The 985059-nt window shown below is 42.6% G+C and overlaps 10 protein-coding genes and 1 non-coding gene across 32 annotated transcripts; 3 read left to right on the top strand and 8 right to left on the bottom strand.

Moving 5' to 3' along the window:
• Positions 1-8494: 8494 nt before the first annotated feature.
• Positions 8495-90240, bottom strand: C1H3orf70 (chromosome 1 C3orf70 homolog). The gene is made up of 2 exons (XM_049881281.1): positions 89869-90240; positions 8495-13128 (listed from the first exon to the last, which is right to left on the bottom strand). Exons 1-2 carry the CDS (start codon positions 90071-90073, stop codon positions 12572-12574), a joined length of 762 nt encoding a protein of 253 aa, XP_049737238.1. The 5' UTR covers positions 90074-90240; the 3' UTR covers positions 8495-12571.
• Positions 90241-123612: 33372 nt separating this feature from the next.
• EHHADH (enoyl-CoA hydratase and 3-hydroxyacyl CoA dehydrogenase) lies at positions 123613-163738 on the bottom strand. Its single transcript, XM_049881244.1, has 7 exons — positions 163607-163738; positions 159357-159460; positions 158807-158979; positions 153852-153963; positions 142034-142138; positions 129200-129541; positions 123613-126639 (listed from the first exon to the last, which is right to left on the bottom strand). The coding sequence occupies exons 1-7, from the start codon at positions 163678-163680 to the stop codon at positions 125378-125380; spliced, it is 2172 nt and encodes a 723-aa protein (XP_049737201.1). The 5' UTR covers positions 163681-163738; the 3' UTR covers positions 123613-125377.
• Positions 163739-189730: 25992 nt separating this feature from the next.
• On the top strand, positions 189731-376996 carry MAP3K13 (mitogen-activated protein kinase kinase kinase 13). 13 transcript variants are annotated; one of them, XM_049881148.1, is made up of 16 exons: positions 222239-226034; positions 255520-255624; positions 307198-307312; positions 326844-327466; positions 335761-335944; positions 341952-342143; positions 345992-346150; positions 348286-348444; positions 349022-349130; positions 359140-359249; positions 360227-360343; positions 361248-361385; positions 366663-367434; positions 371728-371798; positions 373290-373587; positions 374480-376996. In XM_049881148.1, exons 4-16 carry the CDS (start codon positions 326992-326994, stop codon positions 374579-374581), a joined length of 2886 nt encoding a protein of 961 aa, XP_049737105.1. In that variant the 5' UTR covers positions 222239-226034; positions 255520-255624; positions 307198-307312; positions 326844-326991; the 3' UTR covers positions 374582-376996. The 13 variants fall into 13 exon arrangements, with proteins under 13 accessions (XP_049737189.1, XP_049737142.1, XP_049737105.1 ...); XM_049881194.1 differs by lacking the exon at positions 222239-226034 and having other exon boundaries at positions 250027-255624; positions 326907-327466; XM_049881138.1 differs by lacking the exon at positions 222239-226034 and having other exon boundaries at positions 250027-255624.
• Positions 376997-379729: 2733 nt separating this feature from the next.
• TMEM41A (transmembrane protein 41A) lies at positions 379730-389176 on the bottom strand. 2 transcript variants are annotated; one of them, XM_049881258.1, is made up of 5 exons: positions 388940-389176; positions 386631-386784; positions 383731-383892; positions 383190-383328; positions 379730-382032 (listed from the first exon to the last, which is right to left on the bottom strand). In XM_049881258.1, exons 1-5 carry the CDS (start codon positions 389095-389097, stop codon positions 381812-381814), a joined length of 834 nt encoding a protein of 277 aa, XP_049737215.1. In that variant the 5' UTR covers positions 389098-389176; the 3' UTR covers positions 379730-381811. The 2 variants fall into 2 exon arrangements, with proteins under 2 accessions (XP_049737215.1, XP_049737225.1); XM_049881268.1 differs by having other exon boundaries at positions 388979-389176.
• Positions 389177-396428: 7252 nt separating this feature from the next.
• Positions 396429-435331, bottom strand: LIPH (lipase H). Its single transcript, XM_049880976.1, has 10 exons — positions 435101-435331; positions 417088-417455; positions 415813-415921; positions 410279-410380; positions 407929-408018; positions 406415-406582; positions 404973-405068; positions 403173-403284; positions 398420-398593; positions 396429-396681 (listed from the first exon to the last, which is right to left on the bottom strand). Exons 1-10 carry the CDS (start codon positions 435147-435149, stop codon positions 396594-396596), a joined length of 1356 nt encoding a protein of 451 aa, XP_049736933.1. The 5' UTR covers positions 435150-435331; the 3' UTR covers positions 396429-396593.
• On the bottom strand, positions 421806-421908 carry LOC126057827 (U6 spliceosomal RNA). The gene has a single exon (XR_007512905.1). It is a non-coding gene; the product is annotated as a U6 spliceosomal RNA (small nuclear RNA).
• Positions 435332-451112: 15781 nt separating the features above from the next.
• SENP2 (SUMO specific peptidase 2) lies at positions 451113-483125 on the top strand. 3 transcript variants are annotated; one of them, XM_049880952.1, is made up of 17 exons: positions 451113-451357; positions 453420-453472; positions 457801-457934; positions 458362-458428; positions 460498-460588; positions 462394-462562; positions 465506-465609; positions 465818-465912; positions 466505-466556; positions 467611-467674; positions 469238-469414; positions 471229-471360; positions 472692-472895; positions 473459-473538; positions 475882-475966; positions 477948-478043; positions 481807-483125. In XM_049880952.1, exons 1-17 carry the CDS (start codon positions 451257-451259, stop codon positions 481867-481869), a joined length of 1767 nt encoding a protein of 588 aa, XP_049736909.1. In that variant the 5' UTR covers positions 451113-451256; the 3' UTR covers positions 481870-483125. The 3 variants fall into 3 exon arrangements, with proteins under 3 accessions (XP_049736909.1, XP_049736898.1, XP_049736919.1); XM_049880941.1 differs by having other exon boundaries at positions 453417-453472; XM_049880962.1 differs by lacking the exon at positions 453420-453472 and having other exon boundaries at positions 451272-451357.
• Positions 483126-497109: 13984 nt separating this feature from the next.
• On the bottom strand, positions 497110-697887 carry IGF2BP2 (insulin like growth factor 2 mRNA binding protein 2). Of its 2 annotated transcripts, XM_049880921.1 has the most exons (16): positions 697643-697887; positions 696029-696089; positions 543553-543601; positions 541651-541702; positions 537241-537304; positions 533698-533970; positions 531696-531830; positions 528525-528647; positions 528087-528222; positions 524607-524735; positions 516280-516348; positions 510045-510161; positions 505476-505550; positions 502852-502983; positions 500750-500863; positions 497110-499000 (listed from the first exon to the last, which is right to left on the bottom strand). In XM_049880921.1, exons 1-16 carry the CDS (start codon positions 697818-697820, stop codon positions 498908-498910), a joined length of 1800 nt encoding a protein of 599 aa, XP_049736878.1. In that variant the 5' UTR covers positions 697821-697887; the 3' UTR covers positions 497110-498907. The 2 variants fall into 2 exon arrangements, with proteins under 2 accessions (XP_049736878.1, XP_049736886.1); XM_049880929.1 differs by lacking the exon at positions 524607-524735.
• Positions 697888-775526: 77639 nt separating this feature from the next.
• Positions 775527-796129, bottom strand: TRA2B (transformer 2 beta homolog). Of its 2 annotated transcripts, none has more exons than XR_007516850.1 (9): positions 795926-796129; positions 784581-784714; positions 783215-783377; positions 781716-781904; positions 779911-780026; positions 778888-778971; positions 777806-777862; positions 777038-777270; positions 775527-776545 (listed from the first exon to the last, which is right to left on the bottom strand). XR_007516850.1 is itself a non-coding variant. In XM_049880908.1 (9 exons), exons 1-9 carry the CDS (start codon positions 795959-795961, stop codon positions 776535-776537), a joined length of 864 nt encoding a protein of 287 aa, XP_049736865.1. In that variant the 5' UTR covers positions 795962-796129; the 3' UTR covers positions 775527-776534. The 2 variants fall into 2 exon arrangements, 1 of the variants encoding a protein (XP_049736865.1); XM_049880908.1 differs by having other exon boundaries at positions 777038-777111.
• A 31230-nt stretch (positions 796130-827359) lies between these two features.
• LOC126072724 (nmrA-like family domain-containing protein 1) lies at positions 827360-842494 on the top strand. Its single transcript, XM_049878748.1, is given in 5 exon segments — positions 827360-827399; positions 834320-834558; positions 835206-835456; positions 836513-836698; positions 842212-842494. Coding segments are annotated over 5 exon segments (999 nt in total).
• Positions 842495-917687: 75193 nt separating this feature from the next.
• Positions 917688-976585, bottom strand: ETV5 (ETS variant transcription factor 5). Of its 5 annotated transcripts, none has more exons than XM_049880883.1 (14): positions 975383-975520; positions 973723-973893; positions 972262-972380; positions 972038-972125; positions 971861-971908; positions 971716-971766; positions 950212-950341; positions 949039-949326; positions 937126-937385; positions 934060-934116; positions 927078-927146; positions 926751-926920; positions 922336-922437; positions 917688-920245 (listed from the first exon to the last, which is right to left on the bottom strand). In XM_049880883.1, the coding sequence occupies exons 3-14, from the start codon at positions 972304-972306 to the stop codon at positions 920024-920026; spliced, it is 1530 nt and encodes a 509-aa protein (XP_049736840.1). In that variant the 5' UTR covers positions 972307-972380; positions 973723-973893; positions 975383-975520; the 3' UTR covers positions 917688-920023. The 5 variants fall into 5 exon arrangements, with proteins under 5 accessions (XP_049736840.1, XP_049736848.1, XP_049736855.1 ...); XM_049880891.1 differs by lacking the exon at positions 975383-975520 and adding an exon at positions 975240-975371; XM_049880898.1 differs by lacking the exons at positions 973723-973893; positions 975383-975520 and adding an exon at positions 976438-976585.
• Positions 976586-985059: the final 8474 nt, after the last annotated feature.

The raw sequence follows: 985059 nt of genomic DNA, 5'->3' as shown, positions 1-985059 counted from the left end.
AAGCATTTTCAGGGGACCGGTTTGCAATCTGTAACACATTTGGGGGGGCAGAGGCCCTGCGGAGCCCCGCAGGTGAGGGAGGGGTCGGCTCTGTCGGGGGCGGTGGCGGGGGCTTAGACCGGGCCACATGGGTCTCACGCACACTTTTCTCATTCAGCTGCTCATCCTGAGGGGGAACCGCCCTCTGTGACCATATAGGGTGTGGTCACGTCCTCAGAGTGAGGGGGTGCTGGAGCAAGTTTGCTACTCCATAAAGATAGGGGGCAGGGGGTGAAAATACTCCCCATCCAGGTTCCTGCGAGCGTGAGAAGTCACAGGTCGAGTTCCTGGCCCCTGTATATCAGGCATTAGCTACTTACTGAGCGCCAGGTGCACGCCAAACACTGCCCTCTGCAGTGGGACAGGCAGTGAGCCAGGCGGCCCAGTCCCCCAGGAGGACCTTATTTTACAGCTCTGAAGGAGGGAGGGATTGAGTAACTGCATCACCATACTACCAGGGTGTGAAACACTGACTGGCAGGTGTGCCACAGGAGAGTACGAGAGAGACCTAATCTGTGCAAAGCTTTTGAATTTCCACCCGTTCGCTTGTTACTGTTACAAGCTTTCGTTTGTTTACCCATCAAAGGAGTAGAAAGAAGGAGTCAAAGTTCTGCTGGTCAGCTCTCCACAGAATCCCAGCAGACCCCGCTGAGCAGCAGTTTAAAAGGAGTCTGTGGATTCTCAAATGAAGGGGAGCCGTGAGCTCAGAGAAGCCCTGTCCTCACCAGGCCTGGCCCTCACGCCTAGGAAGTCGGGGAGGCTCAGGTGAGGGGCTCCAGGGAGTGGGGAGGACAGAAGCATCCCATGTCGGGCAGGAGCTCTGCAGCCGCCATGGACAGCTAAGGAATGACGTCAGCAGTCCTGAAGCAAGTGTGTGCCCAAGGAGGAGGGTGCCCAGAGCTGAGGCAAGCCCTGGCTCCAGCCTTGCTGCTGTGGGAACGCTCAGCTGAGTTAGGCAGGGCTGACTGTGGCTCAGGGCACGGAGGGCGGGATCAGCTGGGGAGAGGCTGCGTGGAGGAGGCGAGATTCTGGAACCCTCTGAGGCTGGGGGGAGGGGGCAGAGGAGGCAAGCCCACCTGCAGAGCACAAGCCCAGCCCTGCTCCACCCCCAAGTCAGTCCTGACTTTTGGGACCTCGGAAGTTGCTACGCTAACTTTGCCCCTGTTCACTAGTCCCCTGCCTTATCCTGGCGGGCTCTCTAGGAGGTGTTTCTTGTGGGGAAAGGGGGCAAGCTTGGCCTTCAGCCCCAGCCAGTGGTGAGGGGGTGCAGACCAGGAGACCCCTGCGCACCTGGTTTGCCCCTCATGCCTGCTACAGGGGAGTCACTGGGTGGTGCAAACGGTTAATTGCTTGGCTGCTAACCGAAAGGTTGGAGGTTCAAGTCCACCCAGAGGCACCTGGAAAGAAGGCGACATGGGGCCACTGTGTGTTGAAGCCCATCTGAGGCAGGGGTACTTGCCTTCAGGACCTGGAGACACCCGGTCCTCCTGGGAGGCCAAGGCAAACCTGGAGCCTCAGTTCTAGGCACAGACCTGCTACTGGCCCACGGCTGAGCCCAGGAGGCGTCTGCCTCTCTAAAGGATAAAGATAATACAGTGATCTGCTCCATTTACGCAAAGGTCCATGTGAGGCCTGGAGTGAGGCCTGGAGAAACGCTTTGTAAACCAAGAATGCATGAGGGTAACATTACCAACCAGGGCCTGCCATGGAGGGAGGGAAGGGCCTGTCATGGAGGGAGCGGAGCACCTACCTGGGCCTCATCAATGATGAATGCCTTAGTGAATAAATAATTCGGCACTTCGGGGATCCTTTTAGAAACAATGTGTTTTTGCCCGGCTCTGCCTGCTGGAAATGTTTTTCCAAAGATGCATCCCCGCAGTCAGAAGCCTCTGACGTGGCACAGATGCAGGGAGGTCCTCCTGCTGTGTCGCCTTCTGGGCCCGGAGGCTGTGGGCAGGGGACCACGGGGAGGAGGGAGGACAGGCAGTGTGCAGAAGCAGAGAGGCTGGATTGCAAGGGTCAAGGAGTGAGAGACCAACGCAGCCAGAGGTGGAGCCAGACTGTTTTGAGCCAGGCACTGCTACCCACCTGCCGGTGACTGCTATGGCTGGCTTCACTCTTGGCCGCCTCAGCCACGTTGTTGCTGCTGCTGCGAGCTGCTGTCCAGTCATCATACTTTGCTGTGTGACCCCACACACAATGGAAGGTCCTGCAACTGGCTGGTTGGTTCCAGGACACACAATAACAGCCCAGACTGGAGGCAGTAAGTGGTGTGCCCGCACACAGATGCCGCTGTCCCATCTACCCCGTCCCATCTGCCCCCTTCCCAGCCACCCCATCCCATCCACCCATCCCAGCTGCCCAGGAAGATGAGGCCCTCCCTACACTCACGTGTCCTGTTACCCCCCCCCATATTCAAAATAACCTCCTGGGTTTTCAGATTATAAAAGTAGTACAAGTTCATTTTAGAAAACCAGGAAAACTCGAGAAAGCAGACAGAGAAAACCATATCACTACTGAGAAAAAAGCCATTTCTGCCGTGGCCTGTTGACTTTGCCTTGCTTTTTAGCGGTCCTCCCATCAGTTTCCCTGAGGAGATGCCAGCCCTGAGCCCCACTGTGACAAGACCGAGTCCCAAGGCCCTGTCTTACCCTCTTCCTTCAGCACCCCCTAGGGTGGGACACTAAGGGTTATTAAAGGCATTACCAGTTACCCGTGATTGAATCGCACTGAGGGCGGAATGCTGAATTAAGTTTATTGCGGAATAAAAGTGCCGTGCAGCCAGCATTTGTAAGAGCCTACAGTGAGTCGCCTTCCAGAAGCTGGCAATACAATTATGCGGGAGTTAAACTGAGTAGAGTCCACACACACGGGATGAGATGAGCTGTCTCTGCAGGAGTCACTTCAAAAGTCAAGTTATCTCCCAAGAAGGAAAAAAGAGCTAGCCGAGGGTGCTGGTGGAGATGTGATTAAACAGGGAAGAAGCAAATGGTCCTATCAGAGGATTCAGCTATTTGCAGAGAGATCACTGTGTCTGTGTGTGCCGGGGGGAGGTCTCATGGGGCACAGGAAAGGGGGAGAGAAGGGGGAGCAGATGCCCAGCAACCAGCCTGTGAGAAGGTGTGCGCTGGGCTAGGGGCTGGGGTGGACGGAAGCTCCCCCAGGACCACCCAGCACCCCCTGCTCTCCTCCCAGGTGCGCTAAACCACCTCCTGAGACCTGGCTCAGCTTGCGAGTACCTTGGTAGTGAGGAAGGCTGCTCTGGACAGCAGACGAAGAGAAGGCAATGCCAGCAGGGGACCCAGAGCGTGGACCCTAGAGCCCCAGTGACCTGGCTTCACTTCCTGCCCCACGGACTGACATGCTGTCACGGTGGCTCACTTCGTGAGCGCTCTTTCTGATGTGTGAAACGAGGACGCTGCAGTCTCCTTCCCAGGGCTGCTGTGAAGATTACGCTCGGAAAGCAGTCAGGTACTGCTGAGCTAGGGTGACCAATACTATTAACAATGTTATTATTACTGAGAAATAATTAGCTTATCTCCCTGACCCTTGTGAGGCTGTTCAATACAAACCACCCCCCAGCAGCTGTCCTTGTCTGGGTGCGCTGAATCAAAAAGGCAGGTTTGGGACTTGCTTGCTACACTGAGGCTCAGGCAAGGTTTACTTGGGTTTATATTAGGCAAGTTTCACAAAGGCTTGCGCTTACTTACTAATCTGTAGTGCACAATTTCATGCGTTTTCCGCCTCAGATGTGGTGAAAGGTGAAATTGTGCACTACAGATTAGTAAGTACAAGTAAGCCTGTGTGCACCTGGCTTATCGGGTAATCAGTCCCTGGACCAGGGCAGCAGCCTCCCTTGATACTGACCCGAATTCTGCCTTTAGGACTACAGCCAAATACTGTCTTACACAGGCTGTATACATCTACTATAAAGCTCGCAACTTTGTGTGTAAAATAAATACTGTTCGTAGGGAAATGTAGGAGCCCTGGTGGTGCAGTGGTTAAGAGCTTGGCTGCTAACCAAAAGGTCAGTAATTCGAATCCATCAGTCATTCCTTCGAAACCCTGTGGGGCAGTTCTGCTCTTATAGGGTAGATATGAGTTGGAATCAACTCAGTTGACTTTGGTTTTTGGTTGGGGGAATGTAAGTTTTATTTGCTATAAACTTCATGCAGCCAACAAGAGTTTTCATTACAAAGGATTCTGGGAGTCATGCGTGGAGAAGGAAACCCTACAGGGAGTTAGTGTAGGTAGGGGAGGAATCCCTGGGTGATGCAAATGGTTAACTCGCTCAGTTGCTTACTGAAAGGTTGGTGGTTTGAGTCCACCCAAAGACACCTCAGAAGAACGGCCTGGCAATCTCCTTCCAAAAAATCAACCGTTGGAAACCCCAAGGAGCACAGTTCTACTCTGACATACATGGGTCAGCATGAGTCAGAATCGACTGGACAGCAACTGGTTGTTAGTAGCTAGGAGAAAGAAGTGACATATTTGGTCAGAGTATGTCTGAGTAACAAATACCCAAAGAATTCCATCGGAGGCGATAGCCTTACGCAGCCTATGAAACGATGCCTGGCAAACAGCGCGGTGCTGTTTCTGAACTGTCAGTGACTTACAACATGCGAAAGTGTTCACAATCTACAAATGAATGAAAAAAAAGTTTGTAATAAAAACAAAAATTCTATTATTTCATTTTGTTAAAAGAATGTATGTATACATAGAAAAAAATTTAGGAGAGCCAGGCACTGTTTATGAAAGTAGGTTTTCCAGCGTTCTTTGTTTCTTCCCTTTGCTCATCTGTAGTTTCTAAGTATTCTATAAATAAGGCATTTTATCTAGTGATAAGAACCCAAGGTTACCAATAGCCTGAAATCATATCACAACGTGGGCAAAGATGTAGAGTATGACTTCACAAAATAAAATTTGGTAACTATGCTATGATACCTACAGCTTCCACAGGCAAACAGAAAAGAATCTACAAAAAGGGGATTGACTAAGGTCTATGGTTCTTTGGTTTCAAGTTGGTATCTGGGAATCAGTTATTGTAATCACTGACCGGGAAGTCCGCTGTGGTAGTTTGTGGGTATGTGGCAGGAGTACCACATTCTCTACGCAAATACCACGCACATTATACGTGTTTTTGTCAACTGTGCAACCCCCACAAGCATTATTTCCTAGGCACACTATGCACGTTTTTTATGCTGGTGCATTATTTACGTGGAAGACTGCCATGTGACATCAGAGTTAAAGTCAAGGAATACCTGGGGCTACCAGAAGCAGAGAGAGAGGGGAAAGGATCTTCCCTGGAGTCTTCAGAGAGAACACGACCCTGCCGACACCTTAAATTCAGACTACTAGCCTCCAGAGCTGTGAGACGATCAGTTTCAGTTCTTATAAGCCACTCAATTTGTAGTACTTTGTACGCAGCTCTAGGAGACTAATATGAAGACTCTTGACATCATTTTTTGGTGTTAATCCTAAACCATCTTACTCGAAGTCTCAAGTTTTCTTTACAATGGCATTTGCTTACAGTGTAGCTTGATTTTGATACTGGGTTTTATCAGGAGCTTCCTACCCTTTAATGGAACCCAGGCAGCATAGTGGTTAAGAACTGCGGTTGCTAACTGAAAGGTCGGCAGTTAGAATCCACCAGGTGCTCTTTGGAAACCCTGTGAGGCAGCTCTACTCTGTCCTGTAGGGTTGCTAGGAGTCAGAATTGACTCAACAGCATCAGGGCTTTTTTTTTTTTTTTTTTTTTCCTACCCTTTTAAAATGCACCTGTTCACACTCTATCTCAGGTATCTTCAGAAAACCCTCCCAGACACAGATTCCGTGTCCATCCATCCCTCTGAACTTGAGTTCTTTCTAAAGGTCAGCTCCAATCTGGCCTCATCAGTGAGCCATCTCACTCCAGGTAGCTCCTAGGAGTCTTTGGAGGGTGGGAAGTTGCATATACGTCACTAACCCTAACTGACTGTATTCTGAAGCACGTGTTGGGAGGAGTGCAGGAGTGTGATCCCCGCTGTAAAAGCTGCATCTGTCCTTGACTGAGGCGAGGGGCCACCTGGTCTAGGCCTCCTGCGTTAGAGGGTCTCAGGCTGCTTCTCCTTGGGTCACAACCCAGGACCCAGGGCAGGGAGAAGTGCCCGGTTGGAACTCACACTCTCCCCAGACCATGCTCCAGGGGGCTGGGACCCTGGACTTCCTGCGTGGGTCCTTACTGGGTCTGTCCTAAGGGTGGACCATGCTGCCCGTGTGCACACCCAAGATGTGGCCAACGGTCAGCTATTGGAGGCAGGTGCACCATGCATGAGGCCCCTCGTGGTGCAGGGTGAGCTGGGTGGAAGGCAACAGGTGTGGGGCCAGGACTGTCCCTTCTCCTTGCCCCAACATATTGCAGCGTGAAACCCTGCCAGGTCCTAGAATTCCGAACTTGAACCTGCCTGCTGGGTCATTAAGAAGGCATATTGTTAGAGAATAAAACATATGGTATTTGTCAACTTGGCTTGGTAGTTTAATAACTTCAAGCCTGACCAAATGGCCTCAGCTGGCGTGCTTTCCAAGGGCTGTTTTGCTAGGAAGACCTACGTAGCAGCCTCACCCGCTCGCCCAGCTTGCTGTTTCTACCAAATCCCAGGTTACACAGCAGGTACACAAGCTTGACGGAAAGACAAGCCAGATGAGAGGAATGGGAACCCAGAGGCCTCTGTAGGCTCAGTAGGAGGTGGAGACGGGCTCCCGAGCACACTGGCTGCCCTGAGGCTTTCTCCACCCTTGGAATCTGATAAATGGGGACCCTCAAAACTGCAGTACTGAAAGTATTTCCTTTCCCTCAACTTCCCACTAAAGGAAACCCTGGTGGCGTAGTGGTTAAGAGCTACGGCTGCTAACCAAAACACTGACAGTTCGAATGCACCAGCTGCTCCTTGGAAACTCCATGGGGCCATTCTACTCTGTCCTGTAGGGTCACCAGGAGTTGTTATTGACTCTACGGCAACGGGCTTAAAGTACTGAAAGGAAAACAAAAATAGCAAATACAGTTTCCTAACTGCCACCCTGGACTGACGGTAAAGGCCTTCCTAAAATAAAGCTGTGGTGTTCGGAGGTCCTGCCCCTCAGGGCTGCCAGGTGCTGTGGCCATAGGTGGGTGGGCACTCAACTAGGCTCTAGCCTTTAATCACTGGTTTTCTGAGCACCCTCCCCCACCCCAGCCCCAATCTCTCACCATGGACTGGCCTTTTTCAAAGGTTTGTTTTAGTTTTCAGACCCTGGTACCATTGCCCTAAGAGTCTCAGCGCAGTGCTGGGGGTGGCACACAGCTTTGGAGAGAGGTGACTGGGGTCTCAGCTCTGCCCCAACCACATGATCCAAGACAAGTTTCTCAGTTAACTTTTCAGCCTCTAAGTCTCAGTGTGTTTGTCTGTACACTGTGGAGGATAATAATTACTTGCACCTGATGAAGGTTTTGTAACATTTACATGGAATTTGTTAGCTGTTGTCAAGTCGACTCCAACTCATGGCGACCCCATGTGTGCACAGTAGAACTGCTCCATAGGGTTTTCAAGGCTGTGACCTTTCGGAAGTGGATTGCCAGGCCTGTCTCCCAAGGAGCCTTTGCATGGATTTGAACCACCAATCTTTCAGCTAGTAGTCCAGCGCTTAACCATTTGGGCTACCCAGGGACTTTTTAAATGGGATGATGCTGTTGTTTTTAGGTGCCTATTGAGTTGATTTTCGACTCACAGTGACCCTATGTGACAGAGTAGAACTGCCCCATAGGGCTTTCTTGGCTGTAACCTATACAGAAGCAGATCGCCAGGGCTTTCTCCCATGGAGCGCTGGCTGGTTTCGAACTGCCAACCTTTTGCTTAGCAGCCAAGCAATTAACCATTTGTCTCACCAGGGCTCCTTTCTGAAATGGGATAATGGATGTAAATTGCCTACTTCCTAGCACATGAAAGCACCCAATATAAACATTTCACATTTTGTAAATGTGGTGTTTTTTTTTTAAGCTCATATTATGTTATTGAAATGACACAGAACCTCTCCAATGGGGGAATAATATGCCACACTCAGAAATACCAGATTTGTGGTGGTAGAAAAGAAAACAAAAATCACATTTATTTTACAAGGTATTTCCCTAAAGTATATACAGAAAGGAAAGTTGAACTGTAGACTGTAGGAAAACAGAATAGAATCTTAGGGAACTACAGAAGAGTCAACATTGTGCTTACAACTTTAAAATAGGCAGGTGTAAAAAAACAGCACAGTAAGTGGGTATTACAAGGTATGAACAGCTTTAAAAAGTGAGTACAAACACAGCCGTGGCGTGGAAGCTCGGCGTTAAAGCCTCTAGTGATGATTAGCTTGCAGACGTCTTCAGGCTCCAGTTTTAGTAGAAGAAAGAACTCGGCACCAACGGAAACATGGCCCTTTTCTGATAGTCAACTCTCAGTTATCCACAGTTATCAGACAGCGGTGACACATGTTTTTTAATGGTAGTAATTCCAAAACTGATTTTGAGCAGTGCCTTTGTACTTGTGTTTGGATGTGAGAAATACTGACACTCCCGGGGTTCCCAGCACTAGTAAAATAAGTGGGACCCCCCCACTCAGCTTCTCTCTTCTCCCCTCTCCCCTCCCTCCCTGGAGGAGACACCATCCCACCCCCTTCTGCTTACTAAAAGCCCAAACTGTAGCTGGCCTCCTGAATTCTGCTTCGCGCCCCTCCAGAGGAGGGGGCTGGAAAGAAAACTGTTAAAACCTTGTTTTCCTCATGTAAAAACCAAAACATGGCAATGCAATTTTGCAAACCAGAGTGGGAATAAGAGGAGCTAACTGTATAAATATTATTTCACTTGTGCTCTTTTTCTTGCCTAGTGGTATTTATATTGCCAAACCTATCTGGGTGTTTTGACAGCTTTCTGCATTATCTGGTTGCATCCTATTACCCAAGGACAGAATTAAATTCGTGTAAAAGAGTTTGTTACGATTCAGTCCCTGTAGAATTTTGATGTTTTAAATAGGCCAGACAGGGGAGGGTAATACATAAAACCAGCACTCCAAAGATAAAATCAAATCCTAAATCAAACCCAGAAAGTATTTCAGGAAAACAGCTATTCGGTTTTGTTTTGGTGGTTTTGTTTTGTACTGTATTATAATTGAACTAAAGTCTTTCCATTCCAGGAAAGCAACTGTCTTCTTCAGGCTTTTCCTCAAATTTCAAATCTTGACTATTACAAGGTAAAAAAATACCTAGGTTTGATCTTAAAGCCTTTTTTTTTTTAATGTACCAAATAGTTACCAACCACAAAAGCATTTAATTGCATTGTTGTTTCTCAGAAAAGTTATAAGCATCTTTGAAAGTGCTGCAAAATCTAAAATAAGTCTCGGTTAGATAAGAAAGCTAAATTTGACAAAGCCTTCATTTTGTATCTCCTAATAGCTTTTACACCAACTTTCAACAAGTGAGGGGTTTCCACAAATGCCCAAGAAATCCAGTTTATCCACCCACACAGCCCAACCCTCTGCTCCAAGTAAGCGTAATAGCTTTTACACCAACTTTCAACAAGTGAGGGGTTTCCACAAATGCCCAAGAAATCCAGTTTATCCACCCACACAGCCCAACCCTCTGCTCCAAGTAAGCGTACTACCAAGTCCAAATGGTAAAGCTTTCCTATCACTTAATGTAGTTATTACTCGAAAGGCTATTTAACCTGTGTTCAATGTCTACAGTACACATTGCAGTCTAAACATTTTCTAAAGTGCCTATAAATATGTTTATACAAATTAGCGTTATAGTATCAGGATTATAGAGAAATTTTTTCATATAATATAGAACAGAAAAGGCCTAGAATTTAAGTCAAAACTACGTGTGTTCCTATCCTTGCCGGTTGTTCTGGAATGCAAGTGGAAGGAAACAATCTGCTTCAATCACCTGTGATTTTCAGAGAATTCCTGATAGTAAAAGGGGCAAAAGCTAATTCTCGCTTGTGCTTACTCAGGAGAGGCTGCTTGGAGGTCCAGGGGCATTTGATGTTTAGAGTCCAGTGGACATCTCCAAGTCTATAAAATCTATAGTAGAAAGTAAAGCTTAGTGAGGTTTTAATTACAAAGAGATTGTGCAAATATTTAAAGTGGTATCAACCATTATTAAATTCAAAAATCCCATTAAAATTTTGGCTAATCTGAATGGCAGTTCGGGAGTTTTAAAAAGAGGAACCTAGGCAAAAATTGTAGATATTACAGATAAAGGGTTCAATCTGAACACTTCACCCAGTTTGAGAAGCCTGGCCCTGAGACCATGTATTTTCATGGCTTTAGAGCCTCCGTGGTAGATTCCTCTTTGTTTAATGGGTTAGAATTTGGGCCATGAATAGAAAACTGGAGCCCTGGTGGTGAAATGGTTAAGAGCTCGGCTGCTAATCAAAAGGTCAGCAGTTCAAATCCACCAGGCACTCCTTGGAAACCCTACGGTGTAGTTCTACTTTGTCCTGTAGGGTTGCTGTGAGGAACGGTACAGAGAAAGAAGGCCCTCAGCATGCCCACCCGGGGGGAGGACCTTGGTGTTGCCATCACAACCCTGAGTACATGGCTGACTGACCTCTCAGCCGGACGCCCTTGCACACCAGTTTTCAGCTCAGGACGCACTGAGACCCTTCCAACCAGGGAAGGTGAAAGCCCCCCCGCCACACCGGCCTCCGCTTGCCCTCTCCCGTGCCTTGTCATTCTGGGGGGCTCCTCTAACGGCCTTCTGGTTGACCTGTTGAGCCTTTAAACTTCGGTGAGTAGGGACTCCATGCTGCATTCTCATCCAGCGCAGAAGGTTTTAACTAACACTGTTTTCAAAGGAAAATGCATACTCTGCCTTTTAAACCCTACGGATGCCTTTGGTACCTAAACCTAAGGAAAAGTTCTCATAAATCACCAAACTAACTATACACACAGCAAGGAAAGCAGATTCTTCCTGGGGCGGTTTGAGGAGAGCGCCAATGGAGGCTTCAGGGAAGAGCACGACAGGTCTCCTGTTACGTCCTCAAATGCTACCATGGCACAGGACGCTGACCCGGACGTGCCCACGGGCAGTAAGGGTATAAGGGGTATTTCTCTAGCGTCAGTGTTGCTAGTTGTGGCTTCGCTGGGCCATATTTCCAATTTCCTGGACTTTTAGCTCTGCCTCAGAGATAGATTTGGAGAAATGGCAGGTAACCAACCCACAGGAAAATACCCGATGCTAATGGAGATCAGGAACAGACTTCTGAAGAGAGCTAAATAAGAACTTAAAATGACCCGCGATGTCTGTGTGAGAGAACTAAGAACACCGCTGTGGTAAGGCGAATGAGTATTACACAAAACATTTTCTCCTGACGTCGCCCTGAACTGTCTCAGCGGCTCTTGCATAAACACCCATGCACCACACGGAATTAATTCTAAGCCATTTCTCACCTGCGCCATTCTAGTGCTTCATACAACCAAATGAAGCAGAATTAACCAAACCTATTAGATTCATTCCTAATCCCTAAAGGACTGCTTTCTTTAGCATTTCCATGCTAACTAAAACTTTTTTTTTTCTTAAGACTTCAGATGTGGCTGCCTCCTAAATATAATACCTATATAACTTCCTAAAATTTCTCCCCAGATCTGAAGAACAATTAAGAAAAGGAGGGGAATGTTGGGGAACCCACCCAAGAGGCTGGCTCTAACGCTGCACCGCCTTCCCCCGTTAGCCCACCTCCCCTCCCCTGGGTTTCCAGAAGATTCTGGGTCCTGTTACCTGTTTGTGTCATCTCCCCTACTGGACTGTGGGCCCTTCATGTCAAGAACCAGGCCTTACGCACTTAGCTGCAGAGGGTAGGTGCTCAACTAAAGCTGGATAGAGCATGAAACTGAAGGTGTCCTCTCTTCTTAGTGAAGGTCTAGCTCAGCCCCAGGTCATGGAGGGCTGTGCAGATATTGGTCCTAACCAGGGGCAGAGCTGGCCTCTAGTGACCTCCCAGAAGTCAGCTGAGAAGCACTGGCCCCACCCTGGGACTCCCTGGCCCAGACCCAGCACAGGTGGTGGGAGGAAGGGAGTGAGTGTCATCTACCAGCACCCGCTCAGGGGAGCTGATTCCAGGTGGGACACGCAGGACAGGGTGCCTGTCAGTACGCCAGAAGGAGGGCCCAGAGTTTTCTGTGAAGGGCGGGCTACGTGAAAACACTGCGCCGCTCTGGGAAGCCCCTCAATCTGATCCGTGAGACGCCATGATCATTACTTCATAGAGTTCAAGTTCCCAGTGAAATTAAGGCTGGTTCACAACTCATGACGCCGGATGCCACATAGAAAGTAAGTCAAGATACAAAAGAAAACCATTTCTAGTAAAAAACAGGTCTGAGTTGTAAGACCACTTTAAGAGTGGAGCTAAGCAGCAGACGTGGAGCTGCTAGGGTTGTCAGGGAGGGTAGAAAATATCAACTGCATTGGAAAAAAAGGATTCTTCAGACAAAAGTACAAAACAGCTCAGCGTGGGTCAGAGGCCGCCTGGCCTGGGCTCTCACACGGTGGTTTCTATTGTTTCAATCACTTCCAGGTCGGACTGCGACGGCGACAGGAGGGTGCACTCGTCAGGCTCCCAGCTGCTCTCAGGGCTGTAGTCTTCCTCGGAGCTCAGCTCAGCCCCATCTTCGGTGTCCTCGTCGCCCGACTCCACGTAGTGAGCCCCGATGGCGTTGATCCCCGAGTCCTCGGAACTGGACGGGGAGGAGCAGTGATCCAGTTTCGGCGTGTTGCTCTCCTTTGGGGTTAAGGCGTGGTGTGGGGAGCCCTCCTCCGGGCTGGCTCTGCGGGAGGGCGGCGCCGGCGGCTTCTGCACGTAGCACATCTTCCCATTGATGCACTTGACCTGGTAGTTGTCAATAAAGAGGTCTGAGATCATACAGTACCTCGGGGACTCGGGGGGCAGGGGCGGCTGGAAGACGGATGCAAATTTCAGAAAGTGTTCAGTCAGGGACACTGAGATCTGAATGGTGTTTGTGGGCTCCCGAGGCTGGGCAGGGATCTCTGTGCTGGGGAGCTGCTCCACCGGCGTCATGGGCTGGTACACGTATTTGCCTGTCAGGAACACAAAAGACATGGTTGGGATCTGAGGGGATCACACAGACTACGTTACCCTAACTATCATGGTTTCTCCCTGAGGACTCTGAATGTCTTTAAAAATATTTGAACCACAGCGTTTCAAAAGAAACTAGTAATAGAATCCTTCAAAATTGTTATAATCAATTAAAGACAGAGCAGGGCATATAACAGTTTTCATCTGAGAGACTCAACACACTTGACAAAGCTTAATTTATGAGACTTTCTAATGCCTCTGAGGTAGGTGGGAGGTTATTCACCCGTTGCCATCAATTTGATTGTAAATCATAGGTACCCTACGGGACAGGGTAGAACTGCCCTATAGGGTTTCCAAGGCTGTAATCTCTATGGAGGCAGACTGCCATATCTTTCTCCCGCAGAGCAGCTGGTGGATTCGAACCACCAACCTACTGGTGAGCAGCCAAGCGCTTAACCACTGTACCACCAGGCCTCCTTAGGTGGCTACTCTAGTCCTTATTTTACAGGTGGCTTTAACTAATTTACCCATCATGCTAGAACGAAGAATGCCCATGATACAGTATGGTAAAACCACAAATGATAAAATAGTACAAAATACTATCATTCCATCTTTATCTTTAATCACAATATTATCATTCCATCTTTATCTTTAATCACAATATGTTAACATATACATCAAAAACTGGAGGAATATACACCAATTTGTTATCATGATTATGGAAGACTTTCACTTTCTAGGTTTCTATATTTTTAGTCAGGATGTGTGTGTCTGTGTGCGTGTTTATCTTAAATGGGCGATGGCCTATAGGATCATCCTGGCCATTCTCAACGGCTGGGGTAAGGTCTGGGAGATGACATGATCTCTGTCAGGATACCAAGCTCATCAGTAGCCAAAGTAAGAAGTGGTGAGGCGGTGTCTCCCGACACCAGTTCCATCGGCACTAAGCAGCCTACACCAAACAGCAGCAAAGGCATGGGTGATACCAGCGCTGTCCTGCTGGCAGGGGCAGATTAACCAGTAAGCAAGGTACACACAGGCTTCCTTGTGCTTACTTACTAAGCTGTAGTGCACAATTTCACATGAGTTTCATCACATCTTTGATGAAACTGTGCACTAAAAAAAAAAAAAAAAAACTACAGATCAGTAAATAAGCACAAGGAAGCCCGTGTGTACCTTGCTTACCGGTTAATCCACCCCTGCCTGTGGGATGTTTCTAGGAAGCCAAGAAGCTCATTTCCAAACCTTCCCCTCTACTCTAAGCCCTCAACTGTTTCCCACATAGTTTACCTGGCAACAGCAACAATAAAAAAAAACCCACTGCTATCAAGTTGATTCCTACTCATAGGGACCCTATAGGACAGAGTAGAGCTGCCCCATAGGGTTTCCAAGGAGCAGCTGGTGGATTCAAACTGCCAACCTTCTGGTTAGCAGCTGAGCTCTTAAGCACTGGGCCACCAGGACTCCAGTTCACTCGTCGTGAACCCTAAATGTATCTGCTCCTAATGTGCCCCTCTCCTCTTTACTTCATTCTGCATTTAGCAAAGCTTCCCAAGTGCGAAGGAAATTTAGAGATGAAACCTACCCAGTCTTTAAGTCTCAAAATAAAAAGCTGAAGAAAAAAACAAACACCAGAAAACCCAGAGACAACATGCCAAAATTGTGGGCACCAGCTTGGGTTTTTTCTGAGTCCAGATGTGTTAATCAGTTTACGCTGTATCTTCTGCACGTATTTATGATACGGTCTCTCACCCTCAGCCCTACTGACATTTTTGACTGGCTAATTCTTTGTGTAGGGGCCTGTCCTCTCCCTTGTAGGGTATTTAGCTACATCCCTGGCCTCTGTCCGCTAAATGCCAGTAGCATCTCCCTGCTAAGTTGTGACAATTAAACATGTCTCCAGACTTTGTCAAATATCCCCTGGGGAATAAATCCAGGGCTTCAAACCAGTTCGTTTCGGTTTGACCCCGTTTAGAATTTGCATTTCCATCCAGATGTACTGAATCAGAATCTACATTTTTAACAAGATCCTCAGGTGATTCTTAGGTATAACTTTCTGTTAGCAATGCAATTTCTCAGCAGGGGGTTGAACCGAAATGAACCAGTTCAAAGCCCTGATAAAATTGAATGGCTGAGAACCACTGATTATGGTATTCTCATGAGCATCTATTTGCAGGCAAATCACTCCTTATGCATGACACTTGCCCCTGTTTGTTGTATCTCGTGGTCAGATTGCAAATTCTTCTATGATAGGAGCCACATTTATAACAAAAACTATCTTAGGTTTTTAAATAAATAAGCCTGGGAAGAATAGCAACTGGAGATCAGAAACGTGAGCAGCAAACCATGTCACAAATAGCGCAACATCAGTAATCTATTCAGAGCAATTATTTTTACTTGTTTCTTGACTCCTATACCAAAAAAAAAAAAAAAAATCAAGCTTAGATGCCACAATGTCTTTGTAACTAAATTACCCTAAAAATATCTCCAGCTTTACTCTGGAGTACAAACAAATGGAAAAAGTACAGTTGAAACTGTTAAACTTTTGTGTGCCCAGGTCAGCTTCCAAGCCTGGACATTTATCACACAAAACCTACGATCTGCTAAAAATTATAAAGGAACCCAGTCACATGTGCCCGGGGAACTATGTTTAAAATATACCAGGTATCTTGATTTCTCTGCCAACTATAAAAGAGGGTATTATTAACTTATCAGCCAAAGTTCAGATTAGGTAAGAGCTAACACATGGGGTCGCCATGAGTTGGAATCAATGGCAGCTGGTAGCAGTTTGGTACCGCATGACCTCTGCCCTCAAGCTTGTAGGCACTCACCTCTGAAGGGGCAAAGGAAGCTGACCTTCAAGCCTCTCCCTCCAAACCCTACAGCCCCAGGATGAGAGAGATTTCTGGGCAAGGGACAGAGCTTTGGTTTTTCCTATTCTCGGCGGGTGGGCTGGTGGCTATTGAGTTCAGGAGGCTGTGGGCAGCAGGCACTCAAGAAATGCTTGTTGCAGAAGGCTGATTAAATTCATTCCAGCCAAAGAAACCTCTGGGTTAGTGACCCACTTGTCACAGCCACGCGGGAATCCTGGCAGAAGATTCGTGCCTGCCAGGACCCACTCTCATTCCCAGCTCTCAGCAGTCCACTCAATGGAGAAAGAAGAGTCTCTTCAATAAATGGCTCTGGGAAAACTGAATTTCCACACCCAGAAAAATTAAACAGGATCCATGCCTCATACCACACACAAAAACAAATTCAAAATAGATTAAAGACCTAAATCCTAAAACTAAAACCATAAAACCCTTAGAAGAAAATGCAGGATGGGCAAAGGGCCTGAAAAGACATTTGACAAAAGAGGATATTTCAAGTGACCACCAAACACATGAAAAGATGTTCAATGTCATTAGCCACCAGAGAGATGCAAATCAAAACCACAATGAAGTACAACTTCACTCCCACTAAGTGGGTTAAGATTAAGGGGAAAAAAAAAAAAAACAGAAAATAACAAACATTGGCAAAGATAATGGGGAAACTGGCCCCCTTACCCACCCATTGCTGGTGGGAATGCAAAATGGTACCGCCTTTGTGGAAAACAGTGTGGCGCTTCCTCAAAAAACCAAAATTAGAACTACCATATGACCCAGCAAGTCCACTCCTAGGTATATACCCAAAAGACTTGAAAGCAGAGACTCAGAGACTTGTACACCAATGTTTATTGCTGCGCTATTCACAATAGCCCAAAGGTGGAGACAACCTAAATGCCCATCAAGGGATGAACGGATAAACAACTTGTGGTCCATACATACAATGGAATACTACTGAGCCAGAGAGAAATGAAGCCTTGATACATGCTACAATATGGATGGAGCCTGAAATAATTCAGTCACAAAAGGACAAATATTGTTAACAATCCCATGTTTTCAGTTTCCTCAGTGTAAAAAGTGGTTGGAGATCTCTACCTTATAAAGTGGCTGCAACGATTAAACATGAAAATACCTTTTAAACATTAACTCAATGTCTAGTACACCACAAATATTCCATTATTGTTGTTCTTTATATGGAAGGCAGAGACTGCCTGGAGGTCTCTAGGCCACTTGAGGGGCTTTCAAAGGTCACCATTTGGCCAGCCCTAACAGACCTGTGACCACACATTCCTAAGTCTCTGGTATGCCCTGGATGGACCACAGTTCTCAGCCACCCTACGTTCATCACTTACCCAGCCTCTCAAGCCCTATAATCTTCTACCATATATCCTTTCATGGACATAATAATTTATTGAGCCTCAATTATGTGCCAGGCATTTAGCTAGGGGCATGGAGTTCAAATAGCAAGCAAAACAGACCATGTCCCTGGCCCGTGGAGTCTACACTGGGGGGGGGGTGGGTGGACACATAAGCAATAGTCACACAAAAAGACATGTGAGTACAAACTATGAACAGCGATAGGAAGAAAAAGCAAACAGTGATTAGAAACTATATTAGGTAGTCATGGAACGCAGACTTTCTGGAGCCACTTAGGCTAGATGGCCCCCTGAAATTATTGCCCTGGGGAAATCTTTAAACCTTAAATACAACTATCCTCTGAAGTCATCTTTAAACCAAACAATACACCCAGTGCCGTCGAGTCGATTCCGACTATCAAAAAAAAAAAAAAAAAATTTTTTTTTTTATAGGTTAGCTTAATTAGAAAAGATTGTCTGCCTTGAGCATTGTGTTCTTTTAAATATTATCTATATGAGATCAAACTGACAACAGCAACTCAAAAGGTTAGATGAGAAGCTCAGGAGGCAGTGAGTTTGTGTTGATGATGGTGAAACAATTTGGAAAAGGATATCAAGGAAGGTGGCACAACTTTAAGAATGTAATCAGTGTCTCTGGATTATACCTGTAGAAACGGTTGATGTATGTTTTGCCATGTATATCTTCACACACACACAAAAAAAACTGTATTTGGAGGTGCTTGTTTTGGCCCAGGGAGTCAGGCAAGACATCTCTGAGAAAGTGACAAGGCATAGCACATACGACCTAAGGACTAAGTAGGACCTGACCCAACAAAGAAGTGGGAAGAGCCACAGTGGCTACAGCATGTGAGCAGCAGGAAGGACAGTAGGAGACGAGCCTGGTGAGGACCAGACCATGCAGCACCCTAGAGGCCATGTTACCAAAAAAACCAAACCTGTTGCCATCAATCTGATTCCAATTCATAGTGACCCTATAGGATAGAGGAGAACTGCCCCAGAGGGTTTCCAAGGAGCAGGTGGTGGATTCAAACTGCCGACCTTTCGGTTAGCAGCTATAACTCTTAACCACTGTGCCACCAGGGCTCCAATAGGCCTGGGGATTTTATCTTATACGGTAGAAAGTCATTCCACGGTTCTCATGAGAGAAGCAACATGACCAGATTTCCTTTTCTACTTACTTCCCTTGCTGTATGGGTTTGTTGTTGTTATGTGCTGTGGAGTTGGTTCCGACTCATAGCACCCCTATGCACAACAGAACAAAACACGCCCAGTCCTGCGCCACCCTTACATTCATTATGTTTGAGCCCATCGTTACAGTCACTGTGTCAATCCATCTCATTGAGGATCTTCCTCTTTTTCATAGACCCTCTATCAAGCATGATGTCCTTTTCCAGGGACTGGCACCTCCTGATAACATGTCCAAAGAATGTGAGAGGAGGTCTCACCATCCTTGCTTCTAAGGCACATTCTGGCCATACTTCTTCCAAGACAGATTTGTTTGTTTTTCTGGCAGTTCATGGTATATTCAGTATCCTTCGCCAACACCATAATTCAAAGGCATCAATTCTTTGGTCCAGCTTTCACATGCATAGGAGGCAACTGAAAACACCATGGCTTGGGTCAGGCGTGCCTTAGTCCTTAAAGTGGCATCTTGTATGGGTTTAGAAAGAGTTAATCCAAAGCACTAAACAGACTCCAACAATCAAGCCACTACCTCCCCCCAGTATCACACTCAGATCTGGGTTAAAGTCAAATAAGTGAGACATGGCATGAAGAATGCCATCAACCATCAAGCCCTTCATCAACAGGACTTCTGCAGCCTACACTGGTCCAGCCATGTTTTTCACACCCTGAAGTATGGGCAGCTTCTCTAGTGAGACCTGCCTTAAAACCACATTTCTGTAACTGCCATAAGCCAAGATGTTTACCACTCTCGCCAATTCACAGCAGGCAATCTGAAGAGAGAAATAACGAAAGCACTAGACTTTTTTTAACCATCCTTAGTACTACTGGAAGGAAACCCTGGTGGTGTAGTGGTTAAGAACTATGGCTGCTAACCAAAAGGTGGCCAGTTCAAATCCACCAGCTGCTCCTTGGAAACTTTACGGGGCAGTTCTACTGTGCCCTATAGGGTCACTATGAGTCAGAATTGACTTGATGGCAACAGGTTCGGTTTGGTTTTGCTTAGTACTGCCTGACTCGAAATCATGTAGCTGAGGGATAGATACACGCAACAGACCGACCGGGGAAAAGAGAAGAAGTGTAGAATACATCCCTCTGAGAATCCAGTCTGGGTCACACAAACATCCGTGAACACCACAAGAGGAATGGTAAGTACGATGCTGTGCAGTGCAGTGGAAGAGTTCAGAGAAAAGCGGGGGCTGGAAGGGCTGGAAAAGGCTCCCCCCCCCAACCACCCCCGCCAGAAAACACAGCACGTAAACTGAAGCAGAGCTAGGATGTGGACAAAAGGAAGCGGTATGGCTCCTGAAAATACAGAGGTGAAAGAGAGGGCGTTCGAGGGACAGTGGAGCAGGGGACTCTCCTGTGACCGAGACTAGTCTCACCGGACTGGAGAGATAGCAATGCCCTTTGCAGATGCAATAAGAGACACCCTGCTGAATACATCCTGATAAGTCTGGCTAAAATAGGCTGTACTGGGGCGGGGTTGGGGGGAAGCAGACAGTGAGAACTTTCTTAGGCTCCCAGTTCCTTTCAGGTGGCTGTAAGAAGCCTAGCTGCTAACCAAAAAGGCTGGCAGTTTGAATCCACCAGCCGCTCTTGGAAACCCTATGGGGCAGCTCTACTCTGTCCTATAGGGTCGCTATGAGTCAGAATGGACTCAATGGCAACAGGTTTGATTTTTTTTTTTTTAATAACAAATATGTTTTATCTCTTTCCATTTAATCTGGCGAACGCTATTTATCTACTGGAGCTGTTCTGCAGAGCTAGTTTAATTCAGTAACTGGTTAGAAAAGGGAAGCTAAGGGGGCCTTCTCTTAGGAATGGGTCTCTGGGGGTACGATGAAGCATGACAACGGTATGTTGACGAAGAAGAGAACGGCTGCTGACGGTGCATGCACACTCGGCCAGTGCTCAGTAAGCGCCTGCAATCTGCAGTGCAGGAAAGCCCTCAGAGAGAAGCCTGATGGAGGGGAACGGGAACACACGGGAGAGTGGCTGAGTGGGGAGGCGACCACCTTTATCAGGTGCAAAAAGCCACATGAGCACGGCCCCTTTTAGCTAAAGATGGCTGTTACCAGTGCCCGTCAAGACCTCTGATTTTACACCAAGCCTTGATCGTGTAAGCACACTAGGAGACCACTTGAGCCTCCTGTCTTTCTCTGCAAGAATCACTGGTTCGTGGGCTGAACTGCCAGACTGGACGAGAGAGCTCTAAAGCTGCGGTGTGAAAAAAATCCATTTCGCAAACAAAGAATCTTCCTACGGGAGGCAGCAGACTGGTGAACCGGGACATGACGACCCTGGTGTCATTTTCTGCCCTCCCACTGGTCCACAGCCAGGCAGCCCTATAGAAGCAGACGAGTTATTAAAAATAAAACGAGTGATTAGAAACCATTAATTCAGTGGACAGATAGAGCTGACAGACCAAAGCTAAGGGAAACCATGTAAGACATCTGTCACATTTCTCTGTTGATTTGCGGATGAGAAGTTCAGAAATTCTGAAGGAAAGGATGCTAACCAGTCAACCTGATCTAAGGAAAATACTATCTTGAAGCATCTGAAGTATCCGTGTGTCATGGATTGAATTGTACCCCCCAGAAATCTCTCTCCACTTGTATGATTGTCTGCCATTTTATCTTCTGATGTGATTTCCCTGTGTTGTAAATCCTATCACTACGATGTAATAAGATGGATTAGCAGCATATTGATGAGGTCTACAAGGTTAGATAGTGTTTTAAGCCAATCTCTTTTGAGATATAAAAGAGAGAAGCCAGCAGTGACACATGGGGACCTTATACCACCAAGAAAGCAGCGCCAGGAGCAGAGAGTGTCCTTTGGACCTGAGGTTCCTATGCTGAGGTGCTCCCAGACCAAGGGACGACTGATGACAAGGGCCTTCCTCCAGAGCCATCAGAGACAGAAAGCCTTTGCCTGGAGCCGGCGCCCTGAATTCAGACTTCTAGCCTATTGGACTGTGAAAGAATAAACTTCACGTTGTTAAAGCCATCCACTTGTGGTATTTCTGTTACAGCAGCACCAGTTGACTAAGACGCCATGCTTAGCACAGGGCCCACAGTAGGGACTCAGGAAATGTGTATCGAATTTTTTAAAATGTATCTTTGTTAAAAGGCTATTTTTGGAGCAAGCCTACCTGTGCATTATTCAAGAACCCCATTTTCAAAATTATACAAACCAGAATGGCATTCTGGAACTTGATTTTTTAATAACGAGCCAAGATAAAAATGAAACACATTCTAAATATCAACGAGATGTCATTTAAAATCAAATTATTTAACATTTATGTATATGAATTTATATTTCCCTATGTAATTAAAGAAAATGTACTGATCATATTTTTTCTTTCATCAGTTCTAATGATTACCTCTTGTTTCTCTTGGATCTGTGGTTAGGCCAGACAATCTAAAAATTGGCGCCACTGGGAAAATGCAGAGTTTGGGGTAAGAAGTACAAATTTAGGATTTATTAGCTAAATAGTGTCTGTTCTTCACTGCCTGGAGCCCTGGGGCACAGTGGTTAACAGCTACACCTGCTAACCAATAGGTCGGCAGTTCAAATCCACCAGCTGCTCCTTGCAAACCCTCTGTTGTATAGGGTCGCTATAAGGAGTTTACTCAACAGCAACAGGTTTGGCTTTTTTTTTTTTTCGCTGCCCATTTCACTACTCCTGAATAGGGATGAGGAGGCTCAGATGATGGCACCAAAGCTCATGTTGAAGCTTTGTTCTTGGACTATGTCTTTGTCACATAAGTTGGGCTGTAGTAAAATCTACAGAGGGAACCAACCCATGGTTGACTCAAAAGGAGTCCAGGTTACATTGAGACTGACTGTGGTCATTCAAGTTACTGCCTCCTAGCTCCAAATTCTCCCCTTAGTGTATGCTCAGCTACAGTGGGCAGCATCCCTCAACCATCTTTCCTTTACAGTGAGCACAGTGTTGAGCTTCCTCAAGCCAATAAATAAGTGACTGTAAGATACAAGGAGACTCCATCTGGTGCCCTGCAGGAGGAAGGGGCTCTCCTGTTGTTGGCTGCTGCATGGTGGGGGCAGGTGAAAACCGCACCCCCCCCCCCAAAGCCCATTGTCTTTGAGTCAATTCTTACTCATAGCAACCCTATAGGACACAACAGAATTGCCCTGTAGGGTTTCCAAGGAGCAGGTGGTGGATTCGAACTGCTGACCTTTTGGTTAGCAGCCTGAGCTCTTAACCACTGCGCCACCAGGGCTCCAAGGGGTGAGGATATCTGGTGGAGCTCTACCAAAGCTACATACCCAGGACATTTGGTTCCTTGGTGGCCTTGCAGCCTTGGCCTGGCCAGGTGATACCCTTCCCTCTCCATGTGGAAACCAGTGTTCTGAAGGCCTCCTGCCCCCACCGAGTCTCTGCTCCCACTGCACACCCACAGCGTCAGCTGCCGATTGCCTGCGTCCCACCTACACTCCAGAGGGGTGGTTCCTGCTCCCACAGCAGCTGCTGATGAGTCCAGCCTGGGCAAGGCAGCCAGTGTCTCCACTCTCCCGGCTCTGAGCTCCACTTTCTCTAAAGAGGTCTGAACCCCTGCCTTGAGGAGGAGAGCTCCTGGCAAATCCGTCTTTCCTTTGGTCTTCTTCCTCAATGCTAGGGCACCATAGAGAGTCTCCTTGGGTCTTAGAGTCACTTATTTATTGGCTTTTAATAATTACATTAAACATTCCCCCTGTCTAACCCGCTCTGTGGTTTCTGTCTCCTGACTGGACTCAGAATAATTCCATAACCAAGGTCAGGTGTGGGATTTCTTATAGGTGGTGCTTTCTGATTTGTTGCCTGAAAAAAATGTAAGCATTATATTAATAATGTATATATTTGGAACCTATATTAGTAGACAGTACATGTTACACATCTGATTGCTCATAATTCTTCAGATATTTTAAAATGAAAAAAATGAAATTTTTAACAGGTTTATTATTAATGAAGCAGGATTTAGAAGAATGCATTATATAAAAGCTACTTTTTTTTTTTAAAGAACATGGTCTTTGGTGCTTGAATATTTTTCTAAATCAATAACTAATGTCAAAATTAACTAAGAAAAACAAAGAGAACTTACTGATGGCACTTGATTATTCTTCCCCAAAGGGGACCTATAACCATTGAACTAAAAGTGCTTTCCTTGAAGGAGGCAAAAAAACAAAAACTGAATCAAGCCTTCATGATAGACCAACAAATGTTAGTCTCAGTCCCAGAGAGAAAAATGCAGAGTAGGTTGCCAGTTACGTTCAGGAGCTTTCTGGATGTGAGCAGAGCATTGTGGCTGGCCAAGTGCACGGTGCTGCTGTCTTCCCGAGAGTCTGGAAGAAAAGGGGCTTTGAAGAAAACAATGGGAGGGACAGGATGGCAGCACTCCTCCCAGTAAAGGATGTGGGACGTCAAAGGCAGGCTCAACCGCTGGAGAAAGGACATCCTGACTCACATATGAAGTCCCAGACAAGGCTGGAGCAGCGTGTAAAACAAACCCAGGCATTCCGCACTGTGGTGGGCGCTGTGGGGGCTTCCGGCTGCTCGTTTATGTTGGGTGTGTGGAAATTTATGATGACACCAGATGCCCGTATGGTCTTAGCCCGCTGATACTCCAGGGAGATTTGGTAAGATGATGATATAGATCTTCAAGGCCAAATAAGATTTTCCTGGGTCTGGTGAGTGTTGAAAAAAAATTTGTAAGACAATAACCACATCAAAAAAAACCCTTGCCAGAATCACTCAACAGTGATTCTGACTCAGCCAGGGTACAACCACCGGGAAACAGAAGGGAAAAGGCCTCACAACCACAAGCATCAGCCTTGCAGAGAAAGAAAGCCACAGGCCTGCGGGGCAAAGACTGTCGCTAAAAACCACTTCCAGGGGCAGCCAGCCCCGGAGCAGGGACAAAGCCTGTCCAGATGGACGTGCCTGAGCTAATCTAGGAGAATAAAAGCACCCTGGGAATTGTTTAACTGTGCAGATGGCTGGCTCAAAAAGGTCCCCAGCTGTTCCTGAAAGAGGCATCCCAATTGGGGAATTAAACGACAACAAAAAAAAATTTGCTAATAAAGAACCAAATAGGATTTCTGTGAATCCTTTGCAAACTAGGAGCCTGAGAAGTCAGATGAGGTCTTCTTGAGGGTTTCCAAACCCAGATATTAACGAGGCTTTTATCGCCTCCATCTGAATACAAGTGGGCCACATTCTATTCAAAACAGGTAAGGAGTTCACTGATGAATGCTAATAACTCAGAAAGTCTATTGTTTTCCCATAAAACCTCAAAGGATCACAAAACGGACGATGACGATGAGGGCAGGAAGAACCACCTTTCTTTACAAGAAATGTTTTTTGGGAACCCAGAGAGAAAAAAAAGATGTATTCGCATATTGTACTGCCTGAGGAAACTAATTTAAAAACCTCTCTCTTTACTGGTGGCGGGACTCTTTACCTGCAATGATGACCAGATACTGTCACGGTGATATAGGCAAGTATGACCAACTTTGGCTTCCACGAATGGGCAAAAATAACGTGCCCAACTTTTTGATGAGGCCACCTCAACACAGGGTCCTGTTCCTCATCTCCAACTGTCCCGTGGGCCAGCTGGCTGAAGCAGCACTGAGAAGCCCCAGTCGTCCATCCCTGAAGGGCAAACGTGCACTGTATTATATCTCCAAATGGGTTAAATTATAGAGCTGGAGCCAATTCCTCGGTAACAGAATGAGAAAATCACATACATCATGGGATATTTTCTTCAGGTATTTCCAGCAGGTTTTCTTTTTTTTTAATTTTATGTTATTGTGTTGTAGGTGAAAGTTTACAGCACAAATTAGTTTCTGATTCAAAAATTCATACACAAATTGTTTTGTAACATTGGTTGAAATTCCCACAATGTGTCAGCACTCTCCCTCTTTCCCTTTCCACTCCAGGTTCCCTGTGTCCATTCATCCAGTTTTCCTGTCCCTTCCTGTCTTCTCCTCTTTGCTTTTAGGCAAGTGTTGCCCATTTGGTCTCTATATACTTGACTGAACTAAGAAGCAGTTCCTCACGTGTGTTCTATATTTTATAGGCCTGTCTAATCATTGGCTGAAAGGTGGGCTTTGGGAGTAGCTTCAGTTCTGAGTTAGCAGGGTTCCTGGGGGCCATAGTCTCAGGGGTTGCTCTAGTCTCTGTCAGACCAGTAAGTCTGGCCTTCTTTATAAATTTGAATTTTGTTCTACATTTTTCTCCTGCTTTGCCCAGTGCCCTCTATTGTGATCCCTATTAATGTGGTCGTTGATGGTAGCCAGCACCATCTACCTGTTCTGGGCTCAGGCTGGTGGAGGCTGTGGTCCATGTTGTCCATTAGTCCTCTAGGCTAATATTTTCCTCGTGTCTTTGGTTTTCTTCATCCTCCTTTCTCCAGATGGTATGGGACCAATAGCTGTATCTTGGATGGCCGCTCAATCCATCAGATTTTCTAATAAATGTTGTCAGCATGATTTTTTCCCCACATGCTTTGTTTACCAACAGTTTAGATTTCTTAACTATCATTTTAAAATGTCAGTTCTTTCTCACATTATTTTTTATGCAATTTCATTCCAGTTGTGATCATGAATAAGGCCGAATTTGGAAGGATAACACCACCTGATGTCCAGACTTCTTTTAAACCTATGGCAATCAAGACAGTGTTGCTGGCATCAAGGTGGATCAAAAGAGGTCAGTGGAGCAGAACTGAGAGGCCAGAAACAGACTCACGCATATATGGGTAAGTGGTTTTTTACAAAAATGGAAAGGCAAGTCAGTAGAGGAAGTACAGTCTTGTCAACAAATGGCGTGGGAAGAACTGTATAACAATATGCACAAAAATAAAAAAAACTTCAATCCACACCTGACGCCACACACAAAAATCAACTCAAAATGGACCCCAGACATAAATGTAAAACTTCAAGCTATAAACTGTCTAGATGAAAACACAGGAGACAATTTTTTATGACACTGAGTTACAGAAAGCCTTCTTAGATCTGACACCCAAAGCACAATCCAAAAGAACAAATTGGTAAACTGGACTTTGCTAGGGACTGAACTGTGTCCCCCTGCAAAAAAAGTTATGTTGACGTCCTAACCCCTACACCTATGAATGTGAGGCTGTCTGGGAATAGGAGTTTTCTTTTGTTACATTAATAAGGCCCCACCAAAATAGGAAAAAAAAAAAAAAAACAAACCCCTGGCCATTGAGTTAATTCCTACTCATAGTAGCTCTACAGAACAGAGTAGAACTCCCCCCGCTCCCCCGCCGCCCTGCTGTAGGGTTCCCAAGGAGGAGCACCTGGTGGATTTGAACTGCTGACCTTTTGGTTAGCAGCCATACCTCTTAACCTCTGTGCCACTGGAGTAGGGTGGGTCTTAAATCTAATCACTTCTGAGAGGTGTTTTGTAAAAAGAGTAGCATGTACACACACACACACACACACACACACACACACACGGAGAGACACTAAAGAACCCCCAGGGCTGCTGACAAGAAAGGGCCGGCCCCTAGACCCAATGCCCTGATGTGGACTTACAGCCTCCAGAGCTGTGAGGAAATAAATTTCTGTTCTTTAAAGCACCCACTTGTGGTACTGTTTGTTACAACAGCACTAAGGAAACTAAGACAGATTTCATCAGAATGAAAACTTCTGCTCTTTGAAAAACACGGTTAAGAGAATGAAGAGACAAGCTCAGGCTGGGAGAAAATATTGGCAAATCATATATCTGATAAAGGACTAATATCCAGAAAATGCAAAGAACTCTCAAGACTCAATAATAAGAAAACAAACAAGAAAAAATAGGGACAACGTTAGGAGGCCTAATACATGGCATAAACAGTATACAAAACATTATAAAGAATGTAGAAGAAAAACTAGATAACTGGGAGCTCCTAAAAATCAAACACCTATGCTCATCCAAAGACTTCACGAAAAGACTTTTAAAAAGACTACCTACAGACTGGGAAAAAGTTTTTCGCTATGACATTTCTGATCAGCACCTGATCTCTAAAATCTACATGATACTGCAAAAACTCAACTGCAAAAAGACAAATAACCCAATTAAAAACTGGGCAAAAGATATGAATAGACACTTCACTAAAGAAGACATTCAGGTAAAAAAAAAAAAAAAAAGACATTCAGGTAGCTAACAGATACCCGAGGAAATGCTCACGATCATTAGCCATTAGAGAAATGCAGATCAAAACTACAATGAGATTTCATCTCACTCCAACAAGGCTGGCATTAATCCAAAAAACACAAAATAATAAATGTTGGAGAGGCTGTGGAGAAATTGAACACTTACAGTACTGGTGGGAATGTAAAATGGTACAGCCACTTTGGAAATTGATTTGGTGCTTCCTTACAAAGTTAGAAATAGAACTACCATACAATCCAGCAATCCCACTCCTTGGAATATATCCTAGAGAAATAAGAGCCTTTATACGAACAGATATATGCACACCCATGTTTATTGCAGCACTGTTTACAATAGGAAAAACATGGAAGCAACCAAGGTGCCCATCAATGGATGAATGGATAAATAAATTATGGTATATTCACACAATGGAATACTACGCATCGATAAAGAACAGTGAGGAATCTGTGAAACATTTCCTAACATGGAGGAACCTGGAAGGCATTATGCTGAGTGAAATTAGTCAGTTGCAAAAGGACAAATATTGTATAAACCACTATTATAAGAACTTCAGAAATAGTTTAAACTGAGAAGAAAACATTCTTTTGTGGTTATGGGGGAGGTGGGAGAGGGGCATTCACTAATTAGATAGTAGGTGAGAACTACTTTAGGTGAAGGGAAAGCCAGCACACAATACAGGGGAGGTCAGCACAACTGGACTAAACCAAAAGCAAATAAGTTTTCCTGAATAAACTGAATGCTTCCAAGGCCAGCGTAGCAGGGGCAGGGGTCTGGGGACCATGGTTTCAGGGGATATCTAAGTCAATTGGCATCAAAAAGTCTACTAAGAAAACATTCTGCATCCCACTTTGAAGAGTGGCGTCTGGGGTCTCAAACGCTAGCAAGCAGGCATCTAAGATGCATCAATTGGTCTCAACCCACCTGGATCAAAGGAGAATGAAGAACACCAAGGACACAAGGTGATCATGAGCCCAAGAGACAGAAGGGGCCACATGAACCAGCGACTACATCATCCTGAGACCAGAAGAACTAGATGGTGTCTGGCTACAACCGATGACTACCCTGACAGGGAACACAACAGAGAACCCCTGAGGGAGCAGGAGAGCAGTGGGATGCAGACCCCAAATTCTCATAAGACCAGACTTAATGGTCTGACCGAGACTAGAAGGACCCCGGTGGTCATGGCCCCCAGACCTTCTGTTGCCCCAGGACAGGAACCATTCCCGAAGCCAACTCTTCAGACATGGATTGGACTGGTCAATGGCTTGGAGAGGGATGCTGGTAAGGAGTGAGCTTCTTGGATCAGGTGGGCAGTTGAGACTATGTTGGCATCTCCTGCCTGGAGGGGAGATGAGAGGGTGGAGGGGGTTAGAAGCTGGCGAAATGGACACGAAAAGAGAAAGTGGAGGGAGAGAGTGGGCTGTCTCATTAGGGGGAGAGTAATTGGGAGTGTGTAGCAAAGTGTATATGGGTTTTTGTGTGAGAGACTGACTTGATTTGTAAACTTTCACTTAAAGCACAATAAAAATTATTTAAAAAAAAAGAAAGACAACAAACAATTAAAAAATGGACAAAAGATTTGAGAAAACACTTTGTCAAAGAAGACGTACAGACGGCAAATAACACGAAAAATGATCAACGTTATCTATCATTTTTGTTGTTGTTTAGTGCCATCGAGTCAGTACTGACTCACAGCGACCCTATGTACAACAGAACGAAACACTGCCCAGTCCTGGGCCATCCTTACAATTGTTGCTATGTTTGAGCCCATTGTTACAGCCACTGTGTCAATCCATCTCGTTGTGGGTCTTCCTCTTTTTCACTGACCTTCTATTTTATCAAGCATGATGTCCTTCTTCAGGGACTGGTCCCTCCTAATAACATGTCCAAAGTATGTGAGATGCAGTCTCGCCATCCTGGCTTCTGAGGAGCATTCTGGTTGTCCTTCCAGGATAGATTTGTTCATTCTTCCGGAAGTCCACGTTATATTCAATATTCTTTGTCTTAACCACAATTCGAAGGCTTCAGTTCTTCTTCAGTCTTCATTATTCACTGTCCAGCTTTCAGAGGTATATGAGTCGATTGAAAATACCATGGGTTGGATCAGGCCCACCTTAGTCCTCAAGGTGACATCTTTGCTTTTTTACACTTTAAAGAGGTCTTTTGCAGCAGATTTGCCTAATTAGTCATTAGGGAAATACAAATTTAAATCACAGTGAGGTACCCCTACGCACCTATTCCAAACCCAAAAGCAAACCCATTGTCAACTGGCTCAAATTAAAAAGACCGACTACACCAAGTATTGGCAGGATGTGGACGAACCACAACACTCATGCACTGCTTGTGGGACTGTAAAATGGTACAACCAACGTGGACTGTAAGTTAAATATACAGCTAACATAAATCCAGACATTCTACTCTTCAGTATTTACCAAAAGGAAATGAAAGCACATAGGTGTACAAAGACTTGTACGTGAATGCCTGTTCCAGCCTTATTTGTAATAGCCAAAACCCAGAGACGACAGAAATGTCCATCCACAGGGGAAGACATAAGGAAACTGGTGTACCCGTACAGCGCATACTACTCAACAACAAAGAGGAACTGCAGAGACAAACCTCAGAATAATTACACAGAGTGAAAGAAGGGAGGCAAAAGTGTGCTATCCAGTTTACATAAAACTCTAGGACAGCTCTCAGCAAGCTTTCTTGTGAAGGGTCAGATAGGAAATATTTTAAGCTTTGCAGGTCGTAAGGTGTCTGTCTGAAATTATCAGCTCTGCCACTGTACCATGAAAGCTGCCACCAACAACTGATAAATGATTGGATGTTGTTATGTTCTAATAAAACTGGATTTACAGAAACAGCAGAAGGTGAGATCTGGCCTGCAAGCCAACCCCTGCTCTAGAAAATTCAAACGAATCTGTAGTGACAGAAAGCAGATGCGTGGTTGCAGGCAGGGGTTACAAAGGAACACGACAAAACTTTTGGGGTGATGGGTACGATCACTATCTTGATTGTGGTGATAGTTTCAGGGAGGTACAGATATGTCAAAACTTATAAAACTGTACACTTAAATATGTGCAATTTATTGTATGCCAATTATGTTCAATAACACTGTTAAAAAAGAATTATAAGAGGAGTGGGTCTGGAAGAGGGGTAGATGATGCGTACAGTGTTACCCACGCTGAATCTGAGAAACCTGAGGGATACCTACACACAGACATCCAGTAGGGAGCTGGAACATGTAGGTAAACACAGGAGAGAGACCTGAGGGGGACACAGAGTTTTAGGGGTCAGAACAGTATGTGAGGCCATGCGTATGAATGTTATCACCCCGAGAGTGTACGCCAATCACTGTCAAGTCAATTCCGGCTCACGTGACCCCAGTGTGTCAGAGCAGAACTGGGCTCCACAGGGTTTTCAGTGGCTGATTTTTCAGAAGTAGATCACCAGGCCTTTCTTCCGAGGGGCCTCTGGGTGGACTCAAACCTCCAACCACCAATTCTCAGTTGGAGGGGGTGGGGAGTAGGACCTATATAAGGACATATCAGAACCTCAGGGCAGAAATATACGTACCATATTTTTATGCAAATAAACACGTGCCTTCTGCGTTTGTTTGCCTACACGCCCTCCTGCCATGAGGTATTTTCGTTATGCTCCCCTATGCTAATTTTTTTTTTACAGCAACGTGTAGAAAAAAAAAAATTGCCATAGTGGCACTGATGAAAGTACCTCAAGGTGGGGAGGGCACGCTGGCAAACAAACATAGAAGGTGAATGTTATCTGCGTAAAATACGGTTAGTTTTTAAAATGCATCTTAACATCAATAGTTCACATTTAGTAATTTTTAAGACCTTATTCAAAGGCTCACCAAGTCCGTGTGGGAACACCCATAGATGCACACACACTCAGTGTCACGCAGTTAACCGCCCCCACTGGATATTCCTTGCTGAGCCCACTAAGGACTTGTCTGTGGCTACATCTAGCCTCAGGTGAGCTATGTTCCAGAGAAGACATCAGAGGGGCTTAAATATTAATATACAACCCACCATTCCTTCCCAGCAGTGCCTGAATGCAGGTTCCAGGGAAATGGGAACAGCCCAGATTCCGCCTCACAGACCCTCACTGCTCAGCCCACCTCCACACACGCAAGGAACAGAGGCAGCCCCAAGAATCCTTACAGCTCCTTAAGACAGATGTGCAAGCTAGACTCTAGCGAGATCTGATGTGATACCTAAGATAAGTTATTCTCCCTTCAAAATCAACTCCTCTGCAGTCAGATGACATAAAAAGAAAAGGCCTTTGTTACACCCTCTATTTGGTATCACTGAGCAGCTCAATTTCCATACCCTACTGATTCAAATACCAGCGCCTTCCCCACTGATAGCGTCTCTCAATTTGTTCTTGGTCTAACATTATCTTCACTTTAAAATAAAAAGCCTTTAAATTAAGGAATTTGTGTGAAAAGTTCTAAATGTTTTTGTTTTTACAAGAGGAAAAATAAGCAAAGGGGGAGAAATTGAAGGTATTATAAATCACGTTACGTTTGAAATGTCCTGGGAGAGACTGAGATTTAATGAATTCGACCACGAACGTTTTTATAGTGAGGATTTTTAAGAACATACTCCCCCCCTTTTTTTTTTTTTTTTGGAAACCTGGATCTTTACGCAGTATCGGAAGTGTTTCAGACAGCACATATACTTGTATCTCAACTGGATTAGAACACTGATTTTTAAAAGCAGCAGCACAAATAGTCACTGATGGAGGAAATAACATCATTCACGTGGTGGTGTATTCTGTGTACACTCTGCTTTGGGGAGAAGAAAAGCAAAAAAAAAAAAACAAAACCCGAAAAACCCAAACCCGTTGCCGTTGAGTCAATGCCGACTCCTAGCGACCCTACACGACAGAGTAGAACTGCCCCATCGAGTTTCCAAGAAGCACCTGGTAGATCTGTACTGCCGACCTTTTGGTTAGCAGCCACAGCAATGAACCACTACGCCACCAGGGTTTCCAGAAAAGCAAAAGAGCACTCTCATATAGAAAGTGCTCAACAGTTATTCAATGACTATAAATTAAAAGAAGTGCCCTTGCTGAAACACTTGGAAAAGGCTTGTTATCCTGACCGCGAAAATATTTCCTTTAATATGTCCACCCAACAACTACCCTGAGGTCACTAAAAATTCTTCACTCTAAAGGACCATATGAGCAGGAGTGTATCCACGGAAAAGCTGCTTTGGGGGAAAAAAAAATTGCTTTGGGGAAATTAGGTTAACTCAAAGCAAAGTTGAGAAAAAACAGATTTAAAAAATAAATTTGCTAAAATATTACACGTGCTTTAGAAGTATACCCAAAATTAGTAATTTATTAAAAAAAAAAATTATTTACCACACATTTATTTAGAGACCCCAAGGGACGTTCTTGGCTTACAACAAGCTCACCCGTTAAAACTTCCTGTAAAAGGGTGCTAATAAATTATGTAAATATTATCCATGGAGGATCCCAAGGGACATGTACACGACAGACCTACAAAGAGAGTAAAGCGTCCCACTATCATGAGGATTCCTTGATACAAGAAGAGATATTACTGTCAAATTCTGGTGAGCTGCAGGAACCATACATAAAAGAATATGTAGAGGATTTAAAATGTTAGAGAAAATTGGAATAGTTCTAAACTTGAGAATTATGTCCTATTAAGGAGACAGAGAGAAAGTAAGGGAGGGAGAGAGGAGGGGAAGGGAGGAGGGAGAGGGACGAGGGGGAGGGGGAGGGGGAGGCATGTCACACTCGACAATCCCAACAATCCTCAAAAACAAAGAAAAAAGTCTCAAGCTGTTAAAGGATCGTCTCCACGGGAAAGCTACAAGGCTAACTATCGAAAACGTGAGAGGAAGCTCTATCCAATATGGAGAAATTGGTAATGACGTGGGTTGAGGACCAAACACAAGTGAATCCCTCTCAACACGCTGATGATCACTGCTAAGGCATGAAGCTTGTTCGAGATGCTTAAAGAAAAAGCCAGACTACGACCAGACTACAACATCTAGTTTAGTGCTGGCTATGGGTGGTTCGGAAACCCTGGTGGTGTAGTAGTTAAGTGCTGTAGCTGCTAACCAAGAGGTCAGCAGTTCAAATCCACCAGATGCTCCTTGGAAACTCTATGGGGCAGTTCTACTCTGTCCTATAGGGTTGCTGTGAGTTGGAATCAACTGGATGGCAGTGGGTTTTTTTGGATGGGTGGTTCAAGAGCTTCAAACATGATTTTTGCTTCTTAATGTCAAAGTGAGTGATGCGTCTGCATGTGCTGATGTGAAAAAAACGCAGAGGAATTTGTTGAAACCTCAGATAAACTAATTGTACGCATTATACTCGTTGCCATCGAGTCGATTCCGACTCATAGTGACCCTATAGGACAGAGTAGAACTGCCCCCATAGGGTTTCCAAGGAGTGGCTGGTGGATTCAAACTGCCGACCTTCTGGTTAGTAGCTGAGCTCTTAACCACTGCGCCACCAGGGCTCCTATAAACTAATTGCAGAGGGAGGTTATTTGCCCCAGCAAATTTTTAATATAGATGAAACCTCCTTGTTCTGGAAGCGAATGCCTGAGAGGACCTTCATCCATTATATGGGGTTCGCACAACGTCCAAACCACATAAGGTCCTGTTTCACAGACTGTATCGTGGACCTTAAGCGACACGACTGTATACATGTTTCTTGACACCAGCAAGGGATCTCATGAATTCTGTATTGTTTCTCGTGGCTGAGAAACTACCGCACACTCGGTGGCTTAAAACAACAAAAATTTATTTTCTCATGGTTCCGAAGGCCAGGGTCCGAAATCAAAGTGTTGGCAGTGCCACACTCCCTCCAGGGGCTCCAGGAGAGAATCCTAGCTTGCCTCTTCCAGCTTCTGGGTCTCCAGGTGTTCTTGGCCTGTGGCTATGCAACTCCAATCACTGCCTCTGTCTTCACAAGGCCTTCTTTTCTTTTTTTAATTTATTGTGTTTTAAGTGAAAGTTTACAAATCAAATCAGTCTCTCATACAAAAACTTATACACACCTTGCTATGTACTCCTAGCTGCTCTCTCCCTAACAAGACAGCACACTCCTCCTCTGTACCCTGTATTCCCGTGTCCATCAACCAGCCTCTGTCCCCCTCTGCCTTCTCATATTGCCTCCAGACAGGAGCTCCCCACATAGCCTCATGTGTCTCCTTCAGCCAAGAAGCTCACTCCTTACCAGTATCATTTTCTATCCTATAGTCCAGTCCAATCCCTGTCTGAAGAGTGGACTTTGGGTATGGTTCCATTCTTGGACTAACAGAGGGTCCAGGGACCATGACCTCCAGGGTCCCTCTAGTCTCAGTCAGACAATTAAGTCTGGTCTTTTTATGAGAATTTGAGGTCTGCATCCCACTGCTCACCTGCTCCATCAGGGATTCTCTGTTGTGTTCCCTGTCAGGGCAGTCATTGGTGGTAGCCAGGTATCATCTAGTTCTTCTGGTCTCAGGCTGACGAAGTCTCTGGTTTATGTGGCCCCTTCTGTCTCTGGGGCTCATATTTACCCCGTATCTTTGGTGTTCTTCATTCTCCTTTGCTCCAGGTGGATTGAAGACCAATTGATGCACCTTAGGTTGGCCTGCTTTTCTTCTCCGTCTTCTCTTCTGTCTCTTACAAGGACTTCTCATTGGATTTAGGGCCCACCCAGATAATCCAGGATGATCTCATTTCGAGATCCCTAATTTAATTACATCCACAAAAACCCTTTTTCTAAATAAGGTCACGTTCATAGGTTCCAGGGGTTAGAACATGGGCATATCTTTTCGGGGGCCACTATCCAACCCACACAGATTCTAAACATCAAGCAGTCAATTACCAGTCAGTGCCTTTCATGGAAGAGGCCTGGGTTCGATTCCTGGCCAGTGCACGTCATGCACAGCCACCACCTGTCTGTCAGTGGAGGCCTGCATGTTACTATGATGCTGAACAGGTTTCAGTGGAGCCTCCAGACTAAAACAGACTGGAAAGAAAGGCCTGGCAATCTGCTTCTGAAAGTCAGTCAATAAAATCCTTATGGATTACAAATGGTCCTATCAGAAACCAATCACGGGGATGGGGCAGGACCAGGCAGTGTTTCTTTACTTTCTGCGTGGTGTCTCCATGAATCGTGGGTAACTCCACAGCAGCTAACAACAATATAGCTTCTTCCCAGTGAAGAAAAAGGAGTGCAGAGCCCAGGGGTACTGGACAGCGAGGGCAGGAGACGTGGTTAGCAACCAAGGTAGGAAGGGAGCAAAAGGAGAGTCTACCGATTCAGGAGGGAGCCTTAAAGGGCTTCACAGCTTTGTTAAAAAACAACTTTATTTTCTTCTGGGATAGGATAACTGGAAACTGCAGCAATATTTCATCATATAAGTTGCATGAATATCTGCTTTTTGTGACTTGTTAATTTTTTAAAAGGATTTTTACCTCCATTTCTTAGAAGGGAGAGTCTACTTCTCAAAAGATTAATTGGGATATTCCTAGAATCCAGTCAACAGGAAGTCTGGATGGCTTCTCAAGGGCCCTGTAGGCTTACATCTGTCAGCACGGACAAGGTTTAAGTGTTTCTGAGTCACTCCCACTCCAAAGAGATATGAAATCTCACATGCAGTAAAAGACACTGATTTAAGCCTTGATGCAAAGCTACATACGTGCTCAGATAAAAGATGAATCAGCTTTTATTAACAAAAAACCCAAAGACTTAAACTAACTCTACTTAAACCTTCCCTAGTGGTGCAATGGTTAAGAGCTCAGACCGTCAACCCAAAGGTAGGCAGTCTGAATTCACCAGCCGCTCCTTGGAAACTCTATGGGGCAGCTCTACTCTGTCCTATAAGGGTCACTATGAGTCGGAATCGACTCGACGGCAAATAGGTTTGGTTTAGAAAAGTTCAGTCTTGGTTTGGTTTCCCTTTCTATCAAATGCATTCTGGTCCCAAGACTTTGACAATTGTCACTGATGACTTTCGTATCAAGTATATGATGGTCTCTTGTGGCCCATTTTGTGAAGATCTGACTATAGCAATTACTGGTTGGGTGAATGGTCCTTTGCCACCTGGCCTCTCATCTCCTTACTCCCCAGCAAGCATCTTTTTATTCTGTTCTTGCTTTCTTCAATCCTGTCCTTTAGACTTCCATCATTCTGATTGTATTGCCAAATCCATTCTTTTCAAATTTCACTAAAAAACTTATTTTCAGGAAGGTTTTCAACAAATTATTCAACAGGCTGAAAAAATTACACTTATGGTGGCTGGATCGTCTACCATATTCTCATTCAGTTTACTTTTAATATTTAAAAATTATTATGAAATATTTCTATCTTATACAAACATATAAAGAATAGCATAATAGACTACTACGTACCTACCACCCAGCTTTTTTTTTTTTTTTTTAATAAAATTTTATTGTGCTTTTGGTGAAGGTTTACATAGCAGTTTGGGTTCCCATTCAACAATTTCTACACAAATTGACATTAGTTACATTCTTCACAATATGTGAACATTCTTGTTATTTCCATTCTGGTTGTTCTGTTTCCATTAACCTAGCTTCCCTGCCCCCTTACCTCCTCATCTTTGTTTTAACCCACCACTCAGTTTACAAAAATAAAACTACCAATACCGTTGAAATCTCTGTACATTCATCGCCCCAATCTCACTCCTCCCTCTCCCCTTACCCTCCATCAGGTAACCTCTATCTTGATTTTTTACCTAATGTATTTTTCATTATATTCCTGGACTTTGCATGTCTAAATTATTTAAAATATTTTCTTTTTTTTCATATTACTTAAAAAAAAATTCAAGATCCTGTAAATACAGTGAAGACTCACATGAAATTACCTGAAACCTGAGTCAGTGAATATAAGTGAAATATTCAACATTTTTATTCTACAGTCATAGTTACCATTCAACACGCACACAAATCCTACAGAGAACCGTGACAAAACTACAGCAGCATGCCTAATGCTTGTCTTCCTACAGAAGCCTTCATCTAGGCTAGGAAACAGCTCCACAATACGTGGAAAGTTAATGGCACTGTAAAATGAAAGACAAAGGAGGCTTAACTAACTGTGCCATACTTTTTTGGTAGAACTACAATACAGAAGTTGAAAGAAACATAAGGTTGCTTAAAAAGAATATTCTTTTCATTCAAACATGGCTGAAAATAGCGGTATCTTGCTCTTTCCTCTTCAGAGGTTTATTCAGGAAAAAAAGTTAGAAAATAATTATATAGTCATAAAATTACAGACAAGCATAAAAGGGCCTCTCAGTAATACCAGTAAAAACATTTATTGAAATAACCCTATTCATTAGGCTTAGGGAGCGTCTATTCTAATTCACTGCCAGATAGTCCTAAAATAAAAACTCCAGTTGTGATATACATGGAAAAAGAAACAGTGGGCTATTAATACCAAAGTATAAAACAGTAATTAAGTCAGCCAATATTTTTTAAAAACCAAAGACAGAGCTGTGTGGGGTGGGAAAAAGGGAGTACATAGCTTAGTCCCTGGAAGATAATAATAGGTCCTGCCCTTACGGCCAGGAGCTGTAATAATTTAAATTAACAATTCAAATTTTAAATGACACTTTCTAAGTTGATTACTATATGAAAATAAATAAATGAACACAAAAATAACTAAAAGAACGTAACTGGGTAAAATAATTTTGTCTCAGGTTATATTTATATATTGACAAATACTAAGGTCAAATTTAATGGACTCAAGTAATTGTTCAGATATTTGAACATATTCAGTCTTGGAAATATTCAAAAAGAGTTATCAGCCTTAGAGGCTACAGTAAATCAGTGAAACAGACTACAGAAGTCCACATAGTTAAGGCACTACCATTTTAAATTATGGTAGTATCTAGATTTTAATGATTGCTTTAAAGGTTCTCCGTCAGAAACTTACCCTAAAACATTTCAATTAAAAGGAGTAAATATATATTAGCATTTATCTAGCATAGCACTTGCTAGACAGTGGGTTGTTAATAAAAATTAAAACAACAGTAACTAACCCTATCTAACTATTGCAGAGGTTAAGAGCTCAGCTGCCAACCAGCAGGTCGGGAGTTCAAATCCACCAACTGCTCCTTGGAATCTCTATGGAGCAGTTCTACTCTGTCCTATAGGGTCGCTATGAGTCGGAATTGACTCGACAGCAATGGGTTTGGTTTTTAAGAAAAAATAAAACTTATACATGAAACTAAGGAATCCTGGTGGTGCAATGGTTAATGCTCTGCTGCTAACTGAGAGGTTGGTGGTTCGAACCCACCCAGCAGATCTGTGGGACAAAGTCCTGGTGATCTGCTTCTGTAAAGATTACAGTCTAGAAAACCCTACAGGACAGTTCTGCTCTGTCCTACAGGGTCACTATTAGTCAGAATCAACTCGATGGCACCCAACAACAATACATGAAACTGTGTTGTTGTTATTAGTTGCCACTGAGTCAGCTTCAGCTCAGAGCGACCCTGTGGGTAATATACGGGAACTCCGCTGAATCCTGCACCACCCTCACGACTGTTGGCATGTTGGAGTCCACTGTTTCAGCTATTGTGTAGCGCCTTCCAACCTAGGGCACTCGTCTTACAGCACTGTATCGGACAATATTCTGTTGTGATTCATAGGGTTTTCACTGGCTAATTTTCAGAAGTAGATCACCAGGCCTTTCTTCCTTGTCTTACTCTGGAAGCTCCACTGAAACCTCTCCATCATGAGTCACCAGGCTGGCATTTGAAATATCAGTGGCATAGCTTCCAGCATCATAGCAACACACAAGCCACCACAGTGTGACAAACTGACAGGTGGGTCGTGATTTGAAACAACAGAAGCACAGAATTTTATTGCTCAAAGAAACGCTGGACATGATCTTGTCCGACCCCATAATTTTTACAGATGAGGAAACTGAGGCCCAGTGATTTAAATCCAGGCTGCTGATGTGAGACTAGTGCTTTTTGCAAATTCTTTTATTGAACAGAAACTATGAAAAAACATGGGCCCACCCAAAGCTTTGCTTCCAGTAAGAGGCACTGCGCCCAGGCAGAAGGCCAGGTTCTCCCCCCGTCTCTCACTAACTACAGCTGTAGGCGAGCCACCAAAGCTCTAGGAATTCGATATATGTGTACAAAATGAGAAAGTTCTACCAGATCAGTGACTCTCAATCTTAGCTATGCAGCAAAATCCCCTGAGGGGCTCTTCGCAAAACAGCAATACCCAAGTTCCACCCCACAAGAGTCTCTTTTGAATGGGCTGGGATGGCACCCTGGCATTGGTAATTTTTACAAGGTTCCCAAGTGATTCCAACATACAACCAAGATTGAGACCCACTGGACAAAGCCACCATTGAGGGCCCTTCTGTCCTCTAAAACTCAAATTCATTTTCCCTTGCTTGGCAGTTGTCCTTTTGGCTGTGGGCTTTCTCATTAAACAGATGGGTAGATGAGGTACAATAAATACACAGAAATCCAGGGGGGAAAAAAAAACAAAACTTTCAGACTCTGCTGACATCCATGGAATAGGAAGATCCTACACCATAACCATTAGCATTTTTTGAGGCCAATTACAGAGAAACGGTCTCATCTACAACCCACCATGCGGATGGCGCAGAACCAGGTATTTCATTCCACTGTGTGTGGGTTCGTCATGAGCTGGGGGCCAACTGGATGGTGGAGAACAACAACTTTATGGAGAAGCCTTCTTCTCCTTCCCTCATATCTCCGTATGGAGGCAGCTCAACTGGCGTGAAACCCCTAGCCCTCTCTATGACTTGACTCCCTCTATTTAAGCAGACAGAATGCTTTGCCGACTGGCAAATTTGGAAAGAATAAACTGTATGTGCCTCACTCAGCTCCTCCTTTTGACTCTCGGGGGTGAGCCAGCCGTAGAGGACACAAGTTCCCACCTAGCTCTCTGACGACAGGCTCTGCACTGGGACTTGGCCCGGTCCGGTGTTGCTGGGACTGAGTGGGCAAGTATTCTAATTCCGAGGTTCAGAACTTGGAAGCCCATGTGCCAGCAAACATAAACCGCATCCTCTAACCTATCTGCTGTTAGAAAGAAGGTGCTACTTTGGCTCTGAGACGCTTATCCTTGTATTATTTCTCAACTGGTCCAGAGCCCAGTGAAGGAAGAGGAATGCTGTTTAATGGGTGCCCTCAGAAATCTCAACACGGCCTGCTCTGTGCTACATCGTGGCACTGGGGATACAACGATGATAACTTAGTTTGGCAATGTTTAAAGTGAATGAATGAAGAAATAAATACAGCAGAGACAGAAAGTCATATCTGCTTATGGCCTGTATTTTAACCGAAAGAAGTCTTGTCAATCTTGCCTTAATTCAAGGTTTCTCAACCTTGGCACTGTTAATATTTTGGGCCAGATAATTCTTCATTATGGGGGCCATCCCCTGCATTGTAGGATTTTAACAGCATCCCTGGTGTCTACTCACTATTTGCAAGCAGCAACCCTTCAACTGTGATAACCAAAATTGTCTCTAGACAATGTCTTATGTTCCCTGAGTGACAAAATCCCTCTTCCTCTCTCTCTCTCCTTTCTTTCTCTTCCTCTCTCTCTCTCTCTCTCACACACACACACCACTGAGAACCACTGCCTTAACCTGATATGTCAGTAGAGGAAAGTAAAGGTGTGTGACTACCTGTTGGAAAAGCAAACACAGAATCACAGACTACAACGCCTGGAAAGGTCTTTAGAGCTCAGCTAGTCCAACCCTCTGCATTTTCAGGTGAGAAACCACAGTTATGGAAATATCAATATTTACCACCAGCCATTTATTGAAGCAGAGCCTCTCTTCCTTTTAAAATCAGCAACCTTATCAATAAAAACGCAAACAGAAGCATAATGTAGGAATTTCCTAGGTTTTGTTTTCCTCCTGAAAATGTTAGTATTTTTTCTGGAGCTGTGTCACGTCACTTCAAAATCTGTGAAACATTATTTCCTCCAGTTCCAGCTCTCACAAGACCTGGGAGCAACCCCCGGAAGCCAAGCCCACTACAGAGGGTAGGAACCACTGTTCCTCGCACACGCGTATCACAAACAAAAAGACAGAAGAATGGCCACTGATACGGCAGAAATGAAGGAACTAAAGTATGGATTAAAAAAAAAAAAAGTACAAAACCTGTCATGTATTGTTTAGTGTCATGGATTGAGATATGTCCCCCCAAAAATGGGTGTATCAATTTGGCTGGGCCATGATTCCTGGTATTGTGTGATTTTCCTGTATGTTGTAAATCCTGCCTCTATGATGTTAATGAGGGAGGATGGGCCGCACTTGTGTTGGTGAGGCAGGACTCGGTCTACAAGACTGGACTGTGTCTTGAGGCAATCTCTTGAGATATAAAACCAAGAAGCAAACAGAGAGACGGGGGACCTCATACCACCAAGAAAGCAGTGCCAGGGGGCACAGCTTGTCCTTTGGACCCGGGGTCCGTGTGCAGAGAAGCTCCTAGTCTGGGGGAAGATGGATAAGAAGGCCGACAGAGACAGAAAGCCTCTCCCCTGGAGCCGATGCCCTGAATTTGGACTTTTAGTCTGATTTACTATGAGGAAATAACCTCTTTGTTAAAGCCATCCACTTGGGGGTATTTCTGTTACGGCAGCACTAGATGACTAAGACACTTGGCAAAAAAAAACAAGAGGGTATTAATATAGTCTTCCCTTCTTCAATCTATCCTCCATAGTAAACTTTCTCAAGAAGACCTTTCTAAAACACAAATCTGATTATGTTTCTCCCAGCCTGGCTTCAAATCCTTCAGTGGTTCACCATATCCATCACCTTCAAGATAAAACCAACTTTCTTAAAATGGTATGCAAGACCTTCCAGGATCTTGCTCGTGCCTTTCTTTCCAGGCTCATCTTCTGTCTTCCCAGATATAGACCCTACCTCTAGCCATACTGACCTCCTCGAAGATCTCTAAAGATATCCAAGAACCTACGTTTTATAAGAATGGTTTGAGTGAAATCTTTGTTTATGGACCCCTCCTTCACTTCTCAGGTCAAGTGTTACTTCCTCAGATACCTTCCCAACCCTGACTCTATTACGTATGCTCACAGCATCTTCGACCTTTGCTTCACTGCATTTATCACAACTGTCCTTTTTACAATTATTTGTGTGATTGTGTGATTATTTTATGACTATCTTTCTTCATATAGACTGTGAGCTCCAAGAGGGCAGAAAGTTTATCCATTTTCACTCTCCAATATGTCCCTGTAACCAAAAACCAAACCCACTGCCATCAAGTCGATTCCGACTCATAGCAACCCTACAGGACAGAGTAAAATTGCCCCATAGGATTTCCAAGGAGCAGCTGGTGGATTCAACTGCCAACCTTTTGACTTGCAGCCAAGCTCTTAACCACTGCACCGCCAGGGCTCACTGAGTGAAAACATGATAAGGATAAAATAAAATCCCAATATTTAAATTACATTAAAATTTTTCAGAAAGGACTGTGACCTAACAAAATTGCTATTAAATTTTTTTTTTTTTTACTATTCTCCTTGGTATGCTTCAAGGATGACAAAATTTTAAATCAGTATCAGAACACTAAATAGAATAAAAACCATTTAAAATCATGCATCAATTCTAGGAAAACAGGAAAGTTGAGTGTTGTACTCTGTGCAAGTGGAGTTATTTTTTTTTTAATTTTTTTTTTAATTTTTATTAAGCTTCAAGTGAATATTTACCATTCCAATCAGTCTGTCACATGTAGGTTTACATACATCTTACTCCCTTCTCCCACTTGCTCTCCCCCTATTGAGTCAGCCCTTACAGTCTCTCGTTTCGTGCCAATTTTACCATCTTCCCTCTCTCTCTATCTTCCCATCCCCCCTCCAGTCAAGAGTTGCCAACACACTCTCCCGTGTCCACCTGATTTAATTAGCTCACTCTTCATCAGTATCTCTCCCCCCCCCCCCCCACTGACCAGTCCTTTTCATGCCTGATGATTTGTCTTCGTGGATGGTTCCTGTCCTGTGCCATCAGAAGTTCTGGGGAGCATTGTCTCTGGGATTCCTCTAGTCGCAATCATACCATTAGGTGTGGTCTTTTAATGAGAATTTGGGGTCTGTATCCCATTGGTCTCCTGCTCCCTCAGGAGTTGTCTGTTGTGTTCCCTGATAGGGCAGACATCGATTGTGGCCGGGCACCAACTAGTTCTTCTGGTCTCAGGATAATGTAGGTCTCTGGTTCAAGTGGCCCTTTCTGTCTCTTGGGTTCTTAGTTGTCGTGTGACCTTGGTGTTCTTCCTTTGCCTTTGCTCCCGGTGGGTTGAGACCAATTAATGTATTTTAGATGGCCGCTTGTTGGCATTTAGGACCCCAGGCGCCACAATTCAAAGTGGGATGCAGAGTGTTTTCATAATAGAATTGTTTTGCCCATTGACTTAGAAGTCCCCTCAGACCAAGTTCCCCAGACCCCAGCCCCTGCTTCGCTGACCTTTGAAGCTTTCATTTTATCTCGGAAACCTCTTTACTTTTAATCCAGTCCGATTAGGCTGACCTTCCTTGTTTTGAGTGTTGTCTTTCCCTTCACCCAAAGCAGTCAAGTGGAGTTATTTTAAAAGAATATTATCTCAAGAACCACTCTACCATGGTATTCCATTATTGAAAGGATACTTAAACTTAAGAATCCCCTGGTGATGACTTGACCCCTTTACAGACAATGGTAATGACTTCTGTAAATGTCTTCTAGGTCCTTATATTGAAAGAGAAGACTTGGTTGCTAAAGCAACTTCATTCTTCTTAACACACAATCTATCCCTCTAGACATTTGAAACGGTAAATGTTCTTCCAATGATTCCTTAATGGACATAACTGAAACAGTATAAGGAAAGAAGTTCATGATATTTGGCCGCTTCTGTCACAACCCATAAATGACGGCACATTTGTCCAACATTTTATTATGCCACCACTTGTCTGTCAGTGTGTCATACCGTGGTGGCTTGCATGTTGCTGTAATGCTGGAAGTTATGCCACCGGTATCTCAAATGCCAACAGGGTCACCTATGGTGGACAGGTTTCAGCGGAGCTTCTAGACTAAGACAGACTGGGAAGAAGGAACTGGTGATATACTTCTGAAAAACTGGCCAATGAAAACCTTACAGATAGCAACGGAACACTGTCTGATACAGTGCGGGAAGTTGAGCTCCTCAGGTTGGAATACGACTGGGGAACAGCTGCCTCCCCAAAGTAGAGTAGACCTTAATGACAAGTGTCATGGATTGAATTATGTCCCCCCAAAAATGTGTGTATCAATTTGGCTGGACCATGATTCCCAGTATTGTGTGACTGTCCTCCATTTTGTGACTGTAACTGCATGTTGAGAGGATTAGGGTGGGATTGTAACACCCTTACTCAGGTCACCTCCTTGATCCAACTAAAGGCTCTTTCCCTGGGGTGTGGCCTGCACCACCTTTTATCTCTCAAGAGATAAAAGGAACGGGAAGCAAGCAGAGAGTTGGGGACTTTATCCTACCAAGAAAGCAGCACCAGGAGCACAGCTCGTCTTTGGACCCGGGGTCCCTGTGCCTGAGAAGTTCCTCAACCAGGGGAAGATTGAGGACAAGGACCTTCCTCCAGAGCCAACAGAGAGAGAAGGCCTTCTCCTGGAGTTGACGCCCTGAATTTGGACTTATAACCTATTAGGCTGTGAGAGAATAAATTTCTTTTTGTTAAAGCCATCCATTTTGTGGTATTCCTGTTACAGCAGCACTAGATAACTAAGACAACACGGATGGAGTCAAGCTTTTGGGATCTTCATTTGTTGATGTGGCATGACTCAAAATGACAAAAAACAGCCGCAAATATCCATTAATAACTGGAACATGCAATGTATGAAATATGAATCAAGAAAAATTGGAAGTCATCAAAAATGAAACAGAGTACATAAAGATCGATATCCTAGGCATTAGTGAGCTGAAGTGGACTGGCGTAGGCTATTTTTAATTGGACAATCATTTGGTCTACTATGCCAGGAATGATAGACTGAAGAAGAATGGTGTCACATTCATAGTAAAAAAAATACATTTCAAGACCTATCCTGAAGTACAACGCTGTCATTGATAGCCTAATATCCATACGCCTACAAGGAAGACCAGTTAATACAACTATTATTCAAATTTATTCACCAACCACTAATGCCAAAGATGCAGAAATTGAGGATTTTTACCAACTTCTGCAGTCTGAAATTCATCAAACATGCAATCAAGAAGCAATTAATAATTACTGGTGATTGGAATAATAAAGTTGGAAACAAAGGAGAAGGATCAGTAGTTGGAAAATATCGCCTTGGTGATAGAAGTGACGTCAGAGATCAAACAATAGAATTTTGCAAGACCAACAACTTCTTCACTGTAAATACCTTTTTTCAACAACATAAATGGCAACAGTACATGTGGACCTTGCCAGATGGAATGCACAGGAATCAAACTGACTATGTTTGTGGAAAGAGACTATGGTGAAGCTCAATATCATCAATCAAAACAAAGCCAGGGGCCAACTGTGGAACAGACCATCAACTGCTCACATGCAGCTAAAGATGAAGCTGAAAAAAATTTAAACAAGTCCACGAGACCCAAAGTATGACCCTGAGTGTATTCCACCTGGATTTAGAAACCATATCAAGAATAGATTTGATGCATTGAACACTAATGACCGAAGACCAGATGAGTTGTGGAATGACATCAAGAAAGCAAAAGGTCATTAAAAAGACAGGAAAGAAAGAAAATGACAAAATGGATGTCAGAAGATACTCTGAAACTTACTCTTGAACAGAGTAGCTAAAGCAAAAGGAAGAAATGATGAAGTAGAAGAGCTGAACAGAAGACTTCGAAGAGCAGCTCAAGAAGACCAGGTAAAGTATTATATCGTAATATGCAAAGGCCTGGAGTTAGAAAACCAAAATGGAAGGATACCCTCCACATTTCTCAAGCTGAACGGACTGAAGAAAAAATTCAGCCTCAAGTTGCAATATCGAGGGATTCTATGTGCAAAAAATTGAATGGCACAGGAAGCATCAAAAGAAGATGGAAGGAATACACAGAGTCACTATACCAAAGAGAATTGGTCAAGAAGGCAGGAGGGGACAGGAAAGCTGGTAATGGAGAACCCAAGGTTGAAAAGGGGAAAGTGTTGACATGTTGTGGGGGCAGTAACCAATGTCACAAAACACTCTGTGTATTAATTGTTTAATGAGAAACTAATTTGCTCTGTAAACCTTCATCTAAAATACAATTTTTAAAAAAAGGAAAAAACAAGATTTAATCAACGTTCAACCATTTTAGGAGGTAGCATATGATCAAGAACCGACAGTATTGAAGGAAGAAGCCCAAGCTGCATGGAAGTCACAGGTGAAAAACCAGGCTCCACGAATTGATGGAATACCAACTGAAATGTCTCAACAAACAGATGCAACGTTGGAGGTGCTCACTCGTCCATGCCAAGAAATCTGGAAGACAGCTACCTAGCCAACCAAATGGAAGAGATCCATATTTATGCCCATTACAAAGAAAGGTGATGCAACTGAATGTGGAAATTATTGAACAATATCATTAATATCACATGCAAGTGAAATTATGCTGAAGATAATTCAAAAATGATTGCAGCAGTACATCGACAGGGAACTGCCCGAAATTCAAGCTGGATTCAGAAGAGGACGTGGAACGAGGGATACCATTGCTGATGTCAGATGGATCCTGGCTGAAAGCAGAGGATACCAGAAAGATGTTTACCTGGGTTTTATTGACTATGCAAAGGCATTCGACTATGTGGCCATAACAAGTTATGGGTAACATTGCGAAGAATGGGAATTCCAGTATACTTAATTGTGTTCATGAGGAACCTGTACATAGCCCAAGAGGCAGCGATTCAAACAGAACAAGGGGACACTGCATAGTTTAAAATCAGGAAAGGTGCGTGTCGGGGTTGTATCCTTTCACCATACTAATTCAACCTGTATGCTGAGCAAATAATGTGAGAAGCTGGACTATACGCAGCATGAGGACTGGAGGGAGGTTCATTAACAACCTGCGTTATGCAGATGACACAACCTTGCTTGCTGAAAGTCAAGAGGACTTGATGCGCTTACTGATGAAGATCAAAGACTACAGCCTTCAGTATGTATTACACCTTAACATAAGGAAAATAAAAATTCTCACAACTAGACCAATAAACTACATCACAATAAACAAAGAAAATATTGTTTTCAAGCATTTCATTTTACTTGGATCCACAATCAACACCCTTGGAAGCAGCAGTCAAGAAATCAAACGATGTATTACATTGGGCAAATGTGCTCCAAAAGACCTCTTTTAAATTGTAAAAAGCAAAGATGTCACTTTGAGGGCTAAGGCGTGCCTGACCCACAGCGACCCCACAAGACAGAGTAGAACTGCCCCTTTGGGTTTCCAAGGAGCGGCTGGTGGATTCAAACTGCCGACCTTTTGGTTAGCCACGGAGCTCTTTAACCATTACGCCACCAGAGCTTTTCCATCACCTCATATGCATGGAAAAACTAGGCAATAAATAAAGACCAAAGAAGAATTGTTGCATTTGAATTACGGTGTTGGCGAAGAATATTCAATATATCATGGACTGCTAGAAGAATGAACAATTTGGTCCTGGAAGAAGTACAGCTAGAACACTCCTCAGAAGTGAGGATGGCAAGACTTTGTCTTTGGATAATGTTACTAACAGGAACCAGTCCCTGGAGAATGACATCATGCTTGATAAAGTAGAGGGTCAGTGAAAAAGAGGAAGACCTCGGTGAGATGGATTGACACAGTGCTGCAACGATGCGCTCAAACAGCAACAACTGTGAGGACCGCGCAAGACCAGGCACTGTTTCCTTCTGCTGTGCATGGGCTCCAATGATTTGAAACCAACTCCATGGCACCCAACAACAACAGTCTCTCCTAAACCAAGAACATATGAAGTTTTCAAGAAATGAATGAATGATCAAGAGACCATCATAGTTCCACCTTACAACTATATTTAAAATGCAATAAAAATAAAGCTCCATGGAGAGAGTGGGTGTGGGGAGGGGTTGGGCCTAAAAAAAGTGTAATAGATCACAGATCGCTCTGTTTTACTTAACAACAACATCTGGATTATACTTACTTAGAAATGGTTTCTTGGTTTCTTTCCTATATCTGATCTGATACATAAGACAAAAATACTCTTTAATAAGCTGTCTTCCTTTAGTTCCTACTTATACATGCAGCCCAGAGCCTCAGTTTTGATCCCTGCTCTGGGTTAAAACCCCAGCAGCCAATATCCAGTCTAATAACTGTCTCACAGGCGTCTAGACTAACTTCCAATCTCTGTATTCCCTCTGGCACCTGCAGATTCACCTTTCCTGCCTTCAAACCTGTCTATACATACAAAGGTTTTTTTGTTGTTATATTGATCTGAAATTATCTGGGTTTGCAGCAGGAAAAGGACATTCCTTTATCTTCTTATTCTACTGCCTCACCTGGAAATTCCTTATCATCATAAGTTACCCTTCAATACATTATATTTAGCATTTTAAGTCTTCACTAACTCTAAAAATAAAAGTATTACTTTCTAAGTAGACTTGGTCCCTTTTCCCACAATTTAATGGTGATTGATCCTAATGACTGACTGATGATAATAGGTCCTAACATGTCATTATTAGTTGCCTGCAGTTTTTTTTTTTTAAACATGTTGGTATCGTGCCTTTATTAGTAAACAGGAGATGCAAAATTCTAAGAATGCAGTTTGCACAAGGAGTTTGCACTGTTGTTCAGTTTCAGTTTTCACTATTCTGACTGTTCAGTGAACAGCTCTGCAAGTCTGGGTAGAAAACCACGTTTTTGGTTCCCCCTGAGGCTTCAGTCCTGAATCTGCAATTATGGAATAAGGATTTAATGAAAAACAGCAGCTTAAACTTTCTAAACATTAAGGGTTGTTTTTTTGTTCTGTTTTGTTTTAAATTGTACTTTAGATGAAGGTTTACAGAGCAAACTAGTTGCTCATTAAATACATATTTTGGTTTGTGACACTGGTTGCCAACAGCACATGTCAACACTCTCCCTTCTCGACGTTGGGTTCCCCATTACCAGCTTTCTTGTCCCCTCCTGACTTCTCATCCATGCACCTAGTTTTGTTTTATGGACCTGTCTAATCTTTGGTGGAAGGGTGAACCCCAGGAGTGACTTCAGTCCTGAGCTATAAGGATGTCCGGGAGCCATACTCTCGGGATTTCTCCAGTCTCCAGTCTCTGTCAGACCAATAGTCTCCTGCAGTTTTAACAGAACTTTACATTAGCCATCGAATGTCAAATCTACACAGGGTATCACAGCTCAGTACCTATTCAAATGTGAAAATGAACAGAAAAGGCATGTCTAAGTGATTATGAAGTTTTAGGTTAGGCTTTCAATTAATCTAATTCTCCATTTATCAGAACATTATCCTATTTTACGCAGATAACACACACCTACATTTGTTTGCAAACCACACCCTCTCCCTATGAGGTATTTTCATAAGCACCACTATGTCAATTTTTTTTAATGTTGCTGTAAAAAAAACTAGCATAGCTTGCTTACAAAAATACCTCGTAGGGTGGGGCACGGTTGATAAACAAACGTAGAAGGCATACGTTATTTGTGTAAAAATGTAATACATCACTTATTTATTTTCAGCTTAATCTCTCTTGGTCGTGTTTCATTTTTGAGAATTTCCTGCCCTTTTGAAAAAAAAGGAGCTAAGTTTTATAAAGTCTCTTACAAAGATCCTACATCCGGACATACAATAACAAGACCACTACAGATTCGTTCAATGTGTAAAATGTTTGCCAGTAAGCAAACAGAAACTTAGCAAGTATGAATAATGATTCACAAATAAATATTTTAAGTCACAGAATTTTATACTTTCTTGTTTAAAAACACTAGCCAAAAACAAACACAAAACATTAACCAACTTTAAAAAAAGAAGAGATTTATTTGTGCCTTTTTTTTTTTTTTTTTAACCCACAGTTGCCTGAAGAATTAATCAGCAAAATCACCTACCACAGACCCTTCTGCCTAATGGAGGATCTACACCTATATGTAAAGTTATATAACTCCTGGGAAGATCCAAATTTTTAAAAGCATTAATTTGTTCATTTAACAAATACTTTGTGTGCCTGACACAGTACTACTGGATGCTAACCATTCAATGAAGAACAAGACAGACAAAATCCCTCTGCCTCCCTGATGCTGACATTCTAGTGACAGGAAGCAGGCAATATAGTAAACAAATAGAAATGCAAAGCAAAAAACAGAAATTCTGTTTATAAAACCAAAAAAACCCATTGCCATCCAGTGGCCTCCAACTCATAGTGACCCTATAGGACAGAGTAGAACTGCCCCGTAGAGTTTCCAAGGAGCACCTGGTGGACTTGAACTGCCGACCCCCTGGTTAGCAGCAGTAGCACTTAACTGCTATGCCACCAGGGTTTCCACTGTATTTACGGCTAGAAGGAAACAAGCATGATTCCGTGACAAAGAATAAGGCCTACTCTAGATAGGGTGATCAAGAAAGACTCCTGTAAAGAGATAATATTGAAATTGCAACTTCATGTACAAGAAGAGTATAGACTAGAAGCTTATGGCAAAGGAGGCTGGGGTGGGGGAGCCGTGGTAGGATGCCATGGGGGTGTGAGAATATTCAAGCAAAAAACAAGCACATGGCTTATAGCAAGGAAGAATTTCACTAGTTCTACAGACTGAATTACAGCTAGTCTAACCAGAAAGTAGTGAAGGGAAGGGAGGTTGTCATGAGATAAGGCTGGTGCAGTGGATTAATTACTTTTGTGTGTGGCCTTTCCAGCCGTGGTCTTGTAACTCCCACCCAGGTGATTGTGGGATAGGGTAATTGTGGCCTGCCAAGGGGATTGGTCAGTTTTGCCTTAAAAGAGAGCCAATTCCAGAGCAGAGAGGAAAGCTCACTGCCACCAAGGAAGGAGAGGTCAGCAGCAGACGCTAGCAGGAGGAGACCCTGGGCTTCCCAGCCCACGGAGCAAGAAAGCTGAGCGTCTTTGGGCAGAGACTGAGGGCCAGGGAGACGTCTACACCTGAGCTACAAGTTTGGGACTTGCCAGCCTCCACAACCACGTGAGCCATTTCCTTTTTATGCTTTGTGAGCTCTGTGAGATGGTACAGCACCGAATTAGGGAACCCAAAGACGGGAGAGAGAGTAACGAGGGGGAGGGAGTAGGTGATGTTAGACATGATGGAGTGGGACCGCAGCCTGGAAAAGTTGGACATTTAGGACGTCTTTAACCTCTGCCTCATAGGAACCAGCTTTGTGCTGATCCTTGTAAAAGAAATTATTTGTTTAGTTGCTGTCAGCATGGTGGAATTCGCTGCAGTGGACCAGTCCCACTGGAATGTGTGGTTCTGGAAAAAAGGCGACAAACGGGAAAATGAGAAACCTTTGGTTTCTGGATGGGATAAAACACACCTGTGTATTGAAGCTGCTGTTATGCTGCAACCTGTTACCCAAGGCAAAAGCTATTCATGGGATTTAGGAAGGGAGGATCCAACTCCTGAGGAACTGGTTAATTAGATGCATATGGAGATACAGAGTGATAAGGAAAGGGGCAGACAAACAATTCTTTGGTTTCTGCTATCCCTAATAGCTGCAATGGCTGGGAAAAAGAATGTAGGGGCCGATTTTAGCACTGAACCAAGCCCAGATCCGGTCCAGTTAGAGCTACAATCGCTAGTCTCAGGGCCAACCCAGAAAGGAAAATTCGAGTCAGAACTACAGGCAGGTCCTCCACGACCGTTGGCCACCAAGAAGATAGTTCAGTAGGAAAACGGGCAAAACCAAGAAACTGTAGAAACCAGGAGGTGTAGTGTAAAGAAGTCTCAATTTGTAGATCGGTATCGTCAGCTTCCCGAGAAACCATTATTGAAATGGATTGTCAGAGTGATGAATTTAGGGGCAGTGTCTGTCCTATAGGGTCGCTATGAGTCGGAATCAACTCGATGGCAATGGGTTTTTTTTTTTTTTTTTTTTGGTCTTTAGTTCTGAATGCTGCAGAATGGAAGAGTATGTTTGGGTTGATGTGAGACCCACAACTCACTATGGAACAGTCACGGATGATGATAGAAGATCCATTTACAAGGCAGGTTAACCGAGAGGGGATGCCAGCCTGGTGGACTGGATAAAACCTGCAGTGACATTTGTTTACTCTGAGAAGGGAAACTGGCCCCTCCCCCTCTAAATACGCAGTGGAACACTCCAGAGGAAGGAGCTGATGTGCTTCTTATGCAAACCATGCTGGAGTGGCTTTATGGTGATCCTGATGTTCGTCCAATGAGTACGCCCCTTACACAGGTCATGGTACATACGGCAATCAGGGGAGCCTCTTCTACGTGGACACCCCATGTAACCTTGCTACTGCGAAACAAACCAATAAGCCAGGAAGCCTTGTTGGATCTGTCGGCACACCTTCCCCACATGGGTCTTACAGATGCAAGAAACTCAGGGGTGATTTATAGGAGAATGGGAAGAGGCAATGTGGGAAAGAACTTACCCCAGCAGGACAGAGATTTTTAGATAGTTACTAAGAAATGGGATGAAAACAGTGTACATTGATGGAACTGGGACAAAGGTTCTAAGGCAGCATTACAGGAGGTTGGGTGAACCAATGAAAATTCCTGCTGGTCCCCCCGTGTGAAAGAGGCCTGAGCAAGTCTGTCCTATTCACCCAAGCCCAGCAGGGAGGAATTTAATGATGGGAATTCCCAACTGGGACCATTTGAAGCAGAGGCTTAGCTGGTTGATCAAGATAAGGATTGATGAGGGGCCAGGGTTTCCTGGTCCAACCACCAGCAAGGGACCTGAGGCTATATGCACATGTGTGGGTAAAATGGTGCAGGGGTGGGGAAGAGACCTTCCTGGGGCTCCTGGACACAGGAGCCTAATGTACTATAATCCCAAAACCTGTTAATAAAATCTTGAAGGGGCATAAGGTTAGACTGGGGGGATATGGGGATGCTATAGTTGGCAGGACTAAGGTGACCGTTTGGGTGAGAATTGGAAGATTTACACAGATCTTGTATGAAGCAGTTGCATCTCCCTTACCTGAATGGATCATTGGCATGGATATTATGTCTAATTAGGGAACACTCCTTATACCTGATATTGTAAAACTGAAGGTATGTAAGCCTGCCCTTAGGCCAGTATTGATTAGACATGCTAAATGGGAACGATCAGAATCGCCCGAACCCAATCAGGTTGTTAATTTGAAACAGTACAGGATACCTGGTGGACAAAAGGAGATTACTGCCTTGATTAAAGACATGCAAACAGCTGGAGCATTGGCGCCAACAAATTCTCTGTATAACGGCCCTGTATGGCCCATGAAAAAGGCAGATGGCTCATGGAGGCTGACAGCAGACTACTGAGGCCTAAATAAAGTAGTGCCACCTGTGGCTTCAGCTGTTCCAGACACGGTATCAATGGTGGAGAAAATATAGCAGGCTAAAGGAGACTGGTACTCAGTGACTGATCCTGCAAATGCCTTTTTCTCCATACTGATCTCAGAAAAGAGTTTGCTATAGTTTCCTCTCACATGGGAAGGATCTCAGCTTATTTTCAGTACATTGCCACAGGGTTACCTGAATTCACCAGCTTACTGTCATGGTTCTGTTAGAAGAGACTTCGACTTGGTGCAGATCTCAAGTACAATGATACATTGATGGTAATTATGTTAATATCAAGCACTGAAGAACAGGCTAGGGCTGATTTGAATACCGTAGCCCACATGACCAACAGAGGCTGGTTAATAAATCCAGCAAAAATCCAGGGCCCTGCACAAATGGCGAAATTCTTGGGAATAACTTGGGCAGGAGCCACCCAAGACATTCCGCAGGCAGCTAAGAATAAGTTGTCATCACTACCTACTCCCAAGACTAAGCAGGACGCCCAATGTTTGGTTAGTTTATTTGGATTTTAGAGAATGGATACTCTACAACTGCGAATCTTGCTGGCCCCCATCCATAAAACCACTCAGAAGAAAACTTAATTCAAATGGGGGCCAGAGCAACGGCAGGCTATGTCTCAATTACAAAAAGCAGTTTCACTTTTCCTGCTTTTAGGCCCTTATGATCCACGTTCAGACATGGTTTTGGAGGTGTCTGCCACATGTGCTTATGCAGACTGCAGCTTATGGCAAAAACCTGGGAATGCTGTCCTGTGGTGACACTAGGATTCTGGACTAGAGAGCTTCCAGGTGCTGCAGCACAATACATGCCATTTGAACAGCAATTACTCGCCTGCTATTGGGCATTGATTGAGATTGCCTCAATGACAGAAGGATATAAAATCATCATGAGACCCAAAATACCTATAATGTCTTGGGTGATGTCAGATAAACACTCTAATAAGGAAGGAGGTGCCCAAAATAATTCCATAATGAGATGGAAATGGTTCATACAAGAAGAACCTACTGTGAGAATGCAGGGAGGCACCCACTGTATCCACTAACAAGTTACCTTTTTTCCCATAGGTCCTACCTACCTGAGAAGCTCCCAGAGCCCACTGCTACATGGACAGTGCCCTATGAACAACTTTCTGCTGACAGGCAGAAGGCTGCTTGGTTCACAGATGGCAGCTCCAGGATATATGCACAACACGTGATGGGAAAGGCTGCTGAGTTAAGACCAGCGGATGAAAAGACTGATTGAAGAAGGTAAGAACAGGTCAGCTCAATGGGCTGAACTGAATACTGTTTTCCTAGCCCTGACGGAAGAATTGTGCAATGGTGAGAGCCCATATGTTTGGATTTTTACTGATTCATGGGCAGCTGGCAGCACTGGGCCAACGGCCTGGCTACATGGTCAGGCAAATGGGTGATGGAAAACTGGACTATTAAGGGGACACCCTGTGGGGCATGAACCTATGGAAAGCACTCTGGGAACTTAGAGGGTGCATCAGAGTAGGGCATGTCAATGCCGATCAGAAAATCCCCTCCCTAGATTAGAAGGTGACTGGAATCACCAAGTGGACTTGCTGGTATGCTCATTTGAGGTGCCCAATTGGGCCCATGAAATGAGTGGACGTGGGGGTGCTGCAGCAATGCAGAGATGGGCTGAATCTAGACACATTCCCCTTGCACCCCCTTGCCAATAAGGACCACTCTGTCTACCAGCAAGAAAGAGGCTGCAGATGGCTATGGGGCAGATTCCCTGGGGGCAAAGCCTTGCACATAGCTGGCAAGTTGATTATATTGGACCGGTAATGCCAGTGACACCAGGTGGCTACAAATGGGTCCTCACAGTAATAAATACTTACTCTGGACTGGGCTTTGCATATGCCATGACAGATGCAAATGCTGAAAATACCATTAAGGGATTGGAACAAGAGAGAACTGTACCAATTTAGGCCACAGAGTTATATTTCATCTGACCAAGGAACATATTTTCCAGCCCACAGGGTATACCAATTGGCCAAGAAACATCATATTAAATGGACATACCACATTGCACACCACCCTCAGAGTAACAGTTTGATAGAGAATTGAAATGGGCAATTGAAATAATAAAATACAGACCATACAAACAGTAATCAAAAGAAAGCTGGCATAGCTTGGTTAATTTCAGAGAAAGATTTCGTAACAAAAAATATTACCAAGGATGAAGAGGGATGATAAAAGAGTCCACTGAGTAAGAAAATATAACAATCTTAAATGTATATAAACCTAAAAAGGTTTCAAAATATATAAAGGTAAAACTGATGGAAGTGAAAGAAGAAACAGACAGTAATAGTTGAAAACTTCAGCATTCTTCTCTCAGTAATCAATAGAACACGTAGATAGTATTGTCTCAGTCTTTTATATCCTTACTGATTCTCTATCAACCAGCTTGACCTAATCAACTTTTAAAGAACATCATACCCAACAACAGCAGATTAAAAATTATTTTCAGGTGACCACGAAACAGTCACCAAGATAGACCATATTCTAGGTTATAAAGCACACCTCGACAAATCTAAAAGAACTGAAATCATATGAAGTATGCTCTCTGACCAAAATAGAATTAAACTAAAATTCACTAATAGAAGGATACCTATAAAATTCTTAAAAATTCAAAAGTTAATCAGCATACTTCTTAAATAATCCATGGGTCAAACAGGAAATTATAAGAGAAAATAGACTGAATTAAATGAAACTAATGATACAGCATACCAAAATGTACTAAAGCCAAGTTTAAAGGGAACCTTACACCACTCATGCTTACATTAGAAAAAAAGAAAGGTCTCAAGTCAATGATAAGCTTCTACTTTAAAAACTAAAAAAAAAAAAAAAAAAAAAACCCCAAAAGAGGCAGAAGGAAGGAAATAGTGAATGTAAGAATAGAAATCAATGAAACTGAAGAGAAAAATAAAGAGAAAGTCAATAAAATTGTAAGTTCTCTGATCATATCCAAAGATTGATATCCCTCCAGCCAGACTGATTAAGGAAAAAATATATATATACTAATAACCAAGATAAGGACCGAGACAGGGTACATTGCTGCGGGTCCTACAAACATTAAAAGGATAATCAGAAAAACTATACTCAAATTTGAAAACCTAGAAGAAATGGATGAATTCCTAGAAACACACTACCTACCTAAACTAACACAAACCAGAGGTAGAACAACTAAACAGACCCATAGCAAAAGAAGAGATTGAAAAGGTAATCAAAAAACTCCCAACAAAAAAAAGCCCTGATCCGGATGGCTTCTTTGCAGAGTTCTACCAAACTTTCAGAGAAGAGTTAACACCACTACTACTAAAGATATTTCAGAGCATAGAAAAGGATGGAATACTACCAAAATCATTCTATGAAGCCATCGTATTCCTGATACCCAAACTAGGTAAAGATACCACAAGAAAAGAAAATTATAGACCTAGATCCCTCATGAATGTAGATGTAAAAATCCTCAACAAAATTCTAGCCGAAAGAATTCAACAACATATCAAAAAAATAATTCACCATGACCAAGTGGGATTCATACCAGGTATGCAGGGATGGTTCAACATTAGAAAAACAATTAATGTAATCCACCACATAAATAAAACAAAAGACAAGAATCACATGATTTTATCAATTGATGCAGAAAAGGTATTTGACAAAGTTCAACAACACTCATTCATGATAAAAACTCTCAGCAAAATAGGAATAGAAGGAAAATTCCTCAACATAATAAAGGGCATTTATACAAAGCCAATAGCCAACATCACCCGAAATGGAGAGAGCCTGAAAGCATTCCCATTGAGATCGGGAACCAGACAAGGATGCCCTTTGTCACCACTCTTATTCAACACTGTGCTGGAAGTCCTAGCCAGAGCAATTAGGCTAGATAAAGAAATAAAGGGCATCCAGATTGGCAAGGAAGAAGTCAAAGTATCTCCATTTGTAGATGACATGATCTTACACACAGAAAACCCTAAGGAATCCTCCAGAAAACTACTGAAACTAATAGAAGAGCTCAGCAGAGTATCGGGATACAAGATAAACATACAAAAATCAGTTGGATTCCTCGACACCAACAAAAAGAACATCGAAGAGGAAATCACCAAATCAATGCCATTTACAGTAGCCCCCAAGAAGATAAAATACTTAGGAGTTAATCTTACCAGAGATGTAAAAGACTTATACAAAGAAAACTACAGTACACTTCTGCAAGAAATCAAAAGAGACTTACATAAGTGGAAGAACATACCTTGCTCGTGGATAGGAAGACTTAACATTATAAAAATGTCTATTCTACCAAAAGCGATCTATACATTTGAAGCAATTCTGATCCAAATCCCAACGACATTCTTTAATAAGATGGAGAAACAAATCACCAATTTCATATGGGTGGGAAAGAGGCCCCGGATAAATAACGCATTACTGAAAAAGAACAACAAAGCAGGAGGCCTTACTTTACCTGATTTTATAACCTATTATACCACCACAGTAGTCAAAACAGCCTGGTACTGGTACAACAACAAATACATGGGCCAATGGAACAGAACTGAGAATCCAGACATAAATCCATCCACATATGAGCAGTTGATATTTGACAAAGGCCCCAAAACAGTTAAATGGGGAAAAGACAGTCTTTTTAACAAATAATGCTGGCATACCTGGATATCCATCTGCAAAAAAGTGAAACAAGACCCATACCTCACTCCATGCACAAAAACTAACTCAAAATGGATCAAAGACCTAAATATAAAATCTAAAACGATAGAGATCATGGAAGAAAAAATGGGGACAACGTTAGGAGCCCTAATACATGGCATAAACAGTATACAAAACATGATAAAGAACGTAGAAGAAAAACTAAACTGGGAGCTCCTAAAAATCAAACACCTATGCTCATCCAAAGACTTCACCAAAAGAGTAAAAAGACTACCTACAGACTGGGAAAAAGCTTTTAGCTATGACATTTCTGATCAGCGCCTGATCTCTAAAATCTACATGATACTGCAAAAAATCAACTGCAAAAAGACAAATAACCCAATTAAAAAATGGGTAAAAGATATGAATAGACACTTCACTAAAGAAGACATTCAGGTAGCTAACAGATATATGAAGAACTGTTCACGATCATTAGCCATTAGAGAAATGCAGACCAAAACAATGAGATTTCATCTCACTCCAACAGGGCTGGCATTAATCCAAAAAACACAAAAGAATAAATGTTGGAGAGGCTGTGGAGAGATTGCAACACTTCTACACTGCTGGTGGGAATGTCAAATGGCACAACCACTTTGGAAATTGATCTGGTGCTTCCTTAAAAAGTTAGAAATGGAACTACCATATGGTCCAGCAATCCCACTCCTTGGAATATATCCTAGGGAAATAAGAGCCTTTACACAAACAGATATATGCACACCCATGTTTATTGCAGCACCATTTACAATAGCAAAAACATGGAAGCAACCAAGGCGCCCATCAACAGATGAATGGATAAATAAATTATGGTATATTCACACAATGGAATACTACATATCGATAAAGAACAGTGAGGAATCTGAAACATTTCATAACATGGAGGAACCTGGAAGGCCTTATGCTGAGTGAAATTAGTCAGTTGCAAAAGGACAAATATTGTCTAAGACCACTATTATAAGAACTTTAGAAATAGTTTAAACTGAGAAGAAAATATTCTTTTGTGGTTACAAGAGGGGGGAGGGAGGGAGGGTGGGAGAGGGGTACTCACTAATTAGATAGTAGATAAGAACTACTTTAGGTGAAGGGAAAGACAGCACACAATACAGGGGAGGTCAGCACAATTGGACTAAACCAAAAGCAAAGAAGTTTCCTGAATAAACTGAATGCTTCCAAGGCCAGTGTGGCAGGGGCAGGGGTCTGGGGACCATGGTTTCAGGGGACATCTAAGTCAACTGGCATAATAAAATCTATTAAGAGAACATTCTGCATCCCACTTCGAAGAGTGGCGCCTGGGGTCTTAAACGCTAGCAAGCAGCCATCTAAGATACATCAATTGGTCTCAACCCACCTGGATCAAAGGAGAATGAAGAACACCAAGGACACAAGGTGATTAAGAGCCCAAGAGACAGAAAGGGCCACATGACTTGATTTGTAAGCTTTCACTTAAAGCACAATAAAAATTATTTAAAAAAAGATAATCAGGTAATACTATGAACAACCTTATACCAATAAATCTGGTAACTTAGATGAAATGGACAAGTTTTTGAAAGACACTAGCTACCCAAGTTTACTCAAGAAAATACAGATAACCTGAATAGTCCTACATCTATTAAAGAAATTGAATGTGTAATTTTAAGTCTTCTAACACAGAATACTTGAGGTCCAGCTGGCTTCACTGTTGAATTCTAACAAACATTTAAGGAAGAAATAATGCTAATTCTACACAAGCTATTCCAAAAAAAAAGAGAAAGGAACACTTTCCAACTCTTTTTATAAAGCCAGTATTACCCTAATTACAAGAAAACTACAGATCAGTATCTCTCACGAACACAGGCACAAAAATTCTCAGCAAAATATTAAACTAAATACAGCCATATATAAAAAGGATATTACATCACGACCAAGGGCAGTTTATCCTGAGAATGTAAGATTGGTTCAACATTCAAAAATCAATGTAATTCACCATATCTAAAGACTAAGGGGGAAAAAAAAAAACTATATGATCATCTCAATAGATGCAGAAAAAGCATTTAATGAAATTCAACATCTACTCATGATAAAAAATTGTGAGTTTTAGGAATAAAAGGAAATTTCCTCAACCTGATAAAAAGCATTTAAGAAAAATCTATAGTTTTTTTTTTTTTTTTTATAGCTAGCTTCATACTTACTGGTGAAAGACTGAACGCTCTCCTACTAAACATGGAAAGAGACAAGAATGCCTGCTCTCACACTCCTAGTCAACATTGTATTGGATGTTGTGGAGGGCGAGAATAAGAAGTAAAAGGCAAACAGGGTGGAAAAGAAGAAATAAAACTGTCTTTATCATAAGCTACATGATTATCTACATAGAAATCCGCCCCCCAAATCTACTAAAAGTAATGAGTTTAGCAAGGCTGTAGAATACAAGGTTTATATACAAAAATCAAGTATGTTTCTACCTACCTTTTTTTTTTTTCCAGCAGCGAACAATTGGATTTTTTTTTTTTTAATTTCCATCTAAAATAGCACCAAAAATCACGAAATACTTAGGGGTAAATGTAACAAAGTACGCACAAGCTGAAAATTACCACTAATAAGAGACATCAAAGATGACCTAAATAGAGATACTGTGTTGGTGAATTGAAAGACTCAACACTGTTAGGATATCAAATGGTCCCAAATTTTCTACAGAGTCAATGCAATCCCAATCCAAATTCCAGAAGGTGGTTTTTGTCTTGTTTTACAAATCAAGAAACTGATTTTAAAACGTATATGGAAAGGCAAAGGAATAAAAATAGCCAAAATGATTTTGAAATCGAACAATGAAGTTGGAGGACTCACACTAACTGATTTCAAGGCTCCCAATTTTTTTTTTTTTTAATAAAGGTATAGTAACCAAGACAGTGTGGTATTAATGAAAGGATAAGCATAGATCAATGAAACCAACACATTTACAGTCATTAGATTTTCAACAAAGATGCCAAGAAAATTCGATAAAGGAGGGTTTTTTCAATAAATGATGCTACATCCATTGAATCCATATGAGGAAAAAAATCTATCTGGAAAAAAAAATTCCAAATAATACTTAATACCATATACAAAAATTAAGTTGAAATGGAAGAGCAGAGAACTAAAAGTAAAGCCTAAACCATAAAATCTAGAACACACATGAGGAAATCTTTGTGACCTTGGCTTAGGCAAAGAATTCTTAAATAGAATACAAAAGGTACAAACCACAAAAGAAAAAAAATTGTTAAATTGGGCTTCACCAAAATTAAAAACACTTTTCTAAAAAATACCAACAGAAAATGAAAAGAACCCACAGACTGGGAGAAAATATTTGCAAACACATATCTGATAAAGGACTAATATCCAGAATATATAAAGAACTCTCAACTCAATAGTAAGAAAACAACCCAATTTTAAAACTAAGTGGTCAAAAGATTTGAACAGATCCTTCACCAAAGAAGGGACACAGATGGCAAACAGGCACATGAAAAGAAGGCAGGATCATTAGTCCTTGGAGAAACCAAATTAAAACTACAATGAGATACTACTACACATATATTTAAATATGGATAATTTTTTAACTTGACAATAAGAAGTGCTGACAGAGATACAGCACAACAGACACCCTCATTCATTGCTAGTAGGAACGCAAAATGGTACAGCCATTTTGGAAAATAGTCTGGCAGCTTTTTTTTTTAAGTAGAGTTAAACATACACCTACCATCCAACTCAGTAATCCCATTCCTAGGTATTTACTCACAAGAAATGAAGACGTGTCCACACAAAAACATACATCCATATGTTTACAGCAACTTTATTCTTAGTAGCCCCAAACTGGAAACAACCCAAATGTCCGCCAACTGATGACTGGATAAACAAATTATGATACATCCATACAATGGAATGCTAAACTACAATAAAAAAGAAACTACTGATAACATGTATACTTGGATGAATCTCAAGAGTATTATGTTAAGTGGACGAAACTATTAACTATCATTCCATTTATACAACACTCTGGGTAGTCATAAAAAGTGTCATAAAGAGGCTGCGTACTACATGATTCCATTTATAAAACATTCTGGAAAAGACAAAATTATGAAAGGAAAAAGATTAGTTTCCAGGGGTGGGAAAAGGGGCTTGACTAGAAAGGGACTTGAGAGAACATTCTGGAGGGGTGGAAATGTTCTACACCTTGACGTGGCAGTGGTCACACAACTATGTAACATTTGTTAAAATTTGTACCGCTGCATACCTAAAAAGGAAACCCTACACTCAATACAAGGAAGGTCAGCCTAATTGGACTGGACTAAAAGCAAAGAGGTTTCCGGGATAAAATGAAAGCTTCAAAGGTCAGTGGAGCAGGGGCTGGGGTCTGGGGAACTTGGTTAGAGGGGACTTCTAAGCCAATGGGCAAAATAATTCTATTATGAAAACATTCTGCATCCCACTTTGAATTGTGGCGCCTGGGGTCCTAAATGCCAACAAGTGGCCATCTAAGATACATCAATTGGTCTCAACCCACCGGGAGCAAAGGCAAAGGAAGAACACCAAGGTCACACGACAACTAAGAACCCAAGAGACAGAAAGGGCCACATGAACCAGAGACCTACATTATCCTGAGACCAGAAGAACTAGTTGGTGCCCGGCCACAATCGATGTCTGCCCTGTCAGGGAGCACAACAGACAACTCCTGAGGGAGCAGGAGACCAATGGGATACAGACCCCAAATTCTCATGAAAAGACCATACCTAATGGTATGACTGCGACTAGAGGAATCCCAGAGACAATGCTCCCCAGAACTTCTGATGGCACAGGACAGGAACCATCCACGAAGACAAATCATCAGGCATGAAAAGGACTGGTCAGTGGGGGGGAGAGAGATGCTGATGAAGAGTGAGCTAATTAAATCAGGTGGACACTGGAGAGTGTGTTGGCAACTCTTGACTGGAGGGGGGATGGGAAGATAGAGAGGGAAGATGGCAAAATTGGCATGAAACGAGGGACTGAAAGGGCTGACTCAATAGGGGGAGAGCAAGTGGGAGAAGGGAGTAAGATGTATGTAAACCTACATGTGACAGACTGATTGGAATGGTAAATGTTCACTTGAAGCTTAATAAAAATTAATTAAAAAAAAACTTCTGTGTGCCACTCTGAGAGATAATCCATGAGATTGCCTCTTTAAATGAATATTTTATGCTGTTTTCTCACAAGCGACTATGATAAAGTGGCAATAAACATATTAAATAAAGCTCCAAAAAAAAAAAGGAAACCCTGGTGGCACAATGGTTATGTGCTACGGCTGCTAACTGTCAGACTTCAAATCCACCAGGTGCTCCCTGGAAATTCTATGGGGCATTTCTACTCTGTCCTACCGGGTCACTATGAGTCGGAATCGACTCAACGGCAGTGGGTTTGGTTTAGTTTGGCATCTCTAAAATGTGAATTTTATGGTATGTAAGTTGTACGTCAATAAATCTCACTTTTAAAAAAAAGGACAAGAAAGCAAGGATGATGGTAAGGATCATGGTGAGTACAACTGCATGCCCCTGAGGAAATGCGGGCAAAAATGAGAAATACCTTACAATTCTATAATGCTCAACTTTCCAGCAGTTTCTTACATATTAACTCATTTTAAGCTCACTCTTTAACTTGATTAATTTCCTGAATTAAAAGAAAAAGTCTAGTGATATACCATGAAACCCATGAGAGTCAAAACTCGCCAAGACTGACTTGTTTTTCTGGATCTTGCAAGTTTTCCACCTTTGACAGGGTGCAGTCTTACTGCTTTTCCATCGCTGTCTAGTAGTGGAAAATACTTGTGTTTTCCTTCTCTGACAGGTTTCTGCCTTACACAGGTTGCAGCTTTTCCAGGGTTAATGGTAATGGAGAGGTCTGGGTACAGGCTGCCAGTGCCTTTGCAGAGCTAACGAATTCTGACAGCTGAAAGCTCTAGGCCTCTTTTCTACGGATGGCAGCTTAGAGAACTTGCTGCAAGTTGATAAAAAGACATATGAGTCACACACTGAAGGAACTGTCATCTTAGACAAGTGAAACTCAGGCACATATGACAAAATCGCTGTAGAACAGGGTCATTACTGTCACAGCAGGGAAGTCCCAAATAACCTTGCCGGGTGCCTCTGGGTACATGCAGCTGGGAAGACAACTGAGAAATGATGCAGAACACAGAAACCACGCTGCATGTCGGGGAGGCTCAGACTGGACAGGAAATGAACATTTATGTAGCCATGCTCTGGTTGGTCCTTTCACATGTTTTAGCTCATCAAATTGGGATCAGTCCCTGGAGAAGGACATCACGCTTGGTAAAGTAGAGGGTCAGCGAGAAAGAGGAAGACACTCAAAGAAACGGATTGATACAGTGGCTACAACAATGGGCTCAAGCATAACCACAGTTGTGAGGATGGCGCAGGCCTGGGCAGTGTTTCCTTCTGTTGTGCATCGGCTCGCTATGAGTCAGAACCGATTTGATTTTTTTTTTAATGACATAACTCTTCAAACAACCCTGAGAAATAGGTACTCTTTTCTGCTACATGAAGGGCATGTTGTTTCTTTGCCTTAAGTGGAAACAGTCATGGGAAAAAGGCAGGGCTGGCTACATGATTTTCAGGAACCAGTGCAAACTGAAACTCAAATCCCTTGCTCAAAACTTATCGAGAATTTCAGGATGGCAATAGAAGATCATTAAACCAGGCAAGGGGTCCTTGTAAAGGTGGGGCCTGTCCAACTGCACAGTCACATGGCCAAGAAACCAGCCCTGGGGAGAAGGCAAAGTCCACTGACAAGTTCATAAACACACAAGAGACCTCTTTCTTATCCATTCTCTTACCGTACTGGTAATTATGCCATGAAAGTATTACTTCAAATCTTCACATTCAAATCTCCAGAGGATATTCTATAGCTTTTTAAAAATCTATTTTACTCTCTCAGGTATCTTTTATCTGTCTTTTCTATTGAAATTCCCCTCCTCCCTCATTTCATGCCCAGGAATAAAATGTCTCTTTTAACAGAAAGTATCTTTCCATCACTTCCTATGAGATATCCCTTTTATATGTCTGACGAACACTGTGAGCTATCTAGAACCATAAGGCCAAATAAAAGTTAAAAAAAAATCACTCATTTTGACCTCAATACAAGTCAGAATCGACCCAATGGCAATGGGTTTTTGGTTTTTACTCTTCGGAGAAGAAATTAATCAGGTTGAGGAATGAGCCTAAACACGAGATGATAAAGTGCTATCAGAAAGCTAAATGTGTTGCCGAAATGTAAGCTTTTTATAACTTCACCTCAATTTCTGAAGAAATGTCTAATTAGTCTCTAACTCCTTGAGAAGATACACAATATCGATTAGTTTATAGAAAGGAACTATGAAGGCCTAGGAATTATTCCCTTAAGAAGGCAGCTGCTTTTTCTCATGTCCAAGTAAACTCCCTCAGAGAGGGCCGGCCCATGTAATGGACACGCGGAGACATGTCGACCAGAGAAACAAGCCCTGGAAGGCTGAGAAACAATTTTCATGAGTTAGGAGGTTAGAGGATGATTTAGCCCCAAAGATTTTTCTCCTAAAGGTTGATTTTATCGGTGTGGTTTATCTTCAAACAAACACATAAAATTAAGGATAAATCCCTTAAGTTCGGCTTTTACACAGCTACAGAGCAGAAACTAATTTTCAAATTAAATACACGAGCAACAAAACAATAACCAAATTAGCCACATTAATTGAATGTGAAAATGATGCTGTTTTTAGAGAGTTAATTGCTGCTTGAAACCTGACCACAGTGCTCACTGCCACAGTACAGATTCTTTCCAGTCTGTCAGCCCAGAAGGCTTTAAATGAGCATTTTTATAACAACATAAAACAGCCACGTAATGTGAAAATTTTCGGCAAACCAGAGGTTGTGTCTCTACAATCCACAAATCTATGAAATCAGAAATTAATCAGAAATTAATTTTTAATTCTATTCTGTTGTACGTAAATTATTCACAACACTTAATCCTACATTTCTGGTATAACTAAGCAGCAAACGCAGTTGTAAAAACAATGCCTCTAAAAACGCTTTTAAAATAAGGTCATGATGAAACAGGGAACATGTATGGTGGAAGAAACATCTTTAAGCCTAGAAGTAATTTGGTAATTCAACCCTCCCTGTCCCCATTGCCATCAAGTCGATTCCAACTCATAGTGACCCTACCACATCCTAAACACCTGTTAAACCAATAAACAACTTGCAGTAAGTCCTTACCTTCAGTAACTTTAAAATAAGCAGGTAGAAACACATACAACCACAGTTGCGTGTATCTTTCAAAGTAGGACATATGAAAAGTGAGAATAGAATCAATTGCTATGCCATGACATCAAAACACCAAAAGTGGCTCAGAAAATACATATGACTTGTTACACTGGGAGGTAAATCTGTAACAGAATCTAGACACTTCATAACCTCTATGCTACTAAACTTTACAAATCTACTTCCATTTCTCACTCTTGGTAACAAACTGTACCACCTCAGACTCGGATACAAAGTATCTGGCCAGAGAAGAACTGCCTACCTTCGGCCAATCTGTTGACTCACTTCTTTTGTGGGTCAGAAGAGAAAATGTTTTGGTTTACACGTTTCCAAAGAGAGGGCGGCAGCTCTTGTTTTTCTTATTTTGCTTTTTGTTGTTTATTAGACCTTTTCTTTCAAGTTTCTGCTCAGCTAGAATAACAAAGTACAGAGGAATTTTTCCTTAAACTGGTTTTCACTTATACATAGAATATGGGTCATTGAGATTATTCCTGAAAGAGAGAAACCCATTGCCATCAAATTGATTCCAAATCATAGCAACCCTACGGGACAGAGTAGAGCTGTCCCATAGGGTTTCCGAGGAGCGGCTGGTGGATTTGAACTGCTGACCTTTTGGTTAGCAGCCATCGCTCTCCATAGTTCTTAACTACTGTGCCACCAGGGCTCACATTAAAAAACCAAACCCACTCCCGTTGAGTCAATTCGGACTCATAGTGACCCTACAGGACAGAGTAGAAGTGCCCCATAGAGTTTCCAAGGAGCGCCTGGCAGATTTGAACTGCCAACCTCGTGGTTAGCAGCCGTAGCGCGTAACCACTACGCCACCAGGGTTTCCCGGCTCACATTGAGGCTCACATTAGCTACTCATTAAACGTTAGTTTTCTTCCAAACCCTGGGAGACTCTGAATTCCCTAAAAGGACAGGCTGCCCTTACTCTTGTTTTTATCACCCAACAGATCTAGCACTGTGCTTGGCAGATAAAAGGTGCTCAATAAATAAGTCTAACTTTCATGCATGGGACATATAAAAACGAAAAACCCAGCCATCTAGCTAATTCTGACTCACAGCGACCATATAGAATTTCCAAGGCTATAAATCTTTACAGCAGCAGACTGCCCCATCCTTCTCCCTCAGCGCCCCCTGGTGGTTTTGAACCACCAACGTTTCGGTTAGCACTTTACCCACTTTACCTACTGTGCCACCAGGGCTCCCTATGACACACAAAAAACCAAATCTGTTGCCATTCAGTCGATTCGGACTCATAGCGACCCTATAGAGGTCTGTACGTAATGGGAGGGTCTCTTCCAGAGTTGTCCCATGTCCCCACAGAGGCACGGGGACAGTGCGTGCCCTATAAAGACACTAGAGGTATAAAGGAAGGTGTCTTATTTTACCCAAATACAGAGAGGCACAGGGTCTGCAAGACCCATGATGCCAGTTTACAAGGGATGAGAAGACGTTACCAGAATAAATGGGGTGTAGAGTTCCAGTCAACTCAGGTTTCTACATTTTATAGTGAAACAGAAATTGGTTCTGTCATGGCTGAGGGAGATAGCTTCTTAAATGGAAACTGCTGAGGTCACTTACTTCTGAGTATTTTGCAACACGAATATGAGAATAAAAATGTTATATTGCATTTATAACCTACAGTCCTTTCTTTCTGAGCGTAAAGTAATTCACTTTTTTATTTCTCCTCACTCGTAATAAATGTTAAAACATTTACTTTTGGAAGTAGATCACCAGGCCTTTCTTCCCAGGTATCTTTGGGTAGATTCAAACTGCCAACTTTTTGGTTAGTAGCTGAGCGTTTAACTGTCTGTGCCACACAGGGGCTCCTGTGATCACAGCCGTTGTTGCTGGGTGCCATCGTTCGATTTTGACATGCAGAGACCCCACGTGGCACAGAAGAACTGCCCCACAGGGTTTTCTAGGTTGTAATCTTTATGGGAGCAGATCATCAGGTCTTTCTCCTGCAGAGGTGCTGGGTGGGTTCAAACCGCCAGCCTTTCAGTTAGCAGCCAAGCATTTGACCGCTGCACCACCAGGTCACAGTCAGCAGAAGAAATGCATAGTGGTGGGGGCACCAGTGATGGTCAGGGGTTTCTGCTGCTGAATTCTTCAATTAACTCAGTTAAAGTGGATCTGCTCAACCTCTCTACACTTCTGGTCTTAACAGCTTCCCCACACGTCCCTTTACTGTTGGCATCTTGTCCTTCTCTCAATGAACGGGGTAACTCCGGTGAACGTCCAGAAGCCTTTGGAACTGAACCCTGGGCCCTGCCCTCTGGCCGTCACTGTCACTGCTGGCCAGGTGTCTACAGGGACTGTAATGACAATTATGATAATGTAGTTGCCAATGCTACAACGTATTATGTTATCTCTCATTCTCACAATGACTCTGTAAGTATTACCTCCACTTGACAAATTAGTAAACTAGGGTTCAGGGAGGTTCAGTCAATGACCCAAAGTCATGTAGCAAATGAACATAAGTGACAAAGCTAGAACTCAGTTTCAGGTTTATCTCACCGTAATGACCGTGTTCCTTCCACACTCACTGCCCTCTGTAGTATCTGCGTGATCATAATAGGTTATCCAAACAACATTCTTAAGAAAGGAAGAGAGAAAGAAACTACACACACGTGAAAAATCTCTTACTAGCACTTAAGACAATACCAAAAAGCCAGTTTTGTTTTTTTAATGACTACGCTCACATCCCACACGTCTGTCAGTTTGTGTACTATGGGGCCTTGTGTGTTGCTGTGATGCTGGAAGCTATGCTCTTGGTATTCAGATACCAGCAGGATCACCCATGGTGGACAGATTTCAGTTGAACTTCCAGACTAAGACAGGTTAGGAAAAGGGACCTGGTGATCTACTTCTGAAAAAAATTAGCCAGTGAAAACCTTATGAATAGCAGTAGAACGCTGCCAGAAGATGTGCCGCTCAGGCTGGAAGGCACTCATGTCCCTGGAGAAGACCATCATGCTTGGTAACGAGTCGGCGAAAAAGAGGAAGACCCTCAACGAGATGGATTGACACAGTGGCTGCAACAATGGGCTCAAACATAACAATGACTGTGAGGAAGGCAGAGGACCAGACAGTGTTTTGTTCTGTGGTACACAGGGTCACTATGAGTCAGAAGCAACTTGATGGCACCTAACAACAACAATAGAAGTAACAAAACCTCATGCATCATCATTGCTAATAACTACTAGCATGTCACAGCTTCACGAGGACCGGTTTTTGTGTTTTGCTCACTGCTGAAGGCTCAGCATCTAGAACAGGACCTGGCACAATTAGGTATTCAACAACTATTTGTTTAATGAATAACAAAAAATGTATGCTGACAAAAAATTGCTTACATCATTAAAAGTGCCATGCTTTGCACGACAGGCATTCTATAAGTCTCTTTGAAGTCAGAACCTGAATAAGAGTAGAATATGTACAAGAATGAATGAACCAAACACTGGTTCCCGCCATAATGAGAGGAAGAACAAATTCACAGGAAGAAATATATATATATATATAAACCATATAATATCTAAACTGTTTTAACGAGAAAGTTGAAATACAAAAAAAAAAAAAATCGCTTTTAGATTTGTAATAAAATGTATGAAACAGTGCAGATACACAGTGTTTGCTGAGCGACTCCCGAATACAGCATGTCAGCTCAGGGAAGATCATCAGGGATAAACAGTATAGACCACGGAGTCCCTCTCCCCAGCACAATCTTCCAAAGAGCTCATTGAACAAGAGAGGTGCTCAACCTGTAGGTTAAGATGTCTTTGGAGAGTTAACTCACAAGTAAAGGAACTTTTTAAGGAACAGCAGTGGTTGGAGGTCTTAGATTATGGAGAAGAGTGAGGAACACTAATGGCCGTGACGATGTCTTCCAGGCTCAAAAAGAATCTAAAGCCAATTACTGCAGCAATCACTGTACCCGAATCGGACCCTGCGCTTTTGGGAGGTGTTTCTGTCAAAAGAGCCAGATACGATCATCTGCTTTTAAAAAATAAAACGGTATCTCTGGTTACAAGTTAAATAGAAAAGGAAAACATGAGACTAAAGGGGCACACCAGCCCAGGGGCAAGGACTAGAAGGCAGGAGGGGACAGGAAAGCTGGTAATAGGGAACCCAGGGTTGAGAAGGGAGAGTGTTGACATATCATGGGGTTGCTGCCCAATGTCATAGAACAATGTGTGTACTGTTTAATGAGAAACTCATTTGTCCTGTAAACCTTCATCTAAAGTACAATAAAAATAAAGGAAAAACAAAAAAAAAAAGTTAAAGAGAGGGGAAAACAGAGAAAAAGGAAAGTGGAAAAAACATTAATATAAACTGGGAGAAATTCTGTCAATTCATGCTGCTGTTACAAACTCATGAGGACCCAAAATTAAAAGACAGAAATGTTAGTGGTAATAACATGCTCACAGCATTTTGTCTGTTTGTAAAACAAGCAACATGCTTAGAACTTGATCTAAGAAGGTTCCTTCCATACAGTAGAGACTATAAGACACCTCCAAGCGTTCTTTTGGGAACGTGGCCTGGAATACTGCCAAGTACATTCCCCTTACAACATGACGTGCATTCTGACTCCTCTGACTTCATGACTGTTTCATCTTCCTACATTCTCTGTACCAGTGATGAACGTAATTAAATCCACGGGTATGGAAACAGACGTGCCAAATCAAGGACTAACCCAACAAGTGAACAGGTAAGCTTGTAGTAACTGAAGTAAAGCTACAAATTTTCAGGTTTCATGAAGTATTTGGAGAAGCTGAAATTAATACAAAGAATGGCTTAGAAAATGAAACTAATCAGACCGCATTCTGTTTAGCAAACAGTCATCAGGGAGTCTGAGAGCTTTCTGCCTCCTTTTCTGAAAACGAAGGGTTTTATATCTGATTAACCTTGTGAAGGGCATCAAGTCCAGGAAACCTAACTTTCCTTGTTTTATGATAATGTTGATGGTTTCTTCAGTTTTTCCACTTCATGGAAAACAGATACCTAGACGCCTGGTTGAAGTGGAACAGGAGGGCCCAGAACAGATCACCCTCACCATGAACTTCCCAGGCGCTTCCATCAAACCCTATCTCACACTATCAGTGTAGGATATTGAATCACGTAACCACAAATAACATTGTCTGAGTTTCATCATTTAATAGAATATTCATTGAGTGCGCTCCATATTGATCACAAATTATTTTTTTATTCAATTGCTTATTCCTTTTTAACAAAAGCTTCCTAAGTATATAAGCTTGCCCCTTAAAGTATTATATTTTTGAGAAATTCAATGACTGAATGACATTAGTGAATAGAATATCATTCTGACACCTTTATTCAAAGTAAAGGGATATCCAAAAGATAGCTGTAGATAGAGTGGAAGACTTCTCTAGGAGGATCATACACAGATCTATGATTCTGTTTACAGTGAATCCAAAGCTAAATCCAGAAGTTAATTACAGTGATCACAGCCTGAAAATAAAATATGAAGAAAAACATCACAGTTTGAGCCTTAATTTCACATGCACAATTTGGAATGTGTATCAATTCTAAAAGGAAAGTTCACGAGCTGCTAAAAATTGCTAATAATTCTTTGTTATTTAAATCAGGTTTGATATTGCTAACAGAAGTTTATAAAATAATAAAAACACCTTCCAGGTAGATTCGCTGTCAGTTAACATCAAATTACAGAGAATTATAATAAATGCCTTGGTTATTCGACATTATCTCAAACCAAGCAACAAGACCAAGACAAAACTTTATTCTGATAATAGTTGTAATAGACGCATTAGTTCTTAAACAACTGCCTGGGGCAAATCAAAAAGCCATTATAAATCACATCAGAGGGTATCTGCTGACTGTGTCAAAAATTTTTTTAAAAAACTAACACCTTCAAAAATTACAATAAAATTAATTACTCTAACACCAGGACAGAAGAAGAGGAAGAGTCTACAATTTATGCTGTTCTCTGAAAGCTGAGAAATCATAATTCTATAATAATTACATGGTAACACATATAAAATGTTCAATTTTTAAAAAGCTAGTTTACCAATTGTATATTCCCTGAATGTAAATACTGGGAAGCACCAGACAAGCCTAATTTAAGGGACAGTCTACAAACTAACTGGCCAAAACTTTTAAAGTTTTCATGTTAAAGGTGACTAAGGAGACATAATGCAACATAAATCCGTTGTCATCGAGTCGACTCTGACTCATAGCGATCCTACAGGATAGTGTAGACCTGTCCCACAGGTTTCCAAGGCTATAATCTTTACAGAAGCAGGCTGCCATATCTTTCTTCTGAAGAGTGGCTGGTAGGTTTGAACTGTCGACCTTTTTAGGTTAGCTGCTGAGCTCTTTAAAGTGTTGAAGAGCAAAGATGCCACCTTGAAGACTAAGGTGCGCCTGACCCAAGCCATGGTATTTTCAATCGCATCATATACATGTGAAAGCTGGACAACGAATAAGGAAGACCAAAGAATTGACGCTTTTGAATTGTGGTGCTGGTGAAGAATACTGAATATACCATGGACTGCCAAAAGAACAAACAAATCTGTCTCAGAAGAAGTACAACCAGAATGCTTCTTAGAAGCAAGGATGGCAAGACTGCATCTTACGTACTTTGGACATGTTGTCAGGAGGGATCAGTCCCTGGAGAAGGACAAGGTCAGTGGAAAAGAGGATGACCCTCAACGAGGTTGACTGACACAGTGGCTGCAACAATGAGCTCAAGCATAACAACGATTGTAAGGATGTCGCAGAACTGGGCAGTGTTTAGTTCTGTTGTACATAGGGTCGCTACGAGTCGGAAGTGACTCGACGGCACCTAACAACAACAGCTGAGCTCTTAACCACTGTGCCACCAGGATTCCTTAAATGCAACATACGATCCTGAATTAGATTCTGACCAGAATAAGTGCATTAATGGAACAATTGGGGAAATTTGAATAAAGTCTATCGATTAGATCAGGGGTCAGGCAAACTTTTGTGTAAAGAGCAAGGTAGTAAATACTTTCAGATCTGTGGGTCAAATAAGGTCTCTATTGCATATTCCTCCTTTAGAAAAAAAAAACAAACCTTAAAACTTTTGTTGTTGTGTGCCCTCCAGTCAATTTTTCACTCATAGCAACTGTATAGGACAGAGTAGAACTGCCCCACAGGGTTTCCAAGGCTGTAATCTTTATGGAAGCAGACTGCCACATCTTTCTTCCACGGCATGGCTGGTGGGGTTTGAACCACCGATCTTTTGGTTAGTAGCTGAGCCCTTAACCACTGCATCACCAGGGCTCCTTCTGACAGTGAATAAACCAAAACAAAACCAAACCTGTTGCCATCAAGTTGATTCCAACTAATAGCTACCCTATACAGCAAAGAACTGCTCCACAGGATTCCCAAGGAGCTGCTGGTGGATTCTACCTGCCAACATTTGGTTAGCAGTCGAGCTTTTAACCGTTGCACCACCAAAGCTCCAACCCTTTACAAATGTAGAATCCATTCTGAACTTACAGGTCTTACAAAACAGGCAGGAGGCTTGATTTTGATACTCATGCCTGGGAAATTTAACATGAATATTAAGGGAATCTGGGAGAAGAATATATGAGAAAGGACACTATTTTGCCACCATTTTCTAAGTCTGAAATTATTTCACAATGTAAAGTTAAATACAAGTTAAATAATAAAGTGCAGTTCCTGATTAGATCACTCCATGACCAACAAAGAACCTAATAACAATGAAAACGTGTATGGCTTTCCACCACCCTGAGGATAATCTCTAACCTCTCTACGCTCCAATGGCACTGACCTTCTCTCAATTCCTTGAAACCACCAATCTTCTTTCCTCTCTAAGGATCTTCATGCATCCTCTCCCCCTGTATGCAACGCTCTTTCCCTTACATAGTTCCTGCTGATAATTCAGCTCGCAAGTCAGGCATCACTTTCTCAAAAAAGCCTTCCCCCTTCCCCTGCCCTTGCCTCTGTAATATACTCAAAGCGGCCTGTGTCTTTCCTTCTTAACAGAAATGGTAGTTGGAATTAAATACTTAATTGTGTAACAAGCTGTTTAATGTCTGTTTCCTCTACTAGAATGTAATCTCAGAGAGAGCAGGAATCATGGCTGTCTTGTTCATTGCTATATTCCCAGTGCCTAGCTCAGGGCTTTGTACCTAGCGGTTACTCAAAAGTGTCAGATGGGTGGCTAGAGGGAGGGAGCAGACCTCTTCAGTGTACCTGTAGTAGGGAGAGCGAGGACAAAGAGGCAGACGTTAGAGTCGAACCAAGTAAAAATTTAAGAAATAACTTGTTAATGATTTATACTGTCCAAAGACAGGACCAGTAGCTTTCTAAGAGAGTGAATTCCAATCTCTCTAGAGGCTGACCACCATCTTGGAAAAAGGTGTAGAAAGGATTCTAAGTAATAAGGTAGGCTCAGATGGTTTTTAAGTTTCTCCAATTTTATAATCCTGTTAATATTATTCACAAGCAGTTAGACCCTCACATGTTATACTAGTTAATGTGTTCACAGGATCATGACCATACCTCTAAAAACACTTTATAAAAAAGCCACTCTCAAATGTAGATAGAGCAACATAACTAACAAAATAAACACTGTGCCATTTAACAAAATTAACAATAAGAGAATCACAAACTTCTCAAAATCTGCCTGGGGCAAAAGGTGGCAGGGCAAGTATAGTAAAAGTATAGTTGTGAATAATATTAACAAGATGATAAAATTGGAGAAACTTAAAAGCCATCTGAGACTAACTTATTACTGAGAATCTTTCTACATCTCTTTTCAAAAGTATAAGTTACATATGATGAAAGGCAGATATTTTGACAACAAATATCATAACAATATTGGTAGTCTGTTCAATCTACTTAACTCCTAATTAAAAAGGCAATACGTTTAGACTTGTCCTGTTACCAAAATATTTACATTCAAACAAACGAAAATGATAACACACTTGTTCATGTCACTCTGAATTAAGAGCAGATGGTAGAGCAGTAAATAATACGACATTCAAATACTAAAGCCTATATTACAATAAACCAATTACCCATAAATAGCATTTCCACTTTAGTTATACAATGAGAGTTAAACACCCACTGAGATTTTGGCTTAGAGACAGTCTCAAAATGAGCAGCTAAAGTCTTCTTTGGTGTGCCTGCTTAGATACAATCCTTTGATTAAGGTAAATTGATATTACTTCAAAAAACAAAAAACAAACTTTTTCCTATTTTTTTCCTAAGAAATCATATCAATTATATAACAAAATGATCCTATAAAAATATTTTTCTCACATTTCGGCTAAAAAATCAACATATTTAAAAAATGGTTTCTCAAGATAAGTTATAAAATTAAACCTTTTTTCATACAATCTTTAAATTCACATATATGTGTGAATTATATGTCCATCCGTCCATCTATCCATCCAAGATCTGACCTCTAAAAGGGGCTAAATGCAATAGCATCTCAGTAGAAGTAAGCATACCCAAAGCCCATATAACGGTTTCTGTACCATTCCTCACTAAAAGGAACCCAGGTTCCTTAGAAAAAATGGCTGATTTCTGTACTGGAGCAGGCAAATTACTAGGTAAGCCTGGACCCCCTTGTTGTGCCAGAAAGCAAGGGAAGTACTCAAAAATGACAGTGACATGTCAAAAGAATACAGAAGCCAGCTTGAAAAAAAGGCTGTCACTGGCCAAATTTAAATCAATTTGAGCTTCAAAAAGAATTATGATGCTGGATTGTAACACACTAAATTAAAAAAGAATCAGTCTGTCCATTGTAATACTTAAAGAATGCAGGGAGAGAAGAAAAACCACTTGTTTTATAGAAGACTATCAGTAAATGGTAGAAAGAATGACAGAATTGAAAACTATTTTGCAAACACCAGTATAGTAAGCAAGTTAGGCAAGGATCCTTGGTAACCTCTAAAACCACTCAGTTAAAGCTTGCTGGAGAACAGGATACTCAGTCTCAAGGTATCACCCCACAGATTACTTAGTAAAAGCAGAGGGAAAACTGTCCTTAACAATGGAGAGATTTCAGCAACAGTGGAACAACCTGACATTCTGTGCCTTCTCACATAATGCAATACACACAGGATACAGTATCACCTAGGTACGGTCATGTACCGTATAACATCCGTTCAGGCAACGTCTGATCACATATATGTCTGTGATCTAGCATGTGCCCGTGGAGGATACCCACAGCCAGACTTGTTAGCAAACCCACCCGACCGCCCCCTACCTGTGGGAGCAGGCCCAAGGTCAGCAGGCATCAGGGCCCTGGCCAGGGTGGGGGAGCCGGGTCACCAAGAGAGCACCCCTGCTGCCCAGGCCTGTGCCCACAGCCTCCTGACTGTGACCCATATGTTCACTCAAAGTCCAAATCACATAACATCCTATTTCACAGAACGTATCGTGGAGTTTAAACCACGTGTGACTGTAATAACTCGACCAAAAAAAAAAAAAATTAACCTAAATCTAATAATGATGAAACAATTAGGAAAATTTAGGATATGTGGTATTCTACGGGACAATTAACCTGGACTCTTCAAAAACGACAATGCCATCAAAAACAAAAGTGTAAGGGTTGTTCTAGAATGATTAAAGGAAACCAAGGTGATATAACAATGAGATGCAATGTATGAATTTTGATTGGATCCTGAATTGAAAAAAAAAAGAGCTATAAAAAGTATTTTTGGACAGTTAAGGAAATTGTATATTAGATGATATTACTGAATTAATATTATCTTAGTTTTTTTTTTTTTTAGGTTAGGTGTAATGATGTATTGTGGTTACATAGGAAAACATCTTCATTTTTAAGAAAGGCATGTTGAAATATTTAGATGATGTCAGGAAATATTTAGAAGTGTCATGATGTCTGCAACTTACTTTTAAATGGTTCAGAAAACAAGTGAATGTCTGTGTGAGAAGAGCGAAAGACAATGAGTCCAAAACAATTTTCCCACAAAATAACATTATTACAGTCTTAGTGGGTAGTACAGTGTGTTTATTTCGTTAGTTTGTTAAAATGAGATACAGAGAAATCAGTGCATCGCTATTACACCAAAACAACCGGTTTTAAATAGACAAATAAGCAGCAGAGAGATCAAAGACTTGGTCCTGAATGGGCTGTTTGGGGACACTGTGCAGACACAGCTGGACAGGTGTATACCATGCTGCCGGCACTCCACAGGTATCACACCTTTTTGGCAGTGTACTTTCAGAATACTGTTCAACGTCAGCAAATTCAGGAAGAAGCCAACAAAAAGGACAAGAGCAAAGCAAAATAAATCCGGCAAACCGCAGTCAGTTGCAATGACTACAATTAAGTCGGCTTTGTCCAAGATTCTAGCAGTCAGGACTCCTCTATTAGTTAGCACTTTTGTCATTTTTCTGTATAAAATCAGTATTCCAACTGATGATGAAGGATCCTGACAAAACTTCTAAATCATCAAGATGAAATATGTTCAGCTTAACATACTGCAAGTTTTGTGATATTCTAATTCTTTGACACTTGGTAACCCATGTTTGATACACACGAGAGTCCTCTATTAACTAGCATACTTGATTGGCCAGAGCTACTCCTTGCTTAACAACGGTGGAAAACAGGAAGTCTCACAACATGCAACGTCCATGATAAGAAGCAGACAATGATCAACAGTAACTATTACAATACAGACCTTGCAACAATGAGAGCCTATTGGTTTCCTCAGGCAGCCGTAACAAAGTACCACAAATTGGGTGGCTTAAAAGAACAGAAATGTACCGTCTTACAGTTCTGGCACCTAGTAATCTAATTCAGGGTGTTGGCAGGGCCATGCTCTCCCCAACGATTCTGGGGGAAGATCCCTTCTTGCCTCTCCCAGCTTCTGGCACCCCCAGGCGTTACGTGGCTCATAGCTGCAGGGTAGTTCCATCACATGGCTGCCTTTTCTGTGTCACTTGTCTTTCATAAGGACACCACGCAGATGGGATGAGGACCTATACTACTCCAGTATGATCTCATGTTAACTGATAACATCTTAAAAAATCCTATTTCCAGAGAAGGTCACATTCACAGATACCGGGAATTAGGACTTCAACATATCTTTTTGGGGGGAAACAATTCAATACATAACAAAGGGCAATAAAAACACCATATGCCGTGGGTTATATACTTTTGTGCATGGCCTTTCCCACCCAGGTGATTGTGTGATAGGGTAACTGTGGCCTACCAAGGTGATTGGTCAATTTTGACTTAAAAGAGGGCCAATTCCAGAGCAGAAAGGTGAGCCAACCACCACCAAAGCAGGAGAGACCCGCAGGAGACAGGGCAGTGGGCACATAGAGCGATGAAGCTGAGTGCCTTTGGGCAGAGACTGAGGGCCAGGGAGAAGTCTATGCCTAACCCACGAATTTGGGACTTGCCAGCCTCCACAACCACGTAAGCCATTTCCTTTACATGGTTTGTGAGTTCTGTCAGATGTTGCAGCAAATTTGGGAACCCAAAGACACAAGGGAGAGTAACGAGGGGAGAGGGAGCAGTTGATGTTAGAGATGATGGAATAGTTAGACATTTGGGATGTCTTTAACCTCCACCTCACAGGAACCAGGGTTGTGCTGATCCTTATAAAAGAAATTACCCATTTACCATACAACTTACTATTCAAAATGTGTATGTCTACTATATTTGTTGTTTTTAAGTAACTGAGCAGATTAGTATGGTCACAAAGTGAACTTCAAATGAGCCAGACATTAGTAGAAGCGGGAAGCTGAAGTTGGAGTTGGGGACACTGACAATCACAATACTATGAGGCTGGTACTGTTGCTACCCTCAAATAAAAACCAGGATTCTGAAGGACAGAGAGATTAAGTAACTTCCCCCAAAGCCACACAGCCAGTAAAGGGGCAGAGCCAGGATTCAAACACAAAGTCCAACTCGAGAGCCTGCTCTCAAGATGACAACGACGACATCCAGTGTTTCCACTGTTCTTACAGGACATAACAGTGATGGCATCCTCACCAAACATCTGCACTGAGCACTTGCTTTTATCATGTCCTTTAATCCTCTTGGATCCCTGGCGGTGCAGCGGTTAAGCGCTGGGCTGCTAACCAAAAGGTTGGTAGTTCAAATCCACCAGCCGCTCCTTAGAAACCCTATTGAGCACTTCTACTCTGTCCTACAGGGTCGCTGTGAGTCAAATTGACTTGATGGCAACAGGTTTGGTTTAATTTTGGTAAATCCTCTTAAAACCCTGTGAGTGTGATTTTTATCACTACTTTTTCAGAAGAGGGAATTGAAGCTGGTAGAGGTTGAGTAACCTGTCCAACAAGTGGAAAAGCCAGGATTCAAAGGCAGGTATGTCTGACTCAGGAGCCCTGGTGGTGCAATGGTTAAGCACTCCAGTGCTAACTGAAAGGTTGGCAGTTTGAACCCATCTGCTGCTCTGCGGGAGGAAGATGCGGGAGTCTGCTTCTTCAAAGGTTACAGCCTTGGAAACCCTATGGCGCTGTTCTACTCCATCAAAGGAGCCCTGGTGGTGAGGTGATTAAGCGCTCAGTTGCTAACTGAAAGGCCAGCAGTTCTAACCCACTGTGGGAGAAAGATGTGGCAGTCTGCCTCTGTAAAGATTACAGCCTTGGAAACCCTATGGGGCAGTTCTACTCTGTCCTGTAGGGTCACTATGAGTTGGAATCGACTCGATGGCAATGGGTTTGGGTTTTTTTAGTGTCTGACTCCACAGCTCTCATTCTGTCTAGGACTACACTCCACCTTCCATGTTCTGTGTACAAACTATTCCTTATTTTCCAAGAAAGCGCATCTTCCACTAGACAACTTCTTGTTGACCATGAGTTTTTATATTTATTTGGACTGCATAACACTAAACTTCTTTGAAAATATTTTCTGTAATTAACGAGAGTCTATAATACGAGAGAACCAACTGAGATAAAGTGAGGGTTTTGTAATGCAGGAAATCATCAAACAAAGCCCCTCTAAAGACACTTGGTTCAAACACCTACCGTCAACAGGCTTGGCAGCCCAGCAACAGTTAACGGTGCCTGTAACAGAAAACCTAACAAAAAAGGCTCGCACCAGTTAGGGATTAACTGAGATTACGACACAAGTGAAGCTTCCTGTCATACAAATACATTATCAGATGTTTTAAACAAGATTTTTATTAATCCACTAGTTCATCAAAATCACAAGCTTACTTTTACACGAGCTCAACCCAAGTCCCATTCTAAGCATTGACCAGTGATCAGTCGGGGAGGAGGGTCCCTGTACTTGTTAGAAGAGGAATGATTTCCTTCTACTTAGCAGGGAATAAAGGAGCCCACCAACCAAAAGGTTGGCGGTTCGAACCCGCTCTGCAAGAAAAAGACCTGACGATCTGCTTCTAGAAAGATTATACCCTAGGAAACCCTATGGGGCAGTTCTACTCTGGCACACATGGGGTCGCTGTGAGTCGGAAGCGACTCAATGGCACCCAACAACAACAGCAGCAGCAGTGGGGAACGGAAAGGCAGATATTGCAGTTATAGGGCGGCAACCTTCAAAAAAAGACTATTTGGAAGAGGCCTGGGTTTGTCCAGTGAAGTGTTAAGAACCTATCATTTGGATGAACCTTTTTCTAACTACCGACGCGTACCACTGTCTTATTACAGAGGCTCTGATTTTCTCCTCCTGGTGGCCATGTGACCAAGTCCCAGCAAATGGGATGTTAGCAGCAATGGTGTGTGTGTGTGTGTGTATGTGTGGAGGGGAGGGGAGGGTTCCTCCTCTTCCTTTCCTGCTTGCTGGGTTACATGTTTTTTAAAAAGCACAGTTTTGTCGATTTCACAACCACCCTGAAAATGTTCATAATGCATGTAACTGTCCTTCACATAAAATCAGAAACCATTCTCGTGTGACTAATTTACTTAACTTCTGCTTGTTCCGAAAAGGATTCAAAACAGCTGAAATCATTCTCACTTTACCTTGAGTGGAACCAAGAGACCCACAGCCGTGGTTGCCAGTCGGTTTTTTAGGATTCTGACGTACTTACACCATCCGCAGCCAGAGCTACTCTGTGTCACCTTCGGCAAGCTTCCTAACCTAAAAACTGAGGATAGTAACAGTATCTATTCTGTAAAGTTGTTGTGAGGCTTAAGTGATCTGATATATGCAACAACAACAACTTAGAACCTTGCCTACATAAAAGCATTACGTGTGTTTTTTTTGTTGTTGTTATGGCTGAAGCTGATGTGTGTCTATGATGGAAGCACCAGCTGCACGGAAACACACTTACCAGCTTTCCTTATCTCTGGAAATGCTGAGGAAGGAGCTTGTCCTCTTAACATCTGTATCCTCTTCAACCACCAGACACGGTCAGGACCCTCATTCATGGAAAAAAGCTTCAGCTGACTCCTCCACTCAAACTATCGCTCCATTTTTTTTTTTTTCTAGTTTTCCCTGTCAAGCTTCTTGAATAAACTTTCCTACCTATTGTCGTTGATATGACTGAAATGGCCCATAGGCAAACCCCGGCTGGCATTACCCCGGGGAAGTCAGGACTTGGTTTGATGAGTTTCCCCAGAGTTGTGTAGAAGCACAGAAACAAAACAAGCAGGATAATACAAACACCACAGTGCTGATGGATTTACTAACGGTGAAAAGTGTATTTGCCCTAAGGTCCCGAGGTCTGAAGTCTCTGAACAGTTCTTTCCTTCCTTATAGACAACTCATAAATAGGAAGCCAAATTGTAGCCAGAAGCTTGCTGGGACAGTCCAGCCCTAGGGGACCATATGTAAAAGGCTACACCACCTTCTCTAAAAGTCCCAAAAAAACACTTCCAAATTCTGTCTCTCCAACTCTCGTTTTTCTGTATTTCCCTGTTGCCCATCTACATTTTGCTGTGACAGTCTTTCTTTAGCTATGCTAATATCTATTCGGCTACACCGATTCCCACTCTTCCTGCTTTCAACCTGAAAGAGACATCTTTAGGGTGTCTCCTGCATAAAACCGAGCTCATCTACTGTGTGATTTTATGAAGCCAGCGCTGAGTTCTGCTGGTGGCACCTACGTTATACCACGTACACCCACTCCCGTCACCTTCTAATCACTTTCTCTTAACCCTTAACTTGGATTTCATCTCCTGCCACATCCAGTGACTCTTTACGGTTCTTATTCTTCTGGATTTTACTGATGTAGTGGACACAATTTGCCAACCATTTCTTAAAAGCTTTCCCGTCACTGGCTTTAATGGAAACAAGCTCAGCTGGTTTTACTCAAATTTTAAATTGCTCTGTAGTATCTATAGTGGCATAGTGGTTAACAGCTATGGCTGCTAACCAAAAGGTCAGTAGTTCAAATCCACCAGCCACTCCTTGGAAAGCCCATGGGGCAGTTCTACTCTGTCCTACGGGTCGCTATGAGTCAGAATCGACTCGACGACAACGGGTACGGTACATGTTGTACCTATAGTGGTTAAGAGTTCAGGTCTTACACTTGAGAATATGTGGGCAACTCCTGTCTGGTGGCGATATGAGAAGGCAGAGGGGGACAGGAGCTGGTTGAATGGAATGGGGAATACAGGGTGGAGAGGAGGAATGTGCTGTCTCATTAGGGGGAGAGCAGCTGGGAGTACACAGCAGGGTGTGTATGGCTTTTTGTATGAGAGACTGACTTGATTTGTAAACTTTGACCTAAAGCACAATAAATTAATTAAAAAGAGTTCAGGTCTTAGAATCAGACAGACCTGGATACAAACCCAGCCTCTGCTCCTTACTAGCCCTGTGCCCATGGTTAAGTACTTCCCTAAGCCTTTTTCCACATCTGTAAAATGGACCTAATGGCATAATTGGCTACTAAGTGTTTCGCATAATGAGCATACTCTGGCACAAAGTAATCAATCACTCAATAAATATTAACTATTATTTCCGTGTCCTAATTCTCAGCTCTTGGCAAGCCACTCTTCTACATTCACTGCCTTGAAGAATTCACTCTCTCAACTAGCTTTGACCGATACTGCAATTAATTTATTCCCTAAGTTACTGTTACAAATCTCCAGTAATTAAGGAAATCACTAATTGTATATTTCACTAATACATAAGAATTAACCTGCTAAAAACTGGTCTCATCTTCTTCTTAGTCTTTCCTGAAACACTCATTTCCCTTGGCTTCTGCAATACCGCACAGAGATTTTTCTCCTCTGACCATCTCTTCTTAGCCTCCTCTGCCAGCTCGTCCTCCTATACATGCAGACTCTAAGCGCTGGTGTTTTACAGTGAAACCTAAAAGCTTTCTTCTTTTCTCACACTATCATCTCTCCCTTGGCGATCTCAGTCCTCCTCATGGCTACTACTGTAACCCATACATAAGGAAATGACTTCCATATTGCCTCTAGTCCAGACCTCACCCCTGAGTTCTACATCCCTATATCCCACTGCATACCGACATCACCTCAGGATGACAAAGACAGCTTAAACTCAATACATTCAAAATGGAACTCATGATCTTCCTCCCAAACCTAGTCCTTTTACAGAGTTTGTTGTTAATGAATGGGATCAGCATTCTTCTAAGTTGCGTGACGCAAAATTCTAGAAGTTATCCTTAATCTTCTTTTTCCTCCCTCTCCAAGTCTAATCCTACAGATCTCACTTCCCATGTATCTCTCAAATCCAACTCCACCTCTAACACCCTGGTGCAAGCTGCCATCATCTCTCTCCTCCAGTTGCCATTGAGTCGATTCTGACTCACGGTGATCCCATGTGTTGCAGAGTAGAACTGTGCAGTGTAGGGTTTCCAAGGCTGTAACATTATGGAAACAGATCGCCAGGCCTTTCTTCCCAGGATGAGTTTGAACAGTCAACTTTCTGGTTGGTAGTCTAGTGCTTAACCATTTGCGCTACTCCATCTGTCCTCCAGACCACAGTAATAGCTCTTAACTGGTCTCCCACATCCATTCTCTCCAGACACAGCTGGAGCATATCACTCTCTAACTTAACCCTTTCATGAGCTTTGTGCTGTCTGGCCCTTGCCTGCCTTAACTGCTGCCATTCAGCCCCTCAGTCTCTCCACTCCAGCCAGACACCCCCACCCCATCTTGCAGTTCCTCAAGCTTGCCCCACTCCCACCTGCCTCAGGTACTCCAGTCACTGTCTCCTCTCTGCCTGGAAGGCTCTTCCCTCTCCACTATCTTTCCCTCTCCTTTGCCTACTTAATCCCTATGCATCCTTCGGATCAAATGTCATTTCCCTAGGAAAGCCTGACTGAATCAGATCCCCTTGTGATACATCAACAGAACATATTACAGTTTTCCTCCCTGACATCATCCTCGAAAATGTGCCATTACTTGTGGAAACAACCAAAATGTCCATCAACAGATGAAAGGATAAAAATGTGATATATATATATATATATATATACATACAATGGAATATTACTCAGCCATAAAGAGAAATGAAGTCCTGATGCACGCCACAACATGGACGAATCTTGAAAACATTACACTGAGTGAAATAAGTCAGTCACAAAAAGACAAATATTGTGTGATCTCACATGAAATAAGCAAATATATAGAAACCAAAGGTTATTAGTAATTACTGGGAATAGGAGGGAGGGCAGACAGAAGAGTTTCTACTTAAGGAACACCGGGTTTATGTTAACGGTGGTAGAATAATCTGGAAAAGGATAGCAATAATGGTTGCACAGTATAAAGCAAAGAAAGTCACTGAATTATACATGTAGAAATTGTTGAACTGGAAAAATAAAAAATCTGCCATTACCTAAATACACTAACGCCCCTTAATAATGCGTACATACTTTATATGTCTTTGGGGAACATGTGTGTATTTTTCAGCCTTCTTTATTTCATAAGGTTATAAATACCATAAGTTTACGATCAGCCGTATGAGGCTGAACTTCCTTAATTTGTTCGGAATTTACCTCCTTCAAGCATAGAGGTAAAAAGCCCCTATCTTAGCATATTCAGATTTGGTGAACAAGCTGATAGTTTTCTCACCCACATCGCTTGTGATTTTTAAGGGGTACAGAAATAAATACTGCACAGATCATGCCCTGAGACTGTGCTTAAAGGGCATGGTCCAGCTGTCCTCACATTTGCATTCCTAGTTTCTGTAACAATGACTCATAGAAAGAAGCTGCTTGATATACATTTAACTGAACAGGGAGGGAATTCTACTTAGGACCGATGTTGTAATCTTCATGAATGCAAAAAGAAAGCAGGATGTCTCCAAAATGTTAACTCTCCTTCTTTTCAAGAAAAATTTGGGCTGAAAAACTTAGAATTGAGGTCCAATATAGGTGAGGAGACTGGGACAGAGCACCTTGCTGTAAAGGAATTCAAGCTCCTGGTGAATGGGATCACGGGATCACTGCCAGTGGAGGAAGTATGGTGACTCAGAGGGCTGCCAAAGACTAGAAAGAGCAAATAAACGTAAGCCTGATTTTTTAAGACATGGAAAACACTGCCAACGACAGTCCAGCGTACTTGACGTCAATCCTTTTCTAAATTCAGAATTTTTTTTTGAGAGAGTGTGTATAGATCATAACTTAAAAAGTAGTAGTAGAAATAGTGTCAGTAGAATTTCAACAAGGTATCTTTTTTTTTTTTTTTATCTGACTAGGTTTTCGTCACACTCATACGGGTAAGATAAATATAAGATGGTTTTTTTAATAGTACAATTAGGTGGCTAAGTAACTGTTTGAACAACCAGAACTGACAAATGCTCATTGACAGCTTGCTATCACCTAAAGAGCCGGTCTGCCAGCCAGCTTCAGGACTTCATGGCCTTCTGCCCAGCCATTTTTACCAATGACATGAAGATGCAGAAGGTTACTGGACTGCTACTGGCATCCAGCGTGTGGCTGACATGAACCAATAGGGAATAACTAATTGTGTATATGAAGACAGAGCCAGGATCTAAAAAGACAATAATGCAGAAATATGGGCTAATTTTAATAAAATTAAATAGAGGAAAAATATCTAGGGGTTCAGGATGGATGAATGGATGGACAGACGATGTTAGGTGCCACTGAGTCAATTTTGACTCTTAGCGACCCCGTGAGACAGAGTAGAGCTGCCCTTGGCTGTAAGCTTTCCGGGAGCAGATCACCAGGTCTTTTCCCCACAGAGCCACTGGGTAGGTTTGAACCACCAACCTTTTGGTTGGCAGCTGAGCACTTAACCCTTGCACCATCAGCACTCCATATATAGATATACAGATGTACAGACATATAGAACTGTGAAATGGGAAAGCTGTGGTTTAGTTGCCACGTATGTAAAAAATTTAAAAAAGATAGCCTGATGGCTTCAGTTAAGAGCTCGCTGAGTACAATCTGACAGCAGCAATTTCAGTATGATGTGACGTGGGAATCAGAAAAACTAAGGTAATGCTGGCTGCAGCCACAGTGGTATCTCAAACATGGGAGGTAGAGATCCTGCTCACCTCTGGACTGATCAGACCACAAATGAAACCCTGCGTAGCTTTCCAGGGGTGGCAGTCATCAAAGGATCATAACCAAATTGGCACGTGTTCAGAATGACCAGGGTGCTTAGGAGTCTGGACATTTTCACACAAGGATGGGTAGAAGGGAATAAAAAATACAGATAGGTAAATAGGACACAATGAGGCCTTGGGAGGAACACAATGACTATCTTCAGTCATTAAACAAACAAATTTCAAACTTAGCTGTGGGTGCTAACCAAAAAGTCAGCAGTTCAAATCCACCAGGTGCTCCTTGGAAACCCAATGGGGCAGTTCTGCTCTGTCCTATAGGGTTGCTATGAGTTGGAATCAACTCGACCTCAACGGGGTTTGGGTTTGGGCCAGACATTGCGACCGCAGATACAGACAGAAGATAGCTCATGTCCACAAGAAATTCAGATGTGTATCTGAAAAGTTGAAACAGCCATGATCTAAACATGGATTCAATTGTTCTACATGCTTTTGTAAGGTTGAAATAGGACTAGGGGAAGAAGTTAGAAAGTAATCAATTTCCGCTCCATATAAGGAACCGTATTTTGAGTCAAAGCAGTTTAATGATGAAAAAAGTCACCTGAAAAGACTACAAAGTTCCTACCAGTAATAGTGTGCTAAGAGGGAATACCGCTGAAATAAGGCAGGCAATGACCTGGACCATCTTCAGTGTCCCTCACATTTCTGCTAGGATTCTGTACTTCCCTGGGAAATGGACTCTCGCAGGATTTCCCCTGAGTACTTCAGCATCCCAGGTTTCCTACAGTTGCTGCTTCCAACTTCCTACCCTGTCCCTGATTAAGCAATGCTTCATAATTGGCAACAAATGTGAGAGCAATAGGACTAAAGAGAATTAGGAAGAAACTGACCCATCAGCAGACGGAACTGAAAAAAATCAATACTCTTCCATGTGCCTTGAATTTTTTAAAGAAAATGTAAAAATTCTCTACCTTCTCATTCATAAATACAATAAAAAATATTCAATTCTGTTCAATTACTGTAAGTCAGGATTCGTTATGTACTGTATCTCTGCTGGGAACCATGTTTTCTAACCAACAAGGAAAAAAAAAATTTAACATAAGGTCACTTAAAGGATTTGTGCCCTAAATAAGCACTCCAAAAAAACCCCTATTACAAGGTTATATGGAAACTAAGTTTATAATACATTTCTAAAAGAAATGATTCATCAGGTATGGCAGGCCAAATACCATGAACTAATCAAATTCTGGAATTCTGATTAAATGGCAACTTAAGCTTTAATCCATTTTAAAACCACAAGCAGCATGACCAGAGAAAGGCCCTAGACCATTTAGTTGTAGCTTTTATAAATTGCTTTAAGATTATCTGAGCTTGCCTTTCATTTATTTCAGTGTGTAATTTTAAAACAGTCTCATATATCGGCCTTACACGCTGCAGCTGCCTGCTGAAGGAGTTCGCCCTCCCAAACTGTTAATAACTTTTTGGAAGCAACCCATCTCACTCGAGCGTTTTCTGCATTTGGATGCAACAAACGGGCCACGCACGATTCGATTTCCAAGAGCTCGCTCTTAAAGAGCAGCCCAGAAAGACAGAAGTCAGGGAGAAAATTTAAACAGCAGCTCAGAAAGACAGAAGTCAGGGAGAAAATTTAAACAGCAGCTCAGAAAGACAGAAGTCAGGGAGAAAATTTAAACAGCAGCTCAGAAAGACAAAAGCGGGAAAGAAAAGGAGCACCGTTCCCCCACCGGCCCTGAAGACTTCCTCTAGGGCTGTCATCAACCCCAAGGGCTTGCTAGCCTTTCAAACCCAAAACCCACTGCCGTGCAGTCGATTCTGACTCACAGGGACGCTCTAGGAGAGCAGAACGGCCCCATAGGTTTCCAAGCCTGTGTATCTTTATGGAAGCTGACTGCCACATCTTTCTTCCGCGGAGTCGTTGGTGGGTTCCAACCTACCACCTGGTTGGCAATCGAGCGCTTTAACCACTGCACCACCCGTTAAAAAGACAAGATTCCAGTTTCCCGGGACGCGGACTCTCCCCTTTGCAGAAGTGGCTATGGCTGCAGTGCCCCTGGGGGTTTCGGCTCGTTGCCACGGCGGCGGCGCGAACCCGCGGTCCCAGCCTGCGGCAGAGCCCCCGCCGAGCCCGGACCCCGGGGCGCGAGGCAGGGGACGCGGCCGACTTACAGTGACACCATCCTAGGTGACAGCACCAGTGCAGCTTGAAGCACTTGCCATGGCTGTGCGTGGCACAGATGGAGAGCCCGTCGCACGGCTGGAAATCGGGTCTGCGGGCGGCGCAGCTCCGCGCCAGGGCCTGCGCCTCGTCCACTTTCTCGCTCTTCCAGCCCCGCTCGGCCGCTGCCGCCGCCGCCGCCGCCGCCGCACTCATGTCCTCGCCCTCCGCGCGGAGCCCAGAGCCGAAGCCCGGGAGGAGCCGCGTCTGACGGGCAGGGAGCCCAGCCGGCTGCGGCCGCGGTGCTGCCCGGGAGCGCGACGGCCCAGGCTGGCGGAGGAGGCGGGCGGGGCGCTGCGACCGCGGGCCGGGCCTGCAGCCGCCGCCCTCCCTCGCTGCCTCCCGCCGCCGCCGCCGCCGCCGCCGCCGCCGCCGCCGCGCCCCCTCGCGCACGCGCACGCGCTCGCCAGGCGCCCCGGCAGGCGCCACGCGTCCCTGGGCCGGGCTGCCTCTCCACAGGCCCAGCCGGAGCGCCGTCGTCGGCGTGCTTCGGGTCACCGCGAGTCTCACACCTCCTCACACAGGCCCCGGTGGGGCGGGCGCACTGGGGGCTCCGTGGTCACACGCACGCCGGCTTACACGCGCGCTTCCCACACACGCTTCCCTCCGAGCTAGGCCGTCTCGAGGACTGACACACGCGTCCACGCGGTCCTCGCGGGTGTGTACACGGACTGACACGTCCATGCGCTCCCCGTGGGCGTGCACACTGGGCTGACACACAACGTCCACGCGCTCCTCGAGGGCGTGCACACCGGGCTGACACACAGGTCCATGCGCCCCTCGGCGGGTGTGTACACGGACTGACACGTCCATGCGCTCCCCGTGGGCGTGCACACGGGGCTGACACCCGTCCACGCGCTCCGCGGCGGGTGTGCACACCGAGTCCACGCCCACCCGCGCCTGGCAGGGCGCTGGTCTGCGCGCACCTCCTAGCGAGGTGTCCTCTCATGGCGTCTCCACACGCACTTCACATTTCCCCCAACACGCCTCCCACGGCTGCGCAGGGACCCTCGGGTGCGCACATGCTCGCACGCGCCCACAACCCCAGGATTGCCTCCCACACGGAGAGTGGCCAGAGCGCGGTAGAGCCCACGCCGCCAGGCCTCCTGTGACCCCAGCTCCGCGCGCAAGTAGCTACCGCCGCCGGCCACCCCGCGCTAGGCCCAGGCCGGAGTCACCCCAGCTGAATGGGACAGCAAGCAGGCTGGGTGCCGTGGGGTGGGTGCGTGCGTGCGTGCGTGTGTGTGTGTGTAATATGCACGTGTGGTGCTTGGAACTGGTGTGTGGAGTGTATGTGTGCATAGTTCGGTGTGTGCATCTGTAATTTGGGGGGTGTGTGTATAGTTTGGGGTATCTGTGTGTGTAGTTTGGTGTGTGTCTAGTTTTCATGTGTGCACATGATGTATGTATGTGTGCTGTGTATGATTATTATACGGAGTATTTGTTACGGATATGTGTGTTCGTGGAACTCTTGTGGCACAGTGTTAAGAGCTGGCTGCTAGCCAAAAGGTCAGCAGCTTGAATCCTCTGAAACCCTGCGGGGCAGTTATCTGTCCTGTATGGGGCAGTTCTACTCTGTCCTGTAGGGTTGCTGTGAGCCAGAATGGACTTGGACTGCAATGGGTTTGTGTGTGTGTGTCTGTGTGTGTGTGTGTGTGTGTAATTTGGTGTGTTGTTAGATGTGTGCGTGGTACATGTGGTATGTGTAGTGTAGGTGGAGTGTGTGTGGGGGTGTGTATATGTGTATGTGGTATGGGTGTGTAGTTGACTGTGTGTGGTGTATATGACTTGTGTGGTATGTGTGGTACACGGTCTATGGGTGGGTATGGTTTTTAGGTGGAGTGTGTATGGTGATCTGTGTGGTGCATGTGGTTGGGTGCGATGTATGCATGTGTACACGGTGCGTGGGTGGTTATGGTTGTTAGGTGGAGTGTGTGTGGTGATCTCTATGGTATGTGTGTGGTTGGGTGTGATGTACATGTGTGTACACGGTGTCTGGGTGGGTATGATTGTCATGTGGAGTGTGTGTATGGTGATGTGTGTGGTATGTGTGCAGTTGGGTGTGATGTACGTGTGTGTACACAGTGCATGGGTGGGTGTGATATGTGGAATGTGTGTATGGTGATCTGTGTGGTTGGATGTAATGTACGTGTGTGTACACAGTGTGTGGATGGGCATGGTTGTCATGTGACGTGTATATGGTGGTGTGTGTGTATGGTGGTGTGTGTGGTATGTGTGTGGTTGGGTGTTATGTATGCATGTGTACACAGTGTGTGGGTGGGCATGGTTGTCATGTGCAGTGTGTGTATGGTGATCTGTGTGGTATGTGTGTGGTTGGGTGTGATGTGCATGTGTGTACATGGTGTGTGGGTGGGCATGGTTGTCATGTGGACTGTGTGTATGGTGATGTGTGTGGTTGGGTGTGATGTACATGCGTGTACATGGTGCGTGGGTAGGTATGAGTGTCATGTGGAGTGTGTGGTGATCTGTGTGGTTGGGTGTGATGTATGCATGTGTACACGGTGCGTGGGTGGGCATGGTTGTCAAGTGGAGTGTGTGTATGGTGATGTGTGTGGTATGTGTGTGGCAGTGCGGTAAGTGCGTATGTCCAGTGTGTGTAGTATATATGGATATAGTTGGGTGTGTGTTGTACATGTTTGCATGGACACACAAGCAGGACTTATGTTTGCCTGGGACTCTGTGTGTGTGTTCGTGTTAAAGCCTGTCTCGGCCAGCGGGTCTGAGGAGCGTGGCTGGTGGCTGTGGCTCCCCCACACAATCGACTTGCATTCTTCCCTCCTGGGGGCAAGTTGCTCCAAATAGATTTTCCATGCCAGGCTGCGCTGCAGAGAACCCACCCCAGACTGGATTTGGTAAAGAGAAAACAAACCATTTGCTCCCAGGAGCACTGCTGGGAATTCGTGTTTTCCTGCAACAAGGCTAGAACCCAGCCTTGAACAGAGAAAAGGAGCGAGGGACCCCTCATTTTTTGCCAGCGTTTTTCAGAGCAGAGCAAAATGCCTGTAATTATCAAGGTTCAGGAAATAACAACAAAGCCCTTTCAGTACAGATGCTGTGTGAGAACAGGCTTACGCCTGGGTCCACTTTCTCCGTGACTTTATTCCCTTCCTGCTTTGCGTTGACAACGGAATGGTCGTGGTTTTGAAATAACAAAATTCATCTCCAAGCAAGAGAATCCTCACTGCCATAAGCCATCTTTCAGGATTCTCCTTTTTATTTAACCTTGGCTTGAGAAGGGAAACGTAACTTCCACATACCTAACTGATCGCAAAGAAATCTTCACCTATCAGGGGTTTGAGAGAGACTCAATGTGATCACAAAAGTATTTTCAAGGAAGGCTTGAATCAGAATCACAAAACATGGTTTCCCCAGGTAACCTAACACTGAAGCAGTTGTAAGTGGGAAGCGTCGTCTCTTCAGCCCCAGTCCTGACAAAACAAACCCTGAAGCACGTTCCTGACTCACAAAGTCTACCCTTTCCGTTGGTTATTTTAATCTGCCTCACCTCAGCATAACGTGAGGAAGAGGAAGAGAAAACTTCTCAAAAAAAAATTTTTATTGTGCTTTAAGTAAAAGTTTACAAGTCAGTCTCATACAAAAATTTATATACACCTTGCTATATACCCCTAGTTGCTCTCCCCCTAATGAGACAGCACACTCCTCCTCTGCACCCTGTGTTCCCCGTGACCATCCAGCTTCTGTCCCCCTCTGCCCTCTCATCTCCCCTCCAGACAGGAGCTGCCCACATAGTCTCATGTGTCTACTTGAGCCAGAAGCTCACTCCTCACCAGTATCATTTTCTATCCCATTGTCCAGTCCAATCCCTGTCTGAAGAGTTGGCTTCGGGAATGGTTCCAGTCTTGGGCTAACAGAAGGTCTGGGGACCATGACCACCAGGGTCCTTCTAGTCTCAGTCAGATCATTAAGTCTGGTCTTTTTATGAGAATTTGGGGTCTGCATCCCACTGCTCTCCTGCTCCTTCAGGGGTTCTCTGCTGTGTTCCCTGTCAGAGCAGTCATCGCTTGTGGCCGGGCACCATCTAGTTCTTCTGGTCTCAGGCTGATGTAGTCTCTGGTTTATGTGGCCCTTTCTGTCTCTTGGGCTCATAAATACCTTGTGTCTTTGGTGTAGGAAGAGAAAACATAATCCAAGAAGCACTTTATTGCAGCAATAAGCCAATCAAGAATTTTTTGACGGGGTATTTCCATCTGTCCCATTTTATTTTTCCCTTTCTCCAACTCAGAAACTCACTCTGATACTGACCATTTAATAGGCAACCTTATAACAATCCTTCCAATATTTCAGTAATTAATATTTGAACAGTGTTCTTCCATTGCCTTTTCCTCCACGATGATCCACGTTATGAGTCCACCATATATGAAACAGAACCATCTCAGCTAGTGAAAAATGAGCATAAGAAATAATGCAATATAGCACTTCAGTCAGGAGGCAAGGAAGATTACCCCAACACCCTACCTTACATTAGCCCCATGACTTGGAGCTGAGAAACCTTTACATTTTCTAGAACACAATGCTTATTCCATCCACTTTCACAAAAGATGCTTTAACCTCCACTCTCTAGAATGGAACAGGAGGAGGTAAACGTGCTGTAACCTCTCAAACATACGTACACATGGCCTTCAGGATTTGTTGTCAGGATACAACTTCTAAAACAGTTTTATTATGGAAAATTTCAAACACGTACAAAAGTAGAGGGACTAGTATAGTGAACACCATGTACCCATCAACTGATGGGGAAAATCTTGTTTCATTTACGGCCTCACTCGCTCCTGTCCACCCCCTACCCTCACCCCTGGATTATTTTGAAGCACATTCTAGACATCACATAATTTCATCCATAAATATTTTAGTGTGTATTTCTGAAGGAGCTCTTTTTAAAACCATAACCTGAAATACCATTATCACATAATAGGATTTAATTTGATCATAAATATGAGCTTGTCCAATAGCTGTGGACCACTTCTCTAGCTCCCCTTTAAATAGCTCCCCTGCCTCCCTTCTCCCCCATCTACCTCTTCAGGTTAATTGCCACATCTGCAAAAAAGTTTCCTTTGACCAATCCAGACTAAGTTATATCCCTCTTTTATATACACTCTCCTTTCTTATCACATACCCCAACTTTAAACAAATAATTAAGGAGGTAATTGTTGAATTGTTTGTCTCTATCCCTCCCTTGCAAGCTGCAAACTCCCTGAGGGAAGGGATATGTGTCTTGTTCATTACCTTGTTCTGTTTTGTTCATTACCTTATTCTCAGTACTCAGGACTTATTTGTTGAAGGAATGAAAGTTATTTCCTCTTAGACTCCAACAGGCTGGAAAAAGTCTATCTGTAACCACATCCTTGGAGAGCCCCCTTCTACAGTGACTCTGGGCTTAGCTATATGTGTTAGTTATCTATTGTTGTGCAACAAATCACCCACAAGTTTAGCAGCTTAAAACAACAGACAATTCATGTGGGGCAGGAATCCAGGCTTAGCTGGGTCCTCTGCTTCAAAGTCCTTCACAAGGCTGCAATGAAGTTATGTGCCAGGGCTATAGACTCATCCGAAGTTTCAACTGGGGAGGATCTGCTTCTGAGCTCAGTGACTGGTTGTTGACAAAATTCGATTCCTCAAGGAACTGTTTGACTGAGGGCCTCAATCCCTCCCTGGTTCTTGGCTGGAGGCCACCCACAGTTCTTGCCGCATGGGCCTCTCCCAAGCAGACGAAAAGAGTCAGAGAGTAGTCCTGAAAGTGATATGCCATATTTTGCCATATTCTATTAACCAGAAACAAATCGTTAGGCCTGGCCCTCACACAGAGGAAGGAGATCGCACAGGGCATGAATACCAGAAAGCAGCAATCATTGGAAGCCATTTAAGAAGCTGGTTACCACACCATGTGACTTGCTTTAACCAATGAGAGTAGGCTCATCATGGTTTGCGCTCTCTTGCTATGCTGAGAACCTTGAAACCACCGCCTGTGCAAGCCTAAGCCAGCCTTCTGCAGGATAAAGTGCTTTGTGGAGGAGAATTGAGGTGCCCCAGTAGACAAGCAGCCAATCCTCAGCCAACAGGTTGCCCATACATGAATGAAGGCATTCTAGATCATCCTAGACCCACCAGCTAATCGTAGAAGTGATCACAGATTAGCAGAGGTCAGCTAAGCCAATCTAGACCAGAACAACCACCAAGATGAACCACAGAATCACCAGCTGCATAAAATGGTTGTTTTAAGCCACTACATTTTGGGTAGTTTCTTATATAGCAAACACTAACGGATACACCCACCAATCATCTCATGTGGTAAACAAAGTATGGAGAACTCAGAGACTAAATGACTTGCTTAATCCCAACATTGCAAGCATAGTGGAAAAAGTCCTCTAGGACCTGAAGTCAGAAAAATACAGATGGCTCAAGTCTAAGCTCTGTTGTTTTACTGGCTGGGAGACCTTGGCAAAGCCCTTATGCTTCCTGGGCTTCAGTTTCGTTATTAGCAAAACAAAACAAAGTTCTCCAGAATGTCTTTTAGCACTCAAAGCTATGACTTGTCCATCTGGTGACAGAGCTTGGGTTAGAATCCTTTTGGTTCAGATGTCATTTGCAAAGAGCCAGATACTATGCCACCCCTCCCTTCCTACTCTGTACACATATTTGTCCAACACAAATGTAACTTATGTTTACGCACACCAACTATTGAGAACACTTTGATAAATCGAGTCATTACAAATCAGTTACTTTTGGGTTGCTTGATTGAACTGAGCGACTAGTTCCACTGCGGTTACAAATAACCTCCTTGTAATTGGTCAATTTGTCATATGAAAGCAATTAGAATGATGAAGTGGATGAAGAAGGTTCCAAGTGAGGTGCAACTAAATTAGGGTTCTTCTGTGGGGAGGGAGGATGCTCGCTGGCGTCACTCTGGCCCTCATCACCCCCTGTGCTGTGAAAGAAAGAACAGAGGATTTAGAATCAGAATGGAATCAAATCTCACCTCTCCTGGGTGATCCTGTGCAATTACTTAACCTCTCTGAGCCTTGCCTCTTAAATGGAGATCATAATTCGAACTTGATACACTTGCAGTGAACATTAAATAAGGCAAAACATGTGAAGAGACTAGCACTGTGCCTGGCACATTGCAGACGCGCAATAAATATTAGTCCCCCTCTTCCCAGCACCTCCAAATGGCCTCCATGGCCACAGACTCTCTTTGCTCTAATCATTCCACCACAGTGCTGAGAAAACCAAAAAACTCACTGTGGTAGAGTCAATTCCAACTCATAGTGACCCTGTAGGACACAGTAGAACTGCCCCATAGGGTTTCCAAGACTGTGCATCTCTAAGGAAGCAGACTGCCAGATCTTTCTCCTACAGAGTCACTGGTGGTTTCGAACCACCACCCTTTTGGTTAGCAGTCAGTCCCTTTAACCACTGTGCCCCTGGTTAGCAGTCAATAGCTTTAACCACTATGCCCCCAGGGCTCCTTCCAATACTGAGAAGAGATCTCTAAAACATAAATCTGATCACATCACCCCTGAGCTTAAAAACCTTTGAAACTTCTCATTGTCTGCTGTGAAAATCCAAACCCCCTTGTGGGATGTACAAAATCCTCCCAGCCTCTTCTCCAGCTCCCCTTCCCAGGCTCCCAAATCTGTGCTTCCTGGGATTACTGCTTTGTTTCTGGGCGTGTAATACTCTCTCCTGCCTGACTCTGTGCCTTCCTGCTTGGCCTTTTAGGTGTGGCCAATTACTGATTGATTACTTTGAATGGCCTTTCTAGCCATGGGCTTGTAACTCGTACCCAGGTGATGGTGTGATAGGGTAATTGTGGCCTACAAAGGAAAGTGGTCAGTTTTGCCTTATAAGAGAGCCAATTCCAGAGCAGGGAGGAGAAGCCCACAACCAAGGAAGGAGAGACCGAGCAGCAAAAACCCATGGCAGGAGACAGCATGGTGGGCCCACAGAGAGAGATAGCCGAGTGCCTTTGGACAGAGACCCAGAGCCAGGAAGAGGGGTGACTGTGAGCACAGCTAAGGAGAAGCTATCCTGATGGAGGAACTGTACCCTGAGTGTTCTTGAGCCTGAACTGTAGCTGTTACTTCTCTAATAAACCCCATAATTTTGAGCATGGTCTGTGAGTACTGCGTGGCCATTGCAATGAATTATCAAACCCAGTAGAGCAGTACAGTGTGCTGAGGGAGGGACGGTTGGTGTCAGACTTAGAAAAGATAGCGGAGAGAGGAGGCTTGTCTGGCCTCCGCCTAGTGGGAATCAACCTTGGGCTGTTGATCTTGGTTCTCCTTCCCCCTTGTGGGGTTGGTGGAGGTCAGGCACTGCCCCCAAGCCATTTTTACAGCCTCAAATTGCCCAATCCCCTTCTTAAAAGAGTTCCTTCAAGGAACTCCTACTTTTCCTTTAAGTTCCAGCTCAGATGCTGCAGCCTCTTCTGAGCCCACTGTCTCCTCCTTAAGGACTTGTGCTTACCTCCTGGTGCCTCCAGTGGTGAGGCAGGTACTTGTATTTCCATTGTGTTGGGTACGTGGGAGACACTCACCAAATATTTTTGAATGGACACATCAAAAGATTTATGGCAACGGATTCATTAATAGTATGGAAAATTAATAGAAAAGCAAAAAATCTGTTTTTCACCTGTTAGGTCCCAGAACTAGAAGATTGCTTTGGAGCCTTTAAAATGAAAATGAAGCTGGCTGGTCATTTCATGGAAAATGACTGGCTGGTCATTTCATGGAAATGTCTTATCTCTATAGATGACCTGGCTGCAACAACTGCAGCTTCAAAGAGGGTATTTTAGACATCAAGAGAATGACAGTCATATAATGCAGGAGTGTTCCTGGCCCCTCCCTAACCTTTTGGTATCATACCTTGAAGGGCAGCTTTCCCATGAAATATCCCATTGTGCCACCATCAAAGGCAAAATAGAAAGCCATACAACCACCAGCTTGCTCAAAACAACATTCGGTGGATTTTTTTATTGTGGTAAAGTATATACAACAAAACACTTGACGTCTTAACTCTTTTAAGTATGATTTAGTGACAATAATTACATTCACCTTGTTGTGCAACCATCACTAATATCTATTCCAAATGTTATTCATGACCCCAAAGAGAAACTCAGGGCCCCGTAAGTGATAACTCTCCATTTCTCTCTGCCCTTCAATCACTGAGAGCCACTAACCACCTTCCATCTCTATACAATTGTCTGTTCTAGGTATTTCATGTCAATGGGATCGTATAATACCTGTCCTTTTGTGACTGATTTATTTCACTCAGCATGTTTTCAAGGTTCATCTGTGTTGCAGCGTGTGTCAGGACTGCATTTCCCTTCATGACTGAGTAATAGTCCATTGTATGTATATAGCACATCTACCTGTTGATGGACATTTTGGTTGTTTCCACTTTTTGGTTCTTGGGGCAAGGTCTACAAGGAACATTGGCGTACAGCTTTCTGTTTGCGTTCCTGCTTTCACTTCCTTTGGGTGAAAAGCACCTAGGATTGGGGTTGCTGGGTCATAGGGTAATTCTATAGTTAACTTCTGGAGGAAAGACCAAACTGTTGTCCACAGCAGCTGCACCATTTTACATTCCCATCAGCAGTGGGCAAGGGCTCTGATTCCTCCACCTCCTCGCCTACACTTATTGTCTGTTTTATGGTCCTAGACATACTAGTAGGTGTGAAGTGATATTTCTGGTATTTTTTTTAAGTGGTAGAACTGGTAGATAGCTGTGGATCACCTTAATATGATATTCAAAATTCACCATTCTATCCCTCAGCTGTTCTTTGAAAAGGACACGCCAGTTTTATGCCAATTTGTTGTATCAACTGAAGAAGTATTTTTATCTATGAAAAAATTTAGTAGAAAAATGAACCTCTCAATAGGTTTTGAACATAAAAGGAAAGGGCAAAAAGGTCAGTCACTAACCTGCCAAAAAAAACCCGGCTCCTTGCGGGCATTGGTAAACACTCTCAGGGTTCATGCTCATCTGGACCAATAACCACTGGACTTTTCCTGAGTGATGTGATGTGACACTAATGGAAGTAGGATCTGGGTCAATTTTGTGCTCCAGACACCACGACCCGTTCTTCATGCTCTGATGGTCCACGCCTGCTTCTGGAAGCAATGGACCAATCATAATTTTGAAACAAGAACACTCTGGCTTCATTTGATGGTAGGGTAATACACACATTCTGCCATTTCCATAACAAAAATACTTTTTTCTTGATGACTAGCAATTAAAATAATTCACCTTTAATTAGCTCATTTCAGGAAGCAGCTAAAGGCTAAAATGACAGCAAAGAACAATGGGAATACAGTGACTGACTCCTGGATTATGAACGAGGCAGCTGAGGTACCACACACAACCTGCTAAGATGCTGGGCTGCGGTGAGCTCCCGTCCGCATCCCCAAACTCTCAGGCAGCACCCAGTTTACAATGCTGGGCTTGTTTATCCACTCCACAAATAACTATTGTGTGTCTTCCACGTGCCAAAGCCTGGACTGGGTACAGGAGATCATTTACAGGAGAGACATAAACCAGCCATAAGAGTATGCAAGTAAATGCTTTGATTAAAGGGCTCAAACAAAACATAGTAGAAGAGTAAGGGAAGAAACATGTTAGCCTGCCTGGAGCCATCAAAGAACAGTTCATAGGAAGGATGAGTTAGCACTGGCGGTGCAGACAAGCTGGGATGAGACGTTAGGGGAGAGAGAGCAGCATGCATGGGGGCCGGAAAGGTGAAGGGCCGCTCTGAACTTCTGCCCTGCTTGAAATAAGTAATGTGTGCCCAAAGCAGCTATCAGTTGAGAGGTGGGATTGGTAGACAGGGCCTAAATGATGAAAAGCCATACAAAGTTTAGGTTTCATGCTCTAAACCACTACTTTTTGAACATCTTTCCACTGGGAGCACTTTGTTCCATGGAAATACTTGTCAGAAAAGCCTAAATGAAAGCCATTTGTAAAGTCTGACTGATCCAGTTGAAGCTGGTGTGGGTTGGTGGGGGAATGGAACATATTTGTAATCCCTGCAACACCAGAGCAAAGATTGAAAACCCTGTGCCAGGAGGTGGGGAGTGTGGTTGGCAACTTCCATGATGGCTATAAATGGTCCTCACCTCCTGGTATTCACAATCTTGTTTAATCCCCTCCTCTTGAGCATGTTGCAGTTAGGTACCATCGAGTCAGTTCCTACCCATAGTGACCCTATGTACAAAAGAACAAAACACTATCTGGTCCTGTGCCATCCTCACAATCGTTGTTATGGTTTCTGGAGTATGGACTGGACTTAATGACTCCAAAATTGATGGGTGTCACTTCCAAGATTTGGTTAATTCTTTCTCTCTCTCACTCTCTGGGGAAAGCCAACTGCCATGGAGCAAGTGGTCCTATGGAAAGTCCCAAGTGGCAAGGAACTGACATCTCTGGCTAACCGCCAATAAGAACCTATGGGACAAAGAACTTGGTAGTGAAAGCCAGCAGGGAGGCTATTTGGCAGAAGCTGGAAGGACTAACTTTGGATGGTTAGGGTCAGAGAGAAAGTGTCAAATAGATGGCTTGTGTCAGAATGAAATGGTTGGTGCCAGAATGATGAAGTGAGGAAGGAGAGACATGAATTACCTGAAATTTCAGAACTCCGGACAGCAGCTGAAGTGCTGGAGAGTCCTAAAAAACAATGACACAAACAGACATATGCACACCTATGTTCAAAGCTGCTTTATTTACAGTAGCAAATAAATGTAAACAACCGAAGTGCCCATCAATGGATAGATGGATAAGCAAATTGTGGTACATACTCTATGATGAGTCCAGGAAGCCAATTATAACATGGATGGACCTGGAGGGCATAATGCTAAGTGAAATAAGTCAAGCATGTAAGGACGAATATTGTGTGATCCCTCTTTCGTGAGAAGACGAGAATAGATAAGTACAGACAGACCAATATTCATTGGTGCTTACCAGGGAGAGGAAGGGATATGAAGTAAGATTTAGACCGTAGGGACTTGTTCTTTTTGGTGATGGTAAAAGTGGCACCGAATGTGGATATAGTGAGCACAGCACAGAGTAAAAAAGAGCATTTGAGTACATATATATGGGTGTAGGCAAATTGGCATATGGGCAGGTACAGGTGTGTACGTAGGTGAGAACAGACAAATATCTATAAGCCAAAACCAAACCCATTGCCATCGGGTTGATTCTGACTCATAGCAACCCTATGGGACAGAGTAGACCTGCCCCACAGGGTTTCCAAGGAGCGGCTGGTGGATTCGAACAAAATGTGTTATTCAGAGTGATATTGTTGAACTCATAATAGATTGCTTTGGAAAGGGTGGTGTCAGGTCAGCGGGAGATGGACTGAATTTCTGGATGGCCCAGGAAGGAAAGTGCATGAGGTTTCCCACATGAGCCCAAAGAAACTCAAACCTGGGAAAGGTGGTCCTGTGCCCCTGCCCATTCTACCACCCGCTTTGGGTTAGGTTCGTCCAGAGCCCTGTGGCCCCTCCTTCTCCAGGCTGGGGTCCAGTAGAGCTTCACGTGGGCAGGTGGGTTTGTGGTTGTCCCTGGAAAGGCTGCCTCTGCTCAAAGAGGACGCCCATCTGGCAGAGCTCCGGCCAGGCCAGCTGCCTCTACCAGCCGCCCTCAGCCTGCCCAGTGGTCCTATGCCCTCTTTTAGCCCTTCACTTACCTGATTAAGGCTCACCTTTTTTTTTTTTTGTCTAGTAATTTCAAATTGCATGTCATTTCCACAATTCCAACCCATCCAGTGCTCCCTCACAAGGTAGCTCACACCTCTGAGCCGTTGTTTATACTGCTCCCTTTGTCTGGCGCACCCTCTCCTTTTCCCTCCTTCATCTGGATTATTACTTTCTTCTTTATGACTCAGATATCTCCTCTGGGGAACCTTCCTTGACCATCTCCAACTGAACCAAAAGCCTCTCTTCCAGGCATCATAGTGGCCTGTGCTTTTCTTCCCTAAAACAAAACAAAACCAGTTGCCATTGAGTTGATTCTGACACATGGTGACCCAGTATGTGTCAGAGTAGAACTGTGCTCCGTAGGGTTTTCATTGGCTGTGACCTTTCGGAAGCAGATTGCCAGGTCTTTCTTCTGAGGCTCCTCTCAGTAGATTTGAACTGCCAACCTTTGGGTCAGTAATTCATACCACCCAGGGACTGCCAGTGTTTCTCCCCTAAAATCCATTGCCATTGAGTTGATTTCTCATGTTGACCCCATGTATTACAGAGTAGAACCGTGCTCCATAGGGTTTTCTTGGCTGTAATCTTTATGGGAGCAGATCTCCAGGTCTTTCTTCCATAGCAGCACGGGGTAGGTATGAAGGCCAATCTTTTGGTTAGCAGACGAGAGCAAACCGTTCACGCCACTAGGTTGTAAATTCCTTGAACTCTGCAGACACTCGTGGCTCTTTGGCATTGTAATTCGCAGCACAGTTCCTAGCCTACAGTGGTACTCAGAAAGGTTTATCTCACCCACTGCTGTCTGTCCCACTGCTGGTCCCTAGTTTAGACATCACTATCTGTCTGACTGAAGCTGCTCATACTAGTTTAGCCAGTAGTTCTCAACCCTGACTGCATTAGAATCTCCTGAGGTGGGGGGCTTGTAAAGATACCAGTGCCTGGGCCCCAGCCAAAGCCAATTCAGTCAGACTCTCTGGGGGTGCATCCCAGGATTCAGAATTTTTGCAAAGCTCCCAGATTGATTCACCTGTGCATCTAGGGTTGAGAACAACTGACTTTGGACATTACTCAGAGCCCCACTGAGAGGTGATCTTAATACTGGCTCTGACTAGGACAGATGGGGAAGCTCACCCCTGCTGCAGTGGTTGCTTTGCAGAGCCATGGGAGACAGGAAGCAGCCCAGCTCCCTCTCCGTGCTTTTCCCCACCCCACCCCACCCCCCCAACTATCCACCCCTATCAGGCTGAATACTTAGAGTTCTCCCTTTCACTTCCCCTTGGAGGGTGTGCAGCTTAAACCCTTCCTGTGGGAACTGGCTTTGAACGCTGCCTCAGAGGTTCACATCCACCCACATCCCTAGCTTGCCTTTCCCGTAAATCAGTGGGGTGGAGCACTCCAATTCACATCACAGTCTCTCATCCCTCAAGTGCTCCCTTTAGTGTTAAACAAACAAAAAAACCTGTTGCTGTCAAGTTGATTCCGACTCATAGCGACCCTATAGGACATAGTAGAACTGCCCCATAGAGTTTCCAAGGAGTGCCTGGTGGATTTGAACTGCTAACCTTTTGGTTAGCAGCCACAGGTCTTAACCACTATGCCACCAGGGTTTCCCCTTATGTTAAAGCGTAGCATAACAGTAATGGGGAGAATCCAAAGTAAGCCTGAAATGCATAGAATTTTAAGGGTCCTCTTTAAGGTGCAGGATATAAATTACAAAACATGAAATTGTTAGGGCTTGGAAACAGCCCCTATAAGTGCCTCACCCTGAATCTGCCTCTGAGAATAATGACTAGCATTTATCGTGTCAATATGTACCAGAAACTTTTGCTTTCCCTTTTATGTTTCTTGGGGCAGCGTACACCCACAAAAGTTTTTGGTTTCTCAGGTTTCTTGGGAGGCCGCCTGTCCCACTAAAAGTACATGCTGCTCTCCAGTGGGGGCCTATGTAATGGGTGAAAAATGAAAGAAACCTTCTTTGGTGAAAATTCACTAAGTTAGCAGGGTTATGTATGAGGCAGTGCATCCAGGAAGTGTGATTGGGTCAAAGTTTTGTCTCTTTTGGCTTTTGTACCACTAGACAAGCCTTATCAGCATGTTTATGGTTTCCTGTGTGATAGTTATGGAGCCCTGGTGGGTTTGGGCTTTTGTGTATATATACACCATGTTTGGAAAACCAGAGGTGCCTGATGAAACCAAATGGAAGGTATCTTTATGTATTGACTCATGTTCAAAAACTTTAATGGTTCCTCTCAGAATCCATATATCATAACACAAATTCAGAAAGACTCCTTGATTTTGCAAGCCTTCCATAGCTGAAAATGCACAGGCTCAAAAAAAAAAAAATTTTTTTTTTTAAAGGAGAAAGTAGTAGGGTCTTGAAAGGGTTTTGTAGACGCAACAAACAAGCAAGGATGTGGTATTCCTATTTTACAAATGAGGAAACTCAGGCTCAGAGAGTTTTGTTATTTATCCCAAGCCACACATGTGGACTAGAATTCATACCTGGTTCTGGCTGGTTCCTGAACTCAAGCAGTTTCTACCACAGTGTATCTCAACATCTCCAAAAGCTGTGTACTGCCAGGAGTCGGGGGGTTTATAAGAGGCAGGCAAATCAGTATGTATGCCAAGTATTGTATGCAGACTGAAAAGTTAACATGACTTGAGTATGTGTGACCACTTCTACATCATAGCGATGCTGTTGTCATTAATAAAATAAAGCCATTTGAAAACCCAAATGTTACTTAGTAGCTTTAGTCATTGGGTCCTTTCTCAAGCAACGGGTACTTAAGGCACAACTTTTACACGAGCAGTTTGAAAAATGTTTTTAGGTTAAAATGGGACCATGGATAGGATATTCTCCAGCCATAAAAAGAAATGAAGCTCTGATACTGCAGCATGAGTGAAACTTGAAAGCATTAAGCTAAGTGAAATAAGCCAGACACAAAAGGACGGCTATTGTACTTTTAAACCAAAACCAAACCCATTGCTGTCGAGTCAATTCTGACTCACACCGACCCTACAGGACAGAGTAGAACTGCCCCATAGGGTTTCCAAGGAGCACCTGGTCGATTTGAACCACTGACCGTTTGGTTAGCAGCTGTAGCGCTTAACCACTGCGCCAGCAGGGTGTCCATGGCATGACTGCACTTACATAAAATACCTAGAACAGGCAAATTCACAGAGACAGAAAGCAGATTAGAAGTTACCAGGGGCCGAAGAGAGGGAAGAATGAGGAGTTGCTGCTTAATGGCTACAGAGCATCTGTCCGGGGCATGGAAAAGTTACAGAAAGAGATATGTTGATGGCCACACAACGTTGGGGATGTAATTAATACCACTGCGCTGTGAAATGTAGTTAAAAATGGTTACAAAGACAGATTTTATGTTGCATATATTTTATCACTAATTTTTTTAAAAAGTGAGAACGACCCTGGTTCTAGAAAAGGTTGGAAGCTCCACCGCATTGATGCTTATGTTTCATAAGGTATATATCATCATAGTAGCATATCAAAGTGACTTGTAAATAAGCACGTATGGCGTGGCACAGTAGTTAAGAGCACAGACTCTAGGGTCCGCCTGTCTGGGTTCGAATCTTGGCTTTGCCACTGTGTAAACTTGGGCAAGTGGTCCTCTCTGTGCTTCAGCTTCCTTATCTGTAAATCAGAGACAGCTAGGACACCTACCATGTGAGAATTAAATGTAGGATATTTAGAACACTCCCTCACAATAGGAAACCCTGGTGGCGCAGTGGTTAAGAGCTACAGCTGCTAACCAAAAAGCTGGCACTTCGAATCCATCAAGTGCTCCTTGGAAACTGTATGGGGCAGTTCTACCCTGTCCTATAGGGTTGCTGTGAGTTGGAATTGACTCGACAGCAAAGGGTTTAGTTTTTTTTTTTTTGGTTTGGCCTCGTGATAAGAATTGTGTAATTTTTTTTTTTTTCTGTAATAAAGACAATGATGATTGTTATGCATCTATTTTTGCCCCAAAAAAGGTGCTATTTAGGAAGTTTGGCAATCACAGCTCTAACTACTCTAGAGGTCCAGGACAACTGACTGGCACACCCCTCCCCAGCCCTCTCCCTCCAACTGAAGCCAGCCTCTAGCCTAGGGACCTGGGCTAGTACTGCAAAGCACCTAACTCCACAAGATTAAAAGATGGCCCTCACACACTGGCATTATTTCTTTCTGTGCTGTCCTCTGACCAGCCCTGCCCAGGAACGGGAGACAGACTGGTATACAGAGCCTCCCCTCTGATAACTGGGGGATGGAGAGGCTGAGAAAGAAGTCTCTGTTCACAGCAGCTTCCACTGCCTCTCAGGAAGAAGAAAGGGGTCTGTGTGCCAGGGCTGCTCCACCACCAGCAGCCAGCAGAACAGCCACACAGCCTCCAGCCCCCTCCCCCACCTCCAGGCTGAGCACAGGGAAGGGGGGATATCAGCTGACAAAGAGGAAGAGAAAGAAGGACACTGAGTCTTGCTCATCCTGCTTGTTTTTCTTTCCTCTTTTGCAATTTCCAGTGACAATCTCATGTCTGTGTCTTGGCAGCTTCCGATGCCCTCAAGCCCAGAGATCTCTGGAGGCTGTCTGGTTCCCTCCCCGTCATGGGAGGTCCCTGAAGGGCCTTGCTAAGTCCCAACCCCTGCCCCAGGCTCCCCTTACCTTCTTCTCTCTTGCTGGGTCTGCCTCTCATTCTCTCAGATTTATTAACTTATGCAAATAAATGTAGATGATTATGCAAATGACCACGTAAATGACGTCTTCCCTTTTCTCATCCCAATTCTGGTAATACTAGGAAAACACAACAATGATTGAAACGTGGGGAAAAAAATCAACATGTAAAATGTAAAGAAGCTGGAATTTAATCTGGACAAGAAAGCATAATAGCTATTCCAGAACACAAACCCATCTCCACAGACAATAAAATAAAAGAGATCTTTGACCCTCAAATTTCTACGAATGCCTCAAATCCATAGCAGCTTCTAGAATCGGGCTACATCTGCTCAATGCATTTTTCACTGAAATTAGTGGCTTTTAGGAAAAGGTCAAGTGAACTGCCAGAAAAAGAAACTGCTATAGTTTATGCATGGTTCATCCTGTAACATGGTTTATCAATGGTTCATCCTGTAACATGGGTATACAGTGTATATCACATGCTGAAAACATTTTCTGAACTTACTAATAGACAAAATGTCTGTGTAGAAAGAAGTGTACGTCCAACTGTTCAATTATTGTTTTTAAAAACTCTTGTCCATATTTTAAAGAATTAATAAAGCTGGCTTTTCACAAAGCAAGTAAGAAATAAGCAATTGGGCTTTTAAAACTGGACCAGTATTCTAATGCTCCCTTCTGTAGACTGAACAAGATCTAAAAGAAAATCGTGTACCTCTTACATAATTTTAATTCTGGGAAAGGTTGTTTGAAGCCAAGAACATTATGATCACTGGGGACCTAATAATTTCAAATGTGGCCGCAGCTGAAATTCTATCTCCAATTTCCACCTACTCCTGTTGCCTATTATCGATAAAACTGACCCGTGCCATGTCCATACACAACCTCCAGAATCCCACAGAACATTTTGTCTAAAGTTATAAAAACAAATGCTATTAGAGAGCCAACAGCAAGCATGTGAATTCTTTTCTATTCTCTTGCTTAATTAAAAGTGGACTCGCAAATAAGAATGTTTACGAGAACTTCTCAGCAGCACCACCTGGTGGGGAGTGCCGCAAAAAACCCAAACTGGGTTTACTCAGATCTTGGAAGGGACTTGTTTAAATTGTACTTCATGGAGTTTATTTCATTTTCCTCTGAATCCGACATAAACCCGAAACCCGTTGCCTTCAAGTCCATTCTGACTCGAGGCAACCCCAGGTGTTACAGAGTAGAACTGCTCCATATTGTTTCCTTGACTGTAATCTTTATAGAAGCAGATTGCCAGGCCTTCTGCCGTTGTGTAGTTTACTGGTTCAGCATAAACTGTTTGTGCTACCCAGGGTCCTCTGAATCCAATATAAAGTCTACATTATGAAATATTCCTGAGGGCCTGTTGAGTAAAAATTCAGTGGTATGAACTTAGGGAACAATGAGTTTATATTAATAAGGGAGGATTAACTTGAAAAAGCAGGGTGAGAATGGTTGCGCAACCCGAAGAATGCAGTCAGTGTCTTGAACTGCACATGCAGAAATTGTTGGATTGGTGTATGTCCTGCTGTGTATATTCGCAACAACAGCAAAAATAAAATAAACTATTTTAAAAAGCAAAGAAAAAAATTAGTGGTGTGGCAAGGCTTGATTCTCTTCAACAGTCTGGAGATCACATTTTCATACATTCTAATACCATAAATCCTTTTGAGTTTTGTACTTCTTTTTCTGTAATTTTATTGTCTTAAAGAGAATTTGTTAAAGGTGTAGTAAAATGTAATTTAATTTTTAGTTCTTCGTAAGTATTTTTACGCAAGTCACAAATCAGGAAAAAAACTTTATTAGTTGATATGTTCTGCTGTTAGTGGACATTGGGCAAGGCAAAAAGTTAGGTTACTAATGGAAATTTAATTTTTACACCATCTTTTGTTAAGCATCTCATATACTTTGGACATGTCAGGAAGGATCCCTCCCTGGAGACAGACATCATGCTTGGTGAAGTAGAGGGTCAGCAAAAAAGAGGAAGACCTTCAATGAGTTGGATTGACATAGTGGCTGCAACAATGGGCTCAAACATAGCAACAACTGTGCAGATGGCGCAGGACCGGGCAGTGTTTCCTTCTGTTGTGTATAGGGTCACTATGAGTCGGAAAGGACTCGACGGCACCTAACAACAACAACGTATTAAGCCAGGAGCCCTGGTAGTGCAGTGGTTAAGAGCTTGGCTGCTAACCAAAAGGCCAACAGTTCAAATCCACCAGCTGCTCCTTCATAGACAGTGGATGAACAGTCTTTCCATAGCCTTCTTTTAGTGCTCTTAAGATGGCCTGGGCTAATCCCCAGCAAGCAGAACACGAGGTGTGATATTTTAGAATGGCAGGTCTCAGACAACCGGCAAAGTAAGATTGTCATTTACTGAGCAAATATATTGAGCATCTCCTATATGTCAGGCACTGGTCTAGGTTCCAGACACACCAACAGACAAAACACACAAAATGCCTGCCTTCACGGAGCTTCCATTCTAGTGGGGTGGGGGGGCATACAAAAGACAAATAAACAAATATATTCCAGATGGTAATTCTGCTACAGAGAGAATACAGAGTCAAGGAGAGAGGAGGACCGGGGAGAGGAGAGTTACTATTACATACGGAATGGTCAGGGAAGGTAACATTGGAGCAGAAGGAAGGACGTGAAGGAGCAAGCTATACAGATATTAGAAGGAAAGGAGTTTCAGGCAGACAGAATAGGCAACACAAAGGTCTTGGGGTGTGTCCATTTGGCATGTTCAGAGAACACCAAGGAGGTCAGCGTGACTGGGGTGGAATAAGCCAGGCAGAGAGAAACAGGAGATAAGGTCAGACAGGTAGTAGGGCCAGATCAAGTAGGGTCTTTTGTAAGGCTCTCACTTACACCCTCAGTGAGATGGGAAGCCACTGGAGGGGTTTGAGTAGATGAGTTCCACTGGCTGCTTTGTTGGTAAGGGCCGTAATACAACAAGAGTTGAGGCAGGGAGTCTAGTTAGGATACTGTTGCCTCAGTTGAGAGATGATAGCTTAGGTCCAGGTGATAGCAGAGGAGGTAGTGATAAGTTGTTGCATTCTGAATATATTTGATGGTAGAGCCACCAAGATTTGATGATGGATTAGACATGGGGAGTGAGATAAAGAGTCAACGATGACTCCAAGGTTTTTGTCTTGAGCAACTGATAAGATGGAGCTGCTATTTACTGAGAATGGGGAAGTGTGTTTTTTTCATTTTGGGGGGTGTGTATGGACATCAAGAGCTCAACTTTGAACATGTTAAGTCTTAGATATCCATTATTGTTGTTGTTGTTAGGTGTTGTCCAGTTGGTTCTGACTCATAATGACCCCATGCACAATAGAACAGGAACTGATCCCTCCTGATAACATGTCCAAAGTATGTGAGAACTAGTCTTGCCATCCTTGCATCTAAGGAACATTCTGGTTGTACTTCTTCCAAGACAGATATCTATTAGACATCCGAATGTAAACGTCAAGTTGACAGTCAGACAAACAAGTCCAAAGTTCAGGGGAGAGGTCTAGGCTGAAGGTGTGAATTTAGTAGTCTTCAGTGAGTAGATGGTATTTTTCCAGTCCCTGGAAAAGGACATCATGCTCGGTAAAGTAGAGGGTCAGCGAAAAAGAGGAAGACCCTCAATGAGATGCATTGACACAGTGGCTGCAACAATGGGCTCAAACATAACAATGATTGTGAGGACAGCACAAGACAGGGCAGTGTTTTGTTCTGTTGTACGCAGGGTCACTAGGAATTGGAGCCAACTCATTGGCACCTAACAACAACAGGAGATATTTAAAGCCATGAAACTAAGTGAGATCACCAAGAAAGTTGGTGAGGATAAGAGAAGAGTGTGAAGGCTGGGCCCTGGAGACCTTCGACATTTGGAGGTGGGAAAACAAAGAACCAGCAATGGGGACTAAGAAGGAGATGAGTGAGGTGAAGAAAAATCAGGAGAGTGGTGGTGTCCTGGACTCTGGCAAAGCAAGCATTTCAAGGAAGAGGAAGTGATCGATAAGTAAAATGAGAACCAAAGAATTGACCATGGCATTCAGCAACAAAAAGGTCATTGGTGACCTTGACAAAAGTAGTATTGGTGGAGTGGTGAGGATAAAAGCCTGACTGGAATGGGTTCAAGAGAGACTGAGAGGAAAGAAATGGGAGACAAGGAGAATAATCAGTATAGAAGTTTTGCTATAATGGAAAGAAAAGTGTTTATAGCTGGAAGGGAAAATGAAATCAAGATTTTTTAAAGATAGGTGGAATTTTTTAAGGCTATTTTTAAAATTTTGTAAAATTTATATAACACCTTTACCAATTCAACATTTTTCAGATGTACAATTTAGTGATATCAACTGCACTAATCATGTTGTGAAACCATCACCCATAATCCTTGCCAAATTTCCCATCACCAAAAACAAACACTCCCTGCTTCCTAAACAATGGTCCCCCCTTTCCACCACCCCCTTCCTACCCATAGTAACCGCTAATAAGCTCTGGACTCTACACATTTGCCTATTCTTGTTACTTCATATAAGTGAGATCATGCAACATTTGTCCTTTTGTGATTAACTTATTTCACTGAGCATAAGGTTTTTAAGGTTCATGACAGCTATTTTTTTTTTTTTTTTTTAGGTTGGGAGAGATTACAGCCTGTTTGTATGCTGATTGGAATGGAGCCACAGAAAGAGGAAAGTTAATGAAGCAGAAGAAAGGGAAGAGAATTGTTGGAAGAGCGTATTTGAGTAGGAGAAATGGAGTGGGACGTAGTGCACAAGTGAAGGAGTTGGATTTGGGTAGGTGGAAAGACAGTTCGTTCATAGAAATAGGAAAGGCAGGATATATGTGTATAGATGAAGGGAGGTGGGTAGATGTGTTGGTGGGTGCTCGTGGAAATTCTGATTGTTTCTATTTTCTCAGTAAAGGAGGGTGGAGAAGGAGGTGGTAGAATGTGGAAGAACAGGCGGTATGAAACAGTCATCAGGAAGAGTGGAGGAGTAAATGGTCTAGAAAATGTAGTAGAGTGGCCTTCATGAAGTTGGTGGGCATTGGTGTTTTTGGTGACCACCTCCAGTACTAATATTCTATATCATTCATTTGTCATGTGGCACATGTTACATTCTATTATTATCTGTTTCTGAGGGTCCTGTCTTTTTTGTTTTTTCCCTAACTAGACCTCACCTGTTTGCAAAAAGAATCTGAGACAACTTGAATGCAATAGAGAATGATTGAAAACTTTATGACCAAGGGCTTCAGAAACAATAGGATATATGTGTGGACAGTGCTGCTGAGCCTGTGGCATGGCGAGGTCCGTGTAATTCTCGGGTACAGTCTTACCAAGCCCACAGGGTTAGTATATCTAACTATATCCTCTCACCTGGCTCCTATTCACTCATAAGTGTGATGTCCTGGGCTCCCATAGTTATTTTTTTGTTTTATTTCTAAATTTATTTCAAAAGCTGCTTGATGAAACCATTGTTTGGAGACTTTCTTGAAGACCCCAAGAATTTAGGCCAAGAAGGTGAAGGAATGTTCAGAGGACAGTTAGAGGCTAGAAAAGATTTTACTGATGCAAATTGTGGATTCTAGAGGACCCGAGGGAAGGATTTGGCAAGTTGAGGAAGACACGGCAGCAGACTAGATGAGGTCCAGGGCTGTACAGGGATGAGAAGCCAGGTCATGAGAGATGACTGAAGTCTTGGTCTTCTTGTGGTGAATGGCCAAAATAGAGATAAAGGTATGATGAGAGCAGTACTAAAGGCCTACAAGGCAGAAGCTGCATGTGGGATGCTGTGGTGCACTGCCCAGGCACACCCCTTCCCACCTTCAGTCCAAGGGACTTATTCCCCCAGCTTCTGGAAGTGTTGGCTGCTGGGGGAGGCTAAGGACTTGAGTTTCTCCAAGGAAATTGCCCTTGGCTGGAGGTAGATGCCTAGTCCAAGGCCAGGCCTTCCTCCCCGCTGGCAGCCCACATCCAAAGGCAAGTCAAGGTGATGGCACAGCCCCTCTGCCTCAGTTCAGAACATCTCTGAAGGGCTGTTCCAGCCTCACAGCTCCCATGAGCCAAATGAAGCCTCTGTTGAACCCACATCACAGTTCAATTCCTCCTTTTGCTTAAGTCCTGCTTTCTTCACTCCCTTACAGAAATCCTGGTGGCATTGTGATTAGGAGCTATGGCTGCTAACCAAAAGGCTGGCAGTTCAGATCCACCAGGTGCTCCTTGGAAACCCTATGGGGCAGTTCTACTCTGGTCTATAGGATCACTATGAGTCAGAATCGACTTGACGGCAACAGGTTTGGTTCATTCCTTTACAGGTGTTATTCCCAAAACACTCGCCAGCAGGTCTTCTGCAGGAAAATCTCTACCTCAGAGTCTGTTTTCTGGGGAAGCTGGCCTATGACAGTTGCTAACAGAAGTGGTCTTAGGAAGCAAACTCTGATGGAAATTTGGAGCTGGATCAGCAACTAGCCAGCTGGCAACGAGGGCCTCCTCCCTGGTGGTAGGTGGAGTATTGATAGCCCCTGACATGCTGTAACTGTGTAAAGGTTAGAACTTTCAGCAGTGAAGTTGGGATGGGATCCCAGTAGAAGCCATCTTGGGCATTTGAGAGGTTTATAGGAAGTTGTAATTCCATGGAGTCAGATGCTGTTGCTGGGGACCATTGCTGCAGTAGAAAAGCAATAAAGGTGTGAAAGTGATTTATTACCAACGTCAGGTGAACTGTGAATGGCAGCGGGTTCCTCTGGCAATGTATGAATAGGCTCTCATCTCCTGTGGTCTCAGGGTAGAAAATGCAGAAGAGCAGGCCAGGACTTAATTATAAGGCAAGTAGAGTTCCACAGAAGGTCGAGCTCTCTATCCTACAAGTCTGCCACGCCAAGGTTAGGGCTTTGACTGGAAAGGAGGGGAACCCGTGACTGGGATGGGACCATCTGGGTCAATGAATTTGATAATCTCAAATTCTCAGATTCCTCTGAACCCTTGGGCTTGCAGAGGTGACCACTCCTCCCTGCTAAAGGCTTGTGCTCCTGTCTTGCTTGAAGACAATGCAGAGATTCCTACCTTGCAAGTCAACACGTGCCCAGCTCAGATCTACCCTGACCTCCCCTCCTGGCCACCAGAGCAATAATTAGAGTCAAGTCACAAAATAATCCATCCAGGGAGGTGCTGAGGCTGCTGAGGGGGGAAAGGAACTCTGCCCTCTGGGAGCTGCAGGACCTGGCCAACACCTGTCAGCAGAAGCCGGGAAGTGTGTGTGGGACTGGACCCTGAGGGGCTGCATTAAAGGAGGCAGATATACACTGATAGTGAGAGTTTACCAACATGGAAACACGGCCCCATGATACAGGGAAGGCCCCAGAAGATGGTACTAACATACTGCTACATTGGCTCTTGGAAGCTTTGAGAAGGTGATGGCACACATTTATGCAACCCTCTCCCCCGCCAAAAAAAAAAAAAAACATTGCTGTTGATTCCAATTCACACAGACCTTATAAGAGAGTGGAATTGCCTCATAGGGTTTCCAAGGCTGAAATCTTTAGGGAAGCAGACTGCCACATCTTTCTCCTTGGAGTGGCTGGTGGGTTCAAACTGCTGACCTTTTGGCTAGCAGCTGAGTGCTTAATCACTGCACCACCAAGCCTCCTGGGACACAGTAGTTGTGTTAGGTACTGTTGAGTTGGTCCCGACTCATACTGACTGTACAGGACAGAGTAGAACTGCCCCATAGGGTTTCCAAGGAGAGGCTGGTGGATTTGAACTGCCGACGTTTTGGTTAGCAGCCAAGCTCTTAAACACTGCGCTAGCAGGCACACACTGAGTGAAGTAGAAATGCCAGAACCACCGCAGCAGATGGTGGAAGAAGCAATCAGAAGACTCAGAGAAACGCTTTGAGGAACGAATACCCGGGTAATGGCAAATGGCTTGGCTGATTGGTCAAGGCCTAGAAGAAGAAATATTGGAAGACGGGGGACAGGGAGGGCTGAGAACTGAAAGATGGATGTATGGCAGTGGGCACAAAGAGTGAACAGCTGCGTATCCCAAGGGGACTCTCTGAGAACATCCACCACTGACCTCTGCATTTTGGAACTCACCCTCTTTCCTGACCCGTGGCCTCATTCCTGACCCGTGGCTATCTGAGATGCAACATGGAGAGTACAACGCTGTGTGTCTGCACATGAAATACTAATAAAGATTGATTTATTACCGTCTAGACAAAATTGAATTGCAGTAGGAATTCTAATATTTTCTGCCTACACGTCTACATATCATCTCTCATTTTCCCATAGGTAGAAGCACCCCATTTTGAAGATCTCTTACCTAGTGGGCAGAATGTTTGTGCACCCCAGATTCAGCACCTGCCTTTTGGTCAGGGCTGAGAGACACTGCTTCTCAAATTATAGTACTCTGCTTTTCCTTTGTGTTGTTGTAAACCACCTCTCCTTCTGATCCTCTACTTTCTCCATAAGTAGCAGTGTAGTGGCTCAGTGGTTAAATTGCTCAGCTGGTAACTGAAAGTTCGGTGTTCAAACCCATCAGTTGCTCCACAGGAGAAAGATGTGGCAGTCAACTGTCCTATAGGGTCACTATGAACTGGAATGGACTCAATGGCAGTGGGTTTGGTTTAAGTAGCAGTCAATCTGAGGTTAGAGTAGGCCTATGAGACTGTTTCCTACGAAATGTTGATTCAAAGCCCCTTTTTCAGGTTCTTGGAAACCCTAGTGGTGTTGTGGTTAAGAGTTTGGCTGCTAACCAAAAGGTCATATTTCAAATCCACCAGCTGCTCCTTGGAAACCCTATGGGGCAGTTCCACTGTGTTCTACTGGGTCGCTGTGAGTTGGAATTGACTTGACGGCAATGGGTTTGGTTTTCAGGTTCTTGTTGGGCATTTTCACAAACTACCTACAATTATACATGAAACATAATAGAATTTATGAGCAGCTCAGCGTCAAGTTGGAAGACAAGAGATGTCTAAATCGGGTCTTTCCACACCAGGTTGGCCAAAAACAAAATAAAACCTTTTTTTAAAACAAGAAATTCTGTTTAATAAGACTAGAGTAGTAATTCCCAAACCTGCCTGAGCATCAGAATTACCTGTGGCAATGAGAAAAAACAACAAAAAAACATATTTTCAGGATCCACCTGCGTTCCTTAGAATCAGGTTCAGCTGTGAGTAATTAGAAACCTACAGTGTTGTTTGTTGTTATTAGCTCTCATCGAGTCAGTTCTGACTCATGGCAACCCCATGTGCTACAGACTAGAACTGCTCCATAGGGTTTTCTTGTCTGTAATCTTAACAAAAGCAGATCACCAGCTTAGGAGTCAAGTGCAAACCATTTCGCCACCGAGGGACCTTAAAACCTATAATCCAACCCATTGCCATCAAGTCAATTCCAACTCATAGTGACCCTATGGGACAGAGGAGAACTGCCTTGTAGGGTTTCCAAGGAGCGCCTGGTGGATTTGAACTTCCAACCTTTTGGTTAGCAGCTGTAGCTCTTAACCAATGCTCCACCAGTGTATCCTAAAACCTTCAATAGCAGTGGCTTATCCAAGGTAGGAGTTGATGTCTCTTTCATATAAATGACTATTGTTAGACAAAGTGGCAACTCTGCTCCATGTGGTCCTCAGGGACCCAGGCTGTTGACAGCTCTACTATCCCTATGTCCTTGTGGTCCAGCGTCGGGGTGGAACTCCAGCCATCACACTTCCGCAAGATTGTGGAAAGGACCAAAAAAGGGCAAAGGAAGCTCATCTGACTTTCAAGGTAGGTTCCCAGAAGCTGCCATGAGACACTTCCACTTACACCCTAGAACTTACCCACTTGTCCATGACTTGATGCAAGAGAAGTCGACAAACATATTGTTTATCCTGGACAACTACATGCTTGCTAAAATTCAGGGAGTTTCTTACTACAGAAGAAGAGAAACACTGGGGGAGTGCCAACCTTCTCTGTCCAAGTTTACAAACCAACAACTCTCTAGGCCTCGGCCAGCACAGAGGATCCAAGGGCATTTAGGGTTTTATTGGAGAAGGTTTTGCCCTGCCCCTCCTATGGACCTTACATTACAGCTAAAAGCAGCAAGTGCTTCTGTATTCTCTTAGAGCAAGTGGAATAACCCTAAGTGCAGTGACAGATTAGCACAAGATAGATGGCATCAGCTCTGCTCATGGCATCTTACAAGCTGCTTCCAGCACTCATTCTACCAGGTTATTTTAAGAGCAAAGAAAGAGAACAAATAAATATTGCAATTGAAGAGCCTTGAAATTCTCTGGACAAGAATTAAAAGTACCGTTCATCTCTCTCATGTTCCTCTTTCTCAGGGTGCTAGAAAAAATATTAACAGTGTTATAGGTTGAATTGTGTCCCCCCAAAAAGATATCTTGAAATCCTAACCCCCAGCCCTTGTGAATGTGACCTTGTTGGGAAATAGGGTCTTTGAAGATGTTACCAGCTAGAGCAGTATGGACCCTAATCTAGAATGACTGGTGTCCTTACATAAAGAGGCAAGACATAGCAGGAACCAGAAACAGACTTAGAGGGAAGACAGCCAGATGAAGATGGAGGCAAAGATAGATGTGATGCATCTACAAGTCAAGGAACACCGCTGATTGCCAGGAACCACCAGAAGCTAGGAAGAGGCAAGGGAGGATCTTCCCCTAGAGTCCTCAGAGAGAGCGTGGTCCTGCTGACACTTGATTTCAGACGTTTAGCCTTCAAAACTGTGAGAATAAATCTCTGTTGTTTCAAGCTTCTCAGTTTGTGGTATGTTGTAACAGCAGCCTTACAGAACAGATACAAATAGACAAAGTATAATCATTTTCTAAAAAGTTGGTCCCACTGGAAGCAAAAATATTAATGGATATTTTTTCCTCCGCTTGTCATCTAACTTTTGCCTAGAAAGATAGAGCAGTAAATAGAAGAAAGAGCTTGAGACCTCCAAACAGAGTGCCCTGGAAATAATACTGGATGTTACACAGCTCTAAAGGGTGTCGTCCACATTACCTCATGGAAATGGCAACCCCTGGGAGCACAGCGGGAATGCTGTCCCCTGGAGCTGGGTAATGCAGCTGCCCTGCCTGGACACTGCTAATTTATCTGTTAATCTCAAGACGTGTATGAGCTGGCAAGATAAGCAGATGGCACTGACGGTCCCAAGAAGAGTCAGGGACTATTCTGTTCTGGCAGAAAGCTGTTTTTAAACATAGTTCAGAAAACGTGATTTAGATTAATCTCCCCAATCGCTACCAAGAGGGATTTAGAGAATCAAGCTCATTATTATTTCTGATTTCTAGGTGTCTATTTTAAAGGCGGTACGACAAACTGACAGACACATGGGGCTTGTGTGTTGCTGTGATGCTGGAAGCTATGCCACCAGTATTCAGATACCAGCAGGGTCACCCATGGACGACCTCAGGTTTCAGCTGAGCTTCCAGACTAAGACAGACTAGGAAGAAGGACCCGGCAGTCTACTTCTGAAAAGCATTAGCCAGTGAAAACCTTATGAGTAGCAGCAGAACATTGTCTGATATAGTGTTGGAAGGTGAGCCCCCCAGGTTGGAAAACACTCAAAAGATGACTGGGGAAGAGCTGCTTCCTCAAAATAGAGTTGACCTTAACGACGTGGATGGAGTAAAGGTTTCAGGACCTTTATTTGCTGATGTGGCATGACTCAAATTGAGAAGAAACAGTTGCAAACACCCATTAATAATCGGAACCTGGAATGTACGAAGTATGAACCTAGGAAAACTGGAAATCGTCGAAAATGAAATGGAACACATAAACATCGATATCCTAGGCATTAGTGAGCTGAGGACTGGTATTGGCCATTTTGAATCGGACAATCATATAGTCTACTATGCTGGGAATGACAACTCGAAGAGGAATGGTGTTGCATTCATCGTTAAAAAGAACGTTTCAAGATCTATCCTGAAGTACAACGCTGTCAGTGATAGGATAATATCCATATGCCTACAAGGAAGACCAGTTAATACGACTATTATTCAAATTTACGCACCAGCCACTAGGGCCAAAGATGCAGAAATAGAAGATTTTTATCAGCTGCTGCAGTCTGAAATTGATGGAACATGCAATCAAGATGCATTGATAATTACTGGCGACCGAAGACCAGGCGAGTTGTGGAATGACAACAAGGACATCAACCATGAAGAAAGCAAGAGGTCACTGAAAAGACAGGAAAGAAAGAAAAGACCAAGATGGATGTCAGAGGAGACTCTGAAACTTGCTCTTGAGCATCGAGCAGCTAAGCAAAAGGAAAAATTCATGAAGGAAAAGAACTGAACAGAAGATTTCAAAGGCCCTCTTGAGAAGATAAAATAAAGTATTATAATGACATGTGCAAATAGCTGGAAATGGAAAACCAAAAGGGAAGAACACACTCGGCATTTCTCAAGCTGAAAGAACTGAACAAAAAATTCAAGCCTCAAGTTGCAATAGTGAAGGATTCTATGGGGAAAATATTAAATGATGCAGGAAGCATCAAAAGAAGATGGAAGGAATACACAGAGTCATTATACCAAAAAGAATTAGACAATATTCAACCATTTCGAGAGGTGGCATATGATCAGGAACTGATGGTACTGAAGGAAGAAGTCCAGGCTGCTCTGAAGGCATTGGCGAAAAACAAAGCTCCAGGAACTGATGGAATATCAAGTGAGATGTTTCAACAAACAGATGCAGCACTGGAGGTGCTCACTCGTCTATGCCAAGAAATATGGAAGACAGCTTCCTGGCCAACTGACTGGAAAAGATCCATATTTATGCCTATTTCCAAGAAAGATGATCCAATCGAATGTCGAAATTATAGAACAATATCATTAATATCACACGCAAGCAAAATTCTGCTGAAGATCATTCAAAAACAGCTGTAGCAGTATATTGACAGGGAACCGCCAGAAATTCATGCTGGCTTCAGAAGAGGACGTGGAACCAGGGATATCATTGCTGATGTCAGACGGATCCTGGCTGAAAGCAGAGAATACCAAAAAGATGTTTACCTGTGTTTTATTGATTATGCAAAGACATTTGACTATGTGGATCATAACAAACTATGGATAACACTGCGAAGAATGGGAATTCCAGAACACTTAATTGTGCTCATGAGGGACCTTTACATAGATCAAGAGGCAGCTGTTCCCACAGAACAAAGGGATACTGATTGGTTTAAAGTCAAAAAGTGTGCGTCAGGGTTGTATTCTTTCACCATACCTATTTAATCTGTATGCTGAACAAATAATCCGAGAAGCTGGACTACATGAAGAAGAACGGAGCATCAAGATTGGAGGAAGACTCATTAACAATCTGCGTTATGCAGATGACACAACCTTGCTTGCTGAAAGTGAAGAGGACTTGAAGCACTTCCTAGTGAAGATCAAAGACCACAGCCTTCAGTATGGATTACACCTCAACATAAAGAAAACAAAATCCTCACTACTGGACCAATGAGCAACATCATGATAAATGGAGAAAAGATTGAAGTTGTCGAGGATTTCATTTTACTTGGATCCACAATCAACAGCCGTGGAAGCAGCAGTCAAGAAATCAAAAGACTCATTGCATTGGGCAAATCTGCTGCAAAGGACCTCTTTAAAGTGTTGAAGAGCAAAGATGTCACCCTGAAGACTAAGGTGTGCCTGACCCAAGCCATGGAATTTTCAGTCGCATCATATGCACGTGAAAGCTGGACAATGAATAAGGAAGACCGAAGAAGAGTTGACGCCTTTGAATTGTGGTGTTGGCGAAGAATGTTGAACATACCATGGACTGCCAAAAGAACGAACAAATCTGCCTTAGAAGAAGTACAACCAGAATGCTCCTTGGAAGCAAGGATGGCGAGACTGCGTCTTACATACTTTGGACATGTTGTCAGGAGGGATCAGTCCCTGGAGAAGGACATCACGCTTGGCAGAGTACAGGGTCAGCAGAAAAGAGGAAGACCCTCAACGAGGTGGATTGAAATAGTGGCTGCAACAATGAGCTCAAGCATAATGATTGTAAGGACGGACCAGGACCGGGCAGTGTTTTCTTTCTGTTGTGCATAGGGTCACAATGAGTCGGAACCAAGTCGACGGCACCTAACAAAAACAACAACAACAACATTTTAAAGGAAAATGTAAGACCCTAGAAATTCCTGGGCCTTACAGAGCTGTGGAGTAAGACTTGCACAAACAGTTCTGTAACATCACTAATCATGGGCATTTAGGATCCCTCGCTTTATCTGTCTCATGCACACCTGTTCCTGCTGGAAATGAACCAGGAGATAAGACCGCAGCCGCACAGTGGGTTTACTGATTCCAGCAACATTGTTAGTCTAGCCTTTGAAGCTGGAGTCTTCTGGCAAATCTTTCCATATACAGTTCTCACCAGAGTCAATTACCATCAGAACACGTTTTTAAAAAGTTCTTTTTTTTTTCTCTCTCTCTTTTAAGATAGTTTTGAAATGATAAACACCAACAGAAACAATTTCAGCCTTTTAATCGATTGCACTTTCAAGGATGGAATAGGTTATCCTAGAGAGCTTTATTCGTGTGAACTACTGTTGCCATTAACAAAGTAAACCAAGAAAACCTGTTGCCATCAAATTGATTCCTACTCATACCGATGCTATAGCACAGAGTAGAACTGCCCCATAGGGTTTCCAAGGAGCAGCTGGTAGATTCGAACCGTCAACCTTTTGGTTAGCAGCCGTAGCTCTTAACAAATTACACCCAACAAATTAGAATTAGTTCTTCCTCTTCGATATGAAATAAGAATACATGGACTCCTATCTCTTCTATTTTCTAGAGCATTGGTCCTTAACCTTGATTCAATCATAGGTACTTTTGAGAATACGGTGTTCAGGTATTTAAGAACTGCACTCAGATACACACACACAAGAGTAGAATATAACTTTAGGGGTTATTGAGTAATAAAATCTATTTAAGGACCCCCTATTTTCAAAACCTAAATCCACAGGCTAGCTAGAGTGAAAATGAGGTTTAAGAACTTGAAATAAAATCCATTCAAGCTTTGAAGAAGAAAACTTAACGTATTCTTTTCTACGTCAATTTGAAAATAAATCACTTGGAGATAAAGTTACTCTTTCAGGAACGTTTCCCATTGATGTCTGCAGTTTAAAACACCAACTTACATAAAATTCAACAATATGCATCTCAAATATTATTCTAAATTGAACAAGAATTCAAGGCACACTCTAATTTTTTTATATAATGGAAAATTTATCTTACGCTATATCCATATTGTTGTTGTTGTTAGGTGCCGTCGAGTCGGTTCTGACTCATAGCGACCCCATGCACAACAGAATGAAACACTGCCCGGTCCTGCACCATCCTCACAATTGTTGTTATGCTTGAGCTCATTGTTGCAGCTATTGTGTCAATCCACTTCGTTGAGGATCTTCCTCTTTTCCGCTGATCCTGTACTTTGCCAAGCATGATGTCCTTTTCCAGGACTGATCCTTCCTGACAACATGTCCAAAGTACATAAGACGCAGTCTCGCCATCCTTGCTTCTAAGGAGCATTCTGGTTGCACTTCTTCCAAGACAGAGTTGTTCGTTCTTTTGGCCATCCATGGATTATTCAATATTCTTTGTCAACACCACAACTCAAAGGCGTCAATTCTTCTTCAGTCTTCCTTATTCATTGTCCAGATTTCACATCCATATGATGCAATTGAAAATACCATGGCTTGGGTCAGGTTCACCTTAGTCTTCAAAGTGACATCTTTGTTTTTCAACACTTTAAAGGGGTCCTTTGCAGCAGATTCACATTCATATTATGCTATATTATATATTTTGTGCTGTACTCATGTTGGTGAAGAATGTTGAATATACTACGGAATGCCAACAGAACGAACAAACCTGTCTTGGAAGAAGTACAACCAGAATGCTCCTTAGAAGTGAAGGTGGCGAGACTTTGTCTCACATACTTTGGACGTATTATCAGGAGTGATCAGTTCCTGGAGAATGACATCATGCTTGGTACAGCAGAGGATCAGCAAAGGAGACGAAGACCCTCAATGAGATGGATCGACATATTGGCTCCAACAAGAGGCTTAAGATAACAGTGATCATGAGTACTGGGCAGTGTTTCATTCTGTTGCATATAGGGTCACTATGAGTTGGAACCAACTCGATGGCCCCAAAAAACAACAACATATTCATTCACAATGTCTCTATCAGAACTTTTGGTAAGTTTGTTTGGGTTCACAGATGAAAATACTGTGAAAACAGTTCATTTACATCACCCGAATGACAACAACTTCAGCTCATTCATTTATTTATTTAAAACTATTGACAGCTTTATTGAGATATAATTCACATGCCACATAATTCGCCCATGTAAAGTATATAACTCATTGGCTTTTAGAAGTATGCAATATCACTTCACTAATTTTAGCACATTTTCATCATCCCAAAAAGAAACCCCATGTCCATCAGCAATCACCCCATTTTCATATCAATGGAATCATACCATGTGGTATTTTGTGATTGGCTTCCTTCACATAGCATAATGTTTTCAAGGTTCACCCGTGGTGTGGCATGTATCAGTACTTCATTCCCTTTTTGACCGAATAATTTTCAACTGTATAGACATACCACACTTTGTTTACCCATTCATCAGCAGATGGACATGTAGGTTGTTTCCACTTTTTGGCTATAATGAATAATTCTACTAGGAACATTTGTATACAAGTTTTTTCATTGCCTAGCCTCTTAGTTTTTAATCACACAGGCCACAAAGTAAAAAGAATTCTTACAGCTATGTCAAAGTTATACAAAATTTGTTGTGCAATTGTCCCAGAGTTTTCAAGAATTAAACATTTCCGTTTCCAATATCACAAAGGCTTGTTCTGACAGGGAAACTGGCGACATTATTTCATGACAGAGTCAAAAAATCCTAGATTAGATGTTCTCTAAGGCATCTTCTTATGCTAAGTTGACAACTTAACATTTTCTATTACTTCACCTTAAGTGGAAACCCTGGTGGCATAGTGGTTAAGAGCTACGGCTGCTAACCAAAAGGTCAGCAGTTCGAATCTACCAGGCACTCCTCGGAAACCCTATGGGGCGGTTCTACTCTGTCCTTTAGGGTCGCTATGAGTCAGAATCAACTCTATGGCAATAGGTTTGGTTTTGGTTTTTCTCCTTAGATAGAATAAAGACAAGGCTGTGGATATCCCCTGGTCTGGGGGAAATTACCAACAAACATTACTGAGTCCCTTCCATGTGCAGGCAGCAAGTACAACTGTGCTCATGTAACTTGGCCTTGGGCAGAAGTGATGCACTGAATGTGACTTGCCACGCTACCCCAAGTTCTGCACTCTGGTCTGCCATGCTTGGTTCTCTCACCAGCTCCCAACTCTTTTTTGCCCATAATTTCAGTACTGTTCTGCCTTTTACACTCTGTCTTTTTTTCTGATTACTACCTCTGTCTCTCCTTGGGAAGCTTTCCATGCTCACTCTCAGAGACCCTCACCACTGTCTTTGCCAGCCATCTCCACCCCACTTCCAAGACTATAGACTATATTTCTTCACAGGCTTCCATGCTGGCTCCATGCTTCTCTGAACTCTAGGTCTGCCAAGTGCTATCAGATAGTGCAAGACGTTCAGGAGGCACTAAATGAATGTTTGTGGAATAAATGATCCATAAGATTTCCCATCAGTGCTGTGCCTGAGAGGTTGGAAAGGGTCAAAATGAATTCATGGCTCAGCTGCATTTATCATTTATTGATTGGTGACATATTTCTCCAATGATCAAAGCCCTTGGGAACCTCAGCTTATTCACAAGGCTCTCTCCTTAGTCATTGGGATGGAAATGATTTATCTGATCAGTGCAGATTCAGAGGCACAGGTAACACGTTCCTAAAGATTTGCCCCCTGAGAATCATCAGACGGAAGACCCAAAAAGGAGATTTAGCTGATCAAATATTGTTTCTTTTGCTTTTTAGGCCAGAACAATCTTACTCTGTATCTTCGAATTTCCGTGTGCATCGCCTGATACCAGCGTGCACAGCATAACCTGGAAGGCTGAATCACAATTTACTGTGAGGGGGCCCCAGCAAGCTTTGCCATTCTTTCAGAGGAGGGTTTCCCAAGGAAGCCAGTTTTTTTAGATAGTCACTAGGCTCCAGCTGGGGAATATCAGGGTTCTGCTGGGAATACTTCTGCAACTTCTCCAGCACTGTGGGCAACCCAACAGTGGAAGCGTAGAACATGGGACCGCCTGTGTGCCTTGGCCAGGCATACCCATGTAAGTAGATAACATCAATGTGCTCTGGGCGAGCAGCTATCCCCTCTCCCAAGATACGGAATCCTTCATTGATAAGTGAATACAAACAGCGCTCAAGGATCTCCTCCTGGCTGATGGTACGCGGTTCAATGTGCTGGGTTTCTCTATACTGAGACAGAAAATTGGCAAGCCAGGGATCGGGTTTGTAAATCCTACCCAATGGCTTGTCATATTGGTACCAACCCTTACCTGTCTTTTGGCCAAATCGTCCTAGCTCACAGAGCATATCAGGAATTGGGCAATATCTTACATCACCTCGTTTTCGGGCAGGAGTTCTCGGAGGCAATTCAGGTCCAGTAAGACCTTGCTCCTTCCGAGATCTCCAACCCACATCCAACCCAGAAAGATCGGACGTTCTAAAGGGCCCCATTTTAAAGCCAAACTCTTCCAGCACCCGATCTACCTCCTCTGGCTTACTGCCTTCCTCTAACAAGAAATATGACTGATTGTAATAAGGAGCCAACATTCGATTCCCAACGAATGCAAAACAGTTCCCAACAACTACTCCAATCTTCTTCATCTTTTTTGCTAAGCTCATAACAGTGGCAACGGTAGTAGGAGAGGTGTACTTGCTGGGAATAACCTCTAACAACGTCATGACCTGTGCTGGTGAGAAGAAGTGGGCGCCAATGACCAAGTGAGGACGGTCAGCGGCAGAAGCAATCTTATCAATGTCCAGGGCTGACGTATTGGTACACAAAAAAGTTTCTGGCTTGCATATGGCTGACAGTTCGGCAAAGACCTTCTTCTTCAGGCTCATTTCCTCAAATACTGCTTCAATGACTAGATCTACCCCACCAAGCTCCTTCATAGACGTAGTTAGCCTGGGTTTTGGTATTGACCAGGGGTGGCCATCCTGTTGCATTTTGGATGCTTCCTTTTCCAAGAAGGAGTTTATGACCTTGTTTGCAGTTTCCAGCTGCTGCTTGTCTGATTCCACACCAATCACAGGGATCCTGGCCCTTGCAAGAGAAATGACGATGCCTTTACCCATTGTTCCCAGGCCTGCAGATAGGAGTGAAGGAGAAAAACAAGAATTCAGTGGTGTTGAGAACTAGGAATTTTCTCACTGGATGAAAAGCAGCTATGGCAATGTGGCATTTAAAGAGATTGATTCAAAATCTATTAAAGAAAACATTCTGCATCCTACTTTGGAGAGTGGCATCTGGGGTCTTAAATGCTCACAAGCAGCCATCTAAGATGCATCAATTGGTTTCAACCCACCTGGAGCAAAGGAGAATGAAGAACACCAAAGACACAAGGTAATTATGAGCCCAAGAGACAGAAAGGGCCACATAAACCAGAGACTACATCAGTCTGAGACCAGAAGAACTAGATGGTGCCTGGCTACTACCGATGACTGCCATGACAGGGAACACAACAGAGAATCCCCGATGGAGCAGGAGAATAGTAGGATGTAGACCTCAAATTCTTAATGGTCTGACTGAGAGTAGAAGGACTCCAGAGGTCACGGTCCCCAGACCTTCTGTTAGCCCAAGACTGGAATCATTCCCAAAGCCAACTCTTCAGACAGGGACTGGACTGGGCTGTAAGATAGAAAATGACACTGGTGAGGAGTGAGCTTCTTGGCTCAAGTAGACACATGAGACTATGTGGGCAGCTTCTGTCTGGAGGCAAGATGAGAAGGCAGAGGAGGACAGAAGCTAGATGGTCACAGGGAATACAGGGTGGAGAGGAGGAGTGTGCTGTCTCATTAGGGGGAGAGCAACTGGGAGTACATAGCAAGGTGTATATAAGTTTTTGCGTGAGAGACTGACTTGATTTGTAAACTTTCACTTAAAGCACAATAAAAGAAAAATAAAGAGATTGATTCAAGGAATACAATAGACAATTAGTTAAGGCTAGGCACTGTGTTAAGTGCTTCAGGAGACATAAGGATGAGTAGGATTCACGCACATACACAACTAGAGGTGAAAAATAAGTTGAGCAAAGTTGCAGGATATATGGTCAATATACAAAAATTAATTGCATTTCTGTATGCTAGCAACAAACAATCTGAATATGAAATTAAGAAAACAATTCCATTTATAATAGCATCAAAAAGAATAAAATACTTAGGAATAGATTTAACAAAAGAAGCATAAGACTCACACACTGAAAACTACAAAATATTATCGAAGGAAATTAGAGAAGACCTAAATAAAAGAAAGATATCTCATGCTCATCAGTCAGAAGACTTAATATTGTTAAGATGGCAATATTTCCCCAAAATGATCTACAGACCCAACTCAAACCCTATCAAAACCCTAGCTGGGTTTTTGTGGCAGAAACTGAAAAGCTTAAATTTATATGGAAATGCAAGGAACATAGAACAGCCAAAACAGTCTTGGAAAAGAACTAAGTTGGGGGACTTACACATCCTGGTTTCAAAACTTATGACAAAACTACAATATTCAAGACAGTATGGTATTGACCTAAGGATAGACATATAGATCGATGGAATAGAATTGGGAGTCCATAAACAAACCCATACAGTTATGATTAGTTATATGTGCAAGACCATTCAGTAGGGAAAGAATGGTCTTTTTGAAAACTGGTGCTAGGATAGCTGCACAGCTGACTGAGAAGAGGTGGCATGGGCCTTAAGTTGGGTTGGTGCCAGAGAACTTCACAAGGGTTAAGAAAGATGGTGTGTTTGGTAAGCTATGGACCACCCACCCCAAAAACTGTATATTGAAAACTGTATATAGGCTGATGTATATAACATTTTACCATTTCAGTGAGTTCTTAAACTCACTGAAATGGTAAAATGCTATATATATTTTAATCCCCCGAAGACCATCCCTGAGTCAAGACTAAGAGCAAGTGATGGTTAGGAAAATGGAGCCAATCAGGGAGGTAGCTTCAGAGGGAAGAAGACATTTTTTGGGGGAAAATTTGGGCGTGGTGTGGGGGAGTAGGGAAGCCACTGTTTTAGGGTTCAGATAGATTTTAAGATAGTGGTTTTGAACCACAAGTGAATGGACCCAGGGATCAGAAAGACAGAGCCTTCACTCCAAATTCCTAGTTAGGAGAGTGAGAGGCAACACCTTAAAATGTGGTAGATTAATAATCATCACTGGGAAATCCAGTAGGGAGAGATACATGCAGGGAAAAGGAAGGGGTGAGTAACAATACACTCAGAATCTGGAGTTAGATAGACCTGGGGTCAGATTCCACACACCACTTGTGTTTAGCTCATTGCTGAGAAGGTTGGTTAGTGTCTCTAGTCTGTGGTGCAAATGGTTTGCGTTCAGCTACTAACCTAAAGGTTAGAGGTTTGAACCCATTGCACCACCAAGAAAGTCCAGGTGATCTGCTTCGGTAAAGATTACAGCCAAGAAAAACCTACAGCGCTCAGTCCTACTCTTGTAACACATGGGGTCTCCATGAGTTGAATTGATTCGATGGCAATGGGTTTGGTTTGATTTTGGTAGCTTGTGGTGAGAATGAACTTAGCTAACACAGCTAGTATGTTTAGCATAGAGTCTGGCACCCAGGGGCCCTCAGCAAATGGTGGTACCTTCCATGTGTAGAATTGGAGAATTACATTAACCATTCTTACCAAGAACGCCAACTGAGGAGATAGGCCTTGCCAATGCTGTTTTCCAGGATGCTCCAGAGGGAATGGACCACTTATTTGCCACCTTCTCAGCGAAGAAAGCGTATTGCAGGGCTCTAGCTTGCCCTGATTCCCGAAGGTACATAAACAGTTCCTCCTCCTTCTTTATGCCCACCTCGTAAGGATAACACACAGCAGCCTGAACCCCAAGAACACAAGTCTCTCGAGAAAGGCACCCAGGGTACTGCTTCCGCATCTTCAGAAGGGCTTCATTGAAAATGGCATCCATGTTGGGCAAGCTCTGAACTGGCTTGTTGCAGAGTCTACGGGATTCTAGAGGTTGATCTGAAAGGAATAAGAAAAGAAATCAGATCTTTGGAAATGTTACTTAATACAAAGGGAATACAAGTACCGTATGTAATAATAAGGGGCCCTGCTGGCACAGTGGTTAAGTATTTAGCTGCTAACCAAAATGTCGGCAGTTCAAATTCACTAGCTGCTCCTTGGAAACCCTATGGGGCCATTCTGCTCTGCTCTATAGGGTAGCTGTGAGTTGGAATTGACTCCATGCAAACGGGTTTGGGTTTTATATAATAATAATGACAATGACAACAACCTGTTCAAATCTAAGGTAGAAAATTTAATACTGTTCATCAAGATGTTTAATATAACACTAATATCAAAATGTGACATCTTTACAACTTAGTCCTATAAGACTAAGCAATTTTAAGTTACCTAATTCAGGCATGGAAACCCTGGCGATGTAGTGGTTAAGAGCTATGGCTGCTACCCAAAAGGCTGACAGTTCAAATCCACCACGTGCTCCTTGGAAACTCTATGGGGCAGTTCTACCCTGTCCTATAGGGTTGCTATGAGTCAGAATGAACTTGATGGCAATGGGTTTAGTTTTGGTTTAATTAAGGCATAAAAGTTGTATTTTCCTTTTATTCCGAGGCCAAGATAATTTTATAATGGATTAAATATTAATCTATCAACGAATTTAAGAAAACCTGTTCTGGGTTAATAATATTTTAAACTTAAAATAATATTAACTCTATTCCTAACAGAAACAAAGAAGAGTGTAATGGTGATGAATAGGCACACCTATCAATGAAAGAGAACTGCAAGTTCAGAAATAAACCTTTACAATTATGGCCAATTGGTTTTCCATAAAGATGCCAAGACCTCTGAGTGGAAGAAAGGAGAGTCTTTTCAATAAATGGACAATTGGGTATCCACATGCCAAAAAAAAAAAGAACTTAGATACTTACCCAACAGTACACAAAAATTAACTCACAATGGATCATAAATCTAAATTTAAGATTTAAAGCTACAAAAAAAAAAAAAAAATCTAGAAGAAAGCAGGAAAAATCTTTGAGATCTTCCCTTAGGCAGAGTATTCTTAGATACAACACCAAAGCATGATTCAGAAAACAAGTCAATAAATTGGACGTCATCAGAATTAAAAACTTTTTGTACTTCAAAGGATACCATTAAGAAAGAGATGATAAACCAAAGATTGGAAGAAAATACTTGTGTGGTAGGCAGAAAAATGACCCCCTACCGTCAAAGGTGTTCAGGTCCTAATTCCCAGAACCTATGAATGTCACTGTACGTGGTTAAAGACGTTGGGATGGGAAGATTATCCTTGATTATCCACTTGGGCCCAATCTAATCCTTAGAAGCAGAGAACCTTCTCTGGCTGTGGTGAGAGATTCGAAGACGGAAGAACAATCAGAGATGCAACACGAGAAGGACACGACCTGCCTTGGCTGGCTTTAAAGATGGAGGAATGGGGCCAAGGGCCAAAGAATGCAGCAGCCTCTAGAAGCAGGAAATGACCCTTAGTTTACAGCCAGAAAGAGAATGGGGACCTTGGTGTTACAACGAACACAAGGTACTGGATTCTGCTGATGACCCAAATGAGCAGGAAACAAGAGTCTCCTTTATAGTCTCCAGAAAGGAACACAGCAGTTGACACCTGGATTTTAGTCCAGTAAGAGCCATACCAGACTTCTGACCTACAGAACTATGAAATAATATATTTCTGGTGTTTAAGCTGCGAAAATCGTAGGAATTTGTAATTGCAGCAATAGAGGACTAATACAACTTGCAAATCAAATATCTAATAACAAACTTGTAACCAGAATACGTAAATAACCCTTACAATGCAGTAATAAGACAACCCAGTTTTTGAAATAGGCAAAAACCTTGAGCAGGTATTTCACCAAAGAGGATATAAAAATGGGTAATAAGCACATGAAAAGATGCTCAACATTGTTAGTCATTAACCCACTGCTCAACATCATTAGTCATAAACGCGTTACTGTCAAGTCGATTCCGACTCACAGTAACCTTATAAGACAGAGTAGAACTGCCCCACAGCGTTTCCAAGGAGTTGCTGGTAGATTAGAACTTCTGACCTTTTGGTTAGCAGTGGAGCTCTTAACCCCTGTGCCACCAGGGGTAAATGAGAATTAAACCATAATGAATGTGGTAGGCAGCTTTTATGTAATGGGATATCATTTCCAAGGTTAGGTTACAGAGACTCTGGCTTTGGTCTGGCTCGCCCTCTCTTGCTCTGTCAGTTGCTCTCTCTGATGGAAGTCAGCTGCCATGTTGTGGACTGTCCTTTGGAGAAGCTTCTGTGGCAAAGAACTGAGTAAGGCCTCTGGCCAACAGCCAGTGAGGAATGGAGGCTCTCAGTCCAACAGCCCATGAGAAGCTGCATCGACTAACAACCACTTGAGCGAGCTAAGGCTCCTCCCTCAGTCAAGCCTCGAGATGGCTACAGCCCCAGCTGACACGTTGAACACAGCCTAAACCAGAGAACCTATCTAAGCCACACCCAGATTCCTGACTCACAGATAATAAATGTTTGATTTTTAAGCTACTAAGTTGTGGGGTAATTTGTTGATAACCTGCACAGACCCACTAGAATGACCATAATAAAAAAAAAAAAAAAAATACTAAGTGCTGGTAATGGTGTGAAGGGACGGGTAGCCTCACAGGAAGCCTTGTGAGAATGTCAAACAGTACATTTATCTTAAAAAGATAAACTTATTGTTTAATTTTACTCCTGGGAATCTACCCCAGAGAAATGAAAATATATGTTCACACAAAAACTTGTACGTGAACGTTCATAGCAGCATTGTTCGTAATAGCCCCAAATTGGAAACAACCCAAATGACCATCAACTGATGGATGGATAAAGAAAATGGGATCTAGCCATGTGGTTGTTGTGTGCCATCAAGCTGGTTCTGACTCATAGTGACACCATGTGTTACAGAGTAGAACTGCCCCATAGGGTGTTCTAGGCTATAATCTTCATGGGAACCCCATGGGGCAGTTCTACTGTGTCCTATAATTGGAATTGACTTGACAGCAATAGGTTTGGTTTAGTTTTTGGAATCTTTACAAGAGCAGATCACCAGGTCTTTCTCCCAAGGAGCTGCTGGGTGGATTAGAACCACTGACCTTTAGGGCAGCAGCCAAGTGCTTAACTGTTGTGCCGTCAGGGCTTCTGGTCTAGTCACACAGTGAAATAATATTCAGTAATAAAAAAGAACAAGCTACTGATACATGCTACAACACAGATGAACCTCAAAAATATTACAGTAAATGAAAGAAGCCAGATGTAAAAGACTACATATTGTATGCTATCATTGACATTAAATGCCCAGAAAAGGCAGATCTATAGACAGAAAGATCAGTGGTCACCTAAGGCTAAAGGCAGGAGGGAGGGTTAACCACAAATGGGCATGAGGAAACTTTCTGGAGTAATGGATGTGTTCTACACCTGAATTGTGGAGATGGTTGCACAATTGTATAAAGGAAATTATACATCAGTAAGCTGCTAAAAACAAACAAAACAAAAAAGACCCTGGAAATGAATTTATCAAGAAAGGTACAAGACTTTTAAGAAGATAACTGTAGTATTTTATTGGACAGCATAAAATATAAGAACTGAATAGAGACCTCATAAATCTGGATATAAGAATTTAATAGCACATCAACTGACTGGATCAAAAGCAAAGAAGTTTCCGGGATAAACTGAATGCTTCAAAGGTCAGCAGAGCAAGGGCGGGGGGTTTGGGGACTATGGCTTAAGGGGACTTCTAAGTCAATTGGTAAAATAAGTCTATTATGAAAACATTCTGCATCCCACTTTGAAGTGTGGCATCTGGGGTCTTAAATGCTAACAAGCGGCCATCTAAGATGCATCAATTGGTCTCAACCCACCTGGATCAAAGGAGAATGAAGAACACCAAGGTCACACGATAACTAAGAGCCCAAGAGACAGAAAGGGCCACATGAACCAGAGACTTACATCATCCTGAGACCAGAAGAACTAGATGGTGCCCGGCCACAACCGATGACTGCCCTGACAGGGAGCACAACAGAGAACCCCTGAGGGAGCAGGAGATCAGTGGGATGCAGACCCCAAATTCTCATAAAAAGACCAGACTTAATGGTCTGACTGAGACTAGAGGAATCCCGGCGGTCATGGTCCCCAAACCTTCTGTTGGCCCAGGACAGGAACCATTCCCGAAGACAACTCATCAGACATGGAAGGGACGGGACAATGGGTTGGAGAGAGATGCTGACGAAGAGTGAGCTACTTGTATCAGGTGGACACTTGAGACTGTATTGGCATCTCCTGTCTGGAGGGGAGATAGGAGGGTAGCGAGGGTTAGAAACTGGCAATATTGTCACGAAAGGAGAGACTGGAAGGAGGGAGCGGGCTGACTCATTAGGGGGAGAGTAAGTGGGAGTATGGAGTAAGGTGTATATAAGCTTATATGTGACAGACTGACTTGATTTGTAAACATTCACTTAAAGCTCAATAAAAATTATTAAAAAGAATTTAATAGCACAACAATATAAGGCTTTTGTATGTCATATGTGTGTATGTTGCATATATATATGGAGAGAGAGAGCCCTGGTAGCATAATGGTTAGGTACTTGGCTGCTAACTGAAAGGTCAGCAATTCGAACCCACCAGCGGTTCCATAGGAGAAAGACCTACTGATCTTCTCCCATAAAGATTACAGCCTAGGAAGCCCTATTGGGCAGTTCTACTCTGTCCTATAGGGTTGCTGTAAGTTAGAATTGACTCGATGGCACACAACAACAGCAGCATATATACGTGTGTTATTGTTAGTTGCCATTAAGTTGATTCCAACCTCACAGTGACCCCATGTGTGCCAAGTAGAACTGCTCCATAGGGTTTTCATGGCTGTGACCTTCTGGAAGCAGATCGCCAGGCCTGTGTTCTGAGGCTCCACTGGGTGGATTTGAACTACCAACCTTTCAACTGGTAGGTTGGCCCACCCACCTTATTTTTTCTCAATGCATTATATTTTTCTAAGGCATAAGGATATTCAAGTGTTGACAAAAAGAAACAAATCATGCTCCTAAAGGAAGAAAAAAGGAGATGATTATTTTTCCCTCCTTCCTCCTGCTGAGATTTTCTCTGTCCAGCATAAAGAGAGGCTGAAGATGCGATTCACAGAACTGGTTTCTACAGACATCAAGGACTCTCCCTTCTCTAACCCTGCTAAGCAGTAAGCTGGTCTCTCTCAGAAGCGCTGCAAAGGACAGACAGAACACTGTACATGCAGGGGCTTCAGGAGGCCACCCATGAACTCGTGTCTTAGATAGCCAGAGCTGCTATAACAGAAATACCACAAGTGGGTGGCTTTAACAAACAGAAATTTATTTTCTCACAGTCCAGGAGGCTAGAAGTCCAAATTTAGGGCATCAGCTCTAGGGAAAGGCTTTCTACCTCTGTCGGCCCTGGAGGAAGGTCCTTGTCTCCTTTGAACTTCTGCTCCCGAGTGATCTTCATGGGACTTGGCATCTCTCTTCCCCCACCTTTTCATACTTTCTTGCTTGTTTAATCTCTTTTATATCTTAAAAGATATTGTCTCAAGACACACCCTACACTAGTCCTGCCTCATTCACACAACAAAAACAACCCATTCCCAAATGGGATTATAACCACAGGCATAAATTCGTTGCCCTTGAGTTGATTCCTACTCATAGCGACCCTGTAGGACAGAGTAGAACTGCTCCATAGGGTTTCCAAGGAGGGGCTAGTGGATTCGAACTGTTGACCTTTTGGTTGGCAGCCAAATGCTTAACCACTGTGCCACCAGGGCTCCCCAACCACAAGCATAGAGGTTAAGATTTACAACAGAAATTTCTGAGGGACACAATTCAATCTATAAAGTCATGTAACCAATAAAAAGAAAGCTCAATTTAGACATGTGCTTAGACTGCCTAAATAAGGCAGCATCCCTTTGTTCATTGGAAACATGTTTATAGAAATGTCCACCAGCAGTAAAAATACATTACAAGGAGGAAAAGATAACATAAAAAGAAAGGCAGATGAAACAGCTAAGATTCTTTAAAAGCCAAGAAACCCAGACGAACAAATAAGCACATAAGGTAACCATCTTTAGGCAGAATTAGAATTGCTAAAAATGGCTAACCTAGCCCAGTGCAGCCATGGTGACAGCACCAGGGCTCATTAAAGGGACCAACGCAGAGCAGTAGGTTCCTGAGTCGAGGCTCCCAGTTGGGTGTCGCTTGTGCCCTCCCACCTGTGAGGTCTCCTCCAGGGAAAGGTGGGCAGGGAGCCCTAAGTCTCTTGGGCTTGGCATTACAGCACGCATCTTAAGCTTCCTGCCAGAAAGGTGCAGGGAAACAAGGAGTTCTTACTCCGCGTGGGAACAAAGCAGGTGGCTGGTCACATGCACGTGCAAACAAATACCATTTTACAGGAGCCTCCCTTCCCCCGTGGAGGCAGAGTGATCTGGTTGCCAAGTAGTTCTCCATTGCTCTGCTAAATCTACTGCACTGCAGTCGTCTGAGAGGCTTCATGCGTAACAAGAGCGTGAAGATGCGTGAAGCTAGTTAACTACAGTCAGCTCTCCGGGTTACATGTTAAGTTTGTAGAGGAATCTGCAGCTACTTCCCAAATCACACTTTTAGATACGTAGTAACCCCCTACAGTCCTCTCCCACCTGTTACTGGTTGGCAAACTGCTGATAAGTAATAACATTGACCATTGGAAATCCCTTCCTTCCCTCCTTTCCTATTGGATGTGGAAACTAAACGTCATTCTTGTACATGGCAACCTCGCATACAACAGAACACAACGCTCCCTGGTCATCCTCACAATCGCTGGCACGTTTGAGTCCATCGTTGGGGCCACCCTGCCAATCCATCTCATGAGGGTCTCCCTCACCCTCGCTGGGCCTCTGCTTTGTGATCCGTAAGGTTTCTATTGGCTGATATTTGGAAGTAGATAGCCAGACCTTTCTTCCTAGTCTGTCTTAGTCTGGAAGCTCCACTAAAACCAGTCCACCATGGGTGACTCTGCTGGTATTTGAAATATCGGTGGCTTTTAAAAAATCTGAGCTTCCAGCTCAGACAAACTGAGAGACGGATAACTGATTCCAAAACTGCTGTTAGATAATGACACTGACTGTTGCAAATTCTTTTCCCTCCCTCCTTTCCTATTCCATGTGGAACTTCTCCTTTTGTTATTTTTTTCCTAAGGCCATCATTTGAAAAGTGAGGGGAGTTGGGAATAAGCTAATGTCATGGATTGAATTGTTTCCCCCCAAAATGTGTGTCAACTTGGCTAGGCCATGATTCCCAGTATTGTGTGGCTATGCACCATTTTGTGATCTGATGTGACTATACTATGTGTTGTAAATCCTACCTCTATGATGTTAATGAAGTGGGATTAGAGGCGGTTATATTAATGAGGCAGGACTCAATCTACAGGATTAGGTTGTATCTTGAGTCAATCTCTTTTGAGATATAAAAAGAGAGACTCCTGGAGAGAGGAGAGGGACCCTGTATCACCAAGTAATAAGTGCCAGGAGCAGAGTGTGTCTTTGGACCCAAGGTCCCTGTGCTGAGAAGCTCCTGGACCAGGGGAAGATTGATGACAAGGACCTTCCCCCAGGACCGATAGAAAAAGAAAGCCTTCCCCTGGAGTTGATGCCCTGAACTAGAATTCTAGCCTCCTAGACTGTGAGAGAATAAATTTCTGTCCGTTAAACCCACCCACTTGTGGTATTTCTGTTATAGCGACACTAGATAATTAAGACAGCTGAATTACTAGAACAGTTTCACAAAAGGGAAGAGGGAGCTCAAAAATTTTATGTCTGTTTTTTTAATTGAGATATAATTCACATACCATAAAACTCACCATTTTAAACTATACAATCCAATGGTTTTTGTAGTATATGCAGAAGGCTGTGCAGCCACACATGTATGTCTTTCAGCCATGTCTTTCACAACTGATTTACTAATATCTTTAACACTGCGTGTCAAGTGTAAAAAGTCAAAACTAAGCAAAGTAACTTCCATTCTTACCCTTGTTCTCTGTACATCAGTGGTTCTCAAAGCGTGGCCCAGAAACAGCAGCAGTAATATCACCTGGGAACTTGTTAGAGACGCAAATTCTTGAGCCCCCCTTCCCCAGACCTACTGAATCAGAAAGTAACGACTGGGGCCCTGCCATCCATGTTTTAACAAGCCCTCCCCGTGATTCTGATGCACAGTAAAGAACCACTGTTCTAGATCAAGACTATTGCATCTGCTTCAAATAACTATAGATTTGTACACGTGTCTATGTACTCGGAGCCCCGGCGGTGCAGTGGTTAAGAGCTTTGGCTGCTCACCAAAAGGTCTGCAGCTTGAGTCTACCAGCTGCTCCTTGGAAACCCTGCGGGGCAGTTCTACTCTGTCCTATAGGGTCACTATGAGTCAGAATTGACTTGACAGCAGCAGGTTTGTCAGTTAATTTTTAATATATATACTTATGTATAATAAACGCCCATATATTTAATATATTAGATTTTTGAGGAACCTATCCTCCAAATCAACCTGTCAATTTTGTTCTGGCAAAATGACCACATAGTAATTGCTGTGTTTAGAAACAAAGAAGGGGAAAACAGGGACGCACAAAAGAGGAGAAACAGAAGACCTCAAATGAAAACAAAAGGCAAAATAAATAAGCCTAGCTAAATTACTTGTTTTGTAAGATAGACGACAAATGTAGGTAAGATTCTCTGAGCTAGTCATCCATTGGATGGGCCCTGTTTCTCTACCTTCTATCTCTATTACAACACAGCACCAAGAAATCATAGTGTTTCAAAGAGTAGAACCCATTCAAAAATTAAACAAAGAGTTAAAATCCTAGAGTTTTTCATGTTTTAGGGTTTAGACCCTAATCCCTCAAACCCAAAACAGACACTGTGGAGCTGCTCTGGTTGTAACAATGACAAAAAACGGGGAGACCCAACTACTGAGCATCCCCGCCCACCACAGTGGGTCATGAAACATGGTTTGAAACCAACTAATTTTGTTGAACCCTTTCCTTTTATTCATGAAGAAAACGAAGTCCAAAGAGGCAAGATGATTTGTTAAGGCCCATATGGCTAAAGTTGAGACTAGTATCTTGAAGCCATTTCTTTACGAGGCTGCAACCCTTCCACACTGGCAGGTCTTCCCTTTGTCTTTTGGGTAAATTTAATGACATTAGAAAAAGAGAACATAAAAAATAAAAAACAAAAACAATCAAGTCTTCACTACCGGCCACCCAAATATAACTACTGTTAAGGGTTTGATGTATCTCCTTATAGTTTTTCCTTATGTAAATATATACATAAGTATACACACACACGTGCTATTTCCTATCTAGCTGTTTTGTACTTAATATTATATGCAAGCATTTTTCCAAGTTCTTCAACATTCTTCAAATGTGTAGGTTTTAATGGCTGATTGGGGTTGATTCATTGAGATCTACCATCTTTTATGAAACCAATCTGCTAAAATTAGATTTTTCAGTTATTTGTAATAAAGCTTCAGTGAGTATCATTGTATGCAAATCTTTGGTACTTGTGTGATTATTTCTCTGATAAATTCCTAAGAATAGAATTGCTAAGTCAAAAGATGAATACTTTTGAGCTTCATCATTGCCCATTTGCCCTATAGATAGGATTCACTATAAGCAGCAGTGGGAGAATATTTAAACTTCATCTCACCATATTACTTTTTCCTGTCTTTTCCAATTTTCTCAGCAAAAATTAGTGTCTTCTAAATCATTAATGATTTTTCATTAATCATTGAGTTTAAAAAAACATTTAAGATTCCAGCATACACTTACTGTATGATGCAACCATCCTACTTTTACGTACTTATCCAAGAGAAAAGAAAACATGTTTATAAAGACTTGTGTAACCCCAAAGTGGAAACCACCCAAATGCCCATCAACCAATAAACGGATGAACAAATTGTGGTACACCCACACTATGCAATACTAATCAATAACAAAAAGGAATTAATTATTAATGCCTACAATGACATGGATGAATCTCAGAAATACTGTGCTAAGTGAAAGAACCCCCACGTGTCTGTCAGTTGGTCAGACTGTGGGGGCTTGCGTGTATCTGTGATGCTGGAAGCTATGCCACCAGTATTCAGATGCCAGCAGGGTCACCCATGGAGGACACATTTCAGCTGAGCTTCCAGACTAAGATAGGCTAGGAAGAAGGACACGGCAGTCTACTTCTGAAAAGAATCAGCCAGTGAAAACCTTATGAATAGCAGCAGAACATTGTCTGATATAGTGCCAGAAGATGGCACTATAAGTGAAAGAAGCCAAACAGAAGACTACAGACTGTAATATATGATTCCAGCTATACCCACTAAACCCACTGCTGTCGAGTCAATTCCAACTCATAGTATATGAAATTGTAAAAAAGTAAGCCTACAGTGACAGAAAGCAGATCAGTGGTTGCCTGTGGCAGAGGGCAGAGGAGGGGCTTAACTGGAAAGATTCACGAGAATACTTTTAGGGTGCGAGAACTACATCATGACCGTGGCGATGGTTATATGAGTGTACACAATTACCGAAATTCATCAAACTCTACACTTAAAATGGGTGAATTTTATTGTGTGTAAATTATACCTTGATACCTTGATAAAGCTGGGGAAAAAATCAAAGCAAAAATCATTTAGAAATGATTGGGAAAACTGACTTTTCCTAACCTGAAAAAAAAAAAATCAAAACAAAGGAAAAATCACTTAGGAAAATTTGGGGAGATTTTTGCTTATTTTCTTCTAAGTTTTCTCTGTATTCATACATACTCTATAAAACAAAAAACCAAACCCGCTGCCATCCAATCAATTCCAACCCATAGCTACCCTATAAAAATAAGACAGAGTAAAACTCCCCTACACGGTTTCCAAGGAGCGACTGGTGGGTTCCAATCACGGACCTTTTGGTTAGCAGCTGTAGCTCTTAACCACCATGCCACCAGTGTTTCCATATACTCTATGTAGCTATAATAATACAGTATATGAACATTTATATTTTAAAGGTTTTAAATCACAACATTTTTACATATTTCTGTATAGTCTTCAGGAGCCCTGGTGGCACAGTGATCAAGAGCTAGGCTACTAACCAAAAAGGTCGGCAGTTTGAATCCATTAGCAGCTTTTTGAGAACCCTATGGACAAAAAAAAAAAAAAAATTTTTTTTTTTTTTTTTTTTTTATGGACAGTTCAACTCTGTCCTATAGGGTCACTATGAGTTGGAATCGACTCAATGGCAGGAGGTTTTTCGTTTTTATATAGCCTTCGTGATTATAATTTAAGACAGCTACGTAATTGTCCATAGAGTTGAAAGCCCAGAACTATCCCCCTACTATTAACAGGTGAATGACCAAGTTTTAAGGTAGGTGATTCTCTAACATCGGGATGCCACCAAGTGGACAAGCTGTGCGATGTTGCTGGAGTAAACAGACCATTTTATATGACAGATGGACTAGACCATGACCCTCATCCATCTCTTCACGAACCTAACTCTCAAATCTGAAACTAGGGAAATCAGTTAAGGAAAAGAACTTCCTGTTGATAGCAGGGTTCTTACAAACTTAAGCCACAGGTGTAAACGCTAGACACGTCTGTAGCTCAACACTCTTCCCGATTATTTCTTCTGACAATCCTTAACCCTCTCCACCTTGCTCATTTAAAGCTGCCAACCTCCATAGATTGAAAGGAATAGTTAAAAAAGAAAGGAGTACCACTCCAAGTAACTCTTAAAGGAATCCCATGAGTCCATGAAGGAGAAACCAGAGACAGAAGGCTTGCTGAAATAGTGAACCTATAAGAAGAGTAGAGCTGCCCCATGGAGTTTCCAAGGAGCACCTGGTGGATTCAAACTGCCAGCCTTTTGGTTAGCAGCCATAGCAGTTAACCACTACACCACCAGGGTTTCCCAGAAACCCTAGAGGCCCTGGGCTTAATTGTGGCAAATGATAGAGGCTGTCTTCTCGTTGCCAAAATGTTTGTTTGCTTGTATTCTATTTCTCAATAAGAAATATATTCATGTGATAAAAACTGAAAAGGTACAAGAGAGAAAACAGTGAAATGTCTCCTTCCTACTGCTTCCCTTAGCTGCTTATCCTCATCCCCAGAGGCAACCGTTAACCGTTTCTTGTGGATCCTTCCGGAAATACGTATGTATAGACGAACAAGTATATATACACACTCTTCTCGTGTATACCTTCTACGAATCCCCCCTTTTTGTTCCACAAATGATAAACCCCTGTAAACAAGGATTCTTTTTCACTTAGGAATGTATTTTGGAGATCATACCATATCCGTACATAAATAGTTTCTCATTCCTTTTTAAGATGTATTGTATACCGTTGTATGGATGTGTGCCATAAGATATTTAGGCAATTCCTTATAAAAACAGACAGTTAGCTTGTCTCCAATCTTGTGCCATTTCTCCTATCTTCTTACCTAAAACTCTCTGGGCTAGTTTGATTGCTTCTTCAACAGGGTCTGAGTTTACAACTTCATCTACAATGCCCAGCTTGAGTGCTTCATAGGCTGGAACGTGCCTTCCTAAAACAAAACAAAATGAAACACATCAAAGAACTTCGAGAGATTAAACCGAAAGCATTACCCTCTACGGTACGGAAGGTTACCCACCCTGGACACGAGCACCTATTACTACTAAATAAAACAAATAGGAGCACACTGACCATTGTAGTGGAAAGAGCACTACAGAGGTGACCAGAAAGCCTGGATTCAAGCTCCAGTACTACCTTTTACAATTTGTCTGACGGCGAAGGCCTGGATCTGGACCATTTCCTCACTGGTAAGCGGGAATAATTACGCTTACCTCAGTGATTCAGAGTATTAAGTAAGAATATATGTGAGAGCTCTTTATAAACTATAAAGCTATATAAGAGATTGTTAACATTTTTATAACAATAATGAAAAGAATGGCAACAGAGTAGGAGCAGAAGTAACTACCTTATACCTAACATACCAGGGGTTGGTGGTTTGAATCCACCCAGAGGTGCCTCCAAAGGAAGACCTGTAGGTCTACTTCCAAAAGACCAAACCAAAAAAACCAAACCCATTGCTGCTGAGTCGATTCCGACGTATAGCGACACAATAGGACAGAGTGGAACTGCCCCGTTAAGGTTTCCAAGGAGCAGCTGGTGAATTCGGACTGCCGACCTTTTGGTTAGCAGCCCATCTCTTAACCACTGCACCACCAGCGCTCCTTCGAAAGGCCACAACCATGAAAACCCCATGGAGCAGTTCTACTCTGAGACACACAGGCTCGCCATCAGTTGGAATTGACTTAACAACAACTGGTTGGGGTTTCTTTTGATGGTTGATTAAGAAGAAAAGACATAGTCTCAAAACATATAGTTGGGGAAACAGGAAAAAACTATTGATTAAGTCGATATTATGTAATAGTTACAGTCAAAATTACAAAGGACAAATAGGGTGGACTTCTGCCATTTTTTGGCTTCCCAGCATCTCAACACTTCCCTTAGTTTGTGGAACTGCTATTGTGTGAGCTTTGCAGCCCTGCATCCTGTTATGTAAGATGAAAAGAAGCAGAAATGATCAGACAATTGTTCCCACAGACCCGTGGCAGCTAGGGTGGCCCATGACCCCAAGCTCGGCCAAGTGAATGCTTTGTTGAGCGTTTTTAGCTGGGCCTGATGAAACTAAGCAGCAGAAACAGGTTAGCTCTCATTTCACAGATGGTGACATCTAGGGTCTGGTGGTGCTGGTGGCACCAGAATCTAGTGTCCAGCAGTGGTGCTGGCAGTCTTCAGTGGCCAACGGTGGCACTTGCAGTCACTAGAATAGAACAGCAGCTCTAGGGGGTTATAGAAGCTTGGTGAGGGTTTGCATCGTTCCGGAATTCTGCCTTGATGGTTCTTCACCAGCTGTAAATATGTCATTTGCTCTGCATACTCTGAAGTAGAGGGTAGGGAATACAAGCATCACTTTCCACAGGGTTGGAAGGAAGGAGACAACGACACGTGGTTTGCTTTCTTGCCAGCACCGTCTTGCCTTCTGAAGAGCCATCATCAGACCAGTCTTGGTGGCAACAATTCCCTAGTCTGGTTGCTCCTATGGTTCATTTTGCTGAATGACGTCTCCCAGACAAACCCTCCATTCCTGGTTCTTATTAGTGTTTCAAAGGAGCACAAATAGGTTTTCTTCATCAGCTAGCTTGATGCTTTTTGGCAGGGGTCACTCTGTAACAGCAATAAACAACAACAACAAACACCCAAACCCATTGCTGTAGAGTCGATTCCAACTCATAGAGACCCTATAGCAATATTTGGGTGTGTTTCTGGAATTGCCTTTGAAAATAGGCTTTGAGATCTCCTCCTGAGGCAAGGAGTGGGATGGGAAATCAGGGAGTAGCTCCAGGGGTCAACCCTCCCATATATAAAAATCACCTAGGTGATGAGTGAGTGGGTCAGCATACCCAGGTTAAGGGGGCCAAGTGGACATAAAATGGAAGGCAGGAACCTGGGTACTACAAGAATCTTTGGGGCAACAAAGCAGGGGAGACATGAGCTACCCACGGGACGGACTAAAACTTTCTTCAGCTATAATGAATTCTTCTGGCCTGGATTTCACAAGAATGGAGGAGTAACCCTAATGTTCTTACAGAGTCAGTGAGATCCCAGGTATTTTATTCCGTTTTAAACAATCAAGGACCTAAAGACATGGCTCTGTACGTCCAACCCAAATTCTCAGACTGACGTTTAAACTTGTTCTTTCTTGGGTTGCCCTGAGTCAGACAACAAGCACCACCCAATGGGCTCTAATGGAGTCCTAAGCAGATGTACCATAAGGAGATGCCAAGGCAGCTGAGGCTGAGACTCCTCTTCTCCAAGCTGGGTAACCTCAATTTTTTTCCAGTTTTCCTCATGGCTTATTTTCCAGTCTTTTCTACAGAGTCCTTTCTAGACGTCATTCTAAAGTGGCCCTAAAATTGGACCTCCCCCCCCCACAAAAAAACCTTTTGTCTTCGAGACGATTCTGACTCATAGTGACCCTAAAGGACAGAGTAGAATTGCCCCATAGGGTTTCCAATGCTGTAAATCTTTATGGAAGCAGACTGCCACATCTTTCTCCCGTGGAGCAGCTGGTGGGTTCGAACTGCCCACCTACAGGTTAGCAGCTGAGTGCTTTAACCACTGTGCCAACAGGGCTCCTTGAAATTGTACAGGCTACTTAAAAAGATACAGTTGGAGTATCAGCCTTCTCCTAAATCAGATAAAAATCCATCACATTCTTACTGTTTTTACCTCTTATCTTCATCGCGTTAAAAATAGTGGTATTTCTATAAGCCTGCTTTGGGAAAAAGCCAATCCAAATTTGCTTTACTTCTTTTTCATAAAAAAAATCAATTCTCTTCATGATTTCTGTCAAGATACTCTTGCCTTTCAGATTTAATACTGAAAACTGGGCCACAAAGTTCTTCAGTGTTCCTCCACATGCTTTCATTTCTGTAAGCCTTCAAATTTACGGACTCATTTCACACTGTTCTGATTTCCCCTCTATCCTTTAAGCTTCATGGCTTATTTTTTCTTTTGTAGCATGAAGTGTCTCATGTGCTCTGAATTTCTGCAGTATGCCGGACTGTAAGCATCCTGTAATGAGTTCTACTTTAGATCCTGAAAATAGTTCACATTCTTAAAAGTGTACTTATCGTACATAAAATATATAAATTAAAACAATTTCTAACTTCTTGTATTGGAGAAAAAGATTTAGTAGTATTAGTTTTTCCAACTCCTCTTTCATATTTTATAGGATTTATACCTCTTCATTCAAAAGAAAAAAAAAACATTTTTGTGCATACAGACTAGTATTATTTTTATATTTGGATCCTGTACACAAAGTTTTGTATCATGGTTTCCACACCAAAATATACAGATTTTAAACGGCAGTTCTCAAACTTCTTAGTCTTAGTGTTACCGCAATTTCACGAGTTAGAGCCGCCTGCTGCAAATAGCCAATTCTTGAGACAGGGGTGAGGTGGGTAGCGAGAGCTTTATTAGATATACCGGTATATGGAGACAGAAGGGAATGATCTCCTCCTAAAGTCGTATGTATCACCAGACTATCAAACATGTTGATCTTCTCCTGCCATTATCCCATCAGTCCAGGGGGTAGCTGGCGCCACCCTTCATCTTATTTGACAGGCTTAGATCAATATCACTTGTTTTCCACAGTCTTAGAGGAAACATTGGCTAACACTTAACCACTTGGGGAGCTAACATCAGGATCTTACTTGGAGGCAGGCATAGGCTAGGTGAGGGGAAGTCTTAGGTAACACCAAGGATGGGATGGGCTAGGGGAGGGGAAGTCTTAGGTAACACTAAGACTAAGAAGTTTGAGAACTGCTGTTTAAAATCTGTATATTTTGATGTGGAAACCATGATACAAAACTTTGTGTACAGGATCCAAATATAAAAATAATACTAGTCTGTATGCAGAAAAATTTTTTTTTTTCTTTTGAATGAAGAGGTATAAATCCTATAAAATATGAAAGAGGAGTTGGAAAAACTAATACTACTAAATCTTTTTCTCCAATACAAGAAGTTAGAAAGAAAAAAGAAGAAGGAAAAAAAAAATTGGCTCAGGTACTATTCAAGATATGGCTGAGCAGCCTGTTTCATTAAAAAAAAAAAAGGACCCCTTTATACTCTTAAGAATTGAGAACTACAAACAGCTTTTGTTTATGTGGGTTATATCTACCAATATATGATTTAGACAAAGCATTCTAACATATGAATGTCCCAAAGTTTGGCATTTAGTTGTGGTTGGAAGAATTTTTAGTTCCCTTGAAAGTAACATTTTATTTTGCTTTGCTTTTATTCTTTGGAAGCTTGCAGGATTCTGTGGCCTAGAAGTTCAAAATCTTTACCAAAATACATCAGGACATTGCTATCTCCTCATCAGTTTTCCCAGGAAAATGGTGCGCTTGCTAAAATTCAACGTCTGATTCTATTTCATATCTCAAAAGTTTCTTCTCTGTTTCCCTTTTTTTGTTGTTGTTTCTCCTTTTTGTCTTGTGCTTTGAGAGCTCTTATGATCCATAATAAGGAGCCCTGGTGGCGCAGTGGTTTCAAGTGCTCAGCTGCTCTCTGAAAGGTCGACGGTTCAAGCCCACGAGCCAGCCACTCTGAGGGAGGAAGATGTGGCAGCCTGCTTCCGTAAAAATTACAGCCTTGGAAACCCTATGGGGCTGTTCTCCTCTGTCCTATAGGGTCACTATGAGTTGGAATTGACTAGACGGCAGTGGATTTGGTTTTGGTTAGCCAGTGCTAAGCATATCATTTCTTCATCAGCTGAATACTAGAGATTTTGTTTGTCTAAGGCTAGTGCAGAGAAACCCTGGTGGTTCAGTGGTTAAGCACTCAGCTGCTAACTGAAAGGTTGATGGTTTGAACCCAGCAGCCGCTCCACGTGAGAAATGTGGCAGTCTGCTTCTGTAAAGATTACAGCCCTGGAAACTTCATGGGGCAGTTCTACTTTGCCCTATAGGGACACCGTGAATCTGAATTGACTCAATGGTATGATTCACAGCTAAGAACTGTGTTACACACTTGCCATGTCTGCTATGTTCATTTGCATTTTATTTATCTTTTTGTTAAACTTCCCTAAATTCTTTTTTTTATTATACCATACTTATTTATTCTTTTATTTTTTTCTTGTATTTTAGATGCAGGTTTACAGAACACTAGTTTCTCATCAAACAGTACACGTGTTGTTCTATGACACTAGTTAACAACCCCATGACATGTCAACACTCTCCCTTCTCAACACTGGATTCCCTATTACCAGCTTTCCTGTTCCCCCCTGCCTTCTAGTCCTTGCCTCTGAACTGGTGTGCCCCTTTAGTCTTGTATTGTTTTATAGGCCTGTTCAATCTTTGGCTGAAGGGTGAACCTCGGGAGTGACCTCATTACTGAGCTGAAAGGGTATCCGGGGCCCATACACTCAGGGTTTCTCCAGTCTCTGTCAGGCCAACAAGTCTAGTCTTTCTTTTTGAGTTAGAATTTTGTTCTACATTTTTCTCTAGCTCTGTCCAGGACCCTCTCTTGTGGTCCCTGTCAGAGCAGTCAGTGGTGGTAGCCAGGCACCACCTAGTTGCACTAGACTCAGTCTGGTGGAGGCCGTGGTAGATGTATTCCATTAGTCCTTTGGACTAATCTTTCCCTTGTGTCTTTAGTTTTCTTCATTCTTCCTTGCTCCTGAAGGGGGTAAGACCAGTGGAGTGTCCTAGATGGCCACCCCTGAATTCTTTAAGTGTGTCTCTAGCCTCCATGTTGCTGCCTCAATTACCCCTCCTATCATGTCTTGTTGCTTCAAAAGGAAATTATTTTGGCTAATGCTTTGATTTTAAATAGGGTGTTCTTATTAATAAATAAAATATATTCTTTTCTAATTTAGACTAATGTGATTTTCCTAAAATTTTTTGTTTCCTTTTTTTTAGTTTACCCTGTTTCAGCAGACTCACGCTTACGTTTGCATTTTTCTAATGTGACAGAATTTTTTTTCATGGGCTTTTAGGTTTCTGGTTGTTTTACATTTAAGTATTTTAGGTTTGTTTGTTGGTTGGTCTTTCAACACAATTTGATGATCCTCGGAGCTCTGAGGTACTGGAGCTAAAACTCACACCCAATATCTTGTTCAAAACTAGAGACGACCCACCTGGACCTAAAGCTGAAAGGCAGGACAAAGGTGCCCCTCCCAACTTCTCCTCCAGGGTGTGGGTACTAGGAGACCTGGTGCCATGGTGGTTAAGACCATGGCTGTTAACCAAAAGGTTGGCAGTTTGAACCCTGCAGCTGCTCCGTGGGAGAAAGGTATGGCAGTCTGCTTCTGTAAAGATGTACAGCCTTGGAAACACTGTGGGGCAATTCTACTCTGTCCTTACAAGATCAGTATGAGTCAGAATCCACTTGCTGGCCACAACAGGTTTGTTTTTTGTTTTGTTGTCTGGGTACTAAGAGCTATCCTTCCAAAGCCTAGAACCTGAGGCATAAATAAAGATAACCATCAAGGCAGAGCAAAGCTCTCCTTGAGTACAGCACTGGCTTTCTATCCTGTTCGATGAACAAGGAGGGTTAAAAAAAGAAAAAGAAAAAACCATTGCCATGGAGTTGACTCCAACTATGGCGAACCCATGTATTACAGAATAGAATTAATTGCTCCATAGGGTTTCCTTGGCTGTAATCTTACAGATGCAGATTGCCAAGCTTTTCTACCATGGTACCACTAGGTGCGTTCAAACCACCAACCTTTTGGTTAGACGTCTGTCACAAACCGTTTATACCACCTGGGGAACTTAAACAAGGAGGATGACCCCTAGAGAACGAAAGCAGAAGGAAGAGTGTGGACTGTGGTTCTCAGTCAGACGAGTGGACAAAGACATAAGGGAGTACACTGCCATGTGTTCAGGCATGTCTTTTGTGGTTACTGTTAAAGGTTCTGTCGTTTTCAGGTGGCATTTTAAGGGACTTGTGGAGAAGCTGTGGCTGGTGCTTGCAATCCCTCCAGCTTCCAGAAATACCTGTCTTACAAATTTCAGAAGATTAGAAACGTGTAGCCATCTATATCTGTTTATTTACTAATATATTTTCAGGACTGTGCCTATAGAGTTGAAGTTTTGTCCTCACTCACAACAGTAACAACTTTTATTACTATTTTTTTTAACATCTTTTCTTAGAAAAACAATTTTTTTTCCAAACCATAGGGCACTATTCTTAATATCATTATTATAAACAGATACTATGTTAGTTTGCTACTATAACAAATCACCACAAAATTAGTGGCTTAAAACAACACCAATATGACACCAATGCACTATTTCCAGTTCAGGAGGTCAGAAGTCTAAAATCCGTAGACTTCTGGAGTCTTAAGGGAGAATACATTTCCTTGTCTTTTCTAGCTTCTGGAGGCTGCCCACATCCTTGGCTTGTGGCCCCTTCTTCAGTCTTCAAAGCCAGTAGTGTAGCGTCTTTTCTTGTCTTTGAGCTCCTGCCTTCCTCTTCTAAGGCCCCTTGTGATTATATTGGGCTCACCCAGATAACCCAAATAATCCCCCATCTTAAGATTCTTAATTTTTTCTTTTAAATTTATTTATTGTGATTTAGGTGAAAGTTTACAAATCAAGTTAGTCTCTCATACAAAAAGCCAAACACACCCCGCTGTGTACTCCCAGCTGCTCTCCCCTTAATGAGACAGCACATTCCTCCTCTCCACCGGGTATTCGCTGAGTCAAGATCCTTAATTTAATCAAATCTACAAAGTCCCTTTTGAATAAGGTAACATATCCATTGGTTCCGGAGATTAGGATGTGGACATTTTTGGGAGGGGCAATATTCTGACTACCGCAGCTGCCATTTGCCAAATGCCTTCTATGTAACAGGCACTATACCTGAAACAGGTACGATACCTGAAGTACCTGTTACACAGGTACTATACCTCATTATTCCTTAAAGCAACCATATGTGTGGTTGTTTCACCGATGAGAAAGCAGAGGCTAAGAGGAGTTCAGAAGACCTCTCTCCTGAACGCAAGGTCAGTGTCTCCAACTGTCTACATGACATCTCCACTTGGATGTCTCACAGACCTGTGAAACTTAACATGTCAAAGCTAAGCTCCAAAAGCCTGCTCTACTGCAGACCTCACCATCTCAGTAATGGCACTATCCCTCCAGCTGCTCAGACCATTAGATTTGTCCTTGACTTCTCTCTTTCTCTCACATCTCCCAGGATTTCCTACAAAATCTTATTAGTTCTACCTTCAGGATACATCAGGATTTGACCACATCTCACGTCTACACTGTACCATCCAGGTCCAAATCCCCATCATCTCCCCACTGGATCATTACAACACCCTCTAACCACTCCTGCCATTTCTGCCCTTGCCTCCTGTTAGCCTACTTCAACAGCCAGAGTGATCTTTTAAAAGACATTAACTAAGAGCATCTTACTGCTCTGCTGAAAACACTCCAAGGCCTTTCTACCTCACTCAGATGAAGAGTGAGAGTTCTTTCCATAACCTATGTCTTAGTCATCTAGTGCAGCGACAACAGAAATACCACAAGTGGGTGACTTTAACAAACAGAAATGTATTTTCTCATAGTCTAGGAGGCTTCAAGTCCAAATTCAGGTTGTTGGCTGTAGGGGGAGGTTTTCTCTCTCTGTGGTCCCTGGAGGAAGGTCCTTGTTCCTTGGTGATCTTCACATGGTGTGGCATCTCTCTTCCCCAATCTCTGATTCTCACTTGCTTGTTTAATCTCTTTTATATCTCAGAAGACATTGATTTAAGACACACCCTACACTAATAGGGTCTCATTAACATAACAAAGAAAACCCGGTCCCAAATGGGATTATAACCACAGGTATAAAACCAAACTTGTTGCTGTCAAGTCGATTCCGACTCATAATGACCCTCTAGGACAGAGCAGAAGTGCCCCATAGGGTTTCCAAGGAGAGGCTGGTGGATTCAAACTGTCGACCTTTTGGTTAGAGTCGAGCTCTTAACCACTTCGCCACCAGGGCTCCAACCATAGGTATGCCCACTTCCACTGCTGTCCAGTCGATTCCGACCCATAGCAACCCTATAGGACAGATCCATAACCAGAGGTATAGGGATTAAGATTTATGACACCTATTTTGGGGGGAGCATAATTCAATCCATAACAACCTTCAAAGCCCTACGTGATCTGACTTCATCCCTAACACTCTTCCCTTCATTCACTTCACTCCAGCTTCATTGACCTTGACATTCTTTGAACATTCTAAGCACACCCGCCTCAGGGATCTGCATTTGCTGTTTTCTCTGTGTGGAATGCCCTTCCTGCAGGTATTGGCATACGATGCTTCCTTACCTCCTTCAGTTCTTGACCCAGATGTCAATTTCCTAGCTATCCTACCTAAAATATTAAAGCCCCCCATCCCTAACACTTTATATCCTCCTTTCTGCTTTATGTTTTCTCCTTAGCACTTATGTCCACCTAACCTACCATATATAAAGAACAAAAACAAAACCGGTTGCCATAGAGTCAGTTCTGACTCATAACAGCCCCACGTGTGCAGCGTAGAACTGTGCTCCACGGGGTCTTCAAGGCTGTGACCTTTCAGAAACAGATCATCAGGCCTTCCTTCCTAGATGCTTCTGGGCTGATTTGAGCCACCAACCTTTTAACTAGTAGTCAAGTGTTTAACCATTTTTGCCAGCCAAGGACTCTGCATACTATATGTATATAACTGACATAATAAGGGAGCCCTGGTGGCACAGAGGAAACCCTGGTGGTGTAGTGGTTGAGTGCTACGACTGCCGACCAAGAGGTTGGCAGTTCAGATCCACCAGGCACTCCTTGGAAACCCTATGGGGCAGTTCCACTCCATCCTATAGGGTCGCTATGAGTTGGAATCGACTCAACGGCAGTGGGTTTTTTTTTGTTTGGTGGCACAGTGGTTAAGAGCTTGGCTGCTAAACAAAAAGTTGGTAGTTTGAATCCACCAGCTGCTCCTTGGAAACCCTATGAGGCAGTTCTACTCTGTCCTACAGGGTTGCTATGAGTTGGAATCGACTCGATGGTAACAGGTTTGTTTTTTGGGGGTTAACACTTACAGAATTACTACCATATCTAGGACTGTTCTAAGCAAATTGCATGTATTAACTGATCTAATTTTCACACACACCATGTAGTAGGTACTGTTATTGACCTCAATTATGAAGACACTAAGGCACAGAAAAGTAAAGTGGCTGGCCCAAAGGCTCATGGTTAGTTTGACTTGTTCAGAATAAACAGGTATGTTCTTTCTTCCAGCCTTACTCCAAGGGAAAATCTCTTGTGTGTCTTAGGATATGTGATGCATTCAGAGTCTCTAAATATTTCCTAGTGTGGCACTGTCCATATTCCATATTGAAAGAGAACAACTTCCATTTGCAGCTAATATCTTAACACTTGGGAAATAAAAAATTCAGTCATTTCCACACTAAAGACTTGCCATGAAAATTCTGGCTTTAGTTCTTGTTTATATTACAATGTCTAAATTGGATTTGAATATAATGCACCCTATGTGAACACTGGAAAGCCTGGTGGCACAGTGGTTAAGTGCTACAGCTGCTAACCAAAAGTCAGCAGTTTGAATCCACCAGATGCTCTTTGGAAACTCTATGGGGCAGTTCTACTCTGTCTTGTAGGGTCACTATGAGTCGGAATCGACTCGATGGTAAAGGGTTTGGTTTTTTGGCTATGTGAACACTGATGTCCTCTGTTTATGAAGAGACACTTGGACCACAATCAAACCCTAAATTTGATTGGAGCCCTGGTGGCGGAGTGGTTATGTATTTGGCTGCTGTGATCCCCAATACCCCCCAGCATGTTTTCTCCTTTTTCAGAACGGGCAACTGAGAGCTTAACATAACTAAGGCCATGATAAACCTATAACTTGTTCTTCTTCTCCCTGCCTCCTTCACATACCTGTGTTAATGACTTTGTTTTGACCAAATGTTAATGACTTTGTTCTTTGTTTTAAACTGATGCAAATAGCCTTTTGTTCTGTCCGGACTACCTGTGGCATACAACCACCACAGGAAAGTTGGAGCCCAGGTATCAGATAGGTATATATTTAGCCTATTAAAGAAATGTCTGGCAGGAGACTACAAAGACACCTGTAACCCTTGTAAGATTCTATATAAGCTGTAATGTAAAATTGCTCTTTGGGACTCCATAAAGACAGCCTGTGTTGCTGCTGGTCCCCGGTGATGTATGCATCTCCTTAATAAACTTTCTCACTCTTTCTGACTTCGAGTATGTTTCATTGGCTCGACTGCTCCAGGGCACAGACCCTAATTGGGTAACACTGCTAACCAAAAAAGTTGGCAGTTCAAATCCACCAGTCACTCCTTGGAAATCCTACAGGGCAGTTCTACTCTGTCCTATAGGGCTGCTATGGGTCAGAGTCGATTAGTCGATGGAATGGACTCTACGACAATGGGTTCGTATACACTTTCATTCAGAAGGCGTTCACATTTGATCTTTATGGTAACATTTGAGAAACTCTCAGAGAAGGTATTCTTTACAGATGAGAAAAAATGAGAGTCAAAGAAATTAAAGTATCTTCTTAAGGTTACGTGCATAATAAGTAATAAGCCAGGATTTTCCTAAGTCTTTTTTAGTCAAGTTTCTCACATAGATCTAGTCAACTGTTGGCAAGGTTTGTAGTATCTTTATTGCCGTTAGCTGCCATCGAGTACTCACCTGAGGTAATTAAGTCAAGTGCAGCAGGGACTCCAATGAGCCTGGGGAGAAGCTGGGTTCCTCTTGCAGCAGGAAGAATGCCTAGTGTAACTTCTGGTAAGCCAATGTGAGCCTACCAAAGATTGAAGGCATACAGGCAGTTAGAACGAGATGCTACCTTCACAATCAAGGCAAGCATTCCCCTGGATTCCCAAACCTTCTAAACATTGCTTCATGGAACTCAGTAAAAGTTTCTGCAGGGAAATTACTGCATTCCCTCCTCTTGAGTAACAGCATAAACAGAGCTGTGCTTGCTCGAGAGTCTTCATGCTGAAACACATCTGTAGCACTTGCACACAATTTTTCTTTGACTCTATTATGACTTGTTATACCAAAGAAAAAACCAAACCCATGGCCGTCGAGTCAATTCCAACTCATAGCAACCCTACAGAACTGCCGCATAGGGTTTCCAAGGAGTGTCTGGTGGATTCAAACTGCCCATCTTTTGGTTTGCAGCCAAACACTTAACCACTGTGCCACCAGGGCTCCAAGGCTTGTCATATCCAACAAAAAAAGGGAACAGTTCTCTGGAGCCCTACAAGAGTCAGGTAGCACAAGAAAGTGAAATGACAACCCATGGAATGGGGAAAAAATATTCGCGAATCATTTATCTGATATGGAGTTGGACCTCTTCCTTATTACCAAGCACAAAAATTCACTCAAAATGGATCACAGACCTAAAATGTATTCCCATTTCTGAATAAAGTTGTCTTTGCTATGTTCACAAGGCCATATCAGTGTAGGGTATGTCTTAAGCCAATCGCTTTTGACATATAAAAGGAACACATTAAACACAGAAGCAAAGAAGCACAGTGGGGAAGACAGGTGCCATGCTACATGAAGATCACTAAGAAACCAAGGAATAGAAGGTGAAAAGAGAAAAGGACTTCCCCCTAGAGCCAACAGAGACAGAAAGCTGTGAGAAAATAAATTTCTGTTCCTTAAAGTCACCCACCTGTGGTATTTCTGTTATAGCAGCACTAAGAAACTAAGACATATAATTACAAAACCCTTAAAAGAATAAAAAAAAACACAGAAGTAAATCTTTGTGATACTGGATTAAGCAGTGGTTTTTTTAGATATGACAGCAAAAGCACACGTAAAAAAAGAAAATAGAAATAAACTGGACTTCAGGACAATTAAAGACTTTTATACAGCCCAGAAAATGAGAGAAAATACCTGAAAATTATACATCTGATAAGGCCATGTATCCAGAATATATAAAGAACTCTTACACCTCAATAGTGAAAAGATAAATAGCTTAATTTAAAAACGGGAGTGACTGCTAAAAGCTATAATGCTTCTTTTCAGGGTGATGAAGTGTTTTAAAATTGACTGTGGTAATGGCTGTACAAGTCTGTGAATACACTAATATGCCATCGAATTTTATGCTTTAAATGGGTGAGTTATATGGTATGTGAATTTTATGTAAAAAAGCTATTAAAAAAAAAAAAGAGGTAGCAACCTCAGCCTAGAAAAAAGAGTGAGTTTGAGCCCTTTATCCTATAGCCTCTCCTGGCCATTGGAAAGTGGTCATTAACAGGTACAAGGGTGGGAAGAAGGTTGAATGCAGACCACCTTTTACCCAGATTGTGATGCCAGCCGCTCCAAAAACCTGGCTCATCTGAGGTGTCTCCCAAGTCAGACTTTCCTAACAGTCTGTCACTGTTACTGCAATTTCGCGAGTTAGAGCCGCCTGAATAGCCAATTCTTGAGACAGGGGTGAGGTGGGTAGCAAGAGCTTTATTAGATATACCGGTATATGGAGACAGAGGGAAATGATCGCCTCCTAAAGTCATCTGTCTCATCAGACTATACCGATAGGTTCGGGTTTTTAAGGGAAAAGGGGCCATGAGTTTTAGGGACTTGTGGATTGTGCGCTCTCTTTCTTCTGTTTGGTTTTGGTGGTTGTATCTCAAACATATTGATCTTTTCCTGCCATTATCCCATTAGCCCAGGGGGTAGCTGGCGCCACCCTTCATCTTATTTGACAGGCTTAGATCAATATCACTTGTTCCCCACAGTCTTAGAAGAAACATTGGTTAACACTTAACCATTTGGGGAGCTAACATCAGGATCTTACTTGGAGGCAGGGATGGGCTAGGGGAGGGGAAGGAGAGAAAGAAGAAGGAAAAAAAAAATTGGCTCAGGTACGGTTCAAGATATGGCTGAGCAGCCTGTTTCAACACCATCCTTTTCATCCCCACCCCTGACTTGTTATTGCTAGTAACTCACATTAGGGAGTGTGCAGAAGGTCATGGTGAAGGAGATATATAAGAGGAGTATTTAAAATATATGTGTGTGTCTTTATTTATAAGCTTATACAAAAATTAAACCGTCATAGGGGAATGGCTAAATAAAGCATTGTTATATGTATATAATGGAGAAGTATGCAGTCATTTAAAACGGTATTTTAAAAGAATATTTACATTCAGATACAGATGTACCACTTTGGCTGGGCCATGATTCCTGGTATTGTGTGATTTTCCTGAATGTTGTAAATCCTGCCTCTACGATGTTAATAAGGGAGGATGGGTGGCAGTTGTGTTAGTGAAGCAGGACTCAATCTACAAGATTGGATTGTGTCCTGAGGCAATCTCTTGGGATATAAAAGAGAGAAGTGAGCAGAGAGACAGTGGGACCTCATACCACCAAGAAAGCAGTGCCGGGAGCAGAGGGCCTCCTTTGGACCCAGGGTCCCTGTGTAGAGAAGCTCCTAATCCCCAGGAACACTGATGAGAAGGCCGACAGGGAAAGCCTTCCCTTGGAGCTAACACCCTGAATTTGGACTTTTAGCCTACTTTACCGTGAGGAAATAAATTTCTCTTTGTTAAAGCCACCCATCTGTGGTATTTCTGTTACAGCAGCACTAGCTGACTAAGACAGGATTAATCCAAACTAGGTTGTTATAAATGAATATGTTAATTGTAATCTCCAGGGCAACCACTAAGAAAAGACCTCAAAAATATATTTAAGAAGGAAACACATGAGAATTCAAAGGGTACATTAGAAAGTATCTATTTAATGCCAATGAAGGCAGTAACAAGGAACTGAGGAAGAGAGAAGACATAAGACATATAGAAGAAAAAAAGAGCAAAATGGCAGAAGTAAATTCTTCTTTATCAGTAAATGTCAATGGATGAAGCTCAATAATTCCAGGACAGAGATTGGGAGAATGGATAAAGAATATTTAATGATGAGTTTAATATTAGTATAAAAATAGTATAATCCTAAATGCAGGCTTATATGAGGATTGCTAGAGAGGAAAAGGCAGTCTACTCTGTCTTATAGGGTCACTATGAGTTGGAATCAACTTGATGGCAATGGGTTAGGGGGAAAATTGTAAAAAAGAATTATATAGGAAGAAGTCCAGAAGTAAATAGGTGGTTATTGTTAGCTGCTGTAAAGTCAACCCCTGACTCATGGCAACCCTGCACACAACAAAACAAAACACTGCCTAGTCCTGAGCCTTCCCCATGATCTGTTACGGATCAGTCCATTGTGATCATAGGGTTTACAGTGGCTGATTTTCGGAAGTAGGTCACCAGGCCTTTCTTCATAGTCTGGAAGCTCCCCTGAACCTGTTCAGCATCATAACGACACTCAAGCCTCCATTAACAGAGTGGTGGCTGCATATGAGGTGCACTGGCCGGGAATCAAACCTAGGTCTCTTGCATGGCAGGTGAGAGTTCTACGACTGAACCACCAGGGCCTCTCAGAAGAAAATGTAATAGAATGTTAATAGTGATGATTTCTGAATTGTGAGTTTATGGTGATTTTAGTTTAGATCTTTATACTTTCCTGCACCTTCTAGTCTATTACAATGATGAATGTTACTTTTTATATATTTTATATATTAGAAAAATATATTACTTACAAATATGTTACTGTTATGGCACCAGTATTACAGACCTCATTCCACATGCCTAATACCCCAAATTAAATTTATTTCCAGAAATAAATGCATATACTAATTTTGTACTGTTTTCCAATAGGAACTTGTCTTCTTAGGTACTCTCTGAAGAAATTAGCATTTAAATAAGTATGTGTATATACACAGGGATGACAAACTATTTAATGCCTCCTAGGCATATTTCATGGCTCAGTGAGATCTGACATGGGCCACAGTACTGCAGCAGAGTCCTGGAGGCCCTCTCCCAATCCAGGAGTTCTTCTTTAGCTGGTAGATCATGGAGATGTCCAAAGTATAGGGTAGGGTGAAGCAAAAGGACACCCGGGGCTTAGGCTAGTAGCTATTTACCAACCAGAATGGAAGTCTTCAGCATTTTTACCACCAGCACCATTGTCTTGGAACATACGGGACAAACACTAGCACTGGAGAGACCCAAGAGTTGTCAATCAGCAAACTACCAAGCCACGGTGTTTTCAATCGCCTCGTATGCATGTGAAAGCTGGACAAAGAATAAGGAAGACCAAAGAACAATGGATGCCTTTGAATCATGCTGTTGGAGAAGAATAGTGAATGTACCATGGACTTCCAGTCTTGGAAGAAGTTCAGCCAGAATGCTTCTTAGAAGCAAGGAGAGTAAGAGTTCATCTCACATACTTTGGACATGTTATAAGGAGGGACTAGTCCCTGGAGAAGGGCATCATGCTTGGCAAAGTGGAGGGCCAGCAAAAAAGAGGAAGACCCTCAATGAGATTGACTGACAAAGTGGCTGCAACAATGGGCTCAAACATAACAATGATTGTGAGGGTGGCACAGGACCAGGCAGTGTTTCATTCTGTTGTACATAGGGTCTCTGAGTCAGAACCTACTCAAAGGCACCTAATGACAACAACAATAACAAAGTAACCGTTCAGAAGTCATCACTTCTGACGCTGTGACTACATTTAGGGATGGCCCTAAAGAAAAGCCCTGCACATCAAGCCCCAATGGCACCTCAAGCTGTTACCTCTGTGTGGGCAATCCTGTAGTGACAGCCAAGGGCCACCTCTAGTCCACCTCCTAAAGCCACGCCTTGGATAGCCGCCACCACGGGCTTCTCACTTCTTTGGATATCATCTACTAAGGGTCCCAGTGACAAGTCAGAGGACCTTGGGGCGCTGAAGCTAGAGATATCAGCACCTAAGGACACAAAGGCAAGAAAAAAGAGGGTTGAGAAAGACTTGGGTTTTGTTATACAACAATAAGGTACCGGACAATTCTTTTTTGTTGTTGCTGTTGTAAAAATATAGATAACACAACATTTGCCAATTCAACATTTTTCACATGTACAATTCAGTGATGCCAATTACAGGAGTTATGTTGTGTGATCATCCCTAACACCTGTTGTGAAATTTTCCATCATCATAAATGGAGACTCAATGCTTCCTAAATAACGATAACCCTTAAGGAGTCTCAGGCCTCTGCGGGCCCATGAGATGTTTCCTTTTTTGGATGGAGACGCAGTTAAAGAACAAGGAGTCTGGAAATGTAGAAAGAGAGGATTAGACGCTGGTTACCTGCAGAGAAATGGCCATCTGCTCCACAAATCACAATGGCTTTTACCCTGTGGTCTCCGACAGCTTTCTGCAGGCCCTCCTTTATTCCATAGATTACGGCCTTACTAAAAGAAAGAAAAAAATAACATGAAGCAAATTAGTAACCAGAATTAAACTTCTACCATCTCTCTTTTCTGTCCCTGGTTAAATTTATTCCTAAGTATTTTATCTTTTGGTTTGTTTTATTTAGGTGGTGGATTACGTTGATTGATTGTCTAATGTTGAACCATCCCTGCATAGCTGGCATGAATCCCACTTGGTCGTGGTGTATGATTTTTTGCTATGATGCCAAATTCTTTTGGCTAGAATTTTGTTGAGAATTTTTGCATCTATATTCATGAGAGATACTGGTCTGTAATTTTCTTTTTTTTTGTGGTGTGTTTGCCTGGTTTCAGTATCAGGGCTATGCTGGCTTCATAGAATGAATTTGGGAGTATCCCTTCCTTTTCTATGCTCTGAAACAGTTTGAGTAGTACTGGTGTGAGCTCTTCTCTGAATGTTTGGTAGAACTCTCCAGTGAAGCTGTTGGGCCAGGGAATTTTTGGTGGGAGTTTTACGGGTTTTTTTTGTTTTATAAATTACCTCTTCAGTCTCTTCTCTTGTTATGGGTCTGTTCAGATTTTCTATCTCAGTTTGTGTTAGCTTAGGTACATAGTGTGTTTCTAGAAATTTGTCTATTTCTTCTAGATTCTCGAAATCATTGTAGTGCAGTTTTTCATAGGATTCTGTTATGATCCTTTTTATTTCCGTTGGGTCTGTTGTAATGTCCCCCATCTCATTTCTTATTTGGGTTATTAGCTCCTCTCGTGTTTCTCTTTGGATGCTGGGTTCGAATCACTGGCCTTTCAGTTAGCAGCCAAGTGCTTAACCACTATGCCACCAGGGATCCTTTTCTTCAGTACAAAAGTGTGGGGAAAAAAAGCAAAACAAACAAGCAACAACAAGGAGCTTCTAAAAAAGGCAGATTGTTAACACCAGCAACTAGGAGTTAAAACCTCAGGAATAAAGGAGATACTTGCCCTCACTTGTGATAATTCCCTCTCACCTAATTACCTTTGACCATTTAACTTAAAGAAACCAAACCAAACCTCTGGCTTTCAACTGGTTAATTAGTTGCTACTTGAAAAAACAGACTCTGAACCCTTACACATTACTGTTAAGTCCCAACTGCATGTATTTCCTTCTGGGTAAATAAACAATGGCTCTAAAATTAGCCAAAAATTGGCTCAACTGGTGCCACTATGAAGAAGATGTTGGCTTTTTCCATTTCAACCAACCCCTCCTCTTTTATTTCTTATTTCCTTGTTCATTTTGCAAAAACTCAAAAAGAGGAAGTGAGAAAAACTAAAATGGCTGTAACTGATACAGCTTTATTGAATTCAAGCCAGCTGGAAGGGACCACAGCCTTGCAGCAATGTAAAGATCCCCAGGGTGAAGGACTCATTTTCTTCCCTCGATCCTGTCAGGTGAAATGGAGTCTGGAGTCACGTGTGCTGTGACCAAAACCCTTTAGCTTCTGTGACCACAGGAGGTCTTTTTTAGATAGTATTTTGTCTTGCTTTTAAACTGAAGGTCACCACATCGAGTCTGTGGCCTGTGACTGGCACTGAAAAAAGAGAGAAAATAGACTAAACTATATCAAACTGTATAATATGGAAGGGTTAGTTTTGTTTCCAGAAACTTTGGTTTTAGCCATGTATTTGTATGTATGCATGGCCTGGGTTGTAATGTAAAACTTGGGTTACTATGCGGGTCAGTCAAAAAAGTGTGCAAGCCATTGCTCTGTGAGACAGTGGTTAAGAGCTATGGCTGCTCCACCAGACTGAGTCCAGTACAACTAGATGGTGCCTGGCTACCACCACTGACTGCTCCGACAGGAACCACAAGAGAGGGTCCCCGACAGAGCTGGAGAAAAATGTAGAACAAAATTCCAACTCAAAAAGAAAAGCCAGACTTGCTGGCCTGACATAGACTGGAGAAACCCTGAGAGTATGGCCCCCGGACACCTTTTCAGCTCAGTAATGCTGCGGTCACTCCCGAGGTTCGTCCTTCAGCCAAAAGATTGGACAGGCCCATGGAACAAAACAAGACTAAAGGGGCGCACCAGCCCTGGGGCAGGAACTAGAAGGCAGGAGGAACAGAAAAGCTGGTAACAGGGAACCCAGGGCTCAGAAGGGAGAGTGTTGACATGTTGTGGGGCTGTTAACCAATGTCATACAACAATGTGTGTACTAATTGTTTGATGAGAAATTAGTTCTATAAACCTTCATCTAAAGTTCAATAAAAAAAGAAAAAGAAAAAGAATGATTGCAATTGGAACAACACCAAAAATAGAGCTACAGCCGCTAAACAAAAGTTGGCAGTTCGAATCCACCAGGCACTCCTTGGAAACTCTATGGGGCAGTTCTGCTTTGTCCTATTGGGTCACTAGGAGCTGGAATTGACTTGATGGGTTTGGTTTTTTTGAGTGTGGTGTGGTTCTCCAGGAGTCCCCGGGTGGTGCAAATGGTTAAAATGTCCAGCTGCTAACTGAAAGGTTGGTTGGAGGCTGGAGTCCACCCAGAGGCATCTCCGAAAAATGGCATAGTGATCTACTTCTGCAAAGTCAGCACAGTTTTACTCTGACACACACAGGGTTGCCGTGAGTCAAAGTCTACTCCACAGTAACTGGTTTGGTTTTTTGCATGGTGCTCTGTTTTCCATCCCCCTGCCAAGGCGTCCTGGGAGCCACATGTTGAGATGGTATCCTCCAAAGATTAAAGTAGCTTGGATTGCTGTGTCACTGCAAGGGGGGCAGCTACCCTGCAAAGTCACCCCAACCAGCCTTTGTAGTGTAAAACCAAAAAAGCCCGTGGCCACAGACTCAGTTCTGACTCATAAGGACCCTACAGGACAGAGCAGAGTTCCCAAGGAGTACCCGGTAGATTCCAACTGCCAACCTTTCGGTTAGCAGCCATAGCTCTTAACCACTATGCCACCAGGGTTTCCCTTGATTGGCACAGTTTCCCATTATGAGCAGAGGTGTGGCAGAGAGTCCTAACGTCTGGTAATTCTAACCAGAACACAGACAAGTCCAAAACTGATACATAATCCTATTACTTGGGGTTTTTTCATCCAAAGCAAGAAACTTGACGTACTGTTCTTTTCAATCAAGCGGACATATTGTCCTTGTGGGAGTGGTTCCTGCGATTTTTTTTTTTTGTATTATTAAATGCAAGCATTCACACTATAATATGAACTATAACAGTAACATTAAAGATGGAATCAAATCTGATAACAGAAGAATAAACAATGCAGTTAAAATTAGCAGGCTTCCTCATTTCAGTCTCTCTTTGCTTCAGTAGTCTACAGTTAAGAATTCTGATCAAAGGCCCTTGTATAACATGATTATTTATGCTAATTTCCTCTAATCCCGCTTCCTGTGGATGGGTGGCTTTTCTTAAGGCTAAAGTGTCACCATACTTTTTTTTTGCAGAGATATGGAAGGACCAAACCTGTACCATAAAGTCATTAATTTTCAAAAAGGCAGCATTACTCTCACTTTTAAAAGTAATTCTGCAAGTGTTCTGCACAAATCTCGGTTAGAGAGTTTAACAAAGAAGTTACCACGTGATGAAATAAAAGGTGATAAACTGCACAGTAGCTTTTCAGAAAATGCCATTTGAGGGTTTATTCTGACATGGACCTTTCACAGAAGCATTAAGGCCCTGTGGTTTGGAGCAGATCAGCTCATGCTCCCTGCCTTCTCATGAACTGGGGCCTTGTGTTGTTGTTAGTTGCCAGTCCAACCCACTCTGACTCAAGGCGACTGTAAACCATTTTATTTTCTGAGTTCTAAAACTCTTAGCTACATGTTTTAAGGGCAGCCTGGATTTCAGGCTGGGGAGTGAGGGTCCAGGGCCCAGGACTGTACTGAACCAAGATCTTTGGAATAGAAACTACTGAAGACCCAAAGCTGTGAGCTAGCAGAAGGGTCTTGCATGAAGTTGGCGTGGACAGAGCCGGTTCGAGTCCCTTTCTCCTACTTAGTAGCTACACCCCTCAGCCTCGGTTTCCTTACCAGTCAAACCGAGATGAGCGTTCTCTGCGAAGAGTCCCCAAACCAACCCCTGTAAAAACGTCCCCGCAGATGCCTGGGGTTCAGTCGGTGTCAGTTTCTGGATTTAAACCAGCACCGAGCGGGGGGCCGGTGAACCTGCCAGGTCTGTTACCTGATGGCGTTGACCGGCGGGTTTCGCAGGCGGATCCGCGCCACGTAGTCCCGCACTCGCGTATACTCGACCATTGCCCCTCTGTCGCCGAGGTCACTTCTGCCTCCGACTGCCGGCCGAAGCCTCTCTCCCCGGGCCGGGCCGCCCTGCGAGGAGGGGCGCCGCTGAGCCAATGAGAGCCGGGCGCCGCCCCCGAGCGCCCGGACCGCCTGCCGGCTGGCCCCGGGCCGGCACCCGGTCTTCCCAGCCCGCCCTCCATTTTCCTGCGGTCCGCGAGGACCCGCGCCGCCCATCCCGGCCCGACTGCACCCGGGCCCGCACCCCATCTTCCCACCCAGCTCGACTGCACCGAGGCCGCACCCCTTCTTCCCTCCTGGCCCGAATGCACCTGGGCCGCACCCTATGTTTCCACCGAGCCCTCTCCATTCCCGGGACCCCACCCTGCGCTCTACAAACACTTGCCATCTCTTCCTCTCTGTGGTTGCCCATCCTGCTCCCATCTTCCTCCCATCACAAAGCAGTCCAAAGGGGGCTGGGGAAAACCGGTGGAATTACAGGGAGTGGAGGTTTGTGACACTCAGAGGGGCTGACTTCGGAGGACAAAGTCTGGGCTCACTAAGCTGGCCAAGCTGTCCTCTGAAGAGTTTTCATGATCCTTCTGAAAGGGGGTAGATATCTGAGGCCCTTGACAATTGTGTGAAATGGCACACACCTGGAACACAAGCATCACAAGTTTGACCTAAGGAGTAGGGTACTAACATCAGCCAAACATTTACCTAAAAATCCTGTTACTAGTCCTAGGTTCACATGGCAATCAGTGAAACCCATGAGTTTGTCTGCCCAATCCTTTGTCTTTTAAAAATTCTGACATTCTGAAGGATTGTGACTTCTAATATTTCACTTATTCAGAAGTTGAACACATACTATAAATGGTTAAGAGCTAGGGCTGCTAACCCAAAGGTCAGCGGTTCCAGTCCACCAGCCCCTCCTTGGATAGTTCTTCTCTGTCCTATAGGGTTGTTATGAGTTGGAATAAACTCAATGACAAAGAGTTTGGTTTTTTTAAGTGTAGGCTGGAGACTGTAAAAATAAACCAGGCTTAGTCCCTTCCCTCCAGAAGTGAGGACCAGGTTTCTCTAAGCATGATTAGCCTCCAGTAGAACCCACCCTCCATGAAGTGATCAGAAGGCAGCCTGAAAGTTTCAGAGGAAAAAAACAGTGGAATAGCTTTGTTCACTGATGTTTCACAAATTTTAACTATGATTAAGGGTTATTTTCATTGCTTTGAACCCTGGTAATAAGTAGCAAAACCCATTCAATAGATCAAGGGCAATTGCCTCAATGAACCCACTTTTGAAAGCCAACCTGTCAATGACAGCCCCTCACTTTCATAGCCAGCCAATCACAAACCATACAATACTCACACTTCCGAGGGCCACCAATCAACAACAGGCTCATTTAAGCAACCAACTTCTACAAGTGATGTCAACCCTAAAAAAAAACCCTAAATGCCTCTGGAAATTCCCCAGTCTCTGAAGTCCATGTTGCCCAAAAGCTGTATGTAAAATCTACAGTCTGTTCTGCTTAGAGAGATTGTACCTAACCAGCATAACGTTCCCCTACTGTGTTGTTGTTTGCAGAAAAGCTGGCCCCAACTCATGGCAACCCCATGCACAATGGTAACAGACCGTTGCGATCCATAGGGTTTTCACTGGCTAATATTCAGGAGCAGATCCCCAGGCCTTTCTTCCTAGCCTTAGTCTGGGAGCTCCACTGAAACCTGTTCAGCATCATAGCAACACACAAGCCTCCACTGACAGAAGGGTGCTGGCTATGCTTGAGAAGCATTGGCTGGGACTCGAACTGGAACCTGGAAGGTGAGAATTCTACCACTGAACCATACTGCCCCCTTTTATTACTAAAAAATTCATTGCTATCAAGTTAATTCTGACTTATAGCAACCCTATAGGGTTTCAAAGGCTGTAAATCTTTACAGAAGCAGACTGCCACATCTTTCTTCTATGAAGCAATTGGTGAGTTTGAACTCTGACCTTTTGGGTAGCAGCAGAGTGCTTAACCATTGTGCCACCAGGGCTCCTTCTATTACTATTACCCATTGCTGTTGAGTCAATTCTAAGTCATAAGTGATCCTACAGGACACAGTAGAACTGCCCCATAGGGTTTCTGAGGAGCAGCTGGTGGATTCGAACCGCTGATCTTTTGGTTATGCAAATCTGTATGCATACTAAAAAGAACAGAGATAACTATCTAATCTTGCTTTTCCCTGCACTGGTGATCTATGAACCTTGAAATGCCGTGTTTGTCATGAAAATTCAGTAGTGGCATGAAGCCATGGAAGCTGACTTCTCTGGTAAACCAGTCAGAAATTTTCTAGAATAAGGACAAGACAATGCTTTCCAGCCTGGGTGATAAAATCTCTTCCATGCTTTCTTCCATGTACTTTCCCATTTCACTCTGGGATATCCACCCACCCACCTGATGCCATGAGTCAATTCTAACTTATAACAACCCTATAGAACAGAGTAGAACTGCCCCATAGGGTTTCCAAGGAACGCCTGGTGGATTCAAACTGCTGACCTCTTGGTTAGCAGTCTGAGCTCTTAACCACTATGCCACCAAGGTTTCTGTCTTAACTAATACACTGAAGAAATGGGCAGTGAGTACAAAATTGTTCTTCCATAGTGAAGTTGGCTGCCATTTGAAGAGGAAAGCTTCTCACATAAGTGTGTGAGATGAGAGATGGGATAAAAATAATTTGTTCACTACACCAGTAATATCAACAATGGTGAGTTCTATAATTTCAAGTGGCTTGCTCAAGTGTTAAACCTTAAACATATGTTATGGATTGAATTGCATTCCCCCAAAATATGTGTCAACTTGGCTAGGGCATGATTCCCAGTATTGTGTGGTTGTCTACCATTTTATGATTTGATGTGATTTTCCTATGTGTTGTAAATCCTATGATGTTAATGAGGCAGGATTAGAGGCAGTCTTGAGTCGATCTCTTTTGAGATATAAAAGAAAGAAGCGAGCAGAGAAGAGAGGGACTTCGTACCACCATGTAAGAAGTGCCAGGAACAGAGTGTGTCCTTTGGACCCAGGGTCCCTGTGCTGAGAGATTCTTAGACCAGGGGAAGATTGATGACAAGGAACTTCCCGCAGAGCTGACAGAGAGAGAAAGCATCCCCCTGGAGTTGGTGCCCTGAATATGGACTTCTAGCCTCCCACACTGTGAGAGAATAAATATCTATTTGTTAAAGCCATCCACTTGTGGTATTTCTGTTGCAGCAGCACTTGATGACTAAGATGGAATTTGGTACCGAGAGTGGGGTGCTGCTCTAACAGATACCTAAAACGTGGAAGTGGTTTTGAAACTGTGAATGGGTAGAGGCTGCAAGAGATCTAAAATGTTTAATAGTAAAAGCCTAGATTGCCTTGAGGAGACTGTTGGTGGAATTATGGACATCAAAGAAAATTCTGGTGAGGACTCAAAAAGAAATGATGAGAGCTGTAACACCAGAGAACTCACAGATGAAGCAGCAGCAGAGAAACAGTGGCAGCACGACCAGGAGACTGGCACGAAACAGCACTGGAGCCAACCCATTCAGTCTGGATTCCTGACCGACTACAATGAGCAGACCCTCTCTGCAGACCCACAGTAGTCTTGTAGCAAGAGCAAGAAATTAATCCAAGTTTTTTTTTTTTTAATTTTTATTGTACTTTAAGTGAAAGTTTACAAATCAAGTCAGTCTCTCACACAAAAACTTATATACAGGGGGCCAAGATGGCTGACTAGGTAGACGCTACCTCAGATCCCTCTTGCAACAAAGACTCGGAAAAACAAGTGAATTGATCACATATATGACAATCTACGAACCCTGACCAACAAACACAGATTTAAAGAGTTGACCTGAGTGACAGAGACTGAGAACGAACAACCACGAGGAAGCAGCGACTGTTTTCGGAGCCTGAAGCCAGCGTCCCAGTCAGGAAACCTTGGCCCTGGGCTTTGGACCAGGCATAGGGGAGCTGAGCATGGCATCCTGAGATGGCACAATCACGGGGTGCAGCCCTAACCCCCTGAACTGACCTCAGGGGAAGCCCAGCCAGTGCACGCAGGCAGCGCAGCAACATGGCTGACAGGAGGAGAAGTCACCGGGAGGCAGTGACTGTTTTTGGAGCCGGGAGTGCGGCATCCCTGCTGGGGAACCTTGGAGCTGGGCTTCGGACTGGGAGCGGAGGAACTAACCGCAGCTTCTGAGACAGCGCAAGCACGGGACGCGGGCCTGACCCTCAGGGGCAATCTCTACCCAGCCAGCGCACACAGTCAAAAACGCACCCCTCAGGAATCTCAGATAAAACAGTCATCCCAAGCAAGATAAGTAACTTTGTCTATATTCCGGGGTGCTACTCTCTCCTATTTTTCTAAACCCTCCCCTCCCCTTCCCAGGCGGCTTCATTAACATTGTAATTTCCTGAGCCAGAGAGTAAACTGCTCTGCGGTTTTTCTTTCTTTCATTTTGTTTTTGTCTTTTCCTAACCCATTCTCCTGGCCTGAGAAAAGCAACTACAAAAAACCCAGGGACCAAAAATCCTTCCCTAATTGGACTAAAAACACAGAACCAGCTCCAGCCAAGCATATGTGATCCACAGGGCTTTCATCCCTACAGGGAACAAGGCAGCTATTATAATGCAAAGGAATTTCTGATAGGGATCTCACTGTAATTGTTTTAGCGGATTTACTGGAAAGACAAGTTTCCCAGGTCTGATATCTCTGCATATTCAACAGAGCCCTCACTGACCCACAACAGGGAACTGAGGGCTGAAGCTCCCCCCAGACAACTTAGCCTCCTGCCTTAGGGGTCTAAGGAGGGTGACACCTACCAGTCTGTAGAGGTACTTGCATTGGGGGCCTAAGGTACAGCTGCAGAGCCAACCCACCAAGGTGCTTTAGGAATAGAGACACGCCTACCTTACTGACACTTGGGGGAAGCCTGTCAGCATCCTGCCCCCCCGGAGTGTGAACCCCAGCTGCTACTAGAATCTGGTGCACGCAACTATCACCACTACTTCTTGAGGTGGATAGGTGACAGTCTGCATCACACGCTTGATGACCCCAAATCAGATGCTACTCAAGAATAGTGAATGGACTCAGGCTTATATATCTGGTAACAGCCCAAACCAGCTGGTAATAGGACATAAGTGAGTTAAGGGCTACAACACTCAAGACAGAGCAATCTAGTAGCCCATCTACGTATATTGAAAGAAAACAAAACAAGATACAACTCAGTGAGCAAATATAGAATAAATCACTACAATATCTTAGTGATGGCTCGGAGACAGCAGTCAATATCAAACCACATGAAGAAGCAGACCATGATTGCTTCTACAATTCCCCAAATTAAAGAATCAAAATCTTTCCCAAATGAAGATACAATCCTGGAACTGCCAGATACAGAATATAAAAAAACTCATTTACAGAATGCTTCAAGACATCAGGGATGACCTCAGAAATGAAATAAGGCAATCTACAGAAAAAGCCAAGGAACACACTGATAAAGCAGTTGAAGAACTCAAAAAGGATTATTCAAGAACACAGTGGAAAAATTAATAAGTTGCAAGAATCCATAGAAAGACAGCATTCAGAAATCCAAAAGATTAACAATAAAATTACAGAATTAGACAACGCAATAGGAAGTCAGAGGAGCAGACTCGAGCAATTTAGAATGCATACTGGGAGATCTGGAGGACCAGGGAATTAACACCAATATAGCTGAAAAAAAAAATCAGACAAAAGAATTAAAAAAAAATGAAGAAACCCTAAGAATCATGTCGGACTCTATCAAGAAGAATAACTAGCATGTGATTGGAGTCCCAGAACAGGGAGGAACAACAGAAAACACAGAGAGAATAGTTGAACATCTGTTGGCAGAAAACTTCCCTGACATCATGAAAGACGAAAGGATATCTATCCAAGATGCTCATCGAACCCCATTTAAGATTGATCCAAAAAGAAAATCACCAAGATATATTATCATCAAAACTTGCCAAACCCAAAGATAAAGAGAAAATTTTAAAAGCAGCCAGGGATAAAAGAAAGGTCTCCTACAATGGAGAATCAATAAGAATAAGTTCAGACTACTCAGCAGAAACCATGCAGGCAAGAAGGCAATGGGATGACATATACAGAGCACTCAAGAAGAAAAACTGCCAGCCAAGGATCATATATCCAGCAAAACTCTCTCTGAAATATGAAGGTGAAATTAAGACATTATAGATAAACACAAGCTTAGAGAATTTGCAAAAACCAAACCAAAGCTACAGGAAATACTAAAGGACATTGTTTGGTCAGAAAACCAATAATATCAGATACCAGCATAACACAAGCTCACAGAACAGAGCATCCTGATATCAACTCAAATAGGGAAATCACAAAAACAAATTAAGATTAATTAAAAAAAAATTTTTTTAAAACGCTCAAAACAGGGAATCGTTGAAGTTAATATGTAAAAGATCACAATAATCGAAAAGAGGGACTAAATAGAGGTGGCATAGAACTGCCATATGGAGAGGGATACAAGGCGATATAGGGCAATACAAGTTAGGTTTTTACTTAGAAAAATAGGGGTAAATATTAAGGTAACCACAAAGAGGTATAACAACTCCATAACTCAAAATAAAAACCAAGAAAAATGTAACGACTCAGCAAACATAAAGTCAAATACCATGAAAATGAGGAACACACAAGTTACAAAGAAAAACGTCTCAGCACAAAAAAGTAAGTGGAAAAATGAAATTGTCAACAACACACACAAAAAGGCATCAAAATGACAACACTAAACACATACTTATCTATAATTACGCTGAATGTAAATGGACTAAAAAAAAAAGGCACCAATAAAGAGACAGAGAGTCTCAGACTGGATAAAGAAACACGACCCGTCTATATGCTGCCTACAAGAGACACACCTTAGACTTAGAGACACAAACAAACTAAAACTCAAAGGATCTAAAAAAATATATCGAGCAAACAATAAGCAAAAAAGAGCAGGAGTAGCAATATTAATTTCTGAAAAAATAGACTTTAAAGTTAAATCCATCACAAAGGATAAAGAAGGACACTACATAATGATAAAAGGGACAATTGACCAGGGAGATACAACCATATTAAATGTTTATGTACCCAATGACAGGGCTGCAAGATGCATAAAACAAATTTTAACAGAACTGAAAAGTGAGATAGACACCTCCACAATTATAGTAGGAGACTTCAACACACCACTTTCGGAAAAGGACAGGACATCCAGTAAGAAGCTCAATAGAGACACGGAAGACCTAATTCCTACAATCAACCAACTTGACCTCACTGACTTATACAGAACTCTCCACCCAACTGCTACAAAGCATACTTTTTTTTCTAGCGCACATGGAACATTCTCTAGAATAGACCACGTATTAGGTCATAAAACAAACCTTTGCAGAATCCAAAACACTGAAATATTACAAACCATCTTCTCAGACCACAAGGCCATAAAAGTGGAAATCGATAACAGAAAAATTAGGGAAAAGAAATCAAACACTTGGAAACTGAACAACACCCTGCTGAAAAAAGACTGGGTTATAGAAGACATTAAGGAGGGAATAAAGAAATTCATAGAATGCAACAAGAATGAAAATACTTCCTATCAAAACCTCTGGGACACAGCAAAAGCAGTGCTCAGAGACCCATTTATATCGATAAATGCACACATACAAAAAGAAGAAAGAGCCAAAATCAGAGAACTGTCCCTACAACTTGAACAAAAAGAAAGTGAGCAACAAAAGAATCCATCAGGCACCAGAAGAAAACAAATAATAAAAATTAGAGCTGAACTAAACGAATTAGAGAACAGAAAAACAATTGAAAGAATTAACAAAGCCAAAAGCTGGTTCTTTGAAAAAATTAACAAAATTGATAAACCATTGGCCAGACTGACTAAAGAAATACAGGAAAGGAAACAAATAACCCGAATAAGAAATGAGATGGGCCACATCACAACAGACCCAACTGAAATTAAAAGAATCATATCAGGTTATTATGAAAAATTGTACTCTAACAAATTTGCAAACCTAGAAGAAATGGATGAATTCCTGGAAAAACACTACCTACCTAAACTAACACAATCGGAAGTAGAACAACTAAACAGACCCATAACAAAAAAAGAGATTGAAATGGTAATCCAAAAACTCCCAACAGAAAAAAGCCCTGGCCCGGATGGCTTTACTGCAGAGTTCTACCAAACTTTCAGAGAAGAGTTAACACCACTACTACTAAAGGTATTTCAAAGCATAAAAAATGACGGAATACTACCCAACTCATTCTATGAAGCCACCATATCCCTGATACCAAAACCAGGTAAAGACATCACAAAAAAAGAAAAGTACAGACCTGTATCCCTCATGAACATAGATGCAAAAATCCTCAACAAAATTTTAGCCAATAGAATTCAACAACATATAAAAAAAATAATCCACCATGACCAAGTGGGATTTATACCAGGTATGCAAGGCTGGTTTAATATTAGAAAAACCATTAATGTAATCCACCATATAAATAAAACAAAAGACAAAAACCACATGATCTTATCAATTGATACAGAAAAGGCATTTGACAAAGTCCAACACCCATTTATGATAAAAACTCTCAGCAAAATAGGAATTGAAGGAAAATTCCTCAACATAGTGAAGGGCATCTATACAAAGCCAACAGCCAACATCACTCTAAATGGAGAGAGCCTGAAAGCATTTCCCTTGAGAACGGGAACCAGACAAGGATGCCCTTTATCACCGCTCTTGTTCAACATTGTGCTAGAAGTCGTAGCCAGAGCAATTAGGCTAGACAAAGAAATAAAGGGCATCCGGATTGGCAAGGAGGTAGTAAAATTATCCCTATTTGTAGATGACATGACCTTACACACAGAAAACCCTAAGGAATCCTCCAGAAAACTACTGAAACTAATAGAAGAGTTCGGCAGAGACTCATGTTATAAGATAAACATACAAAAATCACTTGGATTCCTCTACATCAACAAAAAGAACATCGAAGAGGAAATAACCAAATCAATGCCATTTACAGTAGCCCCCAAGAAGATAAAATACTTAGGAATAATTCTTACCAAAGATGTAAAAGACCTATATAAAGAAAACTACAAAGTACTACTACAAGAAACTAAAAAGGACCTACTTAAGTGGAAAAACATACCTTGCTCATGGATGGGAAGACTTAACATAGTAAAAATGTCTATTCTACCAAAAGCCATCTATGCATACAATGCACTTCCAATCCAAATTCCAATGTCATTTTTTAATGTGATGGAAAAACAAATCACCAACTTCATATGGAAGGGAAAGAAGTCCCGGATAAGTAAAGCATTACTGAAAAAGAAGAAGAAAGTGGGAGGCCTCACTCTACCTGATTTCAGAAACTATTATACAGCCACAGTAGTCAAAACAGCCTAGTACTGGTACAACAACAGGCACATAGACCAATGGAACAGAATTGAGAACCCAGATATAAATCCATCCACATATGAGCAGCTGATATTTGACAACGGCCCAGTGTCAGTTAATTGGGGAAAAGATAGTCTTTTTAACAAACAGTGCGGGCATAACTGGATATCCATCTGCAAAAAAAAGGAACAGGGCCCATACCTCACACCATGCACAAAAACTAACTCCAAGTGGATCAAAGACCTAAACATAAAGACTAAGACGATAAAGATCATGGAAGAAAAAATAAGGACAACGTTAGGAGCCCTAATACAAGGCATAAACAGAATACAAAACATTACCAAAAATGACGAAGAGAAACCAGATAACTGGGCGCTCCTTAAAATCAGACACCTATGCTCATCTGAAGACTTCACCAAAAGAGTAGAAAGACCACCTACAGACTGGGAAAGAATTTTCAGCTATGACATCTCCGACCAGCGCCTGATCTCTAAAGTCTATATGATTCTGTGAAAACTCAACCACAAAAAGACAAACAACCCAATCAAGAAGTGCGCAAAGGATATGAAAACGCACTTCGCTAAAGAAGATATTCAGGCGGCTAACAGATACATGAGAAAATGCTCTCGATCATTGGCCATTAGAGAAATGCAAATTAAAACTACGATGAGATTCCATCTCACTCCAGCAAAAAAAAAGGCTGGCATTAATCCAAAAAACACAAAATAATAAATGTTGGAGAGGCTGTGGAGAGATTGGAACTCTTATACACAGCTGGTGGGAATGTAAAATGGTACAACCACTTTGGAAATCTATCTGGCGTTTTCTTAAAAAGTTAGAAATAGAGCTACCATACAACCCAGAAATCCCACTCCTTGGAATATACCCTAGAGAAATAAGAGCCTTCACACAAACAGATATATGCACACCCATGTTTATTGCAGCTCTGTTTACAATAGCAAAAAGCTGGAAGCAACCAAGGTGTCCATCAACGGATGAATGGTTAAATAAATTGTGGTATAGTCACCAGATGGAATACTACGCATCGATAAAGAACAGTGAGGAATCTGTGAAACATTTCATAACATGGAGGAACCTGGAAGGCATTATGCTGAGTGAAATTAGTCAGAGGCAAAAGGACAAATATTGTATTAAGTTCACTATTAGAAGATCTTGAGAAATAGTATAAACTGAGAAGAACACATACTTTTGTGGTTACGAGGGGGGGAGGGAGGGAGGATGGGAGAGGGTTATTTACTGATTAGTTAGTAGATAAGAACTACTTTAGGTGAAGGGAAGGACAATACCCAGTACAGGGAAGGTCAGCTCAACTGGACTGGACCAAAAGCAAAGAAGTTTCTGGGATAAACTGAATGCTTCAAAGGTCAGCGGAGCAAGGGCGGGGCTTTGGGGACTATGGCTTAAGGGGACTGCTAAGTCAATTGGCAAAATAATTCTCTTATGAAAACATTCTGCATCCCACTTTGAAATGCGGCATCTGGGGTCTTAAATGCTAACAAGCGGCCATCTAAGATGCATCAATTGGTCTCAACCCACCTGGATCAGAGGAGAATGAAGAACACCAAGGTCACACGACAACTAAGAGCCCAAGAGACAGAAAGGGCCACAGGAACAAGAGACTTACATCATCCTGAGACCAGAAGAACTAGATGGTGCCCGGCCACAACCGATGACTGCCCTGACAGGGAGCACAACAGAGAACCCCTGAGAGAGCAGGAGATCAGTGGGATGCAGACCCCAAATTCTCATAAAAAGACCATACTTGATGGTCTGACTGAGACTAGAGGAATCCCGGTGGTCATGGTCCCCAAACCTTCTGTTGATACAGGACAGGAACCATTCCCGAAGACAACTCATCAGATATGGAAGGGACTGGACAGTGGGTAGGTGAGAGATGCTGATGAAGAGTGAGCTGCTTGTATCAGGTGGACACTTGAGACTGTGTTGGCATCTCCTGTCTGGAGGGGAGATGGGAGGGTAGAGAGGGTTAGAGACTGGCAAAATTGTCACGAAAGGAGAGACTGGAAGGGCTGACTCATTAGGGGGAGAGTAAGTGGGAGTGTGGAGTAAGGTGCATATAAGCTTATATGTGACAGACTGACTTGATTTGTAAACATTCACTTAAAGCTCAATAAAAATTATTAAAAATAAAAACTTTTATACACCTTGCTACCTACTCCCAATGGCTCTCCCCCTAATGAGACAACCGGCTCCCTCCCTCCACTCTCTCCTTTTCTGTCCCTTTCACCAGCTTCTAACCCCCTCTACCCTCTCATCTCCCCTCCAGAGAGGAGATGCCAACATAGTCTCAAGTGTCCACCTGATCCAAGAAGCTCACTCCTCACCAGCATCCCTTTCCAACCCACTGTCAAATCCAATCCCTGTCTGAAGAGTTGGCTTTGGGAATCGTTCCTATCCTGGGCCAACAGAAGGTCTGAGGGCCATGACCACCAGGGTCCTTCGAGTCTCAGTCAGACCATTAAGTCTGGTCTTTTTATGAGAATTTGGGGTCCGCATCCCACTGCTCTCCTGCTCCCTCAGGGATTCTCTGTTGTGTTCCCTGTCAGGGCAGTCATAGGTTGTACCCGGGCGCCATCTAGCTCTTCTGGTCTCAGGCTGATGTAGTCTCTGGTTTATGTGGCCCTTTTTTTCCTGTCTCTTGGGTTCGTAATCAGCTTGTGTCCTTGGTATTCTTCATTCTCCTTTGATTGAGGTGGATTGAGACCAATTGATGCATCTTAGACGGCTGCTTGCAAGCGTTTAATACCCCAGACACCTCTCTCCAAGGTGGAATGCAGAATGTTTTCTTAATAGATTTTATTATGCCAGTTGACTTAGATGTCCCCTGAAACCATGGTCCCCAAACCCCTGCCCCTGCTATGCTGGACTTCAAAGCATTCAGTATATTCCGGAAACTTCTTTGCTTTTCAATTAGTCCAGTTGTGCTGACCTCGCCTGTATTGTGTGCTATCTTTCTCTTCACCTAAAATAGCTCTTACATACTATTTAATTAGTGAGTACCCTTCTCCCACCCTTCCTCCCTCCCCCCTCTACTAACCACAAAGAATACTTTCTTCTCTGTCTAAGCTATTTCTTGAGCTCTTATAATAGTGGTCTTATACAATATTTGTCCTTTTGCAACTGACTAATTTCACTCAGCATAATGCCTTCCAGATTCCTCCATGTTAGGAAATGTTTCACAGATTCATTACTGTTCTTTATCGATGCGTAGTATTCCATTGTGTGAACATACCATAATTTATTTATCCATTCATCTGTTGATGGGCACCTTGGTTGCTTCCATGTTTTTGCTATTGTAAACAGTGCTGCAATGAACATGAGTGTGCATCTACCTGTTCGTGTAAAGGCTCTTATTTCTCTAGGATATATTCCAAGGAATGGGATTACTGTATTGTATGGTAGTTCTATTTCTAGCTTTTAAAGGAAGCGCCAAATGGATTTCCAAAGTGGTTGTACCATTTGACATTCCCACTAGCAGTGTAGAAGTGTTCCAATCTCTCTACAGCCTCTCCAACATTTATTCTTTTGTGTTTTTTGGATTAATACCAGCCTTGTTGGAGTGAGATGAAATCTCATTGTAGTTTTGATCTGCATTTCTCTAATGGCTAATGATCGTGAGCATTTCCTTATATTTCTGTTAGCTACCTGAATGCCTTCTTTAGTGAAGTGTCTGTTCATATCTTTTGCCCATTTTTTAATTGGGTTATTTGTCTTTTTGCAGTTGAGTTTTTGCGGTATCATGTAGATTTTAGAGATCAGACGCTGATTGGAAATGTCATAGCTAAAAACTTTTTCCCAGTCTGTAGGCAATCTTTTTACTCTTTTGGTGAAGTCTTTGGATGAGCATAGGTGTTTGATTTTTAGGTGCTCCCAGTTATCTAGTTTTTCTTCTGGATTGTTAGTAATGTTTTGTAGACTGTTTATGCCATGTATTAGGGCTCCTAACGTTGTCCCTATTTTTTCTTCCATGATCTTTACCATTTTAGATTTTATATTTAGGTCTTTGATCCATTTTGGGCTCATTTTTGTGCATGGAGTGAGGTATGGGTCCTGTTTCATTGTTTTGCAGATGGATATCCAGTTATGCCAGCACCATTTGTTGAAGACTGTCTTTTCCCCGTTTAACTGTTTTGGGGCCTTTGTCAAATATCAGGTGCTCATATGTGGATGGATTTATGTCTGGATTCTCAATTCTGTCCCACTGGTCTATGTATCTGTTGTTGTACCAGTACCAGGCTGTGTGGCGGTATAATAGGTTCTAAGATCAGGTAGAGTAAGGCCTCCCATTTTGTTCTTCTTTTTCAGTAAAGCTTTACTTATCGGGGGCCTCTTTCCCTTCCATATGAAGTTGGTGATTTGTTTCTCCGTCTCATTAAAGAATGTCCTTGTAATTTGGATTGGAATTGCATTAAATGTATAGATCGCTTTTGGTAGAATGGACATTTTTATACTGTTAAGTCTTCCTATCCATGAGCAAGGTATGTTTTTCCACTTATGTAGGTCTCTTTTGGTTTCTTGCTAGAAGTGTATTGTAGTTTTCTTTGTACAAGTCTTTTACATCTTTGGTAAGATTTATTCCTAAGTATTTTATCTTTTTGGGGGCTACTGTAAATGGTATTGATTTGGTGGTTTCCTCTTCAATGTTCTTTTCGTTGGTGTAGAGGAATCCAACTGATTTTTGTATGTTTTTTTTTTTTTATTAATCTGGTATCTCAATACTCTGCTGAACTCTTCTTTTAGTTTCAGTAGTTTTCTGGAGGATTCCTTACGGTTTCCTGTGTATAAGATTATGTCATCTGCAAATTGACATACTTTTACTTCTTCCTTGCCAATCTGGGTGCCCTTTATTTCTTTGTCTAGCCTAATTGCTCTTGCTAGGACCTCCAGCACAATTGTTGGATAAGAGCGGTGATAAAGGACATCCTTGTCTGGTTCCCATTCTCAAGGGGAATGCTTTCAGGCTCTCTCCATTTAGGATGATGTTGGCTGTTGGCTTTGTATAAATGCTCTTTGTTATGTTGAGGAATTTTCCTTCAATTCCTATTTTGCTGAGAGTTTTTATCATGAATAAGTGTTGAACTTTGTCAAATGCCTTTTATGCATCAATTGATAAAACCATTTAATTCTTATCTTTTGTTTTATTCACGTGATAGATTACATTAATTGTTTTTCTAATGTTGAACCATCCCTGCATGCCTGGTATGAATCCCACTTGGTCATGGTGAATTATTTTTTTTATATGTTGATGAATTCTATTGGCTAGAATTTTGTTGAGGATTTTTGCATATAAGTTCATGAGGGATATAGGTCTGTGATTTTCTTTCTTTCTTTTTTTTTTTTTTGGTGTGTTAACCTGGTTTTGGTATCAGGGATATGCTGGCTTCATAGAATGAGTTTGGGAATACTCCATCTTTTTCTATGGTCTGAAATACCTTTAGTAGCGGTGGTGTTAACTCTTCTTTGAAAGTTTGGTAGGACTCTGCAGTGAAGCCGTCCGGGCCAGGGCTTTTTTTTTTTTGTTGGGAGTCTTTTTTATTACTTTTTCAATCTCTTCATTTGTTATGGGTCTATTTAGTTGTTCTACCTCTGTGTTAGTTTAGGTAGGGAGTGTGTTTCTAGGAATTCATTCATTTCTTCTAGGTTTTCAAATTTGTTAGAGTACAATTTTTCATAGTGATCTGATATGATTCTTTTAATTTCAGTTGGGTCTGTTGTAATATCATCCATCTCATTTCTTATTTGGGTTATTTGCTTCCTCTCCTGTTTTTCTTTTGTCAGTTTAGCCAATGGTTTATCAATTTTGTTGATTTTTTCAAAGAACCAGCTTTTGGTCTTGTTAATTCTTTCAATTGTTTTTCTGTTTTCTATTTCATTTAGTTCTGCTCTAATTTTTATCATTTGTTTTCTTCTGGTGCCTGAGGGTTTCTTTTGTTGCTCTCTTTCTATTTGTTTAAGTCGTAGGGATAATTCTTTGATTTTGGCCTTTTCTTCTTTTTGGATGTGTGCATTTATTGATATAAATTGACCTCTGAGCCCTGCTTTCGCTGTGTCCCAAAGGGTCTGATAGGAAGTGTATTAATTCTCATTGGATTCTCTGAATTTCTTTATTCCATCCTTAATGTCTTCTATAACCCAGTCTCTTTTGAGCAGGGTATTGCTTAGTTTCCAAGTGTTTGATTTCTTTTCCCTGATTTTCCTGTTATTGATTTCCACTTTTATGGCCTTATGGTCAGAGAAGATGCTTTGTAATATTTCAATGTTTTGGATTCTGCTAAGGCTTGCTTTATGACCTAATATGTGGTCTATTCTAGAGAATGTTCCACGTGCACTAGAAAAGAAAGTATAGTTGGTTGCTGTGGGGTGGAGTGTTCTGTATATGTCTATGAGGTCAAGTTGGTTGATTGTGGCATTTAGATCTTCTGTGTCTTTATTGAGCTTCTTTCTGGATGTCCCATCCTTCACCGAAGTGGTGTGTTGAAGTCTCCTACTATTATCGTGGAGCTGTCTATCTCACTTTTCATTGCTGATAGAGTTTGTTTTATGTATCTTCCAGCCCTGTCATTGGGTGCATAAATATTTAATATAGTGTCCCTTTAATCATTATATAGTGCCCTTCCTTATGCTTTCTGATGGATTTATCTTTAAAGTCTATTTTGTCAGAAATTAATATTGCCTCTTCTGCCCTTTTTTGATTGTTCTTTGCTTGATATGTTTTTTTCCATCCTTTGAGTTTTGGTTTGTTTGTGTCTCTAGGTCTAAGCTGTGTCTCTTGTAGGCAGCATATGGATGGATCATGTTTTTCAATCCATTCTGCCACTCTCTGTCTCTTTATTGGTACATTTAGTCCATTTACATTCAGTGTAATTATGGATAAGCATGAATTTAGTGCTATCATTTTGATGTCTTTTTTTGTGTCTTGTTGACAGTTTTTTTCCCACTTAATTTTATGTGCTGAGTAGATTATCTTTATACATTATCCTTTCCTCATATTCATTATTGTTGATTTTGTTTCTGCTGAGTCTCTGTTTTTTTCTCGTATTTTATTTTGATGAGTAGGATAGTTTGTCTTCTTTGTGGTTACCTTACTATTTAATCCTACTTTTCTAAATTTAAACCTAACTTTTATTTCTTTGTATTGCTGTATTTTCCTCCCCGTATGGAATGTCTGTGATTACATTTCTTAGTCCCTCTTTATCGTTTTAATGTTGTCTTCTTTCATATAATAACATCGCTGTTACCCTGTTTTGATCTTTTTTGTTCTTTTGTTTTTTTAATCTTGCTTTTTTGTTTTGTTTTGATTTCCCTGTCTGGGCTGACTCCTGATTGCTCTGCCCAGTGTTCTAGTCTTGGATTGATACCTGATATTATTGATTTTCTAACCAAAGAACTCCCTTTAGTATTTCTTGTAGTTTTGGCTTGGTTTTTACAAATTCCCTCAACTTGTGTTTATCTGGAAATGTCCTAATTTCACCTTCATATTTAAGAGACAGTTTTGCTGGATATATGATTCTTGGCTGGCAATTTTTTTCCTTCAGTTTTTTAAATAAGTCATCCCATTGTCCTCTTGCCTGCATAGTTTCTGCCGAGTAGTCCGAGCTTATTCTTTCTGGCTTTCCTTTGTAGGTGACTTTTTGTTTATCCCTAGCTGCTCTTAAAATTCTCTCTTTATTTTTGGTTTTGGCAAGCTTGATTATAATATGTCTTGGTGACTTTATTTTAACATCTACCTTATGTGGAGTTCAATGAGCACCTTGGATAGATATCTTCTCATCTTTCACAATATCAGGGAAGTTTTCTGCCAACAAATCTTCCAACAATTCTCACTGTATTTTCTGTTATCCCTCCCTGTTCTGGTACTCCAATCACTCGTAGGTTATTTCTCTTGATAGAGTCCCACATGATTCTTAAGGTTTCTTCATATTTTTAAATCCTTTTATCTGATTTTTCTTCAAATATATTAGTGCCAGGTGATTTATCTTCAAGTTCAGAAATTCTGGCTTCTACTTGCTCAATTCTGTGCCTCTGACTTTCTATTGAGTTGTCTACTTCAGTAATTTTATTGTTAATCTTCTGAATTTCTGATTGTCTATGGATTTTTCCAGCTTATTAAATTTTTCTTATGTTCCTGAATAATCTTTCTAATTTCTTCAGTTGCTTTATCTGTGTGTTCCTTGGCTTGTTCTGTGTATTGCCTCATTTCCTTCCTGACGTTTTGAAGGGTTTTGTGTATTAAACTTTTGTATTCTACCTCTGGTAATTCCAGGAATGCACTTTCATCTAGAAGATCCCTGGATTCTTTGTTTTGAGAGCTTGTTGAGGTGATCATGGTCTGTTTCTTTATGTGACTTGATATTCACTGTTTTCTCCGAGCCATCTGTAAGTTATTGTATTAGTTTATTTTTGCTTACTGTGTCATAGCTTCTCACTTCATTTTGTTTTGATATGCTGAAATGGGTTGCTTGAGTGAGCTAGCTTGATTATTTTTGTCTTTGGAGCTCTGACGTCCTGTCCCCAGATGGCTAGAGCTGTTATCATGTATATCAGCCTAGGAGTCCATTCAGTTTTCTTGTATGAATTCAGCTCAGGTGTCTAGGTAGCCGATCATCAAGTACGTGGTACAGGCTCTGTCCTACAGTCTTGGAGGGGCAGGGGTGATTGGTGTAGGTACCAGTATCTGGTTGCAGCAGGGGTCACGCTCTGAACAAGGCAGGGGGCTGAAAATCATCCCCCATGTGTCTCTGAGGAAAGCATGTCCCTGTTCCCTAGAGCACACAGGTGGGTGAGTTCTGCGGGTGGACCATGGGCACCCAATGCTTTTAGTTGTAAGGACTGGGAGGTACCAGTTATCTCTGGACCCCTGTCGCAGGTGGCTAGGTGACCTGAATGGAGCTACAAGTCCTTAGGCCCCTGATGTGGGTAGGTGAGGACCCTGTTTCATAAGCAAAGCAATGTCAAACATCAAACACCCTCCTCTCCATCGCACAGCTGAAATAGTTGGAGTCTGCCAACAAGGGCCTATTCTCCTGAAATAGGCCCACACAGGTGCACACAGAGGGGAAAGATGCTCAAAGTCCAGTGACCATTTATGCCTAGACAGGAGCTGCTTATGTCCTGAGGTCCCCTAGTTAGTGGAGCTGGCAAATTATCTTTTCCCCCAAATGCAAATTTTTTCCTTCTCCAAGGCCAGGAGAATGGCCCTAGGCACTCAACATGGCCTATCTCAGGGCCAGGGATTCAGCCGCTGAAGCCAGTTTGTGGGTGGAGGGCGGGGGCACGTTAAAATATACGTAAGTACTTAGCTTTTGCCGGGAGCACTGTTCTTCTCAGGTTCCGGAGGTGTGGGTAGGCTGTGTGGCTGGCTGCTTCTCCCTGAGGAAACTGCGGCCGGCTGAAAGCTAGTGCCAGCCCACCCCCACCGCCACCCGAGGAATGGTGCCTGGGGGCTTCTCACGATTCAGGTCCAGTAACTCCTCTCCACTTCTGAACTGTCTCTTCCTCCCCCTGCCCCTCTGTTCGTTGTCTAAGCTTGCCTTTGATGCTCAGGGCTCCTAGCTTGTCATAAATATACTCGTTTCACTTGTTTTTTCGGGTGTTTGTTGTAAAGAGGGCTCGTCGGAAACGTCTATTCCACTATCTTTGCTCCACCCCCAATCCAAGTTGTTTTAAGACACTGAAGTTTGGGGATTGTTTACTGCGGTATAACCTCACCTATCCTAACTAATACAAGGTTCTAGGGTTAGTTCGCGACTACATGACACAAAATAGACAAGTCTTTCTGTCTAAAGGAGTGGTGTGAATGGTTAATGGGCTCAGCTGCTAACTGAAAGGTTGGTGTTTAGAGTCTACCCACAGGCCCCTGAAGAGAAAGACCTGGTGAGCTGTGTTCTGAAAAATCAGACATTGGAGATCACATGGAACAGTTCTACTCTGACACACATGAGGTCACAATGAGTCGTACCCTGTGGCATCTGGTGTTTGGTGTCTGTCTGAAAGTTGGGATCATAGCCTCTGCAGTGTGATATAACGTTTTTTGTGTGGCTTTTTTTGCCATGGTCTTGTAGCCCTCACCAAAGTAATTGGTGGGACTCTGTGATAGGGTAATTACGGCCCACCAAACAGATTGGTCAGTTTTGCCATCCTGCTGGGCTTGAAATGAGCCAGCCCCCAGGCGGGAAAGAGATGATTCCAGCTCTGCCAGTGAAGAACATCCAGGAGCCAGCTTGTCCTTTGGACCCAGGATTTCTGTGCTGAGAATCTCCTGGAACCAGGAGACAGAGCGAGGGAGAACACTGAAGGAACAAGAAGTGGAGACAGAGGCGTTCCAGCAGAGACCCAGCAGCAGTAGCCGGTGTGGTGGTCTTCCGGGCCCATGGAGAGAGAAACCTGAGTGCCTTTGGGCAGCGGCCAATGGCCAGGGAGAGGCTTGCCTGCCAGCACAGTTGGGAAAAGGCTGTCCTGATGAAAGAACTGTATCCTGAGTGTTTCTCAGCCTAAATTGTGACCTGTTACTTCCCTAATAACCCCCATAATCATGAGTATTGTCTATGTGTTCTGTGTGGCTTTTGCAATGAATTATCATACCCAGCACAGAAGTAGACAGTGCCGTGGAAGGGACAGTTGGTGTCAGAATTGGTAAAGACAGCAGACAGAGGAGGCATGTCTGACCTCTGCCTCGCTGCAGTCAGCCTTAGGCTGTTGATCTTGTGTCTCCCTCCCTTTTGTGAAATTAGAGGTCAGAATCTGCCTCCACGCTATTTTTACAGCCTCTAACACTGATATCTAGCAGTATCTATATGAATATTTGACTCTAGAAAGTATACTGCTTGTATAAGTTTCACATGCACAGCAATTTCTTTAAAACCTTTTCATGAAAGGCAGGCATGACCTGACCATTCTAAATGAACCCAGAACAATGTATAAGCTAATTTGAGAGTAGTTTGTTTCTGCAGCGTATTCAGCCATTTCATTGGCAACTTAAAGACCTGGAAGACAAATTTGTGGAGGGAGATCTGATAGGCTGGATGACAAATCAATTCAAAATCACAGGGTTGGACCTGCCTAGTAATAATAAACGACCCCTTGTCTGTCAGTTTGTCATACAGTGGTGGCTTGTGTGTTGCTGTGATGCTGAAAGCTATGCCGTTGGTATTTCAAATACTAGCAGGGTCACCCATGGTGGACAGGTTTCAGTGGAACTTCCACACTAGAACAGACTTGGAAGAAGGACCAGGCGATCTACTTCTGAAAAAACTGGCCAGTGAAAACCTTATGGATAGCAGTAGAACACTGTCTGGTACAGTGCTGGAAGATGAGCCACTCAGGTTGGAAGGCACCCAAAATATGGCTAAGGAAGAGTTGCCTCCTTAAAGTGTTCAAAAGCAAAGATGTTACCTTGAGGACTAAAGTGTGCCTGAACCAAGCTATTGTATTTTCAATCACCTCATATGCATGAAAAAGCTGGACGTTGAATAAGGAAGACTGAAGAATCGATGCCCTTGAATTATGGTGTTGGCGAAGAATATTGAATATACCATAGACTGCCAGAAGAACAAACAAATCTGTCTTGGGAGAAGTACAGCCAGAGTGCTCCTTGGATGTGAGGATAGTGAGACTATCTCATGTACTTTGGACATGTCATCAGGAGGGATCAGTCCCTGGAGAGGGACGTCATGCCTAGTGACGTACAGGATCAGTGAAAAAGAGGAAGACCCTCCGTGGGATGGACTGACACAGAGGCTGCAACAAGAGGCTCAAACATAGCAACAATTGTAAGGTTGGTGCAGGACTGGACAGTGCTTTTGTTCTGTTGTACATAGAGTTGCTATAAGTCAGAACTGACTTGACGGCACCTAACAACAACAACAGTGGTAATTAAAAACCCTTTGCTGTCGAGCCAGTTACAACTTATGGCAACCATGTGTTACAGAGTAGAACTGCTCCATGGGGTTTTCTTGGCTGTAATCTTTATGGAAGCAGATCGCCAGGCTTGTCTTCCATGATGGTGCTGGGTGGGTTCAAACCACCAACCTTTAGGTTAGTAATCTAACACAAACTATTTGAGCCACTCAGGAGCTTTTAGCCAGAGGAAATCTAATGCTGACAAATGTAAAGCTCTACACTAAGGTTGAAAAGGTAAAAACTGTAGAAAGTAGAGGGTCTGGCCCCAAGATTAATGTAGTGCACTTTTCTCTTTTCTAGCCAGATGAATTACTTGGAATTCATCTTGGAATTACTGGATGTGGGTCCACTCACCTTGGAGGGTGTAGTGTGCACGTGTGAAGGCTGGGACTGGTACAGCCTTTGGTCACCCTGACAGCAGCTGGCCATAAGCTGAAGGAGATGCTACCAAAGGCAGAACAAAGGAGGAAAGAAACATAGGTCCTACGTGCTGAGTTGCTGGAGCAACCAACCTTAATGCCTGTCATAGCATTCCAGTTATAGAAATCAGCGCATCCCCTTGTTGTTTAACCTGCTTTGCATTGTGTTCTGTGGAAGATAGAAACACTTGCTGCCCAGCTACAGAGAGTGTGGTTAGCTTGCACCTCCAGCTGTCAGGTTCTTCAGGGTCAGCCTCTGTTGCAGAGAGGTACCTTGCTTGAGAGCATAGTCTTCCTGGAGCCGAATGCATCCAGTGTAAATAGCAGGCCGTTTCAGCCTGACACAGGACACTCTGGTGGGCAGTACTCACTCCAAAGCTCCCTCTGGGGTTGGTCAAGCAGTCCTCGGACCTGAATAGCAGGTCAACCTTTTTCTCTGTGCAGCCTGCTTCCTCTCCATTTCTAATAAAAATCTTTCTCTCCCATCTCTGCATCAGTGTCTACTTCTGGAGAACCCCACCTATAATAAGTTTTCTGTACCATTCAGCCAAAAGCATCCTAATAAAGTTCAATAGGATAGTTTAAGCTCAGTTTTTTTTTCTAGAGGATGGGAAATGCACTCATTGCCTTTCTTATTTTTAACTTCGATTATGGAAATTTTCAGGCATACACAAAATATATAGAGAAGAATATAATAAGCCTCAATATACCCACCACACACCTTCAACAATAACAATGTGTGACCAATCATTATCATATGAACCTTCCCAGATTATTTAACAATAAGTCCCAGACATTGTATTATTTCATCCATAAATACTTCAATGCACTGATGATTGCTTTGAGACATAGTGCAATACCTTTATTTTTCTCCATTTTTCTCTCAATCCAACTCCAATCCAACTACTTTGTCCTTTCTTTCTCTTCCCACCACCGTAGCTTTAAAAATAGAAGGTGTTTCAATTGGAAAGGGGGGGGGGAGCAGTGGTACTAGGGGATAGGAAGACCCAGAACTAATCCTGGAATCCATTCATTCCCTTAGTCACTCAACAAAATTTCCAGACCCTTCAACTCTTAGAGTCTTGGGATACTTGATTGTCACCAGTATATAAGTGGTAGTTCACATTGGTAGTATAGTGATGTGTTTGGTCCAGGGCTTCAGATTGGTTCAGTCATTGCTGACCAAGCAAAATTGGAATGGACCAGAATTTTTACAATTGGGGTAATCCAGAATGATACCCAGAAAGGCAAAAATTATAGTTGAAGCCCTGGAATGGGAGACTCGGAAGAGGTGTAATGACAACTTTCAGGAGCATGATGCATGAGACTGGATTATTGGCAGGACCATGGAGAGTGACACACATTCAAAGCAGTGCCATCTCTGAGGGAGGCACCGCTGTTTCCCACTCTGCTCAAAATCCTACCGGCAAGAGATTCGGTTGCTACACAGCACATATGCTACCCTTGTTTTCTTAAAGGGAGATTAGGTTTTTATCAGGGCTTTGACCTGTAATTTTTCCCATTCTGGTTAACCCAAATTTTATTTTTTTTAATTGTGCTTTAGATCAAAGTTTACAGAGCAAATTAGTTTCTCAATGAACAGTTAATATACAAATTGTTTTGTGACATTGGCTGCCAACCCCACGATACGTCAACACTCTCCCCTTCTCAATCTCAGGTGGTTCACTCAAAGTTAAAAAATTCAGATCTGTTTCAGTTTTGCTTCCTTGGCTATGACTGAACCAGAAAGAACTGGTTTGAAGTCCTAGTTTGGTCAGATAAACACAAACGGGGAAAAAAAAGAGCCTAACAAGAACCCCTGGTGGCACAGTGGTTAAGCATTCGGCTGTTAACTGGTCAGTTGTTTGAACCCACCAGCCTCCAATGGAGAAAGGTGTGGCAGTCTGCTTCTGCAAGGATTACAGCCTTGGAAACCCTACGGGGCAGTTCTACTGTGGCCTAAAGTGTTGCTATGAATCAGAATCCACCTGACGGCAACAGGTTTTTGGTTTTTAACCCCTGGAACCCTGGTGGTGCAGTGATTAAGAGCTTGGCTGGTAACCAAAAGGTCAGCAGTTTTGAATCTACCAGCCGCCCCTTAGAAGCCCTGTGGGGCAGTTTCTACTCTATCCTATAGGGTTACTATGAGTTGGAATCAACTTGACAGCAATGAGTTTTTTTTTTTTTTTAGCCAGTCCCTTTACACCAGCCATCTAGTGGTCACACTAATAAGTTTCATGCAAATTTTCTACTAGACAGATTGATACAGTGAAACTTGTGAAAGCTGGGACCAGGTCTCACAAGTTTTCCACCTTTGACAGGGCCTAGTCTTACCACTTTTCTATCGCTTTCTATCAGTGCTTCCAGCTTTTGCAGGTTTTACTGTACAAGGTTTGCTCTAGGGAGGACCTTAAAGAGGAAACTGAGGGCCAGAGAGGCAGAGTGATTTGTCTAAGGCCTTATGGCTAGATAACAGCACAGTTAGGCGCTGAACCCAAACAAGCTGACCTGTGTAAATTGTGACTGCTTGAAACTTTTTAAAGTGTGGTTAAAATGATTTAAGATACATTAAAACACCATCATATTTTGTATTTCTTTTTATCAAGTTATGATGTATTGGTAGCAAAGAAGGAAAAGCTGAAGTGATTGAATGAAGAAAGTAGATAGGCCTATGATAATATTTACATTATTTCTCCATTAACAGGTGTTTCCTTCACTAGATCAGAAGCTCCTCGAAGGCCAGGGATTGTCCTCCTCATTTTTGTTTCCCTAATGCTTGGTCTACTATCTGGACTGAATGAACAAATAAATGAATTAGGAAGCTGAGATTTCTAGAACTGACCGCTATTGGCTAACTGTGTAGTTTTAAGCAGATTATTTAATACCTATGGTACTTTTTTTTTTTTTTTATGGTACATAGAGGGAGCCCTGGTGGCACAGTGGTTAAGAGCTACGGCTGCTAACCAAAAAGTTAGTAATTCGAATCCACCAGCTGCTCCTTGGAAACCTTATGGGGCAGTTCTACTCAGACTCGACTCGATGGCAGAGGAGCCTGGGTGGTGCAAGTAGTTTGCAATTGGCTGGTAACCTAAAGGTTGGCAATTCAAACCCACCCAGAGGCTCTGCGCAAGAGAAGTCCTGACAATCTGCTGCTGTAAACATTTTGTTGTTGGATGCCATCAAGTCTAGTCTGACTCATAGTGACCCCATGTGACAGAATAGAACTGCTCCATAGGGTGTCTCTCCTGAGGATTGGCTGGGTGGGTACGAACCACGATGCTTTCGGTTAGAAGCCAATCGCCTAACCGTTGTGACACCAGGGCTCCCAAGAAAACCCTATGGTGCAGTTCTACTCGGTAACACGTCGTCGCCGTGAGGGCTGACACAAGGGCAGTTAACAACAACATGGTCCATAAACAAACAACAACAACAAAAAACCCAAACCCATTGCCATTGAGTTGATTTTGACTTATAGTGACCCTATTTTTTTTATAGGATAGGACAGAGTAGAACCGTCTTTTATCCACTGCGCCACCAGGACTCCCTTGGGGAAACAGAGGGTAACAGGAAAACTGGTTACAGCCTTTCTGATCACTTAAATGTTCCAACAGCGAACAAGAAGAGCGCATATGGAGCAAAAGTAATAGTTAAGACTCATTGAGCGCTTTCAAAGTGCCAGCGCTTTCCCATGTATCATCTCAAACAATACACAAAAGAGCCTTATGATCTGGATACTATTATTACTCCATTTCACACTTGAGGAAACTGGGGCGCAGAGAGGTTACAGTAACTCGCCTAGATTAACATCATTTTGAGAGAGGCAGCATTCGAATCCAGGCAGCGCGACCTGAGCCTGCACTCAAAAGCACTCGACTGGGCAAAGAAATCAGGAAAATTGGTGATTTCTCCGAGAGCCCGGGCAACTTCAGGGAACAGTGATGAGTTGAAGGTACAGAAGGTGCAGAGGAAGTGGCCAAGAGAAGGCTGTAGAAACTGGCAGAGAAGTTTGCCCGTCTCCGAGCTGGATCACATAGCCGAAGTCCCGGGAACCGGGCGGAAAAGAGCCTGACAGACAGCTTCCGGAGCACGACCGGACCCTTGGGGAACACAGGCACATACCGGAAGTGACGTTACCTAACGGACAGTGGGGAGGAATTCCGACAGGACCAGACGTACAGGAAGTTACGTCATGGGGCGGTACCTGGCTGTGGAGGGCGTCGCGATGGGCGGGGCGAGGCTTCAGAGGTCCGCTTGGAGCTTTGGATCCAGGGCAGGTAACCTGCGGGCTCAGACCTGGACAGGGGCGGTAGCTGGAATTAGTAGCCTGGGTCGCTCGGGGTCCCAAGCTCGGGCGGGGAGAGGTGGCTGTCACGTTCTGTGGTGGCTGCAGGAAAGATTCCTTGGCATGGGACCCTCTGAGGGCATAGGGATACGAGGAACTCTTGGGGACGGGGTTATAGAGCCGAGGTCGTCGGAGAAATAAGGACAGGCTGAATCTTCAAGGAGTCGGGACTGGGGGTCATGGGCTCTCAAGCATAGGCGCTCGGGGGCGGAGAAACGGGGACTGGAGATGAGCTGATCCACCGACCCTCACTGTCACCCCCGCTCTCCTAAGAAGGGCTCTGGGATTACGTCTGTTCCTCTCTGTCCATAGGGCAGTGCAACCTTGCCACTGTGAGGAATTCTGTCTTTAGATGCCGACGAATGAATGAATGAGTGAGTGAATGAACAAACTGACCTGATTCTGGCTCAGCGGGGCAGTTCTCCCAAGGCCCAGTACCCCTCCGCGGGGAGATGACTAGCTTTCTAGCCAGTGGTTTCTGAGGTGCCAGTGCAGTAGAGACCCAGGACACTATTGTTTTTTTGTGGTTACTGCAATTTAGAAATGTGTCTTAATACTTTTTCTGCTGTGTGTGGAGAAGCTAAGACAATTAATTTGGCTTCTTTCATGTTCCTTTACTTTTCTTGGAAGAACTTAGAGGTGAGTAATACTGGGGACCAGCTGGCCATCACATAAGCTGTAGCTGTGGCACTGAGTTTCTCATTAGCATTCTGAGTGCTTTCTTTTCAGCAACAGAAACCCACTTTGCTCTTTCTTACTGTTTTCTTTCCTAGATTGGGATACTTCTTACATTTCAGATGTAAATGAGAATTGTTTCATAACAAAAATGAAAATAGTAATTAATAAAAATTCTATCAGAGGTTTCATCTGGTGTGTGTTGATAGGGTCACTATGAATCGGAATCTGCTCAACAGCAGCGGGTTTTGGTGTACACATAAGGTTAACTCCTGCCAAATAGTTGTAGGGGGTCTCAGAATAAATCTTCGAGAATTAAATTGTTTTTCCATTGTACAGTGTTTATTTGTTGTGGTTGTTAGGTGCCGTCCAGTTGGTTCTGACTCATAGAGACCCTGTGTACAACAGAAGGAAACACTGTCCAGTCCTGCGCCATCCTCACAGTTGTTTTCTGAGCTTGAGCTCATTGTTGCAGCCCTGTGTCAAGCCATCTTGTTAAGAATCTTCCTTTCTTTTCTCTGACCCTCTACTTTACCAAAATTATGTCTTTCTCCAGGAACTGGTTCTCCTTATCAGTATGTGAGATGAAGTCTCACCATCCTCGTTTCTAAGGAGCATTTCTGGCTGTACTTCCAAGACAGATTTGTTCATTCTTCTGGATTATTCAGTATTCTTTGCCAACACCAAATTCAAAGGCATCAGTTCTTCTTCGGTCTTCCTTATTTATTGTCCAGCTTTTGCATGCATGTGAGGAGATTGAAAATACCATGGCTTGGGTCAGGTGCACTTTAGTCCTTAAGGTGGTGTATTTGCTTTTGAACACTGTAAAGAGGTATTTGGCAGCAGATTTGCTCAATGTGGTATGTCATTTGATTTCTTAACTACTGTTTCCAAGGGCATTAATCATGGATCCAAGTAAAATGAAATTCTTGACAACTTCAATCTTTTCTCCATTTATCATGATGTGGCTTATTGGTCCAGTTGTGAGGATATTTGTTTTCTTTAAGTTGAGGCATAATCCATACTGAAGGCTGTGTTCTTTGATCTTCATCTTCAAGTTCTCTTCCCTTTAAAAAAGCAAGATTGTATGGTCTGCATATCCCAGGTTGTTAATGAGTATTTAAGTGATGGACGTGGGTGTAGACCTAAAAAACAAGTACTGTAACCAGATTGCTTGTGTTCTTCAAGTGGATAAAAGTGCAGGCAACAAATCAGGCTGTGCAGTGGGATCTGGGCATGCTCAGTAACTGGACGCAGTTCCAGCGAGGTGACTGTGTGTATGGGCTTCATGCTGTCTAAAGAGATAGACTAAAACCTGCGAAAGCCAGAACCTGTGTAAGGTGGAAACCTGTCAGAGAAGGAAAAACGCAAATATTTTCCACTAATAGAGAGCAATAGAAAAGTGATAAGACCGCAACCTGCCAAAGGCAGAAAACTTGGACGGAAAAACAAGGCAGTTCCATCAAGTTCCAGCTCTCACAGGTTTCACTGTAGTAGCTATTGAGAGGGTCCAAAATCTTATCATTAGATCAGATGTAATGGGGCAGAAAATCTGAATTTATGGCATATTTTTCACAAAGAAGAAACTAGTAAGCATTTTTAGGTTTAAAATCTTAGATGTTCTTAACATAGGTTGAAACTTTCCCCCAAAGTAGACAAGTTTTTATTTAAATGACATGTAGTATACTAGTGCATGTCATTTAAATATAAAAAAAAAGGTCGCTATGAGTTGGAATCGACTCAATGGCAGTGGGTTTTTTCACCTTTAAAACTTGCTTCTTCACTTCTGGAAAGTGCTGACAAGTTGGAAGTAATGTCCAAATTTACTCCTTTTTGTGTGCCCTTACTGTGGTGCTGGAGTCCCTGTATGGTGCATATGGTTACTCACTGGACTGTTGGCTAAAAGGTCAGTGGTTCAAACCCACCCAGAGGTGCCTCAGAAGATAGGCCTGGTGATCTGCTTCCAAAAGGTCACAGCCCTTAAAAACCCAATGGAGCCCAGTTCTATTCTGACACACACAGGGTTGCTATGAGTCGGAATCAACTTGATGGCAACTAACACCACCAGTATGGTGCCACCTTTCGGATACATATAAATATTGTACAAAGAAAAGTTTTGAGATCCTCTGAATTTATGCTCATGTTAAAATGTCTTGGGAGCCCTGGTGGTGCAGTGGTTAAGAGCTCAGCTGCTAACCAAAAGGTTGGCAGTTTGAATCTACCGGCTGTTCCTTGAAATTCCTGTGGGGCAGCTCTACTCTGTCCTGTAGGGTTGCTGTGAGTCAGAGTCGACTCGACAGCAATGGACTGATGTCTTAAAAATAAAGCCTAGTTTTGCTGCTTCAGTTTGCTGTTCAATGTCATATCCATTAAGTTTTGCACATCTAGATATCCATAACTGTTACTTCACGATGAAGTGGTATCTAAGCGATAATGTAGGCAAATACGTTGACGTTTTTGAGGTTTTCAGTTTTGCAGAGCACTGGTATCTGTGGACTCTAACATGGACTTCATTTAAAGAAACCTGCGGACCATTAAAGGACAAAAATATGAATCAGTTTGTATTGTGGCACTCATAGCCCTTTGGGAGAGGTAAGTTCTTGACTGTTTTATGTTAGGTGAGAAGTACAACAGCCCTGGGCTGGCCTAGGAAATTTAAGATTATAAGTGAAAAATATAGGCCTAATATCTTTAAATTATGTTTTAATCAGGACCTCCCAAAGAGAGGTTTGCTTTGTATATATGAAGCAGGTGTTAATGTTTCCCTGTCAGATTGATTAGAAATGAGTGAGATTGACTAGGTCCGTTGTTCCTAGAAGCTTACTGCTCTGCCTTCTTTTTGGGGGCAGTCTTTTCAATACTGTAGATCACAGTGGAAATAAAACAACTTATGGGTACCTTGTAGGAATAAAGCCTCAGATAGCCACTTAAATCATCTTGTAACCAAATTTGGTTCTGTAATTTTATATGTCCCAATTTTTCTGATCAATTTCATTTTATCCTTAGGTTTAAGAAAGAAAAGAGGCCAACAAATGTCTTTTTTTTTCCTTCTTTCTTTATCCTGCCTTATACAGCCTTTTTTTTTTTTAAAAAAAAAAAGGTGATTTATTCTCCAAAGCTTTTGTCTTTCTGTCCCAGGGGTTAAAGTTTCTCTTTTTTCCGTTTTACCTTTCCTAATTTAAATGTCTTCTCCGTCCCTTAATTTTCAAAACCTTAACTTCTAACTTTGTGTTAATGTTTGGTGCCTTTTAATCACTAAACACTAAACTTACAATGTTTCCTGGTCTCCTTTGTAGATACGTTGGCTCCTTGTTTAGAATTTGCTCAACTCTAAAAGCAGGAGGTACTTCCAGGCATTCATCCTTCAGATATATTTGTGTATGTGCACAAAAATTTGCATACAAAGGTATTTATCACCATATCGTTTGAAATAACGAAAAACCAGAAATAACCTAAACATCCTTTAACAGGAGTCTGGTTAATTAAATTATGGTACCTTCATACAAGGTATTTTGCAGTTGTTAGAACAAAGCAGATCCATTGTTGCTGGGATAGAAAAATCTCTAAGATACATTGCTGACTGAGAAAAGCAATATAGAACTCTATGTATAGTATGTTCCCATTTGTGTTTTTAAAGCCTAAATTTATATACATGCATGCAAAATTTCTTCAAACCTATTAAGAGAAACAGGCGTCATTGTGGCACAATGGTTAAAAGCTCGGGTGCTAACCAAAATATCAGCAGTTTGACAAAATATCGGCAGTTTGAATCCACCAGCTACTCCTCGGAAACCCTATGGGGCAGCTCTACTCTGTCTTACAGGATCACTGTGAGTCAGGTTCGACTCGATGGCAACAAGTTTGGTATCCTTAAGACTTTTTGAATTATTTAGGAGTGGGGTTACACACAAGCAAGTTAAATTTTTTCAGAGTTGCATGGGAGGTTTGGTGATATTATAACAGGTTTTTAACCTTGACATTATGGTAGATTGTTAGAATTAATATAGATATGTGAATAAACTAAAGAGCCCTGGTGACCCAGTGACTAAGGGCTTGGCTGTTAACTGAAAGGTCGATGGTTCACAACCACCAGCTGCTGTATGGGAGAAAGATGTGGGAGTCTGGAAACTCTACGGGGCAGTTTTGCCCTGTCCTGTAGGGTCGTAGGAAACCCTGGTGGCGTAGTGGTTAAGTGCTATGGCTGCTAATGTAAAGGTCGGCAGTTCAAATCCGCTAGGTGCTCCTTGGAAACTCTGTGGGGCAATTCTACCCTGTCCTATAGGGTCGCTATGAGTCGGAATCGACTGGACGGCAGTGGGTTTGGTAGGGTCGCTATGAGTTGGAATCGACTTGATGGCAACAGGTTTGGTTTTTTTGGTTATATAAGGAATTATTGACGGAGAAATCCCCGAAGAATGAGACTACGAGTCTAGAGTATAGAGTAGGAAGGAGACTCACATTTTCTCTGTGTACTTTTTCTGGTGGATTGAATTTTTTACTATAAAAAAAAAAAAAAACAGGTTATATAAGGAATTATTGACTGAGAAACACCCGAAGAATGAGACTACGAGTCTAGAGTAGGAAGGAGACTCACATTTTCTCTGTATACTTTTTCTGGTGGATTGAATTTTATTTTTGTAATACTAAGAAACAAACAAATGGCAATGCTTTAGGATAATTTAATAATTATGCGAGCCTACTACCATTCCTGGAATCCCTGGGTGGTGTGCAAATGGTTAATGAGCTTGGCTACCAACCGAAAGGTTGGAGGTTGGAGTCCACCCAGAGGCACCTCAGAAGAAAGGCCTGGTATGCTGCTTCTGAAAAATCGACCATTGAAAACTGCATGGAGTGCAATTCTACTCTAACATACGGGGAATCACCATGAGTCGGAATCAACTCAGTGGCAACTGGAGAGAGAGAGACTACCGTTCCTTAAGACTTTTTGTCCTTACAATTATTTGAATTATTTAGGAGTGGGGTTACACAAGCAAGGTAAATTTTCTTCAGAGCTGCATGGAAGGTTTGGTGATACTATAATAGGTTTTTAACCTTGATATTATGGTAGATTGTTAGAATTAATATGGATACGTGAATAAACGAAGGAGCCCTGGTGACCCAGTGGTTAAGTGCTTGGCTGCTAACTGAAAGGTTAGCAGTTCAAAAACACCAGCTGCTGCATGGGAGAAAGATGTGGCAGTCTGCTTCCATAAAGATTACAGCTTGGAAACCCTATGGGGCAGTTCTACCCCATCCTATAGGGTCACTATGAGTCAGAATCAACTTGACAGCAGTAGTTTCAGTTTTTTTTGTTTGTTTTTGTGAACAGAGTATGGGCTTAGTGAATTCAGTTTCCTGTACAGTGTGTAATATAGCATGTTGCCAGCAGGACTGTGGGGTGTGGGTGTTTTTGCCTTTGTGGCCTGGGTTTATGTTACATCGGCCTGGCTCTTCTGAGTTTCTCAGTATTACTGCACTGGGATGGACTTTGTTTTATTTGACCTGCTGTTTAGGGGCTCTCTACTCTTTAAACAAGACATCAAATGATTATTTCACTTTGTTCTTGATGTTGAGAACTGGCTTAGGGCATTTCAAAGACTGCCTTGTTCTCTCTGTTAGAAAAACCAATAAACCAAAAGGATCACTTTGAGTTACACATGGGTAATCTCATTCTGTACTGGGAATATTAGTTTGAGTTGGCTGATTATCTGCCGTGGGGCACAGCAAAAATTTCTGGAGACTTCTTTGACTCTCCGACTTTCATTGTGGGAAATTTTTAATAGTAATAGCTGGGTAAAATGAATTATGTAATATGAAGTTAAAATAATCTTCATTGTATCAGCAGAGGGATTTTATTTGAAACTTGCCTGAGAATAGTCTGTGTAAGTTGCATACCTATTTGATACCACTCATTGTGTATCTTGTTAAGGTCATAATGAAGGCCGCCGATCTAGGTGCTGGGCCATGACTAAAGGAATAGGGCATGTTGCAGTATGTCAGGTGTTTTATGTCAGAGTATCTTGTATGTGGTCATTTCTGTTAAGTGATGCCTTGCTTCTTGAGGTCCTGGGGATTAATCACTAACAGGCAGGAAGGGGCAATCACTGGGCAGGATGCCTAGAGTATGGTTCCTTATTCTTGGGAAAATCCACTGCTGTCGAGTCGATTCTGACTCGTAGCGACCCTTTAGAACAGAGGAGAACTGCACCCTAGGGCTCCCACGGCTGTAAATCTTTACAGAAGCACACTGCCACACTTCCTCCCAGAGTGGCTGGTGGATTTGAACCACACCAACCTTTTGGTTAGCCTCCAAGCACTTTATCCACTGTGCTACCCAAAAAAAAAACCCAAACCAAATCCACTGCCATCAAGTTGATTCTCACTCAGAGTGACCTTACAGGACAGAGTAGGACTGGCCCATAGAGTTTCCAAGGAGCGCCTGGTGGATTTGAACTGCCGACCTTTTGGTTAGCAGCTGTAGCTTTTAACCACTATGCCACCAGGGTTTTCCTGTGCCACCAGGACTCCTCTATCCTTGCTAAGAGAATGGATAACATTGAATTGAGCCTAGGGGTGTATGAATATATATAATACACGCCAGGTGCTCCTTGCAAACTCTATGGGGCAGTTCTACTCTGTCTTATAGGGTCGCTGTAAGTCGGAATCAACTCGACGGCAATGGGTTTTTATGGGTATGTATTATATGGAGCCCTGTTGGCGCAGTGGTTAACAGCTATGGCTGCTAACCAAAAGGTCAGCAGTTCGAATCCATCAGCCGCTTCTTAGAAACCCAGAGTACTATCCTACAGGGTCACTATGAGTTGGAATCGACTCAACAGCCACAGGTTTTTGGTATGTATTATGTAATATATATGTAACATATAAAATCTGGAAAACCAAAAGGAAAGTATCCAGTTAGTGCAAGGGGAAAAGGTATAGAACTAGTCAGCTATGGAGCAGATTGTGTCAAGTGGTGGTGTATGCTTGGTAATTAGGGTTACTTAAACAGAGTTTGTGGAGCCCTGGTGGTGCAGTGGTTAAGGGGTCAGCCGTTAACCAAAAGGTCAGCAGTTCAAATCCACCAGCTGCCCCTTGGAAACCCTGTGGGACAGTTCTGCTTTGTCCTATAGGGTCTCTGTGAGTTGGCATCAACTCAATGGCAATGGGTTTGGTTTAAATAGAGTTTAAACAGAGTTAAGGAGCCTTGGTGGTGCAGTAGTTAAGCACTCGGCTGCTAACGGAAGGGTCAGTGGTTTGAACCCACCAACTGCTCCTCAGGAGAAAGATGTGGCAATCTGCTTTTGTAAAGATTACAGCCTCGGAAACCCTACAGGGCAGTTTTACCCTGTCCTATAGGGTTGCTATGAGTTGGAATCGACTTGATGGCAATGGGTTTGGTTTTGGTTTAAACAGAGTTTGAACATCAGGAATGTTGTATAGGTTGTTTCTCATTTGTATGGGAAATTGTGCTAGATTATTTCGAAAAAAAATTAAAAAAAAATTTTTTTTGATTATTTTGAAGGTCCTTTGAAATCCTAATATTTTTTTATAGGGCTATAAAATGATTTGTTATAGTATGGGTATACATTCTGTTATCCCTGTTCTTAAATACTAGTAGCTAACTGGAGCCTTGGTGGCACAGTGGTTAAAAGATTGGCTGCTAACCGAAAGAAAGGTTCAGCAGTTAGATCCACCAGCCTCTCCTTAATACCTTACGGGGCCGTCCTGCTCTGTCCCACAGGGTCGCTAGGAGGCAGAAGTGACTCAACAGCAATGCGTTTGGTTTTGGTTTTTAGTAGCTACTTTATCCAGTGGCCACTTATCCACCAAATTCAATTTACCCATAACCAGGAAATACATTTAAAAATCATCTGAACACTCACATTATAAGACACAAAATCCCTGTGCTTTTCCCAGGTCCTCATTCACTCTGTTTACTTTTATTTCAGACACGGTTAGCTCCTAGACTGACTGACTAGACGGAAAGGCCTGGCAATCTATTTCTGACAGTTAGCCAGTAAGATCCTGTGGCTGTCGGTCTGACCTGCAGCAGATCATGGGGCGGCACGGGGCCGAGCCGTGTTCGGTTCTGTCGTGCATGGGGTGCTGTGAGTTGGAGTAGACTCGATAGCAGCTAACAAGAAGAAACATCTTAGAGGTGCGCTTGATTTTCAAATCCTCTGCAGTTCCTGCAGGATGTCGCCTCTGAGTAGTGGCTGCCGAAACTGATTCTGCATCCCCACTTTTGGGAAATTCCAATTAGTCAGTTTCTAATCGTACTGAAAGCAGTCTTGTAGAGTAGTAGCTTGGTGCCAGAGGGCCTGAGTTTGAATCCTGGCTTCCCTGTGTACCAGCTAGGTAACTACCTGAGCTTCTTAACTTCTCTACGCCTTGGTTTCTCCATCTGTAAACTGGGGATAATAGTGTCTAATTCATCAGGTTGTGGTGAGAATTAAGTGAATACCACTGGTTTGGAAAATCACATGTACAAAAAGCACTTAGAGCAGCGTCTAGCACAGAGTACGGCTCAGGAAATATTAGCTGCTGTTATTGTTATTGTTATTAATTTTTAGCTTAAAGTTTTCTTGAAAAAAGATCAATAGAGAAAAAAGTGAAACAAATTAGAATAAGTATAAAAGTAATGAATGAGATTAAAAATTCTCTCAAAAAAAGAGAAGGGAGATGCCTGGCAGGGATGCTGTTATCTCCTGAGGGACCTTGGGCCACTGGCAGTCATATCCAGAGCTGGCATTTCAGATGGCTGTAACCATTGTTCTGTTACATGTCGTCCACGTTTACAATATTTTGGTGTATGTTTTTCATTTAGAAACTTGCAGGGTAGTCTGAGTTTTTCTATTTGAAGGCTATGTTACTTTTTCTGTCCATTTAAATATTTTCAAATCGTAATATTCCTAGTTCAGTTTCTTTCCCTACCCCACAAAATCAATTTCATATTATGCTATATCTTCCAACAAACATTTTGGCCATGCTTTCAGAAATCAAAAGCCTTTTAAAACCATCTAAAAAATCAGTTTATCAGACTACAGCCCAAGGCAGTTTTATAAGAACTTTAAATTCCATTGCAACTCGCAGTGACAAATATTCATCAAAGAGATAAGCCAGTGAACATATTTAGCCATTCTGTATACTATTACCTTTTTAAAGTCTTTCCTTCCTTCCTTGTCTTTTTTATTCTTTCAGCATGGTATCTCGTGATTTGGTTAATTGCTGACCAAAAAGTTATAGCTTTTCAAAGCCCTATTTTTTTTTTTTAACTTATTAGACTTGCTAGTAGAATTTTTTGTGTTTGTGTGTTTTGTTTTAAAGCATCGAGTACCAAGTTTTTGAAGACCATGGCTTACCATCATTAGGCATTCAAGATGCGAGTCTGAATAACCCCGTCAAGACTCAGAGCCTCTTCAAAAGCTTCAAGTGTCACCTGCCTTAAAGCTCTCCATTGAACCCTCCCACAAAAGTAAAAGCTTAAGGGGACTCCAATCCATTAATACAGTCCATTTTATATCCTCTCGTCTGACTTCTCTTCCATTTCAGGTCATAATGCTCTTGTCCCTTTAGACCAGAGCCAAAGAAATGGTGCTTTGCAAAAAATGCACGGTCCGTGGCCGTACGTTTTCACTGGTAGAAAAGTATAAACCCAGCATGAGAAGTTTAGAATCAGGTCTTTTGTTGTATCCCAAGATAAATAACTTGAGTCAACAATGAGAAAATGAGAATAAAGAAGTAAAAATTACTAAGTTTAGGTTATACTCAGAGGCTGTGTGGTTTAGAGAAAAAGCCCTCAACCTAAAATTTCTCAGTTCTTGTTTTGTCTCTGCCCTTTACTAGGTATGTGGTGACTGGGACAGTCACTTACCCTGCCTCAGACCTTAGATTCGTCATCTGTAAAGTGAGTCTGATGATCTTCTCCCTGCCTGCCTTACAGGGTTGTTGTGAGATAAAATGAGACACTGTACATAAAGAGGACTTTATCTAAAATGTGAAATAGCAACGTAGATAGGGCCCCATTCTATGGTGGCAGGTCATTTCTCTCAGCCTGTAGGCCTGGAAAGGTAGGTAACATAAGCGCACTGAAAGCCTGCACTGTGTCCATGCTGGAAAATGGCATGAAGGCTAAGTTCAACTTTTTTCCTCTGGTTTAAATAGAATGCTATTAAGGGATTAATTCTAAGAAGGAGTGTGGTTGTAAATTTCCCTTAAATTATAAGCCTCTGGAGCAGTTACAGAGTGGAACACATTCCTGGTTTGTAAAACCTGTTTACTAAGTCACAACCAGCAGTTTTTTTTTTTTTTAATGAAAAAACAAACAGAAAATTTTCCAATGCATCCCACACGGCGAGAGTAAATATCGTTTTAGTTACATCTGTGTGTGTGTGTTTGTATTTGTGTCCTTGGTCATTGAATAAAATGCCTTTTTTTCCTGCCAGCTACAACCACTGTCCTAGGAGTGTCCCTGTAGTCCTAAGGCCTTTCTACGCCTTTGGGCCCTTAGATTCGGAGTTTCTTCTCACATCATACTACTGCTTGTGACAAAGGCATTAACAATATCAATTTGACTTTTTTGTCTGACTGATGAGGTATTTTTTATTTCATAGCACAGAGAAGGTCTGTCAGCCTTAAATGGGTATTTTATTTAATATTTTCGTACTGTCTTCTCTGACACCTAGACTTCTATGGCCTTTAACAATTCAACCTCACACTAGTAGACAGATCATGTTAAATGTTTTTCTTTGAAAATTTTAAAATTTTTTATCTCCCTGGCCTAATGGAACATGAAAATCTCCCACTTGGTTTAGCATTGTTTGAGAACTCAGTGGAGAGAAGCTATAGAGAGTATCGTTAGTATGACTGGGGATTTGATGATCTTTAGAAGAGAAAATGTCAATTTTTTTTTTCCCCCTGAATACCTAAATTTATCTTTAGATGAGTGATTTAAGACAAACAAGTCACTGCCATTAACTTGTTCAACTGGCATTGAATTAATTTATTCAATTTCGGGAAAACCCTAAAAAAAGATATCTCGCCCTTCGGTGATAGCATGGTTAGGAATAGATGACTTTCACACTCTCCGTGAATGGCGGGGGATGGTTTCTTCCTCCGACGAGTGTGCATTCCGATTCATTGATGAGGAACTAACTGCAGGTGCTTTAGTGTACCGAGCTGCTGGATTTAGGGTACTGGGATTACTCATGTGGCTTTGATGGAAGGTTGCGGAAAATGCTGATTTTCCCTGCTTACAACTTATATAAATGTATACAGTCCTAGCACCACGAATACCCATCAGAAGATTTAAAATGAGAATCTAACTGCTTCATTTCCCCTGAACACTAATGGCCAGACTTCATGCCTTAGTGGAGACAGAATGAGTTGCATAGATTGTACAAGTTGAGGTGCTTATTTGTATGACAGTTGGCAGCTGTGGCGTAAAGCCTCATTACTTCTATGGCCAACTTTGTGTTCTCTCTCGCAAAAAAATTACATTTGGCATTTGCTACCTCTCCATGTAGGAAGGAGCATCTACCCATGACAAAGGTCAAGAAAGGTAATTAGACAACCTTAGCCATCCTCGATCATTCTTTCCTCAGCCCTCATACCTAGCCTGTCATAAAATTCTGCCTTTTCAACCTCCTAAGTATCTTTCAAGGAGCCCTGGTTGCTCAGTAGTCAAGAGCCAGGCTGCTTACCAAAAGGCCGGCAGTTCAAATCCACCAGCTGCTCCTTAGAAACACTATGGGGCAGTTCTACTTTGTCCTATAGGGTCGCTATGAGTCAAAATCGACTTGGTGGCAATTTTTTTTTTTTTAAATGTCTTTCAAGGTATCCATCTCTTTCTGTTCTCCTTCCCATCATCTTTATTTGTGCTTCCATCGTGTTTGCCTGCACTTCTGCTGTACAGGCCTTATTTTACATGTGTCTTCAGAGAAGCCTTCCCTTACACCCCACACTAGATTAGACTTCCTCCCCCATTATTTTTTTACAAATCACCCGGTTTTTCTCACACCTAGCATATGCGTAATTATTTGCATAATCGCTTGTTAATAATCTTACCCACAAGACTAAAGCTTCGTGAGGGCAGGAACTGGTGTTTGGTTTATTAACCACTCTATCTTCAGTGGGGAGCCCTGGTGGCTCAGTGGCTAAGAGCTCAGCTGCTAACCAAAAGCTTGGCAGTTCAAATCCACCAACTGTCTCTTGGAAACCCTACGGGACAATTCTCCTCTGTCCTTTAGGGTCACTATAAGTCGAAATCGAAGGCAACGGGTTTAGTATCCACAGTCTTCAGGGATATGCCTAGCAGATAGCAGGGATTCAGTAAATACTTTTGGACAGCCACCACTCCGTTCCTTAAGTTATGTCAGGTGCTGTAAATTCTTCCAGGTTGTTTAACTTCTCTTCAGAACCCTCCAGTTGCTTCCTGTCTCGCTCCAGGTATAAGCCAATGACCTTGTTATGGTCTCCAGGGCCTAATATGATCTGTGCCTCTCTCCCTTTACCTCTGTCATCATTTAACAGCCTATCCAAGCCACCCTGGTCTCCTAGCTGACCTCAGAGATGCCAAGCTTTCTTTTGCCTTGGGGCCTTTGTGCTCGATGATCCTAGTGCTTGGCTTGTTCTTGCCTTAGCTATCCATCTGGATCAATCCCTCATATCCCTCAGTTCCCTCAGGCCATGAGATGTCACCTCAGGGAAGCCTTCTCTCTTCACCCTATTTAAAACTATAACCTCATGGTCACCCCGTGACATCACTGGTGGCATAATGGTTAAGAGCTACAGCTGCTAACCAACAGGTCAGCAGTTCGCATCCACTAGGTGCTCCTTGAAAACCCTGTGGGGCAGTTCTACTCTGTTCTATAGGGTTGCTATGAGTCGGAGTCAACTTGACGGCAACAAGTTTTTTTTACTCTCTGGGTGACATGCTGTCTGTGTTTGTCTGGTACCCAGAATGTGCCTTACATGTGGGAGGTACTGAGAAAATATTTATGAAATGAATGGATTTAACCTGTACTCACAGAGGTGCATATTTGGGACAATGAATCCTGTAACCCAAATTATGGGGCTTAAAAAGCTGAGTTAATTAAATTTATGTCCTGCCTCGTTCTAAAAAAATATTTGAGGTGGCTTCTAAAAATGTATGTAGTAAATGGGACAAAGATCTATAAAGAGAACAAAACAGAGAACGTGATGGTAATTTTAAAATGCATAAAGTTAATGCATAAAAGGTCCTGCATAGTGGCCAAAGGCAGGGTGTGAATTTGACTCCTTGAAGAGCGAAGTTGGTGCTTCAGCAGCGCATATACTAGCATTAGCTTCCTCAGAAATGGTGACTGGACCGGAATCAGGAACTGTCATGTGGCACAAGTTACAAACATTTGAGTCTGGACAATCTATTTGATTTAACTTGAAGAAATCATGAGATTACTCTTCTAGAGAAGACTTGCTTTCTAATTTAGGAAGAAATCATGAGATTACTCTTCTAGAGAAGACTTGGTTTCCTATAAAACATACATGGTTTCCCCGTTATGAAGTCTCTGCTGTGTCTGGGAGAGAGCAGTCACGCCTACTAACCTCTGGTTGCGTCCAGGACATTTCCAAGGTCAATTCAAACTCAGTCATTGAATATTTGTGAACGTCCACCGGTAAAGGTCCCCAACCAGCACATTAGTTGCCCTAGTTTCTGATCATGAGGTAGCCTCAGAGTCCAGTGTTTGTGGCTCCCTTTTTGAGGTCAACAGTTGGTGACTTAGCAGTAAGCGTTTATACAATTAACTGAATTGAGATGGAGGATGGGGAATTACTTAAGTGAATTAGACTTGAAAACATCTTTGAGCAATATGGTAACCAACACTGGAGCGCTCTCCTATGTGTGTGAAGTTAGAGGGGAAATCATACAGCACGTATCTTTTTGTTCACGGTACGTCTACTTCCCTCATTCTGTTTTGTCCGGTTTTTGGTCATTTAAAGCTGAGTCGGAGACTTGGAATACCTGCAGGCCAGATACAGAGCAGAGGATGTGAGGGTGACCTGCTGGGCTTTCGGTGAATTCTACACTACTCCAGTAACACAGCTGGTTCTTCCAGGCAAAGGATGAGAATACTTAGCTAAGTGGTGTTCCACTGGCAAAATATGCTAACACTTACTTGACTTTTTCTTCTTTTTTTGCTCTTCTCCTGTCTTTGATTTGGAGATAAACGTACTTTTGAAGTCAAATCTTATACCCCACCCCATTTTTCAGGGTTGAAAGAAGGACAGTAAACCAACAGTGGACTTTTAGGGAAATGATGGAAGCATGCATTTTTTTTTTTAAAATCATTACATTCATTCTACATATTTCCAGGAAAAGATATGAGGATACACATTAAGAACACAACAGAACTATTAAAAAGGACATCAAAGGACAAACTTTGTAAAGGGAAAGTAATTTTACTGAAAGAATTATGTAAAACTTGTTGCTGATTAAATGACCCTATTTGGCTGTGCTTATCTGTAAGTATACATTATCCTAACTAATTTTATGTGTATTAATTGAATTTGCTGTATAGATTTTATTTATTTAATGTAACCTTGCATTTTAAGAAATCATGCATCTCTTCATTTTGGCCTTTGCTGAGAAGCAAGAGATAACTTGAGAACAAACAGAACCATCAGTGCAGAAATACTACAGAGGTCATCATATCTTCTGTAATAAGTGATGTCAAAGCAGAAAGATCTTGTTTCCAATACAAGTGTTGAAGTGGCAAAAAAAAAAAAAAAAAATCCCCCGACATCTTCACTGACACAAATTTTGCCCTACAGTGAGGATGGAAAAATATGTTCAGGCTTTTAAATCAGTTATTTACCCAAACTGTGACCTCAGAATGCCTGACACAGCTTAAAGAGACTGCAAGCCAAAAGGGTTCAGTAGTGACAAGTTTGGAAAATGTTGCATCCCCTTTTGGAAATGTATAATGCATATTAGCATTTTCCAAACTTACGTGTGACCAGAACCCCTTTTTGCTATCAATAACCCCTTTGGAATAATGTTTTAGGAAATGCTGTTCTAGATTGCAAAATAAGAAATTAAAAAAATATATATATATATATGCGCATATATATGTACCTAAACATTAGGTATACATAATACATTCTATAACAGTGTTTGATATACTATAAAAATGAGTAAACAAATCCTGATTGATGAGGAAATTACTGTCCAATGACCTTAATGAATATTAAAAATATTCCAAAAATGATACATTTGTACTAAATTGAGCGTGTGGTCATTAAATGAATTGTGTGGCATTGACCCTGCTAATCACTGTCTGTTCCTGGAAACACTTTCTTTACTTGGCCTCCAGTATATCACACCATCCTGGCTTTCCTCCTCCTCTGCTGAGTGTCCCTTCCAGTCTTCTTTGTTGGTGTCTTCTCACTTTCTTGACCTCTAAACACTGGAGGGCCCCCTTGTTTAGACCTTATCCATTGGACCTTTTCTCCTTTCTAGCTATGCTCATTTCTATTGGTGATCTCATCTATTCTCATGGCTAAACACCATCTGTATGATGTGGGTGGAATCGACTCTAGGGCAGCTGGTTTGGTTATGATGTTCATGCCCATGTTTTTATCTTCAGCCTGGACGTCTCCCCTGAACTCCAGACTTTTGTATACAATGACCAAAATATCTCCATTTGGACGTCTAATATGCATCTCAGACTTAACATGTTCAACCTTAACTCCTAATCTTCCTTCCCATCCAACTTGCCTCTCGTTCGTTTTCCCTTCATTCCCTTCATAGTTATGGGCAATTCCATCGTTCCTGTTTCTCAGCTTTAGAGTTATCCTTGACTCCCCTCTTTTCTCTCACACCCTGCACTCTGAGCCGTTAGGAAGTTCTGCCAAGTCTGTGCTAGAAGCATAACCAGAATCTGACCACTTCTTCTGCTTCCCCTGCACGTGCACCCTAACCTGCCTTTCTGCTTCTGCTCCCACCCTCTCCCCTTTCATTCTGTTAATGCAGCAGACAAGGTGACCCTGTTAGAAGAGACGTCAGATCAAGTCACTCTACTCAAAACTCTCTAATCTCACTAAGAAAAATAACAATAAAGGTAATATTAGTGACCTGCCATCTGATTAATAAAAACCCTTCACCTCTTTGACCTAGTCATTGACTTCTTTTTCCAGATTTACTCACTTCAACTGCACTGGCCTTTTCTCGCTGTTCCTAGGCCCTTTGCTGGTACCCTCTTCTGGATTCCACGGAGGCATTCGCTTATCTCCTCCTGCTCTTGGCTCAGACGTCACTTCCTCAGTGAGGTCTCCATTAGCCACACTGTTCAGAATCCACCCCCAACACACGTCCTTTTCTCTTTTCCTGCCTTTTTTTTTTCCTTGGCATTTGCCACTATGCGACCCTCTATATATTTTACTTGTTTATCCTGTTGATTTCTTTCTTGCAGCACTGGAATGTAAGCTGATGAGAGCAGGGTGGTTTGTTTGTTTTTTGTTCACTGCTGTAGAGCAACAGTTTCTAGCAGTGCCTAGAACAGGGCCTGATTCATAAAAAAATATATATATATAGTAAATAAGTATTTGTTGAATAAATTTAATGAGTTAATCATGGATGGGATCAATTATCTTCACATCGCTGAATATAAAATAAAAATTCCAGTTATCAAAAAAATCAAAATAGTTCTGAGATGTGAAAAACCCCATGAGAACTGGGAGTTTCTCAGAATGTCAGTATACATTTATTCTCATTCATTCAGTTGATATTTATTGACCACTATTTTCAGATATGCTGTCAATATGTGATTAATACTAAAGCTTTAGATCAGTTAGAATTCAGTAAATTGCTCTTGAATGGATAGGGCAAACATAGTCAACGTAGTGGTGATATCTTTTTCTGAATTTTCCATAGCATTTAAAAATAAGTGTGTATAAAATGGTAGCTGATTTTATTTGGGAAAAATAAAGGAGCACATAGTAATAGAAAAATTGCTAAAGAAAGCACGAGAAAAGAAAAGACTGGCTTCCAGATTTTTATTGTGCTGCAATGCAGCTGTTCTTATAAGCATGTGGTATTAGTACAGAAATAAACAAAAATATATAAGGAGCAAAATTGAAAACTCAGATTCATGAGTATTATGAGGATTATTTTTTAAAAGAAGCATTTAAAGATTTTTTTTTAGAAAATGAAAAATAAAAACCTAACTCAGGAACAGAAATAGACACGGATCCAAAATCAAGAAAAAAACGCTAGTATATGTGTTGCAGGAGCCCCTGGGTGTTGCAGATGGTAATGAAGCACTCAGCTACTAAAGGAGAGTTGGCAGTTTGAACCCACCTATAGGAGCCTCAGGAGAAAGGCCTACGATCTTGTGAAAGTCACGGGGTGGAAAACCCTATGGAGCGGCTCTACTTTGCACACACTTGACGGCAACTGGCTTTTTTGTCTTAATGTGTATTGCAGATTCATGTATAGAATAAAAAGTGGAGCAAAACCAAGGTACAGGTGATTTATGAAATCCACTCGTTTAGAAATGTTTAACGATAAGCTTGGAACATCATAATGTAATAGCATTTTCTTATATAACATGTAATTTGTGCCAAAAAAGAGAAAATTAAGAGCCATTAATAAATAGGTCAAATGTGATGTGATTGAGGTGCGATGAATCGCTTTTATATGCCTTTCTCTCCATGGTCTTATAACTCCCACCCAAGTGACTGGGTGGGCCCATGCAGATAAGGTAATTGTGGCCCACCAAGAGAATTGGTCAGTTTTACCATTCTGCTAGGCTTAAAATGATCCACCCCAAAGGCAGAAAGAGGGGATCTCACCACCACTAAGAAAGAAGAGCCAGGAGTGGAGTACATCCTTTGGACCCAGGATCCCTGCACTGAGGAGCTCCTGGAACCAAGAGAGTGAGAGTGAGTGCCAAACCACGGAAAATGGCACGAAGTGGTGGCAGAGAAACAGCAGCTGAACCAGGAGACAGTGCAGTGGGCTTCCTGGACCATGGAGCAAGAAAGCTGAGTGCCTTCAGGTGGGAGGCTTGCTACCAGAGTAGGGTGCCTCTGTGGAGCTAGGTTTGCAGACCCACAGAGGGCCCACAGGCTGAGGCTTACTGGTGGAGTTGGGTGCCTCTGGGCAGTTATCAGGAGAGCTAAAAGAGCTTTGTAACCCTTGCCTGAGCAGGGCAGAGGCCAGGCTGAGGGGTCAAGGGGCTTAGGGCCAGAGAGAGACCTGCCTGCAGGCACGGCTAAAAAGAGGCTGTCCTGATCTAAAAACTATCCTGAGTGTTCCTGAACCTGAATTATAATGTTACTTCCCAATAAACCGCATAACTTTGAGTATGGTCTGTGAGTTCTGTGTGGCCATTGCAATGAATTACCAAACCCAGCAGAGAAGTAGAGAGTGCTGTGGGAGGGACGGTTGGTGTCAGAATTGGTAAAGATGGCAGAGGGAGGAGGTGTGTCTGACCTCTGCCTCATAGGAATCAGCCTTGGGCTGTTGATCTTGATTTTCCTTCCCACTTGTGAAGTTAGGAGAGGTCAGATGCCACTGCGCTATGGTGATTTTAGATCAAAAACTATTTTCAGTTATATGAAAATTAAAATGTCTTGAATCTAAAAAAATGTGCATATTATGGGAAGAGAGTTTTTTTCCATTTAGGATGTGGAAAGTCACAAGAGAATGTAACGCCCACCGTAACAATGAGGAAAAAGCCTGGTAATCTGCAAAATCATAATATTTCTTGAGCCTATCAGAGAATTGAGGTCATAAGATGACCAAGTGAACTGAATTTCCTAAAAAGACAGGCCCTTCTGAGGAACAATAGGACTCAGAGACTGTTCCACCTTTGGCAGAGCATGAGAGGAAGTGACAGCCACCATAAAAGTGGATAAGAAGAAAGCAGCTAACCTTTTACTGAATTCTTAGAGTAACTGGGAGACCCAGACACAAAGGGAGTCTATGCTCACTTGCAAGTTCTTTCCTACATAGCTTTACCAGTGTTCAGAAAAAGATTGGGAAGGACAAGAAATTGGAGAGAGCCTTCCTTGGTTAAGTGCTACGACTGCTAACCAAAAGGTCAGCAGTTTGAATCCACCAGGCACTCCTTGGAAACTCTATGGGGCAGTTCTACCATGTCTGTAGAGTCGCTGTGAGTCAGAATCAATTCCATGGCAACAGGTTTGGTTCCTTCAGTGACGCAGTCACAAAATCCTGCCCACTTTTACCAAACTTTCTCTCATACGAAGCAAAAACCTTAAGCCGCTGGGAAAGAAAGAATCCATCCATTCCCCCAGGATCTAAGCAAAAATCCATTTGCTTCTAGGGATGGAGTAGAAGCAAAAGCAGTCATCCCTGGGGAAGGGGCAGCAGTGACTGCTGCTGCCTTCTACTTAGTGTGGGGCCTGGGGTGCTAGAAGGCTTTTCTCAGTGTCCCCCCACAAATATAAGGCACAGTTTGGCTTCCATGGGGTCACGTGAGGAACAGAAAGCCCCACATGCCAGGCATGGGTGCACAGGGCCTGCCTAAAACTAAGACTCTGATCTAGGAGAACCAAGAACAGTTAGCACTAACAACAGCAGTCTGCCACGGAGGGAGGGGCAAGAATGTGGAGAGAGAAGCCCCTCTGTGGCACAGGCATGCTGGACCTGCTGAAAACTGAAGGTGGAGCAGGACTAGTGAGAAAAACCTTCCGCACTCCAGGCTTCACACTAAGGACAAGGTAGCAGCTGTCCACTGCTGGAGGAAGGTACACAGCAACAACAAAACAAACCCAGCTAAACTGACTAGATCATCTGTTTTTGGAATTTCGGTGGACTTGGTAAACTGACAGAAAAGCGGGCATGCTCATTTCCAGGAGTAAATATCCTTCTCAGTTTCTACTGTTATTCTATATACAACACCTGGAGTTCAATAAAACATTACAAAATATAAAAAAGCAAGCAAAACAACAACCCCCCCACCCAACAACCCATTTTCAAGAGATAAAGCAATCAACAGAAGCAGACCAAGAGGTGACTCAGATAATGGAACTATCAGATCGGGACCTTAATTATGATTAATATGTTAAAGGTGGACCATATGTGTAAACAGATGGGGAGCTTTAGCAGAGAAATGTAAACTATAAAGAGTCAAATGAAAATGCTAGAAATAAAAAATACATATATTAGAAAGGCTTATTGACAGACTAGACACAGATGAGAAAGGAATAAGTGAACTTGAAGGTGATAAATCAATAGAAATGATCCAAAATGAAAAGCATGTATATATATGGCTTAACTTTTCAACTACCTAAATATCTCTATTAATGGAAAGAGGAGGCCAGCACATGTCACCACTGCTAGCACTGCCATTTCTCTTCATTACTGTGTTCCTTTGTGCTTCTTGCTGCTCTTTGCTTTTTGTGCAGGAAGGCCATATCCCACTTGTCAGAAGAAGCCAGACTCTTTTGGTAGAACTTAAGACAACTTTTTTGTTGTTGTTGTTGCTAGGTGCCATCCAATTGATTCCAACTCATAGTGACTGCGTGTACAACGGAACAAAATGTTACCCAGTCTTGCACCTTCCTCACAGTCGTTATGCTTGAGCCCATTGTTCCAGCCACTGTGTCAGTCTCTCTCATTGAGGGTCTTCCTCTTTTTCACTGACCCTCTACTTTACCAAGCATGATGTCCTCCTCCAGGGACTGATCCTTCCTGATAACATGTCCAAAATACATGAGATGAAGTCTTGCCGATCTTGCTTCTTAAGAGCTTTCTGGCTGTACTTCTTCCAAGACAGATTTGTTCGTTCTTCTGGCAGTCCATGGTATGTTCAATATTCTTCGCCAACATCATGATTCAAAGGCGTCAGCTTAGTTAAATCAGAATACACTTCAGATTAAACTATTTTGTATTTCTCAGAATTGTATGTCTCTAAACGGCTGAAACCAATGGTACCTTAATACTCCTGGTGCCTTGATATTCTCATATTTTTTAATCAGTTTCTTAGGGACATCCCTACTCCAAGTTGTAGCACCCTTTATCTCATCCCTTCTTGGTTTGAAAATGTCATTCCTGCAGTCCCAGGTGTTTACTGCCAGCGCCAGAGTTGTCTTTACTGATTATTTTCTTGGCAGCCCAGGGAGGTCCTTGGGCTATCGAGGTTTTGGAAATCTTTTCTGATGTCTCAGAGTTCTCAGGGCTCCAACCGGCAGGGAGACCCTCTAGTTATTGTCTGGACCCTCCTTCCCTTCTCATTCAGATATTTTGAAAGAGTTTCTACACTTTTGATTGAAAGAGAGAGAGAAGCTCAGCCGTGTTTTTGTTCTTAATGTGGTGGTCCTTCATATTTGCTTAAGGAATCTATAGAATGTTTTGAAAGACAAAAAAAAAAAAAGAAAGAAAGAAACAATCTGTCCATCAAGAGGAGAACGGGCGAATGAGTTTTGGTGGACTATTTATCGGAATAAAATTCAACAGTAAATTATAGAGCTGCTTCTATCAACACGGGTCAATCAATCTCAAAAACAATGTTGAACAAAAAAAGTTTCAGAGGCATTTTTATAAAATGAAAACTGGTGGATATTCTTCTGGATTTTAAACGCCAAATTCAGAATAATGATCAAGTCTGAAGAATTAGAGAGGAAAATGGGAACTTCACGGGTTAGAGAGGATTTTCAAAATATCTGATACAGCCATGACAAGTCATGAGGTAGTTGTGGGAAAAAGGCAAATTACTGTAAAGTTACCTGTGGACTAGGACTGGAAAACTCTTTGGAATCTTAGACAGCTCCAGGGACTGACTACCTCCTCTACTTGTCTCTCATGGCCTCTGGACTCTAACCAAGGAGAAGTTATTGTAACTGAGTTGCTTAATCACCATGAGAGGGAATGCTGTTATTGCAAAGACCATGTTTGGGGCATGGATCCCCGGGTCAGGGCAGCAAGATGTTTTGGCACAAAGCAGTGTCTCTCAGAACGATACAGCAGGTGCCGGAGGGCAAGCAGAGGCTAAGGCACGGTCCTCAACCTACTGCTGATTGCCCCCTTGGCATTGTGGGTACAGCTCCTTCACAGCGTGTACCCGGAGGCATTGCAATGATTAAGTTCTGCCTCTCTTACCAGCTGTTAGCTCTTCAAGCACTCATTCTCCACCATATACAAGATGCTTGGGAACCCTGGTGGTGTAGTGGTTAAGAGCTACCGCTGCTAACCAAAAGGTCAGCAGTTCGAATCCACCAGGTGCTCCTTGGTAGACCCTATGGGGCAGTTCTACTGTGTCCTGTAGGGTTGCTATGAGTTGGAATTGACCCAGTGGGTCTGTCTTTTTTGTTGTTGTTGTTGCTAGGTGCCTAATAAATGTCTATGGAATGTCTCTTTCCAACAAATGCAACAAAATTAGTTTAAAAAAAAAAAAGTGTAATTATACCTTGGTGTGTGAAATATGGAGTCCCTGAGTGGTGCAAAAGGTTAATGCACTCGGCTGCTAACAGAAAAATTGGAGACTTAGGGCACCTCAGAAGAAAGACTGGATAGTCCACTTCTGAAAAATGAGACACTGAAAACCCTACAGAGCACAGTTCTGCTGTGACACACGCAAGGTCACCATGAGTCACAATTGGCTCGACAGCAACTGGCACATAAATATGTGACCAAATAGGACCTTTTTAATAACTAATAGATGTGTTACACATTAGAACAATAGTTCTCAAACTTTAATGTGCATCAGAATCACCCTGGAGGAATAATTTAATAATAACACAATGTGTGTGTCTGTGTTTTAAACAAAAACACAGATTGCTGGGTCCTACCCTAGAGTTTCTGATTCAATAGGTCTAGGGGCCCATAATTTGCATTTCTAACAAGTTCCCAGGTGATGCTGATGCTGCTGGTCCAGAGACCACACATTGAGAATCGGAGTATTAGAAAAACCCTGAAAATAAACGTGGCAACACCTAATGAAAATAACAAAATCACATATCCCTTTCCCCCCAAATATAGTACCTTTGGGAATGCCCTCTAAAGAAAACAAACAAAAAATGAAAGGAAATTATTTAATTATAACACTAACACGTTTTGCTACTATGTCCAGTTGCAAATAGAATATCAGCCCTTGCTTCCTAATATGTAAAAATGGGGATAATAAAACCAAAAAACCCAAACATGTTGCCGTCAAGTCAATTCTGACTCATAGCGACCCTATAGGACAGAGTAGAACTGCCCCATAGAGTTTCCAAGGAGAGGCTGGTGGATTTAAACTACTGACCTTTTGGTTAGCAGCCATAGCACTTAACCACTGCACCACCAGGGTTTCCAATCTAGAGGTACCTCACAGGTTGTTGGGAGAATTGAATTAATTAACGTAAGTATTTGGAACAGTTTCAGGTTTAACACATGTCAGCTCCTATTAGAGTTTTGGTTTAAGAGATTTAAAAACTAACCACAGAAAAGAGAGAGGTCTGTCTGAGCAGAAGACATCAATTTGGGAGTCATTAAGATATAAGAGGTCAACAAGAGAAAGCTCTGAAAAACAACAACAAAAGACACTGAATATATTTTCCCTTACTTGTGAACCTGAAATTGTATCTTAGAAGCCAAAATCCTTCTTGGTTTTGCATTTGAGAGTTTACTCTTTGATAGGTAACTTCACATAAAAATATTTGCATTGACTGAAGCGCAGATGAGAACTGCAGGGGGCAGAGAGTCCAAATGAATGGTGATGAAACAATACGGGTAGAGAAAGCGAGACGGCTGGCACAATGTAGGATGTGTTACCAATGTCATTGAATTCTGTGTGTGGAAATTGTGAAGGGATGTATGTTTGGTTGTGTATATTGCCATGAAAACAATAAAAATAAATAACATTTTTGCATTGAATAGTTCATATTTTTATTTTCTAAAGTGAAAATAACTTTCATTGACTTTCTTAGTTATAAATATATTTGAGCCAAAATACATTAAAAAAAAAACATAAAAGAAGAAAAGTTCTTGAAATCCCCCCTCCAGAGAGTTAACTGCCGCCAAAGTTTTTATTCATACCCTTTAAGGCCTCTCTGTATATAGCGAAGCGTTTAAGCAGAGTATTGTGGAAGGAAAGGTCAGGAGATGATGATGAACGATTTACATTAAAAAAATAATAATAAATATTAATATTTCCAAAGTAATATTATCAAAAGCTTTTTTTTTCCTTCTTTTTGCTGACTTGATGGGGACAGGGAGGTACGGTTCTTTCTCCCTCTTTGCCCCCACCCATCACATTTTTATTCCATGGTATCGTTGTTGTCATTAGGTGTCCTGGAGTCAGTTCTGACTCACAGCAACCCTACGTACGACAGAATAAACCACTGCCCAGTCCTGCGCCGTCCTCCCAATCATTGCTGTGCCTGAGCCCATTCTCGCAGCCATTGTGGCAGTCCGTCTCGTTGAGGGTCTTCCTTTCTCTCCAGGACCCTCTACTTTTAGTATTGCATTCGCTGCTCTTTCCTACATTGGAAGCAGTGGGGATAGGAAACTTTGTGAGCTTGAACACAAAAGACAACAGCCAGGCCTTGAATTCCATCCTGCAATTATTGTGATATCATGCTAATGGTTTAAAATTTTTATTTAAAAGACCTGTAATAATGGAGATGATTCCAGCCACCATTATAAAGCAGTATATTGAGATATTCTAGAAAAACAGTAAAAAGCAGTGCTTTGTCTACTGCATTTTCCCTGATGCCCTCTTCTTTCCCACTCTGTCTCCTGTACCTTTCTTCTCAACTCTGAACCACCACTGCATTCTCTTTCTAGATGTTTTATAACTCAGATTGCGAAATGTTATTTTTTTCCTTCTGCCCTGAAAACAGCTTCTGAGAGTAAGATAGGTAACTGGGCTGGAGTCCCAGGGCAGTACTGATTGTACTTTCGCCTTCTGAGGTGAGGGGGAAGTGAAACTGGAATGAAACTGGAGGCGGGGCCTCAATGGGGAGATGTTTTGTCTCCACTCCAAATCAGGCCCACTGTGGCTCCCGACTCTGTATTGATTGTCAGTGGTTTCGGGTTAGTTTCTTAACTGCCTCACACTGGAAAGGATGGGATTCCCATAAACTTTTTCATAGTAAATCTGAAATAACTTATTGCTCAAAATGGATATTTTAGAAATTCTAATATAAAGCAAAACCATAAGTGCTTTATACCGTCTAGATTTTTAGGTAGGCATACTAATGTAGGAAACCCTGGTAGCATAGTGGTTAAGTGTTACAGCTGCTAACCAAAAGGTCAGCAGTTCGAATCCACCAGGCCCTCCTTGGAAACTCTGTGGGGCAGTTCTACTCTGTCCCATGTGGTCGCTAGGAGTCAGAGTTGACTCGATGGCACTGGGTTTGGTTTTTGGTTATACTAATGTAAGGAGCCCTAGTGGCTCAGTGGTTAGGAGTTATAGCAAGCTACAGCTGCTAACCAAAAGGTCAGCAGTTCGAGCCCACCTTGGAAATTCTATGGGCCAGTTCTACTCTGTCCTATAGGGTTGCTATGAGTTGGAATCAACTCAATGGCAACAGGTTTGGCTTTTGGTTTAAACAATTTAAACAGAGTTAAGGAGCCCTGGTGGTACAGTGGTTAAAGCACTCAGCCGCCAACTGAAAAGTCGCCCATCGGAACCCATCAGCTGCTCCACGGGAGAAAGATGTGGCAGTCTACAATGGGTGTGGTTTTGTTTTTATACTAATGTAACAGGAATTAAAGATGGAACAGCTTCTCACTTCAGCATGATATATTCAGTGCGTGAAGCTGTATCCAGGGTAAATTTCTCGAATTCAGTGATTATGTGAATCTCTTCTGTGTATAATTGGCCCCGTAAGTATATGATGTCAAATATATTTTAAATTTGATTTTTTCTTAAATGGCCTAAAAAGAAGGGGAAAAAAAAGCCTTTCTTTCTATGTAAAGTTTATTGGTGCATCTGTAACATAACATCCAAGTCCAAGGTACAGAGGCAGATAACACTTGGCATACCTTTCTCTTGTATCATGTGAAAGTAGTTTCTGTTGGAAACTTCCAGGTAGATACTCCAGAGCTGACAGGGGAATTCCAGCGAGGTCACTCACCGATTAAAACATTAAAGGAAAAAAATATGGCCTTTGTATAAACATTAACCTAACTGCTTTTAACTGGCTTTTTTTCTTTTTTTTAAGTTAAATGGGAGAGTTCAAAATGGATTTCTTGTATATATTTCAAATAAAAAATAATAAATTCACTTAATTTGGAAGTGAAATTTCTACCTTTGTGGTCTCTTATAGCGCTTCTACATTGGCAGAATATCCCACTATCTAGAATACCCCACCATAGGATACAAGGAACAGAGGGCGGGCAGGACTTGTGAAAATGTTTCTATTGTGTTTTCCTTGGTCGTTGTCTCAGTAGAAACAGACTTTGATCTTGCTCTTGAAGCTTTATAAACCTGTCCTTAAATGACATTGACAAACAGGCATTTGACCAGGCAAGCATTGCTAGCAATACACGATGAATTCAAGTATTGTAATTCTGTTAATATCTTCTGTGTGGTCTAAATACAGAATGAGATGTTGACTGGTTAGAACATAGCAGGGACTTCTTCATCCCCAGGCAGCCAATTTATTCAGTCCCCGTTGTTTAAATTCATATTTCATTGGATGTTAAAATGTGTACATATGGTGCCTCATTAAATGATAGTGTATTGAATTTAGTGTCACTCTTACTTATTTTTGTAGCTTTCCAATCTGTTGGAGTTTTATGTGAGTCTATAGGGCCTTTGTGAAAGATTCAGGACAGCCCTGCAGCGTTCTGTATAATTTGGTGCTAGCCCCTCCTAGTCCGTGTCCCTCAATGTCCTTCATGCTGTCACAGGGATGGTAGATGTATTCACTCCCTGCCTTTGGACAGAACAGAGCATTGAAAAAAGATGGTTCTTACATATCGGGTAGATACAAAATATTTATAAAGTATCTGTAAGGTTTACAGAAGACTCAGAATAACTGTATGGAGAGTGTGCACCTAGAGCCCAGTTGAAGCGAAGCAATGCCACCGTTACCTCTCATGTCTCCTGTTGCTCTTCCCTGAGCTCACACTTTCTGTTCCCTCAGAGATAACCAAAGTTCTGAACTTCGTGTTAATAACTCTCTCGCTTTTCTCAATGGCTTTGCCACGATTCTGCCTATCTCTTAAATGATATGTTGATTAGTTTTGCATGCTTTTGGACTTCATAAAAATGGAATCACGTCATGTATATTTTTCTGGGATTTGCTTTTTTACTCAACATGACAGCTCTAGATTTCAGAGACCCTGGTGGCATAGTGGTTAAGAGCTATGGCTGATGACCAAATGGTTGCCAGTTCGAATCCACCAGGTGCTCCTTGGAAAGGGTATGGGGCAGTTCTACTCTGTCCCATAGAGTCATTATGAGTCAGAATTGACTCCATGGCAACAGGTTTCGTTTGTTTATCTTTTTATAGCTCTAGATTTAGCCATGCCAATGCATATAGCTATTGCTCATTAGTTTTCACCGCTGTGTAATATTCCATTGAATGCATATTCCAGAACTTATTGATAGATGAATTATCAATAGACATTTGGGACGTTCCTGTTTTTGGTTACTACAAACATTGCTTCCACGAACATGTCTGGTACACAAATGCAAGTACTTCTCTAACAATGTTTCCAACCTTTCTCATGTCATGGGTACACATAGAAAATGAGAGATAATGTTTGTACAAGATACTGTGTTACAGTACAGAAGCTGTGCCTCTGGCCTGGGGCTGCTGCTTGGCTGCAGGGCTGAGGGGAACCATATCTGGGCACATCTGTAACCCATTCATTCCACACTAGCTTTGGCTCACCAGTTGGGCAGCTCTGCCAGGGTGCGTGCCCAGGAGTTGAGTTGCTGGTTGTAGATCCATGTTTCTTCAACTTTTCTAGGCAATGCCAGATTGCATGGTGGTATTAATGATTCCATTTAACTGACATTCAAAGTGCTTCTATCAATTCGTATTCCCTGAATGTGTTTTTAAAACAAAGATGAAATCATTGAGGACTCATAATCTCATGATTATGAAGGCCAAATCATAAAATAAAATAATTTATTATTCCCTAAGATACCAATTCAAATTTGCTTTCTCAAAATATGATAATTATGTCAAAATTCCCTGGAAATTTGACAGCAGAGAGCTGTAGATGGTAGATGGTGTTAAGAAGTGGCAATGTGCCCCAGAGTTGTTATTAATTGTGAAAGCCAACAGCCAAGGCTGAAGGAATTAGTTATGAGAGCTGTAATTCTGTCACCAGGTTTTGTATTGCATTAGCTTTTTGTTTCTTAGTCTAAAGAGGTACCTTCAGACAATGTGTACAAGATGGAATCATGGAAGCTATTTGCTATATAAATGACTTTTAGTTTAGAAACCCAAACCTATGGAAAAGAAGCTGGCTTATTTTGGCTATTCTTAAAACCGGTTTTCTTTTAAACAGTAAAAGTCCCTAAGTATCAGAAATATATTAGGGTAATGAATGATGGTATTAATTTCTCCATTCGAATGACATCAGGCTAGTCAACTGATTTTAGAAAGCTCACTAACCCTACATGGCTCCCCCATGACATTTTCAAGAAGGTCTGGCACCTCACTTATTCTGTACGGCTTTTACAGCCTCTTACTCAGAAGGTTTAAAAGATATCTTTCCTTAGTGCCAGTGTGCCTCGTGGTTCATATATTGAGACAGTTTAAAGTCAGATGGAAAATCTCAGAGCAAAGCTCTCAGGCTTACGCTTAGCCTGGTTCACGAAGATCTGATGCTAAAGTAGCATTTTACTTTACTTGGCAGAGAATTACAGGTGAAAACTACATTTCCCTTTTACTGGCATGCTGTGCACAACATGTAAGTCAGGGTTTCGATTGTTTTTATAGAAATTAGAGTTTGATGCTTAGTCACCAACGCTTGTTTTAGCATCTATGTCTACAATATACACACAAACGTGGGTGTATATATGCATATGTTGTTGTTGTTGGATGCTGTTCAGTCGATTCCGACTCATAGCGACCCTATGCACAACAGAGCAAAACACTGCCCAGTCCTGAGCCATCCTTACAATCGCTATGCTTGAGCTCATTGTTGCAGCCACTGTGTCAATCCACCTTGTTGAGGGTCTTCCTCTTTTCCACTGACCCTGTACTCTGCCAAGCATGATGTCCTTCTCCAGGGACTGATCCCTCCTGACAACATGTCCAAAGTATATAAGACGCAGTCTCGCCATCCTTGCCTCTAAGGAGCATTCTGGTTTACTTCTTCTAAGACAGATTTGTTGGTTCTCTTGGCAGTCCATGGTATATTCAATATTCTTTGCCAACACCACAATTCAAAGGCGTCAACTCTTCTTCGGTCTTCCTTATTCATTGTCCAGCTTTCACGTGCATATGATGCGATTGAAAATACCACGGCTTGGGTCAGGCGCACCTTAGTCTTCAAGGTGACATCTTTGCTCTTCAACACTTTAAAGAGGTCCTTGGCAGCAGATTTGCCCAATGCAATGTGTCTTTTGATTTCTTGACTGCTGCTTCCATGGCTGTTGATTATGGATCTAAGTAAAATGAAATCCTTGACATGTATATATAACCAGTTGCCTTTGAGTTGATTCCAAACGATAATGACCCTGTAGGACAAAGTAGAACTGCCCCATAGGGTTTCCAAGGAGCGGCTGGTGGATTTGAACTGCTGACCTTTTGGTTAGCGACCGTTAACATTTAGCTACTGCACCACCAAGGCTCTATGTATGTATGTATTTAAAAAAACCTATTGCTGTCGAGTCAATTTTGATTGATAGCAACCCTATATAGGTATGTATGTGTAGATATATACACACACAGGTATGTGTATATATATATATATATATATATGCATGTGTGTGTGTGTATACACATATATCTGTGTGTGAAGGAGCCCCGGTGGCTCAGTGGTTAAAGCGCTTAGCTGCTAACTGAAAGGCCAGTGATTCAAGCTCACCAGACCAAGTAAAAGTACACATACACACATATATAATTTTTTTTAAATAAATTATTCCAAATGCACACACTATTTTTAAAAAGTAAATCAAGGTAAAAGGCGGCTATGAGTTGGAATGGACTGGACAGCAGTGGAAGAGGGTATGTGTGTATGTATGAATATATCGTATTACATGTGTATGTATATAGTATTGAGTGGTGGTCAGTGTATATTCATCACCATCAGACAGCATAGGTCAAGCATCTGAGTGTAGTCTACGTTGTCTGTGGCTTTCTTCTAAGTGTGTAGCTAAGTTCTAGCTACAAACGTAGTAGGATCAATGATGTATGGTTACATAAATAGGACTCAGTAGCAAAGTAGTGGTAAATAAATTTGATAAATTCAAAATTTGTTGTTCTTTTTTTGTTGTAATTTGTCATGTGAGGCCATAGTTCATAAACTTATTTTTTAAATTATAAGTTTCTTGAGTTTTCATAGCATGCAGACATTTCAACAAAGCTGGCCATTTTGCCAGTGCTTCTCAACTTTCAGCCAAGCATCTCCCTAAGAAAGTGGAAGGTGAATTTGTAGCCCCGGAAGTTAGGAGGTAAACCTGAGATGGCCACCAGTAAAGAAATTCTGTGATTGAAATCTCAGTGTTTGTCTTAAAACTCATGCACATTTTACGTTCTTCTCTCTGCTCCAGTATATTTTCCTCCAAACAAAGCCGATGCTACAAAAAGATCCATCCTATGACTTCCAAGTACCCCAGTTTGAGAAGCATGGTAATACATGGAATCCCATTTCCCAAAGGCCTTTAAATCAGAAGAGCTTTCTTTTAAGAAAATTTTGGCTTCTGTATTGCAGGCTCCACGTAGGCTTTACTGAAAGTGAGAGAGGTCTTTTCAGTGACTGCTTTTTTTTTTTTTTTTTTAAATAATTTTTATTGTGCTTTAAGTGAAAGTTTACAAATCAAGTCAGTCTCTCACACAAAAACCCATATACACCTTGCTACACACTCCCAATAACTCTCCCCCTAATGAGACAGCCTGCTCTCTACCTCCACTCTCTCTTTTCGTGTCCTTTTCACCAGCTTCTAACCCCCTCCACCCTCTCATCTCCCCTCCAGGCAGGAGATGCCAACATAGTCTCAAGTGTCCACCTGATCCAAGAAGCTCACTCCTCACCACCATCCCTCTCCAACCCATTGTCCAGTCCAATCCATGTCTGAAGAGTTGGCTTCGGGAATGGTTCCTGTCCTGGGGCAACACAAGGTCTGGGGGCCATGACCACCGGGGTCCTTCCAGTCTAGTCAGACCATTAAGTCTGGTCTTATGAGAATTTGGAGTCTGCATCCCACTGCTCTCCTGCTCCCTCTGGGGTTCTCTGTTGTATTCCCTGTCAGGGCAGTCATCGGTTGTGGCCGGGCACCATCTAGTTCTTCTGGTCTCAGGATGATGTAGTCGCTGGTTCATGTGGCCCTTTCTGTCTCTTGGGCTCGTAATCGCCTTGTGTCCTTGGTGTTCCTCATTCTCCTTTGATCCAGGTGGGTTGAGACCAATTGATGCATCTTAGATGGCTGCTTGCTAGCGTTTAAGACCCCAGACGCCACTCTTCAAAGTGGGATGCAGAATGTTTTCTTAATAGATTTTATTATGCCAATTGACTTAGATGTCCGCTGAAACCATGGTCCCCAGACCCCTGCCCCTGCTACGCTGGCCTTTGAAGCATTCAGTTTATTCAGGAAACTTCTTTGCTTTTGGTTTAGTCCAATTGTGCTGACCTCCCTTGTACTGTGTGCTGTCTTTCCCTTCACCTAAAGTAGTTCTTACCTACTATCTAATTAGTGAATACCCCTCTCACACCATCCCTCCCCCGCCCCGTAACCACAAAAGAATGTTTTCTTCTCAGTTTAAACTATTTCTCAAGTTCTTATAATAGTGGTCTTAGACAATATTTGTCCTTTTGCAACTGACTACTTTCACTCAGCATAATGCCTTCCAGGTTCCTCCATGTTGTGAAATGTTTCACAGATTCCTCACTGTTCTTTATCGATGCGTAGTATTCCATTGTGTGAATATACCATAATTTATTTATCCATTCATAATTTATTTATCCATTCATCTGTTGATGGGCACCTTGGTTGCTTCCATGTTTTTGCTATTGTAAACAGTGCTGCAGTAAACATGGTTGTGCATATATCTGTTCATGTAAAGGCTCTTATTTCTCTAGGATATATTCCAAGGAGTGGGATTCCTGGATTGTATGGTAGTTCTATTTCTAGCTTTATAAGGAAGCGCCAAATCGATTTCCAAAGTGATTGTACCATTTGACATTCCCACCAGCTCAGTGACTGCTTTTTGACATCAGCAATCTCTCTCTCTCTTAACTGGCTGTTTGTGCCCTTTTGTAGATCCTTGTGTTCTTGGACAGTACATCTGATGGTACTCTTCTTCTTATATCCTGGTTTCTAGAAAATTACACCATGCTGTTCTGTTCATTACTGTTGGCTGTCCCTCCCTGTCATCTTTGCCACTGCATTCTTCCCCTAATTATTCCAAGATTCGGCAGGCCTCTCCTTCCTTCCTCAGTATCACCTTCCTCAGCTACCCGAGTCCTGTCCTTTCACCTGAGTTCTTGTCCTGTATATCCAGAGACTTTTGGACAAATCCACTAGGACATCTCTAGTGCCTGGAATAGTAGGTACAGATAAATATTTTTCAAATGAATTAATTAAGTGAAACTCATTCCTTTTCAAACAAGCTTCCTCCTCTAATATCCACTTTTCATTGCTGGTATCATTCTTGCCTGTCTTTGATAGTGCAAAAATTTTTTTTTCTTTTGAAATGTGTCTTAGATCTGTGTTAGTTGTTGTCTTTTCATCATCTCATGCCAAAATTACTACCAGTTTCCCATTTGGCCTCTTGGGTTCTAATCTCTCCCTCTCCAAGCCGTCTTCTCCATAGCTGCCCTACCCGTTGCCTTTGCCATCAAATTGATTCCGACTCAAAGTGACCCTATAGGACAGAGTACAACTGCCCCATAGGGTTTCCAAGGAGTGCCTGGTGGCTTCGAACTGCCAACCTTTTGGTTAGCAGCTATAGCTCTTAACCACTACACCACCAGGGTTTCCATAGCCACCTTAGTAGCTTTTAAAATGTCTATTTATTTACTGTTTTAATAAATTTTTTATTTTTGCGATAATCCTAAATTTACAGGAAGGTTTGCAAAGGTAGTACAGAAAGTTCCTGTGTAACCTTTACCCAGTCTCTCCTAAATTTAGCATGTTATGTAACCGCAGCTCATTTGTCAAAACGAAGGGGTCAATATTAGCTCATGGCTAGTCACTAAACTCCAGACTTTATTTGGTTTTCACCAGCTTTTCCACTGCCATTTTTCTATTCCAGGATCTAATCCAGGGTACCACATTGTGTTTAGCATATCTCTTTTATTTCTAAATAGGTAATACAAGCCTTGATAAAAAATCAAAAAGGGCAAAAAAAAATGTCTCCTTCCTACCCCCAAAGCCCAGCTATCCAGTCCCTTTCCCTAAAGGCAACCCACTGCTCCTGGTTTCTTAGGTATTCTTCCAGAGACATTCTCTGCTTGCATGCACACGCATTTAAAAAACAAACAAAAATCTAACAACAAAGCCCCCACAAATAGTTACATTCTAAATGTACTGCCCTGTACCTTGTTTTTTTCTGCTTGATCATTTTTTATCGACAATACATAGTTGCCTTACCTATTTTATTTCAGTATTCCATCGGATGACCGTCCCGTAATTTAACTTACCAGTTCCCTCCTGATTGCCATCTTTTCCTTTTGCAAGCAGTGCTGCAGTGAATATCCATGTACCTGTACCAGCTCACGTGTGTGAATATGTTTTCTGTTATTACTGAGCAAGAAGGCATATGCATTTATAGTTTTGATTGCTTGTTTGGTCTTCAGGTGTTCTACCAATTTATCCCCCTGTGATTTCCTCACAACCTCACCAAAATCGTGTTTCCTGAGACTCTTTTAACCTTGCCAATTTCATAGGCTGACATACAGGTTAAAATGATGTTGTGGTACTTTTCATCTGCGTTTCTCCTGTAATGAGGGAGGTTGAGTGTCTTTTCATGTATTTAAGAGCTATTATATCTCTTATCCTGTGAACTGTCTGTTCATATGCTTTGCCCATTTTTCAGTGAGGTTGTTTACTCCTTTTATTATTTTATTTCCTTGCTATAAAAATCTTTTAATCTTCCTGTTTTCTGATATTTTAAGCTTAAATCCTAGTCCACTTTTCAAGACTACATCATATGATTCAATGCCAGTTTGACACTACACTCCAGCAAAAAATCACTGCCCTAATCAGTCTGATTTCATGACGTGGTGCCTGTTCCTTCCACTAGGTCTTCTTTTGTAATGCTTTCCCCACATCTCCCTCTTCTGAGACAGAGACCAGCGTCGCTACTTACAGGGGGGGAAACTTCCTTTTAATCTCAAGCAGAATCCTAGAAAGAATAATTAACTGATAGTTTGTAAACTCTTAAAAGGAAAAGCGATAATTACTAAGAGCTAGTACCCAGTTACCAACAACCTGCTGACATTAAACTCACTCTGTTTCCATTTCCAGTGGGGTTCGAGTGAACTGGTGTGCTATAGACATAGCTCTCTCTATTAAGGTATTTTATTGTCCTGATACGTTTGAGAAGCCCATAAAATGTAAGTGGTATAAGAGGAGGAGGTTTTATAGCTAGCTGATCAGACACACATACCCAGGGAATATTAAGTCAGGATCAGGGTTAAGCTGAAGAAAAGCCCCTACTAACAGGTTTCAGAACTCTGTTCTTGATTTTGACTTTTCAATGTTTATTTACTAATAACTTGGATGAAATCATGGAAGCTAAGTAGATGCTGTTAGGCTAAAAAGGATACTTCCTACAACAGAGGAGAAGCCTGGGTGGTGCAAGTAGTTTGTGATTGGCTGCTAACCTAAAGGTTGGCAGTTCGAACCCACCTAGGTGCTCCATGGAAGAAAGGCCTGGTGAACTGCTTCTGTGAAGAGTGGAAGTGATAGGAGACGCCAGCAGAAAAGCAACTTTCTGTCTCTTTCTGCCATGATTGCACAATGTATAGATTCTGAGGAGGAAGGAAAACTTTTATGAAAGGAAGAAAGCTAGATTTTTGATGTTTGGAGGACTCTGCTATTGCTGTCTGCCCTCCCCCCACCCCTGACATCCCACTTCCAGGAATATATGGGAAAGAAATCCCCTCTGAAACCAAATTCCCAACCATCAGAGATGATGAGGTTTTTCAGGCTTTCCCTATAATCTTCTTTGCACTTGTCTCTTTAAACACGTTGAACTTGACCTTTGAGGAGTTGCTGATACGCAGTTATCAAGCAGGAGTTAAGTTAACAAACCCTCCCACCTCGCTCGGTTGGATGCCAGCTTCCAAAGCACTGTGGATGTGTGTCAGCGTGAACCTGATCCAGAAACAGCGAGGAGGGGACAAAGCTTAGTCTGTGAGGAAACAGAGGCTGCTGGCAGTTTCATGCCACCTGTCCTGACTTCAGTTTGCTGTGGTGTAAGTAGTTTTTTTTTTTTTTTTTTTAATTCTGTGGCCTTTTAATATAAAAAGGATTATAAGAATAATTTCCGCCTAAAATTATATCCCGGTCCTACCTGGCTCTAACTTTCGCAAGTCAGACCTACGTGAAAAAGCACCAAAGCATTTCATCAGCAGTAAAAAGAACGAAAGGGAAAGCCAGGCAATTTTTCAGCAAATGTTTTGCTAAAACAAGTTCTGCTCGCATGAAATGGTTATCAGTGTCTCGTGTGGTTGCGCGTAGGTGCTCACAGTCAGGAAAGAAAAGTGGGCGAGCGTACGCCTGGTGCCCAGACGTTGGTTGTTCCTGAGTCGTGCTGAGATCTCTCCCAGATGTGCTTGTCAGCTGCTGCTGCTTCGCTTTAGGTCCTTGTCACAAATGTATCCTAGCAAAGATTTAGTAGTCTCTCAGGCAGTTAAGCTGGAGGTTTTGATGCTGAAAGAAATCAAATGAACGAGAACGGAGGAGAACATCAGGCGATGCAATAAGAGGTTGGAATCCTAGATTTTCGAGCAGCAGAATGTATTTTCAAAGAGGAGGAACTTGGCAAAATGGATGGAAGTGGCAAGCAGCCTCAGAAATGTCACGCATTTCTGGAGGGATCTGTTTTTAAGACTTTCGTCATCCGTACTAATGTCCCTGACTAAGTTCCTAGCACCACGGTGTGTGAAGTAAGTTTCATAGATGGAATCAGAGTTGCCGAGTTTGGGCTGTTGCAGCCCTGTGGTGAGACAAGGATTCCAGGATCTGCTCACTGTTACACAAGCGTCTTGCCTCTGTTGAGTGCAGCTTGTGAGAATGTTAAGGCCGCCTTTGGTGTTGGAATGGTTGGTATTTTCTATTACCCTTTTGCCACAATATGTTTTTTAAAAAGCCTCCCCATCCCTGATCATTTTATGGAGTTTGAATATAGAAACAAAGTTTGATGTGGTTAATATATAAAAGTTATAAAGGCTGGCCGTTAGCCAGTAGCCTTTCAGATCACTCAGGGAGTTGCTGAGGAGAGAGATTGTGTACGTAGAAGTTCACTGGGTTTCCCCTTTCCTCTGTATTCATCTCAGGCCTCTGGGACACTCGGTCTGTTTCTCTAGCCTACCTTTTATTCCTGCTGTGGGTGGGTGCCCAGCAGGAGCCCAGGCTCTGGCATTGGGCCCCACCGACTCTTGGTGGGATTGAAGCCCAGGACACAGTCCTACACAGGCTCTAGGACTGTAATGAGGGAAAACCCTTACTCGCTCCTTAGGTTGCTAAATCTCAATGATGTTAGGCTTCTGAGCTAACTAGCTGCTCCACCTCAGTAGCCTCTGCTGGGCCAGGTCGCTTGGTTAGTTGTTTGTTGGTTCATGGGGTGGAAGTAGGGAGGTGAGGAGTGGTCCTGGGAAAGGAGCCAGCATGGTCGGTGATGTTTTTTACCAGAGAAGCAGCTATTTGCTAACCGATCTGATGTATCTCAAACTTTTGACATCCTGGAAGGCTATACAGGTGTATACTGGCTGGATCTTAACTGAGCCCCTCTGGGGATTTTTTTTAATGCTTCCAGTCGCTGCCTGTAACATCCAAACCCTTGCCCATGGTCTACAAAGCCCGTACCATCTGGCTTCTGACCGTCTGTTCTCATCATTGCCTACCATTGTTCTCCTCGCTCACGTTGCTCCAGCTTCCAGATGGTTTTGCTGATTGTGGAACACGTCAAGCTTGTTCTTGCCTCAGGGCCTTTGCTGCCTGGAAAGCTCTTCCCCACATTTTTTCCTCCCTCACTCCATTCAGGTGTCTACTCAAATGCCACCTCCTTAGAGAAGCCTTCCTAGATTACCCTACCTAAAATATCGCCACTACCCCACTTCTACCTTGGCTCTTTTTCCCTTTACCCTGGTTTACTTTTTTGAAACAGTAAGTGCATTTGGAATAACTTAGTTTATTTAAGAAAAATAAATTATATACCTATGTGTGCATGTGTATGCCTGTGTATGTGTGTGTATTTTTATTTGGTCTTTCCCACTAGAGTGTAAGTTCTATAAGGGCAAGAACTTTGTCCTGCTCAGTGCCCAGAATACCGTCTACTTGACATGTAGTAGGCACTTGGTAAATATTTGTCGTATGAATAAGTTAATGTCAATTGGTACCATTAAAATTTATTTTTAAGCATGTTTAATTTTTTGAATAAGTGATTTATTCATATGGTTTAAAGACCAAACACTTAAAAAGTGAAAACTCTTTCCTCCCTGTCCAGGCCCCTATCATTCGGTTCCCGTTCAGTGCCCCCGAATCACTGTTATTATTTTCTCTTGTACCCTTCCAGAGTTTCTTGATGTACATGTCAAGAAACATAAAAGTATAAATAGGTTCTTATTTCCTCTGTTTTTACACATATTATTCTTAATTTTATTTTTTTAGTTATGTGTCATAATATATATTGAATCTCTTGCTGTATTAGTACATAGAGAGCGTCCTCATTTGTAAATAGATGTGTAGTATTTCGCCATATGGATGTACTGTAATTTATTTAAATAGTCTCCTACCGATGGGTATTTGGGTTGTTTCCAGCATCTTGCTATTATAAAGTATGCTGAAGTTTACACAGGTCATTTCACACATGCTTACAGTATATTTGTGTGGTTAATTCCCCAAAGTAGAAATGCTAGGTCAAAAGGTATCATAGATATTATCTCATTGCCTTCCATAGGAATTGTACTGACTTATACTGCACCTGCAGTGTATAAGAGCGGTGTTTCCTCTGTCCTTGCCAACTGAGAGTGTTATCAGACATTTGGATTTTTGCCAGTCTAATAGATTAAAAAAATGCTTTCAACACAGTTTTAATTTATATGTCTCTCACTATGAGTAGGGTTGAGCATCTTTTCATGTTTAAGAGAAATTTGCCTTTTTTTCTTTCAATTGTTTGTATCCTTTGCCATTAATGAGATTTTTTTTTCTATGAATAATTTGATAACATTTTTTGTACTTGTGCCTCTGAATTTTCTAAATTTATAAGCTAGTGGTTATAGGTACAAATTCTAAAGTAAGCCTACCTGGGTTTGGGATTCTAGATCTGTTAATAGTTGTGAAATCTTGATTGCTCAAGTTACACAACCTTTCTGAGCCTTATTTTCTTATCTGTAAAATGGAAGTAGCATTGGGTTGTTTGTTATAAAGTAAGTGCTTAGTATGGGACCAGTATGATAAGATAATAAAAAGAAATAAAAGATATAAAGCTCAGAAAAGAAGTAAAACTGTCGTTATTCATACATGAATGATTGTATACATAGAAAATCCTATGACTCTATAAAATAAAAGGTACTTGAACTAATGAATGAGTTTAGCAAGGTCACAGGTTACATGGTCAAAAAATTTTAAACTGTTTTAGAAATAATTGGAACAACTAAAGCAATTAGAAAATAAATTAAAACATTAATCAAAATATCAAATACATAAAGATAAGTACTTAAATAGATCACAAGATCTCTATAATGAAAACTATAAAACATTGCTGAGAGAAATTAAAGAAGACCAAAATAAATGGTATAATATACCAGGGTCATGGACTGGAAAACTAAAAATTGTTAAGAAGCCATTTTCCCCTAAATTAACCTATGGGTCCAATGCAATCCCTATCAAAATTCTTGAATTTTGATTTTTGAAGAAATTAACAGGCTAATTCAAAGTTTATGTGGAAATATAAAGGATATAGAATAGCTAAAATAATCTTGAAAAAGAACAAATTGGATGATTTATGATACCTGATTTCAAGACTTAATGAGAAAGTTACAGTAATCAAGACAGTGTGTGGTATTGTTGTAAGTATAGACAGGTATATCAAAGGACAGAATAGTGCATCCAGAAATAGACCTATGTCAATTGATTTATTATCAAGGTTTCAAGTCAATTCAGTGGGAAAAGGATAGGCTTTTTAACATGTTGCTGAAGCACATGAATTTTTCTTATGGAAAAAATGAACCTTCACCCCTTTCTCACTCCACACACAAAAATTGAACACACATGGATCATAGACCTCATGGAACTCAGAGCTAGAAAGCTTACAGAAAAAAAACAGAGGAGAATATCTTTGCAATTTTTGGGTATTCAAAGATTTCTTGAGCAGGACACCAAAAGCACTAACCATAAAAATGAAACAATGATTAAGTACATGTCACTTAAGTTAAAATGTTCTGTTCATCCAAAGACACCGTTAAAAAAATCTGATAGAGAAGCCACAGACTGGAAAAAAAAAAAAAAAATTCAGTGCCCATATACTGGACAGAAAACTTGTATCCAGAATATATGAAGAACTAAAAATCAAAACACAACTAACCTAATTTTTTAATTAGCAAAAGACAAATGAAGATATGTGGATGGCCAAAAGAACCAACAAATCTGTCTCGGAAGAAGTACAGGCAGAAAGCTCCTTAAAAGCCAGGATGGCAAAGCTTCATCTTACGTACTTTGGACATGTTATCAGGAGGGATCAGTCCCTGGAGAAGGGCGTCATGCTTAGTAAAGTAGAGGGTCAGCGGAAAAGAAGAAGACCCTCAACGAGATAAATTGACACAGTGGCTGCAACAATGGGCTCAAGGATAACAACAATTATGAGAATGGTACAGGACCAGGCAGTGTTTTGTTCTGTTGTACGCTGTGTTGCTATGAGTCGGAACCAACTCGACGGCACCTGACAACAACAAGTACCTGAAAAGTTAGTCAACATCATTAAAAATATCACCAGTTGCTGTCAAGTTGATTCTGACTCATGAGATCCCATGTGTTTCAGAGTAGGACTGAGCCCCATAGTGCCTTTAATGGTGGTGATCTTTCAGAAGTAGATCTCCAGACCTTTCTTCTGAGGTGCCCCAGGTGGATTCAAACCACCAGCCTTTCGGTTAGTAACCAAGCACTTAACAGTCTATGCTGCCCAGGGACTCCTCGATGTCATTAGCCAAGGATAATGCAAATTAAGAGTAACACCACAATGAGATACCATTTCACACTCACCAAAGTGGCTACAGTGGAAAAGGTTGGCCACACCAGATACTGGCAAGCAGTTGGAGTATCCGGAACTCTCATACGTTGCTGGTGGAGGCGTAAAACATTACAACCACTTTGAAACAGTATTTGGCAGTTTCTTATAGAAGTAAATCCCATGATTCATCAGCTCTACTCCTAAGTATTTCCCAAGAGAAACAAAAAAAGACTCCACAAAAAAATGTGTGCAAAAACGTTCATAGCATTATTCGTAATAGCTCTATACAGGAAACACCACAAATGTCTATCAACAGGAGAGTGGATAAACAAATTGTGGCATAGTCACCCAATGGAATACAAGTCAGCAGTAAAAAAAAGAGCTGCCAATACGTACAACATCATGGGTAAATCTTGAAAAACACTGTATGAAGTATAAAAGACACCAAACTCAGAATATATACTCTGTGTGTATGTGTTTGTGATGTATATGTGTATGTATGTAAAAAAAAAAAAAAAAAAAGTATGTATATGAAGTCAAAAAACAGGTAAAACTAATCTACAATGAGAGAAATTAGAAATGGTTGCTCTGAGGAAGGGAAAGTGAGTCCACTGGAAAGGAACACAAGAGAACTTTGTGGGGTAATGAAAATGTTCTATATTCTTTTTTGAGTGGTGGTTACACAGAAGTATTCAATTGTCAAAGCTAAGATTAAAAAAAAAACTTTCCCACAAGGAAAACTGCAGACCCGAATAATTACTGGAAAATTCTATCAAACATTTAAGGAAAAAATAATGTCAATTCTACTCAAATTCTTTCAGCAAACAGCACAGAACATTTCCCAACTCTTTTTATTAGTCAAGCATAAACCTGCTTCCATAATCTGATAAAAAGTATTGCAAGAAAAGAAAACTATATGTCCCTATGTCTCGTAAACATGGATTTAAAACTTCTTAACAAGATATTTGCAAAGCAAGCTCTACAACCTATAAAAAAGATAGATCATAAACAAGTTTACCCAAGGAATGCAAGATTGATTTAACATTTGAAAATCAGTGCAATCCATCATATTAACAGAATAAATAAGAAAAAAAAACATCTCAATAGAATGAGAAAAAGCATTTCACAAAATTCAACATCCATCGTGATAAAAATCTCTTTGCAAACTAGGAAGAGAAGGGAACCTCCCCATTCTGATAAATAGCTTCTATGAAAAACCTACAGCTAACACCATTTAAGGGTGAATATTAAATAATTTCAGGAATAATACAAGGATTTCCATTTTTACCACTTTTAATCTTCAGCTTTGTTACTGGAAGTCCCCCAAGTCAGTGCAATAAGGCAAGAGAAAAGACATTCAAATTCAGGAGGGAAAAGTAAAACTGTCTTTATTTGCAGCTAAATAGTTGTTGATGTATAAAGCCCTAATGAATCTATAAAACAACTATGAGAACTAATGAATAAATTTAGCAAGGTCACAGGTACAAGATCAAACTACAAAAGTCAGTGCATTTCTATATACTAGCAGCAAACAATTAGAAAATGAATTATGAATTCCATTTATAATACTTTGGAATAAATTTGACATAAGACACGTAAGACCTCTGTAATGAAAACTACAAAATACAGAGAAGAGAAACTGAATGGCAACACATGCCATGTCCATGGATTGGGACTCTCAATATTGTTAAGATATTAAATCTTCTCAAACTGATCCATAGATTCAAAGCAATCCCAATAAGATCTCTACAAGCTGTTTATAGAAGTTGACGAGCTGATTGAAAACTTTCTATGTAAAAGCACAGGTCCTAGAATAGCCAATACAATCTTGAAAAAGAAGATCAAAATTGGAGGATGTACACCCCTTGATTTCAAGCTTACCATAAAGCTAAGGTAATATAGACAGTGTCAAATGAGAGTAAGGATAGATAAATACATTAGTAGAACAAATCAGAGTCCAGAAACAGACCCACAAAAATGTATGGTCACAGGTAGCTAACAGATATATGAGGAAATGTTCACGATCATTAGCCATTAGAGAAATGCAGATCAAAACTACAATGAGATTTCATCTCACTCCAACAAGACTGGCATTAATCCAAAAAACACAAAAGAATAAATGTTGGAGAGGCTGTGGAGAGATTGGAACACTTCTACACTGCTAGTGAGAATGTCAAATGGTACAACCACTTTGGAAATCGATTTGGTGCTTCCTTAAAAAGCTAGAAATAGAACTACCATACGATCCAGCAATCCCACTCCTTGGAATATATCCTAGAGAAATAAGAGCCTTTACATGAACAGATATATGCACAACCATGTTTACTGCAGCACTGTTTACAATAGCAAAAACATGGAAGCAACCAAGGTGCCCATCAACAGATGAATGGATAAATAAATTATGAATGGATAAATAAATTATGGTGTATTCACACAATGGAATACTACGCATCGATAAAAGAACAGTGAGGAATCTGTGAAACATTTCACAACATGGAGGAACCTGGAAGGCATTATGCTGAGTGAAAGTAGTCAGTTGCAAAAGGACAAATATTGTCTAAGACCACTATTATAAGAACTTGAGAAATAGTTTAAACTGAGAAGAAAACATTCTTTTGTGGTTACGGGGCGGGGGAGGGATGGTGTGAGAGGGGTATTCACTAATTAGATAGTAGGTAAGAACTACTTTAGGTGAAGGGAAAGACAGCACACAGTACAAGGGAGGTCAGCACAATTGGACTAAACCAAAAGCAAAGAAGTTTCCTGAATAAACTGAATGCTTCAAAGGCCAGCGTAGCAGGGGCAGGGGTCTGGGGACCATGGTTTCAGCGGACATCTAAGTCAATTGGCATAATAAAATCTATTAAGAAAACATTCTGCATCCCACTTTGAAGAGTGGCGTCTGGGGTCTTAAACGCTAGCAAGCAGCCATCTAAGATGCATCAATTGGTCTCAACCCACCTGGATCAAAGGAGAATGAGGAACACCAAGGACACAGGCGATTACGAGCCCAAGAGACAGAAAGGGCCACATGAACCAGCGACTACATCATCCTGAGACCAGAAGAACTAGATGGTGCCCGGCCACAACCGATGACTGCCCTGACAGGGAATACAACAGAGAACCCCAGAGGGAGCAGGAGAGCAGTGGGATGCAGACTCCAAATTCTCATAAGACCAGACTTAATGGTCTGACTAGACTGGAAGGACCCCGGTGGTCATGGCCCCCAGACCTTGTGTTGCCCCAGGACAGGAACCATTCCCGAAGCCAACTCTTCAGACATGGATTGGACTGGACAATGGGTTGGAGAGGGATGGTGGTGAGGAGTGAGCTTCTTGGATCAGGTGGACACTTGAGACTATGTTGGCATCTCCTGCCTGGAGGGGAGATGAGAGGGTGGAGGGGGTTAGAAGCTGGTGAAAAGGACACGAAAAGAGAGAGTGGAGGTAGAGAGCAGGCTGTCTCATTAGGGGGAGAGTTATTGGGAGTGTGTAGCAAGGTGTATATGGGTTTTTGTGTGAGAGACTGACTTGATTTGTATGTTTCACTTAAAGCGCAATAGAAATTATTTTTAAAAAATGTATGGTCAATTAATTGACTTTTGACAAGGGCACAAAGGCAATTCAATGGGGGAAAGAAAAGTCTTTTAAGTAAATGTTGCTGAAACTCAATTGCTTTTTCACTCCATGTATAAAAATTAATCTGGATTAGATCATAGACATGTTAAAGCTAAAACTGTAAAGCTTCTAGAAGAAAACATAGGTTCATATTTTTGTAAACTCAGAGATAAGAATGATGTCCTAGAATGCAAAGAGTAGAAACCATAAAAGAAAAAAATGATAAGTTAGATTTGATCAAAATTAAAAATTTCTGCTCTTTGAAAGATGTTGATAAGAAAATGAAAGGCAAGCCACAGACGAAGAGAAAACATTTACCCTATGTATTCTCCTGACAGAGTAAAGAATTTTTACAGCTCAATAATAAACAATTCAACTTCATAAATGGGTAAAAATTTTGAATTGATACTTTACAAGAGGAGATACCCAGAAAACCCAGTGCCGTCAAAAAGAGGAGATAGGAATGACTAATAAGCACATAAAAAGATGGTTAATCTCTCTAGTCACCAGGGAAATCCAAATTAAAACCACATGAGGTACTACATTTACTAGAATGGCTAAAAAGACTGACAACACCAAGTGTTGGCAAGGATATGGAACAATAAGAACTCTCATATGTTGCTGATTGCAGTGTGAAATGGTAGGGCCACTTTGGAAAGCAAGGCATTTCTTACAAAGTTAAACATACACTTACCATACAACTTAGCAGTTCCACTCAAGAGAAATGAAGATATGTTCACACAAAGACACAAGTGTTTACAGTCTTCTTATTCGTAAAAGCTTCAAACTGGAAACAACCTAAGTGTTGATCAGCAGAATAGATAAACAAATTGTGGTATATTCACACAATGGAATAGTACTCAGTAATAATGCAGAATGAACTCCCAATACATGCAACAACATAGAAGAATTTCAGAGTCATTTTGTCAAACAAAAGAAGCCAGACACAGAAGAGTACACATTACATGATTCCGTTTACATGATATTCAAGACTCAGTGAGGGAGCTTTTTCAAAATACAGGTTCCAAGGTGTCGTACCCAGGGACCTACATTTTTAATTAGCACTCCTAAGAGTTTCTGATGTGGTTAGCCACAGATGTTGCAAAGCCACATTTTGAGTAGCAACAACCTAGCATATAGCAGGTACCAACTAATACCTTAAAAGAAAAATGGAATAGGCCTGATCTTACCAATAGATGGCATATATGATCATTAACATAAGATGACTAAAGAGGCACCAGAAATAAAATCTGCTCAGAATTATCTCCTTTACTGGCCTGCCACACTTCCTGACATACTACCATTAGCTATTGTCTTAGTTTCCTGGTGCCACTGTAACAAAAAATAGGGCAACTGAGTGGCTTTAAGAACAGTAATTCATTTCCTCACAGTTCTGGAGGCTAGAAGTCTGAATTCAGGACATCTGTAGGGCTAGGCTGTCTTTCTCTGTTGACTCTAGGGGAAGATCCTCGTCTCTTTAAGCTTGTATCTCTGTTGCCATTGAGTCAATTCTGACTCATAGAGACCCTATAGGACAGAGTAGAACTGCCCCATAGTGTTTCCAAGGAGAAGTTGGTGGATTCTTACTGCTGTCCTCTTGGTTAGCAGCTGAGCTCTTAACCACTGCAGCACCAGCCCTCCACCATTGCGCCTCCAGGGCACTATGGGGCAGTTCTATTCTGTCCTATAGGGTCACTATGAGTCGAAATCAATTTGATGGTGACACTAAGCTTCTATAACCCTGGGCATTTTTTGGTGTTCCTTGGCTCCTTGCAGATATACCTTCACATGGCATCTGTCTTCTCCCTGTGTGTGTATCTCTCTGTTTTTATAAGACTCCACTCACAGAGATTAGGTTTAGGACACACCCTACTCCAGGATGACCTTATTAATGTAACACGAGAACACCTCTCTTTCCAAACAGGGTCATATGAACAGAAAGGCCTGGTGATATGCTTTCAAAAGGTCATAGCCTTGAAAACCTTATGAAGTAGAGTTCATGTGATCTCTGCAACACATGAGGCTGCCATGAGTAAGAATTGATTCAGAGGCAACTGGTTGGTTGGTTTGGAATTGAGTGCATCACAGATATTAATTCCTTTGGATCAATATTTTCCGAAGTTTGGTTGGCAGTATATAAACACAAGTTTTGTTAAAAGGCTTTTATGGTTAAGTAAATCTGAGGAATTCTGCATTGAATAAAATTAAACTAGCTCATGTACTTACTGCAAGACTACTCAAGGCCTTTCATATGTTCACGTTTCTGGTTAGAGAGTCATGAAGCATTTCCCAGTGTTTGACTATAGGATCCTTTTTTCATCCGGAACATCAAACTAAAATGCAAGAGTGAGTATGTCATAGAATACAGTTGGAGAAATGTTGCTTTAGTTCTCTCCTCAAAACATTACTTTTTTTTTACTATAATAAGTTAGTGATCCGTTTCTCCGTCTTTGTGAATTAATGTCTTTGAATCCATTTCCTTTCGACAACCAGAATACAGAAAACTCTTGTGCCAAAAGAACTGTGATTACTCCTCACCCTTATTCACTGGTCCACCAGCCAACTGTTGCAGGTATTACCACTGGTGGGATATGAGGCAAGTGTCACATTGGATTGGAATTTACCATAGCAAGAGGAATAAAGAGTGGCTGAGGGTGCAAAGCATGTTGCATTTTCCCTGCTGCTAGTTCTGTATATTTGTTCTGCCTCCTTTGTGCCTGCTCCTTCACTACCTATCAGTCTCCACGTTGCTCACCTGTTGCTTCTCTGTAATTGCTCAACTCCTTCAGTTCTTCTAGCTTTTAATCGTTTTCAGACCTTTGGACTGAAGGTCTTTATGCATTCTTGATTTCCATGGCATGCCTGGTCTCTGACTCATAGTTGCTCAGACGTTCCCTGTCCTAATAGATTTCTGAAGTTTCATGGCATAAGAGTTGTCACGTAAGAAGTAGGAGAGAAGCCAGAAAGAACCAGTAGAAGGAGGCCAAAGCCAAACTTCACCTGAGCCAGAATTTGGCCCAAGGTTCACCTGTCAGGGAAAGATATCCCAGGAAAAAATCAAAATGGTGTAGAATGCCAGAAGGAATATTTGAAGAAAGGAAGGAAGGAAGGAAGGAAGGAAGGGAGGGAGGGAAGGAGTGAGTGAGTGAGGGAGGTTTAAGGAATGTCTGCATAAATAATATCTCTGGGTGTATTTTTAAAAGTGAACTAATATAATGAATATTAGTTTTTCCTGGGTGTGGATAGCCGGTAACCAGCTATGGAAACTTCGTCTGTGCCATCTGAGTGGGGCTGACTAGAAAGACTACATGTGGCTAGAAGTTAAGAGGTTAAGAAGCTTTCATTTTAGATCTGCCATTAATTTGCCTTTTAGTAGTGACTACCAAAACCCATTGCCATCGAGTTGATTCTGACTCATAGCGACCCCTGTAGGAACTGCCCCGTAGGGTTTCCAAGGAGTGGCTGGTGGGTTCAAACTTTTGGTTAGCAGCTGAGCTTTTCACCACTGCGCCACCAGGGCTCTTAACAATGACTATGTATACTCATTTAAAGTTTGAAAAAAAGTATTGCCCTTTCCCAACTGGAAATACACACACACACACCCATACACACACATGCATATGTTTATTGGAAATCCTATGGGGCAGTTCTGCTCTGTCCTATAGGGTCTCTCTGAGTTTGAATTGACTTATTGGCAATGGGTTTTGGTAATCTTCACAGGAGCAGATCGCCCGGCCTTTTCTTCTACGGAGCAGCTGGTGGGTTCAAACCACCAGTCTTTCAGTTAGCAGCCAAGCTCTTAACCATTGCACCACCAGGGCTCCTATATGTATGTGTGTGTGCATGTGTTCATATGCATGTGTAGACATACGTACACAGACACACCAGCCTCTGTCCTAAGTACTTTCTCATATGTTGTCTATCTCTCCATGTGGCAGCTGTGGCAGCTGGAAAATGGGATGATAATCTCTCTGCATTCCTCACAAGAACAACAAATGAAATGATAACTAGATAATAAAATACATGACTTTGAGCATTTTTCTACCATTTAAGGGATCAATCTTGAATGCCATGTTGTGAGATGTATCCCAGGAGTTTCAATAGCAAAAAGGTGTGATGAGTCCTGGTAAAATCCATTTTAAAATCCATGTGCAATACAAACTTTGCTGGGGCAATTTACTCAGGGTGTTGCACAGACATCAAAGACAATCATGGAACACCTGGGAAGTATTGAACTACCCTTTCTTCTGCTGCTCAATAAATACAATGTAAACATACCCTTCACAGTAGTTTATGATGCATCTCATCAAAGAAAAATGAGTAAATAAGTAGAGGCGGGATGACAACCAAAACAAACCAAACTCACTGCTGTGGAGTCGATTCTGACTCATAGTGGCCCCACAGGACAGAGTAGAACTGCCCCATAGGTTTCCAAGGCTGTAAGTCTTTATGGAAGCAGACTGCCACACGTTTTTGCTGTGGAGTGGCTGGTGGGTTCAAATAGCTGACCTTTCAGTTAGCAGCTGAGCGTTTAACCGCTGTGCCACCAGAGCTCCTTCAGTAAAGATTGCAGCCTAGGCTACCCCATGGGGCAGTACCACTCTGTCACGTAGGGTGGCTCTGAGTCAGAATCAACTAGACAGCACACAACAATATCTATACAATGGAATACTACTCAAAAATAAAGATGAACAAATTACTGACATGCAACAATACTGATGAATATAAAAAACATTTTGTTTAGTGAAATAACCCAGATGAAAAAGTATACAGATTGCAAATATGTGAGTCCATATATATGAAGTCTGAAAACAAGCAAAAACCACCTATAGTCATAGACATGTGAAAGTGGTTGCTTTTTTGGAGGAAAGGGGTGTTGGATTGACTCAAAAAGGATACCAGGGAACTTCTGAGGTGATAGAGGTGTTCTAGATCTTGTTTTCGGTGGCGTTTACATGGATATATTGAATTGTCAACACTCATTGAACTGAACACTTGTCTGATTTATGTATGTGTAATTTGCATATGTAAAATGAGATGTGCTTGTTTTGCGTATGTAAATTATACGACATTCAATGATTTTTAAAATGATAATATAAAGGTCTAGAATAATCTATCTGCAGCTCATGCTAGATGTCATCCTTACTGTAGCTAAAAGCTGATGGAAGCTACGAGAGAGAATTGTAAATTCACCAGGAAGGCCAGTCCATACAGAGGAAACAACATTTGCAGCACTTGGGAAGAGATACAGGAATGAATGAAGTTTGGGAAACACTCCTCTCTCTATGCAATGTGGAGCCATTGGAGGATGTTCATCAGGGGAGTGAGATAATCCAACTGTATCTTGGAAAGAACACTCCTCTATGAATTGGAGGGAAAAGAGAAGGAGGCAGATAAGTTTGAAAGCTGGTGTTACAGTCCAAGTGAACGATGGAAAGAACTCATCTAAGACAAATACCATGGGAATCAAGAGTAGGGCATAAACTTAAATGATATTTTAGCTGGAATCACTTGGATTAAATGACTGACCGGATGGTTGTATTAAGATATTGGCAAACAGTTAATGACCACATGCCATGAAGTAGGCATTGTACTTTGAGCTTACGTGTCTTACCTCATTTAACCTTTACAGTAGCTGCATAGGTACATATTAGAATTATCACCACCACCATCATCATCATCTCTGTTTTAGAGATAATGCTTAGAGATAGTGTTTTGTCCGTGGTCACACAGCTGAAAAGTGGCAGAGCCACTATGATAAAGTAAAATTTCTCAGAAATAAATTACAGGAATTTTTAAGACAATTTATGTCCAAAATGGCTAACACACACACACACACACACACACACATGCACACACAAAACCAAACCTGTTCCCATCGAGTCGATTCTGACTCATAGCAACCGTATAGGACAGAGTAGAACTGCCCCATACAGTTTCCAGGGAGCGCCTGGTGGATTCAAACTGCTGACCTTTTTGTTAGCAGGTGCAGCTCTTAACCACTACACTACCAAAAAAAAAAAAAAGGGGGGTTTCCACAAAGGAAAACAATAATGGAGAATAATTGCATGACCAAATACAGAAAGTCAAACAAATTGTAAAATCGAAAGAAATACTCACTAAGGGCTAGAGGAAGGGGGAGGTGGGGAATTACTGCTCCATAAAAAAAAAAAATAAATAAATAAAAATTTTTTTTTTTTTTTCGATATGGAGTTTGTTTAAGGTGATGAACATTTTTTGGAAATAGTGGTAATGGTTGCACAACATTATGAATTAATTAATGTCACTGAATTGTACACTTAAAAATGGTTAAAATGGTAAACTTAATGTTATATATTATTTTACCACAATAAAAACATTTTAAATAAATACTCAATTGAAATCAAATACTTGTAACATACAATCCATACCATATATTCAAGGGAACAATTAAATAAAATTATGCATAAATATATGCCTTTATCTCAAATAATTTTCCAAAAAAAGTCTTTAGCACCAGAGATTAACAAGTTATTAGTATACATAAGAAAAAAAAAACATAAAATTGAAATCACATTGTAATATCATTAAAAGGAATGTATCTATATATTCACATCAAATATATTAAAAATGTCATAAATACTATAACCTTGAGAAATGTTATAGGCCACAGATTAAATTTAATACCTTAGGCAAAGCTTCAAAAGCACTGCTAAGGGAAAAGTGCATTGTATTAATTAACGTCTTCAAAAAAGAAAAAAGGCAGCATCTATATCACCTAACCAAAGATTTTTTTAAAAGCTAAAAAACTGATAATGGCAGCAGGCATATGACTAAAACTAATATTCTAAAAACCAGAGGGAAATAACAAAATAAAAGCAGCAAAAGTAATTGCCAAAGAAAAACAAGAAAGCAATTAGTTTAACGAATAGTCATTGAATGTCTCCTCTCCCCAGGCATCATGCAGACGCTAATGCAGTACCAGTGAGACAGACACCACCATCCTATCCTCACAGAGCCTACATGGTCCAAGGGGAAGCCCAATATTTTTTTCAAATTTGTAAACAAAAATACAAAGTAAGTTTCTCAATTATTACACTAGCACAAACATAGGCACGTTAAGTTTATTTAAGCATGGGGAAATGCTTATGTTTTAAAATGTTAAGTTTAAAAAGCAGAATATAAAACTGCATAAAAACCATGATCCTCACTAATTCATAAACATGCAATGAGAAGAAAAAAGACTGGATGGTAATGTATAAAAATATTAACAATGGTTATCTTTGAGGGGGACGATTTTTAGTATTTCTTTTAATTTAAAAAAACAGGGAAAAAAACACAATTTGTAAAAAGAGTCAGTGTCGACCACTTTGGAAAACTATTTGGCAATATCTACTAAAGCTGAACATATACCTCATCTGACTCAGCAGCTACTAACATTTACTGAACACTTCTTTTGTGTCAGACCTTGTAATGAGCACTTAATAAATATATAATGCTTAATATACACTTGGAAACCCTGGTGGTGTAGTGGTTATGTGCTACAGCTGTGAACCAAAAGGTCAGCAGTTCAAATCTACCAGGTGCTTCTTGGAAACCGTATTGGGCAGTTCTATTGTGTACTATAGGGTTGCTATGAGTTGGAATTGACCCAACAGCAGTGAGTTTTGTTTTTTTTTTAATATACACTTAATATATATATTACTTTATACACATACACACACCTCCATGTATTATATAAAAAACCCAGTGCTGTCGAGTTGATTCCAACTTGTAGTGACCCTATAGGACAGAGTAGAACTGCCCCATAGAGTTTCCAAGGAGCACCTGGTGGATTCGAACTGCCTGTGTGTATATATTTGAGGGGGCATTTGCATCTTTGTTGTGAATTACCTGTTTGTGAACCTTTTCTTCCCTCTCCCTGCCTTATTGGTATATTTATCTACCTTGATGATTTTTGAGCTCAGAGTTGTTCAAATTAGTAAAAGTGTATTTTTTGTACTTAATTTTGCTGATAGCTCTGAATTGGGTTTTTCTCAACACAAAGGAAGACTTTTTTGTATGTCATATAAAAGGCTGTAGCTTGACAGAGCTATTAATATTGCTCTGGGCAGTTTACTCTGTTTCTTTATCCAACAGAACCTTTTTATCATTCAGGGTTCTGGGATAATTAATTATTCAATTAAAAGTAAAGCATAACAGGTAAGAGTAGGGGTTCCTGGCCAACATGGCACTATGGACAGAAGCATCATGCCATCCCTCTGCAACAAAGACCTGAAAAACTAAGTAAAACATATACAAACATCAATCCTGGAACCCTAACCACCAAATGAAGGGATAAAGAACTTGACCAAGCACCAAATGGAATAAGAAACTGTCAGGACAGAGAAGGAAGAGAGCTGTGGAGTGGAGGTCCCCTACCAGCTAACATGGCCGAATTCATCATCTTGGACTACAGTCACCAAAGAGCGCAGACAGGGAGCGTGAGAAGGCAACTCTGTGGAGCTCCCAGCAGGAGACAGAGTACCCAGTAACCAGGGATACACACTTTCCCACCCCCCCTTCCCTCTATGCAGCCTCCGCTGCTTGCCAACAGGCCAAGGTTGCTCAGCCAGAGAGATAGTAGCTCACTGCCACTGGGGCCTGCCCCATCCCCACCGGCCAGCCCCTTCAGTGCCATTTTTTGTTCACATTTTTTGGTTTGTATTTCTGTTTGTTTTTTGATACTTTTTTTTTAAGCTTTTTTTGTTGCTTTTCTCTGTCTCTCCCTTCCTTCCTTTACTTTCTCCCACTCAGCTAGCCCTGTGTGCCATCCCTCCCCTTCTTGACAGGCCGTGATTTTCTGGTTTGTTTGCTTTGTTCTTTTTTTCTTCTCTCTCCTTTCCTTCCTTTCCTTTTTCCCACCCACCCAACCCTGTTCACTGCCCCCAGACCTTCTGGAGGGGCTGTGCTGCACAGCTCGGTTGTAGAGTCACTGTATGTGGCCTCCCCGAGTCTGCGCTGCCATCACCAACCAGTTCCCTCAGCGCCATTTTATGTTATTTATTGTTTGTCTGTTTACTGTTATTGTTTCTTCTCTCTCTCCCTTCCTTCCTTTCCTTTCTCCCATCCACCCAGCCCCATGTGCCATCCCCAATTTCTTGGTGGACTGGGATGTACCACTCAGCTGGAGAGCCTCTGGCACATGGCCTTCCCAGGTCTGTGCCGCCCCTACAAGCCAGCTCCCTCAGCATCATATTTTTTTACTTTTTCTCCTTTTCCTTCTTTCTGCCACCCAGGCCCTGTGCTACTTCTGCCCCTTCCTGATGGGCTGTGTCGTGCCACCTGGTGACAGAGATATCAGCTTGCCACCACCCGAATTCTGCCCAGCCACCAATGGCCAGCTCCCCAACTACCATATTTTTTTGTTTTTGTTATTTTTTATTCATTTGTTTGTGTGATTGTTGGTTTCTTCTCTCTCTTTCTCACAGGGTCTGTTCCACTCCCACTTGCCAAATCCTACCACACCGCCATTTTATTTCCTTTTTTTCACTTCATTTTTTTAAACTTTTTGCTTTTTTTCTCTCTCTTCTTTCACCTACCCACTTAGTTCTTTACAGCACATCCTCTCCTTTCCTTCCTGCATATCTGCACCATGCACTGAGTGCCAAACCCCTGGACAGTACTGATGTGGTACGCTGGATCCCGCCCTGCACTGACCTCAACCCCCAACCCCAGTTCATGCCACAATCTACCCATCCCTGCATCTCCACCCCCACTGGACTCACCCTCCTGCACCATAGCTGAGTGACTGGCTCTGGCCACCTGGACAAGGTGGTGAGAAGTATCATGTCCATAAGTGAGCAAACCACAAAACACACCCAGCCCACCTGCCCAGACATAACCAAATAAAACAAGCAGGATGAAACAATGAAATCTACAATCAATTACTGAAGAAAAGAATATCTAAATGTCCCAAGGACAGTAGATAATATAAAAATATATTTAAAAAAAGAGAGAGAGAGAGAGAGAGAAGATGGCTCCAGAAAACGACCAAAAATAAAACACTAGATGACCTTCTGCTGGAAGAAAAGTCACTGGAACTACCTGATAGGGAATTCAAAACTTTAATATTGGGGGTTCTTCAGCAGATGAAGGAAAATGCAGACAAAAATAGGGAAAAAATAGACAAAATTATGGAAAAGACAGACAAAACAATGGAAGAATTCAGGAAAATAATACAGGAACAAAATGTCAAAATAAACAACTAGAAGTCATACAAAAATAACAATTAGAAATCCAAAAGATAAAGAAAAAGATTTCAGAAATGGACAGTGCAATAGAAGGTTTTAGGAGCAAATTTGAAACAATGCAAGACAAGATCAGTGAAATTGAAGACAAATTCTTGGATACCACTTTGAGGAAAAATCAGAGAAAAGAATGAAGAAAAATGATGGAACCCTGAGAACAGTCAAAGGCAAAAATTTGCATGTGATTGGAGTTCCAGAACAGGGGGAGGAAATGGAAAACAGAGATGCTCATTGAAGATTTGCTGACAGAAAACTGCCCTAATATCATGAAAGACAAAAAGCCAACCACCCAAGAAGCCCAAAGAACCCGACATAGGCTAGACCTGAAAAGAAAAACACCAAGACATATCATAATCACACTTGCTAAAACCAAAGGTAAAGAATCCTGAGAGCAGCTCAAGAAAAATTAAAAGTCACATACAAAGGGGAAACAATAAGTCTGAGTTCTGATTATTTGGCAGAAAACCATGCAAGCAAGAAGGCTATGGGCTGACATACATAAAATCTTGAAAGAAAAAAAACTGCCAACCAAGAATAATGTATCCTGCAAAACTCTCACTCAAATATGATAGAGAAATTAGGACATTTCCAGATAAATAGAAATTAAGATAATATGTAAAAAGCAAACCAAGCTTACAAGAATTATTAAAGAGAGTTCTTCAGTTAGAGAACTAACAACATCGGACAACACCCTGAACCTAGCACATAAGACAGCATCAACCAGATACCAACCTACATAATGAATTCTCAAGGATAAAATAAAACTGAAAAATTCACAACAGGAAACCAGAGATGTCAATCTGTAAAAGACAACAATGTCAGACAAGAAAAGAGGGAATAAATGGTTTAGGTGTAGAACTTTCAAGTGGAAAGGAAGTCCAGGCATTATCAAGTGATAAAAGACTGATTTAAACTTTAAATTTAGGGGTAAATTTCAAGAAAACCACAAAGAAAGTTAATAAACCTACTCATCAAAATAAAGAAGAAAAACACAAAGTCTCAGTAAACAGAAAATCTACGAAAACAAAAGAAATGAAAAAAAAAATCCACAAACAAAAGGAATTCAGTGCAGAAGAGTAAGAGGAACAAAGAAAACATCAGCATTACAAAATGACAGCAATAAACTCACACCTATCAGTAATCACACTGAACATAAGTGGCTTAAATGCACCCATAAGGAGACAGAGAGAGACAGAATGGATTAAAAAAAAAGAAAAAAAGAAAGTACCCACCAATGTGCTATCTACAAAAGACACACCTTAGAAAAAAAGACATAAATTTATTCAAAAATCAAAGGATAGAAAAAATATATCAAGCAGCTACCAAAAAAGAGCAGGAGTGACAATACTAATCTCAGATAAAAGAGACTTTAAAATGAAAGCCACCATAAAAGACAAAGAAGGGCATTATATAATGATTCAAGGGATAATCCACCATGAAGACATAACAATAATAAATATCTATGTACCTAAAAACAGGGCTCCAAAATACATAAAACAAACTCAAACAGCACTGAAATGAAAAATCAATAGTTCCACAATAATAGTAGGAGACTTCAACATACAACTCTTGGTAAAGGGCAGAACATCTAGAAAGAAACTCAACAAAGATACAGAAGACCTAAAGGCCACAATCGGCCAATTTGACCTCATAGACATATATAGAACACTCCACCCAAAAGCAGCAAAGTACACATTCTTTTTCAATGCACATGGAACATTCTCCAGAATAGACCACATCTTAGGCCACAAAGCAATACTCAACAAAATCCAAAACAATGAGATAATACAAAGTATCTTCTCTGATCACAACATCATCAAAGTGGAAATTAATAACAGGAAAAGCAAGAGAAAAAAATCAAATACATGCTAACTGAATAATACCTTGCTTAAAAACCACAGGGTAATAGAAGAAATCAAAGATGGAATTAAAAAATTCCTAGAATCAGATGAGAATGGAAATACATCATACCAGAACCTTTGGGACATAGCAAAGGCAGTGCTCAGAGGTCAATTTATAGCAATAGGTGCACTCATCAAAAAAGAAGAAAGGGACAAAATCAAAACATTAGCTACTCAACTCGAACAAATAGAAACAGAACAGCAAAAAAAAAAAAAAAGCCCACAGCCGCCAGAAGAAAGGAAATAATAAAGATCAGAGCAGAAATAAATGAAATAGAGAATAAAAAAATAATAGAAAGAATCAACAAAGCCAAAAGTTGGTTCTTTGAAAGGATCACCTAAATCAACAAGCCATTGGCCAAACTCACAAAAGAAAAACAGGAGAGGACTCAAATAACCCAAATAAGAAATGAAATCGGGGACATTACAACAGACCCAACTGAAATAAAAAGGATCATAACAGAGTACTATGAAAAACTATACTCGAACAAATTTGAAAACCTAGAGGAAATGAATGTATTTCTAGAAACACACTACCTACCTGAACTAACACAAATTGAAGGTGAAAATCTGAACAGACCTGTAACAAGAGAAGAGATTGAAAAGATAATTTAAAAAACTTCCAGCAATAAAAAGCCCTGGCCCAGATGGCTTCACTGGAGAATTCTACCGAACATTCAGTGAAGAGCTTACACCAGTACTACTCAAACTATTTCAGAACATAGAAAAGGAAGGAATACTTCTGAGTTCATTCTATGAAGCCAGCATAACTCTAATACTAAACCAGGCAAAGACACCAAAAAAAAAAAAAAAAAAGAAGAAGAAAATTACAGACCAACATCTCTCATGAATATAGATGCAAAAATTCTAAATAAAATTCTAGCTAATAGAACTCAGTATCATATCAAAAAAAGAATACACCACAACCAAGTGGGATTCATACCAGGTGTGCAAGAATGGTCCAACATTAGAAAACCAATCAGCATAATCCACTACATAAATAAAAGGAAAGAAAAGAATCATATGATCATCTCAATTGACGCAGAAAAGGCATTCAACAAAGTCCTGATAAAAACTCTCAATAAAATAGATACAGAAGGGAAATTCCTCAACATAAAAAGGCATCTATATAAAACCAACAGCCAACATCATTCTTAATGGAGAGTGGCTGAAAGCATTCCCTCTGAGAACAGGAACAAGATAAGGATGCCCTTTATCACTACTCCTATTTAACATTGTGCTGGAAGTCCTAGCTAGAGCAATAAGGCAAGAAAAAGAAATAAAGGGCATCCAAATTGATAAGGAAGAAGTAAAACTGCCCCTATTCATGGATGATATGATATTATACATAGAAAATCCAAAAGACTCCAAGAGAAAACTTACTGGTACTAACAGATTCAGTAGAGTAGCATGATACAAGATAAGCATACAAAAATCAGTTGGATTCCTATACACTAATAAATAGAACTATGAAAAGGAAATCAGGAAAATAATACCATTTATAATAGCCCCTAAAAAAAATAAAATACTTAAGACTAAATCTAGCCAGGGATGTAAAAGACCTGTAAAAAGAAAACTACAAAACTCTATAGCAAGAAACCAAGAGACCTCCATAAATGGAAAAACATACTGTGCTCATGGATGGGTAGACTGAACATTGTGAAAATGCCAATTTTACCCAAAGCAATATACATATTCAATGCAATTCTGATCCAAATACCAGCAGCATTCTTGAAAGAGATGGAAAAACAAATCGTTAACTTTACATGGAAACGGATGAGGCCCTGGATAAGTAAACCACTACTGAAGAAGACTAAAGTAGGAGGACTTGCACTACCTGACTTCAAAACCTACTATGCAGCTATGTTAGTCAAAACAGCCTGGTACTGATACAATGACAAACACATTGACCAATGGGACAGAATTGAGAACCCAGATGTAAATCCAACCACCTACTGTCACCTGATCTTCAACAAATGCCCAAAGTCCATCAGATGGGGAAAAGACAGTCTTTTTAACAAATGGTGTTGGCAAAACTGGATGTCCATCTGCAAAAAGAATGAAACATGAAAACAAAAATTATAAAGATCATAGAAGAAAAATAGAGTCAACACTAGAGGCCCTAATACAAACCGTAACTAACAGACAAACTCCAGAAGATAAGCTAGATGACTAGGACTTTCTAAAAATTAAACACTTACGCTTATCAAAACACTTCACCAAAAGAATAAAAAGAGAACTTACAGACTGGGAAAAAATTTTTAGCTATGCCAAATTGGACAAAGGTCTAATCTCTAAAATCTACAGGAAAATTCAACACATCTACAACAAAATGACAAATAATCCAATTAAAAAGTGGGCAAAAGATGTGAACAAACTCTTCACTAAAGAAGACATTCAAGTGGCTAACAGATGCATGAGGAAATGCTCGCAATTACTAGCCATTAAAAAAAAAAAAAGTTGCCATCAAGTCAAATTCGACTGAGCAACACTCTAGGACAGAGTAGAACTGCCCCATAGGGTTTCCAAGGAGAAGCTGGTGGATTCGACCTTTTTGTTAGCAGCAGAGCTCCTTACCACTGCACCACTCGAGTTCCCACTAGCCGTTAGAGAAATGCAAATCAAAACCACAGTGAGATACAGCCTTACCCGGACATTACTGGCACGAATGAAAAAAAAGAAAATAACAAATGTTAGAGAGGCTTCAAGGAGAGTGGAACTCTTATGGACTGCTGGTGGGAATGCAACATGGTACAACCCTTTTGGAAAACAATATGGCGATTCCTTAAAAAGCTAGAAATAGAAATACTATATGATCCAACAATCCCACTCCTAGGAATATATGCTGGAGAAATAAGAGCCATCACATGAATAGACATATGCACACCTGTGTTCATTGCAGCATTGTTCACAGTAGCAAAAAGATGGAAACAACCTAAGTGCCCGTCAACAGATAAATGGATAAACAAACTGTGGTACATACACACAATGGAGTATCACGCAACGATAAAGAAAAATGATGGATCTGTGAAGCATCTCACAACACGGATGATCTGGAGGGCATTATGCTGAGTGAAAAGTCAATCACAAAAGGACAAATATTGTATGAAACCACTACTATAAAAACTCATGAAAAGATTTACACACAAAAAGAAACAATCTTTGATGGTTACAAGGGAGGGGAAGGGTGGGGATGGAAAAACACTAAATAGACAATAGATAAGTGTTAACTTTGGTGAAGGGTGTGTCAGTACACGATACTGGGGAAGCCAGCACAGCTGTCCAAGGCAAGGTCATGGAAGCTCCATAGACACATCCAAACTCCCTGAGGGACCAAATTACTGGACTGAGGGCTGTGAGGACCATGGTCTTGGGAACATCTAGCTGAATTGGCATAACATAGTTTATAAAGAAAATGTTCTACGTTCTACTTTGGTGAGTAGCATGTGGGATCTTAAAAGCTTGTGAGCAGTCATCTAAGGTCCTCCACTGGTCTCACCCCATCTGGAGCAAGGGTGAATGAAGAAAACCAAAAACACAAAGGAAAGATTAGTCCAAAGGACTAATGGACCACAACTACCACAGCCTCCACCAGACTGAGTCCAGCACAACTAAATGGTGCCCGGCTACCACCATCGACTGCTCTGACAGGGATCGCAACAGAGGGTTTTAGATAGAGCTGGAGAAAAAGAACAAAATTCTAACTCACAAAAAAAAAAAAAAAGACCAGACTTACTGGTCTGACAGAGACTGGAGAAACCCCAAGAGTATGGCCCCTGAACACTCTTATAGCTCAGTAACGAAGTCACTCCTGAGGTTCAACCTTCAGCCAAAGATTAGACAGGCCTGTAAAACAAAATGAGACTAAAGGAGTACACCAGCCCAGGGGCAAGGACAAGAAGGCAGGAGGGGACAAGAAAGCTGGGAATGGGGAACCCAAGATCAAGAAGGGGAGAATGATGACATGTGAGTTGGCAAGTAATGTCACAAAACAGTGTGTATGTGAATAGTTTAAACGAGAAACTAGTTTGCTCTGTAAACCTTCATCTAAAGTACAATTTTAAAAAAAGTAAAGCATAATGACATTTTTATCAGTTCTCTTGACTGACTTGTAAATTATTCTTCAGTAATATTAGTATTGGAGCCCTAGTGGCACAGTTGTTAAGAGCTCAGCTGCTCACCAAAAGGTTGACAGTTTGAATCCACCAGTCACTCCTTGAAAATCCTGTGGGGCAGTTCTACTCTGTACCATAGGGTCACTAGGAGTTGGAATCAACTTGAAGGCAGTGGGTTTTTAATATGACTGTATTGAATTTTCTTTTAAGTTTTTCAAGTATGTTTTTCACGTTTATAGTAGGTAGCAGCAGCAGAAGGCATGCTTTCAGTTCAGAATGCAATCAGGCATTTATGGGGGACAATATAAAGGAACTTGACCTAAATGTGAAAGGCTTTGTCATGCGGCGACTCAAGAAGTGTAAATTCAACAGGTAATAAGTGAGCATTTCATAGCCCAGCTAAGTAAGCCCCAACACATACTCTTTTCGGGAAAAGGCATTCCATTTTTCAAATGTTGCAGTATCTACCAATGATAGTATAGTATGTTTTACCATATTTATGGGATCTTATTTTTCCCCTGACCTCTTTTTATAGTTATTTTACAGCAAAGGCTACTTCAAGACATCAGCCTCTTTCCCTTGAATGCTGATCACTGAATACAGAATTGTATAGACTAAGAATACATGCTAAGAAAATATGGCCTTTTTAGGCCACTGCTGTCAATGCGGATGGTCTTCCATAGGGTTTCAGTTTGCTAATTTTAAAATTCAGGACAGGTGTATAAACAACTGCATCTCTTAAGAGTATTTGTCAACGTTGTTTTTAAATCATAGGGACAGGTCAATACTGGGTTCTGTGGCCTGGGAGAAGTGGCTGTAAGATGGGTCTAGTGGTTGTGGGTTGAGGCCAGAGGAGGGACACCTGCCACTGTGGCCAGTTGAAAGTGAAGAATGATTTTGGTGCCAGAGAGGCCAGATTGTACAGAATCTGGAGCAACAGAAAAAAAAAAAAGCAACAGAGGCTGTAGAAAAAAATATGGAACTGCAAGAAATGGCTTCTTTTTCTACCCTTGCTTAAGACGGCCTCATGATGAGAAAGAACAGGTTGGAATGCAAGGGGCAAAGTGAAGGTGGTCTGGGGTGGTTTTCCTGACTTGAAAGATCATGTATTTTGGGTAAAGCATTCTTTCACCCTTAATTCCATTCTTCTCAAACCCTATAAAAAAAATAAGCGAAGATGTATTAAGAAAGAAACGTTTCCAGCACTGGGCTGTAAGCTACGGAAGGCAGGGACCACGTCTTTATCATCAGATCCTAGCTCAGCGTCAGGCTTAGATTTTATCAAATGAATAAATGAAGTTAGCTACCTGATAGTGACCATCCACTCTCATTCTCTCCTTTTGTGCCTCCCTAAAACTGTCCCTGTCTTCATGTGCTGAGTGTGTGCAATGAAGTACATATTAACTCTTCCTCCTCCATAAGGATACTGCGTCAAAGGAGAGAGGTCTCTGGTGGAGAATGGCTATTGTTGGCTACATAACACAGAAGAAATACCCTGGTTGAAGCCTTTGGAAGTGGTTTGAAAAAGATTAAAGTATTAAAACTTCCCAGACTAAAGAAAAAGAAGAGATTTTTATGATAATTGAAAAGATATTCACAGACTCAGCATGTTTAATTAGTCTTCAAGAGAGCACTTGTGAATTGAGCCAAGTATTCTTGAATCATATCTTCTGTATTTCCAAAGTACTTTTGTTATCAGGAGTTGAATGGCTTCATAATCATTTTATGATCATTTCCACTTATGTCTTGTTAGACCTGTGACTGTAATTGCTGGGGTCTGTATTTCCTGTGTGTTTGTTTTAGCAGGTATAGTGCCACACAGTTATGTTGGTATTCTCTCTTCTGTTAGATTACAGATACCTTTGAGACACAACATGCCATCTTTTGTTCTTACTGGCTTTCCTTTAGAACTGAGGATAATGTCCTGTGTGTCCATGAGTACTGAGGGAGCTTAACTGACTGAGCCGAGGAGAGAAAGTGGCAGCGTTAATGGTCACTGTTATTCCACAGCTAGGCAGGACAATGTAATGCAAAGAACTCTCAGGAGACCTGGGATCCGTTCCTGTGTTCCAAAACTGTGGGCAAATGTCTGAGCCTCAGTTTCTTCGTAGGTAAAGAAGAAGAGGACAGAGTAGATTGAGTTTTCAAATTTCTCCCAGGTCCTTGATCCTCTGAGTCAGTATCTCCTCTGAGAATGTCTAGAACAATCATTGCGTATTTATCTCATTTGGGAAATAACTATGTACCACATGGTAACAGGATATGTTAGTTGAAATATAAACTAAGCAGCAGTTAACAGAGAGTCTCAAAAATATTTGGTGTCCTGTACATAATACTGGGGAAGTGAGCATAACCTGTCCAAGGGAAGGTCATGGTAGCTCCAAAGACAGACACATCTAAACTCCCTGAGGGACCGAATTGCTGGGCTGAGGGCTGTGGGGACCATGGTCTTGGGGAACATCCCACTCAATTGGCATAATGTAGTTTATAAAGAAGGTGTTCTACATTCTATTTTGGTGAGTAGTGTCTGGGGTCTTAAAAGCTATGAGCAGCCATGTAGGATACTCCACTGGTCTCACCCCTTCAGGAGCAAGGAAGAATGAAGAAAACTAAAGACGCAACGGAAAGATTAGTCCAAAGGACTAGTGGACACATCTGCCATGGCCTCCACCAGACTGAGTCCAGTACAACTAGATGGTGCCCAGCTACCACCACTGACTGCTCTGACAGGGATCACAGTAGAGGGTCCTGGACAGAGCTGGAGAAAAATGTAGAACAAAATTCTAACTTAAAAAGAAAGACCAGACTTACTGGCCTGACAGAGACTGGAGAAACCCTGAGAGTATGGCCCCCCAGACACCCTTTCAGCTCAGTAACGAGGTCACTTCTGAGGTTTACCCTTCAGCCAAAGATTGAACAGGCCTGTGGAACAAAACAACAGTAAAGGGGCACACCACCTCTGGGACAGAGACTGGAAGGCAGGAGGGAACAGGAAAGCTGGTAGTAGGGAAGCCAGGGATGAGAAGGGAGAGTGCTGACATGTTTTGGGGCTGTTAACCAATGTCATAGAACAATGTGGGTGCTAACTGTTTGATGAGAAACTAGTTTGTTCTCTAAATGTTCATCTAAATTACAATAATAAAAAAAGATAGAGATAGAATACTAAAAAAAAAAATTTGGTGTCTCAAAAAGGAAGGATTTTTTTCTCTTTATTAAACTATCCTAAAGTAGGCAGGTGTTCCAGGAGACATAGACAGCTCTGATCCACTAGGACATTCAAAGACCAAAGCTACTTCTGTTTTGTTGCTCTGCCATTGCGTAGGGTGTTGTCATCATCTGCGTGGAAGAAGCTGACTCAGCTCCACATCTTTATTCCAGCACGGAAAGGCATGGGAAGAGTCCATGGCAAATAGCTTCATCTCTAAGAAGACCTGGAAGTTGCAAACATCACTTCCACTCACATCCTGTTGACTAGAGCTTAGTGAAGTGGTCACTCTTTAGCCAGAAAAGTAGAGACAACAACAGGAAGCACCACTCTAAAACCTAATCCATAGGTCTCAAACCGGGTCAGCCTCAAACCCCTCGTGCCTAGGGGGACAAATGTGTGGGGGACTCATTTGGCTGTGACAAAGACTGGGGTTGTTGCAGGCATGGAGGGTGCTAAACTTCTTACTATGTAAGGAAGAATATTTTAGCAGAATGGCCTGGTACTCACCTAAAACTAAAACTTTAAGAGTGGAAGAGGGGGACAAGAATTTTTTTTTTTTTTTTTGCTAAAAGGAAGGAGAGGAGATTGGATATGGGGGACAGTCTCTACCACATACGCCCTTTTGAGCCACTGTATTTGTTATGTTACTATTTATTGCGTTTCTGTCTTGTGTAATGAAATAGGCTGAGATCAGAACCTGTGATGTATCTCTATATGTACGCCCCACACCTGTCCAGGTATTTTGACCATAGAAGGTATACAATAAAATGTACATATTTGATTTATATATTGATTTTTTAGGGCTTTTGATTAAATGCCATGCCCAACCCCTCCCCCAGTGCTCTGCTCTACCTGGTTATTGCTTGTTTAGTGAATGTGACCTGTAAAGCTTTAATTCTCCACTTAATTGAAAAGACTAGATATGAACCTATGAAGTAGTAAAATTTTAAAATATATGTTATACATAGGTAGTAGATTTGGGGCAGATTAATTATCTTTAGGTAAAATGTCACAATGGTTAGCGCTCAGCTGGCCACCCAGCGACTCGGTGGCAGAAAGACCTGGCAATCTGCTTCTGTAAAGGCTACAGCCAAGAAAACCCTAGGGGCAGCTCTACTTGGTAGACACCACATGGTGTCTCCATGAGTCAGAATCGACTCCATGGCAGCCAACAACCACCACCACCTGAGGCTCCTTTTATGAAAACTGAGACCACGGGCTCCTGAGTGATGATCTTACCCACTCTGACCTCCAGTTCTTCGTCTGCTGTACTGGTACAGTCATCTTATATTGGCATGAAAAGTACTAGTACGTGTCTTGCCAGTTCTACATTTGACATGGACTACCTTGGAAGAATTGTCCCTGTTCTCTTATATCATGTCCCCTCATCCTTCCCCTTCAAGGTCCAGTTCCAGTCTACTTCCTTGTCGTCACTGACCATAACCACGCCAGCCTGCCACGGTCATTCCATCAGAAAGAGGGGAAGAAAGGCTTAATTCAAGCCCCGGGTAAGAGCGTGGCAGTGTAAACTGGGGATGATGGAGCAAACTGTAGCATAAAGACAGGGGGTGTTTGTGTCAGGACAAGCCTTTATTCCCTTTACAAACATACCGATTTGACAAAGACAAGCAAACAGCTAGTACTGCCTGTACCCAAGAGTGTCCTTGGTATATTTTTCTCCAAGGGATTTAAATTTTTCCCTCAGGGATTTGACACGCTTTATCTGCTAAAAAAAAAAAAAAAAAATTTTTTTTTTTTAATCTGCTAAAGGCCTGCTCTTACTTCCCTATGTCAACAGAGGGCAGCAGAGAGCACCACTCTAAAGCCTAATCCATAGGTCTCAAACCAGGGTAGCTTCAATCCTCTAGTGCCAAGGGGGACGAATGTGTGGGGAACACTTTGGGCTGGGACAAAGACTGAGGCTGTTACAAGCATGCAGGGTGCTAAACGTCTTGCTATGTGCAGGGCAGTCCCGTGCAAGGAAGAATATTCTTGCCCCTAAATGTCAGTTAATTTCCTTCTAGCATTGCTGTCCAACATCAAGTAAAACATACCTGACTATCCCACTAATTTAGCACTGACACTGTTCCCTGTTGTTACCTCACCAAAGCTCCTCCATACCAGGGACTGGCTTTTTTATCTTTGCATTGCCACTCTTTTTTTTCACCTTTAAGTTTTAGCCATTGGTTGATCGAAGACAGGCCTTTAAGGGTGGGTGGGTAATAGAATTGAAAAGTATAGTCAGTTTTCAGTAGCTTAGCAGAGTTTAGGTAGAACTACATAGATAAACCAATCTTCCTGGACCTTAATTTTCTCACACATAATCATTTTTCGTCTGTGTATGTGTGTGCTTTTAAACTTTTTTTTTTTAACAGCTTTATTCAAGTAAAACTGACCTGCAAGAATTTTTTTTTTTTCCGTCTGTGTATGTGTGTGCTTTTAAACTTTTTTTTTTTTAACAGCTTTATTCAAGTAAAACTGACCTGCAAGAAATAGCACATACTTAAAATGTATCATTTGGTAAGTTTTGACAAAAGTATATGCCCATGTACCCATCACTTACCCTACTTTAAAGTACTTTGTAAGCTCTAAATTGCTGTGGAAGACTGTTTACAAAGACTGTCTAGGACCAGATTCGTTCCAGATAATTATTTCTGAAATTTAGATATTGGAACTCCAAAATAGTACATTAGATAAAAAAGATAGCCTAGCACAAGAGGCGTGGTACGTAATATGGGACATAAAAAATGACGAGAGATAGATGCGTATTAAATGCCTGTATCAAAGAACAGCGATTTTTAAAACTTTTTGTACCTCAACCCACAGTAAGTAATAATGATACATACACATAACAAACACAAGTTTCCTGAAACAATAATACTTAATATCACCACATGAGATGGACACTATTTTTAACTCTGTTCCATTTTATTTCATCTTTAAAATGCTAGTAATGACCCTCTAAGTTGATTTCATGGTGCACTCATTGGTTGCAACCACAGTTTGAAAAATAATTTCTTAAAAATTCCTTTACGTATCATGTGAGTTAATTCAAGATTGCATTTTCCGTCATCCTTTTGAACCTGTCAAAAATTTGTTCACCTTAAAATGGAAAAGCATAAAATTTACCCTAATGTTTAGGGCTGTGAATACAACACATTTGTTTTATTTATTGTTCTCACACTGAAAATTAGAATTTGTAATGCAAACTCTTTACCTTAAAAATGTCAAAAAAACATCATGTGGTAATTTTGAAATACAAGAAATTTTAATTTATTGAGAAATTCCTATGGCTATACAGGTGGATGTACGGCAGAATCAGTTTTTGGCTGTGTATGTGTGTGCTTTTAAACTTTTATTTAACAGCTTTATTCAAGTAAAACTGACATGCAAGAAATAGCACATACTTAAAATGTACCATTTGGTAAGTTTTGATGTAAGTATACTGTACCCATGAACCCGTCAGCATAGTCAAGAGAATGAACATACCTAACACCCTCAAAAGCTTCCTTGGTAGAGGTGGAGAGGAAGGGAGACATACCCCCTAGGCAGTAGTCACTTTTTGTTTACAGAAATGGGAAAGGTGCCACCGAATATGAATGAAGTTTGCACAGTATGACTGATGTAACTGACGCCAATGTCAGTAAGCTATACACAGGGAAAAAGGATGGATGGGCAAATGCTAGGTGTGTATGGTTTTGCAACAATAATGACAACCAAAAAAAAAAAAAAAAGCGGAGAGGGGGCTACAGATGTTGATACTAATAAGACATAACCAATCACCCCATGGGATTAGTTCTCTTGGTTTGGGGGTTTAGGACTGTGCTCATGGGACAATCCAGTCAATTGGCATAATATGGTTCTTGAAGTTTATGTTCCACCTCCCAGTACGGTGAGTAGTGTCTGGGATCTTAAAAGATTACGAGCAGCTGTCTGGCACAAAGGACAAAGAAGGAAACCCAAGAATCAGAGAAGAAAGTGAACTACAGGACTGATTGTCTATATGAGCCACTGCCACCTCCACCTTGAGACCAGAAGAACTAGATGGTGCCCAGCTACCATTACCAAACATTCTGATCAGAGACGCAATAGATGAATCCCGGTAAAGAGGGAGAAAAATGTAGAACAGAGCTTCAAAGTCTTAAAGAATCCGGATTTACCAGATGGACCTATTGAGGCTGGAGGAGTCCCTAAGACTATGGCCCTAAGTTGCTCTTCGAACTCTTGAATTGAAACTATCCCCTGAAATCACCTTTAAACTAAGTAGCAGTTTAGCCCAAAGAGTAAAGATTGTTACCCTTGACTATTGTGTTTCTTTTAAAAACAAACAAACAAACAAAATTATCTATATAAGACCAAAGAATCAACAGCTATTTTAAAACAAAGGTGAAAAGGTTGGGGAAGGTGAGATTGAGTAAATGAAAGTGAAACTGCTAGAACAGAAAGAACAAGAATGTCTACACAATGTGAGGAATGTAACCAATGTCAGTTATCATTATGTCTAGAAATGGTGGAAGGGAGTGGGTTTTGCTGTGTATATTTTCACCAAAAAAAAAAACAAATAAATAAACCAATCAAAAAATAAATAAATAAAAAAAGACAGCTTCCTCAGGCCCCTTTGTAGTCTCTCTCTACTACCCCTCCCCCCCCTTAACTGGCAACCATTGATCTGCTTTCCGTCACATTAGTTTGCATTTCCTAGAATTTTATATAAATAGAATCATGCAGTGTGCAGTCTTTGAACATGGTTTCTTTCACGCCATTCCTACATGTAGATTACAGCCTTGAAAACCCTATGGGATCGCTGTGAGTCGAAATGGACTTGACAGCAGTGGGTTTTGGTTTTGGTTTTTGTTTTTATGCAGCGTAATTACTTTGAGATTCATCTGTGTCGTGTGAACCACTGTACATTTCTTGGTGGTGTAGTGGTTAAGTGCTACGGCTGCTAACCAAAGGGCCAGCAGTTTGGGTCCACCAGGCACTCCTTGGAAACCCTATGGGGCAGTTCTACTCTGTCCTGTAGGGTAGCTATGAGTTGGAATCCACTCAAGGGCAATGGGCTTGGTTTGGTGTTTTCTTTCTTTAGTATCCCATTGTATAGATATACCACAGTTTGCTTATTCACCTATTGAGGGGCATTTGGGTTGTTTTCATTTAGGAGCTACTGCAAATAAGGCTGCTATGAAGATTCAGGTACAAGTCTTTGTATGGACAAGTGCTTTCATTTCCCTTGGATAAATACTTAGGAGTGGAATGGTTAGGTCACATGGTAGGTATATGTTTAACATTTTAAGAAACTCTGTAGAAGGATATGACAACAGTTCTTTTGAAGAGATTCACCAGGACAGCCATCTTCCTGGTGTCCTACCTTTAGTTGTCAGCTTGCCCTTACAGACTGTACAGCTGGAATATCTTCTGCTTAGGAGAAAATGATCTTTGTTCTATCAATCTATGAAATTACTATGTTTTAAAATCCAAGACTGGATTCAGACTTTTATGATTCCAAAAAAAAACACTCGAACCCATTACCGTCAAGCCAATTGAGACTCATAATGATCCTATAGGGCAGAACAAAACTGCCCTGTAGGGTTTCCAAGGCTGTCATCTACAGAAGCAGACTGCCACATCTTTCTCCCGTGGAGCGGCTGGTGGGTTCGAACCACTGACCTTTTTTGGTTTACAGCCAAGTGCTTCACTATTGCACCACCAGGGTTCCTTTATGATTCCAAACACGGGGAAAAAATTATCTCTTGCCCAAATACTAAGTTAAAATCATCAAAACATGCTAACTGTATAGTACATAATGAGGTCCAATAAAATTTTTATTTTTCCCACAATGGCAACTTTGATTCTTTAAAACAAATATGTCAAATATCTGATTCTGTGATAAATGAATATTTTGGGTGCTTCCTCTTTTTTTTTTTTTTTTTTGCTGTAGGTCTAAGCACGTACATCGTCTACGTGGGTGATCCTGAACAGTTCTCTTCATGAAATAGGTTCTAATAGACTGGTTTTCATTTGCCCTATTATGGTCCTTACCACTATCACAGATTGGGATGCTGGGTACCCCTATTGGTTATTCAGAGGCCTGTGGATCACGCCCTTACAAAGGGCCATATGTGATAGCAAATACTTCTTCAATAATTACTGTAGGATAACTGTTTAAATGGATGATGATTATACAAATTTCTCTTAAAACATATCTAATTGCTTGGATCTTTCTAGTGTGAGATCCTTGGTTCAATTATCTTTTGTTTTATAGTCTGGCATAATAACAGCATAGGTTCTGGAGTCTGCCGCTTTTGTTAAAAACTGGCCTTGTGATTTGGCAAGTTACTTAGCCTTTTGGTGCCTCACATGAAGACCTGGTGGCACAGTGGTTAAGAGCTCAGCTGCTAACCAAAAGGTCGGTAGTTTGAATTCACCAGCCGCTCCTTGGAAACCCTATGAGGCAGTCTACTCTGTCCTGTAGGGTCTCTATGAGTCAGAATCAACTCGACAGCAACGGGTTTGGGTTTTTTTTTGGTTTTATGCCTCACATGGAGCCCTGGTGGCACAATGGTTAAGAGCTCAGCTGCTAACCAAAAGGTTGGTAGAGCGAATCCACGGGCTACTCCTTGGCAAACCCTATGGGACAGTTCTACTCTGTCCTATTTGGGCGGTATAAGTCAGAATCAACTTGATGGCAACAGGGCTTTTTTTTTTTTTTTTTTTTTTAATGCCTCACATTCCTCATTTTAAAACAGACTGAAACCCCTACCTCATGTCGCTGTAGGGCTTAAATGAGATAATAATGTGGGGCTCTTAGCACAATGCTTGACATGTAGTACAAACTGACCGTTTGTAGCTATATTATTATTATACTCCTTAATGCTTATCTTCATGAATGGAAGAGAGTAATGGCACAGATAATTCAACTTAGTAAATGATAAAGTAATTTTTTCACTTGGGACAAAAAGTTCTTGGGCAGATGCATGCTGTTTACATTTTGCTTGGGCTTCAATTTTTCAGCATACGCAGATCAATCACAGGAAGGCCATAAAGCAGACATTGAGACAACAATAATTGAGAATTGACTTTAAGATGAAAGTCAGGGAAAGGGAAGATCATAGGAAAAGCAGGTTTTTATAATCTCTGAATAGAGAGAAATAATAAACAATCTGAGAGATCCAGAGTTATAAAGTCTGCCTCAAAACAGGATAACCAGTGAGGAAATCCACGAAGTGTTGAGACACACAAGGTAAGTTTAGTTATGACTTTGACCATGAGGTTGTTGGGTATGTGGCTGGCATTGACTGTTCACCATGTTGAGGTACTCTGCTAAATCTACAGTTACTTCCATTTTACTGTGATGCACATGGCACCCAAGAAACTTGCCCAGGGTTTCTGAGTGAATGCATTTTAAAGTCTGGGTTAATTGAGAATACTTCTTTGAAAGTCACTTGCTTTAAAATGCCAAAGAGTTTACTACTGAGAGGAAATGCTGGGTCTTAAGAATGTTGTACATTTGAGGATGACAAAGACAATAATAAGGGCAAACACAGAGTGAAAGAATGCAGAATTTAAAAGTTAATCTACCAAAATATGGAAATGATTAGTGTCAGAAAGGAAACTGTCATAGTACAGAGTCTGATATTAATTTGGGTGAGTCTTGAGCAAAACTGAAGTGAATTCAACGAATAACGTATTAATAAGGACTCTTTTGGCTGCAAGTAACAGAAACCTATATTAAATTGGTTTAAGCCCCTAAAAAAGGAGGAGGAGGAGGAAGGGATGTATTGGTTTATGTAATCTGGAGGCTTCAGGCATGACTGAAGGTAGGCACTCAGTCACTGACAGGAATCTGTCATCTTTTCTCTGTCTCTCAGGTCTGCTTTCACCTGCCCTATATATGTGAACAAAGATGACAGCTGTCTGCTTAAGTGCCTTATACTTATAGCCAGCCTGGTGAAACAAATGTACCTTTTCCCCATAAAAGAGTTGCAGCAAACATTCTGGGGATGACTTAGATAACTCTTACTGGCTGGCTTGGGTCATGTGTCTATCCTTTCACTAATTGTTTTGACCAAGGAGGTGAATTAGCCGGCCTTGGGTCACGTGTCCTTTCGTGGCGTTCTAGTTTCAGGTGGGGTCAGCTCCACCTGAAGCACTTGGTCCGAGTGTGAGGGAGAAACAGTTTCTGTGGATGGAGAAGATGCAGGACAGACTAGAAGAAAAGTGGCAGATGTCCACTCTTCTCATATTTTGGTCTCCAATCATGTTACCTGCACTATGAGGTTAAAATGGAAATGCCAAGTTTTATCTACCTGAAGAAGGGGGAAATTAAAACAGGATCAGAAGGTGAGAAGTTAGATGGCTACATTTCTTTTTTTTTTTTTTTTATAATTTTTATTGTGCTATAAGTGAAACTTTACAAATCAAGTCAGTCTCTCACACAAAAACTTATATGCACCTTGCTACATACTCCCAATTACTCTCCCCTTAATGAGACAGCCCACTCCCTCCCTCCACTCTCTCTTTTTGTGTCCATTTCACCAGCTTCTAACCCCCTTTACCCTCTCATCTCCCCTCCAGGCAGGAGATGCCAAGATAGTCTTAAGTGTCCACCTGATCCAAGAAGCTCACTCCTCACCAGCATCCCTCTCCAACCCATTGTCCAGTCCAATCTATATCTGAAGAGTTGGCTTCGGGAATGGTTCCTGTCCTGGGCCAACTGAAGGTCTGGGGGCCATGACCACCGGGGTCCTTCCAGTCTCAGTCAGACCATTAAGTCTGGTCTTATGAGAATTTGGGGTCTGCATCCCACTGCTCCCCTCCTCCCTCAGGGGTTCTCTGTTGTGTTCCCTGTCAGGGCAGTCATCGGTTACAGTGGGGCACCATCTAGTTCTTCTGGTCTCAGGATGATATAGGCTCTGGTTCATGTGGCCCTTTCTGTCTCTTGGGCTCATAATTACCTTGTGTCCTTGGTGTTCTTCATTCTCCTTTGATCCAGGTGGGTTGAGACTCATTGATGCTAGATGGCTACATTTCTTTTCATGAGCTCTCTGAAAGTAGTACAGATTTTATGTGGATGAGAAAAAGCAAGCCAAACAAAAAAACCAAACCCATTGCTGTCGAGTTGATTCCAACTGATGGCAACCCTATGGGACAAAGTAGAACTGCCCCATAGGGTGGATTTGAACTGCCAACCTTTTGTTTGGCAGTCGAGCTCTTAACCACTGTGCCACCAGGGCTCCATGGATGAGGAAAGAAATGTGTAAAGCTTTCTTTTGCTCTTTCAATGTGTAGAGTGCCCTTATAAACTCAAGATATAATTTTTAGTCCCTCAACAGCAGTGGGTTTGTTTTTTTTGCCATAATTTGTGTGTGATGGAATGATGTCTTTGGGGGCTGTTAAACATTTTATTAACTGAGAAGTCCATTTACTTTTGATTTGTTTCGGTGCATTTGCAACCTCAATCAGAGAAGAATTCTTACATCCTTCATTTGTAGTCATCCTTTCAACAGGGATGATACATTAGAAGTTCATTAAGTTGTGAAGATTTATTCTAAATAGCATATAAAATCTCAAAGCAATTTCTTTTCTCCGCCTGATTAGATGTTTTATTTTCCTTTAATACAAAATAGGGAAGTGTTCAAGTCCAGTTAACTTCTTCAAAGTCTGCCATACTTATGCGCACATTTAGGGTTTTCTTTTATCATAAAGATGATTTTAGAATTTACCAATGTGAGGTGATTTTCACATCTTTAAAAGTTAATAGTTAATAGAGTATGAATTTGTATTTATAGCCTGTCTTTTCAAAAAGAATTTGAAGGGCTTAACATGAAGGAAACACCTATAGAGTAAGCTTGACAAGGAGCCCTGGTGGTGCAGTGGTTAAGAGCATGGCTGGTTAACAAAAAGGGAAATCAAAAAGTCAAAGAAGAAGGGAAAGCACATATGCCAACTGCAAAAGCTACAGTATATATTATTGAACACAAAAGTTGCCTCTGAGCTTCCCAGGAGCAGGAGCAAAAAAAAAAGAAGAAGAAAAAAATGGAAATGTGATAGATTACATTGTTATCGTCTGAGAGGTGGATGCCTAATATTCACCAAGAACAGAAAAGCTTTCCCTGGTATTAAGTTCTAAACTGAAGTCCTCTCGTGAACTCCTCACACGGGGGACATTGAGCACGGTAATGAACATCGCAGAAGCAATATGACTGTTCCTTATAATAATAATTCTTGATAACAGCACAGTCACAACATAAAAGTTTAACTTGATGGTAGCGATTCTGCTGGGGCCTAGGAGTCTAATGATATTTAGGCGGTGTGTACCCTTTCTTTCTTTTGCCGGATATTTCTAACAGAGATTGCCACTGGGTCATGATACTTTGGATTTCCGTTAGATTCTGGCCGCAATGAGTCATTTGCTTGTTTAAAAAACCTACATTTTTTCTTTAAAAAACAAAACAAAACACCATCACCCCAAACTAGAATACCTCATTTTTTAGAGCTGAATGATAGTACCTTAACTCCTGTTCTTAGATTTTTATCCAGTAATGAATCTTGAATTTCTTCTTGGGTAATGAGACCAGAGTTGTCTTCTAGTCATTACTGAAATCTGAAGAGGTTCTTTTGGTCCTGAAAAGAGATTACGCGCCTTGATAATGGCTTTGTCGTCCTCTGAGCTTAGCATGCTCACACGCTGAAGTAAAAATTACTTGTGATGATGGGGCTTGGCTGGATTTTTTTAGAGCTTCACTGTCCCATATGGTAGCCGCATATGACTATTTCTTTTTAAATTTAAATTAATTAAAATTAAGTAAAATTTAAAATTCAGTTCCTCAGCCACACTCATTACATTTCAAATGCTCAGTAAGCACACGTGGCCATTGTGTCAGTGCCAATTCTAGAACATTTTCATCATCGCAGGAAGCTCTCTTGGGCAGTGTGGCTCCATGTCTTTTCTATGTATCTCTATCTCTCCCTCCCCCTCTTCCGCCCCACAAATGGTAGCTTTCTCTGAGACTGACCTCTACAGCTTCTACAATCTGGGGAAACCATTTATCTTTCCAGCGATTTCCCATGATATTTGACATGGAGAAATTTTTTGTTGTCCAGTTGATATTTCTGTAGTACAGGGTACAAAAAACCAAAACCAAACCCTGAGCCACTGAGTCAATTCCAACTCAGGTGACCCTATAGGACAGAGTAGAACTGCCCCATAGGGTTTCCAAGAGGCGACTGGTGGATTCAAACTGCCCTGACCTTTTGGTTGGCAGCCGAGCTCTTAACCACTGCACCACTAGGGCTCCTGTGGTACAGGGTGCTACTTACTAAAGTGACAAGTCGATAGAGCCAGCTAGTTTTTATTTGCCAGATAATAAATATTGAGCCAGCAGTCTTAGGAGGTGTTGTTAGAGGCATTTACAGATCCTGTTTTGCTGAATTGCTTCAGAGACTAACCCCATCCTTGATAGTAATGACATTGCTGTCAAACCTCACAGCAAACTTGTTAGCTTCTGTAACAGATTTTGCCAATCTCATTGACATTTTCCGTAAAGAGGTTGCCCCCTTTTTTTTTAAATTAGTCTGTGTCCAATCCCACTGTGCATAGGGTCACCAGGAGGCAAGGCTGACTTGACGACAGCTAGCAACAACTACAATTATTTTGGAAGAAAAATGTTTTCTATAAATCTGATTCTTTTGGTGTATCCTTGGTACACATACATGTTGTTATAGGCCTGTGTGGTACAACTCGGGCCTATTGGGAACGTACCAGTGCTGCATTGGCCTTGACCACTCCCATCTTACACAGGTAAACTTTGGATCTATCTTTTACGTAGTAATATTCCACAGTAAGCTCCTTTAGAGAAATTTGTTGAATACGTTGTTTGCCAATCATCTTATTCTATGGCTTGAGTATATAGAAAAGTACAGTTAACATCTTTGCTGTGTATAAAGTTGTTGTTGTTTGGTCCCATCGAGTCAGCTCGGACTCATAGCAACCCTACATACAATAGAAAGACCGCCCGGTCCTGCGCCATCTCACAGTCTTTGTTATGCTTGAGCCCATTGCTGTAGCCACTGTATCAGTCCATCTCATTGAGGGTCTTCCTCTTCTTCGTTGACCCTCCACCCCACCAAGCATGATGTGCTTCTCCAGGGACTGATCCCTTCTGATAACATGTATAAAGTAGTCCTGGAAAGGTCTCTTGTTCCAGATGAGCTGAGCACTGTGTGGTACTCATTAGTCTGGGGTTTGGATCCCCCACAACCACAGAAACAGGCTACCACCTTCCTTCTCTCAGCTGTACAAAAGAACCTGACTGAGAAAGAGAGCAGATCTCTGTTCAGAATGTCCTTGGTCACTGGACACCTCAGAACTGAGGTTTCGTATTAACCATGAATGCGTGTGCCAGTTTCAAGGATTTGAGGACATTTCCCAAGTTCAAAAAAGTCCTGATATCGGTAATTTCAAAGCAAAGTGATGGGGTAGAAGGACAACAAATTAATCTCTACTTTCGTGTAACGTTGCAACTTTTTAAAATAAAGAGTAAAGAAACGTCGTGGGGATGGCATAGGACGGGGAAGGGTTTTTGTTCCGCTGTGCGTGTGGCCACCAGGAGGGGGTGTGGGGGTGACACCATAGCAGCCAACAACAACAACAGATAAGTGTCACCAGCCCGTTGGGTGAATTTAATGTAGTTATTTTTACTGTTAATGATAAGACTTCTTACTGAAAGGCAAGTTTTCTCTAAGATTCATTAAGATCCCTTTTGGAGCTTTGCCTTAATTGAATATCAGAAGTTGAATAAACCAACAAGGAAATGTTCTACCTTATTCAACCGTAGCAGCGAATTACCCTTCCACGCCCTCTTTGCTTTATCACAAAGGTCAACAAGATGTTATTGTTATACAAAACAATTACACTTGTGTAATATCGCCTTATATTTGTATGTTTGTGTTTCTTTAGTCATTAGCCTACCCATCCACCCCTTCCCTACTATTTTGCTTTTACAAGTCTTGGTGCACAGGGCATGCATTCCACTGGGCCCCAGTTTTATAAACTATTTTCCTTGGGTTTTTTTTTTTTTTTTAATCACATGGGCCACATTGCTGAACAGCAAGAAATAGATTAAAGAGAATAACTCTAGAGGATAAAAGATTATGGAATTTTCTTCTGTCTGCACTTTTTGGTGGCATTGATTCTACCGAAATTCTATTTTGATTCCCTCCAATAATATTGTTCTCATGACTGTCAAGGCATGAGGCGCGTGCGCGCGCGTACACACAGACACACAGACGCGCGCGCGCGCACACAGAGACACACACGCACACACTCCTGGAGCTGCCTGTCTGTCGTAAGGCAGTGGCAGGCGACTGATTGGCGGGCTGTGTGTACTCTGTGACCAGATTCCCTCTACAGGAAGGCAGGCCATAACTGCCTGAAGCCCATTGGCCGGGCCTCCCCTGGAGCCTCCCTTTCTTTTTCACGGCCCACCCACAGCCAAGTCTGTGCGGAATCCTGAACCAGCCCGATTTACATCCATTCATGAGTCTGTGACGTCAGCAAGCCTCTGGGCCCCTTTGCAGTGCGCTGGGGGGATTGTGTGGGTGGAATCCACCGCCCTTGATTTTTCTAATTCTGCAAGGCCGTTTTTTTTTTTTTTTTTTTTTTTAATTAACCGTCCATCTTTTTAAAGCAAGAAAATGGGACGGCATGTGTAGGAATCCTTCATCGTGGTGAGTACTGCACTCTGTTTTTCTGTTTCCTTCGCATTTATCTCGCAGGGGCAGATGGAGAACGTATTTGTGATTGGAGGTGATTAGCAAACGGATAATATTGAGGGAGACAGAGGGAGCCAGACAGACAGAGACGGGGGCAGAGAGAAACCCGAAACCCCCTTACAGCTAGGAGCCTCTGAAACTGACAGCTGGTTTTCCTTTGCTTGTCTGCCTGCTAGACGTGGACGTTTTTCGTTTACGGCTCTGCACATTACCTCCAGATGCTGGCTCGGCTCTCCTTAAAGGGAGGTGCGTTTCTCTGAGAGGGGATGAGGGTGGTATGAGAGGAAAAGCCCAGGTCACCAGCACGGTGCCGGGGAGAACCGGGCCCGCTAGAAACAGCAGGTTCCAGCCCGCTGGGCACTTGTCTTGCTTTCTGCTGTCCTTTCTGTTGTTTCTCGCCCTTCACCTTGCCTTTGTTTCCTGATTGTCCAGCAGTGGATAACCTCAGATGGCAATCTGGGGAAGATGAGTACTTGTTCAATCATTTTTTTCTCAAGCTTTTATTATGGGAGCTATAGTGGGGTATTTATGCATATCTGTAACTCCTCTATGTCACGGTATACACCTTATTTACACTGTCTGGAAAAAACCTCAAAGCCTGTACTAGAGGCAAGGGGGAAGTTATCCTTAAAATTCTAATTTTTAAAAAATGTCCCCTAGCAAAAACTAAGAAGTGGTTTCTTACTGCGTTCCATAATTATCTTGCATAGAAATGCACACAAATATGTTCATAAGGTAAACTTCCCACTGAAGATAGTTTATTCCATTGGGTTTGGGAAACACAGTTAAGATCTGATGCGGTCCACGTCTTAAATTGGTTTGATAGTTTGCTCCAAGTTTTAGCAGTAAGTCAGTATCTGTGATTAAATCTGTTTTCCAAGACTCTGGTTTGTTCTGGCGCAAGTTGGTTGTGATAGTAAAGAAGAGGAATGTGACACTGTGACATGTCTGCCTCTGGGGCAGATCCTCAACCCAAATAATCTAGTAGCATTTTCCAACTGTCTCGCTTTGAGCCATTTATATGCTAGTCCACTGCATGCATCTGACTGCTCCTTCCAGTGAGAGGGAACCCAAAATGCCTGTGACTGCTTATCATCCCAAGTTGTCACGTTTAGCTTGAATAATCAATATTTGGTTTTGAGATTTTCACATCCTAATGTTATCTCATAAAGCAAGGCTTCTGAAGTATGGCTCTAATGCTATCTTTTGGATTATTCTTCTTAGTGAATCTTTCAACTCATATTTAATTTCAAAGTTTTCATGCCTGGGGATTTGGCATTTTCTTTTGTCTCTCAATCTGGCAATGCCCTCACTCAGCTCTTCTTATTTATTTATTTAAGTGCCATTGAACTCGCTAGAGTTGTAGGAGAAGGGAAACCTCTGCCTGGTTCTAAATCAGATCTTTGTCCTACATTTAGTTGGCTGTGGTTTCATATTTTGCTGTTTTTTATTTGCTAGGTGGAATAAAAGGAGCCCTGGTGGTGCGGTGGTTAAGAGCTTGACTGCTAACTGAAAGGTCAGCTGTTCGAACACACCAGCCACTCCAAGGGAGAAAGATGTGTGACAGTCTGCTGCCTTTAAGATGTACAGCCTTAGAACCCTATGGGGCAGTTCTACTCTGTCCTGTAGGGTCACCCTGAGTCGGAATCGACTCAGCAGCAACTGGTTTAGGTTAAACAAATGAAATGACATTTTATACCCCAAACCGTGCATAATATAAACATCTCCACTTATTTTAGCATTTTTCTTTTTTTTTGTGCACCTTCAGAAACTTTGTTGAAAGTAGCCATTTCAAAGTCATTTTAAATTATTGAAGCCTACTTTCAAAATACTGGACACTGGATTGGACTGGACGAAGGGTTGGAGAGGGATGTTGGTGAGGAGTGAGCTTCTTGGATCAGGTGGACACTTGAGACTATGTTGGTATTTCCTGCCTGGAGGGGAGATGAGAGGGTGGAGGGGGTTAGAAGCTGGTGAAAAGGACAAGAAAAGAGAGAGTGGAGGGAGAGAGCGGGCTGTCTTATTGGGGGGAGAGTAATTGGGAGAGTGTAGCAAGGTGTATATGGGTTTTTGTGTGAGAGACTGACTTGATTTGTAAACTTTCACTTAAAGCACAATAAAAATTATATATATATAAAAGACTGGCCACCCTGGTGGCATAGTGGTTAAGAGCTAAGGCTGCTAACCAAAAGGTTGGCAGTTCAAATCCACCAGGCTCTCCTTGGAAACGCTATGGGGAAGTTCTACTCTGTCCTATAGGGTCACTATGAGTTGGAATCAACTTGACGGCAGCAGGTTTCATTTTTTTTCTGTATCTAAAGTCTAAATTGTTAGGATCTGTTAAAGAAATGGGTTTATGTAATTTAGCTCGCCTTAGGAGATGTTCATCAGACTCTCTTTTATGTACATTTTGTGACGAAGCTGCACTTTGGATTATTAAGGTAAAACTATCCCTTTATGGCACAGAGTGACTCTAGAATCTCCCACTCTCTCCCAGTGGCTGTATTCTAGGTTATACTTATTTTCATATATAGGGTACTCGTAGGAAAAAAACAAACACAATAACTCTTAATTGTTTAATATCAAACAATAAAATCCTGTGTATCAGTGACAGTCAATAGATGGCTTTCTGTTTAAAAATTGAAGCTACTCCAGAAGTAGGAATTAATTTATTTAGTAAACAAAGTCAGTCAAACCGGAGCCGTGTCCGGGGGAACTGTCCAAAGAATGGTTTCTAAGGGCCGGAGGCCACATCCACCGGTATCTGAGGGAACAACCAGACTGTGGACGGCAGAACCGGTCAGTTTAGTTTGCTGTCTGCCTGCCCTCTGACCGCCTGCTTCAGCTGAGCTAATTGCTTGGGGGACTCAAATGAATCAAGATAGCCAAGATGACCAATTCTGCCAGGTGGCAGCCTGACTCTTGCAATTTTGATTAAAAGGAAGAACATTTTCTCAGAGCCCTTTGATAATTAAAAAAAAAAAAAAAAGTCATTCAAAAGATACCACACTCTTGGGTGTTGGTTATTATGCTGTAAGGATATAGAGAAGATGAAGGTTTAGACGATGCAGTCTTCCTCCCCTCCCCAAAGTCATCTAGAAGGCAAATTACCAAGCACATAGTGTCATGGTTCAGAAATTGTTCCTTGAAAATAGACTTTAACATTAGAATTTTCAGTGGAACTTTTTCTTGTCTTTTTTTTTTTTTTTTTTTACTATTCAGTGTTTGTAGAATAGTCACAGAGTTCTGCGACCATCATCATAATCACTATTAGAACATTCTCCTCACCCCACAAAGAAGCCCCAAGCCCATAAGTAGTCACTCTTCATTCTTCACCACCCACCCTGCGCCCACCCCTCACCACTAGTCCTAGGCAACCATTAATCTACTTTCTCTATATGTAACCCCAAAACCAAACCCGATGGATGCCCTCGAGTTGATTCTGACTCATAGTAACCCTACAGGACAGAGTACAACTGCCCCATAGGGTGTCCAAGGAGTGGCTGGTGGATTCGATCTGCCAACCTTTTGGTTAGTAGCCGAGCCCTTAACCACTGTGCCACCAGGGCTTCTACCACTAGCCCTAGGCAACCATTCATCTATTTTCTCTCTCTATAGATTTGCCCATTCTGGACATTTCAAATAAATGAAATTAAACAATATATGGTCTTTTGTGACTTAACATAATGCTTTCGAGTTTCATCTATATTGTAGCATGACTCAGTAGCTGATTCCTTTTTATTGCTGAATAGTATTCTATTATGTCCACTCATTAGTTGATGAACATTTGGGCTGTTTCCACCTTTTGGCTATTATGAATAATGCTGCTATGAATATTCATATGCAAAATTTTATGTGGATGTGTGTTTTCATTTCTCTTGGGTATATGCCTAGGAGTAGAATTGCTAAGCCATACAGTAACTGTATGTTTAATGTTCTGAGGAAATGCCTGACTATTTTCCAAAGTGGCTGCATCATTTGACATTCCTACTAATAGTGTGCCAGCGTTCCAGTTTCTCCACATCCTCACCAACACTTGTTATTCCGTCTTTTTCATTAGAATCACCCTAGTGAGTGAGAAGTGGTATCTCATTGTGGTTTTGGTTTACATTTCCCTAACTGGAAACCCTGGCGGCGTAGTGGTTAAGTGCTACGGCTGAAAACCAAAGGGCTGGCAGTTCGAATCTGCCAGGTGCTCCTTGGAAACTCTATGGTGCAGTTCTACTCTGTCCTATAGGATCGCTATGAGTTAGGATCGACTTGACAGCACTGGGTTTGGTTTTGGTTTTTTAATGGCTAATGATGTTGAGCATCTTTTTGTGTGTTTATTGGCCATATGTATCTCTTCTTTGGCCTATTCAGATCCTTTGCCCATTTTAAAATTAGGTTATTTATCTTTTCATTGTTGAGATATAAATATTCTTTATATATTCTGGATATAAGTTCTTTAGCAGGTATATGATTTGTAAACATATTCTCCCATTGTGTGTGTTATCTTTTCATTTTCTTGATATCTTTTGCAAAAGTTTTTAATTTTAATGAAGCTCAATGTATCTATTTTTTCTTTTAACTGGTTGTGCTTTTGGGGTCATATCTAATAAACCACTGCCTCATCCAAGGTCAGGAAGATTGACTGCTGTGATTTACCTTAAGAGTTCTGAAGTTTGGCTCTTCCATTTAGGTCTATGATCCATTTGAGTTACTTATTGTGTATGGTATAAGGAAGAAATCTAACTTCATCCTTTTGGAATGTGGATATCCTGTTGTTCCAGCACTATTTGTTAAAAAGGCTATTCTTCCCCTCAGTGAATTTCTTGGAACCCTACCTGGGCAATTAAAAAAAAGAAACACTGATACCATATCCCTCCCTCCCTTCCTCCCCCCCAGAGATACTTAATCCATCTGTGGTAGGGTCCAGACATCTGCATTTTTAAAAAAATCTTTCTAAATGATTCTAATCAATGTTGAAAATTATTGGCACGGATGGGTTAGTCTTAGAAAAGGAACACCACTTATACATCAGGATGAGTGAAGAGAGAGAATTCTGACGGGGAAAGGAGGAAAGAGAGGGAAATTAAGATTCATACCAGGAAGCAAGGATTTTCTTGGTTAAATAGTCACCTGCAAAAAGTGAGATGTTATTGGAGGTCAGTAAAATATGTTAAAGATGAGGAACTAACATTTATTAAACAGCTTTCTGTATGCCTATGGAGCCCTGGTGGTGAAGTGGTTAAGAGCTCGGCTGCTAACCAAAAGGTCGGCAGTTCGAATCCATTAGCCACTCCTTAGAAACCCTGTGGGGCAGTTCTACTCTGTCCTATAGGGTTTCCATGAGTCAGAATCGACTCAACTGCAATGGACTAGGTTTTCGTTTTATATGCCTGTAGACCTGCTAGGAGCTTTCACATACATTATTTCATTTAAAATATAATCCTCATGATATGAAGTAGGTACTGCTATCCCCACCTTACTTATGAGAGAACAAGCTCAGAAAGATTGCTGACTCAACCAAAGACACACCAGACAATGCACATCACACCTAGTTTTCAAACCCAGTTCTAATTCTTAATCCCATTCCCTTTCCTCTGTCTACCATGGATTTTGAGCACTGAGTACTACCATGATTTGTTATTGGCCAAGTCCAGCATGAATTTAAGATCTAGGAAGGCTCAGGTCTGGACAAAGAGTAAGGTAAATTGGAAGGTGAGGGTAATACAGGATTAAGGGTTGGCACAGCAGCTGTGGTGGAAGATGACAGGGTGAGAGTAAATGAGGATTTTCATGTGATAGCTAACCATGGAGCCCAGGCTGCCTGCTCTGCCTATACTTAGCCAGCAGGAAAGGGCCTAAGAGGACGGAGGGCCAATATACTGGGCGTGGGAGAATGACTGAAGGGGATGGTGGGGAGACCATGATGTACCAAGTAGAACTGGCAAATGTAGTGGTGTTTTCATTCATTTAATCAGATATTTATTGAGCATTTACCATGTGTTCTAGGTAGTGGATACACAGCAGAGAATAAAACACAAAAATCCTTGCCCTCTTAAGGCTTGTTTTCTTCTAATGGGTAGAGACGATAAGTAAGTAAATTATGTAGTATATTTCAACGGTGGAAGTGTTAAGAGGAAAACATAAAAGTAGGAGGAGGATGGGGAATATTGAGGGTGGGTTAAAGTCCAAAACTTTTTAGTCTATGGTTGATGTGTAGATATAGATCCCTCAAGAAGATAGAGGAACCATCAAACTGAGAGACCTGTGGTTGACCAAGTCAGGCACCTTGGGTATAAAAAGAGCTTAATCTAAATCCTAAAACTCAAGGTATTTTTAGTATTGACTTTTTATGTGTTTTGTTCACCACTTTATACCCAATGCTTGGCACATAGACGTTCCATAAGCGTTTGTTTCAGTAACAGTGTCATTTTTTTTTTTTCTTTTTTTGGATTATAGATTTTTCCATTCCAGGGCAGGTGTAATGCTTAGGGAACCTTTTCAAACTTTGCCTGTGCCCTGTTAGGCTAGCTACTCCGTGTGTGTGTGTGTGTGTGTGTGTGTGTGTGTGTGTGTGTGTGTGAGGTCCTTCCGTGATATCACCACTGACAATCACTGCATAGTAAGCCGGAGGTAAGGGTGGGCTTGTGCTCTATTTCTCAGATGAATTGGGGCAGAGAACCACCACTGTAGGCAATACCAGAGACACTTAACATTTCTTGCGCTGTTTACACTTTAGCAGGAGTTTCACATGCACCACCTTGAACAGAGGGTGAATTGGACCCTTGGGGTGGCGGCGTTAGTAGTTGCTGCTGAGTCAGTTCCAACTCATGGTGACCGCATACGTGCCAGGTAGGACTGCTCCATCGGTTTTTCAAAGCTGTGACCTTTTGGAAGCAGATCCCCAGGCTTGCCTTATGAGTTGCCTCTGGGTGGGTTCGAACTGCCAATCTTTCTGCTAGTAGTGGAGCACTTAACTGTTTGCACCTTCCTTTACCTGCCTTCCTTCTCTATGTAGGAGATTATTTATATTAAATGGATAAAATTAACACGTTTTCTCTTTTCTTGCTGTATGGCTCAGTGATACAATGGAAGAAGAATGGGACTAAGATATTAGGGTCTCTGTAGCAGTCTCAGATCATCTTTGGTAAAGCAAATACTCACTCAGCTTTTTAAAAATTTTTCCTCAGCTTTGGTTTTAACATACGAGATGAAGAAATTGTACGTAGTGATCTCAAATACCTTTTTAGCTCTAACATTGTAGAATTCTTGGAATCTGGTTGTTAATTACCAACATCACATAGGCATGTGACAATTTCTAAGGCAATTTGGTTAAAATCTACCTTTATTCCATTTTTTCACTGTACAGTGAAACCTATGAGAGGTGGAACTTAACAGGACTGCCTTGTTTTTCCAGGTCTTACAAGTTTCTCGCCTTTGACAGGGTGCAGTCTTATCACTTTTCTATCGCTCATTTTAGTGGAAAATATCTGAGTTCTCCTCCTCTGACAGGTTTCCTCCCTATACAAGTTCCAGCTTCCGCAGGTTTTACTGTATTTTTATAGATGTCTGACCCCCACGGATGCTGCTACAGCTGAGGAAGAGGAAGAGGTATGCTGCTACAGCTGAGGGAGAGGAGGAGGTATTAGAAGTGTTTCAGATGGAGACGTCTGTGTTAAATCACTTGCACATTTGCCCAGGGATTTCCTCATTAGCAGGAAGTACAGTCCTGATCAGGTCTGACCTTGCCACCTCTAGGCATGCCCATCATCAGTCTCATTTGTTTGGCCCCCTTGTCAGGAGAGGAGCTTCCATTAACCTAGTGATCTGGAGGACTGGGATAATAGGGGGTGTGGCTACCCATAATCCAATAGCCTGTTTGGTTGTGTTTAGCCCTTTCCTGGATCTGACCTTTATTAGAGTTCTTAAGAACAAAATTCATCATATTGGCTCTTTCTATCTCTGTTTCTATCTTCTGTTATCTTCTAACTCAGTCTGAAGTGTGATGAAAGGCTATAGTGAATGAGAAAATGAAGACTCACTAAATTCATAAGTGGCAAACCATGAAACCCATGAGAGCTGGAACTCAATGGGATTGCCCTGCTTTTCCTGGTCTTGCTGGTTTTCTGCCTTCGGCATGATTCAGCTTATCACTTTTCTATCGCTTGCTATTAGTGGAAAATATTTGAGCTTTCCTCCTCTGACACAGGTTCTGGCTTTCGCAGCTTTTACTGTATAGCCAGTCTTTGAAAAAAACAAGATTTCATTATTGTGTATGATAATCTCTAGCTTTGGAAATTCTTCTTTTCAGAATTCTCCCAATCCAAGTTGGTTGATGGATTGATGTTTTAAAAAATTTTATTGTGCTTTAGGTGAAAGTTTACAGTTCAAGTTAGTTTCTCATTCAAAAATTTATACACAAATTGTTTTGTGACATTGGTTGCAATCCCCACAATGTGTCAGCACTCTCCCCCTTTCCCTTTCCATCCTGGGTTCCCCATGCTCATTCTTCCAGTTTTCCTGCCCATTCCTGCCTTCTTGTCTTTGTTTTTGGGCAGGAGTTGTCCTTTCGGTCTCGTATATGTGATTGAACTAAGAAGCACCTTCCTCACGCATATTGTTTGTTTTATAGGCCTGTCTAATCTCTGGCTGAAGGGTGAACTTTGGGAGTGGCTTCATTCTGAGTTAATAGGGTGTCTGGGGTGGATCGATGTTTTGAATTTGCAGGTTTTGTCAAAGACAAAAGAGTAAAAAAAAAAAAAATCAGAAAATTCCCTTTTTACTGTTGTGTTCATTTCATCAGTCTGGAATTTTTCTATATCCTTTTTCATTTGTCTAAGAGTTAAGCAGGGAGCTCCACTGTCTAGTCCTGACAGCTTTAATACTTTCATGTACTGGTTCCATGGAATAACAATAATATATGCAGCAGTGTGGTAGAAACACCTTGCAAAAAGCAGTTGTGAATTACAGGGGACAACCCTAGGAGAATGTATAATTTTAACTGTGCCATTTTCATTGTTTAAAAATTTTAAGGAAAAACAACGTAGGGCTTCCCACTGGCAGATGGCGAGGACCTTTAAGGAACTAATTTGTACTGTGCATTCCTGAGCTGGGAGTAATATTGGAATTGAACAGGTCCTAGAAGACTTTTTAGTGCAATTCTGGATTCCAAAAAGGCGAGAGAAATGAAGGAATGAGCTGATTGAGGGTCTTGGGCTGAGGAATAGCCCAAGAGGAAGGACTGGAGAAAGATGAGAGAGAAGATGAGGACAGAGCCCAGGGACACCCTGGCTGAGCCGATGGGGCAGGTGGCAGCCAGGACAGCGCTTTCCACCTTAAACCGAAGGGACTGGATCCGCGACCCAGGCAGAAATAGGTTCCTTTAGAGTCCTGAAGGGAGCTGTCACACTTGCTACTATTAAAGAGGGCTCAATTTTCAAATCAGCCCACAGAGGCTTACTACCCCTGGGGCACTGTGCCTGCATCTTTGGCAGCAGCCCCCTGCCTTTAACGGAACTCATCAGGCTATCTGCAGATGTGGATAACTGTGGGTCATGGAGACCAGTGAGATAAAGCTCACCAACAACAAAGCCACAATTTCTTTTTCCAGGGAATGGAATCCCTTGATTAAAGTGAGATTAAGCATTTTACTAACCAAACCAAAAAACCCAAACACGCTGCCGTTGAGTCCATTTCCCCTCACACAGCAAATTCAAACACCTCTGCACACTAAAAAGGACCTGGTGCCACATACCTTGAGATATTTATCTTTACTCACTGCTTCTGGGCCTGAATTACGGATGCACTCGAAATCTTTGCACTGTTTAGAAACTCCTGGGAAATCCCCACCTGACGCTGCAGCTGCCAGGGCTCAAGAGCCAATCTGAAACGACATTTTACTGCTTTGCCAGGTTCTCCACCCCCCTCTTCTCTTCTGCCTCCTTTTTCAGGCCATATCTGGGCAGAAGTCCTTCCCATCTGTTTGTCTAACCAAGAATAACTGAGCATTTTCTTCATGCTGCTTGTATTAACATCGAAGCTCGGCCCTAATCTACCTGTTAAGTATTCTCAGAGACCAGGAGATCCAAGTAATGAGGTTTCTTGGAGAAAGAAAAACAATCATATAATCCTTTCTATGTTCTGTAATGATTTCTTTTCACCACTGAGGACTTCCACCGTAACACATCGAGGCAGCACTCTGTATCTATCACCTGCTGTCCTCTGAGCAAAAGGTTAGCTACATGGATAAGCCTTTCTTTTAACTAAATCTCATACCTATAATACTGGCTCTTGAGTATTTTGTGAGAGTCAAACAGCTTTCACCACAGATTGTTTTATAAATAGCCTTTGTCTCTTTCTTGCTAAGTATTTAAAATACCATGGGATGATTTTAAAAACAAAGAACAGCCACATGGGTTCTTAAAAGCTTTGAACCACATCTGGAAAGTAAAGAGGGGTAATCAAGAGACACTTCTTATTACAATAGGGTAAAAGGCACCCTACCACAACGAAAAGGAAGTGACTCCAAGGGAGTATCTAGTACACACCAAACTGTAATACTTTAAAGCTTTGCCAAGCTCATGAGTAACGTGACCTGAAATGCATATTATTTGTACCCAGAAGTTCCTCTAAGCTGAAGAATAGTTAATGCATTTGAGCAGGCCGTGAGCTGGACTTGAAGGCTCACAGTAAGGAAAATATAGCCTCAAGGCTTCTGTCTTCTTCTAAGGAGAAGCCTCCTCTGGTATATTCCTAAGTGGTGGCAGCCAAGGAGCTGCCAAAGACCAGGAAACTAAGCTCTGGGGGCCTTGTTCTGGACCTACCCTTCATGGTTAATTCCTGTTATTTTTCATCACAGGAAACTGAAAAAGTAAAAATTTTTCTTTGATTTTTTTTTTAACCAAGCAGACTCCTCAGGATCTCTTATTTTCGTATATAATTTACAAAATAGTTTATGAAAGAAACTTTTAGATACTTTAACAGTAGATTATTTTATAGAGTATGCTTAAATAACAAAGGAAAAACAATTTTTCCTTCTATTTCTGTTTCTTAGTTGACCTGCCGATATTGGTCTCCATCAACCAACCAGCCATGACTTTTGTTGTTGGTTGCTCTTGAGGTAGTGCCGACTCTAGGTGTCTTTACGTCTAACAGAACGAAATGTTGCTGGGTCCTGTGCCATCTTCATGACTGTGTGCTGAGTTCATTGTTGTGACCTTTGTGTCAGTCCATCACATTGATAGTTTCCTCGTTTTCCTTGATCTTCTCTAACCAGTACTACAACCTGGCTAACTAACCTAACTGCACAAAATCTGGCCTTTAGAGAGGGTTAAATGAGATAAATTATGTAAAGACTGAGCACAATGCATGGCATGGAGTTAAAAAAAATTACTGTGGAGTACATTCCAACTCATGGCGAATCCATGTGTTATGGAGTAGAACTGTTCCATAGGGTTTTCTTGGTTGTAATCTTTGCAGAAGCAGATCTCCAGCTCTTTCTTTCACAGCGCTGGTGGGTGGATTTGAACCACCAACCTTAAGGTTAGGAGTCAAGCGCAAACCATTTGTGCCACCTAGGGACCCTGACATATACCCAAACCAAATCCATTGCCATCAGGTCGATTCCGACTCATAGTAATAGGACAGGGTTGAACTGCCCCATAGAGTTTCCAAGGAGTGCCTGGTAGATTCGAACTGCTGACCTTTTGGTTAGCAGCGGTAGCTCTTAACCACTGTGCCACCAGGGTTTCTATAGAGCATTAGGCTTTTAATCTGAGGGTTCAGGGTTCAAGTCCGTGTTTAGGCATTGACATATAGAAAACCCTGAATAAATGATGTTGCTAATATATGTTCGTTTCCTTCCTTCATCCTTCCTCAGACTTCATTAATTATCTACCATGTAAAAGGCTGCCAGTGTATATCCTGTGGGCAATTTAAGGAAGGAAGGAAGAAAGAAAGAGAGAGAAGAGTTAAATAGGATTCCTGCCCTCAAGAACTCACAGTTCACTCAGAGAGAGATGAACACATAAGCAATTATAATAGGACAAGGGTTTTCAAACTTTTTGGTCTCCAGACCAAAAATAATTATTGCGGATCCCAAAGAGCTTTTGTTTATGTGAGTTATATCTTCTATATTTACCATGTTAGGAATGAAAACTGAGAAAATTTAAAAATATTAATTAACTAATTAATTTTAACAATAACAAAGGCATTAAACATTAACAGAAATAACATCTTTTTTTTAAGAAAAATAACTATAGTTTCCAAAACCTCCAAAAATTTTTGTGAGAAGGGTGGTGCAGTTAAAAGAAATTTTGCAAACCACTTTCATGTCTGAGTTGATGGAAGATCGCTGGATTCTCATGTCTGCTTCTGTATCCAATCTGTTGTATGTACCACGTGAGAGAAAGCAGCCTTTGGAAAGCTCCACTGTGTGCTTGTGAGAGAATGAGAGTGAAAAGGCAAATAACGTCTTATTATAGAATAGTTCTGATCTCACAGACCCCCCTAAAATGTCTCAGGGATCTCCAGGGACCCACAGCCCACACAAGAGGACCATTGCAATAGAACGTGGATGTGAGGAAGGAGCAAGAATAACAGCTAACATCTATATTCTGCGTGGAGCCCTGGTGGCTCAGTGGTTAAGAGCTCGTCTGTTAACCGAAAGGTCGACAGTGCGAATCTCCCAGCTGCTCCTTGGAAGCCCATGGGGCAGTTCCCCTCTGCTCTATAGGGTCACCATGAGTCAGAATTGACTTGATGGCAACAAGTTTTTTGTATGTTTGGTTTTTGTTTTGTATTGTGCTTAATATCTACCAGTCACTGTCATAATGTTTATATATTTAAACCTCACAACAATTCTATGACTTGGTGCTATTATCATCCCTAATCTCCAGGTGAAACTGAGGTACAAAGGGTAAATTCCTCAAGGTGGAATCAGCACTCATTTTCAGACAGTCTGGCTCCAGGGTTCAAACTCTTTTTCATGTCATCACTCTGCTTCTGTACCTGGGAATCGAGTAAGATTTCATAGAGAAGACATTTTTCTTAAAAAATGTGTAACAAGGAGCTTCTTATAGGTAACCTTGTGAGAACATTTCATTGTTACTAGATACTGAGTAGGATTTTACTCTCGCGAATGTTTTCAGCCTTCAGCTTTATCTAACCCTCCTGCATCACTTTACATGCAGACCTTTTTCCTTTTTGACCCCAGCATCAACAGTACCCCCACCACAGGTGCACCCCCCACCCTCCATAATCTGTTCCAGGTTCCTGCCAGTGGCTACCAGTTAGGAGGATTTGCAGCTTCAAGGCCAATGACAGGATTCTGTTTATTAAGAATAAATCGCAAGCACAGGACCTAAAGAAATCTCAGTTAATACCAGAAAAAAAAAAAGGAAACTATTTTAGGATTTAAAGACAGGACCATGGACCTATAGTGCACTGTGTCTATGCCTTATTACAAAGTTACTATTTTCAACATTTATCCGAAAACTCATGATATTGCTTGGGTGAATATAAGAGGAATTCAATAGGAGATTAAAAAAAAAAAAAATGCTGAACAATAGCTAAACCTTTCATGTGTATAGCCATTTCACAGGAGCCCTGGTGGAGTAGTGGTTAAAGCGTTCGGCTGCAAACCAGAAGGGTCGGTGGTTTGAACCCACCAGCAGCTCCTCAGGAGAAAGATGTGGCAATCTGCTTCTGTAAAGATTTACAGCCTTGGGGCAGTTCTGCCCTGTCCTTTAAGGTCACTATGAGTCGGAATCTACCCAACGGCAACCGGTATCAAACATGAGGCTAGAGAAGCAAATCATACCAAGGAAAAAAAAAAGAAGGTGGGCTTTATTCTAAGAGTGGGGGATTTTAAGAAGTTGAGCTTTATGTTCAGAGTTGCGTGCTGGGAAAAACACTCTGGTTATGGAGAAGAGAATGGAGTAGGGTGGAGAGACTAGACACAAGGGTACCGTTAGGGGATGTTACAACAGTCCAGGCAAAGGTGATGGTGGCCTATGTAGAAACGGTTGTTGGGATAAAGAGAAATACGTAAATTCAGGAGACATTCAGAATGTTAAAGGATATTTTTTAAAGGCTAAAATAACAATTCACACACATAAAATAAGCACGTGTCAAAGATATTATTAACTCATTAATTAATGAGAGAACCAGTAAGATGATAAAAGGAAAACTCAAAGAACACACGGATATATAGGCAAATCCAAAACCAAAAACCGATTCCCACTCATAGCGACCCTGTAGGGCAAAGTAGAACTGCCCCATAGGGTTTCCAAGGTGGGGATGTTGAATTGGAACTGCTGACCTTTTGGTTAGCAGCCAAGGTCTTGTCCACTGCACCACTGGGGCTCCAATAGGCAATTAGGGATACTAAAACCAATTTACAATTAGGTGCAAAACCGATCAATATCCACCAGGGAATAATCAATGCATCCTACCAGACACAATTCATTTGCATTTCTATGGACAAGAATCAGTTTGCTACAATTTACAGAATTATAAATATCTCAACCACCACCCCTCTGTCAGTTTATCATATTGTGGTGCCCTTGTGTTGCTATGATGCTGAAAGCTATGTTACCAGTGGTTGTGGACTGAATTGTGTCCCCCAAAAATGTGTGTCAACTTGGCTAGGCCATGATTCTCAGTGTTGTGTGATTGTCTGTTTTGTCATCTGATACGATTTTCCTGTGTTGTGAATCCTACCTCTATGATGTTAGTGAGGCAGGATTAGAGGCAGTTATGTTAATGAGGCAGGACTCAATCTAGAAGATTAGGTTGTATCTTGAGACAATCTCTTTTGAGATTTAAAAGAGAGAAGCTAGCAGAGAGACAGGGGGACCTCATGCCACCAAGAATGAAGAACCAGGAGGGGAGCATGTCCTTTGCACCTGGGGTCCCTGAGCTGAGAAGCTCCTAGACCAGGGGACGGTTGATGACAAGGACCTTCTGCCAGAGGTGACAGAGAAAGAAAGCCTTCTCCTGGAGCTGGTGCCCTGAATTCAGACTTCTAGCCTCCTAGCCCGTGAGAGAATAAATTTCTGTTTGTTAAAGCCATCCACTTGTGGTATTTCTGTTATAACAGCAGTAGATAACTAAGACACCAGTGTTTTCAAATATCAGGAGGGTTACCCATGGTAGATAAGCTTCAGTGGAACTTCCACACTAAGACAAATTAGGAAGAAAGGCCTGGCAATCTACTTCCAAAAATTTTCCAATGAAAACCCTATGGATTACAAGAGAATAATGTCTGATACAGTGCTGGAAGATGAGCCCCTAGGTTGGAAGGCCACAATGGACTCAAGCACACCTATGATCATGGGGATGGTGTGGGATTAGGCAGCATTTTGTTTATATTGTCCATGGGGTCACCATGGGTTGAAGCCAACTCTACAAAACCAACATCAACAAATATCTCAAAATTACAAAGGGTTAGGATAAACTTGGAGTGGTGCTCTTGATTGAATGGCCGGTAATCTTTTTTGCTCATTTCAATGTCTTTCCAAATTTTTCCTGATGAGAGGATGTTCATAGGATTTTCGTGATAAATGGGATGTGGTGATTGTAGGTGGGAAGAAAAAGAGGAAGCAGTCAAGTATGATCATTCATTCAAGGAGGCTGAGGGAGCATTCAGCCAAGGTGTCGCAAATGGAACAGGAGGGTACAATGGGAATGTTTTGGAGGGAGAGGAAGTGGGATCAGGGAAGAGGACCCACAGAGAAGTGTCTGTTTGAGATTATAAACCAGATGGGTTTACATTTTGGGCAGTGTCTTAGTGCTGCTGTACCAGAAATACCACAAGCGGGTGGCTTTATAGAGCAGAAGCTTTTTTCCTCACAGTTTAGGAGGCTAGAAGTCCAGTTTCAGGACACTGGCTCTAAGGGAGGCCTCTCTCTCTTTCGTTTCTGAGAGAAAACTCTTCTTTCAGATTCTCTAGCCCAGGCATTTCTGGGTTCCTCGGTGATCTCCACCTGGCATCTATCTTTCCCTCCTTTTGGTTTGCTTTTCTCTGTGCCTAATCTGCTCTTTTTATATCTCAAAAGCAATTATGTTTAAGACACACCCTACACTGATATGGCCTCATTAACATAACAAAGAAGACCCTATTTCCAAATAGGATTCCACCCACAGGTGTAGGGATATTTTTGGGGGGACACAATTCAGTCCAGAACAGGCAGTCACAAAGGAAAACAGTAATGTAATACAAGGTAGGATTAGCCGGCCACACAGTTTTGGAAAAATTATTCCCAGAAGTCCCCTCATCCATAAGGGACAGTGGCCTCTTATTTCTAACTATTCATTTACCTCATGTCCCTGTGGGCAGTTGTCCTTAGGTACCTGCTTGCTTGGAGTAGAAACCCTAAAAGAATGATGCTGATTAAGAATGAAGAAGATACTTTTGATGTAACTAAATTGACTTAATGAAAACAAACTCCAAAGATAGGGAATTGTGTCTTGCACATCTTTCCATCCCCGGGATGCCTATCATAACATCTGTCAAATATATTTCGTAAATATAGAGAGAGAATGAAAGAATAGCATATTGGCTTATCCCAGATCATATGGCAGGTTAAATAAGGAAACCAGGATTCAAACCCAATTCTTCTGACTCCACGTATCTTCCGACTCGAGTATCACCAGGATAGATAATTTAAACTACAATATCTCATGGAATTTTCAGCCTATAGATGATTAGAAAATAAAAAAGTATTTCTTAATTTCTCATATTTCCAGTAACTAAAAAAAAAAAAACTAAATAGAACTACCAAATTTAAATATCACCTTTTCTCAGGAGAGAGAACGTGATAGAAGGACCCAGGCATTGAAATCAGATAGACCTAACAAGTGTAACCTTGGACAACTTATTTAAACTGAGTCTCAGTTTTCTCATCTACAAAATGATGAAATGTTGATTTCCATGAAAGCATAAAGATTGAATAAGATAAGGTATATAAAACACAAAAGTGCACTAGGCACCTTAACGGATATTAGCATCTTTTCCTTCTAAGGCTTAAAGCTTTTGCGTTCTTACCTTACACCAGAATCTTTCTTTGTTTGAATATGGGCTATATTTAGCACTTAGCTCCTTTGCTTAATTCTTTATCAATCTAAATTTAGTTTCTTCAGGGTAATTTCTGTAGAAAGATCTTCGTTACTTCATACGTTTGTCACCTATTTCAAATACTTCACTTTTCACTCTTCTTTTTTTTCCCCAATATCCCTACTTTCCGCTCTTTCCAATGTACTGACTTTTCGTTCTGTCTTCCCAGCATGCTAAGCTTTACCATCACATGCTTCCAGAATCGTATTGCTAGATTACAACCTACATTGGGTTTGTCATAGGTATTTTGGTTCCTTTTCATAATTTCCCAGATGCCACAGGCATTCCTAATTCAACACCTATTTTTAACTCAGCTTAAAAAAAAAAAATTACAATTCAGGATTGTCGTTTTTAAAAAGTATTTCCTGAAATTCTATGACAATATTTTATTTCTCTGCCCTTCCCTGAGTATATACACATCCACTGAAATCATGAACAGATTGATCTTTATTGTGCCGGACCCCTGGTGACAAAGACATGTAAAGCAGTTGAGAGCGATGTAATAAGAATTTGATCAGTTTCCCGTTGTTAAGGGAAGCGAGTGTTACTAAACCTCCCTAAACCATAATTTTCCTCAGAAGAAGCTCCGGAATAATAACCTGCTCTGCCTACCTCGCATGACTGTTACCAGGCTGTTAGGAATATATGCAAGTACTTTGGAAACTCAACTCAGTCTACAAGTGTAAGCTAGTTGATTGTTGTAAGTATAAGAGATACATAAGTGATTTTTGTTATTATTTGCCACTCTGTTGATGTAACTTCCCTGTTCAAGCCAGTGGCGCACATTCACTGTAGGGAACGTCTGTGTGCCCCCCAACAAACAAGAGCTGATTGTGGTCCTCTTGCCTTACTGTTCCCGGCTGGCAGTCCCAAGTCTTTGTGTGATGAAACCCTACATGCTCAGTCTGGGGTGGCTGAAGGCATTTAGACCTTTTCATGGCTGGGTGTTGTGTTTGCAGAGTTATTTACACGGCCCAGCAACCTGACCCAAGGCAAACAGTCCCCATGAGCTTCACAGTGACTTGCAATCCCTGTCATTGCTCTGCTAACATAACAGCGAACATTTACTGGAACCGGAAGACTGGGTATCCCCCCACCCTTTTACTGTGAAATTACTTTCATTCTCTAGTTGTTTTACGGTCTCCAGAACTAATCCGTAAAATGACAGAATCTTAAAATTGAAAGAACAGGAGAGGTCACTTGGTTTGACCCTCTTTACCAAAGCAAAAGCTATGCCCCACACTGAGCAGACAGCCAGTGAAAGAAATTCATCAGTTTGGAGATAATCTGTTCCCTGTTGTTGGAGCCCTGGTGGCACAGTGGTTAAGCGCTTGGCTGCTCACCAAAAGGTCAACAGTTCAAATCCACCAGCCGCTCCTTGGAAACCCTATGGGGGCAGTTCTACTCTGCCCTACAGGGCCACTATGAGTCAGGTCCACTTGACGGCAGTGGGTTATTCCAATCATTGTTGGATGTTCTGATTCCTTACACTCACAGAACGTTTTTTAGTTACTGAAAGGGACCCTGGTTATCCTTCTAGTCCAACTCCTTCGGTTTACAGACAATTAAATCCAGGCCCAGAGAGGTTATGTAACTTGAGCAAGGTCAAACAACTTATTTATGGCACAGCTGGGACTCCTGACTCCTGCTCTCTTTTTTTCCAAACCAGCAAACTGCAAAATTACGGAAGTCATAAATGTTGACTGGTATTAAATGCTATTGTGAAGTGTGTAAATACTTTAGTATACAGTGTATTTTACCATAGTAAATATTTATGTTGCACTACAGATAAACCTGGAGCCCTGGTGGTACAGTGGTTAAGAGCTCAGCTGCTAACCAAAAGGTCAGCAGTTTGAATCTACCAGCTGCTTCTTGGAAACCCTATGGGGCAGTTCTACTCTGTCCTTAGGGTCGCTGTGAGTTGGAATTGACTCAACAGCAATGGGTTAGTTTTTGTTTTTATAGATAAAATGATTTTGATTTCATGGAGAAAGTCTAACTCTTTTGCTCTGATTATGTACAAAGATCTTAAAGCTTTAGCAGAAACTCACCGCTTTAAACAGGACTTTTATTTTTAGTTTGTGTTCTTTTTTAGGGGGTGGGGGAAAGAAGTCATCAGTCTGACCCGTGTAATGTATCTAAGAAGTCATACGGTCAAAAAAGATGCAAAACCACATTTCTCTGCCTGGCGTGAGGCTGTGGAGTGGATTGAGCCAGGATTTTTTAAATATTCCTGTTGGGCTCCAGTCCCAGGCCTGTCAGTGGCCATGTGGAGGAGACTGGAGAAGAGCCTGCCCATATGCTGGGGGACTCTGAAAGGCCGCCTGGCCTCTGCCTGCCTTCTGGAAGAGCTGCACCGAGAGGGAGCCTGCAACCTTTCTGTCCTGTGAAATTAGTTACCAGATGCTTTAGGGTCACCTCTTGCCTTGAGTATGAGGATGGTGGCAAAGGAAGAATGAAGTACTGGTTGCTTAGGATGGGAGAAGCTGATAGAGCCTGGGAGGGTTTGAGGGATATGGACAGGCTGGGCAGAAGGGGTGTTGGAAATGGTGCAGTGTAAGGAGCTGATAAGCAGTGCTGTCCGTTCTAAGAAACAGCCAAGAACCGTAGAAAGAGGACCTGGCAGCAGCTTCAGGCCTGTGACCCAGTAAGCTAGCCTTAATGCCTTTTTACTTGCAGAAGCAAAAATATTCATTTAAGGCTGATCAGATGCACCAGCAAGAAAGACATTTCCCCCCAAGATTTCAAACTTTTGGGCTCATGTTTCTGTGGAGACAGATGACCAGACTTTTGTTCCCCCAAACCAGAAAGATGGATCTATTCCCTATTGTCCTAATCCACTTTGTGCCTTTATTCTAAGCACTTACATGATCTGCCTTGATTTAGAACTGCCTGTCTTAGTGGCTCTCTTCCCTACTAGACTTGAGCTTTGAAAAGCAGGGACCATGTCTTCTTTTTTGGTAATTAAATTATGGAATATGTCAGGTTTCCCAGAAGACAAACAGGATGTCATGTTTTCACCTTCATATCCCACATGGTTTCTAACAAGCCCAGAGCTTGGCATGCAGCAGGCACTCAGGAGAGCTTTGTCGAATTGCAATACTGACTTCCTTATACTTGTGTAATCCTTCTTTCTATCACAGATAATGGGGAATCAGAGTCACTTTCTCTGGAGACCTAAGCTCTGAAGGTCAGTGCAAATATACTCCAATATTCCTGGAAATAGTAGCTGTCCTGAAAGACCCTTGGAATAATGGTGCCCACATTGTTGTTGATAGGTGCTGTCAAGTTGATTTCGACTCATAGCAACCCCATGTGACAGAGTAGAACTCCCCCCATAGGGTTTTCTTTACACAGCAGATTGCCAGGTATTCTTCCTGTGGGGCTGCTGAGTGAGTTCAAACCACCAACCTTTTGGTTAGCAGCCGAGCACTTAATCATTTTGGCACCAAGGCTCCTCAACACCCACATTCAAAACCCAAAACAGGCCCATTGCCATTTAGTTGATTCTGACTCAAAGCTACCCTATAGGACGGAGTAGAACTGCCCCCATAGGGTTTCCAAGGAGCAGTTGGTGGATTTGAACTGCCGACCTTTTGGTTAGCAGCTGAACCCTTAACCACTGTGCCACCAGGGCTCCTTGGTGCCCACATTGGGCAGTCCTAACTGTTGATGGCCATTAGAACTCAGAGGTAGCCAAGGGTTGTATTCAGAAGACTTAAGGTTTAAATAAAGTCCCCAGCTGACAGCCAACAAGAAAACAGGGACCTCAGTCCCACAACCACTTGGAACTGAATTCTGACAACACCTGAACAAGCAAGGAAATGATTCTTCCCTAGAGTCCAGAGAGAAATGCAGTCCTGGCAGTACCTTGATTCTAGCCCAGTGAGTTCCATGTTGGATGTCTGATTTCTAGAAGATAATACATTTGTGTTGTTTTAAGCCACTGGGTTTGTGGTGATTTGCTACCACAGCAATGGGAAGCTAATACAATGGGGAAGACTGGGAAGGGATCGAAGGTGTGGTAGGAAAAGCAAGTGTTCTGTTTTATCTATCATATATCCAAGTGGAGGAGGCAAGAAGGCAGTTGGGTGGGCTCATCTGGAACTGATGGAGAGGTCAGTGGTCACCCCTGCCTCTTCCACCATGATTCTCAGTGGGGTAGAAGTCCCATGTAAGCAGGTACTATGTCTTTGTTTCCCACTGCAAGTGACAGATGGTAGGTTCTCCATAAACAACTATTGAGCTAATGTTGGTTGTCTTCTCTTTTAAATAGAAATTCTTACTCCCCCACTCCAAAAAAAAAGAAACAGCACAGAAAATCTGTCCATATCAAAATGGGTTGGGCGCACCTTGGTCTTCAAGGTGACATCTTTGCTTTTTGACTTTCAAGAGGTCTTTTGCAGCAGATTTGCCCGATATAATACGTCACTTGATTTCTTGACTGCTGCTTCCATGGGTTTTGTTTGTGGATCCGAGTAAAATGAAAACCTTGACAACCTCAATCTTTTCTCCATTAAATCATAATGTTACTTAAATATAAATAGATAAAGCAAGAAACAATAAAGGTATAAGAAGCTAATGGAAATGTGGATTTGGACTTTGATAAGGTAGTTTGTTGTCTGGGTTCACTGTTGCATCCTTTAACTGACACTGGTTTATTGAGGAGATCCAAGAAATAGCTCACGGAAGACACGGTTTTCAAGAAAGGAACACTGTTGGTTTGAGGAAAGATTGTTGTTGTTGTTGTTGTTAGGTGCTGTTGAGTCATCTCTGACTCATGGTGATCTCATGTACAATAGAACAAAATGTTGCCCAATCCCGTATGCTTCACAATTGTTGGTATGCTCACGTTCATTGTTGTAGCCACTGTGTATTTTGAGTGCCTTCCAGCCAAGGGGGCTCATCTTCCAGCACTATATCAGACAGTTTTCTGTTGTGACCTATAGAGTTTTCATTGGCTACTTTTCGGAAGTAGATCGCCAGGCCTTTCTACCTTGTCTGCCTTAGCCTGGAAGCTCTGCTGAAACTTGTCCACTGTGGATGACCCTACTGGCATTTGAAATACCAGGTGGCATAGCTTCCAGCTGCATAGCAACATGCAAGTTAACACAGGATGACAAACTGACATGTGCGTGGTGGGAGGAAAGGATAAGAGATTACTTGACTGTGTAGTAGTGTGTATGGGGTGGGTTGGGGCTTGGTGGTAGATTCAGGAAGATCATTGAAAGAGACAAAGGAAAATGATGAAATTACTCTTGAGAAAGCATAATACTCAATGCTCAGCTGAGGATAAAGTGAACCCAGAGAGTTTGCAATCCTTCTGACCTGAGTATGGTAATTGTGTGAAATTTTCCCTGGTACTTGTCTCCCCAATGATAATTGTCATCCTTTGTCCCAGTTTCAGTTGAGCTATTTCCTTATTCCTTGTTTCCCCGGCAGATCCTATGAAAGTATGAGCACCTCACTGCCGTTTCCAAACTGGCCCCTGGTCTGTATTTTACACCTCTTGGTCTCATCCAGTCCTCCACGCTGGAATGCCCTCTCTTACCATCACGTCATGGAAACAAACAAACAAGCAAAAATCCAAATAAGAGTAAACAAGGGCAGTCTGTTCAGAGCTGGCGACAGGAAGGGAGTCAGCCACCTTCACTTCCATTTGGCAGAGACTCAAAGGCGGGCAGAGATAGAAAGCTTTATAGTGGGAAAAGGGAAGCCTTCAGGTATGCCCTGATTGGAGGCAGCTGGCATGAGGAAGCTGGAGGTGGGCTAACTGGAAGCGGTGCATTTTATGTGATTGGTTAGGGGAGCATATTTGGCTTTTTCTGGTCAGTCCTAAGTTGGGATCTGGCACAAAAATTTTTTATTATGCTTTAGGTGAAAGTTAACAGCTCAAGTTAGTTTCTTATACAAAAATTTATACACATATTGTTATGTAACCCTAGTTACTATCCCTATAATGTGGCAGCACACTCCCCCTTTCCAACCCACATTACCTGTGTCCATTCCACCAGCTCCTATCCCTTTCTGCCTTCTCATCTTGTCTCCAGACAGGAGCTGCCCATTTAATCTCATGTATCTACTTGAACTAAAAAGCTCACTCTTCACGAGTATCATTTTATGTCTTATAAAAAAAACCCTGTTGCCGTCGAGTCAGTTCCCACTCATAGCGGCCCAATAGCAGGGAGTAGAACTGCCCCACAGGGTTTCCAAGGAGCTCATGGTGGAATCCAACTGCCAGGCTTTTGGTTAGCAGCTGTAGCTCTCAATCACTATGCCACCAGGGTTTCCTTATGTCTTATAGTTCAGCCTAGTCTTTGTCTGAAGAGTTGGCTTCGGGAATGGTTTTAGTTCTGGGTTAACAGAGAGTCCGGGGACCATGTCTTCTGGGGTTCCTCTAGTCTCAGTCAGACCATTAAGTCTGGTCTTTTTCCTAGAATTTGAGTTCTGCACCTCACTTTTCTCCTGCTCCATCAGATACTCTCTGTTTTGTCCCCTGTGAGGACGGTCATTGGTGGTAGCCGGGTACCATCTAATTCTTCTGGTCTTAGGCTGATGGGGTCTCTGGTTTATGAAATCTGAGACAAAAATTAAGGAAGCTGCCAGTTATTAATCAAGTCCTGGCCATTTTGGGCCCATTGTTACAGGGATAGTTGTTTGGCTTCCAGAGCTGGGAGCTGCAGATAGTGATTTGACATCCTGACATAGATGCTGAAGGCAGTGGTTTGTCTTCCTGGGCTGGATGCTGCAGATAGTGCGTCGGAGTTTATATATGGTCTGACCATTGTCTGTCTGTTCATTCAGTTTCTCAACATCCAGCCAGTCCCTGTGTCCTATCAATTCTGTCTTCTAAATACCCACACATTCATTCCACTCTCTCTATATTACCTGTTTTCCGCCCTCCATCCTTCCTCCATGCATCTCCTACTCTTAAATAGAATCATCTTTCAGATCTAATTATGACACCTCCCTCCACCTGTCCGTGGTTCTCCACCCATAGGAAAAATTCCTCTAATCTGCCTCCCAGCCTTATCTTATGCATTCCTCATCACCTCCCACCAACCCAACTCAAGTTTCCTCCTTTCCTCAAATAGCCATGTGATTTTCATACCTCGTACCTTCATGCATGCCAATCCGCTGACTGATACTCTTTACTAAACAACAACAACAAAAAAAAAACCAAACCCTTTGCCATCAAATCGCTTCCAGCACATAGCGACCCTATAGGACACTATGAGAAGCAGACTGCCACGTCTTCCTCCTGCAGAGCAGCTAGTGGCTTCCAACCGCTGACCTTTCAGTTAGCAGCCGAGTGCTTAACCACCGTGCCGCCAGGGCTCCTTGATATTCTTTATACCCCTTCCTTGTTCATCCCAGAAAAGAATTTCCCCTTCTTTGTTCTTCAAACACTTATCCCTGTCTCCCTTAGAGAGCTTCTCAGACTACGTAGTAATTATTGACTCATATATTTCTCCTCCAATAAACTGTAAAATCTTCCAGGGCAGGGATCTACCATCTTGTTCATCTTTGCATCATCCTTACTGAAGAACTGACAGAGTAGGTGATTAACAAAGCATTTGTGGAGTCAAATGAATAAGCTGAATAGAAAATATCTGATAAGCGACCACCTTCCTCACAGGGGAGCACAGTGGTTAAGAGCTCAGCTGTCAACTAAAAGACCAGCAGTTGGAATCCAACAGCTGCTCCTTGGAAACCCTATGGGGCAGTTCTACTCTGTCCTATAGTGTCGCTGTGAATCGGAATCGACTCGATGGCAATGGGTTTGGTTTTGTTTTGGGGTTCTTCACAGAAACGGGAGGTTTTCAGGAGCTGTCTTTGGCTGGCAAATCTGAGGATTACCTTTCTTAGATGGCCGTGGTGAGAACTTAAGTGAGGATGTCTGTCAAGCTCCTGAACATCTTAGAAGGCATGGTAGACCTTAGCTTAATTGAAGCAGCATGCCAAAAAACCAGTTCTAGCACTTCCAACTTGTATTCTCTTTCTAAGAAAGATCTCAGGTGCCCTTTAAGGTTTTGAAAAAAACAAACAAAAAAAAAAGGTTTTGAGACCTCAAAAAATACCTTACGCAGGTTTTTGAGGTTTTTTTCCTACTTGTAATTTTCTGATTATTTTAATAAACTCAATTTTCTTTACTGTTTTCCTTCATATTAGAATTGTTCCTGTCTTCTGCCTTTTTTTTTTCCCTCCCTGATTATGCCATCTTTAAAATTATTTTGGGAAAATAGTCCAAAGCAGTGGAACCTTTAGCTTACTGTAAGAGACAGAAGAGAATAGTCAGCCACTGGGGCACCTCGTTAGGGTCCCTGGGTGGCACAAATGGTTAAGAGCCTGGCTACTAGCTGAAAGGTTGGTGGTTCAAACCCACCCAGAGGCACCCGGAAGACAGGTCTGGTGATCTACATCTGAAAGGTCACAGCCTTGAAAACCCTTTGGAACAGTTCTACTCTGCACACGTGGGGTTGCCGGTGGTAGTCACAATGGATGGGAAGACAGCTCACAACAACAGGGGTTCTGCAAATTTATGCAAGCACATGCATGAGAAACCTTGTAGCTTCTTGCTAGGTTAACTTCTCATTCACAGTTTTCATTTTATGGTAAATAATGCCAACATTTTCTTTTCAAGAGATATTTGCAAGTTGATTAAAAATAGATGAAGCCGCCTAAACCTATTGTTTGTTCTCGCTCATTTGATGCTTTTTTTTTTTTTTTTTTGGCCCCGACCTTTATTTTTTTTATTTTTTCTGAATCCTGAAGTCCTCTCTAATTACCAGTATTGACAGTGTGAGACTTTTCCCTATAATTTCCAGGGATTTGGTATTGGGGGTGGTGTCTGAGAGCTGCTTTGTAAGATCTGTCAGCACTGTATCCTTCTGCCATAGTAGAGTCACTTGTCTGTACTTGGAGGCTACCCTTTCCTGCAGTCCCTGCTATGGATGGCTGCATTGATGGATGGGTTCCCTTAGGGGAGCTTCATGGCTCAGCCCTCACCCATTACCATGGGACAGAATGATAATTTACGGCCCCAGATGGTGGCTCCCTGCCTCACCATTCCTGGTCTACTTCAGTAAATCAGCACAGATATTAAGTGTTAAATTGCTTTCCTCTCTTTAAAATAATCGATGCTATTTGCAAAGTGCTATGTACAGAAATACTTATTAAAAGCGTTGAAAATAAATAAAGTTTCCTCAGAATGTGAAGAGCATAATGAGTTGTGATAACAAATAAACAGCCATGTGGTCAGGCTTCTTTCTTGGCCCCACTCTGCATGGCGGTGAGATTTGGAGACACACATTGTGGTCAGACTCCTGAATTTTCATAGAAGCTCTTTCTTCTTCTTGGCTGATTGTTCAAGTTTATGGATCTACCCTTAAATGAAAGTCCAGAATATTTGCATTCCAGGTCCTTGCCGGAGAATATAACCTGTAATTCTTAGTGATTCTTTTTTTTTTTTGGCAAGTTTGTGTATGATAAATAGCAGTCAAAATGGATTTCCTGAAGAAGGTGTAGTCCATGCCCTTCTGGATTCAATCACACTTTGAAAGAGTGAGAGATTCCTGGTTTGGAATTTCTTACTGTAAGTACTGCTTTTCTGGAATACTTGGCAATCTTGGCTTGTATGGAGGGATACTCCAAAAACTGCCCAAGGAAGGATGTAACTGTATATCCTGTGAGGACATTGTTTATTGGTCCTTGCTTCATGTGGATCAACACAAGAAAGCCCTGTCAGCCCTCAGTACAAGTAAACGCTGCTTCTCCTGGGAAGTTAGTATGTTTTGTTTTTATGTTACCTGCATATATAAAATTGTGCCTTTCTTTTTGTCTTGACCCATGGAAAACTCTGGGCCAAATCTGTGCATCATCGTTATCAGCATACAAATTATCTGTGTCTATGGTTTTTACATGGGCTTTTTGTTTTCTAATGTTTTATTCTTATTTTCCTTCACCTCTTCCCTGTTGTGCTGTGTGCATTTTTGTTAGCAGCTTCAAGTCTTTTTTGGAACAAAATCTGTGTGCCTATCTGTCTCCTGGTATGTATTTGCTTATTTAAATCTATTTAAGAAGTCAAGCGTATTATTGTCCATCTCATAATAAAACCATAATGTTGTCCCCTTTGGATTTTAGTATTTAGTTGTATACGTTTTTGAACTCTTAAGCTCTGTTACAGCTCTACAATGTGAATCATGGACGGCATTTACGAGGCAGGATGTAGAGACCAGATGACGCCCGGAAGTCTTACTGTGTAATTTAATCCTGGGTGCTGAGCTGTTTGGCTTTGATGGACTCTAAGTGTGCATATGTAATTATGTGCGCATGTGTAAAAAGGCCAGCCCTGATAGAGAGAGGGAGGAACACCATTAGCAGAGATGAGATTTGTCTCTCCAGCTGGGCAGCGCCTCTGAATTCCAAGGGCTTTCCCCAGTGTAAATTATTAGACTGACTCAGCTGCTGTTCACTTCCCCCCTGGCTGAACTGCTTCTGCTAATGCTGCTAAGCTGTGGCTCAGGAGGGAAAAAGTCCTGAGGTACTAGATATGTCTTCCGTGAGTCCAAAGAAAAATCTCTTTCTTACAGCCAGAGGATAGCAGACTATATAGCCTCCCCAAATCAAAAATGAAAAGGCAAAATGGAAATAAAGAAAGGCTGTGCACTGAAGTTCAGCTACACATACAATGGTTTGGAAATTGTCAGTAGACTGAAATAATTCCTCTCTAGCTACAGCAGATAGGAGTAATCTAATCAGTAATGCAGTTCAAATCAATTGAGGGTATCTGACCTTAGATATGCGCTGTCCTGAAATTGGTAAGGTCTAAATAGATTAGCTCCATTTAGAGCACACTCTGAGCCAAGCACACGTCCTTGATTGATCCAAGGCCACATGGTGGTCTAGCCTTAAGTTCATTAGTAGTGATGGTACACTAATAATTAGGAAGGCTTTTAAATATAACATGAAGTATAAGGTGCAGCATAATAGACATACTTATGAATTGCTTGAGTAGAATTTACAGCTGTGTTAAGTCCTCTGTTTTACTTTCTTTCTTTGACAATTAAGCCTCTGTATGTTGTACCAAAAGGTCGGCAGTTCGCATCCACCAGCTGTTCTTTGGAAACCCTGTCAGGCAGCTCTACTCTGTCCTGTAGAGTTCGCTATGAGTCGGAATTGACTCGCCGGCAATGGTGTATTGTATTAATGCAATTCAAAAAAGCGTAGTGTCTTCACTCTATGATTTTATAACCTAAAATGGCCAACTTATTGATACACTTAAGCCTAGTGACCAGTTTATCCATTGAAGGCCAGGGAGAATAAATGAAATGCATAGAAATGTAGGAGCTGTAATTAAGCGGGTGTGTTTATTTTTTTTAGTCAGTGCATTAGTCCCCTGAAAAAAAATCTGTTGCTGTTGGGAACACAGCAGAGAACCGCTGAGGGAACAGGAGAGCAGTGGGATGCAGACCTCAAATTCTCGTAAAAAAACCAGATTTAATGGTCTGACTGAGACTAGAAGGACCCCGGTGGTCATGGTCCCCAGGCCTTCTGTTAGCCCAAGACAGGAACCATTCCCAAAGCCAACTCTTCAGACAGGGATTGGACTGGACTATGGGACAGAAAATGATGCTGGCGAGGAGTGAGCTTTTTGGATCAAGTAGACACATGAGACTATGTGGGCAGCTCCTGTCTGGATGGAAGATGAGTGGGCAGAGGGGGTCAGAAACTGGCCAAATGGTCATGAAAATAGAGAGTGGAGGGAAGGAGGGTGCTGTCTCATTGCGGGGAGAGCAACTAGGAGTATACAGCAAGGTGTATATAAATTTTTGTATGAGAGACTGACTTGACTTGTACAATTTCACTTAAAGCACAATAAAAATTAAAAAAAAAAATCTGTTGCTGTTGAGTCGACCCTGTAGGACCGAGTAGAACTACCCCACAGGGTTTCCAAGGAGCACCTGGTGAATTTGAACTGCCGAGCTTTTGGTTAGCAGCCATAGCTCTTAACCACTACGCCACCAGGGTTTCCATTAGCCCCCTAGGACTGCTAAAACAAAATACCACAAAGTAGATGGCTCTAAACAACAGAAATGTCTCACAGTTCTGGAGGTTGGAAGTCCAAATCAGTGTGCAGGCCAGGCCACGCTCCCTCCGAAGGCTCTGGGGGAAGGTCCTTTCTAGTCTGTCCCAGCTTTTGGTAGCCCCAGGCATCCCTTGGCTTGTAGCTGCATCTTCACAGGCCATGCTCCCTCTGTGTGTCTCTCTGACTCTCTTCCTCTTTTATAAAGAGACCACTTGTATTGGATTAGGACCCACCCTGCTCCAGGCTGACCTCATGTTAACTGAGAACATCTTCAAAGACCTTATTTCCAAACAGGTACCAGGGGTTAAACAAACAAACAAACAAACCCCATTGCCATCAAGTCGATTCTGACTCATAGTGACCCTATAGGGCAAAGTGGAACTGCCCCAAATGGTTTCCAAGGAGCGGCTGGTAGATTTCAATATATCTTTTTGTGGGGGACACAACCCAATCCATAAGAGTAACATTCTTTTTTTTTTTTTTATTCTCACCAAATCTATTAAAAATTGTATGACCTGTGTTTTCTCTTCTCCTCCTTCCTTTGCTTTTCCTTTGAGGAAGGTGTCAATATACTGAGGAACAGGACTAAAATACCAAGATCAAGGAAACTATGTAATAATGAACGATGAGTTTTGGGGACTGTAAATACGCAGCCCAATGCCTAGGCGCTCAGCAAGCGGTATCCCTCATCGCCATCATCATCAACATTAGCGACAGCACAGCCATACTTACTGACACTGTGCATAAATAAAACCAAAAACCAAACCCGTTGCCGTCAAGTCAATTCTGCCTCATAGAGACAGAGTAGAACTGCTTCATACAGTTTCCAAGGAGCAGCTGGTGGATTCGAACCACCGACATTTTGGTTAGCAGCCGAGCTCTTAACCACTGCACCACCAGGGCTCCATGCGTAAACAGTAGCCCAAATAATGTGTCTGTTTAAGATTAAATACTGGATACGGTTGAAATCTTATCACCTTAACTCTTATTATCATGAATTTTATGAAGGGTTGACGATTTAAAAGCAAAAGATTAAGGAGGATGGGCCTGAGATCTCAGTGAGCAGAAGAATGGCGTTATGAGAACAGGTGAAAGGAGTTAGCACTTCTCCACGGTGGGCTGTCTTGAGTTACCACTGCTATAAAGGCGAGAAGGAAAGCTCACTGGTGGGGTTGGGGTCAACTCTGGGGTATAACTGGTGGCAAAAGTTCACCCTTGAATGTTGAGAACTGCCTTACACATTATCAGGCTATGGAAATTAATCAGATTATCATGAAAAGTTAGGGTTGGCGAAACTATCCCATGAGCTATCGTTAAATGGAAGTTTAGCCCAATTCATAAAAAGTGTTTGCCTCGAGCATAGTGCTCTTATGAAGTATTATCTATATCTCCATGAGTTTAAACTGGCAACAGTTAATCTAAAACACAGATGAGAACCATAAGGGGCAGAGAGCCTGAATTAACGTGATGAAACATATGGGTAGAGATAGTGAGAGTGGTGACACAATGTAGCATATGTAACCAATGTCGTTGAATTGTTCACGTAGAAATCGTGAATGGATATATGTTTGGCTGTGTATGTTGCCACCAAAGATAAAATATCTAAAAGATAAAAATAAAACAGGGCTAGCCATCAGAGCCCAGCTTGCAGGTACGCAACCTGTGCAGCAGTGCAGGGTCTTGCACTTGATTTAGTGCTCTGCTGCCTCCGTCTTGAAATTCTTGATACGTTTTGAACAAGGGGCCCTTCATTTCCATTTTGCACTGGCTTTGAGAATTATGTAACCTGTCTTATTGGCAATGAATAAAATTGTCATAAGCCCCGAAATGGTGTTCTCACTAGCAATACACCTTGGTACATTGAACACTTCCTGTGGCCTGTGTCTTTTTGTTTGACAAAATGCTTAGTCCTCCTGGCTACTGTTAGGTTTCTGTAAGTGGCTCTGAAGTGTGTGTTTGTGCCAGTGAATGATTTAAGGGGGACTCTGCCTCGATTTTATGTCCCAAAACAATGCTATTGTTCCATTCACTTATCAGACTGCCTCACCTTTCTCCCACAGAGCAGCTTTGGGTTCAAACCACCCACCTTTCAGTTAGCAGCCAGCACTTACCACTGCACCACCAGGGTTTCTGGTGTATGTGTGTATATATATATATATAAAATATATACAGTATATATGTATAGTGGTTGTGTGCAATCCAGCCGATTCCAACTCATAGCGACCTTATAAGACAGTGTAGAACTGCCCCATAGGGTTTCCAAGGAGGAGCTGGTGGATTCGAATTGCCAGCTTTTTGGTTAGCAGCCTGATCTCTTAACCACTACTCACCAGGGGTCCACAGTATATATATATGTGTGTGTGTGTGTATGTGATTTAATGTTACAGCACGATTTCAGAAACAGTATATATTTTCTTCATTCCAATCCTGTGATCTTGAATAAAAGCTTTCTGATCATTGCATAAGAATGAGTAAGGTTTCTATGAGGTCAAATTCTTCTGGTCAGAGAAAAGAGACTCGTAGCCCAGTATGCAGAACCTCCCATGATGTGGCACCACCGTATGGTTATAGCAGTGCCAATCACTGCTCTCCCTGTAACTTGGGTTCCAGCTACTCCAGGCTCTTTGCTCTTCCTGGAAAATGCCGTGTATCTTCTTGGCCTCTCTTGTTTTCCTCATGAAATTCCATTTGCCAGGATATAGCACGTTCACTTTCTCTCTCCCTCCTGCCCCACCCCTTCTCCACTGGTGCAACTCTTACTGCTTCTTCAGGGTCCAGCTTTGCTGCTCAAATGTCTCTTCCTGTATGAAGTTCTCATCTGATTTTTTCAATCAAGCGTTAGTTGCTGCTTCCTCTGCTATGCTGTGGGCTCATACTGCTCTTGAAGGCTCATTTAATTCAGCCTTACTTATAGTTACTTGGAAACCCTGGTGGCGTAGTGGTTAAGAGCTACAGCTGCTAACCAAAAGGCTCTAACCCACCAGGTGCTGCTTGGAAACTCTATGGGGCAGTTCCACTCTGTACTATAGGGTCACTATGAGTCAGAATCAACTTGACGACAATGGGTTTTTATAGTTATTTGTTTATGTGCCTATCTAACATTGTTGTACACTCCTTGAGGGCAAGACTGTTTGATCTGTCTACTCCGTGATCTCTGGCATCATAACACAGTGTCTGGTACATGCTCAATGGATGTCTACTAAGTGAGTAAGCTGGACGACCTATTCTAACTCCTTTACAGTATTATCTTGTGTGTTTAAAGCACTGGGCTGTAATTCCCTAAAATGAAACGGCCAATTGACGTCAATTTACCTTGTTGGAAATAGTTTTGACTTTGAGAAGTCATTTGTGCAAGACCCACGGCCATTGAATTGATTCCGACTCATAGAGACCCACAGCCATTGAATTGATTCTGACTCATAGCCACCCTGTAGGACAGAGTAGAACTGCCCCATAGGGTTTCCAAGGAGCAGCTGGTGGATTTGAACTGCCAACCTTTTGGTTAGCAGCTGAGCTCTTAACCGCTGTGCCTACCAGAGAGTAATAATAAATGTAGGGTGATTGGTGGGTATGAGGCCGCCTAGAGCTCTGTGAGGTAGTAACCTGGGTGAGAAACAGTGAGAGTCCAGTAGCGGAAAATTTTTTTTTGAAGACTGGAGAGCCCCACAGTAGCCAGGAAAAATTACCTAAAATAGTTGGAAGTCAGAAAAACAGGAAGTCCAGAATACCACTTGACTCTGAACGTAGCCATTCCTAACCAGCGATTTAGTTCTCAACTTCTCCTTTCATAGCACCTTCCTTAATTTAATTATACTGCCATGCCAAGAAAAAGCTTGAAATGAAGCCAGCAACATAACAGGCACATTTAAGAGTATGCTAAATACGTTTGTATTCTACCATTTTAACTCTCAAACTAAATCCCGGTGGTAATAATAAAATTTGAGTCTTTTCTCTTGATTCTGCATAAGTACTGAGTAAGGAGAAAAAGGGAAAGAGAGAATAAGCCAGAATCTGTAGCTACACTTAATTCCCACTATTCATTATCCATCATTTCACATTTACGACAGTAGTAAAAAATCTATCCAATTATTTTGCACATTAACGACATACGTCTGGCAGTACCAAACGCCAAGGGGTGAGGCGAGAGTAACGCTGGTTGTGATGGTTAAGGCTGTGCATCACCTTGGCTGGGCCATGATTCTCAGTGCTTTGGCAGTTATGTAATGATGTGATTTGGCAGTTATATAATGATGTGATTTGGCAGTTATGTAATGATGTGATTTGGCAGTTATGTAATGACTTGATTTGGCAGTTATGTAACGACGTGATTTGGCAGTTATGTAATGACATGATTTGGCAGTTATGTAATGACGTGATTTGGCAGTTATGTAATGATGTGATTTGGCAGTTATGTAATGACTTGATTTGGCAGTTATGTAATGACTTGATTTGGCAGTTATGTAATGATGTAGTCATTGTCCACTTTGTGATCTGATGTGGTCATCCCCCATTCCTGCATAACGCTGATTTTCACATGATGACCTGGTTTTTGGAACCTAACCATGTTGATAAGTGAGAAGTGGATGTATTGGGTTTAAAAAATAATCAGACTCCATCATTAGTCATTGTTGTTGCTTGTTAGTTGCTAAAAAAAAAAAAAAAAAGCCATTGCCATTGATTCTGACTCATAGCAACACTGTAGGACAGAGTAGTACTTCCCCATAGTGTTTCCAAGGAGCAGCTGGTGGATTTGAACTGCCGACCTTTTGGTTAGCTGCCAAACTACTGTGCCACCAGGGCTCCTATTAGTTGCTAGAGAAATGCAAATCAAAACAAAGCAAAAATAAGATAGCACTTCATACCTACTAGGATGGATGATGATGATGATAATAACAACAACAATAATCACAATTTAAAAACAGAAAATAGCAAGGGTTGACAAGGATATGGGGTAATTGGAATCCTCATACATTGCTGGTGATTCCTCAAAAAGTTAGACATAGAATTACCATATCACTCAGAAATTCTACTCCTAGGTATGTGCCCAAGAGAAATGAAACCAAATGTCCGCACAAAACCTTGTACACCCGTGTTCACAGCAGCATTATTCACAGTAGCCAAAAAAATGGGGACAACCCAAATGTCCATCAACTGAGAAATGGGTAAGTGAACTGTGGAATATCCATACAGTGAACTATTATTTGGCAATAAAAAGGAATGAAGTACTGATACATGCTACAACATGGATGAACCTCGAAAATATTATGCTGAGTGAAAGAAACCAGACACGAAAGGCCACATATTATATGATTCTTTTCCCCATAAGTATTTAATAATAAGTTATTTTCATATTTTAAAATCTGGAGCTCATCTAAGTTGGTCTCATGAAGTTGAAGAGCAGCCCCCATTGTAATACCCATTCTCACTAATTCAAACTCACATATTCAAACTAAATCCTAGCTATTGAACCTACTCGTTTTTAGGCTGGGGAAGTAAGAAAGGGGTACCAGGTAAAAGCCCTCAAATGGATTATAAAGGAATATATAGGGAATTATAAGGTGGGCTGGGATCATCCTAGAAGAGATATAAAGTGTATTCCCACGAAATTATTACCCAGTGAAGCAAAGGTAAAATGCAACATTAAAAGCGTGTTTGGAAAGGAAAGAAAACCCTAAGAGGACAGCAGAAACCATGAAGATTGTATGCGGTAGACACATGATACTCAAAAGTTTCTTGAGGGAAGTAGGAAAAGACACCCTTTTTTGATTTGTCTTGGAGAGTGAGGGAAGAGTTTATGAGCTGATTACGTTCTTGTTTGTGAACCCTTAGAATCTAACTAATGGCTCCTTCCTTAACCATTTCTTGCCACCAGACCCTGGATTTTTACCTCTATCCTTTAGCCCAACTAATTCCAGGGTGGGAAACTCTAGGAAATCCCTTCCCTTACGCTCCGTGTCTTCCTGATCCTAAGAGGACGTAACCTTGATTGTGCCAAACGCTTATCTCAGTTTCTTTCCTAGACCCATGGTTGTTGACGCTCATTTAGAATCACCCAGAGGTACCTCTTTATCTCAAAGGGTGTTAAATGATTCTAAATGCAAAATTAATTTAGATGCACGCAGTAAATAGAAAGTTATATCTGTAAAGCAATGTGACTGCATTTTATTTTAACAAAGCTTGCCACAATTAGACAACTAAATGGATCTTGTCTTTGTCAAAGTAAAAGTGCCAGGAAAATTGTCAGCATCCTTGGAAGCCTGTTCATGCCTTCTGGAGATTCTGACATTTTCACGTCTTGGACATTTTACCTTCAGAATGCCTTTTGTACATCTCATCACTGGAGTTAGCAGGAAGAAAGGCTCACGTAGGTCGCCTCTCCCCCATACACTGCCCCTGGCAAACACTGGTCTGTTTTCTGTCCCGTAATCGTGCCTTTTCTAGACCGTCCTATAAATGGAGTAATATGCGATGTAGCCTTTTGTGTTCGGCTTCTTTTAGCATAATGCTGCTTTAAAGATTCATCTGTGTTGTTGAATGTTATATCTTTTTTTTTATCCCCTTTAGTCCCGAGATCAATGCTTGTGTCCAATCTGCCACATTTAACTAGAAATCTTATTTAACTATTTTAGAAGAAATCAGAAAGTAGAGAATGAAATCCTTCGAACTTGCAGTTGACATTAAGCTTATCTGGAATGAGAAATCACAAGACGACAGAGAGAAACCATCTGAAGATTTCAGGGTCTTGTTTACAGTAAGAGGGAGCCCTGGTGGCGCAGTGGTTGAGAGCTCAGCTGCTACCAAAAGGTTGGTGGTTTGAATCTACCAGCCGCTCCTTGGAAACCCTATGGGACAGTTCTACTCTGTCCTATAGGATCATTATGAGTTGGAATCGACTGGGCTGGTGTCCTTTAGTCTTGGTCTGTTTTCATGGGCCTGTCTAATCTTTGGATGAAGGGTGAACCTCAGGAATGACTTCATTACTGAGCTGAAAGGGTGCCAGGAGCCATGCTCTCAGTGTTTCTCCAGTCTCTGTCAGGCCAGTAAGTCTGGTCTTTTTTTGTAAGTTAGAATTTTGTTCTACATTTTCCTCCAGCTCTGTCCAGGACCCTCTATTGTGATCCCTGTCGGAGCAGTCAGTGGTGGTGGCCGGGCACCGTCTAGCTGTACTGGACTCAGTCTGGTGGAGGCTGTAGTAGTTGTGATCCATTAGTCCTCTGGACTAATCTTTCCATTGTGTCTTTAGTTTTCTTCATTCTCCCTTGCTCCCAAAGGGGTGAGAACAGTGGAGAATCTTAGATGGCCGCTCATAGGCTTTTAAAACCCCAGATGCTACTCACCAAAGTAGAATGTAGAACATTTGCTTTATAAACTTTGTTATGCCAGTTGAGCTAGATGTTCTCCAAGACCATGGTCCCCACAGCCCTCAGCTTGGTAATTCGATCCCTCAGGGAGTTTGGACGTGTCTGTGGAGTTTTCATGACCTTGCCTTACACAAGTGGGGCTGGCTTCCCAAGTATTGTGTACTGTCTTACCCTTCACCAAAGTGTTTTGTTTTGTTTTGTTTTAAATCAAACACTTTATCATTTGCACCACCCAGGGACTCCTTAAGCCTTTGTACAAAACCTAATTATTAGTATTTTGCACACAGTTCTAATAAGCTTGGTTATCTGGTTTCCAAGCCCTTGATAGATTATAAGAAACATACTAACCACTCAGGCAGATTTACTGAGAGCTAAAAAAAAAAAAAAAATTTTTTTTTTTTTTTATGAGAGGTGACGGAACCCTGGTGGTGTAGTGGCTAAGAGCTCAGCTGCTAACCAAAATGTGGGCAGTTCCAATCCACCATGCCCTCCTTGGAAACCCTATGGAGCAGCTCTACTTTGTCCTATAGGGTCACTATGAATCAGAATCTACTCGATGGCAATGGGGTTTTGGTTTTTATGAGAGGTGACAGCAAATGGGTTGCCTAATGGGTTGACACCAGACAACGGGTTGATACTAGACATTAAGGAAGAAGAAAATTCAAATTAACAAAACAAGGGCGAAACTAAAAGTCATTAGCACTACAAAAGGATTCTCCACTTTTCAAGTAGATTTCCCAGCATTACCTCAAAGGGTAACTTCTATTGGTGATTTTAAAATGTTAACTTTTTAAAAAACATGGTTTACATACAACTTTTTAGAAACACCTACGTGGAAAACTCACCTGAAGCAAGTTCGAATTGGGAGGCAGCTAAATATGTCTTTAAATTTCACCCTTTAACTATAATATTAAATCTCTGTTTTGAGGGACTACATACCATTTCCTATCACAAAAAGCTCATTATTCTGTATTTTTCTTTCCATTAGAAATGTGTCTTGTATATTATTTAATATTTATTGATTTTTTTTCCCTTTGTCATCCTCATCTTGGACAGATGGGGCTTACCAAGGATCCTTTTGTAGTCTGCACGTTTCAGCTGTATCCTGGGAGTAGAAATGGAAACTACTCCAATGAATAATTCAGTAATGGGTATGGATTACTCTCTAGCACAAAGTCAAATTCACATTCCAGAACAGCGACACGAGACAGGTGAAAATGATTGATCTTGGCCAATTTCAAATTTCTATTCTTGGTAAAGCTCAAGATGTTCTAGCATGCATTTTTCAGAGTATCATCTTGATTGAAGTGTTACCTTAAAAAATTAAAACTGAGGATTGCTTCCATGAGCAAAAACAATGTGAAGTAAGGAGAATTGTAGAAGTCTAAAGCAATAGAACCTCTCATCAACATGGTTTTAATTACTTCTCTATTAAAATTTGACATTGGATCCAGAGTCTAGAGTTTCCTGCTCCCTGGGGTTTTTGTTCTGGAGCCCTGGTGCCTCAGTGGTTAAGCACTCGGCTGCTAACTGAAAGGTCAGCAGTTCGAACCCACCAGCCACTCTGTGGGAGAAAGATGTGGCAGCCTGCTTCCATGAAGATTTACAGCCTTGGAAATCCTCTGGAACAGTTCTACCCTGTCCTATAGGGGTCGCTGTGAGTCAGAATTGACTCAACGGTCAGGGTTTTTTTTTTTAATCTATAATTTTTTTTATAATGCAGTCTTCTCTGAGAAGTGACAAAAAGTATTGGTGATTTGGTAGACACCTCTGGTCTTACCCTTCCCTCCATTAGCCCTCCCCTGATTTCCAGCCCCCTCCTCACCTACACTTGTCGTAGGTTTAGGAATGTCAGTGAATGACAGGAGAGTAGTGGTAATCACATTTCAATTTAAAAATTCTCCATAACTGATTTCTCAATCTTCTTAAATACTTAAATTATTTCTTTGCTTCTTCTGGTGATTTTAGACAGCTGGCTATGGTCCCTCCAAAAATCCTAAAAAACAGTTCTGCCTTAATTTGATCTGGATCAACCATAATTAGAATGAGCTGTACTTAAGCATTTTATTCATTGGTATTACTACACTTTGATTGCAGATCTGTTGTTTTAAAAGAGGTAGTGGAATTCTATAGGACCATTGCCATCAAGTCAATTCTGACTCATAGTGACTGTATAGGACAGAGTAGAACTGCCCCACAGGGTTTTCAAAGAGCAGCTGGTGGATTCGAACTACTGACATTTTGGTTAGCAGCTGAGCTCTTAATCACTATGCCACCAGGGCCCCAGTGGAATTCTATATACTTACCAAATCCCTACTGGTGAAGGGAAGCCACAATCTTGATTACTGCTCACACAAGCAAATCTGTTACTACGGATGCAGCATATAAAGCAGCGCTGTCCAGTACGACTTCGGGTGACAAGGAATTGTCCTGTTTCCAGCTGTCCAATATGGATGCCACTAGCCACATGTGACTTTTGAGCACTTGAAATGTCACTAGTGCAGCTGTGGAGCTGGATTTTTTTTTAATTTAATTTAAATGTAAATAGCCATTTGTGACTAGAAGCTACCATACTGGACAATGCAGTTACAGAGGTGTGATGTTGAAAGCGTAGAGTAACCCCTACAGAAAGTGGGGATATTTTACAATTTTCCACATATCCTTATTTGCTGCTATGAACTTTTACCTTTCACCCTGAATTTAGAACCTAAGCTCCAGGTAAGATGCGAGTCTGTTCCCTATTTTCCCCATTTAGGTCCCACAGTGAGGTTGCCAGTATAGTGTTGTGGCTGAGGGCTTGGGCATGGGCCCTGGAACTGGATGGAGTGGAACTGTGTTCAGATGTTGTCTTCACCACCTAGGAGCTGTCGGTGAGTTATTTAAACTCCCTGAGCCCAGTTTCTCCATTAGTTTTTTTTTTTTAATTTTTATTGTGCTTTAAGTGAAAGTTTACAGATGAAGTCAGTCTCTCCCATATAAACTTATATACACCTTACTACATACTCCCATTTACTCTCCCCCTAATGAGTCAGCCCGCTCCCTCCTTCCAGTCTCTCCTTTCGTGGCCATTTTGCCAGTTTCTAACCCTCTCTACCCTCCCATCTCCCCTCCAGACAGGAGACGCCAACACAGTCTCAAGTGTCCACCCGATACAAGTAGCTCACTCTTCATCAGCATCTCTCTCCAACCCATTGTCCCGTCCCTTCCATGTCTGATGAGTTGTCTTCGGGAATGGTTCCTATCCTGGGCCAACAGAAGGTTTGGGGACCATGACTGCTGGGATTCTTCTAGTCTCAGTCAGACCATTAAGTCCGGTCTTTTTATGAGAATTTGGGGTTTGCATCCCACTGTTCTCCTGCTCCCTCAGGGCTTCTCTGTTGTGCTCCCTGTCAGGGCAGTCATCAGTTGTAGCCGGGCACTATCTAGTTCTTCTGGTCTCAGGATGATGTAAGTCTGTAGTTCATGTGGTTCTTACTGTCTCTTGGGCTCATAATTATCTTGTGACCTTGGTGTTCTTCATTCTCCTTTGATCCAGGTGGGTTGAGACCAATTGATGCATCTTAGATGGCCGCTTGTTAGCATTTAAGACCCCAGACGCCACACTTCAAAGTGGGATGCAGAATGTTTTCTTAATAGAATTTATTTTGCCAATTGACTTAGATGTCCCCTGAAGCCATAGTCCCCAAACCCCCACCCTTGCTCCGCTGACCTTCAAAGCATTCAGTTTATCCCGGAAACTTCTTTGCTTTTGGTCCAGTTCAGTTGAGCTGACCTTCCCTGTATTGAGTATTGTCCTTCCCTTCACCTAAAGTAGTTCTTAAAGTAGTTCTTATGTACTATCTAATCAGTAAATAACCCTCTCCCACCCTCCCTCCCTCCCTCCCTCCCTCCCTCCCTCCTTCCCTCCCTCCCTCCTCTCGTAACCACAAAAGAATGTGTTCTTCTCAGTTTATACTATTTCTCAAGATCTTATAATAGTGGTCTTATACAATATTTGTCCTTTTGCCTCTGACTAATTTTGCTCAGCATAATGCCTTCCAGGTTCCTCCATGTTATGAAATGTTTCACAGATTCCTCACTGTTCTTTATTGATGTGTAGTATTCCATTGTGTGAATATACCATAATTTATTTATCCATCCATCCGTTGATGGACACCTTGGTTGCTTCCAGCTTTTTGGTATTGTAAACAGAGCTGCAATAAACATGGGTGTGTATATATCTGTTCGTGTAAAGGCTCTTATTTCTCTAGGGTATATTCCGAGGAGTGGGATTTCTGGGTTGTATGGTAGTTCTATTTCTAACTTTTTAAGGAAACGCCAGATAGATTCCCAAAGTGGTTGTACCATTTGACATTCCCACCAGCAGTGTATAAGAGTTCCAATCTCTCCGCAGCCTCTCCAACACTTATTATTTTGTGTTTTTTGGATTAATGCCAGCCTTGTTGGAGTGAGATGGAATCTCATCGTAGTTTTAATTTGCATTTCTCTAATGGCTAATGATCAAGAGCATTTTCTCATGTATCTGTTAGCTGCCTGAATATCTTCTTTAGGGAAGTGCGTGTTCATATCCTTTGCCCAATTTTTAATTGGGTTGTTTGTCTTTTTGTGGTTGAGTTTTAACAGAATCATATAGATTTTAGAGATCAGGTGCTGGTCGGAGATGTCATAGCTGAAAATTTTTTCCCAATCTGTAGGTGGTCTTTTTATTCTTTTGGTGCAGTCTTTAGATGAGCATAGGTGTTTGATTTTTAGGAGCTCCCAGTTATCTGGTTTCTCTTTGTCATTTTTAGTAATGTTTTGTATTCTGTTTATGCCTTGTATTAGGGCTCCTAACGTTGTCCCTATTTTTTCTTCCATGGTCTTTATTGTTTTAGTTTTTATGTTTAGGTCTTTGATCCACTTGGAGTTAGTTTTTGTGCAGGGTGTGAGGTATGGGCTCTGTTTCATTTTTTTGTAAATGGATATCCAGTTATGCCAGCACCATTTGTTAAAAAGACTATCTTTTCCCCAATTAACTGACACTGGGCCTTTGTCAAATATCAGCTGCTCATATGTGGATGGATTTATATCTGGGTTCTCAATTCTGTTCCATTGGTCTATGTGCCTGTTGTTGTACCAGTACCAGGCTGTTTTGACTACCGTGGCTGTATAATATGTTCTAAAACCAGGTAGAGTGAGGCCTCCCACTTTCTTCTTCTTTTTCAGTAATGCTTTACTTATACAAGGCTTCTTTCCCTTCCATATGAAGTTGGTGATTTGTTTCTCCATCACATTAAAAAATGTCGTTGGAATTTGGATCGGAAGTGCATTGTATGTATAGATGGCTTTTGGTAGAATAGACATTTTTACTATGTTAAGTCTTCCTATCCATGAGCAAGGTTTGTTTTTCCAATTATGTAAGTCCCTTTTAGTTTCTTGCACTAGTGCTTTGTAGTTTTCTTTGTACAGGTCTTTTATATCTTCGGTAAGATTTATTCCTAAGTATTTTTTTTATTTTATCTTCTTGGGGGCTACTGTGAATGGTATTGATCTGGTGATTTCCTCTTTGATGTTCTTTTTGTTGATGTAGAGGAATCCAAGTGATTTTTGTATGTTTATCTTGTAACCTGAGACTCTGCCAAACTCTTTCATTAGTTTCAGTAGTTTTCTGGAGGATTCCTTAGGGTTTTCTGTGTATAAGATCATAATCATCTGCAAATAGAGATAATTTGACTTCTTTCTTGCCAATCCAGATGCCCTTTATTTCCATTAGTTTTTATCAAAGATAATAATCCTACCTTTCTCAAAGGGCAAAGTGTTGATGTGAAGATTAGAGAAGGTAACACAGGAAAAGTGTTTAGAACAGTGAGTGCTATGTAATCTCAGTAAATGTTCACTATTGCTATGAATATGTTGTTTCTCAGAGTATACGTGTGTGTGCGTAGTTCTTTCATCCAAAAAAGGAAATGGATATTATATCAGGTTCTGTACTAGGTGCTAGGACAAGATAGAAAGGAAAGGAAGAGGAACAAGGTAAGGAGATAAATAATACTTAGGTACTTGTTGTTGTTAGGTGCCATCGAGTCGGTTCCAAACCATAGTAACCCTATGTATAAAACACTGCCCAGTCCTGCGCCATCCTCACAATAATTGTTATGCTTGAGCCCATTGTTGCAGCCACTGTATCAGTCCATCTCGTTGAGGGTCTTCCTCTCTTTCGCTGACCCTCTACTTTACCAAGCATGATGTCCTTCTCCAGGGACTGGTCCCTCCTGATAACAAGTCCAAAGTATGTAAGACAAAGTCTCACCATCCATGCTTCTAAGGAACATTCTGGATGTACTTCTTCCAAAACAGACTTGTTTATTCTTCTGACAGTTCATAGTATATTCAGTATTCTTTGTCAGCACCATAACTCAACAGCATCAAAACTTCTTCAGTCTTCCTTATTCATTGTCCAGCTTTCACATGCATAGGAGGTGACTGAAGATACTATGGCTTGGGTCAGGCACACTGTAGTCCTTAAAGTGACATCTTTGCTTGGGTACTCGGGCACTGTTGTTGTTGTTGTTGTTAGGTGCCATCGAGTCGGTTCCGACTCAACAGAACGAAACACTGCCTGATCCTGCGCCATGCCCACAATCGTTGTTAGGCTTTAGCCCATTGTTGCAGCCACTGTGTCAATCCATCTTGTTGAGGGTCTTTCTCTTTTTCGTTGGCGCTGTACTTTACCAACCATGATGTCCTTCTCCAGGGACTGATCTCTCCTGACAGTATGTCCAAAGTATGACTCGTGGTGAAACTACAAGCTAGAGTTACTTCTCTTGGAAAATAGAAGTCATAGCCCACTCACTGGTCCCTCCAATTCTAACAATCTATAATTCCGCCCACCCTAAGGAAGACCTAAAAAAAAAGATGCAATGATGGTAGAAGGACCCCTGAAGAACCTACCGTGTACATAGAGGACCTGCCTGGGAACAGTGTGTTCATCCCGAAGCTTTGAGAGAAATTCTAGATATATTACTGGAAGTCTGTTACTGATACTCTTCAATAGCTCTGTTATGCCAAACTGGCAGTGACTTATATAGGAAGCCTCGTGGCACAATTGGTTGAGTGCTCAGATGCTAACCAAAAGGTTGGCAGTTTGAACCCACCTGTGCTTCCACGGCAGAAAGACCTGGCGATCTGCTCATGTAAAGATTAAAACCCAAACCAAATCTGTTGCTGTCTAGTCGATTCTGACTCATAGCGACTCTATAGGACAGAGTAGAACTGCCCCATAGAGTTTCCAAGGCTATAATCTTTATGGAAGCAGATTGCCACATTTTTCTCCCATGGTGCAGCTGGTAGGTTTGAACCGCCAAACTTTCGGTTGGCTGAGTTCTTAACCACTGTGCCAACAGCCCAGAAAACCTAATGGGCCAGCTCTACCCTATCACACGGGGTCACTCTGAGCGGAAAACAACTCAACAGCACCTAACACATTTCTGCTTCAGCATATTTTACTGTCCAGCTTAACAGTCTAAATGCTGGCTGTGAATTTCATGGGGAAAGAGAGCTTTCACAATATGATTTCATTCAAAAATATTTTCTCATAAGAGCCTTCACACAAACAGATATATGCACACCCATGTTTATTGCAGCTCTGTTTACAATACCAAAAAGCTGGAAGCAACCAAGGTGTCCATCAGCGGATGAATGGGTAAATAAATTGTGGTATATTCACACAATGGAATACTACGCATCGATAAAGAACAGTGAGGAATCTGTGAAACATTTCATAACATGGAGGAACCTGGAAGGCATTATGCTGAGCAAAATTAGTCAGAGGCAAAAGGACAAATATTGTATAAGACCACTATTATAAGATCTTGAGAAATAGTATAAACTGAGAAGAACACATACTTTTGTGGTTACAAGGAGGGGAGGGAGGGAGGGAGGGAGAGGGTTTTTTTTTTACTGATTAATTAGTAGATAAGAACTGCTTTAGGTGAAGGGAAGGACAATACTCAATACATGGAAGATCAGCTCAATTGGACTGGACCAAAAGCAAAGAAGTTTCCGGGATAAACTGAATGCTTCAAAGGTCAGCGGAGCAAGGGCGGGGCTTTGGGGACCATGGCTTAAGGGGACTTCTAAGTCAATTGGCAAAATAATTCTATTATGAAAACATTCTGCATCCCACTTTGAAACGTGGCATCTGGGGTCTTAAATGCTAACAAGCGGCCATCTAAGATGCATCAATTGGTCTCAACCCAGCTGGAGCAAAGGAGAATGAAGAACACTAAGGTCACACGTCAACTAAGAGCCCTTAGAGACAGAAAGGGCCACATGAACCAGAGACCTACATCATCCTGAGACCAGAAGAACTAGTTGGTGCCCGGCCACAATCGATGACTGCCCAGACAGGGAGCACAATAGAGAACCCCTGATGGAGCAGGAGATCAGTGGGATGCAGACCCCAAATTCTCATAAAAAGACCATACTTAATGGTCTGACTGAGACTAGAGGAATCCCAGCGGTCATGGTCCCCAAACCTTCTGTTGATACAGGACAGGAACCATCCCCGAAGACAACTCATCAGACATGAAAGGGACTGGACAGTGGGTAGGAGAGAGATGCTGATGAAGAGTGACCTAATTATATCAGGTGGACACTTGAGACTGTGTTGGCATCTCCTGTCTGGAGGGTGGATGGGAGGATAGAGAGAGTTGGAAGCTGGCAAAATTGTCATGAAAGGAGAGACTGGAAGGGTGACTCATTAGGGGGAGAGCAAGTGGGAGTACGGAGTAAGATGTATATAAACTTATATGTGACAGTCTGACTTGATTTGTAAACGTTCACTTGAAGCTCAATAAAAGTTAATAAAAAGAAAGAAAAGAAGAAAAATATATATATATTTTTTCTCTACCCTCTCGTTGCTTAAGGTTACGAACAGTAGCCCCTGACAGCGGAGCCAACCCATTCTTACTAAGCAGCCCAGTATCTACCCCGTGGCTGGCATATATATTTTAATAGTAACACCCAGCTTCAGGATCCTGCTTCATAGCTTGCAAAGCATTTTCATGTCATTATCTCATCTAATCCTCACCGAAATCCTATGAGGGAGTTTATTGTACCCATTTTTCAGAACACGTATGGCAAGTTGCCTCCACCATATGTATTTAATCACAACATGGATATCATTTAGTATTTATTGATGAAATGCAATTTTGGAACATACTACCTGGTATTGAAACTCATGAATGGCCTAAATATAATAACTTGTATTTTATACATTAGAGTACTTTAGCCCAGGGAGAAAATTAGTCCAATGGATACCCAGTTACTCTAGGCAATGAACAAATCTGTCTTGGAAGAAGTACAGCCAGAATGCTTCTTAGAAGCAAGGATGGCGAGACTTTGGCTCATGTATTTTGGACATGTTATCAGGAGGTGCCAGGCCCTGGAGAAGGACATCATGCTTGGTAAAGTAGAGGGTCAGCGAGAAAGAGGAAGACCCTCAATGAGAGGATTGTCACAGTGGCTGCAACAATGGGCTCAAGCATAGCAACAATTGTGAGAATGGCACTGGACCGGGCACTGTTTTGTTCTGTGGTACATGGTGTCACTATGAGTCAGAATTGACTCAACAGCCCCTAACAACAACATAGGGCCCCTGACTGATGCCAGAGTTAGATTTCTTATGAAGCTAAAGATCCAGAAGCCAGAGGTAAATGTCTGAGGAGCAGTGACTCAGCTCTTCCAGGGTTACATTTCCACCTTTGGCCAGTACACCTACCTTTGGCCGCAGGATCTCTACTGGTGCGGTGCTTGGGATCAGATCACTTTCTGCCCTTCTCAAAGCACCCTGTTCTGAGCCTCTGGAGGCTGACTTGTAGGGGCTACATCACCGGGCTCCCTTGCCCTCTGATTTTTTATGAGGTTCAACCAACGGTAAGCACCTGCAGTAGCTCAGAGAGCAGAAGGGGGGTGAGGTTGGGGTTTAATATTAATTCCCCTGGCTCCCTCCCTGTCGGGTTGCTGGACTCTGGTTGCATCCCTCTACAAAGGCCACAGCTCTTGTTTGGATGATCTTCTTCCATAGCTACGCCCTCCAGGTTTGGGTAATCATTCTTTCTCCTGCCCTGCTAACAGCCCCTGGCTATTGCTAGCTGTAAGGCGCAGCACCAACCCTGTTGCTCCTACCCTCCACCCCCACACCTCTGTTTATTACACTCCCCTCCTTTGCCCCGTTTAAGTATCCTGCCAGAGCCTGGGCTAATAAGATAAGGTCCTACCAAAACTTCTGTGATACTGCCTGCCTCTGCCGCTTGTTCATCCTATAGGCAGTGTTCACATAGACTTAAGGAAACCTAAATTCAGAAGAATGATTATGTACACAGCACAAAACGTTTCCTTCGGTTTATTCCCTAGTGCATTTGGAATATGCATTCATCTCTAGTTTGTTGTGAGTTGTTAGCTGCCATCAAATCGGCTCTGACTCATGGTGACCCCATGTACAACATAACCCTGCCCAGTCCTGCATCATCCTCATGACCTCAGGCATGCTTGGGTCCATTGTTGCTTCCAAACTAGGGGACTCATCTTCCAGAACTGTATCGGACAATATTCTGTTGTGATCCATAGGGTTTTCATTGGCTGATTTTTGGAAGTAGATCACCAGGTCCTTCCTCCTAATCTGTCTTAGTCTGAAAGCTCCACTGAAATCTGTCTACCCTGGAGGACCCTGCTGGTATTTGAAATACCAGTGGGATAGCTCTCAGCATCATAGCAACACGCAAGCCACCACAGCACCACAAACTGACAGACAGGTGGTGGAATCTCTAATGAGATTCGGCTTATTTTTTCTTTAAAAACATACCTGGTCTACAAAGGAAGATACATATGTCGTAGTAAACAAAGGCAGTTCTATGTTAACATTGTGACATTTATTAGAAGTAATTATTAAAGATGTTTTTGTTCTCAACATCAGATTACTCATACAGTCTCCCAGTTAGGGGGGTATTAACCTCTCACTATCTGTAATAAATAGGTCAGTGTGGGATTTTATTTTATTTTGTTTTTTGCAAACTAGACAAGGCACAGGGCCTGCAAGAGTGGTCAGAATAGCCCCAGAGCCTGAAGCCAGTGAATAGTGATGTCAAATCTGCATGTTGGGCCATTGCTTGTTCCTGGGCAAAGCCATTCTATTTACCTCTTGGGAATGGCCTTTTTGTTATAAAAATAATGGAAATAACCATTCTTTGCTATTGTTTTAAAAAGGATGGAAATAACCATCCCTTGAATATAACCATGGAAAAAAGGCTGGAAACCCTGGTGGTGTGGTGGTTAAGAGCTATGGCTGCTAACTAAAAAGTTGGCAATTCGAATCCACCAGACATTCCTTGGAAACTCTACCGGGCAGTTCTACTCTGTCCTATAGGGTGGCTATGCATCAAAATTGACTCGATGGCAACGGGTTCGGTTTTTGGTTTTTCCATGGTTATATTCAGCTGCTAACCAAGAGGTCTGCAGTTCGAATCCACCAGCTGCTCCTTGGAAACCCTATGGGGCAGTAGTCGGAATCAACTCAAGGGCAGCAAGTTTTTGTTTTATGTTTTCAGTTGATCTTATTCCTTTAGTTATACAAATAGTGTTACTAATAAGGAATGTACTCTCTTGTCTTAGAATAAAAATTTATTAATTGAAAATATAAATAGCTATCTTTCATTGAGTGCTTACTCTGTGCCAGGTAATGTATTAAGCACTCTGCAAGTATTACCTCATTTAGTCCCATTACAACCTCATAAGGTAGGTAGGTACTCATTATTATCCCAGTTTTGGGTTACGGAGACTGAAGCACACAAAGATAAGTAACTTGCCTGTGGACAGGTTCAGTATTTGAACCCAGACAGTCTGAATGTAGAGCTCACAATTTGTTACAATGCTAAGTTTATCCCTTAAGGATTATGTTTTATGATTTTTCTGAGTTTGTGGGTAGTTGCTAGTGTACAGAGTTCTCTAGTCCTAGAACCACAGAAGACTTTGTAGACTTTGCCCTGGGGATAGAGCCAGCCCTTCCGGAGCAAAGTGAGGGCAAGCTCCTGGAGGACGGAGCAGCCATGCCAGGGCGTCTGCCGGAAGGTGGGAGACGCAAGGGTAGAGTTAGGTGGTCCCTGAAAGGCAGAGCTTCTTCATGTGCACCTAACGTGATGCGGAAACACGCAGATCTCTGGGAAGAAAATTCCATAATGTGTCTTGGGAACACCATTCTGAAATGGTCCTCCTGTGTTCTCATTGCTCTTTTGCTTAAAGCATAAATGATATTTTCCTAGAGATATTTTCTTGAATCAGTAAAATCACCTCCTAACTTAACAAAACCAAAACTCATTGCTGTCAAGTCAATTCTGACTCATAGCAACCCTATAGGACAGAGAGGAACTGCCCCATAGGGTTTCCAAGGAGCAGCTGGTGGATTCGAACTGCTGACCTTTTGGTTCACGGCTGAAACGTTAAAAACAATGAGGATTGATTTTTTTTCCTTCCAAATATTGGAACTACATAGAGTTAATGTTCCCTGAAATGTTAAAGCTGCATGGAGCCCCTCCCTTTCTGGGGCAATTTAAATACAAACTGGAATGTAAAAGTTAACTGCTGCAGTTAAGCTAAAGACAAAGGAAATAAAAGATGAAAAAGAAGTTACATACATTTGGGGGTTTTCTCTCTTATTTTCTGTCTCACTTTTACCCTTTTGACCTGGTATGTCTCTGTTTATTGAGCCTCTGTGCTTTGATTTATAATTTCAAAGGACTGTTACAAGCTCAACTTGCCTCGATTTCTATGTATATTGACCTATTTTTGAAACCTTACAAATTTCTATTTCCTGGCAAGTTTATAGTCTACAACTTTGAAAATGAAACATCTTTATTCACTTTGAAACCCACATTCTAGGTTATTTTAACTTCAATAATGGTTATATTTATAGGTACTAGTGTTCTGAAGGTAATCCATGCTGTCACTGTGGAGCATTGCCTTTTTTATTTTTTTCCAGTATACTCATTATCATCAAGTCGATTCTGACTCATGGCAACCCCATGTTTTACACAGTACAACTGCTCCATAGGGTTTTCTTGGCTGTAATCTTCATGGAACCAGATCCCTAGACATTCCTTCTGCAGTACCACTGGGAGGATTCAAGCCATCAACATTTAGGTTAATAGTCCAATGCAAACCATTTGTGCCACCTAGGGACCTTCAGCTCCAGTATACTCTAGTATTATTAAGCTTTCCTAGTAAAAAAAAAAATATATATATATATATATATATATATATATATATATATATATAGGTAGACACCAGATAAGTGTTTTTGAATACATGGTTGTTGAATGAAATATTATAAAGCTGGAATGAGGTAAGTCGGTGGATTGGTTGATGTGAGGTCATTATTTGTCCTTCCAAACAGGAGTTTCAGTAGACCATTCACAGTTTTAAAATGGGAATGATAACCCTAATAGAAGAAATCTCTTAGGTTCTAGAGATTACTATATGAGTTTTAGAGAAATCACTAAAAGTTCCCGTTGGCAATGTCGTGTTCATTTTAAGAAATAGGCAAGATAGTGTCAAGGAAAGAGAGGACAGGAAGACAGGCTGGGAAGAGCTCAGTACCCATGAATCAATCAGTAAATAGATAAATGATAAATAAATCTCATTGTGATGATGCTTAAATTAAAATTTTTATTCAGTTTTACTTACACTGAAAATTTTATTTGAGGGACCACATTTTCCACAATCTTTGATTTACTCATGTTTATGATATACAATTCAAAATCTGAGCATTATAAAAATTATCCGTTAAAAATAAACATAATTCTAGGGCCATTTGGCCACACTGCCTCTTCCATTTGTTTTTCTGGGGTCTTGGCACAAAGCCAATGTAATTTCCAGAAATTGACAGTGTCCTGGTAAACAGGCAGCTGCTGCTGTCTCCAGCTTTTACCTACTGATTTTGCACAAAGCACTTTCTCTTCCTGAGCCTTAGAAATTCACAGGGCAGGTGAGGTTTACCTCAAGGGCAGAAATGGGAACGTTGCCTTGTGCTCCTGGCAGATTCAGGGCTCATGGGAGGGCGAGCGGCAGCAGCACCCACCTACAGACCTTCTGTGGGGCTTACTTTCAAAATCACATTACCCAAAGAATTTTGCCTTTGTCCTTGATTCCTGAGAGATAACCTCTAAAACCTTGAAATTTCCCAGTAATCCTAAGTGTCTTTGATGCAGGCTCCAGAATGCACCTAACCTAACAGGTTATGATTTTTGGGTGGGGGCAGGCCCAACCAGAAAGACCGAAAGACCCACCCCTGTGATTGCGATCTCCTGATCACCTTGTGATATGAACCACCCTCCGGGAAGAGGGGCCTGAGTTTTAATTATGCAATGAGACTGCCAATAAAACTCTGGACACAGAAGCTCCAAGGGCTTCCTGGTTGGTGATAGACATCAGTGCATGTGGCAGGATAGCACGTCCCTTTTTGGGATATGGAAGCTCCTCAATGAAAACCCTCCCAGACCTCGGCCTATGTGTCTCTTCACTTGTATTCTTTTTGCTAGAATAAAACAATAATCGTAAATATAGCACTTTCTGTGATGTCTTTGAGTAGTTCCAGTGAATTATCAAACCCAAGGGAGGGATGGGAGCCAGCAGGTCAGAAGTGAGGGGGCTGGGGACCCTGGAGCTGACAGCCAGTATTCCGAGGTGGTAGAGAAAACAACAACAAAAAAAAAACGAAACCTAGTGCCGTCAAGTCGATTCCGGCTCATAGCGACACTATAGGACAGCAGAGAACTGCCCCATAGAGTTTCCAAGGAGCGTCTGGCGGATTCGAACTGCCGACCCTTTGGTTAGCAGCTGTAGCACTTAGCCACTACACCACCAGGATTTCCAAGGCGGTAGAGGGAACCGCCGAATTTGTATCTAGCAGGTCAGAAGTGAATGTGTCATGGGGACTCCCAAGCTGGTGGCTGGCATCTGAGGTTTTGGGTAGACCTTGCAGCCTGGAGGTCTACCCAAAACCTTGTGAGAGCTGACCTAGCCACAGCGGTTAGTGGCAGAGGGAGGCATGCTGCAGGAGCATGTGGTGTCAGAAAGGAAGTGGCCGATCAGAAACAGTGGCATTTGATACCTACAGCCTCCCACTTTCTCATACCATTACTTACTGATACGGGTGACATTTCGCCTTTGCTTTTTACTTTGCCCTTTATTCCTCTGCCCTTCCTTATCTTTTTCCATCAGACTCTCAATTTTCCAAATCTTGCCTCAGTTCCTTTCTGTTCCCTTCTAACAAACAATCAGCTTTGATTTTTCATGAATTAAAAAAAAACACAGCCCGTTCCCATGGGGGTACCTGAGCCAATCTGGACAGGGAGAGGAACTGAGAAGGCAGAAGACAGAGGCAGAGGGAGCAGGACCGCTGCGTTCCCTCCATTTCCACTTAGCAGCATCGTCACTATGCAGGGGTGGCCTGTGGGCGTGCATACAAACACAGGTACAATCTAGGTATTCCATCCTCCTACATGCTTCTTAAATGTAGCGACAGCTCTGATCCTATTTGAATATAGCCATGGTGATGATTTTTCTCTCCCTTTGTTCTTGTGCCTCTCAAGCTCTCTGCCTTTGTTGGCTAAAATTGGACTTTATATTCTTGGTGAGCATGAGAGAGGCCTATTTGACTGCACAACTTTACACACGCCTTGACGGCCACCTTGTCCCACTCCCATAGCCACACCCATCGCTGGACAGCCTCCCACTACCCCGTGGATTCATGCAGGGTCACACTCTAGGTGGGTGCTTGGGTGCATCTACAATAACACTCTGAATTATTATATCGTTTTTGCCTTCAGTCGTCATGATACCGTTGTTCTTAGTTTCTCCTTGCCTGAATAAAAACTGGACTAGTGGAAAGAGTAAGATGAGAAAGTGAGACTCATCCCAGCTTTGCGTTAACTATTGTTTTATTGAGCAAGTTGATAATCGCTCAGGGATTTGATCTCCTCATGTATAAAACAAGTGGGTTGAACTGTATTCCTTGAAGGTCCTGTTATTCCTTGATCTCTTAAATATCAAATTGAATGAGATGACTCTACTAAAGTTCCCTTCGCTGCAAAGACTCGTTGCCCGTGCCAGCTGGGAACAGATCCACTACATGTTGTTTATCCAACCCTTAGCCTTTTGGAGTCGGTCGTCGATGGCTCGGTGGTAGACCACTTGCCTTCCACGTGGGAGACCTGGGTCCCACTGCCAATGCACCTCATACGCAGCCATCACCCATCTGTCACTGGGGGCTTGTGTGTTGCTGTGATGCTGAGCAGATTTCGGTGGAGCCTCCAGACTAAGATGGACCAGGAAGAAAGGCCTGGTGATCTCCTTCCAAAAATCAGCCAGTGAAAACCCTATGGATTACAACGGTCCTATAGGGAACCAGTCACGGAGATGGCACAGGGCTGGGCAGCGTTTTGTCCCGTTGTGCGTGGGATCACCATGAGTCAGAGGCGACTCCACGGCAACAACAACCACCTTTTGGAGATGGAAAGAGATTGGAAAACGTGTGTTTTGAAATTTTTGTGTTTGAGCTCATTCCGACATGATGTCATCAGGCAGAAACTCAGGACAGCAACTGACAAAATGAACATTTTGCCAGGTGTTAATGTAAAGTCCTGTAGTTTGATTTTTTTTTTTTTAACAAATTTCGCAAATAGTGCTTGGCTGAACTTTGCACGTGCCTTTGGGTATTTGCGTTATCCTTGAGTTTGATTTCGTTTTGAGTTTGATACGAGCCAATAGCGTAATGTATGCCCCGTGCTGGATAGGATAACCAGGAGTCCCAGCAGCAAAGGCAGATGGAGAGTGACTGCCAAGTAGCCAGGTCAGATGGAACCAAGTCAGCAGTCTTCAAAGAGATCAGGCAGAGCGAGGTCGGAGAGGTCAAGGGCAAAAGACAGTTCAAGGTTGGGAGAGGAAGTCGGCAAGAAAGCAAGACAAGGGGGTGAGAAATGCCTGGGCTTAGAGATGGACGCAAAGGGACAGGGATGGGAGAACGGGGTGGTGTGGGGGTCAACTCACCGCTGAGCTATTGCTTTCACAAAGGGCTCCAGCTTTTTTTATCCTTCCTTAGGTTCACAGGCACACCTTCCCAGCCCTTGGATTTGTCCACGACCTAGAATTTTAAATCCCTCGTACCTACACTCATCCAGCTAAAGTCATCCCTCTGATATGTTTAAATGGAAGACTTATCCACATTATTCCACAAGCTTTCAGTGCCCTTGGTCAGAGACAGGGGCTTCCTTTGTTGTGTACGGCTCCCCAACCTTAGCCAGTTCTCTCATTATTTCTGGGCTACCAAGCCTTTCATACATGCCCTGGTTGTTCTTGCTGTCCTGTCTCTGTCAATGCCCTTGTTTCTCCCTGACGTCTTTTCCTCTGTCAGGCTCAAGCCTGTCCTCCCTTCAAGGTCCAGCTCACGTCCTGCCTCTTTGGTTCACTCTATGTTAACCAACCCTGCCCTCATTGTTATTTCCTTCTCACACAGCGCTGTGTAAGAGGAGAGGGTGCATTGTGGGGGCGTGGGGAGTGCTATAATTCCCTCAAGATGTAATCGTGAACTCCTGAAGTCTTGTAAGCTTCAAAAGGAGAGGAACTGTGTCTTAGAAAGGCCACATGATGCAGGAAAGCGTTCTGGGCGTAGAAAAAATACCCTGTTGTCCAGTCCTGGCTCTGCGACCTTTGGCAAGTTACTTAACCTCTCTCCGACCTTCGTTTCCTTCTGGGAAAAATAGGGATAATCCTTCCATGCTCTGGCTTCAGGGCCGGATTAAGGCAAATGAGGGCCCTAAACACTGGTCATCTGTGGTGCCCCCTCCTCTGCTTACCGACATGCATTAAGACAGGATATGTGAGTTATATATATACACGTGTGTGTGTGCACGCGCGTGTGTGTGTCTTAGCTATCCATGGTATAGCTTCTTTTTAAATGCAACTATAATATCTTTTTTTTTTTTTTTTTAAATAATATCAGCGCTCAAATGCAAGTGGTGTGTACCATTTTAGTGGAGTGAGATGAACTGGATCATAAAATTTTTAGCAGGTGAATATAGCAAGAGTTAGACTCGACAGCCCACCCCCACCTCTTATTTGTTAGAAAGAAATGGTATCCTCTCAAAAGACCTGCCAAGATAAAGAGTTTCAATTACATGGGAGGGGCCCATAGGAGTCATATGTCAACAAAGGTGTCGAAGTGGTAGGGCCTCCTAGTTTAAACAACCTTGAGCATGGGCGTCTTCATGACTCCGTGTGAACTTTATTTCCAGCCATCACATTCACACGCACTGAGCTGGTATCAGTTTCATTTACTGCCCTGCCAGTTCCCTTCCACTGTGATGCTCTCTTTTCCTTGTGCCCTGTCTGCTTGGCATCCATATGGGTCTTTGCTTCGGACAGCTGGTGCCCCTGTTTTGTTGATGCCCTAAGCACACGCCTACCTTGCTTATTGGGTAATCTGTCCCTGTCTGGCTTCTTAGGGGCTCAAATGTTTAGATCAAATGATTATAGATAAAAGCACTTTTTAGCCTGTAAAATACTCTAAGGAAGTAAGGAGTTATGGTAAGTTTACCATTGTGTTGTTAAAAAGCAGGAGAGTTTAGGAATCTGAATTTTGAGCTAGATTCCTGCTCTACTCAAATATGACCTTCATTTTTTTGTTTTTTTACTTCTCTGTAAAATGGGAGCAACACTATTACAAGGATTATAGTAAGCGTTAAATGAGATATGTAGTGGTATGCTGGAGCTTGTTTATCCCAACTTGCCAGAGCCAATGTCAAATATTTAGAAATTTTGCAAGCGGGTTGTTAAATTGTTATTAGCTTGAAATCTGTCAGAGTAGGAGTATTTACACCAGGGAAATTGGCAAACACTACAAATTGAATTGTCTTTTTTTTTTCTTTTGTCCCCCTGGAGAGCTGGTTTACCAGCACATCACTGTATATGTAAACAGAGCTTCGTAAGTTGTAAAGCACTTTATCTTACTTATCATTAAAAGTAGTAATGGTAACACCAGTGGTATTTATCCACAAAACCTAGCCTGGCACCTGGCATAGCTCCTAGCATATATTTAATTAATATTTTAAAATTTAACCTGGGTCTACCTTTGTGTTGTTTTGAGACTTCTGCCTCTAAACTGAATGAGCCCCCATCTTTACCTCTCATCAAATCCCTCTCCACAAAGTGTCTTTTTAAAATCAGATAACATTAATAAAGCCTGGCTCAGAGCATGACACACACCAAAAAATCCCAAGCCCATTTCCGTTGAGCTGATCCCAACTCATAACAATCCTATAGGGCAGAGTAGAACTGCCCCATAGAGTTTCTAAGGAGTGCCTGGTGGATTTGAACTGCCACCCTTTTGGTTAGCAGCTGTAGCACTTAACCACTATGCCACCAGGGTTTCCGATGATACACACAGTAGGCCTGATGTTCCGTGCCAGTAACTGAGCTAATTTTCCTCTTTCCATCCAGTATCTCAGTTAATGATATAGCCCATCTATCCATCGTCCCAGGTAAGTTTTCTGGAAGTCTTCCTCTCCTCTCCCTTTTCCTCACCCATCCCCATGTCTAATCAATCACTAGATCTTACCAATAATGTCTCTTCAATTCATCCCTTCTCTATTGCCACTGTTACTGCCTTGGTTGGGAGTCCATCCCTGGGTGGCGCAAACAGATAAGTGCTTGCCCATTAGCCAAAAGGTTCGTGGTTCGAATCCACCCAGAGGTGCCTCAGAAGACAGTCCTGACAATCTGCTTCCAAAAGGTCACAGCTTTGAAAACCCTATGGAGCAGTTCTACTCTGCACACATGAGGTCGCCATGAGTGAAAATCGACTCCACGGCAAGTAACAACAACAACTGTCTCGGTTCAGGCCCCCACAATTTCTTACTTGAACTCTCCCTCCCAACTGTATCTTTCCACCTTCAATCCAACGTCTGCTTCTGCACGCAACGTGATTTTTAAATTACAAACCTGGCCAAATCACTCCCTTGCTTAAAATTGCTCAGTGGCTCTCTATCATCTTGAGGATAAAATCCAAAAGCTTTAGCTTGCCATGCAGGTTCACCCTAATTTGACCTGACTTTTGCCCCCCTTTTCTTAGAGTTATCTCCTGCATCTCCCCAATACTGTCTGGAAACCCTAGTCTCTGTTTCCTAGTGACCCCTAACTCAACTCTAACGAAACTTCCTCTATGACATCTCTGGCCATATTCGACGGTTTTGCTTATTTTCCTCAGCTCCCATTAACACCTTGTATGTACCTGTGTTATAACATTAACCATGTAGCTGTTAGTATCTATTTTTCTCTCTAGACTGTAAGTTCCTAAAGGATAGGAACTCTGTATCATTCAGTAATGCTGAGCACATTGCATAGCATGTAGTAAGAGCTCAATAAATGTCTGAATGAACGGAAGTTCTCAAGATGGGGTGTTTTCATTTGTTCGTACACACAAGCTATTCACAGGCTATAACAATGAAAAAATAATAGGCTTAAAACTTGGGTCTCAGTAATGAAGATAGGAAACTAATAAAACAGGGATTGTCTTCTTTTTTTTTTTTAAATCTATGACCCCCGATGTACGGTACTATGGCTCCTCATCACCATCAGGATAAAATCCAGGCCTCTTTGCAGAGCACACAAAGCTCCTTACAATGTCGCTGCTGCCTGTGTCTCTATCCTTGTCTTTTTCTGTGTATACACACATATCCTACATTCTGACCACGTCCCAGTTCTCATCGATTCCGTAGTCTTTCATCCCTCCAGGCCTTTGTTCGTGATTTCCCCCATGCTTGTAATACCCTCTCCCCCCTTCTTTCACTCGCCGCCTTCCTATCTGCCTGATGGACTCCTATACTTCCTTCAAATGATTAAAAGATACCCCGTTCAGGAAGCTGTCCCTGAAACTGTCCCTCCCTCTTCTGTGCTCCAGGAGCACCTGCTTGACTCATTATAAGCACTGTACTCTCGACCTTTATTGGGATGTCTTTTGCTCTCTCTGTGGAGTGAGGTCATCTTTATACCCTGGTTTCTAGCACATTCTAGATGCCTAATACCAAAACAAAAAAACAAACCTGTTGCCGTCAACTCAGTTCTGACTCATAGCAACCCTATAGGATGGAGTAGAACTGCCCCATAGAGTTTCCAAGAAGCACCTGGTGGATTTGAACTGCTGACCTTTTGGTTAGCAGCCGAACTCTTAACCACTGCGCCACCAGGGTTTCTGGTGCTTAATACAGAGGGAAGGAAAGAAGAACTCTTGTAGCAGGATTTGCAAAGAAAACGAATTTCTGAGAAGAAACACACCTTGAATACATTTATGATTGATTTTACATGATCTAGCCAACCTAGAACACTCTCATGTCTTTATTTGCAGAGGTTAGGTGGTCCTGAGAAATTGGCTTTAATGGACAGATCAGAAGCAGAGGACAAGTTTAAAGAGCTTGGGCTTAGGTGTGTTGCCATTCATTTGGTGCAATACAGTCAGTGCGAATGTTACATCTCAGGAAATTGCCTTGCCACACACACAAGACATGTATCTGCATAACTGAACAAATACCTTAGAAAGGGAAGCAAAGCTCCAGTGAAGAAGACACTAAAGCAAAGTGAAAAGACAAGCAGCAACTTAGAACAACACAGGATGTGGTTTCTAATGAAAACATGTGTATCACAACAATTTAATTTTCCTTGTGGGAAAGAAAACAATGTTTTACTGATTATAAAATAATACATATTAATGCAAACTGCTTAGAATACCTTGAAAATGTACAGTATACCAAAACCCATTGCCATCGAGTTGATTCCGACTCACAGCAATCCTATAGGACAAAGTAGACCTGCCCCATAGGGTTTCCGAGGCTCTGAACCCCTCCCAGATCTAACCACCTCAAACCTAACCACCTAGAATTAACTATAGTTTGTTCTTTGGATGTATCCTTCCAGTCTTTTTTCTTGTATATGTTTTTGCATATACTTTTTAAATTAATTTAAGTTTATATTGTATATATGGAGCCCTGGAGGTGCAATGGTTAAGAGCTCGGTGGCTAACCAAAAGGTCAGTAGTTCCAACCCACCAGCCACTTCTTGGAAACCCTATGATGCAGTTCTACTCTGTCCTATAGGGTTGCTATTAGTTGAAATTGACTTGGCGGTAGTGGGTTTGGTTTTGGTTTTATTGTATATATTGTTCTAGACTGTGTTTTTATACTAATATGTCATGAATGTTTTCTCATGTTAGTAAATTCTCTTCTACAACATGATTTTTCATTTTTGCACAGTATTTTTTCATGTGGCAATATACCACAATTTAACCAATCTTCCATGGTTTCCATGTTTTTATCATTATAGACAGCAGTGCAGTGGTGTGGATGACTGAAGAAAGATCACCTCATGTTCTCCTGTTCTCCCCAGGTTTGGGAGCCCTCTCTCGCACCTGAATTCTGTTCTGATAATCCTCTGAGTGTCACCTCAGGACATTGGGCACACTCATGGCACGATGGCCAACCCTCAGGAGCACCTGAGCTGCTCTTCCCCTCCACACTTAGCCTTGAGTGAAAACAAAACCTTCAGTGGACTACAAGATGAACTCACCCCTGTGGGGAACCACCCTTCACCCAACCGCCTGCAGGACCTGCAGGAAAAGGGGGTGGCTCGAACAGAGCTGATTGAGAATGTGAGCAGCCCCATTGCCACAACGGTGTTGACCAGCGTCAGTGAGGATTCCAGGGACCAGTTTGAGAACAGCGTCCTTCAGCTAAGGGAGCAAGATGAGTCGGAGATGGCCGTATCTCAGGGGAACAGCAATGCCATGGATGGGGAGAACACGAGTGGGACTGAAGACATCAAAATTCAGTTCAGCAGGTCGGGCAGCGGTAGTGGCGGGTTTCTTGAAGGACTATTTGGATGCTTAAGGCCTGTGTGGAATATCATTGGGAAGGCATATTCCACTGACTACAAACTGCAGCAGCAAGGTAAGCTAGAGTGTGGACCTGGAAGATGTTTCCTGGGGATACCTCACCACCACCACCACCACCATAAACTGGGTAACTTTGACCCATGGGTAAACTAAAGGACTACCAAAAACAAAACCAAACCCCTTGCCATCGAGTCGATTCCGACTCATAGTGACCCTATAGGACAGAGTAGAACTGCCCCATAGGGTTTCCAAGGAGCAGCTGGTGGATTCAAACTGCCAACATTTTGGTTAGCAGCCGAGGTCTTAACTACTGCACCACCAGGGCTCCATAAAGAACTAGTGCCAGATAAATACCCCATCTCAATTTCCTGTAACCCGTTGCCATCAAGTCAATTCCAACTCATAGCGACCCTATAGAGCAGAGCAGAGCAGAGCAGAGCAGAGCAGAGCAGAGCAGAGCAGAGCAGACCAGACCAGACCAGACCAGACCAGAGCAGACCAGAGCAGAGCAGAGCAGAGGCCTTCTGAAATGAAACAGAGTCACATCAGGTGGATCTTTTTTGGTTGAAGCCCACCTTTTGCAGTTGTCCAATTCAGCGGTACCCAAAGTAGGACACACACAAGACGATCCACCGGGATACAGGAAGAAAATATTAGAGCTCCTGTTTATTTCATCTCACATTTTAAATATCTATTTTCAGGTATACTTGATATTTTAAAATAGTTGTACAGATATATATAATTTATAAATAAATTAGGACATGGGTACATGTTCGATTTTTTTTTTTTTCACTGATAAGTTATGTAATGAGAAAGTCTTATGATCACCAGACTAATTCAAAGCCAGACAGAAGCCACGTGGCACTGCCTCTGAAGCTCACAGGCCTTAGGTCAAAAGGAAAAGGAATTATTTTCTCACAGTCAAGACATGAAAAGCTCTCATTTTGAGGAAGGAACAAACTACCTAACCAAACTTGAGAAGTGCTTTATTAGGTTATTATTTCTAGATCCCACAGCTTTTTATTTTATTTTATTAATCCTACAGCTTTTTAGAAAGTAAGTTTTTAATTCCCATCACTGTATAACATGTATATTCATTTATTCTAATTCAAGTGTTACACTTTTGACATAAAGAGAACGTATGACCTTAGAGTTCTTTATAATTTAACTTCGTTTCTTTAAAAGGACTTTTCTTTTTTCCTATAACAAATGTAATATATGTAGAAAATTTGGAAAATGCAGGTAAGTTAAAAAATTTTAAAATAATTATAACCCCAGTCTCTTGAGGATAACCACCAGCAATGTTCTGCTATATAGTATTTCTGTGTTGTGTGTACGCTTTTTTAAAAAATGGAATCGTACTGTTTTGCAACATTTTTTCACTCCATATTGTGAACATTTCCCGTGTGATTAAATTTACTTCTTCAGGGTCCTCTTTAATGGCTGTGTAATGTTTAATTGTGTGAGCATGCCATTATTTATTTAAGCAGTCCCCCTAATTTGTTTGCAGTTTTTCGTGATTATAAACCACACTGCAGTGAACACCTGTCTGTTAATTTACTTCTACATACATCTCTGATTACTCCTTGGGATAGATTCCTAGAAGTGGAATGGTTGAGTTCAAAGTGTTCATTGTTTTTAATACATATTTTTGTAGTCTTTATGTAAATGATTTCATTTTTAAGTGTACTCAGCAAGAAATCCTGGAAAAAAAAAATATGGACCAGAAGTGAGATTCTCTTTTGTATATAAGTGAATTTTGGACTCTGTGACCCTCCCTTAGAAGTCTGTTCATCCTGTTTAGTCAAGACTATTGACAGCTTTTGCACAATCATCAGGTGATGTCAGTAACCTTTGACCATTTTTCTCATGCAATCAATTTATCTATTTCTGAAATATTTTCCTGTGAACTAACATACCGTCCTCTCCCTGCGATTCCCCCTTCCTCATAAGTATATCGGGTCTATTGGTAGATCTATCAATTGCAAGTATACTTTTCAGGACTTGTCAATCATAACATCCACCCCTGCCCGCTACAGGAATTCTTCCTATGTCCCTAGAGTGTGTGTATCTGTCCACCTTGCTCTCCTTCACACGTACAACCATGCTTTGCCCATTTCACCCCCTTTTTCCCCTCTGTGACCTCAAGGTTTCGAGGAAATTAAAGAGTTACACCTTATTACATAAAGGGCAGTGATTCCTGTGTTAAACAAATATTATTATTAAAAAAAATTGGAAATAAAGATAAGCACAAAGAGGAAAATAAAAATCACATGTCATCTCACAATACAGAGATAGCGTATTCTGAGCACCTTCCAACCCAAGGGGCTCATCTTCCAGCATTGTACCAGATGATGTTTCACTGCTGTTTATAAGGTTTTCACTTACCATTTTTTTTTTAGAAGTAGATCACCAGGTCCTTCTTCCTAGTCTGTCTTAGTCTGGAAGTTCCACTGAAACCTGTCTACCATGGGTGACCCTGCTGGTATTTGAAATACCGGTGGCATAGCTTCCAGCATCACAGCAACACGCAAGCCACTACAGTACAGCAGACTGACAGATGAGTAGGAGAAATACAGAAATGCAAAAAAAAAAAAACCCAAACCCATTGCCATCGAGTCAATTCTGACTCACAGCAGCTCTACAGGACAGAGTAGAACTGCCCCATAGGGTTTTTAAGGAGCGCTTGGTGGATTCAAACTGCCAGCCTTTTGGTTAGCAGCTGTAGCTCTTAACCACTACACCACCAAGGTTTCCAATAGGGAGATAACTGCTCAATTTATTTATTTATTTTAAATCCCTTTTCTCTGCTTAGACACAAAACCTATTAATATCTGCGTATATAATAAACTACCTTTGGCTTTTAGGATCTTCACTTGTAAGATGAAATCTCTCACCCTTTAGTTATTTGAGAGGTAATTTGTAGGTCTCAGGATCCAAATTCAGGGTCAAACTCATACAGAGGCACAACAGATAAACATCCCGTGTGTCTGTTAAAAGGAGCCTTTTGTATTTTCTTATTGTTTTACAAACTTGTATTTCATTTGCCATCCAACTGATTATGTGACTTCCAGAAGGGCTTATTTCAGGAATAAGTAAGAAACAGACCTGGGCAGCATCAGATTCTTACAAGGGTTCAGCAGCTGCCTGACTCTTCAGCAGATGACAGGATATCCTCCTGCTTTGGGCCAAAAACTAAGTGTCGTATTTGCCTTGTAGACTCTGGGATCAGGGAGCCAACCTTTAACCCTGGGTTGCAGTCAACCAAGGGACAGCACATAGAGCAGCTGGGTGCCTACATTTGGCACTTAGGAGGAAATTAACCAGATTTTTAGAAAATGTAGTGATGCCCTCATCTTCCCTGTAGTATGCTAGGTAAGGAACCCCGAGTAAGGTAGTACGTGTTGTTGAAATCATTTTTTGCCAAATGACTTCCAGTCTTAAAGCAAGTATTGTCATAGTCGTGTCTGAATAAACAAAGAACTGCTGCCTTAAAGTCGGTGGGCGTGTGGCTTTTTCTCTGTCCTAGGGATCATGGTGGACGTTGGAATTAAGATAGTAGTCATGGTGATGAATCAGAGGAAAGATAAAAGCTGGAGAGGAGAACAAATGGAACAGATGTAAAAGCAGTGAAAGTCTGGGACTGACCCTGGAGAGAGCACAACCAGTTCCCTAGATTATGAGGTTAGCTATCTTGCTTGTCAGTTATCTAGGCCCCCATTTTGCACATTCTTATTGTTACCTTTCTCTTCTCTGCCCTCTTCCTGCTCCTTGGCTCCCTACTAGATACTGATAGGGGCATTGGGAAGACAAAGGGGACCAAACCAAAAACCCATTGCTGTCGATTTGATTCCGACTCACAGAGACCCTATAGGACAGAGTAGAACTGTGCCATAGGGTTTCCAAGGCTGGAAGCAGAATGCCACATCTTTCTCTCATGGAGGAGCTGGTGGATTTGAACTACCGACCTTTCAGTTAGCAGCCAAGCACTTAACCACTGCGCCACCAGGGCTTCTCTGTTTGGAGACAAACAAAATCTCTCCTTCAAAGAGGACTAATTCACATAAATCAATTTTACTTCCAGTAATCCGTTCTAATAAAAGATTGAAGGAAAAATGGTTGAGGTATTACTTTATTTTACGCTCTGTGATCTTGAATTACCAGTGCTATCTCCTTTACTTTTCCATGCATAATTAGGACCTAGCTGTTGATAGCTGAATAGCACAGGCATGCTCAGTAGCTGGTATAGGAGATTATCACTATTTATTTATTTTTTATTGTGATTTAAGTGAAAGTTTACAAATCAGGTCAGTTTCTCATACAAAAATTTATGCACGCCTTGCTATATACTCCTAGTTGCTCTCCCCGCAATGAGACAGCACATTCCTTCTTTCTACCCCGTATTCCCCATGTCCATTCAGCCAGCCTCAGTTCCCCTCTGCCTTCTTATCTCCCCTCCAGACAGGAACTGCCCACATAGTCTCATGTGTTTACTTGAGCCAAGAAGCTCACTCCTCACCAGTATCATTTTCTATCCCATAGTCCAGTCCAATCCCTGTCTGAAGAGTTGGCTTTGGGAATGGTTCCAGTCTTGGGCTAACAGAAGGTCTGGGGACCATGACCTCCAGGGTCCTTCTAGTCTTGGTCAGACCATTAAGTCTGGTCTTTTTACGAGAATTTGAGGTCTGCATCCCACTGCTCTCCTGCTCCCTCAGGGGTTCTCTGTTGTGTTCCCTGTCAGGACAGTCATCGGCTGTAGCCGGGCGCCATCTAGTTCTTCTGGTCTCAGGCTGATGTAGTCTCTGATTTATGTGGTCCTTTTTTTTCTGTCTCTTAGGCTCATAATTGGGCTTCATTTTCCTTTGCTCCAGGTGGGTTGAGACCAATCGATGCATCTTAGATGGCTGCTTGCTAGCATTTAAGACCCCAGATGCCACTCTCCACAGTGGGATGGAGAATGTTTTCTTAATAGATTTTATTATTCCAATTGACTTAGATGTCCCCTGAAACCATGGTCCCCAAACCCCCACCCCTGCTACTCTGCTACTCTTCAAAGCATTTGGTTTAGAATATCACTATTTATTATAATATCCTTAACCCATGGTAATTGAGTGCTAAATGTACTTATCATTTTTATTTTAATATTTCATTTATTTCTCATAAAAATATTAAATAGTAGGCATTATTTACTTAAAAATATAGTAAATCCCAATGTAAGCATCATAAAACTGTATGAAAAGAATGGGTTGTTAAACAAATTGCTACAGAATCACTAAATAGCATGGAAAAAAAATTATATCCATCCTCATAGCATACACCAAAATAAACTTCAGATGGATATAAAGATTGAACTTTTAAAAGATCAACTATAGAGAACTCCTAGAAGATAAACTAGGCAGTGGGAGAAATTAGAAAGGAAATGACAGGCAACTATATAAAAATACTTTTGCTCAAAAAATCATAAAATTAAAAGAAAAAAGTTTTTTTTTTAAATATTTTCTTCATATGTACCAAAGAAATATATAGAGAGGGCTCCTTCAGATTTAAGAGAACTACAAGATCCTGATAGATTAATGGACACAGGGTCTCAACAATTCACTCAAAGCAAATGTATTAAACAAATGTGGAGAAAATAGTCTATATCACTGGCAATTAGAGTAGGGTAAACTTATAAACCAGTAAAATACTATTTTATACCTAATTAAATTAGAACCAAAAAATAATTGGTAATACCCAGTGCTAGCAATGTTGTGGTGAAACTGGCATGTTCATACATTGCTATTGTCAGCAAAAACTAGCAAAATCCTCTCAGACAGCAGTTTGGAATGTCTACCAAGAGCCAGGAAACTAGACTCTTTAATCTAGTGATCGAGCCTGAAGAAATAATGTAAAGAAAAAAGTGTCAAATTTAAATTAGCAAAACAAAAAGACAGAAGCACTTTAAAGTGTCCAATAAAGGTAAGAGGGTAGACAGCTGTTCAAATTTGTAATGAAAGCTGCAAACATATGGAGAATATATAATACGGGAAAAGAGTTGAAAAAATCTTCTAATCACAATTTTTACATAACTGTAAGCATATGAACAAGGACAAGATGAAAAGTGAATATGGGGTGAGGTTACAAATAAAATATGTGTTTTTCTAATGTTTTCTAATGTATATAATATTTAACAGCAAATAAAGATTGCGTAAATAGCAAAAAAAAAAAAAAAAAGACACCCAAATACTGGTATAATTTTAGTAGTTATTATATTAAAAATTATTAAGTTGAGCTTTTTTAAAGCTATTTAAAGAAATATTGTTCAGTTATGTTCTTGCCCCAGATTCCAGTAATAGTACTTTATTCAGTCTCCAGAATGGTCAAAATGCCACTGTCTTTAGTGACGTAGATTCTTCACTAGACCCCTAATGAGTCCAATCCTCTTACAGTGTACCATCAATATCTGTGTACTGTGTCTACTGCATGAGTAAGTCTGTTGTTAGGTGCTGTGGAATCGGTTCCAACTCATAGCCACCCCAGGCACAACGGAACGAAATACTGCCCAATAGTGCACCATGCTCACAGTCGTTGCTATGCTTGAGCCCGTGTTACAGCCACCGTGCCAATCCATCTCGTCGAGGGTCTTCCTCTTTTTTGCTGAACAAGTCTGTGAGGCTGAACGTGAGACTACATGAACCACTAATACTTGTCAGTCATAGAAGCCGTAAAGATACTGAAAGTAGTCAAGCCTGTAATTTGGTTTCGTCCCAAATGATACCTGGTATCAATTTTTCCTTTGGTGACTTAGTAGGTCTGAGCTATTTGTATTTTAGAGAGATGTGCTTTAAAATAGCATCCATTCAATTTCACCAGAGCAGAAGCCTTTAACATTGCTCTCATGTCAGGAGAATGGGAAAATTGTCCGTGCTGTATATAAATCACCCTCACTATAATTTTTTCCTTCTCTCTGTAGTTATGTTTTGAAAGTCCGTGTTTTAACCATTGGAATGGGAAACCACATTTTGTAAAGAATCTATAGAATTCCTTTTTCTTTTAAGGTAGAGAAATGTAGCTTTCTTCTAGACACTGTTTTGTGGACATAGCAGATAGTAGAATTGATTTGCTTTCAAGACCAGAATATATTCAAAGCTAACTCAATACCACCTTGTTCAGTGTTGCACAAAGAGTGGCCTTTTAGTGATCAGTCGTCTGACAAGAATCTCTCGTAACCTTTAACATTGTCACCCTCCTTCTCCTCACTCCATGGGGCTTCTAGCTCTTTGATGTGCATTTCTACGAGTGATATTGCACTGGTAGGAAGGATCAACGGATTACATTCTTCTTTGTAGGTTTCATGAGATTAAAGCACGTATTGATTGAAATTTTGAAATGCTTTATTTCAAATGCATTTTTTCCATTATAAAAGTAATATATAGGCTTATGGTAAAAAAAAATTAATACAGAAAGGGATAAAGAACGTAATATGAATCAACAATAATACCACCCTTAGAAATAGCCCCTGTTGACTTTTTGGTACCAAAAAATCAAACTCTTAGAGAGAGAGAAACAATGTTTTAACTTGGAAAGACTGCAGCTATATGGAAAGACCTATCATGAGTAATGGCCCTCCCAGTTACTTCATAGCGTCAGTGTGGTTGAGTGGAGAAAGTACTGTCCTTGGAGTTAGCCACATCTGGGGTTCTGGGCCCACTTCTGCCACTTACCAGCTATAAAACAAAACAAAAAAAAATTTGGCCTTAAATATGTTGCTAACCACCCTATAACTTTCATTTTCCCATCTTTAAATAACCTTGATAAGGCCAGACTTGTAGAATTGTGGTAAGGATTAAACACATAACATATGTAAAGCATTATGCTACTATGGTAATACTATATTAAATACTAGAGGTAAATACTAACATAGGTATTACACATAATTAAGTTCTGAGGAGAATGTCATTGAAGATTCGTTCAGTAAGGATTCATTGAACATCTGTACTAGAAATTCAAAGAGAAATAAAACAACACCTGTATTGGGTGATGGAGAGGAGTAATTGTATAGGAACAGAGAGGTGAATTGCAATCTTGAGCTGAGGAGGTAGGGCTGAGGTGTGTCAGGATATGCTTTGTTTGGAGGAGAGTATATTGAAGACCTGTGATCTGCTTGGATTTCAATTGTTGAAAACTGATAGAAATGTAGTACCAAGGCCCACAAGAATGCTATATCCTCTAGTGAGCTACCAAGTGGGAGACAGAAGGCAGTGATCGTTCTGGGTGATGGTAAAGCTGGTACCTTTGAAGTAGCCTTGTAGAATGGTCCTGAGCAGATTCCAAGATGTCTTCAAGCTTTTTTCTCGCTTGTGTGCCTAGATACTTGGGAAGTGCCATTTGAGGAGATCTCTGAGCTGCAGTGGCTGGGTAGTGGAGCCCAAGGAGCTGTCTTCTTGGGCAAGTTCCGAGCGGAGGAGGTGGCCATCAAGAAAGTGAGAGAACAGAATGAGACGGATATCAAGCATTTGAGGAAATTGAAGCACCCTAACATCATCGCCTTCAAGTAGGTCAAGGCTTTTTTTTTTTTTTTCCTTAGAAATAGATTTTCTAACTCCCAGCAAACACATGTAAGTTCCTGCTTTCAAACACATGTCAAGAATACTCTATAGACTTAGCACTGTGCTAGGTGCTTTGGGAGAGAATACAAAACTCTTCAATTTGACTCACATCCTTAGGGAGCTTACAATCTAGTAGTTCTTTTTGCCAGAGCTTGGAAGGGATGCTCATGGGGAGAGGGAGGGAGGAAGCAGTTTCCTACAAACCAGTCAGATCGGCCAATTCTACCTCATTTATCAGTGGGATGACAGAGGTCACTTCCAGATAACCTGAACACCCTACAATCCAGTTAAGAAAACAAAGCTAACATATCTGCAGTGATCAGAGGACAACTAATCCCTGTGTAATAGTTGGGTGTTTTTTTTTTATTATTACTTTCTATTAGCATTTCTTATTAAATATTAACTTATAATGACAGGTACCTTCAGGGTGTTTCTCCCTGCCTCAGGTTTTGCTAAATCCCTTTTCAAGTGATGCCACCCAGCTTTCTTAATCTAATGATAGTAGAGTTATTGATGATAGTAAGTTATATGTTATATTCACTTCATGAAGTGATTGTCTTCAAGAGTATAAACATACCTCTCTAGTCTAGGCTATTATTTTCATATTGTTGACTGAAATCCCCAGGAGGAGGGGGAAGAGTCATAGGTGTATTTGTGGAAGCCACAAGCTTAGAAGTACAGAGCTCTGAATAAGTGTAATTTCTTCCTGTAAATTTCCCTGCATTCCCTCCCTTGCTAACCTTTAAATTTTGCCCCAGGCTTAAATTAATGCAACTGTGTGGCTTTAGAGGAGGGTTACACGGGATAAAGTGAACAGGAGAGGTAGCCATTAGGTGGGGTGAAAGTTTAGAAACTGGAGCTTCTTGGCACACTAGATATATATTTTTCATTCTTGGAGAATAGTATGACCAATGAGGCTATAGATAAGTGGAATAACTTACAAATCCCCTTCCTCAAGCTGGGGAATCCCAGCCCACAAGAGGGGTCTTTCCTTCATTTAAAAACAAACAAATGAACAAGCTCTCATTATAAAGCTAAACATTCATGTGATAATTCTTAATAGGAACCATGTCCCCAAAGTAGGGAATAGAAATCTTGGGTATGAGCTTTGTAGGATGAGTTTAAATGAGTACTGAGATTGAGTTTTGGCTCTCAAACAAGACGTCTTACAAAAAGGGAAAGAGGTCTGAATAGAAGAGAAGCATTCAACTGGTATACTAACAGACCAACATCAACTGGTATGCTAACAGACCAACATCAACTGGTATGCTAACAGACCAACATCAGCTGGTATGCTAACAGACCAACATCAGCTGGTATGCTAACAGACCAACATCAGCTGGTATGCTAACAGACCAACATCAGCTGGTATGCTAACAGACCAACATCAGCTGGTATGCTAACAGACCAACATCAGCTGGTATGCTAACAGACCAACATCAGCTGGTATGCTAACAGACCAACATCAGCTGGTATGCTAACAGACCAACATCAGCTGGTATGCTAACAGACCAACATCAGCTGGTATGCTAACAGACCAACATCAGCTGGTATGCTAACAGACCAACATCAGCTGGTATGCTAACAGACCAACATCAGCTCGTATACTCAGACTAACCGAAGAACTTGGGTTCATTTCCTTGTGGAAGGGACATCCGTGCAGAGACATTAATGAGACCTTCAGTTGCTGTAGTGATCCTATCACTAGTTGCCCTAGTAGGGCCAGGAGGATATGAGACCAAAATGAAATGCTATACAGACCGATTATAATCTTCCCAAAGATGAAGTTTCAAAGGACAATACCACCACCACCACCATTTACCAACACGTTGATTCCAATTCATGGCAACCCCATGTATTTCAGAGTAGAACTATGTTCCATGGGATTTCCAATGGCTGTGATCTTTCAGAAGGAGATGGCCAAGTCCTTCTCCTGAAGTACATCTGGGTGGATGCAAACTACCAACCTTTCAGTTAGTAGCTGAGCGCTTAACTGTTGCACCACCCAGGGCCTCCCACAAAAGACAATAGAAGGATTGTTTTCAAGCAGACAGAATAATAGAGACCCACTTCCTTTCTTCGTGACTGAGAGGATCATCACTTTCAGACAGCTGTAATACCCTCCAAACTGGCCAGAAGGGCCAAGAGCTTTTAAATTTAGATCAACGGGAAGCTGGGTTTGAGACACAAAATATTCTACAGACCGACATAGCTCACTGGCCTCCTGATGTGAACTAGGTTGTGGGCTTTCCGGCAGCATGCCCTGAGTATTGAAGGTGGATATGTGTCCTGAGAGGGTAGGGCTGTGAGAAGCTTTATTTTTCCTTCCTCTCTTTTGCTTTTTCCTTTTTCCACATCACTCTTATGATCCTCCTAGCTGTGTGTGCAATTTTCAGCATTTTGAACAAATATCACCAAACCCACTGCCTTAGAGTCAATTCCAACTCATAATGACCCTATAGGACAGAGTAGAACTGCCCCATAGGGTTTCCAAGGAGCGCCCGGTAGATTTGAACTGCTGACCTTTTGATTAGCAGCCTGAGTTTAAGAGCACTGCACCACCAGGGCCCCAGTATTGCCACCCCGGCCCCCATCCCTTAGACTGAAGATGCTTGAATAGTCTTTACCCCTACATGGAAAACAATAGTGAGACTGTATCCCCGGCTCATTACACCATGCTCTCGAGGCTTTGTACAGTGTTGTGTTTCAGCCATCTGTGCGTGTGTTGCTTGGCCAGTGAACACATTCGGGACCGTCTGGAAGATATAAGGACATGCCTGGATTTTAATACTTCTCTCTAAATACTGATTTCTGTGCTTACAGCTTCTTTTGAAGTTCGTAAGAACCATATACAGAAGGGGACGCATGGGATAAGAATACTATATATATATATTTTTTTAATACTCTTTGAAGCAAAGCAAAACTCACTGTTCCTAATGGAATTCAGTGTCAAGGGGAAGAAAAGGTAGCAATTAGAAGTCATTACAGAGCTGCTATTTATAGCTACTAAGAAGCCTTGTCATAGTACAGGGCTGATGGGATGATTGCTTCTCTTTCGTCAGTCAAGAGAGATGAAAAGTGCATTAACGTACCGCTGTTAGACCCTTTTAGTCTGTTTGTTGGTGAGTTAAAGCATAGTTAAGTAGGATGCTGAGCACCTTCAAATAAATATTTATTTTTATATTCTTAAGCATATTACCAGAGCCCTGGTGGTGCAGTGGTTAAGGGCGACAGCTGCTAACCAAAAAGGTCAGCAGTTCGAATCCACCCGCCGCTTCTTGGAAACCCTATGGGGCAATTCCACTCTGTCCTACAGGGTCGCTGTGAGTCGGGATCAACTCGATGGCAACAGGTTTGGTTTTTTTGTTTGTTTGTTTGTTTTGACGCATATTACCAAACGAAACCTGTTGCTGTCCAGTCGATTCTGACTCAGCAACCCTACAGGACAGAGTAGAACTGCCCCATAGGGTTTCCGACTCTGTCTCTTTATGGGAGCTGACTGCCACATCTTTCTCCTGAGGAACAGCTGGTGGGTTTGAACCGCTGACCTTTTGGTTGGCAGCTGAGCGCTTAACCACTGTGCCACCAGAGCTCCTTCTTAAACACATTACCCCATTGCCTTCGAGTCGATTCTGACTCATAGTGACCCTATAGGACAGAGTAGCACTGCCCGATAGGGTTTCCAAGGAGCAGCTGGTGGATTCGAACTGCCGACCTATTGGTTAGCAGCCGAGATCTTAACCACTGTGCCACCAGGGTTTCCATAAGCACGTTAGTCCTGCCTTATTCACTATTCCTCTGTAATGAGAATTAAATTATCTGTGTTTGCTGTACACTTGTGCTCCACTGAGCTTTCCTCAAAGTCAGATAACAGAAACTTGAGAAAAAAATTTTTTTTCATTAAAAATCAAGATGAGAATTCTGGGTAGCATAGAAAATGATCGGAAAATCATAGAAATAGCTTTGTGACATTTGACAGACACGTCAAGGCAGAGAAAATGAAGACTAATCATACTTCTTCATAACCTGCTATGGTTATAAAATCTTCACACGATCAGTGCCTCAAGCTGTGGCCTCTAATTTCTTTCATCCCTTACGGCAACCTAAGAGATAGAGACCTCTCTCAACCTATTTGAAAAGTTTCAAAGAGGCATACAAACCCTGGAGAGATGGGATACAGCAAATTACATGTGGTAATTCTTCTTTTCTCTCATCCTCAGAACAAAGCTGTGAAGTAGAATTAATATAGTTATTCCCACTTTTACAAGGTAACAGTATTAATGTAAGAGTCCCCAATATGCTTATCCATAAAGAAGTTAAAAAGCTAGAAGGGAGGCAGCTAGAGTAGCGAGTCAGAAGGGCTTTGAAGTTAGAGACTGAGGTTGGATCCCAGCTCTGCCACCTATCTGTTGTATGACTTAGGACAAGCCACGTCCCTTCTTTGAGATTAACTTGTAAAAACAGAAAAGGTAGTATATATCTTACAGTATTTGGGGGTGGGTTAAATAAGACAGTTAACCAAAACAAACAAACCCGCTGCTGTTGAGTCAATTCCAACTCATTATCGACCCTATAGGACAGAGCAGAATTGCCCCAGAGGGTTTTCAAGGCTGTAAATCTTTACAGAAACGGACTGCCACATCTTTCTACCGCGAATGGGCTGGTGGGTTCGAACCACTGACCTTTCGGTTAACCACTGCATCACCAGGGCTCCTACAAGACAATTAAATAAGCATAGAAACATACATGACAAATGGAAGATATTCTTTCGTGTTAGTGGCTTTCCTCCTGGCCCTTAGGTCTGTCCATGTTTGAATGGAGGCTTTTTTCAGCCAGGAAAGTTAAGGTGAAGTGAAGAACTACTTGTCAAGGACCCCCTGTGAACGTCTAGACCTCGCGGCAGAGAGAAAAAAACCTGAAGACGTCTCCCTTTGAGAACACGTAGTATACATGGGGAGAGAAAAATTGCATATATACAACTAATGGCTGCTATGTATCATGGGAATTTAGAGAAGAGAAAGATTTTGGGGACTGGATTAATCAGGAAAGGCTTCAGGGAAGATGTAGAGATTTATGGAACTACAGGCAGCATAAATGCATAATACATTGTGTCACATTATTTTTATTCTAAACAGAAATGTTTTTCAAAGACAGTATCATATAGAAAATGGGCTCTCTTTTGGTCCTAAGTCTAGTTAGTTATTTTTATTATGAGCAATTTAAAATTCTGCAAATAATAATAAAAATAGCAGTATTTTATCTGAATTCTCTCTCTATCTGTATACCCTATATAAAGCCCTTTACTCAAGTTTAAAAGGAAGAGATTTTAAATTATGCTTAAGGATTTAAAACAACACAACATTTAGCTTTGCACAAACCTCGGTGAGGTACTCTTTGTCTCTGAATGGGATGGTCCCACAGAAAACACACCAGATACAGCACAGCATAGAGGTATCTGGAATGAGCAACAAACTAGTTTCCTATATGCATAATAGAGAAACCTGTAGGTTCCCCACTCCAAACTCACACTGTTGAGTCGATTCCGACTCAGAGCCACCTACAGGACAGAGTAAAACTGCCCCATGGGTCTCCAATGCTATAAATCTTTATTGAAGGAGACTGCCACATCTTTCTCCCCTGGAGCAGCTGGTCGATTCTGTCAGCCTCTGGGTTAGCAGCCGAACGCTTTAACTACTGTGCCACCAGGCCTTCCTACCTTTAGGTTAAAAAAAAGCCAAACCCGTTGCCATTAAGTTGATTCCGATTCATAGGTGAGAGGGGTTTTAATGCTCATTTAAGACTTACGAAAGATGATCTCTGTGCATTTAAAAACTAATTTGGATAGGGAGTTGGTTTTTATTCATTTAATCAATATCCTTAAAATGAAGCATGTATGTTGGCACGTCTGTAGGTATGGATGTATTTCCCTACATGTCTGTGTTTTCTTGGAAGGGGTGTTTGTACCCAGGCCCCATGCTATTGCATCATTATGGAATACTGTGCCCACGGACAGCTCTACGAGGTTTTGCGAGCCGGCAGGAAGATCACGCCTCGGCTGCTGGTTGACTGGTCCACGGGAATTGCAAGTGGAATGAATTATCTGCACCTCCATAAAATCATCCATCGCGATCTCAAATCACCGAAGTGAGTTCCGGGGCTAATAGCTCAGCTATTTGGTTTTCTTGTTTTGAAATAACAGATTTTATCAGCCATCATTGACATTTTCAGTGGTCATACTGTCAGTTCAGTTTCAGTCAGCACAGTGGGTAAATTCTACTTGCGTGTCTTTTGGATTATTGTTGACCAGCTTCCTTACCCATGTGGCAGGTCAGTCCAGGCACCTGACACTAGTCTTGTCCTTTGTTGCTTTTAAATTGTACAACTGTGAAACAAAATTCGTTGTTATCTGAAGTATCCACGTTCCATCATCTTGGCTAATTAGTGCTGAACTTCCCCACCCTGAAGGCTTGATTTGCTATTATCCTACCTAGTTCCAAAAAATATTTGTTTCTTTTTTTTTTTTAAAACTGAGTTTCAGAAATGTACACAATACAATAGAATGAAAATGGATAGGTGAGAAACAGAAGCAAAGGGAAAAGAAGACATTAGAACTCCAGCTTACTCACAAAATTACCCCATAAATTCTGCATAGTTGTGAGAGGTGGACTACAGATTTGGCCTCGACCTTTCCAGAGTCTAAGCAAAGGAAGAAATACCCAGTAACACGGCTCACCATGTCCTGGAGAAAAATACGAACTGGTCATTTAAGAGACGCAGAGCTCTTTTCAGTAATCTCTACTTTCAAAACGATATTTTGGCTGCCAGTAGCCACTTCAGGAGAGTATTGATTCAGCTCCCCAACTGCATAAAGGAAAGAAAGGAATTGATTAAATGGTATATTTCAGCGTAGCCCCTATTTTAAAACATTATTTTTGTTATTTCTCATTACATTTTGTTTAGAGAAACCGAGAAGGATTAATCACTTTTCAGAGCCATATTTGCCTAGTGCATTCATGGCTTGTGGCATTTTTTTATATCCATTATCACATCTCCTTGGAGCCTGACAAAAGCTCTGAGGGATAGGTGGGATAAGCACTGTTATTCTTATTTTACACAAGAGAAACTAGGGCTCAGAACCCAAAGGCATGGAGCTAGGACTTGAACCCAGAATTTTTGGGCCAAAGACCATTGCATCCTGCCTAATCCTGTGAAGGTAAGGGGTTCACACTGACTCCTGACTCTTCATGGAAAATAGAACTCAGTCCTTAATTACAAGCCGCAAAGCCTCTCTCGTTTCTCCCCGTACTTCTCAATAGTGTACATTACAGTGGTTAGCTACTGAACGGCCTCCTCCCTGCTTGACTTGCAAATTAACTTTATTATATAGTGTTCATCCCTCCTATTCACATCCTTAAAACAGCCTGCTGCTGTTGCCATCCACAACACACATGTAAACTATGTATGTTACATATTCCATAAAGTATTTCCAAAGGCCTCTCTGAGTGGGCCTCCTTTCTAACTAACTTGTTCTCCTGGAGAATTAATTTTAGAAGGAAGGAGCCAGGAAATCTTGGCATATAGAAAACAACACGTCATTTAGAGAGTAGAGTAGTATGTTGATTACCCAGTAAGCCTTTCCACCTGTGATCAGGAGCAGCCTTGGCTTCCTTGGGTTTCAAGGTAACTTTGAGAAGACAAAGATCAGTCTGGCTTGCTACAATGAGAGATTTTGTTACCTGCCTTCAGGCTATGTGACACCAACTTTGTCTCAGAGAAGATTTCACAAGAGTTCCAACATTTTATCTTCTCTACTCTCTTCCCAAGTCATTCCCTGTTGCTGTGCCAACATGTCCATAAAGGGTAGCACAAGAGAGGCAGAAGAGAAAGTTTCTAGAGTTTTTTTTTTCTAGGGGCCTATCACCTTTTCTGACTTTTTTGCTATATGATACCATCAAGTATTTCAGATACCTCATCATATTTTAAGCCTTTATTCATATTCACCAAGACTAACACCATTAAATCACAACTCCTGAATCAGGTAGATTTTACATATCAGGTGCAAAACCAGGGCCAGGATATGCATGCAGGCACCTGTGGCTGTCAAATTGATTCTGACTCAGTGACCCTATAGGACAGATTAGAACTGCCCCACAGGGTTTCCAAGGAGTGGCTGGTGGATTTGAACTGCCGATTTCTTGGTTAGCAGCCGAGCGCTTAACCACTGCACCACCAGGGCTCCGTGGATGAAGGTATTCTAAAGCAATTGTAAACACTGAGCTGGTCAGTAAAAGGGGAGCCACTGGATATTGGGGAGTAAATATGAGCCCCCTGGTTCAAAAAGAGGAGGGCGGGTACAGATTCAGAAGTTTTCTTTTGTTGCTGCTAGGTGCCATCAAGTCTGTTCCGAGTCACAGCGACCCTGGGTACCACAGAAAACAACAAAATGCTGCCTGGGCCTGCACCAATCCTGTCTTCTAGCCTCCTCGATTCTGACACTGTTTGAATATTAGGCTTTCTTATGATGGTAAAAATAGGTCCCTATATCGTTAAATCTCTGGAACTGTAGCTCATTAACATTCTAAAGCTGTGAAGAGGTTATTCCAAGTGAATTCGGTCTAGTGGGTGGGGACCTTTATGCTTTGGATTTGACTGGCACCAGATTATACTCATCTCGAAGGCCAGCAAAAGCAGCGTGGGCCAGAGCACATTTCAGATAACAACTGCAAAAATAAAACGTTACTTGTGTGGAACCTACCTAAGCTTAGATTTATTTCTGCTTTTTCCTAGCAACATCAGTGGAATCCCGGTCTACTTGTAAGCTTTTTAACGTAACAAATCCCTAGTGTCATGCCCCTGATATGGCTTTAGGTGGCCATCATTAAACAGTGTTTTAAAAGAAGTGGTTTTCTTAGTGGAATGGGGAGGGTGAGAAGGCACCGGGTGTGCTGAGAGCAGCAAGGATGGAGACCAGTATTTATTGAGCATGGGTGCCTTACGTGTCTTACCTCACTGAATTCAAGTTAAAATTCTATGAGGTGGTTGTTACAGGTCCATAATCCCTTATCCAAAACTCTGGGAGCCAGAGAATTTCAGAAAGATAATATAGTAACAAGTGCCGTGCATTGCCTGGCACCCTGTAATGAACCACTTGAATAGACCTGTAGCAAACCCTCTGATAGTCACAGGAAGTGGGATAAAGTGAGTTTGCCTTATACATATGGAAACATATTTATAAACCATTTTCAGAGCTGTTTTGCATTTCTAAATTATGGATAAGATTCTGTGACCTGTGCTATCTCCATTTTGCAGATGAGAAGGCTGGCTTAGAAGGGTTAAGTCATCTGGCCAAGGTCACACAGTTAGCCAGTGGTGGAGGCAGGATAAATGCAGGTGTGAAAACACACTACGCTATGCTGCTCCACAAGCTCCAATGATGCTGTTTCTAGAGTATAAAAAAAAAAACCCATTGCCGTCGAGTCAATTCCGACTCATAGCAACCCTATAGGACAGAGTAGAACTGCCCCATAGGGTTTCCAAGGAATGGCTGGTGGATTTGAACTGCCGACCTTTTGGTTAACAGCCGAGCTCTTAACCACTGCACCACTAGGGCTCCAAAAAAACTCCACTACCCTGGATTTGATTCCAACTCATAGCAACCCTATAGGACAGAGTAGAACTGCCCCATAGGTTTTCCAAGGCTGGAATCTTTATGAGAGGAGACTACCACATCTTTCTTCCGCAGAGCAGCTGGTGGGTTGGTACCACTGACCTTTCAGTTCGCAGCCAAGCTCTTAACCCCTGTGCACGCCAGACCCCAGGTTCTGGTGTATACACTCTATATACTGGTGTATAGCTCGTGTATAGCATTGGGAACTGCAAGCTGAGCTCTGAAAGATAGGAGGCAGCAAACAAAATCTTCAGTTGCCATTTAGGGGCATGGCTTTCGTTAGTACTAATGATCCAGATGTTTTCTTCTTCATTTCTTTTTACAGTGTTTTAGTGACTCACACGGACGCGGTAAAAATTTCAGATTTTGGTACGTCTAAGGAACTCAGTGATAAAAGTACCAAGATGTCCTTTGCTGGCACAGTGGCGTGGATGGCACCGGAGGTCATAAGGAATGAACCAGTCTCTGAAAAAGTAGACATATGGTGAGTGGCATCACCCGTGCCAACTCGCAAGCCTTTTCTTGTTTCCACCCTATCGGCACGTTCCTCCTTCAACACTTCTACTCCCCAGAATATTCCTTAGTGTTGCTCACTTCCAGTTGATTTCAGGCTCATGTTATCTGACGTACTGCCCAGTCTGAAGATATATCGTAAGAAGGATTGGGAGGGGAGTTAGGGTGGATATCTACTCGGTAAATCATCCATTTGTGGGATCCTCGGAGAATATGCTGAACTTTCTCTAAAACTGAAAGTTTTCTTCAAATAATCATGCAGTATAGAAGTATTTTTGAAATTTATTACGTAATTCTCATTCTCTTAAGTGAAATGCGTTAAACTTAGTTTACCCATTCTCAATGGCTTAGACCATCATTATAGACTTGACGGCACTGGGTTAACACACTTTGCTGTGATACAGTTATGTACTCTAGGTCTATTTAAAGGGCATGTGGCTGTTTGCCCTTTTATTTAAGAGCCTCTGTGGGCTGTGTGGAAACGCTGGTGGCATAGTGGTTAAGAACTATGGCTGCTAACCGAAAGGGCGGCAGTTCAAATCCACCAGGTGCTCCTTGGAAACTCTGGGGGGTAGTTCTACTCTGTCCTTTAGGGTCGCTATGAGTCAGAATCAACTCGACGGCAACGGGTTTGGTTTTTTGGGTTATGGGCTATGTTTTTCACATTTTTAAGCTTTTTATTGGGGGGGCACTTTTTAAAAAAAATCTGTATCAGCTTTTGCTCTGAAGTTACAAGGCTTTGCTCAGTGTTAACAGTGTATTTGCTTGTAGTCGTTTTTCTTCAACCCGTAAAATTGGCTACCAATAACTTTTAGGCTTAAAACCAAAGTAATACGTTGAGTCAGCCCTGACTCCTGGCAACCCCGTGTGCGTCAGAGTAGAACTGTGCTCCGTGGGTTTTCAGTGGCTGACCTTTGGGAAGTTGATCGCCAGGCCTTTCTTCCAAGGACCTTTGGTAAACTCAAACCTCCAACCTTTTGGTTAGCAACCGAGCATGTTAACTGTTTGCACCATCCAAGGACTGCCATGCAAAATAATAGTATATGTCAGAATTGTATTTAACATCAGAGTAAATAGGATAAAACAGAAAGGTGGAATCATTTGTAATTAGCATTTCTAATCTGGGTAAAGTGTCCTCCTTAGGGCTTATGCCAATTTATGTTCCCACCAGAAATGTATAAGAATGTTTTCGCAGTCTCACTGACAAATATGGTAACAAACTTTTGGATTTTTGCTAATCAGATAGATGAAAAATGGCGTCTTGGGTGCACTGCTCTTATTATAAGTGATGTTGAGCATCTTTTCATATGTTTAAGAGCCATTTGTAATTTCTTATCTGTGCCCCGTTCAGATCCCTGCTCATTTTTCTGACCTTGAGTCTTATCTATTTGTAAGAATATTTTATATATTAGAGAGATTAGCCTTTTGTATATATGAATTACAAATATTTTTCACATTCGGTTATTTTGCTTATGGTGGGTTTTTTCCCAGCCAAAGTTTTGTTTTGTTTTTTCATGCAGTTTAACATATCAGTCTTTCCTTGTGACTTCTAGATTTCGGAGTCAGAAAGGCCTTACCCATCCAAGAGTATATGAAAAAAAAACTTCCCTTTTTTTATTCTAGGATTTTTATGGTTTATTTTTTTATGTTTAATCTTTGATTCATTTGGAATTTATCTTAATGTAAGATGAGATATATATTCAGTTTCTTTTTCCCCAGTTAACTACCCAGTCGTCTCAACAGCGTTAATTGAATAATCAATTTTTTCCACTGGTTTGAGATGTCACTTCTATCATATATTCAGTTCCTGTATCTATTTGGTCTGTTTCTATCCCATTCCCTTAGTCTGGCTGTCTATTCCTACACCAGAGTTAATTACTGAGGCCTGAATATGCCTTAATATCTGGTAGTGCTGGTTACCCATCACTGATTTTCTTTTTCAGAGTTTTCCTGCCTGTTTCTGTTTGTCTTATAGCGGTATTAGACATTTTTTAGTTGGGTATCTCTATTAAGTTGATTAAATATTGTAAAAGAACTAAAACGCAAATAAGTCCACAAATTAGTCTTTCTGAAATATCTTCTCTGTGTGTTCCTGGGGCTGTGTAGGTCTTTTGGAGTGGTGCTTTGGGAGCTGCTGACCGGAGAGATCCCCTACAAAGATGTGGACTCGTCAGCCATTATTTGGGGGGTTGGAAGCAACAGCCTACACCTTCCAGTTCCTTCCACTTGCCCCGACGGATTCAAAATTCTTATGAAACAGACATGGTAAATAATGTATTTCCCCCAATGTGCCCTTTTTCCTTCTTCCTCAAAACCATATAAAGTTTCTCTAAGACAGCAAGGAAGATCTCAGCATGTGTTTGGAGTGAGTCACCTGGTCATGGAAACACTAGGAGCTCTGGAGTTGGAGAAAGTTGGATTTAAATCCCAGCTCTGTCCTTTTCTCTCTGTGTGGTTTTGGGCATGTCATCCAGTTATTAGTTTTCTCATCCATAAAATGTGGGTGACACCTACTCATCGAGCTATGTCGTGGTGATTAAAATTTTTAAGGAAAGCCTTTGGCATGATAGCTCAGAATATGAAGCCTTAACAAATGGCAGTTATTATTACCTTACCAGTCCTGAGGGACTGTCATGGAACGTGTGGCTGAACCCAGGGATTTCTGTTCCACCACTAGAAGTATCGCGTAGTTGCGTTTTCCTTCTGCTCTTCCACACACAAAAACTGTCTAAGATGTAGCCGTGTATGGAGAGCAATAGGGTCAAAAATGTTTTTCATAAGGTAGTATAAAATCTTCATCCTTCTAGACTCAACTTCTGAGATGCAATCCTCTTACTTTTAGGCAGAGCAAACCTCGCAACCGGCCTTCTTTCCGGCAGACGCTCATGCATTTAGACATCGCATCTGCCGACGTACTCGCCACCCCTCAAGAAACGTACTTCAAGTCTCAGGTAGGTCGGGAACCATGCTGCCAGGTGGTGCTGAAAGGACAGGCCGGGGACTCTCAATGAGAAACAGCAGCTCTTAGAAGTGGCCCATTCTGTTTTTTAGGACAATTATATAACCCTGTTCATTGTCAGGAGCCCTGGTGGCTCAGCGTCCTATAGGGTTGCTATGAGTTGGAATCAACTTAACGGCAGTGGGTTTGCTTTGGTTTTGGTTTATTCATTGTCAGAAGGAGCCCTAATGGTGCAGTGGTTAAGCACTCAGCTGCTAACCAAAAGGTCGGCAGTTGGAACACACCAGCTGCTCTGTGGGAGAAAGTCTGCTTCCGTAAAGATCACAGCCTTGGAAACCCTTTGGGGCAGTTCTATTCTGACCTACAGGGTCACTATGAGTCAGAATTGCCTCAAAGGCAATGGGTATTCATTGTCAAACAGTAATTATGATATATAGGACATTTTGGAGTTTATGAAGCACTTAACATACATTATTATCCCGTGTGGAAAGAACTCACATCAGAACGTTATCCTCATAGTGATGAAGTTACTGAGGAGAGAGAGGAAAAGAATTGTGAAAACTGTAATGTACGGACATTTGAATTAGAATTTCTGCTTAGCTGAGAGTATTGCTTTCCTTGAACTAGAAAAGCTGGAGTACAGAGGAGGGAAGTGAAGTAGCAGAGAGAGCCTGTGACAGAATTAGACCCAGAGAGAACCTTTTCTCTGACTTTACGTGTGTCACCTGGTAGCTTAAAATAAAATATAATTCCAATTATGCTGGCAAAACTGGATGTCCATTTGTAAAAAAATGAAACAAGTGTTTAATTTGGTTAAGACCAATTACACAGTTATTAAGAAAATATATATATAATTCCGTGTATCTGTTAGCTTTTGGTGTATTAAACAACAAAAAAAAAATCCAAACCCGTTGCCTTCGAGTTGATTCCAACTCATAGCGACCGTACAGGATGGGGTAGAACTGCCCCATAGAGTTTCCAAGGAACACCTGGTGGATTCGAACTGCCAGCCTTTTGATTAGCAGCCATAGCTCTTAACCACTATGCCACCAGGGTTTTACAAACCATCCCAAAACGTAACGGCTGAAAACAATAAGCATTTGTATCGCTCATGATTCTGCAGGTCGGCAGTTTGGGCTAGGTGGTTCTTTCGCTGGCTTTGACCAGGCTCACTCATGTGTGTGCAGCACTGCAAGTTGGCTGGGAGGCTGGCTTGTCCCAGGTGTCCTCATTCACAAGCCCAGCAGCCAGCTGGCTGTCAGCTGGAGTACCTCGGTTCTCCTCCGTGTGGCCTTTCACCCTTCAGCAGCTGGCTTGGGCTTGTCCACCTGGTGTTCCCGGGGGAATAAAGGCAGCAAGAGAGCAAGCCCCTGTGCACAAGTGGTTCTCAAGCCTGTGTTTGCCTCGTGCCCGCTAATGTCCCATTGGCCAAAAGAAGTCACGGGCCCACCCAGATTCCAGGGATGAGAAATAGATGTCACCCCTTGACAGGAGGCTCTGCAGCATCACTTTGTAAGGACACGGATCCAGAGAGAGGAAGAATGCATGGTTATTAAATGTGCTGCAGGTATCACAGGGGCTGGTGATCTGATCACTATAGTAAGGTTGGGGAGTGGTGGGACCTGAGTATACATGAGGTCCTTAGTCTGCCAGACCCAGGTGACACCAAAGGAATACAATGGGATGAAACTGTGGCTTTTTAAATGAATGTGATGATCCTGAATTATAGCTTTATGTTTGCAGGATTTAACTATAAAAATTAAAAAAACCTGTTGCCATTGAGTTGATTCTTACTCATAGCGACCCTATAGGACAGAGTAGAACTGCCCCATAGGGTTTCCAAGGAGCAGCTGGTGGATTCAAACTCCAGCTTTTTGTTTAGCAGCTGTAGCTCTTAACCACTGCACCACCAGGGCTCTGACTTTAACTACAGTATTCCCTAAATTTTTATTTCTCATCTAGTTTTGTCTCGCTTGTGTTACTGTGTTTCTAAAATGAGTTTCTGTATAGTGAATTCCACCTCTCCCCTTGACTTCTAGTATCATGGGTTTGGTTTTTTTTTTTTTTTTTGGTTTTACCATGTGCAAGGCAGTGTTAAGGCAACTAAGCACCCACAGCCAGCATCCTCACTTATATAAACTCACTTTTATTATCAAGATACTTGTAACATGCAGAGTTAAATTTGAACTCAGGAAGTGTTCTTATGCAGCGAGAATAGGAAAGAAATGAAACAAAAAGAAAAAAAAACTTTGTACATTTGGCATCTTGTCATTGTTGGGTGCTGTCGAGTCAATTTCCGGCTCATAGCAACCCCATGTGACAGAGTAGAACTTCCCCAAAGGGTTTTCTTGGCTGTAATATTTACGAGAGCAGATCACCAGGTCTTTCTTCCACAGAGAGCCCCTGGGTGGGTTTGAACCACCAACTTTTGGGTTAGCAGCTGAGCGATTAATCATTACGCCACCAGAGCTCCTTTTGATCTTTTGATCTTCATTAATACTTCTACATTTCTCTCCCAACATAAATTTTCACTTCTCCTTAAATGGTCCTAAATCTGCTGTCTTTGCTAGTCCCTAGAATTTTTCAGGTATTTCCAAGCTGATTTGTCTCTGGTTCTGAAATCGAAACTCTCTCTGGCCAGTAAGAATAAAGGATTTATGCACTAGATACTGAGGTACCAGAAAAAGCACAGACCTTGAGTCTAAAGTGTTATTCTGTCACTTAATACTGTGTGAGCTTGGGTAATTCACTACATTTTCTAAACTTTAGCTTACTCATCCAAACAATGAAAGCAATCATATTTTCCCTTCCCCTCAGAGTTTCTGTGAGGATCAAATGAGACAGTAAAAATGAAAGGGCATTGTAAACTATAAAGAACCAGTCGATTTTAAGACATTATTATTCACCTTCTACAAATGTTAGGGTCTTTTGGGTTGTTACCTCTTCAGTGCCCTTTTGCGGTAAACTGCTGAGATGGGTAAGATGGCAGCTGGGGAGCTCCTGCTAATTGTCTTTCAGCCATGTCCTCCCTCAGGGAAGGAGAACTGGTTGTTTTGTCTGTAGCAGTCTAGTACCTGAGGCCTCCCCCCCCCGCCTGCTGACAAGATCCTCTCAGAGTCAGTTGTCAATCAATGGTTGTTAGCCTGGTCTCTACCTTCCCCCAACACTGTCAGTTAAGTGTGCTGCCAAAAGGTCATGGATGCTCCATAGACACATCCAAACTCCCTGAGGGACCGAATTGCTGGTCTGGGGACCATGGTCTTGGGGAACATCTAGCTCAATTGGCATAACATAGTTTATAAAGTATATGTTCTACATTCTGCTTTGGTGAGTAGTGTCTGGGGTGTTAACAGCCTGTGAGCAGCCATCTAGAATACTCCACGGGTCTCACCCCTTCGGGAGCAAGGAAGAATGAAGAAAACTAAAGACACAAGGGAAAGATTAATCCAAAGGACTAATGGACCTCATCTACCATGGCCTCCACCAGACTATGTCCAGTACAACTAGATGGTGCCCGGCTACCACCACTGACTGCTCTGATAGGGATCACAATAGAGGGTCCCGGACAGAGCTAGAGAAAAATGTAGAACAAAATTCTAACTCAAAAAGAAAGACCAGACTTGCTGGCCTGACAGAGACTGGAGCAACCCTGAGAGTATGACCCCTAGACACCCTTTCAGCTCAGTAATGAGGTAACTCCTGAGGTTCACCCTTCACCCGGAGAATAGACAGACCCATAAAACAAAACGGAACTAAAGGGGCACACCAGCCCAGAGGCAAGGACTGAAAGGCAGGAGGGGACTGGAAAGCTGGTAATAGGGAACCCAAGGTTGAGAAGGGAGAGTGTTGACATGTTGTGGGGTTGTTAATCAATGTGATAGAACAATGTGTGTACTGTTTAATGAGAAACTAGCTTGTTCTGTAAACCTTCACTAAAGTACAATAAAAAAAATTAAAAAAAAGAAAAAGAGTGCTGCCAAGAACCCAGCTGACTTCTTCTGAAAGAAAATGCTTCATCTGTTTCCCGTCAACAACACATGTATAAAGATTCAGCATGTATAGAACAGATGAACAAAGCAACCAATTTCAGTACAAGATTAGATTCTTCCAAACATCTTGCTTCACTCCTAGACTATAACCCATTTCTCCCACTAGGCAATTATTGCTCCTGGTATTCAATTACACTTGATATGAGTCTTTGGAAAATATTTTAGCCCCATCTGAGATGCCAGCTGCCAGGTGGGTCACGTACCCTGCTTCTAAGCTCCTCCACTTCCCTCTGCTTTTTGTGCTATTCTTGTTTCTTCTTGTGTTCTTGACAGTGCCACTGTGACCACCCAGAAATTCAGGGGTTGGGAGGTACCAAGACACATCAGCTTGTTATAGGGATAGATTGTCCTGCCTTAAGAGCAATCTCCACATCAGTCAGTAGACACTTAGGCAGAGGCTGAGCAGTCATACATTGGCAGTTGGAATCCACCAGCCCCTCCTTGGAAACTCTATGGGGCAGCTCTACTCTGTCCTACAGGGTCGCTACAAGTCAGAATCGACTTGACAGCAATGGGTTTGGTTTGGTTGGTTTTTAGTGAAATAAGGCAAAATGCCCCTCCATTCCAATGACTGAGGCTTTGTTGTAGGTCAGACTGGTACAAGGTTCCTCCTCCCCTCACTGTGTGTTCTCTCGGGAGGCCCCTCAGCTCTGTGCAAACTGGCTTCAGGCCTGTCCACCTTCCAGTTGTTCAGATACATCCAGACATATCTGAGTTGCAGCTTAGGCTCAAACTGGAACTCTTATGATGTAAAAATTCTAAGTATTTGTGATACCCATTAAACCCATTGCCATCGAGTCAATTCCGACTCATAGCGACCCTACAGGTTAGAGTGGAGCTGTCCCATAGGGCTTCCAAGGAGCAGCTGGTGGATTCCAACTGCTGAACTTTTGATTAGCAGCTGAGTGCTTAACCACTGCATCACCAGGGCTTCAGTATATGTGATAAACCAAAGAAACCCAAACCCATTGCCGTCGAGTCAATTCAGACTCATAGCAACCATTAACATCTACGAGGAACTCAGTATCTTTAGGGAAAACACAGTGCTAATCTGGAAACCCTGGTGGCGTAGTGGTTAAGTGCTACAGCTGCTAACCAAGAGATGAGCAGTTCAAATCTACCAGGTGCTCCTTGGAAACTCTATGGGGCAGTTCTACCGTGCCCTATAGAGTCACTGTGAGTCGGAATCGACTCGACGGCAACGGGTTTGGTTTTTTTTTGTTTGAATCAGCACTTGGTGTTTTCCCTGCACATCTTGTTCCCTCTTTACAGAAGGGAACGTCTTTTGGGGAATTTACCTTCTTATCCCGCACCCATCTGTTAGTTTGTCATACTGTTGTGGCTTGTATGTTGCTATGATGCTAGAAGCCATGCCACTGGTATACACCAGTTCAACCGTTTCTACATGTACAATTCAGTGACACTGATTACATTCTTGGAGTTGTGCGACCATCCTCACCCTCCTTTTCTGAATTGTTCCTCTCCCATTAACATAAACTCACTGCCCCCTGAGGTTCCTATCTAATCTTTCAAGTTGCTGTTGTTACTCTGATCCCATATAGATAGTTCTTAAAAGGGCATAATGCTCCAGGCAGATATTCTTGACTAGGGAAAACTAAACTAGCGTTTGGTTTTAAGAAAGCTTTGGGGCATGTTTAAGGTTTAAAGTTTCAGGCGATCATCCAGCCTCTATGGCTCCAGAAAGCCTGGAGTCCATGAGATTTTGAAATTTTGTTCAGCATTTTCCCTATTTTGATCAGGATTCTTCTACAGGATCTTTTGATCGAAATGCTCAGCAATGGCGGCAAGACAACAGTTGTTCTGGTCTCGTGGCAAAGCAGACAGTTTTTCACTGAGACAGTTAGTCACATATTCCATTTCCTTCTCCTGTTCCTGACTCTCCTCCTTCCCCTGTGGCTTCAGGTGAATAGAGACTAATTGTTGTGCTTTGGATGGCCGCTTGCAAGTTTTTAAGACCTCAGGTACATAAGCAGCCTCAGCAGCTCCTTTTTTTTTTTTTCTGTTACTGTTCTAAGTATATCTATCACACAACTTTTGCCAATTCAACTTTTTACAGCTGTACAACTTATTGACAGCAATTGCAATTTACTGTGCGACTCTACCCTTAATCAGTGCGATTTTTCCATCACCATTAATCCCCCTTTCCCTTCCCTCCAACTCCTGGTGACCACTAATAAACTTCAGTCCCTATACATTTGCCTTTTCTCGTCTTTTTATTTAAGTGAAGTCATACAATATTTGTCCTTTTGTGACTGACTTATTTCACTCAGCATAACGTCAGGCTCCATCCCTATTGTAGCACGTATCAAGACTTCATTTCTCCTACCGGCTGAGTAGTAGTCCATTTTGTTTATCCATTCATCCATTGATGGGCATTTAGGTTGTTTCCACCTTTTGGCTATTGCAAATAGTGCTGCAGTGAACATTGGTGTACAAGTCTCTGAGTATCTGCTTTCAATTCTTTTGTGTATATATCTAGGAGTGGAATTGCTGGTCATACAGTAGTTTTATTTTTAGTTTTTTGGAGGAACCACTACTCTGTTTTCCACAAAGGTGGTACCATTTTGCATTCCCACCAGCAATGGATAAAGGTTCCAATTTCCCCTCATCCTAGCCAACATTTGTTATTTTCTGTTTTGTTTTGTTTTTTTATCTTAGCCATCCTTGTGGGAGTGAGCTGGTACCTCACTGTGGTTTTGAGGCATCTATGATAGCCAGTCAGTGTCTTTTCATGTGTTTGCTGGCCATTTGAATGTCCTCTTTGGTGAAATGTCTATTCAAGTACTTTGCCCATTTTATGATTCTGTTGTCTTTCTGTATATATTTTTGTTATTAGATTCTGGTTGGATATATGGTTTCCAAAGATATTCTCCCAGTCAGTAGCTTGTCTTTTCACTTTTTTGGTAAAGTCTTTTGATGAAAAAAAGCTTTTAGTTTTTATGAGGTTCCATTTGTTTATTTTGTCTTTTGCTGTTTGTGCTTTTGTTATATTAGATAATCCATTGTTAAAGGCTAGACCCAACAGCATTGCCCCTGCATTTTCCTATAAGAATTTTATGGCTCTAGTTTGCACATTTAGGTCCTTAATCCAATTTGAATTTGTTTTTGTGTATGGTGTGAGGCATGGATCCTGTTTCATTTTTCTGCGTATGGAAATCCAGTTTTCCGAGCACAAGTTATTGAAGAGACTCTTCTTTCCCCATCAGATGGACTTAGCATCCTTGTCAAAAATCAGCTGACCAGAGATGTGTGGGTTTATTTCTGGACTCTCAGTTCCATTCCATTGGTCTATGTGTCCATTGTAATACCGTCCCAGGCTATTTTGATTACTGTACCACCGGTATTTCAAATACCAGCAGTGTCACCCACCATAGACAGGTTTCAGCAGAGCTTCCAGACTAAGACACTAGGGAGAAAAGCTTGACAATCTACTTCTGAAAATTAGCCAATGAAACCTTATGGATCACAAAAGAATATTATCCTCTATAGTGATGGAAGATGAGCCCCCGAGGTTGGAAGGCACATAGAATATACAGTGTCCTCAATATTGGACTCGAGCATACCAACGATTGTGAAGATGACTCAGGATCAGGCAACGTTTTGTTCTGTTGTACATGGGGTCACCATGAGTAGAAGCTGCCTTGATGGCAACTAACAACAACAGCTTTCTTATAGATTTCAATCTTCAGAAGATCCTCATAGTTCCCCTTAGCCATTAGCTAGATTTCAGGAGCTTATTTCCGCTAGAATAAAAATATATCTTATCTGTGATATCGATTCCTTGCCACCATAGAGAGGTGTTCCTTTTATTTTTTCTTAAGTTGCTCTGCTAACCTGAGTATTGCACTAGGATCCACTGACATATTTTGAGGAGCTTAAGGCCCCAACCTGACCCTCTCCCTTATCCTTTTTTGGTCTAACAACTCTTGCTTGTCATTATTTGGCCTCTTAAAGCTAAAATGCTCTTCCTACTTTGTAATTTTGTTCTGAGGATAGAGAAACCAGCATTACATGGAGCCCAACCAAAAGTGCATTTACTGATTCCAGGCTATCAAAGGCTATTACCAAGCTATGGGCGTAGTACATCTTTCTCATGATGTTGTTGGGTAAGCTTGGTGCCTGAAAGTCAACCAACTGAGAGAACCTTCTCTCTGATGATCAACAAACACATGAAGATCTAACATATTATAAACAGATGAGCAGGATGAGCATTCTGTAAATAATTGTGATATAATTCCCTCTATAAAAATAGATGAAAAGATGTCATGGGATTGGTGACCAATGTCAGAAAACAATATGTGCACTAATTGTTTAATGAGAAGCTAGCTTATTCTGTCAACCTTCATCTAAAGTACAACAATTAAAAAAAAAAAGTGTATCAGAAAATCTACTGTTTTGTTCTGATCAGGGGGTTCAGGGAAAGAGCCTAGGTAATCTAGAATGCAAAAGGAAAGTCCCAAATAGGAGAAATTTGGGGAAGAAGCTACCATAAAAAAAAAAAAAAAAGTAGCTGACTTGGCGAAAACCTTCTATAGTGTCACAATTACTTGAGAATAATTTCTTCCATGATGCAGATATATACTTCAACATGAGTCTAAATAGGGAGCCCTGGTGGCACAGTGGTTAACAGCTCAGCTGCTAACCAAAAGGTCAAGAGTTCAAATCCACCACTGCTCCTTGGAAACGCTATGGGGCAGTTCTACCCTGTCTTACAGGGTCACTATGAGTCAGGAGCAATTTATGGCAATGGGTTTGATTTTGGGGGGGATTAGACATAATGGCATAGTTTTGGGGATGATTATACAATTAGAAATATTTAGTTACACATCTAGCCTTCACTGGATATTATCTTAATCTCATTATGTTTTTGAGATGTTGTCTATCCATAGGAAGAAACTTCTTTTAGCTATTTTTTTCTAGAAACTACTATCAATTATATTCCAGCAGAGGTTTCCTGCCCTCTAAAAGTTAGATTAAATTAACTTCAAGTTCCTTGCCCTCGTGGAAAATCCAGTGTCCTCCCTAACACTTTTGGAATTCCTGGGAAATTTATAATTTCATGGCCGGTCTGGCTCTACCTACCTAAAATTTTTTGTCTCTTCCCATCTCTCCCCTCCCCCAAGGCCTCCCATCTCCAATCTACCCCTTCTCCCCCCACCTTGTGGTTGTGCTTTATCTTTGTTCTGTCATTGACCCAAATGTGAGATTCAGCACCTTTCCACCAAGGCGAATGTCAGAGACTTTACTGAAGGTTTAGGAAGTTGGAAGAGGTTTAAATTCTGGACAACTTAGATCCCTGTCCTAAAATTTGGGTTGACCTACCAAATTGATTGCCCATACTCTACCATATTCTAGCTCTCTCCTTCTTCTTCTTTTTTTGCTGTTGGTTCCCTCACCCCCAAATTCCTGTATCATTTCCCATTATTTTTACGTTCATCTCCTGCTGTTCATACCTGTGGAGTCTTGTACTCCAAATATTTTCTCAAGGTATTTTCCTAAACAAAGCCTCAGAGGAATTCTGGTGCCAGTTGTAAAGATGATCACATTCTCACGGACACAAACACATGCCCATGGGGTTTCCAGAGCTGCTCTTTCTGAGCAGGCTATCTCACTCACCATCTTGAGCTCCGTTTTCTGGAGGTGGTGGCCAGTGTGTCAGCTGTGATATTTCTGGTGGCCACCACTGCAGGGAAATTGGAAAAGAGACAGTGTTGTATATTGGACTAGAAATGCAGAAAATGGTGTAGGGTTTGCAGATACACTGGCCTGAGACACTTAGAGATCAAGCAACAAATATTTATTGAAAATCTACTCTGAATAAGGCCCTTCAGTAGAAGCATATGGGGGAAAAAATCTTGTAGATGATCCTCTAGTTATATCAGGGATTGAAATTCCTAGAATATTAAAAAAATCTAATTTGTCCTCACCCAGGCTGAATGGAGAGAAGAAGTGAAAAAACACTTTGAGAAGATCAAGAGTGAAGGTACCTGTATACACCGCTTAGATGAAGAGTTGATCCGAAGGCGCAGAGAAGAGCTCAGGTCGGTTGACCTCCCGCCTCCACCTCTTCTCACCCCGGGGTCTTCAGAGAGTATCAGGAACCTTCATGAGAATCACCATTTGACTTTCTACACACCTTTCTCCTCCATTTTTTATTGTTAAAACCCAAAACCAAACCCATTGCTGTCGAGTCGATTCCGACTCATAACAACCCTATAGGACAGAGTGGAACTTCCCCAAAGGGTTTCCAAGCTGCTGCTAGTGGATTTGAACTGCTGACCTTTTGGTTAGCAGCCATAGCTCTTAACCACTGCACCACCAAATTCACCCTTAAAGCTGGCCCTTCTTTCTATCTCCCACAACTCTGTTATCCTTCTGTATTCTATTTCTCTAAGAAAAACTCCTGGAAAAATTCTGTTTGTTCATTCAGGTACTGTGCTAGATGCAATGGAAGCCCAGAAATGTGAATATTTAGTCCATGACCTCAGATGTTTATAATCTATCAAGGGATACAAATAAAACATGGGCACAGATAACCACAGTGTTAGACAAGGTGTGTGCCGTGGGTAAGTGTAAATGACTGACCATGGTGTCCACTTGAACTGCATGTTCCCATTAAAATACGAGTCTATTGTACTGTGTTTTTATTAAGATATTGATACCAAAAGTGATTTGTAGGTTAGTGAACAAGGCTAAAAAGATGAGTGCGGTTCCTGCCAACGCGACACAGACAAAGACCACAGAAATCACATTCAGGTTTTCTCTGGGGCTCTTCTGGCTGTTTTGCGTGGCTGGATGCGGCCCTTAAGGATAAACTAAGTGGAGAGCTTGGCTTCACCATCACCTGCTCCATTTTGTCTAAGATGTTGCATAGGATGAAGGAGCCCAGATTTAGAGGACCCTCAGGCAGATGCTTTGGGGGCAGACCAGTTGTTCCTGATTTCACTAAAGCTGACCTCGGTTCTCCTCCAAGGCGGTCTGCTACCGTACCGCGCTAATCTTGCGTTTTCTTTGACAGGCATGCTTTGGATATCCGTGAGCACTATGAGCGAAAACTTGAGCGCGCTAATAATTTATACATGGAGCTGAGTGCCATTATGCTGCAGCTGGAGATGCGGGAGAAGGAGCTTATTAAGTATGTATCCAGGCCAGCATCTGCCTTATTGACCTGGGCCCATCATTCAGCAGAAATGAATTACCCTTCCATGGTGCTGCTGCTGCCCAGAACTGGCAGATAATCTTATTCGTTCGCCCAACATTCCTTAAGGGATGATGGGCTGCTCACAGGTCCCTGTCCCTGATGAGGCTGACAGTGAGCAGAGTTGCCCCTAGAGCTGCTGCTGGTTACAGGGAAACGTGCATTTGACAGGTATTTGCAGCTTCACTTGGCTGGGTAGTTCAGAGAAGGTGTCCCCATTTCAAGAAGAGCTTGGTTTGGATTAAAAAAACAAAAACCAAACCAGTTGCCATTCAATTCCAAGTCATGTTGACCCCAGGTGTGTTCAGAGTAGAACTGCACTCCACAGGATTTTCAAGGCTGTGGCCTTTTGGAAGCAGATCACCAGGTCTTTCTTCCAAGGCATCTCAGGATGGGTTTGAACCACCAACCTTTGGGTGAGCAGTCAAGCACTGAACCAACTGCACCAGTTGCCCCCAGGGGAAGTAAGCTGGCTGCTGAAAGTGGGTGAAGGTATTCTTGATGGTGGTAGGAAAACCCTGGGGTCCCAACCAAAAAGGCAGCTGAAAATAAGAAGGACATCTGCCATTGTGCCATGACCCCCGTGAGGTGTGTTGAGGAAGGGAAGGTCAGCCTCTGAGTCCATGTGTGAGCTGAAGAGCAGAATGAGGTCAAGTTAGTTTGAATTTAGTGTCCTCCCCACCTCTCCCCCCAGTTTTAAACCTGATTAGGCAGCCTCGTATTCAGATTGCCTGAATCTGTTCACGTGTACACAGAACCTGCAGGTGGAATTACCTGTGAAAACATCCTGCTGTCCTTTCCATCTTCGGTGACTGAGGTCACTGTTCCTTTCATTCTGCAGGCGTGAGCAAGCAGTGGAAAAGAAGTATCCTGGGACCTACAAACGGCACCCTGTCCGCCCAATAATCCACCCCAATGCCATGGAGAGACTCATGAAAAGGAAAGGCCCGCCTCACAAGCCAGGGGTGCAGACCAGACGGTGAGAGGCCTGAACCGACCAGTGTTCAGATGGGAGCAGTAGAGGTCCAAGGGACGGGGATATACCCTCCTTGGGATGATGCATTATCACACAAGGGTAGGCTGGCTCTCCTGTAGCTGGTCACTGGCACGCTTGCCTCTGGATAAAACAGACCACAAAGGTGGGAGGGAGTGTGTCATGGACTCAAAGCCAAACCCGGAAAACAAACCCTTTGAGTCAATTCAGACTCATAGCAACCCCTACAGGACAGGGTAGAATTGCAGAGCAGCTGGTGGGTTTGAACTGCTGCCAAACACTTAACCATTGCCCCACTAGGGCTCCACTCCATGGACTCTTAACTTCTTGCCATCGAGTCGATTCCAACTCATATCGACCCCACAGGACAGAGAAGAACTGCTCCATAGGGTTTCCAAGGATCTCCTGGTGGATTCGAACTGCCGACCTTTTGGTTAGCAGCCATATCTCTTAATCACTACGCCACCAGGGTTGTGGATTCTAGGAATCAGTTTTTACTACCTAACCAAAAAACAAACAAACCTATTGCCATCAAGTCAATTCCAACTCATAGCAACCTTATAGGACAGGGTAAAACTGCCCCATAGGGTTTTCAAGGTGAGAGAGGCTGGTGGATTCAAACTGCTGACCTTTTGCTTAGCAGCTGAGCTCTTAATCACTGCACCACCATGGCTCCTTACTACTACCTAAGCCATAAATATTCATTGTCTTAATATGAAATAGTGTGAAGAGAAATAAACAGCAGGATGGACAGACCTGAATTCAAATCCTGTCTCTGCCTATTATAAGCTGTGTCATTTGGGGCACATCGCTTAACCTCTTTCAACCCTAGTATCCTCCAGGGTAAAATGGTGTGATTCTTTTTCTTTTTATGACCTTTAGTGCCCAGAATTGGAGTAATCATCATTCTTGATTTATGACACATTGGTCTATACATCGCCCACTTTTATTTCTTGAGTTAGTTATTTTTAATGACATAATAAATGCCTGCAAACCCACCACCAAAATCAAAAGCAAGGGCTTTGAACCAAAACTCTCTCCTGAAGTCTTCCTTAAGCCAAAAAATAGTTTATCTTTAGAGAAGAATGTCCGCCTTAAGCATTGTGCTCTTTTAAAGAATTATCTATGTGAGATCAGGTTGACAACAGCAACTCGAAAGGTTAGATGAGAAACTTAGGAAGCAATTAGTCTAACTCAACGATGGTGGAATAATTTTGAGAAAGACGGCAAGGACGTTTGTACAACTTGAATGTAATCAATGTCACTGAGTTGTACATGTATAAATTGTTGAAATGATGTATGACTGTTTTTTTTCACCAAAATAAATAATAATAATTAAAAAAAATTAAAAAGCAGGGACTTAGATAATTATCTATACCTAGCCAGGTATTTCACCTCATTCCACCCCTGGATGGGATTTCCATGAAATTTAAATAAGATAACATATATGAAGGAAACCCTGATGGCGTAGTGGTTAAGTGCTACGGCTGCTAACCAAACGGTCAGCAGTTCAAATCCGCCAGGCGCTCCTTGGAAACTCTATGGGGCAGTTCTCCTCTGTCCTATAGGGTCGCTATGAGTTGGAATCGACTCGACGGCAGTGGGTAACATATATGAAAGCACCTAGCAAATCATTAAAAAAAACTGTTGCCATTGAGTTGGTTCCGACTCATAGTGACCCTACAGGACAAAGTAGAACTGCCCATAGGGTTTCCAAGGAGCAGCTGGTAGATTCAAACTGCCAGCCTTTTGATTAGCAGCTGAACTCTTAATCGCTATACCACCAGGTCTCCTGGCAAATCATAGGTGCTCAAAAAATGAGTTTTTTATATTTAAAAAAAGACTGCCTTTCTTCTAGTTACAACACATTTTCCTTATATTAGTTTAATCTTAGAATACCCTTCCCATCGATTTTTATGTCCTAGAGCCTCATTCCTCCCAGCTAATGGAAAATTGACTCTTTTCTAGCTAAGTTAGAAGAAAGGAAAGAAATGTCCCTAAACCTGGGTGAGACCCCAGCTAAATGCAGTAAAAATAAAGCTAATGAGAAAACACAAACCAAGACTGCATTTTAAAGCTGTCAGAATGGTGGTCATTCCACCACAGCACGAATAATACAAACCTAAACTACAGTGAAACCTGTGAGGGCCAGAACCCGACTGGACTGCCTCGTTTTTCCAGGTCTCACAAGTTTTCCGCCTTTGACGGGGTGCGGTATTACCATTTTTCTATCGCTTTCTATTAGTGGAAAATGTGTGCATTTTCCTTCTCTGACAGGCTTCCACCTTACACAGGTCCCGGCTTTGGCAGGTTTTACCATACAAATGAAGAACTACCCGGATTAATTCCAATTTTGCTTTTATTTACCACCCCTGACCATCTCCTGGTCAAGTTCTGGAGAATGGTTTTCAAATCGCTGCTAGCAAAACCTTTGGGGAAATCTCAACACCTCTTTTCTTTTGGTGTACTAATTAAGGACAGAGTTGGGTCCTCTTTGTAGTCTGCCAACAGGTAAAACTAAGAGCAGTGAGAAGGAAAAGAGCCCTATTTATCTGTTCAAAATATGACTTACTTTGGCCTGAAGAGTTTGACACTTCCAGTGGGTGCTTAGTTAATAAGCTAGCTGAACACGACAGGGGCAAGGAGGGGGCCATAGTTCAATTACAAGCCCACCAACCCTGCTACCAGTGAGTGGAGTCCATTAAAACAAACAAACAAAAAAACCCATCGCTGTGGAGTCGATTCCGACTCATAGAGACCCTACAGGACAGAGTAGAACTGCCCCATAGGGTTTCCAAGGAGCGCCTGGAGGATCCAAACTGCCGACCTTTTGGTTAGCAGCCGTAGCTCTTAACCACTATGCTACCAGGGTTTCCAGAGTCCATTAAGATCATCTAAATACTTCACAAAAAGGAGAAGCTTAGAATAGGGAAAGGACTTATACTCTGGAGTCAAAGGAGCCCTATGCTTTGAGTTCAAATGATAAGTTCTGTTGTTCAATAGCCCTGTGATAAACACAAGCTATGCAGCCTGTCAGACCCTCGGTGCCGGTATCAGTAACATGGGTATTGTGATCATGGCAGCCAAGGTCTTTATATACCATCAAGGCGTTTACATGCCATTGAGTGCTTTGTAACTATAAAGCGCTATACCAGCATCATTCTGTGATTTTTGTACTGCCAGGCTTAATAAAAGCAGCCTTCACCTGACGTGGGACTCCCTCACCTCAGCCCTAGTCTAGGCCCCACCACACACCTAGCTGCTGTGTAAGTGGACGTCTCTCACCGGCCTGGGAGGCTCTCGTGCCTCAGTCAGAGCTCTAGGCTCTCCTCAGCCCAGATCCCTCCTGGCACACAAGGTGGCCTGCTGGCCCTGCAACTTTGACATCTGGGACAGAGGGCTGCTGAAGCAGCACAGTGCTCTACCCATCTCCTCACCAACCAGTAACACCCGGGGCTCCCGTGGTCAGACAAGCCTTTAGCTGTACTGCCCCTGGAAGAGAGTATAGACCATCTCCTGCTGCCTGATGCTACTCAATTTCATCTAAGCTCACTGCCGTTGAGCTGTTCCCGACTCATGGCAGCCCCATAGGACAGAGCAGAACTGCCCTGTAGGATTTCCGAGGCTATAATCTTTACGGAAGCAGACTGCCACATCTTTCTCCTGCGAAGTGGCTGGTGGGTTTGAACCTCTGATCTTTCGGTTAGCAGTCAAGCACTTAACCACTGCGTCACCAAATCAAACCACTACTGTTGAGTCCATTCTACCTCATAGTAACTCTATAGGACAGAGTAGAACTGCGCCATAGGGTTTCCAAGGCTGTACATCTTTATGGAAGCAGACTGCCACATCTTTCTCCCACGGAGTAGCTAGTGGGTTTGAACCTCCAACCTTTCAGTTAGCAGCCAAGCACGTTAACCACTGCGCCACCAGGGCTCCTTTAATTTCCTCTAAATCCTGACTGTTCAAAGTATGGACCTCGGTTCAGCATGTTTTGGGAACTTGTTAGACATCCAGAGTCGTAGACCCCACCCAGACCTACTGAATCAGAATCTTCATTTCAACAAGCTCCCGAGTGATCTCTCTGCACCTTCAGACTGTGCTCTGCTCCACCTTCAGCCTGTGGGGCAGTGGTTAAGGTCAGCTGTTTGAATCCACCAACAGCTCCTTGGCAACCCTGTATGGGGCAGTTCTGCTCTGTCCTGTAGGGCTGCTTTGAGTCGGAATCGGCTAGACGACATCAGGTTTGGTTTTTTTTTTTCTTTTGATGCTAGAGAAGAGTGAGACTGCTTCCTGGTAGGGAGGAGGTGGTGGTACCTCCCGGTGATCATAGTACCTCTGCCCTGAGTGTGTTATCAGCTCAGAAACCGTTTACTGTTTTCCTCAGTGCCCAGCGGTTTGGTGGGCCAGGTAACCCCCAGGCCTCTGGCTTCCTCCTGCATGTGACCCGCAGGACCAGCCCTGAGGACGTTTGAAAGCAGGGTCCTGAGAGGACCTCCTCCCATTGGGATCAAAGCATAATGGCAGCTCTGCTCCTCACTAGCCCTTCTCTCCGTGGCTCTGTTCAGCCTCCAGGGCTCTCTGGTCCCTCCCCCTACTCTGTCCCTCCCTTTTCCTCCTAAACGTCCATTGAGCATCTACTGTGAGCAAGACTCCTTGCTAATGTCCTTCATATACAAAAATTTACACAACATTGTCCCAGCCCTCAAGGAGACCACGTCTAGACCAAGTTCCCTGGATTTAGCCTCTTGCCTAATTAAGCTAAGATTTCCTTCCCGGGTACCAGACCGCTTTCCTTCCCGGGTACCAGACCGCTTTCCTTCATGGTCCCTTGTGGGATCTGTCCAGATCCAACTTGAGACAGACTTCTGATCGCAGCAAACATCCTTGCCCATTCCTTGGGATATTGGCATCAAGCTGATAACTGGGATTATAAGGAAGAGATCGAGAAACCTATAGGGTAGGCTTAGAATTTAAAGGGCATTGAGTACCAAGGCTAGGGAGGCACAGAACAAACTCCAGAAGGAATACATGGCACCCTCTAAAAGTGGACATTTAGGCTGTTTCCAGCTTTTCGCTATTTTAACAATACTGTAACATGCCACCTGTAAACCTTTGTGCACATCCGTTATCTCCATTGGATAAACCTCTGCTGGTGTGGCTGCCGACTCAAAGGCTGTGTGTATTTTACAGCTTGGGACCCATGTGCCCAAATGTGAATGATTTCATCTGTTTAAAACCAGCCCTATTCTCTTCTCCCAGGCCAGACCTGTTGCGATCTGAAGGCATCCCCAGTACGGAGGTGGCTCCCAGTGCATCCCCTTTGTCCGGAAGTCCCAAAATGTCCACCTCAAGCAGCAAGAGCCGGTATCGAAGCAAACCACGCCACCGCCGGGGGAACAGCAGAGGCAGTCATAGTGACTTTGCGGCAATCTTGAAAACCCAGCCAGCCCAGGAAAATTCACCCCATCCCACTTACATACACCAAGCTCAGTCCCATCACCATCATCCTCTGCAGCCCCAAGACCAGCAGCCCTCTCCCACCATGTCTCAGGGCCACCAGCCCAGACTCAACATGCATGGACAGGACATTGCCACCTGCGCCAATAACCTGAGGTACTTTGGCCCAGCAGCAGCCCTGCGGAGCCCACTGAGCAGCCACGCTCAAAGACAGATGCCGGGCTCCAGCCCGGACCTCATCTCCACAGCCATGGCAGCAGATTGCTGGAGAAGTCCTGAGCCAGACGAGGGCCAGGCTGGCCCCTGGGGCTGCTGTCAGGCTGACCCTTACGACCCCTGCCTCCAGTGCAGGCCGGAGCAACATGGGTACTTAGAGACAGCCTCTGCTGAGCCAGTGGGGAGGAGCCCCGACCTTTCCAAGTCACCAGCACACAATCCCTTCTCGGGAAACACCCAGGGTTCTGAGAAAATGGAAGAAAAGGAATTCAACGGCTGTAGGTCTGCGACGTCCCTCGGCAACCCCCAGCACATCAGCCCACCAGTGCTACCTCGAAAAATAAGGCCCCTTCAGAAGGTAAAGTGCAATGACAGCAGAAGCCTGTGTCACTGCCCTCGAGGACTGTCAGAGTCTATCATATCATGTGCATGGTAAAACGCAGATGACAAGTAGGCATTGTGTAAATGGGTGCGATAACACACACACACAAGTCAAAGTTTGATTGCTTTCTTTCCATACTACTTAAGTAACAAACTAGGGCATTTCCTTTGGGAAATATTGAACCAAGGGGACTGAACCAAATGTACAGAATTTATAAATAGATTAAAAAACCCATACACTGGGGATATATAATCAACAGAGTTTGGAAACCACTACCCAAGAATTCTAGTCCTGAGGGATGTTACAAGAAAGAAGGGTCCCATTGTAAAAACAAGTTTGGGGAACATAGCATTCTCTGTCCCTTCTTGGAGATTCGTAGGGCATGTTACACCATGCAGCAAACTTCTTTAATCCAGCATTTTCCTCATTATAACCAAAAACCAAACCCATTGCTGTCAAGTCGATTCCAACTCATAGGGACGCTATAGAACAGAGTAGAACTGCCCCATAGGGTTTCCAAGGAGTGCCTGGTGGATTCGAACTGTAGGCCTCTTGGTTAGCCGTCGAACTCTTAACCACTGCACCACCAGCGTTTCCTATTTGACCATAGCACCTTTTAAAAATAACATCTATTAATCCCCCCATGGAACTAGCTTTCTTCAGAATGTTGTTGTTGTTAGGTACCGTCAAGGTGGTTCTTACTTATAGCGATCCTGTGTACCACAGAACGAAACACTGCCTAGTCCTGCATCATCCTCACAATTGTTGTTATGCTCGAGCCCATGGTTGCAGCCACTGTGCCATTCCATCTTGTTGAGGGTCTTCCTCTCTTTCGCTGACTCTCTTCCAAGCATGATGTCCAGGGACTGATCCCCCCTGACATGTCCACAGTATGTGAGACACATTCTTCAGAATACTCTTTGGAAAAAAGTGCCTTCATCAATAACAATCAAGACTCAGCCAGTTCTCAGTCATTGAAACCTGTTTCTTTCCTCGTCTTCTGCTATTTGTTAGCTGGGCGACAGTCTACCGTAGTGGTTAAGAGTGCAAGCTTGGGAGTCAGACATACCTGAGAGCAAAGCCAGGCTCTTCCACTTACTACCTGTATGACCTTGGGCAAATTGCTTAGCCTCTTGGAATGGACTCATTGGCTATTGTGAGGATTAAATGAGACTATATGTATATATATATATATATATAGCACTTAGAACAAGGCCTGGCCCATAGCGATCTCCCAAAAAATACTACCTTCTCTTATTGCTGAGTTAAAAATAAGTTTATGAATGAAAAGTATTTAGCACACGGTAAACACCCACTCAGTGGTTTTCCACCAATCATCATCCATCAGGAGTTTAGCTGAAGGAATAAAAGGGACTAAAATTCCAGTAAATATGTTTTGGTCAACTACATGTTTAGTAGGAAAGAAGTCGAAGCTGAGGGCTATGCAGGCAGTCCCCAGGTTACCAACGAGATCTGTTCCTGTGTCTTTAAGTTGGATTTGTAGGTACGTAGGAACAGGTGCATACGGTTCTTAGTTAGCCTTACCTTAGTGTAAGAGGAGCCCTGGTGGCTTAGTGGTTAAGAGCTCAGCAGCTAACCAAAAGGTTGGCAGTTTGAATCCACCAGCTGCTCCTCGGAAACCCTATGGGGCAGTTCTTCCCAGTCCTGTAGGGTCGCTATGAATGGGAACCGATTTGAAGGTAATGGGTTTAGACGTTTTGGTTTACTGCAAGAAAAGGCTGCAGCAGGTGAAAGTGATTGTGATGAATTTGTTGTGAGCAGGGGTTGGTTCGGTTGTTTCAAAGTGAGGGCTAATTCACATAACATTAAAGGGCAAGTTCCAGTTCTCCATAAGTGGATGTTCATATCCCAAGGCTGCCTGTATCTCAGAACGGTATTTCTTCCTCCAGGTGGTGCTGCTACTGCCAAAGCCTTCCTAGAGATTAGATTGTGTTTTGGTGGGCACAACGGATTTGGGCTAATACATTCTTTACTCTCCCACCCCTATGAACAGTAGCATGTATTTTTTTTCCTTTTTTGTAACAGCTTTATCAAGATATAGTTTACAAACCATGGAATTCACACATTTATAGTGTACAATTCAGTGTCTTTTTTTTAAATATACAGTATTCAGAATTGTACAATCATCACCACAATCAACGTTAGAACATTTTCATCACCCCCAAAAGAAAACCCATACCCCTTAGCAGTCACCCCCCAAGTAACATAGTTTTGAACACAGCATCCACGGTTGGGATGCCATCTATGGGTCTGTGTCCATACACAGCTTGTACACTTGGCCTTATTAGAACCGCTTCCTCAGAGCAGATTATCCTCTCTACGCTGAGATGCTTCCACAGGTGTTCCTGTGGTAAAGTGCCCATCTCAGCAGTCAGTATGACTCCCTTCCTGTCTTTCCCGTTCAAGAAAGCATATCAGAATACAGACGGGTGGGAGAGATGATGTTTAGAATAGATTTTTGAAGAGTTAAGTTAGCCTCAATCTTTGGTGAAATTACTCATAACCAATTACCCACCTCACAAGTAATTTGGTAAAATTGCTCATAACCGATTGCCCATCTCATAGGACTGGGAGTATAGAGAACAGATTAGCCCAAATCCACCTCACAAGAAACCATCATGACACTTTGGTTGAGGACAGTTGACCTTAAGTGTGGCTGTTCTTATGCCCTTGATGCGAGGCGGGGTCTTCTCTGTAAGGGAAGATCATCTTTTCAGAAGGGACGCTTGCCCAGGGTTCAAGATAAACCACAGAACCCAGCAATCACAGGGCCACAGAGATTGCAGGCAGAGCTTCCTCTTCCCTGCCAGTAATCTAACTCAATAAAATCTTATTAAGCACCTAGTTTTAAGGCCAACCCATTACCCATTGTTGCCCAATCAATTCCTATTCACAGCAACCCTAGAGGACAGAGTAGAACGGCCCCATAGGCTGTGGTCTTTATGGAAGCAGACTGCCACATCTTTCTCCCACATAGCAGCTGGTGGGTTCAAACCACTGACCTTTCAGTTATCAGCTGAGTACTTAACCACTGTGTCACCAAACCAAACCCACTGCTGTCGAGTCCATTCCAACTCATAGCAACCCTATAGAACAGAGTAGAATTGCCCCATAGGGTTTCTAAGGCTGTAATCTTTACAGAAGCAGACTGGCACATCTTTCTCCTGCAGAGCAGCTGGTGGATTTGAACAGCGACCTTTCGGACAGCAGCCAAACAACCATTGCACCACCAGGGCTCCCCTGTACTAGCCTTAGACAAACAAAATCTCTACCATTCAGCTGATGAAGAAATGATATGCTTAGCACTGACTAACCAAAACCAAATCCACTGCTGTCGAGTTGATTCCAACTCACAGCAACCGTACAGAACAGAGTAGAACTGTCCCATAGGGTTTCCAAGGCTGTAAATCTTTACGGAAGCAGACTGCCACATCTTTCTCCCTCGGAGCAGCTGGCGGGCTCCAGCTGCCAACCTCTCAGTTAGCAGCTGAGTGCTTATCCTCTGCGCCACATTGTATTGATGGTGGAGCGTGGGATACGATATAAATAAAATATGCTCTGATCCTTACCTAGTGTATGTTTTAATAGCGGAGAGGACACAGGCATAATCACTATAATGTAAAACCAAACCTGTTGCCGTTGAGTCCATTTGGACTGATAGCAACCCTATAGGACAGAGTAGAACTGCCCTGTAGGGTTTCCAAGGAGTGTCTGGTGGATTTGAACTGGCGACCTTTTGGTTAGCAGCTGAGCTCTTAACACTATGCCTCTAGGGTTCCTAATAACTATAATTATTAGTGAAAAAATGATGGTGCATAAAAGGGGGAGAAATAAAATAATTGTTGGGCTTTGAAGAACTAAAAGATCAATTCTTGGTGGAGTCTCAAAGACAGAGAGCCTGGGACCCCTAGTGACAGTGGTTGCAAAAGTCCTCCCCAAACTCCCAGGCCTCCTCCTCTGTTTCCTGTCTCCATCACTCACCTCTGGACACATTCACGGAGTCTTCCCCTCCCCAAGGCAAAGATAAAGTCTTGCTCAGCTCTGTATGTCTTCTAGCTTCTAATTCAGGGCCTGTCATCACGGGCACCCAGGAAGAGCTGCTAAATGAATGAGTGGGGATATACATGTCTGAAGATGACATTCAGCAAACTACTGCTACATGATTTTAATGATAATTAAATCTTTTGCACAGTGTGTGTGTGAGAGAGAGATGCTACAATAAAGCTCTTTTCTCCTTGTTCTCCTCAGAGTGGAGATGACTCCTCAGAAGAGGAAGAAGGGGAAGTAGATAGTGAAGTTGAGTTTCCAAGAAGACAGAGGTAAAACCAGCAAACACACATCATTGCTTTCAGGGCAGTCGGAAAATCCTGGTTTGCCACACCTCCTGTTCCACCACAGGTCACCTGACAGCCACCTCACGGGGAAATTTGAACTCACCATGTTGGTGTTTCCCCGTTGCCACATTTTGGCAGCTGGTTTATGGAATAGCAGATCCTAGTTCATCATAATTCATTTCACAGGAACTTCAAGACGAAGAGTGTAAATCCAGATTCGAGGTTACAACTGAGAATACAGCCAGCAGTCTGTGAGAGATGGTCATCCTGTTTTATGGGTCATTTTATTGGTTTCATACGTCATGTGACGTGTGGCTAGATGAGTTCTCATTTCGCCCAGCCTTAGCATCAGCTTCCTGCTTAGCCAGGGACGATAATGTTGCCTAGGATTAAAGGCCCACCTCTGCCCCCTGCTGCAGCAAGAGCTGTCCCTGTGTGGAAGTGGCAAAGAAGTTTTCCTCCCATGAGGCCTTTTCAGTTAATAGGCTCTTGGAGAGTGTGGCTCTAGGAATCCTCAGGAATTCCCTCCAACCAAGGATCCCTGGCCTTTTCAGTAAATGGTATTCTGGGTCCCCATGCTGTGCTCAGAGTTGAAACCTCCTCTCATTCCACATCGCTATTGCTGTCTCCTCGAACACAGTTCTCTCCTCTGCAGTGAGATCGAGCTTGAGTGAAACATGTCTTTTTGCTTTCTGAAGGCATTCTACTGGCATTGTGTTGCTTCTGGCTTCTGTTCCTGTAACACACCATGAGTTCAGTTCACCTTAGGGCTTCCCACCTTTCTTTTTTGCTGTGATGCAAGTTAGTTTACATTTTCACCTCATGGTTTTGCTTTCTATATTATAATATGTCCTCCGTGTCTCCCTCTGGACTACCAGGCTTAGGAAGTTGTGTGAGTCTTGCTTTCATTTCCCTTCCCCACCTGGGCTTCCTCCATCTGGCCTCCTGATTGCCTCTTGTCACCTGTCCTTTTTTTCCCTCCTTCTCTTCCTCTTCCTTTCCCTTCTCCTCCTCCTCCTTTCCCTTCTCCTCCTCCTCCTTCCTCTCCTCTTCATCTTCCCTGGTCCAGTCATCAGCCAGGCTCAGATCATACGCCAGCAAAAACACTTCACCTGTAGAATCCATGACTCAATAAGAAGTGCACTGTCAAGTTGAATATTTCCACAGCATACATACGTGTACACGGTGTGATTAGACCTGCTGCTTTTTTTCAAAGACCAGTGGTAGACCGCTCCATCAGCTTTGGAGTAGAGTGTTTAGCCACATAAACATACAAACCAAATAAAAAGGGGGCTTCAAATTTCCCACCCTGTTGATTTGAAATTGATGGCTTCTTCCTACCTGGATTCGTTTCTCCCTCAGGGGAAGGAAAAACAAATAGAGAAAACTAGATGACTTCCCACTGTGGCTCTAACTGACAGATAAGCAAAGGAGTCCTTCTTGTGATTAAGATCCCCTGGTTCTTTGTGGTTTTAGGCCCCATCGCTGTATCAGCAGCTGCCAGTCCTATTCAACTTTCAGCTCTGAGAATTTCTCTGTGTCTGACGGAGAGGAGGGAAATACCAGTGACCACTCAAATAGCCCTGATGAGCTTGCTGGGAAACCTGAAGACCGCCTCGCGGAGAAGCTGGAGGACCTGCTGTCCCAGACGCCAGAGATCCCCATCGAGATTTCGTCGCATTCAGATGGGCTCTCTGACAAGGAGTGTGCTGTGCGCCACGTGAAGACACAGATGTCTCTGGGGAAGCTGTGTGCAGAGGATCGTGGCTATGAGGTGGGCCTTCTTCTCTCAGGGCTGTTCCCTTCCAAAAACAAAATACAACCTTGTGGATCACAACAGTCCAATCCCGTTGTGCATGGGGGTCGCCATGAGTCAGGGGCCAACTTGATGGCAACCAACTACAACACCACCTTTTGAGAGGTAGAATAGCAGAGTGGGTGAAAGTGTATACCCTGGAATCGGACTGCCTAGATTACAATCCCAGCCTTTCCACTTGGTGTGTGACCATGGGCAGCCACATACCCGCTCTATAGGTCAGTTTCCTTATCTATAAAATGAGTATGATAACAGCATCCCCCTCAGATGGTTCCTGTGAAGATTGAATGGGTTAGAAGATACAAAACACTCAAAACAGTGCCTGGCACATAGTCAGCACCGTACGAGGAGTGGGGGTGGGGTAGTATTGTCACCATCGTCACCATCATCATCATCTTTTAGGTCTTCTTTCTCCATAAGCCCCACAAGGACAGGATCTGGTCTCATTTTCTTTGTACCTCCTTACCCAGCACAGTGCCTGTCCTGTGAGTGGTGTCTAATACATGTTTACTGAGTGGTGGTAGAAATGAAATACGGTTTGATTTTTTTTTTTAATTGTGTTTTAGGTGAAGGTTTAGAAAGCAAATCAGTTTCTCATTGAACAATTAATACACATACTGTTTTGTGACACTGGTTGCCAGCCTGTGTCAACACTCTCCCCTTCTTGACCTTGGGTTCCCCATTACCAGGTTTCCTGTCCCCTCCTGCATTCTCGTCCTTCCTCGTGGGCTGGCGTGCCCATTTAGTCTGGTATACACAGTTGAGCTAAGTGTGTTATTGTTTGTTTTATGGGCCTGTCTCATCTTTGGCTGAAGGGGAACTCAGGTTTGATTTTGCCTTGACTTTGCAGAATCCTATGCAGTTTGAAGAATCGGACTGTGACTCTTCCGATGGCGAGTGTTCTGATGCCACAGTCAGGACCAACAAACACTACAGCTCTGCTACGTGGTAATGAAAGAGCCCCCATGCTGGAGAGCACAGACTGTACCGCCTTTCAAGTCCACCCGTCCCCAGACTCTTCCACTCTCTCCCAGCTTTTTTTGTTGGGAGGAGAGACCGTCGCCCCATCTTTCCTACCCCTAGAAATGAGCTGCAATAACAGGGACATGAGACTTCGCAAATCTCTGGAAAAAAAAAAAAAATCCAAATGAAATTAAGTCTCACTGAACATTTCAATCAAGAACGGCAGGGATCTATTTTGTTGAATATTCTAGCTACTGTAACATGGGTATTTATTTTTGTTTGACATTTTAACACTTTGTACTGTAAAGAGTGAACTATATATGATATATAGAGAGAGACACCATAATTTGTTGCAAAAAAAAAAAAAAAGAAGAAGAAAAGAAAGATGGATGGAATTTAGGAGCAACGTCCTTGGGAATTTGTGGGCCAAGAAGTATTATTGCTGCTTGAACAGGGACCAGGTCTTTCGGCCGTGAGTGACCAAGGAAGAGCCAGGGCAAGACAGATTGAGCATTTTAGAAAACAGGGAACTGCAAAAGAAAAGCAATTCCAGGTAACTTGGGAACAAATCACATTAAGTTCAACCAGCTTGTCCAGATGGATGATGGAAATGACCTAGAAAGTTTGGTGACCAGGTTCTTGAGAACCCAAGGTCCTTAAGGTCACGGCCTCTAGGAGGAAAAATGAAACCATACACATGGAAGCTGCCATTTTTTTAAGTTTTAAGCAGCATTTGGTAGCGAGACTTAGAGTTAGCAGTAAACCTTGCCCTTGGCAAACACATCCCTTTTTAATGCTGTCATTGTCATGACCTTGACAGATGTATGGCCTTGACCAGTGTGATGACTTTTCAGATTCCAGTGCCATTTTCTCGTAGCTTACTTCCTTTCCACCTGCTGACCACTTCCTTTAGGACAAAAGAGAGAGGATATGAGAAAAGAGAAAATCTACAGCAGTGTTAGAAAAGCAAACGCATAATGTGTAAAAGTACGTTCTGAGAATGTGTCCGCTGAGCCGCGTGGAGATGGGATCACCCCTCTCTGGATCCAGGCTGCTGCCTCCCTCCCACAGTCATTGATTCCAACAGGAGGACAGACCTCGAGGGCAGCTAGGACATGTGCCAGCCTGTCAATGTCCAATCGCAGATCAGCCCCCTTGGTGTTATGTGTTAACTCATTCTATCCTGAAAGGTGTAAAGTCTGGCTGCCATGGTCAGAATAGAGGCAAAACAAGCAACTTGCCTAAGGCAACCTCTCTCCCAGCACAACATCATTCTGGCAAATGCTCTTTTTAAAAGGTATTTTACTTCGTTTTGGCTCACTAGAATCTACAGAGCGCAGTAGTGCCATTGTGAGTAATTGGATTTGGAAGTTAGTGGAAAGAACCATCGATGTGGAGCAGAAATTAGGAAGATTTTACATTGTCAAGGCACGTGGTCCTGCCTGTCTCCAGAATCATTAGCTCTGAAAAGCATCCCAAGGTACTTCACGGCGCCTTGGCTTTTAAAGGAAATTTTTATCTAGAATTTTATATACAAACAGGTGTTGGCCCAGCTCCAGCCTTTGTCTCTCCCAGGTAGGTTAATGTCAAACAATGTGTCTAGGCTCAGGACCTGAGATAGATGGCTAGGCTCTTACACAGCACATTGCATTTCACATTAGGAAAGACGAGCATACTGGTATTGAACTATTTCCAATGCAGATGAAAATGTTGTCCCTCCTCTGGGCTTCATGGATTGCATCCGCCAGAAAGGAAAAAGGCAGGAGGGAGTTTAAAGTGTCTTCTTTTGCTTCTTTGAGCCCTCCATTTGTTTACACTTTATGTTGAGACATTGATTTTGTATTTTGGTGTCTATAATTTATAGCTCTTAGCTAGGATGAAGGAAAATGTTTAACTTATACAGACAGCAGTATTGTTTGCATTAAATTATTCCATTTTATATAAATTCTGTAGCTGGACTACATGGAAGATCTTAAGTTATGGCATTATTACCATTGTTATTTTATTTTATAATAATTATGACCATTCTCATTTTCTGTCGATCAGAAGGTGTGGTTTAGGGCATGGCACAGTGATTGTGTTTATGGCTAACCATGAATGACCTGATTTTATATGAAGGAATGGAAAATGGAACTGCCATTGGGAAGCTCCCTGGTATTTGTTTGAGTTGTATTCCCTACTTTTCTGTGCACAAACCACAGTCATCAGAGGGTGCGGGCTCAGCCCTGGGGCCCAGCGCATAGGTTGGGGCTTTGACTTGATCGTGAAAGCGCCTGGGAGGGAGGTGACTGAGTGAATGGACAAATAGTCCAAAAGCTGTAAACCTTCTCACATTTCCTATGAAATAAAATCATGGGACTACATTAGAAGCAAAAAGAGAATTATTTAATGCCCTGAAAGCATTCGATCTGCAGAGTTTCTGCATGGGTTGCCTGGGTTAGCTAGTTTCAAGCACTAGCAGCATAGCTTGTCATCTCTTTCCTCCCAGGTCCCACAAAACTGGCATTTTTTTTTTTTCCTTTTCCCCCTTCCAGTTAAGCATAGAAAGGAGACTAGATGAAGAGGGTATCACATAAAATGCCTAGCTGTGATGCCATCCCATGACAAGACTAGAGGAAATTTTAGAATGAGACCAGTCCCCTGGAGGATCATCAGGCTGGAAAAGACCCAGAAAGACCATGTTTTCCATCCTCTGTCTTCAGACCACATTGTACTGTGAATCTCTGGTTCATTACTCCTAGACAAGGGATGATTACCTAATAACGCAAGGTATGCATGGGCTTCCTTGTGCTTTCCATAGTGCGCAATTTCACGTCTTTGATGTGGTGGAGCCCATGTGAAATTGTGCACTACCGATTAATAAGTAAACACAATTAAACCCATATATACCTCGCTTACCGTAAGGCTGTGCGTACCTTGCTTACTGGCTAATCTGCCTCTGCTCCTAGAGATGAAGATGCTACAACCTATATCCTCCTTCTGGCCAACATAAGACCTTGACAACAGATCTTCAGTGTTGACAGACATATGAGGGTATTTATTACACCTTTCACCTGATCACCTGATAATTCTGATCAGATTTTTCAGCTCCCACCTTGGCTCTCTGTCGTGATGGTGTCATACACCTTACCTGGATTAACTGTTCTGAGCATGTTAGGGTGGTAGATAATGTTGAGTCTTCACTCGCTGTAGAGTCAAGAGTTGAATAAAGTCCCATATTGGGCGTTTTTACTTTTGGGGGTGACATTTAAAAAGGGAAATATCTCCTCTATCCCAACCTTCACTGCCCGCCTTGCGATAACCAGGGAAATCATGAATCGATGTGTATTTCTTTGAGAACAACTCCACGGTCATCTGAAAAGTGTTGAACGAAGAGCTCAGGGAATTAACAGCTAATTCTTCAGTTCTGACCCTTGTACAGCCGTGCTTCAAGGAGCCTCATGGAACTGGGATTCCAGGCTTCCTCGCTGATAAATGTCCACACTCATTAGCATCTTTGACTTGTAGTCAAAGATAATGAGTTTTAGCTTGTGTCACAGGGGAGCATTTAGTTCTGATGTCATCTGTTTCTAGACCACGCTCACTGAATGACAATTCCTCTTAGAAGTGCTTAGCAGAGAGATGGAGAAGCCCGCACCCACTCTGCAATTATAATGGACATTAACATTTACTCCCATTGCAAGATCATGGGGCACTCAAGCTTTGGCCTACTCAGAAAGGTGAAGATACGAGCTCTGTTGTAAGACGATTCAGGGTGGCCTATTTGAAGGTCAGATATTTTAAAAATTTCAGTGTCACGGCCATCCTTCTATAATTAAGGACATTTTTAGTAGGATTTAAGTACTGGACATTCACTTCAGAACCTCATGGCACTAAACGTCCCCTAAACTCATTGCCATCGAGTCGATTCCGACTCATAGCGACCCTAAAGGACAGAGTAGAACTGCCCCATAGGGTTTCCAAGGAGCAGTTGGTGGACTCGAACTGCTGACCTTTTGGTTAACAGCTGTGGCTCTTAACCACTACGCCACCAGAGATCCAAATTTCCCCCCTCTACCCTAAATAGACTGGGGGATTTCTGGTTTTCCTGGTACCAACCAGACTAATTTACACATATGCTCCCCCTGGGAGCACCGCCATCCTGGCGCCTCTGTGTTGATTAAATGATGTTCTCACCTTTTTCCACGCTTTCATCTCAATTCTCGTCCCCTTTCTTAAAACATTCCTCTCGAACTTCCTAGAACTGAATTCTGCAGAATAGGACGTAATATTTAGAATCTGAGAAATTCCTTCCCTACTCCGTACGGTGTGCTATATTTGTTTGGCTTTTTCTACTAAACCCAAATACTACCAGCGGTTTAATACCTTTCCGAGCAGCAAGATTTTTCTTCTTGGCTGATTTTATAGAACAGAGCCTGAGTTATACTCACATCACCAGTGATAACAACCTTGTAGCCTGGCATGTCAAAATCACATTAGTCCGCTAGTTTGCATGTTACCAACTGATACTGCAAAGGTCTGTTCAAGCTGGAATGAACAAGGCTGCCAAGGGGAGGACCCCTGTGGGACCCCAGACCCTTCTCAGGGACAGGTGGCAGAAAAGGGAAGCTCTGATCACTGCTCTACAAACAGGGTTACCCCAGAGGAGTTGGGTTAAGGCTTACTGTTAGTTGTTCCGTGTCCAGGGTGTGAGGCCTGATTTTAGCCAAGCCCTAAACAGACAGTAAAGAAGCTTCTGGCAGAATACCAGGCCTGATCTTTAAAGCCACTTCGGAGCACTCGGGAACGCTGGCTCCTGGCCCCAGGCTGCTGTCCCGTGACCAGGTAGATAGGGTTCCCAATGATTCAGGCCAGAGGGAACCCCAGCCAGAATGTGAGAGCTATTAGAAAGATATCCCTTATCGACCACATCGCCTGGGTGGCTCTCCACCTCGAGTGACTGCTTCCCAGGCTCTGCAAGTGGAAAGACCCACTTTGACTCTTTACAGCAAAGCTTGAGTTCCCACAAACGTGGGGCAAATACATTTCTTCTCCGTGGTTAAGTCTGAACATGAACCCCCCCGTCTGTGTCCCCCGTGGTCTCCTGCCCCATTGCTTTCAGATGCTGGCTCCCTCTTTGTATTGAACACAATTGTACGGCAATGGAACAAGAACGACTATCAAACAAATGCATGGAATTAAACAAAAGGTGTTACTTCATTCTTTCCTGGTCGTGTCTTTTCCTGAAGGTACTGTTTGTGTCCTGGGAGCTGCGGTGACAAGTAATGGACTCTCAGAATTTGTCAGAGCTTTAGGGGAAGGAAGACTTTACCTAACTGGGTTTCTTGCAGCCAGGAAAGACAGGTGATGGTTTCTGTGGTTCTTTCGCTTCAGACCCAACCACAGAAGGAAGAGACAATCACCGGCTTTTATTACAGTCTCTTCTTGATGACTGTCATAACCTCCACAGACCTTCTATTTTTCCCTGTGGCTTTCCTGCTGCCTAGCTTGTAGCTGTCCCTCCCTCATTAGTGACTCCACTATACATCAGCATAGAGGAAAAAGACAAAAATGGAAACCTGGTTTCCAATGAGTAACCCTGGTAAGAAGCCGACTGAGAGTGGAAAGCTAAGACAACACTGATTTTCAACCAATCCTGATTCCTGTTGGCGAGGGTAGGTGAAAATTTGCAATGTGTGCAAGCAAGTACCACACAGAACACTTACATCCATTTATTTGGGAAACTGATTGCCTATAAACTCATAACTGATAAGGCACATTGTTGCAAAACTGGGGGACGGAGGAAAATCTCAGGATCCTGACCAAGGGCAAAGGGCACGCACTTACAAAAAGCCCATTCCTCCTTCCCTTCCCCTCCACAGAACACAGAGCCACGAGTCCCAAGTCCAATCTGCCCCCTCCCTACCCGACTCTTGCTATCAAGACTTCTTTTAAAGAAACATTTTTTAAATGAACTTCTTGGTGTGAAAGGATTATACCACATCCCAAAAACACAGCTTGGGAATCCATTCTTCCTAACGAACATGAGTATTCCCAAGAATCCGTGTAGAACCAGAGGCCTAGATTAAAGCTCTTGGCAAGAGTCTCGGCCAAGCCAAGGAAACACCCAGCAAAGGATACCCACGGGCCAGAGTCTGGTGATGATGAGTTACTCCTGTGGGCTAGAGGATCACAGAGTTCACCAGGGCTGGCACTAAGGTCCTTCTGTCTTTGGAATCATTAACCCAGATCTGTGCCAACTCAGTACTACAGCTGCAGAAGCAATGAGGGCTACAGATAACTGAGATACAACGCAAGCAAAAATCAGAAACCAAGTGTTTCTTTCTGAATTAAGAGATAAGATTATGCTTCAGTTCTCTCGGCAAATGACAAAATGAAAAACATTCAGATGGTACAGTGACTGATATCCTAGTGTGCTGAATCCATTCTAGCAGGAGAATGTTGAAGGGACGCCCACACAGGAAGGAAAGATGAGAAAATGTACTGATGGTCACTGGATTCAGCTTAGTAAAGGGCCCTGCCCCATCCGATGGGTAAGAGTTTCTCCATAACATAGAGTTTGCTCCCTTCATACTGAGTAGTCTGCTTGCAGTCAGCTTAATTGTCAGGACATGCAACCATGACGAGGTTTGCTACACACAGTCAGGTCAGTGTGTCTGAAGACAAACGGCATCACAGAAACCATTACGCATTGTTGGAACCATCTGGGAAGTCTGGTGCAGTTCGTCAGCTTGTTCCCTTGGCTCACGGAAGAGGTAGGCCACCAACAGAAAGTGAGAGAAGAAACACTCTCCAGTAGGCTAAGAGGAGTGACGTGGCTTCACGCGTCATCTACCCTAATGACATCAATGAGGGACTTACCAGGAAACCCTTGTCCCAACAGCCTATCGCTTCGAGAGGTGCCCTCCAGAGGGACAATCAGCTCAGGGCTGGAAAGGGGCAAAGACAACAGACTGTCCTGAGTTCCCCTGTAAGTCATTAAGATACAGACAGGGTTTCCCAGAATGCCCTGCTAAACCAGGGTGAGTTTGAGAATGAACCTGATATAATTCACCTCCTAGAACATAAGTGTCTTTTATGACAAGACACTGCCCACTGATGAGCAGTTTCCAAATCATGGGTTTAGGGTAATTAAAAAACAATGAGGGGCTTTAGAGGACCACACCCAGTTCATAAATAAGCAACAGAGTCCACAGATGTGACGGCCAGAAAATCCACATCACGTGTCTTTTTTACAATTCAGATAATCAGCAGTGCTTGCTTCATTCAAATGCAGGTGTTTCCGGCTAAATGTTTTAATAAGGGTCCCAGGAACTAAGGCCACCAGGGCAATGGCCAGCAGCTTAAGGACAGTTTCCCAGGAGAACAGGGCATCCAGTGAGGTAAGCGTTGACAGGATGGAGCCTGTCTGCACACAGATGAAGTTGTAGGGGATCAACCCTAGAAGGAGAAAAAGGATAAGAGCCTGTTACTGGGACTGGGAAAATCACCTTTCAAAAAGGTCACCAGGAGTTCAGAACAGGGCTCCAGGGTTTTGTCTGACTCCTGACTCTAAACCTTTCCTCTTCCTTTCCACCCCTTCCCCTCCTTTCCTCCTTTCCTGTATAACCTGACTTATTCAAAAAACAAAAAGGGACTTGAAGTGGTTTACAAAAATGGAGAGCCTTTTTAAATAGTCAGATAAAAATCTTAAAATAATTTTAAAAGGCAAAATGAGCACAGAAGAATAAGTCGTGCAGTAAATTTAGTGCAAAAATGTATAAGGTTCACCATTTGCTAGAGGTGGGCCCCAAATTTGGTTCTGAGAGTCCAGCAGCCACGGTAAAGAGGGAAACCCCACCATCATGCAATTTACAGTGTGCGTGGAATAAAAACAAACCAGGTTTTTAGAAGAAGTGCTGCTTTTCTCGGAGCCCTGGTGGTGCAGTGGCTAAGAGCTCAGCTGCTGACCAAAAGGTCGGCAGTTCGAATCCACCAGCTGCTCCTTGGAAACCCTGTGAGGCAGTTCTACTATGTCCTACAGGGTCTCTATGAGTCGGAATCGACTCAACGGCAACACGTTTTTTAACAGGGCTGCTTTTCGCGATCTTTGCTGTCCCTTCCCTTCTCTAAGAGGTCATCGGACCCACTGGATCCCGAGTCTAACTGGTGGCTGGGCAGGCTGGGGGCAAGACAACCCCATTATTCGAAACGGGTTCTCGGACTCTGCCCCAGAGATTCTGGTGAATTGGGTCTGGGTGAGAGCCCATGAACCTATACTTTAAAAGACCCCACCCCAGAGATTCTCACTGGTTTGGGACTACTGATAACCCAATCCATTTCTACAGCAGATGAAACCTCAAGATCACAGAGCATTCAAGGTCACATGGCTTGTCAGATGGAGAGTTGGGACAGACTGGTCTCCAGAGTCCTCCCAAAGCTAGTGCCACCTGGGTCAGCCACCAGCTGACAATCTCCATTAGCTAAGGTGCTGAGACATTCTGTCTGAACATACGTATGACCAGAGTCATCTGTGGGTGATCTCGCTTAAGTTTAGGATCTCAGCGTCTCTCCACACAACAACTCTGAGGACCCACACCCACCAAGCAGCAGCTTACCGAGAAGAACAGAGAAGAAGAACTGTACGATGGGGATGTTCAGAATCGGGGCCGACAGATTCAAGAACCAGTTCGGTGTCATGGGGAAAAGTCTCAAAAACAGTAAGAAGAAAAACAAGCTGTTTCTGTTCTCCTCCACCTGCAGCCAAAGAGGACAAGGCCATTAAGAAGCAGAAAGAGGGCCCAGGTATAGAACCTGCCAGTGCCAGGTGCCACTCTAGACATTCTGCAGAGTCTGTCCGCACTCTTCCAACAACCCTCCACAGTAGAGATGGCTCCCCATTTTAAACTGGGGTACCCGAGGCTCAGAGAAGTCAAGAACTTGCTCAAAGTCACAGAGCTAGTAATGGTAGAGTGGGGATTTGATCCTGGATCTATCTCTCCTGGAGACATCTAAAGAACCCCTGGGTCTTAGGTTCTTGGTCTGAGAGACACTTCCCGAGGCAGGACAGGGGAGCACTGTAGAAGTCCTGCTCCTCACTCCCCTTGGGCCCACCAGGGGCTCGATGGGGCCCAGCATGGCACATGCCCCCTCCCTTACCTTCCTCTGCAGCAGGGCCACTTTCTCAGGGAAGTAGGAGACCACCAGCTGTTTGCCAAAAATGCCGGAGAGCAGGTAACAACACGTGGCGCCCACCGAGGTCAACACACAGCACAGCAGAAGGCCCAGCCACGGCCCAAACAAGGCACCGGCTAAAACATTCTACAAAGAGAACACACTGTGAGCTATGGGAACATCTGGCAGTCGCCGGCCACCAAGTCCTGAAGCCAGAATGGTCTTCCCAGCCAAAACCCAATTCCTTTGTAAAGTGGTGAATGACAAGTGATGAAAAGGCTGAGAACTACCATCCTGGCCTCAGATGCTTTCACCTTTAAAGTAGAGATAAAGATTAAAACCTCAGCGCGCAGGAGAAAACCGAACAGGATAATATGTGAAGAGCACCCAGCCCGCCACGTGGGTTACAGTAGGTCCAACAATCACTGGGGCCCCAGGGAGGTAGAAATGAAACTCACAAGTTATTTTTACTATTTCAAATGATGAGCACAAACCAGGAGCTTTCCCTCCGTAAAGTAACACGAAATGTCCTGTTCCTTTGCTTTCTGCTGGAATTCCGTCTGTGTGGTAAGCTCCACGTTGACCAGAGCTCTAGCTGACACTTAAACAATTCTTAGATTGACAAAATGGGAAAGTGAATGAATACTTCCTAAAGGCAGTATGTCTGGTAGATGTCATCCTGCCAAACATGGCACCCAAGAGAGAAATTAAAAGGGGAATCTGCTGAGTATCTATTGTTGTTGTTAGTTGCCATCAAGTCAATTCCAGCACATGGCAACCTCATGTGTGCAGAGTAGAACTGTTCCATAGTGTTTTCAGGCTGTGACCTTTCAGAAGCAGACTGCCGGTCCTGGCTTCTGAGGTGCCTCTGCGGGGGGGGGGGGGGGGGGGGGGGTTCGAACTGCCCACCTACCTACTATGTGCTAAGTGCTTGCCTATCTGTTCCATTTTGTCCTCACTACAACCCTGTGGCATGGTACTACTACAGCCCCGTTTTATAGGTGAGAGGCAGCACAAGGCAGAGCCCAATTCACCCGAAGGTCTGGGTGCTGTGAAGCCCCCAGGTGCAGCAGTGGCTCTTTGCCCTGGAGCAGGATCATCTCATGAGGGAAGACAGGGTACAGGGGCGACCCCGAGCAGTCAGCCCTCAGCCTCCAGCCCCGCCGAGCTTCCCTGTCTCTCGGCATGGACATTTGGGTTTTTCTTCCAGTTTCAACAAAGAATATGCACCAGCGGATCCAGCCTAATCCCAGGGTAGAGACAAGAAGCCAGGGCAAGGGAAAGAAGCAGGACAGAAGGAAGCGCTAAGGGCTTCCCACTTGGTCGTTCACGCATTCAACACCATGTGCCGGGCACTATCCCTGTGCCGGTCCTCTGCACCCACCTTTTCAGTTAACCTTCCCATGCACAATCCTAGGGAGTGAAGCAGCAGCATCTCCATTTTTCAGATGAGGAAACAGCTGGAGAAGTTACGAGGATTGACAGTGGTCACACAGCTGGGATTCACCCCCACCAGCCACATATGAAACAGCTCAGAGTGCTGCTGGGAGGCGGGCACACATCTTTCACGTAACCTGAGACAGCAACTGATGAGAGGTATGTGGCCACCGGAGCGCACACCCAGGGCCAACACCACAGCCCCCAGAGCCAGTGTGTGTCGCCTGGGACATCAGAATCTCTTGTCCTCTCTGTACCTGAGAGACTTCTGAGCCTCATCAGCCCAACGTCGCCATGAACCACTTTTGTTCATAACCACACATTAACCACGGCACTTCCCTGGGCCAGGCAAAAGAATCCAAAGGCTGAGCCTAAGGAACAGGCCCTGCCCTCAAGGAACTCACAGACTAGTGGAGAAAATAGATTAAAAAAAAAAAGAACAATTAAAAACAGTGCCAAAAACAACCTAAGCATCCATCGACAGACGAACAGGTAAACAAAATGTGGTATATCCGTACAATGGAATGCGACTCAAACATAAGGAAAAATGAAGTCCTGATACGTGCTACAGTGTGAATAAACCTTGAAAACATCTGAGTGAAACAAGCCAAATACTGTATGACCCCACTTATGTGAAACAGGCAAACGTACAGAGACCACAGCTTATCAGTGGCCACCAGGAGAGAGACGGAGGGAACGGGGTAGATGTCGCTCAGGGGCTCTGAGTCCCGTTAGCAGTGGTGGGACCATCTGTGGTCAGGGATGCAGAACGTAATCAATGTGGTGTGTCACTCAACTGTATGTGTAAAAACTACTGAATTGGCAAATATTTGTTATATATATTTTTACCACAATTAAAAAAAAAAAAATCACGCCAAAATGCAGAACATTATAAGAACTCTGAGGAGGACACGTTCACCCAACCCAGTGCAGATGTGTGTGTCAGAGACGGTTTTCCAGAGCTATCGCTCCTTAGGGACAAAAGCAGCACATGGAGAAGAAAGGCAGACCCCAGCCAGTCCCTTCTCACCCTGTTGCTTTAAAACCAAAAAACTCATTGCTGTCGAGTTGATCCTGCCTCATAGCAACCCTACAGGTCAGAGCAGAACTGCCCCAAAGGGTGCGCCTGGTGGATTTGAACTGCTGACCTTTCGGTTAGCAGCCGAGAGCTTAACCACTGCGCCACCAGGGTTTCCCATGTCGCTTTAGACTGTCACTTAACCTCTTACCACTTGTTTCCTCGCCTTTGACACGAGGATCATGGTGCCCACAGCAGAAGCCTGTTGTGAGGATTAAATGAGGCCACACAGGGAAAGCAAAAAGGACAGTGCCTGACCCAGGGGACACTGTCAACAAGTGGGAACTAGTGTCATCTGTCCTCGTGTCTGCATGATCACAGGACAGAAGGCGGTTCCCCAGCAGGCACAGATGGAGCTCAGGGCACTGACCAGGAAGCTGGAGCCAGGGATGGCAAAGGCCTGCTTGTAGAGGTAGGCGCTGCCGAAGAGCAGAAACACGTAGGCCTGGTGCTCCTTCCGGTACTCTCGAAGGGTCTCGGAGAGCTCCCGCAGCTCCGCCAGGTCTGAGGGGAACCACAGCGACCTGGGGATTTGGAGAAGCAGAAGGAAACAGGAGTTCGTGTCAGCCTAGTGACTAAGAAAGTCACTCGCTGTTGTTTTTTCTCCAAAGTAGATTTAGCCACCTGCCCATCCTCTGATCTGCTGGGACACACATATGAGGCCAAGATGATGGGTGACAGAGGCAGAAAGAAGGGCCCTGGTTTGGAAAAAAGAGACCTGGCCGAGCATCCCAACTCTGCTACTATCCAGCTGTGTGACCTTGGGCTGGTCTGTATGTTGGGAGGACAGTCTGCCTCCATGTTTTCTGTCTGGGCTGCTGAATCAGAAGACTTGGGCCCAGAATATCCTCTGATAAGGAGGCTGGGAACTGGGTCTCCCTCTCTTACAGTCCCTTCTCCTTACTGAAAAAGTCTTTCTCCTGTTCTAGGCACACAGTTAACTTTCTGTCTCCTGCACACCTGCAGGTACCACAAGGCACTTGGGCAACCATGCCTCCATATATGTTCTCAGCTGGGAAGAAATAGGGTCTCTCTCGACTGGCGTAAGAGGGGCAGGCGTGGAACATCTGCGCTGCCCAGGCCACAAGGGAGACTCACTGGCCACGGGAGACCAGTGCCCACACCTGAAGTTGATCTCACTCTGTCTCCTGTGAGTAAAGGGTTTACCCGTTTGTTGGCAAGCTTGGACCCTGGTATGACACCCTGGGACTTGGTTTCCTTATCTACAAAACGAAGGACTGGTGCTGGACAATCACTAGGCTCCCTTTTAGCTCTCACACTTTATGATCTATCTTGAAGAAGCAAATGGATTCATTTCCAGGCAAGTACTAAAAGTCTTACATTTCCTTTCTTCTAGGGTACCACCCCCCGACCCCTGCAAAAAAAAAAAAAAAAAAAAGCTTTAGCTCAAGAGCAATTCAGACTTCACTCTGCTTCTGAGTTACTAGGTAAAACAACTGTTTTATCAGTCACAAAAGCCTCTCCAGGAGAGCGTATCTGTCCCACACCATAAACATAACTTTCTTCGTAATAGGTCTGGGTTTAAACCAGCCCTTTCAAACAGCCTGTTCTTTCATCCTATTCTTATTCTGGTCTTGGGGCACTCCAAATCCTGTTCAAAGGTGACAGTGTAAAGGCTACCTTGCCTCTGCGATCTGAACAGCGCCTGAATCTATCAGTGATCAATTATGAGCTAAACGCTCCTACTTCTTATCAGAATTCTTCTCTCAGTACGTCTGACTCCGAGAGCAAAGCCTGCTGGACTAGGGCAAAAGAATACAGTCAGGAAAAACCACTGTCCTGATGTTCAAACTTCAGTAACATCCCCAAGGGCACAATGCTGGGTGCCAGGCTCACTTCCAGGCACTCTGTCTGCAACACTCAGACAAACCAGCCCCGCAGGCGTCTGCCTCCTGCCTCATCCAGTGGTTCTCGGCAAGCGAGAGGCTAAGACAGCCAGGAGGAGGAAAGATCTGATCATGAATTCGTTAATAATTCAAGGTCATCCAGGCAACACGTCTCCTGAAGACGAATGCCTTCAAGTCCCAAGGGCAGACCTGACTGAGGTGGGAGGGAGGGCTGCGGGCGCTGGTCCACGCGGGGTGAGTGTCGGCCGGACATGGGGGTCGGGGTTGGAAATAGGGGGCAGGGCTGGAAATGGGGGGCAGAGCTGGAAATGGGGGGCAGAGCTGGAAATGGGAGGCAGGGCTGGAAATGGGGGTCGGGGCTGGGACTGGGGGGCGGGGTTGGAAATAGGGGGCAGGGCTGGAAATGGGGGTCAGGGCTGGGACTAGGGGTCGGGGCTGGAAATGGGGGGCAGGGCTGGAAATGGGAGGCAGGGCTGGGACTGGGGGCGGGGCTGGAACTGGGGGTCGGGGCTGGAACTGGGGGGCGGGGCTGGAACTGGGGGTCGGGGCTGGGACTGGGGGTCGGGGCTGGAACTGGGGGGCAGGGGTGGAAATGGGAGGCAGAGCTGGGACTGGGGGCAGGGCTGGAAATGGGGGGCAGGGCAGGGCTGGGAAGACAGGGAACCCGGCTCGGGTAAGGTGCCCACCCACCCGACCCGCCCCAGACCGGGTAGACACGGGCCCGGACACCAGACCCGGCCCTCCAGTCCCGGGACCGAACCCCATATCCCGGCCCGAACCCGAGTCTCCAGTCCCCAGGCCCATCCCGGACCTGGCTCCCTTCCTGAGACCTCGCCGCCCGGCCACGAACCTGCCACCTGTCTCGTCCGCCGTGCCCACTCTCGGCCCGCGGGGCAGTTGCGTCGACAACAAGTACAGGGCGGAGGTGCAGCCGGCGAAGACCAGGAGGAGGCCAAGCAGGGGCCGCATCGCCACTGCCACACCGCGGCCCGCGCGACCCGAGGAGCCTGCGCCGGCGCCCGGCCCACGCTGAGCGCGGACTAAGCCGGCGGAGCAAGATCGCCGACGGACCGGGGCGGGGCCCGCGCCAAGCCCCGCCTCCGGGCCCAGGCCCCGCCCCGGGCCGGGCTCCGCCCCTCCGCCCCAGGCTCCGCCCTCCCTGTCTCCAGGTCCAGACTCAGGCGAAAACCTGTCTTCCCAGCACGTCTGTCTTATTCTGCCTGTGTCTTTTTTACATTTATTTCTCTCTCTTCATTTATTCACGAGGCATTGAGCACCCCTAGGGCCAGACTCTACGCCAGCGCGGGGAGCTCCAGGGGTGAATGAAAACCCTCCCCACAACGAGCTTGCAGTCCCCTTGTCCGGACACCCTGTCCACGACCAACTGGAAGACAAGCAAGTCCAGATAGTGTAGAAGCAGAGTTCCAATCAAGGGCCGGCTCGGTCACAGTGAGGAGGGAATAATCAGAACTACCTTTCCCTGAGCGGCCATACAAGCCAGTTATCCCTCATCCTACACCAATAAATCCTGAAAGGTAGGTGTTTTTGTCTTTATTTATCAGATGAAAAATCTGCTTGTCAGAGATTAAGTGACATCCCCCAAAGGAGAGCCAGGATTAGAACCCAAGTCAGCCTGGATCCGAAACTAGAGGCCCTTATGATGCTGTGCGGATTCAGAGATGAGGTGAGGTTTGGGCTGACCTTAAAGAAAGGGAGATGTCCGCAGCAGAGGAAAGAGGCCAGAGCCCGAGGCCCAAGTAAGCCCAGGTCCAGTTTCAGTGAAGCCCAAGGCTCATGAGAAATAGTGAGAAGTTGGGGACAGGCTGGAACGCATTGAAAGGAAGGCTAGGAGATGGAATTTTTAATACTGTAGATGGTGGGACATCAGCAGAGGTGCTTAACCAAGAGAATGATTCAGCTCCCTCTTAGGATGTTGGCTCTGGCAGGCAATTAGAATGCTTATTTACAACTGTCCTGGCCAGAGAAAATGCAAACCTGAGTCAGGACCAAGGCTGTAGGAAGGGCAGGGGACACCAACAGGTTGGAGGAGCTGAGTTGTTGGGACGTGTGCTTGATTATATGGAGGAAAAGACAGAGAGGGCTCCAAAGTGTGGCAAGTCTGGACATTTGAGAGAAGGGTTCTTGTCATAGCATTCAGGGCAACCGTTGGGCCAAATGGGGAACACCTGTCAGAATTAGAAGTGTACAAGGTCCCAGCAATGCCATTACTGAGAATTTAACCTACAGATATGCCCACAGGTAGACAAAGATGTATGTTCAAGGGTATCCTCTCAGCTTTGTTTGTGATAGTAAGAGGCTGGGAACTACCTAAATCTCCATCAGTGGGGAACTGTTGTTGTTAGGTGCCATCAAGTCAATTTCAACTCATAATGACCCCATGTGACAGAGTAGAACTGCCCTATAGGGTTTCCTAGGCTGTAATCTTTGCAGGAGCAGATTGCCAGGTCTTTGTCCCTCAGACCCACTGGGTGGATTTGAACCACCAACCTTTCACTTAGCAGCTGAGCAGTTAAACATTGTGCCAACAGGAACTAGCTAGTTTAATTACGGTATATTCACCAGAGGAATATTAGGTAGTACCCTGAAAGAGTCAACTCTATACATCCTGATATGATGCTAAGATAAAAATCGAACACGTTTCTGGACAGTGTTAGAGCATACGATGACTCAGTTTTAAAGAAGTAAAGAAAAAAGGATATACTTTATCTTTTCAAGATACTGAAGTATTTATGGATGAAATGATTCAATGTCTGGGATTTGCTCCTAGTAATGGGATGGGGTTTAGTGAGTAGGGGTACAGATAAAACAAGATTGGCCATGAGTTGATACTTGTTGAAGCTGGGTGATGATGGGTATGGGGGAGGTGGATTTTACACCGTTTTCTCTATTTCTTGTCTACATAGGAACAAAAGTGTCTAGGAGAGAAGTCCACAGGCAAGGAAGAGAGGGTAGGTGTCTTCATGGAAATGGGCTGCGACAGGGGTAGGGGGTGGACTGTGTTACTCACAACTGAACATGCTTCCATAGGGCTCAGAGGATAATGGAGAGCTCATTTAATAAACATTTCCTGAGCACAGACTGGAAACCCTGGTGGCCTAGGGGTTAAGAGCTACAGCTGCTAACAAAAGGTCGGCAGTTCAAATCCACCAGGCACTTCTTGGAAACTCTACGGGGCAGTTCTACTCTGTCCTGTAGTGTCGCTATAAGTCAGGATCAACTCAGTGGCAATGAATTTGGTTTGGGTTTGGGAGTACAGAGTATATGCCAGACACCATGCCAGGCTCATGGCCCCTGCCTCACAGAGCTGACAGTCTAGTGAAGAAGACAGACAGATTAATCAAATAACCACACACATAAATGTGAAAAATCTTCCATTTTAAAAAATGGGGGAAATGGTCCCAGCCATCCATTCTCATTTCTCCTTTCAAGCCCTCCATGACACCATATTAATTTGTGCCTCTGACAAACTCTCCCCTTCATCTGGCAAATCTTCTGTACCTGCCAAATCCTGACTCTTCCATCGACACCCAGATCAATCATCACGTCTTCTGAGAAGCCTTCTCCACCCCGGTGCTCCCCAAGGTATGTCCACATTCCTCTTATTGCAAATGCTGTGCCCCAGTGTCGTTAGTCATCTCCCCAGTAGACAGCAAACATTTCCATAAATGAGACAATGTCTCATCTTTCTCTTTGTCTGCCCATCCCTAAACCCTGTGCTTGGCTTATAATTGGCACTTAATAATTGTTAAATTAATGGATCAGGTTTAGTGAAGAAAATGATTAGTTTGGTTTGGTACGTGTTAACTTTGAGATGGCAAAGGAATAGAAACCACCTACTGCCATCAAGTCGATTCCAACTCATAGTGACACTATAGGACACAGAACTGCCGAATCGGGTTTCCAAGGAGCGCCAGTTGGATAAGAACTGCCAACCTTTTGGTTAGCAGCGGTAGCTCTTAACCACTGTGCCACCAGGGTTTCCGGCAAAGGAATGTAGGAGAGGAGAAAGTGAATGGGAAAGTAATGTTATCAAGCCTGTGTCAAATGGAATAGAGTAGTGGACAAGAAAGCAAGACTCCTGGACTCAAGGACCTCGCTTTTCCTTTGATTGGGGAAAAGCATGGAAAGAAATATAATAAGCAAGCAAAGAAATAAGGCAGAAAATTATAGAGCACAAGAAGTCCTGGTAGCGCAACAGTTAAGCACTCAGCTGCTAACTGAAATGTTGGTGGCTCGAACCCACCAGCAACACCGAATGTGCAGTTCTTCTCTGACCCACATGGGGCGGCCATGAGTCGACTCAACGGCACCTGGGTTGTTTTTTGTTTTGTGTTGTTTCGTGGAGGGAGCTGAGCTGAGTCAGAGATTCATGGCAGAGCACTAGGGTTAATGAAGGCCCGTGAACTCTTATTGCTGAAGGCTCCAGAGCTGCCCTTGTCACTGCCCTTCCTGAGGGCTGGTGATTCAGCTTTTCCCATGTTTCCATAAATCCTTACTCTACTCCTCAATAACCTCTCCGATAGAATTTGGGTTAGTAGAGTAGATTTCTATTCCTGGCATACCCAGCCTCCCTGATGAAGATGAGGTTCCGGAGGAATGAGAGCATGGGGCAGGGGTCCAAGGGTAGGAGGTTCTAATTTTAGGATTTTGGAAATAACACCATTAAGTGTGTTGATGTGGAAATAAGGGTGGTGATGAATCAACCCCTCAAGTCCCTAATCCCTAAGGAGGAATTAATTCCATTCTGTTCCAGACATTTATTGAACACCTACTTTGTGCCTAGCACCATGCTAGGTGCTGAGGAGGCACAGAAAAATAAACAGCTTGTGCTCTTCCGGAGCTCACAGTCTTGGGGGCGTTACAGACACGTAAACAAACCTATTACAATATGGTGTAATAAAAGCAGTAATGGAAGCAGGTACAGTCAGTGGCAAAGGGAGTGGTGGAAGGGAGTTATGGAAAAGAAGACAGGGGAGGACTCTGAACCATGGCTTAGAGGCACCCAGTAGTGTGGCAGGGTCCCGGGAGGCTTAAGCAGTAGTGCTGAAATGGGTAAGAGGGCAAAATCTCCTCTTCTTCAGGGCAGATGGATTTGCTAAGGAATGGTGTTGGAACCATGTGGAAGATGCAGTTAAGGAGTGAAGAAAGAGCCAACCTCTGTTTTTCCCTGGGATCCTGGGAAATGGCCTCCAGAGCTAACGGGAACAATAGGAACAAAAGTCGACAGGCAAGGAAGAGAGAGGGTAGGTGTCCTCGTGGAAATGGGCTGTGACAGGGGTCGGGGGTGGACTGTGTTACTCACAACTGAACATGCTTCCATAGGGCTCAGAGGATAATGGAGAGCTCACTTAATAAACATTTCCTGAGCACAGACTGGAAACCCTGGTGGCCTAGGGGTTAAGAGCTACAGCTGCTAACAAAAGGTCGGCAGTTGAAATCCACGAGGTGCTCCTTGGAAACTCTATGGGGCAGTTCTACTCTGTCCTGTAGGGTCACTATGAGTCAGGATCAACTCAATGGCAATGGGTTTGGTTTGGGTTTGGGAGCACAGAGTATATGCCAGACACCATGCCAGGCTCATGGCCCCTGCCTCACAGAGCTGACAGTCTAGTGAAGAAGACAGACAGATTAATCAAATAACCACACACATAAATGTAAAAAATTACAACTTAGCAAGCGCTATGAAGGAAAGGTACGGTGTACTGTGTAGGGAAATGAGATCCAAGAAGGCTTCCCAGAGGAAGTGATGATTTTGAGCTGAGATCCAAAGGATGAGCAGGAGATAACTGGTGAAGAGGACTTGGGATTCAGATTGACATATTGATGAAGAGAAGGGCGGGGGGAGACAAAGACAACAGGAGACAGAGTCAAAAACTCCAGGGCCTTAGGGGAAAGATTTTGAGAAGAGAGTGACTGTACCTGTAACTGTCTTCATTACTCCTCATCACTGTTACAGGAAACCAGGGCTCTGAACCAGTTCACTTTGGCTCGACACCCTGCTGAGAATTTTCATTTTCACCCCAGATATCGTGAATCAGAATCTATGTTTTTAACAAGATCCCTGAGTGATTCTGTGTGTACCGTCAGGAGATCGTGTTAAAACGTAGATGTATATGTAAGAGTCACCCTGGGACCTTTGTTAAAACATCGGTGTATACATAAGAATCACCTGGGAATCTTGTTAAAATGTAGATTCTGGTTCATGACATCCAGGGTGGAGATGAAAATTCTCAGCAGGGCGTCAAGCCAAATGAACCAGTTCGAAGCCCTGCAGGAAACACACCGAGATTCATCTCTACTCCAGTGAACTGACTTCCTTCCTTTACTCGTCAATTCACCCATTCCACAGACATTTATCCAAGGCCCACAGTAAGCCAGGTACTGTGTTGTTGTTAGTTGCCACTGAGGCAGTTCCGACTCACGGCGACCCTGTGTGTGCAGAGTAGAACTGGTCTTTTCAAGGCTGGGTCTTTCAGAAGCAGATTGCCAGTCCTTTCTTCCAAGGCACCTCTGGGTGGGTTCAAACCGCCAACCTTTCAGCTAGTAGTCGAGCACTTATCCGTTTGTGCCACCCAGGGACTCCGGCACTGTGCTAGAAGACACTAAAAGAGGGGCAGAGAGAGACCCCCTGGACCAAGCAGTTTATAAATTGTTTAAAATGCTTTTCCTGGCATTTTTCATAAGCCGGTGAAAAGACCCAAATCTAAATTGTGTTGTAACCTCCTGCTCACCAAGCATGGGGAAAAGGGCAAAGAAGTAACTGTTATGCTCATCAAAATACTGGGCCAATAAAAACTCTAAAAAGAAATCAGGGCATACAGCACACTGCCCTCTCCATCCAGTTGCCAAGGAAACGGGGAAGAAGGGGAAGGATAATAAACTGTCCAGTGGGCAGGAGCATCGCTGAGCTTTATTCATGAGTTAGCCATTCACTGCTAACATCCTTGACTTCAGATGTAAGTCTGTAAGCAGGTGTGCCACACAGGAGTGTATTTACAGACTTACACAACCTGTGAGCTAGAGTCCATCTCTTTAAAATAAGGGCTGTTCTCACAGAAAGCAGTGAAGAGCAGGCCCTGAAGATAGGATGAGGTTGCCGGGTCTGTGGCACTCAGGAATCCCAGGACCCTTCCTGCAGTGGCCACAGCTGGGGCTGGGTCATGCCCACCCCTCTGGCTCTGCCCACACTGGGCGTCTGGCCCCAGGGTGTCCCCCCTGGGTTCTGGCTTCTTGGTCTTAGCTCTCCAGGGCTTCTTGGCTTGACTTCTGTTGCCATTCCTGATTCACAGATCACACCTCCTCCGACGGAAGCCCGAGAATTTCTTGAAATGGAGGCCTCAGAGTCACCAAGAGCAAATAGGTTTCCGTTCCGAATTCATATGTTAACAAAACAAGTTGCTTAGTCTCATCTTTCCAAAAGGTTAATGTGAATTACCTCCAAGAGGTCGGATGATAGATGATATTTTTTCATTTTGCATCTATATATTCTCGAAATTTCCTTCCATAATCACGGATTACACATTCCCTTCAATAATCATGGATTCATTGATAATAAGGAAAAAAAAATGTATTTTTAGGATTGCCTAGAAGGATTGCCTGTAAAGAGGTCCCATCTCCATCCTAAGTGAAAAACAGGCTCTGCCTTCTCTCTGGTGCCCCAGCTCCATCCCTGTCCCCACACTGAGGCTGCCTTCCTGCTTCTCTGCCCTCCTTCCTCCCTCCGCTTACTCTCCAGTCTCAGCAGCTGCCCCTTTTGCTGACGTCACCCTCACCTCCTCTAGGGAAGCCAATGACGTGGCCCTCCTGCCCTCCCAGCAAACAGCCCAAGAGAGAAGCTGGTGTTAATGAGAAGTCCCCTTACTGCAGATTAGAAAAGCTGCGTCAAAATAAATAAAAGCATATTCACATTTATCAAACATCTCAGAGATGTGGCCCCCAGGGGACTTCAAAGAACCCTTTGCAGACTTGCCTCCCAAGCCCACGTGACAGCCCTGTGAGGTAGATCAGCACTTTCATTCCCTTCCACACGCGGGACCTGGAAGAACATGCCACAGGAATGTGAAGTCAAGTCCAAAGTGCGGTCTCCAGCCAGTCCTTCCCCTTAAGACACCCGACCCACAGCATCGGGCATAACTGTCCATGTGACAGGCAGCCGAATCGACGGGTCGGAACAAACGAGGCCTCAGGACACAGCCAAACCAAGCAGTGTGCCATCGGGAGCCTGGCTATTTCTGACTGCCCTAGTTAGGTGCTCCCGTCCCAGGGTGATTTTATAATCACAAGGGTGTTTGATGTTTTGCAGTGTGACATCCATAGGACACTGCTGAAAAAAAGTCCTGGTCTTTCTGTATTTTTTGTGCCTGTGGAAAAGGCGACATGCAGCTTTTAAAAAGCCTGTCGCTGTAGCTTTCTTGATGTCACCGGTGCCACGTGTTCCCGCAACATTACATCAGCAGCTTTGGGCAGGGAATAGGTTGAAAGACTGTTTCAGTGTTTTCCAGCAGTACAAGGTCGTAGCGGCACAACTGAGGCCTGTGAAAAGAAGACAAAATATCTTCGTCAACGAAATAACAAGAACACCACATTCTGGAAAAATACCTTCTATAGTATCCCTAAGAAAGAAATTATTCAGCGATATCTCTAACAATACAATAAAATGCTTATGATATAAGCAAAACAAAACAAAAAAAGCAAGATGAAACTTTTATTTACCACACAACTTCAACTAAATTAAAAAAGAAAATTAGAAAGAAATAACCAAAAATAAGTGTTCACCTCTGAATAATGACGCTATAAAAAAAACATAGGTTATCATTTTCTGCTTCTTGACACTTTCTGTACTTTCAAGATTTTATAAAATGAACATGTATTCCTTTGATAATCAGGAAAAAAGTATTTTGAAAGGCCCACATTTTTAAGATGTAATGACTATTCTCTTAGAAGAAACTTATTATCAAATGTGTTAGGGTACCTGAACCAAGAAGAAAGAACTCATAAATGTAAAGTATTAACAGCTAACATCACTGCCTATCTCTGTCTGTAGATTGGATGCTAGGACTGCATGGTGGAGTGGCATTTGTCACAAAACATACATAGCAACACAGCTCTGTACTTTAAAAACAAAATCATTGTTTCCCTTCCTTCCTTCCTTTCTTCTTCCTTCCTCCCTTTCTCCCTCCCTCACTCTTTCTCAATCTCTCTCTTTCTGTACACACACACATATTGTTTATTTTTTTTGAACCATTTGAGAATACACCTGCTCCTTACTTATCAAGTCTCTCATCAGGCATTCTGAATTTATGACAATAGAAAATAATCTATCCAACTACTTTTTGCATTAACAGTGTACGTCTGGCAGTAACAAACACCAAGGTATGAGGCAAGAGCAATGCTAGCTGTGATGGTTAAGATTATGTGTCAGTTTGGCTGGACTATGATTCTCAGTGGTTTGGCAGTTATTTTGGCAGTTATGTAATGATGTAGTCATCCTCTGTTTTGTGATCTGATGTGGTCAACCTCCACTTTTGCATAATGCCCATTTTTGAATAACAACCTCGTCTTTGGAACCTAACCATGTTGATAAGTGAGGAGTGGATGGAGTTGTTCACTGCATAATACTTCAGTGTGTATTTATTAAGAACAAGTTTTCAGTACAGTTATCAAATTTAACATGGATACAGTACTTTTATACTGTATCAATGGAATAAAACATACCAATTTTTCTGTACCTTTTTTATACTAGGAGCCCTGGTGGTGCAGTGGTTAAGACCTTGGCTGCTAATCAAAAGGTCAGCAATTCGAATCCACCAGCCACTCCTTGGAAACCCTATTGGGCAGTTCTACTCTGTCCTATAGGGTCGATATGAGGTGGAGTTGATTCAACAGCAACGGGTTTGATTTGGTTTTTATACTAGTCTCTGTTTTATCAGTTTATCAAACTAACTGAGGCTTTCTTTTCTATTCTTGGAAAATTTTCAAGAAATTTTCAACTTGCCGGCAGTGTAAGTGGTTAGGGAGGAATCGTATAATGCTAAGCATATAACAACATTATTTTCTCGGAATTCCAGGCCATTTACCTCTAAGCATATACCAGTATAACTTTCTTGGATTACCGGACTATTTGTTTTTATCAAGCCTATTTTTGGAAAGCCCTTCACTTCCCTCCTTGTGACTGATGGAGTCCTGTTAAAACATCACACCAAGCAGATTGGAAAAAAACCAACAACAACTTTGGAAAACAAGGGCTTGTCAAGCCCTGCCTACCGCTCACCGCTCTGGATGGGCGAGAGACCTTAACTTCATGCGGAGAATCCTGAGCTTGTACTTCGGGCCTATAACAGTTCCTGTAGAAAACACCAAGGAAATGGCTGCCACTTTATCCAGATATTGATTAAATCTTGCAAGCAGACTCACTTGGTGATATTTCTGAAATGTTGCAGGTTGACTGGAAGGAAGAAACAATATTTTAAAGTAGATATAGATCTGATAATGATAGCAAACAGTTTTGCAATCTATAAATCACCGGTAAGCAGGTAGCCAGGGAACCTCTGGGTGGCGCACAGGGTTAATGCTCTTGGCTGCTAACCAAAAGGTTGGAGGTGTGAGTTCACCCAGAGGCATATTGGAAGAAAGGCCTGGCAATCTTTAAAAAAAAAACGGCCATTGGGGAAAAAACCCTGTGGAGCACAGTTCTACTCTGACACACATGGGGTTTCCATGCGTCAGAATCAACTGAACTGGTACTGGAATCGGGTAGCCACTTGACCCCCACCCACCACCAGCTGACTTTCATTGGCAAAGACCTCTGGATTCCACAGGACTGCTTTCCTCGCTGATGATGACATGCTGTGGCATCAGAGAGGTATGCCGTTACTGACTGCCGCTGCATGCCAGTCTCTTGACACAGCTCTTCAATCTGCTGAAAAATTCTGCCAGGTGGGTATTGTTATCCTCACTTTAAAGAGAGGGAACCCTGATGGTGCAGTAGTTAAGAGCCACGGCTGCTAACCAAAACGTCGGCAGTTCGAATCCACCAGCTGCTCCTTGGCAATCCTGTGGGGCAGTTCTGCACTGTCCTATAGGGTTGCTATAAGTCAGAATCGACTCGATGGCAATGGGTTTGGTTTTTTCTTTTACAGAGAAGGCAACAAATGCTCACAGAGATTACCTCACCTGGGTAACAGAGCTTATATAGCAGCTCAAGAATTCACACCCAGATCTAAGTTCAAAGTTGGGGCCTTTCCATGAAACCACGTTGCTGTACACATGTGTGTGTTTTCTGTACACGGAACGCAGATCAGGGATAAATGTACTTGCTATCTTTTGAGCCAAACTAGATATGAATGGAGAAGTTGTGCCTAGACATATTTTTTTCCACCCTGCCTCTCATGCTGAACCTTCAGATAGCTAAATCCCAGGGTCTGATACTTTTTTCCAAGCGTGTGGAGAAGTTTTCTACAGTTGGAAACCCAAATTGAGCTTAAGGTGAGGTGGTCTGTGTCTTTTTGGCTTGCTTGGGGGAGTAAGCCATGGAAAACCGAGGACCCTCCCTGGTACAGGAACAGTCAGCTTGCTCTAGAAATGAATCCTTCGTTTGGGGTGAGAGTAGGTATGAGGAGGTGTCTGTCATCCCAGCCCCTCTGGAATCGTGTCTAAGTTCTAGAGAGGGCAGAAATGCAACCAAGAAAATGAATCCAAAATGTACCCAGGTTTTGGTTTCTAAATACCCTTCCTCGAAAGGAACCACGGCTCCCTGGAGAACGGCTGATCCCTAGGGCTTGGGGCAGGGAAAGTGCAAATTGATCCTAGGATCAAAAAAAAAAAGGAAAAACTACACGTTTCAGGGGCATGTGCTGGGAACCCTAGGGCACGACTGCAGGTGGCTCCCAGGTCCCCACAGCATAGGCCCTCCAGTTTCAGGGTGGCACAGCATGCGGATGGCAAGACTGGCAAGCAGGGGACTTGGGCCTGAAGAGTGAGTTGGGGATGTAGCGCCTCCTGGTGACCTTCCCCACGGAGCCGCAGCCCACAGACCCAGGGCACACCTGCCCTACAGGCAAGGGGCTAGGCAGTCACTTCCTGCACTTCGAAGTGCCCTGCTGGGGCTCCGATCGCTAATGGCCAGAAAAAACATATGGAAATGTAAAACAATGAAATTATAAAACCAAATACTTCTCAGAATTGTTAAAACCAAACCAAAATAAAACAAACCCAAACCTGTCACTGTGGAGTCGATTCCAACTCATAGAGACCCTATAGGACAGAGTAGACCTGCCCCATAGGGTTTCCAAGGAGTGGCTGGTGGATTCCAACTGCCAACCTTTAGGTTCGCAGCCAAGCTCTTAACCACTGCGCCACCAGGGCTCTTAGAATTGTTAAAGACCGTACAGATATGTGCCTAAGTGTAAGAAATGTGATCTCAAACTACTGCACTCGAGCAACATACCTGGCAAGCACTTGCCCAAGTGTTTCACTACGGGATTTCAAACAGCCGAGATGGGGCTAGGAAAACATCAAGGCTCAGACCAAAACAATAACCCATATCCTTGGAGTGAATCCAGACTCATAGCAACCTTATAGGACAGGTAGGACTGCCCCATAGGGTTTCCAAAGCTGTAATTTTTACAGAAGCAGACTGCCTCATTTTCCTCCCGAGGATGGGCTGGTGGGTTCCAACCTACCTTTCTGTTAACAGCTGAGGGCTTAACGGCTGTGCCACCAGGGCTCCTTACCAAAACAATAATGAGCCGTAAAAGGAAAAAGAAAGTCTACCTCTTAGGACTCCTGTTCTAAAAAATTAAGAAAACAAAAACAGCTTGACCCTATAAGACAGAGTAGAACTTCCCCGTAGGGTTTCCAAAGAGCAACTGGTGGATTCCAACTGTTGCTGACCTTTTTGATTAGCAGCCGAGCTCTCAACCACTGCACCACCAGGGCTCCACTCCTGTTCTAGGAAGGGGAAAATTGTTAATACATGGCCACAGCAGCTCGACTTCCTACAAAATCTTCCAGAACAAGGACAGGATATCACCCTGATGATGTTTCAAATAGAGAACTGTGTGATGAGGTTCACACATTCAACCTGAAGCCTCCTGTTCAGCTGTTTAACAGCAATAAAAACTATGGGAGCAAAAGATCTTAGAGTGTTTTTTGAAGGATGCATGACAATGGAATGAAATAAAAAATCAATAACAGAAGTAAGTTTGCAAAGTTCACAAACATGGGAGTTAAACAACACAATCCTAAATAATCAATGGGTCAAAAAAGAACTCACAAAAGAAGTTAGAAAATACTCTGAGATTAATGAAAATGAGAAAAACAACATATCAAAATTTATGGGATGCAGATAAAGCAGTACTTAGAGGGAAATCTATAGCTGTAAATGCCTATATTAAAAAATAAAGATCTCAAATCAATAACCTAATCATCTACCTTAAGAATAAGGAAAAGAAAAATAAGCTAAACTCAAAGCAAGGAGAAGCAAGGAAATAATAAAGACTAGAGTGGAAATAAGGAGCCCTGGTGGTGCAATGGTTAAAGTACTAGGCAGCTAACAGAAAGGCCCAGGGTTCCAGTTCGCCAGCCACTCCCCACTAGAAAAGACCCTGAGGTGTGCTCTCTTAAAGATTACAGCCTAGGAAACCCTATGGGGGCAGTTCTACTCTGTCCTATAGGGTCACTATGAGTCAGAATCAACTCGAGAGCAATTAGTGCCCGGAGTAGAGGGAGGGAAGATTACTACTAATGGATATGGGGCTTCTTTTGGGGGGTGATAAAAATGTTTTGGAATTAGATAGTGGTAATAATTGCACAAAAGGAGTCCTGGTGGTGCAGTAGTTAAGCACTCGCCAACCGAAAGGTTGGCAGCTCGAACCCACCCAGCAGCTCCGTGGGAGAAAGGCCTGGCAATCTGCTCCAATAAAGATTAGAGCCTAGGAAACTCTATGGGGCAGTTTTACTCTGTCCTATGGGCCACTATGAGTCGGAATCGACTTGCCAGCACACAACAATAATGATTGTACAATCTTGTGGATATAGTAAAAACCACTGAATCGTACAGTTTAAAACCAACCTGTTTCTGTCAGGTTGATTCTAACTCATAGCAACCCTGTAGGACAGAGTAGAATTTCATAGTATGTGAGTTATATCACAATTTTAAAAAAGGTTTTAAAAAGCATAGTTAATAAAAAACGTGGAAACAGGGAGAATGAAATTAAAAAATGGAAAAAGGATCACCAGGCAGATTATGACCTTGAATGTGACCCCCTTCTGTACCCATAGTCTGGAGAGGTTGGATAAACTAGGCCACGGGCTCCAATATAATTTCCCTTATCTTAAATTACAAAGGTAATACTAACTTTTTAAGTTTACTTTGCAAAAAAGAGAAAAATACCCATAATTTTATCATTTAACAGAACAACTATTTCCTTTTTTCCTCATTTCTCCCATTGGTGGTGACTCTTGCAAACCTGACTAAAATAAGATTTTGCGTCATTTATACAGTTGTTATTAGTTGACGTCAAGTTGGGTCTGACTCATGGCGACCCCACGTGTGTCAGAGCAGCGCTATGCTCCACGGGGTTTTCAGGGGCTGATTTTCCAGACATAGATCACCACACCTTTCTTCTGCGATGCCTCTGGTGGACTCAAACCTCTGACCTATGAGTGTGTGGTGGGGTGCCCTTGGGGGTGGGATTGGTGAGGAGAGGAAAGAACTTGCACTTTTATGTTACATACTCCTTTATTGTTTAAATTCTTTGCAACAAGCGTGGATAACTTTTGTAATTAAATATTGAAATAACGGAAGAAAGGGAGGAAGGGGAAGATAAGGAAAGAAAACCATGGAACCACTTCCATTTTTAAAGAGCCTGGGAGATCAAGAGCCAGGGAAAAGAACTAAGCAATGCATACACTCATATCTTTTGTAGTACAGATCTATAAGTTTAAAAACTGGTATATTTGGGATTTAATTTTGCTGAGCATAAGGGAAATGGCAAGCTGCAGACTATCCCAGCTCAACTTACTGATCGATTCTGGATTCTGTCGTTTTTCCATCTTTGTCTCTTAATTTGATTGTGATAGATCCCCTTCTTACATTTTTGTTCCAAGTTATAATGTCCACAAAATAATGATACACTGCAAAACAGGGAAAGAACATGGTAAGAGAGAGGTACTCCCAACTGCTCCCTGGAAGCAGGCAGCAGGATTCCTAAAAACCCAACTTCCCTAACAATCAAGCTTCTTCTCTTCCTCTCCAGTTTCTTCGGAGATCCAGGGCAGGATTTTCAAAGTCCTTTGGCTCCTCTTCGGTAAACATGGCCTGAGTGACAGCAGAGGTCAATGGTATCCAGTCGCCATGTTTCTGCATCATCATCGAATCAGTGTTTCCACATTATTAACTGAGGTTCATGGCCTGCTACTGCATATGGATGGTTCACTTCAATCCCTGCCCATTTTAGAATAAATCAACTAGGTGGCCACATGGAGGCTCACCATGGCCAACAAGAGCCTCTACAATGTCTTCCCGTCCTCCCTCATCTCTCCCCAGTCATGCTAGGCCATCTGAATTTCTGCACTGCCAAGCTCTCCCTTGCTCTTGGTCCTTTCTCCCTGCCTGGAACACTCTTGCTCTGCCCCCTTTGCCAACTCATCCTTCAGGTCTTAGCCAAGAGGGCTCCCCGGCCCTCACACTAAGTCAGGTCTCCCTTCTTGGAGTTCCATTCATGCTCTGGACTTCCCCCATCCCTGCTCAGCACACTTTACTGTATTTACAAAAAGCAAGAATGATCATCAAAAAAAGTGGTAAATGTGTGGGTACAGCCAATAATGTCTCGTGCAGTTAAAAAAAAAAAAAGATAAAACTATAATATACAACAATAATGAGGGAGGGGTGATAATTCCTCTCTGTAATCCCAGCACTAACACCTTGGGGGCACCCAGTAAATTCCTGTCGAATAAGCGAGAATACATGATGCATCCAGAGAGCTGTTCCTCCTCCCCACTCTGCTCCCTAAGGTCAAGGATGTTTGGGGGAGATGGCCATCCCATCATGGTAGTCATATACCCTAGCTCCTAGCCAGGCTTTCAGGGAAGGGGAAAGAGTCCCAGGGAGATGACAATCCCATGAAGGAATAAGGTCAATCCAGGTGTCATTGCCATTTCATGGTCTATTATTGCTCAGAGGCTTGCCCCATGTAGACCAGGCAGATGCCAAAATTCTAAGCTGTCACACATGGCTCCAAAGGAGAAAAGAAAGCCAGTAACCTGCAACCTCCTCCATAAGGGTTGCTCCCAAGAAAAGTGAAAAGAGGCCAGATTGCAACACATACATCTGCCCAGGCAAATTCTTTGTGGCTTCCCAGGGTACCTACTTGTCTACTGCCCCCATTTAGCTCCCATTTGGAATACGCATCCTCTCAAAGTCTGTAGAAGGTCACCATGGTTGCTCTGGAGCTGGAACCAACCCATAGATCTGTTTTTCCTAGCCCCACTCTCAGGTCTTTTGAGGATCAAGCAATTTGCTGGAAGGACTTTGTGATCATGGTGGCCATCCAGGGAAGCTAACAAGTATGATCTATTGAGATTTTAATTCTCACAATCCAGGATAAAGCATTATTGTCCTTACTTTGAGTCAGGACATTGAGACTCAGAGAGGTCAAATGACTTGACCAAGCTATTATGTGGTAGCATCAGGATTTGACCAAGGGCCATCTGGCTGTTTCACCATGGCCCTTATTTGCCAAGAAGTAGCCAGAAAGCCGAGACTTAGCCATCTCCAAAGTAAAAGCACTGTGCAAATCCAAGCAACCATGTTCACCACTCACTGCAGAATGGTTTCTTCTCAGCTGTGTCAAAGAATGCTTTAGTCATCGGAGGGTCTTTCTCTCTTAAATAGTCTTTCCAATTATCAGCATAATAGCCTATAAAACAAGTTGGGAAAGTGTAGTGTTAACATGTGTTCTATAAATGTAAACGCAGTTGGGGAGGTAGCAAGAACAGTGAGTTTGAATGCAACCACCACCAAGGAGACAGTTGGCCATGACCTCCCTTGCTGTCCCTCCATGGTGGAGACCCGCAGGGCCACCAGGGCAGGTGTCTCCCCAGCACCCATCACGTCTTGCTGGCTAACCCTACCCCTAAGGGCTGATGCTTGCCAAAGGCCCCTGCCATGGCGTTTTCCCCTTCTACTGACGTTACATTACGCAGCACTGGATCTCAGCAGCAGGGGTGGGGGACTGGGTAGTGGCACCCATTGGTGTGGACTAAAAATAGCAGTGATGTTTTTCAGCAATACATTCATCTTGTGCATTAGAACAGATCAGGTTTATACCTAACACAGCATCACTCTTGCAAAGTGATATGCTTTCCTGAAAGGCTGCAAGTGGGTCCCTAAATTACACAGAACCTGGGCTTGCCATGTGACTGTCACCAAACAGGTGAATGTCCTCCTTCAGGTCCATGCCTGCAGGCAATGAGGTTGAATGCAGACCAGTGGGGCTGCTCCCTCTTCTCTGTCCCCACCCCTAGGGAATGACCTTCAGGTTCTGACTTTATAATCTGGGGTGAGGCCCAGGCATTGGTATTTTTTTAAAGCTCTCTAGATAGTTCTGTTGTGCAATCAGGGTTGAGAACCACTTGTCCATAGCATGCCCTGATATCAACTTGAGTTTTTCCTTTTGGAAACAATTGAAAAATTCTCAAGACCATCTAGTTTTCAAAGTCTTTAGCATCTAGAATATTCGTGCTGACCCTTAGCCACCATCCAAGCAGCATCCACAGTATCTGTTACCCACCTCCCACCCCACACAGGCATGCAAGAGCCAGAGCGTAGACGGAGGGTGTTGGTAGTCATGCCTTGCTGAAGGGGATCACTCTGCAAGACCCATTTGGCAAGAGGGTCACTGGCTTAACTTTGGACCCACAGCAGAGAGGCTGTGTGCGTGGAGGGGTGTTTCTGCCTCCATGGAAGAAGGCTGCCTTGGCTCAGCTTGGAAACTTCTGGAGCCTTCCTTTTTGTACTAGCATAGAGTGTCCATGGAGGCTGCATACTTTCTGGATGGACACCTATACAGATGTCTTTTTAACACTTTATTATTGGGAGGCTCCAGAGCAGTTTATGGAACAAACTGGGCAGAAAAATCTGACTAAATCGATTTCCTAAAAGATAAAATTTCCAGGCCCATTTTTAGACTGTAAAATGGTGCTGACATTCCCATCACACATGAGGACTTGGTTGAAGAGAGGAGACATTGCTGCTTGGGCTTACCCACGGTGGGACAGGACTCCCCTGGTGCTCTGCCACAGCTGGCACACTTGCCGTCCCTGTAATCGCGGTAGGAGTCACAGGGGTACGTGGTGATGGTACAGTTTTCGCTCAGAGAAGAAAGGTACAGGTACATGGATCTCTGGTGGTCACATTTGAAGTACTGTATCCCTGGGACGTAAAAGGAGAGATGGAACATCAGAGCATCCACACTGCGTCACCCGTTTTATACACACTCACAATATATCATATGCCTTTTTTTTTTTTTACTGGAAGTCAGACGCGGCTTCAAGTGCCAACAGCTTCTGCATTCTTGATTCCATAGCTAAAGATTCATGAGGAGCCCTGGTGGTGCAGTGGTTAAGCCCTTGACAGCTAACCCAAAGGTCGGCAGTTCAAACCCACCAGTTGCTCCGCGGGAGAAGGATGTGGCATTCTGCTTATGTAAAGTTTTTTTTAAAAAATCATTGCTGTCCAGTCGATTCCAGCTCGTAGTGACCTTATGGGACAAAGTAGCACTGCCCCATAGGGCTTTCAAGGCTGTGATCTTTACGGAAGCAGGGCTCCTCTCTGTAAATATTATAGCCTAAGAAACCCTACGGGGGCAGTTCTGCTCTGTCCTGCAGGGTCGCTGTGAGTCAGAATCCACTCAGTGACAATGGGTTTGGTTTACGGGGTTTTAAGAATTCATGCTGGCAAGTGGTAGGAGAAAAGATTAAATCAGATTAAGATTGTGGCAGGAATTCCTATGCTTGAATAATGGCCTGGTCTGCTGGTTTAGCAGTCAAGGCAGCTTTTATTACCATCCAGTGTTTGGTTTATATGGTTATGGTTTTAAAAAATTATGTACTTGATTTATAATTTTTATTTATATTTTATAATTATAGCACCTCTATCATCTCAGGAAATTTTGTTTTTTATTTAAAAAAAAGGACTACACCAGGTAGCATAATATCAGATTTTTTAAATATGCCCTTTTTTAAAACAGACCACTCATCTGTCCGTTTGTCGTACTGTGGTGGCTTGCAGGTTGCTGTGATGCTGGAAGCTATGCCACTGGTGTTTCGAATACCAGCAGGTCACCCATGGTGGACAGGTTTTGGCAGAACTTCCAGACTATGGTAGACTAGGATGAAGGACCTGGTGATCTACTTCTAAAAAATTGTCTGATATAATGCTGGAAGATGAGCCCCTCAGGTTGGAAGGCACTCAGAATACAACTGAGGAAGAGCTACCTCCTCAAAGTATACAGTCAACCTTAATGACGTGGATGGAGTCAGGTTTTCAGGACCTTCATTTGCTGAGGTGGCACAACTCCAGATGAGAAGAACAGTGAAAGACAGGCAACAAGATGGATTGACACATTGGCTGAAACCATGCGCTCAAGCGTAGCAACGATTGTGAGGATGGCACAGGACCAGGCAGTGTTTCGTTCTGTTGTAGGTGGGATCACTATGAGTCAGAACCAACATGGTATAGCGCCTAACAACAATTTTACAAGAAGTATCTGCACTTACCTGCAAATATTGTTTTGGGACAACCAGGCTGATCCAACCCTCCATTTGGGTAGAAGTCTATGTTCCCTAGTGGCTCTCTGTAGCCCAGTGCTAAAAAAGAACAAACACACACCGTGCTTCTACACCACTCTGTGTTTTTCATCACTCATCACTCATTTGCCTGCAGGATACGGACAGGGATTGTATTATTACTGTTCCCATGGTACCTATTTAAATGTTTTGTCCAAAGTTGCACCGCCAGTTAGTAGCTATGAAGCAATGAGTTCTAACTAGGAGACCAGGAAGGTGATCGTGGAATTTATTTCCAATATTTCCGAAGACTTAAAAGGAAGTTTGGTCACTCATTCACCGCTAAACTCCAAACCAAACTCATTGCCATCGAGTCAGTTCCAACTCGTAACGACCCTACAGGACAGAGTAGAACCGTCCCATAGGGTTTCTAAGGCTGTTATCTTTATGGAAGCAAACTGCCACATCTTTCTCCTGTGGAGCAGCTGGGGGCTCAAACTGCCAACCTTCTCAGTTAGCAACTGAGCACTTAGCCACCGCACCACCAGGACGCCTTTCATTCACTGCAAGGCTGATAAAATGACATATTTCTTCATATTTGGCTGAAATTCTTCTTAAACTTCCCATTATATTTGTGTAAGTCTTTCATGAATAAGACATGGAAAAAAAAGAATTTTTATTTAAATGCAAATTAGCTAATAGGCAAAATCTTTAAAATTTGGGTCCATGATGGAAATGATTGGAAACACTTGTAGAAAATGGGCCTTCAAAAAAAGTGTAGATATATTTAATAACTCCTTATTTTCTTTAATGGAGCCCTGGTGGTGTAGTGGTTAAGAGTTTGGCTGCTAACCAAAAGGTCTGCAGTTCAAATCCACCAGCCACTCCTTGGGAACCCTATGGGGCAGTTCTACTCTGTTCTGTAGGGGTCGCTCTGCATCAGAATCAACTCCAAGGCAATGGGTTTGGTTTTGGTTTATTTTCTTTGACGATGTAATGCCAAAATAATCAGTAAAATGCTTGATTAAAAAAATTATTTATAGACACACATTTAAGTGTATGTGTGCCTGTATTGATCATGGTAATAATAACCCATCGCCTTCAAGTCGATTCTGACTCATAAAACCCTACAGGACAGAGAAAAACTGCCCCATAGGGTTTCCAAGGAGCCACTGGTGGATTGGAATTTGGTTAGCAGCTGAGCTCTTTAACCACTGTGCCACCAGGGCTCCATGGTAATAATAGTTACTATATATTGAGAACCTACAGCCGTCTGTGGGCATGATCCTAGCTGCTTTACATACCTTTCTTCTGATTTTCACAACGTCTGCAAAGTAGCCATTAGTAAATTCAGTGTAGTAACTTATGGATGAAGATACTGAGGGTCAGACAAGTGAAAGAACTAACATGACACCATTAGAAAGAGCAAGACCTGGGACTGGAGTCCCCGTCTCACAGACCACAACAGAACATGGTCCAGTATAGGGCTGAAGCTTGGTCTCTCAGGTTGGAAGGCACTGAAAATACGGATTAACACCATGTGCTCAAACATATCAAAGATCATGGAGGTGGCACAGGACCAGGCAATGCTTCGTTCTGTTATACATCAGGTCGCCATGAGCCAGGGCCGGCTCGACAGCAACTAACAACTGCCTGATTGCAAAGTTTATACTCTTTTTTTCAAATTTCACTTTCTAACCAAGAATAACAAACGAACTGGGCCAGCCCATCAAGCATGGGATTGTGATGGTACATTTAAGCCATGCAATACTTTATTATCTCTGTTGTAAGACTGCAGCTGTTTCACAAAGAAAAGTTTCCTCTAAGACAAACTATTGCTGCATACCCACCAGAGTGCCCACAGTAGGGTCGTCAAGGATTTTTCAGGTGGTTGTATCAGAAAAAGGATGTACAATTTAATACCTGCTCTGCTCTGTCCCCTCAGTCCTCCCCGGGGCCTGCTCCAGCTCTTCTCCCAGACATCTAGTTATTCGGACCCATCCTTGAATGTCACTCCAACTCCACATGTACCCAACCCCAGACATGAAATCACACATGTGAAAACATCTGTGCGCATGGAGTACACATTGGCCTGCTCTTCATTGGATGGGTGATCACTTTAAAAATGACAATAGATGGGAAAATACCTCCGACCCAGAGAGAGATCCTGGGTGCCTGCATTACACTAACGTCCCTTCAACATTTCTGTGGGCTTGGAGCCCTGCCCAGCAAGAAGAGAGGGAATCTGGAGAGGCCTGACCCGCCCCTATGTGGCGATGCCCCAGGGTGAGACTGTCTGGGAATCTGGGGGTTCACTGACCCACCAGGACAGGAACGTTACCATCAATGTCAGAGTGGATGACATCAACAAACTGCGCATCACTGGGATCTAATCTGTCTTGGGGAGGTCTCCCGTTGAATGAAGGGCCCGCAGGATCAAGACCTGGAAAGAAAACAGAGTCAGCTTGGCAGCCCCATGCCATGAGTCACCTGCAGCCGGGCTTTTGATCGCTCCCCATGAGGTGGCTCACAGGCTGCAGGGCACCGTCGGTGGGCAAGCGCCCACATTCCCATCCTGTTTGTCAGGACACCTTCCCGCCGCCCTGCAGACTTTTCCCACGGTGCAGATGGTTGCCCTGGCAGTGCACCTGAGAGCTCCATGCAGATCCCATCAGCAGGCTGGGACCTTGTGCAGAGCTAACAGCAGGGAGCCAACAAATATGGGGAGCAGGAAGGTGGGGAGAATAAACTGGCTTTTCGGGGGAAAAAGCCTAGATGGTGCACATAAGAGAAAAAAAGCAAACACTATACTTGTCTTTGGAGCCCTGGTGGCACAGTGGTTAGGAGCTCAGCTGCAAACCGAATGGTTGGCAGTTCAAATCCACCAGCCGCTCCTTGGAAACCCTATGGGGCAGTTCTACTCTGTCCTATAGGGTCGCTTTGAGTCGGAATCAACTCAATGGCAGTGGGTTTGGTTTTTGGTTTGGTATACTTATCTCTCCCGTTTTTGATGATCCAGAAACCTCGCTCAACCCTTTCTTCTGTTATTAATAAAATGCCTTTGTGTCCACTCAATGCTTTAAAGTTTCCAGTTTTACTCATTTAGCTCATTTGATCCTCATTGCCTGTGAGGAAGGCGGGGTAGCTATTATTAGTCCCATTTGAAAGAGGAATGAGCTGAGGTTCAGGGAGATCAAGTATCTTGACCAGTGTCACACAGCCTCACAACACAACCAGCTCTGGCTGTTGAGGTCTTGGTTTCACACACCGAGTTTGGCAAAGCTAGGCTGGAAAGGGAGAGAGTCATTGGCCAGGCCAGGTACTGAGGAGGGAAATAAAGTGAATGTCACTCCTGCAGAATCATCCCACCCCATAAATGCCTGAACTGATTTCTTGCCCTTGGCCGGTGTTAGCTGGGTGTTCCTCACCATCCCTATAAAATAGCTACAAAAACAAGTGATCAAAATAAAAATTTTGTTGTAACCACAAAATAAAAAATTAAAAGCCAGAGGCTCAAAGATGTTCTGATTAGTAGAGACCTACCTGGAGTGAAGGAGGCTTGACGTTTTTAATCTATGGCTATCATTTTAGGTGACACCTGCCATCCCTTGGTGTCATGCATAAAATCCAAGATGTAGCATTTTTGCCTCAACTTTCCTGGCCCTGGCCTCATTCTCTCCATGTCTCCTCTCTCTAGCTCTCTTAGGAGCTCCTGGCTGGCACAAAGAGTTAATGCGCTCAGCTGCTAACAGAAAGGTTGGAGGTTTGTGTCCAGCCAGAGGCACCTCAGAAGAAAGACCTGGCAATCTGTTTCGGGAATGCCAGCCATGAGTTGGTTTAAGACTCTTTTGCTTCCTTGGGGCATTAGTTTATCTCTCTCCTTTCCTTATCCCTTTCTCCTTTATTCCCCAGTATTTCTTTCTCTTCTGTCTACTCCCAACCGAAACTGATGTGGGAGGAGCTAGATCAGCACGCAGGCACCCCAGCCCACGGCATATTCTCAACACAACATGAGAAACTTGGAAAGAATTTGCTGGGTAAGCCCCTCCCTCCTCACCTAAGACAGCACCACTTCTTGCCTAAGAAAATTAAGTTGAGAGCCCCAGTTTACAGCAGCCTCCATGTCTGTAGACGATATACAAGCTCACTACATATCACGTCCAGAGCAGGGGAATTTTGAGAATGGTAAGGTGCTATAATAATCATACCGGGACAAAAGGCACAAATCAGGACTGTCACAGGCAAATTTGGACGTACAGTCTCCTGAGTGATTTGATAAGCCGTGGCAAATTATAAGCTTGAGATGTCAGCCAAAAATGAGATTTAAGCTGCCCTAAAAAGCTATATACTCTGTAAGGGCAGAGCACATGGGAATCAGACAAATATGGCAGGTGGCATGGAGCCCCAAATCTAGCACTAACCAGCTCTATGACCCCGGACAGGTTACTTTACTTCTCTGAATCTTTTCTGTAAAATGGAGGTAAAATGAACACCTTCAGAATAACAGAATTTGTGAGTCCGAATCCAGAAGATTCTAAGATTATTATAGAATAGAAACAGAGTAGACAAATGAATCTTGCTTTAAGATCACCAGAAGACTGTCCAGATAGTGATCCTTGGATTTTTTCAACATTAAGTAGTTTAAGAATTTGGTGAAAGCCGTGGCCGTCTGTACAGGACAGACATCCAACATTTGGCATGCTGTTTCCAGGTCCTCTTGACCTATTGCCAGGTCACCGTGAATTCTCTAAGGCAGTGCTGTCCCACAGAAGTATAATGTGAGTGACATACGTAATTTAACATTTTCTATCTGCCACTTAAAGAAAGCATAAAGAAACAGCAAGAATTCACTTTAATAATACATTTTATTTAACCCAAAAACCAAAATGAATCCTGTTGCCATCAAATCGATTCCAATGCATAGCGCCCCTACAGAATAGTGTAGAACTGCCCGTGGGGTTTCCAAGGAGCACCTGGTGGATTCAAACTGCTGATCTTTCGGTTAGCAGCTGAGCTCTTAACTACTGCGCCACCGGGGCAGCTTATTTAACCCAGTATATCACAAATATTATCTTTTCAACATGTAATCAGTATAAAAAAATTGAAATACTGTATACTCTTTTTTTTGTACTTAGTCTTTGAAATCTGGTATGTACTTCACACTTATAACACATCTCAATTTGCACTGGCCACATGTGGCTGGTGGCTACTGTATTGGACAGCATAGCTCTAAGGTCATTTCTCAGAGTATGGTGTTCGAACCACCTGCATCTTCTGGTTATGAATAGATTCCCAGACCCCAGCCCCAAAGATTCCAATTCAGCAAGTTGGCATTGTAACCAGGACCTCAGGGGGGTTTGTACACACACTCAAGTTTGAAAAGCAAATATATTATCAAGTAATGTAAGCACTGGAATATTTTAAAATCCATTCACCCTCTGCCATACTTTGTTGAAGAAGTAAAACCAGGAGAGGTGTCTGAAAAGAAAGAGCAAAAGGACGGGCAGAAGAAAGAAAGGGAATCGGAAGAGATGAAGCAGCCGTTAAAAAAAAAAAATAGGGCTAGACAATTAACAGATAAAACCAAAAACCCACTGCTGCCAAGTCGATTCTGACTCATAGAGACCCTACAGGACACAGTAGAAGTGCCTACACAGGGTTTCCAGGGAGCGGCTGGTAGATTTGAACTGCTGACCTTTTGGTTAGCAGCTGAGTACTTAGCCATCCCACCACCAGGCCTCTAATTAACAGATGATACCAGGTAATTAGCAGAACCTTTCAGTTCTAGGGAGTTGGGAGAAAATTGTGTCCTGGGGTAACTAGCCATATTTCCGCCCCATATTCTAATGGGCCCAGGTCAGAAAGTAGGAAGTGAGTGGGGAGGGGACAGGCTTTATCCCCTGAAGCTGCTCCAGGAGACAGCTGAGCTTGACCTTGGGAATGGGAGGATGAGAACGCAGAGATGTCGGTGGAGACAGCAAATTGAGGCCGTGCACCGCCGGCTGAATCCAGGCCACAGAGCAGAGCTACGTGGACCCAGAGTGGAAGGAAGGCCGGCTTGGGGAATGTCCATGGCCAGAAACCAGGACAAGCTGCAGTTCATATTCAAAGCAGTTATGACCATAGTTGTGCTGGGCATCTAGGGGTGCAGCTAGAGGGTAGATAAAACGAGGCAGTGGTAGGCTGGAGCCCGCCAGCACAGCACTAGAGCCCAGTGTGCTCTGTGCCTGCTTCTTCCCAAACTTTGTGGTCAGTGAGGTCATGTTAGCAGCTTGAAATCAGCTGTGGCCGGAGTATTTACACCATGGGAATTGGAAACTGCTCCAAATCAAGGCTTTTTCCTTTCTTGAGAGCTGGTCAGCTTTCGAACATAACCCTAGGAGAAGTCCTACCTGCCAGAAGGTGAACTCCCAACAGGTAAGGGACACAGGCAAATTTGAGCCATTTGTCCTTTTGTACCCAAAAGGAAATATTTTAAAAACGTGAGGATGCATTTGTTTCTAAAACATAATAATAACAATAATGAAATTTTAAACTTAAAAAGAGCTTTGTTTCCCTAGGAAAGCAGATAAAGAAGATGAGGGCAGCCTTGGTCTTTGGGGTTAAAAGTGAGAAAAACCATCAAGGAAAAAAAATGTGACCTTGAGAATCAGGGCTAGAGGAGATGCCAGTCGATGGGGTGTGTGTGTGTGTGTATGCATGAGAGAGAGAGAGAAATGGCTTGCCCAGAGCTACCTGTGCAGGTAAGTAGCACGTTCAGACTTGCGTCTCCGGAGTCTACCTCCCAAACATAGTTGGTTTCAATCATTTACCTCTCCCCTCCTTCCATCCACTTCTACCTTCCAGATTTTCAAGATTTGAAGTAGCTATCTTGGTGTGAGGGTGGATTATGGAGCAGGTATGAATGGGAGAAGCCTCGAGTCTCTGAAAGAGAAAGCTCCTTCAATTCTTCTTTGGAAGCTGTGGAAAGTTACTAAGACACCAGACAAGGGGACCCAGCAAGGGAACCTTTGTTTGGAGTTTGACCTGCTGCGTTTCTGAGTGTTTTCATTCCATTCTGGCTTGAAAGACGATATTCAGAGAGTACGCCCCGGCCATCAAAATCCCTGTCTCACTTTCCCGTCCTAAGACTCCAGCTCCTTCTGGGGACTGATGTGAACTAGGTGTGTAGTTAAAGCTCACCTGCATGAAATGAAGAGTATCTGCCCGGGGCACGAAGATGAAATCCACATGGGAAACAGCTGGTTCTCCAGGTTATGAGAGAAATAAAGTCATCACCAGTCTTTTCTGTGACAAACACGATTTACAAAACCCTGGTGGCACAGTGGTTAAGAGCTCAGGCTGCTAACCAAACTGTCGGCAGTTCAAATCCACCAGCCGCTCCTTGGAAACACTATGCGGCAGTTCTACGCTGCCCTATAGGGTCGCTATGAACTGGAATCAACTCATTGGCACACAACAACAACAATATAGTTTACAAAGTGCCAGGTCCCCGGGTGGTGCAAGTGGTTTATGCTAGACACTAACCTAAAGGTTGGTGGTTTGAACTCACCCAGCACCACCACAGAAGAAAAGACCTGGCGATCCGCTTCTGGAAAGACTGCAGCCAAGAAAACTCTATGGAGCAGTGGGATTGCCATGAATCAGAACTGACTCCACAACAATGGGTTTGGTTGTAGGGTTTTTTCGCACATATTATGTAATAATACAAGGTCAATATTATTATGATCTTCCATTGCTTAAGGGGACACCCGCTCAGAGAGTTTATGAAACTGGAAGAGCTGGCTTGGGACCTGAGCACTTGGATTGCCTGCGTAATGAGCGCTGAGCACCTTGCCCAGGCTGCTACCTCATGTCCATTCACAGGAGGCTTACCTGTAATTCTCCCCAGCTGCCCATTGAACATTTCTCCAACAAATCCAGATATGTGGGCTCCTAGACTTACTCCAATCATGTAAATGTCACCAAGAGAAGCTCCTTCTACCTGGAATTTCAAGAGATCCGTCATTATAGATTGCGAGAGGCCAAGGAATTGACAACATTCAGAGAAATTTTCTAGCTGCTGACTTTGGAGAAACATTCCTAGGGACCTTGCATCCATTCTCTTATTTCCATGCCATGAAACCCCTGCAAAGTAAATAATATTCTGGGTTCATAAATGAGGCGCTGAGGCTCAGAGTTTAAGTAATCTGCCCGAGGCCAGGCACCTGGGGAGTGGGCAGAGAAGGCTTCGAAGCCAGTCTGTCCATCTCCAACCTTTATGCCACGATGTCTTCATTCATCCTTCTGCTAGAAACCAAGCCAAAACATCCTTAAAATCTTCAAAATTGGGGATGGGGCTACATTTTGACAAACTCCCTTTTGCTCATGCTGGCTCAGTTAATAAAGTCACCATGGGGAGAGAAGAGAGGGTGAGAAGGTAGACTGGGGTGGACCGCACAGCCCATGGGCTGCTGGGACAGTCTGTCACGTGGCATTTTAATATTCAACTTCCCAGGGCTCTGGCTGAGATGGGAAGCTTATGCAAAAGCCGTGCCACCCATAGCCACAGTGGCCACCACTCTGGACTCTCTTAGACAATTCATGAGGTCCATCACTAAATAAAAGTCAAGGTTTGTCTTTGTAGGTCTTCTAAAAGCATAAATTATACACACAAGAGATCTTCCATCAGACCATATGTCACAATTTTGGTTTTGGACAATCTGGTCATGAAACTTTTGACACTTCTAGCAAAAGAAACAGTTAACAGAAGTTGAGGAGGCGCTAGGTATGGAAGCCAGGAAACCCCTATATGAACCCTTCTCTAACCATGAGACACCTTTATGTGAGTTAGAAAGTGATACCCCTGCTCAGGACACCGTACTGTGGTATGCTGGAAAAATTATCATAATAAATGAACAAATCTACAAGGCCCATGATGGTGATGGCACTCCCCTAGATGGATTCCCTTGTGCACTGTACAACCATGCCTCTGGGTCTTACCTCCAGTCCTTCCCTCCACCACCACCACCACCCTGGGGGCTTATTCAGAGTTGGAAAATGTTGCAAAATTGTCCCTCAGCTCACTGCAGATGCCTCTTGATTTTAAATCTCCAAGTAATGGGTCAGTTTTAATTTGGCCTGAATCATCTAAGTGAATGTCTCTCTTACCAACATCCGGTCAATAAATTCCTTCAAGATTTTTGCTACGTTTCTGGTTTTTCCAGAGGCTTGGGAGTATATTACAGTGGTAGCTCCTCGATTCCAATCAACAACAACCACGTTCATGTCTTCTGCAGAGAGCAAACCTTCTACTAAGTCCTCCAACCAAACTGGAGGGGAGCCCGTTGGCCTGAATCCATGAATAATGAAGGTGGTTTTCTTGGTCACGTTCAAGTTCCCAAGTGCTGTGGAGTTGACCCCTTGGGCACAGGTTGGATTTCTCCTTGTGTAGAGCATTAGCTTCACATTTAGTCCTGTACCGACCACTGCATTGTGAAAGCTCAGTTTGGTGAACACGAGACATGTTTCATCTGTGTCTGAAATAAAAATCAAATGGCATCAGGACAGTTCTACCTGTAGTTGGGTATCAGGCAAGATTGTTGTCCCACACTTGCTGAACTTCTTTGATGTTCCTTATAGCACCTAGCTCCAATCCCTGGAGAAGGACATTGTGCTCGGTAAAGTAGAGGGTCAGTGAAAAAGAGGAAAACCGTCAAAGACATGGATTGACATGGTGGCTGCAACAATGGGCTCAAGCATAACAATTGTGAGGATGGCGCAGGACTGGGCAGTGTTTTGTTCTGTTGTACATAGGGTCGCTATGACATGGAACTGACTCAACAGCACCTAACAACAACAACATAGCACCAAGCAGGGGACTTGTCCACTTGCATGAAGTTGTAAAGTCATATCTGATTCAGGGCTCATAAGTAGTGTGACCTCTGGGGTTTCATACACGTGTTACCTCACCAGGGAAACTGTTCTTCCTAATCCTATCCTATCCTCCTACAAATTCGGACTCAAAAGTTATATCAATGAAGCCTTCTCCAACCTGCCCAGCTGTAAGTACTGTTGACCACAGAATGCCTACAGCCCCTTTATGTACCTCATTAACAACACACTGAAAATGCTTTCCGGGTTGTATTATGGTTATTATGTTTATGTGTGTTTCTCCTACCAGAGCATAAAGAAAAAAACAAAACCCACTGCTGTCGAGTGATTCTGACTCATGGAGACCCCATGTGTTACAGAGTAGATTGGGTTTTCTTGGCTGTAATCTTTATAGAAGTGGATTGTCAAGCTTTTCTTCCGTGATGCCACTGGGTGGATTCAAGCCACCAAGCTTTCCCCATAATCTCCTTGAAATGATGTCTTATTATCCTGTGTATCCCTCACAGTGCCCAGCACGTGTTAGAAGACAATAAATAACTGTAGTGGGTTGAGTCTAATGGTTCAAGAGCGTCTTTCCCTGTCTAGAGCACCTGCCTGGAACAGCTATGGAGAATGTGATGTGCCCTACCCTGAGCCTTTCTGTACCAGCCGAAAGTGTTGACCACTGTGGCCGTTCTTGCACCCTTTCCTTCTTTACTCTTAAAGCACCATCTTCAAGCATTCACCCTGCTGAGTAGGCGACGAGGGCAGCCTTAGAAGAAAGGGGGAGGGGTGGAGCATGAGATGAGACTGAAACATCTTGTGATGTCAAAAAGTAAAGGAAATGCTTAAAGAGATGTCACAAGGACACGGGTGACAGCTTGAAGGAGCTCCCACTGGCCGAGTTTGAGATGATTTGGGTGCCAAAGTAATTAAGGACAGGAATGATTTCTAGGCCATTGGGGAAAAAATAGGAATCTATGATTCCATAACAAAATAAACAGATAGATAAACAAACAAAGCAACAAATAAATGAATGGAGAGGGAAGAGAGAAGTCTTGCTTACAGTATAATGCCAGCTGATGAAAGCGGGGGGAATGCTGGTATTGAAGCAACCATTTTGCAACCATAATAAAGATTGGTTAGGCAAGAAGAATCATCAGTGTATGTTAAATCCAGGTGGTGAGGGGATTTTGGTGAGGCACATCACATGTGTATGCTCGAAAGTGTCTCCCAAAGGTTGCTTATTAGTGACTAGGGAAAAGTGGGAGGCATACAGCGGAGAATGGGCAGCACCTTGAGGGGCAAACAGGCATCAGTGCCCCCAGCTGTGATGCCCCGAGAAGGACGCAGCATCCCCTCAGTAGTATTCTGGTGGGGAATGTAGAACCTGCAGCTGACTATGAGGACATGTCAGACAAACACAAAACAAAGAATGTTCTATTGGAAAAAAAAGGACCTGTAGTCTTAAAAAGAAAAAAAGGTCAATGTCATAAAAGACAAATGTTGTGGAAATGTTCTAGAGTAAAGAAGAGTAAAGAGATACAATGGTTAAGAGCTGGGCTGCTAACCAAAAGGTCAGCAGTTCAAATCCACCAGTCACTCCTTGGAAACCCTATGGGGCAGTTCTACTCTGTCCTATGGGGTGGCTAGGAGTGAGAATGGACTCGACAGCAACTTACAACAACAAAGAGACACAAATAAATGTAATGCAATACATTACAGGTCCTAGATATGGTAATGGGAGGGGAAAAAAAGCTATAAAACATATTATTAGATCAATTAACGAAACTGGGATATGCGCACTGAATTAGATGAAGTTTATCGTATCAGTGTTAAATTAGCTGAGGTTGATAACTGTACCGTGGTTATGCAAGAGAAAATGCTAATTCTTAGGAAATACAACTGAAGTATTTATACGTAAAGGGGCGTGGTGAGTGCCCTTACTCTCAAATGGCTCAGGCAAAAATACTTCAGGTAGATGGATGGATGGCTAGACAAGGCAGCGAATGACAAAGCATGCATGGCTGACTGTTAACAGCTCATGGATCTGTGTAAAGGGTTCGTGGATGTTCTATGTATTATTTTTATTTTTGTAGGTTTTTTGCAAGTTTAAATTATTTCCCAAAAAGTTTAAATAAAAAGAAGAAAAGGGGCAGGGCCATTATTGCGATAGATAGACAGGGAGGGAGGCGGTGAGTTCTGATATCAGAAAATGAAAGTAGGTAGCAATGCTCAAGGCTTCTGCTAGAAAGGGACAGACAGTTGGAAATAAGCTAAAGGTCAAGTTGCAAGATAAAAGAGGGATGAGAATGAAAGGCTTTCGAGTCCTCGGGTTTTGAGACAGTATTGTTTGCAATGTTATATAAAGCCTTGACCAAGAACCATGACCAAATAAAAGTTAAAAGTAAATCTCTGATCAGCATTGGAATCCAGAAGCAATAAATGTAACCACTGGGAAGATGGCATACTTTTGATTTATAGGAATGATTTAAAGCTGTAGTGCCATCGCCTCCCCCCGCCACACACACACCTTGCTTGGCTGCAAGAGAGTAACAGCCCAGTAGGAGGTCAACTGGACCAAAACACAATCCCTAGCTCCCAGCTGGAGATGGTCCTTTGGGATATCCAGGAGAGAACGAAAGGCACTACCAATGGGAATTTTTTGGGGGAGAAGACAGGAGAAGCCCAGACTGCCCTGGGAGACGTCAGTCCTGACTTCAATAGAAACTTAGGAACCATTGGCCCTGGGCCCCTATTCTCAGAGGATCTCAATGCAAAAACCCAGGAATTAATCCTCCTTCATTCTGGGCCTCAGAGTAGCCTTCATCCTGGGGACCCTGCCCATCCTTAATAACCTGGATCCATTCATGTATGCATTTATCTGAAACTTCTGGCAAAAGTTCTGGTACTCAGGAGTGAGTGAAGTTCCAAAATAGGAGAAGGAGAAGACACTCAAACAGAAGGGCAAAACTGAAAGAGGCCTTGAAGTCTCTCACTCTAGAAAAACCAAACCCATTGCTGTCGAGTCAATTCCAACTCATGGTGACCCTATAGGACAGAGGAGAACTTTCCTATAGGGTTTCCAAGGAGCAGCTGGTAGATTCAAATTGCCGACCTTTTGGTTAGCGCGAAGCTTTTAACCACTGCGCCACCAGGGATCTCACTCTAGAAAAGAGGTGGTTATTATTTATTAAGCCCCAAACTCATCCAGGCCTCCTCTTACTCTTTACCATGGGGTGAGGCCCGTGTGTTAGGTAAACATTTTCTCCACATGTTAGTTCCTTTCATGTCTCTCATGAAACTTGTCTGGCTGCTTGTAGAGCAACTAGCAGGGCAAGTAATTGACTGTTTAATTAATCGTTCTATTGAACAGAAGGTATCGTGGGGTAGGGCTTGGCCATCAGTAGAGCAGGGTTGGACTGCTGACTCACCTGGTGGCCTGGGTAGATTACATCATTGTTCACTTGCCACTTACCTGCCCAAGAAGGGAATGCTGCAGAGATTAATTATGAATGAGGTCATATGGGGAACCCAGGGATCTTGTAATATGTGCCACGTAAAAGAGATAAGGTGTAAAACGAGAACTTCAATACGGGGATTAGCCTGGACGGGGGGTCAAGGAATCTTTTTTCTCTTACATCATGTGCAAACAGTGTGAGTATCTAAATGCCAACAATGGGGGATTCCTTTTGCAACGTACATCACACAGAGAGTCAAATTCATCTTCCCCAAACTACTGAGCTTTAGTTTCATGGAATTTTCCTTTTATTTCCTACACTTAATGTTTCAGGAGTCATACCCTTTTTCAATTTCTTTTATTTTTTATTGTGGTAGATATGTATGTAACAGAGCCCTGGTGGTGAAGTGGTTAAGAGCTTGGCTGCGGACCTAAAGGTTGGCAGTTTAAATCTACCAGCTTCTTCTTGGAAACCCCATGGGGCAGTTCTACTCTGTCCTATAGGGTCGCTATGAGTCAAAATCAACTCCCCAGCAGTGGATTATATATGTAACAAAAAAATCTCCAATGCTCCATGAGTTTGCACCACACCCTTGCACAGGGGCCACACTAACCTTACCTGCATCATTCCAATTTTAGTCTTTGTGGTGCCAAAGCAAGCCCATTTCTCATTTTAATGTGCACTTTTTTGCCTTGAACTCTACCAAGTGATACTATTACCATAATTTGCCTTTCTTTTTTGTTAGCATTTGCCCAAAATGGCTTTATACTGTTTTTAATCTTTGAATCCTTTGTTTTAGAGGAAGGGATCTGGTACCCAGCTGGGTTTTATCTTATGACCCAATCTGAGTCCTTTTTTTTTTTTTTTTAAATAAATGAGTTTATGTCATTAACATTTATTGGTATAGCAGATATGGTTGGTGTGACAGCCATGAAAGTGCTCTGCTCAGATCTGCTGTCAAGAGAACCTGCAGCAGGGAGCAGAGCTGAGCTGACTGAGGGCTTCCAGCTGCCCCACAGCATTCATGCTGATGGCATGATTTCTGCGGGCCATTCCCACCAATGACTGAGCCCACAAGGAGTACCAGAGCCAGGATGCAGGAGTCCCAGTAACGCACAAAGTTTGCTCGGAACTCTCCGACAGACTGGCTGAGATAGTCTCAGAATTGTGCTGAGAGGTCTGAGGCTCTTCCTACCCAATCTTTCCTTTCCTCTCTTATAGGTGGTTAGACCTGCATCACGGTACAAAGGCTCTTCTCACCTACTTCTACTCCTCCTTTTTCCTTCCCCTGCATTTCCCCAATAGATCTCCTGCACATCCAATCCCACCTTGGTGCCTATTTCTCTGAGGACTCAAATTGACACACTTGGACTTAGTACTGTAATGCTATAGATTTTCTAGTTTTGGCACTTTCTTGGTTTACTATCTTTTCCTATATAAATTGTCCTGTCTTTCCTTTCTTTCCTTCTTCCTTCCTTTCTTTCTTCCTTCTTTCCTTCTATTTGTATACTCTTTCTCATATTGAGAATTTTATAGCCTGCTTTGAATTCTTCTGGTGTTTGTCTTTATAACTTTATATGAAATACCTAAAAGCAAACCAAACCCACTGCCATCGAGTCAATTCTGACTCACCACCACCCTATAGCACGGAGCAGAACTGCCCCATAGGGTTTTCACATCTTTCTCCTGGGAGCAGCTGGTGGGTTCCAACCACTAACCTTTGGATTAGCAGCTGAGCACTTAACCGCTGCGTTACCAGGACTCCTATTATATGAAATACTTGTGCTTAAAGTTCTATTTCATGGAATATAAATGTGTGGACTGTAGACCAGAAGTAGCCTGCCCACAAGCAAAAACTGCTGCAGACTTAGGTGTATCTATTCAGAATTATCTGGCAGGGTATAACACCAGGCGAGGAATTGTGGCGTCTGGAAATTATTTCAGGCTGTCGTGGAGCATGTTGCTGACTTCTGCCACGTGTCCCATAGCTGACCTTTGTCAGAACAGTTGTCTTTGGTTACTCTGCTTGGGTCCTTGCTTTAGTAACTTGAGACCATCTAAGGAACCCCTGTTATAAATGACGAGGGCATTAGCACACTTAAGACTTCTCCCCACTAAGTAAGTTCATTTTCAGTTCACCTGTAGATTCCCTTTATAGCTTAAAAACAAATATTTAAGCAGCTTTGTATTGATGTATGAATCACAGAAAGTATCTACTTACTGCATCTGCCCTATCCATTTCCTGCCAAGAAAAATAAGGAAGTTAACGCACCTGTATTGCCTCTCGTATCTTCCCTGGCCCCTCCTTCAGAACATATACACGCTCACACAGATACGCTTTCTTCCCCATTGCCAAAGCATACATGTTATATCTTCCAGAGCCACATTTTTCTGGTTGTGTGATTTTAGTTCTATATGTACACATTCTTTGTCACTGTGAGTCCTTTTCCTGGCTTCTGCATTCACCCCTGGGTGACTGGTTCTTGCTACCTTTTCAAGAGGGGCTCATGAAGAAGCCCTGGTGGTACAACAGTTAAGCGTTCAGCTGCTAACGAAAAGGTTGAAGGTTCTAACCCACCCAGCAGCTCCACAGGAGAAAGGCCTGGTGATCTGCTCCCATAAAGATTAAAGCCAAGAAAACTGTATGGGGCACTTCTGCTCTGTCACATGGAGTCGCTACGAGTCAAAACTGACTTGATGGCACACAACAGAGATGGCTATTATCAGAAAAAATATATTTATATTCAGTATATTTCTGAACTAAATTCATATCTGTAAATAAATTCCTTAGATGGCTTCAAGCAATATTCTTTCCTTTAGAATTTATAGATGTTATTTTACTTTTTTCTTGAATTGAATTCCTTTCTAAAGAACTTTGTTTGTAGTTCAGCCGTGTATATGAGACTAAATGGGCACATCAGCCCAAAAGCAAAGACTAGAGGGCAGGAAGGGACAGGAAAACTGGACAAATGGAAATGGGGAACCTGAGGTTGAGAAGGGGAGAGTGTTGACACATTGTGATGTTGGCAACCAATGTCACAAAACCATTCGTATATTAATTGTTTAATGAGAAACTTATTTGCTCTACGAACTCTCACCTAAAGCACAATAAATGAAAGACAAAAGAACTTTGAGTTCAGCCTGGTTGTTTTTTCTTTGTATGTCACTTAATTTTTTTTTTTTTTTTAACCATGTGACTCAAGCTTTCTTTCCTTATTCTGAAATAACTTCTCCCCACTAGAATAGAAACTCCGGGATAATCGATCCATTTATCTGCTTTATCTATTGCTGTATCCCTGACGCCAAGAACAGGGCCTGGCTGGGAGTTGGCATCAATAAATATTTCCTGAATAAATAAGTAGCAACCTGTTGGCACATTCATTCAGCCATTCAAAATGATCCAGATGAACACTACAAAGAATGTCTGATGGAATGCTGATAAAATAAATGGCATATGAAATGGCACATGCGCTGTGCCTGAAACAATGTGAAAATGTGTCTGCGGGTGATAAGGCCTGGAGAATAATATGCAGACAAAAACAGATTGGGCAAATAAACAGAAAAAAAAAATAGATTATGCCTTCAAATTCTGATGTTCTCAGTTAAAGATTGTCTCAGGTTCTTAACCTTCCCTCCCTCCCCAAATTAATAAAATTTTTAAAGGAAAACATCATATTTCTCTTATTTTGGACCATGTTACAAAGTAGTTAAAGCTCCTCGAGGGCAGGTACTGTGGCTTTTTTTGTCCAGCACACAGAATAGGAACTTGAATCGTTGTTGGACTCCAAATTCTCAGGCAATGTGGAGAGCCTGCAAGCACTAGATATTTGTGAATAGTAACTTTTTAAAGTGGCTTAACTCACATAAATATAGTTCTTTAAGTTCTCATTTCTGTTGGTATTTCTAAAGTAATCACCTACCTACATGCCTTCAGAAAGCAAACCTCTTTTTAGTTGTTTTTGTTGCTATGTTACAAAGACAAGGTTGTTCAGAGTTAGTATTAACAGGGTACAAGTGAGTAAACGTAGAACATATTGAACTGGTTTCTAAAGCTTAGCCTTTTCTATTTGAAAGAGGAGAAAGTTCACCTTTCCTTTTTAGACTATTTTTTTAAATAATATTTTATTGACTTTCTGGCGAACATTTACATACCAAGTTAGGTTCTCATTTCCACACAAATTAGATATGTTTATCACAATGTGTCAGCGTTCTCTTTAACTGTGTTCTGTTTGTTCCATTTCTAGTACTCTAGTTTCCCTACCCCCTTATCTTCTCATCTTTGCTTTTGGGTAATTGTTGACCTTTTGGTCTCATACTGATGGTTTTTAAGTAGGGCACCGATCTTATGGGTAATATCCTTTATTTTGTGTGCTATTTTGCTCTTCCGCTAAAAGGTGACCCCAGGGGATTGGCTTGGTTTGAGGTTTAAAGAGTGTCTCAGGGCAATAGTCTCAGGAAGTCCTCTGTTCTTTACTGTTGCAATTTGTCTGGCTTTCTTTCTTTCTTTTAATAAGAATTTGAGTTCTTTGCATATTTTTCTCCCATTCCATCCAAGACAACTATTATGGCCCTGGTCAGAATAGTCAGTGGCGATAGCCGGGCACCATCTTGTTCTTCTGATCTCAGGGTAGGTGTGGGCATGGCTGGTGTAGACTTGTTTCTTTTCTGTGCTTTCGTTTACCTTCTTTTTCAGACTACTTTAAAATTCAATTAATCTGAAATGCCATTTCCCGTTGACTGGAAAGTCACAGTTGGATGGTGTCTTCAACATCCTTTGATAAGGAATTAAGACTCCTGTGTATGTATTGCCTTCTCAATGCTAGAAGAAACATATCCAAGTAAGATGTCAGGGCGATCTGGTGAAGCGTGACTATATATAAAGCCCAGCATTGTTCAATCTGTTCACATGCCATCAGGGTCAGATTATCCAACAGGTAAAGTAAGCATGGTGCTTACTTTGCTTACCAGATCACCTGTAGTGAACAATTTCACATTTTTCCACCACATTAAAGAGTCTGCTTCTAGGTATGGCTGGCATTTGTCTCTCTCCCAGCCCCACAGCCCCTTCTTACAGAATCAAAGCCTCTTTTCAAATTTACAATCCCTGACAGGGGCAGATGACCCAGTAAGCAAGGTAAGCACAGCCTTACTTGTGCTTACTTACTAATCTGTAGTGAACAATTTCACATGGTTTCACCACATCTTTGAACATCTGTAGTGAACAACTGCACTACAGATGATCTGGTAAGCAAGGTAAGCACAGTGCTTACCTTGCCTGTTGGGTAACCGGCCTCTGCGGGCCATTATCAACCTTTGTGAACTACCTAACAAGGAAGTGAAGACAGCCTGGGTCCAGGAAGTGCTGGCTGATTAGAAATGACTTTTCCCACGGCACAATAGCACAGGGCTGTGAAACAAGCAATACCTACCTTTATTTAAAATTTTGATATTTTGTTCATCGTCTATTTTTTTACATTGGCTTTGACTTTTTAAAAATATTTCATGAAGATATTTTTCATCTTGATTGCTAAGTTTTCGGTGCCTCTCCCCCAACTTCAAATGTTTCACCTGCTGAATGTCTCACTCGTCTCGCGCTAATCTCAACCCTGCGGTCAAGATTGTTGTGAAAATGAGACCTAGTATCTGTAAAATATCTAAAGCACTATGTGCTACACAGTAGGTGCTAAAAAAATCAGTAATTGTTCACGAGGAGGATAAATGGGATAATACCAGTGGCGTCACTAGACTTGGTGTCACCAAGTGGGGTAACTCAGGATGTCAAATCCGCCCCCTTGGACGGAACGACCCTCCCCTGTGCAGGGCTGAGCGCTGCCCAGCCCGCCCCCTCCAGGCCACGCCCCTCCAGGCCACGCCCCATGCTCCCAGCAGCTCCGCTCCTCTCCCCTTGGCCAAGGTAGAGACCCTCCTCTCCACCCGGCCCCGCCGCCTGCACCCTGACTGGCAGGTGTGGGAGGGGGATGAGTTACCGCACTGGACAAGTGACACCAACCCTAGCGACACCCCTGCCTTGACGACCCCTCACCCAGCAGTGCCTGCCTGCCCCTGAGGCACCACTGCTGCTACCATGGACCCTGGGGTGATTTTGTCACCTTTATGTCAAGCGCTTTTATTTTTGGCTAATTAAATTTTCTTTAGTTAAAACAAAACAAAAACATTGTTCCTATAATTTCACAGTTTTTTGGAAAGACCAGAGTGAAAAGATGAAAAGTTTTTTAGAGGCGAGTGAGGGCAGAATTGTCCAAATAGAGCCAGAATCCAAGTTTTCCAAATTATTTTTTTTCCTCACGGAGGCTAAGGCTGATGGACCTCTATTTTCCACTAAAAAAAAAAAAAATTTTTTGGTGAAGGTTAAATCAAACCCCTCACCTTGTTTATTCTGTTGGGAGGCAGGAGGCTTTGTAGCAGCTCCTGCACAAAATAAACCACTCTTCTTCTCAGACTGGGAGGTAAATACAGCTGCCATTTTTTTTTAATTGTCCTTTAGATGAAAGTTTACAGAACAAACTAGTTTGTCATTAAACAGTTAGTACACATATTGTTTTATGACATTGGTTAACAACTCCATGACATGTCAACACTCTCCCTTCTTGACCTTGCATTCCCTATTACCAGCTACAGCTGCCATTTTGTTCTATTTTTGCCAGAGAAAATCGGGTTGGCTTGAGATCTGTTTCTCTAGATTGACTTAGTTCATAGGAATCTCAGTCGGATAGAAAAGTGTGATTCTCTGAGACAAGACTGATCACTGATAAACCCATTCCCTTTCTGATGAAACTTCCAAATCCTTTTGCTCTGTGTCTGCACAGGTCCTGGGGCCCTGAAGCTAAATAAAACTGCCCGCGGTGTCTCAATGTTATCCTTAGTTCTAACTTTTACCTTCTACTTGTTTTTGGAAGAAGTGATTTCATTTCCTATTGAGGGAAACCTCTTCAAAGAGAGGAGACCCATTGTTAACTTCCAAAGAGTTGTCTGTGAAAAATGAAGATGGAATTGACCACAGAAATAACCCATCAGTGAAGCAATTGGAAGTCTGGACAAGAAGAGATTCTATGAGAGACAACAGGCAGAGGTGCAGTTCACATTGAACCCCTCAATATGCTGAGCAGCAGGACTTCTGGTTAAAAATGAAGCTGTCATGGAAAACGACAGGTGTTGGCAAGGTTAGGAGAAAATGGAACCCTCATCCATTGCGGGTGGGAATGTGAAATGGCACAGCCACTGGGGAAAACAATGTGGCGGTTCAAAAGGTTAAACAGAACTGCCATATGACCCAGCAATCCCAATGCTAGGTATATACGCAAAAGAATTGAAAGCAGGAACGCAAACAGAAACTTGTACACCAATGTTCACAGTAGCACTATTCACAGTAGCCAAAAGATGGAAACAACCAAAATTTCCATCAATAGGTGAATGGATAAACAAAATGTGGTCTATACAGACAATGGTGTATTACTCAGCTAGCAAGAGAAATAAGGTTCTCACACATGCCACAACATGGATGAAACTTGAAAACATGTTGAGTAAAAGGTCAGTCACAGAAGGGCAAACAGTATATGACCCCACTAATATGAAATAGGCAAATGTGTAGAGGCCACAGCCTTTTGTATGGATTACAGCTCAACACAAAGAAAACAAAAATCCTCACAACTGGACCAATACGTAACATCATGATAAATGGAGAAAAGCTTGAAGCTGTCAAGGATTTCATTTTACTTGGATCCACAATCAACAACCATGGAAGCAGCAGTCAAGAAATCAAAAGACTCATTGCATTGGGCAAATCTGCTGCAAGGGACCTCTTTAAAGTGTTGAAAAACAAAGATGTCACCTCCAGGACTAGGGTGTGTCTGACCCAAGCCGTGGTGTTTTCAATCGCCTCATATGCATACGAAAACTGGACAATGAATAAGGAAGACTGAAGAAGGACTGATGCCTTTGAATTGTGGTGTTGGAGAAGAATATTGAATATACCATGGACTGCCAAAAGAACAAACAAATCTGTCTTGGAGGAAGTACAGCCAGAATGCTCATTAAAAGCAAGGATGGCAAGCCTATGTCTTACATATTTTGCATATGTTATCAAGAGGGATCAGTGCCTGGAGAAGGGCATCATGCTTGGTAAAGTAGAGGGTCAGCAAAAAAGAGGAAGACTGTCAATGATATGGATTGACACAGTGGCTGCAACAATGGGCTCAGCATAGCAACAATTGTGAGGATGGCTCAGAACCAGGAGGTGTTTAGTTCTGTTGTACGTAAGGTTGCTATGAGTCAGAACCGACTCAACAGTACCTACCAACAGCAACAGCATAGAGACCAAAGCTTATTCAGGTTTACCAGGGGTGGAGGGGAGGGAAAGAGGGCGTCATTGCTTAGGGGGCACTGAGTTTCTGTTAATGGTGGAATAATTTGGAGAAGGATAGTGGTGATGGTTGTACAACATGATGAAAATAATCGATGTCACTGAATTGTACGTGTAAAAATTGTTGAATTGGTAAATCTTTTTTATATAAAGAAGCCCCGGTGATGCAGTGGCTAAAGTGCTTGGCTGCTAACCAAAAGGGCAGTGGTTCAAACCCACCAACCAATCTGCAGGAGGAAGATGTGGCAGTCTGCTTCTGTAGAGATTTACAGCCTTGGAAACCGAATGGGGCCACTATGAGTTGGAATTGACTCAAGGGCCATGGGTTGCGTTTGTTATATGTATATTAACATTTTTACTACAATGAAAAATGAAGCTATAAGTTTCTGATAGATCTGTGGCAGGTGAAATGTTCCTTCAATCACATAGTGTACTAACCTCAAAGCACAAGCAACAGACATGAAATTCCACCCAATTTCAGCTTGATACTCAGTTTCCAGTTAGGGAGTAAAGCAGGCAGGGCCCTGACTCACACTTGTTTTATCTCAAGTTTTGGGCTTCAAGTTGTGCTCAAGGTACCATTTCCCCCTTTCAGACGTGATGCAGTTGTATGCAAATAACTTCTTTGGAACAGAAGTTTACTGACTTGATGCTGCCCGAAGACATTTATTGAGATTCACATCAAGGTTAAGAGATTCATTTTTTAGTACTTTGCATACTTGGCAATAGATGCTACTTCAATATCTGGACACAACCCTCACACAGATTAATCAATGAAGCCAAAATATTTCCAATAACCCACATGTGAGGGCACTCTTGGGTTTGCCTGAAAACACCATTCTGAAGGAATTCTCAAAAATCCTGGAATTAAAAACCTATTTAAGTCAAAAACTTTGCCTTGTAGAGAATTAGAAATTGAGCTGGACACCTATTTTCAAGAGAGGTAGAGGGTAGGGAGGTGACGTGTCCCTACCATGAAATTCTATTAATTTTTTTAAATCTGAAAGTTAACTCATTTTATATTTTTTATGCAGAAGATCACACAGAATTTGGTATTAAAAACCTGTCCTGAGCCGGAATTTTGAAGTGTTCACAGTTGGCCAGGGCCAAACCTGGAGGAATTTCTCTTGTTTCTCTTTTACTCCTGGGCAGAAACAACCAAGGAACATGTGGGCAAAATGCCCTCTTGATTGGTAGGACATTTCTGCCTTCAGGCACTGGTGACAACAGATGAGATGCCAGGTGTTGTCACTCTCATCTCTTATTCATCTGCATAAATATGCACATCATATCCTCTCACTCACCTTTGCCTCAACGGCAGAGAAAGATGATGCGAGCACAGGTACAGATCATCCAGAGGGGACTTCCAATACCTGAAGAAATAGTTCTCTCCGTTGTTGGCACTAAGTCATTTTCTCTAAAAAATTATCTACCTAATTTCATGCAAGTTGCCATAGGTCAAAATATTAATAGCAAAGTAATTTTAAAAAGGAATCCCCGTTCTATAGAAGAATCCTGATCAAAAGGGGAGAAATATGAAATGGAATTTCAAATTTTCAATGGAATCCAGACTTTATGGAGCCATTGAGGCTGGATGAACCCCCAAAACTATTGTCCTGAGACAATCTTTAAACTTAATAGCTTATCTTAATTGGTGAAGTACATCTGCTTTGAGTATTGTGCTCCTTTTTTAAAGAATTAGCTATGTGAGATCAAATTGATCAGGGCAACTCTTAGGCGGCAGGGAGTTTACGATAATGGTGGAATAATATGGAAAAAGATAGCGAGGATGGTAGTACAACCTGAAGAATGTAATCAGTGTGACTGAATTGCACCATCTAGACATTGTGCCCCATAGGGTCGCTATGAGTCGGAATCTACTCGACGGCACTGGGTAGATAGACATTGTTGAAATGGTGTATTTTTGGCTGTGTATTTTTTATTTTTGCCAAAATAAAAAGATTAAAAAAGAACAAAAGGAGTCCCTGAGTGGTATAAAACGTTAATGCACTCAGCTGCTAACTGAAAGGTTGGTGGTTCAAGTTCACCCAGAGGAGGCTAGTGAAGAAAGGCCTAGTGATCTACTAACAAAAAATTATCCATTGAAAACTCTATGGACTTCTGTGAAGGGTGTGTCATGGACTGAATTATGTCTCCCCCCAAAAATGTGTATCAGTTTGGCTGGGCTGTGATTCCCAGTATTGTGTGATTTTCCTGAATGTTGTAAATCTTGCCTCTATGATGTTAATGAGGGAGGATGGGCAGCAGTTGAGTTAGTGAGGCAGGACTCAGTCTACAAGATTGGATTGTGTTCTGAGGCAATCTCTTGAGATATAAAAGCGAGAAGCAAGCAGAGAGACGGGGGACCTCATACCACCAAGGAAGTAGTGCCAGGAGCAGAGCACATCCTTTGGACCTGGGGTCCCTGCGCCTGAGAAGCTCCTCCACCAGGAGAAGATTGATGACAAGGACCGACACCCTGAATTTGAACTGTTAGTCTCCTAGACTGTGAGAGAATAAATTTCTCTTTGTTAAAGCCATCCACTCATGGCATTTCTATTATAGCAGCACCAGATGACTGAGACAGGGTGATTGAAAAATGAGGGAATGATTAACGGTGATGGCTGAACAACATGACAAACATAATGAACATCACTGAACTGCACACGCGAAGGTTGTGGAAATGGCAAATGTTGCATTACCTACATGTTAATTAGCTACAATAAAAAGGACAAAACAAAACAATGACAAAGAAACAAAAAACATCCCTATGGAGCACACCTCTTCTCTGACACACATGGGGTTGCCACGAGTAGAATCAACTCCGTTGCAACTGGTGGTTTTAACTTTAGAAAATACTTGTACTGGCAAAACGGTCATGAAAGGAGAGACTGGAAGGAGGGAGCCGGCTGACTCTTTACGGGGAGAGTAAGTGGGAGTATGTAGTAAGGTTTATATGTGTGAGAGACTGACTTGATGTGTAAACTTTCACTTAAAGCACAATAAAAATTATTTAAAAAAAAAAAAACCACTTGTGACAATCAGCTTTTATTTAAAGCACTATTTCTCGAAGTGTGTCCTTTGGATCACCGAAAGCTGATAACCTTGAAGGTTTGTTAAAAATGCAGATTCCAGGATCTCGCCCCAGACCCACTGCATCTGGCTCACTGAGGGTGGAGCCCTTACATTTGTAATAAACTCCCTAGGGGATTCTGGTGAACGCTAGAGTTTGTTTGCCATTGCTTTGCTCCCTGATAAGATTACAGCAAACATTCCTCCCAGTACTGCACAAAAATTAGAGCAACAAAACAACAACAAAAAGAAACATCCCAGAAAGTAAATGACTTGTGCCCTTGGGACTTCTGAATCACATCTTAATACTTGCTAATTTTTGGATGGCAGGCCAAAGAAGGGAAAAAGAAAGAGTCTTTTGTCGTTAATATAAAAAGCAAAAATTATTCGGTGTGTTTCTGCATGCTTAGATTCTGTCATGCATCAGGGATACTCTTTTAGAATAATTTAAAACAAGGCTTTACTTTAGAGGTAAGGAAAAACCAAAAACCAAACCAAACCGTCCAGTCAACTCTGACTCATAATGACCCTACAGGACAGAGTAGAACTGCCCTATAGGGTTTGGAAAGAACGGCTGGGGGATTTGAACTGCCAACCTTTTGGTTAGCACCTGAGCTCTTAACCATTGAGCTGCCAGGGCCCCGTTAAATAAAAAGGCAGTTCACAAAAAAAAAAATTTAAGTTTTTATAATTCCAACTTTGTAAAGAGAGATATATAATGGGAGACTGGAAGAAAGTACTCATAAACCATCACCAGGTTTTTGTCTTAGGGTGATAAGGCTATCAATAGCACCCAAACCCTTTAAGCTATCTGTAAATGTATATTCATTTTTTTAATTTAAAAAGATGATAAACATATACTTTAAAATGTTACTTCTCAGTTAAAAATATCATAAGTCTAATTTTAACTTGTTATCAAATTAACTTCAAAAGCGTAAATTTTGGGACATTTATTTGTAGGCCTTAAATCCTTATACCCCTATTTTAATTTTTCATTTCCCTTCTAGTCTTTATTTACAGGCATACATACCTGATTTCGGAAACCCTGGTGGTGTAATGGTTAACAGCTACAGCTGCTAACCAAAAGGTGAGCTCCTTGGAAACTCTATGGGGCAGTTCTATTCTGTCTTATAGAATGGCCATGAGTTGGAATTGACTCGACGGCAATGGGTTTGGTTTTGGTTTTTTGGTATACCTGACTTTAGCATAGTTGTAATCATAGTTTACCTAAAATTTGAGTTCTGCCTTTTTTTATTTAGCATTATTTTACAAGCATGTTCCCACATTTCTGCACAGCTTCAGAACTATTTTAAAGGATCCACTTTTTATTCAGTTGACATACTGTACTTTAACAACCCATTCCTGCATATAGAAATATCTCTGTTGTTTCCAGTTTTGAGTTACTAAAAGTATCATCTTGGCATATGAGACTTTTAAAAGCTATGTCTTTAGAATAAATTTCCAGCAATGGTTTTGTAAGTTTAAAGGGTGTTTTGTTATATAGGTTATATGTCAGAGTTAGAAATGAATTCTAATATATAATATATTTCCCTCTTGCCCATCAAAAAAATCATATCAATATTCATTACCACAAGCCACACAAAAAAAGAACTGTATTTCTAAGAAGGCTCAGACGTATTGAGTTTTTAAAAAGAAATAGCATTTCAGTTTATTTTTGTTACTTTACTATGTGCATTATTCTTTTCATTTTGATTTCTTCATCATGAAAAATAATTTTTAGGTTATCAATATGCCCAGGCACCATTCTAAGGAGTTCACACACATAAAATCATGTTTCTCTTTAAGAATACTTCAAATAAACCCTTCATGCATGAAACCTATAAAAACGCACCCTCTATGTATTTTTTAGATATTATCGTAAAATAAATTACAATTGCCCCAGAAAATAAATTATCTCATTTCATAGAGTTAGGAAAAACAAAAACAAACCCATTGCCATCGAGTTGATTCCGAATCATAGTGACTCTATAGGACAGAGTAGAACTACCCCATAGAGTTTCCAAGGAGTGCCTGGTGGATTCAAACTGCCAAGCTTTTGGTTAGCAGATATAGCTCTCAACCACTGCACCACCAGGGTCACCAGAGTTAGAAAGGCACAGAAAACTCAGCTGTGAAAGAAAACAACACTATCTTAGAATTTTTGGCATGTTTAAATTTTACACGTAAGAATACCAAGTTAATTCAAAGAAATAGCAGTTTCTTATATTACTCAGAAAAAAGTGTTGTAGTTTTATTTCATATCTTCTCTCCTTAAGAATGACCATAGGAAACTCACCAAGTCCATTAAAGCGACTGAGGTAATATCATGTAAAGTGACAATGATACTGATGATAATTTTTAGAAAGTCATTAAGAAAACCAGTCAACAAGTGGCCTACCTGATCTCACCAAGCACATCAAACCGATGAAGAAGTATAACCTCAGCATATGGAGACTGGAGAGAGTGCGCGTCACATTCACGAGACTGATTCACTGTGCAGAGCCCGGGGAGTTTCTACTGCGAGCTTTGCTCAGCGACAGCTCAGATAACTAATCCAAAGGTGTGGTGACAACAGGAAGTTCCCGAGGAACAGACTGTAGGCAGGTCCCAGGCCTTTCAGAATCTTTGACTCCCCTTCTTTTCAATAAAAGGTCAGGTACTTTCTACCTTACAAAATTTATACATATCTTAGTATTATAATTTGTATTTGCAGGATGACGAGTTCAAAATAGTTTCATTGCCTGTGGGCGGTTTATTAGTTGTTTGGCTTGGTGTGTTGAAATCAAGTGTGACTTGAGCTCTTCCTGGCTGCCCCCGCCCCCTTGTTCTTGTGAATGAAATAACAAATCCAGTTAGTGTTCCTGTGGGCCTGTGTAGACAAAACCACTTTTTATGTTAATTCACACCCTCCTCCCTCATAGGGCAGTGTTTAGATTTCACTAAGAACATATCATTCAGTCCAGTCGTAGACCTATATTTGCCAAAATATATCTATGCTTCAGATTATATATCTATGCTCTTTTTGTGTGTGTGTGTTGTATATCTTTATTTTTATTTCTTCCTATCCAGAGTTCCCATCTCTCTATTAGTTAGTTCTCTTTAAAAATGAAAAATGCAAAAATTTGCATTAGAGAACTATGCTAGAATCCATTCACCTCAGAGTTGAAAGTAACTAAACTTGTGCTCCATAGTTACCAAAAAAAAAAAAAAAAAACCAAACCTCTTGCCATCAAGTCAATTCTGACCCATAATGACCCTATAGGACAGAGTAGAACTGGCCCATCGGGTTTCGAAGGAGTGGCTGGTGGATTCCAACTGCTGACTTTCAGTTAGCAGCCATCGGGCTTAACCACTGCACCACCAGGGCACAGTCCATAGGGCGTTTACTTCCCTTTCTGTTGGAAGTGTTCATAACACTTTTGCAGGCTTCTGATGGACTAAAGAGTTTTAAAATAAATGAATAAGGACTTAACCAAAGCTTGCATCAGGTAAAAGCCATTTGCCATTTAGCATTTTTTTTTATCAAAAGTGTTATTGAAAACAAATAAATACATAAAAGTCAATGGTTACTGGTAGTTAAGGAGGAGGGGAAAAGACAGAGGGAGCCATCGTTGGGAAGTACGGAATTTCTGTCTATGGTGGTGGGAAAACTGGCTTTGACTAACGGTAATGAATACACAGCTTGACTTTAGTAACTGATATCACTAAACTGTATACCAGGAAAATAATAATAAAGGGGTGAAATGACAAATAGAATGTCATACATAGTTGTACAACAAAAACAGCAGCCAACAATAACAACAAAAAAGGCTGCAGCTGTTAATATTATACAATAAGCACCTCATGGGTAGTTTCCTTGGTTCAAAGGTTTAGGGGCATTAAATGTGGGACTTTCCAATCAATTGACCTAATATTGTTTTTAGAGTTTCTGCTCTACCTCCTAGAGCAGTGTGTAGCGCCTGGGGTCTTAAAAGCTTGCTAGAGGCCACTCAAGATACAACAAGTGGTCTCTATTCACTTAGAGCAGCAAAGGAAGAAGGAGACCCAGGAATCAGAGAAGGAAATGGCCTGTAGGTCTAATTGCCTCCATTAACTACTACCTCCTTTGCCATGAGACCAGAGGACATGGATAGTGCCCGGCTACTTACTGAATGTTTTGATCAGGGATCCAATAGTTGGATCTTGATCAAAGGGAGAAAGAAATGTGGAGCAGCACTTCAAATTTTTATTGGAAACCAGATGTACTGGATACATTGAGACTGGAGGAACCCCCAAATCTATTGCCTGGAAACAACTTTTAAGCCTTGAACCAAAACTATCCCATGAAGTCTTCTTTAAGCTAAAAAAAGTAAAAATAAAAAGTGTTTTTGAAGTGATAGCTCCTCTCACATAAATTCATCTATCAATTCTCTCTGTGTCTGCATCCCATTTGAATTAGCAGGAGATTCCTTGTAAGAAGTAGATTGTACCAATTCTCGCCAAGGACTTAGTGTATCAGAATCCCCCACCTCCAGGAGCTTTAAATCACACTGTGCACAGATTTCTGCACACCACCTCGAACCTAATGAACATCAGTCCTGCCTAGTACTGGTCCACTGATGGGCGTTCAAATCCCAAGCCTTCCACTCACTAGTCTGTAGCCTCAAGCAAAATACTGAAGTCCTCTGAGTCTTAGTTTTGTCTATTACAAAAATGATGATAATAAAACCGTGTGCCTCACAGGGCAGTTGCAAAGATTCACTGTGCCTACTACCAAGATGAGTGTGCTCACCAATTGGCATTACTGTTATTACACAGCCTGACTGGCCTTACTGTCCATCCCTTTTCCTCCCCTCAGAAGGTGCCATGCTGAAAGAGGGCTTGGGCGGAGAATCTCTGTGGAATTTTAGGAATGGAGGCACCTTAAGCTGCGATGTTTCAGGTGAAAGATGGGAACCTCGGCCCTTTAGTCTGTTTTTGTCGTTATTTCATCTCCTGCTTGGAGAAATAAATTAAGGAAACCAAATGTAGTTGTTAGTTGCTGACAAGTCAGACTCCAACTTGTGGTGTTCCCATGCATGTAGAGTAGAAAGCTATGGGCTTTGGGGACCATGGTCTCAGGGAACATCTAGCTCAATCGGCATAACATAGTTTATAAAGAATATGTTCTAATTCTACTTTGGTGAGTAGCATCTGGGGTTTTAAATGCCTCTGAACAGTCATCTAAGATACTCCACTGGTCTCACCCCTTCAGGAGCAAGGGAAAATGAAGAAAACTAAAGATACAAGGGAAAGATGAGTCCAAAGAACTAATGGACTACCATGGCCTCCACCAGCCTGAGTCCAGTACAACTAGATGGTGCCTGACTACCACCACTGACAGCTCTGACAGGGATCACAGTAGAGGGTCCGGGACAGAGCTGGAGAAAAATGTAGAACAAAATTCTAACTCAAAAAGAAAGACCAGACTTGCTGGCCTGACAGAAACTGGAGAAACCCTGAGGGTATGGCCCCTGGACACCCTTTTAGCTCAGTAATGAAGTCACTCCCGAGGTTCACTCTTCAGCCAAAGATTAGGCAGGCCCCATAAAACAAAACTAGACTAAAGGGGCGCACCAGCACGCCAGCCTGGGGGCAAGGACTAGAAGGCAAGAGGGGACAGGAAAGCTGGTAATAGGGAACCTAAGGTCAAGAAGGGAGAGTGCTGACAAGTCGTGGGGTTGTTAACCAACGTCATAAAACAATATTTGTACTAACTGTTTAATGAGAAACTGGGTTGTTCTGTAAACCTTCATTAAAGTACAATTAAAAAAAAAAAAAAAAGAGGAAATAACACCGAAAAAAACCATCTTCTACAGGTTTTTCAAGGCTGTGGTCTTTTGAAGCAGATTGCCAAGCCTGTTTTCCAGGGCACCTCTGGATGGTTTGGAACCACCAACCTTTCAGCTAGCAGTTGAGCACTTAACCGTTTGCACCACCCAGGAACTCGTAGAAACCTAAATAGGAAAACCAAACAGGTTGCCTGCAAGCTCTTGTATTTTTCCACTTGCTCTAGGCTTAACAAATTTGTAAGTAACTGCTTCTGGAGTAAACGGAGAATTGTTTCACATTCCTCTTAGGAGCCCATTATGGAATGTATTGCTCCCTGTTGGATCCGTGTACTTGCCTGATAAATATTTGTTGAGGTCCTATCAGTTTTAAGAACCATGCCAAATGCTTATCCAGACAGAGCTAATGTACATTTTCTTGGAAACCAGCCAACTACAGAAATAAGAATCATTTCTGTGGGGAGGTCTCTTTGAATTACCGTTAATGATTCTCCTGCTGGTGGGCCCAGAAGGCACCTCAGCTTTCTAGGTATGTGCATCTTTCTATCTCCGGCATTCACAAAAACACCAGAATCAATGGGAGAATCTGTCCCTTCTCTTTTGAGTTGGTGAGAAATGTCAAGTATAAAAAACATAAAAGATTCCAAGAGATGGGGGGGGGGAAGGGAGAAGAGGAGGATGTGTATGACTATGAAGGGATAGCACAAGAGATCTTTGAGGTGATGGAATGGCCTGTATCTCGATTGTAGTGATAGTTACACAAATCCACGCACATGGTAACTGCACAGAACTATGTATAAACCAGTTGCCATCAAGTCAATGCTGACTCATGGCACTCTCATGTGTGTCAGAGTAGAACTGTGTTCCATAGGGTTTTCAATGGCTGATCTTCCAGAAGTAGATCACCAGCCCTTTCTTCTGAGGTACCTCTGAATGGACTCAAATCGCCAACCTTTCAGTTTTTCCTGGTTTTGATATAGTACCATAGTTACATGATGTTACAGTTGGGGGAAATTGCATGAAGGTTACACCAGGCCTCTCTAGGCCTCTCTGTACTATTTTTACAGATTCCCATGGCTCTATACATTTATTTCAAAATAAAAAAAATTTCAAAAAATTCCCAAAGATGGGCCAAATCCCATAACTATTTGAACATTAGCATTTATTTAAGTTGAAACAAAAAGGTGGCAAAACTGAGGGAAAAATAGACAAATACATGCAAAAGGCAGATAAATTCTTGGAAAATACAGACAAAAAAATGGAAGAGTTCAGGGAAATAATACAGGAACAAAATGTCAAAATAAATTCATAACTAGAAATCATACAAAAACAATTAGAAATCCAAAAGATAAACAAGATTTCAGAAACAGAGAGTGTTATAGAAGGTCCAAGGAGCAGGTTTGAGTTAAGGGAAGACAGGGTCAGCGAAATTGAAGACAAACACTTGGGTACCACTTTGTTTGAGGAAAAATCAGAAAAAAGGAAGAAGCTACAACCAATGACTGCCCTGACAGGGAACACAACAGAGAACGGCTGAGGGAGCAGAAGAGCAGTGGGATACAGACCTTAAATTCTCGTAAAAAGACCAGACTTAATGGTCTGACTGAGACTAGAAGGACCCCAGTGGTCATGGCCCCCAGACCTTCTGATAGCCCAAGACAGGAACCATTCCCAAAGACAACTCTTCAGACAGGGATTGGACTGGACAATGGGATGGAGAGGGATGCTGGTGAGGAGTGAGCTTCTTGGATCAGGTGGACACTTGAGACTATGTTGGCATCTCCTGTCTGGAGGGGAGATGAGAGGGTAGAGGGGGTTAGAAGCTGGCGAAATGGACATGAAAGAGAGAGTGGAGGGAGGCAGTGGACTGTCTCATTGGGCAGAGAGTAATTGGGAGTATGTAGCAAGGTGTGTATAAGTTTTTGTGTGAGAGACTGACTTGATTTGTAAACTTTCACTGAAAGCACAGTAAAAAGAAGAAAAATAAAGAAACCCCGAGAATCATCTGGGATACAATCAAAAGCAAAAATTTGCAAGTGATCAGAGTTCTAGAACAGCAGGAGAAAACAGAAAACACAGAGAAGATCATTGAAGAATTGCTGATGGAAAACTTTCCTAATATCATGAAAGCTGAAAAGCTGACCATCCAAGAAGCTCAACGAACTCCGTATAGGATAGACCCCAAAAGAAAATCACCAGGGCATATCATAGTCACACTCGGTAAACCCAAAGATAAAGACTCCTGAGAGCAGCTCAAGAAAAATACAGAGGTGAAGCAACAAGACTAAGCTCTGATTACTCAGCTGAAACCATGCAGGCAAGAAGGCATGGGATGACATATATAAAACCTTGAGAGAAAAAAAATTGCCAACCAAGAATAATATATCCTGCAAAACTGTCATTCAAATATGATGGTAAAATTAGGACATCTCCAGGTAAACAGAAATTAAGGGAATACATAAAAACAAAACCAAACTTACAAGAATTATTAAAGGGAGTCCTTTGGTTATGAGAACAAATGATATCAGACCACAGCCTGAATCTAGGGTGCAAGATCATACCAGCCAGTACCAACCTAGGAAATGAACTCTCAAGGACTATTCTTTGACCAAAAGATTTACAACAGGGAGCCAGAAAAGTTAATCTGTAAATGAAAACAATGTCAGAACAATAAAAGAAGGAATAAAGAGAGGAAGGCAAGGCAATACCAAGTAATAATAGACTGGGTCAAACCTAGGAAGATAAGGGTAAATTTCAAGGTAACCACAAAGAAAGTTAACAAACCTACTAATCAAAATAAAGAAGAAAAACATAAAGTCTCAGCAAAAGCAAAATCTACAAAAACAAAAGAAACGAAAAATAAACCAGAAACAAAAAGAATTCAGCACAGGAGAGTAAGAGGAAGAAAGAAAATGTCTGCACCACACAAAAAAGCACTACAAAATGACAGCAATAAACTCACACCTTTTTTATCCATAATAATTACACTGAATGTAAATGGTCTGAATGCACGCATAAAGACAATGGATTTAAAAAAAAAAAAAAAAGCAGGATCCATCAATACGCTGTCTGCAAGAGACTCACCTTAGAAACAAAGATGTAAACTTGTTAAAAATCAAAGGCTGGAAAAAAATACATCGAGCAAACAGCTACCAAAAAAGAGCAGGGGTGGCAATACTAACCTCTTTAAAACAAAATTCATCATAAAAGATGGAAAAAGGCACTATATAATGATTAAAGGGACAATCCATCATGAAGACATAATTGTAATAAATATGCACCCAATGGCAGGGCTTCAAAATACATAAAGGATTTTCTGAGGAAAAGCACCTTGTTTCCCATCGACTGGTCAATTTTCTAAGCACTATGACCCTGGATAAATGTTCACAACTCAATAATGTCACAATCACCCTTATTTCCAATCTAGTATTATGTACTGGCTTTTTTTTTTTTTTTTTTAACTCTAGAAACCACTTGCTACAGAAAGCAGAGTAGAAAGGGCACGCAAACTTCTAAATGCCTGGACAGGAAGAACAGGAATAGAAGTGTAAAGGAACTGAGGGGAGGTGCTTTTATAACTCTCATTGGCCTCAACCATCAGAAAAGGTGACCTATGTCCCCACCACACCCTAGTCTAGGACTCCAAGCTGCTACATGACTCACTGTAACACCCTTTGTCTTCCCATCCACATCAGCCATGCTGCCATCTTTCACTTGCTGTCCAAGGTTGGGAAGAAAATTTTGTTTCCTCAGTTCATATCCTACAAGGAGATCAGAGTTAACTGTTCTCAGGCCCCAAATCCATATCCAGTAAAACCTGTGAAAAGCAGAACCTGTGTAAGGCAGAAACCTGCCAGAGAAGGAAAACTCTAATATTTCCCATTCAGAGAGAACGATAGAAAAGTAGTGAGATTGCACCCCGTCAAAGGCGGAAAACTTGCGAGACTGGGAAAAGCAAGGCAGGCCCGTGGAGTTCCAGCTCTTCCAAGTTTCACTGTATGTGATTCATTTCTTTGTTCTTCCATTTATCGACATTTCTTAAGCTTCCGTTAAGAGAAATAATAAGGCAAAATGGGACATGATCCTTCCCCTCAGGGAGACAGACACATTAAAGATAATAGTAATAACAATAATACAAAGATTTGCTTGTTGTTGTTAGGTGCCGTTGAGTTGGTTCCGACTCATAGCGACCCTATGCACAACAGAACGAAACACTGCTTATGCTTGAGCTCATTGTTGCAGCCACTGTGTCAATCCACCTCATTGAGGGCCTTCATCTTTTCCTCTGACCCTGTACTCTGTCAAGCATGATGTCCTTCCCCAGGGACTGACCCCTCCTAACATCAACATGTCCAAAGTATATAAGACGCAGCTTTGCCATCCTTGCCTCTAAGGAGCATTCTGGCTGTACTTCTTCTAAGAAAGATTTGTTCGTTCTTTTGGCAGTCCATGGTATGTTCAATATTCTTCGCCAACACCACAATTGAAAGGCGTCAACTCTTCTTCAGTCTTCCGTATTCATTGTCCAGCTTTCACATGCATATGATAAGAAAAAAAAAAATTTTTTTTTTTACTATTGAAAATACCATGGCTTGGGTCAGGCGCACCTTAGTCTTCAAGGTGACATCTTTGCTCTTCAACACTTTGAAGAGGTCCTTTGCAGCAGATTTGCCCAATGCAATGCGTCTTTTGATTTCTTTTTTTAAAATCATTTTTATTGTGCTTTAAGTGAAAGTTTACAAATCAAGTCAGTCTCTCACACAAAAACCCATATACACCTTGCTACACACTCCCAATTACTCTCCCCCTAATGAGACAGCCTGCTCTCTCCCTCCGCTCTCTCTTTCTGTGTCCTTTTTGCCAGCTTCTAACCCCCTCCACCCTCTCATCTCCCCTCCAGGCAGGAGATGCCAATATAGTCTTAAGTGTCCACCTGATCCAAGAAGCTCACTCCTCACCAGCATCCCTCTCCAACCCATTGTCCAGTCCAATCCATGTCTGAAGAGTTGACTTTGGGAATGGTTCCGGTCCTGGGCCAACAGGAGGTCTGGGGGCCACGACCACTGGGGTCCTTCTAGTCTCAGTCAGACCATTAAGTCTGGTCTTATGAAAATTTGGGATCTGCATCCCACTGCTCTCCTGCTCCCTCGGGGGTTCTCTGTTGTGTTCCTTGTCAGGGCAGTCATCAGTTGTAGCCGGGCACCATCTAGTTCTTTTGGTCTCAGGCTGATGTAGTCTCTGGTTTATGTGGCCCTTTCTGTCTCTTGGGCTCATAATCACCTTGTGTCCTTGGTGTTCTTCTTTGTCCTTTGATCCAGGTGGGTTGAAACCAATTGATGCATCTTAGATGGCTGCTTGCTAGCATTTAAGACCCCAGACTCCACTCTTCAAAGTGGGATGCAGAATGTTTTCTTAATAGATTTTATTATGCCAATTGACTTAGATGTCCCCTGAAACCATGGTCCCAGACCCCTGCCCCTGCTACGCTGGCCTTCGAAGCATTCAGTTTATTCAGGAAACTTCTTCGCGTCTTTTGATTTCTTGACTGCTGCTTCCATAGCTGTTGATTGTGGATCCAAGTAAAATGAAATCCTTGACAACTTCAATCTTTTCTCCGTTTATCATGATATTGCAAGACCAACGACTTCTTCATTGCAAATACCTTCTTTCACCAACATAAACAGCGACTATACACATAGACTTCACCAGAGGAAACACACAGAAATCAAATTGACTACATCTGCGGAAAGAGATGATGGAAAAGCTCAATATCATCAGTCAGAACAGACCATCAGTTGCTCATATGCAAGCTCAAGCTGAAACTGAAGAAAATCAGAGCAAGTCCATGAGAGCCAAAATATGACCTTGAGTATATCCCACCTGAATTTAGAGACCATCTGAAGAATATATTTGACTCATTGAACACTAGTGACCAAAGACCAGACGAGTTGTGGAATGACATCAAGGACATCATACGTGAAGAAAGCAAGAGGGCATTGAAAAGACTGGAAAGAAAGAAAAGACCAAGATGGATGTCAGAGGAGACTCTGAAACCTGCTCTCAAACGTCGAGCAGCTAAAGCAAAAAGGAGAATTGATGAAGTAAAAGAACTGAACAGAAGATTTCAAAGGGCATCTCAAGAAGACAAAGTAAAGTATTATAATGACATGTGCAAAGAGCTGGAGATGGAAAACCAAAAGGGAAGAACACGCTCGGTGTTTCTAAAGCTGAAAGAACTGAAGAAAAAATTCAAGCCTTGAGTTGCAATAGTGAAGGATTCCATGGGGAAAATATTAAACGATGCAGGAAGCACCAAAAGAAGATGGAAGGAATACACAGAGTCATTATATCAAAAAGAATTAGTCGATGTTCAACCATTTCAAGAGGTTGCATATGATCAGGAACCGATGGTACTGAAGGAGGAGGACCAAGCTGCTCTGAAGGCATTGGTGAAAAACAAGGCTCCAGGAATTGATGGAATATCATTTGAGGTGTTTCAACCAACAGATGCAGTGCTGGAGGTGCTCACTCATCTATGCCAAGAAATATGGAAGACAGCTTCCTGGCCAACTGACTGGAAGAGATCCGTATTTATGCCTATTCCCAAGAAAGGTGATCCAACCGAATGTGGAAATTATAGAACAATATCATTAATATCACATGCAAGCAAAATTTTGCTGAAGATCATTCAAAAACGGCTGCAGCCAGAAGTTCAGGCCGGTTTCAGAAGAGGACATGGAACCAGGAATATCATTGCTGAAGTCAGGTGGATCCTGGCTGAAAGCAGAGAATACCAAAAGGATGTTTACCTGTGTTTTAATGACTGTGGAAAGGCATTCGACTGTGTGGATCATAACAAATTACGGATAACGTTGCAAAGAACGGGAATTCCAGAACACTTAATTGTGCTCATGAGGAATCTTTACATAGATCAAGAGGTGGTTGTTCAGACAGGACAAGGGGATACTGCGTGGTTTAAAGTCAGGAAAGGTGTGCGTCAGGGCTGTATCCTTCCACCATACCTATTCAATCTGTATGCTGAACAAATAATACAAGAAGCTGGACTATATGAAGAAGAACAGGGCTTCAGGGTTGGAGGAAGACTCATTAACAACCTGCGTTATGCAGATGACACAACCTTGCTTGCTGAAAGTGAAGAGGACTTGAAGCACTTACTAATGAAGATCAAACACCACAGCCTTCAGTGTAGATTATATGTCAACATAAAGATAACAAAAATCCTTACAACTGGACCAATGAGCAACATCATGATAAACGGAGAAAAGATTGAAATACAAAGATAGGGATACAAATTCAACAGTAGATCTGAGGGGGGAGCAACTGGATGCTGGGAATTCCAGATGGAGGAGCCGTCAGAAAAGCTTCACAGAGAAGGTGCCTTTGATCAGGGTTCCTAAGAATAGGCAGGAGTTCATGAGGTGAAGGAGGTGGGAGGAAAAGCATTCCAGAGAGAGGGAACAGACTTGGAGGCAGGAGAAGTGTGATTTGAGAGTTTGCTGTGTACGAGTAGGGAAATGATAAAGTAATCTCAAGACAGGTTGTAAAGAACCTTGTTTGCCACCTTCAGTACATTGGATTTTATCTTCTCAGCAACGGGAACCTAACTTTTCTATTAACCTGCTATTTTACATCATTATGTGAATCAATCTTTTTTTTTTTTTTTTTTGGTAGTTCATTACAAAACAAGATTAACAACTGCACACAACTTTTTTGACCTAAGAAGTAATTGCTGTGGAATAGGGCAACCTTGTTTTAGAAACCATGGCTTCCTTACAAATAATGTATCAAACAAAATAGATGTAAGTTCAGCGCTTTCAGTAACTATCCGTTTTCTGAGTGCTGCACAGAACATTCCATGAGACGCTGGTCTAGCAAGGTTTGTATGCAGGATGACCAGACAGAAGCAAAATATTTTTTCTCATTAAAAATTCTTTAAAAAACCAAACGCTAGCAAGTGCCCATCTAAGATGCATCAATTGGTCTCAACCCACCTGGATCAAAGGACAAAGAAGAACACCAAGGACACAAGGTAATTACGAGCCCAAGAGACAGAAAGGGCCACATAAATCAGAGAATACATCAGCCTGAGACCAAAAGAACTAGGTGGTGCCGGGCTTAACCGATGACTGCCCTGACCGGGAGCACAATAGAGAACCCCTGAGGGAGCAGGAGAGCAGTGTGATGCAGACCTTAAATTCTCGTAAAAAGACCAGACTTAGTGGACTGACTGAGACTAGAAGGTCCCCGGTGGTCATGGCCCCCAGACCTCCTGTTGGCCCAGGACTGGAACCATTCCTGAAGCCAACTCTTCAGACATGGATTGGGCTGGACAATGGGTTGGAGAGGGATGCTGGCGGGGAGTGAGTTTCCCGGATCAGGTGGACACTTGAGACTATGTTGGCATCTCCTGCCTGGAGGGGAGATGAGAGGGTAGAGGGGGTTAGAAAGTGGCGAAGTGAACACGAAAAAAGAGAATGGAGGGAGGGAGCAGGCTGTCTTATTAGGGGGAGAGCAACTGGGAGTATGTAGCAAGGCGTATATAAGTTTTTGTGTGAGAGACTGACCTGATTTGTAAACTTTCACTTAAAGCAGAATAAAAAAAATTTTTTTTTAATTCTTTAAAAAACCTAATAAACAAAAATTTGGGGAGAAGTTTTAAATAATGGTGCATCAGTCCCATGGATTTTAGATAAGAAAGAAGAGGAAAGAGAGGCACTAGGCACTTACCTGTGCCAGAGAGAAATCCTGGGTGGTGCAACCAGTTAATGCTCTCACATGCTAACCGAAAGAGTGGAGGTTCGAGTCCACCCACAGGCATCTCAGAAGAAAGGCTTGATACTTCTAAAAAGTCAGCCATTGAAATCCCTGTGGAGCACAGTGCTACTCTGACATACGTAGGCGTCGCCATGCGTCCGAGTCGACTTGATGGCAGGTGGCTCTTGGGCTGGGCACAGAGGTAAGCTCCGTAAATCTGAGAGGCAGATTTTATTAACGTCGTTTTATAGATTAGGAAACAGGCGTGCATAGGGCTTGCTGCTCTTTCTCCATCAGAGCAAGGCCAAGCTGTTTGTGGTAAATGTGGGCAAGTTTTGTAATGAAATCCAGTATGAGAAAGGAGTATGTGGACTTTTTATTTTTTGAACATTTTATTGTGTTTTAGGTGAAAGTTTACACAACAAACTAGTTTTCCGTTCAATAATTCATGTACAAAGTGTTCGTGGCAGTGGCTGCAATCCCTGCGATGTGTCAGCATGCTCCCCATTTCCACCCGGCTTCCCCGTTTCCATTTGTCTGTCTTCCCTGCCCCCTTTCTGCTTCTCATCTTTGCTTTTGGGCAAACATTGCCCATTTACTCTTGTGTAGTTGATTGTTCTAAGGAGCACATTCTCCACAGGTGTTATTATTTTATAGGCCAATCTATTATTTGGCTGAAAGGTGATCTCTGGGAGTGGCTTCAGTTCTAAGCTAGAAGGGTGTCTTAGGGCTATAGCCTCAGGGTTCCTCCAGTCTCTATCGGACCCGTCACTCTGGTCTTTTTTATGAATTTTAATTTTGTTATATATTTTTCTCCCACTCTAACCGGGACCTGGAGCCCTGGTGGCACAATGGTTCAGAGCTTGGCTGCTAACCAAAAGGTCGGCAGTTGGAATATACCAGACACTCCTTGGAAACTCTATGGGACAGTTCTACTCTGCCCTACAGGGTCAGGATGAGTTGTAATCAACTGGATGGCAATGAGTTTGGGGTTTTGGTTAGCCCACTTCAGGACCAAAGCAACAACATCCCATCTTTGGGTGCCTACCTCCATTAAATGGTCCAGAACTCTGTTCCCCAAAGAGGTCAGCAAAACCAAAGCTGAGCAGAAATCTTTTACATTCAATGAATGCTACAGGGAAAATTTGCAAGACCAAAGGATGGATTGGGGGGGCTGAGTCTTCTTTGACCTGTGAAACTGAGGTAGGTTTTGAGGACAATGGGGTGGGGCCTGGAAGAGCTAGAAGGTAAGGATCCCCGAGGGAGGGGGATTAGGATCCTTGCAGAAAACCAGAGCATGGTTTGGGAGACGGATCCTGCGTAGGCTGAAGCTATGAGGCTGTGCCCCTCCTGCGGTACAGGGGCACAAATTAACCAAATCAAAAGCAGAAATCTCAACATCCTGGTTACTCCACTTGGCCCCGGGGCATTCTCCCCTGACTCTCCAGTGAGGGACTCTTGGGTCCAGGAACACCTTTAGCAGTGATGGGGTTGGATTTAAGGGTAACCATACTCCATGGCCAGTGGAGGGGCTTTGGCTCACAACCCTACTGTGGACTACAAGGCACCATCTGTTGGACAAATCTCAGGCGGGAGCAACTTTAAGTCTGAGTCCCCGCCTTTTTTTTTCCATTCTAGAGGGTAGCCCCTCCACTGGCCATTAAGAGGACACAGAGGGTATGTGGAGGTGTGTGTGTGCACGCTTGTGCTTAAGGCCCTGGGATTCCAGCTGAGGTCGGTGAAGCCAACACACGTTCCCTTTTCATGGCAGGTGCTATTAACGAGGCAGGAAAAGCAAGAAAATTGTCTTGGTGTTTTGTACTGGGGTACTCTGAGACTTGACCCCAATATTTCTTAAATCTCTATGATCAGTTGCTCTTCTAAAGCTGCTCTTCAAAGGCTGCTCTTTGGCTTTGGAGAAAATCCACCACCCAAAGGATTAAAAAAAAAAAAAACGAGTATGGGAATAAAGACGACCTCTTTTGGTGGAAAGGAGGGTTGAGCTATTAATAGCTGAACTGCTCTGCATAACAATGTTATCTTCTTTTGAGAGGGCTCCCAAATCTTGTGAAATTTACTGGGAGTCTGGCCTAAAATGGGACAGGTAGGTGGCCTATGAAAAGATGTTGAGGAGAGTGGCCTTAGGGCTCGTAGTGTCCCTGGAGGACATGAGCAATGGACCGTAGATACTGAATAATAGCTAACTCTAAGTCTTCTTCTCGGCCTTCCGTTATTCCCAAACTTTCAGTAACAGCCTGATGGTAGCTAGGCTTTGAAGAATTAACGGAAGGACCTGGGTCAACCCTTGGGACTTGCTTCCACCTTCTAGGAACTGTTCCCCACCCCCAGCCCCAAGTGGTAGTGGCCTCAGGTGGGAGGCTGATGGTTCTGGAGCTTTAGGAGGTGACTTGCAGCAGAATTCAAGAATACTGTCTGTTGAGGCGAGCCCTGGTGGCACAGTGGTTAAGAGCTCAGCTGCTAACCAAAAGGTTGACAGCTTGAATCCACCAGCCACTCCTTGGAAACCCTATGGGGCAGTTCTACTCTGTCTCACAGAGTTGCTGTGAGTCAGAATGGACCCGAAGGTAATGGGTTTGTTTTTTTTTTTCTGGTCTGTTGAGGAGGCTGTACTGGACAGTGCCAGCCTTAACTGAATCACAGGTGGAAGAACAAGTGCAGACAGGGATGGATCTGTGGAACACAAAACCTTTGAGGATTCTGCGAATTGTTTGGGGGGTGTTGGATCCAGGGGGTACTGGGTTTTCTATCATTAAATCGGCTGGGGTCTTGCTCTATGTTTGGTAATTAACTACAAGTGTGATCTCTAGGTTACAAAGGGAGGGTAATGAAAAGCACCCCTGGCTGGCCTTGTAGGCAGCGGGTGTCTTTCCGTCCCGAAGGTTCTGTGAAGCCTTCCTTGAGCAGTTCTACCCTGCCCCTGTCTCCCCCAGCGTGTGGTTCTCCTTTCTCTGGCTCCCACTGCACTTTGCACACACTTTTATAACAGCCAACTACCTTGTATTTATGACTTGTAGTTATCTGTGTACACGTCTCTCCTAGTAGACTGACCTCAAGGGCGAGAGACGGGCGCTGGTGGTCAGACTCCGGTTCAAATTTCAGTTCCGCCACTAGGCAGCTCTGTGATCCAAGGCGAATTACTTAATAGCTCTGTGCCTCAGTTTTCTTGTTTATGAAATGAGCACAAGACTTCTATCGCCTGCGGTTGCAGGGAGAAATGAAGGCGACAATACACGCGAAGTTCCCGGGCACACGGTATATGCAAAATAAAAGGTATCGATCACGATAAACATTTTTTAATTAACCTGGCCTACCCTTGTCTTTATTTTTATTTTTTGTTTTTACCCTTGTCTTATGCATTCAACAAAAACAGTGGTTAAGAGCTTGGCTGCTAACCAAAAGGTTGACAGTTCGAATCCACCAGCCGGTCTTTGGAAACTCTATGGGGCAGTTCTACTCTGTCCTATAGGGTGCGCTGTGAATCGGAACGGACTTGAGGGTCACGGGTTTTGTTCTGTTTTTTAATTTGTACTGTTTCAGGGACCGGTAGCGCTTCTTCCGGGTGCAGACGCCCTCACGTGTTGCCTGTGGGCCTTGTCCCGCGGTCCGCCTCAGCATTGGCTCCGCTAGAGAGAAAACCCCGCCCACATCCCTTTCGATCTCGTCAACGATTGGGCCGGGACCCGCCCACAGGGATCTTGTGGGGAGGTGGGGCTGAAGATCCGAACGCAGACGGCTTTCCGGTCGGGCTGGAGGAGGTGACGTCGGGAGTGGTGGTGGGCGGGGCCTCCTGTAGCCCTGGGGACGTTTTATCTGCCGGCCTTCGAATTGCGTCACAAGTCGGCGACTGAGCCTTGGCGGTGGTGGCGGAGGCGGCAAAGGCGGCAGTGGCGGCGAAAGCTCTGGGGTTTGCGTCTCGGGGTGTATCGGCCGCCGCTGCTGCTGGGGCCTGGTATGTACAAATGGCTGGTTAGAATTCTCGGCACCATTTTCCGTTTTTGTGACCGGCCGGTGCCCCCTGCCCGGGCCCTCCTGAAGAGGCGGCGCTCGAACAGGTGAGAAGAGAAGGGGACTGAGTGCCAACCAGGCCTGGCTGTACCCCACTCCCAGCCCGGGGTCGCGCCGATCCAGGTCCAACAGCCTTGCTCAGCCGAACCGCTGGCTGGGATGAGGCCGAAGATGTGCGGGTCGCGGGTATCCTGGTGACGTAGCCACTCCCTCCACGCTGGGAGGATGCGGCTCCGGGTGAAGGAAGGAGCCGGGGAGAGGTGGTCTTTGGAGAGGCCGCCGGTGGTAGGCTCTTTCCTGTTGTCAGAGTCCGAGTGGTTGCTGACAGCAAATCGGGCTGTGTCGTATTTTGTTGCCTTTATGCTGAAAGCTAAACAGGGAAGGAATGTTGTCTTTGTTGTGGTTCACTGTTTACGAAGCAGATTCCCAAGCGTCATCGTCGGGCAGTTAGGACAGTTAAAGAGAAGTGAGATTCATAGCTTGCCCAAAGGGATGTGACTGCGAGCAGTGTTCTCTTAGCACCAGGAGACAGCAGCTGTCTTGTTCTGAAACAGCTGTCAAACGCTGTGTGTGTTTGAGAGGCGGGGGGAGTGGTTTTGTGCTTTAAAATCGGCCTATGAGACAAGAAGTTAGGTACCTCATTCTTCAAAAAGATCACTAGTCTGTGCTATAAAATTTGGGGGAAACTAAAAGCTGTTACTACTTAGCATCTATTCCTTGGTTTATCCCCTTTTATAATATCTACTCCCTGACTAAATAATTTATCTAGAGAATAAAACACCATACAGGCCCGCTCCCCAACTTCTGGTGATGAAGTGCTAATTTCATTGTTTTTAAGCTTCAAAATAAGAGAAGATGGAAAAAAATGGTTTCTGGGAGCTGAGAGAACAAGATGATAATACGGGCGCCTGAGGATGCAGGCCATTGATGAAATTGGCAGTTGGCTAAATTCTGTTACATGCTGCAAAAAGGGCATGAGGTCAACCTATTCCTCCTCTCTACCTTTCGGCTGGGTTGACAGGAGGACCATTTAAGATCATGTTGTAAAGTACCTAACCTGATGCTTAGTATATATAAAGGTAGTATTGGTTTAGTCTGCCGCAGGGCCTTCTGTGGTATCTGGTGCATAGGACACACTTGGTACAACAGAGTTACCGAGGAAAGGAATGTTTCTCTTCCCTTTTCTTCCTTTTGTGAATCCCTGCTAGTCAGGAGAACAGTGGTTTGGAGATCAAAAGCCTGTTCTTTACCACACTTTAAGTGCTCACATCCTTAATCTAAAATCACTGTTCTCAACATAAGCCATTTTTCAGCCAGAATGAAGTCAGGGCGTCTGGTTGGTGTGTTTAAAGTCATGAAGTGAATGGTATCCTCCTGGATCTCATTCTGTTCTTTTTTTTTTTTTTTTTTTTTTGGTGAATATCATTAAAAGTATTCAGTAAGATGATTGGTAGTATGCCGTGAGCCTTTAACATTCTTGTGGTATACCTTTAGAAATGTTCCTGAATTGGCAAATTCTTTATTTCCACTGTAATCAAATTTCCATGATAAAGATGCACATAACACCTTTCCTGGCTAGGAGCTATATTTTAAGACTGCTTATGTTTATTGTTTGAAGTAGAAGGTAACTTTCTTTGGGATCATCTTTCAAATGATTTCCTTGCTTGTTTTCAAATAATTTCTGGAGAGAAAAAAAAGCTACTAGTTCAGGGCTCTTACCTAGGCTCGTCTACTAGCTAAGTGACTCATGGCCCATTTCAAGTTTGTATCTCAGCTTGATTACAGATTGTTATATGATAGGGAGTTCTGGGTCACTCTCAAATAGTTAAAAACCTTAGTGTTAAATCCTCAAATGCTAAAGACCTGCTGGGGTCCCCACGAGTCAGAATCAACTTGATGGCAGTTAACAACACCATAGAGCGGTGTTCTTTTAAACCATCAGTTGAATCTCATAATTATGATGAAGTGGGTGGAAAAAGAGTGTGTTGTATAAATAGTAAGTTTGCTCGTAGAAGTGGATATGTTTACGTATATATGTCTGCATATGTATATGTACTATACATATATGTATATATATACACTTTTTTCCCCTCTGTCTCCTTTCAGCAGTCTGTTTTCCACAGTGGACACTGATGAAATACCAGCCAAAAGACCGAGATTAGGTACTGAATATTAATTTAAAAATTATTTTTTAAATAAGAAAAGTATATGGATGAAACAAAATTCTAAAGGTAAACTGTATGTACTGAGAAAAGTCTCTGCTGTCTCTTTCCTACTCAGTTATCTTTTCTAGAGATAACCACTGTTACTAGGGACCGTCCAGCTTAGATATGTTGGGTATTTATTTTTAAATTCTAAATCTTATACAGAAAAGGTGCTTTTCATTTTTGAGGAAGAAACATTGTAAAACCTAACCCAAGCTGAATGATTTAGGTTGAATACTGAGTGAAAAAAATCTAATGTATTGTCACAAATCTTGTACTTCCTCATATCTGAAGGGTTAGATGTGGCTTTGTAGAAGAAAATAAAACTAGGTTAAGAGTTGAAAAGGAAAAAAAAAAGAATGAAGTTCTAATATATGCTACGACATAGATGAACCTTGAAAACATTATGCTGAGTGAAATAAACCAGACACAAAGGACAGAGAGTGTATAGTTGTATTTATATGAACTATCTAGAATAGACAAATGCATAAGGATAGAAAGTATATTAGTGGTTACCTTGGGCTAAAGAGAGAGAACGGGGAGCTGTCCCTTAATGGGTCCAGAGTTTTTGTTTGGGGTGATGAAAGTTTTGGAAACTTGTAGTGGTGATGTTTGTGCAGCAGTGTGCTTAATGCCGTTGGAGCGTATGCCTGAAAATGGTTAAAATGGCAAGTTTTATCTTGTGTTTATTTTACCACAATTAAAAAACAAAAATAAATTAGGTTAGAATAGAAGAAAAAGGCACAATGGGACACTGTAACAAGATATTTCTTTTTTCCCCAAAATGACTGTGAATTTGGGTCTCTCTCCAGATGTAGTAGCTGAGAGCAGATATGTCTGTGTTATTATTTCATTTAAATCCAGTGAGTACTTATTGAGCATGTCTTAAGGCTAAGGAATGTTTAGATTCTATAGGAAGTACAAAAATGAGCAAGACAGGGTGTCTCTTTAAGGACCTGAACTGCTTTCTGGTTTGCAATCGTAAGGGTACATGATTATATAATAGGGGTATAAAACAAGCATATAAATGATTCAAATGGCAATGAGAATATAATAAATAAGAAAGATACTAACAACATGCTATCCAATTTTCAGCTGGCTGAGAGTCTCAGTAAACGGTTGGGGGAGCTAGTTTGTGAGATGGGTCTTGAAAGATGGCTGGGATCTCAACAGACAGCAGCAGTAAGGAAGAGCATTGTGGGCAAAGGGAACAGCATGTAAAAGTTGTGCAAATTTGGGAAATAGTGAATATAGCTCAGGGAGAGAGTTTATCAGAGAGAGAGAGAGGTCAAATTATAGAGGACTGTGAGTACAGGAATTTGTACTGAATTTATTAGGGCACTATTTCCCCAAGCGCAGGAGAGATACCACTCAGCCACTCAGGAGATGATTGTAGTTAGAAAATAACATTCACAGCGTTAGGTAACGTTTGAATGATATGCTATAAAAGTTGTCTTCTTTTTAGTTATTTTTATTTCCTAGTTATTTCAAGCAGAATTTCTTGATTTAGCACTAGTATGTCTTCAACACTTGTCTAACACATGCTAATCTTTCTTTTTTTTTTTTCTTTAAAACAGGCCTGACTAGAACTTAATTATACTTTTGAGTTTTCATTGCTGTATATGGCAAATGATGTTGACTTTACATTTCTAGTAGTAATTTAAAATCACCTTTTAAAATGTATTTGCTTAAGCAAAAAAAAGTGAGTTGATTTTAAAGAAAAATATCAATAAATAACTGTATGGATTGTACTTGGATGTGATAAAAAACGTTGACAGTAGTATTACAGAAGGGTTCTGAAATAATTATGGGAATCATTTATTTTATGGACTGTATGTTAAGGATCCCCTCGTGATTTCCAGTGAATAATCATTACGATTTTCTGAATGGCAAACTATCAGGAACCATAAGCCAAGTGAAAGCAGTGGGTAGAAGAAAGAATATTTACTAGCAGAGTTTGTGAAGGTCTCTAGCAGTGCGCTCTAATAGACAGCAGTATTTCCTGTTTTAGCGCTAGTGTGTCTTTAATACTTGTCTAACACATCCTAATCTCTTTTGTCCTGTAATCTACGAGTCAGAATTGACTCGACGGCACTGGATTTAAATAGAACTCAGTAATATTGTTGAGTTTTCATTTCTATATTTGGCAAAGGATGTTGGTGACTATTGAGCACCTGAGGAACTGATTTTTAATTTTATCTAATTTTAATTAAGTCGAAACTCAAGTAACCACATGTCTCTGCTCTACTGGACAGTGCAACTCTTGATTTCTTTTGAGAGAAAAAAAAGGCAAGAGTAAGAAAAAAGAATCACAGACTCATGATCTTACAAGTGAAAGGAAGATCCACTTAATCTAGTCTCAGGAAAAGAAGGTGGCCATATCCCCATTTTTGGAAACCATGGTGGTGTAGTGGTTAAGTGCTATAGCTGCTAACCAAAAGGTCAGCAGTTCGAATTCACCAGCTGCTCTTTGGAAACCCTATGGGGCAGTTCTACTCTGTCCTATAGCGTTACCATGAGTTGGAATTGACTTGATGGCAATGGGTTTTTTTTTCCCCCATTTTACGTCTCTGGTTGGCATAAATGATTAAGCGCCCATCTACCAGCCGAGAGGTTGGCAATTCGAACCCACCCAGAGGCGCTTTGGAAAACAGGCCTGGTGATCTGCTTGCAAAATGTCACAGCCTTGAAAAACCTATGGAGTGCAGTTCTACTCTGCACTCATGAGATCACTATGAGTCAGAATTGACTTGACGGCACTGAACAACAACATCCCCGTTTTACAGATGAGGCCGACCTTCCCTTTTTTTTTTTTTTTAATGTGTGAGATCTTTTGACATAATGTCAGGGCACACCCAGATTTTGACAAACTTTGTAGGAAGATAAACATTACGGTTTTTAGTGGCAACCATTACTATGTTGTAAAGAATACCTCTTGCCCTCTAGACTTTGAATGGCAGTCTGGGCTAAGTAGCAATCCTTAAGCCCTTTTCCTCCCATTTAAAAAAGCCAAGGAGAATGGTAGCAAGAGGGATCAACGTTATTAGAGGAATAACTTGGAGTTTTCTCTAATTCATAAAAGGAGAAGCAAGCCATTTGCAAACTTTGATACTTTTGACTATTGTCTAGTAACAGTACTTCAAATTTTGCTTGACCTGACTCTCGTGTCCTCCCTCTTGCTTAAGTTATTCCCCTATCTCTCTGGAAAATGTGTATTTTATATTTTATGTATTCTGGAATGCTTATTGCTCAAAAGCCACCATGTCAAGCCATTTTTTTTTTTTTTGCAAAAGAGGAATGTGGCTAAGGTGATGGCCTCTCTCTCCAGCTAGTCCTTTAGAATGCCCTTCATTAGGATAGAAGGGAAAGGTAGAAAGCTTAAGTCAGAGGTGTGAGAAGCGAGAAGGAGGTAGTGTGATGAAAAGAGGTAGTGGGGAAGTGCTGAAATCCTCCCCACTCCCTATTTATGTACTTACTTATTTTGTAATCTTTTTTTTTTTGGTGACGGGAGAAGTGACCCAACATCTTGCAGCACGGCTTCCCCAGTAGAGTGGTAACCTGATTTTATCACACGTGTTTAAGAGCTGCGTGTCTCATATGTCACTAATTTACACCCTCAGCCCAGCCAAGATACAGTAACCAAAAAAAACCAAACTCATTGCCGTTGAGTCAATTCTGACTCATAATGACCCTATAGGGCAGAGTAGAGCTGCCCCATAGGGCTTCCAAGGAGCGCCTGGTAGATCCGAACTGCCAGCCTTTTGGTAAGCAGCCATAGCACTTAACCACTCTGCCACCAGGGTTTCCCAGGATACACTAGGCTCTTAGTAAATAGTGGCTTAGGGAAGTTGTGTTGTTACCACCACTGGAAGTAGGGACAAATCAGTGAGCCAATGACATTGTTCCTATAGAATTCTTCTCTACCATGCTCCTGGTTGTCTTAAGTTATGCCCCTGTCTCTCTGACGAAGATTTATGTATTCTGGGAAACTTGTTACTACAGCTTAAAAGCTGCCATTTCAGGGCACTTTTTTTTGTCCATCAGCATGTGATCTGCTAAAGCTATGGTTTCGTGCTGTTAGACATTCCAGATGCTTTACTATAAAAAAAATCACAATACTGGAATTCCAGTTATCCAGTTACAAAAAAAATTACCTTTATAGATACATTTTCATCTCAATGTTTAAAAAGGGAACTTAGAGTGAAAACTAAGGGAGACTCTTTCCAAGATGCAATCTTCTTTTTTTTTTTTTTTTTGCTGAAAGTGTATCTGTTGACACTTTCTAGATTGCTTTATTCACCAAGTGAAAAACAGTCTCTACAATGCTGCCAGCTTATTTGGATTCCCATTCCAGCTGACCACGAAGGCCAGGGTAACTTCAGCTTGTAATGGAACCCGGGATGTGGCTCCTTCAGGAGAGGTCAGTGGGGTGGGGCTCCACTGGTACTTAATCATTCAAGTTTGCTCTTAGAAATACTCTCTTTTGGGGAATGAGTATGTAGGCTGACTTCTTTTTGGAAATATTCATGTGTTTATTAGCGTTATTTAAAGGTCAAGAAATTAAAGCCTAAGGAATTAGACATTTAAAAAATATCTATTTATAAAGAGCCTAATTGCCAGTGCATCACCATTTCTTATTTAAGTACATGTGAAGAACCTGGAGTTGTTGTTTTTTTTATATCATCTTGTGAGTCTAAACAAGTCAGACCTTTGGTCTCACTGATGATGTCTTTTCCAGTGAACTAGCTTAGATGAGCATCAATAGTGTTTTGTTTTGTTTTTTAATGAGAAAAGTATTTAAGCTGTAAAATTTAGATGCTTTAGAGGTGATTCTGTTTGGTTTTAAGGTATTTCCCAACTCTTCGTCTTGTGGACTGACAGGTTCTGGATCCTGGAACAACATGCTGAAACTGGGTGAGACCATTGGGAATGTGTCTGCTTCCCTGTACCTCCTTCTACCCTTTTTTTCCTGAGATCTGAGACTCTGGGAGGAAAAGACTGATGTGGGTTTGGGACAAGAACAAGCAAAGGCACATTTTCTCTACCATCCTAGAAAGCAAATTGTTTTCCTTTGGAATTGTTGTCTTTGAATTTATTGTTGTGTTTTCTACTTGTATTTCCAGTTGTCCTTAATGTCACTTAGATCAGGGTTCATTCATTTAAAAAAAAAAAAAAATCCCATGTTCTGGGAGCTTACTTTGTGCCAGCCTCTGTGCTAAGTGAGCAGGAATAACAAAGTAATAAAATCTTGTTTCTGCCCGTGAGGAACTCATCACCTAGTTGGGGGGCAACCCTAGGTTCCCAGTTCTCACAGCATTATGCTTTAGGAACCTCCAGGCATCCTTAGACCCTGACATTGAAGTGTGATCACTGTATATATTCTACAGTCTGATTTGGTGGGGAGAAGTAGGAAGAAACCAGGGTCCTGAGAAGTGGTCGTGATCTTTACCACACAGGTAAGCTTGTCAAATTTGAGAGGAGGTGATAGAAAATGAGCATATACAGAAGTTGTGGGCTCAGAAGTCAAAAGTAGAAGAAGCTAAGGAAATGATAAAAACCTTAGAGAAGTGCTTTTCAAACTTGTTGAGTAAAGTCTCTCTGGTGGCGGAGAAGAGCGAAGGAGAATAAACACACACCTCTCTGTCCGAGAATCCGTCCCAGAGGACACAGAACAAGGATGATACATCTTCATTTTGAACAAGGTCTTTTTGTTTGTGGTCTTCTTATTTCACTTTTTGAAGTTAATGGGAATTGAATGTTATAATCCACTCATATTGTTTGAATCTGTACACTGTTAAATAAAGTTGACGTTATGGGAGGGAGGGACAGTAGGTTTATTTTATGTCTGAGGTGCCAGGACTGTGTTTCCATGGTTTTGTGTAGGCTAGTCAGGGAAGTACAGGTATTCGTGGGACGGGTTTCTTGTATAAAGAGGTCCTGAAACCCTTGGAGACTAGATGTATTTGGGAATTCGGAATTTTTCGTATTTTAGATATGATATGTGTAGTGAATGTTATAAACAAAAACCAATTGGGATCTGCGATAGAACCCTGTAACCAAATACGAATGTTTCTGCAATTAAATATGAGTATTCACCCCAGGTGGGGTAAATAAAGACTTCAGCTTCACTTCAGTTCAAGTCATATTTTGCCACCAAATGAGCTCGGGTCAGTTTAGGTTTTTGCTCCCAATCAGTTTGTAGGAAAAACTTCCAGTTTCAGCCCTCTTGACATTTTGGAGTCCTCAAACCAAACCCAAACCCACTGCCATTGAGTCCGTTCTGACTCATTGTGGCCAAATAGGAGAGAATAGAACTGCCCCTATGCGGTTTCCAAGGCTGGAATCTTTAAGGGAGCAGACTGCCACATCTTTGTTCTGCAGAGCGGCTGGTGGGTTCAAGCTGCCAACCTTTTGGTTGGCAGTGGAACACTTAACCACTGCACCACCAGGGCTCCAGGGACTCCAAATTCATAGACTGTTTCTCTCTCCCTTCCAAACCCCTGTTCTGGCAGAGAGTATGGCTGGTAACAGTTTAATTATACTTTTTTGAATTATAGTAACCATCTGAAAGTTGTTGGAAGATTTCAGTGAAATGTGGTAACATGTGGCTGGCTTTTATGTTTAAATACTTACAAAAAAGTTCTGAGTTGTTTTCTTAAGAAGAAGGAAGTTAATCTGAGCAATTTGCTCAGATTGATTAGATTACAGGGAGTGTGTAATCTGGAAGTTCCTTGTGGCCTCTTGTCAGTACCAGCAAGGAAGACCAGGGAGCTCACCTATGAATTCTGTTATCGCCTGAGGTCAAAGACCAACCAGGCACGACTGCTTTCCCTTCACATTTAAGAAATTTGTACTGAACCTCTGTGCAGTGTAGTAGTAAAATTTGAAAAAGCAAGATACTTACTTTGACTTGCACAAGGTAGACTGCTCTTCAGGTTTTTGTTTTTTTAACAGTTACAAATGTGTGTTTTTATTTTAAATAGGTAGTAAGTCTCCTGATGGGATAAGTGACTATCCGAAGATCCGAGTGACAGTAACCCGAGACCAGCCACGCAGAGTCCTGCCCTCCTTTGGGTAACTGTTCAATTCCTTTTTGTAAACGAAAACTTACCATTGGTAGACGCTCCTATTTGCTAGGCGTTTTATTCTTGTTTTACCATGTAAACCTGCGAAGTAAGTCCTCTGACACACAGCTTGTGAGAGACTTGGACTCAGGTGTGTGTTACTTTTTGTGCCATATCGTTTGCCTCTCGCACTGGCTTTCTTCTGAACTTTTTTTGGAAGTGTAATACGATGCAGGAAGATGCCCAAATCACACTTGCCCGGCAGTGTATCATTCTCTTGTGCTTGGGGTCACCATGAGTTGGGGGCCGACTAAGTGGCAGCTAACGACAGCTCTGTTACTCTCATTTTCTAGTTTAATTCCATTGTGGCCAGAGAACATACTTTATACGATTTTAATTCTTCTCAATTTGTTAAGGTTTGCTTTATGGCCTAGAATATGGTCTGTCTGGGTAAGGTTCCATGTGCATTTGAAAAGAATGTGTATCCTGCTTTGGCCGGTGGAATGTTCTATAGATATCAGTTAGGTCAAGTTGGCTGATAATGTTTTTCAGGTCTTATTTTCTCTCTCTTTTTTTTTTTTTTATTGATTGCTGAGTTTTATTTTAAATTTCTACTGTTATTATAAATTTGTCTATTTCTCCTTCCAGTTATATCAGGTTCATATATTTTGTAAACCTTGTATTTTGAAGTTCTTATTGTTTGGTGAATACCCTTCACCCAGATCCACCTGCTGTTAACATTCTGCCACATTTGCTTTGTGGTTCTCTGTCAGATATACATTCTATTTTTTTTTTCCTGACCCATTTGAGAGTCAGTCTTAGATTCATGCCCCGCTAGCCCCAAGTGCTTGAGTGTCTTTATTAAGAACAAAGACATTCATTTACATAACCACACATTACCAAAGTCAGAAAATTTAACATTGATATAATACTACTGTCTAATCTATAGGTCTTAGTCAAATTTCTCCATGATAGCAATTTTTTTTCCTGGTCCAGGATCTAGTGTAGGATCACACATTGCATTTAGTTTCATGTTTCTTTATCTCCTTTAGTCTGGAACCGTTCCCCAGCCTTTCTTTGTCTTTAACGGCACTGATATTTTTGAAGAGCGTACGTAGGGCATTTCTGTTGTAGAGTAGCTCTTAGTGTAGTTTTGTTTGATGTTTACCCATGGCTTGATTCGCCTTATGCAATTCTTTTTTTAAGAGATACTATGTATGTGATGGTGAATTTTTTTCAAAGGGGGACAAGATGTCAGTTTGTTATTGGTAGTGGTTGGAGAGGCAGATTCCAGCCACAGTGGCTGAGCAGCGGCCCCACAGCCTCAGTTTCTTTAGCATGCTTTAATTTACCGTTTAATTGAGGGCCTTTTGGCTCAGATCCTGTAGTAGGATGCAGTGGTAAAAGGATTTATTGGATTTAAAGTTTAGTGTGGGACAGAGATGTTAAGCAAGTAATCACACCAGGAATTAATTCCAGTGGTGCCAGGTGACTAAAGGAAAAGTGTGGTGTCAGAGGGGCTTACGTGCAGTGGGGGAGGTAGGTCTGGAGCTAGGGTTAGGAAATGAGGCATGAGGAAGAAGACAGGCTTTCCTGTGGTAGCCCTCGGGACTGGAACTAGACACTCCACAGCAGAGTGCTCGACTGCGCTTAGCTCTTAGGTTAGAGCAGACTTCTGCGAAGGGTAGTTGTCTGCCCTGCCAGGAACAAGCTTATGCTAGGACAGCTTCACCACAGGATGGGCTGGGGGCTTGAATTTCCTGCATTGTAAGCAGTTTGGTGATGCAGTTTTGTTTTTTTTTTTTCCCCTCTCAGTTTCACTTTGAACTCAGAAGGCTGTAATAGAAGACCAGGTGGGCGTCGCTATAGCAGAGGCAATCCAGAGGGTCCCTTACCGTGGAAAGTTCAGGAGCAGGCTACAACAGAGATGGTTTCTGAAGAGGGTGGCAAGGGTCTTAGGCGTCCCCATTGTACTGTGGAAGAGGTAAGCCCTTTTAGCCTGATAGCTTTTAAGAGATACTTAATTATTACTATTTTGGGATAGATAATTACATACTGTGGTACAAAATAGAAACCCTGGTGGTGTAGTGGTTAAGTGCTACAGCTGCTAACCAAAATATCTGCAGTTCGAATCCACCAGGTACTCCTTGAGAATGCTACGGGGCAGCGCTGCTCTGTCCTATAGGGTCACTATCAGTCGGAGTCAACGCGATGGCAACGGGTTTGGTTTTTTGGTTTATGGTACAAAATTCCAAAGGTACAAAAGAGCATACAATGACTGTGAGTTTCCCAGGCCACCCTATCTGCCTCTTAGGAAGTGACCACTGATATCTGTATGTATCCTTGCAGAGATGTTCTTAACTATGTAATTTAGTCAGTTCATCGATATAGTTACTTTTTCTATTAGAAAGAAATAGAAATCATGTTAGGAAGAGGTAAGATTATAGACTTTCTTTCCACGTGCCTGAATCACTCTATCTTGTTTATTTTTTTGAACTGTAGTAACTGGCTAAGTAAGGGAAGTGAGTGGTCTGCGTCTCTGCTTTTACCTTCTGCTCTCAGAGCACTTAGCAGGGAGAAGATGCTCTTCTCTTTACTCCCTCTGGAAGTCTTCGCTTACTCCAGGCGAACTTAGAATTACTTTTGTATCTGGCTACAAATTGCTAGGTGGTTTTCTGAGCCACTTAGTTCATCAGGAAAATATTTATCTGGGTCCCAGGTACTGTGCTAATTGCAAGTAATTTATTTAAACTGTGCTTTAAGTGAAAAGTTTACAATTCAAGTCAGTTTCTCATGCAAAAACTTAATACACATTGTTATGTGACCCTAGTTGCTCTCCCTACAATGTGACAGCACGCTCCTCCTTTCTACCCTGTATTCCCCGTGTCCATTCAGCCAGCTTCTGTCCTCTTCTGCCTTCTCCTCTTGCCTCCAGACAGGAGCTGCCCACGTAGTCTCATGCATCTACTTGAGCCAAGAAGGACATTCTTCACCAGTATCGTTTTATGTCTTAGAGTCCGGTCTAATCTTTGTCTGAAGGGTTGGCTTTGGGGATGATTTTAGTTTTGGGCTAACAGAGAGTCCGGGGGCCATGTCTTCTGGGGGCAAGTAATTTAAAATAGAATAAAATGTCCCTCTCCTTTAGGGCTTCCTGTATGTTTACACAGATAACGGGTGCCTTCTGTTTGCTTTTCTACCACCCCTTCCTGCCATGAGATATTTATGTAAGTGCATCACTGGGGGAGGGCGAGGTTGGCAAACAGACATAGAAGGCGTGCGTCAAACCAAACCCAGTGCCGTCGAGTCAATTCCGACTCATAGCGACCCTATAGGACAGGGTAGAACTGCCCCCTAGAGTTTCCAAGGAGCGCCTGGCAGATTTGAACTGCCGACCCTTTCGTTAGCAGCCATAGCACTTAACCACCATGCCACCAGGGTTTCCAACAGTATACACAAATAGTTGTAATTCAACAAACAGGCACAGAGAAGAATGAACTGGAAGGAGTCTTTAGCAGAGGTGTAAAAGTAGTCTCACAGAGGAAATGGGAGTCCCCAGGTGGTGCAAACAGTTAAGTACTCAGCTGCTAACTGTAAGGTTGGATGTTTGAGTATACCCAGGGGTTCCATGGAAAAAAGGCCTGGTGATCTGCTTCTGAAAAGTCAGCCATTGAAAACCCTGTGGAGCACAGTTATACTTTGACACACAGGGGTTCGCCATGAGATGGAATCAACTCCACAGCAATTAACAGAGGAAATAATTTCCAGGATGAATGCTAAACGATAAGCAGTTAGTTTGCAGGGGAGCTAAGGAAGGGGCATTTAGGCTGATGAGAACAGCATGAAGAAAAGGGACAGGAAAGAATCTGCCTGGGGTGTCAGAATCTGAGGGGCGAAACAGGACACAGGCAGATAGATTTGTGGTAGTATAGATGAGAAGTCATAGACGGGACTGAACAAATATATGTGAGTTACAGAGAGGTTACCAAACCCCAGCCTTTTGTTACCCAGTCAATTCTGACTCATAGGGACCCCATAGGACAGAGTAGAACTGCCTCAGGGTTTCCAAGAAGCAGCTGGTAGATTCAAACTGCTGACCTTTTGGTTAGCAGCCAAGGCTCTTAACCACTGCTCTACCAGGGCTCCATGAACAGAGAGGATATATTCTAGAAATAACAGTAGGTAATATCAGCAAGGACATACTCAGCAAGGGTGAGGTGAGGAAGAAGGAAGAGGCTAAGATGAGTCCCAGACTTCAGTCCTGGATAAATGTGTGTCATGACAGGTACCCTGTATGGTCAGGGCGAAGATGATGAGCTTTGGGCATTGTTGACAGTGCCTGCAAACACCCAGGAAGACCTCCTTAGTAGACTTTTGCATGTAGGTGATGGGAACTTTGAGGAGCAGTTAGGGCTTGAGGCACTCCTGGGTCCTCTGCCTATTGGGGTTTTGATTAAGGAGCCAAGGAGGTTATTCAGGGGCAGGGCATAGAGTGAGAGAAGGTGTGGGCAGAACTGTCGGCGTTTAAGGACAGGAGAGGAGCGATCTGCGGTAGGACTGAGAAGGTAAGGAGAACCAGGAGACCTCAGCACCCAGGAAGGCAAGGCGTGGTCAGCAGGATGCTGAAGATCAGGTAACAGAGGCTGCGAAAGCGTCCATTGGATTTGGCCTCGCAGCTCATTGGTGGCTTTGGGGAGACCCATTCCGTTTAGGAGCCTCAGGTTCTGAATACATAAGGTGATGATTTCCACGGAGTTTTTGAGGTTAATTCTGGCGTCAGAAACTTGGAAGTCATCCAGATCTAGCAGATAATGGAAGCAAGTGAACTGGGCTGGACAGCATGTGGGCTGTATGTAAACTCTCAATCTCAGTCATGACAACTCCAGGTTTAATGTGCTAGAACTTACCTAACATGTCTTTTCTTATTTAGGGTGTTCAAAAAGAGGAAAGAGAGAAGTACCGAAGATTATTGGAACGACTTAAAGAGGGTGGTCATGGAAACCCTGTCCTTCCTGCAACTTCAAACCCTCACAGGTAGAAGTGAACTAGAAAGGATTAAAAAAAAGGAAAAAAAAAAGGATTAGACTCCTTTTATTCTATTCCCAGATGGTGCTGCGATATGATTTGATGTTACAGGGTTATCAGTAGCTCCCATTTAGAGAAGCTTGCCAAATAGAGATGACGAATATTTATGGTAGGCTTTCGTTTGTATCTGATCATCCTCATTTTTTATGTCTCTAAGTTCTCAAAGAAGTCATACGGACACGTTAAAGACCAGAGGCTGGGGGGAAGAACAGAATCATGGAGTCAAAACAACTCATTTTGTTCCAAAACAGTGTGAGTTCCCAGATTTAGCCTTGTTTTAATATATTGACCCTAGTTCATGTTAGAGAGTGCATATGAAATTGAAAAATGATATACTAGCAAAAGATGGTTTACCAGCTTTTAAAACATTGTCAATCCTCAAGTTATTAGCTGGGGCTTATCCAGTGCCAGGAGTTTAGGAAGAAGCTCTTTCAAGATGAAGTAGAGTTGTCAAATGCCTCTTGATTGTCCTGTGCCTGTATGGTAGCAAATATTTTGTGATCCTAAAATTAATTTTCTTACATTGCCTTTTATCTCTTATATTAATTTTCTTGTATTTCCCCACTAAATGTTCACAGCTTACCACGTGACAGCTTACCAAATGAGCAGATACCAATTTACACCAAAGAGCGTGTTTACAGAGCCAAGAGATGTGTGATTTTTAGGCAACTTAGTTTGTAAGGAAGTTAGTGTCTTTGGAATTCTCTTTTAGCATGTCAGTGTAAAGGAACGTCTTCACACTTTGGAAGCTAAGTTGAAATTCTAGCTCTATGATTGATTAATAGAGGAAGACTTTATAATAAAAGAAAAATACTTTTTCATCTTTTCTTTACCATCCCCACAGATCGAGTTGTTGAAACAAGGGGACCTCTCTGTTCAGTGAAAAGTGAAAAGAGGTACATGGTTCACTTTATTCTAATTTGAATCCACCAGCTGCTCCCTGGAAACCTTGTGGGGCAGTTCTGTTTTGTATATAGGGTTGCTGTGAGTTGGAATCGACTCGACAGCAATGGGTTTGGTTTTTCGTTTATATGTTGTGTGTGTGTATATATTATATATACTTATATATATTTGGAAACCCTGGTGGCGTAGTGGTTAAGTGCTCTGGCTGCCAACTGAAAGGTCACCAGTTCAAATTTACCAGGCACTCCTTGGAAACTCTATGGGGCAGCTCTACTCTGTCCTGTAGGGTTGCTATGAGTTGGAATCAACTTCACGGCAACGGTTTTGCTCTGGTATATAAAAAAAATTTTTTTTTTTTTTATATATAAATACACATGTTTGTACATATACATTTATAAGTTGTATATATGAGTAGGTGTGTCTGAGGAACTGTGAACTTCACTCAGCTCTGGTGGCTGGTCAGGTCCATGGGTACATAAGATGCTGTGTGTCACATGCCCACCCAGGCCTGGGAGGGTATCCCTTCCTCCCTAGGCATCAGGGGTTGGGGGAAGCAGGTGCCTCCTAGACAGGAGTGTGGGTGGGGTGGGCATCTCAGTGGTCAGCATTCCTAGCATGGGAATAGTTGAGGCAGGTCTGCATGTTTTAGGGTTTTGGGTGGTAGTTTAGAGCAGGGATTGGTAAGCTAGGACATGTGGGCCAAGTCTTGTCTGCCTGCCTGTTTTTATGAATGAAGTTTTATTGGAACATAGTCTTGCCTTTTCATTTACATCCTGTCTTTGGCTGTTTTCACGTTACAGTGGCAGAGTTGAGAAGATTGTACAAAAATTGTAAGGCCCGCAAAGCCTAACACATTTACTCTCTGGTCCTTTTTAGAAAAAGTTTGCCAACCCTAGTTTAGAGGATTATGTATTCAAGGCAGTTTTGCCAAATTTAAGACAATTTTTGTTTAAAATTATTAAATCTTATTTCTAAAAACTAGTGTAACATGTACTAGGCTAAAATTATCCAGCAAAAGTTTATAATCTCAATTTGTTTTTTCCTCAGATGTTCAAAGGGAAGAATTTCTGAGACTGAGAAAACAGTCGGAATCAGAGTTGAAAATGAGGGTGTAAGTAGAAACCCTGGTTCCATTTTCTTCTGTACTCATCACCTAACTTAGGTTAAAACTTTGGTGCCCATGAAGGATGATACATATTACTCTGATTTCTAATTCTGTTGTTTTCTCTGAAAAGCAGCAGGCAATGAAGATATAAAACTTCCTGCCAGATTTTGATCTCCACGCACAAGCTACTTGGTTTATAAATTAAAGTTGGAGAGACCAAGTTGCCTCCATCCTACCCTCATCTCTGTTGTATGGCTTCTTTTGGAGATCGATGTATTATTTTAGCTATGGTCTCAAGTTAGTGGGAAAGATATGTTTAAGGCCTTTGTTTTCAGAGTCCAGGTTTCAGATTTACTTTAAAATATTAGCAGTCTTAGGCTTAACTGAATTTTACATTTTCTACGTAAGTATTGGAACAGGAAGTGTTCCAGTGATCTCCATAGTGATGCCAACATTTTTAATACTAGTGACAAAGTGTTTACTAAACACCCCATCCCCAAAGAAATACCGCTGAACTAAATGCAAACATGAAGTTTTAAGTTATTGAACATTTTGGATACATAGAAACACAAAAGTTTAGGGAAACTGCTTTGTGTGAGCATGAGTTTGGTCAAGTTCGTCTTCTCCCACTGGGCCTTTTCGTAAGAATTAGTCTTAGGCCAAGCCAAGGCTGTCCCTTCCCTGGTGTTCCCCATCACCAGTGGTTCAGAGTGGAGCCCTTTGTGTCTAAGTAACATTCATCATCTGTGGAACAGAAGCTGAGGGGCAGAGTGGAGGTATTTGTAAGCTGGCTAAGGAGCCTCCATCCGGCTCCCGTCCTTGCTGAACCCAAGGACTTTGCTGTCTGGGACTAGGGGGAGGGCAGTAGTTACTGGTTCCTGAGGAGCAATGTCCTGGGTAGTAAGGTGAGCAAGGAGGACTGGCCAGACTTGTTGAGACTAATGTGGTTCTAGTGCAAAACTCTATTTCTAAATAAATTTCTTAATTTGAAAATAGTTTGCACACTAATTGACTTAAATTCCATGTTAAGGATTACTTAGGATTCTGATAGGGAAGGGGTCTTCTCAGGGTTTCTGAGGTGCTGGCCGAATTCTGTTTGTTGACCAGAATGGTGGTTACACTTTATAGGTGTTCATTTTACAAAAATTAATTAAGTGGTTTATAAACATTTTGTGTATTTTCTGTAATACATATATATATTTTTTAATGAAACAGAGCAAGCATCTCAGTGGTTTATTCTGAGTGATAGAATTGTGGGTCGCATTTTTTGCTCTGTAAATGTTCTCAAAATGCCTTTTAATCATAGTACTTTTAATTGGGGTAGGAAAACTGAAGGTACTTTTCTTGCTACCCCCAGGGAAAGAGAGGGGTGCTCTTTTCCTAGGTTTGTAATTCAGCATCCTACAAGCCTTGCTTAGGCCTTGAGCTCCTTTTTGTCCCCCTTTGGGGAATTTGTTAATTCTCTTTTCTTTCAAGATAATGGCACTGTTTGGTATTACATGTGTAATTTACATTTATATGTGCAAGCATCAAACACGTCAATAGAATATAGAAACTTCTTTTGATCAGAGGAGGGGACATCAGCTGGAGCCTGACCTGTCTGAAGAAGTGTCAGCCCGACTCCGCCTGGGAAGTGGAAGCAATGGCTTATTCAGGAGGAAGATGTTGGTGCTTGAGACGAAAGAAAAGAACTGCTCAGGCAGAGAGAGAGACAGAAGGGCAGATGATCTCCTTGAACTTACAGAGGTATTGCCCCTTGTGTTGTTGCTCAGAGTAAGAGGCGTGCTTTTAAATAACCTCAGTCACTCTAGACTTGAATGAATGGTTTATTTTGAGAGCGCTCTCCAATCTGAAGTAACTAAAGGTAAATGTGTGAAAAAAAATCAGGTTCAAGGTCCGTTCACTCACTTTGGCTACCCTGATCATTAGTGATCCACGAAGGTGGCCTAAGGGATTGGATTAACGTTCTGCACATGTGGGTAGACGTAATTGCTGTGTACGTTGGGATATAATGGATTCTTTATAGATTTTTTTCCTAACCTTCAAATAGGCTGAGTTATGTATATGGGTTTGGTATTAGGAATGAGTTTGTTGCACTTTTTCTACGTGGTTATGGTTTACTAAAATGTCCTCTCATTGATACTGCTTTTGAAGATAGTAAAAACTTACAGGAAATGAAGGTAGTTAAAAATTCTCATTTTCAGTGTGTAATCCACACAGTGTGTAACCAAAGGGTTGGCAGTTCAGATCCGCCGGGCGCTCCTTGGAAACTCTATGGGGTAGTTCTACTCTGGCCTGCAGGGTCGCTGTGAGTTGGAATCGACTCGACGGCAGTGGGTAACCCGCATCTTGACCCTTTCTCCGTTGTTGCCTTAGTGGTGGCAGGCGGTCCGAGCTGGTGAATCTCTTAAGCACTTACTTTATTTGGGCATGCCGGTGCAGAGAGTGCCGTAAAATAGCAAAGCTGCGTGCACTGGGGGAAGCACTGTTAAGACAGTTGGGAGAAAATAATTTCTTTTGGATTTATAGATTGATTTTTGTAGCTTGAATGTACGTTTGTCTGCCTAAGTCTTATCAAACAAGGATGCAGGTGGCCGTAGGCTGCTGCCTGGTTTTCCAGGTTTCTGCCCGTTTGCTTATTCTCTTTATGTCTAAAAATTGATAGCATGACCTTTTAGACATCCTAATTTTATTGTTTCAGTGACCCTCAATGAGAGGGATTGAGACAGTGGCTGCAGCAATGGGCTTAAGCGTAACGATTGTGAAGATGGCGCAGGACTGGGCAGTGTTTCATTCTGTTGTATGTGGGGTTGCTATGACTCGGAACCGACTTGACGGCACCTAACAACAACAACAATTTTATTATTTTGGTGTTTTTAAATGGAAGCTGAGTTTAGGAGGTGGATAAGGATTTTAGTATTGTAAAAGGAGCAAAGGCTAGGAGTAGGAAGTTAGACACACCTGGGTTCAAATCTTGGTGCTTCCTTTTAATAATTGTATGACTTTGACCATAACCTGAATTCTCTGAGCTTCGGTTTTCTCTTCCATCAAATGGCAATGATAAACTTCTCCAAAAGTAAGGATTAACGGTGTGCTTAAAGCATCTAGCACCATGTTTGGCAGATACCAAAAACCAAACCCATTGCCCTCAAGTCGACTCTGACTCATAGCGACCCTATAGGACAGAGTAGAACTGCCCCATAGAGTTTCCAAGGGGTGCCTGGTGGATTCAAACTGCTGGCCTTTTGGTTAGCAGCTGTAGCACTTAACCACTGTGCCACCAGGGTTTCCCTTTGGCACACAGCTAGTGCTTAATAAGTGGTCGTGGATAATTGGGGCTATACTATAACTGTAAATATTATTACCAATTTATTGTTTCTAGAAGCTAATAATTTTTTTTTTTAATGACCAGTGATAAGATTGCGTAGTAATCTAAGTTTAAATATTTTCGTACTGCAATTTAATAGGTCTCTGATAGTGTATCTTTCTCAAGGGTCAGACTTTTAATATCTGGTAGTGGTTCTGTATTTAATTAGCAACTTCTGGACTTTCTAATTCAGGACATGGAAAAAGAAATCAGTCATGCCCTAGGCCACGGCTCACAGGATGAGATCCTTAGTAGTGCTTTCAAACTGCGAATTACTCGTGGTGACATCCAGACCTTGAAGAACTATCACTGGCTCAATGACGAAGTAAGTTGTCTGTTTTTTTCCCCCTTTGACTCTAATGATGTTTAACTGTTCACTGTAGTTCTGTCTACTTATAACGAGTTGGTAGAGCAACTTTTTGCTGTATTTAAAACAAAAACATCTTAAACCTAAAAAAAAAAAAGGTTAATTTTGATTGCTGCCTTTATCAATATTTCCTCTTCTGCATCTGTGCTTGGTGTCATCCACGCTTCATTTACTGGTCATCAATGACATTTCTGTAAACCTTGGCTGCATCTGATGAATGGAAGGGAGTAGCCAAGGGTACTTTATTTTCTATGACTTCTAGTAGGAACCGTTTCACTTTTTCAGTACTAAAAGGATGTGAACCTAGGCGCGTTTTTTTGGTCTTTGTGGGAATCATTGCCCTCTTATGTATGCCAGATCCTTCAGGACAGGCGTCCTTTTCTCGTGAGCGCTTCTCAGTGGTGTCATTGACTTTGGTCGTGCTGTGTTCACTATGCCTGCACGTGGTGCCACCTTTCCTGTCACCAAGAATGACAAGTATCTGTGATCCAGTGGCTCTTTGTTTTTTTTTCCACTTGGGCCATTCCTTAACTGCTCAGTTCCTGTATTTCCTCCGTTTGCCTTCCCTCCCCCCATGACCAAAACTAAAAACACCAAACCCATTGCTGTCAAGCTCCCATGTGTTACAGAGTAGAACAGCTGGAAAGGGTTTTTTTGGCTATAATCTTTATGGAAGCAGTTTGTTAGACCTTTCTTCTCTGGAGCTGCTGGGTGGGTTCAAACCGCCAACCTTTAAGTTAGCAACTGATCACAAACAACTCGCCCCATGCAGTTTTTAGCCCCCATGGAATATGTTTGTTATAGAAGATATAGAAAATACAGGAAAAGTGAAAAAGAAAAATAACATCGTTCCATAGTACCACCACTCAAAAATAACAAAATATCAATGTTTTGGTATATTTCCTTCCACTTAATTTTTTTTAATTGAGGCATAATTTGTGTATAGTAAAATTCACTTCCAGTTAATATTTACGTGTATTTTTTGTGTGCTAGATACAGGTCCGCGTACCTTTTCAGTATTTCACAGCCTTTTTCCTTGGGACCCCTCTCCTGGCTCTCTCAAACATTACTTGAATGCCTCAAAAGTATAATTTCTTTCCTTCTTAATTCCTCCCGTTTGCACTAATTGTTCATTCTTTTCTATCTTTGGCTATACCTTCTTATCCCCTTCTTCGGTCCCTTCCCTCCCCTCAACTTTTCACCCTTTTTTAGCCCAGTCTAGCTCAGAGGGATATTTAGTTGCAATAACTTACTTGCCATGTTCTGATTTTACTCTTGGTACTTTACAGGTCATTAATTTTTACATGAATCTTCTGGTGGAAAGAAATAAAAAGCAAGGCTATCCAGCACTCCACGCCTTTAGTACTTTCTTCTATCCTAAATTGAGGTCCGGGGGTTACCAGGCTGTGAAAAGGTGGACCAAAGGGGTAAATCTTTTTGAACAGGAACTTATTCTGGTGCCTATCCATCGGAAGGTGCACTGGAGTCTGGTGGTGAGTTCAGAGACTTCATTGGTGGAATTTGGGTCAAAAGTATTTTCTTAAATCATGAGGCTCCCCTTTTGTGTCAGTGACAGGCTGAAGGTGGATGTTAGAGGCCCCCTCACAGAGTCCCTTCTTAGTTCCTGGGTGGACAACTTAGGACATTGGAAGACATAACCCTGTACTTGAGGAGCTTTCACTCTTAACAGGAAAGGGTTTTAGTACAGGGAAGGATTATTTATTTAGTTTTGTTTACAAGATGACACAGGTTTATTGTAGGAAGGTAAACATATGAAGAAGAAAGCAAATAAACTCCTGTCACCCTGAGAAGACCATTAACGTTTTGGCGAATAAGTTTCCGGGTGTTTTTCTAGGGATGGAAAGATATAATTTTGTACAAATAAAACTATCATCTGTGATATTTTTGAAACTTTTTTTAAACTAAAAATTGTCTTAGAAGTCCATTTATGTTGGCATATATATTGATTTTTTTTTAAGATGTTTTTCTTTTTAGAAATGACATTTTTATTCCTGCTACAGTTAAGAGGTTTCTGGATGTTACTCTTCCATTATAGGTGATAGACCTAAGGAAAAAGTGTCTTAAATATCTGGATTCTATGGGACAAAAGGGCCACCGGATCTGTGAGATTCTCCTGTAAGTAAATGCTGATGAGCTTCGCTGTTGCCTCAGTATGCCCTTACTAGATAGTCTATCTTCTGTCTAACCCAAGGAAGCTCTAGTGGGATAGCAGTCGATTGTGTAGTTACAGCTGCCTTCCCATTCAGGACTTTACTTGAATCTTATTTTTTTGTCTAAAAATAACCTAATATCTGATCTCAGCTAAGAAGTCTCGTTTAGTACCGTCATTGAAAATCAGTTTGTCATTTGTTCGCATGTAAAACATTCCTGTCAGGATCCTGTGATTTGAATTAGATTTCTTTGGGATTGATACATTATTCCGAATGTTGTAAAGAACTGTTAGCTGGGGATTATTATACCTCTGAGTTCTGAAGCCCACTCGTCTCTGTGCTTTTCATGATAGTTGGGTTCATCTCATAGGTTCCAGGGGTAATTTTTGAATTAAATTGTATAGTTGGTGGGCAACTATTTCAAATAGTAGTTGCTAGAAACCTGCCTTTAAAGCATAGCCGGTTTTTGCTATGTGAAGGGGTGACATGAAGTTGACAGTGAGGAGGTGTATCAGCAAGGTGACTCCGTGTCGAACCCCTCTGCTCACTGAAAGCAAGTGCAGGTTCCTGCTTCTGACTTTAATAGGGATAATGTTCAATACATCTTACGATGAGAAGTTCTTATTACCAATAATTAGTTCAGTTCTCTCCTCTCTCTTTCTTTTTGCAATAGTGTTTTATGGAAAAGATCATTTCTATATATGTGTGTTTACTTGAAAAAAGTATAGAGGAGAAATTTTAAAAATTACAAGATACACCAGATTTTTTGTGAAGTGGTTATTTCCTTCTAGTGATTTCTATGTAAGAGAGTTGTGTATGCGATGTGTTCAGTTACGTATGTGAGTGATGTGGACACATGTATGCATCCTCACACACAGTAACGTTCTCATTGGAATCATATAGTCTAGTTTTGCTTGCGGCTGGTGGTAGGATACATAAAAAAGACACACATTTTTATTATACTCACAGGTTTTTGTATTTTTTTTCCTTTCTTTTTTTTTAAGTATGGAAGTTTAGCTTCTGTGGGTATCAGAGGCCCACTCCCTTTCCTGATATCCCTAGTCTGGTGGTTCTCAACCTTTTTTTCATGATCACCAAGTAGAAAAATTTAATTTCTCCCTAACGTGAGAAATTAAATGCTAAGAAATCAGATCTTCTTGGGTAGAGTTGAGCTATGGATCACCACCGACCATGGCAATATCTAAGATTTTTACCACTGAAGAACCAATTTTTATCCCCTTGCTGATGATATTGTCCCCACTGAGAGTGTATGCCCTATTTTAACACCAGCCAAGTTAGGAAGAGAACTGAGATGCCTGGGTTGTTAAAATGGTTAACCTGGAGATTTGGATAAAATTAATTACTCCTAATATTTCAGTGCACACCTCCTAAGAATAAGGAAATTCTATTAGGTAACTACAATGCCGTTATCACACTTAAGGAGATTAACGGTCAGTAGTATCCTGTAACAGTCCTGAGTGGTGGAAATGGTTAAGCACTCAGCTAATAACTAAAGGTTGATGGTTCAGATCCACCCAGGGATGCCTCAGAAGAATGGTCTGGAGATCTATTTCCAAAAAATCAGCCATTGAAATCTATGAAGCACAGTTCTACTCTGGCACACATAGGGTCACTGTGATTTGGAATTGACTCAATGGCAACTGGTTTTTTTTTTTTTCTTCCCAATATCATGTAAAAAACAGTCCATATTCCAATTTTCTCAGTTATTTCCCAGGTATCTTTTATAGCTTTCCCACCCCAGCTTCCCAATCTGGTAGCCATTCAGGGAGGGTTCACACATTGTTCTTATTTAATGCCTCTTTGGTCTCCTTCAATTCAGAACAGTCTTTGTACCTTTGTTTTTTTTCCTGGCAATGGCTTTTTTTTTTAACGTGTCCAGGCCAGTTGTCTTGTTTCACATCTGTGTTTAAGTGAGAAAAAGCAAGTTGCAAAATGAAATATGAAGAACAAACTCACTTTTTTACTGTTTGCATGGAGGTGGAGTAGAAAACTACACAGCAAGCCATTTAAATAGTAACTCATTCTGGACTAGTGCTTACAGGGGTCTTTTACTTTTTACATTATTTTGTGTGTTTTAATTTTTAAGAACAAGCATGTGCAATTTTTGTAACAGGAAAAAAAAAAAAAAACACAAATGTAAAGACCAGAAAAGCCATTACATTTAAGAAATACTCATGGAAATGGGTTTGGGAAAGGCCTGTCTGTGAAACATTCTAAAATCCTTTGTAGTCATCATGCTGTCTCCACAGGGATTCACGACTGTGTGCTTTCTTTGTTGTCTTTTCAGTCAGTATTTACAGGATGAAAGTAAGACCAAAAGAAATATTGACCTGAATCTTTTAGAATGGACCCACTACAGCATGAAGCCACACGTAAGTGAAGATCCTCTCTGTTTGAGATGCTTTGTTGTGTTTACCGTCGTGTCGCGCTGTTCAGACGGGCGGGCTTCCTTCCCCTCACTCAGCCTCAGGCATGCCTTCTTCTGAAGTGTACATCGTAGGGACGACCTGCTTCTAAATTCTTAGCAGTTCATTTAAGCAAGGTGGTTGCTTCTTAGCCTTTACCTTTCTCCAAATGTAAATGCTAACTCTCTGCACCTATCTCTTAGAATTGAAGCAAACGAACAAACCAGTAAACTGAAGCCAGTTACTTTTCTTAGTTGGTGCTAGTAAAAGTTTAAAGCTCTTGTTCAAAATTTCTGTCTGGGAATTTTGTTTACTTTGGTCGTTAAGGGTTCCGTGCCTCTGGGTCATTAAGAGTCCAGTGTGCTGTTTTGAACGTGCTTTGTACCTGGCCATGTTTGAATTTCAGTTTGGAAATGCATCCAGCTTTGAGTCCTGAAGTTGGCTACATGAATGCAGCTTTAGCCTGAAACTGTATAATGGCTCAGCTGTCGTTATCCAAAAGCATTTTTGTTTTGAAGTTGAATAATTAGAAGGTTAAGCTTTGAAATTTCCTGGGGAGAGCATGGGTGTAAGAAGAATCTGTTAGGATGAGTGCCGTGCTCTGCTACAGGAAATGGCATAATGGAGTCTCTGTGGTCCTGTCCCTCTGTGAGACGTGCTGGGCTCTGCCGTGTTTCTAATGGAGGAAAGTGTGAGGTACCTGCCATATGAATGGGTGGCGTGCACACCCTTTTTCACAGTAACCATCTGTATTTCTTTGAATAAAAATGGAGCTGTTTTCATCTAGTGTGTTTTCTAGCCTCCTCCATACTTTGTGTTGTGCTCCTTATGACTGCCACCCAGAGTGCGTAAAGGGCTGCCAGCCAGAGTGCATAAAGGGCTGCCAGCGTGAGTGCGTAAAGGGCTGCCAGCGTGAGTGTGTAAAGGGCTGCCAGCCCGAGTGTGTAAAGGGCTGTCTAAGATGAGTGCAGCACAGCAAGGGCTGGGGAACATGTGAGCCTACCTCATTTGGGTTTGGAACTCACAGCCTTTGGTTTATGTTGTTCCTAGCGCTATTTGCATCAAGTTCTGTTTTAGCCCTAGGACAGACCAGAGCAATCAAGATGAGATCCTAATTGGTTAAAGCTTATCAGGAGGCTTCTTTTTTTCCCCTGCTTGTAGCTTTGGGGGTCCAAAAAGATCCCCTGGCTAGGGAAGAGAAATTAAACTCTGCAGTATTGAAATAGTGTATTTCTTATTGAGCCACACTTAACCATTTTCAAAATTTATGAATGTGTCTGAAAAAGTTCTGACTAATATTTCTGTTCCTGGTAGTAAATCTTTCAGTTTGGTTTCTTTGTATTAGAGCTGAAAGGTGGAACTCTCACTTTGCTCTTCTCTTTTCTTCTGAAAAACATTTTCTGTGAGGTCACATACCCCATGTCATGGTTAGGGATTTTAGAGCACATAAGAGTGGTAGTGCAGTGGTTAAGAGCTACAGTGAACTGCAGCTGCTAACCAAAAGGTCGGCAGTTCAAATCTACCAGCTACTCCTTGGAAACCCTGTGGGACAGTTCTACCTTATCCTATAGGGTTGCTATGAGTCAGAAACGACTTGCTGGCAGTGGGTTTGGTCTTAGAGTAAGACTACTGTGTGTGTGTGTAATACCAGATCTAGCATTTACCTTTATAAACCAAAAAAAACCAAACCTGTTGCTGTCAAGTCGATTTCAACTCATAGCGACCCTATAGGACAGAGTAGAACTGCCCCATACGGTTTCCAAGGAGCGCCTGGTGGATTCGAACTGCCGACCTTTTGGTTAGCAGCCATAGCTCTCAACCACTGCGCCACCAGGGTTCCCGTTTACCTTTATAGTATTGTTTATTCACAGTGATATTTAGAAGTCAAAGGAGTTTGTACCTGATGGTGTTTTACCCCTTCCTCCCTTTTTTTTTTTTTTAATTTTAGGAGATTCCTCAGCAGCTGAATGGGAGTGATTGTGGAATGTTTACTTGTAAATATGCAGATTATATCTCTAGAGACAAACCTATCACATTTACTCAGGTGAGTGAAGACCCCTCCTCACGCACTAACTTGTTGCTGAATTAGATAGAACGCTCCGCCCGTGCCAGGTGCACACCGAGCTCAATGTTAGCTGGGTTACTGTTAGTATTGCAGCCAGAGCCCTGCTCTTCCCAGGGTCAGGCTTACTGTGGTCCCTGGTGCCCAGTGCAACAATTCACGGATCTTTGAACTCTAGTGGTCATGGGTTCCTGTGTGGTAGTTTTTATATCAGTGGTATTTTTTGGCCAAAGGAGGAAGCACATCAGAATATGGAACAGCAAGGAAAAAAAGTCAGGCATGAGAATTTAGCCCCAGGTCTAAGCTGTAACAATGAATACTGCTTTTCCTTTCTGTCCTGGTTACTGGTGGTTCTCCATGGCTCTGCATTTGAGCGGAAACTCAAATATGTTGAGAACTCTTCAACATTTATATTTTTAATAGTGAATCCTCAACCTTTTTACAACCAAGGACAACCCCTTTTTAAAAAAATTTCTGTTTAGCAGCCCACATGTTTTGTTAGATGCTGTCTCTCAGACAAACGATATTGAGTGGTAGGACTGGTAACCCCGTTCCTAGCTTTTGAGCAACGTGAATTAATACAATTCCAGTCTAAAATAAAGGCACCTCTTAACTGGTTATTTGTCTAAGCAGTTTTAGTATCAATAAATGTGCATTTTTTGACTAGATATTTTGAGCTTTTTAAAAACAATTTAAGAACCCATGTGTTAAGACTGTCATAGTGAAAGAACTACAAGTCTGTTTAAAATTGAAACCAAGAGTTTTATTATAGTGGGAGAACAGAAAGCATTTCATGAAATGGGAAACAGTGCTGGCAGAAATCCAACCAAGTGCTCCAGCTAGCTGCTGCGTTAAAAAAGAAATTTGCAGAGGTTTAAAAAGGCAAAAACCGCCAAGAGGGAGGGGGCAGCTGGAACACCTCTGACTGGTTACCATTTACAAAGTTTCAGGTGGCAAAGTCTTGGTTGACTACTCTTGGGAGAGTTGACCTTCTTTGCAAGGAAGGGGCTCCAGGTGATAGGACATGGCGGATCATGAATTTTCTGGAATTTTCAAAGTACAGTTATGCCTAAGTACTGAGTATTGAAAAAGAGGGTCAGAAAAACATTTCTTTAGGGGGGCCTGAGAGTATGGTTGGAATCCCTGGTGGCATAGCGGTTCAGAGCTACGGCTGCTAACCAAAAGGTCAGCAGTTCAGATCCAGCAGGCGCTCCTTGGAAACTACGGGCCAGTTCTCTGTCCTGTAGGGTCGCTATGAGTCAGAATCGACTTGATGGCAATGGGTTTGGTTTCGTTTTGGAAGGGTATGGCTGAGTCACTCAAGTCACTTGTTTAACACTCTGTCTGACACCTGTACAAAGCTGAATAATCTCTTCACATCGGCCGTTTCTAACCACAGAATTGCAATAAGCAGAGCAGGGTAGGCAAAACCGCATAGTTCAGTAGAACTGCTTGTATCTAAGTCAAAGGTACAGTGGAAATTTTACAGAGTGACGAAGTGTGTTATATGACAGAAGCCGTCTTTAAAAACACAAAATGGGACGAGAAGGGATTTGGCCTAGATCTTAGCCAGAAGTTTAGTTAAGAGCGTTAGCTTTTGGATACTCTTCCTCAGGCTTTGTAGACAGACACTCCCCCAGGTAGGAAATCACTAGTTTATAGTAAAGTGGTCTATCCAGCTGGGTATAATGATACTCCAGGAGTTCCTCAAGGAAGGGAGACTTCTGATTCATCGTAAAAAAGATTCGTTATGGGTAGTTTGGGAACTGTCTCGTGTGCTGCTGCTGCTTTGGAAGTTGGCGCGTGTAGTGAAGAGCAGTTAAATAGAACAGCGTGTTCAGCAGAACGTACCATTCTTTGATACTGCTGAACAGGAAGGGGTTGATTATTCTCCAAATCGAATGAAATGAGATTTTTCTAAAAGCATTTGTTCTTTTAATTTTTTATTGTGCTTCAGGTGAAAGTTTACAGAGCGAATCAGGTTCCCGTTTGATAGTTTGTACATAAGGTGTCCCATAACATTGATTTCATTCCCCCTCCCCCTCCATTTCCGCCCTGGGTTCCCCATTGCCTTTTGTCTGCATTTTCTGCCTCTTCCTGCCTTCTCATTTTGGCTTTTGGGCAAATGTTGTCCCTTTGATCTCATATACGTGATTGTTCTAAGGAACACGTTCCTCTCAGGTATTACTGTTCATTTTGTTTTATTTATCTTTTCTTAATTTTTATTGTGCTTTAAGTGAAAGTTTACAAATCAAATCAGTCTCTCCCACAAAAACTTATATACACCTTGCTACATACTTCTAGTTGCTCTCCCCCTAATGAGACAGTCTGCTCTCTCCCTCCACTCTCTTTGTGTCCATTTCGCCAGCTTCTAACCCGCTCCACCCTCTCATCTCCCCTCCAGGCAGGAGATGCCAACATAGTCTTAAGTGTCCACCTGATCCAAGAAGCTCACTCCTCACCAGCATCCCTCTCCATCCCATTGTCCAGTCCAATCCCAGTCTGAAGAGTTGTCTTTGGGAATGGTTCCCGTCCTGAGCCAACAGAAGGTCTGGGGGCCATGACCTTCTAGTCTCAGTCAGACCATTAAGTCTGGTCTTTTTAAGAGAATTTGGTGTCTGCATCCCACTGCTCTTTTGTGTTCCCCGTCAGGGCAGTCATCGTTGTAGCCAGGTACCCTCTAGTTCTTCTGGTCTCAGGTTGTTGTAGTCTTTGGTTTCTGTGGCCCTTTCTGTCTCTTGGGCTCATAATTACCTTGTGTCCTTGGTGTTCTTCATTCTCTTTTGATGCCGGTGGGTTGAGACCAACTGATGCATCTTAGATGGCTGCTTGCTAGTGTTTAAGATCCCAGGCGTATTACTGTTTATTTTATGGGACTGTCTGTTGTTTGACTGAAAAGGTGGTCTCTGAGAATGGCCTCATTTCCAGGTCAGAAGGGCTTCTTAGGGCCGTGGTCCTGGGGGTTCCACCAGTCTCTTGTCAGACCAGTAAGTCTGGTCTTTTTTGTGAATGTGATTTTTTTCCACATTTTTTTCCCTGTTCTCTCCAGGACCTGCTGTTGTGATCCCACCCTCTGTTGTGATCCTAGTCGGAGTGGTTGGTAGCGGTAGCCAGGCACCATCTAGTTCTTCTGGTCTCGGGGTCACATTGGCTGTGGTTCCTGTGGTCTGTCACTCGGTTAGATTAACTGCTCCCTTGAGTCTTTCGCTTTTTTTCATTATCCTTTGCTCTAGACGGTAAGAGAACAATAGTTATATCTTAAATGGCCGTTTACAAGCTTTTAAGACGCAGCTCACCAAAGCAGGATGCAGAACATTGTCCTTATGAATTATGTTGTCAATTGACGTAAGTGTCCGCCAAGTCTATGACCCTTTGCCTTCAAGCCTAGGACCTTTATCCTGTGAGGCATTTGGTTATGTCTAAGAGGTTTCCGTGACTGTACCTCTTGTGTGTGCTCTGTTGTCTGGTTGGGGTGAGGGTGTCCAGGTTGTTGGTCACTGGGTGGGTGGTACAGAAGTTCTCACTGACGGTCCCAGGCAGGCAAGGGCTGCGTGGGGGTAGTTAGAGTGGGCACAAAGCCTCTGGTTGTGGCGGAGGGGTGAGGCAGGAGGGATGCCACCAGCCCACAGGTGCCCGCTAGGGGACTGTACCCATCTGCTAGGGCATGATGCAGGGCGGGGGAGAGGGAGTGTGATGCTGCGCACATTCGCGTGTCACACCTGCTTGTTTGGGGGACTCTTTGCAGCACCAGATGCCTCTCTTCCGGAAGAAGATGGTGTGGGAAATCCTTCATCAGCAGTTGCTGTGAGAGCACCCGCCCATCCCGGTAGCTGCTGGTGGTTCTCTCCCGGATGGCTCCATATACCTCATGCATCGTGGGTTAAAAAGTCCCCGCGTCGCTTCTGTTCTCCTCCAGGTACTGAGCTGTCAAAAGTGCACCAAGACCTCTGACTGCACCCTGGCCCTGACTTGGTGTGCGGAGAGCTGCTTGCAGCTGTTTTTGAGGGCTGTGCCTGTGTAGAGGCCTGGACTCTTCCACGCACCCAAGAACAAACGCTAACCCATCCTTTTTTTTTTCTTTGGAAAGATTTTTTTCCCCCATGAATGTGGGAATGCAGGTTTTATTCTGATTGTGTTTTCCTGTGTGTGCTCATGTGTATTCACCTGCTTGTGCGTCTGCAAACAGAATGGGCAGCGGCGTTTTCCCTGCTCTTTTACTGATAACTAACTCTAAGTTACTTGTGAACTATTTATTTCTGAAAGGAAAGTTAATCAAGCTGCCGCTCCCTGCTGAACATCAACAGGGTGGTCTGTTGAGGGGGAAGGAGGAGGTGTTAATTCACTTCTCTGAGGCCGGAGCAGCGAATGCCAACTTGAAGCTGGAGATGGCTTTTTTTTTTGCGGCCTAAGAATGCTGGGAGAAGGGCTGTGGCATCGGGATCTGGTTGCCTCTCAGAGGAGGCCTGACACTACAGCATTGGCACGGTGCTGTGGAAAACTGAAACTGTGGCCAAGGAGCTCTGGCTATCCGGGCGTCTTCAGAAGAGTGTCACGGTCATCCTAGAGAGACTTCCCTCTTTGGAAATGAGGTGACTTGGCTTTCTCTCGAAACTGGACTAGAAGTAACTATAAACCCCAAATCTTCATTCTCACCCCGGATCTGGTCGAACATAAACCTCAGAATTGTAAGGGCTGGCCTGAGCTGTGGATTTCCAAAAATACTATTCAATCTAAAGCTATTTTTCTTCAGAGTTTTTTTTTTTTTTTTTTCTATATAAAGCCAGAATCAAGTTTTGTACTCATTGGAATTAACATTCCTCCCCCCGCCCCGCCCCCACTGAAATTTGTGGAAAAAAATTAATCCTTGGCTCTGAGGTTGCCAGTTACACAGTAATCTATTTTGCATATGAAAGTTTGTATTTAACATTTTTGTTCATTAAGAACCTTACAGATGTGGTTATGGATTTTGAATTTCAGAAAGTTTTAGAGTTGGTCAGAACAGCTTTTGCAAGATCTAGTGCCTAGTATTGCTTTTTCGATGTAATAAAAGGTTGTCTGACAGAACCTGAGAAGTATATGCCGAAATAATTTCTAACCCTTTCCCCACTTCAACCTCCCACACTTATTTTGGAGCATAAAAGCAAGAGGTGGAACCGGAAATGGCTGGCCCGTGTTAGTGACATGCCTGCCATTGGAGGGCCCAGGCTACTGGTTGCCGAGGCCTACTGGTGCTAGTACTGCAAGCAGTTTTCCTGAGATTCGCGGAAGCCTTGGTGCAGGACCGGGGCCTGTGACACGGATTGACAGTGCTGTGTGTCCACTTGATAGCCAGACACAGGCCACGTGATGAGGTGATGACTAGAGTGAGCTGGCGGTGCTGACTCTCCAGCTGAGGCTGCACAGAGACACCTTCCTGCTGCCCCTGGTCCTTGCCCCAGGGCTCTCGAGCTGTGCCAGTGAGTGTTGGGGGCAGGAAAATGGCAGCCAAAAGAGGCCAGGGATTCACTGGGCCTCAGGATACTTAAACCTGGCTCCCACCTGACACCAGTGTGTCCCACCTGAGCATTTAATACCTTGATTCGGATTCGATCCCTGTTGGTGAATCCTGTCAGGGATGGTGGTTTGTATTCAAATGAAGGAGATGCTGGGGGTCCTTTAGTATTTGAGGGGCTTCTTGGGAGCAGCTTGCACCGAGCTTTCCATTCATGTGCACTTGTCAGGGGGCCCACATTCTACCTTGGGTTCCCTAAGACTGTTAGAACCTCGGACCTTTTCCTCCTCCCACACCCTAAGCACAATTTGGGGGACCCCATGCGGAAGGGTGGATATTTGCCTGCACTGTGAGGAGTCTCTTGGTGCTGGGACTGAGGCAGGGGTGCAGGGAGAATGTGTCTTGGAGATACATTGAACCTCAGAATATAAATAAATGGGCAATGTAGAGAAAATGACGTTTACAGTAATTTTAGTACCGTAGTCAGACTACATTGTTTCAGTTGGCTTTTGTGAACTTATTGGGAACCTAATCTCTTTATAACCGTTTCTTTGAGGAAAAACCCCAAACATCTGATAGCCAATCTTTTAGTATTTAACTCATTGGTAAGTTGACGGTCAGTCTAGCTATTGCTTATATATATATATATATATATATATATATATATATATATATATATATATATATATATATACACACATATATTTTAATTGATCTAATATATACAAGGAAGGTATTTGGGCGTATTGGAATAGGTGTTGATTTATCTGTTTACCAATAAATTCATCGCTTTGGTTCAGTGGCTTTCAAGTTTCTTTTATTACAACTCCACAGTAATGAATATATTTTGTTGTGACCAGTGCACACATATCTATGTGAATATACAAAACAGTACTCGTTCCTTATCCTTGCTAACTTTACTTCAGTTTTTTTTTAATAATTTTTATTGTGCTTTAAGCGAAAGCTTACAAATCAAGTCAGTCTCTCACACAAAAACCCATATACACTTTGCTACACACTCCCAACTACTCTCCCCCTAATGAGACAGCCCGCTCTCTCCCTTCACTCTCTCTTTTCTTGTCCTTTTCGCCAGCTTCTAACCCCCTCCACCCTCTCATCTCCCCTCCAGGCAGGAGATGCCAACATAGTCTTAAGTGTCCACCTGATCCAAGAAGCTCACTCCTCACCAGCATCCCTCTCCAACCCATTGTCCAGTCTAATCCATGTCTGAAGAGTTGACTTCGGGAATGGTTCCTGTCCTGGGCCAACAGAAGGTCTGGAGGCCATGACCACTGGGGTCCTTCTAGTCTCAGTCAGACCATTAAGTCTGGTCTTCTGAGAATTTGGGATTTGCATCCCACTGCTCACCTGCTCCCTCAGGGGTTCTCTGTTGTGTTCCCTGTCAGGGCAGTGATCGGTTGTAGCCGGGCACCATGTAGTTCTTCTGTGTTTTTTTTGTTTTTTTTTTTAATACGAGTTGTGACCACTCAAGTTGATTTCCCAACTCACCAGTAAATAGAAATTACACTGCTCTAAATGACCTGACAGCAAGATGCAAGTTAGGTTTAAAATGGTAAAGCTTGAGACCACAAAAATAGGATAAACATGAAGCTGTTTTGAGACAGATCAATCTAGATCTTCGGGGAAGACAGGCCAGAAGCGTTCAGACCTTCAGTGGAAATGTGTGGCGTAAACAGTCATTGTCCTTCAGTTTCTACATGGGCATTTCCCAAAACACATTTAGAAGTCCTGTTGCTTCTCCATAGGAATTGAAACACAAGGGCTCTGTGGCCAACTGAGTATGCTCTACCAAGTCCTTTCCTTCTGGGATGCCTGTCAGACATTCTGGGACGTTTACACTAGAAATCTGTCCTATCCTAGCATTTCCCAAAACATGGACTTGAGCCCTTTTCTTGGCATCTCTATTAACATCCAGTGGAACTATTCTTTGGAATACTCTTAGGAAAGTGCCAGGAGAAGCAATAGAGAGTTCTTGGCAGCATATATTTTGAATGTACACCAGAGAGGCCTTGCAGCACCCCATTCCCCCCACTACCTTCCGTGAGGGCGTATGGTGACCGTGAAGTCCGTGGTCTGAAGTACCACCCTCTGCCCTCCTGTCCGTGTTCATGGTGGAAATGTAAGAAAATACTGATCAAAAGGTAAGAATTATGCAATCCACCACCCAGAATTAATAACTGTTGACAGTATGTATGTAGTTACATAGCCCTTTTCCACTTAATTTATCTTGAACATCTTCTCATGTCAGTAAACGTCAACGTCATTTTAACGACTGTGTTGTCTTCCACTGCATGTCTGACGTTCACTCGGTGCTCCAGTCTTGTTGGCTTCTGGACATCCTGTTTTTCACTTTATGCCCAGTGAACATCCAGGTACATACCATCATTGACATTATTTCCTTAGGAGAAATTCTTAGAATTAAAATTCCTGGGTTAAAAGTTATATATAGTAAAACAAAACAAAGAAGAATCAGGAAATCCACTGATGGGCGCTTTGACGTCTGTTTCTCCTAGCAGGGGATAATGATTTGTGTCTCTGTTTACATACATTTTATAATAATTTTCATGTATAGCTCATTCTGAGAGATTGTTATTTTTGCTTTGACTGCAAATGAGTTTATTTTAAACTAGTTGTTGCTGGCATATAAGAAAGTTAACTCATTTTTATATACAGGCATCCTTTCTGGATTACCATTTGATTCCTAAACTCAGATTAGAGAGCAAGAATTTTGTAATTGACAAATTCACTGAACTCTTATTGGTTTTGAAATTTTGAGAAAATTTTTAGTTGATTTTTTTAGGATTTTGAGGTAGGTAACAATATCTATAGTTTATTTCTTCCTTTTAGATAGTTCTCATTTCTTCTTTGATTTCTTATCTCTCACAACAACCTTCTAAAGTAAGCATTATTCTTCCTGGCTGAGGAAACAAACTTGGGCTAAGGAGCCAAAGTCCACACTTGGACATTTTACAGGAACAGGAATGGCAGTCAGATGGCACCAGATGCCCCTTCATCTCCAGGAGGGCTACGTTTGTGTTCTGCGCTGACAGAGGGATGTGACTGAGGGTTTAACTAACTGTCCAATACATTCTACTTGGACGTGGCTAACAGTTATTTTGCTAGTTTATTTAGGATCTTTAAATTTTTACTCATCAGTGAGATTGGACTATGTCACAGGGGCACTTCTGTCAAGTTTTGGAATCAGGGTTATGCTTTGGTAAAAAAAATAACGGGGAAGTGTCTCATCTTTTTAACGCTCTGTAATATTTCGGTGGCGTTGGACTTTTGCCAGGACATGCTTCAACCCCTGCCTGTCCTCTCCTGAGACATGGGCCAGAGCCATTTCTAATTTTTCTTTTGATTATTGGACAATTTAGCCGTTTTTTTTTTTTCCCCTCAAGTTTTGTTAATGTGCTTTTTTCAAAAACAAAGTCATCTTTTTCATCCCAATTTTCAGCTCTCTTACCGTGTTTTTTTTTAATAGGGGCTTTATTGAGAGACGATTCACATAACATACAATTCACCTTTTTACAAATGTACAATTCAGTGCTTTTTAGTCTATTCAGAGTTGTGCAGCCATTGCCACAAGGAATTTCAGAACATTTTTAGTCACCCAAAAAAGAAACCCTGTACCCATTATCAATCACCCCTCCCTCACCCCCCCACCCTAGTTCTAAATAGCTACTAATCAACTTTCTTTATGGATTTGCTTATTCTGGACTTTTCATGCAAGTGGGATCATACAATATACAGCCTTTTGTGTCTGGCTTCTTTCACTTAACATAATGTTTTCAACATTCAACTCATATCAATATTTCATTGCTTTTTATTGTCGAATAATATTCCCTTGTGGATATAACACATGTCATCTCTCCATTCTTCAGTTGATGGCCATTGGAGTAGTTTTTACTCGGGGGCTTTTATGAACCACCCCGCTGTGAACACTTGTGTCAAGTCTGTGTGTGGACATGTCTTTTCATTTCTCTTGAATATGCATCGAGAAGCGGAGCTGCTGGATCATATGGTAACTATGTTTGACCTTAGCATGGAATTTTAAGTAGTAATGCCCTTTCATTTTTTTCAGTATTTTTCACATCTTTGGTTCTAGTATCTTTATCATTTTAAGTGGATGAGTGCATTTTTTATTAGATTTTTTAGAAATTTGTTCATTATGTAAAGATCAAGTTAAATGTATTAATTCTCTATCAGTTATTTAATTTCTGCATTTATACTTGTCAGTTCCTTCCTCTTGCTTTCCTTAGGCATATTTTTGTTCTCTTAAAAATACTAAGTTGAATGTGCAATTCATTTTTATTCACTTTGCTATTTAATACAACTCTGAGAATATTCCATAAGTTGTAATATGAAACATTTCCAATATTGTTATTTCCCAAATGGACTGTAATTCTAATTTTGATATCCCCCTTTACCCAAGAGTTGTTTAGGGATTGTTTTTGTGTTTGCGTGTATGAGTTTTTAATTTCAAGTGGTTGACTGCAATGCAACAAAACTAGAAATCATTAAAAGCTCAACGTCTAAAAAATGTAAGTGGCTTATATAATTTCTGCTTTTTGGAATCAATCGATTATCAAACACTAGTGCAAGAAGCAGAAAATTCTCTAGGCATTTAAGCAGGGTTCCACTTTCTCTAATAAAACATAGAGTGATCCTTACTTTCTTTTGGTTGGCAGATAGTTGGATTTATTTTTTTGACCCAATCTGTAAGGGAAACTGGATCAAGTTACGCATATTGCTACACGGACATATTTGCTGTTAACTTCTCTTGTTTCCGATTTGTCTGTAATATTTGGAATATAATTTCTTTGCATTTTTCTTTTCCAGACCTTTTGAAAATATATATTCTGTCCTATCCCCTTTTTCTCTTCTTGAAATGTACTTTAATTTTGTCTCATTGCTAAAGTTCAGCCAAAACTCCTACTGTCATAACTGTCACTGGTCTGTAAGAAGAAAGGACCAACAGCACTTACCGCCTATGCTCTGTAGGCCAGTGGGCATTAAAATGTGTCATTTTAGTGGACAATTTTTATTATCTTTTCTTTCAATTGGGAAAAAAAGCTCTTATGGAAATTTTCAGACATACTCAAAAGAATAATACAATGCGCCTTTATGTACCTGTCACCCCCTTCAGCCGTTACTAAAATGTGGCTAATCTGCATTCACCTTTTTTTTCTAGAGGGGAAGTGAAGAAGGGTCTAGAATATTTTAAAGCAAAACCATGACATCATCATCATTCTGCCTGTAAATACTTAAGAACATCATCCTAAAAAAAAAAAAGCCAGTGTCATATTTACACCTAATAAAATAAGAGTTTCCTAATATCATCTAATACCCAGTTCACATTCAGATTTCCCTGCTTGTTTCAAAAATGTTTTATTGTGTTTTTCAAATCAGGATCTATAGTGGGCTGAATGTTGGCCCCCCACCAAAAGATATGTCCAAGTCCTAATCCCTGCAACCTATGACTACTACCTGATATGGCAAAGAGTAAATAGTACCTTCTATGGGAAAAGATGTGATTAAGGATTTTGAGAGAAGGCACTTCTCCGGGATTACATGAAACGGGCCCTAAATGCAACCGCGTGTACCCTCATGAGAGAGAAGTAGAGGGAGTTTTGAGATGAAAGGAGATGCAGCCATATGATTGCAGGCAGGGATGGGAGTTACACGTCAAGGAACGCCTGGAACCCTCAGGAGCTTGAAGAGGTAAAGGGCTGATTCCCCAGAGAGCCTTACAAGGATGTTGTGGATTGAATTGTGTCCCCCCAAATGGGTGTCAACTTGGCGGGAGGCCATGATTCCCAATATTGTGTGATTGTCCACTGTTTTGTAATCTGATGTGATTTTCCTATGTGTTGTTAAATCCTGCCTCTATGATGTTAATGAGGCAGGATTAGAGGCAGTTATGTTAATAAGGCAGGACTCAATCTGCAAGATTAGGTTGTGTCTTGAGTCAGTTTCTTTTGACATATAAAAGAGAGAAACGAGCAGAGAGATGGGGCGAACTCATGCCACCAAGAATGAAGAACCAGAAGGGAAGTGTGTCCTTTGGACTTCGGGTCCCTGCTGAAAAGCTTCTAGACCAGGGAAGATGGATGACAGGGACCTTCCCCAGGAGCTGGCACCCTGAGATCGAACTTCTAACCTTCTACACTGTGAGAGAATAAATTTCTCTTTGTTAAAGACATCCACTTGTGGTATTTCTGTTATAGCAGCACTAGATAGCTAAGAGGGAGGGCAGCCCTGCAGATGCCTTGATTTCAGACTTCTAGAAGGAGCCATAGAGTCGATTCCAATTCATACGGACCCATGTGACAAAGTACTGCCCCACAGGGTTTTCTTGGCTATAATCTTTCTCCCACAGAGCCACTGGGTGGGTTTGAACGTCCAACCTTTCAGTTAGCAACCGAGCACCTAACCAGTTGCACCATTAGAGCTAGGAAACCGTCTGGGGCAATTCTACTCTGTCCTTTGGGATTGCTGTGAGTCGGGATCGACTGGGTAGCACATAGCAACAGTCTCCGGAACCGTGGGAGTAAATGTTGTTTAAACCACCAAGTCTGTGGTGATCTGTCATAGCAGCACCAGGAAATTAATGCCGGATCGAAGGAAAATCCACACGGTGCTTCTGGTTATTGTGTCTCTTAGTCTCTTGGCATCCCTGGGTGGTGCAAACAGTTAAGCACTCGGCTGCCAAAGAAAGGTTGGTGGTCTGAGTCCACCCAGTCACCTCAGAAGAAAGGCCTGGCTATTTTCTGAAAACTCAGCCACTGAAAAGCCTATGGAGCACAGTTCTACTCTGACACACGTGGGGTCGCCATGAGTTTTGTTGTCTTCAAGGCAACTGGTTTGGTTGTTTTGTTTTAGTCTCTTGATACACACAAGCTCCAGAATAAGCTAGATAACTGGGATCTTCTAAAAATGAAACAGGCCCGTCAAAAGAATTCACCAAAAGAGTAAAAATAGAGCCTGCAGACTGGGAAAAAATTTTTGGCTATTACAAATCAGACAAAGGTCTAATCTCTAAAATCTGTAGGAAAATCCAACACCTGTACAACAAAAAGACAAATAATCCAATTAAAAAATGGGCAAAGGAAATGAACAGACACTTCACCAAAAAAGACATTCAAGCAGCCAACAGACACATGAGGAAATGCTCACGGTCTCTAGCCATCAGAGAAATGCAAATCAGAACCACAATGAGACCACCTCACCCTGGCATTACCGGCACGCATCAATAAAACAGGAAATAACAAATGTTGGAGAGGCTGCAGGGAGATTGGAACTCTTATGCACTGCTAGTGGGAATGCAAAATGATACAACCATTTTGGAAAATGATTCTGGAGCTTCCTTAGAAAGCTAGAAATAGAAATACCATATGATCCAGCCATCCCACTCCTAGGAATATATCCTAGAGAAGTAAGAGTCATCACACGAATGTATATATATACACCCGCATGTTCATTGCAGCATTGCTCACAATAGTCTCTTAGTAACAGTCTCTTTCCCTGCCTTTTTTTCATACGATAATTTGTTAAACTGAGCTGTCCTGTGGGACGTCCCACACTCTAGACTTGGCTGATAGCTCCTGGTGTTGAACTAGTTCCTCTGCCCCCTGTTTCTTGTAAGCTGGTAAGTTCCTTCTAGTAACTTGATCCAGTTCAGCTTCAGTTTATTATAAGTGGTCCTTCATTTAACTTTATCTTTCAGTTAGCTGTAAACATTCACACAATTATTTTCGAGAAGGGCATAACCATACTCTAACCTGAATCCTTGCAAGTAGGAGAATTTTTCTAAAGTCTTCAAACATGAGGGATAACTTGACTGAGTATAAAAATTGAGTCTCAGCCCTTTTTCTCCTCAAAGCTTGTTTTCTGGCATTTAGTAGCAGAACAGGGAGATCTGAAACTAGCTTGTTTTTTGTTTTGTAACTAACTTGTTATCGTTTTGGTCAGTATCTTACTAGAATTTTCATTCTATCCAGAAAACTTGCCAGAATCTGCCTAGGTATAAATCTCCGTTTTTGTCTGATTATACTAAGGTGCGGGGTTTGTTGCTATAACAAAGACCATAAAAACAAACAAACGAAAACAAAAAGCCAAGCAAACACATTGCCATCAAGTCGATTCTGACTCATAGCAACCCCACAGGACAGAGTAGAACTGCCCCATAGGGTTTCCAAGGCTGTAAATCCTCACAGAAGCAGACCGCCACATCCTTCTCTGACGGCGGGGCTGGTGGGTTGGAACTGCTGACCTTTTGGTTAGCAGCCCAGGGCTTAACCACTGTTCCACCGGACTCCATAATAACAGAGGCCTGTGTGTTAAGCAAGACAGAATGTTCTCTCTCAGGTACTGGTTTGAGTCTAAGGAGTCCAGTGCTGATGTGGCAGCTGCAGTGTCAGGACTAACCTGACCACTGGCCTCCACTGTGTGTTTATGCCCATTCCAGCTCCCACAACCACACCTGTGCCCCACCCAGTAGGAAGCGAGCCCGTCACCTTTTAAAGGTACACTCTGGAGAGATGGCTAGTAGGCCCTTCCCTGACTTTTTTCCCAGTGGTTCCATGAAACGAGCCCACACCAGGCGCTGAAGCTTTCTCATTCCAGTTCTGTGTACCTTTTACCGTATCATCAGTTTTCCTGGCTTTTTGATATTTTGTTGTTTTTTAAATCTTTTTGGCACTAAGTTTTCGTCTTCTTTGATGTTCAATGAGAAATTGTAAGAAGAAACATGGAAGGCTGCTAACCAGGAGCTGTTTTTGATTTGGAAGTGGAAAACCTGGTGGTATAGTGGTTAAGAGCTATGGCTGCTAACCAAAAGATCAGCAGTTCAAATCCACCAGCCGCTCCTTGGAAACCCCATGGGGCAGTTTTATACTGTGTCCTATCAGGTCGCTATGAGTTGATTCGGAATCAACTCGATGGCAACGGGTTTATACGGTTGCTATAAGTCAGAATTGGCTTGATGGCAATGTTTTTTTTTTTTCTTACATTTAAGGAGCCTTGGTGGTGCAGTGGTTAAAACGCTTGGCTGCTAAGTGAAAGGTCAGTGGTTTGAACCCACCAGCCACTCTGTGGGAGAAAGATGTGGCAGCCTGCTTCCGTAAAGATTACAGCCTCGGAAACCCTATGGGACAGTTCTACTCTGTCCTACAGAGTTGCTATGAGTCTGAATCAACTGAGGGCAACAGGTTAGGTTTTTGGTTTTCTTATATTTAAGTTAGAATCATAGACCCTGATTATCATGCTCATCCTTTCATTTTACAGATGAGGGGACCAGTCTCTACGAGACTGCTGTGCACAAAGTCACACGGCTAGTGTACAATCAAGAGGGAGGAAACGTCTGCGACTGGTGAAAGAAGGAAGCTTTACCCCAGCCCTACCCCTGTGCTCAGCCCTGCGCCTGGCCCTGCCCCTGCCTCTGCCCCAGCCCCAGCTCGGATCCCTGCCCCTGCCCCAGCACCTGACCTTGCCCCTGCCCCTGCCGCTACCCTGGCGCCCGGTGTCCTTTGCTTCCACAGCCTTTGCTTCTTGAGCAAGGCCTCTGGCAACTACCACCAATGACGGATGGTAGCTTTCGAAGGTGTTACCATGAAGAAGCTGGGAGTTGTATCTCGTCACAGTGTGATTTTTAAGAGCAAGGGAAAGCAAGTCCTAGAGATGAGGAATGACTGGTGGAACCAAGAAAAGGGAAGACATCTTCACACCTTAGGAAAGATGTCCTGCATGAGGTGTAGCGGGTACCATCTGTGGTGGGGCCATAGGGAGAAGAGATTGCAGCTCAGTGGAGGGAAGACCTGCTGAGCTTGAGGCTGTTGAAGGACAAAACTGTCTGCCTTGGGAGCCAGGTTTCCCCTTAAAAGGTTGGGATGGTCAGTGTTGCAGAGGTCTCTGAGGGCATGTATGCCCTCTTAGGAAAGTGGACTGGGTCCTTACCCAGCACTGCTGTTCCGTGAAGCTAGAGTTGAGGAAAGGCAACCGAGGGTTTACTCAACTCACTGAGGGCAACTGAAGTAGTTCTGCGACTATGTGAAAAACTTGTGAGCTGGGGAAATTGGTGAGTCTTCCATACTGGAAATTGTTGAAAACACAGATTAATTGAAACAGGGATCAGATTGAGTTTGGTTGTTTCTTTCAGAGTTTATCCAGATCACTAGATGTTACTGGATGCAAATGGGAATGTTCCCCTCTCTATTGTCGGCCACAACGGAGAAATGAGAGGTGGCAGCCTAAAATTCACATTAGGACACACTGAACGCCCTGGATCCGTGGTCAAATCACTGCTTTCATTAGAGAATGCAGAGAGCACTGCGGTCAAGTTATGATGGAAGTTTGTTCTGGGAGGTTTTCTCCTCATGCCAGCTGCCTCTGAGAGAGCAAGAGCCGTTAAGAACAATTATGGCTTCTAAAAAGACAGGAACTTTATGTAGCTGCTGTGAACTAGAATGGCGGTTAACCTGTACATGGAGTAAGTCTTAAATCTAGATTCCTCAGCACTAAGGGGAGGGCAGATAGAAAATGATAAAGGGTGGCAGCAGCGATTCACAGTAAATTTCAGGGGACTTTCTGGCAGCGTTGTTAGACATTTGCAATAGCAGGGGTGGCAGAGGCCCAAGGAATCCCCACTGGGCTCTAAGACATTGTGAGATTCAGATGCAGATACAATTTAGGCTAATTTCTAACGACCTAGTTGTGGATCTCGTCATGGGATGTGGGAACAAGGTCAAATCCTTTTCACACTCTTCAAGTCTTTATCCCACCTCTGTCCACACAATCACTGAGTCATTCAGATCCTAACTGATGCCAAAAACAAAGCAAAAACCAAACACCTTGCCATAGAGTTGGTTCCAACTCATAGCGACCCTGTATGACAGAGTAGAACTGCCCCATAGGTTAAGGTAGGTTAAGGTTAATGAATAAAACCTTTGTTGTTGAGCTGTTTACATTTTAACAACTTCGTTTTATTTTAGCATAAAATTATGTGCAATTAGGACGTCCTGGAAATTTTAGGTGCAGTGGTTTTAGTGTTGGTATTAACCAGGGTGTCTTGTCAAGACAGGAGAAATCTGGGAGCTACAGCTGAAGAAATTAATAGTACAAAGTCTGTAATGGTCTTAGCCCACATGGGGATAGTTGGTCCGAGCCCAGGCCACACACGTGAAGTTGTTCTAAGCCATAGTAAGATGGAATGGCACGTCCTCCTGTAGAGGAGTGGCTGCCGGCTTGTGCTGCCCTCATGAAGCTCGAGAGAGTCAAGCAGAAGTGCTAAACAATTCAGCACTTGGGTTCCCCAAAAATGGGCTGCAGGAAGGTATCTGCTTAGGGACAAGGCCAGCTGGTCCTGTTCTAAGTCTTCCGCCTCCATGTGGTCTCCCCTTGTTTCTGCAAACCTAGGACAGCTTATGGGTGCTTTGTACCAAGGCAAGGGTAGCATCATCTCAGCACCACCTTCCCTGCCTGTCTCTCACAAGTTCATGGACGGTTTTGGGAATGGGCACTCTAAGATCTTGAAGTTAAACCTCAAACCCTGCCACCTGGAATAAAGGCCAAGGAATGTAACTAACAGAAGAGGCAGCCAAGAGGGTCCTTTTTGTAGGTTCTTGCGTCTCTTCGCCCTCACCTTAATTCCTCCTCATCTTGACAGTTACACCAAGTCCTTGGGGGTGTATTTAAAGCTGTTCCTTTAAAGACGTGCAGTTTCTCTGCCCTCATCGACATGAACCCCTCAATCCAGTGAACCACTGTCAGTGATAACCTTGATTGCCTGTAGCTCCATGGCTCCTCTGGGGCTGTCAGCTGATGGTTTGTCTCTACCTGAGTGGACAGTGGGCCTGAGTGCTAAGCGGTGCACAGGGGAGATGGCGCCATAGGTACAGGGATGGTAAAGGCGAAGCGATAACCTGTCCCCGCTTGTATCCACGCCAACCATGGCAGCGAGGATTACGGTGGGAGGACAGCTGTGCATCTCCACACCACGGAACTTTAACATCGGCATCACAGAAACTGGAAATAACGAGAAAATCAGTAGTGACGGTGGGACTTCACTGAGGAACACATTTTAAGTAATTCAGGAACCCTCAGAGTGTGCTAGAAGGCCGATGAGGCTACTCTGGAACATGTCAGTTCACCACAATCTGGCCCTGCTATGCTATGAGCCAAAGAAAAAAAGTTGCCTTGAGTCAGTTCCAACCCAGGGCAGTCCCAGGTGTTTCAGAGTAGAACTGAACTCCACAGGGTTTTCAACGGCTGTGACCTTTGTAGAAGCAGAACACCAGGGTTTTCTTCTGAGGCACCTCTGGATGGACTTGGACTGCCCATCTTTTTGTTAGTAGCTGAGTGCTTAACCATTTGCGCCACCCATAAAACCAAAAACCCATTGCCATCGAGTCAATTCCGACTTATAGTGACCCTATAGGACAGAGTAGAACTGCCCCACAGGGTTTCCAAAGGAGCGCCTGGTGGATTCAAACTGCTCTCCTTTTGTTTAGCAGCCAAACTCTTACCCACTATGCCACCAGGGTTTCCACAGTTCCCCCAAAAAGCCTAACTGACCACCTCTGTGCAGTCAAGTAGGAGCCCTTGTGGCACGGTGGTTAAACACTCAGCTGCTAACCAAAAGGTCAGTAGTTTGAACCCACCAGCTGCTCCTCAGAGAACGGTGTGGCAGTCTGCTTCCATAAATACTTACAGCCTTGGAAATCCTATTGGGCCATTCTACTCTGTCTCCGTCCTATAGAATCGCCGAGTCAGAATCAACAGCAGTGGGGTTTTTTGGTTGGTGCAGTCAAATATTAGCTCTTTATTAAGATGCCTTGCTTGGACTTTCACCAGCTGTCTCTAGTAGCTCTGTAAGTCTATAAACGTAGGCTTATAAATGGAGCAGGACCATTCTCGTCCAACCTCTTCACGGCACGTTCGGGGGACCAGGTCTACCTCCTCTCCCTCCTCCAGTCCAAGGCTGATCCTGGACTCTCATCTGCAAGACTTAGGGTACTCACGCCTGGGGGGTGAAGTACCTCTTCCCTTGGATCCTCAGGCTTCTTATCACACCCCTCCCCCACAAAGATAAACGATTTCCTTGGCAATGCTGTAAGTTACTTAAAGGTAAGGTACCAAGTCTTATCTAGCTTGACATGTAGTCAATCCATCCCTCTAGTTCAGTGGTTCTCAAGCTTTAGCTGCAACAGAGTCCCCTGGAGGGCTTGTTGGAACACAGATTTAGGGGCCCCACACCCGGGATTTCTGATTCAAGATGGACTCCAAGAATCCACATTTCTAACAAGTTTCCGAGTGACACTGATACCACTGGTCTGGGGACCGCACTTTGAGAACCACTGAGCTAGTTTAGCTTCTTCAGAAGACTTTCCTGGGTGAAGCCAGCCTCTTCAGAGGAGTTTCTCAGCTTCCTGATGCCCATTTCCTTCTAAGTCCACTCAGAGTTTGAGCCCGGCTGACGCTCTGGGATGAGGCAATGCTTAGTGAAATAAGAGACCAAGACACTGTGATCTTGTTAGCTGGATATATTTCTTTTTTTTTTTTTTTTTTGTCTTTTTTGTCACAGAACACTGTTTGCAGTAGAGGAAACTGGCATTGCAGTCTGGTTGGTCAAATGGCTTGTTCACATAAACCAGTACATGTTCATCCTTTAGCACAAAAAGCCCTACTGGCGCGTACCCTAGTGAAACTCAGGACATCTCCAATACTTTCTCTCTCTGTTTTTCTTTGTCGTCTTTTTTAATACACATTTTCAAGGTTTGTCCACAAGAAGGCCACAGAGGTTCTTGGCTAGCGGAAGACAGCTCAGTGTTGTTGCACACTTGGACTACCACCTTCTCCAGGCTGGCAGTTGATACCGTATTTTTTTTTCCAACTCATTTTTATTAAAAAAATAAAAAAATGCTCCAACTATCAGTTTTACAAAATCTCTAAGGGAAACACAAGAGCAAGGTGCTGAGGTAAAAAACACCTGAGGTAGCTTTTTTTTTGTGTGTGTTTTTCTCGTTAAAAAAATCTGTAAATTTTTAACGCCCTGGGCCAACGACCTCTTGGGAATTGCTATTTTCCTCCACTTTTTTTTTTTTTTTAAGAAAGAAATCATTTCACCAAATATTAATGGCTTAGACACCAAAATGTAAAATAGACAATATACATTCTTTCTTTGTGGAATTTTTCTTTGTTTGGTTGGGTGGTTGGTGGGTTCCTGTTTTCCTCTTCCAAAATGCTAGGACAAGTACCATTGACTCTTGTTCTTTTGAGTAACCAAGTGTAAGTTGAGGCTGGTTTGTGTGTTTCGATTTTGTTCCTTTTGTGTGATGTGATACTCAGAGCACTGCTTTGCCTGGGGGGTGGGGGTGCGTAGATACAGGGAACTGAGACAGAGGGATGAGGGGATTCAAAAGAATGGGGGTGGAGAAGAAGGGATGGGAGAAAGGACAGGGGAGAGATAAACAGAGAGAGGCAGAGAATTATATAGCAGTATGCAAAAACCAGTTTTAAAACCTGTGAAGCAAAGAGATATGGGTATGTGAGCTAGACAGGGATGAAGAGAGAAGTTTCCTCTTCAAAGAGACGGTATCCCTTCCGTTGATATACACAGGTGATCCAGAACTGCTGAAAGTGCCCTTTTGACGAGATTTCCCTCCGGGTGAATTTTGCATGGGTGGCCTTGAAGTTCCTTACTACACCATTGGGCCTCCCAAAGGACTTTATCCTTTAAAGTCTAGAAGAGCCTGCTTTCTCTTTAAAAAGAAAGAAAAAAAATTAATAATCGATTAAAAAATTGGAGTTAGTTGAGTTACTTGATATATTATTTCTAAAATATATTAACGCTGCAGGCACCCTGTGGAACCCACAGGCCGCATATCTTAACATCTTTCCCTTCTAATATGTACACACATGTACAGAGACTATTTTTCACATAAAAGAAAAAAAAAAGAACAGGGTGTGAATTTTGCTTTGCTTTGAACACATTCACCTATGTTAGTTCAACTAAAAGGGATAGCGTCGCGGGAGTGCAGGGAGATATCGAGTGGGTGGTGGTGTGTGTGGCCGGGAAGCCTGCGGAAGCCATGTGGAGGCAAGAGGCCAGGTGGCCCTGCCGTGCACTGTGGTTCTGTGAGATGGTCTGACCTCCTCCCCTCCCTCCCTCCTCAGCCCTAGGACCCCAGGGCCTCCCTGGGCCGACGTCTCCTTCGTTCGTTCCTCAGGATGGTCTTTGGTTTGCTCCCGATCTGGCTGGCTGTGTTTGGTCTCATTCTGTCAGGCGTTGGAAGGGCTACATTCATCTGTTGTTCTGCTGGTGCCTGTGGGAGCCTCACTTGGTGCGCTGTGAGGCGACTCCCTGAGGATACTTCTGCTCCTGCTGCTTCACCTGCTGTACGATTTCCCTGATCTTGCGCTGGGCAGTCTGCGGCAAGGGGCGGGTAGAGGGAAAGAAGAGGAACCCAGGTCTGAGGACAGGCAGGGGAGTGGTGGAGGCCTGGGACTTGGGGGAAGGAGGATGGTAAGCTCAGCAGAGTGTTATCTATCCCTTGAGACTCCTCACTCTGGAGAGAAGGGTTACTCCTGGGCCTTTTCGGCCTGGAAATCAGGTGGCAGACCCCTCCCTCTCCTGAGTAACCCCCTCGCCCACCCCGCCCCAAGGCTACTGGGTGGAGGCTAAGGGGGTAGGAGCCCAGCAGCTTCTAGGTACCTGCTGGACTGACAGGCCAGGAGGGAGAACCAGGAACCAGAGACCAGAACGCTAATGGCCACCCCGCCCCCAAATACACACGGTCAGTTTCCAGAGCTCCCACCCACCTGCTGCTAGTTACCAGGGCGAACATCAGCTGAGAGCTGGGAAGGAAGCACAGTGACAGGGATGGGGCAGGAAGGGAGGAGCTGGGCCCAGACTCTGCCCTGAACAACCGGAGAGGACATCTGGCCCGAACCTGACCCCACCCGCCTCACCCTCCTCCCGTGCAGGGCCTTCAGGAAGGCTGAACCCTTGGAGGCAGCAGGCTCTTCAGACACCTTCGCAGGGCACTGGAGAAACCGGGGTGTGAGAAAGCACAGAGCAGGTACAGCGGGGCTGGGACTGCCAGGGCCCTCAGGCAGGAGCTTCTGAGGGTGGTGGGGATGGGCTGGGGGCAGGAGCTCGGCCAGGTCCCCTCCCTGCACAGTCAGGTCTCCCGGCACGGGCAAGCAGGCAAAGGTGCTGGAAGAGTAAGCTGGCAGCTTAGATGCCTTCGGTGTAAGTCTAGACCGCTTGTCTTCGCTAGTTTAGGACAGGGGCAGGGACTGCTTTACCCCAAAACCCAACCAACTAAAAGCATCAAAAAGAAATGAGGCAAATTATGCTGAGGCGCTAGCCTTTCCAGAATGAACGCGAAGCTGCTGTGTGAGGCACTGTGTCCTGATAGGGTGGTGAGATGGAGAAGGGGAGGCAAGAGAAAGGAGCAATGGGGTGGAGAGGTCTCCTACAGTCTGTCTTGCAAAAAGCACAGCCAGAATGCTCCTTAGGAGCAAGGATGGCGAGACTTCGTCTCACATGCTTTGGACATGTTATCAGGAGGGACCAGTCCCTGGAGAAGGACATCATGCTTGGTGGACAGTCAGTGAAAAAGAGGAAACCCTCAACTAGATGGATTGACACAGCGGCCTGCAACAATGGGCTCAAGCATAGCAGTGATTGTGAGGATGGAGCAGGACCAGGCAGTGAGTGTTTCGTTCTGTTGTACATGGTGTCTCTACGAATTGGAACTGACTCAGAGCTCCTAACAACACCACAATTAGGACTGAATCCTCAATGGTGAGATTTTGGCTTCCAGGCCTGCTGGCTGGGGAGCCTGAAGGGTGGGCCCTTGCCAGGTAGGGCTTTCAGCAAACAGAGTCTGTGACTGAGTGAGGGGTGAGCTAAGACTTTGAACTTAAGCATTTCAGGGGGCTTGAAAATTGCTTGGCTTTGACTAAGGGCTTGACACAAAAGTTGTAGACTTCCTCAAGCCCCCCTAACATGCCCAGGACCCAAGAGGCAGTCACAATAGCTGAAGCCAGGAAGAATCAGGGTGCAGGGGGGTGTTCAGGGCCTGTGGCCACCTGACAAGGCCACCAATAGCACGGACAGAGAATGGAAAAGAGATTGGCAGGAGTGAGAGGGACCTCACAGCACGAGTACCTGGCTAGCAAAGAAATGGCCGATAATTCTGACGATTACTTCCTCGTTTTCATCTGGCGTTTGGTCACGAGGCACAATGACTTCTGCGCTGGTTAAGTTCTGCAGTTCGTTCACCTGTGAAGGGGAGGGTGGGGCGTGGGAGAGGGCAAGGAGGCTGGACTCTGCCTCTTCTTTCCCTCAACCTGGGGCACCTCTGGGGCCTCCTTGCACCGGTCGCATGGGCTGTACTGGCTTGGACCCTGGCGGCTCAGTGACAAGGAGAGGGAATCCAGCCTCTGGCTCCACAAGACTGCTTCCAAGGCTGAACTTCTCACTCTGGAGTGAGCCATGCCTTCCCATGCTCAGAGTGACCGCAGTTTCCCCGTTATCTAGGTATGAAGACCAGCCCTTTTGGACATGCCCACCTGGGTGCCACCATGACCCAACACCTCCTCCTGTCTGACTCACCAGATGGAACCTTCCTTTCCCATCGGGCCCTGCTCTGTTCCCTACTGGTTATTTCCATTCCTGCCGACCAGCCTTGCTGAGGCTGCCCCTATCCTTGGACTGTCATCCCTTCTCTCTGCCACGTGAGGCCCAGCCCCTCTGTGAAGCCTCTGGGCCATGCTGATCTCCCTGTTCTAAAACCCATTTCCTGCAGTCAGGTGTTCCTTCCCTGCCTCCCAGGGTCTGCTTCCCAGCAGGACTGCACCCTTCCTGAAGGGTTGGACAGGTCCTCTGGCTCCCACATGGTGCTAAGCACACAGGTGGGCTCAGCAAGTGCTTAGCGGACAGCTGACTGTCCCCAAGGGCTCATGAATTCAGTGACTGCGTCTAAAATAGCCATAGTCTACCCCCTCATGGACTATTTGCTTTCTTTTCTTTACTACATTCCAGCTCTGCCCAGGACTCAGTGTGCGTGCCTGGGGTGCTGATCACATTCCTGGATCTGCAGAGCAATCTACATTCCATGCAATGTCATTCTTTTGCATAAAGGTGATTCATTATATCTAGAACTTGGCTTTGAGTCCTCTAAGTTTTGATATAAAGAAATTTCCCAAAACTGCAAACACACATACATGTGCACACTTGTGCACTTGGGACCCTAGAGACTCCCCAAATCCTGCCACCTCACGTGCTGCTTCGTCAAGGTTCACACAGTTCCACTGGAACTTCCCAGGGGTCTGCTCCCCACTAGGTCATGTTCCAGAACACACTCGTGTCCAACAGCTTATCTGCTCATTCCTACAGGCTTCAGAGTTGGTTTTCTGGCACACTTGTCAAGTTACACTATGTTACTGCTACCTCCAGGTCGAAAAGCTTGATCATTTTTTAAAAAAGGATCTCCTTCTCACCCTCCACGCTACTGCTAAACTACCTCCCCTTCAGGACACGGCCAGGTTTGGGAAACAGCCAGAAGGGGGAACCAGAAGAAGGGAGAGTTAGGGCCCCTGGAGTTTGGGGAGTCTGAAGAGTGTGTAAGACACTAGACCCCAAAGGTCCCTGACCCTGAAATTCAGAGCAGATACTCCAGGTGGAACTCAACCCCTTAATTCTTTTCCTGGCTGCTATGTGTGAAAGGAGCCCTGGTGGCACAGTGGTTGAGTGCTCGGCTGCTAACCAGAAGGTCCACAGTTTGAACCCACCAGCTGCTCCTTGGGAGAAGATGTGGCAGTCTGCTTCTGTAGATTACAGCCTTGGAAACCCTATGGGGCAGTTCTACTCTGTCCTATAGGGTCACTATGAGTAGGAGTCGACTCGATGGCAATGAGTTTGGATTTCTTTTTTATGTGTGGGCATAAAGGGGGCAGAAGACAGCTTCCTGTGTTCGGGGAGTGGGGCCCTTCATTTACCAGCCTGTCACCAAGATGCGGTGTTGCTGGGCACAGCACTTGGCGTTTCTGGTGTCTGGCTCAGCGCCATGGATTTGGGGCACTAAGCTCTGGAATAACGTTGATTACACTTGGCCTTGGGATCCTCATGCCTCAAAGGGCTCAGCTGCCATGACAGCCTCAGTTCATTGGCCAAAGACCTTGACCGTGAGTTGGGAGAGGAAGAGCCAGTGGGAGCCTGGGGGAGCCCGGGCCAGGCTCAGGGCAGGAAGCCAGCCTGGAGCTACTTACGGTTTTGCCGCCCTTGCCAATCACCCGGCCAGCTGTGGAAGAGGGCACTCTGATGTGGGCTTCAAGCTTCACCTCTTCTTTGGGGTTGAAGAAGTTCTCTTCTTTCAGCTTACCAAAGATCCGCCCCTGTGCCTGAGAGGGCACAACGTGACCGCTGTTATGGCCTGAACTGTGTCCCCAAAAGTATATGTTGTAAATCCCATTATACCTGTGGTTATAATCCCATTTGGGAATGGGTTTTCTTTGTTATGTTAATGAGACAGGATTAGCGTAGGGTGTGTCTTGAGTCAATCTCTTTTGAGATATAAAGGAACAGATTAGACAAGGAAGCAAAAAGCACAGGTGAGGGAAGAGAGATGCCATACCACATGAAGATCACCAAGGAGCCAAGGAACACCAGGCCTACAGATGCTGAAATAAGACAAAGACCTCCCCCCAGAGCCAACAGAGAACGCTTTCCCCTAGAGCCGGTGCCCTGAATTCGGACTTCTGGCTTCCTAAAACTGTGAGAAAATAAATCTCTGTTTACTAAAGCCACCCACTTGTGGTACTTCTGTTATAGCAGCACTAGAGAACTGAGACAACTGGTGACTCTCAGCCAGTGGCAGGTCAACCTGCTTTATCAGTGCTACCAAGGGTACTGGAGAGACCAGGCAGTTCAACGCTCCCATTGCCAAACGCACTTGGGCCAGACAAACCGGAAGCTGTGTGACTGCTTCTGCTTTCTCACAGACCCCCTGTGGAAAGAGGTGCCGCTCCGGCCATATGGGACCCCTTGCGCTTTTTAATGTGGCTCTGCAGATAGGTGATCACTTCCTCTAGGAAGCTTTCTGTGTCGGGGTGGAGGAGTCAGGGGGTGGAACATGTGTCTGATTTCCACATCCCTAGCACCTATAAGGAGGCCTGGTGGTTCAGTGGTTAAGAGCTGCGGCTCCTAACCAAAAGGTCGGCAGTTCGAATCCACCAGCCGCTCCTGGGAAACCCTACGGGGCAGTTCTACTCTGTCCTATGGGGTTGCTATGAGTTGGAATCGACTTGACAGCAACAGGTTTTATTTTCTTTTTTGGTTAGCACCTATAAATGACTGGTTGATTCAGAATTTGTTCAGAGAGCTCTTAGCTCCCTCCCACAACGCCGTGCTCAGACCTCCAGTTATTAAAGGCTGGAGGAGAGGGGACCCGGTAGGCTCTGATGAACCTGATCTTGCTTTTCTGTGCCTGGCCCCAAAGGGGAAACGCTGGTGGCATAGTGGTTAAGTGCTACGGCTGCTAACCAAGAGTTCGGCAGTTCGAATCCGCCAGGTGCTCCTTGGAAACTCTATGGGGCAGTTCTACTCTGTCCCGTAGGGTTGCTATGAGTCAGAATTGACTTGACGGCAGCGGGTTTGGTTGGTGGCCCCAAAGGCAGTGTGCTTAGCCACAAGGTTCTTCTTCTTAACTTTTAAAAAATTGAGAGATCATTCACATAACATAAAATTTGCCATTTTAAAGTGTACACGTCAGTGGTTTTTATATTTACTATGTTGTACAACCAGCATTTATCAACACTTTTCATCACCCCAAAAAGAAACACACACTTATTAGCAGCTGGTCCTCATTGCTCCTACCTCCATCCCTCCCCCCACAAAAAAAACAAACCTGTTGCCATCGAGTCAAGTCAATTCCAACTCACAGTGACCCTACAGGACAGAGTAGAACTGCCCCATAGGGTTTCCAAGGAGCAGCCGGTGGATTCGAACTGCCAACCTTTTGGTTAGCAGCTGAGCTCTTAACCACGGCACCAGTAGGGTTCCACCTCCCATCCCCAGGCAACCACTAATCTACTTTCTATTGCTATGGGTTTGCCTACTCTAGACATTCCATATAAACGGAATCATACAACATGTAGCTTTTTGTGTCTGGCTTCTTTCACTCAGCATGTTTTGTAGGCTCATCCAGGTCTCAGCATGTATCAAAACTTCACTCCGTTTTAGGGCCCATTACCACTCCATTGTATGGATAGTCCGCATTCTGCTTACCCGTTCATCAGTTAAAGGGTCATTGTTCTCCAGTGGTTCCACATAGGTTAATTTTGTCTTCTCAGCTAATTTTTAAATATTTTTAGTAAAAATTACCCTTTTATTAATAGGTGTTTCTGACTTCTAGAAAACCCAAGTTATAATTTTTCTAGAGGACCAAAAAAGGCCAATATAAAACAAAGTGCACCTCACTAAGGAACTTCCCCCTACATGCCGTTTCCCCTTAACCCCAAGTTACTGCCCCCACAGCCTGAGGGTAGAAATGACTAATTTGTCCTTAAAACCATGAATGAGGGGTCAGAGATATCCCAGAGGAGCTGCCATATGAACTGGGCCCTCACAGACAAGCTGCTTTCCCCAGGGGAAAGAGGAATGGAGGGCTTCCAGGCACAGGGCACACAGAGGGATGGCGGGGAGGGAGAGCAGGAAGGGTGAATCTGAGACTGCGAGCAGTGCAGAAAGGGAAATGGAGGTTGGGCCTCCATAGGAGAATAGCCTTGGCCATGCCTCTGAGCTGGGTGTCACCTGCAACAAAGGCCCTCAGCTCCCCCAAACAGGCTTCCCTGTGTCCAGGGCCTAGAGGGCTTCGGTGGCCCTTAGCACTGACCTTGAACTGGGCTTCAGGGGGTCCGGTGATGATGACCATCCTTTCACTGACATCCGGGCCTTCTGCTGGGGCAATCTGTAGTTCACAAAGAGGAAAAGCTGATGTTTCTTATCTAAGTGGATGGCAGATGCAGTAGGCGAGGAGACTGTAGGGCTTCTGACTTTGGACCTGGTGCTTTGTGTGACCCTATGCTGCCTCCACCTGGGTCTTAGAAGTTTTGACCGCAACACCCAGGATCCAATTTGGGTCTCTGGCTGCTCAGGGAGTCAGGAGCAGGTCAGCAGTTACTGCCTGTCTCTGCTCCAAGCACCAGCTTCCTTTCAGTGATCCAAGTCTTAGGGAAGAACCAGGGAGTCAACAGATCTAGGAAGAGGTTGGTACAGGCCCTGCCAACCCACAGAGAACCCAGAGGGGAGGAAGAACTGATCCACAGAGGTGCTAAATGGGAGCACAGCCTGCAGGAAAAGTCACCCTGGTTCTAATTAGCTCGCACTGGTTGGAAGTCGGCTGTGAGTGACAACTGCGCTGTGAACGACAACTGCGTTCTAACGAGGCAAGGACCACCTCCTCCGGCCAGCATACCAAAAGCATGACATAGCACCAGAGCAGGAACGAGAACACCTGGGTTCCAACCTGGATCTGCCCCTAAGTCGCTCACTGTGTGGCTGTCCGCACCTGTGGAATGTGCAGGTTGAACCTGGCAAGCCCAACAGTCCCTTGTAGCTCTCGCGTTCTGGGGGTCTGACTTCACAAACAATGGCCGGAGCAAGTCTTTTCTTTGTTAATGAGATCGCTATTACGTATTTTTTCTATGCACTTTGCCTTACTCCAAAAAAGATTTAAGGCAGCTTTAAAAAATAAATAAATGTAGCAAAAGTAAACCTAATTAAAAGGAAAATAAGTTAAAAGTAAACCAGGCACAAAGCTGGAGAAAAATGTAGAACAAATTCTAAGTCACAAAAAAAGAACAGATTTACTGGCCTGACAGAGACTGGAGAAACCCCGAGTGTACGGCCCCCAGGCAACGTTTTAGATTCACTCTTCAGCTAAAGATTAGACAGGCCCACCAAACAGAACAAAACTAAAGGGGCACACCAACCCAGGGGCAAGGACTCAAGGCACGAGGGGACAGGAAAGCCGGTAATAGGGAACCCAAGGTCGAGAAGGGAGAGTGTTGACATGTCATGGAGTTGTTAACCAATGTCATAAAACAATGTGTACTGTTTAACGAGAAGCTAGCTGGTTCCATAAACCTTCCTCTAAAGTGAAATTAAAAAAAAAAATTAAAAAGAACTACCTATATGGCATCAAATTGATAGCAGCAACTCAAAAGATGAGATAGGAACTTTGGTGGGCAGTGAATTTATGTTAATGGGGAAGGAACAACTCAGAAAAGGAGGGTGAGAATGGTTGTACAACTTGAAGAATGTAATCAATGTCACTAAATGGTACATGTAGAAACTGTTGAATTGGTGTACGTTTTGCTGTGTGTATTCTCAACAACCACCACAAAATAAATGAAATTAAAAAAAGAAAGAAAAAAAGACAAAATTAACCAGGCACTCAGGAATGTCAGGATGAGCCAGGAGTAAGGTTCGTCCACAAAATGCATCCCAAAAGGTCTCATACCCCTGCTAAGCTGGGCCCCAGACCCGGTCTGAGCTTTCTAAGGGCAAATACAAAGAAACAAGATTCACTCCTGGGTCACAGACTTTCCAAGGCAAAACAAAGCCAGTGGTTCAGGGGAGGCGCCGTTTCTGAGAGGGAGCTTTGAGGAGGACGTCTGTTTGGACTGAGAGAGGATCCACCGCTGATGTTGGATTCATGCATCTATCAGCTCCGGCCCACCGGGTCTCAGTCGTGGGCTCCCCCAGGAAGAGGCCCCTCCGCAGGATTTAATGTTCAAAGCCTGGTTCCATCCAGGGGCCTCAGGGCTTTGGGTTTCCATCCCGGCTTTACCGTGGCCACACATTTGAGGCCTGCCCTGACCAGTCCCCGCTCTGAAAAGAAGGGTCCGTTTACGACATCCCTGAAGAGCTCTCTGTCCTTGATTACTCTGTGGCATAAGGATGAATGTCAGACTTGTCATCAGTGACTGGGCTTTCTGAGGGGTCTCCCTGCCAGCCTACTCAGTAAGGATGGTGGCCATTTCCGGGCAGCTGCCTCAGTGGGAAAAACACAGACGCAGTGTATCTGGAGGACTGAGACCCTCCAGCAGGCCACAGACAAACTGGCCCTTGAGACTGTGGGTGGGAACCAACACCTCTACTTTTAGACCCAGAGCCAGCTTTATATCTGGCCCTTGTCTCAGAGTAAACGAGAGACCAGAAAACAGGCACAGCGGCTCCCGGCTCTTATTCCCACTCAACCGAGAAGGTCTGAAAGGCTGATTCACGATTCATGTTGACCAGATGGGCTCTGCTGTTGCCATCCACTTCCTAGTGACTCACGACTGCCTCATCTAGATGCTGAGGGGAACCCCTGACTGCTTGGCTGTCTGGCTTTCCCCAGTGCAGGCCAGCAGTCAGGGAGCTGCCTTGTGTACTTCCAGTTAGAGTGGCATTCTGGCAGGAAAAACAACAGCTGATCATTAACCAGGCTGGGGAGCCCGTTCTGTCTCCCTGGTCTGGCTCTGTGGTTTCTGCCCATTTTAGAGCTCGTGAGCAAGGTGATGTGTCACCACTCAACCTTGCTGAGACACGGAAGGGCTGTGGGAATGCCACAGTCAAGGCCAAGGCATTGCCCTCCTCCATCTTGCTTTCTCTCTTCCAAAAGGCCCTGCTAGGAGTGATTCTGCTCCAGGGGAAATACAGTTGCCCAGAAAGAAGGTAACCGCATCAAATCTTGCCTCCCAGATTCTTTAGCTTTGTGACCTTGGACGGGTCAAGGAAATTCTCTGAGGCCTGGTTTCCTCAAGGACTATAATCCTTCTGTCACAGAGTTGCTATGAGAGTTAAATGAGATGAGGTACCTAGAAAGACATACTGCTGTGATTCACCCTTAACCCTTGCCGTCACGTCGATTCAGTGACCCTATAGGACAGAGCAGAACTGCCCCAAAGGGTTTCCAAGGAGCAGACTGGTGGATATGAACTGCCGGCCTTTTGGTTAGCAGTTGAACTCTGTTCCTATATACCTAAATCTCACTTTCTCAGCTGAAAAAAAGGGGGGAATTGGTGCGATGGTCCCTTAAGTCCCTTTTAGTTGAAATCCTCTCACTCTGTATCCTGCATGGCACCTCAGACCACAGCACTGGACTCTGGGAAAGGCCCTCAGGATGCCGCCACCCAGGGATCTTCCACATTTTACCCCTCCCACCCATGGGGGCAGGGCTGCACTTGTCCATCAGCCCCCGGGGAAGGGTCTCCCCTGCACCTGGCTGCTGGGTACACAGGCCCCCCCTGTGCGGCATTACTCCCTGCTCCACCCCTGGCTCTCACCTAGTCTGTTCACTTTGCAGGTGAGATCAGTGAGGCCTGCAGGGGCGGGGAAAAAGCAGGACATGGTTTACCCAAATACAATTCTTTCTGCTCTCACTGCAATCCTTGTTTTGCACAACTCGGAATGTTTTGTTTTGTTTTTTTTCCCAGAACACTTGCTGTGGGAGAAATTCCAGCTCTTCTTGGGGAGAAAGTATAGCATTCTTTCTCTCCAAGTCATGAGACCTCTCGTTCGGGATCCCGGGTTGTCCCATGGTAGCAAATTATTTTACGTAACAACGGAAACTCTGTTTCCGAAACGGTTTCACGAGGCTTGGATGTGCTCAGCATTCTGCCTGTGAGTCAGAGCTGATAGCTGGGGTTGGAGCAGGACCAGGGTTGAATAATCCTTCCCTTTCAGCTTCTCTGATGATTCTTCGCATTGTGCTGCATGCTGCAGGACGTGGGTATGTAGCCATAGCCATGTCTGCACTCCAAACCATTTCCATAAATCAGGGGCCTTCCTTCCCGAGCCTCTCTGCTCAGTCCCAGGGCTCAGACCAGGTTAGCTCACCAGCTTCTGTTTAGCTGTGATTTTGCCATCCCTTTTCCAGTTTTTCATTCTAACTGTTTTCTCAAAGTTCAAGGGTGTTTGAAGCTGAGACTGATTAAAGAATCAAAGCACCGAAAGCTGTTAAGCACAAATTATACCTCTACTGAAGACCATTCCCTTAGCTTGGGAAAAATCCTCAACCTTTCTTGAATCCTTTGTTACTAATGTTTTTCCTAGTTCAATTGTTAGTTGAACAAAAAAGGAATAAGAAGGAAGGAAAGATGAGAGTCAAAGCCCGTTGCCATCAGGTCAATTCCAACTCACTGCAACCCTGCAAGACAGAGAACTGCCCCATAGGGTTTCCAAGGAGTGGCTGGTGGACTCGAACTGCTGACTTTTTTGTTAGCACCGTGCCAAAAGGGCTGCAAGATGAGAGTAGATGGCAATATACCTGGAGGCACATTTTCTAGATCCGGTGGGATTTTATCCCTGGATGATGAAAGAGTTTCTTTGGACTGAAAGGAGCAAAGGATATGGGGTGGGAGGAGGTGGTGGTGGGAGAGGGTGAGATACAAACAGCCATTGAGAGCTGCCTTACCTTGATAGAGGCCCCAGCGAATCTAGCCAGCTGTTTAATGTGTGCTCCTTTCTTCCCAATGATGGCGCCCACCGCCTGAGTTGGGATGAAGAGATTTACAATCTCCTGCTCTGGATACTGGAAGAGCAAGACAAGACAGAAGACACCACTTCAAATAGGGTTTCTCATTCAGACACTCAACAGCTACCAAGCACCTGCCAGGTGCCACATGGTGGGATAGCCCCAGTGTTCAAGGAAATGGACAAAATGGTGCATGGAACTCTTCTGAGGACATGAGGCTCTGTGGGTATGATGCTGGAGGGGTGATTCTGAACACAAGTACTGTTACATGACAATCAAAACACAAACTCCTCTTGAGCGTCCCTGAGTTTGTTGGATCCAAAAAAGCTGTCTGCTCACAGGGTGAAGCTTCACTCATGCCCTAGAAAACTCAGGAGGGGGCACTCGAGAGGAACTCACTTTCAAGCTCACATATGGAAAAGGAGGATGTTTATACTTTTTAAACATTCTACTGTGGTAAAATATTTGCCATTTCAACCACTTTTACGTGTACGATTCAGGTTTGCACATTTTTAAGTAAAGGTCAGAGAATGGCACCCATGTTGGCCATGGTGAAGTCAGCAAATCAGTCTATAAAGGCCTTCTTGACTCTTCTTCCCACACCTTATCTGCTTGCCCAGCTCAAATGCCACCTCCTTTGTGAAGTCTTCCCCAACATCTCCAGGGAATTAAGCCATGATTCTTTGGGGCTCCCACATTCTGCTACAGTTACTTGCTCAATGCTATCTCCCATCAGACTAACCGGTTGTCATCATGTCAACTCCGACTCGTGGTGACTCCATGGGTGTCAGTAGAACTGTGCTCCACAGCGTTTTCAATAGATGATTTTTTGGGAAGCAGATCACCAGGCCTTCCTCCTGAGGTGCTTTGAGTGGACTCAAACCTCCAACCTTTCAGTCAGCAGCTGAGCCGGGGACTTCCCCCATCAGATTAGGAGCTTCTTAAAAGCAGGGGTGAGTCATTCACATATTCGTTATCCTAGCACTTAAAATGGTTCCAGGCATACAGCACTATGTAAACAACCAATACATAGGAAGAGCCATTTCCCAGTGCTGGGCACCAAATGGAGCCCTGGTGGCACAGTGGTGAAGAGCTCGGCTCCTAACCAAAAGGTCAGCACTTCGAATCCACCAGTCACTCCTTGGAAACCCTATGGGGCAGTGCTACTCTGTCTTATAAGGTCACTATGAGTCAGAATCAACTGGATGGCAACAGGTTTTGTTTTTTTGGAGCATCAAATGACAAAGGTTCTAGGGGGAAGATGAGGGTTAAAAGAACATTGGGCCTGAGAAAAGATGGAAATAGGCGAGGCCTGGATGGGCTGGATTTGGGAAGGGATGGTTGCGGCTCCCTCTGAATTCTCAGGGCCATAAAAGAGAACAAAAGGAAGAAGCCAGTCAACCCAGAGACAGGCACACCTGCTTGGTACAGCATTAAAACATCATGGGAAATTGACCAAGAAAGAAGGGCCCAGAGTGATACCCTCCTGACCCCCGCCAAAAGATCGATCCTTATATTACAGAGGATAGGGTCGAGAAACTTCTCTGTGGACTACAGAATCGGGTGTGCTTTCATTTAGTACCTACTAGGAAAGATGGTGTGGGTTTTAAAGTCCCATCTAAGCTCTTCTTCAAAGACTCTGAGATGAGTCCTGTTTTAAAGCCCAAAACTTGGTAGATGACAGATGCCCCTCAAGTTGAGTCTTGCTTAGATAGAACACATAGGTATGTTTGAATTCAGGATACATACTAAAATCCCAACTTAAAGAGCAGGCAAAATTTTGGCTGACTGCTTCACAAACATATTCATCAAGTGCCATTATATCATGGGCCATCCCAGTGCCTTTGCAACGTGATAGATTTTCAAGGCGTTCAACGGACAGTCTTTCACAGTGCATCCAACACATAAACCAGACCTCACTCCATGATTATTTGGGAAAGTAAAAGTGTCAGGGGAACTGAAATACAGGACCCTTTCAGGATTGCCAAGAAATCAGAGTTGAGGCAAAAGAGGAGTGAGGAAAAGACAATAGCCTCACACTTCTGCCCACCACCCATAAGCCCCTTTCCTGGGTCAGCCCGGCAGGCTGTGGTGTCATATGAGAGCAAAGACTCCACACCCTAGGAATCTAGGTGAAGACCCTCCATCTTTCCTGAGCCAATCACCCAAGTCTTCTTGGGCTTCAGCTTCTTGTAAACCTAGGATAATGATACCTCCACCTCAAAGGGCTGTGGTGAGCATCACCTGATATGTGAGGTGCTACACACTGGACTTTGAAAAACTCTGACCTGCCTTTCAGGTGGACTCAAGGTGGGGTGCACGTTGTGGCATTATCAAGAACAATATTTCTTTTTGTCTTTGGCCTTGTACTTGGACTTGTCTTGGACTTTTTAGTTTTGAATGAACACAGAATTTATATTATGAGATGTGCGTCCCTAGCCATGCGGAGCTCACTGCTTCAGGAGAAAGACAGGGCTAATGTTGGTCAAATTAGATGATTACAAAGTTCTCATTTACACGGGGCTGAAATGGCTGAAATGAAACTCTGGGAAACTCATGATCTCTGGTCTTACTTTTGTACTGAGGCTCAACACCAGTCTACTTCCCCTTTCACATGACGACCCCTTCTGAGCCTCCTCTTCTCTAATCCTCTTTCCCATGACTGTTTCTGGGTGTCCTCCAATCACAGCCAGCTCCACCAAATAAACTCAGGTTTGACACGTTCTTCCTACGGAGTGGCCCCAGAACCAATCACAACACTCACTGTGCCGGTCTGTATCATGTACACCAGTCGGGAGTGTAGCAGGGCTCCAACTTCCTTCATGTTCCCTTGCTAATTCTGTTGAAGATTCCATGACTGCATTTATTTATTTATTTTTATTGTACTTTAGATGAAGGTTTACAGAACAAACTAGTTTCTCATTAAACAATTAGTACACATATTGTTTTATGACATTGGTTAACAACCCCACAACACATCAACACTCTCCCTTCTCAACTTTGGGTTCCCTATTACCAGTTTTCCTGTCCCCTCCTGCCTTCTAGTCCTTGCCCCTGGGCTGGTGTGCCCCTTTAGTTTCATTTTGTTTTATGGGCCTGGCCAATCTTTGGCTGAAGGGTGACTTGATTACTGAGCTGAAAGGTTATCTGGAGGCCATACTCTCAGGGTTTCTCCAGTCTCTGTCAGGCCAGCAAGTCTGTTCTTTTTTTTTTTTGAGTTAGAATTTTGTTCTACATTTTTCTCCAGCTGTCTGGGACCCTCTATCATGATCCCTGTCAGAGCAGTCCATGACTGCATTTAGTAGCTGGCAAGATGCTTCATCTAAAACGTCTAGTCAGTAACAACTCCCAGGTCCTTTTCACATGATCCTTTACCTTCTCTGCTCTCTACCATCCTACGTTTGCCTGTTTTAGTTTTTGAACCTAAATGCAGCCTTCAGACTTTTCCTATTGAATTCTGTTGAGTGTGGCCTGGTTGTCTAGTGTGTCAGGATGTTTCATCTGTAGTTAGTCCTCCATCTCATTAGCTATCCCTCCAGGTTTCCAATCACATACAGATCTGATATGTACTTCTTCTGTGTCTTCATCCAAGAAATCAATAAAGTTATTAAACAAATCTGGTCTAAGGACAGGGCCCTGAGGCACTTGGTAGGAGTGGAAAGCTGCCCAGACCATCTTGTGGCCAGGAATGGTATTTTCGTAAGAGTGGCTCCAGATTAAAAACGAGATGGCAGCTAATTTTTTTTTTTTTAAACCAGGACCACATGGAGATTGCCCAGGAAGACACAGGCAAATCTAAAATACAACTATTGGTCTCTACTCATCCGGAGCTAAAGAAAAGAAGGAAACCAAAGACTCAGAGAAGAAACCAGTCTACAGAACCAACAGTCTACACAATCAATGACATCACCCACTTGAAGAACTAAATGCTGCCCAGCTACCACTACCGACTGTTCGGACTGGGGACTCAATAGATGGTCCGGAATAGAGTGGGAGAAAAATGTAGAACAGAGCTCAAATTCCTTAAAAGACCAGACTTACTGGAATGGCAGGGACTAGATGAACCCCTGAGACTATCACCCTGAGATACTCTTTAAACTTGGAACTCAAACCACTCCCAGAGGTCACCTATCAGCCAAATGACAAATTAGCCCACAAGATAAATATCACCCATAAGTACTGTGCTCCTCAAAATAATCGTCTAGACGGAACCAAATGGTAAACATTTACCCTAGACCAAAGACGGGAAGGCTAGGGGAGACAGGGAAGCTAGATGAATGGAAACAGAATAACCAAAACAGAAATGAGAATGCTGATATATTGTGAAGAATAGCAATGTCACTGAACAATATGTACAGAAACTAATTTCCTGTGTAAGCTTTCACCAAAAACACAATAAAATGTTTAAAAAAAAAAAAGACACAGACGAGCCACCCTACTGGGACCCTGTGAGGAAAGGGAGAGGACTCTTGGGTAAATCCACCAGGGGTATTGCCATAGGAGCTCTGTGGGAATAACATGACCTCATTTTCTAGACTTTGTTCAAAAAGCTCCTTTGGCAATCCTACTCCTTGGAATATATCAGAGAGAAGTAAGAGCCTTTACACGAACAGATATATGCATACCCATGTTCACTGTAGCACTGTTTACAATAGCAAAAAGATGGAAACAACCAAGGTGCCCATCAATGGATAAATAAATTATGGTATATTCAATACAATGGAATACTATGCATTGATGAAGAACAGTGAGGAATCTGTGAAACATTTCGTAACATGGAGGAATCTGGAAGGCATTATGCTGAGTGAAATTAGTCAGTTGCAAAAGGACAAATATTGTATAAGACCACTATTATAAGGACTCGAGAAATAGTTTAAACAGAGAAGAAAATATTCTTTGATGGTTACGAGAAGGGGGAGGCAGGGAGGGAGGGAGAGGGGTTTTCACTATTAGATAGTAAATAAGAACTATTTTAGGTGAAGGGAAAGGTCAGCACAACTGGACTAAACCAAAGCAAAGCAGTCTCCTGAATAAACTGAATGCTCTGAAGGCCAGTGTAGCAGGGGCAGGGGTTTGGGGACCATGGTTTCAGGTGACATCTAAGTCAATTGGCAGTAATAAAATCTATTAAGATAACATTCTGCCTCCCACTTTGGAGAGTGGTGTCTGGGCTTAACCGCTAGCAAGCAGCCATCTAAGTTGCATCAGTTGGTCTCAACCCACCTGGAACAAAGGAGAATGAAGAACACCAAAGACACAAGGTAATTATGAGCCCAAGACTCAGAAAGGGCCACACAGACCAAAGACTACATCAGCCTGAGACCAGAAGAACTAGATGGTGCCCGGCTGCAACTGATGACTGCCCTGACAGGGAACACAACAGAACCCCTGAGGGAGCAGGAGAGCAGTGGGATGCAGACTCCAAATTCTTGTAAAAAGACCAGACTTAATGGTCTGACTGAGACTAGAAGGAGCCCGGTGGTCATGGTCCCCAGACCTTCTGTTAACCCAAGACAGGAACCATTCCTGAAGCCAACTCTTCAGACAGGGACTGGACTGGACAATGGGATAGAAAAAGATGCTGGTGAAGAGTGAGCTTCTTGGATCAAGTAGACTCAAGAGACTATGTCTAGAGGGGAGAGGGGAGGGCGGAGGGGGTCAGAAGCTGGCCGAATGTACTCGAAAAGAGAGAGTGGAGGTAATGAGTGTACTGTCTCATTAGTGGGAGAACAATTAGGAGTATATAACAAGGTGTGTATAAACTTTTGTATGAGACTGACTTGATTTGTAAACTTTCACTTAAAGCACAATAAAAATTAAAAAAAGAAAAAGAGCTTCTTTGAAAACTTTGCTCATTACTCCAACAATGCCTCCTACTGTGACTTTTTGATCACTGGTTTGCACCCGTTTCCTGCCACATTCCTGCGATGTGATGAGCAGGAATGTCCAACGGGAACAGCACCAGCCCTCTGAAAACCTCAGGTGCACTTAAGTTCTGGGTAGTGTGGTGGATGGGTGCTGTGCATTGTGTCCTCCCAGGCTGGCCCAGAGCCACAAAAGCCGGAACACACATTCAGTGGTGCTGGCAGAGGTGATGTCAGTCCACGAAGGATCGTGAGATGCCAGCCACAGGAGGGGGAAAGGGGCAGATGAGGCTGAATAGCAGGGCACTTACAGAATGATGATGCGGGAACGGGCCGAACTGGTGAGGGGGGTACAGGCTGGAGAAGTATCCGGAGTGGGTCTGCAGCAGGACAGAAACAGTAGTCAGTTGGCGGGTCTGTCAGGGGCTGTCAACCAGCTCCCATGAGGCAGATTTCCCACATGCCACAAGGCTCTCTGCACCATCACCTGAGCCCACTCTGGTGTCTACAGACCAGTCCCTTTGCATCTCAGCCCTCACTTCCACTTTTCTCCTGTGGAGCACTGAGTGCGTGGCAAAGCAGCACCTTGTCACAGCTCCCCCCTGGGGGAGTGCTGACCATTCCTAAGCTGGGCCAGGCTTTTGGCTTCCTAATGAACTTACCATCAGAGTGAAAGCACACACACATGTGCACTCACACATGCACACACTTCTGCACCCACCCACCCACCCACACACACACACACACACTTTCTCTCTCTCTCTCAACCTGCACCCAGTAGAGTGGCAGGGCTGTGCGTTCTATTTTCTGGAGAACTGTGAGTTTGGGTTAAAAGGCACAGAGGGTACTGGGACCATATCCAACAGTTACTGAGAACAAGCAAATGCACTCTTGGGAAGTCAGATTAGCCAACTCCATCAGAGAATTAGAGAAGGAATGGAGAGAAAGAAAAAGAGATTGGAAGAGGAGCGAAAGAAGATAAACGAATAAATGTATATGGAGGCGGCAGGGAGCAGGTAGACGGATGTGGACAGAAGAAAACAGGGCTGTCAGGAAAATAAAGAATTTTAAAATGTTGTTGTTGCTAGCTGTTGTTGGTCGGCATCCCCACTCACGGCGACACCATGTCGCAACGGGACGAAACGCCATGGTGAGCCACAGGGTTTTCACTGGCTGATTTTCAGAAGTGGATTGCCAGGCCTTTCTTCCTAGCCCACCTTGGTCTAGAAGCTCTGCTGAAACCTGTTCAGCATCATAGCAACTCACAAGCCTCCCCTGACAGATGGGTGGTGACTACACATGAGCTGCACTGGCTGAGGATTGAACCCAGATCTCCTGCGTGGAAAAAAAATAGCTGCCTTTTTATCTAATACCTACTGTGTATCAGGGAAACCCTGGTGGCGTAGTGGTTAAGTGCTACAGCTGCTAACCAAAAGGTCAGCAGTTTGAATCCGCCGGGCGCTCCTTGGACACTCTATGGGGCAGTTCTACTCTGTCCTATAGGGTCGCTATGAGTCGGAATCGACTCGACGGCAGTGGGCTTTGGTTTTGGTTATCGGGCACTGTAGGTAGATCTTTTATATGTATTCATAAACTCTTTTAATCCTCACGATCACCCTGTGAGACAGGAATATGTCTGCTTTTATATATTCTTATGGGCAGGACTCTGACAAGTCAGCTAAGTCTGGCTAACTGTGCTTTACGTAAGGCCAAGCAAATACTGCCGTTGCCGTGTTTTTGCAAATAATGCGCCCACACATATAACGCACACAGGGCGCCTAGGAAAATAACGCACAAGGGGGTTGCACGGTTGGCAAAAAAGTATAACGTGCACGTTGTTTGGGGAAAAACAGGTACTCTGCAGGAAAACAGGGGGGGGGTGTGGTCCAAGATGGAACCAATCCCTCCGGGCAATGCAAGACAACTCCCAGGAAGACAGTTTCAACAGCTACCAGAGACAGATGAGCGTGGAGTCCGGGACCTGCTTTCATTTGAGGGTCTGTGAGCAAATCTCACGGTAACACGCACGCCCTGCACATCCTGGCACCAACTTTGCCTTGTGACTCATTACGGATGAAATCAAACTGTTCCTCTCTGGAGCTTGGAGAGTGGGCTTCTGGACTCGGAGAAGAAGGCAGAGATGTGAACACTGTGGGAGGCTGCCCCCGGGGAGCTCCAGGTACCCACAGCACTTGCTGGGGACCAAGCTCTGCGTAAACTGGACACTGATCGCTGTAGTGTGAGCCTCCGCCCTCGACTTGGAAAGAGGCTGCAGTGACACCTCATGCCCAGAAGAGGGAGCTACGAGATCAGCATTTCTCTTGGCCAACTCTTGTCCTGAAGGAAGCTGGGTGAGGAGCTCCTTCTTGAGGATTCCCTAGGGAGAGCATTGGCTCCAGACCCTTCTCTGTGTAGGTACCTGTCCTGGGGACTGTCCTGGGCCGTGGAGGGTGGTAGGGAATTTCTGCAGCTCTTCTAGCCAGACATAGTTCTACCCCGGGTAAAGGGCACTTGTGCTGTCTTCTTGCCTGGAGAGCTGTCCTTCAGCCCCCACAGCTGAACAAATTCTTTGGAACTGTGACTGCCCTTCCTGCACAAAAACTCACGGGAGGCCGGGAATACACAGGCCACAGTGTGGCTCCTGTGCTGGGTTTGAATACTCCCAACGTGAACACTGTATAAAATTTAGACCTACCACTTGGGGTAGGGGAGAGATTTTTTGAATTGGCTGTAAAAGAATAAAAGTGACAAATCTCACACTCCTCTTTTTATTCAAGAATCACGGCTGGAAAACTGTTGTAGGGAAAGAATCCTGGAGCCCTTTCCTAGCAGAGGCTCTGCCATCAGCCTTCGCGGACTGAAGGTGGTCTTGAAGTCAGAAGATCAGAGTCAGAATCACTAGCTCTGTGAGTTGGAATACTTTATTTCACCTTTTGAGCCTCATCCACAAGTTGACAGATATCGTATCTACATCTTATAATACTGCTGTTAGGGTTCAGCCAAGTGCTCATTCACATATTCAAAGGGCACTTCAGTCTCTTTATGGACAAAGTATTGTTCTAGGCCCTGGGGCCACAGTGAGTAAGAGAAAAGGTCCTCGCTGTCATGGAGCTTCCATTCCACTGATGTCTTAGTTTCTTAGCACTGCTGCAACACGAACACCACACGTGGGTGGTTTTCACAAACCAATTTATTTTCTCACAGCTGTTGTCAGGTGCCACCAAGTTAGTTCCGACTTATGATGACTCCATGTATAACAAAACAAAACACCACCCAGTCCTGTGCCATCCTCACAGTCGTTGCTATGTTTGAGTCCATTGTTGCAGCCACTGTATCAATCCGTCTCGTTGAGGGTTTTCCTCTTTTTTGCTGACCCTTTAATTTACCAGGAAACCCTGGTGGCGTAGTGGTTAAGTGCTACAGCTGCTAACCAAGAGGTCGGCAGTTCGAATCCACCAGGCGCTCCTTGGAAATTCTATGGGGCAGTTCTACTCTGTCCTATAGGGTCACTATGAGTCGGAATCGACTCGACGGCAGTGGGTTTGGTTTTGGTTTTGGTTGATTTACCAATCATAATGTCCTTCTCCAGGGACTAGTCCCTCCTGATAACATGGCCAAAGAATGTGAGACAGAGTCTCACCATCCTGGCTCCCAAGGAGCATCCTGGCTGTACTTCGTCCAAGGCAGGTATGTTCATTCTTCTGGCAGTCTATGGTATATTTGCTATTCTTCGCCAACAGCCAACACCGTAATTCAAAGGCATCAATTCTTCTTCGGTCCTCCTTATTCATTGTCCAGCTTTCACTTGGATATGAGGCGATTGAAAACACCATGGGTTGGGTTAGGCACACGTTAGTCCTCCAAGTGGTATCTTTGCTTTTTAACACTTAAAAGAGGTCTTTTACAGCAGATTTGCCCAACGCAATATGTCATTTGATTTCCTAACTGCATTAATCGTGGATCCAAGTAAAAGGAAGTCCTTAACAACTTCAGTATTTTCTATTAGAAGGCTAGAAGTCCCAATTCAGGACACCAGCTCTAGGGGCACGCTTTCTCTCTCTGTTGGCCCTAAGGGAAGGTCCTTGTCTCTCTTCAGCTTCTGGTCCTCAGTTCCTTGGTGATCTCCACGTGGCATCTGTCTCCCCCCATTTGTGCTTGCTGGCTTCTGTGCTGAATCTGCTCTTTTCTATCTCAAAAGTGATTGGTTTAGTACACACCCTACACTGCATGTTGCCTCATTAACAAAACAAAGAAAACCCTATTCCAAAGGGGATCACATCCACAGGTATAGGGGTTAGATTGACAACACATATCTTTGGAGGGTACAAATCAATCCATAACACCTGGGGAGGAAGACACTAAAGAGAATTTCAGAGACATGTTGTGGAAGAGAGGAATAGGATGAGTGAGGAAAGGCAGCTGCAGCGATGACAGGAGGGATGGCCACTTTAGCTGGGGTGGTCCTGGAAGGCTCGTGGAGGAAAGGACATCTGAGCCGAGGCCCACGATTTTATAAAGTACAACTACCTATGTCAGTAAAATGGTTATTCTATTATTTTAACCAAAATCTCAGAGTTAAGTTTTCCAACTGCAAAAACCCATTTTCAAGTTTAGAAAATATTCTGCCATAGCATGGAAATGTCTCCTCTTGTTTTAGCTCAGGAATCGGGAATCAAGTTTTTCTGTTAAAGGCCAAACAGCAAATACTTGAGGCTTTGGGGACCAAATGGTCACTGCGGCATCTGTTCAACTCTGCCGTTGCAGCAGGAAAGCAAAAATAAACAACATGTAAATAAGTGGTGGGGCTGTGTTCCAACCACACTTTATTTACATAGGTAGTGGGCTGGATTTGGCCCTTGGGTTGTAGTTTGCTGACCCCTATTGTAGTTTATTGTAGATGATCAATTTTAGAAGTGGTCTATTTTATTATGCTTTTTCCCCAACTACTTTATGTTAAAGGAGATCTCGTGGCACAAACAGTTAAGTGCTCAGCTGCTAACCAAAAGGTTGTCAGTTCAAACCTACCCAGTGGCTCTGTGGGAGAAAACCCGACTATCTGCACCTGTAAAGAACCATGAAAACCCTATGGGGCAGTTCTACTCTGTCACATGGGCTGGCTATGAGTCAGAATTGACTCGATGACACCCAACAACAACTTCACATTATCTAGGTTGAGGGTGGCCTGGATTTTGAGATTAGCTTCTGTGGGGCACCATGTATGGCCTCTCTCCCAAGAAATGAGGCGTATCCCAGAGCCATTTGGAGCCCCGGTGGTACAGTGGTTAAGAGCTACGGCTGCTAACCAATAGTTTGGCAGTTTGAGTCCACCAGCTGCTCCTTGGAAAAGCCCTACTGAGGCAGTTCTACTCTGAAATGGCAACGGCAACTAGATGGCAACGGGTTTTGGTTTTTGGTTTTCAGTGCCATTTACGTATACTGAGCTGGGCCAGACTCAAGTCTTAGAGCAGAGATGTGGGGACGTGCATCTCTCATAGCTGTCCTTGCTCCTTGGAGCAGCCACGAGACTCTAACAGCTGCCATGATTCCTCTTGCACATCTCTAGCTCCCTCTGCCGCACGCTCAGAGCTGGGCTCAGTCCTTTAGTTTAAAGGAAAATGTGTACAACTCTAAAGAAATGGAGAGATTTAGAATTGACTTGGAAGATCCATACATGAACAAGACTGCAGAACGAGTACATATGTATTGGTGACTCAGAATGTGGGTGCCATCTAATTGCCGTCTGTACTTTATAGGCAGAATGGCATAGTAGGTCCACCCTGCCTCTCTGCAGAAAACCCACAGAGCTACTGGGGATTCACAGGATGCAATGCCTGCACCAGAGACCACCTCTCAAAAGAAAGGAGTGGCTCAGGTAAGGTCCACTCACTTGACTCCTTCCCTTTAAACAGCACAAACATGGGGGAAAATCAAGTTTGCTTAAAAATAAGCAATATGTGTGGAGAAGAATTCTATCCATCCATTGCTGTCGAGTCGATTCTGACTCATAGTGACCCTACAGGACAGAGTAGAGCTGCCCCATGTTGTTGTTGTTTTAGATGCCGTCGAGTCGGTTCCGACTCATAGTGACCCTATGCACAACAGAAGGAAACACTGCCCAGTCCTGCGCCATCCTTACGATCGTTGTTATGCTTGAGCTCATTGTTGCAGTCACTGTGTCAATCCACCTGGTTGAGAGTCTTCCTCTTTCCCACTGACCCTGTACTTTGCCAAGCATGATGTCCTTCTCCAGAGACCGATCCCTCCGGACAACATGTCCAAAGTATGTAAGACATAGTCTCGCCATCCTCGCCTCTAAGGAGCATTCTGGCTGCACTTTTTCCAAGAGAGATTTGTTCATTCTTTTGGCAGTCCACGGTATATTCAATATTCTTTGCCAACACCACAATTCAAAGGCGTCAACTCTTCTTCGGTCTTCCTTATTCATTGTCCAGCTTTCACATGCAAATGATGTGATTGAAAATACCATGGCTTGGGTCAGGCGCACCTTAGTCTTCAGGGTCACATCTTTGCTCTTCAACACTTTGAAGAGGTCCTTTGCAGCAGATTTGCCCAATGCGATGTGTCTTTTGATTTCTTGACTGCTGCTTCCATGGCTATTGATTGTGGATCCAAGTAAAATGAAATCCTCGACAACTTCAATCTTTTCTCCCTTTTTCATGATGTTGCTCACTGGTCCACTTGTGAGGATTTTTGTTTCCTTTATGTTGAGGTGTAATCCATACTGAAGGCTGTGGTCTTTGATCTTCACTAGGAAGTGCTTCAAGTCCTCTTCACTTTCAGCAAGCAAGGTTGTGTCATCTGCATAATGCAGGTTGTTAATGAGTCTTCCTCCAGCCCTGATGCCCTGTTCTTCTTCATATAGTCCAGCTTCTCATATTATTTGTTCAGCATACAGATTAAATAGGTATGGTGAAAGAATACAACCCTGACGCACGCCCTTCCTGACTTTAAACCAATCGGTATCCCCTTGTTCTGTCCGAACAACTGCCTCTTGATCTCTGTAAAGGTTCCTCATGAGCACAATTAAGTGTTCTGGAATTCCCATTCTTCGCAGTGTTATCCATAGTTTGTTATGATCCACACAGTCGAATGCCTTTGCATAGTCAATAAAGCACAGGTAAACATCCTTCTGGTATTCTCTGCTTTCAGCCAGGATCCATCTGACATCAGCAATGATATCCCTGGTTCTGCGTCCTCTTCTGAAACTGGCCTGAATTTCTGGCAGTTCCCTGTCGATATACTGCTGCAGCCGTTTTTGAATGATCTTCAGCAAAATTTTGCTTGCATGTGGTATTAATGATATTGTTCTATTCACATTCGGCTGGATCACCTTTCTTGGGAATAGGCATAAATATGGATCTCTTCCAGGCAGTTGGCCAGGAAGCTGTCTTCCATATTTCTTGGCATAGACGAGTGAGCACCTCCAGTGCTGCATCCATTTGTTGAAACATCTCAACTGATATTCCATCAATTCCTGGAGCCTTGTTTTTCGCCAATGCCTCTAGAGTAGCTTGGACTTCCTTCTTCAGTACCATCGGTTCCTGATCATATGCCACCTCTTGAAATGGTTGAATATCAACTAATTCTTTTTGGTATAATGACTCTGTGTATTCCTTCCATCTTCTTTTGATGCTTCCTGCGTCGTTTAATATTTTCCCCATGGAATCCTTCACTATTGCAACTCAAGGCTTGAATTTTTTCTTCAGTTCTTTCAGCTTTAGAAACACCGAGCGTGTTCTTCCCTTTTGGTTTTCCATCTCCAGCTCTTTGCACGTGTCATTATAATACTTTACTCTGTCTTCTAAAGAGGCCCTTTGAAATCTTCTGTTCCGTTCTTTTACTTCATCAATTCTTCCTTTTGCTTTAGCTGCTCGATGCTCAAGAGCAAGTTTCAGAGTCTCCTCTGCCTATAGGGTTTCCAAAGAGCACCTGGTGGATTTGAACTGCCGACTTTTGGGTTAGCAGCTGTAGCTTTTAACCACCACCATGCGACCAGAGTTTCCAGAGAAGAATTAGGAATGAAAAAAAAAAAGCTGTCAAGTAGCCTGGACCCCAATTTGGTAAAGTACTGATCTCGAATAATGTGAATTGTTGTTAGTTATGATTTAAATAATAAAAACATATTGAGAAGCTATTAAATGCCAGGCCTTGTGCTAGGCGTTTATTATGTATAGTAAAAACCACCTATTAATAAAACATGTGTTTGAGGTGTAGACATGTGTGGGAATTGCTTACATCCCAAGGATCACCAGGCTCCCTAGGATTTTAATAAATGCCCAACAACACTCAAGAAGGCACAGGTTCTTATTTGAGCTAACAGATCCTTTCTTTTTTTCCTTCAACAGTAAACAGGCTTCTAGTTGATGAATTTGCTAATTGTTCTTCCGTTCCTAGATATGACATATACCGTGTTTAAGAGCACACATTTCAGAGGCTGGCTGACTAATATTGATCTGCCCAACCGAAGAAAGTCCTAAGGAATGTTGGCCTCATCCTACGTCACCAAAAAGCACAGGCTACAGATTAAAGCCATAGCCCCAATTCAACAGAGCAGAGCAATGCTACTCCCTGGAGGTGCCCTGAGCATGCTCGAACCTCCGAATGCTGAGCTACTTACAGCAAAAGGGTGGTAAGGGGGGGCGGGTGGAGCTCCCCGGGGCCCTGCTGGTGGAGGCAGTACAGACAGTCCTGTTGAAAAGATGCCAAGTGCACTGAGGTTCAACCCTGGGATCAGATTGGCTTGTTGCTGGGGACAGAAAGGGAGAAAGAAGATGAGGGGAGGAGACCAGAGAGGCGCCATTTGCCTTGGTCAACCGCCACCTCTTGTCAGACCAGCACCATCATCTCCTCATCAGTCTTGCCCTGGCCTCACCCCCCACCCCCTAGGTGCTGGGAGGCTGTAAACCTCCACCTGATCCTGGCCTTCCTCCAAAGCTTCTCTGCCACCCTTGGGGAAGTCTACACATCTCAACATGGCCAACAAGGCTCTTCTGGGGAATCTTTCTCTTGCTAACCCCTCATCCACATCCTGCCCACTCCATCTCTCCAAATACCCTGCACACCCTCCCACCTCTGGGGCCTCACCCACAACGTCTGCCCTGCAAAAAGTGCCCTCCTCTCCCTCCTCACCTGGCTACATTCTACTCACCCCGTGGGTTTTACCTGAGCTTAGGTGTCACCTTGCCCAGGGGGGCCTTCTCTCGCCCCAAAGGTCTCAGCTCAAGTGCCCTTTGCTGCTTTCCTAATATTCCTGTGTTTTCTTAAAGCAACACTCATCACACGTATTTGGATTGCCTGTTTAATCCTCTCTTTCCCCTCTAGAACACAATTTCCTTGTGCACAGAGACCGTCTTACTTAGTGCTGTGTTCTCAGTGCCGAGTACTTAGCCCAAACCACACCTGCTGCCGTTGAGTTGACCTGGACCCATGGCGACCCTATAGGACAGGGTACAGCTGCCCCATAGGGTTTCCAAGGGGTGGCTGGTGGATTCCAACTGCTGACCTTTTGGCTAGCAGCCAAGCTTTTAACCACTGTGCCACCAGTTAGTTCTCAATAAATATTTGTTGAATAAGTTTAAAACAAATTTGGTTCCTTCTAGCTCTATGCAGGGAAAGATAAACCCTTCTCTAAGACACCACATATGTAAATCCCATTAACCAGGTTCCGGATGGTTCAAAACTTCGGGTTTCTGATCATTTCACTTGTTGGCTTATTTCACATTTAAACACCAGGAGGCTCACACAGGCTGGGGTGTTTTACTTACGCAGCCCCTAAGAGGCAGAGTGATACAATCACCCCCCACCCCCTGGCCCACGTCCAGCCTGCCCCAGCTTTGCCTTCCTGAACACTAAACAGTTCTCTAACTTTTTTTTTTTTTTAATCTGTGACCAGGGTCACTCAGTAACTAACATTCTTTCATAACACTGGGAAACGCAGAGCTAGGATCCTTAACCTTTACTCTATTTGAGACACAAGATGCAGTGATTCTGTTAGTCATTGACAAGTGCACAACTCTGGTACAGACATAAACAAATCTAAGTGATCTGGTCAGGTGAAGAGGTCTGGAGCACACACCCCTTTACAGCTTTACCGGAGTTCAGAGAAAGTGATGTTTCTCAAGATATCGAGGGCCCACTAGAGGAAAATAAGGTCACTGAATGATACTTCCACAGACAGATATTCCCAAACAGGGGGACAGGGTCACACTGGAGTCTCCTCTTCCACCTCCCCTCATCCTGCATGTAATAATCACGCAGTGTGGGCTGTGGTGGTGCTGTGTGAGATGTGGCTATGAAGGTGTGGGCTGGGTGAGGTGTGGGCTGGGTGAGGTGTGGGCTGGGTGAGGTGGGGGCTGTGTGAGGTGGGGGCTGTGTGGGTGGGGTGTGGGCTGTGTGAGGTATGGCTGTGGAGGTGTAGGCTGTGTGAGGTGGGGGCTGTGTAAGGTGTGGCTGTGTGGGTGTGGTCTGTGTGAGGTGTGGCTGTGTGAGGTGTGGGCTGTGGTGGTGGTGTGTGCTGTGTGAGGTGTGGCTGTGTGCGATATGGGCTGTGTGAGGTGTGGCTGTGTGGGTGTGGGCTGTGTGAAGTGGGGGCTGCGTGAGGTGGGGGCTGTGTGAGGTGTGGCTGTGTGCTGTGTGAGGTGTGGCTGTGTGTGTGTGGGCTGTGTGAGTTGTGGGCTGTGTGAAGTGGGGGCTATGGAGGTGGGGGCTACAGAGGTGGGGCTGGGTGAGGTGGAGGAAGAGCACTGAGCTGAGGAGGAGGATGCTGTGAACGGTGCTACAGTGAGGCAGCTAGGGTTTAGCTTACAGAAAGCTCTTGGTCAAATTTTATTCCTTGGTCAAAATTTACGAAACGTTACCAGGTCTGGGATTTGCTTCAAGGTCATCCAAGGACAGTGGAGAAGTGGATAAGGGTTCAGATGAAACAAAATAGGCCAGGAGTTGATAACTCTTGCAACTGGATTATGGGCATATGAGGGCTTATTGCAGTACCCTTTCCATTTCTGTATATGTTAGAAAATCATTATAGTAAAAAATCAAAAAATTTACTTCTCTGAGCTGAACTTGGGCTTTGCTGATGGACAAATATTTTTAAGGGTTTTGAATGACAGGCTGATGTCTCTCTGTTAAAAAGCAGGGACCAGGCGGCAATAACAGGAAGGACAAACCCAAACCAGTCAGCTACAAGTACTGGGGAGAGATCAGGTGGTTGGTGACATTTATTGGGCAATCTAAAAGTGCAAATCAGCAAACAAGAGAAGAAACGAACTTTAAAATAACATATTTTTAAGATTTAAAAAGTCATAGGACGATATCATAGAAGAACAATCACAATTTTACGAAAAGTTTGGACAGTAGAAAAAAATCCCACTTTCTTAGCACGTTAGCTATTTTTGTTTTTGCATGCAGCCTTCCAGCCATTTTGACCTATAGTATTTTATATAACTGTAACCTTAGTTACATAAACTTTTATATACTGCTCTTCTTAGTTAACCTTGTATCATAAGCACTTCCTCATTCTGCAGATCATCAACATTATCATTTTCCGTGACTGCATAAAATTTTGTCCAGTGCATTTATCATAATTCGCTAGTTTGGTTTCCTGATTGTGTTAAAGCCCTTAACCCAAGAACTCAGGGATAATTCTGCACCTCCATTCTAAGGGTGGAAACCCTGGTGGTGTAGTGGTTAAGAGTTCAGCTCCTAACCAAAAGATTGGCAGTTCAAATCCTCCAGCCGCTCCTTGGAAACTCTATGGGGCGGTTCTACCCTGTCCGACAGAGTTGCTTTGAGTCGGAATCAACTGAACGGCAACGTGTGGATCCTAAAGGTGGAGCCCTGGTGGTGAAGCGGTTAAGAGCTTGGTTGCTAACCAAAAGGTGGGCAGTCTGAATCTGCCAGCTGCTCACTGGAAACTCTATGGGGCAATTCTACTCTGTCCTATAGGGCCACTATGAGTTGGGGTTTGGTTTTTTGTTTTTGTTTTTTAAATTCTAAAGAGCCTCCTCAACAGCTGAATCACAATTACTCCTAGAAAAGCTTGGATTTTGCCTGGAATCTCTTTTGAAAACCACTGGAGAAGAAACCATGGGGCACTTACATTAACCGCCAGCATGTCGTTTTCAAAGGCCTCACGCAGCTTCTTCATAATCTCTATTTCGGCAGTGGCGCAGGCCTCGACTGTACCCTTCACAGTGATGGTCCTTTCAGGGTTGTATATGCTAAGATCCTGCAAGCTGACCAACGGGAAAAAGAAAAACAAATGTCCTTTTTCTATGGGAAAAATAAAATTCCAGAACAATCACGAACAAGTCTTGGATTCCCTCATAACACACTGTGGTGTTGAACACCTGCCTTCTTATCTGAAATCTTACTAAGTGACTTGAGTCATACTCGTAGTGGAAAATGTCTGACTGGCAAGTACTACATCACTTTGATTATGTTCTCATTTTAGGGGAAAGCAGACTAAGGGGTTGAGTATACCAAGACACTAAAATTCTCCATTATTTGGCTGAGTTAATCCGAATGTGTGGCTTACGATGAAATTGTTATCTTGGTCCCTGTCTCGTGTTCAATTTTCTTCAAGTTCCTGCCTTCTTTTCCAATAAGTCTTCCAACCAAGCCATTGTGGGCCAAGATTTTCAAAGGGATCTCTTCTGCTCTAAAAAGCGAAACAAAAAAACAACAATTTAACACTTAAGGTGGGAACAGTGGTTCTTTCCAGGAGCCATTACACTCTGCCTTCTTTCTTCTAATGGAAGCTCATGAATTTTGATTATACACCAAATCCTGGTAATTCTGCTCTCTTGCCAGTGTCAGACAGGAAGTGAGTCTTGCAAATCTGGCCAATGAGATATGAGAAGTCTGTTGGGTGGCCTCAGAAAGCTTTTGTCTTAAAAAAAAGGGTAAAAAAAAAAAGTGACAGACTCTCTTTCGACTTTTGAATATTTTTGTGTGGGGACCCGACGTTTGAAATTGCCGTTACCATCTTGTCATCACCAGGGGAGTGAACATCAGGCATTCTGAGGATGGTATTCAACCAACCCTGGGGTCACTCTACCTTAGGACTTGTTCCTTGACATAATAATTGTTTCTTATTGCTTAAGCCACTTTTGTGTTTTCTGTTGCTTGAGACCCAAAGCATCTAACAGACACATTACTGCCACCTCAAAATAAACAGGATGCTTGAAGAAATGCCACTAGAGCCTAGCTACCGGGAGGGCAGGGATTCTTGTCTGCTGTGTTCATAGCTGAGTTCCTGGCTCACAGAACAGTGCCTGGCACACAGTTGATGCTCAATAAATGTTTAGTAAATGAATAAAAAGAAGTTTAAGCTTTCAAGATGCCTCTTCTTCTACATCTTCCACCTCCTACTCATCCCTCAGGTCTTGCTAAAATGTCACTTACACAGGAAGGCCATCTCTGAAACACCCAAGTCCCCTCTTGTCCCTCTAAAAAACTTGATGACAGTCCCAGTTACATGCAGTCATTGGACACTGCAACTTTCCACTGTTGTACTTCTCATTAAAAAAACAAACAAATCCAGTGCCACTGAGTCGATTCTGACTCATAGCCACCTTATACACAGAATAGAACTGCCCCATAGGGTTTCCAAGGAGCAGCTGGTGGATTCAAATTGCCAACCTTTTGGTTAGCAGCCAAGCTCTTAACCACTGCGCCACCAGGGCTCCCAGCACTTCTCATAAAAAAAAATATATATATATATATAAAAATATAGCTGTACTTAATTACTTATTGGTGTAACTCTTTGTTTAATGAATGTATCTCCCACTGTGTGAGCCCCATGAAAGCAGGGACTCATTCTTAGTCGTGGTTGTATATCTCCCACTGTGTGAGCCCCAGGAAAACAGAGACTCCATCTTACTCATGGTTGTGTATCTTCCACTGTGTAAGCCCTATGAAAGCAGGGACTCAGCCTAAGTCATGGTTGTATATCTTTAACTGCGTGAGCCTCATGAAAGCAGGGACTTGGTCTTCGTCCTGGCTGTAATCTCAGTCCTCAGCACAGTGTGGGCACTCAGAAAAGTTTATTTCAAAAGCTATCCAAACTTTTTATTGGTTCTACATGAATACTTAAAAAAAACAACTTATAAATCAGTCTTTGTCATTATTTAGACTATTGTAGGCTGCTTATACCTAGGTAGAAGGATCACGGGTGGAGTTATTTAATAAAGTTCTCAATAACTTGAATGGCAGAAGAGCTTCCTCAAATTAAGCCACAGCATTTGGGGGATTCCAAATACCCCACTTAGAGGAAATCAGTCCTAAGTGAAAGGTTAGAGATCCTTATGAAATCTGAGAATAGATTTGCAATGTTTTTCTTTTAAGGACTACTTCCATCTTCTTTGGGGCCCTGGTGATGCAGTGATTAAAAGCTTGGCTGCTAACCAAAAGGTCAGCAGTTCGAATCCACCAGCCGCTCCTCGGAAATCCTATGGGGCAGTTCTACTCTGTACTATAGCGTTGCTATGAGTTGGAATCGACTCCTCGACAAGTTGTTTTTTTTTTTTTTTTTATTCCATCTTCTTGGCTTTGGAATGCTCTTATTTGACATTATTCACCAAATTAACTTTATATTCGATTCACCCCTCACTACTTCTCTAGAAAACTGCCACCACCGACCACAAACAGATTTTGCCAAACTGACAGAGTCTTTTTATTGTCTTGTCTATTCCACTGCCATTTGTTCATAATTCGTTTATAATACAAAGTCAATTGGTTTAGTAAGAACTGTATTTACCACGGCAATTAGTATAGTACTCATTACTCTGTGGAATCCTAAGAAATATTTCATAAAAGAAAAGGGGGGAGAGAGAGAGAAGAAAAAAAAAGGAAGAAGAATCGAGGAATCACTTGGAAACTGGTTTCTGCTACTCAAGGAAATATAACCCAATTTTCAAAGAGTGCAAATGGCTTAGAAGCATAGTGGTAAACCTTCTCTGGAACAGTAAATGATGGTTTTGATGACAATGTACTTTCTATACCTACACTGTCCAATATGGCAGCAGTTAGCCACATATGGCTATGTAAGTTTACATTAATTAAAGTTAAATAAGGGTTCCCTGGACGGCACAATGGATAAGTGCTGGACTACTAACCGAAAAGTTGGCGGTTCAAACACACCCACAGGTGCATTGGAAGTAAGGCTTGACGATCTGCTTCTGAAAAGTTACAGCCTTGAAAACCCTATGGTGCAGCTCTACTCTACACACGTGGGGTCACCAGGAGTTGGAATTGACTCCAAGGCAACTAACAACACCAGCAATAAAATTAAATAAAATAAAAAATTCAGTTCCTCAGTTGCACTAGTCACATTTCAAGTGTTCAAGAGCACCATGTGGCTAGCAGCTACTGTACTGGACAGGGTAGACAGAACGTTTCCACCACAGGAATTTCTAATGGACAGCGTGGGTCTATCCACTCTTATCAAAAGCCACTACCAGTGGGTGACGGAAGTGTCAGGATTGCCAACAGAAACACACAGTGCAGGAACAGCCAAATCATAACTGCCAAAGATCAATTTTCCAGTGTCTTCTCCTTGGGAACAAATTTCTTTCACACAGTCCTTCCCCTGTCCCCTTTACCAAGTAATACATTTATAGCTTTTAACAATTTGCTTGGGTTAAATGAGCGAGGCCCTACTCTTACTCTCTGTTGAGTGATCTGGGGGCCTTGCATGAAAACTTACAGTTTGGTCTCATCAGCCTCTTTCTGCATGATTTCAAGAATCATGCGACATGCTTCTGAAGTACCCTCTGGGGTGGCATGGATGGTGACAGGCTTCTCTGCAGCCCCAGAGTTCTCCTTTCTATGGATGTCTACCCTGTAGGAAAAGAATCAGGAGCCATAAGCATGCCACCTCGGACAGGACTCTAGTCCCAAGAAAGCGAGGCACCAGCTGACTTACAGCAAGGACACAGACATGGAAGCGTTGCTAGCTGCGAGCATGTTTGCAACCAATAATACCATTCTCCAAGAAGACAGCAAGCAGCGCAGGGCTCTCGTGCCAAACTTTAATTCTTTGCAGCTCCATTTAGAAAGGAATGGTTCTTATGGGAATACTGGGGGACAAGGCACCAAGCCAGCTTGGTAATGAAGCTAGTTTGGTAAATGAAGTATTTCGTGTGGCCTTTAAATGATCGTAGAGGTGAAAGGTAAGGTGAGAAGGCTAATACCGCTCATCATCATAGTGCCAGCCTCTGAACTGACTGCAGCTTTTAAAAGCCGTATGATACTCCAAATCCAAACGCCAAATCCAAACAAGCTTTATGTATCTGGGTGTGGAGAGAAGGCAGAGGTATACCCACTCTTGGCCTCTCTGAATTTCTGGTTTCCTTTCACTGGCAGCCTGCCTTCCTCCAGGCTCTTAAAACTAATGGTGAAAAAGCTTGATGACTTTATCAGGCTCCTTCAGGTAGTTGTGACCCTACTTGTTTTTGTCAACTTTCAAAACCACATCACTGATTGTACCCCTTTTGACTCTGGCTGCTAGAAAGCTCAGAGCTAAGTCTTTGGCCTACTTCTAAAATATGGGCCACATACTTCAGGAAACAACCTGTACTTTTTCAAGTAACCTTTAACAATTCTGGGGGACAAAGTGACGTACAAATAAATAAAAATCACTTTCCCCATGAGTCAAACATGGAGGGAAAGAAAGGGCTGATTTTAAAATCAAAAGGAATGCCAGGTAGTTCTTCGCTTCTCTGCTCTCTGCTTCTACACTCCCATCATTTCACGCCTGTGATTATGAACCGGGGCATGGGACGCACCCATGCAGTGTCTATTATTTGCGGGGTAACCCAGACACTTTGGAGAAAGTAGCACGTTCCCTTTCAGGTTACGAGATACCCACTACACGACCTGAATAACATGTGCTAAAAAAAACATATAAATAGCTAGTATCTGCCAGTAATTCAGTGCTTTGCAGATGAAACGCTTTCTTATTATTTTATTCTGTCTGTCCAATTGAACTCATTCTCATGATAATCCTAGCAAAACAGTAACCCCTCTTTTACAGAAGAAGCCACGGACGCTCAGAGAGGTTAACGTTTTTTTTTCATTCCGAGCTCGTCTAGCCATTAAGTGGTAGAGCCTGAACTTGGGTCTTCGTTTTCCAATCCTTTGCTTTCTTCATTACACCATGCTTATGACGGGCTTACGAACACACATGAATTAACAGCTCCACAAGTCATTTTATCCACCACAACCCCTACTATTTGTTCAGTCTCCTTAAACAGGTAGAAAACTGAGCAGAAGCCAATGTGCTTTATTTCAGCATAGCAGTGATTCATCCACTTCTTTTATGTACCTATTTGTGAGACTACCTTGGTCTTTGACTAAAGAGAAGAGGTAAGAGCCAAGGTAAGTGGGTTTTAAGGTTCCATACCTTTGCTGTTTTAGAAATAGCCCGGGATGCAGTCACGAGCATTAGTTAGCTTATAGGAACCATTCTTGGCTGTGAGACCATTAGTATTCTCTTTTACGAAACGTGAGATTTTCAGCGTATGACCTTTTGGCCATCACTGTGAAAACTTTATGTTAGTCTGTTAGTCCTGTTTGAAGAAGCCACTGTCCCACACAGCACAGCCCCCCTCTGCGGACACAAGCGATAGCACCTAACGGTGGCCGAGACCCGCCAGCACGCGGGGGACCCCTCAGAAGGAAGCAAAGGGAGCCCCGGAGGCACGTACCGGGACTGGGTCTGCTTAGTGATGTTCTTTATGGTCAAGCCCTCCTTTCCGATGATGGCACCAACAAACTGGGTGGGGACCAGGATCCGCAGCGGGAAATCAATCTGTCTGGCCTGAGAAGCGCCCCCAGGGGCGTGGCCTTGCTCCCGGGAAGAGTGGTCCCCACGCTGGGCTCGCTGAGGGGGCGAAGGGGAGCTCACCTCTTCATCCGGGATGTAGGAAATCTTGAAAGAGTAGTTCTCAAACTGATGCCCGCTTAGCTTCTCGATGGCTCTGAAACGCACCAGGGCAGGAGAGCTTTGTTTGAGACATTATTACGGGAGACCCTCTCAGTTGGCTGACTGGTTCACTCACTCTGGCTTATGAAGTGTCTGGGTGTCCTGCCAGGCACTGAGGATACAGTGGTGAGCAAGACAGGCACCACCTCATCTCTGACCCCTCAGAATGTGCAGTGAGCAATTAAACAAGCAGTAACAATGAGAGGCACAGGCAGCCCTGATAGACAGTTTTGCATTCTGCTGTTTTTCACCACTCAAGACCGTACTCCTCTCACCAAAAACTCATTGTACCCATGAGGGATGTGTTCCTTTAAACAACAGTACGAGATCTAACAGTCAATATTTACACAAAAACCAAGATGAGAAGGCAAAGGAGACTGGATGGATGGAAACAGGGCAGGCTGGGTAGAAATGGTGAGAGCGTTGGCATATAGTGGGCACTGTAACCAATGTCACAGAAAGATTTGTGTATGAATTGTTGAATAGGAATCTAATTTGCTGTGTAAACTTTCACCTAAAACACAATAAAACAGTCAAAAAGAAAACAAAGCAAAAACTCCTTGTAAATATTGGTGTAAAATTAAGACTCCTTTTTTTTTTTCATTTATTTATTACTATTTTTTTTTATTGTACTATAGGTGAAGGTTTACAGAACAAACTAGCTTCTCATTAAACAGTTAGTACATACATTGTTTTATGACACTGGTTACCAATGCCAAAACATATCAATACTTTCCCTTCTCAACCTTGGGTTCCCTATTACCAGCTTTCTGGTTCCCTCCTGCCTTCTAGTCTTTGCCCCTGGGCTGGTACGCCCCTTTAGTTTTGTTTTGTTCCATGGGTCTGTCCAATCTTTGGCTGAAGGGTGAACATCAGGAGTGACCTCATTACTGAGCTGAAAGGGTGTCCGGGGGCCATACTCTCAGGGTTGCTCCAGTCTCTGTCAGGCCAGCAAGTCTGTTCTTTCTTTTTGAGTTAGAATTTTGTTCTACATTCTTCTCCAGCTCTGTCCGGGACCCTCTATTGTGATCCCTGTCAGAGCAGTCAGTGGTCGTAGCCGGACACCATCTAGTTGTACTGGACTCAGGCTGGTGGAGGCCTTTATTTCATTCTACTTATTAATTTTTCAAATTTTTATTGTGCTTTAGGTGAAAGTTTACAGAGCATATTAGTTTCCCGTTTGAGTCTGTACATAAAATGCTCCATGACACTGGTTGCATTCCCCACAATGTGTCAGCACTCTCCTTATTTCTGCCCTGGGTTCTTCGTTTTTTTGTTTTTGTTGTTTTTCCTCATTTTAATCATAATACATATAATTATTGAAAACAGAGGAAGAGATAAACACAAATAAGAAAAAAAATCATTCCAAACCATCCTTTCTTTCTTAAATATAAATATATTATCTACAAAACTGCATTAATATTATACGTAGTATTTTCTCCTCTTTTCTTAAAAAAAAAATTAATACTCTTAAACATTGCTCCATGCCATTAAATATCCTGCAGTACAATTTTTAATGGCTGGTAAACACTCTGTTTGGTTTACCAAAATGTTTGCAAATGATCTGCTATTGTGAGATATCTGTGTTATGCCCAGTCTTTCACTACCACAAACAGGGTTGCCATGGGCATCTTTGCAAAGACTTTGCCTACGGGATAAATTCCTAACAGAACTGGATGGTTAGAGGGTATGGCCTTCTAGAAAGATCTCACCGTATTGTCCCAGAGCAGTTTAGGAGAGCATTTGCTTCCTTGAATCCTCAAAAGCACAGAGCACTATCATTGTAAAATCTTTATCAATTTAATAGGGGATAAATTATATTCTACTATTACATTTTTTAAATTATATGTGAATTGGGATATTTTCCCCCACATGTTTTTGGCAGTATTAACACAGTTCTGTTGGGCAAATGCTTAGGGTTTGTGACTTGATTACAAAGCAGCACCTTTTGAATTCAAGAAGGGCAAGAGAATGGTAACACATAAAAGGTCTCCTGCTCACATACGTGTGCAAAAATTAACAATAAATGGACTATTGCCTTCTTCAATGCATAATTAGCTTTTTGAAAACTAAACCCATTGCCGTCGAGTCGATTTTGACTCATAGCAATCCTATAGGACAGGGTAGAACTGCCCCAAAGGATTTCCAAGGAGCAGCTGGTGGACTTGAACTGCCAAAACTGCCAACCTTTTGGTTAGTAGCCAAACACTTAACCACTGTGCCACCAGGGCTCCTTTTGAAAGCTAGAGGTGTAAAAAAGGGGCTGAATGTGTCATCAGGTGTGTTGAAACCTTGAGGAATAAATAAAACTACAATGCTGGGACGATAACCAAGCTTATGCCCCATCTGTAAAGCATGACCATATGTGACCACGATTCTAGTTTGATGATGTGACAGACAGCTTCAGGACCTCCTAAAAAAGTAACTTGTTTTTTTAACAAAAGAAAGGAAAACGACAACCATCACCACCCTCAATCCCCAGTCCGTTAACAGCCAAGCTCAAAGCGATCACTGCAGCAATGCTGCCGTGGGGACCGGGAAGAGAATGGAGGTAGGAGAGGAAAGAATCCAAGCCAGGCGCTCTTTGATCAACCGTCCCAGATGATTCTCCCTGTAGCTGACGTCGCTGAAACACAGCCCCTTTTTAAAATCACATAGAGGAGAAACTCATGTTTCAGCATTCATTCAACACATGCAGGGTGAAAAGAACTAATGCTTCTTCCTTCATAACACACGGAGGAAGCTCCAGGTGAAGGTGCCCCAAGAGGCAGGCAAAGTTGAGTCCAGGGGACACGGTGTCACAGTGCTGGTGCCCTCTATTTCTGACCATGTCAAGACACAGCTCCCACCTCAGGTTTGATGCCAGGGCTCAACGTTTACCAAGGTAAAACCAGTAAACCAGTTGCCGCGGAGTCAATTCTGACTCGTGGAGACGCCATGCGTGTCAGAGTAGAACTGTGCTCCACAGAGTTTTCAATGGCTGATTTTTTGGAAGTAGATCACTAAGTCTTTCTTCCAAGGTGCTTTGAGTGGACTTGAACCACCAGCCTTTCAGGTAGCAGCTGAGGGTGTTAACTGTCTGAACCCCTCAGGTCAAGTCTCTGTATGATCAGCAAGCATACATCTTGGCATGAACACGCTGGAGCACCAATGACGTATCAAAGATCTGTACCTTTTCAGTAAAGCTTTGTAAACACAAGGCTCAATGGAATTCAAGGACAAAAGAAGAATAAACTGAGAAGGAAATAAATCCAAATCCACTTACGTTTTTGCTTCTTCCCTTGTTGCATACGTGACATTCACCACTGCAGTTTCTGTGTCTGTGTTAACTAGGAAGAAGCAAAAACTACATTGTCATAGAAAAAAAAATGCTGCCCCCTCTGGCTCAACGTAAACAGACCAACTTTAGAGAAAAATGCACAAAAAAATTAATCACCCAAACTCTATAGAGTTACTTGCACGTTGATCTCTATCCACACGCAGGCTGAGATTTTCCACTTGTCATCAAGTGAGCATACAGCTCAGAGCTACACTTTTCACTGATTTTATGAACAATTTTACACATGTAAATGTATATGTGAATTTTCTTTAGAGTCTTCATTTTTAATGTCTACATAAAATTTCACTGAGTAAACGTACCATGATTTACCTAACCATTCCCCAAAGGCTGGCAAATGGGTCGTTCCCAGTATTCCGCTATTACAAATAGTGTTGCTAAAAATCACCTTTATTACAAACATCATTTGTTTTTTGTGTTATTTTGAATTGCTTCTTTAGGCTAAACTCACAGAAGAAAAATACCTGGGGGTAAATGGCCATGATGCCTTTAAGGCATATTTTCAGACTGCTCTTCTAGAAACTCCTAGAAGTCTGTATCAATTCATTGTACCACTTTCAATGTATGAGTTTTAATTTTTATGATTTTCATTTCTTTTCAGATAGTTGTTGCCAGGTGGCGTGGAGTCGGTTTTCGACTCGTAGTGCTCCCATGTGTCAGAGTATAACTGCCTCACAGGGTTTTCTTGGCTATAATCTTCGCAGAAGCAGATCACCAGGTCTTCTTCCTGCAGGGCTGCTAAGTGGGTTCGAACAGCCAATCTTTCAGTTAACCGCTGAACACTTAACCGTTGCACTACCAGGGCTCCTTCAAATAGTTAAAAAAAAAACCAAACCCATGGCCATTAAGTCAATTCTGGTACATACAAAGCAATAAGAAAGGTGTTTTAACTTTAATTTATTAATAAGGTTGAATCGGTATATTGTTGTTTCCCTTGAACTTCTTGATTACGGCAGTTAAATCTGGTAACTGTGTACAACAAATAAATAAATAAACCTGACAATTCCAACCCACTTGGCTAAAGGAACTGCAGCCCTGGTGGCGCAGTGGTTAAGCATTTGGTTGCTAAACATAAGGTCTGAATCCACCAGTTGCTCCTTGGAAATCCTTTGGAGCAGTTCTGCTCTGTCCTATAGGGTCACTATGAGTAGGAATCGACTCGATGGCAATGGGTTTGGGTTTTTTTTTTGGCCAATAAGAGATCATGGTGGCGCATGGTTAAGAGCTTGGCTGCAAACCAAAAGGTTGACAGTTCGAATTCTCTGGCCACTCCTTGGAAACCCTGTGGGGCAGTTCTACTCTGTCTATGAGTTTAGAATCGAGTCAATGGCAGTGAGTTTGGTTTTTTTATTTTCTCGTGAGTTGGCTTATCTTGGTTCATAAATGCTTGCCTCTTCTTCCCAAGTCAGGAGTTATAACTTCCAAGGGCAAGATAAAACTTTCTCAATCCAAGTCAGTAAACGTAAGCCAAAAATATTTGTTTTCCTAAAACAAGTAAAAGTGACGAAATCAAAACCTCCCGTTAGAACATTTAAGCTATTGGGAGACTTGGAGTTACTGACAATGCTAAGTGAAGGTTAACTCCAGAAAACCGTGATTAAACCGCTTTTCAATGGAATAATAAAAACCTTATAATGTAGGCATTCATGCTTCAGCTGCAGAAATTCTATGGACCCCCTAAACCAAAAAAGCCATCAAAATGATTCCGACTCATAGCGACCCTATAGGACAGAGTAGAACTGCCCCATAGGGTTCCCAAGGCTGAAATCTTTACAGAAGCAGACTGCCCCATCTCTCTTCTGCACAGCAGCTGGTGGGTTCAAACTGTCAACTTCTCGCTTGGCAGTGGAACACTTAACCACTGCGCCACCAAGGCTTTTCGTAATGAACCTCCTAATGATTCAAATTTGAAGATATGTGCATTTTTCTGGGACGAAAACTTGTTGCTGTTGATTCGAACTCCTAGCAACACTACAGGACAGAGCAGAACTACCCCATAGGGGTACCAACAAGCAGCTGGTAGATTCGAACTGCTGACCTTTTGGTTAGCAGCCCGCAGCCAAGCTCTTAACCACTGCACCAGCAGGGGTCCTTTCTGAGAAGAAAAAAAAATTTTTTTTTTTTTTAGAGGGCTTATAATTTCCATAAGATCCTCAAAGAGAAATGAGGACCCTCCAAAGGGTTAAAAACCACTGTTAAAATACTGTTTGTCCAATAACTTCAAAGCAGCTCCAGCCTTGATGGGGGTGGGGTGCAGAATTCTCAGGAAGGACCTGCCCTTGAGATCTACCAGTAATAAATGGTTGAGCCCAGCCCTGGACCTTGCCGGGGAGTATTCGTACAGCTCTCTAATTCACACTTAGCCCAGAGGAGTCCTCACAATGCAAAACAGGGGCTCTGTAGCCCATGACCGTCCTCTCTGATGCTGACACATCGAAAGCTCCAGAGGTTTCACATTTACTGCTTTCTAGTACTACTTTTTTTTAGTGCTACAGGTGGGGCTGCAGATGCCCAGAAAGGCCTGGGTTTGAACCTCCTGAATAAAGCTATCCACTAGGATTTTCAGATTTTGTTCTCACTTCTTAGTCATATTCTCTGGTGTTCAGAGACGTTTATCTTCAGGTAATCAGGTGGTTCTTTGATTCTGGAATGAGCTGAGTTCCACTCAAATAACTGATTTTACTAGACATGAAAGCTTTATAAAGGCTCCTAAAAATCGACTGGAAATGTTTTCCAGGGGAATCAGGAATCACCCATGACACAGAACCAAACAAAAGCCCAAGGCTTCTACTGGGAGCCAGCTGGGAATTGGGCCACCTCTGGGCCTCAGGTGCCCTTGGAGCGGTAAACAGCCCCACAGACATGGGATATTTCTTTCTTGAGGAGGACTGAATTGATAACACAGTCTTAGCTAGGGACTTTTGCAGGTTTGTGTCTGTAAGGTCATCTTGCCTACTCCATCCAATCCTTATTACAATGTCTTCTTTTCCAGGTTGAGGGAAACAACAAGAACTGAGAAACACAGTCCTTGTAAATGAGGTCTTCTTCCTGAGCTCTTTCCCTTCACCTCTGGGCTTGGGCAAGCAGCAGCACGAAACTGAATAACAATTTTTTTAATATTCATGAAATGGCAAACATCTGAATAATTACTGCTTTAAAACTATTACATTAATTATACTGCAGACAGAACAGATAGCATGCAGGGAAATGGCTTCTCTGGCTTTTCTCAAGTGAACCTTAATACACAATTCCTTACAATTATGGGTCACTCCATAGTCTACAAGAACCTCATACCTGTTCTCCCCGGGCGTTACAACTCCTCAGTGATACAGTAAGGGTAGAAAATATTCACCCTATTTTACACACATGGAAATGGAGTCCGTGAGCTTAAGTGACTTTTCCAAGGGCTCACAGTCAGTAAGTGGCTGAAGTCATGGTCTGTTTTCTTGGCCAAGTGAAAATAATCTTAATCGCATACACCTGCTTGCCGTTATCAGGTGCTTAGGATCTACTTTTCTGGGACTCTTCAAAGAGACACATCAGATGTCTGCTTCAGGAACTTTTTTTTTTTTTTTTTAATTTAAATCGTAGCATTTCGTACTTTAGAAGAAGGAATGGTGGCAGGATTGTAGGTGTTTTCTTGGAGTTTGCAGCACTGTTCCTAAGGCGAAAAAAATCAAACTGGCTGCCGTCGAGTCGATTATCCTACAGGACAGGGTAGAGCTGCCATATAGGGTTTCCAAGGAATGGTGGTGGGTTCAAACTGCTGATATTTGGGTGAGCAGCTGTGCTCTTAACCACTGCACCACCTAGACTCCGGTCCTGAGACAGAGGTTCTCAAACCTGAGTGCACACAAGTCCTTGTTTGAAATACAGATTCAGGCACCCTTCTCCTAGAGTGTCTTACTCAATAGGTCTACTGGCCACTAAGAAGCCTGCATTTCAACCAGCACTCCAGGAGATTCTGGTGTGGTAGTCCTACTTCATGGGAAACACTCAGGCCTTAGAGATCTTGTTTTCTTAGGAAGAGGAAGTGGCAAAAGCGTAAATCCACGTTCCCAGGTGAACTAAGCTGTTCCCAGCTGATGGTGTTTGACTAATGCTTGAGTACATTATGGGCAATAAGAAAAATAGCCTGAAAATCATATTCCTTGCAAGAATAAATCATAGATACAGATTTTGATATCTCTCACTCATAGATATACATACGTACACTCTAAGAAGTTTGTTTCAGAGGAATTTAAATTTACTATTTCTCCCCGGAGTTGGCCCAGCCTATAAGGAATGACGGGGTAATACCCCTTTCAAAATGGAAAAGGCTAACCTCCCACTTATTACCTTGTTCCACATTCTCCACTGTCCCATACTGAGCCAAAAGTCCATCCAACACCTGAAAAAGAAAGCTTCCATGTCAGAATGGTCAGATAAGATCATGCTCACAGAAGCTGGTCCGGTGATATCTGCCAACAAAGAAATTCAAGTGAAACCAGAACAGTTATGGAAATAATGTAATTAAATTGATACTTGAGGTCTCCTATGAAAACAGTTTGAACTGAATAAATATACGGGACTTTCATTTGCTTACTGGCTTCCAGGCAATCTGTTCACTAAGGTGACATCTTGCCTGGTTTTGATACTTCGAAAAAATACCTTTGAGGGTCAGTCCACCCTGCTGCCTGCGCCACAGAATTTCAGAGTCTTGGTAACTGTAACAGTCACATTCACCGTGATGGTTGGAACCCACCTACTGTTCTTGAAATGAGGAGCAGAATCAAACACAAGGCTCACTTCTTGGAAGACTGAACAATTCTTGCTTCAGTTTTTCTCCAGGGATCTCCTTAATTTTATGAAACATGAGAATGGGTATGTTTGAAATTTTCCATAATAAGTATTTTTTAAAAGTAACAAGCAGGGCCCAGGACAGGAACCATTCCCAAAGCCAACTCTTCAGACAGGGATTGGACTGGACAATGGGATGGAGAGGGATGCTGGTGAGGAGTGAGCTTCTTGGATCAGGTGGACACTTGAGACCATGTTGGCATCTCCTGCCTGGAGAGGGGATGAGAGGGTAGAGGGGGCTAGAAGCTGGCAAAATGGAAGCAAAAAGAGAGTGGAGGGAGGGAGCGGGCTGTCTCATCAGGGGGAGAGCAATTGGGAGTACATAGCAAGGTGTATATAAGTTTTTGTGTGAGAGACTGACTTGATTTGTTAACTTGCATTTAAAGCACAATAAAAATTAAAAAAAAAACGAAAAGGCTAGACATAGCATTCTGTTTCCTTTAAGACTATCTCGATTTCCTTTGGCTTCAGGACTAAGACACGGGGCACTTTGTGTTTAAATAATGCAACGAAGCCACTCTCCATATTCTATCTTATCTTATTTTCATGTAGCAATCTTATAATAGGCTTTACAACTCTGAAAATACATCTTAACTGTTACTTGAAGCAACTAATTCAAAACAAACAAAAAACCTACTCGAACTAACAAAGAGCTTTCTTTGTTAGTCTTCCATTGATTTTTTTTTTTTCAACTCATTATTTGTTAAGGTAAAAATCTTCTACAAAACTATGAGCTATAAGAACTACAAAACCAGGTATGCATTTTGTTTTGCAGTTTTTTGGTGGCTTGGTGCTTGAGAAGACAGAACTTGAGAGATCAAAGTGCATAACATAAGGGACAAACATGACCTCAAACACATGATACCCAAAACCAAACCAAACTCGTTGCTGTTGAGTCAATTCTGACACATAGCGACCCCTATAGGACAGAGTAGAACTGCCCCATAGAGTTTCCAAGGAGCACCTGGTAGATTCAAACTCCCAACCTTTTGGTTAGCAGCCGTAGCACTTAACCACTATGTCACCAGGGTTTAAACACATGATAGTTCAACACATATTCCAAAACCAAACCCTTGGCCCTCAAGTCGACTCACAGCAAAGCTATAGGACGGAGTCGAACTGCCCCATAGAGTTTCCAAGGAGTGGCTGGTGAATTCCAACTGCCAACCTTTTGGTTAACAGCTGAGCTCTTAACTACTGTGCCACCACGGCTCCCAATGTATATTTGGATATTGAAAAAGTAAGAGAGGACCCAGAGGCTTTGTGGAAAAGTCTGAGGACCTCTAATTCTTAAATGAGAAAGGGGACTGAAAAAGGACAAAAACATCACGAAGTCATTAAAAAGTAAAATAAGAGAAGAGGAGCAGGAAGACAGTAAACACAGACATGACGCTGGCTTACCTCCCACTGCAGATGAGGAGGGATGTTTCGAATCTGAATTTTCCTGCTCCTGAAAGATAAAACCACGGCCTATAAAATGTTCTCCAGGACACAAACTTTAGCAAATAATAAACCACCAAACCTGTTGCTGTCGAGTCGATTCCGACTCATAGCGACCCTAGAGGACAGAGCAGAGCTGTCCCATAGGGTTTCCAAAGAGCAGCTGGGGGATTCCAACTGCCCACCTTTTTGGTGAGCAGCAGAGCTCTTAAGCACTGTGCCACCGGGGCTCCGCAAATAATAAAAGCAGGCTTAAAATCATAATTTGAGTTCACTTTCTCACTGTCTTCCCCACGGCATCTCCTAGAGATTCTAATTTTAAGGCTTCCAATTACATTGAGAAAAAGTAAAGAACACAATCCAAGAAGTCCTCAACAAACTAAGGAAATCAGTTTAAATGCAGATTGGCCTATCAGTTTAAATGCAGATTGGCCTTTTCAATTTCATACCAAAGCAGTTAAAACTTAAAGGGGCATCCAGGTTCTAATTATAGAATTATCCCCTTAACGGACCCTGGCCCAAAGAATGCCTAGGCTCAAATCTAATGAGAGAAGTCACATATTCCATGGGCTTAAACAAGATCAGATTTAGTTTGCTCTTTATCTGGTAATGTAAATACTTCATTTAAAAATTATTTTTATTTCTGACTAGATAACATAGTCATAATTCAAAAACAAAGACACTATAAAAAAGTAGAGTGTGAAAAGTCTTACTCCCACCCACCTCCTTCCTCCACCAGAAATACTTATACTCATCCTTTCTGTTTCTTTATGCAAATAATAGCAAATAGGGATATTATAAATTGAATTGTGTCCCCCCAAAATGTGCGTCAACTTGGCTAGGCCATGATTCCCAGTGTGGTGTGATTGTCCACCATTTTGTTATCTGATGTGATTTTCCTGTGTGTTGTAAATCCTATCTCTCTGAGGTTAATGAGGCAGAATTAGTATGTTAACAAGGCCTGGTGGCACAGTGGTTAAGTGCTAGGCTGCTAACCAAAAGGTCAGCAGTTCAAAACCACCAGTCGCTCCTTGGAAACCATATGGGGCAGTTCTACTCTGTCCTTTAAGGTCGCTATGAGTCAGAATCAACTAGACGGCAAGGGGTTCGGTTTTGGTTTTGGTTATGCTAACGAGGCAGAATTCAATCTATAAGATTAGGTCGTATCTTGAGTAAATCTCTTTTGAGAAATAAGAGAGAGAGTTGAGTAGAGACGAGGTGGACTTCTTGCCACCAAGAATGAAGAACCAGGAGCGGAGTGCATCCTTTGGACCCTGGGTCCCTGTGCTGAGAAGCTCTTAGACCAAGGGAAGATTGATGACAAGGACCTTCCCCCAGAGCTGACACAGAGAGAAAGCCTTCCCCTGGAGTTGGCACCCTAGCCTCCTAGATCGGGAGAAAATAAAATTCTGTTTGTTAGAGCCATCCACTTGTGGCATTTATGTTATAGCAGCACTAGATAACCAGGACAAGGAATATAAATTTTTCCTTTTCCTCCTCTCTTGCAGAGAAGACTACATACTCTACCCAGACTCTGTATCTTGCTACCTTCACCTAGCAATCATATCCTGGAGATCTTTCTCTATTGGTAGATCGACAGCAATCCCCTATTGATGGACATTTGAGCTTTTTCTCTCTTTTTATTCAGTGGCTTTCAACAAGACACCGTGCCAGTCTGATAGCATCCTGTTTGTACCAAGCATTCAAATTAGAAAGAAAAAAAAAAATAGAAATATGAGGATAAGAATTTATTTCCTACCTTTGGAGAACACATTAAATCCTGAAAAGAAAACCCAACTCAGTATTCAAATGTAGGAGAGGGTCATTTTAATGGAAGAGCTTGACACTGAAATTCCATCAGTACCCATTTTCGGGTGTTGTCAGGGAAGGGATGTGGTGGCCACAGTGCCCCCCAGTCCATTTTCTTTGCTTCTGTGTCAGAGGCGCCATGAAGTAGCTGTAAGCAGCCACGTGTTTCTCCAGAGCTTTAATCTGGGCAAAAGCCCAGAGAGAAACATTGTTCAGGCAGAGAGAGAAAAGAAGAGCGAGAGAAAGAGACATACACAGAGGAAACGGAAATAAACGGGAAGACTAGGCTCTATAGAACATACCACCAAGCCTAACTATTTGTAGAAAGGGCATCAGAATTTGCAAGAAAACTGAGTGTTTTTGAAAAGACACTTTTTTTTGTTGTTGTTGTTATTTCCAAGTATAAACATTGATTTCAACTGCTAACCCACTATTCACTGGCAGAAATCACTCATGATTGAAGAAATTCACCCATGCACAGACTGGAACAAAGATACCGTGGCACTGTAAAGATCGCAAACAATCCACCAACAGCAAGATGAATAACTAACGGATAATACAGTCATAATAGGGGCCCTGGTGGTGCAGTGGTTAAGGGCTTGGCTGCTAGCCAAAAGGTCCACAGTTCAAATCCACCAGCTGCTCCTTGGAAACTCTACGGGGCAGTTCTATGCTGTCGTATAGGGTCACTATGAGTTGGAATCGACTTGACGGCAATGGGTTCTTCCAGGTTTTAATCATGATATGGAACATTATACAGCTGTTAAAAAGAATGAAATAGACACCCCCCTCAAAAAAGAAAAAGAAACCCATGCTGTCAAGTTGATTCTGACTCATAGAGACCCTACAGGACAGAGTAGAACTGCCCCACTGAGTTTCCAAGGAGTGCCTGGTGCATTCGAACTGCCGACCCTTTGGTTAGCAGCCATAGCACTTAACCATTATGTCACCAGGGTTTCCCATGAAATAGACATAAGTGCACTATTATAGGAAAATCTCCCAGGCATGCTATTACATGAAAAGAGCTAACTGCAGGTTAAGTTGGTCCTGTTTTTTAAGAGCACAAAACAAAACTATACATTTTAAAATGTGTGTGTATGTAAATGTGCAGACAAAGGTAGCTACAAGCAGATTTAGGTAGGTTAAAGGGGACGTGTACTTGTTAGCCTAGCTACTTCTGTCTTGTTTGATTTTTTAAAAATGAGTATGCATTTATGCCTTACTTGCTTTAAAATAACGATTAAAACTCCCATGTGGGTTCCTTTTTTGTAAATAAACAAATTTTATTTTTTAAAAACATACTACGATCTGCTAAGGAAAAAAACAAAAATAAAACAAAACACTCTCCCCTCCTGGACTTTTTCGATAATTAGTTATTTACTCTTCTTGAAATCTTATTAACAAAGTGTTAATTTATTGGGCACACCCTTAGTCCATTGTACAAAAGCAGAGAAACTTTGCTCAGCCCGGCTACCCCAAATCCTAACTGAATGTACCCCAACGGCATTTCCCTGTAATCCCTCACATAAGGACTGCATGTCAGGCTTCAGGTCATCAGCTGCGACCTTCGTTAAGCTGGCTACTCGGAAAAGTAATCTCTAAGAAGTCAGTCTTTAGCACCCCTAACCTTAGTTTGGGGTTCAGATGGTACAGTGTTTAAGAGTTATGGTGGCTGACGGAGCAGGAGAGCAGTGGGATGCAGACCCAAATTCTCGTAAAAAGACCAGACTTTATGGTCTGACTGAGACTAGAGGGACCCCGGAGGCCATGGTCCCCAGGCTTTCTGTTAGCCCAAGACAGAAACCATTCCCAAAGCCAACTCTTCAGACAGGGATTGGACTGGACTATGGGATAGACAATGATACTGGTGAAGAATGAGTTTCTTAGATCAAGTAGACACATGAGACTATGTTGGCATCTCCTGTCTGAAGGGGAGATGAGAGGGCAGAGGTGGTCAGAAGCTGGCCGAATGGACACGAAAAGAGAGAGTGGAGGGAAGGAGTGTGCTGTCTCATTAGGGGGAAAGCAATGAGGAGTATATAAGCAAGGTGTTTATAAATTTTTGTATGAGAGTCTGACTTGATTTGTAAACTTTCACTTAAAGCACAATAAAAATTTAAAAAATAAAATAAAAGAGTTACAGTGGCTGACCAAAAGGTAAGTGGTTTGAATCCACCAGCCACTCCTTGGAAACCCTATGGGGCAGTTCTGCTCTGTCCTATAGGGTCACTATGGGTCGAAATTGACTCGACAGCAACAAGTTTGGCTTTTTTTTTTTTAACCTTAGATCAGGATGAAAAGGAGGAAACAGAACGGAGAGCTGAAGGGGTAAACGGAATACAGCCAATTACGCTGAAGCTCAGTCAGGTTGGGTCATTTGGAAGAATGGCCTGAGATGTCAAATTTCAGGATCAGGAGTGAGCAGGACCTCTGAGATGTGTTAACACCCAGGCATCATCTGGAGAAGGCCAGGCCTTCCTCCATGGTACCCAGGATGCCCGCCCCCTTCTTCCCTGGGAAGGCACCTTCTGCGGATCCTTCAACGCCCAGCTCACACGCAATCCCTGCAGCGCCTTCCAGGACGTCTCCAGGCAGTCCTGTTTCCTCCTCAGTCCTTAGCTCTTGTAACAGCTCACGTTTCGCTACAACTACTCATCTGCTGGCACTATCCCCTGCTAGATGGCGAGTTCCTCAAGGACAGACATCTAGTTTGCTATCCTTCAGTCCACAATGGGGCCCAGCACATGGCAGAGGAGAAAACAAACTCCCAGGGACTTGGAGAAGCTTGGCTGGGGTCTGTTTATGATGAGGACACCCCAAGGAACTGCTTCCTATGTCTCCTTTGCCAAGTGGTACAGAGGAGAGGGAAAGGTACTGTTTTCCCTCTTCCCTTTAGAAAAGAAACCCAGTGTCTGGCTCGGTCTTTAAAAAAACAAATGTGGCTCTTTCTCCTGTTGAAATCCACAAATGTGAGCTCTGCTTTTAAAAAAGCCAAAACATAAAATCCAAACTTCCACAATAAATTAGGAAAGTGACAGATGATAAGAAAAAAAAAACTCTTGGTTCTTTAGAAAAAAAAAAAAAAGAGGAAGAATTTTGAAGTTCCTTGATTTAAAAAAAGAAATCAAGCTTCTCTAAATACATTTAAAGAGTATGTCTTTCTCATCTTGTACTCAGCAGAACTGGTACGCTGGTCTCCTAGCTGGTCTCTCTCTCTCTCTTACGTCTTCTGTCTCCCTCCTCTCCCATTCTTTTCATACTCAGTTCCTGTGACTTTCTAAAACACAAATGTGACTGACTGGTCACTCCTCCTGTCTTCCTCAAATAACTCCCTGTAACCCTATCCAAACTCCTTTCATGGCCCTGTTACTGGCCCCTCCCCACTGTTACGGATTGAATTGCATCCCCCCAAAATATGTGTCATCTTGGCTAGGCCATGATTCCCCGTTTTGTGTGGTTGTCCCCATCTTGTCATCTGATGCGATTTCCCTATGGGCTATAAATCCAACCTCCTCTATGACGGTAATGAGGTGGGGTTACCAGCAGTTATCTTAATGAGGCAGGACTCAAACTATAAGATTAGGTTGCATCTCAAATCAAACTCTTCTGAGATATAAAAGAGAGAAGCCAGCAGAGAGACAGAGGGACATGATGCCAACAAGAATGAGGAACCAGGAGGGCAGCGTGTCCTTTGGACCCGAGGACCCTGTGCTGAGAAGCTCCCAGACCAGACTAAGATTGATGACAAAGACATTCCCCCACAGCCGACAGAGACAGAAAACCTTCTCTTGGAGCTGAACTGAATTTAGGCTTCTAGCCTTCTAGACTGTGAGAGAATACATTTCTTTTTGTTAAAGCCATCCACTTGTGGTATTTCTGTATAGCCGCACTAGATGACTAAGACAGATATCTTAAAACACTCCTGCCATGCTCAAACTCTGTGTGCCTCTCCCCTTCACCAAAAATAATTTATTGCAACTGTAGTTCACAAATTTGCCAGGTCTGAGTGTCCAACAGCCCCGCTCCACCTTCAAAACAAGAGGAAAGAGGGCAGGAAGGAGCATGGTTTTGATTTTTTTCATTTTAAATGAAAACAGAACAAGACCTGTAGTCAGTCAAGCAGAGGGTAGTCTTAATGCAGGTAAACATGGTCTTTCCTGGAGCTTTGGGATTCAGAAACCTAGAATTCCCCACTCTCATACTCAAGTAAGGTAAGTGTCTGGAGTGGTAAAGGGCAAGGAGCCAGTCTATACGTCACCCAACAAGGGTACTATAGCTATCTTGTTTGCCGGGGAACTGGCTACTTTGACTGATTCCATGTTCTGGTTAATTGTGTCAACTATCAAATTTTAAAGAACTATAAAACAAAATACACTGAACCCCAGCTAATCCAACTCTGAGTTGATGATTTCCAAGACCCTTCAACATATAAGTGCCTCAGGGTACTTTCTATGAACGTTATTATTTTTGTACTGTAGATACCCAGAGGTAAGAGAAGGTTCCAACTGAATGAATTCCAGATAAAGTAGATGTTCACTGTTAGGAATTTTATGGGCTTGGCAGAAACGATTTTGCGTGGTAGAATTTGTTGCTTAAAGAAAGCGAACCATCAGCTGGGGAAATAAAATCAAATTTAATTATGGGGAAATCTCTGTGATACTGAAGAACCATTTCTCCTGTGTTATTTAAAAACAAACACCTGCTTGCATGTGAGAAGGATATAAGGCCATAGTTTTCAGGTATATGGTCAATTAGCCACAAGTCTAACTTGCCACGATGGTAACCTTAACCCCAGCATTGACCAGGCTGAGGGCTTGAGTAGAGAAACCAAGCTAACGTGAATTGTGGGATCCCAGCTCATAGAATCCCAGGTTCTGACCTGAAAACTGGGCCGGGTCTAAGAATGGGAGGACCCCCCAGTAAAGTGTGGGCAAAAGAGGCAGCAAAGCAAGTAAAGACTGTCCCAGGAGAGTCTCTTGGAGTTCCACGAGTGATTCTACCCGATGAAGTCCCCCTCTGTTCCCTAAGCAATTCTGAGATCTACTGGAGGGCACATGGTCTTCATCTTGGCGGGACATGAGAGTGCCACGGAATGTGCATTACTGGTGAAGAATGGCAGGTGTGCTGAGTCCAAAGACTGCACAGACCTGGGGCTGAAGGGGCTGAAAACACAGCGCTCTCCCCACGTCCCACCCTTCAGTGCTATGGCCAGTCTCCACTGCACCCCACACACTCATTAGTGTGTGTCTGAGACACTTTATCTGCTTCCCACCCCTCATTAGTTTTGAAAGTTCCCCTTAAACCTTCTGGACATTGAGTACAAGGGACATCCTGTGCTAAACTGAACTAGGACCTAGAGCTGCTCAGGGAAGCAAATGAATCATGGGTGATGGCCAAGGTCAATCCTCTACTCAACTGTCTCTTAAAGTTCTCATGGGAGGTGGAGGGAGGCAAGGCACAGGGAATGATTAAGAGTCAACAAAAACTGTTTAGTCACATTCTTTGTTGCAATATAATTAAGAACAATGGCCTCTGCCTCTATGGAAACTAAAGCAAATATATTCTAAAAGGATTAAGTCAGATATTAATGCGGCAACTCATTGCAAAGGGTTTTAAGTCAGGATAATCGCAGTTGTAAGTCTTCTCTGCTCTATGAACTCATGTCCACAGAACCATGAACCTCGGAGTGGCCCTAGTCTGACCAGCCACCTTGGTAGTTAACACCAGCCTTGACCATGGTGGGGGGTTGAGTAGAGAACCAAGTTCTCATGAATTGTGGGAAGCCAGCTCATGCGAACTCAGGCTCCATTTGAAAACTGGGCTAGGTCTAAGGATCAGAGAATCCCAGAGTAAAGGGTGGACAACAGAGGGAGCATAGAAAGCTTCCTGGACATTTAGTAAAGAGAGCTCATGAAAGTTCACTTCTGGAATGGAACAGAAATCAGTGAAAATGACAAGCAACAGTCTGAGACCTTGTATTTCATTTACCTCTCCACCACCTCTCAAAGACTCTATTAAACCAAAAAACCAAACCCAGTGCCGTCGAGTCAATTCTGACTCGTAGCGACCCTATGGGACAGAGTAGAACTGCCTCATAGAGTTTCCAAGGAATGCCTGGCAGATTCAAACTGCCGACCCTTTGGTTAGGAGCCATAGCACTTAACCACTACTCTACTAGCTCATAAAAAACAGAACAGAACCAGCTGCTGATGAGTCGATTCCGACTCATGGAAACCCATGTTTCAAAGTAGAACTTCCGACTCACAGAGACCCCATGTATTTCAGAGTAGAATTGTGCTCCATTGTGTTTTCATGGCTGTGACCTTTTGGAAGCATATCACCAGGCCTTTCTTTCAAGGCACCTCCGGGTAGGCTTCAACCACCAACCTTTCTGTTAGTAGGATGCATTTAACCGTGCACAATACCCAGGGACCATGCTCATAGAAGAGTCTTTTTTTAGAGGTTGCTAACACATTTCTAGATTTCTCTTTGGAAGAAAATATCAGGGATTCTTAGTTGTTTGATGCTGAAAGAAGTGGAAGGGGAAAGGAGAAAAATCAGAGGGAGGATTAGACATCTATAAGAAGATGGGCTTGATGGCAGTTACTCCAAAGCAGGATGGTAAAGCGATTCCCCCACTGAATCAGTGTAAAGTGAGTGGTATTTGCATTAAATGACCACTAAGTTTCATTCCAACCCCAGGATTCTACAAATCTTTTGGCAAGGCATGTAAGAGGAAGGTTAAAACCATATCCTGGTAAAAGTAATTAGCCCACTTTATGCTATAGATTCAAACCGTCATACACCATTCCAGTGAAATAGATAACCAGATTTCTCGCAAATTCAAATTTTAGCTCTTTAAGTTATACTAGTGTTAAAAAGGAAATCAATACTTAAAATCTTCTCTTTTTTGACTCATAGTTACTGTCAAAGGGGTTCTTTTTACTGAAATAACAGAACAATTTGAACTGAAGGAGGACTAAAAATCTAAATAATTATTTGGAGAAAAGAATGTTTTTCTTTATCAAAGACCTCTCTCAGAAATTAAAAACAAAAAACGAAACTGACATAGGAAAATTGTGACTGCTCTTATCAAGATTCGTGTACAGTTCCCTACAGATAATACCATCTCTCCCACCCACCACCCCCTCCTCAACTCGTTTTTGTGGCAATATAAAGAAAGAGAAAGAAATACATTTTTATCTCTAGTTTTACTAGCATTTTCCTATGGGCTTCATTGAACACTTAACTCCTCCACATCCCTCATTATTTTACATGATGGAAGTCTAATAAGGTCCTACCCAAAAAACCAAATCAAACCCAGTGCCGTCGAGTCGGTTCCGACTCATAGTGACCCTATAGGCCAGAGTAGAACTGCCCCATGAGGTCATAGGTACAACTATTATTCACAGTGTTTTTAGTAAGGAGGTTCCCAAAGCCACTACTAGTACCTACCTTTATGGGTGCAAGCATCTCATTTAAGCCTTACCATTCTCCTATGAGGAGTCCTGGTGGCACAGTGGTTAAGCGCTCAGCTGCTAACCAAAAAGCCGGCAGTTGGAATCCACCAGCCGCTCCTTGGAAGCCCCATGAGGCAGTTCTACTCTGTCCTATAGGGTCACTATGAGTCAGAATCAACTGGATGGCACATGGTTTGGTTTGGTCTTTGAAGTTCTCCTATGAAGTAGGGCTTCTTACCTCCATTTTTCAGAGAAGTAAACTGAGGAGTTGATGAGTCCCTTTGTCTGAGTGCCACAGCTAGTAAGTGACATTTTTGACTTCCAGTTCATAAGTTTAAACCTTTGCTCTTAATATGTACTCTGGAATTGTCAACTGACCAATTACAAAGCTTACATCTCACATTTGCATTTCAGTTCAATGAATGTGGTAAAGATACACTCCTAAGGCAAGTCCTAGGAAAATGGGTCTTAGGAATGAGTTTCCACTTCTACCCTCTCAGCATTAACTTCATTTTGGACTCTGATCAAAAACGGCTATTTTGGAATTGTCACCATTAGTGGCTCATTCTTTACTTCTCAAAGGATTTACTTAGGTTGTTGTTGTTAGGTGCCATCCAGTTGGTTCCAGCTCACAGGGACCCTAACGAAACACTGCCCAGTCCTGCACCATCTTCACAATTGTTGCTATGTTTGAGCCCATTGTTGTAGCCATTGTGTCAATTCATCTCCTTGAGGGTCTTCCTCTCTTTTGCTGACCCTCTACTTTCTTTACCAAGCATGATGTCCTTTTCCAAGGACTGGTCTCTCCTGATAATATGTCCAAAGGAGCAAGGATGTACTCGGCTGTACTTCTTCCAAGACAAATCTGTTAGTTCTTCTGGAGGTCCATGATATATTCAATATTCTTCGCCAACACCATAATTCAAAGGCATCAATTCTTTTTCGGCCTTCCTTATTCATTGTACAGCTTTCGCATGCATATGAGACTGAAAATACCATGAGTTAGGTTAGATGCACTTTAGTTCTCAAAGTGACATCTTTGCTTTTTAACACTTGAAGGAGGTTTTTTTGCAGCAGATCTACCTGATGCAGTATGTCATTTGATTTCTTGACTGCTGCTTTCCTGGGCATTGACTGTAGATCCAAGTAAAATGAAATCCTTGACAACTTCAATCTTCTCTCTATTTATCATGATGTTGCTTATTGGTCCAGTTGTGAGGATTTTTGTTTTATGTTGACATATAATCCATACTGAAGGCTGCAGTCTTTGATCTTCATCAGTAAGTGCTTCAGGTCGCCTTCACCTTCAGCAAACAAGGTTGTGTCATCTGCCTATTGCCCGTTGTTAATGAGTCTTCTTCCAATCCTAATGCTGCGTTCTTCTTCACATTGCCCAACTTCTTGAATTATTTGCTCAGCACACAATCTGAGTAAGTATGGAGAAAGGATACAGCCCTGACGCACACCTTTCTTGATTTTAAACCACACAGTATTCCCTTTGTTCTGTTTGAACGACTGCTTCTTGGTCTACGTACAGGTTCTGCATGAGCACAATTAAGTGTTCTGGAATTGCCATTCTTTGCAATGTTATCCATAATTTGTTATGACCCACACAGCCAAATGCCCTTGCATAGTCAATAAAACACAGGTAAGTATTTTTCTAGTATTCTCTGCTTTCAGCCAAGCTCCATCTGACATCAACGATGATATCCCTCATTCCAAATCCTCTGCTGAATGTAGCTTGAATTTCTGGCAGTTCCCTGTCAATGGACTGCTGCAACCATTTTTTAATGATTTTCAGCAAAATTTTACTTGGCGTGATATTAATGCTATTGTTCAATAATTTCTGCATTTTGTTGGAACCTCCTTTGTCGGAATGGGCACATATACTAATCTCCTCCAGTCAGTTGGCCAGGTAGCTATCTTCCAAATTTCTTGGCATAGGCGAGTGAGTGCTGCCAGCATTGCATCCATTTGCTGAAACATCTCAACTGGTATTCCATCAATTTCTGAAGCCTTGTTTCTCACCAACGTCTGCAGTGCATCTTGGGCTTCCTCCTCCAATACCATCGATTCCAGATCATACGCTACCTCTTGAAATGGTTGAACGTTGACCAATTCTTTTTGGTACAGTGACGCTGTGTATTCTTTTCATCTTCTTTTGATACTTCCTGTGTTGTTCAATATTTTGCCAATAGAATCCTTCAATATTGCAACCTGTGGCTTGAATTTTTCTTCAGTTCCTTTAGCTGAGAAATGCTGAGCATGTCCTTCCCTTTTGATTTTCTAACTCCAGGTTTTTCCACATTTCATCAAAATACTTTGTCTTCTCAACTTACTTTCTGGATTTACTTCAGGAGGGTAATAAAGGTATTAAGTAGTACACTCCTCCTTCCCGTGAGTGGTTGACTCTGGCTGAGAGTCAGGCTCTCCTGGCACATGGCCAGGTGTGTGCATACATACAAGGGCCTGAGGTGGAACTGTGTGAATTAAGAATCACCCACTGGCAGCTTTGCTTATCACCGGTCCCAACCAGAGCTCTGCAAAGTCTTATGGGGCAAGATAAAGCTTGGGAACCTTTCCCAAAATACTGATTGCTATAATGGGAATGGTGGTGAAGCCCAGATAGTTAGACAAAGTCCTCAGGAAGGTTAGGACAGTCATGTGTGTCTGAGTCCAAACATGCATTTGGATTCTGGAAGGTGAGATTTTGAGAGGTAAGGCTATGTCTCTGTGAGCAAGAAACCTGCACACCTGCTCCCAACTTTGTAAGATCAAAGCCGAGTAAGAACTGAAAGCATTTTATGTTTTTCTTCAACTGCGATGAAGATTCCAGTTAACAAAACCATATTGTATCTCTAGAGAAGAGATTAGTTACCGTTACGAGGTCCTCAACTCATTTTCTGTAACTGAGACCAACCAGGGTAAAAACAAACACTGATGCATAATAATGGGCCCCGATAAATAACACACAGAAACACAATGCAACACAAACTAGAATCTATTAAACCAGTCGCAGTCGAGTTGATTCTGACTCATAGTGACCGTACAGGACAGAGTAGAACTGCCCATAGGGTTTCCAAGGAGCAGCTGGTAGACTCGAACTGCCAACCTTTTGGTTAGCAGCCGAGCTCTTAACCCCTGCGCCATTTTATACTCAAATACCTAAGTATATAAACGTTTGCCTTGTGTAAAGTACAGGAAATACAAAATGATCTTAGTAAAAGCAAAGAAAGTCACAAACCCAATCACCAACTATCCCATCTTTTTAGAATCTTCTCGAGTGATTTTCTAATTTCTTCTCTAGTTCTCCAAACAGCACTCAAATCTGTCCCTTCAATTCCTTCCCTATGACAATGTCTTTTTCATTTTTCTTCCTCTTCAGCCCAAACAGTGCCTGGAACAGAGAAGGTGCTCAGCCATCAGCAAATTCACCAGGAGATATGTCACTGACAGCTGGTTTCTTTTTTCTGGCCCACTCCATCCCATAATCTGTCTTCCGGCCACAAGAAGGGCACGCACTCACTGAAGACACTGACTGGTCTGCAAACAAGTTTATTTCTTTCACTCCAGCTCAGGCTCATCTGCTCAGCACCACGGGCTGCTGACTGGAAGGCTGGGGGAGGACATTTCCTAACACAGTAGTCACTGCATAAATTTCCTTTGATTAGAAGGCGTGACTCATGTGGAGGTGGGGTGTTTCCCCTTAAGACAAGAAGTACAATGGCAGGCCCTGACTTACTAAAGGAACAGTTTCACAATTCACACAAAAATTCAAGCCGGAAGTTTTGAGTCCTCAACGTTTGGGAATGACGAGATAAACCAACAGCTTTTTACTTCTGAACAGAAGGAACTATTCCCAGTGGTTATAAAAGACTGCTATCTTATTCATTATAGAGATGATGATGATCAACTAAGATTCAATTAATCCCTAATATGGCCCTATACCTCAAGCAATTAGAGAAAGGCCAAAGTTGTTGCTGGCTGCCGTCGAGTCAGTCCCTGACTCAGAGAACCCCCATGCAAACCCTAACACTATTCTATTCCCCGGTCTGTTGTGGATCTGTCAACGATCATCTGTAAGGTTTTCGCTTGCTGATTTTCCAAAGTAGACCAGCAGGTCTTTCTTCCTAGTCTGTCTTAGTCTAGAAGCTCCACTGAAACCTGTTTAACGTCACAGCAACACGTAAGCCTCCGCTGACAGACAGGTGGTGGCTGCGCATGAGGTGCCCTGGCCGGGAATCAAACCAGGATCTCCCACATGAAAAGGGAGAATTATACCACTGAACCACCACTGCCCTTAAAGGCAGAAGAGGGTTGGCCAAATCACGTACCCCTCATGAAGGAATTCTCTCCCCCTTTACTGTGTAAGGAAGCCCTGGTGGTGTAGTGGTTAAGAGCCATGGCTGCTAACCAAAAGGTCAGCGATTCACATCTACCAGACGCTCCTTGGAAACTCTATGGGGCAGTTCTACTCGTCCTATAGGGTCGCTATGAGTCGAAATCTGCTCTACTGGATGGCAGCGGGTTTTGTTGTGTAAATCAAGTAGTATTCACCATCTCACACAAGAGAGGGTCTCTCGCCTACACTGATGGCTAGAGTGCTGTGAATAATCTAAACTGCTCATAACCAAATGTTTTGATTGGAGGTTAAACATTAGATAATTTTATCTGTTTTTTGGAGAATAGGATGATCTCTAAGATTAAACAAGAAGCTTCTCCAAATTCATTTAACGAATGTTCACTAAATACCTATTATGTGCCAAACAATTTTTTTAGGTGCTGGGGGCACAATAGTGAACAAAACAAAGACACCCTCATGCAGCTCACATCTAAGGAATTGAAAAAATGAGACCATGCTCAGAAATCTTTAGAACTACCTGCTTAATTTCAATAAAACAATCTTTTAGAGTTGGTTGCTTGATCTAATTAACAAATCTTCAAGGAAAAAGACTATGATCATTCTTCGTCACTGCCTTTTCCTAGTTCGTATTTCTTAGTTTTTTAGCTAGAAGTGAACCAAATATCTTCAAACACCTATCTCTGCACAATATCTTTATAACATAATTGTTGTTATTGGGTGCCTTTGAGTCAATTCCAACTCACAGGGATCCCATCTGACATTAAAAAACAAAAAACTGTCAGGTCAGTTGCAACTCATAGCAATTCTACAGGACAGAGTAGAACTGTCCCATAGGGTTTCCAAGGAGTGACTGGTAGATTTGAACTGCTGACCTTTTGGTTAGCAGCCATAGCTCTTAATCACTGCACCACTAGGGCTTTATCTGATATAAAACCAAAACAAACCCATTGCTGTCGAGTCGATTCCGACTCACAGGAACCCTATAGGACAGAGTAGAACTGCCCTATAAGAGTTTCCAAGGAGGACCTGGTGGATTCGAATTGGGTAACAGCTGTAGCTCTTAACCACTGTACCACCAGGGTTTCCCCATGTGACATAGCAGCTAGTAGACAGCATCACATGAGACATTATTTCCAAGCACTGCCCAAATTTATTGTTGGGGTAGGTCCTTCTGTGTAAACCAGCAGTGTGCCGCCTTCACTGATGCAGATGGAGTATGTATGATGCTTTCCACCCAGATGGGGTTTCCTCTGTCACACAGAGGGGTGCTGGAGACAATAAAAAAGATCCACGGTGACTCTGGTTACCTGCTCCTGGGTGGGGGAGTAAATGGGGTGGCGGCGGCGGAGGGGGAAGGAATTGAGTTTTCTTTAACGGCATAGGAAAAGTTATTTATCAGGCCGAGAGGGGAGCCAGAAAAGTAACGTCTCATACGGAAATCAATAAAAAAATAAAATGAAAGCACTTCAGTGGAGACAAAGGAAAAGAGATAAATTAACATCTCCCGTTATCTCTACGGAGCCCCTGGTGGCGCAGTGGTTAAGAGCTTGGCTGCTAACCAAAAGGTCGGCAATTTGACTCCACCAGCCCTCCTGGGAAACCCTATGGGGCAGTTCTACTCTGACCTATAGGGTCGCTATGAGTTGGAATCGACTGGATGGCAATGGGTTTTTTTTTTTTTTTTTGGTATCTCTACTGAACTGATAAAAAAAAAAAATACAAAGGAAAATCATTAGCTCTTATAGCCAATGTTAGTCACAGGATTTTAAAACAGTAGAATCTACTTTTTAAAAGCTTGACTAGTCAACTTTAAAAGCTGATAAACTGGGGAAAGATGGGTAATAAATTATTCTAATTTTAAAAATGATTTGTCGTTTTATTGAGGATTCATCTTAAGATCCCTTTAAATCAATTCCAAAGTTGATGAGTGGGGAGATAACTCCAAATATACAAATTTGATTAAACCATTCTGGGAGACTAGACTTCTGCACAAAGAAATTTTTCCAGTTGTGCCAATAGAAATTCAAGATTCTTGAACTATATTGCTCCTGAACTACGTACATGCTCTTTCCATCCTGCACATCCACAGCTTCTAACCTGGTGACATGTACACAGCAGCAGCTCAGTAAGTTTGATGAATGCATGAATGTACAAGACAAGGTTAACAGCTCTGGCGCTTAAACACAGAGCTCCTTCCAGCTGCTGAGTCACACTACTTTCTGAGTTCCCTGTCTTACAAAGACAGTAAACAGGGCATCTGTCCCTGTTGGTTCCTGAGTGTTAATAGCTTCCTCTCAATCAGCACCACTAGCTGGACGGGGTCCAGCAGGACCGTCAATGGGAAGCTGCAGATAGGAGTCAACACCTGACTTGAATGTGAACAACCTACCTGGCCCAGCAGGTGTCCACGGGAGGTCCCTGCTACCACAGCTTCATATTCCTTTTCTAGCTCTCTTTCCTTCTCTGGAGGGAGCTTAGGATTGCCCTCCACTTCCAGCATCCTGCTCCTTCCCTTGCCTGGAGCCAGGTCCTCAGTGGCATCACTGAGGGAGGCCAGAGGGCTTCAGCAGGCACCACCTCTCAGGTGGTCACGTGATCCCCATCCCTTTGCCCCGGGATGTGCTCCTCTCTCTTCTCATTTGTCTCTCCCCAAACCCTAGGAAATCATGAGAAAGGACTCCATAGACCACAGTGCACCCTGCAAATGTACACGTAGGGTTATTTTAATGGGGCATAAGACCCCCAGCTCCCCTTGCCTTTTATTCCCAGCTTTGGTCCTGATGTGCTAGGAGAGCCTGAGCCTCTTGAGTTAGAGTCAGGTAATCAATTAGAAGGCACTGCCTGGAGCCAGCATTGAACCAGGGGATAAAACTACTAAAATTATACAGAGATACCCGTAGATTCGCACTAAAGACCCCATTTCAGGGCAATTTCAGAGGTCAAGAAGTACAATTGGCAAACTGATAGATTACGTTCCTCCTTCACAGAAGAGCGTCTTACTGTGCTGATTAACTGACAGCACTTTTGTTCCTTCACGTGAAATGCAAAATTCCTAATACAGTGGTTCCCCCTTATCCATGGGGGATACGTTCCCAGACCTCCCGTGGATGCCTGAAACCATGGATAGTACCGAACCCCATACATGCTATGATTTGTCCTATACATATAAACCTATGATAAAGGTTAATTTACAAATTAGGCACAGTAAGAGATTAACAACAGTAACTAACAATAAAATAGAACAACTGTAACAATATAGTATAATAAAAGTTATGTGAATGGAGGAATGGGACATTGTAAGGTTTCATCACACTACGTACTCATTTAACATTTTCCAACCGCGGCTGACTAAAAGTAACTGAAACCGTGGGTAACTGAAACCCCAGAAAGCAAAACCTTGGATGAGAGGGCTACAGTATTCGGGCACAGATACTTGTGGAAATGCAAACACTTGCATTTACTAGCATCCGTAAGCAAAGCAAAAGGTCTTGATTTCTTAAAGAAAAAAGATTTAAGGGAAAAAAAACAGAAATTTAGATATATTCCCTGGATTTTCTAGCTTGACGATCCCTCCTCCCCAATGAAACATTTTCTTACCAAAGCTGACCATTATTTCAACACAACAAAGAAGCAGAGTTGGGACACGCCAAGCTGGGAATTAGAGACCAGGGTTCCAATTCGATCTCCATCACAGACAAGTTGTCAGACCGATGTCGGGCCAGCCATTTAACTTCTCTGGTTAATACTTCAAACATGAGGTCATTAGACAAGATCTTTCCAGATCTAAGATGCACCTCACCTGGGCAGTAAAACAAACTATCACAAAGAGAAGGCAGGGGTCAGAAAAAAAGTTATCCCACGTGGACTCAGGCTACAAATAGAGCCTGAAATTTGAAAAATATCTTTAAAAAAATGTTGCACTTTGCTTGGGCCACAATTTTAACAAGCTATAAAAGTTACACTAAGTTAAATGACAGAGTCCACAGTATTTTATAACCAGGTGGCTTACAACCCAAAAACAATGGGTCTGTGGCTGAAATAGGCAATTTAAAAAATAATTTATTTCATTTTTTGTTGTTATTGAGAGTATACACAGAACACACACCAATTCAACGATTTCTACATGTACAATTTAGTGCCATTGATTATATTCATTGAGTTGTGCAACCATTCTCCCTCCTTTTGGGTTGTTTCTCCCCCATTGACATAAACTCACTGCCCCCTAAACTTCCTATTTATTCTTTCAAGTTGCTGTTGTCAGTTAGACCCCGTGTAGCTAGATCTTAAAAGAGCACACTGCTTAAGGCTGATATTCTTCACCAGTTAAGCTAAACTACTGTTTGATTTTAAGAAGACTTCAGGGAATATTTTTGATTTAAGGTTTAAAGATTATCTCAGGGCAATAGTTTTAGAGGTTCATCTAGCCCCCTTGGCTCCAGAAAGTCTGAAGTCCATGGGAATTTGAAATTCTGCGTTTTCCCTTTTTTCATCAGAATTCTTCTATAGAATCTTTGATCGAAACGTTCAGTAATGGTACCATCCAGTTCTTCTGGTCTCATGGCAAAGGAGGCAGTTGTTCATGGAGGCAATTACCCACACATTCCATTTCCTCCTATTCCTGACTTTCCTTCTTTCTCTGTTGCTCCAGGTGATTAGAAACCAATCATTGTGCTGTGGATGGCGGCTTGCAAGTTTTAAGACCCCGGGCACTACCCAATGAACTAGGAGACAAAACAGAAGCTCTAAACACGTTATTAGGCCAACTAACAGGGATGTCCCATGAAACCACGACACTATGCTTACAAACCAAGAAACCAAAACCCACGAACTGTTTGGTTATACACAAGCAGTCTCATCAGCTTTTTTTTTTTTTTTTTTTTGGTAAATAGATCTATCACACAACTTTTGCTGACTCAACTTTTAAAAAAAAAAAATTTTTTTTTTTACAGGTATACAATTTATTGACAGCAATTACATTAATCAGCTGTGCAACCCTACCTTTAATCAATGCAATCTTTCTATCACTGTAAACAGAAACTCAGCGCTCCATAAGCAATAACCCTCCCTTTTCCCCACTTCCCACCCCTGGTAACTACTCATAAACCTTGGTCTCCACACACTTGCCTATTCTTTTCTTTTTATGTAAGTGAGATCATACAGTATTTGTTCTTCTGTGATTGACTTATTTCCCTCAGCATAATGTCTTCAAGCCCCATCCATGTTGTAGCATGTATCAAGACTTCATTTCTCCTGCTGGCTGAGTAGTATTCCATTGTATGTATGGACCACATGTTGTTTAACTACTCATCCGTTGAGGGGCATATTGGTTGTTTCCACCTTTTGGCTATTGTGAATAATGTTGCAATGAACACTAGTGTACATGTGTCTGTTCGCATTGCTGATTTCAAGTCCCTTCGGTATATTCCTTGCAGTGGAATTGCTGGATCATATGATACGTTCTATTCATAAGGTTTTCACTGGCTAATTCTTTCCAGATACAAGACACAACCTTGCTTGCTAAAAGTGAAGAGGACTTGAAGCACTTACTGATGAAGATCAAAAACCACAACTTTCAGTATGGATTGCATCTCAACATAAAGAAAACAAAAATCCTCACAACTGCACCAATGAGCAACATCATGATAAACGGAGAAAAGGTTGAAGTTGTCAAGGATTTCATTTTATTTGGATCCACAATCAACAGCCATGGAAGCAGCAGTCAAGAAATCAAAAGACGCGTTGCATTGGGTAAATCTGCTGCAAAGGGTCTCTTTAAAGTGTTGAAAAGCAAAGAAGTCACCTTGAAGACTAAGGTGCACCTGACCCAAGCCATGGTATTTTCAACCACATCATATGCATGTGAAAGCTGGACAATGAATAAGGAAGACGGAAGAAGAACTGATGCCTTTGAATTGTGGTGTTGGCAAAGAATATTGAATATACCATGGACTGCCAAAAGAACAAACAAACCTGTCTCGGAAGAAGTACAACCAGAATGTTCCTTAGAAGGATGGCAAGACTGCATCTTACATTCTTTGGACATGTTGTCAGGAGGGATCAGTCCCTGGAGAAGGACATCATGCTTTGTAAAGTACAGGGTCAGTGGAAAAGAGGAAGACCCTCAATGAGATGGATCAACACAGTGGCTGCAACAATGGGCTCAAGCATAACAGCAACTGTAAGGATGGCACAAGACTGGGCAGTGTTTGTTCTGTGGTACATAGGGTCGCTATGAGTTGGAACCAACTCGATGGCACCTAACAACAACATGGTAGTTCTATTCTTAGTTTTTTTGAGGAACTGCCACACTGTTTTCCACAATGGTTATACCATTTTACATTCCCACCGGCAAAGGACAAGGGTTCCAATTTCCCCACATCCTCACCAATGTATGTTATTTTCTATTTTGGTTTTTTTCTTTTTTTTTTTTTTTTTTTAGATCTTAGCCATCCTAGTGGGAGTGAAATGGTATCTCATTGTGGTTTTGATTTGCATCTCTCTGATGGCTGATGACACTGAGCATCTTTTCATGTGTCTGGTGGCCATTTGAATGTCCTCTTTGGTAATTTTATATGTCAACTTGGTTAGACCATGGTGCCCAGCTGTTTGGTCAAACACTAGTCCAGGTGCTGCTGTGAGGGCATTTTGTAGATGTGATTAACAATTATAATCTCTTGACTTCAAGTAAAGGCAATTACGCTTGATAATATGAGTGGGCCTCATCTAATCAGCTGAAGGCCTGAAGAACAAAACCTTAGGTTTCCCTGAAAAGAAGAAATCCTGGCTCAAGATTTTAACACAGAAATCCTGCTTGGGTTTCTAGCCTCTGGCCTGCCCTACAAATTTCAGACTCAAAACTGCAATGTCAACTCTTGTCTGAGTTTCCAGCCTGCCAGCTTACCCTACAAATTCCAAATTTGCCAGCCCTTACAACTGTGGGAGCCAATTCCTTAAAATTATATTAATTAATATTAATATACACATATATGTACTGATTTATATATGTAATAAATACATATAATAAAGAGATTATTGTGTGTGCATATAGTCCCTGGTGGTACAAACTGTTAATGTGTTCGGCTGCTAAGCAAAAGTTGGAGGTTCAAGTCTACCCAGCAGCACCTTGGAAAAAAGGCCTGACAATCTACTTCTGAAAAAGCAGCCATTGGAAAACCTATGGAGCACAGTTCTACCCTGATACACATACAGTCATCGTGAGTCGAAAGAGACTTGACAGCAACTGGTTTTATTGGCACAGTGGTTAAGAGCTCAGCTCTAACCAAAAGGTTAGCAGCTCGAATCCACCAGCCACTCTTTGGAAACCCTATGGGGCAGTTCTTCTCTGTCCTACAGGGTTGCTGTAAGTCAGAATCAACTCGACAGCAACAAGTTTGGTTTGGGTTGGTATATAAAATCTCCTATTGCTTCTTTTTCTCTGGAGAATCCTGATTGATATGGTGATTCCAATTGTGTCACGATTTTTTTTTTTTTAGCCCGGAGTTATCCTATTTCTTTTCCTTTTCTACCTTATTACAGAAGGCTTTAAGTGTACTTCATCACTGCCAGGGTTGCTTGTGTACAATCTCTCGTGTCAGGATTTTGCCTGTGACTAGCTGATGCGTGGAGCTTCTGAAGGTGTAATGTAATCTCGTGAAGAGCGGGTATGGCACCACTGAGTGAGGGCAGCCCACTTTCTGTAGGCGAATGAGTCTTGGCATGGGACTGTGAATGAACAGACTAGAACTGCCCCAAGGAATTCCAGCGATGTCAGACACTGCCGGATCAAAGCTTACATTTCCACAACACAGAAACAATGAGCTCTGCCCCGTCATTCAGATGCTGGTTAATTAGTCCTGTAATGATACTCTACGTGTTACTGCAACTTTGATCCGAACAGCTCTGAAAAGTCCACCTTCACATTTTTAAAGTAACATTTTCGCAGCAGACGAGAGAAACGTGAGGCATGGCACATTTATTGGAAGAGCAGAGGTGGGCAGCTTGATTTAGTAGAAACACCAGTAGATTATCATCCAAGGCCCTTCCCATCACCAACAGTCTACGTAAAGACACACTTCCAACGAGGACTGAAACGTTGGGATCAAAAGGAGCTCTTTCTAATGGTTTTTACATAGTGATTTTGCAGATCTCAGCAAATCAGAACACTTACGTCTACCACCCAACTGGCATCTTTAGCTTTTAGAAATAAGCACTACATATTCTTTGCAAAGAGCTCTGGTGGCACACTGGTTAGGAGCTACAGCTGCTAACCAAAAGGTCAGCAGTTCAAATCCACCAGCCACTCCTAGGAAACCCAATGGGGCACTTTTACTCTGTCCTATAGGGTTGCTATGAGTTGCAATTGACTCAACAGCAACAGGTATTCTTTGCACAAAATTCTATAGTACCAAAGGGTATAAGAGAAAAATTTTCCCTTCTACACATGTCCTCCAGTCCTCTAGTTCCTGCTACCAATGTCTTTAATTCTTCCAGAGTATTCTAGAGACAGGCATACATGTATATATTCTCTTTATTCCCCAGACAAAAGTATTAGTGCTCCGCATTTGCTTTTTTCACTTACTATGTCGTGGAGATTGTTCATATCCATACATACAGAGCTGCATCCTTCTTTTTGACAACTGTACACTATTCAACTTTATAAATGTACCGTAATTTAATTGGTCTCCTATTGATGCACATATGACATTTCTATCTTTTGCTATTTAAAAATGCTGTAATGAATACTGATCTATTGCTCTCTCTACCTACCTACCTTACCTACCTATCTACCTTACCCACCTGCTTGTATTAGTTCTTAGGGTTGCTGTAACAAATCAGCACTAACCGTGGCTTAAAACAACAGAAATTCATTCTCTCACAGTTCTGTCCGAAATCAAGGTGTTGGCAGGACCACGTTCCCTCAGAAGCCTCTAGAGGAGAATCTATTCTCTGCCTCTTCCAGCTTCTGGAAGCTCAGGTGTTCCTAGGCTGTGGCAGCCTAACTCAAATCTCTGCCTCTGTCCTCGCACGGCCATCTTCCCTGTGTCTGTGTCTTCTCATAAGGACACCAGTCACATTGGATTAAGGGCCCATTCTACTTCAGTATGACCTCATCTTACCTCAATTAATTACATACTCGACGGCACTGGGTTATGACCCTACTTCCAAATAAGGTCACATTCTGAAGTTCAGGAAGGACATAAAGTTTGGAGGTATAATTATCCAACCCAGTACACTAGGTATCTATATTCATCTCCATCTCCATCAGTCTCCATCCATCCACCCAACCACCCACGCACCCACCCATCCATCCACCCATCCCTCCCTCCATCCCTGTATCTATGTCATATTGCACCTGTGTAAGTATTATCTTGGAAGATAAGTTCCTAGAAGTGGCGTTGCTGGGTTAGAGGGCTGCACGTTCATAATGACGACATTACAAGGGCAACGTTGTTTCCCCACGTCTGAAAACACAAATTTATCAAACTTTTCAATTTTTGCCCATCATATGTGACCAAAACTACCTTATTTGCATTGTAATTATGAGGCTGACCATTTTTCACATATTAAAATACATACCCTGGGAAACAGTATTTACAGAAATCTTCCCCGCTATTTTTCTGTGTTCAGGCAGGGCACTACTGGTTTCATTAACTTCATTTACCTCATTTATTTGAAAAATTGTTAGTGAGCCATTGCTATTTTAGACAGACAGAGGTGCAAAACTTGTCCCTACCAAGAGGAGCTTACAGTTTAGTGGGGAAGACGGTCAGGTAAGCAGTCAACACACACACTGCATGGTGTGGTGTTATCATAGAGGTCTGGCCACATGGGAGGGCACCTCAGTGGCAAGATGGAAGGGAACACTTGGAAGGACCTCTGGGGTAGGGAGATGCCTCACTGAGCCTTGAAGGAGGAGGAGGGAGGGCTGGCCAAGTGAACAGGTAAGGACAAGACTGTAGACGGGTCAGGGAAGCCATTCCAAGTCAAGGGAATGAGGTATACAAAGGCATGGCAGCCAGAAAGTGTGCAAGTCTGAGGACTTTCAAATCATCTGGTGTGAGAGGAACTGAGAATGCTTCCAGGGAAGGGCACGTGACCAGGTGGAAGAGGTTGGCAGAAACCAGGTCAAGGAAAGGCTTCGTATTTCCTCAGTCAAACCAGGAAGGCGATAGACCTTTTACCAAGACCCAGAAAGGTATAATCACACCCTGTTAGAGTCCGTGGGTTCCAGGTGGAAGTATCGGGAGACACTTAAACACAGCCATCAGCACTGACTTTATTTATTTGTTAGGGATTTTTCTTTTAAATTAATCATTTAATTAGCCTATTCTAAATAAGTTTCCCAAATGTTCATAGTAGAAACCTTGGTGTTGTGCTGGTTAAGAGTTATGGCTGCTAACCAAAAGGTCAACAGTTCAAATCCAGCAGGTGCTCCTTGGAAAACCAATGGGGCAGTTCTACGCTGTCCTAGAGAGTCGCTGTGAGTCAAAATCGACTCAACGGCAATGGGTTTTTTTTTTTAATGGTCACAGCATTAACTTTATTTTCAGAAGCTGTTTTCTTCTTACTGATTTCCTTCCTCAGAGAAGAGGGTCCTGTGGCTGGGAAAAATTGGGTGCCAAGTATAATTCTACCCTTTTCCGTGGCTGTGTTCACCTCACCTTCTGAGCATTCTACCCATGAGTTCTCAGTTCTCACTGACATGTGGCTGCCATGTACACTTCAACCAACAAGTAAAGTGCCTCTTTATTTTAAAATAAAAACATCTTGCCAACTACTGCTATAATACTGTTCTGTTCCCAGCAGGTATTTATCACACCTGTTGAGAGTGTGGCAGATTGGTCCATTTAAAATATTGGGAGTATTCTAGGTTAGTAGGAGGTATGATTAAATAAAGGGATTGATTTTTTTTTGAATGAACACACACCAGAAGTTTTATTTTTTTTAATCCACATGAATGTTGTCTCCATCAAAGTGATGTCCTTCGAAGACGATTTATTTAATCCAATAATGGCTCCTCTGCCCAACATATTTTTGGAATCCCTTTATTGAAATTTCCTGGAGCACCTATCCAATAAACATCAATTTAAGTAATTTGCCTTTAGTCTGTAGCCTAATCTGATGAATATGCTCTGTGTTGGAAAAGAATATCCCTCTTTTCCTTCCCTTCCTTCTTTCTATATTCAACAGAAACACATCTCAGAGGCTTTGTTGTTGTTGTTAGTTGCCATCAAGCCAATTCTGACTAAGGACGACCCCTTGTGTGCAGAGTAGAACTGCTCCAGAGGGTTTTCAATTGCTGTGACCTTTCAGAAGTAGATCACCAGGCCTGACTTCCAAGGCACCTTTGGGTGGGTTTGAACCGCCAACCTTCTGCCAGTAGTTGAGTGCTTAACCATTTACACCACCCAGAAGTTCTGTTATACCTCTGCTAATATGAAAAAGAACAGCTCTCTGGGAAGTGGACTGCCTCATTGTGCAGGTTCCCTTCGATGTCGGGACTGGTGGGTTGTTAACCATGACCATAATACCAACCTATCCTCACTAAGGTATTCACCTTCCACTTTCTTTCAGGGAAGGAAGGGAGAAGCCCCATCAGGGAGAATAACTCCCTCGGCATCTTGAGCTCCCTGGTCTGATAAGGAGAGGGTATTTACTCAGGGCCATGCTGGTGCCCAGGGACGCCAACCCTGTCAGTGTGGCTGGGCAGAACAGGACGGGGGGAGGTGCATTTTTCATTTCCAGATCACGTCTGGGAAGCATCAGTGCCCAGAATCCAAATTTCACTGAGGGGCTGAGGGGAGGCTGTCTAGCCGGGCAGGGTCAGTGCCCACAGAGCTCTTGGCCGTGCCTCTTTTGTGGCACTGATCACCTCCCACTGCAACCCTCTGTTACATCCCTGCTTCCAAACCAGACCATGCCCTCCTGTGTCTCTGCTGTCCCAGCCTGCATCACCTTACATTCTCAAGGGATGATGTGACGAGAGAGAGCAAGAGTGGCTGCCCTTTAAGCCTGGGTGATTGGGTGCCTCAACTCAACTGATCTTGGTCAGGCCAGGTCATCTGAATATAAAGGGTCCACTCTGTCCCTGACCAGGCTCGTTGCAGCCCTCTGATGGCCATGGAGCTCTGAGAGGGAGCTCACTCTCTGGCTACTTAAGACTGCAGCCTACGGGGAGGTTGTAGGCAGGGGTAAGCTAGGCATCAGGACTGCTGCACACTCAGCGACCACCTGGAGGTGTGACTTCTCTGGGCCTCCTCTAATGATCCTCCTCAGAACCCAGAGGTCTCCATGCCTGTCTGCTATCTGCCCACAGGATAGAACTGATGCCTCTTCCTGCCGCAGAAATGTGCGCCAAACAAAGCTGTCCAGGCAAAGAAAACTTTGAAGGAAGAATCGCTGTACTGTGAGTGGTTTATTTGAGAACAGACTCAGAGAAGCTTTAGAAATCTTCATCCAAAGCCATAGCTAGACAGACGGACAGACTGACTTTAATCTGTGAGCCAAGAAAAATGGTTTGCAAAGGCTAGGAGAAAGGAACCCCATGGCTAAGAACTTGTAAAAACATCTACAACAAACAAAGTTCTAAGAGAAATACTGTGAATCAGCAGGATCGCAGGAGGTGGAGAATGAGCTTTGAAACAGCACAGGATTAACGGGCTAAAGGCAAGTGGTGCAGAATGCAGTCGCGGGAGGCAACACACATGGAGCCAAGCTGTATCCGGAGTCAACAGAGGACAAGCCAACACGTCTTCATCCCAGTCTGCACCGATGGGGAAAGCCTGCTGTACTGGCATTTTCCAGATGAGAAGGCGGGACCTCTGAGATTCACCAGCATTTATAAGGTCAAAAACCCTGGTCTTGGCAAGGTGAGAAGGAAGGAAGAACAAACAGGAATGACACTTTCCACTCACTTCCTAGAGCTTTGCACTGTGATAGGCAGATGCAAGGGAGTAATACAGCAAGACCACCATAGTCTCTGCCTTCAGGGAACTCAGTCCAGGAGAGGAAGAAGGCCAGAATGCCAAACCCAACCACCCCAGGGATGACCAGTGATAAAACCGGTGTAGGCTCTACCATTACAAAACATTCTTACACACTTCATCTCATTTAGGAGCCCTGGTGGTACAGTGATTAAGAGCTTGGCTGCTAACCAAAAGGTTACCAGTTTGGGAGGGAAAAACATTAATTGGATAGTAGGTGGAAACCCTGGTGGCGCAGTGCTTAAGAGCTACAGCTGCTAATGAAAAGGTCGGTAGTTTGAATCCACCAGCTGCTCCTTGGAAACCCTATGGGGGCAGTTCTACTCTGTCCTCTAGGGTCGCTATGAGTAGGAATTGACTCAACCGCAATGGGTTTGGTTTTGTTTTCTTTTAATAGTAGATAAGTGGTAACTTTGGTGTAGGGAAAGACAGTACACAACACTGGGGAAGTCAGCACAACCTGATCAAGGCAAAGTCATAGAAGCTTCAGAGACACATCCAAACTCCCTGAGGGACTGAATTACTAGACTGAATTCCAACCACACTCTGTGGGGCAGTTCTACTCTGTCCTATAGGGTCGCTACGAGTCAGAATCAACTCGACAGCAACAGGTTTGGTTTTGGTTTTCATCTAATTTAATTTTCAAAATGGTTGGCAGGCCAGGAAAGAATTTTAGTAATTTGAGCAAGGTCTCTGGGCTGAGAAGCCATAGGACCAATTCCAGCAATGTTATATGCGCTATTGAGAGGGATTCTGAAGTCACAGGGGTTCCAAGGACAGCTGCAGTCTATGTGAGCGAGTGTCCACACTAGGGGCAGCCATTGGGTTGGGCGCATTAGAACACCAGCTCCAGTGCTGGACCAGGCATGGCTCAGAGTCCATACCTGACTCCTATTTGCCGCAATAGGAAGGTAGGTACACGTGAACCATTTCCACTCAGAAGCTGGGGAATGTGAGGTGAAGTCAGGAATCTGAATTTGAACATAGGTCTGTCTGATGCCTAAGTCACTAGCCCTTTTATTTTGGGAATGGTTTTCACCCAAGGTTCCATGAGTGACTTTAGCAGGTGAACAAACACAGCGATAAAAAATAATGAATCACATTTCATTTATTTTCTAATATTTCTTACTATGTCAAGGAAAAAGTCTCAGGTTGGCGCAGGTCGGTTTTCCCCTCTCCAAAATTAATCCTTCTCTGTCTTTAAAAAGAGAAGATCTTAGTCTCAGAACCTTCCAGCAAGCAACATTAGCTAGAATTTAGTAACTGTCCTTTATTTTCAGTATATTTTATTTTTATGGTTACTTTCTATTTATAGCAAACAGTACTGGTTTTCCATCTATAGAAATTATATAAGGTTTCTTTTCAGAGTAAATCTAGGTTAAGTTTTTAAGGGAGGGATCAACTTAAAACACAATACCCGACCCACTGCTGTTGAGTCAATTCCGACTCACAGCAACCCTATACGACAGGAGCAGCTGGTGGATTCAAACTGCTGACCTTTTGGTTAGCAGCCAAGCTCTTTGACCACTGCACCACCAGGGCTCCTTAAAAGACAATATTAGTTGTTAATAGTGCAGATGGTAGAAAACATGAAGAAGTAGATGAACGGTTGAAATTTGAGAACCGCTGCTGCTCCACATCACACGGCCCTTCTGCCAGGCGCTCCTTGGAAACTATGGGGACAGTTCTATTCTGTCCTACAGGGTCGCTATGAGTCGAAATCGACTCGAAGACACTGGGTTCAGAACCAAGAGCTTCTGCCCGGTTTTGAATTAGTGCTCCCTTGTGGAAACCCTGGTGGCGTAGTGGTTAAGTGCTATGGCTGCTAACCACAAGGTCAGCAGTTCGAATCCACCAAGCGCTCCTTGGAAACTCTACAGGGCAGCTATACTCTGTCCTACAGGGTCACTATGAGTCGGAATCGACCTGACAGCAGTGGGTTTAGTGGGTTTGTGTGTAGGTCAAAGGGCACAAGCAATGTGCTAGAACCCTCAGCTCAGAGGCTACAGGGTTAGCAGCTTGGCACATCCCAGATGTGATCTCTTACATGGGCTACACTAATGAACACGCATATTCAGGCTAGCATGAAGCATCAGGAGTAGGTACTAACAGGTGTTTGACTAGAACACGGGTCAGTCAGCAAACTATAGCTGGCAGGCTAAATCAAGCTCAAAGCCTGTTTTGATAAATAAAGTTTTACTGAAACACCCATTTGTTCACAGGTTGCCTAGAGCTCGTTTCTCACTTCAGTGGCAGAGTTGAGTACTTGTGACAGAAACGGTATGGCCCACAAAGCCTAAATACTGTATGTTTACATAAGCGTGCTATCCTAGGTTTTTTTTTTTTTTTTTTTACGGCAACATGTAAAAAAAAAATTGGCATAGTGGTACTTATGAAAATACTTCTGGGGAGGAGTGTGTGGCTGGCAAACAAGCTTAGAAGGTGTGTGTTATCTGCATAAAATACGGTACGTTTACTATCTGGACCTTTATATTACTGACCCTTGGACTAGGGGGAAGCTCTGGTGATACAGTGTTTAAGAGCTACAGCTGCTAACTGGTTGGCAGTTCAAATCCACCAGCCACTCCTTGGAAACCCTATGGGGACAGCTCTACTCTGTCTATAGGGTCACTATGAGCTGGAATCGACTCGATGGCAATGGGTTTGTTTTGTTTTGGTGAGGCAAAGATGGTGGGGCATTACAGAGCTCTACAGAAAAATAAGATACTAAATATCTTTGACTAAAACAGTATAAAAGACAAAATGGATTGTGTTTGCTAGAATAAAGTCATGAACAAGATGGCTGTCACTAGCTGTGTGGCAATCTGCTGCGGCCACAGGCTCAGAAACACCTATGCCCAGCTCTTCTTTCGTGGGCTCCATCTCATTTGCATGAACATTTCTGTGAGTTACACATAAAATAGGCAGTCATGAACTTGAAGTGACTGGAAATGTTGCTTGAGGAGCAAAGGTTGGAGTTCAAAGAGGTGAGCTTTGATGGAGATGAACTGAGAGAAGCAAGCTGCAGTGGATCCAGGGGCCACCAACAGATACTTCAACTCCGGTGTGGGAGCAGCGGCAGAGCTGTATTTCTGGCTGTCTAATGTTAGTTTTTTTTTAATGTTGACTCAAGATGATGATGTCCCTTCTAAGTGAAAGCTCCTGGAAAGTGGGAGCACATTCTCTCCCTGGATAACCAGTGTCAACCAGGGGCTGTGGGCATGGAGCACAAAGCAGCCTGTGTCCTACCTTCAAGTGGTCTGTAGTCTCTGGCCATGGTTTATAAGAAGGTGGTCTCTGCTCTGGAAGTGAACGGTAAATCAAGTGGTACCCCAGTAAATGCTTAACAACCAGGTCCTGTGGGAGTGGGGGTGGGAAGGAGCGCCATTTGTCGTGTTTGCAAATTTCTGTGGTGTAAATACGTCCACCATTTCTGATTTCACGCTTCTAGTGTGATGCCAAGGAGCCCTGGTGGTGCAGTGGTTAAGGTGATCGACTGCTAACTAAAGGATGACGGTTTGAAACCACCATCGGCTCCGTGGGAGAAAGATGTGGCAGTCTGCTTCTGTAAAGATTTACAGTCTTGGAAACCTGGTAGGGTCGCTATGAGTTGCAATTGACTAGACGGCAGTGAGTGGTGGTGGCGGAGTGATACCACTGACAAGGAGTTGGAAAAAGATGCGCACGATTGGCTCTGGTGAGCCAGCATAAGCACCCTCCACAGGAAATCCAGCCTGTTGCTCACAATAGCTCCTGCCTGGATGTGGGTCGGCTCTGATGTGAGATGATGCTGTCGATCACTCGGAAGTCACACTGCTGAAGCCACTCCACCCACCCAGTTATTCAGAGCCTGAGACCTTAGAGTTGACATTTTCAAACGGTTTTTTGAGGAGCTTTCAGTCTCAGACATCAGGAGAACTTCATCTGGCAGATAAGGAAGCTGAGCACCAGAGCCGTGGAATTGCTCCATGGCTGGGCTGAGGTCAATAAGCTCTGTGTGGTCAGAAACAAACTCTCAAACTAGTAACTGCAGAGTGACAAGGCAGTCAAGGAACAATCAAGCCACCTCAGACCGTGTGCAGCTGATACGGGGCTGGTGGATGTACTCCAAGCATAGTCTCATCAAAGGAGAGAAAAGAAAGAACACCTGGGACACCTGGAAGGTAAGTGTGTGAGTGTGTGTGTGTGTGTATCATGAAGCACTGGCCATGTCCTGTGCACTGTCAACAAAGCAGGAAGCGCTAGGTCTCTCATGGAAATAACAAAAAATGAGTGTGTGAATCTGAACAACTTAATGCCGCATGTGGAAACCCTGGTGGCGTAGAGATTAAGAGCTACGGCTGCTAACCAAAAGGTCAGCAGTTTGAATCCACCAGGTGCTCCTTGGAAACCCTATGAGGCAGCTCTACTCTGTCCTATAGGGTCACTACCAGTTGGAATTGACTCGATGGCAACAGGGTTTTTTGTTTGTTTAAAGCCCCGTAGCAGAGGCAAGGCTCATTCTCTCTTCTCCTTCCAAGCGAGGTTCTCTCTCTTCATTTTATTTCTATGATTGAAAACTTCCAATTTCAAATAAATCATAATTTTTTTTGAAATAATTTCTTTTTCTCCAGGAACCTTACTCCAGATTAATAAAATGATGTTTATCAATCTAAACCTCAAGTAGGTTTCTCAAACACCTGTCTGCTTCCTTGCTTTCTGTCCACCACCCCCCTCCTTCACCTGAAAAGACATGAACCACCACCTAACAAGTTTCCTCCATCATTCATAGGGGCCAACAGACCCTAGGGGAAATTTCATCCATGTTTGCTTTCTTCCTGATGCCTCCTCCTTGCAAAGAATGTTCCTTTGGCAAGTCAGGGCAGCTTTTTTGTTTGTGAGGTACTTTTCTTCAGGGTGGCAGATAACGCGTCCTATTTACCAACCAACCACTTACCACTAACCAGCACCCTGGCAGCCGTAAGAAACTTCCAGATGGCAAGCGTTTGTTTTTCCCCATTTCATAGGGGGTGAAACTGAGGCACAAGAGGAAGAAATCACTGTCAGAACATGCCATAGGAGCAAGATACTTCCAAGATAAGAGTAACTTAGCTTCACGGGTTACTTTCAAAAACCAAAGAAGAGACTGCAACAAGAACTGAATCAACCTGAATATAGCTATGCTTTCTACTTCTTCTACCAGCTGACTATGAAATGAAAACTCTAAAAACTGACTGATTTAAGTTGTAGCTTTTATGTCAGTTTGTGTTTTCTGGAGGAGGTAGAGTGAGGTGATATGGTGGGCGGGTGGAGACAGGGAATGTAAAGTGTGAGGCCTGTATGATCCAGACCTGAGAGAGTCAAGTTACGAATAATAAATCTGGTGGCGACTGCACAGAAATGCCAGGAAACGACACCACAGCTGTGCTCACCCATTGTCCATTGCCATCAAGTCGATTCCAACTCATACCGCCCCTACAGGACAGAGTAGAACTGCCTCATAGAGTTTCCAGGGAGTGCCTGGTGGATTCGAACTGCCAACCGTTTGGTTAGCAGCCTTAGCTCTTAACCACTACACCACCAGGCTTTCCATTATGCTTGCGGCTCGCTGGAAAACTGTAGGAAAGACTTCACACCAGTGTTGGTAGGTCAAGAACCTGATGCTGTGAAATTATGTACACACACACACACAATTACACATAATTACATAACTGTAATTGAGTTACAAGAACCCATTATGTTAGGGTGTTTGCAAGACCTGACTTCATTATAAGAAAACTACCAGCCATAAAAACATTGTTTGGTCTTGTCCCCAAAGGGATCTGTTGTTTTGTCCTCTCTTGCTAATTAAGAGTTGAAAATTGCCTGAAAATGTTTCTTGTTGGCTAAACTGGAGTGAAGACAATAAATAAAATTCAATGGAGACTTATAAGTCTTGAGAATTAGGATCCACTGGGGTTTACGTGGGAAGGAGATCGAGTTTGTGGACTGTGGACATGTTTATGGATTCCATCAAAGCTAGTCAGCCACAACTCCACACCAGGGGCACAATCTTAAAATTATATAAGCAACTATGTTTCTGTCCCTTGGAAATGATGATACTGGGTATTTATTTCCAATACTTAGAACTCCCCACTTGGCTCTCTGATAGCCTACAGATACGCTCATCTTCACAGAACATTGGGGCTGGGAAGAAACTCAGAGCAATCCTTTAATTTCATAAGCAAGGAAACGGAGTACCAGAGATGTGATTTGTCCAAAGGCACTGTCTTAGTCATCTAGTGCTGCTATAACAAAAATACCACAACTAGATGGCTTTAACAAACAGAAATTTATTCTCTCACAGCCTAGGAAGCTACAAGTCTGAATTCAGGGTGCCAGCTCCAGGGGAAGGCTTTCTTTGTCAGTTCTGGGGGAAGGTCCTTGTCATCAATCTTTCCCTGGTCTAGGAGCTTCTCAGCGCAGGACCCCAGGTCCAAAGGATGCACTCTACTCCTGGTTCTTCATTCTTGGTGGTGGGAGGGCCCCCTCCTCTTTGCTTGGTTCTCTTATATCTCAAAAGAGATTGGCTCAAGATACAACCTAATAATGCGGGTTGGGTCCTGCCTCATTAACATAACTGCCTCTAATCCTGCCTCATTAACATCATAGAGGTTAGGATTTACAACACAAAGGAAAATCACATCAGATCACAAAATGGTGGACAACCACACAATACTGGGAATTATGGCCTAGCCACACTGACACACATTTTTGGGGGACACAGTTCAATACATAACAGGCACACAACAGTTTTTAGAATGAGAAGCCGTACCTTCTGAGTCTCAAGATCTCTAAATCTTCTTCCCACCCCAACGTCCTTGCTGGTGGCACCCAGCCCAATCTATTAACTGACAGGAACAAGCACTGGTGTTCCAGGCACCTTGCCAGCCACCTCGGGAGGATCTGAGTATCTCTGATGTGCCAGTTCAGAAACGCACGGAGACTCCAACGTGAATGACACACAGTTTCCTCCCTCCCGGAGCTCCCAGGCTAATGGGGGGTCACACACAGTTAAAGAGTGGATGAGTACAGAGGAAGGCAAAAACCACCGCAGAAGTACCTACAAAATACTATGGGAGCGCGGAGCTGGAGGGGGTAGGAACCTGACCTGAATCTTGAAGAAGAGGAAGAAGAAGAAGGGGAACAAGACACCCATCCCATAGAGAACACTGCATGAGCAAAGCTGGGGGCAAACACAGGAGGGTGAGCAGGTTCAGGCTGTGGTTCAGCTGAGAAGGGTCCAAGGTCAGGCAATCCCACGGAAGCCAGATGAACCAAGTCAGTGACAAGTCAAACTAGAAAGACACAACTCTAAGTGGGGCTGCAATTAGCACAAGGCCAAAGCAAACACATGCTAGAGCCAAGGTGTCCCAAGCGGGCAATAGGACCAGGCAGGTCAGAATAGGAAGAAGAAGAGAGCTTGCAGAGGACACATGGGCAAAATTGAAGAGTCAGACACAGACAGCCACTGAGATCACTCCTGGAGCTTTCCTTGTCCACTGGGGCCATGTGTGGTACCAAGATGAGCTGGCTTGAGTCATCAGCCAACAAGGCTCTTATAGCCCTTGAGCTGTAGACCACTGGGGCTACAACTCTACAAGTGGGGGTGTCAGAGTCTAAACTAAAATTAATTCCTAGTAAGTTTTTATAACTGCTATATCCTTTCTACTTTTCTTTCTCCCTGCACCTGGGCTTTTGCTGTGATGAAGGTGGTGATGGTTAAGGATGGAGTCAAAGGTTTCAATTTCAAACCCCACCCAGTTATTTACTAACTGGGTGACCCCTGGTGAAGTTGTTTTAACCTTCCTGACTCAGCTCCCTCCAAACTCTCCAGAACTGTTAGGTTAGATGAGAATGCGTAGAAAGTGCTTTCAGCACAGCACCTGGCACGTAGCAAATGATCCCTGAGTGGCAGGAGTTCTAGTGTTCTGTTTAAAGGCAAGCTGTGCCAGATTTTAAAAGACATTCCGTATTAGTTTGTGGTGGGCTTTATTTTCCAAAGACTGCAACAAAACCTCTCATTTCACATGTTCTTCTTATGATGTGACTTTGACTCTCATCCCTTTGAGAGATGGAGTTCTATATTCCCTCCCCTTGAGTCTGGGCAGGTTTGTGACCATGGCAAAAGTGAGGCTGTGTGATTTCTGAAGCTAGGTCATAAAAAGTGATACAGATCCTGCCTGCCTCTCTATGGAACGCTTGCTCTTGGAACCCAGTCACCGTGCTGTGAGGAAGCACAAGCAACCACGTGGAGGGGCCACTGTCCCAGCCAACAATCCCAGCTGAGGTTCCAGCTGACAGCCAGCATCCAATCGCCAAACATGTGCACAAGGAGTCTTCAGATATCAAGTAACTCCAGCTTTCAAGTGTTCCCAGGAGAAGACCCAGACATCAAAGAGCAGAGATGAGCCATCCCCACCATGTGGTTTCCAAATTCGGACCCACGGAACCTGTGATCCTAATAAAATGGTAGTTACTTTATGTCATTTAGTTTGGGTTTGTTTGTTACACAGCAAGAGATCATTGATACAATTGTTTTGAGGCAATAGAGGGGCATGGAAAGGTTTGACAGTGGTGCAAAAGCAAGAGGACGGTTTCCAGAAAGCTCACATGACTGCAGTGGACCCAACAGGGGACCACTGATACAATCTGACAGGCACTAGGTGATACAAACCTAAATACTGGGGTGAGGGCAGGAGTCACAAGGAACAGATTAGATGTGAGGGTCAAGAAAAAGAGAGAAATTTAAGATGACGTCAATGTTTGAACTAATGGTGAAGCCACTGGCAGAATTAGGTTCATCCAGATTCTTTCTGGTGGGTAATGGAATCGAGAAAAGACACTAAACTTCATCCTAAATATGCTGACTCTGCATGAGGGCAGGATAATCCAAGAGAAAACGTTAGGCAGGAAGTTCCAAATTCAGGACTAAAAGTGAACACTTGTTTTGAATAAAACCTTGAAAATGTATGAGATTACCTCTGAGATTATGAGGTAAGATAAGGTCTTGACCTCAGTGAGTGCCTCTATTTAGGGTAACAGCAGAAGAGGGGGGCCAAGGTTGGTGCCATCACACAGGTGGAACCCTGGGAGTATAATGTCACAGCCCAGTTTTGGAAAGGTGTGATCATTATTAGTGCCAAATGCTGCAGAGAGGCCAAAGAGATAAAGGATCAAGAAAGAAAACTTGAACCAAAAAGGAGCCCAGGATGGGACCCATGATCAGAGGAGGGCTTCTCCAGCCCTGACCAAAAGTGAAATCAGACACACGAATCGAAGACGGCAAGGACACAAAGCCCACTGAGTACATCAGAGTGTCTTCAGTCTCCCGCTCAGATGGATGATTTCCTGTGGGCTGGTAGGAGGAAGTATAATTTAGTACACAAAGTGCCTGGCATAGTTAAGGTGATGGTGAAGTGCACACTTCTAAGGATATGCAGTGGGCACAGGGACACCTGCCACTTTCCTACCTCACACAGGTAATGATTAGATTCATTCCTATAACGTGCTTTGAGCTCTCTGGCATTGTAATAGATCCGATACCTATCTTTCAGCCTCTATGAGGAACAGTTCTTGGCATTTGTTGAACTCCACAACATTCCTGTGAGGTAGATATTATCACTGGATGAGGAAACAAAGGCCACACACATCAAGTCAAAAGCCAAGGCAAGATTAGAACGGAGCCTCCCTTCCGCGTGGGGAAGGCCAGTTGGCTCAATTCCTTCTGTGTCAGTAAGCAGGCTCTTTGATCTGCAGCATGGAAGAGGCTTGTTTCTGGGGAGGCTGTGAAAACAGACTCACTAATGATCACACGGTTCTCTGAAACTCACCGAGTGGGATATGGAAACAAGGTACAGCCACCCAGACTCTGAGAACAACAAAGCAATTCCAAGTACAACGGGAATACCAAGAGCAGCAAGGGAGATTGGGGCACTTTGGAGGAGTCCTTTAGGGCAGGGGCCAGAAGAGGAGGGTGCTGGAGAAGGGATCTTGAGAAGGTGGCTGTGCACCAGCAGGTCCATGGGAGTCCTTTTTCTGCCTCTTCTCTCAGGGCTGACAGAGCAACGAAAATGGCTGGTTCAGATCAGGACTCTTGGCCTCCAAGACAGCACAGTAACCAGGTTACTCATGGGCTAAGTTCATGAACACAAGGGAAGGGTCAGTGAAGCAGAGGGGTTCTGGATCAGAGAACCTCAGAGGTTCCCAAAAACAGTGAAGAGGAGGGTAAAATAAGGTTTTGTGAAATGCTTTCCTTGATGTCCTGAGAGAAGCAGTAGGATCACAGTCCTGTGGTTGCATTTACCTTTTCCTAAAAACTCATTCTCTAAATAAAACCCAAAAAGCAATGATGACACTGTCTGAATAGCAGTCAGGGCTTTATTACAAATTAACAGTGATGAAGTTTAAGATGCCAACGTAGCTGGCAAAGGGAAGGTAAAAGGCATTTGTTTCATGCTTACTATATGCTATCTCATTTAATATTTACAACCCCCTTGTATGTATGGCTTCTAACCAAAAAGGCCACCAGCTCAAATCCACCAGGCACTCCTTGGAAACCATATGGGGCAGTTCTACTCTGTCCTATAGGGTTGCTATGAGTTGGAATCGACTCAACGGCAACAAGTTTGGTTTGTTGGTTTTGTGGGGCTCTGGAGCCCTGGTTGCACAATGGTTAAGAGCTCAGGCTGCTAAGCAAAGGTCAGCAGTTTGAATCTACCAGCCACTCCTTGGAAACCCTATGGGGCAGATCTACTCTGTCCTACAGGGTCGCTATGAGTCGGAATTGACTCGACAGCAACTGGTTTGTTTTGTTTTGTTCATAAGGCAGTGGAAAGGAACCCTGGTGGCACAATGGCTAAGTTCTCAGCTGTTAACCGAAAGGAAAGGTCAAAAGTTCAAACCCACCTATCGGCTTCAGGGGACAAAGACCTGTCGATCTGCTCCTACGAAGATTACAGCCTAGGAAACCCTACTGGGGCACTTACGGTCTCTATGAGTCGGGATCTACTCAAAGGCACACAACAACAACATGAGACATTGGCAGCCCGTTTTACAGAGACCAAACAGAGGCTTGTTGTTGTGAGCTGAGAAAGGCTAAATCCCTTGCCCGAGGCCATGCAGCTAGCTTACGACAGAGCTGGGATTTGAGCCCTGACATGCCTGACGCCAAAGCCCATGTTCTCTTCTGAGCATCGCACTGCCTACCTTCCAACAATCACAAGTTGAGTATTAGTCAGGTTTGAATTAATGAGATTTATCGTACCAGCCCACAGATGACTGCACCTGAGACCTGGAGAATGTGCGGGGAGGAGCATCTACATTAGGCATGCCTGAATTGTGTGTGCAATCCACGAAAGACAACCAAGTGGCCAGAACCAACCCCAGGGTACAAGAGGCAAAGTTACTGCTGCCACCTCTCCCTTACACAGCCCTTCACTCAGCATGCTCACGCTACGCTCCAGCTGTCCGGCAGCCCTCACTGCTCTTGGGTCTCTCCCCACCTTGTCTCTACGTCAAGTACTAGCCTTCCCCTTCTCCTCGACTCAGGTAATAAGAGGCTTTAGGTCAATCAGGAAAACCAGTCCTTGCTATGTTGTTAATAACAATTAACTCCTTCTAGGATGTGGGTTTTAACTCATTTAATATGCACTTCACCACCATTGCACGGTGGGTTAAGCAGTCAGCTGTTAACCAAAAGGTCGGCAGTTTGAATTTACCAGCTCCTCTTTGGAAACCCTATGGGGCAGTTCTACCCTGTCCAACAGGGTCACTATGAGTCAAAACTGGCTCAACGGTAGTGGTTTTTTTTTTTTTTTTTTTGCATTTACCATCATAGGCTTGCAGCTCACCAATATTTAAAGTCTTTTCTGATGAGACTGGTCATGATATTGATGAATGTGATTTTTTTTTTGATACTGTATAATGCAACCCGTCAACATTTAGAAGATCTGAATAACCCAGTGAACCAATATTTTCCAACTGACTAATGTATAATGTTGCAAAATCCTGCATCAGCTAAATATTTTAATGTAATAGAACATAAAAGTTCAATCATATAGTTTTTTTTAACGTTACCATTTCTATCATCAGTAGAAAAAAACTGCTGTCATGTTTTCCCTTCTTTTTTGTGCTAAAGTCTTTGAAGTGTGGTATGTATTTGACACGTATGGCACATCTTGATCTAGATGCTAAATTCGGACAGTTAGCGTCAAATGTCATCCTACCAAAACATTAAAAGTTGTGTTTAGTGGAAAAATATTTACACTGCTTCTGTTTTTTCATTTTTTATTATTTTAATTCATATGGTTTTAAGATACCATGTAGCTATTAACCTGGCCAACTAACTGGACGGGGTCCATATCTGTGCCCATTCCAAAGACAGGAAATCCAACAGAATGTGGAAATTATCGAATAATATCACACACAAGTAAATTTTTGCTGAAGATCACTCAAAAACAGTTGCAGCAGTGCATCGACAAGGAAGTGCCAGAAAACCAAGCCAGATTCAGAAAAAGACGTGGAACCAGGGGTATCACTGCTGATGTCAAATGGATCTTGGCTGAAAGCAGAGAATACCAGAAAGATGTTTACCTGTGTTCTATTGACTATGCAAAGGCATTCGGCTGTGTGGATCGTAACAAATTTATGGATAATATTGCAAAGAATGGAAATTCCACAACACTTATAACATTGCAAAGAATGGAAATTCCAGAACGCTTATAACATTGCGAAGAATGGAAATTCCAGAACACTTAGCTATGCTCATGCGGAATCTGTACATAGACCAAGAGGTAGTCATTCAAACAGAACGAGGGGATACTACTGCGTGGTTTAAAATCTGGAAAGGTGTGGTCAGGGTTGTATCCTTTTACCGCACTTGTCTCCACTTGGATCTACAATCAACGTTCCTTAAAAGTGAGGATGGCAAGGTTTCGTCTCACCGTACTTTGGACATGTTATCAGGGGGGACCAGTCTCTGAAGAAGAACATCAAGTTTGGTAAAGTAGAGGGTTATCAAAAAAGAGGAAGACCCTTAACAGGACAGATTGACATGGTGGCAGCAACAATGGACTCAAATAAAGCAACGACTGTAAGAATGGCACAGGATGGGGCAGTGTTTGTTTCCTTCTGTTGTACACAGGGTCGCTATGAGTTGGAAAGGACTTGATAGCACCTAACAACAATTAACCTTTAAAAAACGACCATTTGACAAATTTTGATGTCGTATCAAAGAAGAACAGCCAGAATTCTTTGGAAAACCTATCAAAATACTCTTTCTCCAGATTTTCTTCATATATTTCTAAAGGACATATTGCATCACACTGAACGCAGAAGCAGATATAAATCTGTCTTCTATTATGCATGGCATTAAAGAGATTTGCACAAACAAAAAGCTAAAATGATGCCACTCTTCTCACTCGTGTTTTTAGCTTTATAAAACAGTTATTTTTAAGAAAATGGTATTTATAGTAACAAGTACTTGGCTTATTTTTTTGTTTTCCTTTGTTGTTGAGAATATACACAGCAAAACAGACACCAGTTCAACAGTTTCTACACGTACAATTCAGTGACACTGATCACATTCTTCAAGTTGTGCAACCATTCTCACCCTCCTGCTCCTAGCTGTTCCTCCCCCGTGAACATAAACTCCCTGCCCCCTAAGGTTCTTATCTAAACTTTCAAGTTGCTGTTGTCACTCTGATCCCATATAGATAGTTCTTAAACGGGCATAACGCTCATGGCAGACATTATAATCTTTCTCAATTTTAACTTCAGACATGGTAAATATCAACAGACAAAATGCTACGTAAACAAAAACAAAAGCTCTTTGGAGTCCTCGGTAATTTTTCAGAGTGTAAAGGGGTCTTGAGGCCAAAAGTTTGGAAATGACTGCTAAACAGCACAGCCTCTAAAGAAGGGAAGGCAAAAGAGCCTGTATCTCTTTTTAGGTAAGAGGCTACCATGACTAAACCCGTTGCCATTGAGTTGACTCCAACACACAACAACCCTATAGGAACAGAGCAGAACTGCCCCACAGGGTTTCCAAGGAAAACCTGGTGGATTCAAACTGCTGACCTTTTGGTTAGCAGCCAAGCTCTTAACCATTGTGCCACCAGGGCTCCACTACATGACTAAAAAACTAGCCACCATAAATTTTATGGACTTCTCAGCAAGCAAATTTCAAGGACTCAATTTCTCATCAGGTTTTATGGCTGGATGACAAAAAGCACTCAAGATCATTCCTGAACTCCTAACAGTTCCTAGAGTGCATCCAGCTCCTGCCTCCACACCTGGGCACTCACTGCTCTCTCTCTCCCATCCACCTGGGAAACTCCTACTCTCCTTCAAGACTTCCATCGCAGGAGGTGCTCACCTCTTCTCCAAACCCCCGTATATTCCTTTACTATAGCCCTAAGCCGATGAAACTTCATCTCACATACTTTGGACATGTTACCAGGAGGGACCAGTCCCTGGAGAAGGACATCACACTTGGTCAAGGATCAGTGAAAAAGGGGAAGACCCTCAACAAGATGGAATGACATGGTGACTGCAACAACAGACTCAAGCATAACAATGGTTGTGAGGATGGCACAGGACTGTGCAGTGTTTCGTTCTGTTGTACACAGGGTCGCTATGAGTCAAAACCGACTCAACAGTATCTAACAACAACATAGCACAAAGCACGTGGCTGGTATCAGCTTGTGCTGCTCTCTCTTTTGGGAGTGTGAGCTCTTGAAAGCTAGAGTTCTGTCTGAATATCAACACTTTACTCAGTATTTGGCACACAGAGTGGTATTCGAAAAGGTCTGCTGTATTAGCAAAACCAATCAGTTCCCAAAGCTCACCAACATATCTTCTAATAGCCACCTGGCTTTTCCAAAGGAAGACTACACTGACCAGCAAACGGAAATATGATAGGTTTGGCATCTTTCAGTATGTTATTCAACTGACATTTTGACTTGCTTTCAAGTCTCTTGTGGGACTGGTGTGAATCCTGATATTGTTAAACTAAGACCCAAGCCTGGGACTATAGGCTGTCCAAGGCAAGGGCCCCTCCTGCAGAGATGATGGCCTCCTTCTATGAAACCCAGGTCCCAAACTCTTCAGAACCAAGAAAATGCTTTTAAACTGCCAGGTTTGAAGAAGAAATTTTCAGTACAGTGAAAAGCATGTGAAGTCAATTATAAAATCACTGGCTATTGCCTGAAATGCTACATAACCAGGGACTTCATAGCTCAACTAGGGAAAAAGACTCCCCCCCAAATTTAACATGAGCCAAGTGTGGGAATAAAGGATGTTGAGTCAGATAATCCCCTGTGAGAACCACAGACGATCTAATACGTGTATGAATTATGAGAGATGTTCACATACCTCAGGATGTTACAGCTTCTTTCTGGAATGTTGCTACTGTCCTATTAACCCTCCCCACTCCCCACTCCCAACAGTCTCTTATGCTTTATGTTCATCCTGCCTCTCCCCTTGCTTGTGCCCTCCTTCTGCTAGACCTTGTTCTCACTCTCTTCACCTAGGAACCAGGAAGGATGAAATAAAGCTGACGGGCATAGGCATTTCACAGCCTTCCCAGGCTCTGCTACAGAATGTGGTCTTACCCCTCCCGAGTAAGCAGGAACCTTGAAAATCCCCTATCACCAGCCCCTGACTTTATTAAAGAGGAAACTGAGAAAAATAATGTTCAGTGACTGGTATATCACACTTCTTCACCTCATGTCTGTCTGTTTCAGGAAAACCAATGCCAAGGAAAAGGGGGTGTCCAAAGGGAAAAGGGGCAAAGAAACAGGAGTGGTAAAAAAACAAAAAGTCAGGCACAGAAGAACTAGATGGTGCCCGGCTACCACCACCAACCGCTCTGACAGGGATCACAACAGAGGGTTCCGAACAGAGCAGGAGAAAAATGTAGAAAAAAATTCAAATTCAAAAAAAGACCAGACTTACTGGTCTGATAGAGACTGGAGGAACCCACAAGACACTGCCCCCCGAACACCCTGCTAACTCAGAACTGAAGCTACTCCCAAAGTCTACCTTTCAGCCAATGATTAGACAGGCCTATAAAACAAACAATAACACACGTGAAGAACTTCCTTCTTTGTTCCATCAAGTATACGAGGCCAAATGGGCAACACCTGCCCCAAAACAAAGACCAGAACACAGGAAGAGACAGGAAACCTGTACGAATAGAACCGAGGAACCTGGGGTGGAAAAGGGGAGAGTGTTGACACATTGTGGGGATTGCAACCAACATCACAAAACAACCTGTGTATAAATATTTGGATGAAAAACTAACTGGCGATGTAAACTTTCACCTAAAACAATAAATTTTTTTAAAAAAAAAGACAACCAGCAGCCTCTCAACACCATTTATTGAGCATCTCCTATATGTGGATGCCAGGGGTCCCGTGTTAGCACGGGTACGTATACGAAGTCCTAATTGTACTAAAAACTTAACATTATATCAGAGCAAAAAAAAAAAAAAAATGAAGAAAGGCAAAATAAATACAGTAAAAAAAAAAAAATACAGTAGCCTAGGAAAATAAAGTCTAGCAAGGCTGTGTATGAATGAAACAGAAAAGAAATGGAGGAAAACACAACACATTTACTCTGGTTGGATAACCAAATGGCATCTCTCTTACTGCAAGCAAAACCCGGTAAGGACTAAACAATTTATTCACTTTGCAATTTAAGGGTTTGTTTAGAAAGAGTTGTGTACATTCATTACTGGGGAAGGATTTTTGGTGACAACTTAAAAAAAAAAAAAAAACCCACAATAACAACATTTAAGTATTTTTCAAAAGACACCCTTTATCCCCTCCTCACTTCACCACAAGAGGGTGTGTACACTTCCTTAGTAATTCAGCAACCAAGGGAAACCCTCCCAAGCTCCTCCTGGCAGCTGCCCACCTCTGCTCAGGCACCTCACGCCCCCATCCTCTGCCTCATGACAGAAATGAGCATCTGCACAATTATATAGTTTAAGCCCCTTCACACACATTACCTCACTGAGTTCTAACAACTGCTCTGTGAGAATGGATAGGACAAAAAGCCCAAACCTCACATTAAAGATGAAGAAACACTCTCGAAGATGAAGTGACTTGCCCGAGGCTAAAGAGATAGTAATGTTGGAGCCCAAACTAGCGCCTTCTGATTCCCAAATCCTATATACTTTTTCCCTATTGCCCTATAAGAGGATAATGAAAATGTATACCTCAACAGTTCAGTGTCTCTACCCATCCATTCTACTTTTTCTGAGCAAAGAATCACACTCTGCACAGATTAGGGGACTTTGCTCGCCTCTGCAATGTGAACGCTCTTTGAAAGCCAAGTGAGGTTAACGCCTGACAATTATTTTTATGGGTTTCCAATGAAGTGGGGAAGTGTGCTGACACTTGTCTGCAGTATTGGAAGGCAGAATCAACATGGCGCTTGGCTGCTAACTGAAAAGCTGGCAGATCAAACCCATCCATCGGCTTCACGGAAGAAAGAGCTGGTGGTCTGCTCCCATAAAGGTTACAGCCGGGGAAACCCTATATAGGGCAGTTCTACTCTGTCACATGGGGCTACTGTGAGTTGAAAATTGACTCCATGGCACCTGTCTTAGTGGATGGCTTTATCAAACAGATAGTTACTCTCTCACAGTCTAGGAGGCTAAAAGTCCAAATTTAGGGTGCCAGCTCCAGAGGAAGGCTTTCTCTCTCCGTCAGCTCTGGAGGAAAGTCCTTGTCATCAATCTTCCTCGGGTCTAGGAGCTTCTAAGCACAAGAACCCTGGGTCCAAAGGACTCGCTCTGCTTTCATTTTTGCTTTCTTGGTAGTATGAGGCTCCTCTGTCTCTCTGCTAGCTTTTGTCTTTTATATTTCAAAAGAGATTGGCTTTAGACAAAATCTAATCTTGTAGATTGAGTCCTGCCTAATTAACAAAACTGCCAGTAATCCTACCTCATTAACAGCGTAGAGGTAGGATTTACAACACACAGAAAAATCACATCAGATGACAAAATGGTGGACAATCACATAATACTGGGAATCATGGACTAGCCAAGTTGACAACACATTTTGGGGGAACACAATTCAACCCATGATAGCACCTAAGGATGACAACAACCAAGAATAACTTTAATCATCGCTTACAGCAGGAAATTGGCTATAAACTCAAATTTCTCTGGACAGACCTTATGAGATTCAGGCTAAAGCATAAGCCCAAAGGCCTTCTCCTGTGAGAGGTAGTATAGCAAAGTGGTCACGGATTTGGACTTATAGCCTGATTCAAATCTAGGCTTTGCCACCCATCATGTGACTTTGGCCGATTACTCAACTCCAATGCATCTGTCTGTCCCTCTGCAAAATGGAGACAAGCACCCACCTTGCTGCATAATAGTGAAGACGGAGTTACTCCATATAAAGAGCACACAAGAAGCTCTCAATCGAAGACAGCCTTTATTCTATGAGGGCAAACAAAATTATTAACTACAATGATTGTTCATGATTTTATGTGCTGTGTGTCATAGAATTTCGTTTTATGACAATATGTACACTCGAAAATATGCTCAAGTCCCTTAACAACATATGTGCACAACAAATTATATCTATCTTAAGGACTCAGAGGATAAATATACATTTTTAAGGAGGCCATAGTTCACGTATTTGTTCTTATGACATTATTAGTCATATCTATGGTCAATTTGATGCCAAGCCCTTGCTTAGGAAAAATAAAACTAAATTACAGAGTTCCTTCTTCCTTCACACAATGGGGAGAAGGCTCCTGACCCTAAAAACCTGAAGATCCACGTTGTGGTCACAGCTCTCCCACTAAATAGTGCCCCCGTCCCCCAACCTCACATCCATGCCTCCTAAGTGTCTCCAAAAATCCACTGCTACCACCATGGTCTTAATTCCTATCCTTATCATCATGGCCTAGCTGGCCCCAGAAGAGGGGCTCATCAGTTTGTGGGGTGAGTGAATAAATGGGGGTGGGTGGGAATAGTAGCACTAAAGGAGAAGACCAGGAAAATAGGGAAGAAAGATCAGTTTTAAAACTACACGTATGTCCTTTGTTAACTTGGGCCCTAGCTCAACTATGACTTGATAGAGTGTTGAGCCACTCCAGCAAGATGAGTCTAAGAGAATCCTCTCTCCCTCTCCGAACTTTCTCCACAAGGAGCCCCAGACCACCTTTTAAGTCCTGTTCAATTCACCAGCTCACTAAGCTGGCTGCTCCTGACCTGGATGAAGCGGCTTTGGCACCTCTAGCTCTAAGATGGCCATTTGGCTTTGACTCGCTAGATAGAGGTCATGTGGGTTCGGAGGTAGGTGAACCACTCTTTCGCAGGGTCTGATGCCTTCTAGTTCCTTCCAACGGCCCTAACAAACCTCCGATCCCTTCTCATTCTACCCATCACACTCCTCCCTTTAAGACCGCCCTGTATATTTTCATTTAGTTTGAATGACATCTCTCCTTCCTGACTCCTTTGGGGAAGAGATAATTCAAAAAAAGGTGATCACGTTTTACAGCTCTGACCACAGAGTTTGTGCGATGTCCCCCTGGACTCTGGTGCCCCTCTTGCGGACTCGGCTTTGCCCACACACTACATATAAGAGTGTGCCCTACCCAGGCACTGGTAATATCCTACTGCACTCAAAGACCAACCTAGAGGCTCTGTGCCCATGTGCTTACCCAATGCAGCTGCTAATTATATAGTAAGGAGGTGTCTCTGCAGTCCCTTCACCTTCAGAAATTCCCAGCAGGGGGCACCAGGCAGGAGCGATCAGTCACCTGATGGTGGAGTTAATCAGCTCAACTCTTAGGATTTCAATTTAGGCTTCTCGGACAGTCTCTGCGATACTGGAATGCGTGACACTGGGGTCGTGCCTGCGTTTGGCTTCCAGGAGGTTGTAATAAGACTCTTCCTTCTGACCCCGATATGCAAACCTGTGCAATCAGAACTGGGTGGCAAATCCGTGCTGAGAAGGGACATGATCTCAGCCATCAAAATTAGAACTGGAGAAGCCCTCCCCAAATGTAGGCAGAACAGCTCAGTCCCGAATGCCTTCCTACACAGGGTTTCTGATAGCTCCCTTGGGACTCCAATTTATAAGCTAACAAGCCTCACCAGGAAAACAGCTTTTCTTGATGTTTAGCATTAATTCCTATTCCTCTTTATATGCCGCTTTGATTAATTCAAAATACATTTTCTCTTTCCATGATGCTTACATCCTTCACATTCTTAGGGGCTGTTATCATATCCCCTTTAATCATCCTTTGGCCAAAAAATATTTAGCTGCTTTCATCTCTCCTATGTCCTTCCTTCCAGCAGCGCTGGCTCCTCTTTAGATTCCTTCTAATCAGTCAACATCTTTCTGGGGCTGATGCACACCTTCCCTTAATAAACATCCTAGGTACTCCCTGTTCCCTCAGTGTTCTCCAAAGCCTCCTGTGGTGAAAAGAACACTGGACTAGGAGTCAGTCAGTCATGGTAGCTCTAGTCCTGGCTCTGGTCCCAGCCTCAGTTTCCACTTCTATCAAATGGAAACAAGACCTTTTCTGACCTTAATGTGATGACCAAAAGAGAACCTGAAATATAAAATCACTTTGTAGGTTATAAAGTACTATTCGTGGAGAATGTGGGCATATATTACTTGCACAACTTTAAAATTATAAACAAAGGAAACAAAGATTGAAAGCAAGTATGACAAATAATAAAACCAAAAAAACGAAACCCCTTGCCATCGAGTCGATTCCAACATATAGCAACCCTACAGGACAGAGTAGAACTGCCCCATAAGGCTTCCAAGGAGTGGCTGGTGGGTTTGAACTGCTGACCTTTCGGTTAGCAGCTGAATTCTTAACCACTGCGCCACCAGGGCTCTTTGTCATATAATATCAGTTGTTAAATCTAAGTGGTGAGGTTAGGGATAACGGTTATAATATTCTGTGTATTTGGTGTTTTCTGTCTCAAATTTAAGAAATTATTCATTCAATCAGTAAAAATATTTATTTAACCTCTACTATACGTATTTTTTTTTTTATACATAAGACAATGGACCTCAAGAAATTGTAACTATCATTCCGAGTTTCTTAGGAACTCACTACTCAGTCAGAATCACATAAAATCTGAAAGCTGTTGCTGCTCTCTCACTGACCATGTTTTGTAATATAATGTTGGAATGATTTCTTATTATTTCTGTAGAATAGATTCTTAGAAACCGAATCAAAGGGTGTGCCCATATTTAAGCCCCCTCACCAAGACGTAAGAGCCTTTCACCACAGCATTGCCAATAACCACATCCCTCATTCCCACCTGATGGATTACTGCCAGAAGTCAGAAATGAAAACATGAGAAAATCTAAAATAAATTCATTTCTACTAACACAAAATACCTCACTTGGTACTTTGTGCTTTGGTATTGCCTGGTGGTGTTACCTTGTGGTGAAACCCTAGTGGCACAACGGTTAAGAGCTACTGCTGCTAACCAAAAGGTCAGATGTTCGAGCCCACCAGGTGCTCCTTGGAAACTCTATGGGGCAGTTCTACTCTATCCTATATGGTCGCTGTGAGTCAGAATTAACTTCATGGCAATGGGTTTGGTTTGGTTTGGTTTGGTTTGGTTTGTGGTGTTAGGTGTTGGGCAGAATCTTTTAGTCTTTCAAGAGACATTAACTGAGTGCTTATTACTTTGTAGGCAAATGTACTGGGGGTTTGACCACAAAGATGAAGTAGACCTGACCCTGCCCTCAAAGGGCTCCTAATCCAGTGCAAAGATAAACATCAACAATTACAGAGCACTGTGGGAACTGCTCCATGAGAAACACTCCTAAAGTGGAAAAGCAAAACAGAAGAGGGAGCCAGGAACAGCCAAGGGGAGCCACGAAAGGCTGCAAGGAGGTGGTGATGTCTGAGTTGGGTTCTGAAGGATGAGCACGAAGCCTTGATCTGAAAAGGGAAAAAACAAAGGAGAGTAACCCAGGCAGAGGAACCAGTTGTTGGTCTTTGCAGCTACTACTATCCTCTCCCAGAAAATGTGTTTAATTATACAAGGTTTTAGCAATCTGGATTGAGCTTCATGAGCAGTTTTATTGTTTTCACCTTCTTTTATCATTTGCAGTTGTGTTTCTCTTTCCTTTCATCTGCCCATGGAAAAAGCAACTAGCAAATCTTCCTCCTACTTCATCCAACAACTAAGGATGCAAGATTACTCCTGCATCCCTCACAGGGGGTGCTGTTTTACAAAAATGTTGCTGAGTACGAACTTCACGAATTAAAATTGTCAACTTTTAAGAGGATCTTTATTTTGCAAATGAAGCAGAGACTCCGTAAATACTTTCTCAAGTAAGGCAGCGGTGTATCTATGAGTAAAATGAGTAACTTTCCCCTCCACTCGTACAAAAGTAAATCAATTGGATCTAAAAAAAAAAAAAAAGACTCAAAATACAGCTTAAAAATAGGGTAAGAATTTATTAATGGCATCAGATCATTTTCAAAGAATACATACACTCCTACAGCAATGAGTATCCTGTCCTTTTAAGTGTGTTCACGTACCACGGGTGGAAGACACAAATGCATGTATCTATTATTTAACAACGTCCTGCAGAGGGACACTTACAGAATATGGATTTTAGTAGAATTAAAAAAAAAAAAAAAAGGCAATGGCAATTGTACTAGTTTAAAACATCTCTCCAGGTCACTAATGCTCAGGGTGTTTGACTTGCAGAGTGTTTAACCAAAACTGGCAAAAAAAAAATCACGTACAAAAGGGCCTCTTGTGCTTTATAAATTGTTCAACGATGACTTTCAAATAACTCTTGTCACTTATTTTCTTTTAAATTCAAACCCTGCAAATTGTGCCCCATGGTTCAAAGTATCTTCTTGGATCCTCTGTCATCAAAAGGCAAACATCTTCCCCTGAATCTAAATGGCAGCCTGGCTCCATGGAAATCTCCACCACCTGTCGGAATGCCACTGAGCTTGGCCAGGACCAGGCCCTTGTCATCTCTGATGGTGCACCTAGGAAGGGGGTAGGTTCTCTGGCCAGGGGGCTCTGGGAGAAAGCTCTGACCCCAGGGCCCAGGTGAGCCACCCCACAGGAAGCTCTGGTTTCTCATCCAGCCCCACACTGTAGCCAGATCCCAGCTAGGGCTGCAGGCCAACTGCCATGGAGCCCAGGAGCCACAGGTCAGGCCTGTGCTCAGATTTGGAAAATTATCAATTATATCGTCAGCAATATTTTAATAAAACGACACCTGATTTTGGTTGGTTCTTTTCTTCCTCCCCCCTTTTTTTCCTTCCTTTTTTTTTAACTGTCAAAAAGCGAAGGGAATCCTCACACATACAACCATATATCACACCCACATAATTTTTTACTGGCTTGAAAAAAAAAAAAGACTGTTTGCAAATTTAGAAGAATGAATGTCATACAAATGAGGAATAAAGATACCTACTTCTTCATTCATTTATTAGTTAATCAACGAGCACCTACCACTGCCAGATGTTGTTCTGGGCTTGGAACACTGAAATAAATGAGTATACTTCCCATTCTCAAGACACTCACAGTCCAGTACAAAGCAACATCATTGTTTCCTCTGTATTTAATTCCTCTCTGCTGGGTTTCCATGAGACGCATAGCGACCCCATGTACAACAGAACGAAACACTGCCTGGTCCTGCGCCATCCTCACAATCATTGCTATGCTTGAGCCCGTGCTTGCAGCCACTGTGTCAGTCCATCTTGTTGAGTTTCTTCCTCTTTTATAGTACTAATAATGATAATAGTTAAAATTGACTGTCTGTGGTGTGCCAAACATCTAAGTAACCCATTTTCTGTACATTATCAAGCATTATTCTTTGAGCTAGCTACTATTGTCATTGCCCCTTCACAGGGGAGAAAACAAAGCTCAGGACCAAAGGGAATGTGCCCAAAGCCACACACCTAGTAAGGGGTAGAGACAGCATGTGAACTGGGGTCTGCCCGACCAGAGTTTATGCTGTAAGCCATCACGCTCTGCGGCCTCCACTCACTCAAGGGACTATCACAATCAGCTGCAACTGGGGGGAATCTGGAGCCCTTGTGGCACAATGATTAAAGTGTTTGTGTGCTAACCAGAAGGTCAGTGGTTCAAATCCACCAACCGTTCCTTGGAAACCCTACCAGGCAGTTCTACTCGGTCCTGTAGGGTCACAATGAGTGGAATCAACTCAAAGGCAAAGGGTTTTTTGTAGGGAATCTGAATGTTTTCTTCCAGAAAACTGCTCTATCAAAGGTACAAAATACTCCAATAGCCTACAAAAAGCTCTCAGAGACAAGCTTAGGTACTGGCTTGCTACCATTTTGCCAGCCCACTGATGGTTTTATGAACCTAACAGTACCATATGGAGAATACTTCGCCGCCCAGCAGAAGCACAATTTTGAAACAACTGGTTGTTTATTAAACTTCTTAAATCCCAAGAGCCTGACCTTTCAGACTCAGTTTCATTTCTTTCCTGTCCAGGATCCAGGGGCAAATTTGTTCGATTGACAGACATGCAATGAACGGGTGAACTGGCATCAATAGTGAACGGCACGTTGTCCACAAATAACTACTATTTGTCATTTTCAAAAAACCTGGAATTCAGCCTCAACAGAACAGAATCTGGGCCCTGTGGGATTAAAGATAAGAATTCATAACCCAGAATAGAAAGCCATGAGAAGGGGGACAACAACAGGGACTGGTCATCAGAATTACAAAAACAACAATAGCCAGGGGCTGGCTTCACAGGCGTGTGACTGTGCAGTTGCTCAGAAGGGCCCTGCACTTGGTTTAACGCTTGGGTGTTGCTGCCTTGAAGTCCTTCATAATTTTGTCTTTGAACATGTGTTTTGTGAGTAAAATGCAACAGAACAACAGAGCGCATGCAGGAGCAGAGGAGACGCATGTAATAAGCATGTTGCCGTTCCCTGACGCCCCATTTGCACTCAGCATTCATGATGCCCTGTGAGCGCAGAATCCTGGTGGGCCCACGATGTGTGGGGGTTCAACAAGACTTAGAACAAGTTCAAGGTAAGTGTGTCACGTGGGGAAGTAACATGAGTCTCTAACAGGAGCAATCAGTGCTTGCTTCACACATAGAAGGACGATAACAGCATTCTAAGAAAGACGAGCGACCAGGGAACCTTCCTATCCTTTCTTATTCGTGTTATTTCCCACATGAGTTAACCACTTACACTGAAGATGATGACATATGATGTAAAAAGAAATGATAAGATAGGGCAACCCATAGCTCCTTTTCCTTTCAATCCTACCTTACTCATGAGTAAGTTGAAGGCAGACAGTATTAGTAGAATGTGCACATATTTAAAAAAAAAAAACCACTGACGTTGAGTCAATTCTGGCTCACAGCAACCCTATAGGACAGAGTAGAACTGTCCCATAGAGTTTCCAAGGAGCACCTGGTGGATCTGAACTTCTGACCTTTTGGTTAGCAGCCATAGCTCTTAACCACTACATCACCATGGTTTCCACTATTAAGAAGTGATATAAAAAACAGCTGAGTTAGTTTGGTATGGCATTGCCACTGTTTTGGCAAGACTGATGTATGAGCTATGAAATACAAGTTGTGTGATTTTGGAGATTCCTCATAGGTGTTAAATGCTCTTATATTTTCATTTTTAAGGTAATGTGTGGTTCATCCTTCTATTGAACAATTATTAAGCTTTTATTCCAACAAATTTTAAATACATACGAAAGTAGGCATGCTACCTTCAAGAACTTTCAACAATAATCAACTCATGATCAACCTTGTTGCATATGCAGCCCCACTGACGCATCCTCTTCCATATTATTTTGAAGCAAATCCCAAACATGATATCATTTTACCCATAGATATTTAGTATTTATCTCTAAAAGATAAAGATTTTAAAAACCACAATAACAATACCATTATTTCACCTAAAAAATAACAATTTTAGTATTATCAAATATATAATGTTCAAATTTCCAGTTGTCTTAAAAATGTCATAAAGAGGGTTTCTTTTATATAGTATGTATGTCTGAATGCAGATGCAAATAAAGTCCACAAATTACAACTGGTTGATAGTTTCTTAACTTTTTTTTAATGTATAGGTTCTCCCTCCATGTCTTTTCCTTTTTCCCCCTTGCAATGTATTTGTTGAAGAGACTGGATCCCATAGCACATTCCTCATCCTAGATTTTGCTGACTTCTACCCTGTGATGTTATTTATTATGTTCCCCTGTGCCCTGTATTTCCTGTAACCCAGTAGTTAATCCTACAGGCTTGATCTTGTGCGGGTTTGATTCTTTGAAATGACTGCTTTATAGGTGGTTGTTATAGACTGAATTGTGTTATGGATTGAATTGTGTTCCCCCAAAATGTGTGTCAACTTGGCTAGGCCATGATTCCCAGCATTGTGTGACTGTCCACTGTTTTGTCATCTGATGTGATTTTCCTATGTGTTGTAAATCCTACCTCTATGATGTTAATGAGGTGGGATTACCGGCAGTTACGTTAATGAGGCAGGACTCAATCTACAAGATTAGGTTGTGTTTTAAGTCAATCTCTTTTGAGATATAAAAGAGAGAAGCAAGCAGAGAGACATGGAGACCTCCTACCACCAAGAAACGAGAGCTGGGACAATAGCGTGTCCTTTAGACCTGGGGTTCCTGTGCTGAGAAGCTCCTAGTCCAGGGGGAGAATGATGACAAGGACCTTCCTCCAGAGCCGACAAAGACAGAAAGCCTCCTCCTGGAGCTGACACCCTGAACTGGGGCTTCTAGCCTACTAGACTGTGACAGAACAGATTTTTTGTTGAAGCCATCCACTTATGGTATTTCTGGTGCAGCAGCACTAGATGATTAAGACATGGCCCCTTTCTGTTGCCTGTTCCTGCATCCTTACCTTCATCACCTGCCTGGTGCCCGGGGTCCTGCCTTATTCTAGGACAAGTTTTCTCAGCCTTTGCACTATTGTCACTCTGGGCTGGATAATTTTTTGCTGTGGGGGGGCTCTCTTGTGCATGGCAGGAAGTTTAGCAGCTCCTTGGCCTCTAATGCTGGATGCCAGTAGCAACCCCCCCCTCTTTCCCTATGAGTTGTGAGTTGTGACAACCAAAAATGCCTCCAGGCGTTGTTAAATGTCCCCTGACAGACAAACTTACCTCTGGTTGAGAAGCACTGCTATAGGTCTAAGCCAAGTTCCAATGCCAAGGCCTCCTGCCAGAGACTCCACGTGCCATCTTCTTAGTTGCCACCATCTCCTCTCTGTTCCACCTGTTTCCTCTTACCCCTTGTTTATGCTTTCCATCACTGACCACCAAGACATGGCCAGTCACCTGCTGCTTATCTCAAGATGGGATGCTCCATCAGCCCACCTGAACTTCCTCCCATGACCTCAGCCCACCTGAACTCCCTCTCTTCTCCTCAGCCCACCTGAACTTCCTTCCATACCTCAGTCCCAGTCCACCTGAACTTCCTCCCATCACCTCAGCCCACCTGAACTTCCTCCCTCACCTCAGCCTACCTGAACTTCCTCCCTCATCTCAGCCCACCTGAACTTCTTCCTATCACCTCAGCCCACCTGAACTTCTTCCTATCACCTCAATCCACTTGAACTTCCTCCCATCACTTCAACCCACGTGAGCTCCTTCCCATCACCTCAGCCCACCTAAACTTCCTCCCTCACCTCCGCCCATCTGAGCTTCCTCCCTTATCTCAGCCTGCCTGAACTTCCTCCCCTCACCTCAGCCCACCTGAACTTCCTCCCATCGCCTCAGCCTATCTGAACTTCTTCCCATCACCTGCACACTCACCCCACCCTGGTCAACACATTTAGTTTCCTAGATCTGTCCCTTATCAGAAGCCCTGGTGGTGCAGTGGTTAAGAGCTTGGCTGCTAGTCTAAAGGTGATCAATTCAAATCCACCAGTCGCTCCTTGGAAACTCTATGGGGCAGTTCTACTCTGTCCTATAGGGTCTCTATGAGTCGGAATCAACTTGACGGTGACAGGTTTGGGCCCCTTATCATGGGCTACTGAACTCCTGAACTCCAAGCTCCCCCTCTGATAAGGCCATTTGGTCAAACACCCCCTTCCCCAGGGATCACAGGAAACCAAAGTACTCAGCACTTACATCAAGTCAGTCACCAATATCTCTCCCAGCATGGAAGACTATACTGAAAGGGCTTTTCTGGGTTCTCCTGGGAGGGAAGAGCATGCAGATATAATTGATATATTTTAAAGTGCAAACGTCTGTATGACCTAAGCAGCCTAAGACTTCCGCAGTGACTTACTGTTCACATGCACCTGTCCTCGGCATTGAGAGGAGAGCTCCTTCTGTCTGATGGATGTTTTAAGATTTAATAAGCACAAGCACTTTCACACACAGGCTTTTATTGCTACCACAGCCATGTGAGGGATCCAGGTAAAGTATTTTTAATACAATTTTTGTTGTTAGTATCCCTGAGTGGTGTAAACAGTTAACACGCTTGGCTGCTAGCCAAAAGTTTGGAGGTTGGAGTTCACCCAGAGGCACCTTAGAAGAAAGACCTGGCAACCTACTTCCAAAAAGCCAGCCCTTGAAAACCCTATGGAGCACAGTTCTACTCTGACACACATGGGGTCACCATGAGTCTAGATTGACTTGAATCGACTAGATCGCATCTGGGTTTGTTTTTTCCCCACCAGTAGTGTTGTTTTAATGTCCTTGACCTGAGTAGTAGCTACATGAGTATTCACTTTGTACTCATTCATTAAACTGCATGGACGTGTTTTCCTGTACTTCTGGGTATAACATATTCTGCAACAAAAAGGAGAGAAGGTGCTAAATGTTCATTGTAGGAAATCTGAAAAGAATATTAAAATCTCCCGTAATCTCATCAGAGGCAGCTGCTGTTAACAACTTGATGTTTTTCCTTCTGTGTTTTATAAAAGTCACTCATACTCTTCATGGTGTTTTGTATCATTTTCAAAACTCAGCACATTGTATTTCCATATATCATTAAATATTCGACATGGTTATTTCTTAATAACAATAAATCATAGTTTATTAAACCAACACCCTATTGTTGGATATTTAGGTATGGCTACTAAACACAAGGTCGGCAGTTCGAATCCACCAGGTACTCCTTGCAAGCCCTACGGGGCAGAGTTCTACTCTGTCCTATAGGGCTGCTATGCGTTGGAATCGACTCGACGACAATGTTTTTTTTTTTTTCTCTCTCTCTCTCGTTTAAGGAGCGTTGGTGGCAAAGTGGTTAAGTGCTCGGCTGCTAACCGGAAGGTCAGCAGTTTGAATCCACCAGCCACTTGAGGGAGAAAAGACCTGGAGATCTGCTCCTGTAAAGATTACAGCCTATGAAGCCCTAAGGGGCAGTTCTAGTCTATCCTATAGGGTTATTGCGAGTCAGAATCGACTGGATGGCACACAATAACAATAACTCATTTATTTAAAAAATTAACAGTGGGCACTTATCTCTATTTCACAGAAAAAGAACAGCACAGAGGTTAAGTACCTTGTGGCTGGTGTGACAAGGAGCCAGGAGGAGCCCCGGCTCGCTGGGGTCTGAGACTCAGTTCCTCCCCATGTACTGCTCCATACTTTCTCTGATCACTTCAATGTGACAAATTAAACGGGAAAGCAGTGAAAGAGTATCCACCCCTCAGCCTTTCCCATGAACTGTGTCTCCCTCTAAGAGGTGCACGGTCCACCAAGCTCAGGGGTAAATCAGGAAGGACTCAGCTCTGTGGTTCTCACCCTGAAGATAGTGTGGCACCATCACTGTCATCTGAGGTGGACTGCCTGCCCAAAGACTTACTTGGGAGGCTTGGGAAGAAGAATGAACTTTTCAAAGGTACAAGGTTACAGGGTTCGAGGTTGGTAGGGAGCTTCTATAAATATTTACCGAACAAAACTCTGCCTGTTAACTGGTGGACACACAGCAAGGTGTGGTTTTCCTTCCCGCCCCCGGAGGCGGCTGGGAAACTTGGTCTGACAAACTAGTGGGAAACACTGCCCAGCCAAGATGGAGCCAAGAGACAGCAAGAATGCCTAAGAAGAGTCAGGAAATGAGTCCAACCACCTTCTGCCCTCTCCCCCAGCCCCCACAACTCCCACCCCTGGTCACTGAAGCAGGAAACCATAGAAGGCAAGACATTCACAAACAAAACACTGGCCACAAAAATGAGAGCCTGGAGTAGCTGGATGAACAAACAGCTCTGGTCACAGTACACAGTCTAGCTAGCTGTCTCCCAACAGGTTGAAATACCACTGGCACCACTGAAACTGTGAATACCACTGGGTGGTAACAAAATCACGACATGTGGGGAGACTGTACATAGAAAAAAAAAGTCCTAGCCTTCCTCTGCTTTGGTGGGTGGTCTGAATGCTCCCTTTTTGGCAAGACCATGTCCATTCCTTTACACTCCTTGCTCAAGTAGCTAAAAACCTAGGATTGGGAAGACAACCTTCCCCAGGCAAAACCACAACTAGACGACCATGAACTTCAGGGATTCTGTCCTTTATCTGAGGACCCCAGCGTCAGTGATTCCAAAACCTACTGCAATGTTTAGTTACACTTTACTGGGAAATTCCCCTTCCCTTCCCCCCCTCCCCCAAATTTAATCCTACCCTAACCCGGGATTCTGAAAGATAAGTCCACTTCTCATAATTTAAAATGTAGTCTACATGTGGCATGACAAATTTCACTTTGGAGTATTCTCAGTGGGTGGGGGACATTCACAGAGATAGAATGCCATTGTCCAGAACTGCTAAAGCCAAGGTGCCACCTGACTGACCACAGCATCTGTAGACACAAAACCAGCTGATTCCAAACATCAGTGTTCTCAAGGGCAGGTGCTCCCAATGGCAGGCACTGCTCCATAACAGAGCTGCTTCTCACATGGGCAACTCCATGTCCTCCCAGTAACAGCAGGATTGATCTACTGATAATGAGAATTAGTTATTTTCCTGAGAAACAGTGGGGAGGCCAGTTACTGAATCATAATTCAGACGAACTAGCCTTATTAGAAGGAGCCCTGGTGGTGCAGCAATTACGTGCCTGACTGCTAACTAAAACGTTGGCGGTTCCAGCCCACCTAGAGGCTCCATGGGAGAAAGACCTGGCGACCTCTCCCATATAGATTACAGCCAAGGAAACCCGATGTGGACAGTTCTACTCTGCCAAATGGGGTCACCATGAGATTAAAATCGACTCAACAGCACCTAACAACAGCAAGCCTTACTAGCACCGGAGCCCTTGCTCAAACTGAATGCCTCATCCCTTATGGATCAAAAAGACCAGCTCTCACTAACATAAATATGAGGTACAGTTTGATTTATAATGGTGGGCCTTTATGAGAAGACTGTATATGGGAGTGGAGCAGAAGCAGGGATAAAACCAACAGAAAGCATATATCATATTATGCAAATAATATGCCTATTTATCACTTTTGTCTACACTTTCGTTTTTATGGTAGATTCTTGAGCTAGGGCTTCCTGTAGAGATTTTCTGAAATATTATGTAGCTGAAGAGGAAATAGTCTATCAATAAGACTAGAAGTTGGTATTTTGACAGGATCAATAAAATTGACAAACCACTCACTGGTCAGATTGACCAAGGGAAAAAATGAGAAGATGCAAATAACCAAAACAACAGAAGAGATGGGTGACATTACAACAGGCCCAGCTGAGATAAAAAGAGTAACAGAATATTATGAAAAATTGAGCTCCAACAAATTTGAAAACCTAGAATAAATGGACAAATTTCTAGAAACACACTACCTACCTAAACTAACAAAAGCAGAGGCAGAAAATCTAAATAGATCCACGACAAAAGAAAAAATTGAAGATGTCATAAGAAAACTCCCAACAAAAAAAAGCCCCGGCCCAGATGGCTTCCCCGGAGAGTTCTACTAAACATTCAGAGAAGCGCTGACACCAATTCTACTCAAACTATTCCAGAATATAGAAAAGGAAGGAATATTTCCAAACCCATTCTATGAAGCCAACATAACCCTGATACCAAAGTCGGGCAAAGATATCACACACAAAAAAATAAATAAATAAAGATGCAAAAGTTCTCAGCAAAATTCCACCCAACAGGATTCAACAGCATATCAAAAAAATAATACATCATGATCAAGTGGAATTCATACCAGGGATGAAGGGATGGCTCAACATTAGAAAACCAACCAAGGTAACTGACCACATAAATAAAACAAAGGAAAAGAATCACATGATCATCTCAATCAATGCAGAAAAGGCATTTGATAAAGTCCAACACCCATTCCTGATAAAAACTCTCAGCAAAATAGGAAGAGAAGGGAAACTCCTCAACATAGTAACTAAGGGGTCAACATTATTCTCAATGGAGAAAGATTCAGAGCATTCCCCTTGAGATCGGGAATGAGACAAAGATGCCCTTTATCACCACTCTTGTTTAATATTGCATTGGAAGTCCTAGCTAGAGCAATAAGGCAAGAAAGGGAAATGAAGCATACCCAAATCCGAAAAGAAGAAGTAAAACTACCCTTATTTGCAGATGACATGATTCTACACCCAAAAAAGGCCAGAGACTCCACAAGAAAGTTACCGACACTAATAGAAGGGTTCAGCAAAGTGGCAGGGTACAAGATCAACACACAAAAATCAGGTTCCTCTACACTAACAAGGAGGAGTCATAAAAAGGAGTCAAGAAAACAAAAACTAACTCAAAATGGATCAAAGATCTAAATGTTAAAGCTAAAGCTATAAAGTTCCTGGAAGATAACACAGGGTCAAAACTAGGGGACCTAATTTTCAGCATAAATAGTCTATCAAGCACAAAAATGCACTAATGACAGAAAATAAATTAAGATAACTGAAACCCCCTAGAAATTAAATACTTACGCTCATCAAAAGACTTTGCCAGGGAGTAAAAAGAGGACATACAGACTGGGAAACAATCTTTGGCAATGACATATCTGATAAGGATCTTACCTCTAAAATGTACAGAAAATTTCAACAGTTCAACCACAAAAGGACAAATGATCTAATCAAAAAATGGGCAAAGGACATGAAGAGACACTTCACCAAAGAGCACATTCAGGCAGCCAACAAATATATGAAAAGATGCTAGCAGTCATAAGCCATTAGAAATAAAATCAAAACTACAATGAGATACCATCTGTCATGAATTGAACTGTGCCCCTCCAATATATCTGTCAACTTGGCTAGGTCATGATTCCCAGTATTGTATGATTGTCTACTATTTTGTCATCTGATGTGGTTTCCCTATGTGTTGTAAATCCTATCACTATGATGTTAATGAGATGGATTAGCGGCAGTTATATTGATGAGATCTACAAGATTAGATAAGTCTTAAGCCAATCTCTTTTGAGATAGAAAAGAGAGAAGAAGCAGAGAGACAGGGGGACCTCATACCAGCAAGAAAGCAGAACCAGGAGCAAAGCGAGGCCTTTGGACCTAAGGTTCCTGCATGGACAAGCCCCTAGTTCAGGGAATGATTGAGGAGAAGGACCTTCCTCTAGAGCCAACAGAGAGAAAAAGCCTTCCTCTGGAGGTGACGCCCTGAATTTGGACTTCTAGCCTACTACACTGTGAGAAAATAAATTTCTCTTTGTTAAAGCCATCCACATGTGGCATTTCTGTTACAGCAGCACTAGATAACTAAGACACCACCTTACCTGTGCAAAAATGGCAATGATCAACAAAACAAAAAAGCAGAAAACAACAAATGCTGGCCAGGTTGTGGGAGGATTGGAACTCATACATTGCTGATGGGACTGTAAAATGGTACAACTACTATGGAAAACGGTATGGGTCCAGCACTTCCTCAAAAAGCTAGAAATAAAAATATCTTATGATCCAGCAATCCCACTCCTAGGTATATATCCTAGGGATATAAGAGCAGCAACACGAATAGAGATATTACCACCTATGTTCATTGCAGCACTATTCACAATAGCAAAAAGGTGGAGACAACCTAAGTGCCCATCAACAGATGAATGGATAAACAAATTGTGGTACATACATACAATGGAATACTATACAACGACAAAGAATAATGAGTCTGCAAAACATCTTATAACATGGATGAATCTGGAGGACATTATGTTGAGTGAAATAAGTCAGTCACAAAAAGACAAATAGTGTATGGTCCCAGTATTATAAAAAGTCAAGAATAGATGTACACACAGAAGGAAGAGTTCTTTGATGGTTCCCAGGGATGGGAGTGAGAGAGAGGGGGGATCACTTTCTAGATAGTGGACACTTATTGCTTTTGGTGATGGGAAAGCCAATCCCAAATATGGATGAAGTCTGCACAACAGGACCAAGGTAAATAAAGACACTAGGAAGTACGTGAGAAAAAGGGACAATTTCAGTAAATGTTATATACAATCTTGCAATAACAGTAAAAACAACCAAAAAATATGTGTGTGGTTATGTAGGTAGATATGTGTGTACATGTATGCATATATATATATACACACACACACACATATACAGGAAGGCATATATGAGTAAGTGTATATACACATTTGTGTATGCTGCATATATATCCACATATATAACAAACCACAGTTTGGAGGCTTCCTAGACCTATCCAAGCAACTCGTGGGATTAGTTTACTGGCTTAAAAGGCTTGGGACCATAGTCTCGGGGGACAGGTTAGTCAATTGGCATAACCCAGTTCACAAAGGTAATGTTCTACATCCTAGTTTAGTGGGTAGCTTCTGGGGTCTTAAAAGTTTGCAAGTGGCTATCTAAGAAACAACTATTGGTCTCTGCTTGTATGGAACAAAAGAGAATGAAGGAAATCAAAGGCTCAAACAAGAAGCTAGTCCACAGGACTAACAGCCCACATGAACCACACCCTCTTCTAACCTGAGACCAGAAGAATTAGATGGTGCCTGCCTACCACTACCGACAGTTCTGACCAGGGACACAATTGAAGGTCCCAGATACGATGGGAGGAAAATGTAGAACAAAACTCAAATTGGTAAAAAAAAAAAAAAAAAAAGGCCAGACCTACTGGACTGATAGAGACTAGAGGATTCCCCAAAGCTATCACCCTAAGATACCCTGTGCACTTGGAATTGAAGCTATTTCTGCAGGTCGCCTTTCACCCAAATAGTAGTTGGCTTGTAAGATAAACAATTTATCACCCTGAGTAACGTGCTCCCTTACACAATTAGCTATATGAGACCAAAAGTCAACATTTACCCAAAAGCAGAGAGGGCAAGGAAGGGAAGGCCAGCTAGATCAATGGAAACAGAACAAAAGGAATGGAAACAGTGAGAATACTGTCACACTGTGAAAACTGTAACCAATGGCATGGAACAATGTGTATAAAAATTGTTAAAGGGAAACCTAATTTGCTGTGTAAACTTTCACTTAAAGCACAATAAAATATTATTAAAAAAGAGGGAGAGAGACAGAAAAAATGGTCTAATGTTCTGAAGCAAGACCCAGAAAAGGGTCTTTCTCCTGCTTTCAATAAAGTTGGAAGGATAGGCCTGTAAGGACATAGGTACCCAAACATGGCTGTGCTAAATCGGAGTGTGGGCTCTTTTCATTCCTGGTCTCCTCCTTTTGAAAATGTTTGGGAATAAAGTATAAACCAGGCAAAATGAGAAATAAGTCAGGGATCTAGAATAGAAAACTCCAAACGGAACGATTTCCAAATCACTAGGAGTTGAGGATACTTATCCAGCTGTGTTTCAATGGAATCACCGTGTTTTAACTTTCTAGGATCCTCATCCTTTCAAAATTAATTATCCACTGGCTTACAACTTCTAATTTGCAATTTATAAATAGGTACCCTTTTACCTGAGTCCCTGGGTGGCACAAACGGTTAAGCGCCCGACTACTAGCGAAAGGTTGGTGGTCTGAACCTGCCCGGAGGTGCCTGGGAAGACAGGCCGGGCGATCTGCTTCCAAAAGGTCACAGCTTTGAAAACGCTAAGAGGCATTTCTACTCTGTACACAATAGGGTCACCATGAGTCAGAATCAAAACAACCACTACAAGCCTTTCCCTTCTTTGAAGAAATTTAGATTTTAAGATGCTCACATATTTAAAAGCTCTGAAAACTGGTAATATTTTGACTTATCACATCTTCTCACTGTCCTTATGTTTTGGTACGGTCACCAGTCCTGGGCTTGGAGGTCTTTGGAATTTGGGTGTAGATGCCTTGTTATTACAGGGGTTTTAATTATGATTAAATATGGATGATGACTATTTTAGTTTCTTTAATAAGTAGCAAACTCAAAAAACCAGAAGCAATGCCATCAAGTTGATTCTGACTCAAAGCAACCCTATAGGACAGAGTAGAACTGCCCCATAGGGTTTCCAAGGAGCACCTGGTAGATTCGAAGTGCCAACCTTTTGGTTAGCAGCCATAGATCTTAACCGCTACACCGCCAGGGTTTCCTTAATAGGTAGAGAGTGGCCAAAATGTCATCATAAAAGCTTCCCTCCTGTCACTTTTATAGGCGATCCTATTCAGACTGCCCTCAGCAGCAGCAACAAGGCAGAGGAAGGAATGAGTGATGGGCTGATATAATGGACACACTGTTAGGTGTAAGATGCACTGCCTGCCTGTGCTCAGCAAGCCCTTAAACAAGTATGATGGTGCCTCAACACCAGAAGTAGACAATGGAAAATAGAAGCACATGCCACAAAGCCTGCTGCGGTTACTACTGCGGAAAGTCAAACAGCAAACTTTTCAAATATTAATAGTAATAGGTTACGTGAAAGTTCTTTTCCATGTTATAGAATGTATTTCTAAAAATTCCCAACCAAAACATTCTGGACCAGCAGTAAGAGCTGGTAAGGCATAATATATAACAATGATTAAGGCTGAATTCCCTGGCTCTTGATGTAGAATACACCAACACTCCGGCCCCCAAGCCTCACTGTTCTAGAAGGTCTGGCTGTTCCCACATAATTCAAGCCTGATAAATCCCGTGCCGCAAAACCTGTTCCCCAAGTACTTGACACAAAGAACTCCAATGTCATCCATAACCCCTCCAAGTCCACAAGGTCCTCTTACCTCTTTCCAGCCATTCAAATTAGTATTTTAATATTATGTGTAGTAAGTAACTTCTCCTTTTCCTGCTTGATTTTATGGAGAAGAGTAATCTTCCCTAAATGTATACATGCCAAGGCCATGTGGTAAAGGACAATTACCTATTAGCATATGTATCAGGCTCCTGGCCTTAAAAATAAATGTCAGGAGGGGAAAAAACAAACTGAGAAGCCAGGGCCATCCCTCGAAGATCCAACTCCCTTGGAAAAATTTAAGTGTATAATCAATTACTGATTGGACGCTAAATGATAATAACGAATGCTAGCGTCATAGTTCAAACAAGCTATTAGGGTTGGTACCAGAAGTGCAAACAATTAATGAATGGGCTAATGGCTGTTCTGAATTGAGACAGGCCCTCTCCGGCCTCGCAGACTGCTGCAGCTACCCCAGAGTCTCTATGGTAACGCCCACGTCACCTCCCCCAGGTGTTGCGGCACTGATGTAGGTTTATGGTTCATGAACGGCACTTCTTCCTCTCGGTAATGCTGAGGAAAAAATGTCAAACTGTTTCCCTACCCAGTGAGAAAAGTATAACAGTCTACAATAGCAGCCCTCGGACTTGGAACGAACCAGGATATGATCTCGCATTGAAAGGAAGAGGCACTCTTAGGAGTAGCCAAGTTGCCTGGTGTTCGAAAGGCCCCGAAACCACACCCAGCCAAGGGCACGAATTACCTTGGCTCAGAGAGAAATGGGCCTGTTCCTGAGATAAGTCAGGCCTGCACACATCTTTAACAAAAACGAAAAGGACACCCCCAAACACAAGGGCACCTTGGCTTTTATCCCACTTGGTGATTTAATATGTGACTATGTGTTCTTCAAAAGCACTGGCTGCTAGCTCCACCGTTTCAAATGCATCAGAACCCCCTGAAGGATTCTGTAGGACCCTACCGTCGGAGTTTCTGATACAGTAGTTCTGGGGTGGGGCCTGAGAATTTGCATTTCTAACCAGTCCCAGATGATGGTAAGGAGACCTCACTTTGATAATCACTGTCCGCACTTATATATTACATCGGGTGTACAAAGGCGAGAGGACTTCCCTCAACAACACTACAGAGCTGCACTGTGAAGGGGTCCCTCAGGAAATGCCCACCCAGTCCCAAACTTTGCCTGTGATATTGAGAACGTATTATCTGTTGACCTTTAACCTATACATTATAAATCTCTCTGGACTTTGAGACCTTCCGAAGCAAAGGGGAGCAACTCTCCTAGCCCAGATCCATCTGCCCTGAGATACCGTTCACCCCTCCTACAGTGGTACAAGTTGGAAAGGAAGACACACCGGGGTTCAAATCTTGACTCTTCTGCTTACTAAACTGTGAACAAGTTACTTAATGTCCGAGCCACTGTTTCTTCACCTGTAAAATGAGGGTAATAATAACAATACCACCCCCATCTGTCAGTTTGTCATAATGTGGTGGCTTACATCTTGTTAGGATGCTGGAAGCTATGCCACCAGTATTTCAAGTACCAGAAGAGTCATCCAAGGTGGACAGGTTTCAGCAGAGCTTCCACATGAAGACAGGCTAGGAAGAAAGACCTGGTAATCTACGTCCAAAAATTAGCCAATGAAAACCCTACGGATCACGACAGAAGATTGTCTGATTACCAATGATCAAAAAGATGGTGCAGGACCGGGCAACGTTTTGTTCTGTTGTACGTAAAGTAGCCATGAGTCAGTGCCGACTCGATGGCAACTGAAAACAACAGCAACAACGTGCTTCATAGTGGCTGTGAGAATTCAATAGTATATCTAAAGCTCTTAGCCCAGACCAACTCTTGGAAAACTGAGTCAAGTCAACTGTATCACTCCTGATTCTGGCTGAGGATTTCTAGAATTCTCTATCCAGCAACTCTTCCTCCACTGACACCTCCCACCTACCAGACTTGCCAACAAGATGACAAGATGAGAGAGAGGAAAAAAAAATTCTTGTGGAAAAATGTCTTTCGCAGTCTCTGCCGCACTCCAGATCTTCCTCAAACTCTATCATATGCCCCTTCCACCTAACGACCTCCAAACCAAACCCAAACCCACCGCCGTTGAGTCAATTCTGACTCATCGCGACTCTATGGGACAGGGTAAAGCTGCCCCACAGGATTTCAAAGGCTTTAAATCTTTATCAAACCTGATTCCATCTTTCTCCCGTGGAGTCGCTGGTGGTTTTGAACCGCCAACATTTTGGTTAGCAGTTGAGTGCTTTAACCACTGCCGTCACCAGGGCCCTTTAAAGTCCTCCACGCAACCTACATTCTTTCATCGCTGTTCAAAAGAACAGTCTTTTCTGAATAAGGTGAAGGAAGGTACGGGCCACCGTTAACACAGCCCCCCAAGGACAAGCCAACCACCACAGCACCTGAACATTTCCGTTTACTGTGAAACTGACACAAGGCTGTACACAGTCTCTCCTTTTGAAGAATTTGCTTCACTGTTAAACCTGTTTCATCATAAACGTAGTACATGTAGAAAATGAATTAGAAAATCAAGACCACTGGTAATTCTATCACCCGAAGATAACCGCTGTTAACAATTTCATGAGTGTTGTTACAGTCGCGTGTCTATTTATGAAAACGGGATGGTATTATTTATTGTTGTCTGGCAATTGTGTCCACTTAGTATAGTACATGTCTTTCCATGTCATCAAATGTTCTTCTCTGACAGTAATTTTAATGGTTGCAAACGGTTTCATGGTATGTTCGGGTTGATTTACTTAAACCCTCGGAGCCTTTTCTCTTTCGTATGTGCTCTGTATGTTTAGGATCCGAGCAAAATGAACATGTGTATTTACCCCCCTGCTCTCCATCACTAGGGGCAGGGATACGGCTGCCGGATGATGAAGCTCAAAAGACCTCATCTAATAAACTTGCAGACTGACTTTCTTAACCAGAGAAAAACATTTAAATTCATGAAAAAACCCTTCCACGCATTTTCTGCACATTCTAAGGCTGGAGAGCAGGTGGTCCATAAATTCCTACCCTTTTGCACAGGGATGCAACTGAAATTTTTTCTTCCACTTATATGTTAATAAGGAACCCCACCTCTTCAATGAAATTAAATTAAATCAGAATCCGCTTTACAAACATTTCCCCAGGGCCTGAAGACCGTAAGAACATTTAAAACTTTTTTTAAAAAAATACAAATAAGAGGGAGAAGGAAGACTTACATAAACTATTTACGTAAATTCAATTCTGCACTCGCTCCAGGGAGAACGCAGGGGGCTGAGTGTGTGTGTAGGAGACAAATCTAAGTCTTACAGTACACGGTTTCATTGATATCGTTAGAGTCAAAGACCTTTCGTGAGGGAAAAGTCCAACTATTCCCGTTTCTGCTGCACATCTCAAAGGGTTCTTGTAAAGCTGACGACCATGAGGGCAGCAATTACCTTTCCAACACCGAGTATCTCCCTCTGATAGCACAGGCGATAGAGACCTCCATTGCCTTCTTGGTCTTGTGGGTGACACTACCGATGACTGTCAAGCAAAGGTAGGGGTGCTTCCTGCTCTAAAGAGACTGTGACCCAGCCCCTCCCCGTCTCTGTCTCCTGCTGTCTCACCAATTACCTCAAAGCATGTGTCCTCAACCCCATCTTGGGAGGATCAACATTGCTGAGAAAGGTACAGAAAAAATCATTTACATTATCCAGAAAAAAATCACCTCACACATCCCTTGTGAAAAATGAGCAAATCACACTTGTGGGACCTAGGGCTTTGCGACTGTGTCCGGCAGAGGTAACGCAATTGCTCAGTCAGAAGAGACCAGCAGGGAACAGTCAGCTTCTCCAGCTGCTAAGCAGACGTTTCCTTCTTTTTTTTTTAACTGTATTTTAGATGAAGGTTTACAGAACAAACCAGCTTCCCATTAAACAGTACATGTATTGTTTTATGACATTGGTTAACCACCCCACGACATGTCAACATTCTCCCTTCTCGACCTTGGGTCCCCTATTACCAGCTTTCCTATTCCCTCCTGGCTTCTAGTCCTTGCCATTGGGCTGGTGTACCCCTTTAGTCTCGTTTCATGGGCCTGTCTAATCTTTGGCTAAAGGGTGAACCTCGCGAGTGTCTGGGGGCCGTACTTTCACAGTTTCTCCAGTCAGGCCAGTAAATCTGATCTTTTTTTTGTGAGTTAGAATTTTGTTCTACATTTTTCTCTAGCTCTGTCCGGGACCCTCTATTGTGATCCCTGTCAGAGCAGGTAATGGTGGTAGCCAGGCACCATCTAGTTGTACTGGACTCAGTCTGATGGAGGCCACGGTAGACGTGGTCCATTAGTCCTTTGGACTAATCTTTCCCTTGTATCTTTAGTTTTCTTCATTCTCCCTTGCTCCTGAAGGGGTGAGACCAGTGGAGTATCTTAGATGGCCGCTCATAGGCTTTTAAGACGCAGACGCTTCTCACCAAAGTAGAATGTAGAACATCTTCTTTATAAACTGTGTTATGCCAATTGAGCTAGATGAGTAGACGTTTCCTCTTGTCCCATTGCCTCAAATTTAAAATCTTATCTCCCCAAACCACCTCCCCCTTCCTGATTTCCACATTACACTTAAGGAAGCAGCAGCATTGCCATTCTCCCAAGAGTTCAGAATCACTTGGCTGTCTTTGATTATTCCTCTTCCTTACCTTCGTTGGACCTGCACATCCCGTCACTAACTCACCAAGTCCTGTTTCCTCCCACTTCCCAACATCTCTTCCATCTTCCTCTGTCTTTCAGCTTCCTCAGCCAATACTCTAGTTCAGGCCTTCATTACTCAACATCTAAACATATCAGTGGAGCCCTGGTGGCGCAATGGTTAAAGAGCTTGGCTGGTAATCAAAAGGCTGACAGTTCGAATCCATCGGCCACTCCCTGGAACCCTATGGGGCTGTTCTACTTTGTCCTGTAGGGTGGCTATCAGTCGTAATTGGTTCGACCGCAACGGGTAAACATATCGGTAGCCTCTTAATTGGTTTCCTCAACCCTCAGTCCATCCCATCTGTCATAGATTGAATTGTGTCCCCCCAAAACTGTGTTATCAACTTGGTTAGGCCATGATTCCCAGTATTGTATAGTTGTCCTCCATTTTGTGATTGCGATTTTATGCTGAGAGGATTAGGGTGGGATTGTAACACCACCCTCACTTAGGTCACCTCCCTGATCCAAGATAAGGGAGTTTCCCTGGGGTGTGGCCTGCACCAACTTTTATCTGGAGATAAAAGGAAAGGGAAGCAGCAGAGAGTTGGGGGACCTCATACCACCGAGAAAGCAGCACCAGGAGCAAAGCGCATCCTTTAGACATGGGGTCCCTGCCCCTGAGAAGCTCCTGGACCAGCATAAGATTGAGGACAAGGACCTTCCTCCAGAGCCGACAAAGAGAGAAAGCCTTCCCCTGGAGCCGACACCCTGAATTTGGACTTGTAACCTACTAGACTGTAAAAAAATAAATTTCTCTTTGTTAAAACCATCCACTTGTCGTATTTCTGCTATGGCAGCACTAGATGACTAAGACACCAGCCATGGTCACCTATTTTGATCATATCTCTCCCCTGATCAGAAACCCAGGTGACTATAGAAAAAAAATCTGAAAGTCTTTGTCCATTGCCCAAGGTACTCCACGGTTCTAGCCATATCTCTGGGGTCTGCTCCACTCCTAGGCCACATTATACACTTTCATAATTCCAAACCACTCTTGACCCCCTTTCCTGTATTTGGGATGTTCTCTCCACTTTCCTGCTCTTCTCTTCCTTGAGTTCTTTTCATACTTGAGCATCCAGCTCAAATCCAGCCTCTTCTACAAGGCCACCAGAAGAGCTACTAATCTCTCTCCTCTGCATTCTCATTCATTCAAAAAGTATTTATTGATTCCCTCTGATGTGTCAGGCACTAAGCTAGTTGATGAGTATGAGGTGATGTTTTTCTCTCTCCATGAGTCTGATCTGCACCAATCAGGTGTAAATCATTGGGGGGCTAACTGTATCTCATTCATCTTTTTCTTTTTTAATTCTTTAGAGCACATCACATATTTTTAGGCACGTGGCAAATGCCCAGTATGTGTTTGCTGATTGATTTTTGATTGGTGGTTACAGATCCAAACTCACCCACACACACTCCCCTTGACCTGCCTCTGACAGCTGGTATTTCCAAAGAACACATCCGAGCTAACTGGCTCACATCTCAAGGACTAACCTTTATTAACACTGTGGTTCCAATACCAGTGGCCTAACTAACTACTTGACCAAGAGCAATCATTTAATTCCCATAGAAAATACGAGTCGTTGGCCTTAGGCACTGGGAGCACTTTGTGAGAAACGCTTCTTATCCACAAAAGCAAAAGTACCCCCCTGAATGGCAAAAGGACAGAGTACAGGTGGTCTTGGCCTTCATATGTCCAGGCAAAAAGAGGGTTTGTAAAAGGTTTGGTCACAAATCCCCATTTAATTCATACCTTTTATTGTCCTCATTGGAAATCCTGGTGGCATAGTGGTTAAGAGCTACAGCTGCTAACCAAAAGGCTGCGGGGTTCGAATCCACCAGGCGCTCCTTGGAAACCCTATGGGACAGCTCTACTCTGTGCTATTGGGTCGCTAGGAATCGGAATCGACTTGATGGCAATGGGTTTTTTACGGGTAGTCTTCATAGGAGCTCTGGTGGCATAGTGGTTAAGAGCTTGGCTGCTAGCCAAAAGGTCAGTAGTTCGAACCCACGAGCTGCTCCTTGGAAACCCTCTGGGGCAGTTCTACTCTGTCCTATGAGGTCATTATCAGTCAGAATCAACTCGACAGCAATGTTTTTTTTTTTTTTTAACAGTCCTCATAAGGAGTCCTAGCAGCATAGTGGCTAAAGCACCCAGCTGCTAACTAAAAAGTCAGCAGTTCGAATCCACCAGCTGCTCCTTGGAAACCCTCTGGGGCAGTTCTACTCTGTCCTAATGGGTCACTGTGAGTCGGAATCAACTCCACGGCAACGTGTTTGGTTGTTGTTGTTGTTGTTTTAATAGTCCTCATAAGGAGTCCTAGGAAACCCTGGTGGTGTAGTGGTTAAGAGCTACGGCTGCTAACCAAAGGTCAGCAGTTCAATTCACCAGGAGCTCCTTGGAAACCCTGTGGGGACAGTTCTACTCTGTCATATAGGGTCACTATGAGTCAGAATTAACTCAGTGGCAATGGCTTTAAGGAGTCCTCATGGCACAGTGGTTAAAGTACTCAGCTAACTGAAAGATCGGGGGTTTGAACCCACCAGACACTCCGCAAGAGAAAGATGTGGCAGTCTGTTTCTGTAACGATCACAGCTCTGGAAATCCATGGGGCAGTTCTACTCTGTTTTATAAGGTTGCTATGAGTCGGAACTGACTCTGCAGCAACCGGTTCGGTTTTTTGGTTTTGGTCACCTGATACACATTTAGGAGGCACACAAAGACTCAGTGAGGCATCCAAAGTCTGCACCAATTCAGCAAATATTTGCTCAACGCCAACAAGAGGCAACCCACCTTAGAAGGAAAAGCATGGGCTTTGAACTAAGAAATGAACTACGAAAAGCTGGGTTTGTTTCCTGGATCTATCACTAACTAGTTGTTTGGAAAGCCGCCTGACTTTGCTCAGCTCTGGTTTCCTTCTCTGTAAAACAAGAGCAGGGCCACCTGACTCACAGGGATGCTTTGGGAATTAAATGAGATAGCAAAAAAAAAGAAAAAAAGACCAAAAAACACCAAACCCATTGCCATCGAGTCAATTCTGACTCACAGCGATCCTATAGGACAGAGTAGAACTGCCCCATAGGGTTTCCAAGGAGTGGCTGGTAGAAACTGCTGAACCTTTCTGGTTAGCAGCCAAGCTCTTAACCACTGGCCCACCAGGGCACCAAACGAGATACTGCATGTAAAATACTCAACATCGAGCAGATGTTCAATAAGTGGAAAGCTGTTGCTATGGTGAAGGAGAACCACAGGCAGCAGTGGCAGGTGAAGTTCGGGCATTGTGCTCAGTCCTGCTGCACATCCACCAAGGGGGACCTTCACTTAGTGAGGGGATTAAGATGGATATATAGATACAAAACCAGCTTATAACTGGAACTCTTGTGTGTCATAAAAGTCTAAAAAAAACCAAACCAAACCCGTTACTGTCAAGTCAATTCCAACTCATAGCAACCCTACAGGACAGGGTAGAACCGCCCCCACAGGACTTCCAAGGAGCAGTTGGTGGATTTGAACTGCCAACCTTCTGGTTAGCAGCCAAGCTCTTAACCACTCCACCACCAGGGCTCCATAAAAGTCTAAGTAATAGGAAAATTCAGAAGTTTCGCTAATATCACAAGCAACATCATCCCAAAGCAGTTGGTAAACAAAATACTCATGTCAGAGTCGCTTGCTGTTCTCAACAATTCAAACTGCTTTCGGAAGGGTATAGTTCAGTGGTAGAACATTGGACTGCAATTCAAAGTGCTTTCACCTACTTTACCTTGAGTTGTAATTGCTCGTAAACTCCTAGAGAGCCACGACTTTGCCTAACGCGGTTTTTAGTTCTTTAGGGAAGGTAATGCCAGGAAACCAAAACCAGTGTGAGAATTCAGCTCCTTTGCACACCACTATGAAGAGGACATACCTAGCACACAGCAGACACGCAAATGTTTGCTGAACTTAAGAATAAGTATAAGTTACAACAGACCTGTACATCCAGTGTAACGTAACACGTGAAACAACAACTTCGTAAATGTTACTACTACTGAGAGTCTCAGTCTTCTGGATCTGGGAAGGAAATGGAGACCTGAAGAGAAAGCACTGAGACAGACGCTGGCATTCACTCTCAGACATGCGTCCCTGGCAAACCTCACTCCATTTTCCTTCACAGTCTCGGGGGGTGTGCGTGCATATTTTACATATTCGTTTTAACTTTATTGTGCTTTAGGTGAAAGTTTACAGTGCAAAGCGGTTTCTTGTTCAAATCTGTGCATATTTTCGTTACGTGGGTTTCAAGTTCATATAACAAGTCAGGGATAAATGCTTATTCTTCAGCATCTTGCTAAAAAATTTTAAGAAGATACTAAATTTAAGTGCTTTAGTGCTCAAATCCCACTGAAGAGCAAGGAGAACTGAGGGACAAACAACATAAAGGGCCAGTCTACTCTTAAGAGACCAGAGTTGAGCATTCTCTGACTTTCTGGAGAGTGGCAACCCTTTCTTACATAACGCCACGTAGCAGTATCTGAGAAGCACAGGGAAGGCTGAAAAAGCTGTGGATGACTTTGCTAGAATTTCATGCTTACTTATACATGTGACTGAGAGCCAGTCCCCAGGCTTCCAATCTCTCAGAAGTCACCCATAAATCAGTAAATGAGACAAGCACTGCAAATAGCATAGTATCTCATGAGCAAGAACCCTGGTCATGTTCCTGGATTCTTTGTTGTTGACAGAGAATAATAAAATCAGTCTTCACATTTTATCGTGAAGATTTTCAAACTTACACAAAAGTAGAACGATTAGCTTTAGAAATTATCAACATATGATCAATCTTCTATCATCGATACCCAACCTCCTGCATTATTTTAAAGCTACACCCAGATACAGCATTTTATCTATAAATATTTCAGTACGTATCTCTAAAGACAAGGACTTAAAAAATCATAATACCATTATCACACATTAACAATGAAAAATGATTCCTTTAACTGCAGGTCTAACTGCCTCATGAACTACTGCCTCCTTTGCCATGAGACCAGAAGAATTGGATGGTGCCCGGCTACCATGACTGAACATTTTGATCAACTCAGTAGATGTGATCAAAAGAGGGAGAAATGTGGAACAGAATTCCAAATTCTTAAAAAATCCAGGCTTACTGGTCCCATTGAGATTGGAGGAACACTTGAATCTCTTATCCTGAGAAAATCTTTAAGCCTTGAACCAAAACTATCTTCTGAAGTCATCTTTAAACTAAACAACAGTTTAGCTAAATTAGTAAAGAATATTTGCCTTGAGCACTGTGCTCTATTAAATAATTATTTAAATAAAGTCAAGCTGAGAACAGTAACTCTGAAACACATGAGAAATTTAGGGGGTTATATGTCTAAGTCAATGGCGGTGAAACAGTATGGATAGAGAATGTAACCAATTTCACTGATCTGTAGAAACTGTTGAATGGATGTATGTTCTCCTGTGCATATTTTTATCAATAAAAGAAAAGAAATTCCTTTATATTTCAAATATGCAGTGTTCAAATATTACCAATCGTTTCATCATCTTTCCAGAGTTGACCAATAACTGAATGTTCATAGCGGAAAAGAAACTGGAAACTGCCGAGTCTGTGACACTTCTCAGAGAAGCATGCACCCTATAGAAGATGTGACCCTCAGGCCGATTCTTTTTGCTCTGGTTGTTAGAAAGCTCAGAGTTGAATTTGTGGCTCAACATTTATAACTGTGTGGGATATTATCACACTGTAAGTCTCCAGTTATGAACACCCTATGGACAACTTGTACTTGCCCTTTAATGTTATGTAAATTTGCTCTCACCTTGAAACAACTGAACCAATCCCTTACTCGTTGGCAGCACATTCTTCATCACAATCACCTTCACTTGCTGCACATATAGCTTTCAAATCCCTGAAAAGACTTCGAGCCTTTTCTTGCGCTGATCAAAAAGCCAAACCCATTGTTGTCAAGTTCGTTCTGACTCATAAACACCCTAAAGGATACAGTAGAACTGTCCCACAGGGTTTCCAAGGAATGGCTCGTGGATTTGAACTGCCGGCCTTTTGGTTAGCAGCTGAGCTCTTAGCCACAGTGCCATAAGGATTCTTGCACTAAAACCCACCAAACCCATTGCCTCCAGTCAGTGCCCACTCATAGCGACCCCATAGTGTTTCTAGGGCTGTAAATCCTTACAGAAGCAGACTACCACATCCTTCTCCCATGCAGCCACTGGCAGTTTCTAACTGCCGATCTTTCAGTTAGCAGTCGATCGCTTTAACCACTGTCTTGCACTGAAGTAAGGCTAAATAAAAACCATATACACCTGTTCTAACTTACCTACAGATTCGACTTAAGGACACAGTTAGGAACGGATCTTGTTCGTAGCCTGGGGATCTCCTGTATACATTTCTCTGACCGAACTTCCCCTCTGTCTTCACTTTACAAATCTACCTTAATTTTCCTTGTTTTGTTCATTTTTTCTTAGATTTCAAGTATTTTTGCACTTTATCTCAGCTTTTTGAAACAAGATTTAAATGTATATTTCTCTGCAGATATTTTGGTACTATCCTATCATGTCTTAAAGGCTTAGGAAAATCTCTCCCTTTTGGTTATAACTATTTTCATTTGATGAAGGACACATAGGATATGTATTTCCAAAAACACAGCCCTAGAACTCCCATTAAAGAATACAGAAGAAAAAGAAATGCATAAAAGGTGACGAGGGAGGATATGTAAAATTTATTCCTGTACACACATAAAGAAGTATACGTGTAGGGCAAAATCTGTGAAGGAAAAGTTGATGACTCGTGGCTTAGACGACTAAACGCAAGATGACGGCATTGCCAGTCGGGTGCAATAAAAAGATGAAAAGAGATATGCCAGGGATCACTCTGGGACACTGGGCTGATGCCTCAATAGCACATTACTACGTTTACTGTGGAGTCCCTGGGTGGTGCAAACAATTAATATGCTCAGCTGCTAACCAAAAGGTTGGTGGTTCAAGTCCACCCAGAGACACCTCAAAAGAAAGGCCTGGGTATCTTCTGAAAAAAAATTGGTCATTGAAAACTCTAAAGAGTACAGTGCTACTCTGACATACATGGGGTTGCCATAAGTCAGAGTAGACTTGAAGGCAAGTGGTTACCTTTACTGTGAAAGGTGTGTGTGAGACAGAGAGGGACACAGAGAGAGAAGGAAAGAGAGAGAACTTTGGAGAACAAGACCTGAAGCTTTAGCTCTTACAAGTAAGGAGTACTCATCCCCATTCCAAATGCTGACTGTTTAGTACATTTTGTTTGGTGGTACTGGTTGCTCTGCTCTTGCCAAAAGAATAAGATCCTGTACCAAGTAACATTAAAATCCAGTCTTTCCCAAGGAAGGACCTCACAACCAGAGGACATTAATTTCTTCCTTGAAAGAGTTCAACAAAACTCTTCCTGCACCTGGAAATGCAATGATTAATCAACTAATTTGGACGCAAGTTTTGTTTATACGTTCCAACCCTAAACATTAATTGAAATACTTCAATTGCAATAAGAACACTTTGGTTTGGATTTCAACACGACTCTATGACAACATGCAAGCATGCTGCAGAACATGAAAACACAATTTAGCAAAATAACATTTCCTGTGCCGAATCCACGAGGGTACACAGTGTGCTACTTCACATGAGCAAGGGACGAGGATGTCCTTATCCATGTGATGAACGGCAGTAGATATTTCTCCCTGCTTTGTGGATTTTTGAAGACCCTCCATTAAGAAAAATTCACTTGTTCGCATTTGTTTGGCTGGGGTTAGAGGGGTAGTTTTAACACATGAAAAAGACACAAACATGGAAATACCACGTCTAAGAGAAAACATGTTCTGATAGTATTTGAATACGGGCAAACCCCTGGAACAAGCTTAGATACAATAATAGGGGTGAATGTGATAACATAATTCATGCTGGCTGCATTCTATTTCAGGCACTGCTCTAGGAGAAAGCAGCATTCGGGGAGGGGAGGAAGAAGTCTGGGCAATTTGAGACACACAAGGGCTATACTCTTTTTTTAAAAAATGTATTGTGGTAAAACGTATATAACATTTGCATTGGGCAAAACTGCTGTAAAAGACCTTTTTTTTTTTTTTTTTACTGTGTTGAAAAGCAAAGATGTCACCACGAAGACTAAGGTGCTCCTGACCCAAACCATGGTGTTTTCAATCACCTCATATGCATTCAAAAGCTGAATGATGAATAAGGAAGACCGAAGTTGCCAAAGAATACTGAATATACCATAGACTGCCAAAAGAATGAACACATCTGTCTTGGAAGTACAACCAGAATGCTCCTTAGAAGCAAGGATGGTGAGACTATGTCTCACATACTTTGGACTTGTTATCAGGAAGGATCAGTCCCTGGAGAAGGACATCATGCTTGGTAAGGTAGAGGGTCAGCGAAAAAGAGGAACACCCTCAATGAGATGGATTGACACGGTGGCTGCAACAATGAGCTGAAGCATACCAACGATTGTGAGGATGGCGCAGGACCAGGCACTGTTTCATTCTGTTGTAACAGGGTTGCTATGAGTCGGAACCAACTAACTGGCATCTAACAACAACAACAACATATATAGCTAAGAAGTTTGCCATTTTAACCATTTTAAAATATGCAATTCAATGACATTAATTACATTCACTATGTTGTGCTACCTACTACCATCATCGCTATTCATTTCCAAAAGATTTTCATCATCCCCAACAGATGCTCAGCACCCTCCCCAGCAGTAATTCCATTCTCCCCTTCTCTGTCCCCTGGAACTCATTGCCATCGAGTCGATTCCAACTCACAGCAACCCTGTAGGACAGAGTAAAACTGCCCCCTAGGGTTTCCAAAGAGCAGCTGGTGGATTCCAACTGCTGACATTTTGGTTAGCAGCTGTCTTAGTCACCTAGTGCTGCTATAACAGAAATACCACAAGCAGATGGCTTTCACAAACAGAAGTTTATTCTCTCACAGTCCAGTAGGCTAGAAGGCCAAATTCAGGGCATCAGTTCCAGGGAAAGGCTGTCTCTGTCATCTCTGGCTCTTGCCATCAATCTTCCCCTGGACTAGGAGCTTCTCCACGCAGGAGCCCCAGGTTCAAAAGACATGCTCTGCTCCCGGTGCTGCGTGCTTTATTGGTGGTATGAGGTCCCTATTCTCTGCTTGCTTCCCTTTCCTTTTATCTCTTGTAAGATAAAAGGTGGTGCAGGCCACACTCCAGGGAAACTGCCTTTATATAAAACTGGATCAGGATGTGACCTTAGTAAGGGTGTTACAATCCTACCCTAATCCTCTTTACCATAAAATCACAATCACAAAATGGAGGACAACCACACAGTACTAGGAATCATGCCCTAGCCAAGTTGACATATAGTTTTGGATGACACCATTCAAACCATGACAGTAGCTGAACTCTTAACCACTGCACCACCAGGGCTCCCATCCCTTGGTAGGCGCTAATAAACTTCTGTCCCTACACATCTGTCTGTTCTAGATATTTCCTATAAGTGGGATCATACAGTGTTTGTCCTTTTGTGTCTGACTTATTTCATTCCCCGTAATATTTTCAAGGTTCATCCACATCACAGCATGTATCAGACCCTCGTTTCTCTTTATGACTGAGGACTATTCCATTGTATGGCTGAACCACATTTTGTTTATCATTCATCTGCTGATAGACATTTGGGTTGTTCCCACCTTTTGGCTACTGTAAATAAGGTGGCAATGAACACCAGTGGACAAATATCTGTTCGAGCCCCTGCTTTTAATTCTTTTGCGTATATATCTAGAAGCGGAACTGCTGGCTCACATGGTAATTCTTTGTTAACTTTTCGAAGAACTGCCAAATTATTTTTTCATAGAGGCTACACTATTTTGCATTCCCACCAGCAATGCCTGAGACTTCCAATTTCTCCACATCCTTGCCAACATTTGTTATTTTCCATTTTTCTGATTATTGCCATCCTATTGGGGGCTATGAATAGAAATGAACACATACAGTTTAAAAGTACATACACTGTGGCACAATCTACACAAGCTATGTTTGCTCCCACCTCAAGATGACCCCAACTCATCCTCCCAGCCTGAAGATAACCCAATCTCGAGATTTCTCTAACAATGTCATAGCAAGACATTCACTTTTTTTTTTTTTAAGATTTTTAAATAGGCGTTCTCCACCTTGATTGTGGTTTGCAATCTTGGATGCACATTAGAAACACCTGGGGAGTTTTTCTAAACCACTAAGCCCACCCCAAAAAAATCTGTTGCCGTCGAGTAGATTCAGACTCATAGCAACTGTACAAGACAGAGCAGAACTGCCCTGTAGGGTTTCCAATGAATGGCTGGTGGATTCGAACTGCTGACCTTTTGGTTAGCACCCAAGCACTTAACCACTGTGCCACCAAAGCCCACCCCAGAGATTCTAAATTTAACTGGTCTGGGATGGGGCCCACGCATTGATATTTTCATAAAGCTCCCCAGTGATTCCAACATGAGCCAGGCTTGAGGATCAATGCCCGGCAGAGACACCTCCCTGTTTCTACCCCAAGCTGTATCTGTCATTTTCTCATTTAAAAAGATTCTTTTTTCTTCCTTCAAGGTTGAATCTGTTCCATGTAACGTACCAGAATGGTCCTCCCTCCCCTTGTCATTTAACCATTCCAGACACTTCCAATATTACAGTTTTTGCATTTCCCCTCCCTGTGTCTGAGTATTTATGAATATATTCAACATGAGAGTCATAATGTTACTGTCATGCTTGTGTTTGTTAACGTGGCTTATGCTTAAGCAGCGTGCTTGCCTGTCTTCCTTGCTTGATTCAGCAAACTATTTTGGGGGTGCTTATTATGTGAAAGGAATTATGCTGAAAGCCTGTGAAAGCTGCAAAGATGAAGCGTTGCTCTTGTGTCTATACCTGCAAGCCAAGGAACATAAAATCTAGAATGGAGCTAAGACAGGTACGAATACCACCACTATGAGATAGAATACAAAGTCTATATAATGGATATCCAAGGTGTGCTAGAACACGTTCAGCTGCAGAGCTGAAAAATATTTCCAAAAGACGTATATCAAAATGCTAAAGGACACTATCTCTAAGTGGGGTTAAGGATTTTATTTCTTCTTTGTGTTTTTCCAAGTTTTTTACAAGGAGCCTGTTATGAGAAACTATTCTCTAAAGAAGGTGAAATCGATTTGGAGAATGGAAAATTGATGGGTGGAGAAGGGGCGTAAGCAAAGGCAAAGCACCAAATGTGCTTGGTGACAGCGTGCAGCTTCATTTTGCTAAAACTCGAAGTGCAGGGCAGAGAGAAAAGGAGGTGAGGCTAGAAAAAAAGATTGGAGCAATATTGCAAAGGCCTTGAGAGTCAGGGGGAGGATTTATAATCAGCAATAGGGAGCCACTGAAGGTTTTTTAATGGTATTTTTATTATTATAAAAATAGCACTTTTCTTTAAAAATAGTATGATATGCTCACTATCAAAATACACAGAAAAAGCTAAAAACCATGAAGTACATAAAAGTCATCACCAGAATACTTACCACTCGGAGAAAACCACTTCTAACATTTGGGCACATTTCCTTTCAGCCTTTTCTCTATGCATATAGTTACAGAAGAGCAGGAACGTGACATCATCAGGTTGGGATATAAGGTGTCCCAGGTGTAAAGGGGACTTTCTGGGAACAAAAGCGACCAGCTGAGGCTTCTTCACACACAACCACAACTTCTCTTGCTTCTGTTTCAGCGCCTGCACGGGTCAGAGCTGGGGCTGGCTCTTTAGTGCATTTCCACAAAAGAGTCCTGAGGGGCCGAGGGAGCTGAAGCCTAGGGGTGCTTAGTAATACTCCGCAAAACAGAGTGCACTTGCCTGGGGTGGAAAGGCTCATCTGCAAAGCACCACAGGTTGTGAGGAGGGAAGTCTTGTCCCTGGAAGGAGGGTTGCTTCACAGGGCTGGAGGCAGCTATTCTAGAGCCAGTCCTAACCCTGATTTCATAGGACTGGAGAGAGCTATTCTAGAGCTCGTCCTCGCCATGATTTCATAGGGCTGGAGGGAGCTATTCTAGAGCCCATCCTCGCCATGATCTCACAGGATTGGAGAGAGCTATTCTAGAACCCTCCTCACAGTGATTTCATAGGACTGGAGGGAGCTATCCTAGAGCCCATCCTCACCATGATTTCCCATAGGGAAACTCCTAAAAATAGGCAATTACAACATCTAAGATGTGATCATCATGTTACGATAAAACAGCTCATGGCATGACAGCTACCGCCTATTAGTCAGCAGTCATGTTGACTCTGCGATCACACTCTCAAGAAGAGCTTGGCCTGTCTCAGAATTCTCTGGCTGGATTCATCTGCCAAGTCCTAGGTTCTCACAGCACTCTATCCGTGCCCTCTTCTCCGAGACAATGGGGCTCTGTGAAGGAGCAGATGCCAAAAACCGGAAGCACATCTGCATGCCTCTCTTACCCCCACGAGGTGTTTATTATTTTGCTTCCAAACAGGCTGACTCCAATGTTTTATTCCTCCCCCTTCTTCCCTTTGCTAATTTTAACTCGATTTCAAATTAATATTTTTCAAGAGATAACTTAATCCCCAGTCCCTCCTACCCCTGTTTATGACTTAGGAACGTAAGCACAAAACATCTTGTGATGGCCTCAAAATAGAAAGCAAGTCTAAAGTTTTATTTTTCTGTACCAAAGCTGCCAAAGCTCTGGCGTGTTTTAACTTCGGCTCTACACACAGTTTTCTCCCGCTCTCCCTCCCATCCGGCTATATTTAGTAAAGCCCAAATAAAAGGGATACATGCAAAGCAAAATGAAATAGAGTTTCCTTAATCAGTGAACCCAGACTCAGTCTATAGGGCAGCAGCTGAAAAAGCTATGGCACTCTGGTGGCGCAAGCAGTTAAGCACTCAGCTGCTAACCAAAAGGTTGGCGGTTCAAACCCACGTGGTGGCTCCACAGGAGAAAGACCTGGTCATCTGCTTCCGCAAAAATTACAGCCAAATCCAATACACGATAGCTGCGGCTCCTTATAAATCTCAAAGAGCTATCTCCTTGATTTGTTGCCGGAAGGAGGGAAAAAAAAAAAGGGCTATAAAATGGCTTCCCATTCCCTTTCGGAGTATTTCAGGAGGGAGAAAAACGAGGATACTGGTCATCAGTCCTGGCAGAAAATCCAGCAACAAACGGGCCAACCCTCTTTTTACTTCCAAGAGTAAAAAAAAAAAAAGTTGATACATAAGCCAGAGTTGTATTGAACGTTTTCCCTAAGAGAAAACATTCAAAAACCACAACTCTGGCAGAAGCTGCGTCATGGACACCCTGAGAATGGAGGGAGGTGTGGGGGACAAGATGGTTACGGATATTCTGGGGCATGACTTGCTGTGTAGGGTGTAGGGAAATGATCATAAATATTCTGGAAAGAGTAAAGGACCACAGATACCACGTGAAGACCTGGCAGTTGATGGGGGTGAAGGGTCTCAGACATACTAAAGGGATCAATGGGGCAGTCAGCAACACGGAGCCTAGAAAGGCTGAAGAAAGCAGTCACTCAGAGTGGACGAGCAGAGGGTCACTGACGCTAAGGGACAGCAGGAGGGGTCAGAACTTGGGGAGGAAGTAGCTGGGCTCCAGATATTCCAGGAGCTGCAAAAAGCTGGCAACACAGCCTTCCCCTCACACACTGCAGAAGGCACAGCCAGCACCACAGCCATGAGGCAGGTGCCCGGGCAGATGCAGGACCACCGCATGTCCCAGATTATCCAGGACAGTCTCAGTTCCAAACACGATAAAACACCCTTGAAAGTGCAGTTGTTTGGCAAATAATTGCAAATGGGTGAAGTCGGTAAAGACTAAAATATACATTGATCAAAAGATGGAGAGTGAAAGCCACCGTGTTGAGGAGCGGCTCAGCAGTGGTGACGATGTTCACCTCCAATGAGTGGAATGACAAGCAACTTTTATTTTCTCCCTTACCCTTTTTTGTATTCGATGAATGTTTTTTGTAGTTAGCATCTTTTACTTTTCCAACCAGAAAAATTAAGTTATTTTCATCTTACAAAAAAACTTAAGTTATTTTCATCTTAGAAATACAAAAATATCCAAAGGATTAAAAGCCACATCCTACAGAGAAGAACCACAATCAAAGAAAAGTCACACACACACAGAGATTACAGCCAAGAAAACCCTACGGAGCAGTTCTGCTCTGTCGTATGGGGCCGGTAGGAGTTGAAAATGACTAGACAGCACCTAACAAAAAGAAAGCTATGCTCATATGAACCAGTAACTAGTTCCATCAAATCAATTCTGCCTCATGGTGACCCCACACGTTACAGAGTAGAACTATGCTCCTTAGGGTTTTCAACGGCTGATTCTTCAGAAGTAAATCACCACACCTTTCTTCTGAGGGGCCAGTGAGTAGACCTGAACTGCCAACCTTTCAGTTAGCAGCCTAGAGCATTAACTGTTTACACCATCCAAAGGATTCCGCTCAGATGAACACATATTCTGATGAGATGCACTGTCCTTCTCAAGAAGTGACTCAGCAGCTTCATCTGTTTTACCAGCAGCAGGTGCGCCCAGGAAGGCAAACATATGATCTCCCCTCTCAACCTCTGACCATCCCTTTCCCTGTTTGTTCTACAGCCCCCACCTCCACTGCCATCCCCCCCTTCTCTGCATTTCTGGATGTCGATGTGTCTGTACCACACTCTGCCTGTGCCTAGAAGGAAAACAAAAAAATCGATGAGGGTACTTTAAATGGAAGGAATCATGGAGAGCTGTTTAGATGACCAAGGGACTCTAAACCAAGCTAATTCAGAAACACACCACCGTAGCTGATGTATGCTACACATTTTTACCTCAGTTGATGCATTAAAAATTGATCACAGGCTTTCGTTAAATGAAGGTACTTTCTAGGACAGAAAAAATCACTCCGATTCTGGTTTTCTAAGAGGGACAATGAGACTACAATGACAGTAAGCTTTGTTTTGTTTTGACTTTTTTTGGGGGGGGGGGCTTGTCCATAAAGCAGCAAAGCTATAAACCTAAATAAGGAACTTTCCAGAGGAGGGAACAGGGGTAGGTTTGAGCAGCAGTGATCGTGGGCACGGATATGGGAATGGCACCAAAGGCAACTTTAGCTTTTCCCATTAAGGAAGTTCCTGACTGTCTCATCCATTTCCAAAATCAAGGCACCAAAGAAGACAGGGGAGAAAACATGGAGGTGTTAAAAATCTAATGGTAGCAAACATCCCTCTCAGAGTATCCTCACCTCAGTGTATCTCCACGTTTCCAGACACGGCCACTAAATAAAGTCAATTCTCCCAACAAAGAGGAAGCTACCTACTATCAAGTCCATTCTGAAAAGCAGTAAAGATAGTACCCTCTCTATTTTGACACTATCATCAATAAAGTTCCAATTTTATTTGCTACTCCATTAAGACAAAATAATCCTACATTCTACAGCTCAACAACAAAAAAGACAAACAACCCAATTTAAAAAATGGACAAAGGACTTTACATAGATTTTTTTTCCCCAAACAAGTACATGAAAAGATGCTCAATGCCTTTAAGTCATTAAAACCAAATCCACTGTGGTCAAGTTGATTCCAACTCATGGTGACCCCATGTGCTTCAGAGTAGAACTGTGCCTCATAGGGTTTTCAAGGGCTGTAATGTCACAGATGTAGATTGCCAGGACTTTCTTCCAAGGCAACCACTGGTGGATTCAAACCACCAACCTTTGTACCTCCACCATCCAGGGACCTCTTTAGTCACTAAGCCATTGCCGTCAAGTTCATTCTGACCCATAGCTACCCTTACGACAGAGTAGAACTGCCCCATAGGGTTTCCAAGGCTATAATCTTTATGGAAACAGACTGCCACGTCTTTCTCCAACAGAGCAGCTGGTGGGTTCAAACCACCAATAGTTCAGTTAGCAACTGAACACTTAACCACTACACCATCACAGCTCCTTCTCTTTAGTCATTAGGGAAATACAAATCAAAACCACAATGAAATATCACTTCACTCCCACTAGGATGGCTATTAACAGAGAAACAAAAAAAAATAGCAGATGTGGGCAAGGATGTGGAGAATAAACCCTCATTCATTCCTGATGCAAATGTAAATGATACAGCTGCTACAGAAAACAGTTTCGCAGCTCCTCAAAAAATTAAACGTAGAACGACCACATGACCCAGCAATTCCGCTCCTAGGTATACACCCAAGAGAGCTGAAAGCAGGGACGTAAACAGACACAATGTACATCAGTGTTCACTGCAGCACTATTCACAATAGCCAGCAGATGGAAACAACCCCAGTGTTCATCAACAGGTAAATGGATAAATAAAATGTGGTATGTACATACAATGGAATACTATTCTGTCATAAAGAGAAAGGAAGTCTGATACATGCTACAACATGAATGAACATGGGAAAGGACAAGAACTGTCTGATTTCACTTACAGGAAATATCTAGAACAGGTAAATGCATAGAGACAAAAGTTCATCAGTGGTTATCGGGGGGTAACAAAAAAAAAAAAAACCCACTGTCGTCGAGTCGATTCTGACTCATAGTGACCCTATAGGACAGAGGAGAATTGCCCGATCAAGTTTCCAAGGAGCACCTGGGGGATTCAAACTGCCAACATCTTGGTTAGCAGCCGCAGCACTTAAGCACCATACCAGCAGGGTTTCCAGGAGTGGAGAGTTATTACTTAAGGAACACTAAGTTTCTACGTGGGATGAAAATCCTTTGGAAACGGATAGTGGTAATGGTTGGTGGCACAACATAGTGAATGTGATTTATGTCACTGCATTATACACATAAAAGTGGTAGAAACAGCAAGATTTCTGTGATATATATTTTAACACACACGCATGCACACATGCACAAAACCCTTCATTTTAAAGTATTTTATTTTAAATATAATGGTCCGGAACAGGAGCCAGCAAACTATGAGCCAAACCCAGCCTTGCCACCTGTTGTTTTTTTTTTTAATTGTGCTTTAGGTGAAAGTTTACAGCTCAAGTTAGTTTCTCATACAGAAATTTATACACACATTGTTATGTGACCCTAGCTGCAATCCCTGCAATGTGACAGCACACTCCCCCTTTCCACCTGGGTTTCCCATGTCTATTCACCCCGCCTCCGGACAGGAGCTGCCCATTTAGTCTCGTCTCGTGTATCTACTTGAAATAAGAAGCACCCTCCTCACAGTATTCTCTTATGTTTTACAGTCTGGTCTAATCTTGGTCTGAAGAGTTCCTGCCACCTGTTTTTGTACAACCTGTGAGCTAAGAATTCTTTTTTTTAAAATGGTTGGGAAAAAAACTATCCCGTTTACACGTGAAAAGTACACAAAATTCAAATTTCAGCGTCCATAAATAAATTTTTGTTGGAACGCCGTCATTCTCTTTTGTTTACATATTGTCTATGGCTGCTTTTGCAGGGCTACCAAAAACAAAAAAACCCATTGCCATTGAGTTGATTCGGACTCATACTGACCCTACAGGACAGAGTAAAACTACCTTATAGACTTTTCAAGGAGAGCCTGGTGGATTCGAACTGCTGGCCTTTTGGTTAGCCGCCACAGTTCTTAACCACTGTGCCACCAGGGTTCCCACCGTAGGGCTAAGTAGGTGTGAAAGGGAACATACTGTCCACAAAGCTGAAAATATTTACACTGCCCCTTTACAGAAAACATTTGCCAACCCCTGGTCTAGAGGCATACCTGGATTGTAAAAAATACCTTTCACTGATTTCACACTTTATAGTTGTTCCAGGTACATCGACACCTATCATTTTATTTCACCTTAATTGCAAGCCTGTGACATAGATCAGCAGGAATTATTATCCCATCTTTAGAGATGAGGACGCAAAAGTCTGAAAATGGATTTGCTCAAGGTCATGTTGCTGGTAAGTGGCAGGCCAGGCTAGACTCCAGTTCCCTGACCTATATCCAGAGGTGTTCATATTACACACTGTGTCCTCTCGGATATTTGCCAACTGTGGCTGCCTAGTCTTTTTAAACACTCTCTCCCTATCTGATAGTTCACCATAGTGTAAAATCCCTCCTTTCTAAAACAGGATCTACAGCACTACTCTTCCCAGCCCTACTTCCTGCTAGGGTACAGACACATGATTGTTGACTCAGTGGTTTCCAATCCTGGCAGCAGAGCATCGTTCTGCTGGCAGCTCTGGTGGAAGCTTCCTGATAGTGGCAGAGGCAGAAGCTCCACTGGCAGACGCATTTGTAGAGTTCCTGGAAGCTCAACCTGGAGTATGTTTCCTTAGCTTGCCCAACATTTCAGTAATCTACCTACATACACCTCAGGAAAGTCTTATATGTTTCATCTAGCTAGTACGGACTCTGTTCTCCACAATGAAAATCATAGACCAGTACAACCTCAGTTGAGTAGAAATTCTAGTAATACCATGGTTGTTGTGTGCAGCAGAGTTGATTCCAACTCATAGCGACCCAACACGACAGAGCAGAACTGCCTCACAGGGTTTCCTAGGCTGTAATATTTTTAATATTTACAGGAACAGATCACCAGGTGTTTCTCCTAAGGAGATGCTGGTGGGTTCGAACTGCCAGCCTTTTGGTTAGCAGCTGGGCGCTTAAGAGTTGTGCTAGCAGGGCTCCTTAATAATACCGTTGTGATTCCTAAAAACTTCTGCTAATTTCCTACCACCATCAGTAAGCATGATAAACGCTGAAAAGATTGAAGTTGTCATGGATTTCATTTTACTTGGATCCACAATCAACGCCCATAGAAGCAACCGTCAAGAAATCAAATGATGCATTGCATTGGGCAAATCTGCTACAGAAGACCTCTTTAAAGTGTTAAAAAGCAAAGATGTCACCTTGAGGACTAAGGTGCGTCTGCATCTGGCCCACATCATGGTATTTTCAATTTGCCTCATATGCATGCAAAAGCTGGACAATGAGTAAGGAAGACCAAAGAAGAATTAACACATTTGAATAATAGTGATGGCGAAGAATATTGAATATACCATGAACTGTCAGACGAACAAACAAATCTTTCTTGGAATGAGTACAGCCAGAATGCTCTTTAGAAGTGAGGATGACGAGACTTCATTTCACGTACTTTGGGCATGTTATTAGAAGGAATCAGTCCCTGGAGATGGACATCATGTTGGTAAAGTAGAGGGTCAGCGAAAAAGGGGAAGACCCTCAATGACGTGGACTGACACAGGGGCTGCAACAATGAGCTCAAGCATAGCAACGATTGTTGGGAGCGCACAGGACCAGGCAGTGTTTTGTTCCATTGTACATAGGGTCAACTATGGGTTGGAGCCGACTCAATGGCACCTAACAACAACAAATTACCATCTTTCAAAATACAATCCTATTTGCATTAGTACCAAGTGTTTAAAAAGATGCTCTAATAGATAAAATTGGCAAACAAGTTAAACCAATTTATTTACTGCAAGACTTAATATGTAAACAGGCATTATAAATCTCCCAGAAAGGGACAGGTATGCAGCATTTGAAAATTTCATTTGGTCGCTGAACCAACTTTTAATATAATATCTCAGGAGGATAGTAATGTTTTAGGAAATACTGATCAAGCTATCCTCCACCTAGAAAGTAATGTTTAAAATTATAAAATATTTTTAAAACAACGCTTTGAAAATGAGAAATCCAATTGTCTTAGTTATCTAGTGATGCTATAACAGAAATACCACACATGGATGGCTTAATAAACAGAAATTTTTTATTTTATAGTTTTGGAAGCTAGAAGTCTCAATTTAGGGCACCAGCCCTAGGGGAAGGCTTTATTTCTCTGTTGGCTCTGGGGGAACGTCCTCATCTCCTTTCAACATCTACGGCCCCCAGTGTTCCTTGGAAAATTCCATGTGCCTTGGCATCAATCTTCCCCTGGGTCTAGGAGGTTCTCAGTGCAGGGACCCCAGGTCCAAAGGACATGCTCCGCTCCTGGCTATTCTTTCTTGGTGGTAGGAGGTCCCCTGATCTCTGCTCGCTTGTTTAATCTCTTATTTATATCTCAAAAAAGGCTGACTCAAGATACAACCTAATCCTATAGATTGTGTCCTGTCTTCATTAACATAACTGCCTCTAATCTTGTTTCATTAACATCATTTAAAAAAAAAAACCAAACCCACTGCTGTTGAGCTGATTCCAACTCATAGCAACCCTACAGGACAAGGTAGAATTGCCCCATAGAATTTCCAAGGACCACCTGGTAGATTTGAACTGCTGACCTTTTGGTTAGCAGCTGTAGTGTAACCACTATACCACCAGGGTTTCCCATCATAAAAAAAAAAAAATTTTTTTTTTTTTTCAACAGAGATTAGGAAATGAAATGCATGGGATGATTACATCAGACCACAAAATGGAGGATAATCACATAATACTGAGGATTACCGCCTAGCCAAGTAGACACACATTTTGGGGGGACACAATTCAACCCATAACACCAATTCCGGAGTGTATTACAGTGAGAAAAATATTCTTATACACAACTGAAGAGTGTATATAGCAGTGCAATCTTTTTGGAAAGCAATGTGGCAATGTGTAGCAAGTGACTCAAGACCATTTATACTCTTTGACCCAGTAGTTACACTTCTAAGAATTTATTCTTAGAAAATCACCTGCAATGTGGATGAATAGCAGATCCTCAGCCTTTATGAACGCCTTTGTTGTCTTATGCAAAAGAAAAAAAAAAAAGCTCTGACTTGAGAAAAACACAAAAAGGGGTTGTTTTATCCTTCTACTCAGGTAATAGAAAAAGGACTTCCTTATGATTGAAAGAAAATAACAAAAGGGCTTTTATGTTCTTAGTGGCATCATGACACTGTATAAACACTTACTGAGCTCTTTACCTTCTGTAGAGAAAGGAAGACGGCCTCTATTGCTAATGAAACCATCCTAAGCCAGACACACAGCAGCCCATAAATGAAGCATGGAGAAGACACCTGGACGAAACAGATAGGCAGTTAGAAGTGCTACGATGCTGACCTAACCTGAAGGCTCGTGACAAATCCCAAACCTTCGGGACAGGTTTTTACTACAGTAGTCAGGTTAACTTGGCAAATAAGATCTTGGTGATCAAGAACTATATCTCCAACATTTAGAGTTTTTAGGTTGATTTAAATATTTTAAAAGGTCATTTAATATTATTTAAATGCCATTATTTAAATTATATTTTAATATGCAGAGTCACTATACCAAAAAGAATTGGTTGACATTCAACCGTTTTAAGAGAAACATTACTATCAGGAACCGATGGTACTGAAGGAAGAAGTCCAAGCTGCACTGAAGGCACTGGTGAAAAACAAGACTCCAGGACTTGATGAAATACCAATTGAGATGTTTCGACAAAAAGATGCCAACACTGGCACTGCTCATTCATCTATGCCAAGAAATTTGGACGACAGCTACCTGGCCAATCGACTGGAAGAGATCCATGTTTGTGCCTATTCCCAAGAAAGGTGATCCAACCAAATGCATAAATTACTGAACAATATCATTAATATCACATGCAAGTAAAATTTTGCTGAAGATCATTCAAAAGCTGCTGGAGCAGTATATCAACAGGCAATTGCCAGAAATTCAAGCAGGATTTAGAAAAGGACACGGTAACAGTGCTGATGTCAGATGGCTCCTGGCTGAAAGCAGAGAATACCAGAAAGATGTTGACCTGTGTTTTATTGACTATGCAAAGGCATTCGACTGTGTGGATCATAACAAATTACGGATAACACTGCAGAGAATGGGAATTCCGGAACGCTTAATCGTGCTCACGAGGAATCTGTACATGGATCAAGAGGCAGCCGTTTGAACAAAACACAGGGATACCACATGGTTTAAAGTCAGGGTTGTATCCTTCCACCATACCTATTCAATCTGTATGCTAAGCAAATAATCCAAAAACTGGACTATATGAAGAACCGGGCATCAGGATTAGAGGAAGACTCATTAACAACCTCGTTATGCAGATGACACAACCTTGCTTGCTGAAAGTGAAGAGGACTTGAAGCACTTACTGATGAAGATCAAAGACCACGGCCTTCAGGATGGATTACACCTGAACATAAAGAAAACAAAAATTCTCACAACTGAACAAATAAGCACCATCATGATAAACAAAGAAAAGGTTGAGGTTGTTAAGATTTTCATTTTACTTGGATCCACAATCAACACCCATGGAAGCAGCAGTCAAGAAATCAAAAGACACATTGCATTGGGCAAATCTGCTACAAAAAAAAAAAAAAAAGACCTCCTTAAAGTGTTGAAAAGCAAAGACGTCCCCTTAAGGGGGAAGGTGTGCCTGACCCAAGCCATGGTGTTTTCAATTGTCTCATATGCATGTGAAAGCTGGACAATGAATAAGGAAGACCCAAGAAGAACTGACGCCTTTGAACTGTGATGTTGGCAAAGAATACTGAATGTACCATGGACCGCCAAAAGAACGAACAAGTCTGTCTTGGAAGAAGTGCAGCCAGAATGCTCCTTAGAAGCAAGGATGGTGAGACTACGTCTTACATACTTTGGACATATTATTAGGAGGGATCAGTCCCTGGTAAAATACAAGGTCAGCGAAAGAGAGAAAGACCCTTCACAAGATGGACTGACACAGAGGCTTCAAGGACAGGCTCAAGCATAGGAACAGTTGTGAGGATGGCGCAGGACCGGGCAGTGTTTTGTTCTGTTGTGCACAGGGTTGCTATGAGTCAGAACTGACTCGACGGCACCTAACAACAACAACAAATTATATTTTACACCTATATGCACATATATTTAACATACATACATAAATACAGTGGAGCTTCCAGACTAAGGCAGACTAAGAAGAAAGCCATTGTGACCCACTTCCGACAATCAGCCAAGGACCGACCGGTCACAACGCTCTGAGCCCGTTGTGCGTGGGGCTGCCACGAGCCGGGGCCACCCTGAGTCAGGTGCCGCCTCCAGGGCAGTTAAGAACAACAGCTCGGGGCCACGCACTGCTAGTAGAAATCTGAAGCATGTGATTCTGCGCAGGATTGAAGGGAGCTTCAAGCTGTGCATCTTGCAGGTTCAGATCATGTGACTGGGGCTGCACTGCCCCCTAGTGATGGAGTACCACACTTTCACTTTGAGGATTTTGATAGTTCAACGTTCTGTGCCTTGGAGTCAATTCTGACTCATTGTGACCCTACAGGACAGAGTAGAACTGCCCCATAGGGTTTCTTAGGCTGTAATCTTTATGGGAGCAGATCACCAAGTCTTTCCTCCCGAAGAACCACTGGGTGGATTCAAACTGCTGACCTTTCAGTTAGCGGCTTAGTGCTTAACCACTGTACCCACCAGGGCTCCTCTGATAGATCAAGAGCACTTTTAAAAGGCTGAATCTGCACAAATGATGTTATGTGAAGAGACAGCAAACATTTCTAAGAAAAGACAGCTCTTCAGACGTGAAGGCCATGACCAAATAAGGGTACTCCACTTAGAGGCCATTTCTCAACTTGCTCTGGAGCCCACTTTACAGATAGAGAAACCACGGCCTCAAAAGATTAGAAATGATTTCGTCTCGGTCACAAAAACCACATGAACCGAGAGGGCTGTGTCTCTGTCATACTTACCGCCGATTAGGCAGAAACCACAAACTAAAGATGAACAAACCATCTTCTCATACTTGTCTGTAGACAAAGTGCCAACTGCCTATAGTGACAGGCACTACATTCCGTCCAAGTTCAGCCCCTATGGACCAGAGGCCCACACAAAGCAGGGAAGGTCCAGCTCCCCCCAGAAGGAGAAGGTCTGCCTGCAGTAGGCTTGGGAACCCCCACCATGTTCTCTCAGTAAACAGACTCTCCCTCTGAGGCTCCTGTGCCAAAAGAATTCCATGTCTCCTAACAAGGGATGTGGTGGTGGGTGTATAATTTACATCAGAACAAAAGTCTATACCCTCGTTCTGCAGGGGCACAACCACATAGTTAGGATTCGGATCGGCCAAGGAGGACCAGCCAACCCCAGGGAGTACACTGAGTGATTTACGGGAAACTCTAGTTCTCTCAGGGAAATGGGATGTGGCAGAGAGAAGAGTCCTATCGTGTTGGTGTGAGGAGTAGCAGTGGTTTCTATTGGCAGAGTATTTTACATACATAGCTTGATTGTGTTTCTATTCCTTGGAACCAGGAGGTTCTGAATAACATGTTATATAGACTGAGTTTATTTTCTGTTTCCTCACATGAAATTGTTTGCTCCACGAGGGGCAGAGATTTTTGCCTGTTTTGTTCACTATTATATCCCGAATGCCTAGAACGATGCCTGGCCAATTGTTGTTGGCTGCCATGGAGTCGGCGGCCCAGCTCATGATGGCCACCGACTCATGGCAACCCCACGCACGAGATCAGACTGTTGTGATCCATTGGTGCTTGGTTGATTCACAGGCTTTCTTTCAAGTCTGTATTAGTCTGGAAGCTCCACTGAAACCTGTTCAGCACCACGGCAACCCACAAGCCTCCACTGAGGGACGCTGGTGGCTGTGCATGAGGTGCACTGGCTGGGAATCAAACCTGGGTCTGCCCATAGCAGGAAATCAAAAAATGTTTGCTGAATAATGAATACTGTGAGTCTTTGTTTTTCCACTATATGTGCTATTCAGTGTACACATTCTATTTGTTTTGGAGAGAAGGCTCAGTCCTGCGGAGTTTGGTCTTTACTACCCTAATACATAGTATCTAACAGATTTTCAAGTCCAGTTTTTCCCAACTATCTAATCCCCTCCCATGCTTCTGTCTCTGATTCAGTCTCATTGCCACTTCTCTATATCTTAGTGCTTTATACTGTATCTGGTGCACACAGTATAAAACCAAACCCAAACCCATTGCTGTCAAGTTGATTCCAACTCATAGCGACCCTATAGGACAGCGTAGAACTGCTCCATAAGGGTTTCCAAGGAGCAGCTGGTGGAGTCAAACAGCAGCCCTTTGGTTAGCAGCTATAGCTCTTAACCACTGCACCACCAGGTATTGTCATCATCATGGGATAATCCCTACGTTTCCTTTTCTCCTCTCTCTTTTATCCCCTTCAAACGTCGGCTGGGTCATCTATTAATAAACGGGCAGAGGGCCTCATTTCACAGGGGCTGCTCCAGAGCTCCAGAGTTTCTCTGATGCCAGTGAGGAAATGAAGAGGTGCCTGGGGAGGCTTGATGACTCCATTACTATACCAATCAGGCTCCCAAGAACAGTGAAACCTGCGATTGCTACCCCAGATGCCAAACAATGTCAGAACACCTAAAATCCCTCCACTAGGCACCAAGAGAGCATTAAAAAAGCCCAACCCTTTACCGTGGAGTCAATTCCAACCCATAGTGATCCTATGGGACAGAACGGAACTGCCCCATAGGGTTTCCAAAGAGCGGCTGATGGATTCTAACTGCCAGCCTTTTGGTTAGCAGCCAAGCTCTTAACCACTGTACCACCAGGGCTCCAAGGAAGCATACAAACTGCAAAAAGGCAACTAGCCATATCTTTGTACCTCCCAGATCCAGCTTCAGCTTCTATAACTGGGCCACTTGGCTGCCTTGTATATTGATGAACAAAGCAGACAGTTCTTATTTCTCTACCTTGTTAAGGCGTTGTTATAACACCTAAACTCCAGAATGCAAGCTTTTGGCTAAGCCAACATGATCTATTAAACTTTTAATTAATTTAAAAAGCTTTGTGCTAAAAAACATAAATTTTTCTGCATAAAAATTTCAAGTCCATATGCCTTAAGGGGACTTCTAAGTCAATTGGCAAAATAATTCTATTACGAAAACATTCTGCATCCCACTTTGAAATGTGGCGTCTGGGGTCTTAAATGCTAACAAGCAGCCATCTAAGATGCATCAATTGGTCTCAACCCACCTGGATCAAAGGAGAATGAAGAACACCAAGGTCACACAATAACTATGAGCCCAAGAGACAGAAAGGGCCATATGAACCAGAGACTTACATCATCCTGAGATCAGAAGAACTAGATGGTGCCCGGCCACAACCGATGACTGCCCTGACAGGGAGCGCAACAGAGAACCCCTGAGGGAGCAGGAGATCAGTGGGATGCAGACCCCAAATTCTCATAAAAAGACCAGACTTAATGGTCTGACTGAGACTAGAGGAATCTCAGCGGTCATGGTTCCCAAACCTTCTGTTGGCCCAGGACAGGAACCATTCCCGAAGACAACTCAACAGACATGGAAGGGACTGGTCAATGGGTTGGAGAGAGATGCTGATGAAGAGTGAGCTACTTGTATTGGGTGGACACTTGAGACTGTGTTGGCATCTCCTGTCTGGAGGGGAGATAGGAGGGTAGAGAGGGTTAGAAACTGGCAAAATGGTCACGAAAGGAGAGACTGGAAGGAGGGAGCAGGCTGACTCATTAGGGGGAGAGTAAGTGGGAGTATGGAGTAAGGTGTATATAAGCTTATATGTGACAGACTGACTTGATTTGTAAACATTCACTTAAAGCATAATAAAAATTATTTAAAAAAAAAATTTCAAGTCCAGATGACACATTCAAATGGAGACGTAATGAAGAAATAGATAATTCTTTGGAAGTAGAAAATTTCCCCAAATACAGGATTTAAAATATTCAGTATTTATGTTTAAAATTACTTAATAAAAAATTTTTATTTATTTTAGGTAAGCTCAAATTCCCAATATAAAAACCAGGTTATGGATACCAACCAAACCAAAAACCAAACCCACTGCCATCAAGTCGATTCCAGCTCACAGTGACCCTACAGGACAGAGTAGAACTGCCCCATAGAGTTTCCAAGGACTGGCTGGTGGATTCGAACTTTCGACCTTTTGGTTAGCAGCCAAGCTCTTAACCACTGCACCACCAGGGCTCCAGGGAGACTAAGGAAAACCTTATTTACAAGGCAGAATGGAAGATCATCACAAATGGAAAGATGAGCAACTGGCCTCATCCTTCCAGTTTTCTTACAGTTCCTTCTGTCACCTCACCTTCTCTACCACCTCATTTCTCTTGTTGAAGTTTCTCAATGTAACCCCTCGGGCAAAAACATAACTTGTTTCAAATTGTGGCACACACTACGCTAGCGTAGCCTTATCTCCTGGCAATCTGAACACTCTAAATCAAGTGCACTAGAAGTACCTGTGAGTCTCTTCTAACGTGTTCTGCCCACTTGTGTAAGTGGTCTGACAAAGGAAAGCACTTTCTCAGCTCCATTCACCTTCTCCGAATTCTCTCTTCTGGTCGTTCCTGCCAGAAGTCCCCGCTTGGCCGATTAAGGGGGAGAAACAAATCTCTTTTGGTACATGTGGGTGAAAGCTGCATGCCACTGTCCACCCCTCCTTAATGCAGCGCCGAGCGCAATTTCCTGGAGGAATTCCAGAATGTGTGCTTTTTAGAGGGGCAAAGAATCTTCCTTATTCAGTGTCACCCAGCTAGGGAGAGTGTAAAGGGTCCAGAGGAGAAGGGAAGGAAGCAAAAAACCTATTACACAGGGCTTACTCAATACTAGGTCCCTGTGTGGTGTCAACAGTTTGCACTCGGCACACACTGAAAGGTTGGCAGTTTGAACCCACCCAGCAGTGCTGTGGAAGAAAGGTCTGGCAATCTGCTTCCATAAAAATGACAGCCAAGAAAACGTTATGGAGATCTGCTCTACTTTGTAACACGTGGGGTCACCACGAGTCAGAATTTACTTGACAGCCAGGGGTTCGGTTTGTTTGTTTTACATGATACTGACGACATTCACCAGGTTTCAAATGTCCTCCAGTTTTCCTGCACTACTGCAAAACCATGGACTAAGAAAATTAAAGCAGCTAAGAAATAACTAGTGAGCCAAGCCCTGCCTTCCCATAGATAAATAAACAAGTCTCACAGAGTATACAGAATGGTTTGAGAGAGTGCCCGGGTTAAAAGCTTGGCTCCTTCGCTTACTGTCTAAGCAAACTCTAGCAAGCTCCTGGAGCCCTGGGCCTCAGTTTCCTCATTTTTAAAACAACGACAATACTAATTTCACAGGATGTGCAGAAGTCACATGAGATAAACACGTAAAGCATGTAAGAGTTCGGAGCTCTGGTGGCGCAGTGGTTAAGAGTTCAGCTGCTAATCAAAAGGTTAGCAGTTCAAATCCACCAGTTGCCCAGTGGAAACCCACGGGGGCAGTCCCACTCTGTCCTATAGTGTCCCTAGAAGTCAGAATTGACTCGACAGCAACAGGTTTGGTTTTTTTGGTTTGGCTTCAGAATTCAGTAAGTGGTGGTAGCAATGGCTGATGATGTTATCACTACTATTACCATTTTTTCTAAAGAAGTTCCAAGAACTGTGATTCCTTCATTTAGCAAACATTTTCATGAACAGTTGCCATGTGTGTCATGCTGATGCTACAATGTAGTGATACAGATGTAAAAACCATAATTCGGACCGTCAAAGAGCTCCCACTCAAGGAGAAGACTGTCACTTAAAATATATCACAGACACATCCAAACACCTTGAGGGACCGAGTTGCTGGGGCTGAGGGCTGGGGACCATGGTCTTGGGGGACATCTGAGTCAATGGGCATAACATAGTTCATAAAGAAAACATTCTACATCCTAATTTGGTGAGTAGTTTCAGGGGTCTTAAAAAGCTTGCGAGCGGCCATCTAAAACACATCTATTGCTCCCATTACATTCGGAGCAAAGGGGAAATAAAAAACCAAAGACACAAGGAAAATATCAGTCTAGAGGACTAAAGGCCACATGAACCACAGCCTCCACCAGCCTGAGCCCAGAAGAACTAGATGGTGCCCAGCTACCGCCAATAACCACTCTGACAGGGATCACAATAAAGGATCCTGGACAGAGTGGGAGAAAAATGTATGGCAGAATTCAAATTCACAAAAACAGACCAGACTTACTGGTCTGAGAGAAACTGGAGGGACCCCCGAAACTATGGTCGCTGGACACCCTGCTAACTCAGAACCTAAGCCACTCCTGAAGTCCACTTTTCAGCCAAAGATTAGACAGGCCTATAAAACAAATAATAACACACGTGAGGAATGTGCTTCTTAGTTCAGTCAAGTATGGGAGACCAAATGGGCAACACCTGTCCAAAAGCAAAGACTAGATGGCGGGAAGGGATAGGAAATCTGAACGAATGGACACGGAGAACACAGGATGTAAAAGGAAAAGGAGAGGGTGCTGACACATTGCAAGGATTGCAACCAATGTCACAAAACAATTTGTGTATAAATTTTTGAATGAGAGACTAGTTTGCACTATAAACTTTCACCTAAAACACAACTAAAAAAAAAAAAATGTATATATATCACAGAGTGGTAAGAGCTATAGCAGAGAAGCAAGAAACATAGGCCTAGAAACATCTGAGGAAGAGAGAATGAGCCAAGTCTTAAAAGTCAGTGTAGCAAAGAAAGGGGAAGGGAAGGACACTCTGGGCAAGGCTGGTGAGCAGCAGAACACAAGCCTAGTAACACACTCAGCAAAGGCAAGTATAAGTAGGCCAAGTCATCTGAAATCCAGCCTGGAGATAAATGGAAATCCTTGACTTTAGGGGAAAGGATAAGCTGGAATGGGAGAAATAACAAGGACAGGGAGGCTGAGAGGAGATTACTGCAAGAATACATCCCCAGTGTAGGCAGTAAAAGAAAGGATGGAGTGGAGAGAATAACAAAAAAAAACCAACTCATAGCGACCCTACAGGACAGAGTAGAACTGCCCTATAAGCTTTCCCCAAGGAGCAGCTGGTGGATTTGAACTGCCAACCTTTGGTTAGCAGTAGGGTTCTTACCACCGCACCACCAGGGCTCCCAGAGAGAGTAAACTCAAGAAATATTTAGAAGCTAAAATGGTTGCTGACTGAATGTGAAGAATTAGAGAACGGACAAGGTCGAAAATGAGGACCAGGTTACTGACTGGAGCAATGGGGTGGATGATGGTGCACCTGGGATCCAGGCAGAGGGGTTTTAGGGAGAAAACACAGCTTACTTTTGAACATGCTGAGCTGTGGTGGCTGTGGGGCATTCAGATGGAGCCACCCCTGTCATGGCTTGAATTGTGTCCCCCCAAAATATGTCAACTTAGCTGGGCCATGAGTCCCAGTACTGTGTGATTGTCTACCATTTTTATGTGATTTCCCTATGTGCTATAAATTCTATCACTATGATGCAATGAGATGGATTAGTGACAGTTACACCAATGAGATATGTAAGATTAGATAGTGTCTTAAATCAATCTCTTTGAGATAGAAAAGAGAGAAGCGAGCAGAGAGACGTGGGAACCTCATATCATCAAGAAAGCAGCGCCGGGAGTAGAGTGAGCCTTTTGGACCTGAGGTTCCTGCACTGAGACGCTCCCAGACCAAGGCAAGACTGATGACAAGGGCCTTCCTCCAGAGCCAACAGAGAGAGAACGCCTTCCCCTGGAGCCAGCACCCTGAATTCAGACTTCTAGCCTGCTGGGCTGTGAGAGAATAAAATTCTCTCTGTTAAAGCCATCCACTTGTGGTATTTCTGTTATAGCAGCACTAGATGACCAAGACAACCCCCTAAAGGGAAGTCAGAAACATGGATATGCAGCTGTGACCCGAGGGTGACACTGGGGATGGAGTGAGCCATCACTGCTCAGGATGTAGCCAAGGCCAGAGAACGAAAGTGGAACTGTAGGTCACCGACAGACCAGACAGGGAGACAGGAGGACCAGAGAGAACAAGAGAGCAGAGCCATCAGCATTTTCTCAGAACGACGACACTATTTTCATCCTCATCAGCCTTGTCAACAGCAACATTCTCAAACATTCCAATGTTCTTTATTTATATGCCATCTGTTTCACAAATATTTGAGGCAGCTTTATGATAAAGACATACAATAAAATCAGTGAAATAAAAATAGAATGAATACATCAGGGCAAGAAAATACTGAATTATATTAGGAAGCGAAGACAGAGGCAGGCTGGGGGAGAAGGTGGGAGTAGGACACAATGACGCAGGCCAAAGGGGACTACAAAGTTGCTACAGTAGAGCTCCAAGTTCAGCTCTGAGCTTCCTAGCGGCCAAAGTAAAAAGAGAGATAGTCAGTTACCCCCGTAAGAAGACACTATACCCTTTCTTAGGATTAACCGTTTTGCCCAGGATCACACAGATAAAAAGTGAAGGCTCCTCCCAGTCTACCAAGTTACTTCAACATGTGAATACAGCATAGATTTCCATACAGGTTTCAGGAATACTTGCTCCTGAGGTCAAGTGGCTCTGCAAACCACGAGTCTACAGCAGATCATTTAAATTATTTGTGCCTTCTTTTCTTAACGATAAAACAAGTGCTTTCACTGAGTCAGGCTCAACCAATACACAGCATCCTGGCTGATGCTTCTAGGTAATCACAGAAGTCTTTCCTGATGAGACTTTAAAATCTTGTTCAACAGTGTTTCGGGTAATCACCAATCAATCAGTACGGGCATTCTGGTCCCAGGTGTTCTCTAACGTGCCTCCAGCACTAACATGCTAACCTGCTGTGATTCTGGTACTTGTCGTGCTCTGCAGCATCGTTTCTTGACTAAGGAAGACTGGGGGCAGGGGGTGGGGGGAGTCCACTACAGGTGCTAAGGTTGGAAGATACAGAGCAAAGCTCTTTTTTTGCCAGTTATTTTTAAACTTCTAAAAATACTTTGATATGTTAAAATTAAAACTCACATGAGTCAAAATAGACTATTGATTCAAATGAAACATTTTCAAATCATCTATCAGAGGAAATCTAGGGATGGCTTAGCAGCATGTACCAAGCAGAAAATCTTGAGGAGCAGCTGAAACCTTAAACTTCAAAGGATCGAATTTTATTTTCATATTGTTATTATGAGCACTTTGAAACATACAGAGAGCAGAACAGAACAATGAGCACCACATGCTCCCGGATTCAACAACCATCAGCATTTTGCCATATACGTTCACAGGATCTAACTTTAAAGGTCAAGCCTTCAGGGGCTGGAGTTCAAATACTTCTGGCAAAATATAACTTCCTCTGTAAACACGGTCATGTTTATGTATTAATGCGCACACACACACACCCCCATAAAAACAGTAACGTCCAGGCAATGTCAAGAAACAAGCTGGAGAAAGAAAAGATCTCTTCTCTAGATCTTGCTACTCAAAGTGTGGTCCCCAGTCAACAGCACCGGTACCACCAGGGAACGTGTTAGAAATTCAGACTCTCAGGGCACATTCCAGATCTGATGAGCCACAATGTGCATTTTAACAAAATCCTCCAGGTAATCAGTTCGCACATTAAAGTCGGAGGAGTGTTGGTCTACTCTTGATGTTGTTAGCTGCCACTGAGTGGGCTTCGAATCCAAGCAACCTTACGAATTACAGAAGGAATCGCTGCCCAGTCTTCATGATCGTTGGTGCATTTGAGTCCACTGCTGCGGCCACTGTGTCAATCTATCTCGTTGAAGGTTTCCCTCACCTTTGCTGGCCCTCTACCAAACATGATGTCCTCCTTCAGTGATAGGTCCTTCCTAACAACATATCCAAAGTAAGCTGAAGTCTCAGATAATATTCCGTGATCCATAGGTGTTTTGTTTGCTCATTTTTTGAAGTCGATCACCAGGCCTTTCTTCCTACTCTTAGTCTGGAAGCTCCATTGAAATCTGTCCACCATTGAGTGACCCTGCTGGTATTTGAAATACCAGTGACATAGCTTCCAGTATCACAGCAACACTCAAGCTGCCACGGTACAATAAACTGACAGAGGGGTGACGGTGATTTACCCCAGACCACCATAACTGTCCTTAGCAAAGCTCTTCTCCACTGAGAGGCTCAGAGGAGCTGGGCAAGAAACTGAAGTGTCAAAAATAATGGCTACTTTACTTGAGAGGGCAATTTGGCATTAACTTAGTAAAATGTACCCACTGCCGTCGAGTCAATTCCGACTCATTGCGACCCTATAGGCAGAGTAGAACTGCACCATAGAGTTTCCAAGGAGCACCTGGTGGATTCAAACTGCTGACCTCTTCGTTAGCAGCCATAGCACTTAACCACTACGCCACCAGAGTTTCCGGTAAAATGCAGAGGTACGTAATTTATGGTCTAGCAACGCCACTTCTCAGTATCTACCCTAGAGAAGTACTCACATACATGACTAAACAGGAAATTACAAAGGTGTTTATTGCAGCACTGTTTGGAAATGGAAACAACCTAACTGTCCATCAATAGGGGAATGGCAAAACAAACTTGAGTACAGAATAATAAGTACCGGTTCCTATAAATGCACCTGATCACGGACAGTTCTCTTAGACATGTTGTTGAGTGAAAAAAAGCAAGCTGTGGACTGCTCCACCTCATAGGACAAATTCATGTAAAACAAAACAAAAAAAAGAAATACAAATGTTCCATTATATATTTTCTCTGGATACATATATGTACGTGTCAAAGGAAAGAAAAAATCTGGATGCATGAATACTAAAAGGAAACAGAGGTTACATTTGGGAAGGGATGAAAAGCCCAGGGATTAGGGGTGGCGATTAAAGGATTACGATGTTTTATTTATCGCCTTGCTTATTGGAGCCCTGATGGTGCAGTGGTTAAGAGCTACAGCTGCTAACCAAAAGGTCGGCAGTTCGAATCCACGAGCTGCTCCTTCAAAACCCTATTGGGGAGTTCTATTTTGTCCTATAAGGGTCTCTAGGAGACGGAATCAACTCAACGGCAATGAGTTTATTTGCTTATTTATTCTAAGGAGAACATGTTCACGCATTACTTATGGGGGATTTTTTTTAAGCAGCTATATAGTTTCTTACACCAAATGCATTTATATAGAGAAACTACTATGACCAGGGTAAGGCTGCAGAAAGATGGAGAGAAAATCTAAAGATTGCTGGCAAACTATAGGTATCTGGAAATTAGGTATGTTTGCATGGATTTACACAAAGGGCAGATTTTTTTTCTGTTTTCTTCAGCTCATGCATTCATCTGGTACTGGGTACATTTTACACTATTTTAAAATATCTTAAAAGGGGGTGTGTTCATTTTTCTGCCTTTTTTAAATTTTTATTGTGTTTTAAGTGAAAGTTTACAAATCAAGTCAGTTTCTCACACAAAAACCCATATACACCTTGCTGCATACTCCCAAGTGCTCTCCCCCTAATGTGACAGCCCGCTCCCTCCCTCCACTTTTTTTTTATGTCCTTTTCGCCAGCTTCTAATCCCCTCTACCCTCTCATCTCCCCTCCAGGCAGGAGATGCCAACATAGTCTCAAGTGTCCACCTGATCCAAGAAGCTCACTCCTCACCAGCATCCCTCTCCATCCCATGGTCCAGTCCAATCCATGTCTGAAGAGTTGGCTTCGGGAATGGCTCCCGTCCTGGGCCAACAGAAGGTCTGGGGGCCATGACCACCGGGGTCCTTCTAGTCTCAGTCAGACCATTAAGTCTGGTCTTTTTACAAGAATCTGGGGTCTGCATCCCACTGCTCTCCTGCTCCCTCAGGGGTTCTCTGTTGTGTTCCCTGTCAGGGCAGTCATCGGTTGTAGCCGGGCACCATCGTGCTCTTCTGGTCTCAGGCTGATGTAGTCGCTGGTTTGTGTAGCCCTTTCTGTCTCTTGGGCTCATAATTACCTTGTGTCCTTTGTGTTCTTCACTCTCCTTTGATCCAGGTGGGTTGAGACCAACTGATGCATCTCATCTTAGATGGCCGCTTGGTTAGTGTTTAAGACCCCAGGCGCCACTCTCCAAAGTGGGATGCAGAATGTTATCTTAATAGATTTTATTATGCCAATTGACTTAGATGTCCCCTGAAACCATGGTCCCCAAACCCCCAGCCCCACTACGGTGGCCTTTGAAGCATTCAGTTTATTCAGGAAACTTCTTTGTTTTTGGTTTAGTCCAGTTGTTTTCTTTTTTTTTTTTTTTTAGTCCTTTCATTTGTCTATGAGCTACTTGAGAACAAGTTATATAATCTTTTAATTGCTGCACATCCTCTATCCTTTGCTCAGCAAACGATAATACGTACTAGCTAAATGAATAATTCACCAGCTTGTATATAATAATAGAAAAAAAACCTAACAAGTAGCTAGAGTACATATTATCACAATTTTATAGCTGAATACTTCCTCTCATGTGCTTTGGACATGTTATCAGGAGGGACCTGTCGCTGCAGAAAGACATCATGCTCAGCGAAAGACAGGGTCAATGAAAAAGAGGAAGACCCTCAAGGAGATGGACTGACACAGTGGCTGCGACAACGGGCTCAAACATAGCAATGATTGTGAGGATGGCACAGGGCTGGGCAGTGTTTCATTCTGTTGAATGTAGGGGTCTCTGTAAGTCAGAACTGACGACGACAGCACCTAACAACAACAGCAACACAGCTGACGAAACGGGCCCAGGAAGGGTGGATGATGTATCTAAGGAACCTTTTGCTAGTAAGTGGCAAAAGCAGATACTGGCCGATATCTTGCAATTCCAAGCCCTCTGCCCTTTCAGTTACACATCTGCCGTACCACCATATTTAAATATAATGCTGACTCACATTGTTAGGAATTTTCTGGATTGCTTCAGATTGAAAACTCTGAGGAGAAATACCATTAGTGCTCAAACAGCGTGTACTCTTTTGGGATCTCTAATTGTTTACTTTGAGTTTCTTTTCTTTTCCAATGCCTGACCTTGAACAGTTCAATGAGATGAGACCGAAAAAAAAAAAAAAAATACTACCACCCTATCATCCCCACCACAAAGTAGAAAAAGAATGAATTCAAGCTATTCTGAATATTTAAAAAATGTGTCTGTTTTAATTTGGTGCAAACAGTTAACACGCTTGCTGCTAGCCGAAAGGCTAGAGGTTCAAGTTCATCTAGGGGCGCCTCTGAAGAAAGGCTCGGTGATCTACTTCTGAAAAATCAGCCATTGAAAGCCCTACAGAGGTCTCCATGAGTCAGAATAGACTCGACACCAACTAGTTTGTAATTAATTACAGAAAAAGTTAACAAATACAAAAGTAGACAGGGTCCTGTGGACTCATCTCCTGGATTTAACAATGATCACAGTCCATTAGAAAATATTAATACCAATATAAATAGCGTTTAAGGAAGTTAGGGGGAAACAGAGAATCTAGTGGTCCATCCTTAGTAACAGTCTGAAAAGTTCCGTTTCTAAAGGAAATTGACATAAAATACCTGAAAGCTTTGCTCTATGTGAAATCTTCTCCATCTGAACTGTAGGCTTTGTGATGTTAAACGTTTCAAAAAAAATTGAGGTCAACAAGGTTAAGAGGTCAGAGTGGACTTCAGACGTCAAGATAATACAACTGACTTCTTGAATGAGTCCTCTTGAACATTCTGAGGAGAGAGAAGCAACTCCAGACATACATGCATGCCTCTATTCATAGCAGCAAACTCCAAGTCTTATGGGAAGAGTGTCTCCCCCATTTAAAAATTGAACTATTTTAAGCACCTCACAACTTTCTAAGAATTTGCTTGTTTGTTTTAACATTGTTCCCAAAAGTTGGACCGTGTATGTGTGCTTGTATACTCATGCACACACACACACACACACACCCATACACACACACATACACACACGTGCTTGTTTTTAGAAAATGTGCAAAATCAGGGCTAGCGAGTTTAAAGCATTAAAGACTCTATTAAGCTCTACGAACCAGGACTACATTAGTGGGATAAGGTCCTGGGAGTTCACAGTATGACTAAGACATAAATTAGCTGCCTTAATTTTTTTTTTTTTTTAGTATCAGGCAGAACATATATACTGTTAAAAAACATGATTCAAGTACAGCACATTCCAAGTAGAAGGCATATTTCCCATAGCCATTTAAAACATGTATGTACTGACTCTGGGATCTTGCTAAATTTAAACCCCGACCCAGCAGAGTAGGACAAGCCCTTCCGTCTTCTTTTGGGGACAGAGGAGTGGAAGGGATTGCCCAGTAGAGAATACTGCTAAAAATACCCCCTAATGTGCCTGGAACTTCATGTGTCTGGAACTTTTTAATGATATAGAGAATTATTAGCTTTTTTTTTTTTTAAATGAGAAAATAACAGGTTGAAGAAGTTTAAAAACCTACTTCAGATCACACTCTTAATTTCCAACACTGGTCTGTTGGACTCCCAAATCCACCCTTTTCCCTCGCTACCACATTAACACTCGTCTAGGCCAGCAGCGCCGTATGCTTGCTTCACACAGTCTTGAAATAAGTTTTACTGACCATCTCTGCTTGGAATTAACCTTTGGATCGTGACTTCCTCCAATGGACCATGTTCAGAAAGCTCACATTTATTTATATAGAAAGTTACATTACCACCCATTAATTCTGAGGAACCTTGAAAAGGGCATTCCATTACACCACTGTACTACAAAAAAAAAAAAAATTTTTTTTTTTTTTTTTTTTGTACTACAAGTGGTCATCAAAACGTGATTATTGCTAGTAATTTTATCCCATCACCAAGAGCTCAGAACGTAAATTCACAGGCACAGCTACACTGGTCTCGTCTGAAAATAGCTGTATGACTGCGTACACACGGTGGCTAAAATATGTCAAAGCACAAGATTCAGGAGGCACAAGATTTTCAGTAAAGCGTCCATGAAGGCAGACCAGAATCCCAGGTTGGGGGGCTGGGAGGTGGAATTCACTGGCTTTCTAGCTTGGTCACCAAATGACGCCCACTTAGGAATTTTTTTACCAAAAATGTCTTGTGATTGTAGCAGCTGTTTTAAACTCCGTCTTAAGGAACACATATGAAGAAGTTATGCAGAAGGGATTAACCACCTGTCAGCTGCAGCCCTTGTGTTATCAAGTTACAGACTTCACTCAATTAGTAGTTGTAATTAATTACATAATTTTTAGTTCAAGTTTAAGTCTACTAAAATATCATGGTGAAAGTAGCCTGTTCATGAAGGGTTTATCAGTAAAACGATAATGATATTATTAAAGGTTATCATACACTTGATTCAAATTTGAGACACGTGAAATACTTGTACACCAAGAGTGGAAGCCCTTGCTATAGGGACAGCAATAAAAGTAAACACACCCTTCACATACATCAAAAGCACAAAAAGCAAACCCATTGCCATCGAGTCAATTCTGACTCATAGCCACCCTATAGGACAGACAGAACTGTCCCCTAGAGTTTCCAAGGAGCAGCTGGTAGATTCGAACTGCCGATCTTTCAGTTAGCAGCCAAATGCTTAACTGCTGTGCCACCAGGGCTCCCTTACACATACAGTCTTCTGAATCTGGCTCTCATGGAAAACAGATCGATGCCTCTGCTCTCAGAAGGTCATGTGTTGTTGCTGTTAGCCGCCACCGATTGGCTCCAGATTCATGACGACACCATGCACAACAGAAGGAAATGATGCCCAGTCCTGTGCCATCCCCACAATCAGTTGGGGACCGGACCAATGTGATCTATGGTTTTTTATTGGCTGATTTTCGGAAGTAGTTCTCCAGGCCCTTCTTCTTAGTCCATTTTAATCTAGAAATTTCACTATCACCTGTCAGGATCATAATAACATGCAAGCTTCCAATGACAGATGGGCGGTGGTTGGTTGTGCTTGAGGGGCACTGGCCAGGAATCAAACGCAGGTCTTCCACATGGAAGGTGAGAATTCTACCACTGAACCACCAACGTTCCATAAAGGCCTAATTTTATCCCAGCCTTCAGCAAGGAGGCTCACTTTATAGAGGTGGAGAAGGACTGGTGGTGAGGAGCCCCACCATCAGCAAATGGAGTTTGCACCAGTGACGGCAGGACAAAGGGTTCCCCAAAGACCAGACAAGTTGTGGAATGACATCAAGGACATCATACATGAAGAAAGAGGACATTAAAAAGACAGGAAAGACCAAGAGACAAAAGGGCCACATAAACCAGAGACTCCATCAGCCTGAGACAAGAAGAGCTAGATGGTGGCTGGCTACCACCAATGACCGCCCTGACAGGGAACACAACAGAGAGTCCCTGACAGAGCAGGAGAAAAGTGGGGTGCAGAACTCAAATTCATGTAAAAATACCAGACTTAATGGTCTGACTGAGACTAGAGGAACCCTAGAAGACATAGCCCCTGGACTCTCTGTTAACCCAGAACTAAAACCACTCCTAAAACCAACTCTTCAGATAAAAACTAGACTGGACTATAAAACACAAAATAATACTCGTGAAGAGTGTGCTTCTTAGTTCAAGTAGATACACGAGACTAAATGGGCAGCTCCTGTCCAGAGGAGAGATGAGAAGGCAGAAATGGAGAGGAGCTGGTTGAATGGACACGGAAAATGTGGGGTGGAAATGGGGAGTATGCTGTCACATTATAGGGATTACAACTATGGTCACATAACAACATGTATACAAATTTTTGTATGAGAAATTGAACTATAAACTTTCACCTAAAGCACGATAAAAAAAATTTATTTTATTTTACAATAAAAAAGAAAAAAGATCAAAATGGATATCAGAAGAGACTCTGAAACTTGTTCTCGAACATCGGGTAGCTAAAGTGAAAAGAAGAAATGATGACGTAAAAGAGCTGAATAGAAGGTTTCAAAGGGCGGCTCGAGAAGACAAAGTAAAGTATAATAATGACATGTACAAAGAGCTGGAGATAGAAAACCAAAAATGAAGAACACGCACAGCATCTCTCAAGATGAAAGAACTGAAGAAAAAATTCAAGCCTCAAGTTGCAATAGTGAAGGATTCTACAGGGAAAGTATTAAACAACACAGGAAGCATTAAAAGAAGATGGAAGAAATACACAGAGTCACTATGCCAAAAAGAACTGGTCAACGTTCAACTACTTCAGGAGGTAGCATATGATCAGGAACCAATGTGCTGAAGGAAGAAGTCCAAGCTACACTGAAGGCACTGGCAAAAAACAAGGCTCCAGGAAGTGACGGAATACCAATTGAGATGTTTCAACAAACGAATGCAGCACTGGAAACGCTCACTCGTCTATGTCAAGAAATCTGGAAGACAGCTATGTGCCAACCAATTGGAAGAGGTCCATATTTATGCCTATTCCCAAGAATAGCAATCCAACAGAACGCAGAAATTATCGAACAATATCATTAATATCATATGTAAGTAAAATTTTGCTGAAGATCATTCAAAATCGGCTGCAGCAGTACATGACAGGGAACTGCTAGAAATTCAAGCCAGATTCAGAAGAGGACACAGAACCAGGTATATCATTGCTGATGTCAGATGGATCCTGGCTAAAAGCAGAGAACACCAAAAAGATGTTGACCTGTGTTTTATTGACCAAGCAAAGGCATTCGATTGTGTGGATCATAACAAATTATGGAAAACATTGCGAAGAATGGAAATTCCTGAACGCTTAATCGTGCTCATGAGGAGTCTGTACATAGATAAAGAGGCGGTCGTTTGAACAGAACGAGGGGATACTGCGTGGTTTAAACTCAGGAAAGGTGTGCATCAGAGTTGTATTCTTTGACTATGCTTATTCAATCTGTGTGCTAAGCAAGTAATCCGAGAAGCTGGACTATATGAAGAAGAACAAGGCATCAGGATTGGAGGAAGACTCTTTAATAATCTGTGATATGCTGATGACACAACCTTGTTTGCTGAAAGTGAAGAGGACTTGAAGCACTTACTGACGAAGATCAGAGACCACAGCCTTCAGTATGGATTACACCTCAACATAAAGAAAACAAAAATCCTCAGAACTGGACCAATAAGCAACATCATGATAAACAGAGAAGAGACTGAAGTTGTCAAGGATTTCATTTTACTTGGATCCACAATCAACACTCATGGAACCAGCAGTCAAGAAATCAAAAGATGCATTGCATTGGGCAAATCTGCTTTACAAGACCTCTTTAAAGTGTTGAAAAGCAAAGATGTCACCTTGAAGACTAAGGTGCACCTGACCTAAGCCACGGTGTTTTCAATTGCCTCATATGCATGTGAAAGCTGGATGATGAATAAGGGAGCCTGAAGAATTGATGCCTTTGAATTGTGGTGTTCGAATAGAATATTGAATATACCACGGACTCCCAAAAGAATGAACAAATCTGTCTTGGAAGGAGTACAACCAGAATGCTCCTCAGTAGCAAGGATGGCGAGACTGAGTCTCACATTCCTGGGACATGTTATCAGGAGGGACCAGTCCCTGGAGAAGGACATCATGCTTGGTAAAGTAGAGGGTTAGTGAAAAAGAGGAAGACCCTCAACAAGATGCACTGACACAGTGGCTGCAACAGTGGGCTCCAGCATGACAGCGATTATGAGGGATGGCTCAGGACTGGGTGGGTGGTGTTTCATTCTGGGCTACACACGGTCGCTATGAGGTGGAACCTACTTGACAGCACCTAACAAAAATATATATATACATTTTTTTTCTTAATTTCCAGTTCTATAGAGTTTGTTGTGGAAGTAATTTATACACTGAACAGGCCACTGAACTAAATCAGGGGTTTCATTCATTCCACTTCATTGTAACAAATTTAACAGATTAAAGGGAATGTTCTAGATCCTCTGTTAAGTGCTGGTCTACTTGGAGGTTAATAAAACCCACGTCTGGCTTCCAGGATGCAGTCTTGGGCTCGTGTTTCTCAAAGTTTTTTTTTTTTTTTTTTCATTCTCTCTTCCCTAATGAGCCTTATAGACATTTTCCCCCTGCGCCCAAGAAAAATTAAATATTAGAAGAATATCTGTTTATCTACTGCGGCCCTTGGGGAGGGCTATGAACCACTCTAAGGTCTAAGACTTCACAATCCCCAAGAAACAATTTCCATCCCCTTGGGGGCAACGTTGTCTCCAATAGAGTTAATGGTATAGGGCAGGCGTTCATGTAAAAGCCTTAAGTTAAATACATATATGGGAAATTATATAAAAAAACCCCAGTGCCGTTGAGTTGGATATTTCCTTTATACAATCAAATTCTTAGAGAACTCCATGATCCCTCACCCACTCAAAACAAAAAGCAGGGGTCAGCAAATTTGTTCTGTAAAGGACAAGATAGTAAATATTTTAGGTTTTGCGGGCAACATACTCTCTCTGTGGTCTATGCTTCTTTGTTTTTTTTTTTTTTTTTAATTAAAAAAAAAACCTTTAGAAATATAAAAACCTTTCTTAGTCCAAGGACCCTACCAAGACAGGCTACTGGCCACATTTGACCTGTGGGCTAGAATGTGCCCACCCTCGATAAAGAGGGATAATAAATATCTAACATTTATTGAGCTCTTACCATTATTCACCAAAAAACTGTATGAAATAGATATTTTCATTTTACAGCTGAAGAATGTAAGGCAAAAAGAGTTTTGACAAAAGAACTGAAAGCAGGGACTCAAACAGATACTTGTTAGACCAATGTTCACTGCAGCACTATTCACAATAGCCAAAAGGGAGAAACAACCCATTGTCCATCGACAGTTGAAAGGATAAACAAAATGAGATATATCCACACATGGAACATTACCAGACATAAAGATAAATGAACTCCTGCTGCAACGTGGATGAACCTTGAAATGCATCAGGTTCAAAAGGACAAATATCAGGTGATCCCACCTCTACGAAGTATCTAGAACTGGCATAGAGACAAAGGCTTATTAGTGGTTTCCAGGGGCGGTGGGAGGGAGATATAGGGAAGTATTGCTTGAGGGGTATTGGGTTTCTGTTAATGGTTAAAAAAAAAAACAAGAAACATAACGTGGTAAATTGTAATTACTGTCACTGAATTATACACATAAACAATGGTTCAAATGGCGAATGTTTTGTTATATATATTCCACACCACAACAAAGTAAAATAAAAGAGATTTGACAAGCCGCCCAAGTTATAAAGCTAAGCGGAGCGCTGAGATTTGAACCCTAGTCTGCCGGCAAGAAGCCTGGGCTCTTAGCCATGATGGGATGCTGTCTTTCCACCATTTTCACCACCAAGAACTCCTTTTATTTTCTCCCACAGATGCCCCATTTCGAAAGGTTTTATCTGCTGAACAAACCTCATTTACTAATAATTTGCTGTGCTTTTAAACAATTGTTCACAGATACGTACTGACGATCAGAGAGCTTCAGATCAGCCTGTTCTTAAAAGATAAACTCTGAAGTCATAGGATTTCAGACGAAAAGCAAAGAAATTTAGTGCTCTAGTTAGGCTGTCAGTATTTTCTTTGGGCAAACGTAAGCTCCATGAAGGATAGGACCTTCTGTCTATTTCACCACCAGTATCCTCAATTCCTGGAGCCCTGGTGGCACAGTGGTTAAGAGCTATGGCTGCTAACCAAAAGGTTAGCAGTTCGAATTCACCAGCCACACCTTGGAAACTCTATAGGGCAGTTCTACTCTGTCCTACGGGGTCACTATGAGTTGGAATTGACTTGACGGCAAGTTTTTTTTTTTTTTTTTTTTTTTTTTTTTGGTATCCTTAATTCCTAGAATAGGGCCTAGTATTTGGAAATATTAAAAAGCACTCGCCCCTCCCTGTGGGCCCTTAGTGTTTAGGAGACCCCACAATACATCTGAAACTATTGAAGGCAAATGGATTCTGGGATCTCTTTCATATTTAATGGTTTGTGATTCTGTGCTCCAATCTGCTTATTTCAATGGTATTCATTCAGCCAACCACCATTTTTGAAGAATACACTACAGAGCAAGGTACTAGCCTGTGTTCTGGAGGAAACAGAATAAAACAGAAGGGAAAAGTATTTTTTTCACTGAGCATAAAGTCCAAAAACAAAAAAAAAGACTTTAAAAGATTTTCAATGAATTAGGTAAAGAATCTCAACTAGTATTTGAACTGGGTCCCATATGAACTAAAAAAACAAAATACTACTGTGGCTGCCTATTTATAACAGTTCTCTCAGGACAACATCTTTGTGGTCTCCCTGGTCATGTGACACAGGAAGAGCCTATCAGAATACTCATCTCCTCAGCCGCATGAACCATCATGGGCACGTGACCCAGATCAGGCCAATCAAAATTCTTCCCTGGGATTTTTCGAACATAAACTCAGGGAAGGAGTCTTCTTCTCTCTCAGATCATAGGCTGTAAAGATGTCTACAGACTAATCATTGTCATACCCCCTGCCATGTAGAAAAAAATCCCTCTGCAGTGAGAGAAAAATTAAGCCAAACCAAAAGGTTGATAGAGACAAAGGTGGAGAGGAAGAGGAGAGGGAGCCACACAGAGATACACAACTGTGTTGAAGACCCTGGTTCCTATCGCCCTGAAGCCTACTCCATCCCAGATCACCCAGCAGTTTGGTTACATAAGCTAAAAAAATCCCTTTTGCTGTATGCAAGATGAAGTGGGTTTCTATTCCTTGGAAAGAAGAATCCTAACACATGAGCCAAGGAAGCTGACTGACTCTGGGAAGGATGAGCTGCCCAAGAGAAAGTAGGCTAAAGGTAACCAGGTCCTCCACTCACCATGAACGGGTCCCTAATCCTTCCTCTACCTTGAGTTTTAATCTGAGAAACTAGGTTAAACCTCTCTGCTGCCACGTGTGCCTGCATTCCTTAAACAGTCCGATTTGACATAACACACCCTTAGCTTATCCATTTTTGTTTTTAAACAGAAATGACAAATCCCCAAATAGAGTAATTTTTATTTTGAAATCCCCTTTACATTTTACAGACCATCCACTCTCAGAAACAATAGTGAAGAGGGGATGGGGCTCCATGCAATACACAGCAAAGAGCTGTGAAGGAACTGTTAAGAATGTAATCTCTTCTCATAACCCACATAAATTACACCAATCATGGGAAGAAAGCAACCCTGGTGGTGTACTGCCTTAAGAGCTCGGCTGCTATCCAAAAGACTGGTAGTTCGAATCCACCAGACGCTCACTGGAAACCCTACGGGGCAGTTCTACTATATCCTATGGGGTCGCTATGAGTCAGAATCAACTCAATGGCAATGGGTTTGGTTTTGGTTTTGGTTTACAGGAAGAAAGATTAAAAAGCTCCCTGGACGGCACAGTTTGTGCTGGACTACTAATCTAAAGGTTGGCCGCTCTAACCCACCCGGTGGTGCCACGAAAGAAGGGGCTTGTGATCTGTTTCCATAAAGATTATCACCAAGAAAACCCTATGGAGCAGTTCTACTCTGTAACACACGGGACTGCCATGAGTTGGAACCGACTTGATGGGCATGGGTTCTTTTTTTTTTTTTTTTAGTAGAAAGAAATCTTGCATCACAAAGAGAATATCGAGAAAAACTTTCACCTTCTTCCAACCCCAACCACCAACCAATCCTCCTTTAATTTGCAGGTTTTGTTTTATCATTTTCTTACCTTTCCTTCTTAGTTGTTTTTTACTTGTAAAACTAGATGAAGCTATTTACTTTAAATCTGCTTAAGCTATTTAAAATTGAGGAGCTATGAAGAGAAACAGCACAGAACTAAATCAGTCACCAGCCACAAGGAAATCTGATGTTTGCCTTGATAGGATATTCAGAAAATTAATAATTTATCAGCAGAGTATTTGGAAAAGGTTACCTTTTTTAATATCTCAGATTGCCATTTAAAAAATTTTATCTGAAATAAGGTAAATTAAGAATTACTCTGTAATCAAAAACTGCAAAAGCTATTTTTTTTTATTTTTATTCATTGTGCTTTAAGTGGAAGTTTACAAATCAAGTCTCTCACACAAAAACTTATACATATCTTGCTATGCACCCCTAGCTGCTCTCCCCCTAATGTGACAACACACTCCTCCTCTCCACCCTGTGTTCCCCATGTCCATTCAACCAGCTTCTGTCCCCCTCTGCCTTCTCATATCACCTCCAGGCAGAAGCTGCCCACATAATCTCATGTGTCTACTTGAGCCAAGAAGCTCACTCCTCACCAGTATCACTTTCTGTCCAGTCCAGTCCAGTCCCTGTCTGAAGAGTTGGCTTCAGGAATGGTTCCAGTCTTGGGCCAGCAGATGGCCTGGGGGCCATGACCTCTTGGGTCCCTCCAATCTCAATCAGACCATTAAGTCTGGTCTTTTTACAAGAATTTGAGGTCTGCAACCCACTGTTGTCCTGATCCATCAGGGATTCTCTGTTGTGTTCCCTGTCAGGGCAGGCATTGGTGATAGCTGGGCACCATCTAGTTCTTCTGGTCTCAGGCTGATGGAATCTCTGGTTTATGTGGCAATTCTGAATAATTTAAAAAGTCACTTTCTCATCACTGATATTAAAGACAAAAAACAAAAGATTCTGCCATCAGAAACCTAAGCAAATACAAGGTCAGTCCATGCATTTCTAAAATAGCAGAAGTTTCTGGATAATAGTGCCACCTCAGATCATGTGTGTGCCTGCCTGACCATGCTCAGTATTCTCCAACTTGTCCCTATTCTCCCAACAGCCTATAAACTCCAAGAAGGCAGGCACTGGACCTGTATTGGTTCGCTGCTGTGTTTTTAGTGCCTGGTAGTGCCCAGCACACCGCAGGTAATCAGTATATGCTTGGTAAATAGGTGAACAACAAAAAAAAACTTGCTGCCATCGAGTCAATTCCAACTTACCGCAACCCTGTAGAACAGAGTAGAACTGCCCCATAGGGTTTCCAAGGAGTGGCTGGTGGATTCGAACTGCCAACCTTTTGGATAGCAGCCTGAGCTCTTAACCACAAATATATCTAACTACACACCCTATGTCCAACTTTGATAAAAAATTAATCATAACAATGTTCTTCAGAAACTTCCAAGGCTGAAAAGAGGGAACACAGAAGTTTCTTTTCCCTAAATCAGCAAGTGTTTTTTGAGCATGTCCTCTGTGCCTGCCACTGGGCTAGGGACTAAAAAAAAAGGACTACCAACACACAAATGAGGACAACAGAGCCCCTATCCCCAAGGTGCAAAACACATTGAGTTGGCATCGCCTAGAGTCCATCTTTCACATCTCTCTGCTCACCAGGGAGATCTGCTTCATAGGACTGTAAACATAGGAAGAAGAGAATACTTAAGAAAATAGTGGTTTATAAATGCAGCTAAGTATCCTAACTAGACATTAAAAGCTTACATGATCTTAATCTGTTATTCTCATGACATCATTTCCATAGAGAGATACACTCTAACCAGGGGTGCTATAGTTCCAGGGTCAAGCACCCACGTTCCTAATTCTTCTTCTCTTTGCTCAGACAGAGGGGGAGGGAAGGAGAAGGAATAAAGGGAAGTTTTGACAATGGGGCCTCTCCCAGGTTGGGAAAATACAGGAAGATGGGGGAAGGGATGATATTTCTATACATGATATGGATCATATGTGAAGAAAGGAGTGGCAGCACCTTTATTTTTGAACCTCATTAAGCCCAGATGAATCTTCTTATATCTGAATTCCACTTTACTGAAGGTATTACTGCCATCTGCTTGACTGTATGATCACAGACACTTAAATCACTTAGTGAACTATAACAAATTCTGTTAAAAAGCAGATCATTATTTAATGAGTTCAGATACCATCAAATCATGATCCCTCCAAATACAGAAGCCATACCCAAAAATTTTAATTTTAGAATTGAGTATCTGCCTTTCTCTCCAACACCAAATTTTTTTTTAAAAGAGATTACGTGTGTATTCATTTAGCAAAGATGTTATCAAGATATAAACAATGATTCTCTAAAAACAGCAAGCTCTTTCATCTATCCATTCATTCACCCATGGAGCACCAACTATGTGCCAGACACCACATTAGCCTTAGGAAAAAAGATGGTGGGGAAGGAAGAAACAAAAAGGACATGCCCTTGGCTAGTAATACCAACTAATATTCTGCCTACTCCTTATCTTGTCTTGATAAACTCTAACTAAATGACTAATGAATGGACTAGGAAGGGAAGATAAATCTAAGTGTTATCCCATGGTAAATTAGAGTAGAAATAAAAAATGGATAGAATAAGAAGTACTATTACTCAGAAACATACAGGTGCAAACAAATGTGTGTGTCTGGTCACACCATAAGTATTCCTAAAAGTTACCATAAATAGACCTACAAAGAACTACCAGCATCAGACTCCCACGTTCACGAGCCACGAGACCCTCCCACAAGCAGTCCACAGTTTCTCCTTCTCTATCCTGGCTAGAATAGTCTGCAGTCCTAACACATGAGAATTGGAGCCCTAGTGGCACAGTGGTTAAGTGCTTGGCTGCTAACCAAAACGTCGGCAGTTTGAGTCCACCAGCCAACCCTATGGGGCAGTTCTACTCTGTCCTATGGGGTCGCTATGAGTTGGAACTGACTCAATGGCAATGGCTAACACACGAGAGCATGGTGATCAAAAATATGGCTCAACGGTCACAGAACCGTTCGGACCTTAGCAGTACAGGAGGAAATCCACACACAGGGCCAGCTAGTGATTCTATTACAGCCTTCTTGAATTGGAGATAATCTTTCAGTTCTAGTTGATCAAATAGCATGCTTTTCTGCATTCCTATATTAAGAAGTGTGGTACAGAAGAAAGAGCACAGGCTTTACGGTCAGGCAGGTCTAAGCTCTCATCTACAACTTGCCACATTCTTTGCTGGTGACCTTGGGAGAAACGCAGCTGGAACCTCAGTTTCCTCTTCTGTTTCCACTTGCCTCGCTGGATTGTTGACATTGGTGATAACCCATGTAAAGCATCTAGCCCAGAAAATGGCCTCTATTAAACATTCTACATTCTACTTCAGTGAGTAGCCTCTGGGGTCTTAAGAGCCTGTGAGGGGCCATCTAAGATACGGCACTGGTCTCACCCCTTCAGGAGCAAGGGAGAATGATGAAAACTAAAGGTACAAGGGAAAGACTAGTCCAAAGGACTAACAGACCACAACTACCACGGCTTCCACCAGACTGAATCCAGTACAACTAGATAGTGCCCAGCCACCACCACTGACTGCTCCGACAGGGATCACAATAAAGAGTCCCAAACAGAACCAGAGAAAAATGTAGAACAAAATTCTAACTCACAAAAAAAGACCAGACATACTGGCCTGACAAAGACTGGAGAAACCCCAAGAGTATGATCCCAGGACAACCTTTTAGCTCAGTACTAGAATGCAGGAGGGACAGGAAAGCTGGTAATAGGGAACTCAAGGTCGAGAAGGGAGGCTGTTGACATGTCGTGGGGTTATTAGCCAAGGTCATAAAACAATACGTGTACTACTGTTTAACGAGAAGCTAGTTTATTCTGTAAACCTTCATCTAAAATACAAAAATAATAAAAAATAAATAAATAAGAAAATGGCTGCTATTTCTCATGCCAGGCTGTCTATGCCTCCTCCCACTCAACACAGCCACATGCTAACCATGCATAGCACATAGAGTGCGCGAAAGGTAAGACGCAGCCTGTCAATCAGTCGGTGTGTGCTCAAGAAAACAAAGCTCTGCCCACACGAGCCTAAGGGAGACCACCAAGAAGGATTAGCTTCTTGGTAACAAGCCATATCCTCCAAAGCCAAAAAAAAAAAGCCAACTTTTGTATATTTGACAACGTTGGTACAGTGGTAAGAGAGAGCACGTTCCTCAGGTTTCTGAAAATAAGGACAAGTTGGGAGCAATAGCCCCATCCTTGAGGAAGCGATGAACTGATTTCTTCAGATGTTGTAATCACTCAGTTAAAAGCACTGAGAGAAGCAGCCAGTCTCTGGGTCTGATGTCGAAGAAGGTAACCTCCCCCTTGACAAAAACAAAACAAAAAACCAAACCTGTTGTGGGCGAGTCGATTCCAACTCATAGTGACCCTCTAGGACAGGGTAGAACTGTCCCACAGGGTTTCCAAGGAGCAGCTGGTGGATTCAAACTGTCGACCCTTTGAATAGCAGCCAAGCTCTTAACATCTGTGCCACCAGGGCTCCTAAACACTGCGTCAAGGGACCCCGAAATCAGCTCAACCAATCTTCTGGTCCTGCTCAGAGAGAAGTGAGGAAAGGCAGAGAGCAGGTTGAGGTGCCTGCTATGATTTCAAACACCCTCCAGACAAGAGTAGGTCAGAACAAATTCTGGAGAACTGGCCTTGCCCTTCTATCACAGGCGTGCCCAGCTCCTTATCTTAAAACAAGCAGTTATTCCTCATCAAGTATTTCTTTGCTAAGGAATTGTCATAGGCTCACAGAATTCTACAGCAGGCAGGGTGGTTGAAGACCAACAAGCCTACATCCTCATTTTACTGATGAGAAAACTCACGGCCAGATGGATGGGTCACAGAGCTGGTTAATGGTGGGTTAGTGGTAGAAGTCTCACCTTCCATGCGGGAGACCTGGGTTCAATTCCCAACCAAGGCACCTCATGCACAGCTACCATTCATCTCATCAGTCAGTGGAGGCTTGCGTGTCGCTATGATGCCGAACAGATTTCAGTAGCGCTTCCAGACTAAAACGAACTAGGAAGAAAGGGCTGGTAATCTACTTCCGAAGATCAGCCAGTGAAAACTCTATGGATCACAATGGTTTGAAACACAAAGGTTTGAAACGAAGCTGACTGTGGGGGGTGGCGCAGGACTGAGCAGTATTTTGTTCCATTGTACATGAGGTCATCATGAGTTGGGGCTGACTCAATAGCAACAAACAACAAAAGAATTAGATACAAGCCAGGCCAGTGTTCCACCCGCCATATGCTAAGGTCTTAGTGAATTATCAGCAAACAGCAAAGTTTCTTTCCTTGGGTTGGTGCTACCAGCGTTCTTTTTGAAATGTGTCTTGAAGGAGACAAAAAAAGAGACTGTATCATCTTAGATGGGGAATTCTTTAAAAAAATAAAAAATACTAAATACTTCGTTCCTGAATTTCACTCTATTTAAAAACAACAAATTATAGGAGAAATCTTTTACAAGTTGTGTGGTGTAGAGTAGGAGCCCTGGTGGCACAGGGGTTAAAGCACTCGGCTGCTAACCAAAAGGTCAGCGGTTGCAACTCACCAGGTGCTCTATGAGGGAAAGACGTGGCAGTCTGCTTCAGTAAAGATTTACAGCCTTGGAAACTCTACGGGGCAGTTTTACTCTGTCCTACAGGGTCGCTATGAGTCGGAATTGACTTGACGGCAACAGGTTCGGGTTTGGTTTAATCGTTTTAGGTTTTCCTTTAATTCTGTTTAAATGACCAAGCATAGTAGAGCTTAAAGAACTGTGTCTGGTTAAAGAGCCTGGTATATCCTCAAGACGAGAATTCCAGGGGAATAAGAACTCCTGAGCTGGGGAAAAAGAAAGGAAAAAAAAAAAAAAACACTGAACTTAATTTAATAGGCAGCAATTTTCTCCAACAGTACATTTATCTGATGATGGCCTTAGAATTTCTAGAGTGTAGTGCCCATACAGTCGGAGTCACTGGGGCTTAATCTGAGTCACTGTGAACGTAGCTGATATAAAACTAACAATACACACCCAGCCCAGTATCAGCAAAGCACACCTGCCAGGAAAAGTTTCCTATAATCGTTTGGTCAAAACAACACTTCCGTTACTGAGCAACAGACTGTCATCAAGATCCCTGACTAGCCATGCATTCTGATCTCTCAGTTAAAACTCAAATTTGGTTCCAGGTAATATACCAACAATGTTCTGCTGCTATTCATAAGGTTTTGACTGGCTCATGCTTTTCAGAAGTAGACTGCCAGGTCCTTCTTCCTAGTCTGTCTTAGTCTGGAAGCTCAGCTGAAACCTGTGCTCCATGGGTGACCCTGCTGGTACCTGAATACCAGTGGCATAGGATCCAGCATCACAGCAACACGCAAGCCCCCACAGTACGACAAACTGACAGACACGTGGGTGTTTCTCAAAGATCAAAAACCACAGCCTTCAGTATGGATTGCACCTCAACATAAAGAAAAAAAAATTCTCACAACTGGACCAATGAGCATCATGATAAACAGAGAAAAGACTGACGTTGTCAAGGATTTCATTTTACTTGGATCCACAATCAACAGCCATGGAAGCAGCACTGAAGAAATCAAAAGACGTATTGCAGTGGGTAAATGTGCTGCAAAGGACTCCTTTAAAGCGTTGAAGAGAAAAGATGTCACCTTGGAGACCAAGGTGCGCCTGACCCAAGCCATGGTATTTTCAACCACATCATATGCATGTGAAAGCTGGACAATGAATAAGGAAGACCGAAGAAGAACTGATGCCTTTGAACTGTGTTGGCGAAGAATATTGAACGTACCATGGACTGCCAAAAGAACATACAAATCTGTCTTAGAAGAAGTACAACCAGAATGCTCCTTAGAAGCAGGGATGGCGAGACTGCGTCTTACATACTTTGGGCATGTTGTCAGGAGGGGTCAGTCCCTGGAGAAGGACATCATGCTTGCCAGAGTACAGGGTCAGTGGAAAAGAGGAAGACCCTCAATGAGGTGAATTGACACAGTGGCTGCAACAGTGAGTTCAAGCATAACAACGATTGTAAGGATGGCTCAGAACCGGGTGGTGTTTCGTTCTGTTGTGCATAGGGTCGCTATCAGTTGGAATCGACTCGACGGCACCTAACAACAATGGCAATACACCAACAACACACTCCAAATCCCCATCCACTCTTGGGCCTTTCCTGGTGACCCAGACTGGACATTAATTTCTTTCCCCAGGAAGGATTTGTGAGATGAGGACTTCTCTACTCTGCTTCCCTAGAATTGCTAGGGTATCTGCCATGAAGTTGGCCTTCCACTCCAGGAGCAAAGAGAGAGGCTGATGGAATGCCTCACGTTTGTATCACCAATCAGTATTTCAAATACTTAAAGTAGCTTGTAGGGAAAGCTCCCTCGGCTGGCTACAATTATGTACATCAACCTACTCAATCCTTGGTGTCCTTGGGTACTGCAAACAGTTAATACACTTGGTGCCTCCAGAAAAAGGCCTGGTGACCTCTGAAGAATCAGCCATTGAAAACCTTACTCTGACATGGATGGGGGTCGCCATGAGCTGCAGTGCCTCCATGGTGACTGGTTTACTCAGACCTGACAATCCTGCGGGTAAGGTGTGTCCGCCTCCTTTTGCAGAAAGGAGATGGAAGTCCAGAGCCATGCCAGCAATAAGGAGCACAGACAGATTTGACTAGGGCTTCTGGTCCCATGTCTGGTGCTCTTCTCATGACACCACCTGCCCATACTCTCCCCAGATGGTGCCAACTCAGCCCCTCCCAAGAGAAGATCTGAAGGTTCTCTCTCAAAAGCAGGCCCAAATGAAATGCTGAGTGTGCTGATAATATCATGTATCTCCTCATCTTTACTTCAGCTGGGAGGCAGAATCTGAAATGAACTAAGGTCACAGGAGATGGTACAGAGGGGAAATCTTCGATCAGTTCTTTCATTAAGATAAAGGGTCTGACAGAGACTGTAGAAACTCCAAGAGCATGGACCCCAGACACCCTTATAGCTCAGTACTGAAGTCGCTCCTGAGGTTCACCCCTCAGCCAAAGATGAGACAGGCTCATCAACGAGACTAAACGGGCACACCAGCCCAGAAGCAAGGAATAGAAGGCAGGAGGGGACAGGAAAGCTGGTAATGTGGAACCCAAGGTCGAGAAGGGGAGAGTGTTGACATGTCGTGGGGTTGGCAACCAATGTCACAAAACAATATGTGTATTGTTTATTGAGAAACTAATTTGCTCCATAAACCTTCATCTAAAGTACAACAAAAAAAAAATAAAACATTTTGATAAGTAATAAAATAAAAAAAGATAAAGGCCTTGGCTTCAAATGTATTATAGATGGGACCAATCTATGGACTCTTTCAGGTCCCAATCTTTCAGTAAGGTGAAAACAACCTAAGGGCCCATCAACGGATGAATGAATAAACAAAATATGGTGCCTACGTACAGTAGAGTATTACTTAGCCAGAAGGAGAAATGATGTCTTGATACATGCTATAATATGGATGGAGCTTGAAGACATTACGCTGAGTGAAATAAGTCAATCACAAAAGGACAAGTATTGTGTGATCCCACTTATATGAAATGTCTAGAATAGGCAAGTGTATAGAGACCGAAGTTGATTCGTTGTTACCAGGGATTGGAGGGGAAAGGGGGGAGGGGCTCATTGCACAGATGACACTGAGCTTCTGTTACACGAGATGAAAAAACCTGGAAGTGGACAGCGGTGTTGGCTGTGCTCAATAGTGAACACGAACAACGTCACTAAATTGTCATGTATAAACGGCCAAATTGGCAAACGTTTTGCTGTATGTATTTTCACTAAAATTAAATATATATATATTTACTTTTATATATACTAAATTTATATATAATTTATTATATACTAAATTATATATAATATAGTTATATATTTAGTATATAATCTATATATACTAAAATGGCAAGGAAAAAAATTGCTTTTCAGGGACAGCAACACCAATGTTATCACCACCCCAAGAGCAGCAACACTAGCTGGCCTCCGTGTTTTCAAGCACCTCTAAGGAGGGAGCCGGGAGTTCTGGGAAGTCCACTGGGGAAAAAGGTACCCACTCAAGACTTCCTCGGGCCTTCTAAGAGACTTAGGCTATTCAAATTTTTCCTCCTCAAATTCTAATAGTGTAAAAAATAGTGTTCATTAATAGCTATGATATTAAAAAAAAAAAAATCAACTCTGTTGCCATCGAGTTAATTCCGACTTATAGTAACCCTATATAGGACAGAATAGAACTGCCCCACAGGGTTTCCAAGGAGCAGCTGGTGGATTCAAACTGCCGACCTTTTGGTTAGCAGCCTGAGCTCTTAACCCACCGTACCACCAGGGCCCCAGATGGTACGTAACAGTCAGGAAACCCTGTTTCCTATGACTATTTGCATTTTTCTGTAACACTGAGACCTCTGGGGCAATCCTAGGGTGTACACTATATACTTAAGCCAATTTTACTGGACTCGGAGCACAATTTTATTATTTTAAATGATCATAAAACTTTATAATTATTGTATCACTGATTTTGCAGCACGTTATTGGTCATGTCTATGGTTTATGTGATGCCAAGGCCTTGACCAAGACGTTAACACCCAAATAGGACACTGTTCCTGTGGCAAATGCGACTGGCATCCCCACAACTGCTTTTATATGAGGATTTTTATTAATACAATGCCATGAAAAGCAAAGACTGCCTGCTCAATAAAACTCTGATTAAGCAAAACTACAACTCTAAGTTTTTCCTTACCCAACTTCTAGGAGAAAGAAGCATTATTTTAAATTTGTTTTTTAAGTAAACTGCAGGAGACAATGTGCAGTGAGTTCCAAGTTTCTCTCCCACCCTCTACATCAGTGCTTCTCAGCTCTAGCTGTACATCTTTATTACACGGGCAGGGGCACTTAAATATTATTTAGATAACTGAGCACACAGGGTGCACAGTCATGGAAACGTCTAGACATAACCAAACACCTCACAAGACTGAGCTACTGGGGTTGAAGGCTGAGGACCACAGTTTCAGGGGACATCTACATCAAATGGTACAACACAGATCATAAAAACAATGTTCTGCATCCTACTTTGGTGAGTAGCGCCTGGGGTCTTAACAGCTTGGGAGCAGCCATCTAAGACATAACTATTGGTCTCTTTCCGTCTGGAGCAAAGGCAAGTGAAGAAAATCAAAGACTCAAGAAAACAATTAGTCCAAAGGACTAATGGACTACAAGAACCATAGCCCCCACTAGCCTGAGACCAGAAGAACTAGATAGTGCCCAGCTACCACTACTAGTCACTCTGACCAGGATCACAACAGAAGGCTCCGGTAGAGTGAGAAAAAAATATATAGAACAAAATTCCAATTTAAAAAAGACCAGACTTACTGGTCCAATAGAAACTGGAAGAGCCCCTGAGACTATGCCCCTTCTAAGGGTGTCTGGAGATCACCTTTCACCCAAATAACAGACATGCCTACAAAATAAACAACACCCGTGAGGAAAAAGCTCCTTAGAACAATCATCTATATGGCACCAAAAGGGCAACGTCTGCCTAAAAGCAAAGATAAGAAGGCAGGAAGGGGCAGGTAAACCAGAAAAATGGAAATGGGGAACCCAGATGGTAAAGGGGTGAGTACTGATACATTGCGGGGATTGCAACCAATGATACATTGCAGGGATTGCAACCAATGTCACGGAACAATCTGTCTGTGAATTATTGAACGGGGAACTAATTTGCTCTGTAACCCTTTACCTAAAGCACAATAAAATGTTTTTAAAAAAATTATTTAGGCTAGGCCCCACTCCAGACCAACTAAATCAGAGTTAAATCAGAGTTTCTGGGCGTGGGCTTAGGTACTGTTATTTGTCTGAAAGCTCTACACGTGAGTATAATATGCATCCGAGGTTGACAACAACTGCCCTATTTCAATGGCTCTCAAACTTGAAAGTGCATCGGAATCACCTAAAACCAAAACCAAACAAATCAGCGTCAAATCAATTCCAACTCATAGCAACCCTACAGGACAGGGTAGAGCTGCCCCACAGGGTTTGCAAGGCTGTAATCTTTACGGAAGCAGGCTGCCACATCTTTCTCCCCTGGAGGGGCTGGTGGGTTTGAACAGCTGACCTTTCCGTTAGCAGTTGAGTGCTTTGAATAACTGCACCACCAGGGCTCCTGAGAATCACCTAAAGGCCTTGTTAAAATGTAGATTCCTGGGCCTACTCCCAGAATTTCTGATTCAGTAATTCTGGGGTGGGGTGGGAATTCTGCATTTCTAGTGAGTTCCCAGGTGATGTTGTCCAGGGGCCACCCCAAGGAGCACAGCTGAACAATACTAACAACAAAAAAAATATGTAAATTTTTTATTTATTTTTATTTTTTTATTTTCTAAGGAGTGGTCTAATATTCTAGGAAGGTTTTGAACCTTTAGCATGGCCAAAGAAAAAGGATTTTCTGCCTTACCACTGTCTTAGTCATCTAGTGCAGCTGTAGCAGAAATACCACAAGTGAATGCCTTTAACAAAGAGAAATTTATTTTCTCACAGTCTAGTAGGTTACAAGTCCAAATTCAGGGCGTCAGCTCCAGAGGATGGCTTTCTCTCTCTGCCGATTCTGGAGAAAGGTCCTTGTCATCAATCTTTCTCTGGACTAGGAGCTTCTCCACACAGGAACCCTGGGTCCATGGGAAACACTCCGCTTCCAGCACTGCTTTCTTGACAGTATGAGGTCCCCAATTCTCTGCTTGCTCCCCTTTCTTTTTATCTCTTCTAAGATAAAGCTGGTGCAGGTCACACCCCAGGGAAACTCACTTTACATTGAATCAGGGATGTGACCTGCGCAAGGGTGTTACATCCCGCCCTAATCCTCTTTAACCACAGGCAGATTATGATTTATAACACGTAGGAAAATCACAAAATGGAGGATAACCACACAATACTGGGAATCATGGCCTAACCAAGTTGACATTTATTTTGGGGAGGACACAATTCCATTCATGACAACCACCAATTAAAACAGAGAATTTATCAGAATGCACCATTCCCTGAGAATTCTGGTTAAACCAGGAGAAAGTCAGACACACTTTAACTATTAGTAAGCTCCTCCCACGCCATGGCTAGTGCAAGGCGTCTGTGGACACACACCATGAGCAAGTCACTCTTTCCTAGAGGGGGCACACAGTGAGACAGGCACTACTGGTGTGCACACTGACGGCACCGTGACAGCTGAGGTAACAGCAAGAACCTGAGAGGGACCATTTCAGAAGGACCCGGGGGAGGTTGTAGCTGGATCTTCAAGGGGACTGTCCAGCTGCCAGTTTTCCACTGTGCACAACATATTTTACACGACCAGTGCAGTTCACCCCCGTCCCACGAGAATGCCTCCGGACCTGTCCCCAGACATGACAGGAGTGATGAAAAACGACAACTAATTTTACTTCAAGGCTGAGCGCAGGTTCTGTTGTTTATCTACCTGTGTACTTCTGCAAAATTCACCCAGTGCCTCAGACACAGGAGGCACCTGCTGGACGCCCTTGAGTAAACGATGAAAAAAGTATAATTGGGGAGGTAAGCCCAGGGGTGCAGGCAGGGAGGGAGGAGAGGCCAGGCTTTGACCACCAGCCTTTTGCTCTCTGAGTGGCACCCCTATTCCAGACTTTGACAAGTGTGCTCGACTAACCAGAAATGTGGTAACACACTGAGCTGATGCTGAGAAGGCAAGCATGGAAAGAAACAGCTTTCCCCGCGGTTTGTTTCTGTAGCTTGGAAAGAGTAACAGGAGACTCCAGAGTCTCGTTAGGGACAGAGGGCTGGCTTCCCTGGTATTTGACATTCTGCGCCCTGTACTTTAGCTAAACACGTGGTAGGCGCTCAAAGTAATGCTCTTCCAGGCTAAAGTAACTTGTTGAAATCCTTATTGAACCTCAAAAGCATTAAAAAAAATTATTTGGGTATTATTTGACATTTGTCATTTAACTCACCCAAGTCACCGAGAGCTGGCAGGCAGTAATTTTCAGAACCCAAAGGCGACATTACCAGTTAGGTACAGACTCCCTGTCACACACCCACCCACCAGAGTAAAGCACTATCAAGGAAGAGGAGGTCTCTAAAGACCCTGTACTGAGCAAGTATCCAGAAGTAAAAGGCTTTCTAAAGATGCAAACACCCACAAACACTTCTTCTTAGAAGAACTGAAATAAACATAGAAGTTAATGATAAAGGTACCCCTTTGGAGTGCTAATATAGAAGGGCTAAGCAGACTGCAGAGTCCCCTGGGGGTGAAAATGCACTCAGCTGCTAACTGCAAGCTGAGAGGTTTGAGTCCACGCAGAGACGACTCAGAAGAAAGTCCCGGTGATCTAGTTCCCAAAATATCCGCCACCGAAAGCCCCGTGGAGCACAGGTCTACTCTGACACACACGCGCAGCCAGGGGTCGGAATCGCCACCGAAAGCCCCGTGGAGCACAGGTCTACTCTGACACACACGCGCAGCCAGGGGTCGGAACCGCCACCGAAAGCCCCGTGGAGCACAGGTCTACTCTGACACACACGGGCAGCCAGGGGTCGGAATCGCCACCGAAAGCCCCGTGGAGCACAGGTCTACTCTGACACACACGCGCAGCCAGGGGTCGGAACCGCCACCGAAAGCCCCGTGGAGCACAGGTCTACTCTGACACACACGGGCAGCCAGGGGTCGGAATCGCCACCGAAAGCCCCGTGGAGCACAGGTCTACTCTGACACACACGGGCAGCCAGGGGTCGGAATCGCCACCGAAAGCCCCGTGGAGCGCAGGTCTACTCTGACACACACGCGCAGCCAGGGGTCGGAATCGCCACCGAAAGCCCCGTGGAGCGCAGGTCTACTCTGACACACACGCGCAGCCAGGGGTCGGAATCGCCACCGAAAGCCCCGTGGAGCACAGGTCTACTCTGACACACACGCGCAGCCAGGGGTCCGAATCCGCCACCGAAAGCCCCGTGGAGCACAGGTCTACTCTGACACACACGCGCAGCCAGGGGTCCGAATCCGCCACCGAAAGCCCCGTGGAGCACAGGTCTACTCTGACACACACGCGCAGCCAGGGGTCGGAATCCGCCACCGAAAGCCCCGTGGAGCGCAGGTCTACTCTGACACACACGCGCAGCCAGGGGTCGGAATCCGCCACCGAAAGCCCCGTGGAGCACAGGTCTACTCTGACACACACGCGCAGCCAGGGGTCGGAATCGCCACCGAAAGCCCCGTGGAGCGCAGGTCTACTCTGACACACACGAGCAGCCAGGAGTCGGAATCCGCCATCGAAAGTCCCGTGGAGCACAGGTCTTCTCTGACACACACGCGCAGCCAGGGGTCGGAATCCGCCACCGAAAGCCCCGTGGAGCACAGGTCTACTCTGACACACACACGCAGCCAGGAGTCAGAAATGCCACCGAAAGCCCCGTGGAGCACAGGTCTACTCTGACACACACGCGCAGCCAGGAGTCGGAATCCGCCACCGAAAGCCCCGTGGAGCGCAGGTCTACTCTGACACACACGCGCAGCCAGGAGTCGGAATCCGCCACCGAAAGCCCCGTGGAGCACAGGTCTACTCTGACACACACGCGCAGCCAGGAGTCAGAAATGCCACCGAAAGCCCCGTGGAGCACAGGTCTACTCTGACACACACGCGCAGCCAGGAGTCAGAAATGCCACCGAAAGCCCCGTGGAGCACAGGTCTACTCTGACACACACGCGCAGCCAGGAGTCAGAAATGCCACCGAAAGCCCCGTGGAGCACAGGTCTACTCTGACACACACGCGCAGCCAGGAGTCGGAATCCGCCACCGAAAGCCCCGTGGAGCGCAGGTCTACTCTGACACACACGCGCAGCCAGGGGTCGGAATCGCCACCGAAAGCCCCGTGGAGCACAGGTCTACTCTGACACACACGCGCAGCCAGGAGTCAGAAATGCCACCGAAAGCCCCGTGGAGCACAGGTCTACTCTGACACACACGCGCAGCCAGGAGTCAGAAATGCCACCGAAAGCCCCGTGGAGCACAGGTCTACTCTGACACACACGCGCAGCCAGGAGTCGGAATCCGCCACCGAAAGCCCCGTGGAGCACAGGTCTACTCTGACACACACGCGCAGCCAGGAGTCAGAAATGCCACCGAAAGCCCCGTGGAGCACAGGTCTACTCTGACACACACGCGCAGCCAGGAGTCAGAAATGCCACCGAAAGCCCCGTGGAGCACAGGTCTACTCTGACACACACGCGCAGCCAGGAGTCAGAAATGCCACCGAAAGCCCCGTGGAGCACAGGTCTACTCTGACACACACGCGCAGCCAGGAGTCGGAATCCGCCACCGAAAGCCCCGTGGAGCGCAGGTCTACTCTGACACACACGCGCAGCCAGGGGTCGGAATCGCCACCGAAAGCCCCGTGGAGCACAGGTCTTCTCTGACACACACGCGCAGCCAGGGGTCGGAATCCGCCACCGAAAGCCCCGTGGAGCACAGGTCTACTCTGACACACACACGCAGCCAGGAGTCAGAAATGCCACCGAAAGCCCCGTGGAGCACAGGTCTACTCTGACACACACGCGCAGCCAGGAGTCGGAATCCGCCACCGAAAGCCCCGTGGAGCACAGGTCTTCTCTGACACACACGCGCAGCCAGGGGTCGGAATCGCCACCGAAAGCCCCGTGGAGCACAGTTCTACTGTGACACACACGCGCAGCCAGGAGTCGGAATCCGCCATCGAAAGTCCCGTGGAGCACAGGTCTACTCTGACACACACGAGCAGCCAGGAGTCAGAAATGCCACCGAAAGCCCCGTGGAGCACAGGTCTACTCTGACACACACGCGCAGCCAGGGGTCGGAATCCGCCACCGAAAGCCCCGTGGAGCACAGGTCTTCTCTGACACACACGCGCAGCCAGGGGTCGGAATCGCCACCGAAAGCCCCGTGGAGCACAGTTCTACTGTGACACACACGCGCAGCCAGGAGTGGGAATCCGCCATCGAAAGCCCCGTGGAGCACAGGTCTACTCTGACACACACGCGCAGCCAGGGGTCGGAATCGCCACCGAAAGCCCCGTGGAGCACAGGTCTACTCTGACACACACACGCAGCCAGGGGTCGGAACCGCCACCGAAAGCCCCGTGGAGCACAGGTCTACTCTGACACACACGGGCAGCCAGGGGTCGGAATCACCACCGAAAGCCCCGTGGAGCACAGGTCTACTCTGACACACACGGGCAGCCAGGGGTCGGAATCGCCACCGAAAGCCCCGTGGAGCACAGGTCTACTCTGACACACACGGGCAGCCAGGGGTCGGAATCGCCACCGAAAGCCCCGTGGAGCACAGGTCTACTCTGACACACACGGGCAGCCAGGGGTCGGAATCAACGTGACAGCAACCGTCCTGTTGTTTTTAGTGACCACAGGCTCTATGCCCCCCTCTGGAACAGTTCCCAGGCAGCCTCTTTTACTTAATAGCTGGATATCACAGGTTTTTGTCCTATTTCTGACAAATACAGTCTGCTAAGCTCAACCTTTTTTTTTTTTTTTTTTTTTTTGCTTTATGTGAAAGTTTACAGTTCAAGTTAGTTTCTCATGCAAAAATTTACATACACTTTGTTATGTGACCCTAGCTGCTCTCCCAGTGATGTGAGAGCACACGCCTTCTTTCCATCCCGGATTTCCCGTGTCCGTTCAACCAGCTCCTGTCCCTTTCTGCCTTCTCATCTCGCTTCCAGACAGGAGCTGCCCATTTAGTCTCATGTTTTTTATCTACTTGAGCTAAGAAGCACACTCCTCACAAGTATCGTTTCATGTCTTATAGTCCAGTCTAATCTTTGTCTGAAGAGTTGTCTTGGGAATGGTTTTAGTTTTGAGCTAACAAAGTCCTAGGGCCATGTCCTCCAGGGTTTTTCCAATGTCAGTCAGACCATTAAGTCTGGTATTTTTACTAGAATTTGAGATCTGCTTCCCACTTTTCTCCTACTCTGTCAGGGACTCTCTGTCGTGTTCCCTGTCAGGGTGGTCATGGTGGCAGCCGGGCACATCTAGTTCTTCCAGTCTCAGGCTGATGGAGAGTCCCTGGTTTATGCGGCCCTTTCTATCTCTTGGGCTCATATTTTCCTTGTGTCTTTGGTGTTCTTCATCCTCCTTTGCTCCAGGTGGGTTGGGACCATAGGCTCGATCTTAAAGTTACCTACAACCCTTTTTTAAAAACCAAAAGGTATTTAAAATTTACCTTTAGAGGATAGTGCAGATTTAAATGTGAAATGATCCGGCATTAAAATAGCTCCACATTAAAGTACTACTGACTATTGGATTCTTCTTAGTGAATAAAAGCACTGAAAAAAAAGGGTATTTCCATTTTACTAAACTGCGATTATTCTGATCAAAGCTGTATTCATTTTCCGTCAATTAAATAATACTGTATTGCCATGACTTAAATTAAGCGCTGTTTTAAATGAATGGATTTTTAACCACTTTCTCATGTGAAAGTTATAAAGGCACCAGCCCAACTTCCTCCAGAAAAGGATGGCACTCAGTAACTGTCTGTGTCTGACAGGCATTGTAAACTTAAAATGAATCAAGATTGTAGCTCACAGAATAGTGAAGTGTGGTTAATTTTCATTACAATAGGACAGAAATGGAATAGGGTCAGCAGTTCAAACCCGCCAGGTACTCCTTGCAAACTCTATGGGGCAGCTCTTACTCAGTCCTATAGGGTCACTTTGAGTAAGAATCGACAAGATGGCAATGGGTTTGTTTTTTGTTTTTTTTTTCCAAAAGAGGAGGGGGCTCTTGGGCAACAAAGTAATCAATAGAAACAAAATCCTAAGAGAGATATTTTAACTACTCAAGAAAATAAGCTGCTTAAACACATTTCAGAAGTATTTATTTATAGACAAATAATTGATGTGCTGAATATAAATATTTTTCTCTCTAATAAGAAGGTCGAGTAGGTCTGCTCTTTGGCAATATTTTGTTCACTTACAAAGGCTACAATATTTAATGGAATGTAATATAATTTTTAAAAATCTGACCATTTAGATACTCCACTATTTATCAGTAATCTTCCCTTTACCCTAACTAGCCTGGATCAATGAGGCCTCGGTGTACTTAATCCTAACCACAACGGCAGGCCAAGAATTGAAGAGCATCAACTGAATTCAGAGAAAATAATGTTGCTTATGTTTTCAGAGAGGAGGATCTGATGCATTTTGATGATGCATACTCAGTCAATGATGATACCAGGTGCCACAGAGTCAATTTTAACTCACGGCGACCCCATGTGTGTCAGAGTAGAACTGTGCACCATACGGCCTTCAATGACTGATTTGCCGGAAGTAAACCATCAGAGATGCCTCTAGGTGGACACAAACCTCTAACCTTTTGGTGAGCAGACAAGAGCTTAACCATTTACCCCACCCAGGGACCCACATTCACCCCATTTTATGGGTGGCTCCTAGGCTTCTAATTCTGGACACAGTAAACTTCTGAGGTTCGAATGTTAATCTCGCCAGCCCAGGAGCATTTCTGAAAATCCAGAAAGAACCTCCCAAAGGCTGACGGCCATGCTCTGGAGCCACCCCACACAACTGGAGGAACACCCAGAAGAGTGCCGTCCAGACGGGAGCTCTGGGGGAAGCTCCGGTGACTGACCTTTTGTAGGCAGAGGCACCTGCGCAGCTCTGTGAGGAGACCCGGGAGAAAGGCTCTCAGCCACCAAGTAAGAAACATTCTCTTCTCCCTGATTTCAGACACAACTTTCCTTCACTTGAAAAACAAATTAACTGGAAAGGCAAACTAAGGAAGAATAACCAAGACCCTCTTGAGACCCAAGCAGAACACCTGAGGCAGTTCTGCCCACCAGAGGGCTTTTGGTTTTTCCTCCCCTCCTTCCCCAGGCTAGGATGGTGACAAGGGGAAAAGTCACTGAGGAAAAATGAGACAAAATACATTTTCTTTGGATGCATACCCACAGGCTGTCAATACACGGAAACACTAACAATAACAAAAAAAGGGTGCAGAATTATGTATCATGGTTGGTCCTCTGCGCTCACAGAACTCCTTATTCATGCTCACCTTCAACCCCCTAACTCTTGAAGACCAGAAAAATCTAAAATAAATATTAAACCCAGCTCTCTGCTGAGGGCTGCTGGAGCATTCTCTCTAAACTCTCTGGAACAGAAAAAAAAAAAGAGAAAAATTTAGATATAATCATGGGATTGTCTAGTGAAAAAACACAGCAAGAGTTCAAAGTCTGGACTGGTAAACAACCCACTCAGTCTACAAAGAAGAAGAGAGGTGCACAAAGGATAGTTCAGGATATACTCTGGTTGACTAGAATACATAAACTGTGTAGAAAATGTAATGTTATACTCAGCCTTCGCGTTTTTTAAAACAATAAGAAAGCATCCCTCCTTCCTGAAGTGCAGGTCCTCCCTAGGGACTCTGACATCCTATTAGCCGCAGTCTACGTACGTCAAAACCCGTTGCCATCCAGTCATTTCTACTCATGGCGACCCTACAGGATGGAGTAGAACTGCCCCACGGGGTTTCCAAGAAGTGCCTGGCAGATTCGAACTGCCAACCTGTTGGTTAGCAGCCGTAGCACTTAGCCACTACTCCACCAGGGTTTCCATATACATCAAAAGGAGACAAAAGATGGAGCTGTTTGCTTCCTGTAACTATCATGTTATAGGACCTTTAACAGCAAAGGTTAAACAGGTTGTGGCAATCTGAGATCCAACACAAATTTAAAAACATGACTATTAAAATACATTATTTGAAGTTGAAGTAATTTATGACTTTCCTAGTGGTGCAGTGGTTAAGAGCTCAGCTGCTAACCAGTAGACTGGCAGTTCGAATCCACCAGCCACTCCTTAGAAACCCTATGGGGCAGTTCTACTCTGTCCTATAGGGTGGCTATGGGTCAGAATTGGCTCCACGGCAACGGGTTTGGTTTTGGTTTGCAGGCCACAGGTTTGCATGAGTTTGGCAAACACTCATAGAGAATGAATCATTTGGCATCGACATGGACTTGCCTGACATCCAAAACAATGTAAAAAAACACTATCGAATTTCCTCAAGAAAAGAATCCCATGTCCCTTTAAAGGGTTTATGGTATTTTTCTAATGTATGTTAAAGGTACGTACCAACGAGCTGAGGGTCTGACGCTGCGTCTTTTCAGTGGGAAAGAGAACCGTCCGTGTCTGATATCAAAGTGACCACTGCATTCTGCCTGTGAAAGATTTACTCAGATTTGGCATAGTAAATGGCATATTTCTTAGAAAACCAATCATTTTAAAGAAGGGTAAGTCTATTTTCCTCTTATAGACCATGGCTAACCACAGTATGGCACAATTCTGGAGAAATCAGACCTCACCCAGTTACAAAAATAGCAAAAAGGGCTCTCGCTGCTGGCAGGAAAATGACACACATCTTTATTGATACTAGAACAGCAGCATTTTTAAACTTTTCAATCAGGCGTGCAAAAATCAGCTCTTTCAGATACGACTGAAAGGGAACAATTATACACAAAGGGTAAAGCGAGTGAAATCATTCTTCAGGAGAAAGAACAGATAGAGGTGAGAAGAAAAAGGGAAAAAAAGCTGAGGATGAATGCTAAGCATGTGACCTTGTCTACGGCACTCTGAACAATCTGGGCCTCAGTAGTCACATCAGTGAAATGGGAACGGTAGTATCGCTGCCTTCTGTACCCTATGGGATGTTGTAAAAATTAAATAAGGATTATAAAAGAATTCGGTAATCTGTAATGTGCTGCAACCTACCCATATTAGTACTGCCGTTTTATAAGGAAATTCCAGTTTTAGTACAAAAGAGGATCATCCTAAGTATGAAGGGGATTACCACTTTTCCGTTTTAAGCCCCAAATCAAGCAAGTCTGTTTTTGATTTGCTGACTTTTCCTGATACACTTAATAAATGAAATTCCAAGATGGCTCCCAACAATCCCCAACTCCTAGTATCCATATTTTTGTGGAAGCCTCTCCTACTGACTTGATTTCTAACTTCCGAAAAACAAAATGAGGAAAAAGTGACCACGTGTGACTCAGTGCCACTTTCTGTTTCTCTCTCAGGTTACTCACTCTGGGGGAAGCCCACTGTCAGGCTGTGAGCAGTCCTATGCAAAGGCCGAGGTGTTAAGGAACTGAGGCCTCCAGCCAACAGCCAGAGATGAACTGAGAGCTTCCGATAATCACGTGAGTAAGCTTGGTGGCAGATTCTCCAGTCTCAGTTTAGCCTTCAAATGACTGCAGCCCCAAATGATAGCTTGCTACAAACTCATCAGAGATACTCAGCCAGAACAACCCAGCTGTCCCTATATTGCTGACCCTCAGAAAATCTGCGACACAACAAATGTTTGTTGTTTTAAGTTGCTACGTTTTAGACTAAATTCGGTTGCAGCAGTATCCAGTTGCTGTAGAGTAGATTCTCACACATGGTGAACCCATGTGCACCAAAGGATCTCCAATAAAGGGCGTTTGATGCATCAACACATGAATGGATTAACAGACCGTGGTACATACACACTGTGAAATACCATGCAACTGTAACGGATAATGGCATATCAGTGAAACATCTCACAGCACGGATGAATTTGGAGGACATTATGTTGAGTAAAATAAATCAAAGACAAAAGGACAAATATTGTATGAGACCACTACTATAAAGCAACAACAAAAGGAAAAAAACAAAGTGGGAAAAAAAGAAAAAAAAAAATTCTTTGATGGTTACCAAGGATGGAAAAGAGGAAGGGAAAATTACCAATCAGATAGAAGAAACGAGTTAATACCGGTGAAGGGAAAGATGGGGAAAGTCAGCGCAACATGACCAAGGCAAGAGAAGACAATGCAAGGCAACATGACCAATGCAAGAACAAAGGGCAACTATGTTAACTACTATAGCTTAGACAATACTGCATCAATAGTATTAACAAATGATAACCTACAAATGGACAAACAGGGAGACAGATAAGCCAACAGGTGTGGGAGGATGTAAGGGGACACACCCACCACCAAATACTTGTTTGGTGCTAGATATATGTACATACATGAACTGTAGGTGCAGCTCATATAGAGCACACAGGGGTAAAGTCAGGAAAACGTCTTAGACATAACCAAATACCTCACAGGATGAAATTCCTAGGCTAGAAGACCACAGACTCGGGGGACATCTAAATCAATTGCCAGAACAAAGTACATAAAGACAACGTTCCACATCCTACCATGGTCTTAAAGTGTCGGGTCTTAAAAGCTTGTGAGCAGCCATCTAAGGTACAACTATTGGTGTCTTCCCATCTGAAGTGAGGGACAGTGAAGGAAACCAAAGACTCAAGGCAGCGATTAGTCTAAATGACAAATGGACCACATGAAACACAGCCTACATGACCCCAAGACCAGAAGAAAAAGATGGTGCCTCGCTATTACTACCAACTGCTCTGAATGGGATCACAACAGAGGGTCCTAGACAGAATGCGAGACAACTGTAGAAAAAAAATAAAATTTACAGTAAAGACCAGGCTTGCTGGTCTGATAAAGAACGGAGGAACCCCTGAGACTATGGCCCATAAGATGCCCTTCTGGAAATGAAGCCATTCCCAGAGACCACCTCCCAACCAAGCAACAGATAAGCACATAAGATAAACAGTAACACCCGAGAGGAATGTACAGAGGAATGTACTCCTTAGATGGATTATACGCAATCAAAAGAGCATTATCTGCCCAAAAGCAGAGGTGAGAAAGCAGGAATGGGTAGAAAATCAGGACAAAAGAAAATGGGGAACCCAGGGTGGAAATGAGGAGAGTGCTGACACATTGTGGGGAATTAAACCAAGGTCATGAAATACTTTATATACAAACTATCGAACGGGAAACTAATTTGCTCCTTAAACTTTCAGGTAAAGCACAATTAAAAAAAAAAAAAAGAGTATTTGACAGCATCTTGCTTTATAATTAAGGTTTAAGATCTGCTGTTTCCTTGGTTTTGAATTATCTTATCCATTAGTAAATGCCATTTTGCACTTGTCTGGTTCCCCCCACCCCCGCCAAAAAAAAAAAAAAACTTTAGACAGTCTGCTGAAACTGACCGTATCTGATTTACTGTATAAAAACATACCCTAAGTTTAATTCTTGTAGCCACCTGTTAGTTTGCAATAAGAGGATAACTGTTAATTTTTTTTTTTTCCAAATAGGTTTTTCTTCTGAGATTCTTAGCAGATGTTTAATGCAATTTAGGTTGCAGGAAGAAATATCTACACGTAAAAATTGCATTTTCATGTAATACTGAATCTTATAACTCTAAGGAAGAAACTTTTCTTACTTTATTAAAAAAAATAATAATAATTTGTAAAACCTACTATGGTTCCACCCAATCTAAAGCTCTAGTTTCCAAGTGTCATTTTGCAGCTCTACACAACTGTTGTTTTAAAGAGCCTTCACACCTAAAATGCTCAGGAAGAGGCTTCTTTTAATTTAGGCCAAAGATACAGTCAAAAGTTTGAACAAGCCATTCGCCCAAGTGCAAAATCTTTGAACAGCTATTTTTTCATACAGTTTGAAAATAAAGAAGAGGAGTAAGAGAAAAAGAGAGAAAGAAATAAATTACTAGTAATCTTCTTAAAACCAAACAACCATTCAGCAAAACTGGTAAGAAATGTCTGCCTTGAGCATTATGCTCTTTTAAGAACTATCTATATGGCTTCGAAGTGACAACAACTGGAAAGATTAGATAGGAACCTTTGGGGGCAGTGAGTTTATGTTAATGGTGGAGGAACAACTCGGAAAAGGAGGGTGAGGATGGTCATACAACTCGAAGAATGTAATCAATGTCACTGAACCATACATGGAGAAACTGTTAAACCCGTGTGCTGTCTATATTCTCAACAACAACCAAACAAATTAAAAAAATACAAAAATCAAGAAAATGACTGGTGATATTATGGTTTTAATCTTAATTAGTTTGTTCAACAAACAGTCAACAAGCAGCTACTTCCACTGTTCAAGGCACTGGAGATGCAGCTTGTAGAAAGAAAACAGTAAGACGCAGCCCTCATGGAACTTCAAGCTCTTAAAGTTCAAAAGACCAGTCAAGAAAAGGCATTTGGCTATTTTTGTAAAACAGATGACCACTTGGATCCACCACCAACAAGGGAGCCAGATGCAATCCTCAATTCCCAGGCCCTTGTAAGCCAATCAACTACACCTTCCCATAGAAGACTTGCTAACTCGTCCCCTAAGACAGGTGTCTTACCTCACCATCTTAAGTGGATGACTAATGAGCTGTTTCATTATGCACGCAAGTCACAGAACAAAAAGACACATTTTTTAAATGCTAAAAATGTCGGAGTAGTTTTTGTTTTGTTTTAAAAAGGTCCCTTAGTCTAGCTCAATTGGCATAACATAGTCTACAAAGAAAATGTTCTACATTCTACTTTGGTGAGTAGAGTCTGGGGTCTTAAAAGTCTGTCAGCTGCCATCTAGGATACTCCACTGGTCTCACCCCTTAGGGAGCAAGGGAGAATGAAGAAAACTAGAGATACAAGGGAAAGATTAGTCCAAAGGACTAATGGACCACATCTACCACGGCCTCCACCAGATTGAGGCCAGTACAACGAGATGGTGCCTGGCTACCAACACCAACTGCTCTGACAGGGATCACAATAGAGGGTCCCAAACAGAGCTGGAGAAAAATGTATAACAAAATTCTAACTCAAAAAGAAACAACAGACTTGCTGGCCTGAAAGAGACTGGAGAAACCCTGAGAGTATGGCCCCTGGGCACCCTTCGGCTCAGTAACGAAGTCACTCCTGAGGATCACCTTTCAGCCAAAGACTGGACAGACCCATAAAACAAAACAAGACTAGAAGGGCACACCAGCCCAGGGGCAAGGACTAGAAGGCAGGAGGGAACAGAAAGCTGGTATTAGGGAACCGAAGTTGAAAAGGGAGAGTGTTGACACGCCATGGGGTTATGAACCAATGCCGTAAAACAATACATGTACTGTTTAATGAGAAACTAGTTTGTCCTATAAACCTTCATCTAAAGTGCAATAAAAAAAAAAAGGTAAAAAATAAAAATGAAAAGGTCCCTTAGGTCACAGGCAATTTTCATTGAGTCTGGCCTTAATGAGTATTTGCAGCACCCAGGACCCAGAAGCACAATCCATATGGCCTTCAATTTCCCTAATTTATGTACAATAAAGTGCAACAGTAACCAAAACACTTTTCAAACATATTTAAAAGCACTGTCTTCCACCACTGAATTTTCCTACCAGGTACAATCTATGCTTTCAAAACTACCTTCCTTGTATATCACATGTTTAATAAGCAAAAGTACTCCCTTCTTATTTTCAAAAAATGTTTCCCGGACAAATGAGAATCATATTTTCTTAGGAAAAGATTTAAAACATTACCTGTAGTTGGCCCAATGTTTAAACGGAGAGGGTGTAATTTAGACTGAAAGTAGAGTTTTTTTTCTCTTGAAAACATGTGTTATGAAATACATAAGCTTATAAGCCCATCACATACTCGGCATATGTTCATTCTATACTTACAAAAGGATTTTACATGACTTAATACAATAAAGAAAAAAATAAGATCATTACATAAAAATAAAAATACAGGGTACTAGATAATGGAGAAAATAATTATTCCAGAAAACTAGAGTAAGAATGGTTGCTAAAACTGAGACATAAATTTAATTGTGAGTTTCCAAACAGCTACCGTTAGATAAGAGACACAGTAGCTCATCCCGTTCATCAGAAGAGGGACTTTTCCCTTCTCAGACCCAGACAAGACTTAAGTGTAAGAAACGCTAAATGCGATGGACAAAGTCTTCAACAACATTTTGCCGAAATACAGATTTTCACGCCGCAGAGATTACAAAAGATGTGCTTTGCTCCCAGCACTGCTTTCTTGGTGGTGTGAGGTTCCCATGTTTCTCTGCTCACTTCTCTCTTTTATATCTCAAAAGAGATTGGCTTAACACACTATCTAACCCTGTAAATCTCATCAGTGTAAGTGCCACTAATGCATCTCATTATATCACAGTGACATATTTAAAATACACAGTGAAATCACACGACAAAATGGTAGACAATCAAACAATCCTGGGAATCATGACCTAGCCAAGCTGACAGATATTTTGGAGGGACACAATTCAATCTATGGTAACTGCTAACCGGCAAGTTGGTAGTTCAAATCCACCCAGAAGTGCCTCAGAAGAAATGTCGGTGATCTACTTCCGAATAGCACAGCCACTGAAAACCCTATAGAGCACAGTTCTACTCTGGCACACACGGGGTTGCCACAAGTCAGAATCAACTCAAGAACTGGTTTACTATGTACTTGGAACATGATACTGCGCTAGTACCAGAGGTACAGCGGCAAACAAAATCATTAAAAAAAAAAAAAAAAACTGAAGCCAAACTCCAGGGACTTCAAATGACCCCCCCAAGAATCCTTGTCCATTGGGTAAGAAATCACTGAGAGAATAGTACTTTTATTTACTTTTTTCTGCAGTAAGGTCTTGGTTTTGGACAAAAATCATGTATGCAGGACTTCTATTCAGCAAGTGTGCGCTAGCAGAGTTTAACGGCTCATGCCCCTTCTGATCTGTTAGGCATTCATTCTACCAGTTGAAAATATTTTGAAGATCACCCCTGCATTCACAGAGCCCCAACATCCATAAAAGATGAAAGCAGGGCTTCTCTGGTTGAAGAAGGGGTAAGAAGGTCAACCTACTCGAACTTCTTGAAGCAAAACCTTATTCTCAATGAACGAGTGGTGCCATGTCTTAAAAGTCAGTTGACTGATGGGCTCTGCCAAGAGCTGGGGCACAACCACTGGGCAGTGAGCTCGCTGGGAAGTTCCTAAAGGGCAAACATTCTGTGTCATTGGCTGCAGAGAAATCCATAGATTTAGTAGTCTGGCATGCAGTTGGCAACACAAACATCTGTTACTAAAGCGAGAGTGACAGGAGATGCTAGGTCATGTCACAGGAAGCAGATGTAGAAGTGGAGCCCTGGTAACACTGTGGTTAAGAGCTACCGCTGCTAACCAAAGGGTGGGCAGTTCAAATCCACCAGGCGCTCCTTGGAAACCCTATAGGGCAGTTCTACTCTGGCCTATAGGGTCGCTATGAGTCAGAATCGACTTGACGGCAATGGGTTTGATTTTTTTTTTTTTTTCCTTGGTTTTTAGATGCGGAAGTAACAAAGGCAAGGTCAAAACTTCCCTCAAGAAAGCGCTCTGGATCTGCTGGAGCACCTAGTCAAGGAGTGGACTCAAGACTCAGAATTACACACTGTAGGATATACACTTTCCAACTTTTTTAAGGCTGTAAGCCCCTTTTCTAAATGAAATTCTAGCCAGAACGCCAATATATAACATAAATGCAACTATCTTCTGGCCGAAAGGTGGGTGGAAAGCCAGGAGTCTCCAAGCACCCTCATCCACTCCTTCTTCCCATAAATTCGGCATCTCCTCAGAAGCTAAGACTCCAGAATACAGTATTAAGAGCACTGCTGTGGGGAATAAAAAATATGACTTTGACCTGGAAAATTGTAAGGCCAGGTATTAACACCTTGACCATAAATCATTATATAAGAACTAAAGCCACAATGATTTTCAATCTCTAATTATTGTTTGGAAGCCATTATTGAAATAGACACCCACCCACCAAAACCATTAATAATAATAATCAATGAACCAAAGAACTAACTCTTTCCTGGCAAAACTCTTAAAATGTATAAACAATAATATTGGAACAACCACCTGCTTCTGGTCCTTTACAACCCTTAAAATCCCCTTCTAACTCACCTACTTCACAAACCTAAAACCCAGTCCTTCTTTTATTTCAAATTAATTGCGCAACCAGCACCCTTGTCGACTCCAATCTTTTGTGAATAAAAATAAACGTGTGAAAGATTTTAAAATATTAAGTAGCTAAAAGGTTTAAAAGAGTGTTACGCGACTAATATTTTGCTCCTGTTCCTTAAAATGGAGGATAAATTCTACATTTTCACAGATCTGAGCTGGAGACCTGGTTTCTAAGATCCCTGACTCATCATCGAGAGCAGTGGCACAGTTCAGGGAGTTTTGAAAAGCTCAGTTTACAAATCCAGTGTCCATGATTTGAAGACATCACTATCAGTTTGAAGAGAAAAGGAAAAGCATCCAGCTGTATCCAGGAGAAAGGCCAGATGATTTATGCATCTACAAAAAAAAAAAAAAAAAAATTTTTTTTTTTCTTTCCTTCCATGGTTTAAAAAAAAAAAAATGTTTTTCCTTTCACAAAGAATAAATACAATTGCCCTTCGGGGGAAAAAAAAATAGCCTCAACTTTCAGCGTTGGGAAATTCCTTCCCAAGTTTTCAACCACGTACAAAAGCCTACAACGTTTGACCCCTACAACCATTGAGGAGCTTGCGTCTGCTACACATTCCAAGGAAGCGTATACCACAGAACGCATACATTCCAACACATTGAGCAAGCACACACACGCTCCCGGCTTCCCCAAACCTCAGCCAGCGAGGGGGCACATGGGCTGGAGGCAGGCCTACAGACCGAGCACTGCCCTTCCAGCCCTTCCCAGCCATCGCACGGAAATGCAAAGGGGAAGAAGAGGAAGGACGGCAAGTAGCCAGGGCAGACCCTGGCAGCCAGAAATGCAAACCCTTTTGTAGGACAGGCCAGCCATGCACTCCTCGTGTTTAAACGTCAAAGAAAAGAACAAACTGTATGAGACGCCCGTTCTTGCTGTCACCACTGCAATCGTTTACTGTCTTCTACATACTACTGGTGAGCACCAGCCTGGCCCACGCGTCCTGAAATCATGGAGAGAGAATGCAAGCCCTGCATGGTACGGTTCAGTCAGTCACCTCTGCGTCTATGCCTGCCTGCCTGCCTGCCTGCCTTCCTAACTGAAGATGGTAAACTGCATTTGTTTTTGTTTTTGTTTTTTCCAGGGTTAAACACCTTTCATCATCTGCATAAGACTCTCTCAAATAGAGCTGCACAAATATTTTACTTCAAAATCTTATCCATATAATGATGGGAAACACATCCGTTTGTCAAAGTATGAACCGTGAAAATTACCAAGACCAGGAAGGACTAAAGTAAATGAAGGGCCTCCATGAAATAATAATAATAAATTTTTTTTTAAAAGTCCTTGCACGAGCATGTTCAAAATATCCTCTGCTTCATGGTTTGAGGTTAACCTGTCCCCAGAATCACCATTCAATTATTATTATTATTATTATTTTGCTTCACTTTTCAAAGAGAATAAATACAACACGGCAATAAAAATGTCTCCTTTGTTAATATTTATATTTAAGCTCTATGAGAGGTTCTTGACTGAGAATAGCCATTATTTTTTACCTCATAACAAATTTCATAAAATTACGCTCTTATCAAAAAACATCACCTCGCTATGTAGAAGCAAAACTTCTGTGTACGTCATTTCATTGACAGTATAACTTCTCTCTCTCTTTTTTTTTAGGTCAGCCTTGCCAGAGATCTTTCCATCAGGTTAATCTTCCCAGAATAACCTTTTCTCTGGTTCTATAGACTTGTTGCTGTTAGATGCCCTCGAGTCATTTTCAACTCACAGCCACTCTGTGTGACAGACTAGAACCTAGAACCGCCCCATAGGGTTTCCTAGGCTGTAATCTCTACGGGAGTAGGTTGCCAGGTCTTTCCCCCGCAGAGCCTTTGGGTGGGTTCGAACCACTGACCTTTCGGTTACCAGCTAAGCACTTAACCACTGCAGTGCCAGGGCTCCTAGATGATAGTACAATGATCTTAAATCTTCTGTTACTAAACAAAACAACAGTTACAAAAGCATATGCTTATGTACTAATTGTCTCAAAAAGAACACACAAAATCTCTCCACTCCCCATGTTTTCACTGACTTATTCATATAACAAAACCAAAATACTCGTTGCCATCAAGTCGATTCCGACTCATAGTGCCCTACAAAACAGAGGTGAACTGCCCCATAGGGTGACTTAAAATTTTCTTTTGTTAATAAGATAAACCATTTCATAAAAAGTAATCTGCAAGAAGCCCTTATTTTCCTTCTCCAGTTCACAGACATTTTTTAATATACAGATAAAGCTGAAAGGGTGCCGAACTTGGTATAACATTCTAGGTCCTTCAAAAGTCTGAGTTTTTTTTTTTGTTTTTTTCTTTTCAGGATTTCCACACACTGCATACTTTTTTTTTTTTTTTTACACTTAACTTTCAACAATGAATTTTTTTTAAAAAACACCTTCGTATCTTTACGTAGCTACAAATGTCTCTACAGTAGGGCCACTTCAAGAAAGTTCCTGAAAATTACAATCAACACTTTTAGTTGTTTTTCAACTACATTAAATTAAAAAATGTACTCAACTGCAGCTCCTTCCTCGGCATATCTGCATTGTACATGTCAATTTTGTCTTCTATTCTGGGTAAAGACAAATATACAAAGTTTACTCTATAACCTATGTACACATTATTGCAATTTTCTACTTTATTACTAGGGTGTTGTGCTGTACTCAAAGTAGACAAAAGCCAGGATATTACAACCACTGCTTCTTTGGGAGCCATTTGGGACAGGTGGCAGGAGCTTCAGAGTCTGAAGCTTTAAGTCCTGTCTGTAAAGAGGATTAAATAGGGATCTTTTTTCGGGCTATAACTGTGAGAACTAACCAAGATACACAGAAGGTCTAGTCCAGTGCCTGACACAAAGTAACTATTCAGTAAGTACTAGTTATCTTTCTTCTTTTCCCTATCTTCTGAGTCAGAATTTCATGGAAAATGCAACACACCACCCTGGCCAGTACCAACTTAAAGCAGCACATATGGGGAGTTCGAAAGAACTTTGTTTCACCTTTTTTTTTTTTTTCTTGATAATTCCTTCTGCCCTCTCGCTACCACCATAAATATGATAGTCCACAGAAGTTAAAGGAAGCAAGAAAAAAAATGCAGGAAAAGTTACCAATGAAGGGGAAAATGAAAAGTATTTCACATGCTGTCATTCAATGTCAAGGATGTTACTGAGCGATTATATCACTAATGAAGAACTCTAAAAAATTTACGGACGCTCTTCTATTAATGGAGCCCTGGTGGCGCGGTGGTTAAGACCTCAGCTGCTAACCAAAAGGTTGATAGTTTGAATCCACTAGCTGCTATGAGTCAGAATCAACTCAATGGCACCTAACAACAACAACATACTATTCATATTCACACCATCTCTACAGAAGAAGCCAATGACCATATTCTGTGCTGAAAATCAAGAAGTGAGAGACCAACACCTCTGGGGAAATTTGGGAGAAAGACCTGGCAGCTCCTCCCAGGAAAACAAACCAAAACACAGTCTGGACCTCCTGCAATAGGCTGGCTCAAACCTGTGAAGAACCCACCAAGGGATTCTTGAGCTTGACTTTGAGCTATCACATGCTGCACAGTCTCAACCACAGTTACAGTTCACTGCCTCATCTGCGTGGCTCCGATGGGGAGAGAACTATCTGTCTGCAATATCCTACTTCACAAACAAGGGATGCCACCTCTGAGAGACGCAAAGCTAACAAGCAAACACCTCTCAGGTATATGCTCTGCTCTTGTCTATGGGCAAGTGTGGTGACAGGAGGTGATACTGTTTTTAAAACAACTTGATTCTAGGTTTTTTTTTCCCTAAAGGGGAAAAAAAAAAAAACTAACAAATTACAGATCATTCAGACTGAAGCAAGAATAAGATCACTGCAAAGGGTCAATTCACAAACACACCTGTTTTCCTATATTTCCACCATTCTCGAATGTCACCCTGTGAACATGATGACACTTTCAGGTCACTTCTTTAACGAAAGGAATAAATGTAGGTGAAGTGCACTGCACTGACAATCAGAAGGCCTGGGTTCTAGCCCTAGCTCTGCTACCCCAGATAAATGGGAGTAAATTGTTAAACCTCTCTTGAGACTGAGTTTCCTCATTTGAAAAACAGGAAGAGTATCAACTGCGGTATCATTCTTCACATAATCGTTACTTGGAGTAAATGAAAAGTCTGAAAGAGGTTGGAACAACGTCAGCACTATATGGATATAAGACGCAAGCACATAAAAATACATCTATCTCCCTGGGATAAAGTTACTAGTATTACTTACTGATCGACACGTGGTATCATGAAACGACCTTTCCACTCATACTTAAAACAAAAATAAAAAGCCATGCATACCCTTAAAACAAATTCACACTTGGTCCTATTAATAATATGATTAAAAAAAAAAAACTGGAAATGTCATTTCTCATTGCAATGGTCCCAGACAAATGTTCCTGGTCCTATTAATAATACAACAAAAAGAAAAACTGAAAACTGCAATGGTCCCAGACAAAAGTTTCTGGTCATTAGGTGCAACAATTCTCATGATGCCAGTAAACATGAAATAAGTCTAAACCATGCATCCGACTCTTCATTGTCATACATTGGACTTATTTAAAATAGCTGTTTTATTTATGAAACATCTCTTTGATAGTAAACAGAATGAGAAAATCAAATTAAATGTTCACAGTTTAAGGAAAAATGTCTGGAACCAACAAATAACCAGAAGAGCTAGGAATAAACAAACAAAGCCTACCCAGAAATGCAAATTTATTCCTCGGGGAGGAGATATATTAGTATTAAGTGATGGTCAGAGGATTAGCTCTTGGTCTTGATTGCCTTTTATTAATGCTAAAGCATCCATTTTCACTGGCCACTTATTTTATCTCAATATACCATCAAACTCTAAAGCAAATTAAAGGGACCTTATTTCTCCTCCCCTTTGGAAACCAAAGCAACAGCATCTGAAGTTTTCTGCAAAAGAAAATAATTTTTCCTCCCTATTTCATGGATGAAAGTTTATGATCAAAACAGGAAAAGTAAAACCTTAAAAATAATGCTCTGAGCACTCTGCAATTTTGCTGCCCAAAATAGAACCCATATAGTCCATGCCACCAAATGAAAATTACAAGTTTGTAAGCATGAAGTCAAAATATAAAGCAAAAGATTTTTTTCTTAAATGTTTTAATGGTAATAAATGAGAGAAAAGACTACTATTTTATTGGTAGGTGTTTGTTGTTTCTCTGCTGTTATGTTTTGTTCACTGACATTGTTTTGGATAACTAATCTGAGCTTGAATGTCAATGTAGAAAGGATAAACCTTGACTAATAAATTATTTGAGCACGTTGTGTTAAACAGAGCTCTCCTGCCCTTCAAATTAAGAAGTTAATCATAGCCTTGGAGATATCATGCTTCTGACCAAGTTTTACGGCATAAACTCAACACTCTCCTCTCTAACACCCAAAGAACAATGAAGACCATTTTTTGCTATTTCAGTGTAATTTCTTAGACTATAGATTTTTGAAATTTATATTTCAACTTTAACAGCCTTTAAAAGAGACCATTTCAATGCCATGTTCCTTCCAATGAAACTGATTTGCTCAGAGTACTTCTGTTATGCCAAATAATGGATTCTCTTCCAAAGTATAGAATTTCTAAAGGAAAATACATGTGCAAATCTTGAATTTCCTAACACTTAAGAAATGGCATATAGACCACCAAAGCCTTCCAAGAATCACTTGGATAACTCTATCAGAGAAAGGGGACAGTCCTTTCAGCAGCAGGCTCCCAGAAGAAGCCACTACAGATGCCTATGACTTGGCTTCACAACAAAGTTACTCACCTACAAGAGTTATGCGTCACTCAGGGCAAATATCATTGCACTTGATTCCATTTGCTACAAGGTTTAGTCTCCTACCAATTTTCATTTCCTTCATCAGGATTAAAATCCAAAGCAACTGTTGCTCAATTAAAGGTCTCCTCCTCGCCCCTCTTGATACCATCTGTCTTTCAAACTACTACCTCCCGCCACACACAAACACATACACACACGTACACATGTATATACACCCCACTGAATCACCGAAATGACACAATTCGCTCAAAAACTATTCTCTAACCACTCTGGCCAATTGCTCATCTACTTTTGAGGATTTCATCAGCAGACAAGGAAGAGTGATTCAGCTGCAGACAGCAAATATTTAGAAAGTTAAAAAGTATCAAGTATGTATAAATATTTCCTGTAGAAATCTGGTTTTCGTAGCTTGTTTTTGTTTTTGTTTTTTTACTTCTAATAAACGTGCCCAAGTTACTCTCCTTTTACACACATTTCAACATCAGTTACGTTCTCCTCCCCATTACTTCAAAAAGTACAGCAATCTCTGCAGAATAAAAACATCTGCTAACTTAAAATAACAGTGAAATGTTAATTTTGATAAGCAACTTATTCTCAATTTTCTAATGTCCTTTAAGATATATGTTAAAAGCTAAAAGAAATTTCTTTCTAAAGAAAATATATTATACTTTAGGGGACTATGTATAAATGTCTTTGTCTAAATATTACCAATCTTCCCTCACCTTTTCTTTACTAAATGATAATCTCAGGTTAAAAAAATAAAAAACAAAAGTCTTAGAACATTCCCTTACCAGCCATCTTATGCCCAGGCACAATTACAAGGAAAACTTGATTATTATTATTGAAAGGCACAATTTTATCACCAAATCACTTTTTAGAATTCAGAATGAGGTGTTTAAATATCCATTAAATATTTCAATAAATTGATATAATACCATTTAAAATTGATACGAATTTGATGAAATGGAAAATCAAGCAGTACATAAGATCTATTTCGATGTGTAGGTTTCACTGATTTTTAATATTTAACCAAGTAATGTACAAAGCTGATAACCAGTCTTTTAAAAATATAAAGGGCAATTTAAAATCCACATGGCCAACTGAATTACCAAGTAATTTTTTTATTGCTTCTATTTTATTTCGAATACTTTTCTCTGAAAGGTTAAAAAAAAAAAAAAAAGGTATAATTCTCTACGGCACTACCTAGGACCATAGAAAACATTACTCACCTTCCTTAAAATGGGACAGTGAAGCTGAATCAAAAGTAAAGTTGCAGTTTGATAGCATATATTTTGTATTAATATGTATTATATCCACATATGGAATCAATATAACTAAGCTTAGGCATTAATTTCTAATTCAACAAATTCTCGAAATAAGAGGCTGCCCTATGATTTCAACCTAATTAAGTACTTTCTGCTTCTCAAAAATTAAAACTCAATGCAGCAAAAGCCTTTGTTGCAGACAGGGCTTGATGTTGGGTGGGTTCCCCTCCCCCCCTTTTTTTTTGGTATTTCATTCAACTATACACAATGTAGTACATACAAGCAAAATACAATTGAGATACTGTTTTCTTTAACATTCCTATAGGAGACCAAATTCATTTGCATTGGAGAGAACACAATTACTGATTTTTAACTCATGAAAGACAAATTCATAGCTTTTTCCTACCACCTCACAGTAGTCACACCATCTCAGTGGACGCATGTCTAGCTCTTCTTAGTTACTTCCCAGAGGTGGGCAGAAACTGCATTTTCCAAAGTTTTGTTTCTCATGGCATCATTCAAACTTTAGTTACAAAAGCACATGCAAGTTAGCATACACGCCTTAGCTTAAAACAATTTATGTAATATATGCATTGTGTGTGCGTGTATTTTAAGACTAAGCTTTCATTAACACCCAAAATGAAATTCCTATTAAGGAAGTTTCCACAACTTTTAACAGCATTTTAAAGTTTACTAGTCTTCCCTCTTTAAGAAACCTTTGATCTCTATATACTATCACCACTAAAATTTATCAGGCAGAGTATTTAGAAACATGAGCAGAGGAAAAAGATCCAAAGATTTTTATTCAACAGAGCCTGAAACCAACTTAGAAAGAGAAATAGATGCTTTGTACACGGTTTGTATTACCATAATTTGCATATAATAAGAATGAAATGTATATGGCAAAAAGAAAAGTAAGTTTTCTACTTCTGAGTGATCCTGAGAAAAGAATAGTAACTAGTCTTGCTACTATAAAATAATATTAGGATGATATTTAACAAAAAAAAATCCAATGGGTAAGCAAACAGCATGCCAATAATTTTATAACTAAAGATAAATACATCTCCCCCCAAAGTATCATTAGCTTAATGACATCTATTTGGGGATACAGATATTAAAACTGATTCTTAAGAGCAGAAAAAAATCAGTACCATATAAAGAAAATGAGCACTCAACTGCTGAATGGCTTTTTAAGTAAGCAAACAGTGAGCATGAATTGTTTTCATGCCATTTTCACGTCAACCAACACAATTACCACATATAGAACTGACTTAACGCTGACAAATTTGCTTCTAACTTGTTAATTTTCACAGACATGCAACAAAGAAACACCAAAATTGTCATCATATCACATCAAAGCTGTGGTTTCAAATGTCTGCTTTTTTGAAAGCCACCACCGTGGTGGTGTCCTGTACATGAAAACATACAGCTGTCTCATCCCAGGAGTCTGAGCTGAGCACACAATACCAATCATTAGCCATCTCTCCCTGACCCTGCAGTACAAGTAGCTAATTTCTGCATTTTAAACTAATAACAGGAAAAAAAAAAAAAAAAAGATTAAAACCATCCAATCAGAAATGATGCAAGCTCTCTACAGCACAGCTTAGGCATACATTTGGTATGTCAGAAGGCTTCAGCGTAGTGAATCACACACAGCGTATTTTAATCTACCTCCTGGGTATTTCATATCGCCCACATGTTCAAAGAAATCAAGGAGCAATAGGGCTGGTAAGTCCTAGATGGCTGCTTATTTCATTTATACAAAAATTTGGAGTCATGCTTTTAATTCTGACCTCTAATATAAACACACACCAAAAAACAATATTTCAATGGCACTCCAGCTAACAACAAATAACCTTTGCATTTTCAAAGAAAAAAGATTAGGAAGGAAAGGCAGCTAAAAGTAAAAAGGAGTATAAGACATTCTAGGAGATATTAATAACATTAGCTAAACTATTATTTTACTTAGAGCGCTACACTAAATAACTTACGTTGCAACATTAAATAATGAGACACCAACTAACCAAAGTTAAAATTCTAGTAACTTTTACTAATTAGAATTTTAAAAAAGGACTCGCAACAGCTATCTAGCCCACAGAATCAGACACTTGTAAATACACAGTCCATTAAATATTTTGGGTGGTTCTTTCATATCTTGTTTAATATATTCAGCAAAATTTCAAGTGCTGTGAGATCAGTAATTTAAACTTACAGTAAATACTTAATATATCAGAAAGCTTCAACTTGGATTTCTCAAGCAAAAAAAAAATATTCTAAAGGAAAGTATACGAATTTAGAATACTTTATTGAAAAGCCAATCAGTTACATGTTCCATCTTTTCCTAGAGGGAAGAACTAAGGTAATGCTAATACAAGGAACTGCAAATCATAACTCTTTAAGAAAAGGGGGGGATTATAGCTTTCTGATATGCCACAGACCATTTGCAAACAAAAGATATTTTGTTGCTTAAATTAAAACATATCAAGAACTAGGCACACCATTTTTAAAAACCCCTTCAACAAAACATCTCAGTATTTATAAAATTAGAGTAGGTTGTTTTAAAATTTAATCCTCGCAAAAAAACAAGTAAGTGGTTACGTTATTGACTATCACAAATTAGAAAGGTGGTACGTCAAAGACTTCATTTTGAGTCTCCAATGCAGCTCCTTAATGACTAATGGTGAAGAAATGTATGAGAATGGGATATAAACTAAGTTACAGCACACAGCAGGAGAAAAAAATTAGAATGAGCACGAAAAGGCTCAAATTTAAAGTGACATTTAGTGTGATAAACTTTAAACAAAGATATTCTTCCTCGTTCTGGCCTCACAGATATCTCCCTTGGAAGAACACCACTGTGGAGAAATCCAAACTCCATACAACTTGTGACTACTTCATTAACAACCCAAACCAAAGCCCTTGCCATCCAGTCGGTTCCGACTCACAGCGACCCTATAGGACAGAGGAGAACTGCTCCATAGGGTTTCCCAGGCTGTAAATCTCTCCGGAAGCCGACTGCCACATCTTTCTCCCAAAGAGTGGTGGGTTCTGGTGGTTTCCCACCGCCAACCTTTTGGTTAGCAGCGGAGCGCTTTAGCCACTGCGCCACCAGGGCTCCTCTCATTAACAACAGAGCACTTAAATATAACCAGATTTCACAGGGATGCCTGTTTAGGTTCAAACGGTTCTTAAAAGCAGCAACAACAAAATGCTCAGAGGCAATCCTTAGTCGTTTCAGGGAGTAAAAAAGTCTGACTTTTAACGGCCACCCCAATCCAAACAACCTACTTCTTTACAATACTAAGCAAAATATTGACCCCTTGCTGCATTATGTTATCATTCAAGGTTATGCTATCTAAAAAAGAAAACTAATTACTGGAGAAATTCAGTTAAGCCATTGAGCTGACACAGTAAATATTTACTCTTTAACATCTCACAGGAAGTCTTGACAACCATTTGTTACCCTGTGCTGGGGGTAGGCTTGGGATTGGGGGGTGGGAGGCAACTTTCAATAAACACGTTAAAAGGTCCCAGATAACACAACTAGTGTTCCCGCACCCCCACCAATAAGGCACCAGATATTTTTCCAAGTACAGCAAACACCTTATATAATGAAAGTAAAAATGTAACTGTCGAAACTATCTATTTCCATAACAAAACAAACAAAAGCCTTTCTAAAAACTATAAGAGCACATTTTTTAGAGCTGAGGGGTTTTTTTTCTTTAACTTAAACGTATGTCCATTCACAAAATAACTAAGCAAAATATATTTACCTTAGCTTTTTAGAGACTGAGTAATCAACTTCCATGATTTTCCCATGCAATTCCACTTTACCTTTAAAACAGAAATTAAAACTCAGAACCTTGCTTGGATCAAACCGGCGGGGGTCTAGAAGGGGCACGCACAGTCCTCCAGCTCGGGCTCCGCCTTCGGGCGGCCTCCAGGGGTCTCCCACCCTGTTCGAGCCGGCCGAACTTGGTTCTCAGTATGAGGAAAGGTGGGCGCCCCGTGTCTCGGGACGAGATAGGGACGGGTGCGAGCCCGGATCCGACCCCAGGTATAGCTGTGGGTGGTATTACCGGAAAAACAAATTTAATAAAGAGCGGCGCCAATTTGAAAGGATGAGCTCACTTGAAACTCAAGCTGCAGGGCTGGCGCGGCCCCGCTCCGCTCCCGGCCCCCACCTCCCCACTGCGCTAACCCGGGACCCGAAGGCTCCGCTGCGCCCCTTCTTGCTCTCTCTTTCTCTCTGTGGCCCCGAGAAGACGCGCCGAAGCCCCCCGGGGTCGGCCTCTGGGAGATCCCCGTCCCTGCCGGGTCTGGGTGTCACCTTGGGCCTCCCCGCCCCGCCCCCACCCCGCGCGCCGGTGGGGAAGGGGCTCCCGCCTGGCCGGGGCTCGGGGGTCGCAGGCCCGCGGCCGGGGGGCGAGCGCGGCTCCGAGCGGTGAGTGTGCGGGAGGGAGAGTTGGGGAACGCGCGCGCGCGAGTGTGTGTGTGTCGCTCTCCGTCTCCCGTCTGGGCTCCAGCGCGCTCGCGGGCCCCCCGGTCGCCTCTTTCCCGGTTCTCAGCCCGGGCCCCCACCGAGTTGAGCCAGGGCACCTCGTAAAAAGGTGCTCCTGGCCGAGCGGGAGGTGGGGGGACGGGCGGCGGAAAGCCCCCAGCCCCGAGTTCTTCCCAATAAAATCGAACAAAAAATTCAGAGAAAAATAGGAGCGCTTGAGACGAGCGAGAGGGAACTGAGGTTCGGCAGAGGACCGAGGGAGATGTGCCGTCGTTCGCGAGCTGGAGTTAGGGGAAAGGGACCTCGGAGAGGATCAACAGGGGGGCGCCGAGGGGTGCCGAAAGTGGGGGGCTGTGGGGCGGGATGGGAGGGGGCTGGAAGGGAGAGTGCGGCTCGGGGAAGCCAGAGAACGAGAGGTCCTGGGCACGAGGCACGGAAGGTGGCAGGTCCGGCTGGGGGAGGAAGAGGAGATGTAGGACTTCTGGGGTGTCCCTGACAAAGGGGGTGACGGGAAGGTCAAGGAAGAGGGGGGACAAGAGGCTCGCTGGGGGTGGGGGCGGGGGAACTCCGGAGACCAGCTCGGGACGCTGGGGGAACGAGGGTGTCCCCCGAGAGAGATTGAGCCTCGGGGACCCTCGGAGCTGCACGGGGGGCGCCCAGGGCTGTGGCCCAGAAGGCAGGGGCGAGCCCGGAGGTGTGGGGGGAGGGGAGCGGGCCGTCCCGGGAGCGGGCGGGCAGCGAGAGTTGAGGATCCGGTGCGTGGAAGTGAGCGTGCCGGCGCGGGAGCCCCCGCCGGGCGCCGCCCGCGGCGCTCGGCCTCCCCAGGGGCGCCGTCCCGGCCGGAGCGGGGCGAGGCGGGGGCAGGGCGACCGTGCCGAGTGCTCACCCGAGAGGGTCTCGATGGCGCGGATGGCCCAGTTCTGGTCGGGGTAGTCCACGAAGGCGTAGCCGGACTTGAGCAGGACCTGTCCCGCCAGGGGCAGCTTCCTGTCCCCGAAGAGCTGGCGGAGGTCGTCGGCCGTGACGGCGGGGCTCAGGTTCCCGATGTAAAGCTTGTTCATCATCCGTCCCTTCCCCGAGAGCCCGCGGCTCCCCCGGCCCGGTACCCGGCGCTCCTCGCCTCCTCCGCTGCCCTCGTCTCTCCTCCTCCTCCTCCGCCCCCCCCTCCCCGCCCTCCGCCCGCCCGCCCGCCACCCACCCCCACCCTCAGCCTGGCTCCCCCCACCGCGGCCGGCCCGGCCCGCCCGGGGCAGAGGCGGAGGCGGGGACTCGGCGCGGCTGCCTCCTCGGGGCAGAGTCCCGGGCCGGGCGGCGGCGGCGGCGCGCGGACAAAGCGCTCTCTCTGCCTCCTCGCTCCCTCTCAAGGCGGTGGCGGGAGGAGGAGCAGCCGCGGGCGGCGGCAGCGCACCCCGCGTGTCTGTGTGAGAGTTTGGACGGGCGTGTGCGCAGCCGAGAGCGAGCGCGCCCTCCCCGCCCCGCCGCTGCGCCCCTGCCTCGCGCCCGCCGCGCTCCGAGCGCTCCGCGCGGGACCCCGGCTCCTGCCCCGCGCCGGGCTGGGGCTCCCGGGCGCCGGAACCCCGGGCGGCCGCGGCCGGCGAGCGGCGGGGCGGGGAAGGCTCGCCCCGGGCTGGGTGGGAGTGCGCGAGGGGGCGCGGGGAGGCGGTGGGGAGCCGCGGGCGTGGGAGGGAGAGGACCGGGAGTGAGCGTGGGGAAGGCTGTGCGCAAGGTGGACCGGATGTGAGTTCGCGGCTGCCAGGGAGAGCGGGAAGGTGTGTCTGCGAGGTGAGAGGCGAGGGCAGGCTGGGGGACAACTTTCGCGGCGAGTTGGCTAAGTCGAGCTCCCTGCGCGCTCCGGGGCGCAGCGCTCGCTCCGAGACCCCCTCTCCGCCCGGCTCTCCGAGGCGACATGACGGCACGTGTCGTCGAGGGATCACCGACGACAGTCAGGACGCCTGGGTCCCGGGCAGGCCCGGCCGGCACGGGCTGTGCACGCCTGAGAAGTTGCAGCCAGTCCTGGGCCTCAGTTTCCCCACTCGTAAGGAGGAGACAAAAGGCCCGGGCAGAGTCACGTCTCGTCTGCCCGAACCCCACGCGCCCGGAATCCCTGCAGTTATCAGTTGCTCTCTATCCTGGCAAGTGCCGAGGGCTTCCCGGGCGGCCTCTGAGAAGCCAGGTGGCGGGAAAGGAGGCGAGCGAGGTGGGTCAGGGGCTGCGGCCGGGAGGGCGGACGCTCGCCGCAGGGCTGTGCGGCCGGGCCAGCCCCAGGGCCAAGGCGGTGGGAGGCGAGGGTGCCTGGGAGCCGACGCGCGCAGCATGTGAAGGAGTTCTCAGGGCAATTGGGAAGGCCGGGAGAGGAAAGAGGTCCTTCCAGGCGGAGGAAATAACGTGACCGACGGAAGAGGCTGGGTTGGGGTGAGAGCAGTCTTAGCCGAGGGGTGCGGGAAGGAGGCGGACTGGCTGGGGGGCGGCTGCAGAGTTTCGGGGGCCGGCTGGAATCCTGGTGGGTAGAGCCTGGTCCTAGCCAGGAAATGAAATTCTACGGTGAAGAAAAATGGGAGGATTAAGAGGTGAAGGGCGAGAAGATAACACGCTCCCGACTTCTGGGGTCTTGGGAGAGGTGATGGTTTGACCCTGGAAATGTTAGGTTTTGTGAGGGCATTGGGGCGCTGTGTGGGAAGCCTCAACAGGCTCGGGCCTCCTGGCTGGTCCTTAATAGACGTTCTGGCCCCTTCCTTGGAGACTCAATGAGCCTGAATTTAGTGGGTTTCGGGTGATCTTTATCGAGACGTTTGGGAAACACTGCTGTGGTCAGTTTAGGACTCAGGCCTCCTCCCCTCTCCCCCTAGCTGTGTGGCCTGGGATGTTCCAGCATTTCTGAGCCTAAGTTTCTTCATCTGTAGAAAGGGAATAAAACACCAACCCTGGCAGAACCGTCGTCAGGGCTACATGAAGGAGAAATGATCCAGTATGTTGAGAGCTGCGGCACTTTGGTCGCACACAGGGGTGCATTATCCAATAGGCAAGGTAAGCACAGTGCTTACCTTGCTTATCAGATCATCTGTAGTGAACCATTGAACGGTTTTTCACCACCTCAAAGAGTCTGTTTCTAGATATGGCAGGCATCTGTCTCTCTCTCAGCCCACAGCTCTTTCCTACAGAATCAAAGTCTCTTTGCAAATTTGCAGTTTTTTTTTTTTTTTTTTTTGACAGGGGCCAATGACCCAGTAAGCAAGGTAAGCACGGGCTTACTTGTGCTTTCTTACTAATCTGTACTGAACGATTTCACGTCAAAGATATGGTGAAGCCCACGTGAAAGTGCTCACTACATATCTGGTAGGTAGGGTAAGCACCTATTGGAAAATCCGCCTCTGAACGCACACCTAATGCTTATTTCCTTTTTTTCCCCCCAGTAACACATAAGTTTTGAAATATTTTCTTTTGGGGAAGGAGATCTCTTTAAATAATCACTAGTCTTGAGGAGAAATTAATGTATCCATTCTTAGCAAGATATTTGCAGTTATTTGAATTGTGGCCTTTGTTTCAAATGTTTTCATATTTCCTGTTCTCTAGAAAAGGAATTGGATTTTACCGCTCCTGGGATTGGGAATGGACTTGGCCGTTATTCCCCAGGGTAATGGATATAAGTAGACAGGGATGCTTCCCGACTAAAATGTAGTGGAGGATCACAAATGAAAGCGGCTTATGTGTGCATAAACCTCAGTAAACTGGAAGGCAACTATCCTTGGATTATTTATGCAAACATTCATAACTGGTATGGTCATCTCCATATCACAGTGTTCTGTGTCTATTTTAACTACAGTAACTCAAAGTTACCTGTTCTCAAAAAGAAGAGAGTGGTGGGGATAATTGGTCCCATTTTACTCTGGAAGGTTCGTATAAATTTTGTTGTGTAATATTTTCATACATGTCAATTCTTTGATCCTGTTATAAAACCTCAAACATTGTAACATTGTTGCTCTAATGGGCAGCAAACATGATCTAAGAATTCTTGGCAGAGATAACTTCTGGTGAACTCTTCTTGCCCTGCTTCATCAGGTCACTTTCCAACTCTGACCTGAGAAACAACTGCTATTTCACTGTAATTTGTGTCTTCTATCCTGCCTGGTGGTTCATAAACAGTGCTTCTGCTGAAGAAGGGTTTGAGGGCATAAAAGAGAGAGCATCTCATTCAGCCTAGGGATGGGGAAGAGATCATCATGGAAGATGTGATGCTGGAACTGGGCTTTGAAAAATAACTAGGAATTTGGTAGAATAGGAGAAAGAATGGGAAAGGACGTGCATTCTAACCAGAAGGTGTAGCATGTGCAAAAGTGCAGAGGCATTAAAAAAAAATCTGTCTCCCACCTGAAATCAAGTCCGAACACCGATTCAGAAATAAGTTTGAAATAGAACAGAGGAAATAATATGCCACCCCAAAAAGAAGTTTGCATATCTCCCAATTGAAGGGTTCCACTGAAGACCCTGCACAATGAATGACGGAAGATCCGGAGCAAAAGCACATCACTGTGGAATTTGGAACTCAATCCAATTCTGAAACATCAAATGGGAAAACAGGTCACGTGCAAAGGATTTGGAACGAAAATGGGAATGTATTTTTCTACAACGTAAAGTTAGAAGGCAGTAGAGCAATGCCTTCAAAATTGAGTGAAAATTATTTTCAGTCTAGAATTCTAAACCTCGTTAGATTATCCGTTAAACAGACACACGGGGATTCAGACGTGCATCTATTCTTGGGAAGCTACTAGAGGATAAGTGCATGGAAGAGGAAAACATGGGATTTGGGAAATAGGGAATCCAACCCAGGAGACTACGAATAGAATATTCAGGATATCAGCAACGTAGCCATCCCGGAGAATGACCAGCACAGATTGGAATAAGAGGATGGATGGTTCAGAGAGAGGGGACGTCAGGGGGAAAAAATGGAACCCGTGGGTAGTGATTTATTTCTGATAGGAGGCCATGCATGTTGAAGCATTTGGGAAAATATTAATCACGGGTGTATGGAAAACCAGGCAATGGAAAAGCAAGGAAATCATTAACTCTAGGAAAAACACTTGGTCTTACAAGAAAAGAGCAATGGTCATAGGCTCAACAGTGAAAATATTTGTACAGTCGTAATGTAAACGTTGATGTATTATCCAAGCTACATAAAGAGAACTTACAAATCAATCAGGAAAAACATTCATTAGAAAAACAGAGAAAGTGTATGAATAGAATATTTCACAAAAGATGAAACCCAAATGGGCAATAAGCTCAAATCATGAGTCGCAAGGGAAATGAAATTAAAACCATTAACAACCACCGAACTGGCAAAAATTAAAAATTCGGATGGTGTAAGGGGTGGGTATGGAGCATCAAACAGTCATCCACTGCTGGCAAGAGTGTGCAACGGTACAATTACATTGAAGAGCAATTTGTCGACATCTAGTAAAGCTGAAGATAGACTTGTCCAGCTGCCTGGCAATCGCTCTCCCATATTCCTAGATGACTGTTGCTTATCATCTCATCACTCTTCACACCTCCATCTCCTCTTCCTCACCCTACGTCTCAGCCGATGACCTTGCTTTCTATTTCGCTGAGAAAATAGAAGCAATCCGAAGAGCGCCTCAACAGATTCCCCCCATTTCTGCCCACTTACCTGCATCTGCGCCCATGGACTCTGCCTTCTCTCCTATTGCAATGGGTGACTACACATGATCCAGTAGAGAGGACAAAAATGATGATTCCGGAGAAAATGAATACATGTGCACACCCTTGGAGCCCTGGTGGCACAATGGTTAAGTGCTCTGCTGCTAACACAAAAGGTTAAGGGTTCAAAGCCACCAGCCTCTCATCAGGAGAAAGATGTGGCAGTCTCCTTCCGTAAAGATTACAGCCTTGGAAACCCAGTGGGGCAGCTCTACTCTGTCGTATCTCTATGAGTTGGAATCAACTTGATGGCACCGGGTTTGGTTTTTTGGTTTTTTACCCTTTGACTTAGCAATTTCTCCTCCAAAGAAATTCTGCATACCCACCAGGAGACATACACATTTCACTGTTAATTGCAACATTGTGATAGTGAAAAACTGGAAGGAACCTAAACGTCTGTCAGCAAGAAAATAGATTTTAAAAACTGTGGTATAAGCATACATTGAATATTATACATCCGGTCAAATGGTATGCACGTTTATTCATTTTCTCTAAAATCAGTTTTTCCCCTCTATTCTGGATGGAATAAATGAAATAGTATATGTTGATTAATGTTAAAAACTAAAACATACAATGTTGAGTGAAAAGTTATATTGTAGAAGGATGTGTTTGTTGCGATGCCATTTATATAAAGTTTGAAGACATGCAAAACAATTTTTCCTGTTGATTATGAACACATTTAAAAAAAAAAAACCCCAACCTGTTGCCGTCGAGTTGATTCCGACTCATAGCTACCTACGGAACAGAGAGACTAGAACTGCCACGAGGGTTTCCGAGGCCATAAATCTTAACGGAAGCATACCGCCACATCTTCTCCCGCAGAGCAGCTTGTGGGTTTCAACCACCAGCTTTCAGTTAGCAGCCAAGCACTTAACCGCTGCGCCACCAGGGTTCCTTATGCATATGGTGTAATTGTATAAAAACGCATGGGAATGAGAAAGCTCCAAATAGAGGATGGTGGTACCTCTGGGAAGGGAGAAAAAGGAGAGGAGAGAAGGGAGCACATGGAATTTCAGTTGTATCTTTTATTTTTTCTTAAGCTGCATGATAGGTATATGGGTATTTTTCAACTCTTTGGTAACAAAATATTTATTACCCTATTTGGAAAGGGGTGATTGTCAAACCAAATTATGCATTATAATCACCAAGAGAACTTGAAAAATACGGATTCCCATAGACCTACTTACTAGAACTTCGGATTAAAATGTTCAGAGCTGAGACTCAGGAATCTACCTATTTTTCCTAAAAAAAAACTTTTAAAAATAGTATTTCACACAGGAAGGTTGCAAGAATAGTTCATTTCCCCAGATTCCCCAAATGTCAAAAATTTACCACATTAAAAAAAAAAAAAAACTGGGGGGAGAGGGGTATTCACTAATTAGATAGTAGATAGTAGACAAGAACTATTTTAGGTGAAGGGAAAGACAACACACAATACAGGAGAGGTGGTGAGCACAAGTGGACTAAAGCAAAAGCAAAGAAGTTTCCTGAATAAATCAAACACTTTGGCCAGAGTAGCAGGGGCAGGGGCTTGGGGACCATAGTTTCAGGGGATATCTAGGTCAATTGGCATAATAAAATCTATTAAGAAAACATTCTGCATCCTACTTTGGTGAGTGGCATCTGGAGTCTTAAACGCTAGCAAATGGCCATCTAAGATGCATCAATTGGTCTCAACCCATCTGGAGCAAAGGAGAATGAAGAACACCAAAGACATAAGGTAAAGATGAGCCCAAGAGAGAGAAAGGGCCACATAAACCGAAGACTCCATCAGCCTGAGACCAGAAGAACTACATGGTGCCCAGCTACCACCAATGACTGCTCTGACAGGAGACACAACAGAGGATCCCTGATGAAGCAGGAGAACAGTGGGATGCAGATCTCAAATTCTGGTAAAAAGACCAGACTTAATGGTCTGATTGAGACTGGAGGGACCCTGGAGGTCATGGTTCCTGGACCCTTTGTTAGCCCAAGACTGGAACCATTCCTGAAACCAACTCTTCAGACAGGGATTGGACTGAACTATAAGACAGAAAATGATACTGGTAAGGAGTGAGCTTCTTGCCTCAAGTAGACACATGAGACTATGTGGGGATCTCCTGTCTGGAGGGGAGATGAGAAGGCAGAGGGGGACAGAAGCTGAATGGAGAGGAAGAGTGTGCTGTCTCATTAGGGGGAGAGCAGCTAGGAGTACACAGCAAAGTGTGTATAACTTTTCGTATGAGAGACTGACTTGATTTGTAAACTTAAAGCGCAATAAAAAAATAATTTTTTACCATGTTTGTTCTTTTCTCTGTTTTTCTGAACCATTTGATAGTACACTGCAGACAGGATGCCCCTTTATGTCTAACTACTTCAGTTTGTATTAAAAAAAAAAAAACCCTCTTATGTAAGCCCAGTACAGCTATGGAAACCAGGAGGTCCACATCGACGCCATAGTCTACAGATCTTATGCAGATTTCACCAATTGTGCCAATAATGTTTGCTCCAGCAAATGATCCCAGATTATTGGTTGCATTTGGTTGTCTCTTTACTCTTGTTTAATCTGGACAGTTCCTCACTGACGTTTTTTGATGAGTCAGAAAAAAACCAAACCTGTTGCTGTGGAGTCAATTCGGACTCATAGCGCCCCTACAGGACAGAGTAGAACTGCCCCATAGAGTTTCTAAGGAGCACCTGGAGATTCCAACTGCCCACCTTTTGATTAGCAGCTATAGCTCTTAACCACTATGGCACCAGGGTTTCCTTTTGGTGAGTACAGGCCCCTTGTTTGGTAGAACGCCCATCAGTTTGGGTTTGTTTGATGATGCCTCATGATGATGTTTAGATTATATATTTTTTTTTTTTTTTTTTTTTTGCAGGAATATCACTGAGGTGATGTTGTGTTCAGGTGATATTGCACATTCTATCAGGAGACACATGATGTCACTTTGTTCCATTACTAACGATATTAACTTTGCTCACTCTGCAGCGGTGTGTGCCAGATTTTTCTGTTGTAAAGTTAGTATTTCTTGGGGAAATACCTTGAATCTATGTAAACATCCTGTTGTTGGGTGCCTTGGAGTCGATTGTCAACTCACAACAAACCCATGTGACACAGTAGAACTGCCCCATAGGGTTTTCTTGGCTGTAATCTTTACAGAAGCATAGGTCTTTCTCCCCACAGAGCTGCTGGATTGGTTTGAACCGCCAACCTTTCAGTCAGCATGTGAGTGCTTAATCGTTGCACCACCAAACCCAAAACCCATTGCCATGAGTCAATTCCTACTCATAGCAACCCTATAGCTCCGTAAATATGCTGTTACTTCTCAAAATTTCAACCAGTAGTTTTAGTATGTGTTGTTGATTCTTGTCTGAATTTGTTACTGTCATTGTTGTCAAATGGTGATTTCCAAGTTCAGCATTCCTTTTACATTTATTAGTTGGCTTTCTACTGTTAGGAAAAGCTTCTCTCCCATTTGTTTTATCAGTGTGGACTCCAGGATTTTTATTGTATTAAAAATATTATAACTTTTTACTATCATTTACTGTTCCGATGCTCAAATTATCCCTTATTTGGCCCAATGAGAGCCCCTTCAAGCTGGCTTATGCCAACTTCTGACACTGTTTCAGGTTAGTTCTTCCCCTACCTCAGTCCTATAATTAGCCATTAATCCAAGGAGCCCTGGTACATTTTAGCAGAGAATGGTATTCAGAAAGCAAGACCTGCATGCTAGGTGTGCTCATTGCTACTGGGATATCATCGATTCTAGACTCTTTCAACTGAAAGAGCTAGGGAACAGATTATGTATATAAACACACACATGCAAATCTATTTCTGTCTATATTTACTTTTTGCTGTATTAAAAATCATGAGGTTAACACAATTAAAAAAAAGTCCTCAAATCTGAAAAAATCATGAGTTCATATTGATACTGCCCGTTCCAGTCCAGCACCACAGGGTTCCTTCTCCCTTTTCATGTTTGTAATTCTCTTCTTCAACAGCGAGAAACCCAGCCCCTGTTATCCAACAGTGTATTTACTTGTTCAGTCCTGGGATGCACAGAATTGCTAACCTATGCTTCTGTGAATGAGAACCATATTTAGTCTTCTATCAGTTATCTAATGTTTGTTCAGAGTCCTTTTTGTCTTCACTTTGAGGATATACAGTCCAAATACAGCGTTCAAAAGTTACTTGGACTTACTGGTCTGACAGAGACTGGAGCAACCCCCTAGACTACGGCCCCTGGAGCCCTGCTAACTCAGAACTGAAGCCACTCCTGAAGTCCACCATTCAGCCAACAATTAGACAGGCCTATAAAACAAATGAGGAGTCCTGGTGGTGCAGTGGTTAAGAGCTTGGCTGCTAACCAAAAGGCTGGCAGTTGGAATCCACCAGCTGCTCCATGGAAACCCTATGGGGCAGTTCTACTCTGTCCTATAGGTTGCTATGAGTCACTTGGCTCAGCAGCATTGGATTTGGGTTTTTTTTTATAAAACAAATAATAATACACATGAGGAACGTGCCTCTTAATTTAATCAAGTATAAGACCAAATGGGCAACGAGAAGGCAGAAAGGGACAGGAAACCTGGACAAATGGAGACATGGAACCCAGGGTGTAAAGGGAAAAGGGGAGAGTGCTGACACATTGTGGGGATTTCACCTAATGTCACAAAACAATTTGTGTATGAATTTTTTAATGAGAAACTAATTTGTGCCTTATACTTTCACTAAAACACGACAAAAAAAAATTTTTTTTTTTTACTTGGGTTTTTTCCCCCTTCACTTTGGTTATGTTGATTATTTGAAATTTGGTTTCTTCGTTTGTTTCCATTTTTTCCATTTTAGTTTTTCCCCCAGGTTTGTTTACTTTTATATGTTTTCCTTTTTTTGTTGCTGTTGCGTATGTAAAATATTAACATGGTTCAAAACACAGAAAGTACAGTTAAGGCCTTCCATCCCATCTCCATTCCTTCTATTGTATCCCACTCATTCCCATCCAACCCCTGAGGGGAATTGATCTTAACGCCTGGTTTCTCTCTCTTGTGTTTCTGTTTGTACAAGTGGATATACACATGTGTCTTTTCTTATTTCCCTTCTTTCCTACAAAAAAAGGTAGCATACTACAGATAACCCCACGTATCTGTCAGTTTGTTGTACTGTGGGGGCTTGTGTGTTGCTGTGATGCTGGAAGCTATGCCACCGGTATTCAGATACCAGCAGGGTCACCCGTGGAGGCCAGGTTTCAGCTGAGCTTCCAGACTAACACAAACTAGGAAGAAGGACCGGGCAGTCTACTTCTGAAATGCGTTAGCTAGTGAAAACCCTGTGAATAGCAGCAAAACAATGTCAGATATACTGCTGGAAGATGAATCGCCCAGGTTGGAAGGCACTCAATAGATGCCTGGGGAAGAGCTGCCTCCTCAAAGTAGAGTCGATCTTAATGACGTGGATGGAGTAAAGCTTTCGGGACCTTCATTTGCTGATGTGGCACGACTCAAAATGAGAAGGAGCAGCTGCAAACATCCATTAGTAATCAGAACCTGGAATGTACAAAGTATGAATGTAGGAAAATTGGAAATCGTCAAAAATGAAATGGAATGCATAAACATCAATATCCTAGGCGTTATTGAGCTGAAATGGACTGCTATTGGCCATTTTGAATCAGACAATCATGTAGTCTACTACGCTGGGAATGACAACTTGAAGAGGAATGGTGTTGCATTCATCGTCAAAAAGAACGTTTCAACAGAGAACTCCTGAGGGAACAGGAGATCAACGGGATGCAGACCCCAAATTCTCATAAAAAGACCATACTTAATGGTCTGACTGAGACTAGAGGAATCCCGGCGGCCATGCTCCCCAGACCTTCTGTCGGCACAGGACAGGAATCATCCCCAAAGACAACTCATCAGACATGAAAGAGACTGGTCAGCGGGTGGGAGAGAGATGCTGATGAAGAGTGAGCTAATTATATCAGGTGGACACTTGAGAGTGTGTTGGCAGCTCTTGTCTGGAGGGGGGATGGGAGGATAGAGAGAGAGGGAAGCTGGCAAAATTGTCACGAAAGGAGAGACTGAAAGGGCTGACTCAATAGGGGAAGAGCAGGTGGGAGTACGGAGTAAGATGTATGTAAACATATATGTGACAGACTGATTGGATTTGTAAACGTTCACTTGAAGCTTAATAAAAGTTAATAAAAAAAAAAAAAAAAAGAACGTTTCAACACCTATCCTGAAGTACGCTGTCAGTGATAGGATAATATCCATACGCCTATGAGGAAGACCAGTTAATTCGACTATTATTCAAATTTACACACCAACCACTAGGGCCAAAGATGAAGAAATTGAAGATATTTATCAGCTGCTGCAGTCTGAAATTGATCGAACATGCAATCAAGATGCATTGATAATTAGTGGCGATTGGAATGCGAAAGTTGGAAACAAAGATGAAGGATTGGTAGTTGGAAAATATGCCCTTGGTGATAGAAACAATGCCAGAGATCAAATGATAGAATTTTGCAAGACCAACGACTTCTTCATTGCAAATACCTTCTTTCACCAACATAAACGGCAACTGTACACATGGACCTTGCCAGAGGGAACACACAGAAATCAAATTGACTACATCTGTGGAAAGAGACGATGGAAAAGCTCAATATCATCAGTCAGAACAAGGCCAGGGGCCGACTGTGGAACAGACCATCAATTGCTCATATGCAAGTTCAGGCTGAAACTGAAGAAAATCAGACCAAGTCCACGAGAGCCAAAATATGACCTTGAGTATATCCCACCTGAATTTAGAGACCATCTGAAGAATAGATTTGATGCATTGAACACTAGTGACCAAAGACCAGACGAGTTGTGGAATGACATCAAGGACATCATACGTGAAGAAAGCAAGAGGGCACTGAAGAGACAGGAAAGACAGAAAAGACCGAGATGGATGTCAGGGGAGACTCTGAAACTTGCTCTTGAATGTCAAGCAGCTAAAGCAAAAGGCAGAATTGAAGAAGTAAAAGAACTGAACGGAAGATTTCAAAGGGAGTCTCGAGCAGACCATGTAAAGTATTATGATGACATGTGCAAAGAGCTGGAGATGGAAAACCAAAGGGGAAGAACGCGTTTGGCGTTTCTCAAGCTGAAAGAATCGAAGAAAAAATTCAAGCCTCGAGTTGCAATAGTGAAGGGTTCCATGGGGAAAATATTAAACGACGCAGGAAGCATCAAAAGAAGATGGAAGGAATACACAGAGTCATTATACCAAAAAGAATTAGTCGATGTTCAACCATTTCAAGAGGTGGCATATGATCAGGAACTGATGGTACTGAAGGAGGAAGCCCAAGCTGCTCTGAAGGCATTGGCGAAAAACAAGGCTCCAGGAATTGATGGAATATCAATTGAGATGTTTCAACAAACTGATGCAGCGCTGGAGGTGCGCACTCGTCTATGCCAAAAAACATGGAGGACATCTTCCTGGCCAACTGACTGGAAGAGATCCATATTTATGCCTATTCCCAAGAAAGGTGATCCAACCAAATGTGGAAATTATAGAACAATATCATTAATATCACACGCAAGCAAAATTTCGCTGAAGATCATTCAAAAACGGCTACAGCAGTATATCAAACAGGGAACTGCCAGAAATTCAGGCCGGTTTCAGAAGAGGATGCAGAACCAGGGATGTCATTGCTGATGTCAGATGGATCCTGGCTGAAAGCAGAGAATACCAGAAGGATGTTTTCCTGTGTTTTATTGACTATGCAAAGGCATTCGACTGTGTGGATCATAACAAACTATGGATAACATTGCAAAGAACGGGATTCCAGAACACTTAATTGTGCTCATGAGGAAACTTTACATAGATCAAGAAGCAATTGTTCAGACAGAACAAGGGGATACCGATTGGTTTAAAGTCAGGAAAGGTGTGCGTCAGGGTTGTATTCTTTCACCATACCTATTCAATCTGTATGCTGAGCAAGTAATCCGAGAAGCTGGACTATATGAAGAAGAATGGGGCATCAGGATTGGAGGAGGACTCATTAACAACCTGCATTATGCAGATGACACAACCTTCCTTGCTGAAAGTGAAGAGGACTTGAAGCACTCCCAATGAAGATCAAAGACCACAGCCTTCAGTATGGATTGCACCTCAACATAAAGAAAACAAAAATCCTCACAACTGGACCAATGAGCAACATCGTGATAAAGGGAGAAAAGATTGAAGTTGTCAAGGATTTCATTTTACTTGGATCCACAATCAACAGCCATGGAAGCAGCAGTCAAGAAATCAAAAGACGCATTGCATTGGGCAAATCTGCTGCAAAGGACCTCTTCAAAGTGTTGAAGAGCAAAGATGTGACCCTGAAGACTAAGGTGCACCTGACCCAAGCCATGGTATTTTCAATCACATCATATGCATGTGAAAGCTGGACAATGAATAAGGAAGACCGAAGAAGAGTTGACGCCTTTGAGTTGCGGTGTTGGCGAAGAATATTGAATATACCATGGACTGCCAAACAACGAACAAACCTGTCTTAGAAGAAGTACAACCAGAATGCTCCTTAGAGGCAAGGATGGCGAGACTGCATCTTATATACTTTGGACATGTTGTCAGGAGGGATCAGTCCCTGGAGAAGGACATCATGCTTGGCAGAGTACAGGGTCAGCAGAAGAGAGGAAGACCCTCAACGAGGTGGATTGACACAGTGGCTGCAACAATGAGCTCAAGCATAACCATGATTGTAAGGATGGCTCAGGACAGGGCAGTGTTTCGTTCTGTTGTGCATAGGGTCGCTATGAGTGGGAACCAACTCGACGGCACCTAACAACAACTACAGATACTCTTTTGCACTCTGCTTTTCTTCCTTAACAATATATTCTGGAAATCGCCCCATATTATATGTTGAGATCTTTCTCATTTCTTTTTACCCTGTGCAGCTGCAGAGTATTCACATGTCATCTGTATGGGCATGTAAGTGTTTCTAGTATTTTGTAACTTTTCAAACAATGATGCCGCGAGTAACTTTGTGTTTATGTATTTTTGTATTGCTGGAGGTTTATCTTCAGAGTAATTCACCAGGAGTGGGATTGCTAGATCAAAATATAATGCATGCGTGCATGTACTTGTGTGTGTGTGAGCATTGTAAGTACATATTATGAAATTTCACTTCATAAAAGCCATACCAGCGTGAATTCCCACCAGCAATGTGTAAGAGTGCCTGCTTCCCTATAGCCTGGTAACAAAGCTGCGATCATAGTTTTTAATTTTTGCCAATCTGATAGGCGACAAATGGTATCTCAGTGTAGTTTTAATTTTTATTTGTCTTACTGTGAGTGAGGTGGAATATCTCTTCATATGTTCAAGGATCATCATGATATCCTTTTTTGGTACATTTTCTGTTCAAGTGTTTACCCATTCTTCTATTGGATTTTGATCTGTTCTTTCCCTCAGTTTTTAAAAGATGTTTCCGTTGAGTCGATTCCCACTCATAGAAACCCTAGAGGACAGAGTAGAACTGCCCCGTACAGTTTCCAAGGAGCACCTGGTGGATTCAAACTCCCAACCGTTTGGTTAGCGACCATAGCGCTTAACCACTAAGCCACCAGGGTTTCCAAATATCAGGGACATAAACCCTTTATCTGTGATACTTGTTGAAGATATTTTCTTCCAGGTTTCAATTGCCTTTTGACCTTGTTTATGTTGTTTTTTTCCCAAGAAAAAGTTTTTGCTTTTATATAGTCAATACTACAAATCTTTTCCTTTGTTGCATTTGATTTTGAGCCATAAAAAAAAATAGTTGGCATGAATTCCCCTCCAAACCAAAATCCATTGTTGTTGAGTCGATTCCAACTCGTAGCGACCCTATAGGACAGAGTAGAACTGCCCTATAATGTTTCCAAGGCTGTAATCTTTACGGACACAGACTACCACACCTTTCTCCCAAGGAGCAGTTGGTGGGTTTGAACCACCAACCTTTCAGTTACCAGCTGATTGTTTAACCTCTGCACCGCCAGGGCTCCTTCATGCATTCCCCTACACCCAGGTAAAAGAGGAATTCATTCTTTATATTCATATTCATAAGGAATATATTCTTTATATATATATAAAGAATTCATTTCTTTTTATATATAGGATTTGTATAGTTTTATTTTTACATTTAGATACCTGATTCTTTTCGAATTTATGCTTGTGTATGGTATGAGGTATGGGTCTAATTTTATCTTTTTTTTTTCATGGTTATCTAGTCCCAACACCACTTAATAAAAAGTCCTTCTTTACCCAGATGTTTTGAGGTGCTGCCCTTCTCGTATACTAAAGTTTCACATGTACACCCACTCCGCACTTATCGGCACGGTTAGGTTTCAAAGACCAGGCCATTATGTGAAAATGGAGGATGAACACATCAGATCACAAAATGGAGCATGACTGTATCGTCACATAACTGCCAGATCGCATCATTACATAACTGCCAGACCACTGAGAATCGTGGCCCAGCCAAGTTGACACATAAGCTTATCCATCACGGTTAGCGTTACTCTTATCTCGCATATTGGCATTTGTTACTGCCAGACATGTCATTAATGCACAAAATTATCCAATAGTAGATTTTTTACTATTGTCTTAAATGCAAAATATCAGATATCGAGATAGTCGGTAAGTGAGGAGTAGGTGTATTGATTCTATTCTTGGACTTCCTTTTCTCTTCTACTGGTCTGTCTATTCACATGCCCATACCTTGTGGTTTAATTATAAAGGCTTTATAATACGTTTCATGTCTGGTAGGCCTAGTCCCCCTTGTCGATTCTTACTTCTTTCGGTATTTTCCTGGATCTTCTTGCATGTTTGTTTTTCCATGTGAAGTTTAGTATTAGCTTGTTGAGCTCCATAAAAAAAGTTGTTGATATTTTATTGGGATTGCATTACCTTATAAATTAACTTAGGGATGATGGACATCTTTATGATGTAGAATCACCCTATCCAGGAAGAAAGGCTGTCTTTCCCTTCAGCAGTCTCATTTAACAAAAACACTGGGTTCTAACTATGTTGGGAAGAGGGAGGTGTGGGAAAACTGTCAGTGACCTCGATGGGAAGTCATTCAACATATCATAAATCTTTATAATTAAACTGCGAGGTAGGGGCACAGGAATAGATAATAACTCAAATGATAAAAATGGTATCGCAGATTCGTTAGAAATACACAGATAAACACCGGGGGAAAATGCTACAGAAGTAAGGAGACTGTTTGTTTTACACAGGGAGTTTAGTACGGGTATTAGTCAGTGTCCTGTTAGGAAATAGACGGCTCGCTTAGTCAGAGTGATTGAAAGTTTAATAGAAGATCTGTCTAGAGGTGTGGGTGGGGTTAAGGGACATGAACAAGGGCTGGTGACGCACCCTGCCACTAGCAGCAACAAGGAGCTATTATCACCCCTCGCCTGAAGGGTGATGGGAGGGACAGCTTAATGGAACCACCAGAGCTGTACGAGGGAATTGCCCGACAGAAACCTTGGACTTCAGTAGAACCCAGTCATTTTCATGCAGCATGACAGAGAGGAAGTTGAGGGAATACATATCCCCATTTCACTCTTCTCTCACCCCATCCCTGTCCCCTGATGGCTGAACAGAAGCAGAAAGCAAGGGAGGCCATGATAATACTATTAGTAGCTGCCTCCAATGCGCAATAGGGATTTGGAGGGTCACGTGGAAGATATCCAAGCAGTATTGTGATATATTTAGGACATAAATGTACAGCATGATAATAAAAAATAAAAACTTTAGTAATTGAGTCTATTTATGGCCTAAGAGTACACGAGCCAAATAATTACAGTAAAGACTGAAAAGTGGTAAATGTCTGAAGAGAGATTGGGGATATTCTCAGTGAGGGGATTCTGGCGATTCTGTGGAGGTGGTGGCTTTTGAGCTTCCCACCTAACTTATATCATAATAAAGTGAGTGGGTGGGTGGACATGGGGACCTCCTTCTGTAATAAAACGTCCCTGACTCTGAAATATCACCCGGACATCATGGTTTCTATTGTTCTGCTCCCTGTGGATGCTCGTCTTTTCTTATTTATGAAGGTTTTTTATTATTATAATTTCTATTTTACATTGATATCCTCAAGAAGGAATGGCTGAATCTGTGTTCTGTCCCTCTCGTATTGCTAAGGGCTTTACATGCATGAGCTCATTCCCTCTTTACTACCCTATGAAACCAAAGCCAATCCCGTTGCTGTTGACTTGATTCTGACTCATGGTGACCCCACATGTTACAGAATAGAGCTGCTCCATAGGATTTTCCTGGCTTTTAATCTTAGTGGTGCCAGATTGCCAGGCCTTTCCTCCATGGTACTGCTGGATAAGTTCAAACTGCCAACCTTTAGGTTATAAACTCATAAACCCGTTGCCATTGAGTTGGTTCCAACTCATAGTGACCCTGTAGGGCAGAGTAGAACTGCCCCATAGGGATTCCAAGGAGTGGCTGATGGATTCGAACCGCTGACCTTTTGGTTAGCAGCTGTAGCTGTTAACTACTGTTCCACCAGGGCTCCTTTAGGTTATGAGGTAGATCTAATGATCCCCATTTTACAGATGAGAAAACTGAGGTTCAGAGGACACAGTGGGTCAAGATCAGGACCTAGGTTTGACTCCAAAGCTCACCTTTTAACCACTACTGTATGTTGTCTCTAAGCATAAGGATTGTGGATACAATTCCCAGGTTACCTTTTCAAGGGGAAAAATTAGTCAATTTTTTTTCCTATTCAGTTTTTAACTCTTCTTTCTCTCAGGGAATGGCTTAGTAAACACACTGATAGCTTGGCTGTGCCTTGTCTAGTTACCTCTCCTGACCTTTAGCTACCAACCACCACCAAGAAAGAAGAAGCAGTTCTGAAACCCCAGCGTGCATATGAACCACCTGGTGCGCTTGTTAACAACCTATAATCCAAGTAGACACTTAACGATGGGAAAGGCGATACCCAATACGGGTGAAGTATGCAGAGCTTGACCAAGGCAAATGATCATGCTAAGTACAGTAAAATAAGGGACAATTTTGATAAATGCTATAACACCTACAGGAGCCCTGGTGGCAAAGTCGTTAAGAGTTACGGCTGCCAAACAAAAGGTCAGCAGTTCTAATCCACCAGCTGCTCCTTGGAAACCATATGGGGCAGTTTTACTCTGTCCTGTAGGGTCGCTATGAGTCAGAATCGACTCGATAGCAATGGGTTTGGCTTTGGATAATATATACCAGTTTGGACCAACAGTAATAACAACCAAAAAATATGTGTGTGTTTACATATGTAGATATGTATGCGTATATGTACATAGGAAGGCACACGTGAGTATATGGGTGTGTACATGTAGGTGTATCTGTAGGTACATGTATGTACATGTTTGTGTGTGCTGTGTGTATACTCATATATATAGTAAAGCACATAAGGGCACAGTTGTGGATACTTCCTAGATATGACCAAACACCTCACTGGTTTGGTTTACTGAGTTTGAAGGCTTAGGACCCTAGTCTCGGACAGCTCGTCAATCGGCATAACATAGTTCCTAAAGGTATTGTTCCATACCCTAGTTTGGTGAGTAGCATGCTTTTGTGAATTGAATTATATCCCCCCAAAATGTGTCAACTTGGCTAGGCCATGATTCCCAGTATTGTGTGATTGTCCACCATTTTGTCATCTGATGTAATTTTCCTATGTGTTGTAAATCCTGCCTCTAGGATGTTAATGAGGTGGGATTAGATACTTCTGTTAATGAGGCAGGACTCAATCTACAAGATTAGGTTGTGTCTTAGGTCAATCTCTTTTGAGACATAAAAGAGAGAAGCAAGCAGAGAGACATGGGGACCTCATACTACCAAGAAAGAAGAGCCGGAATAGTGCGTTCTTTGGACCCTGGGTCTCTGCCCTGAGAAGCTCCTAGACCAGGGAAGATTGATGACAAGGGCCTTCCTCCAGAGCTGACGGAGAGAGAAAGCCTTCCTCTGGAGCTGGCACCCTGAATTTGGACTTCTGGCCTCCTAAACTGTGAGAGAATAAATTTCTCTTATTAAAGCCATCCACTTGTGATGTTTCTGTTATAGGAGCACTAGATGACTAAGACACCATCCACTTGTGGTATTTCTGTTATAGCAGCACTAGATGACTAAGGCACCATCCACTTGTGGTATTTCTGTTATAGCAGCACTAGATGACTAAGGCACCATCCGCTTGTGGTATTTCTGTTATAGGAGCACTAGATGACTAAGACACCATCCACTTGTGGTATTTCTGTTATAGCAGCTCTAGGTAACTGTTACACACCCTTACTCTCTCAACTTTTCCCGCATGAACTAGGGTCCACTCTTCACCACCCTGGTCACCCATCTTTGCACATGCTCAAGGTTTATGATGCCCAAAACTAAATTCTTACTGTGATCTGGTCGCAGCACAGTGAAATGAGACTACTAAAGTCAGATCCAGGGTAAGATAGGGCTGTTAGACTTGGGGAGGCCAAGAACTTGAACTAGACAGAGCGAGCAGTTCAGTTATGGAGATGGCAGTGGTGGTGATTGCTCAGTTGTATTCAGGTCCTCTTCACTGGACATTTAAGAGTCTGTCTTACCCACTTTGAAAACAACTGTGCAAGGCACCGAGAAGGTGTTCAGTAATATTAGTTAATATAGATTTGATTTTAACTTTTTTTTTCCTAACAAATACAAAAGAAGTGGGGAGAGGGAAGTAGAGGAAAAGTATCAAAGGAAGAAATAGACCTATTGTCTTGAAACCAGAGTTGTTGATGAGCAGATTTGCCCAAGAAAAGAACTGAATTTATGATGGTAAATGAAACCGAAGTCACTCCTGTGGTGTTCTTTCTGGAAATCCAGCATCGTTGGCATTTTCTGAAAGTGTCAGCAGAGAAGGCACCATAAAGAACTGCCTGGTAGAAGATACAATAAAAACAGTGAGACCTTTTGTTCAAAGCCATTCAGAGACATTTCTGAGAAGAGGTGGGGGGAAGTATGGAAGAAAATATCACTATATTGTTCAGCTGAGTAGTCCTCAGAGAAGTTGTATGTTTTCGTGAGATTGCTATAATCATCAACATTTAACAAGATGGCTTGTGCCTCAGTAATTGAAGATCATTACCACAACTTGGCTGTTGGTTTTTGAGATTTTATTGTCCAGATCTTAAAAACCAGTGACCATTTCCTTTATAAGAATGGGTAGAACGTTTCATAAATAGATAAAACTAGTTTTATGGGGGCTATCGGTGTTTATATTCCAGGTAACTACTTTTTTTTTCCTACGTAATTTTTTCGATTTTTAGACAAATTGGATATATACATTCCTAGGTAATTTTTTAAATCACCCTGATTTGTGTTAAAGAAGGAGCCCTGGTGGCACAATAGTTAAGCACTCAGCTGCTAACCAAAAGGTCTGTGGTTCAAACCCGCCAGCTGCTCTGCAGGAGAAAGATGTGGCTGTCTGCTTCTGTAAAGATTAGCCAAGAAAACCTGCTGCCGTTGAGTGGACTCCAACTCATAGTGACCCTATAGGACTGAGCAGAACTGCCCCCAAAGCATTTCCAAGGAGTGGCTGGTGGATTCGAACTGCTGGCCTTTTGGTTAGCAGCCAAGCCCCTAACCACTGTACCACGACAGCTCCCCATAAAAACTACAGCCTTAGAAACCTTATGGAGCCATTCCACTCTGCCTAAAGGGTTACTACGGGCTGGGATTGACTCAGTGGCAACAGGTTTGGTTTGCTTTGGTACGTGAAAGACATTTTTAGCAACCGCACACCAGAAGTGGTCTTCAGAAGCAGCTGATCTAATTAGCTAATTATTATCCAAAAGAACAGTTAAGTAAGTACCATGTCAAAACTAAAATTGTTGTTTTCATTAGAAGTTTGCCATGATTCAAATGGGCAGTGTTAGGTAACACAGACGCAGCTGCTTATCGGCACTTTTTTTGTGGCTGGCGCTATTCTGAAAGAACTAACATAGAGCTATTAGCAGCCCTCGCCAGGTCAGTGAAATAAACAGGTAGCACTCTCAGCAAGGAGAATGTGTCCTGGGCTTAAGCCGGACTGAAAGGCTACGTGTAAAAGTCAGGCGGTGCCCTAGTAAGCGTCGTTCATGGTGCCCCAGTCTGAGGAGGGGAAGTTTCTGCAGCTTCATAAAAATACCAACTTGGCTTCAGTTCAGTAGAGTAACTATACTTTGTGGCTTACCTTGAAATATTTTTTACAGACTAAGTTCATAGGATCTTGATGCTTTCTTAAATTGTTTATTTCATAGGCAATTTTTTTTTTCTGTGACAAAAAAAACCATTGCCCTCAAGTTGATTCTGACTCATGGTGACCCTATAGGACAGAATAGAATTGCCCAATAGGGTTTCCAAGGAGCAGCTGGTAGATTCGAACTGCCGACATTTTGGTTAGCAGCCTGAGCGCTTAAGCACTGTGCCACCAGAGCTCCACAAGGCATTGTCAAATGAATAATCAAGTCAGTGGGGAATGCAATGCCATTTTTAAATCAGTGGCATTCCCAGCTCTATTTAAACTTTTCACCTGGTCACTCTTCCTTTCCTAAGAGAAGGTGAGGCAGATAGAGGTGGGCGGTTGCTGTATCGACAAGGCCTCTGATACTCTTCAGTTTCTGGGGTTTATCTGACTTTGAAGCCAGCCGTAAAGAATTTCAAATTGTCTAAGTCACTGCTAAAAACCATTGCCCAAATCAAAAGCTACAAAGAATGGCCACAGAGATGCTGGTTTTGATAAGAGACTAAACGGGCTCTCCGAAGTGAGTTATTTACTCATGGTAGAAACAGAAGAATAGCCACAATCACACGGTAAACATCCATTTGACTGGAAAAGGCACAGCTTTGGAAACAGAAAGCCTGGATCCTAGTCTTCACCACTTCCCCCATCAACTTGAGACAATTCATTTAATCTCTCTGAGTCTCAGTTCCCAGCTGAAGGCAGAGTGCTGGATCTCGTCACCTTTTGAAGGGTCTTTCAGTGATAAGATCTACCAGTGGAATTTCTTTTGGGTTGATAGATGTCTTTGCTTCAGGAAATACCACAATAAGCCCCTAAGGTGAAAGGTGAACCCTCAGAGGGCATAAGGGCTGGCTAGGACTCCTGAAAATACCCGTTACTGTTGAGTCAATTCTACAGGACAGAGTAGCACTGCCCCATAGAGTTTCCAAGGAGCGCCTGGTGGATTTGAACTGCCGACCTTTTTGTTAGCAGCCATAGCTCTTAACCACTGCACCACCAGGGCTCCAGCTAGGGCTCCAGCAAGTACAAAAGACTAAAATGATGCATTTGCAGAAGCAAGGCAAGTCATTTTTCTTGGGCGGGAAAAGGTGCTCTCAGAGGGAGGTGGAGCGAGAAGAGAGGGGCGGGCTTGGAGACCCTTGGAGTGAGGGCGCTGCACGGGATAAAGGCTGGTGAGAAACGGCCAGTAGGCAATGATCAAAAGGGCTTTTAAGAAAGCCTAAAATGTAATTTTAAGTGGTTCATAGTATAATGATATGACCCCTCCTCGTGACCTCCACGTCTTCGGCGGGGTTGAACATACTAATGTTTGGTGTGAGTGGGGGTTTGTTGAAATTTGAGTAAGGAACCATACAGGTACGTTTGGGAACAGGCAGCTTCAGAAAAGCCAGAGCTGGGAGGCAGAGAGGCACTCTGAAACGCATGCCCTCGGGAACTAGCAGCAGGCTTGGCAGGCCTTTAGACCACCATAGGTCCAATGGGGCTCAGGCCCATCTGATCTAGACACGAAGGGGCCGGGAGAGCCCAACTGACATGTAGGTTGTGTGTGGTCTCTGATGGTGCAGGCTCCGCTGGCTGTCCCTGAGCACTACCGCCAGCTTCATCCTCAGTATTTTTGTCTTTTTCACGGCAGTTTCAGCTTAAGGGGTGATTGCAGAGTTTCTAGGCTCATCTCTGTCCATCACCCCTGTTCGGATTAGAACATAAGGCATTGACCCTAATATCACTTCTCCCCTCAACATATTCTTTAAACTCTTGTATTGTTCTTAAGGAGCCCTGGTGGCACAGTGTTTAAGCACTTGGCTGCTAACCGAAAGGTCAGCAGTTTGAACCCACCAGCTACTCCACAGGAGAAAGATGTGGCAGTCCGCTTCGGTAAAGGTTTACAGCCTTGGAAACCCTATGGGGCAGTTCTCCTCTGTCCTACAGGGTCACCATGAGTTGGAATCAACCTGACAACAGTAGATTTGTATGGTTCTTAAATCATTTATTAGCGCTAGTTTATTTTGTCTTTTTCTTTTTTTCCTCCGTTTCTTAGAAGTGACTTGAAAGAGATTCTGGGTTGTTTCCTACTTCTCTTTTTCATTTGTCATTCAGATTTTTCTTTACCTGGAAATCTCTGAGGCTGATTTGCAAGCTTTCCTTAGCAGCTATTTGTAGTTTACCTTCTGTAAGCATCATTCTATATGATATCCATTTTAGCACACTTAATAAAAATTAGATCATCCTTCATTCCAAAAACGTATTGCTTCTTCCAACTTCAGTGTTTCTGTTTTTTGTTTGTTTGTTTGTTTGTTTTAACAATATGTAAGTGTTCCTCATTTAATTCTGGTCTATGAAAGTTTTACATTGTCACCCTAAGTGAAAGCAAAGTGACTACTTTGGAGTCTAAGCTAAAACGAACAACGGTGCCTTCTAAAGAAGATGATGCTGGTGGGAGGATAAATTGGTATATCCTTTCTGGCAAGCAATTTGACAATATAGTACTTATAAAGAGACTTAGAATGTTTATACCCTTTGGCCCCATGATCACACTTCTAGGACTCTTTCCTCTGGAAATAATCAGAAATGTGGTTAAAGATCGATGGACAAGTATACTTATTGCAGAACCCCTGGGGCTGCAGTGGTTAGTTAAAGCACTTGACTTTAAAAAGGGCAGTGGTTTGAACCCACCAGCCGCTCCTTGGAAACCCTATGGGGCAGTTCTACTGTGTCCTATAGGGTCACTAGGAGTCAGAATTAACTCCACGGCAGTGGGTTTGGTTTTTTGTTTTTGTTTGGGGGGGTGGGGAAGGGCGTTTCTATTTATTGCAATTTGCTGGGTGGTGCAGACAGTTAATGTGCCAGCTGTGAACCAAAAGGCTGGAGGTTTGAGCACACTCAGTAACATCTCCGAAGAAAGACCCGGATCTACCCCCGAAAAAATCAGCCATTGAAAACCCTAAGGGACACGGTTCTACTCTGACATGCGTGGGGCCACCATGAGTCAGAATTGACTTAATGGCAACTGGTTATTTTTTATTTTTATATTTATTGCAACATTATTTGTGATAGTGACAAACTGGAAGCAACCTAAATGCCCAACATAAAGGAAAATAATTGTTACCTTGTTGTAATAAGAATTATGTAGCAATTAAAAATTATGCTTTACCTTGTACTTGATAGTCCGTTAAAAAATTTTTCACAACCATTCTGAGTGCCCTGAACGTCCGGAATAGAAAGCAGGAATGGCTTGCGTCCTTTAGGGATTTAACCCACGTTTTCAGTAACTACCGAAAGTCCCGGTAATTTTGATATAAGCCCAGTCAGAGAACTCCCTCATGGCTTGAACTCTGACAAGAGTGGGGGAAGGGGACAGGAAGCAAATTATTCTTTCGAAAAATTTTTTACGATATGGAGAAATGCTATTTTGAAGTCTGAATTTTAAAGTAACTATCATATGATTTCAGATTTATGGGGGGAATTAAAACATGCTGAGAAAAAATTTACATGTTTTATGTTTTAATCATATTGCCACGGGTGAGGTATGGTAAGGCCAGACACAGACGAAGAGAGAGAGACCATGGAAGTTTCAAAGGTTTTCTTATACTCACAGTTCTCTGGGGAGAATACACACTGACTCAGGGGGTTGTACCTGGGGACAGAGTGACAAGCTGGAATAGTAGGAAATGGCTTACCTATGGCAAGCAGGTTAGCTAGGTTTCTTGGGCTTCCTGGGGGTTGGGTATCTGAATAGTTCTGCGGGCTCTGGGGCATAGGGGCTGTCCCTAGTTGCGGGGTTCCCGGCCCAGGGGCTGTTAGAGCAAGTGCCCAGTGGTCCTGGAGCCTGTGGCCGGATAAGGGGAGTGGCTGGAGAATGCACTTAATCAGCTGTTCAAGAAGGGGAACAGACCGGCCTTCAGCCAGGGCCTCAAACTGGGTCAAGACAGCATTTCAAAAAAAAAATTCTATTATAGGTTTATATCTGGGTGATGGCATTGTGGATGACTTGTACTTTAAATAAGGAAACACAATTCCCAGAGGTGAGATAATCTGCCCAAGTTCTGTAGCCAGCAAGTGCTGAAATAAAGGGTGAAGTCAAGTCTACTTGACTATCAAGCCAATGCTCAACACCTGTTGAAACATTGCTAAGCTGAGAAGCCTTGCATAAAAGATATACAAATATTTTAAGTGTGGTAGATTGAATTACTGGTCCCAGTTCTTAACTTCCCTGTAGGTGTATCTTACATTCACTCCCTTGCTATAGCCTTTGATGGGCAGAAGTTCTTCCTTGATTTTGGCTATGGCCATGAGACTTACTTGGCCAATGGGTCGAGTGAACATAATGAAAGGGAAGGCTTACAATGGACTACCATGATTGGTCCTTTCTCCTGAACTCCTGTCTTTTACCACGTGAATCACATGTTTCAGGGGAGCACTGGTCCAGGGAGAATGGAAACGAGGAGGAGCAGACATGGACCCAATGCCCAGCTTAAAGCTTAACTTTCAGCCAACTTGAGGACACATAGTGAAAAATAAATGATTATGGTTTAAAGCTTTTGAGATGTGGTCTGATGTTTTGTTTGTTTTAATGTAGGATGGTTATAAGGAGCCCTGCTGGCACAGTGGTTAAAGCACTCAGTTGCTAACTGAAAGGCCGGTGGTTTGAACCCACCAGGCGCTCTGCAGGAGAAAGATGTGGCAGTCTGCTTCTGTAAAGATTCCAAAGCAACCAAAACCAAACCCGTTGCCATTGAGTCGATTCCAACTCATAGCAACCCTACAGGGCAGAGTAGAACTGCCCCACAGTATTTCCAAGGATGAGCTGGTGAATTCAAACTGCCAACCTTTTGGTTAGCAGCCGAATGCTTAACCACTGTGCCGCCAGGGCTCTCCATAAAGATTATAGCCTTGGAAATACTGTGGGGCAATTCTACTCTGTCCTATAGGGTCACCATGGGTTGAAATCAATTATACCGCAATGGATGGGTTTCTTTTTTTTTTTAGAATGATTATGGCCAATTGATATAAAATGCAAAGATGCTTGTATTAAAGTCATAGAAATGAATCTCTTAATTTCACCTTCATATGTCAATACAAGTTCAAATTTGGTTATGCAAATATAGGATCTATAGATATTCACCATCCTGGGAAAATGGTTTCACAAGACCTATTTAATGCAGACTGACTCTTGGCTGGTGTGAGAGCTAGTCTCCTGTGAGGAGGGAATATTTACATAAGAAATGCATTGCATTCTGAGAAAAAAGGACACAATCCCCAAATCTCCAAATTTCAGGGTTGGGAAAAACAGTAGACATGGCCCAGGCCCAGTGTAGGGGATTTATACTATAATCCCTAGAACAATCACTAAGAAATAAGGCACTGCCGTACAGGTGTAACTGTAGGCATAGGGATATATATGTTTATGTATTGTTGCTGTTAGATGCCATGGAGTCCGTTCTGACTCATAGCAACCGCATGTACTACAGAGTGAAACACTGTCTGGCCCTGTGCCGTTCTCACAATCATTGCCCATTGTTGCACCCACTGTGTCAGTCCATCTCATTGAGGGTCTTCCTCTTTGTCAATAATCCTCTACTTTACCAAGCATGATGTCCTTGTCCTTCTCCAAGGACTGGTCCCTCTTAATAACATATCCAAGTTATGTGAGAAGTCTGAGCATCCTCACTTCTAAGGAGCATTCTGGCTGTACTTTCTTCCAAGACAAATTTGTTCATTCTTCTGGCAGTCCATGATATATTCAATATTCTTTGGCAACACCATAATTCAAATGCATCAACTCTTCTTTGATCTTTCTTATTCATTGTCCAGCTTTCTCATGCATATGAGGCAATTAAAAATACCATGGCTTAAGTCAGGCACACCTTAGTCCTCAGAGTGACATCTTTGCTCTTTTAACATTTTAAGAGGTATTTTGCAGCAAATTTGCCCAATGCAATAATACATCCTTTGATTTCTTGACTGCTGCTTTCCTGGGCGTTGATTGTGGATCCAAGTAAAATGGAATCCTTGACAACGTCAATCTTTTATGTGTTTATCATGATGTTGCTTATTGGTCCAGTTGTGAGAATTTTTGTTTTATGTTGAGGTGCAATCCATACTGAAGGCTGCGGTCTTTGATCTTCATCGGTAAGTGCTTCAAGTCCTCTTTCCTTTCCGTAGGCAAGGTTGTGTCATCTGCATACGCAGGTGGTTCATGAGTCTTCCTCCAATCCTGACACCCCATTCTTCTTCATGTAGTCAAACTTCTCTAATTATTTGCTCAGTATACAGACCAAATAAGTACGGTGAGAAGATAAGTCCTTTCCTGACTTTAAACCATGCAGTATCCCCTTGTTCTGTTCCAACAGCTGCCTCTTGGTCTATGTACAGGTTCCTCATGAGCACAATTAAGTGTTCTCGAATTGCCATTCCTCGCAAAGTTATTCATAATTTGTTATGGGATCCACACAGTGGAATGCCTTTGCATAGTCAATAACACGTAGGTAAACATTTTTCTGGCATTCTCTGCTTGCACCCAAGATCCATCTGACATCAGCAGTGATATTCTTTGTTCTATGTCCTCTTCTGTCGATTTTCCTGTTGGTGTACTGCTACAACCATTTTTTAATTACCTTCAGCAAAATTTTACTTGTGTATAATATTAATGATATTGTTCGATAATTTCCACATTCTATTGAATCACCTTTCTTTGGGATGGGCACAAATATGGACCTCTTACAGTTGATTGGCCAGTTAACTGTCTTCCTAATTTCTTGGCACAGACAAGTGTGCCCTTCCAGTGTTGCATTTGTTTGTTGAAACATCTCAATTGGCATTCCGTTAATTCCCGGAGCCTTGTTTTTCACCAGTGCCTTCAATGCAGCTTGGACTTCCTCCTCCAATACCATCGGTATTGAATATATGTGCTGCATATATTTTTAAATATAAAATAAAGCACATAGGAGGCACAGTTATGGATACTTACTAGACATAACTAAACACTTCACAGGATTGGTTTACTGGGTTTGAGGGCTTAGGATGATAGTCTCATGAGGCACCTCATTCAGTTGGCACAACAGAGCCCATAAAGACAGTGTTGTACATCCTAGTTTGATGAGTAATGCCAGGGGTCTTAAAAGTGGCCATGTAAGATACAACTATTGGTCTCTACTCATCTGGAGCAAAAGAGAAAGAAGGAAACCAAAGACACAAAGAAACTAGTCTACAGAACTAATAGCCTACACAAACAATGGCCTCACCTACCTTGAGACCAGTAGAACTAGATGGTGCCTGGCTACCACTACCAAACATTCCCTGGATAGAAAAAAAAAACTAAAATTGTTTTTTTTTTTTTAGAAGGGGAGAAAATTATAGAACAAATTTTAAATTTCTAAAAAAAAAAAAAGCCAGACTTACTGGACCGGTAGAGACTAGATGAATCCCCAAGATTATTGCCCTGGCATACCCTTTAAACTTGGAACTCAAACCACTCCCAGAGGTCACCTTTCTTCTAAATGACAGGTTGGCTCATAAAATAAATAATATCACCTGTGAGTACTGTACTTCTCAAAATAATCATCTAAATGAAACCAAATGGTAAGCATATTCCCTAGACCAAAGATGAGTAGGTAAAGGGGTGGGGAGTAGGGAGGGCCAGGGAAACTAGATTAAGGGAAACAAAAGAACGAGAATGGAAATAATGAGAAAGCTGATATATGGTGAAAAATGTATCCAACGTCACTGAACAATATCTATATAAATTGTTAAATGAGAACCTAATTTGCTGTGTAAACTTTTACCAAAATCACAATAAAATATTTTTTAAAAAATACTAATAATGCATTACCACCACATGGATGAACCTAGAAAGCATTATGCTGAGCAAAATATATCAGCCACAAAAGGACAAATACTATATGGTCTCATTTATATGAAATAATCAAATATACAAACAAAAAAGAAAACAAAAACTCATTGCCAACCAGTCGATTATAACTCATATCTACCCTATAGGAGAGAATAGAACTGCCCCATAGGGTTTCCAAGGCTGTAATCTTTACAGAAGCAGACTGCCACATCTTTCTCCCCCGGAGTGGCTGCTGAGTTCAAACTGCTGACCTTTCAGTTAGCGTCCAAGTTCTTAACCACTGTGTCAGCAGGACTCCTCAAGAAAATAAAAAAATAAAAAAAATTTTTTTTTTTATATGTATATAGAAACCAAAAATTATTAGCGGTTACTAGGGGTAGAAGTGAGGGGAGAAGGATCAATTTTTGCTTAGTGTTTTAGTTACCTAGTGCTGTGTAACAGAAATACCACAAGTGGAAGGCTTTAACAAACAGAAATTTATTTTCTTACAATTCAGGAGGCTGGAAGTCCTAATTCAGGGCACCAGCTGTAGGAGAAGGCTTTCTTTCTGTGTCACTTCTGGGAGAAGGTCCTTGTCTCTTAGCTTCTGGGCAATGGCTTGGTTCCTTGGTGATCTTCATGTGGCATGGCATCTATCTTCACCAAGTGTGCTCTCTTGCTTGCTTAATTCTTTTATATCTCAAAAGAGATTGACTTAAGACACATATTACAGTAATGGAGCCCTGGTGGTGGACTGGTTAGGAGCACAGCTGTTGACCAAAATGTCAGCAGTTCAAATCCACCAGCCGCTCCTTGGAAACCCTATGGAGCAGTTCTATTCTGTCCTATAAGGTCTCCTTCAGGAGTCAGAATCATCTTGGTGGCAATGGGTTACAATAATACTGCCTAATTTTAGCATAACCAAGAAGGCTCATTCCTAAATGGGATTATAACCACTACCAAAAAAAAAAAAAAACCCTTGCTGTCAAGCCAATTCTGACTCGTAACAACCCTATAGAACAGCCTCATAGGGTTTTCAAGGAGCAGCTGGTGGATTTGAACCACAGACCATTCGGTTAGCAGTCGACTGCTTTAACCACTGCATCACTAAGGCCCCATAACCACCACAGGCGTTAGGATTTACAACACATATTTTGGGGGGATACAATTCAACCCACAATACTTAGGGTGCATTGAGTGTATGTTAAAGGTGATGAAATAATTTAGAAAAGGAAAATGAGAATGCTTACACAATTTGAAGAATGCAATCAACGTCACTGACTTATACATGTAGAAATTGTTGAATTGGTATATGTTGTTTCATGTATATTTTCACCACAATAGAAAAGAATGAGGTAAGATGTCACCAGTGTGGAAACGGATGCCTTGTTGAAACAGACCAAAGGCAGGAAACCACCTGACAGCTAAACAGAGTGTGGTTAAGATGCAATGGCGTGTCCCTATAACAGATCGTATCTACATGAAAAAAAAAAAACGCTCATGGCTAAGAAAAGACAGCTCACAAATATCCTATTAAATCTATGTTTTTTGTATGTGTATATTTATACACACACCTGTACATGTGCCAGACTAGAAGAATGTCTGTGTGATGACATTATGGTTGATTATTACTTCTTCCTTGCTTATTTATAGGGAACATAAAAACTCGCTGGCATTGAGTCAGTTCTAACTCATAGCTACCTGTGCAGTGGTTAAGAGCTACAGCTGCTAACCAAAAGGTTTTCAGTTCAAATCCACCAGGCGCTGTTTGGAAACTCTATGGGCACTATGAGTTGGAATCGACTCAATGGCAATTTTTTTTTTTTTTTAAATAATGAACATACATGACTATTGTAATAACGAAAACAATAAAGGTTATTTTTTAAATAAGAGAGAGAAAAACAAAACTTGAAAACCTTGAAACCAGTGGAACTTGTGATGGTTTTGGAATTTTTACCCTCAGGATTGTCAGTTATCTGGATATATGGCCTATACCAAAGCAATATTCTTTGCCAATACTATAATTAAAAGGCACCAATTCTTCTTCAGTCTTCTGCATTCATTGTCCAGCTTTCACATGTATATGAGGCGATTGAAAACACCATAGCTTGGGTCAGGCTCACCTAGCCCTTAAAGTGGCATCTTTTCTTTTTAACACTTTAAAGAGGTCTTTCTTTTGCAGTAGATGTGACCAATGCAATGTGTCTTTTGATTTCTTGACTGCTGTTTCCATGGGAATTGATTGCAGATTCAGGTAAAATGAAATCCTTGACAACATCTATTTTTATCCATTTATCATGATGTTGCTTATTGGTCCAGTTGTGAGGATTTCTGTTCTTTAGGCTGAGGTGTAATCCATACTGAAGGCTGTAGACTTTGATCTTCATCAGTAAGTGTTCAAGTCCTCTTCACTTTCAGCAAGCAAGGCAGATCACAGGTTGTTAATGGGTCTTCCTCTAACCCTGATGCTACGTTCTTCATATAGTTCAGCTTCTCAGATTATTCTCTGGGCATACAGATTGAATAAGTATGGTGAAAGGATACAACGCTGATGTACACCTTTCGTGATTTTAAACCATGCAGCATCCCCTTGTTTTGTTTGAGTCACTGCCTCTTGGTCTATATACAGGTTCCTCATGAGCACAATTAAGTGTTCTGGGATTCCCATTCCTTGTAATGTTATCAATACTTTGTTATGATCCCCACAGTCAAATGTCTTTGCATAGACAGTAAAACAGAGGTAAACATCTTTCTGGTATTCTCTGGTTTCAGTCAAGAGTCACCTGACATCAGCAACGAGAGATATCCCTCTTTTCACGCTGTCTTCTGAATCGACTTGGATTTCTGGCAGCTCCCTGTCAATGTACTGCTGCAACAGCTTTTGAATTATCTTCAGCAAAATTGTATTTGCATGTGATATTAATGATATTGTTTGATAATTTCTGCACTCTGTTGGATCACCTTTCTTTGGAATGGGCACAAATATGGATCTCTTCCAGTTGGCCAGGTAGCTCTCTTCCAAATTTCTTGGCATAAACAACTGAGCACTTCCAGTGTTGCATCCTTTTGTTGAAACATCTCAATTGCTATTCCATCAATTCCTGGAGCCTGGTTTTTCGCCAATGCATTCAGTGCATCTTGGACTTCTTCCTTCAATACCATCAGTTCTCGATCACATGCTATCTCCTGAAATAGTTGAATATTGACCAATTCTTTTTGGTACAGTGACTCTGTGTATTCATTCCATTTTCTTTTTATGCTTCCTGCATCATTCAGTTTTTTGCCCATAGAATCCTCCAATATTGCAGTTTTATCATTTTTCTTCCATTCTTTCAGCTTCAGAAATGCTGAGCGTGTTCTTCGCTTTTGGTTTTCTAATGCCGGGTCTTCACACGTTTTATTATATTTTACTTTGTCTTCTCAAGCTGCCCTTTGAAATCTTCTGTTCAGCTCTTTTATGTCACCATGTGTTCCTCTCACTTTAACTCCTCTATTTCAAGAGTAAATTGCAGACTCTCTTCTGACATCCATTTTGGTCTTTTTTTTTTTCTTTTTCTGTCATTTTAATGACCTTTTGCTTTCTTCATGGATGATGTCATCCCACAACTCATCTGGTCATTAGTGTTCAATGTGTCAAATCTACTCTTGAGGTGATCTCTAAATTCAGGAGAGATACACTCAAGGTTGTACTTTGGCTTTTGTGGACTCGTTTTAATTTTCTTCAGCTTCAACTTGAACTTGCATGTGAGCAATTGATGGTCTGTTCTGCGGTCAGCCCTTGGCCTTGTTCTGACTGATGATATTGAGCTTCTCCATTGTCTCTTTCCACAGATATAGTCAATTTTATTCCTGTGTACTTCATCTGGCAAAACCCACATGTCTAGTTCACGTTTATGTTGTTGAAAAAGGTATTTGCAATGAAGAAGTCATTGGTCTTGCAAAACTCTATCATGCGATCTCTCATGTCATTTATATCACCAAGGCCATATTTTCCAATGACCAACCCTTCTTTGTTTCCAACTTTGGCATTCCAATTGCCAGTAATTATCAATACATCTTGATTGCATGTTTGATTAATTTCAGACTGGAGAAGCTGATAAAAATCTTCAGTTTCTTCATCTTTGGCACTAGTGGTTGATGCATAAATTTGAATAATAGTTGTATTAATTGGTCTTCCTTGTGGGAGCGTGGATGTTATTCTATCACTGACAGGGTTGTACTTCAGGATAGACCTTGAAATGTTCTTTTTGATGATAAATGTGACACTATTCCACTTCAATTTGTCATTCCCAGCATAGTAGACCATAGGATTGTCTGATTCAAAATGACCATACCAGTCCATTTCAGCTCACTAATGCCTGGGATATCTATCTTCAAGCATTCCATTTCATTTTTGACAGCTTTCAATTTTCCTTCATTCATACTTCATATATTCTATGTTCCAATCATCAATGGATGTTTACAGCGATTTCTTCTCATTTTGAGTTGTGCCACGTTAGCAAATGAAGGTCCCGAAAGCTTGACTCCATCCATGCCATTAAGGTTGACTCTACTTTGAGGAGACAGCTCTTCCTCAGTCATATTTTGAGTGTCTTCCAACTTGAGGGGTTCATCTTCTGTCTCTATATCTGCTACTATCTGTAAGGTTTTCACTGGCCAATTTTATTTAGAAATGTAGCACCAGGTCCTTCCTCCCAGTCTGTCTTAGTCTAGAACCTCCACTGAAACCTGTTCACCATGGGTGACTCTGCTGATATTTGAAATACCAGTGGCATAGCTTCCAGCATCACAGCAACACGCAAGCCACCAAGCTATGACAAACAGTATGACAAAGGACTGTCTTATTTTCTGACATGATTCTGATTCAATTTGCGTATTTTTTGCCCTAGACATAGAATCAATCATTTCTCCAAAGAGCTCTGGTTTCTTTAAGTGTGAAATGAATTTTAGATACCATAATCTGGGCAGGTGCTTACTGATACTCTGTCGGGCTTTGTTTCTTGGCCTTTTGCTTGTATATAGCTAGGAAATACTCTTTCATAAACATGATGAGTTTATACTGATACTTTCAACTCAGATTCAGGACTACAGTGTTTTTACTTAGTCTTATCTATGTTAACCTATTTCTCATTTTTTTATTACACTAAAAAAAAAAAAAAACACAAATCGCTTTATCCCACAATGCACACAGCACAGTCTTAGAATAACAATACTGACACTAACACAAACGCTATGATTACTGAAAAGAGTTTACTTTTTTTTTTTTTTTGCAGTTCTTTTTGTCCTTAGGGTATATACCATTAAGAATACACAGTCAAATTACAGCATTTTAAGTTCATTTGATATAATGCATATTTGTGTGGTTATGCTACCAACTCAATATTCGGTTAGGTTTATTTATTTTATTTTGCTTTTGACTTTTAGGGATTTCTTTTTAAATTATATTTTTTTATAATTCTGTAAAAGATCTACATGATTTCATAGTTAAATTTATCAAACAAGATATATTCAGAAACGTTTAGCTTCTATCCCTATTTTCTGTACCCTTTCCTTCCCTCTAGCATATTATAAACACATTTTTGTTGCTTTTTTTCATTTAGTATGTCCTGGGTATCATTCTGTTGGTGGTGGTGGTGGTTGCTGTTGAGATAGCTCCAACTCATAGCAACCCCATGCACAACAGAACGAAACATAGTTGGGTGCTACGCCATCTTCACAATCTTTGGTATGTTTGAGCCCATCTTTACAGCCATTTGTCAATCCATCTCATGGAAGGTTTCCCTCATTTTTGCTGACCCTCTACTAAACATAAGGCCCTTTTCTAGCGATTGGTCTTTACTGATGACTTGTCCAAAGTAAGTGAGACAAACTCTTGCCATCCTTGCTTCTAAGGAGCATTCTGTCTGTACTTCTTCCAAGACTGATTTGTTCATTCTTCTGGCAGTCCATGGCATGTTCAATATTCTTCGCCAACACCATAATGCAAATGAGTCAGTTCTTCTTTGGTCTTCCTTTTTCATTGTCCAGATTTGCATGCACATGAGGCAATTGAAAAGACCATGGCTTGGGTCAAGTGCACCTTAGTCATCAAAGTGACATCTTTGCTTTTTAACCCTTTAAAGTGGTCTTTTGCAGCAGATTTGACCAATGCAATATTTCTATCGTTTGATTACTTGACTGCTGCTTCCACGGCATTGATTGTTGATCCAAGTAGAATGATATCTTTGGCAACTTCAATTTCTTCCCCATTTATCATGATATTGTTTATTGGTCCAATTGTGAGGATTTTTTTTTCTTTATATTCAGGTATAATCCATATTGAAGGCTGTAGTTTTTTTTGGTCTGTTTTTTGGTTTTTTTAAAATAATTTTTATTGAGCTTTAAGTGAACATTTACAAATCAAGTCAGTCTGTCACATATAAGCTTATATACACCTTACTCCATACTCCCACTTACTCTCCCCCTAATGAGTCAGCCCTTGCAGTTTCTCCTTTCGTGACAATTTTGCCAGTTTCTAACCCTCTCTACCCTCCCATCTCCCCTCCAGACAGGAGATGCCAACACAGTCTCAAGTGTCCACCTGATACAAGTAGCTCACTCTTCATCAGCATCTCCCTCCTACCCATTGTCCAGTCCCTTCCATGTCTGTTGAGTTGTCTTCGGGAATGGTTCCTGTCCTGGACCAACAGAAGGTTTGGGGACCATGACCGCCAGTATTTCTCTAGTCTCAGTCAGACCATTAAGTCTGGTCTTTTTATGAGAATTTGGGGTCTGCATCCCACTGATCTCCTGCTCCCTCAGGGGTTCTCTGTTGTGCTCCCTGTCAGGGCAGTCATCGGTTGTGGCCGGGCGCCATCTAGTTCTTCTGGTCTCAGGATGATGTAGGTCTCTGGTTCATATGGCCCTTTCTGTCTCTTGGGCTCATAGTTATCGTGTGACCTTGGTGTTCTTCATTCTCCTTTGATCCAGGTGGGTTGAGATCAATTGATGCATCTTGGATGGCCACTTGTTAGCATTTAAGACCTCAGACGCCACATTTCAAAGTGGGATGCAGAATGTTTTCATAATAGAATTATTTTGCCAGTTGACTTAGAAGTCCCCTTAAGCCATAGTCCCCAAACCCCCACCCTTGCTCCGCTGACCTTTGAAGCATTCAGTTTATCCAGGAAACTTCTTTGCTTTTGGTCCAGTCCAGTTGAGCTGACCTTCCCTGTATTGAGTATTGTCCTTCCCTTCACCTAAAGTAGTTCTTATCTACTAACTAATCAGTAAATAACCCTCTCCCACCCTCCCTCCCTCCCCGCCTCGTAACCACAAAAGTATGTGTTCTTCTCAGTTTATACTATTTCTCAAGATCTTATAATAGTGGTCTTAAACAATATTTGTCCTTTTGCCTCTGACTAATTTCGCTCAGCATAATGCCTTCCAGGTTCCTCCATGTTATGAAATGTTTCACAGATTCGTCACTGCTCTTTATTGATGCGTAGTATTCCATTGTGTGAATATACCACAATTTATTTAACCATTCCTCTGTTGATGGACACCTTGGTTGCTTCCAGCTTTTTGCTATTGTAAACAGAGCTGCAATAAACATGGGTGTGCATATATCTGTTCTTGTAAAGGCTTATTTCTCTACGGTATATTCCGAGGAGTGGGATTTCTGGGTTGTATGGTAGTTCTATTTCTAACTTTTTAAGAAAACGCCAGATAGATTTCCAAAGTGGCTGTAACATTTTACATTCCCACCAGCAGTGTAAAAGAGTTCCAATCTCTCCGCAGCCTCTCCAACATTTATTTGTGTTTTTTGGATTAATGCCAGCCTTGTTGGAGTGAGATGGAATCTCATCGTAGTTTTAATCTGCATTTCTCTAATGGCTAATGATCGAGAGCATTTTCTCATGTATCTGTTAGCTGCCTGAATATCTTCTTTAGTGAAGTGCATGTTCATATCCTTTGCCCACTTGTTTGATTGGGTTGTTTGTCTTTTTGTGGTTGAGTTTTAACAGAATCATATAGATTTTAGAGATCAGGCGCTGGTCGGAGATGTCATAGCTGAAAATTCTTTCCCAGTCTGTAGGTGGTCTTTTTATTCTTTTGGTGAAGTCTTTAGATGAGCATAGGTGTTTGATTTTTAGGAGCTCCCAGTTATCTGGTTTCTCTTCGTCATTTTTGGTAATGGTTTGTATTCTGTTTACGCCTTGTATTAGGGCTCCTAACGTTGTCTCTATTTTTTCTTCCATGATCTTTATCATTTCAGTCTTTATGTTTAGGTCTTTGATCCACTTGGAGTTAGTTTTTGTGCACGGTGTGAGGTATGGGTGCTGTTTCATTTTTTTGCAAATGGATATCCAGTTATGCCAGCACCATTCGTTAAAAAGACTATCTTTTCCCCAATTAACTGACACTGGGCCTTTGTCAGATATCAGCTGCTCATATATGGATGGATTTATATCTGGGTTCTCAGTTCTGTTCCATTGGTCTGTGTGCCTGTTGCTGTACCAGTACCAGGCTGTTTTGACTACTGTGGCTGTATAATAGGTTCTAAAATCAGGTAGAGTGAGACCTCCCACTTTCTTCTTCTTTTTCAGTAATGCTTTACTTATCCAAGGCTTCTTTCCCTTCCATATGAAGTAGGTGATTTGTTTCTCCATCACATTAAAAAATGTCGTTGGAATTTGGATCTGAAGTGCATTGTATGTATAGATGGCTTTTGGTAGAATAGACATTTTTACCATGTTAAGTCTTCCTATCCATGAGCAAGGTATGTTTTTCCACTTAAGTAGGTCCTTTTTAGTTTCATGTAGTAGTACTTTGTAGTTTTGTTTATATAGGCCTTTTACATCTTTGGTAAGATTTATTCCTAAGTATTTTATCTTCTTGGGGGCTACTGTGAATGGTATTGATTTGGTTATTTCCTTTTCGATGTTCTTTTTGTTGGTGTAGAGGAATCCAAGTGATTTTTGTATGTTTATCTTATAACCTGAGACTCTGCCAAACTCTTCTATTAGTTTCAGTAGTTTCTGGAGAATTCCTTAGGGTTTTCTGTGTATAAGATCATGTCATCTGCAAATAGAGATAATTTTACTTCCTCCTTGCCAATCCGGATGCCCTTTATTTCTTTGTCTAGCCTAATTGCTCTGGCTAGGACCTCTAGCACAATGTTGAATAAGAGCGGTGATAAAGGGCATCCTAGTCTGGTTCCTGTTCTCAAGGGAAATGCTTTCAGGCTCTCTCCATTTAGAGTGAATGTTGGCTGTTGGCTTTGTATAGATGCCCTTTATTATGTTGAGGAATTTTCCTTCAATTCCTATTTTGCTGAGAGTTTTTATCATAAATGGGTGTTGGACTTTGTCAAATGCCTTTTCTGCATCAATTGATAAGATCATGTGGTTTTTGTCTTTTGTTTTATTTATGTGGTGGATTACATTAATGGTTTTTCTAATATTAAACCAGCCTTGCATAAAAAAAAAAAAAACCTGGTATAAATCCCACTTGGTCATGGTAGATTATTTTTTTGATATGTTGTTGAATTCTATTGGCTAGAATTTTGTTGAGGATTTTTGCATCTATGTTCATGAGGGATATAGGTCTGTAATTTTCTTTTTTGTGATGTCTTTACCTGGTTTTGGTATCAGGGATATCACCGGTGGCTTCTTAGAATGAGTTAGGCAGTATTCCGTCATTTTCTATGCTTTGAAATACCTTTAGTAGTAGTGGTGTTAACTCTTCTCTGAAAGTTTGGTAGAACTCTGCAGTAAAGCCATCTGGGCTAGGGCTTTTTTTTGTTGGGAGTTTTTGGATTACCATTTCAATCTCTTTTTTTGTTATGGGTCTATTTAGTTGTTCTACTTCTGATTATGTTAGTTTAGGTAGGTAATGTTTTTCCAGGAATTCATCCATTTCTTCTAGGTTTGCAAATTTGTTAGAGTACAATTTTTTGTAATAATCTGATATGATTCTTTTAATTTCAGTTGGGTCTGTTGTGATGTGGCCCATCTCGTTTTTCTTATTCAGGTTATTTGTTTCCTCTCCTGTATTTCTTTAGTCAGTTTGGCCAATGGTTTATCAATTTTGTTAATTTTTTCAAAGAACCAGCTTTTGGCTTTGTTAATACTTTCAATTGTTTTTCTGTTCTCTAATTCATTTAGTTCAGCTCTAATTTTTATTATTTGTTTCCTTCTGGTGCCTGATGGCTTCTTTTGTTGCTCACTTTCTATTTGTTCAAGTTGTAGGGACAGTTCTCTGATTTTGGCTCTTTCTTCTTTTTGTATGTGTGCATTTATCGATATAAATTGGCCTCTGAGCACTGCTTTTGCTGTGTCCCAGAGGTTTTGATAGGAAGTGTTTTCATTCTTGTTGCATTCTATGAATTTCTTTATTCCCTCCTTAATGTCTTCTATAACCCAGTCTTTTTTGAGCAGGGTATTGTTCAGTTTCCAAGTATTTGATTTCTTTTCCCTAATTTTTCTGTTACTGATTTCCACTTTTATGGCCTTGTGGTCTGAGAAGATGCTTTGTAATATTTCGATGTTTTGGATTCTGCAAAGGTTTGTTTTATGACCTAATATGTGGTCTATTCTAGAGAATGTTCCATGTGCACTAGAAAAAAAAAAGTATACTTTGCAGCAGTTAGGTGGAGAGTTCTGTATAAGTTAATGAGGTCAAGTTGGTTGGTTGTAGTAATTAGGTCTTCCGTGTCTCTATTGAGCTTCTTACTGGATGTCCTGTCCTTCTCCGAAAGTGGTGCATTGAAGTCTCCTCCTATAATTGTGGAGGTGTCTATCTCACTTTTCAGTTCTGTTAAAATTTGATTTATGTATCTTGCAGCCCTGTCATTGGGTGCATAAATATTTAATAAGGTTATATCTTCGTGGTCAATTGTTGAAGGCTGTAGTTTTTGGCCTTCATCAGTAAGTGCTTCAGGTCATCTCCATTTTTGCCAAGCAAGGTTGTGTTAGTTGCATATCACAGGCTTTTAATTAATGAGTCTTCCTCCCTGTCCTGATGCCATGTTCTTCTTCATACAGTCCAGCTTCTCCAATTATTTGCTCAGCATACAGATTGAATAAGGAGAAGGAATACAACCTTTTCCAATCTTAAACAACAGAGTTTCCTATCCCCTTGTTCTGTCTTAACAACTGCTTCTTGATCCATGTATAGGTTCCACATGAGCACAATTAAGTGTTCTGGAATTCTCATTTTTCACAACGTTATCTATAATTTGTTATGTTCCACACAGTCAAATGCCTTCGAGGAGTTGATAAAACACAGGTGCACGTCTTTCTGATATTCTCTGCTTTCAGCCAGGATCCATCCGACATCAACAATGATATCGCTCATTCCACGTCCTCTTCTGAACCCTGCTTGAACTGTGGCAGTTCCCTGTCAATGTATGGCTGCAGCCATTTTTGAATTATCTTCAGCAGTATACTGCTGCGGAGTGTATCTTTACTGAAGATGATCACTCAGTAGCAGTATAATAAAGGCATTCTTCATTTCTTTTTACAACTGTGTGGTATTCTATTGTAAGTGTCATAGCTAATTCTACCGGTTCCTTTATAATGGATATTTGGGTTATTTCTAGTCTTTTGTTATTATAAGTCGTTAAATAACTGACCTTTAAACTATTTTGTTCAGATATTGGAGCTACCTATATCAAAGTTTCTTGGCTGTCTTCAGGGAAAGTACTATGAAAGTTGTATGAACCTAGAAATAAGTGTCTCATTTTTCTAGTCCCTGTCTTTCTCAGTTTTTGTTTTTATATTATTTATTTTGGAATTTTTCTGTATTGTATTAATATTGTATTATTGCAATATTATTAATATTGTATTAATATTATGTAATAATATTTAATACAAACTGTTATCGTATATAGCAAGAATATATGTTCTTTTGTGAAATTTTTGGTTCCTATGTATTTATATTAGGTCACAATATAAAAGTGGGTTTCTTATTGTGAGGCACAGTCAGAAGGCAAACAATCCAGAGGATGAAATGCCTATAAATATTGATAATTGAGTTGTCTGGTATATTTTTAATTCCTCCACCCCAGCTTCTCTGAAGCCAGTGGCACTCACCTCCCCACTCCAGGAGGTCTTGTCTTCTGCTCTGGCCCCAGGCTTGGTACGTGGATGTCACCCCTTCCAGCCTATGTTTTCTCTGTACTTCTCCTTTTTTTTTTTTTTTTCCTCCTTAAACAGCACATGGGTAGCCTGGCTGTTGTAGCCTCTTTACATAACTATTCTTGTCACCCATAGCATCTTTTCATTCTTGTGGCTGATGAGGCAGGAGAAGGCTCTCTCCTACAAAATTTAAAAACTTTTAAAGGGACAGTCTTGTCCCTTTTGTTTCTTTCAGCATGTCAAGTGTTAATGACCCTGCTTATTAAACCATTCACCTCTCCTACCTTTAAAATTATTTTTTGTCAATACTGTTCTCTGCCAGCTACCACTATTTTTCTCTTGCCCTTCAGAATCACGTTTCCTGATCTTTACCTCATCACACCCCATTCATTTGACTACCTACCACAATTGCTTCTGCTTCCACCATCCCTCCTTTCGTACACTTGCATGGTCACCAAAGACTTCATAGTTGGCCAATTCCATGGTGTTTTTGAGTTCATATTCGACTTGAATGCTCTCTGCAACTCCTGACATTATTAACCAAACCACTTCTTTGAACCTCACTCCTGCCTTGTCTTCCATGATAATATTCTCCTCTTTTTCTCTGGCAATTCTTTCTCAGTCTTTTTTTTTTTTTTTTCTTTCATGCCACTTAAATTCAAGTGTGCCCTTTTAATATAGCTTATTGGACTTTCTTTTCAAACTACAATAGAGTCTTAGTTAGCTAGTGCTGCCATTACAGAAATACCACAAATGGATGGCTTTAACAAAGAGGTGTATTTCCTTACAGTCTAGTAGGTTACAACTCCAAATTTAGGGTGTCAGCTCCAGGGGAAGGCTTTCTCTCTCTGTCGGCTCTGGAGGAAGGTCCTCATCCTCAATATTCCCAGGGCAGAAGGACGCACTCTGCTCCTGGTGCTGCTTTCTTGGTGGTATGAGGTCCCCTGTCTCTTGCTTGCTTCTAACTTTTATATCTCAAGAGATTGCCTCAAGACGCGGTCCAATCCTGTAGGTTGAGTCCTGCCTCACTAACTAATACAACTGCTGCCCATCCTCCCTCATTAACATCATAGAGGCAGGATTATACAACATACAGGAATTTCACACAATACCAGCAATTATGGCCCAGCCCAACTGGTACACATATTTTTGGGGAAACATAATTCAATCCATGACATTCCACCCTTTGGCCCCCCAAAAATCACATCCTTGCAACATGCAAAACATATTCACTGCATCATATCATAACAAAAGTCTTAACTCCAAGGACAAAATCGAGAAATTCCTCTTTATCTATGAAATCTAGAATACAAGTTATCTGCTTCCAAAAGTACAATGACAGAACAGGCACAAGCTAGACATTTCCATTACAAATGGGAGAAACCGGAGGGAAAGAAGGGATAACAGCCACCAAGTAAGTCAGCAGAGCACATTACGTTAGCCTTCAAGGCTTTGAAAATAGTCCTCTGTTCTCTGAGACGATTTACACAACGGTCTTGCCCTCCAAACTCTAGGTATTGGCCACACTCTGGAGGCGCCTTGGCCCTGGGCTTCAGCTCCACCATCCAGGCCCACTGGGACAGCAACTCTGCTCCCTCAGCTTTAGGCTCACCATTCTCCTAGTCCCTCTGAGTGGCAACTCCACCCTTAGGAACACCAGAAGCCATGGCTCCACCCTTTGAAACCCCAGTGGTCATAACCATACCTTTTGAGACTGAGGCAGCTCGGCTTCTTGTGTTGTCTCTTCAGCTTCTGCTTCCTGGTTTCTTGGCTTCTCTGCTCCTCGGGCCTCATGCCCAAGTCTGCCCTGTTGGGGCAAGTGTTCCAAAGCTCTGTAGTTCCACCAATAAGTGCCCAGAGATACCCCACTCTGCCAGGAAGTCTCCTGCACCCAGGCACTCAGCTCTCTGGCTCCATGGGTCGGTAAGCCTAGCTCCACCGATAAGTGACCAGAGGCACCCCACTCCACCAGGAAGCCTCCTGCTCACAGGCACTCAGCTTTTGCTCCGTGGGTCAGCTCCAGCACTGTGTGGCACTAGTCTCTTGGTTCTGCTGCTGCTGGTTCTCTGTCACTGCAGCCTCTCTGTTACTGCTGGTTCTCTGCTATGCTGGACCTCTCCCCCTGTCGTAACTCTATCCATTCACAGTTTCAAAGCCACTTCCACATTTTAGGTATCTGTTAGAGCAGCACCCCACTCTCTCGGTACCAAATCCTTAATTATCTAGTGCTGCCATAACAGAAATACCACAAGTGGATGGCTTTAACAAAGAGAAATTTATTTTCTCATAGTCTAGTAGGTTAAAAGTCCAAATTCAGGGCATCGGCTCCAGGAGAAGGCTTTCTTTCTCTGTCAGCTCTGGAGAAAGGTCCTTGTCCTCAATCTTCCCCTGGTTGAGGAGGAGCTTATCAGGCACAGGGACCCTGGGACCAAAAGACACGCTCTGCTCCTGGTGCTTCTTTCTTGGTGGTGTGAGGTCCCCTGTCTCTCGCTCGCTTTTACCTTTTATGTCTCAAGAGATTGTCTCAAGACAAAATCCAATCCTGCAGGTTGAGTCCTGCCTCACTAACACAACTGCTGCCCATGCTCCCTCATTAACATCATAGAGGCAGGATTTACAACATACAGGAAAATCACACAATACCGGGAATCATGGCCCAGCCCAATTGGTACACACATTTTGGGGGGCACATAATTCAATCCATGACAAATAGTAACACATGCTCATTGAAACAAGTCAATAAGCACAGAAGTACACAAAGAAAGAGCCAACTTTCTACTTTTAGCACTAACTTAAAAAAAATAACAAACTGGTTGCCATCAAGTCAATTCCAACTCATAGCTACCCTACAGGATAGAGTAGAACTCCCGCATAGGGTTTCCAAGGAGCACCTGGTAGATTTGAACTCCCACCACCAGCTAACTTAGGATTCTAAAACTACTGAAAATTTTAAGTTTTTTTTTTTTTTAATTTAACGGCTAATCCAGGTTCAAACAAGCCTTGATTCTGTGGCTTAAGTAGAAGTATGTCTACTTTGCAGAGAAGGCTGAAGGCAGAGAGACCTATTAGGAAGTAATTGCAGTATATCCAGGTGAGAGGTAATGGTGGCTTAAGCAAGGGATTGGCAATAGAGACTAAAAAGGACCCATTTACTAGATGTTTAGAAGATAGAATCAGTAGGACTGAATGATTGATGGGATGAGGGAGGTGGGGAGAAAAGAAGACCCAAGAATGACTCCCAGTTTTCCAGGTAAAACAGATGGTGGCTGAGAGTGCCACAAGCTCATATAGAGAATGGAGGAGGAGGAGGATCCAGCTGGGAGAAGAAGTTGATCATTCAGTTGGAGCATGTTGAGTTTTAAATGTCAAGGAGAGATCCAGGGAGACTGGTGAGAAACCTGTGGTATAAATGTGCTATTCCCAATTTACAGATAAGGAAATGGAGGCTGAGAAAGTATACTGCCCAAGGTATTACAGTTAATAAGTGGCAAAATGAGGACTCAGACACCATCCGATTCTTCCATACTTTCATTTTGCTGCATCTGTCCTTGAGACTTGTTGTTTGGGGTTTGTATCTGAAAGTGCCATTTGTTCCCTGTACTAAGACATCTTGGTTAACATCATTTCTCTATAGTACAGTTACGTTTAATCTGAAAGTTACTATCTCTTGGAGTTGGCCCCAGAATTTCCCAAGTGAATGTTGTACATGCCAAAATTTTTACCTCAAACCATCCCGATATGCCTTTCAAATTTGTTAAAAACCAAAACAAAACAAAAAGCCTCCAAAATTTTTTTTTCAGGGATCGGGACTTTCAAAGGTAATGGGCTTGATTTTTTTTTTTTAAGCTCATTTTAAAAATTGAAATGAAGAGTTTGGACACCGTTATGGAAAAAGATATAGCTCCTTAAAAAGCTAGAAATAGAAATATTTTCCAGCAATGCCACTCCTAGGAATATATCGTAGAGAAATAAGGGTCATCATACGAATAGATATACGCACACCCATGTTCATTGCAGCGTTATTCACAATAGTGACAAAATGGAAACAGCCTAAGTGCCCATCAACAGATGAATGAATAAACAAATTATGGTACATAAACACAATGGAATACTATGCCATGATAAAGAACAATGATGAATCCATGAAACATCTCACAAAATAGATAAATTTGTGGACATTATGCTGAGCCAAATAAGTCAATTACAAAAGGACAAATATTGTATGAGACCACTATTACAAAATCCCAAGAAAAGGTTTACACACAGAAGAAAAAGTCTTTGATGGTTACGAAAGAGGGAAAAGGTGGTGAGGAGAAGTCACTAACTAGATAGTAGACAAGTGTTAACTTCGGTGAAGGGACAGAGAACACACAGTGTAGGAGAAGTCAGCACAACTTGACCAATGCAGCCATAGAAGCTTCCTAGACACATACGAACACCTTGAGAGACCAGCTTACTGGGGCTGAGGGCTGGGGACCATGGTTTCAGGGGACATGTTGGTCAGCTGGCATAATAACATAGTTCATAAAGAAAATGTTCTACATCCTACTTTGGTGAGTAGCGTCTCGGGTCTTAAAAGCTTGTGAGCTGCCGTCTAAGATACACCTATTGGTCCCATCACGTTCAGAGCAAAGAAGAATGAAGAAAGCCAAAGACACAAGGAAAATATTAGTGTAAAGGACTAACAGACCACATGAACCACAGCCTCCCCTGGCCTGAGCCAAGAAGAACTAGATGGTACCCAGCTACCACCACCGAATGCTCTGACAGGGATCACAATAGAGGGTCCCAGACAGAGCCGGAGAAAAATGTAGAACAAAATTCAAATTCACAAAAAAAGACCAGACTTACTGGTCTGACAGAGACTGGAGAAACACCCAAGACTGTGCCCCCAGGACACACTGCTAACTCAGAACTGAAACCACTCCCAAAATTCACCTTTCAGCCAAAGATTAGACAGACCTATAAAAACCAAGAGGGCAGCAGTTCAAATCCACCACATGCTCCTTGGAAACCATATGGGGCTGTTCTACTCTGTCCTGTAGGGTCGCTAAGAGTCAGAATCGACAGGAAGGCAAAGGGCGTTGTTGTTTTTTTTTTTTAATTAAACAAACAATAACACACATGAGGAACGTGCTTCTTAGTTTAACCAAGTATAGGAGACCTAATGGGCAACACCTGCTCAAAAGCAAACACAAAACGGCAGGAAGGGACAGGAAAACTGAACGAATGGATGCAGAGAACTCAAGGTGGAAAGGGAAATAGGGAGAGTGCTGACACATCTGAGGATTGCAACCAATGTCACAAAACAATTTGTGTATAAACTTTTGAATGAGAAACTAATTTGCGTTGTAAACTTCCACACAAAACACAATAAAATTAAAAAAAAAAAGTTTGGACAATTGCAGACATATGTATAACACACACCACTATCAAGATAGAGAACATTTCCCTTATCCGAGAAAGATCCCACTTGCCCTTCCCAGTCACTCTTCCCACAACCAGGGAAAACCAATGTTTTGATTTGTTTCATCACAGATTAGTTTTGCCTGTTTTAGAACTTCTTGTAAATGGAGGCATTTGTACTTTTTTGTTTAAGACTTCTTTCAATCAGCAAAATGTTTTTGAAATTCATTCATGTTGTTTATCAGTAGATTATTATTATTATTCCTTAGCAGCATTTTGCTTGAGTAAGCAGTTTGCTTAGTTATTCACTTGTTGATGGATATCTGGGTTATTTTCAGTCTGGGGTTATTATGAATAATTATATAAAAGTCTTTTTATATATATGTTTTCATTGTTCTTGGGTAAATACTTGGAAGTGGAATTGCTAGGTCATATGTAGGTATAAAATTAATTTTATGAAAAACTGGCAAGTTTATTTCCAAAGTGGTTTTGTCATTTTATACTCCCAGTAATGTATGCGCGTTCCAGTTGCTCTACATCCTTATCAACATTTGATACTTTCAGACTTTTTTTTTTTAATTTCAGACTTTTAAAGTAAAGCCACTCCAGTAGATATGTAGTAAAGAGCCCTGGTAGTGCAGTGGTTAAGCTCTCGGATTCTAAACAAAAGGTTCAATCTCACCAGCCACTCCATGGAAGAAAGATATGTCAGTCAGCTTCTGTAAAGATTACAGCCTTTGAAACACCATGGGTCACTACAAGTCAAGATCAACTCTATGGCAATGGGTTTGTTTTTTCTTTTTAAGTAGATGTGTAATGGTATCTCATTGTGGTTTTAATTTTAATTTCTCTAACAATGTTGAACAATTTTCATGTGCTTAGCGGACATTCTCCCTACATGCCTGTCAGTTTGTTGTGCCATGGGGGCTTGTGTGCTGTTGTGATGCTGGAATCTATGCCACTGGTGTTCAAATCCTAGCAGGGTCGCCCATGGAAGTCATTCAAAATACAACCGAGGAAGAGCTGCCTCCTCAAAGTAGAGTCAACCTTAATGACATGGATGGAGTCAAGCTTTCAGGATCTTCATTTCCTGATGTGGCATGACTCAAAATGAGAAGAAGCAGCTGCAAACATTCATTAATAATTGAAACATGGAATGTATGAAATATGAATCTAGGAAAGTTGGAAGTCATCAAAAATGAAATGTATAAACATCAATATCCCAGGCATTAGTGAGCTGACATGGACTGGTATTGGCCATTTTAATTCAGACAATCATATGGTCTACTATGCCAGGAATGTCAAAATGAAGAGGAATGGTGTTAAATTCATTGTCAAAAAGAACATTTCAAGATCTATCCTGAAGTACAATGCTGTCAGTGATAGGATAATATCGATATGCCTACAAGAAAGACCACATAATACCACTATTATTAAAATTTATGTACCAACCACTAAGGCCAAAGATGAAGAAACTGAAGATTTTTACCAACTTCTGCAGTCTGAAATTGATCAAACATGCAATCAAGATGTATCGATAATTACTGGTGATTGGAACGCGAAAGTTGGAAACAAAGAAGGATTGGCAGTTGAAAATATGGCCTTGGTGATAGTAACGATGCTGGATATTGCATGACAGAATTTTGCAAGACCAATGACTTATTCATTACAAATATCTTTTTTCACCAACATGAACGGTGACTAGACATGTGGACCTCTCCAGATGGAACATGTAGGAATCAAATCGACTACATCTATGGGAAGAGATGATGGAAAAGCTCAATATCATCAGTCAGAGCAAGGCCAGGGGCCAACTGGGACAGACCATAAATTGCTTATATGGAAGTTCAAGTTGAAGTTGAGGAAAATTAGAACAAGTCCACAAGAGTCAAAGTACAACCTTGAGGGTATCCCACCTGAATTGAGAAACCACCTCAAGAATAGATTTGATGCATTGAACACTAATAACTGAAGAACAGATGAGTTGTGGAATGATATCAAGGACATCATACATGAAGAAAGCAAGAGGTTATTAAAACGACAGTAAAGGAAAAAAAAAGAAGACCAAAATGGGTATCAGAAGAGACCCTAAAACTTGCTCTTGAATGTAGCGTAGCTAAAGCAAATGGAAGAAATGATGAAGTAAAAGGGATGAACAGAAGATTTCGAAGGGTGTCCCAAGAAGACAAGGTATTATAATGAAATGTACAAAGACCTGCAGAGAGAAAACCAAAAGGAAAGAACACACTTGGCCTTTCTCAAGCTGAAAGAACTGAATTAAAAATTCGAGCTTCGAGTTGCAATGTTGAAGGATTCTACGGGGAAAATACTAAATGACAGAGGAAACATCAAAAGAAGATGGAAGGAATACACAGAGCCACTGTACCAAAAAGAAATTGGTCAACATTCAGCCATTTCAGGAGGTAGCATATGATCAAAAGCTGATGGTACTGAAGGAAGACGTCCAAGCTGCACTGAAGGCATTGACGAAAAACAAGGCTCCAGGAACTGACAGAATACCAATTGAGATGTTTCGACAAACGGGTGCAGCACTGGAAGTGCTCACTCTATGCTAAGAAATTTGGAAGACAGCTACCTGACCAACCAACTGAAAGAGACCCATATTTGTATGCATTCTGTGATGCAACAGAATGTGGAAATTATCAAACAATATTATTAATATCACACAGAAGTAAAATTTTGCAGAAGATCATCAAAAAGCGGTTGCAGCAGTACAGCAAAAGGGAAGCCGGATTCAGAAGAGGACATGGAATGAGGGATATCATTGCTGATGTCACATGAATCCTGGCTGAAAGCAGAGAATACCAGAGAAAGGTTTATCTATATTTTATTAACTATGCAAAGGCATTCCATTGTGTGGATCATAACAAATTATGGATAACATTGCTAAGAGTGGGAATTCCCGGACATTTAATTGTGCTCATGAGGAAACTGTACTTAGACCAAGAGGCAGTCATTCAAACAGAGGAAGGGAATGCTATGTGGTTTAAAGTCAGGAAAGACGTATGTCAGAGTTGTATTCTTTCACCATACTTATTCAATTTGTATGCTAAGCAAATAATCTGAGAAGCTGGACTGTACGAAGAAGAACTGGGCATCAGGATTGGAGGAAGGCTCATTGACAACTTGTGACATGCAGATGATACGACTTTGCTTGCTGAAAGTGAAAAGGACTTGAAGCATTTAAACTGGTGAAGAGCAAAGACCACACCCTCAGTATGGATTACACCTGAACATAAAGAAAACAAAAATTCTCACAACTGAACCAAAAAGCAAAATCATGATAAATGGAGAAAAGATTGAAGTTGTCAAGGATTTCATTTTGCTTGGATCCACAATCGATGCCCACGGAAGCAGCAGTCAAGAAATCAAACGATGCATTACCTTTAGCAAATCTACTGCAAAATATCTCTTTAAAGCATTAAAAAGCAAAGAACATCACTTAAGGACTAAGGTGTTCCTTACCTAAGCCATGGTGTTTGCAATTGCCTCATATGCAAAAGCTGAACAATGAATAAGGAAGACTGCAGAAGAATTAGTGCATTTGAATTATGGTGTTGATGAAGAATATTGAATATACCATAGACTGCCAGAAGAAAGAACCATCTGTCTTGGAAGAAGTATGGCCAGAATGCTCAAGAGAAGTGAGGATGGCTAGACTTTCATCTCAGAAACTTTGAACATGTTACCAGAAGAGAACAGTCCCTGGAGAAGGACATCATGCTAGGTAAAGGGTCAGGGAAAGAAGAGGAAGATCCTCAATGAGATGAACGGACACAGTGGCTGCTGCAGTGGCCTCAAGCCTAACAACAATTCTGAGAACAGTGCAGGAGCGGGCAGTGTTGTGTTCTGTTGTACATCGGGTTGCTCTGAGTGGGAACTGCCTCCACGGCACCTAGTAACAACAGTCAACATTCATGTATCTTTATTTTTAAAGTACCTATTCAAGTTTTTTACCCGTTTTTTATTGAGTTGTCTTTCTACTATTGAGTTGTAGTTGTTCATGTGTTCTACATGCATGTCTTTTGTCATTTAAAGGTATTGCAAGTTTTTCTTCAAGTTTGTATGACGTTTGATGAGAAGGTTTAAATTTTTTTTTCCTATTAGGTTTTTTTTTTGTTTTATGGTTAGTGTTTTCTGGATACTGTCAAAGAAAACTTTGCCTATCCCAATGACATAAAGATATCATCCTATTTTTTTTAATTAAAAAATTTACATAGAGTAAAATTGACCTTTTTGGTATACAATTCTATGGGTTTTGACACATGTATAGATTCACATAACCACCAGAACCATCAGTATATAGAATAGTTCTATCCTCCCCCCAAAATTCTTTTATGCTGCCCCTTTGTAGTCAACCCACCCTACCCCTAAGCACTGGCAGTCTATTCTTTTCCCTATAATTTTCCCTTTTCCACAATGTCATATAAATGGAATTAGACAGTATGTTACCTTTTAAGACTGGCTTCTTTACTTAGCATAACACCTTTGAGATTTATCCATGTTATTACATTTATCAAAAATTCATTTCTCTCATTGAGTGGAAATACCTGTTCACTACCTGAAAACATTTATTTGCATTGTTCTCAGTTTTGGGTGATTATGGATAAAGGTGCTCTAAATGTTGAGATAGATGTTTTTGTGTGAACATGTTTTCATTTGTCTAGGGCAAATATCTAAATGTGGGATTGCTGGGTCATGTGGTAAGTGTATATTTCACTTTATAAGAAACTGTCAAACTGTTCTCTAAAGTGGCTGTACTTCTTTGCATTCCCACCAGTAACGTACAAAAATTCCAGGCACTACACATCTTTTCGTTCCACGTCATTTGGCATTTTCCAGTTTCTCTTTTCCATTCTGATAAGTGTGTAGCAGTATTTCACTGCAGTTTTAATTTCACTTTTCTAAAGGCTAATGGTGTTCAGAAGAGCCCTGGTGGCACAGTGGTTAAACATTCGGCTGCTAACTGAAAGGTCAGCGGTTTGAACCCACCAGCTGCTCCACAGGAGAAAGATGAGGCAGTCTACTTCTATAAGGATTTACAGCCTTGGACAAGGTCATGGAAGCTCCATAGATACATCCAAACTCCCTGAGGGACCGAATTGCTGGCTTGAAGGCTGTGGGGACCGTGGTCTCGGGGAACATCTAGCTCAATTGGCATAACATAGTTTATAAAGAAAATATTCTACATTCTACTTTGGTGAGTAGCGTCTGGGGTCTTAAAAGCCTATCAGCAGCCATCTAGGATACTCCACTGGTTTCACCCCTTTGGGAGCAAGGAAGAATGAAGAAAACGAAACATACAATGGAAAGATTAGTCCAAAGGACTAATGGACCGCATCTACCACGGCCACCATCAGACTGAGTCCAGTACAACTAGCTGGTACCTGGCTACCACCACTGACTGCTCTGACAGGGATCACAATAGAAAGTCCTGTACAGAGCCAGAGAAAAAATGTAGAACAAAATTCTGTCTCATAAAGAAAGACCAGACTTTGTGGCCTGACAGAGACTGGAGAAACCCTGACAGTATGACCCCTGGACACTCTATCAGCTCAGTAATGAAGTCACTTTTGAGGTTTACCCTTCAGCCAAAGATTGGATAGGTCCACAAAACAAAATGAGATTAAGGGGGCATGTCAGCCCTGGGGCAAGGACTACAAGGTAGGAGGGGACAGGAAAGCTGGTAATTGGGAACCTAAGGCAGGGAGCGGGAATGTTGACATGTCGTGGGGTTGTTAACCACTGTCGTAAAACATCATGTGTACTAACTGTTTAATGAGGAATTAGTTTGTTCTGTAAACCTTCATCTAAAGTACAATATAAAAAAGGAGAAGGAAAAAAAAAAGATTTACGGCCTTGGAAACCCTATGAGGTAGTTCTACTCTGTCCTATCGGGTTGCTATGAGTCAGAATCGACTTGATGGCAGCAGGTTTAGGTTTAATGATGCTGAGCATTTTTTCATGTGCTTATTTTCCATCCATATATCTTCTTTAGTGAAGTATCTGTTAAATTCTTTTGCTCATTTAAAAAAAATTTTTTTATTGTTGACTTTTTAAGAATTCTTTGTTGGATATGTGAGATCTGAAAATATTTTCTTTTATGGATGATGCATTTGGTATAATGTCTAAGAATTCTTTGCTCAGAGACATTTTCCTAAGATTTCTTTTAAAAATTTATAGTTTTACCTTTTTACATTTAGATCTATGATACATTTGAGGTAAGTTTTGTGTAACGTTGCTTTTCTTTCTTTGTTTCTTTTTTCTTCGTTTCTTTCTTTCTTTTTAGAAATACTGTCTTTATTCTCTTGCAGGGGTTGGCCAACTATGGACCATGGGCCATCTTTGGCCTATAGCTTGTTTTTGTATGTGCACAATTTAAGAGTAGCTTTTACATCTTATAAGAGTTTTTTTTTTTTTTAGAAGAACATGCAAAACTGTTCTTGAGTGTTAATAGTTTTGCAAAGCCTACAGTATTTACTAACTTGCCCTTTAGAGAAAACATTTGCCAAATCCTGCTCTATCGAATTGGCTTTGCCCCTGAAATCAATTGATTTATATTTATATTTTTATAGGTTTATTTCTGGATTCTCTGTTCTGTTCCATTGATTTATATATCTATCTTTCACAAATTCCACACTTTCTTGATTACTGCAACTTTATAGTAAGTCTTACAATTGGATAGTGCAAGTGCTCCAACTTCGTTCTTTTTCCAACTGTTTTGGCTAGTCTAGTTCCTTTGCCTTTCCACATAAATTTTAGCATCAGCTTGTCTATATTTATAAAACTCTTGCTGAAAGGGAGAATGAAGAAAACTAAAGATACAAGGAAAAGATTAGTCCCAGGGACTAATGGACCACAACTACCACAGCCTCCACCAGACTGAGTCCAGTACAACTAGATGGTGCCCGGCTACCACCACCGACTGCTCTGACAGGGATCACAATAGAGGGTCCCAGACAGAGCTAGAGAAAAATGTAGAACAAAATTCTAACTCACAAAAAAAGAAACCAGACTTACTGGTCTGACAGAGACTGGAGAAACCCTGAGAGTATAGCCCCTGGACACCCTTTTAGCTCAGGGATGAAGTCACTCCTGAGGTTCATCCTTCAGCCAAAGATTAGACAGGCCCCTAGAACAAAACGAGGAGCATACCAGCTCTGGGGCAAGGACTAGAAGGCAGGAGGGAACAAGAAAGTTTGTAATAGGAAACCTGAGGTTGAGAAGGGAGACTGTTGACATGTCATGGGGTTGTTGACTAATATCATAAAACAGTATGTATCCTAAAAAATAAAAAAACTTGCTGAGATTTTGATTAAATTTCATTAAAACATAGACCAATGTGGGGAAAATAGACATCCTAACTGTGTTGTCTTACAATCCATGTACATGGTATGTTTATTCGTTTAGGTTTTCTTTTATTTCTTTCACTAGCCTCTTGAAGTTTTCAGTATATAGATATTGCACATGTTTTGTTAGATTTATACCTAAATATTTTAGTTTTGGGAACTCTTGTAAATTTTTAACTTTTGTTTTCCAATTTTACATTGCTAGTATACAGAATTTATGGATTTTTTTTTTAAAAAATGTTTAATTTGCATCCTTAAATCTTACTAAATTCACTGTTTAATTTTAGTAGATTTACTGAATTTTTGATACAATCATGTTACCTGCAAGTAGGGCCAATTTTATTTCATCTTTTCCAATTTCATTTTCTTTGTCTTGCCTTATTGTATAGCTAGCACTTCTAGTATGTTGAATAGGAATGGTAGAGCAGACATTCTTGCCTTGTTCCTGATCTTAAGGGGAAAGCATTCAGTATTTCCCCGTTATATATGAGATTACCTGAGTTTTTTTCACTTTTTTTTTTTGTAGATATCTTTATCAGGTTAAGAAAATCACCTTCTATTCTTAGTTTGCTGAGGATTTTTATCATTGATGGTGATGACTTGTTCAAATGTCTTTTTTTCTTCCCATGCATCAATCCATATGCTGATATGACTTTTCTTCTTAAATCTTTTGATATGATAGATAACACTGATGGGCTTTCAAAATGTTGAACCAGACTTGCGTTCCCTGGATAAACACCAGTTAGTTGTGAACAGTATTCGCTATATATATTGCTGAATTTGATTTGCTAATATTTTGTTGTAGGTTTTTATATCTATGTTCTTGAGGGATGCTGGTCTGTGGTTTTCTTTACTTGTACTGTCTTTGACTTTGTAAAATGAGTTGGAAAGTCATCCTCATCTTCTGTTTTCTGGAGGAGATTATGTAAATTGGGATTATTTCTTCTACAAAAGTTTGGGGAATTCACCAATGAAACCACTGGGGCCGGGAGTTTTATTTTCTGGAAGGCTTTTAACTACAAATTTTTTTTTTTTTTCTCAATAGATAAGACTATTAAGTTTATTTCTTTCTGGGTATGTTTTGATAGTTACGGCTTTTGAAGAATTGGTTCATTTAAGTTTACAATTTTACGTGCATAGAGTCTTTCATAGTACTCCTTTATGATCTTTTCACATCTGTGGTGTCTATAGTGCTCCTCTTTGATTCCTGTTACTGGTAATTTGTAGGGTTTTTTTTTTTTCTCTTTTTTCTTTGTCAGCCGGACTAGGGGTTTGTCAATTTTATTAAGCTTAAAAAATAAAGATTTTGGTTTCATTAATTTTCTTCATTGTTTTCCTGTTTTAAATTGCTTTTGTTTTTTCTTTTGCTCTTTATTACAGCCGTCCTTCTGCTTGATCTTTTCCCCCCCTATTTTCTTAAGGTGGACGCTTAGATCATTAATTTGAGATCTTTCTTTTTTTTAACTTAAGCACTTAATGCTATAAATTTCCCTCTAAGCCCTGCTTTAGCCACATCTTGCAAATTTTTACATGTTGTATTTTTACTTTTGTTCAGTTCAAAATATTTTTAAATTTTCCCTAAGACTTCCTATGTGGTCCATGGCTTATTTGAAAGTGTGTTGTTTAATTTCCTAGTATTTGAAGATTTTCCAATATCATTCTGTTATTGATTTCAACTTTAATTCCATTACGGTCAGAGAAAATCCTTTGCATGATTTCAGTTCTTTTATGGTGTTGGTTGTGATTTTAAGTTTTATGTTCTTAATGATTTTCTATTTACTCGTTATATTGATTAGTGAGAGAGTACTGTGGAAAACTCCAACTCTAATAGTGGATTTGACCATTTTTCCTTTCAGCTCTATCAGTTTTTACTTCATTTATTTTGAAACTCTGTTGTCAGGTGCATACTATTTAGGATTGTTATGTCTTCTTTGTGAATTTTCTCTTTTATCATTCTGTCATATCCCTCTTTATTCCTTGCTCTGAAATCTATTTTGTCTCATTATTATAGCCACTCCACCTTTCTTTTGACTATGTTTGAATGTTACATCTGTTAAACTATATGTATCACTTTATTTAAAGTAACTTTCTTGTCTACAGCATATACTTGGGTCTTATTTTTTATTCAATCTGACAATCTCTGTCTTTTAGTGGGCGTGTTTAGACCATTTACATTGTAATTGTTAATATATTTGGATTTTGCTCTACCACTTTTTTATTCTTCTAATACAATGATGGTTCCCTGGTGGTGCAGTGGTTAAGAGCTTGGCTCCTAACCAAAAAATCATCATTTCAAACCCACCAGCTGCTGCTTGGAAACCCTATAGAGCAGTTCTACTCTGTCCTTTAGGGTCACTATGAGTCGGACTCAGCTTGATGGCAATGGGTTTTATCTTATCATTTGTTTATTACTTGTTTTATTCTGTTTTCCCTCTACTGCCTTTTCTTTTTAGAATTTTTTTTAAAGCGTTCTCATTAAAAAAAATTTTTTTTTTCATTAGGTTTTTAGCCACACCTCATTGTGTAGTTTTTTATTGTATAGTTGTTTGTTTGTTTGTTTTTAGTGGTTGCTCCAGGGATTATAATATGCATGCTTAACTTTTCACAATCTTCTTAGAATTAACATTTTACAATTCCAAGTGGAATGGAGAAGCATTACCAACATCTAAGTCTCTTTATCCTCCCTTCTTTATGTTGTAGTTGTCATGTGTATTCTATCTATATACATTGAAAACCCCACCCGACAATGTTACTTTTTTTTTAATTTCAAACATCATACATATTTTAAAGAGGAGAAACTAACACATTTTATTTACCCAGATTTACCATTTCTTTTGTTTTTCTTCTATTCCTGAAGTTTCACGTTTCTATCTGCTATCATTTCCCTTTTGCCTGAAGAACTTCCTCTAGCATTTTTTAAGAGCAACCCTGCAGGCAACAATTCTCTTAGTTTTTCTTCATAGATGAATGCCATTATTTCACCTTCATTCTTGAAGAATATTATCACTGGATGTAGAAGTCTCAGTTGACAGTTCTTTTCTTTTAGCACAATAAAATTTTTGTTCAGGTGTCTTCTGACCTCCATGATTTCTGATAAGAAATCTGCAGTTATTGGAATCATTATTCTCCTATATGTGAAGCAATCGTTTTTATGTAGCAGCTTTCAAGATTTTTAATTTGTCTTTGGTTTTCAGTAGTTTGATTACGATGCATATGAACATCAATTCCTTTGAGATTATCCTTTTGGAGTTTGCTGAGCTCCTTGAATTTGTACGTTAATGCTTTTTACCAAACTTAGGAAGTTTTTAGTGATTATTTCCTCAGACTTACTTTTGTAACATACTCTTTCGCCGCTCCTTCTGAGAGTCCGATGACAAAAATGTAAGATGTTTTGGTATTGTTCCACAGGTCCCTGAGGCTCTGTTCATTTCCTCTCCAATGTTTCATCTCTCTGCTGTTCAGATTGGATAATTTCTATTGATGGATCTTCATGTTCATTGACTCTTTCCTTTTTCATCTTCATTGTGTCATTGAACTCATCTAATAAATTTTTAATTTTGTTTATTGGATTTTTCAGTTCTAAAATTTCCATTTGGTTCTTTTTTTATATCTTCTATTTCTCTGCTAAGACTTTAGATTTTTTCAATTCATTTCAAGAGTGTTCACATTTACTTGTTGAAGCATGGCTATAATAGCTGCTTGAAATTTTTTGTCTGATACTTATAATATCTGGGCCATCTCAGGCTTGCCTTCTGTTGATTGTCTTTTCTCCTATGAGTTGTTAAGATTATTTGGTTCTTCTATGTTGAGTAATTTTGTATTGTATCCTAGACATTTTGAACATTATGTTATGAGGCTCTGTGTCTTATTTAAATCTTATGGAGAATGTTGTTGGGTTGTTTTTCATTTGCTTGCTTTTCAGGGAAACAATCAACTCAGGTTCAGATTGCAAGTTCCAATGCACCTTTCATGGTTTCAATGTCAGTTCATATTACAAAGTCTTTACAGTGCTATTTGGATCTACTCCTCATAGGCACCACCCAAGGGACTAATCTGCGACTTGGGCAGTAGTCTCCCCATAGTTCACTTCTCATTGTCTGTCGTATGCTATTTAGGGTCAGATCCATGTGTTCCAAGCTCAAGACTAAGTTATGGAGTTTATACAGAACTTTATGGGATCCCTTTGTTGATGTCCCCCCTCTCTACAATCTTCCTACATTCTCCAGCTCTCAGGGTCCTCTCTTTCTGGTCATCTGGATGTAAAACTGATGATTAAATCTGCCTTGCATTTCTCATTACTGGCTTTGCCTCTAGGGCCAAAAAGTGGGAGGATAAATATATAGAAAAAAAAAAAAATGAGTCCCCCCCATACACACACACTTCAGATCATAGTTTAGTCTTCACCACCACCATAGGACTGCAGTTTCGGGACTGGGGCTTGCCTGAGGGTTTGAGCAAAAAAGAAAGAAAAGAAAAAGCAGGATATTTCCCCCACTCTGTCTGACCTGGGGGGGTTATAATTTTCATTCTTTGAACCAGAAAGAGAGGGATTCTCTTGGAACTCTTTCTGATGCACAGTTCTGGGACTTGGGCTTCCTTTGAATCCAGGCTGGGAGATATAGGAGGATAAAAAAAAAAAAAAACAGAAGACATTGCTGGATCAGTAGTACTTTGAGTCTGGTTTCCTCCCCCAATTTGCCTGATATCTTTTACTTTTCTGAGTCCTCAGATAGTTGCTTCACGCATTCATTTCAAAGTTCTTAGTTGCACTCAGTGGGAGAGCTGGGGGTGTATGTTTATTTCATCCCAACCAAAAACCCAAAGTTTTATGGTTTCTTTAAGAAGTTTACAGTTTTATATTTTACATCTTGAAACAATTTTTGTGTTATAGGAGGTAAATGTCAAGGTCTATTTTATCCATACAGATAACCAATTGTTCCAGCACCATTTGTTGAAAAGACTGTTTCCCCATTAAATTCCCTATACAAGTGGGTTTATTTCTGGACTATATTCTCTCCTATTGACCTTTTTATTTATTTTTATGTCAGTATCATGATGTCATGGTTACTGCACTTTATAGTAAATCTTGAAATCAGAAAGCATAAGCCCTCCACCTTTGTTCTTCTTTATCAAGATTATTTTGTCTATTCTAGGTACTTTATGTCTCCATATAAATTTTAGAAACAAGTTTTCAATTTTTCCCAAGAAACAAATACACCTGTTTCAGGACAATTGACGTTTTAAGAACATTGAGTCTTCTAATCCATGAGTTCCAGCATCATAGTAACATGCGAGTCACCACAGTATGACAAAATGACAGACAAGTGGTGGATTCATGGTATTTTCAATTGCTTCATATGCAGTGAAAGCTGAACAATGAGTAAGGAAGACTGAAGAATTTATGCCTTTGAATTATAGCGTTGTCAAAGAATATTGAATATACTACAGACTGCCAGAAGAACGAACAAATCTTTCTAGGAAGCCAGAATGCTCCTTAAAAGCAAGAATGACCAGACTTCATCTTACACACTTTGAACATGCTATCAGGAGGGACCAGTCCCTGGAGAAGGATGTCATGTAAAGTAGAGGATCAGTGAGAAAGAGGAAGACCCTCACCAAGATGGATTGATACAGTGGCAGCAACAATGTGCTTAAGGATAGCAACAATTGTGAGAATGGCGCAGGACTGGGCAGTGTTTTGTTCTGTTGTTCATAGGGTCACTATGAGTCAGAACCAACTCAACAGCACCTGTTTATATATCTATATATATAGATATATATACCAAAAAAAACCCAAACCCATTGCTGTTGAGTCAGTTCTGGCTCATAGTGATCTTATAGGACAGAGTAGAATTGCCCCATAGCATTTCCAAGGAATGGCTGGTGGATTTGAACTGCCAACCTTCTGGTTAGCAGTTGAACTCTTAACCACTATGCCACCATGGCTCCACATACATATATAGAGAGAGAGATTTATCTTCTAGAGAAATTAAGAAATGAGGAAAGAAGCCTTTTACATTTACCTTCATATCTACCATTTCTAGTACTCTTTATACCTGATCCCTTCATTGATTTATTCCTGTTTCAACCTGCTGTTGTGTTCTTTCAGCCTGAAGAAATATAGAAGTAATGGAGACCAGAGAAACCCCAAGAATATGTCCCCCAGACACCCTTTTAACTCAGTATTGAAGTCATTCCTGAGGTTCACCCTTCAGCCAAAGATTAGACAGGCCCATAAAACAAACCAAAATACACATAGCTCAACCATGTATATGGGACTAAATGGGCACACCAGCCCAGGGGCAAGGATGAGAAGGCAGGAGGTGACAGGAAAGCTGGACAAATGGAAATGGGGAATCCAAGGTCGAGGAAGGGAGAGTGTTGATGCATTGTGGTATTGACAACCAATGTCACAAAACAGTATGTGTATTAAATGTTTAATGAGAAACTAATTTGCTCTGTAAACCTTTATCTAAAGCACAATTAAAAAAAAAACATAGAAGTGATGGTTGAACAACATGATGAATATGTTTAATGTCACTGAATTGTACATGATTGTTGAAATGGCAAATGTTCTGTAACCTATGCATTTACCACAATAAAATAAGGAAATAAAAAAATCGTAGTACATGTCTACTGTCCATGAATTCTCTCAGCCCTTTTTGTGGGAAATATCTTTATTTAACTTTTGTTTTTGAGCAATATTTTTGCTTGATATATATACTAGTTTGATAGGTTTTATTTTTCTTTCAGCACTTTAAGTAGTTGTTCCATTGTGTTCTGACTTGCATGCTACTACTGGTGAGAATTCAGAGGAAATCTTATCACCATTCCCCTATGTATTGCATTTTTTTCCCTTTGGCTGGGATGAAGATTATTATTTTTTCACTGATTTTCAGTAATTTGATTATGATGTTCCTGGGTATATATATTTTTTATTTTATTCTTCTTGGGGTTCTTTGATATTCTTGGATTTGTGGGTTTGTTTTGGAAGCTTTGAAAAACCTTTGACCATTTTCTCTTGGAATATTTTTTTCTGCCATAATCTCTCTTTTCTTTTTTTCTGATACTTGAATTACTCATACACTAGATGGCCTGATATTGTCCAACAGATCACTCAGACTTTGTTAAATATTTTTCAGGCTTTTTTTCTTGTGTCCTTTAGTTTGGATAGTTTTTCTTGTCATGTTTTCAAGTTCCTTAATATTTTTTCTGTGTCTAATATGCTGTTAAACCTATCCAGTGAAAATTTTTACTTCATTTATTTTATTTTTAGGTTCTAGAATTTCATTTGCTTCTTCTTTGCGGTCTCCATTTCTCTATTGAGATTCCTAGTTGTCCCCTCATTGTGTTTATCTTTTTCTTTAAACTCTTTAACATGTTTTTTAATAATGTCCTAAAGTCCTTGTTGTTTCTAAAAAAAAAAAAAAAAAACTTTTTTTTTTCTTTCTATTTACTTATTTTTCTCCTGGTTATGGATTTTTTTTTTTTTTAATATGCTGGACATATAATATGGATGCTACATTAACTTCCTTAAAACAGTTGTGGGTTTTATTTTGGCAAGCAGTTAATTTACTTGGTAATTGGTTTAACTCTTGTGAGACTTTTTTTAAAGCTTTGTAGGGTGGGTCTAGAGATACCTTTACTCTAGGGCAAGATTAGTCTTGCTCCTAAAATAAAGTTTTTCTGGGATCTCTACTGAATGCCTCACATTTTTTGGTAAGGTTTTTTCACTCTGGCTGGTTAAAACTTGACCATCTCTCAGCCCTGTATGAGACTGAGTAGTTATTTAGTTCAAAGCTCAAGGATAGTTGTTCCTTCTTTGATACTTGTTCTTTGTCTAGCCTGTGGAGTCTTTTCCTGTGCATGCACAGTTGAGTATTTGGCTAAAGACTTAAGAGGGCCCTTATGAAGATTTCTAGAGCTTCTCCTTGGCATTGCTTCTTTCTCTTTGGTACTCTACCCCACAAATTCCAGACAACTAAGTATCCCTAAACTTTGATTATTGTCTTAAGTCAGTGAGACTGCTATGTTCTGTTTAGGCTACCCCTCCTAACACCACAGACCAAAAACTGACTCCTGATCGAAAGCCAGAGCATATGAGGCTCACCTAGTTTTTTTCCTTTCTCTAAAGGATCCCAGTCTTGTGTTGCCTGTTGTGTAACATCTGAAAACAGTTATTTCATGTATTTTGTCCAGTTCTATGATTGTTTATAGTGGGTGGGATGATTGAGTATCAATTTCTCTGTCATGGTTAGAAACATAAATCCTTGCTTCAGTTGATTTTATACTTTTAATTTTAGGGGCAATGGAAATGTTCTATTCTCATGATTTTAGTGGCAGTTACATGACTATACATTTGTCAAAACTCATTGACTTGTGTCCTTAAAACGGGTAAAATCTATTGCATGTAAAATATACCTAAATAAATCTCATAAAATGACAAAATAAAGGCTTTTTGAGACAAAGTGGTATTATTATGTATTTTAGGCATGCAAATAAACATAGAGAATATGAGAAACCTGTATGATAACCACTCAGATTACAGAATGAAACAATACAAATACAACCAGAAGCTCGCGGTATATTCCTTGCTCCCCTGGAGAGGTAACCACTCTCCTGAATTTTGTGTTTATTATTCCTGTGCTTGGTTTTAACTGCCCTACTTCATATGTATGTATCTGAGCAATATTTAGTATTGTTTTCCCTGTTTTTAAACTTTACATAAATATTTTTACCCATCTAGCTGTATTTAAATGATGTGATAATAAATAGGCAAAGCCACAAACATAATTATATTTATATAACTTCTAGCCTTGGGCCTGTACAGTAAATGCATAAAGTTTACTAGACTCTACATTTTAAACCAACTACCCTTCCCTCAGGAGAGAAAGCCAAGGAAATCACTGCCGTTTACTCCTCTACCCAGGAGAAAAAATTAGTGAACACTCACTCTTGGCAAGTGGCATGAAAGGCAATTTGCAAGGCTGGCCCTGGTCCAACAGCTGCAGTAAAGACTCATACACCAAGGGGTGGCAAGGGTTTGGACACTCCCATTGCCCTGAGTCAGCAGGCCTACTGATGCCTGGTGTCAGCAGTTTCCGGTCCGAGAGTGACTTGCTGGACACACTCCTACTTTGGGCTGGATGGAAGTGGGTGTCTCAGGGAGATTGGTTCCAGCTTCCAGCTCCAGGCTGGACCATTAACTCTGTAAATCTTGTTAATCCCTTAGAGAAGGTCAGAATCATCTGTAATTCCTTTCCTGTGTGACTTTTATTTATGACATCCAGCCCCCATTCTCCAAAGCACAGCTGAAATGTCATCTCCCTCTGACACAACCCAAACTCAAAATGATGGCTGCTTTTCCTGCATTTTATCTGCACCTCTCCTTGCAATTCTCTACACTGTGCTAGTTTCACTTCAGTACCTGTCTTGTTTCCTCTGTTGGACAGATTAAGTGCCTTTGAAGTCAGGGACCTGCACGTGCCCATTTCTCTTTGTATTCTCCTGGCCCCACCTCTTACCCTCACTCTCAATGACTAGAAAAATGTCTAACAGGTAGTGGGTACTTAATAACTGTTTATGGAATAAATGAATGGATGGATTTAAAGATGGTAATTTTTTTTTCACTTTATCACATCAAATTTAAACCAACAGAGACACTTTGCTCATAAAAACCACTCTGTGTGAAACCAAACCCGTTGCTGTCGAGTCAATTCCGACTCATAGCAACCCTATAGGACAGAGTAGAACTGCCCTGTAGGGTTTCCAAGGAGCAGCTGATGGATTGAAACTGCTGACCTTTGGTTAGCAGCCAAGCTCTTAACCACTATGCAACCAGGGCTCCCAAACTGCTCTGTATACAGCATAAAATTGGTATTCTCTAATTTAGTCTACAAGTTTCGTGCGTCAAGTTGTCAAGTTTGGGTTCACATAAGTCCTCAAGAACAAACCCATCAGTGCAATCACTAGCAAGACCACACCTCATAAACATAGCCAGATCCTTCAGAATAAGTTTCATTTTCTCGTACACTTTGCTCATTCCAAGCAGAGTTTCATTTTCTTTTCCATTGTTCTTTTGAGCTATAACAATGCCCCTTTTCTCTCCATTTCTCAATTTCCCAACAGGTCAGTTTTGATCATTAGTAGGGTGGTTAAATTTCCTGAAATGCCACAGTGGAGCCAAAACGAACGTAAAGTTCTCAATGAAGACGAGGAAACATCAAACAGAAGAGTCTGTTTTCAAAGTTCCCAGATCACATGCAATTCAGAAGCATTAACTAACATCTTTGAAGATCAAATAAAAATGCAATGTAGAAAAAGTGGTTAAAAGTATGTCAACATTAGTACATGTATGCACTCACACATGCACCCACACACTTTTTTGCACATTTATTTTTATTTTTACTTCAAACCAAGCATCCTAATTTTCTGTGATCATTTGAAATCAATTCCTTCAGCTAGCACTTGTGGAATTCCCATTAATAAGAAGGAATTAACAGAATTGTTTTATAAAAGATATTTTTATCTAAGTAATTTAAAAGTCATATAAAACGAAAAAACGTAGAAAACAAAAGAGATCTCTGCCTTTCTCTCCCTCTTCCAGTTTTCAGAAACAACCACCAACACTTATTCTAGCTTTTCTTTTGTCATTTACCTCTACTTCTAAATATGATGCTTATATTGTCATTTCTTACTCTCTCATCCTTCATTCCTTGTTACGGAAGTTGAAGACTTTGCTCTTAACACGCCTACCCTTTCCTCACCCTATCCTGTCAATATAGGTATATCACATAATAGGGCCGTGTTTGCCTTGTGACTGTGTCAACATGGCTCACATCTGGGTCAAGTACTAGGCTGTAGTATAGACTATGAATGGGTTTCTTATCTCTTACAAAATTGTTTTATTTTCTAAGTCCTTCATGCACATATAACTATTTTTTTCCAACTACTTCAATGAACCTGTGAAAAACCCTCAATGTCGTTTCTGAATGCAAATCCAGAGTTCTAGTTTCACTGTGGACTTGGGCGTCTCTAGGCTGGGCACACAGCTGTCATCCTGGGTGACCCTCTGCTGCTCTCCTGGGTGGGAGACCCTCTGTCACCAAGACCCTATGCCGTCCCCTTTCCTGGGTTACACCTATGCCTTCCCCTTTCCTGAGTTATTTCTATGCCTTTCTCTTTCCTGGGTTATTCCTATGCCTTCCTCTTTCCTGGGTTACACCCTTCTTTTGCCAAAGCACAACTACTAGAACATTCCTTAAGCAAACAGTCTTCTTGTTTTTAAAGCGGGGGTGGGGGGGAGTCTTTGAATGTCTGAAAATATCTTTATTCAACTTTCATACATTATTTAAGTTTGGATGAATATAGAACTTTGGGTTGAAAATAATTTTTCCTCAGAACTTTATAGGCCTTTCTCTGCTATTTTCTAGTATTCAGCGTTGCTTTTGAGAATTTCCAGTGCTGCTCCCATTCTGTTTTGTCTCTTTGAATGGAATCTGTGTTCCTTCGCCCTCTCTCTCTTTCCCTCCCTCCTCCTTTCTGCCCGGTCCCTCTCTCTCTTCTGTCCTCCCTTGCCCCTTCCCACCTCTTAGGACCTTTGTCTCTTCAGTTTCATGATATGGCTTTGCGTGATATGTACTCAGTAAGCCTTTTCAGTATGGAGACTTATTCCTTCAGCTCTGGTAATTTTTCTTGTACTGTATCTTAAACGGAGCCTTGATGGCACAGTGGGTAACTGATACAGCTGCTAACCAGAGAGCCGGCAATTCAAATCCACCAGCCACTCCTTGGAAACCCTGTGGGGCAGCTCTACTCTGTCCTCTAGGGTCGCTATGGGTCAGAATTGTCTCACTGGCGACAGGTTTGGTTTTTATATCTTAAATAATTGTCTTCCCTCCATATTCTCTGGTCTCTCTTTCTGCAAATTCTGTTCTTAATTTTTTAAAAATAAACCTCTATTTTTTTTCTAACTACCCATATTTTCCATCTTTTTGTTTTTTGGTATTCTATTCTACTTTCTATTTTCTGGAAGGAGCCCAGGTGGTGCAGTGTTTAAAGCAATTGGCTGCTAACAGGAAGGTCGGTGGTTCGAACTCATCAGCTGCTCTTCAGGAGAAAGATGTAGCAGTCTGCTTCTGTAAAGATTTACAGCCTTGGAAACCCCATAGGGCAGTTCTACTCTGTCCTATAGGGTCGCTATGAGTCGGAATCAACTTGATGGCAACACATTAAGAAGTAATCACTATTCTGACTGTATCAACAATTAGTTTTGCCTGATCTTGAACTTCATATCAATGGAATCATACAGTATGTTCTGTGTCTGGTTTCACTCAACATTATGTCTATGAGATTCTCCCATGTAATTAAATGTAGTCCATTCATTCTTTATTGCTGTGTAGTATCTCACTGTGTAAAAAAAACTGTGTAAGCATACCACAATTTATTTATTCGCTTACCGTCGAAGGGCATTTGAGTTGTTTCCAGATTGAGTCTATTGGGAATAAAGCTACTATGAACATTCTTATACATGTTTATTGGTGGATGTAGGCACCCATTCCAGTGAATATATCCAGGAGTGAAATTGCTGAGTCATAGGGTATATGAGGGGCCCTGGTGGCACAGTGGTTAAGATCTTGGCAGCTAACCAAAAGGATGGTAGCTTGAATACATCAGCTACTCCATGGAAACCCTATGGGGCAGTTCTTCTCTGTCCTACAGGGTCGCTATGGGTTGGAATCAAGTCAACAGCAATGGGTTTTTTGGGTTTTTTTTTAATGTATATGAAGATTTAGCTTTAATATGTATTTCCAGAGTTTTCCCAAGTGCTTGTACCAATTTGTACTCTTGGCAGCAATGTAAAAAAAAGTTCCAGTTGCTTCATATCCTCGTCAGCACTTGGTATGGTACATTTTTTAAATTTTAGTCATTCTAGTGGGTATATACAGTATTTTACTGCTACTTTAATTTGAATTTCCTTGTCAAACTTATTAAACATTTGAATATCCTTTTTTTTGTGGGAAATGCCTATTCAAAATTTTGTCCACTTCAAAAAATTGGGTTGTGTATTTATTATTTATTCTACATAACAAGTTACCTCAAGACATAAAGATTTAATACATCAACAAACATTTATTCACTGAGAACCCAGGGTGGAAAGGGGAAGAGGAGAGTGCTGACACATTGCAGGGATCGCAACTAACAGGATAAAACAATTTGTGTGTAAAATTTTTGAATGGAAAAACTAAAAATAAATATAAGCATTTATTGGTCGGGAATTCTGGAGGGGCTTAGCTGGGTGGTTCTGGCTTGAGGGCTCTCATGAAGTTGCAGTCAAGATGTTGGTTGAGACTACCATTGTCTGCAGACTTGACTAGGGTTGGAGGACCCACTTCCAAGTTGATTAGTCAGATGGCTGGCAAGATGGTGGTGGCTTAAGAGTTTCCTCACAACATTGTGGCTGGCCTTCCCCAGAGTAAGTGACCCAAGAGAGTGCAGGGTAGAAGCTAACACATCTTTTATAACCAAGCTTTGGAAGTTACGCGCTGTCATTTTGGTAATACACTACTGGTTACACAAACCAAAAACCAAACCCTTTGCCGTCGAGTTGATTCTGACTCATAGCGACCCTATAGGACAGAGAACTGCCCCATAGGGTTTCCAAGGAGCCTCTGGTGGATTTGAACTGCTGACCTTTTGGTTAGCAGCCAAGCTCTTAGCCAGTGAGCCACCACGTCAGCCTAATTCAATGTGGGAAGGGACTATCTAAATAATATATCCCTATATATATTTTTTATATATATATTCTGGTTAGAAATTCTCTGTCAGATGTATTTATTCCAAGAATCTTTTCCTAGCTTGCGACTTGCCTTTTCACTCTCTTAATAGTGCCTTTTGATGAATTGAAGTTCTTAACAGCTTTATTAAGATAAAATTCACCCATCTAAAATAGACATTTCAGTGGGTTTTAGTATATTCAGTTATACAATCATCACCACAATTGATTTTAGTACATTTTCATCACCCCCAAAAGAAACCTCCTACCTATTGTCCATCAGTCCCCATTCTCTGGGCAAGCTCCCAGTCTTAGGAAACCACTGATCTACTTTCTCTTGTATATAGACTTTGTTCTGGATATCGCATACAAATGGAATCATACAATATATGGTCTTTTGTGACTGCCTTCTTTCACTTAGATGTTTTCAAGTTCATCCATGTTGTAGCATATGACGGTACTTCATTATTACCAAATAATATTCCATTTTATAGATACATCACATTTTATTTATCCATTCATCAGTTGATAGATATTTGAATTTTGGGCTATCATGAGTAATGCTCTATGAACATTTATGTACAGGGCTTTGTATGAACATACGCTGTAATCTAGTAGCATCAGGCCTCGTCTACATTCACTGGGGGGATGCGAATCAGGATAAGCCCAAAGCTGATTCTTGTGAGGTGGAGGCCAGACATACCTCCACTCTCCAACTTTTTCACCATTTCTGACACCACCCGTCCTCCTCACAGTTCTGTTTCTCTTCTGGGTTTGATAATTTGTTGCAATGGCCACACAGAACTCACAGACCATGCTCATGATTATGTGGTTTGTTAGGTACAACTCAGGATTAGGATCAACTTGGAAATAACAGGATACAACTCAGGAGACAGGATAAAGTTTGTCCATTAGGACAGCTTCCAGCCAGGACAGCTCTCAGTTCCTTCTCAGTTGTGCCCACAAGCAGACCCTTCTCTTGGCCGTGGCTACCACCAGCCTTTCTCTCAGCTGTGCCAGCCAGTGGCCCTTCTTTCAGTTATGCCAGCCTGCAGGCCTTCTCTAGGTCTCTGCCTTGCTTGGACAAGTGTTACAGCTCTTTAGGTCCACTCTACCAGCAAGCTTCCCGCTCCAAGGCGCTCAGCTCTCTCTCACACTGTGGGTTGGAAAGCCCACTGCAGCCGTCTGCTGGTCCTATGGTTCTTGCTGCTACTACTGCTGCTGCCGTTTCTCTGCTACTGTACTCTGCTGTGGTTGCTGCCATTTCTCGATGTCTTCAGCATTGGTTCCTTTTTCCGGGTCTAGGAAGTTCTCAGCGCAGGGATCCTGGGTCCAAATGATGTGCTTCGCTCCAGGCTTTTCTTGATGGTGATGAGGTAACCCTCGACCTCTGTGGCATTGGCCCTTGTATTCAATTTCAAGGCATGGCCCTCCCAGCCAGACCATGAACTGATCAATCCCCTGGGTAGAACACAATAACTCAATTTGCATAGACTTCGACCAATTCCCTCAGGGTCACTTAACCCTACTGGGTGACTTTACGTACCCTATTTTTGCATAGTATACTGATCCTTTTTTTATACTGATCAATCTCTTGCAAGGTTGTGGCCTAGCCAATCTTTTTGTTAGAATTATAAACCTAAGACCAGAAGGCCATATATAAGAGAAACCCATTCTTGTAGGTATATATATACCTATGAGTGGAATTTCTTGGTAAATTGTAACTCTATGTTTTAACTTTTTGAGTAACGGCTGAACTGTTTTTCTCAGCAGCTGCACCATTTCACATTCTCACCAGCAATGTACAAGTGTTCCAGTTTCTCCACATCCTTACCAACACTTGTTATTTTGCTTATTATCATTATAGATATTTTAGAAGCATAAAGTGGTGTCTCACTGTGGTGTTAATTCACATTCCCCTGATGACTAATGATGTTGAGCAACTTTTCAAGTGCTTATTAGGCATTCGTAAATCTTTTGGAGAAATGTCTGTTTAGATCCTTTGCCCATTTTTAAACTGGATTATTTACCTTTTTATCATTGAGCTGTAAGATATATATTTTTATATGCAAGTCTCTTATCAGATATTTTGAGTTCTTTTCACCTTCTTGATCATATTTTTTGCAGCACACAAATTTTTAATTTTAGTGAGGTCCAATTTATCAATATTTTTATGGTTGCTGTTAGGTGCTGTCGAGTTGGTTCCGAATCATAGTGACCCTATGTACAACAGGAAGAAACACTGCCCAGTCCTGCACCATCCTCACAATCGTTGCTATGTTTGAGCCCATTGTTGCAGCCACTGTGTCAATCCAGTGGTTTTTATTTCCTGTTTAATCTCCCAATTCCCTTTTTATAATTGCTGGTTTAGGTCCCTGTCTTTCTTCTTGGAGGCTTGCCTCAAAGGCCCGAGAGATCTTTGATTATCTACTCATTACTTAATAAGATTCTGACTGGAAGCTCCAAGTGCAAGGGGAAGCTCATCAGCTGATGTACTTCACTAGAGGGCAGCGCTTTCCAACCTTTTCCACATCAAGGCACACAGAGAAAATGACAACAGAGGTACCGTCCACTGGAGATTTAGGGGTGTCGATATGGGCCTTGGTAAAAAAACTTTTATGTCATTGTGATAAGGCAAATAAACCATTTTTTGCATTCTTCCAAATAAAATCTTTTCACATATATTAATGATGAACTTGAGCTTGATTCCACTAAGCATAACAGGTTTTTAAAAATTTTTATTGTGCTTTAAGTGAAAGTTTACAAGTCAGTCTCTCATACAAAATTTATATACACCTTGCTACTCTTAATTGCCCTCCCCCTAATGAGACAGCACATTCTTTCCCTCTACTCTCTCTTTTTGTGTCCATTTGGCCAGCTTCTGACCCCCTCTGCCCTCTCATCTCTCCTCCAGACAGGAGATGTCAACATAGTCTGTGTCTACTTGATCCAAGAAGCTCAATCTTCTCCAGCATCTTTTTCTATCCCATAGTCCAGTCCTATCCCTGTCTGAAGAGTTGACTTCGAGAATGGTTCCTGTCCTGGGCCAACAGAAGGTCTGGGGACCATGGCCACTGGGGTCCTCCTAGTCTCAGTCAGACCATTAAGTCTGGTCTTTTTATAAGAATTTGGGATCTGCATCCCACTGCTCTCCTGCTTCCTCGGGGGTTCTCTGTTGTGTTCCCTGTCAGGGCAGTCTTCGGTTGTAACCGGGCACCATCTAGTTCTTCTGGTCTCAGGCTGATGTAGTCTCTGGTTTCTGTGGCCCTTTCTGTCTCTTGGGCTTATAATTACCTTGTGTCCTTGGTGTTCTTCATTCTCCTTTGATTCAGGTGGGTTAAGACCAATTGATGCACCTTAGATGGCTGCTTGCTAGCGTTTAAGACCCCAGATGCCAGCGTAACAGGTTTTAATGGGTAGACTGGTTACATGCCATTCCTGATTGTTTTTAAAGGTGACCCATTCAAATTCTTTAAGTCTTGTTTGCATATGCAAGAATAACAGAACTCATTTATCACTTTTTCTCTGATTGACAGAAACTTCTTTTCCACATTTACCAAAACCCAAAAAAACCAAACCCCCTGCTGTCTAGTCAGTTCCAACTTACAGTGACCCTGTAAGACAGTAGAATTGCCCCATAGTTTCCAAGGAGCACCTGGCGGATTCAAACTGCCGACCCTTTGGTTAACAGCCGTAGCACTTAACCACTACGCCACCAGGGTTTCCACATTTACCAAAATGCAAATAATTTGATCTATTTAAGTTGTAGTTCACGTATGCAATCACTCTTTAAATTTGAGTGCTTCTTTTAATTCATTGACTTTTCTTGGGTCCAATCAAAGATTTTCATGTCAAGCATTTAAAGATACTTAAATGAAGATTTTCTTAAGGCATCCAAATGTTACATGACTAGTCTTAAACAAATTTGAACACTGACTAAACATCCAATTAAAACATTTTTACCTTCGCTTTTTCAGTTCAGTTTTTGCTTTGAATCCATGAACACGGCCAGTAAACACTAATATATTTTCACTGTGCTCTTGGAATTTTCATTCTAGTGCTCAAAAATGTCAGTTAACCAAGCCAAGCCATTTCTTGAGGCCAAGATGATCCTTCAACAAATCACAAGTGAGAATCAGTCACACAATTTGTTATTCTTTAAGCTCATCAGCTCTTAACAAAACTCACCTTCTATTTTGGAAAGAACAACTGCTTTCAGTAGGAAACAGCAGAGAATGGTGTTCGCATCCCATTTATTTGCATAAAGCTGAACACAGGACTGTAGCGTTTGGATTTTGATGGCATAACATGGGATTTTAATCCTCAAACTTTTCTTATTCAGATTTCCCCCGGTACTCATCTGTGTGTTAATTTCTGTATAATTTTATCACATGTGGATGTTTGCATATCTATCACCAGAGTCAAGATATAAGGACAGTTTACAGGCACATTTATATAAAGGGGTTTTTCTGTGAAGCAAACAATGCAATACTTGAACTTCAGCGTTTTCAGGGAACTCTGATGTAACTAGAGCTTTTACTCCTTCCTGTCCCCACATCAATACATGAATTCATGTGTTTTCTGTAATATCTCATTTGTTTCAAAATATTCATCTATCACTTCAAGTACTTCATTGCAAGTTACTTGTTCGGTAACTTTTTGGAAGAATGTTTAAACTTCCAAGCCATTATTTTTTTCAGGGATTCTAACGGTATTAGATGAGCCCAGATTCTTTGGTCTGCAAATAAAACTCTTTTGAATTGAATAACCTTCTGTATTTATATTGTGTGTAACCTGAGAGTTCAAAGTGTCTCTGTCCCCACTTACACTACAGCAGAATGTTCCCTATTTCCTTTGTTTCACTGGCCCCAACGCTGAGTGGATAATTTTCAGGAGGGCTCATAGAAGGAGCAACTCTGCAATTGTGTAAGGCATCTGAACTTTAGTACTTAATTGTAAGATCCTGTAACTATTTTCTTAAATACAATCTGTTATTATAAAGAGTATTTGCAACAATGTATGGGCAAAAGAATTGACAAACACATCACGGGAATGTGATAGAAAATCCAGAAATAAACCCAAGCTTATATGATCAAATTATGTTCAACCAGGGGTCCAAAGCAAGCCAATGGGGAATGGGAAGGAACAAATGACTGCTTCCTTCACAATGGAACTACCTGGTGCACAACTATTTCCCTCAAAGTATATTCTGCATTGGAGCTCAGGGTTGTTCATCATTATTGGCAAGTTAGGATTGACACAATGGGCTCAAATACCAAAGATCATGAAGATGACCCAGCGGTTAACTCAGTTGGTTAGAGCATGGTGCTAATAATGCCAAGGTCGCGGGTTTGGTCCCCGTACGGGCCAAGGAAAGGAGTTGATGACCCAGCACCACACATTTCACTGTTACACATCAGGTGGTCCTGAGTCAGAGGCAACTCAACGGCAGCAAACAGGCTGTTGGCAATGATAACCAGTTTAGTCTTGGTGAGTGGAAATCTGTATTGAGGATATGCACTCATTGCCTTCATTTCTGCCATCATGGCCACTTGTGAGTCCATTGTGGCAGGAAACTGTAGCTGTTTACCTCCTCTCCACCAAAAGCCTTTCATTAATATTCTTCTAGTCTAGGCTCAGAGTCCTTCTCTGTCTTGTCACTAAGCCTTTTATCTTGCTACTAAGAAGCTTCTAGGCAGTCGTATCATTACCATTACCCAGGATACACCCAGGAACTCAGGTTATCAAGAGATTTATCTTCTCCGCTATCCATCAGGGTCACATGAGTGGTTGGTTCTCTAGCACTCGAGCGTTCTGACTTTGGCTAATGCTGGCATATTGGGTATAGAGTCACCTATAATCTAGGTACAGGTGGGATGGTAAGGTGATTTAAGTATCTGTGGACTAGATTAAGGATTGGCAAACTTTTTCTGTATAGGTCAGATAGCAAATATTTTTTACGGTAACAACTTCAGTATTTTGTACAAAAGCAGTCATAGACAATAAATAACGAATGGGCATGGCTGTATTCCAATACTCTATTCACAAAAACAGGAAGCAGGCCAGATCTGGTCCATAGCATGTAGCTCGCTGACCTCTGGGAATCCAGAAAATTGATAACCTTGAGGCCAGATGTAAAGGGGAACTGCTATCCTTTCTAAGCCTGTTGCTGTTGTTTCATAGCAACCCTAAAGGACAGAGTAGAACTGCCTAATAGGATTTCCAAGGAGCACCTGGTGGATTTGAACTGCCCACCTTTTAGTTAGCAGCCACAGCTCTTAATCACTACATTACCAGGGTTTCTGCTATCCTTTCTAGATAAATGCATATTGCTTCCAATGTTAATCTGTTTACAGTAATAGTACTAAGTGTTCATTTTTAGATTAACATGCACGTTCCAAGTGCCAGGGGCCACATTAATGTCTTCCAAGAAACTTCATCTGAATCAGCATTCCTATTTAGAATCACCACGTAGGCTACCAGTCTCAATGCACCAGCCAAACTGGGGGAGTGGCAAAGTCACTTTCATGGTAACCCCTCAAAGTACATTTCCACTAGGGATGTTATTAATTAGGAGGAAGACTAACATCCATTTGGCCTTTTTCTTTTTTTTACATTAGTCTTGTAATATCTCAAGGTTAGGATTAGTGAGGTTCTACTGAACCTGCCATGAAGATTTGGGTCAGAATCCTATTTATCTTCTAGTTCCCATAAATTCTTATACTTTTGAATCACAACGGTGTCCTTGGTGCCCATTTATTACTTTAGGTATCTAATATTAGTGGCTAAGTTTGAATATTTGTTTCTCCAACACTCACATGGGTAATCGGCTGCAGAACGTCCCAAGCTAGCCAAGTACATCATATGCATGTGGTATTATTACCAGGTCCTTACTTTGGGTGACTACTCCTTCAACCTAGGTGCTCAGTGTCTGAGTTCTCCATTGTGTCACGAGACACCAGAAGTCTTCTGGTTGAACTGTCAAGACTGATCTCAGCCTGAGCCCAAATACCTAAAGCTTGAAATCCGTCAATTTCATGATCTAACCCCCCCCGACCCCATTCTGCTGTCTCTAAGTATGACCCTGCCTACTTCAGCTTCTAGATCTGTTAACTCGAGATCCCATTTCAACTTCAGTGCCCCCCACCAGGCTAGTAAGGCTCTCGGACATATTTTTGAATTCATCAATTAATTACTCACAGGGAGAAGGGAGTATCTGGGGTCCCATTAGAGTATCATAAAAGGCAGAACAGGATGCAGAACCAATCCAGCGCTCCTGTCACTTTAAGTCCTTGAATCCTTTTTTCTCCGTTACCCCAAGAAATAAACCATCAGTGTCGGAGGCAAAACTGCTTCTGTGCACTGGTATCAGTAATCCCAAACTAAACAAAAACTATGTTGTACCCTCATAACATTTAAGAAAACTTTGAAAAATACAAATTACCTTAGTCCCAACTGCTGATGCTATTTACTAAACCATGTTCTTTCATGTGGTTATGGATTTTGATTAATTCAACAATCCTCCGTATCAACTCTGCATCTGGCTTGTCTTCTCGGCCCTGAAGTTACAAGTGATACTGCCTTGAGGCAAAATTTCAAGATTTAAGATGATCTTTTCCTTGCTTTCTATCATCCAGTGCCATCCTACCCCATGGTTCTGGCTGGCACTTTGTCCATTTTAATTGGTCTATAGCAGCAGTTACTCAGCCACTCCTCACCCACTAAGCCTCGTTTCACGGGTACCAAGTGACCGCCATCACAGCACACCAGACTACACTTAATCACAGAATATGCAAAGTCTCATTCTATAGCCTATCTGTTGAGTCCCAATTTTCTTCCAATTGCTACAGTAGCAATTCCTAGTCAAAACTCTTCCCATACTCAATAATCAGAAAATTAAATTTATACTAGCTAAAAAAGGAAACTTATCATCAGCAGGGTAATAGATGGCTTGAGGACAGAACTAAGGTTAGGTCAGGGGTCACCAGCAGCAAGAACTCCAGAGCTCAGTTACCTTACTTCCCACCACTTTCTATCATCTATAAAAATCTACGGGATACTGATCGGCCTACTTCGGGTTATGTGTACAGGGCTGGATAACAGCGTTAAGTACTGACTGGCAGGTACAGTTCCTTAGAGGAGACAGATGCTGTTCCAGAACCGAATTTCTAGGCGGTAAAAGACAGCCTCTTGTCGAGTCAGCCACGACGGTTACTTTATGTGTAACATGGTACGCTGCCCGCTCTTGCACCAGCCACTGTGTCGAGGCAGCTCACTGAGGGTAACCCTAGCAAATTGTAGTACTAATGTAGAAAAGACCATTTATTACTTGTTTATGGCAACTGGATATTTGTCACCTCACCCAATTGTCATTTAACTGTTTTGTCTACAACAAAGCCCACATTTGCTGCACACTCTCATCCTCTCTGGGTGAAAACATACAGGCCCCTGCCTTTAACCCTTGTTAAATAAAGCCTATTAAGGCTGACAAAAACTGAAATCTTACCATTCACTCTGAAAATGACAGACTGGAATGCAAATACCACTTAAGATCAGGAACACCTAGAAAACACTTCGCCTTTATATCCCCAACACCTAGAAATGTCTGATACGCCATCTTCAAAAGATGCTGGGACTTGGTTTATGCTCTGCTGTGTATATTCTCAAAAAAATTGTCAAAAAAAAAAAAAGTTCAGTAAACTCAGATGTGGACCTGAATTTCACTTATTCACTCAATATTAAGCTCCTTAGGTCTAGTTTATATACACCTTAATGCACAAAAACACATTAGAAATCTCTATCAGAATCATCATGAGAGGTTTAAAACATCAAAGAGTGGGGGCAGGGGGAGGAGTGTTTCAAGAGTAGTAATGGTAAAACTAGTGTATCCACTGGTAAAAAGCACTGGCTTGGGAATCTGACCTGAATCTGACAGAACCTGCTTATACTTAGTTGTATGATCTTGGGCAAAACAACTTTTCTAGCCTGTCTACAAAAGATGAAGGTTAGACCTCTGCTGTTGTGGGAATCAGATGAAAAAACATTTACAATACACTTACACACAGCACCTGGGAATACAGCTCAGGAGGCAGTCACTATTGGCTTGTTCTGTGGACTGTCATACTTAGATTATAAGTATGGGGACAGAAACAAGATCAAACACCAAAAACATAGGGTAAAAATCCTATCCAAGAACACATGGGCAGCCTAAATGGGAACCAACACTGTTAACTGCATTAGTCGTCATTTTCTGGGATATGTCAATTAGGTGTGGTTCCTTTCCAAGGACACTCTAAACCTCAGGCTAATGTAGAGTGGGGACTGTTTCTTACCACTACCCCTAACCCACACTACCTTGCTTGTGCTGGCCTCACCCTTGACCCCAGCCAGATGGCTACACAGGCAGCACCATGTTCCTTGATATACGCTACCATCACAAAACTAGGGCTCTCAGTCTTTAATCTATCCCTCTATAAACCCAGCCCCTCTGGCTATATCCTAAAACGTGATTTTGTACAAAGATCTGAGTTGTCACTTCTTATTCCAAAATTGAGAATCCAGAGGAGATAATCCATCAGGCAAAGGGTATTAGTTCCAGACACTTACTGGATAAATTGAATTCAAGGTATACGTAAATTAACAAAAGTCTGAGACAGACGCTTTGCCCAGTAAGTGTTACAAATTAAGACCTGCAAATTTTTCTATGCTCCATCACTGACACGCACCTATGATCTGTTCAGCTCAAATCAGGGGCAATATTAGCATTGCATGGGTGAGATTCTGGAGTTATACCACCCGGGTTCAGATACCAGCACTACCACCTTAATAGCTGTTGGGACCTAAATTAAGTGACACAGTAGAATTTTTGACAATTAAATGAATTAAAATATGTGAAGTGCTTACAAGTATCTGAAATACACTAAATAAAATCTAAGTGCTATAAAGATAGCAAGCTAAGAAAATGAAATTATGTCTTCAACAAATTCCTTAGCATCGGTCATTAAAATAACCTAAGTTAAAAGATACTTACCATATGTAGTCATGGTATCCTCGGGGTTTGTGTGAAGGCTAAAATTATTTAATACAACCCATCGCCCAAATGGAGATGGTCATTTTAATATCTAATTACCCACTCATGTTTTCTGGGAATATTCAATTAATTTATTAAAAAAATACATATATACTTCAGCCCAGGGTACACTGCACTAGGGACTAGGCTAAAAAATGGTAAACTTAAATACAATGTAACCAGGTTTAAGAAAACAAGAAACCCAGACCAGAACAAACACTCTGTAAACCGCAGAGTCGCACCAGCGAATTTCTCTTTGCATTTTTGAGTTTATTTAAACACAGTTCTCAAAACATTTGAGTGAAACTGGGCCTCCTTTGGTAAGCAAAGGACCTAAAAAGAATATTTAGAATTTAAAAAATGAACAGGCAAAGTCTTCAGTTCATCCATGACACAGGTGTAGTGTTCCTTTCTCTCATCGTGTATCGTGAAGCACCCGGTATTTTTCACACAGCCTCAAAGCTAGAACAAGAGTACATCTGTGGTGGAATGTATTGTCACTTGCTGATAACTAGCTGAAATACCATTATCCCCTTGTAACAGCTTGAAAAAATTGCCTTTTTTAGGCACACGCTGGGTAACCCTTCTTATTTCCTGCTATATATAATACAGATTACATAAAGGCGGACAAATCCACACTTAGGTAAGCATTAACCATTTGCTGTATTGAAATAGCTTTAGTTCTAACACTAGCGGTACAGAGTTACAGAGCATAATTTGAACACTTAGTTGCAAGTATATTAATTATGGTACTTTTAATGAACTGGAGGAAAACGGGGTATTTTTGTCTTCAAATTTACTATGGACAACTTAACCTGAACAGTTCTGCTAAGCATTGGTATGTTAGAAAGAAAAGTAAAAATCAAACTTTATTGTTACTTTTTTGCCATTTGGTAGCATTTTACACACAGGCTTTGATCTTCAGAATACCCTGGATTCAGTAGAAAAACCTTTTAAATGAAGTTCTGTACAATAGAAACTTCTCGGCAGTCAAAATTTAGACTGTAAAAAAATACATGCAAAACGTACTTTTCTGAAAACACTTAACTTTGAACAAAGCACCAAACTACACAAATGCAGAATGAAAACAGCATTTCGACTCCACCAACAGTAGTCATCATCAAAGGTGTAAGTCACCTGACTTCACTAGGCACTGTTCACTTTTTAAACAGGAGACAATAAAAATATTGTCCACAAACAATATCCCAACTCTGGAGCACGTTTCAGAAAGTCTTCAACTTCATGCTTTAATAGCGGCCTAGAAAAAACAACAACAAAAAAGGTACGTTTTAAAGTTGTCCAGAGTTTAACAGGACTTCTAAAAAGAAAAGACACCAAAGGTGAAAGAACATACATTTACCAGGAGTCCAAGGGTTGGTTTTATACATCTCCTTGAACCTCATGCAAACATTTGGGGCACAGGAATATAACAGGTATACACAAAACTACCTGAATTAACCTATCTGCAAAAGAGTAAGTTACTCTGTTGTAGCTTAGGTTGTGCAAAGAGTTAGCGCACTTGGCTAATGGAAAGGTTGGATGTTTCAAGTCCACCCAGAGGTGCCTTGGAAGGAAGAGATCTACTTCCCAAACAGCAGGCATTGAAAACCTCGTGAAGCATAGTTCTACTCTGACATACATCAGAATCGACTCAATGGCAACTGGTGGGGCGGTGCAGTTTTTAATAAGGCAAGTCATTAACAACACAAAACCACTATATTACAAAAATCATATAAAGAGAAAAACTTACGAGGCGAGTATGATCGAGATCTGGAACGTGATCTGTATCCCCCACGGCTGTAGTAGGGAGAAGGTGACCGCCTTCTGTGAACAAACGTCAAGGCTGTCTTAAGTGTCCACAGGTCACAACTAAACTAAGTAACACACAGACTACGCAGTACCCTTTATCACTCCCCCAAACGAGGACGGTCTCATGAATTCTAATTCTGCACCAGTCATGGGGATCCGAGGTCTGTTACAGTCCTGAGAATGAAGTACATCATCAGGCCTCATGCCAAATAATCACCCTCTTTAACTATCAGAAGCCACCTACTCCTTTCTATATCTGATCCACCAATAAGATGCCAAACCTTTAAGTTCTGTGAAGTATAATCTTAGGGGTGAATAAAAACCTCTTAACATCAATTCTAACCACACCCTCAGGGGCTAACACGCAGGACAAAGTTCACTAATAGCCACGGTTGCTAACCACAAGGTCACCCACTGGAATCTACCAGCCGCTCCTCGGAAACTGTATGGGGAAGTTCTACTTTCCTACAGGGTCACTGAGTCAGAATCGACTCGAGAGCGATGGGTTTGGTTTTTTAATTCAGTAGTTCTCTAACATAAACCCAGTTACTTTTTGTAAATGCAGTCATCTGGGTTAAGGGTATTTTTATGAACATCATGCCATCTAATTTTCTGTGATGCTGCTTACCTAACTACTCCAATACTAGCAGCCTAGTCTTTAAGAAGCCTCCCCACTGCGGCCCTGATGTTCACGCATCTCACGGTTTACCTGTAAATCTGATCCCTGTCTTGAGCAGCTCTCCATCCTCCTCCACCTCCACCTCCTCTGCAAAGGCAGAACAGCAACATAATGTTATTTTAGAAGTTTGTGAAAGAACACAGAATCCGTGCAGTGAAAGACCCCAAAGAGTGTATGTGGAAGCAAAATTTTTGTAGGTTAAGTGACTGAGGGCTAGTTTTTGCCACCCTTTTCAAAACCTGGCCTAGAGCTCTCTCTGGTGGCTAAAATGAGTTATCACTAGAATACATTAACATTTCTAAGCAAATGCTCTTAAGAGAAGTTAAACAACCAAACAAATCTAAGACCTTAATCTTCTCACCCTCCAAAAAGTAATCTCTGAAGTACCACTTAACAGTGCTGAAGAAAACTGTTTTTTTATGGGTGATAAAAACCTGGACAATGTCAAGAGTATACAAGAGGTCTCACACTTCCACAGAAATCCACTGACAATTTTGACAACTTATTAAATACACTACCAGATACCATGCAAAAAGAAACCCTGTCAATCCCATACCATGATAAAGTATTAGAACCACTGCTGTGGTTTAAACTGAATTACATAGATTTACATTCTGACAGCAAGGCAGAATCCAAATCTCCTGTTGCTAACATGTTACTTTTACCTTTGAAGGTATTCCCAAAGAAATCTTCTACTTTACAAGTACGAAGGGCATTTCCCTATGTTACAGTAAATTAGACTCTTCTAAGAAACAAAGCACTGTCTCTCAAAGTACGGCTCATGACGTGCTAAAAACAAAGAACCTGAGGCATAGTCTAGTTTTGATTGTGTATTTAGTGGGTTCAGTTTTCATCTACACTAAAGGTTTAAAAAGGAAAATGCTCTACTGCATTAAAGTGACCTGAATTATAATCAAAGTCCCTCTATATTCTAGAATAACTAATGAACAGAAATCCAAACACCTGTACCTGTCCTAAGTTATAGACATACAGCTTTAAAATCTTCTTTAAACTTAGCAATGAGAAACATAAATACTGTTTTTATTATAGGCCATAACTTAAGATAGTAATGCTGCTTCAAACTGCAACTCAGACAGGTGACGTTCTTTTACCTGTAAGATCTGCTATAGTAGTCCCGATCATCATAGCCTCGATCATATCCTCTGTCATAGTAATCCCGACGGCGTGAGCTGCCACTATGGATAATAACATATCTTCTTACCAAAGTATCAAGTGGTCTTCCCTAGGTTCCTGGTCATGACTTTTGCTACCTGAAAACTGGTTCAGATGCTTACCATCAATACTGCAATACCATGTAACTAGCTCACAGGGTCCTAGAGGTGACATACAACACACACAACTAAGTTCTCTACACATGACTGGGCAAACTGCTTCTACTAGAATCTTCTAATTCTCTTTCTCCAGAGGAAAAATAATGGGAGATAAATCTATAGCTCCTTCTGGCTTGTTTTCAACTAACGCAGCCAATTCACTAATCCCTTATTTTTCCTTACAGGAAGGGATAATAAAAATCTAACCCAGAAACTGCTCTATTTTTGGAGTGGAAAAATGTTCCTCCTGTTAAAGGTAACATGGCAACTGTACATAATTGCAATTCTCCCCCTTATGTAAGAGCATTATACTTAGATCTAAAAAGAAACTCATTTATAGTTGTTAGTATAATACTGGTAAGTGTGATGATGAAAGAGAAGTACTCTATCACAACCCAGTACGTCACTATGAGACAGTCCATTTAAGAAACAAAAAAAAACTAAGAAATGCAATTCACTAGATTTATACTCGTACTTGATCTTTCTTATAAGGCTCAAGTGTCTACTATGAGAAAAATGCCTGCAATTCCCAGCAAAGCCAAATATAGGGCATTTCTTTATGATACAGTAGGGCATGATCTATTTTAAAGATGTTAACTCAAATTTGTGACAGAAAACAGCACTGTTTCCACTGAATATATTCTATTGGATATAGTTTAGTTCAGTCAAAACAAAACAAACAGGAAAACCAATTTCTATTGTGGCAGGATAGATGAAGCACTGACAATTTCCCTCCAGTACACGTACGCTTTTGGAAAAGTGGACAAACTGAACGATAAATTTTTACTTTGAAAATAAACTTACTAGGTAGGTCTCCCCATATAAATTCCAGGCGTTGGGGTATGTGGTCTTTTTGTTATGGAGAAATCAACTCTGATCCTACGGCCATCAAGCTCCATTCCATTGGCACGCTCTTTAGCCTTACAAAAAATAGATAAGTTGCTATATACACCCCCAACAAGGACACAAACTATCCACCAGCTATAAATAAGGCCCCAACTGCATGCTTCAGTTACATCAAAAAAAAAATTTTTTAGCATTGCCCACAACATTAAGATCTACAATTTATATATGGGTTTTCTTTCTACAAAATAGTCATCTGTAAAAGCTAGTTATAAAAACTAAGAAAAGCTTTGACCGTGTTTCCAGAAACTCTTCCAAGCAGGAGTTGGTAAACTATGGTCTGTGGGCTAAATCAGGCCAGCTATGGATTTTTTGACCTTCATAGCTCACAAGCTAAGAATTTAAATGGTTAGGGGGGAAAAAAAGGGTATTTTGTGATATCTGAAAATTATATGTGATTCAAATTTTGGTATCTACTTCACAAAGTTTTACTGGAATACAGCCACAGTCACTTATTTACATATTGGCTATGACAGACTTCAGTAGTTATGACTGAAACCATATGGATCAGCAACTTAAATTACATATAGCTCGTTCATCTAGAATATACAAATGAGAGAATGCACTTGAAAACAAAAATTACTCCATTCCAAAGACAAGATGGGGCTTTTCTCTCTAATAATTCCTGACACTACAGAATGAGGTACAAACAGGCTATTTTTCAGAGAGCTAACTATAGTCCAGTAGCAAATTCGCATGAGGAAAACAAGAGGGCTATACTGCCAATGTACCTTCAGCAAATCATACCTATACTACTTTATAGCATCTTAATTTTTTCTTTTCTCTAAAATGAACCTGCATAACATCTTAAAAATTCCTTTCAAATCGTAGAATTCCAATCATCCATTAGTATTGGTAGCATTCAGCTGTTCTTTGGTTGACCAAATCATTTTTAAAATTGGTTTACTGTTTTTGAAAACAAGTGTACTTTTTTAAAAAATAATTTTTATTGTGCTTTAAGTGAAAGTTTACAAATCAAGTTAAAAACAAGTATACTTTTAATAGAAAACTAGCATAAAATGATTTTTACCTAGAGCTTTCAGCCTTCATCTCAACACTGACCTCAATCCTATCAGATTGCCATTATTTCCCTGAGTGTCTCTCTTCCTTATACTTGGAAATGACTTCAGCTATCATTATGGATCTGAAGTCCAAATTTTTCTTAATCCGGATTCATATTCCTGTTTGGGTACTAAAATACACATTCAACTTCCTCTTTATGGTCATAATTTCACCACTTTTTTTGTTGTTTCCCACGCTCAAAGTAAACATTGATTAAAAAAAACCAGTAAAAAACCATTGAGTAGATATATTGAATTAAATCATTAATATTCTTATCTTTTGGATAAATGTGCACTGAAATAGCTGCATATGAAGTGGTATGTCCAGATTTGCTTCAAAATACTATGGTGGAGGGTATGGCCTTGGGCCATAAAATGATAATTACCGAAGTGGGGAGATAGGATCCTTTGTCCCAAGTCACACTTTTCTGTATGTATCTGAAATCTTCCACAATTTAAGTTCACAGTATTATTTACTTCAATACCCCTTCTGAGAATGCATTTTGCCTTTAACTCTGCTATAGTTGCATATCCTATCTACACTCTTAAAAGCAAACACTGTCCTTATCCAAGTAGCTGGTCACTAGTATTTGGAATTAACAATAGAACTAGTGTTCACAAATGTACACATAGACTTTCACTTACTTCCTTGGCATCATCTACATTTTCAAAATATACAAAGGCAAATCCTCTTGAACGCCTAGACTGCTGGTCATATACAATAGACACGTCCGCAATGGGGCCATATTTAGAGAACACTTCTCTTAGATCTCTTTCTGTGGTATACAAGCTCAACCCAAATACTCCAAGACAACAGTTGGGATCAGGATTTGCCTGGAATTAAAAAAAGGGGGTTTTAAAAGTTGAAAACCTGTCACGCAGCAGAAGTTAGAAAAGAAAAAACCCTTAACAATAAAAATCAACAGTTATCAATTAGACCAAACATGTTTTGTTTAGAATGAGCAGAAAGAACTATGATAAGTACTTTCAAACTGATAATTGGGGAAATGGACTCTCACACAACTGGAAAACAAATGAGTCTTTTTTACAGGGTAATTTGGCTGAAAGAGTAATCTTCTACAAATCTATTCTGAAAAAATATTTATACCCTCACCACATGCACACACAAGGTCAGAACAGTACTGTCCCTATCAGCCAAAATAAACTGTAAGCAATTAAAATGCTGAGTTCATAAACGTCCATACAATGGAATGCTTTGAATACGAGCCCAAGTGCTCAGATACGCATAAATACGAAGCCCAGGAGTAGGTATAGGAACCCATTTTAACAGTGATCAACCAGTTTGCAGAGCCCTGAAGGCACAACAGTTAAGTGCTCAGGAGAACGACCTGGAGATATGCTCCTGTAAAAATTACGGCCTAGAAAACCCTAGAGGGCAGTTCTACTTGTCACATGGGCTAGCCCTGAGTTGAAAACAACTTGATGACACCCAACAACAGCTTGCAGTCATTTCGATAAAGTCAGGGAACCCCACATAAAACAATGAATCATACATCACCAAGGTTTCTGTTGCCATGAGTGTACCTAAATGTTCCATTTATTCCATACATTGAGCATTTACTAGGGAGAATTTCTACTTTGTTATTAAAAACAGTCCCTGACACAGAGCCACTTGGATTATACAATGAAATCAGTATATAAATACTAAATTTCATCTCACTTGGACCCTCTCATGGAATACAAGGAAAGCCTTAACAAAAAAGAAATTAACTTAAAATTCAATGGGAACGTAGGAGAACAGCCTATAAAAAAATGAAATAATCAGAAAACTCGGGTGCAACAGGTGTGAAACTATAGACATTGTGCTAATTCCATCACAGTAATGTACAACGGAGTTTTTTTTATGAGGTGAGTCATATAAAGTTTGTCATTATTTTGCTTACATTTGAATGACAGCCCAACTCCAGTCCATCCTTAATTTTTACAGTTGTAATCATTCAAATATTTAAGGTGTTCTTAAAGAACTATCTCAAAACACTAAAAAGCCTCTAGGGGCAACTCATATGCTCACCGCTAATGCTCCGTGGTCACCTAAAATCTGTTCTAATGTCCAACAAAAGTATCTTATGTAAGTGGTTTTAGGCAGTCAATGGCTTCAAAATCACAGAACATTTTCATCTTACCCGATTCCCAACATGCCGCCTGCGAGTAGACATCGGAGAATGACTGTGGCTGTGCCGTCTACGATAATCTCGACTGTAAGACCTGCTACGGGATCGTCTATGGGAGCGGGACCGAGACCGTGACCTCGTGTAATGCCTTCGAGAACTTCTTCTGGATCTAGACCTGCAAGACAAAGGCTTCTGGGTTATGACCAAATAACTAACAGGAGATAAGACGCTAAATTATTTTATTACTCTAGAGGCAAAACTCCCAATGAGGGAATATACTCCAGGCATATAATGACACGGTACAAATTAACCGGGATCAATACCTTTCTTCTCTAATTATCCACAGTCATTTCAACGCTGCTAGAAGTTCCCAAACCACAAGCTCTCTCCAACATTTGTTGAAATAATAATTAAGAGGAGGAGAAAAAAAACTCAAACCCGTTGCTGTAAAGTCAATTCCGACTCACAGAGACCCTACAGGACAGAATAGAACTGCCCCACAGAATTTCCAAGGAGTGCCTGGTGGATTCCAACTGCCGACCTTCTGGTTAGCAGCCATAGCACTTAAACCACTATGCCACCAGGGCTTCCAATTAAGACGAAAGGAGATTAAAATTAACATATTCCATATCTTTTGCAAGTCATACAACACACAAGATTTTACTAGCTGTTTATCACCCTCTATTTTCTCTGCTCCGAATATGCTCACCATTCACTTAACAAGACACTAATCATCGTCACAGGTAGTTCACAGCAGTTTTTTTAAACCAACAAGTGGCTCCTGACTACAGCGACCGTACGTATACCTTGCTGTCTAAACCAGAACATGTTTCAGTGAAATGGGTGCTGCTAATTATGCCTGTCCTGGGCAAACTAGGTGTAATATACTCTATTCTCAACCAACATTCAAGGGGGAAAAAAAGAACTGCACTGTGATATTTTGTTTTATACACACCATGTACGTAACATGCTAGACTATACCTATTTCTCATCAGGGACTGTAGTTATTATTACTGAAAGCCATTGTTCTGCAGCACAGTTGCCATACTGAACATTTACTTAAGCTCAGAGTGAATCCTCACAACTCCGCAGAACTAGTACTAACTCCCCTTTGACAGATAAGGAAACTAAGGTTGAAAAAGGTTAAGTCATCTGCCCAAGACAGCAAAAAACAGAGGGAAGATTTGAACCCTGACTCCAAAACACAGGCTCTTAGCCACTCAGTCTTCTGCTTCCCAGAACTTAAAGTTCATTTCTAGTACCAATATTAAAAACGCCAACAAACGATGTTACCCTCTCTACCTTCCTGGTTTACAAAGCACACACTAATTTCAGAGCTAAGAGTAACAGAAGAAAACGCCAAGACAGTCTTTCTTACCTAGATTCAGATCTGGACCTGGACTTTGATCTGGAACGCCTGGAATCTTCCTTGGAGCGAGACCTTGCAGGGGTATGCCTTGCAGATTTCCCAGATCCATGAGCACTTCCACTTCTGGAAGCAGAACGGGATTCCTACACGCAGATTTCAAAAGTTTAATTTGTATACTTTCTGGGCAACTTTAAAAACAAATAAGCTGCTGTGAGATAAATGGTGAGGGAAAGCAATCCCCTTCCAAGATAAGAAAACCTAGGTAAGGGTAGGCGTTATACCTGGTATTATAGTTTCATCGCTCCAACTGACATATGTCAATTAACTTGTCCTTTCTTCCGCCTTTTTGGAGCTGTTTTAAGAGTTATCTGGCCCCACTCCCTTCAGAAAGGGGTGCAAAAGTCAAGCAGGCAAGGGAACTGTCCAAAGATTGTTTTGGGATTGTGATTCCATAAAGACTAGGGTGAGAAAGAATCTTGTTAACTACAACACCTATTCTTTACACCTACTTCAATCAGGTTGCAAGCAATAAAACAAAACCCTATGAAATTTATAAAACTTACTTTTAAAATGCTTGAGATTATTTTTTCATGAGTCCTCAACTTTTCCAGTTATATTTATAATTGAATGGGAATGGAGACAAGGATCATCTCAATTTCAAGTCCTAACAGTAGAAAGAAAGAACCAGCTCTGTCCATCTAACCATGGTGAGGACCATAAGAATCTTAAAACCAGATAGTTACAGAAAGGCAGTGAATTGTGCAGGTAAGAGGAGAAAGGGTGCCACAGCGTCACAGCTACAAGATGAGCTAGGGCAAACTGCTGGGGAACTGGGAATAAGGGCAAGTGAGATAAATCATGTTAAGATGCCATACTGAAACTACAGCAGATTAGATCAGTGGCTCCTAATCCAAGGGGCTCAAAAGCAGTCCAGTAACTATATGCAAAAACCAAATCTGGGCATATGCCACATACCCATAGCTTTCCCAATCAAGACTGGAATTAACCAGCAGGTAAAGGGCACAAAAAAGAAGGATCTTGAAAGAAAAAGCAGAGGAATAGCTAAACAGGTAACCTGTTCATCAATGAGCCAAAGGCGTATGGTCAATTAACCACCAGTAAGACACATATAGTAAGTAGTAAAGCCAAGGAAAAGTTCTGCCAAGGCACTGAAACAGTCGAAGAGGAAAGGAGAACGAACCCACCCACAATTCTGAAAGCTGTCTGAAGAATCAAATCCAAGATGGCCTTCATTCCAGGGTCACCCCATTTAGGCCTGTTAAAAGGCATACATAATCTAGTGAAGTCTTTCCACCCATGATAGAGCAGAAAGGGCCAGGCTTGAAAGTAGCAACTTTACCAGGAAAGTCACTGCAGGGTGTGTGCCAAAGTTGAAACTGCTAAATAAAGGTTATCACAAAAGACCTCCCTGTGATTGATCTTCAGAATATTCTGGCCATTCTCAATAAAGACAGAAGATAGAAGATTTTAAACTGAAGCACAGAGTGGTTTACCGTATGAGGAAATGCTTGGAAATCCCTTTTTACAATACTCGGAGAAAAAAATTCACTACAACAGAGAAGAGACAAATTAAGAACTGAAGCTAAAAATGGGAAAGAGTAACACACCCATTAAAATGAGTTCAGGCCCCTAGGCCCAAAACAACTGTAAAAACATTCATATAGATTTCAAAGTCATAAAACACGGTATAAGATGACATGAACTGTGACAGTTGTCCCTCCTCCCTCCCATAAAGAGATTGAAAGAGAAGGAAAAGATAGCATCCGTTATTAGTGTAAATAAATGCCTTTAACTCCAAGAAGGGAATGGTTAAAAGATGTATTGCTGCTCTGGGAACCTCAATTAACAAATCCCCGAATTTCTCTAGCAAATATTCTAAACACTGAGATACTTGAAAGCACTACTAACCTACTCTCTCTGGACAAAGAAGTAGGTCTCAACTACCACCATCTTTACTACAGGCAAAGCTAATCTAGAAGAAAATCTACAAAAGAGGAACTCAAATGTTAGTAAGTATCTTTGTTCCAAGCTAGAAAGACCACCTCATGGAATAATTATATCCCTTAATGAAAACTGAAGAAAATTTCTTCAGGAAGGGGGAGCAGAATATGGGTGTTTCATAAAAAAAGCTGAAAGAATGCCAATCAAGGACTTTTAGTTAACAGCAGTCACAGCCTAAAGATATGATTACCAAGGAAAAGTGGGTAGAAAGCCAAGATTCCCTTTAAGCATCTTATTTCATTTAAAAGAAATCTTATTCCAAGCTGAAATGCTTCATCAGACAGTCCATCCCACTAAGAGTGAGGGGACACCACTTCTGCTTAATTTAAGATTTCCTCATAAAATTTTAGATCAAGGTCAAAGATACTGCAATATCTGGGAAATTTTAAGGCCTCAGCCTCCCAAATTGGTTATGCTGACATTTTTTGGGAGCAGTAATTCCTCAGACCAGGAACAATAGGCAACCATCAGAATGCAAAGATTTTCACTTCTGCACTGATGCTTGGTTGGGCCAACACCTACCTACACAATGCCTCTCCCGTTTTTTTGTCAGAGATATTCTTAAAGAAGGTAAAGCCCTCTGTAGTTATGTTGGTCATTAGCCAGTTAGAACATATATATATATATATATATACACAAGAATACTTAGCTTGTCTAGAAGAAATAAGACCTGAAACTATTAGCCAAATCTAAAAGCATAAAGAAAGTTAACTTTAATTCAGTTGGGAAAGCTCCTACTCTCAGGGCTGACACATCTATAGTGCCAACAGATTAAAACTCTACCAAAAGCAGCACTACTTGGTAACATCATACCTCAAGAAAAGCTATCATGAACTTAGAAATTCAGTATAAAGCCCAAAATTCCCTTTAAAATGCTGAGGGAATCGAATTCTTATACACTGGACCATAGCTGTACACTAACATATGTATCTGGGAACACATAACATAACAAGCCCAGCCTTCCAACAAATACCTTAATCTGCATCTCCCTATTCTGAGAATGGTAATTTCTCAGGAAAACTTTCTGAAAGAGAAAGAACTGCGCATTTACATTTCTGAAAAGCACCACATGTGCTTCTGATGCTTGTTAAGAATTTCACTGCCTTTGGTGAATGACAGAAATTATACCATTCCTATCTGATTTTTTTCTTGCCAAAGGCATCTTCATGGCATCTTGTTTCTGTTATCTCCTTCCCTGCTTAGCACCCTCTGCACTATCAACCCTCCTGGGGCATGGACCTCACTGCCTACCCCCAGACCAGAGGCCTGTCTCCCCACCCGCGAAGGTGAAGATATTCCTCAACTTCAAAGCTTCTCTGGTCAAGGGGGGAAGGCGTAGAGTAGAGGAGATGGTCCACCAGCACCAACATTAAAAACAATTCACGGGCTCAAATACAAATCAATCAATTTACATCACTTTTACCTCAGCCTGCTCCTCAATAATTCAGAATGCAGAGTTAATATCACGTCAAAGTGGGTTCTGTAAATAAACTAACTGGTGGGATTTTAAAAATACAAATGCACAAAGCCAACTGGCCAAATGCACACAAGTGGCCCTAAACAAAACGACTGCATCTCGGGAGTAACTAGGTCACCCTATATTTGTGTTCTACTTGAAAACCTGGTTTCACCTGTGAGTGGCCCTCTTAGATAAAAACAAAATCAACCCGAACACTAGTTAAGTGCCATGTGTGACAGCAGCCTCAAGTAAAAGGAAGAAATTTTACAAAGCAATAATGAGGGCAAAGCAAATGCAGGAAACAGTCTCCTATTACTGAGGATAACCGCCCTCAGCTTGCAAGATATAGAAATAATTAAATATCATAAAAGCGCAAGTTTCACATTGCAATTAGGCCACCAAGCCTCAGAAAAATGGATCCTTCAAGAAATGCTATTTAAATCACTTTTTCCAAGAGCTTTAAGACCTGACAACTCTCAGAGAAAGTTTCTAAATTTGTCTTCATTTCAGGAAGGACAAGTGTTGAAGATGACTCTCTTGGTTTGGCTTTCTCACTAGGGTAGAAGACAGCTGTTGGAGGGGTGCTGCTGGATATTTTTGATGTATGCCTGTCCCATACAACTAAGGTTAACATCACACCAACCACTGGACTTCTATTCAGCTTAAACACACGCACACTCACACAAAACCAAACCAACCCCCCACCCCCACCCAAGAAAGAAAACCACAGAAGAGAAAAAGAACTTTTGTGTTATTTTCCCACTAACTGGCTGGAACGTGGGGAACCAGAACAAAGCTACTTTATAACCTGTATCTATCACATCATTATAACAGGTTAAGTGTCGACAGCAGAATGGGGTTAAAGCTAAAGCACCTGTTGCTTTAAATTAGATATCCTGTTCACCTATGTGACCCACTTCATTCTGAGAGAAGCTACTATTTTTTAGTTGTCACCCTAGTCACATTAAGCTGAAACTGACAGTGAACAATTTGAACTATCCTGTTCATCATTTTGCTTTAATGTTGGGGTTTGCTTCTATAACCACCCTGGTGATGTTCTTTTGGAAAACTCTGACAAACTGAGAAAACATCACCCTACTATATATTGTTCAATACTGAAAAGGGGGTGGATGGTCAACGCACTGTAAAAGTTAAGAAGGGCTGCACAGACCACCAGGGTCCAATACTGGATGGAGGTAGCCAGTCATTCATGTCCCGACACCAGAAAAGAGTCAGACAGATGAAAAACCTAGAGGGGAGACCATCAAGGCAACTGTCACCCAAGCTGGAGAGCTCATTTTTGCCTAACATTTGACTACAAAAGGTTATTTTTTTTTAAATTGCATTTCAATCATTTGACTAAGCAGTTAAAATTAGAATTACCTAATTTAACGTTTCCCCTGGAAGGCACTTCTTAACCCTGTATATATTTTCTTCCATTAAACAAATAATGCATGCATGTTTAGCAAAATATACAGGGACACATAAACAGACTAGTAATTACTTAGCGTAGTGCTTTCTGATTCCAGATTACTTCTTATCTTAACTTCATTTTTATTTCTTTTCTTCATTCTTCCGTTTCAAATTCTGACTTCTTTCATCTTCCCCACTTCACACAAATTGCTCAATATTCTACAAGTGGGACTTCTGGTCTGATAATTAGCATGCATTCTTTCTTTTATTTTTTCAAATTTCAGCTTCACTTATTCCTGAGCTTCAAATACTCATTTACAAAACTTGTCAAATGACGACTTCCGCATTTTCCTTCTTCAACATTAACCTTAATAGAAAAAGAACAGGATGAAGAATATTTTAAAACTCCAGGACAAAATCCAGTGCCAAACTGAAACTAGAAAAATCTCGTTTTGGATTTAAAAAACAAAACCTAGAATATGCAGCTCAAAAAACTGAAACTACATAGTTTTCTGTTGGTTCTAGAATATATAATCATTCTAGTTTGTCTACTCCAAATAGATTTATCATGCTTAAGCTGAATGTGAAGTGCTCAACTGAACATTTACTGTTCACTTAACATTTTAAGAACTATAGTTGTAATTCACATTTATTTTATTCATCAAAAGAAAATGTGTCAAAAGCATATCTCTAGTCAAAGTGACACATTAATACAAAGTGCTAGAAAGGAAAGCACGGACAATGTACTTGTACAATGACAAAGGCTCAGGTTGATGAGGTTTTAACAATATTGTGACTTGTCTAAGGTTAAGAAATGTATTTAATGTCACACATTTTTGCACTGCATATTTAAGAATTCTGTAGAAATAATATCAGGGGACCTAAAAATTTGGAGCTTTAGTGTTCAATCCACCCACAGAAAGCTGCTCTAGTATGAATGGCCCAACTACTAAATCTAGAACACTTTAAAATCAGAAAAAAATTCAGTATTAAATTCACCAACTACTATACACAAATAGCTACAAAGAAAACCAGAACAAACTTGAATCCAACAGTGGGTACTTTCAAAGGATGTTGTAATATCCTCCCCCCAAATAGAAAATACTAAAGCCTTCTGACTTACAAAAAAAGAACACCTCTTTAAAAGGTGGCAATACTGGGAGAAAATTACAGCCCACCTCGATTACTGAAAAACTCAACATCAGTTTAGCAGGTCAATACAGTGTAATAGTGTATGCTGAACACTCTGAACAAAATACTGCTTTCATAAAACATCCTAGTTTTCCTTGTCACCCTGCATTCACTTCATATTCAAATTCATTTCACTGCATGTCAATGGTTTGTTCACCTAGTTTTAGTTTCTTGTTGGGGAAAAAAAGGCCAAATCTTTCTTTCCTCTAATAAAAAAAATAAATAAAATTGAGAAGTCTTTATACCTGTATCCGAGTACAATGACAACCATGTCCACCATGGGAAATGTGATGTCTTCTCTAACAATGTAAGCATAACTTTTACTATTGCTTATAAGTTATTGTTCAACTTTATTTAATCCAGGAAAAAACTGAAATAGCCTTTTACTTAAGGGCATCACAGTTATTGCTTTTAACATCCATCACTAAAATGTAATGGGAAATGTTTGCTGGCAGCACAAATGTAATCGTGGAATCAGAATGCCCAAGCAGATTTCCTCTTAGGGCCTCCTAGACGTTATGCACAGGGCTTAGAAGCATAAGACTAAGTACTGCAACTGAGTTCAAAACCTTTAGATGGATACCACAACTATTTCCAATATGGACACCTTCCTGCTGTTATTTTACCCCTTTCAACTTCTTCCTCCTACAGTTAAGGAACAAAACACACTATTGATACTATAAGTATTAGATTTGTTTGAACTCAGCTACTAAGTTCAAGTAGTCACTTTATAAAACCTAAAGACCAATTACTGGGCTAACGTTATTACGTACGTTTAGTTAAGAAACCTCACTTAGAAATAAACTCGTACCATCATCACGATTTTTCTTAAAACGATTCTAAGGGCTACAACTAGAATCTGTTTAACTTTAAACATGCTAAAATTCATGATGATGATTGACAAGGCAACAGTTTAAAAACTGGGAGGAAAAGGGACAAAGGAAAAAGCTTGGTGATCCTGCTATATATAGAAAAGATCAATGCTGGTAACAAATACGAACTATTTTTTTCTGCAGCCAAAACTGTCCAACAGACAGCTGGATTGACAGAAAAATCCTCAAAGATTGAGCACAATATTCTCGAAAAACACTCCACTTCCTAGCAAAAGCCAAAAGCTCTTTTTGACTTTTTCAGAAAACCCCATACTTGATCTTTTAAACCTAGCACAAAAATCAATACAAAAAAGGGACTGTCATCCAGGCTATCATAAATAATCTGATAAAATTAATCTAAAAAAAAAAAAAAAAAAAAAACCTCCAAAACCTAATTCAAAGCAAACAATTTGGGAAATGTGAAGACTAATTTGCCGTAAGTAACTGTGGCTTGTAGCTTAAAAGGACTAAGTGATAATAATACATAATTCTACTTGACCCAACTAAAAACTAAACTGGTAAATATGACAAATTCCTAAATATCAATCAACATTCCATCACTATACCTTCTAAGAACACACACAACTATACGCGTATAAAAACTGATCAACGTAATTAAAACATTATGCTATGGCTCAAAAGATACACCAAATCGGAGCTCTGTCCTTGTCTTGGGTAAAATATGAGTTCAACCAAGAAAGCATTTATGCTTATCTTTTACAGTTAGGGTTTTTTTTTGTGGGGGGGGGGGGAGGTGAAAAGGGCTTTACATCTCACTGTCTGAATTCCTCTTCAATCTTGACAAAACTGGTAGTACTTACCTTGTAATCTCAATTTGAAATTGCCACCTTCTATTTTCAATATCCAGAGTATTAAAGTGTTCTTACTTAAATTCAAGTAAAACACATTTCAACCTGGTTTCTCCAAGAGACTAGACTACTTACAACTAACTGAACTCACAGTAATACAGAACAATGCAAAATATTTCCCCCTACTTGACATTAATTCTTTATTAAAGAAATTTGGTGAGATGGACAATTCTTTAGAAAGAAAAACAGATTCAGAGATGTTTCAGTATTGAAAATTAGAATTTAGGGTTAGAGGTTAAAAACAAGGAGTACAAAAAGACAACCCAAGATCAAGGAGAAGAAGAGTAAAACTGCAGAATTTGAAGGGCAGTTTGATGGGATGGTATGTATCCAGATGCTATTCACCTCTATTTGAGAATAAGGTAATGTATTTAAATTTTAAACACATTGCTTTGACAAAAAATAAGCAGTATTCAATGAGAGTATTTGGTGGGTCAAAATATATTTAAAGCTGTTTCTACTCTAATTCTGATAGCTTGACAAAAATTAAAACCACCTGGTCCATACAGGTGTTTCCGTTGTTTCTGATTTAAGACTTATTTGTAGAAGCTACAGAATTACAATAGTAAACTGCAAGACCAAACGACATACAAACCTCACATACCCTACGCGCTGTGACCATTACTAGGCCTTAGATATTTATTAAAAGCATTAACATTAACCCCAAGATACCTAGCACCCTTTAAACAAACAAATCCTTATTCATGTTCCCATTCTTCCAAATTGTGAGCAGAATTTAACTGTCAAGAATAGCACACCTCCCCCCCTCCCCCGGGAAAAAGTGCCAGTCAACCCCTCTGCAAAATGTTTGTGGAGCAATTCTGCGAGAGCACTCAAAGAGGCTTGAGCTGAGATGAAAATGAGATTTTACTCTGGTACTTCGTTTGGCTAAATTAGGCAAGCCAACTCTGACTAGATCCTTGGAGACAGATTTTAAGTAAATCCACCTTCGGATGCAGAAATACATACACACACACATATTAAATCCCAGATAAAGAAACTACCAAACTAAAAAGTGCAATATTAACCACAAAAATCCAAGTTATATCCTAGCTACCCATTTCAAACAAAGGATGCGGGACACAATATGGTCACCCAGTAAGTAAGTATTCTATGATGGACACCGGTTCATTTCTAGAATATGCTAACCAGGTTGAGTAAGTTTCATACACACAATCTTGGTCTGTTCAGGAAAGGAATAACTTCTAAAGTTTAAAGGAACAAAAAAATTCCTCGTCACTTATGGGTTGTGTGGCAGTTTGTGGATTAGAGGTTTAGTAGATGAAGCAGGGGGAGATCCACCTGAACCAAGAAATTTGTATTACTGATTTACAGTAACAGAACAGTTAGGCAAATTTAATAGCCTAGAGTTGACTGAAACTCAGTTTTTCAGGCTTCAGAGAAGGTATTCATACCAGGAATGTCCAAGATTATTACCTCGTACACATCTTTGTCACTAATATATTTTCCACTGCTTTCAGGATTTTTAAAGCGAGTTTTAACCAGTCAAATGTGACTGTTCTACAGCATTATTTTTAAACTGCCCAGTTTCAGTTTAAAAATCTCTTCCAGAAAGTCAAGCCTCTTATGCTTTAAATAAAATCAATTAACTTGTTACTTTGTAACTTTTCTCTTTTCAGAACTTAGTCAATACCTATTCTATGTAACAACTGTGAAAAACACTAGCGTGTATTTTCTGCTAGAAAGAAAACAGAATTCGAACATCTATTTTAGTACATGACACTATCCCTCGAGCTGTGTCTCAATCCAGGACCTACTTCCTATAACTGTCTACTTCCTCTTGCAAAATATCAGTTTATTACTCTTTGTGCAAGTTTAGTTTCTACAATTTCCCATCTTCACAAACAACAGTTATATACAAGTTGTTCACTTGTATTCGAGCCTCCCTAGGCAGAAACCATTTTGTATACCCTGAACAGTGCGAAAGTACCCACTAACATCTGTTCAAAAACCGAATAATTAAAAACCACTTGCTTTCCAGTCTGAACACTGATGACTAGTTTCGGTGTATTCAACTGGCAGTAACCACAAGACTCAGCTTAAAAAACTTGTGGGCTCAATCCAACTGCTACCCCCAAGTAAGTAAAAACTTAAAAAAAAAAAAAAAAAAAGGTCCTATATTTATCTGAAATCTAAAGGCCAGATCAGTTCAAACTAATCAATTTCGGTTACCCAGTAAATCCTCTCAAGTTCTAGAAACTAAGAAGCTTCTTCCAAAAACCACCCTCTGATGAACTAGGAAAAGCATTTTAAATGCAATTTGCACAGATCTAACAAACGCCATTCAGATCTTCCTGAGACCTACCAGCAGAGAGAAACGGTAACAGGCAAAAAACTGTAAAAATATAAAACACCCGGCACCCAACTTGTTCCTACACCCGCCTCAAAAATCAAATTCTTTGTTGTTTTTTATTATCCTCCTCCTAACAAATTCTCCTTAACCCCTGTACTAGAAACATATAACGTTGTGGTTTGCTATCTTTGTTAAGATGGTTCCCGAAGGTAACGCCCCCAAGTCCCACAGCCAAGCCTTACTAAGCTGTTTGTTAAGCCTCTCAATTGTCTTATCCCTGCAATTTAATCAATCCTCACTGAGCTCACCAGGAAAAAAACTTAAAGGAAAAAAAAAAAAAAAAGAGTGCTAACACAAGTTAACGCTCAGTGCGAGAACGCCCCTAAACAAAGCAAATAACGGCGCCAGAAATCGCTGCCCGCCAATTTTCCTCCTATGCAACCTCGTGACAAAACGTCTACCCCATAAAATACACTCTTAACAGACCTTGGAATCTACTTACGTACTGATAACGTTTCGCTGGGAAGCCCCTTCCTTACCAGGGGAAAGCACTCTTACCGAAGCCAAGCACAAAAGTCCGCGTGCAGTCAGTCCCCCGAAATAATAAGCCGAGAACTCAATCTATCCCGAATCACTGTCCCCCGCCCCACAAGAGGCCCCAACCACACCCCAGGATCCGTCCTATCCGGGACCGAGAAGCCCGTCCCACGTTACTGTAACCCCCGGGCGGGCGGCAGCCCCCCCAGAACGTCGTCTTCCCCCGCCGCCCCCCCACGCGGCCCTGGGGGCTCGGGCTCGGGCGGCAGGCCTCGCGGCGCCGGCCCGCGTGGACGCGCGGCTCCTCCGCCATTTTGTGCCTCTGGCAGCGCGCCCAGCCCGTCAGCCCAAGATGGCCGCGGCGCGGCTTCGCAGAAGAGCAACGGCGAAGCGATGCCGTCCCTCCCCCACACCGAGGGGCCGCGGCGGCCATCTTCAACCCCCCCATAACGGAAAAGCCGCCGTCTCGGGGAGGAGACCCCCCTAAACCAGCCGGCGGCCTCCCTCACAACTAAACACACTATCTACAAGGGCCTGCTTAAAAAACCCTCTCCCGTCCCTCTCGGCCTCAGACTCCGGACCCTAAATCCCCTGCCTCCCAGCCCGAGGCCAAGGGGCCTCCAAGAGATGCCAAAAGATGTGGACACACGGCCGCCCCCTGCGCCACCGCTACGTACCCGCTCGCCGTAGTTCTGCTCGCCGCTGTCGCTCATGACTCCTGGCTGCAGTCGCCGCTCGATGTGCTTCAATCGCAGCGGTCCACCTCTCGGGCCTTCTCTACGGAGGCTCCTTGGCAGCCTCGCAGAACGCACTACTCTGAGAGCGGTTCAGAGACGAAGCACACCGCGCCGCCTCCACACAGGTTCTGACTCTACCGGACGTGACGCAGCACGCCTTAAGCACGCCCCGCCCCGTGCCCGAACGCGCGCTTTCTTGGTCCCGCCCCCTCTTGGCGTTGCTTTCCCTCTCCTGTGGAGGTGCTGGCCAAACCGGACGTGACGTAGGCCCGCGCTTACAAGGCCCCGCCCCATCTCTGGGCGTCTGTGAGGCGGGAAAGTGAGCGGGTCGTTTGGCCTCTGTGGTGCTGGGTACGGGGCGTGGTGATGTCATCAGTCGTTCTGAATCCCTTCTGGAACTTGCCAGAGCAACTGTCGCTGGTGGGGGAGGGGGGAGATGCCCTTTCCGTTTCTCATTCCCTTAATCCTTTTTTTTTCTTTTTCATGTTTTATTTTGACGTAAATCCTAGACTTCCAGAAAAACTGCAGGAACGTTACAAAGATTTTCGATACATCCTTCTCTTAGATTTCTCAAATTTGCTTTATCATTCTCTCGGTGTAAAACCACAGCTCATAGCGACCCTATAGCACAGAGTAGAACTGTTCCATAGGGTTCCCAAGGAAGCAGATTGCCACATCTTTCTCCCACTCCCTTAAACCTTTTTTCTACTTCGTTAGTTTGTGTGTCCTTGCCCCTTCCTTTGGTTGGAGAGGGCAGAATTCCTACTTTCCTGTGCCATTTATTTCGCCTCAGCTGCAGTTCTTTTCTTCATTTGAGTGCCTCCTAAATGCTCAGCACTTTACCAGATCTTCATAGACAAGAATCAGACACTACCTCTGAAAAGGTTTGCGATCTAATAAGGGGGATTCAAACTATCATCTTAAGTGATAGCAGGTATAACCAGTCACTGGAGAAGGACATCAAGCTTGGTGAAGTAGGGGGTCAGTGAAAAAGAAGATGACTCTCAATGAGATGGATTGACACAGTGGCTGTAACAATGGGCTCAAGCTTGACTACCCTTGTGAGGACGTTCTGTTGTACATAGGGTCACTGTGAGTTGGAACCTACTTGATGGCACCTGACAACAACCACATGTATACCTACAGTGGTGTTGCAAGAAAAAATTTAATTCTGCCATCGCCTAACAGTATGGTATAGTAGAAAAACCCAAACTTAGATTCAAGAGACCCTAACCCTCTGCACCTCTGTTACCCTTTCTATAAAAAGGGGATGATACCTGGCTGGTGGAAATCCCTGGGTGGTGCAGAGGCTAGACTACCAGCCCTAAAGGTTATTGGCTTGAATGCCCCAAGAGGCGTAGAAAGACAGGCCTGATGATCTGCTTCTAAAAGATTCCAGCCTTCAAAACCCTACGGAGCAACTAGCAAGAACAGCCTGACTGGTGAGGTGCCTTGTGTTAAAGAAAATGGCTGTCCATCTCCGTTTAAACTTAACTCTCAACCCTTCACAGAAACTAAAAACTCATGACAGAGGCAGTTCTGAGAAACGTTTACATAGTCAGATAAACCATAGCTAGCCTATAGAATGCAGACACCCACACTTAATAAACCAATCCAAGCTGCCTCCTGCCCATTAAGTGAATGACAACAAATCACTTAAAATTTCCCTTTGGGAAATCCCCTGATACTTTGTACTGCATATGAAAAAAATATGAGCTGGTCAAAATTGTGCCAAGCTCATCTCTTCCTAAGAGTGCCCCCTCTACTCAGTTTTTTCCCACCCAATAAAACCTTTTTACTCGAATTGACTTATTGATCAGATTTTTTGTTTTGACACTTGATATCTGTACAGGGCAATTAGATTTTTTTTTTAACACATGTGTTGAGATATGATTCACATACCATACAATTTCATGCATTTAAAGTGCACGACTTGAGTGGTTTTTAGTACATTCACAGAGTGGTGCAACCATCACTACAATAAATTTTGGAACTGTCATCATTCCAAAAGGAAACCCACTAGCAGCCATGTCCCGTTTCCCTCACCCAGCCCTCCCAGCTTTAGGCAATCACAAATCTACCTTCTGTCTCTATGTTGTTGTTGTTGTTAGGTGCCATCGAGTTGGTTCAGACGCATAACGACTCTATGCACAACAGAACGAAACACTAGCCGGTCCTGAGCCATCCTTATAATCGTTGTTACGCTTGAGCTCATTGTTGCGGCCACTGTGTTAATCCACCTCGTTGAGGATCTTCCTCTTTTTCACTGACCCTCTATTTTACCAAGCATAATGTCTGTCTCCAGGGACTGATCCCTCCTGACAACATGTCCAAAGTATGTAAGACGCAGTCTCTCCATCCTTGCCTCTAAGGAGCATTCTGGTTGTACTTCTTCCAAGACAGATTTGTTCGTTCTTTTGGCAGTCCACGGTATATTCAATATTCTTCGTCAACACCACAATTCAAAGGCGTCAATTCTTCTTCGGTCTTCCTTATTCGTTGCCCAGCATTCACATGCATATGATGCGACTGAAAATACCATGGCTTGGATCAGGCGCACCTTAGTCTTCAAGGTGACATCTTTTCTCTTCAACACTTTAAAGAGGTCTTTTGCAGCAGATTTACCCAATGCAGTGTGTCTTTTGATTTCTTGACTGCTGCTTCCATGGCTGTTGATTGTGGATCCAAGTAAAATGAAATCCTATCTCTATAGATTTGCCTATTACAAATCCTTTGCCATGGAGTGGATTCTGACTCCTAGCAACCATTTAGGATAGAGTAGAACTGCCCCCCTAGGGTCTCCAAGGAGCAGCTAGTGGATTCAAACTGCTGACCTTTTGTTTAGCAGCGAGCTGTTAACCACTGCGCCACCAGCACTTCATATAAATGGGATCATACAATATGTACTCCTTTGTGTCTGGCTTCTTTCCCTTAGCACAACGTTTTCAAGTTTTATCCCTAACGTAGCATGTATCAGAACCTCATTGCTTTTTATGACGGAGTAACGTTCCATTGTTTGGATATACCACATTATATTTATCCATTCATCATTTGGGTGGCATGGTGGTTAAGTGCTATAGCTGCTAACCAAAAGGCTGGCAGGTCAAATCTACCAGGCGCTCCTTGGAAACTCTATGGGGCAGTTCTACGCTGTCCTATAGGGTCAACTATGAGTTGGAATCGACTCGACGGCAACGAGTTTGGTTTTTTTTTTATTCATCATTTGATGGACATTTGGGTTGTTTCCACTTTTTGGCTATTATGAATAATGCTGTTATGAGCATTCATGCACAAGTTTTTATAAGAACGTACGTTTTTAGGTTTCTTGGGTATATACCTAGGAGTGGAATTGCTGAGTTCTATGGTAACTCTGTGTTTAACTTTTTGAGAACCTGCAAACTGTTTTCCAGAACTACTATACTATTTTACAATCCCACCACCAATGAATAGTTGTTCCAATTTCTCCACATCTTTGCCAACTTTTGTTATTTTGCTTTATTATTATAGTTATCCTGGTAAAAGTTCTGCAGTTCAAATCCACCAGCCCACTCCTTGGAAACCCTATGGAGCAGTTTTACTCTGTCTTATAAGGTCATTATGAGTTGGAATTGAATCCACGGCAACAGGTTTCCTGGTGGTGCAGTGGTTAAAGCGCTGGGCTGCTAACCAAAAAGTTTGGTGGTTGGAACCCACCAGCCGCTCCACGGGAGAAAGATGGTGGCAGCCTGCTTCTGTAAAGATTTTCAGCCTTGGAAACCCTATGAGACTGCTCTACTCTGTCCTATGAGTCGAGTCAATATGAGTCAGAACTGACTTGACCACAGTGGGTTTTGGTAGTGGGTACGAAAGGAGCCCTAGTGACAAATCATTTAAGCTCTCAGCTGCTAAGCAAAAGGTTGATGGTTCGAACCCACCCAGCCTCTCCAGGGAGAAAGACCTGGAGATCTGCTTCTGTAAAGAATACAGCCAAGAAAGCCCTGTGGGGCAGTTTTACTCTGTCACACAGGATCACTAAGCGTTGGAATCAACTCTACTGCAACCAACAATTCAGTGTTAAGTAGGATCTCATTGTGGTTTTGGTTTGCATTTCCCTAGTGCAAATACATTGAGCATCTTTTTGTGTGTTTATCAGCCATTTGTAGGTCTTTTTTGAAGAAATGTCTAGTCAGATCTTCTGCCCACTTATAAGTTGTGTTCTTTATTTATTTTTTTATTATTGAGTTGTAAGAGTTGGCAATTTGATTCTTGCATAGTTTAAAATGGTCATCTGGAGCAGAATCAGTATTTAAGGTACCTGAGACCCAGAGATTTGGTGATGGCTCAGGGCGACAATTTTTCTTCCTTTTTACAAACCTTTCAGAGCAGCCTTCATCTATTCTCATGGACCTTACGTGCTTATGGTTTCCAAATCCATTATTTACAGCCTTCAATGCCCTTTTCAGTTCCATGCTTAAATTCTAGTTGCCAACTGGAATATTCACCTGGATATTTCAAAGCCTTCTAAAAAATCCACCCCTCCTCTTTTCTCCAAACATTTCTTCTGGAAATATCTTCTAACCCCTCCTTATCTAATTAGTTAACCAACATCTCATCAATTCTACCTCGTAAATATTTTTGAACTTTATCTTTTCTTCTCCATCCCCACTGATACCATTTGTTAGGTCTCAGCATGTCACTTATCTGAAGAATTGCAAAGTATCTTAGAAACTAATTTAATGTTTGTGGTATTTTGTATTGTTTTGTTTTTTAACAACTTTATGCACGTTGTTTCAATTTCTAGTAAGAGAAAATGTTTTTGTTATGTTGTTATGGGTGCTTAAGTTGGTTCCCACTCATAGGAACCCTACCTACAACAGAACAAAACACTGCCTGGTCCTGCATCATCCTCACAATTATTGCTATGCTTGAGCCCATTGTTGCAGCCACTGTGTCAGTTCATCTTGTTGAGGGTCTTTCTCTTTTTCACTGACCCTCTGCTTTACCAAGAACGATGTCCTTCTCCGAGGACTGGTCCCTCCTGATAACATGTTTAAAATACATAAAATGAAAGTCTTGTCATCCTTGCTTCTAAGGAGCTTTCTGGCTGTACTTCTTCCGAGACAGATTTGTTCGTTTGTCTGGCAGTCCCTGGTATATTCAATATTCAATATTAGGATTATGAAAAAAGATTCAAATTATTATCTTGGAGCTGGAGTCATAGTTCACAAAAAATAAAATAAAATAGATTTTATCTGATAAAACAACTCTAGTACACTTTTCCTCAATAATTGTGTTTGGAATTTCGTGATTATCGCTTATATTTTTGTGTATTTATTCATTTCTAATCATTTTATCTGCATGGCTATACTATTTCTAAACTTTCTTATATCCTCCCTGGGAAGAAGAGATTAAATTTATTTTCCCCCTTTTACCATCTAGACAGTTGTCAGTGTGATCTACTTTAAAAATTAAGTCAGGAGCAAAATAATTGTAGGATATAAGTAAACGGTATGTTGTTTTTGTTATTAATTGCTGTCAAGCTGATTCCAACTCATGGTGACCCCATGTGTACAGGGTAGAGCTGCTCCATAGGGTTTTCAAGGCAGGAACCTTTCGGAAGCAGATTGCAAGACCTTTCTCCCGAAGCATCTCTGCGTGGGTTCGAACAACCAACCTTTCAGCTCATAGTCGAGCACTTAATTATTTCTATCACGCAAGGGACTCCAAGTGAAAGGTATATAGGTGTTCACTGCACGGTTCTTTTCACTATGAAAATTTTCATAATAAAGTTTGGAGCCCTGGTACCACGTGCTCTGTAATCATCAATGACCTTCCCATAACTTTTAGAACAGTCCCTAACCCCTCATAAGGACTGCAGTTCTCTGCACGATCTGTTCCTTAATCGCCACTCCCTCTTGTCCACTATGCTGTAAGAACGTTGTTCCTCACACTCCAAGTATCGTCAACCAAGGGCTGGTGGAGGAACTATTCCCTCCTTCTGAAACACTCGCAGACCACTCCTCCCTCTAACACACATGTAAACCTGGATTATTTCTACTTAGATCTCAGACCTTCCGTTGCTTCCCGGTTTAGATTAGATTAGATGTCTTGTTTACAGACTCTTATAAGGACACCTCAACACCCTTATATCTTTAATAATGATGGCTCAAATCGTTAAGCCCTCGGCAATTAACTGACAGGTTGGAGATTCAAATCCATTCAGGGGGCCCTCAGAAGAAAGGCTTGGAGATCTACTTCAGAAAGATCACAGCCATTGAAAACCCATTGGAGTGCAGTTCTACTCTGAAACACAGAGTTATTGTGAGTTGGAATCAACTCAACGGCAACTGCTTTGATTTGATTTGGTTTTACATACCTACAACCTGTGCCTGGGATATAGTAAGGCTTCAATAGTACTAGTTGAGTGAATGAAAGAAACCAAAGTATGAGTTTAGAATTGATTGGATACACAACAGGGAGACTTTGTAGGTCCCTGAGCAGGGGACTGACTTGCCGAAGGCAGGAAGAGTCCTGGCAAAGACGTGGAGGTCAAGCTGGAGGCCTTATGTGTTAGTCATGTCTGTATCTCCAGCACCTAGCACAGGGGCAGCCACATGACAAGTACTCAGCAGATGCTGTTGAAATAGTAGCCGTGCAGGATGTGGTTCCAATACCCTAGGTGTGAGGTGATGAGAACTGGACTCCCATAGCGACAAGAATGGAAAGTAAACAAGCAGTAGGGAGACTAAGAAGATGGGCCTGACTGGTTTGGTAATAGTTTAGATATAAGGTAAAAGGAAAAGGAATAGTCAGAAATGACCACAAAACCTATGAGTTTTGATGGGGCAAGTATGTGATTTGCCCTGTAGCCGAGGATTACTCCCACAGCTTAGAGCAAAACCAGGGGCTTCCCAGCTACAGATACTCCTCAGACATAACCAAACACCTTCTGAGACTGGTTCTCCAGGGTTGAAAACTTAGGACCATAGTTTCATGGGACAACTCAGTCAATTGTGATGACATAGTTCACAAAGTTCATGTTCTGCATCCTAGTGAAGTGAGTAGCCTCTGGAGTCTTAAAAGCTTATGATCGGCCACCTAAGATAGAACTATGGGTCTCTACTCGTCAGGAGCAAAAGAGTAAGAAGGTAGCCAAAATCTCAGAGAAGAAACAAGTCTACAAGGCTGATAGACTACGTGAGCCAAGATCTCAATGACCCTGAGACCAAAAGAACTAGATGGCGAGTCCGGCTACCACCGCTGATAGATCTGACTGGGGTCACAAGAGGTACTCCTGGTTAGAATGGGAAACAAATGAAGAACGAAACTCAAATTCTTAAAAACAGCCAGACCAACTGGACAACCTGAGACCAGAGGGCTTCCTGATACTATCACCCTGAGACACTCTTTGTCTTAGTTATCTAGAGAAATACCACAAATGTGTGGCTTTAACAAACAGAAATTAATTTTGTCACAGTTTAGGGGGCCAGAAATCCAAATTCAGGGTGCCGGCTCTAGGAGAAGGTTTTCTCTCTCTTTTGGCTCTGGGGAAAGTCCTTGTCTCTTTGAGCTTCTGCTCCTGGACAGTGTTCATGTGGCTTGGCATCTCTCTTCCCCTATCTCTGCCTTGCCCCTTGCTTGTTTTAATCTCTTTTATATCTCACCATGAGTCCGAATCAACTCAAGGGCAACAGGTTTGGCTTTGGTTTTAAATCTCAAAAGAGATTGACTCAAATCATACCCTATACTCAAATCCTTCCTCATTAACATAACTAAGACAAACCTCTCCCAAATGGGATTATAACCACAGGCATACAGTTTAGGATTTACAACATACATTTGGGGGGACACATTTCAATTCATAACACCCTTTAAACCTTGAACAAAAACTATCCTCTGAAATCACCTTCTAGCAGAAAAGCGGAGTAACACACAAAATAAAAGATTTACTTGGTAGATCGGTGCTCTACTAAAAACCCATCTCTATGAGTCCAAATCGATGCCTTTGAATTGTGATTTTGTTGAAGAACATTGAATATACCATGAAATGCCGGAAGGACGAACAAATCTGTCTTGGAAGAAGTATAGCCAGAATGCTCCTTAGAAGCAAGGATAGCGAGACTGCATCTTACATACTTTGGACATGTTGTCAGGAGGGATCAGTCCCTGGAGAAGGACATCATGCTTGGTAAAATAGATGGTCAGTGAAAAGGAGGAAGACCGTCAATGAGATGAACTGACAGTGGCTGCAACAGTGGGCTCAAACATAACGATTGCGAGGATGGCGCAGGATTGGGCAGTGATTCATTCTGTTGTACGTGGGGTCCCTAAGGGTTGGAACCGACTCTCCGCTCCTAACAGCCTAACGGTGCGAGTCTAAAAGGTCGACATTTAAACCAGAGCCAAGAAAAGAAGATCAAGGGGCAGGGAATCTAGAGCACTGGAAATGGAACAACCAGAACACGATTAAAAAGAACGTTGACACAGTGAAAAATGTAACCAATGTCATTGATCAGTTTATGTGGAAATTGTCAAACGGAAACCTAACTTGCTGTGTACAGTTTCACCAAAAACTCAATAAAATATTAAAAAAAAAAAAAAAAACCAACAACAAACCAGAGGCTTCTCCCAAATATAATTATTGTGTCTCCTTACAGAGTCATAGGCCCTTCTCTCTAGCCTCTCTTTTCTGGTGTTCAGCTTTTGCCTTGGAATAGATTATCTCATTCTTTCTTTCATTTATTTGCTCATTGAGTCATTCAACAAGCGGATCACAGAAGGAGTCGAGAAGCAGATCACGGAGGACCTTGTATGCTTTGCTAAGGAGTTTGGATTTTATTTAATAGTGAATAGGATGGTATTGCTATGAGTTGGAATTCCACTTGATGGCAATGGATTTTGGTTTAGAGTGGTATCGGGGAAACCCTGGTGGCGTAGTAGTTAAGAGCCATGGCTGCTAATCAAAAGGTTGGGAGTTCAGATCCACCAGGCACTACTTGGAAACCCTATGGGGCAGTTCTACGCTGTCCTTTAGGGTTGCTATGAGTTGGAATTGCCTCGATGGCAACGGGGTTTTTTTTAGGGAGGCATTGAGGAGTGTTAAACAGAGGAGTTATCTGGGTGGGTCTGAACCACCAACCTCTTGGTTAGCAATTGAGTTCTTAACTGTTCGTGCTACCCAGGTACTCCTGGATGGAAGTTAGTGGATGCTTACGTTTTGGACAAGTCTTTGACAAAATCAAGGTAATACCTGAATGATAGGCATAGGCATGTGACTCCAAGAGTTAGAAAAGTCTTGCCCTTTCATCTCTAAGGGCCTCCTCACCCTCTCCGTGTTTGCCAGCTCCGCCTCTACTCCTTTGGTGTTCAGCTCTGTTAACAGCAACCTCCCAGCACCTGAGAGATTTGTAAAAATCTTGAAGTAGAAAGAACCTCCAGGGCAATCCAATTCTTAGGATTCTAATGTAAGAATTTCCTGAGTATAAGCTGTCTGGTTTTTAAGTTCTAGAGCAGAGTTTCTTTCTCTTTTGGGCTCTTTGAGAATCTGGTAAGATTTATGGGCCCAGAAAAACATGCTCAAAAACATACCTGTACGACATTTTGAATAAAATTTCATGGGGTTTGCAAATCCCTTGTTAAAATACTCCCTCTTCTGATTACAGTTGTTTCCTTCTTTGACCTCTGTGATTGTACATAATGTTTAAAATGAAATCATCTAATGTAAAACAATCTAAAGTTTGAGTTCAGGCAAGGAAAAGAACTTGCCTGTTGCCCCAGGCTGGCTGACAGTTTTTATTTACTTTAGGAATTTTGGGAATTTGCTGGCTGCTGCCCCTGGTTTTGTAGGGGAGACTGTCCGGTAAACAGCTTTCCCTGGCACCCTAGAGGGCAGATTTCTGGAAAATTCCAGAGGTCAGATTTCTATCAAGTTCTGTCAACGTGCAACCATAGCAACTTCTCTGCCTTCCAATGAGCCGTGACTTACCCCTTCTAGCAAGGTCAGGATCTTGTCCCTTGGGGGGAGGGCAGTCTTTCTTGGGCACCCAACTTTAGCCCTAGGGGTTGGGGCTCTTCGTTATATCTATTCTTCCTCTGTTCTTTAGAGTTCTCTTTAGTTTTTACTAGTTAATCCCTCATTACCCCTGCACCTCACCCCTGGTGGTGTAGTGGTTAAGAGCTCGGCTGCTAACCAAAAGATCAGCGGTTTGAATCCACCAGCCGCTCCTTGGAAACCCTATGGGGCAGTTCTACTCTGTCCTATAAGAACACTATGAGTCAGAATTGACTTGAAGGCAATGAGTTTGGTGTTTTGGTTTACCCCTGCCCCTAGTTACAGTTAATAATTCTTTATGTTAAATTTACCCTGTTCAAATGATGGTGTGATTTATCTCTCCCAGTTGGGCCCTGACTGATTCTAATTTGCTACCAGGAGTAGTCTCCCAAGATACTGTTGGGATATGGAGGTGAAAGAGAGGAGCTAGACCAGCTTCCAGGTTCTTGCTTGGGCAACTGGGTGGGGGAATGGTGATCTTATTAACCAGGAAGGAAAATGAGGGTAGGTAGGGCAGAATTCTGGCTCATACTGTAGGGTCACTATGAGTCAGAATCGACAAGACTACAATGGGTTTGATTTTTGTTTTTTGGGGGGGTCAGAACTATGAGTTCAATTTAGGACATGTAGAATTTGAGATGTTGCTGGGACATCCAATTGGAGATGCCCAATGAGTCCTGGTTATAGCAATCTGGAGCTTAGGGGAGAGCTGAGTGAGAGACAGATCTGGAATTACCAGTGTCTTTGCTACTGCTGTTAACCAAAAGGTCGACAGTTCGAATCCACCAGGTGCTCCTTAGAAACTCTACGGGGCAGTTCTACTCTGTCCTATTGGATCGCTATAAGCTGGAATCAACTCGACAGCAGTGAGTTTGGTTTGGTTTTTTGGTAGTCATCTAGTGCTGCTATGGCTTTAACAAACAGAAGTTTATTCTCTCACAGTCTAGTAGGCTGAAAGTCCAAATTCAGGGTGCCAGCTCCAGGGGAAGTCTGTCTGTCTAAGTCGGTTCTCGAGGAAGGTCCTTGTCACTAATCTTCCCCTGGTCTAGGAGCTTCTCCACGTAGGAACCCCAGGGTCCAAAGGATGTGCTCTTCTCCCAGCACTACTTTCTTGGTTGTATGAGGTCTCCTTCCCTGTGCTAGCTTCTCTCTCCTTTTATCTCTTGTAAGGTAAAAGGTGGTGCAGGCTACACCCCAGGGACACTCCCTTTAAGTTGGATCAGGGATGTGATCTGAGAAAGGGTGTTACAATTCCACCCTAATCCTTTTCTGCATAACCCAATCCTACCTCCTTAACCACAGGACAAGATTAGGGTTTACAACACACAGGAAAATTACATCAATCACAAAATGGAGGACAACCACACGATACTGAGAGTCTTGGACTAGCCAAATTGATACATGTATTTTGGAGGACACAATTCAATCCATGGCAACCAGTACAGAGATGGTCAAGGAAATCTTACATTGAATAAGCAACATTCTCAAGGGAGTAAGGTGGGAGTATCCTAAGAGAACTAATAGCACTGCCTCTCTGCAGATAAAGTGATTGAACACCCACACCTACCCACCACTTGGGAACATGGGTGTGAAGGCAAAAAAAAAAAATGGAGACTTAGTTAAGGCAGATTTTTCTGAACTGGTTTAGAACTGGGAAGGAATTAAGAAAACAGTATGATAAGTATATAAATAATTGTGGTGAAATAACCAATCACTTCTGAGTGTGCTCAGCACTAAAGAAAATCTCAGTTCAAAAAAAAAAAAATAATTAAATCAGAAACCTTCTCCAGGTATCCAGAGAAATCTGGGAAAGGGGTGAAGGTAGCAACATTGTTGTTGTTGGTGTTGTTAGGTGTGGTCGAGTCGTCTCCAACTCATGGCAACCCTGTGCACAACAGAATGAAACACTGCCCTGTGCTGCACCATTCTCACAATTGTTGCTATGCTTGAGCCCGTTGTTGCAGCCACTGTGTCAAGCCATCTTGTTGAGGGTCTTCCAGCTTTTCGCTGACCCTGTACTTTACCAAGCATGATGTCCTTCTCCAGGGACTGGTCCCTCCTGATAACATGTTCAAAGTATGTTAGATGTAGAAGATCAAAATGAAAAATTTACAGCTCAAATATCTAGGATATAAAGAAAGCATTTTGTCTTAAAATTATTATTACGTTAGTAATATAAACAAAAAACCAAACCCACTGCTGTCAAGTTGATTCCGACTCATAACAACCCTATTGGACAGAGTAGAACTGCTCCATAGGGTTTCCAAGGAGCAGCTGGTGGATTTGAACTGCTAACCACTTGGTTAGCAGCCATGCTTATTAATCACTGTGCCATTAGGGCTTCATATATGTTATGTATATGTATATGTGTATGCATATGTATGTGTATGTATAGGCTTCCACATATGGGAAAGAACAAAGGCTAACACAGAGACAGGTGTGTATCTGCCACCCAGGATAACTTTTTTTTTTTACCTTCACACGCAGAAGATCAGAGACTCCCTAGCTTATAGTCCATCCTCATCATCAGTCCATGCAAGGCCCCTCTACTTATATTTATTTATTTCAGTCATCCCCCAATCTATTTGGTTGGGCTCAGTATGCTTCTTTTTGTTTGGTTATGTTTTTGTATAATGTGTATTGTTCTGAGTTTGTGCAAAACTCATGTGAATGGTATTGTGTTAAATATCTCATTCCGTTTCTTACTTTTCCCAGTCAGTTGTATGTTCTGAGGTTCATCCATGTTTGGTGCTGTTTCCAACTATCCCATACTATTATCTGGTGCGCACCCTAGGTTGCCTCCAGCTCTCCAGCACCCTCAACAATGTTGTGGTGCAGATCTTCATGTACATTTCATCATGGACATGTAGGAAATTTTGATTTGATGGGTCTATGGTATCTACTTTGACTAAGAACTACCAGATAGCTTGTCTCTTCCAAATGGCTGCCGACTGACTCCCACTAGCAAAGTGGGAGGTGTCCCATATCCCCCCAACTCTTGGCTTTACCCAATTTCCTATTTTTGACAGTCTTATACCCCAGGGATGTTTTATTCTAATTTATCTACTGGTTACTAAAAAGTTTGAGCATTTCTTTGTTTGCTTATTGGCAATTTAGGTTGAAATTCAAGTTACTGCCTTCTTGATTTTCAGGAGTTCCTTGTGTGTTCTGGATTGTCATTGTTGTTAGGTGCTGCCGAGCCCATTCTGACTCATAGTGACCCCATGTACAACATAATGAGACTCTGCCTGGTTCTGCACCATCCTCATTCTTGTTGTTATGCTTGAGCCCATCATTGCAGCCACTGTGTCAATCCATCTCATTGATGATCTTCCTCTTTTTTGTTGACACCCTTAATTTTGTTGAGGAATTTCCCTTCTATTCCTATTTTGCTGAGAGTTTTTATCAAAAAATGGGTGTTGGACTTTATCAAATGCTTTTTCTGCATCGATTGAAATGATCATGTAATTCTTTTTCTTTGTTTTATTTATGTGGTGGATTACATTGATTTATTTTCTAACATTGAACTATCTTTGCATATCTGGTATGACTCCCATTTGGTCGTGATCTATTATTCGTTTTTGGTATCCCATTGAATTCTGTTGGCTAGAGTTTTGTTGAGAATTTTTGTATCTATATTCATAATATTCACGGGGGATATTGGTATATAATTTTCTTTTTTAGAGGTGTTTTTGCCTGGCTTTTTTTTTCATAGTATGCATTCTGGAATATTCCTTTCTTTTCTATGTTCTAGAATAGTGTGAATAGTATTGGTGTCAACTCTTTGAATGTTTTGTAGAATTCTCCAGTGAAGCTGTCTGGGCCAGGGCTTTTTTTGTTGAGTTTTTTTTTTTTTTTTTTGATGACTGCTTCAATCTCTTTTTTTGTAATGGGTTTGTTCAGATTTTCTACCTCAGCTTGTGTTAGTTTGGGTAGGTAGTGTGTTTCTAGAAATTTGTCCATTACTTTTAGGTATTTGCATCTTCTCCTTCTTTTCTTTTGTCCATTTAGCCAGTGGTTTGTCAATTGTATTGATGTTTTCGAAGAACCAGTCTTGTTGATTTTTCAACTGTTTTTCTGTTTCTGATTCATTTGTTCCTGCTCTAATCTTAATTATTTCCTTTCTTCTGGTGGCTGTGGGCTTCTTTTGTTGCTCTTTTCCGATTTATTCAAGTTGTAGGGTTAAGGTATTGATTTTGGCCCTTTCTTCTTCTTCTTTTTTTTTTTTTTTTAATAATTTTTACTGTGCTTTAAGTGAAAGTTTACAAATCAAGTCAGTCTCTCACACAAAAACCCATATATACCTTGCTGTACACTCCCAATTACTCTCCCCCTAATGAGACAGCCTGCTCTATCCCTTCACTCTCTCTTTTCATGTGCTTTTCGTCAGCTTCTAACCCCCTCCACCCTTTCATCTTCCCTCCAGGCAGGAGATGCCAACATAGTCTCAAGTGTCCACCTGATCCAAGAAGCTCACTCCTCACCAACATCCCTCTCCAACCCATTGTCCAGTCCAATCCATGTCTGAAGCGTTGGCTTCGGGAATGGTTCCTGTCCTGGGGCAACAGAAGGTCTGGGGGCTATGACCACCAGGGCCATGTCCCCCCAGTCTCAGTCAGACCATTAAGTCTGGTCTTATAAGAATATGGGGTCTGCATCCCACTGCTCTCCTCCTCCCTCAGGGGTTCTCTGTTGTGTTCCCTGTCAGGGCAGTCATCGGTTGTAGCCGGGCACCATCTAGTTCTTCTGGTCTCAGGACGACGCAGTCGCTGGTACATGTGGCCCTTTCTGTGTCTTGGGCTCGTAATCACCTTGTGTCCTTGGTGTTCTTCATTCTCCTTTGATCCAGGTGGGCTGAGACCAATTGATGCATCTTAGATGGCTGCTTCCTAGCTTTTAAGACCCAGTCGCCACTTTTCAAAGTGGGATGCACAATGTTTTGTTAATAGATTTTATTATGCCAGGTAACTTAGATGTCCCCTGAAACCATGGTCCCCAGACCCCTGCCTCTGCTACGCTGGCCTTCAAAGCATTCAGTTTATTCAGGAAACTTCTTTGCTTTTGGTTTAGTCCAGTTGTGCTGACCTCCCCTGTACTGTGTGCTGTGTTTCCCCTCACCTAAAGTAGTTCTTATCTACTATCTAATTAGTGAATGCCCCTCTCCCACGCTCCCTCCTTCCCCCTCTCATAACCACAAAAGAATGTTTTCTTCTCAGTTTAAACCATTTCTCAAGTTCTTATAATAGTGGTCTTATACAATATTTGTCCTTTTGCAACTAATTTCACTCAGCATAATGCCTTCCAGGTTCCTCCATGTTATGAAATGTTTCACAGATTCCTCACTGTTCTTTATTGATGCATAGTATTCCATTGTGTGAATATACCATAATTTATTTATCCATTCATCTGTTGATGGGCACCTTGGTTGCTTCCATGTTTTTGCTATTGTAAACAGTGCTGCAATAAGCATGGGTGTGTATATATCTGTTCGTGTAAAGGCTCTTATTTCTCTAGGGTATATTCCAAGGAGTGGGACTGCTGGATCTTATGGTAGTTCTATTTCTAGCTTTTTAAGGAAGCGCCAAATCGATTTCCAAAGTGGTTGTACCATTTGACTTTCCCACCAGCAGTGTAGAAGTGTTCCAAACTCTCCACAGCCTCTCCAACATTTATTCTTTTGCGTTTTTTGGATTAAGGCCAGCCTTGTTGGAGTGAGATGAAATCTCATTGTAGTTTTGATCTGCATTTCTCTGATGGCTAATGATTGTGAACATTTCCTCATATATCTGTTAGCTACCTGAATGTCTTCTTTAGTGAAGTGTCTATTCATCTTTTGCCCATTTTTTAATTGGGTTATTTGTCTTTTTTGAAGTTGAGTTTTTGCAGTATTATGTAGATTTTAGAGATCAGGCGCTGATCAGAAATGTCATAGCTAAAAACTTTCCCAGTCTGTAGGTAGTCTTTTTACTCTTTTGGTGAAGTCTTTGGATGAGCATAATTGTTTGATTTTTAGGAGCTCCCAGTTATCTAGTTTTTCTTCTACATTCTTTATAATGTTTTCTATACTGTTTATGCCATGTATTAGGGCTCCTAACTTTGTCCCTATTTTTTCTTCCATGATCTTTATCGTTTTAGATTTTATATTTAGGTCTTTGATCCATTTTGAGTTAGTTTTTGTGCATGGAGTGAGGTATGGGTCTTGTTTCATTTTTTTTGCAGATGGATATCCAGGTATACCGGCACCATTTGTTAAAAAGACTGTCTTTTCCCCATTTAACTGTTTTGGGGCCTTTGTCAAATATCAGCTGCTCATATGTGGATGGATTTATGTCTGTATTCTCAATTCTGTTCCATTGGCCCATGTATCTGTTGTTGTACCAGTACCAGGCTGTTTTGACTACTGTGGCGGTATAATAGGTTCTAAAATCAGGCAAAGTAAGGCCTCCTACTTTGTTCTTCTTTTTCAGTAATGCCTTATTTATCCAGGGCCTCTTTCCCGTCCATATGAAATTGGTGATTTGTTTCTCCATCTCATAAAAGAATGTCATTGGGATTTGGATTGCAATTGCATTAAATGTATAAATCGCTTTTGGTAGAATAGACATTTTTATAACGTTAAGTCTTCCTATCCATGAGCAAGGTATGTTCTTCCACTTATTTAAGTCTCTTTTGGTTTCTTGCAGAAGTGTACTGTAGTTTTCTTTGTATAAGTCTTTTACATTCTGGTAAGATTTATTCCTAAGTATCTTATCTTCTTGGGGGCTACTGTAAATGGCATTGATTTGGTGATTTCCTCTTCAATGTTCTTTTTGTTGGTGTAGAGGAATCCAACTCATTTTTTTATGTTTATCTTGTATCCCGATACTCTGCTGAACTATTAGTTTCAGTAGTTTTCTTGAGGATTCCTTAGGGTTTCCTGTGTATAAGATCATGTCATCTGCAAATAGAGATACTTTTACTTCTTCCTTGCCAATCTGGATGCCCTTTATCTCTTTATCTAGCCTAATTGCTCTGGCTAGGACTTCCAGCACAATGGTGAATAAGAGTGGTGATAAAGGGCACCCTTGTCTGGTTCCCAATCTCAGTGAGAATGTTTTCAGGCTCTCTCCACTTAGGGTGATGTCGGCTGTTGGCTTCGTATAAATGCCCCTTATTATGTTGAGAAATTTTCCTTCTATTCCTATCTTGCTGAGAGTTTTTATCATGAATGAGTGTTGAACTTTGTCAAATGCCTTTTCTTCATCAATTGATAAAATCATGTGATTCTTGTCTTTTGTTTTGTTTATGTGGTGGAGTACATTAATTGTTTTTCTAATGTCGAACCATCCCTGCATACCTGGTACGAATCCCACTTGGTCATGGTGAATTATTTTTTTGATATGTTGTTGGATTCTATTGGCAGAATTTTGTTGAGGATTTTTGCATCTGCATTCATGAAGGATATAGGTCTATAATTTTCTTTTCTTGCAGTGTCTTTACCTGGTTTTGATATCAGGGATATGGTGTCTTCATAGAATGAATTTGGTAGTATTCCATCCTTTTCTATGCTCTGAAATACCTTTAGTAGTAGTGGTATTAACTCTTCTCTGAAAGTTTGGTAGAACTCTGCAGTGAAGCCGTCCGGACCAGGGATTTTTTTTGTTGGGAGTTTTTTGATTACCTTTTCAATCTCTTCTTTTGGTATGGGTCTATTTAGTTGTTCTACCTCTATTTGTGTTAGTTTAGGTAGGTAGTGTGTTTCTAGAAATTCATCAATTTCTTCTAGGTTTTCAAATTTGTTTGAGTATGGTTTTTCATAGTAATCTGATATGATTCTTTTAATTTCAGTTGGCTTTGTTGTAATATCTCCTATCTCATTTCTTATTTGGGTTATTTGCTTCCTCTCCTGTTTTTCTTTTGTCAGTTTTGCCGATGGTTCATCAATTTTGTTGAGTTTTTCGAAAAACCAGCTTTTGGTCTTGTTAATTCTTTCAATTGTTTTTCTATTTTCTGTTTCATTTAGTTCAGCTCTAATTTTTATTATTTGTTTTCTTCTGGTGACTGTGGGTTTCTTTTGTTGCTCTCTTTCTATTTGTTCAAGTTGTAGGGATAGTTCTTTGATTTTGGCCCTTTCTTCTTTTTGGATGTGTGCATTTATTGATACAAATTGGCATCCGAGCACCACTTTTGCTGTATCCCAAAGGTTCTGATAGGAGTGTTTTCATTCTCATTGGATTCTATGAATTTCTTTATTCCATCCTTAATGTCTTCTATAATCCAGTCTTTTTTGAGCTGAGTATTGTTCAGTTTCCAAGTGTTTGATTTATTTTCCCTGCTTTTCCTGTTATTGATTTTTTCGGCCTTATGGTCAGAGAAGATGCTTTGTAATATTTCAACGTTTTGGATTCTGCTCAGGCTTGCTTTATGACCTAATATGTGGTCTATTCTAGAGAATGTTCCACGTGCACTAGAAAAGAAAGTATACTTGGTTGCTGTTGGGTGGACTGTTCTGTATATGTCTATGAGGTCAAGTTGGTTGATTGTGGCATTTAGATCTTCCGTGTCTTTATTGAGCTTCTTTCTCGATGTCCTGTCCTTTACCGAAAGTGGTGTGTTGAAGTCTCCTACTATTATTGTGGAGCTGTCTATCTCACTTTTCAATGCTGATAGAGTTTATGTATCTTGCAGCCCTGTGATTGGGTGCATAAATACTTAATATGGTTATATCTTCTTGGTGTATTGTCCCTTTAATCATTATATAGAGTCGTTCCTTAACCTTTCTGATGGATTTAACTTTAAAGTCTATTTTGTCAGAAATTAATATTGCCACTCCTGCTCCTTTTTGATGGTTGTTTGTTTGATATATTTTTTTTCATCCTTTGAGTTTTAGTTTGTCTGTGTCTCTAGGTCTAAGGTGTGTCTCTTGTAGACAGCATATAGATGGATCTTGTTTTTTAATCCATTCTGCCACTTTCTGTTTCTTTCTTGGTGCATTTAGTCCATTTACATTCAGGGTAATTATGGATAGGTATGAATTTAGTGTGTGTTGACACCTTCTTTTTCCCACTTGATTTTATGTGCTGAGTAGATTTTCTTTATATATTGCCCTTTCCTCATATTTGTTGTTGATGATGATTTTGTTTCTGCTGAGTCTGTATTTTTCCCTTGTATTGTATTTTGATGAGTAGGATAGTTTGTCTCCTTTGTGGTTACCTTATTATTTGCCCTTATTTCTCTAAATTTATAACTGACTTTTATTCTTTGTATCTTCCTCTCCATATGGAAGGTGTATGATTACATTTCTTAGTCCCCCTTTATTGTTTGAATGTTGTCTTCTTTTATATAATAACATCACTGTTACCTCGTGTTGGGCTTTCGTTTTTTTTGAATTTCCCCATCTGGGTTGACTTCTGGTTGCTCTGCCCAGTGTTCTAGTCTTGGGTCGATACCTGATATTATTGATTTTCTAACCAAAGAACTCCCTTTAGAATTTCTTGTAGTTTTGATTTGGTTTTTATGAATTCCCTCAACTTGTGTTTATCTGGAAATGTCTTAATTTCACCTTCATATTTAAGAGACAGTTTTGATGGATATATGATTCTTGGCAGGCAATTATTTTCCTTCAATTTTTTAAACATGTCATCCCATTGCCTTCTTGCCTGCATGGTTTCTGCTGAGTAGTCCAAGCTTATTCTTATTGGCTCTCCCTTGTAGGTGACTTTTTTTTTTTTATCCCTCGCTGCTCTTATAATTGTCTCCTTATCTTTGGTTTTAGCAAGATTGATTATAACATGTCTTGGTGACTTTCTTTTAAGATCTACTTTATGTGGTGTTCGATGAGCATCTTGGATAGATATCTTCTCATCTTTCACAATATCAGGGAAGTTTTCTGCCAACAAATTCTCAACAATTTTCTCTGTATTTTCTGTTATCCCTCCCTGTTCTGGTACTCCAATTACTCATAGGTTATTTCTCTTGATAGAGTCCCACATGATTCTTAAGGTTTCTTCATTTTTTAAAATTCTTTTATCTGATTTTTCTTCAAATATATTAGTGCCAAGTGATTTATCTTCGAATTCAGAAATTCTAGCTTCTACTTGTTCAAATCTGCTCCTCTTTCTATTGAGTTATCTAATTCTGCAATTTTATTGTTAATCTTCTGAATTTCTGATTGCTGTCTGTCTATGGATTTTTCCAGCTTATTAAACTTCTCATTATGTTCCTGAATAATCTTTCTGAGTTCTTCAGTTGCTTTATCTGTGTGTTCCTTGGCTTGTTCTGCGTATTGCCTCATTTCCTTCCTGATGTCTTGAAGGGTTCTGTATATTAAACTTTTGTATTCTGCATCTGGTAATTCCAGGAATGCACTTTCATCTAAAAGATCCCTGGATTCTTTGTTTTGAGAGCCTGTTGAGGTGGTCATGGCCTGTTTCTTTATGTGACTTGATATTAACTGTTGTCTCTGAGCCATCTACAAGTTATTGTATTAGTTTATGCTTGCTTACTGTGTTGTAGCTGCTTGCTTTGTTTTGTTTTGGTATACCTCTATGGGTTGCTTGAGTGAGCTAGCTTGATTATTTTAGCCTTTGGAGCTCTGGTGTCCTGTCCCCAGCTGGCTAAAGCTGTTATCAGGTATATCAGTCTAGGGGTCCATTCAGTTTTCTAGTATGAATTCAGCTCAGGTTTCCAGGTAGCTGATATCAAGCGTGTGGTACAGGCTCTGTCCTACAGTGTTAGAGGGGCAGAGGTGATTGGCGTACATACCTGTATCTGATTGCGGCAGGGGGTCATGCTCTGAACAAGGCAGGGGGCTGAGAACTGACCCCCAAGTGTCTCTGAGGAAAACGTGTCTCTGTTCCCTAGAGCATGCTGGTGGGTGGGCTCTGCACAGGGACCATGGGCACCCAAAGATTTTGTTGTAAGGACTGGGAGGTACCAGTTGTCCCTGGGCCCCTGTTGTGGGTGGCTGGGCAACCCAAGTGGAGCCACCAGTCCTTAGGTCCCTGTTGTGGGTAGGTGAGGACCTTGCTTAATAGGCAAAGCAATGTCAAACGTCAAACTCCCACCTCTCCACCACACCGCTGAAATGGTTGGAGTTTGCCAACAAGGGCCTATTCTCCCAAAATAGGCCCACACAGGTCCATGCAGAAGGGAAAGGTGCTCAAGGTCCACGAATGGTTTATGCCTGGACAGGAGCCACTTCTGTCCTGAGCTTCCCCAGTTAATGGAGCTAGCAAATTATCTTTTCCCACCAGTTGGAAATTTTTTCCTTCCCCAAGGCCAGGAGGATGGCTCCAGGTGCTCACCAGGGTCTATCTCAGGCCCAGGGATTCAGCTGCTGAAGCTGGTTTGGGGGTGGGGCGGGGGGGTGTGCAGTAAAATATACACAGGTACTTAGCTTTTGCTGAGAGTGCCCTTCTCCTCAGGTTCCGGAGGTGTGAGTGGGCTGTGTGGCTGGCTGCTTCTCCCTGAGGAAACTGCCGCCGAAGGCTAGGACCAGCCCGTTGCCACCGCTGCCGCCACTGCCACCGCCACTCCGGGAATGGTGCCTGAGGGCTCCCCGCGATTCAGGTCTGGTAACTCCTCTCTGCTTCTGAAAGGTCTCTTCCTCCCCCTGCCCCTCAGTTCGTTGTCTACGCTTGCCTTTGATGCTCAGAGCTCCCAGCTTGTCACAAATATACTCTTTTCACTTGTTTTTTCGGGTCTTTGTTGTAAAGAGGGCTCAACGGAAGTGTCTGTCTAGTCCGCCATCTTGGCTCCGCCTCCCTTTCTTCTTTTTTAATGGGTGGATTTCTTGCTGCAAATTGACCTCTGGGCACTGTTTTTGCAGTGTCCCAAAGGTTTTATTGTTTGTCATTCTTATTTGATTCTAGGAATTTTTAAATCTCATTTTTAATTTCTTCTATTAGTAAGAGGTTTTTAAGCAAGGTGTTATTTAGTTTCCATGTATTTGATTTTTCCCCTTGTTCTTCCTGTTATTGATTTCAAATTTTATAGTGTTGTGATCTGAGAAGACGCTTTGTATTATTTTGGTATTTTTTAATTCATTGAGTTATCTTTTTCTGAAAATTTATTGTTAATCTTTTGGATTCCCAGTTGCTGTTTCTGTCTGTTTATTTTGTTTTCAACAGTCTGTTGTTTCTAACTATTTAGCCTTTTTGTTCTTCTATTGTTTTCCTGAATTCTTCTACAGTTTTGTCTGTGTTATCCTTGGTTTTGTCTATGTTTTCCTTGATTTCTTTATCTCTTGGAGGATCCTACATATAAGTCTTTGGAAATCCTGGTGGCATAGTGGTTAGGTGCTACAGCTGCTAACCAAAGGGTCGGCAGCTCGAATCCACTGGGCAGTCCTTGAAAACCCGATAGAGCAGTTATACTCTATCCTATAGGGTTGCTATGAGTTGGAATTGACTTGACAGCAACAGGGTAATTTATAAGTCTTTTGAAATCCTTATCAGGTGGCTCCATTACCACTTCTTCCTCAGAAAACTATTCTGGCCCATCGTTTTGGTCACTTGCTTGAGCCATTTTGTCCTACTTCTTTATGTGACTTGATATTGTCTGTGGTTTTCAAGGCATTAAGGTGTTATTATGTTTGTTTATTGATTGTATGTTTGTTTGCTTCATCCTGCAGTATCCCCTTGTTCTGTTTGAACTTATTTATCTATGTATAGGATCCACATGAACATAATTAAGTGTTCTGGAATGTCCATTTATTGCAATGTTACCTATAATTTGTTATGATCCACAAAGTCGAATGCCTTTGGATAGTCAATAAAATACAGGTCAACATCTTTCTGGTATTCTCTGCTTTCAGCCAAGATCCATCTGACATCAGCAATGATATCACTCGTTCCATATCCTCTTCTGAATCTGGCTTGAATTTCTGGCAGTTCCCTGACCATGTACTGCTGCAATCGTTTTTTAATTATCTTCAGCAAAACTCTACTTGCATGTAATATTAACGGAATTGTTTGAAAATTTTTGCGTTCTCTTGGATCACCTTTCTTTGGAATGGGCACATTCCAAAAGTAGATCTCTTCCAGTTGGTTGGCCAGGTGGCTGTCTACTCGTCTTTATCCTTATACTTCTTGTTTCTTGTCTTTACCTGATATAAAGCATAAGGAGTAATCTAAATAAGGCAATAGGAACATTGTAGTGGATTTCTTTTATGCAGTCCTGAATGAACCCTGAGGATACTTCTCTCGCTAAAACATTGAGAAATAGTTTCGTAAAGTGAGTACTAACTTCTTTGAATACATCTCTAGCGCCTGTTCCCTTTAAGTATAGAGTTCTTGTAGATAATCTGAGGTAGAGACTGATCCAGTATTCCTAGTTTGTGTCAATAAAACAAGTCGTTGCAGCTGTTCTGTAATTTCCAGCCATCCGCACGCCTCAGAATCACCCCATCAACATTTAATCCGGAATAGATAATATCCATTAGGTGGTGCCAAACAGCAGCCAGAATTGATGAGATTGTGCAGCACATATGTTGTTGTTGTTAGGTGCCAGCAAGTTAATTCCAACTCATAGTGACCTTATGTAACAGTGTGGAACTCCCCCACAGTGTTTTTTAGGCTGTGATCTTTATGGGAACAGATCACTAAATCTTTTCTCCTGCGGAACCACCGGTGGCTTCAAACCGCCAAACTTTTGGTTAGTAGCCAAGTGCTTAACCATTTATATATTTGTTGTGTGTGTGTGCCTCTCAGGGTCCCCATTTTCTGAACATGAAGGGCAGGAAGGCGTGCTTCAGGGGGCAGCCTCAACTACACAGAGCAAGCAGTATGCCAGACAAATGCCAAGCATGGACCCTGTGCACTGATGGATGCGAGCCTCTAGCTCAAAGATGACGCACTGAGAAGGGAGCCAAGCAGCACTGACTGATGTGGGCAGTGTTATTGCCAACCATGCTCACCTTCATCTTCTTTGGGGGGTCTCCACCAGCTGCAGGCCGTTTGCCTTCAGGTGGCAGAGTTCATCAAACTTCATGCTGATGTCCTTGATGGATGGGTGTAGCAGGTCCCAGAACACTGCCAGGTCCTGGGCTGTGGGACTTGGGTTGGCATTGGGGTTCAAGCTTGGCTCACAGAGGCCCCAGAACTGCTAGAACTTCTGGGAGATCAGTAGCTGGGCACTGTCCACAGCACCGAGGACTTTTCCCAAAACTTAGAGCACGTATACATTTCTGGAACTAAACCATCTAGTTCTGAAGGCTTACCTCAGTCATTTCATTTACCTCTCAATAACACATCCCTGTAGTTTTGGTAATTGATTCTTTTGATCCTCACTTACCATGTTTCATTGGAGTTTTACCATATTTAGCAAATGGCTTTATTCCCATATTGGCTTTCTGACACCTATTAAGGAAGGTCCAGAAGAAAGGGCCAAGTGAAAGTCTCTGGAATCCTTTTCTATTGTAATACATAGAAAGAATAACGGTATTCTAATTATAGCTCTGCTACTTATGTGGATTTAGGTAAATCCGCTTAATCTCTTTGTAACTCAGTGTCCTCATCTGAAAAATGAAGGGAGTAATACCTGAATTACAGGGTTGTTTAAGGATTAGATGTTTTGTTAAGTACCTAATATAGTGCCTGGGACAGAACAGGCACCCAATCTGTGAGAGCTTTGAGTAGGTATTATATATGAATCCGAATCTCAGCTAAGTGCACCATATACTTTCTCTATCTTAAAAAAAAAAAAAAACCAAACATGTTGCTGTCGCGTTGATTCTGACTCATAGTGACCCTACAAGACAAGGTAGAACTGTCCTATAGGGTTACCAAGGAGCGGCTGGTGGATTCGAACTGCCACCAGAGCTCCCTATACCACAAACTCTCTCTCCTGAGAATTTGTGTCCCCTCCCTCACAAGCACACACACTGCTGCTCTGGGAAACACAGGTATGCCAAGGCAAGTCAGCTCCTGAGAGAGCCAGTAGAATGAAAGATTCCCAGTCCAGTCTCCTGCAGAAAGGGTACTATCTAGTTTAAAAGAAAATTACACAAATGTATTTTTTACCTGAGTTCCTGGGTGGTGCAAATGGCACTCTCTACTTCTCTGCCAACCCAGACAGGTCTCTCAGCTGTGTTCTGCTTGACTAGCAGGGCTCCAAGGCATGTTACCAGGCCCCTCTTAGTAGTGCTAGCAGACCCCTCTCAGCCACATTAGCAGGCCCCTCTCAGCAGTGCTCCCGGGCCCCTCTCTGCTATGCTACCAGGCCCCTCTCAGTCATGCTAGCGGGCAGGCCCCTCTTGGCCATGCTTGCCTCTCGGTCTTTAGCCTCTCCACTGCTAACTGTCTCAGCTCATGGCCAGTGTAGCAGCTTATTCAGCTCCCTTAGCTGCTTTCCGAGCAGCAGCTTTCTGCCATCACTGCTGGATCTGCTACAGGCCCCTTATGGACTCCTCACCGTCTTCAGTGTTACAAGCCTTGATTCATATCACAGCTTTTCTAAGATATCCCCTCCTCCTCTTTCTCTCAAAAAAAACCTCTCTGGGGTTGGCAGCTCATGTATACAAATCCCCTGTCAATTCCAAGGTGTGGCCCTCCTGGCGGGAACTGACCCATCCTCTTTGTGGACCGTAATGCACTCAATCCTACTGAGTGGATTTTCAAGCTACTATTTGAATGGCAAATTGACCTGTTCCCATTAGGTTGCATAAAATAGGCCAATCACAGGGCAGACTGTGGCCCAATCAATTATTTTTGGCAGAATTGCAAACCCAGCACCAGAAAAGCCATATATAAGAGAAACCCATGGCACTGCCACACCTCCTTCATAGCTGTTGTTGCTGTTGTGCTCCATTTAGTCAATTCCGACTCACAGTGACCCTACGGGGCTGAGTAGAACTGCCCCATAGGGTTTCCTAGGCTGTAATCTTTACAAAAGCAGGTCACCAGGTCTTCTCTTCTGCAGAGCAACTGTTGGGCTTGAACCACTGATCTTTCAGTTAGCAGCTGAGTGCTTAACCGTTATGCCACCAGGGCTCCTTTCCTTCATAGCGAAGATTCTTAAAGGAGACATCTACACCGGCTTTCTTCACTTCCTCATCTCCCAACTGCTCATCAACAAGCGTAGTAGCCTCAAACCCAACAGGTCCAACTCTGAGCTCATTCCCACCTGAGCTCCACTTCTGCTCCTCTGTGGCTGGGGTTATTTTTTAATTCTTTTTCTTACTTACTCACTCTTCCACACATCAATCAATCACCAACTCCTCAGTTTACATCCTAAATATCTTTCACCTTATCTCCTTTGTCACTGCCTCTGTTCAAGCCTTCATTCTTCCTTTTTTTACACATATAATTTGTCTTATTGTGTCATTGTCATTGAGAATGTACACAGAAAAAACAAATATCAATTCTACAGTTTCTACTTCTACTTGTACAATTCAATGACATTGATTACATTCTTTGAGTTGTGCAACCATTCTCCCCCTCCTTCTCTGAGTTATTCCTCTACCATTAATATAAACTCACTGCCCCCTAAGTTTCCTGTCGAATATTTTGAGTTGTTGTCAATTTAATCCCATATAGATCAACCTTAAAAAAGCATAATGCTCAAGGCAGACATTCTTTACTAGTTAAGCTAAAGTATTGTTTGGTTTTAGGAAGACTTCAGGGGATATTTTTGGTTTAAGGTTTAAAGATCACCTCAGGGCAATACTTCTGAGGGTTCATCCAGCCTGCATGGCTCCAAAAAGTCTGGGGTCTACAAGAATTTGAAATTCTGTTCTGCATTTCCCCATTTTGATCAGGATTCTTCTATAGCATCTTTGATCAGAATGCTCAGTAAAGGCAGCTGGGTACCATCCAGTTCTTTTGGCTTCATGGCAAAGGAGGCAGTTGTTCACAGATGCAATTAGCCACACATCCATTCCCTCCTCCTATTCCTTCTCTCCTTTTTTCCTGTATTGCTCCAGGCAAATAGAGAGCAATTATTGTACTTTGGATGGCAGCTTGCAAGTTTTTAAGACTCCAGGCACTATGCAATGAACTAGGAGATAGAACAGAAGCACTGAACATGTTATTAGGTCAATTAATTGGGCTGTCCTGTGAAACCATGACCCTAAACCTTCAAACCAAGGAACCAAATCCCATGGCTGTGCATAAGCAGCCTCCGCAGCTTCTCCCTCTCTTTTTTTTTTTTTTTGTCATTGTTGTAAGTATATCTATCATACAACTTTTGCCAATTCAACTTTTTACAGGTATACAACTTATCGACAATTACAATAATTGGCTGTGCAATCCTACCCTTAATCAATGTGATTTTTCCGTCACCATAAACCAAAACTCGGTACTCCATAAGCAATGACCCCCGCTTTTCCCTCTCCCTTACACCTGGTAACCACCATTAAACTTTGATCTCTATGCATTTGAGGTCATTCAATATTTGTCCTATTGTGATTGATGTATTTCACTCAGCATAATATCTTCAAGCCCTACCCACGTTGTAGCATGTATCAAGACTTCACTTCTCTTACTAGCTGAGTAGTATTCCATTGTATGCATGTACCACATATTGTTTATCCATTCTTCTTACTATGGACATTTAGGTTGTTTCCAGCTTCTGGCTGTTGTGAATTGTGCTGCAATGAAAGTTGTTGTACGAGTCTCTGCTTTCAAGTCTTTTGGCTATATACTAAGCGGAATTGCTGGGTCGTGTGGCGGTTCTATTTTTGTTTTTTCCACAATGGCTGTACCATTTTGCCAGCTATGGATAAAGGTTCTAAAGAAGACCATTCCACAACTAAGGGTCTTGACATAACTAAGACTTCTGGCTAAGGTCTAGGCCAAATCCCTTCTTGTCCTAAGTGACTCCATTTTTAAACGCAGCTTCTGTTGTACAATGTAGCCCATTATCTCTGCAATATTGCCGCTGTACCCCTTGACCTAGAAACAAGTAGTTCTACAGAAAAATGTGGTTTTGTTATGGTTGGACATGGCTGATGTTAAGAGCAGATAAGCTCCAACCTGTACAGGTGCTAAGCGTGTGGCTCTAGTGGTCAGGCCAATTCTCAGAAGATACCCTTTAGCCCTCTGTCTTAGTCAGCTAGTGCTGCTGTAACATAAATACCACAAGTGGATGGCTTTAACAAACAGAAGTTTATTCTCTCACTGTCTAGTTGTCTACAAGTCCCCATTCAGGACGTCAGCTCCAGGGGAGGGCTTTCTCTGTTGGCGCTGGAGGAAGATCCTTGTCATCAATCTTCCCCTGGACTAGGAGCTTCTCCACACAAGAACCCTAGGTCTAAAGGACATGCTCTGCTCCTGGCACTGCTTTCTTAGTGGTGTCAGATCTCCCAACTTTCTACTCACTTCCTTTTCCTTTTATCTCTAGCAAGATAAAAGGTGGTGCGAACCACACCCCATTTATATTGGATCAAGGATGTGACTGACCTGAGCAAGGGTGTTACATCCCACCCTAATCTTCTTTAACATAATCTATTCCTGCTTCCTTAACCACAGATGGAGATAAGAATTTACAACACAAAAGAAAATTATATCAATCACAAAACAGAGGACAACAACACAATACTGGGAATCATGGCCTAACCAAACTGACACATATTTTTGGGGGACACAATTCAATCCATAACACCTTTGAAGACCTTGCCGCCCAGGAAAAAATGTTTTTCTAACTCACATACCCTACTCTGTAATTTTCCATAATATCGTACAATATAGAACACCTGTGTCTTTGTTATCTAGTGCTGCTACAGCAGAAATACCACAAGTGAATGGCTTTAACGAAGAGAAATTTGTTCTCTCACAGTTTAGGAGACTAGAAGTCCAAATTCAGGGTGCCAGCTCCAGGGAAAGTCTTCCTGTCTCTGTCAGCTCTGGAGGAAGATCCTTGTCATCAATCTTCCCCTGGTCTAGGAGCTTCTCAGGCACAGGGACCCTGGGTTCAAAGGGTGTGCTCTGCTCCTGGTGCTGCTTTCTTGATGGTATGAGGTCTCCCTGTCTCTCTGCTTGCTTCTTTTATATCTCAAAAGATATAAAACCTAACCTTGTAGATTGAGTCCTGCCTCATTAACATAACTGCCTCTAATCCTGCCTCATTAACATCACAGAGGTCGGATTTACAAGACATAGGAAAATCACATCAGATGACAAAGTGGTGGACAATCACAATACTGGGAATCATGGCCTAGTCAAGTTGACACACATTTTTGGGGGGGACCCTGCTTCTTATATTTTTTTTCTTGTAACTGTCAAACAACCAATCAGAAACGTTCCAGCTGCCCCCTCCTGCCTTGTGGTTTTTTGCCTTTATTAACCTCTGTAACACTGCAGCTCCCTGGAGCATTTTGTCAAGATTCTCCCAACACCGTGTTTCTCCATTCTGGAAAATGCTTTTAAGCTGTAATAAAATTCTTCATTTTTAAATTTAACAGACTCGTGGTTCTCGCCACTACAATAGTTCCAATATCCCTACATCCTTGAGAACATTTACTTTTTTTTTTTTAAAATCTTAGGCATCCTAGTAGGAGTGAAATGGTATCTCCTCGTGGTTTTAATTGCTTCTCTCTGATGGCTAATGACATTGAACATCTTTTCATGTGTTTAGTGGCCTTTTTAATGTCCTCTTTGGTGAAATGTCTATTCAAGTCCTTTGCCCATTTTATGATTGGGTTATTTGTTGTTAAGTTGTCGACATTTTATATATATTTTGGTTATTAGATTCTTGTTGGATATATGGTTTCCAAAGATATTCTCCCAGTCAGTAGCTTATCTTTTCACATTTTGGTAAAGTCTTCTGTTGAACAAAAGTTTTTTTATTTTTATGAGGTTCCATTTGTTTATTTTGTCTTTTGCTGTTCGTGCTTTTATTATATGAGATAATCCATTGTTAAAAGCTAGACCCAACAGCACTGCCCCCACATTTTCTCCTAAGAATTTTATGGGTTTAGTTTTCACATTTAGGTCCTTAATTCATTTTGAATTTGTTTCTGTGTATGGTGTGAGGCATGGATCCCGTTTCATTCTTCTGCACGTGGAAATCCAATTTTCCCAGCACCATTTATTGAAAAGACTCTTCTTTCCCCATTGAATGGACTTAGCACCCATGTCAGAAATCAGTTGGCCATAGATGTGTGAGTTGATTTCTGGACTGTTAGTTCTATTCCATTGGTCTGTGTGTCTGTTGTTCTACCAGTACCAGGCTGTTTGAATTACTGTGACTGTACAAAACCCAGAAAACCAAACTCACTGCTGCCAAGTCGATTCTGACTCATAGCAACCCTACAAGACAGAGTAGAACTGCCCCACAGGGTTTTCAAGGCTGTAATCTTTACAGAAGCAGACTGCCACATCTGTCTTCCATGGAGCAGCTGGTGGATTCGAACCACTCACCTTTTGGTTAGCAGCCAAGCGTTCAATCAGTATGTTTTAAAATCAGGAAGTGTGAGTCCTCCTACTTTGTTCTTCTCATTCAACTTTGCTTCAGCTATTCAGGGCCTCTTGCCATTCTGTGTGAAGTTGGGGACTCATTTTTCCATTTTGTAAAGAAGGCTGTTGGAATTTTGATTGGGATTGTGTTGAATCTATAGCTGCTTTGAGTAGTATTGGCATCTTAACTATACTAAGTTTTCCAATCCATGAGCATGGAAGATCTTTCCATTTATTTTCAAGCCTTCATTATTTCTCACCTGTATTATTATTTCTTTGGCCTCCTTAGGAGTGCTTCTGGTCTTATTTTTTTCAGCCCAGCTTCCACCCTCCTTACAGTGTGTTCAAAGGCCTTTCTTGGGGTGGTCTCTGTCCTTTTTCCAGTCCTATTTCCATCACTCACGTAGCTTTGCTGCAGTCATCACAAAAGGCTATTGCGATTGCCATGCCTCTGAGTTTGGCTATGTATGGCACTTCCTGCCTAGAGTGGTCTTCCTCCTACCCTCCCACCTCTCTGATTGAACAACTCACATGGGGTCTTCAGGCCTGCTCTGGCATTGACTCCTCTGGAAAAATCTTCCCTAAAATTCCAGTCTGCATTTTGTCCTCTTCTCCATGTCCCCTGTCCCCTCAGCTTCCCTCTGCCATTCCCTGTGCTGAACTTTTTATTTACAAGTTTACCTCCCTTGAAAGATCCAAATTACCAGGGTCTCTGATTCAACGCTTAGCATGCCAAAGGCACTCAGTACACATCTGCTGAACAAATGAAGGCGCGAGTGAACGAATCCTAATTTAGAAAACTGCAGTGTCAGAGTGAGTAAGCTAGCTAGAGGTAACAATAAAAACATTACCAGGGAGGGGCAACATAAACGTGTGGTAATCCAGGCAAGTTCTTGCTGGAAAAGAGCTGCTGCATCTGCTGTGAGAAAAGTTTCTGCAAGCCTGCTCACTCTTCCCTTGTTCAGTAACATGGCCGGCAAGAAAGTAATTGCAGTCTATGGAGCAACAGGTAAAAAAGTCCTTTTTTACGTGCAGGAAACCCTGGTGGCGTAGTGATTAAGTGCTCGGCTGCTAACCAAAAAGTTGGCAGTTCAAATCCACTAGGTGCTCCTTGGAAACTCTATGGGGCTGGTCTACTCTGACCTATAGGGTCATTATGAGTAGGAATCGACTTGATGGCAATGGGTTTGGGTTTTTTGTTTGTTTTTGAGTGTATGCTAACTTTGCTCACTCTCCTGTCTTCCTCCTTTTACTCCAATCGTGGGCTGAACAAAGAGCCCACTGAAGGAAATTAAGAATCCTACTGCTTGAGTTTCTGACATGGTAAAGCGTCAGGGGGCTTTGACTTGGCTTGGCAGTAATCACCTTAGCTGCACAGGAACAGCTCTGACACATTCTCTCTCTCTCTCTCTCTCTCTCTCTCTCGGTCGTGTGCTAGCTTGTTGGTGTAGGCTTCATTTCAACGTAAGCCACACTATGCAGATGTTTCCGCACTCAATTCCTGCTAAGCACCAGGAGCCAGTGGGAGAGGCCTGGGGTACGAGGGGTATACCAAAATGCCTGATCAATATGCCAGCGGTTCAGAAAGGATGGGAGTGGTTGGGGGCTCTCACTTGGCTACCTGCCTGAGTCTTTCAGCTGACCTTCTGCTTCCAGCCTTGCCTCCCTTACAATCACTTCTCCAACAGACGGAGCCGTCTTTAAAAATGTTAACCAAATCACATAGCTCTTCTTCAGTCTATTTTCATTTCAGCACCCAGAATGGCCCATATGAAATGGACCTAGGTCAGGATCTAGGTCAGATCATGTCACTCCTCTGCTCATAATCCTCTAATAGCTCTACATCTAACTCCAAATAAAATGTGAGGTTTTGATGGTAGCGTTCAAGACCCTTTTCAGGCTTCACCTGCTCCCGCTGTCCCTTCCCTTACTCTACACCAACCATCCTGGCCACTTTGCTGTTCAAAAATGCCCCCACCTCAACCTCAAATGATCTTTCTCCCAGTTACCCACTTCTTTCTTTCTCATGTCATTCAGGTCTCAGATTGCTTCCTCTGGTAGGATGCCCCAGACCTTCGGATTTAGAATGGCAACCCCACTCTTGCCCTGGTACTGCCTAACTTTAGTTTTTCAATTACTGTTGGTTTCCATACACTAGAACATAAGCTCTGTGAGGCTGGGGGATTTGTCTGCAGGCAGCCAAGGGCTGAAGAAGGGAGAGCAGTGAAATAAACTCTTAAAAACCAAAAGCCAGGTATGTTACCCAAGACCCGTTGTGGTTGAATCAATTCCAACTCATAGTGACCCTATAAGACAGAGTGAAACTGCCCCATAGGGTTTCCAAGGAGCAGCTGCTAGATTCAAACTGCTGATCTTTTGGTTAGCAGCTGAGCTCTTTGCCATTGTGCCACCAGGGCTCCGCCACGTATGATACTGATCTTAAAAGGAAAAAAAAGGTAATGCAGTGGGGGGGGGGGTGCTCACTGTATAAGGCATTAGGGTAATTGGTTTTTTCTGAAAGAGATGAGAAGCTATTGAAGGGTTTTGAGCAGAGTGACATGATCTGACATGGGTGTTAATATATCATCCAGCTTCTGTTTTATGAAGTGACCGTAGGGGGCAAGGGGTGAAGCAGGGACACCTGTCAGTTAGGAGGCTATTGCCATGAACCAGGGTTAGGTGGAGAATGGTGGCAATGAGATGGTGGGAGGTGACCAGCTCCTGAAAGTATCATAAAGGCAAAGTTGGTAGGTTGGTTGACCACATGTCAAGGCCGAGAAACGCGGCATCAAGAATGACTTCAAATTTTTCTGGCTACAGAAACTGAAGAATAAAGCTGCAATTAATTGAAATGGGGAAAGATCGTGGAGGGAGCAGGTTAAGGAAGATCAGGAGGTCTGTTTTAGTTTCATTAAAGGTGAGACACTGACGAAATATCCTGGGAGGGGGAGTTAAGCAGGCGTTGGAATATATTATATCCTCGGGTGTGGTTACTAAGAGAATCAGGTTAGATGTGCCAGAGTTGAAGATGTTTGATTCCTAGTTAAATAAAGTGGCAGGACTGGTTCTGATTACCTTATTGCCCAGTTCGTGGCCCTGGCTCAGTAACCCCGGAGCACAGCAGGCTGAGCAGCTTCCAGGTTGGGTGTGTCAGGTGTTTAAGGTAAGGTTGTCAGGTTTAGCAAATAAAAACATAAAATACCCTTTGGATAAGTTTTTAGTATCAGTATGCCCCAGGCAATATTTGTAGAAGTATGTATTTAGTATCAGTGTATTCCAAATATTGCCCAGGACATACTGATACTAAAACATTTTTCACTATTAATCTGAAATTCAAATTTAATTGGGGGTCCTGAATTTTACCAGGCAAACCTAGTCTTCTAGGACCCTTCTGTGCCAATGTTGGGAGTGGCTAGGTCTGGGAGCAGTGGTGGCTGCTGTTGTTGATCTTCTGGAAGGCCAGAAAGACCTGGTGCAGGCTTAGGAAGTCTGTGTCCTGTGCATGTTCCTAACCCCAGCCTCCGCCCAAACCTACAGGGCCAGCTGGGATGATAAGAGGTCCTGCAGGGTGCCAGAAGGAGGTATTATCAGCATCACTTACAGAAGGGGATGAGTTTGTCCCAGGTCATACACTAGTAAGAGGCAGAACCATCTGAGGGGGAAGAGAATGGACTTCTAGGTCAGACAGACTTGATTTGCTAATTTCTGTCGCTTAATAGCTGTGTTACTTTAGGCAAACTACATCTGAGCTTAACTTCCTAAATTTGCAATTTGGGAATCATAACACTGCCTCAAACGGTTATTGTAAAAGTTGAGATTATTATTATTATTGTGTAAAAGTGCCTTGTCCAATGTCCAATATTTGGTAAGAACTCAAATGGAAATGACATCTGGGCAAGAAGAAGTAGGAAGAATCCATTCCATCCATGCAAAGCCTGGGAACTGTGCAAAAGAAGTGGAGTCCAGAGACCTCTCCCTGGAGGAAGTGGTGACACCAGGCATGCAAGGATGCTGAGCAAGGGGAGAAGCGGCAGAACCTGGTGGGCTGGTCTCTCTTACCGAGGCCCCCTCCTCAGGTACTTCCCGTTAAAGGAAGGCATGTGCAGATGCATTTGCACGTAAACATCTGGAAGGCCCATATTTTGCAGACACTGAACATTCACATCTATCTGGGACTCGTGTTAACCCTTCTGTGTGTATGCTTGCATATCAAACTCTGAGCAGTACCTCCAGTGCCTGCCATTCAAATGCTACCTCAGCATGGAATCACCTGAAAGAGAATTGGATCAAAGAGGGCAGGACTCAGAATAAGCAAGGAGGGTCTGGGGCAACAGAGTATGACAAGAGTGGGTACTTTGGGGCTGCTTTTTAGAGCTGATAGATTTATGGGTGTGTCCTGCTGGCTTAAAGGAGCAGGGTCAAGATGGATGAGTTCCTCTCCTGGTTTGGGTCTTACCTGTTGCAATCGAGTCAATTCCAATTCATAGTGCCCCCATAGGATAGAGTAGAACTGCCCCATAGGGTTTCCAAGGAGTGGCTGGTGGATTCCAACTGCTGACCTTTTGGTTAGCAGCCAAGCTGTTATCCACCGCGCCACTAGGGCTCTGATCTTAGCGAAACATTAAAGTGAGAGTGGTTAGGTGTTCCAGTCCTGGTTCTGGTCTAGTTTCTCTTACTCTTTCTTCATGCTAGTCCACGCCATTTGCTTTTCCACCTCACACTGATCCGGGCAAGACTGTCCACCTACAAAGCTGAGAGCTGAAAACATGGAGAGTTCAGTCTTTCCACACAGTCATATATTCATTTTTCGTCCATCCATTCAACAGATAGATATGGAGAACTTGTAACGTGCCAGACACTAGGTCAGGGGTATGGTTAGGAAATAGGGATAATGAGTAAACAGTTTTTGCCATCAAGGACTCCCTGGTTTAGTAGAAGAATTGTAACAAAATAATTAAAATACTCAGACAGGTATTTTTTATTACATATTTATTTTTATAAAAATATGCATACATATCATTTTAAAAGCCTAATAGTCCTACAAAACTTATTAAGAAAACCAGCAGACCCTGCCCCACCCCTTTTCCACATTTAGCTTTGGTTTTTACTGATATTTGTTTCCATATTTCTAAATAATGTGATAATACTAGTATTTCTTGATTTTTTTTAGTTTTAGTTGTTTTCTGTTGTTGTTAGCTCTTCCACTTCCCCACCCCCAGGCACACACTCCCTTCCTCCCCAATCTCCCCGTGAGTGCCTTTCACACAGACTATGGACTAATATGGACCTCTTGCAACGCCTGTGTAACTGTTGTTTACATTCTAGCCACGTAGTGTGTGCTGACCACACTTCTTTTCTTACATACTTTCTTGTTTTTCCTGAAATTGATAATTGCCTTTATTTTTTATTTTCTTAGTCTTCTTTGTACCTATCGCTCATTCTTTCTCTAATCTCTCCAGTAAAGGGGGGAAGATTTCTCTCAAAATGATCAAACCCATCAATTAATCTGTTGTTTCTGCTGTTTTTCTCTCATGGAGATCTCCCCACTAGTGTGCTCCTTTTTACTGTTTCTAACTTCTTAACACTTCCCTTCCTTTCATTCTAGTAATTCTCTTTGCCTTTCTTCTGGGTTTGGTTCCTGTTTCCTGGATTCCTCTAGCTTGATTTACTTTCTCATTCTGTTCCAATAGCTTCTAGAGAAAGAATGCATGGGAGTTAAATTTTTGAGACTTTGCATGTCTGGAAATATCTTAGGTAGAATTGTTAGAATTGATTGATCATTTGGCTAAGTTTAGAATTCTAGATAGAAATTAAATTTTCCTCCAGACTGATGATGGCATTATCCTATTACTTCCAACACTATCAAGAAATTTGATGCAATTTTTATTTCTTGTCTTTGAATTGACCAACCCACCAACCCGGAAGATTTTTAAAAATTTTTCTGGTGTTCTGAAATTTCACAATGATGTGCATAATCTGGGACTTTGTTCATTTTGCTGGGGAATTGAGTGGACCCTTTCAATTTGGAAGCTCAAGCAATATCCTTGGACTTTGAGAAACTGTCTTCTTTGATAATTTTCCCAACTGTGTTTTCTCTATTCTGGAATTTCCTTGGCTGGATCCTCTATTCCAATTATTTCCTTATTCCAATTTTCCATTTTATTTTTTTCTTGTAATTTCTGAGAGATTTCTTCAACTTTTCCTACTGAAATTTTTATTTCTGCTACAAAATCCTTAATTTTCAAGAGCTTCTCCTTGACTTTTGAATTCTCTCTCTTTCTCCTTTTCTCCTGCTTCCTCTCCCCTTTCTTGGTACAGTATGTAAGAGCTAACGTTCTGAATGCAACATTTCCTTATGAGGACATTAATTCTTTGAACGTTTTTTCTTCTCTTCCCTGCATTGTTTCCGTTTCATTATTTTGCTTGTTCATTTTAAGTTTTGCCTTTCATCTTGGAGGGTTTCCTCAAATATTCAGCGAACTTTGACTGTTTGCTCATATTTACTACCATGGCACTAAAATTTGGTCAAAGCTCTGTGTTTAAGAGCAAAGTTTGTGGACTGGTGGACCTTACTGTGGGGTTATCAGTTGTCTTAGTCAGCTAGTGCTGCTGTAACAGAAATACCACAAGTGAATGGCTTTAACAAACAGAAGTTTGTTCTCTCACCGTCTAGTAGGCTAGATGTCTTAAATCAGGGCACCAGCTCCGGGAAAGGCTTTCTCTTTCTGTCAGCTTTGGAGGAAGGTCCTTGTCATCAATCTTCTCTTGGTCTAGGAGCTTCTCCATGCAGGAACCCCGGGTTCAAAGGCATGCTCTGCTCTCAGCACTGCTTTCTTGGTGGTAGGAGGTTCCCATGTCTCTCTGCTCACTTCTCTTTTTTATATCTCAAAACAGGTTGATTTAAGATACAACCTAATCTTGTAGATTGAGTCCTGTCTCATTAACATAGCCACCTGTAACCCTGCCTCATTAACATCATAAAGGTAGGATTTACAACACACAGGAAAATCACATCAGATGACAAAATGGTGGGCAATCACACAATACTGGGAATCATGGCCTAGCCAAGTTGACATATATTTTTGGAGAACACAATTCAATCCATGACGTCAGTGGTCTATCAGTCGGGGTCCCCAGGAAGCATGCACATGAGATTAGCTGAGGAAAACTATATAAAGGTGGGCAGAGAGGAGGACAATAAGGAGTAAGTAAGCAACAGCAGGGAGGTTCAAAGGGTAAGGGCGATTACCTGCCCTTGAAGCTTCTGCTGATGCTTCCCATTGGCTGCACCCAAGTGGTGGGTAAGACAGCCCACTGATGGAGCCCATAAAGGTCAGCCTTCCAAGGTACTAAGCAGGATGGAGAAGATGAAGGTGGATCTGGGAGTGCAAATGAATAATCAGGACAAGTATCCAGCCAGTTTGATAGAGGACCCAAAGTGTCAGTTACCACAACACAGCACCTGGCATACACAGTAGGACAGTCAGTAAATACTGGTGAATGGGCCTTTTAGACAAGTAATGGTCATATCTTAAATGACTTTAAATATAAGAAATGCTTTATTTTTTTTCCATAAGTTTTCAAACTTTTAAAAATACAGACTAGGGGCATCTTTTGAAAATAAAATTTTATGGAGAACCCCAATATAAAATAAATAACCAGATAAAAGTAGAATTGTTCTTGTTGAATCTGGTGCGGAGGACCTGGAGCCCTGCTCATTTGACATCCTTGTTGCTGCAAGTCCCTCCTCATCCTCCTCTCCCTTCTGCAAAGGTAACTCTGAAGAGACATTCTATGACTTCAAGGAACCCAGTTTGAAAATTTCTCTCGCAAGCCATGGGGATGACTCCTGGAGTGCCACTCTGAATAACGCAGCTTCCTGACCAACTTGTCTTAGTAAACATCTTTCTTCTTCCCTTCATCCTGTAGGAGCTCAGGGTGGGTCTGTGGCCAAGGCCATTTTGGAGAGCAAAAATTTTGCTGTAAGAGCAGTGACCAGGGACGTGACTCAACCAAAGGCCCTGGTGCTCCAGGATCTTGGCGCCAAGGTGGTAAAAGGTGACCTGAATGATGAAGCATCAGTGGAGGCTGCTTTAAAAGATGCCTATGGGACCTTTGTGGTGACCAACTTCTGGGAGCACTTCAGCAAAGAGAAGGAAGTGCTTCGGGTGGGAACGAAACTGTTACCTTTTCAGCCCTTTCCTGGCTACTTCTGTCCTTTCTGGAAAGGGGATGGCCTTCAGTCTGGACAAAAATATAAGTCTCATGCCACAGTATCTCTCTGGAGTTTATGAAATATATGTACTTTAGGTACTTGTTAGCAGTGTCTTTGACTATGAAATGAATTTTAGGTGGCAACCATCTAAATCTCAAGACCCTGGATACTGTAGAGTGAATGTTTAATGGACTGGGTTATTTGGTTCTCCAGTTCTCACCATTTGTTTGTGGACGGCATATGGAGGTGGCAGCACAGTTAACCCCACAAACTGAGGTTAACTCTGAGAGTGATAGGAGGAGAATAAAAATGTAACAGGGTATATTTATGCTTCTGGCAGCCTAACCTTCTCCAGTGTCGGGGTCTTATAGACCCAGTAGGAACAGGTTGAAGGTTTTGGCATCTTTGAGGTGGAGGCTCTGTTTTGGATACTGGTGGCCACTCATATGTAATGTGAGCATACTTTGATGCTTCGAGAGCCCCCTCTCCACCATGAAAGAGAACAATAAGAAAAAGCAGGGGTGGAGGGGGCCCAGCATCTGCCCTTTAGTGTATATGCAAATACAGCGGCTGACGTAAAGCGTTTATTTTGGTCCTCAGGGAAGGCTGGTGGCAGATGTTGCCAAGCACCTGGGTTTGCAGCACATGGTGTTCAGTGGCTTGGAGAACATCAAGAGGCTGAGCGGTGGCAAGCTGGAGGTGCCGCACTTTGATGGGAAGGGAGAGGTGGGGGAGTTTTTCTGGTCCGTCAGCATTCCCATGACCAGCGTCTGCGTGGCAGCTTACTAGGAAAACTTTCTCTTGTTGTGGAAGCCGGTGAAAGCTGCTGACCGAGATTACTACACGTTGGGGAAATGGAAGGTGGTAGTGGACGTTAACCAGCCACCCCACTGCCCTCCCGTCCCTCTCTGTCCTTCCTTGCCTCTCTCCCTCTTTTTCTTTAGTGGACACATATTATTTGAATGCCTACTGTGTGCTCAGCTGTGTGAAGCGCTGAGATGGATGCCAAGTTACTCTAGACTTCACTGGGGCAGTTACCCTATACAGGGCAGAGAACTGGATCCTGGACTGGAAACACAAAGAATCTATTTCCAGTCTAACATACTGACCCTCGTTATATTGAGTAGTTAGTCATGTTATCTCAAGCCTCAATCTCTTCATCTATAGTAGACAAGGTGACTCCAGCTCATTTGACCCATTTCACCTTCTGTGGCACTGGGAGGGAAGACATCTCCCTCCTGACCTGGGGCTCAGGGTCAGAATTAGAGCTCTAGAGGGACCCAGACCCACTGGGTACATGTTGCCAGACCCTCCAGCCCAGAGTTTGATTTCCCAGGTGTGAGTTGGAGCCCAGATGTCTGTAGTTTTAACAAGGAATCCTGGGTAATTCCAAGGCTGCCAGTCCACTGGCCAGCAACCCTCTGCCTTTTGAGGACATTTCTTTGGCCATAGTCACAGGCAGCCTCTATGGAGGGGAGGGAACACCAAAATGTCAATGGCAGCAATTCAGTCTTTCTTCCTCCACACGTAATTAAGATTCATCGAGGGCACAGCTGGTGGCAAAGTAGACCTGAGCCAGAGCTAGGGCACCTACCATACCCCACAGATGGCACTGTGGTTAAGAGCTACGGCTGCTAACCAAAAGGTCAGCAGTTTGAATCCACCAACTGCTCCTTGGAAACTCTATGGGGCAGTTCTACTCTGTCCTATAGGGTCACTATGAGTTGGAATCGACTTGACGGCAATGGGTTTAATATACTATGGTAATAGTTCAATCAATGACTAAATAAATGTGTAACAGTGATACACCTTCCCACACCTTTTGTTTAAGCAGTTGATTAGTTTGGGTCGATGGGACCTGCCAAGGATGTGGTGTAACAAACCCTTCTCATCATTTTTTAACTAGCGCTGCCCATGGGGGACGTACCAATGCATGGCATCTCTGTTGCCGATGTGGGAGCAGTTGCCTCTGGCATTTTTAATTCTCCAGAGGAGTTTTTAGGCAAGGCCGTGGGTCTCAGTGCAGAAGCTCTAACTATCCAGCAATATGCTGATGTTTTGTCCAAGATCTTGGGGAAAGACGTCTGCGATGCAAAGGAGAGTCCTTGGGAGACGGGAACATGATCACAAGAGGCCGCTTCGGTTAACGTACCGCTAACATAAATTCTGGTAAATCTTTGATGGATTTGGGCAAGGCTGAACTTAGGCAGTCAGAAGAAGCTGAAGAGGATTCTAGCTTCACCAAACTATCTTAACATGATGGTGCCATCTGTATCCTACTGTCATGGCCTTATCTTTTGGGTTAACGTTTATCAGCTTTTAAAAAATTTTTTAAATTTTTTATTGTACTTGAGATGAAGGTTTACAGAACAAAGTAGTTTCTCATTAAACAGTCAGTACACACACTGTTCTGTGACCTTGGTTAACAACCTCAGGACATGTCAACACTCTCTCTTCTAAACCTTGAGTTCCCTATTACCAGCTTTCCTGTTCCCTCCTGCCTTTTAGTCCTTGCCCCCGAGCTGGTGTGCCCCTTTAGTCTCATTTTGTTTTATGGGCCTGTCTAATTCTTGGCTGAAGGGTGAACCTCAGGAATGACTTCATTACTGAACTGAAATGGTGTATGGGGGTCATACTTTCAGGGTTTCTCCAGTCTCTGTCAGGCCAGTGAGTCTGGTCTTTCTTTTGCTTTATCAGCTTTGTAAGGAAAATTACTTTTAGGGGGAAAGAACTTAGAATCTGAAGACTGAGGCACTTTTTCAGATATGCTATACCAGCTCCAAGGAGCCCTGATGGTACACTGGTTAAGCACTTGGCTGTTAACTGAAAAGTTGATGATTTGAACCCGCCAGCCACTCCATAGGAGAAAGATGTGACGGTCTGCTTCCATAAAGGTTACAGCCTTGGAAACCTTACGGGGCAGTTCTACTGTGTCCTATAAAGTTGCTATGAGTTGGACCAGACTTGACAGCACACAACAATAACATACCAACTCCTTCCACAAGCACTTATTGCTGGTCACTTCAATCTGCCAGACTTTACTGATGTGGGGCAAGATGCTTAGCCTCTCTGAGACTCAGCTTCCACATCTGTAAAGTGGGGATGCTACCTTGGGGCGTTCTTGTGATATTTTGTTGCTAGGTGTTGTTGAGTCGGTTCTGACTCATAGGGATCCTATGTACAACAGAACAGAACAGAACACTGCCTGGTCCTGCACCATCTCCACAATTGTTATGCCTGAGTCCATTGTTGTAGCCACTCTGTCAATCCACCCCATTGAGGGTCTTCCTCTTTTTTGCTGACCGTCTATTTTACCAAGCATGATGTCCTTCTCCAGGGACTGGTCCCTCCCGATAACATGTCCAAAGTACATGAGATGAAGTCTTGTCATCCTTGCTTCTAAGAAGCACTCTGGCTGCACTTCTTCCAAGACAGATTTGTTCATTCTTCTGGCGGTCCATGGTATATTCAATATTCTTTGCCAATACCATAATTCAAAGGCCTCAATTCTTCTTTGGTCTTCCTTATTCATTGTCCAGCTTTCTCATGCATATGAGGTGATTGAAAACACCATGGCTTGGGTCAGGTGTACCTTAGCCCTTAAAGTCACACCTTAGTGTGGCTAGCGTGGACCTTTTATAGAAAAGTGAGAGGAACTGGTGATATTGAACATCATCAGCCATCTTCTCCAAGCAGGTGTTGATAGGAGGAAGGAGAAAAAGCACAGGGCTTCTGAGAAGATGGCGTGTTGATACTGCATTTCAGAGGCACCGACACAGTTGAAAGCAGGACCCATACTCTCTGGTAAGCTGGCAGAGAGCAATAGCCAACTCGCTCTTTGCCTCACTTTGCTGAAGTTCTCCCATGAGGGACGTGTTTGGAAGTCCCACTAACATCTCTCTAGAGCAGGGGTCCACAAACCATGCCTGTTTTTGTAAGTAAAGTTTAACTGGATTGCAGCCACGCCAGTTCCTTTACTTACTTAGGACATGCGTTGTGTACAGCTGCTTTCGCCATGTAAGGGCAGAGTCAGGTAGTTACAATAGAGACATGTGGCCCCCCAAATCTAAACTATTTATATCTAGCCCTTTAAGAAAAAATTTGCCACCACCTACTCTAGAGTGTTCCCTAGAGCTCGGTGTAGAGGCAGGTTCTTATTTTCATCTCTCAGTCTTGGTCTGGTGTGTCTTGAGGGGCTTTCTAGAATTCCATTTCAGCCTCACATGCTGGAGTTATCAGGAGGCTGGAAACCACTGTAGGTGCCAGGCCAGCCTCAGAACCGCATCCAGGGTCTCCCTGAAACAGTATGAAGTTTCATGAAGAAATAGGTTACATCCAAACCCAAGAAGGCAGCCACCCACTTGAAGCTGGGCTCAGGAGATGGTCTGTAGGGTCAGATATACTTCTCGGTGACTCCTCTCCCGGGAGCTTTTGCATTTTGGGTCTCATATCCATTTTGTCTTGCAGGGTTTGAACTGTCTGTAAGGAAGAAGGGAAAAAAGGGGAAGGCGTGGGGACGTGTGTGTGTGCGTGTGTGTGCTTGTGCACGTGTGTGTGCACGTGTGTGTATGCTCATTCCCAGGGGAAGGGGCAGACATGGCTTTGGGCAGCTCAGGACCTTGCGAGCATCTCTCAGTCAATACTATGTCCCTGATTCTTCTTGGTACGTGATGTTGTCTCATAAAGCAGCTGAAACTTCTCCGGCACCAAACCTCCTAGGGCGTTAGGGGCTGGAAGTGCTAAAAATGGTTAATGCTGTTCTTAGTAAGGAGTCTGACTTGGGAGCCCTGGTGGCGCAATGGTTAAGAGCTACGGGTGCTAACAAAAAAGGTTAGCAGTTCGAATCCACCAGCTGCTCCTTGGAAATCCTATGGGGCAGTTCTACTCTGTCCTATAGGGTTGCTATGAGTCAGAATCACCTCGACGGCAACAAGTACGGTCTGACTTGAAGATGCTGCCAGCAGGTTTAGAGTGGGAAAATCCTCAGGCAAGAATCCCTGGGTGGTGCAAATGATTCATGGGCTCGGCTGCTAATCGAAAGGTTGGAGGCTCAAGGCCAGCCAGAGGTGCCTCGGAAGAAAGCCCTGGTGATCTTCTTCTGAAAAATCAGCCACTGCAAACCCTAAGGAGCACAGTTCTCCTCTGACACGCGTGGGGTTGTCTTCAGTCGAATCTGCTCCTTGGCGAGCAGTCTTTTTCCCCGGTTTCGGGAAGGATGCATCCGGCCACCAGGTGGCGATGCAGCCTCCGACGTCTGACTTCCCCACCTAAGTTTTGCTGGAAAGAGGCCGTTTGCTTAACTGCCTCAGTGGGTGGATGCTCCCGTGGAGAACTCCGGTCAGGCTGACACTGCCTGTCTGACCTGCAGAGGAGCGTGGTTCTCTCAAAAAGTGAGACGACGGGACAAAGGTCTTTCCCTCAGACATCTGCGGTGACTGAGGGGGCTCAGCCATCTTGTCAAAATTACAGGAGGAAAGAGTGGCTCGAAGAGACAGATGTTTTAGAAATCATCTTCCGGGTTCTCACGTAGAGTCTCTATTTCCAAACTCGCTTAAAATCTTAATTTTTTTCTGATTTCAAAATTAATAAATGCTTTTTGCAACAAAATATAGAAAATTATTTAAAAAGAAAAGAAAAATCACAAGTACTTTCATCTGTCAGAGACAGCTACTGTTAAGACTTGGTACATTTTCTTCTAGTCTTTTCCCAGTATATGTAACTATATATGTACACACACACATACATGTATACATAAACCTGTTGCCGTTGAGTGGATTCTGAGTTATAGTGACCCTATAGAACAGGGTGGAACTGCCCTATAGGGTTTCCAAGGAGCCCTGGTGGATTCGAACTACTGATCTTTCGGTTAGCAGCTGTAGCACTCAACCACTAGGCCAACGGGGATTCTCATATATATATACTGGAAACCCTGGTGGCCTAGTGGTTAAGTGCTACAGCTGCTAACCAAAAGGTTGGTGGTTCAAATCCACCAGGCACTCCTTGGAAACTCTATGGGGCAGTTCTGCTGTGACTTACAGGGTCGCTATGAGTCGGAATCAACTCGACAGCAATGTTTTTTTTTCTTTTTTATACACATGCATATAATTAAAATAACCCACTGCATGTACCATTTTTAATCTGGCTTTTCCAGTTATTACAAGCCTTTTTCTATTTTGTTAAACTTCTTCACAAATATTAATTTAAATCACTGCATAAATATTCTTAGAATGACTATACCACAATTTTTTAACCATTTCTCTGCTGTTGGACATTCACGTTGTTCTCGATTTTTATTATTACAATTGATGTTGTGACGATCATCGTTTCATGTAAATTGTTTGTGTCTATGACATTTTTCTAAGGGCAAGCAGAATCCCTAGGACAGAGTTTACCTCTAGGAGCTAGGGGCAGATTACCCAGGATGAGATAGTAGGATACGACCTTTGCTAATTCACCAGAGGAAACCATTGATCTAGTTAGTGTCAGAAGGGATTTAGGGGTGAAGTTGTGGAGGATGGATGACAGATGGTGGCCCAGCAGGCGTGCTATGAGGTGCATGTTTGTTTGAGCTTGGCCTTGGAGGGGTCTGGAAGGGCTGAAGACAAAACCTTCAACTCTAACCAAGGAGGGAAGTGAGGCTGAGAGGGGCAGGAGCCAGGTCGGAAAGAAGAGAGCCCAGAGCCAGAGTGGGGGCCTTGATGTTTCGTCAAGGGCCTGCTAGCCATAATGACTCCAGGGTCGGATTATCGAATAAGCAAGGTAAGCATGGGTTTACTTGTGCTTACTTACTTATCTGTAGTGAATAATTTCACATGTCTTCACCACATCAAAGATTCTGCTTCTAAGTATGGCTGGCATCTGTCTCTCTCCCAACCTCACAGCACCTTTTCAAATTTACAATCCCTGACAGGGATGGACTCGGTAAACAAGGTAAGCATGGGTTTACTTGCTTTTTTTTTTTTTTTACTTACTTATCTGAGTGAACAATTTCACATGGATTTCACTTGGATGTGATGTGGTGAAACCTATGTGAAATTGTATACTACAGATTAGTAAGTAAGCACTAGTAAGCCTGTGTTTACCTTGCTTATTGGCTAACCCACCCCTGAATGTCTCAGAGGGCTGCTGGGAGACTCCCATGAGTAAACGTATATGAAAAATCGGTGAAGTGCTCTATAGGTGGTTTACATGCAAAACTCTCAGGGCCAGAAGGAGTTTGGATTTCAGAACCGTTCAGCTTCCAGACAGATTGTGATCTGCATATCTTATGTACCATCCCCAGCACAGGCTAGAGCAGGAACCTGTAATGAAACACGTCAATATTTTTTTTTTTTAGCAGAACATGATAATATTTCTACTAAACGTAATAAAGACTATAAATAGCCTTGTACCAGTTGTACCAGTTCAGGTCAAGTTCTGTCATCACATTGGTTCAGAAAAGTCAGAGTTTGCTGCCAAATGGCTTATGAAAAAAAAAAACAACAAAACTTCAGTTTCTTGGATTTGAGAGTTAGGTAGATCTGTATTATCATCAAGGTGAGTGGCTTCTTGTCAAATGATTTTTAAGAGTGGGCTATAACATTTCCGGAATTTTTACTTGTTCTTAAAAGATCGCCCCAGAAGCTTATGAGAAGTTGGGACTCCCTGGAGCGGAGGATATAGCCAACATGTGTCGTTTCTACTGTACGAAACCAGACCGCGATGTCAAGCTCACCCACCGACTAAACCCCAAAGTCAAAAGCTTCGGCCAGTTCATCTCAGAGAACCAAGGAGCCTTTAAAGGTGTTCAAAAAAAAAAAAAAAAGTCATCTATTCAGACCACAGAACCTCCTTCCTCCCTGATCCTGTTCCTCCTTACAGCACAAGCTCTGCATTTACAGATCAGATAAGTTAGAATGCAATTGGTCGCAGTGCCCACAAATTCTTGCAGCCCTCTCTTCGGGAGGATATATTATGTTCGTGATTTGACATAGTAATTTGATTCACACACAGCTTTCCAGCTAGTGATAAGGGTGATACGCCTATTTGGTTAAGTGAGAAGCCTTAACCAAACCTTTTTTAGCTGTCTCTCCCTAACAGCCAAGCTGCCTCCAAAGGCCTGATGGACTGGAAACTTCTTGTTTAACACTAATGAGGACTCCTCAGCTTACTTCTGGGGAGTGAGGGCGACTCCTGGGTCTGAAACTCTCCTAGCAGCTCCAGATTTCTTAAGTGCGTCGTAATATTCTCAGTAAACTTTTAAAATAACTTTGGTTTCTTATACAGAAATGGAAACCCTGGTGGCTTACTGGTTAAGCACTACGGCTGCTGGAAACTCTATGGGGCAGTTCTACTCTGACCTATAGGGTTGCTATGAGTCGGAATCGACTCGACGGCACTGGGTTTGGTTTTTGGTTTTTACACAGAAATATGCGTAGAAAGGTTTCTGGGGAACACGATGTTCAATGAACAAGCATGGCAGTCGGAAACTCTAAAATTCGGTTTTTCTTCAAGGGTTAGGTGTTCATTCTGTGAGTCCTTCATTAAATCATCTATTGATTCATCACCTAGTTCGTCACCTATCCATTTATCATTCGTCGTCTATTCTTCATTTATCCATCCCACAAACATATTTTTGGTACTGATTTAGGAAATAATATTGGAGTCATTATTCCCTGTCCTTGAGCATAGAGAATGCGACCCAGCTGGAGCTGGGCTCACAAGGGATCACAAGGACACATCAACTGGGCCCTGAGGTATAAGGACAATAGCTAAGATAATCTTGGAAAATATCTTTTAGGGACCCTTTCACATAAGCCAGAACAGAAAAGACTTTCCACTCTTATATTTTCCTATTAACATTTGGTGAATAGAAATTTGTTGGACTGATGAAGACCCTCCTGACTATCATTACTGAAACCAGAACCAATGATTGCTGAGAGGGAAAATTCAGAATGTAGGATCATACTTTCTAGTCAATCTGTGAAAAGGTGAAGCATTCAATGGTTTTGCTCATTTCGTAGTGTTAATACATACAGATGACTTTGTAACATTCTTTGGACTGAGGCAGACATGGCTGTGGCAGCATGCTTGTCCACTTCCCCCTTCTGCGTTTTTGAATATATGCTGAATAAGACTTTCTTTTTGCTTTACTAAACTTCGTGATGTTTTTACCCTACAACAGCACCAGCACTGGTGGTACATTTGTGGCCGTCTCCTTGTCCTCCTACGTATGTGTTTTCATACCAGAGTGATCTACCCTTCAAAGGCCACTGAAGCTCCCTTTCAGTTTGTGGTCGGGTTGTGTCAGAAGGTCCATACGATCATTTCACTACAGGTGAAAGCCAGAAGGTCTGCAGTAGTGAAGGCCAGGAAGCCGGGGAAGGACCTGGAACCTGAAGGAGAAGGGGAAGGAAGGGTCCCCACAGCACCATTTGTATATCTCTCTGTCTTAGCATTTCAACACCACATTGCTATTGTGTAATTTAAACTTTTTTTTTCTTTTTTTCCATCTGGCTGCTAGTGGCTTTATCCCAGTGTCTGGCACGTAACAGATGATTAATAGTGTTGATTGACCAAATGAGTGAATAAAGTGAACTGATGATATGGTTATAAGAAAAGGGAAATAAATACGTGCAAAGGTTGGGAAGTGGTAAGAACCAGCAAGTAATACTTGCGAGGTGAGAGGTTGCCCATTTCTGGAAGAGGAGGCAAACCCATCACCCTGGGCAGGCAGCCTATTGTGTGGGGAGTGATTTAGCAAGGGGAACAACTGGCACACTCGTGTGAGAGATGGTGGCCTAGGTGGCCTAGGATCATACTCAGGGGAGAAGGAGCCTTGATGATGTCAACATTAGCCTTTGTGGATTTGAACTGCCTACCTTTTGGTTAGCAGCTGAGTTCTTAACCACTGCACCACCAGGGCTCCTTAAAGTACATTAAAAAAAGAAAAATTTTTTTTTTCATAGCCCCTCTAGAAATAAACTCAGTGCAACTCAAGCTATCAACGTTGGGAAATGTGTCTGGATAAACTTCTAAAAAGGGAAAAGAAAGAGAAATACAAAACCCTCAACTAAAAATAGGTGGTTTATTACTCACCTGGGTAGGCCAGGCAGGAAGAATGGCTACTGCTCCCTAAATAAAGCTCGGGTCCCTTAAACGGAGAGTGGTTGAAGGCTCTTGGGCCCTCTGGCCCTGTTTTGGGTTCACTGGGGAGGCAGGCTGGTTCTTCCAGACTCTGGGATGAGGCCAGGGTAGAACTGAGCCTGTCCCGTTCTTGGGGGGCATGAGAAGCCTTTTCCCGGTTCAGAAGCAAACTTGACAGTGGCTGATCTGAAACAAGGCTGTGCCTTTTAGAGGCCTAGTTTCTCTCTCCATTTCACAGGAACAATAGGGAAAAGAACTTTGAACATTTGCCTATGACACTGTAGCATTTATTGACCTGGACAAGGGACTCTTCCCATTTCCAACCTCCACCCAGACTGAGGGAGGGAAGCTTCCCTTTGGATTTGCTCAGGGTGGAGCTTGGACACTCCAAAGGGCACAGAGGTGGAAATAGGATTGTGTGTCACAGTGAACAAGCCCAGCCTCTGGTGTCTGGGAATGCAGAAGATTTCCTAGAACCCCAAGCCATATGAAGTCAGATAACCCTGGATTTGATTCCTGCCTCTACCGCTGACTGGTTTTCTGAAGTTGAGCAAGTTATTTGACTCGTGAGCCTCTGCTTCCTTATCCTCACAAGGGGCTGCTGAGAGGATTAAAGGACTGAAAGCATAAAAGCACTTGGTACATTCTTTGGCTAGTAGTAAGTGCTCTGTAAACATCGGCTGTAATTATTATTGACAGTAATTCTTGACCTTGTTTTCTTTATATAACACCGGAGTTCCCAGGTGCCCACCAGTCGGCTCCGGGTCTCCCCCTGGCCTGCCCACCTAGCCATGGCCTCCCCGATTGCAGGCTCACAGCGCCTGGTCTGCCCTCTGCTGGCCGTCTCGTCCCTTCCCAGCCTCCTTTCCCCGCCACCAGATGGCAGCACGAGCCCAGCATGAGAAAGGCCCCAAAGACACGGTGTCTTTCCAACCTCTTCCCAGGTGTGGTGTTCTTTGGGGACAAGGCCAAAGGAGACAGTTCAACAAAACAAAACAAAACACAAAACAAAACAAAACAAAACAAAACAACCAAATCTGTTGCTCTCTAGTTGAGTCCGACTAATAGCGACCCTATAGGACAGAGCTGCCTCATAGGGTTTCTAAGGAGTGGCTGGTGGATTCGAACTGCGGACCTTTTGGTTAGTCGTCTTAGCTCTCAAGCACTGTGCCACCACGGCTCCAAAAAAAGGAGACACTTACGTGGTGCCCATTACAGCCCTTCAGTCTCTCTCTTTCAGCCTCTCTCAGTCTCCCTCCATGGTCATTTCAACAAACATGGGCTGGGTATCTTTTCCGTGCTTTTTTCCCACCAGTTATGGTCCAGCGAATTCCAACTCACTGCAACCCCGTATGTGGCAGAGTAGAACTGTGCTCCGTAGCATTTCCAGTGGGTGATTTTTCAGACGTAGATTGCCAGGCCTTTCTTACCAGGCAGTCCATCCCTTCTCTGGATGGACTCCAACCTCTTAAAAAGTTTTATTGTGCTTTAGGTGAAAGTTTATAGCTCAAGTTGATTTTTCATTAAAAAATTTACACATATGTTGTTTTGTGACATTGTCTGCCATCCCCACAATGTGACAGCACGTTCCCCTTTTCCACCCCAGGTTCCCTGTGTCCGTTTGTCCACTCCCTGTCCCCTCCTGCCTTCTCGCCTTGCTTTTGGACAGGAGCTGCCCATTTGGTCTCCTATATTTGATTGAACTAACGTGTGTTACTGTTTGATTTATAGGCCTGTCTGTCTGAAAAGTGGGCTTTGGGAGTGGTTCACTTCTGAGTTAGCAGCGTGTTGGGGGACCATAGTCTCGGCGGTCCCTCCGACCTTTTGGTTAGCAGTGGAGCGTGTTAGGATTAAGGGGAGGAAAGGAGGGTGAACTAGAGTATTACCCAAAGGCTTCAGCCCTTCCAGCAGGGGGTGGGGGGCTCCCTGCCTCTGTGCCAGGAGCACACAGCCTGCTTTCTGGCTGGGCAGCAAGGGGGCAGAGCCTTGGCGTCAGCGCTCCTGGGGCTGGCTTCTCCAGGGCCCTGCTGTCTGCTCTCTCCTTGCTCCGACCTCAGGGCCCCTTCCAACCAGCTCTCAGGTCCCATTCAGGTTGCACGAGGGGTAGAGGCAATTCCCCAAAGGGAAATCAGGGCCCTGTAGGAAAAGGAAATGGACATGAGTCAGTCCCGAAACAAGGTCTACTTTTCAAAAGCAGCTGTTCTCCTGCAACAGTCAACTCCCGGATTCCTTGCGGAGCCCTGGTGGCACAGTGGTTAAGAGTTACAGCTCCTGATCAAAAGGTCGGCGGTTCAAATCCACCAGCTGCTCCTGGGAAACCCTGTGGGGCAATTCTGCTCTGTCCTATAGGGTCGCTATGAGTCGGAATCAACTCAGCGGCAATGGTTTTTTTTTGGACTCCTTGCAAAAATGAATGGGAAGGCAAAAGCATGAATTTTAAAAGACCCCAGAGCACCAGTTGTCCAGCATTCAGCTGAATGTTGCAAGGAGATTGAAAACGTGCACACCTTCTGACTGGGCGGTACCACTTCTAGGAAACTGTCTAAACCAAATAAATACAAATAGAGATCAAAATAAGATTTCGAGGATTTTATCGATGTGTTGATCGTGAGAACAAAAAAAAAGAAAAAGAAATAAGCTAAACGGTCAGCATTAAAGGGATGGATAATTAAATTAGCAAAGAGTTAAAATGTCTTCAAATTTTAAATTCTTTAAAGCTTGCCTTTGTAAAGAATTTTTACTGGGAAGGACAGAGCTTCACTTACGTTTTAAGTGAAAATGCTGGATGTAAATAATATTATAGTGAGCATAATCCCAATTGTGGAAATTATACAGATATAGAGTAAAATATTGGGGAAAAAAACCAAAATGTTAATAGTGGTTTTTATTGAGCAATGAGATTTTTGGATGATTTTTCTTCTCTGTTTTTAAGTTCCTTCTTTTACCCAGTTCTCCATAATTAACATGGGTTACTTTCATGTTGAACTTTTGTGTTATAAAAGAGTTATTTTAAAAATTTGACAAATATCACAGGTCGTCCTAATTCTTCCTTAGGGCTAATGTAATAATCATTATTTATGAGTGTTTACTAGGTACCAGTTACTCTACTAGCAAACCCTTTGCTGTCAAGTCAATTCTGACTCACAGAGACCCTACAGAACAGAGTGGAACTGCCCCACAGGGTTTCCAAGGAGTGGCTGGTGGATTCAAACTGCCAACCCTTTGGTTAGCAGCCGAACTCTTAACTGCTGTGCCACCAGGACTCCCACAGTCGCTATACTACGAACTGTATATACATACTTTCATTAACTCTTTGTACCAACACTCTACGCAAGGCTATCTCCCCATTTTACAGATAAAGAGACGTACTTCAGAGAGTTTAGGTAACATGCCCAAAGTCACACAGCTAGCAGGTGACAGGGCCTGGATTTCAACCCAAGCCTATCTGTCTCAAAAGTCCATGAGCTTTCCACCATATCAGAGCCTTCACCAACACAGTTCTCAACTTATGAAAATATTGGGTCATCGCGTTCACTCAGGATTCAATTGTTTGGAATTGGGGACATGTTTCCTCTTAGAAACACTGTATAGACGCTAACTGCAATACTGCCTTAAAGCCAAACCCTCCGAAAGCTGGTGAAACCGCATCTATTCATTTACTGTGAAACCACAACTTTCAGGACGATGTTGCTTGTGAATTCTGTCTTCCAGCCGCACACACAAGAGCATGATGAAGCTAACATTGGGATGAGGTCCTGCGGGAGTCGCCAAAGCTGTGTGCGCACAGAGAAAGAGGAAACAGAGCCAAGGTGTGCGTCAGCGTGAGGGCGAAAGCCAAGAATTCTGAATGGTGGAAGCCCTGAGAGGAAACTTAGGGAGCTCCCAGCAGATCTCAGGGATCCCAAACCTGTATGTTTCCAAGACTCGAGTAGGTAAATGAATGAAGCCAGCCAGATGTACAACAATAGGGAATGGTGGGGACTGTGGCAATGAGAGATAATGTGACTCCCTTAAAGGCATTAAAAATAAATTTTAGCAAAAACACAGTGACAGTCACATAATTTGCCCCAACTGTTTCTAAAATGATGGTTTTCTGACCTTAGTGTCTAACACCTGAAACTGCTAATCTGTGGAAGGATGGGGACCTAGTAAAGCTGTAGGGATTGTGGATAGAAGGCTTGATCATGAGTGGAAGAAAAGCAACACTCCCGCATCCCCTGCTTTGTCAGTGGAACATGTTGGGCAAGGCTACGGGGATTGAGGAGTTTGTTGACTGCAGCTGCCCCTATTAGTGGGTTGTTACGAATGGAGTCCTTCCTTATTGCTTCTAGCAAAAGTTCGGCCATGCGGCGAGAGAAAGAAGAAAGGAGCCACCATTTATTGAAAACCGTATGGTCACCGTTTCATTTAAGCTTTGCAATCGCCTTGAAAAGTGGGTGTATGTGGCGAAGACCAGCTAAATGTTCACCTATTTCCTTGTCTTCCTTGGTATACCAAAACCAAACCCAATCCAGTGTTATCAAATGGACTCCAGCTCTTAGCAACTCCATGTGTGTCAGAGAAGAACTGTACTTTTTAGATCACCAGGCCTTTTTTCTGAGGCACCGCTAGGTGATTCGAACTGCCAAACTTTTGGCTAGAACGTGGGTGCAAATTGTTTGTGCCACTCAGGAACCTTCCTTGGCACACAGCTGGACCTTATTTCCCAGTTTTCTTTGTACTTAATTGCAGTTGTTGACTGTGTTATAGACACTAGTGTGTGAATGGAAGTGATGGGTGCCACTTTTAGCATAAAAAGCTTCCCCTCGCCATGGTCCTCTGTCATCTTTCCCTACCTTTGGATTGACGTCTACGATCCTGATAGCCTTGATAGCAATGTTTAGAAAGGAGCTCAGGTACCTAAATTCCCTCTTGGGGGAAAGCAGCCCACACATTAGTTAGGAACGCCTGTCTTGGAAACAAAACTCATAACGTTAGTCAATTTACACTTTTTTTAAATCTGTTTATTGTAGCAGCTAGCATTGCCTTAACCAATATGGTGTTTTTATGCCCATTTTATAGAGGAGGAAATGGAAGCGGAGAGAGGTCAAGTAATTTGCTCAAGCTCACACAGCTGAAAAGGAATGAATTTGAACCCAGATTTATCCAGCTCCCAAGCCCAGGCTCTTTCTACAGCAACATACTGTTTCCAAGATAACTGTCTCAGTTACCTAGTGGGCCTGTAACCCAAATACCTCAAGTGGGTGGCTTTAAAGAACAAATTTTTTTTTTTTCTCACAGTTCAGGAGGCTAGAAGTCCAAACCAGGGTCTCAATGGTGTTGGTAGCCCCGGGTGTTCCTTGATTCCTCGGCTTGTAGACATCCCCTTTTCTGTCTCTAAGTCTATTCTGGTCTTTTTTTTTTTAAACTCAGAAGTGATAAGGATTAAGTTTAGGATCCACCCTACACTGGTGTGGCCTCCTTAACAAAACAAAAGAAAAGCCCATTTTCCAAGCAGGATCACATTCACAGGTATCAGGGCCAGGAATTCAACACATATTTTGAGGAGACACAATTCAATCCATAACAATAACCCACAAATTTTCTAGTGCCTGATTTGTGATTTCATATCCTATTGTAAATCCCTCCCTTCTGCCATACCCGAGAACCTCCAAAATGCAAGCAACAGGGAGGAAGGAGGTGGAATAATGGGGCTGAGCCAACATGGCCACACTCTGGCATCCAGGTGTCTGGGGGTAAAATCCATAGACAATCCCCAGGCCCCTCTCCTGAAAGCCGGGGTGGTGGGGGGCTGCTGGAAGAGCAGAAGAGGGCTGCCAGTCCCTAGCCTGCCATCAAAAACAAAAAAAAACCCTACCCATTGCTGTTAAGTCCAACTCATAGTGACCCTATAGGACAGAGTAGAACTGCTCCATAGAGTTTCCAGGGAGCGCCTGGCGGATTCCAACTACAGACCTTTTGGTTAGCAGCTGTAGCACTTAACCACTGCCTCACCAGGGTTTCCAGACTGCCATCAGGGGCCTGAATATCCTGGGGACGGTTTTTCTGATTTCCAGTGGTACACTTTCTGGTCCCCTTGTTCATTAACAAGGAGCCCTGGAGAAGCAGCAGTTAAAGCACTTGGCTGCTAACTGAAAGTTTGGTGGTTCAAACCCACCAGCTGCTCCTAAGGAGAAAGATATGGCAGTCTGCTTCTGCAGAGATTTACAGCTTCGGAAACCCTGTGGGGCAGTTCTGCTCTGTCCTATAGGGTTGCTATGAGTTGGAATCGACTAGATGGCAGTGGGTTTTTGTTCACTAACATCTGTGTCCCTCCAATATGGGCTCTGGGCTGAACTCCCTGAACTGCTCATAGAGGCCCTTGCTACCTCTTTGTTCAAAGAGACAATGGCTGCAGTAACAAAGAGGAAAACCAGTTGCAGGTGAAAGTTTATTTTTAACATTTCTGAGGCCAAATGGGGATTTAACATGAGAATCGGTGCCCTCAATTCCTCTGGCTGTCTCCAAGAGTGGGTTTGGCAGGTCGGGACTCTTTCTCCAGCATGTTTGGACTCCATCCAAGCAAGTGCCCCGCTTGACTAAACGGACAGTTCAAAGTTTTTCTGGGGCCTTCTTTTGGCAAGAAATAGACATTTTATGAAGGGACAGGGTGAACCTTGGGCCTACAGGGTGTGATCAGCTTAGGAAGTCATGCCGTTTGGCTGCTCTGTGATTTCTGTGCATTTTAGTCAGATCAGGCCTAAGCCTGAAGAAATGCGTGACAAAATGAAAAGTCTGTGACACCATTAGGCTGGAAGTGTTGTTGAGTTGGCCTGGAGCACGCCCCTCCTCCGCAGCTTCTATAAGCCAACACCAAACCAAACCCATTGCTGTGGAATCCGTACCGATTCATGGAGACTCCATGAGGTACAGACAGAACTGTGCTCCGTAGGGTTTTCAAGGGCTGGGACCTTTTGAAAGGTGCCCTGGTGGCGCAGTGTTTAAGCACTTGGCAGTTAAGTGAAAAGTCAGCAGTTGGAACTGTGTGAGAATTCCAAAATTGAGGTGCCTGACCAGAATGATCAGCCCAGGTCTGAGCCCTGACCCCATTTTAGCTTTGGTTTGTTTTCCCTGCAACTGTCAAACTCTTAGTCAGACTTAAGTACATAACAAAAACCCGTTAAAACCTGTTGCCGTCGAGTCGATTCCGACTCATAGCGACCCTATAGGACAGAGTAGAACTGCCCTATAGAGTTTCCAAGGAGCATCTGGTGAATTTGAACTGCTGACCTTTAGGTTAGCAGCCGTAGCACTTAACCACTACACCACCAGGGTTTCCAGTACATAACAAAGGAAGTGTGTTTTTCTGTGGTTAGACTAAAGATGTGGAAAGAATGTTTCTAAGGGAGGGTCTTGACACAAGGCCCTTAACAGGAATCCCTCAGCAGCCCTCAGGAAGTATTTTAAGATAATTACCTCATGACCGCCCTGTAATGCCCCATTTTGCATGTATTTAAACTAACCAATCCAAATAGTCCACATTCTGTTTCCAACCAATCACTCTAATGCCCCCTTCCTGAGTCGTCCCACCTCCTACTTACCTAGTCTTGCAACTTCCAATCAGAATGTTGTATTTTGCCTCATAAATATGCCTCTGTGATGCCATCATTTTGGAGACCTTGGTTTCACTTTGTGAGATCAGATGCATCCCTGGTTCCAACTGCCTCGAACCTTCAATGAACCTCTTTGCTTTTATTTTTCACAAAATATGTATTCTTATTCGTTAACAGAACCCACCAGCAGCTCTGAGGGAAAACGATGTGCCAGTCTGCTTCTGCAAAGACTTACAGCCTCAGAAACTCTATGGAACAGTTCTACTCTGTTCTATAGGGTTGCTGTGAGTGGGAATCTACTCAATGGCAATGAATTTTGGATTTGGGTGACCTTTTGGAAGTGGATAGCCAGGTCTTTCTTCTGAAGCACCTCTGGGGTGAGTTCAAACTGCCAGCCTTTCAGTTGGTAGTTGAGTGCAAACCGTTTGCGCCACCAAGGCTGCCTGCAGCTTCTATAACCAAAAAAACCCAGTTGCTGTGGAGCCACTTCTGACTCATGGTGAACCTATGTGTGTCAGAGTAGAATTGTGCTCTATAGCATTTTCATTGGCTGTGACCTTCCAGAAATAAATCGCCAGGTCTTTTTTCTGAGGAGCCTCTGGGTGGATTCAAACCACCAACCTTATTCAGCACCTACTATGTGCTACACACTGTATTAGGCACCAGTGAGTAAGACAGACCTGGTCCAGCTGCGGAGTCAAGTAACAGGCAATTACACCTGCTCCTCACTTATCGACATGGTTAGGTTCCAAAGACCAGGTCATTATATGAAAATCGATGTTATGCAAAAATGGAAGATGACCACATCAGATCACAAAATGGAGGATGATTACATCATGGCATAACTGCCAAATTATATCAGTGCATAACTGCCAAACCACTTGATTACATAATGGCCACATTATATCATTACGTAACTGCCAAACCACTGAGAATCATGGCCCCGCCAAGCTGACACATTACTCATCACAGCCAGCATTACTGTCCCCTTGCATCTCAGCGTTCATTACTGCCAGGAGTATGTAATGCACAAAATAGCCAGATAGTAGATCTTTTACCATTGTTGTAAATGTGAAATGTCAGATAACGAGATAGTAAGTGAGGAGTAGGTGTACAGTGCCATGGACTGAATGTGGTGATGGAAGAAGCAGAGAATGTTATGGAAACCCTCAGGTGCCCTAATCCAGATGGGGGCCGGGGCTAGGGGAGGCCCGCATCTTCCTGCCAGACTCATCCTCATAAAATCACAGTTTATCCTGTTGCAATTAAAATTGGCTTCCTGTTACTTCTGCTCCTTTGGATTGAATCTTTGTAACCTTTGTAATCTTTGACACCAAGACCTCCCTCAGGCCCAGCTTTATTCCAGGACCCTCCAGTGGTAGTAAAATCAGAAGTAATAGTAATCACAAGGATAGTAGTAATACTAGTGAAACCTCATTAGGATTGTATATGCCAAGGCCCTTTCTAAGTGCTTTTCCTATATCAACTGTACTGAACATTCTCTATGGAGGAGGTGTCATGGTTATCACCATTTACAGATGAGTAAACTGAGGCATGATAGGCTAAGTGGCAGAACCTGGGTTCCAATCCAGGTGGAGTGGCTTTAGGCTGGGCACATGGGACCACAACACCATCCTACCTCTGTGTAACCCTACCGTGTGGATTGCAGACTCTCTACTGATTACCTTAAATTCTCCCTGGGGGTCTTTTTTGCTGGTGCTGATAAGAATGCCTTTCTCTTTCTTATCAAATCCAGCCTCTTTTACAAAGTCTCCGTCTATGGAAAAGAAATGGGTCTGGACTGAGTTCTGTGTTCAAGTCTCAGTTTCCAGCTGTCAAATCCTTCCTCCCTGACTCTCAGTTCTCCCATCTGTACAATGGGAATATTACTCTCCTCCACACACGGCCGTTCTGAGGACGCTGGGTGATAATGTATATGCACATGCTTTGCAAGAACAAGCTCGACGCATTGAACACTAATGACCAAAGACCAGGCAAGTTGTGGGATGACATCAAGGGCATCATACACGAAGAAAGCAAAAGCCCATTAAAATGACAGAAAATAAAAATAAAACAAAAACAAATATCAGGAGAGATTCTGAAATTTGCTCTTGAAGTAGTTGAAGCAAATGGAATAAATGATGAAGTAAAAGAGCTGAACAGAAGATTTCAGAGGGCCGCTCAAGAAGACAAAGTAAAGTATTATAACGAAATGTGCAAAGACCTGCAGTTAGAAAACCAGAAAAGAACACACTTGGCATTTCTCAAACTGAAAGAACTGAAGAAAAAATTCAAGCCTTGAGTTGTAATATCTAAGGATTCTATGGGCAAAAAACTTAATGACCCAGAAAGTTTCATAAGAAGATGGAAGGAATATACAGTCACTGTACCAAAAAGAATTGGTTAAAGTTCAGCCATTTCAGGAGGTAGCTTATGATCAAGAACCGATAGTGTTGAAGGAAGAAGTCCAAGTTGTACAGAAGACATTGAGGGAAAAATAGGGCTCCAGAAATTGACAGAATACCAACTGAGACGTTTCAACAAACAGATGTAGCGCTGGAAGTACTCACTTGTCTATGCCAAGAAATTTGAAAGACAGCTGTCCTGGCCAATTGACTGGAAGAAATCCATATACATGCCCAATCCAAAGAAAGATGATCCGACTGAATGCAGAAATTATTGAACAATATCATTAATATCACATGCCAGTAGTATCATGCTGAAGATAATTAAAAAACTGTTACAGCAGTGCATTGACAGGGAACTGCTAGAAATTCAAGGCGGATACAAAAGAGGACATGAAATGAGGGATATCACTCCTCATGTCAGGTGGACCTTGGCTGAAAGAAGAGAATACCAGAAAGATGTTTACCTGTGTTTTACCTGTGGATCATAACAAATTATGGATAACATTGCAAAGGATGGGAATTCCAGAACACTTAATGGTGCTCACGTGGAATCTGTACATAGACAAAGAGGCAGTTGTTCGAATAGATCAAGGGGTTACTGCATGGTTTTAAAATCAGGGAAGGTGTGCGTCAGGGTGGTATCCCTTCACCATACTTATTCAAACTGTATGCTGAGCAAATAACCCTAGAAGCTGGACTATATGAAGAAGAATGGGGCATCAGGATTGGAGGAAGACTCATTAACAATCTGTCATATACAGATGACACAACCCTATTTGCTGAAAGAGAAGAGGACTGGAAGTACTTACTGATGAAGATCAAAGACCACAGCCTTCACTATGGATTGCTTGCTAACACAGGGAAAACAAAAATCCTCATAACTGGACCAATAGCAGCATCATGATAAACGGAGAAAAGATTGAGATTGTCAAGGATTTCATTTTACTTGGATCCATCATCAACACCCATGGAAGCAGCAGTTGAGAAATCCAACGACGTATTGCATTGGGCAAATCAACTGCAAAAGACTTCTTTAAATTGTTGAAATGCAAAGATGTCACCTTGAGGACTAAAGTGTGCCTGACCCGAGCCATGATATTTTCAATTGCTTCATGTGCATGGGAAAGCTGGATGATAACTAAGGAAGACTGAAGAAGAGTTGATGCATTTGATTTATGGTGTCAGTGAAGAGTATTGAATATACCATGGACTGCCAGAACAATGAACAAGTTTGTCTTGGAAGAAGTACAGCCAGAATGCTCCTTAGAAGTGAGGATGGTGAGACTTTTTCTCATGTATTTTGGACACGTTATCAGTCCCTGGAGAAGGACATCATGTTTGGTAAAGTAAAGGGTCAGTGGAAAAAGAGGAAGATCCTGAACGAGATGGATTGACACAGTGGCTGCAACAATGGGCTCAAGCATAGCAATGATTGTGAGGATGGCGCAGGACCGGGCAATGTTTCATTATGTTGTACATAGGGTTCCTATGATTCAGATCTGACTCGACACCACCTAACAAAAACAACATGCTTTGCAAACTCTGGCGTCCTGTATAAATATATGGGACCCAGCATCCCTTTTCCCTCTTGTTTCCCATACTTCACTATAGCGAAGTTGCCTTACATATTCCCTTGGACACATGATTTCATCTTTCTGAACCTGAGTTTCCTCATCTGTGAAATGGGGATAATACCACGTACTTATAGAGTGATCGTGAGGATTATATGAAATAATGTTTTGAAGGGACTGAACACATAACCATGCCCCTCAAGCCTTGACTTTTCTCTGGCTCCTGGGGTAAATAATTTCTGTCTTTCATTAGCAGAGTGCAGTCCAGAGTCATGCCTTCCTTCTTCCTCTCTTCTTTTAGTGAATCCATGTCTTCTAGGAGCTTCTGATCTCTAATTCAGCATCAACATCAGAATATTTGTTTGTTGTTAGGTGCCATTGAGTCGGTTCCAACTCAAGTGACCCCATGCACAACAGAACGAAACACCGTCCAGTCCTGAGCCATCCTCACAATCCTTGCTATGCTTGAACCCATTGTTGTAGCCACTGTGTCAATCCATCTCGTTGAGGGTCTTCCTGTTTTTCGCTGACCCTCTACTTTACCAAGCATTATGGCCTTCTCCAGGGACTGATCCCTCCTGATAACACATCCAAAGTATGTGAGACGCAGTCTCGCCATCCTTGCTTCTAAGGAGCATTCTGGCTGTACTTCTTTCAAGACAGATTTGTTCGTTCTTTTGGCAGTGCGTGGTATATTCAATATTCTTCGCCAACACCACAGTTCAAAGGCGTCAATTCTTCTTCGGTCTTCCTTATTCAACATCCAGCTTTCGCACGCATAGGAGGTGACTGAAAACACCATTTGTTTACCAAAGGATAATCACTCCCATGTTCCACGTGACTGGGCCGTCCTCAGGCACCGCCACCTGTAGCCCAAAGCCAGTCCTAAGGCAGCAGAACGTTCTGCAAGCACAGCAGCACTCGAAGCCACGGGCTGCTCGTTCAGCTGAAATTACTTGTGTCTGGCACAGACCTTCTCTTTTGACTTTGGCAGAACTTCAGGGAGTGAGAAAGCTGGGTTTGTGTTAGTGCTGGGATTAAAATGTGGGACTCAGCAAACCCTACTGTTAACACTTCTCCTCTTTGCTAACTTTATGAAGTTCAAGGAAAGCTTTCTGGGGAATGGCACCCACGTATTTGCCAAAAGCTGAGATGGGCCAAGGAAGATGTAGTCAGCATTTGGAGTGTCCTCGCTTGAAAGTTAACAGCCAAGGAGGGAAGAAGGATATGCTGGGGAGCAAGTGAGTTGGAGGGCAGTGGGGGGTAGGTGTGTAAAAAGGATTTGGAAGGATGTGGGATGCTGAACAAGCTTGGCTTCTTGGGGTTCCACCCCCACGACACCTCTTGAGCCATCGGTTCCGCTCTTTCTCTAGCACAGAGCCTTGTCCTGGCCCTCATCATCCTCACCAACTAGGGTGATACTTTCTTTTTTTTTTTATTGCGCTTTAGGTGAAAGTTTACGATTCAAGCCAGTTTCTCATACAAAAACTTACATACCCATTGTTATGTGACCCCAGTTGCTCTCCCTGCAATGTGACAGCACGCTCTCTCTCTCCACCCTGTGTTCCCTGCGTCCATTCAGCCAGCTCCTGTCCCCCTCTGCTGTTTCATCTCGCCTCCAGACAGGAGCTGTCCACATAGTCTCATGTGTCTACTGGAGGTAAGAAGCACACTCTTCCCCAGTATCATTTTCTGTCTTACAGTCCAGCCTAATCTTTGTCCGAAGAGTTAGCTTCAGGAGTGGTTTTAATTCTGGGCTAACAGAGAGGGTAAGGCTTTCTGATAGGCTTCCTTTCCCCTCCTGCTCATTGTAAACATGGCTGCCAGTTCTTATCCCTCTCCTTCAGAACTTTCCAGGCTTCCCATGCTTAAGGAAGAAAAGCTCCACCTTTGGTGCTGTGTTCAAGAACCCCCACAAGCAGACCCCCAATGGCCCCTCTGTCTTCATCTCACCCTCCACAAAGCCTCTAACCCCCACCAGCCAGATGGGTGCGGTCCCCCAGACACGCAGGCCTCTGCGCAGGCTGGTCTCTCGGCCTAGATCGCTCTCCTCTTGCTTCCATCTCTGTCAGGTAAATTGCTCCCCATCCTCTCTGGCCCCGTTCAAATAGGCTCTTTCTGTGAAGGCTTTCTCAACTCTTGCAGGCAAGGTGGAAGTGACCTCGTTTCTACCCCATGGGACTTGTGCACTGAGATAGTTTGTGTGTGCCACTATGTGACCTTGGGGACAGGAGTGTGTCTTATTTATAATTACGCACTCCTCCCCCACCCAGCCTTACCCAGCACCTTGTTCAGCATATATTAGTTTATGTGAATTATTCAAAGCTGACGGGACAAACTCTTATGGTGCCAAGGAGCAGCCAGAACAGTAGATGGAGATTTGGGCTGTGTCTGGCTCATTGATTCTGCCTTCCCTGCTCTTCAGAAAAGTGCAGCGTATGGGGAATGAGTGCTGGGCAAATGCCTCCTTGTTTGCCATGGGCAGCTGCTCCTTGATAATGTGCCAGTCTCCAAAAAGTTGTCCTAACTTCAGCCCAATTGACCTCCCCAACAGTTATCCCTACTGCGTGGCTGACCTTGTGTTGGACTCTGGGGACAGAGATATGATGGTGACACAGTCCCTAACCTGGAGGTCCTCACAGCTTAGTCAGGGAGACACGCACGTAATTCCAAGAAAAGGCATGAAGCTCAGCCTAGGAGCATCCAGGTAGGCTTCTTGGAGGAGGTGACTCTTGAGCAGAACACTAAAGGATGCATAGGAGGTAGACAGGCAAAGACAGAGATTGTAACCAACACAGCCTCAAGCAACCATGAGGATCCAGAACTGGAAGATAGTTGTTGGTAGGGGAGGGAAGAGATGAGATGAAGAAAGACAGAGATACCAACAGAGAAGATGGCAGCCTTTGAGTTAAGCTTTGAAAGATAAGAGAGTGTGGGGTAGCTAGAGCTAGGAATAGGATGTGAATTGAAGGGAAATCCAGGCAGAGGAACATGAAAGGTGTGGGGGAGAGAGGCAGCTTGCTCTGAGTGATCAACTACAAGAGAGCTATCACTGGAGCATTAGGTAGGAGATGGGTTAGAGTGAGAGTTGGGGCTGGAGAGAAGCAAGGAGCCAGGCCGTGGAGGGTCTGAGTGTCACGTCGGAGAGCAATGGGCAGTGACATGGTAAGACAGGATTTGGCCAGATTCTGATGATCCTCTACTAACAATGGGGTCTGCAGAACTGGGAGACAAGGGGCCTGGCTGTTCGTGACCTCTAGTATCAACCGGCAAAAACACAGCAGGTCAATCACATCTTTCATCTTCTCAGTTCCTACGTTGGTAGGATCAAGCTGACCCACCAAGCAGTATAGCTAGGAATTAAAGCAACCCAGGGCCCCAGGGGCTGAGAATCTGTCCAGAGGCCGAGCATGTGCCTCTCTATGGCAAAACAATTGCATAAACATCCCTCCCTGATAGATCAGCCAGAGCACTCCCTCCCAGACTAGTGTGTTCTCAGAAAGTTAAGTTCTCCAGTGTTGGGCATTTCAGATGGGTTGGGGGCATGTTGGAAATTGAGATGTCCCTGACCCAAAAATCCATTGGCGTTGAGTCGATTGTGATTCACAGTGACCCTATGGGACAGAGTAGAACTGCCCCACAGGGTTTCCAAGGAGCAGCTGATGGATTTGAACTGCCCACCTTTTGGTTAGCAGCCAAACACTTAGCCACTGCACCACCAGGGCCCCCTCAAAGAAAACTAAACCCATTGCTGTTGAGTTGATTCTGACTCATAGCGACCCTACAGGACAGAATAGAAGTGCCCCGTAGGGTTTCCAAGGAGTGGGTGGTGGATTCGAACTGCTGACCTTTCGGTAGGTAGCCTCCTACAAATAGCCTGGAGGAGTTTTAGGTCAGGGCCTGAAGGAGAAGGCTGTGAGGTTGTTCATCAGCCTCCAGGAGGGCTCCAGCTTGTGCCCGTAATCCTCTCTGCTCTTAGCCCCAGGCTCTGCCAGGAACTTGGTCCGTTGGAATGTGGAATCCTGACAGGTCCTTGGAAACAATAGGAGTCTGGCTAAATGGAAGAAACTGCTTCCTCTAGGTGCACAGCAGCCAGGGTCCTGGGGCTCCTATCCACAGGTTTAATACTGGGTTCCCATGCAAATTACCTGGGAACATCCTCCTGCTTAGTTGCAAAATAAACAGCTCTCCCTGACTCTTACGGAAACTGCTGTATTTCAGGGTCTACGTTGGAGGAGGCCTAGGCAACAAGATGGTTGCAACTGGCCTGTATAGTTTCAACTGGAACTTTCAAGCTGACCAGTTAGTCATAACCCTTGTGATCAAAACCTGTGGCTATCTGCTGATGACCCAGGAAGTGTCCTGGCCTTTTATCAGTAATGCCCTAGGGAGAGGACGAAGTATTTCCTAGCTTCCTAGAGCACTGGGACTTGGCCAGAAATGTCCTGTTGAGCAACCTTAAGTCCATCTGAGAAACATTGCTTTCATACCTACTGTGTGCCAGGCAGAGCCCTCGTGCAGCAGTGGTTAAGAGCTTGGCTGCTAACCAAAAGGTCAGCAGTTCAAATCCACCGACCGCTCCTCAGAAACACTATGGGGCAGTTCTACTCTGTCCTATACAGTTACTATGAGTTGGAATTGACTTGAAGGCAACAGGTATGCCAAATACTGATTTGGCTCCTAGAGACATAACTGCAGATAAGATCCTGTCTCTGCTTTCAAAAAGCATACTGCCTAGTTGCAGTGGGTGGCAGTTTGAATCCACCCAGAACACCTTGGAAGAAAGGCCTGGCAATCAGACCACCACCACCACCAGCTGCCAATTCATGGAGACCCCGTGTGTTTCAGAGTTGAACTTTGAGTAGGGTTTCCTACTGCTATGACCTTTCATAAGTAGATCACCTTTCTTCTGAGGTGTCTCTGGGTGGACTGAACCACCAACCTTTATGGTGAGTAACTGAGCACTTGACCATTTGCACCACCCAGGGACTTCCTGAAAAATCATAGCCATTGAAAACCCTATGCAGTGCAGTTCTTCTCTGACACACCTGGGGTTGCCATGAGTTGGAAGTGACTTCACAGCAACCGATATTCCAGTTCCAATGGGAGAGTGGGGAATGAGACTTACCACTTAGGGCCCTTTTGTCTGTAAGTGGTAAAAAACTCTGCCTCCATCTGACCTAAGCAAGGAAAATCAGAGGCCTTACAGGGGCAACTGACTCAGGGTCCAGTTTTTCTCTTTCTGGGTCAGCTCCATTCTCAGACAGGCTTTTCCCTGGTCATGGCAAGATGGTTCCTAGCACCTACAAAAGCTTCATGATGTGTCACAGGCTCTCGCCAGGTCACATGCTCGCTTCTGAGCCAGAGCCAGTCATTGCAGCCCCGTGTGTGTACGGGGAGGGAGATGATGCACTGATGAACTTAGGCCTAGGCTGTATGCATCCTCTTTGAACCAGGGGTTGGACCCCACCTGAATCACACAGGCTAAAGTTTGGGGAGAGAAAGAGGTGGTTACCTGGACGGTGAATGGAAACTGTCGACAAAAAATGAGACACTCCAAGGCAGATTAGATGCGGTTCTGATCGTAGGACAGGAAGAAGAGTAACCCAAAGCAAGTAAAGCAAAAACAAATGTTTTGGACCGATACTGGGATAGGGTCACAGGATTAAATAAAGAGTCGATAGAATTTTCCAGAAGCGCTGAAACCAGGGCAGCTCCTGGACTATGTAGAGTTCCTTGTGAATGACTCCCCATCTGTTCTACCCTCAGTGATTAGCCCATCATGATATCCAAGTAATAAGAGCAGAGGAATGGAAAACACGCATATCTTGGTGACATTGCTGAGCTACCTTACCTCAGGTGGTGTGAGACAATTCATTTTTAATTTTTATTTTCATTTTGTTCATGGTTTGAGTTCAAAGCCTGCTCCTTTCACCTAAAACCATCCAAACTGGTACACCTTCAGGACTCTGCCACTCACCTGAGTTTCTCTCTAAGTGCTGGCCTTATTCTCCTGCAGGAAGGCTTCTCTACATGACAGGTTTCAGGCAAACATCCGGATTGCTCTGTGTTTGAAAGATTGTGGGAAAGGGCTCTGGTTTGGCACTAAAAGCTGCTACTCTTTGGACCACTCATGTGTCCAGGGGCACGATATATTCTGATTGGCATAGCTTGGGTTAATAATCTCTAAATCAAAAAACCCCTTTGCTGTGGAGTGGATTCTGGTTTACAGTGACCGTCTTGGTCATCTAGTGCTGTTGTAACAGAAATACCACAATGGATGGCTTTAACAAAGAGAAATTTATTCTCTCACAGTCTAGGAGGCTAGAAGTCAGGATTCAGGGTACTGGCTCCAGAGGAAGGCTTTCTCTCTCTGTTGGCTCTGGGGGAAGGTCCTTGTCATCAGTCTTCCCCAGCCGAGGAGCTTCTCAGTGCAGGGACCATGGGTCCAAAGGACACGTTATTCTCCTGGCTCTTGTTTCTTGGTGTATAAGGTCCCCATGTCTCTCTGCTTGCTTCTCTCTTTTATATCTCAAAAGAAATTGGCTTAACATGCAACCTAATATTGTAGATTGGGTCTTTCCTCATCAAAGTAACTGCTGCTAATCCCATCTCATTAACATCATAGTGGTAGGATTTGCATCACATAGGAAAATCACATCAGATGACAAAATGGTGGACAATCATACAATACCAGAATCATGGCCTAGCCAAGTTGGCAGATATTTTCGGGGGGACACAATCCTATCCATGACAGTAACCCTATAGGACAGAGTAGAACTGCCCCATAGGGTTTCTTTACAGAAGCAGACTCTTGCATCTTTCTCCCGAGGAGTGGCTAGTGGGTTCAAACCGCTGACCTTTCTCAGTTAGCAACCAAGCACTTAACTACTGCCCCACCAGGACTCTTTCTTATTATCTCTACTCTTGGCTCAATCAGCTGAGGGCTAGGGTTGAGGGAGGAATGGACCAGACGTTGCTCCGGGGGTGGGTGGCCTATCACATTTGTATCTACTACAACGATGGTTTTCAAAGTGTGGTCCCCAAACTAGCAGCATCAGTCTCACCTGGGAAATTGTTAGAAATGCAAATTCTCAGGTCCCACCTCAGATCTACTGAATCCAAAACTCTGGGGGTGAGGACCAGCGATCACTGCCAGGTGTTATAATGGGCCCTAACGTTTGAGAACCACTGAGTCACAGTCACACAAGAATAACAACAAATACTACGATGGTTCAAAGAAGAAACAATAATGTTTGGTCAGAATACGAGGAAAACCTTAAAATCAGAGGAGGCCTTTGACATGGGTTTTGAAGATTGAGCAGATTGCTTGAAATAAATGTAACTTCACAAATAATATTGTCATTGTTAGGCGTCATCGAGTTGGTTGTGACTCATGGTGACCCTATGTACAACAGAAGGAAACACTGCCCAGTCCTGCACCATCCTCACAATCACTGTTATGCTTCAGCCCATTGTTGCAGCCACTGTGTCAGTCCACCTTGTTGAGGGTCTTCCTCTTTTTTCACTGACCGTTTACTTTACCAAGCGTGATGTTCCGCTTCCCTTTTACCTATGGTCTTTTCCATTCTTGCACAAGCAAGAAACATTTTTCTCTTTTACTTTTTTTCCACTTAATATTTTCCTTTATAATACTTTCATGTTTTCTATTATATAAGCATTTTAGTCATTTACAATGAACTTGGGAAGATTCATTAAAGAAAATTTCAGAAACTACTACTATGAAACTACCACCCTAATCAAACAGTTAGAATCATTTCCTTCCAGTCTTTTTCTCTAAGAAAATTATTTAGATAATTAGTATAATAGCAGCCCCATATTATACATATATATTTAACTTTATAGCAGTCATCCTTGTTTATTACTGCAAAATTTTCATAGTCATAATTTTCACAACTACGTAAGAGGTCAGTGAGTAAATTTATCATAACTTATTTAACCAATCTCCTATTACTGGACATTTTGGTTGTTTCCAATTTCTGCTTTGATAAACATCTTTGTGCATAAAGTGCTTTCTCCCACATTTTAAATTATTTCCTTAGAAATGGATTTCCAGAAGTGGAATTACAGGGTCACAGGATACGAAAATTTTTATGGTTCTTGATGCATTTGCCAAATTTCTTCCAAAAGGTTTGTACCAATTTACACTGCCACCAGCAATGTGTGAGGGTGCCAGTTTTCCCATACTGTTGGCAGTTTTGGATATTTTAATCAAAAAAAATTTTTTTGCCAATTTATTAGGGGAAGAACTTTACCTCATTTTAATTTGCATTTTTATTACTTTACCTAACATTACTTAATAAAATTTTTCCCATGTTGTTTCAGTCCTCTTAATAAGTCCTTTCATGAACTTTTATGGTCAAATCTGATGAGTAAAGATAAGGAAAGGGCAATCCAGTTTAGAGACCACTATGAGTGCCAGGAAGGTAGGTATGATGGATTGAATTGTGCCCCCCAAAAATGTGCATCAACTTTACTAGGCCATGACTCCCGGTATTGTGTGACTGTCCACCATTTTGTCACCTGATGTGATTTTCCTGTGTTGTAAATCCTACCTCTATGATGTTAATGAGGCAGGATTAGAGGCAGTTATGTTAATGAGGCAGAACTCAATCTGAAAGATTAGATTATGTTTTAAGTCAATATCTTTTGAGATAGAAAAAAGAGAAGTAAGCAGAGAGATAGCGGCTGGGAGGTAGGGACCTCATACCACCAAGAAACAAGAGCTAGACGAACAGTGTGTCCTTTGGATCTGGGGTCCCTGGGCTGAGGTGCTCCTAGGCCAGTGGAAGATTGATGGTAAGGACATTCTCCCAGAGCCAACAGAGACAGAAAGCCTTCCGCCGGAACCAGCACCCTGATTTCAGACTTCTAGCCTCCTAAACTGTGAGAGAATAATCTTCTGTTTGTTAAAGCCATTCACTTGTGGCATTTCTGTTATAGCAGCACTAGGTAACTAAGACAGTGGGGTTCAGTGGCAGAATTCTCAACTTCCATGCAGGAGACTCAGGTTAGTTTCCTGACCAATGCCCCTCCAGCTCAGCCACCACGCATCTGTCAGTGAAGGCTTCCGTATTGCTATGAGGCTAAAGAGGTTTCAACAGAGCTTCCAGACTAACATGGACTAGGAAGAAAGGCCTGGTGATCTACTTCTAATAAATCAGCCAATGAAAACTCTGTGGATCACGATGGTTGGATCCACAACCGATCATGGGGATGGTGCAGGACATGGCAGCATTTCATTCCATTGTGCGTGGGGTCACCATGAATCAGGGGCCACTTGAGGGCAGCTAACAACAGCAACAATACATGAGTCACAGTACAGGGTCAGGAAAGTTCAAGTTCAGCCTATCCAGAACTGAACTCATTGTTTTCATTACCCTTGTTCTTCCTGGGTCCCTTGTCTTGGGGAAAAGCACCACCAGCAATCTAGCTGTTCGAGTCCAATCTGGGTGTCATTGTTGACACCTCCCTGTCCTTCATCATCTAAATCCGATCAATTATCAAGTACCCTAAATTACTCTTGAGACCATTTCTCCACCCTGACTGCTACTACCTGAGTTCAGACCATTATCATCTCTTTCCGAAATGACTGCAAAAGCCTCCTGATATGCTCCATTTTGCTCCAAACCATGCTCCACATCGCAGGCAGGGCTATCTTTCCCAAACCCAAACAGGACTAAAGTCTTTTCACAACTTCTCATGGCTCTCAGGGTGAAGTTCCAAAACTTCTCAGTCAATTTTATAAGCCCTCGATGATCTGAACTCTGATCTGTTCTATTCCAAGCTTTCCCGTGAGCCATACAGTGATCATGTCCCAGGCTTTTGGGGGGGACAATCACATGTGCAAAATAGCTTACTGGGGCTGGGATTGAATGATGGGAATCATTGCCTAATTCACATAAGCAGTCCTACTAACCTGCCCTCTATTAAAAAAAAAAAAAAAAAAATTTTTTTTTTTTTTTTTTTTTTTATCCAGACCAACCTACTGGATAGTGCTTTAACCCAGAGCTAGGAGTCCCTGGGTGGTGTAAATGACTGACAAGCTTAGCTGCTAATGGAAAGGTTGGACATTTGAGTCCACGCAGAGGTGCCTGGGAAGATGGGCCTGGTGATCTACTTCCAAAAACTCAGCCATTGAAAACCCTATGGAGCACAGTTCTACTCTGACCAGGGCTTCAGACTGGTTCTTCCTGGTTCAATCATGGCCAAGGAAACAACACCATAACAGACCTAAATTTTTTAAATTTGAGTAAACCAGAACCATATCCAAAACAGGAAAAAGTACAGGTCGAAGCCCTGCTAGAAACTTAATCTCCCTCTTAGAAAACAAGGGCAGCATACATGTTGCATAGCAACCAAATCTCTTGCCCATCAGATTGCAGAGTTGGAAACAGTGCTGCGCTGCTCAAAGATGTGTGTCGCTCTCCTCAGTCCTGGCAATAATCCAATCTCACGAATCAGCCTCCTGAAAGAGCTCACCATGCCTCTTCTGAGTCTCCCATTCCAGGGATTTGACCTGTAATTTTTTCTGTTGTGGTTATAGTTGTGGATCACCCAAACTGTAAATATTTGGATCTGTTCCAGTTTTGCTTTGCTGGCCATCACTGAACCAGTATGAACTGGTTCGAAGCCCTGACTCTGACATACATACATGGGGTTACCGCAAGCTGGAGTCGACTCTACAGCAACTGGTTTTCAGTCAAAGTAGCTCCAGGGTTGGTCCACTGAAGGGTGTGTCACTGGCTCACGGTGAGGTGACCACAGAAACAGAGCGCAGGCAGTTAGAAACTGTTACAGGCGTTTCATAGAATAATTTTATGTATATCTTTTTCCATTTAATTTTCTAGTAATTTGATTTTATTGTATTTTACAAAAGTATTGGTCTACGATGGATTGGAAATTTAAAAAAAAAAAAAAAAAGGAAGTTCTTCAAGCATAGATGGTTTCTCTTGAAAAAGTTCTGTCTGGAGCAAACGACCTTTGCGTAAAGTTTGTAAATGTACTTCCTGGAGTTAAGATGTTTGAGTCCTCCCCCGGGAATGTGTGTTTCAATGACTGAAAAAAAACCAACCAAAGAAAGAAAGCACAACTTTAATTTATATCTTAACTGTGGATGATTTTCATGGAGAAACTGGTTAAAATAGAAAGTTTTGGCTTCTAACCATCAAGACCAGATGTAACAATACTTGATATGTTGAACAGGGCAGTACCTGGATCACTTAAGAGGGGAAATTGGTTTTAAGTGCTTCCTTGTTTTCCTGAAAATGAGGGGGTGGGAATGAAAAAACTTTCAATGTTTCTTTTAGCTCTAAAACCATGTGCTTTCATAATTCTAAGCTTGACTACTTAGTTTAAAACTTCCCAATAAAAGTAGCTGCTCGTATATGGCATAGAATAACAAGCGAGCTCGCAAAAAGTAGATGGATAATCACCACTCTTATTCTTTTTTTTTTTTCCTTTACGTTCTACCCGTTCAACACATTTTTTTGTCACTGAATTTTATTTATTGATTAATATTATGTCTCTCCCTTTTTTATACCCATAAATTTATCCTTTTTTATTTCTCTCCTTTTTTTATTGTGCTTTAAGTCAAAGTTTACAATTCAAGTCAGTTTCTCATACAAAAATTTATACACACGTTGCTATATGTCCCTACAATGTGACAGCACACTCCTTCTCTCTACCCTGTATTCCCGTGTCCATTCAACCAGCTCCTGTCCCTCCTGCCTTCTCATCTCGCCTCCAGACAGGAGCTGCCCACATAGTCTCATGCATCTACTTGAGCTAAGAAGCACATTCTTCACCAGTATCTTTTCCGTTTTATAGCTCAGTCTAATCTTTGTCTGAAGACTTGGCTTCGGAATGGTTTTAGTTTTGGGCTAACAGAGAGTCCAAGGGCCATGAGCTCTGGGGTCCATTCAGTCTCGATCAGACCATTAAGTCTGGTCTTTTTACTAGAATTTGAGGTCTGCATCCCACTTTTCTCCTGCTCCATCAGGGATTCTCTGTTGTGTTCCCTGTCAGGGCAGTCATTGGTGGTACTGGCACCATCTAGTTCTTCTGGTCTCAGGCTGATGGAGTCTCTGGTTTATGTGGTCCTTTCTGTCTCTTGGGCTCATATTCAACACATTTTTTAATGAAAGGAACTGCCAAAGACTGAATTGTCAGAGGCCTGGGTTCTTTACTCCTATTTTTTTTTTTTTTAACTAGCTGAAGTGAGTGTGAGTGAAGGCAGATTGCCCTCACTCGTTTGTGCCTCCTGCTTCATAACGAAGGGGTGGACTCTGTTGCTAGCATCCCTAGTCGTGTCAAGAGGTCCAAGAGGGGCTGCAGAGGAAGATGGGGAGTAGAAGGTGCCAAGTAGATTGGGTTCTTCTTGGGGGTTTCCCAACTCTCAGCCAGGGTAGCTCCTCTCTTGTATTTAGAGATCAGGCTTTTGTGTAAGATTTTATCAGAAGAAATACAACACAGCTGTAAAAAGGGCTGGGAAAACCCTTAGGCTATATGAGTGCCAATGTCCCTTCTAGCTCTGTGTACCATTTAGTGGCAGATTCCTGGATTGCAGGCATAAGGTCTAGGAGACATAACGTATAGGAGATAAGCAAGCTATGTAAATGAATGACGAAGACTGGGTATAAGCCCAATGGGGAGTAGTGAGGACTGTGGTGAACTAGGAAGGGCGTGCCCTATTTAAAGGGAACCAACCTCAGAAACTCAGCTTCTACCCACTGTTGCCATTTGAGGATGTGGGCACTGCTTTATATATTCTGGGAGCAAAATGTGACTCATCTGCCTCCAGACTGTGGTTCACCTGAAATTCTTAGGATTTTTTTTTAAGCTAAGTAGCTAGCACACAGGAGCCAGCAGGCTGGTAGGCCTATTCGTCTTCCCACTTGCATAGTGCTGTATCTGGCACACGGTAAACAGACTATGGACTCTAGCTATCATTATTATCATCATCATTATTACCTAATAAGATGCTGCAGACTTGGATCTGTTAATAATTGCAATTGGATTGTAACACAATTATACAATTTTGTGCTACTCAAGTTAAAAAGCCATATCATAAAATAAGCATTTTTGAAGGATTAGTGACAACAAGAAAAAAGAAAGAATTGAAGCGTCCCTATGAACTTGAGTCATGTCCAAGGTGGATCCTATACTCCTCTGCCAAGCCAGGCCCTTCAGACTCATCACAGCTCACAGTGAAAAATGGGTGTGTGCCCAGGACAATTGAACACTTGGATATGCTTGCTGTCTGTGTGTGGCTCAAAGTCAGACCTATTCCAGTGATGACAAAGCAACTCAGTCACAGATAACAGGTCGCTGGACCTTCAGTTTTCAGATGCTTTGTTAATCACTTGCATAATTATTGTAGCTTTAAAAGAAGTTTTAATATCTATGGAGTAATGCTCCCTTTCTTATTCCTTTTTCAAAAATCTCTTGGCTTGTCTTTCAGATTTATAAATTTATTTTTCCAGATAAACTTACTTACTTATGTGGGATATAAATGCCCGGAGTCTGATTTCAGATACCACAGTGAAATCTTGTCTGGGAATTGGATCTACCTTAAAAAAAGAAGCAGCAGAAGAAAAAAAAGTAAAACAAAACCTAAAAACAAAAACAAAACCCAAACCTACTGCTGTCAAGTCCATTCCGACTCCTAGTGACCCCAGATGACAGAGTAGAACTGCCCCATAGGATTTTCTAGGGTGTAATCTTTTCAGGCGCAGATCACCAGGTTCTTCTCCTGAGGAGCTGCTGGGTGAGTATGAATTGCCAGCCTTTTGGTTAGCAGTTGAGAGCTGTTCTCGCTGGCCTCGAGTTGATTCCGACTCATAGTGACCCTACAGGACAGAGTGGAACTGCCCCAGTGGGTTTCCAAGGAGCAGCTGACGGAGGTTACAAAAATGAGTAGAACATAGTTTCAAAGGAGGGAGACAGAGAGATAAAGAAGATAAAGAAGAATCTTAGAGTATGACAAGTGTGTGGAGAGGGGTGGCTTGTTAAAAGAAAGCATAAAGGAGGAGGGCTGATTAAGTCTAAGTTTAGAATTATCTGGCCTAAAGCTTCCCAACTGGGTCACTTTGAAGCCTATTGCAAATGAGGGTTTCTGATGCTGGGGTCCCAACCAGGGGATTCGGTTATATTTATTACACATGTACAATTTCGTACTTTCCTTTTTTAGAATTTTATATTAAGAAGTAAACCTTTTCCTGTGTTGCTATAGAACCTTTGTAATTATTTTTTTGTAATCTACTGAAATATTCACCTTATATTTAGATATGTATATTATATCCAGTTTATGACTAATACGAATAACACTGTGATAAACATATTTATATAGAAAGGTGGGTTTTTTTGTCATTTAACTTATTTCCTTGGAGCCCTGGTGGCGCAGTGGTTAAGCGCCCATCTGCTAACCAAAAGGTCGGCAGTTCGAATCCACCAGGTGCTCCTGGGAAACCCTATGGGGCAGTTCTACTCTGTCTTATAGGGTCACTATGAGCCAGAATCAACTCAACAGCAAGGGGTTTTTGTTTTTTGGCTTAACTTATCTCTTCAGAATAAATTCTGGGAAACTGGGAGTGTTGTGTTTGAAGATATTATTTTCACTTGTGGCATACTGTCCAGTTGTCTTCCTAGAGGTGTATACAAACTTACATTGCTAACAGAAATTACACAGAATTTCAATTTTCCCATAGACTTCCCTGAATTGGATTTTTATAATTTTTGTTTTCATCATTCTAATTTTTGCCTTGAAGACGAATGAGATAGACACTCTTTTAAAATTGCTGGCTTATTATTTTCATTTTTTCTTGTTTTATTTGTTTACTTATATCTTTCCTATTTGTTGAATGGGGTTGAGGTGTAAACCAATTGCTGTCCAGTCGATTCTGACTCACAGAGACCCCAGAGGACAGAGTGGAATTGTCCCATAGGGTTTCCCAGGAGCACCTGGTGGACTCGAACTGCTGACCTTGTGGTTAGCAGCTGTAGCTCTTAACCACCACTGCCACCAAGGTTTCCACTCATGTATAGTATAAATAATAACTCTCTGACAATTATTTTTACAAATAGTTACGTGGTCAGTTATTGCTCTTTTTAAACCTTAGTGTAATCAAGTTCGTGTGAAATCCACCCTGAGCTCCATGGGCTTTGCCACATCTCATGATGGCACTCATCAGGTTGTGTTGTAATGACTGGTTTACTTGCCTCTCTCTCTCTTACTGAACAATGAGCTCCTTTCTGTATCCCCAACTCCTTGCATAGGGTCTTTTCTTTTCCGGTATATTTTGTAAATCAGTTTATATTTTATTAAAAGTCTGATACGGTCTCAATTTTTTCCAGAGTTAACAATTCTGCTGAACATGAAATACACACAAAAGAAAAGTGCTTGAACTTTCAAATATTTTCAAACCACACTATGGAGTATCCTTCGACCTCCTGCTCGTCCCCACCAGTGGTGGCATCCAACAGGCACTGTATACGTGTGTGCTTGCTGAAACATAGGATGATTGATTCAGCTGTCAGCTTGTATAGAATTTTGACTCTTAGATGTATGTTAGATGAAAAAAGATGAAATGGTATAAATTTTACTCCAAAGACCGTCTCTTACACTTTTATCTCTACAGAGGTATCACTTCTTAACTATATCTCCAGGAACACCCACAACCAGTTATGCCTTACACCAAGTATGAAGGTTTTCTTTGCCTTATGCCAAATGCTGCTCAGCCAACGATGTACTCGCTTCCAAATGAGTTTTTGTTTTGGGGCTTTGTCAGTACTTTCAGTCTTTAATTTGTAAATTACCCTTTTCCCTATCCTTGGACTGTTTTCCACTATTCTGTGTATTGATACCACACACATTTACATTTAACATATGCAAAGCGGGTCCCATTCTTAATCCTTGTCTTAGTCATCTAGTGCTGCTGTAACCAAAACGCCACAAGGGGATGGCTTTAATGAAGAGAAATTTATTTGTTCACAGTAAAATGGGCTGAGAGTCCAAATTCAGGGTGTCAGCTCCAGGGGAAGGCTTTCTCTCTCTGTTAGCCTTCTCATCAATCTTCCCCTGGACTAGGATCTTCTCCGCACAGGGATCCCGGGTCCAAAGAATGTGCTCTGCTTCCGGCACTGTTTTCTTGATGGTATGAGGTCCCCCCTCTCTGCTCACTTCCCTTTCCTTTTTCTCTTTTGAGAGATAAAAGGTGGTGCACGCCACCCCCCAGGAAAACTCCTTTTACATTGAACCAGGGATGTGACCTGGGTAAGGGTGTTACAATCCCACCCTAAATCTCTTTAACATAAAATTACAATCACGAAATGGAGGACAACCACACAATACTGGGAATCACGGCCTAACCAAACCGACACTTATTTATTTTTTTAATGATTTTTATTGTACTTTAAGTGAAAGTTTACAAATCAAGTCAGTCTCTCACAAAAAAACTTAGATACACCTTACATACTCCCAATTACTCTCCCCCCAATGAGATAGCCCGCTACCTCCTTCCAGTCTCTTTTTTTGTGGCCATTTTGCCAGCTTCTAACCCCCTCTACCTTCCCATCTCCCCTACAGGCAGGAGATGACAACATAGTCTCAAGTGTCCATCTGATGTAAGTAGCTCACTCCTCATCAGCATCTCTCTGCAACCCATTGTCCAGTCCAACCCATGTCTGACAAGCTGACTTCGAGAATGGTTCCTGTCCTGGGGCAACAGAAGGTTTGGGGACCACGACCGCTGGGGTCCTTCTAGTCTCAGTCAGACCATTAAGTCTGGTCTTTTTATGAGAATTTGGGCTCTGCATCCCACTATTCTCCTGCTCCCTCAGGGGTTCTCTGTTGTGCTCCCTGTCAGGGCAGTCATCCCTTGTGGCTGGGCACCATCTAGTTCTTCTGGTCTCAGGATGATGTAGTCTCTGGTTCATGTAGCCCTTTCTGTCTCTTGGGCTCATGATTACCTTGTTGACATGTATTTTTGGGAGACACAATTAAATCTATGACAATCCCCTCTGTCATCAAAAAGGTAAAACAAAGAATGCAAGCTGAATAAATGAAATCAACACTCTTCATTGCTTTGCTATCCAAAGTGGTTATTTGTGGTACAACAGTCAAGCCTAATGTTCCATGAAAAAAGTGTCTAGTTTCATATTCCTCTTTTCACTGCGTGCCTCACCAAAATCACTTCAGCCCCAGAGCAGTGGTTGGCAAACTACGGTCCATGGACCAAATCCTACCTTCTGCTTGTTTTTTATTTAAACAATATTTTTATTTTATTGTGTTTTTGGTGAAAGTTTACACAGTAAATTAAGTTCCCATTTGACAATTTCTGTACAAATTGTTCAGTGATGTTACTTATGTTTTCCAGTGTGTCAACATTCTCTTCAATTGCCTTCTGGTTGTTCCATTTTGCATAGGGTTTTGTCCATAATAAACAAAAAATCTCTTGCCGTCTAGTCAATCCCGACTCACAGAGACCCTACAGAACAGAGTAGAACTGCCCCATAGGATTTCCAAGGAGCAGCTGGCGGATTTGAACTGCCGACCTTGTGGTTAGCAGCCTAGCTCTTAACCACTGCGCCACCAGGACTCCTTGTGCATAATATTTGCTCAAGATTGCTTGCCAAGGTTTTGAAGAAAATGAACGTTTGAGTGAAGGAATGAGGGAAGGAATGCACTGCAGTGCTACTGCCATTTTGAATTTCTAGAGCTAAACCAGACCCGGGAGTCCTTGCTTCAGTCAGGAGGGCGGAGAGGAAAACCTCTGGCTGACCCTGTGAGGAGCTCTAGTGGTTGGAGAACAGGCCTTCCTCTCTCCCCTGGGGCCTCACTCAAGACTCTGAGGTGCTGCCTGGTGGACCCTGGGGGTCTGGGCAGGCAGCTGCTTTCCTTTGGCGCCACTTTCTGGGCAAAAGCTTCCAGTGTTTGGGTTTTATTAGCCAATAAAATTAAGGGAAAAATGCTGGAAAAAAATCACAGTGTGCTGTTGTTACTCTTGTGAATGAGTAACATAACTCGCAACCAGACTATTAATGTCTAAATGGATTTTCTGTGCACCAAGCCAAAACACATTTCATAAAGTAACAGAGATGGACGACATCCCAGTTAACGAAAACAGTTGTGGGTGAGGGATGTGTGGTCTAGCAGAAGGCAGCTGATTGGTGCGAGGTCCCGGGATTGTTGCATTTCAGTCTAATTTTATTTTTAAATAAAAACAAGATGTGTCACTGAACAGTTGAACGTAAACATTATTGCCAAACCCAAAGTGCAAAAAAGGTATGCCTCTTGAGCAAACTTTTAGGGGTATAAATATGTAGGTGGGCTTTTAGGAGGTATCTTGAGTTAAATTTCAATACTTTATTATCAGTCTGTTTAATCCAATCCTAGTGTTCCCCTAGTCTTAAGTAGGAATGTTTCTTTTTAAATCACATTTGTTTATTTGTTGAAGTAATCACTCCCTATCCCAGAACTGATGGAGAGTTCTAGAATTTTAACTTAGCACTTAAAAACAAAACAAAAACTCTCCAGATTCTGGCAGCTATGAATACCTTAGCTCAAAGAATTGTTTTTGTGGGCACCTTCCTTCACAATCTATTGTTTTTATATTTCAGGATTTAACTTTCTTAAAACCAAAAAGCCAAACCAGTTGCTGTCAGTCAATCCTGACTCATGGCAACCCCACATGTGTCAGAGTAGAACTGCTCCAGAGGGTTTTCGATGGCTGATTTTTCGGAAGTGAATTGCCAGGCCCTTCTTCCAAGGCACCTCTGGGTCTCGAACCTCCAGCCTTTCAGTTAGCAGCCGAGTGCATTAACCGTTTGCACCATCCGTGGACTCCTTACTTTTTCTAAAACCAAAACCTAAACCCATTGCTGTAGAGTCGATTTTGATTCACAGCGCCCCTGTAAGACAGAATAGAACTGCCCCATAGGGTCTGCAAGGCTGGAATCTTTACGGAAGCAGATTGCCACATCTTTCTCCTGCAGAGCAGCTGGTGGGTTTGAACCGCCAACCTTTCAGCTAGCAAACAAGCACTTAACCACTGTGCCACCAGAGCTCCTTTTAGTTTTTTTTTAGAGCTTCCATTATACTCAGCCAAAGAAGAAAAGACAAATGGAAGTACTGAAAACCTAAAAGGCCCAAGCTCAAGATTTTTTTTGTCCTGTTTTTAGAAAGCTTCCCTGTCCTTACAGATCTCTTTTGTGGGGCTCCGTGGCTGGTGGCTCATGGGTGATATCATTTGGAATTGCAACCTCCTCTTCCCACAAGGCTGTTTGCAACAGTGACTAAGAAGCACATGGAACGGGACACAAACTGCTTGGATAAAGTACTGAGAATCCTGTAGGTAATAGCTTTTCTTTTTTCACATGCGTAATACAAGTATCAAAAAAACAAAAAAACCCGTTGCTGTCAAGATGATTCTGACTCATAGCGACCCTATAGGACAGAGCAGATGCCTCATAGAGTCTCCAAGGAGAGCCTGGTGGTTTCAAACTGCCAACCTTTTGGTTAGCAGCCATAGCCCTTAACCACTATGCCATCAGGGTTTCCAAATCCAGGTATAGTGTAGAAAAATGATAACACAAAAAATAGTATTTTATATATGTGTGGAAATGTGCCCAATGTGTTGGTTCTAGGTCATGGAATTTGGAATGATTTTTATTTTATTTCTTTATTGCTTGCTTCTGTATTTTTTTTTTTTTTCCCTGCAGTAAGTATAGGTGGAGGAAAAAAAAAAAAAAAGAAACCATTTTACCTTAATTTTCTTTTCTTTAATTTTGGAAAGTTTAAAACAAACGTAGAAATACCAAGACTGGATTGATAAATCCCCATAAACCCATCACCTGGATTTGTCGGCGTGCTATGTATTGAAGTATTATGTATATTATAAAACACACACACACACACACACACACACACACAAAATAGATGTTGAAAAACTATGTAACAAGGGCCTAACCAATATTTTAATAGCAATTTTATCTTACTTATTTATAGTATGCAAAAGAGTTTTGAGAGTGATGATATTGAATGTGTGCCATTTTTAAGTAAACATTTTATTTTACAATAATTTTACATTTACTGAAAAGTTGCCTATACCGTACAGAGAGTTCTCCAGGGCCTTTCCTGGTTGGGGCAGCGGTGGGGACAAGAGGGCAGGCGATCCCTCCCAGGTCACAGCAGGTAGCTGGACACCCAGCAGGGAATTTCCCGGACTGCCACTCACCACCTTCCCACCTCAGTTTCCAGAGTTGTCGTGAAGATGAAGTAAATCCTGGAGAAAATGTTTGCCTCTTTAAGGCATTTTCCTCCTCTCTAAGGTGAGGAGGGAGCCCTGGTGGCGCAGTGGTTAAGAGCTCAGCTGCTCGAATTTACCAGCCGCTCTTTGGAAACCCCGTGAGGCAGTTCTATTCTGTACTACAGGGTTGCTATGAGTCGGAATCGGCTCGACAGCACCGGGTTAAAGTGGGGAGAGTGATACTTCCTTACAAGGTTATACAAGGTTATAAGGAGAGGGAAGTTGTTCAACTCTAGGTCACCAGGTCATCTGCTCTTCCCTTTCTTTATCACTCAGCCACATTTTCCAGGCTTCTCCCTAAGCTGGCTTCTTGTTAACCCACTGAGAGGTTGTAAAAATGCCAAAAGGCAGATCAAATATCTACGTGGTTCAGCGGTAGAATTCTCCTCTCTCACGTGGGAGACCTGGGTTCAACTCCTGGCCAATGCACCTCAAGCGCAGCCCCCACCCCCGCTCCAGTGAAGGCTTAAGTGTTGCTGTGATGCTGAGCAGTTTTCAGTGGAGCTTCTAAGACAGACTAGGAAGAAAAGCCTGGTGATCTACTTCTGACAGATCAGCCAAAAAAACCCTGTGGATCACAGTGGTCTCAACTCCTTCCAATCATGGAGATGGTGTAGGACCAGGCAGCATTTTGTTCTGTTGTGCATGGATCCGCCATGAGTCAAGGCCGACTGGACAAGCAGCTAGCAACAACATGTTCCGACACCACAAAAGCTTGCTCTGAAATATACAGCCTATGGCACTACAGTGTTATAGTGTGCGTGTGTGTGCTTGTGTGTGTGAAAGACAGAGAGAGAAGGTGAAAGAGGGAGAGAGAGGTTGGCAACCCTCCCTGTCTTCAGATTCTTTGAATCAAGATTAGCAGAATCTAGGGTGAGGTAAGTACAAACTGAATGCTCCTTAGAAGCAAGGATGGCGAGACTACGTCTCACACACTTGTGGACATGTTATCAGGAGGGATCAGTCCCTGGAGAAGAACACCATGCTTGGTAAAGTAGAGGGTCAGTGAGAAAGAGGAAGACCCTCAATGAGATGGATTACACAGTGGCTACAACAATGGCTTCAAGCATAACAACGATTGTGAGGATGGTGCAGGACTGGGCAATGTTTCGTTCTGTTGTGCATGAGGTCACGATGATTCGGAACTGACGTGATGGCACCTAACAACAGGGTGCCATAATACACGTGAGGAGTGTGCTTCTTAGTTCAATCAGACACACGAGACCACATGGGCAGCTCCTGTCCAAAAGCAGGATGAGAAGGCAGGAAAGGATAGGAACTGGTCGAAGGGACACAGGGAACCCCAGGGTGGAAAAGGGGATTGTGCTGTCACATTGTGGGGATGGCAACTAATGTCACAAAACAATATGTGTATAAATTTTTGAATGAGAAATTAACCTGAGCTGTAAACTTTCACCTAAAGCACAATTAAAAAAAAAAAAAAAAGGAAAAGAATCTAGAGTAAGAATGGTTGCACAACCCCAAAAATGTAATCAATGTCACCAAATTGGACATGTACAAACTGTTGAATTAGTGTATGTTTTGCTGTGTATATTCTCAGCAACAACAGCAAAATAAATAAAATTTAGAAAAAAACGAGATGCAGAATCTAAGCTTGATGCTTTTATGCTGTGAGGAGTCCTTGGCTCTGTCTGGAAAATTCCAGAAGGAAGCTTCTTCAGTACAAACGTCGGAGGAGAGCTGATTTGTTCTAAAACTAGTGAGCACAAGTGCGTGGGTTGCTTCTCACCACTGCTCCCCAGCACCTTCCCCTCACCCCTACTTCTGCAAAGGCAAGCTCTGCCTTTAGCTGAGGAACCTCAGCTGCCACTCTTCCTTCCTCTCCGGACTCCCTCAGTGGAAGGGGACACATTGAGCATCTGATCCTCAGTCCCTTTCTTCTCCTTCTTCATGATGACAAAGATCAGAACACCCATTTGTGAATGTCTCTCACTCCTGACTATACTTTAGAATCACTTAAAACCAAAACCAAACCTGTTGCCAGCAAGTCCGACTCATAGCGACCCTATAGGACAGAGTAGAACAGTCCCATGAGGTTTCCAAGGAGCGGCTGGTAGATTCAAACTGCTGACCTTTTGGTTAGCAGCCTGAGGCCTTAACCACTTCGCCACCAGGATTCTGCCCCATTTAACTAATAAATCTCACAAATTGAGGGTTTTGACCAAGGTCACAAGGCTAGACAAAGCCTCATCTACATGTCTGAGAAGAGCTGACTTCTAGTCTACGTTCTAGCCACCGTGTCACTTCCCCGCTGCTGTGGGTTGAATTGTGTCTCCTCAAAATATGTGTTGAACCTTAAATCCTGTACCTGTGGATTTTCTGGAAATAGGGTTTTCTTTGTTATGTTAATGAGGGTGTGTCGGTGTAGAGATATGTCCTAAAGATAATCACTTCTGGGCTATAAAAAGACTAGATTAGACAGAGACATGTGAGAGAAGATGGAGACCATGTGAGGATTGTCTGTAAGGAACACCAAGAAACCAAAGGGCTACCCCAAAGGAGGGAATCAACACAACCAAGAGCTTGATTTGGACTTTGAGCCTCCAGAACTGTGAGAAAACAAATTTCTCTTCTTTAAAGCCATCCACGTGTGGTACTTCTGTTACAGCAGTGCTCGGTGACTAAGATGTCCTCCCAAACATCGTCTCTCTCAGTCTCCACAGGTGGCATCCCAATCTACGTTTCCGGCCTCATCCTCTTTCCTGAGATTTGTCTCCTCATTGGTTATTTCTACTTAATTGCCACACCTCAATTTCCACATGTTTAAAATTGAACCCATCCTCTTCTGTCCCAAACTAGTTTATCTCACTCACCGCTTTTCATCTTCCCATTAACAGCCCCGCCAATCCTAATTCTCTCCCAAGGCTCCAGAGCCACAGCCACATTCTCCCGTCTACACAAAATCAGTTGCCAAGGTCTACTGATTTCTTCTCTCACACCTGTCCTTAGTCATGTTTTTTTCTTTCCAGTCCTCTGATATGACCCTACATGATGTTATTACTACTTGCGATCTAAGCTATTACAACAGCCTTATAATCCACCACTTCAAATTAGTTTAACAAAAATATTTTAAGTGTCTATTTTGTGTCATGGAGCCCTGGTGGCACAGTGGTTAAGTGATATGGCTGCTAACCAAAAGGTCAGCAGTTCAAATCCCTCAGCCACTCCTTGGAAATCCTATAGAGCTGTTCTACTCTGCCCTCTAGGGTCGCTATAGGTCAGAATCAACTCAACGGCAATGGGTGGGGTTATTTTGTGCCAGGCACTGTGCTATGCTTTGGGGGTACAAGTTAAATAAGATAGTACAATCCCTTCCCTCAAAGGGTCTGTAATCTGGTGGGGGAGTTGGAGTCTCATGTGATAAGTGCTGGGTTGGTTTGTTAGTCAAAGTCCTCCATGTTACCTTAATAAGGAGCTTGAACTTTACCTTGAGGGAAATGTGGGCCCATTGAAGAGTTCAAAGTGGGATAGTGATATGATCAGATATGTCTTTTCAAAGGGTCATTCTGGCTGCAAATGGATGGCCAGGGAGAGATTGGAAGGGGCATGAGGCAAGCAGAAGGTTATTATAAGAACCCAGACGGGAAGGGTTGAGCATCTCAACTGGAGTGGAGGTATGAGAATGGAGAGAAGACAGATTTTGGAGATATTTCAGGTCTTTACAAAGAGTTTGTGTGTTCCTGGAGACCAAATGAGTTGTAGGGATTCCAGAGATAAAATACTTCAGTTGTTCCTTGCGCCATTTTCTACAGAAGAAAAATTTGTTGCTGTTGGTTGATTGTGACTCATAGTGACCCTATAGGACAGAGTAGAACTGCCCATAGGGTTTCCAGGGAGTAGCTAGTGGATTTGAACTGCCAACCAGGGCTCCACAGAAGGAAAAGGGAAATAAATTACCCCAGATTGCTCAGTTACTGGAGCCACCAGGCTTAGAATCCGGGAGTCCTGGCTCTCCATCCAGAGTCTTGGCTTTCCATTGCACCTGCCTTTAGTAACAGTCTCCTGACTGCACACGCATGCTCCACTGCCTGGATATGCACCCACACGTTGTCAGAAACAAGAGAGGTTTGTTGTTAGCTGCCATCCAGTCACCTCCTGACTGATAGCAACTCTACTCACAATGGAACAAAATGCTGCCTGGTCCTGCAGCCTTCCATGATGAGTTGCACATCAGACCATTGTGATCTATAAGGTTTTCACTGGCTGATCTTTGGAAGCAAATCACTAGGCCTTTCTTCCTAGTCCATCTTATTCTGGAAGATCTGCCGAAACCTATTCAGTGTCATAGCAACACACAAGAAAGCCTCCACTGACAGATGGGTGGATGATACTGTAGGAGACTATTTGGTGACAGGCAAAGATGTCCATAAAAAAGCCTTAAGTAAAAAAAGCAAGCTACAAAGGTATGATCCCATTTTTATAAAAATTACAATGTTTCCGTAATCACTGAAAAAAAAATTGGAATAGAATATATTGACATGTGGAAAATGCTAGAAGCAAGAATATCACCTTTTCTAGTAAGAAAGTGGGAAATAGGAATATATGTTTGTACTTGTATTTGCAATAAGGAGCACTAGAGGATACACTGGAGCCCTGCTGGCACAGTGGTTAAGAGCGTGGCTGCTAACCAAAAGGTTGGCAGTTCGAATCCACCAGTTGCTCCTTGAAAACCCTATGGGACAATTCTACTCTGTCCTATAAGATTGCTATAAGTTGGAATTGACTCTACGGCAACAGGTTTGGTTTGGTTTGGTTCGGTTTAGAGGATACACCAATGGCACAATAGTTAAGTACTTGACTGCTAACCGAAAGGTTAGCCATTCAAACCCAGCAGTGGCTCCTCAGGAAAGATTATAGTCTAGAAAACCTTATGGGGCAGTTCTATTCTGTCATGTAGGATCACTTTGAGTTGAAATCAACTCAACAGCACCCAGCCACAGCAACAGAGGATACACAAACAATCAATAAATAGTTTAGCTATGAAGTGTGGGAATTGGTGGGGATGGGTAAGGATGGGTGGGGGGTGGGTGGGGATGGGCAGGGGTGCAGATAACACTTTTCAAGGAATGTCTTTTAACACCACTTGATTTTGAACAATTAAAAAACCCAAGACTAAATTTTAAAAAATCTAAATGACATACCAAAATGCTCATTTGGGGAGGTGGTGAGGAAACAGGTAATATTTATTTCCTTCTTTTGGCTCATCTGTATTTTCTCAGTGTTTTACGGTATAAGAAAATGAGTGTCATGGACTGATTTGTGACCCCCAAAAATAGTTTATCAATTTGGCTCGGCCATGATTCCCAGTATTGTGTGATTGTCCACCATTTTGTCATCTGATGTGATTTTCCTATGTGTTGTAAATCCTGCCTCTGTGATGTTAATGAGGTGGGATAGGTGGCAATTAATGAGGCAGGACTCAATCTACAAGATTGGATTGTGTCTTGAGCTAATCTCTTCTGAGATATAAAAGAGAGAAGCAAGCAAAGAGGGGGTCCTCATACCACCAAGAAACCAGCACCAAAAGCAGAACGCAGCCTCTCAACCTGGGGTCCCCGTGCTGAGCAGCTCCTCAACCTGGGGAAGATTGATGACAAGGACCTTCCTCCAGAGCCAACAGAGAGAGAAAGCCTTCCCCTAGAGCTGACACCCTGAATCTGGACTTCTAACGTACTAGACTGTGAGAAAATAAATTTCTGTTTGTTAAAGCCATCCACTTGTGGTATTTCTGTTATAGCAGCACTATAAAATAACTTTTTTCTCTAAATCTACGAAAGTGTTTGTACCCGGCTGCTGAAAATAGGAGTTGAACGAGGTTCTCAAAGGATTTCAGAAAAAGAGTCATTCTGTAGGGTTCTGGAAAGGTGAACCCTTTTCATACTTGAGACTATGTTACTTCAGTCTTCATACTGCAAAGATACATACCGGATCTGGTCTCCCTTTAAGAAAAGCAGTAGTCCCAGAAATCCCTCTAGAGTTGCATCCAGGATCCCACCTTGGTAAAGAATGAGACACAGGTTTCCCACTCCAAGGCCAGTCCTTTCCCCTCAAAAATGTTGATTCAGATAATGCTTCAAAAAGAAGCCCCCACCACCTATTTTTAGGGAAACCGTGGAAGTCCAGTTTAAAGTTATTCTCTGAGCCTTTAGCATTTTGGATTGATGGTGAATTTAATATACTTTTAGCTCAATTCAAGTGCTTTATACTTTTTTTTTTTAATAATTTTTATTGTGCTTTAAGTGAAAGTTTATAAATCAAGTCAGTCTGTCACACATAAGCCTATATACACCTTACTACATACTCCCATTTACTCTCCCTTAATGAGTCAGCCCCCTCCCTCCTTCCAGTCTCTCCTTTCGTGACAATTTTGCCAGTTTCTAACCCTCTCTACCCTCCCATCTCCCCTCCAGACAGGAGATGCCAACACAGTCTCAAGTGTCCACCTGATACAAGTAGCTCACTCTTCATCAGCATCTCTCTCCTACCCATTGTCCAGTCCCTTCCATGTCTGATGAGTTGTCTTCGGGAATGGTTCCTGTCCTGGGGCAACAGAAGGTTTGGGGACCATGACCACCGGGATTCCTCTAGTCTCAGTCAGACCATTAAGTCTGGTCTTTTTATGAGAATTTCGGGTCTGCATCCCACTATTCTCCTGCTCCCTCAGGGGTTCTCTGTTGTGCTCTCTGTCAGGGCAGTCATCGGTTGTGGCCGGGCACCAACTAGTTCTTCAGGTCTCAGGATGATGTAGGTCTCTGGTTCATGTGGCCCTTTCTGTCTCTTGGGCTCATAGTTATCGTGTGACCTTGGTGTTCTTCATTCTCCTTTGATCCAGGTAGGTTGAGAGCACTTGATGAGTCTTAGATGGCTGCTTGTTAGCATTTAAGACCCCAGACCCCACACTTCAAAGTAGGATGCAGAATGTTTTCATAATAGAATTTATTTTGCCAATTGACTTAGAAGTCCCCTTGAGCCATAGTCCCCAAACCCCCGCCCTTGCTCCGCTGACCTTTGAAGCATTCAGTTTATCCCAGAAACCTCTTTGCTCTTGGTCCAGTCCAGGTGAGCTGTCCTTCCCTTTATTAAGTATTGTCCTTTTCTTCACCTAAAGTAGTTCTTATCTACTAACTAATCAGTAAAAAACCCTCTTTCACCCTCCCTCCCTCCCCCTCTCATAACCACAAAAGAATGTGTTCTTCTCAGTTTACACTCTTTCTCAAGATCTTATAATAGTGGTCTTATACAATATTTGTCCTTTTGCATCTGACTAATTTCACTCAGCATAATGCCTTCCAGGTTCCTCCATGTTACGAAATGTTTCACAGATTCCTCACTGTTCTTTATCGATGCGTAATATTCCATTTTTTGACTATACCACAATTTATTTAACCATTCGTCCGTTGATGGACACCTCAGTTGCTTCCAGCTTTTTGCTATTGTAAACAGAGCTGCAATAAATATGGGTGTGCATATATCTGTTCATGTAAAGGCTCTTATTTCTCTAGGGTATATTTCGAGGAGTGGGATTTCTGGGTTGTATGGTAATTCTATTTCTAACTTTTTAAGAAAATGCCAGATAGATTTCCAAAGTGGTTGTACCCTTTTACATTCCCATCAGCAGTGTATAAGAGTTCCACTCTCTCTGCAGCCTCTCCAACATTTATTATTTTGTGTTTTTTGGATTAATGCCAGCCTTGTTGGAGTGAGATGGAATCCCATCGTAGTTTTAATTTGCGTTTCTCTAATGGCTAATGATCGAGAGCATTTTCTCATGTATCTGTTAGCTGCCTGAATATCTTCTTTAGTGAAGTGCGTGTTCATATCCTTTGCCCACTTGTTTGATTGGGTTGTTTGTCTTTTTGTGGTTGAGTTTTAACAGAATCATATAGATTTTAGAGATCAGGCGCTGGTCGGAGATGTCATAGCTGAAAATTTTTTCCCAGTCTGCAGGTGGTCTTTTTACTCTTTTGGTGAAGTCTTTAGATGAGCATAGGTGTTTGATTTTTAGGAGCTCCCAGTTATCTGGTTTCTCTTTGTCATTTTTAGTAATGTTTTGTATTCTGTTTATGCCTTGTGTTAGGGCTTCTAACGTTGTCCCTATTTTTTCTTCCATGATCTATATCGTTTTAGTCTTTATGTTTAGGTCTTTGATCCACTTGGAGTTAGTTTTTGCGCATGGTGTGAGGTATGGGTCCTGTTTCATTTTTTTGCAAATGGATATCCAGTTATGCCAGCACCATTTGTTAAAAAGACTATCTTTTCCCCAGTTAACTGACACTGGGCCTTTGTCAAATATCAGCTGCTCATATGTGGATGGATTTATATCTGGGTTCTCAATTCTGTTCCATTGGTCTATGTGCCTGTTGTTGTACCAGTACCAGGCTGTTTTGACTACTGTGGCTGTATAATAGGTTCTAAAATCAGGTAGAGTGAGGCCTCCCACTTTCTTCTTCTTTTTCAGTACTTATCCTGGGCTTCTTTCCCTTCCATATGAAGTTGGTGATTTGTTTCTCCATCACGTTAAAAAATGTCATTGGAATTTGGATCGGAAGTGCATTGTATGTATAGATGGCTTTTGGTAGAATAGACATTTTTACTATGTTAAGTTTTCCTATCCATGAGCAAGGTATGTTTTTCCACTTATGTAGGTCCCTTTTAGTTTCTTGCACTAGTACTTTGTAGTTTTCTTTGTATAGGTCTTTTACATCTTTGGTAAGATTTATTCCTAAGTATTTTATCTTCTTGGGGGCTACTGTGAATGGTATTGATTTGGTGATTTCCTCTTCGATGTTCTTTTTGTTGATGTAGAGGAATCCAAGTGATTTTTGTATGTTTATCTTGTAACCTGAGACTCTGCTGAATTCTTCTCTTAGTTTCAGTAGTTTTCTGGAGGATTCCTTAGGGTTTTCTGTGTATAAGATCATGTCATCTGCAAATAGAGATAATTTTACTTCTTCCTTGACGATCCGGATGCCTTTTATTTCTTTGTCTAGCCTAATTGCTCTGGCTAGGACCTCTAGCACAATGTTGAATAAAAGCGGTGATAAAGGGCATCCTAGTCTGGTTCCTGTTCTCAAGGGAAATGCTGTCAGGCTCTCTCCATTTAGAATGATGTTGGATCTTGGCTTTGTATAGATGCCCTTTATTATGCTGAGGAATTTTCCTTTAATTCCCATTTTGCTGAGAGTTTTTATCATGAATGGGTGTTGGACTTTGTCAAATGCCTTTTCTGCATCAATTGATAAGATCATGTGGTTTTTGTCTTTTGTTTTATTTATATGGTGGATTACATTAATGGTTTTTCTAATATTAAACCAACCTTGCATAAAAAAAAAATTTTTTTTTTTTTTGCATACCTGGTATAAATCCCACTTGATCGTGGTGGATTATTTTTTTGATATGTTGTTGAATTCTATTGGCTAGAATTTTGTTGAGGATTTTTGCATCTATGTTCATGAGGGATATAGGTCTGTAGTTTTCTTTTTTTGTAATGTCTTTATCTGGTTTTGGTATCAGGGATATGGTGGCTTCATAGAATGAGTTAGGTAGTATTCCATCATTTTCTATGCTTTGAAATACCTTTAGTAGTAGCAGTGTTAACTCTTCTCTGAAAGTTTGGTAGAACTCTGCAGTGAACCCATCCGGGCCAGGGCTTTTTTTTTGTTGGGAGTTTTTTGATTACCTTTTCAATCTCTTTTTTTGTTATGGGTCTATTTAGTTGTTCTACTTCTGATTGTGTTAGTTTAGGTAGGTAGTGTTTTTCCAGGAATTCATCCATTTCTTCTAGGTTTGCAAATTTGTTGGAGTACAATTTTTCTTAATAATCTGATACGATTCTTTTAATTTCAGTTGGATCTGTTGTGATGTCGCCCATCTCGTTTCTTATTCAGGTTATGTGTTTCCTTTCCTGTATTTCTTTAGTCAGTCTGGCCAATGGTTTATCAATTTTATTAATTTTTTCAAAGAACCAGCTTTTGGCTTTGTTAATTCTATCAATTGTTTTTCTGTTCTCTAATTCATTTAGTTCAGCTCTAATTTTTATTATTTGTTTTCTTTTGGTGCCTGATGGATTCTTTTGTTGCTCACTTTCTATTTGTTCAAGTTGTCGGGACAGTTCTCTGATTTTGGCTCTTTCTTCTTTATGTATGTGTGCATTTATCGATATAAATTGGTCTCTGAGCACTGCTTTTGCTGTGTCCCAGAGGTTTTGATAGGAAGTGTTTTATTCTCATTGCATTCTATGAATTTCTTTATTCCCTCCTTAATGTCTTCTATAACCCAGTCTTTTTTGAGCAGGGTATTGTTCAGTTTCCAAGTATTTGATTTCTTTTCCCTGATTTTTCTGTTATTGATTTCCACTTTTATGGCCTTGTGGTCTGAGAAGATGCTTTGTAATATTTCGATGTTTTGGATTCTGCAAAGGTTTGTTTTATGACCTAATATGTGATCTATTCTAGAGAATGTTCCATGTGCCCTAGAAAAAAAAAGTATACTTTGCAGCTGTTGGGTGGAGTGTTCTGTATAAGTCTATGAGGTCAAGTTGCTTGATTGTAGCAATTAGGTCTTCCATGTCTCTATTGAGCTTCTTACTGGAAGTCCTATCCTTCACCAAAAGTGGTGTATTGAAGTCTCCTACTATAATTGTGGAGGTGTCTATCTCACTTTTCAGTTCTGTTAAAGTTTGTTTTATGTATCTTGCAGCCCTGTCATTGGGTGCATAAATATTTAATATGGTTATATCTTCCTGGTCAATTGTCCCTTTAATCATTATGTAGTGTCCTTCTTTATCCTTTGTGGTGGATTTAACTTTAAAGTTTATTTTGTCAGAAATTAATATTGCTACTCCTGCTCTTTTTTCATTGTTGTTTGCTTGATATATTTTTTCCATTCTTTAAGTTTTAGTTTGTTTGTGTCTCTAAGTCTAAGGTGTGTCTCTTGTAGGCAGCATATAGACGGATCATGTTTCTTTATCCAGTTTGAGACTTTCTGTCTCTTTCTTGGTGCATTTAGTCCATTTACATTCAGCGTAATTATAGATAAGTATGTGTTTGGTGCTGTCATTTTGATGCCTTTTTGTGTGTGTTGTTGACAATTTCATTTTTCCACTTACTTTTTTGTGCTGAGACATTTTTCTTTGTAAATTGTGAGTTCCTCATTTTCATAGTAGTTGAATTTATATTTGCTGAGTTGTTATGTTTTTCTTGGTTTTTATTTTGAGTTATGGAATTGTTAGACCTCTTTGTGGTTACCTTAATATTTACCCCTATTTTTCTAAGTAAAAACCTAACTTGTATTGTCTTATATTGCCTTGTTTTCCTCTCCATATGGCAGTTTTACGCCTCCTGTATTTAGTCCCTCTTTTTGATTATTGTGATCTTTTACATAATGACTTCAATGATTCCCTGTTTTGAGCATTTTTTTCTTTTTAAAATTAATCAATTTGTTTTTGTGATTTCCCTATTTGAATTGATATCAGGATGTTCTGTTCTGTGACCTTGTGTTGTGTTGGTATCTGATATTGATTTTCTGACCAAACAATTTCCTTTAGTATTTCTTGTAGCTTTGGTTTAGTTTTTGCAAATTCTCTAAGCTTGTGTTTATCTGTAAATGTTTTAATTTCACCTTCATTTTTGAGAGTTTTGCTGGATATGTGATCCTTGGTTGGCAGTTTTTCTCCTTCAGTGCTCTATACATGTCATCCCATTGCCTTCTTGACTACATGGTTTCTGCTGAGTAGTCTGAACTTATTCTTATTGATTCTTCTTTGTAGGAGACCTTTCCTTTATCCCTGGCTGCTTTTAAAATTTTCTCTTTATCTTTGGGTTTGGCAAATTTGATGATAATATGTCTTGGTGATTTTCTTTTTGGATCAGTCTTATATGGGGTTCGATAAGCATCTTGGATAGATATCCTTTCATCTTTCATGATGTCAGGGAAGTTTTCTGCCAACAGATCTTCAACTATTCTCTCTGCATTTTCTGTTATCCCTCCCTGTTCTGGAACTCCAATCACACGCAAGTTATTCTTCTTGATAGAGTCCCACATGATTCTTAGGGTTTCTCCATTTTTTAAAATTCTTTTATCTGATTTTTCTTCAACTATATTGGTATCAATTGCCTTATCCTCCAGCTCCCCCACTCTGCATTCCAATTGCTCGATTCTGCTCCTCTGACTTCCTACTGAGTTGTCTAATTCTGTAACTTTACTGTTAATCTTTTGGGTTTCTGAATGCTGTGTCTCTATGGATTCTTGCAGCTTATTAATTTTTCCACTATGTTCTTCAATAATCTTTTTGATTTCTTCAACTGCTTTATCAGTGTGTCCCTTGGCTTTTTCTGTAGATTGCCTTATTTCATTTTTGAGGTCATCCCTGATGCCTTGAAGCATTCTGTAAATTAGTTTTTTATATTCTGCATCTGGCAATTCCAGGATTGTATCTTCATTTGGGAAAGATTTTGATTCTTTAATTTGGGGAGTTGTAGAAGCAATCATGGTCTGCTTCTTTATGTGGTTTGGTATCGACTGCTGTCTCCGAGCCATCTATAAGATATTGTAATGATTTATTTTATATTTGCTCACAGAGTCTTATCTTGTTTTGTTTTCTTTCAATATACATAGATGGGCTACTAGATTGCGCTGTCTTGATTGTTATAGCCTTTGAATCACTTATGTCCTATTACCAGCTGGTTTGGGCTGTTACCAGATATATAAGCCTAAGAGTCTATTCACTATTCTTGAGTAGGATCTGATTTTGGATCACCAAGTGTGTGGTGTAGGCTGTCACCTATTCACTTAGAGGAGTAGTGATGATAGTTGTGTGCATCAGATTCTAGTAGCAGCAGGGGGTCACACTCCGGGGGGGGGGGCAGGATGCTGACAGGCTTTCCCCAAGAGTCAGTGAGGTAGGTGTGTCTCTATTCCTAAAGAACTTTAGTGGGTGGGCTCTGCAGCTGTACCTTAGGCCCCCAATGCAAGTACCTCTACAGATTGGTAGGTGTCACTATCCTCAGACCCCTATGGCAGGAGGCTAGGTGGTTTGGGTGGAGCTTCAGCTCTCAGTTCCCTGTTGTGGGTCAGTGAGGGCTCTGTTTAATAGGTAGAGTTATCAGACCCGGGAAACTTGTCTTTCCAGTAATCCGCTAAAACAATTACAGTCAGATCACTATCAGAATTGCCTTTGCATTATAACAGCCATCTTGTTGCCTGTAGAGATGAAAGCCCAAGACCGTGGATCTCATATGCTTGGCTGGAGGTGGTTCTGTATTTTTAGTCCAATTTCAGGAAGTTAGGGAAGGATTTTTGGTCCCTGGGTCTTTTGTAGCTGCTTCTCTCAGGCCAGAAGAATGGGTTAGGAAAAGACAAAAAAAAAAAAAAAAAACCCAAAACAACAACAACAAAAAAAACTGCAGAGCACTTCACTCTCCGGCCCAGGAAATTCCAAAGGTAATGAAGCCGCCTGGGAAGGGGAGGGGAGGGATCAAATAGATAGAAGAGAGTAGCACCCAGGAATATAGATGAAGTTACTTATCTTGCTTGGTGATGACTGTTTTATCTGAGATTCCCGAGGGGTGTGTAGCCTGTGCACGTGTGCGACGGCTGGGTCAAGATTGCCCCCGAGGGTCAGGCCCGTGCTCTGTGCTTGTGCTGTCTCAGAAGCCGTGGTCAGTGCCTCCGCTCACAGTCCAAAGCCCAGCATCAAGGTTCCCCGGCTGGGACACCACACTCCAGGCTCCAAAACCAGTTGCTGCCTCCTGGTGATTTCTCCTGTCAGCAGCATCGCTGCGCTGCCTGCATGCACTGGCTGGGCTTCCCCCGAGTTCACTTCTGGGGGCTAGGGCTGCATCCCATGTTTGCGCCGTCTCATAATGCCATGCTCAGCTCCCCTGAGCCCAGTCCAAAAGCCAGTGCCAAGGTTTTCTGACTGGGATGCTGGCTCCAGGCTCCAAAAACAGTCGCTGCTTCCCCGTGGTTGCTCTTTCTCTCGTTAGCCCCGTCAGTGTGCAGCCTGCTTGCGCTGGCTGAGTCTCTACGGAGGTTTCCCCAGGGGGCTAGGGGTTAGGGCTGTGTCCCATGCCTGCCCCACCTCAGCAAGCTGCAATCAGCCCTGCCACTCTGCACCTGGGAACCGCGAGGGCTCAAGGCTGTGGCGCGGGTTGCCGGTTCCAGAAGCGGTTGCTGCTTCAGGATGCAGCTTTTTGCTCCCCTGTCACTCAGGTCAACTCTTTAGATCTGTGTTTGATGGTCAGCGTTCATAGATTGTCATGTATGTGATTGATTCACTTGTTTTTCCGAGTCTTTGTTGCAAGAGGGATCCAAGGTAGCTTCTACCTAGTCGGCCATCTTGGCCCCGCCTCTCAAGTGCTTTACTCTTAAGAGACTGCTCTTTGTTTCTTGGCTGCATTGCCCAAGTTGTAGCCAGTGAAAGATGCTGGGTGTTTGTCGATACATTTTCTGGGAAAGCCTATTTCAGAAATACTGACACGTACCCTAACTTCCTGTCTAGACATCAACCCAGTTTGTCTTCCCTTCCCTGTTGGGGCTCCAGTCTCTCTCTGTCAGTAGAGAAAAACCTACTTTTGTTTTCACGATCACTTTCAGATTTTCTTTATTTTCTTCTCCACATTTACATCTACGCCATAGCCTGGACCTCTGCCTAGCCAGCTTCCCAATCACCCTGTCTCTCTAAGCAGAGTCGCTCTTCTCAAATTTGGAAGGGACTTTAGAGATCTTTTCAGTTCTCACATTAGGAATCTCTCCTACCGTACCTTTGCCAGATGGTCATCCAACATATTCTTAAATGTTCCCAGTGACAGAGAGCTCACTACCTTTCAAAACATTGGGCTTTCCATTGGTGGTAGGAAAGGATAGTTACAAAGCTGTTTCGTAAGAAAGCTGAGAGCAAGCTGTGAAGCCTCCTGGCTGGCTCTTTAGTTTCTGATCCAAGTGACAAGAGTGGCCTGAGAGGAGAGAATGGGGAAGACAGGCAATCATTGCTCAGCCTGGACTAAAGGACCAAAGGGAAAAGATCCAAGTTTGGGGTTTTCCCTGAGGGCAATAGGGTGGCCTGGAAAGAGCTCTGGAATTGATCATAGAAGACAGGACCACATGGACAGAGCTTGTTCACAGCTCCATCATGGCCAACTCTTGGTGGCCCCATATGTGTCAGGGTAGAATTGTGCTCCATAGGGTTTTCAGTGGCTGATTTTTTGGAAGTAGATTGCCAGGCCTTTCTTCTGAGGCACCTCCGGGAGGACTCAAATCTCCAACCTTTCAGTTAGCAGCTGAGTATGTTAACCATCTTTTACTTATTAACCCAGCAATCCTGGGCAGTCGCTCCCACTTGTAGTCTAGTTTCCCTTGTTTATAAAATGGGAGTTGTAATAATATTTCACAGGGCTAAGGGAGGATTGAAAAAATAATGCAAGTAAAAATGCTTTATAACTATCAAGAGTTTTACACAAAAGGAAGCCCTGGTGGTGTAATGGTTAAGAACTACAGCTGCTAACCAAAAGGTCAGCAGTTCAAATCCACCAGGCACTCCTTGGAAACTGTATGGGGCAGTTCTACTCTGTCCTATAGGGTCTCTATGAGTTGGAATCAACTCGATGGCAATGGGTTCGTTTTTTTTTTTTTTTTACAAAAGAGAACGTAGTTATTGTCTAAGGTGCTAGATGCCTAGCTTATTAAGTCTGGGAACCAGTCCAGCCCAAGGAGGTTACAAAGTGGAGGGTTTGGGAATTTACATTGCCTGAGTCTACATGGCATTGGCAGAATTGGCTGTGACCACTCTTCACCATCTCAGAGGGAGGTGCTGGCCACGATGTGATGACAGAATCTGGTCAAGTCAAAAGCTGAAGGAAATGCTTTCCCATCTGGTATGAAACATTCATTTTCAAGATGGATGAGAAGGACAGGTGAATTGCCCAGTCACGTGGCTCATTAGTGATGGGTTGAACCTTGACCCCAGAAGCACATCTCCTGTAAGGTTTCCTAATAGAGATGCAATTGTATTTTGAACAGTACAGTTTTCATTGTGCAGGACTTCCCAGATCACTGCAGCAAGTTTAGCATCTCTGGTCCCCATCCACTAATGTCAGTAGCATCCCCTTGTCTTATGACTACCAGAAGGGCCTTCACACACCTGCTATCACGTCCAGGGGGCAGTACAGCCTCACAGATGACCACTGGAAACTTAGGTGATAAATCCTAATAAAGAGGAAACAGCATTGGATCAGGAGTCAGAAAATCATGTTTTAGTCCCAATTCTATTCTTAGCTAGCTCTGTAACCTGAAGAAAATAATTCCATGTCTCTAAACCTTAGTTTCTCCATCTACAAAATGAGGGAGCAAGTCCAGAAGCCCTCTGAGGTCTCCTACATGACTCTGTACACAGCCCCCTCTCTCTGGCCTGTCTCTGAAATGCCTCTATTGATGAGCCTTCACTTTAGGTCTTGAAGGAGCCCTGGCGGCATAGTGGTTAAGAGTTCGGCTGTTAACCAAAAGGTCAGCAGTTTGAATCCACCAGCTGTTCCTTGGAAAACCTATCGAGCAGTTCTACTCTGGCCTGTAGGGTCTCTATGAGTCAGACTTGACTTGATAGCAATAGGTTTTAGGTCTTGAAATGATGGGTGATTTTTATTTCTGTTATGGGTTGAATAGGGTCCCCCCAAAATATGTTGGAATCCTTGAGTGACAATGCATACTCTGTTTAAAATGAAGGTAAAGTTATTTATTGAGAGCAAAAGCAGCTTAAGCTAGGGACACACTGGATCTCACAAAGTGAAACCAGTGCTCAAAAAGCTGCAGTCACACGGACATAATTATAGGGTTGAATTAGGAACTTAGCTTACAATATTCTGACTGGTAGGCAAGGAGTCAAGAAAGTGGAAGACGGGGTATCTCAAAGCAGGGCTTTGGTTGGGGTTGGCTAACAGAGTATATGTGGGTTAAGGAGATCGTGGAAGTATATACTTGCAAGGGGGTCACAGGATGATTGATAGAGGGCCAAGGTCTACCAGTTCCACCCAGCCAGACGTCCAACGTTATATGGATATAAATGGGAAGAAGTCAGCCTGCTGGTTCCCCCAGTCAGAGGCCCAGGGCCGTATGCATATGAGGAAGTTAACATTATATTCTCAGGAATGCAGAAGCAGAAGATATGAAATGAAGTCGGGCCTATACCTGAGCCAGCCACCCTGGGCATACCAGCCACCTCAGTTTTGGAAACCTTGTACAAATTCTAGATCCTGATGGAGTAGTGGTTAAGTGCTCAGCTGTCACCTAAAAAGTCAGCAGTTGAAAACCCTATGGGGCAGTTCTACCCTGTCTTATATGGTCGCTATGAGTCAGAATTGACTCCACAGCAACAGGTTTTGGTTATACCTACGGATACAATCCCGTTTGGGAACAGGATTTTCTTTGTTATGTTAATGAGTCAATATCAGTGTAGCATGGATCCTAAGCCTGATAGCTTTTGAGTGATATAAAGAGCGGCATAGCAGCAGCAACCACCACCTCTTTATCAATTTGTTGTACCGTGGTGGTTTCTGTGTTGCTGTGACGCTGAAGCTATGCTGCCCGTATTCCAAATACCAGCAGGGCCACCTATGGCTTCATTGGAGCTTCCAGACTAAGACAGACTAGGAAGAAGGAACTAGCAGTCTACTTCTGAAAAAACTGGCCAGTGAAAACCTTATAAAGAGCAGCAGGACACTGTCTGATACAGTGCCAGAAGATGAGCCCCTCAGGTTGGAAGTCACTCAAAATATGACTGGGGGAGAGCTGCCTTCTCAAAGGAGAGTAGACCTTAATGATGTGGATGGAGTCAAGCTTTCAGGACCTTCAGTTACTGAGGTGGCATGACTCAAAATGAGAACAGCTGCAAACATCCATTAATAATCAGAAAGTGGTAAGTATGAACCTAGGAAAATTGGAAGTCATCAAAAATGCAATGGAATGCATAAAGATCAATATCCTAGGCACTAGTAAGCTGAAATGGACTGGTATTGGCCATTTTGAATCAGACAATCATATGATCTACTATACCGGGAATGACAAATTGAAAAGGAATGGTATCCCATTCATAGTCAAAAAGAACATTTCAAGATCTAGCCTGAATAACAACACTGTCAGTGACAGGATAATATCCATATACCTACAAGGAAGACCAGTTAATATGACTGTTATTCAAATTTACTCACCAACCTCTAATGTCAAAGATGAAGAAATTTAAGATTTTTACTAACTTCTGCAGTCTGAAATTGATCAAACATGCAATCAAGATACATTGATAAATACTAGTGATTGGAGTGCAAACATTGGAAACAAGAAGGATCAGTAATTGGAAAATATGGCCTTGGTGATAGAAACAACACTAGAGGTCACATGATAGAATCTTGCAAGACTAAAGACCTACTCATTGGAAATACCTTTTTTCAACAGCTATACTCATGGTGACCGTATATGTGGATGTTGCCAGATGTAATATACAGAAATCAAATTGGCAATGTCTATGGAAAAGAGACAGTGGAGAAGCTCAATACCATCAGTCAGAGCAAGGCTATGGGCAACTGAGGAACAGACCATCAATAGCTCATAAGCAAGTTCAAGTTGAAGCTGAAGAACATGAAAACAAGTCCACGAGAGCCCAAGTACAAACCTGAGTATATCCCACCTGAATTTGGAGATCATCTCAAGAATAGATTTGATGCACTGAACACTAATGATCGAAGACCAGATGAACTGTGGCATGACATCAAGGACATCATTAATGAAGAAAGCAAAAGGTCATTAAAAAGACAGAAAAGACCAAAATGGATATCAGGAAGAGCCTCTGAAACTTGTTCTTGAACATAGAGTAGCTAAAGCGAATGAAAGAGAGTAAAACAACTGAACAGAAAATTTCAAACGGTGGCTGAAGACGAAAGAGTAAAGTATTATAATGAAATGTGCAAAGACCTGGAGTTAGAAAACCAAAAGGGAAGAACGTGCTTGGCATTTCTCAAGCTGAAAGAACTGAAGAAAAAATTCATGCCTCGAGTTGCAATATTGAAGGATTCTGTGGGGAAAATACTAAACTACACAGGAAGCATCAAAAGAAGATGGAAGGAATACACAGTCACTGTACCAACAATAAATGGTCGACATCCAACCATATCAGGAGGTAGCGTATGATCAAGAACTGACAGTATTGAAGGAGGAGGTCCAAGTTGCACTGAAACCATTGTGGAAAAACAAGGCTCCAGGAATTGACAAAATACCAATTGAGATGTTTCAACAAACAGATGCAGCACTGGAAGTGCTCATTCATCTATGCCAAGAAATTTGGAAGACAGCTACCTGGCCAACAGACTGGAAGGGATCCATATTTATGCCTATTCCTAAGAAAGGTGATCCCATTGAATGCAGAAATTATCAAACAACATCATTAATATCACAGACAAGTAAAATTTTGCTGAAGATAATTCAAAAGCTGCTAGGTGCAGCAGTACATCGACAGGGAAATGCAAGAAGTTCAAGCTGGATTCAGAAGAGGGCATAGAACAAGGATACATCATTGCTGATGTCTAATGAATCTTGGCTGAAAACAGAGAATACTGGAAAGAGGTTTACCTGTGTTTTATTGACTATGCAAAGGCACTCAACTCTGTGGATCATAACAAATTATGGATAACATTTCAAAAAATGGGAATTCCAGAACACTTAAGTGTACTCATGAGGAACCTGTACATAGACCAAGAGGCAGTGTTTCACACATAACAAGTGGATACTGTGTGATTTAAAATCAGGAATGGTGTACATCAAGGTTGTATCGTTTCACCATATGTATTCAGTCTGTATGCTGAGCAAATAATCCAAGAAGCTGAACTATATGAAGAAGAACAGGGCATCAGGATTGGAGGAAGGCTCATTAACAACCTGCGGTATGCAAATGACACAATCTTTCTTGCTGAAACCAAAGAAGACTTGAAGCACTTACTGATGAAGATCAAGGACTACAGTCTTCAGTATGGATTATTGTAAAGAAAAAAAAAAAAACTCCACAACTGGACCAATAAGCAACATATGGTAAATGGAGAAACTATTGCAGCTGTCAAGGATTTCATTTTACCTGGATCTGCAAACAATGCCCGTGGAAGCAGCAGTCAAGAAATCAAATGACTTTTTGCATTGGTAAATCTGCAAAAGACTTCTTTAGAGTGTTAAAAAGCAAAAATGTCACTTTGAGGACTAAGGTGTTCCTGACCTGAAACCAAAAAAACCCAAATCCGTTACCGTTGAGTCAATTCTGACTCATAGCAAGCCTATAAAACAGAGTAGACCCGCCCCGTGGGGTTTCCAAGAAGTGATTAGTGGATTCAAACTACTGACCTTTTTTTATTTTATTGTATTGTATTTTAGATGAAGGTTTACAGAACAAACTAGCTTCTCATTAAACAGTACACGTATTGTTTTATGGCATTGGTTAATAGCTCCACAACATGTCAACACTCTCCCTTTTCGACGTTGGGTTCCCTATTACCAGCTTTCCTGTCTTCTCCTGCCTTCTCATCCTTGCCCCTGGGCTGGTGTGCCCCTTTAATGTCTCGTTTTGTTTTACAGACCTGTCTAATCTCTGGCTGAAGGGTGAACCTCAGGAGTGACTTCATCACTGAGCTAAAAGTGCGCTCAGGGGTCACACTCTCGGGGTTTCTCTAGTCTCTGTCAGGCCAGTAGGTCTGGTCTTTTTTTGTGAGTTAGAATTTTGTTCTACATTTTTCTCCAGCTCTGTCTGGGACCCTCTATTGTGATCCCTGTCAGAGCAGTCAGTGGTGGTAGCTGAGAACCATCTAGTTGTACTGGACTCAGTCTGGAGGAGGCCATGGTAGTTGTGGTCCATCAGTCCTTTGTACTAATCTTCCCTTTGTGTCTTTAGTTTTCTTCATTCTCCCTTGCTCCTGAAGGGCTAAGACCCGTGGAGTGTCTTAGATGATGGCCCCTTACAGTTGAACTGCCCGCCTTTTGGTTAGCTGCCAAGCTCTTAACAACTGTGCCACCAGGGCTCAAGCCATTGTATTTTCAATCACCTCATATGCATGAGAAAACTGGACAATGAATAAGGAAGACCGAAGAAGAATTGACGCTTTTGAATTATGGTGCTGGCAAAGAATATTGAATATGGACTGCTAGAAGAACAAACAAATATGTTTTGGAAGAAGTACAGCCAGAGTGCTCCTTAGAAGTAAGGATGGCAAGATTTTGTCTCATGTATACTTTGGACATGTTATCAGGAGGGACCAGTCCCCGGAGAACCACATCATGCTTGGTAGAGGGTCATTGAAAGAGAATAAGACCCTCAAGGAGATGGATTAACACAGTGGCTGCAAGGATGGTAAAACAGAGGTCCCTAGGCTTTGGAAAATTCCACTGTCTTGAGCAGGTTGCTTGACATGCCCTGTGGTTTTACATTAAAATCCTGGTTCCCCTCTCCTTAACCACCACCCCAAAACTAGAGGAAATTGGCGGAAACCAGTTTAGGTGCCATGTTAACATTCAGGATAACCTTTTAGACCTCATACATAGTAACTTCCCCACCTCTGGTTGGAGTTTAATCGCGGTTTTCTGAACATGCAATACATGAAGCTATATGTAAACCCCACTGAGCCTGCGTAGTATGATTAAGAATGTTGCTGAAGTAACTTTATGAACTTCCTTCCTCTAAACCCCTAAAAGTAACCTTCCCCCTCGCCCTTGCTGAGCAGTCTTGGCAGCATCAACCCCGACTGCTCCTTTCCTTGCACAATGAAATAAAGGTACACTCCTATATTGGCTGAGACATGTTGTGCCAAGCAGAATCTGGAGTTTCCACCCTGCAACAATGGGCTCGAGTATAACAAAGGTTGTGAGGATGGCACAGGACCAGGCAGTGTTTTGTTCTATTGTACACAGGGTTGCTATAAGTGGAAACTGACTCAACGGCACCTGACAACAAGAGTATAGACATAGAAGCAAGTGAGCACAAAAGGGTGAGGAGGGAAGGGGGAAGGAATATAGGTGCCAAGTGGAGAATCACCAAGAAACCAAGGAATAGAAGCTGAAAGAGACAAAGATCTTCTCCCAGACCCCACAGAGAGAGGGCCTTCCCCTAGAGCTGTGCACCAAATTTGGACTTCTAGTTCCTGAACTGAGAAAATAAATTTCCTTAAAAATATCCCCTTGTGATATTTCTGTTACAATAGCACTAGATAACTAGGACAATTCTCATATGTATGTGTGTGTATTTATATATATATATATTTCTCCTTTTTCCTGTTTTTGTACTTTGAACATATATTGCTTTTTACAGTCACAAACATTTCCTCATTCTTTATATTTTCTCTGAATCTTGCTCTCTCACTCAGGTGCACACTCTCTTTAGCCTTTTTCTTCAGCCTGTCCCCTTTACTGACATCTTTCCACTAGTATTTAAATATCCTCAAATCTTCCTCTTTACAAAAAGAAAAGAAAACAAAAAACAAAAAAAACCTACAAAAACCCTCAAAACCTTCCACCTACTTATCTCTCTTTCTCATAGCAATCAAAGCTGTTTTAAAAATTATCTGTCCCAGTTTTTATTCTTATAAAAGTAATGCATGCTGATTTAAAAAAAAACAAACTTAATTTCCTCATAATTTTAGATTTATACAAATTTGCCAGAAGAGTATAAAGAATTTCCACATAGCTTTCACCCACATTTCTTAAATGTTTACATTTTATCAAATTTGCCTTATCTATCAAACTACCTACCTACCTACCTACCTACCTACCTACCTACCTACCTACCTACCTACCTACCTACCTATCTATTGTTAAGAATGATCAAAACTCCAAGAACCTGAAACCTAAGGTTTATTATGAGCAGGTATTCTATATGCACGTAGGGAGATCAATCTAATTCTAAAAAAAGCAAATGGCTTGAAGTAGGCTAGTTATAATGAGCTTGTAAAGAGAAGACTAGAAGATCAACCACTGGCTAATCTTAACATGATTGATTGAACCCTGATCTCCTTCATTTACTGATATTAGAATACTAGGTGGTCTCTGGCCCAGTAGCTAAAAATTTGTCCCTCCACCCACCTGCACCCATGGAAACTTCTGAAATTTAAATTAAATAAGGCTACACTATTTTTCATTAAATCGTGAGGTAATGGTTTTGCTGTTGACTGCTCTTCCAACAGAAAAGTCGATTAGCAAATTTAGGTTGAAAAAAGGCCAACAAAGCCATGGGCAGGATTAGTTTTGGGTCAGGAATTTTTAGGTTCATGGATAAGAAAAACCTCTTGAAATGAAAATCAATTACCTATTTTTAATAAAAACAAAAACAAACCATCTATGAATCTTAAACCTGTTGCCAATGAGTAGATTCCAACTCACAGTGACCCTATAGGACTGAGTTGAATTGCCCCATACGGTTTTCAAGGAGCAGCTGGTGGATTTGAACTGTCAGACTTTTGGTGAGCAGCCAAGCTTGTAATCACCTTGCCACCAGGGCTCCTCTATGCGTATACTATTATATAAACATGTAAATATTTCTTTCTTCAACTGTTTGAGAGTCAGTTGCACACAGATGCTCTCTTACCCCTAAACACTTCAGTGTGCATTTCCTATAAACTACAATTTTGAAATAAGAAAATTCACTTTGATATACTATTACCTAATCGACTTGACTCGATGGCACTGGGTCAATCGACAGACCTCATTCAAATTTCACCAAATTATTTCAATATATCCTTTTTAGCAAAGGAAAATTCTGGGTCACACTTTGCATCCAATTGTCATGTTCTTTTGTCCTTTTTTTTTTTTTCTCAATTTGGAAAAGTTTCTTAGTTTTTTCTTTGTTTCCTGACATTGATATTTTTTGTAAAATATCCCTTGTCTGATGTTTTCTTATACCCATAAGTGATGCTGTGTTCTTCTCAGTGCACCATATCAGGAGGGACACGATACTGGTTTCTCCTACTACTACTGACCTAAACCTTGATCACCACTTGGTGGTGTTTACCAGGGTTTTCCATTGTAAATTTATTACTTTTTACTTTGCAACTAATAGATACCTTTTGGGGAGATACACTGAGATGGTGCAAATAGCTTATTAATCCTCAAACTTTTCACCTACTTGTTTCAGCATCCATTGATGAGTCTTACCTTGAAACAATTATATTATTATGATGGCTACCAAATGAAGATTTTCTAATTCCTTCATTCCTGCTATATTTACTGATTTTAATTCATGCCCTTTTAATATTGTCAAAGGTCTTTTCAGTGTCCATGGAAGTGATCATATGGTTTTTCCTCTTAGATCAACTAATATGAATTATACCAATAGATCTGCTAGTATCAAACCATCCATGAATTCTTAGAGTAAACCTCACATAGTTATTTTATTTATTTGAGTCTGCCAGAATCTGTTAACATTTATTCAGGATTCTTGCATCCATATTTATAAATAAGATTGGTTTATAGTTTTTGTATGCAATCTTTGTTATTTATTAGTATCAGTGTTGTATTCTTATATTAAGGAATCATTGAGAAGTTTTCCTTTTTTTCTAAGCTGTGGAATTGTTTAAATAGCATTGGCATTACCAACACTCAAAGGTTTGGTAAAAATTTTCTGTGAAATTCTCTGAGCTTGCTGCTTTTTGAGGGTGTAGCTCCCCGATGAATTTCTTAAATTCTTTTATGGAGATTGATCTACTTGTATTTTCTGCCTCTTCTGGTATTGGTTTTGGAAAATTATGTTTTCCTAGAAATTTGTCCATTTCATTTTGATTTTTAACCTTATTTGCATAGAGTGGGAAACCCTGGTGGTGTAGTGGTTAAGTACTATGGCTGCTAACCAAAAGGTGGGCAGTTCGAATCCGCCAGGCGCTCCTTGGAAACCCTACGGGGCAGTTCTACTCTGTCCTATAGGGTCGCTATGAGTCGGAATCGACTTGATGGCACTGGGTTGAGTAATCTCCCATCTTAAGGTCTTTAACCTTAATCACATTTGTGAAGCCCCTTTTATCATGTATGGTAACACAGTCACAGGTTCTGGGGATTACAGTGTGGATATCTTTGGGGAGGCAATCTTTGGTGGACCATTACTCTGCCAACCAACGCTTTTTTTTTCTTGATAAGCTTGGCTACATTTTTATTTATTAGTTTTTTCTGTTTTATTCGTTATGTCTTGATTTCTTCACCATTCTTAGGATTTCTGTTTGCTAACACATTAATTTATGTTTTTATCTGTATTAATTTTGTTCTACTTACCTTCAGTTTATTTTGTTGTTCTTTTTCTAATTTTCGAGTCAGATGTTTAATTTTTCTTTTTAAAGCATTAAAGCTGCGGAATTTCCTTTGAACACTGTTTTAGCTCTATTTTGTAGGTTCTGATACGTTGTTTTTATCATTATTGTGTCTAAGTATCTACAGATTTCTTTGTTCTTTTCCCTTAGACCCAAAGGTTGTTTAAGGCAGAATTTTAACATTTTCAGGTGGAATGGTCTCATTATTTTCTTATTAATTGTGGTTTTATTGTATGCTAGTCTGAGATTAATTTCTTGTGGCCTAACATTTAGTCAATTTTCATGGGCCTTTGAAGGGAAAAAAAAAAAGTGTATTGTTTAATTTCGAGGTACAGAGTTCAAATTTTACCTATCAGAACTTCCTTACTAATAATTTTATATAAACCAAACCTGTTGCCATTGAGTCAATTCCAATTTATAGTCACCCTACTTTTTTTTTTTTTTTTTTTTACAGGACAGACTATATCTGCCTCATAGGGCTTCCGAGGAGCATCCGGTGGATTTTTGTTTAGCAGCAGTAGCTCTTAAACACTGTGCCACCAGGGCTCCTAATGTTATATATAAGGTCTTATATAATGCTGTCTGTTTGCCTGCTTGACCTGTCATGGATGGGGCGAGCTGAATTAAAGTCATCTACTTTTTTTTTACTAATGCATTTTTGCCTATTTCTTCTTGTATCTTGTATAATTCATGTTTTATGATAGTTGCTATATAACTTGGTGAATGGATTTTTTATAATGATTATATCTTCATTGTGGATCTTCCTTATCTCACTTGTATGGTGTTTATGATGTACAGAGGCTTTTAAGGTTTTATATGGCCAAATTTTATTGATACTATCCTTTACGGTTTCTGTTTTATGCCAAGCTTAAAAAGGCTTTCTATATTCCAAGCTTTTAAAATTATTTAGTCATGCTTTCTTCCAGTACTTTTGTAGTTTTATTTTTTACACAAAATTTTTAATTCATCTGGAATTATTTTGATGTGAAGAGCAAGTAACTGCCTAGCTTTACGCCTCCCCCACAATGTACACAACCGTGGTCTTTTCAAAGGGCTTATCGGAGGTCTAAACATCTTTACTGACTAATCAGTTACAGTGAACATCTGTTGATCTGCCTCCTCCCGGCATCTTTTGCCTCTACTTTGAATAACAGTCCCTCTACTTTCCTGGTGGAATCATCTGTCAGTCCACATGGTTTGTTTGGAACTGGCACCAGCTTCCCTTGTGCCTGGGGATTCTGCTCCAGGCTTGGGTATGGAAATCAACCTGTTCGTATCTCCCTGGCTACAGTGCTTGGTTCAGAAATGGGACGCGATCCAAGCGAAGTCAATCAGAGTCAAGGAAATTCAACTCTAAGACTTCTATTGTTATTGCTTCAGAATAGATAGCCTTTTTCTGTTGGACTTGAAGTTGTAAACGTGTGATCCTGGAGCTTCCAGGGCCTACCGCCACATGTAGCCTGAGGATGAAACCAACACAGGGAAAAGCAGAGCCTTATGTGATGGGGAGATTAGGTATTGTTGAAATCATCTGAACCTCTGGATCCAATTATGCTCTATCCCTGGACATTATAGATATAATGTGAACCATTACATACATAAAATCTCTAGGTATTTTGAGTTGGGGTTTTCACTTTCAATCAAAAGAGCCCAGACAAAAACATCTACTGATTTGAAATAATACTTTTATCATATGTAATATTCTGATATGAACTTGTGCCTCTAATCTGTTCCATTGACCCATTTATCTATTCCGAAGGTCATAAACTAGAGGAACTTAGTTTTCTGTTTGGTTAGCTCAATATCTAAAGTCTTTTTAAATTTCAATGCTGTTGATTATATTGGCTGGTAGCAGTTCTTAGGTGCCCCCTTCTTCAGGGAATTGCTTTTGGCTAAACAAGAGTCCTCTCCCCATGAAGGCCATACCCTTTGGGCATCCCCAAATTCTCCCAATGGCTGATTGGTATGGGGTACTAAAGGCCATTCCTCTTGTCTCAAGGTGGAACTAACTTTGTGTTCCAGAGCGTGCTTGCTTAGCTTTTCTTTCTTGCCCTATCCTACTGCCTTTTCTTTCTTCTCTTCTGAGAGCCAAAACCAAACCAAACCAGTCGCTGTCTAGTTGACTCCAACTCGTGGTAACCCCATGTGTGCCAGAGTAGAACTGTGCTACAGAAGGTTTTCATTGTCTGATTTTTTTGGAAGTAGATTGCCAGGCCTTTTTTTTGAGGAGCCACTGGGTACTTAAACCTCCGACCTGTCTGTTAGCAGCTGAATACATAAACTACACCACCCGGGGATTCCCTTCTGAGAACACTCCCCAGTAAATCACTTGAGCAAGAATCCCCACCTCAGGCTCTGCTTCTAAGGAATCTGACTTAGGAAAAAAAGGAATTCTTTTCAGCTATTCTCAATACTCATCCCTAGTTGCTGTCAGTAACTGGAAGGAGTAGACCTCTAACAACTGAAGCGGTGCAGATTAGGGATGTTAATTCTTTTGAATATACCTGAAAAGCTTCCTGGACCTACTAACCTTTTAAGACACACTGGATAATCAACACTGGCAACCACCAATGTGTAATTTGATTCAGGCAAGATCATCAGAGGATGATATAAACCAGCGGGTGAAATTTAGCTGGGGAACAGGTTACTTGTTGTTAATGACATCGAGAAAAAGGTACTTTTATAATGGAGGGAACTGGCACTACCTCCTTAACCAAGTGATCGAATTCCGCATCACTAAAGGTGATAAGTTGATGTGATGTGCCTTCTGAGGTGAGGTGAGAGGGAGTACGCAATGACACTTAAGTAGTATTCCTTCCAAAAATGTTTAACCTGAATCCAATCATGAGAAAATATCAGACAAGTCCAGCTACTGTCTCCTAGACAACAGGCCCGGAGAAGTTACTTATACCTAGGAACTAAAGTTCATTAAAAAGTGTATAGATAGAAGAATAAATGAATTTAAGTGAAGTGTTTACGTGTGCCCATTATACTAGTCTTTCATTATATAGATATGAAATAAAAAATAAATTTGCAAAAAAAATTCTTCATGCAAGCACACAAAATATATGCTATATAAAAATCTCATGAGCTTTCTAGTGTGCCTTGTTCAATTAAATAGTCAAAACCCATTTTATCAAATCATATTGTGAAATGTGTATTATCATTATAGCCAATACTCATCTTATTTCAGCTTATAATAAGATTTTGTGCCTCCTATTAGCAAAAAATAAAATTATATGCTAGCTGCTGGATGAATTAGCTCTAGCAGTATATACCTTTCTTTTTCATTAACTACATGGGAAATAGAATCATATGTCTAATGACATTAATGGAGCTATTTTGGGCTTTTCAGGCCTTATTTTATTTCGTTATTCTCAAAAGCTCACACAGACACACATTTATTGAAGGAATACCTTGCCTACATTCATACTTATCACATCAGTAATAATTGATAGCTCTAGCCACCCTTCACATTGGATAATTATAAAATAATGAGGAATACCATTATCATCTTATTCTGGTAGCTTGCATGTGATTCCTTATGTTAGATCTGCATCAGTTTAATCCTGACCTGATTGCTTTTAGTACTCTTTCTTACAATACACGTTGCAAAATGTGTTATCCTGGGTTTTTATATTACTTCTTAAAATGTGTATGAACACATTTATTTGAATTGAAAAATGACACCAGACTCTTTGTGATAGAAAGTAAGTCTGATCTGGCTCAACAACAACAACAAAAGGTTCTGGTAAATACTTTCCAGAATGTTTATTATTGCATGGTCTAAATGGAACCTCTGAGTTTTAAAATATATTTAATGCATGTGATAACACAAAGACATTTTAAGCAAAAAATTTTGGGTGATGTGGCAGATAGATTCTAAGGTGACCCCATGACCCCTACTTCCTGGAAGGGTCAGATTTTATGGATATTATCCCTTATGACTGCTCTGTTTGGTGTCATGTTTAAAAGGACCTCAAATGAGGGTGGGACCTGGGGCTTGTTTCTAATCAATAGAAAACGGCAAACGTGATGGGATGTGCTTACGTGTATATGATCACATTACATAAGACTGTAATACCCATTTGGCCAGGAGAGACTTTAACCTTTGCTGGCTTTGAGAATATAAGTGCCCATATTGGGAAGGCCTTGTGGTGAAGAACTGAGTGTGGCTTCCAGCTAGAGCCAGCCAGGAAGCGGATGCCACCAGCAACCATGTGAGTTTAGAAGTGGAATCGCCCCAGTCGTGTACCAGATAAGATCAGTGTCCTGGGTGACACCTTGATTGTAGCCTTGTGAGTCCCCAAAGCAGAATTCACCTAAATTGTGCCTGGGACTCCTGACCCACAGAAACTGTGAAATAATAAATGTGTGTTGTTTTAGTCTACTACGTTTGTGGTAACGTATTTCTTTAATTTTTTTTTTTGGTCTCAATTTTCTTTATTTTATTTTGGTAAAAATGAATATAACAAAACGTTTACCAATTCAACATTTTTTACATGCACCATTTAGTGACATTGATTACATTCATCGGGTGTGCAACCATCACCACTATCCATTTCCAGATTATTCCACCACCATTGTGGTAATATTTTTCTGCAGCAATAGATAGCTAATACTAACGGCAAAGGTGTGTAGAAATTACTGTTTCAATGTTTGAGCCCTTGGAATCTATCAGATTAAATAAAACTCCTCTTGATGAAAGAGTTACAGGTATAATGTAGATTTTAAAAAAAAAAAAAACCCATTGCTGTTGAGTCAATTCTGACTCATAGCGACCCTATAGGAGAGAGTAGAACTGCCCCATAGGGTTTCCAAGGAGCAGCTGGTGGATTAGAACGCCAACCTTTTGGTTAGCAGCTGAGCTCTTTACCACTGCACCACCAGGGCTCCATGATGTAGATTAGTGGCTCTCAAATTTGAGTAGGCATCGGAATCACTTGAAGGGCTTGTTGGTAAAACACAGATTGCCCTGCCCCATTTTCTAATTCAGTCAGTCTAAGGTGAACACTAAACCGTGGTGGTGCAGTGGTTAAGAGCTACAGCTGCTAACCAAAAGGTTGGCAGTTTGCATCCACCAGACGCTTCATGGAAGAAAGATGTGGTAGTCTGCTTATGTAAGGATTTACAGCCTATGGGACAGTTCTGCTCTATCCTAACAGGGTCACTATGAGTCGGAAATGACTCAATGGCAAAGGGTTTGGTTTGGAGGTGGGTTCCAAAGATTTGCATTTTTAACAAGCTCCTGGGTGTTACTGACGCTGTTTGTCTGGGATCCACACTTTGAGAACCAATGATGTAAAGTAATTCGGTAGCTAAGTCTTGGTAAAGATTTTTGGCATATTTCTCAGAAATTGAGAAAATGAATAGAGTCCAGTGACTGTCACAAATTCTTTTGCAAGGTAAATTGTTTACAATTCTTTTATTTTCAACAAAATTAAAGGAGGACCTAATAGAGTTGTCAAAAGACAAATCGTTAAGAATAATTTCCAATGGAAGTTCATGCAGTACAGTGAACTACTTCATATGGCCCTTCTAGCCATTCATGGTTTTGTGGCTCCCACAAAATAATTGGGTGGGGCTAGGCAAATAAGGTGCTTGTGGCCCACCAAGGGGATTGGACATTTGCTAAAAATGCAAATAAGGTGAATGGAACTCTTGTGTCATAGGGCCATGCAAATAAGGTGTGTGGAACCCCGTTGAGGAGATTGGTCAGTTTTGCCATCCTGCTAGGCTTAAAATGAGCCATCCTACAGCTGGAAAAGGAGACCTCACTGTTATCAAAAAGAAGAACCAGGAGTGTCCTTTGGACTTAGGGTTCCTGCGCTGGAACTTCCTAGACCCAGGAGACACAGAGAGAGCTATAATGCCAGAGATGGTGCTAGAGGGCAAGAAGCAATGGCAAGTGTGGCAGAGAAACAGCAGCAATTGAACCAGGAGACCATCTTGAGATGGTCTTATCGGCAGAGCTAAAGAGCTTTGTAAAACTTACCTGAACAGGGCAGAGGCCAGACTGAAGGCTGAGGGGGATTACCAATTAAGAAGTAAAACCACAGCTACGGCTCAGTGAAGGGCAGAGAAGTCGCTGTGGTGCTTTGCTGGTGGAACTTACTAGAAACCTACCCTCTGGGATGTCAGGAAAAGCTGTTGAAGGTACTCTGCTACAAAACCACCTGGGAGGACGTAGTGCCCAGAGAAGCTAGTGTACATAGAATCCATTGTTAAATTGGAATAATTTTATTTTAAGAATGTCAGAATTTACAATAAATTGGAGATTGTGTTGTTTTCAACTTGTAAATATTATGATGGAAAATAGTAAATGTCAGCTTAAAATAGTGGTAGGGGTACCTAGCTTTACAAAACTCTTTTAGCGGTATTATGAGCAAAAAATGGGAAAACTACTGGTCTACTTCAATATTTTATCCTCAGTATCTAGCTTGGTAGGTATTCATAAATACCATTTGAATAAATAAAAAAGAAATGAATGGCAAATAATCACTTAACCACTGTGCTGCCAGGACTCCAATATAGGCATAAATATAAATAATACCTGGTATAGACAAAGGAAACCCCAGTGGTGCAGTGGTTAAGAGCTACAGCTGCTAACCAAAAGTTCAGCAGTTCGAATCCACCAGGTGCTCCTTGGAAACTCGATGGGGCAGTTCTACTCTGTGCTATAAGGTCGCTATGAGTCGGCATCAACTCGATGGCAACGGGTTTGGGTTTTTGCGTTTTATGGACAAAGGAGCCCTGGTGGTGCAGAGGTTAAGTGTTCAGCTGCTAACCACAAGTTGGCAGTTTCAATTCAACAGCTGTTCCTTGGAAACCCTCTGGGGGCAGTTCTACTCTATCCTATAGGGTAATTGAATCGATGGCAATGGGCTTGGTTTGGTCTGGAGAGACAAAAGTTGTAAGAACCAGACAGTCTCGTGTGGATACAAATGAATAGAGTATTTCTAGAGGACTATGTGAAGCTCATATAAACAGCCTTAAAATGTGTCTAGCCTTTGAGAAAGCAATGCATCTTCTAAGAATTTATACTGAAAATCATAAATGAATAAGGATGCTCATTACTCTCTTCACTCATGGAAAAAACAATAGATATTTCTTAAGCACCTACTCTGCCTTGGGGATAAAGCCTTTAGCAAAACAGACATAACCTTGCCTTCACGGAGCTTACAGTTTATTGGGGGAAGACAATCAACTAATCTCGCATATGAGTGAATAATTAAGAATTGTGAGAAGTGTGATGAAAAAGAGATTAGTGGGTGCTGCAAGAGTATATGATGGGAAATGAGAGCAAATCAGGAGAGCCCAGATTAGGCTTTCCCGTGGTGACCCTTGGACAGTTAAAGGGTGAGTGGATAGGGGATAAGCTGCTTGGCGGGTAGGGATGGACTCCAAGGTGGGGTAAGATTTCAGGTCCAGGGATCAGTGTGTGTCAAGGCTGAAGCAGGAGGGAGCAAGGTACAGTTAAGATGCTAGAAGAAGGCTAGGAGTGCTGAAACATTTAAATTAGGGAGAAAATAGTTGAAGAAGGGGCCAAAGAGATAGGCAGGGACTCACCTTGTAAGACCAAGTGAAGGATTTTGGGTTTATCCCAAGAAATGGCTATCCATATTTTTTGGACGTATAATTAACATAATAAAATGCCCAGACCTCAGGTGTTCCATTCAATGAGTTTTGACAAATGTATACACCCATGTAGCAACCACCCAAAACAAGATATAGAGCATTTCCATCACTCTAAAATATTCCTTCTGCTCCTTTCCAACTAATTCCTGCCCACCCATCCCCTGCTACCATTTTCTGTTTCTATCATCATAGACTTCTTTTGCCTATTCTAGAATTTCATATAAATGGAATCAGTATGTATTCTTTTGTGTCTTCTTCTCCTCCTTCTTCTTCTTCCTCCTCTTTCTTCTCCTCCTTCTTCTTCTTCCTCCTCTTTCTTCTCCTCCTATTCCTCCTCCTTCTACTTAGCATGGTTTTGAGATTCATCCATTGTGCTGCGTGTATCTGTAGTTCATTCTTTTTTATTGCTGAGTAGTATTCTGTTTTATGGATACAATGACTTGTTTATCTGATCTTCTGTTACGGATATTTGCGTTGTTTTGAGTGGTTATTATGAATAAAACGTCTATCAACATTCTTACGCAGGTCATTTTGTGAACATAGGTTTATATCTCTCTTGGGTAAATACATTAGATTGGAATTGCTGGGTCATAAGGTACATGTATGTTTACCTTTATGAGAAACTGCCAATTTTTTCAAAGTGGCTGTCCTATTTTAGTCTCCCACAGCATTGTAGCCATATCAACATTTGGTGGTATTAGTCTTTTCTGGTTTATTTTTAGTGGCTATTATTCACTGATGAAGATCAAAGACTACAGCCTTCAGTGTGGATTAGACCTCAAAGACAACAAAAATTCTCACGACTGGACCAATAAGCAACACCGTGATAAACTGAGAAAATAATCGAAGTTGTCAAGGATTTCATTTTATTTAGATGCACAATCAACACCCAGGGAAGCAGCAGTCAAGAAGTCAAACACTGTATTGCATTGGGCAAATCTGCTGCAAAAGATCTCTTTAAAGTGTTAAAAAGATGTCACTTTGAGGACTAAGGTGTACCTGATCCAAGCCATAGTATTTTCAATCGCCTCATATGCATGTGAAAGCTGGACAATGAATAAGGAAGATCGAAGAGAGCTGATGCATTTGAATTATGGTTTTGGTGAAGAATATTGAATATACCATGGACAGCCAGAAGAACGAACACATCTATCTTGGAAAAAGTACAGCCAGAATGCTCTTTGGGAGCATTCTATACTTTAGAGGGAGGGACCAGTCCCTCGAGAAGGACATTATGCTCGGTAAAGTGAAGGGTGAGTGAAAAAGAGGAAGACCACTGAGCAGGACCTGACAGTGTTTTGTTCTGTTGTACGTGGGGTGCTTTGAGTCAGAACCGACTTGATGGCACCTAACAACAACAGCAATAGTGTCAGTCTTGCAATTTTTCTATCTTTTCTTATTCCCTTGATGATCTCATCCAGTCTCAGCTTTAAATACTCTCTTACACACTGATGGGTCCTAATTTTCCATCTCCAGCTTGTATCTCTCCCCCGAACTCCAGGTTTGTATATCCAAATCCACATTTCCATTTGGAGTTCTAACAGGCATCCCAAACTTTATGTGTCCAAAACAGAATTCCTTTTCTTTTGCCCACCTTACCCCAAGTTGCTCCTCCTACAGTCTTCTCCGTGTCAGTCAATGACAAATTCAACCTTTCCTGTGCTCATGTCAAAAAACCTTGGAGCCAAAATTGACTCTTGTGTAAGGGAATTAAAAAAAAATTGAGGTACCTGATAAGATATGAAATGGCTGGCTTAAGGTTTGGGTGTGATTTCTTAGTTGCTGGTTCCATTTTCACCCTAGCACCAGCCGTCTTTCATGCTGTTTCTAAGAGGGAAATGTGTGGTAATGATGATGTAACTACACTGTGACCCTCCCTTGCCACCCCCCAAAAAAAAACCAAACCCAGTGCCGTCGAGTCGATTCTGACTCATAGGCGACCCTATAGGACAGAGTAGAACTGCCCCATAGAGTTTCCAAGGAGCGCCTGGTGGATTTGAACTGCCGGTCCTTTGGTTAACAGCCGTAGCACTTAACTGCTGTGCCACCAGGGTTTCCTTCCCTTGCCATATACACTTGTAATTACCACACTGTAATCCCTGGTGGTACAGTGGTTAAGCGCTTGGCTGCTAACCAAAAGGTTGGCAGTTTGAATCTAGCAGCCACTCTTTGGAAACCCTGTAGGGCAGTTCTCCTCTGTCCTGTAGGTTCACTATGAGTCAGAATTGGCTTGACGGCAATGCATTTGGATAACCAATAAGATACATATATCTTTTTTAGCCAATCATCTTATGAGCTTCCATTACAGGAAGTCCTGCCTTATGAGTTCCTGCTATGGGAAGTCATGCCTTATAATAATGATCCACTACCAATCAAGTAATGTCTTTTGATGATCTAAGCCTGTAATTACCAATCAAGTAATGTCTTTTGATGATCTAAGTTTGTAAATACCAATCAAGTAATGCGCTTCATATCTTTTGTTCTTCCCTTATAAAACCTCACTGCTGAGTTGCCATATTGGATTACTGGATTCCACTGCATGAAATTCAGTCTATCACCTGCTCAAACTGATTCTCAATTTTACATTAATCAGATTATAGATGGCTACTCTATGACACTCTTTTTTCTCCCTCTCCACATCAAAATCTACCAACTCTACCTCCAGAATGTATTCATATTATGACCTCTGTATGTCCCTGGTCCAGGCCACCATCTCACCTCACCTGGATTACTGCAGCCTTCTACTTGGTCTCCATGCTACCTGCCTGCCTGCCTGCCTGCCCACCCTCCTTCCTTCCTCCCTCCCTCCCTGCTTCTCCCTTTATTCCTTCCTTCCCTCTCTGCAGTCTATTTTCAACTCAGCGATCAGAGTGATCCATTAAAACATGAATCAGACTATGTTCAAACATCTAAAGACTTCTCATCTCACTCAGAGTAAATGCCAGTCTTTAAAATGCCTACATGGCTCTAAATGATATGATCCCAGTCACTTTGCTATTTCTTACTACTCTCTCCTCACTCCGTCTCATCTGACTTCACTGGCCTTGCTGGTCCATAAATATTCCAAGCATGTTCCTGTCTCAGGGCCCTTGCACTTGCTCCTCCCTCCACCTGGACTGCATTTCTCTCAGACCTCCGTCTGGCTACTTTTTTCTTTCTTTCAAGTCTTTGCTCAACTGTGAGGCATTTTCTGACCTGTTTAAAATCCCTGTCCCCATCTCTCATTATCTCCTGACCCTGCTTTATTTTTCTCCACAGTGCTTAACATCATCTAACATACACTAAGGTGTCGTTGGGTGGTGCAGATGGTTAACATGCTCAGCTGCTAACCGAAATCCTGGAGGTTCAGGTCCACCCAGAGCCTCCTCAAAAGAAAGGCCTGGAGATATCCTGAAAAATCAGCCATTGAAAACCCTATGGAGCACAGTTTTACCCTGACACACAAAGGGTTGCCATGAATTAGAACTGACTAGATGGCAACTGATTTAACATACACTGTCATTTCTTTCATTTGTATTTTGCTATCTACCCCAGGAAATGTAAGATCCTTGAGAGCAGGGATTAAAAACTGTTTTTTCCCTCAGCTAATTGTCTTACCTTGTGTTCTAGTTTCATGTACACAAATGGTTCCCCCGCTAGGCTGTGAGCTAAGTAAACAGAGCATGTAATTCACTGTTTAATCCCTCCTCACCCTGAGTGTCTATTACAGTGTCTTACACACAATAGGGAGCCCTGGTGGCTCAGCGGTTAAGAACTTGGCTGCTAACCAAAAGGTCGACAGTTCAAATACTCCAATTGCTCCTTGGAAGCCCTACGGGGCAGTTCTACTCTCCCTTATAGGGTCACTATGAGTCAGAATCGGCTGACAATGGGTTTGGTTTTTTTTTTTTGTTTACACAATATAGGTGTCTGATATATTTAATGATGGGAGCAAAGGCTCACCCACCTTAAGTATGAAGACAACATGGTCATCCAGGTGCCGGCTAATCATTAGAGGTGGGTTTAGCAGACACCGCTGATGCCTTGCTCCAGGTCGCCTCAGCCCACTTGAGTTCACTGCTTCTGTAAACCGTTCCCACACACTGATGCCTGCATCTGCCCTTTCCTCTCTTCCTAACTACAAAGCACATTGAAGAGTCAACACGCCTGAGGACAACCTTCCAGCAATAGGCGGGACTTGGTAGACCAATACCCTACCCTCAGTCTCTGGTGGGGTGACTCTGAGGTGAGTTTCACATGATAAGTCTGAGGGTCCCTTATTGCTCCTGCCACTCATTTATGCAGCAGGTGTTTCTGTCCCCCCCACCCCTTCCTCATTTATGCTTCCTAGGATCACCCTTCAAATGAATAGTCTGCACCCAAGTCCTTGACGAAGGGTTTTCCTTTAGGAGGATCCAAGCTAGTCAGTGGGTCATCTTTGCATTTCCAGACAAAAGTGGAAAAAGTTTCCAATAGGATGATGGAGCTCCTCAGGGCCATGAGTCCACCAGATCAACTTTAGCTGGAAATTGGGGTATTTTGGGGAGGGACATTAAACACAAGGGCATTAGAAAAGATTAGAGCCTTGGACTGCAGTGTGGTCAGAATAAGATGGTGTGAATCATGTTCAGGTAAGAGCTAGTGAGTAGAGCATTTAAACATTTAGGATATCATCACATGTATTATAAAACAAAAAACAAACCCATCGCCACCTAATCGATTCCAACTAACAGTGACCCTATAGACAGAGTACAACTGCAAGGAGTGGCTAGTGGATTCAAACTGCTGACCCTTTGGTTAGCAGCCAAGCTCTTAACCACTGCACCACCAGGGCTCCGCATGTATTATAGTGTCATGAATAGGGCTTTAGTTTGAAACTGCCACCTTAAGTCATTTATATCCAGCATCCAGCAGTGCCTGGTAAATGAATAAACATGATTTTAATGGTGGGACTGAGCACTTTTCAGAGCTTAAAGGCGGTGACTCGATATTGATGTTCTTATTTTTTTAATTTATTCTGTTGTTGAGAATATACACAGAACATACACCAATTCAACAATTTCTACAGCGCAGACACTGATTACATTCTTTGAGTTGTGCAAGCATTCTCACCCTCCTTTTCCAAGTTGTTCCTCCCCATTAACATAAACTCACTACCCCGTTTCCTAGACAGTGATTTTTTGTTTGTTTTTAATAGTATTTTATTGTGTTTTGGGGGAAGGTTTACATAGCAGTATAGGTTCCCATTCAACAATTCCTACACAAATTGTTCAGTGACATTAGCTACATTCTTCACAATGCATGAGTATTCTCATTATTTCCATTCTGGTTCCATTTCCCTTAATCTAGTTCTCTTGCCCCCTTACATTCTCATCTTTGTTTTAAAGTAAGTGTTGACTGTTTGGTCTCGTATAAGTGATTTGTTAAAGGAGCACAGTACATAGTACTTGTGGGTGGTATTTTGTGAGCCAATCTGTTATGTACTTACAAGGTCACTTCAGGGGTTAGTTTCAGTTCAAGGTTTAAAAAGTATCTCAGGGCAATAGTCTTGGGGAGTCCTCTAGTCTCAACTAGTCCAATAAATCCTTTTTTTTTTTTTTTTAAGGAATCTGAGGTCTGTTCCACTTTCTTCTCCCATTCTACGAGAGTCCAGCTATTGTGGCCCTGGTAGAATGGCCGGTAGTTGAAGCCAGGTACCACCTAGTTCTTGGTCTCAGGGTAGGTGAGGCCATGGCTTGTGTAGACTGTTTTTCCTGTAGACTAGTTTCTTCTGTGATTCAAAGATCACACTCTTAAATCAAGCTAGACTGATCAATTAATCAAAGAAAAGACCAGGACTTGGAGAAATTAGGTTACCAGTATTCTACTCCTCACTTGGCCACTAATTTTTTTTTTTTTTATCATACTTTAGATGAAGATTTACATAACTAGTTTCTCATCGAACGGTTAGTACACACATTGTTTTATGACATTGGTTAACAACTCCACGACATGTCAACACTCTCCCTTCTCAACTGATAGTGATTTTTTAACGGTTAAACTTGATACAAACGCATGCGTGCGCACACACGTGCATGCCCCTTAAGTTTCCAGGGCAATCCTTTCTTTCTCTCTGACCTCCTAAGACATATTGGAGACAACAGTTCATCAGTGCCCTCACTGACCTAGGAGGTTAGGGCTAGTAGAATGGCTCTCTGAGACCATCTACTTAAATCCAACCAACCATAGAGCTGGGGCTGGAGCCCAATGTCCTGCCTCCCACTGTCTGCCTCTCTTTGCACAGTAGCCATTGGGAACATTCCCAGAAGAAAGCAATTTTGGAGGCTAACGGCCATGAGAATTTTCAGATTCAATTTCAACAAAGTGTTGCCATTTAAGAAAGGCTGCCAAAAAGATAATGGGGATGAAAAAAGGCTCTGTAAACTGTAAAGGGCTATCCAAAGGTTAGCAATCTGTGGTTCGCTGCCAAGGTCAACAAACCCAGGCCCAGATGGAGAGCCTGCTCCTAAATTGGAGGAGCTAAGGAAAGACTGGTCATTCAAGGGGCCACTCCTGAATGGGACACCAGTGTATTTGCTGGGATCAAAAGGACACAGCATCTTGCCTACGTGACATCCCCACGCCCCTATTTTAAGTACAATACACTTAAACTAACTGGAATTAATGCTTATATTATATATTTGTGTTAATGCCTATTGTTTCCTGGGCATCTTTTCTTTCCCTGGGTTTCAGAGGCCGCACACCGAGCTCCAGCCACCTGCACCACTGGGCAGTGGGGGTCTCTCCAAGCTTTCCAACCCTCTGGGCCCATTTTGGTGGTTTGTCAGTTTATATTTCTCCCAGCTGCATTAGAATTTAGATTCTGCACATACTCTGGCTTTCAAAACCACATTCTTTTGCCTTCACAGTACCTCTTTGTCATCTACCAACTGAATAACCATTGTTTCCCTGGCTTGGCTCATGAACGGGGATCCTGATGAAGAGTAAACTTCACATTTTCTGGGCTTCCTTATCCAAATGCCCAACACTAGAAGGGTGGCAGTGTGTTTGGTGACCTCCCCACATCAGGTTAACGATCTGGGTCTGGGCCCAGGCTGGATAATGAGCCCGTGAATAATGGGGAGCCAATTGCAAAGCCTTATCACGGTGAAGTTGAGAAGCAGGGGTGCTTTGTCCTGCACTCCCCGGCTCCTCTCCCCAAGGGCCTTTTCTGAAACCATCCAAGCTAATGGGTTTATGTGGCAGGCATTCATTCTTCATAAGCCCCGATTCAGGCGGCTGTGCTCAGATTCAGTCTCGGATGTTTCTACACTTAAGGGCTTGTAAAACAGTGAAAAGAAAGATAGTAGATAAACTTACAGAAAGCCCTCTGTTCCCGGCTAGAAAGAAAGGCTCTACTTATTTCTCTACTGTAACAGGAGTTTTCAAAAGCCCAAATTAAGGGTGCAGAGAAGGGGTGAAATAAGAACACTAGAAGGCATGAACACTGCACATGGCCTTGCCAACTTCACTTTTTTCCACTCACTTCCCAAGTGGTTATAGGCCTGTGAGAAAGAGACAAACTCTGGCAGCACAATTTTTATTGCTGTATTGCTGGAAAAAATGAAACAGGCAGAACCTTCCTAAGGGTTTTTTTTTTTTTTAAGGGACCAGCCATTAGTAAAATTTTTACTTGTTAAGATCAGAAGTTGTTGGGGGGGGGGAGGAAATGAGCGGTCTTATTACGTTTTAACTGGTTTGCAACATATCACTCTAAGGGGCTCCACTGGGATAATTCTGGAACTCAAAGCCCTAGACTAGTTAGCCATCTTTTCATACAACTCGGGACCCAAATGTGAACTATGCTTCTTTAAAACCTGGTTACCAAAGTTGACCAAGTAGGTGAGTTCAAGGGGTTGGCTTAGTCACTGGCAAGGAAGGGGACTTTTCTTTACCTCCTACCTCTTTGGATCAAATTTTTAGCCAGAGGTGAGACCAAACACTTCAATTTCCAGGTACCAATTCCCACAAGTATCCTTCACCTGTAAATAGTTAACAGAGAGAAAGACAGCCAGCCAAAAACAAGAAGCCAGGTGGCTTTTGCTGCCTTTCAAACAAAAGCACCAAGGGAAAGAAAGAGGCAGGTTCCAGGCGCATGGTAAACTGAAAGCAAACTTCTTTATTGTACACAGTACAGAATATAACGCAGCTTGGCAGGATGCACACGGCCCTGCGCAGGGAAAGGATTTCAAATCAACTGGCAGGGTAAAGCCTTTCTGCACTGTAGACTTCCCACACTCTGGAAAAGAAGCGCCCCCCCAAACATTAAAAAAAAAAAAAAAAAAAAACCCAACCCCCCCGACAAAAAAAACCATGTGGAGGTGCATGAATCCGATGGGGATGTGACAGTGGTACTGCAGTCCTCTGTCCTCTCGTGACAGCTCAGGCCACATGGTCATAGCAGGGGAGGGGTGTGCAGGCGACAGAGGATTATTTTCATACTTGTGAAGACAGCATAAACCCACCCCCCCGCCAAAAAATAATCCCAAACCAGGAGAACTAAAGAAAGGAAAATCAAATCCTATACAGCATTTACAACAAATAAATCTCTAGCCAGCTGGGAGTAAAATACGCATAGATGTGTAGACTATGTGTAGGTCAGAAAGCTATAAATATGGTCTGGAAAGAATCCTTTGATTAGAGTACAATGCTAATGAAGGCCCAAGCTATAGGTTCAATGCCTTTGGGGGCCAATTAGCTTCCAATAAAGGGAAACCTTGTATTCCCATAGCTATAAAATGCACCCTTTCGCCCTATGAACCTCGGCACAAATGCGGTGTTGGTCAGAAGGAGACTTCTGGAGACCACGGAGAGCTCCACTTACAGAAAAATGACTCCGAGCACGTGTCTTCTGCTCACCGAGTCAGCACTGTCGCCTCCACGTGTGAAGAACAGCACAGTCACTGTTAACATGCTCAGTGGCACGGGGGCACGGAGTACCAACAGGGCTGGCAGCAAGGTGCTACCACTTCCCAGTGACCCTTACACTACTTGGAGCTCGACTTTCACATAGTGTTAGCTTGGCTGTTTAGAACATTTTCAGTATCATACAGCAATCAGAATAAACCTTTTAAAAAGAAAAGGGTGGCAGGAAGCTAAAATGCTAGCATCATTGTACCTGTCAGCGCCACGCAAAAAGTCTCAAACCCTATTGAGTTATAGGCAGGGTTTCAAGTCCAAGATGGAAAGGAAAACAAAGTCAGCTGATGAAATGGAAATTGTCATCAGTCATGCCCAGACAAGTGTCCCTAGGGTTCCCACCAGGTGGCCAGGTTTCCAATGGACATGACATGAATTATGTACACATGCTTCCCAGAGAGGGCATGAACGCGGGGAACTGTACACATAGAATCAAAGCTGGGTGTCCAGGCTGCCCTGCACACTTTCAAAAATGTACAACTCAGGTGCCAATGTTCCTTCAGGTTGTTTGGTGCAGAAAGCACAAAGCAGGCAACAAGCGGGCTTTCACACGGCTCTGGGGATGTCCCCAGCAAAGCCCCTTTCAAGCTGCAGTGTCTTCATAAGTCAGCACGGTCCCGTCTAAACGACACAGTGCATAGTTACCAAAAGGTTTTTTTTTTTTCTTTTTTTTTTGCTTTAAATACCAAAACTACAAAAATCAGTTTATAAACTGTTTGTTTTTTCCCCAAATCAACCACCAAAAGAAAACATCCCCCAAATCAAAGCAAAACAAAATACTGTCAAAAGCGTTAACCGCCCTTCTCCTAAAATTAAAGCCATCCATACACGGCCACGTGGCTGGGAAGAGAAAGGGAGCTTGCTCCACTCGGTGACTACGTGGCCAGAAGGTTCCCGAGGGCTGCGATGGTTTATTGTTTGAGAATCACGGGGTGGGTAACAGCGGTTCTGACCTTCCCAACTTCTTTCTACACCAAGGGGACATGTTTCAGATTGAGCTCCGAATTCTAGGATGTTATTTTTAACCCTTCATGGTTTGAGCCTCCCCAACTAATAGCCTAGCTACTCTTCTATGGGTTTGTGATTTTTCAAAACGTTGTGCAAATCAGAGCCCTTCTCTGTAAAGGCATTTAGGAGTCCATGATCAATGAAGATTGTCACTCTCTCTCCCGGTTGGCGGGTACTAACCTGAACAAGGTATTGCTCTGCATATATTGTCCATGGTAAGGAGGCTCCATTTCAATCTCTATCCAGAAACCTCGTCGGAATCAGAGTGAAGGCACCAGCCCCTTCCCCTTGGTGGTTTTCTGCCTTCCCTGTTCCCACTCCTTTTTAACCAAGGTATCTGTCTTTAAGGGTGCCAATCCAGAAATGGCTTGGACTCTCCAGATAATACTCAAAGGGCAAGCTTTAGGAACAGCCAAAAACACAAACAAAACCACTGCCCTCATTTGCCCGAATGGGAACTGCGAGCTCTAGGGTTTGGCCACTCAGAAACTTAGTAAGCAAAGCCTTCAGCGTAGGGGAGGCTGCCGCAGTGATCCATGTCCAGGAGGTAAGCAGGGTTGTCTTCAAAGTGGGTCAGTGGCAGGGTATCCTCATCGTTGAGGTGGCACTCGGATTCTGCCTTCAGAAATGGACGCTGATTGTCGGGGAAGGCCATAGAGAAAAGGGCATCAGGGTCACAGACAAATTTGTAGACGTATCGTTCGCCTGCCACCTGAGAGAGAAAACACACCTTCAAGACCCAGCTAGACCAGGGCATGGAGAACAAGGGAAGAATAATGAGATATTTGCAAGTCATTAAGTTCCCAGGGACCCAGTGACCAAAGGAAGCTCATTAGCCAGCTGATTAGCCAAGTCATTCAGATTTATCGGATCCATCTTGGAGACGTATTACCTGCCAAGTGTTTTGTTGACACCACAGCTCAGCAGTTGAAAGAGAAGATGTTTGAAATTCAAATCCACACTAGACAGGCTTTTTAAAAAGAAAGCCCTCACTTTTGGTCTTAGAATGGTTATGCTGAGGCTTGCGCTTGGTGTTACAAGAAGCGATAAGCAAGGAGAGGAACAATGCAGAAGTCAGACCAGGTTTTCAGTTCCCTCCAAAGTTTAGTCTTCACAGTATGGCTTTGTTACTTAAATGGGTTAGGAATTTGATTAGAGAACCTATAAGACAATTTTAAGTGTGTTTCAAACCCAAACAGAATTGCAGTTCAGCTGACCTGCAGTTTTAAATTACTCAATCCATGGTTCCTTCACAACAAAGGAAGATAACTACCTTTATATGGATTTTATGCATCATAATATAAATATTAGAGCCAAAATGGTCTTGATTATTCAAGGGCCTGATGATCTAGCTGATGAACTACATAGGTCAAGAGGATCACCCACTTGTTGCTGGCTGTTTAGCGACAGCACAAGAGGGCATGTACCGCTGAAAACCAAACTCAGAGATCAGCTTTGGCGAGGCAACGCAGAGGGGAAAGTGAAAATGGCTACAATGACTGACAAAACAGACATTTTAGATTCAAAAATTCTAATTGCTGAGTTTAATCCTGCCCTTCAGTCATGGGAAACCAAAGACCAATGATACTTCATCATTCTGTTGTGATTAAACTTTTTTTACTCAAAGAAATAAGGCTTTGCTTCCAAATCTTGCGTTTAAGAGGTCTGCTGCTACAATGGCTGGTTATACAGGGAACGGTACCATTATCCCAGTGGGTCTACAAGCTTATCTTATGGTGACACTTCTATGTCCAGCCACCAGAATGTGGCTGTTCCTTAGAACTCAAACACTGAGCAACTGTGGACTGCATATGTAAAACCAAATGATTGGTAGTCCCATCAAAGGAAGTCTTAAGGGAGGGTGGGAGATGTATCCTATCAGCCACACTTATTTGATTTTTTTGAAACCAGTTTTACCTTAAATCCCTGCTTCCCGGCCCCCAAAAGTCAGTATGTGTATGTGGAAGAGTGGGGCAGGAGAACATAGTGGAAATACTAGACCAGAAGCCTGGGGACTTTTGACTCTTGAAGGAGCAAAAAGGTGATAAGTACATGGAGGGGCTGGCCAGGTAAAGAGGGCACTGGGAATGTTCTAGTTCTTAAATAAACCAAAACCAAACCCATTGCCTTCGAGTCAATTCCGACTCACAGCGACCCTTATAGGACAGAGTAGAACTGCCCCATAGGGTTCCCAAGGAGCGGCTGGTGGATCTGAACTGCTGACCTTTTGGTTGGCAGCCCTAGCTCGTAACCACTGAGCTGCCAGGGCTCTGCCAATTTACAAACTTTGGGTTTTTAACTTGAGTTCCAGTTTCTGTAGGTTTTGAAAGAGAGGTAAGATTTTCCTATTTCTCTAACACTTTAGAGAGTATCAAACCAAAAGATCTGGAGGTCTAGGTGTTTTAACAACTAAAGGCTTCAGCCAAGCTCTGCAGGAGTAGTGACTTTCGAGTTGATTCCCTCATGTGCTCTTTTTTGGACATAACGGTTGGCCTTCTTTTCTGGACATCTTCGTAATTAGAGACAGTGGAAGTGAAGCAGAGGAGCCTAATTTTCCTGCTGTGTGTTCCACACGAGCCTCTGTCTCCCATGCACCCAAGAGTTTTACAGACCTCCTAATACCTTGTTTTGACCCTCGTCTTAAGTTGGTTTTCACCAGGTTGTTGTTGTTTTTTTTTTTCACAGAATGACTTTTGAGGCTAACATTCTCTCCCACTCATTTTAAAGTCTTATTATAGATGCCCTCGACATCATCTTTGAACATGGTCAGGGTGGTCTAAATGTCCCTTCTAACTGCCCCACCTTCTGCATGATGCCCTTCTCATAGTAGTAGCGTAGAGAACGGCTGAGCTTGTCGTAGTTCATGGCTGGCCGGTTCTTCTGGATACCCCAACGCCGAGCAACCTGAAGAGACAGGAAAGCAGAGAGGAATGGAAACACACTCCCTGGCTTAGTGGTTTGCTCTGAATCCCAGGAGACCCACTTCTGTAACTTGATTGGGCTTTGGTCAATGACCTGTTTTCCTGACCTGGAAGGGGAAGGGTTTAATCCTCTCAAGACCAAACATTCAGCAAAGGTGATGATTCAGTCCCAACTGCTAAGAGGTGAGACCTACAGGCAGAAGAATCCTAGCGCTTTAAGATTGCAGAGGGCTTGGCTAACGTCCCAGAGGAAGCAGGCTCTCTACCGTTTCTCCACATATGAATTATTGACCAATACCCATAGCCCATTAGCATGTTGCCATTAAGTGCTATGGTTTCTGTAGCAGTCAATAAGGGATAATTAGAATGGTCATTCCTGAAACATTAGAAACACACTAGTGAGTTGCTAATGGGCCAGCAGAGCAAAAGTTCAATTCTAATAAGATTGGAGAGGGGCTGGGAGATGTTTACTTATTGCAGCTCTCAGAGTAAGGGGGAATCAGATCATTTCAGCCTGCTGCCATCCAATCCCCCACTCCCAGCAGACTTGCAGAATGGACACTAAAGCACGTAGCGCCATTATCCACTTAATGAAAAATTAAGAGCGCTTCTCAAACAGTTCTGAAGTGCATTATATCCAGCCCAGTCCACCTGAGGTGCAGGGATGGGGCGATGTAATCGGAGCTTTGGGCGGAGAAACTTTGGAGCAGGGAGACTTCCTAGTACAGTTAGCTGATGATCAGAGCAGCCATGTAATTTCTGTTCTCAAGTATCTCAACTCCGAAATCCTACACACATATAAATCCTACACACACATCTCAAGGAAGGAGAAGAATAACTCTGGAAACGTGAATCTTCTCCAAGGTCTTCCAATGTATGCAACTCAGGAGCCATGTTTTCAACATTTTAGGTACATTTTGGAAATTTTTTTTTTTTAAACAAAATAACTGCGTTCTTTTGATCTTTTAAAAACCAAATATTAAATACGCAGAGAGAAGTGGGGTGACTGCCAGGAGAAAAGCGGATCATAGAGCAACATTTTACTTAAAGTATTTGGGTGGGAAAAATGGAATCTCTCCTGAATTCAGGACTCTAAAATGACCTCTAATATATACCAGAAATTGTACGTGAGGCAGAACACATCTGTCCTGCTTACATTAGAATAATTCTATAGCCAGGATTCTTCTCCGCCTTGCAAAAAACCCCCTCAGTTTCCATTGGTTGGTTTCATGCCTCTGTGGGACACACGATTGCCTCGGGTTTGCTGTTTTCTCCCTATCACACCCATTCAACTCTACCCTTGAAATAGCCAAAAGGGCAAAATTTACAAAAACAAAACAAATCCTGCTCCCCGTGGAACACAGTGGTAAGAAGGGAAATCTGTTAAACCAGTGAATACCTGGTCCTGCCACATTGTTGAAAAGCAATGATGTTCTATGAGACTGTAACTGCTGTCAGCCACAAGTGAGGCAGGCAATTTGAAAGGAAACCCAGCCTCTCGTTTTACTATGTTCCGTGATGGAAAGCTGCCCTTGAATATTCTTAACTTCAGGCTCGACCTCTTTTTTGCTGCCACTTGCATATGTAAGAGCATGCTGAAGAGCGGTTTTGTATGTGCACAGATTTCAAAGCAGCTCCGGTAGCCATAGTTACTCCCCTCTCTGGCCCTCGGATTCCATGGCCCTCTCCAGGGCCGCGCCCTCTGTAGTATGGCGGGACGCCGCAGCTCCACAGCAGCTGGAAATTAGGGCTCTCCCCTTTTCTGGGGGGTGGAAGGCAGGCATTAGCTTGTCACCACTCTTTCTTTTCATCTTTGTCCTTAGTTACTTTAATAGCACACACCCCAGGACTGAGGCTGAAGGGGTTAAAGCACACATATCTCTCTTGCTCCCTTTTACAGAGAGTGCGGGGAGCAGCCAATCCTTTGAAACCTCCCCATGCCATCAGTTATCCGCCACATGTTCAACAAACAACCCTACCCCCAAAATATTCATTAATGCAGATTCACAGTTAAAATGGGTCCAGATTAAAGCCGAGTCAGTCATAATTGAGAGGGTGCTAAGCTGGATGACTATCAAAAGACATTTGATTAGGGGGCCTGCCAAAACGCAGCTCTAAAACCACAATTTCCACGCACTGCGTAATGGATATTATGGATAATTACCCAGAGTGCACTATTCAGCCACACAGCTGCGTACAATTATGCCCCAAACAGCTTCCTCCTCCGCTTCACCCTTCAAGCGCCCCACATGACAACTTGTTACAGTTTTTTTGAGGGACTGGTATCCTCCCGAGATTAACAGGAGTAGGGACCCCAGAAATGCACAAGGAGCGGGGGGGGGGGGGGCGGGGGCGGGGTGGGAGGGGGGAGACTCCACAACCATGTGTCCTGAGGTCAAAGAGTGCGCGTGGAACCGAACGGTCCCAGGTTAAGGGAAGGGATTGGTCAGAACAGACAGAATGCTTGGGACGCAAGATGGAGTGGAAAGACGCACTTCCTGATGAAACAAAGCTGCCCAATCAGTAGAGGGAGGCTCAAGGCCACTGGAGGCCTCTCCCAGGACTCGGCTGCTTGGCATTTATGAGCATTCCGAATTAATGTTAGTTTCTTTATTAAGTAAGAAAGCCAGGGCCCTTTGCCATCTGTTCATCATTTTCTTTACCACTGCTAGGAGAGCAGAAGATTCAATAACAGCTTTACAAAGGGTCATAACCAGGTTTACCTGCAGCTGTACAGCCTGTGCTTCGGCCCGAGGCAGTGGCAATAAAGTAATAAAAGGTCCTGTTTGTGAAACGAGATATCAATAAGGGCTGCCCACATGACAGACCTACTTTCTAAAAGCCTTGGTGAGTCTAGGCAACATGGGTTCTTTCTTCAAGCCTCATATAAACCAGGCCACGTTATTCAGAAAGGCAGCGAGAAGGGCCTATGTGGGATAGATGGCTCTACTTCTATATGACTTGGTGCAAAAGAAATGCTTAGAAAAACAATAGTACTCAACTATGGCTTAGAAGGCAGACGGAGCCTTAACAGACACTGTTTACATATGAGATGTTGACATATTTCCACATTCATGAATGATTCAAGACAGGGACTACCATATGCATATCCTCATTCACAACTGCCTTTAAGAAGCCTTCCTTATTCTCCTACCAACCAGGACTCTCCTTGTTTCCAATTCATACAGTCTCCTCCTTTTCCCATCTTAACTCTCAGATTGCTTCCTTCTTCCAAACCAAGCACCAGGTTGTTACCTCTTGTTGTTAACTGCCATGCCAACTTATCCCCTTGGTGCGCTACAGCGAGCCCTGGACTTAATCAACCACCTAAGACTGTTGTTCTTGCTCAAACGCCTTCCAAGTGCGTTGTTCTCATTTCAGTCACACTCAACTCAATGATACCTTTTGCTCTGCTGGTTTAATACACGACGCCTAAGTACACGTTACCAAAAGAAACATATGTCAGTTTCTCAGGGCAGTTATTTCTTCATAATCTATCTACACTATAAATCAAACAAAAACTAAAAATCAGCCCATTTAGACAGGCTACACCAAGAGCCTAATTTAACTGACTTTGTTCTATGATGTTCAGGAAAGGGGTTCTATGGTGTCTTCTCCATTGAAGAAGTGGTACTAGTTCTGTGCATAGGGTTTCTCACCAACAGTTTTGGGCAAACTGACAGTAACAATGCCCTTTTTTTTTTCTACTAATAATGGAGGTTTTTGTCATCTCTGAGCTACTGTGATGCCACATAAAAAAAAAAAAAAAAAGATGCCAGATAGCACACTTTAAATACTCTACACTCATGAGATTGACCAATCTCTCATAGACTCATTTCTCTAGGTTAGAGCCATTTGAGACATAGTGTGGTAGCTGCATCCTATAATATCCTACCAAAATATCACATAACATGTTTATGTAGCTTTAGATATAGGCTGTGACATATGAGGGCTGAGGCCAAAACTAGTCTGTATCACCGAAATACCACTTGAAAAGGACCTTCCAAGAGGGAAAGCTACCTATATAGATTCAAGTCTTCATAGCCTCTCTCCCCAGATTCTGCAGAAGTGTTGCAAATACTTTTCATGTATTCTACAGTAGTAAGCTCTGCCTGTCCATACACTGTAAATTGTCTTATCGATAATTTAGACAATTCACTTGTCAAGTCACTGGCTAGGCCGGAATGCAAATGAGAGCATATTTAACACAGTAAAAAGCCTCAAGGAATATATAAACAACAACAATCATCACATCATCACCTCAAAAATCATCTGAGTCCAACACTCCGGCCTTACCTCCTCAGGTTCTATCAGCTTGAACTCCATGCCTCGGCCTGTCCAGGCAATGAAGTGGGCATTGGCTGGGTCGTCAAGAAGGGTGACCAGGAACTGCCACAGCTGTAGGGAACCTCGCCTCTGGTAAGGGGGGCCCTCTCGATACATAGTGGGCTCCTGTTTGATTTTGCCTGTTTGGGGCAAAGATACACACGCAATACTTCAGCCTCAAGTTTCTCAGGTGATTTGGGCAAAAAGGAGTTGTTCAATCATTTAACTTGGAAAGACTGATGGAGGGGCTCTGACATCTTGAATATCCTGGCTTAGCAACAAAATAGGACCACTTACCTTCCAGTCTCTCAGGCACCACACAAGTGTCGTCAAAGTACAACCGGGGATCTTTTTCATATGAAAAACCTGCAGGAGAATTTAAAAAGAAGGGCCATGTTGCTTAACAAATTCTATCTGTGTTGTATTAAAACGATGGATTTAAGGACTACAATGGGATTCTACCATTGCAGGCTCTAAGCCCTCTTGCTGTGTCTATGCCAGAATGAATTTTTAGGGACTTCCAAAGGACTTAGGTGCTCATGGTCTGATGCAGTCACCTGAGGCTCAGTCCAGAGCAGCATCTATTCCTGCTGTTAAAGCTAAGACGGCTAAGTTCCTTCGCATCTTGCTTAAGAGGTCTGCATGGAACAGTGTTTCTGTGACTAAGCTTTATATCTGAAAAGACATCTCATCTATTTCAGTTGGCCTAGTGGATGGATTTGGCTGATCTATACGTAGCCCCACTTATTTCCTTTTAGCTAATATTAATTTCAACCATTCCTATAGCTTGTTCAGACTACCCACATACCTCATTCAATTATAAAAGAGCTTGGGATATAGAGAATGTTGCCAAAATGAGTAAAGACTTGTGGCCAGTAAAGCACTGCTGACAGCAGTAGGTTTAAGAGCCAGTTGGAGGTAGTATTACCACAGACACAGTGTGGGAACCTCGAGACTCTAGCAATAAGATGTCTTCATTTTATAGGTGACAAAACAGGGGTCAAGAAAGGGGAACCGACTTATCCAATGACGCATGTAAGTGGAAGTGAAAGGAAGGTAAAGCAAAGAGCTACAGGGGTTAAGAAGAAGGAAGGATGACCCAAAATTCTCAATCCACAAACCCTCAACAACATTCAGTGCTGACCGCCATGTCACCAGGAACCCTGACAAGATCGGTGGTTCAAATCAAAGCCAGTTAACAGACCGCCTTGATGGGACTACATCCTTCCCTGTGGTCTGGCCCATTTCAGGTATGGGGACTTCAGTGTACTCCTCTACCAACGTGCTTCTCAGGAGTGGCCCCCATGAGCTCCTGCCTGATAAATAAGGCTTCCCTGTGCTTGTGTGTCTGGTCAATATACCTGGCTGTATAGTACAGGTGTGTGCGTGTCAGGTATGCAACGGGGACAGGCAGGGAATGATGGGCTGCAATGAAGAGCTTTCATCAGCCTTTGAGAGGGATTTGCTGTGCCTTGAATAATCCCATGCGTCAAGGCGCCAAGAAATAACTGGTTGTTTTTTCTTCACAATCAGCCCAGTTCAAGTAGCTTCTTGGCAGGTCCAGCAAAAGGCCCGAGACTGGGAGAAACACTGCCCAACTTGGAGGAAATTGAGATTGTTTTGAGATTTGTTTTATTCATTTTGGTTTCCTCAGCCCCAAGCACTATTTTTCTCTCTGTTGCTTAACTATATCAAAAGCAATATATTTTATTGGCATTTATTTATTATTTAATCCAATAAATATTTATGCTAGGCACTGTGCTAGAAGGAGATAGCAAAGAGAACACAGAGCCAGACCTTGCTCTCATGGAGCTTACATCCCTACTAGGGGAGACAGACAACAGACTAGAAAAAGAAATAAGTGAGATGTGATACAGCGTAGAACTTTGAGAGTGGCGTCCTGGCGCCAGACTGCTCCACCTCCATGAGCTGCGTGACCTTGAACAAGTTAATTGATCCCATCCGAAAACTGGGCAGGAGCCCTTGTGGCACGGTGGTTAAGAGCTCTTGGCTGCTAACCAAAAGGTCGGCAGTTCAAATCTGCTAGCTGCTCCTTGGAAACCCTATGGGGCAGTTCTCTGTTCTACAGGGTGGCTATGAGTTGGAATCGACTTGACAGCAATGGGTTTGGTTTTTCGGTGGAAAATTGGGGATGGTAATAATTCCTAACTTACAGGATCATTGTGAAAATTAAATGAGTTAATATACAGAGTGCCAAGGGTAGCTCCTGGTACAAAAGGGCATAATAAATGACAGTTAAAAAATAAACACAGTAACCGCACCCTATGTGAGGTACTATAATGAAGGCTTCACATGAAAAATGTGAGAATTTTATTATCCTCTAACATAGATTCTAGAATGTTCCTTAGAAGCAAGGATGGCAAAACTATGTCTCACATACTTTGGACATGTTATCAGGAGGGACAGTCCCTGAAGAAGGACATCATGCTTGGTAAAGTAGAGGGTCAGTGAAAAAGAGGAAGACCCTCAACAAGACGGACTGACACAGTGGCTACAACAATGGGCTCAAGCACAGTAACGACGGTCAGGATGGCACAGGACCAGGCAATGTTTCGTTCTGTTGTACGATAAGGTTGCTATGAGTCAGAGCTGACTCGACGTCACTTAACAACAACGTCATAGGTTTTAGAACCTTATCCTTGAGGATAAGGGCCGTGTCTTGAATATTTTAGTATCCTCAAAACACCTTAAAAAAAAAAAAAAAAAACCAAACCCATTACCGTTGAGTCGATCTTGATTCATAGCCACCCTATAGGACAGAGTAGAACAGCTGCATAGAGTTTCCAAGGAGCGCCTGGTGGATTTGAACTGCTGACCTTTTAGTTAGCAGCCATAGCTCTTAACCATTACACCACCAGGGTTTCCCAATATACCTTACACGTAATAAACGCTCAATAAATACTGGAATAGATATGAGAGATTCTGTAATCTCCATTTAAAAAATATTTAAGAATACCATGCTAAAAAAAACAAAAAGACTACAATGCTACCTTTTCAGCCAGGGATTCAATGACTCCTATGATATATTTACTTTCCAATTTGATACGAGGAAACAGTGTGCCTTTTATGACAAGTTGGTATACTTTACGTTATCAATAAGAACTACAAAATTTATCATGCTCCACGCTTTTTGCCTTTGGCTAACAGGAAGCTATGTATTTCCCAGCCCGCCATATGGGTTTTGACATTCCAGTGATATTTAATGGCCTTATTATAAAGTCATTATAAGTGAACTACTTCAAAGTTTACACCTGTCAAATGTGCCGGGTTATTTTTAGGGCTTTCCTTCCTCTAAGGTAAGGATAACACGTTCACGGTGCATAAGGGAAAAAAAAAAAAGGTAAATCTAGATTACATCCTAGGCTTGGTTTTTCAAACCTAATCAGATGAAGGCCTGTCTATAGAGTATCGTTTCAGTGCATTTTGTGGTTTCTAGTCATCGCTGCATGTGGTTCTCGGCAACACCTGGAAGAGGCTGTTGGTTTCAGTGAAACTTAAGTTGGCTGAATTCGCACCAGCAATTGCATCAGTGTGACCACAACCATCTAATCACTCACATAAAGGTGGCAGGAAGGAAGAACCTGTTTGAGGGGCAAAGTGGAAATGAAAGATTCGAAACCCTATGCAAGGATTCCAGGTGAACATTCAAGGCAGGACGGCTAGCTTAGCAATCACCGATGCCAATCAGAAACACTTGTTTTCGCTAACTGACAGGCATCTGTGGTCAAGCCTGTGTTAAGAAGGAGAGAAAAACCATGTCAGGATAATTTAGAGCAATTAAGACCGCTGGTCTCTTTGAAACTGACTTCTTCCATGTGTGTGGGGTTGGGGAAAGGAATGGGAAAAAGTGGGCAAAGAACACACAAGCTCGCCAGATATTCTGTGTATAGTAAGCAACCCAATGCCTTACTAAAAATATTTCCTTTAAGAGCATGCTCTTTGCTAAATGTTGTAATTATGCAAAATGCTTCCCTCCCTCTTTCTCTTCCCCTCTCCCCTCTAGTTTGCCTGCTGCAGACATCAATCGCTGCATAGAAACATTCAAGAACCTGGAAGAGACAGCTGTGCTGTCACCGTCAGTGGCCCAGTAGATGGCCCCCTCCTTTCCAGGCCTGGACACTCAGTGGACAGCCTTTCCCTTCCAGGGACGGACATTCAGAAATGTTACCAGGTGTCTAGTGCAACAACACTTGGTCTCCCATCTAACCAAGTCAGTGAGAAGCAGCCACCCATAGAAACCACTCCTGGGAACTCACCACTTAACCAAAACCAACCATGCTTCATGGTGCTGTTTCCTCAGCTCTTTCCCCCTTCCTCTCGAACTCTGCAGTGCAGAGGTTTCCAACCCTGGGTGCATACTGGAGTCCCCTGGAGAGCTTTGAAAACTCTTGAAACCTGAGTCCAACCTCAGAATTTCTGGTTTAATTGCTCTGGAGTGAAGCCTGGACACCAGGATGTTTAAAAGCTCCCCACGTGATTGTAACATGCAGCCAAAGTTGAGAATCACTATTCTGAGCAGCAGTTCTACAATGTGAGCTGCATGAGAATCTCCTGCTGGGCTCTACTTCCAGAGTAAGGAGCCCTAGTGGCACAGTGATTAAAGCACTCAGCTGCCAACCAAAAGGTCAGCGGTTCCAACCCACCAGCCTCTTTTCGAGAGAAAGATGTGTCAGTCAGTTTCCGTAAAGACTACAGCCTTGGAAACCCAATGGAGCAGTTCTACTCTGCCTTATAAGGTCACTATGAGTCAGAATCCACTCGATGGCAACTGGTTTTGTTTTCTGGACCCCCAGAGGTTTTGATTTAGTAGGTTTGAGGTGGGTCCTGAACATGTGCATTCGTACCAAGTCTCAGGTGAAGCTGATGCCACTGGTTTGCGGAATCACTGCTCTGGGCGTTTATGAAGAGATATATATAACAGAAGACGTAACTTCTGGGGAAAATGTTCGAAAGAAAAATCTTCTCCTATTTCAGTGTTCAGAAGGGCAATCCTGATCCTACCATCTAAGATCATGCCTTTGCCCATAAGTGTTGCTCCAAACTTCTGAGCCTACCTCTTGAGGCCTTTTGTGCCCTCCTCAACTTCATCTCAGTCCCCAACAAGGCTCCTCTCTCTACCAACAGAGCCAATAATCCATTTGCTCTTGTCATCCCTTCCTGTGGGAGCTGCTCAGCAAATGCTCCCCCCAACTCTGGCCATTTATTACCCTGCTCTCCCAAAGGCCTCCTCCTTCCTTCTTTTTTTCCTTTAAGAAATTCTAAATTTTAAAGACCTGTGACAAGCAAGCAAAACCGCCAAGCAACGCACACACACAAACAAGCCCTCCCCAAAACTGGTAGCGGAAGCCTTAAAAATGTCATCCCACCTTTAACCCAGAAATTTTACCTTCAGGAATTCATCCTCAAGAACAAATCAAAGGAGAGTGCGTGACCTTTAGCTAGATGGATCTTCACCTCAGTTAGGTTTATTCTGGGAATAATCTGGAAGTATCTACATTTTTAGCAGTAGGTCGTCAGCTAAGTGCTTACCCACGTAATGAGTACTGTACAGCCACTAAAAAGGTAATTGTATAAGGTCATCCTCATCATAATTGCTGGAGGCTATAAAGTCACTGGCTGTAAAACGGGCAGGGGAGTGAAGAGTGTTGGGCTCTGGAGACCACAGAGCTCTATCTTCCCAGCTGTGTGACCTTTGGCAAGTCTTTTAACCTCTGAGTCTTTGTTTCCACATGATGCTATGGGATAATAGGAATATCTGTCTTCTAGGACTGCTATAAGGATTAACTGGCTTACATTGTGTTAATGACTATTACCAAAAGAAAAAACAGACTATACAATAATCCTGTATGATTTTTACGATTATTTATGGATACACAGAAAAGACTGTAAAATTATATAACAAAATGCTCATATTACCTCTGGACACTGAGGTTTTACTTTCATCTTTTTCCTTATCTGTATTTTCTAAATTTTATGTACCCAGTATTTGTTTGTGATAAGAGTAAGTTGTAGAAGTATACATTTTAAACAAAACTAGCTCAAAAGCAAGTTCCTCCCCCCTCCAGAAAACATGCGAGATCCTAGCCCTATCCTGGCCACTCACTGCCTGTGAGCCCTGTCCTGCACAACACGTGGCCATCTTATTGGTTCGAAATTACTTTTGCCCCAGTTCGTAGGTCAGTGCTAATGAAAGCGAAGTCACAGGTTCAAAGTTGGCCACAGTTCCTGCTCCTCATCGCAATGAGATTATCCTAAAAAAAAAAATATCCTAAGACCGGCTAAAAAGTTAGTCCCAAAGAGACTGAGTATAAAACTAGGATACTCTCACACAGAAATGTCATCTTCACACACAAATAAACGTCAGGACATGCGACGGCGCAAGCTTGTGGGTAAATTGTTTTATATCTGTTCTTACGTTTCTCCTTTGAGGCATTTTCAATTAGGCAACATTTCTTTTGTGTTCTTCTAGAGAGTTTCGTATATAATATACCCCTTTATAGAGTCTCATCAACCACATCCCTCCCTACAGCTCACCTCCTCAGCTGCCGTCCCTCCCAAGTTCTGCATAAGAACACCTCTGACTTCCCTTCTGTTTTTAAAAGCAACAACCATTTATCATATAATAATAATTACAATAGTTACCCAACCAAACATCCAAACCAAATAAAAACTACAAACACATTTAAAAACTCTCTTCTGAAACGTCCTTGACCTGGATAAGACCACTCTCACTGACTCAGTTTCCAAGTTCCAGTTTAGGCTGATACACCCCTAGAAAACCTCCTTGTCTGAAAATGGGGAAACCGGATTGGTTCATTTTTTCTTCAAATTATTCCATGAGCTCTGGAAGGTTAGGGTCATTACTGTTCAAAATGATGACAGCCCTCAGTGCTTAGGACTGTGCCTCAAATCCTTGGTCTGTAATAAGTCAAGATTATGATTAACTAGCTCTCATATTCACGAGCTGTGGAAGGTTTAACCTATGACCTCAAATCTTAACGTGGAAATTGAGGAGTTTTAAGCTTCTTGAGTAATTGGAGCCCTGGTGGTGTAGCTGTTAAGAGATCATCTGCTAACCAAAATGGCAGGCAGTTGGAATCCACCAGCCACTCCTTGGAAATCCTAGCAGTCATTTCTACTCTGTCCTATAAGGTCATTAGGAGTTGGAATTGACTCAATGGCAACAGGTTATGGGTTTTGGAGTATTATTAAAATAAATAAATAAATAACAACCAGAAAAACAAAAAACGCTCCTTACCCTCATGGTTGCTGGAGAAATAGCCCCCTCTCAAGTAGGACTGGCAGTTAGGCACTTCTGAAAGGGAAACACAGATGTACAGGTACTCGTCAATAATGTTCTGTGGTAGAATCAGCACACAGTTTAACTGCAGCTCTGCAGTGAAGCCCCTAAGCTGTCTCTTGCTCCAAGGTCATGTCTTTTCGGCCTTGTCCTGGGAAAGAAACACCACCCAACAGGCAACGGTGGAAACATACCACAGCCTACGTCTGAAAGTAAGAACACCAAATCAAGGGCCGAGGGAGGAAAAAATGATGCTTCACTCTCACACCCCACTCATTTAGAAATTAGTTAACCACCAAATCTGGTGAAAGAATGGCAGAAAAAGAAACTGGCTTTCAAAAGACCGAGTCTGGCCTCCTGCCCACACTGACTCAGGAGCTTTGGGGTTGGTAGGGGGAGGAGGATTGTTCTGGACTTTCCCAAACTGCTCTCCTTTACTGCTGATGGTCACATCCAATTCTGCTCCAAGAGGTGAAGGTATTTTTAGGCCAAAGAGATCAGGGAGTTTGAAGTTATGAAGCCAAGACAAGAACTGGCAGGGCTGGGGAACTTGTAGTTTGGCAAGTACACTTTTGCCACGTTGGGGCCATTAAACTGAAGCCAAATCACACTCAAGAGATCTCTTCTTCAGGCATATTGTCAAGGTGTCCACCAAGAAAAAAGACAATGAGTTGAGTTTTGCCCATATGGGCTGAGCCTTCGCCCCGGGAAGGCCACTTAGATCAAAGAGTTACCGATATATTAACATCTGCTGAGAGTCTTGTTTTAAGGAAGTGGGGTTGAGTGAGAGCAACCTGTCAGGACAGATTAAAATGTCAGTCCCCAAAGAAAAATACTGCTAGTCATGTGTGATCCTGAGAAAAATACAGCAGAGCTGAAGGAGGAGTGCCAGTGGAAAAGGTCACAAGTTATCGATACCGGATACTGGGGGATTTTTCTGCCATAAAGCGAGAAATGTCTCCTGTCTCTATTTACTTCTCTAGCCTTTCCTATATCAGTTTCTGCCTGTTATCTCAGAGAAGGTCAAAAGCAACTTCTATACCCCATTCCATTCGTAAAAGCCATTTAAAGTACATACTGCCCTACCCCTGCTCAGGACATTCAAGAAAAGCACAGAGAAAGGCTGAGAACCTACCAGCCCTTAGCACCAACTGTGTGTGTGTGGCGGGGAGTTTATTTCTGAAAGGGGAAACGAGTGTGCGAGCTGCAAAATTCCGACTCTCCTTTCCCCTACTGAATGGCCTCATTTAATGTGGCTGGCTGGTGATGCAGTGGTTGAAGTGCTTGGCTGCTAACCCAAAGGTCAGCGGTTTGAACCCACCAGCCACTCCAAGGGAGCAAGATGTGACAATCTGCTTCAATAAAGATTGACAGCCTTGGAAACCCTACCAGGTAGTTCTACTGTGTCCCATAGGGTTGCTATGAACTGAAATGGACTCAATGGCAGTGGGTTTTTTTCGCCTATAAGATATGTAGGTAGTGAAAAGGGCTTAGAGGTCTTCCAAGTACAGCTTAAACTTTGCAATATACTTCATTAAGTTCCTAGACAAAAGGTACCCCATAACCAAACAGTAAGTGCCCTAACACGTTACACCTCTTCCCTGTGTGTACCAGCAGCTGCCGAGGGACACAGGAAGTTTCCCAGTCAAAAGCATTGCAACAGAGCAATTATTCCATCAAGAAACCACAAAGACAGCCTTTCCCATACCCACTGCCATCGAGTCGATTCCAACTCAAAGAGACCCTATAGGGCAGAGTAGAACTGACCCACAGGGCTTCCAAGGAGCACTGGTGGATTTGAACTGCTAAGCTCTTAACCACTGCACCACCAGGGCTCCCAGTATCCCATACAGCCGTGAAATACCAAGTGCTTTCCCAGACGACCATTCATTTCAAGAATAGAAGGCATCAGGTCCTATATGTGGACTCTCTTCCTTATATCTGAGACTTTAGTGGGGTTTGCTGTACTCAAAAAGAAAGCCCCAAAACTAGGGACAGGACTAAGGTTATTAGGCCTTAAAAAGGGAACCACCTGAGAGGTGTCTGGGGTCTTAAATGCTAGCAAGCAGCCATCTAAGATGAATCAATTGGTCTCAACCCACCTGGAGCAAAGGAGCATGAATGAAGACTACCAAAGACATGTGGTAAAGATGAGCCCAAGAGACAGAACGGGCCACATAAACCAGAGTCTCCATTAGCCTGAGACCAGAAGAACTAGATGGTGCCTGGCTACCACCAGTCACTGCCCTGACAAGGAAAACAACAGAGAACCCCTGATGGAACAGGACAATAGTGCAATGCAGATCTCAAATTCTTGTGAAAAAACCAGGCTGAATGGTCTGAGACTGGAAGGACCCTGGAGGTCATGCTCCCCACACCCTTTGTTAGCCCAAGATTGGAACCACTCTCAAAGCCAACTCTCCAGACAGGGATTGGACTGGACTATAAGACAGATAATGATTCTGGTGAGGAGTGAGCTTCTAGTCTCAAGTAGACACATGAGACTATGTGGGCTGCTCCCACCTGGAGGCGAGATGAGAAGGCAGAGGGGGACAGGAGCTGGCTGAATGGACACGGGGAATACAGGGTGGAGAGGAGGGGTGTGCTGTCTCATCACAGGGAGGGCAGCTAGGAGTACACAGCAAGGTATGTGTAAGTTTTTATATGAGAGGCTGACTTGATTTGTAAACTTTCACTTCAAGTACAATAATAAATAATTTTTTTTTAAAAAAAGGGCACCACCAATTTAGGCCCGGGCAATCTTTAGGCTTGGGCTGAGAGGTGTACCTTGCGCCATTCCTGAATGCCTACTGTACCCCCTACCATTTCCTGCCATTCCCACACCCTCTTCTGTTGTGTCCTGTTCAGTTATGCATAAATATATCTACTTTACCAGATCATAAGCTCTTTGAGAGAAATTCTTATAAAACTATTCCCCAAAGCCTTGCACACAGAAGACACTCAGTAAGGATCAGACAGATGAATGAGAGAATCAAGAAATGAATGGCTTGATTTTATGCTAACCTGAATCAACGCAGTAATCCCGTGGCTCCTGCTTGATTCCCATTGGTGACTGGAACCCGTGTGCTGGGGGGCCTGGCATGCCTGAGACCCCATGTTCATAGAGCGGGTCATGGTATTCTTGTTTGAATCCCTGAGGGGGTGGGGGAGCTGCAGGGACAATCGGTTCTGACATTTGCCGGTGGTAAGTGGGCCGATTATCTCCAGGAAGTCCTGACTGAGGGGGGAAGGGGTGGCAGGGTTCAGACAGTTGTCTCTGAAATCTGGAAGAAGAAAGAAGTTTTACTGTTTAATAGGAATGTGATGAATACCTACCGTGATTTAGCACTGGGAACTGGAAGTTCAGATTAATGAAATTATCTGCAAAGTACTTTTTTTTTTTTTGCAAAGTACTGAAGTACTTATTAATGCTTGTCTCTGGACATTTTATTTCCGCTTCTCAAAATCTATAGCACATTTTAATCCTCTTAAAGGAGTGGCGAAAAAGCAATCAAAGCACTGATGTGGTGGCCTCTCATCTTCTGTGTATATTTATTTCATACACCGCGCCTATTTATATCGTTGGGCCAAATTAAGTATCTGAATATATAACAATTAATTTCAAGCAGCACTAACATATACATATATATTCGGTGTTCACTAGTTCATCCTCTCACCTGTAGATAAAAAAAACAAAAACAAAACCCCTTGCAGTCGAGTCGATTGGGACTCATAGTGACCCTGTAGGACAGAGTAGAACTGCCCATAGAGTTTCCAAGGAGCACTGGTGGATTCGAAATGCCAACCTTTTGGTTAGCCACCATAGCTCTTAACCACTACGCCACCAGGGTTTCCACCTGTAGACAGCATGAGTTTAAATAACAAAGAATATAATCAGTTAGAAAACGTTGTTAAACAAATGAAAAAAAAAAAAAAGGCCATTCACAATAGCAATGAAAACCATAAAATCCTTGAGAATAATAAAAAAACGTGTAGCTATACAACAATAAAATCTTAAAACTGTTCTCTGAGGAACAGATAGAAGATTGTAAAGAGAAAAACAGAACGTCACAAATATTTAAGACATTGAAGTTGTTGATTCTCTGCAAATCATTCCACAAAAGTAAAGCCTTCCCAACCAATCTGACAAAATGATTCTGAATTTTATTGAAAAGATGAATTTCTGAAAAGACTTCATGACCTGAGAGATGGATACTGACACGTATTATAAAACTACAATAACTAAAACAGTAACACAAGAAATGAAAGCTAGGAAGTTCAAAGGCGTTGAATGGAAAGGAAAAAACTGGTGAGGACATTCCAAAATTTAAGATTAGCCTTTCAAATCAGTGGGGGAAAAGCGGTGGGCCCCTCTTCTACACCACATGCCAAAATAAATTTTGTATGGATTAAAAATTTAAATGTGAAAAGTGAAACCACAATACTAAAATAAACATAGCTGATAAATTACATCATTATGTGTGTGGGAGGGAACCCCTTTCTAAGTATTAGGAGAGCTAACAGCAACAATTATCAAGACAAATATGGTTATACCTTACTACATAAATTTGAAATTTCTATAAGCCAAAAAAGGCCAGAAACAAAACCAAAAGAAAAGCAACAAGCAAGGGAAAAAAAAATCTGTTAACAGTCAAAAATATCTGAAACGAAACCAAAAGGAAAACAAACCAAGGAAAAATCTCTAACAGACACAGCACTGTTAGTATTGCTGACAGAAAAAGCTCTTCCAAAACCAGTAAGAAATGAACCAAAACCAACCAAATCAAACCCACTGCTGTCAACTCATAGTGACCCTATAGGACAGAGTAGAACTGCCCCATAGGGTTTCCAAGGAGCAACTGATGAATTCTAACTACTGACCTTTTGATTAGCAGCCAAGCTCTTAACCACTACACCACCAGGGCCCCAAACAGTACACAGAACATCAACCTTTTGCCAAAAAAAAAAGCACAAAATCCTGGGAAGATTTATATACCTCAGTGTTAACAACACTTATCTTCGGGTGGTTATGATTTTAGGTGATCTTTCTTTTTTGCTCATCTACAGTGTAATAACGAATATGTACTATTTTTATGACAAGACAGAACCAGGAAGGCTTTTTGTTATTGTTCTTAATCAGTCGAGTGTCATTAATGTCCTTTAGCTGTCAGACATCTCAGATGTGTGCCAACTGCCCTTTCTCTGTTGGGCAGAGGGAGAGGGGAAAGCCTGAGGTGCTAAGTGACACCACTCACTCACTGATTGACCCAGGCAAATTTTCTCAGCTTCAGTTTCCTCATCTGCCACACTGGGACATTACCTGTTCTTCAAAATGCTATGGGAACCAGGAAATGCTACGAGGCATGGTTTCTGCCACTGCTGGATCTTCTGCAGATGAAGACTAATTCCTCACAGGCTGTGAGGCAGACTCCAGAAGGGTAGGTGTGGAGGTTAGAAATTAGTGACCCTCCAAACTCTAAGGCCTGAATCCATGAATGACTTGAGTGCCTACTATGCAGAAGTACTAATCTATGAGTATAAAGCAAAGCATTTGTGAATATATACCTTCAGGTAGAAAGCAGGAGCAGAAAAAAAAAAAAAAGATTTAGAACAACTAATTTCAATGAGTTATTTTTTAATTAACAATATAATCCTGTAATACTACAGCCTTACTCTCTACTTTTAGCCTGGATCCTATTAATAGTCTTTAATCAAATGATGTGAATTTGATTAGAATCAATCTGTGGCAACAGGTGGCCAACAGATTTCAGAACACTAAGATTTAAAATCTCAAACTGAAGAGATTTTATGTGCAGATAAAACAGTGCTTAAATCAGGGCATAGCATGTTCTGTCAGTGTCTTTATTTCCAAAAGCAGCAGAGCAAGATCATTTTATAACTGAAAAATTTTACACACTTCATCCTTTTATGGCAGACAAGGGTATCAGAATCTACCTAGCCAATGTCTTAAACAATAAGCTTCATTAGATTGAGTCTTCCACTGCGGTTTAATTCCATCAGGAATGCCAGGTTCAAGGCTGCTGTTATTTAAGAAAATCTTTCAATGGTCTTTTGGAAACCCTGGTGGTGTAGTGGTTAAGTGCTACGGCTCCTAACCAAAGGGTTGGCAGTTCAAATGCACCAGGCGCTCCTTGGAAACTCTATGGGGCAGTTCTACTATGTCCCGTAGGGTCGCTATGAGTTGGAATCAACTCGACGGCACAGGGTTTGGTTTGGTTTTTTTTTCAATGGTCTTTTAGGACGGCACAGGGTTTGGTTTGTTTTTTTTTTTTCAATGGTCTTTTAGGAAGGGTAAATTTGAATCTCAGGCTTAGCTTGATATTTAGAATAACGAGCACCATAACCCACCAGCCTCTCCACAGGAGAAAGATGCAGTGGTCTGCTTCTGTAAAGATGTCAGCCTTGGAAACCCTAGGGGGCAGCTCTACTCTGTCCTATAGGGTCGCTGTGAGTCAGAATTGACTTGACGGCAAGGGATTTGGGTTTTTATTTTTTAGCACGCTGCAAACCTGAAGGCAATTCTGAAGCAGTGGGCAGAAAAGAAGACAAAGATATTCTAAAGCTTTATGTTTACAAAGTGTCCAAACCTTAGGTTACTTGGAAGGAACAGTCACAAGGGCACACATCCTCCATTTTCGCTTCCCTCCCCCTCTGCCACCATCTTAGCATGTCAAAGGTGACCTCCACAAATTAGTTCCTTTGATGGCTCTGAGATAGATGGCCCGTACAGCTCAGTTCTGTAACCAGAAACTCTGCAGCTGACAGGCCCATCACCCCACTTCCGCTCAGTGCTCATCTCAGCTTCCAGAATGAAACTCTAGAGTCTGCCTGGTATGGCCCCTTCAGGAAAAGGTACTTTCATATGGGCACCAGCCACCCTCCATCTCCTCCCCCAAGCATGACTTCAAGGATGCCTGAAGCTTAGAGCTCTGCGATCTGCAGGAAAAGATCCTATAATTGGGATTGTTCAGTACTGGTTGTTTTTGAGGGAGTAGGATGGCAGAGGGGATCTTAGGGATACCAAGCCAATCCAACCCAAACCCACGGCCACAAAGTTGACTTCACCTCACAGCGGCCCTGTAGAACAAAGCAGATCTGCCCCATAGGGTTTTCAAGGCTGTAAATCTTTATGGAAGCAGACTGCCACATCATTCTCCCATGCAGTGGTTTAGTGGTCTCAAACTGCTGACCTCTTGGTTTGCAGCTGAGCGCTTAGCTACTGCACCACCAGGCCTCCTTTGATCTTAGGGGCAGGTCACAAAATCAACATATCTGGAAGAAAGATTCTCAGGGCTCAGTGCTGACGATGGCTTTTATTTGCAGAGATTAGTAAAGTAATGCCAGTTCTTGTTGTCCTCAAAACGCATTCTGTGACCTTTGCTCACTGACCTTTATGTGAACCCCCTTCCCCTGTCCGGGTCCTTTTGAAGTATCTAAGAATGCGTTGTGTATATAATACAGCTATGACAAGGATGCCTCTTATTTACTGAGGCAGGCAAATCATTTTCAACAGCAGAGCAGCTCGGCTTCTACACACTTCTTCCTCCCTCTAAGCCCTGTCCCTTTCCCCCCAGCAATTATTCCTGCAGAGTTCATGGCATAAGGAACTAATGTTTGGTGAGCGAAAGGGGGCTTCTGACTACAGAGGACGCCTACATTCAACAGGCTGGAGGTTAAGGCTTTCTCAGTGCCAGTTTATTTAAAGAATCAGTTATTTATTTATTTGTCATATTTATACAGCGCCTTTCCTCCAAAGAGCTCACCCACGCTACCAACATTTGGTTTACGTTATGAAAACCGTTAGATGCTTTTTCTGCATTTCCTTTTTGGTTCCTGCTGCCAAGACAGAGTAAACGCCATGCTTATAGGAGAAAAGTGTGGATTTGACAAAAACTACATAGTGGCTATGGGTGCCAGGTGAAATAATGATGGTTCAGAGGCCAGCTAGTACATACATATAATCTGCCAAGAAACCAACCCCATGCACACAGTATTTTCGTGAAGGATAAGAAGAAGATGGAAAATAGAGAAACAGCACAGCTGAATAAGAGGCTCTGGCTGTGGACTCAGAGAGTCCTGGGCTGAAACTCAACCCTGACCATTTACTAGCTATAGGACTACAGGACCTTGGGCACGTTACATAACTGCTCTGAGCCTCAGTTTCCTCATCAGTAAAATGATGAGGACCAAAATACCTGTCCCAAAGGTTTGTTGTAAAGATTACATAAGGTAACACATGTAAATGTAACAGAGCTCAGCACACTGGTAATTCTCAATGTATATTACCTTCAAACACCACCATCAACTTCTCCACCTCCTCCCAGCCCAACATACGGACACCAGAAATGGAAAATTCAGAAGCTATGCAAATATAAGGGAAAATTTTAAGGAACTGGGAGAAGGCAATCACACACACTGAAACAAATGAGCCCACTAGTTGTCTACGCAATATTCATTCTCCTTTCTCAGTAAGAGAATGCTGATTTTATTCTGGGTGGTACCACCCAATTCAATGTTTATTTTTCTGCCCTATAACCAAGAGCCAGCCACTGTTACAAAACAATACCCAAACACTGCCCCTAAAAACACATTAAAAAACTCCGAAACAACATTGAGAGCTCTGCAAGGCCAGTCAACGCTGCTCTGCTTAGATCCAACTGGCCCAATTACACTGTGATAAAACATTAAAGGTGAGGAACAGAGTATTTCCTTTCAAGGTCTAGATGTTTGTGTGATTTCTTAAGATCAAATACGGGAGAAGGAAGGTGATGCAAACATAACATGTTCTCAGGACATGAGATGGTAAAAATAGTAGTTTTACATGTACAGCTGTCTGACGAGGAAAAGAAAAGAATAGGGATAAGGGGGAGCTTTAAACTTAAAAAAAAAAAATTGAACAATGAAGCAACTGAAGATTCCTTTAGTACTGTTTTCTTTACGGAAAATGAAGGTGATTTTTAAACAGTAAAATTGTCGTAGAAGCTAACACGGCTCACTTCCTCTATGCCAGTAGTACTTCATTTAATCCACTCAACAATTCCATGTGGTAAGTACAACTCTTCTCCCATTTTCAGATGAGGAAGCCAAACTTAGAGAAGTTAACTATCTGCCTGAGGTCACACAGATAGACAGTAAGTAGCAGAGTTGAAATTCGACCCTAGATCTGTTAGTCTGTCCAACTCCTGAGCCGCCAGCCTATGCTGTTTCTGTAATTGTTTCAATAACCACTTAAAAATATTCACTTGATGACACTGAAATTAAAATCATATAGTCTAGACAATTAAAAAAAACCCATATGTTGGAAATTAAGAAATATACTTTTAAAGAACTCAAGGGTCAAAAAGAAATCATAATAGGAAGAATCTGGAACTGAATTTAAAAAAATACCACAAATCGTAGAATTTGTGGGATATAGCTAAAAAGAAAAAATTGTCTGGCAAGACTAAAAAAGAAAAAAAAGATCTAGGTAAATAATATCAAAATGAAAAAGTAACAACTACCGATTAAAAAAAAAACATTATGAGCAAATTTATGCCAAATAATTTTAGAACTTACACAAAATGGACAAATTCCTAGAAGATAATTTATTAAAATTCACTCGACTAAATAGATATCCAGAGCAAGATTATAAAAAGCAAAGATACCGAGCCAGTAATTAAAAATCTCCCCACAAAGAAAACATCAGGCCCAAATGGTTTTACTGGTGAATTCTAAACTTTCAAAGAATTCTAACTTCACACGAACTATTTCAGAATATAGAAAAAGAAAGACCATTCCCCACTTATTTAATGTGCTGACCTCAACGCTAAAACCTACAAGGGCAATATAAGAAAAAAAAATTATGCATTATTCTCAATCATGAATACAGATGCAAAAGTCCTAAATGAGAAATCAAGTTAGCACAATGCACAAAAAAGAATACATAATCAAGTGGAGTTTATCATGAGAATGCAAGGTTGGTTTTATATAAATAATATAACTTAACCATTTTACCATGTTAACAAATTTAAGGATAAAAATCATTTTATCATCTCAATAGAGACAGAAAAGGTGATAAAATTCAACATCCATTCATGTCAAAGACTCTTAGTAAACCAGGAATAAAAGCAAATTTCATTTAACTTGATTACAAAAACCCAAAAAACTGTTGCCACTGAGTCGATTCCAATTCACAGTGACCCTATAGGACAGAGTAGAACTGCCCATGGAGTGGCTGGTGGATTCAAACTGCCAACCTTTTGGTTAGCAGTCAAGCTCTTAACCACTGTGCCACTGGCGCTCCAATTTGATAAAAGGTAACAAAAAGCCTATAGTAAACATGATGAAATGCTGAAAACAAGTCCTCTTAAGATCCAGAAAAAGACAAAAAACTCCTACTCTAACCATTAAAATCAAAACCAAACCCACTGCTGTCAAGTCGATTCCGACCCTATAGGATACAGTAGAACTGCCCCATAGGGTTTCCAAGGAGCGCCTGGTGGATTCCAACTGTGGACCTTTTGGTTAGCAGCCATAGCTCTGAACCACTAAGCCACCACGGTTTCCACTCTAACCATTAGAAATACATTATTAAGACTATCAAAGAAAGCTCCATTAAGCATCCATGAAACTCAGTTTTAGATCCCAAAGTGAATTTGTGCCACCATACATAACATGGAGAGAAGATGGTTGGACCATTCGCTTCATTCCTGGCCAGCCTACAAATGTGACTCACAGACAAGTTCTTTCCTCTCTCAACATTACAGAATTTGAAGGTCAAAAATGGACAGCAGTTAATTAGGGACAGACTTTAAGACAGTTAGTAGGAAGAAGAGAAAAACTTGAGCATACTAAACCTCTCCATTTATCTAGATCTTTAGGTAATGAGTACTTCTCTGTAAATCTAAACTCCAGAAAACTTAAGCTCATCCCTTTAAGCTTAGAAGTCTTGATCATAATGTTCTCAAACAGGTTAGATGATTTCCTCTTTCAGAAGACTCTGTGTAACTGACCTTTCTGGGTGACTCAGGGCGCTGCATTGCAACTATCAATGATAGCACAATCGCCTACTATAATGCTCAGGCCCTTAGGGATGATCAAAACAGTTTTCTACCAGCAAGAGTAGTTGCTTACATTTTGTCCTTGTCATGGGTTTTTGCCTCTTTCTCAGTGTATTCCAAAATTCTTAGATTATACATTTCTTAGTGGAGCCTCTTCAGTTGAATTTTCGGGCCTCAAGAGGGCCTCCCTTCACTTGAGATGTAACGAGATGTTACAAAAATACATACGGGGCTAACACAGGAATATTTTTCTGGGCTCCTCTACCCAGCACAATGAAAAAACACACAAGGTTTGGATGGCAGAATGAAAAGCACTCTGTGTCTTCAAGGAGCAGCTGATCTTTAAGAAGAAATGAAACATGTCTGAACATGCCAAATGACATGTTTTAGGGTTTTTCTCCCCTCCTTGGGGGATGGAAATCACCAATATAAATCACTGCTTTCAAACATAGTATTTATTTTCTAAAAATAAATTCTGACTTATTAAGGATTATATACTAAGCTTATATAAAACATTCAGAATATACTTTGACTAGATTATATTTTAGCTGTTCAAAGTATAATTCTAGCAAACTATTATCACTATCAGCAAACACGTATGGAGCACAAGGGAGTATCCCACTAAATGTGGTCTAAAGAAAGAAGCCTAAATGATGTTTTTTTTATTAATCCTCAAAGAGCTTACTCTACTCAACTGAAGAGATAAGGCACACTGAGAGCAAAACAAAAAAGACTTGTGCTACAAGGTGTATTTTGTTAGGTAAGTGATGCAGGAAAGTAGGATTTTGTAGGTTAAGAGATGGATAAAGTTCCTGCATGGGTCAAGGTTAAAACAGATTTCTCAAGGTCACTCATTTAGCTTTTGGTAGAGAGCCTACCTGCTAACCAAAAGGTTAGCAGTTCGAATCCACCAGCTGCTCCTTGGAAACCCTATGGGGCAGTTCTACTCCGTCCTATAGGGTCTCTATGAATCAGAATTGACTTGAAGGCAATGGATTTTTTTTATTTAGTGAATGTTAGCAATCCCCCTGCCCCAAATCATAAGAACAACAGATGGTTTAGTTGCAAACTTATGTTTTATTTTCTAAAGGTAGGACTCTGTACTTGGCTATCTGACTTTGAGGAAGTCCCTCAGCTGCTCTGAGGCATGATTTTCTTATCTGTTAGAAAGGGTTTCCTACTCTGCCTCAGCCACAGATTATTTAAAAGCCTCAAATAAGATTACCTTCTAATCTATATTTTTGTTAGGCAGCTGGTTTTGAAGTAACATGCTCTTTTTTTGAGAAAAGTTATGAACAAAGAACAAACTATAGTCCTAACAAAAATGATCTACCCCGCTTTGGGGCAGGCATAAAAATTATTAAATACGTGATTATTAAGCTTGATGTCCCACACAAACAGCGTTTTTTGATTTGTCTCATTTGTCTGTGTTACTTAGTATCTACCAACAAATCATACTGATGTATTGTGCACCACACAGATATCACACGGATACCCTCATTAATACACAAGGGCAGTAAGGGCAACAAAATGGAGTACCAGGTACTTGGTACTTTAAAAAAAAATGTGGGATGGAACACAAATGAGATACAAGATTCTCAAAGTGTGAGAATATATCCAGGCCCTGCCCCAGAGCCAACAACTCAATCTCTGGGGTAGAACACAGAAATCTGCGTTTTCAACCAGCTCCCCCCTCACTCAAACACCCTAAGCTTGAGGCAACAGTGCTCTAGTGTCCAAGCCTAAAAGCCCATGTTGTTTTTATTCCATCAATTTAGGACCCTATGGAGTAATTCACCATCCATCCCAATTCTCTCAAGTATTGCCCCAATGCGTGTGAAGTCTTTTTCTTTTAGACTTATCATTCCTAGAGGTGGAGTGTAAGGGGGAGTAAGTCTGAGATGAACAGGCAGATTTCAGGGAGGATCACCCCAAAAAAGAAACATCTGCAGAGGTTCTGGTCTCTCCACCTTTGGACACCTGATGGCAGATACTTGTAGATCTCACGAACCCAAACTTCTTTCTCTCACGAGGAGGCTGGTGGCCTGGAGACAAACCTATTTCACTAAATATACTACGGAGAGCCCTGGCGGCGCTGTGGTTAAGCGTTTGGCTGCTAATGAAAAGGTCGACAGTTTGAATCCACCAGCCGCTCCTTGGAAACCCTATGGGGCAGTTCTACTCTGTCCTATAGGGTTGCTTTGAGTTGGAATCAACTCGATGGCAATGGGTGTGGTATTTTTTTTTTTTTTTGGTTTTATACTGCCTGCCAGGACTGCAGAAGGTAAATAACCTCCAGCAGAATCAGGGTGTTTTCCTTCCGACTCAGTCAACTGTTAACACAACATGCTTAGGAAAGCCCCCTGCATATGAAAGAAGGATTGAGGGGGAAATTTAAGTAAAAGGGATTTAACATGAAGTCATTTTCCCTTACATGTGATATGTGAAACACAAAGTTTGCTAAGCATTTCAAATACCAAATATGTATCTTGCTCCTTGTCCCTGATGCTGTTTACAAAAATAAAAAACTGCTGAAGTAAAAATGGTTTCTAGACTTGAGTTCGCAAATTGGCAGGTCTGAAGGATGATATTGCCCACAGAGAGATTTTGTTTAGTTTGCAGAGTGTTGTTTTTAATTTGAATTAGTTGCCAACTTAAAAAAAAGTCTGAAAACTTTTAAATAAAATTTCAAATTTCCAGATCGAGATGGAACCCCAGTAGCGAGCAAGCCCCATGGTGTTCATGGTCTTTGGCCTAAACTCTACCCAGCCAAACGATCCAGTTCTTTACGGTGGCTTTCTCAGCAAGGTGGGCGGGGGAGAAGAACCAGACAAAGGTGCCAGCTCTTTTCTGCATTTCACAGAAATAAAGTGACTTCCACGTAAATACTGGGAGACACTTGGGTTGGGCCAGGCCTCGGAAGATTCACTCATATACCCTCCCTTCCTATACCCACCCAATGCAGAGCAAGAAAGGAAGGAAATACAACAGCCACCATCATGCAGCCCTTGGTAACGCAACTGACAGACATCACATCTTCCTGCCTATGGTACCTCCTCACCCCAGAGACTTTTTTTTTTAATAAAAAAAGAAGAAAAAACAGGCTCCAGAACATCCTATAGAAAGGAAGGCCACAAGCACTCAAAATTCTACAACTCAGAAAATGGCCTTAGAAGGCTGGGACTTAAAAAGCTCAAGTTTGACGTTTGCAGAGTAGGCCTCCTTTACGTGACTTTGGTGAAATGAATGACTGGACAAGTTACTTCTGATGCCTGGATGTCCTTATTAGGAACGTATAAGCATTTGGCATAAAACGAGGAGATATCTACCTCAAAAGTGGATAATTACAAGTAAGGTCCTTAGCTAATCTCCTAGTATGAAAATGTGTTAAAATCAGATGAGTAATAACTTGCTTTAACTTGGCAATCTCCCCTAAGAGTAAAATGGTAAAACGGAAGTAAAATGGTAATAAAGTAATTGTGGGCAGCGTAAACCAAGGTTCAATTCTAGTAGGCAGTAGCAGTGAGGAGCCAGGAAACCTGCCCTTGGCGAAGCTCCACTGGCTGTGTCTCCTGGGCAAGTCGTTCTTTCTCTAGGTCTGTAACGGTATGAGGACAGAACTACCTACCTCTTCCTTTACATGCTTGGTAAGGATGTTGTCATGTCTATAAACTATCTGCAGTGCCTCACGAACAGGATGGTATGTAAAGAAGCCATGTTATTCAGAGTATTAGTTTTACCTCACAAGAAGCTCCATGGAATGAGAACTTTACAGGTACCGGGTAAATATAACTACTTATCCTTTCTCTCCCAATGAGAAAAAGGAGAGGGGTGAGGGAGGAGACAGCTAAGGAGGTCCAGATCAGCATCCACCCACCTCTGTTCCGATGGATACTGGTTGTCAGCCATCATCTTTGCCATCTGCATGGGCTGATGTGGTGGTCGGGGGACTGCGAAGGTTTGCTGCTGTGGCCCAGGTTCTTGAAGGGAGTGAGGCACGGGGGCAGGGCCCATGCCTTGTACTGGGACAGCCGCAGGGGCCTGTACAGAGGTGGGCAGAGCTGCCTGAGGCGGGGGAAGTAGGGAATTCTGGTGAGGGGGTGACAGGGGCGTGGTAGGGGGGGTTAATGGCTTGAACCCAGAGGGAGGCTTCCTATCGTAGGCACTGTAAACAGAAAAAGAGAAGAAACCATTAAGCTGCAATCAAGCCATTAGCAAGGTTACCTGGTCCAGCAGCCCAGAGTTGCCAGGAAATGACAACATTAACATAGTTAAATTGCTAGCAGCCCTGAGGGCATATTTGTACCTCCGAAAAGTGATAAACAGCACGTCACTGGGACTCATTTAACACTTCTAGTGATTTTTCTCAAAGATAATTTTAGCCTCTGCTTCCGGTTTCCTTTTTCCCTCTTTCTAAAAGAATTCTGTGTGTGCGTGTGCAGGGGTGGGTGGGTGAGGGGCGGCTACGCTATGGAGGTGTTTTCTGCCCTCCTCCTCCCAGTGTTCCCAGGAATTCTGCATAAGGGTACATGTCTGCCTTAACATCACTTGAATTAACAAGGCTTCTCCTTCCCCTTTCAGGCCGATCTTTGTTTGTCTTCTAGAGCAAAGAAGAGTTTTAAAATTAAAGCCTTATTCCTGGGTCCTGGGTAGTCTTAAGTAAAGGGCACGCACCAGGCCTTTTTCACATATTCTGATTTGCAGATTACTTCTTTGGTGCTTAAAGTTCACATTAACATATGATAGGCATGAAGAAGCATATATGCCCCCCTTGGAAGCCACAGATCAAACAGCCCAGGACTTGGGGCTCAGTTCCCTAGTAGGGCTCAGTACCCCATGGACTCAGTTCCCTGCAGAGTCACTGTGCTTTCACAGTTCTGTGGTTCACGAAGCACAGGGGCCCCCACGGACTGGTCTACACCTGGAGGATTATGTTGCCATGGAAGACAGAGGTGTTTGCCCCCAGCATCTGCTGGATAGTACTTGGAACTGTCTGTGTGACGGCTACCTCCAGGGCCCTCCTGGGCAGCCGTTGCCTGGCTCCACTTACCAATAGTTGTAGAGGCACTTTTCTCTGTAGTTAGCACCGAGAGCCTGCTCATGGCTACAGGAGGACAGCTCAGAGGACGGGCTGTGCAGCTCCCGTTTGATCTTGGCTGGCGGCGGGGCATGAAGCACCACTGAAATCAGAAGAGGGAGGAAGAAGGGACAGAGAGCGGTTAGCCGGTTAATAGGGAGCACATGCCTCCTTCTGCAAAGCCTGTAACCGGCCAACTGTTTTGGGAGCTCACATCAAGTCAATTCCAGGGAAAGCAGAACATTTAAAACACATAACCTTCTATCTAAAACCAATGAAAAGGTCTCTAAAGTCAGAAACCATGATGGCACTTTTAATTAACCAAGTCTTTTTCCCCCACATCCTCTGGGTCATGGGTCTGTTTCCCTAAAAAATGGCTCTGAAACCCTTAAAAATTCTGCAGGTGACGGTTCTTCCCCCCAAAACAAACAAAACCGAAGGTGGGGTAGAATATCAGGGGTTGCAGATACCAAGAATTCTGGTTTCCAAAAAAAGGGACAAAAGAAGCAAAAATATGCTGGTAGGCATTAATCAGTTTATCATAGGCTTGGAGTTGCTCTGGTAAATACATTTCTTGTTCAGAGGCCTATTTACAAATTAAATATACGGTCTTTATAAAATCGTTCCTCAAGTAATTCTAAATGTCAGATCTGAGTAACAAACACTCAACTTTGGGTCCTAATAAAAATTTTTTAAAACAAAAGAGTAAAACTATCAACCAAACCACTACCCAAGAAAAGCTAACTGCATACAGGAAAAGTAGCCCTAAAGGCTTATAATGCTTGTCGCCTGCCTTTCTCAGTGAGCAACAAGAAAGGGCAGACCTTCCTATCAATCCTTTCATCCCAGTTGCTGTTGAGATGACCTTTTGGTTCTCAGCCGAATGCTTAACCACTGTGTCAGCAAATCCACTGCCACTGAGTCGATTCTGACTCATAGCAACCCTGTAGGACAAAGTGGAACTGCCCCATAGGGTTTCCAAGGCTGTAAATCTTGATGGAAAAAGACTGCCACATCTTTCTCCCGCAGAGCAGCTAGTGGGTTCGAACTGTCCACCTTTCAGTTAGCAGCTGAGTGCTTAACCTCTGTGCCACCATGGCTCAGCCTACCCAGCAAACAAGAAAATCTAGGTTTGCCTTTTCTTTCCTATCTGGGAGCCAGCTCATTTCAGAGAGGGCACTTTACCCAAAGTAGGATAAATGAAAGATGCTGCACCATGAGGGCTGCCTTCTCATAGCTATGGGTTGGAACGGCTACTCCGTGTCCAGCGGCCTTGGAGGATGGCAGGAGATGGAGTTAAGCTCCAGTGAAGTGCCTGCCGCCTTCTACTGTATCAAAGGTCTCACTCAATAGCTAACCATGGTCAGTGCTCTTGTGACCTACTAACATTTTATGTTTGACTCAGTGTTTACTCCTAAAACATGTTCACAAGTTTGGTTACTTCTTAATGATTATAAGAGGTAGAATTAGCTAAATGATCATCTCCTGTCTGTCTGATAAGAACGAACAATCTTCCGGTTTCGCAGGTGCCTCCCAAAACCCTGAATTCTGGGCTCGGGGGTGAACGGGTGAGCTGGTTGACTCTATCGCAGATGTCAAGTTTATAAAGCGACACTGCTGCCAAGTCCTGCTGGTGACTGACTGGAAAGGGCAGGTTTTCACAATTTCTTTCTTACATGATGCCGACTGCTTTTCCTGAAGAGATGAACTAAGTACAGAACTGGCAGATTATATTTAGAAGTCGTTAGAGTCTCTCTTGTGATTTTTGGATGGTGACATCACGGCAGCCCACATTCAATTGTTATCAAATGTTTTCAGACACGGAAAATAGCTAAGCTTGTTGTTTGAAAGTCAATTTGACAGAGAAAACCATTTCTCCAAAGCAGTGGATGTTCTAGTGGTTCTCGGCACTGCCTTCCTGTCGTTCTCCTCTTGCCAGTCTTCTGCCAGAAAGTTTCAGCAAAATAACAGGGAAAGGCGCTGACGCCCCGATTTAAACAAAAGTTATACATATGTTCTTGAAAAGGATACTTTCCTTACTTTACCTAGAGACAATCATTTATAATCACTGCTTTACTTGCTTAAGTTTGGGAAGTAAATAATTACAGGGTTATTCAATGTACTCATTTCAGGTTTTAGGTATTCTTGACATTTCCACAATATTATTACAAAAGTTACCAGTTCTGTTGACAAGACTAACACCAGAGGGTAAGCCAAAGCTGTCCAGAAAAAAAAAAAAAATTTATAATGGTTTCAGGAACACAATATATCCATTTTGAAAGAGAATCTAAACTATCAGCTAATTCTGATGTTTTCATTTCTTCAGACCTACACAGCGCTCTTAGTACGTAACACCTCATTTTAGCTCTAAATTACATAGTATCTTCTACTTCCCCAACTTGGTCTTAGACACGCAATCTCGAGTCCCCTACACAAAGAAGTGCACAGAAGAGAAGTTCACGGACTTTATGAGCGAATGAATAGACTATATTTTCAGTAGGTTTTTAACCCTGAAGGCAGGGGACACATGTGTCCTACAAGGCTAGGCAAAATGTTAGCTGTAATTTTTCCTCAGAAATCAATTGTTTGAAGGAGAGGAGAGAATGAAACAAGGCAGGAATGAGAATGGCAAGCTTCACAGATCTACACTGACAGGAAAGTCATCACGGACCCTGCGAGTGGCAAGGGAAAAGTCCCAGCTCTCCAAAGGACGGCTGGGCTGGAGGAGGTGTGAAGAAGCCTGATCATGGTGTACCTCAGTCAGGGATAGTGTTGTATTTAAAGCAGGAACTCGGGAGTACAGGGAATGTTCGCTCCTTGCTCTGAGTCTTGTTTCCCCATTTGTAAAATGTGATGCTACCTTGAGAAATAAAGAAAATGGCACAGCACCTTGTAGATGATGCTATGATGTTGTGTAATTTTACACTGTGCTTTCAAAAATAGAGTATTCACCTTTGCACAGTGGATTTACTTAATGACCACCCTTAATGACCACAGAGACCTAGGAATTCTAAAGGACGGCAATGAGCTGGAATTGAAAATGGATCATGAATTCTTGAGGAAGTTTGACAAGAAATGCTAAGACAGCTGGCTATTTGAGCTGATAAACAATTTCTACAACTAGAAACTTTGAGTTTAAGCTTAATTATAGAAGATAGGCCTAGAAAGCCATTGGTGTCCTGACAACAATTTGTGGTGAATGCTTTCCTTGTCATAAAGGATTCATTCATTCATTCACTGAGCACCGTCTATGGGCCAGGACTTCTGGAGGTGCTGGGGATACAACGGTAAGCCAAACAGACATGGTCTTTCCTGGCACGTATCATTTAGTGAGGGATCTGACTTTTGGAATCTTCTCGTAGATGCAGATAAAAATAGAACATGGCCACACAGTACAATCAATTCAGGCCCTTACATTTACAGATAAGGACCCTAAGGTCCAAAGGAACAGCTCAAGGTTTTGGAGCTACTGCTATTAGAGAGGAAAGAGGTAAGGGTCCCCACAATCTTTTCAGTACTCTTCTACCACACTGACAGAAATGGAAAATATTCCACTGACCCACTTTATACATTAAAAATTAAAGAAGATGTATCTTTTTTTTTTCAGCTACAACAACAAAAATGCAACATTATACCTGGTTAAGAGAGTGCTCTTGAATAAAGGAAAAATGAATGAGGGGAAATAACACCTTTGGAAAAAAAACAAAGGAAGACAGACTAAGAAAGAGGTACCCAGATTCCCTAGCATTTACTATGTGCCAGTTTGCTCTTACATAATTTCATTAGATCGTCACAACCCAATGAAACAACGACTTCCACTGTATCCATTATAGATGAGAAAACCAAGGTTCAGAAAGGTAAGTAACTTGGTACAGTCTCACAGCTAGTTTAAGTGGCCAGAATTGTGATCTACACAGTTCTTGGCTATTCCGTTACACTGTCTCAAAGAGGAAATGTGAGAGGAAAAAACTACATCAAAAAGGAACTATAAGAAATAGGGGAAGAGATGGAGAAAGGGGATAAAGAACACTAGAGAAAAGCATGGAAAACTACTTTTTGCCAGCTGTCAGGGTCTGTATACTCATGTGTAGCCTGCACTCTCCAGCTGGCGGCACTCCTAATACACCTGAGTCCACTCAAGAACTTAAACTGACACTTTGCCCTATTCTATTCCTAGGCCACTAAAATGGCCAGGATCTCTCCTCCACCACCACCAGCAACTAACATCTCTGTTTCCAGCAGCCTTTACTTTTCGGAATTTTTGCCTCCTGTTCTGGCGTTCCATCTAACAGGTATCAAACATTCTCCCCTCTATACTTCAGCTGATCAAAGTCTTCTGTTCACTTGGATAGTTGCAGGCACCTTGGAAGACCTGTTATCAGGTCACTGGCCTGCAGACTCCACATGGTAGCCACTCACACAGCCTCTTCCTAAATGCTCTGCCCCTTCCCACCAAGTGAGATTGCTTCTGGACAAACCTCTGTTAATGCCACATCTGAAGCAAGGACATTCTGAGTTCTCTGGACTTCCATTTGATTATAAAAACTCTGCTAAGAATCCATGCAGGAGTATATATGAGAATCTCTGCATGTCAGGGGTAGTAAAGGCAAGGGCAGGTGCTGAAAAGACGTGTTTAAATCCGTATCTGTGGGCAGGTACTACAAAGTATTGCTTTGCAGAACACCATGTTACCATTTTAAATTCAGATATGATGTTCACAAGTCAACCAACTTAACTTCATAGTGGTTTTTCTTAATGATCTAGGGAACTTTTTAAAACACTTTCTTATCTGACACAGTGACAAAAAAACAAAACAAAACAAAACAAAAACCAGGCCTGCTCCTATCCAATACAATAAAGCAAGAAAAAGAAATAAAAGGCAAAAGGACTAGAAAGGAATATAACTGCCACTAGTCACAGATGGTCTGGGTGGATACACAGACAATATGAAAGAATGCACAAAGTATTAGAATCGATAGGCTAATCTATCAAGATCATTGGATACAAGCTCAATTTATAAAAATAGCTGCATTTCTCTACATAGTAAATAATATGGTAAATTTAAATTAAAAAATTAACATTTATAATAGCAACAAAAAACATCAAATACCTAGGAATACATCTAATAAAAGATACATAAGATACCTATAGTGAAAACTACATTAACACTGAGGGAAATGAATGAACTCCCATAATTGGACTGATATATTCATGGACTAGAAAGCTTGATATGATAAAGATATCAATTCTTCCCAAATTTATCTACAGATTCAATGCAATCCCAATCAAAACCTCAGCTCTACAGAGAAATGGGAATGAAGAAGTTACAATTACACTGAACAATGTGGACAAATCTCATAAACGCGTTCAGCAAAAGGGCCAGGCACAAAAGGGTACATACTGTATGAGTCTAACTACATAAAGTTCAAGAGGCAAATCCAATCCACGGTGTTAAACGAAAAGACAGAGGTTACCGTTGGGTGGGAATAGTGACTGTTGAGGGGGCATAAGGAGTCTTTTTGTATTTTGATTGAGTTCTGTTTCCTGAATTACTCTGGGTATGTTCAATTTTGTAAAAATTCACCAAGCTGTACCCTTAAGATTTCTATGTTATTTAAAATAAAAATGTCTGTTTTTTTAAAAGGTAGCCCTCTCCTGGACAAAATGGCACCACTGAGTTAACACTTACTAAAATTTCTTACATTTTAGAAAATCTTTTTTCTCTAATGGTATAGAAGCAGTCTTCCAGAGAATTAACATGGCTGTCTTGAAACAGAAAAAGTAGACAAGCTGGTCTGTCCAAGAGAAATAATAATTCACTCCACTGACAAAACCTACTTCCTGCCCACAAGTTCAGGCCTGTGGACTCCGTCCAAGGCAGCGCCCCCCCACCCCAATACCAGTGCTAGCAGTGAGCTTTACTGTTACAGTACCAAGGATTACACCAAAGGAAAACGTTTTTGTTGAATGTTATGATGAACGACAGTTCAATTTAAACAGATTTTTTTTTTTCCAGAAAGACAAAAACCACCTTGTCTAATAGGGTCTTCCTTTGGTGTTTTATAATTATCAAAGTTTCAATTTGACACAGGCTTTGTTGTGAATACATACAACAGTTTACATAGGTGCTGAGCATTAAAGAAACTGCCGGTGACTTATACTGCAGTTTGCGTGGGGAGAGCCACCAAACCCACCCTTATCTCTCCGACGTCACACACACAGGCGTTGCCTGTCTTCTACCAGTTGTTATCCTTCAGGTTTTGTTGTGGGGCTTTCTTCCTCCCTTCTTCAGTTTCATTACCTACATCCGGGGTAGACTCATCTTTCCCAAATCAGCTGTGCAGGCCTGACCTCAGGGGAGTACCGTATTTGGTCACACTCAATGGCCATGATCCTCTTACTTTATATGGAAAGCTGCGTCTCATGGCGGAAGTTGACCAGAATACTAACACCTGCCTCCAACTGGCAGACTGTCCGCCAGGCTGTGTCTCAGGTGACAAGGCTATGTCTCCTGAGCCTCGCGGAGCACTCTTAACATGATGTAAGATGTACATGAACAGTTAAGTCAGAGATTTCTTGGGATTCCAGATCATTACGTAATCCTAAAGTAAAGTCCTTTTCATAAACTTACTACTTTCTTGACCACCAGATCTGGTCATTGCTCTTGGCCTATCATTGTACCTCATTTCCCTCCAGAGGAAGAATTATGTACTGCTTAATTCAAGAATGGGGGGGGCGGGGGGAGAAGGTTCTTTGCCCATAATGTTCTTTGGTCGCTGGAAATGCACGTGATGAAATAAGGCAGAGGAAGAGACTATCAATATCAGGCAGAGGGAAGTTTCCCATTTTACTGTGCTACATGGGAAAAGAGGCAGTATTTAAAAAAAAACAAAAAACCAAGCCCGTTGCTGTTGAGTCAATTTCGACTCATAGTGATCTTATAGGACAGAGTAGAACCGCCCCATAGGGTTTCCAAGGAGCAGCTGGTGGATTCAAACTGCTGACCTTTTGGTTAGCAGCAGAGCTCTAAACCACTGCACCAACAGGGCTCCAAGAGACAGTATAGACATACGAATAATAAAATGGTGCTGGCAAAACAGAGCTGAAGGACCCACCAGGGAAGAACAGGCGTGGCTTCTTCTCCTTTGATTTCTCCTTAACTTGTCTGAGTACCCTGCTGGCAAATACCAGTGGGCTTCAAGTAGCCAGAGGCAGTGTCCCCTGGCTTCCATGGTTTAAAAAGCAAAAAAAAAAAAACAAAGCCAAAGGGTCTACTGTACAACATAACACTGCCTTTCCTTAGCTCTTGCCTTCTGTCCTCTACTGAGACAAAACTCAAATTGCCAGTTAGTTAGTAAGGGGAAAAAAACGTAGATAGAATAAGGCTTATTTTTTAAGGTTTACCATATTAATAAGAAGGGTCAGAAATATTTATTTTAGGGCTGAGTGGATTAGAAACTCATTTCAGGCCCAAAACATATTATTGGTATCTCAATGTTCTTTGTAATTCCTACAGCAGCACTAGTGAATGACAGCAATAGTAGATAACACCCTGTTCTGGGAACCAAGGAGCTCGAGGGGAAAAAAGGTAAGCAGATAGGTTCTGGTAGTTTAAAAGGAGTATCTGGAAAAGGAGATGCCTTTTGGGTTTTCAAACCAAATTAAGAGGCATGCTCCAACTGGTTCAAATGGTTAACACTGATCCTGCCTGGCAATAGTTCCCGAAAACACACATCTGAAATGTTACCTAATTGAGTTGGAGGGGCAAGTTCTAAAAGCAGAATTAGAGCAGATATGGGGTAATATGTCATTTTCTTGAATATTTGACCCCGCTAACCTTTGTGAGCACACGTTCTCAAATTGAATATAGTGAAAAATCATCCATAAATAGTAAAATCAACTATTTAAAAGTGGTGATAAGTTTTAATGAGTTCCCCAAAAGCCCTTTCCTCAAACTTGTTCAAACCACCTCTACCCCAATGAGCTCCATCTGACTGGCTCTGCTCTTACCAGTGTTTTAAGGGGAAACAAACACAGGGGACTTTCAGGCCTGATGTCAGCATTTCTGTACGTTCTAGGGACAGACTGTGTTTGAATTTCTATATATCCTATAAAAGAGTACTCTAAAAAAGTCAGCAGCTGTGAAAAAACTGGTCAGGACTCTTCAAAAAAGACAACGTCATGGGGAAAAAAAAGTAGGGAGACTTCTAGATTAAAGAAGACAAAAAAGGTATAACATTAAATGTAATATATTATTAATGAAATCCTAGATAAGAAATAATAAATAAAAACAACACCATCAGCTATAAAGAACATTTGGGGGGGAGAGTTGGAGAATTATGAATATGGACTATATGCTAGATAAGATTTACTGAATAGAAGTTAATTTTCTTAAGCTATGTAGGAGGATGTCTTTCATCTTTGGAGATGCCTGCTAAAGTATTTAGTGGTGAAAAGTAATTTCTACAACTTGCTATACAGAAAAAAAAAAAACATATATACAAAGAGAGAGACAAAACAAATATAGTAGTAATGTCTTAAAAATAAGTCAATGAAACAGATAACATATTCCATTTTCTGCAAGATACATGGGGAACCAAATGCTGTTTCTCATGGTTGGCTAATATGCCAAGAGCAGATGTGCTAAGGATGTCAAAACCGTGCGTTTACACATGAAGAAGGCCACTCTTGTCACTTTGAGGACCGAGGTGTGCCTAACCCAAGCCAAAGCCATGGTATTTTCAATTGCCTCATATGCATGTGAAAGCTGCACAGTGAATAAGGGAGGACTGAAGAAGAAATGATGCAGTCGAATTACGGTGTTGGTGAAGAATATCGGATATACCCACGGACTGCCAGAAGAACAAACAAATCTGTCTTGGAAGTCCTACAGACAGAATGCTCCTTAGAAGCGAGGATGGCATTTTGTCTCATGTACTTTGGACATGTTATCAGCAGGGACCAGTCCCTGGAGAAGGACATCATACCCTCAACGAGATGGATGACACAACGGCTGCGACAACAGGCTCAAACACAGCAATGATTTTGAGAATGGCACAGGGCCAGGCAGTATTTCATTCTGTTGTACATAGGGAGCTATGAGTCAGTGGCTCGATGGCACCTAACAACAAAAACAGGGTATAGGGTCAACCATGGGGTGGCCGAATTCATCAATGAACAATTATAGAATGCTTCCTGGCCAATATTATCTTCTGTACGATAATAAAGATTCAAGTTAGGAACTGATAAAGCTGGTTCCTGGAATATCTGGCTTCAGGAATCAGATTTCTCCTACACGGTGGGGGGGGGGGGAGGAGGACTACAGTCAGCAGAAGAGGGGCTTTAGGAGTTGGTGTGTGGACAAAATACCACTCCCATTGTGCATGATTTAGAGCTAAAAGCTCAGAAACTTGGGTTAATACAAACAGCTTAAGCAAAAAAGGCTTTGAATTTATAATCATGATATAGACTATGGAAGAAGACAGAAAAAACAAACAGGGTTAGGGTTACACTGGCATAGGAACTAGATCAACCTAAACGGCAGATTCAAGTTCTTTACGTCCTGACGACCTTGTAAGAAAATGCTGGGGAATACCAGAATGAAATAATAATCAAGGAAATTGTAGCCAAGTCTTGCTATAGTCGGAATAGAGGTGGGGGAAGAAGGCACTTTTCTTGCACATAAGAATAGCTGGAAGTTATACCAAAAAAAAAAAAAAAATTTTTTTTTTTTTTTATACCAAGTGTTTGGAAATTCAAGAGCCAGGAACCCTTCTGGGAAGGATTTTGGGGTACAAGCCCAGGAATTTTGTTGGTGCGCACCTATTAAAAATGAGGGCCCCTTGCTCAAAAGATAGAGCTGAGACTTTGTCTCTGGAGAACCCACACTCAGTTCACAAAAGGGGTGACAGAAACACAGAAATCCAGAGGCCTTGAATCTCAGAGTCAGAAATTAAAGGGAAGAGGACGAGATTAGAAAAGAACAAATCCAGCTTTACAAATACATAATAGCATTAGGAGATAGCGTTATCTGAAATACCTCTAAGAGGCCACCTGCAAAGGTATCAGAATTTCTTCCAGGATACAGGAATTAGCTATTTACTGATGGAATTTTCCCCACCTGGGTTTTTAATTAGCTAACACAACTGATACCGTGAAGAAGTTAAAACCATGAGGCCATGCTCTGGAAGTCTCTCTTCCATTTTTTGTTTACCTCAGATAGCGCTAAATCTCTGCTATAGACTTGAGCTGACAACAGCAATGTGGGGCTAGGCTGTGACATGTGCGATGTATCAGGGCTTGTAGAACGTTGCATTCTCTGCGGAAATGCTGGCTGTGGAGGGTTGCAGCTTAGATGCTACGTTGCTGCAGTCCTCCCACTGGCTCTGGAGATGGAGCTGTTTCTAAGTTTTATTTGTATAGGGCTGGTGTTCCAGTGTTTTGTGGCTTCACTGTTCCCTGGAACGTGGATTATATGATACAAGATAATTTCCAGAGTAGAGAAATCCAGCTGTGAAGGTGGTAAAGCAACTTGGCAGTTCCAGCTCAGGAAACCCCAGACTAGCTTCCATTAGACCCCAGAACAAAGCCCTCTTGACTCCGGTAAAAGCAGGAAAAAATGAAAATTGTTGTTTCATACTTATAAAGGGACTTTAGTTTCTTTGTGGGGGAAGGGGAATGACTTGGTAAGGGGGCTGTACTTCACAGGAAAGGGCTTTAAACGGAGGATTCTTACACTGTTGGAATAGTATTATTTGAACTATAATGTTGATATTATTTCATGATCTGGAGATTTGCTTCTGTGAGCCCCAGCTTGATGATTACAACCACCAAGAAAAATTCTTCCTTCCCTGCCAGGAGGCCAGACAATGGCAGCAGCTGGGCCGCAGAACCAGCACATAATATCCCAAGATGAAATCACCAACTGAAACAGTGGTGGTCAGAGAAGAAAAGGCTCATTTTGCCTATGAAAGTCACGTTGGGGGTATCATTGTATAACATACAACTGTAACCCAACAGGTGGGATAGTACCATTCAGGCTGACCAAAGATTTGGCTCTTAAGCCTGCTGGGCTAAATGAGGAAAAGGTCAAAATGTGGAGGCCACTCTAACACCCAGGGAGAACGCAAGTCTTCCTCTAACTTTCACTCCCCTTCCAAAGAGAAAAAGCAATCTGGGTCAAGGATGACACCCCGGTCCTACAGGACAGACAGGTGGGAAGACAAAGGAAGGATGGTTTTGGCTAGGAAGAGCAAAAGTAGTTCTCAAGGCTGTCTATTTGCTCCTTCATTTGCATGTGACTGGAAGCTGCTCCAGCCCTCTAAAGGGTGAGAAGGCCCTGGGAGGAGCCCAGGGTGATGGGCCTGTGGACAGGGAGCCAGAGTGGCCTGTTGTAGACCTTAGGAGTAGAAGGACTGACAAGGGCAACACATGGTCCAGTGGCAAATTTGCCAGGGTAGAGAAGGGGACTGGGAACGTCCCTGGGAATCGACTAGGAGGACTGATTGCTAAATGGAATTTGGGATATTGCACTTGTCCTTCCTTCTTTCTTCACCTGTCACTACTAATAATGGCACAGGTAATGTTTAAAGGTTTCTTCTCTAAGTCTGGCCAAAATAGAAGGAAAAAGAGATTCTTTGTATTAATATTTCTCCTCTCCTCTTCCAAAGAAGTGGTCATGTAAGAGAAGCCCGTTGTTACGGATTGAATTGTGTTCCCCAAAAATATGTGTCAACTTAGTTAGGCCATGATTCCCAGTACTGTGTGATTCTCTACCATTTTGTCACCTGATGTAATTTTCCTGTGTTGTAAATCCTACCTCTATGATGTTAATGAGGCAGGATTAGAGACAGTTATGTTAATAAGACAGGATTAGATATACAAGATTAGGTTGCATCTTGAGTCAATCTCTTTTGAGATATAAAAGAGAAAGGCAAGCAGAGAGACAGGAGGACCTCATACCACCAAGAAGGCAGTGCTGGGAGCAAAGCTCATCCTTTGGACCCCGGTCCCTGAGCTGAGAAGCTCCTAGGCCAAGATAAGACTGATGACAAGGACCTTCCCCAGAGGCAAAAGAGAAAGTGTTCCCCAGAAGCTGACACCCTGAATTCAGACTGCCCGCCTCCTAGATTGTGAGAGAATAAATTTGTTTCTTAAAGCCATCCACTTGTGGTAATTCTGTTATAGCAGCATTAGATGACTAAGATAGCCACCTTGGATGGATGTACTGAATCAGAAATGTCCTGACTCACTGGTGCTGAACAGGTAAGAACAATTGTCTTAACACTGAGCATCTGCCCTTTGTTCTCAGTACAAAATTGCATCTCTCAAATAGTCATTCCCAAACAGAAAAATTCTATTATCAAATATGGAAAATAATGCCAGTGGTAGTGGAGATTCTTTTCGTTTTGTTCTGCTTTTTTTTTTCACCCAGAAGTACAAGATTCAGATTTACTTCCTTTAAATTTATACTCTAATAAAAACAGCAACAAAAAACTTGTTGCCATTGAGTTGATTCCAACTCATAATGACCCTATAGGATGGAGTAGAACTGCCCCATAGAGATTCCAAGGAACGCCTGGTGGATTCAAACTGCTGACCTTTCGGTTAACAGCCGTAGCACTTAACCACTACCCCACCAGGTTTCCACACTCTCTCTACACTTTAGTATTAGTCCTGAAATAGCTTGGATTTGTGCAGTTCCTTTTCTTCAAAGGTCTCGCCGATCCTAACAACAGTGATTGAGGCAGGGCTCGTGTATAAATAGATATGGGGCTCCTTCATAACAAATATTTTGTACACAATGAATATATCTAATGGCATAAAAGGGTCACATCCCCAACATAACTACTATATTCCTCTTCCAATCATACTCACCATTTTGACTCAGTTTCTAGAAGGAGAGCCCAAAGTATTTAACCATTGAGTAAAAGGATTATCCAAGTATACAGAGCTCACTCTGAGGAGAGTGGGGGTAAAAATAAGTTCGTTCTTCTGGGTTTTAATGCCCAGCCTCCCTTTGAATACCCCATGGGATAGGTCTTTTCCAACCAACAGTCCACAGTGCTGGCTTGCACCTGGGTAGTTTGGTTACCTTCCTGCTAAAGAGCCTGGCAGGATAAAAGACGAGTCAATTCCGACTCATAGTGACCCTACAGGACAGAGTAGAACTGCCCTACAGGGTTTCCAAGGCTGTAAATCTTTACGGAAGCGGACAGCCACATCTTTCTCCCATGGAGCAGCTGGGAGGTTCGAACTGCTGACCTTTTGGTTAGCAGCCGAGCACTTTAACCACTGTGCCACCAGGGCTCCTTTCAGACCCACGGTTGAGTATTTGCCAACAGGAGCTTTTCAAAGAATTGTAATATTATTCAACTTTTACCAATGTGATAACTTTTTTTTTTCACTTTTCAGAGTAAGAAGTCTAAACAGACTCCTGTTCTCCCATCTCCAGCCTTGCTGGAGACAACAGGATGGATTCTGCACTGTGGGCGATACTTCAACCGCATATTTTAACCTCAAAGGGCCACTAGGTAAAAGGAAAATGAGAACCAGGGCATTTTTCCTAGAAGGAAAAAAAGGCCAAACTAAACCTGGAGATTTAACATCACTCCTGTAATTTACTCTCAATTTCCAGAAATCTCATCTAAACTGGCATTAAAGCCAAGTGTTAAGATCCTTGAAGTAGGTTTTCAGCAGTGCAGAAAATTTCATCTTCAACTTCAAATTTTGAAATCCATCCTTAAAAATTTAACAGGAGAAAATCCAAACTCTTGAGAAATTGGCTGCTCTCGCCAGAACCATTCTCTTCTATCTATAGCCCCGCTTCCCCTAAAAGCAGAAACTCAGCAAGTGCGTCAAGGGCCCCTAAACTATAGCTTGTTCTCTAGCACACACAGGCTTCCTGGGAAACATGGCATTAGTGGCACTAGGAAGACCTGGCTGGTGCACGTGTTTAAAAGGGGAAACAGAAAATGAGAAACAGCTCTGACTAGTTTTGTTGTTTATGTCTGAGATCATACCAAGGACTCTGGGAACTCAGGTTTTGAGACCCTTTTCTGAGTTACTTCCCTATCAGCTAGCGGCTGGTGCTGGGGGCTGGTGCTGGGGGCTGTGGAAAGACAGCGAATGTGGTGGTGTGCACGGTTCAGCCACCAAGTATTTGCCAAGGATTCAGTGTGTGCAGAACAGAGTGCTGTGGCAAAGGTGGATATGAAGAGGGTCCTCTGCTTTTGAAGACATTCAGAGAAACCATTTACTTCCTGTTTCAACAGGAAGGGAAACTGGGAAACAGGACTAAGTTTAACATTCGTCATATATAGAATACATCAAAACTCTATGCCGTTTTCTCCCTATTCCTGAAGAAATGAGATTCCATGGCTGGGAGAGAAAGAAAAGGAGGAAAAGGGGAGTTGAGGAGGGACAGAAATTTTCTGACTCAAGATAATCTTTCAGCATGGTTAAAAAAAAAAATTGTTCTCTATTAAAATTCAGATTTGGAAACTTGGGGCAGGCATCCCAGGATCTGGCCTTCACTTTGAGTGACCACGTGGAAAAGACATCCCTCCCTCTGTGTAACCTACCCTTTCTATGGGAAAAGTATAAAAGACCCTCATTAAGTGCCCTTTCAGGCAATTACAAAGCATTTCCAGGCACTCAGCTGAAAAGTGTTGATGTAAGCTGAAGTCCTCCTCAGCCTCTCAGGAGATGCACAAATGTCAGCCTTCTCTTACTCAGCTGATATCTATGGTCACCTCCTGAGAGGTTTCAAACTCCCTCACAAAAGGACACTCTGCCCAGGCCTGTTCTTTTCTTTAATATAGATGGGAAAACATTCCTGTCTAAGGCCAATTTACAGCAAAAGAAATATCTCAGGGGAAAAAAAAAATACTTTCGGCAAAAACACAAATGCAAACAGCCTTATTGTGGTTGTGAGGATGAGGAGGAGGAAATAAGAGCTCTTGGAAATCATAGAGGAGGAAACTGCACTGGATCATACCTATTAGGTTTTGTTTTTGTTTGGGAACTGACTGTCTTTTTTATGTTATCACACACAGCCCTGGTCTAAGCCTGTGTACCCATTCTGCCTGTGGACTGTTGGCGAGGGTGCTAGGGAATGTTTAGGGCGGGTGTTACTGAGGCAAGTGAACCGGTAGGACCTGGTCTAGTTCCAGAGTGGAGGTCACTCTGGTTTGGGGGTTGCTCAGAGGCTGTGTTCTTTCTGGTACTTCTGGGATGGCCATTCCAGGCAAAGTGTTTGGTCAGCGCCCAGTCGATGGGCTGCAGCCATAGTGAGGCTCCCCCCTTGCTGAGCACCAGTTTGAGAAGTGTCATTTTAAAATAACAATTATCTGACCACAGGGGGAAAATGAAACAGGAGACAGGAGGCCCAGGAGGAGGGAAATGACAGCTTGGTCACCCCCAGATTAAAATGTAAATCTAAGCAAGAAATAGCAGCGTTGTGGTAGGCAACCCCCCAGTACTTCATGCCTGGAGTGAAAACTGGAAGTCAGAAAGTAGAGCAGGCAGGATTCTGCACAAGGGACTCCAGCCCCAGCCCCACAGGAAGCAGGAGATAAAAGAGCAGCAATATCCTCAGATCAAGTGCCAACACCTCTCTCCAGGGGAAGCTAAGCCACCCTGTCCTATCGCTCCCTTTAGTCAGCTACAGTCTAAAATCCAGACAAAGAAACGGGAGGCGGACTTCGCGGCTGGTCTCATGGGTCAGTAACAGCCCGCTCCCCTCCCCCCAAGCCCAGGCCATCAGCCTGGCTGCTTGAGGGTTAAAATCAGCACTTAAGCGAAAAACTCGAACCCCATTAAGCCCAGGCTTGGAAGCCAGGGAGCTGCAGGGGACCCAAAGGAAACTCATTTTGGAGGCTCTCCAAGCTGCCAATCACCAGCATGCCTCTAACAGTCCCTGAGTTGTTCGCCTTGGTTGTTTTTCCGCAGGCTGCACAATGGGGTCTGGTTATTCATTGAAAAAGTCTGCAAGCGCCCCGCCTTCCATTCACAATCAATTTGGAATGCTCCATTCGGGCCAGAGGGGGGATCTAGAGCTCAGCTCGCGGGGCGGACCTCACAGAGCCCAGCTGTCGCCGCAGGGCCGCTTGCTGGCCCAGTGCGTGTTTATGTAAGAAACGCAACCCTGCAGCGGCGCCGGCCCGCTCTGCGCCCTCACCGGGACCCAACTTGCCAAGACCCTTGCTGAAACCTGCAAGGGTGTGCAAGCCGGCTAGAAGTAAGGTCCGGAAGTGCCCTCGGGCCAAAGAAAAACTCTCTCCTGCTGCTGTGTTCAGAATCTGCCTGTTAATAGCAGCTGAGAGAAACAGACTTCGGTGGTATTTTTCCTGGCCCTTGAGTGAGCTGGTTTGCTTTACTGGATGGCTCTCTCTGGACGCCAGCCTCTTGGCTTCTCCTGTTCATCTCCAAGAGATAGATGGAGAGCCACCTGGCTTCCTCCCCAGGGGAGGGGTCTCTGGAGGCACTCCCCTGTTCTCTGGCTGCCATGGGGGGAGGGGGCCAGCTACCTATTACAGTTTCACAGGTCCTCTTCCTGGTTCTCGATCTGGCCTGATAGGTTTACAATATGACACACCGAATGGGATGGGTCCTGGCATCTGGGGTTGCAGGTGAAATCTACTCTAAGGCATTGCAAAGTATAGAGCTAAAAACGTGATTGGTGTCTCAGGGATTTTTTTCAAAGCTTCAGTAATCAGCCTGAGGGGGCTCTGATGGAGCCGGTCTCACGACTAGACTGTTTCCAGGAAGAAGCATATGACTTTAGGAAAATCAAATCTAGGAGATGAGTTTTAGCTCCTGGGCTGTTTCTTGTTTCTTAACATCTTTGGATGTTTTTACGGTCTTGCGTTTACCTCCTCGCCCTGCCTGTTCCCTGCCCCCATCCTTTCAGTGACCTCAGATGGTGCCCCTGGAAGCGTCTCTTCCATCTTTCTGGCCACAGCATTCCTGATTCGATCGATGCCTTGGCTGTTTTGCAGATCAGCCTCGAACTCCTGGCCTTTGGCTAAAAAAAAAACCCATAGCTAGGTCTTATTCTGCTCCCTGGAATCTTGCACCCTCTGCTACAATTTTCTCCAAGCTGCTTCCTCCTTCTGGCAGGGGAGCCTCCTTTATTTGCTATCGAGGGCCCTTTTATGTGGGGGCTCTTCTCCCTCTAACATCTGAGTTGCTGAGTCCATTGTCACCTACATGCCAGGCCCAAAGGTGCACTTACACTATGGTTACACCTACACATGCACCCTAGTATTGTGTCCCTCCTTTAAGCTGAGCCACTTAGGAGACTAGGACTATGAGAGAAGCTGACAACCAAAGCCTCTGTTCAATGAGCTTGATGAATTCACAAAATGAATTTTTTAAAAAAGCAACCTAATCCAGTACTGGCATCAGCATGCCTGGCCCTTGTCCAAGAGCTGGGAACTGCAACATGACAAGACTGTGCTCCTTGGATTCCAAGTGGAGAAGCCCTGTGTGCCAGGGCACAGATGGGGCCCAAGCTGCCTCAAGGGCAACCATACGCCCATGAGGGGGCTGTCAGCTTCTGAGCCTGGATGGATTTTACCGCCATTAAAACCCAAGAAATGTGTGGAGGGGACAGTATCTCAGTAGAGAATCGCATACCCTAAACTCCTACCAGTAACACTGTTTCTGGTACTGAAATTAAAACAATGATACTACTAGATGGTAGAAATGGTAGATAGTACAAATTCTTGGTTTTATCATGCTACCCAGCTCTTAACCTTGTAAAACCGAAAGATCCTGAAGTGCAAGGGATAAACAGTGATTTCTTGATTGATGCTAGGATTTTGTTACTTCTGGCTCCTACGTAAGTGTACTGCCTGGCAGACACAGATGTGGAATTCTCTACCCAGAGTCCCTCTTACCAAATGAAAAGAACTGCAAAGGCTGCTGGGTTTCATTAGAGGACCAAGAGCAAAGAGACTAGAAGAGTAAGAAAAAAATATGTTGTTTTTAATAAGCCTAACTGAATTAAAGCTACGTGAAAACAGATTTTGTTAAACACATGGCTCTTTTAAATACATGGTAACACTAAGTCTTGGGTTCTTCAGAGTCCTGGGATGCTTCCAAAACAGGAAGGATTTCAAATCATTTAGCACCCCCTCAGCGATAAGGTAGTGGACTAGCTAACAAAGGCTTTGAGAGTGGCACTATGAAAAGCCGAGGTTAAATAACCCTTCCACGTTCTCCTCATTCTTTTCTTCAGCATCCTTTTCTTTCTTCCTCATTCCCCCCCTACCTTCAGAACCACTGGCTCTTGAAAAGAATAAATCACTGATATTCTTGGCTCCCCCAAGCCTCCTGAAGTGCCTACACTTTTCTTACTTATTTCACCTAACCTCTCCTTCTTGGTCTCAAACCTCTCCAGCTCTCTGGACCTTATATTATCCCCCTCTGTAAAATGAGGGGGTTGCGTAAGACTTCTGTAAAAGGAACTTGCTGCTCAAACAATCTGGGATTGCCAGGGTTACTTCTCAGGGCCAGGGGACAAACCCTGGTGGCATAGTGGTTAAGAGCTACAGCTGCTAACTAAAAAGATCACCAGTTTGAATCCACCAGGTGCTCCTTGGAAACCCTAGGGGGCAGTTATACTCTGTTCTATAGGGTCACTATGAGTTGGAATCGACTCAACAGCAATGGGTTTGGTTTTGTTCTTTTTGGCAGACCCCCTACGGTCTACAGGCTATACTTTCTAATCCTATGAATTTGACCTCAAGGTTTCCAGGTGGGGGATACTTTACTAACGCCTACACGCCTGAGACAGAGGTGAAAACTGTACAACTGGAAGTAAGCTGGGCATATCCACAGGACCTATGAGAACAATGGTCTGATATATTCAAATCACACTTGGGATGGATGCTTACGGGTAGGCAACACAAATCTAGGAAACTTATAAAATATGGTCTCTTTAGATGCTGAGCTATGGTTTACAAAAAAAGTAAGCCATAATCTTCAAATCAGTGCCATTCCAAAATAAAAACATTTCCCCACGTTACTTAGGATTTGTCTCTGTCTCACACACACACACACATATGCACCCCCAAAAAGAAATGAAAAATAATCTCATCATCGTTAACAGGAAGGTAGAGAAGACTATTTGTTTTAAAATGTTCCTGCTACTCAGGCTGCAAAAGCAGCAGAGTTTAGGGAAAAGGTTTGCTTTACCCAGTAAACGGAAGTTTGGTTTTAGTTCACTAGTTGGGCGACTCAAACCAGCTCATAAGGCTTCATTCAGTTTGAATGCGTTTCTCCCCCTCCCCTGCAGTGATCGTGGGCTCTTCCAGAAGACGACTGGAGTGGAAGCTGATCTCAACACAATGCTGTGAAATGCGGCCACTGAGAATGAAAACTCTGCTGCCCAGCCCTGGGCTCTGCCAGCTTCCGCACCCATCGGGCTGAACTGCTTTCAAATGCAACATCAAGAACTAGGCTCAAGGACATACCACCTCCCATTTGTGTTCCTGTCTACCATTTACGCAAGTCTATCTCTTTGGTTTCATCCTTCTCTGAGCTGTATTTCCAGAAATCAGAGTCAGGGAGGGGAAAAGAATTATTAACAGGCTTTTCTCGGTGACTTAACCATCTGTTTTATCCTTAAAACACAGGAAAGCTCAACCTTAAGAAGTTAAAGCAAAAAGCAAACAAAGTAGAAAACACATCATACTTAGTAAGCATACAGCTTCCAAAGCACCTCTATTTTAGGTATGGTATTTTAATTGAGCAATTGAGCACATTCTATTTGCTGAGCAGGAATTATTTCTGAAGAGCCGAAACACATTTATTGATTCCTTCGCTTGAGCCTATTTCTACAGAAAAATCTCTCTCCAACTATAAATTCTGCTTGCTGACATCTTTCTCTAAAGAACGTGCCCTTGCTTCAACACATGAAACCAATCTGAACATGGCCATCTCACCTCCCCTTTAACTCTTTGGGCTACAGAGAAACAAAAGTGTCATAGAAGCATTTCAAAGAGTCTATGCCAAGAAAGCCACCTCACAAACAGACTGCAGTTTATGCTGCTCTGAGCAAGAAGTGGAGAAGCTGGGCCAAACTGTCAACACAAAACAAAGTTGGATTACAAATCCTCTTTCATCTTGCAAACACACACACACACACACACACACACACACACACCCAATTTGGGTTGTCTTTAGCCTTTCAGTGGCAAGCTTCCCAATCACTTGAAAACAATCAAAGAGCAATAAGTAACGTGTGTTTACTTTCCTACAGAAAACTTCCACAGCAAGCTGTGACGACGCTAAGGTAACCACGAAACTGTGAGTTACGGTTTATTCCCTTTTAAAGTCTCGGGGCAATGTTCCTTGGAAATGATGCCTATCATTAAAGAATGTTTAGCTGCAACCTCCATTCTTTCTAATGATTTAGAATGCCCAGCTTTTATTTAAACCCAAAGATATCCTCTCTCCCAGTGACTTACAAACACACACACACAGAGAGACAAAACAAAGCTGGGAAGAATCTGCTGGGTGCAAAATGAGAAATCAGAGCCTTGCCTGGCTCAGGTGCTTGCTGTTATAAACTATGACTAAGAGACATGAATTTCTCTATGATGCAACTCTCAAGAGAGGCTGCATTTTCTCCAGGCCTCTCTTAAACCTGCTCATTCACCGGTGACTAATGCTCTCTAGAGCTGCCCTGTGCTGCTCAAATTTCATCAGCCAGCTTTGTCCTTGACAGCTCTGCCTGGACCATAAAATCTCCCAAACCTGTTGAGGGCGGCCCTGAAATATCAGCGCAAATCTAGCTAGGCCCTTGCCAGCATTCAGAGCCACCTTTGCCCTCCCTACTGCATTTTGTTATCTCAGAAATGAGCACTTGATGACCATTTTAAGGAAAGAGCTTTACTCTTCTCTGAGTGGTCAAGTCACAGCAACTATGTGAACATAAGAGTAAACAAACCAGGTGACTCCATGGCCGCCCTGGATCCACTTAGAAACAAAATCAACAATATGTTTGGGTGAAACCATAATGAACTGGAATCTTCCATTAACTATTTTCTGCACCTTTAAAACATCAGGCTCATGATTCGCATTCAGGACTTCATTACAAAACAACCAACAAAAGCCAGAAGATGTCTGATTTATGGACATTCAGTCCAACAACTGATACAGAATGCCAATTAATGTGTAACTTTGAGCTTAAAGCCTTGTAATATTCTTCTTAGGCAAAAAGAAATACAAAATGAATTATGTTCAGTCACCTTACCTGCAACGGAATTAAAAACACCTACAAATAATATCCACATGGAACGAAACAAAAGTTTTCCGGGTTAATTCTGAATTACCGGACAACAAAACGAAATGCATTCCACATCTGCGCAAATCTGCTGGTTACAGCTGAAAAGAAGATTCTGGACATGGATGGTCCAAGAGCGAACGATTTCAGAACAAACACGCCACCAGCAGAAAGGTACTTACAGTTATCAGACTGAAAATCTGGGACAAACTGTTCGTCATCAGGTACTTGTGCTGGAAAAGAGATTTTGATGTTAGACCTGTAAGTTTTATTTCAAAAGCACAATAAAATGTTTTGTATGGGAAATAGGACAACTGAGACACTTGCCTTCAGCTAACCAAGCCTCTTGAAGTTGACTGAGATCTTGAAACAACTCTGGAATTAAACACAGAAGACGCCCAAATGAGGAAAATTCCTCAGCTGGGGAGGAAGAGTCTATGTGCCGTTTACACTGGGAGCGATATGAGGAAGCCACCACAATCTACGAGGGGAGAGATTCACTACCTTCAGAATCATGAGCCAGGTCTGTGTCCAAAAACTTCCTCTTTCTGTCGGTCACAGGCCGGCCTCTACATTCCTCTGATCGAGATTTCTGAAAGGAGCAAACAGACAGTGAAGGTTCAAGTGTAGTAAAAGGGCCCAAAGGGGATCACATCACTAACTCAGTAAGGAGAAGACTCATATTTGAAGAGGGAGAACAAAACAAACCAAAAGCCGCATGAACTTACCCCTGGGACCATAAAAGGGACTTGCTGATCATAAAATCCATCCATGGTGCTTCCAAGTTTTCTAGTATCACTTTGAAAGGCTTCAGCATTGAGTAGTTTCTGGGGGGAAAAGGGTCCTCCTGTAATAAGAATTTGGAAGATTTTAACTGAGGAAAAAAAAAAAAAAAGATGAAGTAATTTTATGCTGCTTTTTCCTTAGGGCTGAGCAAAATCGCTACCTTTCTCTGAAGACTTAAAGCCCACACAAGGTGTAAGCTTTACAGACTAACACCAGGCTTGATTAACAGCCTCAAACACACACAATGCACTTACGCCCTCTCTCTTTCTCTGGATCAGTTATGATTACAGGTTTGCTACTGCTTCTCTCCTCTTAAAAAAAGAGCTTCTTTTCATTACAAAAGGGTGAGTTCCAGATTCTTCCATATAACAACACATCTTCCAGAGTATTTGTAGCCTTTGGGTTTTTCTTTTTTTTTTTTTAAGAGATAATTAAACTTTTGACAGTACAGTGACAGGAAGGAGAGAAACTGGGTTTAAGTATGCTAAATTATTGGCAATTAAGAGCTGACATACATTGTGTTTCTAAAAGTATTTTGTAGGTCAATGATAAAATACTATATATAGTTCCAGGAATATATCCGTCAGAGGCTCACTTATCTTCCACACACAACTCTGTATTTAAAACCTTTGTCCAAACGCAGGTGTAGTGTCTGTAATGTCAAAAATATTTCCATGGCAACTTACAGAGATATCTGGTATCTCCAACTTCTAAAAGAACAAAGTATCTTCAAAATGTAATACATACAGAAAACTCGATTCTACTGCACCTATTCTAAACGTATCTTTACCACGGGTGTTAAAAAAAATGCATGAAAAGCAAAAGATCCATAAAAAAAGAAAAAAAATTTCAGTTTGTTCCTTACAGTGAAGTCAATTTTCCCAGACATGCAAAAAAAAAAATTTAAACTCATTCCAGCATTGGCAAGTGTTGGGGGAGGGCTGGAATAAAGGCCGGAGGGGGCATCCAAAGAGAGAGAGACCTTTTCTAATTTGGGAGGAATGAGGTTGCAGTTTTAGGATGGTACTCTCCTCCTGGCCACTTTTGTTTTATTCTCCAAGTAGAAATGCAGTTAAGGCAACAAAATGAAGGCAAACATTAATCTCACTCCCCCCAAGCTCGTAGATTACAAAATGATTTTTGTTTAACTTGTATAGAAATCTGAAGAGGAAACTTTTTCCCATAGGGCAAGTCCATCCAATTGTGTTTTTCACACTGCCTGGGGTCTGTCAAATTTCCATCAGTCGGCAAGAGGCAAGGACACCCTTCACAGCCCGCCTCCTCTCAGCACTTTGGCCCAAGTCATCAGATATTTTTCAAAGTCAAAGGGAGAAGGAGAGAAGTGAAACAGCACACAGTCCATAACTTCCTAGAAAAACACTCCCGCCAGCCTGCCTTCCTACCTTCCAAACAGCGCGAAAACTTTCAGAATAAAACCGCTCTCTCCAGTGTCACCAATCCGCATGCAAAACCAGAGCAACCTCAGCAGTGAGTTTAGGGGCGTGAAAACCAGCCCTGTGTAAACTTCAAAAATCTGTCATCTTAAACAGTGGCCTTAAGAACTCTGTAAATGTCTGCAGGGGGACAGAAGACAGGAACGGTAGATACTTTCTGAGTCTCGTGATGACATCCGTTGCAAAATACCTCACCCACGAAGAACAAAAATACCTTTAATAAAAAAAAAATGAACTGCCATAAACGAACCCAAAAGAGGCCTGGAGGATCTTTTAAACAGTTCAAGGGCTAGAAAAATTGTGTTCCAAACGTAATTAAAAAAAAAAAGAAGCCTGCAGGGCCGGCTTGAGTTCATCCAGGGGGTTAAAGCACTTCCTTTGTGTCCCCCCTTGCGGGCGCCCCCAGGAAAGCTCGCCCAGGGCGGCGCGGCGAGCTCGCGCCCCTCCCCCGAGACGCGCAGCCGCCCTGGTTTTATGAATGGAAAGCGAGCTGCGGCCGCCACACCAGGTAGAAGCTGTAACTGGAGCCCTCGCGCGGGGCCCCATTCACAAAACAAGACACACTGCCACCCAATTCCCAGCCTTTCCCATTCATGAAAACTCCTTCGGCTGCACCCCCGCCCCCACTCCCAATGCACGCCCAGCCTCCGACGCAGGCCCCTCACCCCAGCGCTTTAGGAAGCCAGCTCAATGCTTCATTCACAGAAAGAGAAAAGAAAAAAAAAAAAAAGAAAAAACCCAGCCGCAGGGAGCAGCCAGCCAACCAAGGAAACCCGCTTCATTCATAAAGTCACCCACATTCAGGAAAACGAGCTGCGGCGCAGGAGCTACCACCCCCCACCAAAAAAAAAGAAAAAACCAACATCTTTCCTGGGCACCCTCTCTTCGACCAGGCGTTCAGCTGCCTCCAGAGGCTCCTTCCCCTCCGGAAGTGCGGGCAGACCCCGAATCCGGTCCGGGGCTCCAGCATCTCTCCGTTCCCTACCCCCCCCCATTTTTTTCCACCATCCCCAGGCCGATGCTCCGAGCTCCCCAATTTCTCAGTCTTCCGGGGCGCAAGGAAGGGGAATGGGTGTCCCCTTCCACCACCTGGAACTTGCAAGGCTGCATAAGTTCCTGGGCGACCCCCAGCCCCGCAGGCTGCACACGCCTGTGTCACTTAACCCTCTCTGGGGCCCCGGGGGAAGACACCTCCTCGCACCGCCCCCCCGCCCAGCTGCTTCCTACCCCCTCCTCCAACTGCAAAGCTTCACCCAGCGCCTCTTCTCGCGAGCCTCCAAGTCCCTCCGCGGCTCTCAGGTCTCCAGGGACGGGGCCCGCCGCTCCGCGCCCCCACCCCGCCCGGGAGCCCCCGCACCGCGCGCCCTGCGCGCCTCCCCCGCCACGCGCGGACACCCGCTTGCGGCGCGCTCCGGAACCGTTAGCCGCCCCCGCCCTACGCCTCCCAGGAATCCAACTGGACGAACCGGGCCGGGCCACGGGAGAAGGGGGCGGTCAGCGCCGGGGGGCTCGCCCCTGACATAGAGTGCACCCGACTCCAAGGACTGCGAATCAGCCCGTGAACTCTCGGCCACGGGGCCCTTCCAACCTGCTCCGGCCACCCCCTCACCTGAGGCGGTGGCTCTCCGCTTGCAGCGGTCCCGGCGGCGCAGGCGCGCTCACGCACGCGCGCACCGGGCCTGGGCGCCGAGGCGAAAGGCTGGGCCGCACCGCTCCGCGGACGCTGAACCGCTCCGCGCACCAGTGCCCGGACTCTGTGCCGCAGCTGCCAACCAGGCTGAGCGCTGGCCCGGCCCCCCGCAGCCCCCCGCTCCTCAGGCCGCCATTGGTCCGCGGCCCTAGGCCTGGCTCGCTCCCATTGGTCTGGGGCCGCTCCCGCGGTTGTCCATCACCCCTTGTTTACCCTGTCTGCAGGCAAATCCAGCCGAGCCGCCCCACCAACTCCGGCTCCCATTGGCCAATGGTGCGTCCCTCCCCACCCCCTCAGGGTCTGCTTTACATAATGTATGCACCGGGGGCCATTGTCCAATCAGCTCAGGCTTGTTTATATAATGAATGTAAGGACGTTTTTCATTCATAAAAAACGCGACCTGAGGGGGAAGCTTAGCTGAGTCAGTGAAGCACTTAAAGGGGCCGAGGCCGGGAGGAGCAGGCCGAACTGCCCTCCTCGCCGCTGTCCCGGCTGTGCACTGCGGCCCGGCGCCCCCAGCCCCGCTCGTCCCCACCCCTGCCCCCAGCAAGCCCAGGGCCGGGATGGGGCCGCCAGGCCCCGGACACTCGCAGCTGCAGCGCGAAGCAAAGTTATCATTTTAGGATTCAGGCGAGAGGAATTCGTCATTCCACCCAGAAAGAAACTCGCTGACCGACCTGGGCGTCCGGCCCACAGAAACACAGAAAACGGAAACCGAGCCCTCTAATCTTAACTACCTTCCAGCGAGGCCTTCATTTCTTTTAACCAGGTTTCCAGTGGGGAAGAAGAAGCAGCGCCTCCCTTTAATGTCTCAGCTCACAAACGCATTCTAGTTCCTATTTTACCCGCAAGGCCTAAGGCCCCACCAAGTCCCATTTTTCTCCCCGCGTCGGTCGCCTCCGCCAGAGTGGGTTCTGGACCCCAAGTGAGAGAGGGTCAGAACGCAAGAAATGGTCTCCCGGGACAGCACCAACCAGTCAGCCCACTGGAAACACGGATTCCTCTAAACAGCAAGCAGTCAGGCCGGGCGCTTGTTTTCCACTTAAGTGCTGAATGCAAGATGGTGCGTTTGCGAGCTAGATCCAGTGCAGCTGGGAAGGACGAGCAGCAACTGCTCCGGCCAAACGATCGGGCACTAACTGCAATTGCTGAGACGCTTCACAGGGTGTTCCAGGAAACAAGCCATCCTCTCCCCCGTCCGCCCCTCTGCCCCCTCCGGTGCAGGCCGTGGGGCGGCACCCTGCTCTCTCACAGGCCGCTAGAGCCTCCTAAGCGAGCTCCCCTGTTCTCCTTCTGGTGGGGTGCCCTGTTATTCACCCCAACGCCAGCCGTGCAGGTGAAGATGGCCAAATGTTAGCAGAGAGCCCCTAGCAAAGGGGGCCCCAGCGTCACCAGCCCTCTCCCGCCCCCATTCGGAAAGCAAAGTGGATTTTATTATTATTTTTAAACAAAACATTGCCCTCCTTTTTTTTTTTTTTTGCCTCTAAACCCTACACAACTCTTAAAATGGGCGCTTGGTTTGTCGTTTATAGCCCAAGAAACATTTGAGTGCCCTTAAGGAGCCTGGGTTGAGTCCTGGACCCAGCACTGACCAGGATGAGCTGGGAGAGACTGGGGTGGACAGGAGGTGAGGGGTGGAAATGTGCTTTGAGCTTTTTGCCAAGAAGTTCCTTGATAACTTAATTTCCTAGTTGAGCATTTTGCTTCCAACCCTGGCTCCAATAAAGCTTCTTCTTAGCGCCTCTCTTCATTCCCCAGGTAGGGTCGTCTTTGGTGGCTGGAGGTTTTACCCTAGTCCAGTCATGCTTCCAGCTTATTCCTGACTTTGCTGTGATTGTTCATTCAGAGGGTTCTATCTTCCCAGCTAGAGGAAAGGCCCCTTAGCTCCCATCCTCCTCCTGCCCAGCTTTGTCTACCCCCATTCCGCCCCCATCTTATCCCATCTCATTCTACTCTCCGAGTTATTTCTCAAGAAGAGTTTTCTTATCTTCTTCACTTTAGTCTCTCAGGTCCCAGCCCTCCGGAAGACCTGCAGCCCATGGGACCCAAGTCCTCACCATACAAGCCATAGGACATCAATCCCAAAGACGTCCTTCACAAGGAGCATGGCCTGGAGTGTGTCTCCAGTGACCTTCACATCCAGCAAAAGCTCATCCCACTTGGGGAGAGAAGTTGGGTATTTCTGGGTTGTTGTTGTTTACTGCCTTCTAGTCGGCCCTGTGTCACGGTGACCCCTGACTCGTGGTGACCTCAAGCACAACAGAATGAACGAAACGCCAGCTGGTCCTGCACCAGCCCCATGATAGGTTGCAGATCAGACAGTTGTGATGTATAGGCTTTTCACTGGCTGATTTTCAGAAGTAGATTGCTAGGTTTTCCTTCCCCGTCCATCTTAGTTTGGAAGCTCCACTGAAACCTGCTTAGCATCATAGCAAAGTTTGGGATTAAGTCATGATAAATAATGGCTACATTGGGATGAAGTCCCTGGGTGGTGCTAACCGAAAGGTTGAAGTGTGAGTCCAACCAGAGATGCCTCAGAAGAAAGACCTGGTGATCTACTGGCAAAAACTCTAGTGAGCACAATTCTACTCTGATACACACGGAGTTGCCATGTCTTGGGGTTAACTGGGTTGTTTTTTTTTAAGCTGGGACAGGGGAGGAGTTGAAAGATGGGTTTTTACACAAGAGTTGTCATAGACACAAGGGATTTAGCACCAGAATAGAGCTATTACCAATTTATTATTTAGTCAGTCTCTAAGCATTTATTTTGAATGAAATATTCAGCCAGACCCTGTGCAAGGCAAAAAAGCTACAGAGATGAACACAACCCAGTCTTAGCCTTGAAGGAGCCCACAATCTTATTCCACATTTGCAGTAGCTGAGATCTACTGAGCACTTAATATATGACCAGCTTTGACCCCTATACAATTTTCCACAGACTATCTCATTTAACCCTTTTTAATAACCTGAAGAGGTCTGTACTATTATTATCTCCATTCTATAGATGAGAAACAAGGGACAGACAGGATAAGTAACTTGCCCATAATCACAGAGCTACTAGGTTGCTAGACGTGAATAAGAACCAATGCAGTCAGACTTCAAAGTCCCTGTGAGGGAGGCCTAGCAGTGCCTGTGTTGCTCAGCAAACCATGAGGAAACAGTATTTGAACCCAGAATTATAAAGAACAGAAATGGAGGCAAATACACAGGGAGGCAGATTCCAGCTTGGCACAGTGTTAGGGGAGTCCTGGTGGCACAGTGGTCAAGTGATATGGCTGCTAACCAAAAGTTGAAATCCGCCAGACTCTCCCTGGAAACCCTATGGGGCGGTTGTACTCTGTGAGTTGGAATCAACTCAACGGCAGTGTTGTTGTTTTTTAAATAGTGCCAGGGATGTTTGGAGTGGTCCAGCAAGGTAATGATCCTCCTGTCAGAGGAGGCGTTCATGCAGAAACAGCTCAGATAGTGCACAGCGATTATGACACTGGGATGAACTCTAAGGATTACCTCAGCTCTAAGATGCTGTGATTCTGGGAATTTGGAGCTTTGGGCAGGGTAGGTCAGACACTGGCACAGTCACCTTGACTCTGGTATATGGCATATAGTGTGAAGGTGTGGCTTGGGATGCCCTTCCCAGGCCAACTCCTGGGCCTGGGTGGTTTCTAATTGTTAAATTTTTACTGAAGTCTTCACTCCTTTTCCTTCTTCTGCTGCTGCTTTTTAGTGACTTAGCCTCTCCCACCCACTCCTCTTCTCTTTTCGTTTTCTTTGCCTTCATAAGAGCTAAGGGTCAGTATTTAGAAGTTGTTTGTCTACCACACAGAGTCTTTCTTCCTAAGAACATTACTTACGTTGGAGGCTTTCTGGAGTGTGTGTTTTGATACAGCATTGCCTCTCCTCCAGGAGAGAAACAGGATTGGAAAAGAAAACAAGAAGAGAGACCAGCCCTCTGAAACATCAGTCTAGCGTCAGCCTAGCCTTTGTCCTCTGGCAAAAGCACAACTGAGTTAATCACTACAGGACAACTAGACCCTTGTTCTTTAAACCCCACCTGCAGTATGTCTTCAGGTAAGCAACACGGAAGGATAGAAAGCGAGCACCTTGCCCCAAGCGTGGAAGCTTGTTTCTCTTTAGAGGACTACTTTGAAAGATTTTTCCTAAAATGCCAAAAGCAAGTTGAAGTATAAAGCAGGCAACCAATAGTAAGAGATGATCACCAGAATGGTGGCAGGAAATGCCTCCTGCTCCTCTGTCTGGAGGGCTCCCCTCTCTGGAGGGCAGGAGCCCAGCTAGTGGTTGGGGTGTGGGTGACATGGCCCATGGGGGCCATTTCCCATTCTTGTATAATGTGAAGGAAAGGGCTTGAGGACAGGGTCGAAAAGGTACGGAAATGTTTTCCTTATCTCCAAGAAAGAGAATGAATTCTGTCTGACTGGTAAAACAAAACAAAACAAAAAACCCAAACCCATCGCTGTCAAGTTGATTCCGACTCATAGTGACCCTACAGGACAGAGTAGAACCACCCCTTAGGGTTCCCAAGGAGAGGCTGGTGGATTCGAACTGCCGACCTTTTGGTTAGCAGCTGAGCTCTTAACCACTACACCACCAGGGCTCCATTTGAACTGAACAGCTTCCTTTCTAAAATTTCAGAAATAAATGCCCTAAAAACTGTAGGAAAAAAAAAGAAAGAAAATCTTTTTGATTAAATGTCAACAATTACTTTCAAACAAAGATGACAGTGTAAAGGAACAGGGAAATTAGATTGACGGAAATGGACAACCAGAATGGCAATGAGAATGCTCACTCATTGTGAAGCATGTAACCAATGTCACTGAACAATTTGTGTAGAAATTGTTGAACGGGCACCTAAACCTTCACCGAAAACACAATAAAGTATTATTTAAAAAAGAAAAAAAGTTTCTTTAAACAAAAAAGGGGCCGTATTGTGTTTAGGGTTCCTTATGTTGTTGTGGTTGTTGTTAGATGCCATTGAGTCGGTTCCAACTCATAGCTACCCTACGTACACTGCCCGGTCCTGTGCCATGCTCACAATCATTGTTATGCTTGAGACCATTGTTGCAGCCACTGTGTCAACCCATCTTGTGGAGGGTCTTCCTCTCTTTTGCTGACCCTCTACTTTACCAGAGTTCCTTTAGCGAGGGAATAATAATAGCTGACATTTACTTAATATGAGTATAATATGAGCCAGACACTGTTCTAAACCCTTTACATGTATTTACATGTATTAACACAATTAACCCCAACGCAGCCTTGTGTGGGAGATCATTTATTATCACATCTGCTTTTCACAGATGAGGAAGCTTAGGTACCAAAAACCCCAAACTGCCATCGAGTCAATTCTGACTCATAGCGACCCTATAGGACAGTGTAGAACTGCTCCATAGATTTTCCAAGGAGCACCTGGCAGATTCGAACTGCCGACCTCTTGGTTAGCAGCCTGAGCTCTTAACCACTGCACCACTAGGGCTCCTCACATACATTATCTTATGTAAAACTCTCAATCTCTCTCAGTGTTCATAATAATACCCAGTTTGCAGATAATGAAAACTGAGGCTCAAAGTGAGAGGTTAAAAATATGCCTGAGCTTCACAATTAGGAAGGAGCAAGCCAGGTCTCTGACCAAATGAATGTTCTTGACCCTCTGACAACCCAGCCTGGTGAGGCCTTATTCCCCTCATGGCTCATTTTCTGAATGCGAGGATACCCCTTCTCCTGCCTTATTCTCCTAAGTCCCAATTCTTAGATATTATAAAACACTCACTATCAAGGAAACCTAGGTCCCAGAGTGGTAAAAGTGGTTTGTGCTCGGCTACTAACTGAAAAATGGCAGTTTGAATCCACCCAGTGGCACCACGGGAGAAAGGCTTGGCAATCTGCTTCCTTGAAGATTGGCCATTGCTGTTGGTTCCAACTCATAGTGACCCTATAGGACAGACTAGAATTGCCCCACAGGGTTTCCAAGGAGCAGCTGGTGAATTCAAACAGCTGACCTTTTGTTAGCACCCAAGCTCTTAACTAGCGCACCATCAGGGCTCCCCTTAAAGATTATGGCCAAGAAAACCCCATGGAGCAGTTCTACTCTGTCATATATGGTGTTGCTATGAGTCGAAATCGACCACAACAGATTTATCAAGAAAACCTAACGAACATGTAATATCTGGATTCCTGAAGGCTAAGGGATTTCTTCCTTAAGCCCAAAACTTTAGGAAAAAAAGAATGAAAATCTCTGAAATCTTCCCATGGCCATCACAGCTGAGACTGGCTCCTCAGCAGGACAGTCATAGCACCCTGAGACCTGCAGTCCCTCAGAGCCTCTGGCCCCTGTGGTCTGGCCATGCGGGCCAACCTGCCTGTCCTTGAGCTGTCACGTGCCAGCTGCCCTACCTCTGAGACCTGTTGCCTCCCTGGGGGTGTGGAGGACTGCCTGTCCCCACATGAAGGAGCCTCAGGCTTCTGGAGCCCTGATGGTGTGGTGGTTAAGAGTTACAGCTGGTAACCAGAAGGTCAGCTGTTCAAATCCACCAGCTGCTCCTTGGAAAACCGTATGGGGCAGTTCTACTACGGAGTCACTATGAGTTAGAATTGACTCGACAGCACCTAACAACAGTAACAACATGTCTGATCTTAAGGGGCTCTGGTGGCACAGTGGTTAAAGCTCTGGGCTGCAAATTGGAAGGTTGGCAGTTTGAACCCATCAGCCGCTCCACAGGAGAAAGATGTGGCAGTCACCTTCTGTAAAGATCACAGCCTTGGAAACCCTATCGGACAGTTCTTCTCTGTAGGTTCCTGTAAGTCAGAATCAACTCGATGACAACCAGTTTGGTTTTTTGGTATGTCTGATCTTTGGGGTTTTCATGCTCCTTCTGGGTGTTAGGGTGTCGATCAGGACTTCTCAAGGCATCAAGCCCATGCTTCTCCAGCAGCCTCTTACATCCACTGTGATTTTCTGCCTCTTATCTGCTATAGGCTTGGAAATCGGCAAACCAAGTGAGTCTGAAGCAACAGAAAGAAAGAAAAGGTGGGTTCTGAGTGAGAGCTAAAGGGCCCTCTCTAATGAGGACGCGGATGAGTTTGAATGTGTGGACTTGGCAAAATCTATTTCGACCCTTTACAGGCCTTTTTGCTTCCTTTTATGCACTTAGCCGGGAGTTTCAGATGACCAAGGGTTAACCCTTGCTGTGACGTCTCAGACCTCATCCCCCAAAGCAGGAGCAGGCTAACTCAGCACTCACCCACCCTGGAGCTGTGAGCAGCCCAGCTCTGGCCTCTCCTAACAGGCCCTGGAAGCACAGCCGAAGCGGTGGCTGGAGGGTCAGAAATGTGGATTCTCTCATGGGCCTGCTTCAATGCGGCAGGCAGCTGGATAGCAGGTGGTGAGGCGGCCGGACCTATCAGCTCTTGGCTTGGTCTGCAAGCGTCCAGCCTCCACTTGGGCTCTACGGGCCTGTGGAGATCGCAGGATTTATTTTGAATTGGACAAAGGAGTGATGGACTATGGCCAGCTAGTAATAGAGACCCCAGCTGGAAGACTCCCTCAGTGGACTCAATCCCTCGGGGGCGTCCAGCCTGCCCTTTGAACGTAAGGCAGCTCTCCCACTTACTGCCACCGGAAACCAAACAGCCACAGCAGGTGTCGGAAAACCAGTATCACCCTCTTGCCTGCACCTTGTTCTTGTTTCTTGCTGATGGTCTGTCTGCCTGCCTCTGACCTCTGGGGTGTAAGGCAGCTTCGATTTAAACCAAACCCGTCTGAAAACCTCGCCTCATCCTTCTCTGCAACCCCTCCCTTCTCCGCACACTCTCCTGCTAAGAAGCCAAAGTACACGTCCCAAAATGCAAAATATCAGCAACACCCCATCCCCAGAAAGCATCCCATCCGCCCCCCGAGAGGAGGTCAGGTGCTCTGTCTGTTCCTCCCTGCACTAGGGCTCTTCCCCTGAGCAGAACAAGAAAAAAAAAAGAACAAGGGCACCCCTAAAATCATTAGGAACTCGTTTAGTGCCCTCCTCCTCACTGTCCCGCCGCTCAGGTCCGGGAGGCTGGAAGGTCAACATCTGACTCCCCCGTGGGGTGACCAGCTGCATGTAAGGCAATGCTCAGGCACCTCCTTTTTGGCCTATTTTGTTTGTTTCTTTTTTGCTGAAATTTAGCACAATTCAGCAAAGTGCACAAATCCTAAGTATAGAGGTCGACGGCTTTTCACAAAATGAACAAACACTTCTGTGCATTTAGTACCCAGAGAAGAAACAGAACATCACCAGCTCTTCTCCCTCAGATGAAGCCTTGGTGTCGAAGTGGTTAAGAGCTCAGGCTGCTAATCAAAACGTCAGCAGTTCAAATCCACCAGCCACTCCTTGGAAGCCCTATGGGGCAGTTCTACTCTGTGCTACAAGTCAGAATCAACTGGATGGCAATGGGTTCTCCCTCAGATACCCGCCTCATGCCCCTTCTACTCATTGGCCACCCCCTACATGCACACACATAAGGATAGCCACCACCCTGGCTCCTGCCATCATAGATCAGTTCTTGTTTTTTTACTTTGTATAAATGGAATCATTCACTCCCACTGTTTTGCGTCTGGCTTCTTTCCTTCAACATCAGGTTTGGGAGATTCATCCCTTTCGTAGTCTATAGATGTATTTCGGTCATTCTCTTTGCTATCACTTCATTGTGTGACTATATTACAACTTTGATCCTTTTTACTGCTAACGGGCATTTAGGCAGTCCCCGGCTTTTGCTATTGGAAAAGCTGCTCTGAGCATTGTGGCAAGATTCTAGTACATGTCTTTTGGTAAGCATCGCCCTAATGTTCATTGCTCATTTAAGATGTGGTTGCAGGGTTCATTTTAATGTCTTATTCTTTGAAAAGTAGCATAGAGCCACGATAAAGAAATTTCAATATCACAGAAAGGTGCAGAACGAAAATAAAAGCCCCTATCACCTCCTACCCTGTACCCACTCTCTAGGATTGTGCACGATGATCAGTTTCTTAAGGAGCCCCGGTGGCACAGTGCTTAAGCGCTCGGCTGCTAACCAAAAGGTCAGCAGTTCAAATCTACCAGGTGCTCCACAGGAAAAGGATGTAGCAGTCTGCTTCCATAAAGACTTACAGCCTTGGAAACCTTATGGGGCAGTTCTACTCTGTCCTATAGGGCCGTTGTGAGTTGGAATCGACTTGACAGCTTGATGGCTTAATCAGTTTCTTATGTATCATTCTAGATATTTTCTATTGCCTAGATAATCAGATCTAAGAATACACGTTATAGTCTTTAAGATAACACCTATTGGAGTTTACTGCACTCTATGCAATGCACCCTGCAGAGCCCTTGTGGCACAGTGGTTAAGAGCTCAACTGCTAACCAAAGGGTCGGCAGTTCAAATTCACCAGCCGCTCCCTGGAAACCCTAGGGGGCAGTTCTACTCTGTCCTACAGGGTCGCTATGAGTCAGAATCGACTTGAGGGCAATGGTTTTGGTTTATTTTGGTATGCGCCCTGGCTGTCCCCTCCCCCAATAGTACTATAGAGTCCCAGAGGTAAGTGGATGATAATTTACTGGTCACGGAAGGTGAACAGC

This window comes from Elephas maximus, chromosome 1 (assembly GCF_024166365.1).
Source record: "Elephas maximus indicus isolate mEleMax1 chromosome 1, mEleMax1 primary haplotype, whole genome shotgun sequence".
Classification (NCBI taxonomy): domain Eukaryota; kingdom Metazoa; phylum Chordata; class Mammalia; order Proboscidea; family Elephantidae; genus Elephas; species Elephas maximus.
This window is presented reverse-complemented; position numbering and strand designations above follow the sequence as displayed.

Excerpts from the sequence above, each read along its gene's own strand:
- C1H3orf70 (XM_049881281.1), bottom strand. The coding sequence starts at position 90,073 with ATGAGTGCGGCGGCGGCGGCGGCGGCGGCAGCGGCCGAGCGGGGCTGG. Across the intron at positions 13,129-89,868 it reads TCACCTAGGATGGTGTCACT|GCAAATACGTGTACCAGCCC; the intron begins GTAAGTCGGCCG and ends TGTTCCTGACAG.
- EHHADH (XM_049881244.1), bottom strand. The coding sequence starts at position 163,680 with ATGGTCGAGTATACGCGAGTGCGGGACTACGTGGCGCGGATCCGCCTG. Across the intron at positions 153,964-158,806 it reads ACAGGATTGCCCACACAGAG|GCTCACATTGGCTTACCAGA; the intron begins GTAACAGCTTGA and ends AATCTTTGGTAG. Across the intron at positions 126,640-129,199 it reads CTCCTCAGTTGGCGTTCTTG|GCCTGGGAACAATGGGTAAA; the intron begins GTAAGAATGGTT and ends TCCTATCTGCAG.
- MAP3K13 (XM_049881232.1), top strand. The coding sequence starts at position 326,992 with ATGGCCAACCCTCAGGAGCACCTGAGCTGCTCTTCCCCTCCACACTTA. Across the intron at positions 361,386-366,662 it reads CCAGGGGTGCAGACCAGACG|GCCAGACCTGTTGCGATCTG; the intron begins GTGAGAGGCCTG and ends CTCTTCTCCCAG. Across the intron at positions 367,435-371,727 it reads AAATAAGGCCCCTTCAGAAG|AGTGGAGATGACTCCTCAGA; the intron begins GTAAAGTGCAAT and ends TGTTCTCCTCAG.
- TMEM41A (XM_049881258.1), bottom strand. The coding sequence starts at position 389,097 with ATGCGGCCCCTGCTTGGCCTCCTCCTGGTCTTCGCCGGCTGCACCTCC. Across the intron at positions 386,785-388,939 it reads GGTCTCAGGAAGGGAGCCAG|GTCGCTGTGGTTCCCCTCAG; the intron begins GTCCGGGATGGG and ends CCAAATCCCCAG. Across the intron at positions 382,033-383,189 it reads CTTCTTCTCTGTTCTTCTCG|GGTTGATCCCCTACAACTTC; the intron begins GTAAGCTGCTGC and ends TTCTCCTTCTAG.
- LIPH (XM_049880976.1), bottom strand. The coding sequence starts at position 435,149 with ATGCTGAGGTTATACTTCTTCATCGGTTTGATGTGCTTGGTGAGATCA. Across the intron at positions 417,456-435,100 it reads GATGTGCTTGGTGAGATCAG|ACACAGATGAAACATGTCTC; the intron begins GTAGGCCACTTG and ends TTTTTATTTCAG. Across the intron at positions 415,922-417,087 it reads AATTTATTGACCGGATGTTG|GTAGAAGGAGCTTCTCTTGG; the intron begins GTAAGAGAGACA and ends TTGAAATTCCAG.
- SENP2 (XM_049880941.1), top strand. The coding sequence starts at position 451,257 with ATGTACAAATGGCTGGTTAGAATTCTCGGCACCATTTTCCGTTTTTGT. Across the intron at positions 458,429-460,497 it reads GAACAACATGCTGAAACTGG|GTAGTAAGTCTCCTGATGGG; the intron begins GTGAGACCATTG and ends TATTTTAAATAG. Across the intron at positions 462,563-465,505 it reads CCCATTGTACTGTGGAAGAG|GGTGTTCAAAAAGAGGAAAG; the intron begins GTAAGCCCTTTT and ends TTTCTTATTTAG.
- IGF2BP2 (XM_049880921.1), bottom strand. The coding sequence starts at position 697,820 with ATGATGAACAAGCTTTACATCGGGAACCTGAGCCCCGCCGTCACGGCC. Across the intron at positions 528,648-531,695 it reads GAGGCTGATGAGACCAAACT|AGCAGAAGAGATCCCTTTGA; the intron begins GTAAGTTTTCAT and ends TTCGCTTTTTAG. Across the intron at positions 510,162-516,279 it reads CGTTCCCGCATCATCATTCT|TATCCAGAGCAGGAGATTGT; the intron begins GTAAGTGCCCTG and ends TTGCTCTTCCAG.
- TRA2B (XM_049880908.1), bottom strand. The coding sequence starts at position 795,961 with ATGAGCGACAGCGGCGAGCAGAACTACGGCGAGCGG. Across the intron at positions 784,715-795,925 it reads AGCAGAACTACGGCGAGCGG|GAATCCCGTTCTGCTTCCAG; the intron begins GTACGTAGCGGT and ends ATCTGCGTGTAG. Across the intron at positions 780,027-781,715 it reads ATGTAGATGATGCCAAGGAA|GCTAAAGAGCGTGCCAATGG; the intron begins GTAAGTGAAAGT and ends ATTTTTTGTAAG.
- ETV5 (XM_049880864.1), bottom strand. Across the intron at positions 971,767-971,860 it reads AGAGGCTTGGTTAGCTGAAG|CACAAGTACCTGATGACGAA; the intron begins GCAAGTGTCTCA and ends TCTCTTTTCCAG. Across the intron at positions 937,386-949,038 it reads CAGTATCCATCGGAACAGAG|ATTTCAGAGACAACTGTCTG; the intron begins GTGGGTGGATGC and ends TTCTTCTTCCAG.